Genomic DNA, 1,153,433 nt, shown 5'->3' with positions numbered 1-1,153,433 from the left:
TCAGTGTTTGGACAGCATTATTCTACAAGAGCTGCCTTCCTCCTGGAGACCTGGGCCTCGTCTGACTATCCCCACCTGTGTCTCAGTTCTTATTCCTCCCCTGCTGGGCCAAGCCCACAGATCTCTTTCTTTCAAGGAGAATTAAGGTGGATCAGACATCTAGCCTGGTCCTGCACAGGTTTAAGGGGGAAAATAGGGTCACTCCATCACAGACTACTTAGCAAAAATAGCAAATTGGCTATACAATAACAAAGTTTTAACCCAAAAAAGACAGATGCGCTAGTCTGGTAAAAAAACAAAACAAAAACAACTCATCCACCACCTCCCCAAAGTGGTCACTGATGGAGCCCTATTATTCTTAAATGCAGAATCTAGACTTCATATTGAACACCCAATTTGTAAACAAATCCCAATTACAAGCAGTATCTAAAAGAGCTTTTTACCTTGCCTGCTCCACCATCTCCAACTCCTCCTGGATAGCAAAGCTTTCACATTTGAGATCCAACTGTCTGACAAATTAGACTTTGTTCTCAAAGTTCATGCCTCAATAAATTGGTTAGTCTAAAAGGCGCCACCAGCCTGTCATTTTTGTTACATCAGACTAACATGGTTATCCCTCTGAAGATCATCCAAGCTTTGATAATCTTCCATGCAAATTACTGCAACACCCTAAACTGCTGCCTGCAGCTCATACAAAACACAGCAGCATGCATAATAGTGAAGGCTAAGAAATTCAACCATATAATCCCTATGCTAAAAACTACACTGACTCCCGATGCTATACCACACTAAATTCAATTACTAGTTCTGACCTATAAGACACTCAAAGGTATGCCACCATTCTATTTCATGAAATCTCTAACTCGTTACCCACGTGCCCACACACTATACTCCCAAACCCAGGCCTGACTGGAGGAACTATCCCCATAAACCATGGGCACCGCCAGCACCAGGAAGAGAACTTTTGCAGGCTTACCCCTAACACTACTTTTACATATCAGATTTGCCCCAGATCTCCTAACCTTCCGGGAATGGGTGAAAACATGGCTCTTTGTAAAGGTTCTTGGCCTCAACCGTGGACACAAACCCTATTAGGGAATCTTAATATATACCAACTAAAAGCACAAACGTTACCTAAGACATTACAGTCCTAGATATATTCCTTATCCCAATCAAGGTCATAAACTCCACTAGAGACTGTATTCCATGAGGTATACATACTGTACTATTTGTGATACAACTTATTTTATGTAATGAGTAGCTCATTCTAGATCTACTATTTATAGCTATATTTACTATTTTATATGGAACACGCCTTGACGTGAAAGGCATGGGTAAATAGCAAACAGGCCGATACAGTACAGTGCGCTCCAGCGGAGCGCACTGTTAACCCGCAGTTGGACACGCGTTTTTGACGCGCTAGCTTTACCCCTTATTCAGTAAGGGGTAATAACGCGTCGAAAACATGCGTCCAACCCCCCCCCCCCCCCCGAAACTAATAGCATCCTCAACATGCAAATGCATGTTGAGGGCCCTATTAGTTATTCCCGCGCGATTCAGTAAGTAAAATGTGCAGCCAAGCTGCACATTTTACTTTCAGAAATTAGCACCTACCCAAAGGTAGGCGTTAATTTCTCTCAGCACCGGGAAAGTGTACAGAAAAGCAGTAAAAACTGCTTTTCTGTACAACCTCCGACTTAATATCATGGCGATATTAAGTCGGAGGTCCCAAAAGTAAAAAATAATTAAAAATAAAAAAATTTAAAATCAGCTCGCAGCTCGCGGGTTGAAAACCGGATGCTCAATTTTGCCGGCGTCCAGTTTCTGAACCTGTGGTTGTCAGCAGGTCCGAGAACCGACGCCGGCAAAATTGAGCGTCGGTCGTAAAACCTGCTGACAGCCGCTGCTCCTGTCAAAAAGGAGGCACTAGGGATGCACCAGTGTCCCTAGCGCCTCCTTTTACCGCGGGCCCTAATTAGCATATTTTTATTTACTGTATCGCACTCACAGGACACTGGCCTATGCGTGCGCCAGGAGAGCAGGTGCTCTCCCGCGCTTCTTTCTGTATCGGCCTGATAATCTTTAACTGTTTCCTAAACATCTGAGTACATGTTTCTGTCCTCAGGTCTTCTAGCAGTGTGTTTTAGAGAAGAGAGTCAGCAATCATAAACATCCTAGCTCAGAACTCAGACAATTGGACTAGATGAATGGATGGTACATCTAACAGGTTAATTCCATACAATCTTAAAGCATGTGCTGGATTATAGATTTTTCAGTACCATATTAAGATACATATGGGTGTTCTACTCAGAGCTTTATGGATAAGCATCATAATTATAAATCTTATCCACCATGGCACTGGAAGCCAGTGCAAGACATACAAAAAAACAGCCATGTATCTCGCAGAAATTAAACAGCTGCTCACTGATCTAAAACTCATATTAAACATAGAAAAAACAGAAATAATCATCCTAGACAGGAAAAACAACACTACCGCACCTCCACTCAAAATGGAGAGCCCAAAAACATCAATATTGCCAGTCACACATGCTAGAAACCTTGGAATCAGCATTGACACCGAACTATCTTTCAGGAACCTCATCACTAACAAAATAAAGGAAGGATACCACAAATTACTAACCCTAAGATGACTCAAACCCTTCCTTTCACAAGACAATTTCAGAACAGTTGTACAACTACTCATCTTCTCCAACCTCGACTACTGCAACTCCTTACTATTCGGCCTACCTCTCGCCACAATCCGTCCACTCCAAATCCTACAGAATGCAGCCACTAGAATACTAGCAGGAACAAAAAAACACGAACATATCACTCCTTTACTCATATCGCTGCACTGGCTCCCAATTAAATATCAAATAGACTACAAAATACTAACAATACTACACAAAACAATCCTTGGACAGCAAACCAGCTAGTTAACTAAAACTATTGAACTCCACGCCCCAAAACGAGACCTACGCTCAACAAACAAAGGGCTCCTAAAAATTCCTCCTGCATGAACCACGCAACTCACCACAACTCGAGAAAGAGCCATATCCATTGGAAGCCCCAAGCTATGGAACTCCCTTACAATTAAAATAAGAACAAAACCAAACCAAAAAATGTTCAAGAAGGATCTAAAAACCTGGCTATTCACCAAAGCATACTTAGATACACAATGACAACCATACACCCATTTACACAACCATCAAACCAAATGAAACAAGTACACATTAGCTCCTCCAATGAAATCTATATATATTGACTCTCGCAACTATAAGAAGCATGATAACCAACCCAACCATACCATACCTTTACTGTAATAATTGTTGTAATTGTTTTATGTATTATGTAATTTGAATCTTAACATATTGATCTGCTAACCTAATAACATTTCCCCTTTCCCATTGACAATTATAAACTGTTATGATAGCAACACCGAATGACGGTAAAAATAAAAATAAATAAAATAAAAATAAATCTCTGAGCTGGGCACCTGTCAGTATCTGAGCAGGAGCATTTTGAACAGCCTGTAGTGCTTTCAAAGACATCACAAGTAATCTGAGATAAAGCAAATTATAATAATCAAGGCCAGACAATAGGAAGGCCTGAAGGACCGTCCTAAAATCATTAGCCATTAAAACAGGATTTTTTTTTTTTTTTTGCACAGCAAGCATAACTTGAAAAAGTGCTCTTTACAACTTTCACTTGCAGCTATATTGAAAGGGAAGTGTCAATAAAGATTCTCGGGTTACAAACCTGTGATATAATAAGAATTAGTCACTGATCAAACTGCAAAAATGTGGTATATCAGGAAATGTGGTATATCAGGAAATTTTAGCTGACAAACTGTAGACCATTCCTCAAGTTTCACTAAATCCCTTCCTGTTTTCCACACTTTCCAAAGTGTCTACCCTATTGCAAATGTTGGTATCATTAGCAAAAAGGCAAACCTTTCCTAATAGTCCTTCTGCAATGTTGTTGATGAAAATGTTGAAGAAAATGTTGAAGAGAACTGGACCAATCCCTGCAGCATACCACTAGTAATCCCCCTTTCCACAGAATTAACTCTATTTACAACTGCCCTTGCCACCTCTCACCCAACCAGTTTCTAACCCAATCAGTCACTTTTAGGACCATACCTACAGCATTGAGTTTGTTTACAAGTCACCTATGCAGAACTGAGTCAAAGGCATTAGTGAAATCCAAGTACCTTACATCTAGCGCTCTCCCCTAATCTATCTAGCAAGATAAACTTCTATTGAAACCATACTGCCTCTGATCTTGTAATCCCATTGTATTCCAGAGAACTGTACTATTCTCTGTTTTAGCAGTGATTCCATTCATTTGCTCATCATAGAAGTTAAACTAACCAGCCTGTAGTTCTCAGACTCCTCCTTACTTCCACCTTCCTGATTAACTGGCTAGAATGGATGGGCCGACTGGTCTTTTTCTGCTGTCATCTACTGTGTTACTATATTTCTCTACTGATGTTGTCAACACATCTAGAACCCATGTTAGATTTGCGGGTCTGTGCAATAACGTTTAGCATGCACATGCAGAAAATAGTGTGCTGCGCAGGAAGGCCTTACCATGCATGTTAAGAGGCTCTCTCATGGTAATGCTTTTTTCTGATGGTTAAATATACCATAATCACATTCATGCCTGAGTGTCAATCCTAAAAGCATCACTGATCTTTCTGAATTCAGCAAACTTTGAGTCAAATAGATTAATAACAGACTCCCATTTCAATCTAATTTGAGAATGTAAGCTGTTAATATTAGTCTAGCTGTCTCAATTATTAATAACATCAAACACAATGAGCACTTGCTGAGTATAACACTCCATCTTGTCATAAAATTGGTATCTTCAACATACGACGGTACTTTCAGGACTCTAAGGCCCCTAGGGGTATTATTACCGTGGCAATGCTCTTAAGAAGACAATTTTCAAACTGTCCACAATGGGACAAAGAAGATGCATACTTCTTGCCCATGGGCTTTGAACCAATTTTTAAAACAAAAATATGTGCATTTTGCTGCAGGTACAAAGTATGTTCGATCACTTGCACCTGTTTTTACTGCAGATTGATTTTTGTTGGAAAAGTACACAAAGATTTGAAAATGACATTTATATGCATACTTATTTATTCATTTTAAACATTTGATGTTCCGCTTTTTTCCCAAGACTAGTCTCAAAGCGAATTACAATATATTGGAAAGGCTTAACGTGACAGTATCAGAGAAGACTTCTGAACTTTGACAAAAGTACCAGAACTAATTTAATTTAACACATAGTACAAAGTCAATACCAGAACCAGAATCTTGAATAATAACTCTATTGCCCTCCAAACAAACTGAGATTACAATATCTTCAAATGGACTGCAAGTATAGACTCAGAACCAGAGTCTAGAACAATAGCTCTATTACCTCTCCTTGGAAAGTATTCATGAGTTGCAGGGCTTGATTAATTTAACAAACAGACTGACAGAAGGTCTAATTGAATAGCCATGCCTTTTGATTTCTTTCAGAAAGTGAGATAGCATTGTTCAATGTGGATGGGAAGCAGAACCTTGTTCCAGATTTGGAGGACAAAGCAGCTGAAGGCCCTCTATCTTGTACAGGTTAATTTTGCAGACATCAGAGGTGAGAGGCAAGAAGGGCCATTTGTGAGGACCAAAGTCCTCTTGCCGGGATGTAGAGAGTAAGGAGAAGCGAGAGATATTCTGAGGCTTGTTTGTTCATGGATTTGTAGGTAAGGCAGAGAATCTTAAATTTTATCCTACCTTTAATACTTAGCCAGTGAAGGTTGTAAAGGATGGATCTTATGTGGTCTGAAAATTTGGTGCCTACCAGGAGTCTGGCAGCTGAGCTTTGCACAAGACATAACCATTTCAAGTTGAAGATACCATGTAGTAGGGAGTTACAATAGTCTAAGTGACTAGTGATAAGATTGTGAATGACAGAAGCAAGATTATACTGATTGAGGTGGTTGCATAGTTGCTGGATCTGGCGGATGTGCATCAAGGAGGCTCTCACTACTTTGCTGATGTGAGAGATCATCGGCAGATTAGGATCCACTTGCATCCCTAGGCTTCAGACAGCTTCTTTGGATTGGAGAGAGGTTCCTGATAGGAATGGGTGAGCAACTAGGAGGTGGCCCCAGCAGTTCAGTCAGAAGAGTTCAGATTTTCAGGGATAAGTTTAAGCTTATGGTTATAGAGCCATTGTGCTACCGCTGTGAGACAGTTGTTGAGATTGGAGATGAGGGTGGCTTGGTCAGATCCTATATTGACACTAAGTTGGATGTCGTCATCAGACAAGTAACATGTTGAAACTTTGAATAAGGTCACAAATTGAACAAACATAGATGTTGAAGAGAATCAGGGAAAGAACAGATCCCTGTGTCTAACTACAAGTGAGGATCCTAGAGATGGACAATGTTTAGGCCCACAAACAGAGTAGTTCTGTTCGACAGAAAAGATTCAGACCATCTGAGGGCAGTGCCTGCAAGGCCAATGTTTCCCAGGCATTGGATCAGGAGATTGTGATTGACATATCAAAGGCTACAGAGAGATCAGGTAAGATAAGGATTGAATCATCTCCTTGGTCTGCGTTAAGATGAATCTTGTTTGTGATATCTAAAAGGACAGATTTGCTTCTGTGACTTTTCTTGAAGCCAGATGGTGGGAATGTAGGATGTTCCTCTCTTTAAGGAAGTCCAGCAGTTGGTGATATACTACTTTTTTACTAGTTTAGATAAGAAGGTGAGGCTGGAAAGTGGATGGTATGATCCAGTATATTGGGGTCAGAGGCTTTTCTTTTAGGATATGTTTTACTACCACCTCTTTCAGTGTGTTTGGAAGGGTCCTGTGAGATAAGGTGCAATTAATTATATTAGATAGCCAAGGAGCTGGGCTATGGTTTAGACTGCGGATAAACCTAGGAGAAACAGGGTCCAGTGAGCTTGGGGATTGACTAATTTGCGGGAGGATGCCTTACACCTCTTTGGGAGTGATGGGTCTGAAATCACACAATGTTGTTTTTCCTTCTGCGAATTGGAGGTTTCTTGCTGAAGTGGAAGAGGAGCCATTAAGGAAAGTGTTGAGGAAGGAGGGATGTCAAAAGCAGAGCAGATTGCTGAGATTTTTTAATGAAGAATTTAGCAAAGTCTTCCGATGGGGAATAGAGGTGGAGTGTAAAATGAGTTTAGAGAGCTTCTGAACAAGTTCAGACAATTTGCTTGGATGGTTCATAGTGAGCTCAAGATGTTTGGCAATGTAGTCATTTTTGGCCTGTTGAATGGCTGGGGAGGAGAAAATGATTAGGAAGGTAATTTTATATAATGTAATCAAGGATTCAGTGATGCCCATCGGGGCTGCACGAAGGGGTGTGAGCATGCTGGAGCTTTAAATCTAGTGCAGTCGCGCTGGAGTGAGGTCACCGGTGCGACTTTGCTGTGATAGGGAGGCGTCGGTCAGCAGGAGGAGGGCCGGCTCGGATCGGCTCGACGACGAGGATGACGGTGAAAGCTCCCCATGTGGTCGGTGCAGGAGCCCACAGAGGCCTTACCCCGATGGGCTCAAGCGCCGGCTGCGCGGGCCCCTCTCCCAGCTCCTACAAGCGGCTCCGGTGTTCCCTCCTTTGGGTCGTGCAGTCCGTGGCGAAGAGGGCGCCTGTGAGCGTGCTGGAGCTTTAAATCTAGTGCAGTCGTGCCGGAGTGAGGTCACCGGCGCGACTTTGCTGTGATAGGGAGGCGTCGGTCGGCAGGAGGAGGGCTGGCTCGGATCGGCTCGAAGACAAGGATGACGGTGAAAACTCCCCACATGGTTGGCGCGAGGGCCCACGGAGGTAGGGCGAGAGTTAATGGCCTTACCCCGATGGGCTCAAGCGCCGGCTGCGCGGGCCCCTCTCCCAGCTCCTACAAGCGGCTCCAGTGTTCACTCCTTTGGGTCTTGCAGTCCGCGGCAAAGAGGGCGCCTGTGAGCGTGCTGGAGCTTTAAATCTAGTGCAGTCGCGCCGGAGTGAGGTCACTGGCGCGACTTTGCTGTGATAGGGAGGCGTCGGTCGGCAGGAGGAGGGCTGGCTCGGATCGGCTCGAAGACAAGGATGACGGTAAAAGCTCCCCACATGGTCGGCACGGGGGCCCATGGAGGGCCGCTGCGCCTAGAGACTTACACAGTGAAAAATTAATGGGAGAGGTAGATAGCTGAAGTCTTATTTTGGCCATGGTGTTACAATTCCTCCTGTAGCTGTGCCATGGGAGGCCTCTCACCTTCTCTGGAGGCCGCTTCGAAGCCAGGGCCTCGCCTGAGTAATTGTCCGGATCTTGCTCCACAGCCTAGGAGGCTTCAGTGTCAGCAGGGCCTACCTGAGGCCTACTCCACTGCAGCCTGGATGCTCTGGTGTGGGTCATGCCCTTCTCCCAAGGGGCTGGCCCGCGGCTCCTCTCCACTCTTGTAGGGCCAGAGAGGTGTGGCCCATTTGGATTCCTCCCAGGCAGTTGCTTGCTCCTGGGGTATAAAAGCTCTTCTCCAGCACTCATGCATTGGAGTTACTTGTCTCTGGATGTCTCCTCTTCCAATGCTCCATCAGGCCTTTGTTCTTGTTCCAGCTTGGTGTCCAGTGTCTTGCATGTTCCTGATGTTTCCTGATGTTCCTTGATGTTGGTTCCTGTTGTTCCTGTCCCAGTCCTCGCTCCTGACTGCCGGTGTGCAGTACCTTGCTCCTGATTCTTCAGTACCTTGTTCCCTTCCTGCTCTAGTCCCGCTCCCGCGGATGTAGGACTGAGTGGTCCATGACCAGACCAGTGGTACTGGCTGTGTGGGATGCCCTGAGGGACCGTGCCAATGTCTGAACCTTCCAAGTTCCTGAATCTACGTCTACAGTCTATAGTTCCCGAGTCTTTGTCTTCTGTGCCTGAACCTCTGTCTGCCCACGCCCTGAGTCCGGCCTGCTGCCTTTTGCCATCCCAGCGGCAGGTCTGAAAGGGCCAGGAACGGTCGGAGGACTGTTCATTACCAACATTCCATAGTTGGTTCCAGAGGCATGCAGGTCCAGCTGGGGGTAGGGCCGTCTCTCGCCACCCATGCTGACACACGCTACACCTACCCTTGGCGCGGTCCTGATCCACCTGGGATTGTGCCAGGGGCCCAAGGGCACACTCCCTCTAAGGGGGACTGCTCTCCCAGCGCTCCCCATAACACATGGTACATCCCAGTGTTTTCATCTCTAGAGGGAAAATATGTGGGCTATTTTGGTTTTGCCAAATACCAATTGTCAGAAAAGAGTATATTGAGGAGATATTATGGGTAATCAAAACATATTTATCATTAGTCAAAAAAATATATTTTGGGGGCACAGAGGGTGGCTACACATAAATTTTACACTTTTAGACAATAGTCAATGGGGGTAATTTTCTGAGTACCTAGGCAATTTGCAGGTCAGAGGGTACATATTCAAACTAATTTTCAAAGGGAAACTCTGTGGAGTTTCCCATTGATAATGAAACAGCATGCACACCACTAAGTACCAAACTACCTGTGGACTTTCCCTCTGCTTTACAGCAGGAATTATCTATGCACTGGGAATTATGCACAATGATTTCTAAATGAAATCAGTGCACATACCTTTCCTCCCCCCAACCTAACCCCACCCCCTTTTGCCTACAGTGAGGGGTGCAATTTTCAAAAGACCATTTTACTTACATAAAAACATATTTTATAATTACTTAAATTTATTTATTTCAGCGCATGGTTCAGATTGCAGACACTGAAAAAATAGGAAAGTTAGATTATCCCAATAGAGAAATTGTGGTAAGGGCTGAAGTAGTTTAAGTGGATTTAAATGCCGAGTAGATAAATACAAATGATTCTACATTATTTGAAATTTTAATTGTTTGCATGCTAGTGCCAGAATTCTACAAAATAAGATCAGGGAGATAGAATGCATGGCACTTACTGAAGATATATAATAATCATAATAGGCAATTATGGTAGAAACAGGATAACCAATGGGATACTGTAATTCCAAGGTACAAATTGTACCAAACAGATAGGACAGAACAAACTTCTGGAGGGGTGGCACTGTATGTTAAGGATGGCATAGAATCAAGCAGGATTAAAGCTCTGTAGGAAACAAGTACCTGAATGTAAACTGATGTGATATCTCAGATCGAATGTCGGTATATAAAAATAATAAATAAATAAATAAAATAAACTGCACTTTGGAATCTTTATGGATAGAAATTCCATGTGTAATGGGGACAAATATAGCAGTGGGGACATGATATTACTGCCTATTTGGTCAGGATGATGAGACAGAAATATTAACAGAGATTACACAGGCTAATAAAATTGGCAACACAATAATAATAATGGGAGATTTCAATTTCAATTTCAAGGAGAGTTATCAAGTTACCCAAAAAAGGAAATAACCAAAACCAAAAACAATGGGAACTATAAATCGGCAAGCCTGACGTTGTATATTTCAACTGAAACCAACCAGTCTTCTCAATCATTCACCTTCAAAACTTTATTGCACTATGATTTTTTTTTTTGAGTTTTTTCCAAAAAACTTTTCAAAATTATATTTTTAAAATTGTAAACCACAGTCCAGAAAATATATTCCAAAGAAACAGACTCTGAAAATCATTAAATAGCACCAACACGGCCGGTGTTTCGCAACATTACAAATGCATGACGTCTTCCATTCTCCTCCATGCTACAAATTTGAGAGACTGTCTGGTTCACTCTGATTTTTCATATCCACCTGATTTTACAGATACAATTATTTGTGGTCTGACAGGGTATTACAGGGATCCTATATTTCTTATTATGTTATTTTCTTATATTATTTGATCTCTGTATTCCATTTCTTGTCAAGTTGTTTCAAAGTTGTTAACTGATTTAAAATGATAACTAAAGAGTTAAAAAAAAAAAAAGCAAAACAGAATTACCGGGCATATGAATAGATATGGCTTAATGGAGAATAGCCAGCATAGAGTCAGCAAGGGGAAGTCTTGCTTACCAATCCATTAGAATTTTTCAAAGGCATAAACTTTTTGAAGATGAGCTGGTCAGTATGTTAAATCTGGATTTTCCAAAGATATTTGGCAAAGTCGCTCATGAAAGACTCCTCAAGAAATGAAAAAGTCATGGGACAGGAGACAATATCCTGCTGTGCGTTGGTAACTGGCTAAAAGATAGGAACCCACCTAGTCAGCCCACCATCAGGACTCCCAGCCCACTGATTTCAAGTCAGCTTTCCAATGGAGAGAGATGAAGAGCTGTGTGCCCTAGGGATCTGTACTGGGACTGATGCTGTTTAACATTTATATACATGACCTAGAAAAGGGAGCTATGAGTGAAGTTGTCAAATTTGCAGTCGATACAAAATTATTCAAACTATGAAGAACTGCAGAAGGATCTTGCCAGACTAAAGAACTGGTCATTTAAATGGAAGATTACATTTAATGTGGATAAGTGCAAAGTTATGCACATAGGGAAAAATAATTCTAGCTAAGGGTACACAATAGGGTTGTGCAAAGCCAGAACCTTTCGGTTTGGGCTTTGTTTTTGGCCTGCCACAGGAAATTTCATATTTCCCGTGGTTCTGGCCTTTAAAATTCGGGAAGACCTGAATTTCGTTTTAGTGTGCACTCAACCCAAAAACAAATGTTTCCTGAAATTTTGAGAAAAATTCCTTCAGGTTTCGAGCTCCCCAAACCAGGACGATTGCACATCCCTAGTACACAATGGGCCAGATTTTAGTAGGTATGCGCGGGCGTAGATTTGTACACGCAACCCAGCGTGCACAAATCTACGCCCGATTTTATAACATGCGCGTGCAGCCACACGCATGTTATAAAATCTGGGGTTGGTGCGCGCAAGGGGGTGCACACTTGTGCACCCCCTTGCGCACCAAGCCGCGCAGCCGCTCCGAAATCAGAGCGAACTCGGAGGGAACTTTCCCTCCCTTCCCCTCCCTTCCCCTACCTAACCCACCCCCCAGCCCTTTCTAAACCCCCCTTTACCTTTAACTTAGAAGTTGCGTCTGCCTCCGGGCAGGCATAGGTTGCGCGTGCCGGCCAACGGCTGGCCTGCAATCCTGGGCACAGCAGCAAATGGCTGCTGTGCCTGGAGGGTCCGGCCCCTCCCATTCCCCGACCCCTTTTTCAAGCTCCGGGACATACGCGCATCCCGGGGCTTGCGCGCATCAGTGGGCCTATGCAAAATAGGCTCGGCGCGCATAGGAGGGGTTTAAAAGGGTTGTGCGCATATATTATGCGCGTAACCCTTTTAAAATCCGCCCCAATGCTTGGATCTGTATTAGGAGTCACCAACCAGGTGAAAGGATTTTGGAGTTAATGTGAACAATGCATTGAAATCTTCATTTCGGTGTGTGATGTCAAAATAGAAAATAGGAATTATTCAGAAAGGAAAAGAGAATAAAACTGAGAATATTATAATGCCTCTTAATCAGTCTGTGGTGCAACTGCATTTAGAGTACTTTGAGCAAATCTGATTACCACATTGCCAAAAATAATATAGCAGAACTGTAAACTAAACAGAGAGCTACAAGGATGATGAAGCAGATAGAATGGCTGGCTGCCTTAGGAAAAAAAGGCTAAACAGGTTTAGCGCTCTTCTAGCATAGCTGGATTTGGACAAGTTCCTAGAGGAAAAGTCCATAAACAATTTTTAAACTGATAGACTTGGGAAAGTCACTGCTTATCCCTGGGAGTGAGCAACAAAGAATGGATTTACTTTTGGCATCTATTGGATTCTTTCTACTGATCTGGATTGGCCACTGTTGGAGGCAGGATATTGGGCTCAATGGAACGTTTGTCTGACCCAACATGGCAGATCTTATGTCCTCATGTTTTTATGTAACTTGCAGGTTTTCTATTTGTATGTAACTTGTATTGTTGACTCTCACAGGGTGTGCCTAAATGGCAATCAAGCATGTAACAAATTCTAACAAAAAATAATTATCCACTTAAAATCTTATGAATATTGTCCTCGAAGGGCAGAAGTTCTTGTTTGCACAATTTTAATGTGGATTTTTTTTTCTCACAGAAGTTGCAATAAATTAAATCCCTGAACAAACGATACACTATTTCATAAAATAGATTTCAGGCTTTTTATATTTCTTTTGCACTTTTCTGCCTGAAATCCAGCCCAATATGACAACTGTTTTCCATCTGTATGTACTTTAAAAGTCAACTATGTTGAAATGCTTTGTACAGACAGTAAAGCACTGTTATGCAATGCATGTTCCGGCATGAAGCAAAAATAAGAACATAAGAAATTGCCATACTGGGTCAGACCAAGATTCCATCAAGCCCAGCATCCTGTTTCCAACAGTGGCCAATCCAGGATACAAGTATCTGCAAATACCCAAATTTACATAGATGCCATGCCATTAATACCGGTAATAAGCAGTGGCTATTCCCTAGGACAACCTGACTAATAGCAGTTTATGGACTTCTCCAGGAACTTGTCCAAACCTTTTTTAAACTCAGCTAAGATAACTGCCTTAAGCACATCCTCTGGCAACAAATTCCAGAATGTAATTGTGTGTTGAGTAAAAAAAGAATTGTCTTTGATTTTTTTTTTCAATGTTCTGCTGCTGATCCCACCTTAGCAGATATGTTTTAAATGTATTTACTTCTGGTCCCACCCTGATCAGCCATCCATCAGGACTCCCAGCCCACTGATTTGAAGATGCACATTGAAATGATGGCCTTGTTAGGGAAACAAACTACTCACTGTCCTTCCTTCAATTGAAAATCATATGCAGAATGTATGGCAGTGTTCTATCATAGGAATCAATCTTATGCACCCAGGAAGAGTCTACCCTGATGTGATAGCCTAAGATGCACTTTTTCGGGGGATAAAGGGGTAAATAACCCCATGTGGAAGTTAAGAAGCCTACATCAGTGTGAGTTTTTCTTTTCAGGATGGCTAGGCTGGGGTACCTCTCTTTATAAAAGTCTACAGACCCTTGCACCTTAGGCAGAGCAACGTAACACCACCACCCCTCCCCCAGACCCAGCCTGAGTTGAAAGTGCCCCCCTTTACAGTGGGAGATATAGAGAGTATCAGATTGCCTCTTTAACAGCGACATTCTCTCCTCCTCCCTCTCCCCTCCCTGGTATTCAGGCAAACTTCAGGGGTTACACATGGCCCCACTCCAGAAGACCCATACCTCACCCTCTTTCTGCCTCCTTATTCTCTACATACACACAACCGTCCCAGCTTCTTAAAATTTGCAATGCTCACACAGAGCCCACATAGGCATGTATGGGGCCATTTTTTGCATAAGCAACATTTTTAAAATCTACCTGTAAGATAGGGCCACCCATTTATGCATATATATATGGGTGCACGCAAAGTTGCTACTGTATTTTATGACCAGCACAGAAAGGTTATAAAATACAAATGCATATGCTCGTATATGTCTAAACCACGATTCGTGCAAGTTCAGACTTATCCAGCTACGAGCTGCTACTTAGCTGGATAAGTTTGAAATGCACTACTTAGGAGAAATAGCTCTTTTTCAGACTTATCAGGCTATGTAGGCTGCTGCTAGTTAGCTGGATAAATTGAAATATCGTCATATAAATGCTGCTACTTATTCAAATAAGTTCAAATTTGTTTGTCTAAGGAAAGGTGCTACTTAGCAGAATAAGTTGAAGATTAGCCAGGTAAGTGTGTGCAATTTACATACCTGCATATTTGTACTTTCAGTTTTACAAGGATATGTGTGTAGATTTTTATTGCATTAATTTGATGCTTTTACCTCCTATGAATCGGTTGTGAAATCTAATTATGCTATTTATTTATTTTATAAATTTTGTATACCACCTAATCCATATATTCAAGGCACTTTACGTAGTTACACACATAATTAAAAATTATAAATACACATTAAACCTAGCAATGACATGTTAACAATAAAATTACTGGTAACAATAAAACCAAATAAAAATTGTTGACAAAAGACAAGGTAAAAGGACAATAACTTTCAGAGGATCACTTTTTAACATTGCGCGTAAGTTAGTCAGCAAATATTAATTTAAGTTAAACCTTGTTTCAAAGCGGACTTACAAATTGTGAACTCCATTTTGAAAATTATCCTAGCAAAATTACATGCACACAATTACATCTGCTGTTCGGTGCACGAGGTTTTGCTGAGAGAATTTACATGTATACTTTGAAAACTCGGACTCTACACCTGGGAATGCTTATCCTCTATGCTGTAAAAGTAGGTGCATCAGACCCACTGTTATGCCCACAAAGTGCATCTGGAAATTACCCTTCCTATGATTATTAATTAAAGCAATAATCAAGAACGTCAAAGGAAATACTTTACTCCAGAACAAAGGTATCAATGTCCATTTGCTCCTTTTAAATACGTTAATTCCTTTAACCCTTTCATCGCTGAAGATCTCATTTGACAGGTACTTCTGCTACCATTCTACCTTCAAACTAACATTGTAAGTCTGTGACCATCCCCCCCCCCCCCCCCCCCCCCCCCACTGACTCAAAGTCTCAGAAAAGCAGATATAAAAGGTAATATGACTGCATTCCTTTTTTTTTTTTCTGGGGAAAATTCCTTTCAAGAAATGCCCTTTTCTTGAAAACAAACACAGCAGTAAGGAAACAGCTGCTTAGGTATGGAAAAACACATACAGTGCACTTTTTCTCTCTAAATGCTTAAACATCTTGCACTCTTCTCTGCAACAATTGAGCTGGAGATTGATGCCTTTTCAGATAATGCACCAAGGAACTACATTTAAAAAAAATAGCAGTTCCTTTTCAGATACCTCTCTGCATGTGCCAGGATATTGGCGAAAATCAGCAAATGTGGAGTGTTAATGTTCAACCAGGTACAGTAAAGGGTGTATAGCAATGAGACCAAGATAGATCAATTTGACACTTCCAGCACTCCATCCTATTTAGCTATGCATGTACTTTCTTGTAAGTTGCCTTGTTTAATTAGCTCCTGAGGTGCTCCATCTTCATCCTCTGATGCCTCACTGCTGTTGGAAAGTGTAAGAAATCACTGCCACTGACCGTGACAGAGCAACACTTCATTGTGCTACAAGATGTCCTGTGAGCGGCGACCAGACTGCTTCGACTAATGATCAACTTTACAGCCCATAATTTCCATTTCTGTCTGCCGGTAATTTCATCTTTTAGTGGCAGTTGGGATGGAAGCTATTTAACTGTCAATTTGAAGGATTTAAAAGTCAGTTGCAAATATAATGAATGTCTTTGTTTATTTAAAAAGAGGACGGATCACAACAGGTACCTGTGCAACTTTAAGAAATGTAAGAAAAGGAAAATTCGTGAGGATCTTGAAGTAAAAAAAATGAAATTGGATATTTACTTGTGACTTCTGCAGAAAATATTTTTCAGAAATACATTTTTCTCCTTAAATTATAAAATAAGGTGGGCAAAGCTCAGGAATGCCCTTATTAGGCATTCAGTACAGCAGGAGGTCCTCCAAACCTTTGGAGAGAAAGGCCATATTCGGAATTTCAAATAATTTAGAGGGCTGAGTGAGGAGTCCATCTCAGAGATTGCTGAGCGCTGGGTGGAAGGGCACATTTCTGGGCCTTTGTATGATTTGAAATACTGGGAAAGGGAGGGAAGAGGATTCCAGGGGATGTGGCAGATGGCATACTGGGAATAATATTTCTAGATTTCTCCCTGCTACAGCCCCAAGAACTCTGCTCCCTAGTTTTTCCTTTTTACCCCTGCATCTGCCCCACAGAGGTTTATGGGGGGGGGGGGGAGAGAGAGGATGTGAGCACCCCTCTTCTCCCTTCACGTTTACTCTCATCTCTCTCTCTCTCTCCCTACCCTTTCACTTACTCACCCAACCCGCCTCTCACTATACTTTCCTCCCCACATCCCTTCCCGCTCTCATCCTCTTGCCCTCTCTCCATTCATCCCCTACTCCCTCCTCATTCTCCCCCTTTCCTCTCCCTGTCAACCCACTTTCCTCTCACCCTGTTCCCCTCCCTGCTTTCTCATTGCCTCCAGTCCTTTCTCCTGCCTTCAGTCACCCATCTCATTTACTCCCTTCTTTTCCCTTCCAACCCCTCCCATACCCCCTTCCCTCCTTTCCCTCACTCACTTATCTACTGCCTTTATACGGGCAGGGCCTGGTCTCCCCACCAGCAGACGCATTCAACAGCATGAGTCCTGGGGCCTCTTCTCCCATTAGCGGGACCTGGTATCATTGAATGGAATGGGTCCCTGGGTCTCTTCTCTCTACCAGCCTTTCTGAGATGCTGTAGGAATAAAAAAAAAATCTCCCTTGTGGCCAAATCTGACTGGGCAAAGGAAAAACAAGGCACACTGGCCAAACAAGCTGTTAGGAATTGTGGACCCTTGGCCTGAGGTGGGGTTGACGCTACCTGAGAGGGTTGGGCCCCACAGGTCCCCACCGTCAGGAGGCGAGGCTGGCTGGGAAGAGAGGCAAGCAGGAACTTCGCCAGTACCGGCCCTCGTTCCCCGCAGGTTGAGCCCTTGGGTGCCAGGGCCGGCTGGTCTTAGTAGCACCTCTGTGTGGCTGGTCCCGGAGAGAGTAGACGGTTGGGTGCAGAAAGTGTCAGTGAGGTTAGGTACAGTCCAAGACTGAGGCACTCTTGGAGAGAGAGGGAGAGAGAGTCTCAAGGGGTGAAAGACCACTGCAGCTCCGAATTCTGTAGAGCAGAACCACGTGGGAGTGGCCTCGAGGAGAGGAGGTGCAGGTGCAGAGACTTGTATTGTGGTATGCAGAAATAGGGCTAAAGCGGGGAATCCGTTGTAGCAGGTGCGAGTAGAGTAGCAGTGCAGTGGAACTGCTTCAGACACAGCAATGCGGTGACAGGACCTTCTGTAGTAGGAGCGCTGGGGGGGTGCCCCGAGGAGCGGGAACACAGAGACACAGTCCAGTTGTGTTACAGCGCTGAGCCAGATCTTGATGAGTAAAGCACTGAAGCAAGATCTCCAATGTAGAAGTGTTGAAGCTGGTCCCGAGGAGCAGAGGGCGCTGCAGCAGGATCCCAAGTGTAGCAGCGCAGAGCCAGGCCCCGAGGAGTGGGAAGCACCGAGACAGGGTCCCAGGTGAAGTAGTGCCGAGCCAGGCCCCGGGAAGCGCCGAGACAGGGTCCCAGGTGAAGTAGTGCTGAGCCAGACCCCGGGAAGCGCCGAGACAGGGTCCCAGGTGAAGTAGTGCTGAGCCAGACCCGAGGAGTGGGAAGCACCGAGACAGGGTCCCAGGTGAAGTAGTGCTGAGCCAGGCCCCGGGAAGCACCGAGACAGGGTCCCAGGTGAAGTAGCGCTGAGCCAGGCCCCGGGAAGCACCGAGACAGGGTCCCAGGTGAAGTAGTGCTGAGCCAGGCCCCGGGAAGCACCGAGACAGGGTCCCAGGTGAAGTAGTGCTGAGCCAGGCCCCGGGAAGCGCCGAGACAGGGTCCCAGGTGAAGTAGCGCTGAGCCAGGCCCCGAGGAGTGGGAAGCGCCGAGACAGGGTCCCAGGTGAAGTAGTACTGAGCCAGGCCCCGGGAAGCACCGAGACAGGGTCCCAGGTGAAGTAGTGCTGAGCCAGACCCCGGGAAGCGCCGAGACAGGGTCCCAGGTGAAGTAGTGCTGAGCCAGACCCGAGGAGTGGGAAGCACCGAGACAGGGTCCCAGGTGAAGTAGTGCTGAGCCAGGCCCCGGGAAGCACCGAGACAGGGTCCCAGGTGAAGTAGCGCTGAGCCAGGCCCCGAGGAGTGGGAAGCGCCGAGACAGGGTCCCAGGTGAAGTAGTGCTGAGCCAGGCCCCGGGAAGCACCGAGACAGGGTCCCAGGTGAAGTAGTGCTGAGCCAGGCCCCGGGAAGCGCCGAGACAGGGTCCCAGGTGAAGTAGCGCTGAGCCAGGCCCCGAGGAGTGGGAAGCACCGAGACAGGGTCCCAGGTGAAGTAGTGCTGAGCCAGGCCCCGGGAAGCACCGAGACAGGGTCCCAGGTGAAGTAGTGCTGAGCCAGGCCCCGGGAAGCGCCGAGACAGGGTCCCAGGTGAAGTAGCGCTGAGCCGGGCCCCGAGGAGTGGGAAGCGCCGAGACAGGGTCCCAGGTGAAGTAGCGCTGAGCCGGGCCCCGAGGAGTGGGAAGCACCGAGACAGGGTCCCAGGTGAAGTAGCGCTGAGCCGGGCCCCGAGGAGTGGGAAGCACCGAGGCAGGGTCCAAAGTGAAGTAGCGCTGAGCCAGGCCCCGAGGAACGGGAAGCACCAAGACAGGAACCCAAGTGACGTAGCACAGAGATCCGTACAGCAGGAACAACAGGTCCGGAGTACTGGAGCTGGCACCAGATAGGAACCATGGAACTCATTGCCAAGTCAGTTAGTGGTGGCTGGAGGCAAACCTTAAATATCCCTGGCCTGAGATGTCGTCAGCTGGGGACAAGCCTGAAGTTGCCGCCATAGCCCCTTTAAAAGGAAGACAGATGGTGCGCGCACCTAGGGAGGCCCAGGGTTGGAGCGCTGGTCGTCAGCGTCCCAGCTGCCACGTGGAGCACAGGGAGCCAGGAGGAACATGGCGGCAGCGACTGGTCACCGCCGCGAGTGTACCGGGAGTAGTGAGCCAAGCATGACATGACGTGAGTTGAGCCTGCCACGGGCAGCCGCAGCCGGTGGCCATAACACAAGCTGTGTGGGCCGGGTCCAGCCCAGAAGCCCTAATTCGAGGGCCCATGCTTTACAGTAAGTACTGTAGGAATGCCTTATGCCCATGCTGATTCCAGTCCCTCCATGCCATTTTTAAGCTTAGACACATAAGAGAAAGCTCCGCACACAAGCTAACAAATGACATGAAGGAACGAAAATTAGTGAGGACTTAAGGCATTCCGACTGTACTTACTGTAATGTGAGAGGAAGGAGGAAGACACATCTTGGCCCCTGATCAGGGCCTGATAGGAGGAGGTAAACTGGGGCCCAAAAGATGCAGGCCCTGTGTTCAGCCTCAGAGGGACTACAGGGCACTTTGTCAGGTGGGCTGGAAAGTAGAAGATGAGAATGAGACGGCAGGGGGGGAGAGAGAAGCACAGAGAGTCTGGGGAGAGACAGAGAGTGAGGGGGTTAAGTGGGTGAGAGATGAGAATGAAAGGGTAGTGGGGGGGAGGGATGATGGCCTCTGAGTAAAACAGAGGAAGAGAGAGAGGGAACAGAATGATGGTTGTGACTGGGCACTCCCAGTGGGCTCACTAAAGTCCCAGCAGTACTGTACTAACCCTAACTCCTCTAGTCCAGGAAACTGCCATGAAGCCTCTGCCCATCACCGTCAGTTCAGCCCTTTAGCCAGCAGTATGGCACCAGTGGATATCCAGAGCCCAGGGCCAGCACAACCGACTGTGTAAGCCATAAACCTTCACAGGTAGGCAGCCCAGGGGGGAGGGGGGAATGCGGCCTGGGGGCCACTGGCAGCCAAAGTTCAGGGGAAGCCGTGGGGCCATTCAGAGGAGGCTGCGATGCCAGCCAGAGGATCCCAATCCACTAGCAGCCTCAGTTAAGAGGAGTTCGTGGGCTGCCCGATGGACCATATCCCACTGGCAGCCAGGATGATGAGGATGCCGCAGGTCACCCTGCAGACCCCATGCTGCCGATGACCAGGATGATGGGGGGAAGTGGGGCTGCCCAGTGGTTCCCAACCTGCTGCATAGCCAAAGTGAGATTTGAGGCCATGGGGCTGCCTAGCGGTTTCCAACCTGCCACATGGCTCAAATGATGATGAGGCCACTGGGCTGCCCAATGGTTTCCAATCCACCATGTGGCCAATGTGAAGAAGAGGGCCTGACGCTGACAGTGATTCCCAATCAAAGAAGAGCTGGAATATGGAGACACCCAGGTGCATGTGATAGTGGGAGTCAATGTGTGTGTGATCATGGATGAACGTGTTGAAGCACTGTGTGTATGTGAGCTTGTGTATGAACATGTGTGAGTGAGGGAGAGAGGGAGTGTATGTTTATATAAGAGAAAGAAGAGAAAGTTTGTGCACTTCAGTCCCACTAAAAAACTATAATCTCAAGGTGACTGGAAATCAAACGTTCCCAGATATGGAGTGCATGAATTTTTTTCTATCCTTATTGGTTTTAATTCTGGGGTGTTATTTCTTTTGTCTGCCGATTTGAAATATTTGACTGGTGATTGAGAAATTTAAAAAATATAAGGGCAAATCTTTAAACTTACGCGAAGGCGCAGATTTGTTCATGCAACCCGGTGCAAACAAATCTATGCCCGATTTTATAACATGCCGCGTGCACGTGTAAGTCCCGGGGCTTGCAAAAAGGGGTGGTTGGGGCATGGCCAGGGGGCGTGGTTTAGGATTGGGGGTGTGTTCGGGGGCGTGTGGGTGGTCCGGGGGCGTGGCCGAGTGCCCTGACACAGCGGCCTGTGTCGGGGCCTGCCGCGCCGGCGCGCGTAAGTTACTACTGCCCAGAGGCAGTATTAACTTTTCAGATAAAGGTAGGGGGGGTCTAGATAGGGCCGAGAGGGTGGGTTAGGTAGGGGAAGGGAGGGGAAGGTGCGGGGGGTGGAGGGAACGGGCAGCGCGCACAGGGCTCGGAGTGCGCAAGTTGCACAAATGTGCACCCCCTTGCGCGCACCGACCCCGGATTTTATAAGATACGCGCGGCTACACATGTATCTTATAAAATCCAGCGTACTTTTGTTCACGCCTGATGCGTGAACAAAAGCACGCACGTGCGCTGTCTTTTAAAATGTACCCGTATATTTCTTGATTTTGTTTGATGTTTGAGGAATGGTGATTTTTTTTTCCATTGTTGCACGCATAGAGAGAGCCTAGTTTGTTATGGTTTCCAGTTCAGTTTTTGTCTGCATGTTTCTATTTATACTTTATGGTTGCTCTATTCTGTATTTGGTGAAGGTCCGTTTACATTCTACATGTGTGGCCAAGATGAGGCATTCCCCTAATAAGAGGAGTATTGGCTTTTTAGCACCTGGTATAATATTTGCAATGTTTGCCTTTTCATAGGTAGATTTGTTTGTTTTTTTTAACTTTATCAAGTTTCAGGGTTTAACATTGAAGAAGTTCTTGATTTAGGAAATTTTACAGGTTCTTTAAGACACACTAAAGAGATAATTAGCAAAGAACAATTAAAAACAGAAAGTGTAGCTGTTGCAACCCGACCACATCTTGGGAAGAAGCAAAAAGAAAGAAAACAATAAAACAGAAGAAAAGCCAGTCATCAAAATAAACGGGCCCTAAATATCAATTGTAAAAGTGTTGCTTGCACAATGATGGCCACTTATGCACGAATGAGGGCTGCGCGTGAGCAAAGCGTATTTTAAAAAGCCGCAAAGTATGCACATATATACCAGTGCACGAGTCAAAAATTAGAGGGCAGAAGAGGGGCGTGGCATGGGCGGAGCATGGCTGTTCCAGGGCAGAGCCAACAGTTAAGCATGTAACTCTGTAATTTAAAACCGGAGACCGTAGCGGGCGTCGGCTTGTTTTTCTAGTAACTGTGCTGCTGCTCCAGATGAGGAGCAAGTCCATAGATCTTGAGTTTTAGGGCTTACAGGATAAGGTGAGGGATCTGCGTTAACTGGGGGACATGCAGGATGAAGAACCAGAGGGGTCTAGAAGACCTCAATATTACTGGACAAACTGGTGGACTAATTGGATAAACTGGGTTGTCCCTCACTTGAGCATGTTTTAAAATCCACCTACATACGCGTGTAAAAGAAGACAAAGTCGCGCGCTACCTTTGCTCAAGTAACTTCTTACAGTTAGGAGCATACTTATCTGAAAACATACTTATGCAAATGCACGCATAATTTAAAATTCCAGTGTATCTTTGCTCACACACTGACACGCACTTGTATGGGCACATGCACATTTGTTTTAAAATTAGCCTGTAAGAACTCAATTAACAGCATTCACACTAACGAACTCACTTATTCTGTAAAAAACTTTCAAGTTGAATGGGGTCAAAAAAGACATAGTCAATTCCTTGATATTTAATTAAACTTTTGCACAGAAATTTGAGAAAATGGTAGCACCTATTGCTAAAACTCTGCTTTTTAACAAGGAAACATTTTCTACGAATTTGAGTCTCCCTAACTACATCAGGAGATGTAGATTTTGTAACACAAGAATAAGGACTCCTTAAACTGAAATAAAAAATTTCAAGGTCCTTTACTTGTCAAATTCCATCAAAGACTATTAAAAGGGTAGCTCTATCCTGAATTACCAAATTATAATTTTCCAGCAAATCTGAAAGATCAGACAATGTATCCTTATGATTGACATCCCCAGCTTCCTCTTTAGGAATTTTAACTTTAACATCAGGTAAATAATAAAGCTTAATAATAATAGGAGCCTTTGACTTAGAGACTTTTAGAAAATCAATGTAAAATCTATTAAGCATTTCCTTAGGCGGAACCTTTAAACATTGAGAAAAAATCAGAAACCTAAGGTTCAGTCTCTTAGCATAGTTCCCAGTGGTTCCCAACCTGCTGCATGTTTTATGTAGATGCTGGTTATCTCTAGCCAAGGAGACAGTTTTAGAATTGGTAGTAACTTCTAGGGATGTGCAGAGCAAAAGTTTATGTCCATATGTCCATATGTCCAAAGGGGGTCCCATTTGCGGTCAATATGGACATAAACAGAATTCAATGAGTTGAGTATATGTCCATATGTGCAAATAAAAATTTAAACCCCTCACCCTCCTTAATCCCCCCCCCCCAAGACTTACCACAACTCCCTGGTGGTCCAGCGGGGTCAGGACGCCATTTCTGACCAACTTTGCAAGGAGCACGTGACGTCGGCGTCACGTCGGAGTGACGCGGCGTCACGTGATTCCCCGCGGGGTCACTTCCGGGATCCTTGTTCGGCCCAAAAGGAACTTTTGGCCAGCTTGGGGGGGCCTCCTGACCCCCCCCCAAGCTGGCCAAAAGTTCCTTTTGGGCCGAACGAGCGTTCCGGCGCGACCCCGCGGGGAATCACGTGACGCCGCGTCACTCGACGTGGTGCCGACGTCACGTGCTCCTCGCAAAGGATTGCAGAAATGGCGTCCTCACTCCTCGCTAGTTCACCAGGGAGTTCTGGTAAGTCTTTGGGGGGGGGATTAAGGAAGGTGAGGGGTTTAACTTTTAATTTTGGATCAACAATCGCGATTTCCAACATATCCAACATAGCTATGTTGGATATGTGGGAAATCCGATCGTTTATGTCTCATCATTTTTTTAAGTAAAAAAAAAATATGCGTAGCGTTTTACATATGCGGTCAATACGAATGCACACCCCTAGTAACTTCCTCTCTGACCACTGTCAACTGCTCAGCATGATCAGATAACTTTTGAGTATGGACATTAACTTGGGAAGCCATATTCCCTAAAGACCCCAATATATTATCAACTTCTAGAAGACAAAGCAGATTCTAGTTTAGTTACCACTGCCCAAACTGAGTCTATTGTTATAACTGCAGGTTTCATGTAAGAGCCAGGACTCAAAGGAGTCAATGTGATGGTGTCACTACCAGTCCTGTGACTCCCAACAGGAGAGAGAATAGGAACTGAATAAGTCCGCTAATCCACTAACCCACATCCAATTGGTTACAGCGCGGCACCTGCAGTGGAATTCGGTCCTCAGGACTAAGTGAGACAGATGTCTCCTTTTGAATGGAGCACATCAAGGTGTCTAGTTCAGAAGTACCCAAAATCTGACTCAAATAAAATTTAAGGATTCAAGAGATGGTTGAGAAATTTGAGGACTAAAATGAGGCATAGTTTGGCATTTCTTCAGATTAGCCTTCCTCTTCTTTCCCGTGCTCACTCAAGATACCACAAATTTGTGGCGAGCAGTCCTCTTACTGGTATAAGGGTTGTGCCCCTTTGGTGCACAGCTTTGGCACATTGGTGGTGATACATGCTGCAGGACACAATTTGACCTATCAAAGGGCCTTGTGATGATGTCGGAGGCAGGCGTCCTGTAATGCGCCTGATGGTGAATAGCTCGCAGGAAGAAGGTTACCCCCTCACGGGTTCCTTGGGATTGCCCTTGCAGGATGCATTTTAACCTCACTGAGGGCCTCGCAATGTCATCAGAGGCAGACATCTGTAATGTGCCTGCTGGTGAATCAGCAGCCAATAGGAGAAAGCCACTCTCTCACACTTTCCCCACAGGTAACAGTTGCTACTGTTTAAGTGCTGACAGTGCTGTTTTGGTATGGATAGGTTTATTATTTTGTAATTGTAATTCAGTCTACTCATGGCTTTCTGAGGATCAAGCCAACATCCAACACACTTTATAAAAGGTCTAATGCCATATGGGTTCCAAGAGTCTTTTTGCAGGGATTTCTGGTTGGCACTACCGCAGTGCATGTAAATATAATGTATTTTTACCTCAGAAGACTGCACTTTGATTGCTCTTTTTCATGTAAATTCTATTATACATGCATAATTCTTAACTGTGTGCATGGAGAGGACCAGGGGGAGGAGGGAGAATATACAAGGCTATAAGGTTCACTTAGGGTATCTAATATCTTGCACCAGCCATGGGCACTGGAGAGGGGTAAAAGCCTCACAGGGTAGGGGAAGTTCAGTTTTCAAAGTTTAAAAAGCTGGAGGGAGCTGGTCTTTTTTTGGTGGGTTTGGGACAGAGACTGAATGAACAGGATGGGGGGGTGGGGGGGATCAGCAAAGCAATTTTTCGCACAGGGCAGCAAAGCTAGCAATGGCCCTGTCAGAGCCCAGTTTGTACCCACAGTCTTGTTCTCACCCACATCCTCTACTGCATCTCCTACAGCCTGACCCAGCTTCTTACAGACCCTGGTCACAAAACTCAAGTGCAGGAGCTCGACAGATAGGCCTGGACCTCTGTGCACTGCTAGCAGGAAGCAGCAGGAGGCTGAAGAGATGGCCAACAGGAGCAAATTGCAACCACTCCACAGCCCAGACAACTGCAGTGCCATGTCAGTAGCTGCAAGGGCAAGGAACTGGCAACAACCAGCAGAAGGGATTGCATGCACACCCACAAAATGAGCCACATGGAGTAACAGCTAGCAATATGGATTATACACACACGCTCAAGCATATAGATATATGAAAAGATATTAGAAACACACATTGAAGCAGCAACAAGGATTACACATACACACACACACACATTCATACACACACATAACTAGCAATAGCCTGCATCAGAAACACATTCACAGCCGGCAGCAGGCATACCATACATACACACAAACACAAAACTAGCAAACCACAAAAATCAGCAGCACATACAAGATAGGTACATACCTAATAATAATCAACAGCAATAATAACTACAGAAACCCACTCTGCCAGTAACTGGACATAGATGCAGCAGCACACACACACACACATATACACAAACATTTACAATCCAGATCCACTAAGAGACTTGAGTCCTTTAAATGCTAGTAGTGTGCCGCCTTAGCAGTATCACTGGAGAGAGTATAAACATGCAGGCATTTCATGCTCATGGTCAAACTAAGAACCACCATGGCAGCCAGGGACAGCACCTTTGTCTTCTCCAGCCACCACCCACTGGCATCTCTGCAGCTGGTCCACTGACACGATGACTACCGGGTGGGTTCTCCTTCTCACTCCAATTAGTATTAAAATGTCTTATTTTTTTGTATGAGAAGGGTAAGCCTCACACATATTGGAGTGGAGGAGTAGCCTAGTGGTTGGAGTAGTAACCGACAAGCAAGGCAACCAGGGTTCAAGTCCCACTGTCACTCCTTGTGATGTTGGGCAAGTCACTTTACTCTCCATTGCTTGAGCTACAAACTTAGATTGCAAGCCCTCTGGGGATAGGGAAATGCCTACAATACCTGAATGTAATCCACTTTGAAGTGCTAAAAGAAGTAGAATATAAAAAAAGTATTGCTCATGGGTCCTGTGTATGCTGCTAGAGTATAAGTTCATCTTTTCTCTACTTTGCACTTGTTAGACTTAGTCCACTAATGAGTATCCTCTTTTTTGGATATTTTTCAGATTGACCTCTATCCCATGAGCTGACTTCTCATCCAGGGACTGGAGCAGGGCACCCTACCTTCTTGGTACCAGGATGCAGAAGGAGGCTAACATGTCATACTTATTCATGGAAAACCTCCAGGGTACAAAAGCGAGATGTGGCTAGTGGAGATAATCCACCCCATCGGTTCAAGCCTCTCATTGCCCATCACGTGTGTATGCAAGAATCTGTTAATGTGGTATCTATCACTATCTGCAATGCTTGTGTGGTATCTAATGCCTTCTTCTGTTTTGTTGTATGTGTTCTTTCATCCATTTTTAAGTGTGTGTGTGTGTGTGTGTGTGTGTGTGTGTGTGTCTGTCTGTCTGTCTGTCTGTCTTTGTTTCCTTTCTGTGTTTTGGCCATGGTCCTCTGTGGCATGAAATGGCAAGGTGCATGCTGCTTTGTGTTCTCTGAGTAGCATCTGTCATGTTTGCTTTTGTCTTTCTTGGTTACATTTTATATCTTCTCTTTCTTAGCATAACTGTAACCTCCTTGTATCTGAGTTTCTTTCCACTTCTCTTTTCGCTTGACTACCTGGAGCATAGAGTCACCTTTCCTAAGGTTCATTGTGCTGCAAACCATGCCTATCTTTCCTGGGTTTTACTCTAGAAGTAAAAAAGATGCCTCTTATTGAGTCTGTTGACTTCTCTCCTGCTTTATATCTGCTGCTTTCTGATTTGTGTTGGATATGTCCTGACTGAGTGACTGCATTTTTTTTTCTTTCTTTTAGTTTTGCCCAGACTTTCTAATGCTCCACATTCAAGAGGCAGCAAGAGGAACTTCGCCCCATTCAGACGCTCCAGAAACCTGCACCTTTTTATGTGCAACCTTTTGAGTACATTTTTCCATGGTTCTAATAATGGGAGCTTGGGAGGCGGGAAATGTGGCTAATGGGCTGAGATGCTTGCATAGTATGCAGGGACTGGGTGCTGTATTTCACCATACAAGTGCTGCAAAGTGCTGTGGCCATCACAGCAGTGTTTCTTTACATGAGATGAAAAACGGCTTCAGATTTGTAATTTTGAAAAAAATATTTTCGTGTGACATTTTTCTGATTCCATTCCTTTGGAATCAAATTGAATAAAAGAAAATAGTGAAGCAAAGGCTAACTCGGATGACTTTTCACAGGAGGAAAATAAAATGAAAAATATAGTTTTTCCTCCCATAGGAAATAATGGGAACAATGTGGCCAGACTTACTGCAACTCTGAGCTGGCTTAAATCTATTCAGGGTGGAGGCTATGGGGAGCTGAATAAAATCCAAGAATCTGGGTGAGTGAATCACTGTTTGTGGGCAGGAGACGAGACGGAGCAGAGCCTAATAATGAAGTATAGGCAGGCTCCTCCTTCTGTATGTTCTGAATAACTTTTTTTCAGGCTCTTACAAATATCTTTTTGAGAATTTAAAGGCTCACTGAATAGCAACTGACTATGCCCTTTTACAAATGTAGCTATTCAGAAAAACACAATATTTGGCTGTTGAATCGATCACAATATGTATATAATTTGGGCGACTCAAACCCTTTGATAATAGAATCGAAATAAGAATTATTTTTATACCCTACTAGCATTTACTACTTAATTTGGATAGGTTGAAGAATATAATTTAAATCAGAGACTGCCTTTAAAATATTTTTCAATATATAAGAACATAAGAACATAAGAAATTGCCATGCTGGGTTAGACCAAGGGTCCATCAAGCCCAGCATCCTGTTTCCAACAGAGGCCAAAACCAGGCCACAAGAACCTGGCAATTACCCAAACACTAAGAAGATCCCATGCTACTGATGCAATTAATAGCAGTGGCTATCCCCTAAGTAAAATTGATTAATAGCCATTAATGGACTTCTCCTCCAAGAACTTATCCAAACCTTTTTTGAACCCAGCTACACTAACTGCACTAACCACATCCTCTGGCAACAAATTCCAGAGCTTTATTGTGCGTTATTGAACACACATGTACACACAGTCATCTATTACTGTAATTGGTAAGCCTTTAATTTCATTCTTTCTTAATAAGAACTGTGGAAATAAAACTAGAAAGCAGCAACAAATTCTAAGTGTCAGGCAACAGAGTGCTTTAAGGTTCTAGTTAGTTAATATGGTAAAAGGATGATCACGAGATAAGATAGCTGAAGAGCTAAGGAGGATGGCAGGGATGAGGATGGCATGGGGAGAGGTGGATGGAGAATTCAGAGGTAGAAGTGGCTTTGGTATGAGTATCAGGGTTTTTATTATTTGATTACTGCGTGTGAGGGGTTTGGGGCTCATGGGTTGTTTTTTTTAAGGGAAAGACATTTATATTTTATATGGTTTTTTTGCTTTATCTGTTTTGTTGATTATGTAAAGAAACTATTGTGATGGGGTTTTTTCTGTAATCTGCTTTGGGGCCTACAATGTAAAGCGGATAATTAAATCGGAATTATGAATAAATAGCAGATGAGAAAATGTGCGTGAGTTTGGCGAGGGGAGGGGGTGGGAGGGAATTTCTTGCTATCTTCCCTATTTTTTTCCCCTCACCTTCTTTCCTCCCCTTGTTTTGCCCATTTGCTGGGCTATATTATCAGCATTTGGCAAGTAAAGCCCATAATTGATTATCATCAGTTGAACACCAAAAACAAGTGTGGTCATTGCTGGGTCTTGCGGGATACTACCGCAGGTTCATTCTAACTTTCTCCTTAATGAAAGTGGGGAACAAGTTCCAGCTTGCTTAGTTCATATTTTTATTTATAAAATGTAGTTTTAATTACATTTATTCAAAACAAATATATCTTGTGAAATGTCATAAATTACTGTAAACCACTTAGGGCAATATTTATGGATTGATTAGGCAGCCTACAAATCTAATAGAACAATACATTGATAGAACAATAACAAGGGAAGACTTTTCAGAAACTCATTGAATTAACCAACTAGTAAAATGAATGCACAAATCTTTAAGTTAATTTTTGTTCTGAGCAATAGTTTACCATATCAGCAAGATCTATATGAAGATAGTGAAATACCTTAGATGTCTATAAGTAATTTTCGGTTTCTTTAGCATAACAGACTGTTATGATTTCAGCTGTTGTGCAGCCTCACCATACCCTGACTACTATACCTCCCTACCAGCAAAGACCTCTATTGAGCCCCGCTCAGAACCTTTCTTAGCATCTCATCCCTGGTCTCATGGCTCAGCCTGTCTTGCAGCCTCCCTTCCATCAGAGCCCTTAACGAGCATACCCACCAGGCTGGCCAAGCTCCTTCTTTCTATCTGCACCACACCCAGACTCCAGCTCTACATAACCCTGCCTTACCAAACCCAAGATGCTTCCACATCAAGTACCCCTTGGCTCCTTGTCCTAACCACTCTTGCCTTGCAGCCTACCCAGGCCTGTCCTAGCCTTGCCTTGTGGCTATTCGGCCTTCTTGCTCTTTGTCTTGCCTTGTGGCCATCTAGCCTTCTCACTTTGTCTTGCCTTGTGGCCTAAAGGCCTTCTTGCTCTTTGCCTAACCTTGAGGCCTATATAGACCTTCCCTTGCTCTGTGGCCTACCTAGGCCTCTCCTTGTCTTGCTCCTCAGAGCCTTCCTGTATCGCTGCCTTTGAGCTCGTATGTTCCATGTTCTCTCTTGTCCTTGTCTTGTCCTGTCTTAGTTCCAGCCTTACCTACACACAATTCCTGTCCAAATCTCAGTTCTAGTCTTACCTGCACACAGTTCCTGTCCAAGCCTCAGTTCCAGCCTTACTTGACACAGTTTCTGTCCAAGTCTCAGTTCCAGGCTTACCTGCATGCTGTTCCTGACCAAGCCTCAGCTCCAGCCTTACCTGTACACTGGTTCCTGTCCAAACCTCTCTTCCAGCCTTACTTGCACACTGTTCCTGTCTAACCTTGCTCCAGCCTTACCAGTCTGTCTAAGCCTTGTTCCAGACTCACCATGTTGGCCTGCCACCACAGAGACCTGCTGGCCCCTAGACACCAAGTGCTCAACCTGCAGAGGAGGGGGTGGGTTAGGGGGGAAGACTGTCTTTAGCTTTCTCCTGACATCCTGCACCATTCTGAGGGTGGTGTTCCCTACCCTCCACCCGGACTGGAGCCACAACACAGAACTAGTGATTCCACTCTTCGTATAGGGAAATCTTTTAGCAGCCTAGCAGAAGAGTTGCCATTCAGTAGAACAAAGTGTATAGGCCATCCTTTTCAAAAAGCAATGTCACAAAAGCTATTTCAGTGCTGTCATTCTCAAGAACAATTAGTTTCCATCACAACAACAAATTATTTGTTCATGTTGTCTGTTAAGTCATTACCATGAGTAACCAATACAGATAAATTGTATCTAATCTTTCCTGTTCTTCTGTTGGACTGATTGATGGTTATAACATCTCCAATATTATAAGGCAGAAAAATTATTGTGACATTTAGAAACAAAAGCACAGAAAGATAAAACTAAGTACAAAGCACATACAACATAAAAAAGAAAAAGAAATAACTAAGGACAGAAAACAGAATGGTAATTAGGCCAAAGGAGAATTATAGAAGATGGAGGGATTTCACTTGTGGGTAGCAGGCAATTCAATTGATAATATAACAAGAAGGGGAATCCTGGCATTTCTGCATGGCCTATTAGAGAGCATTGACTTCACCGTCTTTAAATTTTGTGCCCAAAAAATTAAACACAAAGACATTTCCCTAGTTCAGATCTGTTCCATGAGTAAGTGGACTTTGAGGCAGGAATGATGATAATATGAGAAATGACTGTGCAACAAATGAAACCCCCACGAGAGAAGGGGATGAAATTATTTACAACTCAATTTACTGGTTCAATATATTAAAGGCTTTTTCCCATGAAACATTTATTCCTGTTCCTTGTAAGAGGGCAATAAAACATAATAACATTTTGCTTTGAACTTGACACATCACTTCGGAATTGTATATGTTCTTGGTCACTATATTTGGTAGTCTTTGTAGCTAAAAATAACTATTAGAAATAGCTGATTAACCAGGCTCCTGTAATTTGTAGAGGCATAAAGCAATTTATGGGAATAAAAAGCAGTTCCTTTATATCATCTTTTGTTGAACTGCACTTGTGTGAATGAAGGAGATGGGTAACACAAGGCATTCTAAAATGAATTGTTTGTTTCAAAGCAATATTTAGCTGCCAAAATGAGGCATCTACTGTGGCAATAATGCAAAAAGTCTAATTTATTTGGTGCCTATCAGGCACAGCAGAATGGAGGCAGAGAATGAAAATAAATGAGATGTTATAAAGTCCATCCCCCTTCAAAAAAAGAAGGAACAAAAGAGGATGTAGCAAGATGAGATTAAAATGTAAAATCAATAGTATAAGGACCATTTTAAAAGTTTTTTTGTTTTGGCACTTAACATAAAAAAAATTCAGACATGGTCTCCTGTATAAAGTACATCTTTACCTTATCCATATTAAATTGTAAATGATGGTAGGCATAATAAGAATTCTTTTCTCAGTCCTATTATCAGAGGGATTAAGTCACACAAATTTGTGGCTGAAAGTTATTCATTGACTTCAATGGATAAAAATTGCATCTTTGTTAAAAATGTGATTTAGAAGCCTTGCTTATCTCAGAAAAACTAAATGTCAAGCGCACTGTGGCTGAGACTAGGGATTGAGGAAGTTATATTACAAAGGTCCTTCACAGTGAGCTATTTAGTCAATTAAATCTGAGTATTTCTTTGCTTGATAGCTCCACCTTCTCAAGAAACAGAGAGGTCGTTATTCAGCACCACTTAGCCAGATAAGTAGATACTTATCAGCTAAGTGGCAACATTTGAATATTTATTTATTTATTTATTTATTTATTTAAAAACTTTTCTATACCGTTGCTAAGTTAAATACCGTCGCAACGGTTTACAATATCTGGCTCCATTCAGTGGCCACCACTTAGCTAGATAACTAATAATCATTCTAACTAGTTAGCTGACTAAGTGGTGGATGGCATAAGGCATAATGGGGAGGAGCTACTTATCCAGCTAACTTGGGGGTTGATTTTAAGACCCATGCGCGTGCATCCATGACCATTGGAGTGAGGAAAAGCACTCTAAGATGAGATTTGTGCAATGTTCTCTCAACCTCATTGCACAAATCTCATCTTGGAGTGAGTTTCCTCACTACGAGGGTCATCAAATGTTCACAAAAGACCACTGTTCTGTTCGTACATCTAACATTGAATGTCAAAGGGGCCCCTAACCCCCTACACTGATACCTAACCCTCACCTCGAGTTACTAGGTGGGCCTCCCATAGGGATACAAACACCTATCTAGGGAGATGACATTATGGCCAGTCTCTCACTCTCTCTCTCTCCCTCTCCCTCTCTCCCCCTCCCCCCTAGTTGGATGCCCTGGGAGCCTCAATTCATCTAAATAGACATTGCACAAGGCAATAAAACCTTACTGCACAGTCACAGCAGCTAACACAATTCAAAAAGGTGTTGTTAAGTCTGTGTGATAGCTCTTCACAGCCAGGCAGACTCCTCCTTATTTGCATCACACCATACAATATGGTGCTATCACATGCATTAATGGGGCTTTTCGCATGCAAAAAAGCCTTAGCACATTTTGATAAATGACCCCCTTAGCTAGCTGGCTAGTTTTTCAATATCAATCCCAGATTGGTTAGCACAATACTCGGCCACTGATTAGTGTTAGCAACATGAATTCCTAAAAGTGTATAAGGGAGGGAAGGTTCTTATGTATGTTTGTATATATATCAAAGTAATGCATAGTTATGTAAAATAAGATAATGTTAAAATGTTTCCCTCTTTCTGTTTACCACTTACTGCTTGTGATTAGACAAGGGGGTTGAGTTGATATCATAAGGCACATCTTGTTTCTTTCTCTCTCCCTGTTTGCTGATTTCAGTTTCACCTTCTGATCTGCCCTGCAACTGTACTGCAGCTTTAATAAGAGTAGGCATTATTGTTTTACATAGATGTTTTGTTTCTCAAATAAATATTAAACTGTTTTTGCAACTTACTATAAAGTGGTGTGTGCATTCTTTCTGCTGAACTACTTACTTTGAAGTCTAAAGTTAAATCACAGCCTCCAACATTGGGTTATAGGCCCAGAAACCCAATGAGTAGCGTTTTTGGGACTGTAACAGGTCTTAAACACAGAACGTGTTTTTAGCCATGCCGAAAAGTTCCATAAGACTAAAATATTTTTGTGCAACATGGCCTGAGTTAAAGCGGAAGACCTTGTGATGCTAGAAGATGGAAAATCCTATCCTGCATGAGCAACTAAAATTTGAACCCTCCTCAGCAAAATGGATATTATGAAACTTGAAAAAGACTGCCCAACTGAGAGGGAAGCCAAGCAGCAGTGGGAAAGGCATGAAGTCAAACTTAAAGCAGAAATCATCCTATATGTAAGTGATGACATGATAAAGCTAACTGCAGATCTGCCTACAGGGAAAGAGATGTGGCAAACACTTAAGGAGACAGTTACACAGGTGTCTATGGTTTCCATGTCTATAATTTTACAAAAAGTTAACAGAAGGGAGGAACCTGACTACACATGTGTCAGAATTCAAATCAGTGTAAAAGGCTCTTAAATAATAATGTCAACTTATCAGAAAAAGCGCATAATATTTTTAAAGCAGAAACAAGAGATGTGATGTGTTATCTCTGTCAGAAGAAAGGGCATGAAAAGAGCCATTTCAAACTAAATAAAGACAATGTTAAAACTGCTTCTACCAGCAGAAAACAAAAACTCTTTGAAGAAGAGAAGGGGGAAGGGAAGCTTCCATGTTGTAATAAAGTTGAAATACTGGTCAGAAAGAAAATTTCAATGATGTTAGCTGACAAATGCTTGTTAAAGATAGAATACAGCCCAAATAAAGATAGCAAGCAGAAGTTTTACTTGGATTCAGGTGCCTCATAGCAATGTGTGTGCAATGAAAGTGCATTTACTTGTTTAGACAAAAGCTATAAAGCAGAGATTTGCCTTGCAGATGGCACGTCTGTTGAAGCAAAGAAAAAAGGACAAATCTAGAAAAGTTGCTTGATTATGAGGGGAAGCTAAAATTATTGAGTTTATGGACACTTATTGGACTCCTGTACTGGATAAGAATTATCTAAATCTTTGTTATATGAAGCAAAGGATGGTTATTGAAAGATGTGCCAGAGAGGGTGTTGAAGAGGTTACTATCTTTTGTAAATGGCTCTTTGGTGAAAGGGTATCTCCCATCTCAGGTTACAAAGGCAGTTATTTTACCTTGTCTGAAAAGTGACAACCTTGATCCTAGAATATTTTGTAATTATAGACCAGTTTCTAATATTCCGTATGTTGCTAAAATTGTGGAAAAGGTGTTCACTACTCAAGTGACTGATTTTATTAAAGAAACAGCTTCCCTTGATATGGCCCAGGAAGGATTTAGATGAAGATGCAGCACCAAGATGTTGTTAAATGCTATAGTAGAGAGATGTTACCCAGGTTACATAAGAACACGATTGCATTATTAGTGCTATTGGACTTCTCAAGTGCTTTTTATCTAATCAATCATGACATTTTGTTACAATGACATAAGGATGTTGGATAGGTAATGATGATCTGTAAATGGCTTTCTAGCTTTTTGAGAGATAGAAAGAAGTTTGTGTTTTGGTAAGGAAGAGAATCTCTTAGCAGAGATGTCCATTCAGGGGTACCTCAGGGCTCCTCCCTACCTCCAATTTTGTTTAATACTCTTTTGGCACCACTGGGGAGTCTAGTTTGAGAATTTTGGCTTGAGATATATATTTATGCTGATGATACACAGATTTTGGCAGTGTTAAGGAACAATCATGATGATGCAGTCTTGAATCTGAATGCTTGATTGAAAACAGTGTCCTGTTGGCTATGTGAAAATATGATGGTATTAAACTGTTCAAAAACAGAATTATTGAAAGTGGGTCCTGCCCATTTATTGAAAGGGCCAATACTGGAGGGGATAAAATTATCCCCAAAAGCAGAGGTGAGATCTTTGGGAGTTATCTTAGATGAGAATTTGACTATGGAAAGACAGATAGTAAATGTGGCTTACCATATTTATGGGAAGTTGAAGATGGTTAGACAGCTTCACACATTTGTAGATTTCCAAGTATTGAAAGTAGTAACTTATGCTTTAATACTATCATGTATAGATTATTGGAAATCACTTTATTTTGGCTTATCAGGGAAAACTATCTGAAAATTCCAACTGATACAGAATACAGAATATATCAGCATCAGGCTGGTGTGTCACCATTACAGCCTATCTTTGAAATGCTGGATGTGAAACTTACCGAATGCAGAAACATCCCTTATAAACAAATAAAGACAAATTCTCTTACTTGTGTGACATCCAATTCCCATACACTCTCGGCTAATGCAGCTGAGTCCTATGTACAATTCTGGTTGCCGCATCTCAAAAAAGATACAGTTGCAGTGAAGAAGGTACAGAGAAGGACGACCAAAATGATAAAGGGGATGGAACAGCTCCCCTATGAGGAAAGGCTAAAGAGGTTAGGGATGTTCAGCTTGGAGAAGAGTCGGCTGAGGAGGGATATGATAGAGGTCTTTAAGATCATGAGAGGTCTTGAACGAGTAGATGTGACTCGGTTATTTACTCTTTCGGATAATAGAAGGACTAGGGGGCACTCCATGAAGTTAGCAAATAGCACATTTAAAACTACTCAGAGAAAATTATTTTTCACTCAATGCACAATTAAGCTCTGGAATTTATTGCCAGAGGATGTGGTTAGTGCAGTTAGTGAAGCTGGGTTTAAAAAAGGTTTGGATAAGTTCTTGGAGAAGTCCATTAACTGCTATTAATCAACTTGACTCAAGGAACAGCCACTGCATTACTGGCATCAGTAGAATGGGATCTCCTTAGTGTTTGGGTATTTGCCAGGTTCTTGTAACCTGGATTGACTACTGTTGGAAACAGGATGCTGGACTTGATGGACCCTTGGTCTGACCCAGTATGGAAATTTCTTAAGTTCTTACGTTCTTAGCTGTTCTGCTGTTTGCATATAGATGTAGAAGCTGGGATTATTGGTCCCTCCCAACGCAGTTGAACGAAACACGGTCCATGTCGGGGGACCATGGAAATTTATAGTAAACCCTTAACTCTTAACTATAAATAAATATATTTTAAAGATAAATACTTTGGACAATTTGAGATTTCATTGCCCCATCATTTATTGTTTTTATTATCATATGGTTGGGGCACCTTTTTCTCTCTGATTAAATAAATAAATAAATAAATACATAAATACAAACGCCTGTGAAATCCATCTCAAGTACAATTTTAATATATTTATTTAGCAGTATTTGTTTATTGATTTCCTGATTAAAAATTGCTCAAAGTTCCATGAATGTATAGTGGAGAGAGATGGTGAGATTTTGCTAAAGGGAAAAAAAGACCAGTGCAAATCTGCTTGAATTGGTGCAGGCTGCAGACAGGTACAATGCAAGCAAGGCTTGCTCACAGATACATATGGATCAATTTATGGCCCAGATGGCTATGGGCATGTTAATTAGGAATTGCTGCAAAGATAACTGCAAAGATAAGAATATCCCATGTGAACGCTGTGTACAAGCAAACGCAAAACAAAACTCTTACCTGTGCTGCAAACAAAAGATAGCAAATAAACACTGGATCTTGTTTCTGCAGATGTGTTGATCCCAAGCAGTAAAAATGAAGGTTGGGAAGAGCTATTTTCTTATTTTTGTGGACTGTTATTCAAGGTACACTGACACTGTGCAATGTCCTCCTAAGTAACATTTTGCAGCACATCCAACACATCTTTTAAGGCACTTCCATAGATTGTGCATTGTGTTCCCAGCACCTTTTCTTGCCCTTAGTAGGGAGAAGTAGCTTTCTTAAACATAAGAAGTGAAAAGGTAGTTCTTCTGTGTGAAATTTCTTTTTTTTTTTTTTTAAATCTAGATTTCACTTTTTTTGTGACTGGATGGAACATGCATCTGAAAGCTTAAATGTTAAATGAAGCCCTCTGGTCGGTGTCCTGCCAGGTGAAAGCCACTGCCTAACTGAGGAAAGAACCAAATGAATTCCGAGCTGGTTTTCTTTAAAGAAAAGACCATGCTGCAGGGCACATCTATTTTGTGCTGTAGGATATTGGCATATCTCATCATGGGAAATGAGAGCAACCCTGACATCGCTGCTGCTGCTGCCGCACATATGAATGCTTCCAGCAGCAACGGGAATTAATGTGAGCTGGTTCTAGTAAACTGAAACTTATGGTACAGCCAGGATGAGATTTTAATTTGGATGAATAAGATGCCACTTTGAATTCTGAGCTTGAGTTCTCTCAATTTTATGAAAAGAAAAAAACCAAAACTATAGAAACAATAATGCTGTACATTAACTCTTGCTTGATAAAAGGTTGCTTTTCCTCCATACTTTGGTTTCTGGACACGGGGAAGCTGGGGAGGGGGTTAAATTTACATTTGTCTTGTGTGCTGCAAAGTGATGCTTATGTACCTATCTGTTGTAAAACAAAAGTGAACTTTTTGAAAAGTTAAACAATTACTGTGCCTTTGCTGAAAACTAATTTCAGAGAAAAATTAAGAGATTTAGAACTAACAATGGAGGGGAATTTTTCTGCAAAGAAATGGAGGAGTTTCTAAGTGAAAAAGGCATGAAGAATGAAAAAACTATGCGATATAGCCTGAATAAAAATGGAGAAATGCAGCAAAAGAAGAAATAAGATATGGACACTGACTAAATTGTCAAGAGACAGACAAGCTGTAGAATGCCATTGGACTTTTAAAACTAAGGGATGGATTTATCAAAATGCAGTAAGTACCGCATGTGATAGCAAAAGGGGCGTGTTTTATGCTAATATAGCATTTATTGCTAATTACCTGTGCAAAGAGGTAAGTTAGTGCAAATTGCAATACCATTTCAGATTCTGCAATAAGTGCCAGACCTGTTGTATTTCCTGCATTCAACCACTGGAGACCATTAAAAATGAGAGAGAGAGAGAGAGAGAGAGAGAGAGAGAGAGAGAGAGAGAGAGAGAGACAGACTGGCCATTATATTATGGCCCATAGGTAGGTATTTGTATCCCTATGGTAGGCCCACCTAGTAACTCGAGGTGGGGATTAGGTAAGAGTGTAGGGGGTTAGGGGCCACTTTGACATTCTACGTGATACCTACGAACAGAACAGTGGTCTCTTGTGAAGATTTTCTGGCCTTCGGAGTGCGGAAACTCACTCCAAGATGAGATTTGTGCAATGCTCTCTCCACCTAGCTTGATGTTACCCAGGTAGAGAGTCCATCAAGCTAGGTTGAGAGAACCTTGCCCAAATCTCATCTTGGAGTGAGTTTTCTCACTCCGAAGGCCAGCAAATCTTCACAAGAGACCACTGTTCTGTTCGTAGGTATCACGTAGAATGTCAAAGTGGCCCCTAACCCCCTACACTCTTACCTAATCCCCACCTCGAGTTACTAGGTGGGCCTACCATAGGGATACAAATACCTACCTATGGGCCACAATATTATGGCTTCTCTCTCTCTCTCTCTCTCTCTTTTTCTTTCTCTCTTTCTCTCTCAAATCAGACTTACAGGAGACATCACAAATAGCAATGAACCTTACTGCACAACCTAACACAATCAAAAGAGGTGTAGTTAAAATCAGCATTACAGCTGAGGCTAGCCCACACTCCTCCTATTTGTGCAATCGCATGCAAAAACACCTTATTGCATTTTGAAAAATGACCCCCTTAGTATGATGCAGAGGGAAATGTGCAAAGACACAAGGCAAGATTGGTAGCAAAGGTTTCACACAAAAATATGTAGTTGACTTTGATTAAATGTTTGCACCAGCTGTGAAGCACATAACCAGTGCCAGTGCAAGGCTGTCCTGCCACCCCAGGCAGTGATGTCATCACCCCATCATGTAATCTCTCGCTTTCTCTCCCTCCCTCGCTGAGATTCACACCACCTGCGTCGCCAGAGCTCCATTCCAAGATCTCAATGACATCCATGTCCCAGCGCAGAACTCTTTCACTTTCAAAAATGCCACCCGACTCCTTCGCTTTAAAAAAATGCAGCCGTCACGTCAACCTTTGGTGCTCCACCCTCTTACAGTGGCTGCCTGGTCCACTTAATACCTCCCGCCAGACCTGCACACAACCATAAGAATCCTGCTTAGTTTGACAGCAAGCAAAAATTTGCAAGTGGAACATCTTGACATAAAGACTGCTTTTCTGCATGGTGAGCTTGAAGTTTATATTTATTGGATTTGAAGAATCAGGCAAAGAGGGACTGGTGTATAAACCACTCAAATCTATATATGGCCTAAAGCAAGCCACGAAAGCATGGGCTGACAAGCTGAGCTAGATGCTGAGAAGTATAGGATTCAAGCAAGGAGAAGTTGACCTATGTCTCTATTCTAGACAGAAAAATGTAAGATGGATGTACATTTTGCGTTGTGTAGATGACCTGATTGCATGCTATGAAAAGAAACAGTTCAGAGATCATAGACTGTTTAAACAAAGAAGTGAAAGTAAAACTGCTAGGAAATATAAATTACTATCTAGAGTTTGAAATTAAAAAAAGGATAAAGATGAACATGACCTGGCCAGTAACGGTTTATGGACTTTTCCTTTAGGAACTTGTCCGACCCTCTTTTGAACCCCACTACATTAGTTGCCTTGACTATGACCTCTGGCAACAGAGTGAAAAATACATTCTACAATGTTTTTAAATCTGCTGACTGCTAGCTTCATGGGGTTTCCCCTAGTTTAATGTTATTTGAAAGGATAAATAACCATTTTTTATTAACCCATTCCATCCCACTCATGATTGTATAGATCTCAGTTGTCTCAGCTCCAAATTAAAGAGCCCTAATCTGTTTAGCCTTTCTTCATAAGGGAGCTTTCCTAACTCTTCCCATACATTCTCTTCTGTAAATGGAGATTTGTCTACCCCATCCCCATCTTCGGCCTTCTCAAATCGAAAATAGTCCTTCTCCAGGGTTTTCTTTTGTGAATACAAAATGGAAATATTTGTTTAATATTTCTGCATTTCTTGGTCTCTCTCCACACATTACTCCTTGTCACCTTTCAATTTCACTATACCACTTTGGGCCTCCCTTCATTCTCTGATATGCAATATCTGAAAAATGTTTTGTCACTTCGCTTTACCTCTTTGGCAATCCTTTCCTCCACTTGACCTTTTGCTTTCCTGATTTCTTTCTTCATCTGCTTCAGTTTCACCGGTCATTCTTCCCGGTGTTCCTCTTTTTTGGGATCCTTTATACTTCTTGAATACTGTTCTTTTTGCCTTTCTAATTTCAGCCATCTCCTTTAAGAACCAGATTGGTTTCTTTTTCCTCTTACTTTTATTTACTTTTATGACATTTAATAATGTTTAAGGGTTTCTGGCTACACTGGGTGACTACATCCCTTTCAGATGTCACTTCATTTTCTATTACTGGATCTTCTTCATTATCCAGTGCAGAAAAGGTTATGCAAGGGTAACAGCAAGGAGAGTGGGTGAGTCTTCGTCACAGGGCGTATTCTGCCAGAGCCCACTATAATCCATTTATTCCTGTGTTTCTGAATCCTGGATGTCTGACTTCTCTGTGGGAGTTGGGGATGGGTATACAGGATACTGCACAATTGGAGAAATTGAGTGTCATATTGCTGTCTTTATATCTATTAAAGCATTTATAAAAATATCTAGAAGAGGATGGAAAAGCTTCCTATGAGGAAAGGCTAAATAGGATAGGTTTCTTCAGCGTGGAGAAGAGACAGCTGAGAGACGATATGATAGAGGTCTATAAAATCATGAGTGGGATGGAATGGATAATTAGAGAACGGTTATTTATCCTTTCAAACGATACTAGGACTAATGGATACTTCATGAGGGTAATAGGTAGCACATTTAAAACAAATCTGTGAAAGTATTTTTTCACTCTGTGCACAATTAAACTGTGAAATTTATTTACAGAGGAGGTGGTGAAAGCAGTTAGCATAGCTGGGTTTTAAAAGGGTTTAGACAAGTTCCTGGAGAAAAAATCCATAAACCACTAAGACATGTAGACACTATCTGGTCGCCGCATCTCAAAAAAGATATAGTTGCGATGGAGAAGGTACAGAGAAGTACAACCAAAATGATAAAGGGGATCGAACAGCTCCCATATGAGGAAAGGCTGAAGAGGTTAGGGCTGTTCAGCTTGGAGAAGAGACAGCTGAGGGGGGATATGATAGAGGTCTTTAAGATCATGAGAGGTCTTGAATGAGTAGATGTGAATCGGTTATTTACACTTTCGAAAAATAAAAGGACTAGGGAGCATTCCATGAAGTTAGCAAGTAGCACATTTAAGACTAATCAGAGAAAATTCTTTTTCACTCAACACAATAGAGCTCTGGAATTTGTTGCCAGAGGATGTGGTTAGTGCAGTTAGTGTAGTTGGGTTCAAAAAAGGTTTGGATAAGTTCTTGGAGGAGAAGTCCATTAACGGCTATTAATAAAGCTTGTTGCTGATTTACTGTTTATTGTGAACCGAGGTGATGTTATTAACGTGCCGCGGTATATAAAAAATTACGAAATAAATAAATAAATAATCAAGTTTACTTAGGGAATAGCCACTGCTATTAATTGCATCAGTAGCATCGGATCTTCTTAGCGTCTTGAATCCAGTCACAAAACTTTCAAACAAAACCTTAAAACATGGTTGTTTGAACAAGCATTCACTCTATGAATCATATCTAACCTATAATTCAGCTATCCAATATTATCACTTACCTTCACCAGGTTCTTTTCCTAGCCAGTTTTATTTATCATACTGCTAATCCATACCTCCTCTCTGTTATTCAATCCTGGCTATTGACGTTAATGAGACTTTGGTCCTTCCTTGGACAGTTAATTTACTCCTGCGTAATACTTGATTATTAATTTTTATGGTTATTATAATTAATGATGTTAACATATTACCCATGAACCCAATGTTTCTGTAAAGCCTGTTGAGGTTAAATGTTTCTTACTGTTTTTACTGTTTATACTGTTATATGTAAAGCCTGTTGCTAATTTATTGTTTCACTGTAAACCGAGGTGATGTATATCTATACGTACCGCGGTATAAAAGAATCTATAAATAAATAAATAAAAAATAATTGCCAGGTTCTTGTGGCCTGGTTTGGCCTCTGTTGGAAACAGGATGCTGGGCTTGATAGACCCTTGGTCTGACCCAGCATGGCAATTTCTTATGTTCTTATGTTCTTAAAGCCATAGCTTAACCCTGGTTATCAGCAAGGAGGACTGGACCTAGTCTTTAGGATCCTACCAGATACTTGTGACCTGGTTTAGCCACTATCAAAGACAGGATTCTGTCAGAGCCAGGAGCTTTGTTAATGTTATGGCCGCCGGCCGCAGCAAGCCGCAACCGGGGAAGACTGTCATGGCCGCCAGCCGCAGCGGTCCGCGGCCGGGACCAAATACTCACCCGTGGCATCGGGTTGGTCCGGAGGCTCCTGCAGGAGCAGGAGGCCTCCTCCAGCATTCTCCCCGTGGCCATGGCCGCTGCTAGGCCGGCCGCAGGCCCAACAATACTGATATGACTCCTCCCCCTTCCAAGCTGCCTTAGGGCCGTGCGTGCGGCTGAAGATAAGATTTAAAGGGGCCACGACAGAAAGTTGTCCTGGCTCCCTCCTGAGACTCCTCCCTCATTTTAGTTATTTAAGGCAAAGTCTGCTCCTCAGACCTTGCCTTGGTATTGAGGCTTCGTGCTTGGTTTCCGGTGCCCGTGTTCCTGGACTTGCTTGGTTCTTCATCCCTCTTCTGCTCCTCCTCTTCGTTGGATTGTCTCTTTGGCTCCTGACCTTCAGACTGGCTGTGGTGAGTTCCTGGCATTGACTTCGGATTGGCTTTGGACCCTTCTCCTGTATTGCTCCTGGACTGGCTTTGGACCGCTCTCTGGACTTTGACTCTTGGACCGGATTTGGACTATCCTTCCTTCGACTTCTACTCCCGGACTATCTACGACCAGCTGGAGGCGCCAGTTGTCTGGAATCCCCGACCTGCAAGAGGCGCCTGCGTCCAGACCTTCATTAGTCTTCAGGGAGTTCCTTAAGTCCCAGCGGCCGGATCCCTACAGGCTCCTCCTGGGGTGATCATGAGCTTCCAGGGTGAAGTCTTCTTTCAACACACATCTCATTGAGCCTTGCCCTCCGACGGTAGGGACCTAACGGGTTTGCTGTCTGTTTGGGTAGCACCAACTCTACCTCAGAACAGGGGTCCACCTCCTGAATTCGTAACAGGTAAGACCTAGTATGGCAATTCTTATTTTCTTATGTTTTTACTGCTATAAGCAATATTGCATGCCGAGTTGAGATACTCCAGTACTATATCTTAACAATCCAATATCGATTTTATTGTAAAAAAAACAAAAAAAACTGAGTAGTGCTTTTCAAAGGAAGGAGACATAGTCAGCCTATCTCTGAATTGTCAACTATCTTCTCAGAGCACTATAATTCTATGCAGCATTATACATATTTTCAAAGAAAGGCAAATAGAAGCAGAGGTAATATATTTCATAGCAATAGTAGAAGAAATTAAATACATTTACAATAAAAGATCTTTAGGAAAAGGAATCTTGTCACCTTTGATTAATGGACATGATTATTACATTTAAGTCAAACTAAATTACTGTCCTTGTATCTATTAAAGCATTTATAAAAATGTCCAGAATCTAGCAGTTATGTCCTTTACTGTAGGTGTAAAATCACAGTAATTTTGATAAGTGAAAACAATTCTTTCGAGTGAAAGCAAGAAAAAAAGAAAGAGAAGTCATTAAAAAGTTATCTAATTCCTACCAACTTTTTAAGGCTGGCTGGGGCAGCATTTATAATCATCCAAGAAGAAAGGAGTTCTAGCCATTATTCAACAGAAAGGTATAGACCTACTAGCTGCCTAAAGAAATCATTGATGCTGGATTCTAGAAGAAACTATGGTCCATCTCTCTCAGGCAGAGGAATGTTGCTGTAATGGCTAAGCTGAATGGGAAGAGGTTGAGCTATGGAATGAAAATTAGGACATGAGCAGTAAACTATGTCAAAATATCACACAAATTGGGTCATCCCTAGTTTGCCCTAAAACTAGTGTGCTAATACAATATTTACTAACTTAGGGGGTCATTCATCAAATCGCGTTAGGGTGTTATTGAGGGCATTAGGGCCCTAACGCCCGTGATATCACCATAATGCATACGATAAATATCGCATTGTGAAATGCATATGCAAATTTGAAAAATTGTATTCAAGTGGGATGAGTTTATGGAGATGAGGGCTCTTTAACATTGTGTGTGATAGTGGGATTTAATGCCAGAAATAACTACACCTTTTTTCCTGGTGTTATGCCTGCCACAGTTGTGCATTATGGCTGAAACAGGATTTGCAATAAATATTGCAAATTCAGGAGGGAGAGAAAGAGAGAAAGACTCTGTGGAGGTTACTGATTTGTGAACTTTTTATTAGGGATGTGCATTCGTTTGCAATGAAATAGGAAATAGAGACGATATTTCCTATTTCATTGCGTTTCGGGGGGGCCGACAAAACGATAAGAAAACCCATGAAATTTCATGTGGTTTTCTTATCGTTTTTGGAGGGGGGGAGAAAGGGCACATTAAAAAAAAATAAACCCCCAAACCCACCCCTACCCTTCAAATTTAATTAATTGCAACCCCCAAGACTTGCCCAACCCTCCCCCCACCAAGACTTACTGAAAGTCCCTGGTGGTCCAGCGGGATCCCGGGAGCGATCTCCCCCTCTCAGGCCGTCGGCTGCCACTAATCAAAATGGTGCCAATGGCCCTTTGCCCTTAACATGTGACAGGGGCTATCAGTGCCATTGGTTGGCCCCTTCACATAGTAGGAGCAATGGATGGTCCGCGCCATTTTTAAGATGGCGCCAGCCGTCCATTGCTCCTACTATATGACAGAGGTCGGCCAATGGCACCGATAGCGCCTAGACGCCATTTTTGAATGAGGAGAAAGCTGAAAGAGCTTGAATATGCTGAATTAAAAACTTAAGAACGAATAATAGCCCCTGAAGCAGGCGCTGGGCACGCGCCGAAACATTGTCAATGTCGGGCGGATCATAGCATAAAGATAAGTACAAGTACAGTGTAGCCTAATGAGCCAAATTACACAAAATATGACTTTTTAAGGGTTGAACGGGAGATTAGGTGATAGTTTTTAATAAATAAGGGCACTGGTGAATGAAGAGAGGCATTTTTGCACTTATAAATAAAATAAAATGAAAATTTCACCTTCGGAGAGTTGGTAAATGAGGTGATAACAACTGGTGTTTGAATCAAGAGAGGGGTTGTAGCCCTGTATAGGGCAAGAGCCCACGAGATTGGATACACCATATAAGAGTCTGATACCACTCTCTGTCGGTGTTTTCTTTTAAAAACTCTGTAGGTAAGGGTAGAAATTACGTTATATTCTGCTATTTCTGAAATAGCATATACATGAGAAAAAACTACTTATGCAGGTATATGCTATTTTTATGCACATAACTGCTTGAAAATTAACTTGAATGAGTTTAAAAGGTGCTTTCAAAGTAGTTGGGTAGATAGTACCTTTATTAAACTAATATCTGCGTTTTATAATTTGTTAACCACTATAGATATCACTTACTCAAGTACATTTCTGATTCTCTTTTAACTAAATTTTTGCTGAGAAAATAGTTTTTTATTTAAATTTCTATAATTAATCAAACTGTATACTTGTAGGAATTATGTACATTTTATTCCAGTTCTACAAAATACTAATGTCAGGTTTTCAATGCCTTTTTTAAGTAACATCATTGAACAGCTGACTCCATGTAAAATTCTCCCCAGTAAGCAGTATTATTTTATAACATTTTACAATTTCCAGTGGTAGTATTTTTATTTGATAAAATGTTTCTTACCTCTACCTATTATAGAGTAGTATATGTCAGAAGTAAAAACAACATTTATAGTGACATCAATATGCACATTACTGTTTGAGATAAACTTGCATGCTTATCTACAATGATTCTTCTCTACAAGTTGTATAATCTTTACTCGAGAACAAAAGTTAAAAAAGCAATATGGCTCCTTTTTATATCAAAATTGAAATCACTACAAGCTGGAGAAGAGTTGTATGATCATTTTTATTTTCCAGTCCCACTTAGTGAAAAACATGGTTCCATATTTCTTAACTGAGAAAATGGTAAGGAACCATTTACTCCCACCTCCTCTCTTACTACTCATGTTCCAGATCACCAATTTTTTTCTATTTTTGATGAGATAAGGGACGGTTCAAGTTCCTATCCCAGTTCTAAAACTTTAAACTAGAATTTCTTTGTTTATTTTCATTTCCATACTGGCTACTTTGGGTGCCTTTGAGGATTCTGTGATTGATGCATTTTTTTTATTCTCTATGCCTCAAGATGGAAGGCTTTCAGGTGCTTCCCCTACAACCTTCCTTCCAAACTCCATTCATTGTGCATTTCTCCTCCATCATCAACTTCCAACTCTGCATTTTCTACTTTGCAGCTCCACATTTTTGCTATAGCCTTCCTTCATTAATGCATCATGCTTTCTCTCTGACCTTTTTGCAAATCCCGTCTAAAAATTCACCATTTTGAGGCTGCTGTTGAATCTTAAACCCTGCTTCTCCTTGATCATCGCCTTGTTGACTTCATCCATGTTGTCTCTAAGAAATACATTTCCTGAAGTCTCTTATTTGTCTTGTCTGTGGCTGTGTTTCTTGAAAACACTGTAAGCTCCATAGAGCAAAGACTATCTCTTATATGTATATCTGTAAAGTGCTGCTTACATATTGTAACATTATAGAAATTATAAGTAGTAATAATAGTAAGTACTAGTACTTCCCAAACATACTGCACAGAGGGACAACAATAATCACCTTTTCAATGCACTTTTTTCTACTGAATGCCAACAGAGAACTTCTGTGCAGCAACTGAAATAATTTGCTGGACTAAGTCAAAGATCATATATGATATCAGAATTTGACTCACTTACGTTCGGATTTTAAACATGTGTGTGAAACCCTTACGAGCTCGGGCCAATTTTCAAAGGGCCCAGCCATGCGCGTAAACCCCCAGGACAGGTGTAAGTCCCAGGTTTAGCGAAAGGGGCGGTCCGGGGAGGGGGCGGGGTGGTCCAGGGGCAGGGCTAGAGGCGCCCTGTACAGCGGCCATTTGCTGCTGTGCCGGGGGGGATCGAGCGTCAGCAAGGTGCCGGCGCATGCAACTTGCGCCTGCTCAGAAGCAGGAGCAAAAGATAGGACAAGGAATTTGGGGAGATTTAGGATAGGGATAGGGGGAGGGCAGGATAGGGGAAGGGAAAGGGAGGACAGGCTAGGGGGTTGGGAAGATCCCTCCTAGTCCGCTACTTAATTGGAATGGACTGGGAGGGAACTGGGGAAGGCCCCAATGCATTGCCACGCATAAGTGCATATGTCTTCCCCCCTTGTACGTGCTGACCTAGCATTTTATAACATGCGCACGCCAGAGCGCATGTTATAAAATCATGCGTCCATGTGTACATGCAAAATGAGAATTCCATGTTGTCTTTTATTTTATGTAATTTCTCCTATACTATACTATAGGACTATAGGACTATAATTACATGAACAAAATAAAAGACAACAGGAATTCTCATTTTGCATTCTATATATACTTAAATTAAAGCAAATAGTGTATTTCTAAAGACTAGTATATACTTCAAAATGAAATTTAAAAAAGGTATATGTTGAATAGACACTTGCTTTCAGGATCTTGTCTTGTCCTTACCATTTTTGTGCCCTAAAATGAAAATCCTAAATATTTACTTTTCAGTTAGAATTATGTAGTTATTGTTATGATTCTGAAATCCATATTTATAAGGGAAATGACAATCCATATTATTGTGGTTTTTATATCAATTGACAATAAAGGTAATGATAAACTTTGGAGGCAGGGGTTTATGTCATATAAATTAGGCACATCCAACTAATTTTAATAAAGGACCTTGATATTAAATCTCCCTCTTCATATAATCATATACTGATACAAAATTTGAAGATTTTCCCAATTGTATTTTAACTTTGATAGACAGGAACAACTTTTCATTAAGTAGTTCTATATTTCAAATAGAAAATCTAGAAATAACATACGTTAAGAAATTACAGCTCTCAAGTATATTGTTATCCAATATATTTAGCATAACAACTGGCAGCATATCACATTAGCTGGCAAACGTTTGGCTTGGGCAAAATATATGCTATGAAGTACATTTGATGCACACGTCAGGCTTTTAAACCTCACCTTTAAGCTTTATACCCATACACACAGATGGCTTGATTCATCAAGGTATGTTCCTAAAGACACAAAAGAAGAGTAAATCAGCACCAAACTGGGAGAAAACCTTAGGTGTAGATTTTAAAACATTGCGCGCACGTCCATGTGCACGCGCTACCCGGCACGTACACATGGACGCATGATTTTATAACATGTGCGTGCTGGCGTGCGCATGTTATAAAATGCTGGGTCAGCACGTACAAGGGAGGAAGACATATGCACTTACGCGCGGCAATGCATCGGGGCCTTCCCCAGTTCCCTCCCAGTCCGTTCCAATTAAGTAGCGGACTGGGAGGGAATGTCCCAACCCCCTAGCCTGTCCTCCCTTTCCCTTCCCCTATCCTGCCCTCCCCCTATCCCTAACCTAAATCTCCCCAAATTCCTTGTCCTACCTTTTGCTCCTGCTTCTGAGCAGGCACAAGTTGCACGCGCCGGCACCTTGCTGACGCTCGATCCCCCCCAGCACAGCAGCAAATGGCCGCTGTACAGGGCGCCTCTAGCCCTGCCCCTGGACCGCCCCCCCCCCCCCCCCCCCCAGACCACCCCTTTCGCTAAACCTGGGACTTACACCCGTCCTGGGGGTTTACGCGCATGGCTGGACCCTTTGAAAATTGGCCCGGCGCTCGTAAGGGTTTCACACACGTGTTTTAAAATCCGAACCTAAGCGAGTCAAATTCTGACATCATATATGATCTTTGACTTAGTCCAGCAAATTATTTCAGTTGCTGCCCAGAAGTTCTGTTGGCATTCACTTTTCTGATTCCCCACCTATGTGGTACTCCCTCCTGATGGTATACTCGTTTTTCATTTTCAAAGCCATTTGTGTGCATAAAATCTGGTTTTGTGCATGTAGATGGTTGTTAAAAAAATTATGTATACATAACCCTAGAATTTTGGTTCAACTGGTCAATATCAATTTAACACAATCATATAGCCAACCTCAATTTTTTGTGTGTAGGCCCCTTACTCCAAGGGTCTGTAATTAACCACAGACTCTAATATGGTATAGGGTCACCTTACTTTTAATTTAAACAACTTTTGTGTATTTTTTTAAATTTTTTATCCGTTTAATAAAATTAATGTCCCAAACGTGCTGATGAAACTCCAAATTTTTGACGCCAACTTTGGCTCTCAGTTTGCTATATTTCAAAAAATTCAGATACAAGAAGAACTTGAATACTCATCCATTAAGAGTCCCAATCCCGACACTCTTAATGGATGAGTATTCAAGTTCTTCTTGTATCTGAATTTTTTGAAATATAGCAAACTGAGAGCCAAAGTTGGCGTCAAAAATTTGGAGTTTCATCAGCACGTTTGGGACATTAACTTTATAAAACAGATAAAAAATTTTAAAAAATACACAAAAGTTGTTTAAATTAAAAGTAAGGTGACCCTATACCATATTAGAGTCTGTGGTTAATTACAGACCCTTGGAGAAAGGGGTCTACACACAAAAAATTGAGGTTGGCTATATGATTGTGTTAAATTGATATTGACCAGTTGAACCACAATTCTAGGGTTGTGTATACATACTTAGGTGACTGGAATACATTGATTAATTTTTGGGGTAAGATTTGTGATTGTTAAAAAAATTAGCCAGGGATCTGATCATGTAAAACTGTACACATAACCAGGTTTTATACATACTTTTATGCAAACTTAGCAGAGGTGTTCTGGGAGGGAGGAGGGAGTTGAGGTGCAGTCAGTACTTACACACAAGGTCGGTAACTTTCAAACTGGCAGGCATGTGCACTTTGGCACATGTGTATTGATGTGCACCCAGATACGCGGCCATTTTATAACTTAAGCACACATATGCATATATGTTATAAAATAGCCTGGCCACACGTAGCTGCACGTCTAATTTTAAGGGGGCGCACAAATCCTAATTCTACCGCGTAAGTCAGGGTATTTTATAATGGGCATGCATCTATGTGCATTACTAGTTTCACTAGTTCATCCATCAGCTCGTACAGTTAACAGCTAGGTCCTCCAAACTACCACTGATTTAATATCTTGCACTCCCCAGTTACCCCAGACCCTTTAAACCCAGCAGAAATTTATTTTATTTTATAAATTATACCTGCTCCACAGCATAAGAACATAAGAACATGCCATAGTGGGTCAGACCAAGGGTCCATCAAACCCAGCACCCTGTTTCCAACAGTGGCCAATCCAGGCCATAAGACCCTGGCAAGTACCTAAAAACTAACGGACCGATATAGTAAAAACGCGGGAGAGTGGGCGAGCGCCCACTCTCCCGGCGCATGCACAGGCCACTCTCCTATGTGCGCGATTCAGTATTCTAATTTATTAAAATTAGGCCCGGTGGTAAAAAGAGGTGCTAGGGACACTACTGTGTCCTAGCACCTCTTTTTTGACGGAAGCGACGGCTGTCAGCGGGTTTGACAGCCGGCGCTCAATTTTGCTGGTGTCGGTTGTCGAGCCCACCGACAGCCACAGGTTTGGAAACCGGACGCCGGCAAAATTGAGCATCCGATTTTCGACCCGCCAGCCGTGGGCCCATTTTAAATTTTTTTTTTATTATTTTTTACTTTTTTAAACTTTCGGGACCTCCGACTTATTATTGCAATGATATTAAGTTGGAGGGTGCACAGAAAAGCAGTTTTTACTGCTTTTCTGTGCACTTTCCCGGTGCCCGTAAAAATTAGCGCCTACCTTTGGGTAGGCGCTAATTTCTGAAAGCAAAATGTGCGGCTTGGCTGCACATTTTGCTTTCTGAATCGTGCAGGAATACCTAATAGGGCCATCAACATCGCATTTGCATGTTGCAGGCGCTATTAGGTTCGGGGGGTTGGACGCGCGTTTTGGGCGCTCTATTACCGCTTACTGAATAAGGGGTAAAGCTAGCGCCTCAAAAATGCGCTTCCAAATGCCAGCTAACAGTGCGCTTCGTCAGCTGAGAGGGGATGTGATAGAGGTGTTTAAAATCATGAGAGGTCTAGAGCGGGTAAATGTGAATCGGTTTTTTACTCTTTCAGATAATAGAAGGACTAAGGGGCACTCCATGAAGTTAGCATGGGGCACATTTAAAACTAATCGGAGAAAGTTCTTTTTCACTCAGTGCACAATTAAACTCTGGAATTTGCTGCCAGGGGATATGTTAGTGCAGTTAGTGTAGCTGTTAGTCGGAGCGCACTGTACTGTATAGGCCTGTAAGTCTATCCCATGCTACTGATGCTAGTAATAGCAGTGGCTGTTTTCTAAGTCAACTTAATTAATAGCAGGTAATGGACTTACCCTCCAAGAACTTATCCAATCCTTTTTTAAACCCAGCTATACTAACTGCACTAACCACATCCCCTGGCAGCAAATTCCAAAATTTAATTGTGCGTTGAGTGAAAAAGAACTTTCTCCGATTAGTTTTAAATGTGCCCCATGCTAACTTCATGGAATGCTCCCTAGTCCTTCTATTATCCGAAAGAGTAAATAGCCGATTCACATTTACCCGTTCTAGACCTCTCATGATTTTAAACACCTCTATCACATTTCAAAAGTATATATGCACTTAAAATGCCTTTTGAAAATTACCCCCAGGGTTTTTAGTCATAAAAGTAAATATGAAAGCAATTTCATGCATACTTTTATGAATAATTGAAAGAGGCATTCCAGTAGTCAAAGTTAGAGAAGGGAAACCATTTATGCATGTACTTTCTAAAATATTTGCACCTGCTCCCATGGAGGCATAAATGTGCATGTGTAGGCAGTGCAAGGGTTCACACATACCCACTAATTTTCAGAGCAGCTGAAGTCTGCTTTGAAAATTTCAGATGGGCCTTTAAATCTGCATGGGAGCATATCAGAGGGAGCATGGGAAGTCTACGTGTACTTTGTACATATGGACTTCAACCTTAAAAATATACAGGTGTATTTTCAAAGGAGTTACACATGCAAATGTAATATACTACGTAGCAATTTTCAAAAGCCATTTACCCGCATAAGTGCCCTTAATGCTGTTAAATCCTATAGACAATTCAATGGCATATATTATAGCAATTTTCAAAAGCCCAGTTACATGGGTAAAGTGCATTTATACAAGTAAAACACAATTTTAAGCATATAAATACTTTTGAAACTCAGACCCTATGGAGGTAATTTTCAAAGGCACGATACATTTACTAGTTACATTTATGTGTAACTACTATTGTAGCAATTTTCAAAAGCCCGCTTACATGGGTATAGTTCATCTACACGTGTAAAACCCAATTTTAGAGGAGAGCGGATGACATCACTGGGCAAGATGGCCACCTAAACCTGGAGCCCGCGTCCCGACCCGGATGATCGGGCGACATCTGCTGTCCTAAGCCCGCAACGAGACCCGAAAAATAGAGCAATCAAGCCCCCAGACTGCTAGGTATGTCAAATTTTAAAAAGAAGAACGAATTAAAACATTTTGCGTTCGCCGCAGCAGCGGCTGAATCAGAAGCAGGACAGGGATACAAAATGGCGCTTTGGCCCGGAGCACAGGTGGAGGAGACAGGCTCAGAGCAGGAAGACCAGGGAAGCTGCGAGCCACCCTCCTGCTCTGAATTTCAGAAGTGGTTCAGGGAGCTGTGAAGTGATGTGGCACAATAGAGGCAGGAGGTGGGGGAAGTGCTAGCAGACATGAGAAGTGAGCTGTCTGATCTAGCACACCGTGTGGAATAGACAGAGGAGGGGCTGAAGGAGCAGCAAGCAGACACCACTAAATTAAAAGAGGAAAATCAGAAATTAAGAGAGATCCAGGAGGAATTGATCTTGCAAATAGAGGACATTGAAAACAGGGCCAAGGAGAGTGAATTTACGATTCAGGGGAATCCATGAAGAGACTGAGTATGGGGATAGCTGTAAAGTTGTGCAGGAGATATATGCACATTTGCTAACAATCAATAATAATGAAGAGGCACCTGTGCCGATCCATCTGGATAGAGCCCACAGAGCTTTAGGAGCACCTCGGAGCAATCAAGTGAGAGACATTGTCGCTTGTTTCCATAATTTCTCTGTGAAAGAGAAGGTAGCGCAAGCTGCAAGGGCGCAAAATACCATGACCTGGAAGGGTCATAAGAGAGAAATCTTCCAAGATCTGGCGTTTTCAACTATAAAAAAGTGACAAGATTTTCGCAAGGTGGTGCAGGTGCTTTTGTAGCAAAACTATACAATACCGATGGCTTTTTCCATTTGGACTGAGTTTTACAATTAATGGAGTCACATCTAGGGTCCGAAAGGTTGAAGAAGCGGAAGAAATCCTGAGGGAGGCGGATCTCTTAACCGGAGAACGGATGCAGGAGGAGGACGAGCCCACAGGGACACCGAGACGTCAGGAGCGACCGAAGTGGCAAAGGGTGGCAAAAGGAGGAAGGAGATTGAGGCGTCACTCCGGAGGGACAATGACACCGAAAGACATTGGATGAGACCTTTGGACAAACGCTTTATTACAAGAAAAGCTACACAGCTTTGACGAAAGGTTGTATTGATTTGTTAGTTGGAAGCGCAGGCAGTAAGTTACATATTACACTGCTGAAATATGTTCAAGACAAGGTTAAACGGGGGCTTGGGACCGTTATCATTTTTGAGAGTTGGGGGACAGGGATGACGAGGGGGGTGGCGGCTTGAACAGTGATGTTATCGCTCCATGTGGGAGAGACCCACAGGAGGAATAGTGGGTCAAGGGGGGGAGGGGATGGGGGGGAGGGAGGAGGGAGGAAGGGAGGAGCAGTGGGTGGGGGTCAGATTCCTAGGTATGCTAAGGGGAAGGTTGAGAGAGGGGAAGGGGAGCAGGAGAGCTATGGGGGCTCTTTGTTAGCAGACTATAGGGGAGGAAATATAGAAATGAGGGGTGGGCATGAGGTGGAGGAGTGGCAACAGTATAGGAGATAGGAAACAATGGGTAGTATAAAAATAGTATCAATCAATACTAAAGGGCTGAACACACCCCTGAAACGGAAAACCTTCATATATGATATGAAAGCTCATCATGCTGACACTCGGGCCGATACAATAAAAGTCGCAGGAGAGTGGGCGAGCGCCCACTCTCCTGGCGCATGCACAGGCCACTCTCCTGTGCGCGCGATTTAGTATTCAAATAGGGCCCGTGGTAAAAAGAGGCGCTAGGGACACTAGTGCGTCCCTAGCACCTCCTTTTTGGACAGGAGCGGCGGCTGTCAGCGAGTTTGACAGCCGCCGCTCAATTTTGCCAGCATCGGTTCTCAAACCCGCTGACAGCCACATATTCAGAAACCGGACGCCGGCAAAATTGAGTGCCTGGTTTTCAACCCGCAAGCTGCAGGCTGATTTAAAAATTTTTTTTTTAATTATTTTTAACTTTTGGGACCTCCGACTTAATATCACCATGATATTAAGTCGGAGGGTGTACAGAAAAGCAGTTTTTACTGCTTTTCTGTACACTTTCCCGGTGCCGGCAGAAAGTAACGCCTAACTTTGGGTAGGCGCTAATTTCTGAAAATAAAATGTGCGGCTTGGCTGCACATTTTACTTACTGAATCGCGGAGGAATAACTAATACAAACTCCGGTATTTCTCTTACAAATCAACCAAATTGCAAAAAAGTCCCATGGTCTGACCATTCGCTAATCTCCACCAGCTTCTCTTTACCAAGATCAGACTCCAATCTAAACTCAAGACCCTCTTTCATATACAGAAAACCTTGCTTCTCGGAACACCTCAGCAACCTTCTTACTTCAGATCTACCACTCATAGATGTCTCTACGCCCAACTCGGCCCTCCAATCCTGGTCCAAAATAACTAAATCTATAGCAAACACTCTCTGCCCACTGACAATCAAAATAAGGTCTTCTAATGCATCCAAAAGACAACCCTGGTTTAATGATGAACTGCGAAAGCTCAAACAACTACTTCGGCAGAAAGAAAGAAAATGGCGCAAAGCCCCCTCACCGGCCTCACTATCTGAATACAAACGCTCACTCCATCTATACAAAAGTATCACGCTGAAAACCAAAAGAGACTATTACGCCCGGAAAGTTCATCATCTAATCTTTGATTCAAAAGCCCTATTCGCCTTTCTCTCCAGCCTCACTAAACCCATCATTCCAGATATCCCACCCGAGCTAGCCCAGACTAAAGCAGATGAATTGGCTCTTCATTTCAACAAAAAAATATCTGATCTCCTCAATCAGCTGATTACAAACACTACTGCTCCAGATATCACATATCTCCCCCAAGACAAAGACATCCAGCTTAACGCTTTCGAACCCATCACAATCACAGAGATACATTCGGTGTTAAAGAGAATGAAACCGTCATCACACCCATTTGATCAAATCCCTTCCAAATTGCTTCTTCTCATCCCTGATACTATAGCAAAAACACTGGCAGAAATCATAAATTGCTCCCTATCACATGGGATCTACCCAGATGACCTAAAAACAGCCTCAATCAAGCCACTGCTAAAAAAACCAAATCTAAATGCTTGTGATCCCAATAACTTCCGCCCGATTTCCAACCTCCCATTCATAGCTAAAATCATGGAAAAATTGGTAAACACCCAACTATCCAACTACTTAGAGGACCACAGTATTCTGTCCCCAAACCAATATGGTTTTCGCAAAGCTGCAAGCACCGAAACACTACTACTCTCTCTCACGGACTTCCTCATTTCTGGAATTGATAAAGGCCAAACATTTTTACTAATCCTCCTTGATTTCTCGGCGGCCTTCGACACCGTCAATCACGCCCTACTTCTAAAACAACTGGCAAACATTGGATTGACAGGTGCTACACTAAACTGGTTCAAAACATTTCTAGAAAACAGAGGATATAGAGTCAAAATTCACAATAAAGAATCCCAGTACCACCCTTCTAACAGAGGGGTGCCGCAAGGTTCATCACTTTCACCCACGCTCTTTAATGTCTACCTGTTACCACTATGTCAACTTCTTACAAAATTAAACCTGAAACACTTCCTTTTCGCAGACGACGTACAGATCGTGATTCCCATAAAAGAAACAATCTCAAAAACAATGGAACACTGGGACAGTTGCTTATTAGAAATTAAACTTCTCCTCACCAGCCTAAACCTCGTACTCAATGCTTCGAAAACGGAATTCCTGCTCATATCACCGGAAAACAATAACACACTTCCAAAACCAACTGCACTCCTTCAAACTACCCATGTAAGAGATCTAGGAGCTATCTTAGACAATCGTCTCAACCTTAAAACATTCATTAACCAAACCACCAAAGATTGCTTCTACAAATTACATATTCTGAAAAGAATCAAACCACTTTTCCACGCTATGGACTTTAGAACAATCTTGCAAGCAATAATTTTTTCCAAACTAGATTATTGCAACTCATTACTATTAGGCCTCCCAGCTTCTTATACCAAACCCCTACAAATGGTTCAGAACTCCGCAGCCAGAGTCCTTACAAATTCCAGGAAAATGGACCACATCTCCCCTATGTGGATCCATAAAGTCAAGAGGCCGCCAATGAAGAGTGGGTGACTCGCCAGAATGATGGCTACTGCCTGGAGACAATACCCTTATTCAATAAACATACACATGGTTACTGTGACTCCAACATCACTCTAAGCTTCAACAGCAAGAGGAAATGTGGAAAAAAGGATTTGCACTCACAAAGAGGGGAGTAGCTGGCTTGTTACGGCGGTTACTACCCCAAACCAAATATCCAAATTACTACCTCCACCTTCCTCTATTCCTGATGCCTTTCAACTAGCTTGATCACTCCATTCTTATACTTCACTTTCAATGCATATCCAGCATAGTTCTCTGCTTCAACAGCAGGGGAAAAGAAAAACTGTTACTTCACACATCCAGCAGAGCTCTCTGCTTAAACGGCAGGGGAGAAGAAAAAAGGGTTCGCACTCACAAAGCGGGGAGTAGCTGGCTTGTTACGGCGGTTACTACCCCAAACCAAATGTGCCTGATACTTCACTTTCGATGCATATCCAGCATAGCTCTCTGCTTCAACGGCAGGGGAGAAGATAAACAACCAATAAGGGCTGTATAACATAATCTGGGTAAAAACAAATAAGCATGGGTGTAGCTTGCTTATTGCGGAGGTTACTACCCCTACTACCTCTAACTAATCAAGCTAGATATTTCACTTGGATGCAGCTCCATCACCGCTCTCTACATTAATGGCGGGGGTGGAAGGGAATTAGAACCAAGAGCTAAGAGAAACAGATAAGTATGAGAGAAGAAATGAGGGAAGCTTGCTGGGCAGACTGGATGGGCCATTTGGTCTTCTTCTGCCGTCATTTCTATGTTTCTATGTTTCTATCCTCCAAAACCTCCATTGGCTACCAATCCACTATAGAATCATGTACAAATCCATCAACATCATATACAAGACCATCAACCAACACACGCAACTCGATCTACAAATACCATTTAAAAAATACACTTCCGCCAGACCCATCAGGGAATGCCACAAAGAGTCACTCCAAATTCCAAATGCCAAAACATACCAACATAAATCCTTGAGTCTCAGAGCCTTCTCTACAGCAGGTCCAGTTCTGTGGAACTCTATACCACCTGATTTGAGACAGGAGCCATGCGCTTTAACATTTAGGAAAAGACTAAAAACTTGGCTTTTCAAAAAAGCATTTCCAAGCCTTGAATAAAAATCACTCATCAACACAACCTCCTATGTAATAACTGGATCTAAATAAGAATCCACCTATCACAAACTTACACTCAATATTACCTGCTGAGTTTTTATCATATCATCACCATGCACTACTGTGTCATTTATTCTCTTGGTTATTTATTTTACCGTTCATATTTATGTACCGTCACATTCATTCAAATAGGCTTATTTATTTACTCTGCTACACTATTACTTTAATTGTATGAAATGTAAATATTGCATTGTTTAACCTCTCCCCTCTTCCAGTTCCAAGTTAATTTTCCCTGTTTTATTGTAACTTTCTCACACCTTTTAATTGATTCTCTGTATTTAAAGTTCACAGTTTTATTGGAAATATTTATTATGTTACGCTATACTTCACACACATTGTTATTTGTAAACCGGGTTGATGTGATGCCTGTCATGAAACTCGGTATAACAAAAATAATAAATAAATAAATAAAATAAATAGGGCCATCAACATGCATTTGCATGTTGCGGGCGCTATTAGTTTCGGGGGGGTTGGCCGCACGTTTTCAACACGCTATTACCTCTTACTGAATAAGGGGTAAAGCTAGCGCATAAAAAATGCACATCCAAACACAGGTTAACAGTGCGCTTCGCCGGAGCGCACTGTACTATATCGAACGGATTGTGTTCTGTCAGGAAACACACCTCACTAAGCATCACGAGTGACTGCTAATGACCAAACCCTTTCCACAATGTTATCATGCTGCAGCCACAAAAAGTGGCAAGTACTGTGAGGTGGGTATTTTGATATCCAGCAATCTGGTGGCGGAGGTCATCACGGTCTTGAGAGATGTGATGGAAAGCTACATACTGATGAAGGTTAAAATTAATGATACCCTATACACTTTAGTCAATGTGTAAGCACCCAATAGTGAGCAAGCAGAATTTTTTCATAAAGTATCTGCAGTTATTGCAGAGTGGTCAGAAGGACAATTAATTGTGGGGGGAGATTTCAATATCACTAGATATCCCTATTTGGATAATACTAGATCAGGAGATAGAGGGGGCAAAAAAGGGAGAGTGGCATTAAAGCACTTAATAGAGGACAGAGACCTTACAGATATATTTTATTTATTTATTTATTTATTTGTATGTTTTTATATACCGAAGTTTAGCTAGATGCCTTCACTCTGGTTTACATGTAAAACAACGTATGGAGGTTGATGAATCCTACATCCCGCAATTATACATTTTCTCCCACCCTCACCAGTCATATTCACGCCTAGACTTCTTTCTCATTGACAAGGCTTTGGTATCAAATATAATGGAGGTGGACATCGGAAATATCACTTGGTCTGACCACTCCCCAATATGGCTGAAATTACGATCGAGGGGTGGAGATAGGGGTACCCAATTTTGGCGTCTAAATGATCAGCTATTAGAGGATACCGAGTTTATCGAAGAGATAAACAATGAAATACGGAACTTCCTAAAAATTAATGACACAGAGGAGGTGACTCTGGGGGTGTTGTGGGAAAGTTTGAAAGTGGTCTTGAGGAGAATATTTATATCCAGAGCCACTTACCTCAAGAAGCAGTGAGCTAAAAAGAGAGTGCAATTATTAGAACTTCTTGCCAAACTCGAACTTAGACATAAAAGAGCTCAGGACGACACGACTGCCGAGTGGCTAAAATAGTGCATAGAGAACTACACAAATTAGAGGCCGGGAGGGTGCATACCAACTTGACCGCCTTAAACAGTGTCATTTTGAGTTTGGCAACAAAGCCAGCAGGCAGCTAGCATGGAAACTGAACGAAAAAGAGTCTAAATCCCAAATTACAAAAATACGTGACAGCCAAGGAAAGTATATGTACTCACAGGCAGAGATAGGGGAAAGATTTAATACTTTTTATAGGGAGCTATATGCTTCTGACGACTCAATCACACATCAGGAGATTTCTAAGTACCTGACTAACTTTCAGCTCCCAGTATTGCCTACAGATGCTAGGGGAATTCCTTGATGCAGAATTGAAGGGGGAGGAGGTCTTACAAACGATTAAAGAACTGAAGGTGGGGAAATCACTGGGGTGAGACGGGTATACTGCCAAATTTTATAAAGTATTTGCTCCACTGCTTGTAGCCCCAATGCTCTGCATATTCAATGATTTGAGGGAGCAAGGGGAGATATTGCAAAATGCCAACACAGCAGGGATCACCATTTTGGCCAAACCGGGGAGGGATCATACATTATGTGGATCGTACTGACCAATCTCGCTCATCAACATTGATCTTAAAATACTGGCAAAAACACTCACCACACGACTAGGTAGAGTAGCCCCGAGCTTGGTGGCCCCAGACCAATCAGGGTTTATCCCAGGGAGACTTGCCTCAGACAATGTCAGGAGAGTTATTGAACTTCTGGGCTTTGCAGAACAGCAGGATCTCTCCATGGCACCTTTATCTGTGGACACGGAAAAAGCCTTCGACCGGGTCCACTGGCCGTATCTTTTCCAGGTATTAGAGAAAATGGGCTTGGGAGTTAGCTTTATCAGATGGGTTACTAAGTTGTATGAGAACCCGCAAGCCCACATAAAAATCAACAGGGCTTACTCACCACCCTTTCAGGTTAAGAGAGGCATACGCCAAGACTGCTTGTTATCACCCATACTATTTGCCCTGTCATTAGAGCCCTTGGCAGAAAAGGTCAGGAAGCACCAACAGATACATGGGCTTATGATGGGTGACTCCACATACAAAATTTCCCTTTTTGCTGATGGATCTCTTATTCACGTTAACTAAACCTGAGACCTCACTGCAGGAACTTCTAAAAGAGATCCAAGCATTTGGAAAGGTTTCAGGCTTTAAAATGAATGAGGACAAGTCTGAATTGCTGAATGTCTCCATGGGAGAATCCCAATTTAGAGATCTGGCAGCAACCTTACCATTTAAAGTGGCAAAAAATAGGTCCTGTATTACATAAATTGTTTGAAACAAATTATGATCCCTTGATACAGAATGTACAACAAGATTTGGACCAATGGGATAGAACATATATCTCCTGGATGTTGGCCAAACCGGGGAAACAAAACTTCCTAGGTTTTGTTATCTATTCCAGACCTTGCCAGTGGGGATCCCAGAAGGGGCACTTAGAATTTGGCAAGAACAGTATTATACAGAGATAAATTGAATGGGGGACTTAATATACCAAATCTATTATGGTATTATGTTGCTACCCTATTGGCGGTAGTAGTGAGTTGGCATACTGAAGGTGTTATTAAACCATGGGTGGCGATAGAGAGAGCGATTGCAGATGACCCACTATTGGTTAATAGGGTATGGGCTACAACCAGATTGAAGGGCAGTGGAGCTACACCATTTACCACAGTGGTGCTCCGGGCATGGACAAAGTGGCAACAGGTACTTATGGGGAGAGGAAAGCATACTTCATTTTTTGTTTAATCCCCAATTCCCTCCGGATATGGACAAGGCATTTATACACCGATGGCAGCGGAAGGGAATCACTCAAGTGGGTCAATTATGGCAGGACCAAAAATTAATATCCTTCCAGGCTCTTCAAGAAAGGTATTATCTCCCAGCATCTGACATATACACATATTCACAATTGTCACATTTCTTTACAACTCAACGAATAGCAGGAGAATTACAACAAGGGAAACACATATTTATCAAATATTGTGAAAATGCTAATACTTTCACAAGACCAATATTATGCCTATACGCCTTATTGAATATGGCAAAGGGGGTCTCATTATCTCATCAGAAATGATGGGAGGAGGATATTGCAGAGCCGCTACCCAAGAGGGTATGGGACAGTTGTCATGCGAGCATAAGCAGAAGTTCGGTATCGGCAAATATAAAGGAAAATGGTTATAAGCTATTATACCGCTGGTATCTGACTCCTGAACGACTGTATAAAATGTCCTTACGGAATACACCAGAGTGTTGGAGGGAATGTGGTTTTTAAGGAACCTTCTACCACATGGAGTGGATTTGCCCTAAAATTGAGCAAACATGGGCAGCCGTTATAGAGTACATTAAGGAGGTTTTGGGAATACCAGTGATTCTTTACCCCAAGATGTGTTTACTACACATAGTACCTGATGTGGGCACCACGTGGCAAAGATATCTGGCGATGCATGTGGGAGTAGCAACTAGGTGTGAGATTGCATATTGGTGGAAAAAGAGGGAGACTCCCAACTTGGGGAATGTACTCACTAGGTTGGATAAAGTCTACTATATGGGACACCTCACTGCGATCAGGCATAATCGAAAACCCCAATTTCAAAAAGTATGGGAACCATATATCCAAGGCAAGAAAGCATCCTCCTACTATACCGATGATATAGCCCTCGGGCTGTCCAGTCGACATACCTATTACCTTGATGGTTAGCATTACAGAATAAGGGGGAAGGGTCAGAAGGAAGGAAAGGGGGGAGGGGGGAAGGAGGATCAGAAGATGACAAATGTGGAGAGATGTTCCTGACGGTGATTAAGAGGACGCATGAAGATCATGAAGGAATACCAGTAGCGGATTTACTATGATTTTACATATCTTGTTAAACAATGTTTTTTGTAACAATTCTTATGGTTATGTTCTGTATCATTATGTTTTGTGTACAATCCAATAAAATACAAATTAAAAAAAACAACCCAATTTTAAGTGTGTAAATGCTTTTTAAAATTCCCACCCTTTGTATATGAAATAGGTACAAATGGACCGCAGCCAGGGTTAAAGCCTTGATGATTGGCAATACTGCTAACAAGTTTCAAACTTGCATTAATTCAACCTCCTTTTTAGTTTTGTTAAAAAAAGCTTTTACTGATGAAGGAAGTATTAAAGAATACAAGAGAGCCAAAGAGTATTCAAATAATTGTTATTATATTGTTTCTTACAATGTACCGAACTGTGACCACAGTTCTTTAAGCACGCTTGCCCTTCTATCTGTTATTGCACATTAAATTCTGACATTGGCATAACCCAAAGAATACCTTGATGTCTAGTAACTGTATACAATGTTTTAATGCTGTATTGTAGTTGACTCATTATTTACTGCATAGCACTGAACTTAGAAACTGAATGACATTCAATTAAAATGATATTAGCAGCTCAGGAGTGATTTTGTTTAATTTACTCCTACTCAGATGTAAAAACATTAGTGACTTTTTTAATTGGACCTCATAATGTCCAACTCCTACTCAAATGCAATGAAATTAAAGACTTTGGTGGCTAAATACCGCTTAATTTACTCCCACCAAGCTGTAATGACATTAAAGATGCTTTAGGGTAGATATTGTTTCCAATCAATTTTATTCAAAAGAAATCTGAGCTCATAGGTAGCATTATTAAGCATGTAATAAAATCAGGCATGAAATCTGTCTGTGCGGTAGGGGATAGCTTATTTTTCAGTAATATTAAAAAGTAATCATTTTTATTTTAATGCAAGGAAATTAAAAAGTTACATCTTAATCAGGACATTTTGCAAAGTTTTCATTATTTTGTGGTCACTTCCGGAATGGCATTTTTTTGCACCTATGCAATAATTTTTACCAAACGTTTTTCCAAGGGTTGGTAGCTCTAACAAAATGTATAAACAGATAATAACATTATTTTTCAGACAAGAAAATGTCTAAATCTTGCAAACACAATGACAACTATAACTAGCAAAGTGGCTGACGGAACCTTCGAAACTAACTGATTTATTCAGGCATGAGCTTTCAAGGACAAGAGTCCTTTTCGTCAGATACACGAAATGCAGTTCAAGAGGTGGGTAAATAAAACATGAAGGTAGAGTGGATGGGTGGGGGAAGGGAAGGATTCATCCACTCCATGGAATGAATGGGTTAAAAAAATTGCAATCAAGATGATAAATCCCATTTATTGGATCATAAACACAGATTGTTGTTGCATTCATGGACCCTTGGGCCAAGGCAGGTTTCCACCGTCAGCAGGCGGACCCAGAGGAGGTAGAGGCCCAGTTGGAACTTTGCCTACATCAGCCTCTTTCCCCTCAAGTTGAGCCTTTGGGTGCCGGGACCACAGGTCTTAGGTGCCAGGCAGTGGTCAGTGACAGGCAGCAGAAAGCATATCCAAGATAAGGCCAAGATCAAACCACGTATCCATCCAAAGGGAAAGGAGGGATGGATAGGTGGGGCAGGAAGGCGAGGAGAAGGGCAGATAGGCAGAGAGGGAGAAGCTGAAGAACTGAAGACAAGGACGCTGGAATTGAAGACAAGGATGCTAGAACTGAAGTCAGGAAACAACGCTCGCTATTTAGAGTAATTGGACCTATTGCTGAGGCATCAAAGTAGAGACAGCAAGGTCTTTAATAGGCCACCGCATCTGACATCATCCGAGGGCACTGCGAAGATTCTCCTCCCACGGGCCTTTTAAATTTGTGGGCGTCTGGGGCGCACGCACGTAAGGATCATCAGATTACAGAAGCGGTGGCATCCAGCCATGAGTTGGCGGCGTCCTGCCATGCCTCAAGGAGGCCAAGGCGGACACTGGACTCACAGGACCACCCGCAAGCCGGGAAATGTTACAGTTGTGATCATAAGAACCCAGGAAACTGAGGAATAGTTGACAAACTCCATGATCATATCAGCAATTTTTTCATATATTCTCTGATATCTTGAATTTTTCTCAGTAAAAATTGTAATCACAATCCAATAAACTCTGCCTATAGGCAAATATTTGAATTATGGACTGGATTTATTTTTTTGTTCAAACTTGTTTATTAAAATTTCAAACAAAACAACAAACAAGATGTAATCACAATGCAACAGGAAGATAATCTCCCACCCAAGTATAAGACAGGTGGACTAGTAAATTTGATAACAATCATGAAACAGAAAGGTGCAGCACAAGATCCCACATCCTTTTACAACTCAAAGCAGTAGCATTCTTAACAACTAAGGCAAGTTCATATTTAGAATATTTGCACACAGTACTCCACCATGAGTTACAATCTAAAATTGTATTATCTTTCAAATGTAAAAATCACCTTTAAAGCAATGGACAAGAGAAAATCAAGAAGTTTTTTCTCATTATCAAACAATAAATCTTTGTATAGTCAAAGATTTAAAAATAACAATATAAAAAGAGTCTTGAAAGTGAATATGGACTGGATTTATAATTGCAGACTATAATTTGTTGGCCTGTCTGTAGAAAAAATGTAAAAAGATACTGAAGTGCTATAGTAAAAGTGAGTCATTGCCTTAGATTGTTGCGGACATGGACCCTTAGACTGAGGCAGGATTGACGCAACCTGCAGAGAGGAAGCAGGTCCCCACCATCGGCAGGCAGACCCGGATGAGACAGAAGCCTAGCTGGAGCTTCGCTTTACCAGTCCACGTTCCCCTCGGGTTGAGCCTTTGGGTGCCAGGGTCAGCAGATCTTAAGTGGGGGCCTCCGCAGATGGAGAGATCGATCAAGATAGCTGAGATGTAGCAGGAATAGATGACGTGCATCCAGTGGCAGGCTATTGTCGGAGGCAGGCAGCGGTCAGGAGTGTTCAGGAGTCAGACAGGAGTCAGTGGCAGGCAGCAAGTGAAAATAGCCAGGAAGCGGACAGTGGTCAGTGCCAGGCAGTAGGAAAGAGTGTACAGGAGTCAGGCCAAAATCAATACCAGGCATCCATCTATAGGGAAGGAGGGACAAATACGTAGGACAGGACGGCAAGGAGCAGAACAGGCAGGAGAGGAACCAAAGAAGAAGAACTGAAAAAGGGCCACAGATACGAAAGATGAAGACAAGGATGACTAGGGCTGAAGAAAAAGACAAGGACTACCGGAACTGAAGACATGGCAGGCAGGAACTGGAGAACGAGGACAAGGAACGCAGAGGTAACTCACACTACAGGAACAGAGGGAGAACTGTTGCAGAGGCAAGGACTGTAGGGAAGAGCCTGTTACAGAGGTGAGGACTGTAGGCCAAAGCTTGTGAAGTCATCTGTGGGTGCTATGGTGGATTTCCCACTGCGGGCCCTTAAAATATGGTAATATTGGGTGGGTGTGCACCTAGGGGAGACCTGGAAAAGTGTTGTTGGTGTCCTGCTGCAAGCCACTGCACGGGGAATCCTTGGTGGTGTCAGGGGGCCGATGGTGGTGGCTCAGGCCTCGAGGTAAGTGTGGTGGTTTGCAGGGGAGACCTACAGACTGCAATGCAGCATAGATTTTTAGTAATATTAGAGACAATTCTTTTTTTTTTTTTTAATTGTTCATTTTCAAGGTCTTCTTTACAAATTAAAAAAAAACTACTGTCAGGTGAATCAACTCAAAAGTAATTGTAAAATTTAAAGTACTACATCTGTCCAGCAGGTTTCAGTTATGTCTTTTCACCAAATCCAGTTGGCCATTATTTTCTTATTAATAGCTGTCAAGAGATCAGCCTCAGTCTTATTTAGCACAGACTAGAACACAATATTTGAACAATCATACAGAAGCATTTCAGCTTCAGGCATCCTGGGACATATTAAAATCTTTCACAGATCACCCTTCTGGAATGATATCATTACCACCCTTCTATTTGAATGTACTGTACATTTCTTCCTAGCTCTGTTGGTAGCATTCATATTCACATTCAGAATTCAAGACAGGTAAAAGCAATCCCCTAGGCAGACAATATGTTTGAGACCAAGCAACTTTGTAAGCTATTTTCTTGGAAGAAGTGGCCAGATGCTGCTGGATACATCCATTTTGTGTCAGCAGTCATTCATGCCAGCTTGGACATTGAATTAATGAGTGGAAGGGGGACAGTAAGTAAATCCACAGCACTAGCATTAAACTTTCAAAAGGGAAACTCTGATAAAATGAGAAAAATAGTTTTAAAACAACTGAAAGGTACAGCTACAAAGGTTGAGTGTGCAACAGATATGGACATTATTAAAAAATACCATCTTAGAATCTCAGTCCAGATGCATTCCATGCATTACGAAGGGTGGAAGGAATACCAAACGATTACCGGCATGTTTAAAAGGTGAGATGAAAGAGGCTTTTTAGCCAAAAGATCTTCATTCAAAAATTGGAAGCAGGATCTATCAGAAGAAAATAAGATAAAGCATAAGCATTGGGAAGTTAAATGTAAGACAGGCTAAGAGAGAATTTGAAAAGATGTTGGAGATGGATGCAAAAACTCATAATAAAACCTTTTAAAAATATATTGGAAGCAGAAAGCCTGTGAGGGAGTGGGTTGGACTGTTAGATGACAGAAAAGTTAAAGGAGCACGTACGGAAGATAAGGCCATCGTGGACAGACTAAACAAATTCTTTGCTTCGATGTTTACTGAAGAAGATGTTGGGGAGATATCCATTCCAGAGATGGTTTTCATGGGTGACAATTCAGATGAACTGAACCAAATCACAGTGAACCTGGAAGATGTAGTACACCAGATTGACAAATTGAACAGTAGTAAATCAGCTGGACCAGATGGTATAAACCCCAGGGATCTGAAAAAGCTCAAAAATGAAATTTCATACCTAGTACAATTAATTTGTAACCTATCATTAAAATCATCGATTGTACCTGAAGACTGGAAGGTGGCCAATATAACCCCGATATTTAAAAAGGGCTCCAGGGGTGATCTGAGAAACTATAGACCAATAGCCTGACTTCAGAGCCAGGAAAAATCATAGAAACTATTATAAAGAATAAAATCACAGAATATTTAGATAGACATGGGACACAGCCAGCATGGATTTACCCAAGGGAAGTCTTGCCTCACAAATCTGCTACATTTTTAAGAAGAGGTGAATAAACATATGGAAAAAGGTAAACCGGTAGATGTCGTGTATTTGGATTTTCAGAAAATGTTTATCAAAGTCTCTCATGAGAGGCTACTAAGAAAACTAAGAAGTCATGGGATAGGAGGCAATGTCATTTCATGGATTGCAAACTGGTTACAAGACAGGAAACAGAGAGTAAGTTTAAATGGTCTGTTTTCACAGTAAAGGTAAATAGTGGAATGCCTCAGAGATTTGTACTTGGACCGGTACTTTTTAATATATTTATAAATGATCTGAAAAGGGGTACAACGAGTGACAATATCAAATTTGCAGATGACAAATTTATGCAGAGTAGTTAAATCTCAAGCGGATTGAGATAAACTTCAAGAGAATCTTGTAAGGCTGGAAGATTGGGCATCCAAATGGCAGATGAAATTTAATGTGGACAACTGCAAGGTGATGCATACAGGGAAAAATAACCCTTGTTATAGTTACACAATGCTAGGTTCCATATGAGGAATTACCACTCAGGAAGGAGATCTAGGCGTCATAGTGGATAATACATTGAAATTGTCGGCTCACTGTGCTATGGCGATCAAAAAAGCAAATAGAATGTTAGGAATTATTAGGAAGGGAATGGAAAATAAAATGGTGGATGTCATAATGCCTCTGTATCGCTCCATGATGGGACTGCACTTTGAATACTGTATGGAATTCTGGTTGCCACATCTCAAAAAAGATATAGTTGCATTGGAAAAAGTAGAGAAGGGTGACCAAAATGATAAAGAGCATGGAACAGCTCCTCTGTGAGGAAAGGCTAAAGAGGTTAGGGCTATTCAGCCTGAAGAAGAAATTTCTGAGGGAGATATAATTGTTATGGTTGTGGACCCTTGAGCCGGGACGAATGATGGTATGACCACTGAGGGATTGCCCCCAGTAGCTCTCGTCTCCGGTAGGTGGAGTTGGCGAGGACAACCTGGCAGAACCTTCACTTATACCAGCCCTTGTTCCCCGCAGGTTGAGCCCATGGGTACCAGGGCAGGCAGGACTTAGGTGCGAGTGCCTCGATGAAGATGATGGAGCTGAAGATGAATAAAGGATCGGAGGTCTGGGTCAGGGCTAGCAGCGAAGGTGTGGAACAGAGTCCTTTCCAAAGGTCCGGGGCAGGCAGAAGACAAGCAAGAGTGAAGTACCAGGCCAAGGGTCAAGATGGGCAGCAGGCAAGCAGAGATGAGAGGACAAGCCGAGGTCAAACCAGGAGATCAAGCCGAGGACTAGGTCACAGGAACCGAGGATCAAGGAAAAGGCTGGAGGCAAGGATGAAGGCACGGTCAGGAAGGCAGGAACTGGAACGCAGGGCTGACACAGGATCACAAGGACTGGAACAGAAGCAGGAACAAAACCAGGAATAGGATCAATGCAGGAGCAGGAAGAAGAGACGTCTGGAACAGCAACTAGCACTCCTAGGAGACGACCTGTTGCAAAGGCAAGGAGCTGGAGACTGCTGTAAGGTTTAAATACCCTGTTAGCATGATGTCATCTCTCGGGGCCGGGCCAAGGTTTCCCACCATGGCCCCTTTAAAGGGCAGAGCCTCCAACGAGCGTGTGCCTAGGAGGAGCCCTGCTGGCTGGAGGAAGACGGCTTTGGCGGCCGCGTGGCAGGCTGCGGTCAGCCCTTCGCGGAGCAGGGCATGCCACACTGGGCTGTGGCGTTGATGGGCAGCGAAAGAGGTAGGGGGGACTGGCCGAGGCTTACCACGGCCGGGAGCTGCAACAGTACCCCCCCCCCCCCTACAGAAGGGCCCGGCTTGCCGGGGTATGTTCGATGGAAATGCTGAAGTAAGGATTTATCCAAGATATTGGACGATGGCTCCCACGAGTTCTCTTCAGAACCAAAGCCTTCCCAGGAGATTAAATATTCCCATCGCCTGTGATTACGACAGACATCCAGAATATTCCGGACCTGGTAGACAGGGTCATCTGCAGAAACTACCTCTGGAGGCTTGGGCAAAGTGGCGTGGTATAGAGAGAGCACCAAGGGCTTCAGTAGGGACACATGGAAGGAATTATGTATCTGGAGACTGGAAGGAAGCCGTAAGCGATAGGTCACCGGACCCAGACGTTCACTGACAGAGAATGGACCAATGTACCTAGGTGCCAGCTTCATGGATGGGACCCAAAGTTGGATGTGGAGAGTGCTGAGCCAAACCTGGTCCCCCAAGTTAGAGTGGAGCAGAACGATGACACTTATCTGACATGCACTTGGCTGAACTGGCAGCTTTCAACAGGTTAGCGTTGGTGGTCTCCCATAACTCGTGCATTTGTTCAGCCGTGAGCTGGGCTGCCGGTATGGAGAGAGGTAAGGGCAATGGAGGCCTAGGATGCTTACCATAGACAACTTGGAAGGGAGAAGTCCTGGTGGCAGAATGGACATGTTAATTGTGTGAAAACTCTGTTCATGGCAGTAGTGTGGATCAGTCATCATGGTGGCTCCCCACAAAAGAGCAGAGGAAGTTCTTCAACCCCCGGTTGATCCGTTCAGCTTCTCCATTCCCTTGAGGGTGAAAGGCTGTAGTGAAATCCAACTGTACTCCGAACATTTTGCACAAAGCGCGCCAGTACTTGCCCGTGAATTGGGGACCACGATCAGACATGATGTGCCGAGGAAGACCGTGTAGACGGAAGATATGCAAAGTAAAGAGCCGTGCCAACTCAGGGGCCGATGGCAGCTTGGGTAGAGGAACAAAATGTGCCATTTTGGAGAACCTCTCGATTACAACCCATATCGTGGTGTTGCCGGAGGAGGTGGGCAGGTCTACCATGAAGTCCGTGGAGATGTGGGTCCATAGTTCCTGAGGAGCTGGAAGAGGCTGTGAAGTCCCCACAGCCATCCGGGCAGAGGCTTTTGGTGCGCACACATCAGACAGGAACTAACATAGGCCCAAATATCCTGGGCCATCCAGGGCCACCAATAGTATTGGGTCAGCAGTTCCAAGGTTCGGGTTCTGCCTGGGTGTCCGGCAGTGAGGGAATCGTGAGCCCAGGTTAATACCTTAGGTCGAAGGTGGAGTGGGACCATGGTCTTCCCTTGAGGAACGGTGTCAGTCATGGCCAATAGAACCTTGGCAGGTGAAGGACTGGAACAGAAGCAGGAACAAAACCAGGAACAGGATCAGTGAAGGAGCAGGAAGAAGAGACGTCTGGAACAGCAACTAGCACTCCGAGGAGATGACCTGTTGCAAATGCAAGGAGCTGGAGACTGCTGTAGGGTTTAAATACCCTGGTAGGGTGACGTCATCTCTCGGGGCTGGGCCGAGGTTTCTCGCTGCGGCCCCTTTAAAAGGCGGAGCCTCCCTCGCGTGCGTAGGAGGAGCCCTGCTGGCCGGAGAAAGACAGCATTGGCAGCCGCGCAGCAGGCTGCAGTCGGCCTGTCGCGGAGTGGGGCAAAGCACGCTGGGCTGCGGCGATGACGGGCAGCGAAAGAAGTAAGGGGGGACCGGCCAAGGCCTACCATAGCCGGGAGCCACAATAATGATATAGGTCTACAAAATCATGAAAGCACTTGAATGGGTAAATATAAATCGGTTATTTACTATTTCAGACAATACGAGGACTAGGGGGCACTCCTTAAAATTAGCAAATAGCTCATTTAAAACAAATCAGAGAAAATTCTTTTTCACTTATCGCATAGTTAAGTTCTGGAATTCATTGCCAGAGGATGTGGTTACGGCAGTTAATGTAACTGGGTTTAAAAATGGTTTGGATAAGTTCCTAGAGGAGAAGTTCATAAATTGCTATTAATCAATAAGAAATAGCTTGCGATCTACTTAATGTTTGGGTATTTGCCAGGTACTTGTGATTTGGATTGGCCATTGTTGGTAACAGGATGCTGGACTTGATCGACCCTTGGTCTGACCCAGTATGGCATGTCTTATGATATGTTCTCACTTCCAACAAGTGGGTTAAAAGTTGATACTACTATTTTACATCACAAAAGAATGGAAGCCCCTATAAGGAACATTCTTGAAGAATATTTAGAAGAAGGCCTACTTATTGTCCAACCAGGTGGGCATATTCACCTGGCTGTGCAATAAGCTATTTTAAATTTTGCACATCAGTGCCATTGAAAAAAAATAGCTCTCTCAGAAGGCCAATTATTAAAAATATATCACAATTATAGACATCTGATAAAATTATGGTAGAAATAATTTTATAAATGTGAAACCTTGCAATATTCCTAGTTCTTGTTGCATTCATGCCTGCTCTTGCCCTCGCTCCACCCTCTCTACCTTTGAGGCGACTCCCTTTGGGTCTGATGGACAGTTGCTGCCGCGGCTTCTCCTCGCTGTTTCTTCCCGGAGTCCCCAGGCTGGCCTGATGCAGCGGATCCGCCATGTTCATAATGATGTAGGGCGCACGTGCGCTCTGAAGTTTGTACCATCAAGGGAGCGAACCTCGGGGGTGTCCCCCCGTAGTGATGTCATCCGCTTCCAACATAAAAGGTTTTTGCTTATGCTTACGAATCGAGTTAGCAAGGAATTGGTTACGGGGATCATCTCGACCCACTTCATTCTCCGCTGCTCTGCCTCTTCGAACTTACCAGGGGTACCCGCTCCTAGAGGGCCTCACTCTATCTTCTTGCTTTCAGATTGCTAAGACGGGATCCGGAACTCGCTCCTTGAGGGCCTATGTCCCTGAATGCTCAGAAGACTCCCTATTGCCTGGAAGCGATCGCCGACTTGAACATTGTGAATTTCTATTCCAGTTGCAGATATGAACCGGTACTCGCTCCTCAGGGGCCCATGTTCCAAGAACTCTGAAGATTCTCTTCTGTCTAAGACGCTATCGCAGGTACGGAGATCGAGAGTTATTATTACAGATTGCAGATAGGAACCGGTACTCGCTCCTCGAGGGCCCATGTTCCTAAAACCCTCCGAAGACTCTCTATTCAGAAGCTATTCATACAGATATTGTGAGTTCTTATTTCAGTTTGCATACAGGAACCAGTTCTCGCCTACTGGCTCCTGTTCCTGAATATACTAACTATTCTCTATTGCCTAAGAAACCATTACAGAGATAGATAACTGTGAGTTACCATCGCTCTCTCAGAGCTGTCCCTGGAACCAGGGAACAAAGTCAGCATGGCTTTACCCAGGGCAAGTCTTGCCTCACAAATCTGCTTCACTTTTTTGAAGGAGTTAATAAACACGTGGATAAAGGTGAACCGGTAGATGTAGTATACTTGGATTTTCAGAAGGCGTTTGACAAAGTTCCTCATGAGAGGCTTCTAGGAAAAGTAAAAAGTCATGGGATGGGTGGTGATGTCCTTTCGTGGATTGCAAACTTGCTAAAAGACAGGAAACAGAGAGTAGGATTAAATGGACAATTTTCTCAGTGGAAGGGAGTGGACAGTGGAGTGCCTCAGGGATCTGTATTGGGACCCTTACTTTTCAATATATTTGTAAATGATCTGGAAAGAAATACGACGAGTGAGATAATCAAATTTGCAGATGACACAAAATTGTTCAGAGTAGTTAAATCACAAGCAGATTGTGATAAATTGCAGGAAGACCTTGTGAGACTGGACAATTGGGCATCCAGATGGCAGATGAAATTTAATGTGGATAAGTGCAAGGTGATGCATATAGGGAAAAATAACCCATGCTATAATTACACAATGTTGGGTTCCATATTAGGTGCTACAACCCAAGAAAGAGATCTAGGCGTCATAGTGGATAACACATTGAAATCGTCGGTTCAGTGTGCTGCGGCAGTCAAAAAAGCAAATAGAATGTTGGGAATTATTAGAAAGGGAATGGTGAATAAAACGGAAAATGTCATAATGCCTCTGTATCGCTCCATGGTGAGACCGCACCTTGAATACTGTGTACAATTCTGGTCGCCGCATCTCAAAAAAGATATAATTGCAATGGAGAAGGTACAGAGAAGGATTACCAAAATGATAAGGGGAATGGAACAGCTCCCCTATGAGGAAAGACTAATGAGGTTAGGACTTTTCAGCTTGGAGAAGAGACGGCTGAGGGGGGATATGATAGAGATGTTTAAAATCATGAGAGGTCTAGAACAGGTAGATGTGAATTGGTTATTTACTCTTTCGGATAGTAGAAAGACTAGGGGGCACTCTATGAAGTTAGCATGGAGCACATTTAAAACTAATCAGAGAAAGTTCTTTTTTACTCAACGCACAATTAAACTCTGGGATTTGTTGCCAGAGGATGTGGTTAGTGCAGTTAGTATAGCTGTGTTTAAAAAAGGATTGGATAAGTTCTTGGAGGAGAAATCCATTACCTGCTATTAAGTTCACTTAGAGAATAGCCACTGCCATTAGCAATGGTAACATGGAATAGACTTAGTTTTTGGGTACTTGCCAGGTTCTTATGGCCTGGATTGGCCACTGTTGGAAACAGGATGCTGAGCTTGATGGACCCTTGGTCTGACCCAGTATGGCATTTTCTTATGTTCTTATGTTCTTAAGTTAAAGGGCCCACAACAGGAAAAGCCAACAACACCCTTTGTTGACGTCACTCCAGCTGCCCAATAAAAGGGCTCCTCAGGTGTCTTAATGTTGCCTCAGCAAGAAGGTCACCTGGTTCCTTGTTTCTGCCTGGATCCTGTCTTCTGCCTGCCTTGGTCTTCAGCCTTGTTTCTGGTTCCTGTCCTCAGTCTTCAACTTCATCCTGGTTCCCATCTTCAGCTTCAGCCAGGTTCATGTCTTCTGCTTCAGCCTGGTTTCCATCTTCAACATCAGTATGGTTTCTATCTTCAGCATCAACCTAGTTCCTATCTTCAGATTCTGCCTGTGTCCTGCTTTCAGCGTCAGCCTGGTTCCAGCCCTTAATTTTGGTCTGGTTCCTGACTTCAGTCTTCAGCTCCTATTCAGCAATCAGCCTTGCCTCAAGTCATAAGCCTTACTTCAAGCCATAACACTGGCCTCAAGCCATAAGTGTTGGATTCGTGGACCCTTGGGCCGATCGGAGCCAGAAGAGAAGCTGCTGTAGATGTTGGTAGCAGCGACCCCGACCGGGAGGCGGAGCTGACAGACTAGTGGCAGGCCGAAGGTGGGATCCTGGGAGCCCTATGCGACCAAGAGCTCTGGCGAGGAAGGCGGTGATGAAGGCGCTGGCACTGTGCTGAGAGAACCTTCGCCCTGGAAGCCGATCCTCCCCCGAGAGGAGCTCGTAGGAGTTCGGCCGCTGGGACTTAGGAGATTCACCCTGGAAGCCGGAGTCCCCCCAGGAGGAGCCCGTAGGAACCCGGCCGCTGGGACTTAGGAGAGCCCACAGGGGCCTGGTCCGCTGCAGTCCAAGGTTGAGTGCCGAAGGGTCTTTGCTCGCCAATCCGGAGTCAGGAACCGATGGATCACTGTCAGCCAGTCCGAGGTCAGAAGCCAGAGAATCCACGTAAGCCGGTCCGGGGTCGGAAGCCAGGGGGTCAACGGAAGCCGGTCCGAGGTCAGAAGCCAGAGAATCCACGTAAGCCGGTCCGGGGTCGGAAGCCAGGGGGTCAACGGAAGCCGGTCCGAGGTCAGAAGCCAGAAGAATCCAATTACCAGTCCGGGGTCAGAAGCCAAGAAGAAACGTATGCCAATCCGAGTCAGGAACCAAATGGAAGACGAGACAGCAGGAACGCAGCAACTGGAGACAGGAGCAAGCCTGGGAACCTCGTTGCAAGGCGACGTACAGGCCTGGCTGCAGGGTTTAAGTACCCTGGAGGCGTCTGACATCATCAGGGGCGTCCCCTAGGCTTTCCCGCGCTGGCCCCTTTAAATAATCAAGAGAGACGCGCGCGTGCGTCTAGGGGGCGGGGCTTAGTGCCGCGAGGCGCCGGCTGCTCCGGCGAGGCAGGGAAGCGGCAGCAGAAGTGGCTGTAGGCCCGGGCGAGCTGGGGGAACGCCGGGCCTGCGGTCGGCGGCGTCCCCGGGGCCCTGGGGAGCGCGGGATCCGCGCCGACCCGCGAGCCGGTGAGTGACGATTCCGGGGGAGGCCCGGAATCGCAACAATAAGCCTTGTCTCAAGCCTCCAGTTGACTACAGAGCGAGGGGCAAATTTATCCAAGAGTCACTGTTACATCAATGTGGTTGTCTGGTTACCAGCCTAACCACCCCCTGTGTCATTTCATCCATCTATGGAGAACCACTACCGGGTTGTGTGACTACAGTTTCCTTGCCCACTATGATGCAGATTGAGTCTCAGCAAGAGAACCATCAGTTCTATGTCCTATCTAAAGCATTGAGCTCTCTTGTACTTGAACTACCCTGGCTGAGTCTTCATCAACCGGCTTTTGACTGGAGTTCCTTACAGATTGACCAATGAGGTCCATCCTGCCAAAAACATAGTATCAATTCACCTTTGTCTCCTGGCACTTTACTTCGAACCACCTCGTCTGAAGTGCCAGCTTTGCTGTTTCAATATACATCTTCTTCCTATGTAAATTCAGGAACTGTGTTGTACTCTTGCCAAATAACCTTTGTCCATCAATCAGGACCAGTCTCAGCCCTTGTCCTGAAGAGAAGAAGCTTGAGGAGGGGGCTTAGGTTCGCCACTTGTGGGACACCCATGAGCGGCTTCACTCACCCCAAGCCGCCTCTTTGACACTGCCGCTCTATGTGGCAGAGATGCTGCCAGCATTCCCATGTGGCTGGATGCCACAACTCATGGCAGACACCGCTGTTCCTGCTAGGTTATTCCCTAGGCATGCACTTGATGCTATGCAAGTTAAAGGGCTCGCAGCAGAAAAAACCCGTGGTGCCCTTGGTTGATGTCACTCCAGCTGCCCTACGAAAGGGCTCCTTAGATGTCAGCATTGCCTCAGCAAGAAGGTCACTTGGTTCCTTGTTCTGTCTGAATCTTGTCTTCTGCCTGCCTTGGTGTTCAGCCTTGTTTCTGTTTCCTGTCTTCAGTATTCAGCTTCAGTCTGTTTTCCGTCTTCTGCTTCAGCCTGGTTTCCATCTTCAGTGTCAGCCTGGTTCTTGTCTTCAGCTTCAGCCTGTTTCCTGTCTTCAGTCTTCAGCTTCAGCCTGCTTCCTGTCCTCAGCATCTGCCTGGTTCCTGTCCTCGGCTTCAGGCTGGTTACTGACTTCAGTCTTCAGCTCTGCTGCAGCCATTGGCCTTGCCTCAAGCCATAAGCTTTGCCTGAAGCCATAAGTCTTATATCAAGTCATCAGTCTTCTCTTCACCTGGACTTCAGCCGCAGCTGGGTCTTCATATAGACGTTTAGACTCTTTCATAATCTGGCCCGTACCCAGACTCACTTACCTAGCATAGGTGTGGGCTCAGACCCCTACCCATGAGGCTGCATCACAGCAAGAGAGGCTCATGCCTATGCAGTTCCCAACAATGTGTTAATCCATTAATTGAAAAAATAACTCTATTGTGTAAATAAATGTAGGCAGGTCTAAAGTGAGTACTGGTGTATTTCTCTTTTCTAAGAGAAATGAGGGATACTATCTTATAGCTCAAAGAAATGAGGATAAACATTTAAACTAGCAGGAGTTGCAAATGCATTTGTTTTTTGACACTGATATTCAGTAGCAGGTCTTAATATTAAATAATTCAGTGATGTAGTTGACATTCAAAGTAGGGAATTCAGTAAATGCACATCACCTTCCCTTCCACTTCCCTCCCCCCACCTATCATTATCACCTAGCTTTCTGTCTCCCTCCTTACTCCCCATCCCAAAGAGTGATATTCGCTGTCCCAATAAGTGAGACTGAAGGCCAGAGAGTGAGATTTTTCTGGTACTGTGTCTGTGGTATAAATCTGGAAAGATCTTATTATTATATTACTTTGCAAATCAAGAGAGCTACACAAAATGATATTTAGCTTTCTTTGGTTTAATTTAAATTGTAAGTCTTTAATCTCACATGAAAAATCTTAGATCCTCCCCTTCCTAAGAACATAAGAACATGCCATACTGGGTCAGACCAAGGGTCCAGCAAGCCCAGTATCCTGTTTCCAACAGAGGCCAATGCAGGTTACAAGTACCTGGCAAGTACCTAAACACTAAGTAGATCCCATGCTACTGATGCCAGTAATAGCAGAGGCCATTCCCTAAGTCAACTTGATTAATAGCAGTGAATGGACTTCTCCTCCAAGAACTTATCTGCGTAGTGTAGCACATGCATAAACCCAGGCCTGCTTTGTTTCTCCCTGCAGTATACACTGGCAGCCACAGATGCTGCGTTCTTCTGTGGGTTTGGATTTCTCTCTGCAGTGTCCCCCCATAGCTCCCCCTCCCCTCCCCCCTTTCTCAATAGATTTTACATGAAAAAAGGACATTCAAAATACAGAGTTACAACAGCATGTATATTATATTTACAGAAAACCATGCAGAAAAGGAAAAAAAATCATTGGAACCCATATGGTATTGTGCCTATTAAAAAGATGTTGGGTGTAGACTTGGCCCTAAGAAAGCCATAAGTAAACTGAATTGTAATTACAATATAATAAGTTTCTGATACTGAAACAGCACTAACTGCCAGCAATCAAACAGTAACAACCCTCCCTAATAAAAGGAAATACTGCAAATATTGCACCGGGCACAAAATACCATTAAACCACCTATTCAGAAAACCGAATAAGACAGGCTGCTATATATTCCTACGTAGAACCTATATGGTTGCAAAATACTTTACCTCAGTCACACATGCAGAACATGGTCAGACCCTTAACAAATACAGAATAAAGAAAGCCTAAAGTATATAAAGAAATGTGCAGACAAAAACTGAACTGGAAATCACAAGAAGTCAGACCTTGTATACAGTGCAGCAATGGAAAAACAGAAACATCACCAGTCCTCATAAAGCATTAAGCAATAAAATCAAGGAATATAAATAGTCAGTAATAATAAAACCATACTAATTAAAAGAGCAAGTATTTCAAAATAGCTGAAAAATAAAATATCTAACAATTAAAATCTCATAAAAATTTGAAAACATTTCCCAAACACCAATAAAATATTTCAAAACAGCATACACATCAAATAACACCCAATAATTAAAACTAAGAAGGAAAAATCAATACCCTGATCTCCATACCTGGGAACTTGAGATTATTGTAGATTAGTGACAGAGTATCCGTGCCATTGGCCACCCCTGTCACATGGTAGGAGTAATAGATGGCCAGCGCCATCTTTAAAAATGGCACGGGCCATCCAGTGCTCCTACCATGTGACAGGGGCCGGCCAATGGCACGGATACCCTGTCACATGGTAAGGGCAAAGTGCCATCGGCGCCATTTTTATTAATGGCAACCGATGGCCCGAGAACGGGAGATCACTTCCGGGACCCCCACTGGACCACCAGGTACTTGTAAAACGTTTTGGGGGGGTCAGGAGGGTGGGGGAAGCTAAGGGATCTGTTTTAAAGGGTCAGGGTGGATTTAGGGGTTGTTTCTGTGTGCCATTTTTCCCACCCTCCCCCAAAACGATAAGAGAAACCCACGAACAATTTTGTGGGGTTTTCCTATCGGTTTTGGGGAGCCCCCAATTTCTGACGACTTTGAAAATATCATACGATATTTTCAATTCTCAGAAAAACGATTAACATCTCTATAAAGTAGTATACATGTGAATTCATGCGACATATGCACCTTCAGTATATGCTATTTTTCCACACAGAAACTCTTTGAAAATGTATTTGGTGCATGCGGCATGATCTTTGCATGCACATTAAGCTTAGTGCAAAGGCCCCTGTATTTAAAATACTTCCATTCATGATTTAATGGGAGAATGGAGCAAACAAGAAGCAGCTTTCATGATTTTTGTCTGTTTTTCACTTGGCTCATGATTTAGTCAGTCAATGAAAACATTAGTTTCACTTGTGTGGTTTCTATTTCACTTGTGTGGTTTTTTTGTTTTTGTTTTTTAAATACCATCGTAAAAAGAAAACCATGGCATAATGCTCCAGCATTAACCCATAATTATGAGTGGCAATGGCTTTGCTGTGTGGCACAAGATTTTGATGTGTACTAATTAGCTTTCATTGTCCACAAAGATTTGTGCTCCTTAATATATTTTACAATGTACTAATGTAAGAGCCCATCGAAAATGATGGGAAAGGAAAAAAAAAAAAAGGACATGTATGGTCATAAATTCACTCCCCTGACCTCCCCTCACCTCGGGGAATACTCCTTTCCTCAGCAGCTGAAAGTACGTGCACTGTCACACAATGCCCGAGCCTTCCCCGGCTGAGTCAGAATTCATACTTCTCTCAGTGGGTAAATGCACATATGCCAATACACAGCACATGGATTCTTTCATTCACACAAGATGGTCAATGAGCAGAAGACTGTTTTGCATGCACAAACAGGTTTTTGCCCACAATGAAGAAATGCAGAAAATTGCCATCTTTGCATCCCATGAGCAAATGATGTTTTATTGTATTTCATCTTCAGTTAAGGTTAGGAAGGCACAACTTTTGGTGAGATGCACAAAAGTCCACCCTAAGAAAATGAAATCAGTCCTAGGGAGGATACAATTATAACTGCCTGCATGGCAGTAAAGTCTGCATGCACTTTGTATCAGCAGATTTTACCAAGGATTTTCAAAGCTAACTTTAGGTGCATAAACTCACTTTGAACATTTGTGGGTAACTGGCCAGATACATGCAGAGAATCACCTGCCTAAAGTTACACCTCCCCTTCTGAGGACATAACCTGAGCACACACATTTGCATGCTTTTTAAAAAAAAGTACGCGTGTAAGTGCTGACTCCACCCCCAACTCTGCTCAGTTTACCTCTGGTTAATTCACTTAAAATTATGCTTGAAACCAGGTTATGTCTGTATTTTTACACAGAACCATGGTGGATTTTGTAACCCATTTACGCCCATAAAACCAGATTTTATACGTGTAATGGTTTCAAAAAGTATTACCTAAATGTCCGAATATGTAGAACAAATATGGTTTTTGCAGCTTGACTGATCAAGTGACAAACACAAAGATATATCAATTAATATGGAGAGAAATCAGCATTATTTTTATGTTAGCAACCTTGACACAGACCAATAATTACTAGTAAATAAAGGGAGTAATTATCTCTGCCTTCTCATTTTGTATTAGAAAATGGTTATAGCACAGTATGAAAAAAGAAGAAATATGTGCCTCATATATATACTAAAACAAATCAATATGGGCACATAGATTATAGCACATGGGAATGGATTTTTTTTTTTTTTTTTTTTTTTTAATCTTCATCGACCTGTATTACATTTTGTATCAGGGAGACAACTGAACCTATACCTTTTCCCAGAATTCATGGTTTCAGTTTACAAAAGGTTTTCATGAATCAGCTTAAAATTTCAGCTCATGTTGAGATGACGCATTTGCTTTAGCAAGAGAACAGTCCGCACTTGCAAATGCCAAACAGGAAGAACACATCTGTGAAAAACAAGCCTCTTAAGCCAAAAGAATGAATAATTGTGATGATGTGTGGGTTGTTCTTTCTATACAGCAAACTCTGGGAAGACCTTTCTCTGAACAGCTATTTGATAACAACTGAAGAGCCTTTGGTGTTCCTACTCACCTCCCACAGTCCTTTGTATCAGCCCCTGAGCTTTAAAAGAATGTGACTGCAAGATGCCTTTTGTCATGTGAAATCTTCAGGTGCTTAGATTTCATGTCTGAATTATCTCAGTAGGTATTCTCCCTTCTCCTAGCTCAATATATTTTGACCAAGGCAACAAAAAAATATATAAACCTTTACATTCCTGAATGTAAGTAGGAATTACGAAACAAAAAATTTAGAACTTTCAAACGCTAGACTTTATCGTGAGATAAAGACTAGCAAATCTTTTATCAGTCTGTGTCGCAGCAATATTTTAGAACAGTGGTTCTCAGTCATTCTCCCGTCATGACACACTTGATGGATAGTGCTTACATGTGTGACACACTGCTCTTTATAATCCACAGCTGAAATAAAAGAGTGCCTAAGTATTACTTTTATTATTAAGAATGACACAAGAAAAAGATACAAATACTCTCTAAGAACAGAAATTGCATAATTTTTCTACAAGCTGTTTAATATGCTTATGGGTCAGGAAATTCCCGCTCAAATGATGGGTGGGGTTATACAGAAAAACCCTGTAAAAAGTTTTTAAATAAACTATATGGTATTAAGCCTATTGTAATACATATTGAGTATGGACTTGGCCCTCAGAAAACCAGGAATAAGTGAAATGCAATTACAATATAGTAAACTTCCATACCAGAACACCACTAACTGCCAGCACTGAAACAGTAACAACCCTACCAATTAAATGGCAGTACAGCAAATATTAAACCAGGTCCTAAAACACCACTACAGCTCCTATTAGGAAAACAAAACAAGTCAGGCTGCAAGAGATCCCTACACACCGCCTACTGGCTAGCAGAATACCTCATCTTGGTCACACATGCAGAACACAAACAGTCCCTCATCTAACACACAATAAAGAGTCCATAAAGTGTAAATAAAAATGTGCAGACAAAACTTGAACTGGAAACTGCAGCAAGTCAGACTCTGTGTGCAGTGCAACAATGGAAAAACAGAAACATCACCAGTTCTCATAAAAAAATCAAGAAATATAAAATTAATAATAATAATAATAATAAAACCATAGTAATAAGAACAAATGTTTCAAAACAGCTGATGAATAGAACATCCAATAAATAAAAACTCATATAAAAAATTTCCAGACACCAATAAAATATTTAAAAACAGCAGCCAAAAAGACCCAATAAATAAAAGTAATAAAGATGAAAATTTAAAATTCCTCTGCTCTCCATACCTGGGAACTTTTGATTTCCAGGTGCCCTGAGATTGTTGTAAATTAGCAGTAGGATAGGAGTGGGTCTTTGGTTTCAAATATTCTCCTCTCATACAGACACACACACACACACGCTCTCTCTTACACACACACACACACATGCCAACAATCACACACACAGTTTTCTCACTCACTCACTTCCCCCCCCCCCCCCCCGAAGCCAAGTGGCAGCAGCAGCAGTCTCCTCCTCCATAGCCCTATGAAAGAGGAAGAGTCCTATAGCCGCGGGGGTTAACACTGATCTGCTTCTTGCTCTGGGCCCATGCTGCTCCTCCTGCTGAGTAATTGGGCCCAGGGATGATGCTCTTCGTACTTCTGACAGGTGAACACAGCATGGCCTCTTCTTTCCACACACATATGGGCCCACTTCACACCACTTCCTCTTTTGGGCTACGAGGGTTGGAAGAAGGAGAGGCAATGTCATTAGTGCTGCTTCCCCCGTGTGCTTTTAGTAACATCTGCTGCCATGTTCCAGTTAGGCTGTCAGCATTTTCAGGCCCCGGGTGGAGGAAGAGGTCATCGTGTCAGGCTGGGGTGCAGGAAGGAGAGGGAAGAGCAACATGGTGTCCTGTCAATGCAGGATGGCAACACACATGCCTGTGCTTGGCATTATACTGGATTGTCACAACACACCAGTTAAGAACCCTGTTTTAGAACACACAAGACAGCAGATTTTGTTAAGCCTATTAATATTATTATTATAGTTTTAGCAAGAGAGAAGAAAAGTTGAAGCAGCTACATCATGGGGGAGTCAAATATTTTCATACCTTACTCATCAATTTGAAATTAATGGAGCTGCTTCCTACTTTAGCAGCAGATAGGACTGTTCCATAAATCAATTTAATTATGAGCTGTTCCAATGAATTGCTATCATGTTTAAAGTCCATTTTTTAACAGTTATGAATTTAGCTATTGAAAAACTTAAATAATGTCAAAATGCTTGCTACTGCATTACAGATCAGTCACTTTTTGGAATGTGCTATTTATTTCCATCTGCCTTCCTCATTCTGCACTGGGAAGCCATTGCCATTTTCAGAGCACAAACAAGTGCCCAAAATCAGAATATTTTTTTCATGCATACAAATAAGCCACAATCAAGCAATAACACACAATACCGATGCAGAATAATTAACTCCAGTTATCTCTTATTTATGTAAGTTTGACCAGAAAAATGTTGACATGTCTAAGGCATTACACCTGCCAATGAACTGTCCTTAAATTCTTCAAAATTCATGAGCTGTGTAAATGGCCATATAATTGAAAAATTAGGCTCACAACATTTTTATTACGCTGACAAAATATATCTTGGCCGACTCAGGGAATGTTCAACGTTGGCCAAAATGATTTAGTACTGGGGGAGAGGGATCCATAGAAATCTAGAAGTCTTTCTCCCTTCCTCTCTGCAGTAATCTGAAACAAATTCCAGGAACCTCCAGAAAGATGTGACTATGTCTTGAAACCAAATAAATGTTACTGCCTGTTCAAGTAGGAGCAAATCAAATCAATTACTATCTGCATTCATGAAACCCTAATGTTCTCGCATACTCCCAAACGTTTCACATGCTTACCCATTTTCAGGTCGATGCAGTATCGTGCACTCAGGCTAGCGCACAGGTTCACCCGCAGCTGGATGCGCATCCATAAACCCCTCATGCAATAAGGGGATCAGCGTGTCCAAAACGCGCATCCAAACGAGAGCGTACCTAATAGCACTCATCAAATGTAAATGCCATATTGATGAGGCTATTAGCTAGTACCCCTGATGTAAAAAATCACAGTGTGCCCGACACGCAGGTTTTAAGCCTCAAAAATTAATGCCAGCCCCGGAGCTGGCGCTAAGTGTTGAGGCGCCTCAAGCCCTGGATAGAAAAGCAGAAATGACTGCTTTTCTGTGGTTCCTCCAAATTCATATCATTGCATACCAAGTAGGAGGAATCACAGAAAGCAGCAACATGTGGGAAAAAAAAAAGTCTTGATGGTGGTCAGGTTAGGAAAATGGACGCTCAATTTATGAGCGTCCATTTTATATAGACCCTTCCACTGTTTCTAGTCTGGTCATTGTAGCAGAGGTCCTGAGCCCAAGGGAGCAAACTGTATATGGCAAGTGATTTCTATCTGCCATGTATTATTGCTATGTTACCATGGACACGCAGCAATCATCTTCCCTCTGTTCCTGGGCCTGAAAACTATGCCCTGTATACTTTAATGGCTTTTTAATTAAAAGATTAGCTCCTAATGTACAACTTTATCACATATTTCTAAGATGTAAACTGCCTTAACCTTTGGAAAGTGCAGGAAATCAATGATTTAAAATAAATAAACAAACAAGTGCAAAAAAACAGAAAAAAATGATAAAGAATTGATAATCTAACCCGTGTTTCTCAACCGTCTTTTGGAGGCATGCTATCCAGTTGGGTTTTCAGGATTGCCACAATGAATACAGATGAGATAGATTCGCATACCCTGTGTTTGTAATGTATGCAAATCTCTGTCATGCATACTCATTATGGATATCCTGAAAATTCAACTCGTTAGATGTGCCTCCAGGAGATGGTTGGAAAACAGTGACCTAAAACAACTAATCATGGAGAGACAACATTCACAGCCTATTGGAGAAGGGAGCCTAAGTCATCCTGCAATGATGACAACTAGTGGCTGGATTTAGGAAAGTCTATAACTGCAGAATTTAGGAAAGAGCCCTGGTTCATGGGCCCCAGCCATGAACTCTTATGTTTTTTCTTTTATGTTTGTCTTGGAGTTCTGTTGCACTCTGTTATGTTTTTATATTTATTTGATGTTTTGCATTTTCTTATAACTTTGTATACTGCTATGGGCAGTTTCTATTCCTGTGGCCGGGAATGCAACTTATAAATATTTTAAATAAAGAAATGCATATGAAGATAATGAAAAAAAAACTTAGGTTTCTTTTCTGCAATATTTCTTATGTATTCAAACCAAAATATCCTCTCAAAAAAGCAATTAACAAGAATGATGAGCATGATTAAAAGTTTTCAGGATATGGTTATCAAATGGAAAAAAAAATACATCCCACCCACAGTACCAGTTTATTATCATATTATCTCATATGAGACCGACATAGTATCCCAGCTGTACTGCATTTTATTTAATCATTTTCACAATCAAAGTATTTAGTTCCCATGCATAGCAGAAATGATTCAGTTTTAGCAATGCACCAGTGTATACTGTCTTCCGTAATAAACAGGATGGTCAGGAAAATATTTATAGCTATGCACACAAAATATACTTGAACTTGCAGTAGTACATAAGAACATAAGAAATTGCCATATTGGTTCAGACCAAAGGTCCATCAAGCCCAGCAACCTGTTTCCAACAGTGGCCAATCCAGGCTACAAATACCTGGCAAGTACCCATGCACTAAGTAGATCCCATGCTACTGATGCAGTAATAGCAGTGGCTAATCCTTAAGTCAACTTGATTAATAGCAATTAATGGACTTCTCCAATAATTTATCCAAACCTTTTTTAAACCCAGCTACACTAACTGCACTTACCACATCCTCTGGCAACCAGTTCCAGAGCTTAATTGTGTATTGAGTGAAAAAGAATTTTCTCTGATTAGTTTTAAATGTGCTACTTGCTAACTTCATGGACTGCCCCCTAGTCTTCTATTATCCGAAAGAGTAAATAACCGATTCACATTTACCGGTTCAAGTCCTTTCATGATTTTGTAGACCTCTATCATATCCCCCCTCAGCCGTCTCTTCTCCAAGATGAACAACCCTAACTTCTTTAGCCTTTTCTCATAGGGGAGATATTCCATCCCCTTTATCATTTTGGTTGCCCTTCTGTGTACCTTCTTCAGTGCAACTATATCTTTTTTGAAATGAAACAACCAGAATTGTACATAGCAGTAGTAGATAACATAGGGTGGATCATTTTCAAAGAGACAGCTGCAGATATTGCAATGCTTTAGCCACATAAATGGCCCTTCAGAACATTGCCTAAACAATAAACACATAAAATTATACTCACCCTATAGGCATGCACTTGTACTTGCATTAGGGGAGAGGCATTCCAGGGAGTGGAATATGGGCAGGGCTGCGACTTAAATGCATATTTTTTTTATTTTAAAAAGTATTATATAAATACTGTCAGCAATACTATGTGCACCAAATAGGTATAATTGGGCAGGTTTAATTTTGCGCACATGTTATAAAATCCTGGGTTGGCGTGCACAAGGGGGTGCACAATTGTGCACCTTGAGAGCGGTGAGCCATGCTGCCTTCCCCTGTTCCCTTCTCCCCACCCCACCTTCCCTTCCCCTACCTCTCCCGACCTTTCCCCCTACTTTGCCCTTTTTTCAGTTCTGTTTCACAACTTACTATTCCCATATGCTTTAGAACAAAGACCACTGACCATTTTAGTAGCCACCCTCTGGACCGACTCCAACTGGCTTATATCCTTTTGAAGTTGCGGTCTCTAGAATTGTACACATTATTCCAAATGAGGAGAAATATCACCTCCCTTTTTCTTCTGACCATTCCTGTCCCTATGTAGCCAAGCATCTTTCTAGTTTTTACTGCCACTTTATCCACCTTTTGGCCTCCTTAATGTGGTAACTCCCTGGTCAGCCACTAGATGGCTCTAGATCTCTGTCTATTGATTTTCCAGCTTAGTGAAAGACTTCAATCTATGTACAGCCCTCCTCTGAGATTGATTGTGATTGGACACCCCTTTCTACTTAGTGGGGCTAGGAGTAGGACCTGTGTGGTAAGTTTGACTTAGCCTTTGGAGAGTGAGGAACAGATGTTTGTGTTTTCCCTGCTGGGTTGGGCCTACCAACTCAACTTAGTATTTTTCTGTTAGAGGAGATTCCTCATCAATGTACTCCTTGCTTGAGAAGGTTTGCCTCCTTTTTGAGAGAGAGACTTTATTAATAATTTTAGATATTCAATACATGATTTGAAACCTTCCACCCTTTAGTTAAGGTCACCCCGAATCTGAAGGACAGGAGCTGAAGATCTGTGTGTCTCTATTTCTATCATAGAGAAGGAACAGCAATGACAACCTCACCCCTGAATGAGATTTTTGGCTTTGAAGAGAGATTTTTGAAGTGCTGAAGGTTCCTTTTTTTGTTGTAAGGAGGATTTTGATCCACCCCTCCTCAAAGGGAAGCTGGACTTGTAAAGCTGGCTTCCTATGTGCATCAGACTTTTCCCTCCGAAAAGTCACATGTACTGGAAGTGTGGGATGAAGGAAGAAACAACCCAGAGACCCTCAATAGGGACCAGGACACAGGCTATGGACGACAGATGGAGCTTTGGAATCAGGTAGGATTTTTCTGGGCTTTGGGGTTTCCCCAATAGTATTCCCCTTACACACTGGGACAGTTTGAAAACTGAGGAGAAAAGTGGCAAGCTTAACCCCTGAGATTTGAGAAAAGGATACAAGCCAGGTATTAGAGACATAAATATATATTTCCACTGTACAGTTTCATTTGTGGATTAGCTTTTGGACATTGATGGAAGTTTTGGAAATAACACTGGTAAACAAATTTCTGGGAACATTTTGTTTCCTCCACAACCTTCGGTGAAACAAGTAGATTTTAACAAGCTGAACACAAATATGCATTTATTATGTCTGTATCACGTATTGCTTGCCAGAAAAGTGCGATATACATTAAGCATTGTTATGTGTCTGTAGCAGCATAAACTTTAATGGCAATGTTGGCAACAGAAAACAAAACTAAAAATGTTTTGCCGCAGATTTTCGTTTGCAATCACTGTCCGACGCTTCGCGGATGAGAGTCCAACAATAGTCACCCAGCATGGAGGGGTTCCACTTGCCTTGATACCGTTTCTCCATTTTGACAATGGCTTGATGAAACCTTTCACCATGTTCATCACTCACAGCGCCAAGGTAGTCTGGGAAGAAGTCCAAGTGGGAATGAAGAAAATGTATCTTCAATGACATGTTGCACTTCATCAATCTGTATGCCTGAAGCAGATTTTCAACCACTTCGACATAATCTGCTGCCTTATAGTTGCCTAGAAAGTTACAAACGTCATTCTTGAAGGCTGTCCACGCAACACGTTCTGTACCTTGCAGAAGACCATCAAAATGGCTGACCTTCATCACAGCTCAGATTTGTGGGCCAACGAAAACACCTTCTTTTATCTTGGCATCACTTATGCGTGGAAACAAGTTGGAATCTTGCAGTCGAGCTGGGGCTTGCCAGAGCAAGTTCTGGCAAAATCAGGCAGAGTTTCTTGGTGTATTTTTAAAAACATTAGTCTCTGTTACGTTACGTTGCTTATGGCTGTCAAAAATATGACATGAATTTTAAAAATCATAAAAACTACTGTCCAGCAAGAAAATATATGATGCGAGATTATGTTTCAAAATTCTACAATTATTGTAACACAATTGGCCATTTCTCAAAAACCTTACGTGATGTACAAATTTCAAAGTAATATCTGTGATCAGCATCAAAAAATCTATTTGGAACACCAAAACGTCTGAAGGAAACAAAACCTTTGTTTACCAGTGTAATCAGTACATTTTATTTGAACACCCAGTCTATGTCCAGCCTGATTGTTCCAGCATCTAATATGTCCACACAGAGCTACACATATTTAAGGAAAAGCACACCATCACCTAAGCCATGAAGGACTGCCTTCAACCCCCTAGAAAGAATCCACCCCTTGGGATCTGCAGGAAGGGGAGAAATGCCTGAGAAAACAACCCCACATACTAAATTTTTTTATGGCCCTAAGGGAAGTAGCAAACCCCAATGTGAGGCTCGAGAGTGGTGGAGTTGTGCAATAGTATGTTTTTGATGAGAAAATTAAAGATTTACAATTGTGCAGTGTAGAAAAGAAGTCTAAGAAAAAAGCATGACACTCACAAAAACGGCACTCTTTCCCACGCTTGGAGAAGCAACAAAAGAGAGAAACAAAAGAGAGAAAGCTTGCATCATGTGCACCTGACGTACTGCAACATATTCAGTATACAGCCAATGGACCAGTATAAAAGTAGCAGCACATTCCCAACACGAGCCTCAGAACAAGGAAAAGCATAGCAAAGCAGCAAATCTCAGGCCACAATCCAGTACCAACAATGATCAAACACCGGGGTGAGCCTGTAAAAAGAAAGAATAGAAGAAAATCCAAGCAAGCGAAAGAGATCATTGTGCCAGAGGTTTAGTCAACCGAGAAGGACCAGAGTGACGGAACAGCGTAGAAGTTGTGTGGAAGTGATAAGACCGCACCTAGTTCCAGTGAGGGCAGTCCCCCCTTATGTCAGTGATGAGGAAGCATATGCCATACAGATCATGGGCGGTCAGTGGGCCAGTGAAACCATTGTATTTAGCTTTACTGCGATCATGAGGCTGGTACAATACCGTGTGGGCCTGCAGATGTATTTCACCAAGAAAACCTCCAACATTGCAGTGGAATGTGTCAATTGCCATGCATGCCCCAACCAGTCAACACATTCTGCTGCTATTGCAATGGGCCCTTGTTCCAGGATGTCGGCGTTAGCCTGGGCCTGAAAAACAGATGGAGTGTTGGACCAGGGCCTTCAAGCATGTTGCACAAAGTAGCCCTGCAGAAGCAAGAAGGTCAAATATCATCCATAGGGTTGGAGGATGGAAGCAGCATCAGTGCCAGAAGATTGAAGGACAAGACCCCTGTAAATCCTGGGACCTCGCAAGCACCAGTGAATCCTACCAGCCCTCTGGGAGCAAGCACAGAAGGGAAGACAGGCCGTGCATTCACGTTTGAGGATGGGCCTGATGTGACTGAGACAGAGTATGAGAAGCTGATGAGCAGAAGGACTGGGGGCAATACCAAGCTGATGTCCTGGGCAGAACAAGTGGAGGCCAAGATTCCCCTAGAAAAAGTTTGCATTTCTCTGTTACTGCCATAGGGATGAGGCCAAGGCCGGGGCAGGTCAATACCTTGAAAAGCTATCTATTCAGGCAGGCTTATCAAGATGTTGCCAAACCATAACATCTTTCTCACCCAGTAAGCTTTTTCCTTTTGCTCTGCCCATCCAGCTTGTTTTCATGTCTTTATGAGATTTTTCTTCTGTTAATATGTTTTACTCTTATTATGAATATTTTTACTGTATCCTGCCCCGAACAATGGAGGGTGCAGGTAACAAGTTCTTTTAAATAAATAGATAGATAAGATTACAAACATCTAAGCATAATAGGTTGTAGCAGCATTTTCAAGGCACTCATATAATACAAAGATTTCAGTAAAACACTAGGCTGCAGCAGCACTTTTAATGCACCCCTACAAGATTCCAAACAATTTATAGCATGCTCTCCTGCCCTCCTCCCTGTTAAGGTCCTTTCCAAATGCTTTCAATCCTATGCTTTCTCTCTTGCCTTCAACTCCCTGTGATCCCTTCTCATATTCTCTGTGCTGATCCCACTATGGCCCCTTCCCTACTGCCCTCCAACCCCCACCATGGCCATATTACTCCCTCAGTTCAGCTTAATGGACTCTCTACCTGAGTAACATCAAGCTAGATTGAGAGAACACTGTACAAATCTCATCGTTGTGTGAGTTTCCTCACTCCGAAGGATATCAAATCTTCACAAGAGTGCGCTGTTCTGTTCGTACATCTCACACTGCATGTCAAAGTGGCCCCTAACCCCTACACTACTACCTAAACCTCACCTCAAGTTACTAGGTGGGCCCCCTATAGAGATATAAATAGCTAACTACTAGAAGGGCCTTATAGTAACACATGTTGGAAGATAATCCCCCATGGCTGAATTTGAGCAGAAAAGATGCAGCAATGCTAGTATTATGACCATCCCTCTGTACACCTTCTACAGAGGATTCACTTCTCCACCCCAGTAGGTATTATTGGAGTAGTTGAATGGCATATTGCAGTAAGTGTTAAAGTAGGGAATGGGGATTATCTCATGTTGCATGATAAGGTATAGAAAGTGATACAAACTGTAAAGGGAGGGTGCATGCTTTTATCATAACATGTTTCTGATTTGCAGATGAAGTATGACCAGATAAGTATGGTGCTGCTGTTCTTCCAGAGGCTGGAGTGAGAAATCTTACCACCTTCTGCCTTCAAGAAACATGACCCCAAGATGTTGGAGGGGGCTACTAAGGGCCCAGGAAGGTCACTTGAGATATCCTCTCCAAGAAAACTGTAAATTCTGGGTAGTGTTCTGTGCAAATGATTGATTGTTTTTATACACTTTTGTATATGCTTACCTGCAAGTTTTTGTACATGCTTACCTGCAAGTAAGTTAGAATATATGAAAGTGTTGGTGTCATCTCATGCTTCTGCCCCTTAGATGTTGTTCTTTAGACTAACTTCCAGGTTTTTTCATAAATACCAAGAGCCTTTTCTGATATTAATTTTTTTTGAAGCTGCTTAATTTTTGTTCAATGATCTAATGAGAATTTTAAGGTTTCCTTTTAATGCACACTGTTTTAATTGTATTTGCTTTTTTATTTTCTCTTTGTTATTTAACTGCTTAATTTTGTCTGTATTTATTATTTATTTATTTATTTGTTTATTTATTTATTTATTTATTTATTTTGTGAGCTGCTTAGAGTGCTTTGACATAAGCAGCATAGAAATAAAGAATAACATAACTTTCCACTGTGTCACAGTTCATGTTAATTACTTGACTCTGAAAGATAACATATGTGGTCTTGCTATTATAATTTAAGACCTTTTTATAACGCAGGTATCTGTACAGCTCAATTATAGAGCTAATGGCTACCTAGTGAAAATTAGTTATGCTGTTATTCTTTGTCAATTCATGAGTGCATGTCTGCCTATGAGTCTCGTTTACTATGTTCATGACTGTGAATATGTCCATGCCAATACCTCTGTTCTTATAATTGCTGCTGATTGTCAAATTGCTCCAGCTTTAAAACTGTAACTTTAAATTATCACTTTGTGAATTGCATCTATGCTCTAACTTTGCAGATTGTAGCCAGTCTCTACCACTATGTCATTACATATACTACACAAAGTTTCTCTACCATCATTCATACCTATGATCCACTCAGCTGTTCAGCAAGAAGGGAAGGATGGCCCTGTGTATTTACTTATAATATTTACATTTTCTATTTATAAACTGAACTAGAACATGGAACACAAGTTCTAGCATGTTTGCTTTATTCTCAGGTGCTAAATCACACACATTTAAAAATAGTGGATAGAAGATTGCATTATATTCATTTTGATAAAAATGTTTGACTTCTATTGTTTATATAGCCACACATAAAAATGAATTATTCCACTTGTCATGAAAAAATGATCCATTAACTTCCACAATAAAATTCACTAAATAGTGCATTACACACCAAAAAGATACATTCAGCAGCATTCTATCAATCTGAAAGTTAATAGTAAATATTTGTCATGATTATTATTTAACATATTTCAGTAAAATTAAAAAATAAATTAAAATTATGCTTAAGTACATTTAGAAAATAGCTGATGATTCGTAAAATATTGTGAAGCTAATACAGATTGATGAAGGTTTTTACAATTGACTCTTGGTATTTTTTAGTCAATCACTCATGTGACTAAAGCAAACATATCAAGATTTTAAATTCCTTTTTTATCCAACCTTTCAGCTTTTCATTACTACAGTTACCTGATTGATAGATGTAATAACATATATGGCACAATATGATATGCTCACATTAAATTTTAATCAAATATTACTAAATTCAAAAAGCATTAAGTAAATCATGACAGATGAGGCAATATTGTTATCCTGTCATATTGATGACTTCTGAAACTCGCTGCTGACACTAGGAGATTAAGCATAAGGAGTATATTTATGAAAAAAGGCAACTTAACAACTGTACTTGATTTATTTTTTAATTGCCATATACAAAAAGAAATAGATGATAGCACCATCAATAGTGTAGCATATTAGAGTTGGTTATATATCTTACAGGGATTGGCAGTAATGTGTATTGGTTAAAGCAAAAGCTGTAAAATTTGTTTATAAAATTTCAGTTTATTTGCTTTCTTTGGCTATTTGGTCTTTAGTAAATCATTAATATTATGGTTTTAATTAAACATTGCATGCACTTTAGAAATACAGATCAATAATATTCATTAATAACACATAAAAGAAGAAACACAATTAATTGTAAAACTAGTCATTAAATCCACTTACATATGATTAAAGGATGGATTTTTAGAGGTATTTATCTGGCTAAAAAATGGTTAAATCTATCCTAAAACTGGGTGGCCCCAGAGATATTCCTAGAGCAGGACAAGGACATAGCAAGTTAATGCTGATTTTAGCCAGGTAATCCTAAGTAGCCAACTGGCAATGTTAAATCTAGTGAGTCAGATTTTTGATAGCTAGGTTAAGGCTAATTTTCAGTCACTCTTCAGTGTTTAGAAAATTAGTCCCTAAGGGGGTCATGTATCAAAGGATGTTATGGCATGCAAAAAAATACTGTAGTGCACAGCACAAATGCAAATGTTGGGGGAGGGGGGATTTAGGGGCCATATCATGCCATGTGATAGCATAATGCATCACATGGCATGATATCATGGCTTTAACTCTGGAAATAAATTAACTACACATTTTCCCCTGGTGTAAAGCTGCAATTTATTTTTTGAATTGCATGTTGGCCATTTCTGGGCTTAGGGGGAGGAAGAGAGAGAGAGAGATATGTGGTGCAGTAGCTTACCAGTTTCCATAAACATGCCCCTTTTTTGATAACCAATGCATTATTTATGAATCTAAGCCTAAGGCAGAGATATCAAACTGATCTGATTGCCAGGATTTCCAACATAAATATTCATGAGATTTATCGGCATAGAAATAGAGTCACTGCATACAAATAAAACTCCTGAATGCTTTTTTCAGATACCCTGAAAACCAAACCTACTAATACTTATCATTTCTTAAGACGTATGCAACACTGTACAAATACACATAAGAGACAGTTCCTGTACCATAATGTTTATAATCTAGTCTGTTATCTACACTAGAAGACTAAATTTGAGAAATCTAGAATTCTGCCAAATTAAGGGATGCTTAAAAACACACAGGCAGGAATATTTAAAAAATAGGGCTGGATGGTACTCTGTATGATCATCATTTTTATGGAACTAGAATTTGTGCAGCTTTTAAGTCCAGGCTCACACATGGCCAAAGAATTCATATTCTAGCTCATTATAGCAGTTCCTTCATCATAATCTCTTATTGGATATGCATTACCCATCCCCACCTCACCAAGGATAGCATCATCAACACTTGAAATAGTGACAGGAGCTCAATGGTCTTGCACTAACTGCTGATGTCCACACAAAGGAAGAGCTTGAAGCCAAAACTAGGGCACTGCTAGAAAATTTGGTGCATTATTTCAGATTTTTTTCAGGAAATTTATAAGCATGAATCTATGGAAAATGGAAAAAGCAAAGCTTCAATCATGCATATAGCATTTCTGTGATCTGGAAAAAATGTATTTTCATGCAGGTATAAGGACCCCTGGTTTCTTTACCATAGGAGTGAACCAAGTTGTTTAGGGAGGAATAGAGGGATTAGTAAATAGAATTAGGATCTGAGCTCCCCCATGTGGGAGAAAGAGTTGGTGTGTGCCTGAGCCTTTATAAACTCCCTGCCACCATCTTAGATCATAGCTTCTTAGTTCAGAGTTTCATTATGAGTTGCCCTTCAGAGGGACAGCCCTGCTTGTACAGTCCCTCTTTTGATTATTTTGCCTGGGAAAATAACTCTCGAGGGTTCTCTTCCCACAGACCTCTGTAAAGAAGTAGAAATAGAGTGCCTGATCCCTAATTTTGGTTCAGAGTTTTCATATACTTTCAGTTTAGAGAAGAACGTTTTTTTCCACCTTTTCTTTCCCTCATTTAATTGCCTTATTTGAGTAAGTGTTTTTTCTAATTTTATCTTGGGACTAAGAGCCTTTTGGTACCAGGGGCTCAGTTTTCCAAACATCTAGAGGAAGTGGTATCTTTTTTCCTGAAAAAACCTGAGGCAAAGCTATATCATCCAGATGAATAGGTTCCCATCCATTACAAAAGAGTAAGAGCTATTAAGGAACTTTTCAAGAGAGTTCTCACTATTGACTTGAGTGTGCTACACTTGCGAGGTGATTGCCCACTTGGTGCCAACAGAAGGAGGTCTATGAGAACAGAGAAGACTTCAGAAGAGGTATGAGAATGGGGACTTTGCATTTTGGGACTAACTTCTAACCATTCTGCAGTAGAGAGAAGATTAGGATAAAATGGAAGTTGGAAGAAAGACTACACTTTCTTCAATTTGTGTATTTGAAAAGGAAAAAGAGAAATTGGCTTTATCAATTAAAAATTTTTACCAAAAGAGTAAAGTCACACATTTATTAATTTCTGCATGTATAACCAATTTAATTTAATATCAAAGAGCTGAAAAGAAAATTTTTCATCCATTTGATCAACTATCAGTAAAGTTAAATTGGAAAGCATTCAGCACTACTTGTGTGAATATTGCTGCTATAGACTGTGGAAATCATCAGTGCTGTTTACAAAGGGACTTAAATGGTAGTTTGGTGTGTAAAAGCAAAAGGGCCTTGAAGCTAAGTTTCCCTCACAAAGAGCACTGGAATGCTCAGATGTTAACTGCCTCTCACCCTTAACACCCCAATGGTTCCCCCACTCCGACCGCTCTTACATACCCCCTGAACCTTAACAACTGGTCCTTGATCCCTGGAAGGGGCCTGGGGCACCCCCTAGCCCTGGGCCCATCAGGGCCATTTTACAAAATGGCACTAACTTGACCTTATCCTAATCATGTGACTAGGGCAAGGACTGGGAATCGGACCAGATTAGATGCCTGGTCCCATACAGGTTAAAGAGGGCGTGTAGGGCCATTCCTTTACACCATTATTCAAACAATGGTTTTTCAAACAAACAACCCCAACAGTCTCTTTCAACAGTCTCAAAAGTCTCAAAACTTTCCAACTTCTGCTATTAACTGGTAGCAAAGGCATAAGATCCAAGACCCAACCCTTTGAGATACTGGGGGGTTACCCTTCTCTCAGGAACCTGGTCCAAAAAATCTAACAATATCAAAATTTTCCAAAATTTCCATTCTGTCCAAAAACGTTTCTCTCTTGAGACCCAGGATAATTTCAAGTGTTAGAATTCAGCCACCTTCCCAGACTCCTCAGAGGAGGATGTTCACCATGCGGCAAGAAGCCACCATTGGATGCTATGACGCATGTGATATTAGAAGCCAGTGAAGAGATGCTTAAGGCAGGCATGCGCATCAGTGTGCACGATTCAAAACACGTTGGCCGGAGAGTTGGGTACCTGCCTCAGTGATGATGTCACAAGACTACTTAGCCTGCCTGGACTTGGCTTTGTTGCCTCAGCAGGAAGGTCTCCTACTTCCTGCTCCTAATCTTTTGTCTTGTTCCAGCCTGGTTCTCTCTTCTCAGCTTTCATCTTTGCTTCATACTTCACCTGTGGCTCTACTGCAGCCTCAGCCTTGCCACACATTCTCAGTCTTGTCCTTGCCTGGTTTCAGCCACAGCCTGGTCTTTGTATAGATTTTTGGACTCAGTCATAGTCTGGTCTGTGCTAAGACTCACTCACCTGCCGCTGGTGTGGGTCTCAGAACTCTACCTACAAGGCTGCATCACAGCAAGAGGGGCTCATGCATATGCAGATCCTTACAGTTTGCTGAGGCTATGAGCTTTGTGAATGTGTCCCTGCCTTGATCACCCAGCTGCAGGAGCAAAAAACAGAATTGATTGTTCTCCTGCACCACTTCATGTAACAGACCCCATGGACTCGGTCATAGTCTGACCCGTACCAAGACTCACTCACCCGCTGTTGGCATGAGTCTCAGGACTCTACCTATGAGGTTGCATCACAGCAAGAGGGGCTCACGCATATGCATTTCCTTGCACTTAAGTTCCTTACTCTCTTCAAAATTGCTCTCCTTCTAACTCTGAGGATGCTCCAAGGCACTTTATACCCCTGAGCCGCAACCCATAAAAATATTGGGATAAAGCAAGGGGAGGATTCCAAAATTGCAAAATCCCTCTAGATGATAAATATAGGGAAAATATTAGTGATAGGCAAAGCTGTGTCACATTTGTTCGTGCTGATATCACAACCTATGCATGCACACGTCAGTTCCCCTACCTAATTCTATAAGCTGCTGACATCAGAAGTTGCTCTGCATGTCAGATAAGGAATAATAAGGCTAATGCACTCCTTGGCTTGAGAAGGTCTAAAATGCTTCATTATAAACTCATTTGTGTCCAGTTTACTTCGTTTGATCTTCTGAATAGGACCTGCTCTGGATTTGTGTTGGAGGGAGTGCTAGGGAGCGCTCCTGATTCCGGGGAGATGTGTGTCCTTGGACAGTGACACAACTGCAGAGAGGAGCTTTGTGGAAGCGCCGCGTCAGCCAAGATGTGTCCAAGCATGGGAGAAGCAGGCTGCCCACCGAGCCCTAACCTCTGCCGAACCTGCACGCACCGGTAGAGACCCAACAACGTAATGCTGGTCTCTGGGGTAGCCCTCCAGCCACTCGATAGCCCTTTCGGACCTGCCACAGGGGAGCGGTAGATGCAGCAGGATGGACAGAGGTCGAGGACAGGCGATGGGACTGGAATTTGGAACAAGACGGAACCTCGGATTTGGACTAGGCTGACGACTTGAACAAGACGAGGAAGCTCAGAGGCTCAGATGAGACGAAGATATGTGAAGCTTGGGACTCAGATGAGATGAAGACGCTTGGTACTTGGGAGCTCAGGCAAGATGAGGACGCTTGGTACTTGGAGACTCAGATGAGATGAGGACAAGAGGAAACTTGGAACTCGGACGAGACGAGGACACTTGGGAACTTGGAACTCGGAACTCAAAAGAGACGAGGACATAAGGTAGCTTGGAGCTCAGACAAGACAAGGACATGAGGTGGCTTGGAACTCAGACGCAAGATGCTCAGATGTAGATGAAGATCAGAGGTGGATTCTAAAGAATCAGGTGAGGATCCCGATACTCCGATAAGGACTCAGGATACTCGGAGACTTAGACAGGTGCTGCCCCTCAGGGCACCCTACACAGTCGATGTGGGCAGGTCATGGACCATCCTGTCCCATGGCGCACCCTACACAACCTGAAGAGGCTGGTCTCAGACCATGCGGAGAGTGGAACAAGCACAAGACTGAGGCTCAGGATGAAGGAGGAATCCAGGCAGTGCTCGAAGACAGATCCAACCGGAATAGGGCTCCAGTCACCAAACTCAGACACCGGATAGATACGGATTTACTCCCAGGAAGGTCAGCTGAAGATGAGGACCAGGGCAAAGGCAAAGCTGAACCCGGAGCTTGAGGACTGATGGGACTTCAGGATTAGGACTTGGAACATCAGGGCTAGAACATAGGACAATGGATACGAAAGGACACCGGTACCTCAGGACATCAGGACATTTAGGCGTCTGGACATCTATGGCATCTGGACATCAGGGACCTCTAGAGAGGAGGACCTCAGGGATGTCTGGAACATGACAGACAAAGACATCCGAAGACTGAGAAGTCTGGACATCTGAAGACAAGGGGACGTCAGGACATCCGGAGATAGGGAGATGTCTGGGCATGGAGACACAGAGACATCAGAACATCTGAAGACAAGAGGACGGGATCCGTCGAGAGACCAGAACATAGAATGAAGATAACAACAGAGGTTCAGGAACCATGGACGATGACAAGGAGGACCAATGAGGAACAGAGTGCCTTGAAGACGTGAAGAGGGATCATGGAGGACTCCTGGAATGAAGAGCTGGAACTGAACATCCAAGAGAGGTCCGACTCCATGACCAACTCCTTGCGAAGGCGAAGACAAACTGAAGACTGAGCCCTTTTGTAGGGCTGAAGAGGAAACGCCTTGGAACATCAGCAGGAGGATCCCAGGAGGACTGCCCACCACTGGCCCTTTAAGAGGAGAGAGGAGGTGCAGCCGTGCACCTAGGAAGGGGCAGGACCATGGAGAGCGACATTCTGCAGTGAAGGAGGCAGAAGGCCTTGACATCGGCGGCTCCCTGCCGCAAAGAAAGAAGTTGATGGCGGCTTCCAGGCCGTGTAAAGAGGAGCTCTGGAGCAGCCTCCAGGCCATGGAAGAGGACCCAGATGATGGCAGCCTCCAGACCGTGGAAGAGGAGCTTCAGGGTGGCCTCCGGGCCACAGAAGAGGAAGGCTTTGGCGGCAGCCTCCAGGCTGCGGGAGGAAGGAGCTTCGGTTGTGGCCTAGCCACACAGAAGAACGCAGGAGCAGCCCCAGGTAGTGAAGAGAAAAGCAGCGGCGCTTGACGGCAGCCTCCGGGTCGCGGAGAGGGCATTGCCGGCGGCAGCAGCATCCAGGCCGTATGAAGAGCTGGTCAGCGGTGGTTCCCTGCCATAGGCAGGGTGGTGAAGGAGGTAATAACGGCGGCCTCCAGGCCGCGAGGAGAGCGTCAGAAGGCTGGCAGAAGAAAGGTAAGAGGCTGCTCATGGCTAGGTCCGCGGGCAGCATCGCAACAATTTGAGTAGCAAATAATTGTATTCATTGGCCTATGTGAATAGCTATTTGCCATGGATGCCTTTCCTGACTCTAAATAGGCCAATCCTTCCCAAAATTCTTATTTGATTTTTCTTTTTTTCAGGTATAGATTAACAAATCTGCCACTCTATTTCAGGACCACAAGCAATGGATTCTTAAATACATCTAATTGAAAAATAACAATAATCTTTCAAAAACATTGAGGTCAATTTTCAAAGCCATTTAGATGGATAACTCACAAGTTATCCATCTAAATGGCAAGTTATCCATCTAACTCCAAGTTATCCATCCACCTTCAAATTAGCCATCTAAATCCAAGTTAGCCACCTAACTCCATTAGCCATTTACATTTTTAGTTTTGAATATTTACCTCATTATTTTTAAATTACTGCTTTTCTGAACATTCTCATCATATGTATTATAAAGTATTCATATCCTTATTATATTTCCAACATATGTTAAGTAGTGTAAATCAGATTTCATGAACCAAAGCTTACAGTTTAGCAATAAATCAATGCCCATTATAGTAATGTAAGACAGTGGGAACTGGAAAACACAGAACTACATGACTGAACAAGAAAGGTGCATTTCTAGATATATTCTCGTTTAACTTCATAATGCAAGTTTCATAATATAAGGATAGCATTTCATTTTAAGCCTATAGCAATAATTGCTTGGAAGAAATATAGTGGTGCCATTCATGACTAATTGTTAAGAAAGAAATATTATCTTGGTCGTTGTTCAGTTTCTGGAGTAGTTTCTACCAACTTGCTTATGTTTTTTGAGGGAGATAAGATCCCACAATGGAAATGCCATACTATTTAGTGAAATGAAAACAATACCTTTGTAGAAGGAATGGTGAACTTTGCCAAAGAAAAGCAGTGCTTCATCCTGCAATACCTCAGTACAAATCCTGAAACCATCCAGGTCTCTAGAGTGCAGAATTCTCATCCACACTTCCAGAAGACATGTTCAAAACAAACCCCTGTATAACAAATCTTGGTGATAAAGAAGAGTTATTTTTCCTCTCAAAGAATCTTTTGTGCAGTCCTTATCACAGCACGCTAGTTATGCTGCAGCCAGTCCATTGTATAATCAATGTGTTGACTGCCAGCCTGTTTGGTAAAAAAGAACATTGAGGTCCATAGTCAGTAAACCACTGAATGGATAAGTTATCATTCAAAGGTTAGCTGGATAACTTACCCAGAATATTCAGTAGAGTCCTGCTGATTAAGTATTCTGTTGAATATACCCAGATAAAATCAGGCTTAGCTGAATAATATTATGTGGCTAACTTTAGGACTGCTGTCTGGCAGTTCTAATGTTAACCAGATAAGTTATCTGGATAACTCTGAATATTAGAATTAGGCAGATAACTTATCCAGCCAGGGGCAGCTCAAGAGAATCTGCTGCCTGAGGCAAGGGATGAAATGGTGCTCCCCCAGCCCCACCTGACCTCACTCCACCAGGGAATGGCACAGGTCAAATCATCAAGAGGAGAGTCACTATACAGTCTGGCCCTTTTAGTGATTTGAAATGTTGCAGAAGGGGAAAGAAGGGGTCAGAGTTGCCAGAGAAGTGGCAGAGTGATAATGTTTCTAGGAAGCTGGCAAACCCACCATACTCCCAGGAACTGCCTCCTACCCTTCCCCAGCATTTCCCCCTGGAGAAGTGAGAGATAGGTGAATAGTGGTGGTCTGTGGTGCACTCTCTCTGAGCCATTGCAAGGGTATAAGGCAATCTAGGCCCTGTACAGTCTTGTGCCCACACACCCCTCCCTTTACCCTCGCCACGCACAATTACAAATTCTGCATTTATAGTTACTAATTTTACATGAAAAAGGACAGTCAAAATACAATCTTCTGAGGTAAAGATATCAAAACAACATATATATTATTTTTACATGCATTGCTGTGTGCCAACCAGAAAACCCAGTAAAAAAAAGCAAAAAACACACTTGGAACACATATGGTAATAGGTTATTGTAATGCATGATTGGTGTGGGCTTTGTCCTTAGAAAGCCATGAGTTATCTGCATTATAATATAGTAAACCCTCCTGAATCAAAACAGCACTAACTGCTAGCACTCAAACAGTAAAAACCCTACCTAAGAAAAGGCAACACTGTAGATATTACTCCAGATCCTAAACACCAATACACCACCTATTAGAAAAGCAGAACAAGACAGGCTGCCATAGATCGCATATAGGGAAAAATAACCTATCCAGTAATTAATGATGTTAGGTTCCATATTAGGAGCTACCACCCAGGAAAAAGATCTAGGCATCATAGTGGATAATACATTGAAAACATTGGCTCAGTGTGCTGCAGCAGTCAAAAAAGCAAACAGAATGTTAGGAATTATTAGGAAGAGAATGGTCAATAAAACGGAAAATGTCCGGAACTCCCGCTGAACGACCTCCTGCAGTCGATCTCCTGCCGGCACCATTTTCCGTACGGAAAACGATTTGCGGCAGGAGATCGTTTTCCGGACCCCCGCTGGACCCCCAGGGACTTTTGGCCAGCTTGGGGGGGCCTCCTGACCCCCACAAGACTTGCCAAAAGTCCAGCGGGGGTCCGGAACAACCTCCTGCAGTCAAATCGTGTTGGTCTATGGCCGCCGCCATTTTGCGCCACCATTTTGAAAAATGGCGCAGGCTGAAGACAACACGATTCAATTGCAGGAGGCCGTTCCGGACCGCCGCTGGACCCCCAGGTAATTTAAGGCATTTGGGGGGGTTCGGGAGGGTGGGGGATTTAATTTAAAGGGTCGGGGGTGGGTTTTAGGGGGTTTTAGTGTGCCGGCTCACGATTTTCACGATACTTTAAACACCCAAACGGCAACAATACGATTCCCTCCCCCTCCCAGCCGAAATCGATCGTTAAGACGATCGAGGACACGATTCACATCTCTAATGTCTAGGGCCAAAACTCCCTATTAGAAGATGAAGTTCAGGTATTTTACAAGTAGTGACACTGGAAGTTTTGGTAGAGTGGAAGCCAGTCGAGAGTGAGTCAAAATTAGAAATTAAGAGAAAAGAAGAAAAAGATCTAAAACACCCACTAATAGAGAGAAAGAATGGTGAGAAACCTTAGGACAACTGGGTACACTAAAGACCTGCAAAGGTTGCCAAACCAGGGGAGAGATAGGTTTGCATTGACCCAGAGCTTAGGTCATAAATGAAATGGCCAGGGTCACAGAGAACCACAGGTACTAAAGCTGCCCTAAAACCATAGCTGTAGTAACTGGAGGGTTAAGAAGTTGGCCAGACATAAGAGCTTTCTACCAGTATCCAGTAGGAAGTATAATAGGAAGGATGGAGTAGCTGACTGTATTTATTTTTTTTATTTATTTAAAAGTTTCTTATATACAGCATGGTCTAAGCAGTTTACAATAAGGATAGCACATACAAAATTCAGAAGATAAAAACATAGGCATTAAAGAGAAAATACATTTTAATAAAATAAAGTAAAAGTAAATAAATAAAATAAAATAATGTTGATGCATAGTCCTTGTTTCTAATAGTAGGAATAAGTTGGTTTACCTTAAAAAAGTCTGAGAAAAGACACATTAGACTCAGATGGCATGGGGTAAAAGAGGGAAGAGTGTTAAGTCAACCGCTTACAAAACCTTTCTTAGAATATCCATTAGAGAAATTCTAAACATGAGGATTTTGTTTGGCAGGGAAGGCTATGAAAGGTAAGCGCTCCCTGTTAGAGCATGGAGCTGAGGAGAAAGATATATAAGAGATAGAAGGGTAAGAGAAGACACCCTTAACAAAAGATTGAGGTAGGTCCACCTTAAAAGCAATACAAAAACCTGCTGACTCACTGGGCTGAGTCCTGTTTCTAGAAGTTAAAACAGGCCTTGAAGAGGCAAGACGTCTTGACAGCCAACAGCCAACAGCTTGAAGGCACTTGAGACAACAAGGTGTCCTGAAGTAAGGTGTCAAGAGAGCCAAGGCCAAGTTAAGAATAGCCCTAAGCCACAGAGAAGCAAAACTGGCTAAGCAGAGCCAGAAACCCTAGCAGGAGAGCCTGACTGGGGAAAAGGCCAAAGCTGATAGGAAATGTTACTGTACCTAATGTAAACCAGTAATTGAAACTGTTCTGCTTGCTTATTGTAAACCTATGTTTGTGAGAGGTGGGCTGTCACCCTGTCAAGGGACATAGAGGGAACAAATGTCCAGTATATCTATGTTAAGCTGAAGCTTTGTGGTCTGAAGAGTTATTTTACAAAAAAGCAGCCCATCTACTAGTTAGAAAGAGGGAAAACCTGGAACAAATTCCCACAGTGATCTCTGATAGCAATAGACAGGGGAAGGGCAGGTGCCACACAAACGGTCTAGCAGACTGTATAATGTACTGTTATGCACTGGTTGGCTTACAGATTATAAGTATGTGTCAAGGCTTATCAAGTAAAAGCCATGGCAAATTCAGTGGCACACCTCAAGAGTCACTTCCAATGAAAACATTTGCAAAGCTGCTACTTGGACATCTGTTCACAATTTCCTGTCTCACTACTATCTGGACAGCATGTCCCAAGGAGACAGACAATAACTTTGGACAGCAGTTCTTTACAGCCTGTGCACCCAATAGCCCACTCTCCACCTGGTGGGGCTGTGTGGCCTTTTATTATTTGTTCCACTATGTAACCCTCAGCCTGACATTCCCCATGCATTATGGCTAATTCATGCCGCCTTGTTGATGGAAAAAGCAAGTTTGCTTACCTGTAAACAGGGTTCTCCATGGACAGCAGGATGAATTAGCCATACTTAATACCCACCCGCCTCCCTGGAGAGGTGACTGCCTCACAAAAATGTAAGCTCTGGAAGAGACTGAGTGGCTCATTAGCAAGCGTGCATGCGGGAGCTTCCATGCATGCTCTGTAAAGTCTTTACTGAGCTCTGAGAATTGAGTCTGTGTCGGCACCGTCAGATGACATCACCCACGCATTATGGCTATTTCATCCTGCTGTCTATGGAGAATCCTGCTTACAGGTAAGCAAATTTCCTTTATTTTATCAAGGAAAATGTCATTAATTAAGAAAAGAAGGAAAAATGCAGAAAATATATGACATGCATATTGAACTATGTCCTAATAGCATAACTCCCAAAGGTTTTAATTTTTGTTAGTATGCATGTTGACAATTTCTATGTATTTGCATTTTCACATACGTTTTGCATTTTTTTTTTTTTTTTGTATTTAAATAGGCTAAGCATACAGATGTTTGTGAGCAGTCCTTTCAAGAAGCAGGGCTTATATAATTTGCTGGAAGTAAACTACAAAAAAAAAAAAAATCAAAACACAATATGCAAAAATGGCTAGAAATACATTGTGTGGGTTGAACACCTGAAAAAATGTAGATGAGAATATATCCGTCTGAGATCTTCACACATGTGCAGTGAAAAATAGAATTGTCAAGCACATCAAGGCATAGGGAATCCTATTGTTTAAAAAGTGCTTCTTCAAAGAAATATGCATCCCCTTCTCTCTCTTTGAGGAAGGAGCTGTGTGGGAGGCTATGTGGGCTTTCGTACAATGACAAAACTAAGAAGCCTGTCTTTGGCTGGTGTAGACCTGAAAATGCACAGTCCAGGCAAAATGCAAAGGCACAAAGAGGAGATAAAGAAGGAATCAGTGCTAAGCAAAGTGTGGGCTGAAGAATTCTGCCTCCTAAGGGGGTGACAGCCAAAGGAAGCTGGCTCATCATGTGTGTCAAAGGCAGCACTAGACAGGTAAATACTCTTCCCTCCCACTCCAAAATGCCATTCTCCAACACCATTCATTTCCAGTAGGCTACGCAGCTGGCAGAGTAATTCTGATCAGGCTCAACACTGTTTTTAAGCTTTAGCATTTATTATACAACATTTGAATCCAAAATTTAAAATAGAGCAAGTATTAAGTTAAGCAGCTTTTAGGGAGGTTAGGAGGAGGAGAAAATATAACAAATGTATTAAGCAGATTGCTTTGCAATAGATATTGCAAGATGCCACAATATATCTATTTTTATTCAAATTGTTTAATCCTATATCAACTATAAGTGTTCCCTGTGTACGCAACACCAGTAATATGAAAAAGATGACAGGAGCTTTCTCAAATGCAATAACTCTGAGATCAACTTTAATTAGCATTTGGAGCCCAACCTTCAAATCTGTCTGCAGTACACAATTTGTGTGTATAAGTGGACATGCAGAAATTTATAAACTGTGTGGAGGGTACAGCACAGTTTATAAAGTACCATATTTTTCTGCCCAGAAAATATGTGCGTAATGTTGTTGTAAACGTATATTTTTCCAATGCCTGGTAAAGCTTACTTTCTAGACCTATTATTTAAACATACACCCGTATATGTTTAGCATATAAAAATGTATAAAGGACCTAATAACCCTGATTTAAAAATGGAGCCAGGTATTTTATAAAGTATGTGCACGTATTGTTCTGAAAATACGTACGTGGACTTGTCAGTTTGCCAATACCTCCACCAGATGACCAAGTCGTTCTTCAATTCTCCTAGAATCTCGAGCACTTCACCCAGACCTCTCATCCAAAAACTGTAGACAAAACTCAAGTCCAATTTCAATTGCGTGAGTCCAAAAATATTTGGACAAATTTGATAATATATGTGCCTAGACCTCTTACAAAATTGAAATTTGGTACGCACATCTGAACTATGCCCTGGAATGCCCATAAACCGCCTCTTCTTTCCTTAGTAAAATGCTATGCTATACTGCAAGTATCTAAACAAATATATCAAATAATATATATACAATACAAAAAGTTTACAAAAAAATACAAAAGAATTTGTTAACAGCAATAGTGTACCCACTCACTATAATCTAAAAACAATCTTCTTACATTCATTCATCACCATATATAAACATTCATCACATAAAAAGACTGAATTACAAAGGGAGGTAGATTATAGTGAGTGGGTACACTATTACTGTTAACAAATTCTTTTGTATTTTTTGTAAATTTGTTGTAAATTTTTTGATGTTTATAAAAATATTTTTATATATATTGTTTGATATATCACTTTTTGTTTTGATTTATTTATATGTGTGATATCTTTTTTTGCCTTTTTTGTAAACGTGTACCTATACTGTAAGTATCTGCATACTCTCAAGTTTATAAAATTGCATATATGTATGTACATGCTACTTACAAAAATATATGCTATTTTTACACATGAAACCCCTGTGAAAATTCACTCCATATTCTCCAAATATAGACAAGGGGTTCTGTATATACTGTATTATCTTGCAGGAAAGCAGTATATATGTCAAATATATACAAATGTATTCCAAATATGTTGTCAAATATACCAGTATGCACTATAAAGCCCTTTATTAAACATTTTAATTAAACATTTCTCTATACATATTGGGAGTAATTTTGAAAAGTATTTACATGCTTAAAACTGGGTTTTACATGTGTACGTACACTTTTCAAGCACATAAATGGGCTTTTGAAAATTGCTACAATTGTATGTTACATTTACATGTGTAACTCCTTTGAAAATTACCTCCCTTGCATATACATGTGTAAGTAGTCTCTACTCACATAGTCCATATTTATAAAAGTTGAAAATATGCACGTATTTTCACTTTCACGTGCACATATATGAGCTTAAAAAAAGGGGTGATCTAGGGGCATTCCGGAGATTTGCAAACATAGGGGGTTATTTTCTAACCCTGTCGCACGTGAAAAGTCCCTTTTCACGTGCGATAACTTCATAGGGGAGGAGTCAAGGCGGCATCAGCACCGGAAGAGAAGGAGTTGGGGCGGCACTGGGGCGGGTGCGGCGGAAACATCACTGGCAGTGACAAGATAGGAACCCTTATTGCTGCCAGTAATGCACCCAATAGTACCACCTTTTACGATGGCGTAGGCCTGCCTCGCCCTCCCCCCCCCCCCCCCCCGCCGCCCCCCGTTAGCGCCGGGATGCAGGAAGCCATGGTAGTTTAGAAAATCCAGCCCTTACTTGTGCAGTTTCACACTTGCTAGTTATCTAGTGTGAGTAAGTGATTATTAAACGTGTTTATTGTGTAGCATTGGCTGGGTGGGAGGTCTGAATGAACTGGGGGGAGTTCAAGATGAAGAACCAAGTGTTATGGACCTGGAGGTGGACCCTTAGTCCGAGGTAGGGCTAGCGCTACCTAGGAGAGAATCAACCCTCTTAGGTTCCTATCGTCGGAAGGCAAGGCCAGGTGTATCAGCAGTTGAATAGGTACTTTGCCACTGGAAGCCAGGGACCTGTGGGAAGCCGGGCCACTTGGACTTAGGTGAGTTGCTGAAGACTGAAGACAGGTCTGGATGCAGGCACCTCCTGCAGGTCGTGGAATCCAGACAGCTGGTGCCTCCAGCAGGTCATTAGTCAGTCCAGGAGTTGAAGCTGAAGAATGGTCGGAAGCCAGTCCAGTGGTCAAAGCCAGGAGAATGATCGGAAGCCGGTCCAGTGGTGAATCCAGAAGAATGGTCAGAAGTCGGGCCAATGGTCCAAGCCAGGAGAATGATCAGAAGCTGGTCCAGTGGTGAATCCGGGAGAATGGTTGGAAGCCGGTCCAAGAGTCAAGCCAAGAGAATCCATCCAACAAGAGAGGAGAAGCAGAAACAGGAATCAGAAGTACCGGAACAGGACTGAAGCAGGCCAATGGCGGGAACCAGGATCAAGACAGGAACTCAGAGCACAGGAACCAACTGGACAAGAAGCCACGATACCAAGGCAAGGTCTGAGGAGCAGACCTTACCTTATATACCTAAACTAAAGGAGGAGTCCCAGGAAGGAGCCATGACAACTTCCTTTCATGGCCTCTTTAAATCTAGTCCTCAGCTGCGCGTGTGGCTTTATGCATACTCGGAGGGGGAGGAGTCAGCCCAGCAGGGAAGGAGCCATGCGGCCAGGCCTCAGCAGCGCCAACGGCCGCGAAGAGAGCGTTGAAGGTGGCTGCCTGCTCCTGCAGGAGCCTCGGGGGTGGCCCGATGCCACAGGTAAGTGCTTGGTCCCGGTCACGGACCACTGCAGCCAGCGGCCATGACTGTGGGAGCGTCGGAGGCAGCCTGCCACCGTGGAAGGGTGGCCGGCCCCGGTTGCGGAATGCCACGGCTGGCGGCCATAACAGTACCCCGTCCTTTAGGCGTCCCCCTAGAAGGCTTGGGTTTTCCCGGGTGTTCAGTGTGAAAGTTCTTGAGAAGAGTCTTATCCAGGATGTTCTTAGCAGGCTCCCAGGAATTCTCCTCAGGCCCGAATCCCTCCCAAGCTAGGAGGTATTCCCATGTGCTGCCGCGTTTCTGGACATCAAGCACCTCACGCACCTGATATATAGTCTCCTCCTCTGCCCTGGGCTGTGGGGCTTCGGGAACCTTCCGAGTAGGCCAGGTGAAGACCAAAGGCTTCAAAAGGGACGTGTGGAAGGAATTATGGATTCTTAATGTGGCTGGCAGACGAAGTTGATAAGTCACAGGACCTAGCTGTCGCAGCACCGGAAAAGGCCCAATATAACGGGGGGCTAGTCACATGGAGGAAACTCTCAAACAGATGTGCCTGGTGCTTAGCCACACCTTTTCTCCCGGACGGAACCGGGGAGCTGGTCGTCGATGCTTGTCGGCAAATATCTTTGTGGTGTGAGCCGCTTTACGTAGCATTTGTTGAGTATGAATCCAGAGCCGCCTCAACTGTGCAGCAGTGAGCTGGGCTGCTGGTGATGGTACTGGCAAGGGCAAAGGCAAAGGCGGCCTGGGTTGTCGTCCAAATACAATCTGAAAAGGGGAGGCCCCCGTTGAGGTACAGGCATGCGAGTTGTGGGAGAACTCAGCCCAAGAGAGAAGTGTCACCCAGTCATCTTGACGAGAGTTGACATACATCCATAGAAATTGTTTTAATGTACGATTCGTACGTTCTGCCTGAACGTTGACTTGCAGGTGAAACGCAGTGGTAAAGTCCAAAGAAATGCGAAACTTCTTACAGAGATTGAGCAAGTAAGGGGCCGTGAACTGAGGACCGCGATCAGATGCGATGTGCTGTGGTAGGCCATGGAGGCGGAAGATATGTAGCATGAACAGTTGGGCCAAGCGAGGAGCTGACGGGAGGGAGGGTAGTGGGATGAAGTGGGTCATTTTTGAAAATCGATCCACTACTACCCATATTACTGTGTTGCTCGACGACGACGGAAGATCCACAATAAAGTCTGTGGAGATATGCATCCAAGGCTTTGTCGGCAAATGTCTTTGTGGAGTAGATGGCGGTTGTAAAAGTCCCCAAGTTTTTACAGTAGGAATCTTATGTTGAGCACAAATTGGGCAAGAATCAACATATGCTCGAATATCTTTACGCATCTCAGGCCACCGAATACAACACTAACACAAACATTACCAGTGTATGAGATGCTAACAAAGACAGAGAAGCTAAAAATACATCCTTATCTCCTCCAGCTGAAGTTTCACTTACTCCAACTTCTGCCTCCGAAGGACCCTTCAACAATGAAGGTGGAACTCCAGGCTGGCTCTGAAGAATAACCGCCACACATGTTCCACTTTCAGCTCCCAGACTGGCAACTTGTTTGTTTCACAAAGCTGACTTCTCTACCTTGTCATCAGCCTGTGCCACTGTTCTATGAGTGTACTCACTGGTGACTAACCCAGGCAGTGAAGGAAGGGGATATCTTCCTCCAAAGTTCAAAGAAGTGTCAGGAGAAGGCATTACAGTCTCTATAACGTCCTCCTGCCTCCTCTCCACAACTTCAACCTGTGCCCAGAGAGAGATGAATGAATCAATGGAACCAATGACAGACTGCCACAGGCGTAGAGATATCCAGCTAGGAATGCAATTTCCCCTTCCTTTCCACCATGGCTATAACCCTTGGTTGGTCTTGTCTGGTCCACCTGGAGTTCCTGAGCAGAGTCTACTGCCTTCCTGCCTGTTAGGCTCCTCCCCCCCCCCCCCCCCCTTTATTCCTTTCTAGTTAGTTCCCAATATGACATAACTGCAAAAGGACCAGTTCACTACAGTGTGGTATAATTTGGAAGGTAGGATTTAGAATAGCATGTGCTCTGCTTAGAATAAGCTTTCTCCGTTCCCCCATGCAAACTGGCCCAAAGTTAAAGGGCTGGTTAGCCTGGAGGAACTATCCCTACTCTCCTTCAATCACCACAAGGCTTCTTTCCCCTGCCCTTCCACAGTCTGATCACCACAAGGATCTCTCTGCACATGGTTGATGAGCTAGTTTCCTTTTTGCCAACAGCCCACATGGAGCAAATTTTAGGGTGGTAAATCAGGAGCATCCAATTTTGTTCCATTTAGTACAATTTTATAAACAGGGGGACATGAGCTAATTGCATAATTTAAATGCATAGCAGTGTTCAAATTTAACGTGGCTGCAATCAAGTTTAACCCACAGTAAAGCTATAGTGACTAAAGTGATTATTAGCACATGTTATAATATCCAATGGGACACTGTGATAGCAGGGTACAAATTATATCAAAATGATAGGATGGATCAAATTAGTGGAGGGGTGGCACTATATGTTAAAGAGAGCATTGAGTCAAACAGGATAAAAGTTCTGCAAGAAACAAAATGCAATGTTGAATCTTTATGAATAGAAATTCCAGTTGAAAAAGGGAATAAAATAGCAATGGGGGTGTATTACTGTCCACCTGGCTAGAATGAACTAACAGACAGTGAAATACCATAAGAAATTAGGGAAGCTAACAAAATCAGCAGCACAAAAATAATTGGTGATTTCAATTACCCCAGTACTGACCGGGTGAATGTTACATCAGGACATTCTAGAGCAGTAAAGTTCCTATGTTGCAATTCCTGGCCGCGGTAGCCCTCGGCCAGGTCCCCTACCTTCTGTGGGTCACTGGAGCAGGGACCCCCTCCGATGCAGCAAATGGCGCGTGGGCCGCGGCGCGACTGCCCCGGCGCTTCTGCAGGCAGCATCGGGGAAAGCGCAGCAGGCTCCGCCTCTTAAAGGGGCCGCGGCGCGCAGACCAGGCTGGCCCCGGAAGATGATGTCAGCGACCAGGGAGATTTAAACCTCTCCCTGAGACCTAGAAGACGCCTTGCAACTAGGTCCCTGTGGTGGATTCATGCCTTTGCCTTGTGTTGTTGTTTCTTCTGGCTTGACCTCGGACTGGTTTTTGGTTTTTCTTCTGACTGCTGCCCGCCCTGACCTTGGCCTGGACTCCGACTTCGCATCTTGCTGCCGGCCCCGGATCTTCTGCCTGGACTCCGACTCCACACCTTGCTGCCGGCCCCGGATCTTCTGCCGGGACTTCGAATCCGCACCTCACTTCCTGCCTCGGAGTTCCAGTTGGTTCCATCTTTGCCTTTCCTACTTGTCTCAGACTCTCGGACTGGTTTGCTCCTTCGTGGTATCCAACATCTCTGGAACGTCTGTTGTACCCGCTCTTCGGGGGCTTCCTGATGTTTCCTGGCTATCCGCTCCTCAGAGGGCCCTCTGACTGTTACTGTGGTACTATCTCGCTTGTAGGGCTGTCGTCCATACCACCTTCCGGAGACGAGTTCATCGGAGCTGATCCTCGGTGAGTTCCCTCGCTCCGGACTAAGGGTCCACAAACGGTACATCCTAGATGAAATAAATGACTGTTTCATGGAGCAGCTGGTACAAGAACCAACAAGAGGGGAAACTATTTTGCACACTAGAGCAACTTGGTAATAGTGATCACAACATTATCAAATTTGACTTAATAACTGGAGGAAGCGCAAAAAAAAATCTACTATGACAGCATTTAACTTTCAAAAAGGTGACTGATAAAATAAGGAAAATGGTTAGAAAAAAACTGAAAGGAGTAAATGCAAAGGTTAAGCGTTCAGCTCAGGCATGGATGTTTTTAAAAAATATATAAAAAGAAAATCCCTCCTCTCAAATCAAATCAAATGTACTATTAGCCTTCTTTATCTTACATACAGTCATCAACTATGGTACAGTTTTTTTGAAAGATCACTTTTTTTGTATTTTCTTCTGCAAATAAAATTTAATATTAAAGTCCATCTGAGAAGGCAACAAGCTTTTAGATAGAACTTATCTTAAAGATCCATCTGAAAGTCCAGCAAGATGCCCCGACACTGGCCATGTTTCGATAACTGCATCAGGGAGCCAATGGAACAGAGACCTTTAAATGTTGCTTGACATCGTGCTTGTTAATATTGTGCAATAAATCTTTTGCTACGGCGGCTAAAACCTCTTTGATGCAATAATGTTGTTTAAAAATACCATCTTGGAAGCCCAAAACTGATGTAGTCCATGCATTAGAAAATGTAGAAAGTAGGCTAAATGACTACCAGATGGTTGAAAGGTGAGATAAGAGAGGCTATAATATCTAATAGAATATCTTTCAAGAAATGGAAAAGGGATCCAAACAAAGAAAATAGGAAACAGCATAAGCACTATCAAGTCAGATGCAAAGCATTGAGAAGGAAGGCAAAGAGAGAATTTGAAAAGAAGTTTGCCATGGAAGCAAAAATTCATAATAAAAGCTTTTTCAGGTACACTTGAGGTAAAAAGCCTGCGAGGGAGTCAGTTGGACCATTAGATGTTCATGGGGGAAAAGGAGCACTTAAGGTTGATAAAGTGAGAGTCTAAATGAATTCTTTGCTTCAGTGTTCACCAAGGAAGATGTAAGAGATATACACATGTGAGAATTGATATTCAAAGGTGATGATACAAAGGAACTGAAACAAATCTCAGTGAATCTGGAAGATGTACTAGGACAAATTGACAAAAGAAAGAGTAGCAAATCATGTGGACCAGATGGTGTACATCCCAGAGTGCTAAAAGAACTGAGAAGTGAAATTGCAGACCTGCTATTGGAAATTTTTAAACTATCAAGAACATCTTCTATGGTACCTGTAGACTGGAAGGTTGCCAATGTAATGTCAATTTTTTAAAAAGGATTAAGGTGGTGCTGTGGATTACACACTGGTTGACTGAAAGGAGACAGCGTATAATGGTAAATGGAATCTACTTTGAAGAGAGAGTCGTGTTAAGTGAAGTTCCACAGGGATCAGTGTTGAGACCGGTTCTGTTTAATATCTTTATGAGTAACATTGTAGAAGGGATAGAAGGTAAATTTTGTTTATTGCGGATGATACTAAGATCTGTAACAAAGTGGACATGCCTGAAGAAGTAGAGAGAATGAAAAGAGATTTAAGAAAGCTTGAAGAGTGGGCAAAGATTTGGCAGCTGGGATTCAATGCCAAGAAATGCAGAGTCATACATTTGAAGTGTAGTAATCCAAAAGAACTGTATGTGATTGGGGGGGGGGGGGGTGAAAGACTGATGTGCTCAGACCAAGATAGGGCTCTTGGGTTAATAGTGTCAAGAACTAAAGATGGCGAAGCAATGTGACAAGGTGATAACTAAAGCCAGAAGAATGCTGGGCTGCATCGAGACAGGAATAACTAGTAAGAAAAAGGGAGTGGTAATACCCTTGTACAGGTCCTTGGTGAGGTCTCACTTGGAGTAATGTGTTCAGGTCTGGAGTCCTTATCTCAAAAGGGATAGAGACAGGATGGAGATGGTTCAGAGAAGGGCAACCAAAATGGTGTGTAGTCTGTATTGGTAGATATATGAGGAGAGGCTGAAGGATCTAAATATGTATACCCTGAAAGAGAGGAGGTGCAGGAGTGATATGATACAGACCTTCAGATACCTGAAAGGTTTTAATGATGCACAGAATTTGAACCTTTTCCGTTGGAAAGAAAACATTAGAACCAGGGATCACAAATTAAAATTCCAAGGGGGCAACTCAGAACACATGTCAGAAATACTTTTTCATGGAGAGGGTGGTGGATGCCTGGAATGCCCTACTGGAGGAGTTGGTGAAGAAAAAACAGTCAAAGAATTCAAAGGGACACTGTGGATTTCTAAAGACTAGAGGACGGAAAGGAGAGAAGCATGCAAAGGGGTAACTTGCTGGTGCAGTGGTTACTCCCCTTAACAGAAAACATGAAGATTGCTACCCTTAACCAATGTGCCTCAATTACTCTAATGCAACTGCAACATTGCTCCCCACTTCAGCAGCAGGGGACAGGGGGAATAGGATACAGGAAACAACCAAGAGGACCCGATTTCTATGGACTGGGTAGTGATATGCAGACATAATAGAAAAAACATAGGACTGCTTCTACAGCCATGTCGTAAGCAAAGCACATCAAGCAACACTGTCTGAATTTTCAAGAAAGCTCATCACCCAGTCAAAAATGTTATTAGCTGAAATTTATATGGGTATCATAAGACTTGGGGATAACTGTACAGAGCAACAATTACTCCCATGTTTCTCTTAAGGATAGTAACTTTCATGGAGTGGCAGTTACTACCTTAAAAAGCTTTCTGAGCAGATTGGATGTGCCATTTGGTTCTTTTCTGCTGTCATTTCTATATATCTTCATAAATTGCAGAACAGACAATTCTGATTTCCCTTGCACTAGTCAATTAGCAGGTGTAGAAACATGACAGCAGAAAAAGACTGTATGGCCCATCCAGTTTGCCCATCCATCCATCCAATTAATTTAGCATTATAATTATCATCACTTCCCTAGAGATCCTCTGTATTTAACCCAAGCTTTCTTGAATTCAGATACTGTTTTTGTCTTCACCACTTCCACTGGGAGGCTGTTCTACACATCTACCTCCATCTTTGTTCAGAAATATTTCCTAAGATTACTCCAGAGTCTACCCCTTTTCAATCTCATATAATGAATGAATTGTATAAACCAGTTGGGTAATGTATGCTCATAAATCTCTTATTAAATAGCAGTGTCATGCATACTTTTTGACCCCACCCTAGAATGCCCCAGACTACCCCTTTTTTTGGGCCAAGAAAATGTGCAAGCAAAACCAATGTTTCTAAAATATTGTGTGCGAGAATACAGGCTGCATATGCACAAACACAGCCTGTAGAAGAGGACCGGAAGGCTCATCTGCATACTGCTCCCAGCATTCCCTGGAAGAGGACTCCAGAGGTCACAGCGAGCGATCCAGGTTTCAAACGCCACAGCCCCAGCTTCCAAAGGCCTCGTACCCTTTGCAGTAGAAGAGGACCAGAAGGCTCATCTGCATACTGCTCCCAGCATCCCCTAAGAGAGGACTCCAGAGGTCACAGTGAGCGATCCAGGTTTTGAACTCTACAGCCCCAGCTTCCAGAGGCTCTGTACCCTTTGCAGTAAAAGAGGACCTGAAGCACTTGCCACTAGGGGTGCGAATCTCAAACTTCTCAATCCTTTGAGTAAAGAGCAACTTAATGGTGGTTAAAGAGGCTTTGTAAGTATAGCCTTGGAAATTCTTAGGACATAAAAAAGTTTAGAGGGAGGTTTAATAGAGGGATATATTCTTTAGAGTTTGTGTGTTTCTGAGATAATAAGCAAGCCAGTAGGAGTTAATTCTAGTATTTGTCTTTCTCTCCTACCCACCCCTAGCTCAACCTTTGATTTTACTTTCTCAGTAAAAATTAATCAGGCTCTTTTCTAAATCATACTATTGCACCAGTCCTTATTGAGAGTTTAATCATCCCCGTAAGAACATAAGAACATAAGAAATTGCCATGCTGGGTCAGACCAAGGGTCCATCAAGCCCAGCATCCTGTTTCCAACAGAGACCAAACCAGGCCACAAGAATCTGGCAATTACCCAAACACCAAGAAGATCCCATGCTACTGATGCAATTAATAGCAGTGGCTATTCCCTAAGTAAATTTGATTAATAGCAGTTAATGGACTTTTCCTCCAAGAACTTATCCAAACCTTTTTTAAACCCAGCTATACTAACTGCATTAATCACATCCTCTAGCAACAAATTCCAGAGCTTAATTGTGTGTTGAGTGAATAAGAATTTTCTCTGATTAGTCTTAAATGTGCTACTTGCTAACTTCATGGATTGCCCCCTAGTCCTATTATCCGAAAGTGTAAATAACTGATTCACATCAACCCATTCAAGACCTCTCATGATCTTAAAGACCTTTATCATATCCCCCCTCAGCCGTCTCTTCTCCAAGCTCAACAGCCCTAACCTCTTCAGCCTTTCCTCATAGGGAAGCTGTTCCATCCCCTTTATCATTTTGGTTGCCCTTCTCTGTAATTTCTCCATTGCAACTATATCTCACCATGGAGTGATACAGAGGCATTATGACATTTTACATTTTATTAAGCATTCCCTTCCTAATAATTCCTAACATTCTGTTTGCTTTTTTGACTGCTGCAGCACACTGAGCCAACAATTTTAAAGTATTATCTTCTATGATGCCTAGATCTTTTTCCTGGGTGGTAGCTCCTAATATGGAACCTAACATCGTGTAACTATAGCAAGGATCACTAGAAGATTAATTAGTGAATACACCTATAAATTTAAACTATTCTAATTCCAATTCCCTTAGCAACTTAAACCTAACTAGACCTCAACAAAATTAAGATGAAGGCAGCAGTCCAGCAACAAGAGTGAGGCTTTCCAGTCTTTTGCATCGAGTGTCACATGTATGATTTTTACCCGCCAGTGAGAGATAATATGTGTGCACCTGGTGCAAAGAGCTCCTAGCTCTCAGAGAACAAGTCCAGTCTCTGGAGGCTAGAGTGCAGACCTGGAAGAGCTGAGGCAGACAGAGAGGTACATTGATGAGACCTTCAGGGACATAGTAGCCAAATCCCAAATCCAGTCTGGAAGCCCCGGTGCTATCTTGGATCAGAAAGGTCTCCCAGTTGGAGAGCCTTACCCTGTTGTAGCAGGAAGTTATCCTGTAGCAAGGACATCCTCTCCAAGTGATGCATTGTCCTCTCGCACTGAAGACAAGTCTCCCAGGGCTACTGCCCAGAAGGGAAGGGTTAGGTCGGCCATCATAGTTGGTGATTCAATTATTAGAAATGTAGATAGCAGGGTGGCTGGTGGGCATGAGTACTGCCTGGTAACTTGCCTGCCTGGTGCAAAGGTGGTGGACCTCATGCATCACCTAAATAGGATTATAGATAGTCCTGGGAAGGAGCCGGCAGTCATGGTACATGAGAGCACCAACAACTTAGGGAAATGTGGGAGAGAGGTTCTGGAAGCCAAATTTAAGATTTTAGGTATCAAGCTGAAATCCAAAACCTCCAGGGTGGCATTCTCTGAAATGCTCCCTGTTCCACATACAGGTCTCCCCAGAGGCAGGCAGAGCTCCAGAGTCTCAATGTGTGGATGAGATGATTGTGCAGGGAAGAGGGATTCCGTTTTGTAAGGAACTGGACAGCCTTTTGGAAAAGGGGGAGGCTTTTCTGAAAGGACATGCTCCAGCTTAATCAAAATGGAACCAGGCTGCTGGCGCTAACTTTCAAAAAGGAGATAGAGCAGCTTTTAAACTAGAACAAGGGGGGAAAGCCTACAGTCACTTGGCAGTGCATGGTTCAGAGGAATGTATCTTAGAAGGATACTAATGAAACAGGAGAGTTAGGGCATCCCAACAGAGAGGTTCCAATAAATGCAAAAGTAGCCTGTGTGCCTATAAGTAAAGAATCACCTAAGCTAAAGAATTCTAAATTATCCATATCAACTGAAAAGAAGATTGTTAATATAAACAAAAAATGCACTTTCAAATTGTCTATGTGCCAATGCAAGAAGTCTAAGAAGTAAGATGGGAGAGTTAGAATGTATAGCAGTGAATGATGAGATAGACATAATTGGCATCTCGGAGACCTGGTGGAAGGAGGATAACTAATGGGACAGTGCTATAGCAGGATACAAATTATACTGCAATGATAGGAAGGATCAACTTGGTGAGGGTGTAGCACTTTATATCCAGGAGGGTATATAATCCAACAGGATAACAATCATATAAGAGCTTAAATGCTCAGCAGAAATCCCATGTCTGTTGGGAAAGGGTATAGTGATAGTATACTCCTATAGTCCACTTGACCAAAATGATCAGACAGATGATGAAATGCTAAGAGAGATCAGGGAAGCTAACCAATTTGGCAGTGCAATAATAAAGGGATATTTCAATTACCCTTCTCTAAAAAGACGTCATGTAAATATGATTTTACTTAATGTGCTATTTACAGAGCCATCATAACACCTGCAGGCATACCAGCGTTTTTTGCTTTGAGGTCTTGCCACTTCAGGTCACATTTAATCATTGGCTCTAGTCTACTAAATAGAATAAAGGACTAGAGCCAATGATTAAATGTGACCTGAAGTGGCAAGACCTCAAAGCAAAAAACGCTGGTATGCCTGCAGGTGTTATGATGGCTCTGTAAATAGCACATTAAGTAAAATCATATTTACATGACGTCTTTTTAGAGAAGATTTGTATTCGTTGTGTTTCATCATAACTGTTTCTAGTGTGTGATATTTCAATTACCCCAATATTGAATGGGTAAATGTAGCATCAGGACATGCTAGAGACATACAATTCCTGGATGGAATAAACAACTGCTTCATGGAGAAATTGGTTCAGGAACCAACAAGAGAGGGAGCTATTTTAGATTTAATTCTTAGTAGAACACAGGATTTGGTGAGAGAGGTAATGGTGGTGGGGCCATTTAGCAATAGTGATCATAACATGATCAAATTTGAAATAACAACTGAAAGGGGGACAATATGTAAAGCTACAGCTCTAACACTAAATTTTCAAAAGGGAAACTTTGATAAAATGAGGAAAATAGAAAAAAACTGAAAGGTGCAGCTGCAAAGGTTAAAACTGTACAACAGACATGGCCATTGTTTAAAATATAATCTTAGAAGCGCAGTCCAGATAAGAACATAAGAAATTGCCATACTGGGTCAGACCAAGAGTCCATCAAGCCCAGCATCCTGTTTCCAACAGTGACCAAACCAGGCTACAAGAACCTGGCAAGTACTCAAACACAAAGAAGATTGCATGCTACTGATGCCAGTAATAGCAGAGGCTATTCCCTAAGTCAACTTGATTAATAGCAGTTAATGGACTTCTCCAAGAACTTCTCCAAACCTTTCTTAAACCCAGCTTCACTAACTGCACTAACCATATCCTCTGGCAACAAATTCCAGAGCTTAATTATGCTTTGAGCAAAAAAGAATTTTCTCCGATTAGTCTTAAATGTGCTACTTGCTAACTTCATGGAGTGCCTCCTAGTCCTTCTATTATCTGAAAGTGTAAATAACCGATTCATATCTACCCATTCTAGACCTCTCATGATTTTAAAGACCTCTATCATATCCCCCCTCAGCCGTCTCTTCACCAAGCTGAAGAACCCTAACCTCTTCAGCCTTTCCTTATAGGAGAGCTGTATGTATTCCATGCATTAAGAAAGGTGGGAGGAAGGCAAAACGATTACCGGCATGGTTAAAAGGTGACGTGAAAGAGGCCATGTTAGTCAAAAAAATATTCTTCAAAAATTGGAAGAAGGATCCATCTGAAGAAAATAGTAAAAAGCATAAGCATTGTCAAGTTAAGTGTAAAACATTGATAAGACAGGCGAAGAGAGAATTTGAAATGAAGTTGGCTGTAGAGACAAAAACTCATAATAAAAATGTTTTAAATATATCTGAAGCAAGAAACCTGTGAGGGAGTCAGTTGAACTCTTAGACGACGGAGGGGGTTAAAGGGGCTCTTAGGGAAGATAAGATCATTGCAGAAAGACAAAATTAATTCTTTGCTTCTGTATTTACTAATGAAGATGTTGGAGAGATACCAATTCCAGAGGTGGTTTTCAAGGCTGATGATTCAGATGAACTGGACCAAATCATTGTGAACCTGGAAGATGTAGTAGGCCAGATTGACAAACTAAAGAGTAGTAAATCACCTGGACCAGATGGCATGCACCCCAGGCTTCTGAAGTAACTCTATAATGAAATTTCAGATCTATTAGTTAAAATTTGTAACCTAACATTAAAATCATCCATTGTACTTGAAGACTGGAGGGTGGCCAATGTAACCCCATATTTAAAAAGGGCTCTAGGGAGATCCAGGAAACTATAGATCAGTGAGCCTGACTTCAGTGCCAGGAAAAATGGTGGAAACTATTCAAAATCATAGAGCATATAGAAGGACATGGTTTAATGGAACACAGACAGCATGGATTTACTCAAGCCAAGTCTGGCCTCACAAATCTGCTTCACTTTGTTGTAGGGGTTAACAAACATGTGGATAAAGGTTGAGCCAGTAGATGTAGTGTATTTGGGTTTTCAGAAGGCGTTTGACAAAGTCCCTCATCAGAGGCTTCTAAGGAAACTAAAAAGTCATGGGATAGGAGGTGATGTCCTTTCGTGGATTACAAACTGGTTAAAAGATAGGAAACAGAGAGTAGGATTAAATGGTCAGTTTTCTCACTGGAAAAGGGTAAAGAGTGGAGTACCTCAGGGATCTGTACTTGGACCAGTGCTTTTCAAAATATTTATAAATGATCTGGAAAAGAATATGACAAGTGAGGTAATCAAATTAGCAGATGATACAAAATTATTCAGAGTAGTTAAATCACAAGTGGATTGTGATAAATTGCAGTAGGACCTTGCAAGACTGGAAGATTGGGCATTCAAATGGCAGATGAAATTTAATGTGGATAAGTGCAAGGTGATGCATATAGGGAAAAATAATCCATACTGTAGTTACATGATGTTAGGTTCTATATTAGGAGCTACTACCCAGGAAAAGATCTAGGCATCATAGTAGATAATACATTAAAATTGTCAGTTCAATGTGCTGCAGCAGTCAAATAATTAAACAGAATGTTAGGAATAATTAGGAAGGGAATGGTGAATAAAATGGAAAATGCTATAATGCCTCTGTAATTGCTCCATGGTGAGTCCGCACCTTTTCAATATATTTATAAATGATCTGGAAAGAAATACGACGAGTGAAATAATCAAATTTGCAGATGACACAAAATTGTTCAGAGTAGTTAAATCACAAGCAGATTGTGATAAATTGCAGGAAGACCTTGTGAGACTGGAAAATTGGGCATCCAAATGGCAGATGAAATTTAATGTGGATAAGTGCAAGGTGATGCATATAGGGAAAAATAACCCATGCTATAATTACACAATGTTAGGTTCCATATTAGGTGTTACAACCCAAGAAAGAGATCTAGGTGTCATAGTGGATAACACATTGAAATCGTCGGTACAGTGTGCTGCGGCAGTCAAAAAAGCAAACAGAAATTTGGAAATTATTAGAAAGGGAATGGTGAATAAAACGGAAAATGTCTTAATGCCTCTGTATCGCTCCATGATGAGACCGCACCTTGAATACTGTGTACAATTCTGGTCGCCGCATCTCAAAAAAGATATAATTGCGATGGAGAAGGTACAGAGAAGGGCTACCAAAATGATAAGGGGAATGGAACAACTCCCCTATGAGGAAAGACTAAAGAGGTTAGGACTTTTCAGCTTGGAGAAGAGACGACTGAGGGGGGATTTGATAGAGGTGTTTAAAATCATGAGAGGTCTAGAACGGGTAGATGTGAATCGGTTATTTACTCTTTCGGATAGTAGAAAGACTAGGGGGCACTCCATGAAGTTAGCATGGGGCACATTTAAAACTAATCGGAGAAAGTTCTTTTTTACTCAATGGACAATTAAACTCTGGAATTTGTTGCCAGAGGATGTGGTTAGTGCAGTTAGTATAGCTGTGTTTAAAAAAGGATTGGATAAGTTCTTGGAGGAGAAGTCCATTACCTACTATTAAGTTCACTTAGAGAATAGCCACTGCCATTAGCAATGGTAACATGGAATAGACTTAGTTTTGGGGTACTTGCCAGGTTCTTATGGCCTGGATTGGCCACTGTTGGAAACAGGATGCTGGGCTTGATGGACCCTTGGTCTGACCCAGTATGGCATTTTCTTATGTTCTTATGTTCTTATGAGTACTGTGTACAATTCTGGTCGCTGCATCTCAAAAAAGATATAGTTACATTGGAGAAGGTACAGAGAAGGGTGACCAAAATGATAAAGGGGATGGAATGGCTCTCTATGAGGAAAGGCTAAAGAAATTAGGGTTGTTCAGCTTGGAGAAGAGACAGTTGAGGGGGGATATGATAGAAGTTTTTAAAATCATGAGAGGTCTAGAATGGGTAAATGTGAATTGGTTATTTACTCCTTCGGATAACAGAAGTCTAGGTGGCACTCCATGAATTTGCAAGTAGCACATTTAAAACTAATCAGATAAAATTATTTTTCACTCAATGCACAATTAAGTTCTGGAATTTGTTGCCAGAGGATGTGGTTAGTGCAGTTAGTGTAGCTGGGTGTAAGCTTCGTGGACCCTTGAGCCGATCGTAACCGAAGGTTGGAAATGCTGTGAGGGTTCGCAGCAGTGGTCCCGACCGGGAGGCGGCAGAGGCAGACTCGAGGATGGCTGGAGGAAGGAACCACGGAAGACCTTATGCGACCAAGGGCTCAGAAGGGAGAAGAAGAGAAGGTGGGACTGGCCTGGTGGTAGAAGGTCTTCGCCCTGGAAGCCGGTACTCCCCCGAGAGGAGCTCGTAAGAGTCCGGCCGCTGGGACTTAGGAGATTCACCCTGGAAGCCGGTGCCCCCCAGGAGGAGCCCGTAGGGACCCGGCCGCTGGGACTTAGGTGGATCCTCGGAGGTGGAGTCCTGAAGAAGTCCAAGGTCGAGAGCCGGAGGGTCGTCGCTCACCAGGCCAAGTCGTGCACCAGAGAATCACCGCTTGCCGAACCGGAGTCAGGAACCAGAGAATCACCGAAAGCCAATCCGCGTCAGGAACCAGAGAATCACCGAAAGCCAAACCGAGTCAGGAACCAGAGACAGCTGAAGACGAAGCAGGAACACCGCAACTGGAAGCAGGGGAACCCTGGGAACCTCGTTGCAAGGCAATGAGTCCTGTAACTGCAGGGCTTAAGTAGCCCTGCAGCGTCTGACGTCAGCTGGAGGAGGAACCAGGCTTTCCCGCGCTGCCCCCTTTAAATATAGAGGCGAGACGCGCGCGTGCGCTTCTAGGGGGCGGAGCCAGCCGCAGAGGGACGCCGGCTGCTCCGACGGGGTGAAAATGCGGCGGCAGAGGAGCCTGCAGGCCCGGGTGAGGTGGGCCCGCGTCGGGCCGGCAGCGTCTGGGGTCCCCGGAGGCCCGGGGAAGGCGGGCTGGAACCGTAGCTGCGACGGGGTAGGTGCCGGTCCCGGGGCCGACCCGGGATCGCAACAGTACCCCCCCTCCTACGCCCCCTCCCGGGGGGCCGCAGCTTGTCCGGGTGCCTGGAATGAAACTGGCGAAGGAGGTCCTTATCCAGGATATGTGAAGAGGGTTCCCAGGAATTTTCTTCTGGGCCATACCCCTCCCACGACAGAAGGTATTCCCACCGATGGCGGCGGCAACGGACGTCCAACACCTCTTTCACCGTGTACGTATCAGCCTGATCGGAGGAGGTAACTGTGGGCTCTGGCGGGGGAGCTCGAAATCTGGAGAGAACCAGTGGCTTGAGTAGGGAAACATGGAAGACATCGTGGATCTTGAGGGTAGAAGGCAGACGTAGCCTGTAGGACACTGCCCCTATGCGTTCGGCCACCGGGAAGGGCCCAATATACCGAGGCGCCAATCTCATGGATGGGGTTCTCAATTGAATGTGTTTGGTACTTAACCAAACCCTAGTCCTGGGTAAGAAGACCGGAGCGGACCGCCGAGAGCAATCCGCGTACTCCTTGAAGCGGGCCGCGGTTCTACGAAGCTTCTCCTGGGTGGTGTGCCAGAGGTGGTGGAGCTGGCTGGCCGTTAGTTGCGCCGCCGGAGAGGAGACCTGCACAGGCAATGGTAGCGGAGGCTTGGGAACCTTCCCATAAACCAACTGGAAGGGGGGTTGTAATGTAGCGGAGTGATTGTGGTGATTATACGAGAACTCGGCCCAAGGTAAGAGGGTGACCCAGTTGTCTTGGAGCTCTCCTACAAAGGCCCGGAGGAAGGCTTTCAGAGTGCGGTTTGTCCGTTCAACTTGTCCATTGCCCTGAGGGTGAAACGCCGTGGTAAAGTCCAATTGTATCCCGAATTTTCTGCACAGTGCCCTCCAGTATTTGGCTGTGAATTGAGGACCCCGGTCCGAGGTAATATGCAACGGTAATCCATGTAGTCGAAATATATGATGGACGAATAGGTCGGCCAGTTCTGGAGCTGTAGGCAGCTTGGCAAAAGGCACAAAATAGGCCATTTTCGAGAACCGGTCAACCGTGACCCAAATCACGGTTTTCCCTTCTGACGGAGGCAATTCCACTATAAAATCTGTGGATATGTGCGTCCACGGTTCCTTGGGAATGGGGAGCGGCTGGAGCAGACCCCAGGGGCAGCCTGGTAGCGGTTTCTGCTGCGCACACGTGGGACATGATTGCACATAATGCCGGACATCCTCCCTCACCCGCGGCCACCAATAGAATTCTGTTAAGAGCTCAAGGGTCCGGGCAATCCCTGGGTGACCAGCCGTCAGAGAATCGTGTGCCCATGCTAGAACCCTCCTCCTCGAGCGAGCCGGAACCACCGTCTTCCCAGCCGGTCCAAGTTCAGTGGCGGCCAATTGAACCTTAGCCGGATCCAGAATGTATTGAGGAGGTTCCGAGACATCTTCGGTCTCCGTGGCCAGGGAGAGAGCATCCGCCCTAACATTCTTGGCTGCAGGCCGGTAATGAAGAGAGAAGTTAAACCGACTGAAAAAAAGGGACCAGCATGCCTGCCGGGGATTGAGCCTCTGAGCATGAGATAAGTACTGCAGGTTCTTGTGGTCGGTGTACACTATGACAGGATGTTGGGCTCCCTCCAGCCACTGGCGCCACTCCTCGAAAGCCAGCTTGATGGCCAGTAACTCTTTGTCGCCGATACCGTAATTCTTCTCCGCGGGCGAAAACTTGCGGGAGAAGTAAGAACATGGCCATGATTTGCCATTCTTGGAGATTTGAACCAGCACAGCCCCTACGCAACGTCCGAAGCATCCACCTCTACGATGAACTGGCGCTGAGGATCAGGGTGCCGGAGGCAGGTGTCCTGTAGGAAAGCCTCCTTGAGATCCTGGAAGGCCTGCACAGCGGTAGGAGTCCACCTACGGGCATCCGCACCCTTACGTGTGAGTGCTGTCAGAGGGGCCACCAGGCTGGAATACTGCGGGATAAACTGGCGATAGAAATTGGTGAAGCCTAAAAAGCGCTGGAGCGCTTTCACTCCCAACGGCTGCGGCCAGTTCTTGATGGCGTTTATTTTATCCGGGTCCATGCGGAAGCCGGTAGAGGAGACGATGTATCCCAGGAAAGGCAGTGATTCTTGTTCGAATTGGCACTTCTCCAGTTTGGCATACAACCGATTCTCCCTTAGTTTCAACAAAACTTGGCGCACGTGTTGACGATGCGTCTCAAGGTCCTGGGAATATATCAACACGTCGTCAAGGTAGACGATAACAGAGGTGTATAACAGGTCGCGAAGTACCTCGTTCATAAGGTTTTGGAACACCGCCGGGGCGTTACAGAGTCCAAACGGCATGACGAGGTACTCGTAATGACCGTCCCGGGTATTGAAAGCGGTCTTCCACTCATCTCCCGGGCGGATCCTTACAAGATTGAATGCCCCTCTGAGGTCCAGTTTGGTGAATACTCGGGCCCCTTGCAGGCGATCCAGAAGCTCCGGGATCAAGGGCAACGGGTAGCGATTTCGACGAGTGATCTGGTTCAGACCCCGATAATCGATACAGGGGCGAAGGGACCCGTCCTTTTTCCCTACGAAGAAGAAGCCGGCCCCCACTGGGGAGTTGGATGATCTGATGAAGCCCCGTTCCAAGTTCTCCTTAATATATGCTGACATAGCCTGGGTCTCAGGCAGAGACAAGGGGTAGACTCTCCCACGGGGCGGTGTGGCTCCTGGTAGCAGATTGATTGCGCAATCGAAGGGTCGATGCTCCGGGAGTAGTTCCGCTTTTTCTTTTGAGAAGACGTCCTTGAAGGCGTGATACTGTGGTGGTACCGTCAAAGGGGTTGTAAGGAGAGGAAGCGTTTGCAGAGGACGAGCGGGAAGACAATGCTGGACACATGCGGGTCCCCAGGAGGTAATCTGAAGTGAACCCCAATCTATCAGTGGCGAGTGCTCCCTGAGCCAGGGTAGGCCCAGGATGATTGGGTGGATAGTCTTCTCCAGAATAAGGAACGAAATCTCCTCCCTATGCAGGACGCCGACCTGAAGCTTCAGAGGACTCGTGCGCGTAGAGATGGTACCAGGAAGCGGAGTCCCCTGGATGGAAGAGACTTGCACAGGCGGGTCCTGGGGCTGGACCCCAAGCTGAAGCTGCTGCACCAGGTCCCAAAGAATGAAATTCCCCCCGGACCCAGAGTCAAGCAGAGCTAAGGCGTCAAATCCTCCCTCCGGGAGACACAGCCTTACCGGTACGGTACATGGGGAGTGGGGTGAGGTACTGCCTAGAATCAGCTCCCCACTAGACTCTAGGTTCGGGCGTTTCCCGGACGCTCGGTACAGCGGGCCAGGAAGTGCCCCTTGCCCCCGCAGTAGAGACATAGTCCCTGGGAGCGACGGCGCCTCCGCTCTTCTGAAGACAGGGGACCCCGGCCCAATTGCATGGGTTCTTCTGCCGAGGCGGTGGTGGATGCGGGCGGTGAAGACCGGGTACGGGGCGGAGTGGTCCTGTGGGCGGTTTGCCCCTGAGTGGGTCTTCGCTCCCGGAATCGACGTTGAATACGTCGGTCTACCCGGCCGGCCAGCTCGATGAGCTCTTGAAGGTCATCCGAAAGGTCCCGACCTGCGAGCTCGTCCTGGAGACATGGGGAAAGCCCTTCCAGAAAAATGCCGTGCAAGCTGTCGGCCCCCCACGCCAATTCTGTGGCAAGAGTCTGGAACTCCATGGCATACTCCTCCAGAGCCCGGTTCCCTTGCCTTAGCTGAAGCAGTTCTGAGGCGGCCGTGGCGGACCGAGATGGTTCATCGAAGACTCTGCGGAAGAATTGGATGAACTGTACCAAATTGTTTAGTCGGGAATCCTGGCGTTCCCAGAGGGCCGACACCCAAGACAATGGCCTCCCATCCAGGAGGGAGATTATATACGTTGTCTTGACCCGATAGGACGGAAACTGCGCTGGCAGCAAGTCGAAGCGGATGTAACACTGGTTGAGGAAGCCCCGACACGCCTTAGGATCCCCAGAATACCGGGATGGAGCCGGCATCTGTACGGGAGCGGGAGGTCCGGTACTAGCCTGGGAAGTGGATGCCCCAGCGCTGGCAGCCGAGGCCCCCTCCACGCGGTCCACTAGCCATTGCACTGCGGACATCAGGGTGTCGAGGCAAATCTGTTGCTGCTGCAGCTTCTGGGCAATGCCCGGAATAGCCTTCAGGCCGGCTAGGTCCGCTGGGTCCATGGCCTTGCAATCTGTAAGCTTCGTGGACCCTTGGGACGATCGGAACTGAAGGTTGGAAATGCTGTGAGGGTTCGCAGCAGTGGTCCCGACCGGGAGGCGGCAGAGGCAGACTCGAGGATGGCTGGAGGAAGGAACCAAGGAAGACCCTATGTGACCAAGGGCTCAGAAGGGAGAAGAAGAGAAGGTGGGACTGGCCTGGTGGTAGAAGGTCTTCGCCCTGGAAGCCGGTACTCCCCCGAGAGGAGCTCGTAAGAGTCCGGCCGCTGGGACTTAGGAGATTCACCCTGGAAGCCGGTGTCCCCCCAGGAGGAGCCCGTAGGGACCCGGCCGCTGGGACTTAGGTGGATCCTCGGAGGTGGAGTCCTGAAGAAGTCCAAGGTCGAGAGCCGGAGGGTCGTCGCTCACCAGGCCAAGTCGTGCACCAGAGAATCACCGCTTGCCGAACCGGAGTCAGGAACCAGAGAATCACCGAAAGCCAATCCGCGTCAGGAACCAGAGAATCACCGAAAGCCAAACCGAGTCAGGAACCAGAGACAGCTGAAGACGAAGCAGGAACACCGCAACTGGAAGCAGGGGAACCCTGGGAACCTCGTTGCAAGGCAATGAGTCCTGTAACTGCAGGGCTTAAGTAGCCCTGCAGCGTCTGACGTCAGCTGGAGGAGGAACCAGGCTTTCCCGCGCTGGCCCCTTTAAATATAGAGGCGAGACGCGCGCGCGCGTCTAGGGGGCGGAGCCAGCCGCAGAGGGACGCCGGCTGCTCCGACGGGGTGAAAACGCGGCGGCAGAGGAGCCTGCAGGCCCGGGTGAGGTGGGCCCGCGTCGGGCCGGCAGCGTCTGGGGTCCCCGGAGGCCCGGGGAAGGCGGGCTGGAACCGTAGCTGCGACGGGGTAGGTGCCGGTCCCGGGGCCGACCCAGGATCGCAACACTGGGTTCAAAAAAGGTTTGGATAAGTTCTTGGAGGAGAAGTCCATTAACTGCTATTAATCAAGATGACTTAGGGAATAGCCACTGCTATTAATTGCATCAGTAGCATGGGATCTTCTTGGTGTTTGGGGAATTGCCAGGTACTTGTAGCCTGGATTGGCCACTGTTGGAAACAGGTTGCTGGGCTTGATGGACCCTTGGTCTGACCCAGTATGGCAATTTCGTATGTTCCTAAACATGCTATTTTTATCTGCTGAACCCATTTGAAAATATACTCATACAGTTTCAAAAAAGTAAAGGCTGATAAAAAGTGATGTGTTGAGTTTTAAAGCACCAATTCTGTAATGTGGCAGTTGGCCATCCTGTTTAAAAATGACAACTGAATTCTGATTCACCTAGATGGTTTACTGTTTTATGTTTATATGTTTATGTTAATAGCCTTGTTTACTGTTTTATGTAAAAAGCCCTGGTCAGGTATGTAAGATCCGGGCGAGCTGCTGTTCTTTGTAAGCTGGATCGATTTGTATCTCATACAGGAATTTCGGTATATAAAAATTAAAAATAAATAAATAAATAAAAATATACCTTTATGGCTTTATGAATATAAACTTCCCAGGAGCATTTCCTTCTTATATAACCATTTTATTCTTTCTGCTGTAAGAAGATTATTGTTTAAACTGAGCATTATAGAGTTATAGAGTTTTATAGAGTTATAGAGTTTTACTCCTATTTGATTATCCACCAGTCCTAAAAGCATCATGGCAATTTACAATAAAATCATAATATAAACATATTACAACAAGTTAAAGCATCATGGAATCAATTAATCCAGTCCTCCCCCCCCCCCCCCCCCCAGCTAATACAATTGAGATCTCACTCACTACACATAATGCTTCGAAATTCAGACTAATACACATCCTATTCAAGGGTCAGGTAAATAATCAGGTGTTTATCAACTTTCCATATCTTAAGTAGTTGGTCTCTCTATGAATCTCCCAGGGAACCTGATTCAAAGTACTACAAGTTACCATCAACTGGGCCAATCTGACTGAAAGGGTTGCTAATAACAACTGAGTAGACAATCTTTGTGACTAAAATGGATTATGCTAAATCAGTTCTGCGCCAGATGAAGTGCCAATTGCACAACTTTGATCACAAATGGCAGAAATCATTATTGGCAGCAGACTATGAATGCTGCATTTGGAGCATTACAAATCAGCTATTAATTATAAACAGGAATTTTTCAATAAGAAGATCTATCAGGTGAATAATAACTGTCATGAATTATTTCACATCATCAAAACATCTTACTCAGGTCAATTCCAACAATTTAATGAATCCACAGGCATTATTGGGGTCATCCAATTGTTAAAAATTAGCCCTTTCTTTCATGAAAGAAATAAGAACAACGCTGCTTAATTTTCATGGACTTCCTCTAGTCATTGAAATGACATGTACTGTGAGAGATGAGATTGTTAATAGAGGAACAAAACTTGTGAATGTATCACTAAATGAAGGGATTCTTCCTGAGAATCCTAAACAAGCTTCTGTATGTTCTTTATTTAAAAAAATAGCAAAAAGAGCACTTAATTGGTCCTGTATATCAAAATCAATAATCAACAAAAGGCACCACCTATAAGTAATTTTCATGTGGCTCTATCACCACCATGAATCCAAAAAGGATGCAGCAATCAATATATATATATATGTATAAATATATACTATTTTTTAAGATGCAGCATCAGCAAGCCTGGCGACGAGTTCAACCATAATGTGTAGAACCGTCCGGTCTATTAATCAGCTGCGGCTCTTAACGGCCTCAAAGCCTGTAAAGTTATTGAAAAAGGACGGTATGAAAATATATTTATATTCCATCTGGAACGGCTTGAAAGCCTGTAAAGATATTAAGCGTGATAAACCATAAACCAGGTGATTCGTCTGTCCCAACTGTAAAGTCTCTTTCTCTGGACCCAGACCCGACAGCGGCCGGTGTTTCGCTACAGAAAATGTAGCTTCATCAGGGGCAAGTAGCCTTGAAACCTTGGAAGCGAACAATCTGTCAATACAATAAAAACCAAAAATCAGACGTGAAGTCAGAATTGTATAATGTTACTTAACTTGTGAAGATGAAGAGCCAACCTCCTTCTTTCGGACGCCAAGTCTTGCAATGATTCTTCATAAGAGCGGGACAGAGACCACTTAGAACAGGTTGTGAAAATTAAATAGCCCGCATCTAGGGTCACATAAAGCATATGGCTCCTGTTCGGTATGTAACATAATGATCCACATATCTGTCATTTTTTTCTCCAGACTTAATTTTACCCTTTCATTAAAACACACCTCAGATTGTACATCTGCTGGGGTTATTTACCTCATACAATGTCCCTGTAATCTCTGGTATGTGGGGAAAACAAGACGCCCTCTTAAAATCCAGATGATAGAACATCGGTCTTGTTTGAACAAAGCACGCCTCACAGCACCTTTGGTATCTCATTGCCTGGAACAATCTCATGCTTTCGACTCATTAAAAATATGTGTTCTTGAACAGCTCTTTCCAACCTGGCATGGAGGTGATTTCAACACAACCCTACTACAAGCAGAACAACGTTGGATTCATCTGCTTAACACAGTACATCCCACTGGCCTTAATGCTGCTTTGGAATTGCAAGTTTTTCTATGATATCTTCCCTGGAACCATTACATTGCCTGTCACACGGTCGTCATGGTAACAATACGTCATCACGTTCGACTAGACGCGGACTATTTAATTTTCACAACCTGTTCTAAGCGGTCTCTGTCCCGCTCTTATGAAGAATCATTGCGAGACTTGGCGACCGAAAGAAGGAGGTTGGCTCTTCATCTTCACAAGCTAAGTAACATTATACAATTCTGACTTCACGTCTGATTTTTGGTTTTTATTGCATTGACAGATTGTTCGCTCCCAAGGTTTCAAGGCTACTTGGCCCTGATGAAGCTACATTCTCTGTAGCAAAACACCGGCCGCTGTTGGGTCTGGGACTAGAGACAGAGACTTTACAGTTGGGACAGACGAATCACCTGGTTTATGGTTTATCACGCTTAATATCTTTACGGGCTTCAAGCCGTTCCAGAAGGAATATAAATATATTTTCATACTGTCCTTTTTCAATAACTTTACAGGCTTTGAGGCCGTTAAGAGCCGCAGATGATTAATAGACCGGACGGTTCTACACATTATGGTTGAAAACGTCACCAGGCTTGCTGATGCTGCATCTTAAAAAATAGTATATATTTATACTTATATATATTGATTGCTACATCCTTTTTAGATTCATGGTGGTGATAGAGCCTCATGAAAATTACTTATAGGTGGTGCCTTTGTTGATTATTGTTCTTTATTTAATACATCTTTGGAACTTAAATGTTTTTCTAATTATCGCCCAATTTCTTCCCTGCCATTTTTAGCTAAAGTAATTGAGGCTGTTTTAAAGCAACTAAATGCTTTCATGTAAGATTTTCCTATTTTAGATGTATTTCAGTTTGGCTTTCGGAAGTCTCTGAATACTGAGTTACAATTGATAATAGGTGGGACTCACCTAAGAGAAGCCCACCCTTAACCGATGCGGCGTCCAACAAGCTGGACAGAGGGGGGAGGGGGGCACCAGCACGCACTCCCCACGGGTGCAGGCGCCCCTCCTGGCCTCTTCCTGAGGCAAACAACAAGTTCCCACAGTATGGCCCTGCCCAGGTCTATGAAGTGAGGAGGGAGCGACGGCGAGGAAAGATGATGTCGCAGGCCCTTTAAAGGGCTGCGACACATGGGAGGCGATCCCTTTCGATCCCTCCCAACAGAAACCCACCCACCCACCCTGCAAGTAGAAGATAATAAAATACAGGAGCAGTCAAGGTTCAAAATGATAATAGTAATAGGACAACTCTGTTTAACATGTTTATGTAGGTAATAGGTAGAAAACCTATGTTTGTAAATTAAGTAACCATTGTATAATGTTTGGGGGACATTGTCGCAGCTTGGCGGGAGGGCGGTGACCCGGGCCGGTTGGGGCCTATGGCAAGTGGTGCTGGCAGTATCGCAAGACAGCTGGGTAGCCGATTAGCGCTGGGAGAAGCGCAAAAAAGAGGACGGCATGGAAAGTGCCGATGGGCGAGGGCCCCCCCCCTTGCTTGAGGACAAGGTGGGGGGCCAAGGGTTAATTCTGCCTTGCTTGGTTCCTACGGCGGGCAGCGATGGACACAGATTACTGGCCCGGGTACCCAAGAAGCTTTATGATGTGATGTGTAAATAAAAGCTGCGGCCTTATTCAACCAACATCAGTGTCAGTGTGGTTTAATAGGATGAAAAGGATATGGGTGACATAAGGTGCTAAAGGGTATAAGGGTCTCTCGACGGCCAAAAGCGAGTCAGAGTGATGCCTGCTAGTGTTATTAACCTTGAATTTTATTCAATGGGGTCTTGACTCTGCCCAAAGATTTGTTCTTGTTTTATTGGACATTTCCACTGTATTGGACATGATTAACCATAAAATTCTGATAAATCATTTAAGAAGTGTTGGATTTGTTAGTAAAGTATTAACATGGTTCTCATCATATCTCACCAATCATCAACAGCAAATCTGTATTGGATCTGAAATTTCTTTATGCCACATTTAGGGCTCAGCCTTATCTGCCACCTTTTTAAATATCTATTTAGCTGTTCTCTGTCATGTTTTATCAGGTCTTGGTGTGAACTACAGACTATGCCTACAATATCCATTTCTTTTTTCCAGTTTCCTTATCTTGGAAAGAAACTTTTTAATTTCTTTTGTTATACCTTTCCACAATAAAAAGGTGGTTATCACATACTAGATAATCACTGAATATTGCTAAGACTGAGATTATGATTTCAGAAACTTCCTCTGCTAAGGATAATCCATCAATATTTGTTTTGAGAACTGTGAGATACTGATTTTGACCCAGGTTAAGGTTTTGGAGTTTTTCTTGACTCCAAGCTCACAATGCATCCTCAGATAAATGCAGTTGCTAAAACTAACTTTTTCTAAATTAAAAATGCTTCATCAGCTTAAACCACTGTTAGAGCCTTCCGATGTTCGAAGAATCTTACAAGCAAGTCTTCCACAGTCTGTGCTGCATGTTTTACAGGTGGCACAGAATTCAGCTGCATGTGTTTCAATGGATATTGCTGTAAAAGAACGTACTATACTAGAGCTTTTTGAGCTACACTGGCTCCCTATCAAGGCCAGAATAAAATATAAAGTTGTAACCATCATTAATAAATTGGATAATTCTGATTTTCCTTGGATTCGTGTTCTACTGAAAATCTATGTCCCCTCACTTACATTATGCACTGCACAATCTCGACTATTAGCTGTCCCCTCATTTAGATTGACAGGATTGGAGGAAACCTAAGAGTCTTTTTCAATTGCTGGTTCAGTACTTTGGAATAGTCTCCCTGAAGCATTGCAATTAATATCTTGCATTATGTCTTTGAAATAAATCAGGGTTTTTTTTAATTTTTGAAATAAATAAGTTTATAACATTTTTTAAAATCAGTTTTTATTGTGGATCCTTAAAGTTATATTTGACTTTGTCTTAGCTTCTTGTTTTTATGTTTGTATGTTTATATAGTGTTTTATTTTTTATCTTTTTGTCATATTGTTGTTTTTTGATAATCTTATGTTTTTGCCTGTTTTTTATCTGATTTTGATATGTCTGATTTGTTAAATCATTTTATATTTTCTCTTTTATGTATGCTATACTGTAAACCACTTTGAATTTCAACTAAGCGGTATACAAATGAGTTAGATAAATTAATAAAGATGACTGCCAAGAACTGGAAACTTGATCTATGTAAACATATATACTTTAGTACCAAAATCTTAAAGTTAAGTCTAAACTGAACTAGCATCCAATGCAATTCCTTGAGTACTGGACTAATATGGCACCATCTCTTTTTCCCTGGCAGCAGCCATTCTGCAGTATTCTGCACTAACTGCAGCTATTTGTGACTGGCCACTGATACACCTGCATATAAAGAAGAACAGCAATTTACACCTGCTCATAACCAGCATATGAATCAAAGTAGCCAGGTCTTGATACTCCAAAGATGGGTGAAACTGCCAAGGTAAACATCAGCAGAAAAAAAAAAAAAGGACCTAAGTAGTAAGTACCATCAAGTTCTGGCCCTGCATCATTAGCTTATCATCAAGCCAGAAACATCATGTACAGACACATCATTTCAGAACCACTTGAACGCCATCTAACTGCAGAGGTTCATTTAAAGGTCACTCGCTCCTAGAAATCCAAAGTGCTTCTGTTTTAGTGAGGATCATTTTGATTTAAAATAGCATCAACAGTTTAGGTAACAATATAATAATCCATTTCTCTCCTATTATATGTGTAACATTAGTTGAAATGCTAATCGACTTTAATTTACTACTTATAAGGGTATTTTCACTAAAAGCTATCATGTATTTACTACTGGATTCAATAAGGCATTATCACAAGGAAATATCACGCAGTAAATCCATTTTTAACATAGCAGTAAGGTTATCACAGTAAAAAGCTGTGCTATGGAAATAGCCAAGGAAATGTGGAAGTATTAAAGTTTCAGTATTAAAGAGCAGGAATGTCATGCAAAATATAAATTGCATTCTGATATGAGAAAATTGTGAAATTTGATGATCAGGGATGATTCTTTAAACCACAATAAATTGCCAGTTTTCTTCATGTCAGCTCCTGGCTGGTATTAAATCCTTATTAAGATGGTATATAATCTACAACATTTCCCATAGAGCATTTCTGGAACATGGGTGCTGATTTTCTAAATACTCAAGAGATCCAAACAGATAAAGTAAGGATAGATACTAATTTACAGAGAAAGGGAGACAGGAAGGGAAAGTGAGAATGGCCGGCAAGAAAAGCAGAAACTACAGAAGTGGAGGAGGAAAGCCATGGTTACTTTTAGTGGTATGTTCCAGTCACCCTGACCAGAGTTTGTATTTGATATGGACTGGCTGACCTGAACATGTTCACAGAAAGTTGCAGTGAAGAAATTGTAGAGGCTGCTGGAGTGAGTGGGGTGAAGTTGAGGTAGGAGTGGTTCTCCTAGGGCCAATGCAGTCACTCCACTTAGATATGGAGACAAAAAGAAGAGGTCAGTTGCTGTGTGGTGGTAATGAGATGTACATTCCTACCTAGAAGCCAGCCCCCAGTGATGTGCCCTTCCTGGAAATGGTCATGAATTCCTGACTGCAAGAGGTTATAGGCATCGTGACTGTAGCCCAAAAGCCTGGCCTTGATGTCCATGATAATCCCCTGGCATCAAAACCCACCTGCATATTGAGAGAATGTACTACCCTTTTTAGGAAAGAAAGATCAAAATAATCCTGTTACTGTATACTAATTGCCATCCACAAAAACTGAAAGAGAGCTTACAGATCAGTCAGTTTTTACGACTGAAGAGATTATGTTCAGATGTCGCTGAGTATAAGACATAGGCACAAAATATGATACAATGATTTCTTGAACATGGGTATCCTAGGTCTCTTGTCAAGAAGGCTTTTAAGAGAGCACTATAAGTGAATTGTTTCTTACTACATTCTTATAATACACAGAGAAAAGGTAAATGTGTTGTTAGATACACTGACAGAGCCCAGGATGTGGTCTCAATTATTAGATAACATTGGCATGTACTGACTCTGCATGTGGTTTTCAAAGATTTTCCTAGGATAACGTTTTCTGGGGGTCAGAATATAAGGGATATGATAGTGCATTCAAGTTTTTCTTTGATGTTTGCAGGAGACCAAAATGATGGGGAAGGCTATCATCCTTGTGGACATGAATAACATTCAATGTTGTTAAAGTGAAATCATACTATTATGTGGATTCATCCCAGTATGAGATGTTAGATTACTTAGAGAAGCTCTACTAACTATGATCCTCATTTTCCATCCGGATCGCATGCGATAAGGGCTGTTTTGCACGCGAAAAGTCCCTTATCGCGTGCAATACCAAAATGGGGGCAGAGTCGGCCCCGGAAGAGGAGGAGTCAGAGCGTCACCGGGGCCGACTCCGCGAAGACGCCGCGGACGACGAAAAGGGAAGGCCCTTTTCGTGTCCGAGTTCGCACCCAATAGCTACACCTTCTATGGTGGCGCTATTGGGTGCGAAACCGGCAGCAATCGCACCGCGACGGTGCGATCGCTGCCGGCTAGCACAGGCCTGCCCCCCGCCCCTCATTCCATAAAGTATCGCAGGCCTGCAATACTTTAGAAAATGAGGCCCTATGCTTCAAAAGAGGTTGTCTACTTGATTCAAAACCCATGCAAATCAGTTTATGTGGGACAGACTAAACGTACAGTACGAGTAAGGCTAATTGAGCATAAAAGTTGTTTATGCACATGGAAGTTATCCACCCAATGGTGTCACACTGTATCCAGAAAGACCATCAGTTTCAGAACTTGAAATGGATCTTGTTGGAACAGGTTTTGTTGAGTCACAGAGGTGGTGGAGATATACAGAGAAAATTAAATTTCAGAGAACATTTTCAGATTTCCTCCTTAAACATGGTTTTGCCATTTGGATAGAATGAGTGTTTGGCGTGGTATTATTTACTGTGAATTTCCTGTTATGATGTTATTTCTGTTCCCCTTGAATACAACATCTCTCCTCCATTTTGCAGAGAATTTGAAAGTTGATGCAAACATCAATATAAAAGGTCTGCAACAGCATTCTTTCCTTTATGAAATGAGCGATGACAAAGGTTTGGAGTTAAATTACTCCCGATGCTTACAAAACACAGCACTGTTTCGGGGTTGAGTCAAAATAACATTGAATATTTTTCAGATAGTTTTTTTTTTAATTCATTTGAGACTCTTTTATTCTATTGTGGCTCATTGTTGGAACTTCCTTCACACTTGCAAGAATTGCCAAGACTGGGATTTTAATTGCATATTTGAATAAATTAAAAATTACTAAATAAGAATAAAATTATTTTCAATATTAATGGTCAAAAATATTAAAATGGACCACTGTTTTTTATTTCAGCCTATAATTTGTATATTGACTGTTTGGAATAGCAATCCTAAATATCTATATATTTATATATTAAATACTCTGACATTTGTACCCAGGAGTACTGTGTTGTTGTTTTTTTGAAAAGTCCATAAACCATTGTTAAGGTGGATTTGGGGAAATCCATTGCTTATCCCTGGAATAAACAGCATGAAATCTATCAACCTTATGGGATCCTGCCAGGTACTTGTGACCTAGATTGGCCACTGTTGAAAACAGGATTCTGAGCTTGATGGACCTTTGGTTTGACTCAGTATGGCAAATCTTATGCTTTTATATATATGATCCACAAAAAGTAACAAATGGCACTTGCTGTCAGTCCATCCTGATGCAATTTCAATTACATCAGTAGCCTGCATCAAGGGAGTTCTATTAAATTCAAACTTTAACATGAAAAGCCAAAACCAGAAAGTCATAATTCATATCAGTCAGCCTGCAGAATCTCACTTTCCTATTGGCATTGCAATTCATACACTCAGACTTTCAACCAAGAGGAACAAACTGAACACCATCCTTGCCCTGTTTCCTTTTATCCTTAATATGTGTGTGTGTTTGTGTCCTCACCCTGTTGCTAAATTCTTTATTGAGAAACGCTTGTCATGTTTATTTTTTCAGTGTCTAAAAGGCAAATACATTAGCTTTAATGTCCCCTATAGCATCAGTCATTCTGCCTTTATTTGGGTTCTTAAACTGATTTATTAGGCCTTTAAGGCACAGTTTCTCACAACAAGTTGTCTAAATGAATTAATAGATATCAATTGACTTTATGTCAGTGGGATTATTTGTGACTACAGTTTTCTTTACTGAGCACTGTCTGTACATCAGTGGTTTACGTGTCTGTGTTGCCATAGCTAATAGGTTCAGTGTAAGGAGCCACAATGATGATCATTTAGCAGTTTCCTGATTATCCAGGGTAATGTGGGTTGTATTCTTCTTTGTGAAGGCTATACATGTGATGTGGGAGTAACCAAAGTACATACTATGTACATAGTTTCTTTCTCACATTGTTTACGATATGATTTTGTTTATTGTACTTTCCTCCTTTCAGTTCAATGTAAGCCAGTATGATGTGCCTTACGAATGTCGGCAAAGAAAAGCCTTTAAATAAATAAATTAATTAAATAAAGTGCACATTTTAATGCACATTATAGTAAATAATCCCTGTAAGACTAAGAAATTGGACATTCCCATTTACTGTATGTGAAATAGACCAGTAGATTATCTTGACACAGAGTACATTTTATGATATACAGGATATTTTAATACTGTAGAATTAAGAACCTATTTATGCTTACCATTTGTTTTAAGAACACTAAGAACAGAAGATCCAGTTGACATAGAAATATCCTTAATAAAAGGTGAACATGAACGTAGCTTATCATGATAAAGTATCTCAAATAGAGCAAGAATTCAAATTGTTTACTTATGTATTTTATTTTTAGTTGTTGACTGTGGACTGCACAGAGTGCTATTATCACCACATACACAGAGCTTTTTCTGATGGCAGGAGACCATCCTCTGAAGGTTCTCTTTAGGTGCGTTCAATGAGAAAACAAATCAAGAGGACTTAGCGAAATATGAAAACAAATTTAAAAATGAAAATGTGAACCTTTATAAATATATGTTGTTTGTGTAAGCAGGACTCCGAGCCTCAATAGACCTGAGGGTGAGGTCAGAGTAAAGAAAAAGTGGTAGAGAAGGTATGACACTCTTCAGTGGGGGCTGTCATAATTTAACAAAACTCTTGGCCCTTGTGATTCAGGGTTCTTCAAGCCTCCCTTTTCAAGAGAGAGGTTCTTCAGGTATCTCTCTCCAAGGGGTGAGATCTTCTTCGGGGTATCTCTGTCTGAAAGAGAGATACTGAAGTGTGCTCTCTCCAAAGGGAGAGGACTTCTATCCTGTCTCCTGTGCTAGGAAGGTGACTGGGGACTAAGGTCAGGTTGCCCAGTAGTGCAGCATGTGAAAATTTTTCACATGCTGCACTACTCCTTGGCAAGCCAATGTGCTGTTTTGCATGCAAATCAGTTCATTAGCACTCTTGCACCATGCCTGATTTCGGGAAACAATGCATGGCAGTTTGTGATAACTGCAAATGCCACATGTTATTTCTATTTTGCCTGCAGTAACATATTGCATCTTAGTGATTGTGATAAACAAAAAATATATATCAAACCCAGACAATCCAATTACCTAGTGGACAGTGCTCAGTGCTGAATCTCAGGAGAGTAGAATTCTGCTCTAAGCTTCTTCACTTGCTCCTTGTGTCAGATGAAATAGAAGTGCTGCCGTTTTTAACAATGGCATTTTACATTATTAAGAACCTTATGCAGCAGTTTAAAATAATTCTGGTATTAAGTTCTTATAATTATTATGATTATTGCTGTTTTATTGTAGTTATGATATTCTCTGCATTTTTGGAAAAATGATTCATTAAAGAATACATTGATATTTGTTTTATTAAGTGATTGAATATAATGTTTCTTTTAAGTGTTCTTTGTTTACTTTTTATATGATGTATGCATTTATAAACTGTAATAAATATAAAATACATTAATACAGGCCTACCCAAGTAAAGACGTTTTTGAAATTAAGAATTTGAGGGTTGGCGAGAGGATTTTTGGATATTTGGATCAGTTCCTGACTGAGAAGGAGGAACCCTTGGAGGAAAGGACTAGATCCCAATTTTTGCATCTTGCACTCAATTAACAGAAGGTGCAAGATTTATTTATTTAGGTTTTTTATATACCGGCATTCGTGATACAATCACATCATGCTGGTTTACATCTGAACAGGGGTGTACAATAACTTCAAACTATAACTTAAGTGCAGAGAAAAACAGTTACAAATAACAGGGCATATTGAACTGGGCGAAGAGAGAAATGAAAGGAAAGAATGACTTCAGAAAGGATGGTTATACATTCTTGGAGCTAGGAAGACTGAGTTAGATATGACGATAAAAGAGGGATTAGGTAGGTAGATAGAGGGAAGTTTTTGAAAGATTGTTGTTTTCTGGATTTTTTGATCTTTTTGAGAAGTAGTATGATGATTCAACCTATTTTGAAACAGGGGAAAGTTTTTCTAGCATATCTATTACATGTTGGAGTTGAAGGAGAATTTACCTACTGTTATTGGGAAAAGCATTTTGGACCAGGACACAGCTAAGAGCAGGAGGGTCATCAAGACAGGCACTAGGAAAAGAGAAACCTATGTTTTCTTGATTTGTATTTTCCTTATGTTTATGATTGATTGCATGAATCCTACTTTTCAAACTTAAGTAAAGCTTTTTTATTATTGGAATACCACTTTTGGATTCTAAGCCTTTATATTCAAGAGAGTCATTTTGGATTGACTAGACCCCTTCTCCGTCAGTATTGACCTATGTATAAAAGTGATTGTGTAGCCTGGTTACCCCACTATAGCACCTAGGGCTCTGGAGACTTAGGCTACCTCCCTGTTGGAGAACCTTCAGCTTCCCAGGTCTGAAGTTTGGTGAAAGTGTTTTATGGATCCGGGAGAGTGAAGATAGCCCTAGGATTTTGCTGAGACCCTTCAATTAGGTGGGCTAAAACTAAGAGGGGGTTACATATTAATGCAAAGCATCTTGTATGAATTCTACAATATATTCTAGAGGGGCATTTTTTTTCAAAAATTCATTGTTGTGTGTTGGAGGTGATTAAGGCACATATCCAAAGGAGAGATTGTGGATTACAGTTTTTACAACAGGAGCAACAATGGGATGTTTTGGTTGGGTTCCCTGTAACCACAGGGTTTAAATCTCTCTATTGACTGGCATCACTTTTTTAAATGAGAGTGTGTAATAAAGAAGATGTAATTTGATTGGTGCTGAATATGAGATTCTCATCTTCTGATTGGTTATTCTTGAGACCATAAAGGTCTTTAAAAGCTTCTCTTGTTTTTTTAGAACTATCAAGACTGCCATAGAAGTTATTGTAGACGCCAGTCACTGAAATTGTCACTTTAAAGATCACCCTGAATCAGCACATGTATTCATTAAAATTTCAAAGTTATTATAAGTTAAAAGAATAGAAAAAGAAAAATGAAAAAAAGAATAACAAAGAATAGCAAAATTAGAAAAATGAATTAAAAAGCAACAATTTATTTCAGAGTTTTAGAAGTTTAGATTGTTTTGGACACACTGTGTTAATTTGATTGATGTTTAGTGATTTATCCATAAAATAGATGTTGTGGGCATGGACTTTTAGGCTGAGGCAGAGTTGGTCCAACCTGCAGGGAGAAGGTCTGCAGGTCCCCACCATTGGAAGGCAGAGCTGGCTGAAGCAGAAGCCCAACTGGTGCTCACCAAAACAGCCCACGTTCCCCTTGGGTGCTGCGGCCAGCTGGACTTAAGCACAGGCCTCTGTGGAGGTGAAGGTCCATTACAGAGGCAATGTTGCAGGCCAGCACAATGATGAAAGCAGAGTCAATGTCAAGCAATGGTCAGGGCAGGCGGCAGGGGAGACAGGGTCAGGTACAGGCTGTGGTCAGAGGCAGGATGAGTTCACTCAGAGTCATGGTTCAAGCAGTGGTCAGAGGCAGAGGGAGATCAAGCAGCATCAAGGTCCAATCCAGGTCAAGCCAGAAGTCCAACCAGAGAAGATGAGGAATGAAGAGGAGGATGAGAAGCACAAGGGACCACAGGAGCAGGACAGAACGCTGAAGAAAGATGAGGAGGAGACTGACGATGAAGACAAGAACATTACAAAACCCAACTGACAAATGGATCCAGGAATAGGACTCAGGAACTCAGGAACACACAAAGGGAGTCAGGAACCAGGAAGTAGGAAACAAGAATTTGCAGAGGCAAAGTACTACTCCAATGGATTTGACCTATTGCCGAGGCACTGGAGAGGTCTCTGCCTCAGCCCTTTATAGAGCTGAGATGATGATGTCCTCAGGGGGCGCCTTCAAGGTCTTCCTGCCACTGGCCCTTTAAAGATTATGCAGTCAGCATGCACACCCTAAGGGAAGCAGGGCCCCATGGTCTCAGCGGCGTCCTGCCACACAGGAAGAGAGCGGCCACCAGGACCATCACGGAGCGGCCTCCCGCCATGTTCAGGGGAGATGGCCCGATGTCAGGGAAGCCCAGCAGGAAACCAGGGGCAGGCGCAATGGATGGCCGCTTATGCTGGGGAGGCCGGCCAAGGTGTTTGGAGGCAACATGAACATGCCCGGGCTAGAGGAAAATGCGACAGGCCACGGGCCCATCCCGCAGTCCACTGAGCGCAACAATAGATAAAACATATACGTACAAATAAAATGGGAAACTATGACTAGGCAGGGAACAATCAAATAAAGCCTGCAACATGCGTGAGGATTCATGAGAACAAATTGAAACAGCATGGAGAGAGAGAGAAATCAAAGCTGGTTGTCAAAGGGAAAGCTGCAGATGCCCATGGATAGGAATCCAAAATGCAAGGAGAAGGAAAACTAGCTAACTGCTGAGAAAACTTCTTGAAAGAGATGGGTTTTTAAAGCTTTTTTGAAATTAAATTATTTTAAGCAGAGTATATCCAAAGGCAGTGAGTTCATAGAAGGCCCTTTCTCAGGTTACTGCTAAGGTGACTTTCTGAGACCTTATGGAAGAACTAGTAAATATATTTAGGTCAAACAGTCAAAGAATTCAAAGAGGCATGGGATTAACACTGTGGGTCCTTAAAGGCTAGAGGACTGAAATGAAGAAAATAGTGCATGGGGGTAACCTGCTCAGTGGCGGTTACTATCCATAACAGAAGGCATGGGGTTACTACCCATAGAAGCAGATTTTAAGAGCCACATGGATTTTAAGGGTGCACATGAACCATTGTAAAACATACACACATATATACATGTATACATGCACGTGTTTTAAAATCGTCTATTCATGCATACATGTGTGCACGATTTCATAATGACGCACGCAAATGCTGCATTGTCCACATAAGTGGGGGGAATTTTATTACACACGTGCACCAACTCAATTACCTCTTTTCCCAGTTTGCCCCAGTAAAGGAGAAGACTTCCTAACCCCCCTAGCTAACTCACCTCCCTCTTACCCTATTAGCCCTGAGACTTAAAACACCACTGACTACCATATTTTTCTTTATTTTACAACTTTCATGCCATCCATAGCAGAAGTAAAGTTATGCAGTAGGGGACCCCGGTGTGCATTTCTGTACATAAAGATTTACTGCAGACTTCATGGTGCAGTTCCAGCCCACCTACGTCCCCCCTATGCCTCACCCTGACCACGCCAAAGCCCGCCTCTTTTGGTGAAAAACATTTTGTGCATGTACCAGGAGACATGTGCATACCCATATGAGTTGAAAAATCCACGCAGTGTGCACTGCGCCAAATCACATGCATATCTCACAGCTTTGGCGCATGCAGGGGTTTTAAAATCTACCAGTTAACCAATAAGCCTTGATGCTTTTGATGCAACAGCAACATCGCTCTCTACTTCAACTTTGGGGGCGGCGGGGTATTGCATTCAGACAGCAACCAATGAGGGCTGGGGTACTGATAAGCATGGGGGTAATTTGCTCAGTGCAGTGATTACTACCCTTAACAAAAGATATGGGTATTACTATCCTTAACCAATAAGTCTTGTGGTTTTTAACGCAACTGCAACATCACTCTCCGCTTTGACAGCAGAAAGGAAAAACGGGAATTGGATTCAGAAGATAACCAACATAAGCCCTGGCTTTTACAGTATGGGGGAATGACATGCAAACATAAAGGAAAAAGCACAGGACTGCTTCTATGGCCAAGTTCAAAAGGAAAGCACATCAAGCAGCATTGTCTGAATTTTCAAGATGGCTCCTCACCCTGTAGAAGTGTTGCTAGCAGTAAATTTTTTATGGGTTTGACAGTTGCTTGGTTTTGATTATAAATATTACTATTCTTTTTATAAAGCTGGGGAGAACTTCATGGAGCGGCAGCTACTACCCTTAAGAGAAGCATGGGGGTAACCTGCATGGTGCGGCAGATACTACCATAAGAAGCTTGCTGGGCAGACTGGATGGACCATTTGGTCCTTTTCTGCCTTCATTTCTATGTTACTATGTTTGAGAGCTCGGGGGGGGGGGGGGGGGGCAAATAAAAATATTAAGCATGTGGATCAGTTCATGAGCAGATGGCATTTGGCATTTGTAGAATATCTATGGTGACTCCAATTCCTGGAAACCCAAATGTCTTTCTTTGAAGATGTGCCTAACATCTTTATGAGCACTCTGTCATACATTTCTATTTTGTGACTGTTGCGATTCAGCAAAGCACAGATATCCCAAGATACTTGCTCTTTGGAGCACAAAAACAAAGGGACTGAACTGAGCCCATTTAGAATGCGTGTTAATTGAACTGTGAGTAGTAACATTTTAATGTTATTAGAGATCTTTGTTTAACCAAATGCATTTAATAGGGATGTGCATTTTCATTTTGTTTTAGGGGAGGGGGTATTTCTGTTTCAGTTTGTTTAATGTTTCATTTATTGAACTGAAGTAAATATTGAATTTTTAAGAACCAGAAATAAAATGAAACTGCCTCCCTCCTACAGCCAAAAAATTAAACTAACCCCTTCCAGGTCTTCCGCATAAGCTCCCCCACCACCACCTCCATATAATATAAAGCAAAGTTGCTTACCTGTAACAGGTGTTCTACAAGGATAGCAGGATGTTAATCCTCACACATGGGTGATATCATCAGATGGAACTCAATGCAGAAAATTTATGTCAAAATTTCTAGAAAGTTTGACTAGGCACACTAAGCATACTCAGCATGCACTATACCACACGTCTAAGTGGGGTCCCTCTTTAGTCTTGTAACATAGAAATACAATGAAAAATAAAAATAGGAGAAACCCAAGTCCACGGGGTGGCGGGTGGGTTTCATGAGGACTACCATCCTGCTGTCCTTGGAGAACACTTGTTACAGGTAAGCAACTCTGCATACTCCAAGGACAAGCAGGAAGTAGTCCTCACACTTTTGGCAAGTCTTGTGGGGGTCAGGAGGCCCCCCCAAGCTGGCCAAAAGTCCCTGAGGGTCCCGGAGCGATCTCCTGCCCTCGGGCCGTCGGTTGCCAGTAATCAAAATGGCACTGATAGCCTTTGCCCATACTATGTCACAGGGGCTACCGGTGCCATTGGTCAGCCCCTGTCACATGGTAGGAGCACAAGATGGCGCCGATGGCCATGTGGAGACAAATTTGATACAAACGCCCGACTCAGGCCGAGTTTCGCCCACTTGGGGCTGCCTCAGGGGCTAGAACAACAAATTTCTCTAAATAGAGAAATCTGCATACAGGTACATAATCATTTTTATTTATATTACTTCAACTGTTATTTGTTCCCCAAAATCTTCTGTGGTTATCTCATAAATTATTTACACAATGTATTTAATTGGTATGTATGTTTAATTATATGTTATATTTGTTGTTCTAGCCCCTGAGGCAGCCTCAAGTGGGCGAAACTCGGCCTGAGTTGGGCGTTTGTATCAAATTTGTCTCCACTCAAATAAAGAACTGTTTGGACTTCTCTTGGTGTCTAACCCATTCCTTGTTGCCTACACGGCTTTCTTAGACAACCTACCCTCTTGCTTCATCAGCCGATGGCCATGTGACAGGGGCTGACAAATGGCACCAGTAGCCCCTGTGACATAGTAGGTGAGAGGCTATCGGCGCCATTTTGAGCGAGGCAGGCCAGATGGCAGGGAGGGATAAATCGCTCGCGGGACCCCGCTGGACCACCAGGGATGTTAGTAAGTCTTGGGGAGGGATCGGGATGGTGGGGGGGTTGTATTATACTAAATTTTAATGCTCGGGGTGGTTTTTTATTTAAAAAAATAAAATGTGCCCCTCCCCTGGTACAAACCCGAAAAACACATTTTTCTCATAGTTCGGGGAAAATCTGTTTTGGGGGGAGGGGCCCCCACACCACGATGAATTAGGCAATTTCTTTGAAATTGCCTAATTTGTCATAAACGAATGCACGTCTCTACTAAGGACAGAACTGTGGCAGCAGGCGTTGATGACCAGCGAGCACCAAGGCACTGCCACCAGAGGGGAATTGACTGCACAAGTAAACTTACGAGAAGACGTCAAAAGCCCTGACTGGGGACACTGTAGGAAGACACTGAGAGGGACCCATCAACGGATCAGAGAGAAAAAATCATGTAAACGCGAAAGAGAAGTTTTCTACTAGGCCAAAAAGCCAAAAATGTAAAGAGCTCAATCAATCACAAGGTGCACATCTCCATGGAAAAGAAGAAATTGAAAAGGGACCCCACGTGGATGCGTAGTATAGGGCATGCTGAGCATGCTCATTGTGCCTTGACATTATTTTCTGCATCGGGCTCCATCTAATGATGTCTCGCATGTGTGAGAACTATCGTCCTGCTTGTCCTTGGAGAAACAGATATATAACCATACAACAGAATGACACTCAGGGCTGGCCATCACCATTTTCTAAGTGAGAGTTGCCGGGACAGCACTGACCGAAGATCACTCTTGTCCTTTTTCACTTGCCAAGTTGGCAGATTCTAGCAAGGAGTAAGATATCTTTGGGAGAGAGGCTTATGGGGAAGACCTAAGGGAGCAATTTTAATGTTTTAATGGCTCTTTTTTGTTGTTGTTGACTCTCCGAAATGAGTCAAAGAAAACATCCAATTTTCAGGGGATGTGGTTCATTTTTAAGTTCTTTTCAAAATGAATGTACATTTGTATGTTTTAATAAAATAGTCCCAGAGCTGATTCTTAAAGTACTTATGTTCTTTAAAGTCCTAAATTCTATCTTCTAAAAAAAAAAACAAAAAACCAGTTGCTTAGCAAAACATGTAACCTCTGTTTAACAAATTGAAATTGTTCATTCCAAACTTTCCATATTAAGTTTAAGAGATAAAGGAGATTAGTGTCAATCCAGGTTTGTGTTTATTTGTATCTTGTTGTTATTGGAATACAGTTGCATTTTTTTTCACTATTGCATCTCTTTCTGGCTTTTCTTTCTCAAGGAGTTTTGACTCTCTTACTCCTTAAACTTCACATATAAAGGCACTGATAATATTTAAAAAATACAACTTGACAAAGTAACTACATTTACCAACAGAGAAATAATGTATAAATAAAAGCATTTTTAAATATACAAAACACTCAATTCTGAACCCTTTATAAATGCTAATAATCTTCGCCTACAAAAAATGTATTAGATATATGTGCACAAAGATCTAATCTGCACAATGATCTTATAACTTCTTACAGAATGATGGTCATGGAAGACATCTAGAGGAGATTTCAGGTAACTACATGGATATCTTAGCATGCAATGTACACTTCAGAACAATAAGATTCAAATCAACCTGCCAAGGCTTATCTCTTTTATTTAAAGCTTCAGTTTTCTAAGAAGTCAGTCAGTTAATTCAGAAGAAAGCCTTCCAATGCTCAAATATTTTTTATTAATTTTTATAATATATAAACTAATCATGAGCTACCTTGTTACAGAAAAAAATGATAGATACAGTTTTCCAGAAAGAACAAAGAAGGAAAAAAAACAATATATTAAATGCAAAACCAAAAATAGGAGGAAGGGATCGACTGAAAACTCCGAGCAGTGATGGCGAACCTTTTAGAAATGGTGGGCCTTTTCCAAGTGGCTCGCACGCGATAAGGGAAGTTTCACACGTGAAAAGTCCCTTATCGCGTGCGATACCAAAATGGGGGCAGAGTCGGCCCCGGAAGAGGAGGAGTCAGGGCGTCACCGTGGGCCGACCTCCGCGAAGACGCCGCGGATGACGAAAAGGTAAGGCCCTTTTCGAGTCCGAGTTCGCGCCCAATAGCTACACCTTCTATGCCGGTTTCGCTTTAGGGAATGAGGGGCGGGGGGCTGAAACGGGGGGGGCGGGGCTAGCGCAGCCCCGCCCCCCGTTTCAGCCCCCCGCCCCTCATTCCCTAAGTATTGCGGCCCTGCGATACTTTAGAAATGAGGCCCCGAGTGCCCAAACTGCAACCCAGAACCCACTTATTTATCACAAAGTGCCAACACGGCAATTTAACCTGATACTGAGGTTTAGTTTAGAAAAAACAACTCAAGAAATATAAAACAATCATAATAGTAAAATCATATTCATAAAAGAATAAATATTTCAAACAGTTAGGGGCGGATTTTCAGAGCCCTGCTCGCGTAAATCCGCCCAAAACCGGGCGGATTTACGCGAGCAGGGGCCCTGCGCGCCGGGAAGCCTATTTTACATAGGCCTCCCGGCGCGCGCAGAGCCCCGGGACTCGCGTAAGTCCCGGGGTTCTCCGAGGGGGGGGCGTGTCGGGGGGCGGGCCCGGTCCGTCGCGGCGTTTCGGGGGCGTGTCGGCAGCGTTTTGGGGCGGGTACGGGGGCGTGGGTTACGGCCCAGGGCGGTCCGGGGGCATGGCCACGCCCTCCGTACCCGCCCCCAGGTCGCGGCCCGGCGCGCAGGAGGCCCGCTCGCGCGCGGGGATTTACTTCTCCCTCCGGGAGGCGTAAATCCCCGGAGAAAGGTAAGGGGGGGTGTAGACAGGGCCGGGGGGGTGGGTTAGGTAGAGGAAGGGAGGGGAAGGTGAGGGGAGGGCGTTAGAGGATTCCCTCCAAGGCCGCTCCGATTTCGGAGCGGCCTTGGAGGGAACGGGGGTAGGCTGCGCGGCTCGACGCGCGCCAGCTATACAAAATCGATAGCCTTGCGCGCGCCGATCCAGGTTTTTAGCAGATACGCGCGGCTCCGCGCGTATCTACTAAAATCCAGCGTACTTTTGTTTGCGCCTCGAGCGCAAACAAAAGTAGGCTATTCGCGCGCCTTTTAAAATCCGCCCCTTAATGAATAGAATATATAACATTTCCCAAACACCAATAAATATTTCAAAACAACTGATGAATAAAAAAATCCAATAATTAAAAAATGTTCTATTTCCCCCCCAAAAAATTAAATATTTCAAAAGAGCAGAATTATCACATTATACCCAATAATTAAAACTAGTAAAAATTTTAAAAAATCTCCTGTTCTTCATACCTGTGATTTTCTTATTTCCAGTCACCCTGAGATTGTCATGGATTGGGGGAGGTAGGGATGCCCAAATTTTATCTTCTTTCTCATATGCACGCACAATAACACATTCATTCTCTCACACACTCCTGCTCTCTGACACACACAGGCTCCCTTTCCCTCACAGGTACATTAAGGCTGTGTGTGTGTGTGTGTATCTGTGAGAGCCTATATGTGACACATTGGCTCTCACAGGCACACAAACATACACACAGGCTCTCACACAGACACACACATATACATCCACAAACACACACATGCTCTCAGTCACTCACACACATACAAACATGGACTCCTGTTATCTTTGGGCCGTGGTGGGATGAGCTCCACTATGGCTCCGTGGGCCTCCTGATGTCTTCGGGCCATGGTAAGATGAGCTGCATCACCAGGGCTGGTGCAAGAGTATTAGGTGCCCTAGGCAAAACTTCAGCCATGCCCACCCCCCTTCCTGCCAACTCAATCCCAGAATCTTTGTTCTTCTTCCACAGGCATCCTCACCCCACCTCATCACCCAGCCTTCTCTCTTCCCCTCTCTCCATTGCCTGCGTTACTGCTCTCCCACTCAATCCCCCAATTGTCGCTCTTGTCCCACCCCCAATCCAAATACCTGCTCTCTCATACCCAGGCTTCTCTCCCACCTGGGGCCATTCTCTCTCTCCCTTCTGCTCTCTCCCTCAATCCCCCCCCCCCCCACCCAGTCTGAGTCCCTGTTCTCCCTTCAATCTGAAAATTTAAACTCTCCCACATAATCACTCAGTCCCTCTTCACTCTCGCCTCTCCAGCTATCTTTTTGTCCCTCCATGCCATTGACCCAGGTCCTGCTATCAGAGGCCCTGTTCTTCTCTTAGGGCTGCTCTTTCCTTCCCCACCTCTGCTCTGTGACCCAGCCTTTTTTGTTCTCTGTCCTGCAACCCCCTGATGTTTTTTTTCCAGGCAGAGAATGACCACTGACTGGCTTAACTGCAGCACGGCTTGCTTGCAATTATCCTCCATGACTCGGATTTGCAGTCCTCCTGACTCTGATGGCTCAGTGCACTGCTTCTGTCCTGTACTTGACTTCCCTCACGCTGGGTCTGCTCGGTTGGGGTGGATCCCCCCCTTCCTCCTTCCCATGCACCCCTATTCTTGCTCCTGCTCTGTTCTCCTCAAGTGTGCATGCAGCAGATAGCATGAGTTTCTCTGTTGTGCACTTGAGGATTTCCTGGGTTCCCAATAATGACGAATGCTGCTGGGGGGGAGGGGCAGAGGCCTGAGGTGTTTGAACTGCGATTGGCTGGCCTGGCTCACTACCTGTAAATATTTGTATAGCTGCCATAGCCACTTCTCCTCACCAACATTTATTGCACCATGCCTGAGGTGAGGAGAAGTGGCTGTGGCAGCTATATAAATATTTACTGGTAGTGAGTTAGCCCAGTGGTTCTCAACCTTTCTTCAGCCGGGACACACCTGACAGATGTTTCTCACATGCGTGACACACTGAATATATGACTGTCATGGGGCTATATGTAAACATACACTCTGCATCCACAGGAAACCTCTTGACCCCTAACAATGGATGCAGAGCAGAACTAGGGCATTACCCGTATAACTCACCATACAAAAAAAGATATTCTGCTTCTGATGACATCTTAGTAAAAGCAAAACAAACTCCCATTACTGGCAAGCACAATACCCCTCCTTATGAAAATACAGTAATTTACCACTAATGCATGTCTTATTGAGAAAACACAACAAATAAGATTGATACAAATGCCTACATGCTAGTAAAATACTTCACCTCAGTCACACACCCAGAACTGACCTTCACCAAGCACAGAAAGACCACAAATTATAAATATGGAGACAAACTGGAATGGAAAACCAAAAAAGCCACTCTGTATGCAGTGCAAAATGGAAAGATAAATATAGCACTTAACATAATAATGCACACAAACTAATCCACACAAAGTTACACCTGTATTATGGAACACACTAAACAGTAACTACCTTATCTATGAAAAAGCAACACTACAAATATTTAACCAGGCCCTAAACACTAATATACCTCCTATTAGGAAAACAGAACATGCCAAGCTGCTATAGATCCCCACTCAGAAATAATTGAAAAACTATACTAATAAATGTTACAAAACAGCTGATGAACAGAATAACATCCAACAATTAAAAACTCATAAAAATTATTAAAAATTGTCCAAATATCAATAAAATATTTTAAAACAGCAGACATCACATAATACCCAATAATTAAAATGGCAGTCAATCAAGAAACATAAACTTAAAAAGCCACTTTTCCTTACCCTCTCCAGAAACTCTCCTACTCCTTTCCCTTCCAGGCCAATAGCACTCACCAGAAGCAGCAGTGGCTACTGAAGTTCTGTCCTCACAGTCCTCTTCCTTAGGACCCACAACCATTCATTCACTCACAGTCTCTGTCTCACACAAACCAGTAACCTCCCTAACTAATCTTTCTTCCTCACACACACACACCAGTCACCTCACTGACCAATCTCTGTCTCTCTCACACACACTCACACAAGACATCTTCCTAACCAGTCTGTGTCTCACAGAAACACATCACCTCTGACCAGTCTCTCTCTCAATCACACACATGCTCTCTCACTTACATACAAGCTGACAATCACACACAAATGCTCTTGCTCCCATTCTACCACACACACACAAAGCTTCCACTCACGCATCCAGACACCCAGTCTACCTTACACACACACAAAGCTGCCACTCACGCACCCAAGCACCCATTCTACCACAAACACAAAGCTGCTACTTACGCACCCATTGTACCACACACACACAAGCACTCACTCATGCACCCAGACACCCATTCTAACACAGGCACACACAAAGCTGCCACTTATGCATCCATTCTATCACAGGCACACAAAGCTGCCACATACATACACAAACTCACATGGAGCCTCTTCTCATTGGCCCAATAACCCTGGCCTCTGCTTATCAGCTGCTGCTGGCCTGGCCGGCAGCGGCGCACAGCGTCTCTCCGATCTTTGGCCCCGCTGGCCTAGCCTCTGGCGGCGGCACGCAGCGTCTCTCCGATCTTCGACTGCTGGCAGCCCTGCAGCCTCTCCTGCTGCCGTCGGTTCACGCCTCCCTCGAATGGACTGTTGGCAACCCTAATGACGGCACGCGTGTCCACAGAGAGCGCTCTGAGTGCCCCCTCTGGCACGCATGTCATACGTTCACCACCACTGCTCTAGAGGCAGGGAATAAAGATAAAATGTTACATTTGTTGATACCTGGGCTGAGGTAGGGTTGCCACAACCTACAGGGAGGAACCCTGTAGGTCCCTACTGTTGGCAGATGAAGCAGCGGCCCAGCTGGAACTTCACCTCTACCAGCCCTCGTTCCCCTTGAGTTGAAATTTGGGGTCAGGGCCAGCAGGTCTTAGGTGGGGCCTCTGCTGATGGTGGAGAGATTCGTTGAGGTAGCTGGGGCATATCCGGAGATGAGCTGTGGTCAGTGGCAGGAGGCAGACAAGAATATCCAGAAGCAGGCAGCAGTCAGTGGCAAGTGAAGGTCAAGCGATTCCAAGATCAAGTCAAAGTAAATACCGGGGATCCATCTAAAAGGAATATAGGATGAATAAGCAGAGCAGGCAGGTGAGGAGTAAAACAGGAAGGCAATGAGGAAGGCCCTGAAGAACTGAAGAGGTGAAGATGAGTATGCTGGGCTGAAGTCAGATGCAGGAGTTGAAGACAGACACTGGAACAACTCGCACTACTTTCAAGTATTGGGACCTGTTGCCAAGGCAAGTTGTGGCTGAAGCACTGACTTCTTATACTGTCTTAGGTTGACGTCGTCAATAGGGGCCATGGGACTTTTCCACCACGATCCCTTTAAATAGAGACAAGGGGTACGTATGCGCACCTAGGGAGAGCTGTGGCGCTCAAGGCTGGCAGTGTCCAACTGTGTGGATGGCGACCAAGGAGCCTTGGCTGGTTGAGTTGGCAACATTCTACTACACTGGAGGGCGACGTCGGCAGCAACCGAAGCCAGCGGGAGCCCAGCCAAAAGGTGAGAGCGGCAGTTTGCAGGATTAGCCTGCAGACCACCTAATGTAACAATAAATGATAAAAGGAACTCTCATATCCTCTATATATCTTAACATGGAAGATCGGAGCTAGCATAGCTACTTCTCCACTAATTAGAACTAACTTCTGGATCTACAAAATCAACACCTGAGTTGAAAATCCTTTTCACATTTAAAAAGCCTTTAGAACATAAGAACATGCCATACTGGGTCAGACCAAGGGTCCATCAAGCCCAGCATCCTGTTTCCAACAGTGGCCAATCCAGGCCAGAAGAACCTGGCAAGTACCCAAAAACTAAGTCTATTCCATGTTATCGTTGCTAGTAATAGTGGTGGTTATTATCTAAGTCAACTTAATTAATTAATAGCAGGTAATGGACATCTCCTCCAAGAACTTATCCAATCCTTTTTTAAACACAGCTATACTAACTGCACTAACCACATCTTCTGGCAACAAATTCCAGAGTTTAATTGTGCATTGAGTGAAAAAGAACTTTCTCCAATTAGTTTTAAATGTGCCACATGCTAACTTCATGGAGTGCCCCCTAGTCTTTCAATTGGGACAACTTAAAGAAAACATAACACACAGTCAAGAAAATTGAGCAAATAACTCTGCTCCCACAGTTTGTCCTTCTGTACGCATTGCCAGAAATTTTGTATGTATATACTGCAAGGGATGTGAATCGTTTTAGGACGATTAAAATTATCGTCCGATAATTTTAATATCGTCTTAAACCGTTAGGGACACAATACAATACAGATTCTAACGATTTATCGTTATAAATCGTTAGAATCGTGAGCCGGCACACTAAAACCCCCTAAAACCCACCCCCGACCCTTTAAATTAAATCCCCCACCCTCCCGAACCCCCCCCCCAATAACTTAAATAACCTGCGGGTCCAGCGGCGGTCCGGAACAGCAGCGGTCCGGAACGGGCTCCTGCTCCTGAATCTTGTCGTCTTCAGCCGGTGCCATTTTCCAAAATGGCGCCGAAAAATGGCGGCGGCCATAGACGAAAAAGATTGGACGGCAGGAGGTCCTTCCGGACCCCCGCTGGACTTTTGGCAAGTCTCGTGGGGGTCAGGAGGCCCCCCACAAGCTGGCCAAAAGTTCCTGGAGGTCCAGCGGGGGTCAGGGAGCGATTTCCCGCCGCGAATCGTTTTCGTACGGAAAATGGCGCCGGCAGGAGATCGACTGCAGGAGGTCGTTCAGCGAGGGTTCCGGCGCCTCGCTGAACGACCTCCTGCAGTCGATCTCCTGCCGGCGCCATTTTCCGTACGGAAAATGGCGCCGGCCATACGCGTATGGCCGGCGCCATTTTCTGTACGAAAACGATTCGCGGCGGGAAATCGCTCCCTGACCCCCGCTGGACCTCCAGGAAACTTTTGGCCAGCTTGTGGGGGGCCTCCTGACCCCCACGAGACTTGCCAAAAGTCCAGCGGGGGTCCGGAAGGACCTCCTGCCGTCCAATCTTTTTCGTCTATGGCCGCCGCCATTTTTCGGCGCCATTTTGGAAAATGGCGCCGGCTGAAGACGACAAGATTCAGGAGCAGGAGCCCGTTCCGGACCGCTGCCGTTCTGGACCGCCGCTGGACCCGCAGGTTATTTAAGTTATTTGGGGGGGGGGGGGTTCGGGAGGGTGGGGGATTAATTTAAAGGGTCGGGGTGGGTTTTAGGGGGTTTTAATGTGCCGGTTTTTTCGATTTTTAACGAGTTTTTAACGATTTTTCACGATATTTTACCCCCCCAAACGGCAACAATACGATTCCCTCCCCCTCCCAGCCGAAATCGATCGTTAAGACGATCGAGGACACGATTCACATCCCTATACTGCATTGCTGTACATGTCTGGATAAATTCATATTGTTGTCCCAAAAATAAAGTCCTCATAAATGAAAGTCATTTCTCTGTCCTGTTCAAAACAAAAGCTGCCAAAAGAGTAGCTTTAGGTATCTGTGTGTTCACTAACATCTCCAATATTGCTGTCTCTTCCAAACTAACAGAGAGGGCTGGGTCTCTTGGTCCCTCCTTCTGGTAAGTTGATGGTAAAAAATAGACTTTATCCAAACTGACATTGCACCTGGTGAAATCTTAAGCACATCAGAAAAATAATGTTTAAGTGTGACATGGGTGCTTCAATATCTACTTTAGGAAAGTTCACAAATCTCAAATTTAGACACCTAGAATTATTTTTAAGTGCCTCTAATACGTGTTGCATTGCCTGCATAATGGCAGACATACCTGCTATTAGTTCTAATTCATCCTTCTTCTTGGTAAGAACTTCCACAGCTTTCCCTTGGGCAGAAGCAGAGGCATTGCTAGGTATTTATAAACCTTTGCCCTCCCCTCCCTCTGAAATGTTTAACTCAGCAATTGTAATCAGCAGCTCAAATTTCCCCCCTCCGAGAACAATCCAGCAAAACAACAATAAAGCAAATCTACCATACCATAGCAGACTAACTACCAGACTCAAACAGCAATGACCCTACCCATGAAAAGGTAACACTACAATTCTTTCAACAGGCCATAGAATAGCAATATACCTCATTCTGGAAAAACTCTGTGTACTATAGATTCCTACCCAGACTCACACTAGCACAATACTCCACCTGTGTCACAAAGACCCTTACTAAACGCAGAATATGTACCCACAAATTAGAAATAGAAAATGTAGATAAAAACTGAAATGGAAACCCCACAAAAGCCTGATAAATCAGAAATGCATTTCTTCCAATATTTAGTAAAACTCAAAGATATCAGAGATGTACATCTCAAAGCTGACATATTCCAATCATTAAACTGAAAATAAAATGCATTTTTTTACCTTTGCTGTCTGAACATTTTTTTTTCTAACCAGATTGATTGCAGTCACTCTTTTCCTCTTTCCTTTGTCTGTCTAATTATTTTCCAAGCTCTACTCTCTATCTATCATTTCCTCTCCTTTCTTCTTTATTTTCTCCCCTAAATCTATCTCTGACATTGATCTTTTCCTTTCAGTCTCTCTATTTCCTTATAGATTGATTTCACCCTATCTACTCCTCATGCTCATTTGCCCTGTTTTCACTTTTCACCTACCTCCAGCTTTTTATCTCCTCATTCTCAGCCCTCCTATTCTCTTCACTCCTTTCCCCGCCTATGTTCCAATTTGACTTTTACCAACTCCCTTGTTCCCCATTTCTATCCTCTGTACTCACCCCATCCCCAGCTCTCAACTACTTCCCTCATCAATAGGGGCCGCAGGGGTTTTGTCACTGTGGTCCCTTTAAATAGAGACAAGAGGCACGGCACTGAAGCCTGGCGGCATACAACCGCATGTGTGGATGGCATCCATGGTTCCTGGCTGGTAGGGCTGGAGGATTTCCACTACGTTGGAGGCCAATGTCAGTGGCGACTGATGCCAGTGGGGGCCCTGCCGAGAGGTGAGAGCAGAAGTTTTTCGGGGTTAGCCCATGGACCGCCGAATGTCACAGTACTCCCCCCTTAAACCCCCCTCTTGAGGCCTTGTGTTTGTGGGAGAACCGGCAACAAAAGTCCCTTTTCCTTAACTTTCATTAGGGTGCTGAACCCCTTCAGCCATCTGTGGGTTTCTTGGCTCGCAACAATTGGTTCTGTCCCATAGTTCATGCAATTCCTGGGATGAAAGCTGAGCCACAGGCACAGGCGGATTGGCCTATTGGGGCTTCGGGCATGCCCCTAAAGGCTGATCTAGCAAATCATGTGGTTAGTGTTGGTCACAGCAACCAACCCTATGCCTCAGTCTTACTTCTTCCCTGGTGGAAGCCTCCTTCCATCATTGAAGTTTCCCGTGGCAATGGCAGCTTCCTATTATAAGAACATAAGAACATAAGAAAATGCCATACTGGGTCAGACCAAGGGTCCATCAAGCCCAGCATCCTGTTTCCAACAGTGGCCAATCCAGGCCATAAGAACCTGGCAAGTACCCAAAAACTAAGTCTATTCCATGTAACCATTGCTAATGGCAGTGGCTATTCTCTAAGGGGCGGACTTTCAGAGCCCTGCTCGCCCAAATCCGCCCAAAACCGGGCGGATCTAGGCGAGCAGGGCCCTGCGCACCGGTGAGCCCATTTTACATAGGCCCACCGGCGCGCGCAGAGCCCCGGGACTCGCGTAATTCCCGGGGTTTTCTCCGAGGGGGGGCGTTGTCGGGGGCGTATCGGGGCGGGCCCGGTCGTTGCGGCATTTAGGGGGCGTGTCGGCAGCGTCCTGGGGGCGGGCACGGGGGCGCGGCCATGGCCCGGGGCGGTCCGGGGGCGCGGCCGCGCCCTCCGCACCCGCCCTCAGGTCGCGTCCCGGCGCGCAACAGGCCCGCTGGCGCGCGGGGATTTACTTCTCCCTCCGGGAGGCGTAAATCCCCGGAGAAAGGTAAGGGGGGGGTGTAGACAGGGCCGGGCTGGTGGGTTAGGTAGAGGAAGGGAGGGGAAGGTGAGGGGAGGGCGTTAGAGGATTCCCTCCAAGGCCGCTCCGATTTCGGAGCAGCCTTGGAGGGAATGGGGGTAAGCTGCGCGGCTCGGCGCGCGCCGGCCATACAGAATTCATAGCCTTGCGCGCGCCGATCCAGGATTTCAGTGGATACGCGCGGCTCCGCGCGTATCCACTAAAATCCAGCGTACCTCTGCTTGCGCCTGATGCGCCAGCAAAAGTACGCCTATTCGCGTTTTTTGAAAATCTACCCCTAAGTGAACTTAATAGCAGGTAATGGACTTCTCCTCCAAGAACTTATCCAATCCTTTTTTAAACACAGCTATACTAACTGCACGAACCACATTCTCTGCAACAAATTCCAGAGTTTAATTGTGCGTTGAGTAAAAAAGAACTTTCTCCGATTAGTTTTAAATGTGCCCCATGCCTACTTCATGGAGTGTCCCCTAGTCTTTCTACTATCCGAAAGAGTAAATAACCGATTCACATCTATCCGTTCTAGACCTCTCATATTCTTCTTCCCACTGTTGTCTTGGACCTGCCCTCCCATTTATTCACCCCAGAGGCAGTGTAACTGCCTCCCCTCATGGCTCGGGTTCTCACTTCCTTCAGAAGGTGGGCAGTTGGTCTCCCACTGCTGCCTCACTGCCAGGTTCATGCTCCATGCTACATGTTCCTCTGCCATGGGTCCCCTAGTCCTCAGGCCATGGCAAAAAAAAACAAAAAACAGAGTATTGAGGCTTGTAGCCTGCCCCTTCCTAAGGCCAAAGATGCCTCCTCCTGCAGCAACAAGCAGCCAGATTCCCAGGATCGTGTTACCCCAGGGCTTTGCCTGCATCCCCCTAACCACCAATCAAGCCAATACAATACAGACACACTAAAACTGTATGTCCAAACTGGGCACCTGCTTTCCTAATGCACGCCTATCCACCTCTCCCGGGAGTGTGATGCAGTAGGCAAATGAGCCGCTGTGCTAAAAAGGAGGCACTAGGGGAAACTGTGCATCCCTAGTGCCTCCCCAGCATTGGGCACCATGGAGAGGTAGCTGTGCGCGGGTTAGGAAAATGGACACTCAATTTTATGAGCGCCCATTTTCCTAACCTGTGTACAGCCATGGGTTAGGATAATGGATGCTCGTTAATTAAGCATCCGTTTTCCTAACCTGAACGCTGGCAAGACTTTTTTTTTTTTACAACCTTACTTCCTTTTTTGTTTATGGTCTGTGGGTTTTGTGGACCCTTGGCCCGAGGTGAGAGTTGTTACTACTACTACTGCCTGTGGGGAGGAGCCCCACAGGTTTCCCACCTTCGGGAAGTGAGGGTCAGGGACAGCAGGAGCTCTAGGAGAGAATCTGTGGGAAGGCCCCGAGGAGCGGGTGAGAGGTACAGCAGTGAGGGGCCCCACAGTAAGCAGGTAGGAATGGAGAGCAGTACCTGGGTGAAGACCTCCGAGAGGGTGGCGCTAGGCAGGCCCGAGAATGGGAAGCGCAAGGCCAGAAGAGCAGGAGGTATATCGCAGAGGCAACCCTGAGGGGCAGAGCTGCGAAGCGAGGAGGGTACTGATGTAATGAAGTAGGCTAACCCGCGGAGCGGGGAAGCCCGAGTCTGGTCTCCAAGTAATGACGTAGGCAACCCCGAGAAGCGGGGAAGCCGGAAAATCTCTGGAGTGGAGTGTAGACACTGCCCCGAGGAGCAGGGAAGTGCAGACAGTCTCTATTGAGAAATGTAGGCACAGCCCCGAGGAGCGGGGAAGCACAGACAGTCTCGGATGTAGAATGGAGACATAGCCCCAAGGAGCGGGGAAGTGCAGAGAAGGGTCTCCCAAGTGGTGAGAGCATTCCCTGAGGCAACTCCGGGAAGCGTGAGTAGGACAAGTGGGAGGCACAGGGCTAGCCAGAGGAGCAGGGGGAAGCCAGGAGACACGGTCTCCAGAGATGGCGCACACAGGCCCCCGAGGAGCGGGTACCTAATCCAGGGTCCAAAGTCCAAGAGGGGTCTGAAATGGTCACCACAGGTCCGAAGAGACAGGAGCCAGTAGAGTAGCAATGGAATTCATTGCCAAGTTGGTTAGTAGGGGGCGAAGGCAGTGCTTAAGAACCCTGACCCAGTGATGTCATCAGTCAGGGACGCCCCTGAGGTTCCTGCCATAGCAACTTCAAAAGAGGGCCCAGTGGCACGCACTCGCGCCTAGGAAGGCCTGAAGTCGGCATGGGTGGTGGCAGTGTCAAGGCCTCCATGAGGAACCAGGAGATATGCGGCAGTGGAGAATACCCACCGCCACGAGCAAACCCGGAGAGGGAAGCAGGGCAGTACAAGATGTAAGTAGACGCGGTTGCAGCCGACTATGACCGACAGTCATAACATTTTTCAGTTCCTATGACTTAATATCACCATGATATTAAGTAGACATAGCCCCGAGTAGGGGCTACTTAATATCGCAGTTGCAGCCGACTATGACCGACAGTCATAACATTTTTCAGTTCCTCTGACTTAATATCACCATGATATTATATATCACCATGATATTATATATCATGATATTATATATCACTATGATATTAATATCACCATGATATTAAGTAGACATAGCTCTGATTTCGGAGCGGCCTCAGAGGGAACAGGGAAAGCCATCAGGGCTCCCCTAGGGCTCGCACGCGCAAGGTGCACAAGTGTGCACCCCCTTGCGCGCGCTGACCCCGGATTTTATAACATGCACGTGGCTGTACATGCATGTTATAAAATCGGGCGTAGAATTTTGTGCGCCAGGTTGCGCGCACAAATCTATGCCCGCGCCTAAGTTTTAAATCTGGCCCTTATTGCATAAGGGATTATAGATACATGTCCAAACGTGCATCCAAGTGCTCGTTAACCTGTGCTTTTGGCTCAGCACATGATATTGCATTGGCCTGGATGTGAGTGAAAACCATTAAATAAAAAAATAGGCTGCTGCTATTGCTCCAGCATTTTTTGGGGGGTGGGTAGAGAGAGTGTGTGAGAAATCCAGTCAGAGTGTGTGTAACTATATGTGATTAAGCATGTGTGACTCTGCATGTGAGAAAATGTGTGTGAGACTGAGCATTTGTGTGTGTCAGTGAGCATGTGAGAAAGTATCAATCAGTGAGTGTGTATGACTGAACGTTTTTGTATGTGTCAGTGAGCGTGTGACTGGGTGTGTTTATGCGTCAGTGTGTTACTTTGTTGTGTATATGTGAAAATGTAAGTGTGTGTCAGTGAGTATGTGAGAGAGTATATATGTGTTGTGTGTATATGAAAGCGAGAGAAAAAAGTCTGTGCACATCCCTCAGCCCCGACCATCTTAGAGTTTTTGGAATCAAAGGTTCTGAGATATTGTATTGTATTTATTTAATTAATTTGATTTAAGAGTAGGGGATTTTTTTATCTTTATTGGTTTTACTTGTTGAGTATTAGTGTCTGCTACTTTAAATATTTTATTGGTGTTTGGGACATTTTTAAACATTTTATATGAAATTGTAATTACTGGATATTTTATTCATTAACTGTTTTGAAATATGTATTCTTTTTTAGCACTTTTTCTATTATGATTGATGCTTTTTTACTTCTTGATTTCATTGTTTGTTGTTTTATGAGACATGGTGATATTTCTGTTTTTCCATTGTTGACCTGCATATAGAGACTGATTTGTTGTGGATTCCAATTCAGTTTTGTCTGCAAGAGTCTATTTATTCTTTATGGTTTCTTTATTCTATATTTGGTGAGGGTCTGTCTGTGTTCTGCATGCGTAATTAAGGTGAGGGATTCTGCTAGCGAGCACTTTTTGTGTAGGGATCAGTAACAACCTAGATTCCACTGTTTTCCTAATGTGGCGCAGCACCCCCTAGTGACAGGTCCTTTGGGGTGACCTCTTGCTTGGAAGCTTATTCTCAAGGACTGCTGCAGCAGATTCCTTTGTAGCAGTGGCAGCACTGAAGCTTCTCCTGGAAGTGATTCTGACACTGGAACCTTTAGGCAAGGAGGCTATTGGTTAAAGTTACTTTGACTGGGAGGCCCTCATAAAGGCAGGAGATTGAGACAGGTCTGTACTCATTCCCTCTACCATGTGAAAAGTAAGAGGCACCTTCCAGCCATGGAACCTTTTGCCATAACTTAAAATGACACATTGCACACCCAGGCAGTAGCTTAATGGAGAAATTACTTACCTGATAATTTCGTTTTCCTTAGGGTAGACAGATGGACTCAGGACCATGGTATAGTGTAGCTCGTGCTAGCAGTTGGAGACGGATCAGATTTCAATCTGATGTCAGCCCCTAGTACACATACCCCTGCAGGAGTGCAGATTCCTCAGTATTCTTCCTTGCAAAGCATTATGGATATATGTTGACTGACCGATTGATTAATTTAATGTGGTTAACTCTGATAACTTTGTTGTAACCGTTAAAATTTGATTAATTTTGATTAACCTGATTAAACTTGAACTGGTTGATTGACTATAGCTGGAGACCCGCCAGTGTCCTCAACTGAAAATCGTCGTGACACCCCGGCAGGGTGGATGCCCTATGTAAAGGAAACATGGCTTACCTTGATTCGATGAACAACCATGTATAACGGCAAGCCGAGGGTGGGCTGCTGAGTCCATCTTGTCTACACTAAGGGAAAACGAAATTATCAGGTAAGTAATTCTCCATTTCCTAGCATGTAGCAGATGGACTCAGGGACCAATAGGATGTATAAAAGCTACTCCCCGAACTGGGTGGGAGGCTGCCCGTGGTCCGCTTAGGATTGCTCTCTGCAAATGCTGTGTCCTCCCCGAGCCTGAACATCCAGAAGGTAGAATCTGGAGAAGTATGGATGGAGGACCAGTTGCCGCCCTGCAGATCTCGGCAGGTGACAGCATTCTGGATTCTGCCCAGGAAACCGCCTGAGCTCTGGTAGAGTGGGCCTTGACCTATAGAGGTGGTGGTTTTCCCGCTTCTACATAGGCCGCCTTGATGACTTCTTTGATCCAGCGGGCAATGGTTGCCCGCGAGGCCGCTTCCCCTTGCTTCTTCCCGCTGTGAAGGACGAATAGGTGGTCCGTCTTTTGTACTGGTTCTGACATTTCCAGGTATCTGGATAGGAGTCTGCCGATGTCGAGATGGCGTAGAGACCGGGCTTCTTCCGACTTCTTCAAACCTTCCATCGTCGGTAATGAGATGGTTTGGTTGAGGTGGAAGTGTGAGAGCACTTTGAGGAGGAAGGAGGGGACCATGCGTAGTTGGATGGTCCCCGGGGTGATTCTGAGAAATGGCTCACGGCAGGACAGTGCTTGTAGCTCTGAAATGCGGCGGGCCGAACACACGGCCAGCAAGAACACCATCTTTAGGGTTAGTAGACAGAGAGACAGGCCTCGGAGGGGTCTGAAGGCGGGTCCCGCTAGGAACTCCAAGACGAGGTTGAGGTTCCACAGGGGCACTGGCCACTTTAGTGGTGGGCGAATGTGTTTGACCCCTCTCAGGAATCGTGATATATCTGGGTGCGCGGCTATGCTGTCGCCCTCGCTCCTGGGGCCGTAGCATGAAAATGCTGACATCTGTACCTTGATGGAGTTGAGGGACAGACCTTTCTGTAGCCTATTCTGTAAGAATTCCAAAATTATGGGAACTTTAGAGGAGTGTGGTTTGATGTTGTGATCTTCACACCAGGCCTCAAATACTCTCCAGATCCTTATTTTTTTTTTAATACTGACATTTGATCTCAATTGAGATATCACACCGGTTTACATTCAGGTACTGTAGGTATTTTTCTATCCCCAGAGGGCTTACAATCTAAGTTTGTACCTGAGGCAATGGAGGGTAAAGTGACTTGCCCAAGGTCACAAGGAGCAACAGCAGGACTCGAACCCTGGTCTCCTGGTTTATAGTCTACTGCTCTAACCACTAGGCTATTCCTCCTCCCAATTAGCTGTAGCTGGAGTAGATCCTTATGTATGTTAGAGATGTGGAGAACTTGCGTGCTCGGAGGAGAGTATCTATTACTGCCCCCGAGTATCCCCTCTTTCTCAGTTGGGCCCTCTCAATGGCCAGACCGTAAGAGAGAATTGAGCTGGATCCTCGTGGAGGATGGGACCTTGTTGTAGTAGGTCCCTGTGTGGAGGCAGGGGTAGTGGATTCCCTGCCAGTAGTCTTCTCATGTTTGCATACCAGGGTCTTCTTGGCCAGTCCGGGGCCACACAGAAGAACTAGTCCCTCTTTGTCGCTGAACCTTGTGAATGATTGCGCCCAGCAAGGGCCATGGGGGAAAGGCGTAAGAGTAGGGTCCCCGGTGGCCAGGGTCTGTACCAGGGCGTCGATCCCCTGGGGACTAGCGGGTCTCGCCTGCGACTGAAGTATCTGATACTTGAGCGTTGGATCTGTTTTTCGTAGAAGATCATGTCTGGAGTCCCCCACCGATCCACTATCATCTTGAAGGCTGTGAGCGACAGCTTCCATTCTCCCGGGTTTAGACTTTCCCTGCTGAGGAAGTCTGCTATGGTGTTGTCCTTCCCGGCGATGTGGACGGCGGAGATGTCCTGGAGATTTGCTTCTGCCCAGGCCATCAGGGGAGCTATTTCTAAGGATACCTGTTGGCTTCTGGTTCCGCCCTGCCGGTTGATGTAGGCCACCGTGGTGGCGTTGTCCGACATCACTCTGACCGCTTTGTTTCGAAGTCTGTGTGGCAATCGCAGGCAGGCTAACCAGACTGCCCGTGCCTCTAGGGCGGTTGATGTTCCACCCTGCCTCGTCTTCATGGCAATTTGTTGCAGAGGAGGTGGTTAGTGCATTTAGTGTAGCCTGGGTTCAAAAAAAGGTTTGGATAAGTTCTTGGAGGAGAAGTCCATTAATGGCTATTAATCAATTATACTTAGGTGTTGCGGGTCTCCGCCGCTACCTTTGTCCCCGGACCCCTCCGAACTTACCGCCAGCGGCTGGAAGCAACCCGCGTTCCGCGGGGTCAGGGTCCCGGTAGCGCTCCCGCCTTCCTCGTGGCGGCCGCTATGGTTGCCCTGCCTCCTCCAGGCTCTCGCGCGAGGACGTCTGTTTTGGGCACAGCAGCCCCGGAAGTCAAGCCCCGCCCTCGTCGATGACCTCACGCCCCGGGGCCTTCTTACTGGCATCCGGATCTCTCCTCGGAGCCTTGCAACGAGGTTCACTACAGTCTTGTAGCTCTGAGTTGCGTTCCTTGCTTGCCTGCTTCCTGCCTGACTCCGGTTTTGCCTGACTTACGCCTTGTCTGATTCCTGCCTTGACCTCGGATTGCCTGACCACGCTTTTGCCTGGCCGCCCCGCCTTGACCTCGGATTGCCTGACCACACTTTGCCGGCCGCCTGCCTTGACCTCGGACTGCCAGACCACGCTTGCCTGCCGCCTGCCTTGACCTCGGACTACCTGTCCCCGCTTCCTTGGCTACCTGCCTCGACTCCGATCCTCCGGAGCGTGCCCAGCCTGCTTCTGGTCCTGCGTCCAGGTTGGCCTACCCGAGTGCCTGCTTCGCCTTGCCTTGCCATTACTCCATACCCTACGCCAGGTATCCTGTACCCCTTCTGAGAGATAGAGAGTTCGCTGTTCTCCTACGTCCCAAGGCGTCTGAACCCTACGGGCTCCTCCTGGGGGGTTCCAGGCGTCCGGGTGAAGCTCTTGGTTTACACTCTAGTCTCCTGAAATATCTAGTCTCGGACTGCTGGCTTTCCTCTCTAGCACCCAAGTCCCAAGGCGCCAGAACCCTACAGGCTCCTCCTGGGAGGTTGCTAGGTGTCCGGGTGAAGAGCTTGTGCTAGTACTCCCTGGGGTACCTGCCTCATTGTTACTGGACTCTCGCTTCTCCGGGGCCCAAGTCCCAAGGTACCAGAACCCTACGGGCTCCTCCTGGGGGTTCTCGGGTGCCCGGGTGAAGAGCTTGTGCCTGTCCCTGTCGTCTGTGGATTATCTAGTTCTCTGTTGCTGGACTCTCTCACTGGGGTCCAAGTCCCAAGGTGCCAGAACCCTACGGGCTCCACCTGGGGGGTTCTGTGTACCCGGGTGAAGACCTTATTCAGACTCCTGCCGCTACGCCTCGCCCTCTGAGTCTTGGCTCCGCCTCCCAACCTGCTCCGCCCCTCGGGGTGGGTTGGCCCAAGGGTCCACTATTCAGCCGCAGAACCCGGCCGCAACATTAGGGAATAGCCACTGCTATTAATTGCATCAGTATGCACCAACTAACCTCTTTTCCTTCCTCAGACAATTCTCCAACATCTACTGATTTCAAGGGAAAACCTTGCTCGGTGGTTTTTTTGTATGGTGGCTTTTATTTAAGGATAACCAATTTTCAGTTACCCTTTTTATTTGCCCCGTCTATTATTCTTTATTCTTTATACTTTTTGGTTTTTTCTCTTTTTTTCTTTGCTTATAAAATCCCTTCTCCCCCGGCTGCTTATCCGACCCACTGTTTGTTCTTATTATTATATACTTATCAAGGCCGCAGCCCTTATCACTTCTTATGAGTTCGGATCTGCCCGCCCGACAATGGCCATGTTTCGGCACCATGTGCCTGCTTCAGGGGCTGCGGGAGAATAATCTACTGTGTCCAAACCGGGTTCACAGTGTCAATATCACCTTTAAACATATAAAATTTAATTAAAACGCATTATTTTAACAACCAACTTTCAATATGCATAAATTTTCCCACCTCCTCAAGTATTCACTACTTACTTTTTTTATGTCCCATGTATAAAATGAGCGACGCCTTCCGTTCTCGTCTCTGGCGTCCCTGTCTCTTCTGCCCGCTTTTAACCTACCGCGGGTACACACCTCCCTATCTCGTCCAGACCGAGGCTGCTTCCGGTGTGCTCAATTAAATATAATTATCTACCCTTACTGCACTGTTCCCAATATTGACTCAATTAAAGGAGCAATTACATCAATGAACAACATTATTGACTGTGGACGGACATGGAGAAGTTTAGGTCTCCGTCAGGTCCGCAGGGCAAAAGAGGTACAATAGATGGTTGTGAGCACTAGTTACCGCCCAGGTCCGCCCCATTTGATCACACAGCGTTGATTAGGATTAGCATTAGAGATTGCGAGCGGACGTGGAGGGGACCAGTTCTCCTCCAGGTCCGCAGTACATTAGAAGTATCATGGGTGAAATTAAAACGCTGGTTTCATCTAGGTCCGACATTAGCGATAGCGGGCCCTGATCTAAAACAACATTAAAAAATTAAAGGAGTTTTTAGAATACGTATAAATAAATGACACTAGAGGTAGAAGCACAATGTTTGGATGGAAATACAAAAACGGGCGATAGGGAACGGTGCAGTAAGGGTAGATAATTATATTTAATTGAGCACACCGGAAGCAGCCTCGGTCTGGACGAGATAGGGAGGTGTGTTCCCGCGGTAGGTTTAAAAGCGGGCAGAAGAGACATGGGGAGGAGCCCTGTGGGGAGCCACAGTACTGGGCTAGACTCGGAACGCACAAACACAGAGTTAGATCTTTTATTATACAGCTTGTAGTATACCACCAGAGGTGGCAGTAGTGAGGTGATCCAGAGGTAGCAGTCCAGGGACCCTCGGCAGAGGGGACCCGTTTCACCAAGTTGGTATAGGGAGATTCTGGTGTAGGTTTCCCAGCACGGCAAAGCTGTGGGTGAGATAGATTGAAAATGAGATTACTCACTAGATGGTAGCTGTAAGGTTGGCGATTCCACCAGGCTGAAGTAGATGGTAACAGGCACAGATGCAGGGAGAGCAGGCCCTCAAGGAGTGAGTACCTGATCCCAGTAAGGTACCTGAAAGGAAAGCAGAGGGCCCCCGAGGAGCGGGTACCCAGGTTAGAGAATACCCCGAAGGGCAAGGTAGAGCTTCCAGTGGCAGCAGGAAGCAGCAGAGTAGCGTAGACCGGACGAATCCAATCCTTGCTAACTCAACGAGCTAGCAAACAAGCGTAGGCTAAATACCCGGATGGCGTGACGTCACTTGAGGTTCACGCCATAGCTGGAATAAAGACGTGGGTAGTGGGACGCGCATCCTAGGAGGCCCTTGGGAGGAACATGGGCGGGAGGCAAAGCCATAGCCGTTCCGGGGACACCGGAGAGGGCGGCTTGCAGATGCGCGGTAGCCATTTTCCCAAGGTAAGCGGGAGGAGCCGAGAACAAGGTGAGGCATACGGGACAAAGTCGGTCTGAGGACCGACGGACGCAACACCAACAGATTGAATGCAGATGAAAGATCCAGTAGCACAAAGAGGGCTTTATTGCCACCATCCAGATCATACAGCATATTGTTGGCCATCACTACAAGAACAGATTCCATGTTGCATCCTTTTCAATTCAAGACTGAAATACATCTCACCCATTCATATTCTCTAAGTTAGCTGAGCAGTGACAACACTTAACAAAACATTTCCTAGGATGGGAAGATTGTCTCTGGTCCATTACACTCACAGCAAGAAGGATTTAATATATTATTTTTTTCATAATGGCTTAATTATTGGTTTGTTTGTTTTTTGTTTCACAGGTACAGAGTGTTGCGGTCTCTACCGCTTCCCTCCGCTTAGGGCTCAAACCCGCCTACCTCCGCTTCAGGAATCACCGCATTCCGCCCGCTCTGGACCCCGGGGGCTTCTCTAACTCCACGTGGCGGCCGCCATTACGTGACTGCTTCTCGTCAGTCTCGCGCGCGCGAGGACGCCCGTCTTGAGCGCTCAACTCCCGGAAGCCTGGCCTCGCCCGTGATGCTGACGTCACGCCCAAGCCCCGATATAACCGGCGCTCAAACTCTCTCTCATCGCCTTGCAACGAGGTTCACAACCCCATAGTTGTTCTTAGTTGCGTTCCTGGTGATCTCCACGTTTCCTGCTTCTGACTCCGGTTTGCTTCCGACTCCGCTTCAGCCTGCTGCCTGCCTCTGACTCCGGTTTGCTTCCGACTCCGCTTCAGCCTGCTGCCTGCCTCTGACTCCGGTTTGCTTCTGACTTGCGCTTCAGCCTGCTGCCTGCCTCTGACCCCGCTTCTGCCTGCTGCCTGCCTCTGACCCCGGTTTTGCCTCTGATTCCGCTTCAGCCTGCAGCCAGCCTCTGACCCCGGCCTGCTACCGACTCCGCTTCAGCCTATAGCCTGCTTCAGCCTCCGGTTTGCTATCGACTCCGCTACAGCCTGCTTCAGCCTCCGGTTTGCTACCAACTCCGCTTCAGCCTACAGCCTGCTTCAGCTTCCGGTTTGCTACCGACTCCGCTTCAGCCTACAGCCTGCTTCAGCCTCCGGTTTGCTACAGACTCCGCTGCCGCCCGCTGCCCTGCTTTCAGCCAGCCCTCGGCCCTGTACAGCCGGTCCCCTGCTTCCCGGGTACATTGGACTTCCTATCCTTCCTGTTTGCTCTGGTCCCGGTCTAAGCCTATCTCAGCCCCTGGACTTTCTGCCTCTATTCCAAGTCCCGAGGTCCCAGTGCCCTACGGGCTCCTCCCGGGGGGTTCCTGGTTCCCGGGTGAACATCTCCTGCTTGTGGCTCTGCCCCCCGGCCTACCCTGTCACCCTAGGTAGGCCGGCCCAAGGGTCCACTACCTCGCCAGCAGTGTCCAACTGCAACACAGAGCCTTCTTCCAATGATTTAGTCACTATTTTTGTAAATCATACAAAATCATCTTTAAACCTTTGCTGGACAACAATCTAACCTACAATAATCTAACCTACAAAAAGAAGGTGTGTTTTCATATGTCGCCCCTAAATTATGGAATAGCTTGCCTGTAGATGTACGAGAGGAAAGAGATATTAAAGTTTTTAGGAAAAAGCTAAATGGGGTAAATATTCAGCCGCTGTACAGCTACTTAAGTTAGCTGGCTACACATATCCAGCTAACTTAACTGGGATATTCAGCATATCCATGCTGCTGAATACCTCTTCTGAGTTAACCGTATAACTGTGAATATTGAGCCCCTTGTATTTTCTGGATCCTTACCAAATATCCTATATTTGCTAATCTCTTTCTGCATCTCCTTATTCACTGATCTCTTCAATTTTCTCTAATGACAATTCTAACTCCAACTTAGCTTCTTACGTTCTAACATTCCAGAAGAAAGCCAACCAGTCTTTACTACCCTTCAGCTGTATTAACATAGTAAAATAGTAACATAGTAATGACGGCAGAAAAAGACCAAAATGGTCCATCAAGTCTACCCAGCAAGCTTCCCAAGGTAGTAACTGCTGCTCCTTGCAGGTTACCCCCATGTTTCCGTTAAGAATAGTAACTGCCGCTCCATGCCAGTTAAGCTTTTTTATTTATTCCCATCCTCTAGCCTTTAGGGATCCACAGTGTTTATCCCATGCCTCTTTGAAATCCTTCACAATTTTAGACTTCACTACTTCCTCCAGAAGGGCATACCAGGCATCCACCACTCTCTCAGTGAAGAAATATTTCCTGACATTGGTTCTAAGTCTTCCTCCCTGTAGTTTCAAATCGTGACCCCTAGCTCTACTAAATTGTTTACAATGGAAAAGGTTTGTTGACAACCATGGATCATTAAGAACATAAGAACATAAGAAATTGCCATGCTGGGTCAGACCAAGGGTCCATCAAACCCAGCATCCTGTTTCGAACAGAGGATAAACCAGGCCACAAGAACCTGGCAATTACCCAAACACCAAGAAGATCCCACGCCACTGATGCAATTAGTAGCAGTGGCTATTCCCCAAGTAAACTTGATCAATAGCCGTTAATGGACTTCTCCTCCAAGAATTTATCCAAACCTTTTTTGGAACCTAGCTAAACTAACTGCACTAACCACATCCTCTGGCAACAAATTCCAGAGCTTTATTGTGCGTTGAGTGAAAAAGAATTTTCTCCGATTAGTCTTAAATGTGCTACTTGCTAACTTCATGGAATGCCCCCTAGTCCTTCTATTATTTGAAAGTGTAAATAACCGAGTCACATCTACTCGTTCAAGCAGGGCCGGTGCAAGGGGATTTGGCACCCTAGGCGAGCCTTCTCCCTTGCGCCCCCCCCCGGTCTCGGCCCCGACCCTTACCTCATTCTCGATCACGCCCGCTGACTGGGGTTTTCTGGGTCGCAAGCAGGTTGGGCACTGCTTGCGGCCTGCCAAACTCCACTCCTCTTTGCCACCACTTGCGGCTCCATATGGCTCGCACCCAGTGGCGTACCAAGGGTCTCCGGTGCCCGGGGGCCAATGCATTTGTGTGCCTCTCCAGCATCCCCCCTTAATCCTTCTTGTACTAATGCTTAAGGTCACAGAAAATCAGTGGTGTCTCCAGACAGAAGAATTGGGGGGGGGGGGGGCGCCAAAATGACATTTTCTTCATCTCACCCACCTCTATAGCATGGATCCTGCTTTAAAATTGGTTATTAAAAAAAAGTGTTAATAAAAAAGTCCAAAGGGTCCTCTGCATTATTTTAAAAAGCTGGCCAGTTTCACACTATAAAATTATGTTGATAGCCTCAGTCAACTGATTCTATGTGGCTATGAGAGTGAAGTCAGGAATATATAGGAAGGAACAGAAGGTCAAGATAAATCCTGTACCTCCAGTTCTGTAACTCTGTGCATCCACTGAAATTCCCCCAAACAATGGAGCTTGGATGTTTCCCTTACAGCTCATCATACTGAAAGATATTTTCAAATTCTGGTGTCACTTCACAGTAACAGCAGCACAAACAGCTTCCACTGCCAGGCACATTGTGAACTAACACAAAACACCACAAAAAAGACACTCAAAATCTATACTGCAATCCCATCATAACATAACAGTAATAACACCAAGGACTCAAACAACAATAACCCTACCTGTGAATAAGCAAGGGTAAATATTACACTGGGTCCTAGAATACCAATACTCCACCTACTGAGGAAACAAAACAAACCCGATTGCTATAGATCCCTATGCTAGCAGAATCTCTCATCATGGTCACACACACAGAGCAGAGACAGACCCTCACCAAATACAGAATACAAAATAAAGGAGCACAAATTAGACAAAAACTGAAATGGAAACCCCAAGAAGCCAGACTCTGTGTATTAACAATGGAAAAACAGAATAACCATTCTTCATAAAACAAATAAAATCAAGAAACATAAAGCATCAGTTATAATAGTAAAACCATACTAATAAAATAATATTTTAAAACTACTGATAAATAGAATTTCTATTAATTAAAATCATATACATTTTTTACAATTTCCTAAAACCAATAAAATATTTCAAAACAGCACATATATCAAATAACACACAATAATTAAAACTAATAAGGATTTTAAAAAGCCCCTGCTGTCCATACATGGGAGCTCTTGATTGAGGTTATCCTCTCTCTCTCACACATACTCACATGTCCATTCTCTCTCACACATACACTGTCACATACATACACATTCATGCTCTTATACCCAACCATAACCTCTCGCTCTCACAGACACTGACACACTCAGGCTCTAAGGCACTCTCTCCCCCTCCACACCCCCCCCCCCCCACAAACTCTTACTCCCCTGGATTTTCTCATACACACTCATGCTCTCACTGGCTCCCTCACATACACACAAACACACACTCCCAGGCAAGCTTCCAATCGTTCTCACACAAACACACACACACACACACAGGCAAGCTCCCAGTCATTCTCACACTGACCCCCAGGCGGGCTCCCATTCATTTTCACACCACTCCCTCCCCATCCCCCAGGCATGCACACATTCATTCTCACACCCAGACCCCCAGGCAGGCACCAATTTATTCTCACACACACACACACATACAGCACAAACAGGCAGGCATCTATTCTCACACATACAAACCCCAGGAAGACACCCATTCATTCTCATACACAGACACACCCTCAGGCAGGCACCCATGCATTCACACACATACACCGCCAGGCAAACTCCCATTCATACACATGCACACACTAAAGGCAGAGACCCCCCTCTCTTTCTTTTGCCAGCAACCTGAGCCTCTCTCATTCCTCTGCTGCCACTGTCACTGTTGCTGTATGGCTATTGCGGAGGTGCTGATTGCTACTATTGGCACTGAAGCCCATTCTGCTGCCTCCTCTGTGCAGGCCTCATGGTACATTGTGAGATCCGCATAGAGAAAGTGCTACTCTTGCACATTCCCAAAGATTACATGTTCCAATCAGTAAAAAATAATTTATTTTTTTTACATTTGCTGTCTGATCTTAGTTTTCTAATCAGTTGGTCACAGGCTTTTTTTTTTCCACCTTCCCTTTCTTATTTTTTTGCCAATTCCTTTTATAACATATTTCTTTTCTCTCCATCTGTCTTCTTCCCTCAAACACACAGTCAGGTTCTCATTCTCACATGCTTTCTCTCTCTCTCACACACACACATACACAGGCACTCACTCTCACATGCTCTCTCTCATACAATCATGTATACACCGTCTCTCTCTTGCACATGCTGTCTGACTCTGGCACACAGGCTCTCTCTCACTCCCACATGCTGTCTTGCTCAAGCACAGGCTCTCATTGTCATATGCTCTCTCTCATACAAACATTCATACACACAGTCTCTCACTGGCACATGCTGTCTGACTCTGGCACACAGGCTCTCTCTCACTCCCACATGCTGTCTTGCTCAAGCACAGGCTCTCACTGTCACATGCTGTCTCTCTCACACACACACAGAGGCTCTCACATGCTGTCTCTGCAAACATTCAGGTCTTCACTCCCACACACAGTCTCTCAACTCATCTCATACACGCACACATACACACTGTACAAACCCTCAGTCTCTCTCTCACCTCTGGGCCTCCTCTTCACGGCCACTGCAGGATGGGCTCTGCAGCGGCCCCGGACTTCTCGAGCCGCGCTGCTCCTCTTCTGTACGCGGCTGATGCTCCTCCTCTTTCCTGCCCGCGCGGCTCCGGCAACATTTTTCTTCCGGGGCCGCGCGGGCAGGAAGGAGGAGAAGCTCCTGCATTGGCTGATGATCCTCCTCCTTCCTGCCCGCGCGGCTCCGGCAACATTTTTCTTCCGGGGCCGCACGGGCAGGAAGGAGGAGAAGCTCCTGCATTGGCTGATGCACCTCCTCCTTCCTGCCCGCGCGGCTCCGGCAACATTTTTCTTCCGGGGCCGCGCGGGCAGGAAGGAGCTGGAGCACCAGCATGTTTAGACGCGATTGTTTTCTTCCGGCCGTGGTGACTTGAGCTCCACCACGGCCCCGCCGATCTTCTTGCTGTGTGTATTCGGCACACAGCATAGCAGTAGTTCACCGCTCAGCCGCTATTGGGATGACGTCCACCGGCGGCCATTGGCCATCAGCGGCTCGGCGCCCCCTAATGCTCAGCGCCCTAGGCGATCGCCTAGTTCGCCTAGTGCTTCTGCCGGCCCTGCGTTCAAGACCTCTCATGATCTTAAAGACCTCTATCTTATCCCCCCTCAGCTGTCTCTTCTCCAAGCTGAACAGCCCTAACCTCTTCAGCCTTTCCTCATAGGGAAGCTGTTCTATCCCTTTATCATTTTGGTTGCCCTTCTCTGTACCTTCTCCATCGCAACTATATCTTTTTTGAGATGCAGTGACCAGAATTGTACACAGTATTCAAGGTGCGGTCTCACCATGGAGCGATATAGAGGCATTATGACATTTTCCGTTCTATTAACCATTCCCTTCCTAATAATTCCTAACATTCTGTTTGCTTTTTTGACTGCTGCAGCACACTGAGCCGATGATTTTAAAGTATTATCCACTATGATGCCTAGATCTTTTTCCTGGGAGGTAGCTCCTAATATGGAACCTAACATCGTGTAACTACAGCAAGGGTCATTTTTCCCTATATGCAACACCTTGCATTTGTCCACATTAATTTGATTTCTATAATCCTTTTGCTGATTTAATTTTTACATAAACAGGTGAAATATTATAAAACCATAAATACACAAAAAGTGCTAAGTTTACCATTTATGATTAAAACTCTACTATCTACACACTATCTATGCAATAGACAGAGACATAAAATGTAAAAACTTAAATATTATGGAAACAGTAGCTAATCAGCTGGTTTAATTGTCATATGTGAATTCAGCACATCAACATAAAAATTAAATGACACATTTTATCGCTGATGCAGACGACTTCTAAAAATCTGTATACCAGTGTTGCATGTGCTCATCAAAGTCAGGGTCTCAGGAGCAGGAAAAAGCAAATACCCAAACATGTTACAGTATGAAGAGAAAAATAAATGGACATTTTTGAACCCAAATAAAAGGCTATTGCGCCAAACTCAAGACGGGTAATATCCTAGTGACAACTTTACCAGAAAACAATTATAATTAAAAACTTAAACTGCTCTACAATCCAGAAAAGAATCTTTATCGCTAATATCCTATTCGATGGTCCGAATTTCTTTTTGCCCATTTCTATTTCAAGAACAGTAAGCTCCAGCATGAAGCTTCCTGCTCGCAGACGCCGGCTTGGGTTGCCATGGAAATCACACCTCCCTCTCTTATACTACTATGGCCCACGAGCAAAGTCTTCTGGCGAGCTATCGCGAGATTTGCTTTCTCGTTGGGTGTTGACAGACTGACCCTCCCGCCCCCCAGGTGCCGGTGTGACGTCATCACGCTGCCGAAACGTGTGTTGGAGAGGAGGAAGCAGTGCAGTGTTGACACTGGCGAGCGGAGAGCCGTGGGACAGAGAGAGAGAGAGAGGCTGCGAGCGGCCAGGCCTCATGCCACGTCCCAGCAGCGGCGGCCCTTCTGCGGTGTAGCGGCCATTCCTCGGCAGCAACCCGTCTCTATGGAAGTGATGGAAAGCCCTCTGAACTTGGTGAGTATCCACTGTCGGCGGCAACAAAAAATGTGGAACAAAGAGCTGCGAGTAAAGCCGGGGACTGCGCGCCCTCTACTGCCCCACTTCCGTCCAGGGGAAAGGATGGAAACGGGTTTAGGGCGCATCTGCTGGAGCAGTGGAAGTTAGTGAAGATGCTCCCTTCGGGCTACCCCCCCCCAACTAATGCCTCGTTTGGCCGCCACGGCTCACTCCCTCTCCTGCGCAGTCTCTGACGTGTTATCCTGTATTCCGAATACCTGCGGGCACAGTTTGTGAAGTATTTAATAACGAGACCTTTTACAGTTTCCTTGTTGATACTTAAGTAACCCCGTAATAATTGAGGAGGAGAGACATTCTGACAATGTCTGTTGTGGGTGAATTGAAATTTAGCTTGGATCACCGTGAAAAATTACTGGCATTTCAGATTCAGAATTTTTTTCCTCGACCTGCTGAAGCGAGTGTAACTCTCAAGCTAGTCAGCTGTGTGTTAGTTTAGGTTCAGAAATGATTCACGTCCTTTCGAAGAAGTTCTTGTATCTGTTTCGTAATGTCAGATTGGGTCAGAATCACAAGACATAACCACGAGCAGAGGCTTGCCGGTGGTATGCCAGATTTGATTTGGGTTGACTAGCGTTGAGCTATACTAGAAGGCAAGATATTTGAGTTGCTACTACAAGCTCTGCCTTTTCAGAGACTTTGTCAACATTCAACATAGTCTGATTTGAAAGGAATCCTGTTAATGATTTTGGGAAATTGTTTTAATCATATCTACCAGTGTGAAATAACCTCTGAATAATTAAGCAGATTGCCATATACCAGTTGAACTGGTATGATTGCAAAGAGGAAGCATAAAGATTTTATTTTCGTGAGTTAGAGATGACTGCATTAGTCAGGAATGGGAAAGCTGCCAGTTATTTATGCAGCCCTAATAAATGCTATAAAATGTATTTTATAATTAAAAAAAGTGCAGACATTTGAGGATGAATGTTAGGGCAGTAAGCCTCAGCAATCATTTTACAAAATAAAGCATATTTAATAATCTGAACGTGCAATCCTATTGATTATTGGAGGGTTTTTTTTTTTATGTTGTTCAGCAATGGTACATCTGGCAGTGAAACAAAGGATTAAAGTGATATTTTAAGAGTACTTTGCAGTACATTATAGATTTTTTTGGTAGTAGACACTCAGAATGTAATCAACATGTATTTTAAAATACTAAATATCTTTTGTAGAAGATTTTTTTTTAATTCAGTAACTACTTAATGCCTTTCTGTGATTATATAATACGTATTATCTTAGGATTCTCAATTTAATAATTCAGTTACTTGTGCAGCTTTTCCTCTGAATTGATCTTATGCATCATGAGAAATGACAGTCATTCCCATTTTACCACCCTGTCAGTGTCCCTTTAATACATTTGGGTTGCAATAGATTATTGCATCAAAAAAGGAGAGAAAGTAAATGAGAATTCAGAATAATAGAAGAGAAACACTTATCAATAGAAATAAAGACAAGAACAAATGAGATGGGAGTGAAGAGTTACCAGAATTATTTAAATCAGACTGGGTATTTGGGCATAGAAGAAATGCATGGATAGAAAAACTGCAAAGAATGGAAGTGGCAGCACTAGGACAGGACATAATTAACAGGGACACAATTTTACAGTGTTTCTCTTCTAGCAATCTTGTATAACAAGGACATTTTTCTTATTACTTTATGTGACTTAGCAACATATGAAATCCCACTCTTCCTCCCCTGGAACCACAATATACTACTAAAGCTGCCATTGCCATGGCTTCCCCCATCTCTTTCCTTTGCCTGATACATTACTGGGTCTCAACCTGCAGCTACAGCCATTTTTTTCCACTCTGTCTCCGTCTGCTGCAATCCCAATGTGCTAATGCAGTCGCTGCCCCTCCCACCCTTCATAGTGCAGATCTGCAATAGCAGCCAATAATTTTGCATTTTCAGATCAAATGTATCTCATAAGTACTAACTCCTGGAAATCCTGTGGTACTTGAGGCTGGAGCCTGCTTGTTTTTCAATGAAACATGAAAGGTAATTGGTATGGACAAAAGTATAGTCTGTGTATGATAGAGAGCATATTGCAGATAACACTGTCAGAATTGCTCCAGTTGGACCAAGTGACCCAAAGTGGTAATGTGCATAGGAACCAAAACACTGTCAAAAATGATGATGGGAGTCAGGTGGCACCTTATAGTCTAACTAATTTATTGAAGCATGAGCTTTCGAGGACAACCCACTTCGTTAGATGTGAGATATCAAAAATGAGAACAGTAATAACTGTTTCCTTATCTTGTTAACCCACTAGTCTAGACTGGAGTATCTCCACCTACTAACAGAAGGAGACAAGAGGACACACTCTTTTTCAGTGACATCATCACTTGAAATATAGGCTGGTGCTGCACCAGCAATAATCAGTATTTCTCTGTCTCCAGCAGATGGTCAGCATGCTGGTCTAGTGTAGTAAGGTTCGTAGCTCCTAGGTCCTCATCCTTCAGGCCCAGTCCCTAGTGGAACTTGCTCCTAGAGCAGGGGTCAGGAACCTTTTTGGCTGAGAGAGCCATAAACGCCACATATTTTAAAATGTAATTCCATGAGAGCCATACAATATGTTTAAAACTAAATACAAGTAAATGTGTGCATTTTATGTAAGATCACACTTTTAAAGTACAATAAGTCTCTGAAAATATTACACCAGGCCTTAAGACACCAATACATCTCCTATTAGGAAAACAGACCAAGTCAGGCTGCTATAGAGTCCTACACAGAAACTACAACGCCAGCAGAAAACCTCACCTGAATCACGTGCTGTCCCTCACCTAACATAGAATAAAGAGACCAAAACGCATAACAAGAAGCATGCAGACAAAAACTGAATTGGAAACTGCAACAAGCCAGAGTCTCTGTATGCAGTGTAACAAAGGAAAAAAGAAACATCACACATCCTTATAAAACAAATCAAGAAATATAAAATCATCAGCAGTAAAACTGTACTAACAAAAAGAACATATTTCGAAACAGCTGATGAGTGGAATATCCAATAATTAAAAACTCATATAAAACATTTCCAGATACCAACAAAATATTTCAAAATAGCAGACACAAAGATCCAGTAATGAAAAATAATAAGGATACAAAAATTTTTTGCTCTGCATACCTGGGAACGTTTGATATCCAGGTGTCCTGAGATTGTTCTGAATTAGCAGGAGGTGGGGTGGTTTGCTTGGAACTTTCTCCTCTCTCAGTCACATACCAGCGCTCTCTCTCACACTGGCTCTCAATGACACACCTATACACACATGCTCTCAGTCACTCACATATACAAATGTTTTTTCTCTCTCACTTATATAGGCTCTTAATTACACATTTACACACATGCTGTCTATCTTTTCACGCTTACACACACACAGGCTTTCAATCACATAAATACATGCTGTCTTTTTCTCTCACACACAGACTCATTCACATGCTTACAAACATGTCCTCTCTTTCTCTCATTTACACACAGGCTCTCAATCACATACTCACATGCTCCCTCACCTAAATCAGCTCTCAATCACACACAGACACACATGGTCTCTCTCTCTCATTTAAACACAGGCTCTCAATCACATACTCACATGCTCCCTCACCTAAATCAGCTCTCAATCACACAGACACACATGGTCTCTCTCTCTCATTTAAACACAGGCTCTCAATCACATACTCACATGCTCCATCACCTAAACCAGCTGTCAATCAGACACAGACACACATGATCTCTCTCTTACTTATACACACAGGCTGCTCTTAATCATACATACACATGATCTCTCTCACACACAAAGGATCTCAATCATACACACATACTCTTTCAAACAAACAGGTTTTCAATTACAAACTTACACATACAGGTTCCCAATGGTAAACTTACATTCATGCTCTCTCTCTCACAAGCAGGATCTCAATCACAGACATACTCTCTTTCACATATACAGGCTCTCAATCATTCACATACATGCAATCTCTCACTCACACACACAGGATCTCAAACACACATGCTTGCTCGCTCATTCACTCTCTCTCTCCCCCCGGGAACTCGCGGCAGCAGCAGCCACCTCCCAACGCTAACCTCCTTCATTTTCAGCCCTCGCGGAGGCGAAGGTGGAGTCCCATCGGCCGCGGTTGAAGATTTTCATTTTCCTCCGAGCCGCGCTGCAGTCTTCTTCCCGTCGGACACTAGCGTGCCTGCGCGGGAAGACCCGCGGGAAGAAGAGAGCACCGGCGTGCTCTCTTCTTCCCGCGGCCCGGAAGAGGAAGTGGAGAGCATCGGGTGCCTGCGCGGGAAGACCCGCGCAGGCACCCGATGACTCCAGCGCTGGCACCCGGCTGACACCCGATGACTCCCGCGCAGGCACCCGGATGACTCCAGTCGGCGTGCTCTCTTCTCCTCCCCCCCGCGGCCCGGAAGAGGAAGTGGTGAGCATCGGGTGCCTGCGCGGAAGAAGAGACCACGCTAGTGTGGTCTCTTCTTCCTGCGCAGGCACCCGATGCTCTCCACTTCCTCTTCCGGGCCGCGGGGGGGGGGGGAGGAGAAGAGAGCACGCCGGTGCCGCTGACTCCAGCTGTCCTGCCGCGTTCCGCCCGGGCTGACAGCATTTTAAGCCCGGGCGGCGGAGGACCGGGGAGCAGCTGGGTCAGCGGGGAACCGCGAAGTATGGCGACACTTGTCTGCGAGCCAGATGCAGCCCTCAAAAGAGCCATATCTGGCTCGCGAGCCATGGGTTCCCGACCCCTGCCCTAGAAGAAAAGAGAGAAAAGAGGAATATGATACAGACTATTAAATACCCAAAAGATATAAATAATGTACAAGAATAAAAGCTTTTCCAGTGGAAAGGGGAGTTGTAGAACTAGAGGTTATGAAATGAAGCTCCAGGGAGACAGACTCAGGAGTAACATCAGGAATATGAATATGGACTCTTTGGGCCAGCCGGTCAAAATTTATCCTGATTTGGCCAAGGCAATGCAAGAAAGGTGTAGAGAATGCCTGACTTTACGCCAGGAAGTACAGGCTCTTGGAGCCTCCTTCCTACTTGGATACCTTTTGTAAATGTGTCATCAAATCGAGAAACAAATGCAGCTAAAATGTATTTTTAATGGAGAGGGTAGTGGTAATAGAATTCAAATGGGAGTGGGATAAACACAGAGGTTCCCTAGTGGCTAGAGGAAGGAAATGAAAAACTGGTTTAACCTATAGCAGTTTTTGGTGAAACATTTATGCATGGGAATAACCTGCACAGAGCAGCAGTTAAAACCAGCAATTGGTGTATGTATGGGATCCATCTGGACATATTTTACAGTTAACATATGATATCGCTATCTGGCTGTTAATATTCAACAGAGTTTGATCATGTTCACTTGTGATGGTGATAGGGCAGGGCTGTCCAGTCTTGTGCTTCTAAGGCCAAGGCAGGTCATCTGTGCACTGCAAGAATAAATGTATAAATAAAGCTGGAGGGAGAGGTCTGGCCATAAGCTGCTTTTACAGCTGGAACCTCGTTATCCTAAGGGTTGCCTGCACAGATCAGTAGTTACAACCCTAAAAATGTTGCTGGACAGACTAGATGGACCATTTTGGACTTTATTTGCTGGCATTTCCTGTGTTAAAACTGGTGACCAAATCAATGTTTATGATCCTGATTAGCTCTCTGCTTACTAGATTTCTGCCTCACTAGAGTTTCATAGAAGAAATTGTATTTAATATAATTTGCAAATTTGTATTCTATTTTCCAAAATCGATCTCTTTAAAGCAGATTACAACATACATTAAAATTTGTAAGTTTGGGGGAGGAGTTAAGATGACCTCATGAGCAGACACAACTCCAGGCTGCTCTTCGTTTTCTTGTGGTTTTATTTTATTTCATTGTGCCTTCTGCAAGGAAAAGACGAGTGCGGGTCTTTCCTTCCGAGCACCCCCCCTCCCCCCTCCCCAATGAGGTAGTGTACCATAGAGGAGTTTGTGTCTTGCAGTCCGGAGAATGAGAGGGCCTTGAGTCCCATTGTCAAAGTGGGTGGAGGAGAATCCTTTAGACTAGGGAGGTTGCATTGTTGAGCCCGTTGAAGAGCCGTTTACCTCAGGCTGAGCAGGATCAAGTCATCACAGGTGCTTCTGAGGCATGGAGTGATGAAGTCACAGAGGGCACCTCGGTGGAAGGAGCTGCTGGTGTTGGACTCTCAACCATGGTTGAAGCTGGTCACAAGGAGGAGACTCCAGAGTTTGGATCCTCAGAGCAAGTACTTCTTTCGCTACAAGAATCATCGGTGGTATCATCTGGAATGGACAAGTAGTTCTTGGGACCCTCAGCAGTGAGTGAGTCATTTGGTGTAAGGGGGCTTTCCCTTCCATCAAAACCGGCCGTTGTAACCCTAAAAGAATTGAGGGATTTAATTGCCAGCCTCTCGACTTCCTTTTCTGAGTGTTACAGTAAGGATAACACTTTGTCTTTATCCTGTTGTGTCCTATTTGGAGGACATTCTCTTAACCCATTATGTTCCAAATGTTTTTAAGACTGGACTCACTTTCTCAGGATTATCAGAAAACATTGCATGAACACTCTATCAGATTCAGTCTCTTGAAAGAGCTGCTCAGAAAGTAGAATCGGTTAATGCCACTATTATCCAGGAACGGGGTTTTCTTACTCGTAGGCTGGTCGGTATCTGTAGAGAATCCTCTCAGATATTTGAATATATGATTTACCAATTTTCCTTTAAGGAAATATTTAATGGAAATAGTACATCTCTTTCTTGAGACAGTTTAATAAGGCATATTTCCTTCATTTTAAACAGACCCGTGGCCAACAAGCAGCCTCTCAAGTTCCATCGGATTTGGTTAATTTGACCTTTTTTTTTTTTTTTTTTTTTTATCTACATCTCTTGAAATAATTGAAAGATCTAATTTTCTTTTTTAATGAGCATGACTTGAGTTACATTATGAAAGCTTACTTCAAAAATATGAATTATGGACTCTTTGGGCCAGTCAGTCAGAATTTATTCTGATTTGGCCAGAGCAACGCAAGAAAAGTATAGAGCAGAGCTTTCCAAACTTTTCATGTTGGTGACACACTTTTTAGACAAACATAATTTCGGGACACAGTAATTCAGTCTACTAGCAAACCAGAGGTTAAAGGTTAAAAGAACGAAACTTATTTCGACAATTTATGTATGTTTCCTTAATTATATACATAAATAAAATGTTTCACGACACAACCTATCTTGTGAAAACCTTTCATTTATATTAAAAATATATAATATTCCAAGCAGCAGCTCTGGGCAAACGTCACTCTGCACACATGCAAAGACGCACTGCAGTGATCACCCAGAACTCCCAAATTGTTGTGTGTGTGTGTGTGTGTATATATATATCTATATATCTATATATCTATAAAGAATGAGGTGAGTGGGTTGAGGGGATCCAGAGGGAAGGGACTGGGGGTGAGGGAGGGATGTGTAAGGAAGGAAAGGGGAGAGTGGAGGTGGAGATGGGAGTTCAAAAGGGGATATGAAAGAGAAGGGGAGAATGAGTGCGAGTCCAAAAGGAGATGCGAGAGCCCCTTTCACATCTTTCAAATCCCCACTCGTTCACCCCTTTTCGCATCCTATTTTGAGCTCCCATCTCCACTTTCCTGTCACTCACCCCACCTTTCCTTCCATTTATCACTCATCCCCTTCTCTCACCTTCCCTCTCATACCCCTTTGCTCGCTCACCCCATTCCCTTCCCTCTCACTCACCCTCTTTCTTTCTCTCCCATTTGACTCAACCTCACCCCTCCCACTCACTCTTCTTTCCCGTCCCCCCCCCTCCCCCAATGGTCGTCGATTATCCTTTCTTCCTCCGGGTCACTCACCTCTATATTTGGGCCCAACCGTACGTGTGCTTTTCTGCTGGTAGGGTGTGGGAAGACCCTCCCCTCCCCCTGTACGACATCACTCAGTAAGAAACCTGCCCCGCGGCCGGGGATTCCTCTACTGCTCGCTGGAAAGGGCCAGGGCCACAGGGGAGTTTGTGGGTGGCGGAAGCCGGGGGACACTTTCTGCCGGCGTCGTCCTCTAGGTTTGCACCACGCTTGGCCCCTGCCTAATTATAAAACCGCCACGATTCTGCAATTAGGCAGGGGGCGAGCGTGGTGCAAAACTGGAAAGCAGACACCAGCAGAAACTATGACCGCTCCTGCGCAGACCCCACGGAGCCGTGGCTCTGGCGCAGGACCAGCCCACACCTTCATTCATTAACAAAGAATGCGACAAGATGGAGGGCCGGTCCTGTGCCAGAGCCGCGCCACCACGGGGTCTGCAGTTAAGTACTTTTTTTTAAAGAATAGGCCAGATGAACCTACAGCAATTTTGCTCGGTTGCACTCGCAGCTGGAAATCTTTAATGCTTTCGCTGAATGCGCTGTGCAGGCAGTCACTACTACAGCGCAGGGCCACAGTCGCAATGTAAACAAGAGCTGTGCAAGACCACGTGACCAGCTAGACCGGCCCTGCCCAACACTGACTTTTCTTGGAGTTACTCTGCAGCGGAACGAAAGATAAGCAGGTCTCCTGTGTCCCGGAGCGCTGCGTTAGAGTATCAGAGGAAGTGAAGGTAGGTGACATCACTTGCTCCGCCCCCTCACGTGGACCGGGCTTGCGCAACACACTGCAGGCGACAAACCAACATGTCGTGACACACACTTTGGAAAGCTCTGGTGTAGAGAATGCCTGACTTTATGCCAGGATGTACAGGCTCTTGGAGCTTCCTTCCTACTTAGATACCTTTGTAAATGTGTCATCAAATTCAGAAACGAATGTAGCTAAGATGTTTTTGGAAAGAAGAAATCCTAGTTGTTTTGTCTTTGTCCCTAACAGTTTAAGCTCTGACTGTCCTTTTTTGTGAATAGAGATTAGATTTCATGTTATGACCTTTTCCTTTTGTTTTTTTCTTTCTGATTATTTCTCCTCGCTTTTTCTCTTCTCCCTCCTTTTGCTTGGAAGGTCTATGTTATATGAGAAAAATTTCCTTTTTTGATATATTTTGTGATTTTTTTTTTTAAATCTGTTTCTGTGCAGAGTTTGCTCTTTGTAATATTTTGAAATTGTTAAAATGTGTACAAAATATGCAAGTTTCAATTTCAAACATATTTTATAATTTAATCCTTCTGATTTTTAAGACCTGTTAAAACTTGATTGTGTGGTCATTAGGTTACTCTGTCAAACTCATACATCATTTTGTTGCTTGTTCCACCTCAAGAATTTTTTAATAGTTAAAACTAATATACAGATCAACATCTTAAAAGGGGAAAAAAGTTATTCTCTTCTTAGTAAAATTAAAATTTTTTTTGTTTGTTTTTGCATTTTTAGGCTCATCAGCAGAGCAGAAAGGCAGACCGGCTATTGACAACAGGGAAGTACGAAGAAGCTATTTCTTGTCACAAGAAAGCAGCTGGTGAGAATGGGGTCTGTAAAATCTAAATCTTAGTGCCAAGTAGTCAGCCCCATCACCAAACCAGAATGACAAAACTCTTCCAAACCCACCATCCTCTTTATATTGCTGAGTTTTCCAAAACCAGACGTTTGCTCCTCCTCCCATTTCAGTAACATACACTTAAAATTCTGTCTACCAGCTTACAGTGTATTAATTAGAAAACAGAATACATGTACGTTTTTTGTTCTTAATTCAAGCCTGGATTCTGGATTCCTGGAAGCTGGATTCCTACCAGCCAAAAAGGTGTACCTGTGAGGGCCATTAGATACTAAGTTAAATAGGGACAAATGGTAAAAGCTTATGCTAACATCTTAGTCCTTGAAATGTATAATCTACTGGCCAAGTACTTTGGAATACTGTTTTTAAAACTTGTTTAAATGGAGTCAAGGGCTTTCCCATCTTGGAAGAGCAAGTCCCCTTTAGTATAAGAGAGGGTAGAGGGAGACATTCAAATGTCTCAAGCCATAATCCCAGTGTGAGCATCATTCTCTTATTGAATGATTTATGCAATTAGTGTCTATTGTTTTGATAGGTATACAGTTAATAGAGTTATAGAGTATTTTCCCTATAGACCCAAAATAAGAAAAAAAAAGTTAGTAAATCAGGCCTTTATCACATATTGGCCATTAAAAACCAGTTTCAAAACTGCACATCCAAAAATTCTCTGTATACCCTGCTTGCACAATGCAGTAAATCCCTTTAATGCTTGGAGTCATAGTGAATAGTTCTCTAAAGCTATCACTCTACAATGTATCAGCAGTCAAAAATGAAATAGAATACTAGGAATTAATAATAAGGGATTTGCAAATAAGACAGCAAACCATAGCATGTGATCTTGTAACCTATTAGCTTCAAGGTACTACATTATACTGGCCTTCAGTGGTGCTTCCATTACCTAACCCAGCTAGTACAATAATAATTAGAAGTTCTAGCAGAAACGCAAGTGCTTACATAGTTGGGTCTCACTGGTAAGCTACATTTTTGTTATGTTGACCAGATCAGTATGATGAGTTGATGGTGACAGCTGCCTTTGGAAAAGGCCATGGGACCTATGAGGTCCAGATGTGTGGGTAACAGCTGTATTGGTAGCTGTTTGAATTTAATGCGGGCCCTTTTGCCTGGACATGGGAGGGGTGCTGTGTGTAAACTTAAATAGGTATTTTGTTTACTTAGCTACACGAGGGTGGAGTACAATGGAGGAAGAAAACAAAAATGATCTTGGATAAAAAGCAGTCTTAGAGATGGTCACATAGTATGGCTGGCATCTAGAATATTTCTTGTCAAATGAGGACAGGAATAGCTGGGCAGATTGAATGGACCAGCTGTGTTTTTTCTGCCATCAACTACTATATTACTCATCACTGATGTTAAACTAACAGGGCCCTAGTGTTCAGCTTCCTCCATGCTTCTACTCTTGTGGAGCAATATTACATCTGTTCTTTATTTATTTATTTATTTATTTATTTATTATTTTTATTATACCGAGTTTCATGATCGGAATCACATCAACCCGGTTTACAATTAACAATGTGAGTAAAGACAGAGAGTAACAAAGTAAAGAACATTTCCCAATACAACAACAAATATAGTATGAAACTTAACAAATATTATAACAATATTTTGGATGTGAGAAAGTTACAAAAAACATGGAAAAATAACTTGGATATGAAAGGGAAGGAATTGTAGAACGTTCTTCTCTAATCTCTTGGAACCTCTCCTGTTTCAAATGGTAAATTGAACAGAGCTACAAGGGGTATAGTTAGAGGTTCCATAGTCTTGCTTACATTGGAGCAGATTTTAAAAGCCCGATTTATGCGCACAGGGCACTCGAGCACCGGTGCACCTAAGTCCCAGGGCTTCGTAAAAGGGGCGGGAAGGGGTGTGTCGGCAGGCCAGGGGTATGTCTGGGGGCGGTCCGGGGTGGATCCTGGAGCGTGGCGACAGGGGAGGGCGGTCCCGAGTCCCCCGGCACTGCAGCCTGTGCCGGGGGATGCCGAGGCGGCGCTCGCAAGTTACGCCTGCACAACAAATGTGGGAGGGGGCATTTAGGTAGGGCTGGAGGGTGGGTTAGATAGGGGAAAGTAGGGGACGCGGAAGAAAAGTTCCCTCTGAGGCCGCTCCGATTTTGGAACAGCCTTGGAGGGAACAGAGGCAGGCTGTTTGGCGCGCGCAGGCTGCCGATTTTTGCGCAGCCTTGTGGGCGCTGACCCCAGATTTTATAAGATACGCACGGCTACACGCGTATCTTATAAAATCCAGCGTACTTTTGTTTGCGCCGGTTGCGCGAACAAAAGTACGCACGCGCGTACGTTTTTAAGATCTACCTCTTTGGATTTTTTTTTTTTTTATTTTGTTTAGTATTTATTGTTGTAAATTTACTCTGTTTTACCTTGTTTATTAGGAGTAATAAGTTAAATAAAACGAAATGAAATTATGCCAGTACATTGCCATTTATTGCTGAGATAATATTCAGTGTGTCCCTTTTGTCCATCTCCTCCCAGTCCAAATACAAAATATTTGTTTAAGATATTTGCTTCCTGGAGGGTCCTTGAAGGACTGCAGATGTGAGGCGTGAGAGTTCCTAGGCCCCTCTGTCCATAATCCTTTGACATCTGCCTTATTACTGCCTATTCTTTTCTGAAACCATGTCAAAAGACATGCCCATGAACGCCCTGCTTGCCGTCTCATCTGAGCAGTCTGGTAAGCCCAAAATACCGGAAGAAAAACAACCCAGTGATAAGATGGACTCCATGGAGGAACAGGCATATGACAAGGCATGGCCTGTCCCTCAACACTACTCAATACCATGAAAACCATTCAGAAAATGTTTGACTTTTTTTTTTTTTTTTTGAGAAACTTGCCTCAAATATTAATAGCAACTTGGCTGCTGTTGCAAATGTTGCAGTGTTGGCCTTGGCATAGGAAATCTCTCAGTTTGAAGCCACAGAAGTCCGGATGGAGGAAATGGAGGATTTGCTGACAGGAGCTCATAGAGAAGTGTACTCACTGTAGAAGAGATTAACAGTGATGGGAGAAAATATTGATGAGATGGGAAACTTAGAGCACAGGAAAAATGTACGGCTGGACGGATTCCTGGAAGGGGAGAAAGGAACAGACCTAACAACTTTCTTTGCACGCTGGATACCAAAGGCCCTAGGTTTGTGATTGAAAGGTGGATGTAAAAAAAAAAAAATTGGAAGAGCATAACTCACTAATTCGTGCCCCCCCCCCCCCCCCCTCGGAGGGAAGAGGAAGATTTTTCTGGTGCTCTGCAAAAAAGGAGAGTGGATTTGATTTGATATTTGTATCAAGAATGTCGGTATATAAAAAAAAATTCTAAATAAATTTGCTATGGTGAAGAAAACCCTTCAACAAAGAGGCCTGTCATATTATTGTTGTATCCCGCTCCCCTCAAATGCAACGTGAGACACTAGAGGAGGTGCAGCGATTTTTAGATGAACCCCGAAAAGCGCACACTGCTAAAAAGAAGGTGGTGGCAGATCAGCCAGAGGACAACTGACCCTTTATTTTTATTTTCTCCATTGGGTCTCTTGTTCTGTTTTGTTTTGTTTTGTTTTTTTCTGACTGGGAGTTCTGAGGAGCTCCAGAATGGCAGTGAAATGAGATGGCTGTACTTGCATGGACCCTATGCAGTTATTCTTTAAGTTCTAGTATCTTATTTTTGGCTTTTAGTCATTTTTCGAGATCATACCTTAATGATACCTTAAAGATATTTGAGATCATACCTTAATGATAATAATATCTTAGCTCCCTCTCAATTCGGCTTCCGCAAGGCACACAACACCGAAGCTCTTTTAATCTAGTTAACAGACACAATGCTTTTGAATCTTGAAAAAAAAACAATCCGGTCTACTCATTCTCCTCGATTTATCAGCCGTCTTTGACACTGTGAACCATTCAATACTCTTGGATCGGCTATCGGACATCGGCATCAAAGGCACAGCTCTTAACTGGTTTAAGTCTTTTCTACAAAATAGATTCTACAAGGTCAGAATCAACAATAATGAATCACACCCAGTCTGCTCCTCTCAGGGAGTACCTCAAGGCTCCTCATTATCTCCTACCCTCTTCAATATTTATCTCCTATCACTCTGCCAGCTCCTCTCCAAACTAAAGTTATCTCACTACATATACGCAGACGATGTGCAAATATTCATCCCGGTTACAGAATCTGTACAAAAAACTTTAGAATTCTGGAACAACTGCCTTCTAGCCATCAACAACCTCCTCTCGAGCCTTAACTTAGTTCTTAACTCCAATAAAACCGAAATTCTCTTCATTTCACAAGAATGCAACCAGGCAATGCCAAACACGTTCCCCACCAGCCAAACACCCTTTTCTCCTCAAGTCAGAAACCTTGGCGTCATCATGGACAATGAACTAAACTTAAAAAGATTTATCAACAACACCAACAAGGATGGCTTCTTTAAATTACAAGTTCTAAAACGGCTGAGACCTCTCCTCCACTTCAAAGACTACCGTTCAGTTCTACAAGCAATCATTTTCTCAAAAATTGACTATTGCAATTCTCTCCTACTCGGCCTTCCAACCAACACCATTAAACCCCCTTACAAATGCTTCAAAACGCCTCAGCTAGGATCCTGACCAAGACCAACAAAAGAGACCATATCATCCCAATCTTGAGGAACCTACATTGGCTCCCAATTAAGTTTAGAATCAAGTACAAAGTACTAACAATCTTACACACAGCCATTCACAAGCTCATTCCACTGGATCTCAACATTCCTTTTCAACCACATATTCCCTCCAGACCAGTGAGAGCAGCATACAGAGACACTCTCCTCGCCCCACCCATCAAAACCTCCTTAGGAAAACGAGCTCTGTCTTCAGCAGGCCCCACACAATGGAACTCTTTACCACCTGAACTCCGGAAGGAACAATGCCCAAATACCTTTAAAAACAGACTCAAAACTTGGCTGTTTGAACAAGCTTTTCATACCACTTAATAGGCTATCTTTCTGACTAGCATTTCATCTCTGTAGTTGATCATTATACTGATGTTCATCGCTCATGACCCCAAGTTTATCCAATATGCTCTTAGACCATGAGCCAGGATTATTCTTGGCATCATGTAAATAATCGTTTTATTCTACTTTTTTTCAGCTATTCTTATCCCCTGTTCCGTTGATCCATGTTATATCCCTTGTTTAATATATTCACATTCTTACATGCTTGTTACTGTTATAATGTAAACCGAAGTGATATGTAATTTTGCTACATGAACTCCGGTATATAAAAATGTTAAATAAATAAATCATTGAGAGGGGTGCTGGACTCGTGAGGGAGGAAGGAAGGACTGGGAGAGCTGTGGGTGTATGTGTAAGTTTTTTCTTTGCTGGGAGTTAATTCACCAAGGTAGCGTAACTTACTTTTTTACTTCACCTTGCCATTTGCTATGCTTCTCTGCATGCATGTGGAGCTGTCGTGTATCCCGGATGTTCCTTGCCGTGTGGTGATGTCTTTCAGATGGCAACATGCAATATCACGGTGGTTACTGTGTGGAATGAGTTTTACCGGTCCTCCGATGTCCGCAGTGGTACACAGATAATTCACCGATTGCTTTTTTTTGTGCTACTTTTTCTTTTCTGTTGGGAACTCTTTAGAGCACTGATTCATTTGCCTCAGGGTACTATTATGTTGCTATAACTGGTAAACTAACTGATATCCCTGCATATGTACATTTTCATGCACTTAGAGTGGAGGGGTGGGAGAGAGAATTGAGAGAGATTGGTATGAAACAGCAGAGCTCATGCCCTGAGGGTACTTCTGCCTGGGCAACATGCTACATGTAAATTGATGGGAAGGTATTGTAATGGGTTTCTGTGGAGGTAGGAGGGTTGAGCAGGGGGGTCAATATCCAAAGGATGATTTCTAAGCTTGCTGGCAAGGAAAAAGTGTGGTTAGAGGGTGGTAAAGGTTGGTGAAGTTCATTTGTTTTGAGGTTAAAGTTCAGAAATGGCATACAGTGTTCACATTTATATATGTCTTCGCATTGTATTTATTTTGCTTTGAGCTCTGGATGGATGATCACAGTTTGCTTATATACTTTTTGAGAGTTGGCTAATTTTAAAGAGAATATTATGTCATGGAATGTACACAGAATAGCATCGCCCATTAGGAAAACATGGATATTTTGTTTTTGAAGAAAATTTCTGCCCAGGTGGTGCTGCTTCAGGAGACACAGATCGATTGCACTGAAAGCTCTGCAGAGATTGGGTAGGGCAGATACCTTATGCCTCCAGAAGCGCCAGAGGAGTTTGTATCCTTGCCTCTAAAGATTCGCAAGACTTACAAAGACCCAGAGGGGAGATTTGTTTTACTAGAGGGGGCTTTTGTATCAACAAAAGCTAACTCTAGTATGTAGTACAAGCCTAATAGAAACCAAAATACTTTTTTTTGTACAATGTTTGTTTGAGTTACATGCAAACAGTCAGGAAAGCATAGACAAAATAGCATGACTTATCAAACAGCAAAATAATGAACATAGTTTGTAGACTCAAAATAAGTTTGCCAAATATAAATTTCTGTAGCCTCACTAATGGGCTGATTTTTAAATGGCCGGTGCGTGTAAAAAAAAACGGGGGTTATGCGCACAGGTGGGCCTTGCGCGCGCTGCACGCATTTTAGAAGGGACCCGACCGCTTACGCCCAGAGGTGCCGGGCCAAAGAAAAGGGGTAGGGCGGGGAGGGGTGGGACTGGAGTGTCCGGAACAGCAACCATTTCCTGCTGTACCAGGGAAAGGAGAGAGGGGCGTGCGTGGAAGTTGCTACTGCTCCGTTGGAGCAGTAAGCAACAAAATAAGGCCAAAAAAAGGTAAGGGAAAGGTTTAGGGGGTGGGGAACAGAGGAGAAGGGTAAGGGAGATTAGGGTAGGGGGTAAGGAAGTTCCCTCCCAGTCCGCTCCTTAATTGGAGCAAACTGGGGAAGACCGCGATGCATCGCCGCACGAAAGTTTCAGAAAACTACTCCCTTCTTGCGCACGCAACCTGCCGATTTTATGAAATTGGTTCGTTCATGTGCACACACACATATTAAAATCTACCCTTAAGTCCCCACTCACTTCCAACCATACAGCTTCTTCATGTCATTTAACAGCACAAATTTTAAGTATGCTAATACCTGAAAATTTGTTTCAGACAAGCATATGCCAGTAGTCAACAGTACTGACAAGTCACAGACCACAGAATAAAATATCCTCTGGAAGTAAGCAGCAGACGTGGAGTGAGTAGACTCTATCTCCGGAAAAGCTCCAAGTCTGCCGTTTGCCTCATTAACTCTTTCCAATGACTAAATTCAGGCAGCTCATCTGTATTCCATTTGCTAAGGATTCTTTTTTGCTAGCAATAATGCAATTAACACATATTTGGTACCTCCTCTAGGCAGACACAATGATATATCAAATAGGTGTAAATATATCATTTTCCCCGACCAATCCACAGTGCAACTCAAAACTTTCTCTAAGAAAGCACATACCTAGTTCCAAACAAATTACACTTTACGGCACCCCATGAACATAGAAATATAGAAATTATGGCATAAAAGGACCAAATGATCCACCCAGTCTGCCCAGCAAGCTTATGCCAGTATCTGCTGCACTGTGCAGGTTACCCCCATGCATATCAGTTTACAGTCAGGGCCCTCGGATGAAGTTTGAATCCATATTCCCTTAACCATTACCGTGAAAGCAGAGAGCAATGTTGGAGTTGCATCAAAAGTATCAGGCTTAGTGATTAAGGGTAGTAAGTGCTGCATCAACTAGTTACCCCCATGTTTATTTGTTCCTCAAGTAAAAGTCAGGGCCCTTGAGGAACAAATCCAGTTCCCCTTTTCTCACTGCCGTTGAAGCAGAGAGCAGTGATGGCGTTGCATTAACAGTATCAGGCTTAATTGTTAAGGATAGCAACTGCCACATCAGCAAGTTACCCCCATGCACTCTATTCTTTATTTCCAACCTCTAGCCTTTAGGGATCAACAGTATTTATCCCATGCCCCTTTGAATTCCTTGATGGTTTTCTTCTTCACTACCCCTTAAAGGGCATTCCAAGTATTCACCACCTTCTCTGTGAAAAAATATTTCCTGACATTGGTTCTGAGTCGTCCTCCCTGGTGTTTCATTTAATGACCCCTAGTTCTATTGATTTCTTTCCAACAGAAAAGGTTTAACGATTATGTATCATTAAAACATTTCAGATATCTAACGGTCTGCATCATATCTCCTCCCCTGCACCTCCTTTCTTCCAAGGTGTACATATTCAGATCTCCTCATAAGTCTTCCAATGCTGACCCCTCACCATTTTGGTTGCTCTTCTTTGGTCCACCTCTATCCTGACTTTATCCTTTTTGAGATATGGGCACCAGTATTGAACACAATACTCCAGGTGAGGCCTCACCAAGGACCTGTACAAGGGCATTATCACCTTTTTTTTTTTTTTCTTACTGGTTATTCTTCTCTCTATGCAGCCCAGCATTCTTCTGGCTTTAGCTATTGACTTGTCCCATTGCTTCGCCATCTTCAGATCATCAGACATTATCACACCAAGGTCCCTCTCTTAGTCTGTGCATATTAGTCTTTCACCGCCCATCACATAAAGCTCTTTTGAATTGCTGCACCCTAGATGCAAGACTCTGCACTTCTTGGCATTGAATCCCATCTGCCAAATCTTGACCACTCTTCAAGTTTTCTCTCTACTCCTTCAATCGTCCACTCTGTTGCAGATCTTATTATCACCCACAAATAGACAAACCTTACCTTATATCCCTTCCGCCAGGTCACTCACAAAGATATTGAACAGAATCGGTCCCAAAACCGATCCCTGAGGCACTCTACTTAACAGCATTCATTCTTCAGAGTAGGTTCTATTTACCATTACACGCTGTCTCCTGTCAGTCATACCAGTTTGCAATCCTCGCTACTACCTTGGCACCCACTCCCAAGCTTCTCATTTTGTTCACAAGTCTCCTATGTGGGACTGTATCAAAAGCTTTACTAAAATACCGATAACAGAATCAATCTCAAAAGCGTTCACCCATTGGAACAACTGCCTTCTATCCATCACTAATCTACTCAACAGTTTAAACCTGGTTCTTAATGCCTCCAAGACAGAGCTGCTCCACATATCCTCAAACGAAATCAGTATCTCCCCACCATCTCCACACATCTCTCACATTACTTGCAAGCAGGTTAGAGACCTTGGGGTAATACTAGACAATCGTCTAAACCTTAAGAAAATGGTCAACACAACCTCCAAAGACTGTTTCTTCAGATTACAGATTCTAAAACGACTTAAACCACTCTTATTCTTCCACGACTTCAGGACAATCCTCCAAGCGCTACTGTTCGCCAAAATAGACTACTGCAGTGCCCTTTTCCTAGGCCTTCCCAAATCCACTACCAAACCACTGCAGATGTTACAAAATGCGGCTGCAAGATTGCTGACCAGTACCAGCCGCAGCGAACACATCTCTCCCATCCTCAGGAACCTACACTGGTTACCAGTTAATTTCAGAATTCTATACAAATCAATCACCGTAATTCATAAAACTATCCATCATCATCTTCAACTCGGCCTGGAAATCCCATTCAAACTCCACTCCTCTAACAGACCAACTAGAGATATTCTCAAAGGCACCCTGAAATTTCCCCCTACTAAAGCTTCACGCCTCTCGATGACCAAAGACAGAGCTTTTTCAATAGCTGGCCCATCTATCTGGAATAGCATCCCTTCAAGTCTCAGAGTGGAGCCTTGCCTGTTAACTTTTAGAAAAAGACTTAAAACCTGGCTCTTTCACCAAGCCTTCGCCGACCCACCAGACAATCACTAGTTGTCCTTCACGCTTACCCGTTATGGTGATTATACTCACGAATGGACTCTGACTCTCCCAGGTTAAAGCACCATTAAGCTTTAACCCGTACGCCCTATGGTATCACTTCATATTTATTTCCTGCCTTATCTTCTTTCCAGCTTGTTGCAAGCTTCCAAGTTCTCTTCCCTGTTGATTGTAACTTTGACTCATTCCTACCTACTGTTTATCTTTCGTTTACTTGAATAGTTACCCCAGTTTTATTCTTGTTAATTGTAAACCGATCCGATATGGTTATTTACTATGAAGGTCGGTATATAAAACTGTTAAAATAAAAAAAATAAATAAAATCCAAATAAATCACATTGAGCTCACTTCCCTTATCCAATTCTCTAGTCACCCAATCAAAAAAATCAATCAGATTTGTCTGACAGGACCTTCCCCTGGTGAATCCATGCTGTCTCGTGTCGAGCAACCCACCAGATTGTAGATAGTTCACTATCCTTTCCTTCAGCAGAGTCTCCATTAATTTTCCCACCACCGAGGTGAGGCTAACCGGCCTGTAGTTTCTTTATTTTTTTTAATTTATTTTTTATTGAATTTCCAAACTATTACAATAAGACAATGTTACTACACTTCAAAGGTAAAAAGAAGATATTCTTACATCTATATGTACAAGCATTTAGTAACATAATCAACTAAAGCTTTTGGGGGGGGCAAGAAACATTTGAGCAGGTAATGCTTTACAAAATTTCAAAAAAAAAGTAAACATAGCTACATGCGCCTTTAAACATAATGACCAACTCCTTCCTGAGATCTCTTAGGAATGTGAATCTAAATACTGTCTCAACTGCTCAATATCATTAAATACATATCTGTTATTTTGAAATACGACTATACACCGGCATGGGAATCTCAAGTAGTATTTAGCTCCTCTAGAAATGACTTCATTTTGCATTTGCAGAAAAAGTTTTCTCTTTTCCTGCATAATCTTAGTTATATCCGGAAAAATTCTGATTTGTTTCCCATAGAATTGTATTTGCTGTTTTCGAAAATACACTTGAAGTATTTTATCTCTATCAAAGACTGAGTAGAAGTCACCAAAAGAGTCGCTCTGGTCTCTATATTTGTTTCAAATGACTTTTCAATTATATCAGACAAATTATCGGCCGATTTCTCAACATGATTTTCAACATCTACTTTCGATGGTAAATATAATATCTTTGAAACCTGGGGTATTGCTGTTTCTGAAAAACCCAATATATTCAGGAAATAACTTTTTAATAATTCCTTTGGAGGAACCCATTTTGTTCTCGTAAAGTTGAGGAACCTTAGATTAGGCCTTCTTATCTCCACCCACCATTCTACCAGCCAGGATCGGACAACCTCTATTCCGCAGACCACTCAAGTTAGAGATTTAGGAGTCCTCATTGATAACCATTTAAATCAATCAACAATATTACGAAGGATTGTTTCTTCAAGCTTCAAGTTATGAAAAGACTCAAACCCCTCCTCCATATCCAGGATTTCAGAACTGTCCTTCAGTCAACAATATTCTCCAAAACTGACTACTGTAACACTCTCCTCTTAGGACTCCCGATCTCTACCACTAAACCACTACAGATGCTCCAGAACTCAGCAGCCAGGATATTAACCAACACCAACCGGAGAACTCATATCACTCCTATACTTAGAAACCTACACTGGCTACCTATTAAATACAGAATTTTGCACAAAGCACTCACCATTATCCACAAATCCATCCACAACCAACTACCTCTAGACCTTCAGTTTCCACTCAAACTATACACATCTGCAAGACCCATCAGAACGGCACACAAAGGAACCCTTCATGTCCCCCCAACTAAATCCTCTCATCTAACTTCCACGAAAGAACGGGCATTCTCCACAGCTGGCCCCATCATCTGGAACAACCTGCCGACTGATCTAAGACTGGAACCCTGCCTGATTACCTTCCGAAAAAAACTCAAGACTTGGCTCTTCCTCCAAGCCTTCCCTTAAGTCTAACATTGCAACAGTACTTTCATTTAGCCCAGTAGACTAAATGACCGACCCTGCCACTGTATATTCATACGTTCTTATTCTCCAGTTTTTTCTGTCCTTTATTTCCTGGCTACTCTAGCCCCCAAGTTCATTCTCCCTGTTATTTGTAACTGCGCCTCGGCCTTCCTGTTATATGGTAATGTTCAGTTAATCCCTAAGTTTGATGTAAACCGGCCTGATATGAAGCTTGTCATGAAGTTCAGTATAGAAAAAATGTTAAATAAATAAATAAATAAATCACCAAAGACATAGCAGATAGAATAAAACCCTACCATCATAAAATCAATAAAAAACCCAAAACACCAAAATCGATGGAACAACGATAGCATAAGAGAAGCCAAACGAGATCTCAGGAAAAAAAAGAGAGATTCTGGCACAAGAGCAAAACTGACCTACTACTCAATGCCTTCCGAACCCACCTAGCAAACTATAAAAAAAAACTGATACATAATGCAAAAAAAGACTTCTATTCTAACAAAATAAACAAATACCACCATAACCCAAGAATGCTGTTCAACATCATACAAACACTCACTAAATCTCCAAACGAACTAAAAACACTCTCCAGCACTAACACCAGCAATGACTTTGTGGAATATTTCACCGATAAAATCAAAAATCTCAAACATCTCCTTCACCAACAACACACCCACCCAAACCCCAAAATTGCATTAGAAAACTATATCAACATGGACTAGCTTCGACTCTGCATCCTCTCTGGAAATCCAAAATATGATAAAAAAAAATGAATCCAGCAAACCATCCCATCAACAGTATCCCCATTCAGACAATTAAACTGATTGTTAACTCAATAAACAAAACAATAACAGACATAGTCAACCTTTCCCTCACCAAAGGGAAATATCTAGAATGCTTAAAATCAGCAATCATTAAACCATTAATAAAAAAAGAACAACCTAGATCCGGAGAACATTCAAAACTACCGACCTATATCAAACTTACAGTTCATTGCAAAAATCTTAGAAAAAAATTGTCTAATCACAACTCTCCGATTACCTTGACACAAACAACATTCTTCACCCCTCTCAATTCGGGTTCAGGAAAAACTTAAGCTCGGAATCTCTCCTGCTGTCACTAAGTGACACAGTGCTCAGAGGATTCGAAAAAGGACAAAATTACCTTTTAATCCTCCTGGATCTATCAGCTGCATTCGACACAGTCAACCATTCCATCCTAATCGACAGATTATCTGAAATAGGAATCATGGGTAACACATTAAAATGGTTCTCCTCCTATCTATCACAGAGAAGCTTCAAAGTAATGTACAACAACAACAACCTCTCGAATAAAGTAAACCTCAACACAGGAGTTCCACAAGGATCTGCCCTATCAGCTACACTCTTCAACATATACCTTCTCCCAATCTGTCACACACTAGAACATCTTGGACTGACCCATTTCCTATAATCTGATGATATACAAATACTGGTCCCTATACAGAATACTCTGGAAGATACATATGACAGAACTGCTATCTACCTTTTGGAAATTAAAAAAAAAAAGAAATTAAATGACCTGAAACTAATAATAAACATTGATAAAACTGAATTAATCATCCTAGACAAAAAGAACACCACCCTCATGAAGCCACTCATAACAGATAACCCAAAAACTGTTATCGCACCTGTCACTCATACACAAAATCTAGGATTCACCATTGACAAGGAACTTTCATTCAAAACCCATATAACCAACAAGATTAAAGAAGGATACCACAAATTACTGACACTCAGACGTCTTAAACCATTCCTCACAAGATGATTTCAGAACAGTTCTTCCACTACTCAACTTCTCTTACCTAGACTACTGCAACGCCCTACTCCTTGGATACCTCTCACTACCATACGTCCTCTCCAAATCCTACAGAACACAGCCGCCAGAATTCTAACTGGATCAAAAAAACATGAACACATCACACCAATACTAATCGCATTACACTGGCTCCCAATAAAATACCGAATTGAATACAGAGTACTGACAACCCTGCATAAAATAATCATAGGACAACAAAGCAACTGGCTAAGCAAATACATCATAACACACAATCCAAAACGGAACTTACGATCTAGGAATAAAGGCCTCCTCAAACTCAGGGAAGGGTACTACCCAGAACTAAAAAGCATCATAAGGGAACAGTTCGTCCCCCTCACCTTGCAACAGAGCAAAGATACAGGCAGTTCAAAATGCAGTGACCAGGTTGTAGAGCTCAATGCCATTACCCCAGTCCCCAGCCAGGAATAAGGAAGAGGCACTTACTCTATATTTTTCATAGTGCCAAAAAAGACAGCTCATACTGCCCAGTACTGGACATCAAGAAGGTAAACCAAGTTCTGAGAATCCCACATTTCAGAATGGAATCCTTAGGGACAGTCTAGGCAGCAGTAAGAACGGACGAATTTCTCTCCTCCTTGGACCTGATGGAAGCCTATCTACACATACTATGCAGGAAAGCTTTCAGAGGTTTTTAGGCCTTGCAGTCTTAGGCCATCACTATCAGTTCCACTCATTGCTGTCTGGGTTGGCGTAGCACCACATACCTTCACGAAGATCTTAGCAGTGGTAGCAGCTGCCCTATGCAAGGAGGGAATCTGAGTCCATCCTTACTTGGATGATTGGCTGATAAGAGCAGACATAAGACAGGAAGGGGTCATGGCAACGGAAAGGGTCATACGACAGCTGGAAGCCTTTGGCTGGATAGCAAAATTCAAGAGCCAGCTGTGCCCACCTCAAATGTTGCAGTACCTCGGAGAACTATTCGATACAAGCAGAGGGATGCTGTTCCTGCCAAAAGAAATTCTAGACCAATTTGCAGCAATAGGTGGACAGGCTGATATCCACCAGGAATCCCAAGGCAAGAACTTATCTTCAAGTGCTGGGATCAATGGCTGTTTGCATAACTACTCAACCCCTTCAGACTAGTACCTGGTAGAGCCACCTTTAGCTGCAATAACAGCTATAAGTATGTTGGGTAAATTTCTACCAGCTTTTCACACTGTTTGGTAGTGAGTTTTGCCCATTCTTCCTGGCAGATTTGCTCCAGGTTGATTGGATGATGCTTATGGACTGCAATTTTCAAATAGTGCCACAGATTCTCGATTGGATTGAGATCTGGACTTTGACTTGGCCATTTTAGAACATTCACCTTTTTGTTGTAGACTGAAGCAGGTTATCTTGCAGTATCTCCCAGTGTGTTGCACCATCCATCCATCTTTCAATTTTAACAAGATCTCCTTTCCCAGCTGAGGAAAAATATCCCCACAACTTGATGCTGCCACCCCCATACTTTACTGTTGCAGTTGTGTTTGCTGAGAAATGGGCCACACACACTGTTTTTAATTTTAGCCAAAAAGCTCCATTTTTGTCTCATCTGACTACAAAACCTTATCGAACATTTTAGCTGGGTCACTCTGCTTTCTGGCAAACTCCAGGCATGCTTTGATGTGGCTATTCTTCAATAATGGCTTCTTTCTGGCCACCCTCCCATGCAGGCCAGTTGTATGCAGAGCTCGTGATATAGTTGACTGCTGCACCTCCACTCCATTCTCAGCCACTGAACGCTGTAGCTGCTTCAGAATGTTGGCCTATCTGTGGCTTCTCTCACAAGTCTCCTTGCTCTGATGCTGTGTTTTGAGGGACGGCCTTGTCTAGGCAGTGTCTGGGTGGTATGATGCAGCTTTCATTTCCTCACAGTTAATCCAACAGTGCTCACTGGGATATCGAAGCACTTGGATATTATTTTGTAGCCTTTTCTTATCTTGTGCATGTCTATAACTATCTTTAATTTCCTTAGGATGCTTTTTGGTCTTCATTTTCACAGCTTTCCTTCAGATTCACAGTCATGATACTAGAATAGGGGGTCTTTTATCTAGAAAAACTGACCTTTTTAAATGATTCACAGATAAAGGCCAGTTGTTAGGGCAATATCTTTCATCTGTGTAAATTTGGAGCTTCCACAGCACAGGGGTTGAATACTTAGGTAAGCAGCATTTTCCAGTTTTTTATTTTACAAAAAATGCAGAGAAATAATGAATTGTGACTGAATGTACTTTAAGAGCATACTGTTTTGCAATAAACCTACTGTCTGAAACAATCAGTGTAACATCATTTGTAATCCACATAATTCTGCTAACTTTTTAGGGGGTTGAATACTTTTGCAAGCCACTGTATATTCACCACATAGAACACAAGAAGTGCAGCTTAAAAGTTTGAAATTGAAATTTGTATTTATTCACATTTAATTTCATCTGCTAATTAGATGTCCATTTCTTCAGTCTCACATGGTTCTCCTGTATGTCCTCAGTTCAGTCTCCTCATATTTTAACTACTTTGAATAGCTTTGTCATTTACAGATTTGGTCACCTCATATTTTACTCCATTTTCCAGATCATTAATAAATATGTTAAACAGTGGTCCTAGTATAGATCCCTGGGGCGGGCCATTGTGTATCTCTCTCCATTGGGAAGACTGAACAGTTAGGAAATGTATTTATTACAGTAATCAGGACAGTTCAGGCTTTAAGATTCAAAAGCAACCTTAAAAAAGGTAAAAAGATCTAAATAAAAAATGTTTAGGCAGGACTTGAATAGGGCCAGAGAAGAAGCATGACACACCAACTCGGGGAGCTTGTTCCAGAGTATAACATATATAGTAGCAACACTAATGGTCTGATTTACTAAGGTTTTATCTATGGATACAAAATTGAGCAATTCTAGCACTTTATAACACCACAATAGCAAATTGGATTTAAAACTATTTCGAAAGTAATGAAGTAAAAAATACATTTTTTTGTTTTTACTTTTAATTATGTAACTAGATTTAACAGTCACATTATTACCTGTAGTGTCCTTGTACCTTCTTCTCTTAAAGAATGCACTTTCATAGTGTATTATCCCAAATTTTGTGAATATCATTTAATGTTTGTGCCCTTTTTCAATGCAGCTTATCTTACTGAAGCAATGAAGCTGACACATTCTGAGCAGGTGAGTTTGCCATAAAATTTCAGTTCACATACTATATATACAAAATACCACATGCCGAAGTACATATCACATAGCTTTTATACCTTATTTGGGGGTAAGCTATTCCGTACAAAATATTTTCCTGTCTTTCTGTTAATTTCACCACGCTTCACCAAAGTTTGTTGGAAAGTTGAACTGATTGCATACCTGCTACTTCTCATAGGCTATACTTTCCTTGTGCTATTAACATTTATCTTTCCTTTTCCTCAAATAGGCTCAGTTATCACTGGAATTACAAAGGGATAGCCACATAAAGCAACAATTGCTGATCCAGGAGAGGTGGAAAAGGGCAAAAAGAGAGGAGAGGCTTAGGACTCAGCAGATTACAGTAGCTACAGAAAAAGATATCGCTGCACATCTTCAGACATCTTATAAATTGTCTACAGAAGAAGCTGATGGCCAAAATTTATTGGTCCCTACTGGTTACAAATATAGTTCTAACACAGAAAAGTGTTTGCAAGAAATTCATGGTGCCCTTGACAGGGACCCAGACACATTACTGTATTTGCTTCAGAAAAGGAAGGAGCCATTGGAAACATGCATGGGTAACAAAGCCCCAAAGGATGACAAAACAAAAATAGAGGAACAAGCAACCAAAATTGCTGAACTGAACCGACTTGTAGACTTTCTTCTGGCTGAAAATGAAAGATTAAAAAAAGAGAACAAGCAGCTAAGAGCAGAAAAAGCTAGACTCCAAAATCCTCCCCTGGAAAAAGAGCTGGATATAGACACTGACTTTGTGGAAAAGTCAGAATTGTGGGGTCTGCAGCAGCCTTCAGAAAGTGCTGCAAATTCTGCTTCTACTTGGCAGAGGTTTGAAACAAATGCTGGCACGGACAAGAACATTCCAATACCTAATCTTCCTCCTTTGGACATTTCATTGCCTGATCTTCCTCCACTGGAGCTCCCTGAAGATATTCAGTCTGAACTGAAAGGACTTATGGATAGTTAGACAAGACTAGGGAACAAGCCAGATCCAAATGAAGATATAACCAGGAACAGTGATGGTCCTAGGCCTAAACATCTCACAAGGATAAAAATAGAAGTCAAAATGCATTGCAGAAACTTAAGACATTGTCACTGTGAAATATTACTTACACAATAGCTAATCAATTTGAATAGAGCTAAGAATACCAAAATTGGTGGAAGTGAAGCTCTTGGGACTGTTTCTCATGTTACATACCAAATGGCTGCCTGGATTTACGTTTTTTCAAGCAACTCAATCTTTTCCTACTGTTCAAATTCAGGGTTTAAGTATGAAATATAAATATATATAATATATATATATATTTATATAAATATAATATATATATAATATATATATATAATGCCATAAACGATGATAATGCAGAACCTAACATTTGGTAGCCGGGTGGCCACCATATATCTAGAGATGCTTTCTATCATGCATTCAGATTGTATGCATTTTGTATGCACAATTTGTTAATTCAGGTGTGATAAGGATGCACCGTATGAAATGAATCTGTGCCATACTGCACTCATAACTCACTGTCAACCTCAAACCAATCAGGAAAATGGTGTGAATTTCCATTTCATGAAGAAGGAACCAAATTTAGTTCTGCTATTTCTGAATAATCAGTTTACATAATTAATCAGGGTGCATCATGAGAATTGTTTTAACTATTGTTTGCTGTATAAAAAGTATGTATTTTAAAGAAATACTAAGGAGTCAATACCCTTACTGTTTAAAATGGTGCATGAGTGCAAGTAATGCTTGTTGACAGTATTTGATTGGAAAAAAAAAATCAATAAAATATTTGTGTTCATATCTGTGATGAGCTGAATTTACAAGTTTACGCAAACATAGAAAGCCAAAACTCTAATCAATCTGAGTCATTTTGATGAAGTAGTGCTACAGTAATTCATATCTTGATCACGCATTCCAATGGCTATCTACTGAGAGACCTGCTTTGATGAGAATTATTTGTGCAGTCCCAAAGTGGGGGGAAAATGTCAATGAATAAGGAGGTTTTAGTGTAGAATGGTGATCCAGACTTCCACCTACAAGCAATCCAATAAACTCCCTATAACAGAAAATCCTTGGATTTTGTTGTTTGTCTATTTTAGTAAATATATTTTGATTAATACACAAGTAGAATTTGAACTCTTATCTTTCTCTCTGCATGTACTGAGTGCATACGTGTAGTTGTTTTAATAGGTGCCTTGTGTCCCAGACTACAAACCACTATTGCCCTCTGAACCCCAATATTGCTGCAATATGTTGACAGAAAACAATAGTTTTGTAACTATTGAATGCTGTCATGCTAGCAGGTTTATTCTTTAATTTTGTTCTATTATAATAATAAAACTGTATAAATATTTATTATTTTTTAATAAAATAAAAATGGAAGGTAATAAGATGCTCTTTCTGCCATTCTTTAAAAATAATTTGAAAATGCTCTAACAAGGACTCTTATTTTAGAAGGGAGATATTAGATTAGATAAAAAGTAGAAACATTTTTAACTTGTCTGCTAAGGTTTTTAGAAAATAACTGACTGGTTTTGTCAGATAATTTAACAGCTTGCAGAGAGCAATAACTTCAGCCTTCAGACAGTGACCTTAAATGCTTTATCTTGCACTCATCAGTGATAAGGTTCTTCTGTGGCCTGGCAAATCCATTTAAATTTAGAAAATGTTTTTGTGTAATTCTTTGCAATATTCTTGAATCTTATGGAGAAATGGGGTAATGAATTGTAGCTTAATTGTGATACTGTTACCCTATAGCACTTCCAGTACTTAAGGGCTGCAAACAGGGTCAGGTTTTCAGAATACCTGTAAATGAATGTGCAGTGCACAGATCTGCATACATACTGCCTCCACTATATGCAAGGCTCTCATACATATTCATTAGGGATAACCTGAAATTCTGACCTGTGTATGGCCCTCAAAGATTGGAAGTGAATAACATTGTTCTATGCCAGGGATCCCCAAACTCGATCCTCAATGGTCACCATAAAGTCAGGTTTTCAGGATTTCCACAATGAATATGCATGAGATCTAATTGCATGCACTGCCTCCATTGTATGCAGATAGATCTCTTGCATATTCATGATGAAAATCTGACTAGGTTGCATCCTTCAAGTTTGGGAACCCCTGCCCAGTAGGAAAAATAGACAGTTAATTTTACAATTTTACTGTTGTTGACGGAAAATAGTGGTGGTTAAAGAAGCATTTAGGGTTTACCCAGTTCTGAGTCCCAGAATGCATTAGCTATCTCATTTTCCTATGTACGAGTCTTCTCGCATTCCAAATGTACAAAGTTACTTTGGTGACATTGGGTCTCCCCAGTAGAAAAAAATTGGGGAGACCACATTGTATGTTCATGCTACGAAGTCAGCACAATTAAGACAAAACTCCAAAAATAACTACTGCTGTTTCAGCCCCCACATGGATTGTACTGCAATACCTACTCTCTGAAAAAGTTATTCATTTCATCACCATAGGAATTGAAAGGGAAAATCACCTGCAAACTGAAAATGCTTATAACAGGAATAATATTAGCACTAGTGGATTGGGAAGGGGCCATACATCATTTGCTGTGCTCTTTACAAGTAAAGATGAATGCAAACCTTGGCTGTATTACTGTATTAGATTAAGAATAGCCCTTGCCATAAGAGAGTAACATGAACATTCTGTGAATTTGAGAAAACATCACTTCAGTCTTCTAGTGCTAGATCTATTAAAGTAGGGGCAAAGTAGTAGTAGTAGTAGAAAAGTTGGAGCTGAATCAAAAGTTGCCCTAAATTCATGGCACTATCCATAGAAAAGCTGCTGAAAAAGAAGACATCAAAGTATTGACAGCAGGACAGTACAAATGCACTTTAAAGAAAAACTTCCCATTAGCTTTGTCTTAACCATACACCTTCCAGAGCTATTACATGAAGTAGTGGGCCCCTCCTTAAGCACTCCCTGGTGCTCTAGTTGCAGCATCCCTTCTCTGTCTTCAACTTCTCTGTGCATCTGTCTCTTCTTGTATAGCTACCTTTGACCAAAGGAGATGTTGAGAGGCTTAAATGTGTAACATACAACCAATACTGTGCTGACATTCACAGTCAGAAAGGTTAAGAAATCTGTGGTATAACAACTATCATCAGCTTTTCAGCAGTCCAAAGGTTCACTGGATTAGGGACCTGATGAAGCTAGTGGGCATGGTTATATTGCTGTTTAGAGAAAGAGGAGGGCTGAGTAAAGGAGGTAGCAGCCAGGCCATCAGAGGTGCCTAGTATCTATTGTACTTGCCAAAGTCTCTTTTTGGATTGGCAGACTATAAATGATGATAAATTGTCTGCATGTGCAGAGCTAGTGTTACTCACCAATAAAGGCTATCATAACATTATTAGAACCATAAATGATTGCAATCCATCATTTATTTATTTATAATCATTTGCAAACTGCACTAACTTACATTCTAGACGGGGAACAGAAACTATTCACAAAATTAAAACATACGCAGAATACAGACAAATATATAGTAAGATAGTAAAATAAAAGTGCCTCAATTGAAAACTAAAGACCCAGTTTCTTCACTAATTAACTAATGAAGTCTATTTAACATAGAATATGTCCAGTCTGCCCATTCACATCTCCTGCTTAGTTTTATAGTCCTTTCTTATCCCTCCGAGATCCTCTGAGTTTGTCCCATGTTTTCTTAAATTTTGATACTGTCCTTGTCTCCACCACGTCCCCAGAGGCTGTTCCATGCATCCACCACCCTTTCTGGAAAGACATTTCATAGATTGCTTCTGAGTCTATCCCCTTTCACCCTCACCACATGACCCCTTTTTCTAGTCTCCTTTCCATTGAAAGAGGCTCACCTCCTGTGCATTTATTCCTTTGGAATATTTACAGTAAATGTCTTTATCTCTCCTTTCCTGCTAGAACTCCCTCCTAAAACCTGAGCTCTTGTGTAGTATTATATAGCCAGTAGACATCTTGTAGGTCTCCTGTTTTTATATATTTTTAAATTGTAACTCTAGTTGTTTATTTTCCAGCCAATTTGCATTCTTTGCGGGTGCAATAATTGCCATGTATCACTGTTATAATATTGATGGGTGCCTTTCCAGTTGAACAGAGATACAGTGATTTAATGTGAACAAGTGAAAAGTGATGCACATAGGGAAAAATAATCTTGATTATAGGTACATAATGCTGGGTTCTTTATTAGGAGTAACTGCCTGCAGGAAAAGGATCTTTGAGTCATTGTGGACAATATTCTAAAATCCTCAGCTCAGTGTTCAGCAGTAGTCATTATTAGGAACTATTCAGAAAAGAATGGCAAATAAAACTGAATATCATGGTGAAAAATGTGGATGTTATGGAGGCAGTGCATGCAAATTTTCTCTCATGCATATTCATTGAGGATATCCCAAAAACCCGACTGGCTGGTGGCCCTCCAGGACAGGTTTGGGGACCACTGGGTTAGGGCTTTTCAGCTTGAATAAGACAGCCAAGAGGGGCTGTGATTGAAGCTTATAAAGTCACATGTGGAGCAGAACAGATAATAAGGAATAGTTCCCTGTATGTACCCGGATCAGTCCAGACAGTGGGTTGAGCCTCCTTTCCAGCAGGTGGAGACAGACTAAAACTTGAAGGATGCCCTATATCAGGACAGAGCCTATCCTGTAACCCTTCAGTATTCGTCTGTCTCCAGCAGGTGCAGCAGCTCACCCTTCATTCTCTGCTCTAGGCTCGTCAGCCTTTTCCTTCTTCTTTTCCTTACGGATCAAGCAAAGTACTTATTCCTGAGGGATTTTGTGATTTGTTCTTCCTGTTTTAATAACATTGGCAGGTTAGTTAGAAAGTCTGCAGAATTTTTCTTCAGGAGATGGCTCCGTCTTCTGGCTCTTGCCGGGCTCAGGGGGGCTTGGGCCCTTGTGCAGTGCATAGGCTGTGTCCGTTATCGCTTCCAGGTGTGGGGACCGGGGCTCTCTGGGTCTCGTCTCCCCCCCCCCCCCCCCCCCCCCGGCTGCCGAAGGGTCTTACATTTATGCTGCTGTGCTCAGTTAAAAAAAAAAAAAAAAAAAAGTTTCCAGAGACACAGACACAGGTTAAATTTAAAAGTATTTCCAGTACTTTTAATTCTTACCTACAGCAGCGGACCAATATTTTTCCTTTTGTTCCTCACCTGGGCTTGTACCAGCAGCCAGACAGGCAGGAGTCAGCAGGACCCCCCCCCTGCTTCACTTCAGGCCTCCAGGCTGTCAATCAATTTTTTTTTCTCTGCAGCTTTTTTTCTTCGGTGCGGCTCTCTCTCTTGCTGCAGCAGACAGCCTGCCTTTTTCTCTGCAGCTCTCTTCGAATTTTTTGTGCAGGGGCTTCTTCTGTGCCTTCCTGCTGGGTGGGGAAGGTCCCCCCTCGGCAGGGCAGGCAAATTTAGCCTGGGGATCGACTCCCCACAGCTTGGACAGGCCTTTCCCGGGTCGGGAAGCCCGGGAACGGCCGCCATTTTGAATTTTTTATCGACTCCGTTTTCGGAGCTCCCTGGGGCTGGGGGGCTGATTTTTTTTTTGTAGCTACCCCCCGATTTCAGCCCCCTGGCCCCCCAGGATGGGTTCCCTAACACCCCCTCGCCTCCCTCTCCCCCTCCCCCACCCGGGACTTCTAGGGCTCGTTTTTTTCCCTTGTGTGCCCTCCTCCTGCGCAGATCTTCTTTAGTTAGGCCCCCCCTTGACCCCCCCAACAAAATAAATAGATAAATAACTTTTTAAAAAAATAATAATAATGTTTTCTCCGCGCCGTTGATGTTTAGGTCAGCGTGCCCCCGGCCTCCCGGTGGCTCCGGTACCCGAATCCTGCCACCAATCTGGATGAGAAGAATACCTTTCACCCCTAGGGAGGGACGTCCCCAGGGTCTTATGGGCACCCTTACGGCTTCTTGCCCATGGATATGGACCCGGTCCTGGCGGGAATTAGGGGTTCGGCAAGCGCCTTCCCCTTCCTCCCTTGCACAAATTGCTGCGCCTGCGGGAATGGCAGGCGGGTCGTGCCCTGGACAAGCTCCCCCACCCGGAGGTATGCTTAGATAAAAAAAAAAAAAAAAATTATAGTCCACCCGTGGACTACTTTCTGTGGGCATGATACCGGAGGTTTTTTCCTGGCTCCAAGCCGCCCAGGTCCGCATACTCGAGTCTCGTGTGAAGCGCACTTTCGATGTTCTGGCGCTAGGGGTGCGTGCGGCTATTTGCAGCAGTCTCATGCTGCGGGCAGGTCTCAGGTGAGTTTAGCAGTTGCTCTGCACCCAGGACCTCCCATGGGCAGAGGCTGCGCATTCGACCTTCTCCGCGTCCGGACAACAGTGATGGCTTCGGCAATGTCCGCCAATCAGCTCCTCTGGCTGTGCCATTGGTCGGCCGCTCCATCCTCCAGATCCCGGTGGGGCACGTTGCCGTTCAAAGGTAAGCTGCTCTTTGGCAAAGACCTTGAGAAGCTATGGATTCTTAGGGGAAGGTAAGGTCCATAAGCTTCAGGAGGACCGTACGCAATCATCCCATCCCTCTCGTACGCGTTTTCGAGGCTGGCAACGGTATACCCCACGCGAGCAGGGCGACTCCTCTGGGGGTTTTCCTCTTATTCGCAGGCTTGGTCGCAGCCTTCTCGTGGGTGCCGTTCCTCTCACGGGGACCAGCCCACGTGCTCCATCCTTATGCCTACCACACAATGAAGTTCACTGGACTCGTTCCTCAGCCCTTTCCTAGGCGGTCTCTTTCCTGTTGTTCGTGGATTGGGTCACAATCATGTCAGACCACTGGGTCTTCAACATCCTTGGAGTTGGGTATGCTTTCACTTTGCTCGAGACTCTCTGGGTCCCTTTTTCCCCGTGCGGTCGGTCCCAGTGTCAAGCAGCGGCGCACACCCCCTCCAGGCTTCTGTGTCTGGGTCTGGTGATCCCTGTTCCTGCCAGACTGCTTGCTGCAGGCCAGTTTTTCTATTTACTTCATCGTTCCCCGACAGGACGGGTGTTCGTTTGTTCTCCGACCTTAAATGAGTCAACCGTGCTTTTAAGATCTCGTTTTTTCTTTTCCACATGGCAACTTGGCGAGGGGTCCTCGTGTTGTTCTCGCCCCAGAGAGTTCCTCGCCTCACTCGTTTTGACTGCGGAGTCTCCCATTTTCCGGTTCATCGCGGCTACCATAGTCTCTTCGCATTCGCTTATACTTTCAGTTCAGGGACCTTCCTTTTGATATTGCGACGGCACCTCGCACCTCCGCCGAAGTCATGGTGGTGGTGGCAGCAGCTCCCCGCAGGGATAGTATCCTTGTTTTCCCCTACCTGGCTGTCTGACTCGTCCGGACCATGGCGGTGGCCTCTTGCCGGCAGGCGGTGGATCGCATGTTAGCTCTTCCCGCGTCTCTCGGGGGAGTGCTGGCTTCTCCAAGAGCAACCTTCAGCCCTTCCAGGATTTCGGGTTCCTGGGAGCCCACTTCGACATCCGGGTGGGTGGGCAGGGTCCTCGTGCCCCGCGCGCGCTCAGGCTCTCAAGTTGATCACCAGCAGCAGTAGCATGGGTTCTTCTTAGTGTTTGGGTAATTGCCAGGTTCTTGTGGCCTGGTTTTGGCCTCTGTTGGAAACAGGATGCTGGGCTTGATGGACCCTTGGTCTGACCCAGCATGGCAATTTCTTATGTTCTTATGTATCTTGCTGCCTTCTCCGACGGCTTCTGCCTACCTGTAGTGTCTCGGACTCCTTGGATCCTGCCATCGACCTCGGTCCTTGGGCCCTTGCTCCTAATCGCCCATTCCAGTCGATGGTGCTATCCCACTGGTAGCCAGTGGCGGCACAGTTTCACACAGTCCTACCGTTTTTGGGCTCTACCGTTGCCGCCTTACAGTGGGGGTTTTCCCTTCCTTTTTTGCTACCGGGAATTCCTCTCCAACTCCCTCCGTGGCCGATAGTAACCACAGCTACCAGTCTCTCGTGCTGGGGTGCGGTCTGCCTCTCCCAGCACGCCCAGGGGATCTAGCCGGCAGCCCAGTCTCGCTGGCACATCCTTCGCTTGGAGGCTCGGCCAGTGGTCCTAGCTTTTCTGAAGTTTCTCGCCCTCATCCGCGCCAAGGCGATACAGGTCTTGTCCGCCAAATCCACCATAGTGGCTTATGGCAACCGCCCAGAAGGCGCCCGCATTCTACTGATGCCCTGGAAACCAGCCATCTCTTCACCGAGGTAGAGCGACATCTCCAGTGCCCGCTGGCCTTCTACATCGTGGGCACGGGGAATGTTCAGGCCGATTTTTCTCAGTCGGCCGTCGCTCCATCCGGGGGACTGGAAACTCGCTCATGTGGCCATGCACCTCATCGTCGACAGGTGGTCCCCTCCCACCTGGACCTCATGGCGACCCATTACAGTGCCGAGGCCAATTGGTTTTTCTGCCGCTGGAGGGCACACAGCTCGGAGGGCGTAGATACTATGGCTCCCCCTTGGTCGACTGTCGTCCCCCGGTACGTGCTCCCCCTCTGGCCCCTGGTCGGGAAAGCTCTCAGAAGAATAGAACCCCACCGGGCTCCCGTGGCCCTGGTGGCTACAGAGTGGCCGCGCAGACCTTAGTTTCATGGTTCTTTCTCAACCTAGCGCCGGGCAGACCTCTGCGGCTTCGCCATTTTCCTCGGCTCCCTCGTCAGGGACCTGTATTTTTCGACCAGGTCGTTCTTCTGGCTACCGGCCTGGCTTTGGAACGGCGACGTCTAAGGCGCAAGGGCTATTAGGGGATGGTCATTTCCCTCTTGTTGCGGGCCCGGAAACGGTTGACTCCCTGGAACGTGTTTGAGTCTGTTTGTGCGTAGTCGGGTTTCTCAACATACTCCGTCCCGATCTTGTTAGTCCCCTCTTCTGTCCATTGTCTGCCAAGGGTACCACTTGAATCTATTGAGTGTCCTGCCAAATTGCTCTCCATGCCTATAATGGGGGCCGGTAGAGCATCAGGAAGTACTACAAGCAGAGCTCTCTTCCCTCTCAACAGCCAGAGCAGTCAAGCCCCTACCACCTGGGCAAAATGTGCAGGGATTTTACTCCAGGTACTTCCTGATTCCAAAGAGAACAGGAGGACTCCATCCCATCCTAGACCTAAGGGCCTTGAGCAAGTTTCTAAAAAGAGAAAAGTTCAAGACAGTTTGCCTGGGCACCTTTACCCCCTTTTTGCAAAAAGGGGATCGAATGTCCTCCCTCAGCCTAAAGGATGTGTACATTCATCTTCCCAGGTCATAGGAAGTATCTCTAATTTGTGGTGGGAACACAGCACTTCTAGTACTGGGTATTGCCATACAGGCTCACATCTGCCTGGCAGGTCTTCACAAAATGCCTGGCCATGGTGGCAGTACACCGCTGCAGACTGGGGGTGCATGTCTTCCCATATCTGGACAATTGGCTAGTTAAGAGCACATCTCATGCATGTGACCATTCGGGTGTTGGAGGCACTGGGTTCATTCTCAACTACCCAAAGTCCCATCTCAGCCTGTCACCTCCATTGGACTTCAAAGGAGCCCTGCTAGACACAACTCAGGCCAAGACCTTTCTGCCCCACCAGAGGGCTGGCACTGTGGTGACCATTGTGGCAGAGATTCAACAGAGCCAGCAGATATCAACCTTGCAAATTTGAGGCTGTTGGGCCATATGTCTGCAACCGTCCATGTTACTCCCTTGGCACATTTACACATGGGTAGAGCCCAATGGACCCTGAGATCATATTGGCAACAGGCCACTCAGAGCCTCCCAGATTGCATCTGAGACACCCTGTCTCTCTGAGACTCATTGTCCTGGTGGTGAGTACTTTCCAATCTGGAACAGGGGTTCTCGTTTCTGAGTCTCCCCACTCAAATTGTCCTTACCAGGAGTTCATGTAGATGGGCTTGGTACCCAGCGTCTTTGGTCCACTCAGGAATGTTCTTTTCAAATCAACTTCCTGGAGCTTCGGGCAATCAGTACGTGCAATGGGCTTTCAGAGCTCGCCTGTCCAACAAAGTTGCTCTCATCCAGCTGACAACTAGGTAGTCATGTGGTATGTCAACAAGCAGGGAGGCACAGAATTGTACCTCCTGTGTCAGGAAGCTGTACAGATCTGGGTGTGGGCCCTGTCCCACGCGATGGTGCTCAGGGCCATGTATCTGGCCAGGACAGAGAACGAGGTAGCGGACAGGCTAAGTAGAGCCTTCAGACCCCACGAGTACTCCCTGAAGCAGGGGGTAGCAAATCACATATTCTGCCTCTGGGGGAGCCCGGATATAGATCTGTTCTTCTCCGTGTACAGATCAGGCAGCAAACTAGCCTCAGACGCCCTTGCCTGACATTAGGGCAAAGGTCTTTTGTATGAGTATCCTCTGATTCCCTTAGTGGTGAAGACCATCCAGAAACCAATCAGTCTGGGGACTTCCCTGGATCTCATCATGCAAGATCAGGGCAGGCAGCGGCATCACAACCTCCAGGCCCTGTCACTCACAGCCTGGATGTTGAGAGGTTGATTCTGCAGCTGCTTGATCTTTCAGAAGATGTCACAGGTCCTGGTGTCTTCTAGAAAGCCTTCCACTAGAACATCCTAAGGACTGAAGTGGAGGAGGTTTTCCATGTGGTGTGAGCAGAAGTCCCTAGATCCGTTCTCCTTCCCCACACAAAAACTGCTTGTTTACCTTCTACATCTATCGGAAACTAGATTGAAAACTAACTCCATTAGAGTTCATCTGAGTGCAATTGACGCATACTACCATGGTGTAGATGGTACAGCCTATAGTTCTACATTTCATGTGGGGACCTGCTTCACTTGAAGCCTCCCTCTGTGTATTGGGACTTCACCATGGTGTTAGCTCAGCTGATGAAAGCTTCTTTTGAGCTGCTGAGCACCTGTGACCTGAAGTACCTGACCTGGAAGGTCATATTTTTCATGGCAGTCACTTCAGTGCACAGGGTCAGCGAGCTCCAGACCTTAGTGACTTGTCACTAAATTTTAATTTATACTAAATTTTATCATGACAGGATGGTCTTGTGTACGCACTCTAATTTCCTGCCTAATGTATTGACAGATTTCTATCTTAACCAGTCAATTGTCCTGCCAATATTCTTTCCCAGGCCCCATTCACACCAAGGTGAATGAGCAGTACACAGTTTGGACTGCAAGTGAGCCTTAGCCTTCTATCTGGAGCAGACAGAAGCCCATAAGACAGTCCACCCACCTTTTTGTTTCTTTTGATAGGAATAGGTTATGTGTTGTCATTGCCAAACAGACAATATCCAATTGGCTAGCAGCTTGCATCTTCTTCTGTTATACACAGGTGGGACTGCATCTTTGGGGTCATGCCAAAGCTCATTCTATCACAGCCATGGCAGCGTCGGGGGCCCACTTGCAAGCAGTTCCCGTGGAGGAGATCTGGTTACTATCTGTCTCCCCATCTGTTAGCAACAGCATTGGTGGTGTTGTGCCCATTGGCACCTGGTTAGGTGGCTGTTGGTCCCCTTTTGTGTTAGGGAGCAGCCTGTAGCTAGGGATTCACCCATGTGTGACGACTAACTACACCGCCTAGGCCTTTCTAGTGTTAGGTGGTTTATTAATGCAATAAAATATAAAAATGTGCCTAGTCAAACTTTCTAGAAAGTGGATGGGAAAGAAGGAACTTTCTAGAAAGTTTGACATAAATTTTCTGCATCGGAGCTCCATCTGATGACGTCAACCATGTGTGAGGACTAAAATCAAGTTTGCTTACTGTAAACAATGTTTTCCATGGATAGCAGGATGAATTAGCCATGATATCTGGGAATGACCCTCTGGTCCTCTAGGTGGCGGAGCTCCAAAGAGCACACAGAGTTGAGCTCTGTGTGCCTGCCTGTGTACATCACCACGTAGCTCCCAGCCTGCCTCAGTCTGTTATCCAAGCTTGCAATTGCACCATCCGGAGACTGTCTGGGGAGGTGGGTGGGTTAGCATGGCTAATTCACCCTGCTATCCACAGAAAACACCGTTTATGGTAAGCAAACTTGCTTTTTTCCACAGATAAGCAGGCTGAATTAGCCATGATATCTGGGGAGTCCCTAGCTGAAATGTTGAGCACCCTCTGGTGTTGGAGGTGACATGTAGTCCATTCCGGTTCTTGCATGGGGGTGTGCTCAATCTGGCAACCCTTTGCGGACAGTCTACCTTGTTGTTCCCGCCAGCAGAATGATTCAACCTACCGCTGCGTCTGTAGTTGCTTGCTGGTTGAGGCAGTAATGTGTCTTCAAAAGTGTGTAATTACGACCACCTGAATAGGCACTTCAGACAAGTGTGCCATAGAGGCTGCCATTGCTCTGACTTGTGAGCTTTTGGTGTGGTACACAAGGTTTCCACTCTTATCATAATAGAACCTGATGCTCTGGGAAATCCATGATGACAACATCCTTTTGGTGACGGGAAGTCCGGGGGCATTCGGGTTGAAAGAGACAAATAGTTGAGAGGGTCTAGCGTTTGACTGCGTACGCCATTTGTATTACACTAGGGCACGTTTGCAGTCCAGTGTGTGAAGCCTTTTTTCTGCCTCCGATTGGTACAGCTTCAGAAAGAAGGTCGGAGGTGTGATTGATTAAGGTGGAAGGCTGACACCTCCTTGGGAAGGAATGATGAGTGAGTCCTTAATGTCACTTTATCATGGTAAAACTCCAGGTATGATGAATAATGGACTAATGCTTGTAGCTCACTGACTCTCCTTGCTGAGGTGAGCACCACTAGAAAGAGGACCTTCCAGGTGAGATACCTCATGTGACTACTGTGCATAGGTTCAAAGGGCAGGAGCATCCACTCTTCTAGGACCAGATTAAGATCCCATGGCACTGGTGGCTTTTTCACCAGTGGGTGCAGCTGGAGAATGCCCCTCATAAACCTAGAGATAAGCGGGTGGCACGACACTAGAGAGCCATCTTGAGAGAGGTGGTAAGCTGCAATCATACTTACATGCACTTTGACACCGTCACTAGGCCTGCTTGGTATCGGGAATGAATATAATGTAGCAGGCACTCTGGGAGGCATGAGAAGGGGTCAAGTCCTTGCTCTCCGCACCACCTTGGCCCACTTGGCTTGGTAGCTCTTCCTAGTTGAGTGCTTCTTAGAGGAGACTAGTACATCCTGAATTGGTCATGGTAAATCCAAGTATGTTAGAACTGTCCTCTCAATTTCTACGATATCCGCTGGTGGAGGAGGCTGTAACCTCCCCTGTATTTCGGCGGTCAGATCCGGACATGTCCCGGGAGTCGTGTTCGCCTGATGGACTAAAGGAGTAGGTAGGCACTTCACTACCCCTTGATCACCCATGGGATGGGGAGAGTGAGGGAAATGCAGCCCACGCCCCACCCTTGAGTGGCTCTTGCTCTGCTCGGGGCAGGGGTCAGGGGTCCGGTCAGGTCTGCCTCCCCCAGGGCTGTGGACATAGCTACTGTGATATCTGTGTCATCACTTTCTTGTGCTCCCAGAGAGGGGTACCCTGGGGGGGGGATCGCCATTAACAGAATGTCTGAATCTGGACCTCTCGGTCATATCAGTTCATGCTGTACATGGGGGCCACATTTATTCCTTTCCCCCAGTGGCTCTTGTAGGTGAGATCCCTTCTGTTTTCACCTTGAGGTCGACGACAGGTCTGAGAAGATCTTGGAAGATTGAGATAATGCCGTCGACCCCTGAGCAAACTCTAACTCCATATCTGACAGCCCTTCCCAATCTGGGACAGGGGATCCGTGTAGAGATGGCGGCTGGGTTGTAGGTGACGAACCTGTATCTGCCACATGTGGGACCCGGTGGTCTACAGGCCTCTCTTGTTCCAAGGGATTTGCTGGTGTCCCCGACGAGGGCTAGTATATCGGTAGGTAGCTTCATCGAGTGATGCTCTTTGACGCTTTGATCTCTTCTCATAGTGGCCCTGCTTCAATGCACATGCATCGGTCTGGTGCCTTGCTTCACGTCGATGCATCGAATGCTTTGCGTCGAGGTGTCGGATGCTTTACGTCGATGCGTCAAGTGCATCAATCGCAACTTGCCTGGGTCTATGGAGTTGCTGATCTTCCGACACTCCATGCATTGAGGTGGGACTCTCATTGCCCAGGATCCTAATGTTCAGGTCCTCTTCTCCTTCGCTCTCAGGGGTTCCTGGCTGGGCCCTGGAGATTTTGTGCTTCTTTTTGTTTATTGACATGATTGTTTATTTTATGTTTTCATTGTCATTGACTATTTTTTGATTTTGATTTTGATTATGTATGTTTTTATTGTAAATCGCTTAGGCCTTCATGTGTTAGGCGATTAATAAATCTTAAATAAATACTAAAAAATACTTAAATAAAATCCCTGGGCAGACTGGGGTGCTGCTGCTGCCTCCTTCGGCTTTTGAATTTTCGCTGCTCTCTGCCTGTGTGCCCTCGGGGACATGCGGCCGCAATCCCTGCAGTTGGCCTGGTCATGGTTGGGCCCCAGGCAGACATAGCAGAGTTTAATCTTGCCACACTGGCAAGATTTGAACCCAGGCAGTCTTGACATCTACACTTTGTTGTTTGAGCCCACGAGGAGTTAATTCCTGCAGTTCCAAACAATGTAGCAGTGAGAGACACAGAGCTCCACATGCATCTTGCAAGGCAGAAGAACAAGGACTGAGGCACGCTGGTGATATACACAGTCAGGCACACAGAGCTCAACTCTGTGTGCTCTTTGGAGCTCCGCCAACCAGGGACCGGAGGGACATTCCCAGATATCATGGCTAATTCAACCTTATCTGCGGAAAACACCCTGCTGTCCTTAATGTTACCATTAAGCAAATCTGCTATATACTCATTGGGATCTAGTGGGTATTTCCTAATTATCCAGATGCTGGGCTTGATGGACATTTGCTCTGACCCTTCACATGGGACATATTATGTCTTTATAGCTCCATAACACAAACTTACTGCTATAACAAACAATATTTGTGTTCCTCCAGTAACCAGCACCACCACTATTACCTAGCATTCTTCTCTCCATACAAACCTAGCCCCAGTTCTCTTGCCCTCACAATTCTAAGCCCCACTACTCACAACCAGTCTGCCCTTAACTTTCTCCTCATCCTTGCTCCTATCACTCAAATTTCCCACTCTTGTTCATTCTGTCCGCTTACCACCAGCTTTAATGCTCTATAAGAAAATAGCATGGTACAGGCCAGTTCAACTTATTTTCCATGGTAAGAACAAAAATTTAAATTTTCCTCCAACACAATATAATTGGAGTTATATGGATCAAAGATAGACCAGCTGTACCTTCTCCTAGTCTGAGCTAGACTATAAGTATTCTGGGTAGAAGCCTTTCAGAGGTGAATAAAATGTGCATATCTTAAGAGAGAATTGTTATTTGTGGATGGGAAAGAAGGCAGAGCTGTGTCTGACAATAGGAAGTATAGTGGACTTTACCGTCTGCTTGCTAAGAATATCTGTGTTTGGACCTGTGCAAACAGCTTTTGGAAAGTTTGAAATTAACCCAAATAGCAGTTGAATACTTTCTTCCACATTCAGAAGAAAACAATTGTCAATTGCGGTTTGCCTCCTAACAACCAAATCATCTGGGGTGAATCAACCCAAGACTTTGTAAGTCAGTCACTGGACATCTTAGGAGGCTGTTGAAAACACCGTAAAGCTTTCTGAAGTTTGTGTTTATTAATGTGAAAATATAAATAAGTCTAAAACACCTTTTTATAGTCGTTTCAGTGGGAAGTTACACTGAAGAAAATTTTGTTGTGCAGTGCATCATTCAATTCAAAAAGTTTCTAGGTATTCACCGGTTGGCTGAATTTCACTAAAGCTTTTCATGTCATGTAAAGGTTTTAAACTATGTAAAGAATGCCACTGTATATACTGAGTGCCTAACTCCCAGGGCACGCCCTACAAGATTAACATGATGTAAGTCTCCATAACAAATATCTAATCTTATTTAAACAAAAATGCCACTTAACATACATTGGGGTACATTTTAAAACACAGCGCGAGCGCGTACTTTTGTTCGCGCACCAGGTGCGAACAAAAGTACGCCGGATTTTATAAGATACGCACGTAACCGCATGTATCTTATAAAATCCAGGGTCGGTGCGCACAAGGGGATGCACATTTGTGCAACTTGCGCGCGCCAAGCCCTGCACGCGCTGCCCTTTCCCTCCGAGGCCGCTCCAAAATCGAAGCGGCCTCGGAGGGAACTTTCCTTCCGCCTCCCCCCTCCTTCCCCTCCCTTCCCCTACCTAACCCACCCCCCGGCCCTATCTAAACCCCCCCCCCCTACCTCTGTCACACAAGTTACACCTGCTCGAGGCAGGCGTAACTTTGCGCGCGCCATGTTCCAGTCCGGGGGCTGGTCCGGAGGCCGCGGCCATGCCCCAGGAACGCCCCCGGGCCGAAACCATGCCCGCGGCACCGCCCCCGGATGACGCTCCGACCGCGTCATGCCCCCCGACATGCCCCCCGATGACGCGCCGACCGCGTCACGCCCCCGACACGCCCACCCCAAGAAAGCTCCGGGACTTACGCGCATCCCGGGGCTTTGCGCGTGCCGGAAGCCTATGCAATATAGGCTCGGCGCGTACAGGGGCGTTTTAAAAGGGTTACTACTGCTATGGATGGAGATCCGAGATACCCAGTTTTTGATAAACATACTAGATGATTTTACATGGGGCACTGAAGTTTCTTTTTTAGTCGCGCTTGATGTGGAGGCTTTGTACTCCATCATACCTCAGACTCATGCATTAGAAATTATCTCTCATTTTCTGAAATGTAGAGAACATCCACATCGCATCCCTACTTCCCTATTAGACACTCCAGCTACATTGCCACTCACTAAGAACTAGTGAGTGGGGTGTTAAGGGTTGGGGTTAACAGGGGGAAAGGGAGACTAATAAATGAGAGGGCTTTGCAAGTCCTATCCCTAAACTGGGCAAACTGGAAATGAACTGGGAAAACTAGCTATGGCATTGGTGCATGTCCCTTAAAAAATTCCCCCACTTATGCAGTAGAAGTGGCATTTGCGCACACATCCATTTAAAATTCGTGCACATGAACGCGCGTTTAGGCTATTTTATAACATGCATGCACATACACACATATGTTATAAAACGAACGCATCTCTGGACGAGAGTCAGCAAATGCGCCAGCACGCCAGGTTTAAAGTTACCATCTAACCCTAGATTCATCATCCTGCTATATTTATAGCAAAATGATGTCATGAAAAAAAAAGGGGAGGGGCAATAGTGGGCAGCCGGCCGCATCGCAGCGGCATTGTTTCATCCTGCACACTATTGCTCTCTAGTGCCACAGGAAAAGATGTAGTTATTTCCCGTGGTGCTGCCAGTGATAATGTGAAAAACATCACCCAGAGCGCTGCCGGGAGATAACTCCGCCCAAACCCTGCCCACACTCCTCCCCTTCCCCTAATTTAAATAATACCGCCATGATGCAGAGCAAAATATAAGATAGCAAGATAGTTATGTGATATAATATTAGTGTTTCTGATTTTAGGTGTTTATAAAATGTAAATTTCAGGGTTTATTTTCCAATTAATTTTGAAGGGTTTTGGATGTATAAAATAGGTGTTTTATGTTTCAAACACTGTAATAAAATTATTTTTTGGTTATTTTCCAAACCTATCTGCATGCAATACAGCTCTCTTCTTGCCCAGCCTCAACACATAGGGGCGGATTTTGCATAGGCCGCCGGCGCGCATAAAGCCCCGGGACGCGTGTAAGTCCCGGGACTTTTGTAAGGGGACGTGTCGGAAGGCGGGGCCTACTGACGCGGCTTTTCGGAGGCGGGCCGTGGCGTTTCGGGGGCGGGCCCGGGGCATGGCGCCGGCCCGGGGGCGTGGTCGAGGCCTCCGGACCAGCCCCTGGGACTGGAGGACGGAGCGGGGCTGCCGGCCAACGCGCGCAAAGTTACGCCTGCTTCTAGAAGGCGTAACTTTGCCGACAAAGGTAAGGGGGGGGTAGATAGGGCCGAGGGGGTGGGTTAGGTAGGGGAAGGGAGGGGAAGGTGTGGGGAGGGCGAAGGAAAGTTCCCTCCGAGGCCGCTCCGTGGCTTGGCGCGCGCAGCCTGCCGATTTTGCGCAGCCTTGCACGCACCGACCCCTGATTTTATAAGATACGCGCGGCTACGTGCGTATCTTATAAAATCAGGCGTACTTTTGTTCGCGCCTGCTGCGCGAACAAAAGTACGCGCTCGCGCAACTTTTTAAAATCTGCCCCATACTGTTTTCACAGCCTGTCCCCAGCATATTCATCCCCTCCACAGTCCATCACCAGCACACCCTACCTCCTTTTTCCCTCCCCTCAGCTTGATCCCAAGTCCTTTCTTCTCTCCTTCCCTCCCTAGCTCAATCATAAGGGGCATATTTTTTTTAAAGTGCATTAAGCACTGCACTGATTTATTTTATTTATTTATGCAATTATAGCACAAATGTTAGCAGCACAGCTAATGCATGATTCTCTAAAGGAGGTAAAGCCTTTAGTGAATTGTGCATTATGAGTGCTGCTAACAAGCGTATTAAAATTGCACATTAATGGGCATATTTAACATATATTAATAGATACAGTTGAGTTTTTACGTTAAAAATAATGTTGTAGCTAGCATAATTTTGCATATTAATCAGTACATTTAAATTGTAACACAGGAATCTCATTAATTGAAAAAATATGTATTATCATTAACCCGCATAAACAACATTTTAACACATATTCGGTACTGATGCAGGCATCTAACACGTTAATACATAGGGATGGTAACTTTCAAAGGAGCGCATGGCGCACATAGATGTGTGTGCATCGGCGTGCACCCAGGAACATGGCGACTTTATAACATACGCGCACTCGTTATAAAATAGCCCTGGCCGCCTAATTTTGCGAGTAGACACACCCAACTGCGTAAATCGGATTTTGGATGTGTAAGTCAGGGAATTTTTATTTATTTATTTATTACTTATGTGTTTTCCAAATATAGACTTCAAGAAAACATACTTGAATTGCAATCTCAGAGACATAAGAAAATATAACAAAAAAGAAAATCAAGAACAAGAACAAATATACATATATCTAAGTCAAGGAATTTTATAACCAGCGCGCATCCGCACCAAGACCAGTTTGTCCACCAGTTTGCTCAGAGTAGAGCTAGGGCCTCCAAACACCCCCCCCCCCCCCCCCCCCCCCGAATTAATAGCCTGCACTCCCCCAGTAGCCCAGGTGTGTTTTTTGTTTTTTACATTTACACTGCCTTAGCAGGAGTAAAGTTACAAAGCCCAGTTGCGTTTATTGTTTTTTACATTTACACCGCCTTAGCAGGAGTAAAGTTACGCAGCCCAGGTGCCTTTTTTGTTTTTTACATTTATACCATCATAGCAGGAGTAAAGTTACACAGCCCAGGTAGGGTTTTTGTTTTTTACATTTACACCGTCATAGCAGGAGTAAAGTTACGCAGCCCAGGTGCATTTTTTGTTTTTTACATTTACACCGTCATAGCAGGAGTAAAGTTACGCAGCCCAGGTGGTTTTATTGTTTTTTACATTTACACCGTCATAGCAGGAGTAAAGTTACACAGCCCAGGTGGGGTTTTTGTTTTTTACATTTACACCGCCATAGCAGGAGTAAAGTTACGCAGCCCAGGTGCTTTTATTGTTTTTTACATTTACACCGTCATAGCAGGGGTAAAGTTACACAGCCCAGGTTCCTTTTTTGTTTTTTACATTTACACCGTCATAGCAGGAGTAAAGTTACACAGCCCAGGTGGGGTTTTTGTTTTTTACATTTACACCGTCATAGCAGGAGTAAAGTTATGCAGCCCAGGTGGGGTTTTTGTTTTTTACATTTACACCGTCGTAGCAGGAGTAAAGTTACACAGCCCAGGTGCTTTTATTGTTTTTTACATTTACACCGTCATAGCAGGAGTAAAGTTACGCAGCCCAGGTTCCTTTTTTGTTTTTTACATTTACACCGTCATAGCAGGAGTAAAGTTACACAGCCCAGGTGGGGTTTTTGTTTTTTACATTTACACCGTCATAGCAGGAGTAAAGTTACACAGCCCAGGTGCTTTTATTGTTTTTTACATTTACACCGTCATAGCAGGAGTAAAGTTACGCAGCCCAGGTTCCTTTTTTGTTTTTTACATTTACACCGTCATAGCAGGAGTAAAGTTACACAGCCCAGGTGCTTTTATTGTTTTTTACATTTACACCGTCATAGCAGGAGTAAAGTTACGCAGCCCAGGTTCCTTTTTTGTTTTTTACATTTACACCGTCATAGCAGGAGTAAAGTTACACAGCCCAGGTTCCTTTTTTGTTTTTTACATTTACACCGTCATAGCAGGAGTAAAGTTACACAGCCCAGGTGGGGTTTTTGTTTTTTACATTTACACCGTCATAGCAGGAGTAAAGTTACGCAGCCCAGGTTCCTTTTTTGTTTTTTACATTTACACCGTCATAGCAGGAGTAAAGTTACGCAGCCCAGGTTCCTTTTTTGTTTTTTACATTAACACCGTCATAGCAGGAGTAGAGTTACGCAGCCCAGGTGTGTGAGTATTTTCGCACGCATCTTTCCCCCCCCCCCCCCCCCCAGAATGCACATGCCCCGCCAACACCACGACTCTTTTGGATTCTGAGCGACACGCTCAAACAGTGGGAGATACGCACACATGTAGCCAGCTTTTCAAATATGGCAGGCACGTATAAACCCTAAATGCGCGTCCTTCTCCTGATTTTGGCGCATGCTGGGCTTTTAAAATTCATCTTTTAGTAAATAAGCCTCTCAGTCCTTTCTTCTCTCAGTATCTCCTTTCCTTTCCCTTCAGCTCCATCCCTAGACATCTCTTTTTTCTCCTGCCACCTTATATTACAAATAATGTGCTACTTTAGACCCTTTTTAGAATGTGTGTGATCCAGTCCTTACTGTCTATAATCATTCATTTATTGTTTTGGTTTTGTAGATTTCATACCTTATTTGGCCAGTTTTAACTGTGTTCCTTCATCATGCAATTTTGATGATATATTTGTACTACATCCGATTATAATAAAATGCATCAATTTTTCACCTTTTATATAGTGGCATGTATTTGGTATCCATTTAAATAGATTTATCTTATCAAGTTCAATTCTCCTAATGTATACTGTATTTTTGGAGTACATACACTTCATGTGACCTACACATGATTGTTCTGCACATACATTCACAATAGCGCTATGCAGGAGTATTTCATATTTATTTATTTAAGTTTTTTTTTTGGTTTTTTTTTTTATATACCAACATTCAAGACGATAGTCCCATCATGCTGGTTCACAAGAAACAGGGGTGCAATTAAAATAAACTTTACAATTTGAACAATAGTGCAGAAAAGCAGTTACATGTAACAGGGAATCAATAACTTGGAGTAAGAAGGAAAATGAAGATCAGATAATTATAAATATATATAATAACATTATAAGGGGTGGCTATTAATGCTATTACTAGCGAAGTATGTTGATTGAAGGGAGTTAAGTAATGTTGGAGTTAGCAAAGGCCTGTTAGCACCAGAAGTTTGAGACCCTATGCGGTATTAAATATTTAAATGGAAAAAAAGTTTTTACAAAAAGAGGTTGCCATGCAAAACTTTGAGTGATACATTTTAGTGTGAAAGTACACTTAGTTAAGATTGGGGTGAGTGCTTTGCTTGTAACTCTGAATTTTCCAGTTTGCTATTATCTGAAGCCCATAGCATTCTTTATTACAGTAAATGCTAGTAATGCTTGGGTAACAAGTTTTATGAAGCGGGTTATTATGTTTTAATAAATTAAATGAAATAAACTCCAGAATGGTTTTATTAGTGTATTTACTAATCTTCCTGTTAAGCCCATTTCTCTGTTTTCTACCAGTTCCAACATTCTGTATACACAAAATGTTTCATGGATAATTAATGCTGCTCTCTGTGGGAGTGCCATACCACTATGAACACTGATATTCTTCTTTGTTTGACTTTCTGGGAATACTATATGACACAAATGCCAATTTTAGTTCCTATCTGCATGATGAGAGCGTTTTGCACTTGTGTTTACTATAGGTTATTATACATTGGCATGCAAAGCACTGAAGGGGATTCTTGTTGATAACTTTCTTCAGAATGATACTGTGCTGCTATTAAGATTGCTACTAGAAAAACCAAGCGGATGGATGCAGGAGTGCACAGCTCCTGCTGAGCTTTTATCCTACTGGAGCTTCTGTGTGAGCCAAGATCTCCTCATGTCTCTATGGTTAAAGGGAAGAGGAAGGTTAGGGCATATCTCTCCTTATCCACTGCATTCCCTGCTGGCTGTATGGATTGATATGTGGTACAGCCAAGGAACCTAGCTGAATCTTTGGTGGGGAAGTGGGTGGGGAAATTCTGTCCTTATGGGATCTAGAGGTATTGTTCAGTCTCCAGAAGCAGCTTTATCTCCTGACATTGGATGGCAGCTTTCCTGGAGGTCTTCCCGCTTTAAAGCCAGTATCAGATGTGCAACCAGAAGTGGGAGCACAAATCAACTTACCAATAGGTTGAGCAGACAATTGCCTATGGCAGGAGTGGCCAATTCCAGTCCTTGAGAGCCATAAACAGGCCTGGTTTTCAGGATATCCACATAATGAATATGCACGAGATAGATTTGCATTCAATGGAGGCAGTGCATGCAAATCTGTCTCATGCATATTCATTGTGGATATCCTGAAAAGTTGGCCTGTTTGTGTCTCTCAAGGACTGCAGTTGGCCATCCCTGGCATATGGGCAACCATCGCTAGGGGCCAGCTACTCTACCTGTGCTCAGGGCCATTGGCAGGGATGGGCTGAGGGGGGGCAACAGTATAACATCATCTCTTTCAGCAGAAGTAAGCTCCAGTGGCTGCTGCTGCTGCATTGCTGCATCATTGTAGATGCCGGTGCAAGAACCAAGAGTATATTATCTGCCTCAAAAAATAAAAATTGCACCTACAGGGTCATATTGTGGCAGCTGAAATTATGGCTGCTCCCTTGGTAGTATCTTTTATCCTTGAGCCTGATTGTAACTGGGATCTGAAAACTTATTTTCAGCATTGTGATGAATGTTTCCTAGGTTAGAAGGTCTGGGTGCTTCCTGACATTTCAGAAGTTCAGACAGAAGCAGTTTCTGCAACAACGTACTAGGACTGTGGCCTTGGGCACTCAGATCTATTTGCATTACCCATGTAAATGTTTGTTGAAATTTAGAGACAAAAGATATATTTTCTAAGATCCTACCCAGCTGAGAACTTATAGACTAATACGTTTTTGGTGCCGAGGCCCAGCTCTGCTAACTGACCTATGTGTTTCCCTGGCATTCAAGGGGTGATGATTCAAACTCTATTAATTGAATTTGCATTATATAAGAATGTTTATTATATTCTTGGTTTTCCCCCTAATTAGTGGGCTTTTAGACACTGACATTATCTTCTTTTTATTACCCTGTGTTTTCTCCCTCTTTCCCAGTTATGTTTTTCAAGGGAGTGAAGGTAATTTTGATTCATGGGTACTGATAATTTGTTAGGAAAAGGAGGGGAGGTAATATTCAGTAGGGTGGTTAGTGGACAAGTTATTCAGCTAAAGTTAGCCAAATAACTTTTCTCATATATTCAGGGGCAAAAGGTCCCACTGAATATACGAGCCTGAAGTTATCCAGCTACATATAGCCAGATAAAAAAACCTAACTGACTATATTTGAAAATAGTCAGGTAAGTTTTTTGGTTATCTGGCCTTATGTGGCCAGATAACATGCTGCTATGTAGCGCTGTCATTAGCTAACAAAATAAAGGTACAGAGGGCATCCAGTCTCCGCCCCCCCAGCTCCCCAAACCTTTCAAAAGATTGAAGAAGTGCCTGGCATTGTATGTCGGGCCCTGGTCCCCGGGCACTATTGTCAAACATGTGATTGGGCTGCCACCCACCCACCCACAAAGATGAATCCTGGTGCCTGCTCTCCCCCCATCCCCCAGATCCTCCCCATCCCACCTAATATCTTTTTTAATCTGAGCCGGGAGCAAGGGACCTTCTGCCTCTCTCCCAGCGCCACCAGAACTGCTCTGACAGAGGCAGCGCTGGAAGTGTAAACTTCAATGTACGAGCAGGGCTCCCAAACTGTGGTTTGGGACATCAAATGGGGGTCATAAAACCTTCAGCTGAGGTCACAAGTGCCTCAAATGGCAGCAGTCATCAGGTACCAGCAGCCACAGCAGCTTTAGTAGTGCAATTCAATGTGGGGCTTCTGAGCCAGCACGCAGTCCCCAGGCCGTGCAGTGGCATTGCCCTTGCATGAGTTTCTGTGGTAACAAGAAAACCTTCACTAGGAGGGCTGAGCTCGTAGGCCCCATGCTGACTTCATTATGAATGCTACTGCTGTTTGCAGATCACCATCAGGCTTGGGACCTGCCATAAAGGGAGGGGAAGGCTGTGCGTGCATGGACCAATAGAGATTGTCACTGCTTCTCTCTCCTGTCCAATCTTTGAACCAATCCAAGAGAAAAATATTGCCTGTCATCAGCCTGCCTCTGTTTCCACCAGCTGTTATCCACCTTTCATTCAGGGCCCAAAGGAAAATGTTGCCACTGACCTTGGCCAGTGGGATGTTTGGAGGAGGGGCTATTTGACGGCAGGTTTGAGAGACAGGACTTTTTTGTGTGTTGGATAAGATGGAAAGCGATTGGCTGTAGAGGGCAAGGGGAAAGGGAAATGATTGATTGGGGGATGTAAATGGAGCTGGAAGGCTGAGAAGGAATCAGAAAGGGAGAATGTGATGGAAGGGTGAATTTGGGGGGTGAAGGAAGGGATAGGGGATGAGAGTGAGGAGGGAATGGGGAGATGGAATGAGAGGGAGGGGAAGACAGAGGACCAGTTGGAGGTTATAAAACGGGCTTGGAGTAAGAGGGTAAACTTGGGGTTGGAAGGAGTGAAAGAGAAGGGATGGGCTTGGGAGGTGAAGGAACAGATGTTGAGAGAAGGAGTCCACTGGGAGGGAGGAGGTTAAGATAGGAGCCCTTGTGGAGGAAGTAGAGGTTGACGTGCTGGGAGGGTGAGGAGGAGTGATTGTTGGTGGGGAACTGCACCCCTGCTAATTTATTTTGGTTGCTCTCTGGGGTCATGTGAATTTTCAAATGCTAAAATGGGATTACCTTGGCTAAATGTTTGGGAAGCCCTGCACTAGAGTATCTCTGCTCTCTGCATCAGGCAAAGCTTGGTGTAGGAAGATATTTATTTATTTATTTATTTTATTTAATATCTTTTAATATACCGATACTCAAGATAAATATCTTATCGTACCGGTTTACATCAAACATGGGGTAACCAACGATATAGGCGCAAAAAGCATAAAGTTACATGAAACAGGGTGATGAACTCAGGACAACTGTGGAAAAGATAACAAGCAGAGTTAAATAGTAACAAGGAGAACGATTTAGAGGGTGAACATTTAACAAACAACCAAACATTTTTGTTGTTGTTGTTTTGTTTGTTTTTTTTTAAATCAGTGAGTGGTCAAACAAACAACAGTTTTAAGGGGTAGTGCTGTCTGTGCATGGCAAAGGCTCTAGGGTTGAGGCTAGAGGAAGGAAGTAGAAGGGACAAGATGGGGGGAAAGTCTAAGGGTGGAGAGTAGGACTCTAGCGGGGAGGTTGTAATATTATTGGTTTGGGCGCAGGAGAGCATTCTGAGCTTAAAATTGTAGGTGAAACAGAGAAATTTTAGTTGGCGGAATTTTTGTTGGAGGCTATGACATAATGTTTAGGTACAATGTATGAAAGGATAATTATGTCCACTCCTAATTTGTTCAGTTTGAGGAATGGTCAATCGGGGAAGGCTTGTTTGAACAGCCAGGTTTTCAGTTTCTTTCTGAAGGCGACTGGGCATTGTTCCTGGCGAAGCTTTGGTGGTAATGAGTTCCATTGGGAGGGTCCGGCAATGGACAAGGCACGTTTCTGAATGGCGGGGTGAAGTGAAGCTTTGGTGGGGGGTGCCATTCTGATTGGTCTAGTAGATGCGTGAAGGTTGAGTGGAATTGTCAGTTGGAGTGCGGATTGAAGGTAGATGGTTTTATGGATAATGGTCAGAGTCTTAAATAATATTCTAAAGTTGATGGGGAGCCAGTGTAAATTTTTGAGTATAGGTGTTATATGGTCTCTTCTCCTTGAATTAGTTAGGATTCTAGCTGCAGCATTTTGGAGCATCTGTAATGGTTTTGTTGTGGAGGCAGGAAGGCCGAGGAGTAAAGCATTGCAATAATCAATTTTTGAGAATAGTATGGCCTGAAGGATTGATTGGTAATCTTGGAGGTGTAGGAGGGGTCTGAGCCATTTTAAGACATGTAGCTTGTAGAAGCATTCTTTGGTGGTGTTGTTTATGAACTTTTTGAAGTTCATGCGGATGTCTAGAATAGCTCCGAGGTCTCTCACATGGTTTACTGCTGGTGTGATGGGGTTGTTGACTCGAGGGTTGGAGTCATTGGGAGAGATTACGAGGATCTCTATTTTTGAAGTGTTGAGGACAAGGTTGAGACTGGAGAGGAGAAGATTGATGGAATGAAGGCAGCTGTTCCAGAAATCTAAGGTTTTGGAGATATGATCTGTGATGGGGATCAAGATCTGTACGTCGTCTGTGTAAATGAAGTGTGTCAGGTTGAGACTTTCAAGGAGCTGGCATAGGGGTAGCAGATAAATATTAAACAATGTAGGGGAGAGAGACGAATCCTGAGGTACTCCGTGAGTGGAAGATACTGGGTGTGATTCATTATTATTTATTCTGACCTGGTAGATCCTATTATTAAGGAAGGATTTAAACCAATTGAGGGCGCTGCCAGTGATGCCGATGTCCGCAAGTCGGTTGATGAAGATTGTATGATTCACTGTGTCGAACGCTGCTGAGATGTCAAGTAGAGCCAGTAGAAAGGATTGGCCTTTGTCTAGACCCATAAGGATGTTATCTGTTAGGGAGATTAAGAGGGATTCCGTATTTAGGCGTTTTCGGAATCCGAACTGGGAAGGGTAGAGAATGTTGTGGAGGTCTAGGTAGTCGGAGAGTTGGTTATTGACCACTTTTTCCATTAGTTTGGCTAAAAATGGTAAATTGGCAATAGCTCGAAAGTTTGCAGGATTCGATGGATCCAGGTAGGGTTTCTTAAGAAGAGGTTTTAGTGAAGCGAGTTTTAAGGGGGACCTTTCCTTGGTAGAGGGAGCAATTGATTATATCCTCCAGGTGCTTGGCAATGGAGTTAGGGATGGTAAGTAAGAGTTTAGTTGGTAGGTGGTCTGAGGGATGGGACGAAGGTTTCATTTTCTTGAGTAAGGATTCAATTTCGAGGGATGAAGTTAAGGCAAAGGATTCAAGTAAGGGTGGATTGATTGATTGATTGATTGATTGAATTCTCCCACTGATTTCATATAAGATATGAAATCAGTGGGAGAATTATATAAGAACATGAGTGACTTATAAATCAGTCAGTCCATAGTCACATGCATCAGTGGCAAAGAGGTCCTTAAACTAACATATCAGTTGTTTCAGCTGAGAGTGTTCCATGTCATTCATATATATCTGCTTCTGTTTCGTGGTTATTCACCATCTCCTCAAACCCAGGGAAGGGTTGAGATGCTGTTTCTAAAAACTGCATTAACAGTTGCTGTCTTTGGTCCTGGCATGCATTGTCCCTGTTTCATCAGGTTCTCTGGACAACCCTAAACAATCGTGTTTTAGTTTGACCTTGGAAAATTTATCATCATAAGGCCAAATATATTGTAGCGTGACAAGGCCTTTAGGAAAAGTTTTAATAAATTCAGGTGCTTACTAACATGAATTTATCTCTGTGTTCATAGCTAAATTACTTATGATGAGCTGATTTAACTCTAGATCAGGGAACGATTCAGCAATTATTTAAAGGTTACTTTTTTCTGGACTGGAATTTATAACTAACAAATAAAATATTTTGTCAGTTTCTTCCTTGCAGGAAGTAACAAGTACAGATAACTCTGATCCTAAAAATTGAACATTAGGTATAAAGAAAACTAATTTGTCTAGCATCCATTCATCTCTGGCTATTCTAAACTTGAGACGGTTTTCTTGTACACTTCCTGGTACATATGTGTCTGTTGCATTTACAACTTCACAAGCTTAAGGAACAGTTTCTCCTGACTTAAAAGATTTATCGACATCTTTTATATATTCAATATGACTCCAGAGGATATCATGCACCAAATTTGCATAAGCTCCAAATATAATAAAAGAATCTGAGACAAGCTAAAATGGTGAATCAAGAGCTTTTACTACAGAAAAGTGTTTTGGTTTTTTTTGTAAGTGATATTGTGGAAGGAATATCAGGAAAGGTTTGCCTTTTTGCAGATGATCACACATTTTAACAAAAACTTTACAATGTGATCCAACTCTCTCAAACAGAGTGCTCTGCAGTCAATCATTTTTTAAATTTTTATTTTCACAAAATCTTTTTTATAAAAGTGTTAGGAGAAAAAGACTTCAAAAATCTTCACAGAACTGCTCATGCACCAAGGTTCAGTTCATATCATCAGTCAGAAAAAACTCCTAGATTTTCTAAAAGCCAATTTAAAGTGCTCTTATTTTTCCAAACAAATTTTTATAACCAAAAATAACATCTTGAAAAAGGCCACTAATGAATCCACCGTGGCTAGTGTTCCACCTATTGGCTGTTTCAAGATTTGCTTCAACAATTTTTAGAAAAGAAAATAATTTCTCCCCTCCCCTGTGTACCTTGTCAGTGCTGGTTAATTTTGTTCATGTTAAAACTGTCTTGTGCTAATAAAAAGTTTTATCCAAAAAAAAGAAAAATATTTGTAAAACATAGACCATTATGACTATATTCAGATATAGGCCCAATATGATATAATCAATTTGGCTAATTCAGATACCACCACCCCAAAAAAGAAAATCAATCAATATAAAGGGGTAAGTAATAGTATTGCATACAAATCATCCAATTTATTTACAAATATACTTACAATATTCCAAAAAATTGTAATCACAATGGTGAAATATTACAAACCAGCATGTACAAATTTACATATGAATGCATTTATATCAAATATAATGCCAAAATTATCCTTTACACCCATACAATAAAAGAATAAAATAGAACACCGCACTCAAAAAACTCACACCTAGGGCTCAAGCCTTCCACACATCAACCATAAATACTCAAAACTATCCCAAACATACTAAAAACATCCAGCAATTTCATTTATTTTTTTTTCAAGGTTAAAACCCAGCCTCATACACTTTCTCCAGAGTCCATCAAAATAAGTCTTTGGATTATCCCCATACAGATTTTCTTTAAAGATGAAGATAGAAAAAATACAAATAAGAAATAGATTAGAAAGGTAGCCAAACAGCAGGCTTCTAATGCTTTAAACTTCTCCAACAATTTTTTTTAAATGCAAAGTTACAAAGGATTTTAAAAGGGTTACGTGCGTAACCGCGAAAACCCGCTCCTGCGCGTGCCGAGCCTATTTTGCATAGGCCCGGCAACGCATGCAAGCCCCAGGATGCGCGTATGTCCCGGGGCTTGAAAAAAGGGGCAGGGAGTGGGCGGGACCGTGCCGGGGGATCGTGCGCCGGCACACGGCCAGTGCATGCAACCTACGTCTGCCCAGAGGCAGGCACATCTTATTTAACAAAGGTCGGGGGGGGTTTAGATAGGGCTGGGGGGCAGGTTAGGTAGGGGAAGGGAGGGGAAGGTGGGGGGGGGGGGGTGGAAGGAAAGTTCCCTCTGAGGCCGCTCCGATTTCGGAGTGGCCTCGGAGGGAATGGGGAAAGCCATCGGGGCTACCCTAGGGCTCGGTGTGCATTCCCTTGCGCACGCCAACCCCGGATTTTATAACATGCGCACGGATGTTATAAAATCGAGCATAGATTTGTGCGCACCAGGTTGCACGCACAAATCTACGCCCACGCATACCTCTTAAAATCAGGCCCAAAGAGTGCAACTTAGAAAGATAGCCAAACAGGCTTCTAATACTTCAAAATGCTCCAGGAAATCAGCTCCAATTCAGTTGTCATCCATTTTCAAATCATATTTTCTCAGCTCCAATTCAGTTAATCATTTGACGATGGATGATAACTGAATTGGAGCGGTGGAAGAAGGCAGAGACCCGTGCAACCATTGGTGGACCTCTTCCTACCAGCAATGGAAGAAGGCAGAGGCCCGTGCGGACACTGGTAGTTCAGATTCCACAGAGGCAAAAGAAGGCAGAGGCTCATGTGGCCACCGAAGGACTTCATCCCACTGGTGCTGGAAAAAAACAGAAACCCTTCCGAAGGCAGAGGCCCGCAATCCGTGCCTCAATGTGTTAATTGGAGTGCCACAGGGATCAGTATTGGGTATCAGAGTGGACATGCCTGAAGGAGCAGAGAGAATGAAAAGTGATTTGAGCAAGCTTGAAGAGTGGTTGAAGATTTGGCAGCTGGGATTTAACACTGAGAAGTGCAGAATCATGAATCTGGGGTACAGTAATTTAAAAGAGCTACATGTGATTGGAGAAGTAGAGGTTAAAAACTGATGTGCACGGACCAAGAGAGGGATCTTGGGGTAAACGTGTCTGGTGATCTGAAGATGGCAAAGAAATTTGACAAGGTGATAGCTAAAGCCAGAAGAGTGCTGGGCTGCACTGACAGAGGAATAACCAATAAGAAAAAAGAGGTGATAATGCCCTTGTACAGGTCCTTAGTGAGGCCTCACCTGGAGTACTGTGCTCAGTTCTGGAGAACGTATATCAAAAAGTAAAGAGACAAGATAGAGGCGGTCCAGAGAAGGGCGACCAAAATGGTGTGGGATCGGTATTGGAAGACTTATGAGGAGAGGCTAAAGGATCTAAATATGTATACCCTGAATGAGAGGAGGTGCAAAGCAGATACGATACAGACCTTCAGATACAGTACCTGAAAAGTTTTAATTATGCACAAACTTCAAAAACTTTCTGTTGGAAAGGAAAGAGTAGAACTAGGGGTCACAAAATGAAATTCCAGGAGGGATGACTCAGAGCCAATGTCAAGAAATATTTCTTCATGGAGAGGGTGGTGGATGCCTGGAATGCCCAATTGGAGGAGGTGGTGAAGATGAAAACTGTGAAAGAATTCAAAGGGGCATGGGATAAACAAACAATGTGGATACCTAAATGCTAGAGGATGGAAATGAAGAAAAGGGTGCATGGGGGTAACTTGCTGGTTTGGTGGTTACTACCCTTAACCAATAAGCCTGGATGCTTTTGATGCAACTGCATCATTGCTCTCCACTTCAGCGGCTGGGGAAAAGGGGAATTGGATTTTGACAACCAACAAGGGCCCTGACGTTTACAGTCTGGGGAACTGATAAGCATGGGGATAACCTGCACGGAGCAGCAGTTATTACCCTTAACAGAAGGCACGGATTTCTACCCTTAACGCTTTTGATGCAACTGCAACTGCAACATTATTCCCTTCTTTGATAATGGGGCAGGGGAAGAAGAGGAATTGGATTCAGATGACAACCAACACAGGACCCTGACTTTTACAGTTTGGGGTACTGATATGTAGACATAAGGGAAAAAGTAAAGGGCTGCTGCAACAGCCATATCCATAAGCAAAGCAGATCAAACTGCACTGTCTGAATTTTCAAGAAGGCTCATCACTCCGTAAAAATGATGCTAGCAGTAAAATGTTTATGGGTTATCATAAGGCTTGGGGATAACTGCATGGATTGGATTGCTACCCTTAAGAGACACATGGGGTAACATGAACGGCACAGCAGATACTACCATACAAAGCTTGCTGAGCAGACTGGATGGGCCATTCAGTCCTTTTCTGCCATCATTTCTATGTTACTAATCTTATCATCTGACCCAAGAGCAGAAGAAGAGGGAGCCTGTTCTACGGCTCCTCCTTGTGTATTGGCCCCGCGGTATTCAAAACCTGTGAGGCTAGCACTTCCTCTATTTTCATCTTGTGATGCACAAAAAAGAAAATCTGTCCATTTGCTGTAGTTGTACGACACCCATAATCTGATAATAAAAGGGTCTACCCTGTGATCTATCCCTAACTGCTTTGACTAAAGGAAAGTCTATAATGAGTTTGTCAAAGAGATTGAGTAATTAGCATAGTCTCTGTATCATGCAGGTGCAGACTCTACTCACGGAGCACCCCCTCAAGAACAGTGCAGGACCACTGGGCTAAGCTTAGGATGGAACCCCTGAGTTGGGTTCTAGGGGCCGATAGGACTTGTTTCTGACTGAACATCATGGTCACAAGGTAAGGCAGGCTGAGTGATGCATGCAGACTGGACAAGGCCGGGCAGACAGGACTGGCTGGATGCTGAGGACAGGCACAAGCTGAAAACTGGATGCCAGTATAGGACAGGCTGGGCTGGAGCTGTTACAGGTCAGGCTGTACTGAAACAGGTATTAGTAAGGCTAGGCTGCACTGATACAGACTGGGCAGGGATGAGGACAAGGACAGGACTGGGGAGACACTGAGGGCAAACACAGGTTGGAAGCCGAGGACTGGATACTGGAGCAGGCTGATAGTAGGATACTGATTGAGGTCTGGAGTTGGATATGAGCACAGACTGGAGCAGGATACTGAGCAAGGACTAGGGTTGGATACATACATAGTCTGGGACCGGATACTAAACAAGGAAAAGGGGCTGGATACAAACACAGAGTGCAGCAAGATACTGAGGACAAGGCAGACACATACAGGACCAGACAAGAACTAGGCAAGGACAACACAGAACAGAGAACACAGAAGACTCAAAGGCCGCAAGGCGGAAGGCCCATAGGCCCCTAAGCTTAAGGCCTGGAGGCCATTTAGTGAGGCAGGAGGCCCGGAGGCCACAAGACCAGGAAAGGCCTGAGTAGGCCGCAAGGCAATGAACAAGGTAAGAGCAGGCCCAGAGGCCACAGAGCAAGGAACACGTCACTACAGTAAGAGTGGCCAGGTCAGAGAGCCAAGGATGACTCCATGAAGAGGCATTGACACTTTGAGCAGACTGGATTAAGTAGGACTGAGGCTTGGGCATAGTGTGATCAGCAAGGAGATACTTGGTCAGGCTATTGATGATGTTCATCCCTGGTGGAGGGAAGACTGCACAGCAGGCTGAACTTTGGCATAGAGAGACTTTTCCCCGAAAATAAGACGGTGTCTTCTATTAATTTTTGCTACCAAAGATGCACTAGGCCTTATTTTCAGGGGATGTCTTATTTTTCCATGAAGAAGAATTCACATATATTGTTGAACAAAAAAATGAACATTTATCATATTCTGAATAGTTGTCTGGTTATGCTGGTTTGTGATGACAACTAACTGTGAAACCTGCAGGGTAAAAAAAAATCACAGCTGCATGCTCTGGTGTTCTGTGCGACGGGCATGCTCCCAAATAAAAACTTTGCTAGGTCTTACTTTCGGGGGAGGTCTTATATTTAGCAATTCAGCAAAACCTCTACTAGGTCTTATTTTCGGGGAAACAGGGTAACAGGTGAAACCTTGACCCTCTGCAGCACTGTCTATTGACTCCTGACACTCGGATAACTTCTGTATTCAAATCAGAATAGTGTATTGTGGAACATAAGGCATTGCCTCCACCTGGAATCGCAGTTTGAAAACTGCTCTCCTACATGCATTAGAATGAAACAGACTGCTGTAAACTACCTGGATCCTGAATGTGCTAATATAACCTATTGTTTATTGAGATGCTGTGCAAACTGTTGTGAATTTTATTGACATGTTGTTTAGTAATTAACATTAGTCCTACTTTGATCTTGCTCAAGTTTATTCCTTGCTGTCCACCTTCTCCTTCAGATTAGAATTGTTAAATTATTGTACCCCACTTGGATGAATTTATTTAAAAAAAGATAACTAATAAATTCAAATGAATAAATAATAGAATTTATGTTCAGAGTCTGGATAACGTTCCCATTGTGTGAGTTTTCACCTATAACAGTGTAACCCCTTTTTTGGAGAATTGTTCCTCCTATGGGCCATAATTATTTCTTCAGGGGCTGCTCCGGCTAACCATTCCATCACTTGCTGGCTCTTGATCCCTGAGGGGACGCTTTTTATGGGGAGAAGCTTTCACTTATGGCCCAGACAATGAGAAAAGGTCGCCTGTGTGTGTGTATGTAGTCATTTGGTGCTTCCCATAAGGTGAGAGGCTCTAAGAATTCAGACAGGACCAGATCTGGGTGTTAAAATGAAGTTTACTGATTGATACTCATAAATTAAATTCCATTATCCAGAAATGTGAATTTACATCTGATTGATGGGTCAGGTATTATACTGGATAGGTAGGCGTCCTCTTCCAGACCCCTGGGTAGAGCCCATGGTGATCTTAAATGCACAAACTCTCCCAGCAGCTATGTGGGAATCCTAGTGGAGGTGTCCCCAACTTTACTGCAAAAATCCTATCTTTAGACATCTTCTTCTCAGACACCCAGCCCGTCCTGATCCTTTGATGGTAGAGATCCGGGTGGGGTCTCCTGCTCTTATTCTTCCTTCTTTAATGATTCTTTCATCCTTATTCTCTAATCTTTCTAGAACTTTTCTTGAGGAAAAGTTAGTGGGATCAGGCAAGTTCTCTGTTCTAAAATCCCAGTGGGGAAGGGGGATCCAAAACCTCCTCATACTTCTTAAGTCCAAAAAATACTTTAAAGCTTAAACTGGCAATCTCTTCTGCCGTCACTGTCTCTCGCAGCAGGATCCATCACTGGTGCTTGCCCACTAAGGTTTAGAGTGGGTTCACAGGTCTTTGGCCCCCTGGTGAGAGGCTGTTTGCCCCTAAAAGGAGTGGGCTGTAGTTACACAATGTTAGGTTCCATATTAGGTGCTACCACCCAAGAAAGAGATCTAGGTATCATAGTGGATAACACATTGAAATCGTCGGTTCAGTTTGCTGCGGCAGTCAAAAAAGCAAACAGAATGTTGGGAATTATTAGAAAGGGAATGGTAAATAAAATGGAAAATGTCATAATGCCTCTGTATCGCTCCATGGTGAGACCGCACCTTGAATACTGTGTACAGTTCTGGTTGTCGCATTTCAAAAAAGATATAATTGCGATGGAGAAGGTACAAAGAAGGGCGACCAAAATGATAAAGGGAATGGAACAGCTCCCCTATGAGGAAAGACTAAAGAGGTTAGGACTTTTCAGCTTGGAGAGGGGATATGATAGAGGTCTTTAAGATCATGAGAGGTCTAGAACGGGTAGATGTGAATCGGTTATTTACTCTTTCGGATAATAAAAAGACTAGGGGGCATTCCATGAAGTTAGCATGTGGCACATTTAAATCTAATCGGAGAAAGTTCTTTTTCACTCAACGCACAGTTAAATTCTGGAATTTGTTACCAGAGGATGTGGTTAGTGCAGTTAGTATAGCTGTGTTTAAAAAAGGATTGGATAAGTTCTTGGAGGAGAAGTCCATTACCTGCTATTAATTAAGTTGACTTAGATAATAACCACCGTTCTAGCAACGGTAACATGGAATAGACTTAGTTTTTGGGTACTTGCCAGGTTCTTATGGCCTGGATTGGCACTGTTGGAAACAGGATGCTGGGCTTGATGGACCCTTGGTCTGACCCAGTATGGCATGTTCTTATGTTCTTAAGTCTAGCTCTCTATAAATTAAAGGAAGGATCTTTAGGCAGGGAATGCACTGGGAGGTGTCACTTCTAAAATAAACTCCTTTGGGTGAAGCTGGGAGGCCCCACCAGATTGTGGAAAAAGTATATCTTTACTCCTTGACTGCATCCTCAAACTGAACCTCACGGTATATTAACATGGCTGGGCTAAATAGTCTTCAGGCATCCAATCCAGACTCTCCAGATGGGAGGGACTGAGGGGTTTGGATGTCTCCTTACAAAGAATAATCTAAGACAGTGACATCTGGTGGCCAGACCGGGAGGGACTGCCACATTAGCTTGGATGGCTAATTGAAATTCAAACTTTTCTTCAGGCAACAAAGAATTCTTGTCAACAAGAATGAGTGATGTAATCTTCATAACCTTCAATGCTATTTTCACTTGAAGGGCTAAAGGCCATAGATTCTGTCTTTGACATGCTAGGCATTACACTATTTTTTGAGTCATCTTTTGACATTTTTAGCTCCTTTTTCAGATGTAAAAGATCTTAAGAAACAATTTTTCAAGTATACTTTGAAGTATAGCTTTCATATCAGCTAAACTATTCTCCAAAGTCTGCATCTTTACGGACATTCTCTCTCCTTCTTTAACCCTTCTTTATTGTCTTGGGTTACTGACCACCTGATTTGACGTTTTGCGTAGAAGATGGAGCTGCAGATTTCTTCTTTCTTTAATGAGGAGTTTTTACTCTCTTCTCAGGGAAAAATGAAGCATCTTGATTATTTTCCAGTGGTAAGTCTGAGTTTCGTTGAACAGTACTAATTGCTTGCTGCTTTTTTATTCTGTTTATTGGATTTTCCTTCTTTATTATAAATTTCATGTAATCTTTCTGCTTTGTCAACCAGATTACATAAAGACTTCTGTCCCTTATTGACTAGATATACTTTTAAGTTAATTGATGGTATTTCATAAAATAGATCACAAAAATTCTCCCTCCATGTTCTGTATCCTATTCATTGGCAACCCTATGAGGAGAGCTTGCTTTAACTTGTAAATAAATTCCCTTGAGTCTTGACCCTCTCCATACCACATCTTATAGGTTGCTTGTCTAGATAATGTGTTGTTGGTATATGCATCAAACTGTTTCCACATTAACTAATACATTAACTTTGGCTTCTGAAGGTAACTGTTTAAGGAGAATTTGACACAGATCTGAAAAAGTCCACAGAAACAGCAAAAGTATGTCTGTTTCTGAATAAACATTTGAGCAGATTAGAAGGGTCATTTTTGTCTTTATCAGCTATCATTCACCATGTTATTATGGTGAATTGCTATGTTAAATCAATAGGATGCAGAGCACACTGAGACTCTTATGTTCTAACAATGCTCATAAGGCTTGCATGTTTCAGTAACCATAAGAGAGATATAACATAAAGGACATGGTGTCTGAATTTACTAAGCTAACATGGAATGCAAAATGTACTTTAAATAATTACACTAATTAGTTTCATTTCTATCTAACCAAAGGTAACCTTTTTTAGTTTTTCTATCATTATATTAGTTTATTATATATTACATTTTCAAGGATGTATTATTTAAATTTATATTGCACTGGTATTATTACATGGCAACGTCTTATATGTTTATTTCCAAATATATATTTTGTCAAATACTGCCATCTGGTGGCAAATGTGTGAAAGGGCTATCTTATAAATCAAAGCAGATGTAGATAGAATGCCCTTCCTGGGTCTATCCTGTAAAGTGCGTCCGTGGTTTCCCCGTTCCTAACCGGCTCTCTACTCACTTTCCGGCCACGTTAGCCCTTCCTGCGATCCCGAATCCCCTTTAACCTACTCCTACCGCGTCCTAAAATCCCCAGCCAACCCCTTCCGCACGCGGCATGCATATTGCATGCAAACGAGCGAATTAGCTATTCCCTAGCATCCCGTAACCCGCGCCCCGACTATCGCTACCTTTCCCTGCCGTTTTGTCGCGCGTTTAACCTGCTAACTTACCGCCTACCCTGACCCCTGCGGTAGAGGCAGGGGTAAGGGTAGGTGGCAAGCTTTCCCCCAGCCCGGACCCGACCCGGACCCCCAACCCAGACCCGACCGGCCAAGAAGGTATAGTGGCTCCCCTTTTTTTTTTTGCTTCGCCGCTGTCAGTCTGTTCTCCCTCCTCCCGGAGCAAGGCTGCTTTTCGCGCCCTGCTCCGGGAGGAGGGGAGAAGAGATGACAGTGGTGAAGCAAAAAAAAAAAGGGGGAGCAATTTTCCAAAAGCGACAATTTTGGGTTTTTTCCAAAAGCGACTTACTTTTGGGATCTGTCAAGATCCCAAAAAGTAAGTCGCTTTTGGGCGCCTGCACAACTTACTTTTTTTTGCAGCCATCAGCAGGAACACATGGCGATCGTAGCTCCCGTAGCTCCTCCCGACGAAGATGGCCGCCTGCACGGGGGAAAGCGTGCAATTGGCCGCTCAAGACGTGGCGTCACATCCCGTGACGCCAAACGTCGTGACGTCACGTCTTCAGCGGCCAATTGCACGCTTTCCCCCGTGCAGGCGGCCATCTTCGTCGGGAGGAGCTACGGGAGCCACGATCGCCATGTGTTCCTGCTGATGGCTGCAAAAAAAAGTAAGTTGTGCAGGTGCCCAAAAGCGACTTACTTTTTGGGATCTTGACAGATCCCAAAAGTAAGTCGCTTTTGGAAAAAACCCCAAATTGTCGCTTTTGGAAAATTGCTCCCCTTTTTTTTTTGCTTCACCGCTGTCATCTCTTCTCCCCTCCTCCCGGAGCAGGGCGCGAAAAGCAGCCTTGCTCCGGGAGGTGGGAGGACAGACTGACAGCGGCGAAGCAAAAAAAAAAAGGGGAGCCACGATACCTTCTTGGCCGGTCGGGTCGGGTCGGGTCGGGTCCGGGTCGGGTCTGGCTGCAAAAAAAAGTAAGTTGTACTTTTGGGATCTTGACAGATCACTTTTGGGGTCTCTTCCCTTCTCCCGGAGCAAGGCTGCTTTTTGCGCACTGCTTCGGGAGGGGGGAGGGGGGCTGGCGGTCCCGACTTCCTGGTATCTGTCATTTCAAATGACATTTGAAATGACAGATACCAGCGTGGCGTGAAGCCTTAGGCCCGCGCACCCAGGATACTGTATAGGCACTCTATCCAGTAAAATGGGTTGCGCGGGCCTAAGGCTTCACGGACGCGGTTTACATTTACATAAAATTAGTGTTCAGGATCGAGCGGTAGGTGAGCTGCACTGTGCGTGCGGCAACCGCGGGTGCCGCAGGCACTAACGCAGCTCTTCCTACCACTCGGTACTGGATAGACCTGCAAGGAAAATAAAATACTTAGTTGCATGATACTTTTTATTAGACAGACGGATTCAGTACTTCTTAGTCCATGGGTTGGGTGTGAAAAGTGGGACACAAAATAAAGTGCAAGCTATGCAAAGTAATAGATGTAATAAAGATGCTTACCCACATTTCAATTCCACTATGGAATGCTCACTGCCTCCTTTTCTTCACTTTTCCTTGTTTCTGGATGTGCCCCCTCCTCAAAGCTCCAGGAATTTTCTGATTTATTATATTTATCAATAGAAAAAAAATGAATCTTTGTTTCCCATAATAGTTGGATGATGTCATAGAAACGTATCTGTGATGGAATTGTACAAAAGTGTTTTCTGGCCTGATAATTGTTTGTCCATAACCCTAATTTTTGTTGTTTTCAGTACTATTCCTCTAACAAAGTTGTTTTTTTTTGGGGGGGGGGGGGTTGTATGGACTATATTAATGCATATATTCATAAAAACTAAATTACAGTCAGGTCTGTCCTGTAAAGTGCGTCCGCGGTTTCCCCGTTCCTAACCGGCTCTCTACTCACTTTCCGGCCGCGTTAGCCCTTCCTGCGATCCCGAATCCCCTTTAACCTACTCCTACCGCGTCCTAAAATCCCCAGCCAACCCCTTCCGCACGCGGCATGCATATTGCATGCAAACGAGCAAATTAGCTATTCCCTAGCATCCCGTAACCCGCGCCCCGACTATCGCTACCTTTCCCTGCCGTTTTGTCGCGCATTTAACCTGCTAACTTACCGCCTACCCTGACCCCTGCGGTAGAGGCAGGGGTAAGGGTAGGTGGCAAGCTTTCCCCCAGCCTGGACCCCTAACCCAGACCCGACCCGACCGGCCAAGAAGGTATCGTGGCTCCCCTTTTTTTTTTTTGCTTCGCCGCTGTCAGTCTGTTCTCCCTCCTCCCGGAGGAAGGCTGCTTTTCGCGCCCTGCTCCGGGAGGAGGGGAGAAGAGATGACAGCGGTGAAGCAAAAAAAAAAAGGGGGAGCAATTTTCCAAAAGCGACAATTTTGGGTTTTTTCCAAAAGCGACTTACTTTTGGGATCTGTGAAGATCCCAAAAAGTAAGTCGCTTTTGGGCGCCTGCACAACTTACTTTTTTTGCAGCCATCAGCAGGAACACATGGCGATCGTAGCTCCCGTAGCTCCTCCCGACGAAGATGGCCTCCTGCACGGGGGAAAGCGTGCAATTGGCCACTGAAAACGTGGCGTCACATCCCGTGACGCCAAACGTCGTGACGTCACGTCTTCAGCGGCCAATTGCACGCTTTCCCCCGTGCAGGCAGCCATCTTCGTCGGGAGGAGCTACAGGAGCCACGATCGCCATGTGTTCCTGCTGATGGCTATAACTATTGGTATATTCATGCTTTGATCTTGAAGAGTCTGGTTGGTTTCTGAAATAGAGCGAAAACAAAAGTTTAATATGAATGTGACAAATATGAAATGCACATGAAGGGGCGCACAAAGAGGCATGCCCCGTGCCTCCGTTGTCACTGCTGGGTCCTTAAGCCGATGCCTCCTGATGACATGGGAGGTAGGGCGGGACAAGCCCGCGCGACTAAGGCTGAGCAAGGTGGTCCAGCTCAAAACAATGACAGCAGTGAGTTTCAGAAGAAAACCTCCCGCGCTGAAGCTGGGAGTGCGCAGGGTGATTGTCTCCGATGCAGGTATACAGTAGCTGGGTCTGGCGTCACTGCTGGGTCCTTAAGCCGACGCCTCCTGATGATGTGGGAGGTAGGGCAGGACTAGAAGTGGTGTCCACCACTCTTCCCCAGCTCTGAACCCACAGCAGTAGAAACATCAAGGAGAATGTTACCAGAGCTATTTTGTTGACTTTGGTTCAAGTTTATCTCCCGAGGGGTCACTCTCCATGTGGGAATTGTTCTCATTGCGAGCAAACCATCATGGGCAATGAATGGATTCCTTCTAAGATACATTTTAACATCAAACTGTGTCACTTTACTAATTGTACATCTTAGTGGGTGATAAATTCCATAATTTGGCTATGTGATTTGTTATATATCGAACGCACAAGAAGACCAATTGAGAAAATTGGCCATTTAGCCCTACTCTCTGTTTTCTATCTTTTTAGCAGTTCTCAATCTACAATTGAACATCTCCTCTTACTCAATTACTTTTTAATTTCCTCAAAAGTCTCTCATGAGGTACTTTGGCAAATACTTTCTGAAAATCTAGATACACTATATCAAATGGATCACTTTTATCCATGTTATTGACGCCTTCAAAAAATGTAGCAAATTGGTGAGGCAAAACTTTCTATGGCTAAATCCATGTTGAATTTGTCCCATTAAGCTATGTCTATCTCATATGTTCAGTAATTTTGTTCTTTAGAATAGTTTCAACCATTTTTCTTGGCACTGACATCAGGCTCGCTGGTATGTAGTTTTCTGGATCACTCTCGGAACCCCTTTTTAAAAACCGGCATTATATTGGCCACCCTCCAATCCTCAGGTAGCAATGGCTGATTTTAATGATAGTTTATAGATTATCAACAGTAAGTCTGCAATTTCATTTTTCAGTTCTTTTAGCACTTTGGGATGCATACCATCTGATCCAGGTGATTTCCAACTCTTTAGTTTGTCAATTTGCCCTAGTATATCTTCCAGGTTCTCTGAGATTTGTTTCATTTTGTCTGAATCGGCACCTTTAAATATTACTTCTGGCATGGGTTTCTGCCTTACATCTTCCTCAGTAAAGACTGAAGCAAAGAATTCATTCAGTCTGTTTGCTATGGACTTGTCCTTCCTTATCACCCCTTTTACCACTCAATCATTTAATGGTTCAACTGACTCCCTTTGCATCAAATGTACCTGAAAAAGGTTTTATCAGTTTTTGCTTCCACAGCAAGATTCTTTTCAAATTTTCTCTTTGCCTTCCTTATCAATGTTTTGCATCTAACTTGCCAGTGTTTATACTGTTTCCTGTTTTCTTCATTTGAATCCCTTTTCCATTTTTTTGAAGGATGTTCTTTTGGTTAGAATAGCCTCTCTCACCTCACCTTTTAAACATGTTGGTAGTCATTTGGCCTTCTTTCCACCTTTTTTTAATGCATGGAATACATCTGGTCTGGGCTTCCAATATGGTGTTTTTAAACAACATCCATGCCTGATGTAAATGCTTGATCTTTGCAGCTGCTCTTTTCAGTTTTTTCTTAACCATTTGTTTCATTTTATCAAAATCTCCCTTTTGAGGGTTAAATCTATAGTGGTAGATTTCCTTAGCATTCCCTAATTTCTGATAGCATTTCACCATCTGTCTGTTCATTCTGGCCAGGCAGATAGTAATACAACCCCACTGTTACTGTATTCCCCTTTTCACATGGAATTTTTATCCATAAAGACTCTGCAGTGCATTTTGTTTCCTGCAGAACTTTTATCCTGTTTGACTCTATGCTTTCTTTAACATATAGAACCAACTGTCCACCAATTTGATCCATCCTATCATTGTGAAATAATTTGTATCGTGGTATCACAGGGTACAATTTCTGGAGATACCAGAAGTTTACTACTGTGCTGCAAAATATGAATCCTGACTTTACATGATGGACATTGACCTGTATTTCAGCAGAAGTACAGAGATTAACTTTGGACTGAATTATCTGATCTGCCTGTTTAACTAGGCTTCTCTGAGGAGTATTAGCTTCTCTCCATAAACAGACATTCTGAGGCAAACAGGCCAGGTGTGTGTGTGTGTGTAAGAAAAGACCTGCAGCAGAGACCAGTTCTGTCTGGCAACAGGATATGCCAATTATGAAAGGCAGACTTATCAGACAGGTTGACTACAGGAGAACTCTGCCACAGCCAGGTCAGCTCGCTGGTCAAGATGTCACAAGAACAGAGATAACATACCATGGTCAGGAGAGGTCACATAGCAGGAGTAGTCACATGCCGGAGAGGGGGGGGTCCAGTAGTCCAAAATGAAGGAGAGACCCCACTCTGTGCTCCTGTTTGACTAGGTATGAGCTCTTGCATATGCATATCCTGGATTTTAAAAAAAGAATTGGAGAGGGGCTCAGGGGGTGGCAGCAGAAGATGACCCATTAACCACCGACACTCATCTCTTCTCTTCCCATGAGTATTCACACTTTAACATTCCAGACATGTACACCTGCTGTTTCCCCGGTGGGCTCAGCAGCTTCAGACCCTGCATTTCTTCTCATTTCTCTGTTCCATTTAGGTTTTACAGGTGAGTGCATCTTCATCAATAGTGCTTATCACTGTAGTATGCAGATAGGTTGGCTCCCTCACAGCTCACTTATTGCCACTGATTTGAAGAGATGGTGGATCATCTACAACTCTGTCTTTGGATTGGGGATGTTTCATCTGCCTTACCAGGCTTTCAGGGGGATGGTCTCTCAGTTTATGGACATGTTAATGGAATTTGTGGACTTTTGCTGCAATCACTTTGAAGTCAGTTCTAAATATTTACTTGTGCAATTGCTTCTGAAGTCAAGTAAACAATCTAAACATTTTAAATGTCTTGTGTTTTTTTTCTTTTTGATGTGTCAAGGGGTGGTTCACATCTGCATCCTTGGTCCAGATATTTGCAAGACCAGTCTTGTAAACCTCTGGACCAAGGACACTGGGCCTCTGTTTCACGAATGTCACAGGCCTAGTGTCCTAGGTGCAGAAACTTCCACAGCACTGACTTCAACACTGGAGACTCAGGCACTCTGGGCTGACTTGGAGGCTGGAGTTCAGAGGTGAGGTGGCGGAGGCGTTGGCTTAAAGGCACCTCCTCCTTTGACCGAACCAGATTGGCAGCAGGCATATGAGCCCCTTCCATACCCCCAGTCAAATGATTCACAAATTCATCTATAGTACACTGTTCCAATGCAAGGGTTTCTGAGTCATAGGGGAAGGGTTTTGGCCTGTCCTTCCATGCTTAGACCAAAGATGTGATTACAATGCTAAAACCAGTCATACCGCCATCTTAGCTCCTCAGAGAAATGATTTAAAATTGTACTCTCACTTGTTATTCCCATCTCTATTTTTAAATGAACAAGAGATGGGAATATTGAGTGACATGGTCAAGTTTGTTGCTGATACAAAATTATTCAGACTTAATATGACAAGAGGACTATGAGAAATTGCAAGAGATGGGGAAACTGGACATCCAAATGCACATAGGGAAGAGGAACCTGACACAAGGTTCCAAATTGGCAGTCATCACCCAGGAAAATGATCTAGCCATCATTGAGGATATGTTGAAATCCTATGCCCAGTGTGTGGTGGAGGCCAAGAAAGTAAATAGAATGCTAAGAATTATTAGGAAAGGAATGGAGAATAAAATAGAGAATATCATAATGCCTCTGTATCGCTCCATGGTGTGACTGTGTGCAGTTCTGGTCACCACATCTCAAAAAAGATATAGCGGAATTAGTAAAGGTACAGAGAAGGGCGACCAACATGATAAAGGAGATGGAACGATTCCCTTCTGAGGAAAGGCTAAAAAGATTAGGACTTTTCAGCTTGGAGAAGAGATGACAGAGGGAAAATATGATAGAGGCAGGCCTGGAATTTCCCAACAGGCACATTAGGCCTATGCCTAGGGCAGCAAAGATCTGGAAAGTGGGTGGGAGAGGACAGGCCCACACAAGATTTGTTGTCTCCCGGCTGGGCTGAATCTCACTCATCAGAGAACAGCTTTCTGCTGCAGCCCCCCCCCCCCCTAGTGCAGAGAACCAGAGGGAAGGGGTGAGGCTGAAAGAGATAGAGCAAAGACAGACTACTCTGTTCCCTTTTACATCCCATCCCCTTCTGAACAGAAAGAGAAGGGAGAGACCATAGTAGACAGCAGGAAGCAAAGAAAAGCTATTCTGCTCCATAATCCAGCAGCACCCTTCCCTTTCCTTTTATTTAGGGACATGAAGGGAGGAGAAAGCCTGAAGCAGACAGAGCAGAGCAAAAAAGCCTGTGCCTTATACCTTCTGTTCCAGTGCCCCTTGGCGGGGATGAGGGAGTGGGCACAAAGGGCGTCAGCACTAACAGTGTCTAGATCAGTGGTTCTCAACCTTTTTCTGTCGGGACACACCTGACAGATGGTTCTCACATGCATGACACACTGACCCATGATCGTCACGGGGCTAGATGTAAAAGTACAGTTTGCATCCACGGGAACCCCCTGACCCACAATAATGGATGTAAAGCAGAATTATGACATTCCCCATACTACTCACCCTACAAAAAAGATATTCTGGTTCTGGTGTCATCTCAGTAACAGCAATACAAACTCCTTCTACTACCAGGCTCAATAGTCCTACTTATGAAAAGACAGCAGTTTACCACCAATGCATGTCCTCTTGAGAAAACACAACAAATAAAACTGATACAAACACTTACATGCTAGAAAATATCTCATCTCGGTAACAGATACAGAACCGACCTAACATACTACCAGGATCTGTAGTAATGCACATAAACTAATCCGCACACAGTTACACCTGTATTATGGAATGCACTCAAACAGGAGCAACCCTATCTATGAAAAGGCAACACTACAAATATTAAATCAGGCCCTAAAAACCAATACACCTCTTATTAGGAAAACAGAACTAGCAAGCAGCTATAGATCCTCACACAGAAATAATTGTAAAACTATACTAATAAGCAGAATAAATGTTTCAAAACAGCTATGAACAGAATAACATCCAACAATTAAAAACTCATAAAAACTATTAAAAATTCTCCAAACACCAATAAAATATTTCAAAAAAAGCAGACACATCACATAATATTAAATAATTAAAACGGCAGTCAATCAAGAAAAATAAACTTTTACTTACCCCCATGCAGGCTGTAGCACACAGCAGAAGCAGCAGTAGAGTCTAAGCTCTATACTCATGGTCCTCTTCCTTAGGGCCCATGTCTCTCACACACACACCATACCAGTCATGCCCCCATGACCAGTTTCTGTCTCTCACACACCAATCATCTCCCAAACAGTCTTTGACACACACACCAGTCACCTTCCTGAACAGTTTCTCTCATTCCATACACACACACAGGCTTCCCACTCCTGTATTTTACTTACATATACGGGCTTCTCACTCTCATAATCACTTTCTCTGTCTCACACACACTCACCAGTCTCTCACTCCCATTCATGTTCTCTCCACATGCACAGGCTTCTCATTCCCATAATCACTTTCTTTCTTTCTCACACACACCAGTCACCTGATCTCTCTCATGCACATGCACATACACACACACAGGCTTCCCACTCCCATGTTCTCTTTCAGATATACAGGCTTCTCACTCCCATGCTGTGTCTCACACACACCCAGGTTTCTCACTCCCATGCTCACTCTTGACATGCACAGGCTTCTCATTCCCATAATCACTTTCTTTCTCTCTCTCTCACACACACCAGTCACCTGATCTCTCTCATACATACACACACACAGGCTTCCCACTCCCATGTTCTCTTTCAGATATACAGGCTTCTCCCTCCCATGCTGTGTCTCACACACACCCAGGTTTCTCACTCCCATGCTCACTCTCTTCACATGCACAGGCTTCTCATTCCCATAATCACTTTCTCTCTGTTACACACAAACCAGTCTCTCTCTCATTTCCATGCTCGCTCTCCACGTGCACAGGCTTCTCATTCCCTGAATCACATTCGCTCTCTCACATTCTCACACACCAGTCTCTTTCTCTCACACACACAGTCACCTTACCAACCAGTCTCTCTCTCTCATGCATGCACACACACACAGGCTTCCCACTCCCATGCTCTCTCTCACATAATCAGGCTTCTTACTCCCATGCTTTCTCACATACCCAGATTTCTCACTTCCATGCTTTTTCTCTCTCTCTCACACACACACATACACATCAGTCATCTCCCTGAGCAGTCACTTTCATTGTCTCTCACATATTCACACACATCAGCTCTCTGACCAGTTTCTCTCAATCACACACATGCTCTCAATCAAATACATTCTCTCACTTACACACAGGCTGGCTGGCTGCTTCTCTCTCTTTCTCTCACTCACTTCCTCTTCCCCCCCCCCCCCCCCCCCCGAGCACAAATGGTAGCTGCAGCAGCCTCCTCCTCCAGCCCCCGCAGGCCAAGAAAGAAGAATCCCATCAGCCGCGGGAGGCTCATGCTGCTGTCTCCTTTCCCGATTACCGGTTGCTTTGATTGCCACGGGGCATGGCTCTTTCTCCTTCCCGCGCACTGCACTGTGTATCACTTCCTGTTCGGGTCCCGGGGGGGCAGGTGCGGGAAGAAGAAAAGGCCAGCCACAGGTGCCACAGCTTCTTCTAGCACTGCTGCCGTTCCCACTGGGCTTGAATGTGCTGATAGCCCGGCGGCAACGGCAGCAGGGAAGAAAGAGCAGCGGGAGAGACCGGGAGCACGCGACACACCGGTTGAGAAGCGCTGGTCTAGAGGCATCAAAATCCTAAAACAGTCACTGGATAGAGATTTATAAAATAATGAGTGGATTGGAGCAGGTAAAGGCAAATCTGTTGTTTATGCTTTCAAAAAGTAAAAAGACTAGAGGACATGCAATGAAGTTTACTAGCTGCTAAATTTAATACAAATATGAGAAAATGTTTTTTACTCAATGTATAATTAAACTCTGTAATTTGTTGTTGCGGTTCTGGCCGTGAGTGCCGCGACCAAACCCTTACCTCCATGCTCCTGGACCTACTCCCGCTTCTGGAGGCCTGGTTTGCGCCCTGTTTGGTGGCGTCCATGCGGGGGCTGCGCCGCCGGGAAGCTTCCCATGGGCGCCCTGCTCCTAGGCGCGCGCACACGCCACTTGGACGCTTTTCTAGGCCGTTTCCCACCAGCGGTGACTCCGCCCAGTTCCTGACGTCAGACGCCGCGGCCTTGATAAGCCGGCTGCAGACATTCAGTCTTTGCCTTGCAACGGGTTTACCTCCCGGTTCCCTGTTGCGTTGTGCCCCAGAGTGAGCTGCCTTGCTATTCACTCCGTTCCTGCCTGCCTGCTACAGTACCTGCTTGGTCCCTGCTTGCCTGCTACAGTACCTGCTTGGTTCCCCTGTTCATATTTCTCGAAGAAATTCTCCCCGGCAGAGAGCAACTACTGTGTTGGTGATAAAGAGTTGCTAGCCATGAAACTTGCTCTGGAGGAATGGAGACAGTGGTTGGAAGGAGCCAACCATCCGGTTACGATTTACACCGATCATAAGAACTTAGCATTCTTGAAGCAAGCCCAACGCCTGAATCCAAGGCAAGCCCGGTGGTCGCTGTTTTTTGATCGGTTCGACTTTACCTTACGCTATCAACCCAGCTCTAAGAATATTCGAGCCGACGTGCTCTCACACTCCTCTGAGGTCGAAGAGACTCCTGACACCCCTCAGTATATTTTGGATCCTGCGAAAGTAAGCCTTGCAGCAACCTTGATGTCCCCCCAAGAGAAGACTATCGTTCCACGTTGCTCCTGGAGAGCAGTTCTCACTTGGGCCCATGACTCCCTCGCTGGGGGCCATGCTGGCTGTAAAGGGACCTTAGACTTGTTGAACCGAACCTTGAAGACTTTTCTCCGTTCGTTTGTGATTGAATGACAAGATAATTGGGCCAAGCTACTCCCATGGGCGGAGTTCTCGTATAATAATCACACGCATGCTGCTACTGGAAGTTCGCCTTTCCTCGTCGTCTTTGGGAAGCAACTTCGACCGCCCTTGCCGTCACCAGAACCTAGTGCACTCCCGGCCGTGCAACTTTCAGCCCAACAGCTTCTTTCCTTGTGGACGTCTATCCAGGGAAAGATCCACAAAGCCGCCCAGTCCACCAAGAAATGGGCGGATAGGCATCGTCAGCCAGCACCCATCTTCCTCCCAGGAGACTGCGTCTGGCTTAGTACCAAAAATCTACAGCTACGTATTCCATCTCGAAGACTAGCTCCGAGATTCTGTGGGCCTTTTCGAGTCGCCGAACGAGTGGGAGCAGTCTCATACCGATTACGCCTACCCTCCTCCATGCGCATACATGACGTGTTCCATGTGTCATTGCTGAAGCCTTTGTTTTATCCAGATACCACTCCCGGGCTCCTGAACCATCAGACCCTTCAGTACCAGACAAGGTTACGTATCAAGTACGTGAGGTCTTGGATGTCCGGTTCCATCAACGCCGTTGGGAGTACTTGCTTGCCTGGGAGGGTTGCGGACCCGAGGATAATTCTTGGGAACCGGCCCGTAACATCCTCGACAAGGACTTATTACGGCAGTTCCATCTGGACCACCCAAGTAAACCCGGACCGGCTAAGAGGGGGCGTAAGAGGGGAGGTACTGTTGCGGTTCTGGCCTCGAGTGCTGCAACCAGACCCTTACCTCCGTGCTCCTGGACCTACTCCCGCTTCTGGAGGCCTGGTTTGCACCCTGTTCGGTGGCATCCCCGTGGGGGCCGCGCCGCCGGGAAACTTCCCATGGACGCCCTGCTCCTAGGCGCGCGCACCACTTGGACGCTTTTCTAGGCCGTTTCCCGCCAGCAGTGACTCCGCCCAGTTCCTGACGTCAGATGCTGTGGCCTTGATAAGCCGGCTGCAGACATTCAGTTTACCTCCCGGTTCCCTGTTGCGTTGTGCCCCGGAGTGAGCTACCTTGCTATTCGCTCCGTTCCTGCCTGCTACAGTACCTGCTTGGTTCCTGCTTGCCTGCTACAGTACCTGCTTGGTTCCAGTACCCGAGTCCTGCTACAGTTCCTGCCTGGTTCCAGTACCCGAGTCCTGCTACAGTTCCTGCCTGGTTCCAGAACCCGAGTCCTGCTACAGTTCCTGCCTGGTTGCAGAACCCGAGCCCCGCTAGAGTACTGATCTACTGTCCTAGTCTTGTTCCAGTTCCCAGTCCTGATCACTACCCGCCTAAGTCCCAGCGGCCGGGCCCCTACGGGCTCTTCCCAGGGGGGCTTCGGCTTCCAAGGGTGAAGCCGCCTAAGTCCCAGCGGTTGGGCTCCTACGGGCTCCTCCCGGGGGAGTACCAGCTTCCAGGGTGAAGAGCACCTCTACGTCCTGCCTGAACATCTGCCTCCCGGCCTGCCACATACTAGAGACATTGACCACCTTTCCCAGTCTCCTGCAGGTCGGCCCAAGGGTCCACTAAACTGAGACTCCATAACATTTGTTGCCAGAGGAAGTAATAAAAGCTATTAGTATAGATGAGTTTAAAAAAAGTTTGGACAAGTTCCTGGAAGAAATGTCGATAAATCATTATTAAATTGAACTTTGGGAAATCCATTGCTTATCCCTGACCTGGATTGGCCACTGTTGGAAACAGGATACTGGGCTTGATGGACCTTTGGTCTGACCTAGCATGGCAAAACTTATATTCTTATGTTCTAATAGACAGCCAGTGTAAAGCAAATTAATTAGGAGTAGTATGATCAGAACAAGCATAGCTTGTGATAAGCCTGGCAGAGGCATTCTGTAAAGTACCTAGAAGGCCTACATAAAGGCCATTACAATAATCCTAGCGGCTGCATTTTATATCATCTGTAATACCGGGGTTTGATTGTTTTGGTAGACCTACATACAGACTATTGCAATAATCTAATAGTCCAGATAACAGAACCTGTAACATTGACCTAAAAAATTCCTTTGTCAATAACTTCTTTAAGGGTCTTAGTAACTTTAATTTCTAGAATGCAATCTTAGCAATATGTTTAATGTGCGCATTTAGAGACAATTTGAGTCTAGAATCACTCCCAAATTTCTGGCCTCAAAAGCAATCAGTAAACATATACTGTCATAAACAAGCTCAAACATGCATAGTCTTAGATACATTTAGAAACAAAGCATCACTATATAGCCAATTGTTGATAGCATTCCTATAGTTCTGAAAAAAGGATTCGAGGAGATACCCATTAGCTAGACAAGGGATAAAAAATTGAATATCATCTGCATAGATAAAATATTAAATCTAAAGACTTACGCTCTCTCAACAGATACAAATATATAGGGGTAGATTTTCAAAGGGGTACACGCGTATCCCCCGAAAACCTACCCCAAACCCCCCCTGCCCGCACTGAGCCTATTTTGCATAGGCTCGGCGGCGTGCGCAAGCCCCAGGACGCACATAAGTCCCGGGGCTTGCAAGGAGGGGCGTATCGGGGGTGTGCCACGAGTGACGCAGCGTTTCGGGGGCATGCTGTGAGTGACGTGGCGTTTCGGGGGCGGGCCCGGGGGCGTGGTCGAGGCCTCCGGACCAGCCCCCGGGTCGGGTGATGGCGTGCCAGCAGCCTGCTGGCGCGTGCAGATTTACGCCTGCTTTCCGCAGGTGTAAATCTGCCAACAAAGGTAGGGGGGGTTTAGATAGACCCGGGGGGGGGGGGGGGTGAGTTAGGTAGGGGAAGGGAGGGGAAGGGGAGGGGAGGAGGAAGGAAAGTTCCCTCCGAGGCCGCTCCGATTTCGGAGCGGCCTTGGAGAGAACAGGCAGCGCGCGCAGGTTGCACAAATGTGCACCCCCTTGCGTGCGCCAACCTCAGATTTTATAAGATACGCGCGTATCTTATAAAATCCAGCGTACTTTTGTTCGCGCCTGGTGCACGAACAAAAGTACGCCCGCGCGTACATTTATAAAATCTACCCCAGCTTGAATAGAATGGCAGGCAGTGCCGATCCCATGGTATTCCAGATGTAATATCTGGCCATCCAGAACTGGTGTTTTAAATAAACATGTTGTTTCCTGTCCTCTAAAAGTAATCCAAACCATGCTGGAAATGCACCACCAAACCCAACTTATTGGAGATGGGCTAACAATCTTCCATGTTTAATAGCATTGAATGCAGATGATATGTCTAGCTAGACTAATATCCTTGATTCAACATGATCCAAAAAGTATCTAGCATAGAAAATCAAAGCATCTCTATGCTCTGCACCTTTCTGAATCCATATTGCTGATTGTTTATATCCATAAATTCTTCTAATTGCATAAGTACACACTTTTCAATACCCTCAGTCAGAAATTATTCACAATTTATCAGTTAGAAATTATTCACAATTTGTTTTATCAGCTAATATGTAGTAAAGGCCGTTAATAAAGGCAAAGGGGCAGAGATCTAAGTGTGAGTACGTAGATTTAAGCTTACCTGTCATTGACTATGTCTTTTAATGAGATGTGACTAAAAGCAGTCCATCTCTCAATAGCACAGGTATTCTCCAATCTCCATCACTGATGCACTATACCCTCCATTCTTGTTAAGAAACTGCACTTGAAGCTTGAGCATTTTAACTTGAACAAATTCAGCCAATTCATCGTAACTCAAATAAGACCTCATATGAGGACTGGATTCAGTAGTTAAACTCTTAACAATAAAAAAAAAAAAGTTCACACAGACAATTTAATGAAGTTTCTATCCTACATTTTCTATATTCTCTCAATAAACCTAAATACTGCTGTTCAGTTGCACTATCGCTGACTTTTCTTCCAGCTTCTCTCAAGCTATCTCAGCTTTTTTCTCTGCTTAATTAAATCCTGGGAAAACCAAGCAGCTTGTCTGCAACACACCTAACTTGCACTTATAGGTGTTGGTCAAGGAGGTGTTTCAGATCTTCACTAGTTCCTCAATATTGTGAATGCTTTCAACATTTTCCTTAAACTCATTTTTTGTTTCCTTGGTCCAAATGGTCATTAAATACCTCTAATTTCACTGGAGGCCTAATCAATTTCATATGGTTTTGGCTGCAACAATTCTGAACTGCTGTATATGAAATAAAATAAGGCAATGGTCTGATCACAATCGTTTAAGAACCTTATGTAATGTCCTCTAAGTCATTTTTTTATTGCAAAAGAGCAAGTCTAAAATATGACCTGCCTTATAAGTTGGTGTCTGAATCAACTGAGAGACATTAGTGGCAGTATCTTTGACATGAACATTAAAATCACCCACGATCAGTAACTTTTTGTATTTTAACTGCAAATTTACCAAATGCTCAGCCAGCTGCACAATGTGACATAGCAGATCCAGGAGGCTGATAAACTAAACATATAGGGGGCCGATTTTAAATCCTACCGCGCGCATGTTATAAAATCCAGGGTCGGCACGTGCAAGGGGGTGCACACTTGTGCACCTTGCGCGCAGAGCCCAAGGTGAGCCCCGATGGCTTTTCCCATTCCCTCCAAGGCCGCTCTGAAATCGGAGCAGCCTTGGAGGGAACTTTTTTTTTTAGCTCCCCCCCACCTTTCCCTATCTAACCCAGCCCCCAGCCCTACCTAAATCCCCCCCTACCTTATTTCGCCGAGTTACGTCGCTGTGCCGGAGGACTCAGGACTGCCCATTTTTTAAAGCCCCAGGACATATGCGCGTCCCGGGGCTTGTGCACGCCGCCGAGCCTATGCAAAATAGACTCGGCGCACACAGGGGTAGGTTTTCGGGGGTTACGCGCATAACCCTTTGAAAATCTACCCCATAATCCCCCAAAAAGGCTCTAATAATTATGACTTCCACTGAAGGAGTAAACTAAAAAACTAAACTTTGTATCAACAATAATTTCTTATACATAATTTAACACTACCATTGCATCTACATGGCTGAGATTATTGCACATAGGACAAAACCACTTATGCAGCACAGTATCATATTCATGATGCCAAGATTCAGTAATCAACAGAAAGCTATGTTGTTGAATTATCATTAAGGTATTGCTCTTTTTTTTTTACAGACCAAGCTGAATATATCCAGCGCTCTCAAAGTTAAGCAGTTTCTAGAACTTTGACTGAGCCTCATTGAGTATGATTACACATGCAATATACCACCCGTCCATGCGGGTTCCCCTCAGTCTTATATTATCAAATTCAGAATAATAAAATAAAATATAATATAATGAAATAATTTCTGCAAGGTGGCAGGTAGATTTTGTAAGGACTGACATCCTGGTGTCCTCTGAGTACACCTGTTACAGATAAGTAACTCTGCTTTCTCTGAGGACAAGCAGGATGGCAGTCCTCACACATGGGTGAATCTCTAGCTACAGACTGCCCCGCCGCCAACTTAAAAGGGGGACAAGTCAAGTCAGTCTTCACTACTAGTGGAGCTGGAGTATATGCATACAGGAAACCCGTGTCTCAATGGTGGACGAAGGTATCTGAGGCTGGTTTGCCACATGCCCTGTACAGGGAGTAGCCTCTTCCAAGGTGCTGTGAAGAGATCCACATCTGGGCTTCTCCAGAGATGGAAGAACCGATTCACGACCCCTTGGTCCAGAAAGCATTCATGGGGTCTGAAGGCACGATTCAGTTTGACCACTATTAAGTTCTCAGTTCCAGCCAGGTACATGGCCCTAAACACCATCCCATGGGAGAAGGCCCATGACCAGATCTGGACCACTTCCTGACACAGGAGGTATAATCCCCTACCTTCATGCTTGTTGACATACCACATTACCATTTGATTGTCAGTCTGAATCTGAACAATTCTATTGGACAGCCGATCTCTGAAAGCCCACATCATGTACCTGATCGCCCAGAGCTCCAAGAAATTGATTTGATAGAGACATTCCTGGGCAGACCATAGACCCTGGGTGCTGAGTCCATCTACTTGAGATCCCCAGCCCAGGGTGGATGCATCTGTGGTTAGGACAATTTGGGTGGGAGGGCTTTGGAAGAACACCCCTTTTTCCAGATTCTAAATTTCCTGCCACCAGGATAAAGAGTCCCGGAGGGACGGTGTGGCTCTGATACAATCCTAGAAGTCCTGAGTGGCTTGTTACCACTATGACCTCGGAGTCCACTGGGTCTTTTGTATGTGCAAATGTACCAAGAGAGTGACGTATACTGTAGTGGCCATATGGCTCAACAGCCTCCAAATGTGCATGCTGATGCCTGATTCTGTTGAATCCTTATACACATACTAAATGAGAGAGATAGCAAATGTTGCTTACCTGATGTAACAGGTGTTCTCACAGGACAGCAGGATGTTAGTCCTCACAAATGGGTGACATCGAGGATGGAGCCCTGTACGGAAAACTTTTCTGTCAAAGTTTCAACAAGCTTTGACTGACACTGGCACACTGGGTGCACTGAGCATGCCCAGCCTGCAATTATCCCTGTGAGCCACAGGTGTCTCCCTCAGTCTCGTCTTATAGCTAAAAAGCGCAAGCGAAACTAAAATAAAAGTATACAGACCAAACTCCGCGGGGTGGCGGGCGGGTTTCGTGAGGACTAACATCCTGCTGTCCTGTGAGAACACCTGTTACATCAGGTAAGCAACATTTGCTTTCTCACAGGACAAGCAGGATGGTAGTCCTCACAAATGGGTGAGTACCGAGCTGAGGATGCCCGGGAATGCACCAGATACACCGCAGATGCGCAAAGGCGTAACGACTGAGGTGGAAATGGGAACGGAGGGCATCCGCAACACCATAATGGGTTCGTGGAAGGATGTTGGGTAGTGAATTGAAAAAAGTAAGAGTAGGCGGACTGGCCAAACATGGAGCATGCCGGCTAGTCAAATGTAAGCAATAATAGGCTGCGAAGGTATGGAGAGGACTCCAGGCTGCAACCTGATAAAAAAGTACAAGCAGCAGTAACCAAAGGGAAGCTGTTAAGGCTAAGACGGACACAACAGTATGTGGATACCCACAGTGTTGTAGTGAAATGTCTGCTTGTTGGTAGGAAAGGAAATATAGACCACTTAATCAGAAGGATTAGGTCTGTGTGGCCACTGGAAGTAGCAGCTTGACCCTTGCATGAAGGAAAGAGTCAAGTGGAATTCACATGGAATGCAGTGCAATGTAGATAGAATGTAAGTGCAGCATTACTGTCCAGGAATGTGGAAAACCCAGTCTCTCCCTAGGGCGAGAGAGAGAGGTTAGGAAAAATTAATAGAGTATTTCCTGAGGAAAGGAGATACAACATCTACCTGAAAAGGATAGAAAGTTGAATGCGTAGAACTACTCAGTGGCAGAGGAACGGAGTCAGGTGAGTATGGAAAGAGTGCATAACTCACGGACCCTGCTGGCAGGAATGACATTAAGAGGGAAAGAAGTTCCCTTGCCAAACTGTGGAAGAGAGGAATGGAAAGGCTCAAACGTAGAATGTATGAGACTTATAAGGAGAATATATATGTTCATTCCGTGATTAGAGAAATAGAGGCGGCTTGATCAGTGGATAATCCATGGTAAGCCGACTCAGAGAGGATTACCGAAAACGGGAACCCAACTCCCAAAACGATACACCTCCTAAGAGAAAGGTGTATCTATGTGGAGGATGTCTGGAGAACAGAATCCGAGGGAGTAAGAAAAAATGGTGGAAAAGTAAAAGGGGTAATACCTCTTTTTTTTTTTTTTTTAGCGTCAGGAGGTAAAGCCTGCCATATTAAACGGCAAGATTTATGTTTAGAAGGTTTTGTGACGCTACCAGAACCTAAGAACATCAGTAAGTCTATGATTTGGGACTGACTGGTGAGAGAATAAAAGGTTACTGATATGATGGATTGAGAAGTATGGGAAAGCATACTGATCTCAGTCAGGGAGTGGGGAAAAGAATACTGAACCCCATCCCAGTTCAACATTAGAAGAATGCTGGCTACGAGAGGCAGCAGAAGAGATATATTGAAGAGGCCTTTGATGGAAGAAAAGGCATCTAAGGGAACGCATAGGAAACATGTGCAGGGAGCAGAACCTGTGCATCGTATGGAATGATGCAGACGCCGAGGAAAGTTTAGTTAAACTCAGCGTTAAAAGATTTGCCCTGTACACATGTAATTGAGACCATTCGAGAGGATAGAACCTACGTGGAGAAGGTCAGATAGAGCGTTCATTAAATCTCTTAGATATGTGGCCCAAGGACGCATGAAGTGAACAAGGGCCAAGGGTAGAGCTGCGCAGCTGTCTAGCAGAGCAGCTAAGAGGTAATGCGTGCTTATGAGTTGGAAAGCACATTGTCCCTATGCTGTCTGTCTGTATGCACAAAGAATTGTTGCAAAAGCAGTATTGGAAGGCATAAGGGCATAACTCATGGGTGCAACGTCCAGGAAGTTTATGAGAAACTATGCTGGAGTGCAATAGATGCATAATGGGTTGACAGCTTTCAGGAGAAACTTTATAACCCTAAGGAATTGCGAGCATGAGTCGAAGGAGACTAGGTCCTAGTTCGAACTGGGATAAGAATCAGGGACGAAAGCAATGAAACCACTTAGGTCCATTGAGTATAGAATGTCACTGAATATAACCCATAGCAGTTTTGAATTATGAGAAAAATGCATAGTGGGAAGAAACCCCATAGCCCAACCATGAAAAGTTGAAAGGCTGAGGTTATGGAAAATATGCGCAGGGACATATAACAATGTATCAGAATGTCTGTGCGCATGCTGGACAAGAGGGTCTTAAGACTGTGGTGTCCAGAAGTGTTACAGAAGGGATTTATGGCAGTGACAGTAATCCCAGTTAGTAAATGTATAGTGAGTCCTGAAAAAAGTGAGAGCTCCTTGCATGTACTGAAAGTGGTTAGCAGTAGTCTATGCAAGGAAAGTGAATGATGTTACACTCCGCAGAGAAAAACAGCATTCACCAACAGTGATGCAAGAGACAGTTCACTTACTGAAGCTGGTGCCAGCGGCAGAGCTTGGGGTTGTAATGTTGACTCACCATAAAGCACATAGAAACATTAAAATAATGTACTTACTGCAGTATGGAGTGATGGTAACCAAAGATACCATTGTACCTGTGACGTCTAAAGAAAGTTGGATTTTCTTAGGTCCAGGATGTGCGGAGAGTAACTATTTTCTGTTAAAAGAAAGAATAGTGCAATTAAAACTCCCCAACCCCCCTCCCTTCTCCCCTCTGCACTTCGTAGCGCCTGGGGGAGTATACCGGGACTTTGGTACAAGGTGGGGTGGCCGCTCTGATATCTGACCAGATGGGAGACCAGGAGGTGTCCCAATGGAGGATATCATGTAGGCTCCTGCAGGTGTGTGAGCGGTAAGTGGTACCCGCATTTCTGTATGCTGTACAAGGAGACACTGAGACCTGTGGCCAGGCCTCAAGGTGGACTTGTACATGGGGCAATGGTTGCTGAATCTCATGTTTAGCAGATCAGCCAATGCAGCTGGACGTTGGTTGGGAGGGAACCAAGAGTCAGAGCATTGGTCGGCACAGGGACTTGTTACTGACAAGAGAAGAAGCCCTGCTGCAATCCCAAGAAGATAGAGGGGTTCTCCTGATATTGTGGCTAACATAGCTAACATAGCGATATGTGACACTAATACAGTTCTAAAAGGCACATGACCCAGAACTTTTCGAACCATGGTCCGAATGGGAGAACACAACTCTATGGGAATGCCGCCGAAGCGGGTACTTACCATCCGACGTGGATCGCCGCAAGACGAGCCGGTGAAGATTGTTGACTCAGACGGTCTCCGGAGTCCTCGAGGGTAAGGCCGGGGACGTAAACGTCCATCTCGCTCTGAAACCCAGTATGGTGGCACAGGTACAGAGGAGACAGGCCAGGCGTGAGTGGCGTTTAGACTGCTAAGTGTAACAGATGGCCATAGTCCCACACCACTTGACGGTGGGGCACGCCAGGAACAGAGGAGCCCTAACGGAACTCATGTTCCCTTCCCTCGTCCCAGCGGCTCGATGTGTCGTGACGCCAATGCAGAAGCTGTCGGACCTGGATCCGGAAGTTCTGGATCACCAAGGACTGCCAAAACTGTAGGAACAGTGCTGATGGCAGTGGTGATGTCGCTCTGCCCGAGCGTTGTCCAGCCTGGAGAAGGATGGCACCGATGTGCTGGATGGCGTCAGCGGCGGACGATCACAATGTCGGCGATGATGGGTGCCACGGTGCTCGGCCCGGTCTTTCCCCAGCGCCGAGATGGAAGCCCTCGTCGTCCTGGAAGGCGATCGATGACGAACTGTCAGCATGCCTGCTCTGCTCCTGACACAATGGAGTGTCTTAAGCTAATACGGGGCTTAAAAAAGAACCCAAAGCGTGGAGCAATGTGAGAAGGCGAGGGTATTATGTGGCGGTGCTATGTCGGTATTGACGATATTGAAGGCAACCTAAGGGGCTTCGAGGATATCATCAAAATGGGTATAAAAAATCGTCGATGACTGGCCAGGAGAATGATGACAGTGACGGGCACTGACAGCAGTGGCATAGGTATCTTTGAAACGATGTGGAATCGAATAATCGAAAAACATTGCCGTTATTGAAAAAGATACCGGCATCGACTGAGTCGAAGTCGAATCAATAGGGCGACAAGGACACCGAAGGAAAACGGAGGTGTCGAGGGCATCGATGCATGGAGGCGGGCATTTATGCCGTTTGTGGCATGGCCACGGGCATCAACTATAGGGCCACAGACGTTGACGGTATCGATTTGGACAGACTCAGATTTCCAAATGTACATGGCATCGGTGCCCCAGACACGTGTGTCGGTGGCATCGATATGGACACGTATGGAATCGATGGCATGGATCTCCCAGTCGATGAATTCCATCCCGGCATCAACGCCAGTCCTGGAATCGGTATGGGCATCGATGCCAGCCATAAGGCTGGCATTGGCATCAACGCCCATCCACAGAATCGAGCCGGCATGGATACCCACCGATGGGACCCACCTGGGCATCGAATTTCACCGATGGGAGCAGCCTGGCATCGACTGCCCTCGATGGATGCATTCTAACATAGATGCCCATGGATGAAACACCTGGGCATCGGTGTCCATCGATGCAAAAGGACCTGGCACCAATGCCATCGACGGACGGCCATCCGGCACCAATGCCATCGACGGACAAGCCATCCGGCACCGATGTCCATCGATGGGGACCATCCGGCACCGATGTCCACCGATGGGGACCATCCGGCATCGATGCCCACCGACGAATCGATGTGGCACCGATGCCCACCGATGGAAAAGGGCTGGACATCGGTGGGGAGGATGGGGCATCGATGGCATCCCCAAAAGGGGGGGTGGCATCGATGAAGTGACCCTGGGATCGTTAAAAAGTGTCTCGGGCAGCGGTGGCGGCGACCCGAGTATGCATGGCAGTGACTAACAGCGTGTGCGTCAATGGCATGCATCCGGGTAGGGACGGCACCGAGGAATCCCAAGGAAAAAAAACAGTGCGTAGGAGGAAAAAGCCTGGTAGCACTGAAAAGCAAAAAACATGGATAAAGGCATCAGGGCACCGTGGGGGGAGGGGCGCTGATGACATATAAAAGCCCAGGGCGGTTTAGGAGGGTCCCAGTGTAGCGATAGGGTATCGACTGCGTGAGGGTACCAGGGAACGAAGGACTTGAAGCTACAGAGGTCCTAAAGTTAAGGAAAAAATCCCTACCCCACTAGCATAAGCAAGCAGAGTGTCACAGAGATACTCGCAAGCTGTTTAAAGCTAACTGAAAAATGGGGGAAGGGAAGGCTTCAGTCAGTTAACAGCCTTAAGATAGTGACAGAAACCGACCGAAAAATAAGAATTAGTACTCACTGAGCGTCGTAAAAACGTACGCGGAGGGAGACCTGTGCAGGGAAAAGTGTTTTTTGAAGTGAAAAGTTAAGTGTTTCCATGAGGTAATTAGTTAAAAAAATCCTCACAGAGCTCCAACCGCTATGCTGACTGCAGAGCGGAAAAAAGAAGACTGAGGGAGACACCTGTGGCTCACAGGGATAATTGCAGGCTGGGCATGCTCAGTGCACCCAGTGTGCCAGTGTCAGTCAAAGCTTGTTGAAACTTTGACAGAAAAGTTTTCCGTACAGGGCTCCATCCTCGATGTCACCCATTTGTGAGGACTACCATCCTGCTTGTCCTGTGAGAAAGTATATTAACACAAATCAAATATAATACAAAGAATATAAAATATATTTTATTACAAAAAACATATATTAGTGCCAAAAAGTATACAATATTCAATATATTCAAAATACAATATTCAAACTCTGAAAAATGCTTATATCATTGAGATATCCAATCAACCACCACATCAGTTATTATCTGTTGAATCCCTGCCATGATGGTCATCACATTGATGGCCCGTTGCTAGGGCAAGAAGGCCTAAGACTGAGCCATACCTAGCAGGACTCCAATGAAGTCCAGTTGTGGTGACAGGCTGATATGGGATGGTTGAGCACATGGATTTGTCAGGCTCTTGACCAGCCAATCATCCAGATGCGGGAACCCATGAACCACCAATCTAAGAAGATGCGCCTCCACCATGGCTAGGCATTTCATGAAGATATGTGGGCTGATGCAAGCCCAAACGGTAGAATGCAATACCAGAAGTGCTGCTTTCTACCCCACGAATCTGAGATACTTTTGGTGGCCTGGGAAGATCTTGATGTCAGTATAGGTGTCTTTTAGATCCAGAGAACATAACCAGTCCCCTTTTTGCAAGAAGGGGATCAGGGTGCCCAGGGAAACCTTCTTGAACTTTGCTGTTTTGATAAATTTGTTCAAGGCCCTTAGGTCTAGAATGGGATGGAGTTCCTATGTTTTCTTTGGTATCAGGAAGTACGGGAGTAAAATCCCAGCCCTCTTTGCCCTGGTGGGACAGGTTTGACCACTCTGGCCATTAAGAGGGAGGAGAGTTCTGCTACTATTACCGCCTGATGTGCTACTAGGCCCCAAAATGGGTTTGCGGGGCAATTTGGTGGAGTACTCAATAGGTTTAATTTGTACCTATCGTGAATGATGAACAGAACCCACTGGTCTGAGGTTACACTGGGCTATTGGTTCGCAAAGAACCACAGCCTTCTCTTGATCTGCAGGTCCATCATTTTGGGTATGGGCGACCTAGCTATGTTCCCTGCAATCCAGTCAAAACCCAGACCCCAGAGATGACTGAGATGCCAGTTGGGGCTTCGGGGTCCTCATTTGCCTGGTATGGCTAAGAAGGGCCTGGTGTTGATGGGAGTGAGGCGGAGGAAGGTAGCACCTCTACAGGGGAAAAATGACTTTTTGGGTCCAAACCTTGATGGACTCCTGGCTGAGGAGGATGGGTCCTAAGTGCCAGTGGAGAGCTGCTAGAGTGGCGCATGGTGGTCCCGAATCCTGTGGATCCATAAAGTCAAGAGACCGCCAATGTAGAGTGGGTGGCTCACCAGAAAGATGGCTACTGCCCGGAGACAATACCCTTATTAAATAAACATACAGATGCTTACTGTGACTCCAACATCGCTCTAAGCTTCAACGGCAAGAGGAAATGTGGAAAAAAGGATTTGCTATCACAAAGAGGGGAGTAGCTGGCTTGTTACGGCGGTTACTACCCCAAACCAAATAAGCCTAATACTTCACTTTCCAAGCATATACAGCATAGTTCTCTGCTTCAACGGCAGGGGAGAAGAAAAGAGGGTTCGCACTCACAAAGCGGGGAGTAGCTGGCTTATTACGGCGGTTACTACCCCAAACCAAATGTGCCTGATACTTCGCTTTCGATGCATATCCAGCATGGCTCTCTGCTTCATGGCATGGGAGAGGCTGATACATCAAGCATTTCCAGCATAGTTCTCTGCTTCAACAGCAGGGGAATAAGAAAAGCTGAGGCTTCACGCATATCCAGAATAGCTTCAACTGCAGGGGAGAAGAAAAAAAAAAAAAAAAGGATTCGCACTCACAAAGCAGGGAGTAGCTGGCTTGTTACGGCGGTTACTACCCTAAACCAAAAGGGCCTGATACTTCACTTTCAATGCATAACCAGCATGGCTCTCCGCTTCAACGGCAGGAGAGAAGAAAAACAACCAATAGGGGCTGTATGACATAGTCTGGGTAAAGGGAATAAACATGGGTGTAGCTTGCTTATTGCAGCAGTTACTACCCCCCTACTACCCCTAACTAATCAAGCTAGGTATTTCACTTGGATGCAGATCCATCACTGCTCTCTACATTAATGGTGGGGGTGGAAGGGAAATAGAACCAAGAGTTAAGAGAAAATGATAAGTATGAGAGAAAAAATGTGTGAAGCTTGCTGGGCAGACTGGATGGGCCATTTGGTCTTCTTCTGCCGTCATTTCTATGTTTCTATGTTTCTATGAATCTGGGCCAATGCGTCCTTTACTTTATTCCCAAAGAGATTTTCTCCTGTACATGGCACATCAGCGAGCTGCTTTTGTACCTCTGGTCTGAGATCAGAGGGCCGCAGCCAGGTGAGCCTGTAGGCACTATTTCCCACTGCAGAGACCACTGATGTTGTTTCAAAAACATCATAGGTTGAATGGATCCTGTGTTTTACACACTCAAGACCCTTATGCACCAGTGATTGGAGGATGTCTTGCTACTGCGGAGGCAGTTGCTTGGCAGCCTCCTGCATCTACTTCAGGATGTCATGCATGTACTGGCTCATGTAGAGCTGGTAGGCCGCTATGCGGACAATAAGCATAGCACCCTGGAACACCAAGAGCATCCGTTGCTCTCTGATCCTTCCCCTGGGGTGCCGAAAACTGGGTCTGAGAGCACTTGGCCTTCTTGAGAGCAGATTCGATGACCACTGATTGGTGGGGCAGCGATGCTGGTCAAAACCAAGAGCCTTTTGAATGAGATAAATCATGTCTGCCTTCCTATTAACAGGAGGCACTGTGAGGGGGTGTTCCCACATCCTCATCAGTAACTTCACAAGGATTTCGTACACTGGAAGTGCCACGATCTCCTTGGGAGGCTCCACGTAAAGCTGAGTTGATTACCTGTAACTGGTGTTCTCCGAGGACAGCAGGATGTTAGTCCTCACACATGGTGACATCATCAGTTGCAGCCCCAATGCAGAAAACTTATGTCAAAAGTTTCTAGAACGTTGACTAGGCACACTGAACATGCCCTATACCATGCAGGGTCCTTCTCCAATATTGTAACATAGAATTATTATTAAAATAAAAAAAAGTAGAAACCAAACTTCATGGAAATGGGTCTGAGAGCACTTGACCCTCATGAGAGTGGATTTGATCACCACCAATGGTGAGGCAGCTGAATTCGGCAGCCATCTGGAAGAGGTAGACTCCATCTGCCTTCTTATTAATGGGAGGCACTGTGAGGGGGTCTTCCCATATCCTCAGCAGTAGTTCCTTAAGGATCTTATGTATCAGGACCTCCATGATCTCCTTAGGAGGCTCCAAAACTGGAGGATCTCAAGCATTTTGTGCCTGGCATCTTCCTCCATTAAAAGCTGAAATGGGATGGCCTCCGCCATCACCCTTACAAACCCTGCGAAGGTTAAGTTCTCAGGTGGGGACTTTCTTCACTCATTGGGAGACTATCGGAGCCCTCTGAGGACTTTGAAGGATCATCCCCCCCCAGAGGTATGCTATAGGGGATGGTGCCTTAGGAGCTTGGTCTTCATCCAGAGGTGCAGGCACCGGTAAAACTGGATGGGGGACTACAGGCCTCATCATCGCTGCCAGCCTCTGTGGGGCTTCCTTCTCAGAGGAACTGGCAATGACCATCATATTGTTAGGGGGAAGGCTTAGTGCCATCCTGGGAACCGGCACCAGCTAGGTCGGTAATACACTGATGAGCACGTAGAGCTTCTCTAACAATGGTAGGATGATGGGCAGCACTGATGAGGTGGGTGGGTTTCATGAGGACTAACATCCTGCTGTCCTCTGAGGACAACTGTTACAGGTAAGCAACTCTGCTTTCTCTGAGGACAAGCAGGATGGTAGTCCTCACACTTGGGTGAATCCCTAGCTATAGGCTGTCCAAGCAGGACAAAGCAGGAAACCGCACAGTGCAAAAGCACTACCTATCTCCCTTTTGCCTGTGAGGCAGCTGACCCACAAGGGGTCCAGGCTGGAGGAAAGATGTGTTCTACAATGAAAAACCATAGAAATGACTGAGACACAAAACCCTCATGCATAGCAGCGACGCTTAAGGCAGAGGAGTGATGCGAGTGCAAGCCTAAGCATACTTCGCATCACGGAAAACATAACAAGCAGGGTTCGGAACAGTAACTCTGACAATGAATCTCCTAGGTACAGGAAAAACCATAGAGATGTAAACAAGAGAAGGACTCTTGGACAAAGACCACACAGTTTTTTCAGTGTTAGAAGACAACCAAAAACCCAGCTGGGGTCTGAGAACTCCCCAAAAAAGAAACTGTGGTCCACTGACATCCGAAGGACAAAATGTCTGCAGAAGTGTGCCCATGTGTGATTGATAGGCACAATGGGCAGAAAAGCTCAAGCAACACTTGGAGAATAATCAGCAACAACAGTAGGGCCTGAGACAGATCCTATGTGCCGAAGCACCAGATGTAGCTGACCATGCAGGACAGTGGCAAGAGTTCCAGGAGATGAACGGCAACCCCTGAATGGATCGCTAGCCCAAATCCCAAGCAGGGATGAAAGTTAGGCCTGAAGCTCACCACACTGCATCCTGTCAAGGGCAGGGCCACCCATCCTGTCTTCAGGATCGGTCAGGTGAGCAGGAAGGCACTTTAAGCAACCTAGTGAAGTGAGAAAGTTGAAGGCAGTATTGGCCAGAGCCTGGCAAAAATATAGGAAAAACGTGGTGTATCTTTCCCTGTAGGTATATACTAAGATATATCACTACTGCCTTAGCTTTTCCTCCCCTCCCCCCAACATTCTAGTTGGAAGTCGGAGGGAGCAAGAACACAAGGAGGCAGAACATTGGACTGCCGGGGTAAGCACAAGTTGCTAGATGGTATATCCCAACCCTAAGCGAATCACTCACTGCTGATTGCAGAACTGACTAGGAGGCAGAAACTATGACATGACGATGGCAGAAATCTGGCTTGGTAGAAATTGCACAGACAGGGAGAATTGCTGTCTGACACTGACTGAGGCACTCGGAGTAGATACCTTGCCATACCTGACCGCACATGCTGCTCTTCACTGTCACAGTAAGTCACAGTGGAGTGAATGGGGACAATGTGATGACGGTGTCCCCAGGACCAGTGGTGCACTGGGCAGAGCATGGTGGTGGGAGGCATTCTATGGCATCGCCCTCTGAGAACACTCCAAGAAGCTGGACATAACCCTTGAAACTGTGTCAGGAAAGGCTCACCTTTGTTCCCCTCAAGGAATGACACTAGCAAAGTCCATGACGATCGACTGTGCCCATAAAGCCCTGCGGTCATGTGCTGCAGCATCCAACCACATCCACTGATGCTCGAAATTGTGACGGTGCCTGGAGGGCCCATAGCGCATACCAACAAAGGGTCACATCAAGGGCATGAAATGATGCAGCACTCCAGGCTTCAATGGTGTTTGACCGAATTAAGATCAGATAGACTGTATATAGTGCCATCCCCGGCGCCACAGGCGCTTGCGGATCTTGACCACCCGGCAGCACCTGATAAGCACCTGGTGCCTGAAGACATCAATTGACCAAAAGTACCAAGTATGCCAGGGGCACCTGCAGGCAGAGACTCTGTAGACCTAACACAGAACATTGATGCCCAAAGGAACCTATGACTGCCAGTGCCATTGACTGTCCATCTTGGCTCATCTATTTGTCTGAGGGTGTCAATGTGGCGAGCTCGATGGCGTCTCTTGTCAGTGGCTATGGAAAACGATAGCCCCACTAGGACACAAAACCAAGCGAGACCTCTGACAAGTTTGTCAAAGAATGAGCATCCAGCATCTCCCAAGAATACTTATATTGCTAAATAAAAATTATACTTTCTACAAAATCTAAGTATTCTTGTCTTGTGCCCATGGAGAAGCATCATAAGCGTGTTTGGCGCATAACAAATGGCATAGGGCCCCTGAGTTCATTGACATCCTTGGTGCACAATAGCCGTAGCATGTGATGAGACAGCACGGTTCTCCTCAGAGCCCCGTCAGGACACCATCAAGGAGACCCGAGGGCATTGGACTGCTGCGTCTAGATGCCTCATTGTACCGGGCTGCCTGAATAGACTGTGATACCTGCGGTCAATCCTTCCACGGTGGAAACCCCTGTCACCCCGAGGGCTTCAGTGGCACTCAATTGCCCTCAAGAACCCCAGCAAATGATACCTCAAGGGCACCCAGTGGCGATCCCAGCGTCTCGGAGGTGCTCTATATAGTCAAGACCAGCAACGAAAGGCACTGGTAGCCAACATACCCGATGGCCTCCATGGTGGCCCCGCACCCTGATGGCATTGAATGCGCTGATGGTATCAGGGCAGCTCCGCATCGCGACGGCATCAGTGCCGCACCTTGCATTGGCATCGTGGCTACTCACCACGATGGCCTCATGGGCACCCACGGCAGCAAGGCCATGCATTGAGGGATGCTGCGGCAGCAAGGCCACACATCTGGACTGCAATAAGGCTGCCACACATCGAGGCACATATCCTGACAGCATTGAGGGAGTCCATGCACGCAAGTCGATGGAATCAAGGGCACCGATGGCATTGATGGCCAAGAGGCCTTAAGTTGATAGCAGTGAGGGTGTCGACATCAAGATTGGCCCCGACAGCATTGAAGGGAACCATGGTGGTTCATGGCAGACGTGGTCCCTGATGCCAGCTGCTACTCTGCCACATCAATGCCTACAGCACAGAAGTCCCTTACGGTACTGAGGGCAGTCCTGCACCTCAATGACCTTGATGTCATCACGGCTTCAAGGGTGACCATGGTACTCGAAGGCGAGCCTGGTCCCTGATGACGTCCTGACATAGATGCGTCAGATCAATGGTGCGGTCACAGATGTGCACGGGCAAACATTACTGGGCATGGCACCGAAGGTGCGGCAGCAAGCTGCTTGCCCAGACTCTTGCTCACCCTCTCTCCCATGGAGACTGCACTGCCATCACCAGCAAGTAGAAGGGGAGGCTACGTCATCCAGGGCTCCTGCCCATGGAGACTAGTTCCTTTGAGTGTGGGGAGGATGAGCTGTTCCCCACACAGGAATAATATAGTCCTCGATCTCTTCACTGGCTGACCTCCATCGATGCCGATCGATTGGTGAAACATGGAACTCCTGCCCGGATAGAACTCAGTCCCCCAGGCTCAATGGCCTACATGGATCACTCACAGACTGCACACAGTCAGTCTTGCCAGCACCGGACAAAAGGTGCAAGACAGAGCAAGGAGAGGACACAAAAACTAAACTGCAGGTGCAGTATACACACATTTTCTTTTTTTTAAAGGAAGAAATAACTGCCAGACTGCATGGTGACTAAGGCCTGCCATGCAGCTGGCAGTGGAGAGAGGAAAAAGAGAAAGGAAGAAAACAGCTGCAGCTCTAGAAAAAAATCACTTACAAAGACTGTAGAGGAAGAGAGCAAAGCTGAATACTGTGAGCACGCAGCTCTCACAATCACATGGTTCCATGGAAAAAAAGAGACTGAGGGATTCTACCTAGGGGCAGGGTGATGACTATAGCTGCACATAATCAGTGGGGCATGTTGGAAGTTCTAGATTCTTTAAGTTCAAAGTTCTGTGCCAGGCTCCATCTGATGATACACCCATGTGTGAGGACTACCATCCTGCATGTCCTCTGAGAACTACTTTTCCAGCTAGAATTTAGCTGGATAAATGGCTGAATATGCCAAATTTGCATTTTAGACAATTTTTTTAAATTATCTGACTATTGAATATGGAACTCTAAATTTATACCTCTGTAATGGACCCGAAAGCCTATTTCCTGGTTCTTCCTAAAACTAGAGGGATGGTCTCGGGCATTATCCAACCTATAACACAAAATATCAAAAATATCATATCGACTTTGATATGTCAATTAGCTTTCCATTGTTCATAGCTTTCTGTTTTGACATCGGCATCACAATTCCTAGAAGGAATAAACATTTCAAGGGCTTGTGGGTCACTAAGAGTCATACAGTTGTGGCACAATAACCTGTGAACCAGGGAAACTAGAGTTCAAATCTTGCTGCTGCTGCTCCTTGTGACCTTGGGCAAGTCACTTCACCTTCCATTGCCTCAGGTACAGACATGTTTTGAGTCCACTGGGGACAGGGAAATATACAGAGTACCTGATTGTAATCTGCTTTGAAGTGCCTGAAAAGCAGAATGTACATTAAATAAAAATAATAAAGTGGCAGACCCTTTAGTAAGGACCTCCTTCTTAAACAGGCTGGTTAAGAGAAGCACAATAACATCCAAATGGGTGCAGGCTCAATACAGACAGTGGCTGACTGGACACAGCAGGTAAATGTGAAAGTGCAGATCAATGTTACAGCAGCAACAGGGTAAATACATGTTAAGGCAACATATCTGTTAATACACAACAATCTGATTAGAGAATTAAAAATATTTTGCCTATCAACCGTTGGCTATCCTATCAAAGAAGAGTTGTGATTTATAGTAAGATGAGACTATATCTGAAAAAGTTTTACATTTTCATTAGTTATGAATGTTTTATGCCATGTAAGTTTCATCAGGTATTGAAATATTCATAGTAACCTGTCCTGGCTATACTGGGTAGACTGAGCAGGTCAGCAGTTTCCATTGAAGCTGTAAGCCAGAATTTCCTGCAGATCCCTTACATCAGTCAGAATAATATCTAGAAATGTGCAGGTCCCAAATTTTAACAAATGAATTTCAGCCAAACATTTTTTGGATTTTTCCGAGATTTGCTAAAATCATAAATGGATATGGATTATGGATGTCAGTTTGCTAAAATGCATACTGGGTTTGCTCAATGTGGATTTCTGCAAATCTGCCTGAAATCAGATGTGGATTTGCCAGTCTGCATAAGAGTGCATTGAATTTCTTCATAAAAGCTCAAACTAATTTGATGGTTTGAACATCTCTATCTACCGTGGTCTACATGCTCTTCCCTATAATACCATTTCCTATGTGTTGATGTTGACAGCTAATCTATCTGTACTGTGGTTTTTGTGACCTCTCTCTGATCTTCTGGTACATGTACTATGTAAACTATGCATCTTACATGAGCAACTAGGCAAAGTGCAGTTGCTTAACTGTAACAAGTGTTTTCCTAGAACAGGATGTTAGTCCTCACATATGGGTGACATCAGATGGAGCCCAGCACAGAAAATTGTCAAAATTTTCTAGAAACTTTGACTGGCACACTAAGCATGCCCAGCATGCCACTATCCACACGTCCACGCGAGGTCCCCCCCTTCAGTCTCGTAACAGAGAGAAAAATACGAGCAAAAAAATAAAATGAAAGGAGAACCCAGCTCTGCGGGGCGATGGGCGGGTTTCCTGAGAACTAACATCCTGCTGTCCCAGGAGAACACCTGTTACAGGTAAGCAACTGCGCTTTCTCCTAGGATAAGCAAGATGGTAGTCCTCACATATGGGTGAATACCAAGCTCCAGGCTGTCCCCGGTGATAATCAACAGTTACTGAACAAGGTGAAAATGGGCAAAATAACTGCGGTGCTGTTGGACAATAGGGAGATAGCCTGGTTCCAACCAAGGGCCCTAGGCAGGAAGAGTTGGTCTAAGCCTGGAAGAAATTGCATAGGATAGATTGGCCAACGGCACTGTCTTGACAACCATCCTTGTCCAAGCAGTAGTGGGCAGCGAACATTTGCAGGGAACTCCATGTCGCTGCCCGACAAATTTCGGCGACAGGTGAGCCACAGACGTTGTCATGGAATGCACAGAGTGAGCTTTAATTTGGCCTGCAAGCTGAAGGCCCGCTTGTGCATAGCTGAAGGCGAACAATCCACTAGCCAGTTAGATAGGGTCTGTTTAACTACCGCCACTTCCAATCTATTGGTATTGAAAGAAACAGAGTTGAGTAGACTGCCTGTGACCAGCTGAGTGTTCTAAATAGAAAGCCAAAGCCCTCTTTCAATCTAAAGTATGAAGAGCCCATTCCCCCTGGATTGGAATGAGGCCTAAGAAAAAAGGTGGGCAAAACAATGGACCGATTGTTATGGAAATCAGTTATAATCTTCGGCAGGAACTTGGGATGCATACGCAAGACCACACGATCATGGAAAAACCTCGTGTATGGCACGTAACCAAAGCCTGAAGCTCATCGACTATGAGCCAAAGTGACCGCCACTAGGAACATAACTTTCCAGGTGAGAAACTTTGGGTCACAGGAGCGCAAAGGCTCGAAGGGAGGATGCATGAGCCGTGCCAGGACAATGTTGAGGTCCCAGGACGCAATAGGAGGCTGAAGAGGGGGTTTTAGTTGGATCAGACCCCTCAAAGCAACCCACTAAAGGCTGCACCGATATGGGTGTGCCAGCGATACCCCAATGGTACGCAATAATGGCACTGAGATGAACCCTGACTGAGCTGGTCTGAAGCCCAGACTCGGACAGGTGCCACAAATAGTCTAAGAACTGGGTAAGGGGGCATGTGAATGGATCCAAGCCATGTCCCTCACACCAGGTGGAGAATCTTCTGAATTTTAACCTGTAAAACTTCCTGGAAGCCACCAGCACCTGGGAGATGTTTTCTGAGAGTTCCAGGGGCTGAAGGACTAGGTGCTCAACATCCAAGTCGTCAAGGCCAACGCCCGGAGGTTCAGATAAGCGCAGAGCACCCTGGTTCTGAGTTATCAGATCGGGCACAGTCTCCAGCCGGATGGGATCCCTGATCGACAGATCCCAAAGGGGAGGGAACCAGACTTGCTGGGGCTAGTAGGGTGCCATGAGTATCATGGTCCTTCGGTCCTATTGAAACTTTAGGAGGGTCTTTAAGAGGAGCGGGAGAGGGGGATACATGTGCAGGAGTCCCTTCCCCCAATGAAGGGAGAAGGCGGAGGCTGGACAACTGTCCCGTGCAACCAGGGAGCAAAACTTGCTCACCTTGCAGTTGTCCAGGGAGGCGAAAAGTCCACATCCGGTGTTCCACACAAGTGAAAAATCCAGGCCGCCACTGCCAGATTCAGGGACCGCTTGTGCGGCTCAAAGGAGCAGCTCAGACAGTCCACCAGCACGTTCAGAGTCCTGGGTAGGTACGTCGCTTCCAGCGACATCCCCTGCAACAGGGCCCAGGACCAAAATTGCACCACCCCCCGACAGAGGAGGAATGATCCCATGCCTCCCTGCTTAACCTGGTTGTCAGAATCAGGACTTCCTTGTGGGGCAAGCAATCCTGGAATGCCCAGAAGGCGTAACGAATCACCGAAGCTTTAAGAGGTTTATCTGACAGAGAGCTTCCTGAGCAGTCCAGTGACCATTCACATGGGCTCCCCAGCCCTGAGGAGAGGCATCAATAGTAAGAACCACTAGAGGCAGAGCAGCCTGGAAGGGAATCTCCTGCTCTAAGTTAGAGAGATTCTCCCACCAAGACAGGGAGATCCTCATGGAGACCAGGCCTCAAAGGTCCTGGGGTGCCTGAAACCATTGCGACCACAACATCCACTGTGCCCTTCGCATGCATAGGTGGGCGAGCGGGGTAACATGGACTGAAGCCGCCATGTGGTCCAATAAGTGAAGAAGGTGGATACTCACATGCAGACTGCTGTGTACGACAGTTTCCAACGAAGCAAGGGCAAGAGCCCAGTTGTGGGGCAGAAACACTTTCGCCTGCACCGTGTCCAGTCTGTCTCCTATGAAGTCAAGCTGGGGAGACAGGCAGAAGTGAGATTTTGGGTAGCTGATAACAAACCCCAAGGACTGCAGTATCTGCATGGTCAGGGCTAATGTGTCCAGTGCCCCTGTGTGTAAGTCGCTTTTGACCAACCAGTTGTCCAGGTATGGGAAGACGTGCACCACACAGCGCCTGAGATATGCAGCCACCACCGCCAGGCATTTGGTGAAAATGTGAGGGGCTGAGGCTAACCCAAAAGGCAGCATCCTATACTGGTAGCGAGCCTTCCGCACCACGAAGTGAATACACTTTCTGTGGCTGGGGAAAATGGCTATGTGAGCATAAGCATCCTTGAGATTGAGGGAGAAGAGCCAGTCTCCTCTTTTGAGGAGCGAATCAGATGCCCACAAAGACCATTTTGAACTTTTCTCTTGTGAGAAATTTGTTTAATGAGCTGAGGTCGAGAATGGGGCGGCAAGCCTCCAGTTCTCTTCGGTATAAGAAAATATCTTGAATAGAACCCTCTGAAGATTGACCTGCTGGGTGGACAAATCCCTTGATGGACATGGGGGAGAGTTCTCCGGAATCCTTCTGAAATTGAGACTGTACCCCTGGCGAACTATGGTAAGGACCTATTGGTCTGAAGTGATGGCCCCCGTGGTGGGCAAAGCCAAGAAGCCTGCCACCCACTGGGGGATCCAGCATCAGAGGTACATTTGCTAACTCGTGCTCCCTCAATGCCATTCAAAATTTCGTAGCCAGGGTTTGCTGGGGTGCCGGCTGAGGCCTAGGTGCCCGTTTATGGGAACGGAGCCTGGAACTAGCATGGGGTGTGTGAATCTGAGAGGCGGGGGGATATTATTTCTGCTGCCTGTAAGAGGATTTCCTGGAGCTTGGTCTGGAAGACTTCCTGGCAGAGGAAGGTGCATCCAAAGCACTAGAAGAGAGATGTTGGAGGTTTTCGTGGTGGTCCTTCAACTGAGCCACCGCATTTCTGACCTTGTTCCCAATAAGGTTGTCACCCATGCAAGGGAGGTCAGCCAGCTTCTCCTACACCTGTGGATGAAGATGCCCACGGTGGCCACCTGGGCTGCTGTCTCGGAGACATCGTACGTGGATCACACCTCGTGTTTTCCGGCCTCCTGTCCCTGCAGGACAATGGCAGAAAGCGAGTCCTGTTGCAGCAAGCTTTCTGTAAGTTCCTGGACCTGTTTCCACAGGTTTCAGTGGTCTGGGTCATGCACAACTCGAAAGAAGCGATACGGGCGATGAGCATAGAACCCTGAAAAACCTTCCTACCCAAAGCTTTCAGCTCCCTATGTTCTCAACTTGGAGGGGCAGAGGTATGAGTACGGGAGCACTTGGCCTTCTTAAGGGCAGACTCCACAACCAGACTGGTGAGGGAGGTGACGCCTCTCAGACCCTACAGTCTACTGCACCATGAATGGGAACAGCCACTATCTCCTTAAGAGCATCAACAAATTGAAGGCCCTCCCAACATCTTATGCCGCGCATCCGCCTCTGTAAGAAGCTGGAAGGGGATAGCTTCAGCCATGGCCCTGACGAGCCATGTATAGGAGAGGTCCTCCAGGGGGGACAGACGTCTTTCCTCCGGTGGGGAGGGCTCGGAGAGGGGGTTGTCTGAAAATTCGGACGAGGACTCCAAAGAATCATCCCCCCACAGTTCATAAGGGCCATCTTCCTCACTGAGGCCATTGCGGGACCTACGTGGGCAAGGCCTGTGGAAATCCCTAGCCCTGGGCTCTGAGAGCCTCAATGGCACCGAGGGCACTGCAGGAATTAATGGTCTCACCAGTAATGGGGGAACCGGGGCCCACGGGAGGACAGAGGGCCCAGGCAAAGCCTTGGGGAACCAAGGCTTCTGGACTGTGGCACCGGCTGCATCTTCTTCCTCGGAGGACCCAATGATGGGAATCACTCCCAAGGGTGGCATCAGTGGCTGCTGGGGAACAGAGGGTCCCCTTAGGCACCAGTTGCATTGGAAGGGTGCAGAGGATGACGTCCAGATGCTCGAGCAGGGGTGCCGAAATAGATGGCGGAGGCTCCGGCACCAGGACTGGTCATGAAGGGGGCTCAACACTCCCCAGAACTCGGAGCACTGTGCTCTGCACCCTGCAGTCCAACTCCTCCTGAAAGTCCGGTGAGGCTAGGACTGAGGGAGGGGGACGAGGCGTCACTGGTACCCTCCTCGGTGCCTGGTACAGATATTGGTGGGAAACGCCTTGAATTCCCAGGTTTATCTGAGGATGGGGCCTCCAAACCATGGGGTCACTTTGGTGGCAGTAAGGCAGCTGCCGGTACCGCACCAGAACTGGAGCCGTGTGCCAACAGCGACTGGTGTCGATGCTTGCGGGATCTCCCACGGTGCTCAACACAGTCTTTCCCTGGCGCCGAGGAGGTGGAGGATCCAGATGTCCTGGAAACTTGTGAGATCATGGAAGACAGATCATTGTTCCCTCGGTCTTTAGAAGATGTAGTCGGAGGGGGAGCATATCGAGAGGCTCTCCTTGACCCCCAGGTGTCAAGGACTCTGACGTGGGTGTGGATGGAGCGGACTTTTCGGGCCCAAAAGGTTTCTTCATTTTATTGAGTCATGTACAGCGGCCCTTGGGGGTCATCTGGTCACACAGCTGATACCCACGGACTCATGCAAGGCCCCCCTGGCAGAGGATGCAAACCTCATGTGGATCCATGATGGACATGGTCAGAGGGCACTGGGGTCACCAACGAAAGCCGGAAGATGCTATGAAAAACAACCAGCGCGAGGTTGATGACTGGGGGCCACTGAGATGTGGGACGCCGGGAACAACCGCAAAAAAGGAGGAAAAATGTTTTTACATACCACACAGAGGAGAGACACTGACTGCAAAGGGGGTCCCCATCGATGGAATGGGGAAAAATTCTGATTTTAAGCACAAAAGGCAAAAATGAAGCAGAGCTCTACAAATCGCGAGGCAATTGCACTGCAGATAAAGAAGGACTGAACGTGGACCTCGTGTGGACGAATGGATAATGGCATGCTGAGCATGCTCAGCGTGCCAAAGTTTCCAGAAACTTTGACAAAAGTTTTCCGTGCCAGGCTCCATCTGATATTACCCATATGTGAAGACTACCATCCTGCTTGTCCTAGAAGAAAGAATTATATTCACTAAGACTAGAAAGCTCCTCTTCCCAACTTGGGCCACTGTTAGCCAATGGAGTTAAATCAAGTCTTTTTAGTTTACCACGTTATTTGCATTCAATCTCTTGCTAGATGTAAAGATAGTGATAGAATTCAGGCATACTTGGGTAAGACACAAAGGGACCTTGGTGGCAGAGCAACAAAGGGAGATCAAATGGGATCTGTGGCAGTACAGCAAGCAGATACAAATGAGCAGAGTGGATGGACCAAGTGTTTTTTATTTGCATCTTCCGTGTTTTTATATCTTCAATACAACTGATTACAAATAGGAAAGTATTGGGTTGGTAACTTGGTACTTATTGTAACGTGATTTTAATATGGATGATTAAATAGTTAAGTATATGTTGAGTTTTATACATACATAATTTGCACTTGGGGAAGGGGATTATTTGATGAAACATGTTCGGTGTTTGCTTTTGACCTTTTATTTACACATTTTATCAGTGATTGATTTAGGGTTTTGCCTCCATTAGATACTGTTGGTGCTATCCCTCCGCAATATCACACAACAGGGAACAGAAGGCACAGATCCACAGTTTCCTGTGACAGCTTAGGGGTAGATTCTCTAGCAAAAATAAGAAAATTTTGAAGCACATTGGCAAAAATGTCTCTTTTATATTGCATTGTAAAAATGAAGTAATTTTCCAACCTTGCTTATATCTGTATAATTTGTTTATATCGAGTGAGAAAAAGATCTTAAGCATCACTAGAGAGGAAATCTCAGGGATGGAGAGACCATAGAAACGACGGCAGAAAAAGACTAATCGGCCCATCCAGTCTACCCAGCAAGCTCCCACACTTATTTTCCCATACTTATCTGTTTCATCAACCACCAAGTTCACGGCCCTTTTAGTAATTGTTTGATTCAAATTTCCTGCCATCCCGTTGGAGTTGCATCAAAGGTGAGCATAAGGCTTAATGGTTAAGGGTAGTAACCGCCGCATCAAGCAAATTACCCCGATGCTTGGTTACCAGTGAGGGATGATGAGAGGACGATTGGGGAGAGACATGAGTTAGAAAGGATGGAGGAGAGCGAGAAGGAAAGAGGACAGATGGGAGATGGGAAAGACTGAGGAAAGGGAAGATCAAGAATCTAGGATGGAGGAAGAGGAAGGAGAGGGAGGAGAGGGAGGGAAGGAGATTCTGGGGTTGAGTAAGGGAAGAAGGGAGGAGGAAGGATTGGGAGCCAGGTTCCAGGATCTGGGAAGAAGAGAGAAGTAGAAAGAAAGGGAGGCTCCAGAATCTATTATCTTGCTGCATGACCCACTTTCAGCTTATCTTCAGTTCATGGACTGATGGCCTGACATTGTCCTCTATAATTTTCTGATTATAAAGCAGAATTCATGGTTCAATCAATTACTGCAAACTGTCCAGATCCAGATGCAGCCCCAGGTCGTAACTCCACTACCATGCTTGAAAGCTGGGATGAGGTTCTTACTTTGGAAGGCAATGTTTGTGTTTTGTTTATTGTGACTGAACAGTTCAGTTTTTGACTCTTGGGTCCAGAGAACATTATTCCAGAAGTCTTGTGGATCCATCCAGATGCCCGAGGTGGGCAGTTATGTTTTTAGAGATCAGTATTTTCTTCCTAACTTCTTTCCCATCAACATCATACCCATTCATTGTTTTCCCTGATGAACCCTCACAATAGCTGCAGTGAGAGATCCCTGTAGATCTTTAGGTGTTAGTCTCCATCATTATTGTTTATTTATGACATGCTTTTCCAGATGTGGTGTTCAGGGCAAGTTTCAGAAGAGCAGTTACATATGACGCACTAAATAGATATTAGTTACAGATAGATCCATTGAATATGATGTTAACTGGGGTTCTTTGACTTCATTAATCATTTCCTGGTTTATTCTTGGGGTGATTTTGTTAGGACAGCTCCACCTGGATAAAGTCACTGTAGTCTTCCACTTTTACCATTTGTAGACTATCAGTCTGACAATGGATGGATGGAGACCCAAATGTTTAGAAATGGTCTTGTAACACTGACCAGACAGATGAATATCAACTACTCTTTTTCATAGGTCCTCTAAAATTTCTTTTGGTTGTGGCATGATGAGTTTCCATTAACTTTTATGGTGAAGCCCAAATTGAAAACCTTTTGAATCTTTATATAGGACAGGATAGCCAAACTTGGTTATGCAGATTTACTCTGCAAGGTAATTTGTTACCCAAATATTTAAGCATTTGGTTCTAATTAGCCAATTAATTGTGATAAAGAAATTAGCTGTCCACTTACTATTTCACACATGATTTTGAATGTCTTATTTTCAAAGTTTTTACATTGTTTCAAGAAACTGAATTCCTTAATGTATACCTTTTTTTAATTGTGTAAGAAAAGAATGCTTTCAATTAAACAAGGGTATCATGGTAAGAACTTGTAACTCATTATTAAATTTGGGGTTCACAAATTTTTTCCCAGCCCTGTATGTGAGCTTAAGTTGATTTGGCAACTATGATTCTATAAAGATCTAATCAACTTGTCAGTACGCATAATGTAATCTTTATAGATGGCCACATATATAGGCAATCAAGGGACTATGTTTGGTCATTTTGATTATGCTGCATTTGGTATGTTGTACTCTGTTATTGAAATTGCTAGCTAAGTGTTTAGAGGTTTTTGTTTTGTTTTTTTTTAAAAAGACTTTCCCTGCTTTGTAAGAATGAATTGTCTTTATTTTCAAAGCTCAGACAACTGCTTCTTAGAGAAGCTCATGGTTGTTGAAAATAGACAAAACAATCATAACCTTTCAGAATGGTCAGCATGTTTGTTCAACAGTGAAACTGCCTTCATCTAATGAACTGAAGAACTAACAAGTCAATTAACCTTTTGGTCAACTTTTTTTTTTTTTTAAACTAATAATGAATGAACAGGGTATCCAAACTTTTACACATGCAACATTCACAGTTTTATTTTTTTTAAAGTTAAAATCAGCAAAAACTTTTGCATTAAAAATTGCAGAAAGGTGTTATGTTTATCTTTGTACCACGTAGAGATTGTGTCAAGGGCTGCAACCAGTCTAGTTTACAGGATTTCCACAATAAATAAGGATGAGATAGAGTTGCATACGACTGAAGCAGTACATGAAAACTGATTGAGACAATCCTGAACAGCATAGTTTGTGATTCCCAAGGACAAGATAAGAGCTGGTTGGAACTTTCCAGGTAAATAAACACTAATATGACTAAGCCAGAGGAAAAGGTTTAAAATTACTGTCTTGGCTGTTGGTGTGCTTGAGCCATCCCTATAATCCTGTTTACAATTTTATATGAAACCTCTAAAGAGCAAAACAGTGCACCAAATAAATTAAACTTTGGTTTTAGAGAAAATCAGGATTATGGCTAAATTTTGTGTCTAACCACAAAAAATTAAGAATGGCTCTCCCCTAGTTTTAAAAGTTTGTAAAACAAATACAATAAGACAATCTTTGATAAAGTTGTTTTAATGGAAAATGTAAAACCCCTTTCAACTTCAATGTACAAAGCATGTGTAACACTTGCACTTTTAACAAATTAAAGCAAGCAAATGTTTTAAAAAAATACATCATTGAATGTATATATGTATATATTTACATAGCATATTAAGTTTAATATTTAGCTTCAAAAGTTCACATAAATTTTACCAAAATGAGACAACTTGTTTCAAATAAATTACATCTTTTGCAAATGTCTAATTGTACACTGAAAAGCTTCAATAAAATATTGAAGTCTGTACTGAATACCTAATCTCATATTTTAATACTATACAAAGTTTACAATTATTTGGCAGTAATTTTAAGATTATGACATGACTGCTGTGCGATTCAGCAATTTCCCAAATGCAGGCAATAGCTGGTGTTAGTGTCCTACCCTCACAGTAACCGTCTCAATGTAGTGAAAAATATTCAAATTTTAGCAAACTGTACAAGTCACATTTACATTTGAACATGGGATAGAATTTTTTTTCAAAAAATAAATACATCATTTTAAATCTGACATTTTCACAAACTTTTAACGTAATATACACTATGATACAAGGCAGAACACTGCTTTTTAATTTATCATACGCCTAACAATCACAGTAATGGTGATATATGAAGTTATACTGCTGTGTTGTCAGTAACAAGTAAATACTAGGATATTTTCTTGGCACTGATGGTCTATGAGACAAATTAGTGTGCACACAGCCTGCCTTATAACTGAAAACAAAACACTTAATTTTCTTCCGTATCTTCCACTGTGCTTTCATGTATCTTCAAAGTTCTTACCATTTCTTTAACTGCATGGTATAAAATATTTTTGATCTGTAATATTTAAAAAAAAAAAAAAAGTTAAACATACTACAGAGAGAAATGGAACATAGCCCCCTGCATATGTTTTAACCCACACTTCAGCAGTGATTTGCTGCCTCCAAAATCTACTGAAATCAGGGACATGCTTCTATTTGGAAAACCAAGATATTTTTTAAAAATTCAGAACCATTATAAAACTCTTTAGCTGTATATCAAGATATTAAAAAGTTACATTAAACATTACAGATACTTAATCTCTAGTAGGTTTCAAAACGGAAAAGAATTAGTCAACCCTAGTTCACACCCACAGTGCCAGGCTTGATTTGTTTGAAAATAAAGTTCAAGCCTCTTAGATTTGAGCAATTGCTTCTTTGTAGTGATCTGCAGAATCTAATAGAATACAGAACTTTAGCCAAATATGCTTCACCACTGAAATATCTTCCTACATGGACACCGCTTTGGCAGACTGCTGGGAAGGTGAAGTGTGTGTTTGATATTTCCTCATGCACTTTGTAAATATTCTAAAGAACTCTAGGTAGATATTCAGCCCATATACAAGCCAAGTATATTAGTCAGTCACAATAAAGCCATATCCAAAGCAAAGCTTTTTCCATGCCACTATTCACACCTTGAGTGGCAGCTATTCTCTCTGGCTTCCTTCAAACAGGAACCCCCTACCGCTTACTATGAAGCTGTGTTTAATGATGCACTTAGTTCTACTTCCCCCAAAAGGCTGGGATTGCTGCCGCTGTTGTATTCTGAACCATGGCAACCCTGCATTGCAGCAGCTGAATGTGAAATGCACACCTGAATATCCTGCCAGAGGCAGCTTTACAGAATTCCATTTGTGTTAGTCTTCATTGTTATTCTGTCTGTATAATGCTAAGAAAATGACTATGAACAGTGCTCTACACTGAAATGAAATTTCTTAGCACACTATGTCTGCAACATAGGACCTAGTCTGTTAATTCATTTCTTACCTGCAGTTTATCATCATAATTGATTTCTTCTTTAGACAGCCTAAGATCCTGTGTTAAGTGGAATGACTGAACAAGATGTTCTGGAGAAACAAAGTCTTCAGTCACTTGAATGCAGCTGTGAATATTTTGCACCTGTCACCAAAACAAGTTGAAAATGTAAATTCAACTAATATCTTCACAAACCTAAACTGCATGCCAAATGTCTCTCTTCTATCAAACTGAAAACCAGGATTACATCAAAGCCATCTGTAGATATCTTTATAAAATCAGATATATCTGATTCATGTTGCTGTCAAATTATAAAATACTATATGCTAATCTACACACACATTTTTTACATCTTACTACAGATTATGGACTGTCCATTCTTTGTATACCTTATTTTTGGGACATTTTATGTATTTTGCCATATCTCAATACTCCCAATTGTCAACCACAAGATATTAAAATTATGCCACTCGAGGTACCTGCATATGGATAAATGTTTTCACCCTCAGTGCATTTGGGTGACAAGATACTAACACTAACACAACTAGCACAGTATTTTATCTGAAACCTGACCAATATTGTTGTTTGTACAATACTATGATGCTGCGCTGGTCACACATACTCTAGTATAGGAGACAGGAAACTCTGGTCCTTAAAGACTGCAGAATAAGTCTCATTTTCAGGATATTCAAAATTAAACTTCATGAGTTGCATTTACATATGACAGATCACTAGCAGAGAGGTGATAGCAATAAAAATAGTTAAATAATTCAAGCATGCTTGAGACAAAACCAGAGGGAAATGGTAAGGACAAAGGAAAGGGAAGGCTGGAGATCAAGTAGAGGTCTGTAGTGACACAGTAACAGATAGGAACAACTGGAATTGGTGAGGTAAAAAGTCCTTTAAAACAATTATAATGCCTTAATATATTTATTTTTATGGGTTACTAAAGTCTGTTAGGCGTTGTTCTTGGCTTTGAATATGATAGTTATTTTACTTTTTTTTTTTTTTGAGGGAGGATGGTAAAGTAGTTGGGAGGAGTGGCTAGGGAGGAATGTAGGTGATTTTTATGTTAATCCCACACCACTTTGGACAACCTGACAGGGCCGATAATAAATAAGCGCCAAATTTAATTACCACTGTTTTTCTGCAGCCTCCCCATGTGTGATTTAGATGATATATCCTTTGGTGTTAAACCTAGCACAAGATGAATATCCACCAAATTTTTACCAAATTTCACATGCACAATATCTTGTGCATGTGAAATCTTTGCAATGGAGGACTTAATTTTACAGATTGATTTCCTTTTCTTGAATTCTGATACACCAGTCTAGACACATGGGTTTACTTGCCCTACTAGTAGATAGAGGGGACACTCTTTTTTCTGTAACATCATTGCCAATAGTTACCATGATGCAGGCTCCAGCAAAAGCCAGTATTTTTATGACAAAGCCACAGATGTTAAATTTAAAAAAAGATGACTCATACCCTGTAAATAACATAAGAAATGGAGAAAGAAGTGAAAAGGATAAGTGAATCTCTAGTCATCTTCTACAAGAGAACAAATCTCTGTAGAAAAAGGAACACCATGCCAAAGAATATGCAGGCCCAACTTCTCTGGAAGGTTCTGGGCTGATATAGCAGGATTCAAGGAAAGGAAATGATCAGGTAACTAAATTTTTCCTTCCTGGTCATCCTGCAATATCAGACCAGACACATGAGAACTACCTAAGCCAAATTAATCTGGGAGGGAAGAAGTTAGCGCTGCCTTGAGAATGCCAGCTCCAACGGCTGTGTACTGCTTTGCACCAACATTAAGTCTGTAAAATTTACCTATGCAAAGACAGTGAGATGGGGCTTGCTTTTCAAGTATCTTCTGAAGCTAGAGCTGAAAACTCTTGCCAAAAAGGAGAATGAGCTCTTGTTGAGTGGGCCCAAAATACTTTAAATAAGCAAGCTGAGACAATAGTGTCTTGAATCCATCTCACCAAATAAGCATGAGAAGCTACTCACCTCTACATGGTCTGCTAAAAAAGAGAAACAACCTATAAAACTCCCAGAACAGATTAATAACTTGAGGAATTGATTTTTTCTTCTTACTATCCTGACACTCCTCTTTCAAAAAAGCTGGAAGAGAAATGATTGATGTAAGTGCAATGCAGAAAACTATTTTAGATTAAAAAAAAAAAAAAAGGAAGGGACTGGACACACAAAAAAAAGTTAAGTCTCAGGAAAAACACAAAGAGGGTCTCTGCCTGTGGCGCTTGTAGCTCAGAGATCTATCTGACTTAACAAGTGGCAACTAGAAGAATAGTCTTCACTGCCAGATATTTCAAAGAGCTCTTACAAGGTTTGAAAGACATCTATTAAAGCTCCAAGGACCAAATTAAAGTTCTACTGAGGCACCAGAGGCCTAAAGGAGAGCCGAACACGATTCCTCGTATGAAGTGAGATACTTTCAGATGGATGGTAACTGCAACCCCCAGACTTTGACCCTGTAGTAAAAGCTGCTACTTGCACCTTCAGACCTTCCAACAGGTGTAGAAGGTAGTCAAGCAGTTTTTGTGTGGGGCAGGAGAACATATCGGGCCTTCTGCTCACACCACACAGAAAACCTCCTCCACTTCAGTCCATAGGACTTTCTACTGGAAGACTTTCTGGAAGGAAGCAGGACCCAAGTCACATCCCCTGAAAGATCAAGCGGCTGCAAGATTAACCTCTCAACATCCCGACTGTGAGTGGTAGGCTTGGAGGTTGGGATTCCGCAGCCTGCCTGTTTGCGAGCGCAGATTCCCACTGTAAAGACTTTCAATGCCATTTAAAAAACATTATAGGTTGCATGGACCTTGTGTTTTCTGCACTCCAAACTCTTGTGCACCTATGACATGAGGCTGTCTTGCTGCTGTTGAGACAGCTGCTCAGCAATATCCTGCACCTACTGTCAAACATCCCGTGAGTATTGTCTCATGTAGAGCTGGCAGGTAGCAATACGGACAATAAACATGGAACCCTGGAACACCTTCCTTCCAAGAGAGTCCAATGCCCTGTGGTCCTTCTCCAGGGGCGCCAAGGAATAGGTCTAAGTGTGCTTGGCCTGCTTGAGAGCAGATTTGGCCACCACAAACTGGAGGGGCAGCTGAATCTTATCTAATCTGGCAGCCTTCTGGACGAGGTAAACCCCATCCGCCTTCTTATTCACAGGAGGCACTGCAATAGGGTATTCCCAAATCCTCAGCAGCAACGCTTTAAGGATCTCATGCACAGAGACCACCACAATCTCCTTAGGCAGCTCCATGAACTGAAGATCCTCAAGCATTTTGTGCCTGGTATCTTCTTCAGTCAAAAGCTGGAATGGGATGGCATCTGCCATCAACCTTACAACCTTGCGAAGATTAAGTCCTCAGGTGGAGACCTCCTTCATTCCTCTGGAGAAGAAGGATCTGACAGGAGACCATCTGAATCCTTGGAGAACTCAGTCTGATCATCAGTTCAGGGGTCATAGGAACCCTTATCCTCACTTATACCACAGGAGATTGGGCCCTAGGTGCTCAACCAAGTCGAGAAGTGCAGGCACCAATGGAACTGGACAGGGGACTACAGTATCTCTGCTTCGGTGGAGCTTCTCTCTCTGAGAACTGGCGAAAACCATCATATCAGTAGGGAGAGGCCTCAGTGCCCTGCTGGGCACCGGTGCCACGTCGGGAACCAATGCCAACTGGTTGGTAAGGCACAGATGAGCACAGTGAGCTTCTCCAGAAGTGGTACGAGGATGGGCGGCAGCACTGGCTCTGGTGCTGTTGGTGCCACGGGACTAAAGCCCTGCAGAGCCCAATCCACCTGCAGCTGGACTTGATTCTCCAGCTCCTTCTCAAATGTTGCTGATGCCAACATTGCCTGGGAGGAAAAAGGGGTGGCCAGATCTTCCTCGGACCTGAGAGGGGGATTGGCGATTAGAACCAGAACCACTGGAGACAGTCATGGACCCCAGGCATCGATGAAGATTGAGCACTCCACCATGGGGTCGCTTCAGGGGCATTGTAGCAAAAGCCGGTGTGTCCCTGTGCCCAGCACTGGGAATTGATGGAGACCAGTGCCAATGCATCTTGGTCTTCCCATGGTGCAGAGGACATTGAACCCAGTGTCCTCAGCCTGGAAAACTTCAACAACTGTTGGTCTCCAGTGCCCTTTCCACTGGCGACCTCTATGGAACCAACGCCTGTCAGTGGCATGGTGTGGATCGGTGTGGCTCAGAGATCCTCCGATGCTGTTGGCTCTGATTTCTTTGACCTATAGAGGTGGTCCATCTTGTCGAGTCAAAGCAGATGTCCCTTCGGGGTCATCTGGATGCACAAGTGGCAACCCTGGATGTCATGCGATGCCCTCAAGCAGAGGATGCAAACATGAGGATTGGTGATCGACATGGTCCTCGGGCACTGGGGGCATTGGCGAAAACCAGATGGCGGCACCGCCACCATGGGGGGGAACAGACCACAAAAAGAAGCTTACCCAAATGCTGAAAACCCTTACTGGGGGCATTACAGGGTTATTTACTCTTTCAGATAATAGAAAGACTAGGGAGCACTCCATGAAGTTAGCATATGGCACATTTAAAACTAATCGGAGAAAGTTCTTTTTCACTCAACACACAATTAAACTCTGGAATTTGTTGCCAGAGGATGTGGTTAGTGCAGTTAGTATAGCTGTGTTTAAAAAAGGATTGGATAAGTTCTTGGAGGAGAAGTCCATTACCTGCTATTAAGTTGACAGCCACTGCTATTACTAGCAACAGTAACATAGAATAGACTTAGTTTTTGGGTACTTGCCAGGTTCTTATGGCCTGGATTGGCCACTGTTAGAAACAGGATGCTGGGCTTGATGGACCCTTGGTCTGACCCAGTATGGCATGTTCTTATGTTCTTCTTATGTTCGAGGGACCCGGCAATGGACCAAAGGAAAAAGTTTGTGAAAACCGCAAAGTAGAAGACGTTTTCCATAAGGTAAAGCCAAAATTCTTTTTAGCTAGATGAAATGACGAGGCTCACCGCTCTGGGGAAAAATCAGGACTGAAGAGGGATCCCATGTGGGCGTGTAGTATACAGCATGCTGATAGAAACATAGAAACATAGAAATGATGGCAGAAGACGACCAAATGGCCCATCCAGTCTGCCCAGCAAGCTTCCCTCATTTTTTCTCTCATACTTATCTGTTTCTCTTAGCTCTTGGTTCTATTTCCTTTCCACCCCCACCATTAATCTAGAGAGCGGTGATGGAGCTGCATCCAAGTGAAATATCTAGCTTGATTAGTTAGAGGTAGTAGGGGTAGTAACCGCCGCAATAAGCAAGCTACACCCATGCTTATTTGTTTTTACCCAGATTATGTTATACAGCCCTTATTGGTTGTTTATCTTCTCCCCTGCCGTTGAAGCAGGGAGCTATGCTGGATATGCGTGAGGTATCAGTTTTTTTCTTCTCCCCTGCCCTGATGTCACCCATATGTGTGAGGATTACCATCCTTCTTGTCCTCGGAGAATCCATGATACTGTGTTATCATTCAGTTTCTTCAGTCTTTGCAGCATTGTCATTTTCACTGCAAGTGGGAACAAAACCCCTATAGCACAGTTTTCCTTGCAGAAAACAGGCTGGGATAGGTAAAGTAGGGGTGAGGAATAAGTATGCATGGTGGAGGTAAAGGGATCTTTATGCTTCCTGACTTGGGGTGGGGGAAGGGGAGTTCACAGAGGGCAGCTACAACAAAAGAAATTATTTCTCACTCTTTTACCTGATAAAGGGCTCCTGCTGGCAAGATTATGGCATCACCAAGAAACTGGACAATAGTGCAGCTTTTTACTTCAAAATCTTCTAGAAGTCTTTGGCGTAGTTTTTTGTTCAGATACCAATTCTGATCACGTATGGGGTCATGCTCTGGTAGGATCTCTAGACACTGTTCTTTTGCAACCTGCAAGACAGGGAACAAAGGCTTTATACAAACTGCCTGCATTAAACCTGATACTAGTCATTATTACAATATCCTACCTCTTAAGCAAACAGAACTTAACTGCCTGTCTCATCAACTCAACTGTACTGTGAGTGAGCACTGCTGCTAAAAATGTTTTACATCATTTTCTTTTCAAATTGTAAAGTTATTCTAACACAAATCTGTTTGTAACACTTGAAACATGCAATGGATCTATATGCTAGTCACAGGCCTGCCAATATAAAGCCAGAAGGTGGGTGGATAAGCATGCAAATGGCATAGCCAGAGAGTGGTGTCTAGGACTGAGGTACATCAGGAAAAACAGGTACAACTTAAAAGTTAAAGTGTATAAAGGCAGGCGTTTGAATGTATGCTATGCAAGGCTTTATTTTCAAAAATATAGTAACAGAAGCATAAAAAAATATTTAATATCACATTTTTGTGATTTTGATGAAAGGGCACACTATAAGGCTACAGAGACAGGAGGGAAGTTTAGCAAAAATGGACAGTGGACAAATAGGGTGAAGCTGGTCACTGGGAGGCAGCAGCAGCAAAGTAGCTGGATGAGACAAGTATCACATTTGTGACCTAGACTGCCAAATATCTGCATGGCAATGTGCACAAGACTACAACAAGTAGATTCAGCTGTTTCCACTAAAAGCCATGGAGCTCAGCCATATTACCAGCAGTAATGAAGATTGGCACTTCTAGAAAAAAACCTCACCTTATGCAGGAACTCACGTATTTTGTCAGCATCTTTGATATCATAAATATGCCAGAGAGCACCAGGAATCTCACTGGAGTCTTTCAATCTTTTTCTTAAGCATTCATCCAGATCTTCTTCCTCAAATTTCTTAAGAACACCTGCAAATGAATAAAAATAGCCTTCAAAATCTTTTTAGAAAGCAAAATTGCTTACCATGTAATAGGTGTTATCCCAGGACAGCAGGATGTAGTCCTCACATATGGGTGACATCATTGACAGAGCCCTATTGCGGAAAACTTTCTGTCAAAGTTTCTAGAAACTTTTGACTGGCACTCTGAGCCCACTGAGCATGCCATGAAATTCTCAGCCACAGGGGTCTCCCTTCAGTCTCATATGTAGCAATAAGCTTTAGCAAAAAATAAAATAATAAAACGTATCGGACCCAACTCCGCGGGGTGGCGGGTGGGTTTCGTGAGGACTACATCCTGCTGTCCTGGGATAACACCTATTACAAGATAAGCAATTTTGCTTTATCCCAGGACAAGCAGGATGCTAGTCCTCACATATGGGTGATTAGCAAGCTAGAGGCTGAGTCATTTTGTGGTGAAGCAACACTGAAGCACTGTTGGTGAAAATGATGCAGCTGAAAATCAGTCAGTCGGATGTAGAAGGAGTTGGGATTATACTGGAAACAAGTTCTTTAGGATAGATTGTCCATAGGCTGAATCTTGTCGTCAGTAATGAGCTGCAAAGGTGTGAAGAGAACTCCATGTTGCTGCTTTACATATGTCAAGTATTGGCTCTGAGCGATAGTGTGCTACTGAGGTTGACATTGCTCTTACTGAATGTGCCTTTACTCGCCCTTGGAGAGGAAGGCCTGCTTTTTCATAACAAAATTGTATGCAATCTGCTAGCCAGTTGGATAGAGTATGTTTACCCACTGCTTTACCTGGTTTGTTTGGGTCATAGGAAACAAAGAGTTGATTAGATTTCCTGTGGACTGCAGTGCGGTTTAAGTAGAAAGATAGGGCACGTTTGCAATCCAAGGTATGTAAGGTCCTTTCTCCTTGGTGAGAGTGAGGCCTTGGAAAGAATGTGGGTAAAACTATGGATTGGTTCAAGTGGAATTCCGTGACTACCTTAGGGAGGAATTTTGGATGTGTACGGAGAACCACTCTATCATGCAGGAATTTTGTGTAGGGTTCGTACGTGACAAGTGCTTGTAACTCACTAACCCTTCTAGCTGAAGTAATAGCTATGAGGAAGATAGTCTTCCATGTGAGAAATTTAAGATCACAGGAATCTATGGGTTCAAAAGGAGAACGCATGAGTCTTGATAAAACCAAATTTAGTTCCCATTGGGTGACTGGAGGTCTAATTGGTGGTTTGAGTTGAATTAAACCTCTCATAAATCTGCTTACGAGAGGTTGTGTAGAGATAGGTGCATCTGCTATCTTGTTATGGTAAGCAGAAATTGCATTTAAATGTACACGTACAGATGAAGTCTGGAGACCAGATTCTGAAAGATGGTACAAGTAGTCTAGTAAAGAAATTGTAGGGCAAGTAAAAGGATTGATGTTGTTTTGCTTGCACCACAAAGCAAATCTCTTCCATTTGGAAGCGTAGTTCTTTTGTGTTGAAGGTTTACGTGAAGCTATAAGCACTTGAGATATGCTGGATGAAAGATTGAATGGTTGTAAAATCAAGCTTTCAACATCCATGCTGTCAGAGATAGGGATTAAAGGTTGGGATGGCGCAGCCGGCCCTGATCTTGAGTTATGAGAGTGGGAGCTACTCCCAGACGAATTGGATCCCTGACTGAAAGATCTAGAAGTGTGGGAAACCATACTTGTCGAGGCCAATACGGGGCTATGAGTATCATGGACCCCTTGTCCTGTTGTAGCTTCACTAAGGTTTTGGTTATGAGCGGTATCGGAGGATACGCATATAGTAGACCTGAGTTCCAAGGGCGAGCAAAGGCGTCCTTGGCTGGTTGTTTATGTAGAGAACAGAAGTTGTCCACTTTGTGATTCAGGTCTGTCGCAAAGAGGTCTATTGTTGGTTGACCCCAGTTTTGAAATATCCTGGTCGCTACTGAGGGATCCAGGGACCATTCGTGTGGTTGGAATTGTCGACTGAGTCGATCCGCCACTACATTGTGAATGCCTGGCAGATAAGTGGCTCGGAGAAACATTGAGTGGTTCAGGGCCCAGTCCCAAATTTGTGCAGCTTCTTGACAAAGGAGATACGAGCCTGTACCTCCTTGTTTGTTGATGTACCACATGGCTACTGTATTGTCCGTTTGGATGAGAACAGTCTTGTGTGTAAGGCGGTCCTTGAACGCATGTAGCGCATAACGTATAGCTCAAAGCTCCAGGAAATTTATTTGAAATGTTGCTTCGAGTTTTGTCCAAGTCCCTTGGGTTTGGAGATTGTCTATGTGATCTCCCCAACCCAAAGTGGATGCATCTGTAGTTAAAGTTATCTGTGGGACTGGTTGTTGGAAGGGTAGGCCTCTGCTCAAATTGTCCTTGTTGATCAACCAAGGAAGTGAGGAACTTAGTTGATAGGTTACTTGGATTGAAGAATGTATTGATTGAATGGCTTGGATCCATTGTGATCTCAGAGTCCATTGAGTTACCCTCATGGCTAGTCTTGCCATAGGGGTGACGAACTGTAGAGGCCATGTGACCTAGTAAAGTTAGAAATTGATGAGCTGTTGCTTGTTTCTTTGAGTGAATCGAGTTTGCTAACAAGGACAGCATTTCTGCTCGATCTTCGGGTAGGAAAGCCTTTGCAAGGGCTGTGTTCAATTCTGCTCCTATGAAAGAGAGCAGGTGAGATGGTGTGAGATGAGACTTTTGATAATTGATGAGAAAACTCATGCAGTGAAGTAGAGCAATTGTTCGGTTGAGAGACTTTATTGCTCCCTGTTGAGATTGGCTTCTGATGAGCCAGTCGTCTAAATATGGGAAAACATGGACACTTTCCTTGTGTAAGTGTGCTGCTATTACTGCCAGACATTTGGTGAATACCCTGGGAGCAGAGGCAAGTCCGAATGGCAGTACTCTGTATTGGAAATGTTGATGTCCCACCATGAAGCGCAGGTACTTGCGATGAGGAGGGAATATTGGTATGTGAGCGTAAGCATCTTGAAGATCCAGAGAACAAAGCCAATCTCCTGCTTGAAGAAGTGGAAGCATGGTGCCTAGAGAAACCATCCTGAACTTTTCTTTTTTTAGAAATTTGTTGAGATTTCTGAGGTCCAGGATGGGACGTAGGCCTCCCGTTTTCTTTGGAATGAGGAAATATCTGGAGTAGAATCCTCTGCCCTGCTATGTCCTGGGCACTGGTTGAATGGCCCTGGCTCTCAGAAGAGTGGATAATTCTATTTGTAATTGAATTAGTTGAGAGTTTTGCTGTGGGCAGGAAGTTGGTGGAAATTCTGGAGGAATTGAGAGGAAATTTAGTTTGTAGCCTCGAGATACTATGGAGAGTACCCATTGGTCTGTTATATTTATCCAATTTGAGTGGAAATATAATACTCTTCCTCCTACAGGCAGGTCTGGGGTTTAGGAGGAGGGCCTGTTCTCTGGTCTGATCTTCAAAAGCCCGCTGCTGGACCAGTTTGTGGAGGAGGTTGAGTGCGGGTTGTTCTGGGCTGTCTAGATTGTGAACGTTGAGTAGGCCTACAAGGCCTAGTTCTAGCAGGTTGTGTTTAGTACCTCCTTGGTCTGTAATAAGATCGCCTAAGGTCTCCGAGGAAGGCGCCTAGAGGACTGTGTTGCTGTCTCTTGTGGTAGTTGGGACAACTGTCTTAGGGTCTCTGTGTGATCCTTAAGTTGTTGAACAGCATCTTGTACCTTTTCACCGAATAAATTGTCTCCAAGACATGGCAAATCTACAAGCTTTTCTTGTACCGCAGGCCTGAGGTCTGATGCTTTTAACCATGCCCACCTGCGTGCTGTGATTCCTGCTGCTGCTGTTCTTGAGGCAGTGTCAAAATTGTCATAAGCAGCCCTTACCTCATGCTTCCCTGCTTCCAGGCCTTTGGTGACTATGGCCTGTGCTGTTTCGTGAAATTGTGCTGGTAGAGAATTTGTGAGTTCTTCCATTTGTTTCCAGAGATCTCTCTGATACTGTGTCATGTCATGAGATTCTCTCTGATACTGTGTCATGTCATGTCATGACATGATACTCTCTGATACTGTGATAGGAGTGCACTCTGGTAAACTTTCCTGCCAAGGGAGTCGAGGAAGCGATGATCTTTCCCTGGGGGAGTCGAGGAGTGTGGCCGGACACGCTTTGATTTTTTCTGGGCAGATTCCACTACCACAGACTGATGTGGTAGTTGTGTCTTTTGAAATCCTGGTGCTGGTTGCACTAGGTAGGTGGTGTCCACACGTTTGTTCACTGCAGAAACAGTGCATGGGTGCTCCCAAATACGGTGTTGCAGGTCTAACAGCACATCATGAATGGGAATCGCCAGAACTTGTTTGGGCAGGTCCACAAACTGTAGAACTTCTAGTGTGTGTTGTCTAGAATCTTGTTCTGATGAAAGTTTAAAAGGGATTGTGTCCGCCATGTCTTGGACAAAACTGGAAAAAGATAAGTCCTCTGGTGGGGATCTTTTTCTTGATTCAGGAGGTGAGGGTCTGACAAAGTCCTCAGAAGAGGTGTCTGTCCCTTGATCATCCCAAGAATCTTCATCCTGATCCTGGTAGGGAGTTCTTGGGGTTGACTTTGATTGCTGATGAATACCTGATGGTCCAGGTAATGGATCCTCGATGGAAAGTGATGGAGGAATGTGTTCCGTGGGTTTCTGTGGAATTGTGTCGATGACTGTGTTATTTCTGTAGAAGACGTTGGAAGAGAGCTAGATCTTGAGGCTCAGTGTCCTCTGTCGATGATTGCATCGAGGAAATAATAGGTTGCATCGATGCAAGTGTGGACACTGGTCTTCTCGGCGTCGACACTGTCGATGGTGGTATCATATTCATCGGCATCGATGAAGTGGACGGAATCTGAGCATATATTGAAGTCGATGCCGTAATAATTCTGGGCGTCTATATCGATTCTCGTCCTGCCGGTGTCAGGCTTGACCCCGGCATCGGTGGTACCACCGGCATCGGCAGACTTGCCGGCATCGATGCTGTAAGCATCGACAGAGAAGTCTGTACTGAAAGCTGGTCTTTCAAAGCCTCTGTAATTGCTTGTCGGATTAAATCGGACAATTCCGGCTGCACAACCGATGGAGTCAGAGCAGTTGCGGGCGGTGGCGTAGGCTGAGGTATGAGATCCTGCGCAGTGCCCTGTGGAGGATCTGGTACGGGTACCTGGATCGAGGTAGGCCAAGGCGTTGAAGACTCTGAAGTTTCCTGATGCTTAGGCCGCTTTGCCATCGATCCTTCCTGGGAAGCAGAGTCTGACATCGAGGGGCTTCGATGCTGGTGTCTATGTTTAGACTTAGTTTTATCGATGGATTTCGTCGACGAAGACAATGAAGGAGACGAATGATCCCCCGACTGTCCCGGGTAAGGTTTTTTAAGAATTATGTGCTTAGTCGCTCCAGTCGGAGAGACTTCGATGACTGTGAAGGGGCAGGTATCAGTTGCAGGCTAAACAGATGTTCCATTTTTTCTAGCCTGGCCTTCCGACTTTTCGGTGTCATCTCTGCACATTGTGGACAGTTATTTACCTCATGTTTGTCACCAAGACATACTACACATTCAGTGTGTGGGTCGGTGATTGACATCTTCCTGGCACAAACAGGGCATTTTTTAAAACCTGTCGACATTTTTTCTCCTTTACTCGATCGACAGCCGTCGATGAGATTATGAGGAGAAAATAAAATTACTACTAACAAGTAAAATTGAGATTGGGTTACTTACCGGCCGGTAAGAAAAAGAACCCAAGAGAGATTTTGCGAGAGAGAATATCAAAAAGATGACTTATAAGTCAATTTTAAGTGTTGAGAATCTCAACGGCTCCTGTACTGCGATGCTGGCAGCAGCGCGGAAAAACGAAGACTGAAGAGAGACACCTGTGGCAGAGAATATCATAGCATGCTGGGCATGCTCAGTGGCCTTACTGGGCCAGTCAAAAGTTTCTAGAAACTTTGACAGAAAGTTTTCCCGCACTAGGGCTCCGTTACTGACGTCACCCATATGTGAGGACTAGCATCCTGGTTGTCCTGGGATAATTTATTTTATTTTTTACATCCCATGGAAGTGGCATCTTCAGCCACGCACTGTGATCAAAACCAGTGGAAGCAGTGCATGCAAATCCATCTTATGCAAATTCATTGTGGATATACTGAAAACCTGACCTGTTTGTGGTTCTCGAGGACCAGAGTTAGCAACCCCTGGCCTATGACATTAGGTCATTACAAGTGGGATAGCCAAACATTAACCTAAACTTCTAATGGCTAAACAAACAGTGAAGTCTGCAGGCATAACCATTTCATGTATAAAATGCCCTTTACATGATGACAGTATTTTCGTTGTACATTAAAATCACTTGGGTGCAGATGTGCACTGCCACTTCTATGTAATACCTGTACAGAGAAGCTCAGTCAAAGTTCTAGAAACTTTGACATGTTTTCTGTGACCCGGGCTCCATTGAATGAAGTCACCCATTTATGACGATGGACATTCTGCTGTCCTTTGAGAACACCTGTTACAGGTAAGCAACACTGCTTTCCAGTCGGTACATGGTGGATGCTGAAATAAAACATTCCCTCCCCATCCCCCAGCTGAGTTGCAGTAACTATTGTCTCCCAGGCTTCTCCCATTCCCTTTTCCCTCAGGGCAAGTTGAGGCCTCTAAAGGCAGGAGAGATGCCCAATTGTGCCGCCCTGCTGGCAGCAAGTTCAAGATGGTGCAGACTACCCTACTGTTGCCCTTTGCCCATTATATACCAGGACAAAGGAGAGCTGCATCTCAGCTGGCACCATTTTGATATCACTCCTACTTCTCAAGACATCACTTTGCCCAGGGGTAAAGGTGAAGGAGGCTGGGGTACTAATTTTGGCAGGTGGATGGGGGTAAGGTATCAGACTGGAAGCAGGGTGGAAGGAAGGTGATGTCAGGCCAGTTGGGGAGAAACAGTTGGATGCGTTTTGAGCCTGTTTTTTGATAAATGTTTACTTCATTGCAAATTAGAATTTCAACCCCTTTCTCAAACTTTTTCCAGATTTTGTTAGAGAGATTCTTCCCTGTTAATATGTAGGAAGACTAGCAGAGAGAGCAGAATAGTACAGTACTTTGTACACTAGTGATATGAACCAATCACATTCTGGTGAACCCTAATGGAGTTAGTCTTGAGACTAGACGCCGAAAGATGTAGAAGGTAGTCAAGCAGTTTCAGTGGACAGCAGGAAAGGATTTAGGGCCTTTTGCTCATGCCGCACGGAAAACCACCTCATCAATGCATAGAATTTTCTAGTGGAAAGCTTTCTGGAAGCTACAAGGACCCGAGACACATTTTCTGAGAGATCAAGTGGTTGTAGGATTAACATTTCAACATCCAGGCTGTGAGTGACAGGGCCTTGAGGTTGGGATGCTGCAACCTGCCCCCATCCTGGGTGATGGGATCTGGGAAATACCCCAGTCTGATTGGTTTCCTGATGGACATCTCCTGAAGGAGTGGAAACCAGACTTGCCTTGGCTAATGAGGGGGTATGAGAATAATAGTCTTTTTATTCTCATGAAATATCAAAGTCTTTGCTACCAGCGGAGTTGGAGGATTCACATATGGGAGAACCGTGCCCAATAGTGAGTGAAAGTGTCTGAGGCTGAACTGCCATGTGTCCTGTGCAGGCAACATATCTGAGGAACCTTCCTGTTCCAAGGCATAGCAAACAGATCTACCTCCAGGCTTCCCCAAAGGCAGCATATCCGGTGCGCCATCCCTTGGTCCAGAGACCATTCATGGGGTCAATAGGAGCAACTCAGTCTGTCCACAATCGCAATTTCTGAACCGGCCAGATACATGGCCCTGAGCACATCCCATAACAGAGGGCCCCCATGACATCCATGACTTCTAGCTTTTAAACTAGAACAAAGGGAAAGCAGACAGTCACTCAGAAGGCATGGCTTGGAGGGAGGTATCTTTGAAGGATACTAATAAAACAGGAGAGTTAGGGGCATCCCAGCAGAGAGAATCCAATAAAAGCAAAAACAGTCCATGTGCCTATAAGTAAAGAATCACCTGAGCTAAAGGATTCCAAATTATCCCTATCAACTGAAACAGAGGTTGTAAATACAAACAAAACACACACTTTGAATCTGTATGCCAATGCCAGAAGCCTAAGGAGTAAGATGGGAGAGAAAGTGTACAGCAGTTGATGAGACAGACTTAACTGGCATCTCAGAGACCTGATGAAAGAAGGATAACCAATAGGACAGCACTATACCAGGATACCAATTATTTCACAATGATAGGAAGGATCAACTTGGTGGGAGGGGGGTGTGTGTGTGACACTTGTTGCAGGAGGGCATAGAGTCCAACACGATAAAGATCATAAGAGAGACTAATTGCACAATAGAATCTTTTGGGGTAGAAATTCCGCATGTTGGGTAAGAGTATAGTGATAGAAGTATACTACTGTCCACCTGGACAAAATGATGAGACAGACAATGAAATACTAAGAGAAATCAGGGAAGCTAACCAATTTGGCAGTGCAGTAAATAATGGGAGATTTCAATTACCCCCAATATTGACTTGTAAATGCAACATCAGGCCATGCTAGAGACGTAAAGTTCCTGGGTGGAATAAATGACTGCTTCATGGAGCAATTGGTTCAGGATAGACAAGAGAGGGAGCTATTTTAGATCTAATTCTTAGTGGAACACAGAGAGGTAATGGTGGTGGGGGGCCACTTGGCAATAGTGAACATAACAATCAAATCGGAACTAATGACTGGAAGGGGGGACAGTATGTAAATCTACAGCTCTAACACTAAACTTTCAAATAGGAAACTTTGATAACATGAGCAAAATAGTTAGAAAAAAACTGAAAGGTGCAGCTGTAAAGGTTAAAAGTGTACAAGAGGTGTGGATATAGTTTAAAAATAAAATCTTAGAAGCTCAGTCCAGATGTATTCCATGCATTAAGAAAGGTAGAAGGAAAGCCAAACAATTACCAGCATGATTAAAAGGTGAGGTGAAAGAAGCTATTTTAGTAAAAAAAAAGTCCTTCAAAAATTGGAAGAAGGATCCATCTAAAGAAAAAATGAGAAAGCATAAACATAGTCAAGTTAAATGTAAAACATTTATAAGACAGGCTAAAAGAGAATTTGCAAAGATGATGACTGTAGAGGCAAAAACTCAAAAACTTTGAAAAATATATCCGAAGTAGGAAACCTGTGAGGAATTTGTTAGGAAAGTTAGATGATCAAGGGGTTAAAAGGGCTCTTAGGGAAGATAAGGCCATCATGGGAAGACTACATAAATTTTCTTCTTCAGTGTTTACTAAGAGTATGTTGGGAAGACTGTTTTCAAGGGTATTGATTCAGATGAACTGAACCAAATCACTGTGAACCTGGAAGATGTAGAAGGCCAGATTGACAAACTGAAGAGTAGAAAATCACCTGGACCAGATGGTATACAGCCTGGGTTCAAAAACAATGAAAATTTGTAGATCTATTAGTAAAAATTTGTAACCTATCATTAAAATCATCCATTGTACCTGAAGACTGGAGGGTGGCCAATGTAACCCCAATATTTAAAAAGGGCTCAAGGGATGATCTGGGAAACTACAGAGCAGTGAGCTTACTTCAGTGCCAGGAAAAATAATAGAAACTATTCTAAAGAACAAAATCACAGAATATATAGAAAGACATGGTTTAATGGAACACAGGCCAGCATGGATTTACCCAAGGAAAATCTTGCCACACAAATCTGCTACTTTTTTTTGAAGGGATAATAGACATGTAAATAAAAGTGAATCAATAGATGTTGTTCCATTTTGAGTAATCACCCAGGAAAAAGACCTAGGTGTCATAGTGGATAATACATTGAAAAAGTCAGCTCTGCATGCTGTGGTGGTCAAAAATAGCAAACAATGTTAGGAATTACTAGGAAAGAAATGGTGAATAAAACGGAGAATGTCCTAATTGCTTCTGTATCACTCCATAGTGAGACCATACCTTGAGAACTTTGTGCAATTCTGGTTGCCGCATCTTAAAATTCTTTTTCACTCAACACACAATTAAGCTCTGGAATTTGTTGCTAGAGGATGTGGTTAGGGCAGTTAGTGTAATGACTGTGGAAGATCTCGATTTGAGCATATGCATCCGAAGCATAGTCATTCCCCTAATTTTTAGGCTGATAGTCTTGTGATGCTGCTATCCATAGTGTGTTTGAAGATATCGGTTAAGTTTTATTTGGTTTTAATCTTCATTTTTACTTTTTTTATGTTTTAAGATTTTACTTCATGTTTTTGTTTCATGCGTATACTTACTTGTAAGCTGCTGTAGGCCTCAGCATTAGTGGGCGACAAAATATAATAAATAAAAAGATGATCAAGGGTCTTAGGGAAACTTCTTGAACTTTTTTTTTTTTTTTTTTTAAGAAACCTGCTCAAGACCCTCACATCTAGGATAGGATGGAGTCCTCCTTTTTCTTTGGAATCAGGAAGTAGAATCCCTGCTTTCTTTGCCCTGGTGGACCAGGTCCAACCGCTCTGGCCATTAAGAGGGAGGAAAGCTCCATGAGAAATACCTCCTGATGTCCCAAAAACAGACTCTGGGGGCAATCTGGCAGGGTACTCCATAAAATTTAATTTGTACCCTCTGAGGATGATGGTCAGGACTCACTGGTTCAAAGTTACACTGGGGCACTGGTTCACAAAGAACCACAGCCTCCCCTCAACCGGAGAGACTATTATCCCAGGTATGGCAGATGTGGCTATGCTCCCTGCAATCCAGTCAAAATCTCATCCCTCGAGTTGACTGAGGCACTGTTGGTGCTTTGGGGCCCTCTGTTGTCTACGATGGCTACGAGGGGCCTGCTGCTGCTGAGGTCGAGGAGGTGGAGGATACTCTCTCTTTGGGTGGAAGAAAGGTTTCCTCTGACTAGACCTAGAGGACCTCCTAACAGAGGACGATGGGTCTTGGATGCCAGCAGAGAGCTGCTGGTGTATCACATGGTGGCCCTCATTTGAGCCACTTTATCTCCGAAAAGATCCTCTCCAGTGCACAGCAAGTCAGCGAGTTGCTCCTGCACTTCCTGATAGAGATCCAAAGCCTGCAGCCATGAGAGTCTATTGGGGGGCAGATAATCCCTGCAGCAGAGACTATGCCATTTCAAAAATATCATAGGTGGACCAGACCCTGTGTTTTCCACTTTCCAGGCCCTTACGCACCAGCAACTGGAGAGTGTCCTGCTGCTGTTAAGGTAGCTGCTCGACCACCTCCTGCATCTGTTTCAGGATGTCCCACATATACTGGCCCATGTAAAGCTGGTAGGCCACTATGTGGGCAATGAGCATAGCACCCTGAAACACTTTTCTCCCAAGAGCATCCATGGCCCTCTGATCCTTTTTCGGGGGCGCGCCGAGGAATGGGTCCGAGTGCGCTTGGCCATCTTGAGAGCAGATTCCACCACTAAAAATTGGTGAGGCAGCTGACAATCACATACTCTGAGAGCCTTCTGAACAAGATAAATCGAGCTGCCTTCCTGTTAATGGGAGGAACTGAGAGGGGGTATTCCAACATTCTCAACAATAACTCCACGAGGATCTCGTGTACTGAGACTGCCAAGATCTCCTTGGGAGGCTTCACATACTGGAGGATATCTAGCATCTTGTGCCAAATATCCTCCTCAATTTGCAACTGAAATGTGATGGCTTCTGCCATCGCTCTGACAAACTCTGCGAAGGAGAGGATTCTGAAGGGAGACCATCTGACGTGTCGTCAGAAACAGAGGAGTCATAAGGTCCTTTGTCCTCACTGTCATATACAGGGGTCGGGGCCCTGCTGGCTATTGATATAGGAACTGACTCAACTGGCTGTTGTCACCCCTTTCACCAAGGGAGTTTCCTCCTCCGAGAACTGTGGATCGACACTGGACCAGGTGAGGGGCCACTGATGCTCCACCATGTGTAGATGTCGCCCGTGTACCGACATAGGCTGTGTCAGTAGCACACTGATGAGCATGTGCAGGGATTCTAGCAGAGGTTTAACGGACTATGCCAGCCTCAGTGCCACTGAGGCTCTGCACAGTCTTCTCCACTGTCATCTGCACATGTCTTTTCAGTTTCTCCTTAAAGTGCACTGATGCCAAGACTGACTTGGACCCAGGAGATGTGACCATATCCTCTTCGGAACTGACAGTAGACTTGGTGGTGGGAATCGGGACTGGTGGAGACCTTGGCAAACCCAAGTATTGATGGAGGATTGGTCCTCTTCACCACTGAGAGACTTCAGGGGCATCAAAGCAGATGCTGGTGCATCCCTGAAAATCAATGGGGACTGATGCCCATGCTTCTTTGGTTTCCTTTCGTGCTCGGATCAGTCCTTCCCCAGTGTTAAGGCCGAAAACATTTAACCCATCTTCGACCAAGGGAAGGCAGACTATGACTGGTCTCTAGAGTCCCTGACAACAAATGACACAGACTGAACCAATGGCCCAATGTCTACTGGTGTGGCTCCAAGGGTCCTCGATGCCAATGCCTCCGTTGCAGATGTTTACGGACCAGTTTTCTCTGGCCTAAAGAGTTGTTCCATCTCATCGAGCCAGATCTTACTTCCCTTGGGGGTCATTTGGGAACACTTGCTGCAACCTCAGATGTTATGCGATACCCCCAGAGTTTACATCTGTTATGGGGGTCTGTGATAGACAGTCTTCATGCACAGAAGGCATTGCTTAAAGTCATGAAACAAAACGGATACGATACCGAAATTGATGGCAGTGGTACTCAATGGCTGGTGGGCACAGAGTGCACCGCCACACTGAAGATCATCTGCGAATAAAACTATCTAAAAATGTTTATAAACCTGGCTAAAGACAATAAGGGGGAGAATCAGAGGGGGGGGGGGGGGAACCCCACACCGATTGTGCGATACAGCAAAAAGTTTTAAGAAAATATTTCAGTGAAGTTTTCAGAGAGACTGGCCGTCCGATGCCAGTACTCAAAATGGCGCCGATAGTCTTTACCCATACTATGTCACAGGGGCTACCGGTGCCATTGGTCAGCCCCTGTCACAGGGTAGGAGCACAAGATGGCGCAGATGACCATGTGACAGGGGCTGACCAATGGCACCAGTAGCCCCTGTGACAAAGGCTATCGGCGCCATGATGAAACCGGCACCGAGGGTGTGAGAGTGCAGGGGATGGCTCCCGGACTCCCCGCTGGACCACCAGGGAGTTTTGGTAAGTCTTGGGGGGGGGGGGGGGGTGGTCAGGAGGGTGGGGGTTGTAGTTAATTTTAATTTTAACTGGGACACGAATAGAAATTGCCGTATTAACGCATCGGGGCACCATACGGCCGAATGCAACATATCTGCTCCCCGACGAATCCGAATCACGAATGCAACATATGGCATCCCTCTGCACATCCCTAATTAGCACCAAGTACATATTTATACTTTTTTTTTTTTAAACTACCAGCTGCAGACTACAACAAATCTCTCAAATTGCACAAGGTCTATTCAAATTATTTCTGCATAATTTACTAGCTTAACAATACCTGTCTTTGAAAGGACTCCATTCCCTTTTGCCATTCCAATATAGACAAGAACATTTAGGGTGTCAGAAACTTCAATATGAAGATTGGTAGTTCCTACTTCATGATCCTTAGCTGCGACCACACCTGAATATTAAAAAAAAAATTAGCACATCTTCTCAAATTAATGATAGTTGCCTTTATATTTGCACATGTATCCATTTTAAGGGGGGAGCAATAAATCTGCTGAAAGCCCATTCAAATCATGATTTAAAAGCTTGGATCAATAACTAGAGACTGTTCAATCAGATAAACATTCTAATATAGATTATTCCTAAATTCAAATCAACTAAAATGATACTAAAATCAAACTAGGATATTCGAAAGAGGTGCTATATTCAGCAATATTCACAATCCTTCAAGGACTGTAACCAGTTCTGGCTTTCAGGGTAACCAAACTAGGCAAATTAACTTCATTCTTATAAACACATATGATGAACATTCACTGTGGGTGTCCTGGAAATCACACTTTTTTGTGCCTCGAGGATTGGAAGTGAATACCCTAATGAAGTATACAATTACTTGAATTATATTGTCACATAAGAATCTGTATAGTAAACAAAACATGTAAATTAAAGTTAATTGGTTTGGACCCAGTTTTATAGATTCCTTAGATGAAAAGCTAAAACCTCCCATCCTTTAACTGCATCCTTTAACAAAAATATTGCAAATTATAAAAGAATCACTTGCCATAGGCGCTACACAATCTGGGACCCAAATCTGGACGGACAAAAAATCCTGGCAAATGGGAAGCCAAGTTAAATTTTCCTTCTGGGTTGCAATATTCTAGCAATGGCAAACTTTTAAAAAAGTCTTCGTACCTGAAAAAAAACCAACAATGAATTCTTGATGAGAATAGAACTTCAAGTAGTATGTACCTTCAAATACATATCAGTGTATACAATATATTGAAGGCTCAGGTGAAAGCTCTCTCAATTTAAGAACTAAATCCCTACACAGAACAGCCATTGCCTCTATAAAGGGTAATAGCATCCATAAAATATTGCTCTACAGAGTGCAGACCATGTCAAAAATTAAAAGATATACTTCTGTTGGGGCAAACATCTTGAAATACTGTAGTCAAATATACTATGGCACTGTAGAACAAGAATAAGCTCAGACAAAAAACCAGAACCTGTTGGTGGTCTCATAGGATAAATTTTAAATACCTAGTCAAAAATCTGACTATTTGAAAATTAAAAAGAGTTAAGGAAGAACTAGAGTTACTTTTCAAAATATATAAAACCCCAAAATAAAATTTTAATCTCAAATCCAGTCATAAAATAGCAAGAGTTTTTAAAACTATAGTTTTCTGTCTTTAAAAACATGAATGCATAGAAAATGTTATTAACCAACTACCTTATAGACATTAGGTAAAACATTGTGCATCACTATACACACTGAGGTAGATCTTTAAAAAGTACGCCGGATTTTATAAGATACGCGCGTAGCCGCATGTATCTTATAAAATCCGGGTCGGCGCGCGCAAGGCTGCACAAAATCGGCAGCCTGCGCGCGCCGAGCCACGCAGCCTGCCTCCGTTCCCTCCGAGGCCGCTCCGATTTCCTTCCGCGTCCCCCCACCTTCCCCTACCTAACCCACCCCCCGGCCCTACCTAAAATCCACCCCCTCTACCTTTGTTGGGCAAGTTACGCCTGCTTGAAGCAGGCGTAACTTGTGCGCGCCACCTCGCATCCCCCGGCACAGGTCGGAGTGCCGGGGGACTCGGGACCGCCCTCCCAGAACCGGCACCACACCCCCGGACCCGCCCCCAACCCCCGGACACCACGCCCCCTCCCGCCCCTTTTACGAAGCCCCGGGACTTGCGCGCACCAGCGTCCTATGCAAAATATACGCGCCAGCGCGGGAGTGCCCTGCGCGCGTAAATCCGGGAGGATTTACGTGCGCAGGGCTTTTAAAATCGAGCCCAGTAGATTTAGGTACAACTGTGATTCTTGCTGAACAATGACCACTTGATTATTGCACTTGTTTTATGCATACCTAGCAGGCATCATATTCTTGAAGTCGTCACCTGATGGCTGGTCTTTCAATTTCAAGACAACAGTTTCTCCATTCTTTAGCTTTTGTCGTTCTATAAAGAATACATGTGTTTATACAAGATTACACTGTTTAAAAGAATACAATGCTTATTACATGTGCAAGTAGACTCCCACTATGAACACAAATATTTATAAATCTATAACTCTAGATTTTAAACATACTGAAACATAAATATAAATTGTTTTAATCCATGTCATCTAGAAGGCCTAACCTAATGAATGAAGCATAGTTTTTGAAAGTTACTCATGAACGTAATAAGTTAGTTCAATAAAAAGTTATCATACCTTCAAGCTTATTTGTTGACCCTTATTTCTACATATTCAAGAGGACTAAAATTTCACCCCACTACTTTCTTTCTAGAAGGAAAGGCTACTATTGCAGATAGACCTGCTGAAATTGCAACAAATGTTTTCAAAGCTTCAGATGCACATGAAGGCCTTAGTTTATTTAGATTTATGGATGCTTTGTTTATTTTATGTCTATTTTATAAGTTGGTGTGTAATATATTTTTTTTATTATAGTATTATTGTATTTTGTGTTTTATTCTGCCTTGGCTATGAGGAGGGATGGAATATAAATCTGAAAAGGATTTACATTTTTAGTTATTTATTTGCACCATAAAAAAAATTCAGCATTTGATTGCTTTCTATAGCATGTAGATGTATTTCATTATAAAAATTATGAATATAAACCTACTTGATACTTCTTCAAATCCATCCCAGAATTCCTTGAGGTTGGTAGTTGACACAGTTCCCTCTTTACAGTTTAGCAGATCTCCTTGCTGATCTCCAAAATCTTGACTAATATATTCTGCTTTCCACAGGCTGAGATTCATTTTCTTGTGTGTACCAGATACCAACACAGTCTAGATAAAAAGTTGCAAAAAAGCTACTATAAGTTGCATTTGCTTTTTGTTTGATGCCCCTGGCACAAATTCTGATCTTGGTGATTTTCTACAATTCTTATCGTAAAACCTTTTCTGGTGTCTTTTTCTAGAAATTTTAATTATTGATGCTGCAAAACACCATTGTCTGCCATATTTCCTAAAGCAGGAGATTACTCACTGAAAGAAAGCCAGCACACAACTGAGGCTCCATCTATTCAAATTGCTTTTAGCAACCTCCCCATTATTCAATATGAAAATGTCTTATCGCACAAACATACATTTCTCTCTCGTTAATGCATCAGGTCACACCCAAAATATATATAACCGATGCAACGGAACAATTGGGTATGAATTCTTTATGGACAGATATTTATTGAAAACATTTCTGGGAAGCACATTTTTCTCTAAGAGCAGCATTTTAACTTCAGTTGAAATGTTCTGTGCTATATAGTGCTATCCAGTCTTAGAAGGTTAAATGACCATTAAAGCTGGATATGTGCCAAATACCATAACTAAATTCCCTCCATAGCAGAGCTCCAAATTTTTGTTGAGGCTATCAAGGAGGTATACAATCCTGTACAACCATCATGAATGACTTTTCTAGGACAGGAGTTCTTAACTCAGTCCTTGGGGCACACACTGACAGGTCGATACAGTAACGTGCAGTTAAAGATTGCCCGTCTGTAACGTGCTGGGAGCGCACAATACAGACGAGTAAGGCGATCCAGCGATACAGTCTCCAGTTTCACGCGTCCTTAGCGCTTCCTAAAATAGACTCATAACCCTTTCCGCACCCAGCATGTAAATGAACGAAAAAGCTGTATAATGAAGGAATTAGCTATTCCCCTCCGATACTGTAACGGGCGCTGATACTATCTCCTCAGTAACCTGCTGTTTTGCCGCGGCCTTAACGTGTTAGTTTACCGCCTCCCCCTAGTAGGAGTTAGTGTAGTGTAGTGTAGTGTAAAAAACATTGCTTACCCGCCCTGGTCCCGTCCGGTCTCCGGTCCAGCCCGTCCGGTCTCCGGTGTAGCCCCAGTCTGGTCTCCTGCAGCCCGTCCGGTACCCTCCTCCCGAAGCAAAAAAAAACCAAAAAACGAAAAAGTAGCAAGGCTCGGGCCTGCTACGGCAGTCCCTTCTCCCTTCCTCCCGATTTCGCACGGCCATTCATCCAGGCAGAGGGAACCGGTGGCGAAAACGGCCCACGGTTCCCTCTGCCTGGATGAATGCACGGCCACCGGCAGTGAAGGAATGGCCGTGCGATTTCAGCCTCCCAAGGAGATCTTGGCAGTCTCAGTACACGAGATCCTCGTGGAGTTATTGTTGAGAATGTTGGAATACCCCCTCTCAGTTCCTCCCATTAACAGGAAGGCAGCTCGATTTATCTTGTTCAGAAGGCTCTCAGAGTATGTGATTGTCAGCTGCCTCACCAATTTTTAGTGGTGGAATCTACTCTCAAGATGGCCAAGCGCACTCGGACCCATTCCTCGGCGCGCCCCCTTCTCCCTTCCTCCCGATTTCGCACAGCCATTCATCCAGGCAGAGGGAACCGGTGGCGAAAACGGCCCACGGTTCCCTCTGCCTGGATGAATGCACGGCCACCGGCAGTGAAGGAATGGCCGTGCGATTTCAGCGCTGAAATCGCACGGCCATTCATCCAGGCAGAGGGAACCGGTGGCGAAAACGGCCCACGGTTCCCTCTGCCTGGATGAATGCACGACCACCCGGCTCCCTCTGCCTGAATTAATGCACGCCTGTGAGACCCGGCCGGGTCGCACAGGCGCGCATTAATTCAGGCGGAGGGAGCCGGCGGCGAAAGCGGCGTCCGGCAACCCCCACCGGCAGTGAATGCGCGCCTGCCGGTGGGGGTTGCCGGAGGCCGCTTTCGCTGCCGGCTCCCTCCGCCTGAATTAATGCGCGCCTGTGCAACCCGGCCTCGTTTGAACACGCGCCCACCCGCCCCCCGGATCCCGCTGCCGCGCCCGCCCAATCGAACACGCGCCTACCCGCCCGCGGCCTCGATCGAACACCCGGCTCCCGCCGCCGCCCGCCTGGACCCCCGCCGCTGCCTGGATGACCGCATGAAAGTGACAGGTATTTAAAAAAAATTTTTTTTTAACACTCAGGTTTTTACATATTTTTGGGTTTTTTTTTTTTTTTTTTTTTTACACTTCCTGGTGTCTGTCATTCCAAATGTCATTTGAAATGACAGGTACCAGCGCACCCAGGTTACTGTATAGGCGCTGTATTAAGCGCCTATACAGTAAAATGGGTTACGCGGGCATAACCCTTCCCTAACGCTTTAAAGCCGCGGCATGCATTTGCATGCAATTAGAAGAGAGTATCGGGGACTAAGTGAAGAGAACTGTGCGTGCGGGGAGGAAGGGTGCGCCTGACACTGCCGCACTGTTTCTACCGCGGCCTAACTGTATCGACCTGTTAGTCAGGTTTTCAGGATATCCACAATGAATGCTTGAGATAGATAAACATAATACAGAGGCAGTACATCTCTCATGCATAGTCACTGTGGATATCAAAGCTCAACAGCCTCCACTTGCTTTGCTGCATTTCCAACCCACCTGAAACCTGTCCAAACTACAGGTATTCTTCCATTTTCAGTTCCTCCCTCTATAATGTAGTTATTGCAGAGGCAGTCTTTACAGGAAGTGGCCATGGACATTTCAGGATCTGGTTGATATGCATCCTGACTCCCTTCCCCTCTTCCCAATATTACGCACAGCCATGAGGCTAGCCAGGAGTCTCTAAGGCTGCAGGCATAGCTTTATATTTTGACATATATTGGACATAAGAGTTCACCATAGCCAACAAAGTAAAAACTAATTATGCTTTGTTTTTATATGTAGTGCTTCTTTAAATTCTCCACAATTAGACATTTCAGATCTCAAAACAGAAGACAACATATTTCATTATTCTGAAGGTCATGTTAATCTCTCAACAACCTCATAATAATCTGTTACTGGTGTACACTAGGGCTTCTGATTTTTGGTTATAATAAAAAAAAAGCCGATAAATCCCCTCTGCTCCAGAGCTGAAAATTCGCACTGTAATTGATAAGCACCGCAAACTGACCCTCCTCACAGTTGGGCAGCTTTTCCATTTATTGGGTCTCAACTGATCCTTTTTACTTTCATGGCCTTTGTATAGCTTTGCCTGCTTTGAAATGGATGGCTAAGCACATTGAATTAGTGCCCTTGCAGAGAATATGAATATAAGGGTGGCACTGTGTGCAAGGAAAACTGTCAATTTGATGGTGGACTGTGTGTTTTTTGTTTAATAGTTAGTGTTGAGCTGCGTGCATAGCTGGGGGCGGGGAGTACTGTGAACCTGGCACCAGGCTTTTTTTTTTTTTTTATCTTGTTAGGCTTGCATTCTGTTCTGGACTGTGGGTTTTTTTGTTCTTTGTGCTGTTCTGGAGTGAATAGCTCAGGAGATTGTGAATTTGGTGAGGGGCTGTGTTTCGGGTGTTAAGAGTTCTGTGCTGGACAGTATTTTTTTTTTTTTGGGGGGGGGGGGCGAGTGATGGGGAATTATGAATTTTGGGAGTAGGTGGAAAGAGTGCAGGGCTGGGATTGGGGGGGGGGGGGGGGGGGGGGGGACTTAATAAAATGGAATACTTTGTTTTATTTTAATAGAAAAGAGCACCCAGAAATAGTGCCCATGCTTTGAAATACAGATTTTCAGTACCTTGAAAGAATCCCCATTACCTGGCAAATGAACATTTAAATTTACAATTTCTCAATACTTAAAATCAGAAGCCCTATTTATAACAGACAATGGGATGGCAACTATTATTACATCACAATACAGCTAACCTGGCATGCTGGATCTCTACAGTAGATTAGTATACCTTACCTACACATTTACTAAATATTAACACACCCTGAAGTGATAGTGTGGAACTGTTAAGACATGACTTCCATTGCTCCAGAGAGTTGGATCAAGGGAGAGTGCTAGAAGTAGTGTACTTGGATTTCAGTAAGGCCTTTGCCACAGTTCCACATAGGAGACAAAGAAATTGAAAATCCTTAGTATGGGATCCTAGTGTGATTGGGTTAGAAACTGGCTGAGTGGGAGGTAACAAAGGGTAGTGGTAAATGGAGTTTTCTTTGAGGAAGGGGATGTTACTAGTGGTGTGCTTCAGAGATCGGTCCTTGGACTGGTTCTTTTCAACATTTTCGTGAGTGACATACCAGAAAGTTTCTTGGGAAAGCTTTTTCTTTTTGCTGATGGTACCATAATGTGCAACTGGGTGATGGAAAACATGAGGTGAGTGGAAAACATGAGGAGGGATCTAGTGAAGCTCAAGGAATGGTCTAGGGTCTGGCAGGTGAGATTTAATGCTAAAAAATGCAAAGTAATACATTTAGGATGCAAAAACCTAAGGGAGAGGTACAGTATTGGAGATGAAATTCTTCTAAGCAGGAAAGAAGAGCAGGGTCTGGGGGTGATTAGGTGGCTAAACAGATGGATAAAGTACCAGCAAAAGCCAGAACGTTGCTGGCTGCATAGAGAGAAGAATGGTCAGTAGAAAAAAGGAGGTGATATTGCCCATGTATAGGTACCAGGTGAGACCTCATTTGGAATACTGTGCACAATTCTGGAGACCACAACTTCAAAAGGATATAAAGAGGATGGAGTCAATCCAGATGGTGTTTATTAAAATGGTAAATGGTTTTTGTTCTAAAGCATATGGGGATAAACAAAGATCTAAACATGTACACCCTAGAGAAAATGTGAGATGGATATAAGAGATTTAAATATTTCAAAAGTTTCCATTCATACAAGGTGAGCCTCTCAATTGAAAGGAGGCTCTAGAACAAGGGGTCATGGGATGAGGGTGAAAGGGGGTAGACTCAGTAGTCTAAGGCAGGGGTCCCCAACCACCGGTCCGCGGACCGGGCCGTGGGAGTTTTTTGCCGGTCCGTGGCGCCGCGGCCCCGCTGCTCTTCCTTCCCTGCTGCCGTTGCCGCTGGGCTATCAGCACGTTCAAGCCCAGCGGGAACGGCAGCGGTGCAAAAAAAAAAAAGCTGTGGCATCCGCGGCTGGCCTTTTCTTCTTCCCGCGCCTGCCCCCCCCCCCTCCCTCCGTGACCCGGAACAGGAAGTGATACGCGGTGCGCGGGAAGAAGAAAGGCCGTGCCGCGTGATAAACTAGCAGCGGCCGCTGCAGCATCGGCCCCCAAGCTATTACAGCAGATGGTAATCGGGAAAGGGGAGAGCAGCATGAGCCTCCCGCGATCGATGGAATTCTTCCTTCTTGGCCTGCAGGGGCTGGAGGAGGAGGAGGAGCAGCTACCGTTTGTGCTCGGGGGGGGAGGGGAGAGGAAGTGAGTGAGAGAAAGAGAGAGAAGCAGGCAGCCAGCATGTGTGTGATTGACTGGTCAGAGAGCTGATGTGTGTGTGTGTATGTGAGACAATGAAAGTGATTGCTCAGGGAGATGACTGATGTGTATGTGAGAGTGTGAGACATTAGTCAGGGAGGTGACTGATGTGTGTGTGTGAGAGAGAAAAAGCATGGAAGTGAGAAGTCTGGTGTTGTGGGGGTGAAAGAAAGCATGGGAGTGAGAAACCTGGGTGAGTGTGCATGCATGAGAGAGAGAGACTGCTTGGTAAGGTGACGGTGTGTGTGAGAGAAAAAGACTGGTGTGTGTGAATGTGAGAGAAAGTGATTCAGGGAATGAGAAGCCTGTGCACGTGGAGAGTGAGCATGGAAATGAGAGAGACTGGTGTGTGTGTAACAGAGAGAAAGTGATTATGGGAATGAGAAGCCTGTGCATGTGAAGAGAAGTGAGCATGGGCGTGAGAAACCTGGGTGTGTGTGAGACAGCATAGGAGAGAGAAGCCTGTATATCTGAAAGAGAAAATGGGAGTGAGAGACTGGTGAGTGTGTGTGTGTGTGTGAGAGAGAGAGACAGAGAAAGTGATTATGAGAGTGAGAAGCCCATATATGTAAGTAGAACACGGGAGTGGGAAGCCTGTGTATGTGTGTATGCATGAGCGAGATCAGGTGACTGGTGTGTGTGTGAGAGAGAGAGAGAGAGAGAAATAAAGTGATTATGGGAATGAGAAGCCTGGGCATGTGGAGAGAACAAGCATGGGAGTGAGAGACCGGTGAGTGTATGTGAGACAGAGAAAGTGATTATGAGAGTGAGAAGCCCATATATGTAAGTAGAACACAGGAGTGGGAAGCCTGTGTGTGTGTGTGTGTATGGCATGAGAGAAACTGTTCAGGAAGGTGACTGGTGTGTGTGTGCCAAAGACTGGGAGATGATTGGTGTGTGAGAGACAGAAACTGGTCATGGGGGCAGGACTGGTATGGTGTGTGTGTGAGTCATGGGCACTAAGGAAGAGGACCATAAGTATAGAGCTTAGCTTCTACTGCTGCTTCTGGTGTGTGCCATGGCCTGCAGGGAAGGGGAGTAGGACAGCTGCTGGAGGGGGTAAGTAAAAGTGGCTTTTTAAGTTTATTTTTCTTGACTGCCATTTTAATTGTGTGATGTCTGCTTTTTTGAAATATTTTATTGGTGTTTGGAGAATGTTTAATAGTTTTTATGAGTTTTTAATTGTTGGATGTTATTCTGTTCATAGCTGTTTTGAAACATTTATTCTGCTTATTAGTATAGTTTTACAATTATTTCTGTGTGGGGATCTATAGCTGCTTGCTAGTTCTGTTTTCCTAATAAGAGGTGTATTGGTTTTTAGGACCTGATTTAATATTTGTAGTGTTGCCTTTTCATAGATAGGGTTGCTCCTGTTTGAGTGTATTCCATAATACAGGTGTAACTGTGTGCAGATTAGTTTATGTGCATTACTACAGATCCTTGGAGTATGTTAGGTCGGTTCTGTGTCTGTTACCGAGATGAAATATTTTGCTAGCATGTAAGCGTTTGTATCGGTCTTATTTGTTGTGTTTTCTCAAGAGGACATGCATTGGTGGTAAACTGCTGTCTTTTCATAAGTAGGGCTATTGAGCCTGGAAGTAGAAGGAGTTTGAGTTACTGTTACTGAGATGTCACCAGAACCAGAATATCTTTTTTGTAGGGTGAGTTGTATGGGGAATGTCATAATTCTGCTTTACATCCATTATTGTGGGTCAGGGGGGTTCCCGTGGATACAAACTGTACTTTTACATCTAGCCCCAAGACGATCATGGGTCAGTGTGCCATGCATATGAGAACCTATGGTGAGTTGAGTCACATTCACATTATAAATGTCATAATTAAATAAGTATGCACTAAAATCCAACCCCCTCCATAACCCCGCCCTCATATGACCAAAGCCCCACCCCTGCCCCGCCCTGCCGGGCCATGGAAAAATGGTCTTGCTTGAAGCCGGTCCCTGGTGCAAAAAAGGTTGGGGACCACTGGTCTAAGGCATCTCTTTATAGACAGGGTGGTGGATGAATGGAATCTTCTCCCAGTGGAAGAAAGCAGGGGATAAATACAGGTGGTCTCTAAGGGAGTGATGGGAATTATAAAGCTAAATTGCTTGGGCAGATGGGCAGATTAGATGGGCCATACGTTTTTTTTTTCTGCTGTCATGTTTCTATGTTTCTTGGGGATAAGGAAATAGCAGGAGTGGAACCTCTGGGCATGTTGGAGTTGAAAGGAAAATTAGTTCTTACCTGTTAATTTTCATTCCTGTAGTACCACGGATCAGTCCAGACTGTGGGTTGAGCCTCCTTTCCAGCAGGTGGAGACAAACTGAAAGGATATCCTATATGAGGACAGAGCCTATCCTATACCCTTCGGTATAACGACTGTCAAAGCAGAAAATAACAAAACCAGAGTAGGATCAAGCAAGCAACCATAAAGCTCAATGGATCAACTGTAAAACAATGAATGAAACATTGTATGCCTAACTGCTCTTGCATATCTTGGTACTTGGACAACCAAGGCTTCCAGTGTATTTGCTCACTATTCTTGCACAAAAATGTCTTAAAATCTGCAACCTGCAAGAACAAGCTTCGAGAGGACAGAAAGAGAGACAAACAGGGAAGGACGTCAGGACTGATCCGTGGTACTTCAGGAACGAAAATTAACAGGTAAGAACTAAATCCCTGTACGTACCCGGATCAGTCCAGACTGTGGGATGTACCAAAGCTTCCCTAAACCGGGTGGGATTGAGACAGTCCTGCTCAAAGCAGTTGGAGCCCAAAAGAACCAAAAAGTGGAGCCTACACATCTAGGTGGTAGCGATCAAAGTATACAAGGATGTGCAAGTGGCGGCACTGAAAAAACTCAGACGGAGAGACCGATTGAACACGTTCGCCCAGAAAGTAGCTCAAGAACGCAGTGAATGAGCCGTTTGGCCCTCGGGAAGCGCCCGACCTTGATAAAGAGTCCGAGGAGATCGTTTCCTTCAACCACCGCGCAAAAATGGTCTGAGAAGCCAGCTTACCCAGATTGGGCCCATTCCAGAGGACAGAAAGATGGTCCGAGACAGAAGATACTGGTAACCTGGAGGTAGCAAAGTAGAACTCGTATGGCATCAAGTTCACGGAGATGGTCGTCAGTCGTAGGGAAAACGCAGGGAGTTCTGTCGACTGGTGGACATGGAGGTTAGAAGAACAGACACTAAGAAGGAAGGGCCCGTCACGAGGGAAACCCCGGAATCGGGAAATCGCAAAAAAGGTTCCTGAAAGGACAGCGCTTGGATCTCCGAACTCCGACGAGCAGAGGAGATAAAGACCAGAAGACAGTCTTAAGCGTAAGGGCCTGGAGAGGGTTGAACAGAGCCGCACAGAGGGCCCGAAAAACCAGATGAAAAACTCTACGACGGGCAAGAGGGCGATAAGGTGAACGTAGATGCTTGACGCCTCTGAAACACCAAATCGCAGACGGGTGACTGCTCAGTGATGACCTTTCACCCGACCCAGGAGAGAGCTGAGAGGATAGACCTGTACGTGCCGAGAACGAAGGGAAAATCCCCTCGGAGAGACTGTCTTGGAAGAAAAGGACTAACGAGATTGGGGCGGAGTATGCCGACAGACCCGACTCTGCACAGACTCAAACACGTGCCAGAAATGCACGTATGCCAGGGAAGTCTACTGTTTCCGGGCCCGCCGCAAGGCGAAGACCTCCTCCTGATAGCCCTCGCACCGGAGACGGCACCGATCAAAAAGTCAGGGTGCTAGGCAAGCGCGATTGGCCTGGTCGAAAAATACAGGTCCCTGACTAGGGAGCCGAGGAAGATGGCGTAGCCGCAGAGGTCCGTCCGTCGCTAAGTAGAGAAAATCCGCGAATCAATGCCTGCGCGGCTCCTCGGGTGCTATCAGAACCAGGGGACCCCGGTGGAGTACTACCCATCTGAGAACTTTCCCGACCAGAGACCACAGAGGGGGAAAACATAGAAAAGGAAGGCCGCCACCCAAGGGAGAGCCAAAGCAACTATGCCAGCCGAGCCGTGGTCTCTCCAGCGGAAGAACCAATTTGCCATGGTGGTGCGAAGAGTCGCCATGAGGCCCAGGTGGAAGGGGACCACCTGTCGATGAGAAATCCATGGTTGTGTCAGAGTTCTCACTCCCCGGGATCGAGCGACTGACGACTGAGAAATCAGCCTGAACATTCCCCTTGCCTGCGAAGTGGGAGGCGCCGGGCACTGTAGGTGTTGCTCTGCCCAGGCGAAGAGAAGACTGGTGTCCAGGGCCACCCACGGACTGCGAGCGCCACCTGGGCGAGTGATGCAAGCCCAGGTGGAGTTGTCAGACAAGACCCGTAGCGCCTTGCTGCGGATGAGGAGCGAAAACTGCAGAAGAGCGAGAAACATCGCCCGAGCCTCCAACCACTTAATGTGCCAATGAGACTGAGTCGGTGGCCAGATCCCCTGGGCAAAACTGGGAGAGGTAGACCACACCCCAGCCCGAAGACTGGCATCCGTGATTACTATCGTCCACTGGGGGACTTGGAGAGGTATTCCCGGTAGCAAATGAGGAAGGGGGGGAGCTACCCCTGTAAGTCAGCGACGGTAGAGCCCAAAAAATGGGAGAACTGTGTGAAACTGTTCCGCCAGTGGCTGCCAATGGGACAGTAAAGTTGTCTGGAACGGTCGTATATGAGCAAAGGCCCAAGGGACTAGGTAGATGGTAGGAGCCAAGGAGCCCGAGATCTGCAGGCAGTCACAAGCCGAAGAAGGCAGCAAGGGCAGACTCTAAAACTGGCCGAACAACTTGAGGGTCCGTGCGTGAGGCAAGAAGACCTTGCCCACCCGGGTGTCGAAGTGGGCTCAGAGGTACTCTAACTCCTGGAAGGACCGAAGATTGCTCTTAGAGAAATCCAATATCCACCCGAGAGACGCAAGAAGAGCTAGCACGCGATACACCGCCCACCGGCAAAGAACCTCCGCCTTCGCCCTGATGCTCCAGACGTCTAGATAAGAGTAGACAAGGAGTCCTTCCCGGCGGAGAGCTGCTGTCACCAACACCCAGACATTGGTGAATATGCAAGGTGCCATTGCGAGACCAAAGGGAAGCGCCCGGAACTAGAAGTCCCGGCGGAGGATGTGAACGCGAAGTGACTATGGCAGCCACGATGAATCGGAAAATGGAAAATGCCACTGTGGAAAACAAGTGGGACGAGGAACACTCCGGGGCAAGACGGCACAAGGACCGCTCACAGGGTGTCCATGCGGAGAAGCGGGATCTTGAGAGCCCGGTTGACTCTTGTGAGGTCTAAGATCGAACGAAGAAAATAGGATACTGGCCTGCAGCAAGTACGCTGTCTGGAACTGGGGCCTCCGCGCCCAGACACAGGAGCTTGGCGGGGTTTGCTCCACCATGTGCCGCAGGGAGTGACTGCACGGGAAAACAGAAAAAGATCCCTACAATCTGGAGGAAAGCAAAGACGTACCCGTCTCTGAGAACGTCGAGGACCCACTGGTCCGACAGGATCTGGACCCAGTTTGCGGAAAACAGGGAAAGGCGACCGTCCAAGAAGGGGAGCGAGGAATGAGGCAAGGATACTCCAGAGTGTGTGTAGGTGTAAGGATTGGTCGCATGGGCTAACCCTCGCACAAGGGGTGGCGCCCCCGAGAAGGCTGCAACAAAAACTGCGATCAAGAAGGAACAAACTCCTTGAGGAGTCACCATGACCGCGTGGGGTATATACAGGCTCTGGCCCCGAAAGTGTGGATGAGAAGGTAGAAAGGACCGAGATGGGCTCGAACGAGCCTCCGGCAGCTAAAGGTCCTTACTTTCCCCTGAGGAATCCCTAGTTGCTCAAGGTCCGGGACAAGAAACAGCTTACCTTTGAACGGCAACATACTCCACCGGGCTGTGGAGGCCGGATCGGCCGACCAGTGGCGCGGCTAGAGGAGCGGACATTGCCGAGGCTATCGCTTTGGCTGGAGGCGAAGAAGGGTCGCATGTGCAGCCTCTGGCCACGGGGATTCCCGGGCGCAGAGCAAAGTTGACGTTGACCCCACCTGAGACCTGCCAGGAGCAGGAAACTGCAGCAAATAGTGGTACACACCCCCAGCGCTAGGACATCAAAGTGCGCTTCACATGAGCCTCGAGCAGGCGTACCGGGGCCGCTTGAAAGCCAGGAAAACCCACCTGAAACGTGACCACATAAGTAGTCCACGGAGGGATTATTGGGGGTTTTTTTTGTTTTTTTTTTTAAACGAAGCATACCACCGGGAGGGGGAGCTTGTTCAGGGCACGGCCCGTCTGGGGAGCCTGCCAGTGCCTCAGGCGCAACTGTTTGGGCATGGGAGGAAAGGAGAAGGCGCTTGCCGAAACCCTGAATCCTGCCAGGACTGGGGCCATATTCGTGGCCAGAGAGGCGGTACCAGGAGTAGAAGGGTAGCTCATGCAACCGGATTGGTGATAGGATCCGGGAGTACCGGATCCACCGGGAGGGTCACCTCTGGGACCACCCGTGCCCCAAGGGATCCCGGGGGCTCCATAGCCGGTAGAACTGCCAACGGCACGGAGCGGGGAAATTTTATTTTATAATTATTTAATTTTTTGTTGTTGTTGTAATATTGTTTTGTCCCGGGGGGGGGGGGGGGGGGGGGGGGGGGGCCCTTCCACCTCCTCCTCATGCTCGCTAAAGGGGATTTACGCAGGAGGAGGGAACATACAAACACAAAACGAGCCCAAAAAATCCCGGGAGGGGGAGACAAAAAACCCTTCCTGGGGAGCCACGGGGCTCAAATCGGGGGGTAGCTGCAAAAAAAGTCGCCCCCCCAGCCCTAGGGAGCTCCGAAAATGGAGCCGATAAAAAATCCAAAATGGCTGCCGTTCCCGGGCTTTCCCGACCCGGGAACGGCCTGGCCAAGCTCTGGGGACCCGATCCCCGTGCTATTGCCTTCCCTGCCGAGGAAGGGCCTTCCCCACCCGGCAGGGAGGCATAGAAGAAGCCCCCCTTGCAAAAATCTCGAAGGGGGCTGGCAAAGAAGTGGCAGGCTGCCTGCCTCAGCAAAGAGAAAGCCACTCTGAAGAAAAAAAGGCTGCAGGGAAAAAGTTTGATTGACAGCCTGGAGGCCAGGAGTGAAGCAGGGGGGAACCCTGCTGACTCCTGCCTGTCTGGCTGCCGGTTCAAGGCCTCTTGAGACCAGAAAGAAAAAATACTGGTCTACTGCTGCAAATAAGCTGGAGGTAGGGGAATACCTGCAACTTATAATAAAAACTCTTCTATTTTATTTATTCATCTTTTTTTTTTTTTTTTTTTACAACTGAGCACAGCAGTCGGGTTCTAAACCCTCTCGGCAGCCAGAGGGGGGAGACTAGACCCGGAGAGACTATGTCACCACACCTGGAAGCAGGACGGACTCAGGCTATGCAGCGCACAAGGGGCAAAGCCCCCCTGAGACCGGCAAGAGCTGGAAGACTGAGCCGTCTCCCACAGAAGAAAAGAAAAAATCACTAAAGAAAAAGTTCCTTTAATACGAAGGAAAAGAAAAAAAGAATAAGTACTTGCTTGATCCATAAGAAAAGAAGAAAGAAAGGCTGACTAGCCTAAAGCAGAGAACGAAGGGTGAGCTGCTGCACCTGCTGGAGACAGACGAATACTGGAGGGTATAGGATAGGCTCTCTCCTCATATAGGATATCCTTTCAGTTTTAGTCTGTTTCCACCTGCTGGAAAGGAGGCTCAACCCACAGTCTGGACTGATCCGGGTACGTACAGGGAACATGAATATCGCTCATTGACTAAAAAGCGACTCCAGGTGGAATTGCGCTGAGTGAGACAGGTCTGCTCGACCTCAAGGATTTGGCCTGCTCTGCCGACAGGGGCCACATTACACCTGGGGAGCATGTCCAGCTCCAGGAAGAGGATCAACTGCAGCTCCTCAGAGTCTTATGCAGTTCCTCCATTTTCCAAGCGCTGGACTGACCTTAGCCTGCCAATATTACCTGTAACAAGATAATTGTGGACAACAAATAACCTAAACCTCATCCTATAACAAACAGTATAATTTTTTTTTTTTTTTTAACCAAAAGGCTTTCAAGACCAGGAAACCCAAACCAAAACAGAGAAAAAGTACAGAAGGAAAAGATGTAAAAATAGCATACCTGTTTGCATATCTCATTGAGAAAATGACTTCTTACAAGACAATATCCTTCTTGAGTATATAGCTCTGCTAATTCTGAGAAACTTAAGACTAGTGTTTGGCAACATAGGGAGGGTTCTGGACTGGTCTGACTGGTTTCAAGGCAAAGACATTATCAGGTAAAGCGTAATTTCTCTTTCCTCTTCTATCTGTCAGACCAGTCCAGATGGATGGTAAGTACTTAAGCTACTCCACAACAGGGCAGTTACTGTTAAACCCAATCTAAATAAATCAGTGGCAAAGAATGCTTCCTGTCCGGCCCCTACATCCAAACAATAACGCTTGGCAAAATAATGCAGCGAGAACCAAAATACCACATCTTGCTAATTTCTAATGGGGATGCTAAGTGCAGGACGTAGCCTGAGCTCTCTTAGAATGAGCTCTAATCTGCTTGGGCAAAGACCTACCATCATCCACATATGCTGCAATAACATCCTTAATCCACCGTGCAATCGAAGCCTTCAAAGCAGCCTCCCCATGCCACACCCCACCTTACCATACAACACAGAGATGAGATGATCCCCTGAAGTCATTAGTAACTTTAAGATATCTCAAAATCAAATGTTGCATGTGTGATAAGTTGCCTCATCAGTATGCTCACAGAACAAAAGCCAGCACATGCAAATAAAAGGCAGAAGATTTGTCAGCTGAGACTGAAGGCCAAGAAGTGAAGAATCATGTATCTGAGAGGTGGTAATCCAAAAGAACTGTATATGATGGAGGGTGAAAGACTGATGTGCATGGATCAAGAGAGGGATCTTGGGGTAATAGTGTCTGGTGATCTGAAGGTGGCAAAGCAATGTGACAAGGCATTAGCTAAAGAATGCTGGACTGCACAGAAAGAAGAATCATCAGTGAAAAAAAAATGTAGGTGATAATGCTCTTATATAGGTCCTTGGTGAGGCCTCACCCGGCGTAGTGCATTCTATTCTGGAGTCCGTGTCTCAAAAAGAATAGAGACAAAATGGAGGCGGTCCAGAAAAAGGTGACCAAAATGATATGGGGTCAGTATCTGAAGACTTATGAGAGACTGAAGGATCTAAATATGTATACCCTGGAAGAGAGGAAGTGCAGGGGAGATATGATTCAGATCTTCAGATTCCTGAAAGGTTTTAATGATGCATGAACTTAGAACTTATTCCATTGGAAAGAAATCAGTAGAAATAGGGTTCACAAAATGAAACTCCAGGGGGGATGACTCAGATCCTTCAGGAAATATTTCTTCACAGAGGGGGTGGTGGATGCCTGGAATGACCTTTCAGAGAAGGTGGTGAACATGAAAACAGTCAGAGAACTCAAAAAGGCATGGGATAAGAACATAAGAACATGCCATACTGGGTCAGACCAAGGGTCCATCAAGCCCAGCATCCTGTTTCCAACAGTGGCCAATCCAGGCCACAAGAACCTGGCAAGTACCCAAAAACTAAGTCTATTCCATGTAACCATTGCTAATGGCAGTGGCTATTCTCTAAGTGAACTTAATAGCAGGTAATGGACTTCTCCTCCAAGAACTTATCCAATCCTTTTTTAAACACAGCTATACTAACTGCACGAACCACATTCTCTGGCAACAAATTCCAGAGTTTAATTGTGCATTGAGTAAAAAAGAACTTTCTCCGATTAGTTTTAAATGTGCCCCATGCTAACTTCATGGAGTGACCCCTAGTCTTTCTACTATCCGAAAGAGTAAATAACCGATTCACATCTACCCGTTCTAGACCTCTCATGATTTTAAACACCTCTATCATATCCCCCCTCAGTCGTCTCTTCTCCAAGCTGAAAAGTCCTAACCTCTTTAGTTTTCCTCATAGGGGAGTTGTTCCATTTCCTTTATCATTTTGGTAGCCCTTCTCTGTACCTTCTCCATCGCAATTATATCTTTTTTGAGATGCGGCGACCAGAATTGCACACAGTATTCAAGGTGCGGTCTCACCATGGAGCGATAAAGAGGCATTATGACATTTTCCGTTTTATTCATCATTCCTTTTCTAATAAATCCCAACATTCTGTTTGCTTTTTTGACTGCCGCAGCACACTGCACCGACGATTTCAATGTGTTGTCCACTATGACACCTAGATCTCTTTCTTGGGTTGTAGCACCTAATATGGAACCCAACATTGTGTAATTATAGCATGGGTTATTTTTCCCTATATGCATCACCTTGCACTTATCCACATTAAATTTCATCTGCCATTTGGATGCCCAATTTTCCAGTCTCACAAGGTCTTCCTGCAATTTATCACAATCTGCTTGTGATTTAACTACTCTGAACAATTTTGTGTCATCTGCAAATTTGATTATCTCACTTGTCGTATTTATTTCCAGATCATTTATAAATATATTGAACAGTAAGGGTCCCAATACAGATCCCTGAGGCACTCCACTGTCCACTCCCTTCCACTGAGAAAATTGCCCATTTAATCCTACTCTCTGTTTCCTGTCTTTTAGCCAGTTTGCAATCCACGAAAGGACATCGCCACCTATCCCATGACTTTTTACTTTTCCTAGAAGCCTCTCATGAGGAACTTTGTCAAACGCCTTCTGAAAATCCAAGTATACTATATCTACCGGTTCACCTTTATCCATATGTTTATTAACTCCTTCAAAAAAGTGAAGCAGATTTGTGAGGCAAGACTTGCCCTGGGTAAAGCCATGCTGACTTTGTTCCATTAAACCATGTCTTTCTATATGTTCTGTGATTTTGATGTTTAGAATACTTTCCACTATTTTTCCTGGCACTGAAGTCAGGCTAACCGGTCTGTAGTTTCCCGGATCGCCCCTGGAGCCCTTTTTAAATATTGGGGTTACATTTGCTATCCTCCAGTCTTCAGGTACAATGGATGATTTTAATGATAAGTTACAAATTTTTACTAATAGGTCTGAAATTTCATTTTTTAGTGCATCCCCTAAAGGCTAGAGGATGGAAATGAAGAAAAGGGTTCATCGGGGTAACTTGCTGGTGTGGAGATTACTATCCTTAACCAATAAGACTTGAGGTTTTTGATGCAACTGCAACATTACTCTCCACTTCTTCGGCAGAGGGACAAGGGGACAACAAACAAAGAGGGCACAGACTTATGGTCTGGGGAACTGATAAGCACAGAGTAGCAGTTACTACCCTTAACAGAAGGCATGGGATTTCTACTCTTAACCAATAAGCCTTGATGCTTTTGAAACAACTAATATCACTCTCTGCTTTGACGGCCGAGGAAGAAGAACTAGATTAAGACAACCACCAACACGAGCCCTGAATTTTAAGGTCCGGGTTAATGATACATAGACATAAGGGAAAAAGCACAGGACTGCTTCTACAGCCAAGCCTATAAGTCAAGCAGCTCTGTCTGAATTTTTAAGAAAGCTTATCACCCTGTGAAAATATTGCTAACAAAACATTTTTTATGGGTTATCATAAGGCTTGAGGATAAGTGCACAGAGCGGCAGTTGCTATCCTTAAGAGAAACAAGGAGGAACCAGCACAGCACGGCAGATGCTACCACAAGAAGCTTGCTGGCAGATTAGATGGACCATTGATCCTTTTCTGCCATCATTACTATGTCACTATAAATGTATGCTTCCATCAGGTCCAGGGAAGTCAGGAATTCCCCTTGCCTCACAGTTAAAATTACTGACCCCAAAGTTTCCACCTGGAAATGAGACATTCAAGAACTTGTGGACGTACTTCAGGTCCAAAATGGGACAGAAGGAGCAGTCCTCCTTGGGTACCAGAAAATAAATGAAATAATGCCCAGACCGCACTGAGCCTTTGGGACTGGAAACACTGCCTTCAAGGTGAGAAAACAATCAAGCATTAATCTGACAGCATCTTGCTTCAAAACAGAGTGGCAAGGGGAAATCATAAAAGTGTCATAAACCAGCTGGAAAACTTTCACGGTGTACCTGTCTCAAACAACTTCCAACAACCAATGATTGGAAGTGATTTGGGCCCATTTCCAATACAGTTTTGACAGATGATCAACTATCTCTTGGCTCGGAGACTGGACCTGCAAACTTTTATTGAGAGGGACATGAGACACCTGTTCCCGAGGCACCATCTTTACCTCCTTTCTTGGTCGAACAAAAGAACTGATATCTAATAAAAGATTGAGAGCTTTGACAATCTAAGGCTGTCATGGCTTAAAGCGCCTAGCATCTCAAAACCTATGTCAGGCTGAAAGAAAAGAGAACCCCTGGGTCTGTCTTCTGGAAGCCTGGGTACTTTGGATTCACCCCAGGCTTTTGCCATCTTTCAAATTCCTCTCCAAACAGCAGCTGACACTTAAAGGCCAGCCTGGTCAAGTTTGCCTTAGAGATTGAATCTGCTGACCAGTTTCACAGCTATGAGTCTCTTTGCAGCCCCCACGGAAGCCATTCCTTTGGCTGCCACTTGCACCATATCAAAGGAGGTATCTGCCAGTTATGTCGCTCCTGGCTCAAGCTGAAAAGACTCATCCTCTAGTTCCGCTTGTGCATGCTGTGCCAGCTAGAAACCAGACCTTGCCACAATGCAAGTACAAGCCGCTATCTGTAACTTCATGCTGGCGGCTTCAAATGCCTGCTTTAAGATAGACTATCTTTTGGTCCTGTGCATCCTTTAAGGCAAACCATCTTCTACTGAAATCGTGGCACACTTCATAACCAAACAAACCAGTATGTCCATCCTTGGGAAGCCCAACCTATCACTCTCCTGTGAAATCAGGGAGTACAACTTAGTTAAGAAATGACCTCCTTTAAAGTTATCCTCAAACAAATCCCATTCCAGATTCATCAAGTCCTTTATAGCTTGATGCAAGGCAAAGAACTTGGAAGGTTTCCCTAATATGGACTATAATAGGATCTTCTGCACTGACCGGAGGGGTCCTTGTCCGTTGCTAGATTTAGTGTGCTTAAAGCTAGCAATATTAAGGACACCAACTCCTCCCTATGAAACAGACTGACCATGGCGAAGAGTTACTCCCCTTCTTCCAGGTCGCTTGCAGGATCTGTGCTAGGCAAATATCAGACAGAAATAAGGTGGATGGGAGGTGGGAGGGATGGAAGATCCAGACCATCTAGCCCAGAAGCCCCCTGCACAAAATTTGCTCAACTAAAGGAGAGAGCAATGAGCTTTTGCCACAGGAGTTGTCACGGATTTTATTTTTAAGCTGGCTATACCTGGGCACCACTTAACTAAAGGAAGGAGAACTAGTCTTTTACCTGAGGAGCTATCACAGAAAAAGTTCCTATTCAGCCAAACCAGGCCTCAGACCACAGAACAAGATACACCTAGTACCACCTGCTGGAGACCAAGAATACTGGCAGGCTGAGGTCAATACAGATGCATATATGAGTGATGTCAGCAAGTCTGTTGTTCTCTGTCATCTGCTGGTTGGGGGTGAATAACCCATCAGTCTGGACTGGTCTGACTGGTTGAAAAAGAAAAATAGACTGGGCCATGACCAGGCGAACTAAGGAAGCACTAGAAATCATGTCCATTGGTAATATGTTTCTTCAGCATATACAGTTTTTGAAACCACTCACTGTGGGCTTCTTGGATCCAGATATTCTGTGAAGAAATATTTTCTTCTTTTTATATAGCACTGAGAAGTACTATTTGGAGGGCTGCTGAGGCAGTGATAAAAATCTTAAAAATATGATTAGTAGGATCAATTTCTTGATAGAGTATACATCCATACTGAAGCTTGGACCAAAAAAAAAAGAGAGGTTAGGACTTTTCAGCTTGGAGAAGAGATGGCTGAGGGGGGATATGATAGGGATGTTTAAAATTATGAGAAGTCTAGAACGGGTAGATGTGAATCGGTTATTTACTCTTTCGGATAATAGAAAGACTAGGGGGCACTCCATGAAGTTAGCATGGGGCACATTTAAAACTAATCGGAGAAAGTTCTTTTTTACTCAATGCACAATTAAACTCTGGAATTTGTTGCCAGAGGATGTGGTTAGTGCAGTTAGTATAGCTGTGTTTAAAAAAGGATTGGATAGGTTCTTGGAGGAGAAGTCCATTACCTGCTATTAAGTTCACTTAGAGAATAGCCACTGCCATTAGCAATGGTAACATGGAATAGACTTAGTTTTTGGGTACTTGCCAGGTTCTTATGTCCTGGATTGGCCACTGTTGGAAACAGAATGCTGGGCTTGATGGACCCTTGGTCTGACCCAGTATGGCATTTTCTTATGTTCTTATTAACACATTCACGCTATTTCACTTTTACCTGAATATGGGGAAGGGCAGATTTACTAGCATAAAAACCTTTTAATATAGCCCCCATAGCATTAAATTACATTAACCTTTCTTTACTTTAATATACTGTGATACCTTGCAATACCGAGCATGAATCTGAACCTAGTTGTCACTTATCTTAGCATAGTTTGACACCCTGTTTAGATGAGACCCAAGATTAAGCTGGCCCTAAATTACTAAAACATAACAACGAACAACAGGCTAATACTTACTGTTAATTCCTCTTTCATAAATACAAGTATTCATTCTAAATTTAAGATAAAGCACAATCACGACCTAAAGTCTTTAATAACCATACTAATTGCTTGGATGATGATGATAGCAAGTTTATTATTAGCAAAGCAGCTAATCCATCAAAGTTTGCATGGACAAGGTGTGTGTAACTGTCAGTATGAATCAATCTGTCTCTTCTCAGAGTGTTTCATTAATCAATAGTTAATATATCATTTAAAAAACAAATAAGCAGAACATAAACTATCAACTTTCACAAATCAGAACCAGCTATATGAAATGCTGGACTTGCTTTGATACCAACCTGCCCTTGTTTCCAGCATTCTTGGAAGAGTTTCCAATTGCTGCTGTGTTTGTGATCTTTCAGCCACAGAATGTGCCCATCACAAATCCGTGAATGTGGAATATCACTGTACATTTTGCTGCCCTCATCCACAACAGACTTTTCTCCATCTGCACTTTCTTCCTTCAGCTCTGTTTTTATAGTGGTCTTTGGTGGTCTAGTGGCTGGAATCTTGTTTTCTACAACTGAAGCAATGATGTCATCAAGAATATTTGGCATAGTCTTTCCACCTTTCCCACCCTGTCATACAAATAAAATACATTTCAATCATTTAACATTTTGTCAGTAGATATACAAGATTGCTGTCTTTTATTTATAACGGTATAATTACATTTGAATAGATACATATATGTACTTAAATATCCAAGGAATTACTATTATACTTTGCTGTGGGCAACTAGTATATAGGGTAAGAGACCTATTCATGACTCAAGTTCCTGTTTCTCAGGCTGAGATTGCTAGATCTGATAGTTTTAAAGCAAATATAATGGGAACAGCTTTGATCTGTCTCAACACAAAACAAAATGTGTGTTCCCAAGATGTTTTGCACAAGTGGAGGAGAAGGGAGAAGTCAGAAAGCAGAGTTGCTTACCCGTAACAGGTGTTCTCACAGGACAGCAGGATGTTAGTCCTCACATATGGGTGACAACATCAGGATGGAGCCCAATCACGGAACACTTTTGTCAAAGTTTCTAGCACTTTGACTGGCACCACTGAGCATGCCCAGCATGGCACCAACCCTGCATCCAGCAGGGGTCTCCCTTCAGTCTCGTGTATAGCAAAAAGTACGTGCGAAAAATAAATCGCAAGCGTATTTACAGTACCCAACTCTGCGGGGTGGCGGGTGGGTTTCGTGAGGACTAACATCCTGCTGTCCTGTGAGAACACCTGTTACAGGTAAGCAACTCTGCTTTCTCACAGGACAAGCAGGATGGTAGTCCTCACATATGGGTGAATAACGAACTGAGGATGCCCAAGGAATGTACCAAAAACACCCAAATACGTGCAACCGGTACAGCAATAGGTGTGAGTTTGGAGAACGGGCAGCCTGAAATTCCCAGCTGGGTGTTGGAAGGAAGTTGGGTATTAAGCTGAGAATAAATTGCGCAGAACAGACTGGTCAAAGATAGAATCTTGAGGGCCAGCTTTGACCAGGCAATAATGGGCTGCAAAGGTATGGAGAAAACACAATGTAGCAGCTCTGCAGATGTCAGCAAGAGGTACAGAGCGAAGGTGTGCTACCGATGTTGCCTTTGGTCTAATAGAGTGCGCTTTAACGTGTCCCGGTAGCAGAAGGAAATACAGTCCGTCAGCCAGGAGGACAGGAACTGCTTTCCCACCGGGATTCCCAGTTTAATTTTATCAAAGGGGACAAATAGCTGGGTGGACTTCCTATGGCCTGCAGTGCGTTCCAAATAAAAGGCCAGCGCACGCTTGCAGTCCAAGGAATGCAGAGCCCGCTCGCCTGGATGTGAGTGGGGCTTTGGAAAGAAAGTAGGCAAAACTATGGATTGATTTAAATGAAACTCAAGACACTTTCGGTAGAAATTTAGGATGAGTGTGAAAGACCACCCAATCATGAAGAAATTTTGTGCGGGGGGGGGGGGGGGAGGAGTAACCAGCGCCTGTAGCTCACTGATCCTACGAGCGGACGTCAAAGCATGAAGGAAGAGTACCTTCCAAGTGAGATGTCGTAGCTCGCAGGAATGCAGAGGCTCAAACGGAGGTTTCATGAGTTGCGCCAATACTACATTAAGGTCCCAAGCAGGGGCCGGGGGGACAGAGGGGGCTTGAAGTGCAGCAAGCCCTTCATAAAGCGCACTACTAAGGGTTGTCTCGAAATAGAGACATCCCCTGTACCCTTATGGAAAGTGGCCACCGCACTGACATGTACTCTAATGGAGGAAGCTTGTAGATCCGACTCAGAGAGGTGCTAGAGGTAGTCTGAAAACTTCATTATGGGGCAGGTAAAAGAATCCAACTCCTTTGAAGTACACCATAATGAAAACCGTTTCCATTTAGAATGATAAGATTTTCTAGTAGAAGGCTTTCGTGAAGCTATCAGGACCTGGGATACAGAGTCCCTGAGATTGAGAGGCTGCAAAATTAGCCTTTCAACATCCAAGCTGTCAGCGACAAGGCCTGGAGGTTGGGATGGTGCAGCTGTCAGTTCTTCTGAGATATCAGAGACTGATCCATACAAAGGTGAATTTGTGGACGGATTAAGAGGTCGCGAAGGATGGGAAACCATACCTGACACGGCCAGTAGGGGGCTATGAGAATCATTAGGCCCTTGTCCTGGCGTAGCTTGACGAGAGTCTTGCTGATGAGAGGACGTGGTGGATAGACATACAGGAGACCTGTTGCCCAGGAGCGGGCGAAGGTGTCCCTCGGTGGAGTTTTTTTTTACTGCGATGTAGGGAGCAGAAGTTCTCCACCTTGCGAATGTGAACCGATGCAAAGAGGTCGATGCTCAGATACCCCCACTTCTGAAATATCTGATCCGCCACCGCAAGGTTAAGGGACCACTCGTGGGGATGAAAAGTACGACTGAGTTTGTCCGCTAGAACATAGTCCACGCCCGCCAGGTAGGTCGCTCTCAGTAGCATGGAATGAGAGAGAGCTAAGGCCCAAATTTGCACTATTTCCTGACACTACTTCCTGACCACATCACAACTTGATTGTCTGTTTGGATTAGGATTGACTTTTTGGCTAAGCAATCCTGGAAGGCTAGCAGGGCATATCTGATCGCCCTGTGCTCCAGAAAGTTTATCTGATGTTGCGCTTCTGTTGCAGACCAGGGTCCCTGAGTTTGCATGTGGTTTACATGCACTCCCCAACCGAGAGTGGAAGCATTGGTTGTCAGAATTATCTGAGGTTCTGGAGCCTGAAACAGTAGCCCTTTGAGCAGGTGGGACTCTTGGATCCACCAAGCCAGTGAGAGACGAAGCTGCCTGGTCACATGGAGAATGTTGGACATGGAATGGTGCCTGAGACCACTGGGATTTTAATGTCCACTGCATTACTCCCATGGCAAGTCGAGCCATTGGGGTAACATGGACCGAGGACACCATATGTCCCAACAATACGAGGATATGACGCGCAATCGTGGTTCGGCGAGACTGTACAGTGTGTGCAAGCACTGCCAGCATATGAGCTCGGTCCCTGGGAAGGAAAGCTCTCGCTTGGATAGTGTCGAGATCCGCTCCGATGAAGGAGAGGGATTGAGACAAAATCAGATTGGACTTCTGATAATTAATTAGAAATCTCAAGGACAGTAGGAGCCACACGGTGAGATGGAGAGCGTCAAGAACCGCCTCCGGCGACTGAGCACTCAGTAACCAGTTGTCTAGATAAGGATAGGTGTGAGTGCCTAGTCGTCTTAAGTATGTGGCTACTACTGCGAGGCATTTCGTGAAAACACGAGGGGCCGATGCCAGGCCGAATGGAAGTACTCGATACTGGAATTGCTGGTTTCCAACGAGGAACCGGAGGTACCTTCTATGAGACGGGGTAATTGCTATGTGCATGTACGCGTCTTTTAGATCTAGAGAGCAAAGCCAATCCCCTTGTTGGAGAAGAGGGAGTAAAGAGCCTAAGGTTACCATCCTGAACTTCTCCCTTTGAAGATGTTTGTTTAGGGCATGAAGGTCTAATATAGGGCGAATGCTTCCCGTCTTTTTTGGTATTAAGAAGTATTGGGAGTAGAAGCCCTGTCCCCTTTGCAAAGGAGGAACTGGCTCTATGGTGTTGGCTCACAGGAAGGAAGCTATCTCCCCCTGCAAGAGTTGAGAGTGGTTGGAGGAAGTCCACCCCGGCAGAGGTGGAGAGTCCAACGGTATGGAGAGGATGTTTAGATAGTAACCATGAGCTACGACAGACTGTACCCACTAGTCCGTGGTGACCTTGAGCCACATGGTGGTAAAGTGGCCGAGCCGGCTGCCGACCGGCAGGGATGCCAGAGGGGGAAGATGACAATCGTTCTCTAGGGGGAGTCAAAACCCCGAAGCAGGATCAGGTTGCGCAGGTGGCTGTGCTTTCTGAGGCCTGGGTTGTTGAGGTGGAGGCTTTTGATAGGGTCTAGATGGACGAGACCAAACTGGTGGAGGGTATCTTCGTGCTTTGTAAGCAGTTCTTTTCGCCTCTCTCCTGAATGGCCGTTTAGAAGAGGTAGAGAAGTCAGCATGTACAGCAGAAAGCTGCTGCAGTGTCTCATTGTGATCTTTGAGTTGTGCGACAGTTTCTTGGAATTTTTCTCCAAACAGATTGTCCCCCGTACAGGGGAGGTCTGCTAAGTGGTCTTGTACTTCTGGATGCAAATCTGAGGATTTTAGCCAGGCCCACCTCCTTGCGCTTATTCCGGCTGCTGATAGCCTGGAAGCCGTATCAAATATGTGGTAAGCTGAATTGACTTTATGCTTACCTGCATCGAAGCCCTTTTTTACGATGGAGTTCAGTTGGTCTTGGAACTGATCCAGGAGAGACTCAAAAAATTCCTATAATTGCTTGAATAAATTTCTGTTGTATTGGGTCATATAAAGTTGATATGCCGCAGTACGAGAAATTAACATTGAGCCATGGAAAACTCTTCGCCCAAAAAGCATCAAGGAATTTTTGCTCCTTCCCAGGAGGTGCCGAAGAATGAGGCCTTGAGCTCTTGGCCTTTTTCTGGGCAGACTCTACCACTACTGAATGAGCAGCCAATTGTGTTTTCTGGAAACCAGGTGCCGCCTGGACTAAATAGGTGGCATCAGTCTTGCGGTTGACAGGAGGGACCAGGATGCTGGCAGTTGTGCTGCAGAAGATCAAGCAGAACATCATGAACCGGGATGGACATTATTTCTTTTGGTGCGTCGACAAACTGAAGGACCTCCAGCATTTTGTGTCGGGAGTCTTCTTCAGTTTGCAGGACGAAAGGTATAGTCTCCGACATTTCCTTGATGAAATTAATGAAGGAGAGGTCCTCCGGTGGAGACTTGTGTCTCTCTTCAGGTGGCGAAGGTTCAGATGGGATATCTCCGGTGTCCTGGGAATCAGATTAGTCATCAGACCACGGTTGGTAAGGCTGATCCCCAGCCCCCAATGGTGGGTCAGACGGTAGAAAGGGACCTTCTCCAGCCGGAGGAGGTCTGGGCACTGAGGGTATCGGTGCCGGCATAGACGGCTTTGGGTGCAGCATCGATGGTGTTGGGACCAGCGTCTATGAAGGACAAAGGGGCACAGATGGCATCGGTGACCTCTGTGGATGCCTTGGTGGAAACGATCCAGAAGGCCCTGGAATCTGTTCTGGCCTCGATGAACCCTCCTCGTCCGAGGAGAGATGAATGGGCGTCAACGGACAGAGGGGTATCTGTGCTTTCCCTGGTGCCACTGGCAGAGCACAGATGAGGATGACCAGCCTGTCGAGGAGTGGAATAAGCATCTGTGGCATCGGTTCCGGAGCCGGCACGGGAACCGGTATCGGCATCGATGGCTTCGGAAGGCCCTGGATGGCCTGTACCACTGCCTCTTGCACCATCCGGTGCAATTCCTCACGGAATGCTGGTGTGGCTAACACCAGGTCCGGAGTAGGACGCATGGAGGGCATTGCCGGAGGGTCCACTGGTCCCAGTGGAGTCTCGGCTGCCGCGCCCATGGAAGGCGAGGAACGCCTCGGGGCACCCGGCTCAGAAGAGGTTTGGGGCTCCTTCTTCGGTGGCTCGAGACACTTGGAAGTTGAAGGTACCGGTGCATCTGGCGTCGATGGAATGGACATGCGATGCCTATGCTTCTCTCAGTGTTCAGCCTTACCTGTGTCTGGTACCAAGGACGGTGAAGTAGTAGACTTCGACGTCTACCGAGAGTCATCGGTATCCGACCGATGGTGTGACTTCGTCGGCGACAGTACCGAAGACGCGGAAGCTTGGGACAGTGGACACTGCTTTGTGTGGAACAAAGCAGCCATTTTTTCCAGCCGAGCCCGGCGGCCCTTCGGGGTCATTTGGGCGCAGTTGGTACACGAGTCCACATCATGTGTCGGGCCCAGACAAAGTACACAGAACTGGTGAGGGTCTGTGATAGACATTGTCCTAGGATAATCAGGGCACCGATGAAAACCCATCGCTGCTGTCGAAAATTTAGGCCACTCGCGGTCGGTGCCTGTGAGGCCTATACCGGTCCCCGATGGGAACCGACCGAAAAACGGGTAAAAACTTACCGTATGGACGCGGCTATCAACGGCGAATGGAAAACTCCAAAGGGGTATAAACTTTTGCAATTTGCAAAGAAATTTCTGAGGAAAAAATTCCTGTCAGGAACTTGTGAGAGAGCTCCTAAGTCCGCGTGGAAAAAGTGAAACTGAAGGGAGACCCCTGCTGGATGCAGGGTTGGTGCCATGCTGGGCATGCTCAGTGGTGCCAGTCAAAGTTCTAGAAACTTTGACAAAAGTGTTCCGTGATTGGGCTCCATCCTGTCACCCATATGTGAGGACTACCATCCTGCTTGTCCTGTGAGAAAAAACAAACCCAAAAAAAGCAATGACTGAGAGAATGCTCCTTCCCCACTCTATTAAATAATATCCCCAAGTCCATGCTTGGTTTAGCTATGAGAGGAAAATCATTGTGGAAAGCGGATTAATTTTGAGTCCAAAGAGAGGAGAAGGCACATAGCGTATGAGAGAGGAGAAAATAAATATTTGAAACTCTTAAGAGTTTTATTGTGAAGTTCTTCTTGATGAACCTTCATTTTCAGTAGGAATTATCAAAATTATCCTGTTCAATAATTAAAATAAGAATGACTCACAGAATTAGCCTATGGATATGCAAGATCTGCTCATTTTCATATTCTAGACTACAGTAAAATTAAAATGATCTTAAACTGATTAGAAATAATTGTCGCTAAAAAGATTCTGAAGAAAATATTTTGAACCTTCCACATTCAAACAATCCCCAATATTGGGCAATGCACTCACTGGAGTTCCTACTGAATAAACAGGAGCAAAAGCAATGCCAGCATCTGTACAGCCCAGTCGTAGTTTGCCAGCTGTTGTGGTCAGCAAATCTCGTAATGTTGAACCTTGCTCATTATTCTGAGAAACAGGAGGGGATGTTTTGCAGTTCAATACCACTGAACTGTTTTGGTCTCTCTCTTCTTTGACATGCTTTCCAAGTGGGCATTCTTTGTTTTCTGTAATAAATACAATTTGGTACATGAATGCATTGTCAAGCTGGAAAATTAGTTACACTGAAACCTAAAGTGGCAGAAACTTAATGCATCCTTGCCGTGGAAAATCACAAAGCATTACAACTAATTTAAAGATTGTATCAGTACAGGTCTTTCCAATCAATCAAAGTTGTCTCTCTCAAAAGTTATACAAAAGATGAATACTAAACACACAGTAAAATTAATTTGAGACAGGCAATGGTTTCAGAAACAAAAATGTAATACAATAAAAAGCCTCCAACATTTATTAACTTTTATGTAAAAATAAAATGAGAAACTTGCATTTCTAAATATTTAAAGCAAAAGTAATTCAGTTGCCCAAAAATGGTGTTAACAACTTTTTTGTTGACTCTAACTTCAATCTATTTGTAAGTCTTGTCCCCTAGTTTCTTGAAAGTACAAAGTATGCCATTCATAATTTGGGCTAGATCTAGAAAATAAAACACACCGCAAAACACTGCCCATACAATGAAACAATTAATTACACAAGGCAAGAAAATAAAGCCCTACAAACTTCAAACATGGCACAGAGTTTCCTTCAAATGCGTGTCATATTGGGTCAAACCAATGGTCCCATCTGGTCTTCAAGAGCGGCCAATCTGGGTCACTTGGAAGTACCTGGCATATCTTAATGGAAAGGAAGATCCCTTTCTAGTTGTGCATTTCCAGATGTAAGCAGCAACAATCTTCACCCCTCCCTGGTTAAACAGTCCTGGCCTCCAGAAACTTGATCAAACTTAAATCTAGCTATACTATCAATCTTGACCACTTCCATTGCTTGTGTTAGCTGAAAAATCAAATGTGTTTTAATTTGCTACCAGTTAGTTTAATGGAATGTGCCCTGGTTCTAGTACAGAAGTAAGAAAAGAGATGGTGGAAAAAAGAAGAAAAGAAGGGGAGAAAAGGAGATGGAGGGAGGAGGAAAAAATTGGGGAAAGCTGAAAAGAGGGAGATGGGGAGAGCAGTAGAAAATTGTGAAAAATTGGAGGGAGTTGGAGAGAAAGAAAGCAACATTGGGCAAAGCATGGGGGAAGAGAGAGGGCTGCTGTTAGGGGCAACCAGGTGAATTGCCCCCAAGTCTCTACGCAACCCAGGGACCCTGTACCTGCCCAAAGCAAGCACAGCTTGGTCTTGGGCCTAGTGGTGGCAGTATAGGAGACTTTCAGGTGTAGCTAAACCACAAAGAAATCAGCTCTGAGCTTTTGTCAGGCATGCACTCACAGGCCCTTTTGCGGTCCCATCCCCTTTTACTGCATGGGCATCTTTTGTACCAAGGAAATCCAAACAAGGGGCATGGCCATTGCAAGGCCTGTGAGTGCTGAGAAAGCACTGTGCTATAGCTATGCTTGAAGGCCTCTATCTCAGAAACCAGGAGCACACTCATGACTGAATGGGAAAGCTGTAGAGAAGTTTGGAAGGGGAGCCATGGGGTGGGGAGGAAGCATAGAAGGAAGGGGAGGATACAGGAAGGAATCATGGGAAGAGGGATAGGGAGGTCCTAGGAAGCAGCAGAGAGAAAGAAGAGCAGAGTGTGGCAGAATCCTGAAACACATAAGCAGCAGAGAGAGAGAGAGAGAGAGAGAGGGGCAGAGAAGAAAAAGGTAATGCCATTATTATTACTAATAACCTTTTAAATGTTAAAAAGTAGTTACAAAAATGTGTGGCTCAAGCTCTCTGATTTGATTTTTCAGCTCTTGGTCTGTGAAAGATTGGCCACCCCTGCTATAGAGGTATACAGAGACATTATGATTTGCTATTCCTTTCTGAATATTTCTCAACATTTTATTTGCTTTTTTATAACTGCTGCACATTGGACTGGGGATTTCAATGTAAAGCAAATGTTGCTTAACGGATGTAACAGGTGTTCTCACAGGACAGCAGGATGTTAGTCCTCACAAATGGGTGACATCGAGGATGGAGCCCAACCACGGAAAACTTCTGTCAAAGTTTCAGGAACTTTGACTGGCCCCTACTGGGCATGCCCAGCACGGCACTAACCCTGCAGCCAGCAGGGGTCTCCCTTCAGTTTTGTTTCAAAGCTACAGGCAGTGCCAAAAAATAAAATAAAACAAAACCAACACCGCGAGGTGGCGGGCGGGTTTCGTGAGGACTAACATCCTGCTATCCTGTGAGAACACCTGTTACATCAGGTAAGCAACATTTGCTTTCTCACAGGACAAGCAGGATGGTTGTCCTCACAAATGGGTGAGTACCGAGCTGAGGATGTCCGAACCTGCACCAAATGTACCCAACAGCGTGCAACAGGCACAACAACTGGGGTGAAATTTGGTAGAGGGCATCCGCACCCTACCGGGAGGTGGAAGAGTGTTGGTACATCATGCTGGAAAAAGGTTACGCAAGACAGACTGGCTGAAGATGGAATCCTGTCTTCCAGCTTTGTCCAAGCAATAATGGGCTGCAAATGAATGGAGGGAACTCCAGGTGGCAGCCTTGCAGATGTCAGGAAGCGGCACCGATCGAAGGTGTGCTACTGAAGTCGCCATGGCCCTCACAGAGTGTGCTTTGACACGGTCTTGGAAAGGAATGCCAGCTTGCTGATAGCAAAATGAGATGCAGTCCGCCAACCAGGAGGAAAGAGCCTGCTTACCCACAGGTTGCCCTAACTTGTTAGGATGGAAAGAGACAAATAATTGAGTGCTCTTCCTGTGGGCAACTGTACGGTCTAGATAGAAAGCTAGAGCACGTTTACAGTCAAGGGTATGCAGAGTCTGTTCCCCGGAGTTGGAGTGGGGCCTGGGAAAAAAGATAGGTAGTATAATGGATTGATTTATATGAAACTCCGAAACTACCTTAGGTAAGAATTTAGGGTGAGTGCGGAGTACTGCCCGGTCCTGCAGGAGTTTAGTGTAAGGCGGATAGGTAACTAGGGCCTGTAATTCACTAACCCTGCGAGCTGAAGTGATAGCCAAAAGGAATAACACTTTCCATGTGAGATATTTTAGGTCACAGGAGTGAAGAGGTTCGAAAGGAGGTTTCATAAGACGACCAAGAACCAGATTAAGGTCCCAAGAAGGGGCCGGAGGGCGTAAAGGTGGCTTCAAATGGAGCAAGCCTTTAAGAAAGCGTGTTACAAGGGGTTGTACTGAAATAGGGACACCCCCGATACCTTTATGGAAGGCGGCTACCGCACTGACATGCATTCTAATGGAAGAGGTCTTTAGACCTGATTCTGATAGATGCCAGAGATAGTCCAAGAATTTAGAAATTGGACAGGAAAGGGGATCAAGGGACTGAGAAGTGCACCATGATGTAAACCTTTTCCATTTGTAAGAATAAGATTTTCTTGTGGAAGGCTTTCGTGAAGCGATCAGGAAACGAGAAACTGAATCCGAAAGGTTAAATGGCTGAAGGACTAACCTTTCAACATCCATGCCGTCAGGGACAAGGCGTGGAGGTAGGGATGGAGGAGGCATCCATCGTTTTGAGTGATCAGATGCGGATCCTTTCCCAGAGGAATGTGCCTGCGGATGGAGAGATCCTGAAGTATGGGAAACCACACTTGGCGTGGCCAGTGCGGTGCTATCAGGATCATAGTTCCCCTGTCCTGACGTAGCTTCACAAGAGTCTTCGACAGAAGAGGAAGTGGAGGGAATGCATAAAGCAGACCGGTTGTCCACGTGAGGGAGAATGCATCCCTCGGCCGAGAGTGCTGGCTCCGAATGAGAGAACAATAATTGTCCACTTTGTGGTTCTGAGGGGACGCAAAGAGGTCTATATGGGGATAACCCCATTTGTGAAACAGAGAGGTCGCTACCAAGGGGTCGAGTGAGCACTCGTGTGGTTGGAAGACACGGCTCAGCTGGTCTGCCAATACATTGTCTGCTCCCGGCAAGTAGATGGCCCTGAGGTACATGGAGCGGGAGAGGGCTTCTGCCCAAATCTGCGCAGCTTCCTGACACAGAAGGAAGGAGCCTGTGCCTCCCTGCTTGTTTATGTACCACATGGCCACCTGGTTGTCCGTCTGAATTAAGATTGTGTGGTTCGATAGGCAATCTTGAAAGGTCCTGAGAGCATATCGGATTGCTCTCAGTTCCAGGAAATTTATCTGGTGTTTGGCTTCCTCTGGTGACCAGAACCCTTGAGTTTGTAAATTGTTTACATGGGCTCCCCAACAGATGTTGGAAGCGTCGGTGGTGAGGATTATCTGAGGGTCTGGTGGAAGAAAAGGCAAGCCCTGTAGGAGGTTGAATTGATTTGTCCACCAGGCAAGAGACAGACGGAGTGCATTGGTGATGCGAACAATGGAGGACAGAGGCTGAACAGCTTGAGCCCATTGCAATCTCAGAGTCCATTGCATGACTCTCATGGCCAGGCGGGCCATGGGAGTTACATAAACTGAGGAGGCCATGTGTCCCAGCAGAATGAGGAATTGGCGAGCTGTTGCTGTGCGTTGAGACTGCAACTGGCAAGCTAGGGACACAAGGATTTGAACTCGTTGATGAGGAAGGAAGGCTTTGGCCTGTAAGGTGTCCAAGTCCGCCCCAATGAAGGATAAGGTTTGAGATGGGACTAAATAGGATTTCTCGTAATTGACAAGAAACCCTAGAGAAAGTAGAGTTTGAATTGTCAGGGTCAGGGAGGACCGAGCGATTTGCTGGGTTGGGGCCCTGATTAGCCAATCATCCAGGTAGGGGTAGACATGGACACCTTCCTTCCTGAGGAACGCTGCAACCACCACGAGGCATTTGGTGAAGACCCGTGGTGCGGATGCCAGGCCGAAAGGTAGCACTCGGTATTGGTAGTGATTTCGGCCTACTAAAAAACGGAGGTATTTGCAATGAGATTGAGTTATCGCAATGTGAGTGTAGGCGTCTTTTAGGTCTAGAAAGCAGAGCCAGTCCCCTCTTTGCAGCAGAGGGAGAAGCGAGCCCAAGGTTACCATCTTGAACTTCTCTCTGTAAAGTTACTTGTTGAGGGCCCGTAGGTCCAGGATTGGTCGAAGTCCTCCTGACTTTTTTGGGATCAGAAAGTACCTGGAGTAGAACCCTAGTCCTTGTTGTGAGAGAGGAACGGGTTCTATAGCATTTGACTGGAGGAGAAGGGATACTTCCTGCTCTAGAAGAACAGAGTGATCGGTGAGTCTCCACGCCTGCTGGGGTGGGGAGTCTGAAGGGAGAGACAGGAAGTTGAGGTGGTAACCCTGTGCAATTATTGCTATCACCCATTGATCTGTGGTGATATGGTGCCATTTTTGTAGAAAATGGCCTAACCGACCTCCTACTGGTATGGTTGGAAGAGGGATGTGGCATCTGCTCTCTAACTGAAAGTCAAAAACCCGATGCAGTGCCAGGTTGTGGAGCTGCTGCGGGCTTTTGTTTTCGAGACTGGCGAGGCTGAGCTCTATGGTAAGGCCTCGCAGGCTTAGACTTGGCTAGTGGGGGATAATACTTCCGTGGACGGAAGAATGACTTTTTTGAGTCCTTCTTAAATGGTTGTTTAGAAGGCAAGTCAGAAGGAACAGATGAGAGCTGTTTAAGTGTCTCATGATGATCTTTTAGTTCAGCAACAATTTGCTGAATTTGCTCACCAAATAAATTATCCCCTAGACAGGGCAAATCAGAGAGCCTGTCCTGAACTTCCGGGCGAAGGTCAGACGACTTAAGCCAAGCCCAGCGTCTGGCAGAGATGGCAGAAAGTCTAGTGGAAGTATCAAAGATGTCATAAGCAGTTCTTATTTCATGCTTCCCAGCTTCAAACCCTTTATTTAGTAGGGATTGAAGCTGAGGCTGGAACTGCTCTGGCAAGGCATCTGAGTACTCCTGCATTTGTTTCAAGATGACCCTATTGTATTGGGTCATATATAATTGATAAGAAGCTATTCTGGAAATCAGCATAGCTCCTTGGTATACTTTCCTACCTATACTATCTAGGAATTTATTTTCCTTAGTAGGAGGTATGGAAGAATGTGGCTTTATTCGTTTAGCTTTCTTTTGAGCTGATTCTACCACAACAGAGTGATGGTCTAATTGTGGTTTCTGAAAGCCAGGTGCTGACTGTACGAGATAGGTAGAGTCAGCTTTTTTATTTACTGGAGCAACAGATCCAGGGGATTCCCAATTCTTTTTTAGAAGGTCCAGAAAAACCTGATGAATTGGAATAGAGGTGATGACTTTGGGGGCATCCAAGAATTGGAGCAACTCCATCATCTGGTGCCTGTCATCTTGTTCAGATTGAAGCTGAAAAGGGACCAACTCCGACATTTCCTTCACAAAATTTATGAAAGAGAGGTCCTCAGGAGGGGAACGCTTTCTACTCTCCGCAGGAGAGGGTGGTGAAGGCAAATCATCGGTGTCAGTAGAGGTATCATCACCCCAGGTGTCATAAGGATCAGGATGCTGACCCTTAGTCAATAAACATACACATGGTTACTGTGACTCCAACATCACTCTAAGATTCAACAGCAAGAGGAAATGTGGAAAAAAGGATTTGCACTCACAAAGACGGGAGTAGCTGGCTTGTTACGGCGGTTACTACCCCAAACCAAATATCCAAATTACTACCTCCACCTTCCTCTATTCCTGATGCCTTTCAACTAGCTTGATCACTCCATTCTTATACTTCACTTTCAATGCATATCCAGCATAGTTCTCTGCTTCAACAGCAGGGGAAAAGAAAAACTGTTACTTCACACATCCAGCAGAGCTCTCTGCTTAAACGGCAGGGGAGAAGAAAAAAGGGTTCGCACTCACAAAGCGGGGAGTAGCTGGCTTGTTACGGCGGTTACTACCCCAAACCAAATGTACCTGATACTTCACTCTCGACGCATATCCAGCATGGCTCTCTACTTCAACGGCATGGGAGAAAGACTGATACATCACGAATTTCCAGCATAGCTCTCTGCTTCAACGGCAGGGGAAAAGAAAAACTGATACTTCACGCATATCCAGCATAACTTCAACGGCAGGGGAGAAGAAAAAAGGATTCACACTCACAAAGCGGGGAGTAGCTGGCTTGTCACGGCGGTTACTACCCCAAACAAAATGTGCCTGATACTTCACTTTCGATGCATATCCAGCATAGCTCTCTGCTTCAACGGCAGGGGAGAAGAAAAAAACTGATACCTCACGCATATCCAGCATAGCTCCCTGCTTCAACGGCAGGGGAGAAGATAAACAACCAATAAGGGCTGTATAACATAATCTGGGTAAAAACAAATAAGCATGGGTGTAGCTTGCTTATTGCGGCGGTTACTACTCCTACTACCTCTAACTAATCAAGCTAGATATTTCACTTGGATGCAGCTCCTCCACCGCTCTCTACATTAATGGCGGGGGTGGAAGGGAATTAGAACCAAGAGCTAAGAGAAACAGATAAGTATGGGAGAAGAAATGAGGGAAGCTTGCTGGGCAGACTGGATGGGCCATTTGGTCTTCTTCTGCCGTCATTTCTATGTTTCTATAGGACCATGAGGGGGCTGTGTACCTGAAGGCCCCGGTTGAGGCTCCGAGAAAGTCAAAGGAATTACCGGGGGCATCGAGAATGTTCTCAATGGAATCGGTGCCGGATCGGTACAGGTGTCGGCACCGAAGGAATCTGTGTTGGCATCGAAGGATTCGGCACCGACATCGAAATTTTCGGTGGAGCTGATGTGCGTATCGCCCCCGAGGAGAGTATCAGTGGCGAGGGACGACAAGGCACCGATGGAACTACCCCCGAAGGGGGAATCCGGAACGGTGTTTCTCCACCTGATGAGATCGGTGACCCTGGCATTATCTGTGGAAGGGCCCTTGTAAGCGCTTCCATCTGAGCAAGCAGCGGTGCCAGTGCTGCTGGAATCGGGTCGGTGGCCGGTTCCACTCTCGGTGCCGGGGTCGGTGCCAGAGGAGTCTGGACCGGAGCATCGCCTTGTCGATGGCCTCCTGGACCAGCCGGTCCAGTTCTGCCCGGAGACCTGGGGTGACAAGACCCGGCTCTACGGGAGAGGGAGGCGGAGGCTGAGCTGGAGGGACCACCGTCACCGGTGGAATCGCGGCTCCCAAACCCCGGAGGGGTGAGGGTTGCCTCGGTGTCTGTGAGACAGGAGTGGACGGTGCCACTTCTGGTCGAGACTTCTTGGAAGGCGGCTCTGACAGTACTGAGGTCGATGACTTCGATTCCTCGACGGTCCGAGACTTATGACGTCGATGGCGATGTTTCTCTTTCCGATCCCCTTGATCTTCGGGGGAAGGGACAGGAGTCGATGGCCGTGAAGACGTCGATGGCGGACGGTCACCGGGAGGCTGTCGATGACGATGAGACTTCGACGGTGCCGGTTCCGATGACGTCGATGCAATCGATGGCGTCTGAGTGTGAGCATGGAAAAGGAGTCCCATCTTCTCCTTTCTGGCCTTGCGACCTTTTGGTGTCATTAGGGCACATTTGGTGCAAGTTAAGACATCATGCTCACTCCCTAAACACAAAACACAGACTCTATGTGGGTCTGTGATGGACATAGTACGCGTACAGTCCGGGCACCGACGGAACCCCGACGCCATGGCCATAGGCCAAAAATTTAGCCGTGGGACGGTCGACTGCCAACAGGCCTCGAGGGTCAAACTCGACGGTAGTCGACAAAAACAACGGCAAAAAACTTACCAAAGTACCGCGGAGGAAAAATTGAAGAAGGGAGACCCCTGAGGGGCAATTTTTTCTTCAAGAAAGTAGTTGAAGAGATTCCTGTCAGGAATGTGGTAAGAGCTCCTTAACCGCGTGGCAACTGCTACGCGGAAAAAAGAAGACTGAAGGGAGACCCCTGCTGGCTGCAGGGTTAATGCCGTGCTGGGCATGCCCAGTAGGGGCCAGTCAAAGTTCCTGAAACTTTGACAGAAGTTTTCCGTGGTTGGGCTCCATCCTCGATGTCACCCATCCTGCTTGTCCTGTGAGAATGTCTACAACAATTATATGGTCCCTTTCCCATATATTAACTCCTAATATGGAACATAGCATTGATACATATACAATAGTTAGGATAATTTTCCCCTATGTTTATCTCTTTGCATTTGTTCACATTAAATTTCATCTGCCATTTAAATATCCATTTAAATTCCATTTAAATATCCATCACTTTCCATGCATATCCAGCATGGTTCTCTGCTTCATCGGCATGGGAGAAAGACTGATACATCACGCATTTCCAGCATAGCTCTCTGCTTCAACGGCAGGGGAAAAAAAAAAACAAAAACAAAAACAAAAAACTGATGCCTCACGCATATCCTGCATAGCTTCAACGACAGGGGTGAAGAAATAAAGGATTCGCAATCACAAAGTGAGGAGTAGCTGGCTTGTTACGGCGGTTACTACCCCAAACCAAATGTGCCTGATACTTCACTTTCAATGCATATCCAGCATGGCTCTCTGCTTCAACGGCAGGGGAGAAGAAAAAAAAACCAACAAGGGCTGTACAGCATAGTCTAGGTAAAACAAATAAGCATGGGTGTAGCTTGCTTATCGCGGCAGTTACTGCCCCTACTACCCCTAACTAATCAAGCTAGATATTTCACTTGGATGCAGCTCCATCACTGCTCTCTACATTAATGGTGGGGGTGGAAGGGGAATAGAACAAGGAGCTAAGAGAAACAGATAAGAATGAGAGAAAAAATGTGTGAGGCTTGCTGGGCAGACTGGATGGGCCATTCGGTCTTCTTCTGCCGTCATTTCTATGTTTCTATGTTTCTATTTCCACAGACTGGCAAGGTAGTCTTTCATTTCTTCATAGGCTGCTTGTGTTTTTATTATTTTGAATAATTTTGTGTCCCCTGCAAATCTGATCACCTCACTTTGTTTCTTGTCTTTTAACTAGTTACCAATCCACAATAGGACATTACTTCCTATTCCATAACTTTTTAATTTCCTTAAGAGTCTCAAAGTATTTATCAAATGCCTTCTGAAAAGCCAAATACAGGATATCAACTGACTGACTCTTATCCACCAACAAAGAATTATAATGAATTAATAAGGCACTTCCTTGTGCTAAATCCACATTGCATCTTCTTCATTAAGCCATGTTTATCCATATGACCATTAATTTCATTTTTAATAGCTTTCACCATTTCACCTGGTACCAATGACAGGCTCATTGGCCTGTCATTACCTACATCACATTGGAACCCTTTTTAAAAACTAGCGTTATATTGTCTACTCTCCAATCCTCAGATACAGTGAGATTTAAATGATAGATTACAGATTTCCAATAGGCCTGCAGTTTGGAATACAAATGCCTTTAGAACTCTGGTGTGAATGCAATCCGGTCCTAGGTGTTTACTACTTCTTCTGTTTATCAATTTGCTTCTCTTCCAGATTCAGTCATTTGTTTCAGTTTCTCTGAATCATCACCTACAAAGAATCTTTCAGGTGTGTGTATCTCTCCAACTTTCTCTGCAGTGAAGACCAAAACAAAGATTTCATTTATTTTTTCTACTATGACCATATTTTTACTGAGAACTCCTTTTACCCCAGTTAGCTAATTGCCTGACTCCCTTGCAGGTTTAATATTTTTGATTTACTATTCAGCCTGCCTTATTGATATTTTATATCTCGTTTGCTAATGCTTATGTGCTCTTTACTATTTTTCTCATTAAGACCAGCTTTCCCTTTTTAAAGGATTTCTTTTTTGGATTTAATAGCCTTTTCCATAGCACTGTTTGGGTATGCTGGCAGTATTCTTTCAACTTTTTTTTTTTTTTTTAACTTGTGGAAAACAGAGTTTCTTACTAGTAACAGGTGTTCTCCTAGGACAGCAGGATGTTAGCCCTCACACATGGGTGATATCAGATGGAGCCCGGCTCGGAAAACTGACACATTCAGCATGCCACTATACACGCATCCACGAGGGGGTCCCCCTTCAGTCTCGTAACAGAATTACAAAAAAAAACAAACAACAAACAGAGAAGAAATTCAACTCCGCGGAGTGGCGAGTGGGTTTCGTGAAGTCTAACATCCTGCTGTCCTAAGAGAATGCCTATTACAGATAAGCAATTCTGCTTTCATCTAGGACAAGCAAGATGGTAGTCCTCATACATGGGTGAATCTCTAGCTACAGGCTATTCCTGAATACAAGCCAGACCACCACACACCCAACTAGGTGCCAACGGACACAAAAACAGAGGTGCTGTTGGGAACAGAGGGAAATAGCCTGAACCCAAAAAGAAGGGCCCTAGGCAGGAAGAGTCGGATTCTACAGCTGGAAGAGATTCCGGGGGACAGACTGGCCGAAGCTGCTATCGTGCTGGCCATCCCTGTCCAAGCAGTAGTGAGCAGCTAAAGAGTGGAGGGAACTCCACGTTGCTGCCTTGCAGATTTCAGACACGAGAACTGCCCTCAGGTGGGCCACCAAAGCCATCATGGCTCTGACAGAATGAGGCTTGACATGGCCCCAAGCTGCAGTCTCATTTGCGCATAACAGAAGGAGATACGATCCGCCAGCCAATTAGACAGAGTTTATTTGGAAAACACAACTCCCAATCTGTTTTTATCAAATGAGATTAACAGCTGCATGGACTGCCTTTGCCTGCTGTCTGCTTCAGGCAGAAGGCCAAGACTCTCTTACAATCCAAGCTTTGCAGGGCCCATTCGCACTGGCGCGAATTAGGCCTGAGAAAAAAAGGTGGGCAGGACGATTGACTAGTTCAGATGGAAATCCGTCACCACCTTAGGCAGGAAGTTAGGGTGGTTCTCCGTGCACACCCTGTCATGAAAGAACTTTGTGTTTAGTGGATACATCACCAATGCCTGAAGCTCACTAACTTTGCACGCTGAAGTGACCGTGGCCAAGAACATGACCTTCCAGGTCAGGTACTTCAGGTCATAGTTGCACAGTGGCTTGAAAGGAGCCTTCATGAGTTCAGTCAACACCACATTCAGGTCCCAGGATACAGCAGGGGGATGCAGAGGAGGCTTTAATTGAAGCAGATCCCGCATAAAGCTTCCCTCTAAGGGCTGCACAGAGTTGGGTGAACCATCCAGCCCCTGATGGTAGGATGGTATTGATGGCACTCAGGTATACCCCTGACGGAGTTGGTTTTTAAGCCAGCATCTGACAGGTGCAGCAGATAGTCAAGCAATTTCAATGTACAGCAGGAGGATGGATCAAAGCCATGACTCACACCACACAGCAAACCTCCTTCACTTCAGGCCATAAGGCTTCCTGGTGGCTACCAGGACCCAAGAAAAATCCTCTGACAGGTCAAGGGGCTGCAAGATCAGCATCTCAACATCCAGGCCGTTAGGAACAACGCAGCCTGCCCTGATCCTGCGTGACAAGGGCCTGGGAGGACTCCAGACTGATCGGGTCCTTGAAAGAGAGATCCCGCAGGAGAGGGAACCAAATCTGCCTCGGCCAATAAGGGGCTATGAGGATCATGGTTCCCTTGTCCTGCCTGAGCTTCAGGAGAGTCTTCATCACCAGAGGAAGCGGAGGATATACGTACAGGTGGCCCCTGCCCCAATGGCGGGCAAAGGCTCTGTGGCTAGTTTTCCGCCCCCCTTTACAGTGAGCAGAATTGTTTCACCTTGCTGTTGCAGGGGGAGGCGAAAAGGTCCACATCTGGGGTTCCTCAGGGGCAGAAGATCTGGTCTGCCACGCCAGATTCAGGGACCCACTCATGGGGTCGGAAGCCCCAGCTGAGGCAGTCTCCTACCACATTCTCCGTCCCTGCAAGGTACGTGGCTCAGAGCAGCATGCCCTGAGACCGAGCCCATGACCAAATATGAACCGCTTCCTGACACAGGAGGAACAATCCCGTACCTCCCTGTTTGTTGATGTACCACATTGCCACCTGGCTGTCAGTCTGGATCAAGACCGCCCTGTTGGACAAGCAATCTTGGAATGTGCAAAGTGTATAACAAATCGCTCAAAGCTCCAGGAAGTTCATCTGGCACGGAGCTTCCTGAGTAAACCACAGGCCCTGCGTGCGGAGGCCCTCCACATGGGTGCCCCCACCCCAGGGTCAATGCATCCATGGTGAGTACAATCTGGGAAGGGGGAAACAGGAAAGAAACTCCGCAGCTCCAGGCCTCCTCCAAGACAAGGAGGCCTGGAGCTGCGGAGTAACGCGAATGCGCATGTGGAGGTCCTGGGTGGCTTGCCGCCACTGGGACCGCAGGATCCATTGATCCCTGCGCATATACAAGCAAGCCAAAGGTGTAATATGGACAGTGACTGCCACATGACCCAGAAGGCGGAGCATGAGGCAGGCAGAGACCTGCCGGCTCCAGCAAACCAGACCCACAAGGGATGTCACTGTGAGCACCCAATTGTGGGGCAGCTAAGCTCTGGCCTGAGTCGTGTCCAGCTGAGCACAGATGAAGCTCAACTCCTGCGGAGTCAGATGGGACTTTGGGTAGTTGATGACAAACCCAAGGGACTCCAACACCTGAATGGTCAAGTGCAGAGACCGATGCGCCCCCTCCTGAGAGTTGCTCTTGGCCAGCTAGTCGTCCTAGTAGGGGGAACACCTGCACCTCTAGATGGCGGAGGTGCGCTTCCACCACTGCCAGGCACTTGGTGAAAACTTGGAGGGGCCGAGGCTAGGCCGAACAGCAACACCCTGTACTGGAAATGCCTCTCACCTACGACAAAACCAAAGATACTATCTGTGGCTGGGAAAGATTTCGATGTTGGCGTATGCATCCATGAGATCAAGGGAGCCAAGCCAGTCATCCCCTTGCAGGAGGGGAATCAGGGTGCCCAGAGAGACCATTTTAAACTATTATTTTTTTCAGAAACCGGTTCAAAGCTCTCAGGTCCAGAACAAGGCAGAGAACCCCTGTTCCCTTTGGAATCCTGAAATAGCAAGAATAGAGCCCCTTCTCTTGCTGCTGCAGTGGGACTGGTTCGACTGCTCTGGCCATTACAAGGGCAAAGAGCTCCGTCAAAATGATTGCCTGATGCATGGACTGACCCAAGAGGGGCATGGGGGAGTGTCCACAGAAACACCCAGAAAAGTTGAGTCGATACCCTTGACTAAAGATGGAGAGGACTCACTGGTCCGAAATGACACCGGAACAGCAGTCCACAAAGAAACAGTCGGCCTCAGACTGAAGGGCTCGGGGTTGAGGGTATGGTTAATTCGCTTATGCTTCCCCGCAAACAGTCAAAACCCCGTAGCAGGACTCAGCTGGGGTGTCAGCTGAGGCCTGGGGGTCCTCTACTGCCTAGAGTGGCCCCTAGAATTCCCCTGTTGAACACAGGCATGGGAAGCCGGAGGATATTTCCTCTGGCAGTAAAAGGACCTCTGCAAGTGCTGTTGCAAGGATTTCCTGGCAGAGGACGGAGGGTCCGATGTACTGGCCGACAGATGCTGGAGGGTCTCATTGTGATACTTCAACTGAGCCACAGCATCTCTGACTTTGGCACCAAAAAGATTGTCAGTGCATGGGAGATCCACAAGCTTCTCCTGGACCTCCGGCTGGAGTTCTGAGGCTTGGAACCAGGCCATTCTATGGGCACCAATGCCCACTGCTGCCACCCTAGCAGATGTTTCAAATACGTCGTAGGTGGAGGGTACCTCATGCTTGCCACATTACAAGCCTTGCTGGACAATAGCCCTAAAGACGTCCTGTTGCTGCTGGGGCAGACGCTCGGATAACTCCTGGACTTGTTTCCAGAGGTTCCAAGAATACTGCTTCATATATAACTGGCAGGAAATAATACGGGCTATCGGCATGGAGCCCTGGAATATCTTCCTGCCCAGCACATCCAGCGCTCTGTGCTCTCGGCCCAGAGGGGCAGAGGCATGGGTACAGGAAAGCTTGGCCTTCTTGAGCACAGACTCTACTACAACAGACGCCTCTCAAACTCCAAGGCCTGCTGCACCAAGCAGACCGTATCCGCCTTCCTGTTCACCGGAGGCATGGAGGTGGTGTTCTCAAATTCTATGGAGTAGCTCCTTGAAGATGTCATGTACAGGAACAGCTACCACTTCCTTAGGGGCATCAACGAACTAGAGAACTTCCAGCACCTTGTGACTGGCATCCTCTTCCGTCAGAAGCTGGAACAGAATGGTTTCTGTCATGGCCCGGACAAAACCCGCAAAGGTTAAGTCCTCTGGCAGGGACCAGCACCACTCCTCTGGCGGAAACTGGTCTGAGGGAAGATCCCCGGAGTCAACAGACTCAGACTCTGAGTTATCATCCCCCCAACATCTTATGGGGCATCTTCTTCACTGAGATCACCCAGAGACACCAGTGGAGGGCCCCTGCCCAGGCCCCAAGGCACCCAAAGAACCCGGAACTGAACTGGGGAACACTGGCCGTGAAACCAAGGCCCTCTTCCTTGTAGGATTCCACAACGGGAATCGCCCCAGATGGAGGAGGCAATGGTAGCCGCGGGGGAATAGATGGACACCCCCTCCCCCTCGGGCACCAGCAGTAGCTGAGTAGGGAGGATGCCAAGAAGGACATTGAGACGCTCCAGCTCCATTGAGGCGTGCCAACATTGAGGGTGCAGGCTCTGGCACAGATGGAAGCACTGGCGGGGCCAGCGGCTCAATACCCTGAAGGGCTTGGAGCACCACCAACTGCACCCTACAATCCAACTCCTCTTGGAAGACTGCCAAGGACAGAATGGATGGAGGAGGGGGGAGGAGTTCTCCCTCAGAGCCCCCCGAGGGAGATTGGTGCCCAGCACAGACATTGGTGGGAAACACCTGGGATTCCCGGGTTTGATGGAGGTCGATGCCTCCTCTCCACGGGGTCGCTTCAGGGACATCACAGCTGGTGCCGGTTCTGGCCCAAGCCCTGTGCCATGCGAAAACCGCGACCGGTGACAATGCTTCTGTGGCTTCCCCCAGTGCTGAGGAGGATGGAGATGATCCTGACATCCTGGAGCGTGAAGACACCATTGACGGCTGATCTCCGGACCCTCTCTTCAGAGGAGGCTCCAGAGGGGGAGTGGACAGCAAGGTCTTAGTGTCCATTGGCTCCCCGTGGCCTCTTGGAGACAATGCCTCCGATGCTGGAGTCGAAGGTTCAGATTTTTTGGAACTGACACCCTTGGACATCATGCAATGCCCCCAGGCAGAGGATACAAACCTCATGTGGGTCCATGATGGACATGGTCTGCAAACAATGGGGGCACTGGCGAAAACCCAATGACAACATAGCAAAAAATAAGAACATAAGAACATGCCATACTGGGTCAGACCAAGGGTCCATCAAGCCCAGCATCCTGTTTCCAACAGTGGCCAATCCAGGCCATAAGAACCTGGCAAGTACCCAAAAACTAAGTCTATCCCATGTTACCGTTGCTAGTAATAGCAGTGGCTAATTTCTAAGTCAACTTAATTAATAGCAGTCTGTGCCAACGGACACCGAGAGCGAGACGCACCAGGAATAAACCGCAAAGAAGGGAACTAAAGCTTACTGTGCTTCCTAACTACCCGACAGGGAGAAGGGAACCCTGGCACAGGCAAAGTTGGAACCAACCGAGAAAAACACTGCAAAGAAAGCAGAGCTCCACAGCCATAAGATGATGGCTCTGCGGAAAAGAAGAGACTGAAGGGGGACCCCCACGTGGACTTGTGGATAGTGGTAAGCTGAGTTTCTAGAAACTTTGACATAAGTTTTCTGTGCCAGGCTCCATCTGATGTTGTCACCCATGTGAGGACTACCATCCTGCTTGTCCTAGGAGAATACATTTTATCTGGGCTTTTGAGAAGATGATCCATGTTTCATGCAGACAATACTCATAATTGCCCCTTTTAGTGTCCATGTATTCTCATTTTAGCAATTTCCCTTTTTAAAGATAAATGCTACTATAGTGACTTTATTTATAATTCTCCCTCCTGTGATGTAAAATGTGATTGCTGTGATCACTACTGCCAAATAGCTCTTCACTATAAACACTTGTATCAGATCCTATGTTCCACTAAGAATTAGATCTAAAGCAGCAACCTCTCTCATCACTTTCAGGATCAGCTGCTTCATGTAATCGGAGAAAATTCTTTTTCACTCAACGCACAATAAATCTCTGGAATTTGTTGCCAGAGGATGTGGTTAGTGCAGTTAGTGTAGCTGGGTTCAAAAAAGGTTTGGATAAGTTCTTGGAAGAGAAGTCCATTAACTGCTATTAATCAAGTTTACTTAGGGAATAGTCACTGCTATTAATTGCATCAGTAGCATGGGATCTTCTAGGTGTTTGGGTAATTGCCAGGTTCTTGTGGCCTGGTTTGGCCTCTGTTGGAAACAGGATGCTGGGCTTGATGGACCCTTGGTCTGACCCAGCATGGCAATTTCTTATGTTCTTAGCAATCATTTATGGCATCTAAAAACTTTACCATCCTGATATTCCCTGATGAGGCATTCATCCAATTTGGTAATTGAAATCTCCACCTTTAATAGCCTGCCTAATCTGATAACGTTTCAGTCTTGTGTGCCATCCTGGTCAGGTGTATGGTAGTAAAGCCTTGCTGCTATACTCTGCCTTATCACCAATGGATATTTCAGACTAATTTGTTTCCTACAGAATTTGCTTCCTACTTATTTTTAATGAATCATTCTCATATGCTACCGCCAATTTCTATCTGCTCCATCATTTCAATATATTTTGTACCCTGGTGTCAACATGTCCCATTGGCTGTCCTCAGGACCAGCGCTTCCATTGGGCAAATTAGGAGGCTGCCTAGAGAACCAACCTTTGGGAAGTTAGGGGGCAAAAATCACTAGTGGCAGCTGAAGAAAAGAGGAGCAGCCAGAGGGGCTACTGGCAGTCTATCCACTGGCAGCTGAAAAGAGGGAAGAAGCCCGAGGGTGGGAACGCAAGGTTGAACCTTGCACCAGCCCTAGCTGTCCTTTATTCATCAAATCTTAGAGATGCTTCATGTCTAAATCTTCATTTAGTGCCATACAGTAAAACTTTCAATTTTTTTTTTTTTTTTTTTTTTTAAGACTTTTGGTGTTTACACAAACATCTAAATGTATTCTTTTTATTCCTTTCTACAACCTGATTAGCAACTGAATCAGGTAATTTTGAATTGTTCATGTGTCTGCTCATTATCTAAATCCATCCAAGTTACTTTGGGGCCGATGCAATTATGTGTGCTGAAAGCAGGCGATGACTTTTCAGCGCCCGCTTTTTTAATGTATGCATGGCGCCCGCAGGGGGGGGGGGGGGGGCGCCAGGCAATATGGAAATTAGGGGATTGCGCTAGGAGCAACCTGCCGCCGGTTATGAAGACAGACATCGGTAAACTCTGCCTCGGTTTTCATAACCGGCCTGTCTGCCAGTAATAAAAATGGCCGCCGATGGCAGACAGGCCGGTTATGAAAACAGAGGCCGAGTTTACCGGCGTTGGTCTTCATAACTCGGTGGTCTGCAGAGTTTTGTTTTTTTTTAACTTTAAAAAAGAAGTACAGAAAAGTAGCTCCAGGCAGGCATTAATATCTCAGTGACAAATGTGCATCTGAGATGCACATTTATCTTTTTGCATTCAGAGCGAATGAGTAATAGGCTCATTCACATGCATTTGCACGTGATGAGCGCTCTCTCATTCGTTCCGCATCGGACATGCATTAAATAGGCGCTAATCCCCCTATTGCATTAGGGGGTGGATTAACGCCTATTTATCCCACGTCCGTCTGCGGGTTATACAGTGCCTCTTTCTTATAGCACCATTTCATCCAAAAATTGAGACTCTGGAACTCGGCCTACCTCTCGGGTCCTGAGTTTGCTATTCCGGAAGTTTCAAGAGTTTAGTTTCCTATCTAGAAACTCAAATTTAGCTTTCAAAACCTTCCCCCTATGTCATTGGTATCCAAATGTAACATGACATCCAGCTCCTTCACAGCACTCTCCAAAACCCTATCTAGGTGATGCATAAGGTCTGCTACTTTTGCACCAGGCAGGTACGTTACCAAATGATCCTCACAGCCACCAGCCATCTATATTCCTAATGATCAACTCATTGATAACAATGGTAGTCCCATCTCTACCCTCCTGGAACCCTGGACACACATCCTAAGGAACTAAGGGCCTGATTCATCAAGGAATTTTCCCATAGAGAAAGAATGAGAGAAAAGGCTTATGCCCAAATTTTCGAAGCGCTGCATGCGCTAAAATCGAGGGATACGCATGTGGCCGCGCCGAGTGCATTTTAAAAACGGCCCAGCCACACACATATTCCTCGGTACGCGAAGAAATGCCGGCCTGTCTCAAAGGGGCGGCCGGGGGAGGGGGGGCAGGGAACGGCTGGGACAGTGGCCATTAGGTCCTGTTCCAGGGAAGCGCGTGCCGGCAGCTGGCTGGCACGTGTAACTTACTTCTGCTTCAAAGGAGCAGGTGAGTTATAAAACAAAAAAAATCTAATATGTAGAGGTTAGAAGTCAGAGAGATGAGGGGAAAAGGTAGGAAGGGTAGTTAGGTGGATAGGGAAGTTCCCTCTCAGTCTGTTCCTTAATTGGAACTGGGAAAACACTACTCCCGATGCTGCGCTGAAGAGGCGATTCGCCCGCACATGCGCGGGGACATTACAATCCGGCGCGCATGTGCACCCAGGAATCAGATTTTATAATGTGTGTGCCATCGCATGTTATAAAATAGCTGTGTCAATGTGAACATGCCGGGAACCGCGTGCACTTGGGATACATGCGTGTTTTAAAATCGACCCCTTAGTGAATTAGGCAGTAAATGAAGTAGTCTGATTGCCCTATTTAGATCTACAACAGACAGTTGGGTTTTAAGGATATCCACAATTAATATATATGAGATAAATTTGTGGATATCCTGAAAATCCAACTAGCTGTGGGGGTCCCCAGGGCAGGTTTGGGAAACCCTGATCTACAACAAATACATGAAAACAGCGTTTACATGAACAAAATAGTGTTCTCGCTTTCTAACATGCCCTGTAACAAACCTTCATTGTAATGAAAATAATTTTCAAAAAGTAAGTCTTCCATAATATAGTATGGCAAATCTATTTTGTTTTAACAAATTCCCTTTATAAAAAATTATGCATGTTTGCTTCCAGTTTTCGTATTATAGACAACTATTGTATACCTTTTTCTTCCAAACCTTCTCAATGCTATAAAACTGATTTTGCTTATGTTCCGAAGAACAATATTTAGCACTTATTTCACTTTCTTTAATTACCTTGTACAAAGCGGATTACGCAGTAAAGCAAAAAAGCCTTTTTAAACAGCCCCTATAGCTATCAACATCTTGCTATTGGAACACATAAAAACATCAAAATCAGACTTTGACAAACAGGCTATAAATCTTTATTATTCAGAATATAGATCAGTTACAGAGGGAAAAGCTTCATTAAATGAATATATTTTTAGTCTTTTCTTGAAGTTCAACATCAGTTTCTAATCTAAAGGCCAGTAGAAGACTATTTCACAGGAAAGGTCTGGCAAACAAGAATGCTCTAGGTTGGGCTATTTGTAATCCACATTCTTTGGCTGTAAGAACAACCCATTTCTTTTGGTCAACCAACTGCAAAGGCTTGAGTTGTGTAAGATGATATATTTTGTTTAATATTCAGGATCATTTTCCTGCAATATCTTAAACATTTATCAAACACAAACTTCACTTTGATGCCATTAATATCATTACTCTGTTTAATGATTACCTTTTTTCTCTTCTCTTGCCTTTTGCTCTGCTAGATCAGCTAGCCAGTGCAATGGGGATTGAGATTCTGGTGGTGTTGATTTGCTGTCTGTGCTTGTATCACTTCCTGGACTTGAACTACCATTAGTCTCAGACTTTGGATGGATAGTCTGCTGTTGAGACTCAGGCATGCACAAGGAAATTTTATTACTATGATTAAGAACATTTTGCAAGACCTGCAAGGCAAAAACATTTTTCAAACAGTGTCAACATAAATGCTATGGTGCTCATATGTGCTTAAAATTCATGGAAACCTTATGGAAAAGGTTGAATAATGATGCTATTATCAAAATTAAATAAACTAATTCATGCAAACACTACTTTAAAGCTTTAATCTCACCTGTGACACGCCATTCATCGCAGGAAACTTGCTAGCCTGTAAACTCTGCTTGATGGTACAATGACAATGAGACTGAATATCAAATTTCTCTCGAAGGCTGTGCATTGCCTCTAGAAGGTCTGTCAGAACTGTAATATAAACACAGCAAACAACAAGGGTTTTATGACAGATGCAATCCAAAAGACAACGTCTCAAGATCTTATGTAAGAAAGTAAAATCTACCAATATCTTTTATATGTTGTAGCCAGAAACAAATTGAGGCTAAAAACATACCATCATATTATATGGGACTACCTACTCTAAGCAGCTAACACTGCTTACCTAAATTGTCCTGTGTTATGCCTGTATTATTTTCAGAAATATTTTTTCAAACTTGTACGTGCTTTCTAAAGTGCAATAAAAATTGTCCAAACCAATATTTGTGTATAAACTTTTTGCAATAAGTGTCCAAACATGTGTACACTACTTGTGAGTTATTAAATATCATGGTGCAAAAAATATGGACTTAACTTTCACCAACAGACCCTTATCTTCATTTTGACAGTACAGTGACTGTCAATTGGGGGACTTAAATTTCTGGTCTTTTCTAATAGTTTTCTTATACTGATTTAAGATAAACTGTTAAGCAATTTGGTATATCTAAACTAAGTGATGTCTGTGCCACAGACATCATCACAGTGCCATAGTTAATGACAGGTTATTTCTGTACAGATATTCAATCTGGTTACATGCATGATCATCAGTCTAATCTAGCAAGACAGCAACTACAGACTTTGGGTAGAAAGAGTTGCTGGTCAGTCACATGGCAGATGAAAACAGTCACTATGAACTATAGGTAAACAGGGATTAGGGAAAATTTTTCTAATATGGTTGTTGGCTATTTTGTCTTGCTCAATGGTTGTACTTCAAAAAACCTGAATAAAGATTAAATTGAAAAAAAAAATCAGAACACATGTATAATGGATTTTTCTCTATATATAGCCAACTGCATCTTTTCTCCCTCCCCTTTTTCACCAACTTTAAAAAAGAAAAAATTCCCATGAAATTACTTTAGAATTTTGGCTTTACCAGAGCTTGGTATAATCTGAGTTGGCATCAGATGCTTGTAATCATGAGGCTGTCCCTTCACACACTTCAGCCAAGCATATAATTCTTTATCTGTAAAATTGTAATATATTTAATCACATTTCATTCCACATATTATTCAAAAACACAATTTATATCCAATTCTCAAGTAGTTTCACTTAAAAAAAAAAAAGTGCCAAATGTATGTTTTCTATAAGGTTGCATACCAGATGTCTTGGGAGTAAATTATACTTGAAGCAAAATTAACAGATTCAAACACCAGAATGAGATTTTTAGTAGCATCTACAAAGCAGATATTTACAGTACAAAATGACTAGATTCTCTTTTAAATTATAAATCTAGATGATTTCAGAACACTGAGATCCCTTCTTGTTTTCATTAATGTCCAATGCACTAGCTAGTCAGGACAAGCATTACCCATGGCAACCAACAATATTTCACTAAATTCTGGGTACTTTATTTTTTAAGTTAGTAATGGCAATAATTATTTCAAAGAGGAGCAAATATGGCATGCACCTGTTGAGGTAGCATTTCTTTCAGGGAAAGATTTAATTGCATCTTTTTCCTAATTAGCACTCAGGCCATTCTATTCAGGAATTTATTTTTCAGTAAAAAGCGTGATGTTTTATTTCATTTATGATTATAAATATTAACAGCCATCATCAGCATATTACTCTGATAAAATAAAGAAAAATATATTATATCAAAACTGGTTGCAAAGTGATGAATTACTAAACAAGGCAAAAGGTAAGGGAAGTTTTTGTCTGAAATTATGCGGAGAAAGATAAGGTATTCCTCTTGCAAAACAGCAATTCAGTGATGAGGAGAGAGACAGAAAAAAAAATGGTAAATCGGTATTTCTATAAAAAAGTTAAAATAAACAGCATGCAGAATGGTCCAATTCATATAAATTATAAACTGACCCCTAGAACTCTTCCTTTCCTTTGCCTTATAACAATCCAGGCAGACCACAAATCCACATTTTTGGCAGACCCAGTGAATGTTAAACAATGTGGCTTCACATGCATCACACATCTCCCGGACTCCTCTCACTGCTCTTTTCCAGGCAATTTTGGCTGAAATGCAGAACAAACACTGCTTTATATAAATTTAAGAGCAAACATCTGTATGTTCAACTACACAGGGCTAAACTAAAGGATTTTGCACATAGTCTCTCTTTCAAAGCAGAAGTACTGTATATTTTCCTCAAAATATAAACTGGCCTTTTTCTTGGCAATATTTCTTAGTTTATTGGCATTATTCCTGGTTCTCCTGTTTTGCTAAAAGACATGTTATGTGTCTTGTCATTGTATTGATATTTAAATGGAACAAACCTTTGATTAAGATTAAACCTTCTAATGAATTAAGTGCTTAGCATTGTGCCAGACCACCTGTATTAAATTTAAAAGCGGAATATAAAAATATAAATAAATAAATAAAACTCTGGTTATTCCCAAACTATGTACAGCGATGGCACTGGCAGCCCTACCTACCCTTATTGCTTGACTGTTTGTCAATCCTGCTCTACAGGGCTTTTCTGGGTTGAGAATATAGTGCCATTTCTACACCCATCCAGGTATCTAATAACTAAATACTTCTGAAAATACCAAACAGGGTGCCAGAGGTAATGACCATTCATGATACTGATGGGAATTAAACCAAACATAATGATCAACATTAAAAAAAAAAAAAAAAAAAAAAATTTACCCTGAAGATACTTTAGCTACTGACATTCAATAATTTTATTATATTAAAGCACACTATTGTACCACTAACTTAATAAAATTATTTATAGAAAATTGTAATACAAGTCAGTAAGAAACAATTACATTTTCTAGTCCTGGGGGGATTCTGCGCTACTGTGGAGCGCAGAATTTGCGCAAATTCCCCCCCCCCTGCGCAGAAAATAGCAGAGGAGACCCTAGCATGCTGCGAATGGAGCACGCGAAGACGAAGGCCTGTGTGTGCTGAGGGGCACGCTCCGCTTGCGGCGAAGATGAAGGCCCGGGAGTGACGTGAATGAAGTGTGCTCCATTCGAGTTGAAGATGGATGGCTGCCGTGTGCCACGAACGCCCCGGTGAAAGAGAATGTGTGTGTGAGAGGAGAGGGGGTGTGGGGGAGGAGAGGGTGAGAGAGGGGAGAATGAGAGAGAGCATGGGAGGTAAGAGAGCAGGGGGGGATGCTTGAGTGTGGGTTTCAGAGAGAGGGAGCCTATATGAGGATATTGTGAAGGAGTGTGTGTGTGTGTGTGTGTGTGTGTGTGTGTGTGTGAGAGAGAGATTGAAAGCTGGTGTGTATGAAAAAGGGATTGTGTGTGTATGTGAGGGTGCTAGTCTGTGTGAAGGGATTATGTATGTGTGAGACAGAGGGGTGCGTGAGAGAGACACAGGTAGCCTGTGTGAGAGAGAAAGGGAGTTTGTGTGGGTGTGTATGCAAGAGAGAGGGACCCTGTATGAGGAAGCATGTGTGTGAGAGAGGGAGGGACAGAGGGAGCCTGTGTGAGGGGCAGTACTGAGAAAGGGGTCAAACTCTGGAACTAGCGATAGAGTGGAAGGGATTGAGCCTAGAGGTGGAAGGGAGAGATACTGGCAGGTGGAAGAGTTGGGGCCTGAGAGGGCAAAGTGGCCAGGTGAATAGGGAGAGCGAGTAGAAGGGACACTCTTACACAGAATTTCTAGGGAAATTCTGATCAAAATATTGCAAATTCTGCATCTCTAAGTATTAACTTTTTTCTGTATTAAATAAAATAAATAAATTACATTTTAAATTATTTATCGAGTTTTATATACAGTCGTTCGGTTTCGCCATCACAGTTTCGATGTTTAACAGAGTGTTCCAAAATTCATTCGCTTGTTAACATAGTTGTCTTAGTCGTTATAAATTGTACAGGTTAAATTATGTGCTTTTACATTATAAATTGTACAGGTTAAATTACGTGCTTTGGATTGGCTCTGCATGTTTATATGGGCTGATAGGGAGGGAAATTGTAGCATAGAATCATAAGGCGTTTTGGTAGGCTTTGATGAACATCCAAGTTTTTAGTTCTTTTTTTGAATGTTTTTAAATTACTTAAAGACTTTAAATTACTTAAAGACTCTAATGTAAACTGTGTTATTTTGACCAATATAAAGTTCGCAGAATGTTACTTTTTTTGCACAGAATTCCCCCAGGAGTAATTTTCTATTTCAGACAGGCTTTTGAGTTTATATATGTATGCCAGAGGCAGCATTCACAGCCCTATGGGGGTGGTGGACAGGCGGTGCGCTAGAGAGTGTTGGTCATCACTCAAGAGTCACACTTAGTGGATGGGACAGGTTAGCAAGGTTTCATATGAGCTGCGGTTTCTGTATCCCAGGATAAGGACCTGCTGTGATGGTTAAGCTGAGCTGACCTGGAAGGCCAAACGGGCAAAAGAAAACTGAGCAAAATAAATTATAACAGACAGGAACCTTATTTATCAGAGCAATAAATAAATAAGAGCAATGAAGTAGCAATGACTGTAGAATATTCTTTGAATTAAGATTTTTATGAAGTAATAAAAGAAAATGAGCTAGTACAAGATATATAGCCACCAATATATAAGCTCCTGGAGGTGGTGGAGACAAAAAAGTTAAAACTCAAAAATGTACAAGATAAGCAGAGGATGGTAAAGAAGCACTGGACTAACCTGCACATATTGGTGGATACAAACAACAACAGTGAAATCACTACACTGGGCATCCAAGAAGAAACTGTGATAATTTCATGGCAGAGCAATTACAACCCCATTCACAACAGTGGTACAAGAGCATTTGGCTTCCAAAACAGTCAAGGTAATCTACATGGCAGGATTATGGTACAAACCTAAAAGTCAATCAACATGTGGAGGTCATATTGTTTTGGACAATAGCCTCGCTAATTTTTGTGGCTGTGTAGATTATTAGAAAATTTGGCAATAAGAAATGGTAAGGGTGCTGGGTGCTAGATTAAGTATTGGTCTTCCAAAAATCAGATTTGAAGATGAGGCAGCCTGAAATAGTCTACCAGTGGGTGGAAACCAGCAGCACTTTTGGGCATGCTTGCGACAAATGGAGGGCAGTGGTGGATAGAGGATTGAGAGATCACATAAAAGGTAAAATTGGGGTTAGGAGAGTTGGTGTTGGGTTGCATTGCATATGGGAATTTATATGCTCATCTATCCGAAGGAGAAGAATCTCAACTCAGCAGACTGAATGGGACAAATTGTCTTATCTGCTGTCATTTACTATGTTGCTACTTAAGCATTTAGGGCACAGTTCACTTAAAGCTAGATTTTAAAAGGCACGCACACATGGACACACCGATTTTATACATATGTACGTTGGCACACGCATGTTATAAAATACAGTTCCCATGCACGCTGGATTTTCATGTCCGCGCGTGCAGGTGTGGGAGGGTGGCCTTCTCTGTGCGGGGGGGGGGGGGGGGATTTAAAAATAAATACGTGCAACAGCATGATTGGACCTAGACCAATTCCCTCCCAGTCCGCTCCAAAATGAGAATTAGGAACCTGATGTGAGGGGTCAAGAAAACAAATGTAGTCAAGCAAGAAGTTAAGCAACCAATACCTGAACATGTTATAACTGTGCCACCATAAAGGCAAAAATAAAGATGCAATACTAAACACAGAATACATATTAAGTAGAAACAACTGAGCATGGTAAGAATTCCAGACTGTGATTGATTCCTATATCCACTCTATGATGGATAATGCCCATTTGCAGGTGGGGCAATCATAGCCACTTTAAATAGGAAAGTTATAAGCACAAACATTCACTTTTTTATCCCCATTGTCCCCTTTTATACACTACCCTACCCAGGAAATACATTAATTTAAGATCTCTTTTAAAAGACATCTTAAGCATGGTAGTGCATGCTAATGAATGATTCTCTTACCATCTTTCTTCATCCATGACATTGCAGCCTTTTCAGATGTTACTAACTGACAGAATTTATCACCTATATGGTCTAAGATGTATTTTGTAGCCTCCAGATCTAGCTCATCATCTTCATAATTCTCAGGGGTCCATAAGCTAATTGCTTCATCATCATATTGATCAGGAGAGGAGAATCCATCTACTCTTATCACTCCATTTTTACTAAAAGATAACCTAAGAAATTAAAGAATAGAAAAAACAAGCATTTCATTACTTTATACGTTAAACATTTATGCTGAAACACAGTAATTACACCTGTGGTGTTTTAAAAAGCAGCATATAGTTGCCCAATAAAAATAATGGGAGCAATCTCAATAGTTTTTATGTGGATTAATGTGCATTTCTTTAAAAATGTGGTATAATTATTGCATCTTCCCCCTTAATATGGTTAAAAGTAGGTGTGCTCCTTTACAACATGTACACTTTTGCCTGCAGGGAAGAGCAAGTAGAGTTAGATGGAAGGTATACATGATTTCATTTTCAAATCACAAGACATACTTTCTGGAACATACTTTGCAGAAAGCGCAGTTGCTTACCTGTAACAGATGTTCTCCTAGGACAGCAGGATGTTAGTCATCACATGTGGGTGACATCATCCGATGGAGACCGGCACAGAAAACTTTTGTCAAAGTTTCTAGAAGTTTTGACTAGCAGACTGAGCATGCCCAGCCTACTATCCGCACATCCATGCGAAGTCCCCCTTCAGTCTCATAACATAGCAAAAAGATGTGCGAAAAAATAAAAACATACTGAAGGTGAACCCAACATCGTGGAGAGGTGGGCGGGATTCCTGAGGACTAACATCCTGCTGTCCTAGGAGAACACCTGTTACAGGTAAGCAACTGCACTTACCGCCAGTGACCCACCGCCACTCCCAGCTTGGTGGAGTCAAAAGGACACAAAGAGCTAGGTGGACTGCCTGTGGCTTGCCGTGCAATCTAGGTAGAACACTAAAGCCTTTTTACTGTCCAGTGTGTGAAGTGCTCGTTCCCTGGGAGGGAATGAGGTCTCGGGGAAAAAAGGTGGGCAACTTCAGGTCACAGGTCTGCAGCAGCTCGAAAGGAAGTTGCATGAGTCTTGCCAGAACAACATTGAGGTCCCAGGACACCACCGGAGGCAGAAGAGAGGGCTTCAGCTGGAGGAGACCCCACATGAAACGACCCTCTAGGCCAGCTGATCTGCACTCCCTCGCCACAGTCAAAAGCCCATTGCTGGGGCTTGCTGGGGAGCCAGCTGGGGTTTAGGCATCCGCTGTTGGCGGGGCCGGCCCCTAGAACTGGTGTGAGGCGGACGAGTCCGCCTCACACCAGTTTCCTCTGCCGATAAAAGGGTTTTCAAGAACCTAGCCTGGAGGATTTCCTGGTTGAGGCACTAGCAAACAACTGCTGATTGATGGGTATCCTGATGGTCCTTCAGTTGCGCTTCCGCATCCCGGACCTTATCCCCAAACAGGTTCTCGCCTGTGCAGGGGAGTTCAGCAAGCCTATCCTGGACCTCCGGCCGGAGATCGGAGGCCCGGAGCCAAGCCATTCTCCTGGTGCCAATGCCCATGGCAGCTAAGCGGGCTGCCGTCTCTAACACATCATAGGTGGAACGTACCTTTTGTTTTCCCGCCTCCAATCCAGCGAGGCAATGCTGAAAAGGGCTTCTTGCTGTTGCTGCGAAAGACCCTCCATGAAATCTTGGACTCGTTTCCACAGATTGCATTTGTAGTGGGTCATATAGAGTTGGTAGGCAGCAATGAAGGCAACCAGCATGGCGCCCTGGAAGATTTTCCTTCCCAGGGCATCCAGCTCCCTATGCTCACAAACCAGAGGAGAGGAGGCATGAGTATGGGAGTGCCAGTCTTTTTTTTTTTTTTTTTTTAAGGCGGACCCACAACCACTGACTGGTGGGGAAGCTGACTTCTATCAAATCCCACAGTCTGTTCCACCAGGTAGGTGGCATGGGCCTTCCTGTTAACAGGGGAGAAAGAAAAGAGGTGCTCCCACATGCGGAGGAGTTCTTTGAAAATATCATGGATAAGAACCACCACGATTTCAGTAGGAGCGTCAATGAACTGGAGAACTTCCAGCATCTTATGACACTCATCCTTCTCTGTAAGAAGCTGAAAGGGAATGGCCTCGGCCATAGCCCTGCCAAACCTCACAAAAGACAAGTCCTCAAGTGGTGACCAGCGTCGCTCTTCTGGAGGAGAGGGCTCCAAAAGGGAGTACAAGTCTGTGGAGTCGTCACCCCAAGGGTCATAGGGCCCCTCTTCCTCACTGGGACCAGGGCGCAGTGGGTGAGGTCTGTGAGGGGCATCAGCCCTGTGCTCCAAGGGCTTCGGAGGTAGTGAGGACACCAACAGCATCGATGGTTCCCCCAGCATGGAGGGGATCAGGGGCCGTGGCAAGCCGGAGGGATCTGGCAAGGGCTCGGGAACCGTGGGCGAGAGAACACGGTACCGGCCGTATCTTCCTCCTCAGAGGATTAGAGGACTGGATCGCTCTGGTGGAGAGCATTGGTGGCCCCTCAGGCACCGATTGTGTCAGTAGGGTGCACTTTGAAGGATGTCCAGACGCTCCAGCAGTGGTGCCAACATTGATGGCGGAGGCTCGGGCACCAGTATGGGGGCCATGGCACCAGCAGCTCAATGCTTTGCAACGCTTTGAGCACCGGGACTGCTCCCTGCGGTCCAACTCTTCCTGGAAGTCCGGGGTGGCCAGGACTGATGGAGAGGGACAAGGCGTCACCGGCTCTTCCTCAGGTTTCTGAGGTGGCATGGTGCCCTGCACTGGTGTCGGTGGGGAACTCCTTGGGCTACCAGGAGCACCAGAGGATGGGGCCCTCCAATGGCTGATGCTGCTTCGATGGTGGCTTGGCAGCTGCCGATGCCACTCCGGAACCAGAACTGTGCGCCGATGGTGACCGGTGTCTATGTTTGCAGGATTGTTTCCGGTGCTCAACCTGATCTCTCCCAGGCACCAAGGAAGCTGATGACCCTGAGGTCCAGGAGAGCAGGGAGATCATCAAGGATCAATCCCCTCTCCCTTATCCTTGGAGGTACTAGCTGGAGGGACCGGGAGGGGAAGCAGGTTGGACGTCTCCCCGCGATCTCTAGGCGAAGGGATCAACGCAGGTGTGGAGGACTTTGGAGTTCCGAAAAGTTTCTCCATTTTATCAAGGCAAGCCCGACGCCTTTTGGCTGTCATTTGGTCGCACAGATGGCACCCCCCCCGGATGTCGTGTGAGGCCCCCAGGCAGAGGATGCACATTTCATGTGGATCCATGATGGACATGGTCTGCAGGCACTGGGGGCACCAACGAAAACTGGTCGACGCCATGAAAAACACTGGTGGTGCGGTCGATGACCAATGGACACTGTGAGGCAAGGAGTCTGGAATCGAGCACAAAGATGGAAAAAATGGTGGAAAAAGATCTACTGTACCGAGGTGGCACCGACTGCGAAGGGGGACCCGACGAGGAATGGACAAAAAACCTTGAGATTAGAGGCAAAAGTGGAAAAAGGAAGAGCTCCACGGACTGCGAGGTAACTGCACCCCGGAAAAGAAGAGACTGAAGAGGGACCTCGCATGGATGCATGGATAGTAGTAGGTTGGACATGTTCAGTCTGCTGGTCAAAGCTTATAGAAACTTTGATAAACGTTTTCCGTGCTATGCTCTATCGGATGATATCACCCACATGTGAGGACTACCACCCTGTTTGTCCTGGGAGAATGCTATAATACTTCTATCTCGCTCCAGTGAGACTGCACCTATGTGCAATTCTAGTCACAGCATCTCAAAAAAAAAAAAAATACAATTGAATTAGAAAAGGTACAGAGAAGGGTGACCAAAATAATACAGGGGATGGAATAGCTCCAAAATGAGAAAAGGCTAAAGAGGTTAGGGCTGTTCAGCTTGGAGAAGAGATGACTGAGGGGAGATATAAGAAATCTATAAAATCATGAGTTGAATAGAACAGGTAAATGTGAATCCGCTATTTATTCTTTCAAAAAAAAAATACAAAGACTAGGGGACACTCCATTAAGTTAGGTAGCACATTTAAAACATATTGAAGAAAATTCTCTCTCATTCAATGCATAATTAAGCTCTGGAATTCATTGCCAGAGGATGTGGTAAAGGCAGTTAGTATAGCTGGGTTGAAAAAAAGGTTTGGACAAGTTCCTGGAAGAGAAGTTTATAAACTATTAACCAGACTTGGGGCAATTCACTACTTATCCTTTAGCCCTGGGGGAATTCTGCTCTACTGAGGAATGCAGAATTTGCGCAGAATCCTCCCCTTCCCGCAAATTTCCTCCCAGCAGTTTCAGCTACATGCTGAGACAGCTATGCAGGCATGCTCGCCTACTGGAAAAGGAAGCATCACCGGAAGCACGCAGAGGCATTGTGGCACGGGCGAGGTTCGCACAGGCAGCGCGGCATGAGTGAAATTAGCAAGCTCCACCACGTGAAGGCCAGGACTATACAAATGGAGGGGAAGGGGAGGAGGGAAGAGTGAAAGAGAGGGGGGAGCGTGTTTGTAGTGGGGGCTCAAGGTATGAGGGGAAAGCAGGTGAATGGAAATGGGGCAGAGGTCAAGAGCAGGTGAATTAGGACAAGGGCAGAGGTCAAGTGGGGATTCATATTTCCATTTGTTCTGGGCCAGAGGTCTGCAGCCTTTTACATGCGTGCTCTGGCACTGGACAGCTGAGCAGACTGACTTCACCCGCAGAAGTTGCATTTAACCAAACATCTCCTGCTGCACGAAACCGGCCCCTCAGCAGCTGGAGATGTTTGGTTAAATGCAACTCCTGCTGCTGCATGTGAGGCTAGGAGCTAGCTTCCTGATTCAGCAGCAGTGGAGGTCATTGTCTGCTCAGCTGTCTAGTGCCATGCCATGGGTTGCTGCCCCTGGCCTAGAGCAGGTGGAGATATGAATCCTCCTTTGATCTCTGCTTCTGTTCCTGCTTCTCCTCTCTCACCACCCTTACCATGGTGAAAGAGAGAGAGGACCCAGGGGCTGCCAGCAGACCTCATCCTGCTGGTCCTGAGAGTGTATGTGTGAGCCCGTGTATTTGCTGTAAGCTGGTGTGGGTGGGTAGGTGTCTGCCTGAGAGTCTGTGTATGTGTGTGTGTGTGTGGGGGGGGGGGGGGGGAGAGAGAGGGTGTGTGTGAGAGAGTTGTATGTGGGGAGACAGAACATGTGTGTGACAGATGGTACGTGAAAGCATATGACTGATAATTTGCAAAAAAATAGTATTTGACAAATAAATGTGCAGAATTTAGAAAATGTGTGCGCAGAATTTTAGATTTTTTGTTGCAGAATTTTCAGTTTTTTGTGCAGAATTCCCACAGGAGTAATCGTTGGGCATTAACAGCATGGGATCTTATCCACTATTTGGGATCTTGGGAGGTACTTGTGACCTGAATTGACCACTGTTAAAAACAGGATACTCAGTCTGACTCAGTATGGCAATTCTTATGTTCTTAGGTGCTTCTTTGCAGGTGTAAAGTATGTGGATAAGAATGTCCGTTGCCCAATTTATCAAAAGAAAACTTCCTGGAAGTTTCCCTTTAAAAATTTGCTTGTAGGCCCAAAGAATTTCAAAATTGCCCTTTTCATATTAAGAAAAAAATCATAAAGGCAGACATATCAGCCTTATTCAAATTCACTATTTACAAGTGAGAACCAAAATATAATACAAGGGCTAATGTAACTTTCTTTCATGGTCTATTTCACAGAATTATGAATGGCAGTGGAATCAATCTCATGTCAAACTGTATAGGGATTACAACTATTGAAGCATCAGTGCCATTCATCTAGAACGGTACAATTTTGATCGATTATCTGCTGCTCAAAAATCACTATATCCTTATGTAAGAAATATTCTATTAGAGAATAATCATACTGACAAAATTCAAAATGATTAAAGTCTAACTCCACCCCCCCCCACCCCCCACCACCACCATGTCAGTGATTTGGAATCATATGTATTAAGCATAAAAAAAATTTTTTAGAGACATTACAAAAGGTTACTTTAAAAATTCTGAGATTTAACAATTTACTTAGGGTACTATCCTATTTAACAATAAATACCTTCATGCCTATAACATATAAACTTAAACAAAGGAAAAGCAGAAATAACCCTAACAGAGTGAACAAAGGTGCAAATATCTACTACTATTCGTTTAACATAATCCTCCAGTGATAGAAAGCACTTTGTAGGGGCAAAATGGTGGCGTGAACTTACTGCTCCATGCTTTTCCTCACAATTGTTTACTTGCTATTGTTATGCCATGTAAGCACAAAGGGAAAGTGTGGATTTTTCCTCCAGAAACCCCCTTTTACCTGTACAGCAGTTTATTCCATTGTTTATGCTGCTTACGACTGTGCAATCGGGGACTGAATGTTCCATTGCAGCTTGAGGTGAAAGAGCACTCAAACTACCTGGAGAGGTCTCACTCAGCCCCCCTCCCCCTCCCTCCTGGATCGAAGGCTCCCACTGGCCGAAAGAAACGCCAGCCACAAAGATCTATGGTGCTGGATGATGATGTGCTATGGGCACCCAAGTTGGAGGGGGGCTTGTGGAGGCTCAGCGTTTGTGTGTTTGTCATTTTCACTACTTGAAAGTTCTAGGGGAGACAGTTTTGTTGCATATCTGGTCTCCTCTTCCCTGTTGAGGGTCAGGGAGAGTCTGAATGGCAATGGGGCTGGTGCCAGTTGGTTTTCCATGGGTTGGTCATCGTGAATCCTTCGATGAGTGTTTGCCAGCTAAGCTGGAGGTTGTCACACTAGACAATCTGGGGATTTGCTGATGTTCTTTTAGAGCTCTCTAAAGGACTGCAATGTGAAGAGAGATCTTCTATCACAGTCCATGGGGACAAACTGCTACTCTCAGATTGAAGATATTAAAGCTAAGATGACGGATATGGGGATTGCTATCAAGGATACACAGGCTTTCAATCTTTCTGTTAAGGACTGGAATATTTTGTCCAGGAGGATTTCATTTTTAGAAAATCATATAAGACATTTGAATCTCTGATTCTTGAATTTCCCTAAAGTGATGACAGAGATGCCATATTTTATTTTAAAGAAATATTTTCTTGAGATTCTTTTCAGTTTTGACTCAGAAAATTCCCTCTATGAACAGAGTATTTTCTCCCAGCAGTTAATAGATTAAATACTCAGCAACCTCAGTCTATACATCTGTTAACATTATTGAAATTTAATAGATTTCCTTGAAAATTCAGGCCCAGGGATTACAGAGTGCTCTACATTATTAGTCTCTTCTTTCTGAACAAAATTTAAATGAAGTGATGAAAAGAAACTTTGGGAATATTTCTTCTATTTCATGGTCAAATGATTTGAATTTTTCCTGATTTTGCTCGTACTATTCAAGAGAAGAAAATACCTTCTTGCTCTTAGGCCCAAAGCTGTCTCCCTAGGGTGTTCATTTGAGCTTAGATATCCTTGCAAATGTGTCATCAACTATCACGATGAATGTTTCTTTTTCTTTTAATTTCAGAGCAATTGAAGTCCTTAAAATCCAGAAGTGCCTCAATATCCCCTTGTTACCCAGTAAGCCTAATGTATTGATCCATAACTTATGCATAAGTTTGCCAGTTTCATTAAAATTTGGTTTTATGTTTCCTAGTTTTTCTTCCCCAGTACACTTGTTTACTTGTGGGGATGAGGAATATATTTTGCTGTTCTTTTGCTTTTTTCTGGAATTATTTTTTCCTTTGATTGATGATATAATTGCTCATCGATTTTCTATATGGAAGGTTTATTGCTTTGCATATTTAAAAATTATAGAAAGTAAAAAATAAAGAAAAAAATCACTTTGTAAAATGAGTTGTGTAAATTATCTGTTTTCACCTGTTCCATGCCATGCAAATCATATTGACCAAAAATCACATTATTATGCATTATGTAATGTCTCTTTTGTCTCATTATAATGGATTAAGGATCTCAAAGTGGTTACTTCTCAGACATCATTAGATAATTACTATTTTATCTATCATCAGGTTCAAAGATTCACTTATTTCTGCATTACATCACTAGTCCACTAAAACAAATAATGTACATTACACTGTTGGCTAATTTTTTCTGACCCAGCTCAACTCAGAACTGGATTCTGGCACCATGGCCCTTCATTCGCAACTACCTAGGGAATTTTCTCATTAATTTTTTTATATTGCTCTCCCAAATCAGCCTAGCCATCAGCGTGATAATTCTCAACCAGGGGGCATAAAGCTATGGCCCCCTCTGGAACACACCTAAAATGAACCCTAATTCCAGCCACTAGATGTCACCATTGAGCAACAGCTGCAATCCCTTCCCCCAGGGGCTATGCACTTCCAATTCCGGCTCAAAAATTGAACTTAGGTCCTTCTAAGCATGGTAGTCTGCTTTCTCTTACTGAATCACCAGACTGGCCCATTGCTTTTTTTTTCTTCAGGATATCCACCAATCCAAGGTATTCCTTTAGATACGAATAGGATTTACCTGAAATTCTCTCCATGTATTAAAGAAGAACCACCACAAATTTATTTTCAAGATTATTATAAATAAACTCAATACTTGCCATAGGATATGGGTTTGAAACTGAAGTAGTTATTAAAATTGGTTCTCTTTCAATAAGGCACAGAGACACTGGGAACCAAGGTTCTACTGTTACTATATTCATGAAGCTCCTACAGCAATATCGTGAGGAGTTTGCAGCACTGCCATGTATAAGTAAAACCTTAAGTATATGTTCTTTAATGCTAGAGATCCCTGCTATTAGCCCAGCACAGACTGTTTTGCTTTACCTTCTGAACTACCTCCCATGGCTAAAGTCTCTCCAATTGTCTTTAATGCCTCTTCTTGATCTATCGCCCTACTTTTCTCACCAATAAAGTCTGCTCTAGGTTTTTCAGGCACAGTTCATGACTGGTTTTCCTCATGCTTTTCCAATTGTGGCTTTAAGATCCTTGTTAAGTCCTATTCTAACTAATCTTAACTACTGTTGTCCCTTCTGCTCAGCCTCCTCTTTTCTATCTAAACACACACAACCCAGATCTCAAGTCCTCAATCAATTGTTCCCATCACTGATTTATCAAGGATACCTAGATTTTCTTCTTCTTCTATCATGCTACCTCTTGTGTCATACCAGTTATCTTCCTGCCTTTCTACTTTCTCATGGGCAGGTATTCTTACCTAATTTCCTTTCTTTGAGTCCAGCCAGACCAGTCCTAACAGATAGGTTATGCCTCCCAACTGACTGAAGGAGACAGAGTAACAGGGTTGCTGATGTCACCCCTTATAGTCCTCTGTGCTGGGCTCATATTGCCACTATTCTCTTTAACAAGCTAAGATAAACAGTATAATACAATAAACTTTTCCCTCACCCCTAAACAAAAACCAAAGGGCTTCCAAGGGAAAAACAAACAAGAAATTTCACAGACAACCTGCATTCCTTTATAAGATGTATTACCTTAAAATCCAGTGTGCCAACTAGCGCTCACAAATCTATTCCTAAAATGAATTGGGAGAATTTACTTGGCAGAACAGAGGTTACTGGAATGGTCTGACTGGACTAGAGGAAAGGAAATTATCAGGTAAGAACTAATTCTCATTTCTCTTCATCCAGCCAGAGTAGTCCAGAGGTATGAGAAGAACCCATGATATACATCTACTGGCTGGGACACTGCAAAGCCCTTTCTCAAGACCTTTGAAATATAGGCAGCCTCTTCCCTGGCTTGAAGGTTGAGATGTATACAAAGAATATCAGGTCACCATGCTACCAATCTCCAATGGCAACACCAGGTGAAATCCCAACCACAAGTGACCTGTGCCCTGGAAGAGTATGTCCTCAGTTTCTTGGGGAACAGCAATTCCTTGGATATGGAAGCCTAAGATTTAGAAACTTTCTTGGACCACAAGAAGGAATTTACAGTCTTTTGAGAATATCCCTCCCAATGGCCAAGCTAAAAGACAAAACAGACAGATTCTTGTGAACCACCTGCCCCTTAACAATAAGCTTCTGTCCTGACACAATCATGATGGATTCTGTCCAGCAGGCTCACTAAGTTTTCATACTAAGATTGTCTTGGCCAATTGGGAGCTAACATTATCACTAGCCCCCAATGACGAAGAATTTTCTGCAAGGGCATGGAAAGACCCTATAGAAAGCCTGAACCAGCCAGACTTTAATCAGGACATCCACACTGGATGAACATCTTAAGTATTGCTGTTGACTGCCAAGTCCATCACTGCTTCTTCCCATTTGTATAAACTTGGGAGAACACCTCCTGGAACAGACTGTATCCTCCAAGATCCAGTCTGCCCTGATTAAGGAAGTCCACTTATACATTCTCTATTCTCACTAAAAGAGTGACAGAGACTTATACATACTTCTCCAACAAGACTAACCGCAGACCTATCAGCTCCACCACATAATTCCTGATACCACCTTGATAAGCACCCCAGCCCCAGAGAAGACACCAACATCCAAAAAGTGATTCAAAATTTGAGATCCACTTCCACTGTCAGGCACTTGCACACTAGCCATTGAAGCAAAATTCTCTTCGGTTAACGTCATTAACTTGAGTTTCATGAAATATACCTGGGACTGAGGAGTCCAGTTTGAGAGCACAGAAAGCCTTCTCATAATCCTGTGAATAAAGATCCCACTGGGCAACAAGACCTTTTGCAGGGCCACTTATGAGCCCTTAATCAGGGAACCAGATCCAAAGCTACTGCCATAGGAACCAAGGGTTGCAGATAACTCAATATCAAGGGCCAACCCATGTTCAATAATGAATACATATGCCTTGCCATCTAGATGCCATGTAATGATAGATTGGCATAGCCTTCCTTTGTGCCAAAACAAAACTCCCAGTTACTCCAGGAAATGATTAAACTGCAATCTGCTCTTCACAAAGTTTACTATCATGGTTGATGTTGGTTTGCTTCCTCGGGTAGACTTTACACAAATTAGCCAATCATTCAAATAAGAATGAACCAGAATCCCTTCTTGATGCAGGGCCACTACCATCACCACTATGAACTTGGAAAAGGTCCTTGGGACAGTAGACAACCTGGAGGGAAGGACCTGAAACTGAAAACGTCCCTCCCAGTATTGCAAACAAAGATACTTCCAATGACCTTCTTGGATGGAGTTCTGTAGGTACATTTCCCTCAGAACTAGAGACGTTAGAAATTCTCCTCATCTCACAATCACCATAACAGATCTTAAAGTGAGGTTCTATTAAGGCTTTGTTGACTTGACTTAGATCTAAATTGGATGAAAAGATTTTTCCTTCTTGAAGACTACAAATTATATTGATTGTATCAAGGAACTGACTTACTTCTCTCATGTCTAACAGACAATTGAACATAACTTATTTTTAACCACTACCTCCTTCTGAGCAGTATGGCACTGATAAAACCATAAACTCATCGAAATGAGACAGAAAATCTCCCAGGCATAACTATCCTGAACTAAATCCAAGATTCTCTAGATGTGAAGCGATTTGGACCCATGTCTGGTAAAAACCTGATAATCGACCTATTTAGAGTATTGGAGATGAGGTCCTTTCACTTGCATTGGGAATTGTAGGTGGCTGCTGTGCTCCTTGAACTCCCATCTTAAATGCCTCTTTTAGAATTATGAAAGGACTGAAAACAACTGGAGGATCTTGATCTCTGGCCCAGTGAAGACCTTCCTGGATTTATTTTATTCGAGTCTCTGAACCAATTTCTCGACTGAAATTGACATGAAGGTCGTTTGGGCTTGTCTTCAGGAAGTCTGGGAGCCTTCTCCCCAAATTTTAGCCACCTTCTCGAGATCCTCTCTAAATAAAAAGGTCCTCTTCAAGGGAAGCTTTGCCAGATTAGTTGCCACCTTAGCAGCAATGTTTCTTGCCAACATGCAAACCAAGCAGAGGATGTAGCTGGCAAAAAAGGATGCACCAGGCTCCATCTGAGCTGCCTCATCTGGAATCGAGCCAATGCCTTCTAGTAAAGCCTCTTGTATAAACGGAGATAACCATCGCTGCGGTAAATGTATGTTGGAATGGCTTGTGCTAAAAAATGAAATGCTCCCAAAAAATAACCACCTAGAAGAAAGCATGGCAAGGCGCATGCACAACCTGTGCGCCAAGTTAAGTGCATAAAAGTCTTTGCGTGTAAAAAGTGCACTCAAAAACTGAGTGCATAATGCATGCACAGAGCCAAAATACTGCGCACACTGAGGGCAGCAGAACATACACAAGAGCGTGCAAAAATGGCCTCTGTGGCCTCCCACGTGGCGTGCAAGAAAAAAGTCTAAGTGCGAGGCCTAGCCCATTGGGGGCCGCTCAACCCACCAGGCTGCCCAATTCCCCAACCCCAATGTGAGCAGGAACGAACATCAGCATGGCGCGCTGAGAACGGACACCAGAGGAAGTCCTGAAGTCCCTCTGTCTCTGATTCAGGTAAAACTTTCTCTTTTTTTTTTTTTTTTTTAAACCTTACCTGAGCTCAGCGCTTACCGCCTGAGTACAAAGGTGGTCTCCGGCTGCGGGGGGAGTTGGCATCTGCCATCACCTCCGCACTTGTCCTCCTGCACCCGCTGTCTTTCAGCTGAACTAGCAGCTAAGTCCACGCCAGGAAACCCAGCTATCGGACCAAGGAAAACCTATGAGGGACCATGGAAATTGCCTCAGGAATTTTTAACTGGAGGAGGGACCTTTAGGTATCACCGCAGGAAAGCGGGGCTTTCTTTTCCTGAATTTAGAATTTCAAATTTCTCCTTTCAAAAGGCTCACAGCAATCCGCAAGGGAGATGCATGTCCACCATCTGCTGGAGACAGAGAATACTGGCAAGTTGGAGTCACTGCAGGGTTATGTATACTGTGAGATCAGCTTGCTCCATCTCCATGTGCTGGCAGGGGAGCATAAACCCTCTGGTCCTGAGTCCATCTGTCTTCACATTAGGAAAGTACATATTGGAATGCCATTTCTTTGTTGTTGAGTTTTATTTTATGTTATCTTCTTGTATATAAATATTTTTAAAAATCTGAACAAAAACAATTATATTGCATGTTTTTTGCATTCATAGTCTGGTATTTCTTGGATTAAGACACTTGGAACTAGACTGGCTACCTTGTGTTTGCGCTAAAAACTGTTTCCTAACAGGACAGGCTTTAATATAACCTAACAAGGCAAACTAAAATCTATAACTTTCACAAAAAAAACTACATCTTATCAATTACTAATGCTATTCCAACTACTCCAAATTCACAAAGACTTCATGCAATCAGATCCCCAGCATGACAATTACTCTCAAACGATGAATGCAAAACTATGTATGTCATTTTTCTGAAAAAATTCCTAAGAGCCGCACAACTTAGATTTATTTTATTTAGCATTTTTTTAATATACCGAAGTATAGCAGAGTAGCCTTCACTCCGGTTTACATATAAACAACAAATTACATTGAACAATGTTTGAATTAACAATGAGAGATTACATAGTAAGAAGAGTGAGTATAACAATAAACACCCTGAATAGGTGAACAGAGAAATTTGGGAACATCTGTGTCATGAAAACAGGAGATTGACCAAGGGGGATATTGAAAAATAGCAGGCTGTGTTAGTGAACTTTAAAGTCATAGAGTCATTGAGTGCTGTCTTTAAGAGATTGGCTGAGTAGCCAGGATTTAAGGTCTTTTTTGAAGGATTTTAAATTTTCTTGATTGGAGAGGGAAAGAGGTAACGAGTTCCATAGCTTTGGGCCAATAATGGAAAAGGCTCTGTTTCTGGTGGAGGATAATTTGGCCTGTGGAAGTGAGGGAATCACTAGTTGAATTTTACTGGTAGATCTTGTTGATCGTTGAGAGCAATGAATGTGGATGATGTCATTAAAGACGGAGTAGTCGGCTTTGTATATTACTTTGTGGAGAATAGAGAGAACTTTGAATTCTACTCTTTTTTCAATCGGGAGCCATTGTAATTGGTTGAGAACAGGAGTAATGTGATCAGCTTTTCTTTTACCTGATAGTAATCTGGCAGCGGCATTCTGAAGGAGCTGCAAGGGTCTCAAGGAAGATTTTGGAAGGCCGATCAATAGGGAGTTGCAGTAATCCAAACCGGACAATATGAGGGCTTGCAGGACGGTTTTGAAATCATGGGGGTGAAGCAGTGGTTTTAGGTGTTTTAAAATTTGTAGTTTGTGGAAGCCTTCTTTTATTTTTGTAGAGATGTGTTTTTTGTAGTTTAGGTCCATGTCTAACCAAAATCCCAGGTCTTTCACGCTCTCTTTAAGATAGACGAGGGTCTTGTCAAAGTGGAAGGGAGGAATTGTTTTATGTCCAGGATTTTTTTTTGGCAATTAGGATGCATTCGGTTTTGCTCGTATTTAGACATAGTTTGAGATGAAGTAGCATGTTTTTGATTGTGTCCAGGTGTGAGGATGCTTTAGACATAGCATCTTCTATCGAGGAGGAAATTGGAATGAGGAATTGTATATCATTGGCATACATGTAATATGTTATGTCAAGTCTTGATAAGAGATGGCATAGAGGGGTAAGGTAAATGTTGAATAAAATGGGTGAGAGTGCTGATCCTTGAGGCACACCTGTTTCGAGGGGGATGGGGTTCGATGAACTATTGTTGTGAGAAACTTTGAAGTGTCTATTATTGAGGAAGGATGAAAACCAACTAAGAGTTTTGCCAGCTAGCCCGATGGATTCAAGACAGGAGATAAGAATTTTATGATCCACTGTGTCGAAGGCTGCAGAGAGGTCTAAAAGTAACAGAAGGTAACCTTTCTTGTTGTCAAATCCTCTTAGGATGGTATTGGAGAGGTTAAGTAGGAGGGTTTCAGTGCTGTGGTTTTTTCTGAAGCCGAATTGGGAGGGATAAAGAATTTTGTTATCGTCTAGATGTTCGTTGAGTTGTTTCAGAGCCGCCTTCTCTATCATTTTGGCGAAGAAGGGTAGGTTGGATATTGGGCGGTAGTTGTTAAGGTCGTCTGGGTTGAGGTTTTTTTCCTTTAATAAAGGTGTGATGGTGGCGATTTTTAACTTGGGAGGCAGCTCACCTTCCTCGAGCGATTTGTTGATGATTGCTGAAATTGTTGGAGCTAAAGGATAAGCAATTTCTTTAAGTACTCGGGTGGGAATGGTGTCAAGTTCGTGACGTGCAGGGTTGATTTTCTTCAGCATTTTTTCTGTTTCTATGATGGAGATGGGTCGGAAATCTAGCCAAGGATGGATGTTGTTTGTTGATGTTTGAAAATTGAAGATAGAAGTGGTGTTGAAGGTACCTGTTATTTTGGAGATTTTGTCCTTAAAGAAGATGGCTAAATCTTGGCTTAGGTTTTTTTTGGTAATAGATGCGTTGGAGATGGAGATATCAGAAATGAGGTTATTTACAAAGTTGAACAAGGATTTGGATTTGTTAGAGGAATTTATAATTTTATAGCCGTAGTAGTTCCGTTTTGTGTTTTGGATTGATTTTTTGTAAGCCGCTAATTGTGTACGGTATTTTTGTAGTGTAGCAGGCAGCTTATTTTTTTGCCATTCTTTCTCTGCTTTCCTGAGAGCTGATTTCATGTTTTTTAGGGTGGTGTTAAACCAGGGGTTTTGAATTTCTTTTTTGCTCTTTAGACGTTTGGTCTTCTCCGGGTTGATGATGTTAGCAGTTGTTTCAGTGATTAAAGACCAAGATTGGATAGCGTTATTTATATTTGATAAATCTAGATTCGCTAGTTGAAGTCCCAGCTCTTGAAGGATAAGATTAGATTGAAAAGGAGGACGGAATTTGAAGGATTTTTTTGTAGAATTATTGTTTGGAAGGTTGATGTAGTTCGTTTGAGACTTGCAAAGTAAGAGATGATGGTCAGACCATGGAACTGGGTTGTGAGAAATGGAAGTGTTCGAGAAGAAGTTGTTGGTGAAAATTAGGCAAGTGTGTGACCTGCTTTATGAGTGGGGTTGTTCACTTGAAGGATGAAGTTTAAACTTGACAGCATGTCAAGTAGGGTTTCGCAGCTTGGAGAACAGGGGTTGGCATCTGTATGGAGGTTGAAGTCTCCAAGGATGATAGAAGGTTTTTTTATGTTGATGTATGAAATAAGAAATTCAATGAGCGGAGAGATGTTGCTTTCTAGCAGTTTAGGTGGGCAATATACGAGGCAGATTTGCAGATGCTGGGAGTCGAAGAGAGTCACTTCAAATTGTTTTGGGAGGTTATGTGGGATTATTTTCATTGAAAAGTGTTTTTTTATGATGAGTAGCAGGCCTCCTCCTCTTTTGTAATTACGGGGAATTGAAAAGGTATCGTAGTCATTGTGGATAAGGTGGTTCAGAATTACTTGATCGGTGTTTTTTAGCCAGGATTCAGTTATGGCAAAGAAGTCAGGATTGTTTTCTTGTAGTATGTCGGAAATTAACATGTGTTTCTTAGACAAGGACTGAGCATTGATGAGAAGGAAGGTGAGACAAAGTAAGTTTTTGTTGTTTTTCAATAGGGGGATGTTTATAAGGTGACTGTGTCTGTTTTGGAGATGAGGGTTGGTGACTGTAGTCATCTTCCTGATTGCTTTATATAACTTTATTGTTGAAACTAACATGTACATTTGTATATATATATCTCGTATTATCATCCCCTGCCCTATTAACCGCTACCTGTTAATGTTATTATTGTAAAGCTTGTTCCTAAGTTATTATTATTATTATTATTATTATTGTAAAGCTTGTTGCTAAGTTATGTTACATTGTGAACCGAGGTGATGTTTTGCAAACATGCCTCGGTATATAAGAAACCATTAAATAAAATAAATAAATAAATCTTTGATTAGGTGAGGGAGTGGAAGAGAAGAAAATCGGGTGAGGGGTACAGGAAATGAAAGAGACTGAAGGGTCTAAGTGGAGGATGCTGGAGGTTGAGCGTAATCCGAGTGGTGGAAGCTGGAGGTTGAATGCAGTCCGAGTGGTGGAAGCTGGAGGTTGAATGCAGTCCGAGTGGTGGAAGCTGGAGGTTGAATGCAGTCCGAGTGGTGGAAGCTGGAGAGAATGATGGCTGGATTTAAGAATGCTGGAAGATGAATGATGCTGGATTGATTAATTGATTAATGAGTGTAGGAAGTAGACAGACGGTTAAAATGAAGTAAGGACGATGAATGTTAAAAATTGAGAAAGGCAGGAAGACCACCAATTGTAGAAAATTGGGATGAGTGAGATCTGAGAGATGATGGCTGGGAGCCCAGAGTTTTGTTTTTTTTTTGTGGGATTGGGTTTTTAGGATAAGTAAAAGCGTCGCTGTGGGCTGAGATTTAACTTAGAATTAACTTACAACTCCAAACTGAGGTTTGAAATTGTGGGTTACCTCAGAGAGGGTCCCTGATCAAAGTGAGAGCGGGTTCATCCCGTTGTAATTGATAGAATTCTCAGCAGATGGATGGGTGACTGAAGACGAGAACTGGAGATGATTTTCCTCTTTTTAATTTATTTTGTTGTTATTAATTTAAATTTTTTTTTCCCTCTCTCTCTTCTTCTTGAACTTGAACTCAGTGGCTGCACGAAGGGGCGCACAAAGGGGCGCGCCCCTTTGTTGCGCTCCTTCGGCGCACGGCACCTGCAGGTCACTAACTTTAAATCTCCCTCTCCGTTCCCTATTGGTTGTTCCTTGGTTGGTGGGAGGGTCTCAGAGCCGCGTGGATGGGCGGCGCGGCTGGGTGGAGGCGCGATCGGTGGCTGGGCTCGCCGCGGGTAGGGGAGACAAGAAGGCCTTACCCCGACGGGTCTGGGCGCCGATCGCGCAGGCCTTCACTCCCTCGGAGCAAGCAGCGACGGCAGCAGCAGCGGCAACGGAGGACTCGAACGTTCGGGCGCGGCGCCTGCAGGTCACTAACTTTAAATCTCCCTCTCCGTTCCCTATTGGTTGTTCCTTGGTTGGTGGGAGGGTATCAGAGCCGCGTGGATGGGCGGCGCGGCTGGCTGGAGGCGCGATCGGTGGCTGGGCTCGCCGGGGGTAGGGGAGACAAGAAGGCCTTACCCCGACGGGTCTGGGCGCCGATCGCGCAGGCCTTCACTCCCTTGGAGCAAGCAGCGGCGGCAGCAGCGGCAACGGAGGACTCGAACACCAAAATGCAAGACAAACCAGCAAAAGAATCTACAAATTCCCTACTCTCTCATTTTCAATAAATCTCCAGTGATCAGATTGTAAAGATTCTCTGACCATAATCCAAATTCCTTAACCCCTTTCCTTACAAACTAGTAAAACTGGTCAGAACCTGTTCAGCAGGATTGCCATTTAAGTGCTCTTTAACAGAGAGTGGTATGCCATCTTTGCAAAACAGGATCGCTTTTTATCTTCTTTTCAAAAAAGCCTCCCTAGACTGCAAAATCTTAGACAACTTCAAACATTCCATTACAAAATCATCAGCTCCAGACCATGCTGGAGGAAGGACATTTTCTCGACAAATCTGAATTAGATTATAGGAAAGGTCGCAACATGGAAATATTCCTCCTGGCTCTACTGCATGACATCCTTAGAGTCCTCTGAAACAGGAAAGCCTTCCAACCTTGATCCTACTTGATTTTTCCACCACCTTTGACACCAATGTCCACAATACTGTAATAAAGACTCATTTGCATTAAGGGTGCAACCTTAAAATGGTTTTGGTGATTCCTAACAGGAAGAGAACAGGTTGTTGTGGTAGAGTCCATAAGAATTAATTCTATCACACGCTAATTGAAGTACTGCAATTAGGAAATCTGGGCTCCAATACTTTGCTTACACCAACGATATTTTGGTCTCTCTGTTACTGGAATTTGACAGAGAAATAGCATGCAAAAGAAACTGTCTTGTAGAAATATGGAAATTGCCATCACTAATAAACTTGAGCTCAATCCCAAAAAAATCAAATGTATTAACACCGAATATATTTCTGTGCACATTAAAGAGAACAAAAATCTTGCTCAATAAAGTCCAAGGTCTGAAGCTTGAGCATCCTCCTGGATACTGAACTAAACATGCAAACTCAAACCACCTCAATTGTTACGAACACCTTCTTCTGCCTACAACAACTAAAACAGATAAAGTCATACGTGGATAATAACCTAGCCACTCCGATATATGCTTTCTACTGACTAGACTACGACAATACACTGTTCATAGGTCTCCCTCAAAAACTCCTCAAATGTCTAAAGTATAGAATGCTGCAGCACTATTAACTGACCACATAAGCACAGTCCTCAGAGACCTACACTGGCTTCCAATCACCTACCAGGCTCAATTCAAAGCCCTCTGCATTGCATTCAAGTCATGAAATGACCAGGGAACAATCTGAAAGCTCAACTGTCCCCCTATAAACCCTCTCATAGTCTTCGATGTGAAAAAGGTACTACTTTAAATTTCCTGCTTCTAAAGGCTCCAGGCTGGCCCAAACCTGTAAATGAGCCTTTTCCTCGTTCATCTATAAAACTCTGGAACTCGAAAGACGCAAGGTTGTCACTGACATATATATATATATATTGCTCTCTTTTCCACCAAGCATACCTTCTCTTAGTCAGCAACACCAATCTCCTCATCTTTATGCCAACCTATCAGAACATCCCCATAGCTGTCCTAATACACCAGATTTCTACCTCATAACCCTGACCTCCCTCAACCCATATACACTGGCCCCTGACCTCACCATTTCTTACCTTGTTTATTAGTATGTATTTTTCCTTAGATATTACATACTAGGTTTATTTATTCTGTATTATGTAAATAATTATTCTGTAATCCTGTTACTAGCTCTGAGTACCTCAGTAGTACAGTAAGCAACAAATCCTTGTAATAAATACACAACAACCATTTACTCCTATAGTCAATCCCCTTTCAATCCACAGAGAATAGGTTTAGAGAGAACTGAGTATAACTCCCCCTGGGTAGATGGGTGGATTGCAAGAATTGAAAGAAATACCAGCCTTATAATACAATTACACCTTCATAAGAACAAGAGGCTCTGAAGAGATTTTATTTATTTAAAAAACATTTATAAATCACTCTTACCGATTAAGAATCGCTCAAAGCAATGTACAATCAATATCATAATACACATCAGCTAAAATTAAATTAAAACACAAGAGAACAAAAATCTGCACACAATTAAAATACTTAAAATTAAGCGATGACATGCAAGTCAAACAGAGAAGTGGCTGAATTCAGGATGTTCAAAATACTGACATCTGAGGAAAAATTATGTACTTGAGGAGATGGTGTACTAGATGGAGTTTGCGCAAAATCACAGATATGTCTAGCATTACAAATGTAGAGGCTCCTAAGAACTCAAGAGATACTAAAACATTTTAGAACCATTAATAACATTGCTTTGAGGACATCAAACCCTAGTAGTGCTAGAAGCATTGAAACAATCTACCCTCAAGGTACTCTTGTGTAATGTGCCCTTCCTATTAAGCACAAGGCCTCTTCGATGTACTGAAAGCACATAGCAAAGACTCAAGGAACCTAAAAAGAGTAAGGATGCTTATTTTTAAGCCATGGAATGAAAATCATGAGTTAAAGTGGATTTTAACTGGCAAAATACCTAAAAAGTATTACTCTGCTACACTTAAATAATATCAGTCGAGATACACAATTTAAACCAGCTGAAACTGACCAAATAAAGCAGAGTTGCTTACCTGTAATAGGTGTTCTACTAGGACAGTAGGATGTTAGTCCTCACACATGGGTGACATCATCCGATGGAGCCAGGCACGGAAAACTTATGTCAGTTTCTAGAACTTTGACTAGGCTCAGTGAGCATGCCCTAATCTACGCGGCCAAGCGGGGTCCTTCTTCAGTCTTGTAACATAGAATTACGATAAAGAAAACAATAACCAAAGGAGAAACCCAACTCCATGGGGTAGTGGGTGGATTTCATGAGGACTAACATGTTGCTGTCCTAGGAGAACACCTGTTACAGGTTATCAACTCTGCTTTCTCCTAGGACAAGCAGGATTGTAGTCCTCACACATGGATCAATCCCTAGCTACAGGCTGCTCCCCAACACAAAAAGGGGACTAACAAACACCAACCAGGTGTCAACGGGCACAACCACCACAGTGCTGTTGGTAACAGAGTGGGAAACAGCCTGAACCCAAACAAGAGGCTTTAGGTAGGGAGAGTTGGGTTCTACAACTCAAACATTCTGGAGGACAGACTGGCCGAATCTATCATTATGTTGGCCATCCCTGCCCAGATAGCAATAGGATGTGAATGTGTGGAGAGAAAGCAAATGTTGCTTACCTGTAACATGTGTTCTCACAGGACAGCAGGATGTTAGTCTTCACATATGGGTGACATCACAGGATGGAGCCCAATCACTGAACACTTTTGTCAAAGTTTCTAGAACTTTGACTGGCCCCTACTGGGCATGCCCAGCATGGCACTAACCCTGCAGCCAGCAGGGGTCCCTCTTCAGTCTGGTTACAAAGCTACAGGCAGTGCTGAAAAATAAAATAAGAAAACGAACCCAACACCGCGGGGTGGCGGGCGGGTTTTGTGAGGACTAACATCCTGCTGTCCTGTGAGAACACCTGTTACAGGTAAGCAACATTTGCTTTCTCACAGGACAAGCAGGATGGTAGTCCTCACATATGGGTGAGTACCGAGCTGAGGATGTCCGGACATGCACCAAATGCACCCAAGACGTGCAACAGGCACAACAATTGGGGTGGAATTTGGGAGAGGGCAAGACAGACTGGCCGAAGATGGAATCTTGTCTTCCGGCTTTGTCTAAGCAATAGTGGGCTGTAAAATTATGGAGAGAACTCCAAGTGGCAGCCCTGCAAATGTCAGGAAGCAGCACCGATCGTAGGTGTGCTACTGAAGTCGCCATGGCCCTCACAGAGTGTGCTTTAACACGGTCTTGGAATGGAATGCCCACTTGCTGATAGCAAAAGGATATGCAATCCGCTATCCAGGAGGAGAGAGTCTGCTTACACGCTGGCTGCCCCAGTTTGTTAGGATGGAAAGAGATAGATAATTGAATGCTCTTTCTGTGGGCAGCTGTACGATCTAGGTAGAATGCTAGAGCCCGTTTGCAGTCAAGGGTATGCAGAGCCTGCTCGCTTGGACTGGAATGGGGCCTGGGAAAAAAGGTAGGTAGTATAATGGATTGATTGAGATGAAACTCTGATACTACCTTAGGCAAAAACTTAGGGTGAGTGCAAAGTACCGCCCGGTCCTGCAGAAGTTTATTGTAAGGCGGATAGGTAACTAGGTCCTGTAGTTCACTTACTCTGCGAGCCAAAGTGATTGCCAAAAGGAAAATCACTTTCCATGCGAGATAGCGAAGTTCACAGGATTGGAGAGGCTCAAATGATGGTTTCATGAGCCGACCCAAAACCAGGTTGAGGTCCCAAGAAGGGGCCGGAGGACACAGTGGAGGCTTGAGGTGAAGCAAGCCTTTCAGAAATCGTGTGACAAGGGGTTGTACTGAGATAGGGACCCCCCCCCCCCCCCGACACCTTTATGGAAGGCGGCTACCACACTGACATGCATTCTGATGGAGGAAGTTTTAAGACCTGACTGACAAGTGCCAGAAGTAGTCTAGAAACTGCGGGATTGGACAGGTAAAGGGATCAAGGGCCTGAGAAGAGCACCATGAGGTGAACCTGTTCCTTTTGTAAGAATACGATTTTCTCGTGAAAGGCTTCCGTGAAGTAATCAAGACACTGGATCAGAAAGGTTAAGCGGCTGAAGGATTAACCTTTCAACATCCATGCCGTCAGGGACAGGGCTTGAAGATTGGGGTGGCAAAGGCACCCGTCGTTTTGAGTGATTAGAAGCGGGTCTGTTCCCAGAGGAATGTGCCTGCGAATGGAGAGATCCTGAAGTATTAGCACCCCACTGGTCCTGCCAGGTGTGGTTTCCATCAGGATCATGGTTCCCTTGTCCTGACGTAACTTCACGAGAGTCTTCGAGAGAAGTGGAAGTGGAGGGAATGCGTATAGGAGACCGGTTACCCATGATAGGGAGAACGCGTCTCTTGGTGGATAATGTTGGCTGCGAGTGAGAGAGCAGAAACTGCCTACTTTGCGAATCTGGGGAGACACAAAGAGGTCTATTTGAGGATAACCTCATTTTTGGAAGATGGAGTTCGCTACTGAGGGGTTTAGAGACCACTCGTGCGGTTGGAAGGTGCGACTTAACTTGTCTGCCAACACGTTGTCCACTCCCAGCAAGTAGGTGGCCCTGAGGTACATCGAGTGGGAGAGGGCCTCCGCCCAAATCTGTGCAGCTTCCTGACACAGAAGGTAGGATCCTGTGCCTCCCTGTTTGTTGATGTACCACATGGCCACCTGGTTGTCCTTCTGGATCAGGATGACTTGATTAGACAGGCGATCCTGAAATACTCTGAGAGCGTATCGAATTGCTCGCAGTTCCAGGAAATTTATCTGGTGTTTGGCTTCCTCTGGAGACCAAGAACCTTGTGTCTGGAGATCGGCCACATGGGCTCCCCACCCGAAGTTGGATGCATCGATGGTTAGAGTTATTTGAGGGTTTGGCGCCTGAAAGGGTGAGCCCTGTAGAAGATTGATTTGATTCGTCTATCAGGCGAGAGACAGATGGAGTGAGTCGGTGACGTGGACAATGGTCGACAGGGGCTGAAGGGACTGAGTCTATTGCGACCTTAAGAGTCCACTGCACGACTCATGGCCAGGCAAGCCATTGGGGTGACCTGAACTGAGGACGCCATGTATCCTAGGAGGATGAGAAAACGATGAGCAGTCGTCGAGCGTTGAGACTGCAGCTGATGCGCCAGAGACACGAGAGTGAGGGCTCGTTGTCGAGGCAGGAAAGCCTTTGCTTGTAAGGTGTCCAAGTCTGCCCCAATGAACGATAAGGTTTGAGATGGGACTAAGCAGGATTTGTCGTAGTTGACGAGAAATCCGAGTGAAATCAGAGTGTTTAAAGTGAAATGTAGGGATGACAAAGTGGCTTGCTGAGTCAGAGCCCTGATTAACCAATCATCCAGATAGGGGTAGACGTGAACACCTTGAGTCCTGAGGAAGGCCGCAACCACGACGAGGCATTTTGTAAAGACTAGTGGTTCAGATGCTAGGCCGAATGGAAGCACGCGATACTATAGTGCTTGGGGCCCACGAGAAACCTCAGGTATTTGCGATGAGATGGAGTTATCGCAATATGAGTGTATGCGTCCTGAAGGTCGAGAGAGCAGAGCCCGTCTCCTCTTTGTAGAAGAGGAAGAAGCGAGCCCAAGGTTACCATCTTGAACTTTTCTCTCTGGAGGTACTTGTTGAGGGCTCGTAGATCTAAAATTGGACGAATGCCTCCTGATCTTTTGGGGATTAGAAAGTACCGGGAATAGAACACGAGGCCTTGCTGAGGGAATGGTACTGGTTCTATTGCTCCGGACTGGAGTAGGAGGGAGACCTCCTGCTCCAGGAGCGATGAATGGTCGGATGTTTTCCACGTCATTAGAGGTGGGGAATCCGGTGGGATGGAGAGAATGTTGAGATGATAGCCTTGGGCAATTATTGCTGACCCAGTGGTCCGAGGTGATTGATTGCCATATGTTGTTGAAATGGCATAACCGCCCTCCCACTGGTATGTGTGGTAATGGAATCTGGCTGCTGCTCTCTATGCGAGAGTCAAAAGCCAGAAGCAGGGCCCGGCTGGGGGGCTGGTCTGTGGCTTTTGTTTTCGGGTCTGACGACACTGTGATTTGAGGAATGGTCTCGCAGAACGGCATCTGGCTGCTGGCGGGTAGGACTTCTCTGGTCTGTAGAAAGACTTTTTAGAGTCCTTCCGGAAAGGCCGTTTGGAAGGATAATCTGAAGGTATCAGAGAGAGCTGTCAGAGTCTCATGATGGTCCTTTAGTTCAGCCACTGTCTTTTGAATCTGCTCGCCAAAGAGATTGTCTCCTATGCAGGGGAGGTCGGACAACTTATCTTGGACTTCCGGTCGAAGGTCTGAAGACTTGAGCCAAGCCCATAGTCTTGCTGAAATAGCAGCTGCAGATACTCTGGTTGCAGTGTCAAAGATGTCATAACATGATCTGATCTCATGTTTGCCTGCCTCCAAACCCTTGTTAATTAGGGTATGGAGTTGTTCTGGAAGTGACTGAGGCATGGAGGCTATCAACTCCTGTATCTGCTTAAAAATGACCCTATTGTATTGGGTCATATAGAGTTGGTAAGCGGCAATTCGGAGGATCAGCATTGATCCTTGAAAGATTTGGCGACCAATGGCATCCAAAAAATCTGTTCCTTCCCAGGGGGAAAGGAAGTGTGAGGTTTCGACCTTTTTGCTCTCTTTTGCACAGATTCAACCACCACAGATTGGTGATCCAACTGAGGCTTCTGAAAGCCTGGACCTGACTGCACCAAATAGGTAGAGTCAGTTTTTCTGTGGACTGGAGCCAGGATGTTCCCAATTCTTCTTGAGGAGGTCTAGAAGAACTTGGTGGATAGGGATGGAGGTGATTTCCTTGGGCGCATCCAGGAATTGAAGCAACTCCATCATCTGATGTCTGTCGTCCTGTTCCGTCTGTAATTGGAAAGGGACCAATTCAGACATTTCCTTCACAAAATTTATGAAAGAAAGGTCCTCTGGAGGAGAAAGCTTTCTACTCTCAGTGGGTGAAGGAGGTGATGGCAAATCATCGGTGTCTGGTGAGGAATCATCAGTCCAGGTATCATAAGGATCAGTACCTGACCCTCTAGAAACTAGAGAGGGACGGGATAGTTGGATATCTGAAGGTCCTGGTCTAGGCTCCGAAGGCATCGGAGGAATAACCGGAGGCACCAATGAAGGCAATGAAGGCCCTGGCGCATGCATTGAGGGCATCGCTGGATGGCTCGATGGCGCCAATGGAGGTATCGGTACCGATCTCGATGGCTGAGGCAGAACTCCCGATGGAAGGATGCGGAACGGTGTTTCTCCTCCCGATGATAAAGTAAGCGGGGAGGGCACCGGAGCCATCGGTGACCCGGGGTCCATTGGTGGAAAAGCGGCTATAAGCGCATCCATCCTCGATAGCAGCGGTGCCAAGGCTGCTGGAATCGGGTCAGTAGTCTGTTCCACTATCGGTACCGATGTCAGTGCTAGGGGAACCTGGAGTCGGTGCATTGCCTTGTCGATGGCCTCCTGAACCATCCGGTCCAGTTCTTCTCCGAGACCTGGGGCAAGTAGCCCCGTCTCCAGAACAGAAGAAGGAGGCAGAGGCATAGCCGGAGGGACCACCGTTAAAGGCGGAGTTGCGGCTCCCGATGCCCTGTCGGGCAAGGATTGCCTCGGTGACCCGGTCACTGAAAAGGTCGGTGCCTTTTCTGGACAGGATTTCTTCGACGGCGGCTCGGTCAATGGTTTCGCTCCCTCGATGGTCCGAGACTTTCGGTGCCAATGGCGATGTTTCTCCTTATGATCCCTTCGGTCCTGAAGGGGAGAAGAGGGTGTTGAAGGCAGAGTTGTCGTCAATGCCGGGCAGTCATCAGTCGGTGGTCGATGCTGGCGCGACGTTGACTGTGCCAGTTCAGATGACGTCAATGCAATGGACGGAGTCGGGGTTTGAGCACGGAAGAGAAGTCCCATATTCTCCATTCTGGCCTTGCGACCTTTTGGTGTCATTAGGGCACATTTGGTGCAGGTCAAGACACCGTGCTCTCGTCCAAGACACATTACACAGACTTTATGGGGTCTGTAATGGACATGGTACGAGTGCAGTCCGGGCACCGACGGAACCCAGACGCCATGGCCATAGGAAAAAATCGAGCTGCGGTACAGTCGACGGCCAGTAGGCCGCGAGAGCCAAACTAAATGGTAATAGACGGAAAACGGGTAAAAACTTACCAGAGTACCGTGGACTGAAAAGGTTAACAGAGGGACCCCTGTGGGGCAATTAAACTTTTAATAATTCCGTGAGGAAAATTCCTGTCAGGAATCCTTGCAGAGCTCCTTAACCGCGTGGCTACTGCTGCGCGGAAAAAAGAAGACTGAAGAGGGACCCCAGCTGGCTGCAGGGTTAGTGCCATGTTGGGCATGCTCAGTAGGGGCCAGTCAAAGTTCTAGAAACTTTGACAAAAGTGTTCAGTGATTGGGCTCCATCCTGTGATGTCACCCATATGTGAAGACTACCATCCTGCTTGTCCTGTGAGAACTCTCCATCGCAGCCTTGCAGATCTCCTCCACGGGAACTGCTTGCAAGTGGGCCATCTACACTGCCATGGCTCTGACAAAATGAACCTTGACTTGACCCCCAGATGCAGTCCCGCCTGGGCATAACAGGAGACGATGCAGACTGTTAGCGAATTGGACAATGGGTGTGTGGCAACGGCAACACCCAACCTATTCCTATCAAAAGAAATAGAGTTGGGAGGACTGTCTATGGCTTCTGTCTGCTCCAGATAGAAGGCTAAGTCTCTCTTGCAATGCAAACTATGCAGGGCGTTTGTCTTGCTGCAAATGTGGCCTGGGAAAGAATATTGGCATGACGACTGACTGATTAAGATGGAAATCAGATACCAACTTAGGCAGGAACTTGGGGTACATACGGAGGACCATCCCCTCATGATGAAACTTGGTAGAAGGTGGATAAGTCACTAAGGCCTGGAGCTTGCTGACCCTGCGTGCTGAAGTAACCGCCACCAAAAATATGGCCTTCCAGGTCAGATACTTCAGATCGCAGGTACTGAGCAGCTCAAAAAGAGCTTTCATCAGCTGTGCAAGCACCACCTTAAGGTCCCAAGACACAGTGGGAGGCCTTAGGGGAGGCTTCAATTAAAGCAGGCCCCACATGAAATATACAACTATAGGCTGCACAGAGATGGGCTTACCCTGTACACTGTGGTGGTAAGCGCCAATCACACCCCGAGATGAACCCTAAGGAAGTTGGTCTTTAAGCCAGCCTCCAAAAGGTGCAGAAGGTAATCAAGCAGTTTTTGTCTGGGGCAAGAGAATGGATCTAGGGTTATTTGCTCACACTACATGGAAAAATCCTCCTCCATTTCAGTCCATAGGACTTTCTAGTGGAAGGCTTCCTAGAAGTCACCAGAACCTGAGACATATCAGCAGAGAGATCAAGAGGTTGCAGAATCAGCCTCTCAACATATAGGCTGTAAGTGCCAGGGCCAGGAGGTTGGGATGCCTGAGCCTGCCTTGATTTTGCATGATGAGATCTGGAGAAGCCCCCAGTCTGATCTGTCTTCCGATGGACACCTCCCGAAGGAGGAGAGGAGTTATAAGAATCATAGTTCAGTCTTGACCAACCTTCAGGAGATTCTTTGTTACTAGAGAAATCATAGAATTTGTGTACAGAAGATCCTTGCCCCAGTGGTGGGCAAAGGCATCCCAAGGCTGGTTCACCGTCTGCACTGTACAGGCAACAGAACTGAGTCACCTTCCTGTTGCAGGGGGGCACAAACAGATCCACATCCGGGAGTCCCCAGAGGTGGAAAATCCGGTTTGCTACTCCCTGGTTCAGCGACCACTCGTGAGGTCTGAAGGCCAAGATTAGCCTGCCTGCTATTATATTCGCCATTCCAGCTAGATACATGGCCCTAAGCACAATCCCATGGGACAATGCCCAGGACCAGATCTGAACCACTTCCTGACACAGGAAGTACAATCCCATGCCTCCCTGTTTGTTGACATTCCACATCGCCACTTGGTTGTCAGTTTGGATCAGGACAATGTTTTGTTGGAAAGCAGATCTCTGAAAGCCCATAGAGCGTACCTGATCACCTGGAGTGCCAGGAACTTGGTTTGACACTGCGCTTCCTGGGCAGACCATAGACCCTGGGTGCGGAGCCCCTCTACATGGGCACCGCACCCCAGGTTGGACACATCCATGGTGAGAACAATTTGGGTAGGGGGAACCTGAAACTAGACTCCCTGATCCAAATTTGAGAGAACCCTCCACCAGGACAGAGAGTCCTGGAAGGATGGAGTGTTGCGGATGCGAACCCAAAGGTCCTGTGTGACTTGGCACTACTGCAACCTCAATTTGGCTCTGCGCATCTGCAAGTGTGCCAAGGGAGTGACATGGACGGTTGCGGCTCTGTGGCACGACAGCCTCAACATGTGGCGAGTTGAAACCTGCTGGTTCTGTTGAGTCACTGCCGCCAAGGGCGCTAAGGAACACGGCAGGAAGGCCTCGGCCTGAGCCGTGTCTAGCAGGGATCCTATAAAGTCCAATTGAGGTGGCAGGCTGAGGTGAGACTTTGGGTAGATGATTATTAACTCTAGTGACCCCAGCACCCAGATGGTCAAGCGCAAGGACCGATCTACCCCTGCCCGAGGCGCTCTTGACCATCCAAATCATCCAAATAAGGGAAAACATGCACTCCCAAGTCTGCAGAGGTGAGCCCCAATCACAGCCAGACCCTTCATAAAGACACGTGGAGCTGACACTGGCCCGACCAGCAATATTGTACTGGAAGTGCTGTTTTCCCACCACAAATTAGAGCTACTTCCTGTGACCTGGAAAGATCTCTATACGAATGTATGCATCCTTTAAATCGAGGGAGCATAGCCAATCCCCTTTCTGCAGGAGGGGAATCAGGGTGCCCAGGGAAACCATCTTGAACTTTTCTTTTTTGAGAAACCTTCTTCAAGGCCCTTAGGTCTAGGATGGTAGGAAGTCCCCCTGTTCTCTTTGGAATCAGCAAGTACCAGGAGTAGAATCCCTGCCCTCTTTGCCCTGGTGGGACAGGCTCAACCGCTCTGGCCATTAAGAGGGCAGAGAGCTCCAGAAGCAGTACCGTCCCCCAAGAAGGGCACGGAGAATTTGGAAGGACACCAAATATGTTGAATCAGTACCCCCGGCAGATGAAAAAAACCCACTGGTTTGAGTTACACTGTGCCACCCGTTCTCTAAGAACCGTAGCCTGCCCCCAACTGGGGAGTCCAGTGTCTCAGGTACAGGTGGCTAGCTCATGCTCCATATGATCCAGTCAAAACCCCATCCCGGGATTTGGCTGGGGTGCCGGTTGAGGCTTGGGTGCTCGCTGCTGCCTGGAACAGCCGCAAGAGCTCACCCTCTAGGAAAGGGAGCTAGAGGGCAGAGCATAGTACTTTCTCTGGCGGTAGAAAGACTTCCTTTGCCATTGACTCGCCGACCTCCTGATTCAGGAGGGCAGGTCTGAAGTGCTGGCAGAAAGTTGCTGGAGGGTATCATGATCCTGCAACTGGGCTACCATGACACTCATCTTATCTCCGAAAAGATTCTCTCCCTTGCATGGCAGGTCAGAGTGTCATTCCTGTACCTCCAAAAGGAAATCTGAGGCCCATAGCCATGCGATTCTGCATGCGCCGATTCCTGCTGCAGAGACTCTCGCAGCAGTCTCGAAAACATCGTAGGTGGAACGCACCTCGTGTTTCCCACACTCCAGGCCTTGATGCACTAGCGGCAGAACGGTGTCTTGCTGCTGTTGAGGCAGCCGCTTGGCTGTCTCCTGCACCTGCTTCCAGAGGTTGCGAGAGTATTGGCTCATGTAGAGGTGGTAGGAGGCGATGTGGGCAATAAGCATAGCACCCTGAAAAACATTTCTCCCAAGGGCATCCAGCGCTCTGTGATCCCGTCCTAGGGGTGCTAAAGCATGGGTCCAAGAGCATCTGGCCTTCTTGACAGCAGATTCAACCACAACTGATTAGTGTGCCAGCTGACGCTTTTTGAATCTGGTAGCCTGTTGGACGAGGTAAACCTGGTCCACCTTCCTATTAACAGGAGGAACCGTGGGGGGGGGGGGGGGGGGGGTGTGCCCCCAAATCCTTAACAGCAACTCCTTAAAGATTTCATGCACCGGGACTGCCATAAACTCTTTAGGAGCCTCCACGAATTGAAGGGTCGCCAGCATCTTATGCCGGGCATCATCCTCTTTCATTAACTGAAATGGGATGGCTTTCACCATCGCCTGCACAAAACCTACGAAGGTCAGCTCTTCAAGGGGAGACCTCCGCTCATCTGGAGAGGGTTCCGAGGGGAGACCCTCCGAGTCCTTTGAGGAAGATTCTGCAGTGTCATCCCCCCAAGGATCATAAGGCGCCTCTTCCTTGCTCTAATCCACAGGGGATGGAGCCCTAGGTGCTTGGCCTTCGTCTAGGGGAATGGGCACCGGTGCCTGTAAAGCTCGACGGGGGGCTACAAGCCACAGTAGCGGCACTGGCACCAGTGGCCTCCTCCTCTGAGGAACCGCTGACGACCACTGCCCAGGAACTGACGCCAGCTGGGTCGGTAAGACATCGATAAGCACATTAAGGCGCTCCAGCAGCAGTTCAAACAGGGAGAGCCTGGGCACTAATACTGTCTGTGCCACCGACTTGATGCCCCTGAGCACCCAATCAACTACCAGCTGTAATCAGCTCTTAACTACTCCTCGAAGGTTGCCAATGCCAAAATGGACTGGTAGGTAGGAGGGTCAGCCAGATCTTCCTCGGAGCCTCGAGGTGGATTAGCAGCTGACACCTGGACTGGTGGAGACCATCCTGGACCCCTGGCATCGATGGAGGATCAGCACTCCTTGGGGCATAACGGCACTTCGGAGGCATCACGGCAAGTGCTGGTGCCAACCTGAGCCTGGCACCGTGCATCGAAGGTGACCAGTGCCGATGCCTCCTTGACTTCCCTCAGTGCTCGGCCTGGTCTTTCTCTGGTGCAGAGATAGACAACGATGAACCCAACATCCTCAACCTGGAGGAGACAGACAGTGGTCGGTCCCCAGTGCCCCTATCCTCCACCGGCACTGATGGAACAGAGGGCCCTGCTGGTGTCGAGGGCTCGGTGTTCATCGGTGCAGCTCCCCAGTCCTTCGGCGTCACTGCCACTGATGCCGATGGCTTGGACTCGCTCCCCCGAAGAGCTTCTCCATCTTATTAAGGCAAGCTCGACTTCCCTTCGGGGTCATTTGGTCGCACATGCAGCATCCCCATACGTTGTGCGATGCCTCCTGCCAGAGAATGCACATTTTGTACGGGTCTGCAACGGACATACTCCTCAGGCACTGGGGACATCGGTGAAAACTCGACGAGGCCATGACACAAACTAAGGAGCAAAAATTGACACAGAGGCAGTGGTCTATCAACGCCGCAGGCACCAAGGCACAGCCGCCATGGGGGAACAAAATGAAAGTGACCAGCTAAAAACCTGCCTGGGAAGCAACGAGCTCACAAACCACAATGCAACAGCTCCGTGGAAAAAAAGAGACTGAAGAGGAACCATGCGTGGCCTCGTGGATTAGGACATGCTCAGTGTGCCTAGTCAAAGTTCTAGAAACTTTGACATAAGTTTTCTGTGCCTGGCTCCATTGGATGATGTCATCCATGTGTGAGGCATCCTATCCTGCCTGTCCTAGAAGAACTTAGAATTCAAAGTGCATGGCAGAATTCATACTAACAGCTAACACAAAATGTCACAATAAAGACTGAAGTCTTTCACTAAGAATGAGAAAATTATTTCCTTTTCGCCCATTAGGAATCACTCATTTACAAATGTGTAGTTCCAGCACTTGTTATGGCTATGTTCCAAATTTTCCAAAACACTCACTATATCACAATGGTTTCCTCCATTTTCTAATTTGACTGGCATTAGCACCAGGTGTAGCAAAGGTTTAACCTATTTTAAACTGTGTACTACAACTTTATACAAAATATGGAAATTATATTTTACAGTAAAATATTAGCACTTACCGACGGAAGTAATAAAATCTGCAGAATACTGGTGATTGAGCTGATTCTTCACCTTTCTTACTCCGAATAAGTCTACATTCTCGGCATTTTTGAAGATTAGGCCCTATCTCACAGCAAGAATCATCCTGTAAAAAGGATTCTCCAGTTTGCTTCAACTTCTTCACTTTCCGCCAGTCTTTTAATACTGAACGAGGTATACCAGCTGTAAAAATGGCATCAAAATCTTCATTAAACACAATTTTATAAGGTGGAAATAACTTGAACCATAGTTTACAAAATAATTTGAAAAGTGTTTGAAATGCTTTGAGATCTCTTCCATATAACATGCTTTCTACACAAACTTTTAAATGTGTGTGGGCATTTTTCAGTATACCAGGAGATATGCTGCCAATCAGGATTGTATAGCATAGCTAAAAAAAAAAAAAATCAATCCAAAGAAGTAAAAACCAGCTCTCAAAGGGATGACAAATGATTAGTGTAGCTCAGTGTTTTGCTTGTATCAAAATAGTTGTTCTCAGAGGACAGCAGTATACCAGGAGTGGAGTAGCAGCCTAGTAGTTAGAGCAGTGGGCTATGATCCAGGGAAACTAAGGTTCAAATCCTATTGCTGTGCCTTGTGGCAAGTCACTGGGCAAGTCACTTCACCCTCTCCATTGCCTCAGGTACAAACTTAGTTTGTAAACCTTCTGGGGATAGGGAAATACCTACAGTACCTGAATGTAATCCGCTTTGAAGTGCTGGTGGATGATGTCATATGGATCAGTGTGATGTTTTGTTTTCTATGCTCTACCTCACATATGTGAGCAGTCTTGCATTTTGGCTGTCTTGTGGGCTCCTCTCAACTTGGTATATAGCAAACTAAAGAAGGTGGCTAAGGAGAAATGGGTGAGTTCTTAGGAGGACTAAATATCCTGCTGGCCTTTGAGAACAGCTATTATAGGTGAGCAACATTTGCTTTCTCTAGAGAAAAAACGATATTCTATCCTTACAGGTGGAGAATCCATAGCCACAAGTTGCCCTGAACAAAAAGGGGAAAACAACAGTGCAAACAGTTGTAAGCCACTTTGGGCAATCATTTTATGTTTGATAAGGCAGGGTATACATTTGATATAACTAGTAAAAAGGTTTCTCCTAGGACAAGCAGGATGGTAGTCCTCACAGATGGGTGACAATCAGATGGAGCCTAGCACGGAAAAATTTTGTCAAAGTTTCTAGACGCTTTGACTGGCACACTGAGCATGCCCAGCATGCCACTATCCATGCATCCACTTAAGGTGCCCCTTCAGTCTCTTCTTTTCTATGGTGCATTTGCCTCGCAGTTTTAAAGCTCAGCTCTTCAGAGTATTTTTGTTTTTCCCGGTTCTTCTCCGTCCAAATACCAGATCCCTCTATCTGGACGGTGTCTCCTCCTCGACGTTGTAGGTTGAATTTTTATTCCTCCTTTGCGGTCTCTCGGTATGTGGCGCCGATTGTTCTTTTCTTTCATGGAATCGTCTGGTTTTCGCCGGTGCCCCCAATGCCCACGGACCATGTCCATCATGGATCCACATGAGGTTTGTATGCCTGGGGGCATCACACAACATCAGAGGGTGTCAGCTGTGCGACCAGATGACCACCAAGGGCTGTCGTGAACATCTTGATAAAATGGAGACTTTTTTGGTTCCAAGAAGTCTGATCCATCCAAGCCTGCGTTGGAATAGACGCCTTGGGGTCGAAGGGAACCGTTTGATATGCTTTCCCTCTCCACACCCCTGGTGGCATCATCTAAGGACCGTGGAGATGGTGACCGCTCTTCCATGGTCTCTCCACTTTCAAGAGCATCAGGATCCTCAGCTTCCTTGGCACTGGGGAAGGACCAGGCCGAGCATCGTGGGAGATCCCAGAAACACAGACACCGGTCACAATCGACGCATGGCACCAGTCCCAGAGCAGCATCGGTGGCTGCCGTGCTGCCACTGAAGTGACCCCGTGGCGAAGAGGTCCAACCCTCTGACAGGCCTGGGAGTCCCAGGAGTTCCCCACCAATACTGGTGCCGGGTACCATGCCTCCTCGGAGCTCCAAGGAAGTGCCAGTGACACCTCACCCCCCCGCCCCCCTCCATCAATCCTGTCCCCACAGGACTTCTAGGAGGAGCTGGACTGCAGGGGTGCAGTTTGCGGTACTCGAGCCCTACAGAGCATTGAACCGCCCCTGCAACTGGCCCCCCACACTGGTGCCAGCACCCACGCCATCCATTCTAGCTCCTCTGCTCGAACATCTGGATGTCCCTCTTGGAGCACTCCTGACGCAATGTTACCCGAGGGACCCTCTGTTCCCCAGCGGCCACCGATGCTCCCCTCGGGTGCAATGCCCATCATTGGGTCCTCTGAGGAGGAAGATGTGCACTGACCGCCGGCGCCGTCCAGTGCAGCAGTTCCGAGGCCTTCGCTTCTTGAGCCTTTGCCTGGGCCGTCCAGCCTCCTGCAACCCTCAGTGCCCCAACTCCACCAGGGCCATTGGCCCCATCGGTGCATTCGGTTCCCTTGAGGCCCTCTGTGCCGAGGTCCAGGGAGATTTGTGCTGACCTCACCTGCGTAGGCCCCACGGGGACTTCAGTGAGAGATGACTCTTCAGAGTCTTCCTCAGAGATTTCAGATGATCCTCTCTCAGAGCCTTCGCCCCCAAAGGAAAGGTGTTGGCCTCCCCCGGAGGACCTCTCCTTCGTGAGCTTTGTAGGGACCTTGGCCGAGACTATCCCCCCTTCCAGCTTCTCACAGAGGAGGATGCGTGGCATAAGATGTTAGAGGCCCTATAATCTGTTGATGCCCCGAAGGAGATAGTGACTGTTCCCATTCACATTATTTTTTAGGACTTCCTTCTTTGGATGTGGGAACATCTGCTATCCATCGCTCCTGTAAATAGGAAGGCGGATGCCACATATTTGGTACAACAGGCCTTGGGCTTCGAGAGGCGCCATCTACCCCACCAGTCTGTGGTAGTGGAGTCTGCTCTTAAACAGGCTAAACGCTCCCGCATCCACGCCTCAGCCCCTTCAGGGTGAGAGCATAGGGAGCTTGATGCCTTGGGCAGAAAGGTTTTTCAGGGCGCCATGCTCATTGCTTGGATAGCCTCTTACCTTTTACATGACTCAGTACAATAGGAACTTATGGAAGCAGGTCCAAGAACTTGCAGAATATCTCAGAGCAGCAGCAGGAATCGTCCACTATCATGCAACAAGGTTTCGAAGCAGGAAAACATGAGGTAAGGATCCACCTACGATGTCTTTGGGGCCGCTGCCAGAGTAGCCGCCATGGACATCGGTGCCCGTAGTATGACCTAGCTCCTTGCTTCCGACCTAAGGCTAATGGTCTAGGAGAAACTGGCTGACCTGTACAGGAGAGAATCTTTTTGGGGACAAGGTCAGGGATGTGGTAGCCCAGCTGAAGAAGTACCATGAAACCCTTCAACAGCTATCCACCAATGCTTCGGACCTGCTGTCCTCTGTACGGAAACCTCCCCAACCCAGTTCAAGGAGGTCTTTCTATAGGCAGAGGAAATATCCCCCTGCCTCCCAGTCTTGCATGCTCCGCACTGCTTCCAGGGGCCGCTCCTGCCAACAGAGAACTCCTAGGCCCCAGCCGGCCCCCCAACAGGCCTCGGCTATGGGGTTTTGACTGGAGGCGAGGGAGCATGAGTCATCAGCACGTCGTACCCCTGCCAACCAACCCCTTAGTGGGGGGCAGACTTCTCTGCTTTGCCCATTGTTGGTCCATCACCTCGGACTGATGGATCCTCACTATTGTCCGTCAAGGGTATCGACTGAACTTCAGAGAAATCCCGGAGGACTGTCCCCTGAGTCCATCATCCGCCCAACAGGACATACTTCTTGCAGAGCTCTCTGCCCTCCTGCAGGTGGAAGCAGTAGAACCCATTCCCCGTCACCACCAGGGTCGAGGGTTCTATTTGAGATATTTCCTGATATCCAAGAGAACTGGGAGCTTGCACCACATTCTCAATTTTAGGGAGCTGAAACAATTCCTCAGAAAGGAAAAGTTCAAAATGGTTTCACTGGGTACTCTGATCCCCTGCTCAAAGAGGGGGACTGGCTCTTCTCCCTCGACCTCAAGGATGCCAATGCCCACATCACAATCTTTCCCAGAGACAGGAAGTATCTACACTTTGTGGTGGGGAAGGCTCACTATCAATACAGAGTACTGCCATTTGGTTTGGCCTCAGCCCCTTGAGTCTTCACCAAATGCCTGGCAGTGGTGGCAGCGTACCTCAGACGGCGGGCGGTGCATGTCTTCCCTTACCTAGACGACTGGCTGATCAAAAGCGACTCCCAAGCAGGAGCACTGGATGCTTTGGCCTTGACTAAGCAGGTGCTGGAGTCTCTGGGATTTATCAACTACCCGAATATCCACCTCTGCCTGTCTCCCCAGCTGGACTTCATAGGAGCCAGACTGGACACAGCTCAGGCAAAAGCATTCTTGCCCCGCCCTTGCTAGCAGCCTTGCTGCGCAACAGTCGGTGCGTGAGTGCTCGCCTACGGCTTCGCTTGCTGGGCCACATGGCAGCCTCTGTTCATGTTGCCCCATTAGCCCGTCTCTGCAGGCGCAGAGCACAATGGACATTATGATCTCAATGGCAGCAGGCATCCCAGGACCTTGAGGCCCATGTCTCTGACATGCAATCTCTGAGTATCTCTCTATCCTGGTGGGAGTCTCTCTCCAATCTGGAGCGGGGAGTTCCCTTCCAGATTGCCCTGCCTCAAAAGGTGCTTACCACCGATGCCTCTCCCTAGGGCTGGGGGGCCCATGTAGACAACCTCCATACACATGGTCAATGGTCTGCTGAAGAAGTTCTGCGTCAGATAAATGTCTTGGAGCTTCAGGCAATGCGTTATGCACTTTGGGCGTTCCGCGACCACTTGTCCCACAAAGCGGTCCTGATCTGAGTGTACTATCAGGTTGCAATGTGGTATGTCAACAAGCAAGGAGGCAAGGAATCGCTCCTCCTTTGCCAAGAGGCTGTGCAGATCTGGTCCTGGGTTCTGTCACAAGGGATGTCCCTGCGAGCTATATACCTGCCAGAACGCTGAATGTGATGGCGGATCGTCTAAGCCACTCTTTTCACCCGCACGAGTGGTCGCTGGCAAAGTGGCAGCGCGGATCTTCCGCCTGTGGGGAACTCTGGATGTGGACCGTTCGCCTTCCTGTTCAACTGTAAGGTAAGCAATTTTTGCTCCCTATTCAAAATGGATGGCCATCCACCCACCGATGCCATCCAAACCTCTGGCACCCTGTGCCATCCAAACCTCTGGGCATTAGCCTTGGTGGTGTGGATGTTGAGGGCCTAGTCCTTCAGCCCCTAGCTCTCTCAGTGTCACCCAGGTACTGGTAGCTTCCAGGAAGCCTTCCATTAGGAAGTCTTACAAGTTGAAGTGGAAGAGGTTCTCAGTGTGGTGTGCGGGGCATGGATTACATCCATTTACTTGCCCATTTCCCAGGTTCTTGGACTACTTGTGGCACCTTTCAGAGGCCAGATGTAAAACCACCTCGGTCAGAGTCCATCTGAGCGCGATTGGTGCTTACCATCGGGGTGTTTCCGGTACACTCATCTCAGTAATTCGCTTCATGTGGGGGCTTGCTGCAGCTAAAACCGCCTCTGCAGCCCCCTGTGGTTTCTTGGGATCTCAACATTGTGCTGGCACAGCTCATGCTTCCTCCTTTTGAGCCTATGCACACCTGTGAGCTGAAATTCCTCACCTGGAAGGTCCTCTTCCTAGTGGTGGTTACTTCGGCTCATAGAGTGTGCGAGGTTCAGGCCTTGGTGACGAACCCATCCTACATGAAATTTTTACATGATTGAATGGTCCTCCATACACATCCCAGGTTCCTACCTAAGGTTGTGACTGATTTTCATCTTAATCAGTCCATTGTGTTGCCCACCTTTTTTCCGAGACCCCTTTCTTATCAGGGGGAATGGGCTTTGTATACACTGGATTGCAAGAGAGCTCTGCCTTTTACTTAGAATGCTCAGCAGGCCATAGATAGTCTGCCCAGCTGTTCATCTCTTTCGATAAGAACAGACTGGGGGTTGCGGTGGGTAAACAGACCTTATCCAACTGGCTTGCAGACTACATCTCATTCTGCTACGCACAATCGGGCCTTCAGCTAGAAACCCGAGTTAAAGCACACTCTGTGAGGGTCATGGCGGCAGTGGTCCCAGTTGCCGAGATCTGCAGGGCTGTGACATGGAGCTCCCTACACACATTTGCTGCCCATTACTGCTTGGACAAGGATGTTCGACAAGATGGGAAATTCAGCCAATCTGTCCTGTACAACCTCTTCCAGACTTAAACCCAACTCTTCTTACCAAGGACCCTCTACTAGAGACCAGCTGTCTCCCTACCTTTCATCAGTACCTCAATTCTTTTTGTGCCTGTTAGCACCTTGTTTAGTACGTGTTGGTCTTTGTTGCCTGGAACAGCTTGGAGCTTGGTATTCACCCATCTGTAAGGACAACCATCCTGCTTGCCCTATGAGATAGCGCAGTTGCTTACCTGTAACAAGTGTTCCCCTAGGACAGCAGGATGTTAGTACTCAGGAAATCCACCCATCACCCCGCGGAGTTGGGTTCCCTTGTGTTCTTATTTTCATTTTCACTCGTATTTTGCTATGTTACGAGACTGAAGGGGACCTCGAGTGGACGCGCGGATAGTGGCATACTGGGCATGCTCAATGTGCCAGTCAAAGCTTCTAGAAACTAACAAAAGTTTTCTGTGCCGGGCTCCATCTGATGATGTCACCCATCTGTGAGAACTAACATCCTCACAGCAACTGCGCTTGTTGTTGGCTACAGGCCATTTTTTTTTTTTTTTTTACAGCAGTGGTTCTCAACCCTGTCCTGGGGACTCCCCCAGCCAGTCGGGTTTTCAGGATATCCACAATGAATATGCATGAGAGAAAATTTGCATGTTATGGAGGCAGTGTATGCAAATTTTCTCTCATGCATATTCATTGTGGATATCCTGAAAACCCGACTGGCTGGGGGGGGGGGGGGGCCCAGGACAGGGTTGAGAACCACTGTTTTACAGCAACATGGAAATAACAAAAAATGGGTCCTAGGGGAGATGGAGTTGGATTCTAAATCTCAGATTGACCAAATCTACTGCTGCATAGAGAATCCATATCCAAACAGTAATGATATATGAATGTGTAGAAGGAATTCCAAGTCACATTCTTATGAATTTCTTCCATGCAGGTTGATTTCAGGTGGGCCACAGATGCCACTATGGCTCTACTATTATGAGCCCTGACATGCTCTTCCAGAGTCAAGCCTGCCTAGGCGTAATAGAAAGAGATGCAATCTGCAATCCAATTAAACAATGTGAGAGAGTGCCCTATAGAAACCTTCAGAACACTTGAAGAGCTAGTCCCAGCAGTCTGAGCCCAGTCCACCTTAACACAGGGCATTCTGGGTGCAGGGTGTCTCCTCTGAGCAGGAATAAAGTGTAGGCTCAGGAGAGCAAGACAGACCCTGGGGAGAAAGGGAAGGTAGCTCATTAAACATAACTGATCTATTGAAGTTCTTCTGCTATTATACTGTGAGGTAAGCAGTCATATTCTGTTTTTTTTGGTGTAAAGAATAAAAATTGTGCAAGAGGAAACCTGGAGACCAGACTGTGATTCTGTCTTCCAGCCAGCTCATGCTCTGTGACATATGATGTCAGGTTGGGGATTTTCTGCACTAAGTGACTGTACAGGCAAAAGTCCAAGCCTCCTAATTTTCAGTGGAGCACAGGATTTGGTGAGAGAGGTAACAGTGGTGGGGCGGCTTGGCAATAGTGATCATAATATGATCAAATCTGAGTTAATGACTGGAAGGGGGACAGTAAGCAAATCTACGGCTCTCATGCTAAACTTTCAAAAGGGAAACATTGAGAAAATGAGAAAAAAAGTTAGAAAAAAAACTGAAAGGAGCAGCTACAAAGGTAAAAAGTGTGCAAGAGGCGTGGTCATTGTTAAAAAAATACCATCCTAGAAGCACAGTCCAGATGTATTCCACACATTAAGAAAGGTGGAAAGGCAGCAAAACGATCACCGGCATGGTTAAAAGGGGAGGTGAAAGAAGCTATTTTAGCCAAAAGATCTTCATTCAAAAATTGGAAGAAGGATCAAAGAGAAGAAAATAGGATAATGCATAAGCATTGGCAAGTTAAATGTAAGACATTGATAAGACAGGCTAAGAGAGATTTTGAAAAGAAGTTGGCCATAGAGGCAAAAACTCACAGTAAAAACTTTTTAAAATATATCCGAAGCTGAAAGCAGATTAAATGGACAATTTTCTCAGTGGAAGGGAGTGGGCAGTGGAGTGCCTCAGGGATCTGTATTGCGACCCGCACTTTTCAATATATTTATAAATGATCTGGAAAGAAATATGACGAGTGAGGTAATCAAATCTGCAGATGATACAAAATTGTTCAGAGTAGTTAAATCACAAGCAGATTGTGATAAATTGCAGGAAGACCTTGTGAGACTGGAAAATTGGGCATCGAAATGGCAGATGAAATTTAATGTGGATAAGTGCAAGGTGATGCATATAGGGAAAAATAACCCATGCTATAGTTACACAATGTTAGGTTCCATATTAGGAGTTACCACCCAAGAAAGATCTAGGCGTCATAGTGGATAACATATTGAAATCACCGGCTCAGTGCGCTGCAGCAGTCAAAAAAGCAAACAGAATGTTGGGAATTATTAGAAAGGGAATTTTATTTTTATTTATTTATTTATTATTTTGTTATACCGACTTTCTTGACAGAAATCAAATCAAACCGGTTTACAATTAACAATGTGTGATAGGAAGAGAGAATTAATGGTGAATAAAACAGAAAATGTCATAATGCCTCTGTATTGCTCCATGGTGAGATCACACCTTGAATACTGTGTACAATTCTGGTTGCCACATCTCAAAAAAGATAATAGTTGCAATGGAGAAGGTACAGAGAATGGCGACCAAAATGATAAAGGGAATGGAACAGCTCCCCTATGAGGAAAGGCTAAAGAGTTTAGGACTTTTCAGCTTGGAGAAGAGATGGCTAAGGGGGGATATGATAGAGGTGCTTAAAATCATGAGAGGTCTAGAACAGGTAGATGTGAATCATTTACTCTTTCGGATAATAGAAAGACTAGGGGGCACTCCATGAAGTTAGCATGTGGCACATTTTAAGCTAATAGGAGAAAGTTCTTTTTCACTCAATTAAACTCTAGAATTTGTTGCTAGAGGATATGGTTAGTGCAGTTAGTGTAGCTGTGTTTAAAAAAGGAATGGATAAGTTCTTGGAGGAGAAGTACATTACCTGCTATTAAGTTGACTTAGAAAATAGCCACTGCTATTACTAGCAACAGTAACATGGAATATACGTAGTTTTTGGGTACTTGCCAGGGTCTTATGGCCTGGATTGGCCACTGTTGGAAAAAGTATGCTGGGCTTGATGGACCCTTGGTCTGACCCAGTATGGCATGTTCTTATGCTCCTAAGAGTGTCTAAAGAGAGGATTTGTTGAAAGGTCTGTACTAGGAAGAAATAATTTTTTTGGAGAAAGGTTTGCTCTAAATAGCGCACAGAGAAACACTGGTGTAAAGCGTACAGACAAAAAGAACCCTGTAGAGATTTTATTTTCCTGGGACCTCACAAACCACATTCAGTTCAGCAAAAGATCAAGGGGGCTATCCTTGCCTGTATGGTCACAGTGAGTAAGGGCCAAAAAAGGCCAACAGGTTTTATTTATTTTCTTATCCCTGGAGAGTTACATACAGGGGTTTATTTCCTGCAAGGAAAAGAAGGAAAAGAAGCCAAAGGGCTTAAGAGGAGTACACTAATTTACTTCTGTATTGTGGGAGTTCCCCCATTCTCGAGAGCCAGGGGAGAGGGAGAATCTGAGCCTCGAGGCCTGGCAGCTGGAGAGAACAGCCAGGCTACTAGGGACAATGTCCCCTGCCAAGTGTTCAGATCAGGCAGATTGATTGATTGCCTGGAGCATACGGAGAAGGAGGGCCAGAACTTACTGGAGGAGATAGATGAATTGCTGGTGCAGTGCTATCCCGAGTTGAGCGAACTGGGGCAAGATGCGCAGAAGACCCTGGTTGGTCTGAAACAGAGGAAGCACAGCACCTTGGTGAGGTACAGATTTGGAACTGTAACCTCCCAGAGCATTAAAAGCAGGAAGCCACAAAAAGGAGTGCAAGCCAGCTTTGTCAAGGTTGACCTGGGTCACCACAGACACTGGTCTGAAGAAGGCATGGCCATAGATGCTGGCAAAGCATCAGTAGAGCCAGTGGTGATTAATGTTGACCAGGGGCAAAGCATCAAGGGAGTCCAGCCCAGTCAAGGTGGAGAAGCCAAAGGGACCAACTCCATTCTGAAGAGTTCCGGAAACCCTGGAGCCTGTGAGAATATCCCCCAGTTTGGACACAGAGGCAGCAGTGAATCGGAAGACTGAGCATCTGTAGCTGAGCAAAAGTCACTTTCCCACCAACAATGATAAACAAGAAAGAAAAGAATGTCGATGGGGCTTGGAAATACAGGCTTGTCTATAGTATGGAGAGAATTCAGAGACTGCTCTGCTGGAACAAATAGAACAAAAGCCAGAAGGACTGAAGTCCTATGCAATGCTGCGAACAGGAGGGCAGTACCCTTCTAATATGGCTATCCTACTCACTGAGGGAGGTATGGCACAGAAAGCAGAGGGGATAAAGCCAGAACAAGAGGTCATCATGGAGGTGGTAGTAAGGTCGGGAGCCCAGAGGTCTAGCAGATGAAGTTTCCAGATTGTTTTGGGGAAAATTGGTCCACTACCCATCAGCAAGAGAAAGACTGAGAAAGCCAGGACTGGTGAAGAAATGGAGTTTTTGGAAATTCGGCAAGGGGAGGTCAAGATGTCAGTAGAGACTAGTGAAATGGACATTCTGGGGAACTGGACTCTGGGGTTAACCAGGGTGGATCACCCAGAGAACCAAGAGGGCTTGAGGGGCTTTAAGAAGGCCTCATATATAAACACAGAAGGTGGGGGGGAAGGGTACCTCAGGAGAAGAGGAAGCTATCTTTGATATAGAGAATCCCCAGCAGGTAAAGTGCTGGGCATTTCAAGGGTTGGAACTTTGTATCTGAAGGTAGGAGGGGATAAGAATAGGAATGAGGTTGCTCCAAATTGAGAAAAGTTCCAAGGAAAAGTGAGGCAGGGTTCTATGGCGAGACAGTCTAGTAGGGGCAGGTGCTCAATTGGGTTACACTGAGCTGAGGGAGAGAGTACCCTATAGAAACCCTGAGAACACCTTAAGAGACCGGTCCCAGCAGTCTGGGCTTGGTCCGCCTTAACACAGAGCATTTTGGGTGCAGGGTGACCTCTCAGAGCCTGCATGGGTAACAGATTGCCTTTCTGGACCAAGAATTTTGTTCATCAACTGATCTCCGAAAGCCTTCAGAGGGTTTGAGATTGCCCTTAGTTCCTGTAATGTGCGTGAAGCTTTTCTTTAGCAGACCAAAGGATCTTGGAGTAGAGTGAAGCTCCTCTCCACGAGTTCCTTAACCCAGACTGGATGTGTCAAATTACACAATTTTAACAAAACCTTAATGCCACTCAGTGCACCGTCTAGGCAAGATATGGCAGAGCAAAAAATACAAAGAAACTTCTAAGTCAACAAAAAAATCTGTCTAAGCTCTGTCAGATGATGTCAACTACTTGCAAGGACAGAATATCCTGCTTGTCCTCATAGAAATGGATTTACAGATAAACTACAATTTATCTTATGACAAGTAGGAATAATGAATCCCATTTACTATGTTACTCATGGGACTAAAGAAAATTGATTACCTATAAAAGGTGCTCTCAGAGGACAACAGTATAAACAGTTGCACACAAATGACATCATATGACAGCAGGGACATGGAGCACATCCACCAGTATTCTGAAAAAGCTTAGAAAGATTTTCCAGTATGTGTGGAATTATGTGCAGCCACCAACTTATGGAGGTCCCTCTGTTTTGTATATTAGCTGAACAGTGAAAACAACTACAGCAGAAAAGGAGAGGTTGTGTATGATTGATCGTCCTATTATTCTTGAAGGTCACCTGTTAAAGGTAAGCAACTTTGCTTTCTCTAATGAAAAGCAGGATGAACACTGATAAACCAAAGGGTTTGGGCACCAGGCTGGGGGGGGGGGACGGGACGGGACACGACACATCTGCTGACAGCAGATGTAGGTGCCGCTATGGGGAGGCCTGAGTGACTGCCAGTGGATCCCATCCCACCGGCAGTTGAAAAGATGGGAGAGTGTCTGCGTGCTGGAGCACCCCATCCCACCAGAGGCTGAAAAATGAAAAGAGGTGGCATAACAGGACTCCACCGGAACAGAAAATGAAGCCCAGCAGCCCTTCATATCACTTGTCTTTTGTGCCAACCCAGAGGTATTAAAAACTCACAGGGCTAGCATTTTCTCTATGCTGATGCCACAATGCCCAAGATCAGCATTAAAAAGTGAATATTAAATATCATGGGGCCGGCACAGAGGATGAGTAGTAGAATATACTCCTGCAGAAATGGATTGGTTTCTCCCCAAAAGGCATGTGGTAGTGGCAGCAGCAGCGAAGGAGTGAGAGAGGCTCCGGAGCTCCCAGCAAGCAAGAGAGGGAAGACCGCTTTGAGTGTTTGAAAATTAATGGGAGCTTGCCTGGGGGCTGTGTGGGAGTGAAAGCTATTTGTGAGCGTGTGTGTGTCTGTGGGGAGCCGCCAGCGAGAGCGCGTAGAGTCAGAAGAGCCTAGGTGTGCACGCGTGTGTGTACAGCGAGAGTGTGCATGCGGGGGGAGACAGTGAGAGCTTGCGCGCAAGCCAGTGAGATTGCGCGTGTGTGTGTATATGCCAGTGAGAGCATATGTGTGAGCAGCGTACCAGTGAGAGCTCATACATGTGTTTGTGTGAGCATGCCAGTGAGAGCATGTGTGTTTGTGTGAGAGCCATTGAAAGTAAAAGCATATGTGTGTGTATGAGGGAATCTGTGGGAATAAATGCCTGTGTGTACATAAGGGAGAGGCTGAAAGCCTGTGCATGAGAGTTTATGCGTGTCTGTGAGAGAGAGGATTGTTGTCGTGTGTGAGAGGGAGACAGGTTAAAGTTTGTGTTCATTCTCCCTTCTCCCTCCAGCCCCTAACCCTCAACAATCTCAGGGTGACTGGAAGCAGAGTTCCCAAGTATGGACAAGCCAGGAATTTTTTTTATCCTTATTAGCTTTTAATTACTGCATGGTGCTTGATGTATCTACTATTTTGAATTGTTTTATTAGTGCTTGGGAATTTAAAAGAAAATGTAATGATTAATTATTGTATGTTATTCTATTCATCAGCAGTTTTGAAATATGTATTCTTTTATTAGTAGGGTTTTACTGTTATTCATGTTTTATATTTCGTGATTTTATTGTTTGATGGTCATGTTTCTATATTTCCATTGTTACAGTGTAGACAGAGTTTGGCTTCTTCAGGTTTCCATTTTAGTTTTTGTCTGCGTATTTCTGATTCTAAATTGTGGACCTTTATTCTGTATTTGATGAGTGTGTCTCTGCTCTGCACATGTGAGCAAGGTAATAGATTCTTATAACAAAGTGTCCATGTAGGGATCTATAGCAATTGGGTTTGTTCTATTTCCCTAAAATGTAGTATACTAGTATTCTGGGACCCAGTGTAATTTATTTATAGTGTTGCTTTTTCACAGGTAGGGTTGCTGTTTGATGTCCTTGGCGATTGCCAAGGATTGCCACAGATTTTGAGTGTCTTTTTTTAAGGGTTTTGTATTACTTCACAATGTGTCTGGCAGTGGAACGTGTTTGTGCTGCTGTTACTGGAGTGACAGATTTTGAAAATAATTTTTTTTGTACACTGAGTTGTAAGCTCCATTGTTGGGGGCATTTCTGTGAAGGTGCCGTTTTATTACAGAACAGGATGTGCAGGATTTATATTGACATTCTGTTCCTTCCTATATAGATTCCAGACTTCACTCTCATATCCATATAGAATCAGTTAAATGAGGCTATTAAATAATTTTAATAGTAGTTTTACTAGAAGTTTGAAACTGGCCAGTTTTGTTTTTTTTAATTGCTCAGAAGGCCCCTGGGACTTGGTTATTTAAAAAAAAAAAAAAAAAAAAAAGCACAGATTTAAAGGCAAGGGGTCATGCTGTTGAGGTCAGTGAGATGTATAGAAATGTTATTTTGGCTTACCTCCCCCACACTACTTCAGTCTAGAGATGCCACTGACTTCCTATGACCTTAAGCATTTCCACAAGAAAGATTTTTTTTCAGGGGGGGGGGGGGGGGGGGGGGGGGGGAAGAGCCAAGTGAGGCACACAAATACACTGGCCCAGAGGAGCCAGAAACACACTGTATGCTACTAAGGATAAACAGTCACAGATGGGAATCCTTAGCCAAGGGTGACCTTCAACAGTAGGAAAGAACTACTATACCTGAAATATAACTTGCTTTCAGCTCAGATTTGGAAAGGCTAGTAATAAAATCTAAACCAAAAAAAGGGAACACACAATCAGACCATCAACCAGTCAGAAGATTATTTTTCTTAATGGACAAACAGCTTTTTTTTTTTTTTTTTTACCTTTTAAACAAAGGCGGCAAGTCAAAATAATAAAATAGGCCTTGGGCTGGAAGGAGGGGAAACTAGAGTCTACCTTTCAAACAGGAGGACAAATTGTCCAAACCTAATGTTGCCTCCAGAATCAGTGTTCAAACAATAACATGATATAAATGTGTCGACTGAACTCCATGTGGTATCCTTACAAATCTCTTCCATAGAGGTTGATCTTAGTTAGATGGGTCGCCAACGCTACTACTGCTGTAACATTATGAGTCTTAACTAGGAAAAATAGTACCTGCTGGACCTGTCCCAGATCAAAATGTCAAAAAATCAAAGCAGGACACCTATAAGGTGATAACTCGGATCTCTCAATCACTCACCCAGAAAGCATATGATGGCAACAGTATTCAAAAGTTAATACATTTTTCAAGTAGCAGTATATGTGATCCTTATGGTCTTGTTTAAATCTTTTGATATGAGTCTTGACAGGCCCTTCTACAGTCAAACCTACCTGGGCATAACAGAAGGAAATGTAATCTGCCTTCCAAATTAGAAATAGTTTCTTTGGGTACTATAATCCTAAACTTGTAGGGGTCAAAAGAAAAAGTTTGGTGAACCCTGTATACACTTTGGTCCAAACAAAGGAAAAGGAGACCACTCTCCTGCAATCCATACTGTACAGGGTTTGTTAACCTCATGAACATGTGGCCCGGGGAAAAATCCTAGAAAGACAATTGACTGATAAAGGTGGAATTCTAATACTTCCTTAGGCTGAGAGCTGAGTAACTGCCACCCAAAATGTGATCTCCTAGGTCAGGTACTTGAGCCTACAAGAGGCCAGAGATTCAAAAGAGGGGGGGGGGGGGGGCCTTTCATCAGCTGGCTAAGAAACTTGAAGTCCCACGATAGCAGGCAGCTTGATTGAGGCCAAGCAAGATCTCCATAACATCACCGCTTATAGCCTAGACAAAGATGGGGTTTCACTGTATGTTAATAAGCACCAACTGTACTGAAGTATATCCTAATAGAATTGGTTTTGAGACTACAATTTGAAAGATGACAGTGGTGTTCAAACAGTTTTTGTGTTGTGCAACAGAGGAGATCTAAGGCCTTATCTAAATCACCTCCATTAAAACTCATATGATTTTCTTGTGTATTTCTTCCTAGAAGCTAGGACTTTACACACTTCAACGGAGAATCCTAGGGAACAAACTATTTTCCTCAACATCCAGGCTGTGATGAACCAGAGATTGGTTGTTGGGAGGAAAACAATCTTAATTCTGCGTGATCAGAATTGGGGAACTGCCAACCTGGCTAGATTCTTGATAATCATACACCTGAAGGAGCGGAAAAGAAAATTGTATCAGACAAAATGAGAGTTCTGAGAATCATTGTTTCTTGGTTTCTTCTGAGTTTCACTTAAGTCTTCACAACCAGAGGTATCATAGGGAGAAAGATTGAAGGCAGAAAACATTTGAGGCTAGTCTGCCCTCTGATCATCTCCTGTAACAGAAGGTCTGGATCAGCAGGTCTGGCAGCACACAGAAGGATCCTTGAATTCGCAAAATCTCTTGAGAAACTCTCAAAATGTTTTCTAATTGACTCACATACATTATCCAACAGTGCAGCTCATTATTCCTGCTTGTCATCTGAGAAATACTTTGGCTTATGGTTTATAGTGGCACATCATGACAATGTACATTTACGTACTAACTCATCACTCTAAGGGGAACACCATACTTTAAAATTAAAGGTAACTGTTCAGTCAGAGTGGATTGTGAGCTATCTTACTTGAGAATGGCTCGTCATAACTGCTAAGAGCAACATTTTGTCCAGTCAATCCACAATATATAATTGAGAATTCATTCTCTCTCTCTATATCTATATATTAACCTACAGACTTCATACCCGGCTGATGCCTACTGACTCAATCCATGCTGATTTGGACTAATTGGTTATATTAACAATTTTGTGCCAGCACAACTGACATCACAGAGCTCAGTTTCTACATTAGGCAGGGTGCGTTGACATCATTGATAATATACTTATCATAATAAATAAATAAATAAATAAAAACACAACCCAGCAGCGAGTGTTCATCAAGGTAAAGTAGCTGAGACAGTACCTAAGTCTAAAACTTGTTCCTACTAGAAATAGTTTGACATAACTAATCAGACATATTGATTTTAGAGGAGGAACCTCACCTTCCATGAAAGTAGAGTGCAAATAAGCTAAAATTATAATGATGCAATTTATCTGTAAAATGCTTCTAGTAGAATACTTCTTATATACAAATATAATTCAAACGGTTGAAACTGTCCTGAAAACTTCAGGTGACAGTTCAAAATTTATGCAAGGTATCATGCTCAAGCAGCAAGCACCGTTTAAACAATTCCTAAAAGAGTACAATATAGTACTATATACTTAAAAAAATAAGTTGAATTGAAAAGGTATATTTATGTTTAAGGGACTGGTGAGTATCTAGTTAACCCGTGTATTTATTCCACCAAAACTCCAAACTTTTGCAGAATCTTCCAGAGGTATAAACTCCCAAAGCAATTACCCAAAAGACTATGAGACAGAAGCCAGATAGTGTACATATTACTTATAGATAAATCCCAAATAACGGAAAAAAGGGTTTTCTATTTAAAAATTCTCTTCCTTCTGAGAATGTATGCTGTTTTATATTCTAAGGCAGCATTTCAGCCCTACAGCCTTTTGAAGTAGACGTGGATGAAATGCCTCAAAGTGAACTAAATCATATATTGAAAAGAACACATATACATTGTTCAGTAATTCTGTTATTGGAAAGTCGGTATATAAAAATGCTAAATAAATAAATAAATTGTTCTCTAGGGAAGCTTTTCCAGAACTTTGATTATTTTTTACCTCCAGCTATCAAGATTTTCTCACCATCGCAATCCCTTCTGCAGATCACATTTATCTTAGACAATTACGCCTTATTTTATGATTTGGTTTCTCAAAGAGACTATACAATTTTCTCAATGTTATTTTTTGAACCTGTTTTCCATGTTTTCCAAGTTCTATAACCTTGTTATATGTACCGCCTCTTGGCGTAATTTTTATGTTTCAATGTAAACCGATGTGATCTGTATTTTAATACAGGAACACCGGTATATAAAAATCTAAAAATAAATAAATAAATAAATTTAAAACAAAATAGACTATGCTAACTGTCTCATTCCATTGGTACTATGAAACAAAAGAAAAAATGCAGAAGTTTTTTGTTTTTTTTTGTGTTCGTTCACACTAAGTTCCATAAGTGTGCAATAAAGACAAAGGGGTAGATTTTATAATGTGCAAGCGTGCGTCCAAATGTGCGCGCTTCCCGGCACACACACATGGATGCGCTATTATAACATGTGCGCACATGTTATAAAATCCGAGGGCCATGCATGTATGTGCAGGAGACGCGGGGGGGGGGGGGGGGGGGACTTTTGCAATTTCCATGCGGCGACGCATTTCCGCCATACCCCATTCCCTTCCATTCTGTTCCAATTAAGGAGCAGACTGGGAGGGAACTTCCCTACCCATACTCCCTCCCCTCTGCTCACCACCCTGTAAACCCTTTTTATTTTGTATTTTTGATTTGCAACTTACTTCAGCTCCTGAGCAAAAGTCATGCGTGCTGGCCGGCTGCCGGGACACAAGTCTTCAGGACAGTGAACAATGGCGCTGACCCAGCCCGCTTCCCCGCCCAAAACACGCCCCCCGGCCCACCCCTTCGAAGCAGCCCTGCACTTGTGCACATACCAGGCTTTACACGCTTGGCCAAGCCCCTTAGAAATTTCTCTCAGCGCGCACAAGGCCCAGCCACATGCATAAAGCCCAGATTTTCATCATGTAGGGCTTTTAAAATCTGGGTGCTAGTGTACATAAGTCCAGATAGTGCACACTAACCATGAAATTAGGAAACCACAAACACCCCACCCCCCAAAAAACCCAATGAACCATTTTAAAAACAAAATCAAGCAAAAACTGACACGAAAACGACAAAAAAAATTTTGTGCACCCCTACTAATCTATATGTGTATATTGAAGAAGTGGCCTAGTGATCAGAGCAATGGCTGAGAAGCAGGGAAACCAGTGTTCAAAATTCACTTCCCTGTTGATACTACTTGTAACCTTTGGCAAATCACTATCTTCCACTGCCTCAGGTACCCACTAAGATTGTAAGCTCATTGGAGTTTTGAATTATGTATCTGAATTATTAATCATGCTGTAAACCGCCTTGAGCATAGCCTTGAATAAGTAGACTAAAAATCCAAATTTTAAACACATCTATGTGTTAGGGAATTATGTAAGCAAGGAATAACACAAAAAGAGATACTCTGACAGTATGCTATCTCAGAAGAGTATATAAACTGAAAACTAAATAGTTTTCAGTATTTTTTTTATGTAACCTTAATTTTGAATTTTTGGCACATAATTCGGGGGGGGGGGGAGGGAGGGGGGAGGGTTTGCACAGATGTAACACACACCTCTCCGTGAGCGTGTGTACGTATGTATATACATATACACACACATATACACAGATGTATACATATAGAATTCCAAAAAGGAAGCACTAATGTTCATGAATGTAAAAATAAATGAGCAGCTATGGTCCTAAAAGTTTGTTCTACATGAAGGTGAGGTTACATACTACCAAAGTTGTTTTTATTAGATTAACATACGTTATCCTGCAGACGAAGTCTTAAAAAATTAAAGAAGGCAGGACATTTACTGTTACAGCATTGTAGGTCCCCCGACATGGGCCCTGTTTCATACTGGCTACATCGGGAGGGATGGAACTGGAGATCAGAAGAATCTTCAACAAACTGAAAATAAATCTGTAGAGTGTAAGGGTAGATAAGTGACAAAAACCCCGTAAAAATAATGATAATACGCGGGTGCATCATTCCCCAGATGGAGAACAATGCAACAGTGAAAAGGGGGGTTGATACAGTATAAAGGATCAAAATTCATAATGCAATAGGTAGGCTCCAGAAGGCTGACATGCAAAAATAACATTTAACCCAGAGTGAGACAATGCAGCACTAAATTATACAATGTATAGAAATTCCAATTAGAGTACCATGCAGCACGACAAATGTGGAGAAACTCTGAAGCAAACGTGTATAAGAAAAGCCAAAAAATGCGAGTGAACCCTGGCAGACTTTCTAAAGCAGCGCTGTGTTGGTGCTTCACGTCACATTAGCTCCACCACCTTTTTTCCACGTTTTGGCTTGTTTTTTTGTTTATAACTCTTACCATCAGCTGCATCCTGCAGGCAGACCGACCCGATGTTTGAGACTGTTTTTCAAGTTATGTCACCTGTTTCCTTCAAGTTTCACACTCCATGACTTTCTTCTTTGTTTAATTCCTTGATGTTACCATTCACTTTTTTGTTTTTTTAGATTTGCAGATTTTTGTCATTCTCTACCCTTGATGTTATTTTGTAAATATATATGGAGGTAGTCTTCCTTACACACACTAGCATCTTTTGGCTTTTCTTATACACGTTTCAGAGCTTCTCCACATTTGTCGTGCTGCATGGTACTCTAAATGGAATTTCTATACATTGTATAATTTAGTGCTACACTGTCTCACTCCGGGTCAAATATTTTTGCATGTCAGCCTTTTGGAGCCTACCTACTGCATTGTGAATTTTGATCCTTTATACAGTATCAACCCCCACCACTGTTGCATTGGTTCTCCATCTACGTAATGGTGCACTGGCATATTATCAATTATTTTTGCAGGGTTTTTGTCACTTATCTACCCTTACACTCTACAGATTTGTTTTCACTTTGTTGATTCTTCTGATCTCCAGTTCCGTCCCTCCTGATGCAGCCAGTGCAAAACACGGCCCATGTCAGGGGACCTACAATGTTGTAACAGTAAATATCCTGCCTTCTGAAATTTTTTAAGACTTCATCTGTTGGATAACCTATGTTAATCTAATAAAAAGAACCTTGGCTATGCTAAGTACGGTTCTCGTGCTTGCAGATGCTATACGCATTTTGATACACCCCTATCTTAGTGTCTTTTTACAATACCAAATACATGCAACAATACATAATTTATATCCTCTATTGATCATACATGCTTTACACAGTGAAACTGGACTGCAAAAGTTACAAATTCACATTTCTTGAACCCTTGATTAGCTTTAAATACAATGAAATCGCTGGTCATGCTGTAAAAATCGCAACACATTCTTCCATTCAAACAATGCAAATTAAAGTTGTGAACTGTTGTATTGTGTTTCCTGGGTATGATGTAAGGTCCCTAACAAGGCCCTTGTTTTGCCAGTAACAGCTTCCTCAGGAAAAAACCCCAGTCACAAAGAAGACCATATACTAAAATTGCTTCTCATAAGCTTCTCCTGATAGATGGGAGCAGATAGAGCCGACTCTCCTTTAAAGTTGTGAAAATCTAATTAGGGGTTCAGAGGGATAAAAACTGCGCACGGTGTTCAAAGAGCGAGTGCGGATCGACCGACTGACCCTGTTTTTAAAGAACCACTGGTCGGTTGTTATATCAGTGCTGAACTACCAGTCAAAAATGGGTAGTGCTGTGTGAAAGCCACCTAAACAAGTAATAGTACCAGTGCATTTCCGAATGGGGTAAGCACTGTAAAATCTGAGTACAATATTTTGTTTCTTTTGGAAAGTTGTTAAAATCAGGGTAAAACCTTCCTCCTACAACAACTGAAGGAACCAAAATGAGGCACAGGAAATGCAATACAGTTCACAACTTTGATTTGCATAGCCTTTGAGGGGAAGAATGTGTTAGGATTTTCAAACCACGACCAGGGATTTCATTGTATTTAAAGCTAACGAGGGTTCAAGAGATGTGAATTTGTTTAATTTTTGCAGTCCCATTTCACTGTTTAAAACATGATCATTAGAGGATATGTAAATTATGTATTGTCACATGTATTTGGTATTGTAAAAGACATTTAATAACGTATGTGAATATATGTTTAGATTTTTGTTGTTAGAAGTAGCCATTTAGCTATATTGATGTATTAAATGTCAGAAGTGATATATGCAAAGTCCTAAAGGTTCTTGTACCATTCATGTAAAATGAATGTTTTAGTCCATAGTTACTCATTTATTTTGTTTGAAACATTAATAAAGAATTATTTTTCCATTCATTAACATTGAACATTAGCGCTTCCTTTCGGAATTATATATATACATATACACACAATTATTCAGATGCTAAAATAAAATTAATAGCAATTTATTTAACCCTCCAGCTGCCTTTAGGCACCAACAGCTGACTATACTTCTCCCCCCCCCCCCCCCCCCCCCAAATTCATGCCCATCTGCGTCCCCCTCCAAAGTCACAATGGGTCCCTGTGTCTATGGCATGACCAGCTGTCATAATAAAATAAGGCTGCTGAAGCCATTTTCAGCAACAGAACAGACTTTTAGTGGCAGAGCGGAACCTCCCCTAGGCAGTTGCCTACTTTGCCTGTTTGGAAGTCTAGCCCAGAAAGATGAAAATGCATTATTTATTGAGAGAATCACATTAGTATTACTAAAAATACTTAGGACTGATGTGATAATTTGCAGCTTTAAAGACAGCTTATTGTTCTTGCAGCAACCCAAGAGATTATCAAACTGCTAACCAGTAAAATTTAAAATACATCTGATCTCTGCCAAGAAATCAAACTACATATTGTTTCAAAGTAGGTTAACATTCAGGTCTATCCAGTACCGAGCGGTAGGAAGAGCTGCGTTAGTGCCTGCAGCACCCGCGGTTGCCACACGCACAGTGCAGCACACCTACCGCTCGATCCTGAACACTAATTTTATGTAAATGTAAACCGCGTCTAAGAAGGGCCCGTGAAGCCTTAGGCCCGCGCAACCCATTTTACTGGATAGAGCGCCTATACAGTATCCTGGGTGCGCGGGCCTAACGCTTCACGCCACGCTGGTATCTGTCATTTCAAATGTCATTTGAAATGACAGATACCAGGAAGTCGGGACTGCCAATCCCCCCTCTCCTCCTCCCAAAGCAGGGCGCGAAAAGCAGCCTTGCTCCGGGAGGAGGGGAGAACCTGACAGCGGTGAAGCAAAAAAAAAAAAAAAAAAAAGCGAAAAACCAAAAACAAAAGCAAAAAGTAAGTCGCTTCGCTTCTTCCCTCCTCCCGGAGCAAGGCTGCTTTTCGCACCCTGCTCCGGGAGGAGGGGAGAAGCGGCGAAGCAACTTACTTTTGCATCCCCGATCGGACTTACTTTTTTTGCAGCCGTCCAGCCATCTGAAGAAGGTATCTTCCCCTCCCCGGGGAAGATGGATGCCAGCACGGGGAAAGCGGCCCCTGTGCATTCAATTGGCTGCTCAAGACGTGACGTCACATGCCGTGACGCCAAACGTCGTGACGTCACGTCTTCAGCAGCCAATTGAATGCACAGGGGCCACTTTCCCCCGTGCTGGCATCCATCTTCCCCGGGGAGGGGAAGATACCTTCTTCAGATGGACCGGACGGCTGCAAAAAAAGTAAGTTTAGGCAGGAGAAGTCCGATCGGGGATGCAAAAGTAAGTTGCTTCGCCGCTTCTCCCCTCCTCCCGGAGCAGGGCACGAAAAGCAGCCTTGCTCCGGGAGGAGGGAAGAAGCGAAGCGACTTACTTTTTGCTTTTGCTTTTTTTCGCTTTTTTTTTTGTGCTTCGCCGCTGTCACTTCTCCCCTCCTCCCGGAGCAAGGCTGCTTTTTGCGCCCTGCTCCGGGAGGAGGGGAGAAGTGACAGCGGCGAAGCGACTTACTTTTTGCTTTTGGTTTTTTCGCTTTTTTTTGCTTCGGGAGGAGGGAGAGGACTGGGGCTGCCCCGGAGACCGGCACCCATGATCGCGGCCGGGGCGGGTGAGCGGGGGCTGGGGGAAAGCTTGCCACCTATCCTTACCCCTGCCTCTACCGCAGGGGTCAGGTAGGCGGTAAGTTTGCAGGTTAAACGCGCGACAAAACGGCAGGGAAAGATAGCGATAGTCGGGGCGCGGGTTATGGGATGCTAGGGAATAGCTAATTCGCTCGTTTGCATGCAATATCCATGCCGCGTGCGGAAGGGGTTGGCCGGGGATTTTAGGACGCGGTAGGAGTAGGTTAAAGTGGATTCGGGATCGCAGGAAGGGATAATGCGGCCGGAAAGTGAGTAAAACGCGGCTTAGGAGCAGGGTAAACGCGGCCGCACTTTACAGGATAGACCTGACTGTGATCTGAAAGTTACTTAGCTCTGCAATACAGGGGTGGAATATGCCTACAACTCCAGCATCCTTTCCTTGTGATGAAGCATGACCCCAATCTGGGTCTATCACTGTTACTTTGTTACTATGACATGTTCCTGATGCTGATGAATTCAGCAGTTCATACATACACCATTCTAGTTTACAAATACAGAATATCTTTCCTTATTGTACACCTTTTCAAGGAAGTACAGTACTAAAGTTTACAATGGACAACATTCTATGCTTTGTACAACTTTTTAACAGAACTAAATGCAAATACATTTGGAATTTATTTTTAAAAAAGTAAAGAACATGTACTGAAACAAGTCTTTTGGGCTAGAGGCGAATGGATCCATAGAGCCAGCCAGACACCAAGATGAAAATATTTTTCATTTGAAACTGTAGGACCTTCTAGTTCAAAACTTTCTGGACAATGTCCTCTACCTTCCTTGGAAGCAGAAGGGAGAAAACTACTATGCATTTATCATCCAAGCCATGAGGGCCAGAGCAAACAGATTTGATTGGCAGAGATTTCCTCCCTCCTGTGTAATGACACACAGAGATGTTTGCACTAGGATTGAAGGCTGCACAGAAAACAATTGGAATCACACCTATCTTAGCCATGCTGGGGAAATGAGAATCACGTCTGCTCAATCTCGAATCACCTTCTGGATTGTCCTTGCAATCAATGGGATAGGCAGATATTCAAGATCAACATCTCAGGAAAGCAGAAAAGCATCAGAAGCTGGACTGCAGCTGCTTAGCAGTATGAAGCTAATCTGCTCAACTTCCATGTTGTTCTCTGTAACAAATAAATTGTCAGATAACCCTACAGGTTGAATAGATTGATCGCTATATGTTGGTCCAAGGCCCACTCATTTGGTAGAAGGACTCAGCTGGCATGTTTAAACTACCTAGAAGTTAGGCTGTCTGTAAGTAAGCTCCGAGATTGAGAGCACACATCCAGATCCTGAAAGACTCCTCACATTGAACCTTGCTTGTTTATGTACAACATGGCAACTTGGTTGTCCATTTTTATCAGGATTTTCTTTACCATCAGTATGTGAGCAAAGGGCTTGAAGGAGATGGCTTGAGTTTCATCAGACTGATCTGAAAACAACTCTGCTAAGGACCATGTCCCCGGGGTCTGAAATGTAATATGAGTTCCTCACCTCCTGGTGGAGGTCTTTGTGGAGAGAGTAACTTGATGAGATGGCACTCCAAAAGGGAGAACCATCTCCAGAACATTCTGGTTTAACCATCACTGGAGATGTTCATCTGTTATTACTTAGATGCATTAAGACAGAAGTTGACTTGGCTGGTCCCACTGACATCATAGGCCACACTGAAGACCTCTAATTTTCATCCACATCATGGGGACATGTACTGCAATTGCCATGTGAACAAAGACGACCAAGCCTAATCTCACTAGAGTCTGACCTTGTTGCAGAAGGGTCTTCAAGTCCCTTAAGAAACAGTCCTTTCTTCCTGGAGAAATACCCATCCACATACTGAATCTATCCACACTCCTATGAACTGAATCCACTAGTCGGATGAGAGGTTTGACTTAGCAAATTTGACAAGGAACCCCAGCAACTGGAGGAGTCAAAAGATGTTCAATGGATTCCAAAACCCCTGACTGGGATGGACCCATCAACTAACCACTCATCCAGATAGAAGATGCAGACTCCTGATGAGGTACGCTAATACCACCAAGCACTTAGTAACACCCTTGGGGCTGCAGACAAGCCAAATGGCAAGACCCTTTTATTGGTAATGAGCCCCTTCCACTAAGGAACTTGCAGTGAGTTGGATGACAGGCATCTTTGAGACCAAGGGCACACACATCCAAATCTGCAGGATGAAAAAATGAGAGGATCATGTGGAGGGAATTTATCTTGAATTTCTTCCAGGCCAGCAGTTTGTTTAGCCTTTGTAAATTCAAGAAAGGTCTCAGCTCCCCAGTTCTCTTTGAGATGAAGGATTAGGCCCCGAGATGCTTCGCACTGACTTGGTTAGGTTCCATGCTAGGGTCTCTCATCTGCACCAGGGCAATCTAGTCCTCCTGCTCTCTCATCAAAACAGTACCTTAGAAGAAATCAGTGTCAGTGTCTCAAGCCTCCATGCCGACAGCACATTAGAATGTGTGCTCTGCGCCAAAGTCAACAACAGCATCCAGAATGTGTTACGGTCTGGGTACAACAGATATGTGGGCGCCAAAGAGACTTTCTGTACCATAAACAATAAAGTCATCTGTGCCAACAAGGTTCCAAGTAGTCTTATGTTCCAGCAATGGCCCGGTGCTTCAACTTCTTGGTCTCTAACTAGGAGACTGTCCCCCCACTTAGGCATCTTTTAAGCACTTCTCACTTTGGGTGCTTCTCCACCTTGCTCAACCCCAGACCTGAAGTGGGATCTAGAACCCAGAACAATGGGGGTGGGAAGCCTTAGACACAGAGTAGCAATGTGAACAACCCTTGCTCAACTCGATGTTGCCTGAACCCAAGGATATCCCACATTCTGGGATGAAAAGCAACTTCGATGTCCAGACTTGTCTCAATGCTATTGCTTACCCTTAAGCTCTCTTTGGAGATCCTGCATCTTCTAGGTTCGATATTGTTGAACCCTGGGAAGATAAGACTATAGTTCTAGCAGTCAGCCAAGTACGTGTAACAAATCTTATGGGCATCCGATATACATCCAGTGTACCTAAATACAGGTCTTGAAGTCATTGATGGCTGATTTTCCCTTAGGCCTTTTTCTGAACATTTTTATTTTTTATATACTGCAACTATCAGACTTACAAAAGCTGCCCAAGGCACTTTACAGCAAAAATAAAATAAAAAAACAAAAACATTTGTAAAACAAATTTGCCACCCAATCCCACACCATCTCACCCCATTAAAAAAAAAGAAAAAAAAGAAAAAAGAGAAATGAATAAAAAGGAAAAAAGAAGAAAAAAGAAAATTTTTTACATTTTTAGTAGCACTTAAAAGTGCTGTTGAGTGGTTGCTGAGATACCAAGGCAAGAAAAAATCTCTAGCTGCAAACGAGGCGGAGTATTTTCCCAGATACTCAAGCTATTTTTCCTATACTAAAAAAGAAAACTGTAGACATGTCTGACTTTACCAACCTGCGTCCAATTGCCTCTCTCACCTTTCTTGCAAAATGATATTCTGTAGTACTACATCAACTAACTGATTTCTTATCAGACAACGCAATTCTCCACCCAAAATCAATAAGGTTTTCAAAAAAGTCACTGTATGGAAACCCTCTTGCTATCTTCTTTTGACACTCTACTTCGAGGTTCTGATACTGACTACATTTTAGTGTTATTAGACATCTCTGCTGCTTTCGATATACTAGATCATCAAATTCTACTTACTAGGCTGAAATCTATAGGCCTTGCAGGCACTGTTTTAACATGGTTTCAATCTTATTTATCTAATCACTCTTATCAAATCAATATCGGACCTCATTTCTCTGACTGGTACACTCTTTTCCTCTGATGTCCCCCAAGGCTAGTCTCTCTTGCTCCTATTGTTTTTAACATTTACCTCATACCTTTATGTCATTTGCTTAACAGCCCTGGTTTACAGTTTAAGATTTATGCAGATGACAATTTTCTGTGCTCTACACTTCCTGGTCTATCACTTATCTACTGTCTCTGTTTATACCTTAAAACTATTAATGCATGGTTATCTCATAACCTTCTTAAACTCAACACCTCAAAAACAGAAGTTCTTCATCTGTCTACAATTTCACATTCTTTAGATGGTTTATCCATCCCTATTGTATCAAAAGCTCGAAACCTTCGGGTTATTATAGACTCAAAACCAATACGTTGCAAGCTACAACCTCTCTCTTTTTTCTTGTGCAATCATTTATTTCATATCTGTGGGACCATCATAACACCCACGGTTTGTAGGCAGTAAGCCTGAGTCTAAACCGCAATGGGTCACATTTAATCATCGGTCCATTCAAGTCCTATTTTTATTATTAACAACCAATAAATTTTCCTTTATATTTTCTTATTTTTTTCTCTATATTGTAAAATAAATGTGGAACGGTACTTCCCTTGCTTGCCGAAAGCGCTACCGCACTTTGAAGATCAAACTGTTCAGGAGGATTTTATCCTTGAAGATGGCGTTACCATACTTCGGGTCCAGGAATTACTTGTGCAGTCCAGTCCGATGTACGTTTCGCAAAAGCTGCTTCAGGGACTGTTATTGAATCTATTTTTCCTGAACTTTCAACTGAGAACTTTAAATTCCATCGCGTCCACACAGTACTAGATACCTTTAAGGTTTAACACATTCTACCGCCTGATGGCGGTAGAATGTTTAACACATTCTACTGCAACATTCTACCGCCATCAGGCGAGATAGTGTGGCTCGTTGCACACTGATAATTAACTGTTAATATTATTGTGGTTATTATAGACTCCAATCTATGTCCAATCATATTTCTAATTTTACAAACTCCACATGTTAAAACATCTCCGTCCTTTACTCTAGATGATTTCCATACTGTTTTACAATCCCTCATCTTCTCCGGGTTAGACTACTGTAATGCCCTTTACCTCGGTCTGCATAACAGCGCTCTTTGCACAAAACAATTAATTCAAAACATAGCAGCTCGCATATTAACAGGCATGTCCAGAAAAGATAACATTTCCCCAGTTTTGCAATCTTCACATTGGCTTCCTGTTTACTTCAGAATTCAATATAAAATTCTTTCCATTATACACAACTTAATATATAATGATTCCTCCATCTGGTTTTGCAGTTCCCTCCGCATTTACCAGCCTAATAGACATTTAAGGTCTATAAACAAAAATCTACTTGAAGTCCCCACTGTCCATCTTGCAAGGCTTGTCATAACTAGAAGATATGCTTTTTCAATAGCAGGTCCCTTACTTGGGAACTCTATTCCAGACTATTTAAGGCAGATTTCTAACCATAAAGAATTTAAGAAAAGTGTAAAAACATTTATTTTCTATTGCATTTGGTTCATCCTCCCCTTCTTTAATTCACCTTAAAAATTACCCCAGGCACACGCTACCGGCGACAAACCGGCATTTCTCGCTTTTGTCTGCCTTATCAAGATTGTCCTTTCACTTTTATTTTATGTTTTAGTTTTTCTTGATGTGACAGACTTATGTAGATTATGTATATTTTATTTTGTAAACCGTTTTGACCAACATTTGTTGTAAAGATGGTATGTAAACAATTTTAAATAAATAAAAACTAGAGTGTCACATGTCCGTGCCAAAGCTTGGACAAAATCAAACTGAAATACTCAATGCAGCACACAGAGGAACCACTGCACATGCTCAGTAAAACGTACTGAGCTAGTCAAGATGGATGTGTTTGGCACAGTTAGATGGTGTCACCCACACGTCATTTATTTGGCTAATTTAGTCCTGCTTGTGACCGAGAATCTGGATTTTTGTCAAAAATCTAAGCAAAAAGCCCCAATTTCTGTATGGGATATGAACTAGCTCTGGCTCTGTTTGACATGCAAACCCCCCCCCCCCAACAAGCACTTCCACTAACTGAGAGAAAAATATTTGCCCTGGCAAAACTGATTCGCTATACACACATTTTTAGTTTATTATATACTGCATTTTCTTCATAAAGAAAAACTAATGTACATACCTCAACCAGCATTCTGAAATATTCAACAATATTTTTAGTAGCTCCTTCTGCATGTACACAAATGATTTTTATTTACAGTTTCTACACAAAATAAAAGTAAAAAGCTCATGTCTTCTGGATAATGCCAACTTAAAAAGGCAGGAATAAGAACATAAGAAATTAACATGCTGGGTCAGACCAGGGGTCCATCAAGCCTAGCATCCTGTTTCCAACAGAGGCCAAACCAGGCCACAAGAACCTGGCAATTACCCAAACACCAAGAAGATCCCATGCTACTGCTGCAATTAATAGCAGTGCCTATTCCCTAAGTAAACTTGATTAATAGCAGTTAATGGACTTCTCCAAACCTTTTTTGAACCCAGCTACACTAACCACATCCTCTGGCAACAAATTCCAGAGCTTAATTGTGCAGTTTTATCAGAAATGTTTTATAATTTGCATTTTGATAGTAACATTCAAATTGACTTGCAATGCACTTTCCAACTAATGCACTATAGAATAAACATATAGCCAATGTGTTAAATGGTAATGGCTCATGAGTCACTGCGAGATAAGGTGACCTGCAAAATGTCACACAGGTTCAACAGTAGACAAGACAGATTCAAGAACTTATATTTTTAGACCAGTGTTCTAACTGCATAAGAAGTCATTTTAAAATATGCTGTGGGGTACTAGAGCACAATGAAAGTTATACATACCACTCAGATATATGAAATTCATTAACACTTCATTTATAGATTGTATTTTGAAACAGACTAATAAAGAATCTATCTAGAGAGCTTGGAAACTAGCTCCTAAGTTCAAACAGAAAAAATTTGACAGTGAATAGTAAACTATTCTTAGCTGTCAAATGTTTCTCAGATAAACTAATATACTTACTGCTGTTACTGTTACTCTGTAATTTTAGTTTACTTTTTTCTTTTGCACTTCTGCTAAGAATGCCATTGGGTTTGATGTCTTCCTCTTTGTCTGCATCACCCTTTCTTCTTTGCATATCATTCTGTTTCTTTTTGTAAGTTGGCTTGGGTTGACGTTTTGCTCTCTGGCCTGACTTGCTCTCACTCTCATCCGAATCCCCACTTTCAGAGCCAGATTCATAAGTCCTTTTTGTTTTTCTCCTTGTGAGTTTGTTGTCATTTTCAAACTTATCTTCCAGGACTTTACTGTCAACATTATTTTGTATCTCACTGGAAGTAGAGGCTATCAGGTTAACAGTACATGGCTTAATAATTTCAGCTATGGTATTCCCTGAATTTTCTGCTTTATTAGTGTTTTTATCTTCCTCCGAGTGTCTTGTAAGCCAAGCCTTTTTCAGTTTTGTGTGGTAATTCGGTTGACTTGTCTGGGAAGTTTGCCCATTGCCTACAGAGTTTGCTTTGTTTACTGAACTTCTGGCCTCAGTATTATCTAGGGAAGCAGAAGCTGAGAATGTCTGATTTTTTACAGCAGTAATCTCAGTCTCACTGGAATTAGTACTTTTAAACTGAGCTGCAGCCAATGCTGCCTTGTGCTTTTTCAAATGGATAAAATCAGTTGTGCTGGAGAATCCAGAAGTGGGCTGAATAGCACTTCCTGTCTTGCTACTGGCTGGTGAAACCAAAGTCTTGGTGCTGGCACTACATTCTTCAGTTTGTGCCCCTGCCTGTCCTGCAGTTCTTGAAGCAGCAGATTCAATAACTGTGCAGGCCAAAATAGTGTTAGATAAAGAATAAGTCACTTCTGAACCAATGCAGCATGAAACACTAGTAGTTATGGCTGCTGATGTGGTCACATCTGTTTTGGTATTGCACATCATATTTGCAGCAAGTGTGACAGAACTGGGAACGCTGCTCTGTGAGATGGCTTGAGAGTTCTTCTCATTTTGCAGGTGAATAGTGTCTGAACTCACATTTGGCAGACTTCTAGCTTCTGCTGGCTTAGGACAATCTGTTTGATTTGCCCCAGTTGAAGTTCTTTCACCAACCTGAGCTTTTGAAGCTGACTGTTTTACTGGCACTGTTTCATATTTTGTACTAGAAGGAGGGCGTACAATGACAGATGCTGTGGCAGCCTGTGGTTTTCCACTGTTTTTCTCCAAATGCCATCCAGTTTTCTCCTGATTATGGATATCATTTGGCTTCCAAACTTCAAGTACTGTTTGCTCAGAATTTTTCTTGTAAGTTGTATTTGCTTCCTTCAGTTCTGGTACTAGAGTTGGGGGTTTTTGTAGTTCTTGGGCTTTAATGCCTGCATTAACTGGTTGTACTGGAGTTAGAGTTGGCGGTGAAAGGTTACTATAGCTACCTTCCTTTCTGTCCATGGTGTGATGAATTGGAGGGTGAAACACTGGGGCTCTGTGCAAGGCAGGCATACTTCGAAGTGCATTTGAAGGTGAAATCAACAACTGGGATGGACTCTTGCAGTCATTTCTGAATGAATTTACAGCATGAGATACCACTTGCTGGGAAAGCTGTTCTGTTGCCTTTCCTACTGTCCCTTCTTCTGGCTGGTGCTTAATTAAAGGTGGGGGTTTTGAAAGTGATGAAATAAATGAAGAGAGAGGTGAGGGATTAGTTGCTGTTGAAGGACTAGTACTTTGTTTATCTGCAAAAATATTTGAAGCTTCCTTAGATGGATATGACCTTGGTGGTTCATTCACCACACTATTAGACAAGGTGGTGAAATAATTACTTTGTGGCAAACTCTGAGATACTGAATGCTTCATTTTATAGAGTTCAGACACAGACCGCTCTGCTTCTTTGTCCTGTTTTACAGCATGGCTTTTAGGGCTTGATGACAGTAATGGTGCAACTCTGGAATAGCTGTCTCGTTCACAATCAAGTGCCTTCATTTTTGCTGTAAAGGGAGCGACTTCAATACTCTCCTGAAGAATTCTTCTGTGTTCTTCTTTGTATTTGTTCAGTCTCTCTCCGGCCTCCTGAGGTTGTCTCTGCAATTTACTATGAGTCACGACTGGATCCACATAATGTCTGTGCAAATGGCTTTCCTTTCCAGTCTGAGTTCGATTGTGGTCAATATCAGTCTTAGCTGTTGCTGGAGTAATAGAACGTAGAGGCTCCAAATAAGCTTTTTTCTCCAAATCTCTGCATGAGAAAAAAAATTTTAATTCAGAATTGTATTCACTTTGGAATTACAGTTTTGTTTTTTACAATTTGAAATCCCAGTCTCACACATCAAAAAATATTCAGTAATACAAGCAATGCCTTTTCTTCATCACAGACCGTGTACATTTGATAGTCCAACTTTTTGTTACACATTAGAGATGAGAAATTTTGAATCATGAATACTAGAATCCATCTAGGTGTTTTCAAGGAATAGTATTGCCAGCTTATTTCTGAATGAACCAAATAAAAATCTGAAAAATCAGTGTAAAAATACTCAAGCCCCTAATTCAATCATAAACTGGTTTGATTTTTCTCAACTGTTAGAACCCAAATGGGGAATGTTAATTAAAATTAAAAAAAATAAATCTGCTATACTCCTTCCCTCCAGGAAATGTATGGATGGAGTTCTACCTTTTTAAATATTAATTGTTGCTAATCAAAAATCAGAGCATTTCTATTCTATATCATTAAGATCATACATGCACAAATAGAAATAAACATAGTGCAACAGATGATTCATATTTTCAGTACACTGCATACTGCATTTTTTTCTTAAAATAGATTTTGATTTGAAAACAGAAACTTACTCTTTGTGGTGATCTATTATAGATTTTGACAATGGTGGGCTAGAATGTGATGGCAGCTTGAGCGGACGATGAGGGTCTGCACTGGATGGTCTCACAGGAATGTGATTCAATAACCCAAGACTGTCAGCTGAGGTCACAGAGGTGGGTTGGTGTAACCAAGGACTGGTAGCATTCTATTACAACAAGCAAAACACTGTCAAGATCAGTCTTATCTCACAACATTATAACCAAAGGACATAAGCCTTTTATATATTGGAAATGATCACTTTCATTCCAAAATGCTGAGTTTTGTTTTGTTTTTTTTTACTTTTCCATACTTAAAAAGATTTCTAATCCACATAAATCCAAAGTTCATATCTCCCATTATCTCATGTACCCAATTAGAATGTAACTTTTTGGGGAAATGACTCACTGTATCTGCATATACTCTGCTGTAAAAGTTACCTGGTTTGGGGTGCTGTATAAATGCTTAAATACCATATCAAATATTTCAACAAATGAAACTGCTAGATAGCCATATAATTTTAAGATATTTTCTGGCACAATGTTGTTACATCAGCATATTAGCCATCAGACTGGGGGAGGGGGGGGAACATGGCAAAAGTTGGAAAAATGGTAAGGTTCAAGAAAACATTTCTATTGTTCTAAGACTACCAGAATGCATCCTGTCAGTAACAGCACAAGAGAAATCGCCATAATAAAACAAAAGAAATGCCATATTGGATCAGATCAAGGGTCCATCAATCCCAGTTTCTTATTCCAAAGGTGGCCAATCCAAGCCACAAGTACCTGCCAGGATCCCAAATAGTAGATAAATTCCACGCTGCTTATGCTCGAGGATAAGCAGTGGCTTTCCCCAAATGTACCTGGTTAATAACTTTATGGATTTTATCTCCAGGAACGTCCAAACCTTTTTTAAAACCCAGCTATGACAACTGCCTTTACCATATCCCCTGGCAATGAATTCTTAAGCTTAATTGGACATGTTTTCCTCTGATCTGTTTTAGTAACTTCATGGTGCGTACCCTAGTTTTGGGGGTTTTTTTTTTTTAGTTTTTTAAAAACTTAAATAATCTGCATTTACCCTTTCCACTCAACATGATTTTATAGACCTTTATATTACCACTGATCAGTTGTCTTTTCTGCAAGCTGAAAAGGCCTAACCTCTCTAACTTCTCTTCATAGGGAAGTAGTTCCATTCCCTTTATCATTTTGGTCACCTTTCTCTGCACCCTTTCCAGTTCCACTATATCTTTTATGAGACAAGGCGACCAGAACAGCACATAGTACTCCTCCTAGGTGCAGTTGCACAATGGAGCAATAAAGGTTTTATTCTCATGACATATAGTAACATAGTAATGACAGAAAAGGACCAAAATGGTCATAAGAACATACCGTATTTTTCGATCCATAAGACGCACCTGACCATAAGACGCACCTGACCATAAGACGCACCTAGGATTCAGAGCAGCATCTGTGCGTCTTATGGAGCAAATTAGGGTAGGGCATAAAATTTTTTTTTTGTCCCCATCTCAACCCTTTAAATTTAATTAACTACAACCCCCCCCCCCCCTCCCCAAGACTTGCCAAAAGTCCCTGGTGGTCCAGTGGGGATCCGGAGCTATCTCCTGCACTCGGGCTGTTGGCTGCCAGTATTCAAAATGGCGCAGATAGCCTTTGCCCTTACTATGTCACAGGGGCTACCAGTGCCATTGGTCGGCCCCTGTCACATGGTAGGAGCACAATATGGTGCTGGCCGTCCATTGCTCTTTTCATATTCGCTCCATAAGACGCACAGACATTTTCCCCCCACTTTTGGGGAAAAAGAAGTGCGTCTTATGGAGCGAAAAATACGGTAAGTTGCCACCATACTGGGTCAGACCAAGGGTCCATCAAGCCCAGCATCCTCTTTCCAACAGTGGCTAATTGAGGCTACAAGTATCTGGCAAGTACCCAAAACATGAAGTAGATCCCATACTACTAATGCCAGTAATAGCAGTGGCTATTCCCTAAGTCAACTTGATTGATAGCAGTTAATGGACTTCCCTGCCAAGAACTTACCCAAACTTTTTATAAACCCAGCTATATTAATTGCCCTAACCACATACTCTGGCAACAAATTCCAGAGCTTAATTCAGTGAAAAATAATTTTCTCCGGTTAGTTTCAAATGTGCTACTTGCTAACTTCATTTCATGGAGTGCCCCCCCCCCCCCCACTTAGTCCTTCTATTACCTGAAAGAGTAAATAACCAATTCACATTTACCCATTCTAGACGTCTCATGATTTTATATACCTCTATGATATCTCCCTCTCAGCAGTGTCTTCGCCAAGCTGAAAAGCCCTAATCTCTTTAGCCTTTCCTCCCCTTTATCATTTTGGTCACCCTTCTCTGTACCTTCTCCAGTGCAACTATATCTTTTTTTAGATGTGGCGACCAGAATTGTACACAGTACTCAAGGTGTGGTCTCACCATGGAGCTATACAGAGGCATTAAGACATTTTCTGTTTTATTCACCATTCTCTTCCTAATAATTCCTAACATTCTGGGTCATTCATCAAACCGCGATGTGCCAGTATCACGTGCATTAGGGCCGTATAATTTTATAAGATCTGCAAATTTTATTACACTTGTCTTTTCCTTTCCAAATCATTTATAAATATACCGAAAAGCACCTGTCCAAGCAGTCCATCCAGTCTGCCCAGAAAACTTCTTAATATAGCATCTGCCGCATGTGCAGGTTACTCCCATGTTTCTCTTTTACTAGGTGATGATCCTTTTTGAAAATTCAGACATTGTTGCTTGATGTGCTTTGCATATGGACTTGGCAGTAGAAGCAGTACTGTGCTTTTTCCCTTATATCTGCTTATCAGTACCCCCAGACCATAAAAATCAGAGTCCATGTTGGTTGTCATCTGAATCCAACCTTTTCACCCCCACCACCAAAGTACATATACTTAACACTGGGGTATATTATAAGGCTATAAGCTCATGTTAAACAGCATTTATAATACAATATAGCCATACATGGCAATATGTATGGCAAAGCAGCTAATACATAGTTAATCCATTGCAAATAAAAATAATGTGGCTGACTTAGAAAAAATTCAGCCACGTTATTTTAACGCATTTGAAGGAGGGGTAGTTAAAAATTCCCGGAGACATCAGGATTGCCAACGCGCATCCCGATGTCTCCAGAACGCTATTTAAGACCACTGAGGATCAAATATCCCGTCCCCCATGTAAAGTGTAGAAATGTCCTTGGAGTCTAGCTAGACCCCCATCTCTTGAGGTGGTGAGGGCCCAAAAAGTAAACCGCCGCCCCCCCCCCCGAAAAAAAATAAACTAAAAGTTGTGCAGTAATGTCCCACCACCTTACCAAATCCCCTTTGTATAAAATACCCACCATCAAAACTCCTCCTCCCAGCAGCAGATGCTCTCCTCTACTCCAAAATGCAACAATCTATAAGGTCTAGTGGGGCCTCCCACCACTCTCCTCTGCATCTAAAATAAGTCTTGATGGTCAATGGGAGGCCCCCAGAACTCCTCATATCTTTAGGAGAATCGTTTGTGGTAGCCCAGAGCACCCCCTAGCACCAGGCCCAATTGATGCCATTTTGGAAAATGGCAGGACCAGTCCTTGCCCTCATCACTGGACCCCAAAGATTATGTTGTATTTTGGGTATGGCAGGGGGAGAATGTTTGCTGCTGGGGGGTATTTTAAACAAAGGGGAGAGGTGGGGCATTATAACATGACTTTTAGGTTTTGTTTTTAACTTTTTGGGCCTACAACACCTCAAAAAGCAGCAGGATCTGACTAGACTCCGGGGATTGGGGGGGGGGGGGGGGGGAAGGTTTCTACACTTCATGGTGCGAGGGGGATAAGGGGAATTTTGGGGTCTTTTAAATCGAAGACAGCTCCGTGCAAAGTGGGTTGCTGTTTTTTTAGGGCCCTGCCGCTTCATTTTTTCTCAGTTTTTCCTGTGAGAAAAATGCCATATTTCTGCAATATTTTCCCAGGGAGGAGCAAATTTTCATGGGAATACCGCCACTCCATGGTATTTCACCTCTCCCACAAGAAGAAATCGAGGCTTAGTAAATAACTCCCACTGTTGCTTTATTGACCATCACTGTTGCACAGTGAGTTGAAGATTTAGCAAGTGTTGCTTACCTGTAACAGGTGTTCTCACAGGACAGCAGGATGTTAGTCCTCACATATGGGTGACGTCAGTGGACGGAGCCCCGCTACGGAAAACTTTTCTGTCAAAGTTTCTATAAAGCTTCGACTGATGTTGGCACACTGAGTGCACTGAGCATGCTCAGCCTGCAATTATCCATGTAACCACAGGTGTCTCCCCTCAGTCTCGTCTTATAGCAAAAAGCGCAAGCGAAACTAAAATAATAAAACGTAAGTAGACCCAACTCTGTGGGGTGGTGGGTGGGTTTCGTGAGGACTAACATCCTGCTGTCCTGTGAGAACACCTGTTACAGGTAAGCAACACTTGCTTTCTCACAGGACAAGCAAGATGGTAGTCCTCACATATGGGTGAGTACCGAGCTGAGGATGCCTGAGAGTGTACCCAATGCACCCAAGACGTGCAAAAGGCGCAACGTCGGGGGTGGAATTTAGTAAGGAGGGCATCCTGAAACCCGTAACGGGTTGGTGGAAGGATGTTGGGTAGTTAAACCGAACAGAAGAGGAGTAGAAGGACTGTCCAAACATGGAAGCATGCCGGCCAGTTTTATCTAAGCAATAATGGGCTGCGAAGGTATGGAGAGAGCTCCAGGTCGCAGCCTTACAAATATGTACAAGCGGCACTGGCCGAAGGTGAGTTATTGAGGCTGGTATGGCCCTAACAGAGTGTGGTTACACTCAGTGTTGTAGTGAAATGCCTGCTTGTTAGTGGGAAAAAGTGATACAGACCGTCAATTAGGAGGAATAGGTCTGTTTGCCCACTGGAACTCGCAGCTTGGCTTTTTCCACAGGAGGAAAGAGTTAGGTGTAAGTCCTATGGAGTGTAGTGCGGTCTGGATAGAATGCAAGTGCACTTTTACAGTCCAAGGAGTGGAAAACCCTCTCACTCTGGTGAGAGAGAGTTGTAGGGAAAAAGTGGGCAGAGTATATTCTGAGTAAGTTGAGATGCTGCCTCTACCATAAGAACGACATGTGGTTGAGTATGTAAAACCACTCTGTCACAGAGGAACGGAGGGTCGGGTGAGTATGTAACAAGGTGTGGAACTCACTGACCCTGTTGGTAGAAGTGATGACTACGAGGGAAAGAATTTCCCATTGCAGACTGTTACGTGAGAGGAATGGCAAGGCTCGAACGGGGAACGCATGAGTCTTGTAAGCACTAATATACAGGCTCCATTCCGTAACCAGTAAAAATAGAGGCGTCTTAATCAGTGGATAACCCATGGTAAGCTGACTCGGAAGGGGTTGAACCGTTAATTGGGCATCCCCACTCCCAAGTGGTACGCCAATTGGAATCGAGGCATACCCATGCAGAGGATGTCTGGGGAGCAGAATCCGAGGGAGTAAGAGAAAGGAGTGGTGTAAAATAAAGGGGGTAAACCCCCCCCCCCTTTTTTTTTTTCTACGACACGTGGTAAATCATGCCATTTTGAATGGTAAGATTTTTGTGTAGAAGGTTTTTGAGACGCTACCAGTACCTGAGAACATCAGTGAGTTCATGATATGAGACTGACCTATGAGAAGGCGAATTGGTTACTGGTGTGATAGATTGAGAAGTATGGGAAAGCATACTGGTCTCGGCCAGGACGTGGGTCTGAGAACAGTGAACCCCATATCGGCGCAGCATAATAAGGATGCTGGCTAAGAGAGGCATTGAAAGACACATATAAGAAGCCTTTGTTGCAGCAAAGGCATCCATGGAAACGCATTGGAGACATGTTAGGGAGTAGAATCTGTCCACCATATGGTTTGATTCAGATGCAGAGGGCAAGTTCGGCTGACCTCAGCGCTAGAAGATATTCCTCGCTACACATCTAATCCACGACCATCCAAGAGGATGGAAACTTATGTGGAGAAGGTCTGCTAGTGCGTTCAGTAAGTCTGTTAGATAAGTGGCCCAGGGATGCATGGAGTGTGCAAGGGCCAAGAGTAGAGCTGCACAACTTCCTAGCACAGCAGCTAAGAGGTTGTGCGTGCTTGTGTGTTGGAAATACCACAATGTCACTATGCTGCCTATGCAGCACAAAGGTTTGCTGCATAGGCAGTATTGTAAGGCATAAAGGCATAACTCATGGCTCAAAGCTCCAGGACGTTAATGTGAAACTCTGCATTGAGCGGAAGAGACGCATATTGGGTTGAGAAGATGTTAGTTCGAACTCTGCAACCCTGAGTAAATGCGAGTATGAGCAGGACCAGTCTAGGTTTTGGCTCTAGATCTGCAATATGGATCAGGGACGATAGTGGTTGAACAGCTTAGGTCCACTGATAATTGAATTTCACTGAATCTTACTCATAGCAATTATTTGGGACCTATAAGTAAATGCATGGTGAAAAAATGCCGTGGCCCAACAATGAAAGACGTGAGGGGCTGAGGTTATGGTGTATGCGCGTAGAGACGTATAGGAATTTGTCAGAATGTCTGTGCAGTTGTTGGACAGGAAGTTCGTTGTGATTGTGGTGTCCAGAAGTGTGCTATATGGGATTTATGGTAGTGAACAGCAATCCCAGGTAATAGATTTATAGTGAGACATGAAGAAGGTAGAGCTCCTTGCTTGGGTTGACTGTTGTTATGCAGCTGTCCATGCAAGGAAAAGCGTGAATGATGTTTTACTCCGTAGAGAAACAGCAGTCAGTGCTAGTGATTTAATGAAATACCCAAGTTACCGAAGCTGGTGCAACTGGCAGAGCTTGGGATTGTAATATTTTGACTCACCATGAAGCACACAGAAAGAATAGAGGAGAGAGGCAACCTACTTACTGCGGTATGGAAGCATGGTGATGAGAGATACCATTTTACCTGCACCTTCTGAAGAAAGTTGATATTTCTGAGGTCCAGGATGGGCGGAGAGTAACTACTTTCTGTTGAAAGAAAGAATAGTGAAATTAAAACTCCCCCACCCCCCCTCTGCGCTTTGTAGCGTCCGGGGGACTGTACCCTGAACCTTGGTACAAAGTGGGGTGGCCGCTCTGATATCCGGCAAGTTGAGAGACCAGGAGGTGTCCAACTGGCGGGGCTGACGTAATCAGGATATCATGTAATCTCCCACGGGAGCGTGAGCGGTAAAAGTCGTACCCGCATTTCTGTGTGCTATACAAGAAAATGTCTAGACCTGTCACCAGGTCTCGAGGTGGACTTGCAATGGAGACTGTGTTTGCTGAATCTCGTGTTTAGCAGATCAGCGAATGCATCTGGAATTTCGGTCCTTAATTAGAAACCAGAGTATTAATCAGTACAGAGTCCCGTTGCTAACAATGGGAGGATGTCTGAGGTAATTCCAAATGATTGGTAGAGAGGTTTTCTTGGTATTGGGTCCGACATAACTGGCAATAGCGATATGTGACACTAATACGGTTCTTAGAAAGCCAGATGACTTAGAAACTTTCGAACCATATGGCCCGATTTAGAGAACAGGTCTCAAAGGGATTGTTGCTGAAGCAAGATTAGAGTACTTACCATCCGTCGTGCATCGCAGGACGACGAGCCGGCGAAGATTGATTGTTCCATGGATTTCAGGAGTCATCGAGGGATAGCCTGAAGGACGTACACGTCCGACTCAACTCTGTAACCTGGTATTGTAGCGCAGGTACAGAGGAGACAGGCTGGGCGTGTCTGGTGCAACCACAGTAATTTGTGGAGGGTCAGAACCTTGCACCGGTGTCGGTGAGGAACGCCTCGGGTACAGGGGAGCCATTATGACTCATGAACCCAGCCCTCTTTGCAGCGGCTCGATGTATCATGACACCAGTGAGGATTCCGTGGAACTCGGTCCAGTCATTCTGGAGCACGGAGGACTGCCAGCGTTGTGTGGAACAGTGGCGGTGGCAGTAGCAATGTTGCTCGGCCCGGGCATTCTCCAGCACAGAGTAGGATAGCACCGATGTGCTGGATGGTGTCGGTGGCGGACGGTCACAGTGCCGGTCACAGTGAGTGCCACGGTGCTCGGCCCGGTCTTTCCCCAGCGCAGAGGTGGACACCCTCACTGTCCTGGATAGCGAATGATGACGGACTGTCAGCATGCCTGCACTGCTCCTGGCACTATGTAGTGTCGTAGGCTGATACGGAGCTTTAGTAAAAAACCCCAAAGCATGGAGCACTGTGTTTAGGCGAGGGCATTGCGTGTAGGTGCTATGTCAGTATTGACAGGATCGATGGTGGCATGGAGCGGCCTCGAGGGTATCGTCAAAAATATATATGAAAAAATGTCGATGGCCCGGCCAGAGCAACGAAAACAATGACGGAGGCACAGACGGCATCAGTACAGGTATCGATGGCAACGATGTGGCACTGAAGGATTGAATAGACATCGATGGCATCAGGAAATTGATACCGGACTCGACGGAATCGATGGTCGCATCGATAGGAACGAAGAGGACACCAATGGAAACGATGTGGGCGTCGACGGCATCGGTGGCCTGGCCACGACACACCCGGGCATTGCATAGACGACGACGGCATTGACAATGGCATCAACGACACAGAGGTGTGCATCGATGACACCAACGGAAAAATCAGCACCATGGATTGATGGCACTGAAAAAAATCGATGCGGGGATCGATGGCATAGACAGACCGCCGGGGGAGGGGTGTCGAAAAAGGCAGGACGGCCTGGAAGGGGGTACTGACGGTAGCGATGGAGGCATAGACTGCGCAAAGGTACCGAGGTATAAATTCATATGGGGGCCCTGGCGGCAACGGTAACCGTGGAAGTCCCTATCCCACTAGCGCTAATAACCAGGCAGAGGGTCACAGGAGGACACTCGCAGGCTGTGTGGGGCTAACTGTGAAAACATAGGGAGAGGGAAGGCCGCAATTCGGTTGGTAGACCAGGGAAACCATAGTGAGGTGACAGGAACCGACCGAAAAACAGGGCATAGTACTCTCCAAGCGTCGATTAAACGTACGCGAGGGGAGACCCGCACAGGAAAAAAGCGTTTGTGAAGTAAAAGTTTAAGTGTTTCCGTGAAGAAAAGTTGTGAGAATTTCTCACAGAGCTCCTAACCGCTATGCTTACTGCAGAGCGGAAAAAAGACTGAGGGGACACACCTGTGGTCACAGGGATAATTGCAGGCTGAGCATGCTCAGTGCACTCAGTGTGCCAGCATCAGTCAAAGCTTTATAGAAACTTTGACAGAAAAGTTTTCCGTAGCGGGGCCCCGTCCACTGACATCACCCATGTGTGAGGACTACCATCCTGCTTGTCCTATGAGAACTAAGTATTGCCCTGGGTGGTGGCTATCATCATAACACTACAGTTTGGATTATGTTTTCCCTATATGCATCACTTTGCACTTGTTCACATTAAATTTCATCTGCCATTGGATGCCCAGTCTCTAGAGGACCTTCTGCAGGAATTGATCACCTCACTTGTTCCCTTTTCCATATCATTTATAAATATGTTAAAAAGCAATGGCCCCAGTATAGATCACTGGGGCATTCAGTTATTTACCTTCCTCCACTAAGAAAACAGACCATTTAGTCCTACTGTTTTTGTCTTTTAACCAGTTCACAATCCACAATTACCTCCTATCCCTTGACTTTTAAAATTTTCTAGGAGTCTCTCATGAGGGACTTTGTCAAATGCCATCTGAAAATCTAGACACATTATGTCTACCAGCACACCATTATCCATAAGTTTATTAAGCCTTCAAAAAAATGCTGTAGATGGGTGGTGAGGCAAGACTTCCCTTGGGAAAATCCATGTTGGCTCTGTCCCCTTAATCTACAATTAGAGGGGAATGGTCAACAATTGTGATGTCCACAAATCTTAGAGCATTCAATGAGAGAATTTATTAAATTTTTATAATTGTCAAACGACAGATACTGCAGTCCAAATCTGCAGTCTCCTGACACAGTCCATATCAGGGGACTGCTAATTTGGACTGGAGTACCACTGTCATTTGACACATTATAAAAAAAATTCTCACTAAATGTTCTAAGATTTGTAGACATCACAATTGTTGACCATTCCTCTTTCATTGTGAATTTATACTGATGGTTTGGCCTCCTCACCATCTGAGTTTGCTTCTGTCCCATTAAATCATGTCTGTCCAGTAATTTTCTTCTTCAGAAATTTTACCATTTTTCCTAGCATTGACATCAGGCTCATCAGTCTATAGTTTTCTGGATCATCCTGGAGCCTTTTTTTTTTAAGATCTGCATTACATTGGCTAGGATCCAATCTTCAGCTACAGGTGCAAGAGATCATTTTAATGACATGCTAAAAAATTAATAGGTCTGCAATTTCATTTTTCAGAACTCTGTGGTGTACACCATCTGGTCCAGGTGATTTGCTACTCTTTAGTTTGTCAATGTGCCCTATTACATCTTCTATGTTTATTGTGGTTTGATTGAATTCCTCTAAATTGTCACCTTTAAATTCTGTTTCCAACATAGATATCTCCCCAACATCCTCCTCAGTAAACATCGAAGCAAAGAATTTAGTTTTTCCACTATGACCTCATCTTCCCAAAAGAAGTGGAGTGCCACTTTTGCTCTTTGATCTTCTACTGATCCAACTGACTCCCTCAGACTTTCTGCTTCAGATGTATTTGAAAACATTTTTAGTTTGTGCCTCTACAGCAAGCTTCTTTTCAAATTCTTTTTGCCTGCTTTATCCATATTTGCATCAAACCTGCCAGTACACAAATCTAACAAAATGAGCTTTGAAATGGCTTTTGGATTAGATATACAAAATAAAACTCTGTAAAATGAATGGACATAACAGAAATAATTTCAATATAACTGTATAATTTGGAAAAATGATGGCCTGCATAAAATCTCAGTTTTTCCTCAATAAATGTTCAATTGATATATTGATATTTAGCTTACATCAAAAGGCTGCTGTCCTGCCACAACCCACTATGCCACCACTAATCAATTAAGCTAACGGCTAAATGAGCATGTCAATAACTTCATATTGCAAGATGCTTTACTTTGCTTTAAACAGAAACAATATAGGCAATGTTTTCAGAAAATGTTACAATATACTGTTTAGTACTGTTTAAAAATCTTTACTGTAAGCTTGAAGCTCATATATCTGAATTCTCATCACTATTTTATCACTTGCATTTATTAAAGCACTGTTAATACAAGGTGAATACATCTGTTTGCATTTGGAGAGAAGATTTAATACAGCTAAAGTGTTTTCTATGAAAGAGTTACTGGCTTAATTATGTACCATGTAGAGGTTGTATCAATTTCTGTTCATTTAGAGATTCGCTAAAACATATAATTTGACCAGGGTGCCTAAACGTTTGCACACAATTGTATATACATGCACACAGCCTTGTTTTCATAGAAATCAAGTGGCAAGCATTTTTTCAAAGAAAGTTTTAGAACAACATGAGGAGATTGGAGGTTAATCAGAAGCATTACAAAAGTATTTCTTCAAAACAAAAACAAAGAAGTATAGTGGCTAGGAAGGGAAAAGATCTGAATCAGATCTGAAGACAGCATTGGACAAAGGATCCTTATCGACTGGAAAACCTGGAATTGGTGGGCAGAATATGGACTTGGCAGCCTATATCTGCTGTCTCTTTCTTATGTACCAATAAGCAGTTACACATGACACTGATGCCTATGAGGTTATTAAGCCTCAGATAACAATAGTTGAACTATGTAAAAATATAAGATGCAGCAACTTCATGAATTTGAATATACAGTATGAATGCCTAGGGCAGAGCTTCTCAACCACTGTGCCGCAGCACATTGGTGTGCCTGGTGTTACTCTAACCCATAGATATTGGTACAGGGTAGCAAATGCCACCTCAAATTTAAACATTGGATCAGGCAGGGATAAACCAAACCCCTGTCCGATCCAATCAGCAGTGACAAATCCCTAACTCCCCTCCCCCTAGCAGCAGCAGTCTTGTTTAATTAAACGTTATCTCTTGCTGCTGCAGGGCCAGTCTCGCAGCTCTTATCACGAGACCAGCCCGGCGGCAGCAGATGACGTTTGGCTAAACACGACTCCTGCTGCTGCCCCTAATCCCATCCCGCCCATGGCTGAAGAAAGAAAAAAAAAGCTCCAGAGGCACCATTGAGCAGAGCCCACAAACTCAAGGCTGAAGAAAAAGAAAAGATCTGGAGAGGCTGAGAGAAGAACCCACCCACTCGCAGCCAAAGAGGCCCAGCAGGTCCGGGAGAGTGCAAAAGAGATTGGGATCCTGCTTGTGTGTGTAAGAGAGCGAGAGCGGGATTGGGAGTCTGCTTGTTAGTGTGCCTGCGAGAAAAAGATTGGGAGCCTGTTTGCGTGTGTGCCTGCGAGAAAGAGAGATTGGGTGTCTACTTGTATGAATGCCTGCCTGTGAAAGCATGTGTGTCACAAAGGCTCTCACAGGCACACACACAATGTGTCTGTAAGGGAGAGAAAGCCTGTGTATGTGTGAGAGAGAGGGAGTGTGTGTGAGAGAGCATAAGCAGGTATATGAGACAGAGTATGTGAGAGATTGAATGTGTTATTGTGTGTATGTGAGAGAGTAAGAAGATAAAGTTTGTGCGGTCCTCCCTCCTTCAATTCATGACAATCTCAGGGTAACTGGAAATAAATGGTCCCAGGTATGGAAAAGCAGGTGTTTTTAAAATCCTTTTTATTTTAATTATTGGGTGGTGTTTGATGTTTCCACTGTTTTGAAATATTTTATTGGTGTTCTGGGGAATTTGTAAAAAAAAGTTTTGTATAATTACTGGATATTTTGTCATCTGTTTTAACTTAGCTTGATTTTAATATTATGAATATTTTATGTCTATTTTATTGCTCGATGTTTTATTTATTTATTTTATTTAAAAACTCTTTTATACCGTCGTCGTTAAGTTAGATAACCATCACAACGGTTTACAGCAAGGCACGCAAATTAATCATGTGCCATCATAGTACGGTAACAATTCATTACAATATAAACTGTGTGTGTAGGTTACGCTTGTCTGTTGGGGACATATTAGGCGGTTTGATTTTAGGAATGATAATGTTTCTGTTTTGCCATTGTTGCACTTATAATACAGTCAGGCTTATGGTTTCTAGTTCAGTTTTTGTTGGCCATTTCTTTTTATATTTTATGGCCTATTTTGCTTTGGAGAGGGTCTGTCTTGTGTAACTAATTCTTGCTGTGAAAATGATGGTACTTATCACTGGCATTTACTGCATTATGGTCATCTCTTCATTTCTATTTTAACAAAAGTTTGCTTGTTACTAATTTCATCTGCATTTCGAAAACTTTGAATGTTGTTGAAAATATTTTTTTATACCACATTTTCACTGATGTTAGTATATATGTTAGGCAATTATTTTAAGCAAGTGATAGACTGGGTTGCTGTGAGCATATAATTGATAGGCTTTTTGCTTCAAAAAGCCATGTTCACAGGGTAATGTAATCAAAAATGTTTGCATACAACAAACCAACCCTTTAAGGGAACACTGGGCATTGGGGAGGAGATTGGGATTGGATCTTGATGGGGATTGGGCTTAGAGGAAAAAAAAAAAAAGAGTGCTGTTTGGGTTGGCCCTTGGGGAGGGAAGGTAGTGCGGTTCAATTTAGTTAAAAGTACATCTCCTGGGATTTTCACAGTTACTTGACCAGTAATCAACAGGTGCGCTACGAGGATCAAGCAAACTTGAAAGTGTGCCCCGATATAAAAAGGTTGAGAAGCTCTGGCCTAGGAAACAGAGCTCTGAATAGGTAATTCACTCAAAGATTTGTAAATGAGCAATCCCTTTAAGGTAAAAACAATGGACAATGTGATGACATAGGGAAACTGTTGATTCACTCAAGGGGTCTGTATGGTAAATCTACTAAAAAAAACAATTTACTTTACTGTAAGAAAGGGAAGGGCCCCTAAGAAAAGTCAGTCTGCTCATATCATCAAAACAGAGTCCCCTGTAAGGAGGTCTCTTGGACTATGTTGCATTTTTCAAGAATGCTGGATCTCCCTGTGTAACTGCAAAAAGAATGCATATGTGGATGCTGTTATAGTTTGTTTCAAATGTAATTAGTAATAAAACTGAGCAATGATAACTCATATTTCGCAGTTGTCTTCTAGGCAAGTGACTTTAAAGTCCTGGTATAATACCCGCTTATCCCCTCACAACATAATGTACAGTTAAAGATTTTAATGAATGCCCCAGATGTGTAAGAAAACATGAGAACAAGGACAAAAGGTTAGGTGAAAATCAGGTAGAACTACATAATAGAGTACTGCATCCATTCCTCAATTCCTGTGAGCTGGTAACTAGCTTACACCAGACTACTCCTTCAAGCTCCATGAAGTCTAGCACTAACAAATACAAACTATTTCCCAATGATACAGCCTGTGCACAATTCTATAGGTCAGGCAAACAAACTTACCCTTCTCAAGGAAACCTCTGAAGTCACATGATTTTCTGGATGGACCCATTTAGATGAGGGAAGTCCAAGTCCTGAGTAAGTATGTGTTCCATTTGGATACTGCCAAATTATTGGATAAAGTCCAAGCTGGTTATATGAAGCAGAAGGATGAGGCTGTCCAAGAAGATGGGGAGACTGATGCTGGAGCATTTGCTGTTGCTGCTGATGGGCTAATGCCAAGTGGCTTAGGCTGCTGGCATGAGCAGTCTCTAGTCGTGGGTGACCACCAAGTAAAGAGGCTGTAGGAACTCCAGGTAACACTGCAGGGAGTAAGTGAGGGTGATGGACTGAATGATGTGGTGCACTACCAAGAGCATGTGCATTAATAGATATTGAGGCTTGGTTTGGGGACCCAGATAGCAAGTGAGGATTGGCAGTTAGTGCAGGATGATGTGTGTTGGGGGTTAAACATGTTCTGTGAGATGGGGAATGAAGAGCAAAATTATGTTGACTTAAGTAGGGTGAAATATGATTTGCTCTGGTCTCAGGGCCAACAAGAGCAGGATCCCTGTAAACTGTGAAATGTTCATTCTTGTCTATGATAAGAGGACTTTTTGTACTTTCTATAGCACCCACTCGAGCTGTCACTGGATGAAAACTAGACCTATGCAAATCTGATTCTATTCTTGCTGATCTTGCTGTTCCAATAGCTTGGTTGTTGTGGTAATTAACTTTAGACATTAAGGAATCAGGGGAATGGGCAAGTCTAGGCTTAATGGCATCAGAACAGGAATTAGTTTTGATTTTATTGGAAACACCCACAGAGGTGTTTGGTTTAAATTTTAGAATATCAGGGGAAGGTGTTTGTATATGATGTGGTTTATTTTCTTCAGTCAAGGAAGACACACTTAATGCAGGCATGAGACCACCCTGGTAAACTTTTTCTCTCTCAGTAACTGGAGTCTGACTTATGGAGGTATTTGTTTTCATATACCCAGACTGTGTTAAATCCATTTTACTGACAACACTACTGCTCCAGTTAGGAGCTGGATCTTGCTTTCTTTCTTCTGAAAAATGAGCATTTCCAAATGAGCGTTTTATGTCACTATTAGGCATCTCTAGTTTATGAACTGTGTGCAGAGCAAAAGTATTTGCAGTATTTTCCTGGACCACATTATCACAAATGTTTTCATTAGAAATGTCAACAACATATTTTGGGGTGGAAGTCTTGGAAATAAACTGCTCATTCGATACCATTTCTATAGTGTTGGTCTTCTCTACAGTGCAATCTTGAACAAGTGGATCACTGGCATTCTGATTGTGAAGGGTAGGGTGTTCTGCTGGATGGAATGAAAGCTTTCCTTCTCGCATCACTAAGTCAGCTGACTTCATACTTTCTGTCTCTTGATGTTTTTCATCTTCCTGTATTTCATCCCAGGGCGACCTCCTTTCCATTAGTGTCTGATTCTCTGCCCCATTGCCATTCTGGGATTTTCCTTCGCCATTTATCTTTGAAGTATGCTTAATCTTCAGCTCATTCTCTGAATTTTGCTGCAAGGAAGAATCACTTATTCTTTTATTCAAAGTTTCTGAGTCACTGCCCTCAGAGTAGTCTGAAACATTGTCTGTCCGCAGCCTTTTCAGACTTAATTTCTTTTCATCTTCTTCAGGTTTTCTTCTTTTATTAAGAATATGTTTATTCTTTGCTTTCAAATTTTCTGCTAACAAGAAGAGAGGAGAGAAACATTATCCCAGTTTATTTCTGTTTTTAAGGAATTTTCCATTGGTTAAAAGAGAACAATAGTGCTCTTACCTCCTCGCCCTGATATATCATATTTTTCTTCCTTAATTCGGTCTTCATCAGGCAAGCTGCTATCTGAGCCTTTTCTCTTATTTGGACGAACATTCCGTTGCTGCTGGTGATTCTGTTTGGGTGTTGCAGATTGGGAGTTCATTGCTGGTCTAGGACTATTAGCTTGAGCTCGTGTATAGTGACACTAGATATAAATCAGATACCACTGTAGTTACTAAGATAAACATCTACCGTAAGTCACATTATACTATAGCATATACTAAATTATTTTGTATATATTAGCTTCAATAAAGAAAGCATCTGACAACAAAAGAAGCCTATGAGTTACTCTCTAGTTTTTCATTATTCAACTTCCAAAATGGCCATATGATGAGGAAAAATGTTATTAAGATACTTAAAAATACATACATGAGCTGTGTTGTTGCTCTGGTTGGAACGAGACCTACGACGAGATGTGATACCAATATTTTCACCTTTCAACAAAGAGTAAACAACATCATCTAGAAAGGTCATCTGAACCATAGAAGGATCAACATTCTGTGGCTCTAGCACCTAAAAGGGAAATTAATCATTTCTAAAACCAGAATCACCTACAGATGTTCAGTCATACAAATATATAAAGCAAAAACTAACATCCACAAGTTTAAAAGAAAAAGTGACAAACACCACTTATTCTATCAATGACTAAATTTACCTTAAGATAGTGCAGCTGAATCTCGGAGTGATTTGTTTTGAAATGGAAAGAATGAAGGGGTGGGGGAAAGGGGATGTCTTTACCAAGCAAAAAAAAAAAAAAAAGGAAAAAAATTATATATTTTACTTTTGTATTGTTTCACGCGATTGATTCAATTCATTACATTTCTTTATTTCAACAGAAATTTATGTCAGGAAAATGGATTTAAAATCACTTGATCTTCTTAACTACATAAGAAAATTGTGTATAAAAAAAAAAAAAGAATGATGCTAGAAACATGGGAAAAGGAATCAAGGGGAAGTCAACAGTGAAGAATAGCAAGAGTCACGAAGAGAGACCCAATCAGGCCGATGCAATACAGCGCGCTCAGCCGAGCGCACTGTTTAATCCGTGGTTGGACGCGGGTTTTGGATATGCATCCACAGCCCCTTATTCTATAAGAGGATTAGTGCGTCTAACCCCCTGCGAAATTAATAGCACTCATCACATGCAAATGCATGTTGATGAGACTATTAGCGATTCTCTGAGTAAAAAAAAAAACAAAAACGTGCGCCCGAAGCGCACATTTATACCCTCAGAAATTAAAGCCTGCCCAGAGCAGGCTTTAATTTCCAAGCAACCCAAAAAGTGTACAGAAAAGCAGAAAATTCTGTTTATCTGCATTTCCTCAGACTAAATATGTGCAGTCGGTTAGGAAAATGGGCGCTCGTAAAACTGAGCACCTGTTTTCCTAACCGGTTGACAGCCAACTTCTCCTGAGAGCCCGCTGCTGAGGCGGCGCTAGGGTTGTCCAATTTCCCCTAGTGCCTCTTTTTTACTACAGCACCCAATTTAAATATTAAATCAGTCACCTCAGCTAGGTCGATCGGCACGCATTGGGAGAGCGGGTGCTCAATCATGAGCGCCCGTTTTTCCCACACCAATACTGCATTGGCCTGAATATGAAAGCAAACCATAAAGCCCAACAATGATTAAAGGATGAGTTTGGAGAATAGAGGAAGCAGCAGCAATGATAATTTTAGGAAGAATTAAAAAAAAGAAAAAAAAAAGAAAAAAGCTTTTTATCTAACAGTTATAAGACTGACAAACAGATTATCTAGCCAGCAGGCTGTATCACGTTACAGTGAGATTTCCAGGATTCTGAAATGCTCAAGACAGACATGGATATATGCTATGTTGCAGGATCTCTAGAAAGCACCACTCTAATGGAGAAATTACTTACCTGATAATTTCGTTTTCCTTAGTGTAGACAGATGGACTCAGGACCAATGGGTACAGTGTACTCCTGTTAGCAGTTGGAGACGGATCAGATTTCAATCTGACGTCAGCCCCTAGTACATATACCCCTGCAGGAAGTGCAGATCCTCAGTATTCTTCCTTGCAAAGCATCGTGGATATATGTTTGGCTGACTGATTGATTAAATTTATAACTTGAATAACTTTACAACTTGGTTAACGTTAAAACTTGATTAACCTGATTAATAGATTGGTTGGTGAGCTATAGCTGGAGACCGCCAGAGAGCTCAACCTGAAGCGTCGACACCCGGTAGGGTGGATATCCTGGGTAAATGGAAATTTGGTTTACCCTTGAATCATGTATGTGTCCGGCAGCCAAGGGCGGGATACTGAGTCCATCTGTCTACACTAAGGAAAACAAAATTATCAGATAAGTAATTTCTCCATTTCCTAGCGTGTAGCAGATGGACTCAGGACCAATGGGATGTATAAAAGCTACTCCCGAACCGGGTGGGAGGCTGCCTGTGACCCACTCAGTATTGCCCTTGTAAATGCCGTATCCTCCCGAGCTTGAACGTCGAGACGGTAAAATCTGGAGAAAGTATGGATGGAGGACCATGTCGCCGCCCTGCAAATCTCGGCGGGTGACATCATTCTGGTCTCCGCCCAGGACGCTGCCTGGGCTCTGGTTGAATGGGCCTTGACCTGTAGAGGCGGGGGCTTTCCTGCTTCTACGTAGGCCGCCTTGATAACTTCCTTGATCCAGCAGGCTATGGTGGCCCGCGAGGCCGCTTCCCCTTGTTTCTTCCCGCTGTGAAGGACGAAAAGGTTGATGTTCCATCCTGCCTCTTCGGTGTACCACCGTCCTTGGGCGGTTAACTCCTCGCAGTGTGCTCCCCATCCTCGTAGACTGGCGTCTGTGGTGAGCAGGGTCCATGTCGGGGAGGATAGTCTTGATCCCCTGTTTATGTGGTTGGTCTGTAGCCACCACCATAGCTGGGTCCGGAGCCTGCTCGGGAGTGCCAGCCGAACGGTGTAGTTCTGGGTCCGTGGGCTCCATCTTGATAGGAGAGAGTGCTGAAGGGGCCTCATGTGGGCTCTTGCCCATGGCACTACTTCCAGCGTGGATGCCATCAGCCCGAGGACTTGCAGGTAAATCCCATGCTGTGGGACGAAGGTCGTTCAGTAGTGTTTGCAGCCGGTTCCACAGTTTTGATCTCCTCGTGAGGGTCAGGCTGACCTTGTCTTCTTTGGTGTCGAATCGGACTCCTAGGTATTCCAGTGACTGGGATGGCTGTAGAGAACTCTTGTTTGTGTTGACCACCCATCCTAGGCTCTCTAGTAGAGTTGTGACTCTGCTGGTCGCTTGGTGGCTTTCCGCTGGTGACTTCACTCTGATCAGCCAATCGTCTAGGTAAGGGTGTACCAGGATCCCTTCCTTCCTCAATGCTGCTGCCACCACCACTATTACCTTGGTAAATGTCCGGGGAGCTGTGGCTAACCCGAAGGGAAGCGCCCGGAACTGGTAGTGGCGGTCCAGGACCTTGAAGCGTAGATATCTCTGGTGTTCCTGGTGAATTGGTATATGCAGGTAGGCTTCCGAGAGATCCAGGGAAGTGAGGAACTCTCAAGGTTGTATTGCCTTTATCACGGAGCGCAGGGTTTCCATGCGGAAGCAGGGGATCCTCAGGTGACGGTTGACCGACTTGAGATCCAGGATGGGCTGGAACGTTCCCTCTTTTCTTGGGAACGATAAAGTAAATGGAATAATGCCCAGTATTTGCTTCCTGTGGAGGTACCGGTATGATGGCCTTGAGAGCCAGAAGTCTGTTTAGCGTGGATTCCACTGCCGCCCTCTTGGCGGGGTCGTGGCAAGGAGACTCCACAAACTTGTCCGGAGGGGCTCGCAGGAAATCCAAATAGTACCCCTCTCGAATGATGGCTAGGACCCACTTGTCCGAAGTTATCTCGACCCATCTGCGGTAGAATAGGGTTAGTCTGCCCCCTATGGCTTCTTCCTTTAGACGGGTCAGCTGAATCTCATTGTGGGGTGCGGCTGGGGCCTGAACCCGAGCCGGTTCCTCTCTTGTTGTGCTTGTTCCGAAAGGACTGGTTTCTGCCTGTGGAGCGTGGCGCTTGATAGCTGTTCCTGCTATAAGGGTTGAAGCGCTGTGATCCTCTGCCCCGGGATGATCTGGGGAAGGGTCGCTGGTTTCTCTTTGTCTTGTCTTCTGGTAAGCGCGGCAATGGGGAGTCTCCCCATTTGTCTCCAGTTTCTCCAGTTCGCTTCCGAACAGGAGGGATCCTTTGAATGGCATCCTCGTGAGTCTAGCTTTGGAGGATGCGTCCGCTGACCAGTTTCGGAGCCAGAGTTGTCTCCTAGCCGCCACTGAGGACGCCATCCCTCTGACCGCTGTGTGTACGAAGTCAGAGGCAGCATCCGTTAAGAAAGGATAATGCTGGTTCCATGACTTCTCCTGGGATGTTATTCCTGGCTTGGGATAAGCAGGCACATGTTACCACGGTGCAACAGGTCGCGATTTGAAGAGCCATGGCGGTGACATCGAAAGACTGCTTCAGGATGGACTCCAGGTGCCTGTCGTGGGCATCCTTAAGCGTTGTCCCTCCCTCCACTGGGATGGTGGTGCGCTTAGCTACCGCACAGACATGGCGTCCACTCTTGGGCAGGTAAAGAGGTCTTTGGTTGCCGGGTCCAGGGGGTACATGGCTGCCAGGGCTCGTCCCCCTTTGAAGGTGGACTCCGGGGTGCTCCATTCCAGGTCAATTAGCTGTTGCGCAGCTTGTAACAGCGGGAAATGGCGAGAGGTCTGGCGGAGGCCTTCCAGTAGGGGGTTCGGCTTAGGTTCCCCTGGAGTGCCTGGGGTCGGGATGGCGAGCTCAGAGAGACATTGTGAGACTAAGTCCGGGAGTTCGTCCCTTGCGAAAAAGCGTCTCATGGTGCGGTGAGGTTCTGTCCCCGGGGGGGAGTTCTCCTTCTTCCAGGGGTTCGGCCTCCTCTTCGGATATGTCTGAGTCCTCATAAGTGGGACTTCTTGATCTTGGAGGCCTGTATCTTTTTCTTGAGGGGCCTGGTGCATCGGGGTCCTCTCGTGGAGCATGTGGATGCGAAGCTTCAGTTTGCATTCGAACAAAGGTGTGAATCCCCTTGAAAAATTCCACCCATGAGAGCGACGCAGGGTCCAGGCCGAGTGGCACCGGCTCTTTGGGGGTCCCCGGCTGAGGGGGTGTCCCTCTGGGATTTAATAGGTCCGGGGTGTCGCCCGAGGAGCTGGTACTCGGCCCTGGGTGCGCAAGGCCTTGGCCTGGGTCCCCCAGGGCATCCTCACACTGGGAACATAGGGCGTCGGCCGCCTCGCTCTGTGCAGCCCTAATGTGGCATGCTGGGCAGAGATCTTGCTCTTTTAGCTCAGTTTCTGGTGGTGCCATAGTTGACTGCACGTAAATCTTAAGCGCTCCTGTGCGCCCGGGCCACGTGTAAGATATGTGCGCAGCTGAGCGCCCAAGAATTATTTATGCGCACAGCTCGTGGCGCGCGTAATCTGTGCGCCTTGCCTATGCGCGTGTAGCTTATGCGCACAAGGGCTATGTGCGCATACGTACGCGCAAAAGTAGATTTGTGCGCCTAAAACCAACTTTGTGTGTTCAGTTGTGCGGCGAACGGAACGGCGAATGAAGACAAGATGGCGACGGCGAGCACACGGGCAAGATGGCGACCGCCTCTGAGGGTCTCCACGTGGCAGACCCTTGGGCTAACCGGGGTCTGTCCCTGCTAGGGTGGATCAACCCGGTGGCGCTGGTCTCGTCGCTGACCTGCGCTTCTCCTCGATCCTCGGAGACCGGGTAACAAATGAGGATTTCTACCTTACCTTGTCTTCGGCGCTTCCCAGCTTCGCTCCGGGCGGTCTCCGGCTGCAGGGGGAGACGGTAAATACCTTCACCGCCCTGCTCGAGGGTGCACCCGCTGCCTCTCAGCCGCGCCCGGGAAACCGAGGGCTAGATCCCCACCGCAATTCGGCCGCCGGACCGAGGCTCACTCACTTCCGAGGGACCACGGAAATCACCTCGGGAATCTCAACTGGGGGAGGGACCCGAGGGTATCACCGCAGGAGAGCGGGGCTCGTCTTCCTTAAGTAACTTTTCTTCTTAAATTTGTAGTTTAGTTCTAACGCTCTGAGAGCGTGCAGATAGTCCCTAACTGCTTTGGAGACGGAAAATACTGAGGATCTGCACTTCCTGCAGGGGTATATGTACTAGGGGCTGACGTCAGATTGAAATCTGATCCGTCTCCAACTGCTAACAGGAGTACACTATACCCATTGGTCCTGAGTCCATCTGCTACACGCTAGGAAATATAGAGATGCCATCTAACTATATTGCGTTTACTATAAATTGTAGTCATCTTGAGCAAATATTTCTGGTCATCGTGTTAGTCCACTTGAATATGTGTAGGTTCCTTCGTTTTCAGTTTAAACTGATTTTCACCAATAAATTCCTGGATTTTTCCCCAAAGGTGACATTTGGTTTAAACCATTATTCACCCTATTTTGTGGCTGATTAAAAAGCAGCTCTAGAGAGGCAGATGCAGCATTTCAAGGCCTTCAGCCACTGCTGGAAACCAATGTGGGCAAAAGTGCATGCTGTGTTTCAAGCCCACCCTCCACCAATGAAAGCATGCATCTTCCAGGGCCACCTATGTAATATTTTAAGTCCTGCTTTCTCACCCCGAAACAGCCAAAGTGCCTGCTGTCTGGTGCCATGAATGCATTTCATGCAAGCCCTGTCCACCAGAAGCACATTCTGACAAGTCCCAAGCCCAGCAAAAAAGCAGAAGTGCATTGTTGCAGAGCGAGGGAGAGACAGGAAGCCTGGTAAGGATGAATATTGTTGCAGTGTTTGGGAGAGAAACTGGAGAAGGGAGGGATGGAGAGTCTCAGTGAGGTAGGAGGAGAGAGGGGAAGAGCTGGGGATGATGAGTGGGTAGGTTGAATTGGAAAATCTGTTTTATTATCCTGGCTTCTGTCCACTGAAATAAACTAAAAAAATTTACCCAAAAAAACGAGTCATTTTTTTCAACTGATTTTCTCCTGTTTTTAATCATCATTTTCATTCTAGTTTATTTCTAAAGTTCCCTTTAAGTATCCTGATTGTGAAGTCATTAAGGGAATGATCCTTTGAGAAGTGCTCGCCTGGGCTGTCATTCTGTTTTTCTCTGTAATGTTTTACTTTTATGAAGATTGATTTTCCTTAAATTGTAGCTTGCTTCATCAATGTAGCATACTTTTTTTTTTTTTTTTTGCATTGGATCATGCACACAACATTCATAGAGAAAAAATGTGAACCTCTTATTTTGAATATTTGGACTAATAGGGGGATCCTCAAAACAAAAAAAAACAACCCACAAAAAAGACAAAAGACTTTAACAAGTTAAACATCAAGCAGTTACTACCTGATATCCTCTTTGTCATGTTGGATGTAGAATCATTGCATAGCAACATCTTTCATTAAGATAGGACAGCTGCATATTGGACCAATACACAGCAGAAACTGCAACAAAACTGACAAATTCATCCTGACCATAACTACTGCAGCTTCAATAATGACATCTAACTGCAGAGATTGTAGGAACCACTATAGGCACCAGACTGGCACCACAGTAAGCCAACCCTTTTGTATCATACATAATTGGAAGAAATCTCCAGAATGGTTATCACAGCAAACCTTTCAGATATTACCGGTACAGTGATATCTTCATGATTTAGACTGAAGGAGAAGAAAATCTTAAGCAGTTTTACAAGTCCTTCAATGTATTCCATCCCACAGTCAGACGAACCACTCCATGAAAGTTTACTTTTTTGACTTCGCAGTTCCAATCAACAATGGACAACCACAAACATCTGTACACAGAAAACCAGAGAGCTGCCACTACAGTCAGTTTTCAGCCTTCATACACAAACAAAATCCATTATTCACAGCCAAGTTACCCAATACCACAGTATCTGTTCTGACTCAAAAAGGTCAGGAATAAATACATGAAATCTCTAAATGAACCCTTCAAACAAAAAGGTCATCATCCCAAAACCATTTCTAAGAAAACTGCATCCGGGTCAAAACACCTAGGGAAAACCTACAATAAAAGAAAAGGAAAACCATGGACTGGATTTCACTTGCATACAATCCAGAACTAGAAAACCTAAAGAAAATTCTAAAGATCTACCATTACTGAAAGAAATATTCCCTATTCCCCCAGCTCTAGCTTTCCAACAACCATCTAGTCTGAAACAAAAAAATAAGGAGTAACTCCCAAACAGAAGAACATGGCACAAAACCCTGCAAGACACCACAATGCAAATTATGTCAGCACACATCACACTACGTAAAGTTCCTGGATGGAATAAATGACTGCTTCATGGAGCAATTGGTTCAGGAATTGACGAGAGAGGGAGCTATTTTAGATCTAATTTTTAGTGGCACACAGGATTTGGTGAGGTAACGGTGGTGGGGACACTTGGCAATAGTGATCATAACATGATCAAATTTGAACTAACAACTGGAAGGGAGATGGTTGGATCGTTAGATGACAGAGGAGTTAAAGGAGCTCTAAGGAAAGTAAGGCCATTGCAGAAAGACTAAATGAATTCTTTGCTTCTGTGTTTACTAATGAGGATGTTGGGGAAGATACCAGTTCCGGAGATGGTTTTCAAGAGTAATGAGACAGATGAACTGAACAAAATCACGGTGAACCTGGAAGATGGAGTAGGCTGGATTGACAAACTGAAGAGTAGTATATATCACCTGGACCGGATATAGAATGCACCCAAGGGTTCTGAAGGAACTCAAAAATGAAATTTCAGATCTATTAGTTAAAATGTGTAACTTCCCATTAAAATCATCCATTGTACTTGAAGACTGGAGGGTGGCCAATGTAATGCCAATATTTAAAAAGGGCTCCGGGGTGATCCAGGAAACTATAGACCAGTGAGCCAGACCAGTCAGGGAAAATAGTGGAACCTATTCTAAAGATCAAAATCACAAAGCATATAGAAAGGTATGGTTTAATGGAACACAGCCAGTATTGATTTACCCAAGGGAAGTCTTGCCTCACAAATCTGTTCATTTTATTTTGAAGGTGTTAATAAACATGTGGATAAGGTGAACTGGTAGATGTAATATATTTGGATTTTCAGAAGGTGTTTGACAAAGTCCCTCATGAGAGGCTTCTAAGAAAACTAAAAAGTCATGGGATAGGAGGTGATGTCCTTTCATGGATTATAAACTGGTTAAAAGACAGGAAACAGTAGAATTAAACAGTCAAATTTTCTCAGTGGAAAAAGGTAAACAGTGAAGTGCCTCAGGGATCTGTACTTGGACTGGTTGTTTTCAATATATTTATAAATGATCTGGAAAGGGATACGACAAATGAGGTAATCAAATTTACAGATAATACAAAATTATTCAAAGTAGTTAAATCACAAGCGGATTGTGATATATTGCAGGAGGACCTTGCGAGACTGGAAGACTGGGCATCCAAATGTCAGATGAAATTTAATTTGGACACATGCAGGGTGATGCATATAAGGAAAAATAACCCATGCAGCAGCTAGAGGATGTTATATTCCATTATTAGGAGCTTCTACCCAGGAAAAAGATCTAGGCGTCAGTGGATAATACACTGAAATCGACTCAGTGTGCTGCTGCAGTCAAAAAAAGCAAACAACGTTAGGAATAATTAGGAAGAGAATGGTGAATAAAACAGAAAATGTCATAATGCCTCTGTATCGCTCAGAGTGAGAATGCACCTCAAAAAGATATAGTTGCAATAGAGAAGGTACAGAGAAGGGTGACCAAAACGATAAAGGGGGTGGAATGGCTCCCCTATGAGGAAAGGCTAAAGAGGTTAGGAATGTTCAGCTTGGAGAAGAGCCGGCTGAGGTGGGGATATGATAGAGGTCTATAAAATCATAAGAGGTCTAGAATGGGTAAATGTGAATTGGTTATTTTTCAAATAATAGAAGGACTAGGGGGGTACTCCATGAAGTTAGCAAGTAGCACATTTAAAACAAATTGTAGAAAATTCTTTTCACTCAATGCACAATTAGGATCTGGAATTTTCTGCCAGAGTATGTGGTTAAGGCAATTAATATAGCTGGGTTAAAAAGGGTTTGGATAAGTTCCTGGAGGAGCAGAAGTCCATTAACTGCTATTAATCAAATTGACTTAGGGAATAGCCACTGCTATTACTGGCAATAGTTACATGGGATCTGCTTAATGTTTGGGCACTTGCCAGGTATTTGTAATCTGATTGGCCACCGTTGAAAACAGGATGCTAGGCTTGATGGACCCTTGGGCTGACCCAGTATGGCAACTTCTTATGACCCTACACCTAGCCACATTGGCAAACATTCAAAATAAAATATTCACAATTCATGCTCCTCTATGAATATTGTATTTATGATCTAATACAAAAATTGTGAAGAAGGACACTATGCTAATCAAACAAACCACAACTTAAGGGAAAAAATGAATCTCCTTAGACACAACATATACAGAAAAACAGAATGACAGCTCAGAGTAGGTGAGCAGTTCTTGAAAGACTACCATTCCCTTAAGGAATTCACAATCAGAGTACTTAAAGGGAATTTTAGGAGTATACAAAATGGAGAAATTACTTACCTGATAATTTCATTTTCCTTAGTGTAGACAGATGGACTCAGACCAGTGGGTTATTTGCTCCTCTGCTAGCAGATGGGAGACAGAGTCAGATTTCAAGTTGATGTCATCCTGGGTACATATACCCCTGCACTGACTTCACTTCCTCAATATCCTCCTCGAAAAGCCATTGTGTGGAGATATATATATATATATACACACACACACACATATGGCATAACTTGGTTATACTTATTAAACTTGGTTAACTGATTCAACTCGAGGTTAGCTTTCCCAGGTCCTCCTTCTCTGGAGGCAGCCGTGGGCAGGATGCTGAGTCCAGTCCATCTGTCTACACTAAGGAAAACAAAATTATCAGGTAAGTAATTTCTCCATTTCCTAGCCTATAGCCAGATGGACTCAGACCAGTGTGATGTACAAAAGCTACTCCAGGATAGGGTGGGAGGCTGCCCGTGGCCCACTTACTACTGTCCTTGTGAAGGCTGCATCTTCTCGGGCCTGAACATCCATGTGGTAGAACCTGGAGAAGGTGTGTAGGGAGGACCATGTCGCCACCCGACAGATCTCGGCGGGCGATAGTAGTTTGGTTTCTGCCCAAGATACTGCTTAGGCCCTAGTAGAATGAGCCTTAATCTGCAGTGGTAAGGGCTTCCTTGCCTCTATGTAGGCTGCCTTGATTACTTCTTTAATCCAGTGGGCTATGGTTGCCCGTGAGGCTGCTTCTCCTTGTTTCTTCCCGCTGTGAAGGACGAACAAGTGATCCGTTTTGCGCATCAGTTCAGATCTTTCCAGGTACTGCACCAGGAGTCTACAGACATTTAGGTGGCGAAGAAGGCGTGAGTCTTCAGAGTCCTTATGTTCATCAGGAGATGGTAGGGGGATGGCTTGGTTCAGATGAAACTCTGAAACCACTTTCGGTAGGCAGGAGGGAACGGTGCGCAGCTGTATGTTTCCAGGAGTGAACCTAAGGAAGGGTTCCCAGCAGGATAGTGCATTTAGCTCTGAGATACGACGTGCTGAACATATTGCCACTAGGAATACAGTCTTCAATATTAAGAGGCGTAGTGACAAACTGCGTGTTGGTCTGAAAGAAGCCCCCGCTAGGAAGTCTAATACCAGATTAAGGTTCCATAAAGTCACCGGCCACTTTAGGGGTGGCCGAAGTTGCTTAACCCCTTTTAGGAAACGGGTCAAATCCAGATGAGCTGCTAGATGAATACCGTTCACTTCGGCTCTGAAGCAAGAGAGAGCAGCTACTTGGACCTTGAGTGAGTTGAGAGACAGCCCCTTCATCATACCATCCTGTAGGAACTCCAGGATCATGGGGATTTTGGCTGTCCGCAGGAGAGTCCCGCGGTCCTCGCACTAGGCTTCGAATATTCTCCAGATCCATATGCATGTCAGGGATGTGGAGAACTTACGCGCTCGGAGTAGGGTGCCAATCACGGGTTTCAAGTAACTGCGCTTCCTCAGGCGAGTCCTCTCAAGGGCCAAACCGTAAGAGAGAATCGAGATGGATCTTCGTGAAGAATTGGGCCCTGCTGGAGAAGGTCCCTGTGTGGAAGTAGGCACAGAGGTCTCCCCGCAAGGAGTCTTTGCATGTCTGCATACCAAGGGCGTCTTGGCCAATCTGGGGCTACTAGTAGAACTAGTCCCCTGTGGTGTTCTATCTTGCGGATGTGACCTTGCCCAGTAGCGACCATGGGGGGGGGGGGGGGGGGGGGAAGGCATTCAGTAAGACTTCCTCTGGCCAGGTCTAGACAAGGGCATCGATCCCTTGGGAGTGTGGCTCTCGTCTGCAGCTGAAGAACCTGGGGACTTGGGAACTGAGATAGGTGGCCAGTAGATCCATGGCTGGTAGGCCCCAGCGATTCACTATCAGTTGGAAGGCTGTGGTTGACCGTGTCCATTCCCCCGGGTTCAGGCTCTCTCTGCTGAGGAAATCTGTTGAGACGTCTTTTCCTGCGATGTGGGAGGCCGAGATCCCTTGTAGATTTATCTCCGCCCATGCCATGAGAAGATCTATCTCCAGGGACACCTGCTGGCTCCTGGTTCCTCCCTGGCGGTTGATGTAGGCCACCATTGTGGCGTTGCCAGACATTACTCGGATCGCTTTGCCTCAGAGTCTGTGGTTGAATCGCAGGTAAGCTAGTCCTACTGCTTGAGCTTCCAGGCAGTTTATGTTCCATCCCGCCTCTTCCTTGCTCCATTGTCCCTGGGCAGTGTAAGAATACCTAGTGCTGAGTGGATTGATAGCACTATGAAGCACTATAATTAAACTTACAAGAGGATCATCCAGCACGGATGACATCATTCCTGGAAGGATGGAACTAACTTTGTTATTTTTCTGATAACAAAAGCCTAGCCTATAGTAAGAAGCACGCTAAGTACACATGCTAAAATATATATCGATTGGTTATTGAAGGTAATGGGTGTGGATTATGCAGATGTCTGGTATCAGCAATCCTAGGACCCTTATAAGTCTGAGCACACACGTTAGAGCACTGGGCAGATTCTGAATTATACACCATTTGCTTTGTATTCACTTCTTCCCCGGGGAAACCACGCCTTTCCCCTTTTCCCCATTAATAAACCTTTCACTGCATAACTTCTTTGGAGCTGGTATTCATTGAATTATTGGTCAGAGGTTATCGCCATTAACAGCAGTCAGTTCCTGACAGTGGGCTCCCCACCCTCGCAGGCTCGCATCCATGGTGAGCAAGATCCAGTTCGGTGGGAATAGGTTTACTCCTCTGCTTAGGTGGTCTTCCTGTAGCCACCACTGAAGCTGAGAATGTACCTCTGCTGGTAGTTGGAGGCGAATTGAGTAGTCCTGGGACAGTGTGTTTCAGCGTGAGAGCAAGGACCGCTGGAGCGGTCGCATGTGGGCCCTTGCCCATGGAACGACTTCCAGGGTTGATACCATGAGGCCTAGGACTTGAAGATAGTCCCATACTCTGGGGCGCGCATTGGTCATCAGTCATCGTAACTGTTCCAATCAGCTTCCTTCTCCTCGGGGGAGGAAGAAAGACTTTATGTTTGGTGTCAAAACAGGCCCCCAGGTACTCGAGACTGGGAGGGCTGCAGACTAATCTTGCTCAGTTGGGTCATGAACATGGGCTCTTGCAGTAGGTTCTTGACTTTGCTGGTCACCTGCTGGCTCTCTTCCGAAGACTTTGCCCTGATCAGCCAGTCGTCCAGGTAAGGGTGAACCAAGATCCCTTCCTTTGTGTTGCCGCCACAACCACCATGATTTTGGAGAATGTTCTAGGGCAGTTGCCAGGCTGAAGGGTAGAGTTCAAACTGGTAATGGTGACCCAGTATCGCAAAGTGTAGAAAACACTTGTGCTCTTGATGGACTGGAATGAGAAGGTAGGCTTCGGAGAGGTCCAGGGAGGTTAGGATCTCCCCTGGCTGTACTGCCATTATTAAGGAGCGAAAGGTCTCCATGCAGAAGTGTAGTATCCGCAGATGACGATTGACGTTCCTGAGGTCCAAGATGGGCCGGAATGATCATTCCTTCTTGGGAATGATAAAATAGATGGAAGAGCGCCCCATATTTTGTTGGGGCACAGGAACCGGAGTTATTGCCTTCAGACTGAGTAATCTTGTCAGAGTGGCTTCCACTGCCAGTCATTTGGTATGGGAGAGGCAGGGTAACATCATAAACTTGTCCCAAGGAATGCTGCAGAACTCCAGAGAGTAACCTTCTCGAATGATGTGATTTTGACCCATCTTTGGTAAAAGAGGGAAAGTTGACCACCTAGTTCCTCTTCCCGTGGATGGATCGGCCCCTTCTCATTGGGGAGTATGGCTAGAGCCTGCCCCGGGCCTGTTCTTCTCTTGGTCTGTCAGTTCCGAAAGGACTGGGGCCTTCCGAAAGGACGAGATGCTTGGAACTCTGAGTTCCTGTAGGGTCTTATAAAGCGTTGAGAACCTCTGCCCCTGGTTCTTCTGGGCAAGGGACGCTGGGATCTTTTACCCCTGTCTTCTGGTAGCCGAGGCAATGGAGATTCACCCCACTTGCTGGCTAAATTTTCTAACTCGCTTCCGAATAGGAGAGATCCTTTAAAGAGCATTCTCGTGAGATTTGCTTTAAAGGTCATGTCAGCAGACCAGTTTCGCAGCCATAACTGTCTTCTGGCTGCCACTACCGAGGCTACTCCTCTGGCTGAGGTACGCACTAGGTCTGAACTTGCGTCCATCAGGAAAGCTGCTGCAGGTTCCATCGTCTCGCCAGTATACATTCTGGAGTTATTTGCCTCTCTCAAGAGGAGCAAACAGGAACATGCCCACCAGTGCAGAGCAGGAGGCAATCTGCAGTGTCATTGCTGTTGAGTTGAAGGCCTGCTTAAGGATAGACTCCAATCTTCTGTCCTGAGTGCCCTTCAATGCAGCCCCTCCCTCAATGGGAATGGTTGTTCGCTTTGAGACAGTGCAGACCATGGCGTCCACTTTTGGAAAGCACAGGTATTCCTTGGCCGCTGGTTCCAGAGGGTATAAGGCTTCCAAGGCCCGACTTCCTTTAAAGCTGGCCTCCTGGGCATCCCACTCCAGGTCAATCAGTACCTGGATAGCTTCATCATCGGGAAGTAACATGAGGCTTTACGAAGGGACACCAAGATGGGGGTTCCTCTTTGGTTCCACCATAGGGTCTGTGCCTGGAATACCCACAGTCTTCAGAGTCTGGAAAACAAAGGCTGGTAATTCATCCTTGTGGAAGAAATGAAGCATGGTTTGGTATGGTTCCAGGCCTGGAGGGATTTCTCCTTCTTCCAGGGAGCAATTATCATCATCTGAGGTATCCGGGTCCCTGTCAGGAAGACTCTTGGTTAGGCGAGGCATTCAAGTAAGGCCGGGAGGATTTTGTGCTTCCGGCAGGGGCTGATTGTGCCTGTACAAAAGCTTGCAGCCCCTGGAAAAAAATCCAACCAGGAGAAGGTCCCTGTGTCCATGTTAATCCCAGGGGGAGTAGGGGCCCCTGAGGTGCCCTCCTGTGGAGAAGTCATTTCGGAGTTGCATAGGTCCGGGGAGCTATCGTATGTAGTGGTTCCAGACCCGTCCTCAGACAGTGTAGGATCAGGCTTTGGTCCCCCTTGGGCTTCTTCACAAAGCTGATACAGAGGCAGGACTCCATGTGGCAGGCTGTGCAAAGAGTGCCTTCTGGCCTTCTTGGACGCCAGTGCCATTGAATCTATGTTTGGGCACAAAAGTAATTTGCTTCACTGTGCATGGCCATAGTTATGCGCACAGTGAGGATTTGTGTGTGGCCGTAGTTATGCGCACAGAGTGTGCTCCGGTGTGTGCACGGCCCAGTGTTGTGCGTTCCACTGTGCGCGTAGGTATGCGTGTGACTGTATGGGATGCGCACACATTATGTGCATCGGCCACCGGATTGTCCTGCGCGTACCACTGAGGGGAAGGGAAGATGGCGCTGACGACCCCCGCGTGTAAGATGGCACCCCCAAGGGTCTCCACGTGTGTGAACCCTTGTACTAGATCGGGGCCTAGCCTAACCAAGGCTGCTCAACCAGATTGGTGCTCCCTTTTTAACTTGCTGGAAGCAGTCGGTACAGCGATCCAAGCTCTGGAGACCTGAATTTAAAGTTTCCTTCTTACCTGGTCTCGGTGCTTACCGCTTGTGTATCGGACGGTCTCCAGCTGTGGGGGTAGAGGGTTTTACCTTCACCGCCGCTCTTGGATGTGCTCCCGCTGCCTTTTAGCCGCTCTGGGGGCTAAGTTCACGCCAGGACCAAGGCACACCTCAGAGATATCGAAGATCACCTCAGGAATTCTCAACTGGGGGAGGGACCATTAGGTATCACTGCAGGAGAGCGGGGCTTGATCTTCTTAAGGTAAATTTATCTTCTTCTTGTAATTTTCCTAACCCTGTGCTGTGTGGGATAGTGTCCGCATCTGCTAGGAGACGGAGTGATACTGAGGAAGTGAGGTCAGTGCAGGGGTAATATGTACCCAGGATGACGACAGCTTGAAATGTGACTCCATCTCCCATCTGCTAGCAGAGGAGCACATAACCCACTGGTCTGAGTCCATCTGGCTACACGCTAGGAAAACAGACATTTGAAATTAGGATGATCTCAAACACTTTAAAAGAAACATAAAAGGACATAGGCTCTCTCACCCATAGGCCTTTTCAACTGCAAAGTTTTAACTGTCTGGCATTCTCCCTCTTCCTTTAGTAAACTGTAATGACAACCACAGGCAATCTAAGACCTAGATGAGACTGTACTAATTTAAATCCAATGTAACTGTGCTCTTTCTTTCTGACCTGATGAAGAGAGGGGTTGTCACAGATTTATGTTAGTTCAATAAAATGGTATCACCTACAACTTGTTTGTTGACCTTTAATTCCCCTATAGGTTGCTATAATGCTGTGTAATATTTAGATATCACAGCCTGCATTTCACATGGTATCTAAACAGTAATTCCAAAAGGATATATATATCTGACAGAGCACATCAGCTTAAAGTTGGAATCTCTCTATAATCCAATACTTCATCTTCCTTTCCCTGTATATTGATCCAGTTATCTAATATTGCATTTGTACAATATAAATAACTTGCTTTACATGGAGCTAAAAAAATATTTGCACCATTAATCTCTGCATTATAAGACAATTAAACTCTCAATGGAAGTTAGACAGTAAAAACAAATTCCTGACACTAATAGCTTCAGCTGTTTGGTGCAATTTTGTTTTGAATGAATACTCAGTATCAAGAAATCAAAGTATTTTGTATAAAGATATTACCCTATCAGTTTGATTTGGATTGATTACTTGTCTTTTTGAATAAGTAATTCACCCAAGGCAGCGTGCAACAGTTCTAGATGCATGCCCATCTTTCAATACATAGTCTGCCTTTTCTAGCACAAACTTGCAAGAAGAAAAATTATGCACTTGAAATTCACTATTATTGGCGAAACTCTACTTATTAGAACTAATTTTTGTTGTAGAATTTACCTGGTCATTCATCACAACCATAGTGCGGGAGAATAAATCATGGTAAGTAATTATACCAGTGAACCACTGGGTGGCAGAGTCTTGTCTGTATACTCTCACTCTGTAGCCATTTAAGGAATATGGACCTTTAAATATATATAAAAAAAAAAAACAGAAAAAAAAAACAAAAAGTCAAACTTTATTTTCATTATACTTTATAAATTGTTGTTCATTGCCCCCAGAATACAACATAGCACATACTGCTGGTTGAGAAAATTACACTTCTGACAGTATATGGCAGGTTCCACCCACTCCTGATAAGAAAGCTATTCTGGAATATCACAGTTTCATATGGTACTTCCTGAATGGGTGCAGAATTTCAGATTGAGCAGCTAAGAGGCCCAAATGCTATTTTCCTCCATATATAACTAAAATATATATATCTCCCGTGTACCCTGTTTCCCCGAAAATAAGACATCCCCCGAAAATAAGACCTAGTAGAGGTTTTGCTGAATTGCTAAATATAAGACCTCCCCCGAAAGTAAGACCTAGCAAAGTTTTTATTTGGGAGCATGCCCGTCGCACAGAACACCAGAGCATGCAGCTGTGATTTTTTTTTACCCTGCAGGATTCACAGTTAGTTGTCATCACAAACCAGCATAACCAGACAACTATTCAGAATATGATAAATGTTCATTTTTTTGTTCAACAATATATGTGAATTCTTCTTCATGGAAAAATAAGACATCCCCTGAAAATAAGGCCTAGTGCATCTTTGGTAGCAAAAATTAATATAAGACTGTCTTATTTTCGGGGAAACAGGGTAGTAAACAGAGAAGCCAATAAGAAACAGTTCATGCAAAAATATAAGCAGGGATCTTTGTTTTCAGTTTATATTTTATTTTGCCTGTTAATTTATCAGTGTTTTATTACAACAAAGATAAATGATAGAAATCAGTGGAAAAAGTGACTCCATTTTTTCCAGGAAAATTTAAATTTTGTTCCTGTTGTAAAAACACTGATAAAAGTCCCAGGAAAAACTGAAATATACGAGCTGCAGTTAAAAAACAGGTATTCACGTTTCCTCCAAGACTGACAGAAACAGGGACAAAATTTCAATTAAAAGGTACATCAGACAAACTATTAGGCTGCTTTATTATTAAAAACAATAACAAAACAAAAAAAAAACACAAACCAAACATTTTTAGCTTACTTTACACCAGCCTTCACTATGGGATTAGGTAAGGTATAGTCTTCATAATAAAAAAACCCGAGACATTTTAAATGCTCATTTGAGTAACCTGACCGGCTGAGCATCTCAGAGCATTAGAATAGTGTTTCCCAACCCAGGATCTACGAAACCTTACAAGGGATCCACCAGAAGGGAGGTAATCAAAGTGCAGTTGCTGAGAAAGAGCAGGTGGATTTCACCTGAGGAGCACTGCTCTAAGGCTGCTGCTGCTGCCTAATCCCATTTCGAGAGGAGGAGAGGAAGACTGGAGTCTTGAAAAGCCCAAACCACCATAGCTAGGAGACAGGGAAGAACTTGAAACCTCCCTGAGGGGGGGGGGGGGGGGGATGTGATGCTATCAGTACCTTCAGCAGACAGCTTTTCACATGACTAGAGGTGGCAGAGTGATGACCCAGAGGTGCATTTCTGGCCACTGTGAATGGTTGCCCTGCTGGCCTCACAGTGAGGGAGAAAAGCTGCACTGACTGATTAGTATGGCCATGAAGATTGGGGGGGTGGGAGGGGGCAGGGGACAGACAGCATTCAAGAAGGGCTGAAGGAGTCACAGGGAGGAGAAACAAGAGAGAAAGCACAAGATTGAAAGTATTTGGAAAGGTGTCTTAAGAAGGAAGAAAACAGAAGGGAGACGTATCCTACGTGGATCACTTCAAGTACCCAGTGGTCTAAGGTGATCCAGGTCCACTCCTAATAGAAGCCCTCCCACCAGGACCACTCTTCCGGGGACCCCACCGAGCATCAATGCGAAGAGCGACTAGGGCCTTCTCTTGCTGCAGAGTTGGACCTGAGGCACCTGGCCCCTCGAAAAGGCTGATTCCTAGGTTTCCATGCTTGCTGACTGAAGGGGTTGCTAAATTGGCACCTAAAACAGTCACTGGCACCTCCGATGCCTAGCACTGTGCCTTGGTCTGTCCTCGGGGAGCCTCTGGGGCTTCAAATCCACCATACCATTTACTAGTTTTTTCTAGCTCCTCCAAGAAAAGCAGGCCCCCTTTAAAAGGCAGCTTACCCAGGCGGGTCCTTGAGACCTCGTCCACGGCCCAATTCCTCAGCCAGAGCAACCTCCTTATCCTTATGGCCATTTCTGAGGCCAAGGTCTGAGAGGCTATCCTAAGAAGGTCATAAAGGGTATCCACTAGGAAGGCTACCCAGATTCAATTCTGGCTGAGTCTTCAGATTCTGGCCCCAGCAGACCACTGCCTAAGCAACATAACTTCCACAAATAGAGGCCTGTAGGGCCCATGTATTTGTGGCAAACAATTGCTTCAATAAGCTTTCGAACTTCCTATCCTGTTGGTCTCTCAGGGCCGAATCTCCTATGGGGATAGTAGTCCTCCAAGTGTCCGCTGATACCAAGGCCACTGAGGCCAGCAGACACTGTGTACAATTCTGGTCGCCACATCTCAAAAAAGATATAGTTGCGATGGAGATGGTACAGAGAAGGGCAACCAAAATGATAAAGGGGATGGAACAGCTCCCCTGTGAGGAAAGGCTGAAGAGGTTAGGGCTGTTCAGCTTGGAGAAGAGGCGGCTGAGGGGGGATATGATAGAGGTCTTTAAGATCATGAGAGGTCTTGAACGAGTAGATGTGAATCGGTTATTTACACTTTCAAATAATGGAAGGACTAGGGGGCATTCCATGAAGTTAGCAAGTAGCACATGTAAGACTAATCGGAGAAAATTATTTTTCACTCAACGCACAATAAAGCTCTGGAATTTGTTGCCAGAGGATGTGGTTAGTGCAGTTAGTGTAGCTGGGTTTGGAAGAGGTTTGGAGAAGTTCTTGGAGAAGTCCATTAACGGCTATTAATCAAGTTTACTTAGGGAATAGCCACTGCTATTAATTGCATCAGTAGCATGGGATCTTCTTAGTGTTTGGGTAATTGCCAGGTTCTTGTGGCCTGGTTTAGCCTCTGTTGGAAACAGGATGCTGGGCTTGATGGACCCTTGGTCTGACCCAGCATTGGCAATTTCTTATGTTCTAATGTTCTTAATAAATTCCTTAGGAAATTTGAGGAGAGAATCCCTCATATCCTGTGGTAAGGGACAGACCTTGCCAAGGATTTTTATCCCCCTGAGGGGGCCTTGGGGGGGTTTCCCACTCCATCATAAACGTATCCTTAAGGCCAGGTGAAAGGGAAAGGATTTCTGGGGCTTCTTCTGCCCCGGGAGAATGGGGGTCCCCTTCTGGGTGGTCCTCCCTCTTGGGATCTGCAATCTTGAGGGCTGCCGGGGTACTAGTAATTAGCGTTGGCAGCTCCTCTCTGTGAAAAGGGCGTCCCACCACTACATCTGCCTTGTCCTCTGAGTTCTCTTCACTCCTCTGAGGAAAACGAGTCCAAGGCAGGAGAACTTCCCCTGGTCTCCAAAGTCCTTGAGGAATGCCCTGGGCTCGTGGAAGGCCTGGGCCTTTTATGGGGTGGCCCCTGTCCTACAGGTCCCGAAGGGCCCAGGAGGAGTGGGCAGCTTGGTTTTTCTGCTTAGCCTGGTATGCTTGGTGCATTAGCAACACAAAGTCTGCTGAAAAACCAAAAGGGTGTCCCCCCAGCAGGAGGACTGGTGCCTTTCAGTTCCCCTTGCCTGCCCCCCAAAGATGCCAGAGAGGGAGGGCCTGAGCCCTTCTGGATCCGGGAATACCGCTTAACTGGAGCGTTGCCACCTCATCCTATCCCTTCTTCCTTGCCTATTAAGGGCTCTCTGCCAATTGTTCCACCAGTGGGGACAGAGATCATCCACAGACTAATGTGTATTGCAGAGGGAATCTGCCATGGTTGCGAGCCTCTTGGTCCTGCAGGCAGGACATCTCCTTCCTCTTAACATGCTGCCAAATGCTGGCTTGCCAACGGTCGTGCTTGTGAGGTTGTTGCAGTGACGCACCCCCCCAAGTAGGAGGGTCTGCATCTGAAGCTTTCTCGCCTCAGCTCCAGAGTGAGGAGCCTCTCTCACCATTAGTTCCACCAGGCACCAAGCCTGCTTTCCCAGCGCCCACTTCCTGTTTGCCTCCTTCCCCTTTTAAGACATTGCATTTATTTTTTACTCACTGTGATTCCAGCGGCAGGGAAGGGACAGCATCGGAGCAAAGCACTTGGCCCTTAGGCTTCCTGTCTCCCCACTGTGAGGGGGAATTCCCCTACCAGGGCAGCCAACTCCAGCCCTCGCGAGGGCTGGGGGCACGACCCGAGGGTTATCACCAGGAAAAGCCAGTGCATGACCCGGGAACTGAGGCTAATAGAGGCAGCCCCAAGGGGACTGCTCCAGGTCCGGGGGCGAGCTGCCAATCTTCTTAGAGAAAAAAAAAAAAGTTAAGACTAACAGCACTCATCCGTACCTGTTGTGAGACAAAGAACCACTGAGGACTGCCTCAGGCATGCCTCCCTTATAGAAAAGTGATATCACAGCAAACAGCTAGGAGGCATGTTCTTGGTCTGCACCAGCTACTGAGGAGGACTGATCTAGCAGGGGAGGGGGAGGGGGGGAGGGGAGGGGTAAGGAATGTGTCAGTTTTCCACTTTTGAGAAAAATATTAACAAGATAATTAAACCCACCCAGGACCATTTTGAAAATATTTTTCTTCTAGAAATTCATGGAGTCTAAGGCTAGTCACTATTCTTTTGACTTGCGGAAAAAACTCAGACAATTTTTTCATTCAATACACTAATTTCATTAAGTAAGTCCTAAAGAAATGTGTTTTCTGAGGTACAGTCACAGAACAAGAACACAAATAAGGACAATTTTAGTGCTTAATAAAACAACTGAGACTTTCCTCACCCTGCAATAAGATTCATTGCAAAAGGAATGTCTAACGCTCAAGACATTTGCACCAAGAGGATTTTATATTACAGAAAGAGATAGGCCATGGACATTATAATCAGGGATGTGCAATTGTTTTTCCCGAATTAGGCAATTTCAGCGAAATTGCCTAATTTCAGCGAAATTGCCTAATTCGGAATGGTTCGGGAGAACCGAAAAACGATCAAATTTTTTCCAAATTTTCGGAAAAAATTCATTTTTGGATTAGTGCGCACTAACTCCCGATAGTGCGCACTAATGTTGCAGAGTTAGCGCACGCTAACGGGAGTTAATGCGCACTAACCTGAATATTGGGGCCCCAGAAACAAAGCCCGACATGATATTTAGACCCGAAGCACATCTCTAATTATAATTATGTATTAATGGATCTGGTATTCTAACCAAACAAAAAATGCTTTATGTTGCAGACGTCTGAAGCAATTAGTTGCACATTTTTCATCCCTGTGAAGGCAATTTTGACTATAGTAGTCTTGATACCATTAACATAAAATTCACACATGAAGCCTTATAAAGCAGTAATATTAGCAAAAAATGTAAGTCAGTCAGTTTATAGATAACATCAAAATCCCCAATTTAAATTCTGCCTTTCAGTTCATTGCCAAGGAGATATCAGTGTGTTCAAAAGGAATATACAAAAATCATTACAGAGTTGGACATCATTAAGAATTCAAGTAAAACTGGAGTGCTGCTGTGTTGAACTCATCTGAAATTCATAGAGGCAACACATGAAAAGCATGACTATAAGAACTTCACACATGACCTAAGGAAATAAGATTTTGTTTAAAATTAAAGTCTGCTTAAAGCTGCTAGGCAAACAGTAACCTAGCAACCGTTACATGCATGATTAATTACGGTTTAAGTGCATATCAAAAAGCATTAAGGCAACTGTAAAACAAAACTCGTACATTTTGTTAGTGCTCCAAAAAAACACATCACAGTGTGTAATAACATTCAAATGGATAAGTTCTTTGAAATTAATCAGGATGGTTTTCTGCTATAAAAACAGTTGTGTAAGAGCAACTTACAAGTGCAGTATGAGTCAAAGTGTGAAGTCGCACTGAGCATTGCCATTTCAGCTACAATGGGATGCCAGTAGAAAGACACTCCTACTAATTATAGTGGTAATGCGGGTTGCCTGGAACACCATCTTATCCCGTAATTTCTAAATTGCTAGCATGACAATCCCATATTTAGTACATAGGCCCCAAAATGACCTTCAAGCTGTCTTCCTCTTCAGCATATCAGGTCCTCAGAATGCATTTTTACAAGTGGCACCTAAGAGGAAACTCTATACCTGCCAACTTCATTTTTGTTAGTCTCATTCCAATCCGGACCATAGTAATGACGGAAGAAAAGCACCAAATGGTCAATCTAGTCGGCCCAGCAAGCTTCTTATGGTAGCATCTGCGACTCCATGCAGGTAACCCCCATTTTTCTCTTAAGGATAGCAACTGCGGCTCCGTGCAGTTATTCCCAAGCCTTATGATAATCCATAAAAAATGTACTGCTAGCAACATTTTTACTGGGTGATGAGCCTTCTTGAAAATTCAGACAATGCTGATGTGTTTTGTTTATGGACTTGGCCTTAGAAGCAGTCCTGTGCTTTTTCACTTTTGTTTGTGTATCAGAACCCCAGACCATAAAAGTCAGGGCCCATGTTGGGTATTGTCCGAATCCAATTCCTCTTCCTCCTCCCCTGCCCCCATTGCCATCAAAGCAGAGAGTGAATTTGTAGTTGCATCTTGGGATAGAGTGCCACCTGAGAGGAAGGCACAGACCAATGCAGAAACTGTTAACCATGTGACTAGCCTGCCCCGCTGTGAGTCATACTGCACACCCCTCTTCAGTGTGAATACCTCCACGGCAGCACTTAAATAACAGACAACCTAACTGCCACATCTCTCACACACATATAGTAATTATATCAAAGAGTTGATTGATCTAGTCTGGAATCAGACTAACAGAAATCTATGTGGTGGGTACAAAATTCCATTTTGTGTTGTGCTATCCAGTCTGCACAGGGTATTATCAAAACAGTACCTCATTAGGGCAACAAGCAGAACGTCTTTCCTGAAATTTGCAGTACATCCATTGATGCCCACTAGTCAAGCAAACATGCTTCATGCGGGTACATGGAAATATAGAAATGATGGCAGAAGAAGACCAAACAGCCCATCTAGTCTGCCCAGCAAGCTACGCACTTTATCCATTTTTTTCCCCTTTTTTTCTCTCCCACCTGTTACTATTGGCTTCCAGTACCCTCCAGCCCTAATTCCCCTCCACCCCACCACCAATTTAGAGAGCAGCGCCGTATCTGCATCCAAGTGAACGTCCAGCTCAATTAGGGGTAGCAACCGCTGTAACAGCAGGCCACACCCTTACCCCATACTCTTACCCACCCCTGTTTTTATTTTTTTGGTTTTTTTTGGAGATAGCAGCCCTCCATCCTTCCGCTCCGTGAAGGTGGAACACCAACTACTGGCCACTGGCATCCCGCTCCGTGAATGCCTCTGTGGCTACTGCCGCTCCGTGCAGTGTTTGAATGCCTCTGTGGCTACTGCCGCTCCGTGCAGTGTTTGAATGCCTCCTCTTTATTCACGCCCTCTAGACTTGATGGATCCACAGTGTTTATCCCACGCCCCTTTGAAGTCGTTCACAGTTTTAGACTTCACCACTTCCTCCGGAAGGGCATTCCAGGCATCCACCACCCTTTCCGTGAAGAAATACTTCCTGACATTGGTTCTTAGTCTTCCTCCCTGGAACCTCAGCTCGTGACCTCTGGTTCTGCTGATTTTTTTCTGACGGAAAAGGTTTGTTGTTGTCTTTGGATCATTAAAGTTTTTCAAGTATCTGAAAGTCTGAATCATATCACCCCTGCTCCTCCTTTCCTCCAGGGAGTACATATTTAGATTGTTCAATCTCTCCTCGTATGTCATCCGATGAAGACCCTCCACCTTCCTGGTCGCCCTTCTCTGTACCGCTTCCATCTTGTCCTTGTCTCTTTGCAGATACGGTCTCCAGAATTGAACACAGTACTCCAGGTGAGGCCTCACCAAGGACCTGTACAAGGGGAAATTCACTTCCCTTTTCTTACTCGATATTCCTCTCTCTATGCAGCCCAGCATTCTTCTGGCTTTTGCTTTCCCCTTGTCGCATTGTTTCGCAGACTTCATATCATTAGACACTATCACCCCAAGGTCTCTCTCCTGCTCCATGCACATCAGCCCTTCTCCCCCCAAGTAGAGACTTCCTGCTGCAGCTTTGTAGATTTCCTAGATTAAGACATTCACCCTCACTGCTTGCTAGACTACTATGCTTTCATGGAATGAACCTTCTCATGTACAGCTGAAAGACCACCTACTTCAAAAACTTCCAAAATACATCCTTTAAGACATCTGGAAATTGAGAGAATGAAGACAGCATCTATTCTTGCTTTTCTCAAAATGAATACCAATTGCTTCACTTTATGAAAGTCACAGTTCTGTTCTAATAAAATTCTACGTTTCTCTTTTCTGTTTTAGAACACAAAGTAGATAAAAACCTCTTGATCTCCATCTCTGTACAAATGCATTTAATGCTAACATACCATGGTGCTTGAACCTGTGGAAATATCTATATCATGTAAAACCAAGATCAAACCCATAGCTGGATTCCCCCAGATGCCCTTCCGATCTGTACAAGAGCTCAGCATGCCTGCTCTATATACCACTGCCACAGCAGTAATGGTGCCACTTTTTTACATTCTACTGGAGCTCAAATATCCCTCTGAACCCTTGAAGGCAGACGGCCACAGCCTTAAGCTCAAATCCATTCCTGGTATATAACAGAGAATGACAGCAGATAAAGACCAAAATAGTCCATCTGGTATGGCCAGCAAGTTTTTTTTTAGGGTAGTAGCTGCCGCGCCATGCAGGTTATCCCCAAGCCTCCTGTTAAAAGTAATAATTAATTTTTCCTCCTAAGAGATCTTTATGTTGTTAATGCCCATAGTTGCCACATCTGTAGAAAGAGGAATTTTGGTTGCCAAGTGGCATATGCTCAGAAAATCAGAGTCTATATTACCTGGTGCAACATCTGGAGAGCCACAGACTTGGCTCATTCTGAGTAACCTCCAACATTTCAATAGAACAAACTCCTCATGCCCCAAATCAAACATGCCTCACAGAATCTCTCTTTCAAATGCCACTTCTATCCAGCTTAACTCTCTTTTCCTACCAATACTTTCTTCCTTATGGGTTGCCTGTGCTAACTCCTGTCAACCAAAGCACTCTTTTCTAGCAATCTCACCAATCCTATTTGGATTACATTTTCAACCTCGATAACATTTGAATGGTTTTCAGACATGATTGCTGAGAGCTAAAAATCCAGTCCTGGTCAAGGCATGGATTACGTAATCACTTGCTAACTAGAGATGTGCAACTGGAAAATGTTCAGTTTATTGTTTCACTTTTGTTTGTTTAGTTTTTTGTTTTTCATTTTAGTGCACACTAAATGGCATTAGTATGCACTCCAAATGAAAAAAAAAAGGTATATCCCTATTGCCAATATAGCTTCTTGAAAGGAAGATATTTGATGAGATAGTTGCCCAACAACCAGAACTGCTATTTTTCCTTAGCACTGCCACCAATATCTTGAAGATCTGAGGAAGACTCTCAGAGTGGGAGATACCAGATGAGACCCCTTTGCCTAAAAATGCAGATACATCTAATGAACATGCATAATGGAAGTGTAAAGAAAGATATACTGGCTTCCCAAAGATCACAATATCCTCTTATCTGACTGCCTGGATAATAGAGCTTCAAGATCCATCCAACCATCTCTTTCTGCACCACAATTTGCTTACTCTCGAAGTCAACTCTGATTTTTGGAACCTCTTATTTAATATGAATGGGCTCCTAAAAACATTTTCTGCTGGGGAACTTGTAAGATAGTTATCTCTAGCAGATGCCAACTGGGGCATTCAATGTAGCCTTTTGCTCTGGAGACCTAGTCATAAAATTTGAAACAGAAGCAGAAGCTATGTTGCAATCCTTTTTCATCACTTAACTATTTTGTCTATCAACCCCAGCCACATATTCAGAAACTTCTATTCCCCTTCATCCTGTTCTGGCTGAGAAACCTGAATGTGTTGCGTAAAAATTGACTTTTTATTCCAACAGGAAGAGAAGTTTCTAGACTGAAATTCTGAAAGGCTTAAAAACAGGACTATTGTTTTTATTAGGCAAACCAGACCATCAATAAGAACACCACACCTTGGGGGAGGCAGCAAGTTCATGGGATGGGGTTGCCCTGTCAGTGGCTGTAGAGCACAGGAGGAAGTCCAAGACTGCTGGTGGAGCCCATCCTATCAGATGCCAAAGAGCGCACAGGAGCTGCCACTAGTAGGTATGTCAGGGGCTGGGGGAAGATGCAAGGCTGAAGATTGCCTAGGGTGATTAATACTCTTGCAACAGCCCTGCTTTCAATTTTTCTTCTCCCTGGCCGTTCTACCTTTGTTTTTAAAAAGAACTCTGCCTTGTATCTTGCATATCCTGGAGCAATAGCACCTTCTGGCTGTCTGCCAAAACCATATTAACAACCCAGAGCCCATTTCGAGATCAGACAATTATAATCAGCCTTAGGGCCTGATTTGCTAAGTTACTTTTCCCACTGACTCAGAATGAGAAAAAAAAAGCCTTAGTAGAAGAGGAAAAACAAAGCAAAAAGCATACTGATCCATGTTGAAACAAACTGGTTATCATGCCACAGTCCATACAAAGCAGACAGACCAGCTAAGTCCTACATTGCAGATATCGATTCTCTAATGCAGTAATGACTCCCAACCCTATCCTAGAAGCCCACTTAACGCGTCTAGTTTTCAGGATATCCATAATAACCATGAAAGATATTTGTATGCAGTGGAGATCCAGTGCATATAAATATTTCATGCATATTCATTGTGAATATCCAGAAAACCAGATCAATTAGGTGTGCTTTCAGGACTGTGTTGGGAAACACAATCCTAGTGTTTAAGAAAGTGGAGGCTATTGGTAACTTAGGACTCTTGTCCAATTCAGTGGTCACCCAAATATTTCTCAATAGGTTAGGCAATATAAATGAGAGAGACTGCAGACTAATCTGTACCAAAGTAAATCTATTACCTACTTCTTGTCCACATCGCCTAACAGGAAAGATTGTTCTCCATATTGTTTTGGCCAGGAACAATGGAACATAAGTACATCTAGGAAGACTTCAACATGTTGCTCATTCTGAGGAAAACTGGCATTTTCCTCCTCTTTCTTATGGAATCTTGGGAACAGTCCCATAAAAAGTGTTTCTCAACCCAGTCCTCGGGGACACACCAAATCACAGTCAGGTTTTCAGGATATCCACAATGAATATGCTTGTGACTGATCTGCATACAATGGAGGCAGAGCATGCAAATCTCTCTCATACATATTCATTGTGGATATCCTGAAAACCTGACTGGTTATGTGTGCCTCGAGGACTGGGATGAAAAACATGGTCATAAGAGACACATGGGGCTCTACAGATCTAGCACAGCAGGTTTCCTGGATGAAATTGGTAAATGACAAATCCTCCGGTGGAGATTTCTTCCTTGGGTCTGGAGGTGAAGGATCTGACATTAAAACTTCATATGAGGTGTCTGTTTGGCCATCTTCCCAAGTATTGTATGGATCCTCTCTAGGTGGAGATATTGAAGAAGATCTAGGCGGACGAGGAATCCCTGAAGGACCTGGTTGCAGGTCATCGAAGGGTATGCCTTCAGGCTATTCTTTCCAAGGCTTGGGAGGAAGAGCACCGACTACCTCATCAAATCTCTTCATTAAGAGCTGATAGAGTGTCAGTTCTGGATGTCCTGGGTCTCCAGGTAAGATTGGCATCGATGGTATCAGGGCCGGAATCGAAGATGGCGTCTGTGTCACTTTGGCCGGTATCGGTGTAGGCACCAGCATCGACGGAGTCGTTGGCATCGGTGTAGTCACCGGCTTCGGTGCAATCACCGGCATCGGTAATGGTACCGGCATCGCCAAAGGCGCCGGAATAGGCATCTGTTCCTTAAGGGCCTGGAGCACCGCTTGCCGGATAAAATCTGACAATTCCTGCGGAACAGCTGGTGCAGACAGAGAAGCTGAACGCAGTGGCGATACCCCTTTCCACAGAGCCCTATGGAGGTTCGACAATTGGTATTTCTTCGGAAGGTGAAGGCCCCAGCGCAGAGGGTAGCGGTGTTTCCTGAAGTTTGAGCCGCTTAGCGGTCGGTTCCTCCGGGGAGAGAAGCGCCGCTGGAGTCTATGTGTGCCGATGTCTGTGACGGTGTTTCGGTCGGTGTTAGACTACTGACCTTGTCGATGCCGATGCCGATGGCGATGGATGATCTCCGGACGACGTTTTTTCAATATTATTCGTTTTGAAACTCCGGCCGGAGACGATTTTGTTGATGTTGAGGGAGAAGGCAGAAGCTGTAGGTGAAAAAGATGTTCCATCTTCTCTTGGCGAAGTTTTCTTCCTTTGGGAGTCATCTCTGCACATTTAGGGCAGGTTGAGACATCATGTTTGTCCCCCAAACAAAGGACACACTCGAGGTGTGGATCTGTAATGGACATTGTCCGATTACAGACAGGCCATTTTTTAAATCCGGTAGCCATTTTCTATCGACAGCCGTCGATGAAATGAGGGAAAAAATTATGAGAAAAACATTTTTACTCAAGGAGTAAAAACGAGACTATGATTACTCACCAGCCGGTGGAAATCTGAGAGAGATCCCTTGTGGGAGAAAAAGAATGAGAAAATAAGTGACTTTTCAGTCAGCAAACACTGTGAGAAAACTCACAAGGCTCCTTGCTCCGTCATGCTTACAGCAGCGCGGAAAAACGAAGACGGAAGAGAGACCCCTGTGGCAGAGAATATCATGGCATGCTGGACATGCTCAGTGGCCTCACAGGGCCAGTCAAAAGTTTCTAGAAACTTTGACAAAGTTTTCCCACATAGGGCTCCATCAATGTCACCCACATGTGAGGACTAGCATCCTGTTTGTCCTGGGATAATACTGGAAATAAGTTCTTTAAGACAGATTGTCCAAAGGTTGAATCTTGTTGTCCTTCCTTGTCCAGGCAGTAATGAGCTGCAAATGTGTGAAGAGAGCTCCCATGTCGCAGCTTTGCAGACGTCAGCAATCGGTACTGAACGAGAGTGTGCTACTGAGGTTGCCATTGCTCTAACCAAGTTCACCTTTACTCATCCCTGGAGAGAAAGGTCCGCTTTTTCATAGCAGAAGTCTATACAGTCTGCTAGCCAGTTAGAAAGTGTTTGACCACTGCCATACCCGGTTTGTTTTTAATCAAAAGAGACAGAGCTGGGTGGATTTTCTGTAGACTTTAGTGCAGTCTAGATAATACGCTAGCATGCATTTACAGTCTAAAGAGTGTAAAACTCTTTCGCCTTGGTGTGAGTGAGGTCTGGGAAAGAATGTGGGCAAATTTCCTTGCAACTGAGGCACAGGAAATAGGATTTTACCATCTTCTCATTTAAAATTCTTGCAGGATATCATGAAGTGGAATTGCTACAGGTGCCACCCATCTCTCTAGAATTTGGAAACAATTCCATGACTTTTGCACAAGGATTTTTGTCCTTATGCACATTAACTGAGCACTTTCCCAGAAATTTGGAGTAGGAAATGTCTGGAGAAAAGTGTTCTATAGATTATAGAATGGGATCAGAGGTTATTCCCACTGAACCCCTTCCAAAGCCTAGAGGTGAAGGAACGCTAACCCAGGACCCCAATGTTGAAGAAAGTGACTGAGGAGGGGTATACTCCTGGTGCACATCCTCTGACTGGCTGAACCTGGCTGCAATGGAATGCATGGACTAGAATTGCCTTGTGCGGGTTCTGATGAAGTACATGTACGAAATAGGGATACTGAAACTCCTCCTCATGGGAGTAAAGCAAATATCCTGGAGAAGAGAGGTTGGAAAGAAAGCAAATGTTGCTTACCTGATGTAACAGGTGTTCTCACAGGACAGCAGGATGTTAGTCCTCACAAATGGGTGACATCGAGGATGGAGCCCACCACGGAAAATTTCTGTCAAAGTTTAAACAGAACTTTGACTGGCCCCTACTGGGCATGCCCAGCAAGGCACTGACCCTGCAGCCAGCAGGGGTCTCCCTTCAGTCTGATTTTCAAAGCTACAGGCAGTGCCTAAAAAGTAAAAACAAAACAAACCCAACACCGCGGGGTGGCGGGCGGGTTTCGTGAGGACTAACATCCTGCTGTCCTGTGAGAACACCTGTTACATCAGGTAAGCAACATTTGCTTTCTCACAGAACAAGCAGGATGGTTGTCCTCACAAATGGGTGAGTACCGAGCTGAGGATGTCCTGACTTGCACCAAATGCACCCAATGACGTGCAACAGGCACAACAACTGGGGTGGAATTTGGTAAAGGGCATCCGCACCCTACCGGGAAGGTGGAAGGGTGTTGGTACATCACGTTGGAAAAAGGTTACGCAAGACAGATTGGCCGAAGATGGAGTCCTGTCTTCCAGCTTTGTCCAAACAATAGTGGGCTGCAAAGGTATGGAGAGAACTCCAGGTTGCAGCTTTGCAGATGTCAGGAAGCGGCACCGATCGAAGGTGTGCCACTGACGTCGCCATGGCCCTCACAGAGTGTGCTTTCACACGGTCTTGAAAAGGAATGCCAGCTTGCTGATAGCAAAAAGAAATGCAGTCCGCCAACCAGGAGGAAAGAGCCTGCTTACCCACAGGATGTCCTAACTTGTTAGGATGGAAAGAGACAAATAATTGAGTGCTCTTCCTGTGAGCAACTGTACGGTCTAGATAAAAAGCTAGAGCTCGTTTGCAGTCTAGAGTATGCAGAGTCTGTTCCCCGGAGTTGGAGTGGGGCCTGGGAAAAAAGATAGGTAGTATGATGGATTGATTAATATGAAACTCAGAAACTACCTTAGGTAAAAATTTAGGGTGAGTGCGGAGTACCGCCCGGTCCTGCAGGAGCTTAGTGTAAGGCGGATAGGTAACTAGGGCCTGCAATTCACTAACCCTGCGAGCTGAAGTGATAGCCAAAAGGAATAACACTTTCCATGTGAGATACTTTAATTCACAGGAGTGCAGAGGTTCGAAAGGAGGTTTCATTAGACGACCAAGAACCAGGTTAAGGTCCCAAGATGGGGCCGGAGGACGTAAGGGTGGCTTCAGATGGAGCAAGCCTTTAAGAAAACGGGTTGTACTGAAATAGGGACACCCTGTACACCTTTATGGAAGGCGGCTACCGCACTGACATGCATCCTAATGGAAGAGGTCTTTAGACCGGATTCTGATAGGTGCCATAAATAGTCCAAGAACTTAGAGATTGGACAGGAAAGGGGATCAAGGGATTGAGAAGTGCACCATGATGTGTACCTTTTCCATTTATATGAATAGGATCTTCTGGTAGAGGGCTTTCGTGAAGCTATCAGGACACGAGAAACCGAATCCGAAAGGTTAAAAGGCTGAAGGACTAACCTTTCAACATCCATGCCGTCAGGGACAAGGCTTGGAGGTTGGGATGGAGGAGGCATCCGTTGTTTTGAGTGAGCAGATGCGGATCCGTTCCCAGAGGGATGTGCCTGCGGATGGAGAGATCCTGGAGTATGGGAAACCACACTTGGCGTGGCCAGTGGGGTGCTATCAGGATTCATGGTTCCTCCGTCCTGGCGTAGCTTCACGAGAGTCCTTGACAGAAGAGGAAGTGGAGGGAATGCATAAAGCAGACCTGTCGTCCACTTGAGGGAGAAGGCATCTCTCGGCTGAAAGTGTTGGCTCCGAATGAGAGAGCAGTAATCGTCCACTTTGTGGTTCTGAGGGGACGCAAAGAGGTCTATGCGGGGAAAACCCCACTTGTGAAACAGAGAGGTCACTACCAGAGGATCGAGTGACCACTCGTGTGGCTTGAAGACACGGCTCAGCTGGTCTGCCAATACATTGTCTACTCCCGGCAGGTAAGTGGCCCTGAGGTACATAGAGTGGGAGAGGGCTTCCGCCCAGATCTGCGCAGCTTCCTGACACAGAAGGAAGGAGCCTGTGCCTCCCTGCTTGTTTATGTACCACATGGCCACTTGGTTGTCCGTCTGGATTAAGATTATCTGATGGAATAGATGATCTTTGAAAGTTCGGAGTGCATAGCGGATTGCGCGAAGTTCCAGGAAATTTATCTGGTGTTCGGCTTCCTCTTTGGACCATAACCCTTGGGTTTGTAATTCGTCCACATGGGCTCCCCAACCGATGTGAGAAGCGTCGGTGGTTAGGATTACTTGCGGATCCGGTGGAAGAAAAGGTAAGCCCTGAAGGAGGTTGACCTGAGTTGTCCACCAGGTTAAGGATAGGCGCAGGGCCTGTGTGACTGTGACTATGGAGGACAGAGGCTGAAAAGCTTGAATCCATTGGTGTCGTAGAGTCCATTGTGTTACTCTCATGGCTAGTCGGGTCATGGGAGTGACTTGAACAGAGGATGCCATTTGTCCTAGGAGAATGAGGAACTGGCGAGCCGTGGCAGTGTTTTGAGACTGGAGCTGGCGAGCCAGGGATATTAGGGTGTGGACCCTCTGAAGAGGAAGGTAAGCCTTTGCCTGCAAGGTGTCCAAGTCTGCTCCAATGAAGGATAAGGTTTGAGACGGGACTAAGCAAGATTTCTCGTAATTGACAAGAAACCCTAAGGAAAGGAGTGTTTGAATTGTCAATTTTAGGGAGGATTGAGCTATGTGTTGGGAGGAGGCCCTGATTAGCCAATCGTCCAGGTAGGGGTAGACGTGGACACCTTCCTTCCTTAGGAATGCTGCTACCACTACGAGACATTTGGTAAAGACTCGTGGGGCAGAAGCCAGACCGAAAGGTAGGACACGGTATTGATAATGGTCGTGGCCTACAAGAAACCGCAGATATTTGCGATGGGATTGTGTGATCGCAATGTGGGTATAAGCGTCCTTGAGGTCGAGAGAGCACAGCCAATCCCCCTTTTGCAACAGAGGGAGCAAGGCGCCCAGGGTTACCATCTTGAACTTTTCTTTTTGCAGATACTTGTTGAGGGCCCGAAGGTCCAGAATTGGACGTAGCCCCCCTGATTTCTTTGGTATTAGGAAGTATCTGGAATAGAATCCTTTCCCTTGTTGACAAGGAGGGACGGGTTCTATAGCATTTGATTGTAGAAGAAGGGATACTTCTTGATGTAATTGAGTGAAATGGCTGGTTAGACTCCATGCCTGAAGGGGCGGGGAGTCTGGCGGAAGTGTTATGAAGTTTAGGTGGTAACCCTGTGCGATAATTGCTAGCACCCACTGATCTGAGGTGATCTGTTTCCAACGGTGTAAGAAGTGGAACAGTCGACCCCCCACAGGGATGTGTGGAAGAGGGAGATGGCATGTGCTCAATACAGGGAAGTCAAAGACCCGCCGTAGGCCCAGGAGGTGGGGCTACAGTAGGTCTTTGCTTTCTTGGCTGACGAGGCTGAGGCCTGTTAGAGGACCGTGCAGGACGAGCCCTAGTTGACGGAGGGTAGTAGCGACGTGGTCGAAAGAATGACTTCTTAGAGTCCTTCTTTTGCGGTTGCTTGGAGGTCACCTCAGGTGGGACAGATGAGAGTTGTTTCAACGTCTCATGGTGGTCTTTTAACTCCGCCACAATCTGTTGAATTTGCTCTCCAAACAAATTGTCGCCTAAGCAGGGCAAATCAGCAAGACGATCTTGGACTTCTGGGCGAAGGTTGGATGACTTTAACCAAGCCCAACGTCTGGCTGAGATGGCTGTGGCTGAAACCTTCGTGGAAGCATCGAATATGTCATAGGCAGTCCTAATCTCGTGCTTCCCAGCCTCAAATCCCTTGTGAAGAAGGGCTTGAAGCTGTGGTTGGTATTGGTCCGGCAACGTGTCAGCATAGTCTTGCATCTGCTTAAAGATGGCTCTGTTGTATTGAGTCATGTAAAGTTGATATGAAGCTATGCGTGAAATCAACGTAGCTCCATGATACACTTTCCGTCCTACACTATCCAGGAACTTGTTGTCCCTGGTAGGTGGGGTAGAAGAGTGCGGCTTAAGACGCTTGGCCTTCTTCTGCGCGGACTCAACCACAACAGAGCGATGATCCAGTTGAGGCTTTTGGAAACCTGGTGCTGACTGGACAAGGTATGTGGAGTCAGCTTTCTTGTTAACTGGTGACACCGATGAAGGAGATTCCCAGTTTTTCTTGAGCAGATCCAAAAACACCTGGTGTATAGGGATGGAAGCGATGATTTTTGGAGCATCCAGAAATTGAAGTAGTTCCATCATCTGGTGTCTATCATCAGCTTCAGATTGTAGTTGAAAAGGTACAACTTCTGACATTTCTTTCACAAAATTAATGAAAGATAGATCCTCAGGAGGAGATCTTTTTCTACTCTCTGTAGGAGATGGTGGCGAAGGCAGATCTGTGTCAGAAGAGGTATCATCATCATCACCCCAGGTATCATAGGGATCATGTGTGGCTTGTAGCCCTGATGGACCTGGCTGAGGCTCTGAAGGCATCGATGGAAACCGAGGTGGAATCGGTGCAGTAGGTGGAACCAGAAATGGCATCGATGGCTTCGGTGCTGCCGATGGAATCGGTGCCTGGCGCGGAATCGATGGAGCCGAAGGATAAATCGGTGGAGATATACCAGAAGGTACCGATGGAACTACCCCGGAAGGGGGAATTCGAAACGGTGTTTCTCCTGCCGATGAGAAACCAGTCGGAGACGGTGGTGTTGTCGATGGCACTGGAATCACCGATGGAAGGGCCGTCACGAGTGCCTCCATGCGGCTCAGTAGCGGTGCTAGCGCTTGTATCAACGGCTCGGTGGTCGGTTCCCTCCTCGGTGGCGAAGCCGGTGCCGGTGTCGGTGCCGGGGGCGGCACTGGAACCGGTGCCGGAGACGGTGCCGATGGAGGTTGTAATTTCTTCATCGCTTTCTCGATGGCCTCCTGGACCAGCCGGTCCAGTTCTGCCCAGAGACCAGGGGTAACCATACCCGGCTCGACGGGAGAGGGAGGCTGAGGCAGGGCCGGAGGGACCACCGTAACCGGTGGGATCACGGCCCCCACACCCCGAGAGGGTGAGGGTTTCCTCGATGCCGGCGAACGAGACGTGGAGGGCATCCGGTCTGTTCGCGGCTTCTTTGTCGGAGGCTCGGCTTGAGCAGAGGTCGATGGCTGTGGATCCTCGACAGGCCGAGACTTATGCCGTCGATGGCGGTGCTTTTCTTTCCGATCCCCTCGCCCATCCGGGGAAGGGACGGGAGTCGACGGCCGAGAAGCGATCGATGGCGGACGGTCACCGGAGGGTTGACGATGATGGTACAACTTCGACGGTGCCGGTTCCGATGACGTCGATGCTATCGATGGCGTTGGGGTTGGTGCATGGAAGAGGAGCCCCATCTTCTCCATCCTGGCTTTGCGACCCTAGGGTGTCATTAAGGCACATTTGGTGCAAGTCAGGACATCATGCCCACTACCCAAACACATTACACAAACCCTGTGGGGGTCTGTGATGGACATAGTCCGGGTACAATCCGGACAACGACGGAACCCCGTTGCCATGGCTGAAAGCCAAAATTTAGGCTGGGGATCGGTAAGTGCCCACAGGCCTCGAGGGCCAAAATCGACGGCAGTCGATGGAAGAAGGCAAAAAACTTACCGGGTTCCGTAAGATGACTAAAAAATTTGTCGAAGGGAGACCCCTGAGGGGCAAATTTTCTTAGGAAATTAATTTCCAAATTCCTGTCAGGAACGTGGTTAGAGAGCTCCTTTCACCGCGTGGCAACTGCTGCGTGGAAAAAAGAAGACTGAAGGGAGACCCCTGCTGGCTGCAGGGTCAGTGCCTTGCTGGGCATGCCCAGTAGGGGCCAGTCAAAGTTCTGTTTAAACTTTGACAGAAGTTTTCCGTGGTGGGCTCCATCCTCGATGTCACCCATTTGTGAGGACAACCATCCTGCTTGTCCTGTGAGAATTATCTTTACAAATCAATCACCCTAATACACAAATCCATCCATCATCAACTCCAACTCTACCTCGAAATCCCCTTCAAACTACACTCCTCCAACAGACCAATCAGAGATATTCACAAAGGTACTCTGAATTTCCCCCCAACTAAAGCCACACGCCTTTCCTCGACCAAAGACAGAGCGTTTTCAATAGCAGGACCATCCATTTGGAATAACATCCCTTCAAGCCTCAGATTAGAACCCTGCCTCTTAACGTTCAGGAAAAAACTCAAGACGTGGCTCTTTCACCAAGCCTTCTCCGATCCTCCAGACAATCACTAGTCGCCGTTCACTCTCTCCTGGACGAATGGTCTTTTTTACCTCTCAAAGATAGACTCTGGCACTTCCAGGTTAAAGCACCTTATGCTTTAACCCATAATTCTTTTGTATTATGTTACTATTACTTCCTGCCTTTACGCTATTTAAGCTTCCAAGTTTCTACTCCTTGTTAAATGTAACTTTGCCTTATCCACCCTATTGTTAATTACTTTATTTATTGCTTCAGTTATACCCTTGTTCTATGTAAACCAATCCGATATGGTTATTACTATGAAGGTCGGTATAAAAAGTGTTAAATAAATAAATAAATCTTTAGCCATTAAAGAAATTTAAAAAAAATCCTTTAACAAGCAGCCATGCCCTTTTGTCCTGGTGTAGGTAGTGGAACATCCTCTTCAGATGGTAGAATGGAATCCTGCATATCTTCTGAGATCTACAAAATTTGAATTGGAGTCCAGTTCAGAGATGGGAATCTAGCATCTCCAGATGTAGGCCATTAATTTTGTTGGTGTAAATGCTTTGATAACTGGTGGGGGAAGGGGACTCATATCCCCTTCTGCCCCTAACAAAAAATTCTCGGTAGGCCAGCATATAGTTGCATTGGAAGCACTGCAGCATATCAATTGAGTAGCCTCTTGCAATGGTTTATTGGCTAAAAGTGTCAAGGATGGATACACTTTGCATTCTGGCATTCATGCATCAAGGACTTAAGCATTGACAGTGCTGATGCATTGATGTGCATGCAGACAATGCCAAAACTGTACTTTTTATGCACTAAACTCTGCAAAGTGACATTTTTTTTCTTTAATACATCCCTCTTGATTTGGCTCCAAGTATTCAGCCTGTTCCACCAAAGGGGGAAATATTTTTGAGGAGCTCCTGCTCAACTCAATTCTCAGGGAGGCAGACTATCCTGTGCTTCAGGAAGAGGACCACTATGGCTTCTCTGAGACCTATGCAGTTTCTCCATTTTCCAGGGCCTCAACTTTTGGGAGTAAGGGGATATCCTGCTTCAATCTAACAGTTGGCTTGATCATTGTCCAGTCCCAGAAAGAAAAAGCACAGGTCAAGTTCATAGGTAATAGAACATCTTCCTACCACAAATGCTGTCCTTAAAACCACAAAGAGTGGCCTTTTTTCTTGCCTGATAGAAAAAATTTTGAGTAGCACTGAAAAGGGCTAATGGGGCTGCTGAGGCAGACAGGCAACTGAAAATTAGAGAGAAAGGTATAGCAAGTGTTGCTTACCTGTAACAGGTGTTCTCACAGGACAGCAGGATGTTAGTCTTCACATATGGGTGACATCCCAGGATGGAGCCCAATCACGGAACACTTTTGTCAAAGTTTCTAGAACTTTGACTGGCACCTACTGGGCATGCCCAACATGGCACTAACCCTGCAGCCAGCAGGGGTCCCCCTTCAGTCTTGTTTAAAAGCTACAGGAAGTGCCTAAAAATAAAATAAGAAACGTAATAAACCCAACACCGCGGGGTGGCAGGCGGGTTTCGTGAGGACTAACATCCTGCGGTCCTGTGAGAACACCTGTTACAGGTAAGCAACACTTGCTTTCTCACAGGACAAGCAGGATGGTAGTCCTCACATATGGGTGAGTACAGAGCTGAGGATGTCCGAGTATGCACCAAATGTACCCAGGTGTGCAAAGGCACCAAGACTGGGGTGGAATTTGGCGGAGGGCATCCTGAACACTAACGGGCAGGCGGAAGGGTGTTGGTACTTCAAGTTGTAAATAGGTTGCGCAAGACAGACTGGCCGTAGATGGAATCTTGTCTTCTGGCTTTGTCTAAGCAATAATGGGCTGTAAAGGTATGGAGAGAACTCCAGGTGGCAGCCCTGCAAATGTCAGGAAGCAGCACCGAGCGTAGGTGTGCTACTGAATTTGCCATGGCCCTCAGAGTGTGCTTTAATACGGTCCTGAAGTGGAACCCCGCTTGCTGATAGCAAAAGGATATGCAGTCCGCTAACCAGGGGGAGAGAGTCTGCTTACCCACAGGCTGCCCCAATTTGATGGAATGGAAAGAGACAAACAACTGAATGCTCTTCCTGTGGACAGCTGTATGGTCTAGGTAGAACGCTAGAGCCCGTTTACAGTCAAGGGTATGCAGAGCCTGTTCTCCTGGCTTGGAATGGGGCCAGGGAAAAAAGGTAGGTAGTATAATGGATTGATTGAGATGAAACTCCGATACTACCTTAGGCAAGAACTTAGGGTGATTGCGGAGTCCTTCCCGGTTCTGCAGAAGTTTAGTGTAAGGCGGATAGGTAACTAGAGCCTGTAACTCACTAACTCTGTGAGCCAAAGTGATTGCCAAAAGGAAAATCACTTTCCATGTGAGATAGCGAAGATCACAGGATTGAAGAGGCTCGAATGGTGGTTTCATGAGCCGACCCAAAACCAGGCTGAGGTCCCAAGAAGGGGCCGGAGTACACAGCGGAGGCTTGAGGTGAAGCAAGCCCTTCAGAAAACGTGTTACAAGGGGCTGTACTGAAATAGGAATGTCCCCCGATACCTTTATGGAAGGCGGCTACCGCACTGACATGCATTCTGATGGAGGAAGTTTTTAGACCAGATTCTGACAAGTGCCAGAGGTAGTCTAGAAACTTCAAGGTATGACAGGTAAAGGGGTCAAGGGACTGAGAAGAGCACCATGACTTAAACCTGTTCCATTTGTAAGAGTAGGATTTTCTCGTGGAAGGCTTCCGTGAAGCAATCAGGACATGGGGAACTGATTCCCGTTGCTGAAGAATTAACTTTTCAACATTCAAGCTGTCAGGGACAAGGCTTGAAGATTGGGGTGGCGTAGGCACCCGTCATTTTGAGTGATCAGAAGCGGGTCCTTTCCCAAGGGAATGTGCCTGCGAATGGAGAGATCCTTAAGTATTGGAAACCGCATTTGGCGTGGCCAGTGAGGTGCTATCAGAATCATAGTTCCCTTGTCCTGACGTAACTTCACGAGAGTCTTTGAGAGAAGTGGAAGTGGAGGGAATGCATATAGGAGACCGGTCGCCCATGAGAGGGAGAACGCATTTCGTGGCTGATAGTGTTGGCTGCGAGTGAGAGAGCAAATGTTCTCTACTTTGCAGTTTTGCAGCAACGCAAAGAGGTCTATACGAGGGTAACCCCATTGTTGGAAGATTGAGTCCACCACTGAGGGGTTGAGAGACCACTCGTGTGGTTGAAAGGTGCGACTCAGCTTGTCTGCCAACACATTGTCCACTCCCGGCAAGTAGGTGGCCCTGAGGTACATCGAGTGGGAGAAGGCCTCCGACCATATCTGCGCAGCTTCCTGGCACAGAAGGTAGGAGCTGGTCCCTCCCTGTTTGTTGATGTACCACATGGCCACCTGGTTGGCCGTCTGAATCAGGATGATAGAAACATAGAAACATAGAAATGATGGCAGAAGAAGACCGAATGGCCCATCCAGTCTGCCCAGCAAGCTTCACACATTTTTTCTCTCATACTTATCTGTTTCTCTTAGCTCTTTGTTCTATTCCCCTTCCACCCCCACCATTAATGTAGAGAGCAGTGATGGAGCTGCATCCAAGTGAAATATCTAGCTTGATTAGTTAGGGGTAGTAGGGGTAGTAACCGCCGTGATAAGCAAGCTACACCCATGCTTATTTGTTTTACCTAGACTATGTTGTACAGCCCTTGTTGGTTGTTTTTTCTTCTCCCCTGCCGTTGAAGCAGGGAGCCATGCTGGATATGCATTGAAAGTGAAGTATCAGGCACATATGGTTTGGGGTAGTAACCGCCGTAACAAGCCAGCTACTCCTCGCTTTGTGATTGCAAATCCTTTTTTTCTTTACCCCTGTCGTTGCGTGAAGCATCAGGTTTTTTTTTTTGTTTTTGTTTTTTTTTCCCCTGCTGTTGAAGCAGAGAGCTATGCTGGAAATGCGTGATGTAGCAGTCTTTCTCCCATGCCTTTGAAGCAGAGAGCCATGCTGGATATGCATGGAAAGTGAAGTATCAGGCACATTTGGTTTGGGGTAGTAACCGCCGTAACAAGCCAGCTACTCCCCGCTTTGTGAGTGCGAACCCTTTTTCTTCTCCCTTGCCGTTGAAGCAGAAAGCTCTGCTGGATGTGTGAAGTATCAGTTATTCTTCTCCCCTGTCGTTGAAGCAGAGAGCTATGCTGTATATGCATTGAAAGTGAAGTATCAGGCATATTTGGTTTGGGGTAGTAACCGCCGTAACAAGCCAGCTACTCCCCTCTTTGTGAGTGCAAATCCTTTTTTCCATTTCCTCTTGCTGTTGAAGCTTAGAGCGATGTTGGAGTCACAGTAAGCATGTGTATGTTTATTAAATAAGGGTATTGTGTCCAGGCAGTAGCCACCATTCTGGCGAGTCACCCACTCTTCATTGGTCTTCATTGATCTGATTGGACAGGCGATCCTGAAATACCCTGAGAGCACATCTGATTGCTCATAGCTCCAGGAAATTGATTTGGTGTTTGGCTTCCTCTGGAGACCAAGATCCTTGTGTCTGCAGTTCGGCCACATGGGCTCCCAAGCCGAGGTTGGGGAGCCCATGGAGCCTGGAAGGCAAGCCTTGGAGAAGATTGATTTTTCCACCAGGCTAGAGACTGACAGAGTGAGTCTGTGACATGGTCGACAGGGGCTGAATGGATTGAGTCCATTGTGACCTTAAGAGTCCACTGCATGACTCTCATGGCCAAGCGGGCCATTGGGTAACCTGAACTGAGGACGCCATATGTCCCAGCAGGATGAGGAAGTGGCGAGCAGTCGTGCGGTGCTGAGACTGCAGCTGATGTGTGAAAGAGTGAGAGCTCGCTGTCGAGGTAGAAAAGCTTTTGCTTGTAAGGTGTCCAAGTCTGCCCCTATGAATGATAAAGTTTGAGATGGAACTAAGAAGGATTTGTCGTAGTTGATGAGAAATCCTAGCGAAATCAGGGTGTGTAAGGTAAGATGTAGGGACGACAGAGCAGTTTGCTGAGTGGGAGCCCTGATCAACCAATCATCTAGATAAGGGTAGACGTGAACACCTTGAGTCCTGAGGAAGGCTGCAACTACTACTACGAGGCATTTTGTGAAGACTCGAGGTGCAGATGCCAGGCCGAATGGAAGCAGTCGGTACTGATAGTGCTTGGGGCCTACCAGAAATCTCAGGAATCTGCGATGAGAAGGAGTTATTGCAATGTGTGTATGCGTCCTGGAGGTCTAGAGAGCAGAGCCAGTCTCCTCTTTGCAAAAGAGGAAGAAGAGAACCCAAGGTTACCATTTTGAATTTTTCTCAATGCAGGTACTTGTTGAGGGCACGGAGGTCCAGAATTGGACGAACGCCTCCCGATTTTTTGGGGATTAGAAAGTACCGGGAATAGAACCCTAGGCCGTGCTGAGAGCAGGGCACTGGTTCAATTGCTTTGGACTGAAGGAGGAGGGAGACCTCCTGTTCCAGGAGGATAGAGTGGTTGGATGTTCTCTACGTCGGTAGAGGTGGGGAGTCCAGTGGGATGGAGAGGAAGTTCAGATGATAACCTTGGGCGATTATTGCCAGGACCCACTAGTCTGAGGTGATTGAGTGCCACCTGCTGTTGAAATGGTACAATCGACCTCCCACTGGTACGTGAGGCAATGGAAGCTGGCTGCTGCTCTCTATGCAGGAGTCAAAAACCGGAAGCAGGGCCCGGCTGAGGAGCTGCTTGAGGCTTTTGTTTTCGTAGTTGACGAGACTAGGATTTTTGGAAAGGTCTCGTAGAACGAGCTCTAGACGGTGGCGGGTAGAATTTCTTCGGACGGAAGAATGACTTCTTAGTGTCCTTTCAGAGAGGTTGGTTTAAGGAATACTCAGAGGGCATCAGAGAGCTGTCTCAGGGTTTCATGATGGCCCTTGAGTTCCGCCACCGTCCATTGAATCTGCTCGCCAAACAGATTGTCTCTTACACAGGGGCAGGTCGGACAATCTGTCCTGTACTTCAGGGCTAAGGTCTGAAGACTTGAGCCAGGCCCAACTTCTTGCCGAAATAGCAGCTGCAGATACCCTGGTAGCAGTGTCAAAGATATCGTAAGATGATCTTATCTCATGCTTGCCTGCCTCAAAGCCCTTGTTCACTAGGGTTTGAAGTTGTTCTTGGAATTGTTGAGGCAGGGAGTCTGTCAATTCTTGTATCTGCTTAAATAAGATCCTGTTGTATTGGGTCATATAGAGCTGATAAGAGGCGATTCGAGAGATGAGCATTGAGCCTTGGAAGACACGGCGACCAATGGCACCTAGACATTTCTGCTCCTTGCCTGGGGGAAAGGAAGAGTGGGGTTTTGATCTCCTTGCCCTCTTTTGGGCAGATTCTACAACCACAGATTGGTGATCCAACTGAGGTTTTTGAAAACCTGGGACTGACTGTACCAAATAAGTGGTGTCAGCCTTCCTGTTGACTGGAGCAACAGAGCCAGGGTGTTCCCAGTTCTTTTTGAGGAGATCCAGAAGAACCTGGTGAATAGGGATGGAGGTTATTTCCTTGGGCGCATCCAGGAATTGCAACAGCTCCATCATTTGATGCCTGTCATCTTGTTCAGTCTGTAATTGGAAGGGAACCAATTCAGACATCTCCTTCACCAAATTTATGAAGGAAAGGTCCTCCGGAGGAGAACGCTTCCTACTTTCAGTGGGAGAAGGTGATGAAGGCAAGTCATCGGTGTCTGGTGAAGAATCATCAGTCCAGGTATCATAGGGATCAGCACCTGCCTCTCTAGGAATCAGTGAGGGATGGGGCGGTGGAATTCTGAAGGTCCAGGTCTAGGCTCTGAAGGAATCGAAGGAAGAACTGGAGGCACCGATGAAGGCATCGAAGGCACCTGTGCAGGCATCGAGGATATCGATGGAGCCGATGGACACATCGGCATCGATGGCTGAGGCATCGGTAGGAATCCCGATGGAGGGATGCAGAACGGTGTTGCTCCTCCCGATGACAAAGTGGAGAGGGCACCGGAGCCATTGGTGACCCAGGATCCATCGGTGGAAAAGCGGCAGTAAGCACTTCCATCTTCGAGAGCAGCGGTGCCAACACTGCCGGAATTGGGTTGGTGGTCGGTTCCACGATCGGCACTGGTGTCTGTGCTGGAGGAACTTGAGAGTCGATGCATCGCCTTGTCGATGGCCGCCTGAACCATCCGGTCCAGTTCTTCACGGAGACCTGGAGCAATCAGCCCCGGCTCCGGAAGGGGAGAAAGAGGCAGAGGTATAGCCGGAGGGACCACCATTAAAGGCGGAGTCGTGGCTCCTGATACCCATCCGGGTGGGGGTTGCCTCAGTGAACTGGTCGCAGAAAAGATCGGTGCCTTTTGTGGATGGGGTTTTTTCGACGGCGGCTCGGACAATGGCGACGTTGATGATTTCGCTCCCTTGATGGTCCAAGACTTCCGATGTTGATGGCGATGTTTCTCTCTACGATCCCCTCGATCCTCAGGGGGAGTAGAGGTAGTTGAAGGCCGAGAAGTCATCAACGCCGGACGGTCTCTGGCCGGTGGCAGATACTGGCGCAAAGTGGATGGTGCCGGTTCGGACGACGTTGATGCAATATACGGCGTCGGGGTTTGAGCACAGAAGATAAGTTCCATCTTCTCCATTCTGGCCTTGCGACCTTTTGGTGACATTAGGGCACATTTGGTTCAGGTCAGGACATCGTGCTCACATCCAAGAAACATTACACAGACCTTATTGAGGGTCTGTTATGGACATGGTGTGGTTACAGTCCGGGCACCGACGGAACCCCGACGCCATGGCCTTGAAAAATTTGAGCCGCAGTATGGTCGACGGCCAGTAGGCCCAAACTCAACGGGAATCGACCGAAAACGGGTTAAAAAACCCAAAAACCTTACTGGAGAACCTCGGCTTGAAAAAGTTGAAGGAGGGACCCCTGTGGGGTAAGAAAGTTTTCAGTAATTCCGTGAGGAAAATTCTTGACAGGAATCTCTGCGGAGCTCCTTAACTGCGTGGCTAATGCTGCGTGGAAAAAAGAAGACTGAAGGGGGACCCCTGCTGGCTGCAGGGTTAGTGCCATGCTGGGCATGCCCAATAGGTGCCAAAGTTCTAGAAACTTTGACAAAAGTGTTCTGTGATTGGGCTCCATCCTGTGATGTCACCCATATGTGAGGACTACCATCCTGCTTGTCCTGTGAGAAACATCTGTACGGGTGCTCGGATAAAAAAAAAAAAAAAAAAAAAAAAAAAAAAAAAGAGGGCTCACAAGGCATTACCCACAAGGGAATCTCTGCACACTTTCAATAGAGCAAAAACTCTACGAGTTAAAAGAGATATGTTTGGTGCTGCCCGATGACATTACCCAGGTCATAGCTAATTCAGCCTGCTTGTCAACCGAAATTGAATATGCCATTTCTAAAGAGTTTGAATGATTTTGTTCTTAGTTATAACACTCAATACTACTGACATTTTAATGACAATATTAATTTAATATTTTAACAGTTTCAAAAGTCCCATCAAGAACAATAAAAACAAACCAGCCATGTGATTATTGCTCACTGAGGCACAAATATAGCCCTCAGCCTCACCACCAAAACCAGTAATAGGGTGTTCAGCTCCTGATATAATTGTAATTATACTGATAAAATTGAAAGCAAATGTTTTTCTGCACTTATACTTATCAAAAAGGCTGTCCAAGCAAGACAGACTTTACATCACACCTAGGCTGCTACTATTATCCTATATAACCGTAGGTGCTTATTTCTCATTGGAAGAATCATTTTAAGCTTTTCAACATCAAATGTGGGAATTAATAAATGTAAAATACTTTCTAGGGTTTCAAAATAGATAAAGATGTAGTATATTAAACATTAAAAATGTTAATTACCTTGCATAAAAATCTCTTGAACTTTTTGTTCCTTCACCCACGCTTTCACCTCCTCATGAAGCTGGGGGTTGTCCCTGAGAACTGGGTTTAGACTGTCTACTTCGTCCTAAAAACAAAAATAAAAGCACATTAATTCCTGTCACTGGAATTCTTCTAAACAATTACAATAAAGCATTTCATTTAAATTGATTTTGGTAACACAAGAAAAAAAATCTAATCTCACTGACAGCGAAAGATCATGTGAATATGAGAAGCTATGTTATTTTAGACATTTATATTTCTAAGCTTGGCATTCCTGGATTTCCAAACCATTCAAAGGATTAAGGAGCAGTTCTTCAATAGTATCTTGCAAGCAACTGTGTATACATTAGAAGTAGATTATACAAACTTATGCAAGAGATAGGCATGACTCAGAAGCCTATATTCATATTCCTTCAGTGGAACTGGTTTCACTTGTCAACTCATCACTTACTCATGAGCAACAACTATTTTCTAGAAAAGCTACCTAAAAAAGTGTGTACTGCCTTCTCATTTAATTTCTATATCATTTGAAGCATCCAGTTAATTATGAATGCAAACAAAATTACTTTTGTCTGAATAAGATGTGGTGGCATTAATTTAAAAAACAACCAAAAACAAAGCAAAACATTTTTGGCGCTGCAGTTCACAGTCTATGGTTTACACAACCTGCTGAACACAACCTTGCAAAAATTCTTGGGTAACATTCTCTGAAGTCTTATAACATCAATCAGGCTTTTACTGCCACTCCAATGTAATCAAGGAACCTTTATTCCACTCATTGAATAAATCCTGAAATTTTCAATTCCAAAGTAAACCGCATTTCCTCGATCACCATACCGCTTTTTCACTGAAGTCATTTTATACTGCTCACAGAGTCATATTATTTCAGTGGTTCAAAAAATTCATATCCTTCCAGGATTTCTTCATCTTACTACTTTCTCTCCTTCTATCGGCAAGACTTCAGAGAATGTTACCCAAGAACCTTCAAGTTTGAATATAAGGCCAATCCCATGAGGAAACCGAAGGGTGAAACAGGAGCTTCCTGTCGGGACAGCAGTTGAATTGATGCCTAGAAGGGACAGTTATCGAAAGGGATGATAAAAGCATCAAGACGACTTGAAAGAAAAGGTTTTTCTGTGATGTAATAAAGAGAATTTGCAATTAAGTATCAAGGGGACAACAATTGAATTGAGGGCAAACAGGGTATAAAAAGTCCACAGGTGAAAAAACCATTAAGAAAAATAAGGTGAAACATTGTAAAAATAAGGCGAAACATTGTAATTAAAGGGATAGGTTTACACTGTATTGAGTTCTATTGTAAAGGAAACACATTTATGTATATGGTGCTAAGCATAATTTTTAAAGTGTGTTCATATTATGATGTCTAGTTGAATGAATGAGTGGGTGCATGAGAATCTAGGGTGTGTTTTATGTATGTTTTTTGAAATATTGTAAAAACAATTTTTATAAATAAATATATGGAATAAAATATTTAATGTATTTAATGTGATAATACGGGTATATTGTGTGTAATTCTATAACATAGAATACCTGTATTGAACCCAGTGCAGGGAGATATAGTTTCCGTCTAATGGTGTAGTACATCCACCACCTCTCAACAGGCCCCATGCGTTATCAGTTAATAACACCTAAAGTTTCAGTCATTTGCCAGTCCTAATTGCTTATAACCCTTTTAAACTGCATTAAATTGTAATTAAACAAAATTCTTAACAAAAAAACAAATTGTCTCCCAGCACTAACAAAAAATTTATTTAAATCCCTGACAAATATTTAAACAAAAAATTTTGGACAGGGTAAAAATCAGCTAATATCCCTTCCAATCAATTCCGCCAGTGTTCAAAAATACCCACAAGAAAGTTTTACTTACTTTCACATTGAGTAAACAATGTAAAAATCAGCTGGTAACAGACTCAGCCGAAGTTCAAAGTACCCGATATGAGCCCCTTTTCTGTTGAACCACACAGTTTTGGGTGTTGAAGATTTTTGACCTTCCATTTGGGAGGATCTTCAGCGTCTCTTGCCCCTGAAGCAGGCAGAATAAACATCCGAAACATGGGCTCATGTTGGGCACTTTGAACTGCAGTGGAGTCTGTTGGAAGGAATACCAGCTGATTTTTACATTGTTTGCTCAATGTTAAGGTAAGTAAGAGTTTCTTGTATTTTTGAACTTTGGTGGAATTGATTGGAAGGGATATTAGCTGATTTTTACACTATCCAAAATTTTGTTTAAATATTTGTCGGGGATTTAAATACATTTTTTCTTAGTAGTGGGAAACAGTTTTATTTGATAAAAATTGTGTTTAATCACAATTTAATGCAGTTTAAAAGGGGTAATAGCGATTAGGATCGGCAAATAATAAACTAAGTGTTATTAACTGATACAGTGTGGGGCTCATTGCGAGGTGAGAGACAATGGATGTACACCATTAGACACCATTCATTTCAGATGCTGCGTTCCTTGTTTAAGGGTTTTTGTATTCAACTAATAAATACAAAATAGATTTGTTATAGTAATTCTGTTCATATCCTGTTTTTTTTTTTGCATCATTGATTTGAGGAATATCTGCCTTTTCATATTATTTCAACCATTCTACTTTATCCAGGGCTTAATAAGAAACCCAAGAGGAGGAAATTTAGAAATTTTCTTACAGTTTTTTTTAAAGTAACAAACAAGGACTTCCTCTTTAAATTGACGCCTTGTTTTCACTCAGGGGTAGATTTTAAAAGGGTTACACGCATAAGTTATGCGCGTAACCCTTTAACCCACCCCCCCCCCCCCCCCCGTGCGTGCCGAGCCTATTTTGCATAGGCTTGGCGGTGCGAGCAAGCCCCAGGATGTGCGCAAGTCCCGGGGCTTTGCTGGGGGGGGGGGGGGGGGGGGTGTCGGGGCGGCGTGACCTTTGGGGCATTCCGGGGGCCTGGTTCCAGCCCGGGAGAGTTTCGGGGGCGTGACCGAGGCCTCCGAAATCGCTCCTGGGTCGGGAAACCGCGTGGCAGCGGCCGACTGGCGAGCGCGAGCTACGCCTGCCCCAGGCAGGCATAACTTTCATGATAAAGGTAGGGGGGTGTAGATAGGGCTGGGGGGGGTGGGTTAGATAGGGGAAGATGGGGGGAGGCCGAAGGAAAGTTCCCTCCGAGGCCACTCCGATTTCAGAGTGGTCTCGGAGGGAACGGGCAGCGCACACAGGACTCGGAGCGCGCAAGGTGCACAAATGTGCACCCCCTTACGCGCGCCGACCCCGTATCTTATAAAATCCGGCGTACTTTTCTAAAATCTACCCCTCAGGTGCAAGCAGTTATTTTACCCACAAGTGCTAGGATAAAAATCACTATTTACCTCATGCTGTGATCAGCGACAAACATTAACACACTTAACAGAAAACAGAAGAGCCTTCAAGTTCTGAATTATTTCCTTCCTCCTTCTCCCCATTCAGGTCCACAAGAGAACACCGAACCTAGTGGTAACACTGCCTTGCTTTCCCATCATTGATCCAGTCTACAAGCCTTTCTGGCCTGTAGTTTACCAACAAAAACTAGATTGTGTCATCCACAAGTTAAACCACTTAGAAGTTTGAACAGGTTTATTATATTTTGATATGTTTTAATCTTAAGAAAAACTCTAGACCATAACATGCAAACTTTTATGTGAAAAGTAATCTGATACCAACTGGCATGCCACTAACAGTTTAATTTGAAAATTGAACTATTTTCAGCATATGGATTTCTAAGAAGTGTTTTAGATACATGCAAAGCTAAGAAATGAATTTTAATAGGCATGGCAGAAGGGCTGCAAGGAAGAGACAAATCTAGAACCAATTAAAGTTTGCCTTAATGCTAACATTAAGATTTGATGCACTCAAATTCTTTCTGGACGAGAGAGAGAGAGAGAGTGAGGAAAACCCCTGTAAAAGCAGTCATTTGGGTAAAAAGAAAAATAGTCATAGCCTGAAAAAAAAATAATATATATGTGTGTGTGTGTATATATATATATATATATATATATCTGGAGTCAACAGGATGAGGATCCACCACAGATATTACAATTATATTTCTTTACACCACCAATAAATGCCAGTTAACCCAAGCAAATAGTAGTGCCCAGCCTGTAACTGTTGTGAGTAGGAACACAGTGTTGCAGCTGTGCAGCTCTCATTATTTATTCCACATTTAAAACTTGTATGCACTTGTTAAAAATATGAAATATGCAATAATTATTTTTTAATTATTCAAAACCCAAAGAAAATATTAAGAGCTACACCTATCTTTAAACACTACCACATTTTCATACCAAACATACCACATTTTCACTACCACTACCACATTTTCATACCAAACATACCACTACCACATTTTCATACCAAACATACCACATTTTCTACCAAACGCAAATAACATGTTCTCACCTGATGTCAGAGATCTTGGAGCATGGCTTGACAATCATCTAAACCTAAAAAAGTTTGTAAACACTACCACAAAGGACTGCTTTTACAAACTGCAAGTCCTCAAAAAACTTAAACCCCTCCTTTACTTCTCCGACTTCAGGCTAGTACTGCAATCAATCATATTATCTAAGCTCAACTATTGCAACTCCCTTCTGCTAGGTCTACCCACCAACACCATCAAACCATTACAGATGGTACAGAACTCTGCTGCTAGAATTCTTACAAGCTCTAACAAAAAAAGACCATATCACCCCAATCCTCCGTAACCTACATTGACTTCCCATTAAACAAAGGATACTCTATCAAGTACTCACTATCGTCCACAAAGCGACAAACAAACTAGCTCCCATTATGTTAAGCTCTCAACTCCAACCACACACATCTTCTAGACCAATTAGAAGCGCATACAAAGGAACACTGCATGCACCACAAGTAAAATCATCATTAAGCAAATGAGCACTATCTTCAGCAGGCCCCCATCAGTGGAACACGCTCCCCCCAGATCTAAGACTAGAACCCAGTCATCAAGAGTTCAAAAAAAGACTGAAGACCTGGCTTTTCCAACAAGCCTTCCCAGACTCTCAATTCTAGACGGAAAGACTTCCTAAATATGAGGTATCCCCACATTATGGACACCGTACCAAGTCCTACTTTCATGAGTCTGCTACTAGACAACAATCTTTTAGTCCATAAATTCATCATATTTTATTGTATCTATTTTTCAGCATTAATATGTCAATATTTCTACGTTAAATAGTTAAACTGTATATATAATATTTATTTATCACTGTTAAACTATAATATCTATTTATCATAATGTTAATTTGACATCCAGTTATATTGTTACATTGTTCCACTGTTCTTTGTAAAGCCACTCTCTCTGTTGGGCAGTTTATCGTTTTATGTAAACCGGATTGATTTGTAATCCCTACAAGAACTTCGGTATAAAAAAATTAAAAATAAATAAATAAATTCAAAAGCTACTTTTAAAAAGGGGTACTGTCAAAATATATTTTTTAAAGATTTATAAATACCTTGTTGGTTGAATAGGGAAGCTACCCAATTTTATTTTAAGCATTTACTTGCTAATATTTAGCCAGCAGACAAAAAAAAAAGTTGGTTTTTTTGAGTTTTTTTTTAAATTTCCTCCTCTTACCTGTAGATCAGAATCTTAGAGGATTTTTGTGATTCTGGTCACAAAGTTTACTGGGGAAAAAGTGATGCTATAGTGAGTTCACACATGTGCGCATGCTAAGAAGCCACTGGGGAAACTTTCTGCATAAAGGACCACCAGATTTGGTAGGAAACAAGTGCCCAGGACTTGAGCACATGTGAAACAGACAGTAAGGGCCAGCTCAGGGGCAATAACAGCAGCTAAGGAACACTTAGAGTGTGTGTGTGTGTGGGGGGGGGGGGGGGTATACCTGAGGTACAGTAGTCAAAAGCAGGGAAATAAATCTGGGAATAGTGGTCTTGTCAAGAGAAGACACGGGATCAGAGGAGTGGCAACAATGGGATAAGGTGGAGGCACCGGAGAAGTGGCAGCAGCAGTATGAGTTGTGAGGTGACGATAGGTAAGAGGAACAGTGACCGCTATATGAGGTGGGAGGTGGGGGGTGGCTGAAGAATGACTGGAGAAGGAAAGGCCGAGGGTATGGAGATAGCTGGGAGATGTGGCTGAGCAGTGACTAGAGGAAACTGCTAATATTACAAATATAGCTATTAAGGTAGTCTAGTGGTTCATTGGCAGTATTGCAGGCTACTCTGCAGGAGACCTGGTTTTGACTCCTAAGTATGGCTTCTGCTCCTTGGGCTGGCTGGAAATGTGGAGGCCACACGTGGATAGTCAAAATGCATGGACTTTGAAGTGCTCAGTTTCCACTGATTAGATTCTGATGATTTTGAATAGATTAATTCTAGGTTCCACGTGAAGCCTGAACCATTAACTAAAGTTATTGTTCATCCAGATGAATGGATAGAAACATTATATAAGCTATGCTGAAAAGCAATAAATATTTACTGGAGGGGTTAAACTGAAACAGAAATTAAGAGCCACAATGTAATTTGACACCGCAGTGAACTGCTTGTGAATTCCTCCATGGGCTGAAGAGCCAAAGGAAGTAAGTTTATTTACAATTACTTATAACATGTGTCCTCCAAGTTCCAGGCAGAGTACAGAGAAACATACATAAAAGGAACAGATATTAAAATATAGGCAAAATATCATAAAAGATCAAACATGAGAATAGACCATCAGCAAAAATGTGAAATTGCTAAACAGTGCTACTTAATGGAAGGGAGATCATAATGCTGGTTAGGATGCTGGGTAGTTTCCTATTACAGTCTGCAGTAAAGTCTCCAAAAAGCATAGTTAGAGACCACACCTAAATACAGCTCTTGGAAGAATCAGTAACAGTGTTTAGACACACAAATGCACGTCTAGCATTTGTGCTATACTTACATAGCAGTGAACTGGATTTTGAGAGTTGAAAGAAACTGATTAATAAGGCTGAGGTAGAACACATGGTAATTTTATGTTGTGGTTCTGAGAAAACTTCCTTACTGAAACTGTTCTGGACTATACTAGTTTTGTGTGTAATCAATACAAATTTTTACTCGTTTCACTCATCTCTTGTGTGTGGTGTGCTTCTTGGAGAACCAGGGTTAGCAAAGGCCAACAACATAATATATACAATATATTAAAACAGACTACTACAGATAAAAAAAAAAAAAAAGCATTACACTATCAGTAGCAATGATTTTCTCATTTAAGACTCTGACTGTAGAGGAAACACCACTCTGACTGGGGTTACCAAAAGGGGTGCAACTTGAGATACCCTGACACCAGCTAACAGAAGGCAGCAATATGGTTGAGTACATACTAATATTGAGACTTCCAAAGTACTTAAATGGAAAATAATACATGTAGTTTGCAATGCCCATGAAGTAAAATAGCACAATATGTAAAATGTGAACAGATTATAATTTTCCTCCGAAAGGGGAAGTGCTACTTTCTCACAAGAATCACAGCACGCACTTTTTAAAACACATTGCCATACTACTCCCTACAATCACAGCATCTCTCAAACTAATCTATGCAGTTTTCCATTAAGTCACATTATCAGCCCATTTTTAACACTAACATTTTGTATGCCATATACTTTCCACATGCACACTTTTAAACATAGCTGCCTTTAGTTTTCTAACACTGCATCCACCCATGGTGGGACCCCAGGACTGTAGGTAGGTGAAGACAAATATACTAAAAGTATATAACTGTACATTAGCAAGCAGAACTGACTCAAACTAAACACTTTATCTAGTACCCACCTAGGACACCTTACAACGAAATTTAAAATGAAAGTTGCTACAAACAAGGACTGTCACTGCAGTGACAGGATTACATAAATTGAGAGTGGATATAAAATGTGTATGGGGTAGGGTTGGGGAAGGGGGAGGGGGAGGGGAGGGGTGGGGAGACCAAAGGCTTCTGGTGCCAAATTCCAGCCTTGGTTCCCAAAAAAACAAAAGGAAGCTGCTGGGCTCCCAAAAAAAATGATTTTGTCCCTAGAAATTTTTTTTTATATAATTTTTTAAAAATTATTTTTCCTTCCTTCCCATTGAATCCTGAACAGCAGGCAGTGTTGGAAGATGAACATATTTAAATGAGTCAGAGTTGTGATTTAAGGATGGACAGACTTGTTGATTTTGTTTTTCTTTTGCGAGGTGGGAGCATGCTCAGAGCACTTCCTCACCCCATTTCCAGATATTGGTGGCATTATGAGAACAAATGTACATACTGGGAAAGTGATAAAGTTAAGTTAAGCAGAGTTGCTTACCTGTAACAGGTGTTCTCCTAGGACAGCAGGATGTTAGTCCTCACACTTGGGTGACATGATCGGATGGAGTTGGTCTTTAAGCCAGCATCCAAAAGGTGCAGGAGGTAATCAAGCAGCTTCGATGTAGAGCAGGAGAACGGATCCAGGCCGCAGTGCTCACACCACATGGAAAACATCTTCCACTTCAGACCGTAAGACTTCCTAGAGGAAGGCTTCCTGGAAGTCATCAGGACTCAAGACATTATCAGAAAGGTCGAGGGGCTGAAGAATCAACCTCTCAACATTTAGGCCTTCAGGACAAGCCTGGAGGTTGGCATGGCGCAGTGACCCCGATCCAGCATGAGGAGGTCTGGGGAGGTCCTTAGACTGACTGGCTCCCTGGAGAGCGAAATCCCGCAAGAGCAGGAACCAGATCTGCCTCGGCCAATGAAGGGTTATGAGGATCATAATTCCCCTGTCCTGTCGAAGCTTCAGCAGCATATCTTCCACTTCCCTGGACCATGGAAGATCTCGATGTGGGTGTAGACATCTTTTAGATTGAGGAAGCAAAGTCAATCTCCTCTTTGTAGGAGGGGAATCAGAGTGCCTAGAGAAAACATCTTGAACTTTTCTCTTTTTAGAAACTTGTTCAAAGCTCTCAATTCTAGAATGGGATGGAGTCCCCCTGTTCTCTTTGGAGTCAGGAAATATCAGGAGTAGAACCTCTGCCCCTGCTGAATCAGTGGAACGGGCTCGATGGCCCTGGCCATTACAAGGGCAGCGAGATCCCCCAACACTATTTCCTGATGCGAGGACTGACCCCAAGAGGGGCATGGGGAGAGTCCGGAGGGACACCCAGAATGTTCAGGCAGTACCCTCGACGCACAATGGACAGAACCCAATGGTCCGATGTAACACTGGGCCAACGGTCCAGGAAGAATAGTAGTCTGCCCCTGACCAGAGGGTTCTGTGTCAAGGGTATGGGCGGTTGGCTTACACTCCCTCGCAGCCAGTCAAAACCCCACAGCGGGACTGGTTTGTGGTGCCGGCTAAGGTCTGGGGGTCCACTTCTGTCTAGAGCGGCCCCTAGAGTCTACCAGTTGGTCCCAGGTACGAGAAGCAGGAGGATGGCGGTAGAAGGACCACCTCGGGACCTGATGCAAGGACTTCCTGGCCAAAGATGGTGGATCCGACGTACTGGCTGAGAGATGCTGTAATGTCTCATGATGATCCTTCAACTGAGCCATAGCATCCTTCACCTTGTCACCAATACAGGGCAGGTCTGTGAGCCTATCCTGAATTTTCAGGTAGAGGTTGGTGGCCCTAAACCAGGCCATCTGGCGGGCACTAATTCTTGCGGCCGCCACCCTCGCCACCTCAAAATCATCATGGGGAACGTACCTCATGCTTGCCGCATTCCAGACCCTGCTGGACAACTACTGAAAAGGCATCCTGCTACTGCTGAGGCAGGCTCAACTACTAGATTTTCATCCAGAGGTTCCGAGAATACTGCTTCATATAAAGCTAGAAGGCGGCAATTCAGGCAATCAACATGGTGCCCTGAAACACCTTCCTATCCATCACATCCAGTGCCCTGTGCTCCCGTCCTGGAAGGGCGGAGCCATGGGTATGCAAGCACTTGGCCCTCTTAAGGGCGGACTCCAATACAACTGACTGGTGAGGGAGCTGAGCTGACGCTTCTCAAACCCTGTATATGCTGGACCAAAAATTACTGCATCGACCTTCCTGTTCACCAGATGGGAACTGCCATCACCTCTTTTGGGGCATCTACAAACTGGAGAACTTCCAGCATCTTGTGTCTGGCATCCTCCTCTGTAAGAAGTTGGAACAGAATGGCCTCAGCCATGGCCCGCACGAAACCAAAGGTTAAGTCCTCAGGCGAGGATTAGCACCATTCCTCTGGAGAAGGCGGGTCTGAGGGAAGGGGCCCAGAAAAAGACTCTGAGGTATCATTCCCCCATGGGTCATAAGGGGCGTCATCATTGCTAAGATTGTCCAGAGATGTCCGTGGTGGAGGCCTTCCCAGGCCCAACGGCTTGGGCACTGAGGGCACCAAGGGACCCGGAGCAGGTAACGCTAGCCATAGAAGCGAGGGCCTCAAGGGCCCCTCTAGCTTCAAAGACCTCTCCTCCTCAGAGGACCCCACAATGGGGATACCATCAGGAGGCGGCAGCAACAGTGGCACTGTGAAATCAATGGCACCCTGGCCACTGACATTGGCTGCATGGGAAGAACGCTGAGCAGAATGCAGAGGCGCTCCAGTAGCAGTACCAACATTGAAGGGGCAGGCTCCGGCATTAGTGGGACCAGTGACACGATGCCCTGCAGGGTTCGAACAACCGCCAACTACACCCTGTGTTCAAGCTCCTCCTTGAAGGCCACAGAGGACAGGACAGCCTGAGGAGATGGCGTAGCCAGATCCCCCTCTGGGCCCAGAGGGGAATCAGCACCCGGCACTGGAATCTGTGGGGAATGCTTCAGACCTCTGACCTCAATGGACAGCAGTACCTCCTCGCCACGAGGTCACTTCGGGGGCATCACAACAGGCACCGGTGCCAACCCGAGCCTGGCACCATGTGAGGACAGAAACTGGTGGTGATGTTTTCAGGACTTCCCACGGTGCTTGGCACGGTCTTTCCAAGGCGCCGAGGATGAAGGAGATGAACCTGAAGTCCTCGAGTGAGAGGCTGATGAAGGCTGATCTCCGGCACCCCTCTCCACCGGAGGCCCCAGAGAAAGGGTGGACACTGAGGGATCGGTTGTCCTCGCCCCTTCAGCATCTATGCCCCCGATGCCATGTTCGAGGATTTGGACTGCCTGGACCTGAACAACTTCTCCACCTTGTCCAAGTGAGCGCACCGGCACTTAGGGGTCATCTGGTCACAAAAAATGACAGCCCCGGACATCATGCGATGCCCCCAGGCAAAGGATACAGACCTCATGCGGATCTTTAAGGGACTGGGGACATCGATGAAAACCCTACGAAGCCATGACTATAAGGCGGCCAGTGAGCGGTTGATGCGGAAAAAATGCTTTCTGAAGAAAAAAAAATAGAGCACGAGCTCCATAACCTCGAGATGACAGCTCCACGATAAGAGACTGAAGAGGGATCCCACGTGGATGCGTAGATAGTAGCATACTAGGTATGCTCGGTGTGCCAAAGTTTCTAGAAACTGACACAGGTTTTCCATGTCGGGCACCATCCCATATCACCCATGTGTGAGGACTACCATCCTGCTTGTCCTAGGAGAATACACAGTATAAATAAAACTGATAATGTATTAAGCAATTCAGAGCAAAGGATATTTTATAAACATAAAACTAAATTCAGTTTTGACAAGAAGCATACAGTTTCTGAATTTTTTTTCTTTTTAAACAGAATGTGATGATCTTTATTTGTTTAAACAAATAACTATCAGCTGGAAATAATTCTAAGTTCCAAATTTCAATGTGAGCCCTAACAAGATTAAAGGGGTTCAGTTCAAGACGGCCTGCAAGAAGAGACACCAGAACTAAAGGAAAAGGTGCCAATGATCTTTCCTGCAAGTTTCGGCAGGTATGATAAATGCTATATTTTAGTGGGAAACTAAACTCAGCAAATCTGAGCAAGTACAGCATACACTACAGTATGCCATGCTTCCTGCACTACAAGCAAAGCCCAAACAGGCTTATATTAATCACAGCTCTAAGTGCTGCTTTGCAGCAGAGGATGAAAACACAGTGTAACAGATGGACAGAAATCCTGGAGATTTTTTTTTTTTTTTGATAAGGAAAAGAATACGTAAAGAAAGATAAAAATTACAGTTGTACCCTTTAACATAAGGAATAAACCCCACATAGGAAACTTTGCAACCTTATTGAAGTCAGCATCATCTGTGAGCTCATTAATTGCAGTTTCCAGTGGCAGCTTCCGATATTTTATGAATTATTTAATATACAAATTAATAGAAAAATAAACATAAACACAAAAGGATAAAATAAGACACATTAAACATTTTTGAAGGAGGCAGTCAAAACTGGACTAAAAAAAATTCTTCTATTAGGCACAAAAATACATAAAGCAATCTAATGCGATGTAAATAAGAAAAAGGTCATTGAAGTTGCAATCCCATATACTTATGGTAAAATACAAATATGCAGTATGAGGTTGGTTGGGATATCTAGCTTTCTCACCCAATGAGATGCTTAACAGATTACATGGATAATGAGCTAAATGGCAATTAGGATTTAGATTTTGCATTTGATTATGAGGGAAATCCCTCAAAAAGCTGCATAGGTTGCAGTGCTCTTGTGGGTGCATTAGCAAGATATGGCACGTTACATTTTAAGAAAAGAAATTATTTACCAGCACAAAAACAGGCAAAGTATGAAAGAACAAAAAAATATATATATAGGACTGACTGCTCAGAGGATTGGCACTAGGTTAACAAACCTTTCCAGCTCTTATATCACAAGCTGAAATCTGGTTCAGGACGACCAAAAATCATCTGAAAGTCATTTGATCTGGCAGCCTATGTGAAATTTGGATAAAGTAGCATGGTTGCCATATGGTTAAGGTTAATAAACAAAATAGATACCTGAAGAAGAGTTTTAATTCTAAAAAGCTTGTCATCCAATAAAACAGTATCACCTGATATATTCTTTTTTATGTTAACCTTTATTTCTAAGTAAAGTTTGACATTAATTCGGTCCCATATTGGCAGGCTCAGCAGAGACTAAGATGCACTTATGTACAGCCACACAGAGTCCTTTAGGTAGCTGCACACTTCAGCCCGCGCACAACACAAACAGGGAAGAGAGGAAGGAGAAGAGGGAGCTCATTTGGCCACTCATCATGTAGTGAAGTTGAAACTCACATTGGTACTTCCTTTATGCTAATTTCACAATGCACAAGATCAGCAAAGAAGTCTCAGGCCCACAAAATGTGAACATGCTTCATATCTAGAAAACAAGGAGCATGTATTGCACTGACTTCCAGAAGGACAGAGAATGCTAAGGATGACTCTTGTTGGGGCAGAAGCAGGACTTGTTGGTCTTGTCGGGCCAGTAGCAAGTCCTACGTCTGCCCCGACATGACCAATGAGTGATCACCATACTTAAACAGAACAAGCCAAGAATGAAATATGTAACTATTCTCTAGCCCACACCCTGGGATAGAACACTAGAATATTCTTTTGGCACCTGCACTGTTGAGAGCATAGTTACATGAGTTGTTTGCTAGCCTCCCGCTTTTATAGAGAGAAGGGGGTTTTTGTCAGATGCCACACCTGTGGTGGACGCACCACGCAGGGACTTTCCTGATCATGAGACTCCTAGCAAAAGCTGTCCTAGGGCTTCCCAGCTGAAGTGCAGCCTGGATGTTAGTATAAATTAGGATCAGTGATGTATCTTTCTTAATCATTGTTACATTTTACACAATGACTGTATATATTTCTGATGGAAATCAGTAAACAGTGACAATATTTAAAAATATAGGACTGCTGTATGATTTAAAAATAGCAATACAGAGCATCAGCGACCGAATGGGCTCCTTCTGCTGTGTTTGCTGAAGAGTAGAAGCAGGCATTCTCCTGATTGGCAAGTCTAGCCCGAAAGAGAGAGAGAGGCCCCAGTGGGGGTCACATGTGGAACCCATCCCATTCCGGGCTGAGAGCATGCATGTGCGAGTATCTGATTGAGAAAGAGCATGTTAGCATACATGAGAGAGAATTCATCACATAGCCATGTACAAGAGAAATGGGACCCTACTTTGCCCCGCCTTCTGGTGTGCCTGCCCTGTGAGCATGGCTCTTTCCTCTATGTGGGCTAATACACAAGACCAGCACAGAGGAAGTATCAGCCCTGCAAATTTCAAACACACTACTGGGCCAGCACACAAGAAGCAGCAACAGAATGGGCTCCTGCTGCTGTTTGTTGGTAGGCTCCTGCTTTTCAGTGATCCTCCTCACTGGCAGGCCTGATAGAAGTGACAAAGGGACCTTGACAGGGCCACAGGTGGAGACCATCCCATTGGAGGCCGAAGAAAGGAAGGAATGAGAGAGGCCTTGGCATATGAGTGTGGCCCCAGCATATGGATCCCTACTAATCCATGACAAGCTCAGGGTGACTGTAAATCAAAAGCTCCCAGGTATGGAGAGCAGGGAATTTGAATTATTGGGTGTTATTTGTATGTTTTGAAATATTTTATTGGCATGCGGAAACAATTTTTGTATGGGGTTTTTTTAATGTTCTATTTTTCAGCTGTTTTGAAAAATTTTTATTAGTATTGTTTTACTAATGATTGATGTTTTATATTTCTTCATTTTATGATTTAATGTTTTGAGAAATGGTGATTCATTTTTTCCATTGTTGCACTGAATACAGAGTCTGGCTTGTGGTGGTTTCCAGTTCAGTATTGTCTGTATGTTTCTGTTTATACTTTAAAGTCTATTTATTCTATATTTGATGAGGGCCTGTCTGTGTTCTGCATTTTTGACAAGAGGTGAAGTATTCTGCTAGCGTATAGTTTCTGGGTAGAAATCTACAGCAGTCTGGCTTGTTCTGTTTTCTAATAGGAGGTGTACTGGTTCTTTAGAGCAGCAATTCTCAACCCATTAGTCATGACATACCAGTGTGCAGCCAAGCATCGGCAAGAGTGTCGCGGCTCCCAGTGTCCCGGTTGTGCTTCCCTTCTCCCAGCCCCACCAGACCAACAGGAAGCCTCCTCCCTTCTTTCTGCCCCTGCAGATCAATGGAAAGCCTCCTCCCTGTTTCTCCCCTGGCGCAAATGGAAAGCCTCCTCCCTTCTTCCTGCCCCCGCGGGCCAATCTGAAGCCTCCTCCATTCTTCCTGCCAGTGGGAGTAGGAAGAAGGGAGGCAACCTCCGATTGCCCAAAATGAAGCACATCCGGCGATCAGCAATGGGAGAAAGAAGAGTTAGCCCCCATAGCTGATGGGATTCTTCATTCTTGAGTCACAGGGGCTGAGAAGAAGGCTACTGCTGTTGCCACTTGTGCTGGGGGGGGGGGGGGTGTGGGGGTGTGAGTGAGAGCGAGCCAGAAGGAGAGAAAGCATGTGTGTGATTAAGAGACAGAGCCTGGTCAGGGAGGTGACTGGTGTGTGAGAGAGAGACTGTAACACACACACACACACCAGTCACCTCCCTTACCAGTCTCTGTCTCTCATACACACACCAGTCTGGTCAAGGAGGTGACTGGTGTGTGTAAGAGAGACCGAGACTGGTCCATTTCTCCACGTTTGCACTGTATGCAGTGGTTTTTTTGTGTTTTCATTCCAGTTTCTGTCTCCATATTTATAATTTGTGGTCTTTCTGTACTTGCAAGAAAGAGGAAGTTTTCTACAAGGCCAAATAAACGGCCAAAGTGAGCTTACTCACACTGCGAGGCTTACAACTTCGCAGAAAAACAAAGACTGGAGAGTGATCCCACGTGGATGCGAGCTATAGAGCATGCTGGGCATACTCAGTGTGCCTAGTCAAAGTTCTAGAAACTTTGACATAAGATTTCCGCATTGGAGCTCCATCTGATTATATGACCCATATGTGAGAACTACCATCCTGCTTGCAGAAGGATGGATGCTGGGGATGGGGAAAATAGATTGTTAGTGGCAAGGGTTAAGAATGGAAATGGAGTCATACGGATAGAAACATAGAAATGACGGCAGAAGAAGACCAAATGGCCCATCCAGTCTGCCCAGCAAGCTTCACACATTTTTTCTCTCATACTTATCTGTTTCTCTTAGCTCTTGGTTCTATTTCCCTTCCACCCCCAGTTTTAATGTAGAGAGCAGTGATGGAGCTGCATCCAAGTGAAATATCTAGCTTGATTAGTTAGGGGTAGTAGCCGCCGCAATAAGCAAGCCACACCCATGCTTATTTGTTTTACCCAGCCTATGTTATACAGCCCTTATTGGTTGTTTTTCCTTCTCCCCTGCCGTTGAAGCAGGGAGCTATGCTGGATACGCGTGAAGTATCAGTCTTCTCCCATGCTGTTGAAGCAGAGAGCCATGCTGGATGTGCATCGAAAGTGAAGTATCAGGCACATTTGGTTTGGGGTAGTAACCGCCGTAACAAGCCAGCTACTCCCTGTTTTGTGAGTGCGAACCCTCATTTTCTCCCCTGCCGTTGAAGCAGAGAGCTCTGCTGGATGTGTGAAGTATCGGTTTTTCTTCTCCCCTGCCGTTGAATCAGAGAACTATGCTGTATATGCATTGAAAGTGAAGTATCAGACTTATTTGATTTGGGGTAGTAACCGCCGTAACAAGCCAGCTACTCCCCTCTTTGTGAGTGTGAATCCTTTTTCCACATTTCCTCTTGCCTGTTGAAGCTTAGAGCCGATGTATGGAGTCACAGTAAGCCATGTGTATGTTTGTATTTAATAAGGGTATTGACTCCAGGCAGTAGCCTCATTCTGGGCGAGTCACCCACTCTTCATTGGCGGCCTCTTGACTTTATGGATCCACAGTGTTTATCCCACGCCCCTTTGAAGTCCTTCACAGTTCTGGTCTTCACCACATCCTCAGGAAGGGCATTACAGGCATCCACCACCCTCTCCGTGAAGAAATACTTCCTGACATTGGTTCTGAATCTTCCTCCCTGGAGCTTCAAATGATGTTGTGTAGATGAAGGAATGGGGAAGGAGATGGAATGGAAGGGAGACAAAAAATAAATGGACTTGATATTTAAACAAGGTTAGACATAAAAAGGTACATCCTTGTCCGACTTATTTCTCTCCCTATCCCTATTCTCCATTTTCCTCTTTCACTCAGTCCCCCCTCCATCAGTCTACCACTCCCTCCCCCTCTCTCCCTCTCACTCACACTCAGTCCCACTCACTCTCCCTCAGTCCCACTCCCTCCCTCCCTCTCAGTCCCGCTCACTCCCTCCCTCTCCCTCAGTCCCGCTCACTCCCCCCTCACTCAGTCCCTCCCCCTCACTCAGTCCCTCCCCCTCACTCAGTCCCTCCCCCCTCACTCAGTCCCTCCCCCTCACTCAATCCCTCCCTCTCACTCAGTCACTCCCTCCCCACTCAGTCACTCCCCTCCCACTCTCTCTCTTCGTCCCTCCCACTTAGTCCGTCCCTCCCTCCCCTCTCTCTCTCTCCTCCCTCCCTCGCTACTGGCCGCTGCCGCTGCCCGCTGCCGCTACCGCCGCCACTGCCGCCCGCCGCCACCGCCTCCGCTGCCGCCCGCTACCGCCGCCGCCGCCCGCCCCCGCTGCCGCTACCGCCGCCGCCCGCTACCGCCACCGCCCACCACCGCTGCCGCTACCGCCGCCGCCGCTGCTACCACCGCTGCCGCCATGTTTTTTGGTTTTTTTTGACGCTGCCTAAGACTGACGTGCTCGCCCGCACATGCGCAGTAGAGCTGCTCTCTACTGCGCATTTGCGGGCACGTCGGTCAAGCTTCATTTATCTAGTTAGATGCTATCCACCCTTCCTAGATTCAGGGTGGGGTACAAGAAAACACATAAAATCAATAAAATTAATCAACAATAACAAAAATCAAATAAAATCAAAGACACTGACAGTGCTGTGAGACCCAACTATTGTCAATATAGATAGCTTTATAGTGCTCAGATGGAAAATGCCTTTTGAAATAAATGGGTTTTAAGAGCTTTTCAGAAATACTTTGTTTCTGCTATTGTTCTTATCTCTTTTGGGAGGAAGTTCCATTAAAAAGGGCCGGCAATGGAGAAAGCAAGTTCCTTAATCTCTTCGAGATGGACTGTCCGAGGACAGGGAGTATCTAGAAGGCACTGTCTGGAGAAGCATAAAGTTTTGGACTAGAAAACAGGAAAATGGAGAGGTAGGTGAATGCTGACATATGAGAAAAGCTTGGAAGGAGAGATAGTAATAAAAAGAAAAGAGATGAAGCTGAGAAGAGAAACAGAAAATGAAGGAAAAGAACTCTGGTCCTTGGCAGTGGGCTAGCAGCAGCAATTTAAGTAGTGACACTACTGGAGAAATAATCTCTTGTGCACCCAACAATAAGGCACCTCTACACATCCTGTGGTCAACCAGAGCTGGATTAAGATGCATTAGTATGACAGTACAGGGAATCCTGTATTTCCATTGCCTGTGCCCTGCAGATAAACACATGACTGGTTTACAATGCCAACAGTCTGGCTCTTTGAGTATTAAATTCATAAGAAACAAATGTAAAAATAAAACCAAAAACATAACACTGTGGACTCTATGCTGTCTGGAAATGTACAATTGTTAAAATATTTGTTATGGGTTTGCTCATCTGCCCATTCATCCATGACACTGCAGGTGGAGACTAGGGGTGCCAGTAGACAAACCATCATAAAATGTGAAGACATCAAGTAGCCCCTACCAGTCTTCAGCTCTGCCACTGGCATTCCTGCCTGGATGAAGGGTGGAGCCAATCCCACCGGGCTGAAGAGTGGTGGGAAAGTTGAGTAGAAGAAGCGTATGCTCCAGGAGGAAAGATTACAGGAGAGGAAGGAAGACTGAGATGGGAGAGACAAAGTGCATGGAGAAGTGGACTGGAAAGTGTTAAGACAGCATGGGGAAGAGAGTTTGGGGTGGGAGAGGAGGGGGAAGAGGAAATACCATAGGAAAGCTGAGGTTGTCTGGAAAATTTCAGATAAGTAAATAGAGATCATGGCAAGCAAATGATACTCTTGCCTTGTTTGTCCTTGAAGAATTACTCAAAAAGATGTTTTTCCAAGATGCCACGAACAATCTGCGAAAAGCATTTGACCTGCAGTCTGCGCTTGCCTAAGGAGGATTTTCACCTCAGCCTTAGAAGGCCAAGAAGAGAATTTTGGAGATTAACTCAGCATTTAGAACTGAGGAAGGATGTAACTTTTGCTTGAAAAAGGTTTAGAGAAGGATGTTGACTTCAGGATTCCAATTGTTGGTCCGAATTTTGGGATAAATCCATAAGGGTATCTTTATCTGCTACTACTCAATCCAGTAGTTTCATTTAAATTATAAAAAACAAAGTGCCTTCACGTTTTTCTCATTTACGGGCCGATACAGTAAATCCCGCGGGAGAGCCGGTGCTCTGAGGCGAGTGCCCGCTCCCCCAACGCGCGCCCAGACCACTCTCCTGGGCGCTTGATCAAGTATTTAAATGAGGGCCCGTGATAAAAAGAGGCGCTAGGGACACTAGCGCGTCCCTAGCGCCTCCTTTTTGACAGGAGCGGCGGCTGTCAGAGGGTTTGACAGCCGATGCTCAATTTTTCCGGCGTTGGTTCTCGAGCCCGCTGACAGCCACAGGTTCGGAAAACAGACACCAGCATAATTGAGCGTCCGTCTTCCGACCCGCAGGCAGATTTTAAATTATTTTTTTTTTAATTTAAATTTTTTTTATTTTTTTTTTGGGGCCTCCGACTTAATATCGCTATGATATTAAGTCGGAGGGTATACAGAAAAGTAGTTTTTTCTGCTTTTCTGTACACTTTCCCGGTGCAGGCAGGCGTTAATTTCTGAAAGTAAAATGTGTGGATTGGCTGCACATTTTACTTTCTGTATCGCGCGGGAATAACTAATAGGGCCATCAACATGCATTTGCATGTTGATGGCCCTATTATGGGGGGCGGTAGGGTGTTGGCCGCGCATTTTCGACGTGCTATTGCCCCTTACTGTATAAGGGGTAAAAATAGCGCATCAAAAATGCTCAGCCAAACGCGGGCTAACAGTGCGCTCCACCGGAGCACACTGTACTGTATCAGCCTGTTAGTCATTTCCTTCTGGCAGAAAGTATCAGATTATACAGTGAAAAACTTCTCTCTGAATCTGCAGAGTTGGTGACAGTTTATACAACTGAAGGCCAATTTGGCAATATTTGGAATTTGCTCTTTGACTGAAAACCAAAACACTTAGAAGTCTATCATAGCATGATTCTGAATAGCTTCAGGCACAATTTTAATCCACTTTCAGGTATCTCAGAGAAACCAGGTATTGCCTGAAAATGCTCATATTGTTCCTCTATGAGGATCAAATAACCTACAAGCCTTCAGATAATTAAGACCTAGTTGGCCAAATGACAAATATTTGTGAAGCTTTTCAGAAGCTTCATAGAATGCCTCTTTGAAGAGATCTAGACAGGCAAATCTTTCGACAGAAGGTAAGTTTTCGGCCTCCTTAAATTCAAAGAACTCAGAAGTGTTTTCTGAAGGGAGTTCTAGATGTGAATTGAAATATATCTGCAGTTCTTCCAGAAGATCAAAAGCTTTAACAGTGCAAGGTTTCCTACTCTTAAAGGCCAGATTTAAACTGAGAATTTGTTCACATTTTTGCCTTGAAAATTATCTGTAACATAGCTGTGTCATTCAGCATTTTCTGCATAGAAACTGGGGAGCTACTGTTACACTCTTCATTGAAGAACTCTTTGTAAAACTGAAAAATCTTAACGTGATACTGAACAGCATGGAACCAGCTGTTCCAATGTGTTCCGACAGGACTTGGAAGCATGGATGCTTTGACTGCTGGAGATTTCTCTTGTAGTTTTTTGTTCAAGAAACTGAGGTACTTAGCTTTCTTACCACCAGAGTTATTGAACATGTTTTTGAAGCACCTTACAAATTTATCAACTAACTGAAAAGGTTTTCTGAATGATTCACCAACTAAGTTAACAATATGTGCCAAACAAGTGATATGCACAGAATTTGGAAACAGTGTAGAGAAAACAGAATTAAATGCTTTTTTCATATAACTAGCATTATCAGTATCGATTACGAAAATGCTGTTATAATCAGACAATCATTTACTGCTTTGACTATAGCTTGGGCAAAGGCTGAGTGATTAACATCTAAAAACACTATCTGCCAAAACGGATTTTATATGCCCACTGCAATCAGGTTCCAATGGTGCAAACAATACATTCAGAACTGATCCTGAATCATCATATGTTTCATCAGAGATAATTACAACTTTTTTTTTTTTATCTTTAAGCATCAGTTGTAAAATTTTCTTTTTCTTCACAGTAGAATTCTGGTAAGTATGTCTCAGTCAGTTGGTTCCTTCCAGGAACTGCACCACTATTTCGAACCCTGCTGCTGAGAAATTCTCTTACAAGTGGGTGTTCACTTTTGGACAGAGGGATATTGGCACCTGCGAGTGTCTTCACCCATGCTTTACAAATCTGAAAGAAGAAGATAGAACATTCTTGAGTGCCCTTATCTAAGGTAACTCACATTAAACAATAAAAATTCTGTGAAAGTGAAAAAGTGAAAAGACTTACATCCACACATTCTCTCTCTGCTTGCGTTTTCTTTTTCAGTGTACTTGTGATGGTCTTCTAGCGTTTGATTTCTCCATCCTGTTGAAGCACATCTTCCTTCAGTTTGTGTTTTTTGGATGCAAAGTGATCCAGAATCACAGATTTGCGGTCATGACGGAGAACAACACTGCAGAAGGTGCAGAATAATTTGTTCCCATCTGCATGCAGTTTTTCAGGGAATGCTCGAACACGAGATCCTGGTGTAGACATTCTTGATGCATGTGAAGGCCGATCACGATGCTGTGCAAAAGAATGAATGTCTCTGTTTCTTGGTGACTTCTAGGCTTGACTGTCTATATTAAGAAGTGCTTGGTTCTGACATATTTCCCAACTGGTTCGTAAATGACCTGTTATGACGATAGTATTAGTTCACTGTTCATAAGGCAGTGTTTTTCTTGAAACCCAATGATGAAAAATACTTATCTTGTCCATTCAACTCCCATCCTCTGCAATTCTGCAAGGAGACAGATGAGTAAGGACAGTTTTGGCCTGATATACGAAGGTTTTTCTCCTATTCTGTGTCCATGGGGAAAATGCTTAATAAATGAGGCCCTAAGATTATACCTGAGGCAAAGGAGGGTGAATTGACTTGTCCAAGGTCACAAGAAATTTCGGTGGGAAAAGTTATATTACGAACCATGGCTTTCCTGGTTCTCAGTCCATTGTTCTACACATTAGGCTGCTGCTCCAGGCTCATAGCAGAGGGCAGTGGCAGTTTTGGGTAGGCCAAATATGGCACCAGCAGTGTCTTGCCCCATTGAGTTCTGTCAGGAACTACAACAATGCCAGCACTGTGTTGGCAAACAAACTGGCTTCTCTTGTGCCTAGTAGGAGGAAGTACTTCAGTACTTTTTATCACTTCAGCAGACTTCTTGACTTCTGCTCTGCTCTTCAAACCTTGGGAATTCTTCATAATATGGTTCTATCATGCACAGGTCCTGTCAGGAGGAAAGTCTCTTTCACAGGAAAGACGACTCTGGAACAAGGGATCATAGGATGAGGGTGAAAGGAATAGACAGGTGTAAAAATGAAAGAAATATTTATCTCCCTTTCTGGAAAGAAATAAGTGGAGATAAGGACACTCCCAGCCTTCCACCCCATCTCCCTGGCCACGGCAACTGAAGGAAAGATCTCAGCCCAGCACCAATCACCCTCGACACTTGGCTCGTTTGTCAGCAATGGCAGCAACTGCTGTCACCCCTCCACCTGAGTGTCCCTGGAAACTTGGCTCATCTCCCAGCAGTGGCAGCAATTGCTGCTGCTGGCAGATGAGCCAAGCTGGCAGGGACTGCTGCAGTTGTTGCTACCCTCCACTTGAGTGTCCATACCAGGGCCCCTTCACTGCATGGACTCTGATGCAACTGCACCTCCACCTCCACCTCGTCCTCTCTGCAGTGGACGTGGCTTCTCAAATGGCTGCATCATACACTGCCATATGGGAGATTTGGGATGAATCCCCAACATGCTCACTGTCTCTCTTACATACCATCTGTCACACATGTTTCATCTCCCCACATACAACTCTCACACACACACTCCCCTCCCCACCCACATACAGACTTCCCAGGTAGACACCTACCCATCCCTCACTGGCTCACACATACACTCTCAGGGCCTGGGCCTCTTCTTTAGCCGCCAGCAGGATGAAGTCTGCTGGCAGCCCCTGGTTCTCCTTCCTCTCTCTCTCTCTTTCACTACAGTGGGGGTGGCATGAGAGGAGGTAAACAGGAACAGAAGCAGAGGTCAAAGGATTCACATCCCCACCTGTTCTAGGCTAGGGGCAGCAACCCATGGCACTGGACAGCTGAGCAGACAATGACCGCTGCCTGAATCAGAAAGCTAGCTCCAAGCCTCGCATTCAGTAGTAGGAGTCACATTTAACCCAACATCTCCCGCTTCTGTAGGATCGGTCTCACGCAGCAGATGTTCGGTTAAATGCATCCTCTGCGGGGGAAGTTAGAATCCGCTCAGCTGTCCGGGCCAGGGCACATATCAAAGGCTGCAGACCTTTGGCCCAGAAAAAAAAGGAAATATGAATCCCCCTTGGCATCTGCCCCTGTCCCCATTCACCTGCTTTCCCCTCATACTTCAAGCCCCCACTAGAAACACTCCTCCTCCCCTCTCTCTCCCTCTTTTTTCGATTGTAGGGCCCTGGCCTTAGCACGGTGCAGCTTGCTAACCTCGAGTCACCCGTGCCGTGCTGCGATGCCTCCGCTTTCTGTGCACCACCTGTGCTGCGATGACTTCGCTGTCCCGTAATAGACGCTGTCCGTGCGCAGCATGCCTCCAGTTTGCTTCCTCTTCCGGCAAGGGAGGAAATCTGTGAGGTGACTGTGGAAATCTGCAGGAAGGGCAGCGAGGGAGGAAATCTGTGAGGCGATGGTGGAAATCTGCGGGAAGAGAGAATTCTGCGCAAATTCTGCATTCCGCAGTAGCGCAGAATTCCCCCAAGGCTAAAAATTGTCAGGTTTGCTAAAATTTACAATGAAACAAAAAAAAAAATGGGAGAAACCTGATTTTTCTAGAGTAAAGAAAACATCTAATTTTTTTTTTCATTTTATTTTTATCTTTCAAATTTCAACAATCAAGTGACAATGTGAAGAGAAAAGTTCTGAGATTAAATAAAAAAGTCCACTATTTTAGATCTAATTCTCAGTGGAGCACAAGATTTGGTGAGAGAGGTAACGGTGGAGGGGCCACTTGGCAATAGTGAGTATAACATGATCCAATTTGAATTAATAACTAGAAGGGGGACAATAAGTAAGTCTATAGCTGTAGCATTAAACTTTCAACAGGGAGACTTTGATAAAAAGAAGAAGATAAGAAGAAAATTGAAAACTGCTCTTAAATGTTAAGAGTGTACAGCTGGCGTGGATATTGTTTAAAAATACATCTAGACGTGCAGGTGAAGTGATTGAGGCTATTATACCCAAAAAATTTCCTTCAAAAATTGGAAGGATTCATCTGAAGAAAACAGAAACAAGCATAAACCCTCAAAATGAGGAGATCCAATAATAAATAACCATAGAGGGACAAGTATTACAAGACAGACAAAATAGGAAAATTAACGTACGACAAATCTTTCGACATCAGTATTCATGTTACAAGACTATTGATCTTATCCAGTCCCCTGACCCCCCCACACCCCCTAGTCCTAAAGCATCATAAAATAATGAAATTGAGAGGGTTTATAAAAGATACAAGAAATTCTGCAACTTTATACAAAATTTACAAGAAAATCAAACAGTGAAAAATATGCTAAGGGCAATGGCCTCCTGATGCATTTCTAAGAATTGCTTCCTATGCTCTTCAGTCTATTTGCATACATCAGGAAAAACCAAAACCTAACTTTCCAAAAAGAAAAAGCCTTGATTGAGAACAAATTAATGAAAATTATCTTGCACAAAAACAAAGGACAGCAAGCAGCAAGAATACCCTTCTTGTAATCTTTTCATCAGATTTTTCTAACATAGCCATCCAATCAAGGGTATCCACAGACAAAGCCCCAGCAGACTGGACCAAGTTCACCTCTGAAACCCTTCTCCCCATAGGGAGGTAATATGGTTTGCTAATAGGAGGAACAGCATTCTCTAGAATCTTAAGACTATCCATTAAATATTTCTTAAACATATCCTTAGGTGCAACTGTGGCCACCTTGGGAAAGTTTATAAATCTCAAATTCAAGTCTCATATTTTTCAAAATTCTCATGTTTTCTAGCTATAATAAATTTTATCCTGGACCAAGGAAAACTATAGTGCCGCAAACTGACTAGCTCATTTAAAAACCTTAGCAAATTCCTGCTTCTGATGAGAGAATTTAAGTTCTTGTATCCATTTCTGAACTTGTAAAAATGTAGAAACATTAAAGGAAACAACTTGGTCAAGGGAAGTGAAAGTTGACCAGATGGCATCAGAATCACTATGTCTGGCTTGATCAGACGAAGGAGCATCAAAAAGGCCTCAGATTCTTGGGGAGAAGGAAAGTTGATCACAACACTCACCCCACCTGCTCATTACTATCATAGCCTCTTCAAGTTGCTACTATCCACAGCAGCACCCAGCCCAAGAAAGTCTCATTCTCCCAGCATTCCTGTGTCTCAGGTCTTGGATCACCTTGTTACTTTGATCTCTCAAGCCTTGTGGTTTTCAACTGCAGCTGCATTGTGCTACTCTTAGCCGAGCCTGCCAAGCTCCCCACCTCCAAGATGAAGGCTGCACCACCAGGAAAAGTTTACCAGGGACACCCATGGATCCGGATATACCAAGATATACAATGCTGAACTGGGAGCCAAATCCTCTGGCTCACATACTCTACTGGATTCAGTAAGGGTCGTAGATTGAAAGAACCCACTAAATGTTGGCTGCTATAATTGAAGTAAATTTGGGACTTAGTAAAACACCCCCATATACTCCCTTTATGTTTCTTGAATCTTAGTAATCTATATGAAACAAAAAAAAACAAAAACTGAAAAAATAGCAGCTTCTCAATGGAGACCAAGTTCAACTTGGCTCAGCCACCATCTTGGATCACCTCAGAGGAAAACATTTTAAAGAAATATCTTCACAGATTTGCATATTGTCTGCCTTACCTTAGTAGAAGCTGCAAATGGCAGCTTATTTCGTTTCTGTTTGCCAATTATTTTTAAAAGTTACTTTTTTCTATGCCATGGAATCAGCATTGCTTGTATCCATCTTGCCTTTTTTGTAGGTGTGCCAGAATGTATCCAGGTCCAGATATTTTACTAGGAAGAGTAGGCAAATGGAGCACAGAGGAGGAGGTGGTGCTGCAGTGAAAGGAGCATTTCCTCCTCTGTGTGGGAAGCACACTCACTAGCACTGCTCAGCTTGAGTGGCAGCATCCCAAACATATGTTTATTTCTGAAAATGTTCACATTGTTATACTGTTGCACAACTGATAAGAAAAAATGTACACTTTGTAAACCGTTATGATGGCTCTACCGAATGACGGTATATAAAACTCAACAAATAAATAAATAAATCTCTTTAAAAGGTGCAGGGACCGTATTGGAAATTGTGAGAGATAGAATTTATCACTAGACTACCCTTGAATCTTTAAGGGGGCAGGTCTAATAGAAAGCTGGCACTCAGGCCAAACAGTACTTGCAAAAAATTGCCACCAGGACAGAGGAGACTGCACTGCTTTCAGGGACCAATGTAATAAGCAACACTAAAGCTGCCGTAGGTTTCTGTACATATTTCATTTTTCCCACGCTACCCTTAGGTGGGTATGTAATAACTTATTCAGCGAGGGAAAAACCGACACAGAAACCCGCTTAAAAATATGTGGCTGGTTTAGCGCTAGTGCATGTAAATGAGGCAAATTAACTCTTCACGGGCTATGTAGTAAGTGCACCTCGGTTAGTGTGGGTATTTGTAGAAAGGTTTTTTTAGCACCTGGGTCAGGGAAGGAGTTAAGTTAAAACGCATCTGGAAATCTGTTTTGCTGGCATTAGTGTGGTAGTCCGTGCAGCTTTGAGGTAATCATGAATTACCTTCACTAATTATGGATGTTTCTTTCATTCTGAAGGGTCAGCAGAAAGCATCACTGTCGTATTACCAGTGCCAAAACAGCTGCCACACAATTGGAGACGGAACACGAAGCGGATAGACATTGCTCTTCCCATCTTCAGTTCGACTCCTGGACCAATAATTTAACAGTTTTACTGAAAGGAGAAAGCTTAACCCCTGAGAATCACTTGCGGTCACCACATTAATGCGGGTTTTGGCACTGGTTTGTACTCACTTTTCCACGAGAGTTTCGCATCAGTGTGGATTTTCTGCACTTATTTAAAATATGCTGCCTGTATTACATCCCACAGAGTTACCTGCTTTTGCGGTGCATGCTAAAATAAATATTCACAAACAACTAGCACCAATTTCACCACAGGTGCTTATTACATTGGTACCTCAGTGCAATACATATTCGGAGGAAGACCCCCTCCATCCTGTGTCATTGGAGAAGACCCCTTCCTCTGCTCCTGCCCGTAAGGGCACTTAATAAATCTGGTCCTGAATGTATCTGAAGTAGTACCTCACTCTCAGGGACATCAGTGTTGTTTCCTTTGCAGCTTGACAGCTGCAGTGCTCATCAGAAAGCACTGCTGGTACTACTGATAGGCTTTAAATTAGCACACTGCCTCCTTTTATATTAAGGGCTGGCTGCCAGGTTTGCTCACACTGGTTCCCAAGGGGAAACACCACAAAGAAAAGGATGGCGAAATGAGTAAAGCTTTTATTGCTCATGCAAAGTAACAGCCAACAGTCCTGAACAGCTTCAGCAAGGAAAGCAGCAAATAAAATCCCCATGCACTCTGTTAAGATTGCATCTTGGTTTTTCTGTCTCACATCATGTATACCCCCCCCCCCCCTCTCATTTCTCCTGCAGAAATTAGAGTCAGCTCACAATCTCATTGTGGTGTCAGATTACACTGAAATTGCTTTTGCTCTAGTATTCAGGTTTAACTCCTTAACCCTTATACTTACTGGTATCACTAGCAACTGCCTACAGCTACTACTCCCTTCCTGTTTTCCCCTCAACCAATTCTACACCTCCAGTCACTTATCAAGCCCTCCCTCCCTCTCTATACCTTTGCCCTCTCTCTCACCTTCTCATTCCACTATTGCTGCTACTCAGGTCCCTTACCTCCACCACATAATGCTATTGCTACTCCTTAGTTCCCCTCCTACTTTCAGTTGCTGCTTTTGTGCTTGGGTCCTCCCCCCCCCCCCCTCCCACTTACTGTACTACTACTATTCCATAGATATGGCACTCACCTTAAGCTGCTTCTGAACCTTTCCTCTGTGGTGGCCCCATGCAGTAGCCCTGTTACATACTGCCGGCCTCCTTCCAACTTTAGTCCTTAGCTTCCCCAGAAGAGCTAAAGTCCACACTTAGGATTTATGCATGTTATTTAACATTTATTTCCCGCCTCTTCTAATACAAAAGTCCAGGGCAGGTTACAATTGTAACAGACAACTAAATATTAAAAGCATGCTGACAGCAAAGTTCTCAATTGTTTTTGGAATTGTTTTACATCACATTATCAGGTCAATACAGTAAAGTGGGGCCGCGGCTACCCCGCTCCTAACCCGCTTTCTACTCACTTTCCGGCCGCGTTAGCCCTTCCTGCGATACACAATCCCCTTTAACCGATTCTTACCGCCTCTTTAAATCACCGGGTAACCCCTTCCGCACGTAGCATGTATATTACATGTAAACGATAGAATTAGCTATTCCCTCCCATACAGTAACGTGCCCCCCGACTATCGCTATTTTACCCTGCCGTTTTGCCACGCATTTAACCTGCTAACTTACCGCCTACCCTTACCCCTGCGTTAGAGGCAGGGGTAATGGTAGATGGCAAACTTTCCCCCAAAAGGAAACCTCTAAAAACCTAAAATCCCTTCCTCCCGAAGCGACTCGACATTACTTTTTGTTGCTTTCTTACTTTTTGTTGCTTTCAGCTCCTTCTCTTCTCTGCCGCCCTCCGGAGGGGGCAGCCGGCGGCGAAAGCGGCTTGCAGCATCCCCCCCCCGTGCAGGTCCCGGTTCTCCTGGCTCGGCCCTCATCAAATTGTGAAGTCAGGTGAGAGCCCACTGTTCTGTGCCCTCTCCAGTCACGGCGCGAGCGAAGCAAAGCATACTTTCATTGGCCTGAGCGCCCGTCAATTTGGGCGCTCCAGCCAATGAAAGCACATAGACGGGCATGCGAGACGCATGCCGTGATGAAACGCGCACCCATCCATGTGCGCCCAAATTGACGGGCGCTCAGCCAATGGAAGCACATAGACGGGCGTGCGTGACACACGCCGTGACGACACGCGCGCCCGTCCATGTGCGCCCAAATGGACGGGTGCTCAGCCAATGAAAGCACGCCCGTCTATGTGCTTTCATTGGCTAGAGCGCCCAAATTGACGGGCGCTCCAGCCAATGAAAGTACGCTTCACTTGCGCCATGACTGGAGGGCACAGAACAGTGGGCTCTCACCTGACTTCACAATTTGATGAGGGCCGAGCCAGGAGAACCGGGACCTGCGCGGGGGTGAACGCTGCAAGCAGCTTTCACCGCCGGCTGCCCCCTCTGGAGGGCGGCAGAGAAGGGAAGGGGCTGAAAAGCAACAAAAGGTAAGTTGGCACATGTCGAGCCGCTTCGGGAGGAGGGGATTTTCCGTTTTTAGGTTTTCATGGGTTAAAGTTGGGATCCACTTCCTGGTGCCTGTCATTTCAAATGTCATTTGAAATGACAGGTACCAGCGCACCCAGGATACTGTATAGGCGCTGTATTAAACGCCTATACAGTAAAATAGGTTGCGTGGGCCTAACGCTTCGCAGACGCGGCTTGCATTTGCAAGCAATTTAAATAGAGTATCGAGCGGTATGTGATCAGAACAGTGCGTGGGGCAAACGAGGGTGCGCCCGGCACTGCCGCACTAACGCGTCCTTGCTGTATCGAGCCGTAAGTTCTCACATCTACCAGAAACACATTCCACATAAAAGGTACCATAAATGAGAATGCTTTTTTCCATGAACCTATAACACTGTGACCTCACTTTCACTCAACTTGGGGAATGAACTGGAGGTTTAATGTGAGTTAGGCCTCTCATGAATCTACTCACGAGAGGCTGCGTAGAAATGGGTGCATCTCCCAGTTTATTATGGTAAGCTGAGATTGCACTTAAGTGTACTCTTACCGATGATGTCTTAAGACCAGAGTCTGAGAGATGGTAAAGGTAATCTAGTAGTGAGGTAGTGGGGCAAGTGAAAGGGTCTAAATCTTTGTTAGTGCACCACAATGTAAACCTTTTCCATTTGTAGGAATAATTCTTTCTAGTGGAAGGTTTACGTGAAGCTATAAGAACTTGAGATATAGTGGTTGGAAGGTTGAGAGGCTGTAAGATCAAGCTTTCAACATCCATGCTGTGAGGGACAGGGATTGAAGGTTGGGATGTCGCAACTGTCCCTGTTCCTGAGTTATCAGATTGGGAGCTACTCCCAGGCGAATTGGATCCCTGACTGAGAGATCTAGCAGTGTGGGAAACCATACCTGTCGAGGCCAATATGGGGCTATGAGTATCATTGTCCCCTTGTCCTGTTGTAGCTTCACTAGTGTTTTGGTTATGAGTGGTATCGGAGGATACGCGTATAACAGGCCTAAATTCCAATGGCGAGCAAAGGCGTCCCTCGGTAGGCTGTTGGACTGCCAGAGGAGGGAGCAGTAATTGTTCACTTTGTAGTTCAGGTGGGATGCAAAGAGATCTATTGTTGGTTGGCCCCAACGCTGAAAAATTTTGGATGCTAGCGATGGGTTCAGAGACCACTCGTGTGGTTGGAAGTGACGGCTGAGGCGATCCGCTACTGTGTTGTGGATGCCTGCTAGGTAGGTGGCCCGTAGAAGAATTGAGTGTGCTAGGGCCCAGTCCCAAATCTGAGCTGCTTCCTGACAAAGGAGGTACGATCCTGTGCCTCCCTGCTTGTTGATGTACCACATGGCTACTGTGTTGTCCGTTTGGATCAGAACAGTTTTGTGTGAAAGGCAGTCCTTGAACGCATGTAGAGCATAGCGTATAGCTCGAAGTTCCAGAAAATTTATTTGAAAGGAGGCTTCTTGCTTTGTCCATATGCCTTGTGTCTTTAGGTGAGCAATGTGCGCTCCCCACCCTAAGGTGGACGCATCTGTAGTTAAAGTCACTTGTGGAACTGGTTGCTGGAAAGGCAGGCCTTTGAGCAAGTTGATTACGGATGTCCACCAGAGAAGAGATGATCTTAGATCTTGTGTGATATGGATGGGAGTGGACAATGGTTGAATGGCTTGAATCCATTGAGATTTGAGTGTCCATTGCGTTAGTCGCATGGTGAGCCTGGCCATGGGAGTGACATGAACCGTTGAGGCCATGTGTCCGAGCAGGGTGAGGCACTGATGAGCTGTAACTCGAGACTGATTGCGAACAGAGTGCGCTAGGAGAACGAGCGCTTGAGCACGGTCTCTTGGAAGAAAGGCTTTTGCTGTGATGGTGTTGAGATCTGCACCTATGAATTGCAATTGGTGAGATGGTGTGAGATGGGATTTCTCGTAGTTGATGAGAAACCCCAAGGAGTGAAGCAACTGTATTGTGAGATGGAGAGAAGTGAGAGCTCCGCTTTGTGTTTGACTTCTGATGAGCCAATCGTCCAAGTAGGGAAACACATGTACTCTTTGCTTGTGAAGATGTGCCACCGCTACTGCAAGACACTTTGTGAACACTCGAGGTGCTGAGGCTAGGCCGAAAGGCAGTACTCTGTATTGGAAGTGTTGACCTTCCACCAGGAATCGCAGGTACTGTCGATGAGGAGGAAAAATGGGAATGTGAGCATAAGCGTCTTGAAGATCCAGAGAGCAGAGCCAATCTCCTTTTTGAAGAAGAGGTAGCATGGTGCCTAATGACACCATTCTGAATTTTTCTTTCTTTAGAAATTTGTTGAGATTCCTGAGATCTAGGATAGGACGTAGGCCCCCGGTTTTCTTTGGAATGAGGAAATATCGGGAGTAGAATCCTCTGCCCCACTGAGGCCTGGGAACTCTTTCTATGGCCCTGGCAGTCAGAAGGGTGGATAATTCTGCTTGTAGAATTGTGTGGTGATGAGACACTGTCCAAGATGGAATAGGAGGATTTTCGTCTGGTACAGTGAGGAAATCCAAGCGGTACCCTTGAGTTGTAATTGAGAGTACCCATTGGTCTGTGGTAATGGAGGTCCAAGTTTGATGGTAGTGAGAAATTCGGCCTCCTACAGGTAATTGTGGATATGGATTTTGGGAATGACTCTTGCTCTCTGGTTGGATTTCAAAATCCAGAAGTGGACGCCGCAGGCGGAGGCTGCTGAGGCCTAGCAGGTCTCTGGCGAGGTTGTGACCGTTGAGCAGGCCGTTGTTGTCTAGGTCTGGTTGTTGGAGGATAGTATCGCCTAGGGCGATAATATAGTTTCCTAGGTTCCCTTCTTGGAAGCCTCCTAGAAGGTTGGTGTAACTCCTGTGGCAGCTGAGACAGCTGTTTAAGGGTCTCAGTGTGATCCTTAATTGTCGCCACCGCCTCTTTGACTTTATCACCAAAGAGGTTTTCCCCCAGGCAAGGCAGGTCTGCCAAGCGTTCTTGTACCTCTGGTCTCAGCTCCGATGATTTTAACCAGGCCCATCTTCTGGCTGTGATTCCTGACGCTGATAATCGGGAGGCTGTCTCAAAGGAATCATATGTGGCTCTAACCTCGTGTTTACCCGCCTCTAGGCCCTTGTGCACGAGTCGTAGCAATCCATCCTGAAGTTGGTCAGGTAATTGGTGTGACAGTGTTTCCGCCTGTTTCCACAGGTCTCGCTGGTATTGATTCATAAAAAGCTGGTAAGAATTTATTCTGGATACCAGCATGGCAGCTTGGAATATTTTCCTTCCTAGATTGTCCAGGAAACGGTTATCTTTTCCAGGAGGTGTGAAGGCATGCTGCTTTAACCTCTTGGCCTTCTTTTGGGCCGACTCGACCACCACTGACTGATGCGGTAACTGAGTTTTTTGAAACCCTGGGATGGGTTGTACCAGATAAGTGGCATCAGCACGCTTATTGACTGCCGCCACAGACCCAGGATGTTCCCACATTCTGTACATCAATTCCTGTAAGACCTCGTGAACTGGAATTGCAAGAATTTCCTTGGGAGGATCAACGAATTGAAGAACCTCCAAAGTTTTTTGTCTGCTGTCTATCTCTGAAAGGAGGGAGAAAGGGATTGTTTCAGACATTTCCTTTATAAAATTTGAAAATGAAAGATCCTCCGGTGGTGATTTTCTTCTGTCCTCTGGTGGTGAGGGCTCAGAGAGGATATCTTCCCCAGATGAAAATTCTGAGTCACTAGAGTCCAGAGGATGTCCTGTAGGCCTAGAAGGCTTAAAAGGGGTGTCAGAGAGTGGTGTTTGCGGCCTGATGGGTGGTATGACACCTGACGGCCCTGGTAATGGTTCCTGATGGTGATCAGAACCTGGATCTTGTGGTGAAGAGGAAAAGGCATGTATAAGTGAGTCCAATTTGTCCATCAAGGGTTGAAAAATGGACGAATCATGAGGTGGTACCGACTGTGCCATCGGGGTCGATGGCCGCATTGGAATCGATGGAATCTGAGGCATAGGCATCAAAGGTATCGCTGGTTGTGGCCTGGATGGCACCGGTCCTGGAACAGACGGCATCGTTGATTGTGGTGATTTCCTCAGCATCGGCATCGCGGGTACTGGCGATGGAATCGGCGATCTTATTAAGATCGGTGTCGATGGCAGGAGAGGAGTAGCAGGTCGTGGCATCGCTTCGACGAAGGCATCCTTAACTGCTTGGCGTATGTAAACGTCAAGTTCCGCCCGCATGGATGATGTGAACAGAGCACCCATGGGGGGGAGGCGGTGGTGGCGACATCAGTATATCCTCAGAGCCCTGAGGAGGTACGGTTCCTTCCGCCGGAATCGGCGAGGATCGCCTTGTCGATGGCTCGGAAGCCTTACCTTGGAGCCGGGGTTTCTTAACTGGTGCCCCTTCATCCGATGGCTCACCGGTTATCAGGGTAGCGAATGCCGTATGCGGCCTACGATGCCGATGGCGATGTTTGTCTTTTTCGCGGGCTCACTGCCCGATGTTGACGCCCTGAACGATGGTGAGGGGGAGGAAAATGGAGCGTCTCCCGACTCACCTAAGTGCCGTTTTTTCAAGACTACTTTCCTAATCGACCCAGCCGGAGACGACTGTGTGGAAGTAGATGGAGCAGTAACCAGCTGTATCTTGAATAACTGCTCCATTTTGTCTAGCCGTAGACGTCGACCTTTCGAGGTCATCGTAGCGCACAAGGGACAATTCTTCACATCATGCCCTTCACCAAGGCAGAGGACACAGTCCTGGTGAGGGTCTGTGATGGACATATTTCTCGCGCATTTTGGGCATTTTTTAAAGCCTGTAGTCATTTTGTGGCCGGACAGCCGTCGACGGCCTAAGACTCAGGTAAAAATTTTTAACCAAAAAACGGAACGGAACCGCGAGAACGGTAAAACTTACCGCGATGACTATACTAAGGGAGACCTTTTGCGGTTGAAGTTTTTTAAAGTTTTCCGTGAGGAAAAAGTTGTGGAGAATCCCACAGGACTCCTAATAACCGCGAGGCTAACTGCTTCGCGGAAAAAAGAAGACTAAAGGGAGACCCCTGTGGCAGGGAATATCATAGCATGCTGGGCATGCTCAGTAGGCACTCTGGTGCCAGTCAAAAGTTTCTTAGAAACTTTTACAGAAGTTTTCCGTACATAGGGCTCCATTACTGATGTCACCCATATGTGAGGACTAGCATCCTGCTTGTCCTGGGATAAAAGATTGTATTAGTACAAGTTTGAAACTTATTAGCAGTAATGCCAGTGGTCAAGGCTTCAATCCTGGCCTTGATTAATACTACAGCTCACAAACTTCAAACATGTGATAATTCAACCTGTTTTCGTGTTACCCAAGGCTTAATTTTTGGCAGAACAACCCAGAATGGTCTTCTGTCACTTTTATCCCAGTACTTTAGAAGGCAGAACAGAGCCAGCAGTAGAATCAGTTCTGGCTCCCCTGCAGAAAAGGAGTAGAGCTGGTGGTGGCATAAATCATGTTTGGCCCCCTAGGCCTCAAAGGAAGCAGAGCAGAGTGCATTGGAGCTGCTTACCCTGAGATGGGAGCAACCACATGGCCTTGATTTTGTGCAATTTGCAGGCACATTTGAGGAGGCCATGAGGAAGAAGGGCCAAAATCAAAGAGAGACAGAAGGTGAAAACCTGTTTGCTCTATGTGACTCTACTGCTACTGGGTATGTTTGCATATATGTATGCAAAAGGTAAGAGGAATAGCCTAGTGGTTAGAGCAGTGGGCTATGAACCAGGAGACCAGGATTCGAGTCCTGGTGTCGCTCCTTGTGACCTTGGGCAAGTCACTTTACCCTCCATTGCCTCAGGTACAAAAACTTAGATTGTAAGCCCTCTGGGGATAGAGAAATACCTATAGTACCTAAATGTAAACCGATGTGGTATCTCGATCAAATGTGGGTATATAAAAATAATAAATAAATAAATAAAAAGAAAGATCACACCTGGCCCTAGCCCTTCTCCCTCACACCTAGGCCAATACAGAACAGCGTGCTTGGCTGAGCGCACCCTTTAGCCCCCGTTTGGCCGCACATTTTAGACATGCTATTATTATCCCTTATATCATAAGAGGTAATAGCGCGTGGAAAATGTGCAGCCAACACCCCCCTCCCCCGAAACTAATAGCGCTCGTCACATGCAAATGCATGTTGATGAGCCTATTAGTTAGTCGCCTGGAATACTGAAAGTAAAATGTGCAGCGAAGTCTCATTTATACAGAATCACGCGCTCAGGAGAGGTGCCTAGACGCACATCGGGAGAGCAGGCGCTCAACTCTGAGTGCCCGCTCTCCCACACCTTTTATTAAAATCGGCCTGACAGATCACACAAAGCTCTGGCCCGCTCCTCGCACTCCACCTCTTTCCACCATTCCATATGTAGGCAAGGGTAATAAAAAGGGAGAATTGCTAGTTCTGTCCATTAAAAGCAAACTGAATTAGCTATAGATTAAAAGCAAAACATCAAACTTGAGCAGATGGTTAGTTAAGGAATGTCTTGTTGCCTACACAGATTACTGTCTTTGGAAAGAATAAAAGGCATATATTTGCCAAGAAACAGCTTTAAAGAAAAAATGAAGATGTTAAAAATAAGGAACAAAAAGTGATGACACATTTTAGTAGCTGCTTTAAAAAAAATGGTTGATGCACAGTGCACGCAGGTTCCTGTGTCACATGGTCAGCATGAGGACCAAGCAGCAGTGTTACAGGCGATCCCTATTCAGTTAGAGGAGACAGAAAACAGAGTGGAACATGGCTTTTCAACCCCCACTCCACACAAGGTCAAAAGATCCTTTCTGATTTCCCTTCCTTGAAGATGGTCAGACCAGTGGGTTATGCACACCTACCAGATGGGAACAGAGAACAGGCTTGCTGATGTCACTCCACATATACTTCTGCGCTGACACCAGCCTGCCAGTATTTCTGTAAAAAGCTAAGAAGAGATGTTAACCATATTACCAGATCTCCCGTCCTCTCTCATAGCAGAAGAGGAGATCACTCACCTGTAGCGAAGCACACTGATTCACTATGCCTTCCCACTATGCTTGATTGCCAGTAAAAAGTACATGAAACCAGCCTGGTCTTCAACTCTGCTGAACAGCCTGCAAGTATACTACCCTGCAAGGCACAGAGCATAAACAATATTTCAAGAATTTTGACAGCATAGGGAAGACTGGCCTGGTCTGTTTTAAAGGAAAGGAAATTAACAGGTAAGCAGTAATCTTTCCTCTCTCTTCATTCAGTCAGACTAGTAGTATAACCCAAGCTACTCCCTTATAGAGCAGGATGCTGTCTCAGCTCATCATTGAATCAAGGGAGGCCTCCTCCCAAGCTCACACATACAATGCTTTGAAAATTAGGCAATGACTACTTTGGCACCACTTTACAAATTTCTAAGGCAAGATCAAATGCAATTCTGGCTTAAAATTGCCTGCGCTGGTGGAATGACCATACTTACTTCAGCAAGGGAGTACCAGAATTCACATAAGCTGCAATAACTACAATATTCATCCTGCGCACTACTTTAGCCCGAGCGTCTGCCTCACCAATTCACATTCCACCATATAGATCAGAGCACCTGAAGGTCTAGCAACTCAAAGATCCAAAGAGTTCTCACACCCAAGCAATGAAGGATCACATTGCCATTAGAATCCACCTGCCTTTTAAGGAATGCAACAAGGCAGACTGATTGAAAAGAAACTGGTAATAACCTCCAGTAGGAAGGAGGGCAGTGTACTAATCTCAATATTTTCCTTTGTAATAATAAGACAAGTCCCTACAAGATCGCACTTGCAACTCAGATAACCTGAGCCAATTAAAATGTGTCTGGGAATATAGTCTTCAACATAGGTAGTCTTAAGGAACTAACCTGAAGGAGGATCAAACTGCAGCCTCTCCAATAAGGAGAAAACTAAATACAGAGCTCACAGGTGAAGCAGAAGTTGGAGCTAAGGTGTAATATGTTTAATGCCCTCAAAGGCCAAAAAATCCAGATGAGCAGACATTGGCTCTCTGCAAATCCCTATAGCAAGAGGGATACTCTACTTGCACCTTCAACGTATTAAGAGTCAATCCCTTTGAGAAGCTGTCCTGCAAAAATTTCAAATTAATAAAACAGACTTGGCCCCTGAGTGACAACACCCAAGACAGCTATTCTAGAAAAGTCTCCCAACCTGCACATAAGCTAAAGAAGTGGAGAAATGCTACCTCTTAGCACCATAGTCACCACAGTCTGAGAATACCCCCTTATTCAGAAGTCATACCCTTGGCAAGGGCCAAAATGAAAAACCAAACATGATTTGAATCCTTGTGAAATATCAGACCTTGACCTCATCGTTCCCTGTGAGCCTGAAGACTAAAGACTTTCACTGGAGATCTGAATATCACGGTCAGCAGGACCAGTCTGGAGTGACCCACAGTATTAGCCCTGGATACCAGGCGATCTTATTAATTAAAAAAATAACCTGTCTTTCATGGGCCAAGGAGGAAACAAGTATAATACCCATTCCATGGCCAACCATGCATCTCTCTTGCAGCTTTTGAGAAAGGAACCACTCCCTCTGGGTTCATAACCTCGTGGCTGAGGTAATTCACATGAACATTGTCCAATGCTGCTAAACAATATGCTAAGGCCTATAGATTCTTTTCCTTCTTTAAAGGCAGTTGAAGACTTTGGGATCAACTTGGCCACTTGGGTTATGTTTTATCAAGCTTGATATTAAATCATTTTCATTTATCAAAATTTATGTATGTTACCATTATGTCAATGTCAGACCTCATGCCGACCACCTGCCCCACAAACTAAAGGAGCCGCAGCACCCCAGCTGCCAAACATCGTTTAAGCTCAGTACCAGCAGATAACAAATTAATGTAGAAAGTAAGAAATGTTAAGGAGACATTTTTTCCCTTCTGCAGGAGTATTTTCACATCCGCAACAGTTGGAACAGCCTCCTAACACTGACCAAAATGGTGACATCTATGGAGCTGGAAGGGTCTTCCTTGTATTCCTCCACATCACTACACAGAGGCTGGGGAACAGTGATGTCAGTTCTCCTTTATGGAAGAGGCAACGTAAAGAAGCATGAGCCATAGCTGCAGGAGGGCAGTCTCCCTCCTCCAGGTCTTCTTCACTGATCCCTTTGCAGCAGCTGAAACCTCCTCTACCTTAGTACGCATTCTTTGCCACTTTGGACTCCATCTGAGACAAAAGGAGCCTAAGAGAGAATGAGGCAACTGAAAAACCATCCAGAGATAGGAGGAATATTCTAAACCAAAGAAAACTGCAGAACTGAAGCAGTATCTGCGGAGGCCCAAGAGTGCCCACAGGACCAAAAATATGCCCTTTAGCCAAGGGAAAAAGAACAAACTCCCCTGCACTGCAGTAATCACAGTGGCTAAAAGCCTTCAGGACATAAGGAATGAGAACTGCGTTCCCCAATACAGTTGCAACTGCAGCAGACAGGATCCAAGGGGCACCACAACAAATGAGAACATGCCTTTTTATTTTAATAAACTGTCTGCCTCTGACCTATGGGGCTGAAGAGAAGGGTCCCCTGTCTTTCTCTCAGCTCCCCATCCACCTGTAACCTCAATATGGTTACTGTTCCCACGTTTGCTGGATAGGAACTGTTCAAAGTAGATATTCATTTTAAAATACATATGTATATATATTTTTTTTATTTAATAATATACCACCAGGCACCTGTCACCATATATACAGGCACCTGGTGGTATATACAGGTGCCTGTATATACCACCAGGCACCTGTCACCATCGCTACAACAGCTCTCCTAAGGGAAGCTCTCACTGGCACTGCTGCTGCCATCCTAGCTGACACCGTGGGTCAAACATGCCTCTTGGAGCTGAAAGCTGATTCATCTGAACTGCTCTATGGTTGCAAAATGGCCCCCAGAGCTGCACACAAACCTGGACACGAGTCTCCAGCCAGGCAGAGTCTATAGCCACGGCTCATGCAGCTATCACTCCTGCCAAATCCAATGGAAATTTCTAGTTACAATTCCCTTTTGAGGTGATGCATTATGGCTGGCAATACCGAGGCTGCGCAGTTAGGTTAAGTTGCTCTAAGATGAAAAACTGCTTAAGGCTCGACATGTGACATAATGGGCTAAAGGGCAAAGTATATAAGAGATGTAAACAAACTAGATAAGACCAGATATAACTAGGATATTGTTTACTCCTAAGAGACTTATATTACAACAAATAAGGCTTTAGCAAGTAATATTCATGATGAGTATGAAACTTATTTTGTTTGCTGGTTTTCTGAAGTTTATCTTGTATGGCACAACAGGGCAAATACTATTAGGTATAAAAAAATTTTAGCTGAGTATGTCAGAACTGCTTCCTTGTTTTTGAGTGCAGTATGTTAATAAAAAGGAGGAAGTTCTAACTAAAGGAAATCTTGGTGTGGTTGTCATTTTTTCAGTCTATCAAGGGAGTAAAAACAAAGGAGCCTCAGGAATTCTTATCATATAGAAGTTACACATTCCCTGTTAAGGTGTCCCCTAGCCTCACTACAACAGCTGCATCATTGTACCCCTCTCTTGGCTAGTCACTTACAAATAAAAATATTCCAAAAGCTTAGAAACAATTTTGTTTTATCATTTTAGGTCTATAAATTTTTAACAGCTTATAGTACCCAATAGCCAGGAACCAGTTACTCTTATTAAATTGCAATTTTTTTAAAATTGAGTTACTTATAAATTGACTTGTCAGTTCCAATCAAAATTATATTAACATATCAATACAGTTTGTGAAATAGGGCATACCTAGGGAAGCAGTTTTACTAGTTTTACTTTAAAGAGATGTTAACACATTTAGATAGCTATTTTAGGGGGTCATTTATCAAAGTGCTATATGGCGTTTTCGCATGCGAAAAGCACCTTTATCGCATGCGACAACCCCATAACGCATGGTGCGATGCAAATTAGGAAAAGGGGAGGAGTTTGGGGCGGGATTTCTGGCCAAGTGGGCCGGCTTCGCAATTTGCGAAGCCATATCGCACAGCTTTAACACGGATTTTAACTACATCTTTTTCATTTGCGTTAAGCCGTGTGATGTGGGTTTATCGCACTTTGTAATGTTTTCGCAAATAGCGTTTTCATTATTTTAAGCTGCTCAACCTAACTTGATGGGCTCTCTACCTGGGTAACATCAAGGTAGGTTGAAAGAACATTGCACAAATCTCATCTTTGGGTGAGTTTCCTCACTCCGAAGGTCATCAAATCTTCACAAGAGTGCACTGTTCTGTTCGCACGTCGCACTCTGATTGTCAAAGTGTCCCCTAACCCCTACACTAATACCTAAATCTCACCTTGAGTAGCTAGGTGGGCTTCATATAGAGATAAATTCCTACCTAGTATGAGGGCCTTATAGCTAGTCTCTCTCTCTCTCCCTCCCCCCCCCCCCCAGTGGTTGTAGGTAGGAAATACAATTCTGACCCTTATCGCAAAGGGCGAAAACGTTATCGCAGTTTGCGCTAATACCTATGCAAAGCGCTAAGATAGGCTGTTTATCGCAAAGTACGCTATTACCATAAAACACGCCCCTTTTCCTATCACATGCGATATTTAGTGCATTTAGATAAATCCAGGCCTTAGATTCTGAATACAACAAATCTGTACTAGGGGTTTAATAGCAGTGATCACTTTCAAAGTTTGTTTTGGTTCAAAATTCACAGAATTACCTAATATTACATAAGTAGCAGAGTATGACAACAAAAAATGATCACAAGTTTCTACTAGTGTTTCTTCCTATTGCAATGTCACAGAACCTATTTGATTTCCAGTTTTATTCTCACTTCCCTGCAGCCAAGCACCCTCTGTACCTGCCATATGTTTTCTTGAACTCTAACACTGTTTTCATCTCCATTGAGAGGGTGCTCCATGCATCCAGAACCCTTGTAAGCTAAGCTGAAGATTCAGGTTGATAGACATAATCCACTTAGTTGAAATAAAGGATATTAAATTCCCTAGGTATGCCCTATTTCACAAAAACTTTACTAATGTGTTATTATATTGTAATATTTCCCTAAAGTATACCAACTATTTTGATTGGAAATGACAGGTCAATTTATAAGTAATAATTTAAAAAAAATTGCAATATAGTAAGAGTACCTGGTTATTAATTGAGAGCTGTTACAAATTTATTGACAGAAAATGATAAAACAAAAAAGTGTTTCTAAACTTCTGGAATCTTTATTTTCTTAACTTTTTCCGTCTTGTTCTCTTTTGTCCATTCTCATATTTTATTCATTCTTCTTTCCTTTCAAAATTCATGTTTAGATTTTTCTTCTAGTTATTCTTTCCTAACATCTCTATCTTTCCAAATATTGCAATCTCATTCTCTCCCCTTACACTCGTACTTGTTCTTTTGTGTCATTCCTCCCCACTCCATTTACCATTAATTTCTTCTCTTTCCCTGATCTCTAAACCCAACTTCTCATTCTCAATTTTTTTCCTCATTGCTCCTAATCTAATCATTGCTGAGCTGAATTAGTCTCCATTGCACCATTTTTGCCTCCTTCCAGTGCCATCTGATAGGAAGACTGCACTATTTCAATGCTAGTCACTGGCATTTACAAAGCTGTATTCTTTCTCTGCCAACAGATGGTACTGTTGGGTAAGAGCAGTTGCAAAGCAAATACTATGATAACCAAACACTGGATTGCAAAAACTGAGATTTTATTTATTTAGCTCAAGCCTTTCATTGGTAAGTCAAGATGAGTTACATCCAGATATAGTAGGTATTTCCCTGTCCCCAGAGGACTTACAATCTAAGTTTGTATCTGAGGGAAAGGAGAGTGAAGCGATTTACTCAAGGTCACAAGGAACAGCAGCAGAATTTGAACTCTGGATTCCCTGGCTCTCAGCTTGCTGCTCTAAGCCACTAGGTTACTCCTCCACTATGCCTTTTGTTTCCAAATAGTGGGGTAAATTACTCCCGGTCTCTGGATAAAGCATTAACTGCCTTTTCTGGGTTAAAGAATCTTGGCTATAACTTGGGATTTTAATTACTTCAAAAAAAAGTATTAGTAGCCAACAGATAACTTGCTCGTTGAGACTGAAATCAAACTTGCCTCTTGTTTCTATAAGCAGGCACTTGAATATATTGATACACTGACTCCAGTATTTTAATTGTCTAATTTTTATGTTCAATGCTTCACAAGCAAAATATCAGTCACAAATTGACACAAATGTAAAATGTTTTCTTCTAACTTGGCCCAAGAATAACACGGGACCGGCTGTTCCACACGTCACCACTCAGCAATTTCCAAGATCATTAGTACGCAGCTGGTATTCATAATATAAGAAAGACTTAGGACATTTTTAAAACCCCAAGCCTATTAAATTTAAAGCAATACAAGCAAGATGACTTTTTTTTTTTTTTTTTTTAAACGCCAGGAAGAAGTTTAAATAATAGAAAATAAATGCTATCTCAGGAAAATTAGTCAACAAAGACCTCAAATCAACTAAAATGTTTACACGTGCCAATTTTTCTTATAGTACAACTAATTACCAGTAAACTTCTCTTGCCATTGTTTTACTCCCTTTATTCCTCCAGTACAAAGCTGTTTCTTTGATCCGATTGAGGCTGGCAGTATAATTTTGTTCTCATAAAAATCCAGGCACTGGTCCAAGAAATCTTGGTCAAGAGAGCAGGCAGGCGGAAAAGAGCTGAAATGAAAGTGTTTCCTTTGTGATGGCTGAGAACGTATTCATGCGGTAGGTGACTCATTCTGCCACCTACCTTGTTCCTCCTAGGACACAAGGAGGTGACCAGAAAGATTTTAATAGTGGGCAAACGGAGGGTGCTAAATGAAGAAGGCACTTCTCAATATCTGGAAGCCAGTCAGTTTGTATATACTGATGTTCCCATCTTATAATCACTGAAAGCAAAGAATCTCTTTACTACAAACTGTCTGGAGACATGGCCTGAGTACAGCAAGCTTACGTTTTTAAAGGACAATCTCTCTGTATTCTTTTGCATCAAATGAAACATGCTTTCAGTCATCCCATATTTCTATGTAGAAAGATTCCTTGGCATAATTTGGCAGAAATATAAAAACATGCATGTGAAGCATTTTGTAACTTCAAAGTTCATAAGGACATGAAACTCTAGTTCTAGACTACAGGATAAAATCTTTACATACTAAACAACTTTACTCATGCTGAACAGAGTATCTTTAACTTAACTAAGCACACATGATGTTGATCATATCATTTAGAAAGACAGACTTAGGCTGGATTTTTTGGGGGGTGGAGAAGAACAGCAATTTCCTCCTGCCTCCAGCTGAGCTGAAAGCCCAAGGTTGGATCATTTGCAACTGCCCACGAGTATTTCCCCAGTGTATTGTTCCCTCCTAACTAACTTCGCCCAGTCACTGCAACGACAGTCCTTGGCCAGGATCAATGTATTAAGGCTCTTTCTGTAAGGCACACCAGGATTAGAATAGGCAGCCCTAAAGCTGGAATTCAGAAGACGAGCCACCAGAGCATAAGAACCTAAGAACATGCCATTCTGGGTCAGACCAAGGGTCCATCTAGCCCAGCATCCTGTTTCCAACAGTGGCCAATCTAGGCCATAAGAACCTGGCAAGTACCCAAAAACTAAGTCTATTCCATGTTACTGATGTCAGTAATAGCAGTGGTTATTTTCTAAGTCAACTTAATTAATAGCAGGTAATGGACTTCTCCTCCAAGAACTTATCCAATCCTTTTTTAAACATAGCTACACTAACTGCACTAAACATCCTCTGGCAACAAATTCCAGGAGTCTAATTATACACTGAGTGAAAAAGAACTTTCTCCGATTAGTTTTAAATGTGCCCCATGCTAACTTTATGGAGTGCCCCCTAGTCCTATCCTCACATTTACCAGTTTTAGTCCTCATGATTTTAAACACCTCTATCATATCCCCCCTCAGCTGTCTCTTCTCCAACTGAAAAGTCCTAACCTCTGTAGTCTTTCCTCATAGGGGAGCTGTTCCATTCCCTTTATCATTTTGGTCGCCCTTCTCTATGGCAACTATATCTTTTTTGAGATGTGGTGACCAGAATTGTACACAGTATTCGAGATGCGGTCTCACCATGGAGCGATACAGAGGCATGACATTTTCTGTTTTATTCACCATTCCCTTTCTAATAATTCCCAACAGTGTGTTTTTATGACTGCCGCAGCACACTGAACTGATGATTTCAATGTGTTAGCCACTATGACACCTACATCTCTTTCTTGGCTGGTAGCTCCTAATAAGGAACCTAACATTGTGTAACTATAGCATGGGTTATTTTTCCCTATATGCATCACCTTGCACTTATCCACATTAAATTTCATCTGCCATTTCAATATCCAATTTTCCAGTCTCACAAGGTCTTCCTGCAATTTATCATAATCTGCTTGTGATTTAACTACTCTGAACAATTTTGTATCATCTGCAAATTTGATTACCTCACTCGTCGTATTTCTTTCCAGATCATTTATAAATATACTAGCCGTTAAGCCCGTTAAAACAGGCGAGATTCTATCGGTCAGACCGGCACGGTTAGAGCCACTCTGTTCTCCACAACTTCCCTTTTCCTTCCATCCCCTCTCATCTTTCCTTTCCTTCCCCTCTCACCTCATCTACAACCCCTTCCCTCTCCCAGCCCTCCTCCACTCTTTTCTCTTCTCCAGAACTTCTTATCCTTCCCACTTGTTCAGTCATATCCTCTTCCCTTTTCCTTCCCCTCTCACCTTCCCTTTCCCCCTCTTTCTCTACTCCACTTTACCCTTCCCACTTTTCACATTCTCTTCCTTCCATCCCTTCTCATCTTCCCTTTCCTTCCCCTCCCACCTCAACCCCTTCCCTCTCCCTCAGCCCTCCTCCACTCCCTTTTTCTGTACTCCACAACTTTACTCCCACCACTTACTCACATCCTCTTCCTTCCCCTCCCACCTCCTCCACAACTCCATCCCTCTCTCTCAGCCCTCCTCCACTCCCTCTTCTTCTCTTATCCAGAACGTGTGCCTCACCACCGGGCTCGTTGCTGGCCCGTCTGACGCTTAGATACCGCCGCTGCTGCTCCATGGGAGGTCTCTGGGTGTCTCTCTCGCGCGCCTCTCCACCGCGCTCATTGCTGGCCCGCCCGCCGCTCGGTGATAAGCGCGCGCGAGAGAGACTCCTGGAGACCTCCCATTTCTGTGTGCCGCCGCTTCTCCTCGCGTGAGAGAGACCCCCTGGAGACCTTCTGTGCTGCTACCATCGCCGCTGCTCCATTTCTTCCCAGCACCATGTTGCTGCCCTCTGACCGACGTGCTTTTACACATGCGCAGTACAGCTGCTCTCTACTGCGCATTTGTATGGCAGATTGAAAAGTAAGGGTCCCAGTACAGATCCCTGAGGCACTCCACTGCCCACTCCCTTCCACTGAGAAAATTGTCCATTTAATCCCACTCTGTTTCCTGTCTTTTAGCCAGTTTGTAATCCACAAAAGGACATCGCCATCTATCCCATGACATTTTACTTTTCCTAGAAGCCTCTCATAATGAGGAACTTTGTCAAATGTCTTCTGAAAATCCAAATACACTACATCTACTGGTTCACCTTTATCTACATGTTTAATAACTACAAAAAAGTGCAGCAGATTTGTGAGGCAAGACTTGCCTTGTGTAAAGCCATGCTGACTTTGTTCCATTAAACCATGTCTTTCTATATGTTCTGTGATTTTGATGTTTAGAACACTTTCCACTACGTTTCCTGGCACTGAAGTCAGGCTAACTGGTCTGTAATTTCCCGGATCTCCCCTGGAGCCCTTTTTAAATATGGGGGTTACATTAGCTATCCTCCAGTCTTCAGGTACAATGGATGATTTTAATGATAGGTTACAAATTTTTACTAATAGGTCTGAAATTTCATTTTTTAGTTCTTTCAGAACTCTAGGGTGTGTACCAACCGGTCCAGGTGATTTACTACTCTTCAGTTTATCAATCAGGTCTACCACATCTTCTAGATTCACTGTGATTTGGTTCAGTCCATCTGAATCATTACCTGTGAAAACCTTCTCTAGTACAGGTACCTCCCCAACATCCTCTTCAGTAAACACCGAAGCAAATAAATCATTTAATCTTTCTGCGATGGCCTTATCTTCTCTAAGTGCCCCTTTAACCCCTCGATCATCTAATGGTCCAACTGACTCCCTCACAGGCTTTCTGCTTCGGATATATTTTAAAAAGTGTTTACCTCTACGGTCAACTTGTTTTCAAATTCTCTTAGCCTGTCTTATCAATGTCATACATTTAACTTGCCAACACTTATGCATTATCCTATTTTCTTATGTTGGATCCTTCTTCCAATTTTTGAATGAAGATCTTTTGGCTAAAATAGCTTCTTTCACCTCCCCTTTTAACCATGCCGGTAATCGTTTTGCCTTCTTTCCACCTTTCTTAATGTGTGGAATATATCTGGACTGTACTTCTAAGATGGGGTTGGTTTTTTTTTGTTTTGTTATTTTAACAATGACCACACCTCTTGCACACATTTTACCTTTGTAGCTGCTCCTTTCAGTTTTTTTCTATTTTTTTCATTTTATTAAAGTTTCCCTTTTGAAAGTTTAGCACGAGAGCCATGGATTTGCTTACTGTCCCCCCTTCCAGTCATTAATTCAAATTTGATCATATTATGATCACTATTGCCAAGCGGCCCTACCACAGTTACCTTTCTCACCAAATCCTGTGCTCCACTAAGAATTAGATCTAAAATTGTTCCCTCTCTTATCGGTTCCTTAATCAATAGCTTCATAAAACTGTCATTTATTCCATCCAGGAACTTTATCTCTCTAGCATGTCCCGATGATACATTTACCCAGTCAATATTGGGGTAATTGAAATCTCCCATTATTACCACAGTACCAATTGGGTTAGCTTCCCTAAGTTCTCTTAGCATTTCACTGTCTCAACATCTTGACCAGGTGGATGGTAGTATACTATAACTATAGTCTTCCCCAACACACAGGGGATTTCTACCCATAAAGATTTGATTGTGCATTTAGTCTCATGCAGGATGTTTATCCTGTTAGACTCTATGCCATCCCGGACATAAAGCGCCACACCGCCTCCCGGGTGCTCCTCTCTATCACTGCGATATAATTTGTACCCCGGTATAGCACTGTCCCATTGGTTGTCCTCCTTCCACCATGTCTCTGAGATGCCAATTAAGTCTATATCATCATTCACTGCTATACACATTCTAGTTCTCCCATCTTACTTCTTACATTTCAAAGTTTGTTTTTTGTTTGTATTTTCATTCTGCTTTTTAATTGATAGGGTAAGTTAGAATTTTTTAGCTCAGGTGAGTTAATACTTCAGGTACTTGGACTACTTTTCTTATTGAAATCTCACTGTCGGGATGCCCTAATTCTAATGCATCATTAGTATCCTTTGAAGATACCTCCCTCCGAACCATGCGCTGCTGAGCGACTGTCAGCTTTCCCCATTTGTTCTAGTTTAAAAGCTGCTCTATCTCCTTTTTAAAGGTTAGCACCAGCAGTCTGGTTCCACCCTGGTTAAGGTGGAGTCCATCCCTTCGGAAGAGACTCCCCCCCTTCCCCGAGTGGATACTCAATTAGTAATTTGGCTTCCAGAAGCAGGACACAGACAGCCCCAGTATCATAAATATTTATTGTCCGCCTATAATGGCATATGCTAAGTGGATTAGGAGTGCATTAAAAAAAATCATGATCTTCAGGGAAGGACAAAGCCCTAAAAGGACTGGAGAATATAAGACAAGCAACAACGTTCCCTAGCTTTAGCTTAATTGTATTCAGCACTTCAGAGTATATGGGAAAACTCAGAGTTTGACTGAGCGCCTCAGGGATTTCAATTAAATCTCCGGAGGCACCTGGGAAGCCTTCAGGTGCCAGACGCTACCATTCACTGTAGGTTGTTTAGGAAGGGGAAACACTGGATTAGGGTGTGGAATAATTCCTCTTTGCACTGCATGGTCCTCTTTCAACTTTGCTCTTCTCCTCCTGCTCCCTGTATCACAGGAGGGGAGAGGCTGGATTAAGGAGCACAATGTTTCTTCTCTTCTGTCTGCTCAAGGTTTACCTCCTCCATTCTGCAGCTGGAAGCAGAGGGCTGGTCTCTGCTGAGTAAAATGTGTTTTAAGTCTTGAGTGTCCATGCCTAACTACAGAGTGAATGCTGAGTTCAGGGAAATAAAAGAATGCTGGAATCATCATTGGAAGGAAGGCACGATGGGTTGGGGGGGGGTCAAAATGGGTTGAGGGTGTGTGTATAAAGCAAGTTTGCTTATCGTACATGGCATATTCCATAGATAGCAGGATGAATTAGCAATTATAAGTGGGTGACATCATCCGGCAGTACCTAACGGACTCGTCTCTCTTATCTAGTAGAGCTTTGAGCTCAGAGTATGTGCGGGAACTCCAATGTGGGCAAAATTAAATCTAGCTATGTAGTCTACTCTCCATGAAGGTGGGCAGATATTCCATGCTTAATTCATCCTGCTATCTATGGAAAAAACACTTACAGTAAGCAAACCTTTTTGCCATCAATAAGCAGGCTGAATTAGCCATTACACGTGGGAAATCCCAAGCCGAAGATGGCAGTGGAGTGATTACTGATCTGCAACCAAGACCCCACAGAGGAGGTTATACAAAACTACATGTCGAATTTACATTCAGTTTTTGAAAGGTTGTCCAGACATTAGACAAAGGGGTGAACAGACATATTTTTCGACATAGGTTCCAAAGCCAGCGAATATCACTTTTTCCTTCAATAAAGAACAGCTTGTATCACTCAACCTTTGACTTCGATTTGGGTTGATGAGGGAGTCTGAGGATCTCCTGCTTAACTAATGTGCCAGCAAGACAGATAATGCTGCCCTGCAAGAGGAGGATCTACTGCAGCTCCTGAGAGGCTTACACAGTTCCTCTATGCAGTGCACTCTGCAGCATTTAGAACGAGTGGTCATCTGTCCACAGGTAGAAGAGAGTTTGCCAGGTCATCTGGATCCAGGCAACAGCAGCATTCCATGAGGGGCATCATCTTCCACAGATGGCATACTGAACCTGTTCACTGTGGGTTTCTTATTGCTGGCCATTCTAAGAAGGCAATAATTTTGATGATTTTTTTTTGTAGCATTGAGAAGTTCTGTGGTGCTGCAGTGCAGCAAGGCAACTAAAATAGGAAAACTAAAAGAATAATGAAAAAATTTTTTGAAGGATTTTGAAAAATATATCTGAAGAAACTGAGCACATGTCTGTGCTATGATCAGACAAATAATGACTGTGAGTGACTGTAAAGGCAATGCAACACCCACACAGATGTTCCTGCACAAGCTCAGTGGAACTCAAAGCTCTACTAGCCAAGACAGATGAGTCCACTAGGAATTACTGGATGTTATGGACGTGCAATGGCTAATTCAGCCTGTTTATCAGAGGAGGGGGAGAAGAGAGAAAGGACACATGCACCCCCACTCCATCAACTGATCCACACAGAATCTCAAGGCGACAACTCAAAAAGTTTCCAAGTATGTGACTTCAACTCTTCATTTCCTGCCAACTTTTCAGATTTTACTTCTAGTTCCTCCTGGATCCCTGGACTCTGTATTTGGCATCCTATGCCTGGTTCTCAAAGTAACATACCTTTCTCTGAACTGAGACCACCTAAGTTCGGTTAGTCCCCAATAGATGGGTACACCCGTTCACTAGGTGACTCTGTACAATGACTGGAATTCCTTCCTCCCAGGAGCTATGAATGCCGTTTCCACAGTATTCCCACCTCAGATGGCTTGAGAGGCAAACCCAAGTCTACCACTGAGCCACTTGATTTATTTTGTGTGTTTAGGATTTTGCCCTCTATGGTTAGAGACTCTTGTTCTACTTACTGTTCTTTGGGCCGATACCCATTTCAGTTTTCTCCCCTCATTTATTTTTTGCTTAATTTTGATTCAACATTACATCTCAAAGATCTTTAAAACACCTTCAGAAAAGCTGTAGCCTGCAAAATATCAAGAGAATAGTGCTTTTTACGGCAACCAGACTATTCCATACACAAGAGTACAAATACTTGAACCTCCTGGAGTAAATGTGCCTCTCCCTGCAAATCTGTCATCTCAACAAGGTACAGCACGAAAGCACTAAGAGTTAAAGAGATTGCTTAATATTAGTTTTAAGTATAATAATGAAACAGCAAGAAAAACAGGATTAACACCCACAGCAAAACAGAAGATCTGTGTTGTGTAGATATATCCTAAACTTTACTGTTGCCAAGAAAATGCCACATTTTCACTGACAGACTGCACAGCTCAAGGTCAGCATTATGAATCCATAAATCTAAATAAATGGAAAAATTTGTTAGGTTTTACCGTGTCTTGACTAAATTGTAAGCTCCAAAGAGTGGGGACTGTCCATTGTGTGTACACTACACAAATAATTATAGTGAAATCATGCCAAAACAGACACAGTAAAGGAAAACAATTCTTGGAATCCTGCAAAGAACAGCATCTTTCAGAGTTTTATTTATGGTTTATATATTGGTTTAAAAATAGTTAGAAAACTGAAGTTGCTAGATTGATGACAATGACATCCTAGATAACTGACACACAAATGGTAAAAGTACACTGAAAATTCTGTAATGGTGATAAATTGTTGAATGACAGTAACTAGGCAGGCGAAGTTTTAACAGCTAAGCAAATGCTGATTCACCTATTTTTGCCACTGGGACTTTCCAGTTATGAAATGCAAAAACCCTTGACTTTAACCATAAATTGTAGAAGCAGACCTCAGAAATCACCTTTAAAAATGTATTCAAGCTCACTTAAGTTATTTTGATTTCCTTTAAAGGACAAAGGATCGTCCAACATGCATGGTTTCTCTCTCTTCCTGATCTGTCAACTTTGTAATAACTTATTTCCACATTCAATGTAAAGAACAATACCACCAAACAGAATAAAGAAAAAAATCAACAAATCCACTTTATAAAAAATTAGGTCTTGCATCTGGAATTGCTGTTAAGAAGAGAGGACTAAAATTAATTTGTGAGCTGAACCCTATGAATTAACATACCCTTCTAGACAAATAAGCAATCAATATAATTGTTTTGATGATTAGATGAACCTCATAAAGCTGGAGTGAGAGTTAGCTTGATTGAACAAAATCCAAATCCTGCCAAAGTGTAATGAATGATAGGAAACCTTTGAGGTAGAATAATATCTACCTCATTTGGCTCTCCATTATCAATTGCCATTTTATTTTGGGAGGGGATGGGGAAGGTTAAACTATTATACTAAAGTAACATCAGGTAAACAGTAGTACCTCAACTTTTCTTGGTAATTTAGACACCTGCAAAACTAGGCTGACACTCAAAGTTTGGTAGCACTTTTCTTGCCTTTCAAGATCAGCATATTAGAGGGGATTGCCTTTGGAGCTCACAGGAGAAAGGAATCTGTTGATAAAAAAAATGTGTTCACCTCCGAGGCAGCTTCCTTAGGAGGAATCCAAAACTATTCAGAAAAAGCAAATTCAGTTTTAAATATTGCAAAAAAGCATATTGATCCCTTTGAATGGATTCTCTTGTCCTAATTTTAAAGCTTCCAAACTGAGAAATAGAAATGGTCAGATAGCCTAAAGCAAAGTTTCATAACCATTTGTATAGGGGGGGAACCCCTGAAATTTATAGCAACTATTAACCAACACAATACAATTTTAGCAAGAAGCTGGTGTGACCTTTGCCCTACTTGTATGACAAGGCAAAAACAAAACAGAAAACCACTCAATGTATTAATTTTACCACTTGGAAAGGTGCCACTAACTACAAATGAAAGATTAATAGTTTTGGCTGTGCTACATTTTTACAGTTTACTAGATTAAATTATTTCCATTTTATATCCTTTTATACTGAAAACAAGCAGCTTGAGAGAAAAGAAAAAGGATCTCCTTCAGGCATATTAGGGGCAAACTAAGACTACTTGCTGTATTGGATCCTAACCAATACCAGCAGAGGTGAACACATCACTCCTATACTTAAGAGCTTACATTGGCTCCCCATTAAATTTCGAATTCTATACAAAGTGCTAACTATGATACACAAAACTATCCACTCACAAACCGCACTCGAACTAAATTGCCCTCTCCAATATCAATCAGCATCCAGACCCATTAGAACAACCTATCTAGGTACCCTTTTATGTACCCCCCACAAAGTCTTCAATTAAGAAACGTGCCTTCTCGATAGCCGGCCCTATTCACTGGAACAATCTCCCATTGGACCTTTGCTTAGAACCATGCTTGCGGACATTCAAGAAATAATTGAAGACGTGGCTCTTCACCGAAGCCTTCACTAAAGTCCCATACTACCAATAAAGTCACATAATACCTATACTGTACCATACATATTTAATGTATTCCATGCATAATTCTTCCCATGTATTCCATGTTCAATGTATACCTTGTTTATGGTTTGTTTACTGTTTATTGTTCAATGTACACCATGTTTATTGTAATTCCAATTCTGGTTATCTGTAAACCGAAGCAATAAGTACTAGTACATGATCTTCGGTATATAAAAGCCTTTAAATAAATATTTTGCTATCCCATATCAAATAAAAATGTGCTATAGCACAAAGTCTCCAATAACATTAGCTAGCTTTTCCATTAAATAGAATCACAAAATGTCAATTTAAAGCCATATGGAACACTCAAAATAATAAGCCACGCAGTCCCCATGCTTAGCTTACTATTCAGTACCTGTAGGGTCCTTTGTTTTAAGTTTAAACCAATTTTCACCCATAAATTCCTGGATTTTTCTGAAGGGGACATTCGGTTTAAACTGATATTCACCCTAATTTTAAGATGATTAAAAAGCTGCTCCAGAGCTACAGCAGCAGCAGCGTTTCAAGGCTTCCAGCCACTGCTAGCCAAAGTGCGCACTGTTTCAAGTCCCACCCTCCACCAGTGAAAGCACCCAACCCCCAGTACCACCCATGCCATATTTCAAGTCCTGCTTTGCCTCCTCAGCCTCCAAGCAGCCAAAGTGTCTGTCTGGTGCCATGAATGCATTTCAAGCAGACCTTGGCTCCCTGCTTCCTAGCCCTGCATAAAAGCAGAAGTGCAGTGTTGCAGAGCAAGGGAGCCTCAGCAAGCATGCTGCTGAGGGAGAGAAGCAGCCACCAGAAGCCATCATTGGTAAGGATGAATGCTGTTAGTGTGTGTGGAGAGTAAATGGGCGGGGAAGGAGAAAGAGGGGAGCAGGATAGGAAAGAGATGTCGGTAGAGATGGGGATGCTGCTGAGTGGGTGGTGGATCTGATAATGTTTTAATATCCTGGTTTCTTTCCACCAAAATAAATTGATTTACTTGGAAAAATTCATCTTTTTTTCAACTGATTTTCTCCTGTTTTTATTCTTATCATAATAAACCCTGATAAATCCCTGGGAAAAATAAAGAATAAAAACCAAAAATGAAGGTCCCTAAGTAACTGGTTAAGAAAATAACCACCACAGTCAGCTATTTAACAAATAGAAGAACACTATGTCCATTTTTTTTTTTCAGAGCAATAAGATAAGACCAAGGTCTATTGAACTCCGCATTCTCTCTCTAACAGTGGCCAAACTGTCAGCTGGAAGCACCCAGCCAGATCCCATCCCTTGTTGCTCACTCCCAGAGACAAGCAGTGGCTTTTTTAAGTCTACCTGGCTAATAATTTTTTTTTTAAGGTCTTTTATTCCTGTAAAACCTCTTTTAAACACAGCTATGCTAGATGCCTTGACTACATACTCTGGCAACAAATCTCATATCTTGATAGGAGAAAGCAAATGTTGCTTACCTGATGTAACAGGTGTTCTCACAGGACAGCAGGATGTTAGTCCTCACAAATGGGTGACATCGAGGATGGAGCCCCAACCACGGGAAACTTCTGTCAAAGTTTCAGGAACTTTGACTGGCCCCTACTGGGCATGCCCAGCACGGCACCGACCCTGCAGCCAGCAGGGGTCTCCCTTCAGTCTTGTTTTCAAAGCTACAGGCAGTGCCGAAAAGATAAAATAAAAACGAACCCAACACCGCGGGGTGGCGGGCGGGTTTCGTGAGGACTAACATCCTGCTGTCCTGTGAGAACACCTGTTACATCAGGTAAGCAACATTTGCTTTCTCACAGGACAAGCAGGATGGTTGTCCTCACAAATGGGTGAGTACCGAGCTGAGGATGTCCTGACTTGCACCAAATGTACCCAACGGCGTGCAACAGGCACAACAACTGGGGAGGAATTTGGTAAGGACATCCGCACCCTACCGGGAGGTGGAAGAGTGTTGGTACATCAAGTTGGAAAAAGGTTACGCAAGACAGATTGGCCGAAGATGGAATCTTGTCTTCCAGCTTTATCCAAACAATAGTGGGCTGCAAAGGTATGGAGGGAACTCCAGGTTGCAGCTTTGCAGATGTCAGGAAGCGGCACCGATCGAAGGTGTGCTACTGAAGTCGCCATGGCCCTCACAGAGTGTGCCTTAACACGGTCTTGGAAAGGAATGCCAGCTTGCTGATAGCAGAAGGAAATGCAGTCCGCCAACCAGGAGGAAAGAGCCTGCTTACCCACAGGTTGTCCTAACTTGTTAGGATGGAAAGAGACGAATAATTGAGTGCTCTTCCTGTGAGAAACTGTACGGTCTAGATAAAAAGCTAGAGCTCGTTTACAGTCTAGGGTATGCAGAGTCTGTTCCCCTGAGTTGGAGTGGGGCCTGGGAAAGAAGATAGGTAGTATGATGGATTGATTGATATGAAACTCCGAAACTACCTTAGGTAAAAATTTAGGGTGAGTGCGGAGTACCGCCCGATCCTGCAGGAGTTTAGTGTAAGGCGGATAGGTAACTAGGGCCTGTAATTCACTAACCCTGCGAGCTGAAGTGATAGCCAAAAGGAATAACACTTTCCATGTGAGATATTTTAGGTCACAGGAGTGCAGAGGTTCGAAAGGTGGTTTCATAAGGCGACCAAGAACCAGATTAAGGTCCCAAGATGGGGCCGGAGGGCGTAAAGGTGGCTTCAAATGGAGCAAGCCTTTAAGAAAACGGGTTACCAGGGGTTGTACTGAGATAGGGACACCCCCGATACCTTTATGGAAGGCGGCTACCGCACTAACATGCATTCTAATGGAAGAGGTTTTTAGACCTGATTCTGATAGATGCCATAAATAGTCCAAGAATTTTGAGATTGGACAGGAAAGGGGATCAAGGGACTGAGAAGTGCACCATGATGTGTACCGTTTCCATTTGTATGAGTAAGATTTTCTTGTGGAAGGCTTTCGTGAAGCGATCAGGACACGAGAAACTGAATCCGAAAGGTTAAATGGCTGAAGGACTAACCTTTCAACATCCATGCCGTCAGTGACAAGGCTCGGAGGTTGGGATGGAGGAGGCATCCGTCGTTTTGAGTGAGCAGATGCGCGTCCGTTCCCAGAGGAATGTGTCTGCGGATGGAGAGATCCTGTAGTATGGGAAACCACACTTGGCGTGGCCAGTGCGGTGCTATCAGGATCATAGTTCCTCTGTCCTGACGCAGCTTCACGAGAGTCTTCGACAGAAGAGGAAGTGGAGGGAATGCATAAAGCAGACCGGTTTTCCACGTGAGGGAGAACGCATCCCTCGGCCGAGAGTGCTGGCTCCGAATGAGAGAGCAGAAATTGTCCACTTTGTGGTTCTGAGGGGACGCAAAGAGGTCTATGTGGGGATAACCCCACTTGTGAAATAGAGAGGTCGCTACCAAGGGATTGAGGGACCACTCGTGTGGTTGGAAGACACGGCTCAGCTGGTCTGCCAATACATTGTGCACTCCCGGGAGGTAGGTGGCTCTGAGGTACATGGAGTGGGAGAGGGCTTCCGCCCAAATCTGCACAGCTTCCTGACACAGAAGGAAGGAGCCTGTGCCTCCCTGCTTGTTTATGTACCACATGGCCACCTGGTTGTCTGTTTGCCTATCGAACCACGCAATCTTAATTCAATCTTGAAAGGTCCTGAGAGCATAGCGGATTGCTCGCAGCTCCAGGAAATTTATCTGGTGTTTGGCTTCCTCTAGTGACCAGTATCCTTGAGTTTGCAGATGGTGTAGATGGGCTCCCCACCCGATGTTGGAAGCGTCGGTGGTGAGGATTATCTGGGGATCTGGTGGAAGAAAGGACAAGTCCTGTAGGAGGTTGCATTGATTTGTCCACCAGGCAAGAGACAGACGGAGTGCGTCGGTGATTGTAACAATGGAGGACAGAGGCTGAAGAGCTTGAGTCCATTGTAGTCGTAGAGTCCATTGTGTGACTCTCATGGCCAGACGGGCCATGGGAGTTACTTGAACTGAGGAGGCCATATGTCCTAGTAGAATGAGGAATTGGCGAGCCGTGGCCGTGTGTTGAGACAGCAGCTGGCGAGCTAGGGTCACCAGAGTCTTGGCCCGTTGATGAGGGAGGAAGGCTTTTGTTTGTAAGGTGTCCAAGTCTGCCCCAATGAAAGATAAGGTCTGAGATGGGACCAAGTAGGATTTCTCGTAATTGACAAGAAATCCTAGAGAGAGCAAAGTATGAATTGTTAGGGTCAGGGAGGACCGAGCTATTTGCTGGGTTGGGGCCCTGATTAACCAATCGTCCAGGTAGGGGTAGACGTGGACACCTTCCTTCCTGAGGAATGCTGCTACCACCACGAGGCATTTGGTAAAGACTCGTGGTGCGGACGCCAGGCCGAAAGGTAGTACTCGGTATTGGTAGTGGTTTCGGCCTACTAGAAAACGCAGGTATTTGCGATGATATTCTGTGATCGCAATGTGGGTATATGCGTCTTTCAGGTCTAGAGAGCATAGCCAATCCCCTCTTTGCAGTAGAGGGAGCAGCGAGCCCAGGGTTACCATCTTGAACTTCTCCTTGGAAAGGTACTTGTTGAGGGCCCGTAGGTCTAGGATTGGATGAAGTCCTCCTGACTTTTTTGGTATCAGGAAGTATCTGGAATAGAACCCGAGTCCTTGTTGTAAGGGAGGAACGGGTTCTATAGCGTTTGACTGTAGGAGAAGAGAAACTTCCTGCTCTAAAAGAACAGAGTGATCGGTGAGTCTCCACGCCTGCAAAGGTGGGGAGTCGGCAGGAAGGGATAGGAAGTTGAGGTGGTAACCCTGTGCAATGATTGCTATCACCCATTGATCTGTGGTGATTTGATGCCACTTTTCTAGGAAGTGGCACAGCCGTCCTCCTACCGGTATAGCTGGAAGAGGGGTTTGGCAACTGCTCTCTAAGTGAAAGTCAAAAACCCGCCGCAAGGCCCGGTTGTGGAGCTGCTGCAGGCTTTTGTTTACGAGACTGGCGAGGCTGAGTCTTATGGTAAGACCGTGCAGGCCTAGGCTTGGTTGATGGGGGATAATACTTTTGTGGCCTAAAGAAAGACTTCTTGGAGTCCTTTCTAAAGGGCTGTTTAGAAGGCAAGTCAGGAGGAATGGATGAGAGCTGTTTAAGTGTCTCATGATGATCCTTCAATTCAGCAACAATTTGTTGAATTTGCTCACCAAACAAATTATCCCCTAGGCAGGGTAAATCAGAGAGCCTGTCCTGAACTTCTGGACGAAGGTCAGATGATTTAAGCCAAGCCCAACGTCTGGCAGAGATGGCCATGGCAGAAATTCTAGTGGAAGCATCAAAGATGTCATAGGCTGTTCGTATTTCATGCTTCCCAGCTTCAAACCCTTTATTTAGAAGGGATTGAAGCTGCGGCTGGAACTGTTCAGGCAAGGCATCAGTGTATTCCTGCATCTGTTTCAGGATGACCCTATTATATTGAGTCATATAAAGTTGATAAGAAGCTATTCTGGAAATCAGCATAGCTCCATGATATACCTTCCTACCTATACTATCTAGGAATTTGTTTTCCTTAGTAGGAGGTATGGAAGAGTGTGGCTTTAGTCGCTTAGCTTTCTTTTGAGCTGATTCTACGACTACAGAATGATGGTCTAACTGAGGTTTTTGAAAACCAGGTGCTGACTGTACAAGATATGTAGAGTCAGCTTTTTTGTTGCCCGGGGAAACAGATCCGGGAGATTCCCAATTCTTTTTAAGAAGGTCTAGAAAAACCTGATGAATGGGAATAGAAGTGATGACTTTCGGGGCATCCAAAAATTGGAGCAATTCCATCATCTGGTGCCTGTCATCTTGTTCAGATTGAAGTTGGAATGGGACCAACTCTGACATTTCCTTCACAAAATTTATGAAAGAGAGGTCCTCAGGAGGGGAACGCTTTCTACTCTCCGCAGGAGAGGGCGGTGAAGGCAAATCATCGGTGTCAGTAGAGGTATCATCACCCCAGGTATCATAGAGATCTGGATGATGACCTGCAGGACCTCGAGGGAGCTGAACACCTGAAGGCCCAGGTTGAGGTTCCGAAATATCGGTGGAATCACCGGGGGCATCGAGAAAATCCTCGATGGAATCGGTGCCGGTATCAGTGTAGGCATCGAGGGAACCGGTGTCGGTCTCGATGGAATCGGTGTCGGCATCGGAAACCTCGGTGGAGCAGAGGTGCGTATCGCCCCCGAAGAAGAAATCGGTGGCGAGGGACGACCTGGCATTGATTGAACAATTCCCGAAGGGGGAATTCGATATGGTGTTTCTCCACTTGATGATAAACCTGTCGGTGACAGCGGTCTTACCGGTGTCGGTGACTCAGGTATCACCGGTGGAAGGGCTGTCATGAGCGCCTCCATCCGGTGTAGCAGCGGTGCCAGTGCTGCTGCAATCGGCTCGGTGATCGGTTCCACTCTCGGTGCCGGAGTCGGTGCCGAGTCTGGAACTGTAGCATCGCCTTGTCGATGGCCTCCTGGACCAGCCGGTCCAGTTCTGCCCGGAGACCAGGGGTAACAAGACCCGGCTCGACGGGAGAGGGAGGCTGAGGCTGAGCCAGAGGGACCACCGTCACCGGTGGGATCGCGGCTCCCAAACCCCGAGGGGGTGAGGGTTGCCTCGGTGCCTGCGAAACAGTAGTGGACGGTGCCACTTCTGATCGAGACTTTTTTGGCGGTGGCTCGGTCGGTGCTGAGGTCGATGACGTCGATTCCTCGACAGGCCGAGACTTATGACGTCGATGGCGATGTTTTTCTTTCCGATCCCCTCGATCATCAGGGGAAGGAACGGGAGTAGATGGCCGCGAAGTCATCGATGGCGGACAGTCTCCGAAGGGTTGTCGATGATGAGACCTCGACGGTGCCGGTTCCGATGACGTCGATGCAATCGATGGCGTTGGGGTACGAGCTTGGAAAAGGAGCCCCATCTTCTCCATTCTGGCTTTGCGACCCTTTGGTGTCAGAGCACATTTGGTGCAAGTCAGAACATCATGCTCACTCCCTAAACACAACACACAGACTCCATGAGGGTCTGTGATTGACATAGTTCGGGTACAGTCCGGACACCGACGGAACCCCGACGCCATGGCGAAAGGCCAAAAATTTAGCTGCGGGACTGTCGAATGCCAACGGGCCTCAAGGGCCAAACTCGACGGAAGTCTACCAAACGACGGCAAAAACGTACCGAAGTTCCGCGGACCGAAACATTTGTCGAAGGGAGACCCCTGAGGGGCAAATTTTTCTTCAGAATTATTCGAAATTCCTGTCAGGAACGTGGTTAAGAGCTCTTCTACCGCGTGGCTACTGCTGCGCGGAAAAAAGAAGACTGAAGGGAGACCCCTGCTGGCTGCAGGGTTGGTGCCGTGCTGGGCATGCCCAGTAGGGGCCAGTCAAAGTTCCTGAAACTTTGACAGAAGTTTTCCGTGGTTGGGGCTCCATCCTCGATGTCACCCATTTGTGAGGACAACCATCCTGGTTGTCCTGTGAGAAAGCATTATTTCACTCAATTTGTTTTAAACCTGGATTATCCCCTAGTCTTAGTATCATTTGAAATGGTAAATAACCATTCTCCATCTACCTGTTCCATCCAACTCATGATTCTTTATACAGCTGTATACAAATGTTTAAGTATCCCTTAAGTATTATAAGTTGACAACTGCTAATGGCACAAAGTTAAACATCTTTTGAACGCAAAATCACTATTTGCTGATTTAAACTGACTGAAGTGAATATGGCATGTGTTAAATTTTTGACATCCTTAGTACTATGAATCACCTCCTTAGAAAGAAATAACAGCTTTTGTATTTTTCCCTGTAGCCAGTTATCTTTTTATCTTTGCTTTGGGAATTATTCCCCCCCACTCTTCCTTGCAGAACTCTTTTGGCTCAGAAATATTCTTAGGTCTCTTTGCATGAACTATTTGATTCAGGGATTGTGAAAGCCATTCTAAATTCATCTTTCTTCTCTCAAGTACTTTAAGGTTGATTCTGAAGTATGTGTCAGATCATTGTCTTGTTTAAATATCCACCTTCTTTTTAGCTTCAAATTACTCCACTAAATGTGGGATATATGTTTCTAGGATATGTGAATATTTAGTTAAGTCCATTCCTCCTTCCATCTGCATATTTTTTCGTATCACATGCTGCCACATAGCCTCAAAAACCAATAAATACAGTCCTGTGCTGTTTGTTCTTTTCTTCAAAATGTTTCACTTTTTCTGCAGCTATATCTTGTGTGGTTGAAGCCAAACAGTTCAATTCTCTTCCTCAGTATATAGCTCTTTATTCCAAAAAGGTTTCACACATCTGAAGCTTTTGTTCTGCATATTTTAGACCAATGGCTTTCACTATTTTTCAAGCAGTAACTATTTCAGTGGAATATGAAAGCCAGGATCATTGTAGGACAAATGGGCTTCCAACTGAGGCTGTGCAGTCTTGCAAGAACACAGAAGTTTGGGCATCACATAGCTCAAACTCACTGAGAATTGCACATAGCTAAGGGGGGGAAAAAAGCAGTTCTGGAAGCAGAGGCAGCGCCAGCATTAAGCCTTCGGAGAAGTTGGGAGAGAAAAATGTGTGTTGTGGGAAGGAAGAGTCAGGGAGCCACATTCAGAGTCCATGAGAGCCGCCATCAAATCCTGGGCCTTAAATTAAGAACACTGCTTTAGACAATGACTTCTGTAATGAGGATATAGAAAAGATTTCCTTCCGACAACTTTCCTGTACAGATCATTTATGTGCAAGCAAATGCTGTACTGTGAACAACTACTTCAGTATCAGCTAAACTTTTCAGCAGGTTGCTTGCAGTGATTTGTGGGTTCCTTTTCGCAGATCAGACTAATTTTCAGGCATTTCTATCAGATTTTTCTTGTCCTCCGTCTTGACTTCAATAGTTCCATTTAAATTTCATTTCTTAATGTTTCCAATACTTGAAATTACTAAAAGGAAGTATTTGGAGATTTTTCTTTATAGCTCACCCCTGCATAGCAAGAGTGAATTATCTTCAATTTCAAATGCTCAGACAGCTGCTGTCTAGAAAAGACCATGGTTGTTGAAAGTAGTCAGAACAATTACAACCTGAGAAGTTAGAGGGGTTACAGTATTTGTTCAACTATGGAACTGTCTTCACTTAATTGAATGCCTAATAATTTGATCAAATTTTTGGCCTCACTAACTTTGATTACTTTCTAATTTTTTTTTTAATCAACTGTAATGATGTCCAATCTTCTGTACATGCCTTATTCACCTTTTCATTAATTTACAATTTCTTAAAAATAGCAATTTTGCATTTAGAATTGCAGAAAGATGTTGTTTAACTTTATATCATATAGATGTAACAGCTTCTGTTCATAGAGACTGAAAATTACAATTTAATCAGGGGGTGCCCAAACCTGAACTTTTACACGACTGTACTTGAATCAAACCTCCTTCTCAGCCTAGTCTCCTAGTTGAAAAGCCTTAACCTGTATAGCTTTTCCTCATAAGGCAGCCTTTCTACTCTCCTTAATCATTTTTACTGACCTCCTCTGTACTTTTTCTAGTATTGTTTTTAAGAACATGTCCTACTGGGTCAGACCATCAAGCCCAGCATCCTGTTTCCAACAGTGGCCAATCCAGGCCATAAGAACCTGGCAAGTACCCAAAAACTAAGTCTATTCCATGTTACCGTTGCTAGTAATAGCGGTGGTTATTATCTAAGTCAACTTAATTAATAGCAGGTAATGGACTTCTCGTCCAAGAACTTATCCAAGCCTTTTTAAAACACAGCTATACTAACTGCATTAACCACATCCTCTGGCAACAAATTCCAGAGTTTAATTGTGCGTTCAGTGAAGAACTTTCTCCGATTAGTTTTAAATGTGCCCCATGCTAACTTCATGGAGTGCCCCCTAGTCTTTCTATTATCCGAAAGAGTAAAAAAACGATTCACATCTACCCGTTCTAGACCTCTCATGATTTTAAACATCTCTATCATATCCCCCCTCAGCCGTCTCTTCTCCAAGCTGAGAAGTCCTAACCTCTTTAGTCTTTCCTCATAGGGGAGCTGTTACATTTACTTTATCATTTTGGTAGCCCTTCTCTGTATCTTCTCCATCGCAATTATATCTTTTTTGAGATGCGGCGACCAGAATTGTACACAATATTCAAGGTGCGGTCTCACCATGGAGCGATACAGAGGCATTGACATTCTCCATTTTATTCACCATTCCCTTTCTAATAATTCCCAACATTCTGTTTCTTTTTTGACTGCCGCAGCACACTGAACCGACAATTTCAATGTGTTATCCACTATGAAGCCTAGATCTCTTTCTTGGGTAGTAGCACCTAATATGGAACCTAACATTGTCTAACTATAGCATGGGTTATTTTTCCCAATATGCATCACCTTGCACTTGTCCACATTAAATTTCATCTGCCATTTAGATGCCCAATTTTCCAGCCTCACAAGGTCTGCTGCAATTTATCACACTCTGCTTGTGATTTAATTACTCTGAACAATTTTGTATCATCTGCAAATCTGATTACCTCACTCGTCGTATTTCTTTCCAGATCATTTATAAATATACTGAAAAGCAAGGGTCCCAGTACAGATCCCTGAGGCACTCCACTGCCCACTCCCTTCCCACTGAGAAAATTGTCCATTTAATCCTACTCTCTGTTTCCTGTCTTTTAGCCAGTTTGTAATCCACGAAAGGACATCGCCACCTATCCCATGACTTTTTACTTTTCCTAGAAGCCTCTCATGAGGAACTTTGTCAAATGCCTTCTGAAAATCCAAGTACACTACATCTACCGGTTCACCTTTATCCACATGTTTATTAACTCCTTCAAAAAAGTGAAGCAGATTTGTGAGGCAAGACTTGCCTTGGGTAAAGCCATGCTGACTTTGTTCCATTAAACCATGTCTTTCTATATGTTCTGTGATTTTGATGCTTAGAACACTTTCCACTACTTTTCCTGGCACTGAAATCTGGCTAACTGGTCTGTAATTTCCCGGATCTCCCCTGGAGCCCTTTTTAAATATGGGGGTTACATTAGCTATCCTCCAGTCTTCAGGTACAATGGATGATTTTAATGATAGGTTACAAATTTTTACTAATAGGTCTGAAATTTCATTTTTTAGTTCTTTCAGAACTCTAGGGTGTGTACCAACCGGTCCAGGTGATTTACTACTCTTCAGTTTATCAATCAGGTCTACCACATCTTCTAGATTCACTGTGATTTGGTTCAGTCCATCTGAATCATTACCCGTGAAAACCTTCTCCTGTACAGGTACCTCCCCAACATCCTCTTCAGTAAACACCGAAGAAAAGAAATCATTTAATCTTTCCGCGATGGCCTTATCTTCTCTATGTGCCCCTTTAACCCCTCGATCACCTAACGGCCCAACTAACTCCCTCACAGTCTTTCTGCTTCGGATATATTTAAAAAAGTTTTTACTGTGAGTTTTTGCCTCTATGGCCAACTTCTTTTCAAATTCTCTCTTAGCTTGTTTTATCAATGTCTTACATTTAACTTGCCAACGTTTGTGCAGTTTCCTATTTTACTCTGTTGGATCCTTCTTCCAATTTTTGAATGAAAACCTTTTGACTAAAATAGCTTCTTTCATCTCCCCTTTTAACCATGCCGGTAATCGTTTTGCCGGCTTTCCACCTTTCTTAATGTGTGGAATACATCTGGATTGTGCTTCTAGGATGGTTGTTTTTTTTTGTTTTTGTTTTTTTTTTTTTTTTTTTTTTAACAATGACCACGCCTCTTGCACACTTTTTACTTTTGTAGTTGCTCCTTTCAGTTTTTTTCTATTTTTCTCATTTTATCAAAGTTTCCCTTTTGAAAGTTTACCACGAGAACCGTGGATTTGCTTACTGTCCCCCTTCCAGTCGTTAATTCAAATTTGATCATATTATGATCACTATTGCCAAGCAGCCCCACCACCATTACCTCTCTCACCAAATCCTGTACTCCACTGAGAATTAGATCTAAAATTGTTCCCTCTCTTATCGGTTCCTGAATCAATTGCTTCATAAAGCTATCATTTATTCCATCCAGAAACTTTCTCTCTAGCATGTCCCAATGATACATTTATCCAGTCAATATTGGGGTAATTGAAGTCTCCCATTATTACCGCACTACCAATTTGGTTAGCTTCCCTAATTTCTCTTAGCATTTCACTGTCCGTCTCACCATCTTGACCAGGTGGACTGTAGTATACTCCTATCACTATGGTCTTCCCCGACACACAAGGGATTTCTACCCATAAAGATTCAATTGTGCATTTAGTCTCATGCAGAATGTTTATCCTGTTGAACTCTATGCCAATCCCGGACATAAAGTGCCACAGCGTCTCCCGGGTGCTCCGCTCTGTCATTGCGATATAATTTGTACCCCGTTATAGCACTGTCCCACTGGTTGTCCTCCTTCCACCATGTCTCTGAGATGCCAATTAAGTCTATGTCATCATTCACTGCTATACATTCTAATTCTCCCATCTTACTTCTTAGGCTTCTGGCATTAGCACACAAACATTTCAAAGTTTGTTTTTTGTTTGTATTTTCATTCTGCTTTTTAATTGATAGGGGTAAGTTAGAATTTTTTTAGCTCAGGTGAGTTTTTAGTTACAGGCACTTGGACTACTTTTCTTATTATTGGAACCTCACTTTCGGGATTCCCTAATTCTAATGCATGATTAGTATCCTTTGAAGATACCTCTCTCCGAACTATGCGCTGCTGAGCGACTGTCTGCTTTCCTCTTTGTTCTAGTTTAAAAGCTGCTCTATCTCCTTTTTAAAGGTTAGCACCAGCAGTCTGGTTCCACCCTAGTTAAGGTGGAGCCCATCCCTTCGGAAGAGACTCCCCCTTCCCCAAAAGGTTCCCCAGTTCCTAACAAAACTGAATCCCTCTTCCTTGCACCATCGTCTCCATCCACGCATTGAGACTCCGGAGCTCTGCCTGCCCCTCTGGTGACCTGCGCATGGAACAGGGTGCATTTCAGAGAATGCTACCCTGGAGGTTCTGGATTTAAGTTTTCTACTTAAGAGTCTAAATTTGGCTTCCAGAACCTCCCTCCCTCCCACATTTTCCTATGTCGTTGGTGCCCACATGTAGCACGACAGCCGGCTCCTCCCTAGCACTGTCTAAAATCCTATCTAGGTGACGTGTGAGGTCCGCCAAACAGTCTAACTTTAGTTAGTCAGCTAGAGTAACTTACTGCTCTCTTGATTAACAAATGTTGGTACCTATTCAAACCAAGTCACACTATCTCAACACCTTTCCAAGGTGAGTAACTGGACTGAACTTTTCAACCTTTTTACTTAGGTATACACTGCTCCTAGCTTATTTCTAGCTTCTGGCTACTTTTTTTTTTTTTTTTGTTTTTTTAAATACAAACACTCAGGTCTGCTTACTAGCTGCCTTACAGACTTTTAAAAATAAACACACTACCTACTGCTTACTAGCTGCCTTATTGACTATTTAAAAATACAGTCTAACTTGTTTATTCACTGTCTTACTGACTATTAAAAGCACAAACACACAAACACACTAAATAATATTCCCAAATAGTTAACTTTGCCCCAATACTGGGGTATCCCAGACTGCACACAATACTCAAGGTACGGTCACATTACAGATCAATTCAGAGACTCTATGTTATTTTGTTTTAATCTATATTCCTTTCAGAATAATTTAACATTCTATTTGCTTTATTGACTATCACCACACACAGAGCAGATAACATATTGTCCACAATGACTGCAATGGTTATTACTTAGATATGTCTTTTTTTTTTATTCTAGAACAGTGTTTCCCAATCTTTTCAAGTCCAAATCACACCTACATTAACAAAAATGTTATAGAGCTCACCAACTTCCTTGGGGCAGGCAATGTTAACATGGAGAGGACTTGTATGGTCAAAATAAAAGCTAGGGAAGCACCAGCCTATTTTCCAAATTTTAAAACAAAGGAGGGAGAGGTGAAGGAGACAAAAAAGAACTCACTATAATGAGCCAATTCCCTCTATAAAAAAAAAAGAACTTTAAATCTGTGAGCCTCCCAGCGGCGTCGCACGCCCGAAGGAGTGCGACCTAAGGGGCATGCCCCTTAGCGCACCCCTTGGAGAGCCCCAGGACCAGGGCCTACCCCATTGAACTACCTACCGCTCATCAATCATCCAGACGTTTAAACCCCAGCACGAACAAACTCCTGCTGAACTCCCTCAACCCCTGCTCCCACCAGCCTCAATCAAACAAACAATGGGACAACACTCCTAACACAGAAATACAGCTCACCACCAATCAGCAACGAATACACTCAAACATCTCTACTCATCTGCAAACATTCATAAGTACATCCGTCGGCTTCCAAATCCTGACCTCATCCAACTCCCAGCCTACAATTGCTCTGTGCGCCTACAACACGTATCCAGACTTCATCCGACAAGAACCTTCCATACTTGCTACCCGGACAACACCCCGCCGCTTTCTGAACCACCATCCATCTGCTCTCATCGAACCTCTTTCAGTTACAAATCTCTTCCCAACCTCAACCAATCATCCAGCTTGCTTCTAACCACACTCCATCAGACACTACCTCGATCTGCCTACAGCTCCTTTCCAACTCTATCCCAATACACATCGGATTCCCAGCCAGCATCCAGCATCAGCATCATACTTCAGCCCAGATATTAGACCTCCCTCAAACTCCAAACACCGTTACCTATCCCATTACCTTTCAACACTGCAAGACCCTCCTGCTTGACCCTCCCAGAGGCCCTCATCTTCTTTAACAAAACCTCTATCAATCACTGTCAACCAGATGAGAAGAACAACTTATACCAATCTTCATCACTCAGCCAAGGAGAACACTCGAGCTCTTCAAGTAATTATCAGTCTGCAACATCATGGCTCCCCCCTCCTTGACCCACCAGTTGAGAAACAGTTATCTGATTAAAATCCCACTGCTGAAACATGCCAAAAACCTACTCTACCTCACCTTCTTCTTGATAAATGCTCAATCTCTGACCAAGAAATTCATGATAATTTCAGACTTGATCCAAGAAAAGAACCCAGACTTCTTCGCCATAACAGAAACTTGGCTCAAAGATACCGATCAAGTACTAACAAATCATCTAACCAACAATGCGTATGACATTCTTGATCCCACGCAAGTCCCGCAGAGGAGGTGGTCTTCTCCTCATCATAAAAAAACATTTCTCTATGAAGCTGATACCACACAATCTCCCTAAGAAATACGAAATTGCTCTACTTGACTCACATCTCCTACAAATGTCTTGTTTATTGCCCACCCAAGCTCCTTGACAATGAGATCTCCCCACTTCTAGAATTCTTAGTAACATTACCATGAAAAAACCCTCTATAATATTTGGCGACTTCAACCTCCACACCGATACCAACCCCAGATCCCAAAACTGCCAAACCATGCTCGACATGCTTTCCAGCCTAAACCTGAACCAACTTGTAAACAACCCCACTCACAAAGCAGGTCACACACTGGACCTGATTTTCACCAATCAATACCTCTTCGACACCACAATTTCACACAAACCTGTCCCCTGGTCAGATCACTACCTCATACAATGCAGTGCACAAGTCAATAACAGAATGACAAGAACAAATGAACAACTATCATTCAAATACAGACCCCCCTTCAAACCTGACATACTTCAACAAGAACTGGGGAAACAACTAATGAATCTAGACCTATCCAATATACATAACGCCACCCAGTCCTGGTTCCACCTTACAAAGCAAACTGCAAACATAAACCCCGAGAAAACGAAATTGATAAAACAAAACAGAGAGAAAAACAACCCCTGGTTTAACGCACACCTTAGAACAATGAAATCCAACCTCAGGAAGTTGGAAAAAGAATGGTGCAAAGCCAAAAGCCCTGCATCCCTTCAAAGATATCACACTCAACTCACCAACTATAAGAAAATGATTCTGAACGCCAAACGTGACTACTATAGTCTAAAGATAAAAAACTCAACAAATAAATCCAACTCCCTCTTCAACATAGTAAAAAACCTCATAGACGAGAACAAAAACACCCCCACTGCCGAAGCAAATAACCTAAGTCAAGACCTTGCCATGTTCTTTAAGAACAAAATAAACAAAATAACTAACACCTTCAACAACCCTTCAACTGCTGAAATACCATATGACCCATCAACTATAACACCATGGTCAATTTTCGAACCAATCACAAACACCAAAACAGAAAAGATGCTACGAAAAATTAACCCAGCTCGGCATGAACTGGATACTATCCCAACCCGCGTGTTAAAGGAAATGGCACATATTATTGCCCCAACATTAGCGGCCATAATCAACAAATCACTTGAAGAGGGTCAACTACCAGCCAACCTAAAAACGGCAACAATCACCCCAATATTGAAAAAAAAGAACCTGGTCCCAAAAGATCTGAATAATTACCGTCCTCCTATCTCAAACCTTCTTTTACTTGCCAAGATGACAGAGAAAGCTGCATTGAAACAACTCAATGAACACTTAGAAAACCACAATATTCTTCATCCCTCACAACACAGTTTCAGAAAGAACCGCAGCACTGAAACCCTGCTGCTCAATTTATCGAATAAAATAAGAGGATTTGACAATAAATTAAACCACTTATTAATCCTACTCGATCTCTCTGCGGCTTTCGACACCGTAGATCACAAAAAATTAATATCAAGACTTGACAGCATAGGTCTATCAGGCAAAACTCTGACCTGGTTCACTTCATTCTTAACAGACAGGTTCTTCAAAGTCACCCTTAATAACTACTCCTCTGACCCCTGTCCCCTTGAAACCGGGGTACCACAAGGGTCCGCCCTCTCGGCTACCCTCTTTAACATATACCTACTCCCAACTCTGTCAGCATATCTCAAGCCTAGGCATCACATTCTTTTTGTATGCCGATAGCATTCAACTACTCATCCCAATAACCTCCACTATTGAAGATGCAATCAGCCTTACAGCAAACCACCTCATCTCTATCAGAAACTTGCTGAACCAACTAAAGTTATGCCTTAATATGAGCAAAACAGAATGCATCCTCATCAAAAGAAACTTAGATCAAATAACCCCAATGCCTTTCATACAAATTGATAACAGTAATATCCAACTGAAGAACTTTGTAAAAGACCTCGGTATCTGGCTAGACAATGATCTGAACCTTAAAAAGAGCATCGCAACGAAAACAAAAGAAGGCTTCCACAAACTTCATATACTCAAACACCTTAAACCGCTTTTACACCTACAAGATTTCAGAACCGTCCTACAATCACTCATTTTTTCAAGTCTCGATTACTGCAACTCGCTTCTCATTGGCATTCCCAGATCCACTTTAAAACCACTCCAATTGCTACAAAATGCTGCAGCCAGAGTTCTTACCGGCAAGAAGAAATCTGATCACATCACTCCGGTCCTGAAGAGTCTTCACTGGCTACCGATCGAACAAAGGATCAAGTACAAGACTTTAACCATACTACACAACGAAATCCACAAAGCTGACAACGCTGCCCTAAATCACATGATTCAACTGCACAAAACATCTCGCACGACAAGAAACACCAACAAACTGAAGCTAGTCATACCCTCCCTTCCCTCCGCTAAACTATCCAACACCAGGAATAGAGCCTTCTCTATCGCAGGACCAAAAGCATGGAACTCTTTACCAGACTACCTAAGCTCTATCAATGACATCAAATCTTTCAAAAAAGAACTTAAAACTTGGTTATTTAGACAAACATTCACAGACTGTATTGGGTAAACTAATAACACATGACCATACATACCACCCCTCCCAGCCCTGTGAAATCTATCTTCCTTCCCACCCTCTTGACATCTCTCATTAAATCTATCCCATTATCTGATTTATTTATCTGATCCCACCCTAATTCCCGAATACCCTTCCGTCCCTCTAACACATCTCACTTTTGAAAAAGTCTCATTAACACACCACATGCGTAAAGCTGACATCTAAGTTATATCTTTAATTGCTAACCTTTCATGACCACTCACAATAAGACCGACTTAGGTCGTATTCTATTATACCTGTTCATACACTATTGCTCTATGCCGAAATGTAACTAGTTGTTTGTTAATGCGTTAATATTTATCTAACGAATGGGTTATATGTATTAAGTTGTTTAAACTGTAAACCGGAGTGAAGGCAGCCTGCTATACTTCGGTATAAAAAAAAAGAGAATAAATAAATAAATAGATAAATATAATTGAGTGTAAGAAAAAAAAAAAGAAGTCCATTTGATAAGGCAGGCGGCTTGGTTTTGGTTACCTTGGCTGCAACATGTAGCTGCCAATGATCGCCCACTGCTGCTGCTCCCAACACTCAGAATGAGTCATATCCAGTGACGAGAGCATGCTCTTCATTTTATTCAGCCTGGAATAAGAGGCTAGAAGGTCTCAATTGGGGAAGCTCAGGAAGGAGAAGATGAGGAGGTACTGTTTGCTGTATGTACCGCGCAAAGCGAGGACCAACTATCCATGACCTACATGCTGCCCATTACTTACCACATTCAAAGGCTCAAGTTGTAGCTAAGAAGAGATGGCATGCATGATTACTCGCTCAGAAAGGAGTTCCTACATGTTGAACAGTCACTACTGGAGACAACTTGTGAAGTGCTGAGAGTAGAGCCCTGATACTAGTCTGTATCTGAGCATCAGGTAGTGTTGACTTTTCCGTGGCATATCTGATCAGTTCTGAAGGCACACCAATTGGGAAACACTGTACTAGAAAATGGAATGGCTATCAGATGAAATTCCAGCAAGTTCTCCCAAAGAAAATCACTTTTCCACATATTTCACTACATTAATTCCTTAGCAGCTTAAATTTAAAGCAATAACTGGCATAGTGGTTATAAATACTATACTATCTAAATAAGTCAATGCAAATAAGTAGCATTATTTACTGCTTCAGAAGAGGGATGCCTAGGAAAAGGAAATCAATCTTGGCCAAAAGCTCTCAATTTTTTGTAAATGGTGGCAATAGTTTTGACCATGACAATTATATGAAGTTAACAATAGACAAGAAGGTAGTGTTACAAGTTTAACTGAAAGGTCTACTAAGTCAACAGTAAAGAAATGGCTGCTGTGAATATAAAGCTGTAAACTGGAAAATGTTGAAGTAGATATCACCACTTGCTTACTTTATAACTATCAGCAAATCATTTCACCTTATGCACTGTACTTTTCTTAGCCTTGTTGTTCAAGCCTATTGTAGAAGAGCACTACCTCAAATAATTGCAGCTTTATTTGTTACTCAACTTATATCAACTAGAATTCTCTTTGCATTTCTGGTTTTAATATACTGTAAGCAAAATAATGCACTTATACATGGAGGGGGAAAAAAATAACATTTCACTGTAACATAAGAGATTTCTGAAAGCATGCTATTCCTGGGGTTCATCAGAGAACCACCCATGGGGCACAGATATTCCAACATCAACAGCAGGAGAAAGGTATGAGCTAGCTCACAAACTGAGAAAATAATGCTCTCTTTTCTTAGGAAAGGTACACATTGCTAAATTTAAGTTCTACATGCTCACAAGGAAACATTTCAACACAGTCAGTTTCAAGTCTCTGTACCAAATAACCATAATATAGTATGCTTGAATAAAGATAGTAAGTTTGCTTTTGGAAACAAAAACATATTTCTTGTTGCCTCCGGAACAATCATTTGTTGCTTCTGGACACCGGAAACCATGTTGTTGTCTAATTGTACGTTTTGTTCCAAATTGCATTCCAGCAATTGTTTTAATTCATTATTGTAAAACTTAAGTGCTTTTTAGATCAGTCTCAAATCTATTTTCTCTTTTCCTGGATATCTGTTAAATAGTCTATCAGCCTAGGATCTCAAATGAATACACTGTCTCTAAGGGTAGTAACTGTTCAAATATTTTTTTAAAAAAAAGCAAAAACAAAAAAAAACCCCGATGCAGTAGAAAGATGCTTATCCTACTTAATTTGTAGGCTGTGGATGGGAAAAATACTAATTAGTAAAAGAACCCTGCTTGGGTCACATGGAATATCTAGAGAGTCAAGGCCATTTCTGCAGGCTAATATCCCTAAAAATGTCTGAGCTCTGTTGCTTTCTGACAACTCATCACAGCTTTGTACTAATGTTATAATACTTGATAACCACCTTCCAAGGAGGTGCTTCTGGCCTGCTGCCTGCAAAATTATTAGCATGCAATTATTTTCTCTGGGAGACACCCAGTGATGCTGCGGCTGTTCATTTGCACACAGGTGGAGATCCAGGTTAACAACTGGTTGACAAAAAAAGAAAAACCTTTCCATTTGAACACAGCAGGAAAATCCAGAATGAAAAAAATATGCAATAAAATTGGACATACATTTTGTAGATATATTCTGATGGCTAAGCTTTGGATGACTAAAAGGGCATTCAAATCCAACATATACATTTTTATACTCCTACTGGACAAAGACATCAGATATCTAATTTCTGGGTCTTATCAATTTGCCATTGAAAATGCATCATTTTGGTGAATGACCAGCAATTACCCTGGAGCGAAATAGAATATTAAATAAACTGAAAACCAAAATGTATAGAGCAGAATCTTTGCATTATGTATTTTATGTAATTATATTGGTATGTTTGTAATCTGCACTGAACATTTGCTTATGAAATTTTGCAGAATATAAGAGCTTACAAACAATTAAATGAAGTGCAAGCAAAAATTAGCTATTTTAGCAGTGACAAAAAACTGCTAATATAGTACAAAGTACTCTGTTCATGACTTGAATGTGTATCTAACATGTTTTCAATACAATTTGAAACAACATTACAAGTTTTCTTTTATGGAAAATAGAAAAAATTCTGCCTCTCAATCTCGCTATATATAAGACAATCTATACATCAACAAAATTATCTCACAAGATTTAGGGCTACTTTTATAATTGAAATGTCAATAATCAAATCAATTAATTACCATTATAAATGCATCATATGTACCAACATTAACTTGTCAACTAAAGAAAAGAATTTGCTCAGCAAGTTACTACAAATACACATGACAGTCATCACATATACTCTGCAATATTTTAGCTACACAGAAGGGTTTCAATTAATTTCACCTTCTTTCTCACCTGATAGGGCTGAAAGGCATTATCTTCAGTTACAAAATCCAGTTGTTTGTCCACGAGAAATTCTATTGCATTAATTGAATTGTATATACTTTTTCCAACCAGAGGCTTGAATGCCTGGAAAAAAAAAAAAGCAAATCTGTAAAGCTTAGTCAAAACTACTACTAACAGCTTGCATGTGTTTTTCTTCCCTGTCCCAGTTAAATATATTATGGAATTTATATTCTTGCTGACCACCATAGTGCTATGGGACGGCAGCAATTCAGACACTGTTCAAGCTTTCTATTCCAAAATCCAAGACTACAAACTCCATCTTTGTAAACATTCCCAGTTACACACCTAAGAGGCCAATGTAAAAAGTGCTGGGCAGAGTGCACAGTTTTTTTATCAGCAGAAGTGGGCACATTTTGTGTGCACTAACTTTCCTCCTGATGCGATAAGGATTTATGTGCACAGATAATGTGTATATGAAGATTTGCATACTACTTAACGCCCATGCAAATGAAGTCATTAGCTCTCACCCAAACCTGGCATAAATGCTATTAGGCAATCAATATACAAATGTTAATGGTGTTGAATATTAGCACAAAAATAATGAATATCATCCCTTAAAATTAATTTTACTTCTCTTTGTCAAAAATACTTTATCTTCATAATTTTTTAAATGTTGTCCCCAATTTACAATTTGTTTTATATATTAATAAAAACATGAAAAATAGAAAAAAAAAAAGCACGCCAAAACTTCAATTTTCCAAAGATCAGAAAAACTCAGACCTCATGAAGAAAAAATATTAAGTGGATTTTTACTAAACATATATCTGCAATATTTATGTATCATGCTCATTAAGTCTCAATACCTAAAAAAGCTATTTGTTTCACCCACTTGGGGCTTCTTCAGGAAAAACTTTAACCTCAGTATTGGCTCCTTTGCCAGCGGCTGGTTCCTTGGTCAAGGGTGCCGTGGAGCAACAGGGCCACTCGTCCAGATGCTGATGCTATGCTGAGCCCCAGCGTGCCAATCACTCCCATCTCCTCCACAGAGAGAATCATCACGAGGTCTTTCCATCCCGCCAAGTGAGTCACTGCAGTACCCAGTAGCGACCAAGGCAAGAGGATCAGTGAACACCAGGAGTTCTTTATTCTGCACAAAACATCATAAAAAGCCCGACTCAGGCCAAGTTTCGCTCTTTGAGCTGCTTCAGGGGCTGACAGAACAAAACAAATATAATCACATATAAAAACATATAAATGTGAATAAAAACATATACACCAAACATAGATAATGAAATTATATAAAATATAAACCACAGACATAATTATTAACCATGTTATAATATTCTTGTCATTAAGTGTTGTCTAGGGTTAATTATGTTTGTGTTTTTTATTTTATATAATTTCATTATCTATGTTTGGTGTATATGTTTTCATTCACATTTATATGTGATATTTGTTTTATTCTGTCAGCCCCTGAAGCAGCTCAAAGAGCGAAACTCGGCCTGAGTCGGGCTTTTTATGATGTTTTGTGCAGAATGAAAACTCCTGGTGTTCACTGATCCTCTTGTCTTGGTTGCTACTGCAATACTGGATTAGATTCCGGTTTGTTATTTTGGACCTTCACTGCAGTACCCAGGACTGGTGGCTTCTGGGGAGACTTGTCCTGTTAGTATAGTGAGCCCCCCAACCCCTTCGACTCAATCGGACCCGTGACAACCACTAGAGAGTGGTGTGCTAATGTTTGCTGCAGATACAGCAGCGAGACTCCAGGTGCAGGCCTCGACACCAGTGTGGATGGAGTGCTGAGGAGTCTAGAGGCCTCTCTTCGCCTCCCCAAAGGTCAAGGTTTGAGAAAATCAATTTTCTACCCCACTTTGTACAAACCTTCGGTTGTAACCTTGGACTCTGTTTGGTCTGCTTTACTGATTTTGGGAAAATGTATATCTTCCTTGGTTTACATAACAGAAGATTTTCATAATCATATCCAAAATTCTCAAGTATTGCTTGCTTCACAAAGGAAAGAGATAGTGTATTTGGGAAATCAGATAGCAACATGTCAATGTACAAACAATTCAGTCTGAGGTGATCCACTCTAAGAAATTACAGAATATTGAGAACTCCCTCCATTATTTAAATCTGAGGATACTGAATTTCCCAGTCTGTGATTTAAATGTCTCCTATAGATCCAAAGGAATATATTTCCGAAGTACTTGAGATTCCCTCTGGAGCTCCATCTATCACTGCTAAGCTTTATTTCTTGAAGACTGATCCAAATTCAGATTCTAGTACTTTGGGACAGCATCCAAAACTGAATCATAGTTCTTAGAAACTTGGAACCTACTTGTTTTGTTTCCTCTAAGGAACATGATTTTGTTCTAAAAATGTTTTTTTTGCCACAGAACATCTTTATACCATGGGCAGCAGGAAAGATGGAAAGAATTTATGCGTCAAGAGGCTATAGCCCTAGGTGCACAATTTATTCTTAAATACCCTTGCAAAATATATTTGTACTCATTTGGGTTCTAAGTATGTATTTTTGAGCCTGCACAACTGAGATCTTATCTTGATGCCCACCCTGCTTCTGTTTGACTTCTTAATTTTATGATCAGTATTATAATTTGTTTTTCCAAAGCTGTTTCTACCTGTTTACTTCTTTTTTGAATAATTTCTTATGTTTTAATCGCTTCTTTGTATCTTGTACCTCCCTCTCCCCATTTTTCCCTCCTAATCATTGAGACTATGGCTAGATAACAGCTCTTATAATTTTATTTACTTTATAACTTTTTTTGTCCAGTTAGTCTCAATGTTTTTTTCTTCTGTACAAGTATATGCTTGTGTTATTGAAAATTCAATAAAGAATTGAAAATAAATATATAGGTCTCAAGCAACCTCCATGGTATTACAGAGTATTTGATACAGATCATAAAAGAAAGAACTGGAGGTTGACTGAATGGATAGTATTAAAAGTTAATAAATGTTTAATGAGGATTGAGGTGCATTCTGCCATTCTTGGTGAATACAGCAGAGTGAAGAGAATACTGCATGGATTAAGGATATATAAGGAACCATATCTATTATTTGAACAAAAGTCTTTCTGGCTAGGTGGAATACTATTCTCAACAAATATTCATATGATTAGATTCTGTTAATTTTTTTTTAATTAGATCAGAAATGAAATGATTCATTTAAGATTCCTTTATCTCAAAATAAGTTTAAATATCAATTAGCAATTTCAAAGCACAAATGGATAGGTACAAAAATGAAAAAATAGAAGTCAAGTACGTTTATTCTTGGATGAATAAAAATAGACTACCTCAGGCCCACAAAACTTTGCGCTTTGATGGATCATCTAGAGATTCTTCTGATATTACTTGGAGAGATTAAAAACCGCAATCGCAAAATATAGGTTACTTTTGATTCTTCTTCGGGGGATTCATCACATGACAACACTTGAGACCTTTCATCCTTTTTCAAGACTTCATCACAAAAAAGGCCTTCCTCCAGGAGCACAATGGGTAGATCGCAATCAGTTGAATACATCATTGAAGAGCACACAGACTGCTTGGTAGCATGCCCAAGAACACGTTTTTAATTTATCTTCACAACTTTAACTGTTGAGGAAAGTGTTCTTCATAAAAGTTTATCCTTTGTACAGAAAAAAAATATAATCCTTTTCAAGTTTGTATGGATTTAAGCTTCCACTATCTGAAAACTGTTCTGTATTTTTTTGCTAATCAATCTTCCCTTTTCAATGAAATTAAGTTAGAGAGAAAGTTTAAATGAATGGCTTTGTGTTTCTCTTTTTGTCTATGAAAAATTAGTTTCGTGGGATCTGGAGTCCATGAAATAGCTGAAATTATATAAATATGATAATCTGACTAAACAAGGACTACCTGCCAATTTTTAGGACAAGATCGCAATCATTAAGCCCACTGATAAAAACAGAGGTATATTTATTTTGGATCGTGATATTGATGAAGCTTAGCTTTCAGATACCAATTTTTTTTCAGTCTTCATCTGTGGATCCTACTTCGAAAATACAAGCCCAAATTAAGCATGTTTTGAATAGCAGACTGGCCAAATATCACAAAAGGAGAAAGATTCTTTTTGAAGATTTTCCTATTGCTGTTAATTTTTTTTTTTTATTATCTAGCTCCAAAAATACACAAATCTTTGCAATCTCCACTTGGCCGACCAATAGTATCTGGTGCGGTTCTCTTTTCAGACCATTATCAAAGCATGTTGATAAATTCCTTCACTTAGTAGCTAATTGATCATCTTATATCCATGATTCAGCATATTTTATCACCATTTTGCAGGATATACAAGAACACAAGATCCTGTGGCTTTTGGTGATAGCACATATTACATACTAACTACATTATATGCTAATATATCACAAGCAGCTGATATATCTACTTTAAATTATCTATAGCTAATGAGAATGTCAGATTCAAAAGAATTTGTGAGTAATTTAGTTACAATAGCTTTAACTTGAAAATGTTTTTTCAATTTGGTCAGCAAATTAAAAAGAACAAAGTGGTATGAAATGGCCCCATCAGTGGCTCATTTATGTGCGCTAGCATTTGAAGAATCTCACATTTTTTCCTCAGATTTTTGGGTACATTGGAGAAATGACTTACCTGATAATTTCCTTTTCCTTAGTGTAGACAGATGGACTCAGGACCAATGGGTATAGTGTGCTCCTGATAGCAGCTGGAGACGGAGTCAGATTTCAATCTGACATCAGCACTACATATACCCCTGCAGGAAGCTCTGCTCTTCAGTATTCTCCTCGAAAAGCAATTGTGGATATATGAACATTTGAATAACTTGAACTGGTTGATGTGAATTTTAGCTGGAGACTGCCAGTGCACTCAACCAAGAAACACCGACACCCGGTAACTATGGGTGTCCTAACTAGAGGTAAAGCGTGGGTTACCCATGCTTGTCTTCCTCTCGGGGATTGTCACCTGAGTCACCCGTATTCTGAGGCAGCTATGGGTGGGATACTGAGTCCATCTGTCTACAATAAGGAAAAGGAAATTATCAGGTAAGTAATTTCTCCATGTCCTAACGTGTAGCAGATGGACTCAGGACCAATAGGATGTACAAAAGCTACTCCCAAACCGGGTGGGCATTGCCCGTGGCCCACGTAGTACTGCCCTTGCAAATGCTGTGTCCTCCAGGGTCTGAACATCCAGGCAGTAGAACCTCGAGAAGGTGTGAATGGAGGACCATGTCGCTGCCCTACAGATCTCGGCAGGTGACAGAATCTGTTTCTGCCCAGGACACTGCCTGGGCTCTGGTGGAACGAGCCTTGACTTGTAGAAGTGGAGGCTTGCCTGCCTCTACGTAGGCAGTCTTGATTACTTCTTTGATCCAGCAGGCTATAGTTGCCCACGAGACCTCTTCCTCTTGTTTCTTCCCACTGTGAAGGACGAATAGGTGGTCTGTCTTTCGTACAGATTCCGATCTTTCCAGGTATCGGACTAGGAGTCTGCCGACGTTAAGGTGGTGAAGGAGGCGTGAGTCTTCTTAAGTACTTATGCTCGTCTGGAGAGGGCAGCGAGATGGTTTGGTTTAGATGGAAATGAGAATACCACCTTTGGAAGGAAGGAGGGTATAGTGCGTAGCTGTATGGATCCCGGTGTGAATCTGAGGAACGGGTCCCGACAGGATAGTGCTTGAAGTTCAGAGATGCGACGGGCTGAACATATTGCCACTAGGAATGCAGTCTTCAAGGTCAGGAGCCGTAGGGACAGACCGCGTGAAGTTCTAAAAGAAGCTCCCGCTAGGAAGTAGAGTACTAGATTGCGATTCCATAGGGGTACCGACCACTTTAGAGGTGGTCGGATTTGCTTGACCCCTCTCAGGAAGTGGGAGACGTCTGGATGGGAAGATAGACTGATGCCGTCCACTTTGGCTCTGAAGCAGGCCAGAGCGGCCAATCGAACCTCTATGGAGTTGAGAGACAACCCCTTCTTCAAGCCATCCTGCAGAAATTCCAGGATCATGGGAATTTTGACTGTCTGCAGAAGGATGTCACGGTCTTCACACCAGGCTTCGAATATTCTCTATATTCGTATGTAGGTTAAAGATGTGGAAAACGTGTGTGCTCGGAGCAAGGTGTCAATCACTGCCCCCGAGTATCCGCTCTTCTTCAAGCGAGTCCTCTCAATGGCCAGACCATAAGCAAGAATCAAGTTGGGTCTTCGTGGAGGATCAGTCCTTCCTGGAGCAGGTCCCTGTGTGAAGGTAGACACAGAGGGTTCACCCTCCAGAAGTCTTCGCATGTCTGCGTACCACTGCTTTCTTGGCCAGTCTGGGGCCACTAGAAGTACTAGTCCTCTGTGGTGTTCTATCTTGCGGATGATCCTGCCCAGTAGTGGCCATGGGGGAAAGGCATACAGCAGGTCTTCCTGTGGCCAGGTCTGGACCAGGGCGTCGATCCCCTGGGATTGTGGTTCTCGTCTGTGGCTGAAGGACTTGGGGACTTGGGCGTTGGACCAGGTTGCCAGAAGATCCATGGTTGGAGTTCCCAGCAGTCTATTATTAACTGGAAGGCTGTGGTTGACAGTCTCCACTTCCCTGGGTCTAGACTTTCCCTACTGAGGTAATCCGCAGCGACGCTGTCTTTTCCCGCGATGTGGGCAGCAGAGATCCCTTGTAGGTTTGCTTCCGCCCATGCCATTAGGGGGCCTATTTCCAGGGACACCTGATGCTTCTGGTTTCCTGTCGATTGATGTAGGCCACTGTTGTGGCGTTGTCCACAACAGTGTCCACAACAGATTCGCCCTGGAGTCTGTGACTGAAGCGTAGGCAGGCTAGTCTGACTGCCCGGACTTCCAGACGGTCGATGTTCCATCCCGACTCTTCCTTGTCCCATTGTCCCTGGGGCGTCAGTTCCTGACAGTGGGCTCCCCACCCTCGTAGGCTCGCATCCATGGTGAGCAAGACCCAGGTCGGTGGGGATAGCCTCACTCCCTTGCTCAGGTGGTTTTCTTGTAGCCACCATAGAAGCTGGATCTGTACCTCCGCCGGTAACTGGAGGCAGATGGTGTAGTCTTGGGACATCGGGTTCCATCGTGATAGTAGAGAATGTTGTAGTGGTCGCAAGTGGGCCCTTGCCCATGGTACGACTTCTAGGATTGATGTCATGAGTCCGAGGACTTGGAAGTAGTCCCATACCATAGGGCAAGCACCGTTCAACAGTTTTCTCAACTGGTCCATCAATTTCCTTCTTCTTGTAGGGGGAAGAATGACCTTGTCCTGTTGGGTGTCGAACCAGACTCCCAGGTATTCCAGAGATTGGGAGGGTTGCAGACAGCTCTTGGTTGCATTGACGACCCATCCGAAGTTCTCCAGGAGATTCTTGACTCTTGTGGTCGGATGACTTTCCTCTGGAGATTTTGTCCTGATCAGCCAATCGTCCAGATATGGGTGAACAAAGATTCCTTCTTTCCTCAGTGGTGGCGCCACTATGACCATGATTTTGGTGAACATCCGAGGGGCTGTAGCTAGCCCGAAAGGTAACGCTCGGAACTGGTAGTGATAGTCCAGGAGGATCGTGAAGCGTAGGAAGCGCTGATGATCGTGATGGACCGGGATGTGCGGATAGGCTTCTGACAGGTATATGTAGTGCTGACGTCAGATTGAAATCAGCAATCCGTCTCCAACTATCAGGAGCACACTATACCCATTGGTTCTGAGTCCATCTGCTACACGCTAGGAAAATTAAGATTTGGAAGTGTTTTACTGATGATATCGTTTTCATCTGGATGGATATAGAGGAATCTTGAAAGGTGTTTGTTACATAAATCAATTCGTTGTACGTTAATCTTCATGTTTTGGGGCAACTGAATTGGTACAGTATTCCTTTTTTAGATATAAATGTTTTTAAGTCTGAAGATGGCTTTATGACTATGATTTATATTAAGCCCACAGACAGGAATACTTTGCTGCAGTATACAAGTCATCAACCAGAACGACTGTAAAAAATTGTCCAGTCAGGATATTATCCCAATCTCATTTATATACACACATTCAAGAGTTTAAATCTTTGGAGATACATATGGTATATCATTTTACCCAATAGGGATATTCATTACATTATTAAGATGACATATACAAGTGCTTTATGCTAAGAGATAATCTTTTGGTAATCTCAGAGATCTCCACAGCATATGATCTGAGCATTTTCATTCTCTTTAAGGTCTAGAAAGATCCAAAATATAGTGTACCATCATTGATATTTATTAAGTACTTATGATGTCTTTAAGGAGCCACCTATTTTTGCTTTCAAACAAGGCAGGAATCTACAAGATTTGTTGGTGTAATTAGCAACCTTGGATTGGACCTAAAGTTTCTGGGATGTGGTCAATTTTGTTAAGGTTTTTGTCATTACATATGTTTGTCCATCCATTACTGCATTATAAATATCTATGGGATGTTTTGATTGTAATACTAAGCAAGTTATACATACTATTATGCACCCATGTAATAAAATACATATTGGTCAAACTAAAAGAGCAATTAAAATCCACATTAGTGAACATAAGAGCACTATATGTAACAAGCAAGTTGAAGCTCCCTTTGTTTACCACTGCATTAGTACCCAACATAAGACAGAAAAGTTAAATTATTTGTGCTCTAACAATTTAATCTCCATAGGGGAGGAAATATTTTAACTTATTCACAAATGCTGTGAATAATGGCTGATTTTTCAATGGCAAAATGTGGCTCTGCTTGGCCTAAATCAAGAGATAGAATGGCAAGTTTCTTATAGGACTTCATTCTGCCTGACTCCCTAGAGTTCCATTTGTAAGGGCTTTTTTTGTTTAACAAGCTTTGTATGTCACCTTGATTTTGGCATCTGCTTGGGAGTTACTATGGAGACTCTCAGTGAAACGTGCATGCAGAAAAGTTGTAAAATTTGTTTAAATGTTAATCTCCAGTTTATTCTTATTGAAAATAAAAATTTTCTGTTAAGTTGTCAAAACTTTATATGAAATTTCTTGAAAAAAACTCATAGGTGGAAGAACTGCAGGGAGACAAGATTTCTGCTCTAGCAGGTAGGTGGGGCCAAGGACTGTCTTTTTGGTGCCCAGGGATATAACTGCCTCCTTTTCTGGCATTTCTGGGGCGTCATCAGTGGGCACCTGGTGAGCCTATTTAAAACATCTATGCAGCAGCGCAAAGCCACATGCCTCTTAAGATTTGGAGAAGTTCTGATTTTAAGCTTTGATGGGAAGAAAAGGAAAATTCAAGATTGTAACCTCTTCACCAGGAACAATGTTAGTGAGAGGTCCTATGGACTCTTATCCGGTGCAAAGGGTAAGAGAGAGCCTTTAAGGAATTCTATTCCCTTTTTTCTGGTGCCTCTAAATCTGGGCCAGGACCAGTAACCTTCCTAGCTGATTGAATAATGTCTTCAGATGATCCTAACTTGATCCTGTTGAGGACAATCCTGTATTAGACAATATGGAGTCAGGAGGAGTTCAAGTTGTTCAAGCTATGAGTAACTAAGAACACAATGGGCTTTGCTGTAAGCTCTGTTAGTGATATAGTGGAGCCTGAAAGTGTGACTTGCTGATACAGAGGATGGTTGCCAAAACATGAGAAAACTGACTCATTCAATTACTCAATTTGGTAATTTTTCTAGGAAAACCAAAATTTAAAACTTAAAACTCATTGAAGACATGTTCTTAATATTGAATCTACAATTTCAAACTTAAAACTCTCAAATTGTTTCTGTTCAGTCATAAGGAGCCTCCCTGGTTACAGATAATTTACTTCCACAAATAGTCAGGACCAGAAATTGAAAATAAAAATAGTATTCCCCACCCCCCCCCCTCCCAGTCTTCAGGTTATTCTCAGCATATGAATTTTTTTTAATTAAAAAAGTGGACTGTTACTTAACATATAGCTGAAATACTTCCATAAGTCCCAAATTGTTGTTGGGATTTAATCATTTACATAAATGAAGCCACAAGCAATCATAAGAATAGCCAATTAGAAAACTAGGAATTAAAATAAAGAAAAGTATTACAATCTCAAATATACAAGTCTCCATTTTAACCAATTAGGGAGCATTATAACTGGAATTTCTAAAAAGAACAGGAAAAACCATCAGAGAAATATAGACGAATACCAGCTATTCTGCCAATACCCCATTCAGCCACTATTATCTAAAAAAAAGTTTCCAAGTGAGCCAGGTCTGAAAATACAAAGTTATTCTTCTGTTAAGTTATCAAACACTTACATGGAAATTTAAGAAAAGATGTGGCACCTAAGGCCTAACTTACCAGAAGAATAAATTTGAATTCTCAGACCCTGCACATTTGGAATGATAAGACTGGCTGAATGGAGTATTGGCAATTGACAAATGAATGGGGGGGGGGGGGGGGGGGGGAGAGAAATAGCTGGCAATAGTCTCTCTCTTTTTTCCATCTCTCGTTCCCCATTGTTCATTTTAGAAATTCTTGTTATAATGCTCCATAATTGGCTGTAATGGGGACTTGATTATAAGATATGCTGTATTATAAAGAAAAGTATTTTCAATTTTCTAGTTGGGTTATCTTCTATGATTGCTTGTAGCTTCATTTATGTAAATGTTGATTAAATTCCAATAAAAATAAAATTAAAAAAAAACAAAAAAAAAAGTTTCACTCACACAGTGCCAGAAACACCACACATTGGGCAGATCAACTCCAATACATTCAAGACTTGTATTTAATTAAAAGATAACCAACTTTATTAAAAAAAATAATTTTTCAGTTTACTCTGAAGCCCTGACTAGATGAAACAAATAGCCGGTGTAGCAATTTAGAACTTAATGGATGATACATAAGTATTTCAGCTACCGGTATGTGTTTACTAACAAACCACTTTTTTTTCATGAGGTCTTGAGTTTTTCTAATCTGCAGGACACAAGCTTTGGAGTGTACTTTCTTTCAGCTAATGATTACAAGATAATATAACTGCCACATACAGTTGAAATATTTTTGGAATGAATAGCTTTTTCACTCTTTTCTTGAGTTTTTGATACATATAAAAGAAAAATAAATAAATCATAATAAAAAGGGACAAAAGTTTTTTGGGGTTTTTTTTGGTTTTTTTTTTACCAAAGGGAAGTAAAATTTACTTTAAGTTGGTGATATTCATTATTTTGAATTACGTCTCACCTCCCAATACAGAAGACTGTGCAGGCTTAACTTTCTTAGCACTGGAAATGTTTCTCCTGGCCAGAGATGGAGGAAAGTTTCCAGCTTTAGTGCTAGTCTATGGTCAGAAGCAGGAGTTTTGGTCTGGGACTTGTAGTAAGGATTTGTGTACAAAAATCATGGTTTTGTGCACAAAAAAATAATTTATATAAGCACACAAAAATGCTTTCATTGTTGAAAACATTTTTGTACATATAAAGCATATTTATGATTTGAAAACAAGCTTGAGTGCAAAGTATACTTTGTGTTCCTAACCCCTGATTCACCCCGCCACCCAAGTTAAAATGTGCAATCAGCCTGTGTTGAGCACACATTTTAACTTGAGTTTGTACACACATTCTAATTCCCAGTGCATTAGCATACCATTTGCTTACTGCATCAGGAGTTACTTTTTTTTTGGCACCTGCCTAAAAGAAACTGTGATTTCATTGTTAGTGCAGTCTTAACACAAGGCTTATTATATCATCCTAAACTCTCAACTTTCAGACTTCATCGAAGACAACAAGCTTCTCTTCGCCCCACAACACGGCTTCCGAAAAAATCGAGGCACAGAATCCCTCCTTACCTCTTTGACAGACCATATTTTATTGGGCCTCGACAAAGGAAACTCATTCCTATTGATCTTGTTAGACCTATCCGCAGCGTTCGACACGGTCAACCACGCCATCCTCCTAAACCAGCTGTCGTCCATAGGAATCAGCGGCACCGTCCTATCCTGGTTCAAAACCTCTCTCAACAACAGAAGTTACAAAGTTAAACTCCAAAACAAGGAATCCTCAAGATTTGACTCTGCCATAGGAGTCCCACAAGGTTCTTCATTATCTCCGACTCTATTCAATATTTACCTTCTTCCTCTCTGCCAACTTTTCACCAACCTCAATCTAAAGTATTTCCTATACGCAGATGATATTCAAATCATCATCCCCATCAAAGACACATACTCTAAAACTCTTGACTACTGGGAATCATGCCACCAAAAAATCAAACAACTACTCAACAGCCTACACCTCATCTTAAATTCCTCCAAGATAGAAATCCTACTCATCTCTCCTGAGAACAACATCTCTAACATTACTCTTCCTACCAATCTTCCTACCACACAAGTTAGAGACTTAGGAGTGATAATAGACAACCAGCTAAACTTCAAGGCACACATCAACAAAACAACCAAAGACTGCTTCTATAAACTCCAGGTCCTGAAAAGGATAAGACCTCTTTTCCATGCTCAAGACTTCAGAACGATCATCCAAGCAGTCATTTTTTCGAAATTAGACTATTGCAATACTCTATTGCTCGGTCTGCCTTCATCATACTCCAAACCACTACAGATGGTTCAAAATTCAGCAGCCCGACTACTGACAGGCGCAAGGAAAAGAGACCACATATCTCCCATCCTGAAAGAGCTTCATTGGTTACCTGTACACTTCCGTATCATGTACAAAGCCATATCTGTCATTTACAAAACTATACATCAACTCACCATCCTCGATCTACAAATCCCTCTCCAAGTATACAACTCGACAAGACCTACCAGAGATGTCTACAGAGGCTCCCTCCAAGTACCCCCCGTGACAACGACCAGACACATTACCCTAAGAGATCGTGCCACCTCCACAGCTGGCCCCCTCCTGTGGAACTCCATTCCTACAGTTTTCAGACAGGAGCCCTGCCTCCTAACTTTTAGGAAAAGACTTAAGACTTGGTTATTCAAGCAAGCTTTCCCGGACACAATCTAATGACACATTCTAATGACTCCTCTAAACATTCAGCCCTTAACCATGCCTTTTGTATATAGCATTTAATTTGTATATTGTTTAACCATTTCTATTCTTTCCTCTCTCTTCCTCCTTTCTCCAAGTTCTGCTACCCTTGTTAAATGTAACTGCACCTTCGGTCACCACAGTTCCAGTTTGATGTATATTCTGCACTCCCGTTTTATGTAAACCAGCAAGATATGTTTTCATGATTGCCGGTATATAAAAACCTTAAATAAATAAATAAATCATCCTATAAAGTTGCTAACAAAAACCAGTATCTTGCATTAAGAACATGTTCTGTTACCAGCAAAGGTACAAGTCATGATCTTGTGCCCCACTATATTACAGAAAAGCAATTTATCAACTTCAACATTTTACTATGCAGAAAAGCATATTTTTTCTCCACACAAAAAAGTGTTTGTTATGTTTCACATAAAACATTAGAGGTTTTCTTTATGTGACAAACTGGCTAATCTGTTAAAGAATCCAGACTAAAAGAACAATTAAGCATGACTTACAAAATCAAAAGTAAAAAACAACCTTATTTCACTTGTTGGATTTTATTTCTTTAGTAATTCAGTACTACATTTAAGTATTACTCTTGTAATCTTAAGTAAACCTAGTTTTCCACATATTGTTTTCTGGTCAAGCTGTTCCGTCTGTGATAACAGAAAAATCCTTATTACCTTCCCTGAGTCTTAAATCATAAACAAATTCCAAGATGGTGTTTCCTTGCAAACTGCTGTTTACTGGCAGGGATTTGTCCTAACATGATTTGTAACAAAACTTTCCAAATGCAAAATAAAATTAATAAAATACAATAAAGTAGAAAACAAATCCCCAATCTCACTTCATCTTTCTTGTGTGTCTCCTCTCTTAGGCAAGTATTACAAGGTACCCTGCATTTCCTAGGAGAGTGTGAGTCATTTTCTAATTTGAAACACACATGACCTCACACACCCTTCCCATACAGCCACAGGTCAAAGGGCCTGAGGTGCTAGGCATTTTTCTCATAGACAAACTGAAAAGAAAAAAATACATCAGGCCTAAGGAGTTTTAAAGAAAATTATCAACTGCTTGAATTACTAAATGAGGTAGTAATACATGGCATGGTAACAGAAAGGGGCAATTAGCAGATATTTATAAAATATATTTATACTGTAAAATTAGAACTAGTTTGCATAACCTGCATCTTAGCATTTATGCAAAAAAAACCACAAAACTCAAAACTCTCACCATTGAAATGTTATATTAAAAAAAAAACCAGCAAGAAAATCATTAAAGCTTATGGTATTGCAATAGTAGGATTTTTATCCTTCCATTTTAAAACCTAATGCTTTTCCTTTATTGCTAAGCAATATTTCTATTAACAGGACAGACAGACCCTTGTCCAGTTTCATTTTGGGGTTTTACATACTGTTTTGCAAGAACATATGACATGAACAAATAAGTACCTTAAAGAATATACCTTAATGAATATACATATTTCTAAATATATATGGATGTTAGCCAATATAAAAATTTAACGTATAAAATATGCATTTACTTTGAGTTTGAAATACTTTTACTACACACTGTAAATACATTAGAAATAGGACTTCCACAGTAATCAATAAGTCAAATTTATGGTGGATTACTACATTACTGTTTATTTACTAACAAAGCTTTTGCTGGACAGTAGTCATGCAAAACAGTACAGTAGATTGTTTCAAAGAGGAAACAAGATAACAACTGAAATCATCTGAATCAAAATGCAGATCCAGGTCAAAGAGGCAAGTTAATAATACTGGCCATTGTTTCCCTACATAATACTCCAAACAGCCAAAACACATGAAAATAAGCAAACTACATCTTAATTTTTCCAAAAGGACTTCATTTGTAGTATCTTAAGACAAATGTTCCAAAACCCCTCACATTCTCCTGCCTTTTCCAACAAATTCTGTAGTAAATATTTTATGGGCCTGAGAGCAATGGAATGTAAAGAAACACAAACAGAGCTCATGCAGAACTAAGTAATTCAAGACTAAGCAGATTTATCATTCTGGGAGGTACTTCCACTGCCCTAGGCAATGAGCTGCCATCTGATCAAAGTCACTGTGCAATAGCACTGCTTATTCATATAAACACAGTAGTACAACTTTAGCAGTCTTTGTTAATTAAACCAAAAGAAATTCAATTTTTCCATAGCTAGTAGTAAATAAAAAATGTTGTAGAATTATACTAGCATAATAGAGTTTACATATAAAACAAGAGGGAAAATTAATAGTATATTTGGGTCCAAAGGTAGAGAGGTACCATCAGCAGGAAAAAAACCAATATTGGCCTAGTATAGTCACTAGTCAACCCCCACCTTGAGGACTGTGTATAATTCTAGAGATCATACCTTCATAAAGACATTAAAGGATAGAAACAGTTCAGAGTAGGGTGCCTAAAAGAGTACAGGACAGGCAATATAAACCCTATAAAGAGAAGCTTAATATACTTCAAAACATATTTGCAAGAAGAGAAGAAATAGGAGTAGGGGGGGAAGGATATAATGGTGAGATGCAAATATGTAGTAAAACTCAAGAGAATTTTCTATAGGAAAAAAAAAATCGAGGACAAGAAGCCATGATATGAATTTAAAGGAAAGGAAGCTCAAAGAAAACAGATTTTCTATGGCAAGGGTGGCAGATACCAATAATAGTCTACCAGCAGAGACCAACAGTGTGACAGAATTAAACATGCTTGGACTAGAAAGAGGGCAGTGTTAGGAGGATTGAAAGACTGGGTGTGAATGGGAGGGTACAGATGCCTGAATGTTGATTTAATGTATGGGAACTTATATGCTTAACTACCTCAAAACAGAGGACCAAAGAGAATGGGTTAAGGAGCAATATCCTGCAAGCAGTCAAATGTGCACAGCTGACAGAATATATCCTTAAACTGGTCCTTATTTGCTGACACCTACGATGTTACCATGTCTAGTAGTATAGTACATACTGTGCCATACTAAAATTAAATCCCATCCTAGACATGCGTAGATGTATTCTCCTTTACTTAAGACCTACCACTATATAGGAATAAATACTTGGAAAAACAGCATCCTGTTTCATGCTGCACTACATTCCTTTCACATGAGAAAAAAAAGCAGAACAGATGAGCCCTCCCTGGAAGACTTTTTTTTTTAATAAATCAACTCCAGTCTTGAAACAACTCAGCTGCCCAACACACATCATGTTAAGAGCTCACTGCTTAAAATGGAACAGGAAATACAATGGTTTTACATGTGCCATTCTGCGAGTTTGAGTATTCAAATCTTTGCTAGACACTTTAAATAAACAATAAAATTACATTAGAACAGTAGGTCAGGGCTGCAATACATTTGGCGAAGTTCCCCAAGATAAGACAAATTTACAACATATAGACCAAAAACGAATAAAGTGCTTATCTCCCTTTTTGCTGAACACAAAGTCATAACTGAACGATCAACTTTCCACCCATATGGGAAACTGTCAGATCACACATCTTTTATTTAACTAGATTTTTAAGCATAATTCAGCTTGTTTCATTATTCTAGCTAAATACCTAAAGCATACCATACCGACGTTTCTGATCCCTATTATAACTGAAATTCAAACATGTAATTGCTATTGATCTGATTTCCAGAATCCCCATAACAGCTGTGTTCCAAATCTTCCAACACCATTCCTTAATCCTTTCATGACAAAGAGCCGTGTGAAAACAGCAACCCGTTCCACACCCAGTAAGCAGCAGTCATGAAATAAAGCCCAAACCCTCGCTCTCACAAAAAGCAAACTGAAATCGAAATACATTTAAAAAAAAAACAAACCAAAAAACGTACCAACTCATATTTCGCCGTCAGAAATCTCAGAATCTTTTTACATTTTTCAACAACATCTATTAGGTCTCCAAGTGCTGTCAAAGGTCGAGCAGATAAAGATTTTCAGTCTCCACTCGAACGATTTTTTTTTTCAAGGTCTCTACTGTGTGTCTTCAGGCTTGAAAATCCAAGCAAATCCCTCCCGAGCATGGAGGTTTTCTGGCTGCCCTCTGACGCGCTGTGTGTACATGAGGGGAAACCAGTCTGGGCAATGGAGGCTACACAGGCTCCCGAGCAGGAAATGAAGCTCAGCTTTCACCCCCTCCCCCCCTCTCCCTCCCACTGTGCCTGGCACGGAGGCGGATTACAGCTCCCTCTTTGTCAGCCGCCCTCTGCTCTCTCCAGCATTTAAGAAATCCTGCAGCTCGAAGTGCCGCGGCGCGCCAAGATCTGGGTCATGATAATTTCTTTTTGAGGTCGCTTACATAACGCAGAAGAGCCACCGCCACACAAAACCGAGGCGAAAAAAGACAGCCATGACACAGTGCGCCACCGACCCACGAGAGGAAAGGCTTTGCGGTCGGGACTCGGCGCTCACTGTGAAGGGGCGGGAGGGCGCGTGCGCGCGAACGGTTCTAGCCGAGCAGACACCAGACTGAGGAGACTGCAGTGGCCTCTGCTGCTCGGGGCACGCTGAAATAAGAAAAGAGGCGGGGCTCTGTCAACTGTAACTAATCCGCCGTCACAGGTGCTGATGGAGTCACTTCCAGCACGAGTCACATTACTGATTACTCATTTGGCTGGCCGAGTGGGGGAGGAGGTGAGGGAGGTCATAATTTTCAGCTCCAGACAAAGGCAGACTATAGTGGCGAGTCTGACAGCTCAAGTTTACTGTCCCGGCCACATTCCAAAGGCAGACATACTTTTCACTTTCTTAATTAATTTCATTCAGAAAGGGCACCGCGAGAATATAAATGACAAGTTTGTGGTTTTTTTTTTTTTTTTTTTTACGGACATGAAAATGTGCATTTGTCCACCCAGCCAGCCCCTGCCTCTGGTGTTGCTGCCAGCTGCCGCTAATTTATTCTGTCAAACCGATGCAGTAATCTGAACATTAAAAAACCACTGGTTTTCTGTGCACAATTTTAACGTCTTTTTTTTTTTTTAACTCCAGATTCATAAGCAGTTTAAAAAAAAGCGCACAGGCCCAATGCACATTTTAACTCAGAAAGGGAGGAGGGGCCGTCTCTAACGTGCAGCGTACTTATCTGCAAAGTGTTCGGTTTTTGTTTTTGTTTTTTTACATTGGTGTTAAGTGACAGTGTGGGAACACTGGAAATTTAACTCCATCTCTGATCCTGGAGTTAAGTTTCCAGTACTAAGAAAATCCTGGCCAGGCTAACACACCTCGCCATCAGGGAATAATATTTAATGCCCTTATTTCCATGGCATTTCTATGCAAGGTCGCCAAGCAGTACTCTCATTTTAGAACATTCATTTTGTGAGCGTAAAACTCTTTGCTGCATCAGCAGTAAGGTTTACGCTCACAAAATGAGCATTCAAACGCAGGCAGAACTTGTGCATGGCCAGAATGCACCTTTCTGCATCAGCGTGTGTATGTGATTGAGCATGGGTTGCCTGCATTGCCTGTTAGCATTACGACAATTAGAAATGTCCAACATTTTAGGGAAAGGGATGCTGGGGGAAAAAGGTAAGATACCAAATAGTTATGAAACTGACTAATCAGAGACGGTTCCATGCAGTTTTATTTCTAATTAATGCTACCAGAAATCTAGCTGGGTATAGAAAAAGATCAACAAACAATTGAATTGTTTACATTTTTGTGACGGATATATCCATAATATAGCCGAGCAGACACCAGACTGAGGAGACTGCAGTGGCCTCTGCTGCTCTAAACAATATCCAAATGCCTTTACCTATATTCCAAACTTTAAAGACATCTATTTTTCCAAAAGGCAAAATAGCAGACAGCAAGTAAAATGTTCTATTTCACTGAAGAGTATTATAAATCTAGCAATGTTTAATTATGCATCTCAAGGCCTGTAGTAAATGTTAGCAAGGTTTTCCAAATTGCTTTAGAGACATCACTTCCTACCATGACAAGAATGTCTTGACACACACATTGACAGAAGCAAGACTGAGGGGAATTTAGAAAGAAATAAATACAATTTTCTCTCAAACTGTCTTCCTTACAAAAGAATATTCAAAATTTTCAGTTAATACAAATGATTTGCAACAGTTCTAATGTTTATGAATACTTTTCCAATATCACTGTCATATCATTCCACTCTTAATTTTATATATTTTTAACTTTGTTCAATATTACTGTATGAGCTGTATCATGTTTTGTTTGTAACTCACTTTGTGATTCTTGAGGCAGAAGGGTGAGAAATTATAATTTTTTTGTTTTGCTTCCTTTCCCTGTTCCCTCCTCACAATAGTACTCTGATTATATGGGGCCAGAGAGCAGAGGACTGCCCAGGGCTGCTGCAGCCATGGCTTCTCTTTCTCAGAATCCCGTTTGCAAAGTTGCTCATATTTAAGCAAGACTGCAAGTGGCATTCTTGAGGGTTGTTTGAAGCCATCAAACTGGATCCCTCGCCTATTTGGTGAACATTAGTGCATCATCCCTGTACCCTGCCCTCCATCATGTATTGCTCACTTGGGTTTCTGGGGCTTAAATGGATGCTGCTGCATTTTTTTTCTTTTTAGGACCCACCTTTAGTTTCCTCAGGTTAATATTAAACCTGTTTTTGATAGGTGGCAAAAACTTTATTGAAATCCATGTACAACACATTCAGTATGTACCATGATCAAATTCCCTCCTCACTCTACAACATTGATCAGATTTGTTTGTCTCTCTCTCTCTCTCTGGTGAAACTATGCTGTCTTGGATGTCTAGGGTTAAATGGTCAATTTTCTCAGTGGAAAAGGGTAAACAGTGGAGTGCCTCAGGGATCTGTACTTGGACCGGTGCTTTTCAATATATATATATATATATATATATAAATGATCTGGAAAGGAATACGAGAAGTGCAGTTATCAAATTTGCGGATGATACAAAATTATTCAGAGTAGTTAAATCACAAGGAGGACCTTGCGAGACTGGAAGATTGGGCATCAAATGGCAGATGAAATTTAATGTTGACAAGTGCAAGGTGTTGCACATAGGGAAAAATAACCCTTGCTGTAGTTACACGATGTTAGTTCCTAATATGGAACCATCACCCAGGAAAAAGATCTAGGCATCATAGTGGATAATACTTTAAAATCATCGGCTCAGTGTGCTGCAGCAGTTAAAAAAGCAAACAGAATGTTAGGAATTATTAGGAAGGGAATGACTAATAAAACGGAAGATGTCATAATGCCTCTGTATTGCTCCATGGTGAGACCGCACCTTGAATACTGTGTACAATTCTGGTCGCCACATCTCAAAAAAGATATAGTTGCGATGGAGAAGGTATAGAGAAGGGCAATCAAAATGATAAAGGGGATGGAACAGCTCCCCTATGAGGAAAGGCTGAAGAGGTTAGGGCTGTTCAACTTGGAAAAGAGACAGCTGAGGGGGGAATATGATAAAGGTCTTTAATAGAGATGTGAATCGGAACCGGTTCGGATTCCGGTTCCGATTCACATGTGGGGTTTTTTCCATCGGGCCCAATCGCGGTTTTGTTTATCGGCTGCGCCCCAGCCGATAAACAAAAAACCCACCCGACCCTTTAAAGCTAACCCCTTAGCTTCCCCCACCCTCCCAACCCCCCCCCCAAAACCTTTTACAGGTACCTGGTGGTCCAGTGGGGGTCCCGGGAGCGATCTCCCGCTCTCAGGCCGTCGGCTGCCACTAATTAAAATGGCGCCGATGGCCCTTTGCCCTTACCATGTGACAGGGTATCCGTGCCATTGGCCGGATCTTGTCACATGGTAGGAGCACTGGATGGCCGGCGCCATCTTGTGCTCCTACCATGTGTCAGGGGCTGACCAATGGCACCAGTAGCCCCTGTGACATAGGGCAAAGGCTATCGGCGCCATTTTGAATACTGGCAGCTGACGGTCCGAGTGCAGGAGGTTGCTCCCAGACCCCCGCTGGACTTTTGGCAAGTCTTGTGGGGGTTAGGAGGGTCCCCCAAGACTTGCCAAAAGCCCCTGGTGGTCCAGCAGGGGTCCGGGAGCAACCTCCTGCACTCGGACCATCGGCTGCCAATATTCAAAATGGCGCCGATAGCCTTTGCTCTTACTATGTCACAGGGGCTACCGGTGCCATTGGTCAGCCCCTGTCACATGGTAGGAGCACAAGATGGCGCCGGCCATCCAGTGCTCCTACCATGTGACAGGATCCGGCCAATGGCATGGATACCCTGTCACATAGTAAGGGCAAAGGGCCATCGGCGCCATTTTAATTAGTGGCAGCCGACGGCCCGAGAGCGGGAGATCGCTCCCCGTGCCCCCACTGGACCACCAGGTAATTTTAAAATGGTTTGGGGGGGGGTTCGGGAGGGTGGGGGAAGCAAAGGGGTCATTTTTAAAGGGTCTGTGGGTTTTGGGTTTTTTTTGGGGGGGGGGGGGGTTTAATTGGGCCATCGGCGCCATTTTTATTAGTGGCAGCCAAAATGGCGCCAATGGCCCGACAGCAGGAGATCGGTCCCGGGGCTTCCACTGGACCACTAAGTACTCGTAAAATGTTTTTGGGGGGGGGGTTCGGGAGGGTGGAGGAAGGTAAGGGTTTAGTTTTAAAGGGTCGGGGTGGGTTTAGGGGTTGCTTTGGTGTGCCGGTTTTCCCGCCCTCCCCCCAAATAACTCCTGTTAGTGGACACTAACCCATTAACAATTTTTCACGATAAATCGGGGGAATTTCTATTGTATTGCGCACTCTATTTTTGACGATTTAAAAAATATCGGACGATTTTTTTAAATCGTCAAAAAACAATTCACATCCCTAGTCTTTAAGATCATGAAGTCTTGAACAAGTAGATGTGAATCGGTTATTTACACTTTCGGATAATAGAAGGACTAGGGAGCATTCCATGAGGTTAGCAAGAAGCACATTTAAGACTAATCGGAGAAAATTCATTTTCACTCAACGCTCAATTAAGCTCTGGAATTTGTTGCCAGAGGATGTGGTTAGTGCAGATAGTGTAGCTGGGTTCAAAAAAGGTTTGGATAAGTTCTTGGAGAAGTCCATTAACTGCTATTAATCAAGTTTACTTGGGGAATAGCCACTACTATTAATTGCATCAGTAGCACGGGATCTTCTTGTTGTTTGGGTAATTGCCAGGTTCTTGTGGCCTGGTTTGACCTCTGTTGAAAACAGGATGCTGGCCTTGATGGACCCAGCATGGCAATTTCTTATGTTCTCACTGAATTTAAAGTATTCCTCTATCCTTTTCTTCAGCATTGATTCTATTTATTTATCCACCACTGAGGTCAGCTTAAACTGACAGGAATTTTCCAACCTCCTCCCTTCCACTTTTATAAAGAGATACTATAACCATTCTTCTCCAGATCTTTGAAATCATACCCATCTCCAAAGAACGATTGAACAAAACTAGCAATGGAGCTGTCAGCACCAATGCAAACTCCCTTCACATTCTCACATGGAATGATGGCAAATAAAACATTTAAATAAATAAATAATATAAATTCCAGCATGTATCCCATTCGGCCCAACTGCCTTATCCACGTTCAGCTTTGCAAGTTTCATGCAGACTCTTCTCTTCCATAAAAAGGTTGTTGCCTACTTGTCTTCTATGAGTATTGATATTTATTTGTACTCATTCTCCAGCTTTCTTCAGTGAATACTGTACAGAAGTATACAATATTTCTTTTTCCCCTTCACCTGCCATGCATTCCTTTCCCTCAACTCTGTCTTCAATACCACCCCCACACTTCCTCCTTTTACCAAAATGCCTCAAGTAAATCTTGACATTTTGCTTAACTATTTTCTCCACTGTTTTCTCCCTTGATCTCCTAGTCATCTTCTCTTCTTGTATCCTTTTCAGATATAATTCCCTGTCATCCTCCCTCTGTGAGCCCTTATAGCTTCTAAATGCTATTTTGCCCTTCCCTTTTCAGCCACTTCATTTGAAAACCACACTAGTGTCTTTACCATCTTGTTTTTATACTTCCCAAACATGGACCTGTATTTAACTTATTTTATAAACTGTGCAGCAGGAGCAGCACAATTTATAAAATACCTCTCATCACTGACCAGAAAATACACACATTTCAGTTTACAAAATTCTTTATGCAGGGATCTGCATAGTTTAGGCACCTGTTTTATAGGCATATAATGTGTGTTAAGTAATCCTAACATGTATATGTAATAACCCTCAGGTTATGTGCAGGGGCAGGTATTTTATAAAGTTGGTTGATATATGCACATATTTTGCTTTTGAAAATACTTGTGCATGCAATTCCAAGCACCAGTTGACCCACACCTTCACGAGGTCACCACATACTCCAAGGCACCCCCCACCTGAAAAGTGCAGACAAAAGAGAAGTCAGAATTTCCACAACTTGATTACCCAATGTAAAAGCAAGCACATATGTTTGATGATGCATATACATACTCAGTTTATAAAATATGTACTTCCAAACCTCGCCCCAAAATGCTCTTTGTATGTGTATATTTTTCCATGCAGCAATAACGTACTCCCGCCCTTCTGAAAATTCACTTACTGCGCACAGAGATTACTTATGCACATATTTACTGACTTTGCACACGCAACCTCTGCATAAATCTTTGAAAATTAACCTCTATAAGTTTTATTGCCCCTATAATAGCTCCCGTTAGCTTTACCTACTGTTTTACTCCAGCTAGGTCTTCCTACTCTGCCAGTGCCTCCCTTAAGAACCTCCCCAATTTTAATGAAGCTGGCTCTCTTGAAGTCATAAGAACCTAAGATATGACATACTGGGTCAGACCAAGGGTCCATCAAACCCAGTATCCTGTCTCCAACAGTGGAAAATCCAAGTCACAAGAGCTTGGCAAGTACCCAAACATTAAACAGATCCCATGCTAATGCCGTCAATAAGCAGTGGCTATTCCCTTTTGATTAAAAGCAGTTTATGGACTTTTCCAGGAAATTATCCAAACCTTTTTTAAACCCAACTACGCTGGCTGCCTTAACCACATCCTCTGACAACGAATTCCAGAGCTTAATTGTGTTGAGTGAAAAATAATTTTCTCCGATTTGTTTTAAATGTACTACTTGCTGACTTCATGAAGTACCCCCCCCCCAAGTCCTTGTATTATCTAAGAGAGTAAATAACCATTTCACATTTACCCGTTCAAGTCCTTTCATGATTTTGTAGACCTCTATCATATCCCCCCCCCCCACCCCAGCCATCTCTTCTCCAAGCAGAACAGCCTTCACCTCTTTAGCCTTTCCTCACAGGGGAGCAGTTCCATGCCCTTTATCATTTTTTTCACCCTTTGTATTAAGATAATTTTAGGGAGCTAGCTAATTAGTAGATTAGAACATTATTGTATGCAAAGGTGGGGTTGATAATGGATCAAAACAATCAACAATAATTTATAAATGTGGATCAATATATGTGTACTGCATATAGCTTAAGCATAGGGATCTTTAAGGCCTAAAACTGTAGCATGCTGTCTTTTGTTTTTCTTTCATGGTATACATGAGCTGAAGATAAAGCAGGAGACTGTTCTTCCTTACATCTGATGCGGCAACCAGAATTGCACACAGTATTCAAGGTGCAGTCTAACCACTGAGCGATAAAAAGGCATTATGACATCTTCCATTTTATTTGCTATGCCCTTCCTAATAATTCCATTCTGTTTGCTTTTTTGATCACCACAGCACACTGAGCCACCAATTTCAAGGTAATATCAACTATGACAACCAGATCTTTTTCCTAAAATGGAATCTAACATCGTGTAGCTACAGCATGGGTTATTTTTCCCTATATGCATCACCTTGTACTTGTCCATGTTATATTTCATCTGCCATATGGATACCCAATCTTCCAGTCTCTTCAAGTCCTCCTGCAATTTATCACAATCTGCTTATGATTTTGCTACTTTGAATAATTTTGTGTCATCTGCAAATTTGATCTACCTCACTCATATCTCTTTCCAGATCATTTATTAATATATTAAAAAAAACATCAGTCGGGATACAGTTCCCTGAGGCACTCCACTGTTTACCTTTTTCCACTGCGAAAACAGACCATTTAATCCTACTGTTTCCTGTCTTTTAACTTATTTGCAATCCACAAAAGGATATCGCCTCCTATCCCATGACTTAACTTTTCTTAGAAGCCTCTCATGAGGGACATTGTCAAACACCTTCTGAAAATCCAAATACATCACTTCTACTGATTCACCTTTATCCACTTGCTTATTCACCCCTTCAGAAAAGTATAGCAGATTTGTAGGGCAAGACTTCCATTGAGTAAATCTATGCTGGCTGTGTTCCATTAAACCATGTCTATCTAAATGTTCTGTGATATTATTGTTTGTAATAATTTCCGCGAGTTTTCCTGGCACTGAAGTCAGGCTCCAGGATCTTTACCCTTTTCTATTAAATTACTGTTCAATGATAAATGGATCCTAAGGTGACCAGTTACTGTGACATTAGATATACTTTTCTTTTTCAATTTAATCTTTATTGAAGTTTTATAATAATTACAGACAGTAATAACATGTCTTAGATTTTCCAGGGAGGACATTACAATATCAGTCTCCAATTAGGAGAGAACAGAAAGCAAATTTAATTAAAAAGAAACATATATTTGCCCTAACCCTGTATTTACTATGCAAAATGGGGGAGAACAAAAAGAAAAAACTGGAGCAAAATGAATTAAGCATTAATATCATTACATATTAAGAAAGAGAGAAATTGCAGAACAATTTTACACGTTGGCATTCCTAACAGGTTCCTCCCTATTGTCCCCTCGTGAATTCAAAAATATCTCTAACTGTTCAGGTTCCAGAAAAACATAACGCACATCATTTATTTTCATTATACATTTGCAAGGAAATCTTATTGTTATTAAAGCTCCTAACTGGCGAGCTCTGGGACACATTGACAAAAACCTTTTGCAACGCAATTGCGTGGTTCTTACTATGTTGGGATAGACCCAAATTTTTTCACCTAGATACATTTTATTACGATTTTGGAGAAAGGATCTTAATTCACTCTCTCTCTCTGCTGGCAACATAAATCTAATAATTAAAGTCCCTCTTTTTTCCACTTGTTCTTCCTGTGTTGTTTCAAGGAATCTGGATAAATCCATTAATGGAGATTCCATATCTGGTGGTTCTATTTGAGTATTCACATTCATACTGCCATGCCTTTGGTCATTGAGAAAATACATTTTCAAAATATTTGGTAATTCTCCACTAGGCCAAGACAATACATCCTGCAGATACTTTTTAAATTGCTCTTTCGGGGAAATTAGTTTGCATTTTGGAAAGTTCAGGACTATTAGGTTATTATAACGTTCACTGTTTTCTAAATTCTCCATCCTCTCTTCTATTTTAGAGTCTCCCTGACTCAAATTAGCTTGAACAGACTTAATCTGTTGGATTTGTAAGTCCATTTCTTGAATTTTATTTGAGTGGTCTAAAACCTCTGGATTCACAGCATTAAGCTGTGATTGCGAGTCTTTAATCACTGTTGTTAGTGAAACAATTGCATTTTCAAGCAATCCACACCGCATCCAGAGTCACTACTGAGGGTTTAACAAGTAATTTTAAAGCCAAACCTTCTTGCTGTTCCGTAGGTTCCTTAGGGAGATCTGCCTGGCTCCTTACTTGTACAAGCTGTGCTGGCAAGTTTCCACCAACTTTGCTTAAACCTCCAATATTTGCCTCACTCAAGGCAGTTAAAACTTCTCTGCCCTGGGGCTGCCCCGTTAGACCTGCGAGCGGAGCTCCCTCGAAGGCCATTTCCCCCTTCAAACATCGTCCGTCCATGGGTCAAGGCCGGTCCAATCGCGCTGGAATGGGCAGGAGGTGAAGGAGTAGCCGGCGCTCCGGGGCTGAGAGATGTTTCGCTGAGCAGCGTCAGAGCCTGCTCCACCTCCAGCGCTGCAGCCGACTCTCCCGGAGCAATTCCCCCTGCGGCATAGGACTCCTGTATCTTCGTTTGTTGTAAGGTAGGTTTCAGGGTGGTCGAGGTACCTTCCCCCTCACCTTGTCTTTTCTTTTTGTGTGCGGCATTTTCTTCAAAAAGGCAAAAAATCTTAACAAGTCAGGAGCACCATCTCACCGCGTCTTTCTCTCATGGCGCCATTTTGTTCTGACATTAGATATACTTTATGAATCGCATGCACTAGGTCAAGTATTGCCAAGTTGCTGTATATCCACATTTGGATTAAGGACTGTACTTGGTATGGTGGTGGTGAGGAGGATGGTAATAGAGATGACTGCCCTTGTCCCCACACTACCACGGTAACCCCATCCCCAGATTTACAATTTCATCATTCCAGTGCCCACTGTGGTTGATTGGCTCTATGTGCTGCACCTTCCTAAGATCAGCCCTGACTTGGATAACCACATTTCTTGGGTGATTAATGGTCTTAAACTGTCTCATACTTCAGGATTCACCCAGAATATGCACTGTTGTTACTTCCTACATGTGATATCAATATTTAATCTTAAAACTTGGTGATCATACAGTTAGAATCTAACAATGCTCAATATCCACTCATTTTCAGATTTAAACACATGAAGAGGGAGAACAAATACAGCAAAATTACTTACTTGTAATAGATGTTCTCTGATAACAGCAGTTCAGCAAGCTGTACGCAAATGGATAACATGACTCTGTATGTGCTAGCATGAAGGACATCTTTCAGAGCTTTCTTGGAAAGCTTTTGAGCACGTGTCGGGATTTGCATGCACTGCTGCTCTTCAGTTTACTGTATAACTAAGCTATTTAGAATAGTAGAGAATAATTCCCAATAGGAAAATTGGTAGGTTGCATGGGTCGTTGCACTGCTGTCATCAGAGAAAACCTATTACAGGTAAGCAGTTTCGCTTTCTCTGCTGACAATCAAATGCAGTGAGCCATACTGATGGGACTCCTGAGCTAAGGGTTGTCTTCAAATAATAAAGGGAAAGAAGAAACAAGGAGATACCTTCTATACTATGTAATAAAAGGTAAATAATCAAAATTGGATGCTTATGTGCAAACTCTACAGGTAGTTTCTACCAGTAGGGTTTGCACCATAATCAAAGCTAAAGTACTCGGGTATTTTTGCTTTGATTATTGCTCAATGAAAAATTATCCATAGAGATTTACACCTGTTTTCTCTACTAATAATTTTTCAGCAGAAACGTATTGGTCCCAGGAAAGGGGGGGAGGGGCACAGATTGGATGCCTATTTAATCTTCCACCCTCTCCCTACCTGTGGGACCACCTTCACAGTCCCTGGGTAAAATTGTCCAGACAGGCTGGACAATTTTTAAAGACTCAATTTCCATGGATAATTTATTTATTTATTTATTTTAACATGGATAGGAATTTGAATATTGCCCTCCCTAACATATAACATACAAACAAATAAGAAATGGTCCCAAGGGAGGAAATTAGGCTATACTCTGCAACTAGATCTTTTAAGACAGATGTCCAAATCTAGAATCTTGACTGAAGGCTACATCTAGAGAGTAGTGACCATTGAATATGTGGACAAATCTCCACATTTCAGCTTGTAATCTTGTGTCTAAGGAGGTAGATTGCCAACAATGGTCCTGACAGAATGGATCTTGATATGTCCTTCTAAGGTCAGATTTGTCAGAGCATAATGAGAACCGCAATCTGTTAACCATTTAGAAATAGTGTTCTTTTTCACTACGATGACCCACCTGTTGGGATCAAAAGAAACAAAAAGTTAGATGGATATGCAAAAGGCTTTAGTTTGCTCTAGACAAAAAGTGACAACTCTTTTGCAACCTAAAGTATAAAGTACAGTTTTCTCCTTTATGTAATGTGGCCAATGAAAATATATTGGAAGAATGAGTGCCTGATGAAAACGAGAGTCAGACATCACCTTAGGCAAGAACGTGGGGTGTGTGCAGGGTACCTCCCTGTATGATGGAGCTTAGTGTAAAGTGAATAAAGTCACTAAAAGTCTGCAGGTACTGATTGTGAGATGAAATGACAGCCACCAAAAATTTGACCTTCCAGGTTATGTATCCGAGCTCACAAGAGGCTCAGAAAAGGCTGTCATTAGCTGTGTTAAGACAATGTTGATGTTTCAAAGCAATGACAGAGGCTTTAGGAGGGGCTACCACTGAAGTAGACCCTGCATTAGCTTGAAAACTAAAGGCTGCATAAAAATTGGGTTTACTTCTATAAGGTGGTGATATGGGGCATACTTTGGCAGAGTTTAATTTTAAACCAGACTCAGAGGTATAAAAGATACTCAACCAGTTTCAGTGTGGAGCATGAAAAAGGATCTCTACCAGTCCTATGGGCCTCACCCCACCCCCCTCCCCCAGCCAATCAAGTTTTCAGGATATCCCTAATGAATATGCATGAGATTTATTTGCATGCACTTCGTGTATGCAAATATTTCTCATATTCATTAGGGATATCCTGAAAACTTGACTGGCTGGGGGGACCCACAGGACCAGTCTGAGCACCCCTGTCTTAAGACAGTGTGAAAGTTACCAATTAATACCCTCTCTACATCCAGGCTGTGAGGACTAGAGACTGAATATCAGGATGGAGTAAGGAGCCTTCATTCTTGAGTTATTTGGCTTGGACAAGACCTTAGCTTAAGTTCCTTGATGGTCATCTTAAACAGGAAAGAGAGCATCTATTTCATACAACATGGAACTATAAGGAATATGGATCTTTTATCCCTTCTGAGTTTTACTTAACTTTTGGTTATCAGAGTTACAGGATACACATAAGGAGACCTAATCCTTTAACAAAGGAAGATTTGTATCTTTCTGTTCAGAACTGTTGCAAACAAATACATCTTGGGCAGAATCCACTCAAGGAAAAGTCCTTTGGTCATGTCCTGATCCAAGTACCACTTAGGGAAGGTGAAGCAAATGACAACTTACCCTCTGTCCTGGATATTGCCCCTTCCTGCCAGATAAGTGGCTCTTAAGACTGATTGATCACCCAGTTTCAAATCTTACTACTTCCCAAAACATAACTACTTTTTTTTTTTTTTTATTTCAACTAGGAAAATTTTATAAGCCAGCCTATAAAACCTTCAGAGCATTCAGTACAGCCCTCATCTTCAAGAAGTTAATGAGCAATTTCTCTTAGAGGAACCAGGGCCTTGTGTGTGCGGTTCCTCTAAATGAGTTCTCTAATCCAGGTTGGACACATCTGTGGTTGATACAATTTGATGCTGAGGAATTTGGAAAGAAAGTTCATTTAAAATGGAAGCACCATTAAAGACAGTAAAGTCTTTGAGCTCTTTAGAAATCTGGGTGTAACTAAGTCTAGAGCAAGTCTAAATCTGTTGCGAACGTTGCTGCCCAATGTCTCCACTCCGCCCACCTTACCTCTTTGGCGACTCCCTCTTTGGTTGATGGAGGTTTGGCTGCCGCGGCATCATTTTGCCGACCTCCTCTGGCGTCCCCGGACCGGCTAGATGCTGCCTTCTGCCATGTTCTCCTGAGGCCTAAGGGCACGCGGCATGGCCCCAACTCAAGTACCAGCTGTGGTGCGAACCTCAGGGGCATCCCCCTGAGATGATGTCATCATCACCAGATATTTAAGGCCTCTTGTTTTGCTAGCTAATCGAGTTAGCAAAGGGTTTCCTACCTAGCTGCCTCCAGGTATCGCTGCGGATGGGATTCGCACTCCTCTTACCTTGCTACTCTGCCTCCTCGGACTTTACCAGGGGTACTTGCTCCTCGGGGGCCTCGCTCTCTCTTTTGCTTTTCAGGTCGCAGTCTGGAACCGGTACTCGCTCCTCAAGGGCCCACGTTCCAGGACCTGCTACTGAATATAACTTCCGCCAGGAAGTCATTGCTGCCTACACCACCAGTGAGTTACCATCTCTCTCTCAGAGCTTTCCCTGGAACCAGGTACTTGCTCCTCGAGGGCCTACTTCATTCCAGCTCCTGGGCTGTTCCAAGAGACTATTGTGTGAGTGTTACCATCAAGGTTCTGTTCCTGAACTCTGCATACTCTACCTACTCGCTATATTCAGTTTCTCTACAGCTCAGCCATCCTAGGATCGCTGTTCCAGTGCCTGAGGGACTACAGCCCAGCTGGGCTCTTCCAGCTCACTACTGCCACCTCTGGTGGTTCTTTAAAACAGTTTAATAAAAGAACCAGTGTGTGTTTGTCTCCCAACTCTGAGCCTGACCGTGGTCCCTCTCGGGATCTTCCCCCATGGGCGTGGTCATCTGCCACCGGCCCAAGGATCCACCCACAATTATCACAAATAACGACAAAATCCTCTAGTGTTCTTGAGAAATATATGGAGTAAAACCCCTACCATTTCTCCTGTAGAAGAACAAGTTTCATCACATGGGTCTACAAGAGGGAGAACATTTTCAGCTTCATAAGTTCATGATGCACAAAAGACCTTAATGCTCTTTTGGAAAGCAATTTTTTGGGGACATTGAGAAGGCATAATTTTTAGCAGTCCTTGACAATCCAGAGAACCCTATTTGAAGTTACATGGTTTACAAAAAATCTCAGCCTTTCTGCCATAAGGATCCGGCACATGGATTGAAAGCAAACAACCAAAATTGGACAGAACATGGACTGAAAGACTATTTCTTCTGGACCCAGTCAAAAATAAACTCCAGGTTTGACCTAATGTCAGTGAAAGGTTTTAACTTTTACTTGTATTGGTGATGCCTTCCACACTGAGCTTTGAGGCAAGATGACCGTTGGAAGTGTCTATTGTGAGACAAATGCCTCTTCTTCCAAAATCAGCTTTACAACTTCTGACGTGCAAGATGTGGGTTAGAAGTGGAAGCTAATGATCTTTAAGGCCTTGCCTCTACTCTTGGATGGCCAGGTCACCAGCATGACTATGTTCAGTTCCTTGGACCTTCTCCGCTCAAGGGCCAGCTTTGAGCTACATTTATTACAATGGCCAGGCAAAATCACTCTCAGCAACAATTTGCACAGAAGTCACACAGAAAGACATTGTGGCCTTTGTTTAGGCACTTGTATTTGGTGTGATCTGTGATGGACAATTGGGAGCACTTAAGCACCTCTTGAAGCTGCTGACTTATTTCTTGGCAACAGTACTAAATCAAAAATTGAAGAAATTTTCAAAGTTATATATGTGCCACCTGAGAAAATTCACGGCTGTGCCGCTAGAGACAAACACTGGCTCATGCAGTAAGCTGTGCACTAGTGAAGAAAATGAAATTCAGCTTAGAAAATTGATTAAAGACCTTTCAAATTAGACTAAAGGAAGTAAACAAAAATTCCTGACTAAAAAACAGGTGAGAAATTTCAAAGAATTGCAGATGGTGGAAAATGGTGAGGGTACATTATGATGTCCTCCCAATAAAGGTAATATAGACAACTGAGTGGCACCAGAGTAGACAGGACATGGGAAGCTTTTCTACATGCTTAAAAGTTTTGCTGAAAATGTCTGGAAGATTGCTTCTACACAAGCATGAGACAGTCATGAAATCTGTCTGTGTGGCTCATTATACCTGCTTGTCATCACAGGGAAATTAACTTCTATTTTGAACATAACACGCAGATTCTTTTTAGTTTCCTAAAAATACAAAAATTGCTGTTTAGTAAACAAGTAATAAGCTTTAGCTAATCATCTTATAACATTATTTAATGGATCCTTTTCACATAAACACACAGTGGTGGATTTGGATAGAACCCTCTCACTTCTTCCTTCATTTTACATTTAGGGGTTAATCTAAGATTTAGATCTAAGCTGCCCACTTCGTCCTCACGCATCATCCAGACCAATCAGAACCAGCTACTTAGGCACCCTATATGCACCTCCAGCCAAGTCATTGCTCAAGAAACGTGCATTCTCGACTGCCAGTCCCTTTCACTAGAATGCCCTCCCCACGGACCTTCATCTAGAAACTTGTAGTCGAACGTTCAAAAAGAAGCTCAAAACTTGGCTTTTCACAAAAGCCTTCACTTAAAGGTCTCTCCCCGAGCCTTGATTCAGGGCTAGATTCACACATTTCATACTCCAATACGCTAGATGTCTGATGCTGTAACCATTTAATCTTATAATTTATTCTCATGATTTTACCTTGTTAGATGTACGTTATGCTGTACTCATGCTTATTAAGTCTGATGTAAATCTAAGTTTGTTGACTTATTTTTAATAGTTTTAATTTTTAAGTCTTGTTCTCTGCTTTACTTATAAGTTCTTACGACGTTAGCCTTATTTGTACCTACTTGTTCGATGTAATTTCCAACTTTGGTTCTATGTAAACCGACGCGATATGTACTAGTACAGGAACATCGGTATATAAAAGCCTTTAAATAAATAAATAAATAAATAAATAAATAAATAAAATAAATAGTCTATATTAAACTTTTGTTGCAGAGAAAAAATCCAAATCATTGCCTGTTGAGTGCACAGAACATTTTCACTCTTCATCAAACTTACTATGTAAATTGCTGTAGCTACAACTCATCATCAAGTCAGGAAACAAAAGTCGTGTCCATTACCAAAAACACAAGGCTTTGCTTTCTGACATATCTTTGAGATTATAATATACAAGCCAAACTATAACTAAAAATGTCAAGAAAGTCAGTTATTCACAGATGCAACACCAAGTCCTGCAGTAGATGTAGGAAGCACATTTGGTTAGATAAAACAGAAAAGAAACACCTACTAACATACGGGCCGATACAGTACAGCGTGCTCTGGTGAAGTGCACTGTTAGCCCGCATTTGGACGCACGTTTTTGACGCGCTAGCTTTACTCCTTACACAGTAAGGGGTAATAGCGTGTTGAAAACGTGCATCCAACCCCCCTGAAACTAATAGCGCCCTTAACATGCAAATGCATGTTGATGGCCCTATTAGTTATTCCCGCGCGATCCAGAAAGCAAAATGTGCAGCAAAGCCGCACATTTTAATTTCTGCTGGCTCCGGGGAAGTGTACAGAAAAGCAGAAAAAATTGCTTTTCTGTACACCCTCCGACTTAATATCATAGCGATATTAAGTCGGAGGCCCCAAAAATTAAAAAATGTAAAAAGTAAAAAAAAAAAAAAAAGTAAAATCAGCCCGCAGGTCGGAAGACGGACGCTCAATTATGCCGGTGTCCGTTTTCCGAACCCGTGGCTGTCAGCGGGTTTGAGAACAGACGCCGGCAAAATTGAGCATCGGCTGTCAAACTTGCTGACAGCCGCTGCTCCTGTCAAAAAAAGAGGCGCTAGGGACGCGCTTGTGTCCCTAGCGCCTTTTTTTTTTTTTTTTTTTTTTTTACTGCGGGCCCTAATTTGCATAGGCCACCCTCCTGAATTGCGCGTCCAGGAGAGTGGCCTGTGCATGCACTGGAAGAGTGGGCGCTCACTGGCTCTCCCGCACGTTTTTATGTATGGGCCTGTTTGGAATTAAATAGCACAGCAAAACCTTTCATAAGAATAAAATGACAAACACGTTTTATTTATTTATTTAGGTTTTTTATATACCAGCATTCATGACAACAGTCACATCATGCTGGTTCACAGTAAAACAGGGGTGCATGATAAACTTCAAACTGGAACTATGGTGCGGAAAAAAGCAGTTACATATAACAAGGGTGGTTGAACTGGAACTATGGTGAGTCTGTTCTCAAATCCTACTCGTCTACGCCCCTCCGGGCTTCCTGGAAACAGACACCTCCCCTCTGGTTGAAATAACCACCTCTCATACATTTGGACGCTCCAGCAATAATTTTAGGAGATTTTATGAGAGAGGTGGTTGAAATAACCACCTCTCATAAATTTGGACGTTCCAGCAATAATTTTAGGAGATTTTAATCTGCACATTGACAACCCTACACTTTCACCCAACTGTGAAGCCTTTCTCACAGCCCTCTCAGCTCTGGGTTTCAAACAGTTAGTTAACAAACCCACGCACAAAGCCGGCCACACGCTGGATCTCATCTTCGTCAACACTGGCATTAAGCCTGCATCTCACCTTAGTTGTACAAAGGTCCCTTGGGGTCAGATCACTCACTCATTTCAACCTCATTCTCAATAAAAGATACCAGCACCTCACGCATACCCTCACCCTCCTTCACATTCAGAAAAACATGTTCCTCCGAAGATCTTAGTAATCACTTGGTATCACAACTCCACCTCATAGACTTCACCGATCCAAACTCAGCTCTCCGTTCCTGGAACAACATCACAGAATCTATAGCTAACAAGCTATGTCCACTAGTAACAAAAAAATCCCATTCTAACTCCTCCAAGACAGCCATGGTTCACTACAGAATTAAGAAAGCTAAAACTAATTCTAAGACAAAAAGAGAGCAAATGGCATAAAGACCCATGCGCTAACACTCTATCCGTCTACAAATTTACCCTTCATCAATATAAATCCACTACTTTAAGATCTAAAAGGGACTTTTACGCATCCAAGATCCATGACCTGGTCTTTGAGGCTAAAGCCCTCTTTACCTATGTATCTAATCTCACACAAAACCCCCCCGGAGATTTCCCTTAACCAAGCTCAATCTAAAGCTGAAGAACTAGCGCTATATTTCAGTAACAAAATCAGCAGCCTTCTAACTCACTCTAACACCACTTCTCTTTTGACCTCACATCAGCTCGCCGTCAATAACATTCGCTTAGAAGCATTCGAACTCATTTCCGCCACGGAGATTCAAGGTATTCTAAGGAGAATGAAACAGTCCTCTCATCCCTCGGATCATATCCCCACCAAACATCTCTTGACAATTCCTGACTCCATCTCCAAAACTCTGGCAGACATCATAAATTGCTCTTTATCCCAAGGATCCTACCCAGACGACCTCAAACTGGCTTCCCTCAAACCACTCCTCAAGAAACCAAATTTGGATCCTAAAGACCCTAATAACTACCGCCCAATTGCCAACCTTCCCTTCATAGCTAAGATTATGGAGAAATTGGTGACACTCAACTCTCGGACTACATTGAAGACAATAACCTCCTATTCCCATCCCAATACGGGTTCCGCAAAGCATTAAGCACCAAATCCCTCCTCATTTCCCTGACTGACTACCTTAACTTGGGTCTCGACAAAGGGCAATCCTTTTTACTGATCCTACTCGACCTTTCATCAGCCTTTGACATTGTCAACCACTCCATCCTCATAAACCAGTTAGCTTCCATAGGTATTTCAGGCACTGCACTCACATGGTTTAAAACCTCTCTCAGCAATAGAGGGTACAAGGTTAAGATCCAGAGCAAAGAATCTTCACGCTATGACTTGTCTGTAGGAGTCCCACATAGTTCCTCCCTGTCTCCTACGCTCTTTAACATCTACCTTTTACTGTTATGCCAGCTTCTCACCGACCTCAATCTTAAACATTTCCTCTACGCGGATGATATCCAGATCTTGATCCCCATCAAAGATACCTACGCGAAAACACTTGATCATTGGGAAAACTTCCTCCAAAACAAACGCCTTCTCACCAGCCTAAACCTAGTATTAAATTCCTCCAAGACTGAACTCCTGCTCATCTCTCCAGAGAATAGTACCATCACCTCTACGCATCCAGCCATCCCAACAACCACACAAGTGAGAGACCTAGGAGTTATAATTGACAATCGCCTGAACTTGAAAGCTACTATCAACAGGACCACCAAAGACTGCTTCCACAAACTCCAAGTGCTGAAAAGAATAAGACCTCTTTTCCACGCTCAAGACTTCAGAACGATTCTACAAGCAATCATTTTCTCAAAGTTAGATTATTGTAACTCCATCTTACTAGGTCTCCCTTCCTCCTTCACCAAACCGCTTCAGATGGTACAAAATGCGGCTGCTCGAATACTGACAAACACCAGGAGAAGAGACCACATCACTCCAATCCTAAAAAACCTCCATTGGTTGCCAATCCACTTCAGAATCATCTACAAGTCCATTTCCATTATATACAAAACTATCCATCAACTGGCTCCAATTGACCTACATAACCCTCTCCAATTTCATAACTCTTCAAGACAAACAAGAGACGCATACAGAGGATCACTACAGGTACCTCCTACCAAAACCACCAGACACATTACCTTAAGAGATCGGGCCTTCTCTACAGCCGGTCCACCTTTACGGAACTCCATCCCCCCCGATCTGAAACTGGAACCCTGCCTCTCAATTTTCAAGAAAAGACTCAAGACTTGGCTGTTCAAACAAGCATTTCCGGACTCCAATTAATTTAACCTCTCACCATCAATACATAAAACTCAGCCATTTCAATGTTAACTATTTGTAATTATCATTAGCCAACGTTAACCTTTCCTTTCGTTTCTCTCCTCGCCCAGTTCAACCACCCTTGTTATATGTAACTGCTTTTTTCCGCACCATAGTTCCAGTTCAACCAGTTGTAGGTTTCACTGGATTAACTAAATATGTTTGCGTCTAGTTTTTGAGAGCTATGCCCCTTCATTAGGTCAGTGCAAAATGAGCAAGTACAACAACATTTCCAAAAATCATACTGTTGCAAATCTTTTAAAATCAAAGCAAAAAAGGTTCAGAAATAATATGAGCAATAAATAAGAAATATTATAGATTAGCAACAGAAGGCTCTGTCTAGTATGAACCTAATATAAACTACTCAGGCATGTGAGATTCCTTGTATGTCACCAATAGCAAATCAGCTGGAATGGACCATATAAAACAACCTACTAAACTAAATATTTTAGTCTGAATTAGGCCTTGATGTTTCTTTCTCATTCGATGCTGATCACAAAAGTTTAATGGATGAAATAAGGATCTTGACATTTGAAGAGAGTTCATGCAACTTTCAGGGTTTGTGCAAGTAATATATACGTGTGTAATTAGCCTCTGTGTGCAGTAACAATTTTCAGAAGGCAGTATGTGTGTACTGTTGCACTGGATTAAATAGTGTGCACATAAAAGGAGGGCACTTCTGGCTTTCCAGGACAAAGTTTGTAAAGTATGCACACATTTATGCATTCTACAACTTTGAGGACAGGTATACATCAAACATGCATGCATGTTTTTACACCTGCTAAGGAAGGAAGTTACAAATATTAACTCAGACTTCTCTTGTCTGTAGTTTTTGGGTGGCAGGTCTGGAGCAAGCGATTGAGAGAGTGGGTGAACTGGTGAAGGTCATGGCCAACTGGTGCTTGAAAGTATGCACACAAGTATGTTCATAAGTTGGATATGTGTATACTTCAAGCCAACTTTATAAAAGAGCTGACTTCATGAATAAAATGAGGGTCATTATGCACGGTACAATTATTTAAATGTGTAAAATATATGCACATACTTTTATAAAATGTTTGTAAAAATGATTTGCACCACTCCATTACTAACTTGTGCGGGAACTGCAGATATGCTTGTTCTTTCAGAGTGGAGGTACGTGGCATTTTATAAACAGTATGGTTCCCACACAGTTAAAAGCTTAACTTTAGAAGCACCAACTTATGTGTGTACATGCTGAGCTACTATTCAAAATTACCCTCTTAGCTTAACATACTATTATTTTAAACTACCCTGTCTCAATTAGGAATCCATACCCTCAGTCGTAGCTGCTGGAACAGGGTGAGCTACCTAGGTCCTGGCAGGGTTGGTGCTAGCCCTTTTGCTAACATATGCAAACAGTTATTGTGCTGCCCCCTCCTCATTCTGGGTTTTTGTTTTTTTTTTACACGCTTAAATTTTTTTTAAATTGTTTTTCCTGTCAGGGACAGTGCAAGGGTATTAGGCACCTTAGGAAAACTTTACAGCCTTGCACACTGCCCTACCCCACCACCAGGGCCCTCTCCACATACAATTAAAACTTATTTACCGTATTTTTCGCTCCAAAAGACGTACCTGACCATAAGACGCACCTAGGATTCAGAGGGGGAAAATTAAAAAAAAAAAAAAAAATGTTGTGCTAAACCAGCTCTGTCCACGGGCGTCTGTGCGTCTTATGGAGCAAATTAGGGGAGTGCATAACTTTTTTTTCTCCCCATTTTGTTTTCAAGTCTGGGGAGGACCATTGCAGTCCATTCCCCAGATCAGAAAACTTATCTTTCACTTTCTATGGGAAACCCCCCTCTCCCCCCCCCCCCCCCCAAAAAAAACCCCATCCCAACCCTTTAAATTAATTTACTACAACCCCCCACCCTCCTGACCCCTCCCAAGGTCTGCCAAATTAATTTACTACAACCCCCCACCCTCCTAACCCCCCCAAGACCTGCCAAAAGTCCCTGTTGGTCCAGCGATCTCCTGAACTTGGGCCTTCGGCTGCCAGTAATCAAAATGGCGCCGACGGTAGCCCCAGTGACATACTAAGGGCAAAGGGCCATTGGCGCCATTTTGATTACTGGCAGCCGACGGCCCAAGTCCAGGAGATCGCTCCTGCTGGACCACCAGGGACTTTTGGCAGGTCTTTTGGGGGGGGGGGGGGGTCAGGAGGGTGGGGGTTGTAGTAAATTAATTTGGCAGGTCTTGGGGGGGGGGGGCTCAGGAGAGTGGGGGGGTTTTGTTAGATTTTCAGTTTGTTTTTTTATATTCGCTCCATAAAACGCACAGACATTTTCCCCCACTTTTGGGGGGGAAAAAGTGCGTCTTATGGAGCGAAAAATACGGTATTTAAAATTACTGATTTTACATGAAAAAGAACCAAGTACAGTCTTCTGAAGTAAAAATATCACAAGTAGTACATTACATTTACATGCACTGCTATGCTGCCAACCAGAAAATCCTGCAAAAAAGACATTTGGAACCTATACAGTATTAGACCTATTGTAATGCATTTTGGGTGGGAACTTGGCCTTCGGAAAACCATGAGTAAACAATACAGTAATTATCCCATACCTAATCGCTACCTAGGAGCACTCAAACAGTAACAATTGAAAATATGAAAAGACAACACAGCAAATATAACATCAGGTCCTGTCTAGCAGAATAGCTCACCTCCGTCACAAATGTAGAACACAGACTGACCCATTAATGTGTACATAGAAATGTGCAGACAAAAACTGAACTGGAAACCACAACAAGCCAGACTGTTTGCAGTGCAACAATGAAAAACAGAATCACCACCATGCCTAATAAAACAACAAAATCAATATAATAAAACCATACTAATAATAAATAAATATTTCAAAAAAAGCTGACAAATAGAATAATTAAAAACCCATAAAAAATGTTTGAAAATATTTTTTGGTGTTTGGGAAATTTTTAAACAGTAGACACAAAGACCACCCAACACGCAAAACTAATAAAGATAAAAATAATCCCCCGTTCTCCATACCTGGAGCTTTTGATTACAAGTCACCCTAAAACTGTCATGAAATAGTAAAGGTAAGGGCTAGGGGCACGCATACATTCTCCTCTTTTTCATATATACACACGAATAGATTTTAAAAGGGCCGCAAGTGCGTCCATAAATGCGCTTATCTTACCACACGCAAATATACACGCTATTTTATATTGTATACACATAGGTTATAAAATACCCTTCACGTGCATATGTCTGCAGGTCTGCGCACATATCTTATGCATGCATGGAGAGAAGGAGAGCGAGAGCGAGCCTCTTTATAAGGCTCAGTCTAATAATCTATATATCGACCATTGTTAGGAGGCACTTTGATTTGGGGTGTTTTTATAGACACATTCAGAGGTATCCATTGGAAAACTGACATCATTAAAGAATTTTATACCTTATAAGTGATGAAAAGGAGTTGATTTGTACACTACAATGGATACCTCTGAATGTGTCTAACACCACCCCCCTAACCCCAACCCACCTCCCAAAAACTACCCCGAATCAAAGTGTCCCCTTACAATGGTCCATATATAGGAGTATCAGACTATGCCTTATAAACAGTCTCTCTTTCTTTCTCCTGAATGTTATGCCTACTGAGGAGCTGTAGCAAAGTGGCGCGCGTATGTTATGGCTGAGGAAAATTTATTTATTTAAAATATTTTCTATACCGTCGCTAAGTTATACACCATCGCAACGGTTTACATGTAGGCACAAATTTAATGTAGGTAAAAGTGTACTATAGTACATTCTAACAGGTGCCGTCAAAGATTCAGTTACAATATATCATTAGACAAAATAATTTTTAGAGAAGTGTGTCATGACCGAGTGTACTGAAAGTACTTTTACGGGTAATTTATCATACATAGTGTTATCAATATGCTAGTTGTGATGTGGGGTTCATAGACTACTCTACTGTATCGTCCTAAGTACTGTGTGTCAGTGCTTATCTGCTTATTCCTGAATAATTTCTATTCTCCCGTCTCCTTGTAAAATGCCTGTTTAAAAAGCCATGTTTTTAAACTTTTCTTAAATGCCTTGAGATCACTTTGTAATCTGATCTCTGGAGGCATTGTGTTCCAAATTGTGGGTCCTGCTAACGATAAGGCCCTTTTCCTCACTTGGGTTGGTCTTGCTGTTTTAACTGAAGGGATGGTTAAGAGTGCTTTATTTGCTGATCGAAGATTTCTGTGTGGGACGTGTACCCGTAATGCTGTGTTTAGCCAGTCTGATTTCTCATCATGAATTAGTTTATGGATGGTACATAGGGTTTTGTATTTAATTCTGTGTTCAATCGGTAACCAATGTAGTTCCGCTAGGGTTTCGGTTATGTGGTCCCTCCTCCTTTTTCCGGTTAGTATTCTAGCTGCTGTGTTCTGAAGTATTTGAAGTGGTCTTAACGTAGTATTTGATAGTCCTAGCAGCAGGGCATTACAGTAATCCGTGCTGGAGAAAATTAGTGCCTGTAGAATTGTTCGGAAATCATTTTGAGTTAGTAGTGGTTTTAGTTTTCTGAGTACCATGAGTTTTGCGTATCCTTCCTTTACTTTTAATGATATGTGCTGTTTTAGATTGATTTCAGGGTTCATTATTATTCCAAGGTTACGTACTTTTCCAGCTAGTTCAATTTTCTGGTTGTCTTTGATGATTATTGAGGTTTGGCTGATTTCAGTATTTTTCCATTCTAGGTGTAGGAATTCTGTTTTATCAATATTAATAACAAGTTCCATTTGTGTCAGTAGTTGTTTTATAATGCTTAGGTACATGTTAGCTAGGATTAATGTTTTCTCTATTGTGTCATCTATTGGTAGGATTAGTTGGATATAGTCAGCATAAATGTAATGTATAATTCCTAGTCCTGCCAGTAAGTGGCATAAAATTAAGGGTAACGCGTACCAGTATTGGCCCTGCCTCCGGAACACCCATGCCCTGCCCCTTTTCCGCCTATTTTTTCTGGGCACACATCTATCAATGTATACATGCCCTTCCCGGCTAGTTTAAAATCTACGTAGCTCCTGCAAGGCCCACTTACACGCATCTTTGGCCGTTTTTGCACATACAAGGCTTTTAAGATCTACCTCATATTCTCTTAACACTCACGCTCATTCTCCTTCACACACACCCACCACAATCCAGTTCTCTCTCTTCCATCCCCACCTCATGGAGGCATGACCCCTGCTTCCCTCCACTGTCCTGATCACACAGACAAATACAATTTTAACTGCTACCTTCTAGCCTGCAGTCAAGCTTCCTCTTCCTGCTCCTCACAAGCTGAAACTGCCCCATTTGTTTTCTAACTGATCCAAAACTACTTTTGCTGTGGACTTCCTCTTCTGGCCCTGTGCAGGATATCGCTGCCCCATCCCTCCTTTCTTGCTGCTTTGGCCCCCTCTGACCCTGCTCTTGTCCCTTGGAGGACCCAAGTCCTCTTGCTAATGTAGCCACACTGTCCCTGCCCCAGAGACCACTCCTGCCAGACTCAGCCTCTTTCTTTTGGCTGTTCAATGGCAGTGTGGAACAAGGAAGTTAAAAAAAAAAAAAATTGCTTCCCAGGTGTGCATCCACTTCACTTGATAGGAATGGCTTAACATGACTGCAGAACTCTTCAGAGAATGACTCTGATTTAATGGCTGCGGCTGGGCAGCCCACTCCTTAGTCCCAGAAGTGCTGCTGCCAGCACTGCACGACTCTCAGCATTCTCATGCTGGTCTCGCAAGAGAGACAGTTCAGTGCAAGAATACAGGCAACCGTGCAGCTCAAACTTGCAGAGAGCTGCAAGGGTGTCTGTATTCTCACTTTGATCTCATGAAACCAGTTTAAGTATGCAGAGAGCCCTGGGGTGCCAGCAGCAGCACTTTCAGGATAGCAAGGTGAGACTGCAAGGTAAGTGACTGGTTGGCTGGGGTTGTAGGGTCCGAGGCTGGAGACAGGCTGGTTAGGGGAGGTGAGTTCTAAGGCTTGAGGCAGGCTGACTGGGAGAGGTGGGTTCTGAGACTTGAGGCAGAATGGCTGAGGGGTTTCTGAGGACAGCTGGCTGGCTGTGGGAAGGCATCTGGACTGGAGGCTGGCTAGCTGCTGTGCCCATGGAGAAAGAGAGGGAGTCAGGAGATACTGGTGCTGGGTCCAAGTGCTGGGCAAGTGATGGTGCTGGGCTGGGGGGAGAAAGTACCACAAGAAGGGGGAAGGTGTTATGTAGGGGATCACCAAGCCCCTATTGTGGTTGCTGGGGGTGGGTATTATGTAACAAAATACCTCACATTCTCCACAGAAAATGATGGGAGCTCCAATATAACACCCTCTTCCCCCCACTCACCACAAGAATGATGGGGGCTTGGCTTAAGCATAGGAGGCAATGTAATTTGGTTTCCATTTCAATCTTTGTCTGCACATTTGTAATTTGCAGGAAACCTTTCTGTATTTGATGAAGGTCTATCTGTGTTCTGCAAGTGTGACTGAGCTGAGGTATTCTGTTAGTATGTAGGGATCTGTATCAGACTTGTTCATTGTTTCCCCAACAGGGGGTATTCTGGTGTTCTATGGCCCAGTGTAATATTTGCAGCACTGCCTTTTCACAGGTAGGGTTGGTGCCACTGGGGTCCTGTGAATTAGTGCTGCTATGGTGTGGTAGGTTGGCTACATATGTGCTGAGTGCTTTTTTCATGATTTTGTATTTCACAATTTAACTTGATATACCAATGAATATAAAGTCTCAAGTGGTTGGGCATGGTGGTGAAGGGAGTCTGTGTTATTGATACTTAGATGACACCAGAATTTGAATTTTATAATATCCCGCTCTGCTCCATTGTTGGAGATATGTATATGGGTGAACGGACATGTGAATGGACATGTCTGTTGGGGAGGTGTACTTGGATACAGAATATATATATCTACAAAACTGGAGGTACGGGTTTTATATTCGGTTTATCTTGACAAGAATTAACTTCACTCTTAAGTCAGAGTATGTTCGTAATGATCCCAGTGTCTCAAGTTTACTGCTAGTGTTTTCCTTAATACTTGCATTGTGCCAAACAGCTTCTTTCTGAAGCCTGTATGGTATAATATATACAGGCAACTTATCGAGGTTAACAGTAATATAGTAAATGAGGGCAGATAAAAGCAAGTTTGCTTACCGTAAACGATGTTTCCGTAGATAGCAGGATGAATTAGCCATGCTGTTATGGGATCTGTCAATCAGGCCCGGGAGGCGGAGCTTGTCAAAGCAGAGAACAGAGCTTTGCTCTCTGCGGCTGCGCGTGTGTTCCCGCGCAGGAAAGTAACGGAATCTCCTCAGTCTGTGATTAAGATGTATTGTAGTCGAAGACTTGGTGACTGCCAGGGAGGAGGGTGGGTCAGCATGGCTAATTCATCCTATCTACGGAAACATCGTTTACGGTAAGCAAACTTGCTTTTTCCCGTCGATAGCAGGGCTGAATTAGCCATGCTGTTATGGGAGTCCCAAGCTGTTGATCACGTCAGTAGTGATATAAGTGTTGGACGTGATCTTTGACATTGTGGCAGTCACCGTTTGTTGGAGGATAGAGATTGCAGTATTGCTTGCCCTATCTTCGCATCAGTGGCTGCTTGCTGGTCAAGGCAGTAATGAGATGTGAAGGTATGCAGTGATGACCATGTAGCTGCCTTGCAAATGTCTATGGGTTGCACCTCGTTCAAGTTTGCTAAGGAGGTTGCTACTGCTCTAACTTGCTGAGTTTTAGGAGTAGACTGTAAATGTAAATTGTTTGTCATAGCAGAATTTTATGCACTGCGCTATCCAACTGGAGATGGTGCGTTTAGCCACTGGTAATCCAGGTGCCTTCGGGTCGAAGGAGACAAAGAGTTGAGAATCACGGGAGTCAGAGTTCGTTCTTTCTTTGTAGTGTGTTAAAGCTCTCTTACAATCCAGTGTGTGCAGTAGCTTTTCCCTATCGTTTGCATGCGGTTTAGGGAAAAAAGTTGGTAATTCCATTGTCTGATTGAGATGGAATGGGGTAACTACTTTGGGTAGGAAGGACGGGTGAGTCCGTAGAACTACCTTCTGTTGATGAAATTGCAAGTACGGAGGATAATGGACCAAAGCTTGTAACTCACTAACTCTTCTTGCTGATGTTACTGCAACCAGGAATACCACCTTCCAGGTGAGGTATTTAATGTGTGCCGAGTCCATGGGTTCAAAGGGATAAAGCATGAGCTGTTCCAGAACTATGTTGAGGTTCCATGGAACTGGAGGTTTGGATACCGGAGGACGAATGTGTGTTAACCCTTTCATGAAACGAGTCAGCAATGGGTGATTGGATATAGGAATGTCATCGATTGGTCTATGATAGGCACCTATTGCGCTAAGGTGAACTCTGATGGATGATGTTGCTAGACCAGCTACATATAGTGTATGAAGATAATCAATGAGCAATTCCGGGGAGCAGTCCAATGGTGGTAGACCATTGGAAGTGCACCAGGCAGAGTAGCATTTCCATTTATAGCTATAATTTTTCCTGGTTGAGAGTTTCCTCGATTACAAAATGAATTGTGCTGAAGTGGAAACTCCTTGTTCTGTCAGAAGGAGCCTTTCAATCTCCAAGCTGTCAAGTGTAGAGATGAATGTAGCGGGTGTAGTAGTGTTCCTTGATCTTGGCTGAGAAGATCTTGACGATTCGGTAATAGAATTGGATCCTTGATGGATAGTCGAAGTAGGAAACTGTACCATGGTTGCCTCGGCCATGCCGGGGCTATGAGTATCAGTTGAGCCTTGTCCGCTATGCACTTCTGAATTGTTCTTGTTTAAAGAGGTATGGGAGGAAAGGCATACAGAAGGGCCTGTCGTCCACGGAATGAGGAAGGCATCTTGAGCTATCCTGAATTGGCTTGGTCTTATCGAGCAGAATTTGGGAACTTGAGAATTGATCTCTGTTGCAAAGAGATCTATGGAAGGTGTCCCCCACTGCAGAAATATGTCCTGGACTACTTCCGTATTGAGTGTCCATTCGTGGGGATGAAAGATGCGGCTTAGTCTGTCCGCTCTTGTGTTGGCAACTCCCAGTAGGTAAGTTGCTTGTAGATGTATGCAATGCTTGTGAGTGTGTTTGAAGATTGTCAGGGTCTCCTTGCAGAGGGACCATGAACCGGACCCTCCTTGTTTGTTGATGTAAAACATCGCTACTTGGTTGTCTGTGTAAATCATGACCCTGCGTCCCTTCAGGTGGTCTTGGAAGACTCGCAATGCATTGCAAATCGCTCTGAGTTCCAATAGATTTATTTGTAGATTCTGTTCTGAGGGTTTCCATAACCCTTGGGTTTCGTAAATCTCGAGGTGAGCACCCCATCCCTTGCGAGACGCATCTGTGGTTAGGACTGCATTGTGAGATGGGGGGCTGAATAACGCTCCTTTGGACAGGGTGGAATCTAGGAGCCACCATGCTATATCCTTTTTCATTTCTGCGGTCAGCGATACCCTCTGCGTCAATGGTTGTGAATGCTGTTTCCATTGGCATTTTAGACCCCATTGTAGGCGTCTCATGTGTAACCTGGTGTTGGGAACCATGAAGTTCGCCACTGCCATGTGGCCCAGAATTACTAAGTCTTGTCTTGCTGACGGACTCTGAGTATGTTTCAAGGTGTGTAGAAGTTGACGGAAATGTGATATTCTGTCGACTGGAAGGTATGCTCTGTTGCACGTAGTATCCAGGCATGCGCCTATGAACTGCAACTGTTGAGTTGGTTGTAGGTGTGATTTCTGAAAGTTGATCACTAACCCTAGTTCTTGTAAACAGTGTATCACCCGATGGAGGTGATCCAGTAAGACGTTTGGAGTTGAGGCTATTATGAGCCAATCATCCAGATATGGAAAAATGGTTATACCTTGTTTCCTGAGATGAGCCACCACCATTATCATGCATTTGGTGAATACCCTGGGTGCAGCAGACGGCCCAAAGGGAAGAACTTTGTACTGGTAGTGTTGATGTCTGTAGCGAAAGCACAGGTAATGCCACGAGGATGGATGGATTGGGATGTGTGTGTAAGCATCCTTCAGGTCGATGGAGCACATCCAATCGTTGGTTTGAATGAGTGGAAGAATTGACTTCAACGATACCATTTTGAATTTCTCCTTGGTGAGAAATTTGTTCAACTCCCTTAGGTCTAGTATGGGTCGAAGGCCCCCCGATTTCTTGGGTATGAGGAAGTACGGGGAATAAAATGCTGCTAATTTGTAATGTGGGTGGATTTGTTGAATTGCTTGTTGTTTGCGAAGTAAAGCAATTTCCTCCCCCAGTTGTGGATGGGAATTGTAAATCTTGAATGTGGAAAGATGAGGCAATATGGGTTTTGTTACAAATTGGAGTTGGTAGCCTTGACGTACTATCTCCAGAACCCATTGATCCGATGTAATTCTTTCCCAGGCTTTCAGGCAAGCACGAATTCTGCCTGGAGGAGCTTGATGTTGTGGTGGTGGCTGAGTAACTAAAAAGATGACGTCGCTTTTGCTGCAGTAGTCGGCTGTTGTGCCTGCTGCCTCTGGTTACGTGGTTTACCCCTTCGTTGATTTGAGGTATTGTTTAGTGGAGCAGGACGCTGGTAGGCAGGGTATGACTGCGTACGAAAAGATTGATAAGATCTATAGGGTCTTCTGGCATATGGTTGCCTACGAGTAGATCCCACATAACGACGTGTAGTCGAGTAAACAGGATTTGATGTTAGCGATTGCACTGCTAGAGCTTCATCTTTTAATTTACTTACTGCATCCTGGAATTTCTCTCCGAACAGGTTATCTCCTGTACATGGGAGGTTTGTTAGTTTCACGTGCAAGTCTTCACGTATCGAACTTGAACGTAACCATGCTAGTCTGCGGGCTGCAATGGCTGTTGCAGATGCCCTGGATGATGTTTCATGTGCTTCGTAGATTGACCTCAAGAGGTGTCGAGAACACTCTTCCATGTCATGAAGAGGCTGAGGTATATGATCCGCAACGGAGGAATATATACCTTTCATAGCTTGCATGCACTCATAGAGGTATTGTACCATGTAGAACTGATGTTGCATAATTCGTGCAGTTAACATCGAGTTATGGTATATTTTCCTGCCAAACTCATCTAAATATTTGTTGTCTTTCCCTGGTGGGAAAGTGGTATGCAACTTTGTTTTCTTGAACTTTTGCATCGCCGATTCTACTACAATTGATTCGTGAGGCAATTGTGGTAGAGTGTATAGTGACGTTTTCTTCATACGAAATTTTATGTCTGTTTTCCTGGAAACGGCCGCTATTGTATAAGGGGCCTCCCAGGATTTTTGTAAGACTGAATGCAGGATATCTTGTGGTGGAAGAGAAGTTGGTTCCACCTGAGTATCAAAAATCTTTAGAAGACTGAGGGTTTCTGCCCTAGGGTCTGTTTCTTTTTGTACTTCTAGATGTAGAATGGTACCCATTTTTTCTAGGAATTTTGGGTATGTAAGGTCTTCAGGAGGGGAATACGGCTCCTGTATGTGGTCTTGCAGATCTGAGAGACATCCCACCGATGATGGGGATGTTTGTATTAAAGGAGAATCTAAAGATGTCTCATGGATATAAGTTGGCGAGGCTGGTTGGTTTATCATGGGAGATGTCAGTTCTGCCGATTGTTCTTCATTAGACTGTGCTTTATGTTTTGTAGCATTGTCATCAGCAATATTAGTCATTTTGAATGATGATTGAAGCGTCTTGTAAAACCCTGCTAAAGATTGAGACAGTTGAAAAAATGCTTCTCTTGTATGAGAGGGCATTACCATACGACTGTCTTGTTGTTGTTTGATACTTGTTTGAGGTGAAGTTGTAGGCACTTCTCTATCTTTTTGTAGTGTAGCGACTGGAGTCTTCCTTAACTCTTTCGAATCTGAAGAAGTGTTAGAGGAAAATATTTGTACTATTTTTCTTTTTGAGCAGGTAGTAGGTTTACGAGATGATTTAGAAGTCGAAGGACTTATCTCCCAAGTAGCAGTCCTCTTTGGTAATTTAGTACGGTGGGAGTGACTTGAATACTTGTGATAGTCATCAGATGATGTATCAGTATCCGTGGTTTCAGTGTCTGGAGCAGAGCTGTGTGAAGGGTATCGTTTCCGCTTCAAGCTCGTTGTTAATTTTCTGCTTGAATAATTATGGTTTTCACGCACAGATTTTGATCAATGCGCTGAGTTAGAGTTATGCGCGGATATATGCTTACGCGCAGATGTAGAGTTATGTGCGGGTATGCGCGTATGAGCGACTGTCGACTTATGCGCACTTGTATATCTGTGCGCGGAAGTAGATTTATGCGCAGTTGTAGTTTTATGCGCATATGTTTTTGATGCGGCGTGCACATGGGTTCTTGGCGCCGATGTGTTCGGCGCCGTGCGTGTAAGTTCCTTAGTAGTCTGCGCAGGTTTCTCCGGCGCCATGCGCGTAACTGTTCCGTGCGGTGGTTTCTTCTGCGCCATGCGCGCTGGAAGCTGTAGGTTGCGCGCAGACTCCGTTCTCGGCGCCGGTATGTTAGTGTGCGCAGATGGCGCAGAAGTCTTCGGCGCCAAGGGTTCCTCCTCCGATGAGGTATGTTGCGGCTCTATAGGCACTGGGGATTTCTGAGAACCCACTGGCCTTTGATTTTTTGCTTTTCCCTTACCTCCTAGAGTGGAGGACTTAGGATTAGATGGCAAAGTTTTCTTTTTCGATGGAGCCGATGAAGTTAGCGGGCCAGGCGACGAATGAACCTCCGACGGATCTCGTGAGGCAAAAAGTTCCTGAAGCCTATAGGCCCTTTGTTTTAATGCTCTAGGTGACATCTTAGAGCAAAACTCACAATTCTCTGTACTGTGATGTGGTCCGAGACATTGATAACATCGGTCGTGTCCGTCCGTGACAGACATTCTTTTCCCACAGTGACAGGGTTTGAACCCCGGTTTTGACATTTTAATTCTGTTTTTAAAACTGAGGAGAAAATCAGCTCTGCGTGCGATCCCGCTCGCGGAAAAAACAGACTGAGGAGATTCCGTTACTTTCCTGTGCGGGAACACACGCGCAGTCACAGAGAGCAAAGCTCTGTTCTCTGCTTTGACAAGCTCCGCCTCCCGGGCCTGATTGACAGATCCCATAACAGCATGGCTAATTCAGCCCTGCTATCAACGGGAAATATCCAAATGGTCCATCTAGTCTGCCCAGCAAGTTGCTTGTGGTAGTAACTGCCACTCCATGCAAGTTAAGGGTTGTAACTGCTGCTCTGTGCAGGTTACCCCCATGCAGAAATGTTATACCTAAAGTTAATATAGGTTACACTACTTCTTCATTTCCATCCTCCAGCCTTTAGGGATCCCGCAGTGTTTATTCCATGCCTTTTTGAATTCCATTACTATTCTCATCTTCACCACCTCTTTCAGGAGCTCATTCCAGGCATCCACCACTCTCTTTGTGAAGAAATATTTTATGATGCTGGTTTTCTGTCCAGCCTCCTGGAGTTTCAAATTGTTACTCCGAGTTCTACAGTTTCCTTTCCCACTGAAAAGGTTTGACGTTTGTGCATCATTAAAACCTTTCAGATATCTGAAGACCTGTCTCATATCGGTACGTGTATTCAGATCCTTCAGCCTCTCTAATAACCAGTTTGGTTACCTCTTTCTGAACCACTTCCAACCTCTCTTTATCCTTTTTGAGACCTGGTCTCCAGAACTAAAGACAGTACTCCATGTGAGGCCTCACTAAAGACCAGTACAAGGGTATTATCACCTTTTTTCTCTGCAGTCCAACATACCCCTGGCTTTAGCCACCATCTTGTCACATTGATTTGTTTCCTTCAGATCTGCAGACACTGTCACCCAAGGTCCCTTTCCCAGTCCATGCACATTAGTATTTCATCCCCCATTGCATATGGCTCTTTTGGATTACTGTACCCTAAATACATGATTCTGAACTTCTTGGCATTGAAACCCAGCTGCCAAACCTTTGACCACTCCTCAAACTTTCTTAAATCTCTTTTCATTCTCTTTATTCCATCAGGCATATCCACTCTGTTGCAGATCTTAGTATTATCTGCAAAGAGACAAACCTTTCTTTCTAATCCCTTTGCAATGTCGTTCACAAAGATATTGAATAGAAATGGTCCCAAAATTGACCCGAGGCACTCCACTTAATATTATTCTCTCTGAAGATTAGGTTCCATTTACCATTGTATGCTGTCTCGTCAACCAATTTCTTATACATTCCATTGCCCAGGCTTCATATTTTATGAGCCTCCTATGTGGGACAGTTATCAAAAACTTTGCTGAAATCTAAGAAAACCACATTAAGTACTCTTCTGGTCATTGTCTTTAGTCACCCAATCAAAGAAAATAACCAGACATCTGACAGGGACCTTCCTCTGCTAAAACCATATTGCCTTGGGTCCAGCTTAGACATTCTTTTTAATTAGGCAAGTGGTGCCCAAACAATTAAGACTCTCTCTGTATCTTTAGGCCACATTTTCTTGATCTGTGATTACATGTCTTGATAATTAATGATCTTTTCTCTCTCCATACATAGTGCAGAATAGTCACTTAGTACAGACAATGCTGTTTTTGTGGTTTTCTCCTTTACCATCAAGCGTTTTATTGGTTGGACTGCAAATGAATTATACTCTATGATTTATGCAAAAAAAGAATGAAAAAAGATTATTACCTGTAAACGAGAAGTAAGAAACTGGCAGTGGCAGATTGGGGGGGGGGGGGGAGGAGTTAAGAGCAGAGCTTGGTTGATTTGCTTGACCTACTCCCCAACCAAAAAAGCTTTCTGCTGCCTCTGCCATAAGTCGAGAAACAGCTGTCTTTGTTCCTTAGTACTACCAGTCTCCTATGTATTCAAACAGCACACAGAATTGCACTTAGCAAACAATCCATGACCTTCAATTACCATCTGGGCTTACTGCCACAAGATGAATGTAGTACTGGTAACACAGTGTACCTTACGTTACAGAAAATCATTTTTATACCAGCCTGTAGTCTATAAAGGAAAACAAAAGATTTCTTCCTTTAAAAAAAATGTCTACATTTGAATATCAATACTTCAACCACCATGTGTGCATAGGAGAATAAGTCCAATATATCAGTTATTATGAAAAAAAGATAAATACATTATAAAGTGAAAAACAGCATTTTTGTAGCCTAAAGACACTGTACTCATGTTCACATTTATATTTCAGAAGCAGCCATTACATATTTTACAGAGTTCAGATACAGGATTTTAGAAAAGAAATAGGATATTCCCAAACTTATTAATATAGCAGGAGTCTGGAGGAATAGCATATAGTCTTCACATAGGGTGGGACAAACACTCAGCTGATAATGCATCTAGGAGCATTTTAACAATTTAAGGTACTTTTAATATGTATCTCTCTTTCTTAACCAACACAAGATGACATTTCATGTATCACAAAGGCTATTGTTCTCAATACTTTCTATCTGAATACAAAGCACCTTCGTATTCACAAGTACTTTATGCCATTATTTCCCAACCTTTTCATGCACAAGGCACATCTATATTAACAAAAATGTTGTGTAGGACACCACATGTTACCGAGCAGGCAGTGCGAACATGAAGACGACTCATGGTTAAAAAAAGAGCCAGGGAAGCAGTGAATGTCCCACAGTCTTTCTTCCAAATTTTAAAGGGGTTTTTTTTTTGGGGGGGGGGGGCGGGGGTGAGTGAGGAGGCAACAGAGAGACACAAACTCAAGTGGACCATCAAATAAAAAAAATAAATAAATAAAATATATAGTATAAGTGAAGAAGGGAGAAGTCCACACTTGGGTGGGCAGCCAACTCTGTTAGTTACCTTGGCAAGTGACTGCCAGAGCTCCTTCACTGTAACTGCTCCCAAGACCCAGTGTGAGTAACAAGTGTTCTCCGAGGACTGCAGGATGTTAGTCCTCACACATGGGTGGACATCATCAGATGGAGCCCAATACGGAAAACTTATGTCAAAGTTTCTAGAAACTCTGTCTAGGCACACTTAACATGCTCAGAATGCCCTATACCATGCGTCCATGCAGGGTCCCTCTTTAGTCTTTTAACATAGAAATACAATACAAATAAATTAGGAGAAACCCAAATCCGCAGGGTGGTGGGTAGGTTTCATGAGGACTAACATCCTGCTGTCCTCGGAGAACACCTGTAACAAGTAAGCAACTCTACTTTCTCTGAGGACAAGCAGGATGGTAGTCCTCACACATGAGTGAATCCATAGCCACAGGCTGATGCCCAATACAAAAAAGGGCCAATAGCCACCTAACAGGTGCCAACAGGCACAACACTGGTGCTGTTGGTAACAGAGGGGGAGACAGCCTGAACCCAAACAACGGGCCCTAGGCTGGAGAGTTAGGTTCTACACCTCAAACAGGTTCCGGAGGACAGACTGGCCGAACCTATAGTCGAGTCGGCCATCCCTATCCAGACAGTAATGGAATGTGAATGTGTGGAGATCTCTCCATGTCGCAGCCTTGCAGATCTCCTCCACAGGAACTGCTCACAGGTGGGCCACAGACGCTGCCTTGGCTCTGACGGAATGAGCCTTGACATAACCCCAAGATACAGTCCTGTCTGGGCATAACAGAAGGAGATGCAGTCTGCTAGCCAACTGGATAGTGTCTGTTTGGCAATGGTAATAAAATAATAAACAACCTATTCTTATCTAAAGAAATAAAAAGGTGGGCAGACTCTCTATGGGCTTCTGTCGGCTCCAGACAGAAGGCTAAGGCTCGCTTGCAGTTCAAACCTTGCAGTGCTCATTGACTTTTGTACAAACAGGGCCTGGGAAAGAATATTGGCAGGATGACTGACTGATTAAGAGAGAAATCTATCACCCCCTTGGACAGGAACTTAGGGTGCGTGCGCAAGACCACCCTGTGGTGATAAAACTTAGTATAAGGTGGATAAGTCACTAAGGCCTGTAGCTCGTTGACCCTGCGCGCTGAAGTGACAGCCACCAAAAATATGACCTACCAGGTCAGGTACTTCAGGTCACAGGTGCACAGCGGCTCAAAAGGAGCTTTCATCAGCTGAGCTAACACCATGTTGAGGACCCAAGACACAATGGAAGGCTTCAATTGAAGAGGACCCTGCATGAAATGTACAATATCGGCTGTACAGAGATAGGCATACCATCTACACTGTTATGGGAATCACCAACTGCACTAAGATGAACTCTGATGGAGTTGGTTTTATAAGCCAGCCTCCGAAAGGTATAGAAAGTAATCGAGCAATTTTTGTGTGGGGCGAAGAAAGGGTCTATGGACTTCTGCTCACATCACACGGGAAACCTCCTCCACTTCAGACCATAGGACTTTCTAGTGGAAGCTTTCTAGAAGCAACCAGGACCAAAACATATCCTCAGAAAGATCAAGAGGCTGCAGAATTAACCTCTCAACATCCAGGCTGTGAGTGACAGGGCCTGGAGATTGGGATGCCACAGCCTGCTCTGATCTTGTGTGATGAAATCTGGGAGTCCCAAGACCGATTGGTTTCCAGATGGACAACTCCCTCAGGAGTGGATATCAGACCTGTCTCAGCCAATGAGAGGCTATGAGGATCATAGTCCCTCTGTTCTCGCAAAGTTCAAGAGAGCCTTCGCCACTAAGGGAATCAAAGGATATGCGTACAGAAGACCCTAGCCCCAATGTCATGCCAGGGCATCTGAGGCTGGTTTGCCATCTGACCTGGACAGGGAGCAGAACCAAAGTGCCTTTCTGTTGCAGAGGAACACAAACAGATCTATGTCCAGGAGGCGGAATATCTGATCCACTAAAACCTGGTCCAGGGACCACTAGTGGGAGTCTGAAGGCTTGACTCAGCCTGTTTGCTATCATGTTATCTGTCCCGGCCAGGTACATGGCCCTGAGCACCATCTCATGAGACAGGGCCCACGATCAAATATGGACCGCTTCCTGACACACGAGATACAATCCTGTGCCTCCCTACTTGTTTACATACCAAATGGCTACTTGATTGTCAGTCTGGATCAGGGCAACTTTGTTAGATAGTTGATCTCTAAAAGCCCATTGATCCCCTTGAGCTCCAGGAAGTTGATTTGACAAGAATGTTCCTGAGTGGAACACACAGCTAGGTGCCGAGCCCATCAACATGAGTTCCCCACCCCAGGGTAGACACATCTGTGGTAAGTACAATTTGAGTAGGGAAACTGCAAAAGGAAATCCTCTGTTCCAGATTGGTAAGTACCTGCCACCGGGAAAGGAGTCCCTGAGGGACTAGGTGTCTGGGATGTAATCCTGGATGTTTTGAATGGCTTGGCACCACTGTGACCTTAGGGTCCATTGGGCTCTGGGCATGTGTAAATGTGCCAAGGGAGTGACATGGATAGTCGAGGCCATGTAACGCAATAGCCTCAACATGTGCCAGGCTGATACCTGCTGGCTCTGTTGAACCTCTTCCACAATGGATGCTGAAGTGACTGCCCTCTGGTGCGACAGAAAGGCCTTGGCCTCAGCTGTGTCTAGCAGGGCTCCGATGAAGTCCAATTGAGGTGAAGGACTGAGATGGGTCTTTGGGTAGTTGAGAACAAACCCTAGTGACTCCAACACTGTAAAGGTCAAGTGCATGGACCTGGAGGCCCTTGTCTAAGATGTGCTCTTGACCAGCCAATTGTCCAGATAAGGGAAAACATGCACTCCCAGTCTGTGGAGGTATGCCACCACCACGGCTACATATTTTGTGAAGACTCACAGGGCGGAAGCAAGCCCGAACGGCAATACTCAGTACTGGAAGTCTTTTCCCACCAGAAATCTGAGATACTTCCTGAGACTGGGGATCTCGATATGGGTGTAGGTGTTCTTTAGGTCGAGGGAGCATAGCCAGTCCCCATTTTGCAAAAGGGGGATCAAGGTGCCCATGGAATCCATCTTGAACTTTTCTTTTTTAGAAGCTTGTTCAAGGCCCTCAGGTCTAGGATGGGACAGAGTCCTCCTGTTCTCTTTGGAATCAGGAAGTACCTGGAGTAGAATCCCCACCCTCTCTTTGTCCTGGTGGTACAAGCTCAACCACTCTGGCTGTTAAGAGGGAGGAGAGCTCTGCTTGTACAACCTCCTAATGTGCTACCGGCCACCACTGTGGACAGAGGGCAAGTTGGTGAGACAAAAAATAGATTTAACTGGTACCCCTGGCGAACAATGGACAAAACCCACTGGTCCAAGGTTACACTGGGCCACTGGTTCGCAAAGAACCACAGCCTGCCCCCAGAGAGTCCATTGTCCCAGGTATGGTTAACTAGCTTATGCTCCCTAAGGCCCAGTCAAAATTCATCCCTGGAGTTGAATGAGGAGCTGGCTGAGGCTTGGGAGCTCTCTGCTGCCTGGGACAGCCACAGGAGCTCTGATGGTGTGGACTTGATCAAGGAAGCGGAGGATAGTACTTCCTTTGGTGAAAGATTTCCTTGGCTCCAGCCTCGACAGCCTCCTGGAGAAGTAGGAGGATGGGTCTGGAGTACTGGCGGAGAGATGTTAGAGGATTTCCTGATGGTCTCGAAGTTTATCATCCCTCACCCTATCTCCGAAGAGATCCTCTCCAGTACACAGCACCTCAACGAGTCATTCCTGTACCTCTGGTCGAAGATCCAAGGCCTGTATCCATGCCATTCTGGAGGGCCGATTCCCGCTACAGAGACCCTCATACCATCTCAAAAATATCATAGGTTGCACGGACATCGTGTTTCCTGTACTCCAAATCGCTATGCACCAGCGACATGAGGATGTCTTGCTGCTGTTGGATCAGTTGCTCAACCACCTTGTGCTCCTGCTTTGAGATGTCTTGCATCGATGGAGGGTGGGAACTCCTCACCATGGGGTTGCTTTGGGGGCATCACGGCAAAAGCTGGTGCATCCCCATGCCCAGTACCGTGCATCGATGGGGACAGGTGCCAATGCTTCTTAGACTTCTCTTGATGCTCGACCTGGTCCTTCTCCAGTGCAGAGGTAAAGGACAATGAACCCAGGATCCTCAGTCTGAAGGAGGTCGGACAATGGCCTGTCTCCAGCGCCTCTATCCACCGGCGACCTCTATAGAACAGACCGTCCCATCGATGTCGATAGTGAGGTGTCCACTGGTGCGGCTCTGAGGTCCTGCAATGCTGATGCCAATGCCGATAGCTCGGCCTTCTTCGACCTGAAGACAAGTAACTTGTCGAGTTGAAGCAGATGGTCTTTCAGAGTCATCTGGGTGCACAAGCCGCAATCCCGGATGTCATGCGATGCACCCGGGCAGAGGATACAAGTTTCATGAGGATCAATGATCAACATGGTCCTTGGGTACTGGGAGCATTGGCGAAAGCCAAACGTGGCCATGACAGGGCAAAACAAAGGGGTAGAAGGAAGGAACAATGGCAGCGGGCATCAATGGCCAGCAGGCACTGAGGCAACACCACCACGTAAGAAACTGACCGAAAAAAGAAACTTACCTGAAACACCGAAAACTGACTGGCGACACTACGGGGAGGCACCGAGAAGGGCCCAGCGACGTATCGAAGAAAAGGATCATGAAAAACCATGACAAAAATAAAAAAAGGCAAGTTTTAAAGCTCAAACAAACCATGAAGCTCACAGCTCCATGGGGAAAAAAAAAAAAGATTAAAGAGGGACGCCAAGTGAATGCTTGTAAAGGGCATGCACAGTGTGCCTAGTCAAAGTTTCTAGAAAACTTTGACATAAGTTTTCCGTATCAGGATCCATCTGATGTCACCCATGCGTGAGGACTACCATCCTGCTTATCCTCAGAGAAAGTATTTGCAGACCCCTTAGACCTCATGGCCTAATCAGTGGGTTAGGGCTTTTCCTTTGCCAGTGCCTTCACAGACCTGAAAAGGGACTATCCTTGGAAAGAAGAGAAGGATTTTTATTTTTTTTTGAAGATTGTTGTCTTTTCTACTGAGTTTTGGAGACCTGTTCCTGATCAAGAGGGAAGTCACCCCTGTTGAGAAGAGTGCAGGTAAGTAGCTGTCTGTCCCTATTGCTAGTGGAAAAGGTAGGGTCCACAGTGACTGGAATTAGAAGACTTTTCTTTTTTTTTTTACATTTTTGAAAATTAAAAATCCTTTAACCACTAAATTCCTACTCACTTTAGGAGGAGAGGACTTCTCTGACCTTTCTTGTACCTAAAACGTACACTGATTCCGAGTATAGGCATTGAGAAGAACAAGGCACTTGTGATTTTTCACTGTATCCAGACCGTTTTCAGCTTCTTTTGTGATCTGGACTTTAAAAGTTTTATTTTTAGTTACAGTAGTCCATTATTATCTTAACACCACCCCAAGTGTCCATCCTGTTTCTTTCAAATCCAAAGAGGCACAAGCCAAGACATAAAAGAGTGAGTACATTTGAGAAAGCTTCTGGAAAGAGAGTAAGAGACTATTCCAGGTTCACTACTTCCGTGATCCTAGGGATCTGGAAGTTTGCCCTCCTCCCCACCAGAAGAACTTTGGCACCCTGGTGGCCAAAAGACTAGTTGTGGAGAAGGAGAACTGAGAATAAGAGTGGGCTCAATGCTATGTGACCTTGCGTTGTGGAAGGCCCCTGAAGAGGGGGTTTCAAGTGAAAAGAACAATTGGAATGCTGGAGTGTGTTGGAAAGAGTATAAATTGAAGAAAAATAAAGTAGTGATACAACTGTATAAATAATTGAGGAGAACTCAATTGTAGTATTGTGTCAGTTCTGAAGAAGGCATTTCTGGATCAGCCTGAAATAGAGAGAATTTAGAGGTGGGATATCAAAATGGAACAGTGCCTGCATCACAAACCTATAAGATATACTTAAGAACATAAATGTATATACTGGAGGAGAAGAGAGGACGATAACATGACAAACACCCGAGCAACTCAGTATCCAAGAGAAAAATATTATTTGGTGGAAAAGATGTTCTAAATTAAGGGTTCTTAAAAATTGAAGTTACAGGGAGTGTAAACAAGGGACAATATACAGAAGAATCACTTAAGAGAATACATGGATGCATGTGAATTTACTGGTGGAGTTGGTGGAGGTATAAGTGATATTGGAATTCAAAAAAGGTATGGCACAAATGATCCTTAACAGTAGGAAAGTAATGATAAAATTGGAGATTAAGTAGGGACTATGGTATTCCATTGTTACGTTTGCTGGCTCATGGGCTATTCCTGCAAGCCAGCACACTCATCCAAGGCCGCCAACACCAGATCCTGCTTCATGGTGGGACACCACTGCCATCTTGATCCCAGGGCTTCCCCCTAGGTGCGTGCACACAGTGCGCACCTAGTCTTAAAGGCCCCATGGCAGAAACCGCTATAGCCTGCACCGGCAGATGATGTCACGTGGTTGGGTATTCAAGCCCCCGCCGTGCTGCAGATTGATGCCTGAACCACGGGTCGCCTGCATCCTGCAGTGTTGAGTTGCTGATTCACACTACCCCCACAGGTGCTCCTGATCCTGCATTCCTGATCTAAGCCCTGCCTGCCTCGTCCTTCCAGCCATGTTGTCTTCATGCTCCCCAGTGCCTTGTTCGCCTACCCTCGGACTGACCATCGGAGCCTGAACCTAGACTCTTCTTGCTATATAATAAATTATGGGAATATAAAGAGGAATCGCGAATATAAGGAAGGATCTTTGTGAATATGAGAACAACATTGTGAGAAACATGAGAAAAGAACCCAGTGGGGGAAATAAAGAAGAGTCGTATGAGTAAAGAATCTAATGAGAAAAAAGTCATCAATGAAAAAGAATTACATGACGAAATTACATCGTAGATGGAATGCAAAGAGGGTTCTCTATGAATGTGTGAATAACAGTGTGGGAAATAAACAAGATAAGAACTTGATAAAAAAAAAAGTTTATAATGAAAAAGAACTTGATGAGGAAATAACATTGTAGTTGGTAAGAGGAAGGAGTTGTTTGAAAGGGTACATAAAGAATATATATGCAATATACTGTAAATCATATGTATGTGAGGCGTAAAGCACATATGTTTTATATGCATGTAATATTCTTACAGTATACATCTATTTGTTATTGTTGAGATATACTGTATATGCATCTTTCTATATGTACGGTTGATTTTAGGGTATGAATGAGGTGTGAATGTGTGTTTTTTATGTGGAATAGTGTTGGTTAATAAATGGAGATCTATATGGTGTAAATCATATAAAAGACTATTTGATTTGATAGTTGTGGTTCTTTTGAGAGTCACAAATAATTCCACCCATATTAGTTCGCCTTTTAGGTTAACAATACATAGTAAAATAATAACAGTAAATGACAGCAGAAAAAAACTTCAGTGGTCCATTCAGTCTGCCCAGCAAGTTTTACATAGAAACATACAAATGATGGCAGAAAAGGACCAAATGATCCACCCAGTCTGCCCAGCAAGCTTATGCCAGTATCTGCTGCACTGTGCAGGTTACCCCCATGCTTATCAGTTTACCAGACCACAAAAAAGTCAGGTCCCTCAGATGCTGTTTGAATCCAATTTCCCTTAATCGTTGCCGAGAAAGCAGAGAGCAATGTTGGAGTTGCATCAAAAGTATCAGGCTTAGTGATTAAGGGTAGTAAATGCCGCAACAGCTAATTACCCCCATATTTATTTGTTCCCCAAACCATAAAAGTTGGGGCCCTTGTTGGTTACTGTCTGAATCCAATTACCCTTTTCTCACTCACTGCCACTGAAGCGGAGAGCAATGATGGAGCTGCATTAAGCCTTGAAACTGTTATTTGTTAACTGTAGCAACTGCCACACCAGCAAGTTACCCCCAGTTACCTCCATGCACTCTTTTCGTTATTTTTAACCTCTAACCTTTAGGGATCCACAGTGTTTATCCCATGCCCCTTGGAATTCATTGACTGTTTTCATCTTCACCACCTTTTCTGGAAGGGATTCCAGGCATTCACCACCCTCTCCATGAAGAAATATTTCCTGACACTGTTTCTGGCCTATAGTTTCCAGCCTCCTCTCTGCTCCCATTCTTATGAAGAGGGACCACCACCGCTCTTCTCCAATCTTGTGGTACTGCTCTTATTTCCAGGGATCTTCTGAACAGGTCCTTCAGCGGATCTGCCAGCACATCTCTGAGCTCCCTCAGTATCCTGGGATGTACCTCATCCAGCCCCATGGTCTTGTCCACTTTCAGGTTTCCTAGCTCTTCCCATACATTTCTCTTCTGTAAACAGAGTTTCATCTGCTCCACCTCCATCCACATTCTTTTTAACTAGTGATGGTCCTTCTCCAGGGTCTTCTTTAGTGAACACCAAACTGAAGTATTTGTTTAATATTTCAGTCATTTCTTCGTCTCTTGCCACACATTTATCTTTGTCACCTTTCAATTTCACTATACCACCTTCAGGACTTACTCCTTTCTCAGATATATCTGAAAAATGTTTCGTCACCTCTCTTTCCCTCCTTGGCAATCCTTTCTTCTGCCTGACTTTTAGCTTTCTTGATCTGCTAAGAATAGTAACTGCCGCTCTGTGCAGGTAATCCCTTTTCTTCATTTCTATCTTTTAGCTACTAGGAATTCTCTGTTTACCCCAATCACTTTTTAACTCCATTACCATTCTTATCTTCACTACCTTTTCCAGAATGCATTCCATGCATCCACCACCCTTGCCATTAAGAAATATTTCTTGATATAGCTCCTGAGTCAACCCTCTTGAAGGTTCATATTATTGCCCGTTTCTAAAGCTTTCTTTCTATTGGAAAAGGCTTGATTTCAATGCATCATTAAAATCTTTCAGGTATTTAAAAGTCTATCATATCTCTCCTATCTCTTCTCTCCTCCAAGGTATACATATTTAGGTTCTTCAGTTTCATCTCACGAGTCTTCTAGTGCAGACCCCACACCATTTTGGTCGTCTTTTTCTGGACTGCTTCCATTCTGACTCTACTTTTTGAGATATGGTCTCCAGAACTGAACAAAGTACTCCAGGTAAGGCTGTACCAAGGACCTGTATAGGGGCATTAGCCATTACCTCCTTTTTCCTGCTAGTTATGCCTCTCTATGCATCCCAGCATTGCACTGGCCTTAGCCACCACCTTGTCACATTGCATTGCCACTTTCAGATCATAAGACTATCACACTGAGGTCTCTTCCCCATTTCGTGCACATCAATCTTTTTCCCCCATCACATAGAGCTGCTTTGGATTTCTGTACCCCAAATGCATGACTATTTCTTGGCATTAAATCTCAGCTGTCAAACATCTGACCACTACTCAAACTTTCTTAGATCACTTTCCATTCCTCTACTCCTTCAGATGTGTCCATGCTTTTGCAGATCTTAGTGTTATCTGAAAAAGGCAAACATTTCCTTCTAACCATTCCGCTATGTTGTTCATGAAAGTATTCAACAGAACCGACCCCAGAACCAAACCTTTAAGCACTCCACTGATCACTCTTCTTTCCTCAGAATAGGTTTCATTTACCAGTACTCACTACCTGTCAGGCAACCAATTTGTAACCCATTTCACCACCTTGGGACCCACTCCCAGGATTTTCATTTTGTTCACGAGCCTCCTACTCAGGACAGTATCAAAAGCTTTACTGAAATCCTGCTAAATCACATCAAATGCTCTTCCCTCAATCTAATTCTCTAGCCAGCCAATCAAATCAGATTAGTTTAACCTGACCTTCCTCTGGTTAATACCAAGTTGCAACCCACTGGATTGTAGATAGTTGACTATCCTTTCATTAAGCAGCATTTTCATTAGTTTTTCCATCACCAAGATAGGCTAACCAGCCTAAAGTTTCCAGCCTCCTCTCTGCTCCCACTTTGGTGAAGCGGTACCACCAACGCCCTTCTCCAATCTTGTGACACCATACCCGTTCCAAGGATCTACTGAATAAGACTTTCAGCGGACCATTGAGCACCTCTCTGAACTCCCTTAGTATCCTGGGGTGTATCTCATCAGGCCTCATGGCCTTGTCCACTTTCAGTATATAAACTGTGAGGCCAATACTCAGTAGGCTGTTTAGTGGATAAGTTATCCAGCTAAAGGTAGCCGGATAACTTCAGCGGGATAAACATCCCACTGAATATACTTGTTTAAAGTTATCAGGCTAACCCTAACCAGCTATTGGTTGAATATGGATGGTTAGACCTAAAGTTATCCAGCCTAGTGTGGCCAGATAACTAACTATTTACTCTGATATCTTAGAGATAGGCAAGTTTGCTTACCGTAAATGGTGTTTTCCTTAGAAAAGCAGGATGAATTAGCCATGCTGTTTGGGTGATGTCATCCGACGGCACTCTTGCAGACCTTCTCTCTCTAAGACAAAGTTTCAATTTGCTGCACCTGCACGGCTCTTTCTGAGCGCAGCGCATCATCGGTCTTCTCAGTGACTAACAAAGAAGGATGGCAGCACCATGATTGGAAAGGATTAGAACTGACATGTCCAGGGAAGAGGGGGGATACGCATGGCTAATTCATGTTGCTATCTACAGAAAACACCATTTATTGCAAGCAAACTTGCCTTTTTCCGTTGATTAGCAGGCTGAATTAGTCATGCTGATTGGAAGTCCCAAGCTTTGGGTACAAAAAGAAAAAACTGAACAGAAGGGTGAAAGGACAAGAGTGGAACTCGTGTAACCAAGTCACCATTCCCAATTTTTCTAGCCCTTCACAAAGCTCCACTTTTCTTTTTACCCAACTCCCCCAGTGGACATGTCTCACCAACTAACCACACTTGATGACACTGCATGCCCCAACCATTATCTGAAGTGGCCAGTGGTTCTAGGCAGTAGTGAGAGGTGAAGGTATGGATAGATGACCATGTAGCCACTTCACAGATATCTTCAATCGGTATGTTCGGAAGATTTCCAATGGAGAAAACTTGGTTTGCACTTGATTCGCCTTGACGGATGCCACCAATGGTACATGTGCAGACATATGGATGAACTAAATGCAATCTGTGATCCAGTGGGAGATTGTTCTCTTAGAAACAGCCATGCCTGGAGACATGCGGCCGCAGTACTTCCACGATGCCTGGTCGTGGTCCAGGCCGAAACAGAATTAGCAATAGTTGTGACTGTCAGTGATGGACATTTTGTATCCACACTGACAAAGGTAGGCGTTAATTTCTCTCGGCACCGGGAAAGTGTACAGAAAAGCAGTAAAAACTGCTTTTCTGTACACCTTCCAACTTAATATCATGGCGATATTAAGTCGGAGGTCCCAAAAGTAAAAAATAATTTAAAATAAAAAATGTAAAATCGGCCCACGGCTTGAAAACTGGATGCTCAATTTTGCCGGCGTCCAGTTTCCGAACCCGTGGCTGTCAGCGAGTTTGCGAACAGACGCTGGCAAAATTGAGCGTCGGCTGTCAAACTCGCTGACAGCCGCCGCTCCTTTCCAAAAAGAGGTGCTAGGGACGCGCTAGTGTCCCTAGCGCCTCTTTTTACCACGGGCCCTCATTTAAATACTGAATCGCATGCACAGGAGAGTGGCCTGTGCGCTCGCCCGCTCTCCTGCGACTTTTGCTGAATTGGCCTGTGTGTTACTTAGGTAATAGCACCAGAAGTACTGTGTAGTGGAGAAGTATGCGTCCATTATTACCTAAGTTAATCTGGAAGTGACCAGGATCGCATAGCTCAGTGATCCTGATAGGACACATTCTCAAGATAATTGGATGGGTGAGAGGGTGCCTGCCTTGAGGGGGGAGAGGGGGGAGTGGATTTTTGGGGGTGGCAGAAGGGATAAAATAAATATCTTTTAGCCGGTCACATATTTTTGATCAGTAGGAGAGGGGGTAGACATGTGGAAAGATATAGTAACACAGTAGTGACGGCAGAAAAGGACCAAATGGTCTATCCAGTCTGCCCAGTAAGCTTAAGGTAGCAACTGCCACTCTGTGTAGGTTACTCCCATATTTCTCTTAAGAGTAACTGTCATGGGGGGTGGTGCGGGGGGGGGGCTGGCACCATCAGGGAGGCCTGTGACTTACCCAAATATCTCTGAAGATATCTTGGTAAATAGCTAGTTATCTGCTTCTTAGCAGGTCTAAAGTTATGCGGCTAACTTATCCAGTTTTACCTTATATCTGGCTAGCAGGGGAGGGCGATAGTGGGCAGCCAGCCGCACCGCACACTATCGCTCCCATAGCGCCCTTGGAAAAAGTGCCGTTATTTCCCGCAGTGCTGCCAGCAATAATGTTATATCCCTGTTATATTTTGTAACTCTTACAAGTTTGTAAAACTTTTCTAAGAAGGTCATAATTAAATTGTAGCACATTATATGTGATTTGACCATATGTCAAACAAATGGACTATGGATATCAAATAGATTTACAATAGTCTATGACAATATATTTGAGCAAGGATATGTTTATGACACATACGGATAATTTTAATGCTTTTCATGTTTCTATGAGTTTCATTGGACTGTTTCACTTTGGAATACTGTCAAGAAATTGAACCACCACTAGAATAATCATTATCCATTATTACAAAATCTTTGTGTCTCTTAGAGATCATCATATGTGGAACTCGCACATATGCTTGATATGGCTCTTCAGTGTAGTCCTAGATCTGTTTATAATTTTTGAATTTACTTTGCACATAAAATTAAGTTGAAATTATCTTACTTCCATATTCCAATACAATCAGTGTTTCTAAAGTTAGAGAGTCTCTGCTTCAGGGGAAATTTACTCCAATTCTGTATTTCATGAGAGACTTCTAAGAAAACTAAAAAGTCATGGGATAGGAGGCGATGTCCTTTTGTGGATTACAAACTGGTTAAAAGACAGGAAACAGAGTAGGATTAAATGGTCAATTTTCTCAGTGGAAAAGGGTAAACAGTGGAGTGCCTCAGGGATCTGTACTTGAACCGGTACTTTTCAATATATATACATAAATGATCTGGAAAGGAATGCGAGGAGTGAGGTTATCAAATTTGCGGATGGTGCAAAATTATTCAGAGTAGTTAAATCAGAAGCGGATTGTGATACATTACAGGAGACCTTGCAAGACTGGAAGATTGGGCATCGAAATGGCAGATTAAATTTAATGTGGACAAGTGCAAGGCGATGCATATTGGGAAAAATAACCCTTGCTGTAGTTACACGATGTTAGGTTCCATATTAGGAGCTACCACCCAGGAAAAAGATCTAGGCAACATAGTGGATAATACTTTAAAATCGTCGGCTCAGTGTGCTGCAGCAGTCAAAAAAGCAAACAGAATGTTAGGAATTATTAGGAAGGGAATGGTTAATAGAACGGAAAATGTCATAATGCCTCTATAATCGCTCCATGGTGAGACCGCACCTTGAATACTGTGTACAATTCTGGTTGTTGCATCTAAAAAAAGATATAGTTGCAATGGAGAAGGTACAGAGAAAGGCAACCAAAATGATAAAGGGGATGGAACAGCTCCCCTATGAGGAAAGGCTGAAGAGGTTAGGGCTGTTCAGTTTGGAGAAGAGACGGCTGAGGGGGTATATGATAGAGGTCTTTAAGATCATGAGAGGTCTTGAACGAGTAGATGTGAATCAGTTATTTACACTTTCGAATAATGGAAGGACTAGGGGGCATTCCATGAAGTTAACAAGTAGCACATTTAAGACTAATTGGAGAAAATTCTCTCTCACTCAACGCACAATAAAGCTCTGGAATTTGTTGCCAGAGGATGTGGTTAGTGCAGTTAGTGTAGCTGGGTTCAAAAAAGGTTTGGATAAGTTCTTGGAGGAGAAGTCCATTAACAGCTATTAATCAAGTTTACTTAGGAAATAGCCACTGCTATTAATTGTATCAGTAGCATGGGATCTTCTTAGTGTTTGGGTAATTGCCAGGTTCTTGTGGCCTGGTTTGGCCTCTGTTGGAAACAGGATGCTGGGCTTGATGGACCCTTGGTCTGACCCAGCATGGCAATTTGTGTTCTTATGTTCTGTACAGTTAAAGGGGAAAAAAAAGCAGCCATTTTTAACAGCTGTGTTTGTCTGGAGTAACCAATCAATTTGAATCAAGGGATGAGCCAATCAAACATTCTAATTCATGATCTAGTTTTAATCATCATACTATTCAATAGCTTAATTCATATCAGGCTGAACATGTGCAATGGGAAAATAAAATATTGCTCTCTTAGAATTAAAGGACTCTCACAATTGCCTCTTCAGTAAAGAACAGGAATTTGTTCAATAACTGTCCATGTCAGTTCTTTGAACCTACATCTTCACTGAATGCAGTGCTATATCGTGAGAGTCAATTTCCCTATATGTATACAACTATGATGTTCAATTAGCCATAGCCTGATTGGTGCAACCAATTATAGAGCTTTAAACATGAACATTGAATCCATATACAACGCAAGTCGATACACAATCTGTTACTAGTCTGTGCTTAATTTGATATTTCATAACAGGTTGTCCCACTATATCTCCTTCAACAGTCTCTAAACATAAATCACATTGTTGAAATGAATGGTGACCTGGAAGTATGACAGCTGCAATTCAATGTTTATGTTTAAAGTTCTATACCACAGTGTTTTCTCAACCTTCTCCTGGAGGCACACCTATTCAGTCAGGTTTTCAAGATTGTTACAATGAATCTACAGGACAAATTTGCATACACTGGGTCTCCAATGCATATAACATTTATTTCATGCATATTCATTATGATTATCCTGAAAACCTGACTGATTAGGTGTGCCTCCAGGAAAGGGTTGGGAAACACTGCTATACTGGTCGCATCAAACGAGCTATATGGGTACAGCTAATTGAACATCATAGTTGTATACAGACAAGGAAACTGAACGTTTCCATGGTACAGCACTATATTCAGTTAAGACAGTGTTGACAAATTGGCATGAATAGTTATTGAACAAATTACTGTTTCCTGCTGAGGGGGGCAATTATTAGAGTCATTAAATCTAAGAGTGCAATATTGGATTTTCACATTGCATATGGGTCAACCTGATGGTATAAATGAAGCTACTGAATGGTAAAATGTTTAAAAACTGGATCATGAATTGGTATGTTCGATTGGCTCGTCCCTACGTTCAAATTTGAGTGTTACTCCAAACACCTAGCGCAGTTAAAACTGGCCACTTTTGTCACGGTGCAGGAATACAGAACCAAGAATAGCTATTGGAGTAAATTTCACCGAAGCAGAGACATTACAGCTTTTGAAAAACTGACAGTGTTGGGAATCCAGAAACACAGGAGTCAAGATAAATTGAACTTTATATTGTGTGTGTAAAGTAAACTTAAAAAAAAAATTATAAACAGAAACCTATGATTATATTGAGGAGCCATATCAAGCAAATGTATAGGCTCCAGACATGATGGTCTCTATTATTCTAACAGGACTATAAACATAAGGTAGATTTTTTTTTAAGTCTCTCTTTGGAATATTACATAAAGAACACTATTGTTAACAATAAAATTATTTTATTTACTGTGCTACAATTTATAGTGTCATTAGATACACAGCACTAATCAATAAGGAATATAATTACCTTATTTTTCCTCCTCAACCCCCAAGAAATTATACTTTAAATTTGAGCACAAAAAGGCATGCTGTGTTCAAGGTTATGCAGTACATGGTCGATGGGTTAAGTGACCCATTCAAAGCTTTATAATCTAAACCCTAACCATATATTGTCAGCCCTAAATACAAAATACATCTGCAGCATTTTAGTAATTATGTTTTTTCTACACAAAAGCAATGTATAAAGATGTACACCACTAGTCTCTTTCCCCTTTTAATGATGTATTTTTGTTATATGTAATTTTCATAATAATATATTAATGTAGCACAGCATATAGCTGTTCAAAATATGTAATGGATTAGTAGCAATATGTAATAATACCTTTTCTATGAGAAAAGTAATGTTAGCAGCTAATGAAATACACTATAATTACAATAACATGCAATTTTATTTTATATAATATCTCATAGAAATGTGTCTCAAAATACCATGTAATCACTGTGGGACATAAAATTAATATAATAAATGACAGAGAAAGATTGAAAATAAGGAGAGGAGGCACAGTACTTGAAAACCAGATTTTCAAACATTTTGATTACAGTTAGTGAAGAAAAATCAGGGGGAAAGGACAAAAACAGTAATTTGCTTTTGGGATAACTGGAGAGAAGGTGACTTATCTGAAAAGAGAAAGGAAGGCTGTTTCAGGTTTTAGAGGACTCTTAGAATGTGTGCAAAGAATGTATGGGGCCAAGGCAATATAACTTGTGTTAAACGTTTTTTTGCGTGCACCTTGGTAAAACAAACATGCATGCAAAAATGGCATTTAACATGCAATGTAATTTAATAGCATGTGGTTGGTATTATCATGGATGCTAACCCAAATGTATTATTGCTATCTTTTGAAATCTCCTGTGCCAGCCAGCTTGAAATGAAAAGGTAGGGTACCATCAGGGAATTCCTCTGCCTGCAGTGACAATCTGCCCCCCCCCCCCCCTCTCCCTGATGGCCAGATATATCATCCAATACCCTTCCAACATGAAGTCCCCCTCCCCAACCCTCCTCCACCATCACCCAATTTCCAGCCCTTCAGAATATCAACCATACTAGAGGGCTGCTTCTTTGCAGGAGAGATGTCAGAGCTCTCCTTCCAACACTGCCACAGCCCACTGAATGAACCTGCCAGGTGGTGCTCCACCACACGATACAGCCACCCTGCCCTCACCACTGCAATCTAACAGCCCTCCTGTCATGAAGAGCCAGACCTCGTTCAGAAGAGGTGGAAAGGAGGTTGGGACTTCATGTGGGAGGGAGGTATACTGAGAGAAGAAGGGGTTGGGAGGATATGGTAATCAGAGGGAGGATAAGATAGGGGCTGAGGGTATTAATCAAAGGATGCTTGCGGGGGGGGGGGGGGGGGGGATTGAATAGCTATCAGGATAGGGCAGACTTATCAGGAGGATTCAAAAAGGGAGAGGAAATTTTCCATACTAACTGGCCTTTTCAAGTCAGGCCAGCTAGCACATGTGATTTTAAGAGGCAGCTAAACAGTCTTTGGTTTTAGCTGCACAGTAAAAATGGAACACCTCTGAAAGATGTTCAAAATTAGGCATTAGCAAGCCCATAGTAAATAGTGTGTGAGAGAGAATATACCATAGTATTTCTTGTACACATGCTAAATTCTCGTTTGCATGTGATATATTTTCAATTATATATAAGTACACGCTAAATTCAGCACATTTACATTTCTAAAAAGTTCCATAAACATTACAATAATTATTGCACAGTAATCCATTACAGCAAGCCACATATTCACACACACATGTAACAAAACATAAAACTACACTAATAATAAATTACCGTATTTTTCACTATAAGATGCACTTTTTCCCCCCAAAGTGGGGGGGAAATGGCTGTGCTTCTTATGGAGCGAATATTAAAAAAAAAATAATAATAATAATTAACTACAACCCCCCATCCTCCTGACCCCCCCCCCCCCAAAAGACTTGCCAAAAGTCCCTGGTGGTCCAGCGGGGGTCCTGGAGCGATCTCCTGCTCTTGGGCCGTCTGCTGCCAGTAATCAAAATGGCGCCAGTGGCCCTTTCCCCTTACTATGTCACAGGGGCTACCGGTGCCATTGGTCGGCCCCTGTCCACATGTGACAGGGGCCGACCAATGAAAAGAACAAACTTAGTAGTCAGGAGAGCTGGGATTCATGTGTTTTGACTTTTGACCTTGCTCTACAACTAACAGTCATTTCATTTCCCTGTCCATTTAGCTACACTGTAAATGGTAAGAAGAAACAGCAGTTACAGTCACTTCTCCACTTTCCTCTTTAGAAGCCATCATAAGATCAGGAGCCAGAATAAATAGGTAGGTACTAGCCAGTGTTTCTGCCCTACACATAGGTGTTTGAATGTTTCTGAGGGATTATAAATGTAAACATAAATGCTCAGTTTGGATGAAAATCTTTTTTTTTTTTTTTTTTTGCAATTTTCAAATAACTGTATGTAACCCTTTGTCCAGGGTTGTGGTGTCCCCTAAAGGCCACAAAAGTATTTATTTACTGGAGGCTTTCTCCACTCATTTTCCCCTTCTCCCCAGCTCCCAAGGGGTGGATTCCTTCTGTGGGGGTAAGGCTAGCCCTTTGTGACCCAGGCGATCGAGTGCTTTTCTCCCATGTGTGTAGTTGCTGATCTCAAGAGGTGAGATGCTGGCACAAAACAGGCTGGAGACTTTGCTGGATGTTCAAAATAAAGTTTAGCGATTCTTTTAAAGTTAAATCAATGTCCAATCAATCCAAAGTAATATTACAGCTCTGTTGCTTACTGATTTTTCTCTCTCTCTGATTATGTGTCTTTTCTCTCAAATCCCTGGAATATAGATTACCACTTCTTCACTCAGTGAGTGAACTATCCCAGATGTTCAAGGAAACCCTATGGGTGATGGGATCCCCTTAGGCACAGAAAAATCTTACCTTAGTCCAAACTGCTCAGTCTCTCATACCCAGCCTTTGTCCTTGTCCCTCAGGGTGAAGATCCTAATGGAGGGTCTTCAGATATTTCTGCTCCTTAACCCCCTTTCTTTGGAATAAACTGTTTACTACTATTCTCTGTTGCCTATCAACCAGTTCCTAATCCAATTTACTACCTAAGGACCCACCCCCCCAGGCTGCTCAGCTTATTTTTGGGCCTCTTACATGAAATGGTGTCAAAGCTTTATTAAAATCTAAGCATACCTCTCCTCCCTATATCTAATTCTTTAGTCACACAGTCATAGAGATTGTTCAGATTTATTTGTATGATCTTCCTCTGCTGCCTTGGATTTTGTAACTTGTTTAATCAACTATACTTTCCTTTATTAATTAATTCCATTAATTTATGCACCACAGAGGTCAAACTAGTCTGCTCCCTATTTCCATTTTTATGAAAATGGACATCTGCCTCATTTTCTAAAATCACTCCAGTCTCCAAAGTTAACAACAGATCCTCTCTAACCTGTAATATCCAAATAAGGCACAAATAGTAACAAAAAGCATTATCAAATCTCTATGGTTACCTATCATGCAGTTTCTCCCAGTGATGCTTGCAGGATCACAAACACTTTCTAAGTGCAAAGTATGTGGGGTAAATTATATGCAGGGATCTCGAAAGAAAAACCTCATGCATACTTTAGCAGGGTCACCCTAATCCTGCCCATCTTGCCTACGGGGAAAAGCATGTATGCTTATAGACAGCACATGTACTTTTACTCACATAAGGAGGACAATTTTTTTTTTAATTTATTTTGCAGTTATCCAAAATACATCAAGATAAAACATTCTTGTGTAGATAGCAGTTTTAAGCATTAAACATTATTACAACTAAACACATTATCTTTTCCCTAAAATTCTGCTTTTAAGTCCTCGTATCAGGGGGGAGATCCTTTACTCAACCTCATGAATAATCATTTTATAATACAGAAATTGCGGGAATCCTATACAGGAGAATTCCTTATTGCGGATCCAACTGAGGGATAATAGTACTTAGCCTTCCATTACAGGAGAGGAAGTTGTTATTTCTAACGAATACTTTTTTAGGAAATTCTCCAGCTGCTCTGGTTGAAAAAACATATACGAAACATTTTTATATTTTACACAACATTTACACGGATATTTAAGAATATACATAGCTCCCATTTTTTGTACTTGTGATCTCAGTCTCAGAAATAATTTTCTCCGGAACTGAGTACTTCTTGCTAAATCAGGGAATATACCAACATTCAAACAAAGAAAAGTCTCAGTCCTGTGTCGAAAATATGATCTCAAAATCCAATCTCTATCCGATTCAAGTAGAAACGTCACTATAAGAGTAGCTGGCTTTACTTGTTCACTCTGAGTTGTTTCCAATAAATTTGTTACATCTAGAACTGGTGTTTCCATTTTATTTGATATCATGGGAGTTAAAATTTGAAATTCTTTTTCTCCTTCCTTCTCCACTTTTTTAAATGGTGGTATGTAATACATCTTAGCTGTAGGAGGAATCATTTCCTCTGAAATCTTCAATGCCTGAAGCAAATATTTCCTCCACATATCACGTGGGGTCACCATTGGATCTCTGGGAAAGTTTATTAAACGTGAATTCCTCCCCTTTATTTGATTTTCCATATTTTCTAAGCGATTCATTAATACAGAATTTTCTTTTATAATATTGCATTGAAGATTTTTCATCTCTTTAAATTCTCTCTCAAACTTTTCGGATTTTTCCTTTTGTATATTCATATCCTTCTCTAATCTTCCCATTCTCTCCATTGTTGTATTTAACACTGAAGCCAGAGGATTTATCTGACTGAAAAGGTTGTCATTTACAATTTGTATTGTTTCCCAGATTTTCTCCAAGGAGAAAGTATCTGGTTTAGTTAACTCCTTTTTAGGTAAAGAAAAAACTACTTTCCTTTCCGTTGGAGGCTGTGTCGTACAGCCCTCAGCGTCTCCCAGGGCGTTCTCTTCCGAAAACTGTAGCCTCTGTATTTCCTCCTCCTCACCGCCTTCGTCGTGCAACCACGAGTCTCCGGTGGTTTCGCTAACACGGTTGAGATTGCTCCCGTTCGCCCCTCGCAGGGCTGCAGGGTTTCCTGGGGGAGTCCGCGTTACCGGGGATAAGGTCGTCTGGAGCTCATGTGAGGGAGTGGTTTCTTCTTCCACCCACTCTCCTCACTGCGAGCTTTCTCCCGGTTCTTGCTCCCGTACGACGTGGGAATCCATAGGGCCCACGATTCGACCCTCAATAGATTCTGCCATCACTTCTCTTTCTTTTGCTCTTTGTTTTCTTCCAGTATGGGGCATTTTCCTCCACAAAAGCACGATAGTTCTCAGAGCCCTGGTTACCCACGTCCGGACCCGACGGCCATCTTGGATCTCGAGGGGGACAATTTTTAAAGAGAATTCTTCTATGGGTGAACCCTTTGAAAATTGCCCCCAGTATGCTTAAATAAAAGTAATATGATATTAGGACTATACAATCGACCAACTGATCAGGATGGTGACCACAATCAACAAACAGTAGGGAAGATTAAGGAAGTAGCATAAGCAGATAATACAATTTGAGACTTCAGTTATTCTCACATAAGACTGGGTAAATCTATCATCTAAGTATGACGCAGACATTTCTGGATACTATGAATAACTGTTTATAGTTTTCATTTGGCATCCTACCCAGGATGGCTTACAACAAAAAATTTTTAACGAGTTAATATAGTACACAGAAAAAATAAGTGATTATAAACCAAAGAAAAATTAACAGAAGGGGTCAATTATTATAATATGCTGATTTACAGACATGAGTTTTCAGTTTCAACAGGAAGTTTGTGTCTTGGGCATTTATTCTAACAAAATTGTGTTAGCAAAGAAAATGCCAGAAAGTGAGAGGTAGTCTAATCAACAACAGTATGCAATTCAGAGCTGAGGGTATGAAGGGGTGCATAGTGACAGACAAGAGCAGAAAGATAGCATGGAGCAAGACAATGCTTTCTTTTGGGAGCAACTAGTCCGGTAACTCATAAGATGAAAAACAATTTTAATGGTTTTCTGTATCTCACAGAGCTTGCTTCAGAAAGTAACTACATATAAGCAGTTCTGACACTGGCCATAACATATTAAAACTCAACATCTCTATAGAAGAAAATAAGCTCAAAATATCCACCACAAAATATTTCACTATACAAAAATGAGAAAGCTAGAAAGAAAGCAAGCATTTTACCAAAAGGGTGAAATGCTTACAGACACCATGGAATCTATTTAAAAATATCTTATTTCAGGATATTATGTTAAGTCAATGAAAACAGAACACACTCTAACCAGTCCAAAAATAAACCAGTATGGTGTAATGTTAAAATAAAAGGAGATTATCAAAAGAAAAATATACTGATGAAATGAAATTTACTCGGAAATAAGGAAAAACAGAATGGTGCACAAACCCTACAATATTAAACAAAACTATACAAGGGTAACCAAAAACATTTGAGCAGTATCTTACTAAAGAAATAAATCACAGCACATTTTTTAAATATACAGTATATATAAATTTACTACTGGAAAATCAAGGTATATAAGGTGTACCAAGAGAAAATAAAGCAACAGCATAGAAACTGCATTAATACTTTGCATTGATCTCTACTACAGAGAGAATAGGGTATTCTCAAACCAGTTTTCATTTTCTAAGGATAAATTAGTGGCTCAAACAGAGATGATAATATAGAACCAATTTAATCACTGAGCAGCTAATCACCAGGACCAGACAGCACTCATCCAAAAATTCTAAAAACCTAAATATAATATGGCATAGCTACTAATAATAATATGTAACCCATCACCAAAACCAACTTCAGTAGCAATAAATTGGAGGAGTGCCAAGCATCATCTTTACAAAGGGCTACAGCACTGCCCATGTAACTAGAGAGATCAAAAAGTCTAAACATTGTTGCAGGCAAAATAGTAGCATCTAGGATTAAAAAATAAAGAATCTGAGGGACAGGTTTGTCCTGTCCCGAAGAACATAACATGGGTAGAGTTCGTGGGGGCGACCGGTGGGGGAGGAGGAGCAAAGGGGGGGGGGGTGCTCAGCGCGCCAAAACTAGCGCACGGGGGGGGGGCCCCCAACGACCGGGTGCATCGACTTGAATTGATGCACCCTGATTGGCTGCTCAGTCGTCGCCAGTGACGTGGCAGGCCCGCTCACTTGCTGAGCTGGCGGGCGGCTTGGTGGCAGGGTGCTGGCTTTCCCTCCCTCCCTCCCGCTCTTGACGTTGATGTTTGTACTTGAAGGGGTATGCGGAGTTGTCGCAGTGGAGGCGGAAAACCCCAGCCCAAGCTGTGATGGGGGAAGATGTAAAGTTATTGGAGGGGGGGGGGGGAGGCGGGGGGGGGTCTGCAGCACGAGAGGACCAAAGAGCTGGGGGGGGCTGATGCTCAAGGCCAAGCTTGCCCTCGCCGGGTCGAGGCGGGACAGGCATAGAGGGAGGGAGAAGGATCGCTTTACCACTGGATCGAGGTGGTAGAGGTATAGGGAGGGGGAGGGGCTTGTTTTTGGAATTGTTAAGGTTAACAGTTGTTCTATGTTACAGGGCTTGGGTTAATTCAATAAACTGCGGCCTGTTTATTATGCCAAAAACTGTGTACTTGTTTCATTGAGGGGAAGGTATAGAATCATTAGTCACAAGATAAATATGACATAAGTGAAGGGTATCTATAAATGGGAAGTTGTGTTTCGTTAAATTGTTGGGAATTCTTTGAGGAAGTCAAACACAAGGATAAGCGGAATTCAGTTGACATAATATAATGCAATTTGAAAAATATTTTTACAGTTTCACTAAGAGCCTTGGGGGATGGACTAAGTTCTCATGGCGTAACAGGAGGTCTTTTTATGAATCAAAAAAAACCGAATGAAAGTTAGTAAGGACTAAATGGTCAGTTTTTATATTAGAGGAAAACAAAGTATTACGTCCATCAAGAATGTTTCCTGTGGTGAGAGCTGTTTAAAATATTCATAAATGATCTGGAAAAAGGCAACCCTGTACTTTAAAGAATACGTACCATCTGGGGGTTGGATAGGCTTGGAGTGCATAGTAGTGGTGAAGCCTTTGGGCTCCATCCCAGAATTGGGCTGCTAATCATGTTACCTGAGGGACCATGCTGGCTAGGAGTGCTGCTGATGCATTCAGACCCAAAGTTAAAGCATTTCCTTTGTGCCATTCAGTCCAAATGGACTCAGAGTTCACCTACTATACAGTGATTATTAGAGGGAAACAGGAAGGAGAGAGAATCAAGCAAAATGAGGTCATTGGTACCAAAAAATAAAAATGCCCATTTGCCCATAAATATTAAATTTCATCTCAATCCTTGCACCGGACTGCTTCAAAATAAAATGCTGTGCTAAACTATATTGCTAGCAGTTTCCCTGAAAGATGTAATATGTAATACATTCGGAAGCATTTGAAATTATTCTCTAATAGCTGCATAGCCATGAATAAATTATTAGACTCATATACTCTACTAGGGGGTTTGTCGTCACTGAATTCTAAGGGGAAAAAAAAGTGTTCATATGCGAGAAAAACTGCATCTGCTACATGGCAACAATAATGGAAATAAGAACATTAAACCCATATTTCTCGCAGTATTCTAATCTCATGGCAACAAATTACAGTTTGGAAAGCCAAGTTTTAAAACAAATAAAAAGATCTACAGTATTAGAACAAAAAAATGTGATGACAACATTTAAACCTTGTTCAAACTCTATAGGATGCGTTTCGTGTTGATGCAGCTCTACAGTATGAAATTTCAGGTCCACCTATAAAACGAGTTTACACTTTTCAGATTTGTACATCCTATCAGCCCGAGCATGAAAATCACTGTTTGCTGGTACAGTACATGTGATCATTCACAAACTATCAATTAAGGCCAAATACGCTTTTCATGCAGCTAGGTGCCACAAAACAAGGTAAAACCAAGGAAACTGGAAAAGGCTTGCCTTGTTGGAGACACCTATCTGCATGTAAGGCATGAACATGGTGATTTCTTGGACCTGTGTGACCAGACAAAGCTGAGTACATGCCCCCAGTTTTCTCTCCTTGATTTTGCTTTTCCTATTCAGCCTTTTCCTGCTTATCTCCTCCATTTTACTCTCTCCTTCCTTTCCTCTGTAGCTTTTCTCACCCACTTGCATTTCTCTCTCTCTCCTTTACACCAAGCCTCTTTCAAAAGGTGAAGAACCCGGGCCCCTCCATCCACATTCCCTCTCTTTTGCTCAGTCTTTCCTTCTATCAGTTTCCCTCGTCTAACTTGATAACATCTGATCTCAGTTCCTTATTTTTATTTATTTTTAACACTGATAGTTGGAGTAGCAGAGATCCTCCAGAGGAGAGATATGCTGAGGCAAGTCTGGTAAGGGGTCTGAGGAAATCCCCGTAGAATCTTCCTTATCCTCTGATTATGGGAACCTTAAGCTATGATCCTGATAAGGTGACCAAGGAGGGGGATCTTCACTGGTCCCTATGGGGAGACATCTGGTAGGAACTCAGTGGACTGAACCCACTTCCTCCTGTTTTGTGAAAGGCCTTCTCTGAGGAAGTGAATCCATCCTCTCAGGAGGACTCACAATACTGGAAGCTCCCAAGAAGTGCACTCAGGCATGGCATAGTCCCACTATGTGGGTAAATTTCCTCCATCTTGGACAGAAGAGGATCCAAGCTCTCTCCAGTCTTCAGGACTTAAGGCGCAAAGAAATTTGTTAGTTCCAATAATTGGGCTCGCACTGGCTGAAGGACTCCCAGAATTGGGGGAGAGACATTCTCTTTAGAAACTCATAAGCTCAGCCTCACTCAGAGCTACTAGTAACACTAAGAAGAACCTGGCATAGAGGTCTCTGCTATAGAGGCAGTCTGCTCTGAGGCACTCCATGCCAGCTGCATCAACAACCTTTGTTGACCAGTATATGTTGGACCTTTTTCCGCACCATTAGCACACACACACAGGACTCTTGGCCTTACATGCCAAAGCACTTTGCTCAGACATCTCCGACAATTCCTTGGTCTGCTATGTTAAGTCCATCGACTGTGCCTTGGATTGTGAATTCTTTGATGACAGGGATGGCATCCTAGTTGGCCCTTGGTTCCGATAAAGCAAATGGCTCAGTGCCATGGGGATCTTCCACACCATTCTAGCTGCATCCATGTGAGATTTATACCTGCTTGCACTTTATTTTGAACTTTGCTGTTACAGATAAGATATCGCTGCTGGAGAACATGGTATGAGGGACGCATCTGTCACATGACCATGACCAATCGGCGCTGTCGGCGTCCATGTATGTCAATTTTGTTACCTGCATTGAACATAGGATAGGAAGTCGCAGGCTAGAAGATATTTTAAATAAATAAATACTGTTGGAGTTGCATCACCTTTGATGCAACTCCAACATTACTCTCTGCATCAATGACAGGGGATGGCAGGAAATTTGAATCAAACAGTTACCAACATGGGCCCTCAGTTTGGTGGTTGATGAAACAGATAAGTATGGGAAAATAAGTGTGTAAGCTTGCTGGACAGACTAGATGGGCTGATTGGTCTTTTTCTGCCGTCATTTCTACGTTTCTAAAATAAATGGAACCTATGCCAATGAGGCTATTTTCTATCTCTGTGTCGATGAAAGGCCCGCTCCAGCTGAGCCTTATATTGATGGCACTGAGCTTCTCTCTCTAGCCCTGAAGGGCCCTGAAATGCCACTTAGGCACTCTTCTCAGCATCTGCTCCAGTGCCATAGACTTGTGTGTCATACTCACTTCCTCACCTGAAGCAGATCAGAGAGCCGGCACCATAATTCAAAATTTTAACTCATTCACGCATCCTTTCTCGACTAGACTATTATAACATTCTTTTATATGATCTCTCTGTACATATCAAAAGTCTTCTAATAGTTCAGAATGCGGCTGCTAAGATAAGCTTTGGTAAATCTAAATTTGATCATGTGACTCCCCTCTTTATTGAACTACATTGGCTCCCAATTTCGATGCACATCCAACTTAAAATTGGATGCCAAACTTAAGGCCTTACGCTAGGGTTCTCTACTTTATCTTTCATCTGTTATCCCTCATCTGCCTACTCACACCTTACGTTCTTCCCAGCAGGAGCTCTTGGTACTGCCCTCAATTATAGATATACAGTTTGAGAAATGCAGAGAAATATGCTTTTCTTATCTCCCTGCTTTTGGAACTCACTGCCACTTAGTATTCGACTTTAAAGGAATTACTTAAAATTCAGGAAAACATTGAAGGCTCATCAGAGAACAGTATGTTTCTTCCAGCACCATTTTTCCAGTTTACTGTAAAGAAGAAAGGTTTCTAAGAGCTGTTGCCAAGACAACACATGTACTTGTCCTTTTAAAGCTCTCATGCATTTAGAGCTTTCAGTGTCTCCTTCCTCATTCATTTCAGCACCTGGTGTGTTTTTTGTTTTTTTTTAAAGACATTTCTCCTGCAGCTGTTATTTTTTGTAATACAAAGTTAGGTCCTTCCTCGTTTATTGCTTTCTCACTAGGCAGACAATTTTATGTACCAGTACTTCTCTGTCCTTTTCAACATGTTACTCTGTATGTAAAATGCCTAAAAGTATTTTTTGTCCTTGATTTCTGGAAGATTCTTAGAATATCAGGATTTCTGTCCTCTTGATTTAATTCCTTCGACAAAAAAAAAAAAAAGTAAAGCAACAGAGTCAAGTCATGTTTGCATGATCTTACCAAATGTTTTTGTCTTTCCACTCTGGCGCCAATATATTAAAACTTTAATACAGCCATTCAGTGCTGGTCAAGAGTATTTGGCCCCCTAGGCGAACCTTCAGTCCTGCACTCCCAACTCAACTTACCTTTTGGAGGCAGCTCCAGCACAGTGCTCCCTTTTCTTTGGTAAGGTTGCCTCTCCCACGCTGGTGGGATTTTGCCCCCCAAATATTTTGGCACTTTCGGTATACTATTGGCTTCTTTAGCCTACGCAGCTTTACATGTAGGGCTTACCATATTTAACTTTTTTCACGGTTGATTTGTTTTCAGACTTTACTCCATGAGACACACATCAGTGCTGTAAGCAACCTAAAAGACCATTCTTACTGAGATTCAGGACAATTATGATGTATATTTATACTCTTTAAACTGTTAGCCTTTAAATAATCAGTTCTATCTAGAATTTATCAATTTGATAGTTAAAAAAATGTATATTTTACTCAAATCAAGGTATAAGAGCTGCTCAAAAAAAAAAAATCAGAAAATATCTAAATACATGCTCTGCATAAATAGATTCCTATAAGAAACAAAGAGAGAAGCCAAATGCAATACATGTAATTTCCTTTCAAGTATCTTACTTCAAATTTGAAAAGGTTTTTCCATTTCTTAGATCTTTATGTAACAGACCCCTGTGTCTGTTACCATTAAGGCCTGGGTGAACCTCAGTTAGTAAAAGTGCAGGTTAGTGTATAGGGGAGATTACCATTCAAATGCAGCCCTTCACTTTAAGGGGTCTGGAATGACCATCCTCCTGAGAGTCTATATAGGAGCTCTCTACAGAGAGCTCAGGAGAGTGTCCCTTATGGTTTGCTGAGAGTTAGGAAGTAGTGAAGAGGTTTGCTTAAATTGCTTTTTCAGACCCAGTTAAACCCTGTCTGGAGATACTGACCAGGGTCGGGATGTTCCTTACCTAGTTCACGCCATTTCCCTCTGGATATATTTTCTGGGTTTAAGAGTTTAAGCAGTAGGAGCCTTGTGAGAACCTGTACACCACCTAGGCCCAGGGCATGGGGGCACCCTGTGCCTGGGGCTGTGCAGGCTAGAGAAGACCTGCCCTCCATACCCTCTTTCAGAACAGTGGTGTCATTAACCTGATGCAAGGAGGGACTCCGGTATTAAATTCAGTTAAGTGGAAAAAGACTGACTTCAACATCCAGGAGGATGTTCTGGCTGCCCCTTCCTTCCTGTTTAAGGGAAGGAGCGCTGGGATCTAGACAGAAGAGATAAAGAAACTGTGTAAGAACCAAAGAGATCCAGAAGATCTGCTAACTGTGAGTAAGAGAGACCATAAATCACTGAGGATGTTCATCCAGTGTTTTCACCCTCTGGGGAAATGAGAAGATTTACTCTCTGTGCCAGAGACTATTTACTATTTTTACAGATTGGAAGGGGTTTTCCACCAGCTTAAGGAGACCCTGCCCACCTGGGAACTCCACATAACCAAGCCCTGGAGGGTGGATGTTTCCCTGGCCCTGGTATCTGAGTCCTGCCCAGACAGAGGGAAAGAGACTGTAAGAGAAGAAAACAAGATAATTCTGCAGTGCTGCAGTTTAAGTTATTGTGCCATTTATCATCAGCGTTTGAACAGTAAAGACTTTAATTTTGGATACTAACCAAGTGGTTCCAGAGCAGTTGTTTGAGCACACAGCGAGTACACGTATCCCTCTCTCAGGGGACTCAGACCGAGAAACAGAGGAAGCCGAGCTCTTCCAGAGTCAATACAAAAAGAGAAAGTCACCCCTAGCGCTTGGGCCCTAAAAGTTAACTCTTCCCCCCCCCCCATAAAAAGGATCCACAAAAGGGGAAAAAGCCTGTCACAGAAGAGCTAGTCAGGGTCTCTTCCCCAAAGAATAAGCTTATGGCCCCACCATACCTCCGGAGGTGGGGTTACATTTATTTCTTTCAATAAGGTGATTTTTTTTTATTTTGCTCTCAAAGGTCTTCTTACTGCTTTTGAGATACTACTCAACTGGTTGCACAAGGCATGAGAAAATGGTTAAGATATGGAAAAAGGTAGACAGAGTCCTCATTTGATTCATTTCCAGGGATCCTCCTTGGACTTTTTTTTTTCTTTTCTTTTTTTTAATAAAACCAAAGATATGGTCTGAATCATGAGCTGAGGAGAGTTTCTTCTTGGCATTTTGATTGAGAAGGACAATTTGTACAATATATGGGGAGATGAAGGGGCAGGGTTTAGTGTCCAGCCTCCCAGCCCCATTGGGGACAGGAAACCATCTGGACAACATGGGAGGATTAAACCCCCTTGTAATAAAATGCATACATACAAACATTAGAGATTCTGTTTAATTAAAAATCATCATAATCTAAGACCCTTTTAGGGAAAATGATTTTCATCTTCAAATACAGTTTGTACATCCTGGACTGGATGTATTTATTTATTTATTTATTTTTAATTTTTATAGACCGAAGTTCTTGTAGGAACTACAAATCAATCCGGTTTACATACAACTTTTAAATGCCCAAAAAGAGTAGTGGGCTTTACATAGAACAGTTGAACAATAAAACAGGTAACAATAGAACTAACAATAATGCTGGAACAAATAGAATAGATGTAAATAAATGTACTAACCATTTCCCCCCCCAGACATAAATGGGAAAAAAACCTTTAATACATCTGGTCCTTTATTCTTAAATGAACCATAAACATATGGCATTGTTACTGTCTAGCTTAAAAAATGAATGGTGAAGAACAATTACTACCTCAAATAAGATGTACCGTATTTTTCGCTCCATAAGACGCACTTTTTTTCCCCCAAAAGTGGGGGGAAAATGTATGTGCGTCTTATGGAGCGAATATAAAAAAACCAAACAAAAATCTAACAACCCCCCCCCCTGACTCCCCCAAGACCTGCCGACTTAATTTACCGCAACCCCCCACCCTCCTGACCCCCCCCCCCCAAGACCTGCCGACTTAATTTACCGCAACCCCCCACCCTCCTGACCCCCCCAAGACCTGCCAAACGTCCCTGGTGGTCCAGCGGGGGTCCAGGAGCGGTCCGGGAACGATCTCCTGGGCGTGGGCCGTCGGCTGCCAGTAATCAAAATGGCGCCGACGGCCCTTTGCCCTCACTATGTCACTGGGACCGACCGCTGCTATTGGTCGGTCTCAGTGACATAGTAAGGGCAAAGGGCCGTTGGCGCCATTTTGATTACTGGCAGCCGACGGCCCACGCCCAGGAGATCGTTCCCGGACCGCTCCTGGACCCCCGCTGGACCACCAGGGACGTTTGGCAGGTCTTGGGGGGTCAGGAGGGTGGGGGGTTGCGGTAAATTAAGTCGGCAGGTCTTGGGGGGGTCAGGAGGGTGGGGGGTTGCGGTAAATTAAGTCGGCAGGTCTTGGGGGGGTCAGGAGGGTGGGGGGTTGCGGTAAATTAAGTCGGCAGGTCTTGGGGGGGTCAGGAGGGTGGGGGTTGTTAATTTAAAGTGTGGGATGGGGGGGTTTTTTGGGGGGGGGAGGGGTTCCCAGAGAAAAAGGTTTTCTGATCTGGGGAGTGGACCGAAATGGCCCTCCCCAGACCCAAAAACAAAATGGGGAGAAAAAAAAAAAGCTATGCACTCCCCTAATTTGCTCCATAAGACGCCCAGACGCAGAGCCGGTTTAGCACAATTTTTTTTTTTTTTTTTTAAATTTTCCCCCTCTGAATCCTAGGTGCGTCTTATGGTCAGGTGCGTCTTATGGAGCGAAAAATATGGTACTTTTCCACTTCAATGTTGAGAGCACAGTACTTTTGTCTATTAATAGCTAGTCAAAATGGTAGAAACTGTCATATAGAACAAAATTGCTGTACATATAGATAGGCATAGTTTAATGGGACAAAGCTAACATTGTTAGCCAATAGAAGATAGGGGGCATTGTCCTATTGTGGACTGCCAACTGGTTAAAAGATAGAAAACAGAGAGGAGGTCTAAATAAGTAAATTTTCCCAATGGAGAAAGGTGCATAGTAAAGTGTCTCAGGGATCTGTTCTGGGAACACTGCTTTTTAAGAGTGTTTTGAGGGAGAACCCTAGAGGGAGTTTCCTTGGGTCAATATAAGGTGGTGCTCAGAAAGGGAATGTGCCTTTTGAGTTGGGGCTAGACCTAGAAATGGGAACAAAAAGTGAGGTAATCAAATTTGCTGATGACAAAATTATTCAAAGTTGTTAAAACACAAGAGGAGTGTGAGAAATTACAAGAGGACATTGTAAAACTGACTGGGCATGCAAATGGCAAACGAAATTTAATGTGAATAAGTGCAAAGTGATGCACTTATGGAAGAGTAAGCCAAATTATGGCTACACAATGCAAGGTTCCACATTAGTAGTCATTGTTGAAAATGTTGAGATCTTCTGCTCAGGGTACAGCAGCATCCAAGAAAGCAAATAGAATGCTAGGGATTATTAGAAAAGGAATAGAGAATAAAACAGAATATCATAATGCCTCTGTATTGTTCCATGATGCGACCTCATCTTGAGTATTATATGAAATTCTGGTCATTACATCTCAATAAAGATATAGCAGAATTAGAAAAGTTAGAGAAGGGAGACCAAAATGATAAAGGGGATGGAACAATTCTATGAAAAAAGACTAAAGAAATTAAGACTCTTCAGCTTAGAGAAGAGAGAGCTGTGGGGAGATATGATAGGGGTCTATAAAATAATGAGTGTAATAAAATGAGTAAACGTAATCAGTTGTTTACTCTTTCAAAACATACAAAAAACAGGGAATATACAATTAAATTACCAGGTAATACATTTAAAGCTAATAAAAGAAATTATTTTTTTACTCAATGCATAATTAAGCTCTGGAATTTGTTGCTAAAGAATGTGGTGAAAGTTATTAGTGTAGCTGCATTTAAAACAGGTTTGGACAAGTTCCTGGAGAAAAAAATCCATTAACCATTATTAAGGTAGAGTTGTAGAAATCCATTGCTTATTCTTGGGGAAAACAGCTTGGAATCAATCTACCCCTTGGGATCCTGCCAGGTACTTGTACCCTGGCTGGTCACTGTTGGAAACAGGATACTGGGCTTCATGGACCTTTGGTCTGACCTAGTACGTCAAGTCTTATGTTCTTAAGAGGTTGAAGCAAACCCATCATGGTTGAAGATATAAGAACATGCCATACTGGGTCAGACCAAGGATCCATCAAGCCCAGCATCCTGTTTCCAACAGTGGCCAATCCAGGCCATAAGAACCTGGCAAGTACCCAAAAACTAAATCTATTCCATGCTACTGTTGCTAGTAATAGCAGTGGCTATTTTCTAAGTCAACTTAATTAATAGCAGTCACTGTAGGCACATGTGATGCACATGTGTATATTCAGAAAGAATGGGGGAGTGTAACAAATACATTTCCTTGCTTCTTAACCCATCAAGCAACATTCATTCAATTCAATAGTAATGTAGTCAGGCTAAGATGAAACTATGCCCATCTTATTTTTAAGCATATGTTTTACACTACTGTATTTCTCTGGCTGAAAATTCACTCAACGCACAACTAAGCTCTGGAATTTGTTGCCAGAGGATGTGGTTAGTGCAGATAGTGTAGCTGGATTCAAAAAAGATTTGGATAAGTTCTTGGAGAAGCCAATTAACGGCTATTAATCAAGTTTACTTAGGGAATAGCCACTGCTATTAATTGCATCAGTAGCATGGGATCTTCTTGGTGTTTGGGTAATTGCCAGGTTCTTGTGGCTTGGTTTGGCCTCTGTTGGAAACAGGATGCTGGGCTTGATGAACCCTTGGTCTGACCCAGCATGGCAATTTCTTATGTGCTTATTTTCTAAAGTATTATGCTGCTGTACTATGAATATCAACCTGTCTAAAAGCATGTATGTGGAAAAAATCCTTTACAGCTGCTAAGGTTAATCCTTCTAAACACAACAGGATGTTAATATCAGTGGTGTCTCAATATATTTAGATGTGTCATTTTAAGAAAAATTGAAATGACAATTCAATGAGAATTGAAGTGACAGATTCACACCACTGTCAAGGGTTAAATGATAAAGTAATCATCCTACCAGTAAGAGCCAAGTATGAAAGATTCTATTTATAGATTCACTTTATTACTCGAATCCTACTGCATTATATTTGCAGTTCAAAAAACAAAAGAAAAACAAATTTGTATTTTGTGCAAAAGGAATTCTAAAGGCAAACTGTAAATCAAAAATCATATAGGGATGAATCAAGTTGCATGACAGGGACTTTGGGGGAAAAAAACCCAGAAGTGTTACCTGTAAAACTCCATGCTATCAGGAGATCTGGTTGACTAATACTTAATCAAATGAATTCCATTTTTTGCAATCTTCGCTTTCATGGATGTTCAGAATTTATTGGCTCAGAATGCATTTGGAAGGCATTTAAAAAAAACAGAATAAAAATCAAATTTCATTAAGATACTCAATTACATTGATGATGACAAAACCAAAAGAATATTTGATTTTAATTGCTATTTTCAGGACCACTCTATGCAGTAGATAGAATGACGGACTGGGCTTTAAAATGGGAATCAAACATTTGTCTCTCATATTGTACATCTATCATTTTGACTAGTCATATTAAGATAGTATATTAATGGATATTTAAATATTTTTCATATATGTGTATTCTTCGCAGGTTGCAATACCGTAAATTACATTAGCATAAGGATTATCTAAAGATGGTAGTATCCATGATCTTCAAAACCACATAAGTTCCTGCCTCATCTGAACATCTCATGGTGATTTTATATCTTTTTAATCTATTTACTGCCTGCACAAGAAAGAATATTTGTACACACACTGGAAAAGATAGCTATAGGTGGGAAGTATTACATATGTGGGGAGTGTATAATTTGTGACAGGATAACTATAATGCAGTGGTTCCCAACCTGTGCTCTGCACGCCCAAAACCAGGAGGTCAGAAGGAAAGAACAGCTGAAACATTAATCTTCACAAGGCTCTACTCCTGAAGGAATCAGCAGTGGTAGCATCAGGTTAAAAGAAGCAGCGGCAACTTCAGCCAGTGCTGATACGGAGATCAAGTGTGGGAGCTTTGGTGTATTTAGGACAGGGGGACACGTGATGGTAGCTTTAAGAGCAACAGTAGTACATACAGCAGGCCAAGAGATCAATGGTGGTGACAGCAGCAGCTCAGCAGACCAGGAAATCAGCAGCAATAAGATAAGGCGAGAGGGCAGACAGTGGTTGGAATGGGCTGGTTGGGCTTCAGAAAGACTGGTAGGCATGAAATGGGGAGAGGAGAGCATGTGGTGGGGACAAGCTAAGAGTCCGCACAAACCTTTGAAGGTCGAAAAAGGGTAGGAACATGCAAAATATTGTGAATCCTTGAATAGTGCTTTTCATTCCATCACATTACGTCTATTACAAAGGTGTACAGTAATTGGATTACAGGCTTCTGGTCAGAAACCCTTGATTTTTGATAGTCCTCTCAGTCAGGGAACCATAAGTCACTGTAGCACCAAGTGTAATAGGCTCCTATGTAATGTGTAAATAATTAAACTATGGTATGGCCATTCCATTGAACAGGCAGCTGAAAGTATCTTTCGTGAGTGTTTTGATTATTAAGAGCTTTTAGAGTTTATAATATAATGCATAATGCCAAATTACATATGCAGTCAACACTTGGAGTATCACTATGGGATAAACATTTACTTTGAGTGGAATGTTTCAGGAAAGCATACTACAAAGCAATTCTAATTTAAGATCACTTATATTACGAAAGTAAAAGTTTCAAATGAAAGCTATTCAAAGATAGTAAGTGAACCTCAATGGCTCCACAGGGCAAAGGCTATAATTTTAAAGCTCGGAGCCAATGACTAGCCTCAACCATTTTCATCCTTGTAATCAAACTACTACTATATATAGCAGATGGAATAATGCAAACCCACGGAGCCACAATAAGCATAAACAAACTTTCCTTTCCTTCTCCAGAGCCATTCTGATACATGTTTACAAAAACGTGTTCTTGTACCATGATTTCTAACATGTGACTACCATGGTCCTGACTGAGGAGCACGGAGTTGAATCAAATACTGTTCCACCATGGCAGCAAAGTAAAATTCTCTGTATAGTTAGCTACCTTTAACTTCTATAATGTACTGCAAATAATGTCAAGGAATACTCATAATTTTGGCCTGCATGTTGTCTTTTTTGGGGGCGGGGGGGCAATTCTAAGTAGCCCATTTAGTTGGAAAGTACATGCGCACTTTGATATTCACCCTTTGTAGGTAGTTTCTCTTTGAAAATGACTGTGATTGCCGTGTTAGTCTACCTGACTACACAGAAATAAAGACCAACAAACAATGTATAACAGGATACCTTTTCACCAAGTTACTTTGATACATAGCTGGTCAAGAAATATATTGTTAGTTCACTAAAAGGGTATCACCCTATATCATTATTTGCTTAACTGACCTTTATTTCCACATCTTAGAAAATTAGCTAGTGTAAAGTAAGGATGCTAAAAGTGCCCACATACACTGCACTTGCTATTTGTGCAGCCAACTAAGGAGGGGCAAAATGATGAGTGACCTTTGGAAAATACCAAATACATGCACTGCTTTCCTCCTACAAGTTAACCCCCCCCCCCTTTTTTTTTTTTTTTAAATCCACTTAAAAGCCCATGCATTAGGAAAATCCCTGCATACTGCTAGCTAGCTAGAGAACTATTTTCAGATGGGCCAGTTTCCCCAGGTAAATCATTATGTGCCTGAGTAAATGGCTTTGAAAATGATCCTATTTAATTCAGTGACTGGCATCATTATGGGCCAGATTAAATTAGGTTAAGGCAATGGAAGGTTATGAAATTATAGACAAGATTTATCAAACACCACCTTCACATAATAATTTTGAAAATCCTGACTAGGAAGTCTTGCAGTTCTACTGCATTTCTAGCCTGATCCCAGCAATCTCCTTTTGTCCCACAAAAGTGAAAACACTGAAAGAAACATCCCCTGCTGGTAATCTTCTAGCTGGAATTTTGATGCCTCTAAGATTCAGAATTTATTTTTGGATTAAGCTACTTTTCCTCTTTCTAAATAAATATTAAATATTTTATTACCTTCCTTCTTATTCATGAAGCAATTTTTCCTTAGCAATAAAAACAAAGTAGTTAGCATTATATAGACATTCTGCTTGCTGATAACCACTGAGAAGTCATTGAATTGACTTACAGCAGCCTCAAATAACCTTCACAGGCTGTTCACGCAGCAGAATGCTACAGTACAATGCACTAGCTGCTGACTCAAGCAGATGCAAGGGACATGTAGTCCATATTCCTACAGTATGCAGTATTTTTTCTGTATTATTAAAACAGATTCATCTGTGCCAGAACAGGTCAACATCACAAATATACTGCAGGGCTTCGTAAACCTGTCCTGATGACCCCACAGCAAGTCCGGTTTTCAGGATATGCATAATGAATGTGCATGGGATAACTTAGCATATACAGAGCCTGCAAGGTGTGCAAATTCATCTCATACATAATCATTGTGGATATCTTGAAAATTCAATTGGCATTGGGGTCACCAGGACAGGTTTGGCAAGCCTTGGCATAGTTCCTAAGTCTGTCTATTTTGGAATACAAAATAATAACAAGAAGTTCCTTTTACAACTCTTCACCTAACCTAAAACTTAAATTAGACTATAATCTGCCCATCTCATGATAATTATTAGGATAAAACTTAGAGGAATTTTTCATAAGTAAAAATTTAGAGTATATATTTTCCAGAACAAATTAACTTCGAGTACTTTTACCGCAAACTTCTTTAATACTTTTACAAATTACTAAAAATATTCAGGCTACAGAGGCCAGAGAGAGACAGTTCCATGCTGTTAATTTTCCTGCATACGAAATGTTAAACCTGGGAATTAACATGTTCTCAAAGTTCAAGAAAATCTGGTTTTAAAAATGTTTCAATTTATCTTTAGTCAGACAAGGCAGGTTGCTAAAGGTGACAGGGAATGGTAATATTCTAACACGTGAAACAGGTTTTATAGGTTCATAAAAAGAACATTCTTACTCTATGTTTTCTTCCTGGCTAGTCCTGCAGTGAAGGTCTAACAACCAATTCCATAGCAACAGACAGATGATATAAATATTCAGACCAATGAAAATGTGAGAGCCAATGAAAGTGAGAAAGCACTGTTGAATTGACAGACACCTTTACTAATCACCAATAAAATCTAGAGTACAACAAATTACTTGTAAAGAACAGTTCTTTTATTATACTTCACTGTTTTAATTGTTATTCTCTATAAAGATATTTATCTCCTTACAGAGTAGGTTGGGTTTAAAGACCCAGACAATTTCATCTTATCTGTACAGATTCAAGTTAGATTTAATATATTCATCCCCACTTCCACACAAGATTCAGAAGCCCAGGAATAAATGGATTACAGTGGGCTCTGGTAGGTGAGGCCTGTGACAGACACCTACTCTCTTAAATGATACCCATACAAAATGCCTCTTCTGTACTGGAAAATCAAGATACTCTAGTAATGGAAACTGAAGTGGTATCTGAAAGGAAAGAAGATACCCAATGCACACAAAAACCCTATACTATTAAACATCATAACAGAAAGCTTTTTGCTGGGAGACTCGGAGGCAATAACTTGGGAACTCATTCTGAGGAACACAATATACTTAAATGCCTTCCAGGATTCTCAGCTAGCAGAAATGCAAACCAGATTGTTAATTCAATTAAAGAAAAAAGGACTATAAAATAGATCATCCATCTGGGGACTAATGACCTTGTTAGACACAGCATCCAAACAGTACAGAGAAATATCCAGACTCTGCAGAAGCAGCTTAGGCAGACGGCAAAGGCCATTGCTTTTTCAGAAGTGTTACCTGTTCACAGAAGCGGAAATGAAAGTCAAAGTCATATAGACAACATCAATACATGGCTCAAAACCTGGTGTAAAGAAGGAAGTTTTGGATATATTGGGGGCTGGAGTCATGTAAAGAGCAGTAAAAGGCTACATGGTAAAGATGGCCTCCATCTCTCTGTGGCAGGAAAAAAGGAATCCTAAGTGAGAAATTCAGATCATATGTCATCAAGCATTTAAGAGAGAGGATGGAGGTGGCAGAAGGAAGCCAATGGAATTGGAATGTCACTCGCAACAAATACGGTTTAACAAATAGATGATTGCGGGATAGCCCCATGACTAGCAAACTCACCCACGAACACCACTGACCCTTTCAGATGGATCCTTTCATTTGGACCACAAGCAGTAGGAACATTGCTAACCTGGAAGCCGCCATGCTCCTCCATAGGTGCACGCATGCACACCCCTGCATAATAAATGCGCTCCATGGCAGAAACTAGAGCATCAACATCTCATGATGACATTGCCACAGCTGGGGCCTCAGCAACAGGTCAGTCTGCTTAGCGCAGTGCGTGTTGCTCATCTCGTCCTGTTCCAGCCTTGCCTCTTCCCTACTCTGATCATAGTCCTGCCTCTGCTTCCTGTCTGGTTCCCCCAGTCCTTGGTCTGTCCACTCTCCTGGCTTTGACCTCTGCTATGGACTTTGTTTATTCTCTTACCTGCCACTTGGACGACCTCTTCTTCAGATCTTGACCACTCTTTCCCTTGCCACCTGGATTGACTACTGCTTTGGATCTTGACCACTCACTTGCCTGCCACCTGAACCTGACCTCTGCTATGGACACTGACTATGCTGTGCTTGCTGCCAACCCTGACTCTTGGCCTGAATTCAGTACTTCCCCGACTGCTGCCTGTCCTTGGCCCATCTCAGGACTCTCTCCTTTCTGATTGCCCTCGGGACCCTTCTGCTGGCCCCCGGAAACCAAGGGCTCAACCTGCATGAACGGGGCCAATATAGGCAAAGCTCCAGTTCATCCCAGATCAGGGCATGTTCGCCAGTTGTTGGCATGGACATAGTAGGTTCACCTACTAGTTTCCCTCAACCACACCACAGTACAAGGGCTCACAATCATTACACAGGAAGTGGGTAGAGATAGTAACAAAACTAATCAGCTCAATAGTCCATTCTTAAGCAAAAGGACAGGTGACTAGGAAGACCAGCAAATTGAGGAAGCAAAACTAAAGCTATGCACACAAATGCTCATAGCCTAAGCAATAAAATTCCAGATTTGCAGGCCCTAATGGTAAAGGCGGGCTTGGACATTGTTAATATTACAGAGACATAGTCCAGTGAGTCTCATGAATGGGATTAGACTCAACAGGTACCGGGCTATAACCTGTTGAGAAAGGATACAGATGACAAAAGGGAGAGGAGTAGCTCTTTATGTCAAGAAACAATAACCAAGCAACTGAAATGCAGGGGGTGTGGAGAAAGTAAGAAGTGCAGTGGGCTGTCTTAAAATGAAGCAATGACACTTCAATTTATACTCTCCCATATATACATACCCATATCTCCCACACAGACTCACACACAATTCCTCTCAAACATATCCAACTTAAGCACACTTCCACACACATACCCCTTCTACAATCACACAGATGCTACTTCACAATCACATCCATTACCTAAAAACACATCTATCCCCTACAAATACCTTCTACATACACCCAGACTAATCACAGCCTTATACCCTCCACCACCCACACATCAACGCACACACTAACATCAGCCACACAATCCCAACCAACCTTACATACCCCACCAATTCACCCCTCATCCGTTCCCCCAAAACATACCTACCAGAATGCCCTTCCCTCCGCAACTAGCAATCTAGGTTAAGAACATAAGAACATAAGAAAATGCCATACTGGGTCAGACCAAGGGTCCATCAAGCCCAGCATCCTGTTTCCAACAGTGGCCAATCCAGGCCATAAGAACCTGGCAAGTACCCAAAAACTAAGTCTATTCCATGTTACCATTGCTAATGGCAGTGGCTATTCTCTAAGTGAACTTAATAGCAGGTAATGGACTTCTCCTCCAAGAACTTATCCAATCCTTTTTTAAACACAGCTATACTAACTGCACTAACCACATCCTCTGGCAACAAATTCCAGAGTTTAATTGTGCGTTGAGTAAAAAAGAACTTTCTCCGATTAGTTTTAAATGTGCCCCATGCTAACTTCATGGAGTGCCCCCGAGTCTTTCTACTATCCGAAAGAATAAATAACCGATTCACATCTACCCATTCTAGACCTCTCATAATTTTAAACATCTCTATCATATCCCCCCTCAGCGTCTCTTTTCCAAGCTGAAAAGTACTAACCTCTTTAGTCTTTCCTCATAGGGGAGCTGTTCCATTCCCCTTATTTTGGTAGCCCTTCTCTGTACCTTCTCCATCGCAATTATATCTTTTTTGAGATGCGGCGACCAGAATTGTACACAGTGTTCAAGGTGCGGTCTCACCATGGAGCGATACAGAGGCATTATGACACTTTCCGTTTTATTCACCATTCCCTTTCTAATAATTCCCAACATTCTGTTTGCTTTTTTGACTGCCGCAACACACTGAACCGACGATTTCAATGTGTTATCCACTATGATGCCTAGATCTCTTTCTTGGGTTTTAGCACCTAATATGGAACCCAACATTATGTAATTATAGCATGGGTTATTTTTCCCTATATGCATCACCTTGCACTTACCCACATTAAATTTCATCTGCCATTTGGATGCCCAATTTTCCAGTCTCACAAGGTCTTCCTGCAATTTATCACAATCTGCTTGTGATTTAACTACTCTGAACAATTTTGTGTCATCTGCAAATTTGATTATCTCACTCATCTTATTTCTTTCCAGATCATTTATAAATATATTGAAAAGTAAGGTTCCCAATACAGTTCCCTGAGGCACTCTGTAGGTTGGAAAGCATTCCCAAAGGCAAGCCTTTACACACTTTCCCTACTTGTTTCTAATATACAGGATAAAAAGTGAGTGGCTAAATAGACATGACATAATGCAATTTTCCAAGAATGATTAGAGATGCATAGCTATCCGGTAAAAAAACTCAAGCAACATTTGTGGTGTTTTCAGGATATGCCAAATCCACAAACCTTCCAAATCAAAATAATTAAACCACGTGGTATGTGAAAAATATCATATATTTAAACAAATAAATATTTGTGCCTAAGACAACCCTCATACGTGCATGTTGGCTCAAATGCACGTATTTGCAACGTGTTTCGTGGCGTTCACTGTTGAGAATCAGTTTTTCCAAGAATAAATGAACTGCTCACTACATATAATCATGGGGTTTGTCTTGTTAAGAGTTCTTAGTGGGAACTCAATGCATATTAACCTTTTTGTGCTTGTTTTCAATTTTTCAAATCCAATACTTTACAGACACAGAAGAAAGCCACTTTTCTTAATTATGCAGCATATGTAGGCAGCGATGAATTGAGCGTCCTGCCTGCGATTTCTGGTAAGCAGTAAATTTTTAAAGGTCCTGCCCAGTACACCCAACACAGCGCGTGTTTCGTTATGACAACTTCATCAGGAGCTGGCTGCAATAGTGTCTGTCTGTAAATTTGAGCTCCTTTCAGCAAGTCCTTCACTCATGGCATTTTTTCACAAAAAAATCCACAAATCCACAAACCTGTCAGCTGGAAAAAATGCTAAATTTCCTTCTGTTCCTCTAATTTTCCCTCTCTGTTGTTCATTTTATACACTAAATATGATTAAACAACAATTACACTTTATTAATTACAAATAATTATTTCTTAGTTAAGACCAGGGCTCATGATAAGGAACTTACCACACCTGTTGACATAGTAAATTCCATTATTGCAGCCATAAGTGTTTTCATGTCCACCTATGTAAATATGGTAATGTCCATGTAAATGAAAGATAAGCTGTTTAAACATATAACCTCATTGTACTGAACTGCAATAAGTGGAATAAATTAAGCGCTGGTCATAGCAAGTATAAAACCCTACAGCTGACATTATGTTTTCCTTCACTAATATGGAGCCCATAATAGTACACTGACTGCAGCAGTAGAAGCAGAGAGGAAATGGTATCCTACATCACACTCACTCTACCTTCTTTAGCCAATCTAAAGCAGGTATACATGGCCAAGGTTAGCCACTGTTGAAGTGCACTTTTTTTGGATCATTTTACCTACATATACTGTTTCACACAAACATGCCAGGAAAATCTCACTGCTAACTCTTAGGTAAGGAAATACTGCAAATCATGCCATGCATTACCATTGGTCTGCCAACAATATATCACATATGCCCAGCATGACTACCTATCTTTACTAAGGCTTTCCTAGGGGGGCATGGATTGCTGTATCTGCCACTTAGCTGAAACCCACATAATGTTTTGCTCCCTAACAAACTTCTCCCCAACTACTTTATTTTATTTTTTTTGTTTCAATGATGATATAAAATATGGATGTCAACCATGGTGGCTTATTTCTGTAGCTACCCCAAGGATGACAGAGATAGTACAATTAGTCACACATCCAGTTCTATCATCCAGCGCATAAGACTGTCAAAAAGAATTTAGATGTTTGAATAAATCAGGTGGTGCCTTACCTTATTCCCCTGAAACATTGTGCTTATCTAGTGGATGCTCTATTATGTTGCAATAAGGCATCTAATTTTAGCTGGCATTAATCTGGAGCACAAAAATAATCCACAATGAATCAGTTCTGAACAATGATGACTGTGGATTACTTAACTTGTATTTTAAACACTCAAGATATCTGTCTAAGAAAAAGAGCAACAAAACAACCAAAAGCCATCGGTTTCATTAAACTTCTTCCTACATAATGTGCTGCAGTCCTCCTCTCCTCTTGATTCTACTGTTCAGTAATGACTTCCTGATTTCTCAACCATCTAGATGGTAAGAGTGACTAGGGGAGAAGTTATGCCTTGGTATTACTAAACCAAGGAATACCCAATGAAAGGTTTAATGTTTCACAGTTTATAGGACTGAAAAGAGATGGCTAAGATTATGGGAGATCCTCTCTCTGAAACCCTAAAAACAAAATCACATAACATATGAGCTTCCACAATCTTTTTAAGTCTAATCTTAAATAAAAAATAGGGCAGCAGTTATTAATATGACAAGTAATTTATATACAACAAATGTAGATTGATTATGTACAAGGCATAATCAACTTACAATCTTTTTATTTACTATCATGCTCCAAGACAGAAGATGCCCCAACATAAGTTGAAGGCTCTATTACAAAGTCTATAGTAAATATCTCCTGGGAACAAACCACCAAAATCATCCCACAACTTCAGCCAGCAACTGAAGTAAAGTCATCACGGTCAGACAGCATCTCCAGGCAAAGAGATTATCCTCAATCAACACAGATCCCTCAGAAAGCAACTGCATGGAAGCAAGACAACTCCATAAGAGGATCTCTGAGCAAGACAGCTCTGTGGGGCACTTTACCAGGATAGTCTTTTTGCCCCCATTAGAATATCAGGACATGGCATAGTAACCCCTCCCACCTCATGTTTGTGGCTCCCCCCATCAGGATTTGATATGGGGTATCAGATAAGCACAATTAAGCTCTGGAATTCATTGCCAGAGGATGTGATTAAGGCAGCTAGTGAAACTGGGTTTAAAAGAGGTCAGGAGAAGTCCCTGGAGAAGTCCACAAACTGCTATCAATAGGGAATAGCCACTGCTTGTTGCTGGCATTAGTAGCATGGGATCTATTTAATATTAGGGTATAATGCCAGATACTTGTCACTGTTGGAGACAGGATACTGGGCTTGATGGACCCTTCGTCTGAACCAGTATGGCATATCTTATGTTCTTATGTATTTCTCAGATTAAAATAAAGTATTTGGCAGGCCTTGAACCAGAGTCCACTCAGTCAAGGACTGGTGCCCTGCTAATGAGACCACAGAATGACGAACTGAGGCAGTCTCAGAGCAGTGCCAGCCCAGGACACAGCCCCACACCTGAGAAACCAGATTCATCCTTGTCTGGCTTAAGGGGCTGCTAGGAAATGCCCAGTGTTAAGGCAACTAAATGGCTGAAGGCTGCATGGTAGGGCTGGACTCTAAACAAGTATGCTGGTGAAGCAATCTAGCATGATCAGACCTGGAGTAAACATTCACATTGAATAATGGATGGTTGGACTAAGTTCAGTACTAATTGTAGATAAACCTGTGTCCTGTAAATAAAAACCCTGGCATCCAAGTATAGAAGAGAACGGAGTTGTGTCCATTGTGCCCTAACCTGACAGTGCCTAAGGACCTTCGTTTTCAGTTTTTATTTTATTTTTCTCTGGAATTTATCAGGATTTATTCTAATTAATAAAAATGGGAGAAAATCAATGGAAAGAAAAAGTCTCTTTTTCTTATTGATTTTCTCCCAAATTTGTTCAATATAATAAAAACACCAATAAGTTCCAGGGAAAAATAAAATAGAAACTGAAAACAGTTCTCTAACAAAGACAAAGTGGACTTAGTGGAAGGAGTGGAAACAGACTTAAAAGGCTGTATGGCTTTTGATCCTTGAAGCATGATGTTACCCAGTCTCAGTTAAAGGGAACAGTGTTTTATGCAACGGTTTGGTTAGTAAGCAGACGTGCATCAAATCCTCTCTCACCCTAGGAACATTTTGATTGAGTTATCAAATGTCAAATCTCATAGTGAACTCTCTGTGCACAATAAAAGGCTGATTGCCTCATGCACTAAGCAAATGATAGACAAAGGTACCACATGGTAACATAGTGCTTGATATTTCAACCTTCCAAGATCAGCAAAATATTGTGGGTAACCCTAACTTCTCCTTAAAAAGTATAAAAGCTTGACCTTTACAGTCACCTGCTGTCAATGCTCCAAGATAGAAGAGCTACTGAACTCATGTGTGGAGATTAAAGATTTTTGTGCAGGACAGCAAAAGAAAGGTAGTTTGTGATAACTGACAGGCCGATTCACTGATCTGTGCATTACAACTGTGCAATAAAATCCAGCACACAGGTTCAACAGATTTCAATTTTTGTTTTTAAACTTCCAATGCAATAAGCACTGGAGGTAAAAAAAAAAAAAAAAAGGCACAGACAGCAAAATGTGCCTTCAGGACAGGCTGAACGCACATTTTAAACCTGCACACTGTTAAAACAGGGGGGAGCAGGTGGGAGAAAGCTCTGGCTTGCCCAGTGTTTGGCTGGGAGGGAGGAGGAGAGAACTGTAGAACTCTGTGGCGTCAGTAGATACCTGAGAGGAGAATGAAAGAAAAAAAATACCAGAAACCAGAGGCATGGCCCTGTGGGGGCTGCTGCGAGGCAGTTGGGGGGGGGGGGGGGAAGAGACAATTTAAAAATCCTTTAAAATCCTGTTTGTTCCTGAGGCCTCTCCCCGTTCCCCCTCTTGCAATGTCTGACATACCCGCTGGAAATGCTATTCCACTTCTGACCAGGAGTAAAGTTTTCAGCATGAAGAAAATTCAAGTTAAGAGGTGCCCTTTCTGCATGGGAAAGCAGTACTTAATACCCTCATTAGCATGGAATTTCCATGTGAGAGCTGACTGCACATTTTCCAAAACATTTTCTGCATGCAAAACTCCTAGCTGCATCAGCAGTAAGACTTAAGCACAGAAAATGTGCATGGAAGAGCAGATAAAACTGTGTGCTCGGCTGAACACACCTTTCTACATCGGTCTGTGAGTAGGCTGTTTAGTATTCTTGTTTTCCTTGACTGTTTCCTTTTCTATTGACTTCTCTTTGCCTGCTGGAGTGCAAGAGCATGTGCAAATCTCTCATGGTTTATTTATTTATTTACTGTTTTGCTATCATGTCTTACAAGAGAGGTGTCTCTCTGCTAAAAGTATAGAGCATGAGGCGGGAAAAGATTACACATCCCTGTCCTCAACAACCCCTTGTTTCAAGGGCTTACTCCATTCCTTGGAAGTGGGTTTACTGGTCCTGGTGTAAGGTTCTCTTTACTTGTATAGGTCTGAATTTATCTGTGTTCTCCGGTAGCTCAGGATGCAGGAAGATGCAATCTGGTTCCTTACCCCAGCAGGCCCCCTGGTTCAAAATTCACCATAGGCAGTCCTGACGCTTACACAAGATAACAGATCATTGTAAGAAGTGCCCCAAGGGTGCAAGAGGCTACTATAGGAGGCGACAATGATCAGAGCTCACCAGAGACAGACAGAAGGTGGGAGGCTCTGCACCATTTGCCTCAGTGCGATGGAGAAATGTCTTGCCTGGGGACTGTGATATGGCTGCTGCACCAGTTGTAGAGAAAGCAGGTGAGAATACACTAATTACATGCTGCCACTTCCAGGATTCAATCTCTCCCTATGATGTGGTCTGAACCCTTGGGAATTACCGTACTTCTCAGTAACTACCAAGAAAGTGCGAAATTGGAGAGATTTTAAGATTGACCACATCGCAAATAATTTATTACTAAAGATGCCGATTCCACATGCATTTTCCACAGATCTACCTAAGGAAACATGGAATGCCAAATTATATATCAGAGAGGCCATGGCCCCATAGAAAAATCTCCACTTGAAGCAGCTGAACATAAACATTGCCATAATAGGCCAGTTAGCACTCTAGATCTGCCCCATGATCTGATGGTGATTTGCACCTGCTCAAGAAAGAATCATCAGTTAGAACGCCATTGGTTAAAATCAGGCTTAAAAGAAGAACGTGCAAGAAAGCAAAGCGTGTCCATAATAAAATGGTGGTACATATAAAGAGATTACTTTATAGCTAAAATGATTTCTAACAATCCCATGAAGGAATTATTTATAGTAGTATCAAGTCTCCTAAAAACGCTTATGTGGTCATAACCAAAAATGTTGAAATGCATTTTGAGAGTAAGATTTCTAGGCTTTAGAAGCGGCTAAACTGATAATGTGACTCTGCTGCAATTTTCTTTTGTCCCATCTTTGACTCTGTACAACTAAAGCTACCTGCTGTTCTTCTGATGTTTGCCCAGCTTGGATAGTTAAGGCAGCCAAAGAAAATGTTGCTTAGTTGAGACCATAATAAATTTATCTTTAACATCTGGAGTTTTTCCTAGTTTGCTAAAAAAAAATCTGTGCTCAATCTACATAATCAACCTATGACAAAGATCCCTTTTCTCACTAAGGGGGTTATTTTCCAAAGCGATCACTAAATGGGGGCGGCGTCAAGACCGGAAGAGGAGGAGTCTGGGTTGCACAGGGGCGGACGCCGCGAAGACATCGTGGACAGCGAAAAGGTAAGAACCCTTTTGCTGCCAATTTCGTGCCCAACAGCGCCACCTTTTTTGATGGCGCCATTGGGAGCGAAAGCTGGCAGCGATTGCACCGCAGAGGTGCGATCGCTGCCGGCTTTCGCAGGCCCGCCCCCCCCCCCCCCCGTTTTCCCCCCCCCCCCCCGCTTCACCCCCCCCGCTTCACCCCCCTGTACCGCGGGATTCAAAGAGCCCAGCAGTATTAGTGAATCTAGGCCTAAGTTAATAGCGTGAGCTGTTTGGTCATTTTTTTTTTTTTATTACTTCCACTCAGTTTTTAGAAGAAGTCACTTTACAGAGATTGTCCCGGTTGCTCTGGTTGATAACCTATTGTGTACTGCAGTTAAGGATTTACCATCTGTACTGATCCTGCTGAATATCTCTGCAACATATGATTACTGATACTAATGACCAGGGCATCCTGATTGGCCTGAGGAGAGAGGGAGTGTCTGCACTTTCCAAGTTTGTGTCATAACTTACTGGACAAATGCAACATGTAATCTGAGACAACTGTTACTGTAAACCTAATATAATTACTTGTGGTGTCCTCCCAGGGATCAATCCTTTCCCCTTTCCTATAAAATATCTACAGATGTCCACAGGTCAATGTTATCAAGTAAGGTGATATGAAATAGTTTTTATACACAGACAGTGTTCAGTTGGATATTAAAGTCAATTCAAATCTCACTAAGCAAATGAAGATCTTAATTGCTTGCAGGAGACGAGGCTTTGGATGTTCGCAAATAAACTTATCCTAAATGCAACCAAAACTTTACTGATGTTCATAGGTAAAATGAACTTGAATGAGCCGGAGCCTCCAACTGTCTTGAACAATGTTTCCGCAGTGAATAAATCACAAGTTTGAGTCCTTGGTGTTATACTGGATTCCAACTTAAACTTTGAGACCTAGATCATTTTGGTTGTGAAAGTAACATTTTTTCCAGTTACACTGTACCCAGCAATTGTGAAGTTAAGTTTTATAAATATTTAAAGAAGTTTTGCATTTGTCACAATGAAGACCAATTATTGCAACTCATTTTATTTGGGCTTGTTGGTGAAGTTCATTAGGTTCCAGATTATTCAAAATGCAGCTGCCCATCTGCTTATCTAATGCAAAGATGCAGTATCATATTATTCCCTTTACTAAAAACTCTCCACTGGCTGCCCATTAAATCTCAAAGCATTAAGGTAGGGTGGAAGTGAAGGTGGAGATCATAGACACCTCACAGGTCGCTTGTGATCTTAAGCTCCTTCCCAGACTTTGAGGTCAGTTAGGTATGGTTTACTCACATCCCCTGGGCATAAAGATGCAAAACGGAAAAAGAAACAGGTCTGGGTCATGCACAATTCCTTTCCTCTGGAATCTTTGCCGAAGGCGCTCCAGGCAGTGACAGATATTGAGGATTTCAAGTGTCAGTTGCAATCTGTTTTTTTTAATTAATTAATTTTTATTTTTTTTATTTATTTATTTATAAACTTTTATATACTGTTTGGCATTTAGCTTTGATTGACATTAAATAGTTTCTGATTGCTATACTTTACAAGAATAATAGTCAATCATTTTAAATATGTTGATCAGATTTTAATCTCTGTGAGGATAAATACTATAGAGCTTGTAATGCTCTATATTAGGCCTTGACAAATTTTCTTTGGATCGGGAAGCCGGTCTATAAACTTAGGAACCAACAGCTAAGAGCTCGCTTAATCTCCCTGTCATCGCCACCAAAGGTTAAGTAGGGGAGGGGCTGTCTCCCCTCCAACATCATGTTCCCCCTTCTGAGGTCTGCCACAGGGCCTGATTTACGATGCTGCTTTCCCATTCTCTGTCTCTAGGAGAAAAAGCTTAGTAAATTAGGCCCTCAATACACTACTGATTCATCTTTTGCCATGGCTGGCATCCCCTGCAATCTCCATCTCTTTAATCCCATCTTTCTCCCAACCAGTCTCTCACTCAAGCCATTCTCATCCTCACTAGTCTCTCCCTCTCTCTCAACCTCTATCCTTGTCCCCAGCAGTCTCCTCCTTTCTCATCTCCACCCTCAGCTACCAAGGAGGCTCCACCCTCAAAACTTCAGCCACTTCCCTTCACCCCTTAACCCCTACACCCCCCAAACCAGCCAGTCAGTCATCCACCAGCTAACCCAGCCATCCTTAGTCACCCCCCCCACAAGCAAGCTAGCCCCGGTCACCCCTGAGCCAGCTTGAGTATGCCACCAATCCCTCCTCACCTTGTTGGCTGCCACCAAACCCTCCAGAACAGCTTTTCTCGTTGATTGGTACTGCACAGCTCTTAATGAGTTTGAGCCACGCAAGTGCACAAACTCTCTCATGCGCTTAGGTCTCATGAGATTAGCACAGGAGTTTCTGCACTATGTGGCTCAAACTCCCTGAGAGCCATATGGTACCCACTGATGACGACAGCTGTTTCTGGGGAGTGCAATGGCCGCAGGAATTAATAAGGATATCTGAAATGGGGCAGAAAATTCCCAGTTGCACAGCATAATTTATAGACACCATGGTGACTTGGATTTGTTGAGTCCTACTCTGTATTCATAGAAGAGTTAGTAAAGTGTACCTTCACCTGTGGAATTTACTTTCCTTTGTTTTTAATGTCCCGTTTTTACCTTTAGTTTTTATTTTTGTTTTATGCTATATTACTGCAATAATTAATTTACCAGAACTGTTGTATCTTGCCTTTAGCCATTTTATTTTTAAAAATGTATAACCCACATCTTCCTAGGTTCAGGGCAGGGTACAATAGAACATGTAAACAAAAAAACAATAATCAGATGAGGTGTGTGCCAAATAAATCCTGTATTGTATTGTATGACCTCTTGTCCTAGAATTTCCTTTCCACTGAAAAGGGTTTGCCTCTTGCATATTATTCATATCTCTGAGATATTTGGATGTGCCTGTAATATCACCTCTTTCTCTCTTCTGTTATAGGGTATACATATTTTGGTCCTTAATACCCATCTTACAGGAATCCACCTCTAGCCAGGCCAATTTGATTGTGAGCCTCTTAAGTGGGACAGTGTCACCATTTTGCTGAAATCCATATCTAGTACAGCTTCTCAACTCATACCCTGGTAACACATCAGGTTGCAACTTACAAATGGCTTGCACACATCATAGATGTCTGATATGCTGCAAGCCACATCACTGAGCTGAAAAAGCAGATTTTTATTTTTTTATTTTTTGGCAGGTCATTCTAGTAACTGCTGCTCCGCCTCCCCAACTTCTGATTCTCTTCTCTCATTTCTGCTGCAGTTCTAAACTGTTTAGTATTTCGGTCATTTTAAGACTTCTCTCTCTCTCCTCCTCCCATAATCTCTTCTGTTTCTTCTCCCTCAGCCTTCGTGCTTCCCAGCATTACAGTAAACATAAGAACAGTAAGAAAGAAAAAAACTGAGCCAAATTAGATAGGCATATACTCACATAACACACATCAAGTTTATTCATTCAACAGAGGAAAGGTATGGTCCAGACCAGCAAGAAACAAACAGAAAGGAAATGATTAGGCAAGGGAATTTCCTCTTCTGGTAAGTCTCTGCTATTCTACACCATGTTGGGACTTATCTCAGCAGGGCCTTACTCAGGCGGGTTAAATGTAGCTTGCATGACTTTTCTTTTGAATGTTGTATTTGCAGCTATCAGCATATATTTATAAGTGATAAACCTCACTCCCTGATGACAGATCTTTAGATAGCTGATAACACGCATTCTCCCAACTGAAGATCCAGCAGAGATTTCATAACCCTGACTTTTGCCTTTATTGCCACCAAAACGAATGTAGTTCTTATTAGCTAACTGTCCAGAAAAAGATACATAAAGCTCTCAAAGCATTGTGATCAGGGTAACACTACTATGGACATCCTTGGAAACAATGGAAAAGTTCTGTACTAAAAATGCTCACTGCTCATCAGCAAAGCAAAGGTACTTCTTGTGACACTGAGCAATGAGAATGCGAAGATGGGTATCCTGTACGTTCAAGCAGCACTAGAAATTCAACCGACTGATTGCCTGAATGATAAAAGATAAGGGTTCCCATATGAAAAGCCTTCTGTACATTTAATTTGTTCGGTTTCTTGAGATCAAACAATGACCAAAACCCCCCCAGCTTCTTCAGCACCACAAAATTTGAATAGATACCTCTCTAACAAGGTTAGGAATAACTTCTGCTCTATCAGATGCCTTTCTCCCTCAAGATGTCTTCCTTTTCTTAAGTCTAAGCCAAAAATTGTTGGTCTGAGCACAGAATGAAACTCTATTCTATAACCTTTTATCACACTTCACCACCTGTGTCTTCTTAATGCATTCCAGATCGATCAGTACCATTGAAGTCTACCCTCAACAACTAATCTCTTCCTCCTCAGTTCCTGCTCTTGCCTCAGGACAGGAGTGCCTAGAATGCTGTTTGAAAGAAGCTTTTCCAGTTCCAATTCGTCTCCACTTTCCTTAATTCTGAAAGAGCGAAAAGCAGCAAAGCTGGGAGCTCCTGTAGCATTTGAAGCTACACCTCCTTCTAAAGTCTTTTTGGCAAGTCTGTAAGGACAAGGCTTCTGAGGCTCTCAAACTGTGAAGAGAGTCTTCTCTGCAAGATTTTATAATCTTATCCAGATGTGAACCAAAAAGTTCTACTTTCAAAGGGTAAACCTGTCAATTGCACTTTAGAAGAAAAGTCCACCAACCACTTATTTAGCCAAAGGCCTCTCTCAGCAGAAATTCCACATGCCGGTAATTAGAATGCAAGTATCGTCAGAGCCATAGAAGACCTCGACCCATGACTGTCTGTCACTGTTTTCAGATTCTCTCTTTCCAGATACTAAGCCCATTTCACAATAGCTCTAGAAATATACAATACCTGAAACCACCTCAACCTGTAATATGGCCAACATAAGCTCAAAAAAACAGTTTTCATGTGCCATTCACTGGTAGTCTTTAAGGATGCTGTTCCCTCTATGAAAATAGCCAGAAACATTGACAATGCACTATGCATCTTGGAGGCAGAGTTTCACTGAATCATCTCTCCTTTCAATTGCCTGATCTGTTTTAAAAATACTTTGGAATGACTCCCTTGTGGTCTTGGTGTGCCTGTCTGTTCCTTCTCTATAATCTCCCTCATTATAGAGTTATCACAGTTATTTTGAATCTAGAAGGTCTCTCCAAAATACGGTCTTCCAGTTTTTCTGAGGCTCCATTACCTCTAACATGAAAATTAACACCATTTTTTTCTGGTTAACAATTTTGTTTCTGCAAATAAAGGAGGATTTCTGATTTCCTCTTGAATTGGAAGAAAATTGCACCAGGCATGCTGGAGATCCCTTTCTGGATGGATGACAAAGTTGTAAGAACTCTAAAGAAGAGATATTAAGAGGCCTAACCATCCTCTCTCTCATAGGGAAAGGTGTTTTAATGACGGAGTCCAAGTTATTTCTTGGTATTGTCTCTGATCCTGTTTGGGTCTCATTAAATCCTACCCATCCTGCCCTCTGTCATGTAGGTATTCCTCCTTATTCTCTGAACAGCAGACCAGACATATGGATCCAACACATCCAGGGCACCAGTCTAGTGACTCCGTGGTGACACTCAGGCTATTGCCATGGAAATGATGGATGTGGTGTTGGTCAACACAGACAGAAGGTGATACCCTCTCCTAAATAATACAGATGGCAAAGAAATGTGCATACAATATATTTGCATACAAGGGAGACAATACACGCGAATATATTACATGCACATTAACTGTGGATAACTTGAAAAACAGACAGGTTGGGGGGACAAATTTGAAGTCCACTGCTCTAGAACATCAACTTTGAACATGTGAAAATAACATTGTATATAACTAAAAAAATAAAGCAAACAAATAATGAAATACTGATAACTCAATTTTCCCCACATATATGGCATTTGAAAGATTTGAGTCTTAAAATTCAAGAGATGCCAAGTACAAGTTCCTATTATAAATGAGGAAAAACTGTCTTATATAGACTATTTTTCTTTTAAGAAAACCCTAATCAGGCTGATGTAATACTGTGTGCTGGTCACAGCGCATGGCTCAACATGCAATTAGATGCCCATCTATAACCCCCGATGCAAAATGGGGGTTAGCTCGTCCAAGATGCACAGCTAATACAGCGCATATTTAATAGCACTCATCAGATGTAAATTCGTGTTGATGAGGTTATTACTTATTTTCTCCCTATGCAAAAAAAAAAAAATGTGCACCCAACGGGCACATTTTTAATCTCAAAAATTAATGCCTGCCCCAAAGATATTAAGTCAGAGGAACTTTAAAAGAAAAACTGTTTAAAACAATGTTTGAAGCGTGCAGGCGGTCAGGTTAGGAAAAGGGACGCTCAATTAAACGAGCGTCCGTTTTCTTAACCTGTTGGCTGTGCACAGATTAGGAAAAGGGATGCTCATAAAATTGAGCGTCCGTTTTCCTAAACCACTGACAGCCACCTCTCTGGGTGCCTGCTGCCGAGGGGGGCGCAAAACTTCCCCTAGGGCCTCCTTGTTTACCACAGCAGTCCATTTGTATATTGCATTGGGGTCCTAACGCACGCCAATATTGCATCGGTCTGATTGCATATAAAGTGAGAGAGCTCTGCCGAATCATTCCATTTTAATACATACAGGGGACAATTTTCAATAGCCCACCTAAGTGCAAGGTATGCACATAGCTCATAGCTTAATTTCAAAGAGAAGGTAGTTTCTTTTTGAAAACAGACTACAAATTCTAATGTATAAATGGCATGCGTATTTTTCGCCTGCTTTTTCTGCAGGCAGTTGACCAGGAGTAAAACCATGTGAGTGCATTTGGAAATTCCAATGTGTGTGTGCGATTTACTCCTCTGATATAAACAGGCTCCTAGGAATACCTCTTTTAAATCAACTGAAAATATGTACATTGTGAAAGGCTGTGCATAGTTTTATTTGTAATGAGGACAATTTTTCAGCCAAGGCAATATGTGTAGATAATTGAAATTTGTCCACCCAAAAAATGGTAAACTTATCCAATAAACTTGAAAGCAATATTTTTTTCTTTAGCTCGTGCCTGTTCACTGGCAGGCAGCTCAAAATCAGTTATATTCAGGTACTGTAGGTATTTTCCCTATCCCCTGAGGACTAACAATCAAAGAATCCTGAAAAAACACATCTCTCACTATTATGGATGTGAAAATATTACATTATGTTAAATTTTAGATATATACTGTAACTGTTTAGGTCACTACCATTTAACGATTCTTTAGAAAAAACAATTAACATCCATTGCGCGAGTTTATTTTTTGTATTATGAGTGCAACAAGTCTCAAGGTGGGAGATATGCAAAGAAGCACTATTTTAAGATCTCAAGATTTCATGGTTTCTGCTTTCTAAATCCTGAGCTTCATACAGAGAGCGAGACATGCCTTGGTGGTGATCCAACACCAGCAAGCTCCTGTTTTGTTGGCACTTAAAATTTGTTACATCATTATTAAAGCTGGGAAGTATGTACTAAACTAATGCCGATGCTCAGACATTTTGATAACCAGTAAATCATAACTAATTAGTTAAATAAGCAAGCTCTCCGTCAATTCCTCAGATTCAAATGTGACTATTTCACTAACCTAAATCCCCTCTTCTATGATGGCACGCTCCAGTTTTATTTAGCAAGATATGCTGCCTGAGAACCGTGCAGCTCTTCCATTATTTTACGAGGCAGAAAGAAATACACATGAAGTTTACATTCTTCAAAGCTGTTAATTCAAGATACATCCCTGAAAAAAGCAGCTTTCCTGCTCATTGTAACGGCCTGCCAGCCACAGTGCCATGGCTGGCGCTCATCTGTAGCTGTTCCTGCTCCGGGATGCCACCACCATGCCACCGATGCTCCTGGCCCCATGTGATACTCAGGCCCCATGTGCATGCGTGATCCACACACTCTTAAAGGCACTACAGTGCATACTTAAGACATCATCCACCCAAGGATTTTAAAACGCCACCTGTGCAGTACTCTGTTGCCTCAGCAACACGTCCTCCTGTGTCTGCAGTGCTGGTTATTTGATCCTAGCCTTGTTCCAGTCCTTGCCTTGCTCCAGTTCCTTGTCCCATTCTGGCACCTGCCTTGTCCTGCGCTCACTCATCCTCTGTTCCTGTCTTGTTGCTATTCTTGCCTTGCCCAAGCCCTCCATGTTCTCTGCCTTCCTTGCACCCTGGAAGAACTGATCCCTCGTGCCTTGACCTGACTGACTTGTTAGCCGCCCACCTCAGCTCTCGCCTGGATACTGACTCAGCCAGAACGCTGCCTGCCCTGACCCTTGCTCTGCTTCTCTGCCGAGGACATCTGCCCAAGTCCTGCCGGCCTCAGAACCTGCGGGTGAAGTGGCTGGTGTAAGTGACGTCTTCGTCTCAGTCCCAGCCCAGAGCGTGTCTGCCTGCTGTCAGTGCAGGCCCATCCGTGTCCACATGTTGGGCAATGTCAACCGTGCCACAGACTGAGGACTCACACACCCCATGACATCCTCCGACACCATTTTTTTACCTTCAATCAACATTTTGTTGACTGGAAGTAAATTCAATTCCTACTATGCTTTTTTATACAATATCATTTCAAATCACTTGGGCAATTAATTGCTTTTCCAGGATAAAGTGACAATATTAAGAGGGCAATTTTCAAAGTGATTTGCAAAAGGAAAATGCATTTTACCTAAGTTAAAAGGCTGTCTGAAAATTGCCTTTTCTTAATGTGGCTAAAATATTGGAACAAGGCATGTACTTTTAGCAACAATGAACAAGATGCTCCTGGGGAGGGCTCTTAATTCTGCATGTATTACTTTCCATGAAAAAAGTACCCACAGAAAACGCAGGTACAAAGCAAAAGTACAAGCATATTTTGGCTTTGAAACTGGGAGTAAAGTCGAAAAGCAAAAAATACCTACACACTATCTCAATGAGAACAGTTTGAAAATGTCGCCTAAAGCAAAAAGATGCATTACATCTATCAAAAGCTTATAAAAACCAAGTCTGAACAAAATGCTTTCCAACTTTTCCTGATAAAAAAAAAAATTTTGGAAGGAATGCCAAAAAGCAAACAATTTTCAAAAGATTACTAAACTAGGGTGTCAAAAGTGAAATCTGTTTGTAGTATATAGAGTACAGATCTAGAGCTAACAATCCAGGTAACCTTATCTCTATACACCTAATGGGGCAGATTTTTTAAGTTAAGCACGTGGGGTATATTTGTGCGCTACCCGGCGCACACAAATGTACACTATTTTATAACATGCGCGTGCTGCCGCACGCATGTTATAAAATCCAGGGTTTGTGTGCGCAAGAGGAGCCCCGATGGCTTTCCACGTTCCCTCCAAGGCCGCTCCGAAATTGGAGTGCCTTGGAGGGAACTTTTTCGGCCCCCCCTCCCACCTTCCCCTCCCTTCCCCTATCTAACCCACCCCCCAGCCCTAACTAAATCCCCCCCTACCTTTGTTTCAAAAGTTACGCCTGCCCGAGGCAGGCGTAACTTGCGCGCACCAGCCAGCTGCCGGCGCGCAAACCTCCAGCACGGCCGCTGTGCTGAAGAACTCAGGAACGCCCCCAGCCCCGCCCCCGGACCACAGCCACACCCCCGGGCCGCCCGTTTTTTAAAGCCCCGGGACATACGTGCGTCCCGGGGCTTGGCGCGCCGCACCTATGCAAAATAGGCTTGGCGCGCGCAGGGGTAGGTTTTCGGGGGTTACGAAAATGTACCCCAATATACTTAGGTCCTACAAAAAGGTAGGTCTGTCAGTGACAAGTAGGATATGCATGTGTATGCTAGTGCACATGCACCCCACCGTAACACTCCAGAAGACATTGGGCTATTGGCTTCAGGGCATGTTTTTTTAAAAAGGGGCGGGGCCTGGGCAAGAGATGTGCAAGTAAATATTTAAGCTTCCTTGCACGCACTGGGGTCCTCTGCCAGGTAACTTTACTTCTGCTATGGATGGCATGTAAGGGGTAAAACAAAATGATATAGGCTAGGCAGTGGTATTTTAAGGATCAGGGCTAACGGGGGAGGAAGGGTGCCTATTAAGTTGGGGGGGGGGAGGGGCTGTTGCAAGTCCTAGCCCTAAATTGTGTGAACTGAGAATGAACTGGTAAAATGGCGAATGGTGTCAGAACATGACCCTTATAAAATTCCCCCACTTACACTGAAGCAGCAGCATTTGCACGCACATGCATGAGTCCATTTAAAATTGCAGGCACAAGTATGCGCTTCCAGGCTATTTTATAACATCAAGCTAGGTTGAGAGAACATTGTACAAATCTCATCTTTGTGTGACTTTCCTCACTCCAAAAGAAATCACAAGCGTGTACTGTTCTGTTTATGCGTCTCATTCTGCATGTAGAAGTGGCCCCTAACCCCTACACTACTACCTAAACCGCTCCTCGAGTTACTAGGTAGGCCTCCTGTAGTAGCATAAATAGCTGCTTATTATGGTGCCACCCCCAGAGGCGCTCACTCTCTCCCCCCCCCCCCCCCGCCCCATATCTCAGGCCCTTCCCCCACTCTCCTCCCACATCTCAGGCCCTTCGCCAACCTAAAAATGCCCAAAACGGAATTTGCAAAAAAAAATCGCAAATTGCGTTATGGGCATAACGCACGATATCGCACAGCTTAACACAACTGAAAAAAGTAGTTATTTTCGGCGTTAAAACCGTGCGATATCGTGCGTTATGGCTTCGCACCTGCCCCCGACTCCTTCCCAATCCCTCCCCTTTTAAAAATTTGCATCGCACCATGAGTTATGGTGCTTATCGCATGCGTTAATGCATTTTTCACAAGCGAAAACTCCTTAACGCAGTTTGATAAATGACCCTGATAATGAGTTGTTCACCCTTATTCTTCACAGGTGTCAATGTCCTCTCTTGGTAGCTAACACTGTTTTATGAAAACCAAGCAGAGTTTTATATGGAAGTGTGTGCCAACAGAGACTTAGTTCTTGAGTGACTCAGCAATGTTTTTTGCTTGCTAAAAAACATGTGCATGATTCGATCACTGAAACTGGAGCTGTGAGAGGCGGCAGGCACTGTTTACTTTGATTTCTGTCTGTTTTTCAAGTTTGTATGACATTTTTGCCAAAACTACTGCAGTTAGGAAATGGAAATCGATGACTACACAGACAGGCAGTAGGTGCTAGCTTTCATCTTGGACTCCCCCTTGACTCTTTCTTAATGTCATTGCCCCTGATTATTCTCTGCTTTTCTCTTTTGCCCTCTACCATGGCCTTGAGTGCTAAATGAACTAATTTGCCATGAGAGTCTGAGCATGAGCAGCAAATCACTTTTCTTTTTCACCAGGTCTTCTAACCAGCTTCTTCCATCTCCCATCATCTCATGCACCCTTACATCACTATATTTCAAATGTAGGCATTTTCTTTAAGACCTTTTACTGTAAGTCCAGGTTAATTTCTGTATCCTATGACTAAGACAATGAATGCTGTTTCTTTAGCTTGGTACCTAAGAGGCTCATATTCAAAAGAAATTAGCCAGTTAAATTAATATTTGGGCACATATCCAGCTAAATTTTAGTCTCTACAATTAAACATAAGTTAGGGGCAGTCCAGGGGCATAACTAGTAGGAGTTGAGCTAGCCAGCTAAGTAAACCGGCTAACTCAGATATTCAGAGTCTGGTCGGGCCAAAGAGCTATCCTAGCTGGATAAGTTTATCCAGCTAATTTTGCTATCTGGACTGTGTCTGAATATGGAGCTCTAAAACATATTATGATCCCAAAAATATATATTTTTTCTTCTTTTTTTTTCCCAACTTTCTCTTTTTATTTTTTTTTTACTTGCTAAACATTTCTCTGTAAGCTATTTACATGGTTATTTAAATTATTTTAATTTGTTCTAGATTCATTCCTTCAGCAAATATTTCTATAGTGTTGGCATTCTTTATTGATTATCACAATTTTCATGTTCTTGGTGTTCAGACTCATTTTGTAGACTTAACAGGTTACATACAATTTATCTCTTGTAGGTCTTCTTTCTTATATGCCAAAAATACAATATTATAACAAATATTCAACAAGTTTATGTTGATGTTTATGCTTTCCCATTTTTCCAGAGCTTTCAACATTAAAAATTCACTGATAAAATGAATATAAGTTGACTTACTCTTCCTATTTCCATCTTCTTTATTTTTTTGGATATTCTGTCCATAGTTTGATTCCAGTACAAATTCATAATAAATCTGTTTTGGTATATCAGCTCTATAAATTATTTCTACCAATTTGTTGTGATTTACCCTATCAAATGGCTTGTAATCAATACAGCAAAGATACATATTTTTTAAATTCATTTTCTCAGCTATCATTCACATTAAATACTATTTCTTGTTCCTCTTCATCTTCTAAAGGCTAGTTGTGTTTCATCCAAATGATGTTACCCTATTAGTGTGATCCTGTTTTTAATTACCTGCATAAATAGCTGTATGTGACTGCAAGCTAGGGAATCTGTTGCAAAGGATGTGGTCACGACAACTAACATAGCAGGGTTCAAAAGCGAGTTGAACAGTCCCTAAACAGTTATTAGCCAAGCAGACTTGGGAAAGCCAGTGCTTATCCCTGGGAGTGAGATATAAGTAACAGATCAAATACTAGGGATCTGCCGGGTACTTGTGAGCTGGCCTGGCCACTGTCAGAGACTGGATGCTGGGCTCCATGGACCTTGGTCTGTCCCAGAATGGCACTTATGTTCTTATTGTCCTGTATTTTCCACATTCCAATTGGTTTTGGGGATTGGAAAAGAAATATTGACAAGGATGTCTTTTGGAAATTTTCCAATGGCAATAACAGCTTAAAGCCAAAGGGTGCTGGTGATGTAAAATTTCTGTCAGGTTATATAACCACTAATATGCATTTTTATCCCCATATAGCAGGGCTTATCAGCCAATCCAGTTTCCAGGATATCCATAAATAACATGCATCAGATAAATACACAAAATTTATCTTATGCTTACTTATTGTAAAGATCCTGAAAAACTAACTAGCTGGGCAGTTCTAAGGACAATTTTAGATGCCCTGCCTTAAGGTCTTTCTCCAGCAAAATCCTTTGGTATAATGTTTTACTATTGGTTTGGCTAAACATTAACAGCATCTTTTTTTCAGATGTACACTGCTTACTGGGGCACTGCTTTTTTCCTAGTATTTTTTTCATACTTAGGGTTACTCAAGCTTGACTCATGCCAAAAGTCCCCTTCCAGTCTGTAAACAAAATGCAAAGAAATGTAAAAAACAGTGGTAAAAAGCTATTTTTCTGGCTTTCAGGTAGAAAAACTATTTATGAACCACTTCTTCAGATGCTAAATCAATCCAAGATGGTTTAGAATGATCATTTGAAAATAAGCAAAATCATAATACATACCATAAATACTATAAAAAATAAAACAATCCTAATAATAAAAACAAACTGCGCACTCTTTAAGGGAAGGATAACTTAAAAATAATACACAAAGAATCTGCCCGCTTTAGCGTTTCTCTGCTCATGCCAATCAAACAGCAGCTCCCTGATTGGGCATCGTGTGGGTGCAGGGAGCTTTGAATAATTTAAAGTACAATTTTCAATAGTTACTCTCCTTGTACTTTATCCCCATCAAAATACTGGACTGTACTCCAAGTTGGAAATAAGGAATATCATGTTACAGATTCTTTATTTTGTTTTGCCTTTGTTCTTTTCTTTTTTTTTTAGTACTTCTAATGCAAAAAAACTGTCACATAGGGAATTTGTTTGCCTTATGCTCTAATAACTGAGAACTTTTCCACAGCGGTTGACTAAATAAGCTATTTCTGTCTCTCATAGCCTCAGTTGTGAGTTCTTGCCTCAGCCACTGCAAGGATACATTTTCATCCTTTTACTTTACAGATATCCTTGTCAGTCAGAGAAAATATGCAAACTGGAAGCCATGCTTAAGGAGAAAAAAAGCTGAACTAATAGAAAGGACAGCAATCTGATCATTAATGTACTCTGATTAATTTTGCATACATTTACAGTAGAGTCTTAAAAGACAACTGTATTCACTGTGTGCTGTTCAATATTTCAGAAGTCCATATGGCAAATAGTAATTTGCACAATGTAATTGAATGTTAAAATTAGTTTTTTTAAATTCTTTAAATAGATTTCCTGTAACACAGCTGAACCATTTTAAACAGTCATGCTTGGAAGCATCAAACTATTACAAATACTGATTAGATTTGTTCACATTAGCCATGATTTTACAAGTAGCATTGCAAACAAAATATGAACCAGTTATACTTTGTGTGTCAGATATACTTTGTGACCACTACAAATACAGCTGTTTCCAAGACCTCAGGAGAACTGCAGCAAAGATGCTAAAATTATTTCATCAACAACTTTTTTAAAGTATTGAAATACTGCTCAGTGCATGGTGGGCATGGTTTTCTTTTAAATCTTTGTTTACAATCATCTATTACAAGTGATGACAAGTGTTAAATGAACATTGAGAAAATGTGATCTCAGATAAAAAGCAAGCTCAAGCAGTCAATCGGGAATCTAACATAAAAAATAGCATTACGTTACTATGGTTACTTTCACATACCAGAGTAGCTCTGCTTCTACTCACACTATGTCAGTCACTTTCAATTCTGATTCCAATTTTTGGGTTATCACCATCCTATACTTCTGTGCTGAATGGCAACACAACCATACTACAGTATCTTTTTGAGAAATGTGACTGACCTTTCATAAGCCATTATAATATGTTTATGTAAGCAATACTAAGACTTTAAAATGCAAAACATGATCCACACGTAGCTAAAACTGTGAAAGATAGGGGTTTTCCTCCAGTTTCACTAACATGAAAGTTTATACTGAGAAAGTATTGCACAATAAAATAAAATGAAGCAAAAATCCAATGTTAGAATATTTTCTTTCGACAATGTAAGAGAAGGGAGCAAAATAATTCTTTTGAAAGATGGGTACATATTCACTTGTCAAGTGTGGTTTCAGATATCAGCAACCCCTCAGCAGGGGCAACAGACTTGATAGAGGTACAATATTCATACAAGTGATGATGGATTGCTGAGTTTAAGTCTTCACCAAGACACACTTGTCATTTCAAACATCATTATATTTTTTTTAACTATTGTGCAGAAATATTTGAAGAGTTCACATACAATATGAAAAATTGATCTAATTTATGGAGAGTTTTTCAAAGTCCAACCCATATTAGAGTTATTCAGAGCCATCTACACAGCCGTTAGACGAAATAAGGTCTTCTGCATTGATGAACACCAGTCCATAAGTGCTACAAACATGTCTGGTTTTCAGGATAACCAAAAAGTGCAAATGAAACAAAAGCCACAACCTTGATATAACACTGTAGCTAATTATCAGCATATACATGTATTAAAGAAATACATTTCAAATATTTAAAGTAGCTGTTAGCCAGCTAGTTTATCCAACTAAGGGCCTAATTCATCAAGGTATTTTCTCAGACACAGAATGAGAGGAAAACCTTAGTGAATCAGGCAGTAATTTTGCTAAAGATGGACCTCTAAGTTCCTCCTAAGCATACACAGGATCACTCTTTGCCATCCCAAGGGTGCTAGTTAATCCACTGAGATACAAATCAGGGATATCTGAAACAAAAGCTCAAATCCTTCTAAAAAATGGTTCGTTGTGTATCCTAAGGCAAGTCATTTTCTGTCTCTCACTTTACCCAAGACTAATCGGACAATATCACTGCTGCCATGTATACCTGCAGTTAATTTCCAAGATATAAACCTGAGTACTCAAAATTACTACAACCCATGTACAAATGAACAGGAAAAAATATGTATTTCTGCATATACTACACATATTTGAAGTTTTCAATATCTATCAGCAATCATCGTCACAGTCATAAAAGCCTGGAGAATGGTCATTTTCTTTGCTAAACTTGTCTAGCAAATGTCAGCATACTGGTAACGAATCTCCTCAAAGTCTATTTCAGTGTTTTCCTAATAGATTATGATATCCTGCGAGTTCTTCGTGCTGTTAATGCCACATTTTAGTAGTCTGCTCACCACAAACAGCTCTCTTATTTTGGATAGGTCAGAATAACGTTTCCTTCTGTTTTTGCCATTCCTCCAAATCTTTTCATGTATGTGGTACTACCAAGCTACAAAGCATTGCGGGTTGATTTCAGATATTCAGTCACTTGAACATAGGACCAAATTAAAGGAGCTCTTTTTCAGTTTTTGCTCATTTTGACAAATGATATGGAAAACATGTCAGAAATTTGGAAACATTTCTAGTTTAAGTATATACAGTACTTACTTCATTCTTCTAGAAATCTCCATGTACTTATGATGCTATAAATGTGGTTCCAGATTAGCCAGATCTGCTACTTCTGAGTTAATAAAGTGCTCCCCTTAAAGTAGGAGCAAATCTGCAGTTATTTCCTGTATCAAAACTTCAACCTACCAAAGAAAGGAATTTGATCTAGGTTTCCTTATCACTTTTATATTTGGCATGTGCAGAGCACGTGTCCTGTGATGAAGTTTCTGCCTAGATGTTCTGAGCTACACAGGGCAGGCTGAGGGCCCATATGCAGTCAGGAACAGTTAAACCTTTCTTGCCAATAAATTCATGGGGTTCAGAGCCTCTCTACAATGTCACTAAATTCTGAAAAGCTGCTACTATGCTGGACAAGGGGATTCCTGGAAGGAACAAAAGGAAATTTCTTCTTATATTTGGGTTTCCAATAAGGGAAGACTACACATACTAAGGGTAACAATGACAAGGTGAGCACCTTTGAGAGCTATTTCTTGGCTCGGGGTTGAGAGATAAGAGGTGAAATGGAAATCATCATATCAGTCAGGGTTAATATTTAAGACCAAGAGTCGAGGCACCACTGAAGGGCTGACAACCACTAGGCTCTTTGTAGGAAACAGACTGATCAAAGACCGGCACTATTCTTTTTTTTTAATAGCCCTGTCCATTTTCCTACTGACAGGTAGTGATAAGTAGTTTGATGTTTCCAAACTTGTTTTGTCATGCTTGCCACAAGAGGGTTGATGAAAGCTGCCACCACATCCTTTAAGGCAGGGGTGGGCAAGTCCGGTCCTTGAGGGCTGCAAACCAGTCGGGTTTTCAGGATGCCCCTAATGAATATGCATGAAATAGATTTGCATACAACTGAGGCAGTGTGAATGCAGGTCTCTCTCATGCGTATTCATTAAGGATATCCTGAAAACCCGACTGGTTTGCAGCCCTCGAGGACCGGAATTGCCCACCCCTGCTTTAAGGCATTACGTTTCAGGAACTCGCTGAAATGCCCCACAGTCCCTACAGTACAAATTAAAAAGGAATGGCATTTACCATGTTCTGGAAAATGGCTAGGAAGGGGGTGTACTCAAGCGGAGAATTACCACTTTTAATCAGAGAAAGGCTCACTAATTTTGCCAGTGTAACTTAGAATATAGTTCTTTTCTCAAATTTCAGTTTTATTCCCTCATCCAGACAAGGCACAGAATAATAATGTGAAACTGTTATTTACTCTTTCGGATAATACATGGACTAGAGGGCACCCCATGAAGTTAGAAAGTAGCACATTTAAAGCAAATTGAGAAAATTATTTTTCTTTCAACACACAATTAAGCTCTGGAATTCACTGCCAGAGGATATGGTTAAGGCAGTTAGTGTAGCTGGGTTTAAAAAAAGTTTGGATAAGTTCCTGGAGTACAAGTCCATAAACTGATATTAATCAATCGGGAATAGCCACTGCTTGTTGCCGGTATTAGAAGCATGGGGTCTATTTAATGTTTGAGTACTTGCCAGGTACTTGTCACTTGGAATGGCCACTGTTGGAAACAGAATACTGGGCTTGATGGACTCTTGGTCTGACCCAGTATGGCATATCTTATGTTCTTAATGTCTTGAATAGATTTGTGTGTCTTTCAAGTGGACTGGTGTCAGCAGAGTTTGAGGCTCACTGACTTCAACAATTACTAAGATCCTTCTGAGTCAGGCAACGTTACACAATGAGTTAATTGATTCTGGAGAAGCCTGCAAGGTAATGCTTTGTGTTGATGCTGCTGCCCTGAGCTATTGTAGGGTTTCTTAAAGGCTGCACAGCACAACAGAAAGCCTTGGAGATATGAGTACTTAATATAAGACAAGATAGGGAGAACTGGATGCAAGTAATAAAGACATTATTAAGGAGGAGGAGATATCAAAGAATAAGGAGGGAAAAGGAAAAAAAAACACAAAGAAGATATGTGACGATTTCAGGGTGTCTGTGTTCCTTCTTTGATACAAAAATTAGTATATAGTTAGGCAGGGCAGCTTTGACAATGCTTGATGACATCAGAATGTGCTCTCACTTTCTTGAAATTACAGGTGAACTGAACTGGTCTATCTCCCTATAGGTAAAACACAGTAATTCTAAGTGTAGAGGGCACTGGGGACAAATAAAAAGAGTGTGAGCTGGGGGTCATTGGATACTCTGTAAGAGAAACCTGAATATAAGCGAAAGAATGGTTCAAGAGTTAAGGGAGGGGAAACATTTACAAGCAGCACAGATGATTTCATAATGCTAATTTCCCCTGTAGGAAATGAGACTAAAAGGCACAGAAAGACATTGTATGTTTTAAAAATGATAAATATATTTTGCTACATATTTATCAGAATTTTAAATATACTGCAAATTTTTGCTTCCATTAGCTTTAATCTCTCAACTTAAAGAGCTCCTTAAATAATGTAGATATTTAGAATAAAATGCTTAGTTTGTTAGCTAATTGTTTCATAGCCAGAAACAAAACTTCTCAAAAATTTTATTTTCAGAACACAACATCAAAAATATTTCATGATAAAAAATATTCTCAAAAAATAACTAAGGGAGATATATTGGAAAACAATCTGGATTGGTGGCACTTTCTTAAAGTACCTCATGAATAGAAAAAGCGCCTGAAAAAAATCAAAATGGGACAGTAGAATGAAAAATAAAACTCTTAAACACGGAACACATACTAAATGTGTTCAGTGACACAGAAGTCTGTCAAGAGAACCCAAAAGAAAACTAAATTACTGAACCGTGTTAATGATTTACCTAGCTGTAAATGACAAACAAGAGCCACTTGAGGTTAGCAGAGGTCAACCACATTTCTGTGGTAAAACATTAAACACTATGAAGGGAATAACTTTTTTCGCTCCAGTATAAGAGATGAAAATACAACACAAATTTAACCTGCTTGGATATGGTTCTGCAGTATTTATGTGTGTGTGTTTTCTGTCCTTATAAAGTAATCTGACTTATGTCATAGTGTACATGTATATAAATAAATATACAATTATACTCACACCCACAAAAACATTTTATCCTACATTAATGCTCTGTCTGCTACAACTATAATATAAAATTTCATTAACAACTAATGCTGAACTTATATCACCACGAGATGAACTGATACGCATCATTCTTTCAGCAATTTCTTAACAGACAAGAAAGAAAACCAACTATCATGTCCTTCCCTCTCCCAATAACATCTGTTTGTGTGACCAACAGAGAGTTTTAATGCTCAGGTCAAAGATCATGCTCATTGTACTTTTCCAAGACCAAGAGACAACACTGCCCAAGACAAATAAAGCTTAACTGAATGTCATCCAGACACTTAGCTGACAATGTTTAAAGTGCTACACACATACACACTGCAAACACGGCAGAGGAATCAAGATTCATATATCTTTTTTTTTTTTCAATAGCTGTCATGTTAAATAATTCCAGGCATTAAACTGTGACTTTCCCTCCCAGAACAAAGCTACTGCAGTTCTCCTTACCTGAATTATCTGAGACGTCAACCTTTTAGTATTAAAAGAAATTGCAGCTCCCTCCCACTAGTCCAGGAGACAGATAGGTGAAAGCATGATCTGAAATTGTGCTACAAAACTAATTTGGGCTTCTATGAAATTTAAAAAACACTGGGTATGATGTCTACACCCCCACTGTGCATACCGAGGTTTAATTTTAAAGAGATGTGCGTGCCAAAATCGGGAGATGAGCACGAATCTAGCACATAATGTGGGGGGGATGTATGCACATGTGCTGCAGAAAAAAGGGGTGTGGCGAGGGCAGGGCATGGCCAAGAGATGTGCACATATGGACTTACACGCCAGGGCCATGCAATTAAAAAAATAAACAAACAGGCACCACTGAGTGGTTTAAGGGGTGAAGGGTCTGGGGTAACTGGGGGGAGTGCAGGCTAAAGAGCCACGGAGGTTTGGAAGACTTAGTTCTAGGCTGAGAGACCTGGTGGAGGAACTGGTGAAACTGGTCATGGCGTGGATGCGTGTCCGATATAAAATTCTTCCACTTGGGCAGCTCATACCCGACTTTACGTGGCTGTGCAAGCCCACTTGCAGAGTTGGGCACACAGATTTGCGCACCTGGGATATTTTATAACATACATGCCTATGTGCACGTATGTTATAAAACTGCCTAGTCTCTGGGCTCGGGCTGACACACATGACACACACGTCCCCTCACCCGTTTGAAAGTTACCATCATACTGTTCATCACATCTCCTCCAGCAAACAGAACTAGGTGTGTTGCTAAATTTAGTACAAAAGGTGGGATAAGAGTAGGTAAAATATAACAAGGAGAAAAACCTTTCAGATTTACAACAAATCTAGACTGTGTGCACATTATTCCAAATGCTCTCCAAGTCCTCTGTAAACCTATGGAAGCAGCCTGTGGCTTGGGAATATGCCAGAGGACAGAGACATCTGGACTCCAGCTGTTTCTGCAGGCTAATTGTTATTATTTACACAAAAATAAACAGAGAAAAGGCTAGTTACCTCAGCAGCAATGAAATAAAAGCACTAACAGTTATACATACACAGTTTGCACATAGTCCCTGCTTCCTAGGCCTCTTTGGGGCCTCTCTCTTCCCTTCTGGGCCTGGCTAGTTATCCGCCTCCTAAGGGAAATACCCTTGGACCAGGATTCCCTGCTGGTGTATGTTTTAAGGTGGACCAGTCCAGATACCTGGAGTGAGTCATTTAAGGTGTTTGAGCCTGCCTTCTGTACACTACTTTATATCCTCATCTTTTAAATTCACTCTGAGATCTTCATTCCATTTTAACAACTAACTACTTTGGGAGTTGTATTTCCAAATTTAGCTTCCATAGTCCCCTAATCTAGCGCCTTGCTAAAATATTAACAAATCAAACCCCCCCCATCCTCCCCTTTATTTTATGATTCATTTGTATTTTCTGACAACATAATCTTTTACTCATTAATTTTGTAACATCCAAGGTAAAAAAAAATTGAAAAAAAAAACTACCTTTGAAGCTGAGAGGAGAATGCTGTGGGGAAAGCCATGATTGCGAGACCCGCCCCCTCCCCTGACATCATCACAAACTATGCTGGATCATTGAAAGGCACCAAGCCAGCAGGCGCCGCGTGCCGAAGGGGCGCGACAGAGGGGCACTCCCCTTTGTGCACCCCTTCGTGCAACCCTTAATGTTAATCTTTCCCATGTTTTTATCTCCCTTGTTAACAATTTCCATGTTTATTATTGTTCAATGTACTGACAAAGGAAACACTTGATTTCCAGCATTTTTTGTTGGAATGTAAACCGATGTGACATGTAAAATCGAACACCAGCATATAAAAATAAATAAATAAATAAATAAATTCAATTTTGGAACTGAGCAAAGAGTGTGTCAACGCCTAAAAGTCAGTCAAGAAATGTATTACATTAGTCCAATAAAAAGGTATCACCTTATATTATTTTGTTTGTTAATCTTTAATTCCCTGATACAGCAAAGAAAGCACCTGAACTTTAGCTTTACCTAAAATCGACACAATATCGGCTTCATTGGGCCTATGTAGAGATCGCCTTTGTGCAAAGTAATATTACAACACCTCTTGTAAATGCAAGTATTTCTCAAAAGTATCTTCCAGTATTCCAAGCTAAATGTAACTGATCAAAGCACCGAATATGAGAACCCACCCAGATTTGTCCCACATATTGACACCCCATTTTCTTTTTTTTAATTTAATTTTTATTTATTTCAAAATAATAACAAAGCATTTAACATCTTTGTACAGAAACAAAAGAATTAACGGAAATAAAACATATAGGAAATATTTGTATAATATACAGTCCACAAGTCAATGGGGGAGGAGTACAAAGGAGCCCAACAAAGGAAACTTTTTAATCTTAGAAAAAGAAAAAAAGGCAACAACATGTCAATCCTACCCTTGAAATGTCCAAGATATAGTACTCTCTAGGGGAGAGGGGATAGCAACTTTTTCCGAGAATCAAGAAACAATTTAAGTTGTTCAGGAATAAAAAATATAAATGTATCATTAAGTTAAATAATGATACATCTACATGGATATCTTAATTGAAAAGATGCTCCCAAAGATTGGGCTTCCTGTCACAAGGACAGAAAACCTTTTCTCCTCTCGAGTGGCCTTTGCTAAATCAGGAAAAATTTGAACAAACTGACCCATGAAGTTAACTCCCATATTTTGAAAGTAATTACACATTACTAAACCAATATCCTTCTCGTAGATAAATTAAACCAGAAGTGTTGCTCTTTCAAGAATCTCAGTAGTAGAGTATTCCAGGAACTGTGTTAAATTTTCAAAGTCCACTTGGTGTTGTGCCTGAACTTCTCTTGATCTTGTAAACAGTAGAAAATATACCTTATTAAATAAAGGAATATCCTCTGTAGAAATTTTTAATATCCCAGTCATGTATTTACGAAGTGTGACACGAGGCTGTTCTCCCATTAACCTAGGAAAGGTTAATAATCTTAAATTTAGATGCCTAAGACAATTCTCCACGAATTCAACTTTCCTGTTTATAACCATGCATTCCTGGATTATTGACGACTGAACCTTCTGGACATCTTCCACGTTTTCTTCCAAACTTTGGATCCTGTTTAAGTGATCTGTATATTGGGAGTTATATTCCAAGGACAGAGCGTTCAACTTTAGAGATAACTGATTAATTTGAGAACAGCCCTGAAATGCAGGGCCCAACGGTGCCACAATTTCCCATAGAGAGTCTAAAGTCAGCACAGGTGGCTTTGGAGGTATAGATTCCAAAGGTATATGGCCCAAAGTTGCTGGGGTTAAAGAAGGCTGCTCATTCAGAGTAGTATTCAAAATAGGTTCACCTCTGCCAAAACGGCCAGAGACAGGAGCAATGGCAGCCTCCAAGCCCCCACTTGATGCCATCAGGATTGAATGCCCAACCATGTTCTCTGGAACTCCTCTCTCAATAGCAGGTCCCATTCTAGGCAAGGTCGGGCCTGCTAACGCCAATTCCAGAGGCAGCACAGGAGAAAACGCCAGCAGTGTCCTTTGAGCGGGAGGACTTAGGGAAATCTCCCCAGGCGAAACGGAGGCTCCTATTCCATGTTAGTCAGCGGGGATTGCCACTCCCGACAGCAGGGTTGTAGTCAGCTCAGGAATGGTTCACTGCCCAGGAGGAAGAGAAGGTGCCGAGGGAAACAAACACACTTTTCCCTTGCACTTAAGGAAGCATATTGGAAGGAGAAACAAGTCAAAGTGCTGGATGAGGTGAACTGAGCTACCGGACTTGTCGCCATCTTGGCTCCTCCCCAAAGCCCCATTTTCTACCATCTCTCCATGCAGTAACAGTATAGATTGAAATACTGGAGTTATTCTTTAAAGAAGAAATTAGCAAACACTGTCAATGAATCAAAAACATTCTGCATAGCACGTAGCAAACAGTTTGGCAATGATCAGATTATTTCAACTAATCTTCCTTACTACTGGAGTTGTTGGAAGGAAGGCTAAAAGTATAGCCAAATCGGTCAACAAACTGGTATTTTTTGATAAGTATCCAAGAAATAGGTCTAGTATATACTCTGCAACCTTCCTGCTCCAAAACAGCCATATAAAATAGGAAACCAGGGTGTTCCTAATCAAAGTTTTGGGGTCTTTCTGTTCCATATAAAGCTAATAAAACTTAGTATCTTCATACATTTTAGTGGAACAAAAATAGAAGCATATGATGAAAATTCAAAAAAACAGCTCAAAACATTTCTCTTTAAGGAGGCTTTTGACCTATAATTTAAGACGTTATTCTCCACAGCACTATGTTACAACCAACTCAAGGGCAGCTGTTTTACAGTTTAGCAGGATTGTTTTTGGTCTAAGTAGTGATTTCATGTTATGAATGCTTTTGTCAGAAGCCACACAGAACATTGGATGGCGTGGCCTATAAATACATTTCTGGGACTGAGCAGCAGGGAAGGATTTTTCCCATTAGAATCAGATAGGTACTCCAAATGAACCAGACTGGCCACAGTGAGACCAATATGGTCCAAAGTCTTAGGTTCACAGACTAGTGGAACAGATGCATAGACTTTTGGCTTCTTGGACTTTTAAAGAGCAGACAGTTTACTGATAAGCCTAACTGGTTGAGCTTGGCATAAGTGCAAAGAGTATGTGTGTTGATGCCAAAAGTAAATCATGCCATGTGCCCATAGGTGTCAAAGTGACAGATATGCATCTCAGTAACCTTTAGGTATCAATAAGATGACTTTGTAAACTTGTCTAACTCCAGTTAAGTATTCTGAGTGACTAGATTTGTGTAAGCCTCATAGCCTCGAAAGCCCTGCAGAATTACAGTCTGAAGCCCAGAGACAGCCGTTAAGAAATCAGCATTGCCCAGGCTCAGTAAGGAAACTAGGTGGTCCTCCAGGCACAAACCCTTCAGAGTATTAGGCACTTTAGTTGAACCTGAACTTAGTGCCACACACTGACTCTCAAATCAAGTTTTACAAGATCTTATATTGGTGACTTAAAACGAAAGAAGTGGGAGTTTACTAATGAAACATAACTGCTTTGTTGAGGCCTGACATGTGAAAATGTGGTCACTTCCCTGGACCTTTTCCTTTGGTTTTAAGGCTTTCTTCATGTTGGACTTCCTATTTATTTATTTATTTATTTTTTACCTAGTCAATCCTCTTCCTTTGTTCTTTGAGCTATCGTAACACAGAAGCTGTTACGATATCAGCTGTTACTAAATTATTGTAGTCCATTTATAGGACTCAGCATGATGATCAATATTAGATATATTGGATTAAAACTTCAATCACACCTTAAGGCTGGTGGCTTCTTTCATGGATATGTTCCAAAGATCTAACATGAAATAGAAAGTAGAAGAAAATTTTTTAAAAAGGTAAACATAAAAACAGATGAAATTTGAATGGGCTACTAGCACTGAACGTAAATCTGCAGAAGCAAAATTGCAACTCACAAGTCAAACCAAACAACAACCACCAAAAAACCTAATATTTAAATATTGCTGAATTGACAGTCTAAAGAAACTAAAACGAATAAAACTGCAAAAAAAGGCATTCAAGGCTGTGTCCAGTTTTCCCAAAGGAGAGAAGTGAATAGTGGAGTACCCTAGGGATCTGTACTGGGGCCAGTGTTTAACTTATTTATAAACAATCTAGAAAAAGGAACAATGAATGAGGTGATCAAATTTGCAGAGGAGACAAAATTATTCAAAGTATTTATAATACATGCTGGTTGTGAGGAATTGCAGGAGGACATTGAGAGATTAGGGAACTGGGTATTTACATGGTAGGTGGACAAGTGTAAGGTAATGCACATAGGGAAAATAATCCTAACTATGTATACAAAATGCTGGGTTCCATATTAGAAGTTACCACCCAGGAAAAGTACCTTGTGATCATGATGGTCAACATGTGTAAACTTTCAGCTCAGTATGCAGCGGCAACCAAAAAGCAAATAGAATGTTACTAATTATTCAGAAAGGAATAGAAATCAAGGAATTTAATTGTGCCTTTGTATCAATCCATGGTGCAACCGCATCTTGAGTATTGTGTGCAGGTCTGGTTGCCACACCTCAAAAAAGATATAGCAGAACTAAAAAGAACACAGAGAAGTGCAAATAAATGATTATGAGGATGGCTCTGCTCGCTTATGAAGAAAGGCTAAAAAGAGTAAGATTCTTCTTATTGGAGAAGAAATGACTTAGATGGGGTATAAATAGAGGTTGTGTGTTGGAAGAGGTTAATAGGGAATGGTTATTTACACTATAAATAGCACTAGGACTATGGGACAATCTCAAACTATCAGATAGCAGAAATAAAACAAATTTAAAAAGTATGTTTTCAGTCAATGCATAATTAAGCTATGGAACTTCTTACCAGAAAAAGTGGTTTGGGCTAATAGTATAAATGAGTTTAAAAAAGATTTGGAGGACAGGTCTATAGATAATTATTAACCAGAAAGATTTTGGTTGCTCTGCCTCTGAGTTCTTGGAGTAGGCATGAGACAGTCACATGATCCATTTATGTGACTAATTATTTTAATTCTCTCATGAAAAGCAATATCTATGGGATCATACTAAACTTACTTCTCATTTTTTAAGATCTCATCTTAAACCTATTGTAACTCCCTCCTCAAGGTACAAGTTGGATACAGAGGGGGATAAAGTTATTTGTAAGTTCTTTGGGGCAGGGACCCTGGCTAGCTTTTACTTCTCCTCCCATCCCAAAGTGTACGCCCTTCGGACTAGGGGTGGAAAGGAGTCCTCTCCGGTCCCAGTATGGGATGACTATTAAGCTGTGATGGAGCTCCCTCATTCTGCTGTGAGCTGTGTGTTGTGGGCCATACAAACCACACTCGGACCACATAGGCAGTGTCCAAAATAATGCTTTACTAATACAGTTTTGTTGAATGGCACAATGAAATATTGTAAATCACGACCACAGTCTCTGCAGTTTCTCTCAATTTCAGATCTTTTCTCTTCTATCTGTGCATTAGTTTTTATTAGACCAGGAATCCATCCATTCTTCTGGATTAGATTGTGCAGTGGTCCCTCTGGGCTGGGTCCCCTTGGGTGGATGGGAAACCCCTCTCGATGACTCAAAAATCTACCTTGGTACAGAGTTAATGTCCTCAGGACTCATTGCGGATGCCATTCGGGTGTCTTCCCTTGAATATATTTTTTACTCACAGTGAGTACATTAATCTTCTGGTGGTAGGAATTTTTGTGGACTGCAGTTCTTGCCAGTCCCCTTTATGGGCAGGAAGAGGGGCAGAAAAACACTTCCTTGGAAAACAAATCTTCCACAAATCAGATAACTGCAGGAATCTGCTGCAACGGGTCACCATCTTTGTTATGCAGATCTTCCATAAACACTGCATATCTTCAGCCCAGGGTTCCCCATTCCCTGGGTTTCAGAAAGAGGCCCAGGACTTCAGCAATACTCCTCTAAATCCCAAAAATCAGTCCCAGAGCAGCCACTCTGCACCTCACAGGGAGAGTACAGCAGCAGAGCCCCTTTGGCTTTCCTGTAGGGCCTCGGAGGGTTTCTGAGACTCCAAGTAGGCCCAAATTCTAACTTAGGAAAATACAACCTCTCTGACTTCCAAATAATACTGCCCCCAGGGCCTATTGCAGAGCTCTGCTATAAAACCTCAGGAACAGGGGTATCCATTACAGCTCCGCCAGTGGGAGGGCTGTCCATGAATGGATACTCCCCTAATTATTTCCCTAACTGCACTAGACTGTTGCAAGATCTATTAGTAACCCAAAAAGTGGTCTGGATTACACTATAATGTACAATACAACTGACATATAGAGAGTAATTTTGTTTAGCAATTTTGACACACATTACATCTCACTTCAGTATAAGCCCACTGAAATCATGGCATTTTCCTTTTTTAGATTTCTTTACAAAAAAAAAAAAAAAGTCTTATGTCCTGGTCGTGACTGTCCATCTGTCTGTAACCCTCTCTGTTGCAGTACTCCAGGACCAGATGCATGGGATCACTATGGCGAAGGACAGTAAGTGCCAGTACTCTGGATTGTGGAGCTGACAGTCCAACACAAACATCTTGTCAACCCAAGGAGATCAACCATCAGAGGGAAATGTACTGGGGGAAACTGAGTGCTGGCATCCAGAGCTGTGGGCACACACATCTGCTGACCCGGGAAGAATGCTGGAGGAAACAGAGTTCCAGTACCCAGCGCTGTACAGCCCACGTATGAAGACATTCATCTGCCTACCCAGGGAGACCAACAGCTAGAGGGCGCTGTGGCAGGAGAAACAGACTGCTGACATCCAGAGCTGTAGAGTTGGTAGTCGGCTACACAGCATAAATGCAAAATAGACTTGGAGGAGAGGGACACTGCCAGCTTTTCTACCAAGGTTCCACAAACAAAAGAGCACCACTTTCATCTGTGCACCCTCTGGATGTATAACCTTTCCAACTTGTGATTCTTGCACATGTGGAAACACAAAAGTCAACAAAAAGGCTGTAAGGACTATCTTTTTATTGGACTAACATTACACTTGACTAGCTTTTGAGAGCTGCACTCCCTTTATTAGATCAAAGCAAAACATTTTCCCTAGGCCTAATAAAACAAGTGCAACTCTTGAAATTTAGTCAGAAGTATATTAAAGTTGGTCCAATAAAAAGTTTGCACCAACAACCTTTTTTTGTTGACTTTTATTTCTCTGTTTCCAAGTGGCCTACTTTATGCTTGCACATGAACTGTAAATATCTATGCACCAGCAGCCCACCTGTCGACAGGCAGTTTATAGACTGAAGTTACTTAATACATTTAAAATGCACAATATACAATAAGTAAAATGTACTATTTAACTGGTTTTACACTAAAGCAAGATACAATATGGCATTTATGATCATGTGATTAAACATAACTGACCTGGTTTTCAAAAGGTTTTTGGCATATATAAACGGGACTTTGAAAATTGTGGGGAGAATGTGTATAAAAGTATACATATAATCTAATTACATGCTCCAAAGCCGATTTACATGTAAGCCTATAAATGAGCTCTAATTTTCACAGCATACTTATATGCATGTAATTTCACTTTGAACATCCAGGCTAAAGTCTGTCAATACTTTCTACTTGCAGACTTTAGCTCTGCATGCAGAGTTATAAAATTACCTACAATGTCTCATTGTCTCAGTAAGAACAGATACTGTAATATAACAAAACTTGGAAAATGGACTGTAATCTGATTGGATGGCTATTGCTTACCTGTAGCAAGTATTCTCTGAAGACAATTCAACAGTTACAGAAGTGGGTCCTGTGACTGGGCTCAGAAGCAAACATTCTTCCAGAGTTTTCTGTAAAGGCCTAAAGGCCTTTTACTACTCATTGACAACAGCTTTGTCCTCCCATAGAACAAAGGTTTCCCTCAATTTCATGAAACAGCTTTCACTAGAGAGAGAACAATTTCAAAAGGCAGGTGGGTGGAATTGAGTGACCAGTCAACTGTCTTCAGGGAACACCTGATACAGTGAAGTAGCTTCACATTCTCATCATTTACTTATCTCACGCTTTTCCAGCAGAGGAGTTCAAAGCTCGTTACAGCATGGCATAAAATAGGCATAAGTACATCACTAATATAATATCAGACAAGTAGAAACAGGATGGGAGCTTTGAAGACAACCAAGCTCACTGAGTCACAGAAAAAGGGGGAAACTACCACCACAAACACCACACTAGTAAGAAGGGGGGTTTGGGGGTTTTTGTTTCTTTAAATAAAAAAAAAATTCTCTCATTCTTTTTAAACATGGAAGATAACCTGAAATTACAAAAATGGGCCATAATGAAGATGAAGTTACGTTCTACTCCTCAAAGAAGCTGTGGAGAACAGATAGTCCAAACCTATTATCTTATTAGGATGCAATGTCTAGCCAGGAATAGGATGTGAATGTGTGGACTGAAGTTCACGTTTCAGCCTTGAAAAACTCCATGTAGACGTGCAAATGACATGGTCGTGGCCCTAACAATTATAAGCTTTGACATGCCCTTCTATGGTCAGACCTAGCTGAGCATAACAGATGCAATTTTCTATCAAACTGTAAATGGTACATTTCGTTATCACACTCCCAGTCCTTTTAGGGTCAAATGAAACAAAAAGCGGAGTGAACTTTATATGGACTTTAGTCTGCTCTCTTGAAAACCAGGGCTTGAAGGATCATGTCACCTTTATGAAGTTTAGTGTAATCAATTGCCTTTAAAAGCACATACCAAATGAGCTGACCCTCACTTGTATTTAATTGCACTGATTCACATGACAGGATAAATTCAGCAGTTCCTGTTCGTTCTCTGATGGGTAGTACATGTCAAAGCAAAGATCCAACCATGAAAACTAAGGAGCTGTCAAAAGAATCCTGGGACCTGCTTCTTTACCTTTGTTAGGCTGTTGGGAACCATTTGATTTCAGTAAGCAGCATAAGCAATTGGTTTCTCATTTACTACATGCAGCCAGGATTACAATTGCATATCACTTGAAAGGGGCCCCTTTCTCAGAGTCATTGGAAAGGGGTAGTGGCAGAAATCACAACATTTGAAAAGATTTTTGGTCTGTTGAATATACTAGATACGAGCTGGTGTGGGGACCTTATTGGGAATGGAGGAGGAATGTGGTACCTGGGGAGCAGAATAACACATTGGATAAGGGGGAAGGATCACAATACTAGAATACTGCAATCTTGTTTTTGCTGTACTTGGCATTGCTTATGTGTTTGTATTTTTGTATACGAGGCTTGAACTATGTTCCCTGATGACATTCTATTATATGTATTGTGGCATCTTGGAAAAAAAAAAAGAAGAACTCTGGGACAAAGTTGTGGAAAGGCACAGAGCTGGGAATGGGTATAAAAAAAATTGCGAAGAGTATGAATATCCTTTGAAGCATAGTCAAGATGATTAAGAAGTGGAAGGTTAATAGTTCAACCAATACCCTGCCTAGATCAGGCTGGCTCTTCAACACAGATGACTGAACAAGAAAGAAACTGATCAGGGAGACAATCAAGAAACCAATGACAACTTTAAAACAGCACTAAACCCAATACACAACATTTACGGGCCAATTCTGTAAAGTGCACTCAGCCGTGCACACTGTTTAACACGCGTTTGGCTGCATGGTTTTGACACATCTATTACCCCTTATACTGTAAGGGGTTTAGCGGGTCGAAAACATGCAGCCAAACGCTGTGGAAACTAACAGCGCTCATCACATGCAAATGCACGTTGATTAGGCTTTTAGTCGCCCGGGATACTGAAAGTTAAATGTGCGGCTAATTCATACATTTTACACTCGTAAATTAATGCCTGCCTGACTAGCTTGAGGTTGCAGAAGAATAGGCAGGCAGAGAAGGATTTGATCTTTGTCTCCTCCTCTTAAGAGGAGGGCTACCAGAGGGGCCCTTGTGTTGTGGCAGTTTCAGGGCTTTGGATTTGTGGAGCACCGCGTGCACAGTCTTTTCACTGTGTATACAGTTTTCTGCACCATACATGGTGACTTGTGTGTCCCGTGAGCTGTCGTGTGTGTTGCGCGCACCATGTGCATCTTAAGTGTCACCTTCAGCACCATGAACATCGTGCTCTGCGCACCGTATGTTTAATATTCGGCACCATGCACACTGTCTTTGGCACAGAATGCAGCGCTGCCAGCACCTGATGGGCAGTCCTAGGCACAGAGTGTGCCTTCGGTGCCTTATGCATTAACTTTGGCATTGGAAGTCAATTTCGACGCAGGTGTATTGCCTGATGTATCGTTTTTTGGACAGAGTGTCATTGCCCTAAATCAGGAAGCGTCCCTGCAGAGACCAGCCGGCACTCTCGCTGGTGAGAAGGATAAGGTTGTCCTGGAGAGGATTAGGAAGAGTGAGGAGGCTCCCTTACTTCTCCTGAGAATGTTGAAGGAGAGACTGACAACTATCTGGAGGCTTTGTCCACTTGGAGTCTTGCTATTTTTTTTCTGCTTGCTGCCTCTGTGCCCTAGGGAACATTCTGCCACAGTCGCAATTGGCTTGATCATGGTCTGGTCCCCAAGCACAAATAGCAGTATTTGTAACCATCCATGATGCTCTTGGGAACCCTATTTTATTTATATTCAGCCTTTCAGTCTTTACATTCGGGTACTGTAGAGATATCCCTTTCCCCAGAAGCTTCACAATCTGTTCCTGAGGCAATGGAGGGGGAAGTGACTTGCCCAAGGTCACAAGAAGCAGCAGTGGGATTTGAACCCTGGTCTCCACTGTTTGCAGCCCGCTGCTCTAACTACAAGGCTACTCCTCCACTCCCTCCCAGCCTTCCCTAGCATCTGCCCCTGGGGATGAGAGGGGTCAGTAAATGATGGGAGTTCGTGGGTGTGGGCACACTCTCCAAGGGCTGGTGCAAGGGTATTAGATGCCCTGAAAGAACCTTATAGCCTTCTGTCCCTCCTTCCCTCCCCACACAATTACAAATTATGCATTTTCTTTCTATTTTACACTTTATTAGCCATGTCTCCAAACTAAAAAGGGAGATTGTATATGGAAAAGGGACATTCAAATTACAATCTTCTGAAGTAAAAATCACTTACAACATGTATATTATATTTACATGCACAGCAAAAAAGACACTTTCAATAATTGTAGTTAATAGGCTTAATAAACTGCTAAATAACTTGATTAATTCATAGTAATCAAGGCGGTTTACTGGATCCCATATGGTATTAGGCCTATGGTAAAGTGCACTGGGTGTGGACTTGGCCCACAGAAAGCCAGGGACAAACTGAACTACAATTCCAATATAGTAAGCCTTCCATATCACAACTGTTAATACAACCTATGAAAAAGCCATGCTGTAAATATTACATCAGGCCCTAAACACCAATACACCTCCTGTTAAGAAAACAAATTAAAGCCAGGTTGTTGTAAATCCCTACACAGAAACTACATGCTAGCAGAATACCTGACCTCAGTTACACAAGCAGAACACAGACAAATCCTCAAATAAAGAATGAAGAGACCATAAAGTACAAAAAGAAACGTGCAGCTAAAAACTGAACAGGAAATCACAAGAAGCCAAACTCTGTATTTATTTATTTATTTATTTATTTATTTAAAGGCTTTTATATACCGGAGTTCATGCACTTGTGCATACCACTTCGGTTTACACAGAACAAGGAACAGAAAATTACATCAAACAGATTGAACAATTAAACAAATATACAATTACATCCAACAATTGGGTATAAATAACATGGCTAACTTAGTAGGAACTTAGAGTTTGAGGTAAAGGAGAGAAATAGTACCAAGTGGTAACAGAACAATGTTAATGGCTAAATAATAAATATAAATAGTAAATACAAATTCTTATAATAAATACAGGTGTTTACAGATTACAGTCTTCATGAAAAGTATGTATGTATGTATGTAGTGCAAATACAATCAAGAAATATAAAACATTAAACATACAATAAAAAGAATGTTAAATCAGCTGATGAACATCCAATAATTAAAAACAGTTTAAAAAATTACCAAATAAAATATTTCAATATGCAGACACATCACATACAATAATTAAAACTAACTAGAACAAAAAAAAAATCTCCTTCTCTCCATACCTGTTAACTATAGATTTCCAGTTATCCTGATATTGTCGTGAATTGGAAGAGGGACAACAAACTTTAACCCATCTCATACACACACCCTTCTCATACACACACACACACCCCAGACACCTTACTCATACACACACACACCCCAGACACCTCTCTCATACACAATCTCTCTCACACATAGGCATTCAATCTCACAGGGGCAGTCTCGCTCTCACACACATTTTGGATCTCTTCTCTGGCCACTGGCTGCACTGCGGAACCTCTTCATCTGCCGCCGGCTCCAGGGGAAATGCTGGAGGCAATGCGGGACCTTCCTTTTATTGGCAGGGAGTGGGATCCCTGCCAGCATGTCAATTCTCCGCACTGCCACAGGACCTTCTTATTTGCTGGTGGGGCGTGGTAAACCTGCTAGCATGTCACTTTCCCTGCACTGCCAAGGGACCATCCTATACGCTGATGGGGAATGGGAACCCCGCCAGCACGTCACCTCTCCGCACTACAAGCACTGCAATTTTTCCTGCCAGCACTGGTGTGTAGGCCTGGAATGCAGGGTGAGGCGATCAGAGCAAGAAGCTTTTGGGTTATTTTTCCAACCTCAAAATCTTGCTGCCTGAGGCAGCCACCTCACCCTGCCTCATAGAACCGCCTCTGCCTATAGCTCAGTGGCAGTACTATGTGCTGCCATACAGAAGACTTGGCTTTGATTTCCAGGCCTAGCTTCTGCTTCCAAGGCTGATTTTGCTTGGGGATGTTGCAGAGATAGTTCCAAGCATCTGGGAGTAAAAGAGGGAGTTTACGCCATCACTCAATGGTGACATCTAGAAGTCAGACTTAGGGTCCACGTTATCAGGTTCCGGAAGGAGCTATAAGAACATGCCATACTGGGTCAGACCAAGGGTCCATCAAGCCCAGCATCTTGTTTCCAACAGTGGCCAATCCAGGCCATAAGAACCTGGCAAGTACCCAAAAACTAAGTCTATTCCATGCTACTGATGCCAGTAATAGCAGTGGCTATTTTCTAAGTCAACTTAATTAATAGCAGGTAATGGACTTCTCTTCCAAGAACTTATCCAATCCTTTTTTAAACACAGCTATACTAACTGCACTAACCACATCCTCTGGCCACAAATTCCAGAGTTTAATTGTGTGTTGAGTGAAAAAGAACTTTCTCCGATTAGTTTTAAATGTGCCCCATGCTAACTTCATGGAGTGCCCCCTAGTCTTTCTATTATGCGAAAGAATAAATAACCGATTCACATCTACCCGTTCTAGACCTCTCATGATTTTAAACATCTCTATCATATCCCCCCTCAGCCGTCTCTTCTCCAAGCTGAAAAGTCCTAACCTCTTTAGTCTTTCCTCATAGGGGAGCTGTTCCATTCCCTTTATCATTTTGGTTGCCCTTCTCTGAACCTTCTCCATCACAACTATATCATTTTTTAAATATAGTTGCGATGGAGTCAGACTGTGACAGCTGGACTGAGTTGCGAGATGGATATGAAAATCTGGAGAAAAACCTCAGGTAGATGCAAATAAAGGCTCAGAGCACCATAGCTCAATAGAGAACAATTCCCATTGAGCTGGAAGCCAACAGAAGAAAACGGATGGGTTAACAAAAACAGAAAGCTGCCAAAAAAGTGGGGATCAAGTTAATGTACCAGGAAAGATCTTCTAATGGCTACACAGCTGGGGGACTAGAAGAGGTGATGAAACCAGTAAATGAACTGTCACACAACACAAATATGGGAAGATAGAGCCAGAAAAGGGGGGCAGAGACTGCTTGAAAGAGAAGAGGTGGGAACTAAGATAGTACATGCAATATAGGAAATCAAAACAGTCTGATAAGAGGCAGAAGAAGGGGGAGCCAAGAAGAAAGCCAGAAAGGAAGGGGAGCCAAGAGGTAACAGCAACAAGAAGGGGAACCAGGAGGGGCAATAGGTGAGACACAAAGATGTGAAACAGTAAGGGGTAATAGCGCATCAAAAACGCGCGGCCAACCCCCCCCCCCAAAACTAATAGCTCCCGCAACATGCACATGCATGTTGATGGCCCTATTAGTTATTCCCGCGCGATCCAGAAAGCAAAATGTGCAGCCAAGCCGCACATTTTACTTTTAAAAATTAACGCCTGCCCAAAGGCTGGCATTAATTTCTGCCGGCGCCGGGGAAGTGTACAGAAAAGTAGAAAAAACTGCTTTTCTGTACACCCTCCGACTTAATATCAGAGCGATATTAAGTCAGAGGCCCCAAAATTAAGAAAAAAAAAATTAAAATCGGCCCGCAAGACTGACACTCAATTATGCCAGCGTCAGTTTTCCGAACCTGTGGCTATCAGCGGGTTTGAGAACAGAAGCCGGCAAAATTGAGCGTCGGCTGTCAAACTCGCTGAAAGCCGCCGCTCCTGTCAAAAAAGAGGCGCTAGGGACGTGTTAGTGTCCCTAGCGCCTCTTTTTACCGCGGGCCCACATTGCATACTAAATCGCGCGCACAGGAGAGCGGCCTGTGCACACGTCGGGAGAGAGGGTGCTCACCTCGGAGCGCCCACTCTCCTGCGACTTTTACTGTATCAGCCTGACCCATTGTCAAAAATTTGAGAATATTTAGCAGTTCTGTTTTTCTTAAGAGTGGTATGGGAAGGCAATGACCAACGTTTTTGCAGCTTTGCTCAATTAAAGTGGTCCCTTCCAGCAATTAACCCCCCTCCTCCCATGAATCCACCTCAGACTTTAAATCTTGTATCTCTTGTTCTCTTATATTTTATTTAGTTTTAGCTCATGCCTTTTCATTGGAAGCTCAAGGCGAGTTACATTCAAGAACACAGAGTATTTTACCTGTCCTCAGAGGGCTTACAATCTCAGGCCTGGATGAATCAAGTCGTAATGTTTTTCACAGGAGAGGGACCCACTATTGTGGGCCTCCCAGCGAGCTAAGACTTTTGTGCAAGGTAATGTGGGTTGAGGGAGTAGTGTGGTCCTACAGCTGCCTCATAGACCACCAGGGATTTATTTTTTGAGGTGCTGTCTTTGGGGAGGTGGAGGACACTAGACACTAGGGTCTTTTTATTATTATTATTATTTGAAGGGGGTTGGGATGGGACTGAAGGTGGGAGTGGGTTATCCTTCCTCTTGGGTTACTTTGGCTTTGAAGGAGAGGGGGGGGGAGGATAAGGGCTGTCACCATGCAAGTGCCAAAAGATGTTATTTATTTCCTGGAGGCCCAGTGTCACCTCACAGGCAGCAGAAAGCTGGGAGGGATGGTGAGTGGTATTTTATGCTTTTGAGTGGTGTGTGCATCAGGCACCTTAGACCTTTAAATTTTCCAAGGGAGCATCGGGGTCCGTCATTAGTGGCCCAATGCGCCAAGGAGAAATTTACCTACAGCTCCCTCAAATGCAATAAAATAATGCAGCCAACGTTTTTCTAAGTCATCTGCTTTATTTTACTAGCATTGGATTGCCTATGCATAAGCTGCTGTGCATACATTAGGAAATTTTATGAATGCAAAGCAGCTTATCTCCATACAGGGAGGAAATCTTTGTTTATATCACATGATAGTACCACAATATAGCCATATTTTAAAAAAAGAGAAGGTGGACAGAGCTACAAGGAGTGGTGCAGTCACTATGGAGTCAGTGGTGATCTGGTAAGTCAAAGAATGAGACAACCAATGGGAAGGTGGTGCTCTGCAGAAATAATAGCACTGCTACAGTTTGTTTGCAGCTTATGGGAGCTTTATTCATTTATTGTCCACGCTGGATCACCCAAACAACCATCTTTAAAAGACTTTCATAATTAAATTTTTGTAGAATTAATTTTTTTTTTTTTAACTGTTTAGGTTCTCTCTCATTAGGTTCAGAGTAAAATTTTAATGGTCTTTATTATGTTACCTTCTTGAATGGTTCAAAGTAATCAAATCGGAGGTCATTTTCAGTACTACACTATTTATGCACATAAAACGAGTTTATGCACAGAAATGGCTTTTTATGAAATTGTGCAGGGGTTGTGCACACAAATGTATGCACACAACTTGATTTCAAGCATATTTATGCACACAAAAAATAAGCATTATGGGGGGGGGGAAGAGGCAGAATCGAGATTTAAATGCATGCTTTGTCCGTGCACAAGTTACACACTGCAAACAGCAAGTGAAACTTTGAGAATGTTAGTTTGTGTGCATTAAGCAAAATTGCTTACCTTGTAATAGGTGTTATCCCAGGACAGCAGGATGTAGTCCTCACATATGGGTGACATCAGTAATGGAGCCCTATGTACGGAAAACTTCTGTAAAAGTTTCTATGAAACTTTTGACTGGCACCAGTGTGCCTACTGAGCATGCCCAGCATGCTATGATATTCCCTGCCACAGGGGTCTCCCTTTAGTCTTGGTTTGTAGCAATAGCGTTAGCCAAAAATAAAATAATAAAACGTATCGGACCCAACTCCGCGGGGTGGCGGGTGGGTTTCGTGAGGACTACATCCTGCTGTCCTGGGATAACACCTATTACAAGGTAAGCAATTTTGCTTTATCCCAGGACAAGCAGGATGCTAGTCCTCACATATGGGTGATTAGCAAGCTAGAGGCTGAGTCAATTTGTCATGTAGCAACAGTGAAGTATTGTTGATGGAATGAATCAGCCGAAGATCACAGCAGGTTGGACGTAGAAGGAGTTGGGATTATACTGGAAACAAGTTCTTTAAGACAGATTGTCCATAGGCTGAATCTTGTCTTCCTTCTTTGTCTAGACAGTAGTGAGCTGCAAAAGTGTGAAGAGAACTCCAGGTTGCTGCTTTACAAATGTCCAGAATAGGTACAGAGCGAAGGTGTGCTACTGAGGTTGACATTGCTCTGACTGAATGTGCTTTTACTCGCCCTTGAAGAGTAAGGCCTGCTTTTCCATAACAAAATTGAATGCAATCTGCAAGCCAGTTTGACAGAGTATGCTTACCCACTGCTTTACCTGGTTTGTTTGGATCATAGGATACAAACAGCTGACTGGATTTTCTTTGGGCTGTAGTGCGGTTTAAATAGAAGGATAACGCACGCTTACAGTCCAAAGTGTGTAAGGCTCGTTCACCTTGATGGGAATGAGGCCTAGGAAAGAATGTTGGTAAAACTATGGATTGGTTCAAATGAAATTCCGTGACAACCTTAGGAAGGAACTTTGGATGTGTCCGGAGGACTACCCTGTCATGTAGGAACTTTGTAAAAGGTTCGTATGTGACTAGTGCTTGTAATTCACTGACCCTTCTAGCTGATGTAATGGCTATAAGAAAGACCGTTTTCCAAGTTAGGTACTTAAGGTCACAGGTATTTATGGGTTCAAATGGGGAACGCATGAGCCTAGTTAATACTACGTTTAGGTCCCATTGAATGCTTGGGGAATGAATTGGAGGTTTAATGTGAGTTAGGCCTCTCATGAATTTACTGACGAGAGGCTGTGTGGAGAGAGGCGCATCACCTAGCTTGTTATGATAAGCTGAGATTGCACTTAAGTGTACCCTTACAGATGACGTCTTAAGACCAGAGTCTGAGAGATGGTAAAGGTAATCTAGTAGCGTGGTAGTGGGGCAAGTGAAAGGATCTAAATCTTTCTGAGTGCACCATAAAGTAAACCTTTTCCATTTGTAGGAATAATTCTTTCTAGTGGAAGGTTTACGTGCAGCTATTAGTACCTGAGATATATTAGTTGAAAGGTTGAATGGTTGTAAGATCAAGCTTTCAACATCCATGCTGTCAGGGACAGGGATTGAAGGTTGGGATGGCGCAACTGACCCTGTTCCTGAGTTATGAGATTGGGAGCTACTCCCAGGCGAATGGGATCCCTGACTGAGAGATCTAGCAGTGTGGGGAACCATACTTGTCGAGGCCAATATGGGGCTATGAGTATCATGGACCCCTTGTCCTGTTGTAGCTTTACTAATGTTTTGGTTATGAGCGGTATTGGTGGATACGCGTATAACAGGCCTGAGTTCCAATGGCGAGCAAACGCGTCCTTTGGTAAGTTGTTCTGCCGGAAGAGGAAAGAGCAGTAATTGTTCACTTTGTAGTTCAGAGGTGACGCAAAGAGATCTATTGTTGGTTGACCCCAGCGTTGAAATATCTTGGTTGCTATCGCTGGGTCGAGGGACCACTCGTGTGGTTGAAAGTGGCGGCTGAGGCGATCCGCTACTGTGTTGTGGATGCCTGCTAGGTAGGTGGCCCGTAGTAGAATTGAGTGTGCTAGGGCCCAGTCCCATATTTGAGCTGCTTCCTGGCAAAGGAGGTACGAGCCCGTACCACCCTGCTTGTTGATGTACCACATGGCTACTGTGTTGTCCGTTTGGATCAGAACAGTCTTGTGTGAAAGGCAGTCCTTGAACGCATGTAGAGCATAGCGTATAGCTCGAAGCTCCAGGAAGTTTATTTGAAAAGAGGCTTCTTGTTTTGTCCACGTGCCTTGCGTCTTTAAGTGAGCAATATGCGCACCCCACCCTAAGGTGGATGCATCTGTTGTTAAAGTCACTTGTGGAACTGGTTGCTGAAAAGGCAGGCCTTTGAGCAAGTTGATTACGGATGTCCACCAGAGAAGAGATGATCTTAGATCTGGTGTGATACGAATGGGAGTGGACAATGGTTGAATGGCTTGAATCCATTGAGATTTGAGTGTCCATTGCGGTAGGCGCATGGTCAGTCTGGCCATGGGAGTTACATGAACTGTTGAGGCCATGTGTCCGAGTAGGGTGAGGCACTGATGAGCTGTAACTCGAGATTGATTGCGAACTGATTGTGCTAAGAGGACGAGTGCCTGAGCACGGTCTCTTGGAAGAAAAGCTTTTGCTGTGATAGTATTGAGATCTGCACCTATGAACTGTAACTGGTGAGATGGTGTGAGATGGGATTTCTCGTAGTTGATGAGAAACCCCAAGGAGTGAAGTAACTGCATTGTGAGATGGAGAGAAGTGAGAGCACCGTTTTGTGTTTGACTTCTGATTAGCCAATCGTCCAAGTAGGGAAACACATGTACTCTTTGCTTGTGAAGATGTGCCACCGCTACTGCAAGACACTTTGTGAACACTCGAGGTGCTGAGGCTAGGCCGAAAGGCAGTACTCGATATTGGAAGTGCTGACCTTCCACCAGAAATCGCAGGTACTGTCGATGAGGAGGAAAAATGGGAATGTGAGCATAAGCGTCTTGAAGATCCAGAGAGCAGAGCCAATCTCCTTTTTGAAGAAGAGGTAGCATGGTGCCTAATGACACCATCCTGAATTTTTCTTTCTTTAGAAATTTGTTGAGATTTCTGAGATCTAGGATTGGGCGTAGGCCCCCGGTTTTCTTTGGAATGAGGAAATATCGGGAGTAGAATCCTCTGCCCCACTGAGGCCTGGGAACTTTTTCTATGGCCTTGGCAGTCAGTAGGGTGGATAATTCTACTTGTAGAATTGTGTAATGATAAGACACTGTCCAAGATGGGATAGGAGGATTGTCGTTTGGTACAGTGAGGAAATCCAAGTGGTACCCTTGAGATACAATTGAGAGTACCCATTGATCTGTCGTGATGGAGTTCCAATTTTGATGGAAATGAGAAATTCGGCCTCCGACAGGTAATTGTGGGCAAGGATTTTTGGAATGACTCATGCTCTCTGGTTGGATTTCAAAATCCAGACGTGGACGCTGCAGGTGGAGGCTGTTGAGGTCTGGCAGGTCTCTGGCGAGGTTGTGACCTTTGAGTAGGCCTTTGCTGTCTGGGTCTGGCTGCTGGGGGATAATACCGCCGAGGGCGGTAATATGGTTTCCTTGGTTCTCTTCTTGGAAGCCTCCTAGAAGGTTGGTGTACTTCTTGCGGCAGCTGAGATAGTTGTTTAAGGGTCTCAGTGTGATCCTTAATTGTCGCCACCGCCTCTTTAACTTTATCCCCAAAGAGGTTTTCTCCAAGGCAAGGCAAGTCTGCCAAGCGCTCTTGTACCTCTGGTCTCAGCTCCGATGATTTCAACCAGGCCCATCTTCTGGCTGTGATTCCTGACGCTGACAGTCGGGAGGCTGTTTCAAAGGAATCATATGTTGCTCGAACCTCGTGTTTACCCGCCTCCAGGCCTTTGTGCACGAGTTTTAGTAATCCGTCCTGAAACTGGTCAGGTAACTGGTGTGACAGTGTTTCTACCTGTTTCCACAGGTCTCGCTGGTACTGATTCATAAAGAGCTGGTAAGAATTTATTCTAGATACCAGCATGGCAGCTTGGAATATTTTTCTTCCTAGATTGTCCAGGAACCGGTTATCCTTACCAGGAGGTGTAGAGGCATGCTGTTTTAACCTCTTGGCCTTCTTTTGGGCCGACTCGACCACCACTGATTGATGCGGTAATTGTGTTTTTTGAAACCCTGGGATGGGCTGTACCAGATAAGTGGCATTAGCACGCTTATTGACCGCTGCCACAGACCCAGGGTGCTCCCACATTCTGTACATCAATTCTTGTAGGACCTCATGGACTGGAATGGCAAGAATTTCCTTAGGAGGATCTACGAATTGGAGAACTTCCAAAGTTTTTTGTCTGCTGTCTATCTCTGAAAGGAGGGAGAAGGGAATTGTTTCAGACATTTCCTTTATAAAATTCGAGAAGGAAAGATCCTCCGGTGGTGATTTTCTTCTATCCTCTGGTGGTGAGGGCTCAGAGAGGATATCTTCCCCTGATGAATATTCTGAGTCACTAGAGTCCAGAGGATGTTCTATAGGCCTAGAAGGCTTAAAAGGAGTGTCAGAGAGTGGTGTTTGTGGCCTGATGGGTGGTATGACACCTGAGGGGCCTGGTAACGGTTCCTGATGGAGATCAGAACCTGGATGTTGAGGTGCAGAGGAAAGAGCGTATATAAGTGAGTCCAATTTTTCCATCAGAGGTTGAAAAATGGACGTATCATGAGATGGTACCGGCTGTGCCATCGAGGTCGATGGCCGCATTGGCATCGATGGAATCTGGGGCATCGACATCAAAGGTACCGCTGGTTGCGCCCTGGATGGTACCAGTCCTGGAACCGACGGCATCGTTGATTGTGATTTCCTCGGCATCGGCATCGCGTGTACTGGCGATGGAATCGGCGATGGTATGAAGGCCGGTGTCGATGGCAGGAGAGGAGTAGTCGGTCGTGGCATCGCTTCCACAAAGGCATCCTGAACCGCTTGGCGTATATAAACGTCAAGTTCCGCCCGCATGGATGGTGTGAACAGAGCACCCATGGGGGGAGGCGGTGGTGGCGACATCAGTACAACCTCAGAGCCCTGAGGAGGTACGGTTCCTTCCGCCGGAATCGGCGAGGATCGCCTTGTCGATGGCTCGGAAGCCTTACCTTTGAGCCGGGGTTTCTTGGACGGTGCCCCGTCATCTGTCGATGGCTCACCGGCTATCGGGGTAGGTGATGCCGTATGCGGCCTACGATGCCGATGGTGATGTTTGTCTTTTTCGCGGGCTTTCTCACTGCCCGATGTTGAGGCCTTGGACGATGGTGAGGGGGAGGAAAATGGAGCGTCTCCCGACTCACCTGAGTGACGTTTTTTCAATACTACTTTTCTAATCGATCCAGCCGGAGACGATTGTTTGGAAGTAGATGGAGCAGTAACTAGTTGAATCTTGAATAGCTGCTCCATTTTGTCCAGCCGTAGACGTCGACCTTTCGAGGTCATCGTAGCGCATAAGGGACAATTTTTCACCTCATGACCCTCACCAAGGCAAAGTACACAGTCCTGGTGTGGGTCTGTGATAGACATATTTCTCGCGCATTTTGGGCATTTTTTAAAACCTGTAGCCATTTTGTGGCCGGACAGCCGTCGACGGCCTAAGACTCAGGTAAAAATGTTTTTAACCAAAAAACGGAACGGAACCGCGAGAACGGTAAAAACTCACCGCGATGACTAAACTAAGGGAGACCCTTTGCGGTTGAAGTTTTTTTGAAAGTTTTCCGTGAGGAAAATTGTGGAGAATCCCACAGGACTCCCAATAACCGCGAGGCTAACTGCTTCGCGGAAAAAAGAAGACTAAAGGGAGACCCCTGTGGCAGGGAATATCATAGCATGCTGGGCATGCTCAGTAGGCACACTGGTGCCAGTCAAAAGTTTCATAGAAACTTTTACAGAAGTTTTCCGTACATAGGGCTCCATTACTGATGTCACCCATATGTGAGGACTAGCATCCTGCTTGTCCTGGGATAATATAATTTTCAAAGTGCAGTCATGCCACTTATCCCACTTTGAAAACTGGGGTAACCTACACATGTTTTTCCAACTTCCTAATGCAGGCTGTTTGAAAATTACCCTGTTATCAAAATCTAGTTGTTTATGGCAGCCATTAGATGAGAAGTCTATTAAAATTTTGGTTTGTTTCAAAATGGACTCTTACACGAAACATGTTATACACATCATCTTGTAGAATTTAGTCAAAGTTTGCACTTATCTCACTTAAAAATCTATAAATATTAAGTTCACAGTTATAGTCATGTTTGCTTACTGTTTTAAACAGAGAACTAAAGATGTTCTAACTTACAAATATAACTGTGGCAGACATTCTGGCAAATTAACCTCCATCTTTTACTTTAAAAAGGCAAAAAAAATGGAAATTGTTTTCAGATGAGTCCAATCTCAGATGCCTGGGCTACATGCCAGATATAGATTTTTAATAAGAAAAGATCATGTGGTCTTGCAGTAAAGCGTTAGGTTTTCAACATGACTATGACAGCTATGACAGCTTCTGACTAAGACATTAAGAGGGTAATTTTCAAAAGAATATCTGCATCTAAAACAGTGCTTTGCCCACAGAAAGGGATCCTTTGAAAATTGCCCAGTTGATATGCGTGTATATATCCCGTGTGTGCGTAATTTTAAGTGCGTCAGAGACAGGCATCTGAGAGCCGGGAAGGAGACAGAGCCTGGATAGGGTTTGCATTTGCACCTGTACTTTGATTTTAAAAAGCATGCCTCAAAGTTGCCCAGAAAGTTCCCCGTATCAAGTAGCAAGTGTAACTTTCACGGCATAATTTTCAAATCAACTTACACACATAAGTTTGCTTTGTGTGTAAGTTGATTTGAAAATTACACTCACAAAGTTACACCTGCTACTTGATACAGGGAAATTTCTGGGCAACCAAAATTTTAATATATATATTTATTTATTTTGAACTTTTATATACCGACGTTCATGTAGAAAATACATATCGCATCAGTTTACAATAAAACGGTTGTTGCATGAAAGCATTACATAGAACAGGGGTTACAAAGAATTGGGATCCAGGAAGATAAATACCTGTGGTTAAATACAAACTGCTAATATATAATTCAAATAAAGTAATAACATTAAATTGAAAATTAAATACTGCTTTCGGATCATGCCCCGATATGGTTGGATCTGCACCTCACTCCAGGGAGGGACTCTCAAAGGCTATGGAGATACCCATATTTCTTGGCGGATGATGCTCAGTTCCAGGCTTACCTGAGGTCTAAATGGCACGATTACAGTAGTTTAAATGCACAGCATGAATCGGATCCTATACTCTTCTGGTATACCGCCAAATCGGTCCTTAAAGGGGATATTATTTCTTATTTAACATATCGCCGTAAGTCGTTGGATAAACGCCTGTTAGCACTATCTACTCAGTTGACGGCTGCGCGAGTGTCTCTGACTACATTTAATAGGCCCTCTGACAGGGATCACTATCGGGCTTTGCAAGGGGCCATTAATTCACTACTACATCAAAGAGCAAAAAAGAGCTTGCTGTATTATCAATTTCATCTGTTTCAATATGGGAATAAATCGGGGAAACTTTTACATAATTTAATCAAGACCCGACGCAGATCCAATCATATCGCAGCTATTCAACCATCACGGGGCCCTGTGGTCACTGATACTGCGGGAATCCTCGCTCAATTTCATTTGTTTTTCTCCCATCTTTATGAATCTGAGGGTTGGGATCAGGCTGCCTGCGACCGGTTTTGTGAGAGATTTAATCTTCCCTGCCTAACTGTTGCCCAACAAACTTGGTTGAACCGCCCTCTGGAAGTGGACGAGGTCCAATCGGCTATTATAAGTGCAAAGCGTTTCAAGGCTCCCGGCCCTGACGGCTATACCGCCGAATTTTATAAGTGCCTGATTGACCCCCTCAGCCCGGTGCTCACAAAGGTCTTTTCTGCGTTAATTGACACGGGAGAGTACACCCTCCATGTTAATCGTGCCCATATTACGCTTATTGGTAAGCCAGGACGGAATGCCCAACTTGTAACTTCCTATCGACCGATCTCTCTTCTCAATGCTGATCAGAAGTTACTGGCCAAGATCTTAGCAGAGAGGTTGGCTGCTATCCTTCCCTCTTTGATTGGTCTCAATCAGGTGGGCTTTGTTCGTAATCGGTACGCGCTCAACAACATACGCAAGATTGTGGCCGCTCTCGAAATGAGTCAGGCTATGCAGGACCCGTCCCTGCTGATCAGCTGTGATGCGGAGAAAGCGTTTGATAGAGTGGAGTGGGGATATCTTTTCTATATCATGCTGCGAATGGGCTTTGCGGGCCTGTTCCTTCATGCTGTTCAATTATTGTACAATGACCCCTCGGCCCTCATTGTGGCTAATGGGTCTGGTTCTGAGATCCTTCCTATTGCCCGGGGAACCTGACAGGGATGTCCCCTCTCCCCTTTGCTCTTTCTGCTGCAACTGGAACCCTTGCTTCTCTCTATACTGGCCACCCCTCAAATACATGGGATTCGCATGAATACTGAAATTTTCAAATATGCGGCCTTTGCTGACGATATTATGGTATTCCTGACGAACCCGCACCGCTCGTTGTCAGTCTTGATGGATTTGCTGGTCGATTTTGGTGGGTTTGCCGGTTTGCGCCTTAACTTTGATAAGTCCGAAGCCCTGGCCTTCCCTGATGCTCTTAGAGAACGCTGGGTGGGAGACTTTCCCTTACATTGGGCTACAGGCTCCATACGGTATCTTGGGGTCTCTATTTCTCTGTTACCCTCTCAGCTTTATTCGCTGAATATAGGCCCCTTGCTTAAACGTACCCGCGACCTTCTGCGGACCTGGACTACTTTACCTCTTTCTGTATGTGGCCGAGTGAATCTTTTTAAGATGGTGTTGTTACCGAAGTGGCTGTACATGTTACATAACTTGCCATTATCCCTTCGACGGGCCGATATAAAGCTGTTCGATGCAGAGGTGAGACGATTTTTGTGGCGGGGTGGACGGCCTAGAATATCGTTGACGGCCTTGAGGGAGAGGTGGGGGAGCGGGGGTTTGGGGGTCCCAGACCTTCACCTTTATAATTTAGCGGGGAATCTTAGATTACTTCGAGATTGGATTGTGGGCACCTCTCACTACGTGCCTGTGCAGACTGAGCGGGCTCTGATAGCGCCATTTCACCTAACCTATGTGGTGCAGGCCCCTGGTGTACGTCTCTCAACCTGGGTTGTCCAGTCCCCCTCAGTTCGGCCGATACGATTGGCTTGGCGGGAGCTAACTAAACTCCTGCGGATTTCCAAGCAGTGTGCCTATTTGCTGCCCCTGGAGGGAAATAGTGACTTCAGCCCTGGTACTCACACAGCTGGTTTCCGCCAATGGAAGGCTCAAGGTATTACCTATGTTGGCCATGTGCTTAATAAGGATGGGCATATGTTATCCTTCACGGATTTACAACTCCAATATAGGTTAGCACCGACTCAGGTGTTCAGTTATCTTCAACTGAGACACTATGTACAGTCCTTGTCGGAGGAGAGTCGATCACCGGTGGTCTTTATCGCTTTAGACAAACTCTTTAAATTTACTGGACAGAAGGCACCCTCCTTATCTTATTACTATAAACAGCTTAGGGGGCTCATCAAACAGGAATCCTACTCTATATTGGTTGAACGTTGGAATAGGGATGGTTTGTTTGTTCTTACTGTTTCCATCCTCCGAGCATGCTTTACCAGGATCACAACCCTTATGTTGAGTATGTATTATCGTGAAATGCAATTTAAGTTTCTTAGACGAGCTTATGTCTCCCCCCAGAATGTTTTTCACATGGGCCTGTCCACTTCCACCTGCTGCCCTAAGTGTAGTACTGGGGTAAGCACGCTCTCTCATTCTTTTTGGGCGTGTCCGCCCGTTCGTAGGTTTTGGGGACGTATTGCTGTATACCTGATGGGACTGTTGGGAGTAGTTCTTCCCATTACTCCTCTATTTTTTCTTTTTGATTATGGTCCCAGAGTATGGGTTCAGCAGGGAGTGCGCCTCTTTATTGGTAAGGCATGCTTAGTGGGGAAAAAGATGATTTTATTGCAGTGGCGTGCCACGGAGGGCCCCTCCTATTGGACCTGGAGGAATCACCTGCATCGACTTCTACAGATGGAGGATATCAGTTCCCGACGCTCTCCATCTGTCCGCCGGAAGTTCTTGATGGTCTGGGACCCTTACATTCAAGCTTTGCCACATCGGGCCCGCAGTCTGCTCCTGAATGATTGTCCTGTCCTTGACGCCTACAGTGGACTCTATGTTTCGGGGTGATTACATGCGATTTCTTTTACAGCCTATTGCATTTTGGTTTTTTTTGTTCTTCGAACTCCGGAGGGGGGGGGAGGGGGGATGGGGATTGGATAGTTCATGTTGCTGTTACCTTGTATTTGTCTGTCTAGTGAGGGTTAAGTAACCCGCCCTCCTAGATTCTGTACTGTTTTGATTATTGATGAAACTTAATAAAACTGTTTTACACTAAATTGAAAATTAAAAAAATATATATCCCAATATATCCCAATTAAATGGCCCATTGGTCATAAGGGATAAATATAACTATCCCTATATGACCATCCTATGTATTTTATGGCCTATTGTCTTGTCTTTTGTCTTAATTTTTTTTCAGAATATCAGCTCTACACAAATAAGGTATTTCACAGGTGTCCATGATACCAAGCTTGCATAAGCATACTACATAGGGAAGGCAAACAAAAAAAAAAAAGAGCAAAAAGTTATTGCTTTAAAGAAAGGTATCTTCTAGATGCTCTCCCATGTAGCTTACGATTTTCCCAAAAGGATTTTCTAATTATCCCCAAGACCTTCAGAAATACATCTAGTTAAAACTTTAGAGTGGACCTTTCCAGCAATGTCTCCAAAACTTGGAATTCTCTTCCAGATGAAGTTGGTTTATAAAAGGACTAAAAACATGACTATTTAGGAAATATTGTCCCAATTAAATGGCCCATTGGTCAAAAAGATTCATAGGCAGAATTTATTTTATTTTGAATTTGTTGGGGATTTTATTGGTTTTATTTAATGTATTTAGATTTGTTTGCTTTATGTATTATGTTTTTGCTTATTATTCATAAATCACCTCAGGCTATTTTTAAACCAAGGTAATGCATAAATCAAAGTAAATAAATAAAATGTGACCATCAGCAAGAATTGGCAGCTGCACTCTGAAGCCATCAAAAAAACTATTGTGAGAAACCTAGCAATAATTGCTTTAGTTGTATCCATTACTGTTATGCTGATGACACATAACTCTTTACCATTCTTATATATTCACTGTGATATCTCATATAATAATCTAACTCTTCTATCGCCATTTCTGATTGGATGGCCTATTTCCTCAAATTAAGCCCCTCAAAGGTAGAGGTACTGCATATTTTTTTCATATTCACCTCTAATTATTGTTCCTCCATAAAGTTTCAATTTTGTTGCCAGAAATGTAGGCATCATTTTTTATTCTGAATTTTCTTACAAGCTTCATGCCTGCAGTCCCTCTATTAGAATTTAATATTAGCTGTTAAAAATTCACAAAATCTAGAATGTTCTGTATTTGATTAATGCTCACACTGGTATAATGACTCATTCTATCCTGTCTAGACTGTATTTTAGTCATTTTTCTAGAGTCCACCATTTTTCCACAGACTATCTACAAAACAAGAGTGGGATTTGGAGGTAATTGTATCTGATGATCTTAAGGTGGCCAAACAGGTGGATAAAGCAATGGTAAAAGTCAGAAAGATTATTGGCTGCATAGGGAGAGGAACGGTCAACAGATAAAGGGAGGTGATATTGATCCTGTATGAGACCTGATTTGGAATACTGTGTACATTTTCGGAGTCCGCACCTTCAAAAGGACATAAATCAGTCAGTCAGTCCAGAGGCTGGCTACTAAAATAATCAGTGGTCTTCGTTCTAAAGCATATGGAGATAGACAAAAATTTAAACACGTATACCCTAAAGGAAAGGCAAGATAGGGGAGATATAATAGAGACATTTAAATATCTCAAAGGTTTCCATGCATAGGAGACTAGCCTCTTTCATTGGAAAGGAGGCTCTAGAACAAGGGGTCATGGGATGAGGTTGAGAGGGAGTAAACTCAGGAGTAATCTTAGGAAATATTTCTTTACAGAGATGGTAGTGGATGCATAGAACAGCTTCCCAATGTAGGTGGTGGAAGCAAAAACAATATCTGAATTCAAAAAAGCATAGGATAAATACAGAGGATCTCTGAGGGAGTGATGGGAATTGTAAGAGCTACATACATTGGACAGATGGGCCAACTAAATGGGCCATATGGTCTTTTTCTGCTGTCATGTTTCTATGCTTCCTTTCTCAGACTTCTTCAGAATTGTACAGCTGGAATCTTGTGTCATGCCTCAGGCACACACACACACACATCTTGCCTCTCAGACGCTCTTCTCTGGCTGCCCATTAAGTCGTGCATCTTGTTTAAACTCCTCATCCTGACCTAAGAGAATGCAGGGCCTAGTTCCACCATGCCTTTCTTCTTAAGTTTCTGGTTTTCTCCTGCCAGTCTCCAAGCCAACTCCCTCAACAGTCATCATCTTGGTTCCAAGATTGGTCTCTCCTGACCCCTTTAAATTAGAACAACCTCTACCAGAAATTCAAAGTGCTACTTTTTTCTCCAGTTCTGCATGTAGTTTAAATATTTTTTCAAATTATCTTCCTCAAAATCCTTTTTTCTTCCATCACTATCAGTGCCTTGTAAGAATCTTCATACTTTATACATTTTCATTGTCTAAAAAGTACAAATCAACATGCACGTAAGAGACTGTTTCACTAATCTACACAACATACACTACACTTTCATCGTTAAAGAACAATTATAGAAATACTCCAAGAATTTAAAAAAAAAGAAGGTCTCGATTCCATGTCTTCACATCTTTTGCCACAAACAAAATTAGCTCTGGTTCAAAAACATGCCTTAACAAGGTCCATAATAAGTTAATTACAGCCAACCCAAAATCAATACAAATAGGCCCACTCCAGATACTGAGTGGGAGAGTCTCAGTTTCCAGAGGTGGGGAGGTGTACACAAGCAGATATCTAGTCATCCAGCAAAGTGGCACTGCATATCTGAGCTTTTCACACCTCCCCCTCTCGACTGAATGATTAAACAGTGTTATATCAAGGTGGAATGTTAGGTTTCAATGCATGAGGCCATTTTCTTCCCACTTACACATTAGCATAGCTGTAGCATCCAGCATAAAGAGTGGAAGCACAGGTCTGCTTGCATGAAAAGCCAGTGTGTGCTAATTGGGTGCACACACAGTACATGCTCTAGTATACACATTGGTGTGCTAAGGAAGATAACTACGAGCCCTACATCACCCCCAGACACAGAAATAGACAGAGGCTAACATATCTGTTAGAACATTGTTGTTTATAGACTACCTCCAGCACTTTGGTTACCTACTGAGGCCCAAAATTACTGTTCCTGGCCTGTTTGTCATCAACCAACAATGATGTCCGTGCCATGCTTATCCCTACCTGCTAATGAAGTAGTCAGTCATTACACCTCACAGAAGATTGTCTACAGTTGACAGACATCTGGCGGAAGCTTACATTTATACGCCATCCTGGACATTGTGCTCTGCAAATAAAGACCTTCTGGAGATTCTTACAGTGCATTAAACTCACTTAGATGAAATTACTGACTGTGCATTCTCTATAGCCGGCCCCATAATTTGGACTACAGTGCCAGAACAGCTAAGAACTATGACTGAGCCCAAAGGATTTAAAAGGTCTCTAAAAACATGGTTATTCCAGCAGACATTTGGCATTAACAACTAATTGGCATCAGACCTTAGAGTGTTTTGTACTTAGATACTTACGAATTCATATTCTTGGCACCATTAATGGAACAAAGGCAGCGAATCTTTGACTTTTTTTATTGTAACATTGGTGATGTCTGCATTTGTTTTATGAATTTTATATATGTGCTGGATTGTAAACCACCACAATCATGGAGTGGGTGGTTTAAAAATGTTTAAATAAATAAATCTGCCTCTCCTCCCAAACTATTTTACTTCTACAACCCAGTTAATTATGTACAATCCATCTCGCTCCTATCCTTAACTGTACAAGTGCCATGTGTTTTGTTCTGGTGGGCAGGGGAACTATAACTACTGTAACTATAAATTGTATTTAATTTTGATTTTAAGTGACCTTGAGACTAATGCTACTGTAACCAAATGATTAGATTTGATTGTAATACATTTTTAGATCATTCTTGAAAAAAGGCAGAATATCAAAGGTTTATAAATAAAATAAAAATGTCTAATTTTCACAATGAAAGTTTAGAGTACATTGGGTAGATCAGTGAAAATCTATATTAATGCATTTTGATTTATTTTTTTTTAGACAGTAAAACATTTAAAAATGTACAAGTTGTGAAGAATTTTACAAAGCACTATACATTGATTGTTGGAATTGTATAACTGTACAAACTATAAGATCTGAAAAATGGCACATTGGAAAGCCAAATAATACAATGTAATATAGATGAAGAATAGCAAGTTTGCTTATCTGTAAGAGTTCTCTGTAGAAAATAGGATGAATTAGGAATAACACATGGATGATGTCATCAGACTGTGCCAACATGGACCTGCTGTCTACAGAGAACCCTGTTTACAGGTAAGAAAACTTGCTCTCTCATTTGACAAGCAAGCATGAATTATCCCTCACATGTGGGGTGTCTCAAGCTGAGGGCTGCACAGCAGAAGCACTTAAAGGCAACCTGACACCACAATGTGGAGACTAGACTACTGGAAGAACGGCTTGCCCAAATTCACTACCACCTCAGGACATGCTGTCCAGACAGTAGTGAGGTGTGAAAATGTGAATAGATAACCAAGCAGCAGCTCTGCAGATTTTTCTAAATCTTAATTTTAAACTCCATGGAGGCTTTTGTTTTGGATGAGAGTTTTCCACCCTTAACATATTTGACTTTGGAGTTCCAAATCCTTTTGGACTCAACTAAGCTGTTTTGATGTTTTTTTTCTTCTAACAAATGAAGGAGGTCCCCTTCTTGCAAGTGGAACCTGAGATCATAAGAATCCAAGGAGATAATGACTTCCAGACATCCTGAAAGAGTAAGGGGAGAGAGGACAAGAGCTGGACCACATCAAAGGTCCATGAATATCTATTGAAGACTGCGAGAAAGAGGAGAAAAAGCTCTCACCCTCAATACTACAAGAGGAAATAGGAGATAAAAAACTAAACACTCTAAAAATAAATTTTGATACTTCATCTACATTGGGAGGAAATTACCCCAACTTGCTCTGAATCCAATGGGAGGGAAGAAATCAACTTAACTGAAAGAACTAACTGAACTGCAGACATATCTGAACTCAAGAAAGTCACAGATTTACTAAAAGTACTCTGTGCCATTTTAAAAGTGAAGTACATAAGTGTAAAGACTTTAACACACATCGCCACACCTTATCAGTAAAGTAAAATGTTGGAAACCACCAAACACATCTCATGTGTCTTATTGAGTAGTGACTTTGTTATTCTCGATGCTGAGATTATCAGTGCTGTGAGTGTAACCCTTTGCTGGGGTTGTGCTGGTTCCCCTAGGACCATAAAAATATTTCTAAGTTGGGGCTGCTCTTGCTATCCTTCCCCAACTTCTTGCACTTCAGAGGGAGTGAGCTCTTTCTGTGGGGGGAAGAGGAAGTCCCTGTGTGGCCCAGGAGATGGAGAATCCCTTCTCTGGTGTGCGCATCTTTCTGGTGCAGTTTTCTCTTCAAGAAGAGAGAGGCTGGACTCAAACTGGGTGTTCAAATCATATTTACTGATTAATTCCAAAAAGTCAATCACTGTCCCACAAACATTTAGCAAATTAAAATGTACAGTTGAACTATTTACATGGCCCTTTGGGAGTCTCCCAAGGCTTGATGGTACAACCTTGAAGGACCTCTCAGGGAGAGAGGCCAGATGTTCCCCTAATTAGTGGGGTTTAAAAATTGGTTAGGGGGAGGGTTGTGATTGGGGTTTTTTAATATTTTGATATTGGTGATATTTGAGTGTTGGAGGTTTTAGGTGGTAGATATTTAATGTAATATTTGGGGTAATTGATGATTTAATATTTGTGAGTTATGGGTTGTGTGTGACCAGGTTAGTTATATGCTAATTAAATGTTAATTGAATATTGAATATATTTTGATGGGCATATTTTGATGAGATGAGTTTTGTTTTGTTTTTTTAATTTATAGTTTATTGAGTTTTAAATGTTCAACCATATCCAACATTTTTGGAATCCAGAAATAAACCATTTAACATGTCAATGATACTTAAGGTTCCATACATTAAACATCAAAACTATTGGTTCCCCTCCCCCGTCCACATCTTCAGTTCTTGGCTAGACTCAGCAATCAAACCCTATGAATTGAAGAGTTGTATATTCGTTTGAGGTACAAGTACAGCATTGACATCATAATAAAAAAGAAATCAACATAAGATAGTAGAAGATGATGAGAAGGTATAATAAATATGAGTATGTAGGAGTATGTATGATGCTACATCTTTATTGGTCCACTTCGTCGGCATCCAATCAATATTGAAGGAGACCAACCATTACGTATTCAATCCCTTAGACAACCAATCCTCTAGCGGGTACCAAATTGACAAATACCTCTGATGCAATTGATTTGCATTAGCCATCCCTTTATATACCACCTAGAGCTTATGTAATCGTACCCATAGGCCCCCCTCCGAGGGCAAATTAGCCGATCCCCACAATAAAGCCATCTCACAGCGGGCAACCATGATAATAAGGTGAGCAAGCTTCCATTTGTCTGAAGGGATATCAATAGGCAGGTTCAAAAGAGCATGTTCTGGTGTTAAAGAAAGCTCCTATCTCAGAGTCTGCTTTAGTAAGTCTGTAATGTAAGCCCAAAAAGCGACTATTTTGGGGCACTCCCACTACATATGGTAAAAGGTGCCTGTCTGTCCGCAGCCCTTCCAACAACATGAATTATTAGTTACTGCAAATTTATGAAGGCGATCCAGAGAGAGATACCAGCGGAATAACACCTTGTAACAATTCTCTGCTAAAGTTGTATATGGCAACCCCTTCTTTGTTGCTAGAAAAATGGAGTCCCAGGTGGCTTTGGGCAAAGTTTTACCTAGATCGGCCTCCCATGCTCGCATATATGACTGTTTTATCTTTGGCTCTTTGTTCAGGAAATTATAAATTTGGGAAATTGCCTTTTTAAAACTATCCGCATGCTCACACCAATGTTCCATTTGTGTTTTGCTCATTCCCAAGTCCTGGGCAATCATTTCTCTCCTATCAAAATGTCTAACTTGAAGGTATGCAAAGACATCGCCCGGGGGTAATTGGTGTTGCTCCTGCAGGTCTGGATAAGGGATCATTGCTCCCTGTGTCCAAATTTGTCCCAGGCTAACTAGGCCCTTTGCCTCCCAAGTTCGAAAGATTTTCATATGGCCTCCTTTGGACAATAGTGTGTCGGCCATTAAGCTGGAACTAAAGAAAAATTTCCGGTCCTCCACTATACTATTCTTCCACTTCTCCCAAATTGAGATAGTGGTATTGACCGGCAGAGGTGTGTGGCAAAGTGGATACCACAGTCTACGAGGTAGCCAAGGGAGGGCTCATATTTGCATATTACCTATTAACAATTGTTCAATAACCCCCCATTGTTTTTGTTCCCCTTTGCGATGCCAGTCCACCACTGCTCTAAGTTGAGCGGCTACGTAATACCAGCTTAAATTGGGCACTTCTAGCACTCCTCTTAATTTAGGCCTATACATTACAGTACATGCTTTTCTGGGAGGTCTCCTTCTCCATATATAGGAGAATATTTTCTGTTGCCACTGTTTAAGAATCGCATTAGAGATGGGTATAGGTAATGATTGAAAGAGGTATCCTATTCGAGGCAATATATTCATTTTTATAGAGGCTATTCTGCCAAACCATGACAGGTACAGTGCCGACCACCTGTCCAAGTCTCCAAAAGTTTTTTTGATAAGTGGTGGGTAATTCAAGGTAAAGAGCTCTGTAGGGTCTCTGCTTAAATATACTCCCAGATATTTGATTTTCTTGGATGACCACTGAAACGGGAACGAAGATTTCAAGATTTGGATCTCATTTGGAGGGACAGAAATATTTAGGATTTCAGATTTATCTACACTGGGTTTAAATCCGGATACCCTACTGAAGGTTTGTAACTCAGCCAATGTTTCTTGTAAAGTATTCACTGGGTTCATCAAGGTAAATAATACATCATCTGCAAACACTGACATTTTATAAGTGTTGCCTCCTATATCTATTCCCTATATCTCGTGGTTAGTGCCGACTTTAATGGCCAGGGGTTCTAAGAACAAGGCAAATAGTAACGGGGATAGGGGACAACCCTGCCTCGTCCCCCGTTTGGGAAAGTTTCTGAATAGATCCCATTCACTTTCACCCTAGCCCTAGGATCTGTATATAGTTGCTTTAAGCAATTTAGGGAATACGGACCAAAATTTAACCTCTGTAAGGTGCGGAACAGGAATGGCCAATGTACCATGTCAAAGACCTTTTCGGCATCAACGGACAGCAGTACCATCGGTATATCTTGGTCTCGCACCCACCAAATTAAATCCACTATTTTTCGGATGTTATCAGCCGCCATCCTCCCGGGTATGAAGCCCGCCTGATCCGTATGTACCAGCCGGCCTATGATCTTATTGAGGCGAGAAGCCAATATTTTGGCCATTACCTTCAAATCAATATTGATTAGTGATATTGGGCGGTAAGAACCACAGTTTGTCAGATCACGTCCAGGTTTTCCCAGGATAGTAATTCCAGCAGTATTAGACACCTCTCCCACCCATTGGGTGGGAGAGGTGTCTAATACTAAATAATTTGATGAGATGAGTTTTATATTACATGGGATATTGTTTATTATATAATTATTTGAAGAATTAATGTTAAAGGGTGATTGAATTATGATTTCTATTGTTACAGTAGAAACTAAAGTGGACAGATGGATATGAATTTGAACAGCTTCTGCATGGAAACATGGTGGTCTCCTATATGATAATTATTAATCCCCTGATGAAACCACTGGTGAAACAAGGATCCTTTGTCAGGAGTGTATAGAAGAAGAGTGAGAGGATTGTATCACCTTTTTTGGATAAATAAATAGTAAAAAAAAAAAAAAAAAAAAAAAAACAAGAACATGTTAATATAGTTAGAAATGGAGCTGTGATTCTATTGATTCATGTATGTCAATTAAGTTGTATTTTTTGGAAAATATGATGTGCAATATTCTTGTGTGAGTGGTTGTAAATGAGTGGTTGAATGAATGGAGTTTGTGATATATTATCCGTGATATTTTAGAATTTTGTTATAATAAATATTCAAATTTATATACAGGTATATGATGTAATATTATAGTTGAACTGGAACATCTGGCTATAGCTACATTGTCCATCTAAATAGAAATGTGACATTTGGCCTCTGGGACTATTATTCGGGTTCAAGTATAAGTAATATGCCAGATCTTTCTTACAGTAGAGAGATCAAAGAAACTTTTCTCCTTTGTATGCATGAGGCCTTGGAAAGAATCCAAGTAGCACAATGACTTGACTAATGTCAAATGCAGCTACCACAATCCCAAGTTTCTTCCAATCAGTTTATAGAACAACCCTACTGTGGAAAAAACTGCAGGTATGGTAAATATGAAACCAGAGCTTGTAGCTCACTTACTCTTCATACAATAGCTATACACTTGAGAAATGACACTTTCCTGGTGAGAAACTTCAAGTCCACTGGATTGATAGATTCAAAAGGAGGTTTCATAAGTTGAGCTAGGACTATATTGCTGTCCCGAGGGACTAGAAGCTTATTGACCAGAGGCGTGGAATGCTAGTCCTTTCATGAAGCTTGCTACAGGGAGGAGGGTAGAAAGAAACTGGAGACTTTTCTACTTGCTGGTGATACAATAGCACTGAAATGAACTCTCGACTGAAGAGATGTTAAGGCCGGAGGATAAGAGGAAAAACAGATACTGAAGCAAATCCTTCAGATCACGTGAGGAGTCCTGCTGGCAGGCCCTACACCAAGCTGAAAACCTATTCCATTTAAGCTTTAAGTTCTTTTGGTTGAAGGCTTCCTGATGGAAATCAAAACATGTGCATTCAGCATCTATGCTGTGAGGGCCACTGCTAGCAGGTTTAGATGTGACAGCCTGCCTTCTTCCTGTGTGATGAGTTGGGGGTGTTCCCAATGGAACCAGACACTAAATTGACAGCCATATGAGATATGGATACTACACTTGCCATAGCCAGGCTGATGCTGAGATTGTTTTGGCAATGAGAGAAACTGGTGAGAATGATTAAAACAGACCAATGCTCTAGGCTAGCACAAAAGCATCGGGAGCTGAATAGTAGTTGCTTGGATGCAGGGAGCACAAAGTCTCAACCTTTCCATTGTCTTTTGAGGCAAACAGATTGATCACTGGTTTTCTCAAGTGACTGAACAAGTTGTCCAAGATCTTTTGATTCAGGAACCACTTGTGCGGCTGTAACACATTGTAGAGGCAATCCATAAACTTGTTCTGGATTCCCAGAATGTAGGTAGCTTGGTGATGGGCATTGCAACATCCTGTCCATGAATAGATTCAGAGGATCTCCCGGCAGAGGGGCTTAGGAGCCTATACCTCCCCTGCTTGTTTATACAGAATATGGCCACTTGATTGTCCATCTGCATCAAGATGCTCTTTCCTGAAGAAAAGAGAGAGAAAGACCTTTGAGCACAGCAGATGGCTCGCAGCTCTAGGTGGTTTATTTACACGTGATTCTCCGCTGGGGTCCACGATCCTTGGATCTATGCCTCTCTGGTATGTGTCCCTCACTACTTGGAGGAGGAGTTTGTAGACAGAGCCATTTGATGTGCTGGAGCATGCAGCAAAAAATCCACATTTAGAAATTAAGGATTCATCAATCACTGCAGGGATGCTCTCATCCCAGAGGTCATAGAGATTTGATGGGATAGAGTGGATCCAATAGGCTTTGGAGGTGTGATGTTTGGACGGTTGTGGGGCACTTCTACAACTGGCCGCACGCACCACAGAACACCACTGGCCCCATCCTGATGCCATGCTCCACTGATGCAGCTGCGATGCCACCCTACTGGTTTCAGCTCCTGGTCTCCTTATGCATGCAGGTGCACTACACGCCACTTCTTAAAGGCCCCATAGTAGGAAGTTTACCCCAGTATTCTTCTATAACATCAGTCAGCCCGGGGAATTTAAGGCTCAGCTGTGAACCACTCTTTGCTTCAGCGACAGATCCTCCTGCTTTGCAGTGTGTGTTGCTATCCCCCTGTTCCTTGTTACACTGCCCCATTTTCCTATGGTCTTGTCTTGTCCGTCCTGCCTTGCCTAGTCCCTTGGTGTCTTATCACTGCCTGTCTTGTCTTTCTTGGCCTTATTCTCTGGTTCTGACCTCTGTTTTGGATTCTGACTTCATTCCTAGATTGCCGCCTGCTCTGACCCTTGGCCTGAAACTGGATATCATCTGCTCACTGCCTGCCGGGACCACTGCTGGTATCTGGACTCTCTCTGACTGCTCCTTAGAGGGCACTCACCTAAGCCTTGCCGGCCCCTAAAACCCAAAGAGTCAACCTGCAAGGAAAGGGGCTGGTACAGGTGAAGCTCCAGCTCCTGTCCCATAAGGGTGTGTCTGCCAGATGTCGGCATGGAGCCTAGTAGGTTCACCTATGAGATAGCCTCAACCATGCCACAGCACAAGGGCTCACAACCACAACAGAAGGGCCCACTGAAGGCCCTGCATGTGCAGACAAATCAGAAGGACCACATACACCACAGCAGGTATATGGCCAAGACAGACTAGGACCAACCTTGCTGGCACCCAGTCCTGTTGAAGGCAAAACCTTACATGGCCTATCAGCAATGCGGCTCTTTCAAGAAGAATTCATTTTTTTCTGAATTGAGTCTAATCCAGCCTCTATGAAATGAATTCCTAGAGATGGAAGCAGGTTTGACTTGGCAAAGTTGACCAGGAAACCCAGGGACTGGAGAAGCCATAGTGTCTTCGAGGAACTCCATAATTCCTGATAAGACAGACTCATCACCAACAAATCAACCAAGTACAGAACATGCAGACTCTCTACTGCCAAATATGTGCTGCCATTCCACAAGACATTTTGGGAACACCTTCAGAGAAACAGACAGGCCAAAGGGAAATCACCTTATATTGGTAGTGCGCATCCTTCACCACAAACCTGAGGTAACTTCCGATGAGATACTACAAACTTCCCAGATAACTTACCCGAAAATAGATGCAATGAAATAGCTAGATTTTTTAATGATAAAATTGAGAACCTGCGAACCAAATTACCAAAGATGGCCAAACAAGAGATCAAAATGTGCAAGAGAGACGTGACATTATGGTCCGAATTTGATGAAATAACCGACAACCAGGCCGAGAATATGATTAAAGAACTAAATCCCGCTCCTCACCAATTAGACTCTTTACCTATAGTTGAAATTAAAAAGCTGACTGAAATCACAGCTCCAGCCTTAGCTAAAATCATAAACCACTCCCTAGAAGAAGGGTACATGCCAGAAACATTGAAAGGAGCAATCATCAAACCAATACTGAAGAAGAAAAATCTGGACCCCCTAATTCTAGCAAACTACAGACCAGTTTCAAAGCTACCTCTAATGGCTAAATTAATTGAAAAAACAGTACAAAAACAACTTTCTGAGCACTTAGATAACAACAATATCCTTTACCCATCACAGCACGGCTTCCGTAAGCACTATAGCACTGAAACACTCCTACTTGCACTAACAGATAATATACTAAAGGTTTCGACAGTGGAAAACATTATATTCTGGTATTACTAGACTTATCAGCAGCATTTGATAGTTAACCACAAAATACTAATTAAAAGGCTCGAAGAAATAGGACTACAAGACAAAACAATCACATGGTTCAAATCATATCTAAATAATAGAACATTTCAAGTTCAAATTAAAAACACTCTATCTGAAAAAATTTCCCTAAAAACAGGAGTCCCACAAGGGTCAGCACTCTCAGCTACGCTTTTTAATATATATCTATTGCCACTATGCCATCTCCTCGCCGGACTAGGAATCATTCACTATGTCTACGCTGATGACATCCAATTAATCTTACCAATAGATGACACTATTGAAAAAACAATGGGTTTAGCCGTTATGTACCTGGACATAGTAAAGCAACTATTAAACCAAATGGAACTGATAATAAACATCGATAAAACTGAATTCATACACTTAGAAAGGAAAAGCATGAATATTACACAAACCCCAGTAATTCAATAGCAACCTAAAAATCGATTTAGCCAAAAAAGTGCGCAATCTCGGAGTAATAATTGACAATGAACTGAACCTCAAACACATATCACTAAAGGTGAAGGAAGGGTATGCAAAACTCATGGTACTCAGAAAGCTAAAACCATTACTCTCGCTGCCAAACTTTCGTACAGTGCTTCAATCGCTGATATTTGCAAGTACTGACTACTGTAATGCTTTACTACTCGGCCTACCCTATACTACTGTAAGACCTCTGCAAATTTTACAAAACGCCGCAGCTAGAATTCTCACTGGGAAAAGTAAAAGGGATCACATCACAGATACTCTCGCCACTCTACATTGGCTATCCATTGAACAAAGAATACAGTTCAAAGCACTCTGCACAATACACAAACTTATCCATGACGAAAAAGCAGAATGGCTGAACACAGCACTTCGAGTCCACGTTCCACACAGAAATTTAAGATCAGCAAACAGAGCACTTTTAACCATTCCATCCGTGAAAACAGCAAGACTTACCCAAGTCAGAGAACGTGCACTGTCTCTGGCCAGTCCCATTTTATGGAACTCTATGCCCCTTGAACTTAGACTTCAGAGTAACCATAAATTTTTCAGAACACAACTCAAAACCTGGCTTTTCAAACTAGCCTTCAACAAAGAGAGTGATGCAAGCATGTAAACAAGAATAAGCGGACATGTAGCACCAAGCTCACAAATTCCAGTTACTACTGGAAATTAGCTCACCACTAATTTTAACTGTAGTCAAACCACAGGATACATCACTATAAAACATACAATCCCCCAATTGATTTTCTTCATATGCATAATCCTTATAGTAAATTATATTAGTCTATATTGTTTGTTACCGAATAGTACTGGCACCACCTATGTAAATTATGATCCATATTCACTTTGATATTGGTGCACTATTGTAAACCGTTATGATGGTAAATAACTTAATGACGGTATATAAAAACTCTTAAATAAAAAATAAAATAAATGAGCAGGTTCAATGGAGAGAACCATCTAGAGAAAGTTCATCTTGAACCTCTCCTGCATCAATGACTTGTTCAGTCTCCATAGGTCCAGCATATGTCTTAAGACTCCTTGACTTCTTGGTAATCTGGAAATACATGGAACAGAATCCCTCAACACACTTGTGAGGAGGGACAGGTTTGACCACCTTCTGTCAAAGGAGCAATCCAATTCCAGTTGCAGATGGGCCAACTGAGAAGGGTCAGAACCAAAGATTGAAGTTTTAGGTCAGAGAAAGTTGAGAGAAACATAAGCGGTAGCCATTCTTTGCAATTTTCAGGACCCACCAGCCATTGGAGATACAGAGCCACTTTGAAACAAAGAACTGAACAATTCCCATTGGAGAAGGCAGAGTCCATAGATATTGTTGACTCTGCTTCCAGCCACACCCTAACCTTGGTAGCAGACTCAAAGGCTTACAAGTCAAAACACATGACTCCAATACATCTGATGGTACCTTGGAATGCCACACAAAGTAGGATGACTAAGCTTTAGAGTAAGCGCTACACAGAGAACAGAGTTTTAGTTGGTCCTGTGTCCAGGTAGCACAATGGGACTCTTTCGCACCATAAAGGATAAAGGGACCTATGCGGCTATCTCCCACCTCTGTACTCAGGAGGGGCATGCTTCAGCAGAGCTCTGTTGAGACAGCACAACTTTCTCTTCTTTCTTGAAGGGTATGGTCCCAAAAGAGGTCCCTCACATCACTTGGGCACTTTTCTAGAAGTCTCAGCTGGCGCTTCAGGTTTCCATGCCCTGGGGCAGATCCAAGAACTGGCATCAGAGGGGGAAAGGGGAAAGCCATCTCTTGCCCACAGGGTTGAGAAGAGGAAAAATCCTGCCTCAAAAAGAGCCTAATAAAACCTTGCTCCCAGACAAGGAATGGCTCCACTGTTCAGCCCCATCGATACCCTCCTTAGGGCTTCCATCTTCCAGGTGCAGTGCTGTGTCCTGGGGATGTTCAGCCACAGCTGTAGCAGCTGAATTTATAATCTGGGCCCAAGCAGCAGTACAGGTGTGTGTATCTGTAATGGACAGCCAATGCCCACAGACACAGCCTTTAAGCCACTGATCACTTAACCTGTGGCTGTGGGCATCATTCATTTTTTAAATTTAGAACTGAAAAGTTCTGACTGAAGGGCTACCAAGATAGTGGCAAGAAGACAGAAAGAAATAAGGCAGTAATCATGAAGGGGCCAAAAGCTGAAAAAATTTAAGCGAGAGGCTAGAAAATGTCCATGTGGTAGCTCTGATGAAGAGAAACGGAGGGCTCACAAGGCAGCCCACGTATGTGTAACTTCCATGCATATTCATTAAAGTTTTACAGTACTCTGAGACCTGGGTCCATGTCAGCACTGTCAGATGATGACACCTACATGTTATAGCTAATTTATACCTGCTTGACAAAGGAATATTAGAACTCATATTCCATTACTCTGAAAACAAGGTATAGAAATCCAGATTAAATAGCTCAAATTCAGATACTCTGAAAACCAAAGAATGTTGAATACTAAATATAGTGATTGCTAATCAGTAAAGTTCCCATCTTTAAAGAGAAGCTGAGGAAGCCAATACACCTGCTTCACACCCTGCTGTATTTGTGCACTGAGAAAAGCTCTAATCAATATAGAGGAGCTCTCTCCCCCAAGCATCTGCCGGACCATCTCCTCCTACCTCCCTTGGTTGGTCTAGAGCTCACCCATCTGTGATATCATCGGGGTAAAGGGGTGAAACTGGAGTGCAGACGCCGAATGCGTTGCACGCTGAGGTGGAGTGCGTCTTCTGAACATGCCAAAGGAGTATGCAAAAGCAGCTTGCCCCTTTTTGCGCCCCTTGTGCGCCTCTGAGAGCACACTGGTAGTAATTGTTCAAGTTCAACATGGCCCAAAAAGAACTTATCTCGGCAGTTTGCAGGAGAGGATGATATGCTGGTCTTCCATGTTTTACTCAAAAATGGTTGGTAAGATGGTTATCTACAGTTGAAACTTATTCACCTCCAAAAGCTCTCATCTACTTTTCTATCTGATTAATGTACAAGCAATAAGGAAAAAGCTACCTATCATTTTAGATTTTATCAAAAAGTATGATCCTGATGTATGAAACTTGGTTATTGGACAGTGATAAGGTTATCTTCAATCAATTAGCACTTGATGAACACCAGATTTTCTTCCTCAATCGAAGTCACAAACGTGGAGGTTTGCTTATTCTGATTTTTATAAAAAGCCTTTAAAATGGCAACTATTTATTATAATAGTTCTTTGAATTTAAAAGTCCTAGCTATTTCCAATGATCAATAGGGAATCTGCCTTATTTACTCTCTCCCAAATATTCTTTCTAAGGAATCAACTATAATAGCAGACACTTTAGCATTTTTTAATGTTGATTTTCAAGAAATCTATGTTTTAGGAAATTTCAATATGCATATTGATATTCAACTACTCTCTGAGAATGGTCAAGTTTTCTTGACAGGGATGGTGGCAACTTATTAATCAGTCCACTCACAAATTTGGTCACTCTCTTGAACCTATATTTTTTAGGCAAAACTCAGCTGTTTTCCTGAAGTATGATATTGATTACATTAAGGTACCATGGTCAGATCACTTTTTTATTTCCTCGCAAACCCACTTTGTTATACCTAAACTATGGATTATGCAAGATATTCTCTCATGTATGAAGCATAGTAGGTTTGAAACTGGGACCTTGAGCAAAGTATTCTTACCTAAGTTAATGGAGTTCACTCCAACCACTGTCTCAGATGCCTTAGATCATTGGAAATGTTCTCTTGACTCAGCATTAAATATCTTTGCCCCTTTAAAACCCACTGTATTAAAAAGAACACAAAGCCCCTTGGTACAACTTCAACTTAATTCCACTTAAGCAAGATTTGAGACAGGCTGAACGCTGTTGGAGAAAATCCTTGCTAGATACTGACAGACAATTCTATCTATCCAAAGTTGATGAGTATAGAGCAAAAATTGATGATGCCAAGCAAAAGTTCTTTTCAGATAGAATATCTACTATCCAAAATTGCCCACAAGAGATTTTTCATATTGTTAGAAGTTTAACTCCTCCTAAGCACCAGACTTGTTCAAAAATTACAATGGATGTTAATAAAACAGGCAAGTACTTCATAGACAAGGTGGAGGGATTAATCTCTACTTTACCCTCTCCTGATGTTCAAGAAATGAATGAAGCTAATCCAGAGACAATTTTATGTGACACTTAATGAGGTATACCCTTCTGAGATACGTGAGGTTATAAAGAATTTAAAACCAAACTTCTGTCCATTTCACGAATGTTCTAATATCTCTCTTAAATGTCTTAAAGATGATATCAGCATATTCATCTGTCAACTGGTTAACCCTATCTTTTAAAAAAGGATTAATTCCTGAATTATAAAATTGGCCTATTGAGACCAGTACCCAAAAAACCTAACTTACCTTGTGACACTTAGTAATCTAAGGCCCATTTTGAATCTTCCTTTCATTTCCAAAGCTCTAGAGAAAAGATAGTTCTTAAGCAATTACAAGACTTCCTAAATGAACACTCCATTCCCGATTCTCAACAGAGCAGGCTATAATACTGAAGTTCTTCTTTGATCTATTTTTTATATTTTCAAAAGGGGATTTGATTCAAGCACAGAATATTTTCTGGTGTTGATGAATCTATCCGCAGCCTATGACACTACTGATCATGCAATCATGCTACGCTGCCTTGAAGTATTGGCAACCTAGTTTTCCAATGACTCTCTCCCTTTCTTAAGGAATGTAATTTTAAAGTTACATTATCATGAAAACTATCTATTCTCTTTGAATTAAAAACTGGTATGCCACAGGGCTCCGCTTTATCAGCGGTATTATTTAATATTTATATTGCCCCGATCAGTTTTATTTTTGTGGAACTTTATGCAGAATATAGAATATTTGCCGATGACATCCAATTTTTTATCCCTCCTAAAGGATTGGCCAAAGATATTCTGTCGAAGGTCACTTCTTGCCTCAAACGGCTCTGTCAATGGTTAAATAATAATTTAGTCTTAAATCTGTCAAAAACTGAAATTCTTTACTTAGATGCCCTTTGAATGTGGTCCCAAAGACCCTGGACATGGAAGAAATATCCATTAATATTTCTGAAGGAGTAAGAAACCTAGGTATAATCATGGATACAAGATTAATTCTCTATCCACAAATTTAAAAAGTAGTCTAAAATTCTTATTTTGAGTTATAAATGCTTAGAAGAATATGACCCTATCTTAATAAATAAGACCTAAAAACAGTCATCCATTCTCTTGTGATGTCAGCAGTAGATTACTGCAATTCTCTGTACCTAGGCTTACTGCAAAATACCATGAAAGCACTGCAATATATTCAGAACTAGGCAAAGAAAATTAAGTGAATTCCAACCTTCCACCACATTACACCCTATCTTGCTAAACACCACTAGTTACCTATTTCCTCAAGAATAAAATTCAAAATAGACATTAGTATTTAAAAGAATCAATGGTTTGACCCCTCATAATGTAAACACAGCTTTGAAACTATATTGCCCATTGTGAGCCCTGCGCTCAGCCTCTCAAATGCTACTAGACATTCCTTCATTCAAACAAGTTTGCTTGAATGAGTCAAGAGAACCTCTATTCTTGTTATTGCTCCTTCACTCTTCTGCTACAAGAGTGAAGGAGCAATAACAACTTATAGGAAAATGGTGAAGGCATTCCTTTTTGAGCAAGTATTTAGTTCACACATTTAGCTACAAGCCCACAGTAGGTTATAATCCTTCTTAGCATTAACAGAGTCAACTGAATTGCCCCATTATGTTTTATGTTAACATATCTTATTATGTTTTATAGTTAGGTTTTTATTTTGTTTTATGTTTAAGTTTTATTATGTATGATTTGATTGATTTTGACTTGTTTGTTTTACCAATTTATGAATGTATTTTGTAAATCGCTTAGAAATGTTGATAAGTGATACATAAATTTATAAATAAATTTTCCATACATGTAGGCACATCTCATGAGAAAAATATGAGTTACAAAGAGTTAACATACTACTATAGAACAATCTTCTCCAGTTATTAGCGATACTGCCATTTCTATTAATTGGCGCAATGCTTTATATGTTGTATTTTTTCTTAATATATGCAAAATAAACCCTAATCATGACCATAAATGGGACACTGAGTATTGCACACATTGCAGTAGTAACTGAACCAGTTTAATAAAGTCTTGCCATGCTACTTATTCATTAAAAATGTTTCTAGGCTGGCTCAGTAGCACTGCTATATTCTATCAAGCATTTGGTCCTGATTTTTGACTCCCAAACCAGGACTTTGCACTCTGAGTGGGCCAGGACTGGAGATGCTTCATGCAACTCTTAATAGAAAAATGCCATAGGAGATTATGCTTTTCCTCTAACATACTTCAAACAATCCACTTCTTCTACATCATTGGCTTCATGTCATGTATGTTATTAACAGATCCAAAAAGTTAAAGGTTCCTCTGATAGGTTGAGTTTTTTTTGTTGGGTTTTTTTTTTTTGTTTTTTTGGTTTTTTTTTTTAAAGGGAAGTAATTTCCCAGAGAGAACAAATATCCCAACAAGAACAGAGGGACATATTTTCAAAACTCAAGATGGCATCACCCATGGATTCAATCACAACACAGCCTGAATCAGCTTTAATTAATCTATCAAGTGTTGCTTTAACTTGTGAACTATTAATTATGCTATAAGATTATCTTGTATTCTATACGGGTATATTTATCAAACAGCAATACACATTAATGCTCATTTTACCCTTTAATGAGCATCTTTAGCTAGTTATTATTGGGGTCCACTATTTTTTGGCATTCTCTTGTATAAAAGGTAACTCTTATGATGTTAAAGATCAGTGAGGTGATTTACATAGAAATGACTTTTGAATTGATTGGAGTGAACAATATGGAATATATTAACTGACTGAAATAAGTTGTGGAAGTAGCAAAGAGCCTCTAACATTTCCCATTGTTTTTTCACAATCACAAATGAACTGCACAGTAAAGCAGCAATAGTAGCTGCCAATTTTATGAAGTATGCATTCCTACTATTTTACATGCAAATTGTATGTCTACATCATAGAGATCCAAATATTTCTACTAAAAGAATCAATACATCCACCAAACAGAATAAGTACTTGTATCAGAGTTGAGCTGTGAATGCTCAGATTTAGACAAGCCTGTTACTAGCCTGGCCAGGTACAATTATGATTATCCAAAAAATCTCAATACTTCTTTGATTAAAATTTAATCCCTAGTTCTTAACTCTTAAAATAAAAATTGGTCATATATTACTACTGCCACTTTGAAGATCTGACTCATAACCCAATGTACATTGAACTGTTTCTATAGTAATAATCTGGACTGTAATTTAACAAACTACATTCTATGTTAAATGTAATAATGCAAACAGAATTATTTCTGAACATCTTAAAAACAGTACAAATCATCAAGAATAATATATAGAGAAAATTCCATAATAAGAATATTCAGATAAGTACAACTGCCTTACCAATGCAGGCCACTGTATTTGTTTGACCTTTGATCCCTGAGTCTGGCTAGGATCCTTTCTCTTTGCCCAGACCAGCTGGAACTCCACCAAAAATGCTGTAAAATCTTCATAAACTTTAACCCACTCTCGTTTATCCCATTCAAGGTCATCAAATTCCACATATACCTGAAGAAACAGAAAAAAAACAACTTTGAACATATATAAATTATTACAAATGCTCAAACATGCAGATCCCCAAGAAATATTCCGGCACTCCACTTCTTCTTAATGATACAGTCAGAAAACAGTGCAATATACTTAAGTATTTTTTTAAAACTCCACATGATATTTTTAACAGACTAGTTAATGGAAGTGTGAACCGGATTTTCAATCTGTGTACATTAGAAAAATTACAACATTTTACATTTGATAATAAAATACATTCAATTTAAGTTTTAGGACAGTGGTTCTCAATCCAGTAATCAGAAAACACCCAGCCAGTCTGGTTTTCCAGGATGAAGATGGTATGAGATAGATTTTAATATAATATAATGGAGGCAGTGCAAGCAAATCTTTCTCATGTATATTCAGTTGTGAATATCCTGAAAACCCAAGTGGCTAAGTATGTTACAACAACTAGGTTGAGATCCAGTGCTTTTAGGATATCCTGAACCATTTTAATACTCTAGATCAGAGGTAGGTGCAGATCTGGTCCTCAAGAACCACAAGCCGGTCAGGTTTTCAGGACATCCACAATGAATATACATGAGATGCATATGCATGCATTGGAGGGAGTGTATGCATATGAATCTAATGAATATTCAGTGGGGCTATCTTGAAAACCCGACCAGCTTGTGGCATTCAAGGACCAGAGTTGCCTAGTCCTACTCTGCTATATCACTTTACAAGAACTGATTGTATCTATAATCGACAAACTTTTAAAGATTTATGAAGAGTATGATTTCCATTAAATAATTCCAAGATAAATAAAGCTTATGAAGAAAGCAGTATGATTGCCATTTAGCCCATTTAGACACCAAAGAAATAAAGTTCAGCAAAAAATGTTATAAGTAATAGCTTTTTTTGGATTAACACAACATTTCTGACTAGTTTTCAAGAACTACGTTCCCCTGATCAGGTCAAAGCAAAATGAACAGCTTAATGCCCACATCTACAAGTAAATCACAGGCGCCATTACAATAGTAGTATAAACTAGGAGTGAAGGGTAGAAGAGAGGGTGATATGTTAGAGTGGTAGGAAATAAGTTTATGTCTGATTCTAAGTGAGGAAAGACATGTCTCTATTAAATCCTTCCATATTTGTTTTGATATATTTGATTTAGTATACATTCTTCAGTAGTTCTTAAGTTCCCTCTTAGTATCCTAATTATATCTCTGATACATTGATCTGGAATGGAGTAATGTTCCCACACAAAGGGAACATTACCCCATTCTTGTGTCTATACAGGTTTATCATCATCTTTAACTTCTGACCCATTTCACCAATATTGTATCCCTCTTCACATTTTCTGCATTGGATAATATATATCAGTGGTGGAGCATGAACAGGATCCCCTTATATTAAATGTCTTATCCACATGGGTAACTAAGGTCCTGTGGTATGTGGTAACTCAGGGCTTTCTAAACCTGTGTTTATGAGCTTACACCCGGTCAGATGTTCAGGATATCCACAATGAATATGCATACGATTCTTTACATATGCTAGGTCTATAATGTTTACAATTTTATCTCATGCAAATCCCAATTTGGATATCCTGAAAACCCAACTGGCTGAAGGGTCACCAGGACAATTCTGGAAAGCCCCGTGCCAAATCATTCTGCACTAACTTGATGAAAGGAACAGAGCTCGCGAAAGAGCAAGTTAGTCCAATTAAAAGGTTTCACTTTCAACTTGTTTGATCTTTATTTCTTCATATGGTTCACAGCAAATCCAAGAATAAATTTGTTTGAAAGTAAAATGATCTCATCAATTATATCAGCCTGAAATCTGCAAATATTTTTTAGAAAATTGGTTTCACACATATCGTATACTGTATATAGATTATGTTGAACATAAAAAATGTTTAATGTAACAGATTCCAAAACACCACAAAAAAATTCCCCATAATAGATGTTTAATACTTATTGAAAATATGTATGTAGGACCCTTCATGAGCACAGCTTGAAAATGTAGACAAGCTGTATTCCCCTCGAATCCATTTTTACTTTATCAAAACTTTTTAATTTGCTTTGTTTTTTCTTATTTTTCCAAAAAACAGTCACAGTCCATGAAGATCCCTACCCGGGTTACATATAGATCTGTCTTGTTTGAACACATTCATCAGAGCAAAAAAATCCAACACGCTTATCTTCAGTATCCGCTCACCACCCCTCAGATTTCTGAGATATAGGGGCTTTTTGTTGTAGATCTAATGTAACATAGAAACATGACAGCTGAAAAAGACCATATGGTCATCCAGTCTGCCCATCCATCCTATTAATTTAGCTCTAAATGGTCTTCTCTATCAGATTCAGTTGGGATGCAGCTGCAACAGAGTGGCAGAAAATTTAAAAATGTGATAAAAATATACGGGTAGATTTTATAAAAGTTGCATGCGCACACACATGGACATGCGATTTTATAACTGCGCATGTTATAGAATCGGGGTCGGAGCGTGCAAGTGGGTGCACAATTGTGCAACTTGCACACGTCGACCCCCGCGGCCTTCCCCTGTTCCCTCCCAAGCCGCTCCAATTTCAGAGCAGCCTGGAAGGGAACTTCCCTACCCCCTAGCCTGACCTTCCTACCCCCTTCCCCCAGCCTTCCCGACCCCCGCCCCCTAACCCCCCAAATTTTTATTTTACCTGTTGCGCCTACCTGGAGGCAGACGCAAGTACACGCGCCAGTACCCTGCCGGCACGCAATTCCCCCCCCCCCCCCTAGCGGCAAATGGCCGCTGTGCCGAGGGCCTCTAGCCCTGCCCCCCCCCCCACTCCCGGGCGTGTGTAAGGCTGGTCACAGGCGTAAATTCCCGGGATTTACGTGCGTAACCTTTTTAAAATCAGAGGCCATATTGTTTCAACTTTGTGGGAAATCAGGATATGGAATCTTCTTGCTTCAAAGTAGGCAGAGACTGTATATGATAGGTAATATAAAGTGAATGAAACCATTAGCTGCCTGCCTCAATTAGGCATGCCTCAAAATTGCTACAAATTGAAACATTATACAATTGCAATATTTTGAATAAAATGAGGAAGACTGTGAAAATAAAGATAAATTCAGATCTACAGTGAAAAAAAACACACCCAAGGAATAGAAATCAAGAACCTTAACTAAAGAGACCCAATATGCCCAATTTTAAACAAGAAGCAGCCACCATTGACAGTGAATCTTGCAGCATATTACAGTGAGAAAGACTTGCTTAGGACAACAGCTTTGCAAAAGCCTGTAAGTCTACGCTGTTAAGCAAATAGATAAACCCCATAAAACTTAAATGTGGAGGGAACAATTCAAGTTATCACCAGGAAAACAGGATTACAAACTTGAAAGGGCCATTTCTGAAAAGGGCAGACTGGCCCAGAGTGCTCCAGGCCACTTCACCACCAGGTATTCTTCCAGACGTTGGGTGGGCTGGGAACCACTAGACTACCAAGGATTTTTTTTAAACAAGGGGGAGCAGGGCTAGTGAGACCCAAGACACCAGGGACTTGATTTATGGAAAGGGGGTTCTGGAGGTGTTGGATGCTCATGGAGGAGGCCTGATGCGGGGAGAGCTATGGTAAGAGGACAAATTTTATGCTACGGAGAGAGGGTTTGGGATCGAAACAGAGCATTTACACGCAATCCACTATAATTTTCTTTTTCACTTTTGTGTCACCTCAACAGGCAGCAGAGGGGTGGGCAAAGGTCTTGCTTGACCCTCAGAGGGTTTGAGATCTGTGTAAGGTGGGGTTTCGGGGCTACATGGCCCTTTAAAACAATGGCAGCACTGGGCAAAGTGGGCCGCCATCACGTGTTTTTTTACATTTTCACAGTGCTATTTATTGTTTTTTTCCGTGATAAAAATATTGCCTAGGGGTGCAAAATATTGCAGGAAAACCCTGCCCCCTCCCCCCATCCCATATTTTGCCTCTCCCGAGATAAAATATCACAGCTTGATAAATCTCTACCTTAGAATGTAAGCCCTCTGTGGACAGAGAAATACATATAGTACCTGATTGTATTCACTTTGAAATAACTGAAAAAGCAGAATAGAAAATAATAAAAATAGAAATAAATCACTTTTTTAAATTGGGGAGCCAGGGAGCCTTGGGTTAACATGGCTTTTACTATGGGTTAAAGGGGCACTTAGAGAAGATAAGGCTATCGCGGAAAGATTAAATGATTTCTTTGCTTCGGTGTTTACTAAAGAGTATGTTGGGGCGATACCAGTTCCAGAGAAGGTTTTCATGGGTAATGATTCAGATGGACTGAACGAAATCACGGTGGTCCTAGAAGATGTGGTAGGCCTGATTAATAAACTGAAGAGTAGTAAATCACCTGGACCGGATGATATACACAGGTTCTGAAGGAACTCAAAAATGAAATTTCAGACCTATTAGTACAAATTTGTAACCTATCATTAAAATCATCCATTGTACCTGAAGACTGGAGGATAGCTGATGTAACCCCAATATTTAAAAAGGGCTCCAGGGGCGATCCGGGAAACTAGAGACCGGTTAGCCTGACTTAAGTGCCAGGAAAAATAGTGGAAAGTGTTCTAAACATCAAAATCACAGAACATATAGAAAGACATGGTTTAATGGACTAAAGTCAGCATGGCTTTACCCAGGGCAAGTCTTGCCTCACAAATCTTCACTTTTTTGAAGGAGTTAATAAACATGTGGATAAAGGTGAACCGGTAGATGTAGTGTACTTGGATTTTCAGAAGGCGTTTGACAAAGTTCCTCATGAGAGGCTTCTAGGAAAAGTAAGTAGTCATGGTATAGGTGGCGCTGTCCTATCGTGGATTACAAAACTGGCTAAAAGACAGGAAGCAGAGAGTAGGATTAAATGGACAATTTTCTCAGTGGAAGGGAGTGGGCAGTGGAGTGCCTCAGGGATCTGTATTGGGAACCTTACTTTTCAATATATTTATAAATGATCTGGAAAGAAATTCAACGAGTGAGATAATCAAATTTGCAGATGATACAAAATTGTTCAGAGTAGTTAAATCACAAGCAGATTGTGATAAATTGCAGGAAGACCTTGAGACTGGAAAATTGGGCATCGAAATGGCAGATGAAATTTAATGTGGATAAGTGCAAGGTGATGCATATAGGGAAAAATAACCCATGCTATAATTACACAATGTTAGGTTCCATATTAGGTGCTACAACCCAAGAAAGAGATCTAGACGTCATAGTGGATAACACACTGAAATAGTCTGTTCAGTGTGCTGTGGCAGTCAAAAAAGCAAACAGAATGTTGGGAATTATTAGGAAGGGAATGGTGAATAAAACGGAAAATGTCATAATGCCTCTGTATTGCTCCATGGTGAGACCCCACCTTGAATACTGTGTACAATTCTGGTCGCATCTCAAAAAAGATATAATTGCGATGGAGAAGGTACAGAGAAGGGCGACCAAAATGATAAGGAGAATGGAACAGCTCCCCTATGAGGAAAGCTACAGAGGTTAGGACTTTTCAGCTTGGAGACGAGACGGCTGAGGGGGGATATGATAGAGGTGTTTAAAATCATGAGAGGTCTAGAACGGGTAGATGTGAATCGGTTATTTAGTCTTTCAGATAATAAAAAGACTAGGGGGCACTCCATGAAGTTAGCATGTGGCACATTTAAAACTAATCAAAGAAAGTTCTTCTTCACTCAATGCACAATTAAACTCTGGAATTTGTTGCCAGAGGATGTGGTTAATGCAGTTAGTATAGCTGTGTTTAAAAAAGAATTGGATGGGGGCTATGGGTTGCCTAATTTTCATTTGTACGCTTTGGCGGCTAATCTTCGTTTTCTTGGAGATTGGTTTTTTGGGTCTTCGGAATATACTGATTACTCCTTAATATGCACGCTGTGTACACCCTATGCTCCAGGTTTTCTTCTGCATACCGCACTTCCTCTCGCCCACCGGCTCTCCACACACTTTGTATTAGTTCAAACAATGCGGAAAGTGTGGAGAATTATGCGCAAAATGCTCAATCTCTCTGTAGAGGTTTCTCCCCAATTTCCTATGAGGGACCCCTTATTAGCCTCCCTCTCTGCCAACATTTCCCAATACCCACCTACACTCCCTGATACTTTGCCCCTGGGTGCCTTACTGGATCCAAATACAGGTCACCTGTATTCCTTTACTCACTGTCAAACTCACCTGGGCTTTCGACCTGGCCATTTTCTTTTATATGGGCAGTTGCGAGCTAGATCTCGTGTGTTGCTCCGGGGCCAAGAGGGAAGGGTGAGTAATTCTAAGTATGATGATTTGATGTCATGTTTTCAAATGCGGAAGGGATCCTTGTCCTGTCTCTATTCCTTTTATGTCACTGTGCAATCGTATCGGATCTATTCCGACCTATCTGTTAAGTGGTCCCGGGACTGTGGTGAGGATTTGCAACCCTGTATGCTTAAGAACTCCTATGCTGCTATTTTTACCATAACGAACAATGTGGGTCTCCGAGAGTTACAGCAGAGGATTTTCCATCGCACCATCTGTTCTCCTGCCAGAGCACATCGCATAGGTTGTGCACCTTCGGCAGCATGCCTCAAATGTCCTGAATTGTCGGCGACTTTGTACCATTGCTTGTGGAGCTGTCCTTGTATACAAACCTTTTGGGACTCCATACGAGGATGTTTATCTTCGATTCTTCATACGGAGGTCAAATGGGCGCCTTCTTTTTGCCTTTTGAGCAATGATGTTGGCGAACAAAGTTTAAATGTGGACAATATAGGGCTTATTTCCAAGGCCTGTTTGATTGCTAGAAAGTGTATTATGCTCAAATGGCTCGATTTGGCACCTCCCACTCAGGCCATGTGGATCTCAGCGCTGACGGAGCTTTATCAGCTGGAGTATGGCTCCATGTACAAGTGCTATACAGCCAAGCGGAAACGGTACTTTAGTGAACTATGGCTTCCATACTATCGGACTCTTTCACCGACAGTGCGTAAAGTAGCCCCTTTGGAGGCCTTGTGACTGCGAGTTGATCTAAGACTGAGTTGTTGGTGAGGGGGAGCGTGTATTTTGGAACTTTTCAAGGACTCTTCTGGGCGGGGGACATGCTCTAGCCTGTGCCGAGTAGAACACTGTCAATCATATGTTGTGTGGTCGTTTAGCATCTGATATCCCTTTTCAGTTGTACGAATTTTTTATGGTTCTCTAAGGGAGGGGGGAGGGGGGTGGGGAGGGGGACCTCAAATTAAGCATTTTCAGAAAATGGAAAATCCAGATTGGGGTTGTACTTGAAATATGCAATTTGTACCGCTTTGTCTTGCTGATTGTATTCAGGTTGCTCCAATAAAAAAAAAAAATGTTATACACAAAAAAGAATTGGATAAGTTCTTGGAGGAGAAGTCCATTACCTGCTATTAAGTTGACTTAGAAAATAGCCACTGCTATTACTAGCAATGGTAACATGGAATAGACTTAGTTTTTGGGTACTTGCCAGGTTCTTATGGCCTGGCTTGGCCACTGTTGGAAACAGGATGCTGGGCTTGATGGACCCTTGGTCTGACCCAGTATGGCATAAGAACATATGAAATTGCCACGCTGGGTCAGACCAAGGGTCCATCAAGCCCAGCATCCTGTTTCCAACAGAGGCCAAACCAGGCCACAAGAACCTGGCAATTACCCAAACACTAAGATCATCCCATGCCACTGATGCAATTAATAGCAGTGGCTATTCCCTAAGTAAATTTGATTAATAGCCGTTAATGGACTTCTCCTCCAAGAACTTATCCAAACCTTTTTTGAACCCAGCTACACTAACTGCACGTTCTTATGGTGGTTGGAAAGCGGGATAAATATTTTAAGTTACGAATGTATTTGGGAGGTATCTGGTCTAATGGGCAGGTGGATCGGCTGATCCTCTGAAGTACTTTCTCAATCTCTTTGGGAAAGACTTTTTTGAATTCAAACATGACAGATTAAAAAATAAAAATACGGCACAGCCAATCTTCCCATTCACATCCCCTGCTAAGCTTTATAGTCCCTTCCTTTGTGCCTTTTCCATGCTCTCTTGAATTCTAATACTACCCTCATCTCCACCCCCCTCCACAGAAAGGATGTTCTCTGCATCTACCACCCTTTCCTGTAAATAAATGTCAAAAAGCTCTTTGATATAGTTAATTTGAAAAATAAAAAATAAACAGTTAAATAGATGCATTGTTTTTTGTACTATTTAAATAGCTGAAATGAAGCAAATCTCAGTAGTGAAAAAGAAATACATTCCATGTCATTAAGATCTATTTCTGTTATAAATCAATTATTGTCTACGTAAACTACTAATGAAGTTAACTTCAATTTTACATTTGATTTCATCTACCAAAAGCTGTTGATTCCCTAGTATTACATGTAACTATATGGTTTCTTAAAAGGCTGGCCCTACACAAAATGCAGGACTCAAAGCATAGGAATTACTGGCTAAGTCTTTTCACCTCAAACATTTACTATAGCATTTTAGCATTTTCTGCTTAATTAGGTAAACAATTATGAGTTCATAGGATGTACTCTTCCCTTCCTTTAAGACCCAAGTACCTCTGTTAAACCACAAGAGTTTGCACAAGAGCGAAGAAGAATACCATTTGAGTAACAATATTTAAGTTAACATATGAAACCAGAGTTTTACTAGCGGGGTGCTGCGGTAAAATCCCTACTGTGCTGTGGTAGCATCAGCCCTGATTCACTGCGCCTCCCCCTCAGCACCGGCACACTTCTGTCCCTCTTCCCACTGGCAACAGAAGAGCAGTGATGCATGCCACATCTGCCTCCTCCTCCACTGGCTTCTCTCCAAAGTCTGAATTGTGCAGAGCTCCGAGTTCTCACTGGACTTACCAGCACACTCACGCCAAGCCGGCAGTAGATACGGTAGCAAAAACAAGTAGGAAGCCTCGCTCTCTCCCTGCCAACAAGAGGGAGAGAAGAGGGGAACACACATGTGGGGAAGTGGAGAGATAATTTTAAAAAAGAGAGGGGACAAGAGTGGTGGGGAGAAAGTGAAACACTTGAGATATTTTTGGGGGGTAGGGCATAGGAGAAAAGATGATGTGAGGTACTGGGGCCGGTGAGAGGGATTACTGAGGATGACAAGAGCAGTGAAGTAGCAGGAGTAGGGAATATGGCCAATGTTGGATTAAATAAATGAACAGTAGGCATGAGGAGGTGTGAATTCTATGCTATCCAAGACAAATAGTATGTACTAGTTAATTCAAATTCCCTTATTTAATATTTACATTTTGGGAAGGCTGGTCAATTTCCTCTGTCTCTTTTGGGCCTCCAGTTCAATTGGAACAAGTTTCTACTGAGACTATAGTTCCATGAACTTTCGTTTGCAACTGAAGTTTTCCTCCTTTTTTAATCCACTTCTCCCTATTCTAGCCCAGCCTGTATTTCTCAGTCAGAAACCATGCATTTCCCCTCAAGAACCTGATATGCATGCACCCCCAAGTCTGTCATTAGTAGTCACTGTTGTGTGATAACTGGTCCTCCACTCCCCTGCAGACTAGGAATGCTGCCTCTCTGGAAGGAAATGGAAAACCTACAGTCCTCGAAGAGACCACAAACCGGTCAGGTTTCTAGGATATCCCAAATGAATATGCATGAGAGACAGATCTGCATACAACTGATGCAGTGAGCTTGCAAATCTCTATCATGCACATTCATTGGGAGAATCCAGAAGACCTGACTGATTGGTGGCCCTGGAGGACTGCAGGTTCCTCACTCTTGCTCCATAGCATCTCCAGCCAGCCCAAAGACAAGACTGTGCTTGTCAAGCCCACATCTCCAAAATGGCAGCATAAAACCCTGCCATCAGCTCAGCCATCATGTTATTTCGTAATTACATCAACTAAACTACCAACTTCAAAACAACTTTATCAAACTAATATATTAGCTATACAAGGAATATGCCAAAGGAAATAAAACACACAACTTGAAAGGCCAATGCAAGACCTTAGGTAAATATGATTTTTGTGTAAATAAAACACACATTTCTGAAGGAAAAAATTATTACAATGCTCCTCTATAACAGCAGGCCGGCGAAAACAGAAATAATTGTTTCTCTGTTATTTTAAATTAGTGTTCTGCAGCCATACTTTTTATTTTTCCTCTCACTGATGGAGTAGTTGTGTAATAACATTACAAAGAGAGGTTTGTGACACACTTTCCGACATACCACTGGTACAGAATTATAACTAGCTTTTCCAAATGAGATTCTTATTCACCAGCATACTTCATTACATTTTATAGAACATTTTAAATACAGTAGGGACTTTTTAAAACAAACTGTGGTTAAAACAAAGTAAAGACCTGGCCCCCAAAATAACTTGGGAACAGTATTTGTAAATAAACTCATCTATAACAAATCCTCAATTTGTTTACTACTAAAGTGTTCCTCTTTAAAAAAGCTTTCAGTAAGCTAAGTAAAAAAATGTGTGTCAGGGCTATTAGGGCTCAGCAATCAGAGGCTACCTTGAAGGGAAGGTGCAAACCTGGAGAGATAACACTGATGCATAATAGTGGCACCCAGGGGCTGAAAAGGAGCCAACAGCACAGGAACTAGATAGAGCAGGAAAACAGGAAACAGAGTCTGGATCACAGGCTAGATGGAGAACACTTCCACAGGGCAGGTGCCAAGAAGGTTGGTTGGACCATCACTGATGCCTTCTGAGCATGTCTTGAATCTTGGTGTCAATTTGGGGAATACCCCCTGCTGGTCCAATCAGACTGCTACAAAGCTGTGTCCAACTCTGCAGAGTACAGAAGGTAAAAATGCTAGGACTTCCTGGAGAGCGAGCAGCCAATGCAGCTCCATGGCAGATCCACTGTCTGTAAGGTCATGGGTTCAAACCTTGTGAACTTTGTTCACCAAGTATGAATTGTTTCTGTCAATCATAAGCATATCTAATTTATTTAGGACAATTTAGCTTTAAAAAGAGCTCCGGGGAGGATCTGGGAAATTATAGACTAGTGAGCCCAACACTGGTGCTGGGAAAAATCATAGAAAAAGGAGAAAGAAAATCCTTGATCCACAGAGCATAAAATGGCTGCCAGTAAAGAGAATTCAGTGCTTAACTCCTGACTGAAAACTTGAGCATGATTTCTGAGCAAATCAATTTAAAATCTTTCCTCTTAGACCTTGGTCCAAGGTTAGACACTGTGGCAGGGAGAGTTTTGGTAATGGAGGACAAGTCAGTGATTCGCACTGCAAAAATTCAGGCAGAGAGAGTTTGTAAGTCGCTTAAATAGAATAGATGACTTCAAAAACAGGTCAAGGAGGAATAACTTACAATTTGTGGGGTTTGGAGAAAACATTGATTAGCGGTCCTTAGCAGCTGCCCTGGTCATGTGGCTGCCTGACGTTTTTGAGCCTTACAGAATTACAGGGCAACTTGGTTATTGAGTGGGTCCACTTCCTGGGAGTAAAGAAAGATGGTGATGTGCGACCCCGAATTGTCATAGCGAAAATATTTAACTTTGCTCATAAACAAGTTATAATGTAGGCTTATCACAAGAGTCAGATATATTATCAAAGTCAGCAAATCCAAATTTTTCAAGATTATTCATCTAAGGTCTTGCTGGGAAAAAAAAAAAAAAAAAGAGTTCACACCATTGTGCTCTGTGCTTGTACAAAATCAGATTCATTTTGCTCTGCAATTTCCTACTTGTTTAAGGATCTGGCATGAGGGCTCGGTAGAAATGCTTGACAAGTTTGATGCTGCCAAGAAGTTTGTGGATTCTATATGATGGAGCTTTTCATATTAGCAGATGCGATCTGCTTCAAAGTTGATGGCACTCATTATTTCAAAGTTTTTCATGTACAACCTTTAAAGGAAGTTCTGAAAAAGAAAAAGATTAAAGCTTGTGCGAGGTAGATCTGGTTTGAAGGTAGGGGGAGTAGGGTATGAAAGTTGAGGATAGCGAGGGGAGTAAATGACACCCAGATGTATATGGCAAAGGAATGGCTTTACAAGAGGAGTAATGCAGAGATGATAATTTGCTACCCGGTATGAGGTTATGAGATACTTATGGCACTAAGGACCAACAGCTTATTAGTCGCAATGATATGTGACAAAAATGCTTTGGTTGGGAGACACACAAAGGCATACAGAAACACAACAGACTAATCAGATGATATATTTGGCATGGAATGTGGCAGGGATGGGTTCACTCTTAAAAAGGGAAAAAGTACTTGCACATAATAATAGATTGAAAAGCAACGTGGTATGATTACAGGAAAAAAATCTGAATGACAAGGAACATAAAAAATTGAGGAAACATGAATATAATCAAGTATTCTATTCCTCGGGAATATCAAAGCACAATGGAGTTGCTATCCTATTTCACAAAAATGTGTCTTTTATACTAGATAAAACCTGTATGGATGAGGAAGGCCGATATGTTATGATTAAGGGGAAACTTTTTGGGAAGCCCATTACTGTAGCTTCAATATATACTCTGAATTAATACATGCAACCTTTTTTCTCTATTTTAGTAACATAGAAACATAGAAATGACAGCAGAAGACCAAACGGCCCATCCAGTCTGCCCAGCAAGCTATGCACTTTATCCATTTTTTTTCCCTTTTTCTCTCTCCCACCTGTTACTATTGGCTTCCAGTACCCTCCAGCCCTAATTCCCCTCCACCCCACCACCAATGCAGAGAGCAGCGCTGTATCTGCATCCAAGTGAACGTCCAGCTCAATTAGGGGTAGCAACCGCTGTAACAAGCAGGCCACACCCCTGCCCCATACTCTTACCCACCCCTGTTTTGTTTTTTTTGGGGGGGTTTTTGTTGGGTTTTTTTTTTGGAGATGGCAGCCCTCCATCCTTCCGCTCCGTGAAGGTGGAACACCAACCACTCAGATCAGTTCCAATGATTTTGGGGGGCGATTTCAACTGTGTGGGAGATGTTACTAGATAAATGTTCCGAATCCACTGTCCATAGGCTGGGTAGAAGTAAAGGGATTCAATTTCTGTGAGACAATTTATCTCAATTGGACATATGGAGGTTCCCTTACCTTGAACAAAGAGATTATATCCATTATGCTAGGGCACATCCTTCTAAATCCCAAAAGACTATTTTGCTCTCTGCTGAGATGTTTGATTAAGTGAAGGTTGCTGCAATTGGGGCCTTAATTATATCAGACCATTGCCCTATATTATGTACTATAGGGAGACAAACAGAGTCAAGCTCATCAGTAAACTGGCAAATGTCAGATTGGCTCAGCAATGACCCTGATTTTAAAATGGTAGCAGATTGCAATATTAAATGAACACCACAAAAATAATCCAGTATTATTCTAGAAGACAGCTAAAGCTGTACTTTGAGGTGAGATCATTAGCTATACTGCCACTAAAAAGCTGAAGAGAAATAAAGACATATTAGAACTAGAGAAGAGACAGCTCTATTATAAAAACAAAATTAACAGATTGCATGCTGAGGAATGGTCAATTAGATTTAGAAATACACAGTGAATACTAAACCATCTCTTGCACCAAAGAGCAATGGAACGCTATTTGCTTTCAAGCACAAATTATTCCAATATGGTAATAAATCTGGATGCATGCTAGTAAACTTACAAAGGTCCAAATGGGTTCCAAATTCATCAGTACATTAGTAGTATTAAATATGATCAAGAGACCTGGATTACACCTACATCACAGATTGGGGAGGTTTTTAAAATTGTTTTATCAACAATTTTATACAGCCAAGTCTCATAATAAACAAAAAATGAGATTTTTTTATTTTTTTTTTGGTGGTTTAAACCTTCCTCAGTTAACAGAGAACAAGCTAAAGAAATTAAACAACCATATTATGGAACAGGAGCTGCAAGCTACAGAAATCCCCAGGTCCAGATGGACTTCCATCCCTTTTTTTTTTTTTTTTTATAAAATACTTTTAAGATTCAGTGGCCCCATCTTTAAAAGATGTTTTTAGTTATATAATAGAAAAAAATGTTAAGCCCAAAACAATGAAAGTAGCTGCTATATATAATAGTGTTGCCAAAATCAGGTAAAGATCTGGCATACCTGAGGTTGTACAGATTTATTTCATTGTTAAATCAGGACATAAAAATTGATACAAAATTAATAGCTGATTTGTGTTTGGGAGGAGATCTCTTTGGAAATATGTCACTACTCTAAACCTAGGTATCCCATGTTAGCAAGTTTTGATGTGGAGAAAGCTTTTGATAGTGTCTTTGTTCTTTCTCTGTATGGTGCTGAGGGAATTTGGTTTTACTGGATTCATTCAGACTGCTATATATCCGCTATACTAGTGTCCCGGGGCATTTATTTCTCTTAATGGGTCAGTTTCAGACACCTTTCAATTGAGCAGAGATACAAGGCAGGGATGCCCTTTATCTCCACTTCTTTTCATTCTTACTCTGGAAATGTTTATAATCAAAATACAGCAGGATAAAGGTAATATGAGTGTTCCAATAGTAATACAATATAGAGAGAACACATATAGTTTATATGGTATAATACTTTTCTCAAAAAATTTTTTATTCAGTTTAACAATTTGTGGTAATACATAGATGTCACTGGAAATCAGTAACAAAATATAAAAACAAAACCCCAAGTATTGTACTATATATTAACTATTTGTGTTCTCTCCCTATTGTATTTTTATACTGTTAGTGTGAGAAATTTGCGACCTTCATATTTTGTGTGTTCCAGTAGTAAAACAGGACCTCAAAATGATGCTGTTTGCAAATGACATCTTATTAATGCTCATGTTACCCTACCATTGGTGTTGGATAAAACAAAAACCCTTGGTAGCTTCTCAGGGGTAAAACTGAATCTGACTAAATCTGAGGCGATGGATATAGAGGGACATTTGAGAGAAACGGGGTCAGACTTTCCCTTGCTTTGGGCTGATATTACTATCAAATATCTGGGCATGCGAATATATAAGACCTAAAATGCGATAATATTATAAATATTTGGAGTGGAGGAGTAGCCAAGTGGTTAGAGCAGTGGCCTATTAACCAGGAGACCAGGGTTTGAGTCCCACTATCACTCCTTGTGACCTTGGGCAAGTCACTTTACCCTCAGGTACAAACTAAGGGGGTCATTTATCAAAGAACTATATAATGTTTTTGCATGTGTTAATGGTGTTAAACACCATTAACACATGCAAAAATGCCTTAACATTTGGTGCGATGCAAATGAGAAAAAGGGGAGGATATTGGGGTGGGAATTTTGGCCAAGTGGGCTGGGCTCACTGTTTTGCGAAGCCGTATCACACGGCTTTAACACGAATTTTAACTACACCTTTTTCATTTGCGTAAAGCCGTGCGATAGGGCTTTATTGCACATGCAGTTTTGAGTGGTTTTAAGCTCCTGGAGAGACAGGGGGGGGGGGGGGGGGGCGAGAGGGGAGAGGGAGACTAGCCATAATGCAGTCACGCTAGATAGGTATTTATCTCTCTATGGGTGGCCCACCTAGTAAGTCGAGGTGAGGTTTAGGTATTAGTGTAGGGGTTAGGGGCCACATTGACATTCAAAGTGAGACGTAAGAACAGAACAGTGCTCTCTTGTGAAGATTTGATGACCTTCGGAGTGAGGAAACTCGCCCAAAGATGAGATCTGTGCAATGTTCTCTCATCCTAGCTTGATGGACTCTCTACCTGGGTAAAGAAATATAGAAACATAGAAATGACGGCAGAAGACGACCAAACGGTCCATCCAGTCTGCCCAGCAAGCTTTTGCACTTTGTTTTTCTCATACTTATCTGTTACTCTTGGCCCTTAGTAACCTTTTGGTTCTATTTCCCTTCCACCCCCACCCATTAATGTAGAGAGCAGTATTGGAACCGCACCTAAGTGAAATCGCTTAATTAGTTAGGGGTATTAACCGCCACAATAACATGGTTCCCGCCCAGTGGTTGTATGTAGGAAATACAATTCTGGCACTTATCGCAAAATGTGAAAAAGTCATCGCAATTTGCACTAAGATAGTGCTTCGCATAGGTATTAGCGCAAATTGAGATAAACTGCCTATTACCATAACACATACCCCTTTTCTTATCGCATGTGATATTTAGTGCATTTTGATAAATCCAGGCCTTAGATTGTAAGCCCTCTGGGGATAGGGAAATATTGACAGTACCTGAAGGTAATCCACTTTGAAGTGCTGAAAAGTGGAATATAAATCTAAAATAAATAAATTATTTTCTACCTATCAAACAAGAATTTACAAAAAAAAACAGAATAGCTAGAGCCATTTTCTTTTATCTCTGTTGGGGCGTATAGCTTTGGTAAAAATGATTTTAATACCTAAAATACTGTACATGTTACAAATGGTACCCTTTATAATACTGAAAAAAAAAGACAAAGCTAATACAAAAATCTTGCTCCAATTATTTTTGATAACATGGCAGAGCAAGACTGTCCATTTCCAGGCTGATGGTCCTCAAGGAAGACTGTGGACTGTGAACCATATAATCCTACTATACCTATTACATAGTAAGAATAGTTTGCTACCACCTCATAATACAGTCTTTGCTGGTAGGCATTATTAAAAAAGGGTAGTGGTCTCTTACAAATTTTCTGGGACTTGACTGGGGAAGGTCTTATTGTTTACCATTGGCTGGTAATCCACAATTTCTACTATGAAATTTAAATAAGAAATTTCACACGGTAACAGTTGGATATTATGAATATTCAGTCTTTTATTCATTTACAGAGGAGATACAATCATTTGAGTATTGTCAAAAACTTCATCTACATGACAATGATTTTCTCACATGTTTACAACTGCGTAGCTTTACCACATTGAGTACCAGAAAACAGGGTAAAAACGAATGGTTCTTTTCACCATCTACATGGGAAGAACATTATCTAATTACAAGGATGTACAATTTTTTACATAACAATTCCAAATACTTTGTTTTGCAGACATGAGCTGATGTCTGGTCTCAGGACTTACAGTATGTACTGGTGGATGAAGATATTTATGCTTGTGATAGTCTTGTAAGATGGGCATTGATCACTACAGTGTTTAGAAAAATTCATTTTAGGATTATAAATAGAACAATATTTTGGCCAAGTAAAGCATATGCAGCTAAGATTGTTGATTCTGATAGATGATCTTGCTTTTCGGAGACATTTATGCATTTTCTCTGAGAATGTGCGTATGTTCAAATCGTTTAGCAGCAACTATTACAATTCTTCACAACTATGTTTACAGACACTTTTCCTTCACCTGCTGCATTTTGTATTTTAGGTCATGTGGACTCCAAACAAGCACCAGCAGACTGGATGGACCATTTGGTCCTTTTCTGGGGTCATTTCTATGTTTCTATATTAGTTAAGGGCTGTTTAATTGCCTTGAAACTCATCTCAGTAAAGTGGCTGGATAAAATAAGCCCTGATTTTACTACATGGAGACTTTCTATGCTGGACCTTTTCCTTCTGGAACAAAAATCGATGGATAGCAGTTCAACTACAAAGCAACTGTTTTTTCAACAATGTCAGTTTTTCTGAAACCCTGCCATCAGAATTGCAAAGTAAAGTTCATTAATAAGTCTCAGTTGTTGGCCAGAGTTATATATCAATGATAACATATGTTCCTGGACTGCACAAAACTTGGTCTAAGATAGGCATCAAATTCCTTTGCCACTGATAATGATGTTGATGATACTGAGGTTACAGATCATATAACAATCAGACTGATCAATTTGCTTGAGGGTCTAGGGAAGGGTTTGTTTTTTTGTTTTTTTGCTGTACTGTTATGTTGGCTCAAGATTGAAAACTGTATTTGTTACTTTTTTATAATAAAAATATTACTAAAAAAATGTGGATGAAGGTAAGCCAGTGGATATAGTATATCTGGATTTTCAGAAGACATTTGATGAAGTCCCTCATGAGAGACTCCTGAAAAAAATGAAAAGGTCATTGCATAGGAGGCAATGTCCTATTGTGGATTTTATCCTGGTTAAAAGATAGGAAAGAGTAGGACTAAATGGTCAGTTTTCTCAATGGAGCACCCCAGGGTCCATACTAGGACTGTGCCTTTTAATATATATTTACAAATGATTTGGAAAAGGACTCGTTGAGTGAGGTGATCAAATTTGCAGACCACTTAAAATTATTCACCGTTGTTAAATCACAAGCAGATTTTGAGAAACTGAAGGAAGACCTTATGAGCTAGGCATCCAAAAAGTAGATGAAATTTAATATGAACAAGTGCAAAGTGGATTACTTTTCCCTATGTGCAAACAGTAGCAGGTTACCAAACTGTAGGCAAGTAATCCAAACTACAGGCAAGTTACCAAGCAATCCTCACGTCCACCAGCCACCCAGCTAGCTGCATTCCTAATAATCGAATTACCAACTAACACAGCCAGTTGGTATGCACATAGGATCAGACTGGTTTTTGTTTTGGTTTTTTTTAAGATCAGACTTAGAGATTTAATGTTTTCAAATAGTTTGTACGTGATGTAAAAAAAAAAATCTAGGAATCAGACCTTATAACAAATGGAAAATCTTCTGCCATGTTACAGACATATGCTGGTTATTTAGATCTAACTAGACCCCATCTCAGAGAGATTCGACTCGACAGTTTGAATAGGAACAGTAAGCTTCTTTATTGTTTTCTGGTGCCCTATAACCTTTGACGACAACTTTTTAACAAAGATGCTGTCTGAACATTATACTGAACTACTGAATACTATATTCCACATCACACTGAAATCATATAACCTTCTGATAGATACCTTTCTAGAAGCCAGGAGAACCTGGGATGCTCTCTCAAACAAACCAAGTTACATATTACTTTCTTCTCTCAATCCAGTTTGGGAAGGCTAGAGACAGAATGCTAGGATGGAGTAAGGAGCCTTGGCCCTGAGTGATTAGATTTATTTTCCATAATTTAAATTCTGCACATTCCAAAAGATCACAGCAGATCACAATATTACATACACAGTTGTGATAAAAACCATTAAAACATAAAATTGTACAAAATAACATTTCTAAATAAATCATAAATAAAACAATTCAAATTCATAATACAATGATGAAACAAGATTGTAAAAACTAAGGACAGTCATGCACAGAAATCATGGTTGCACAGATCAGTTGATCCTCTCCGAAATCCAGCCATAAATACTTAGGCCTCAAATTCCACCAAAAATGATCTTAAATAAAAGGTTTTTAAAGCCTTTTTAAATATTACTGAATCAGACAACATACGCAATTGTTTAGGCAAAGTATTCCAATATGCTGGGCCAGCAACAGAAAAGGCATATTCACGAGAGGCCACTAAGTGTACAGCTCTATAGCCCACTGCACTTCTTGATAGATATCTCTAGGAGGAGAAGAAACTGTCTCAATCAAAACAGCAATACAAGGATCAAAGATCTTTTGTCTTCTCTGAGTTTGTCAAGGTTATGGCCACCAGAACTACTGAAGAATATACATAAAGGAAACCTGACTCCCAGTGAAAGGAGATGGTATCTGCTGCTAACCTGCCTTCTGATCTTCTCCTGGTACATAATTCTGGTACTTTCCTGTTCAGGACTGTCAAAAACAAATCCATTTTGGGTAGTCCCCAATTCAAGGAACAGCGCTGACATCCTATCCAGGGACCTTTCATAGGGATCCAGCAAGTGATGATTTAGTCTGTGTGCCAGTACAATGCTGCTTACTTCCAGATAGGTAGTTCTTGGAAGTATCCCATGAGTGACCACCCTGTTGAACACCATATCACCACCTCTTCACAAAAGGTAGGATCTTGTTCCTCCCTGTTTAATTTCATTCTACAGTTTATAATCTGCTTTTCCAAATAAATGCCCAAGGAGAAGATCAAGTAATAAAATATAAACAAATTACTACTTGGTTATTTATTCAAACTAGAACAATTGTCATCTGATTTCTGAAGATCTTTACAGGATTCAATACAGCCCTCATCTCTAAGAAGCCAATGTGAAAAAGTTTCTTTTGGAAGAAACCAAGTCCTAAGGTGTGCAGCCCCTCTCTAGGTGAGCTCCCAGCCCAGATTGGATACAACCATGATCAGCATAATTTGATCCAAATGTTGGAGCAAGCCCCTTAGTCAAATTGGAATTAAAACACCTTACCTTAATTTTGGAATATCTCTATAATTGTTCTTTCATGATTAAAAGCATACAGAATGTTGTGTAGATCACTGAAACAAAATCCTACTTTAATGTATTTTGATTTTATTAGACAGCAGAATGTGAAAAATATACAAGTGTGTGAAGACATTTACAAGACACTGTACATTTGAGGATACAAAAGGAAAAGGTCCAAAATGAGTCGAGGATCCAAGATAGGCAAGGGGAGAAGGTGAGAGCACTAGGGGATATTTTTCCAGTGTTTATCCACTAAATACCTATGGAGTTTTTTTTGTATTGGCTTTTTTTTTCATCTGTGTTTATCAGTTAAAATCTAAAATCAGAAGCCCATTTTAGCATACCAAATATCTTCTACAGGTTCTGCCACCTCCTGGACAAAGGCAGGATATGACATATCCTCCAGTACCGAAGTACTTCTGAGAGGCTGTGGAGAGGGGTATGACGGAAGACGTTGATCCTTCATCATCAGAATAGTATGATAGAATTATAAGATTGTGATCCTTCTCGACAGTCAGACAATACTATAGGTGGCTCTTCTGTCTTTGTAAAAGGTGAACCTTGAAATAAACCGTGGCTTAGTTTGTACAATTTCTTGCCTAGCTCGATATGATGGAATAGTGGCTTGAGTTTCACATTTTGGGGCTATGGACTTCGAAACGAAAGATATTCTAACTGGTATAGAGAAGGTAGAAAATCTAGTACATTAGTAAAATAGCTTTTAATGAAGTCAGCCACATTTCCCTGATAAAGGAATAACAATCCTTTTAGAAAGAAGGAATCCTAGGAGAGGAACTGTCCTATTCTGGAACAATTGACATGGCTTGTCTCGTTGGCAGTGGGGTAGATTGGGAAGGGAAAATTAGGAGGGGTGGGGTAAGGAGGATTATTCTTGAAAAATCTGCATTACGGTGGATGATTGCTAATAGCTATAAATATGTTTGCTTTTTCTTTATGTCTTTACGTGTTTCAATAAAGAGTACATTTAAAAATAAATGAATAACTGGCATGGGTTGCTTGGCAGGAAAAGATTCAGAATCAAGTAGCCTTCTGCCTGATCAATGCTGATATTTGTATCTTGACACTGAGAAGTTGATGGTATCAGTAGATTTATACTATCTTTTCTTATCAACAACCGTGGAAAAAAATCCCACACCAAAGAGTCAAGGCATCGAAGATGTCATTCTGTGTGCTAATGTATTATTGGCATTCACAGAGCATGTTTTGGCTCCTGTATGCTTGGGCAATGAAAAACACAGTTTTTCCTGTTTAGTAGAGGGAAAATGGTGTCTGTGCCAAATCTTCTCTGAGTCATGTTGTTTAGCATGAAAGGACACTGACTTTTTTTGATTTAGACGATGGCAGCTCAGCTGGTGATGGTTTCCTCTTTGCTGATCTGGAGGCTTGAAGAGGATTTACAAGTTCTTTACTGGATAATTTCTGGTTCTTCTGGTCCTGAATGATATTCTGCTACAGACAAGCACATCCAGTGATCGGCATAAGCAGCCAACATAGCAGTCATGCTGGTCCAATAAAGACATTTTGTGGGATGGTGGGGATATCTTTTGAAGCCCAGTTTGCTGTCATGAAGAACATTGAAGCTAAGTTGAACTAAATTTTCTAAGTCTGAAGTAGCAAAAAAAGTATTTTCTTTTTTTTTTTTTTTTTTTTAAATCATGGAAAGAAAAAGGAATACTTTGATCAAGAAAAAGAAATAAGAAAAATATGAACAAAATCATGAGTAGAAAGTTAAGTGAGTAGCTAGAGGGCACAAAACACATCCTTTTGCACAAGTGGAAGGAAAAAAAGACTGAGAAGACTCATGCAACACCTGCAGGGGAACACTAATGCATTCTCAGTCTAACGTCGACAAAGAAAGTGGACCCTTGTGGCTGTGGTGCAGTGGATGCAGCCTATTGAGCAAACCCACTAGGCCCACACCGGCAGCTGGCAGGATCAACTGGAGCTTCACCTATACCAGCCGCTTGCCCTGCAGATTGAGCCCTTGGCTTCTGGCGCCAGCAAGGCTTAGGTGTGTCCCTGGGGCTATCCATATCAAGTGTCCAATACAAGCAAGGGTCGTGGCAGGCAACAGAAAGCAGACAGATACCAAGCCAGAGGTAGGGGCAGGCAGCAAACAAGAAGGTCAGAATCCAGAGACAATAGGAACAGACAAGACTAACAAGATAACCAGGACTAAAGAGGCAAGCAAGGCAGGGCACAGGCAGGGACAGGAAAAGGACCAAGTGGGTGAGGAACAAGGTACAAGGAGGCAACCAAGAATACAAGGAAACAAGGCAGGAACAGACAAGGCACAAGCAAGATGAAATACAACTAGCAACACGTACGGGGACACGAGGACGCCAAAGGACCTGTTACTGAGATGCTGGCTGGTTGCAATGGGCTTCCTTATTTACTGATGAGGGATGTGATGTCATCAGCCAGTGACACAGGAAGTCCTGGATAGAGGACCAATAAGAGGAAGTACAGAGTCAAAGGAAGTTTTGTCCCAGGTCCTTGGAACACCATGCTGCCAGAAGCTATGCAGAAGTTACTCTGGATCAGAGGTGAGGGGTGTAACGCTCAGAAAACTCAGAGCTTTGAAAGATCTTTTCCGTCTTGGTGCAGTTTGGCTGATTACTGCCCTGTCTGTCCATGGACAAGAAGCTGTACAGTACTATAGCATAGTATTTTGATACTTTTACCTTTCAACCTCGGGATACCAAGGCATGTGTGTTGGTATTTTTTACCCTTCTGAAGGCAAATTCAATGATTGCACTAATGTGCCAGATGGGACTTATCGAATCCTGCAGCTGCCTGGATGCAATACTTCACATATGCCTTCTTTCCCACTGCATGTATGATGTCTGGAGTTTCTTCCTGCATGCATCCTAAGAGGATTAATTATTTAAAATATTTCTAGCCCGCTTACAATAGATAGGTGCAATACTAACTACTTCAGGGCAGCAAGGTACAGCAGTTAATTTTACTGCAAGAATATTTTCCCACCTAAAACGGGACCTTATTAAATGAATGTACTCCTGCAGTTCTTCATCTCTACTAGCATTGTCCTTTTACTTGAAGCATATTTGAATTTCGATATAAGAACAGGGGTTACTGCACCTTTATTACTGCTTTTTTAAAACATTTTATTGTAACTGACAGTCTCTGGAACCCAACTAATGTGGATCCTAAATCTGATCACTAGGTGTAGTCTCTCTCAAGGAATGAGACTGCTGCATCCCCAAAAGGCCCAGCAACAAAACCACAATCCTGCGCCCAGTAGAGCCTGAATCACTAAGATGGCCACACTATTCCTTTGTTGATCTCTTGTCCTGGAAAACTTCAATAAGAACTTACAAATGGAACTACTATTGCATCGTAGTGTGTGATTTTTGCTTTCTAAATTCTCAGAAAGACAGAGCAAGCCTTGTATCTGTCTATCTGTCCCTTTCATTGGAAAGATCTTCCAATAGAAAACAAAATCCTGAGGATCCCAGCTGCTGCATATGAAGGAGGAAACATTAACCCAGCTGTATTTCTCTAGCAGCCCAAAATGAATTGAATTCTTTCTTTCCTTTATGAACTCTGCCATGACACTCTTTGGCAAGCACTGTTGCAACAAAAAGTCAATAGGACAATTAAGGACTCCAAAGCCACTTGCAGCTTTAAAGTAACACAATATGCATCCTATTTTATCATGCACAGTTTGAAGAGAAACAAATTGAGCAAGTATAAAAAGGAAATAGCATGCTTTTAAAATAAATGCATAGGAATCTATAAAGCTGGAAGACTCATTCATTGTAGTTCAATGAGAAAACTTCATTTGCAGAAATGAACAGAGTATCAGAACACAAATAAGAGATCATGAGAATCAGTGCCCTAAACTGCTTACATTTAAAAAAGATAATTTGTATTCCAAATATTCAATCAACTCATATCAGCCATGTGTGGTTCTTATAGCCTGAAACCCTAAATTGTTCAAATATCTAGGCTTCAATCAAGTCCTAAGTAGAATATGAAAAAAAATCCCAGAAACGTTTTACATGTGATAGAGCACTTAGTATATGCAGACTGATGTTTTATTATAAAAACAAACTCTTTAGTTTACTTTTAGTAACTTATGGGTTGATGCTATTTTATAATTTGGTTGAAATCTGCCAAAAGAAATTCTTGAATCAGCAAAGTATTTGCTAATAATTAGCCCTAAACATTATTTGGGTATAGTGAGATTAGTAGACCCAATACATTATCTGACAAGGAACAGGCTTAAACCTGCCTGACTGTTCTTAATGGAGGTAAATCCACCATTCGGAGAAGAGAAGATGTGGTTTCCTACACATAAGCCAGCAGCTAGAGAAGGAGTTTCTTGGATGCATTCTGCTGACATTTCTCCAGATAGGAAAGGCAGTAGGGCTATTATCATCTCAGCCCAGATGATAGGCCCTGAGTTCCTAACTTTTTCCCCATAGCCAGAGAATGGGAGAAAAAAGCCTTAGTAAATCAAGCCCAGAGAGAGCTCAACAGGCTGTGCGGAAGAGGACTGTTTGTTCAGGGTAGAAGAGAACACTTCAAAGACGGATGTCCTGAAGCTAAGGAATCTACTGCTGAGGCGGCAAGTTTATTTGTTTGTTTCTCAAGGACCCATTAGAGCTGAGCTCTCATTTAAAGTATACTCTGTATGAAGTTTCTGAACTGGCAGGTGTAAAGCCAGTCACAGTCAGTCAGACTCCAGGGTAAGTGGAGCTCTTGGTTTTGTATTGTTGGACTGTATAAAGGTCAATACCCTCCATGTGAGCCCTCAAAACATAAATAACTAATCTCTTTGATGGAGATAAATTTCCAGTCTCTGACTTGAGATAAAGGAAGTCAGCAAGACCCAAAAAGTACAGTTTTCAGGCAGTTTTAATAAAATGTATAAATATTAATAGCAACAATAAGTTTAATCAAACAAGGATGTATTTTCTCTAGATATAAGTCACAATGTTTTTAGTTGAGCAGTGAAAAAAGTTGCATTATATGGTTTTGAAAACAGCATGAAAAGGACTAAACCAATATGACAAAAGTGAAACTCAACGAAAATTTGAATGAGATCATCAACACTGCATTCCTAGAAATATACAGCAGTAGAATCAGGCCAGCAGGTTTACCAATGTAAAGCAAAGTTTTATACTTTGTCTAGCATAACTGCGTTCTTTCCCTGACATATTCACTCCTGACATTTGCACTCAGATTGCCTCAACTGAACCACTCCCTTCTTAACTCAATCAGTTCCTTCTGCTCTTTAAAAAAAAAAAAAAAACAAGACACCAAACTCTGCTATTCCAAAGGATTTTGATTGAATGACATGTGGAATGAAAAATACAAGGAAACAACAATTCCTTGCTGATTATATCAGTTTCCTCAGAGTACAGCAATGCACAACACAGAAGAGGAACCAACAAATTATAAGCTTCTCTGAATGCAAGTTGCCATAGCTAAATTACTAATTTTGGGGAAACTTTAACACATTAAAACACTAATTGGTACAACATACAAATACTTTTTCATTACTGTTACACTTGGAAGGGACAAAACTAAATACACTTATTAAAGTGATGCTGTCAAAGGGGCCGATGTAATAAGACCCGCAGCCAAATAGGTTCTAGTGTGAGCATAGGGTTTGATCGTGCGTGGCTGAAGCTGGCGTCTCTGCGGGATTAAAAAACCTTTTGCACGCACTCAAGAAGAAATGCACATACATACGCACAGTAAGGCCCTATGTAATAAGCAACTGCATCCACGCCGATAATCCGTGCCAAAACTATGCCCATTAAAACATATGTGATGAGCGACCGGGTTTCCCATTTTAGAGAATTTATGACCCTGGAATAGAAATGCACATATTTCTAATAACTGTGGACTGCAAAAAAAAAAAAAAAGGGCAAACATTAATGGGTGATAAATCACACCGCATGCCACGACCTCTGTCACCTGCCAAACCTTCTGCTGCTGTCATCCTTTGGGGAAGCCGCAGGATATACCACAACAACATCAGGAACAGCTGGACACAATCAGAAGTCTCCATAGTAATAACACCAGAGCTGCACGGACACAGCCACCACACCACTGCAAGCAATGGAATACAACGGCCCCCCCGAGTTGGCGCCGTCACTTAACTTGTGCCCTGACCATGGCGCTAAACAACCCGCATTTAAAAACCCACACTAGCATTTCAGTCTTCTAGTAAGGCTCCCTGCATTGCGTGTGAATAGATAACCACCTCCTTTGCATGTCACTAGCATGCACTCGCACGGAAAAAACCACGGGTCAGTAAGCACACATGTATGTGCTTTTCCCCAGCACACAAAACCCTTATTCCCTTTGGGTGGGAAAAGAGATGTACAAACATGCAGATAGCAGGGTACAAACCCGCAGCAGATCTTATTACATCGTCACCAAGTGTATAGAGAAGGAGAATCTTAAAATTGCGATGTATTTACAACCATGATGCAGGGGCAGAGAGGTAACTTGAAGCAGAATTTGGCCATCACATTGAGCCAGCTGCTGTTGATACTGCAATGTGGCACATGGGGACGGTAACTCTGAAACAGCTGCACGGGCGTGCATGTAAACACGTATGCCAGCTCACGCCAAAGGCCGCAGCCATATCACACTTGCTTATATGTGCACATGCGTACATGTGCATACAATTTTATATGGACACGCATGTAGGCGCAAATGCCGCCTCTACCGCAGAAGTGGAGGGATTTTTAGTAGAATGCGCGCCGACACAATTACCAGTTTCTCCAGTTTATGTATTATGTTTATTTATTATTTTTATATACTGACATTTGATCTCAATCGAGATATCACACCGGTTTACATTCTGGTACTGTAGGTATTTCTCTATCCCAAGAGGGATTACAATCTAAGTTTTTGTACCTGAGGCAATGGAGGGTAAAGTGACTTGCCCAGGGTCACAAGGAGCGACAGCAGGGCTCGAACCTTGGTCTCCTGGTTCATAGCCCACTGCTCTAACCACTAGGCTATTCCTCCTCCCAGTTCGCCCAGGTAAGGGAGAGGACTTCCTAAGGCTCCTAGTTAAATAGCCTCCCTTTTACCCTGTTAGCACTAACCCTTAAAATACCACTGGCTAGCTTAGAATTATTTTATTACTTACTTACCATCCAGAGCAGTAGTAAAGTCACACGGCAGGGGACCCCGCTGCACACATTTCATGTTAAAGTCCCAAAACGCCCATGTCCCACCCAGACCATGCCCCCTTTTTTTCCTACAACTTAATTGTGCGCGTACCAGGAGATTTTTATTTTATTTATTTTAACATTTTTATAGTCCGACATTAGTTGGGAACATCACATCGGTTTACACAAAACATGAACGTAGCGTAAAAGGCTTTACAGGGAACTGAAATGTAAACAAGTTAGAATTAAATTTAAAACAGTAACTGTGGGATAGAATGACTGAATATTTACAGTATAAACAGTGTCAAATATTTACAGTAAGATAAGTATAGCAATGGAGGGGGAGATATTTCTGAGGAGGGAGTTAGGTCTGGAGGAGAGGTGTGTTGAAGTGGGTCAGGGGAGGTCAAAGAGTGATATGAAGGGGCATTTCTTCAAAAGGTTAACAGAGCAAGGCATGGGAAGTTATGAAGGTCGGGGATGGGGGGGGGGGGAGGGAGAGACGGGTTTAGGATGTAATGCTTGAAGGGGGGGGGTTTAGTGAGAGAAATTCAGGAATATGCCTGCTTGAATAGCCAGGTCTTTAGTTTCTGTTTACATTTTTTGGGGGGCAGATACGCACATATTCGGCACCTTTTAAAATCTGTGCTGCGTATCTCTATGCAGGAGATCAGTATAGAGCACTTATTGACTGCACGTTTTGAATGTCGCAGGGCTGGCACACGTTGAGGAGCAGGAGAATAGGCGCCTTCCAGGAAGGATTTTTTTTTTCTTCAACCACTGGCCTCCCCGTCCTACTCCTCTTCCTGGCCAGCGGTCAAATGGGTCCACTGGCGGCCTAGCGGGTCTGCTCCACTTCTCAGTCACTGGTTGAATGGGGTATACCAGCAGCCTCATAGGCCTCTTCCTCTTCTCAGCCGCTGGTGGGATGGGTCCCACCAGCAGCCTTGCAGGCATCTTCCTCTTCTTGGTTGCCACTCCCCTGGATGTGCATACTCTGCGTGTCCACTACAGCCCGAGACTGGGTCTGGGCTGCTAGCCAACACTGATTGGATGAGCTTGAACCCAAAGTGCATGGGCCATGACCCACTCAGGCCCACCCTTGCTTATGCCACTGCATGAGGGACATCTTTTTGTGAATACTTTGCACACTAAATTATAGCTTGGAGCCACTGAAAGGAAAATGATGCAATGTAATCAAAAGGAAAATTAATTTAAGAAATATGAACTGAGAAGAAAAAAAATGGCTGTTCAGGCCACAACCATGGCAGAGAAAATTCAACAATTTTTCTGCCAGTGCAGAGGACAACAAAACAAAGAAAACATTTACATTGCTAAAAGCCTGAATAGAAGTATTAAGAGAGAAAATGAACAGAATGAAAAGTGAGAAGAAAGTAACTCTGAGAAAAGGCAATCAGCTGCAGAGCTCCCTGGAGATGTCTGGCAGTGATAGTAATAGAAATGAAACAGAGAAGTTGCAGAGCCACAACCATACAAGAAACCCCCGTTCACATCTGAAAAGAAGTTACTAGATAGCTCTTCACGTCAGCTCTGCATCAGCATGCAACAAAGCTCAGATGACCCATCAGTGTGGTTTGTTGGGTCTGCTTGTCAGGCAGCTAATTATTAATTTAGTTACAATAGGAGAAAACTCCAGGGACTATTTCAGTGTTTTCCAACCCTCTCCTGGAGGCACGCCTAGCCAATTGAGTTTTCAGGATTGCCATAATGAATATGCATAAGAAAGTTTTGCATATATTGGATCTCCAATGTAGGCAAATCTATAACATGCATATTCATTATGGATATCCTGAAAATCAGACCAGTTAGGTATGCATTCAGGAGAGTTGGGAAACACAGGATTATTTTCCCTTTCAAAGGACAGCTCAAGTGATGGCCTCTACCTCTTCAGGTGCACTGTACAAGGTGTGGGCCAAACTACTGCAGCTTCCACAATAGATCTATTCAGTTTCAACCAATGCAAAGAGGTACCTATAAATCTACAATTAAAAATGTATTTCAGCTAGAAAAACAGTAAAAAGCATGACAGTCATAAACCTTAATAAAAGTCACCAGGAAAAGAACATAACTAAAATTAAAAATAAAAAAATTAAGGAATTAAATGCATAAAATAAATACATCCCCATAATCCTAAAAGTTAACGTGTTCTTTAAATTTGTTTCTAAGAGTTATTTTTTTCTAACAAGTCAGCTTTTTTCACTGTATTGCACAATTGTTCATGATGAGTTCAAATAAAACTTGAAGTTCCTGTACTGTTAGACTAGCACACCATCCAACTACTTATACAAATTTAAAACTGTCACCCACATTTAACCTTATTCCTTGCTAATTTTCTGCTGGCTTGTATGATATTTGCTATACTTTGGCTGAGGATCTGCCAGTTGCTTATCTACCCTGCCCTCTGCACTAGGTGACTAAGCAGCTAAAGGTTGACAAACTGTATTTAATTAATAGCATACCCAGTAATATAATCTGAAATTCTAACAAAAAATTTAGATAACCAAATAGATATATGAGAGAAGATCCATTGTATGTACATAATGAAATTCAACTATGATGGAAAAATGAGTCACCAGCTCAATTTTTGGTATTTAAAGACTGGTTTACAGACCATGTCTGTTTAATATGAAAGAAAATAAATGGAAAAAACATCACTGCATTCAATATAACCACTTCTAAAACCCATTTCAATAGGGAAATACATGTCATAGCAATTTTCTGCATTAAAACTTTAGATATGTTTTATCTAGCTCATAGAATCTGATTAGTGAAAACAAGATACTGGAACAGAGATCTTGCTCCCTGTTTTGAATGGTAATTTTAATCTAAAAATAAAAATATAACACCTAATATATAAATGCTTTTAACTTGTCAGATAACCTGAAGGGTCACACTATCCATTTTTTGCTTCATAGAAGTGCCTTTCAATAACTGGGCACAATCTGAATGATCACTGCCTCTGTGTTACACACATTTACTTAACTCAGGCAAAGGTCCAGAGATCTCAGTGTTCCTGTCCAGCTGAAGAGACACCCTCAGAACTTAGATTTGGAAACTGCTGAGCTCTGATTGCCCTCATTTAGATTAAGATTTACATGAATAAATAACTAACTGTATGAAGAATAGCCCTTACCTAGCCTTTTTACACTAGCACCTATGCTAATTACCTTTACAATGCATTTTATTTGCTTGTACAAATAAAACACAAGAAAAGATTTTAACTGATTTAAATTGCTAAAGTTTGTTCTTAGCAGTATGCAAGTCAGAAAGGTAAGAATGTTTAATTCCCAATGCAAAAACTGAATGTAATAGATATGGGGTGTGTGAGCTCTTAGTGCTGCAGGGAGGTTGATGCAGCCTGGAGGGCAAGCCCCAAGGCCTACACCGGCAGCTGGCAAACGCGCTCTGTAACAGGTCAGTCTGGAGTTTCACCTTTACCAGCCTCCTCCTCTGCAGGTTGGGCCCTTGAATTCTGGTGGCCGGCAGGACTTAGGCAGCTCCCTCGAGCAGAGGTAGTAAAGGGTCCAGAGACACACCAGAGACAAAGTAAACAGAGGGCTTATGAAAGTCAGAGGAGAACCAAGGTCAGGGCACGCAGCGAGCAAGGGTAGTCAGGTCCAGGTTAGAAGATTATCCGACAAGATCCAAAGTGGCAATCTGAGGGAGATGTGGGCACTCAGGAAACATAGACGACGAGAACGAGGAAGGCAGATTAGGCAGGCTGGACTGGAACGGAAGACAAGGCAAGACTGCTCTACTGGAAGACAAGATAAGGCAAGACAAGACTGGACTGGAAGACAAGGTACAGTATCACTGGCAAAACGCATTGCAAGGAATGCAGGAGACCCATTGCTGAGGCGAAGTGGGGGTGTCCCAGTGGCCCTTTTATAGTGCAGCAGCAATGATGTCATCTAAGAGCACCATGGCCTTTTCCCATCGTGGCACCTTTACATCTGGCAACGTTGGGCTTGTGTGCGCCTAGAGGGAAGACCCAAGACAGCAATCCTGGCAGCATAAGCGAGATTTATTTATTTATTTTATTTATTTAACACTTTTTTATACCGGCATTCGTAGGACACATCATGTCTGTTTACAAGTAACTGAGAAAGGAAATTACAATGAACGAGGAAAGAGGGCTAACTGGATAATATACAAAAGTACAGGTGAAGAGAGTCAACGAGCAGAGTTACCACTTTGCATTCATGTTAGGGTTAGATAAGCAAGTGAACTATAAACAATGTTAAGGAAGCATGTGCACTTAAGAAGTTAGCATATGGAACTTATTTACAGTATGAAGGAGGCAAGTGCACGTATGTACAGATAAATGCTGGTGCAGGGGGGAGGAAAAGAGGGAGGGAGCGAGAAGGGAAATGAGAAGGGAAAAGGAGCGGGGGTGGAGGGAACAGGGATACAACAGAGCGAGGGTACTTTCAGGGAGAGATTGCTAGGGGGTGAGAGGGCGGGGTAGGAGGAGGTTGAGGGGCGCTAGGAGAGATCCAATTGAGTCTTGCTAGAGAGGATTTCTGGGCTTTTCGTGGCACTGGGGATGAGTGCAGCAGCCTGTGAGTACATCCCACAGGCTGCCAAACGTAACAGAAACAGGAAAGTATGTTCACCGAGCAAGACGACTGCAAATGAGCAGTGTATCAATTTAAGTAGTAGTATAATGTTCTGGTAGGCTTTCTTAAAAAGGCAAATCTCTAAAGCTGAAAATTTTATTTTCAATATCTAAAATTTTATTTTAAACAGCATGCACGGTGAATATGCAAGCTGACCAGTCAACTCAAGCTCCGAATCTGTGAACAGCATGGAGAAAACATTGAGTTTATTGTTAAAATGCAGTTCCAGGTATCAGAAATTAAAATCCTTTCCATGACTGCATTCTTCATCCTACCCCCTTGGGACCTGACACTTCCAGAAAATACACCCCACATACAGCAGAGAATAAACTTTAACCTATGCTGATGACATTTACCTACCTGCTTCCACATATATGTTTTTCTAGAGAAAGAGGAGGCAATATTTGTGTTTCAAAACAGATTTATATAACACTAAAGAGCTGTCCTGACATTTTCAAGATGAGCATGTGGTATAAATGCATTATGAATTTCTAGACCAGGAGAGAATACAACACTGAATTCTAAGATCTGGTTGCTAGGCAACCAGAACAGAGTCAGCTTTTCTGTGCAGGTCTACAGCAGACATATGCCAAAAAAAAAAAAAACCATCTCAGCTCTGCAAATGTGTGACAGCGGGCACAGGAAGGGAAGTTGTCCGTTTTCAGGAGACCCATTTGAACAGGGAAAATGGGGCTAGGAACCAATCATCTAGCTCTGATTTAGCTGCTGTCAATTATAGTTTAAAAGACTCCTCAGTGACCATGATTATCCAAATGATTAATTAAAAAAAACCATGCAACAAGAACTGGAATGCAGATACCCATATCTACAGGCAGGTCTCATCATAGTTCACTTTCAAAACTTGGATCTATAGTGCAAAGTAAGGCTGAATCAATGGACATCTACTGTAATTCACAGCAGTATTAAACTTTCTAAACAAAGCACTTTCCCAGTTTATCTGTAAATCATGTGAGTCTGCAAGGGAAGCAGCTCAAAGTTCATAATTATGAAGTGCAAAATATCAAGCATAATATTTCATGTTTTAGGCAAATGTTCATCATGCTGTACAGTCAACAATTTACACTAACTTTGTATTCATTTAAGTTATTAAATGGCACTTTATAACAGTAACGAAAGGTTACAGGGCTTTCAATTTTTATCCTGCATTCTAGTTCTTAGGGTAATACTGCACAGATATCCCGATAAAGAAGGGCTATAAGGTGTTCTGCAAGCTGCTGGGACCAGATTCAAGGCATTTTTGTTAACTGTATTAGCACTGGGCGGTGGAATTACAGAACCATGGAAAAAGCTACAGTATGAGCAAGTTATTGGAACTCTTGTATAAAAAAGTATTACATTCTGGCAGTTCTGCTTGGTACAGTGTTTTAATGCTATTAACTGTTTTCAGGGAATTTTGGCACCTCCAGGAGTTTTTTCACATTAACAAAACTGATACCACTGAAAGCATCACATGAATTGTTTCAGAAACATCAAAAATGGTTCTGATAACAATCCATTCTATTATCAGGCATCTAACAAAAGCATAACCATAGACTCAGATTTACATATAACCTGCAGGTTTAATACATGTCTAGTTCATACATTTTGAATTACCTAATTGCATGATTATCTTACAAATGCACACTTCTTAAAATGATCTTGGATTTTAAAAATATGGGCACTCGTTTTTTAAGATTATGAATCCTTGTACATTTACCAAATAGGTTTTCTAACAATTTCTCATTCCACTATCACAAAAACAGAATACAAATGTTCTATCTTAATGCATTTTAATCTGTCATTTGAAAGTTGCTATCTACTTAGCTCCTTTAGTTTTGAGCACAATAAAAGCTTTTTGTGTCTATTATGTGACTTTTGTAAATGAGAATACAGAAAACCAACAGATAGGGTCTAAAAAGGTGTTAAAATTAGGCAACATCTCTGAAACACCAGCAGAGGACTTTCAAACTAAACTTCGAATCTCACTTAAAAGATTATCTAAACCCACAGGGTTTAGGGAATGTGTACTGAATGCCACCTTGAAACTTTGTAAGTCTTGTCAATGGAGACTAATGAATATTGCAACTTCCTAACAATGTAAATGTATAGAAAACTGTGCATTCACCTATTTGAAGGTCAAACTTGTCTGAGACTATGGAAATTTAGCACTGAATGAACTTTCTAAGAGCTTAAGGGTCAGATTTAAGTTTCAGGCAAAACATGTACATAAAAATAGCAAGTCTGCAAATAGTCTGCATGTCAATTTGCACAATTTTGAAGCAGTGCATCTTTTGGTCAAAGATATAATTTTCTGCAACTTTAGGAAAGGAAAAGCTCCACCTTCCACAAGCGATTTGAATACGGCACTGAGAAACTTTTACCAAATTCCAAAATATAGCTTTCTTGGGCAAATGTTAAACAGTGCTTTTCAAAAAGTTTTGGTTGAACAATATTGTCTGTAAATTTTTCCCTTCCGATGTTATAAAAAATTAAATCCTTGGGCGAACCTTGTAGAAGTGGGATATAAATTCTTTTAAATAAATGGATGGTGAATTGGTGTCCAGAATTCCTACAAGATAAGGAAAAATCTGTTTGGATGGGCTCTGTTGATTGACCTTTTTGAAACTGCTTTTTCACATGATTTAAATGCATCTTTTCATACTTTGCAATTTTTAAATGGACATTTTGATAAACGGCACATTCTGAATATAAAAATATTTAATATATATACTGTAGAGCAAATGATGAGGAACAGGACTGAACGTTGGATTGAAATCTGTTTTTCCATACAACCCATTTGATGCCATTTTGACTCTATATGGCAAGTTATTTTTCAATGCGTTATTCCTTCTTTTTTCATTGCTGTTTTGTCCGATTGTGGGACTGATTTTTTGTCCGTATTGATATACACTCTTATTGAGCTAAACATTAAGACACATTCTGACAGATATAAAAGATATTCAAGCAGTTTTTGTGTTAAAAACATAAGACAGCAAATATGGATTACAGGAGATATTCAGTCTGCACTAATTATTCCCTATAGCATTGATGTAGTAGGCTGTAGCTGATGTCAGGCTTTCCCTTCACTTTTTATAGTAACAATGTTGGGCAAGAAATTAATGATTTCCCCTCAGACCAAATGGAAAATCATCTCCATGTAAAAGTATACAACTTCCCAACTGACTCCAAACATATGGTCTACGGAATTTTTAATACCTCAGACACAAATTTAAAAAATTCTATCCTCGTGTCAAACAGCCCTGTTGAAAAGAATTGGTGGTTATGATGGTACAGATTACCCCAGTTCTAAGACAAAGTGTTATAAGCCCTTCACCCTGATAGGCTCACCAACAGCCATCGCCATTAAGAAAAAAAATTAAATATCCAATGGTCAATGAGGATCCAGGGGACCATTCATGGGCTCCAAAATCTCTCACCTTAAGTCTGCCCACAAAGATGGGTTTTTTTCCCCTATTAGTATATGATCACCAGTATCATCCACTAAAACAAATCCTAATCCTACATCTTCATGACCCTCCCATCAAATAACGCTGGATTCTGCACCTACCACTTGTTCATTTGGAAGAGGAGAGTTTTGTTGGCCACCTAAATTCTGAAAGTCTTTGTAGTATATGGGACAACAATGAATTTCAAAAGGCTAAGAAAATAAGGCTTCCAAAAGGAAGTCAAGTGCCCAGGAAGTGAATCCCTTAAATTATTTGCCTTTTCCCCTTCCTGTTGATGTCATCATGGATTGACCAAAAGAGCCAGTCAGCTATGGAAGGAAGAAGAAATTGCCTGATGTGAGCTGCAGGTGACAATTGGGGAAAGACTTTTTCACCAGAATTCCCTATGTGCCAGGCTTCTGCTACTTTACCTGCCTGTATGCTTTTTTCCTAGTTTACTTGGCCGCACTCCCCCAATGTCATCATCACGGATCAACCATAAGGGCCAAACTGCTGCAGGGGCAGGTCACTTCTTTGGGAGCTCCTTTGGCAGTGACCAGGAGGGCTATGGAGCGTTTTGTGGGAATTAATAGTGTAGAAATATGGGTTTAGTTGTCTTCACCTCTTGTGAGGGGGTAGGGAAGGGACAGTTATTGCTTTGTTTATATTTTGACATATGTTTTTTTTTTTACTATTACTGCTAAGTTGTAAGACACTGGGTCTTTTTTGGAGGAGAGTGGCATATAAATCAAAGTTGTAATATGCTATTTATCCCCTCAATTTTATCTAGAATCACCCTTGTTCTTTATGATTTGGGATTGAGAAATATAAAATAGTGTGCCCTATGTTAAATAAGTATGGCATACTCATCAGGTTAATTCATCTGTGACCTGAATTGGTTCCTCACAACATTATGACCTGAGGCTACTGTGATTTTAATGTCCTCTAGGCTTGCTCATGAGGAGATATTGCTATAGGACCTACATAATATCTGAACATAAACCTGGCACACATCTAAATGGGTTATCTTCCTTACTAAGAATTATATTTTGTGTTCTTTCTTTAAGACTTGTCCTGAGTCAGGTCTAGCAGAGAACCTTTAAATTTCAATTAGTTTACTAGGTTCACATGTTATTTAGCATAAATAGTTTTCACATGTTTTACCATTTAATCTCATCAAAACCAAAGTCCTTTGGCTGCATAGACAACCTCTACTTTCCAATTCATCAGTTATCATAGAAGGAACGCATCTTACATTGTCCCCCCATCATTCAAGACCTGGGCTTCCTATTGGACTTTGTTTTTGGTTTAAAGCACCAACTCTGAGCTGTAATTATGTCTGCCTTTTTTAAACTTCACGGTCTCCATCCCTTAAAATATGTTCTATCCGTTTCTGACTTCAGAATAGTAGTGCAAGCACTTATCTTAACCACATTAGACTACTGCAACTCCCTATATGCTGGGCTACCACAGTATATGAAAGGGTCTCTCCAACAACTACAAAATGCAGCTGCTCATTTGATCACCTCTTGTGCTCTTAGGGAACAGCTCTCTTGCACTTTGCCAACTTCAATGGCTTCCTGTCACATACAGGATTCAGTTCAAGCCAATGACCCTTATACATAAAACCCTGCACTCTGTTGGTCCAGCTTTTCTGGCTGAAACTGCTGAGGTATGTCCCTCAATGCTCTTTAACTTGCACAGATAGTTTTACTCATTGTTTCCACTGTTGAAACTTGTTGCTACCAGACATTTCGTGCTAGGGTTTGTGCAGTCTCTGGTCCCCCTGTGTGGAATGAGCTACCCACAGAGCCGAGAAATCTCACAGATTATAAATCCTTCAGAAAATAGCTGAAAAATGCACTTCTTTCAAAGTTTGGCTTTTTCCTGATGTTTTATGTTCTTTTCAACAAATGGTCATGTATTCTTTTTTGTTTTAGTCAATTGAGTTGATTCACTTGTAAAATGATATTGTATTACCTAAGTGTTTACTGTTAACCGCTTAGCATAATTTTTATACTATAAGCAGTATTAAAAAAAGAAACCTGTCAATAAACAAAAGGGAACTGAGAAAAAAAAATCAAGAAAATGAACAAGAGAAGAAATTCTTCCCAGCAGCAAGAAAAACCAAGCAAGCAAAAAAAAAAAACAAAAAACACCTCATCTAGGTGACAGCATGGACAAAAAGACTGAGGGGACTTGTGATGCAGGAGTGGCTGCGTGGGAAGCCTTATTGATAAGTAGTGACCTGCAGGGGGAAACATGTTCTAATGAGGGAGGGGGGAAAGGCTGCTGGTACTGCCGCAAACCCTACAAGTAGTGCTGAGACTAAGCCTAGGAGGAGATTTTCCTCCAGCCTTCCTAGCTGGCCATCTGGGGTGGTATGCCCAGACTGAAAATTCCGGCTCCTAAATTCAGCTGAAAATATGTTTTTAAATGTAGGAGCTCTTTTTTTTTTTTTTTTTATAAACATTGGCCTCTGCCTCTTAGAATTTTTTGAAGGTGTGCTTAAACATGTGGAGAAAAGTAAGCTGATCAATATAGTGCATTTTGATTTTCAAAAGGTGCTCCATAAAGTCCCTCATGAAAGGCTCCTCAAAAAACAAAAAGGTTAGGGGATAGAGTAAGAGGCCTTGTTGTGAATTGGTGACTTTAAAAGATGGGAAACAGTAGGACTAACGGGTCAGTTTTCTCCACCGAGAAAGAAAGTGGAGTGCCCCAGGAATCTGTACTGGGACCAGTGTTTAACTTTATGAACTTTTTTTTTATGAACTTTTATTTACCGACATTCGTGAAACACATCATGCCGGTTTACAATGAACAGAAAGGAGGAAAATTACAATTAACTTATTCATTAATGATCTAGAAAAGGGAGCAATGAGTGAAGTGATGAAATCTACAAATGACACAAAAATATTTAAAGTAGTTAATACACAAGGAAATTGTGAGGAACTGCAGAACAACTTTTCAAGACTGGGGAACTGGATATCTAGAGAACAGAATTTAATGTGGCCAAGTGCCAAACGATGCACAAAGGCAAAAATAATCCTAACCAGGGGTACATAATGGTGGGCTCCAAATTAGGAGTATCCACCTAAGAAAATAATTTCGTGTGTGTGGATCTAGGAGCCAGTCTAAAAACGTTAGTAGCTAGTGGTAAGGGTGAAGAGTATGGGGAGTGGTAGAAGGGGGTCTCCTTCCAAGGTCTGCTGTAGCTCCTTTAGGATCCAAATCACTAAGACTGCTTTCCACTCTTTTTCTATAGAGGGGGGAGAAAACCACTTAATACATAAGGCCCTCAATTTAAATTTCAGGCAAGTCCCCACCAGTCTCCCTTCTCTTGTGACCCCCAGATATCCCTACCAATCTAACTGACCTCCCCCCCAATACCTCAAGACCTGCAGTCTCTTCTCTCTTTCAGTCTCCACCCCTTTGTCCCCAGCAATATTTCTCTCTCTCTCTCTCTGTCCCCCTGTTGCCCAGCAGTTTCCCTCCCTTTGAGATGAAATTTATTGTACACAGGTACAAAGTAATACATATAAAGAAAAAGAATCCTAACTATAGGTACACAATGCTCGCTTCCATTTTAAGAGCCACCATCCAGGATAATACATTGAAAATCCTCAGCTCCATATGCAGTAGCAGTCTAAAAAGCAAATGTTAGGAATGGAGAATAAAATGGGGAATATTATAATGCCTCTATATAATCCATGAAGTGACCAGAACCTGAGTATTGTATACAGTACTATCTGCCCGATCTCAAGGAAGATATTGTGAAACTAGAAAAGCTACAGAGAAGAGCCTTAAAAATGATAAAGAGGATGGAACAGCTCCCTTAGAAAAAGGTTAAACAGGTTAGGGTTCTTCAGCTTGGTCAGGCAACAACAGAGAACATGACAGAGGTTTATAAAATCAGAGGAAATGGTTATTTACCCTTTCAAATAGTACTAGGATTAGGGGACACACCAAAGTACTAAGACGAAGCAATTTAAAACAAATTGGAGAAAGTGTTTTTGCACTCAATGCACAATTAACTTGCGGAATTTGTTGCCAGATGATGTGGTTAAGACATCCAGTATAACTGGGTTTAAAAAGGATTTGGACAAGTTCCTGGAGAAAAAAAACCCATAAACTATTAGCCAGCTGGTCTCGGGGAAACCCATCACTTATCCCTGGGAATCAGCAACAAGAAATTCAATCTGCTGGGTAATTCCTAATGACCCAGCTCGACCACTGTTGGAGACAGGATGCCGGGCACAACCAGCATGGTACATCTTATCTTCTCATGTTAATTTCTAGTGATAGGAGAACATAAATAGGCACCCATTATATATTAAGGGGACAGCAAGCTGGCTAAGATGTGCTTTCTTCCAGCTCTGCTGATCATCATTTTGAGAACAGCCTTCAGCTACCCCATAATAGACCTTATAGGAGGATGGGGCTAAAAGCACCAAAAATGTCTGGGAGAACAAAATCCTAAATCCATCCTTGGAAAACATGAATATTCCTTGTGGTGGCCAATCTAAAGGAGTACCTGTAAAACAAATTACATTGCCCCTTTGATAAATCATACTTCACTGCGATCAAACAATTGTGAAAAATCTCAACCTCCCCTCAGCCATTAGATCCCAGTCCAGAATGAGTTGCAGGGTGGGATTAGAACTTGTCTTTTTTTTTTTTGAGAACTAAATCTGTTGTTGCTAGGAAGCCCAAGAGGGAAAAAATTCCAATAAACTCAAGAGACCTCACAAAAAGAAAACAGAGCAAGGAGTGAAACTTTACCATGACCCAACTATTCATTACCTTGGTCAAGGTCTCCATTTTATCTCTAAAGAGATTCTCTACAAGACAGATCTCGGAGCTCAGGACTAGAAAGATGTATGTTTGTGGGCGCAAATTGCAGTTCCAGCAGTTCTAGCTGACTAATCTCAGTCGTATGACAGAGGAAGAAATATATTCTTCATGCTTATCCAGAGAAATAAACTACACATACTCAATGATATCAAAATGCTTCAAATCAACTGATCTATTAATCATGATTTAAGACCCAAAAGTAAACACACTCAAAATTCATGATAGCTGCTACTCTATGACATCTACTCTGCCAGAGAAAGATTAAAGTCTATTTATGATTTTATCTACAGCATAATTCACAAAATATGTACTCTGCTTCTAGAATATTAAGGGCCTAACTCACTAAGGGGTTAACTTTAAAAAGGCTCTAACTGCTTAACCACAGAGTTAGATGGCTAACTGACTGGTTTGAAAATTTTCCCCCACCGAGCAGCTAAAATGATAAACGTCTATTTTTGCTTGGCGACTATATTTAGGGCAGAGAATAAATTTAGTTTGGTAACTTGATTTTACATAGTTAGACTAAACATCCAGACCAGCAATGGATACTCAGAATTTCCCAAGTTGTGATAAAATAGCTATTTTGAAGTGAAAATTGTTAAAATTCAATCTCAACTAGTTATTCCTTCTGATAAACAGGGACATTCATCAAAATGCGTTATGGAGTTATTGCGGGTATTAGGGAGGGGGAGGGAGAGAGAGAGAGAGAGACTTGGTAACTTTTACTGGCAATTCGTAACTAAACAGTAAATTCCACAGAGACAAAAAGGAAAAACATTAGCAGACATGTAACAGAAGAACCACAATAATATTGAGAAACTGTACTAGGCTGGCATTTTCTACTTAAATTAAGCAATGCAGAAAAACCTGTGAAAATAAGCCATTGGCAATGCAGCTGTCTAGCAGCATGTACTTGGGTTACACAGTACAAAAGAACAGACAAACAAACCCTAGAGATACTTTGCATTTGAGTACTCCGAAATAAAACAAACTATTCCAAAACCCCCAGTTCTGGCTAGTGTGTATACACAACAGTGAGGCCCAACTGGTGTAAATGCATAAAGATGGTAAACACTGCCAGGCTGGATATTCAAAATGCTCCCATGAAAAAAGTCAGAAGGTAAGAGGCTCAAAAACATTAGCACAGACCAGTATCTATCTATAAATCTAAATATATATCAGTCTGGACTAGACATCAGGGAGATAGTGGAAAACCATGGGCCTGTGGATTCCAAAAGTGAAGGATATATATATATTTATAGAAGGCAGCTGATGAAACATACCAACACCCAGTTTTGGTGTTGGTATGTTTCATCAAAACAGGGCTGCATATATAGATTGCACGTCAAGAAAATCAAGGCGCTGATGGGACAGGAACAATTGGGCATCACTCTTGCACCGGAGTGCCATGAGCTGTGAAGTAAAGGGGAACCAGCTCAGAGGGTGGGCGGCGTAGGATTGGAGATGCTGCCTTGGGGTTGGAAGGGGGTATTATGGAAATGCAGTCCCAGGGCAGAAGGGAACATGAGAGGAGTTAAGTTCCTGCCGATCATTTCTGAGGGGCTTTTCTACTAGTAGAGATTATAATTCCAAAAACTAAAAGCAGAGCATTACTCCCCATGAGAAGTCCAAGTTTTCTGCTAAGATTCTAAAATGTCCAGACTATGTATGGTTTCCTATTAATTCCTTCTCTGCAGATTCTGTTACCAATAATACTCCTCTCTATATACAACTTATTTTAGTATGCTTTTAAGGCCTACAATCTGCTTACTTTCTAATGGTTCTGCAAATCTATATCACATTTTATATCATGTAAAAGATTTTTAATTAACGCACAACACACCACAAAACACAGCACATTAACTCTGTCAATATCTCATAAAACCAATCTAATCTAGCAGGCTAATGAAGCTGTAAAGCAGAGCTAATGAGATGACATCCTAGGGTAAACTGTAAAAGGATATTAGTAGCTGTCACACCTACATGACTAAGTTCTTGCTCCATGATAGACACATTTAAAAAGCAGATGTGAATTAAGACAGAATAAATATTTTCTAAAATATTTAAAAAAATATGACTGTAGGTTTATTAATTCAGGAGAAAGGAAACATGGAATCAATAAGAGTAAAATAAAGCAAGTGTGACCTGGAAACAGGAGCAACAAGTGAGGTTATCAAATTTGCCAATGACACAAAATTATTCAAAAGTGGCATGTCACAAGAGGATCATGAGAAATTGCAAGAGAACATTGTAAAACTGGGAGACTCGGCATGTAAATGACAAATGAAATTTAATGTAGACAAGTGCAAAGCGACGCACTTAGGGAAGAGTAACAAATTATAGATAAAAAAAAAATGCAAGGTTTCACATTAAGCGTCACCACTCAGCAAAAGGATCTAGGTGTCATCGTTGAAAATATATTGAAATCTTCTGCTCAGTGTGCAGCAGCAGCAGCCAAGAAAGCAAATGGAATGCTAGGGATTATTAGGAAAGGAATGGAGAATAAAACATAGAATATCATAATGCCTCTGTATCGCACCATGGTGTGCCCTCATCTTGAGTATTGTGTTCAGTTCTGTCACTATACCTCAAGAAAGATATAGCAGAATTAGAAGAGGCATAGAGAAAGGCGGCCAAGATGATAAAGGGAATGGAACAATTCCCCTCTGAAGAAAGACTAAAGAGATTAGGACTCTTCATCTTGAAGAGAGGGCTGAGGGGAGATATGATAGAGGTCTATAAAATAATGAGTGGAATGAAATGAGTAAATGTTAATCAGTTGTTTACTCTTTTGAAAACTACTAAGACAAGGGGACACACAGTTACTGGGCAATATATTTAAAACCAATAAGATAAAATATTTTTTTTTAATGAACACACAATCTCTGGAATTCGTTGCCAGAGGATGTGGTGAAAGCTATTAGTATAGTTGCATTTAAAAAAGGTTTGGACAAGTTCCTCAAGGAAAAGTCCATTAACAATTAAGGTAGAGTTGCAGAAATCCTGCTTATTTCTGGGATAAGCAGCTTAGACTATCTAATCATTGGGATCCTACCAGGTATTTGTGATCTGGCTTGACCACTGTTGGAAACAAGATACTGGGCTTGATGCAGGCCCGGCGCTACCGGGTGTGCAAACCGTGCAGTTGCACAGGGCAGCACAACCAGTGGGCCAGTGTTGGGAGCAGAGAGAGGCCCATGCTGCCGTCGGTGGATCCGAACCCACAAAAGCTGCAGAAAAACGAGGAGGGCCCCCTGGTGCCACCAGTGGACTCAATTCAATCAGTGGCAGAAAAAGAGGCCACCCAATGGTGCCACCAGTGGCCCTCAATTCCACCCACAGCAGAAGAAGAGAAGGCCCATGTTGCCACCGGTGGACCCCATCCCACCAGCAGCAGAAGCAGGAAGCCATAGCCAAGGAAGCCCATCTGGCAGCTCCTCCTCCGGTGATGGCCCCATGGTATTCAACATTCATGGTATTAACAGCACGATTGTTGAATTACCTCTGGATCAACAGATTAAGAAGAGCTGCAAAATAGGTTTCCTTCATAAAGAAAGAACAGGCTTGGAGCAGCAGCAGAGGAAGTATGACCCATGGACCCTGAATTCCTGGTCTGCATGTGTGTGCGTGTACATATGGGAGCCTGCCAGGGCTGGGGGTGTGTGTGTGTGTGTGCGCGTGTGTACACATGGGAGCCTGCAGGGGGTGTGTGTGTGTGCGCGCGTGTACACATGGGAGCCTGCGGGGGGGGGGGGGGGGTGTGTACACATGGGAACCTGCCAGGGCTGGGTGGGTGAGTATGTACTTGCATGCATGGGAGCCTGTCTTTTGGGGGGGGGGGGGGGGGAGGGGGTTGGGATGAGAGAGAAAATGGGGGCTGCAGGTGGATTCCAACCTACCAGCAACTGAAATGAAGATGAGGGCCTGGGGCTGCTGGTAAATCCCTACCAAAGAAGAGCTGGAGGCACCTGGGGCCTTGTCTGAGAGGGAGCGTGTGTGTGTGTGTTTGCGTGGGCATGTAAGAAAAAGGAGAAAGTTTGTGTATCCCACTCCCACTACTACGCAACAATCCCAGGGTGACTGGAAATCAGAAGTTCCCAGGTATGAGTATGTGAATTTTTTAATCCTTTTTAGTTTTATTTTTCAGGTTTTATTTGCTGTGTCTGTTTTGAAATATTTTATTGGTGTTTGGGACATTAAAAAAAAAAAAAAACATGAGTTTTTAATTATTTGATCTTTTATTTATCAGCTTTTAAAAAATATTAGTATGTTTTTATTATGATTATGTATTTATTTTATTTTTTTATTTGTTTGATGTTTGAGGAATGGTGCTGATTGTGGTTTTTCATTGTTGCACTGCATAGAGTCTGACTTCTTGCGGTTTCCAGTTCAGTTTTTGCCTGTGTTTGTATTTCTGCTTGCTGGTTGCTCTATTCTGTATTTGGTGAGGGTCTGTTTTATGTTCTGCGTGTGTGACTAAGGTGAGGCACTTTCCTAATGGGAAGTGTATTAGTGTATTCGGGCTTTCAGAGGGTCAAGCCCACACCCATCACACATCGTAACAGGATTAATGGCATTGGGATTCCAAATGTCTTTTTTGCAGGGATTTCTGGTTGGCATCTCAGCAGTGCACGTAAATATAATGTAAATGCTATTTTTACCTCAGAATACTATACTTTGATATTTTTCTTGTAAAATATAAATGGATAACTCTTAACTATGTGTGTGGAATGGGCGGGGAGGGGCGGCACGCTGTGCCAGACTAAGGTTTGCCTGGGGTACCTAATACTCTTGCACCGGCCATGGGTTCGGGAAGGTGGGGGTGGTTTCAGTTTTTAAAGTTTCTATCACTGAAGGGAGATGGGCTTTTTTTTTTTTGTGGGCCTGGGCCAGAGAATGAATGATCAGGGGGGGGGGCAACAGTAATTATTTGTATTTGCACCAGCCCTGGCTTGATGGACCCTTGGTCTGACCCAATATGGCAAGCCTTATGTTCATGTGTGCTACATGCTGCTTACATTTTCTTTATAATGCTTTTAATAATTGGAATTTAAGTTGCTTCTATAGCTACTGAAAACAAGTTTGCTTACCTATAAACAGGTTTCTCCGCAGAAAACAGGATAAATCAGTCATAACACGTGGGTGACATTTGATGGTGTAGACATCAACCCAGCTCTCAATAAAAATCTTACTGAACATGGCTCAGGAGTTCAGTGCATTGCTTCATGAGCTCCTCAGTCTCTTCCAGAGCTTAAGTTTTAACAAGGTAGTCAATTCTTCAGGAAGAAAGGTGGGTATTAAGTATGGCTGATTCATCCTGCTGTCGAGGGAAAGTCCTGTTTACAGTTAAGCAATCTTGCTTTCTCCCTTGACAAACAAGCATGAATCAGCCATAATGTGCAGGAAGTTGTGAAGTACTGAAAACAGAGAACCCAGTCCCTAGCAATCAGTGGAAAGTGGACTACTGGGTGAACAGGCTATGCAGAAGTGCTGGTCCCAAGTTATTGCCCTTTTGAGAGTTGTTGTCTACAAAATACTAGGATGTAAAGCTATGAACTGATTATTAAACAGCAGCTTTGCATATGTCCTCAATGGAAATTGCCTAAGATGAGCTTGCTGAAGTTCTGGCAGCAGTGTTAAATGCTTCATATGCATAATGGATATGATACTTATATTCCTCTGCAATTTCCATGGCCTCACTAAACTACACATGCCCAGAGTCAGAAAACTCTGCCAAAGGTTTTAACTTCTGCACACATTGATATAAATGCTGTTCCATATACAACTGCTGAGCCACAATCCTAGCACTATGCACGGTTCCCAGGGAAAACCTTCATCCCAAATGAATGCAACACCTTTGGCTCATTAGCATGAAGAAGGGTGAGCTTTGCACACTTCAGTGACACCACCACTACAGAATGGTGCAGTAACTGAACTGCCCCAAAGTCAGGGGAAGCCTGGACTCTATACTTCAGATTCATCTTTTGGGCCACCAGAAAACATGATGTAGGAGCCTGACATCTTCATCTGCAAATCTTTGAGATGTCTATGCATCTGAATGGATGTCTGTTGGAGGGTGGCGAAAGTTTAGTAGTCCATCCATACTTAAAACCTGTTCTTTCCCAATTGAGATGGACAGTGTCTTTAATAGTTTATCCAGAAAGCACAAATAGTTGAGATTCTTTGGAAGAAGGATATACTGAAGCAAGTCTGGCAGGAGATCTGAAGGAATGCCCATGGAATAATCCTCACCTGATCACAGGGTTTATGCTAAGCCAGGAACCTAATGACAAAAAGAGAGATCAAGGAGAAAACCTCTATTGGCCTGAAGGAGAAACATCTAGTAGGTAATCAGAATAGGCTGATCCAACATTCTCCCCTTCTGATTCATGAAGACTCCCCAGAAAGAAGTAAATTACCATCTCAGGATGTGGACTTCGCTCCACCACAGAGAGCCCTTGAGATGAGGTATAAAGCTCCAGGGAACTCTGAGCAGCCCCACTATGTGGAAAAAACTCCTCCAGCTTAGTCAGGTCTCTGGTTTTCAGGGCTTAAGGAGGAAAATAAATTCATCAGCTCTACAGCTGTGCTCCCGCTGGCTGGGGGACAGACATCCTCTTCAGAAAACACAGAATGGTTTATCTCCACTGAGAGAGTTGATGGCACTGAGTAGAAGCTTAGCATCATTAGTATCCTTGAAGGATACTAATGAAACAGGAAAGTTAGGGCACCCCAACAGAGAGGTTCCAATAAAAGCAAAGGTAGTCCATGTGCCTATATGTAAAAAATCACCGAACCTAATGATTTCCAAATTATCCCTAACAACTGGAAAGCAGGTTATTAATACATACAAAAAAACACACTTTGAAATGTCTGTATGCCAATGCCAGAAGTCTAAGAAGTAAGATGGGAGAGTTATAGTATATCGCATTAAATGAGTGACATAATTGGCATCACAGAGACTTGGTAGAAGGAGGTTAACCAATGGGATAGTGCTATATCAAGGTACAAAATATATCGCAATGATAGGGAGGATCAATTTGGTGGGGGCGTGGCAGTTTATGTCTGGGAAGGTATAGAGTCCAACAGGATAAAGAGCATATAAGAGACTAAATGCTTAGTAGAATCTATATAGATAGAAATCCCATGTGTGTTGGGTAAGAGTATAGTGATAGGAGTATACTACCGTCCACCTGGACAAAATGGTCAGACAGATGATGAAATGCTAAGAGAAATCAGGGAAGCTAACCAATTTGACAGTGCAATAATAATGGGAGATTTCAATTTTCCCAATATTGACTGGGTAAATGTAACATCAGGACTTGCTAGAGACAAAGTTCCTGGATTTAATAAATGACAGCATCATGGAGCAATTGGTTCAGGAACCAACAAGAGAGGGAGCTATTTTAGATTTAATTCTTAGTGGAACACAGGATTTGGTGAGAGGTATCAGTGGTAGGGCCACTTGGCAATAGTGATCATAACATGATCAAATTTAAACTAATAACTGGAAGGGGAACAATAAGTAAATCTACAGCTCCAACACTAAACTTTCAAACGGGAAATTTTGATAAAATGAGGAAAATAGAAAAAACTGGAAGGTGCAGCTGCAAAGGTTAAAAGTGCTCAACAGGCATTGACATTGTTTAAAAATACAATCCTAGAGGCGCAGTCCAGATGTATTTATTTATTTCTTTTTAACTTTTCTATACCAATGTTCCTGTAACAGATACAAATCACATCGGTTTACAATGTAACGCAAAATTCGCTCATGGGCGATACAATGAACAGGGAAGACAGTTAACAATGGATCGGGTCATAACAAAGCATAACAGAAACCTAACATGTCATCTCAAACCGGTGAGATGATAACTGAGAAAAACAAGTAGAGACAAAGTACTGGACTGAGGAGTCTTACTAAAGCGACAGCCAGAATGAATCGGGCAGAGGGAGAGGGAAAGTTAGGTGTCAGGGAAGGCTTGGCTGAATAGCCAAGTCTTGAGGGTTTTTTTGAAAGTCATTGGGCACGGCTCTTGCCTGAGGTTCGGAGGCAATGCGTTCCACTGATGGGGTCCTGCTGTCAATTTGGCATGCTTCCTTAAGGATGTTTTCGCTTGCGGGGCGTAAAGAGTGTCTTTATAGGCACTTCTGATTGGTCTAGATGAGGTATGTGGTCTTAGTTGTATAGAAGTGTTGAGGGATGATAGGTTGTGTTTCACTTTATGTATGATCGTGAGGACTTTGAAGAGAGTTCTGGATTTGATGGGTAGCCAGTGGAGATACTGAAGGGTGGGGGTGATATGTTCCCTTTGTTTGGTATTGGTAAGAATCCTGGCTGCTGCGTTCAGGACCATTTGGAGGTGTTTGATATAGTTGGCTGGGAGACCGAGAAGGAGGGAGTTGCAATAGTCCAATTTTGGAAGGATGATGGATTGCAGCACCAACCTGAAGTCCTGGAAGTGAAGGAGGGGTTTTAGGTTTCTGAGAACTTGCAGTTTGAAGAAGCACTCCTTAGTGGCGGTGTTCACAAACTTCTTAAGGTTCAGCTGGTTATCTAGGATCACGCCCAAGTCTCGGACAGCTGGAGAGTGTTTAATACTTGAATTGACTGATTGGAAATAGGACAATGAGATATGAGGCGTGTCGGGGTCTTCTTGAGAGATAAGGATCTCAGTCTTGTCTGTGTTCAGGACCAGGTTGAGAGTAGAGAGAAGGTGGTTAATTGCTTGAAGACAGTTGTTCCAGTGGTTAAGAGTTTTTTGTAGAGATTCTGTAATCAGGATAAGTATTTGGACGTCGTCAGCATAAAAGTAATGGGATAGTTTTAGCTTCGTAAGTAGGTGGCAGAGTGGTAGAAGGTAGATGTTAAATAGTGTAGGTGATAGGGAAGATCCTTGGGGTACGCCTAGGTTGGAGCGGATGGGGGGAGATTCTTTGTTAATCTTGACTTTAAAGCACCTGTTGGACAAGAAGGATCTGAACCAACTGAGAGCAGGGCCCTTGATGCCTATGTCTTGTAGTCGTTCTAAGAGGATAGCATGGTTCACCGTGTCAAAAGCGGCTGATAGATCGAGGAGCGCAAGAAGGTAGGTTTGTCCTTTTTCTATGTTTATTAGGATGGTGTCTACTAGGGATAGAAGAAGTGTTTCTGTGCTAAAGGTTTTACGGAAACCATATTGAGCAGGGGAGAGAATGTTATGTTCCTCCAAGTATTCCGATAGTTGTTTGTTAACTATTTTTTCCATGATTTTTGCAATTATGGGAAGGTTAGCTATTGGGCAGAAGTTGGCTGGGTCCATTGTAGATAAGTTAGATTTTTTTAGGATAGGTTTGAGTATGGCGAGCTTTAGTTGGTCAGGCACTAGGCCTTGGGTTAAGGAGAAGTTGATGATTTCAGAGATTGGCTTTGAAATAGTGTTTGGGATGTTGAATAGAAGGGTGGGCGGTATTGGGTCTGAAGGATGCGAAGCTGGTTTTAGTTTAAGGATGCTTTCTATCTCCAGTGAAGAAGTAGACTCGAAAGCTTCGAGCATTGAGTTTTATTGTGGTGGGGAAAGGAGGGCGAGAGGAGGCATTGCCAAGGGTGTGGAGAGCGAGGTGGTTAGGTTAGTGATTTTTTTCTCAAAGTATTTTGCAAGTTCCGTGGCTTTGTTGAGTGCGAGGTCATCTGGAATGATGGGTAGAGATGGTTTGGTGAGCGCCGAGACATATGCAAAGAGGGCTTTCGAATCAAAGATGAAATGGTGGATTTTCTTAGCGAAGAAGTCTTTCTTCATTCTGAGGATGGAGATCCTATAAGCGTTAAGTAGAGATTTGTAGGCAGCTAATGAGGAGGATGAGGGTTTTTTTTCACCAAATGTGTTCTTTTCTAAGGTCTTGTTTGAGGGCCTTCAGTTCTGGGGTGAACCATGGTTTTCTTTTATTGGAGGTGGGACAGGTTTGATCTGCCACTTTTGTGGTGATGTTAATCCAGGATGTGATGGCTGCATCAACATCTGAGAGGTCGAGATGAGTTAATTCCTTGGAGAGATGGCTATAGAGGTGACCAGAAGAGCAGGATTTTCTGAATTGTATTGTATTTGTAGGGGAGGATTGAGGTGGAAGATCTTTAATCTCAAGGGCAGTGGAGATGATCCTGTGGTCAGACCATGGGACCAGTGAACTGTCAGGCTTGGAGAAGACAGATACCTTCGTTGATGAAAATGAGGTCTAATGTGTGACCAGCTATGTGGGTCGGGCTGTTAACGATTTCAGAGAAGCCTAAGTGGCTGAGTGAAGAGAGTAGAGTTTCGCAGTTGTGGGATTGTGGGGATGCGTCCACGTGCAGGTTAAAGTCTCCCAGTATGATAGCTGGTTTGTCCGCGTTGATGGGTTTCGTTGTGAGTTCAATGATGGGAGAAGGGTTGGAGTCCAGGGTTCCAGGCGGTGCTTAGATTAGGCAGATTTGAAGATGATTTGACTTAAAGAGGGCTACTTCTATGTTGTAAGTAGTGTTGGTCAGTTGTAGGGTGAGGCCTAAACCTTTTTTTGCTGCTAAGAGAAGTCCTCCTCTTTTCTTAATTCTGGGTATGGAGAAGAGATCATAAAGATGTGTAGGAAGTTGGTTTGTGATCACTGTGTCTGAAGGTTTCAGCCATGTTTCAGTGATAGCGCAGATGTCTGGATTGACTTCTAAGAGGTAGTCATTAAGAATGTATGATTTTTTGGTGAGCGACTGGGCATTAAAAAGAGAGAGGGTGAACAGTGAGAGACCAAGCAACTGTGTGATAGGAGAGATCATTATCGGTATTAGTCTCTGCTGGCGAATGAGGAGAGATGAGGTGATTCTGGAGAGGTTTTTGCAGGATCTTGGGTGATATTTGATAGAGGGGATGGTGAGGGTTCCCATCTTGGTGATTGATATGAGGGGATCTCTAGAGAGGAGGCGGAGCTGCTGTGTAGCAGGAAGCAGGAGGAGGCTGATCTCGGGTGGAAGGGAGAGGGAGACTAGGGCTCTCTAGGTTTGGAAGATAATATTGAATGGCTTGAGGTCTGTAGATACAGGTTAAAGGTTTGGGGGCGGCCCGGCGGGGCTGCACGAAGGGGAGCACAAAGAGGCAGGCTCCTTCGGCGCGCGGTGCCGGGCAGGTTCCAAGTTTAAAGGCCTCAGGGGCCTTGTTGGATTGGCTGATGGGAGCGGCTGCTCCTATTGGCTGGTCCCTGTAGGGCTGGCTCGGGGTGGGCTTCAAGGCCGGCAGGACGGCAATGGATGCCTCGCGATCGGCGGTGGAGCCGCCGAGGGTAAGTGTTAAATTTAAAGGGCCTTACCCCGGCGGGTCTGCGGCGCCGATTGCGCAGGCCCTCCCCTCCCTCGCATCCGTCGAAAAGAGGAAGATCTGCCGGCGGGTTCCAAGTTTAACAGCCTCAGGGGCCTTGCTGCATTGGCTGATGGGAGCTGCTGCTCCTATTGGCTGGTCCCTGTAGGGCTGGCTCGGGGCGGGCTTCAAGGCCGGCAGGACAGCAATGGATGCCTCGCAATCGGCGGTGGAGCCGCCAAGGGTAAGTGTTAAATTTAAAGGGCCTTACCCCTTAATGTATTCCACACATTAAGAAAGGTGGAAGGAAGGCAAAATGATTACAGTCATGGTTAAAAGGTGAAGTGAAATAGGCTATTTTAGCCAAAAAACCATCCTTCAAAAATTGGAAGAAGGATCTATCTAAAGAAAATAGGATAAAACATAAGCATTGCCAAGTTAAGTGTAAAACATTGATAAGACAGGCGAAGAGAGAATTTGAAATGAAGTTGGCCGTAAAGGCAAAAACTCATAATAAAAACTTTAAATATATCCGAAGCAAGAAGCCTGTGAGGGAGTCTGTTGGACCATTAGATGACAGAGGGGTTAAAGGGACTCTTAGGGAAGATAAGGACACTGCAGAAAGACTAAATGAATTCTTTGCTTCCGTGTTTACTAATGAGGATGTTGGGGAGATAACAGTTTCGGAGATGATTTTCAAGGGTGATGAGTCAGACGAACTGACCCAAATCACTGTGAACCGGGAAGATGTAGTAAGCCAGACTGACAAACTAGCAAATCACCTGGACCGGATAGTATGCACCCTAGGGTACTAAAGGAACTAAAAAATGAAATTTCTGATCTATTATTTAAATTTGTAACCTATCATTAAAATCATCCACTGTACTTGAAGACTGCAGGGTGGCCAATGTAACCCCAATATTTAAAAAAGGCTCCAGGGGTGATCCGGGTAACTATAGACCAGTGAGCCTGACTTCAGTGCCGGGAAAAATAGTGTAAACCATTATAAAGATCAAAATCGTAGAGCATATAGAAAAATATGGTCTAATGGAACACAGTCAACATGGATTTACCCAAGGGAAGTCTTGCCTAAATAAACCTGCTTCTTGTTTTTTTTGAAGAGGTTAATAAACATATGGATAAAGGTGAACCAGTAGATGTAGTGTATTTGGATTTTCAGAAGGCATCTGACAAAGTCCCTCATGAGAGGCTTCTAAGAAAACTAAAAAGTCTTGGGATAGGAGGCGATGTCCTTTCGTGGATTACAAACTGGTTAAAAGATAGGAAACAGAGTAGGATTAAATGGTCAATTTTCTCAGTGGAAAAGGGTAAACAGTGGAGTGCCTCATGGATCTGTACTTGGACCGGTGCTTATATATATATATATATATATATATATATATATATATATATATATATATATATATAAATATAAATAATCTGGAAAAGAATACGAGTGAGGTTATCAAATTTGCAGACAATACAAAATTATTCAGAGTAGTTAAATCAGAAGCAGATTGTACTACATTACAGGAGGACCTTGCAAGGCTGGAAGATTGGGCATCCAAATGGCAGATGAAATTTAATGTGGACAAGTGCAAGGTGTTGCACATAGGTTCCATATTAGGAACTACCACCTAGGAAAAAGATCTAGGCATCATAGTGGATAATACTTTAAAATTGTCGGCTCACTGTGCTGCAGCAGTCAAAAAAGCAAACAGAATGTTAAGAATTATTAGGAAGGGAATGGTTAATAAAATTGAAAATGTCATAATGCCTCTGTATCGCTCCATGGTGAGACCACACTTTGAGTACTATGTACAGTTCTGGTCACCGCATCTCAAAAAAGATATAGTTGCGATGGAGAAGGTACAGAGAAGGGCAACCAAAATGATAAAGGGGATGGAACAGCTCCCCTATGAGGAAAGGCTGAAGAGGTTAAGACTGTTCAGCTTAGAGAAAGACAGCTGAGGGGGGATATGATAGAGGTCTTTAAGATCATGAGAGGTCTTGAACGAGTAGATGTGAATCAGTTATTTACATTTTCGGATCTTCCTCACCATGAAGGACAATTGCACATGCGCCAAGACCTGTCATCTTATTTTATTTTATATTTACCCTTCAGACAGCTCAAAGCAGATTACATTCAGGTATTATGTGTACCTAAATGTGGGTATCAGAAACAATGCTGATGGTGCTGTCTTCGTTGGTGCTGAGGGAGATGGGCCACAAGAAGGATCCTTCACACACTGTAGGTATTCTTCTGGCCACCTCAAATGGCGGCACAGTTTTTCTCAACTCCTGACCTGTGGTGGATTCGAGAACTAGTGCCATCAGGGGTGGAAAAACTTCCCTAAATGTGAGAGAGAGGGGGGGAGCAGAGTCCTGCCTCAAGTCCATACAGCACCAAGAATCTAAAGATGCCTCCCCTCTGAGGTTCCAAAACTCTTACCTGACACCTATATGGCCTCCTTATTCCAGACAGTAGTGCTGCACCCTCAGGGACATCGGACCACAATTATAACAGTTGGTAGTGTCATTACCTAAGCAGCAATAGCAGACGTAGTAAGTATCTATAATAAATATCTGGTGCCCATAAATGCAGGCCTTAAATTTGCTAACAGGCTCCTTGGCCTTGGATTTCTCTATTTCTTTTTTTTTTCTTTCGTCTTAAGAGCTTAAAAGTTCAGTTGAAGGGCTGCCGAAGCAGTGGCAAAAGAAAAACAATGAGGAAGAAAAACTAGGCCCAAAGGACAACAAAATCAGAGAATGATTGGGACCATATCCATGCAGAAGCTCAGATGAAGAAAGACTGAGAGGCTCATGAAGCAGGGTGTGCTCACAGAAACTCTAATACATGCTCAGCAAGAAACTTACTGACTCAGAGAGCTGAGTCTGTCAGCATTGTTGGATGACATCACCCATGCATCATGGGTGATTCAGGTTCCTCAAAAACAAAAAATTTATTTTTCCATCATGCATCATGGGTGATTCAGGTTCCTCAAAAACAAAAAATTTATTTTTCCAATTGCTTAGTTCTAACTAGCTACTACCTATCCAGGGTTAACAGATTTGATTTATGTCCTGTAGGATTTTATAGTAGTGGCATCTTGAGAATGATCTACTTTATCCATTATTTCCTATAGAGTTGAGCCCCATAAGTAATTTCAAACATGTGGAAATGAGACAGTGTAACAATTTAAGGATAGGCACATTCAAGTTTTTTTGTATTTGGTTCAATCTGATAACACTGGTTAAGAGCTCCATTCATTTCCTTTGCTCAGTTCAGTTATTAGTGACACCAGGAAAACACTGTGGACTGGAAAAAAGACAAGTCTCACAAATATTTCTACTGGAAACTTTCTAAGCTATTTGATAAACAGCAGATAGGTAAATGACAACAATAAACAATCTTAGCATATCAACTTTCCAAAAACTAAAATAAAGCAAGGTGGGAAGGCAGCAAAGTGAGATCCAATCAAAATCAATAAGCAGCACCTAATCTATCGCACAATAATTCTAGAAACTACTATCAATCAGATTTCTTGGGGTATAACTGATAAATATTATGTAGGTTCATGTAATAAGTTTGCAAGTTGCACCCTATAAATTGTACTACATATTTAGGGACTCATTTTCAGCTTTTATTTTGCCTGGGAATTTCAAAGTTAGAACAAAACAAAAAAAAAAATCAGTGCAAAAATGACACTTCCATTGATTTTTCACTTGTGTGTTATATTAAAGTCAATTTTCCCTCTGTTAAAATTCAGAGGCAAAATAAAATAACAACTGAAAATGAAGGTCCCTACATATTTAGAAAGAGGAAAATTAGTAAAATATAGATTAAGTGGAAATTTATGAGTCATTTTAGATTTCAATCTTGCAAGTAATAATTATCACTATAACAAGTCTAATTTTTCTATTTTAATCCAGGACACATAAAAATTACAAAATAGCTACTATATTTATTAATATTTATTAATTGTTATTTTATCTATTTATTATTACTTTCTTAATTGTTAGCATTATTATATATAATTTCCTGTTACTTGGATTAACCATGTTCATTGTAAACCGCTAACTTGAAGCGATAGTTACTGTTTATTGTAAACCGGGGTGATATGTATATTATACAGGAACCTCCGGTATATAAATCCTTAAATAAATAAATATATTAAAGATACTTAATTTGTGACTCATTTAAACATTTAAACATTCTTATAGATTCCATAGAAGACGAGATGGCCGTAGTACTAAAATCACTTGTACTCTGCTGTGGGAGTTGCAAAAAACACCATTTAGGATTCTGACTGTTTACTTATCTATGTTTCTTCTGTGTTCCTATTGGCAATGTAGTTTGGAATTCTCTAGCTGAGCTGTTTCTATTGAGAGCAGCTTCAGCGTTTTCAAGATTTTTCATCAAGATTCACTGCTCAGCAACAGCCATATTTCAGGAACTCGCCATGAAGAGCCATGAATATTGTTTGCGGCTGACCTGGAGAGAGAATGACCACTTTAATTTTCCTCTTTGATGGCATCCTGGCACTACTGGCTGTAATTATCATATCCAGAACCACCACAACAAGGCTTGTTTGCTGCTTTCATTTGATTTGCAGGGAGGATTGCATTCCTTCTTGGGGGAAAATTCCAAAGCTTTTGTCTAACTTTGGATTTGTTATGGAGGGAAGCAGCGATCAGTCTGATATGACAAGAAAAGGAGCTTGCTGTTTAGGTCTCTACTAATGAGATGCTCCTGAGGCTTTTGACTGATCAGCATGTCTGAACCTGGAGAAGACAATAACCACAGGTAAAACAGGGTGGGTTGAAAATTGTCCACTCTCAAATTTCAATAGAATTTCACACTTTATAAATCGCACTGGCAGGAGGCATTCCCAAGAGTGTGTGTTTAGATCAAAGTATGCACAGATGACATGTTATCTTATGCATGTTACTTCCAAGGGAAAAAAGTAACCAGAGACAAAGTTGATGCAAATCTCTTTGGGGACTTTTTCTGCACAATAACTAAAGCAAACCTCTGTGCTTAGTTTTGCTTTTATTATTGGTGCAAACCCCACAGATAAAGCACCAGCCTTTTTGCACCAATGTGGGCAATTTGACTATTGCCTCTATCATGAAGAGCTGTGTGGCTAGTTGAATCTGTTTAGCAGCAAAAGGAGTCTGTTTCACCTGGAATCTCTTGTGAAGAACCTTTAAGGACTTTTGTCTGGGCTTGAGGCTGAAGAAACTGTAAACTAAGAGTTCCTAGCCACTGCTTTTTCTTCTGACTATTAATGAGATGGATTAGTGGAGATCTTCTGCCAAGTCGTCAACTTGGAGCCTTTTTGAACTTGAATGATTTTACCCATTGTGAAAAAAATGGAAGACTGAGACCACCACCAGCTCCAACCCAGTAACTTTATTTAGAAACACCACTGGACTAGATACCATAAGTCATTTGCTTCATACTGAAGATTATTTGGGGAGAAACAGGCGAGTTTTGATAGTGAACTTTCATACTGGAGGAGTAAGTTATCTTATTTCTATTAAACTCAGACAGATCATCTGGATAACAACTAATGTTTTGTGTATTTATGAGTTTGGGGGTTTATTCTTAATAATTCCAATAAAATGTCCCATGAGGAAAACATCATTTGAATGGATTAACAAACAAATGGTGGACCAGATATTTTGAGGGATGGATCCAATGCAACATCTAACTCTGTACTGAAGGACATATATGCTACAAGTCGGCAGCAGTTGAGTCAGTTATTGAGATGTCCTCTCCTGAATTAGTTATGGAGTTGCTTCAGAATGAGAAGATAAGGAATTCTACATTATTGACTACTGGTATTTTACAGAAGAATGTGAAAATAAGGTTATTCACCCACAGGTTAGAATTGTAGAACAAACCATAAAGACAAATAAAATAGTTTGAAACTGTTATAAAGCTTGACCTAGAAATTTGAGTTTGACTGATCTCCCAGCTAACGAAACTCATAGAAACATACAAACCTGATAGCAGAAAAAGACCATATAGCCCCATCTAGTCTGGCCGTTCACCCAATTAAAATTCCTACCAATGGAACTACAAGGCAGAAATATACTGCACTATTGAGCAGACCTTTGAATTATGAGCTTTTGTATTTATTAAGAAAAGGTAAGGCAAGTTCAGGTTTAAGAAAGATTCTCAATTACAAACTACGGAAAATCTCCAAATACCTGAGGAGCTTAGAAAGAAGAAACATGAGCCAATTCATATGAAGTTTGTATAGCGTGAGAATTTCACATATGCAAGAAGATTTGCTTTTTTTTTTTGGGGGGGGGGGCGGACTGTGAAGTACAATTATAATTTACCTAAAACAAAAAAAATGTAGCTCTGCAGTGCTTCTATACAATGCATCATAGTTATCCAGCTCTCTATGGAAATCTTGCAAAGAGATGTATGAGCCAGCAATATATTTTCATTTTATTCTCCATTATTTTGCAGATCATTTCTAGATTTTATTTTCTTTTTTGACCACTGCTGCACTGAACTTAGGATTTCAAGGCATTCTCCACAAAGACTCTGATGGTAACTTTGATACTGGTGCGCAGGTGCACATATACTCACATATGCCGGTTCATGCCAAAGGACATGGGCATTTTACAACATTTGCGCGTGGTATAAAATAGTCTATATATGCTTGTAAATGTGCTCTCAATTTTATTTGGAGTTGTGCAGTCTCCTCTACCGCATAAGTGGGAGAATTTTAGTAGACGTGCACCGACAAAATTACCAGTTTGCCCAGGTAAGGGATAGGACTTTCTAACTCCCCTACTTAAATAGCCTCTCTTTTACCCTGCTAGCACCAACCCTTAAAACCCTTCTGACTAGCCTAGATTTTGTTTATTACTACTTAACACACCATCCATAGCAGTAGTAAAGTTAAACTGCAGGGGACCCTGGCATGCACGTGTGTGCGTAAATACGCACACATTTCATGTTAAAGTCCTGGAATGCCTATACCACGCCCATGCCCGCCCCTTTTCTGCAGCTTATTTGTGAGTGTATTGGGAGATATACATGTATACGGGTGGCTTTTAACATCTGTTCGGTGTGCGCCGACTGGACACACTTGCATATCTCCTGATTTTGGTACACGCCAGGCTTTTAAAATTCATCCCTAAGGTTCTTTTCCTGAATGTTAATTCCTGATACAGAACCCAGCATTGTGTACCTATGTGCATCACTTTGACTTTTCCACTGAATTTCATCTGCCATTCTGTCTTGCAAGGCCCTGCAGATCCTCACAATCGGCTGCTGTTTTAAAACATTGAATATTTTGATGTCATTTTAAATTTGTTCACATCCCTTTTCCAGATCATATAAGAATACGTTGAAAGGCATAGATTCTAGTACAGATCCCTGTGATACTCTATTAATGACATTTTTCCTATCTACAATTTGTATGAACCCTTCATATGTTGAGCAGTTTTGTTCCACTTTATTAGAATTTTATAGAATTTAATTTTTTACAAGACAATCTACTAGTTCCATTGATATATCTAATTTAAAAGGTCCACTGAATTGGTGGACCACTGGATACAATAGGGGCCAGATTTTAGTAGGTACGTGCAGGCGTAGATTTGTGCGCGCAACCCGGCACAGACAAATCTATGCCCGATTTTATAACATGCGAGCGTAGCTGCGCACATTTTATAAAATCCGGGGTCGACGCACACAAAGGGGTGCACCTTGCGCGTGCCGAGCCCTAGGGGAGCCCCGATGGCTTTCCCCGTTCCCTCCGAGGCAGCTCCAAAATCCGCCCCCCCACCTTCCCCTACCTAACCCGCCCCCCAGCCCTATCTAACCCCCCCCCCCCCCCGACCTTTGTTGAATAACAGGCGTAGTTGCGCGCACCGGCCGAGTGCCGGAGGACTCTGTCCTGCCCCGCCCCTTTTTTCAAGCCCCGGAACATACGTGCGTCGCCGGGCCTATGCAAAATAGGCTCAGCGCGCGCGCAGGAGTGGGTTTTCGGGGTTACGTGCGTAACCCTTTTAAAATCCGCCCCTGGATGCCTATTTGGTAACATTTAAAGATTTGGTTTTTTAAAACATGGAACATAAAAAGAGCAAACAAGTTATAATTGCACCAAATTGGAAAGAGAAGCCCTCCTTGAGTTCTCTCTTAACTCTGAAGTAGTGATGGAGCCAGCCAATAAAGAGAGCAATAGTGCTGCAAGATAAATTTCAGTATAGACAAAATGATTGAGTTACAGTTATAGGATATTCAAAAAACTGAATACTGATCCTACACCTGATGTAATATTCACACTGTTTTGAAAGATGCAGATAAGTTATGTTTTCTTACTCAAAAGAAAGTTAATTTTTGTAAGTTAAACATCCCTGTTTGCTTTATTATATAGGGCTCCCAACATATACATTGATATTGACAAATTTAGACTATTGTAATTCTTTATACTTAGGCCTACCCCATACCATCCATTCATCCTCTTCAACTTATACAAAACGCGAAGAGACCATATTACACCGGTATTACAACATCTCCACTGGTTACCCATATCCTACCGTATTTCATATAAGATACTAATCATTTATTTATTTATTTAGCATTTTTATATACCGACATTCTTGTATCAGATACAAATCATACCGGTTTACATTAAAAACAGAGTATGCAGGAAAATAGGTTTCCTAAGTCAAATACATTGAACATATTTAATAAACAAAGGATTACTAAACACATGTGCCTTGTTATTGGCCAGATCTGAGCACTTCTGGGTTATTTAATAATGAATGTTTCCTCTATTTTAGAAACAAAGATCCTGTGGAAAGAAAAGGCTATCCCGGAGGCAGAGAGATACAGTCTCAAAAAGCTGTCAGCATCGGACAAGAGCATACGTTTTTGCTTATCTCAGATAAGACCATGGAGATCCTGTTTTTATATGCAATGAGAAAATTTATAAAAATTACTGTGCACGAGAGCTATCATTATAAAATAGTGCCACTGAAGGAAGTGTGTGATATCTTCAATATGATGGTCTCGCAACAAATTTAAGAGCGTATTTGAGAATCTTGATGTAGCAGATCACACGAGTAAGAAAAAATATAAAATATAAAAAGACCATTCCTATGATCTTTAATAATCTAATATCGTATTTAATTAAACCTGGAGATAAATATTAAGTCAAACTACAGTATTTAGAAATCTAAATCTCAAATGACACCTTCAGGAAATCTCAAGGTCTTCTAAAGGTTTGATTTATTTGCCCATCTAGAAAAATTAACAAAGATACATACATCTGCAGTAAACAGCCTTCAGCTGCTGACATAGCCCACCTTCCAAAATTTCATTCCTAGCATGAGACAAAGGATGCATGTCCTTCACTTAAACTAACCAAACTTCTGTATTTTTAGTCTTCACAACTGAGAAAAAGATTAAATTAATATTAAAAGCTAGACCATTATGACAGTAACAACAATGACAATTACTCTGGTCGCAGGGTACATAATTTTTATCAGATTTAAAAAAAAAATTAAATGATGAGTCTTCGTGTCAATCCTATGACTCGTTGATAGTGTTGCTCCTCAGGCCAGCCGGCACCGAGATGCTGAGGTAGGCAGCATTCACAGCTCGTGGGGGTAGGGAGTCTCTATCATTGCACAATGGCAACACCTGATGGCCAGGCTCATGATGCGTACATGCCAAGTTCTGGAAAGAGTTACAATTTGTAGCATGGCAGAAACCGGTTACTTCAATGGCTGGGCAGAGAATTAAAAATATAGCAAATAAAGGCTTGTGGCACTGTAGCCCTGTAAAGGCTGATTCTGATTTAACTGGAAGCCAAGTGACTAGCAAAAAACTTTCAATCCAAAAACTAAACAAACCGTATTAAATTAAAATCCAAGGATGTTAACATTTCTTGCAATTAGATCAATGCCTAATCAAAAAAAAAGTTACAATCATAAATAAGATTTCTCCTAGGACAAGCAGGATGGTAGTCCTCACCAAGGCCAGTAGAAGCACTAGGCAAGCTAGGCCTGGGCCAAGGGCACCAAGCATTAGGGGGCACCGCCACCGCCATTTGCAAGCCAATGAGGCAGGTGAGGCGGCTTCAGGCGGCAGAATTTTGAAGGGGCAAAAAGTGCCCCTTCAAAATTCTGCCCAACCCCCCCCCCTACCATGTGACAGGGGCTGGCCAATGGCACTGGTAACCCCTGTCACATGGTAGGGGCTAAAGGCCACGGCATCATTTTGGTTAGTGGTAGCCGACGGCCCAGGAGAGGCAGATCGCTCCTGGGCCCCCCGCTGGACCACCAGGGGTTTTTGTGAGTCTTGGGAGGGTGGAGGGGTTATTTTGTTTAAATTTGGGTGGGAGGTGGCATGTGATCCCCACCCCTGGAGTTGGGGCTACGACCGGGGGCGAGTGGCGCAAGGCAGAATGTACCTAGGGCATCTAATCACCTTGTACCGGCCCTGGTCCTCACACATGGGTGACATCATCAGATGGAGTCCGGCCCAGAACTTTGATCTCAAAGATTCTAGAGCTTTCAGCATTCCCTACTGAGCATGTGCAGCTGTAGTCATCACCCTGCCCCCACTAGGCAGAGTCCCTCAGTCTCTTTTCTTCCGTGGAGCCCTATGCTCACAGTATGTAGCTTTGCTCTCTTCTCTCAGTTTTTGTAAGTGATTTTTTTCTAGAGCTGCAGCTGTTTTCTTCTCTTTTCTCTTAAGGTAGTTTTATTCTTCTATTTTTCCTCCTCTTTTCAACTTCTGCTGGCCACATGGTGGGCTTTCCCCTGTGCAGCCAGGCAGAGTCTGCTACTTAAAAAAAAACAAAAAAACTAAAAAAAAAACTGCTCCTGCAGTTTTTGTATCTGTGTCCTCTCCTTGCTCTGTTTTTTCTTTTTTCCCATGGTGCTGACAGGACTTATGCAGCCCATCTGTGATCAGTGTAGGCTGCTGAGCACGGGGAGTCACCTGAGTTCTATCCAGGCTGGAGTTCCATGGTAAGAACATAAGAACATAAGAAAATGCCATACTGGGTCAGACCAAGGGTCCATCAAGCCCAGCATCCTGTTTCCAACAGTGGCCAATCCAGGCCATAAGAACCTGGCAAGTACCCAAGAACTAAGTCTATTCCATGTTACCATTGCTAATGGCAGTGGCTATTCTCTAAGTGAACTTAATAGCAGGTAATGGATCCATCAGCATCAATGGATTCGGATAGTGAAAGGATCGAGGACCAGGCCATTCCTGTTGGGGGAGGAGAGCTGATCCTCCCCACATCTCAAGGAACTAGTCTCCCTGGGCAGGAGCCCTGGATGATGTTGCCTCCCCCTCCTGCTTGCCAGCCTTGGCAATGTAGTCTCCCTGGGAGAGAGAATGAGAACATCCTGGGCTAGCAGCTTGCTGTCGCGCCCATGCACGGCTGCCCGTGCATGGCTGTGATCAGCACACCGTTCATCCGACACATCGATGTCGGGATTGCGTCAGAGATTGGGCCCACCTTCGGGTACTGTGGTCACCCTTGACGCCACTTTCCTTCTCTGTGCGCATCCACAACTCCAGTATGTATTGTTCCTTTCCCTATAACATTTCTAAAATCCTCTTTCCTTTCTGAGCATACCGCCAGAACCTTTATGTGCTGCCTTAACGTCTACCACTGAAAGATCTCTCTCAATTGCAATCTGTTCAAAATTCAGCTGCATGACTCATCTACCATGGGTGCAGTTACAATCCTATAACCCCTCTTCTCAAATCATTACATTGGCTCCCCCATCACTTCCACATAAAATTCAAACTTCTTTTCCTCGGCTACAAATATATTCCCTCTCCAGCTCCTCATCACCTCTCTTTTCTAATTTCCTCCCAGCTCCTATTACCATTTCCCTCAGAACCAATGTTTGGGTTTTTTTTTTGGAAACAGGGCAGACTATCAGCTGCTGACCTTGCTGCAATGACAGATTATGTTTTATTGTGGTGTTCAATTCAAACACAGCCTGCAGCAACATTTAAAGAGTGCTTCCTACAGCATGAGGGTGTTTTTAAAAGCCAGACGTGATCTGAGATAAAAGTTATATCAGGTCCTCTAAACAGAGGAGAGGATACCACTAATAAAACAGATAGGATCAATAGAAAAGCTATAGGAAGGAACAGCTCCAGCCAACATATTGCTTCAACTATATGTCTATGATAAGTGAAAGTGCAGAACTGTTCTCTAGCATAAGGCTAGATGTTCTAACCATATGGCCCCTATTGCCCTCCCTTCCTCTCCCCTAGGACAATTACCTGCATGTCCCAGATATTATGGGCAAAGAGCAGCATGGCCATCTCAGAACCAGTTTTGGACGTTTGACTACTTATTTCCCCTAACATTCACATACCAAGAACACCATTGCCAAAAAGCCTCCAACTTGCATTCAGAGTAAACAAGCCATGCCCAAACCTTAATCTCCTGATCTGCCAAAGATGTACTGAACAGTATACATATAAGTATTTCTGTTGACTGTACTGAATAGCTGTACGCACTCATCACAGTCAAGATCCTATAACATTATTAAAGATTTTTTAAACCAAAAACATACTGATGGCCAATATTCAAAGCCATTTAGCCAGATAATTCACAAATTAGCCAGCTATATGGCAAGCTTTGAATACCCTCGGTACTTAGTCTAAAATTTAGCAGGATAAGTAAGGAACATTTTGGGGGCATTCCAAAGTGGGACTGAGTTAGCCAAATAACGTATCTGGCTAACTCGGATATTTGGAGTTAGTCAAGTTATTCAGCTATCACAAGACGTGGCTGAGAGCAGATCTAAAGTTATCCAGCTTCATGTGGCCAACTATATTCAAAAGAATATAGGCAGTTTAAAAGCACAATTTGAAAGTAAGTACATAACACACAAAACCGGCCCCAAGGCCATGGCCACCCTTCCCTCCCAAGCAGGCAGCCAAATCAGGCCAGAGGGCCCTTGACCCCCCCCCCTCCCCCCTCAGGTTCCCTGTTTAAAAAAAAAGTATTTAGTTCAAGGCCCAAGGAGGCGGGCCAGCTCCCCCAGCTCTCTAGGCGATGCCTATATTACTGGGTGGAAGGGAGTCCTGCCTTACCCCCCCCCCCCCCCCCCCCCCAGCCACTTCGAGTACCTGTTGTCCCTGGCACCACAAACATGTACAGGCCGCCGTACATATCTACCGCTACCGGCAGGATCAGCAGTTGCCCAGACTACACCAGCAGCGCTGCTGTCCAGATAACTTTAAATCTAACCAGCAATATTCAAAAGATAGCCAGTTAGGTTTAAATTTATCTGGCTACAGGTAGCAGGATGACTTATCAGGTATATTCAGTGGGACGTTTATCCTGCTGCATATCCAGGATATCTTATCCGGCTAAATGAAGCTCTTTTTGAATAGTGGCCTCACTATTAATATTTTAGAGCATGGTTTTCCAACTTTAGCTTCCAAGGTTTTTTTGTTTTTTTTATTTACTCACTCTCTACAGTGCCCTTTCCCTTTTTCTAATATCCATGCCATTCTTCTTTAAAAATGTGTATAGTTTCTCTCTCTCAGCTTTATTCTTCTCTGTTAGGCTTCATATTTTTACTTAGTATTCACAGTTTTCCTCTCTATTTCTGACTCTTTAGCTTGCTAATAATCCTTTTTCATAAAATAAGAGTCCATAAATATCTATATTTATACATTTCATAATTTGCCACACTGTCCTAGGGCTCCTATGTGCATGTAACTGACTCCAACATCAGCTGAGTAGATGTTTGTTTTAATTACACTATTTAACCAGGGCCAGCTCATCGACACGGTATTAACCACCGGGTTTGATTCAGATACCCAGCTCCTGCTTTGGAAGACAGCAGTGGTTGGGTATGTTGCAAAGTAAGCATTTACAGTCCCTGGGAGAGGATCCCATTCACCACTTAAGAATTTCTATTGGCCGACTTAAAAGAACTTCTTGTTCACAGAAGAGAAATGCAATGCAAAACCCAAGGAATGAGGCTTAAATCACTGGACTATTTCTGAGAATTCTTACATCATCATCATTCTGTAAAATTACTCAGAACTTCTGGGTTGCAGCTCTGCTAGCCTGTTTTACTACACTTGGTCTCCTTTCAGAAATCAGCAGAAATGCTGGCTGATAGAATGGGTTTTCTGATCACCACTTGTCTTTTTATGCGTCTATATTCTGCCAGTGCCAACATGATTGCTGGTCATGTATGTTTATTGAGCTCACGTTAGTTACATTCTGACAATACCATCACATTGCATTTTTGAAGTGCACTGGGCTTTTAGGTATGTATATTGTTTAATGTAGGTGGTATTGAGTTGAAACACATCCATCTTCTCTGTGCATGAAATGCAACAACTGTAGTACATTTATGTTGCAGCATCCCAATGCAAGTGAAGGTGGGATGAGTGAATCCCACCTCAGATGGGGAATTTCTCTACGGTGACCACAGATGCTCTTCTCTTTAGTGGGGCCAAAAAGTGTCAGTACAGACCACCCCTATTTCAAGCTTGCACACAGCACAGAAATTTTAGGGGCCTGGGTGACCACTCACCTGGGAAATTTCAAGCTCTGCTTGAACAATTTGTTTGGTCTTTACTCTTTACCAGGATGTAGGGCCAAGTTCTAGTAGCCATGGTGGTCCTAAAGAAAACTGAAGCCTTTGTCCTTTTAGAAGGTATCAAAGCAGAAACAAAAAAGCTGCCGCTTCAGGTTCATAAAAGAGAACTGTGCGGTCCGGGAAGCTCATATACTACAACCTCTTTTCTGGTTGGGTCTTTAAAAGGTTTCAAGGCCTATAATCTCAAAACAATGATTCAAATCCTTGTGTATGTCAAGACAGGAAACATGGGTGGAGCAGAAGCAAAACATCAAAGGATTAGAGCCAAGTTAGGGGTGGATCCCAGGATGGAAATTATCCCACAGTTGTGCCTGATGGCAAATCATTAATACCATTCGGTTACAGCACAATACATACTGGATATATACTGCCCAACACCACACAAATGTTTTTCCTGTCCTCATTAAATTATTCCTGGATACTGAAACTTAGATTACACTTAGGACCAGAGCCCCCAGTTTCCTGTGGCAGATTTTTCAAAATTCTGCAGCAATTATGTGGAAAATTTGCATAATTTTGCATTTGCAATTTAAATGTAATCTTTGACTTTATAAAAACAAAGTCATTTTCTAAGATTTGTGTCCAGTCACTGTGTGTGGTTCTTTATTAGAGAAAAAGGGATCTTTGTGATTGATGCTGGAGGGGAAATAAAGACGTCTTCTCAGGCAGGAGGCTTAGAGGGATAAGGGATGGAGGAGAATAGACAGCAGACAGGAGGAGCAAATGGGAAAGGAAATAGGAGATCCAGAATCAGGAAAGGAAGAAATAAGCTACTTGGCACCACTCCCCCAAACATTGATCCTTTCACCAACACTCCCTTCGGTCCCCTCAATTGTACCCCACACCCTCTTCAGTCCACTCAAACAGACCCCTCCAATCTCTTCATTCATACAGCCCAGCCTCTGATTCACTCACTCAGTCCTCTCACTTACTCATGCTCCCTCTCAGACCCCCTCACGTCACTCTTCCTCCACTCACACCCTCATCCACTCTTGTCAACCTGCATCACACTCATTCCTCCTCCCTGCAATTCCTTAGATCCCCTCACTAACTCTTGCCTTCCTGCCCCCTCACTCATTCTTCCTCCACCCCCATCTCTCATTCACTCTTTACCTCAATTCCCTGCACCTCACAAAATAGCACTGCAGTGCCCTAAGCTGCATCCTCCTCCTCTGGTGCCCAGGGCCAGTGTCACATTTTCAACTGTGCAGGATGCTGTTGTGCTGCACAGTTCAAAGTGTTACACTGGAAGCCCAGCAGCAGAAGAGGACCAACCCAGCCTATGTGCTCATGCTCATCCTCCTACAAGCGGAGATTGAGGCAGGGTAGACGGGCCAGAGGAGGACAGAGAAAAGATGACAGATGCACTGCTCCAAATGCTTCAACCATGTAATGGCCTCAGTCTCCGAAGGTGATTCTGCAAGAATTGGGAGATTGCAGGAAGGAATGGAATTTGCAGTCCTCCCTCCAGAGTCGTAGGAGGCCAGGGACCCTGCTTAAGCTTCTGGGTTTTAGGTTTTAACTAACAGACACAGATAACACACCCGAGATGCAAAATATGTACATGTTTTTCTGGATAAACAGAAAAATATTCCCACCCCTAGTACTTACTCTCCCTTCCCCTTGCTTGCCTTAGATCCTCCACTCTGTTTTTGTCTCTTCCGCATTGACTCTTTAGTTGCAGAAATATGTGTTTTTAATTCAACCAGAAGAGGTACCCAGAAATAAAACCAATCCCATGAAAATATTGATAAAAACATTGATATTTTGTTCTCTCAAAGAACCACTAATAAGAAGGAAAATAAACATCTATATTTACAATTCATAAACACCCAAGAACCGAATCCCAAATTATGCTTTAACAGGTAGAATACGTTTCTAAAAACATGCTTAAAATGTTTGTGTTGTTGAAAGAAAATATGAAAAAACTAAGACCACAGAAAGTTCTGCCACTTTTTTTTTTTTTTTTGCAGGCATCTAGTTTCATCATCATGACTATGTGGGACCATCTGTGAAAATGCGACATTTCATAAGCAAGCTAAAAGGAATCAGAGCCATTCATTTACTCACGAGCTTCAACCAATGTGGGGGAAAAAGAAAAAACTGAGTAAAAACAGACCATAAATTCCTCTGTCTGATCCCTAACACCACAACTGGAGCTGCTTGTTTGAATAGAATTGCACACCTTGAAGAAATGTAATTCATCATTCTGTCAGCAAGTTACACCAGGACAAGTCAGTTCAGGTACTTCATGTTCCACTTCACACCTAGCCCTCTGGGTGTAGCCAATCCTTTCTTCACATTAGCTGCTGAAACTGATGTATACTAATTATCATCATTTTTTACAATGCAAACTTTGTTTTGGTGCTGCCCTGTATACCAGCAGTAGGGTGCAGTGCTTAAAGTCATCTCTGAATGATTTAGCACCAAGGTGAGTCACAGGAGAGAGGTGGCCCCCTTCTGTCCATGCTCTGGGCCAGAGGCAAGTGGCTCTACCTAACGGAGAGATGGCTAGCCCAGGCCAATTAAGGCCCTACAGAACTGAAGTATCATTCTGTTTAGGTCTTAGAGATGTTAGTCTTGTCAGTCAATCAAAACTTCAGAAACTACAATCAATAAATGGCATAATTAAATAGAAAAGACTAACTCCGGCCAGGTTACAAGGTAGAAATGGAGATACACCAAAAAAGTTAAAACTGAGACAAAGCAGCAAATCAAATACACAAGCTATCTTTGCCATCAATGTCACTGCTAGAATCAGTGGCTCCTCCTCAGCTGGGCCCAGCCACAGCAGTTCCTGCCCCAGGCTGACCCAGCCAGGTAACCCCTGTGTTGCTGCTACTGGTATTACAGCCCCTGATTAATTTGTTATACTGACAACCTTGTTCTACTGCAGACTTTCACCTGACAAACACACACACACACTAATAGTATATGAATTATACATCTCTGAAAATAACTCAACTTCACCAGTTTAAACAACATAGCTGCCTCTGAATTCTTTCATAGTCCAGACACAAAGAAGAAATATGTTTTTCTGCCTTTGCTGGGTCAATCATGAAATATTTTGAAAAATACCAATATGAATTCTGCTATTACATAAATGTTTTCACCCCCAAATCCATAATCTGATCTTTGTAATATTAAGAACAGAAGGAAATCAGTGTAGGACCTTAACTAGATAAAACTCCTGAAACAGAGAGCCTGTACATTATAAATTTAAATGTTCACATCTTCGGATGTAAAGAAGATTACATAAAAACAAAATGGAAGCACCTTTCAAGTTATAAATTAACTTTGATGATGCTAAGGCTTTATTAAACAAATAACTAGTAAAAAATAAAAAAAAAAGACAAATAGCAGTAGTAAATCTTTGAGATTTGGAGTTCAATGAATCACTGGTTTAATTCAATACAGCTTAGTACAATTTGGTCGAACCTAATAGAATTCTAGATACGTATTCCTTTTGTTTTGTTATGTCAACGTCAACCTGAATTTACATTTGTAAAGTTTTTGGATTTTGTATCTTGTAATTTGAGGGATCAGTTTTTGAATGACTCAATTAGTTTTTGAAGTGCCTGAAAAAAAAAAAATATAAACTGAATAAATAAATAGGTTTAACTTACATGGATCTATTTTGAAGATAACTTGCTTGGTTGAAGGTTTAACCTATTGCCCTGGATGCACTTATTGTATTTTGTAATTAAAATGTTTTTGAGGGTCTCTATAGGCTAAGTATCTTCAAAACCCACTATGGGAATTGTGGTGGTCAGGTAACATGCTGAAGCTTATGCTCAATGTATTGACAATTTGATATACCTGACCATCTTGAAAACAGAACAAAACAAGAAGGCAAACAGGAAACTTGCATAACAGTCTATAGTTAAACATTTTCTTCCACAAAACTTATTTAAAACAAAAATATATTGATACAGGACAAGCCCTGGGCAGGCTACAGAGATGGGGCACTCAGGTGCAAACAAAACAGAAAATGGCTAATGCTAGTGTGCCAGCTTCCTGTCAGCCATTGAGCAGCATTGAGTGTGTACCTACGAGGTGGTGTCAAGGAGGTCGTCCACTCAACAGAACAAGCATTCCATCTGAGGAAAGAGGAACGGCAGAAAACATGAAAGGGAGGCTTCTTTTTAGAATATTAATACACAGAATATTTCTCCCAGAAATCCAATTGTATAGATTGCAACTTCCAAGGTAGGACCTGGGTCTAATATAAAGGAATTTTACAAATCTAAGTAAACTGCACTCTACATGAAAGGAAATAAAAGATACATCAACTTACTGGACTATGGGCCAGCTTGCTTTCCATCTGTGCAAGTTTCTGGCATAAAAAAAATAAACTGATGACTTGTATTTGAAATGTCTGCGTTGTAAGTTGCACAATATAGAGTCATGCCCACACTTATTCATGCGGTTTCCAAGATTAAGACACTAAACTTCAAAACAAATAATTTAGGAATTCAGTACAAACAGAATGACGTTTAAGCTTTCTGGAGATCTGTGAACAGAATATATAAGTACAAAATATTATGCATTTATTCAGTGAATACTTAACTAAAGAGCAGACCAAAACATCTTAAAGTGTAATAAATTATTGGTCTTATGGCCAAGTACAGACTAAGCTTTTTACCCACAGACTCAAAAAGCAAAGTCACTTACAGGTATTCTCTAAAGACAACAGTTTACCAGTCTCACAAGCAAATCATTTGATTGCATCTGGTGCTGGACAGAAACCTCTTCCGGAGCTAGGAGGAAGTGACGTTGCCAATGGAGTTGGAAGCCTAAATACAGAGCTCCTCTCCCCACCTCGATAATCCCGTCTCAGAGCCTCTAGAGCTGGCCTTTTTCATTCTTGGGTGTTGACTACTGCCCTCCATGATTGTGCAATGGCAGCAAAATGAAATCGTTGGATTTTCGTCAATTTTCATATCACACAAGCAACGCTCCAGATGTTGGGGACAACCACAATGGCGAGAGCCCAGAAGGCCCAGAGGAAGAGCTGGACCCTGATGGCATTTTAACTGGCTCAGCGGTGGATATACCTTCCCGTGCTGAAATTAGGGAATGGTTTATCAGCTTAAGGATTTGCTCAATTCTAAAAAGGAACTTAGAAGTGTGATGGCAGAAAATTGCATCCCTGGGATGTCGGGTGGATGAGCTCAATAACCGCATGGTCTTTCAGATGGAAGCCAAACATCTTAAAGAGGTATGCTCTGATTTAAATGAGAACAACCTTGCTATAAAAAAAAAAAAAGCTTGCTGATCTGGAAAATTGTGCAAGGAGGGGAAATCTACCTTTTCGTGGGTTTTGTCAATCACCTCAAAATGCTGACTGCAAAGCAATGATTGTGCGTTTTTGCACATATCTTCTCACTTCCTCCCAAGAAACGTCCGAGCGGGACCCTCCCATTATTAAACTTGATAGAGCTCACAGAGCAATCGGCACCCCTAACAAAAACAGAGACATTATTGTATGCTTTCACGATTTTGATTAAGGAACGGATAGTCTCTGCCACTAAAAAGCTGTCTGTCTGGCTCTGGGAGAATCAAGAGATAGCTATTTTTGCAGATCTTTCCCAAGCCACTTTACAAAACAGACAAGAATTAAGAGAAGTTACAGCCTTTCTTAGAAAAGAAAGAATATTAAGTACAGAAGGCTCCATCCTTTTGGTCTCTCACTCTGTTGATAGAATATCTTATAAGATTCGTACTACAGTGGATGCTGTTTCTATCCTTACGGATCATGGATTTAATGGATTCTTGCAGTCGTTGAAGCCCTTTACTGCCTCTGCTACGAGAACTTTGACCCAGACTTGGCAATGTGCAGGGAAAAGAAACAGCAGGCTACGGAGACATTCGGGAGCTCTCCGAGTGCAAAGGACATAACCTGAACTTTATTTATTTATTTTTATATCTCGACATTCGATCTGAGATATCACATCAGTTTACATTCAGGTACTATAGGTATTTCTCTATCCCCAGAGGGCTTACAATCTAAGTTTTGTACCTGAGGCAATGGAGGGTAAAGTGACTTGCCCAAGGTCACAAGGAGCGACAGCAGGACTCGAACCCTGGTCTCCTGGTTCATAGCCCACTGCTCTAACCTCCATCTTGAGAGTGAAACGTTTTTGTTTCTATATCCAGATGTTTGTCTCAGCCTTTTTTTTTTTTCTTTGTGTGTCCTTTTTGATGCATTGCTCTGTTGTGGGGTTTTTTTCTGTCAGGCTAGCTCCATGCATATTTACTGCTTGATTGTTTTTGTCTTTTTTTCTTCCAGGATTGGGAGAGGTCCACTCCATTGGTGACTGACTTTCCTCCACTGGAGGAGATGATCTGCAGGGAGGTTATAGCAGATCTTAAGTTTTGGGGGGATTTTTCTATGGGGCATGGGGAGGAGGTGGGTTCTCTTGTCCTTGGTATAGGAATGTATTTTTCTGTTTCTCCACATTGTTGCAATAACATTTGTGGCAGATGCTCTTTCATATGTGCGCCTCCTCATTTTTCCCGGTGGAATCGACTGTTCGGTGTCCCTGTACATTGGATTTCAGGCCAAGGGTTTTCTTTTTTTTGTCTCACTGACTATTTTGATGTACTAAATATTGTATTTACATCTCTTTTTATCTATTATATGTTACGTGTCTTTTCTTATAACTTCTATTAATGCTAAAGGCCTGAATTCCCTCTATAAGAGAAAAATTCTATCTTGTGAGTTAGAAATCATTAAGGCTGACATTGTCTTTATTCAAGAAACTCACTTAAAGAGCAGGTACGAGCATCTGCTACCTTACTCTAAATTCTCAATTATTTTTTACTCCCATGGTAAGAATGCTGAATATATAGGAGATAGTATCATGTTTTCCAAGGATTTTATCTTTGATTGCAAACTGTGTGTAAGGATCCCTGGGTAACTACTTAATTTTGTAAATTGTGGTAAATGACAATTTATACACTTTGGTCAATATATATACGTTCCTAATAAAAATCAGGACTGTTTCTTTCCAAATTTACCTGATTTTGCTTTCCTATTGCTCGGGTCATTTAATACTTGGGGGTGACTAATTTAGCTAAATCACCTGCTGTCGATACCTCTTAGGGTATTGCCTCGCTACCAAAATTTCATAGGGATCAATTACAAGCACTTATGGACAACTGCCATTTGATTGATGTATGGAGGGTGTTTTTTCCAACCTCGTGCTCTTATACTTTTTATTCTCATCCCCATGATTCCTACTCAAGGACTGATTTTTTGATGACAAATCCATTTTTCATAATGTTACTGCCACAGCTATTGAAGCTATAGTTTGGTTAGATCATGCCCCTAATTGGGTGGATATTTTTTTCAATATTTATGACCAGGGAAAGATTTTGGCTGTTGAATGAATCATTGTTGGATAAGGATTATAGTGATTTTCTAGCTAACAGTATTCATGATTTTTTGGCTAGAAACGATACTGGTGATTCTTCCCCCCCCCCATTGTTTGGTATTGTCTGAAGGCCTATGTGAAGGGTCTCCTTATCTCTCGGGCCATTTTTCTCAAGAAACAGAAGGAGCTTGATTGTATGACCTTAAGACATGAAAGTCACTCACTCTCTCAGAAACATTTTCTAACTGGTTCCCGGCAGATACTGTCCTTACTTTCACGTGCTAGGGAGGATTGGAAACAGCTTGAGGTGACTCGTATAGCCCACCATTTGGATATTGGGAAACAGGAATATTTTGAGGGAGGTGAAAAAGCTGGAAAGATTTTAGCTAATAAATTAAAGAAAGTCTCCCTCCAAAATCATATTTTAAAAATTAAAGATGAGACTGGGAAACTTTTGACTAATAATTCTGCTGTCTAAACTAGATTTCTAAAATTTTATGGCAAGTTATATAATACTAATTCTTCCAGCTTTGCATATATGATTGAGGCATACTTTAAAGATTTACCTTTGCCTCAACTGTCATCTGATATGAGGGAAGAGATGGACAGGGAACTCTCTAGCCCAGAGATTCCTCTAGCCATCAAGTAGGAAAGGCCCCTGGCCTGGATGGGTTTTTGGCTACATTCTACAAACAATCTGCATCATATTTAGTGTTATATTTACAAAAGGTGTTTAATTTTTTGAGATCTGGGGGGGGGGGGGGGGGGGAAGCCTCCCAATCTGAAACCTCAACAACAGCTTCCAAGAATATATATTTTCACTTTAAGAATGGATAACACCAAAGATAAGTGACTAATTTTATTGGCACGAAAAAAATAAAGATTTTTGGGATATTATGTGAGACCTATGATTATTAAAATAAGGGGTTAAAAACTCTTCCACTAAGTGTTCCTTTATTCTTACTTGGAGCTATCATTTTATGAGCAGTTAAACCCCATTTATAATGGTCTCTTAAGCTAAGTACTGGCTCTTCATACCCTGGCTTGGTTTATTATTTGAGTTTCACTTAGGTATTTTTTTGTTTTGTTGTTAATGTTGACAAATATAGGTGCCTCATTTGAAAGGTTGAAAGGGATTATTAATTTATTTGAGATGATATCAAGATACCTGATTAACTAGTCAAAGTAGGAATATTAAAATTTGAAGGACAAGAAGATATGAATGGGATCCCAGGCATAACAATTACTTGATAAACAGAAATATTCCTCAAAAAAAGGAGGAAACGAAATTTAGTCTTACCTGCTGGTTTCCTTTCCTTGAGTCCTGCTAGCCCAGTCCAGGCTAGTGGGTTATCTCCACCAACTAGCAGATGGAGACAGAAGATACACCCTTTTTCAGTGTCATCATACTTGGTATATAGACTGGTACTGCACTGGCAACAGTCAGTATTCTTATGTCAAAGCAATGGCAAACAACTGCCCTAACACACAATTAACTTTAGGATCAATAAACAGAGACTTAATATGCAGGAGAGACAGAGGAAATTCTTGTCTGTTTGCCCTGCTTAGAAAGCAAACTCTGCTCAGCAGGGATCATATCTCATGAGTCTCTGTATAGCACAGATAAATAGCACAGAAGAAGCAGTCCCAGGTGCACCTCGAAGGTGAAATCAAAATTTTCTGACAAACAGTATCTGCTGCCAAGGATAACAGTGCAGGCCTTGACCTCCTGGGAGGATCCTGGACAGAGGTAGCAGGGTTCAAAGAAAGTAAATTAACAGCTGAGACTAAAATTTCACCTTCCCTATTATCCTGCTACTCCAGTCCAGACTAGTGGGACCACCCAAACCCCTTTCAACATGATTGGGAAGAAAATAGGGCTGCTCTGAAAATGTTTACCCAAAGGCAGTATCTCCCTTATTTGATATTCTTCTTGACAACCCTAATTTGTTGCACATATTTTCTCCCTTGGATTGTTCATCTAATCTATATCATCTATGAGAGAATGTAAAGAGCAAGGTGCAAACTTACAGATGTTCTCCAGAGCAAACGCTGCAGACTCTGTTCAAGAGGAAACCTGAGCCCTTGTAGAATGAGCATGAAGCACCTTTGAAACCTGTTGACCCTTCGACAAAGGATGAGGGGATCATCTACTTGATTCACAAGGACAAAGAGGATTCTGCAGAAGCTGAATAAAGGCCTATCAGTTAGCCAAAATGGATTAGCCATCTTAATACCTGAGAACTGTTCAAAGAATCTTTAGTAAGGGGAGAAATTACCTTTACCAACACATTCCCCTTCAAGGGACACTGGAAGATACTGCCTGTTTACCAAAGGTAAAAAAAAAAACGACCTTGCATAGAAAGGACGGAACTGGTCACAAATGACCAATTCTGTGGAAAGACTTGAGGGGGGGGGGGGGGGGGGGGAAATCACTGTCAATTAAGGTCCACAACTCTAAGCATAGGCTACAGGGAGACAACTATAAGGAATATTCTTTGAGAATTTAGAAACATATAGAAAACAGAAAAGGACCAAATGATCCACCCAGTCTGCCCAGCAAGCTTAAGCCAGTATCTGGTGCACTATGCAGGTTACCCCCACGCTTATCAGTTTACCAGACCATGAAAGTCAGAGCCTCGGTTGCTGTTTGAATACAATTTCCCTTTACTGTCTGCTTTCACGAAAACAGTTATGTTGAAGTTGCATCAAAGTATCAGGCTTAGTGATTAAGGGTAGTAAGCTACTTACCCCTATGTTTATCTGTTCCCAAGCCGTAAAAGTTGGGATCCTCGTTGGTTGCTGTCTGAATCCAATTCCCCATTTCTCACTGCCTTTCATACAAAGAGCAACGATGGAGTTGCATTAACAGTATCACGGCTTATTTGTTAAGGTTAGTAATTACCACACCAGCAAGTTACCCCCAGTTACCCCGACACACACTTTTCTTTATTTCCATCCTCTAATGATACACAGTGTTTATCCCATGCCCCTTGACTGTGTCTTCACCATCTCTTCCGGAAGGGAATTCACCTCCCTCTCCATGAAGAATATTTCCAATATTGGTCCTGAGTCAGCCTCTCTGGAGTTTCATTTCATGAACCCTAGTTCTATTGATTTCTTTCCAATGGAAAAGGTTTGATGATTGTGCATCATTAAAACCTTTCAGATATCTGAAGGTCTATATCTTATCTCACCTGCACCTCCTTTCTTCCAGGGGGCACATATTCAGCCTCATAAGTCTTCCAATGCTGACCCCTCACCATTTTGGTCGCTCCTCTTTGGACCGCCTCTATCCTGACTTTATCGTTTTTGAGATATGGGCACCAGTATTGAACGCAGTACTCTAGGTGAGGCGTTACCAAGGACATGTACAAGGGTATTAATCACCTCTTTTTTTCTTACTGGTTATTCCTCTCCTTGCAGCCCAGCATTCTTCTGGCTTTAGCTATCGCCTTGTCACATTGCTTCACCATCTACAGATCAGACACTATCACACCAAGGTTCCTCTCCCAATCCATGTGCATTAGCCTTTCACTATCCATCACATAAAGGCTCTTTTGGATTGCACACTCCAGATGCATGACTCCTCACTACAAATCCCAGCTGCTAAATCTTCGACCAATTTTTCTTAAATCACTTTTCATTCTCTCTACTCCTTAAGGTGTGTCCACTCTGTTGCAGATCTTAGTATCATCTGCAAATAGACAAACTTTATCTTCTATCCCTTCCGCCAGGTCATTCAAAAAGATATTGAACAGAATCGGTCCCAAAACTGATCCCTGTGGCACTCCACTTAACATTGTTCTTTCTTCTGAGTAGGTTCCATTTACCATTACATGCTGTCTCCTGTCAGTCAACCAGTTTGCAATCCATGCAACTACCTGGCACCCACTCCCAATCTTCATTTTGTTCAAGAATCTTCTATGTGGGACTGTATAAAAAGCTTTACTAATATCCAAATAAATCACATCGAGCGCTCTTCCCTGATCCAATTCTCTAGTCACTCAAAAAAAAAAAAAATCAGATTTGTCTGACAAGACCTTCCCTGGTGAATCCATGCTTCCTCGGGTCGAGCAACCCACCGGATTGTAGACAGTTCACCATCCTTTCCTTCAGAAGAATCTCCATTAATATTCCCACCACCAAGGAGAGGCTAACCGGCCTTTAGTTTCCAGCTTACTCTCTGCTGGAACTCTTGTGAAGCGAGATCACCACCGCTCTTCTCCAATCTTGTGGCACCACTCCCACTTCCAGGGATCTATTGAACAGGTCCTTCCAGTGGACCCGCCAGTACATCTGAGCTCCCTCAGTATCCTGGGATGTACCCCATCTGGCCCCATGGCCTTGTCCACTTTCAGTTTTCCTAGCTCTTCCCATATATTCTCTTCTCTAAATGGAGTTTTGCCCACTCCACCCTCATCCACAGTTTTGTTAACTAGCGACGGTCCTTCTCCAAGGTCTTCTTTAGTGAACACCAAATTGAAGTATTTGTTTAATATTTTGACCATTTCTTTGTCTCTCTCCACACATTGATCTTTGTCATCTTTCAATTTCACTATATCACTTGGGACCTTTCACCTTTCTCTGATATACCTGAAAAATGTGTGTTACTTCGCTTTACCTCTTTGGCAATCCTTTCGTCCACCTGATTTTTTCCTTGAATTCTTTCGTCTCCCTCAGTTTCACTAGACATTTTTCCCCTCTATTTTGGGATCCTTTATATTTCTTTAACACTGTTCTTTTTGCTTTTATTTTATCAGTCACCTCCTTTGAAATCCAGATCAGTTTATTTCTCTTACTTTTGTTTACTTTTCTAACATACACTTTTGTTGCCTTTGTAATTGCTCCTTTTAGCTTGGCCCACTGTCGTTCCACCTCCCTCATTTTCTTCCAGTCTTCTAGTTCTACCTCCAAGGTATGTACCCATTTCGACGAAGTCTATATTTTTGAAATTCAAAACTTGGGTCTTCTTTTGACTTCTCTGTATCCTATTTGCAATATCAAATCATGATGATCACTGGTGCTGAGGTGGGCATTCACCCAGACATTAGAGACATTACCCCCGCTAGCGAGCACTAGGTCGAGTTTAACTCCCTCCCTCATCATGGGTTCCATTACCATTTGTTTGACTAGAGCCCCTTGCACGGCATCTACTATCTATCTATTTCTGGTAGATTCCACAGAAGGGATTCTCCAATCTATGTACGGCAGATTAAAATCTCCAACGATCAACACTTCTCCCCTCTTTCCCACCTTTTGGATGTGTTCAACCAGATCTCTGTCTAGTTCTTCCGTTTGAGTTGGACGCCTGTAAACCACTCCAGTAAAAATGGATGCACCATCGTTTGTTTTTTTTTGTCTTAAGAACATAAGACCTTGCCATGCTGGGTCAGACCAAAGGTCCATCAAGCCCAGCATCCTGTTTCCAACAGAGGCCAAACCAGGCCACAAGAACCTGGCAATTACCCAAACACTAAGAAGATCCCATGCTACTGATGCAATTAATAGCAGTAGCTATTCCCTAAGTAAACTTAATGGACTTCTCCTCCAAGAACTTATCCAAACCTTTTTTTGAACCCAGCTACACTAACTGCACTAACCACATCCTCTGGCAAAAAATTCCAGAGCTTTATTGTGCATTGCGGACGGCCCATAATGCTTCTTCTCTACCCCAATTTCCTTGCAGTTCAGTTGCTTGGATATTGTTTTTGACAAAGAGCTACTCCTCCCCCTTTTTCTGTTCTCTCTGTCCTTCCTTAACAAGTTATAGTCTGGTATGGCCGCATTCCAATCATGAAAATCCGTGTTGCTATTACAGAGAAATGGTTCAATGTCCAAGTCTGCCTTCACCATTAGGGCCTGCAGGTCTGGGATTTTATTGCCCAAACTACAAGCATTTGTAGTCATAGCTTTCCAATTTTTCTCCCTTGATTTGTTACAATTCCTAGACAACGTTTCTGCTTTTTTGAGCTGATTTTGTTATTTTCTCCTCCCACTTCCTTTATGCGATTAAGCATTGCAAAAGGAGGAGAAAAGTTCTAAGAACCAGATCCCACTGGGGCACCGGAGCCCCAAGGGGAGGGCAAATACACTAGCATTGAACTCCCTGAATCTGATATCTGTACCATGAAATAACTGCAACTGGGACCCTCAGGGAATTAAGAGCTCTGCCCCAGTTCCAAACCTTTTTGCAGAAAGCTCAGCATGGACGGGATGTCCACTCGCCAGTGTAAAATGGGTAGAGATTTAAAAGAAGCATCAAGTCTAATGAGACTCCAGCAGAGTCACCGCTGAAGAATATTCCTCTGTGAGCTAACCCACTCAATGGTTAGGCTGATAAGATTAAAATCAAAGCCGATGAACCAAGCTGTGAGCAATTGCTGAGCTCTCTTTTTTTGGGGGTGACTGAATCTTGTTAAATTGGCCTGAAGCAGCAAGAATTAACTCACCATAGGGCCACTGTTGCTATCTGCCTACCACAATTGCTTTGGATGGGGGGGGGGGGGAGGGAGGGAGAAAAGACCCACCACCCCTACACATAGGTCGGATGAATATCTGGAGAAATCCTTCTATTGACAATTGTTGTCTTCATCACTCTACGACTAGGCTGATCAATATCTAGACAGAGTTATCACTTCCCCAGGCTGAATCTTCTGACATCCCTCAGGCCACCAAAGCTTCAAAAAGTCCTGAGGCCGGTGGCACTATCCTCTGGGAGTCTGTGAATCATTGGGACTCAGCCCTCCCAGATCTTGTCCAAACAATAACCTTAAAAGGGAGTACTTACTATGACAGGTCTGAACTTCAAACCTGCCACCCTGTCTTGCGGTCCATGGCAAATACCACGATCTCAGCTCAGAGGACAAGCGGGAATAAGCCCCTCTTTCCAGAATAACCTGAAGATGGAGGAGTCCCCTTCAGAGGCAAACTCTCCTTATTCTCTGCTTTCCAAAGGACTATGCTCCATCATCATCAGCTCCACTGCTGGCCACAAGAGAATCCAATGGAGGAGGCCAGCCTCGACTGAAAGGGCACTACGTTCCTGCATGGACAAATGTCCCTAGGGAGAGGAAAGGAGTCCCACTAAAGCTCTTAAACTCCAACAGGAAATAGCACATTTATTTTTCTACACAAATGTTTTAAAAGCTCGGACTGAGAAGGACAAGGACACAATATGAGAGAGGAGCAAGTGGTGCTTTTTACTTGGAGCCTGGCACTTTCCCACAAGCTCACCAGGCATGCACAAGTAAAACAGGCCCTTCATGCATGGCTAAAACTGCAGGCCTTCACAATGTCTTTAACATGATGCCCTCTGAAAATGATTCCTGTGCTGAACTCGTGGACTCACTGCTGCCTCTGCGCATGTATACATATCTAAGTTTCTCTGCCCATGGTTGCCCACTCAAGTCCCAAGGGTCTTTAACCAATAAAGGTATGTGGTCACCTAGGATACCCCAAACTGATGGCAGACTGTGCCAATATTGACTGCCAAAGTAGTAGGGCCATCTTCTTCCCTTTGCCTTGTGGCTTTTCCCACAGGGCAAAACAAAGTTCTGGCTCTCTGAATAGCATCAGTACCTGCCACCAAAAACACTCTCATCAGGCAGCAGAGATACCCCATTAAAGCTGGTTGTTTCCACAGCAGCAGCGGCCCTCCATCCAAACATACCTCCAGGAGAGCAAATAGCTGGAGGCGTTTTGACTAAATAAGAGCATGCTGAGTTCCAATGCCTGCAAGCTGGGGTGGTCTTCTCAGCTCTCTGTCGTGGTAGCCACTAAAAGATCTGTTTGTTTTTGGTTTTTTTTTTTTATAAAAGGCAGCTTTACTGCTGCTTCCTGGCCCATTCAGTCCAGAGGTAAGGGAATTAAAACAAAATGCAGGAGTTGGGGGAGACAGGGCTTGAAAGGGGGAGAGCACCCACACCCTCAGAGGCTCCCCTCTGCCAAAGACCTCCCCTACCAAATCTCTCCAGTTTCAACCAGGCTTAGCTAGAGGCCTGGGAACTGTCCATAGGGATTCTGACCCATCTGCCAGGCCCAAAAATAACCCCTAGGCATCACTTACTAGATGCTGATCAACCAGGCCCCAAAAGGGAACCCGGGAGTCACAATCCAGGCCTCTGCTCAACCATACCCGAAGGGAACCCTGGAAACTATGATCCAGGTCTGCTCCACTAGGAGAAGAATCACAAAAGTTGTTTGCCCTAGGAGCCAAGATTCTGCCAGAGAAAACCACACATGCTGTAGCCCTGGGTGCAAGCTCCACCAAGACCAGGCCCAAAGGCTGGGAAAACCTGGGAGCCAAAAAATCCTACTGCGCCAGTCCAAAAGTATTTCTCTAAAGACAAAGAAATACATATTGTTGGTACAGCACCAGTCTACATACCAAGTGATAATCACTGAAAGAGGGTGTGTCCTCTGTCTCCATTTGCTAGTAGGTAGAGATAACCCATTCAGCTGGACTGGTGTAGCAGGATAAGGTCATTGGCAATTCAAAGAGTTAAAGATGAACTGGAGAAACGGATGGATTCACTCCTTTCTTTTATAGGAATATAATAAAAATGGCACAGCTAAATTATTGAAACTCACATTTTCTATTATATATACACCAGGTAAACAATTAGAAAGTTTGTACATTTAATTTGTTGGGGGGCAGGCCAAACACCCAAGGAAAACAATTTTACATGCTAATAGGGAAGAAGGGTGATTACATTTCCCTTGTATGAGATACTACTATTAGGCCATATACTTAGCTCAGTGTGCAAGAGTAAACAGGCTGGTAGATACAACTTAATGGATGCGGTTAGAAAATAACAGGTGAATTTTCAAAGGGATTACACATGTAACTAACATACTACTACAGCAATTTCCAAAAGCTACATTAAGTGTTCTTAACACAGGTAAAACCTATTGACAATTCTATGGCATATACTGTAGCCCACTTACATGGATAAGTGCATTTACACATGTAAAACTCAGTTTTAAGTATGTAAATGCTTTTGATGATCAGGCTCTTTGCTGTTAAACTAATTTACAATTTCAGACAGTAGGACATAAGTAATGAAATTAATAATCTAATAATTTTGGCCACCAAGACAATATGAAGAGAAGCTCATAAAATAAAATTTCTCTCCATCTCATACTGCATGCACCTATTTGGAAGAACACTACTATAAAATTTAATGGGAATAGTTTTTATTGAAAAGGATGGGATTTTGTGAGCAATCGTTTTGTGCATCACCATTATCAGGACAATATTTTGAAATAGTATTTGTAACAAACACTTTAGTTTGTATAGAAATGAAATTTGGAAATGTGTAGATTACGGAGTTTGTTTTTGGAAAAAAGGATATTTGAAGAAAGACGTACAGAAATCAATTTTGGATAATTGTGCTTCCTCGGAGATCTTCACTGGTTAAAGCTTATGTAATTTTGCCAAGTGAATTCAAAGAATCAAAGAGATGGGAACAAGATACTGTACTAGAGTTCAGAAAAAAGACGACATATGGGAAAGGGACAGTGTAATCTGGGAAAATTCAGAAAACTATTCTGGTGCTACAGTGATAGTTTACAAATGTTTTCATATTCTATATTGGTGTTCCGAACAATTTATACCCTATCTTCAAAATATTAGTGAAATAGGGCTTAACAAAGCATCCTGCCACAAGTTATATTTTCTCATGCAAGACAAAATGATGTATACAAGATCAAAAGATGACTCAAATAAAAGTGCTTCCCTTCACTTCAAATGGACTATCAGCCATAATAAAAATTACAGTATGTTTTCTTCAGTTGAGGGGTATCTGAGTAAAAGAACGGAAAAAAATCTTAGTAAATTAGGCCCTTTGTATAAGAAACGTGTGCCATACATCCTCCACTAAATCATTTAGGTTAGGTTCATAAAATGTAACTTGTTGCAGGACTCAATAGGGGACGAGAGAGGTGGGCCTCATACACCAAGGAAGCTACATCAGGCCCATTTGCACAGTAAGGCATCCATCCACATATTGGTTTTCTGAAACTATACACATGGAGAGTGCAAAAATGTTTTACCCATATCCTCCTCCAGCTGGAGTATTATTTCTGATCCATGCTATCATTACACAACTTTACTCTCATAAACTAGAGCAAAGTCAGAAAACCGAGGGAAAGATATTTCAACCATTCCTAATACTCATTTTGTGACATTTCATAAAACATCAGTGCTGCTAGCATACCTTATTGTTCAGACCTCATATCTGAAGGGAGAAGGAAGGTAAATCATAATCTAAGTTATAGTCAATCTGAAGCACTCATTGTTTCTCAAATTAAAATAATATCTGCATAAGGCAGCATGATCAAATTAAATTTTCTGAAATTGGATTAAATGACACTTCAGAGATGTGTGACCGTTTTCTTCTGCAAAGTTATTTTTACTATAACCACTATAAACTGAAGCATTAATAGAAAATACAGCAGCAAATAATTTTTCCAGTTCAAAGAAGATCATCAATAAGAGAAAGTTAGAAACCTGCAAATTGTTTTGAACTATCAAATTTGGATAATTGACTTGCAAAAGTCCTTAAGAGCCTAAAAACCTAAGATATGCCACACTGGGTCAGACCAAGGGTCCATCAAGCCCAGCATCCTGTTTCCAACAGTGGCCTATGGAAGCTACAAGTACCTCATGAGAGAATATTGCCACCTAGATCACTGAGCTTTGCAGCAGTTACCATGACAATGGTTAAGAATCTCGGAGCAGTCATGAGGCCAAAAAGCACAATTTTGATAGCTTAATATATAACTATTCCTTTCTCTTTTACGTTCAGCATGTTCATTATGGGCTGTAACTGAGGGGGGGGGGGTGATCTCTTGGGGTTTCTTGAGGGGTGAGAATGGAGGGTATATGTTATATTTAGGATTCTTAAACATTTAATCCAATACACTTCCAGAAATCTTCCTGCCTGAGAGTTAAAATGATCCCTTGAACATAAGAAAAGCCATGCTGAGTCAGTCTAAGTTACGTGAAAGCTTAGCATCCTGTCTCGGACAGTGGCCAGTCCAAGTTCCAAAGTAGCCAGCAAATCCCATAAAGTAGATCTATTTCCCATTACTCATTCCCCTGGATAGCAATAGCTTATGGACTTTTCCTCCAGGAACTTGTCCAAACCTCTTTTAAACCCCGTTATCTTAGTCATCTTGATCATATCCCTCTGGCAACAGATTCCACAGCTTCATTATGCACCGAAGAGATACATTCTATTGTCTGTTTTGAATATGCCGGTTATTAGTTTCATGGAGTGTCTCCTTGTTTTAGTATTTAAAGGATACATAACCATCCTTTGTTTACCCATTCCACCCCTCTCATAAATTTTATAAACTTCTATCATATCCTCTCTCAGTTGTCTTTTGCCACCTGACGAGCCCCAACCTGGGTAGCCTCTCAAAGGGGAGCCATTCTATCCCCTTTATCACTTTTTATGAGATGGAGCGACCAGAACTGCACACAATACTTATGGTACACAGGCACCATGGCTCGATACAGAGGCAACATGATGTTTTCCATTTTATTCTCTATTCCTTTTCAAATCATTCCTAACATTTACTTTTTTTGAACACTGCCACACACTGAGCCGAAGATTTCAAAGTCTTGTCTACAAGCTCTCCAAGGTGAATGATTATTCTCGATTACCATATGAATCTGTTTTTCCCCAGAATTCTTAAGAAATTGGTAACCAAGGAGAAGATTGTCACTAACTTTCTCAAACGCAGAGGTCAGCAAAGTGATGGTAACCCAGTCACATCATTCAAAATAAATCAGCAACTGTACTATGTTTAGTACGTGTAACACATTTTTATCTCACCCTGTTTTCCTCTACGTAAAGCAAAAGCAACATGCACACTTTCAGAAAACAAAACACCCAGGGACTTGGAAGACATAAATATTGATTGCCTCTACAAACAGAGAAAGAAAATTAATTTACAAGTCCACTTGAAGCATCAACTCTCAGAAGTCTCTTACCAGGGACTTAACTAGTCACCTTAACTACAAAGCTGAGAAACGTGTTAAAGTTTAAATGATGTGCAGTTAAGCTTAGTTTCAAATACAGACACCCTAGAGTGATATAATTATGCTATAAAATGTGACTCACATAGCAGCACAATATTCAATTAATACTTAATCACTATGTGTCCTCACATATTTGTCAGCCCACATAGAAGTCAAATGTATATGTGCACAAACAGTACTAATCACTAAGGCAGTATATTTGAAATTATACAGCAGACAACCATGCAAATGAGTTGATAAAATGCCCTTTAGGGCAATGCGATCTATGTTAATTATATGCAATCATGGGTGCACTAAAATCCCAATGCTAGCACTTCAGTGAAAACATAAGAAAATGCCATACTGGATCAGACCAAAGGTCCATCAAGCCCAGCATCCTGTTTCCAACAGTGACCAATCCAGGCCATGAGAACCTGGCAAGTACCCAAAAACTAAGTCTATTCCATGTTACCGTTGCTAGTAATAGCAGTGGCTAGGGATTGGTACATTTGCGAAATTTTAAATTAAAATCTCTGCCACCTCCAAAAAAGTATAAAAGGTTACCTCACAAGTACTGTGCGAGAGGACTGGAATTTTGTTTTGCAATTCCTGAGTGCACGGTTTTTGTGTTTTGCATTCCTTCATTGTTTCCCAACCTATTGTCTTGTTTTCCAGAGTGTTTAACATTGTCAAAGTGTCTGTAGGTCTGTCCTAGTGTCACTGAATTGTCTGTTTTAGAAAGTGAAGAGAAGAGCAAGTATGTGTGTGACACTGGAGAGGATGGAGCATAACAGGGGGCCAAATGAATATGCAAGATAGTGGGTAACAGAGTGCGAGTGGTGAAAAGTTGATCAGGAGGAACAGTGGAGTGAAATGGGAAGAGAAGGATTGGAGAGGTAGTGGAGGAAGAGAAACTGGGAGAAGACCAGGATAGGATGGAAAGGAAGAGGGAGTAGCAGACAGGAAAAAAAAAAAAGGAGGAAGCTCCCCAGCAAGCCCAGCAGAGGGAAATGCCAGCATTTCCAGCTTACCTGCGACTGCACCACTTTACTCCATCTTCTCAGCCACCAGTTCCTACTTGACCCGAGACCTCTTCTTAGTGACAAGGTACGTGAGAGCATTGCCCTGAGACCACATACAGCTTGGTTGAACTCTGACACTATCACTATAAGCACTTCCTTAACCATTGCAGTTTTTCATTCACTAATCAATTGGCTACCAAACTATGAACACAAAAGCTGACCATGATTTACATTCCTAAAATGTACCTTTGATACAAAGCATGATGTAGAAGAGAAATTAATCAGACCAGATATTTACATTGTAACAGACCGTGCACTAGCCAGACTGGTCATAGTATATAATAGTATATTATATACTATGATATATAGAATATTCTACTTGCAGGTAGAAAAGACTTATTGGATTGAAAATTAACCTTTTATCAGTAACTGCAGCTTGTGGTTTTAGATCCTTCAATTGAAACATACAAGATATCATTTCTGAAGCAGTTTCCTGGCTGAAATATGGGTGGAAGAAATGGTCTCAGTTGGGTAGGCAGAACCAGATCAGAAATAGTCTTTTTGTTTTCTTTAAAATTATTCAACTTTATTTCATTAAAATGTCCAAGTAAAAAGGATATAACACTATTCACTAGTGCTATTTGCCCACTGGAGGTAGCGGCTTGCTGCGCTGAAAAAGAAAATGAGCTTTGATAAACTGCTACTGGAAACAGGATTAAAACGGCATATTCCATGAAGTACACACAATTTCCAAAGGCAGCTGCAGTTACTCTGCAAGGTCTTCTCATCCTTTCCATCCCCACCCCAGGACAGTATCACTCTCATCCTTTATAGACCCTCCTCGACACACCAGCTGATCCCTTAACCCCTCCTCATTCTTCTGCCGATGAAGAGAATGACGGAACAATGTTTGTGCAAGATGCAGGAAGGAGGGGGATGTCCAGGGGATAGGAGGGTGTGTGCATGCACTCTAGTCACTGGTGGCAGGAGGAATATGTGTGTGTGTTCCAGTCACCAGAGGAATCCATGTATGTTGGGAACGGATGTTCATGAGATGTGTGCACTCCAACTGTCGTCTGAATGGGTGTAATATGCACATCTGCTACCAGTTTCTCCTGTTGGTCTCAGAGTGTCCTTCTTCTTCTGCACAAGCTTGTCCAGTTTATGTACTTATAATTCCTAAGTTTAGGAATGGACATGGGTAAGTTTATCTATCGTGTCCTACATCCTTGCTGCAAAAATTTTACATGTATAATTTTCCATAGCCAGGAATTTTATACACAAATTCTGTATGTGCACATGATATAGGACATAGACTGTCACTATCATCAGGTGCAGTAGTTCATTGTTTTTGTAAAGAATACCTAAAAATTCTCTGGAGATACAAGTATTCCAGATTTATAATGTAAGAAAACAATGTATCTTCAAGTTTCATACTTTGTACTTTTTTTCAGGCAATGCCTGAAAAAATATTTCATTAATGAAAAAAAGTATTATGCAGTACAATGCAGAACATAAGAACTTGCCATGCTGGGTCAGACCAAGGGTCCATCAAGCCCAGCATCCTGTTTCCAACAGAGGCCAAACCAGGCCACAAGAACCTGGTAAATACCCAAACACTAAGAAGAACCCATGCTACTGATGCAATTAATAGCAGTGGATATTCCCTAAGTAAAATTGATTAATAGCCTTTAATGGACTTCTCCTCCAAGAACTTATCCAAACCTTTTTTGAACCCAGCTACACTAACTGCACTAACCACATCCTCTGGCAACAAATTCCAGAGCTTTATTGTGCGTTGAGTGAAAAAGAATTTTCTCCGATTAGTCTTAAGTGTGCTACTTGCTAACTTCATGGAATGCCCCCTAGTCCTTCTATTAGAAATTGTAAATAACTGAGTCACATCTACTCGTTCAAGACCTCTCATGATCTTAAAGACCTCTATCATATCCCACCTCAGCTGTCTCCTTCTCCAAGCTGAACAGCCCTAACCTTTTCAGCCTCTCTTCATAGGGGAGCTGTTCCACCCCCTTTATCATTTTGGTTGCCCTTCTCTGTACCTTCTCCATCACAACTATATCATTTTTGAGATGCGGTGACCAGAACTGTTCACAGCATTCGAGGTGCGGTCTCACCATGGAGAGATACGGAGGCATTATGACATTTTCCGTTCTATTAACCATTCCCTTTCTAATAGTTCTTAACATTCTATTTGCTTTTTTGACTGCTTGCAGCACACTGAGCCGACGATTTTAAAGTATTATCCACTATGATGCCTAGATCTTTTTCCTGGGTGGTAGCTCCTAATATGGAACCTAACATTCGTGTAACTACAGCAAGGGTTATTTTTTCCTATATGCAACACCTTGAAGTCTATATGGGTTTTCTGGATACCTTCTAAAATCCACTAATTCTCAAAAAATAAAAATTGCTTTTATGAAGTACATGTAGACATTATCAGATACAGTTCCTGTTAAGCTCACTCTACTTTCAAATGTATAACTAATAGCAGCTTCCTTCCAAAACTTTGCTTATATTTTTTTTTTAACAGTTTTCTCAAAACCCTGTTCTTTAATCTAATATGGCGAAACAGTTGTAGATCCTTCAGGAACTCTAGCACCCAAAGGAAAAGATCCAGTGGGACAACTGCTGCTATTGTCAACTTATTCCTCATAAAATTTTCAGAACACTAGGCCTGCCATTTCCTGTAGTCTAACTGCTGGAGACTGAAAAACAGCTTGCTGTGATGATGTTCAACTCCCACAGCTAAGCGGCTCACCACTGCGTCCTTCATAAAAAAAAAACAAAAAAAAAAAAAAGGTTTGAGTTTCACAAGGAAGTCATGCAACATCCTGCTCATAGTCAGGAGTTACAGATGGGTTAGGTTTTAAGCTTGGCTTGATCTTCTTTGTCAAAAAATTATTGAAATTTTTCTAAAAACTATTTTAGAAAAGTAGCCAAATCGTAAAAGCTAAAATAAGATGAAAACAAACCAACTGCATATTCAGTAAAAAAAACAAAAAAACCCACACATTAAGCAAATCTGTTTCAATCTATAATGAAACAAACTATAGTTTAATAAGAGAATGTATATAGTAATTTCCTAATAATCAATATAAAATCCCTTCCCTTGAAAAGGATTCCACACTTTGCAAGAAAGAGCTGCAATAATATCTTTAGACTCTTTCAATGCTATTAAAATATTTTAAGACTGTTTTGGCATGCTCCTGAACCAATGAGGAACTCCTTGAACATAAGGAAAAAGCTGTCTAGTCTGCAGATCATGCTGTGTGCTGGCAATGTCTCAAACATCTGCTAAAGGTCAGATTTCCACTGCATGGAACCAATTAATGGAGTCATACAGCTCTCCTAGCACCATATGAAGCACCAAACAAAGACCACTGTTTTGCAAAAGAAACAAAATTTAACCTAAAATTCTAACAATCATTGTAAAGAGGGCCTTTCTTCTCCACTGCCACATAATATTTTCTTGGCAAGGGTGCTTTAAGGAAATTCATTCCAGCTTCCATGCCAAATATTAAAAATTCTTCCAATTATTGATTTTTTTCTTTTAGACTTAAGTTTCCTCCTGCTCCTTTGGGGTCAATCTTAGTTGGAAGCAGCCCCACTGGGGCTTTTATCCACTTCTGAGCCCCTTCCACCCAGGGCCCATGCAAGGGGATTAGGCACCCTAGGTACCACCTTCCTGCCTTGCCGAATCTCCACTCCTCTCTGGCGCCGCTTGCAGCCCTGCATGGCTCGCACCCCCTAATGGTCAGTGCCCCAAGGCCCGGCCTAGTTCGCCTAGTGCTTCCACCAGCCCTGCTTCCACCCCCGTCTAGCCCAGTCATCAAAATAAGATTCTTCTGGCCGAGAGGGAGACACCAGAACAAGGGAACACTTCACCAACCAACAAGTATCCCCACTGCACAATGGTTGGAATGCCTTCTCTCCTGGGACCTGTGAACTGTTGCCTTCAATCTTTGTCACAAGCATCACGAAGCACAAATGTCTTCATCTTTCTTCATTTGCAGTACTTTGGACAACACTTAAAATGCAGCAAAGAATAAACAGATTCAGTTTTGCTCTAAAACCAATCATGACTTACATTTTAGGGGAACAAAAACCACCAGCTCACAGGCATTGTGCAATTCTAGGTTTGCTAAAATAATTGTTCGGGTTATTTTTAACAATTTGCAAGCAGCTAGCTGTATTTGTTCCCCTACTCACAGAACACAGCACAACAAATCAGAACGCCCCTAATAAACTGCAGAAGCAGAGAAGCAGCCTGACTCCTGGAACTGCAGGTTTGTGTTGTACCCACCAGTTAACTCCTACAAAATGTGTAGCCAATAAATGAACCAGTCAAAATGATTCTAGTCTTATTCAGTTTCTTGCTTAAAACAAAGCTCTCATACAACATCATCCGAACAAATTAAAGAACACCTTTAATTTCATTCACAAAATAATCGCAAGATGTTCATAGATGTTAAGAAAAGAATTGGGCGGAGAATAAAACAATCTGAGAAAACAGCAGAATATAGGTGTAGGTGCCGAGATATATGACCGACTTGTTAACACATCACAGCCCCAATCTAAAGGCATACAAGTTAACAGAGAAGGACAAAGTGGACAGTGAATAGTATGTACCAACAGCTTCTACCATTCTGTCTATATGGGGAAACTCCTCAGTTCCACCATTTTGCACAGAGGCTGGTAGCTACAGACCTCGCATTCTCTCTCTCCTTATAATTACAGGGTAATTTGGCAGTGTTCTTTGTGATCTAGTTATACTGATCAGACCTGGTGTAAAGAAACAAGAGGATCTGCTAAGTAGCTGGCAGTCACTGGGAATTTTAATGTAATACTGAAAGCCGCTGCATGTTACCCTTACAAAATACTGTAACCAACAATACTGGGTAGATGTTTATGCCTGTTACTGAATCTCTACAAGGGGACATTGAATAAGTAAATTATTCTCTTTCATAAGTTCACAGCGAGTCTGTGAAACTTTGCTCCTTGATGCTTATCTTAAACACACACTGCAGGACTTTTTAAGTTACCACTGAAAACACATTACTGCATGCTACTAAACAGAAATCTAAGAGAGGATAAAAATATGAGAAGCCCCGCCGCCTCCCTGGGTCACAACCATGAAGGTGCTCTGCGTCGTGGCTCAGGGAGTAGGGCGGAGGCTGTGGAGGCTGTGGGGGCAGCCTGGCCGGCCCGCACACCAGCTTTTTCTTTGGCAAGGACTCATACCCTCTGCCTTGCCTTCCACCCATCACCACTACTTCTCTTCCCCTCTTTGCAGCCTCTCTCTCTTTACGGGCTGATGCAATACTACAATGCTCAGGTTAATTTTTCTTTTAACTCCCAATGCAGTAAAGCTAATACACTAATGCACTGGAAGTTTAAAAAAAAACAAAACGTGCAACACTTTAAACTGTGCATTTGGCACAGGCAAAACGCACATTTTAACTCAGGAAGGGGGGGGGGAGATATCCGAGACATCCATGGCCGCCTCTTAGCCAGATAAATACTGATTTATCCATCTATCTGGCAGCGGGAAGCTTATACCAGATATGTCAGTACTTATCTGTCTTTCTAGTGCAGGCCACCGCTACTTAGTCGGATAAGTACTTTATCCAACTAATTAGCAGTGGCCAGTGCCAGATAGCTAGATAAGTACCCACTTATCTGCCTATCTGGCAGCAGTTTCCCGCTGCCAGATAGATGCATAAATCGGTATTTATGCAGGTAAGTGGTGACAGTAATTTACCCATATAAGTAAGCTTCTGCAAATATGGAGACCTGCGCACTGAACGAGTGCATTGCTTGGGCCCTAAACAGGAAACTTCTGAGCACCAGAAGGTGGAAAATCAGCAAGCAATTCATGCAGGGAAACCATCATATGAAGGCAGGAGGATCCTAGCTTTTCAGGATTATTCTTCTAAACTGTCTACACAACGGAGAGAATTTGCACCTATTTGCTCTAAGCTGTTTCATCATGGGATAAGGTCTGCTTTGCTCTACCCAGCTAAACTTAAGAGTAGCCCATAATGGTAACATGAAATGGGTCAACTCTGTGGTGGATGCCAAAAGATTTATTGCTGTCTCAGAAGCTGAACAAGGTTCTACTTGAACTGAGTTTGGCACCTTAAGAGACATTTGCCCGGAACGATTTGTCCTCTGCGTTTTCGTTACATCCTAGATGTTACTTCACTTTTCGTTTCCGCCATGTGCTCTAATATCTTTCTTTACTGATAATATATCCCTGTTAAGATCTCAAAACCAACTTTTCATCTCCGTTCGAGTCAGCGACTGATCCCACTTTGCCATCTACCAAGCTATCAGTTTCAGAATCTGAGGTGGCCGCTTCCTGCATGGTCTGCGAATGGTTTGCAAAATTTCCCAGTCACGCTGCTCATGTCATAGAGATTCTTAATTTTGGAAGTTTTTCAATGGGAACTCAATTTCTGCACCTATCACTACAATTCCACTAGCAACAGAAATCATAGAAACTCTTGAGTCTTGCTGTAAAGCTACTTTAATTCTACATCTGCTGGGAGCTCACCCATTAAACCTCCATTTTGGGAGAGGACGTCACTTCCTCGCTCCATTGCAGTGCTTTTTGCATTCTCTTCTTGGGATCTGGGTTGCTGGGGAAAATGGCAGCATTCATCGTGGAGGAACACTTAAAACTGTGGTGGCCATCTTTGGTGGAGTAGAAATGGAAGGAGTGGTATCATGGCGGCTATGATGAGTACTCACCTTAGCTGAAGCACCTAACCACAGATGGCTGTTCCTTATGGGTGGGTAAGAGCAGCCATGTTGCATGCTTCCTTAAGTTCTGGTATGCATTGGGCCATAGCTGTGGGCCTTCCCATATTGAGAAGGACTTGTCCACCAGTATCCACTGAGGGAAATATTTAGATAGAGGTCTTTTCAGCCCTCAGTTGATCTGCTTGCACTGGAGGGGGAAGGTGTTATGTTTGCCATGATTACTTCCAAGGCTGGTTGCCTTTTCAAGACTTGAATGGTTTTTCTGTGGTACAGGGACAGGCCTGATATCAGGTAGGGCCTGAGAGGAATCACTGCCACTACAGTTTGCTGTGTTTGCATGCTTATGGCTTGGGAGCAGATGCGTTGGGATCAGCCCCAGTATTCCCCTACACTGGTTGGAATCTGGTGCAGCTGCTGTTAGAGCACCAGGTTGCTGAGAATGAGCATACAAGTAGTCACCTCTCCTCTCATGACGGCTGGCCCCTAGAGTGGCAGGCACAAAGGGGAACAAGACCGTATGGTCCCTCTATACAGATTCATTCAGATATTACTCCCTGGTGCCAAGGGTGGTAGTTGATTTGTGTGGATTCATTCCAGGAGAGTGCTTGTATTTAGGCCCATTATGTGGATATTCAGAGCAGCGGCTAACAGCCCAGAAGATGGAGAGTTAACCAAGGAATTTGGCCCACTATTTAAAAAAAATATATATATATGTGAGCTATGCCATTTTATTCCTCTTATCTATTTTAGCTAAGATCATACATCAGTGAATAGGTGCACAATGATTACAGGCTTCTGGGCAAACAGCAAGTAGTTCCTAAAATTTGTATGAAATGTCAAAATAAAAAAAACTCTTTAAAAAATTGTGTCAAGCATGGTGGTAACCAAACTTAATTTTTTCTTTTGCATCTACAGTGCTTATCCATCACCTTGCACTATTCTTAGCAACTATACTATCTTAAGTGACAATGGGAACTGCACTGCCCACCTTCAGAAGAGGCTTTGTAGTCTCTCTTCATGCTCCTTGCTATCTCTAAGAGTATGTGTCTCTTCCTCATGGCCACATCGTCCTTCATGCGTAGTATGGGATACAGTAGTTCAGTCCGATTTACTGTTCTTTTTACTCTGTGTGCTTTTTCATGTATTTTTTGTTCCAGATTTACAAAATAAATGTATTGGGCATCATTGCTATCAAACTCCTTTAGTTTCCACAAATCACCATGGTTTAGCTCCAGCACAGGTATGGCCTCATGTGGGTTTGCCTCTGGCAGCAGTGCTCATGTATCTGGCTCGGCCCAGTTTCCTGCTGTGCAAGGTATGCTTGAGTTGCTCTTAGCACACACTCTCCTCGCCTGAAAGATATGCTTCAGCTGTTTTACTCTGTGTGCTTGTTCATTTGTTTTTGTGCCTGGCTTACACAGAAATTTATTGGGCATCATTGCTACGGACACTCAGTTTCCAAATTTCAGATGCTCTGTGCATGGCAATGGCTTCAATCCACTGTAATCTGTTTTGTGCAGGTACCACTTGGACAGCTTCAGGTTACGAGAACCATTCTGCTATCTACTGTGCAGGGTATCTGATGTAACTTCCTCATGCCTTTATGCTTGCTCCCTACCAAAGCTCTCTCTTTAATTTTCACATCGCTGTCATCATTGATAAATCATGCCGCTCTTCCACATGAATTTTATCAAGTATAATCTGCACTTTCCAAACAATTCTCTGCATAATTTGGCCTTCTGTTCTTTCAGCTAATGACTGATTACTATCAGTTTCCCAAGTCATAGTAACATAGTAGTGATTGCAGATAAAGACCAAATGGTCCATCCAGTCTGCCCAGCAAGCTGCTTATGGTTGTGACTGTCACGCTGTGCAGGTTACCCCCAAGCCTTCTATTAAGAGTAGTAACTGCCGCTCCATGCAAATTACCCCCATGCAGCATCAAGTGCCTCAACTCACAGTGCCTTCCTGAATGTCCTCTCTTCAGCAGATCACTCACGGCATTTGGGCTTCTGTTACCTGCTGGGACTTGCCTTTTCTAGGGTTGTTTCAGAGTAAATCAGTCTACCACTTTGCTCGCTCGTCCTTCAAAAAGATGGCTGCATCCCTTTGCGTTCCCATGTTTGCCCCATTCTGAGTGGTACAGGTAGGTGTTTGTTAAAACAAACAAAAAAAAAAAACCGCAGATTGCAAAGCTCTAGCTTGTATGATCTTTCACAGGTGGCATGCTACCTTATTCACATTTGGTACATATGGCCACCAAGCTGCATTCTCTCCCATAAACAATCACCTTAGCTAATGACCATTTTTTTCTTTTCCAGGTGGGACATTTCTTTCAAGTACCCCACTTGCTGCAGTGACATCATTGATGGAGGGGCAGCAGGCTACTAGGTGGCTAGTTTTAGTTCTTCAGTGCCTCTTTCCTGTAGATGAGGTCAGGTATGGCGAGTATGCATTGGTGGTTATATCCTATAGGGCAGTTAGGCGAGCTTTAGAGGAAACTTTGAAAAGTAGCACAGTAATATTGGAGATGCATCACTACCTTTTCATGGCTTCCACCATGCATTACAATCTGTTTGTTAATACAGTGTCAATATTTTCCCACAGTGCCTACAGCTCTTTCCTCATTCCTCTGCTTTATTCTTACTATACGCAAATTTAGGTATGGTTAGTTCACATTCCTAGTTGAGCCTATGGTGCAAGTGGGCAAGCTTTACAAGAAACTGGCAAAACGTTACAGTAATATTGTCCAGGTGACACCCTATTTCAGGTCTTCCACTATAAACTCCAGTCTCTGCATGTACTACTATTGCCTTAATATCTTACTGCATTTAGCTGCTATACAATAGTATTCATATTTCTTACTGCAATGTCTCTGAACCCAACCCTCTGCAAGTCTATTTTGGCATATCAGAGTTTATTGGGGTGAACTCAAACTTTCATATCTGATAGGGTTTTGCTTCAACTGGGTCATACTGCTCTTTGGGGTATGTGCCATAGGCCGGACTTGGTATGCAGGCCAAAGGTGGCTCAGGGGATTTTATCACCATGCTATTCCTCCTTCCCCCCCCCCCCCCCCCCAAGACTGCAGTCTTCCATCTGGGCTAAATAATAGAGTGGATTTTCTTCCTCCTACTCTATCATTCCCAAAAGCATAATGCTAGATATTGCTATTTATCATGGCCTTAGTTTCACTTTATAGCATGGGGCATGCAGTAGTTGCCTAGGTTTCTTCATCCAGGCAAAAAAAAACCCTGCAATAAGCTATTACTTACAGCTCTTATAATGTTATGCTGTATCCTGCACACATGCTGAAAAGCAGCACTGAACCCCCTGATAGTCTGGGGCAGAACATTATAAGGAGCCTTCACCTCCACCACACTTTAAAGGAATATCGATTATACTAGAGGGGTCCCAGATGTGGGCTTTGGTTGTATTGTAGATTGTGCATTTTTCAGGCAGCACAGGGCACTCATTACCAAGTTTGAGGTATGGGTCTGTTATATTTACAGCAGAATGCAATACACAGCACTACTAAGTTTAAAATAGGCAACACAGAGCACTTTTGATACAGCACCAAGCTCCTGTCATGCGCTAACCTGCATAGTCTCTGCTTTGGTGTGACCTGGTATCCCGGGACCCCAGTCTTGGGCATGTCACTTGCCCATATTCATTCCTATGGGCAAATTGAGCTAAGAATGATATGGTCTGGTAGCTGAGGCAAATGGGTAAGCCTTAGAGATTCTGGAAGCAACACAGGAACACAACAGTTGTGTCACCATATCTCAGGCATTCTACCATGCATTCCAGTCTCAGGGAGATATCACAGCTTGGGTATCTTATTGCAGACTCCTGCAGCTCTTGCAACCTCACATGTAAGGTGGTTTTTGTGCTATCACAGTCTCTGGACCCATTGCTTTGCTTTATAGGAATTATATTCTTCTATCTCACGAAGTCTATGTAGGCTCGTTTTAGAACTTGCATACTAGTTTTCATCTTAGGGGCTAGCGGCAACTACAGATGGACTATAAGACAGGCAATCTGAGTTAATGATCGGTGGTGCAGAGTACCCCTTCACAGTTCAGGAATGTACATGTGTTTACTGGCCGTACATCACAGGCCCTGGACATTATACATTTTGTTTTCCTATTAATAAATGCAAGCAATCATATGCAGATGCCATGTGGCTCTGTCCTTACCCATTGCGAATGGGCTTGGTTATCCCTGCAGGAAAGTGCAGTATATTTACAGAGATATTATGGCCCTACTAAGTTTGAAAATGGGGCAGTGAAGGTCTTTACTGCTGTAGGCATTGATGATTTTGGGATATGGCTGCATCTAGATGGTGGTGAGCTCACAGCAAGTGAGATGTCGTTACTGTGGGCTGGTGGCAGGGATGGACCATGGTTCCGGAGCACACAGCAAGTGCTATGTTGAAAGAAGATCAGGCAGAGAATGTCAGTTGGTACTCTGCTACGTTGCATGGATGGGTGAATCAAGTCAAGTTGCCTATCAAGTCTTTGGCTTTGACAGTCAGGATTGGCCTGCTCACCCCCCCCCCCCTCAAAAAAAAAAATTGTGCTGTATGCTTAATAAGAGTCTTGCTCTTTTACAGACCAGGATATCAATGCACCGCAGAGATCTTCAACCTGGTAAGCAAGGACCAAGTTGCAGGATCATTGGGGAGGTGAGACTTCAACAGCCTTGCGTTCCCAAGGGCAGAATGTTACAGGACCATGGTATTTGAGCCTTCATGAACTGCAGCACAGAAGGAGAGGGCATGATCACCCTATAGGGATTTGAAAATATGTTTAATGGTTGATTTGTTTATGTAATTTGATCTATGCTGCGGCCATATCCATCTAAGATATTCATTTCGAATAAGTGCGACAGAGCTTCTTTCACAGCTCTAGTTAAAAAGAAAATTGAGAAGGGAAGGTTGAGGGGGCAATTATGTAAGCTAGAAAGAGAAGGCGAGTACACACAGGACACAGTTGTGGTGGATTTGTGAGGCTCTTCCGCCCAGGGATCCCTGTTCAAAACAACTAGTCATGTCAGCAGACTGTTCTCTTAGCCTCTAGTCCCAAGTCTTTGTTTTTCAACTTTGCTGGCATCAGTCCAGTAAGTTTCCACCAAACTAAATAAAGCAGAAACATGTGCTAGAATTATGAGTAGTACTTCAGCTGAAGTCAGCAACAGAAGGGTCAGCAGTTGATCACATCTACTCACTAGACAGAGTCCATGTGGAGTATTTTACTTCTAAAGGGTTTTAAAGAAACAGAACCTCCAAAGAAAAGCAAAACCTAAAAATCGTGTGACTACATACAGGCTATAGCTCCATAAGTATCTGAATAAAAGCACAAACCCTGAACTGAATATACACATAACATTTGATATTGTATGAGATGAACAACAGATGTGAGAGCCTAGCCATAGAAGACTATATACCAAATATACTGTAAACTTCATTTTAGTTTCTTAAAAAAAAAAAAAAAAAAAAGGAAAATGTAGTCTGTTTTACACAATAGAAATATTTTACAGAAAAGAAATCTCTTGGAAGCATGAAATCAACCAAAACAGATGGTTTAACATCCCTGCCCAGAATTTTTTCTGTCAACAGTTTCAAGAAGGCTGAAGTATGGATAGTTTCATTATATGCTTCCAACATCTACTTAATGATCTAAGGAAGAAAAAGAATCAAATTACTTTTTTTTTTTTTTTTTTTTAAATCAAACTATATAGATTGTAACAAATGAAACACTAAATGCATTTAGCTTTTAAACAAAATTCAGCTTACAGCCTTTACAATATAAAGCAAGGATATTTTGTTATGATGGCAACCACAATAGTTCAGTTAAAAATGAAAAGAAAATAACCAGTTTTCTGGTAAAGTTCACTTCTCAACTATCTTACTAATGAACACTAGCAAATGTATTTTAGATCACAGAAAAGTTGAAACTCTGAACTTTGCAAATTAACTCCAGGAACTCAAAGCTGGAGCTGCTTTTTCAATAAACCCACCAGGTGGTCAGAAAGATTCAGACCTATTGGGTCAGACTTGCGACCTGGCTGCAGTAGCTCTGTAGATACGGCCAATGGATTGCAGGCAGAAAGCACAGGGCCTAAGACTGAAAAGACAAGGGCTATGCAAGTTGGTTTTTAAGCAGCACCAGCAAGCTTAGAGTCAAAGAACTATTTCCAGTGCTCAGAATACCTGTCCAAACATGCATAGGGTACAGAGAAAGAAAGCCTGTATCAAATTTTTGTTGTCTCAATATAGTGTGTTTGAAGGACAGACCTAGACAAAATGTCTTTAGGTCTAGGAACCAGTCCAAAAATGTAGGAGCCACTGGCTGGGGTGAATACGAGGATCCCCCTCTGATGTCTGCCGCAGCTCCTTTAGGGCCTAAATTATTAAGGCTGTTTTCCCATTCTGTGTCTCTGGGGGGGGGGGGGGGGGGGGGGGGGAAACGTTTAGTAAACAGTAGGGATGTGAATCGTTTTTTGACGATTTAAAACAATCGTCAGATATATTTTAAATTGTCAAAAATCATTAGAGCCGCGATACAATAGCAATTCCCCCGATTTATCGTCAAAAAATCGTAAATCGGGGAGGGCGGGAAAACCGGCACACCAAAACAACCCTAAAACCCACCCAACCCTTTAAAACAAATCCCCCACCCTCCCGAACCCCCCCAAAATGTTTTAAATTACCTGGGGTCCAGTGGGGGGGGGGGGGTCCCGGCACGATCTCCCGCTCTCGGGCCACGGCTGCATTAATAGAAATGGCGCCAGTGGCCCTTTGCCCTTACCATATGACAGGGCAAAGGTAGCGCCGGTGCCATTTTGGTTCCATTCACCCGACGTCACGAGTGCAGGAGATTGCTCCCGGACCACCGCTGGACCCCCAGGGACTTTTGGCCAGCTTGGGGGGGCCTCCTGACCCCCACAAGACTTGCCAAAAGTCCAGCGGGGGTCCGGGAGCGACCTCCTGCACTCGGGCTGTATTGCCAATATTCAAAATAGCGCCAGCGCTACCTTTGCCCTCACTATGTCATACGGTATCCTTCCTCTTGCAATCCCGACATCAATGCCAATGTGTGTCTCTCAACCCCTTCCTCCACAAGCACACCTCATCCCCAGGAGTCTCTCCATTTCTTTTAACACACAGCAGTCTCTCTCTCAACCCTCTGGTTCCAAGTCTCTCAGTCCCCTCCCCCTTGCCCTAGCATTCTCCCTCCCTCTAAGATGATATTTAATATGGACAATTAATACATATAGGGAAAAAATAATCTTACCTATAGATACACAATTCTAGGTTCCGTATTAGGAGCCACCACTCAAGAAAAGGACATTGGAATCATGGTGGACAATACATTTAAATCTTCATCTCAGTGTGTGGTGGTGGTCAAAAGAAACAAATAGAATGTTGTGAATTATTCAGAAAGAAATAGAGGAGAATATTAGAAAGCCTCTATTAATCTATGATGTGATGATACCTTGAGGATTGTGTGCATTTCTGGTCCCTCCATTTCAAGAAAGAAATAGCAGAATCAGAAAATGAAAGTCATCAAAAATGATAGAGGATGAAAAAAGACTGCCTTATGAAGAAAGGTTGGGGCTCTTCAGCTTGGAAAAGCAGTAACAGAGGGGATATGATAGAGGTTTATAAAATTATGAGGGAGATGAAACAGATAAATAGGAAATGGTAATTTACCCTTTCAAACCAAGACTAGGGGGACATGCCATTAAATTGACAGGTAGTAGATATAAAACAAACTGGTAAAATATTTTTCACAATCAAGCTGTAAAATGTATTACTGAAGAATATGGTCAAGGCATCTAAGCATAGCTGGTTTCAAACAGGGTTTGGACAAGTTCCTGGAGGAGGAGGTCCATAAACCATTATTAGGTAGGAAGACTTAATGCCACAGCTTATCCTTAGGAGTGAGCCACAAGGACTGGATCTATTCTTTGGGATCCTGCTGAGTACTTGTGACCCAGATTGGCCACTTGGAGAAACAAGATGCTGGGTCTGCTGGATCTCTAAGTCTGATCCAGCATGGCATAATCTTACGTTCTCTCTCTCATACCCACCCGATTTCAACTTTTTGTCCCCAGCGGTCTCAAACCCACCCCCTAGCCATTCCCCTCATCTCACTACTATTCAACCATCCATTCTCCTCCTCCTAGCCATCTAATCAGCCACCTTCCCTAGCCTCCCACCCACCTCCAGTTGCCCACCTCACTCAGGCAGTCTGAAGCAGAAGCATTCGTAGACTCCAAGTCTCCTCCTTTTCACTTTCTGGCTACTGCTGATGCCGATACTGAAGCCAGAACCACTGCTTTAGTTGTTCTTAAAGTTTCAAGTTAGAATGTTCCCGACACTGCCAAAGTTGCTCAGAAAAAGATTAAACAATTTCTGCGTATGCAACTTAAGGTGTTGCAGGTAAGAGCTCTTCTTTTTGGAGGTTCCCTTGTAAATTAATCATAAAATATTGGTCTGACATTTTCTGATATGCCATATTTCACCAACTTTCCAAGTAATAAGGACACTTTGGATGTTCCTCCAGTTATGCTGCCAACTTTCTGAAGTAAGGAGAGTAATCTAGATGAGGAAGTGAAGATAGTAAATCTCTGCCTCACTGAGATGCCCAATTGATTGCTAGCAAGTAAACTTAAATTGAACAGTACCACAGCAGAGATCCTAAACATTGGAAACAGATCCTTTAGGTGATGCATCAACCTTGAAGATTAACAACTTAGAATGTACTCTAGCTGAAAGGTAAACAAGAGTAATAACTGATAAGGTTTTTGACCTGGAATCCCATCTCTTAGATATAACAAAGAAGGCTTCTTGAATCTAAGGTTAATTCAAGGGCTTCATCCATTTCTAGATAAGGCGGTTTATTCTCTAGCAGTTCTGCAATGCACAATTTATTGACCTCACATCAAAGTTATTATATAAGTTACACCTAGCACAAAATACACTAGCAAGGTTTATTGACTATCAGAAGTTGATGCAACTTCAAGATCAAGAGAATGGCTCCAATCAGGAGTAAGCAAAATTAATTGGAGCACTAACTTACTATGCAGCACACTCCCCAGTGTTAGGTTGTGATTGGTTGTTTAGTTGAGTGTATAAAATGAAAACTGGATGACACTGTCCTGGGGAAGAGCGCGCCAGCAGTAGGCGGCATGTGTAACTTACTTCTGCTCATTAAAGCAGGTAAGTTATAGAACAAAAAAAAAAACAAAACCGGGTGGGTAGGTAGGGGATTAGGGAAGTTCCCTCCCAGTATGCTCCTTAATTGGAGCGAACTGGGGGGGAACTGGAAAAAGAGGCCAATCATGTCGTTGACCGTAATTTGAACAGCACCCCCCCCCCCCCGCAAGCCACCCCCACACATGCAGATTTTAAAATCCAGCACATATATGCACACAGCCATCGGATTTTATAACATTCACGCATGTTAGAAAATCGGCGCATCCATGTGCACACAGGGACGCGCGCACTGGTCTTAAAAATCAACCTCTTAGGGAATAGCCACTGCTATTACTAGCATGGGATTTACTTCATGTTTGGGTACTTGCCAGGTACTTGTAACCTGGTCTGGCCACTGTTGGAAACAGAATACTGGGGTTGATAGACCCTCGGTCTGATCCAGTTTGGCAACTTCTTATCAGGTCTATCCTGTAAAGTGCGGCCGCGTTTACCCTGCTCCTAAGCCGCGTTTTACTCACTTTCCGGCCGCGTTATCCCTTCCTGCGATCCCGAATCCACTATAACCTACTCCTACCGCATCCTAAAATCCCCGGCCAACCCCTTCCGCACGCGGCATGGATATTGCATGCAAACGAGCGAATTAGCTATTCCCTAGCATCCCGTAACCCGCGCCCCGACTATTGCTATCTTTCCCTGCCATTTAGTCGCGCGTTTAACCTGCAAACTTACCGCCTACACTGACCATGAGGTAGAGGCAGAGGTAAGGGTAGGTGGCAGGCTTTCCCCCAGCCCCCGCTCACCTGCCCCAGCCGCGATCGTGGGTGCCGGTCTCCATGGCAGCCCCAATCCTCTCCCCTCCTCCCGAAGCAAAAAAAAAGCGAAAAAAACGTTGCAGCCCCCCTCCGATGTCCAGAGGGGGCTGCAAAAAAAGTTGCTTCGCCGCTGTCAGTTCTTCCCTCCTCCCGGAGCTGCTTTTTCAGCCTTGCTCCGGGAGGAGGGGAGAATAGACACTGACAGCGGCGAAGCGAAAAAAACCAAAAGCAATTTTGGTTTTTTTTCAAAATTTTGGTTTTTTTCCAAAAGCGACAATTTTGGTTTTTTTTCCAAAAGCGACTTACTTTTGGGATCTTGACAGATCCCAAAAGTAAGTCGCTTTTGGACGCCTGCACAACTTACTTTTTTTTGCAGCCATCAGCAGGAACAAATGGCGATCGTGGCTCCCGTAGCTCCTCCCGACGAAGATGGCCGCCTGCACGGGGGAAAGCGTGCAATTGGCCACTCAAGACGTGGCGTCACATCCCGTCACGTCTTCAGCGGCCAATTGCACGCTTTCCCCCATGCAGGCGGCCATCTTCGTCGGGAGGAGCTACGGGAGCCACGATCGCCATGTGTTCCTGCTGATGGCTGCAAAAAAAAGTAAGTTGTGCAGGCATCCAAAAGCGACTTACTTTTGGGATCTGTCAAGATCCCAAAAGTAAGTCGCTTTTGAAAAAAAACCAAAATTGCTTTTGGTTTTTTTTCGCTTCGCCGCTGTCAGTGTCTATTCTTTGTTCCTCCCGGAGCAAGGCTGCTTTTCGCGCCCTGCTTCGGGAGGAGGGGAGGGGGGACTGGCAGTCCCGACTTCCTGGTATCTGTCATTTCAAATGACATTTGAAATGACAGATACCAGCGTGGCGTGAAGCGTTAGGCCCGCGCACCCAGGATACTGTATAGGCGCTCTATCCAGTAAAATGGGTTGCGCGGGCCTAAGGCTTCACGGACGCGGTTTACATTTACATAAAATTAATGTTCAGGATCGAGCGGTAGGTGTGCTGCACTGTGTGTGCGGCAACCGCGGGTGCCGCAGGCACTAACGCAGCTCTTCCTACCGCTCGGTACAGGATAGACCCGTATGTTATGTGCAGAGCATTTCTGTATAATGAATAGTGTTTTTACAATATATTGTGAATAGTAGATTTTGAATTATGCTGTATTGTTAATGTGTATATTGTTAAAAAAAAAGTTGTACACACTTCCGAGCATGGGTTAAATAGTCCAGAATGGCAATCCATAAGAATTTAATCTAATAATTCTCCCTTGGAAAAGCCCAAATGAGAAATTACAGAAGAATCTGCTGTTCAGTTCATTTTGTTTTCTTGTACTAAAATTTCCAGTTTTGAGTACTAGACCCTTTCATTTATGTCGGACTAATTAATACTGACTGGACACAAATATTTCTCTTTTCCTGTCATTTAAAGTTTTTGATTTTCTGTTGATCCATACTTATTTCTGTACGTGGCATTACTTGAATAAGCATATTTGTAGAAAAAGAACTGGTGCTCACTTCCTATCAACAATGCACAGCTCTCATTGAGTTTGAGTCACATAGTGTGCAAACCTCCATGCTTGCAAAACTCGAGCTCAAGCACCATGCGGCTCAAACCCACTGAGAGCTGAACAGCAGCCATTCTGAGAGCTGAGCAACATCAGGGCATAAAATTCCCAGGTGTGACGGCATCGTTTCTGGGTCCCACGGCAATCCGGCATCCAGGATTTGTTGATCCCTGGCACAGTGCATCTTTTTTCAATACAAATTTCTCCAGAAATTACAAACATGTAGAATGAGGACAATTAGAAATAGATAGCATTGACACTCAGATGAAGTAAATGCATTTTCTGGGCTGGCAAGATGGCCGAGAGAGCAGAGGGCAGTAGAAGCATCTATGGCCCCTGATTGTGGCTTGTTGTTGGGGGGAGGCACCAGAAATATCTTTGCCCTTATTGGGGCTGGAGAGCGACAGGTGGCAAAGCACTTCTGCGGCCCAAATCAAAGACCAGAAATGGGCCTGGGAAAAGAGTGAGAAGGTTACAGGAGGAGGGAGATCAATGAGAGAGGAGAGTGAAGGAGGAGGAGGAAAAGAAAAAAAAAAAAGAATGTAAGAGCAGCTGCGAGGGCTTAGAGGAGAAGGGACTGCACCTTGTAGTGTGGTGGAGGGGAATAAGTGGATTGCACTTGCTAGGGAAGCAATACACTCACCATCCCCAACCCTTCCCAAAACAATTATTTGAGAAGGAAAGGGGAATCAAAAGGCAACAGTGCATGGCGAGTGCTTTTCATACTTGGCAAATAAATCCTGCAGGAAATTTTAGAATTCCCAGGTCTTAAAATAACTTGTCTGGCATCCTCATCTTTTTCATGAATTGTACCCAGCAATGCTAGACAATAAGTGAGACAGGCAGGTTCTGTTAGAAGAAGAAAAACACAGTAAAACTGATTAGGAAAGACTCACTGCCATGGAAACTACTAAATCAGTGCATGATTTAATATTTCACCATTTCTTTCAGTCTCAATTTAAACCAAATTAGTTGCATCGTTTCAGAATGCAATAAATACAAGACTAAACCAATGCTTAACAAGACAGGCCAAACAGTGAATGGCTAAAGAGGACACATCCCAAGCACACGGCATGTTTCTGTGATGGTCAAACATACATTGAACAATCCCGTAACAAAGACAGAAAGGTATCAATACACAAATTACACTCTGTGTTCTTCTGTGTCTAGCAGATTCCGAGATACTTTATAGAAACATCCACAAACAATGAAAACAAATTCTCTAACGCACCCAATGTCCATTCCATCTATCAGAGGAAAGTCATTCAACTAGAAATGACTGCATACTGTGAAAAACAGACTCGGCAAGAGTACATTTGCTATTTCCCATTTTAGATAATTTGAAAACTAACACTTTCCAGGGAGTCTAAGAACATGAATGTTTTATTCAGAATTAAAAAAAAAATATATATATATATATATATCAAGCAGAATAAAAACTGCAATTTCTGCCAGTGTTTGCAACATTTCCCTCTTCCATTTTTTTTTTTCTGGCAGACAGTCAACCGTTCACAGCTTTACTAGAAGTCATCGCCCATATCAGGACATACAGGGAACTGATCAAAAACCACACTTTTTTTTTTTTTTTTTTTTAAAGGGCTGCTGTAAGCAAAACGCAAAACAAAGTGATGGTCAAACACACAAGACAGCAATCTGCTTAGATGCTTTAGTAATGGAATTCTGCACATCACTGTAAATTCTACGAGAAATCTGTAAGCAGTTCCAAAGCAAGTTTTCTATGGGGGACCTAAGATTTCCCATCTGGAAACTTTCAGTAGTCTGCTTTCATTTTAAAATTCAAACCCCATTGTCAAAAAAAAACAAAAAACCAGAAGATAAATTGTTTTGTGCATTTTCATGTGTCTACCTAAAAATTATTTTCTAACTAGTAAGACAGGTTGCTCATATGTGAGCCTGCTCTACTGTGTTCAGTCAATACCCGCTCCATTCACATAATACCATTTCACCATGAACTTAAGAGCACTTTAAGAATGGACAGAGCCAGCTTGAGGGTCTACAGGCAGCACATGTTGCAGACTCATGCTCAACTGCAGGGTCTGCTTTCTGTTCAAGTCAGTCAGGAGAACTGCGGAGGTAGCTCTCCCATCCCCAAGTCCAGTCAGCCCTTAACGGTGACACTAACCGCCTAGCTGAAGAGTGCACTTGGACTGAGTTCCAGAGGGAATTGTAGTCCATGCCTCTCATGCCACAAGACTTTTGCTACAAGGGCTGAGCTAAGCAGAATGAAGGAAAAGGGAAAAAAAAACATAGAAAGAACACAAAATAGCTGCAACTGAAGGCTCATGGTAGTAAATTCTGTTTCACCTGGAAGCTGAAAGATGGAGGAAATTGTTGGGTTTCTCTTTTAAATTACAAAAAGAAGGTCGCTGACCTGTAAGGACATGAAGGCTGCTGATCCCGGCTACTGCTGAAGTGTTTCGAGCTCTCTCTTTTTTTGATATTTCCTTTTGAGTAAGAAGAACATGCCTCACACCAAAATGAAAGCTTGGGACTCAGGATCAGGATATCCGGCAGCCGAGGATCGATGCGGCGTTCACTAGAACACCGATGAATCGCCCGGATACTGAAGTCGCTGGAGCCGGTAAGGAGCAGCTGCAGAACCCCTTGACCCTGGAAATATCGCTCAGCCCAGGAGCACTAACTATTACGGATCCACCATTAGGGCAACTTGGAGAATTATTTCATTCGGGAAAAAAACCCAACAGATAAGCCTTTATACCTGCTGGCGTCCAGAGAAGAGAGGAGAGAATCTCAGACTCTTTGGTGAACCCTGGGGAACCGGGTTCCAAGAGCCATGAGGATTAGGACCAACAACAACAACGCCCAGAACAATGAGGAAAAAGTAGTGAAGGCCTTATGGAGGAAGGACCCGTGAGTAGCAATAATAATATCACCCTGTTCAGTGCTACTCCAACTCTTGCTCCTTCCTTAGAAGAAATAAGGAACATCTTGATTTCCATGCAGAAATCAATTAATACGTTAACTGTTACAGTTCAAGAAGCAATTACTAAGATACAAGTAACAGAGGGAAAAGGGTGACTGGAGAAACAACTGGAGGCAATAGAAGGGAGAGTAAAAGATTGAAAAAGTTCTATTTAATTTGATTATGAAAAAATGTTTGAAAACAAAATGGAAATTTTTCAAAATCAATCTAAGAGAGCAAATTTAAGAATTTTAAATTTTCCTAACACAAAAATGTCCCCAATGGAACTATTTAAAAGCTATTTGTTAAACATATTGAAATATTCACCAGATGCAATACCTGCAATTTCAACTATGTATTATTTACCTATGAGATTACCAACAGGTGAAAGAGTTCCTCAACAGGAAAATCAAGAAGACTCAAATCTTAATTTAACTGATTTTCTTGAAAAATCCCTTGAAGCGGAAATAAAATTCAAGAGCAACGCTGCTCGTACAGTTTTCTTTTCTATCAGAAAGAGAATGATTTGCGACATTATTTCAGGTTTCAGAAATTGAAGTTCTATGGGCAAACAATCCAAATCTTCCCGGACATTGCGAGAACACAGTTAAAGAGAAGGAAGTTTATTGCAATGAGGGGGGAAGTAACTGATAGGGGTGTAAAATTTTTGTTACGTTTCCCTTGTCGATGTATATTGCTTTGTGGTGATACCAAATATATATTCAATGATCCAGAACAACTTCGTTCCTATTTGGATGCTAGCCCATGTTCCTAAGATCCTTAAGGAGTTGGTAATTGGAAAATTCGGCAAAGTCCTACAGTTTTTGAGTTATGTTTAAAAATATATTTCTTTAGCACATCTGCTATGTTCTTTCTTGGTCTCCACTATTTCCTTTATAAGATTCAATGTGAATACACCCAAATTTTGGTATATGGAATTACTAAGAGACTATATATTGCTGTTCTAAAATGATATTTTCTTTATCTGGTTTGTGTAAATGCACATTGTTAAAATTCTTGTATATTGTAAGTTATCTTGCTTGTTAATATTAGCGGCCTTAGAGACATTGCTGCATAAGATTCATTGTTGTCTCTGGAGAGCAATCCAGCCCGTGGCTAATACTAGCTAGATTAAGACTGAATTTTTTCCTATTATGCCACATACTAAAAGAGAAGCTCGTCTTAAAGAGACTTTTTCCCACACCTTATGAGTCAACCACGGATTGAAGAATGCTTTGGAAGAGCTTCATCTGTAACACCGGGCCAACCCGCTGGAGCTGTCAGTTTGGAGCAGGAGCTGAGCTCCCGGCAAAATGGAAACATCTTTGAGTCCCGGTGCCCTTGAGAGACCAGAGTCTCCAACGGGTAGGATAGAGGAAATCATCTCTGAACATGGTCCTGTATCTCTAGTTCCTGGTTCTCAGAGAGGAACAGATTGGATATCTGCGTCCTCAGAGGACCCAGGAGAAGGGATTTCTTCCTACCAAGAAGGAAGTGCCTCTATAGGGACAAGAGTAGAGAATATTCAGGTCACAGTCCCTAGGGAATCACCATTTTTAACTATGAAAAAGTTCTCTCGAAGAGATAGGTTCTATGATAAACTCAATGCAAAAGTCTATTAATGATTTAACCCTTAAGGTTCAAGAAGTATTAAATCAAAATAAGGACATTTCTCATAAGGTAGAAAAATTAGAAATAACAGTGAAAGCTGAAGACAAGATTGAAGAATTTGGAAAAGTTCAATCAAATCTGATTAAGTCTGAAAAGATTTTTTCAGATAAGATTGAACTATTAGAAAATCAAATGAGAAATCTGAATCTTAGAATTTTAAATTTTCCTAAGATTCAGCTTGTATCTCCTAATGATTTGTTTAAAAGTTATTTGGTAAATGTGTTGAAATTTTCAGAAACAGCTATCCCAGTATTCTCAAGGGTATATTATCTACCTCAGAAGCAAGGGGAAGGAGGGAAGCAGTCCTCAGAGGAACAAGTTGGTACAGAATTAAGTTTAACTGATTTGTTAGAAAAATATTTTGAAGTTAATATTTCCACTAGGGCTACCTTATTGTCCAGTTTGTATTTCTAGCTGAAAGAGATGCGGTATTAAGGCTCTATTTTAGAAATCAAAAGTTAAATTTCTATGGACAATCTCTCAGAATTTTTCCAGATATAGCCCGCTCAACGCAGCTTAGGCAGAGAAAATTTATTTCAATGAGGCCAGAAGTTGTAGAGAGAAGGGCAAAATTGATTTTGAGATTTCCTTGTCGCTGCTTGATCTTATACCAGAATACCAGATATCTTTTTAATTATCCAGAACATTTAAGATAGTACCTAGATTCTCACTCTTAGAAAGTCCTATAGAAAGGGTTATAAATGGAATTAAGATGAAGTTAACAATGTGTTTTAGTTGAGAATTATGTTAGCAATAATTCCAAGCAGCGATTAAGGTTATGTAATGTCTCTATATTTCTTGTATTAATGTATGAATTTAGAGAAGGGTATATCTTCTCGATATTCTACTTTGTAATTATTGAAAAGTTCAAAATTAAAAAATAAAATTCTTGTATAAATGCAAAAAATGCAATAAAGTATAAATTATAAAAAAAAAAAAAAAAACTACAAAAAGATGTTAAAGTAGCAGACTAAACTACTCGCTCTGTGTGTAACTGAGACAGATGCTTAATCTCTCCAGGTCTTCTGATACTGACATGTAATTTGGTAATATTAGCAGTAAGAGCAGAAGTAGTAATTATGTTTTATCATGTATTCTTTTGGGTTCTGAAAGGACAATCTGCAAACTGGCTCCTGTCCTCTGATGCAAACCATCTCAAAATCTCATATTCTGATTTCTATAATCACAAAAAATGAATGTCCCAACAGTTTAAGTTTATTTAGCGTGCTCTTTCACTTTGCCCAAAACAGTTACAAAATCAAGCAACATATAAAATTATATATAATACAATCCACAAAGACAGAAACCATTTTAAATTATCCAAACTGTACAATAAAATAAGAATGACATATAAAATACGAAATGGTTAATAAATATAATGCAGCATAGCGCAATGTATCATATAACACAAATATAAGACCATAGACTCAGCATACCTTACAACACAGGGGGTACCAAACAAACTTCCTCAGCAAAGGCATAAGAAGAAAAGAGCCCTCTGTACGGGAACAAAGGCTCAATCGAACAGCCAGGTTGTTACAACTTATGTTCCAGTTCAACTACACCAACTTCACAGCTGTTTGAAAAATTAAACCCGAACTGGCTAAGAAAACAGACTGAAGCATACGCAGACAGTCCAGCATGTCTATGTAATGCATTTCGGCTTCCAGAAATGTGACTGGATTTTTCCAAAGCATGTTTCATGGAACTTCCCTTTGTTTGCTCACATTGGGCCTCTTTACAACAGACCTTCAGAGATAAAAAGTCACCGAGCAAAATTAAGACCTCTGTGCCATTTCTACGAGACTGTTCTAGGACTTTCACGTCATCTGTGCTCATATTAATGTCCAAAGCATACTTTTTAAAATATTGCTATACAAACACCACAAATTAGGATTTAGGAGCCCACATTAGAAAATGCCTTCATTGTAATTCCAACCTGAAAAAAATAACCTTCCTTGCTCTCAGTTACTTTTTGTCCACTGGTGGACAACAAAAAAAACACAAAAAAAACCCTTCAGATTCAAATTGAATCTGGTTTGCTTACACAGAGTCTTTTCTTCACTTCCTGACACAGCAAGGAATTAAATCCACCAACGTACAATTTTGTGATGCATCAATTATTTTCCCCAATTTATTTATTTTCCTATACACATTTTATGTACATAAGACTCCGCTAAGTGAAAAGTTAACCGATGAATAATCACTAGGGATCTGAGCAACCATTATCAGAGCTCTAAAATTTTCTACAGGCCCTTCATTTTCAGTTTCTATTTTATATTTGCCCTGCAATTTATCAGTGTTCATAACACAAATGGGAGAAAATGAGTGGGTTTATTTTGGTGGACAGGAAATGTGCAGTTTCTACTCTCGTGCCAGTGGGGAATATCTTGGGGATTGGGGGCAAGGAATAAGGGCTGGGGATGTACTGGCGTACACGAGTAGATGACCATGAACAAGAGATGGGGAGAGGACACCCAGATCAGTCATGGATTCTAAAGGACCACAACCAATTCTGGGTGCTGAGTGTTACAAAATTAGTAAATTAAAATCCAGTAAAAATCGGTTTAAGCCCAACCTATATACAACAGTTTAGGGACTCTTGGGAACTCTTTTGTCACTGAATTTTGTACACATTTATTCTCTCTCCTCTTCCCGTTCCTACCTATATGCCTTCCAAAGAGGCTGCTTTTTTCACTTCTGATCATCATCCCCTCCCCAACAGGCTCTTCCTCTTCTCCTTTCTGCAGGCTCTTCTTCCCTTGAGTCTCTGCTCATCTCCCTCCTCTTCAGTATCTCCTGTCAGATATCTCCTCTTCCCCCAATCATATCTCCCCTCCTCCACTCTATCGTGTTTTCTGTCTTCCCCACTACCAGCACAGCCAATGCTCCTGAGCAGAATTCATGAATGTTCTGCATAACTGTCAAGGACACTCTTGTTTTCTCTTTTTACTTTCGTAAAGAGTAATAACACAGCTGATCAATTCTGGATACCTATCTTTGGATAATGCAAAATAAAGATATGACAGGCTTGGGACTCTATTATAAAGATCCAGGACTAGTCCAGCGGCATTGCCATGAAGAGAAACTGCATTCAATGCTTGGGTTAGGTCTTCTGCATTCTGGGCTGGCAGGGGATGCCATGGAAGCAATAGTCACAGCCCCTGGGGCAGTGGGAGAGGAAGTCCCAATCCTCAAGCAATGGTAACATAGTGGCCTAAGAGGCCCATGTTTGGAAATTTCAAAAATAAGAGTCTTCGTACATGGCCACCAGCTGAGGATTCTCACTTTAATAATGGGCGGGATTATAAAATAAGAGAAAAATATCAGCATGAAAGAAGGCTCATTCCAGCCCTGGGTCCAGTTGAGCTAGAAACCCAAAAGGTAAACGAGGAAACTGCCAGTCCCTAAGAGTTTAAAAAGATTGCAATACACACCACGTAAATAGGCCGATACAGTAAAGTCCGCGGGAGAATGGCCACTCGCCGGTGCGCGATGCAGTATTTAAATTAGGTCCGGCAGTAGATCCGGGCAAAAGGAGGCGCTAGGAACACTAGCGAGTCCCTAGCGCTTCCTTTTTGACAGGAGCGGCGGCTGTCAGCGGGTTTGACAGCCGACGCTCAATTTTGCCGGTGTCTGTTCTCGAGCCCGCTGACAGCCACGGGCTCGGAAACCGGCAAAATTGAGTGTCCGGTTTTCGGCACGACAGCCGCGGGCCAAATTTAAATTTTATTTTTTTTTAAACTTTTTTTTTACTCTTCGGGACCTCAGACTTAATATCGCCATGATATTAATTCGGAGGGTGCACAGAAAAGCAGTTTTTACTGCTTTTCTGTACACTTTCCCAGTGCCGGAAGAAATTGGGTCGGCGCTAATTTCTGAAAGTAAAATGTGCGGCTTGGCTGCACATTTTACTTTCTGTATCCCGCGCACATACCTAATAGGGCCTGAGGGTGCTATTAGGTGCCGCGGGTTGGACGCGCGTTTTCCTCCCCTTACTGAATAAGGGGGTAAGGGAAAATGCACGTCCAAGAGCAGGCTAACAGTGTGCTCCGGAGCACACTGTACTGTATCGGCCTGTAAGTTTGTTATATATGCAAGTTTGGCTTCACCAATTACTGGGGTTTTGCCATGCTTTTCGTTTTTAATACATATGCAAGACACACCTACATCCGAATCTCAAGTGTTTGGGTTTATTTTAATCCATGTCTTTATTTACATTGCTCATGTCGTTTTTCAGGTACTATACAGGCAATAACAGCTGTGAAAACACGAAGAACCCGTCATATCAATTCAGTATTGTGGTCAGAGGAGAAACATTTACTACATGAGTCACATGTAGCGTCAGGGAAGCTTCCCATCTTTGACTGGCATGTGTGCCCTAGGGAAACTTGCACAATACCTCAAGAGCGAGCACAATGAAATCTTATCAGATTGTCAGGAGGCCGGGCTGCCAAGTAATTCTGTCTGTGCATAAACAGTGGGTGCAATGGGAAGAATTCCAAGATGTCAGCACTTAAGTTTCTGCTCTTCTAGTTTCATGAAAATATGCCACAAGCGTTCCAGCTGACTAGATGAACATTTAAAACTAAGGTTTTACTTCTATGTAAGGTGATTTCTGAAAAACCGGATTAGTTACTGGCTCATAGGAAAAAGTAATTGAGAAAAAAAAAAAAAAAGAGAAGTCAGCCTGGTGGTTCAGTTGATAAATGCTGTGCACTGCCACGTGGAAGGTCATTGGCTCAATCCCCGGGCAGGGTCTTTTGCACTCTGAGTTGGCTGGGGATCTGGAAGGGAATCATGATCCGTGTCTAATGGTCTGATTCAAGGCCCATGACTGCAGGGTTTGGGAAGGAGCCTCACTGCAAGAACTGGACCAAAAACGGATGTTGGGAGGGGATGTAAAATGCTTGGGTTATTGCATATGAAGGCACCTTGGGCCAGGATCCCAGCACGGGTTCCAAATGAGTTTGAAGCCTAAAAGGAAGAGAAGGAAACTGCTTTATCACAAAAAGAAAAATAAAATTGTCAATACTTTGAAGTCTCTCATCCCAGAATCTATTTGACTGCTAAGCAAACCACTACAATGCAGATTTATCAGATCTACCACATTCACTGAGACTGTCAAACCTCCTATTTATTGTAATGTATATTGAATATTTAATGCCACACCCAGGTAATACCCAAAGACTGGGGAGATACATAATCTGGCAGAAAAATGGATTTCTTGTAATCACAAACAATGGATATGGGAATATATGTCTAAAAACTCTGATTAGTCACTTGTGGGACAGATTCTTGCATTAATCAGTCATTTTTAATTCAGCAGTTGAATGTAACAAATGTGTTCATGTCACCCAGGGCTGGCACATCCATTAGGCGAGATAGGTAGTCGCTTAGAGCATCAACCCTTAAGAGGCACCAAAACTACCAGCATGAGCCCCTGTGTGAGAAGAAGAGGCCAAAGGCAGAGTTCACGCCGTCCATGGCCAATGATGAGAAGGAAGTGAGGGCCGCAAGTGGAACTCATCCCATCTGCGGCCAAAGACAAAGGTGAGAGGCCTGGGAGAGCCCCACCGCCAAAGACAGGAAAGAGGGAAGGCCACAAGAGGAGCCCATTCCACCCCCCAAAGCAGAAGATGATGGGAAGAGGCCTGGAGTGAAAAAGCAAAGGATAGAGGCTGAAGATGAAAGAGGCTGTTGCCACCTCACATGCTTGGGGAAAGGGGAAATGAGTGAGTGAAAAAGCACGTGTGTATGTGTGTGTATATATATACACATGTATGGAGAGAGCATGTGTCTGTGGGTGAGAGGGGAGAAAGTTTGTGTGCAACAATATCACCCCAGCCATCACTAATCCATGACAATCTCAGGGCATCTGGAAATCAAAGGTTCAAGCATGAAGAGAGGGAAATTAGTTTTAATTATTGAGTGTTATTTGATGTGTCAGCTGTATTGAAATATTTTTGGGGTATTTGGAACATTTTTCAGAGTTTTTAATTTTTGGATTTTATTCTATTTGTCAGCTGTTTTGAAAAGTTTATTTTTTTATTAATATGATTTTGCTATTATTGATTTATAACTTCTTGATTTTGTTTGATGTTTTATGAGGAATGGTGATGTTTCCTATTTTCCATTGTTGCACTGAATACAGAGTCTGATTTCTTGCAGTTTCCAGTTCACTTTTTTTAATGCACATTTCTATTTATACTTTATGGTCTCTTTATTCTGTATTTGGTGAAGGTCTGTCTGTTATGCATATGTGACTGAGGTGAGGAATTCTGCTAGCATGTTTGTGTAGGGGTCTATAGCAGCCTGGCTTATTCTGATTTCGAAAGTGTATTGGTGTTTTAGGGCCTACTGTAATATTTGACTGCTGCCTTTTAATAGGTAGGATTGTTACTGTTTGAGTGCTGCCATTTATTGCTGTTCTGGAATAAGTTTACTGCATTGTAATTCCGTTTAGTCTTAGCTTTAAGGGCCAAGCCCACACCCAAGATGCTTTACTATAGGCCTAACACCATATGGGCTCCAATTTCTTCTCTGCAGGGTTTTCTGGCTGGCATCACAATACATGTAAATGTAATATACATGTTGTAATTAATATTTAACATGTTTCGTATACAGTCATTCAGTTTCACCATCAGAATGGTTTACAGTAGTCGAGAAATAATATATTGGCTGCAAACATCATTGCAGCAAAATGTCATATTGAAAGAAAGTTTGTGGTTTGAAGGTTAGTTCATTACATAATTATTATTACATATTACATATTATCAATCAATTACATATTACATATTATCAATCTTATACAGCAGCAGAGTTACTATATACGTTAATGTTGATACATATATATAATAAAAAAAAACCTGTTGTTACATACAGGCTAGGGGTAATAAGTGAGGTCAGTTGCACATTATCTTAAGTGTTCACATGGTGGGCATTATTTAATTGATAGAGGGACGGAGCGTTTTTCTTATTGTTGGGATGCCTGGTTGATTGGTGGTCTGGTTGATTGAGTGAGTTTGAGCAGGCTCTGTTGAATAACTAGGTTTTGAGGTCTTTTTTTGAAAAATGTTGATATTTGGTTGATTTATTTCGATTGGTATTGAGTTCCATTGAGTGGGGCTGGCGATGGATATGGCTCTCTCATGTGAGGAATTTTGAGGAGGCCTTTGTTTGTTGAGTGTAGGTTCCGTTTAGGAGCGTGGATTACGATGGATTTGCTTAGCCAGTTGTTTTGCTGTCCTTGGATTATTTTATGCAGGATTGTGAGTACTTTGTATTCTAAACGGTATTTTATTGGGAGCCAGTGTAAAGAGATGAAGGTTGGCGTGATGTGCTCATGTTTTTTTGATCCAGTCAGAATTCTGGCGGCTGTGTTCTGTAGGATCTATAGAGGGTGGATGGTAGCAAGTGGTAGGCCAAGGAGTAGAGCATTGCAGTGGTCCAGGTTGGAGAAGATGAGTAGTTGCAGGACTGTTCTGAAATCATCATGTGCGAGGAAGGATTTGAGACGTCTGAGCGTCAGTAGTTTGTGGTATCCTTCCTTAATCTTGTTAGTTATGTGTGTTTTGAATGAAAGATCTTTGGTCTATGGCGATTCCTAGATTTTGCGATGAGTGACAGGAGAGATTAAGGTATTTGGGTTTTCTGTTTTGAGTGGTAAAAATTTATTATAAATGCATATTTTAAAAATTGTGTGGGGGTGCCAGGCCTTAATGTTCACCTATGGCATCTACCAGCCCTGACATCATCTCACACTATTCATTAAATAAAATACTGAAACTATTTTTTTTTTTTAACTTTTCACCAACATTTTTAGATACTACTTACTCATTGTTTTATTCTGCACGAGGTGTGTATGTCAGTCATAATATTAACTTGGGGTGAAGCTCCTGGCTTCTTTTGATAAAAGCTTAAACTCAAAGTTTAAGACAAGCTATTGTAAAACATTCCTGGTAGGAATTTTTTTCACTCCCATATCCTACAGCCCAAGTTTCTACTCAGCCATAAACAGCAGCATCAAACATGGGGAAACACATGGAAAACTATGTTTCTGATAATCCTCTCATCATCTGGATAATGTATCTGTAAATACATAATATATATGCAATGTAATAAAACCATTTTTACCATTAAATATAAACATTATGAAAATTAGAGAGAATTGTAGCAAGATCAACAATACATTTCAGTTTTCTGAGACTACGTAGCTTTCATTCATTTGGGAAATAATAAAATACAAGGACAACCACATATTCGTGATTCTCGGCTTACCATGATGCTTTCAAAAAACTCGGAATAGCTATTCACTGTCTCAAAAGGATATTCACAGTCTCAAAATGCATAAACATGGATTAATACCACAGTAACAACTTACATTTACACTGCCTTTGTCTTCCACACAAGGCCACCAGATGGAATGTACTACTGTCAGTACTGCATACATTTATGTTGGAAAAAATCCACAAACCCATAAACTATTTGCACAAAACATTCTAGGCCAAAAAGATTATCCAGGCAAAATTACAGAGGTTTTCTTCTAGAGTACTGTGCCTTTGTCTTTTCAAACTTTGCCTTGTTTTAAATAATTTTTCAGGCACCACAGTCTCCCTGAATGGGATTACAATTCTTTAAGAGCCACAAGAATACAATATGGACAAATGTAATTTACTTTTATGATTTGCGCTTTTACAACTGATATTTTTGCTGGTAACACTTTTACACTCCTTGAGCAATAGGATAAAGAAGAGGTAAAAATGCAGCTTACTGAATGGCATATTTCTGGGTAATCTTAAACTATCAAATTCTAGTTACTAAAAAAGAATTTATGTAAAACTAAACTGCAAACCCTATCTTTATACAGCTGTTTGCTGCTGTACTTACACATACCAGATGCTGAATGTACTATAATTATCCATTAACCACCAGAATCTCTGAAGAAATAGTGGGGAGAGCAGAGGGAGAAATTACAGCAAAAGCACATTAAAACGATAGCAGCAAGACTGCAGCACTGCTGTAACGCTGAATTTGCTTCAGAGTCCTTTTTTGTTTTGTTATTCTGAAATAATTGAATTTCATTTGGGCAAGAATGTAACTAAAAGAATGCCTTGTGTAATCTAAATAAAACAAATCTGTTCCTACTTAATTTTACTCAAAAGGGCAGACTGAACAAGAAATCAAAAACTGGGAGATCTGACCTATTTCAAAGATGAACTACTAAAAACAAACTAAAAAGCAAAATATATTTTGTTTAGAGAGAGATCATGGTGTGCCAAGCATCTTATTGGTAATGCTTGTGATTTTATAGGAAATGTATTTATTTCTTGTCATCTTCATTAGTATTCAAGGCAATGGACAAAAAATGTAAACCAATATAATCAGCAACTAAAATAAGCAATAATAAATCAACAGAATCACAACATATACACAATATACTTAACACAGCATGTATAAACTCCAATCATAAATATAACGAATGCTTCTTGCTGGAAACAAGCAATCGAACAAACCAAAAATGACCTCTCAAAAATAGGTTTATTTTTTGTTTTCGTGCACCATGCCAAAAAAATAAAATGGGCTTCCCTGAGCTCCTTCAATCCTACTCCTGCCCTGTAAACTTATACCCGGGCCTACCCTCACCCCACAAGCAAAAATTCAAGCCTGGGCCTATCTAGCTGAGCCAGGCCCTTCCCATCCACCTGAAAACAGGTGCTGGGCGCCTCCCTCCCTGGCCCCCACTTATCCCCTTCCCGCAGGAGCAAAACCCACTCAATCCTGCCTGGATATTTTAAAGTGGCACCATTAGCGTGGACAATGGCGCACAAATGTCACTTTTCCTCCTGAGGTGTGGCTGGTGCCATTATGTTGCATGGCAGGGATGGGAGAATCAGAGGGACCCAAGGGAGGCCCAGCTGGGTAGGACCAGGCCCTGGGTTTGACATGGGGTGGGAGCGGGTTGTCATGTCTTTTTTTTGCTTCAGGAAAATAAACCTGAAAAATACAAGTGAACCACAATGAAAAATGTTTGGGCTGCATATCATTAACGAGGGTAATTTTTATAACAGCCTATGTAAGGCTGAAGTCTGCATGTACAAAGCACACGCAAATTTCAGCCCTAATTTCAAAGCGGACTTATGTGCAAAAGTCTGTTTTGAAAATTAGCAGGACTGCGCATTTAGTGCAGCATAGGTACACATTTATATCTGCTGGACTAGGGAGCAAGCGGAAACGTCCATGAGAACATTTATGCTCATGGTTTCGAAAATCTGCATGGAAATGATTTCCCCAGAACTCCTCTTTGCAGTACACAGAAATGTACACATGAACTCGCTTCTGCGCATACTTTCACCAGTGTGTAAAACCATGATGCGTGTGTGTAAATGACCCCCAATAATTAGCAATAACAACCAACTAACAAGAGCCCATGGAGACCTTACGGAACGAGAACCCTAATGCAAACAGCCAGATTTGGGGTCCTGTGCTTGAGCGCCGAGTCAGGTCTTTGGTGTTTAAGTGTCACTTCTACAGTGCGGGTGCGAGTCAGGAAAGGTTTCCATGCTGAGTCCCAGCCAGCTGGGCCTCTTTCACTAATAAAACACTTCATAGATATGCTTCTTGGGAAATACACAATAGGGCCAAATGAAAGCCGATTACTAACCAGAGAAGGTCGCGCTGACCAATAAATAACCAACACATTACTGTGTATTAACATTCTATCGATCCCAGAGAGAATAACAAACTCATCTGGATAAGCAGCCTAATGACATGAACCATATATTAGATGTAAAGATTAGTTCTCGGAGCAATTTTTTCTCAAATTATGGATTTTTTATTTTTTTTTTTAAGAAACAAGTATTAGTTTCTTTCATTTGAACCTTAATTTGATATCTTTAACTGGGGGGGAAAAAAAAAAAAAAGCCACACGCGCCAGTTCACCTAGGTGCCTACACAGTTCAGCAACAGCCACTGGCCCAGCTGGGAAGCCCATATCCAGGGTACAGGACCCAGGCCTGGCAGAAGGGCTGCTGCCAGGGTCAGAGCACAAACTGGGATCCACTGCTGGGGCTGGGAAGAAGTGAGCAGGGAAAGCAAAAGAAAAAAAAAAAACTATCAAGGATTTGTTTCCTTTGGTGCTTAAGAATTTTGCTCAAGTTTTTTAAAAATATTTCCACCCCTGCTTGTGCTATATTCAAACACCATTCTCAAATCATAGCTTCCATTAAAAGCCAGAAAAAGTAGAACTGATCCATCTACCTGTCCGATTCGGCCATTACCAGCGAGCAAATTCTCTCTGAGCAGGAAAAAATGCACCAGGAGGAAATGTTTGAATTGGGCTCAGCAAAAATCATGTAATGCTGTATGAACCTTACCCATCCCAAATGTACTTTTCACTGTCTCAGATAATCTGCCCGAAACAAGACAAGCATTTAACATAATTTTATGATACAAACTGCCATATCATCCAGCAACCATTGAGCATGTTAGCAGTACATCTCAATAAGATTCAATTATCCATCCTCATATCACCATTCCCTTTCACAAATAATATTAGCATTAAAATAAAAGGCTTTGGCCTTTATTCATAGCAGTTAGAAGGGAAAACTAAATTTACCACAATCTTCATTCGCAAATCAACCATTGTAATACAAGCCTCAGCTCTCGTAGCATAAGGTGGTTTGCAATTTACCAAACGGGTGGACCTGTACTCTCCCAGCACTTTAGCCTGTTGAGAGGAGCAGGAATGTCTGCAGCGGGGGGGGGGGGGGGAATTTCTCTGCTTGGCTATCAAGGGAAAGCACAGGGTTGAGGTGGCCACAGGCTGAGCAGCGTAGGAACACAGGGAGTGCACACAGAGAGTGTGCAGGAGAGGGGAGGGCAAGGTCACTGCACACCCCACTGCAGATTTACAGATGCTGAGCCAGCTACATCTGGATGAAGGTAAGAATGGGAGGAGGAGGAGGAGGAGGAGGAGGGATGGTCGATGAAGGAAGGGAAGGGAGTAGCATTATACACAGGGAAGAACATAGGGAAAGCAGAAACTTATTTGAAAGAGACCAAGGAAGAGAAAACACGGGCAGGACAAGCTGGATGGGATGCAGTTTCAGTTTCTTTCACCATGCTTCCAACAGCATCTAGGAATTTCTATTATTTATCCAGCCTGCTTTAGAATACACACAGACAAATACTACTCCTGGGGGAATTGTGCACAAAACAAATATAAATTCTGTGCACAAAAACTTAAAATTCTGCAAACTTTATATTGGTCAAAATAACACAATTTACATGACAGTCCTTAAGTAACTACACTTTAAAAACATACAGAAAAAAAATTAAAGATGCAGAATTTAAATATTTTGAGCAGAATTTCCCTAGAAATTCACTGTAAGAGTGTCCCTTCCGCTCTCTCTCCCTACTCCCCTGGCCACTTTGCCCTCTCAGGCCCCATTACCTGCCAGTATCTCTCCCCTCCATCTCTAGGCTCAACCCCTTCCACTCCATCTCCACTCCCAGAGTTTAACCCTGTTCTAGGTACTGCCCCTCACACAGGCTCCCTCTGTCCCTTCCCTCTCTCACACACATGCTCCCTTTCTCTTATGCACATACACACATCCTCATACAGGCTCCCTCACTTGCATGCACATACTCACAAGCTCCCTTTCTCTCACGCATACACCCTCACACAGGCTACCTATGTCTCTCTCACGCACTCCTTCACACAGGCTCTCACACATACACAATCCCTTCACACAGGCCAGCACCCACACGATCCCTTTTTCATACACACCAGCTCCCAATCTCTCACACACATACAACTCCCTTCTCAGTCTCCTCATATAGGCTCCCTCTCTCTGGCACCCACACTCAAACACCCCCCTGCTCACCCCCCTCCTTTCACTCACACACACACACCTCTTTACATACATTCATGCTCACAGGGGCCTTCATCTTTGCCCCCAGTGGAGTGCATCCCGAGGCACGCCAGGGCCTTCATGTTCACCGCGACCGGTGTGCTCCATTCGTGCCATGCCAGGGTCTCTGCCATTTTGTACGCAGAATTTGGCAATTCTGCGCGAAGGGGGGGGGGAATTCAGCACAAATTCTGCACTCCGCAGTAGTGCAGAATTCCCCCAGGACTAAGATACTTAAGTTAAAAAAAAAAAAAAAAAGCAGCCCTAATCACAATGATTTTCTCACTAGAAAAAATAGCTTCAATATTAAGTCATTTTATGAAAATATTTCGAAGCTGCTCACTTTTAAAGAATAATTCTTATTACAAATCAGTAAGCTGAACACAATAATATTCTCAGAAAACATGGTCAGTGGATCAGATTTAAACAGGCAATTAGCTGGAAATGAAACTTATTCTAGCAATGCTGAAAACATGGTTTTATTAAAAGCAGATTAATAGAAGATACAGACAGATACATCTGAATTATAAATAAAACGCACCTGCTCTGTTGTAAACCTTTTATTCACATCTACATTTTTATTGTCAAGTCATTTCTGCTAACACTTACCTATGGGAGGTACCGTACTGCGGTGCGTCATATTAAAAATGCAAATAATTCATTACATATCTACGTATACCAGATTAACACAATAGTCTTTGAAAGATGAAAAATACTCAGTGGAGACACATTCCCCTCAAAGAATATCTTACATCAGTGGTTTTCAACCCGGTCCTGCAATACAATTTTATTTAGAGCTTTTCTATACCGGCATTCATGATACAATCATATCATGCCGGTTTACAGATAACAGGGGGGGTGCGATAACTTTGTACATTTAACAAGTGGAGGCAGAACATGCAATTCTCTCTCGTGCACATTTCTGATGGATATCCTGAAAACCGGACTGACCAGGAGGTCCTCCGGGACCGGATTAAGAACCAGTACAACGCACAATACCTGCACAATCATATGAATGCACAGGATCAGCTACAAGACACAGCCCAATCTGTTACCCTGGCAAAGCATTCTTAGGTGTAAAAAGCACATTGACTTACTATTCCATCTACTGCTGTTTGAGGTCAGTCTCTGAGGACACAGCAAGATGCTGCTGCTCTCCTATATGCCCTGGTCATTATTAAGGGAAGGGGAAAAAAAAAAAACCCAGGAGGAAATGAACATAAATAATTTTTATATTGCCGAATAGTAATTGGAAACATTCAGTGCATTCCATCTTTACTTACATGGCTGCATTACACTCTAGAAAAGCTGCCAATAAGAGAAAATGAAACTGCTCTTTCAAGTTACTTCTCAGACAGCAGGAGGAAAAGAGCACAAAAAACAAAGCTAATATTTGGCCTTCAGCAAATATTTTTCTCTTCCTCTGTACTCCAGGCTCCTAATTTTTTTTTTTTTCTTCAGGAAAATTCTTGTGATTTTATCAATGGTAATGTTTTCTCTCTCAATTATGTTTTTTTTTGGGGGGGGTGGGGGTTTTTTTGTTTTGTTTTGGGTTTGTTTGTTTTTTTTTAACTCTACAGCAAAAGAGTGCATCACATTGTAGTAACTATTTTTATTGTTCAAATCTTGGGGAAAATAGGCCTAAATAGTTTTCATATTTTTGGTACCAAAACTGGACTTCATAAACCAGCACATAATCTGTGCTATTTTGAGTGACAAAATTAATAAAAAAAAAAAAAAAAAAAGAGGAGGCAGAACAAAGTTATAGGGAATCCAGATTAAAGGTGATAACTAACAAGGAACGTGGCACACAAGAAGCATGCAGTGTTCTTACATCGGTACTCAGCAGCAAGGTATTTTGAATTTGTAAATGTGCTTTTCTGAAATGAATGCCAGATGAGAAAAAAAATCAATAAAAATATGGGGAAATTTTCAGTCACAAAACAGTAAAACAAAGATTCATATTTGTTAAGCTAGTCAAGAAATGTATTAATCTAATAAAAATACCACTTTATAATATTTATTTTGTTAGTTAACCTTTTTCCATGCAGCTCTTTTGTAATTATGGCAAAGGAGATTTCCATCTCCCTGGCAGCAGCCATTTTCTGTGATGACGAAGGGTCCTCCTGTTTGAACCTTTTGACAGCATGTAACAATATAAAAAACATTTCTATTTTGCCTGATTTTCCACTGGCCATGACAATACTCTCTCAAGATAAGTGTTTGAAAAACACCACAATTTTGCTTGCTTACTGAATTTTGGCTTGTTCCAAGAGAGATCTCTCCCATGTCTATCCAGAAAAACTCCCTATCACACTGCATGCCAGGAATGGTGGGTCCCAAACCAGCAGCCCTCAGAGCACAGACCTTTGAATTAAACCACAAGAATGGGTGATCTCAGAGTAGTTATCATTAGGTGGGAGCTGACATGCTCCTGACTAAAACAAAGAATGTGTCCCCAGACCGAGGGCTGGATATAAGAAGCCCCTACCTGATGCACTTTACTGATCTATTCTCCTGAGGCCACCTGTAGTAACGCACTGACCAGCCCAATTCCTGATCCACGCCTAGGCCCAAAGCCTTGACCTGCCTGCACTCTCAGATCATCAAGTCCTGGTCACAGCCTGCACCTGAGGGCTCAACTCATGGAGAATGGCCACAAAGTCAGGTGAAGATACAATCTGACACTGTGCATTGTGGGCATCCATTCCTAACCACTACTTGCTGAGACCCCGAAGCTCCTCCAGACTGTCCCTGTCCTCCCTGAAGGAGAACCTATATGATACCCAACACCCCCCCAAGACATTCTAATGCTTGAACTGCGGAAACACTGGTTACCATTTCAACATTACTTGGATCAAATGCCTTGAGATGTTATGAAGGTCAAAAGTCGCATACAGAAGCAATTCCTGTATTTTTTGTTAGCAATCTGTTATTCTCTACTTCATCAGCAGGGGGGGGGAGAGGAAAAGAGGATTTATATTCAGGCAACAACCAACAAGGACTGAATTATAGTGTGGGTAAACAAATAATTATGGGTGTAGCTTGCTTGTTACAGCGGTTACTACCCCGAATCAATTAAGCCTGATACTTCACTTGGAATACATATCCAGCGCAACTCACTGCTTCAACGGCAGGGGGGAATGAAGAAATGAGGAATTATATATTCAGACAACAACCAACAAGGACTGAATGGCACAGGCTTAGTAAACAAATAAGTGTGGGAGTAGCTTGCTTATTGCAGCAGCTACTACCCCTAACCAATTAAGCTAAATACTTCACTTAGATGCAGCTCCAGCACTGCTCTCTACATCAATGGTGGGGGTGGAAGGTAACTAGAACCAAAAAGTTACTAATATGGGCCAAAGTAACAGATAAGTATGAGAAAATAAAAAAATATGTGTGAAAGCTTACAGGGCCGTTTGGTCTTCTTCTGCCATTGTTTCTGTGTTATATTCCATACACCTATTTTAGTCATTTTTATCAAAAAAGTCACAGCTCAAGAAAGCATCAGATATTAAAGTTCTTCTCAGATGTTTATGAAGAGAAAAATTCCTTGAATGACAAGTTTATCAACTTCAACTCCTCCAGAATACAGTAGCAAGGATTATAACTGGGACTAAGGCTGGAGATCACATTAGCCCAATCCTGATGGATCTGCACCAGTGCCTGATGCAGGGGCTTAGTGAATTTAAAATATTAAGTACTGTTTACAAATGCTTTAATCAAATGGGTCCAGTATAACCAAGAAATGTCAGTTCTGTACATGCGCAGCCAAACCATTTATCACAGCAAGCTTGCTGTTTGTTCCTCTTTCAATGGCTAAGTAAGTCTATTCCCCAGCCAGTCCCCAGGACAGGGTTGAGAACCACTGCTCTATTCGGAAGTTGGTATTCAGTAGTATAGCTCTCATGTTATGAAATATAGTCCCTTTGGAGACGGGTTTAGAACTAAACTACCTTTCTTTTAGAAAACATTTTAAATCCTGGCTTTGTGTACAAGTTTTTCCAGGATAGACAGGGTGGTAACTGAGTAGTTAGCCTCTTGGAAAAGATTTGTAATTTTCCAGCTGCCATCCTTTTAGTTAGATTTCTTTTCTAAGTGAAGGGAATATTTTTAAAGTTAACTTAATAGGGAGTCTGTTATCAGAAATATACCACCACCCTGTACATTTTTTTTTAGTACTTAATCGATAGAAAAAAATAAAAAGCATAAAAACCTATGTTTAGGCTTGTTTCTAATAACACCAATTCCAAAAAAACAGAGCTGCTTCTTTTAAGTGAGATCGAGAATCCTACAAATTGTCCACCATCTTCGGTGATACTAGGTACAGAGGTTATTGAAGTTAAAAAAGTAGCTCATAACCTAGGAATACAATTAGACACTAATTTATCCCTAACACATCATATTTCTCATTTAGTTAAGAATTCATTCTTTAAACTGCAGACTTTAGAAAGATTAAAACCACTACTATTCAAATCAGATTTTCAAACGGTTCTTCAATCTCTTAATTTTTCAGGATTGGACTATTGTAATAGCCTCTTTTTGGGTTTACCCGACTCTACTTTAAAGACCTTTGCAACAGATTCAGAACTCTGCTGCTCGATTACTGACAGGATCGCCCATGAGACACCATATTTCCCCTATTTTGTTTAGTTTGCACTGGCTTCCTATTAAATTCCAGGTGAAATACAAAGTATTATTGTTAATCCATTCATTAATACATGATCCGGATTCAACTTGGCTCTGTACTACATTACATTATATAAACCAACTAGAAATCTTAGATCTGCTACCAAGTATCTACTTGATGTTCCTACAGTTAGGCTGGCCAGATTAAATATAACTAGAGAGAGCATTTTGGTGGTAGGACCCCTACTTTGGAACTCGCTTCAATACACTAAGACAAATCACTAATCATAATGAATTCAAGAAGGAATTAAAAACCTACCTATTTAAGATGGCCTTTGCAGCACATGATGAAACGAATCCTTAATCTTAAAGATCTTTATACCACTGGTGGCTACTTAACATACCCATTATTTTTGCTCTTGCTGCAACTAACCATGTGAAAACCTTGGGATTTTTTTATTCTCTAATTTTTACGACTTTTACTTGTTTTTGTAAAATTAGTATAGTTATGTTAAAGAATTAGGGATTATAAATATATATTGTATTTTTTTTCCATCTATTACTTTACTCTGTTTATTTTTATTTGTTTTGTTTTATTTGCGTAGTTGTTTATTAATTAGATTTTTATTTTTATTTTGTTTTCTTTTATATTTGAATTTGTGAACTGTTTTGGTCAGTCTGTGAAAGTCGGTATATAAATGTTTTTAAATAAACACCAATTATACCATTAGAACGTAACATAAGAAACTGCCATACTGGGTCAGACCAAGGGTCCATTAAGCTCAGCATCCCATTTCCAACAATGGCCAATCCAGATTACAAGTACCTGGCAATTACCCAAACACTAAACAGATCACATGCCTCCGCTGCCAGCACCAGCAGTGGCTAATCCCCAAGTCATCTTGATGAACAGCGGTTAATGGACTTCTCCAAGAACTTATCCAAACCTTTTTTAAACCCAGCTACACTAACTGCACTAACCACATCCTCCGGAAACAATTCCAGAGCTTAATTGGGCATTGAGTGAATAAGAATTTTCTCCAATTAGTTTTAAATGTGCTACTTTATGGAGTGCTCCCTAGTCCTATTATCCAAGAGTAAATAACAGATTCACATTTACCCATTCTAGACCTCTCATGATTTTAAAGGCTTCTATCATATCCCCCCTCAGCTGTCTTTTCTCTAAGCTGAACAGCCCTAACCTCTTCAGCCTTTCCTCATAGGGGAGCTGTTCCATTCCCTTTATCATTTTAGTTGCCATTCTCTGTACCTTCTCCCTCACAACTATATTTTTTTGGGATGTGGCGACCAGAATTGTACACAGTATTCAAGGTGTGGTCTCACCATGGAGCGATACAGAGGCATTATGACATTTTCCGTTTTATTCACCATTCTCTTTCTAATAATTCCTAACAGTTTGCTTTTTTGACTGCCGCAGATTTGTATTACATTTATTATCTTTGGTATGTATGTATTAACTGTTTTTGATTTTTATATTTTTTTAGTCACTCTAGGATTCATGAATAAGGCATGAAATAAAGAATAACCAAACAGGTTTGCATATGAAGAATTTCTATCTAAATAAATGAGCTATTTAATTAGGGGTGCACAATTGGCTATCAAACAAAAACTGAACTGACAAACTCCTCATTCATCAACAAATTATAAGAAAATCTTGTATCCATGTTCCTTTAATAGTGCTGATCACATAAGTTTGGATAAATTGATTAAATTCTGCAAAGGTGGATTTCAAAATGGGACAAGTATTTTTATCTTGGCATCAAGATCTAGATCACTGGGTGGCCAACTCCAGACCTCAAGAGCCACAAAGGGGTCTGGGTTTTTAGAATATCCACAATGAATATGCATAAGATAGTTTTGCATACAATGGAAGCAACACATGCAACTCTCTCATATGCATATACATTGTGAATATCCTGAAAACCAGACCTGTTTGTGGCTCTTGAGAACTAGAGCTGGCCATGCCCCAATCTAGATGAAATTCTCCATATCTAAATACAAATGTATTTTTCAGTTAGCATTCCACAATGAGAAGTCCAAAGAATTAATAGGCTTTATTTAGTTTCTCTATATATATTTTTTTACCATTGCAAACCGTTTTGGTCAATTATATATTGTTAAAGACGGTATAGAAATACCATAAATAAAATAACTCAGGGAAACCATCATGCAAAACTTCTTCCACACACTATTCAACATATATTATCTTCCAAGTCATATTAGACAACTGGACTTGGAATGAGCCAATATAGTTCAACGTTACTATCAAACTAATTACTGGTTAGACTATGTAATTATTCTGTCTTCCACACTGCAAACAAAATATGCTTCAACTCACATTCACTCATCAGTAAAATGCAAAACACTTTTACAATTCTCTAGTGTACATATAGTACTGCTACATTAATAGATTCACTAGTCGAAATAAATGCTTAGGCACTTAGACATAAAGGCCTCAAAAGATTTTAATATTGTGCAGCTCAACAACAATTTTCAATAGTACAACTACAGATCCAATAAGAGGTCAGTTCTTTCAACAGTTACCAGCTGCAAAAGCAAAGTTACTATGACATTAATTGAATAGACATTTGTCAATGGCTTCAAGTAACAAAAACAGACAAAAAAGTATTTTCACTAAGTTTTTCATTACCACAATTTACTAGTTCCTAAAATTTTCACCTATAAAATACAAATATTTAATGCAAAAAGGCTGTGCTTAATAGCAAGCATTACTTAAATGAAAACAAAAAAAAATGTTACAGGTATCCTGTGTCATCAGAAATTATTTGTTGCCCAAGTGACTTGGTGATCTAATCCTTCCAAGGTTGCAATTTTTCCACAAATATTCCAGGCTAGATAAACATGTAAAGATTTCATTAGCTATTACATGATAATCCTCACAGCATTTACAGATAGAAACAAGATGGTACTGCTAAATCTGAACAGTAAATCATTAAATCAATAAAAACAAACTCCTGTTTACATACTTACCCACTGTAATGATCAGGAAGGGCTCAATTCAACCACTGACAAAGCAGAAAGGAAGCCACAACGAATAACTATTCGGGAGGGTCAGGCCAATATTTTAACAGCATTCTAGAAATGGAGAAGCTGGCCTCAGGATTTATAAAGCAGCAAATAGGCCAATAATAAACATATACGAAGTCTTTGGGGGCCAAACCCTCCCACAGGTATAGAATGCATTATCAGCTTCATTAAAACATGCATGAGTTTCTCCACACTATCAAGTCCAGCAGGAGGAAGGAAAGAGCCAACCAATAATGTAGAAAGCATTTTAAGGCAGCCCCCAGGGAAACAAAATTAAAGCAGCAGAGAAAAAAAAAAAAATGTCTCGTTAGAATTTAGAAGGGCCCTGAGGAGAAGAGTCCTAATGCTGTGGGAAGGCCAGGACCCCAACCCTGCCCTACTGATTCAACTAGGGAAGGGCTACAATAGAGAGGCTGCTGGCAACAAGAAGTGTGTGGACTTCTACCGCCATTCAACATGTCTGAGGTTTCCGTGAGGAGACATGGACCAAAACACAAAGTGTCCAGATGAATCTCTTGGGCAAGGAGAGAAGGCGAGGCTGGGCCTGGTATCTATAGAGACTATACTCATAAAAGAAGAGGACGCTAACTAGGAGCTGCAGAAAGCATGGAAACCAGTCATCTTAACCAAAAGCAACGGACATCAGTCCCCCATAGAAAAAAGTGAAAGAAACAGAACATTCACAAGCCACACCACTACCCCTCTGTACGAGCAAGGAGCCAAAAATGGTTTCCCACACTTCAGTCACAACTCTGTTGCATTTGCATATGCTAATACTGTTTGGAAGAATAAGCAATAGTCACAAATATAGGGAGAAACCCATTTACAGTATCTCCCCCCACCCAAAAAATATATATTGCCATATCCAGCATGTAAGATTAACATGTGTCAAAATGTAGTATCCTACGTTTCCCCATCTTATTAAACATTGTTCTCCTTCACTAGATGACACCTGTGAAGCATATTAAAGAACAGCATTAGCAGTACTCTGACAAAACACACCTTACTGCCACATACAACATTCATGGCCTCACAGCTCTTATCAGCCTTCAACACAGGACTGAAAATGTAGCAGGAGGAAATGGAGCCTCATCTGTCCCACAGATGAGCGCCATCTCAGCAGCACTTATCCCACAGCATGACAGTATTCATGGCTTAATTCGGTGGCTATGCCTTCATATATACCATTCTTGCCAGGACCCCAGCAGGTCTGCCATTCGTCACCCACAGAGGAGCGCGAGTCCTTCTGATCCCCTGATTTTCAGACTCTGCAGTCATACTGCATTTAATGTACCATGTTGTCAAGCACAGCAAGCAGAAATAATTGTGTATCACTAGTCATGTCCCTTTTATGTAGGCTGATGCCAACTGTGAGAACACAACACTGAAGGTCTGTCAACTGTGTGAAGGGAGCATAGATATGGTCCATTTAAAATGCTCAGACACACCACCCTAGTGTACGCTATAAAAAGGCTGTCATCTTATGCTCATGAACACTGCCTCACTGAAATCCAGCATGGTAGCCTAATTCAATATCCTAGCAGCAGCACCACCAACCTACTTACTCCAACTGGTCCTTTCCTGTCCATTAACCGTATCCACATGACTATCTCCAATAAGCACCTTTTAGCATCAGCTATATCTGAAGAGCAGTTTGAAACCATATTTGTGTCTGCCCTTTATACTTCTGAAACGGGTGAAGATACAACTATGAAATTCTGGGTATGAAGAGTCTCAGAAAGATGTAACTTTAGTTTGACAGATATGGAAGTCACTAGCAGGGAAGATTTGCAGCAAATAAATTATGCACACTACCTTGCATTGTATCTTTTGATACTACTAGATCTCTCTGCAGCCTTTGACACTGTCAATCATTCATCTCTATTAAAATGTCTGGCAGATATAGGCATTAAAGGAACAGTCTTCAGCTGGTTCAAATCCTTCTTAGCAAATAGACAATTCAAAGTAAAGATTAACAACAAAGAATCACAACCGATCCCTTCCAACCGGGGGGTCCCTCAGGGTTCCTCCCTTTCCCCTACCCTCTTCAACATTTACCTCTTACCTCTATGTCATCTACTTACTAAACTAAACCTAACTCACTATCTCTACGCGGATGACATCCAGATACTCATCCCAATCTCAGAATCCTTACAAAAAACCTTGACTCACTGGAACAATTGTTTGCAACAGATCAATCATCTTCTCTCCAGCCTTTGCCTCATTCTTAACAATAACAAAACTGAGATCCTAATCATCAATCAAGACATCAACATCAAACTTCTAAACCCAGCTGACCTACTCAACTCATCCACTCCCATATTAAATCACTCACCACATGTTCGAGATCTAGGTATCATGCTAGACAATCAGCTCAATTTTAAAAAATTCATAAGCACAACCACCAAAGACTGTTTTTATAAGTTACAAGTCTTAAAAAAATTGAAGCCTCTTCTTTATTTCAATGATTTTCGGATGGTCCTACAAGCCATTATTCTATCAAAAGTCAACTATTGCAATTCGCTTCTCTTTGGCCTTCCATATTCATCCATCAAACCCCTCCAAATGCTACAGAACTCTGCAGCCAGAATCCTTACCAATACGAATAAAAGAGATCACATCACCCCCATTCTCAAGCTCCTCCACTGGCTACCTATAAAGCAAAGGATCCTATATAAAGTACTCACCGTAATTCATAAATCCATTCACAATATCTCTCCTCTTCAATTATGTAACCAACTACGCCCTCACTCCTCCTCTAGACCCATCAGAGGAGCATATAAAGGCACACTCTATGTACCTTCAACAAAATCCTCGCATTATAAACGTGCCATATCTACAGCAGGCCCCATTCAATGGAATGCGCTCCCACCAGACATTCGGCTTGAGCTCTGCCACTCTTCATTAAAAAAAAAAACTTAAAACCTGGCTCTTTAGCCAAGCTTTTCCAGGACCATGATCATCATTTTTTCCCCTCCAACCAGCAAGAGCATATCTTCTTCACAAACCCCCATTTTCCATACCACTACCTACTTCGGTATCTAATCTCTTGCTGCAGGACACTTGAGACTCTCTCACTTATACGTTATAATTTTTATGCTCAATAAGACCTGTCAACTTAATTAAGTCTTTTTCTTTTCTTTCCTTTATCTTTTGGTCATCAATGTTACAACGTTATTGTTAAATTTTGAACTTATGTACTCTGTTCCAAGTTTCATAACCTTGTTCTATGTAATGCCTTTTGGCAATTTTCATGTTCTGTTTCAATGTAAACCGATGTGATCTTTATTTCATATAGGAACACCGGTATATAAAAATCTAAAAATAAATAAATAAATTGTAAGTTATGAGCAATCAATGGGAACACAGAGGAAGATGAATATTAAGAAGTGGAAGGTGCTTGGCATCACCAAGACCCTGCCTAGATCCGGCCATCCCTACAAACTGGATAAGCGAGCAATAAGACTAAGCACAGAGGCAACCAAGAAGTCAATGGAAATTTTGAAACAGCTACAAGCTTCCTCAGCCAAGACTAAAATGACAATATCCCAAGCAAGCCAAAAATCCACCTTAAATCCTGTTTGAACTAAGCAAAGGGACATTCGGTGATACTGCAGCCACATGACAAAAGGTTTTGTGGTCTGAGGAAACTAAACTAGACCTTTCTAGCCTGAATGCAAAACAGATACAGTACATCACCCAGAGAACACCATCCCTACTGCAAATCATGGTGACGGCAGCATCATGTTATGACGATGTTTATCACTGGCAGGGACTGGGATATGTGTCAGCATAGAAGGGACAACAAAATGGAGGAAAGTATAGAAGAGTCCTTGAGGAAAACCTGCTGCCCTTTGCACACAGCCAAAGCTATGCTGGAGTAGCTAAAGAGCAAATAGGTTTTTGATGTCAACATTAGATTATTGCAACTTTCCCTATACAAGCCTTCCAACCACGAGTTAAACCGCTAAAATTACTGCAGAATGCTATGGCACGTTTAATTACTGGCCGCAGCAAAAATGACCACATTTCTCCAGCACTCGCAAACCTCCACCAGCTTCTGGCTCAATGGAGGATAAAGAATAAGGTTGCCATGTTAACACAAATCGATGGCTATTATTTCACTGCTGTGGATAAACGCCTATTGCAGATGTGTAGCACTACCAGATTGGCCTCTGGGAGGAATGAAGCATTGTTGGATGCTCTATTCGACAGGCTAGATTCTGCGAAACGAGTGCACATTCTCTATTGCGGCACCAATGTTCTGGAACACTTCCACAAGAACTTAGTATGGAGTGTCTAAATGCCTTAGAAACATTTTTATTCAACAAGCATTCTGTTATTTAATATCAACAAGCTGTGCAGTATAATGATTGCATTTTCTCTCTGCTTAGGGTTTTTAAATTTGGACTTTATCATGTATGTTTTATTGTAAGTTTCTACAGGCCTCTGTATTAGTGCATATACATATAAATTAAGTAGTTAAAAGGTAAATGTCATGGCGTGACCCAGAGCCCCAAATCCAATTGAAAGTCTGTGGCATGACAAAGACTGCTGTCCATTAACAATCCCAAGGATCTTAACAGAAATTGAACTATTTTGTAAAGGATGGTCTGACAAATCTAGGTGTGCAAAGTTGGTAGAGGCCTATCCCAACAGACAGTTATATTGCTGCCAAAAGGTGCTTCCACCAAGTATTGACTCGGGAGTGGAGACTTAACCAACTGGAGTGCAGTTTTGTTTTTTGGATACATGTATGCTTTGTCCCAGTAAAATAGTTTTGGACCTGGAAGGTATGAAGGATGGTGTGTTAAGTGAAAACAAAAATCCTCATTTAAATGCATGCAAGTCTGATGCAATGACACAAAAGAATATGGAAAGTGTTCAAGGAGTTATAGACTTTCTATAGCCACTGTCAATATTCATTTTTAAGTAGTTCGCTGTGATCTTTCCCCCAGGATTTGCCTAGAAGTGAAACAAGATAGAAATTTAATAGTGAGGTGGAAGCTTCTGTGCATTCTACAGATTTTCCCCTCAACAAATGCTAGAGAAGCATTAACATGTTGGAACTTTTCTACTTCCAAATTTACTTTCACTGACATGTGGTCACTATCTTGAAGGACTAGTTATTAAGTTGCTTATAGAATTCTACACCCTGGATTAATAGCACCAGAGGGAACAGCCAAGTACCATGTAGATTATTTCTTAGGCCAGCAGTCCCTAAAGATTTTCTGTTTGGTATTCCCTTCCGATCTGTAACATTCACCTGCAAGCTCTATAAGATCCACTAGTACATTTTAATTTCAATTCATAACCTGGGAAGCATTACCATAGGGTAAAGTCATTTATACTTTTTGTAGGTCCAGCTATTTGTGAGACAGAGAAATCTGTTACCTATGGGGTCAATTTTCAAAGAGATTCTCCATAGGCAAGTAAATGTTTACCTGCAGAAAAAGACCCTTTCAAAATGAGTCCCCATGCACTGCCCCTCCCAATAGAGAAAGGGGAGGGTACTGGGGTTGTTTCAGTATTATGGGAAATTTTTAACTCTCCGCATGTACTTCCCCACGGGGAGTTTGCACTTGCAAAATCCGCTGGTCCTTATGTACCGCAGACCCAGCCAGGCAAGACATTTTCCAATGGGAACTCCACAGGACTTTTCCCTTTTAAAATGAGCTTGCAGAACCATGGGTACAAAATATCTGTGGGTCAACAATCTCCACAGGGGGACAGAAAATTGTTCTCTATAGGGTTGATGCGCTCCCCATCTACATCATAGATCCAACTGAGGCCACTAGTGCAGGGTATCATTTTGCTGTGAATACTGAGAGGATCTACTTTTTCTGTACATTTTGATTGCATTTGAGAAAGAGGCCACACACATGCAACTCCAGTCAGGATCTATGGAACTGCATACAGGTCGTGTCTTCCGGAATAAAGCATATACAAATATTCTTGTTCACATTACACTCCGTGAAACCAAATGTCTCATCCATAAACATCTTAAAAACCCAACACGTCTACCCCTACTTTATCTTCACTTTTCCATCTAATTTTAACAATCTATAATTGAGCTATCCCCTTTTGCAAGCAGTATAAAAACAAATATTCAACTAGCAATATTTTTATAACCTCAAAACAGAAGAAAACATCTTATCTTTAACGAGTTTTAGCTTAAAGTAAATCAAGCTGGTCCTTTAAAGAGATGGTATTTTCGATGTTACAAATCCCAGGAGAAAGGCCCAGAGATGTGATCATATTTCTTTCTAACATTCTTGCAGTTGCACACAGTTTAGCATTCTGGCAATGACCCCATGAATGCAGCTCTATTCATCTGCTCTTCTCAGATTTATTTAGTAGAGAAGCCATTCCTACCTCCTGCTCAGTTAACCGACCTGCATGAGCTGAACAAAGGGGGAAGTATGGAACCAAGTTTACAGGAAGTTATGAAGAGCAGAAAGATGTGGAAAGATTATAGTCCCCATGAGTCAGGATGCAACCACAAGCAGAATTTTAAAACTTGCAATCACACCCCTAACCTTCCTGCTGAGGTTAGCACGTGAAGCAACAATCTTCTACTCTCTAGAGGATCTCGTTTTGCACAAAACAGGAGACAATCTTTATTAAACTGCAACTGAAATCTTTTTGTAGCTGACTATTTTTCAAGAAGGCTCTTTTCTCTCTGTATTCTACGGCAAAGATCTTAAACTGAATAAGGTTCTAGGCATCTACTTTTTTTTTCTACCTTTCATGTAGCTTTATATAGAATACTATAGCTAATGTTTATCAGCAATTATGCCAGCATTAAGACTAAATGTGCTCAAAGAATGCTGTATGTTACTATATTGACATATGTTAATGCAGCAGCCTAGACTCACGAGTGAAAAGCTGATTAAAGATAGTCAGCTGATAATGAAATGGGTGAAAAGGAGGAGGAAATAATCTAGTACCAAAATAATAAAGTTTTTTATAACTAATCACACTCATTCTGTGCTCTGAAATGTTTCTAAGGACCTCTTGGTGAGTAGCAACATAAAGCTCTATAGCAATTTTAAAAACATTCCTTTTGCTTTTCAAATTCTCTAACAGTCTCTGAAATCTCCTGGGAGCAGTCAGGATTATAATAAGGTTACAAAACTGCCTCACACAGAATAGTATATATTTGCTTTTGCTGTGCACAAGATGTCACTCATTCACATAAGCGTGGGATAATGCCATTTGCAATTTCATGACAGCACAAAAGTGCACCAAGTTATTAGGCTTGATGCAAAAACCATAACTCTGTATTTGACTTTTGATCAATTATGTTAAAACCGCCACATTATCTCACAGCTTTTCTAAATGAATTAGTACTAGACCTGTGGACTTCTGAAACACTAATTAGGGCAAGGAAGATAACACTTCCTTAGAAATCTGAGTCTTCCTGTAACTCAGCAGAAGACGATTTGGGGTCAAAGAGAGCAGCAAGGATTAGGCATACTGCGGACCATTGCTCAAACCCTGAAGATATATATATAATGCATTATAAAGAAAAATTCAAAAAAAAAAATACCACATGAGCCAACAAATAAATGCAACTATCATCTAGAAAAACCTAATAATTTCACAGGCTTTTGGAATTATCTAGATACCACTATTTCACTTATTTGACAGCACAGTATGGGGGCAAACCCTGGTGGTAAGTGGAATGTCTGAAAGGTCCTTACTTCCCCCCGTCCATTCCTCGTGTGAGAATGGAATACAAAAATAAAGACAACTAAAGATACTGCATTGCAAATTATTAATGTTATGTTATTTAGGAACATTTCATAACGAAGGCAAGGTGTCTACTTCTGGCAACGTGCCAGCCGTCCATTCATCTGCATGTACCAGAAATGCATGCATACAAACACAGTGAGAGCAGCATAAACTGGGCATAGGCTAGGCACAGGGGTAGCCGTGGTGCCCGGCAGCAAGTGGTTAGGAGTTGCAAAACGGGCAGGCTGGCTGCACTGCCGGTTCTGTGGCAGCAACCCCCACCGCCATTCCCCTCCCATGCTTAAACAAGTCTAATTTGGGCTACGTGGCAGTATGCCCTTTCCAGCCCATATAACAAGCATTTCATTGCATTTACAACCACTATGTATCTATTCTCTCTCAAGAAATAAATTTAAAAAAAAAATTAGATTAACAGAACTGTTTAAAAACCAGCTCGAACAGTTGGCAACTCAAATGTACTTTTGCCAAGCTTGAAATGCAAAATGTATTACAGCAAAAAGAATTAGCAAATTGGCCAGTTCCTAGCTGATGTGTATGCAAAGCCGCTTTTATGTTGTGTGAAACTTAGAGATATGTGAAAAATCATACACAAGAGGTAAATTTCATGAAACAAAGCCAAGTACTCCCCCAAGCCAGCATAAAGAACTTTTTTGCAGCAAGAGAAGAAACGCCACCGACAATAACATTTATGTCACATAAATGTATTAGAAAATACATCAAGGGGTTCAGGGTCAGTCAGGTAGCGCCGCTGCAATGCTGTACACTATAAAGTGAAGGGCCCTGGGTTTCATCTCTAGCACCCATCTTTCATTTCCTGAGTTGGCCAGGTCTGGGGATGATGTGGAGGCAGCTTACACAGCCCATCCTGAGGAAGACGTCAGTCATCATGCAGTGGCGACACCAAATGGTCAGACTTAGGGCCCATAACTGCAGGGTTCCAGACTGAACCCTAGTGCGTTGTCCCCAGTCAAAGATAGTTAGGTAGATGCAAATGGAGGCTCCTAGTGCCAGATCCCAGCTAGGTCAAACAGAAAGAAAATACATCAAGATTCCAAGAGACAGCAAAAACAAACATTGGACATCAGAAAAAAAAGTAAATGCAAAAAAAAAAAAAATTTGCATAAATATGCATTAATTTATTAGGGAGAGATGATAAAGCTAACCCCATCATTCATCAAAATTTGTTATGGCGTTAAAGCATGTGAAAACTATGGTAATGCATGGCACAAATGCAAATTTTTGGGGTGGGCAGGATTTAGTTAAATTAGGGGCAATATTGCACCGTTTTAATGCCGGAACTAACTACACCTTTTTTCCTGGCTTTAGGCTGTGTGATATGCCGGAAATGGCCATAACGCAATTCGCGTTAAATTTTTGGAATTGCATTTTGGCCATTTCTGGGCTTGGTGGGGGGGGGGGGGGGGGGGGGAAGAGGGTAAAAGGAGAGGAGAGAAGTGGAGCAGAGATAGAGAGAAAGAATTCCTCTGAGGAAGGCCTCACTGTTGCACCTATTTATATCTCTATAGGAGAACCACCTAATAGGTTGAGGAGAGGTGTTGGTGGTGGTTTAAAGGCCAGTTTCGCATGTACAGTGAGACATACAAAAAGCACAGTTCACCTTGGTGAAGATTTCACATCATTTGGAGTGAGGAAAGTCTCAAAAAGATTAAATTTTGTACTATGTTATCTCACCCTACCTTGATGGTACCCTGTTTTATATAAAGTCCATCAAGCTACAGTGAGAGAACAGTTTCAAGGGTGAAATGATTTATGAGGATTGACAAATCTCAAAACATGTCTCAGAATGGGTGAGCTGCAACAGAATATGCAGGACAGCTCAACTGGGCTTAGAAAAGAACAGCAGCTTTAAGTAACAACTGTTCTTATCCTTCTCCTCTGAAAGAGTACAGCATAAACCATCAGACTAAGAATAGGTCAAAGATAAGGGAGAATGATTTTCTCAAGACAGAGTTCTTGACAAGTAAATTCACTTCTTGAAAGAAATCACCAAAGTTGTTGTTGCATCAAACCACTTATCAAGAATAACAATTTTGGTGTCCTCTCTCAGGGAAAATGCCACAGCAGTATACAAATCTAGGATATGGACGCGTTTAAACAATGCATTTCTGTTCCCTGAGTACCATACTTATTGTGAGACTTTACTCTAGATCCCACTTTCATTATTTGTTTTTCTTCAGTCTAAGTTGCCTGATCCGCCATATATTACAGATTAAATAGTTCCAGCTTTTCACCCATTGATACAAATCAGAAGTTGGGTAGGACAGGCTTCTGTAAACAAAAATAGTTAATGCAGCATACAGCCTTAATTTTAAACAGTATCTTTAGTGTCTGTTTACTAAGGATTTACTATAGATGCAAAATGAGAAACCATCTTAGAAACCTTACGTAACTTTACTTCCATTTTGAGCATGTTGCCAAAAAGGTTTTGAAAATAATTTTAAGATAGTTATGTAAATCGAGCATTTGTATTTTCACTGGCAAGAGCAAGTTGTGGTAGCCATAACTTTTAATTTTACATCTGAAGCCAACCTATTGTTTATGAAGTAATTGTTTAAAAAGTTATTCCAAGTACAATTGATTAAAACATCTATCTATCCACCGCCAAGATTTCCAAAACAAACAATAAAGAAGAATTATTGGTATGCTACAAAAGACCACATTCTTGCCAAAGTCAGGTCATATGTCATGTTGTTTTACGATATGTTAACCGTAAGCAGATTTCAACATTGTTACTTACATCTCTAACTATATGAACACACATCAAGTACTACACTATTTGGACTATTATCATAGAATCTACTCAATAACTGATAAACCAGAAGAAATATGATTTATAAGTCAGTTAAAATTGCCAGTTTGGACTTTGTGCTAATGCAGCTTGAACAAGTTTACATATTGTATTTTATATATTGAGTTTATTTTATTGTTTATACTGTTTTATATTTTTATTAATGTATATCATGTATTGTAAGTCACTTAGCACATACTGTTATAGCGGAATAAACATTTTTAAATAAATGACTTACATTCCTGTTATATTAATCTTGAACAGCGCTATACACAAAAATATCACTAATAGCAACATATCAGATTTTTTCTCACTGGTTTTCCTCAAAGAAAATCAGTATGCACCTATTTTTCCTTTTTGAGGGACTTGGGTTTTGTATTACAGTTTTACTATCATCAGAATGAGAATAGAGTTTTATACTGTGTGACAGTTAAATAGTCAAAAATATATTTGCAGGAAAAAAAAAAAACCATGAAAAATCTTTTAAAGTGGGACTTCTCAAGCCACTGTATGCTATGTTTGGTTTAAGATGATTAAACTGCTTTATTTGAGGCATATCCTACATTTCTGAACTAAGACAGTATTCAACCAATATTCAGAAACAAGTATTTCAGTTCCACACTACAATTACAACTGCCAAGCTTCCACATATTAAAATGTATACAAAATGTTTTAAGAATAACAAATTTGATATTCAAAATGTACATTACTGTGCCAACCCTGAACCTATTATATTTGCGTCCTTTTGGAATAAAAATTCAAACTGGATATCTTTTGTTCCCCATATAAAGCGCCTAGATCATAGGATAGCATGAGATACTTGTTTCAATTAAATTTTCCACAAAAATTTAAAATTAACACAAAAATCTAACAGCAAATAGTCCAAGTTTACTACACCTGGAAACATTAATCAAGTAGCTCTCTTTCTGCTACTAGAGTATAAAAATCACCTAATAAATTAGAAGGTTCAACCAGTACTGATTAGAGAGAGGCAGACAGATGCTTAAAAAAAAAAAAAAGTCTTCCTTCAGGTAAAAAGATACTGGGGGCTAGATGGTGCAACCTTTTACTAGAATGTGCACTATGAACCAGAAGAAATAAATCTGGCAACAGTCTTAAGGATCCTGGCGGAGGATGGGAGCAGCACAGCAGCAAGATGCTAATTTTCCAGAGGAGGAATGCCAGCTGCACAGAAATCTTTGCCAGCTGTTAGGCCTTCCCCTCTCTCAGAGCTAAAGGCTATAAGCCAGGAGAAAAAAAAAAAGGAGTATAAAAAAAAAAAAAAAAAACTTGACAAAATAAAGAAAGGGCTTCTATTTTCATATTTTTATCGAGCTGAAACCCTTGTATATTATTCAACAGCCATCTAGCTTTGAAACTAAACACCAGAAGTTCTGCTTATTGAGTAGAAAGTGACGTTTTTTAAATCTACTATTGTGGTTAGACCAATACAAGAGTTGAGCGATTTATTGTGGATGATATGCAATTCCGTTTTCTCCCACCAGAATGACACTATTAGGTTCATTCTAGCTGGAAAAAAAAATACATATTTTGCCATAACTTAATTGTTAATGACTGGTGGAATCACTACCAGCAGTAGTTTTTATAACTACTACCTGCCAGTTCTCCAAATAAATATAGCCTTACAACATTACTTTGTGGTAAGTTACAATAGCTTTGTTTACATTTTATTTTCCGGCTACCGAGGTCCTTCTGGCTCATCAGGCATGCACAGATACTGGTTTATCCATTTTTTCCTTATTTCTATACTGTTTATATAAAAAACACCAGGAAAAAATTAGGCCACACAATGTTCTGAAAATATGTACAAACAGATGACATTACAACGTGCTTCACACAGTGAAGAGTTTCAGTTAGAGAAAAAAAATGTAAAATGCTAGCCATAATTCTACCAGCTACTAACAATTAAAATGGCCCACTTTATTTTTACTTGCCTGCTATAATGCAATTGATGCGCCCCTTATCTTAAATATCAAGAAGTCCTCAATGCACATAAACTATTTACATATTTTCCAGTTTAAGACAAAACTATTTTAAATCAGGCTTGAAAAAAAAAGATACTCATATGAAAAGCTGAAATGATAAATCCCATGAAGACATTTACAGTGCAAATAAACATATTGATATTTAATATTTTTAAATCAATACTTTTTAAAAATTATAAACAAAACACAGGAGCAATTACAAATGTATTATGCTAAAAAAAAGTATTCAAATGAGTTAATGTTACATAAATTATTCATATAAATGTAAAGATTATGTATCAAAATACTACAACAATGAAAAAAAGTCTGATGAACTCATTGAACCCCCTCACACCAAAATGGAGGCGGAGCAGTTCTATCTGACTTCTGTGCCATATGTAATACAATACACAAATCATGAAATAAAACTGCTATGAAAAATGAGTATGGGAATGCTGCAAGAACTGCATTTGAATATAGTCACACAGAAAGTAGATCCAAGAAATATAAAGTACATCATTAAAATTTATTTGGAAGTCGGTGATTACTAAATGAAGGAAGTCCATTTTTTCCAACAGAATCAAATACTAAAGTAAGATTTGTACAGGGGAAATAATCACACACACCCCTCCCCCCCCAAACACGGTGCTGCATCTTTTTGCTCGAACAGTTCTAGTAATCAGGCCACCGTAAATCAGAGCAAGGGGGAAAAAAAAAAAAGGTGAATGGCAGCCAACGATCGCACAAACATGTCTAACAGCAGCACGAGTTTCACGTTTTCCAAAGTCTCAAAAAGTGGAAGGGGAGGAAGTGAAGTGAAAGGGCAGAAATCTTTCCGATCCATGCACTGCCAAGCGCCCGGGGGAAGCCCAACCATCGGAACTCCCTCTCCCCTCCCGCAGCCTCACCGAGACTTACACAGTGACAGCACGGCCAAGCTCGGGATACAGCCGACCCGCATCTAAACCTTCGCCGCCACTTCCAAATCCCTTTTAAGCCCTTCACTACCTCCAAACCAGCAGCTCCTGGAAAGGTTCCCCCCCCGATCTAAAGTGATCGCCAGCAGCTGTTCAACTACAAAAAAAATGGTTTACTGGAAGCTCACAAAGCGTTTCGTCGTTTCATAGGAACCGAACGCAAATCCTCCGCATTATTTTTCAACCATAAACTCGGCATGTGGGAGAGGAGGGCGAAGCGCAGTCCCCGGTCCAGTTCCTCTCGTAAAACAGGGCACAGCGCCAAAGGCAAAGCCCCTCCGGCTGCTGTCAAACCCCAGCCCGTGATACTTTCCGCGGCGGGGGGGGGGAGGGGGCATGAAGGCGGTGATCCACGTCAACCCTCCCCCCACCCCATTTTTGCACCTTGTGCCTTTCCAGCTGCCAAACTCTTCCCTTCCAAGGCGGGTGACTGCGGGGCTGCCCGTCACCGAGGAGGAGGGGGGGGGGGGAGGGGGAGCGAAGCCGAGAGGCGCCAAGGCAGCCCCGCAGCCCGAGGGTGCCCGGCGGTCATTCCTAAAGAGCAAAGCACGGGGCGCTGATGACAACAGCAGAGAGAGGACAGGAAGGGAAGGAAGGAAGGAAGAGAGGGAACCGGCATGTCTTACCGCCAGCTCGGGGTTGTTGTTGTCTCGGTGAGTCACGGCTCGGATCACCCCGGCTCGCCAACACCGGCGCCCGATCTCCCCGAGAACCGGCAGCTCCTCTCCGCCGACAGCGCACAGGAACCGCTTCCCCACCAGCTCCGGCCGCGCTTCCACCGCCATGGCCTCTCCCGGAGAGAGAGCACACCAGCAGCCGCCCCCGCTTCACCGGGGGCGCATCGTGCGCGGCGGCGGCACCGGAGACCGCAGGAGACGGGGAGGTCGGGGGGAGGGGAGGAGCAACAACCGGCCGAAGAGCGGCGGGTTTCGGCCCCGGGAGGGGAGGGAATAGGACTGGTTCAGCGAACTCCTCGCCGGGCACAGCCAGAGTCTCGCCCGCTCGCTCCGCCAACCTGACAAACACTGAACGCTGCTTGCTGGCCCTGCGGCCCATACCGCTCCGCCTACGCCACCTACTACCATGGCTACGAGCTGCACAGACCGTCTCCCTCCGCCAGACAGTCGGCAAAATTACTACTAGACGAAAAGTAGTGCGCCGACATTGCCGCTGCTGTTTTCAATTCCAAGCCGCGTTTCTTTTACAAGTATGTGGAGGAAAGTACAGGCAGCGCTGCTCACGTCGGCCTCATCGCTTCCTGCCCAGATCTGAAGGAGTTGAAAGACGGCATGCCTTTATGTGTTTTTTTTTTCCCCCCTCTTTTTGCAGCTGACGCCTATTGCAGACAAAAATCTTCGGCGCTCTCAGGCGATGCAGAAATAATAAAATATAATACAGGAATTATAGCTGTAGTCTGAAAAGTAATTTGTACATTACACGTTGGCAGGGTGTCATGGTTACAGTGTATGAAGAGATGCATTCCACAGTGTAAAAATCTTGAGCTTTTTCTCTCCCTTACGGATATGCTGTTCTAACAAGGAACAGATAACACACTTGGAATTGGTAATCTTGAACCTGAATTCAACAAGAAATCTTTCATTTCTTTTCTACGTCATCAATAAATATTAAGCCATTTCTTTCTTATGTCTGTTTTTAAATGCCCTTTACTGGTAAGAATGCTTTATACAAATCAACTGAAAATGTTTGTGTAATTGAAACACAGACTTTTCAAAAGTGGGCAGCTAGAAGTTTGGAGTAGACCGAGTAATGAAAGATTAGTGCTCTCTGCTCTGCATACTGAAGCAACAGCTGAAATACTTATGATAAAGTTAATGAAAAAAAAAAAGAAATCGGAATGGAAGAGCACGCGTATAATGTGTTCGAAAGTCATTGGCACATTCGGTTATCAGTTCTACAAACTTTGGTACTGCTGCCAGTTTTTCTTTGAAGGCCAGCCAGCAGCATATCGTTTCAAAATTCCTCAAGTGTGTATGTACAGACTGAGGAACCATGGACTTAACATGGGAAAAATCTTTCAGTACATCTGGTCCTAAGTGTAAGGAAACCGACAGGCTATACGGTGTCAAGTGTCACCTAGCTCCCTAATTCACCGACATTACTCAGTTCTTCCCATTATAGATCTTATCTAAATTATGGAACAGAAACCCGGTGACCGCAAACTAATTCTTTTCTTCTTGACACACAAACAAGAGGGGGAAGTCACACAGGATGGCAATTGCTTGATAAAATCATGCTGATTTCCTTCCAAATTCTAGAAACACTATATGGCTTTCATGTCTTTCCAACTTTATAACTCACTGGAAACCAAAACGGAAAATTCAATAATTTAATTTCAATGTAATTGTTCTGCATTCGTTTAGGACTGTTTGACTGCATACTTAGTGTGTTCCTAGATTTTCCATATCTAGTATTTACTAGTTATAAGTAGGGACCTTCATTTTCGGTTTTTATTTTTTTTTCCTGCAAACTTATCAGGGTTTATTTTGATAAGAACAAAAACAGGAGAAAATCTGTGGAAACAAAATTTAATTTTTCCCAGAGAATATTGGAATTTATTTTGGTGGACAGAAACTTCCCACTGTTACATTCCCTCCCAAAATCAGCCTATAAAACCTCCCCTCAAATGATTCTTCAGTGGACCCTGATTCCTTTATCTCTCCTCCCTGCATTTCCCCATCTCCCACTCTTCTTCCACTCTTTTAGTCTCTCTTCTTTCCATGAATCCTCCCAAAGAAACCTCTCTCCTCCCCCCAAGAATCTTCCCCTTTCGCTCTCCCCTCACAGGATCCTCCTATCTCTTTTTCTCCCTCACAGTATCTTCCTTTCCCCCAACATGATTCATTCTTATTGGCTATGGTGACTTCAGGCTCCTCCTCCCTCTATTTCCAGCAGCATGTTTATGTTCCCACACTCTGCAGTGCAGTCCTCCACTGAATTTCTGAGTTTGCACTGAGCCAGCGAGGCAGGAATCCTACCAGAAACTTATTCTGGTGAGGGGCTGCTGCTCATCTGTGCTTGGATGGGTGACTGTAAAGCACCCAAGCCAATGCTTCGGTTCCAGCCCTACACTCTGGGAAAGAGCTGGAACTGAAGCCTTGGCCAGAGCATGGCTTCACAGTACCATAAAGTTAGGGTGAAAATCATTTTAAATGCCAAAGAATACTATATATGAGTTAGCAAATTGTCTCATGTTGAGGTAAAAAATACTAATTTAAAATATATATATGGCCTCATGCACATTGCTCATTATCAGGCCAATACAGTACAGTGCGCTCCGGTTAGCCCAGGTTTGGACGTGTGTTTTCGATGCGCTAGCTTTACCCCTTATACAGTAAGGGGTAATAGCGCGTCGAAAACGCACAGTAAGGGGTAATAGTGAAAACGCGCATCCAAACCTAGGCTAACAGTGCGCTCCACCGGAGCGCACTGTATTGTATCGGCCTGATAATAAGCAATGTGCATGAGGCCATATATATATTTTAAATTAGTATTTTTTACCTCAACATGAGACAATTTGCTAACTCATATATAGTATTCTTTGGCATTTAAACTGATTTAAACCCCCCCCCCAAAAAAAAAATTAATAGTGCCCGCAACATGCAAATGCAAGTTGATGGCCCTATTAGTTATTCCCACGTGATACAGAAAGTAAATTGTGCAGCCAAGATCACATTTTACTTTCAGAAATTAACGCCTGCCCAAAGGCAGGCGTTAATTTCTGCTAGTGCCAGGAAAGTGTACAGAAAAGCAGAAAAAACTGCTTTTCTGTACACCCTCCGACTTAATATCTTAGCGATATTAAGTTGGAGGCCCCAAAAGTAAAAATTAAAAAAAAAAAATTAAAAATCGGTCCGCGGGTTGGAAGATGGACGCTCAATTATGCCGGCGTCCGTTTTCCGAACCAGTGGCTGTCAGCGGGTTTGAGAACCGACGCCGGCAAAATTGAGCATCAGCTATCAAACCCACTGACAGCCGCCGCTCCTGTCACAAAGGAGGCGCTAGGGACACACTAGTGTCCCTAGCGCCTCCTTTTACCGCGGGCCCTAACCTGCATAGGCCACCCTCCTGAATCATGCGCCCAGGAGAGTGGGCTGTGCGCGCACCGGGAGAGCAGGCGCTTGCCAGCTCTCCCGCGTGTTTTTCTGAATCGGCCTGTATGTAAGGAGTTAGTAGCAGCAAATTTGGAGCATGGCTCATATAACAAAAGCAGGTTTTCAGGACGTCAACCATGCATTCAAAAACTAATGAACTAATTAGCACTACTCTAGCACTCTTGTGAGACAGCAGATGGGTATAGAGACAGAGCTAACAGCCAGAGCAAGAAGGGACAGGGCTTAATTTATGGGGAAATGATCCGAAACACAGTTCCAGTACTTCTTGTCAGGTTTAAGAGGTGGAGCAGCAGGGGTGTTCTACTCCAGCCCCTCCCCTCCAGGCAGCCTGCAGGAAAAAGAAGATCAGGGTTGAGTCTAGAGCACACAGAGAAGAAAAGAGTCACTCTGCTCCCTAATCCAGCCCCTCTCTCTGCCTTTCCTGAATTACAGGGAATAGAAGGGGAAGGGCAGTGATACTAAAGGAGACACAGCAGACCAAAGAACAGACTCAGAAAAGGGTTTGAAATAGCTAATTGTCAAGGTTTCAACCCTGGCCTTGATGAATGGTACTACTGCTCACAACTTTCAAATTTATGCTAATTCAACCCCTGTTTTGTGTCCATTACTGGTCAGGGTTCCTTTAGTTTGGAAAAGAGAACTTAAGCTGCTCCTAGGACTACATTTCCCAGAAATTTCCTCAAAGCAGTTTCTGGGCATCGATTTCTTAAATCAGGGGCTGGGGCAGCCAGAGGCCACCCCACCCCTTTTAGAGGTTTTCTCAGTTTCTCTGGTGCCCCTGGTGGTGTTACCGAAGACTGAAAAGAAAGGTTGGAGGGGGCGGGGGGGAATGGTTAGCCTAGAACTAAGACTGTTAGCTCTAAATCACAGCAAATAAAGTTTTCTGCTTTTTCTTCCAGCTCCACCTCTCAGAGGGAGGGTCCAACTACGGGAGGGGGGGGGGAATTCCTCCACGTCCACTCCTCAGTGGGGAAAGGGGGAAGTGGCAGCCTCTTGGGAGGTTTCCTACTCCATCTCCTTAGCCAGGGAGACCACTGACCACAGGGGCAGGAGTCTCGGTTCCTCCCACTCAGCTGGGGGCAGTAGGGGTGCCGCCAACCATGGGGGGTTCTTTCAATGCTGCCTTATTGGCGGGGGATGCTGACTGGGGGGGGTGGCCCCTTTGGTTCCGCCTTCTCAGTGGGTGGGGTGACACTGACCGGGGAGGGGTTCCCTTCCAGCTCTGCCTTCTCAGCAGGGTGGGAAGGGGGGATGTCGCCGACCATGGTGGGGAAACTAGAAAAGGGTATTAAAAAAGAGGGGGGGATAAGAGGGCCTCCCTATTTTTGCTTTCTTCATGGGGGAGGGGAGGGTTTGAGGGGGGTCACCCTAAAATGAAAAAAGAAACACTCATGCATAAGAAATTAACTTAAATATTCAGGAATAAAGTGTAATAGGGAGGGATGGGAGGAGTGCAGAACACCCTGTCCACTGCCCACCGGTGGGCAAACTCCTCCCCCGGCTGGTGGACACAGCACAGATGTGCTCCGCTTTGATACGGGTGTGCACCAGGGCCTTAAACAGAGCCCCGCACTCCAAGGGACTGCCCCCGGCCAACCTCTGCTGCTTTGACCGCACACTGCCTGCTTGGTGGTGGATAAGAGAAAGTTGGCCAGGGTGTCCCTCTCTCACAGGGGCCCCTTTCTGACCATGCCCCTGCAGATTAAGAGGTGAGGGGTAAAATTCAACCAAAACCCCAGAAATAATACCTTTAGAAATGACAGGAAGGGGGGTCAAACTGGGACATTTCAGTCCCAAGTGGCAAAGATCCTCCTCCTGTCCAAAAAAAGGACAGGCGGGGTCTGCCCAGAATGTGTGTGTCCTAAACCTGCCGGTGGCCATGGCTCCATGCACCAGCCTCCAGCTTTGGTTTCCTTCATACCTGGGAGACAATCCTACGAGCAGAGCCGGGAGAGGGTGGGTGGTGCAGTTAGGTGGGGACCCTGGCCTGTGGTGCCTTCCCTAGCAAAGCGTCACTCAATGTTCAGAGCGCCCCGGGAGCCCAGTCATACAGGGGCTCCACAGTGGCGATTGGGACCTCTGTCAGGTCTCCTACTTGGTCATCTGGGCCTCGACCAGCTGGCATCTCATGGACCCCTCTTCCAGCCCCTCCAAACCCAGAGCGGGGTTATGGAGGAGAGGTTCAACCAAGAAGCCCCAGTCCGTGTTAGCCAGACCTCTGGTTACACTCAGAAGTCTTCAGACGTTTACCACTTGACTTCCTTGTGGAATCCTGGCAGCCGCGAGAGGAAATGAGGGGTGATACCTCTCATGTCTATGACAAACAGCTGCCAGACGTACCGCAGGTCCCACACCTGGCAGAAGAAATGAGCCTCAGGGGACACCATTGCAGAGCGGGATCTGCATACAGAAATCTCTGCCGAGCCCGGAGGTGGAAGGTAGGTACCTGACTCCTAAGGCACACGAGCCCCTGTCCACCCTCTCTAAGGGGGAGAAACAGGACCCCCGCAGAGACCCAGTGCTTTCTGTCCCCCAGGAAAAAATTCAGCAGCTTTTTCTGGGTGTGGGCAAGGAACTCCTGTGTCGGGTTCAAAGCGGTGAGGTGGTGACACAGCATGCGGCTCATCCCCAGAATTCGCTACCTATGTTCCTGTGCCTGCCCTGCAGAACATCTCTGCCTAAAATCCCGTGCCCATGCAGAAGTCAGACACTTCAAATTCATGCTGACCCCTTTCCAGTTTCTCCCACTGAATGTATGGGACAAGTTATCTGGCTAACTTTAGTCAGATAATTTGTCCACTAACTGGCCTACTGAATATGGACCTCTATATGAAAATCTATTTGGTGCTACCAAAGCCATCATGATCAATAATGAGAGATGCAAAATGAAATGTGGAGTTGCTGTTCTGTAGCAGGCACAGCAAGTTCTTTGACCCCTTATACCCCTCGGCTGCCTCCAAGGATTATTGGGGCACCTACAAGTCCATAAACTGTCCCTCCCAGAGCCTAGGTGAGAGGGTTCCCCACAGAAGGATCATCATAGGAGCTGGGTCAGTCTGACAAATGCAATGACAAAATACTCATTAGCTGACAGTCCAGTAAGGGCACCGCAAATTACAAAGTCTCTTGTAACCCCTATTTCTAAAGAGTTACCTTCTCAGTCTTGGGGAGCATAGGGTTAATTCCTCCAAGGTGAGAAAAGGAATCTCCTGGTCCGAGGGCTGGGGACTGTAGGGCCAAACTGGGCCAGAACACACTTTCACTCGCAATCAAAAAAGTCCAGTGTCCGTTGCAAATGTATACTCCAAACAAAAGGATAGTTTATTTTCAATCAATACAAAATAGAGAACAGTGAAACATGAGAACCATTGCAGGAATCTCTCACACTGTCCTTAGAAATCCCTGCCTGATTCCTGCTTCTCCCACCATGTAACCCCTGGAGAGGGTAATAGCTATATCCTCCTGCTTGCTCTGTGACTCTGGATGAGGGCCCAGCTCTACTGTGAACCAGGGTTTTTATAATCTTCTCCTAAACTGTGCCCAAGGGGCTGTACCAGAACGACAGACAGAGTTGCTGGATTGCTGATAACACCCTCTGACCATAAGATGACTCTTTATACCTTGGAACCTTCCCAACTCACATTAACACAATCCTTACAGGATTTCCCTTCAAAGGAAACCACTACCCTACTCCAATATATCCTCTGAATATGAAACTCTGAACACTCTCTGTGGCACACAGGAGCCACACACTGTTGTGGGTAACTCTCTCACCATGACAACACACATTGGATTCCTCACTTTATGAGACTCCCAACACTTCATACATGCAACAGAGTAGGAGAACACATGGAAATTTACTGGAATTGGCAGGATGATTTGGCATGGATACGCTTCATGATACCAATATTGGTCCAGTAGGAAAGGGAACAGGCCAGCTGATGCAGTGGTGGCAACAGTGGTGCTGGCCTGGGTGCCATTCTGAATAACATTCAGATATGGAGCATAAGCATTTGATAGCTGCCTTTTTATACTGTCCAGCACCGTTTCTAGGGTGATGCATTACAGCCTTTTAAAACAGTGATGTCTGTTTGGACTCGCTTGGCACAAGTGAAACACTACTTCTGCCTCTTTGTGAAAAGAGCTAGATGTTACTTTTGGCTGGTCTTGTTCACCCCCACAACATAGCTGGCCTCTTCATGGAAGGCCACCATGCTGCTTTGCTTAGGCCCGCACATGAATCTTAGACTTAGAGGCTCCGTGGCAGAAACTCTGCTGTGGTGCCTGGGAATGACGTCATCGGCTGGGTATTTAAATTCCAGCCATCTAGTGAGCTGATGCTTTTGCAATGGCTCCTCCTGCTCAGCCTTATCCAGCCAACCCAGCCTCGTCCTTTCTGCCTTGCTCCATTCCTGTTTTACCCTGACCCAGTCCTCTGCTGCTCCCCTGGGATTGATCTCTCATATTCTGAGCATTGCCTTCACCTGATGCTGCTTGCTATCTGCCTGCCCCGAGCACTGCTTGGAACCTGATGTCGCCTGATCTTCACTTGCCCCAACCACTGCCTGGACTTGACGTTGCTTCCTACCAACCTGCCTCAACCACTGCTGAGTACATGATGCCGCTGTCTGCTCCCTGCCCTGACCTTGGCCTGCTTCTCGCCTATATCTGATCGGTATCCTTCGGATCCTCACCTAAGTCCTGCCAGCCTCTGAACCCAAGGGCTCCTCCTGCAGAGGAGAAAGCTGGTATTGGTGAAATTTACTTGGTCCCAGTCTCTGCGAATCTGCTTACTGACAATGGAGGTCCAGCTGAGTCACCAGTTGGGCAGTGCCAAGCCCACCTCCATGCAAGGGCTCACACTCCATGACACCAGAAGCCTTTTGAAAAAGTACAGAAGTAAGAGATAACAAACACTCACTCATATATCTGCAGATAATTCCTGGCAAGGTTAAATGTATGGTTGTTTGTTATCCTTTATCAGAGCAAAGAAAAGGGGATGAGCAGTGTTTCTTATTATAGAGGTAATTTTCCCTATTTGGGTGACATATACTATGTGTCCTGTGGCCGTAGTAACATCTGTGAAGGCTGTCCCCTCTGTATTATTACATGACTGCTGGGGATACTTTCTGTGGAGTCTTGCCAGGAAGGTGGTGCAGAGATTGAGCCCTTGCATGTGATGGATAAGGCTCCATGCCCATGCTGCCTTGTATTGAGGTGTTGTAGGATATGATGAAGTGATGAGTTGTAAGACCATTATAGCATTGCAGAAGTTGAGTATTGAATGATGTGTGAAAGGAAAGCCAATGCTGTATAGTCATGGGCATGACAGCTGCCATTCAGTGAAGGAGAATAAAGATTTTGGAGATGGTAAAAGTGTTTCTGGACTTACATGCCAAAAGTAGAACATATGGCATTGCTGTACTTTTTGACTCTGTAAAAAATGCTTTTTAAAAATAACTGCATCCTTTTTTCCTGTTATAACCAATTGAGTAATGCAAGGGAATTATTAGGAAGGAATGGTTAATAAGACGGAAAATGTCATAATGCCTCTGTATCGCTCCATGGTGAGACCGCATCTTGAAACCTGTGTACAATTCTGGTCGCTGCATCTCAAAAAAGATATAATTGCAATGGAGAAGGTACAGAGAAGGGCAACCAAAATGATAAAGGGGAGGGAACAGCTCCCTTTTGAGGAAAGGCTGAAGAAGTTAGGGCTGTTCAGCTTGGAGAAGAGACGGCTGAGGGGGGATATGATAGAGGTCTTTAAGATCATGAAAGGTCTTGAACGAGTAGATGTGAATCGGTTATTTACACTTTCGGATAATAGAAGGACTAGGGGGCATTCCATGAAGTTAGCAAGTAGCACATTTAAAGCTAATCAGAGAAAATTCTTTTTCACTCAACGCACAATTAAGCTCTGGAATTTGTTGCCAGAGGATGTGATTAATGCAGTTAGTGTAGCTGGGTTCAAAAAAGGTTTGGAGGAGAATGCTATTAATCAAGTTTACATAGGTAATAGCCACTGCTATTAATTGAATCAGTAGCATGGGATCTTCTTGGTGTTTGGGTACTTGCCAGGTTCTTATGGCCTGGATTGGCCTCTGTTGGAAACAGGATGCTGGGCTTGATGGACCCTTGGTCTGACTCAACCATGCTCCATGCGCTTCCTCTGCCTTTTCATAGCAGAGACCAATGTCACAGAAACAACTTTACTTGCATGAAAGGCATAATAAGACATGTTTATTGCAATGATACTGATAAGCTATTCCATGGTTTGTAGCCTAGTTCACTCCAAATGCCCATTAAATGCTCATTATCAGCTTGTTTGCTGCTATTCAGCCTCCCAGGGCTGACCATTTTAAACTTCTTACCCCATTTTCTCATTTTGATTGACCCTCCCAAATAGCTATTCACCACAGTCTCCTTTTCAATCTCTAAATAGGTCACTAAAGTGCAGAATGTTTTTCTGAAACTTTTAAAGTCACAGTACCTCAGAATTTGAAAAAGAGGGAGAGGATGGCAGGAGTTACATTCTTTTCTGAAAATACCCTGGAAATATTTAGCACTGAGTTTCTGGTGCTAAAGGTGGGAAAGAAGAAGGAATCTGGTATGGTAAGAATAATAAAGTAAATAATTCCATATGCCTCCCTCCATTGAAATCAACGAGACTCCTTTTCCCTGCCATTGTTTTCCCTATAGCCTTCCACGTCTCAATATTTGGTACAATACAGTTACTTCATTTCTTTCATAAACCTACTGTACCTGAACATAACTAGCCTGTGCTGCAATGAAAAGGTATGTGCTAAATACATTCAATAAACCATTTGACTGTTCTTTGCTTATTTTAAGTTGAATTGTCAACTTTTTCCATAAAATACAATTCTATCTGTTTATTCACATATAGTTGTGAAATCATATTTTCATTTTGTAAATAACTGTACCATCAAACTCTAATCTGAAATTAAATAATTTATGAAATAAATAGATTTTTTAATGGCAGAAAAATATGATTTTCTGTACTGGATTACATTATTTCTAACTCAAGAATTATGTCATCACCTATACTAGCTGGGTAATTGTTTTGTCAAGACTTGAATTTTAGGTTAAAGCTTTCTTGTTTAAGCAGACATATAGAGAGCAGTAGTTTTAACGATTTTAGTGTAAAGGAAGTTTCACTAATTAGGCATGTTTTTACAATAATTTGTATTTGTTTTTCATTTAATCTTTTTTTGATGTTAAATGGTTATGCATGTTGTTTTCTGATCTGCACCGGTCAGTTATATTGAAAGCTTGCAGAATTTAAGAATACACAAATAAATAAAAGATCTGAAGTCTTACAGTGACAACCAAACCTACAGTTTGTAGAAGCTTAAATAGAAGCCTTATGCCATCTGTAACTGTTCTGGCAAGGTAGAGGTCACCAGCCAGTGGTGCACATACTTTGCAAGTTTATTAAAGAATATCTTCATAGGTCTGCCACATGCTCCTATATGAACATGGGAATCCCTTCCAGGTTTTCTCTCGTTCTTACTAGTATATGAGTTGTTTCTTTTGTAATAATAAAAAACTCCTCAGACCAGGGGCGGATTGGCCTATCAGGGGATTGGACTTCCCCCAGTGGGCCAAACGTTCCCATCACCTGTTTTGGTTTTTTTTCAGCCTACCAGTCAAAGAAAAGAAGCGGGTCTGCTGCGGCCTGAAGAGAGGTCTATGAGGCCACCACGGGTGGTTCTATGATGCAGGCTAATGCGGCCACCTCAGGTGGCAAAAGTTGGGGAGCGGCAAGTATTTCCCCCACCCCCCCAAAAAAAAACCCTGCGGTGGCTGCCTCACTATGCCTTTTCATTTCTAATGCCAGCGGGGTTTCCACGCCCTGCTGGCAAGAAAATCCATGGTGCTGCAAAATGTCGTGCTGGCAAAGTTCCCACTTCCCGCCAGCACTAGAGAAGGCCCCACTAGCAATAAGAAGATCCAATGGGGCCATTGGCATTTTCCCTGCAGCCGAGGGCAGAAGAGGAGGCCCAATGGTGCTGCCAGCATTTCGCCTGTAGCTAGCTGCAGAAGAGGAGAAGAGGCCCGCTGTGCAGCTGGCATTTTCCCTGAAACTGGCCGCAGAAGGGGCTCCACTGTGTCACTACCGGCTGATGAAGAGATCCAGTGAGTGAGAGAGAGAGAGAGAGAGAGATACTGGTCCCCACGCGTAAGAGAGAGGAGGCTGCTGCTTTGGTCTGGGCCATGCTGCCAAATGGGGAAGGCTGCTACATCGGGTTGGGCTGCATGGCTGAAGAGAGGACGACTGCTGCTGCCTGTACCGTGCATATTCCAGGGACAGAGCAAGAGGGTGAGAGCTTGTGTGTCTGTAAGCAATAGCATGTATGAGAGCTTGTATGTGAATGAACAAAAACATGTGTTTGAGTGTGTGTAATAGCATGTATAAGAGCTTGTGGGTGCATCTGTGAGCAATAGCATATATGTGAGCGTGTGTGTGTTTCTGTGAGCAAGAAGATCTATGAGTGTGAGAAATAGTACATATGAGAGCTAGTGTGTGTATGAATGTGAGAAACAGCATGTGTGAGAGCTTGAGTGTGAACATTAGTATTATATGAGAGAGAGAGCATGTATGTGTGTGTGTGTGAGAGAGAGTATATGAGAGCTTGTATGTGTGTGAGAGAAATAGCATATGTGTATGAGAGATGCTTTGCAAGCCCAAGGAGGAAGCTGCATCTGTTTGTGCATGTGTATGAGAACGAGTGCATGTGAGACTGAGCATGAGAGAACATATGGGAGAAAGAAGGAATGTGTGTGAGTAGACGAGTGTGTTAATGCGTGTGAGGAGAAAGTCTGCATGCCTCCCTTCCACTCCAACATTAAGAACATAAGAAATTGCCATGCTGGGTCAGACCAAGGGTCCATCAAGCCCAGCATCCTGTTTCCAACAGAGGCCAAACCAGGCCATAAGAACCTGGCAATTACCCAAACACTAAGAAGATCCCATGCTATTCCCTAAGTAAACAATGTCAGGATGACTAGAAATTTTCCCAGGTATAGAGAGCGGGCAATTTTATTTATCCTTATTTAATTTGAATATTGCATGTTATTAATATGTTTGCTGTTTTGAAATATTTTATTGGTGTTTGGGAAATGTTAATTTTTTATGAGTTTTTAATTATTGGATATTCTTTTTGTCAGCTGTTTTGAAATATTTGTTCTATGTATGGTTTTACTATCATGCTGTTTTATATTTTATAATTTCATAGTTTGATGTTTTATATGGCATAATGATATTTTGGTTTTTCCATTGTTGCACTGCATACAGAGTGTGACTTGTTGTAGTTTCCAATTCAGTTTTTGTCTGCATGTTTTTGTTTATACTTTTCGATCTCTTTAGTCCGTGTTTGGTGAACGTTTGTCTGTGTTCTGCATATGTGACCAAGGTGAGGAATTCTGCTAGCATGCAATTTCTGTGTAGGGATGTATAGCAGCCTGACTTGTTCTGTTTTCCTAATAGGATGTGTATTGGTGTTTTAGGGCCTAGTAATATTTGCAGTGTTGCCTTTTCGTAGGTAGAATTGTTACACTTTGAGTGCTGGCAGTTAATGCTGTTTTCATATGGGAGGTTTACTATATTGACATGCTTTACAATAGACCTAATACTGCTGTAGGTGTCTTTTTTTGCAGAGTTTTCTGGTTGGTACCACAACAGTGCATGTAAATACTACACGTTATAAGTGATATTTTTACCTTAGAACAATGAATGTTCTTTTTCATGTAAATTCTGTTACTATAAATGCATATTTTTAAATTATTTGTTGGAAGGGTGGGGCCAGGAGGGTGTGCAAGGCTGTAAAGTTCGCTTATGACATATAATGCCCTTGCACCAGCCCTGGATGCACTGACTCCAGAAAAGAAAACAGGATTCTATCTGGAGTTGTGCTACTTTGGCTTAGTGGCTCTCCCCAGTCTCCCCAGCCAGGATTTAATTTTCTCTTTTTATAAGCCCAGGGAACAGTATGGGTCACTTCTGGTCCCCCCTCCCCTGGAGTAGGTAGGCAGAGCAGAGCCTGGGGACCCATCAAAGCAGCAGACTGTGTAGCCTGCAGTCAATGGGAAAGCACTAGAGTGGTGGGAGGGTTGCGGAAAAGTGGAGGCAAAATACAGGCACAGGATCAAATGGGGTAAGCCAGGAGGAAGTGCCTATGCAGTATTGGGGAGGCTTCTGTCTGAGATGACTGCACTGAGCTCTGAGAGAAACAGCTGGCTCTGGAACCAGTGAGTATCCTAGAGAATGGGATTGGGAAAGGGAGGGGCTGCTGCAGAATGGGGAAGGGCTGGCAGCCAGCAAGAACTTTACACCATGATGCAGCTGTGCTGGACTGGGGGCCCTCACTGTGTGAGCAGATAAGCAGCAGCACAACATTAGCTTGTCAGAGAGAGTGTTTGTGTGTCTGTGTCAGAGAGTGTGAGAGAGACACACACATCCATACACACTTTACCTGTGAGAGAGAGTGTGTGTGTGTGTGTGCGGGTATCTTTCTCTCTGACACAGACACACACGCTCTCAGTGTGTGGGTATGATTTTGCGTCTGAGAAAGAGTTTGTGTCTTAACTTAAGAACATAAGGCTTACCATACTGTGACAAACCAAAGGTCTATCAAACCCAGTATCCTGTTTCCAGCAGTGGCCAATCCAGGTCACAAGTACCTGGCAGGATCCCAGGTACTTGTGTATAGGGATGTGCAGAGAAAAAATGTTTGCTTTCGTTATTTGGTTCATTTTTAGGAGTTTTTTCTCATGAATTTCGGTTCATGGATTTTTGATTCGTTTTCATTTGTGAGAAAAAAACAAATGAAACAATAAAAAAAAAAATTGCCAAAAAACAAAAACAAGGCCACAAAAATACCGGGGTCAGGATCCCTCCTGGACCCCATTTCCCCGGTCCAGTGAAAATCCGCTGGCTTTGGCCTTGCGTAAGCCGCATAAGCTGCGAGGCTTCAGCCTGACATGGAGGCCAGGTCCTGAAGACTGGGCCTTGGCCTAGGCTGGGGCCTGGACCCAGGCCAACACCACAACCCAACCTGGAGGAGGGGTCCTGACGCCTGGGCATCGTGCTGCAGTGAATTAACTCCAGCATATTCTCCTCAGCGGACGGCACCATTTTTATGTATGGCAATGCTGTACACATGCTGTACATCAAAATGGCGCCATTCACTGAGATGAATACACTGGAGTTAATTCACTCTGGCGCAACCCCAGTGGATGCCGTCATTTGGCAGTGAAGAGCTGAAGAAAGAAGACATCAGATTGGGGAGCTCCCAAACCCAGATACCTAGACCTGGGCCTGACCCTGGGCCAAGGTCCAGGCATTGGGACCCAGCCTCTGGGTTGCAGCTTTGGGCCTGTGGCTCGTGTCCAGGCCTTCGATGGAACCTGACCGATCAGGTAAGTTGTTGTTTGTTTTTTTTAATTTTTGGGTGCTTCAGCCGAGATCCCAGTGTTGCAGTTGGGTCTAGGCCGAGGTCCTGCTTTAGGCTTTGTCCTATCCCAAACATGACATTGGCGCCTTAGCCTAGGCCCAAAGCCAGGGCCTTGCCGAGGGCATAAGCCATTGCTCCTGCTTTGGGCCTCGCCCTATGTCCTAGATGAGGCCCTGGCTTCAGGCCTAGAAGTAGGTCTGATGCATTGTTTTAAAAACGAAATGAACGAATTAGCTTCATTTGTCATGTTTTGCGGTTTCGTTTTAAATAAATGCACATCCCTACTTGTGTATGTGACAATAAAGTTTCTGCAATCTACAAATCTGTTTGTGACTGAGCATGTGTGTATCTGACACTGGCTGGCAGTGTTATTACTTGCAACTGGTTCATGAGTCAGACTGAGAATCCAGGATATATTTCTAGAAGAGATATAAGCAGATGTGTAGGGGGCCCAAGCAATTTGCATGGATGGAACGGGGGCTGCAGCTCTGCTCACCCCTGGTCTAGAATGTGCTCAACTTCTTAGTTGTTTAGAAAAGATGAAGTTTATTTTGGAGATATTTGGCTCAATTCTGCCAGGTTCCAGGGTTGACTTGGTGTTCTTTTGGAAGCTGTTGACACATGCGCTGCAGGGAAAGTGCATTAGGGCATCCTATACCCCATGGGCCAGTTTTGAAAAAATCCCCCGGGGCTGATATTTTCCTGCAATCCCCCCTGCCTCAGACTGCAAAACCTCACCTTAACACAGATTTATTGGATATTTGTTTTCTCTGTGTCCCTTCAGAGGATGATAGCCCACCTTTCTCAAATATAACAGGTTTACAGCAAACAAGCAGAACCATTTCAATTACTGGTTTATTTTAGCTACAGCAGCATTTCCTACCAACTTTGACCTTTCCCCAATCAGGATCTCCTGATAGGGTTTCTGCTTAGCCATTCTTGCTTCTCTGTGGCTTGGGGCTATTCTTAGCTCAGCCTTGGCTCCCTTGACACCTTACTTCAGGACTCCTCAGCTTCCCAAATGCTTTCAAGCTGTCATGGCTTCCTGCTTCCTCACAGTCTTTTTTAACCTGCCAGAATCAGGACTCGTCCAGTGAGTCAGCAGGTTTCTGTTTTGTTTTTAAGGTGGATGTGGGACTCAAGAGGTGATCCTTCAGGCCTGGAGTCACAAACTTAGTCTAACTCCAGCCTGTTAAAAGCACTTCTATCTTTATTTGGGTACTTACAACAAACAAACATTAGTAGACTGTCTTATCTTCAGAACAGTGTACTCTCATTACTCACAGTTTAGTACTGCTTCCCTCAGTACTCACAGCTTTGTTACAGCTCAGTGTTTGGACAGCATTATTCTACAGGAGCTGCCTTCCTCCTGGAGACCTGGGCCTGGTCTGACTATCCCCACCTGGGTCACAGTTCTTATTCCTCCCCTGCTGGGTCTCACCAACAGAGCTGTCTCTCTCAAAGGGAATTAAGGTGGAGTAGGCATCTAGCCTAATCTTGCATAGGTTTAAGGGGTAAAATAGGGGCACTGCATCACAGTAGACCTATTTCAATCTTTTGTTAAGGGTGTCTTCTCTTATCCTTCTATCCCTTACAGTGAGTATTCTGCAATACAATGATTCTCAACAGGAGTGTCGGTATAGACTGGTGTGTTGCAGTGTCCTGGGTAGTGTGTTATAATGACCAGCAGGAGGCTGCTCTCCTCATCAGACTGGGTGAGAGTTCAGTTTATATTTCACCTTTTAGGTACTTCTCCTTTACCGGGCCTGATAGGAAGCTATTCTCATTTTCTTCTCCTCTTTCTGGCCCAGTGAGAGACTGTTTCCTCCTTCACCCAGCTCATAGCAAGACATTGCCAACTCCTGTTCGTCTGAGCCTGAAGGAACACCAACTTTATCGTCCCCAGCTGGGCCTGAAAGTGATGCTGCTGATGCTCTTTTCACATTGTGGAGGGTGGGGGAAAGGAGGTTGGGGATACTGGGCAGGGAGAGGTATCAGGGAGGAGTGTGGGGGTAGTTAGCAGGGAGGAGGAAAGAAGAGAAAGGGGCAGGGAGATTTGAGAAGGGGAGAGAGGAAGAAAAAGGAAGAATATGTGGGGGACAGGTGGTTGGGAATGCTGGCAGGGATGGAGTGGGAGTGGATGATTGAAAGAGAGTAATTGGGAGAAGTGAGGCATGGAGGGGGCTCGTTACACATATATCAGTTTTGGGAATGTGCATTTCTTCTACCTTTGTACTTAGTGTAGGAGGAAATGCATTTCTGTTTCTAATTCTCCAGTTTTGCACCGCATGTAGGGTGGCTTTATGAGGTTTTTATTCCAGTTTTTGTCTACACATTTGTAATTTGTGGTCTTTTATTTTATATTTGGTGAAAGACAGTTCTGTGTTGTGACAGAGGTGAGGTATTTTATTAGAATGTAGGCATTTTGTATCAGCATTATTTGTACTGTTTTCTCAATAGGACATGCATTGGTGGTGACTGAGCCTTTTGATAGGTAGGAAAATTGTTGTTTGAGTCCTTGGAGTTAGTGCTGCTGAGGTATGGTAGGTTTGCTACACATATCCTGATTTTTTTTTCAGGTTTTGTATTTTACAATGCACCTGTTAGTAGAGAGAGTTTGTGTTGCTGTTACTGAGATGACACCAGAATCAGAATATCTTTTTTAAAATATCTCAGTATTGCTCTGCAGCCATTGTTGGGGATTGGGGGGGGGAGGGGAGGGGGTTTCCTGAAGATGCAGAGTTTGTTTACATTTAGCTCAATGATTGTGACGAGTTCAGTGTGCCACACACACGTGAGATTCAACTCTTAGGCGTGTCACGACAGAAAACAGGTTGAGAACTACTGCTTTAATAGACAGTATGCAGGGCCGGCGCAACCATTAAGCAGAACTAGGCAGTAGCCTGGGGCATCACCAATGGAGGGGCGCCGCTGGGGTATGCAAGGATGTGAAAGGAGGGGTGACACAGTCATGGAGCACTTGCTAGTTTTTTGTGCCATGGTGTATATGAGAGAGAGAGCACTGTAAGAGGGCGATCATAACTCTATATATCTACCACTGTCAGGGGGGCACATTCAACTTTGGGTATGAGGGAGTGGGGGTGGTGTTACATTGGTCTGCCTAAGGTGCTTCAGACCTTTGCATGGGCCCTGACAGTATGTCTCTTTGTAGGCACTACTTGTTTGTGATCTATAGTATATCTTACCTAAATAGCCATGGATTGCATTAAAACAAACCATATCTTTTCTCAGGTTCAGAACCACCTATTAAGTATTTTAGGGAAGCAAGCTGGAAGGTATGGCAAAAAAAAAAAACCAACCTTAATAACCAAAAAGAAGGAAATCCCCCAAACACCAATATGTTTAAAGATCTTGTCTTGCAACAAAAACTTATTAACTATGCACTCATTACATCACTTTAATAATGCATTAGCAAGCCTGACGGCGTGCCCTTTAACAAACGGCCGCCCAGACAGCTCCATCATTTGCAAATCATGTCGAAAAACTTTTTAGTCAGTTTTCATTTGCAGATAAAACTAAATGATTGTGGTAGCTCAATAGTGATCATGACTTGCAAGTCTTCACTGCTGCCACCTTTCCTTCCTCTTTGGAATGCTGCTGCCCCTTCTTGTACCTCTATCTATGCTTCCACCTTATTCTCTCCAAGCACTTTACCTCCCCTCTCTTCCAAAATGTGAGGGGATCCTGGGCCCTGTTGTTAAAAGTACACATTGCCAGTACTTTCTTCCTGAGCATGGAGACTATGAGCCAGCTCATGTTTAGCCCCTGTGGCTGCCCCTCCTCCTTCTGCCATGCCAGTTTCCATGTGAACATGAAGGCCATGCAGCAGCCATGCTGCTGCTGGGACTGTCAGTGTGTGCTGGCTCACAATCCCCGTGCTGAGGAAGGAAGTGTTAGTAGAAGAGCCCACAGTGACCCTGATCCTTTAGTAGAAAGGGAACATGGGAGGGAAGAAGTGATCTAGGGGGTACCAAATTTCAAAGCCACCTAGAGCAGCAAAATTCCTTGCACCAGTCCTGCTTGAATCCCCTGTTTCTTGGACAGTTTTACAAAAGTACACATGACTTGTACAAATACTCATTCTGTATTCATTAAAAAGTAATACTGTTAAGTCTTTATTAAATTCTTTGAGCAGCTCCTCCAAAATTCTCCTGAGCCTCTGGATCAGTGATGCTTCAAATTCACTGAAGGTGATTGGTGCATATCCACATGATGTCACAGATGGCATCCTACATTGCATAAACTGATCAGATCTTATTCTGTGTAGGACAAATTGGAACACTATTCAAAATATGACTGCCTTTGCAGGGTTCCAGGAAACAGCTTAAAGATGTTTTAAAAAAATACATTTTAATTTGAATTAATTTGGTCATTTTGTCTTTAGTTCTCTAGAGTTTTCTTGACTCAAGTTTCAAGGTTCAGAAGTTGTTGCATTCATAATCTAAAAGATTCTCTGTGCAACAGTTTGTTTTATGGAAGTAGTGATTTCCTAAAAATGTTAGTACATGTAACGTCCCCTTGACCGTTTTCCTCACGGGGCCTTCCTGGGTCCGGGACAGACTCCGTTGGTCTTCACGTTTTTGGAGCCTGGTGCCTCCACCTGGGGAAGAAGGTGTTACTGGGTGGGATTTCCCTCCCATCACCCCAGAAAAACGAATGGGACTGTGAACAAGGCTGGCAGTATGTACAGATATATACAGGTTTATTAGACTATATGAGCATATATATTTCTACATGACTATGTACATGGCTAATAGGATGTCAAACAGTACACTTATCTACTCGTGGTTAAAAGTCTCAGTCTACTCAACCATATACATCTCTACAAAGTAGTAAGAACATTTAGTATTTGGCTATTTGGGGTTGTTGGCCCCCACAATGTACCACCAAATAGAATAGAAGGGACCTCTTGCATTCCTACTTACTCAAGTATAATTATTATCCTGCCCCCCCTTTATCCCATCTCACTCATGTGAAAAGATGCAACTGGGCTGGTGGGCATTGTTGGTCTGGGTGGGGGTCCACTATATCTAAACCACATCCTCCTGAGGGACCTGAATCCATCTCCTGGTCTGTTGCTGGGGTCCACACACTCCTGGGGGACCCAACTCCACCTCCTGGACTGCTCTGGGGTCCCCATCCTCCTGGGGGACCTGACTCCACCTCCCAGACTGCTGGTGGGGTCCATGCCCTCCCAGGGGACGTGACTCTGCCTCCCTGTCTTCCGCTGGGGTCCACGTCCTCCTGGGGGACCGGACCTTACCTCCTGGACTGCTACTGGGGGCCCCTTGCTCAAGGGGGACCACTTGACCTAAAGATCTACCGCTGGGGTCCCTTCACTCAAGGGGGATCACACTACCTCCCAGCTTGTTGCTATCCTTCAGCTCTCAAACCTCACTAGGAAGGTTTTCCCTGGCTCATGGCGGTTTAGCCTTCAGTGATTCAGGCCCTCCACAGTATCAGCTTTCAATGATTTGAGCTCTACTAAGCTCATGGCCAGTCATTTTCTGGCACCCAGCCTGGATAAGTCAAATTTGCTCAGCTAAAAGGCCAAGTTTTTCTTTCTCTGCTGTGTGACCCTATATGTGTCATCCTCTCTCAGTCAAAAGGCCAAGACCCAGGCAGGACCACAGAAAGAGACCATGTGCATGCTCCTTCATCCTACATGGAAATCTTCTTGTTGTCTGGGAACTTGGCACCCAAGTGTCTGAATACCCTTTGTTAGTCAGGGAGAGAATCTGTTTGCTTCCTAGGACTGTTCTCCAGTACATTACTCTCATAAATCCCTTTCCTAGTCATAGTTCTGTAATTTAGGAGTTTGAATCCTCTGATTTTTAGCAATATTTCATTGCAAATTTACCAACAGTAATCCAGGGGGCTGTGACATGCAAATCCCCTACCTGAATCTCAGTGGTCATTTAAGCACCTTCACAGTAAGGGGTCTGCTGATCTTTTCAATTTCCTGGGCTGGTGGCTCAAGTTACATAGTTGGATTGTCCTTTTTTTTCTCTGTTGCAGTTCTCTTAAATGGTAGCCTGCTCAAACCTCTGTCCCTTTGTGAGGGGGGGTTTCATACATTAAAAAGTAAAACAATGTTGCTTAACTATAAGTAAGTGAAGTGGATCAAAATATATAATCATACTCCTGCAGAAGCATTTTCATCTTCTTCTCCTGGCTCTTTCAATAATACTGATATTAGCATGCTACAAATTACATTTTGCAATGTTTCTTTGTTATGGAATGAGTAGGAAGCATTGGGGTTGGGACAAATGGAAGACTAAACAAGCAGGAGATAGTATTGAAGGGCCATTGTTAGTTTTTGTCCAAGTTACAGTCATTAACATAGGGATGCGAAACGTGTGCCTCTTTTCTTCCCTTCCCCCCATAAAAGACACAACAACATTATGGCTTATAAAAGGCCGCAGTTTATTAACCAACTCTAACCTGAGCCTGTACAAACTAACAATACAGTAAATCCACACTCGCCCCACCCTCACCCCCATATCATTATGCCACCATGCCCCAGTGGCATACAAATCGATCAGTCCTCTACTCCTGCTCACCCTGCCACAATCCCAGCGAGGATAAGTCCATAGCATGAGCAGCAACCCCCACTGCTCATTAGCTTTCTCGTGTAGCAACCCCCCCAACTACACGAGATCCCCCCCTCCAAAATCCCCCCTTTAACTCACAATTGTTAATAATTAACCATACATTGGGCTCGGGTTTTCTGCCTCCACACTGCAAGAAGACCCAAATCATATCATGAACATAACCACCAAAAGGGAGGGAGGGAGGGATAGAAAAAATGGCCTCCTCGCTGCCCAATCAGCAAAATTGATCCTGGTCACCAGGGAAGCTGGCTAAGCTTAGCCCATACTGCGCTCGAGAGCCAATTGCAGCACGTCATTTTAAATTGTATCAAGCAACAACAGCTCTCGAGCGCAGCACTCCTCCCCCACCCCACCAGCTAACTGGGTCTCCCGATGCGCATCCCACCCCCATGTTAATATCAGCTGCGAGGGTCTGCGCCCCCCACACCCTTTACATATTTGGAACGAGAACAGCCCTGCAAACAAATTGTCTTTCTGAGCCTATCCTACAAAAGTAACTTATCAGAAATCTTTACTGTAATGCTAAAACAATGTTTAGTAAATGTATTCTGAACTGTGTTGCTTTAGTCTGAACTCTCTGGCTGTAGATTGCCTCCGCTGGAACAAGCTCTGCTTCCTATGGCCTGAGGATTAGAAACATGAGCCTGTTCTTGAACTTTGCACTCCCAGCTGGTTGCACTACTCCTGGGAATCTGAGGCTCTGGGCAATTTGATTCCTTAGGATACTTTGCAGAGAAACCTGTGCTAGAAGTTGTGAGAACACATACAGGGCCAGATTTTCAAATACCTAGTCACCAATTACCCATATAAAACAAGGATTTATACAGATTACCACTCACTGCAGAAAGCAGATTTTCAAAGGCCAAAAATACCTGCCTAATGTACAGAAAAGTACCTACATACACTTGGCTGCAAAAACAGAAACCATACCAGGGTGTAAGGAGAGAAAAAATTATCCATGTATATTTCATGTTCAAAGTCTACATGCGCAGTTAACCCACATAGATTTGCATGCACTAATGAGGTAGTGCAGGACTACGCACAGACCCAACTGCCCGCTTCAGACCCCGGATCAGGATCCCTCTCCCCTGGATGTGATACATCTCTGTACCTCACTGATTATGCACACCCTCAGCAGCTATAGAATCCCTGCCTCCTTGAACGCCCTCACATATCATACTAACCCCAAATATAATTAACACTCCATACCAACCACAGAATCTACCTCCCCCCTCCACAACAACTGCATATGATACACCACCCTAATCACAAACCTTCTGACAATCGCATGTTACCTTCCCTCCACAGTTGATTGCAACATCCTCCTTGACAATTCCTTCCCACCCCCCATCTCTGCTGACTAAACCTTTTGGAGGGACCCCCTTCCCACCAAACAAATCCCTTTCTCCAAGGTGTCCCTTGATCATGTCTCTAATGTCGATCTTCCTTGGGATCCTGAACATAGCTCCTATCTTCTGGGCTTCCAGCTACAATCTTGTACCATCCTGTGGTGCAGTGAACTTTGAACCATGAGCCAGATCATCAATGGAAGCCAAACAGGAAGAAAGTGTTAGATTTGTGAGTATGTGGACCCTTGGGCTGAGGTGAGAGATGGTACCGCCCACGGGGAGGAGCCCCGCGAGCCTCACCGTTGGGAGGCGACGTCTCAGCTAAGGGTGCGCAGAGCAACAGGTGCTAGAGAGAGAGAGAGGGGAGAGGAGAGGACAGGAGAGCTAGAGATGGTGACCCCAAGGGGTGGAGCCATGGGGCGACAGCCCGGGAAGTTAACATCAGTTCTAGCTAGAATGTCCTTGAGTCTTTATTAAAGAAACAGAGTGACACTGCCCGTGGAGCGGGGAGTGAAGCAGAAAGTCATACAGGCACTGAGGTGCCACAGGTCTGTGCAGTGGGGTATACCCACAGAGATGTCCTCAGTAGAGATGAACTGTGATGGTCCGTAGAGTGGGGTACATTGGTGAAGGTTCCTCAGTAGCGTTGGTACGGCAATGGTCCGCAGAGCGGGGTACACCGATGAGGGTCCTCAGTAGTGTTAGTATGGCATTGGTCCGCGGAGCGGGGTACACCGAAGAGGGGTCCTCAGTAGAGACGGTGCGGCATGAATCAGCAAAGTGGAGTATACAGGTGAGGGTTCCTCAGTAGCGGCAATGGTCCGCAGAGTGGGGTACACTGCAGAGGGTTCCTCAGTAGTGAAGGTACGACAAGGATCCGCAGAGCGGGGACTCACTGTAGCAGAGTAAAGGTTCCAGAGGAAGCCCCGGGGAACGGGGCAGGTAGCAGTCCAAGATGCAAGGCCCTCCGAGGAGCGGATAGCCAGAGACAGGATAGGGCCCCTGAGGAGCGGGTACCCGAAGTGTCTCTCATCAAGGAAGCAGGAGCTGGAACACAGGTCCAAAGTGGGCGGATTCAGCAATGAGGGAACTCATTGCCAAGTCATAGGCAGGCAGGGCCAGCCTGCTTAAATGTCTTGAGAAATGCCGTCATCCAGGGGGGGGGGGACACGCCCCCGAGGTTCCCGCCATGAAGTGAATAAGACTGGCCCGAGGGCGCGCGCCTAAGGAACTCCCAGGGCAAGATGGCGGTCGGCAGCGTCCATGCCATGCGGGAAGGTCCGGGAACTAGGGCGTGCAGGCCGGCGAGAGCTGGTGGAGGCCAGCAGTCTCCGCAGAGAAATCGATGCAGGAAGGCATAAGGTGAGCAACAGCGGTCGCAGCAATGGAGGCAGTGTATCCAAATGCATCAAGCGTATTTCACTGTCAATATTCTGAAAGACTGATCAGCGTGTAACTCTAATACGGGAGTTTCCTGCCCCGTTCTGATGAAATAAAAACACCAGGATCTCTTCTTATTCAGGCTGAGAAATAGTGTTAAATAGCCTTCCAAAATAAGTGCACATTAGTTACAAACATTTGTGATCACAAAAACTTTATAATTCTTTAGAACAATTTTCTCTGTTTGTTTTACAGGGTACACTCAAAGGCAAACATATAGGTAAATTAAGAACATGCCCTTTGGAATTACTTATGGGTCAATTTTCTAAAAGGCCCAGAACACTTAATTTTGCCAATCAGATTATAACTGGATAAATTAAGTATATTTTCAGTCCAAACTGAAAGTCTAGGTTTGTGATTGAATATGATCTTAAATCTAGATACTTAAACTATGGCTTCCTAGAATTATGCAGCTCAGACTTGGGTGCCTAAGCTTAGCCGGCTAGCACTGAAAATCAAAATCAGTATGAGTTGGCTAAGTTCTCTCCCTTAAAGAGCCCCTCTCCTTTCCCTAATCCCAGAGCTGGTGGCTTCCCTCCACCGCTCCTGATTTCACCCAAAAGACAACTCCCATGTACCTTTCTCCTTCGGGGCGAGTGAAAACAAGTGGTTTAGCCACTCAGCCATTTGACTCCTTAATGCTAATTATAAAATAACTGTTTCCTAACCTTTTTATTCTTTTTTAACGGGCACCTTCTTAAAAAGTGAAGAAATCAAGATATGTAGATATATTTTTCCCCTCCCTTTTAGCATCTGCACTTGTATGTTAAAATTAACTAATTATTTATTTCCCTTTCCAACTCACTTGCACTACAGCAATAGTACAGATGAGTATCTAGAGCACTTGTATACCAATTTTGTTTCACCCAATGTGTGTAACTATATCAGTTCTGGCCAGAATTGTCTCTTTTTTAGTGTGTTCACGTGATGTTGAGTGCCTGGAGGGTCCCACGCTGTCTCTGGAGTTGAAAAGGAAACAGATATCACATGAGTGATGACAGGTCCCATGGAGCAGCTGTTCTGCAGCATTCTTCCTTCGCCACAAACCTACCTCATTACCTGTAATTAAAATCCTCCCTATACCCACACTTGTGAAGGGTTTTCTGCAGTATAATGCACTTGTATGCCTACAGCTATATGGGTGTGTGCTAATCTGTTATTAAAAAAATACAAATAAAGAAATAAACACAATTTGCCTGCATAAATCTATTTGCAAATTCCTTTTGATTAGCTTATGAATATTACAGTGAGCCTGTTATTGGCAATCAATAACTTGTTTCAAGGGCAACTTAAGTAAAATAATTGCAACCAAATGGGTTGGCAGAAAATAATTTTTCCACAACTCCCCTGCTAGTCTTTATATTTTACAAAAGACTATTGAAAGCAGAGGGTTGTTCTTGTTGTACGTTTCACTGTTAGCAATAACGTTTATTTCTCCAGTTACTTAAATAATTCTCATTCAGTACTTTTTAAGTTTACATGCAATGAAGTATTAATGAGTTGTTGCTTACTATGACAGATGCAATGTGCAGATAGTGAGTGTAACTGTCACTCTCTGGCAGTTAAGACAGCTAACTAAGGGGCTGATGTAATATAATTCATGCCAAAATGGGAGTAAAATGTTAGTGTCAATTTTTATTACTATGCATGTTAAAAACACATGACCCAGCAGGATGCAGTAGATTAAGTGTATACAAATAGAACTGGAGTTAAAAATTTGGGGCAAGTCGAAAAGGCACGCTAAAACCAGAATTAAAACTGACTTATAAAAAGCAGTGGTTAAAAATGGTGCTGTTTGAAAAATGCTGCAGTGTTCCCTATTGGTTGATAGATAGATCTGTGATGTGATTGGCCGTGCATAGGTGTCCAGCAATTTTCTTGGACACTCCTCCTCGCATGGAAATAAAAGGCAGCTTCTCCCAGGGCCATTTTGTCAATGCTGCATTCTATCATATAGGCCTGCTGAACAATAGTCAGTCTTCAGAAACAGCCAAGCTTTCCCTCACAATTACTCTCCCCTTCTAGAGCAAGCTCAGAGGGTGGTGGCAGCTTATAAAATGGCTGACACAGAGTAGGATTAAATGGATTAACTGGTTAATTTTCTCAATGGAAAAGGGTAAAGGTGGAATGCCTCAGGGATCTGTACTTGGACAGGTGCTTTTCAATATATTTATAAATGATCTGGAAAGGAATACGACGAGTGAGGATATTGAATTTGTGGATGATACAAAATTATTCAGAATAGTTAAATCACAAGCGGATTGTGATACATTACAGGAGGACCTTGCGAAACTGGAAGATTGGGCATCCAAATGGCAGATGAAATTTAATGTGGACAAGTGCAAGGTGTTGCATATAGGGAAAAATAACCCTTGCTGTAGTTACACGATGTTAGGTTCCATATTAAGAGCAACCACCCAGGAAAAAGATCTAGGCATCATAGTGGATAATTCTTTGAAATCGTTGGCTTAGAATGCTGCAGCAGTCAAAAAAGCAAACAGAATGTTAGGAATTATTAGGAAGGGAATGGATAATAAAAAGGAAAATGTTATAATGCCTCTGTATCACTCCATGGTGAGACCACACTTTGAATACTGTGTACAATTCTTGGCGCCACATCTCAAAAAAGATATAGTTGTGATGGAGAAGGTACAGAGAAGGGCAACCAAAATGATAAAGGGGATGGAACAGCTCCCCTATGAGGAAAGGCTGAAGAGATTAGGACTGTTCAGCTTGGAGAAGAGACGGCTGACGGGGGATATGATAGAGGTCTTTAAAATCATGAGAGGTCTTGAGCGAGTAGATGTGAATCAGTTATTTACACTTTCGGATAATAGAAGGACTAGGGGGCATGCCATGAAGTTAGCAAGTAGCACATTTAAGACTAATCGGAGAAAATTCTTTTTCACTCAACGCACAATAAAGCTCTGGAATTTGTTGCCAGAGGATGTGGTTAGTGCAGTTAGTGTAGCTGGGTTTAAAAAAGGTTTGGATAAGTTGTTGGAGAAGTCCATTAACTGATATTAATCAAGTTGACTTAGGGAATGGCCTCTGCTATTACTGGCATCAGTAGCCTGGGATCTTCTTGGTGTTTGGGTAATTGTCAGGTTCTTGTGGCCTGGTTTGGCCTCTGTTGAAAACAGGATGCTGGGCTTGATGGGCCCTTGGTCTGACCCAGCATGGCAATTTCTTATGTTCTTATGACCTTTCAATTTAAAGTTATTCACTATTGGAGGAACAGAGATGAACAAACCAAAACCCACCACCCACTGGCTAAATGTTGAACCTCAGATTTTGCATTCTTTTAAAGAAACTGATCTCATCAATCTGTCATCACTTAACAGCAATCAGAAGTAGGGATGTGAATCGTTTTTTGACGATTTAAAATATCGTCCGATATTTTTTAAATCGTCATTAATCTTTAAAGAGTGCGATACAATAGAAATTCCACCGATTTATCGTGAAAAAATCATTAATCGGGTTAGTGCACACTAACGGGAGTTCGGACACAACCTAAAAACCCACCCCGACCCTTTAAAACCGCTCCCTTAGCCTCCACCATCCTCCTGACCCCCCCAAAAATGTTTTAAAATTACCTGGTGGTCCAGCAGGGGTAGCGGGAGCGTTCTCTTGCGCTTGGGCTGTCGGCCAATAAACAAAAAACCCACCCCGACCCTTTAAAACCGCTCCCTTAGCCTCCACCACCCTCCCGACCCCCCCAAAAACATTTTAAAATTACCTGGTGGTCCAGTGGGCCCCAGGAGCGATCTCCCGCTCTCGGGCCGTCGGCTGCCACTAATAAAAATGGCGCCGATGGCCCTTTGCCCTTACCATGTGACAGGGACCGGCCAATGGCACAGTTACCCCTGACAGGCAAAAAAAGGCCCGGTCTTCCATTCCCCTCTCCCATAGGTTGAGCCATTGAGGTCTGGGGGCCAATAGGTTTTTACCCTGACAGGGTAACTGTGCCATTGGCCGGCCCCTGTCACATGGTAAGGGCAAAGGGCCATCTGCGCCATTTTTATTAGTGGCAGCCGACAGCCCGAGAGCGGGAGATCGCTCCTGGGGCCCACTGGACCACCAGGTAATTTTAAAACATTTTTGGGGGGGTCGGGAGGGTGGTGGAGGCTAAGGGAGCAGTTTTAAAGGGTCGGGGTAGGTTTTTTGTTTATCGGCCAACAGCCCGAGCGCGAGAGAACGCTCCTGGGACCCCCGCTGGGCCACCAGGTAATTTTAAAACGTTTTTGGGGGGGTCGGGAGGGTGGTGGAGGCTAAGGGAGCGATTTTAAAGGGTTGGGGTGGGTTTTTTGTTTATCGGATCGGGCGCAGCTGATAAAAAAAAAACGATCGGGCCGGATGAAAAAAAATGCATGATTTGAATCGGAACCGGAACCGAACCAATTCCGGTTCCAATTCACATCTCTAATCAGAAGCATTTCACTTTTGGATGTTCAAGTGTTTGAAGTTCCTCATTTTTTTCCTTTAGGTCAACTTTAACAACAACAAAATTTGATAAAAGTCACTACATTCTTTTGTCAGAAAATATTCTTTCAGGGTGTTTTATTTTGATCTGAATTATGGTTTTCTTTTTTTTTGGCCCAGTAGTTCCAACTTTCTTCTTCTTCTTCTTTTTTTTTTTTTTACTTCCAGCTCAGTAGGAACCAGGGCTGAGATTCTGCTGCCATAAGCCTTCATTTGCAGCTACCAGGAAATTCCTCCCCCCCCCCTCTTCCCCCATATTAATAGACCCTCCCTCCCACCCTCCCACTATTCCTGGGTCTAATCATTGCAGCAATGGTTTTGAGGCTGGGAACCCTGTATCATGGTCTCTAAATCTGGTCACCAGATGTCCCCCTTCCTGATGTCCCAGCCCTGCTCCCTGGGCACTGTAAATGCTGCTTCAGCAGCATTCCCAGCTCCAGTTGACCCAGGGAGTGGAAGATCTGACACGGGAATTGAACCAGGGACTTTCCGCAAGGCAGTGTACTGTCACTGAGCTGGCTCTGAATTCTAGTTTTAAAATAAACAAGTAACTTACTTTCTAGCCTTCTATTTATAATACATTTTCACATCACCATCTCTTCTGCAACTTAAGGTATTAATTTCTTTTCAAAACCACTCTTCTATTTTTAACAGAGTCAATTTTTTTCAGTCACTTAACTGACACATGGAGCTCTCTCATAAAACAAAGCCAACTCACTAAAATATTTTCAAATGCAGACGTCTCGGACAACCCAAACATCATACAATTATCTTCATGGTCTCACCACCTTAAACTGAAGCTTTTGAGCAACAAAATATAGGCCCTGATGTAATTCATTGCATATGTTTTAAGGAGAAAGGGCACACAATATATTCTCCTTGTATAGGGAGAATCAACAGGCCAGGGCGGGTAGAAACACTAGGCAAACCAGGCGGTCACCTAGAACACCACAATTTAAGGAGCGGTGACAAGCATCACAGTGTAGAGACTCAGACAAGTGCTGACTGTTCCATGCGTGTAGATCCAGTCCCTGAGACAAAGAAGGTAGGTGCCGGTGATCAGAGCACCTGATGTATCTGTGCGTATCCCACATTGCTGGAAGCCAATACTCCTGTACTGAGGAGGCAAGAGGAGTCCTTTGGTGTACATGGAGGTTACAGAATCAATGACAGGAGAGTAGAAATTGTGTGCCTAACTGGAGGAGCCTGGGTATCCGGGTTTCTGGAGTCAGGGAAATCCACTTGAGGAGCAGCACAGGACTGCAAGGCAGGACTTTAGGCAGAAAAAGGCCCGGTCTTCCATTCCCCTCTCCCATAGGTTGAGCCATTGAGGTCTGGGGGCCAATAGGTTTTTGCAGCGGCAGTACATGGTAGTGAGTCCGTACAGGTTGGAAACAGACCAGGCAAGGCTTGGATGAGGCAGGCAGGGCTGAGCAGGTTGGACAAGGCAGGCAGGGCTTGACAGGGAAGGCAAGATTGGGTACTGGGCAGGACCTGGAACTAGACAAGACACAGGCTGAGGCAAGGTAAGGACAGGATTCTGGTACAGGCAGGACTGGACAGGTTACTGAAACACTCAGAACTGGCAGGGCATGACAAGACTAACCAAGGACAAGACCAAACAAGGCAGACTAGAGCAGGAATTAGACAAGGCAAGGATTACACAGAACAGAGAACATATAAGCCCGAAAGCAACAAGGCACAGGAAGGCTTGGATAGGCCACAAGACAGGGCAGAGTAGGCTTGAAGACCTCTTGATAAGGCAAGAAACAAGAAGGCCCAAAGGTCACAAGGAAAGGTAAGGAATAAGGGTCAGGTCACGGAGCCAAGAGTGATACCCATGAGAGGACAAAGATACACTGGCAAGACTGAGTTACATAGGGCTGAGACTTAGGCATGGCAAGAGTAATTAGGAGAGCTTAGCAAGGCTAGTGATGAGGCTTACTAAGGGTCTCTGCTGGTGGGGAGGCGTCATTGCAGGAGTCAAGAAGATAGGATAAGGCTGCGTAGTATAGGGGCTATAGTATAGGGAGACAGGACTACCTCTGAGTCACTGTCACTTGCTTTCTTACTGTATTGGGGCCAGTACAGGCTTTTGGTGAGAGAAAAAACTAAAGCCAGGAGCAACCAAGGAAGGAGGCCAGGGGAGAATATAGATAGATGCTGCTGGGGCTGGGAGAGAGAGAGAGGAGAATCTAGATGTTTCTGGTGCTGGGAGAGATTGGGCTGAGGTGAGATTGGCTCTGCTTGCAGGGAAGAACCCTGCAAGTTCTCACCACCAACAGGAGGACACAGGCGAAGCAGCGACCGGTCTGGAACTTCACCTTTACCAGCCCATGTTCCCCTCGGATTAAGCCTTTGGGTGCCAGGGACAGAAGGACTTAGGCACCCAAAGGCTGATGACTAGGGACTTGGTCCAAGGCCAGGTGGCAGTCCGGCATCTTGAGAGTCCAGGCAAGGATCAATGGCAGGCAGCGATCAGGGGTATCGAGAGTCCAGGCAAGGGTCAAAACCATGTATCCGTCTAAGGGAGAGGAAGAGGGATGGATAAGGCTGAGGCAGGCTGGGCAGGCAAGGTAGGAGCAGGCAGGGGAGTTGAAGATAGAAGCAGGCTGGACTGAAAGGCTGGAGCAGATTGGGCAGACAAAGGCAGGAACAGGCTGGGCAGATGGAGGCAAGAACAGGCAGAGCAGACGAAGGCAAGAACAGGCTGAGCAGACGAAGGCAAGAAGCAACATGCACTACAATTGAAGCTGGACCTGTTGCTGAAGCAGAATGAGTCGGGGGAGCTATTCTTATAAAGGATGAAGAAGATGATGTCATCAGAAGGGCTGCAATCCCTTTGAGAGGGCCAATGTCAGGTGTGCATGCTCTTAAGGGGCAGAAGAAGAGGCAGGAGCTGGAGGCCCCCTGCCATGAGAGGGGTCGGCGGCTTCCAGCTGGAGCATGCTGGCCGCAAAAGTGAGAGTGACAGCTCATAGGCTGTCCCCAAGAGTCATGAAACACAACAGAGAGAGGGGAATCTGGATGTCGTTGGAGATGGGAGATGCTGCTGCTATTAGTGAGAGGGACTTGGGGAAAGAAAGGGGTATCTTGCTGAGGCTGTCAGGAGAGAACAAAAGAGGAATCTGATGCTGCTACCTGGGGCTAGGCAGGAGAAGAAAGAGGGGTGTTGGATAAAAGGTGGCTGGTGGGGTACAGAGAGAGAGTGGGAGATGCTGTGCCAGAGCTGATATTCTGATACTGCCTCAGAAGGAGGGAAAGAGAGAAAGGAATATCTTTCAGGGGCGGGGGGGGGGGGGGGGGGGGGGGGGGGGGGGGGGGGGGGGGGGGGGGGGGTGTGCTGAAGATAGTGGGTGGGGAAGAGGAGGATGCTGCAACCTTGGTTGCAGAGGGAGAGAATATGCTGTTACTGGGGGGGGGGTGTTATGGAGGGAGAGAAGGGGTAATTTGATCAGGGGGGGGGGTTGGGAGGTAGGTTAGTATGGGGGGGTTGGGGGGCCAGCTTCTAGAGGGGACTATTTTTTTTTTAACAAAGTAAAGAGGCCGGGGTGTGATCTGTGACCAGGGCTTTTCCAGGGGCGGATTGACCTATCGGGGGATCGGGCTTCCCCCGGTGGGCCGGTCACTCCTGTCACGTGATTTTTTTTTGTATTATAAAGTTTCCAACCAAAGTATTAGGGGGCGCCGCGAGCAGTGTTATCCCGAGGGGAGCCAATGCCCCCGGGCGCAAGGAGGCTCATGCGGCCGCTGAGCAGCGACAGACAGATGGGCAGGGCCGTGGTGAAGCTCACGTCACCACAGCCCGAAGAAAAAGATCGCGTTTAAACGCGCCGATGCTCCTCCTCCTTCCTGCCTGTGCGGCCCCGGAAGTAAACATTGCCGGAGCCACGTGGGCAGGAAGGAAGAGGAGCATCAGCGCATGCAGAAGAGGAGTAGCGGCCTGAGAAGAGGAAGAGGCCCGGTAGCAGGGCCACCGCGGCCCGAGAAGAGGAAGAAGCCCGGTAGCAGGGCTGCTGCGGCCCGAGAAGAGGAAGAGGCCCGGTAGCAGGGCCGCTGCGGCCCGAGAAGAGGAAGAGGCCCGGTAGCAGGGCCGTGGCGACCCGAGAAGATCAGGGCCGCTGCAGAGCCCATCCTGCAGCGACCCGCGAAGAGAAGGCACAGAGATGAGAGAGAGACTGAGGGTCTGTAGAGTGTGTGTGTGCGTGTATGAGATGAGTTGAGAAATTGTGTGTGGGAGTGAGGATCTGAATGTTTGCAGAGACAGTATGTGAGAGCCTGTGTGTGTGTGAGAGAGACAGCATGTGAGAGTGAGAGCCTGTGTGTATGAATGATTGTATGAGACACAGCATGTGACAGTGAGAGGCTGTGTGTGTGTGTGTGAGAGAGAGAGAAAGCATGTGAGAATGAGAACCTGAGTGTGTGTTTGAGGGAAGAAGATGGAGAGAAAGACTAACCAAGACTAACCAAGGACAAGACCAAACAAGGCAGACTAGAGCAGGAATTAGACAAGGCAAGGATTACACAGAACAGAGAACATATAAGCCCGAAAGCAACAAGGCACAGGAAGGCTTGGATAGGCCACAAGACAGGGCAGAGTAGGCTTGAAGACCTCTTGATAAGGCAAGAAACAAGAAGGCCCAAAGGTCACAAGGAAAGGTAAGGAATAAGGGTCAGGTCACGGAGCCAAGAGTGATACCCATGAGAGGACAAAGATACACTGGCAAGACTGAGTTACATAGGGCTGAGACTTAGGCATGGCAAGAGTAATTAGGAGAGCTTAGCAAGGCTAGTGATGAGGCTTACTAAGGGTCTCTGCTGGTGGGGAGGCGTCATTGCAGGAGTCAAGAAGATAGGATAAGGCTGCGTAGTATAGGGGCTATAGTATAGGGAGACAGGACTACCTCTGAGTCACTGTCACTTGCTTTCTTACTGTATTGGGGCCAGTACAGGCTTTTGGTGAGAGAAAAAACTAAAGCCAGGAGCAACCAAGGAAGGAGGCCAGGGGAGAATATAGATAGATGCTGCTGGGGCTGGGAGAGAGAGAGACCCGCGAAGAGAAGGCACAGAGATGAGAGAGAGACTGAGGGTCTGTAGAGTGTGTGTGTGCGTGTATGAGATGAGTTGAGAAATTGTGTGTGGGAGTGAGGATCTGAATGTTTGCAGAGACAGCATGTGAGAGCCTGTGTGTGTGTGAGAGAGACAGCATGTGAGAGTGAGAGCCTGTGTGTATGAATGATTGTATGAGACACAGCATGTGACAGTGAGAGGCTGTGTGTGTGTGTGTGAGAGAGAGAGAAAGCATGTGAGAATGAGAACCTGAGTGTGTGTTTGAGGGAAGAAGATGGAGAGAAAAGAAATAGAAAAAAAGACAATATAAAAGGAATTGGCAAAAAAATAAGAAAGGGAAGGTGGAAAAAAAAAAGCCTGTGACCAACCGATTAGAAAACTAAGATCAGCCAGCAAAGGTAAAAAAAAAAAAAATTACTTTTCAATTGGCACATGTAATCTTTGGGAATGTGCAAGAATAGCACTTTCTCTATGCGGATCTCACAATGTACGAGATCAGCATGGAGAAAGTGGAAGCCCACGGGGCCTGCACAGAGGAGGCAGCAGAATGGGCTTCAGTGTCAGTAGCAGCAATCGGCACCTCACCAATAGCCACGCAGCAGCAGAGGAATGAGAGAGGTTCTGAGGTTGTTGGCAAAAGAAAGAGAGGGGGGTCTGCCTTTAGTGTGTGCATGTATATGATTGGGACTCTGCCTGGGGGTGTATGTGTGTGAATGCATAGGTGCCTACCTGGGAGTCTGTGTGTGAGAATGAATGTGTGCATGCCTGGGGGATGGGGAGGGAGTGGTGTGAAAATGAATGGGAGCCTGCCTGGTGGTCAGTGTGTGTGTGTGTGTGTGTGTGTGTATGTGAGTGTGAGAGCATGAGTGTGTATGAGAAAATCCAAGGGAGTAAGGGTGTGTGTGTGGAGGGGGAGTGTCTTAGAGCCTGAGAGTGTGTCAGTGTCTGTGAGAGCGAGAGGTTATGGTGGATATAAGAGCATGAATATGTATGTATGTGACAGTGTATGTGTGAGAGAGAATGTACATGTGAGTATGTGTGAGAGAGAGAGGATAACCTCCTAATCCTCTACAACATCAGGGTGACTGGAAATAAAGAGCTCCCACAGAAGGGGACAGCAGGGGCTTTTTAAAATCCTTATTAGTTTTAATTATTGGGTGTTATTTGATATATGTGCTGTTTTGAAATATTTTATTAGTGTTTGGGACATTGTAAAAAATGTATATGATTTTAATTAATAGAAATTCTATTTATCAGTTGTTTTAAAATATTCTTTTATTATGGTTTTACTATTATAACTGATGCTTTATGTTCATGATTTTATTTGTTTTATGAGGAATGGTGGATCTATTTTTCTATTGTTAATATATGGAGTCTGGCTTCTTGGAGTTTCCATTTCAGTTTTTGTCATTTGTGCTCCTTCATTTTGTATTCTGTATTTGGTGAGAGTTTGTGTTCTGCATGCAAACACTGAAGCATTCTTTTAGCATGTGATTTCTCTGTAGGGATCTGTAGTAGCTTGGCCTGTTCTGTTTTCCTGATAGGAGGTGTATTGATATTTTAGATTCTGGTGTAATATTTGTGGTATTCTTTTTCATAGGTGGGGTTGTTGTTCTTTGAATGTTGGCAAATAGTACTGTGTTGATATGGGAGGACCATACCGAAATATAGGGGTGTGTACATATATATGTAAATTATATATGTAAATTATATTGTATATGTAATTGGGTACCCATGGGCCAGTATGGAGAAAAATCCCCCGGGCCACTATTTTCCCACAATCCGCCCCTGGGCTTTTCACAACTATACTCCTAGGGGATTTTTGGTTGCCTCCAGGGGCGATAGTGGGGTGGGATAGGAGGTCTCCAGAGACCTCCAGGGTCTGAGACACTTGGTGTGAGATGTTTGTCATGGCAACTGGGTTTTCCTTCCTTTTTTAAAACTTTTATTAAGTATAGGAAAATAATGCACTGCAAATAATGTGCACTATTTTCTGAAACAAAAAAAAAAGAACAGGAAAAACTCTCAAGGACATAAATTAGCCCCCAAATGAAACAAAATAAAAAGACACGATTTTTTGGCCTGCAACACCCCTACTAACTTTCTCATTCTGTCATAGTCTCCCTTTTTTAAAGTTATATGGTACTGCAGTAGTTTTACTTAATGCCCTCTCTCCAGGGATTATGTCAAATTTGATTGCATTATTCCTGCTAAATTAATTTGTATTTTCAAAAGGTAATAATGTGTGGGGAGTAAGAGGGGGGATGGGGTAGACAAATGGCTGAAAGTTTGTCTAGGGTGTCTAATTCCATTGCACCAACCCAGTAACAGGCAAAGAAAAGATTTAAGGATCTCCAAAGGAGCAACACCAGAAAGCTGTGACTGGCCAGGGGTCAGGCAGCCCCTCTGTGATCCAAAGGGGCACCATCACTAGGGTTTTAATAACTGGCCAATCACACTTCTACGCTGCCACATGCCTGGAGTACTTGCCCTCATGCCATGTAGGGCATTTTCCCCTGGGAATCCAAATCTCATACTATCAAGTTCAAACTCCAGCACACACTGTCTGCAATGCCGCCACTGATGCGGCTCTAATGAACATCTTACTGCCTCTGTCATCACCTATAGGGTTCTCACTGGAGTTTCTCGCCCAAAATCACATCTCATGGACATTTCTATCTCAGAGCCAAATTTAAGATTTTGATGTCCACAGGCAGAATGCCACAACGGCTCCTCTTTGGCCTGGATATTTGGCACCTTCAAAATTATAATCTATGTCGCTTATGTCTAAACCCAGGCATGTTTCTTCTGCATCTGGCAGGCTGTGTGCATTCAATTCCCCTCTGATGTTTGTGACATAAAATTCTGGCCCAGAATAACCCAGAGTTTGCATCTGCTCTTGCAGCTTCTGGCACACATTGCCGCCACCTTAGTCTCTCCAGCCCTACAGCAAACTGAAGCAGCCTGATGAGTGGCCACTCCAGCCTTCATTGCCACTCCTATGGCCTGACAGCTGCCTCCAGCTCACCATGTGAACAGGTCTCTTACTTAAAAGGCCAGAAGACTCTGTTCTTCCATTGTAAGTAAAAAATATATTTTACATACACATACATATATATACAGTATAACAGGTTCTATATATATAGAAACAGAAAGCAAGATCTTACATTGGTACTTTTTACAAAAAGATTGGCACACTTTGTGCTGGTTAAAAATATACACCTACTTTATTTCTATTTCTATTTCTATTTAGACTTAATATCTTCCCCTTTCAATTTAGCAAGAAAGTGGCTTACAATGAGAAAATGTCAAAATGCAATACATAAATAACAAAAACAATAAAAAGGTATATAAATACAGAATCAAAATAGAATAATAAATACAAATTATTATTATTCTAACAATTATCCCCACCATCTTAACCATGCCCAATAAATCCCTTCTCTCACTGAGGACTAGGGAGGACAAGTCTCCCAACTCCAATCCATCCCAATTAAATAAATAACCTGGAGTTTGATACTGAGTAAGTTTTTAAAACTTTAGGAGTCTGCATATATGGCTTCAGACTATAGGGGCTCGATGTTCAGTAAAATAGCTGGCTGTGACTTATCTGGCTAACTTACCAGGGAGATTCAGTGACATGGCTTTGCCGCTGAATATCCCCAATGAAATCACTAGTTAGCTAGATATGTCTTATTTGGCTAAATTTATCCTGTTATGAGCAGGTCTAATTGTTGCATTTCCAGCTGTTGCGTGGCCTCCCCTCCACCAGAGGACCTTGGTGAGCCCAGCTCCGAACTACCAGCCTGTCCTAGGTCTCTGGCCTCTGCCTGTCCTATAGCATCCGTGCCATCAAATGACCTGCATGAGCTCTCAACCCTGGCTGGCCAAGCCTTTTTCTCCTGCCCACATCACATCCAGACTCTTGCCTTACTTAACCCTGACTGTCCTTCCCCTCAATGTTTCAGCATCGAGTCCTCCTTGGCTCCCTGCTTTAGCCACTCTCGCTTTGTGGCCTTTCAAGGCCTTTCCTTGTGTTCCTGGTGGCCTCTGGGCCTTCTGATCTCCGTTCTGCCTTATTTGCTCCTGTGGCCCTTGGGCCTTCTGTGCCCAGTTGTTCCCTGTTTGCTCTGTGGCCTGCGGGCCTTCTAATTCTATTCCTGTCCTGTGGCCTCCTTGCCTTCTGCCCTGTTTCCTGACTTCCTGCCTACCCCTGAGACTCCTAGGTCTCTACTCTTTTCTAGGGCTCTTTCTGCCTTACCCCTCGGGGCTTTCCTTGCCTATGCTGTCTTCGGGCATTCTGTGTAGTCCCTGTCCTGGTTTCTCCTGTCTTGTCCTAGTTTGTCTTGCCCTAGTCCCTGTTCCAGTATTCCAGCTCCATGCTTACCTGCACCCTGCTCCAGCTGTTCTAGTTTACTCTTACCTGCACTCAGATCCAGTCTGTTCCAGTTGTTCCAGTTCACTCTTACCTGCACTCAGATCCAGTCTGTTCCAGTTGTTCCAGTGCACTCTTACCTGCACTTAGATCCATTATGTTCCAGCTGTACTAGTTCACTCTTACGTGCACTCAGATCCAGTCTGTTCCAGTTGTTCCAGTTCACTTTTACCTGCATTCAAATCCAGTGTGTTCCAGTTGTTCCAGTTCACTCTTACCTGCACCCAGATCCAGTGTGTTCCAGTTGTTCCAGTTCACTCTTACCTGCACTCAGAACCAGTGTGTTCCAGTTGTTCCAGTTCACTCTTACCTGCACCCAGATCCAGTGTGTTCCAGTTGTTCCAGTTCACTCTTACCTGCACCCAGAACCAGTGTGTTCCAGCTATACTAGTTCACTCTTACCTGCACTCAGATCTAGTCTTTTCCAGTGTTCCAGTCTTCCACAGTTCCATTCCAGCCGGCACGCTGTTTCCAGAGCCCTATTCCAGTCTGCACTCCAGAGCTTCACTCCTGCCTGCACTGTGTCCTTGAACTCCAATCCAGACTGCACTTGTCACTTGCTTGAGCCTCACCGGACTACTCACACTCAGGCCGAAACAGTACAGTGTGCTCTGGCGGAGCGCACTGTTAACCCGGGTTGGACGCGTGTTTTCGACGATCTATTACCCTAATAGCTCGTCGAAAACGTGCGTCCAACCCCCTGAACCTAATAGCGCCCGCAACACGCAAATGCATGGTGATAGCCCTATTAGGTATTCCTGCGCAATTCAGAAAGCAAAATGTGCAGCCAAGCCGCACATTTTACTTTCAGAAATTAGCGCCTACCAAAAGGTAGGCATTCATTCCTCCGGGCACCGGGAAAGTGCACAGAAAAGCAGAAAAAACTGCTTTTCTGTGCAACCTCCGACTTAATATCATGGCGATATTAAGTTGGAGGTCCCAAAAGTTAAAAAAAGTAAAAAAAAAAAAAAAAAAATTTGAAATAGGCCCGCGGCTTGAAAACCGGACATTCAATTTTGCCAGCATCCGGTTTCTGAACCCGTGGCTGTCAGCGGGCTCGAGAACCGACGCCGGCAAAATTGAGCGTCGGCTGTCAAACCCGCTGACAGCCGCTGCTCCTGTCTGAAAAAAGGCACTAGGGACGTGCTAGTGTCCCTAGTGCCTCTTTTTACCGCCGGCCCTAATTTAAATAAATTAATTTACTGTATCATGCACACATGAGAGTGTCCTGTGCTCGCGCCGGGAGAGCGGGCACTCGCCCACTCTCCCACGATTTTTACTGTATCGGCCCGACTCTGTTCCAGTCCTGCCATCCTGCGCTACTCCAGGAGATGGTGTCTGCAGCTGCCCACACAGCAGGATGGCTGAAAGCACAACACGAACATAATCAGATAAGTATGAATATTGCTACTTATCTGGCTTTGATAAGTAGTTCCTCCCCAGAATGCCCAATATCCTGTCCACCAGAATAAGTAGGTATCTGGCTAAGTGGCAGCCACTGAATGGGACCAGATATTCAGCCACTGCCACTTTATTATTATTATTTATTTAGGGGCGGATTTTAAAAGGGTTACGCGCGTAAATCCTGAGGATTTACGCAAGTAACCGCTCCTGCCCGCGCTGAGCCTATTTTGTATAGGCCCGGTGACGCGCGCAAAGCCCCGGGACACACATATGTCCCGGGGCTTTGTGAAAGGGGCGGGGGCGGGACCGAGGCCTCCAGCACAGTGGCCATTTGCTGCTGTGCCGGGGGATCGCATGCCGGCAGCCCGCCGGTGCGCACAAGTTACACCTGCCAGAGGAAGGCGTAACTTACAAAATAAAGGTGGGGGGGATTTAGGTAGGGCTGGGGGGCGGGTTAGATAGGGGAAGGGGGGGAAAGTGGGGGGCCGGAGGGGACGAGGAAAACCATCGGGGCTCCCCTAGCGCTCGGCGCGCGCAAGGTGCACTAGTGTGCACCCCCTTGCGTGCACCGACCCCGGATTTTATAACATGGGCGCAGCTGTTATAAAATCAGGCGTAGATTTGTGTGCGCCGGGTAGCGCGCACAAATGTAGGCCGTGCGCGTAGGTTTTTAAATCTGCCCCTTAGTGTATTTAGCTCATGCCTTTTCATTGTAGCCCAAGGCGAGTTCCTATTTATCTGGTTAAAAAGTGCTGAATATCGGCCTCTAGGTCTTTATAAATTGTAAATTTAGGTATTTATTTTCCTGTTAATTAGAGATTCTTTGGGGGTTTCATAAATCATGTTTTGTAGCACAGGGAGGTATTGTTATATATATTTGACTCAATCAGAGAAGGTACTTATTTGTGCAGCTGAGGAGTCATTAGCATGGAAAAGGCACAAAAACAAAGTGGAGGATCCAGGGTAGGCATGAGAGGAGTGAAAGAGAACTAAGGGAAGTGATGTATTTCTCAGTGGAAAGGATAGACAGTGGAGTGCCTCAGGGATCTGCACTTGGATTGGTGCTTTTCAATATATTTCTAAATGATCTGGAAAGGAATACGACGAGTGAGTTAATCAGATCTGCAGATGATACAAAACTATTCAAAGTGGTTAAATCACAAGCAGATTGTGATAAATTGCAAGAGGACCTTGCGAGACTGAAAGACTGGGCATACAAATGGAAGATGAAATTTAATGTGGACAAGTGCAAGATGATGCATATAGGGAAGAATAATCCATGCTGTAGTTACACAATGTTAGGTTCCATATTAGGAGCTACCACCCAGGAAAAAGATCAAAGCGTCATAGTGGATAATACATTGAAATCATCAGCTCAGTGTGCTGCGGCAGTCAAAAAAGCAAACAGAATGTTAGGAATTATTAGGAAGGGAATGGTGAATAAAATGGAAAATGTCATAATGCCTCTGTATCGCTCCAAAGTGAGACCACACCTTGAATACTGTGTACAGTACTGGTTGCCACATCTCAAAAAAGATATAGTTGCGATGGAGAAGGTACAGAGAAGGGCGACCAAAATGATAAAGGGGATGGAACAGCTCCCCTATGAGGAAAGGCTAAAGAGGTTAGGGCTGTTCAGCTTGGAGAAGAGACGGATGAGGGGGGATATGATAGAGGTCTTTAAAATCATGAGAGGTCTAGAATGGGTAAATGTGAATCGGTTAATTACTCTTTTGGATAATAGAAGTACTGGGGGCACCCCATGAACTTAGCAAGTAGCACATTTAAAACTAATCGGAGAAAATTATTTATCACTCAATGTACAATTAAGCTCTGGAATTTGTTGCCAGAGGATGTGGTTAATGCAGTTAGTGTAGCTGAGTTTAAAAAGGTTTGGATAAGTTCTTGGAGGAGAAGTCCATTACTGCTATTAATCAAGTTGTCTTAGAAAATAGCCACAGCTATTACTAGCATCAGTAGATGGGATCTACTTAGTGTTTTGGTAATTGCCATGTACTTGTAGCCTGGATTGGCCACTATTAGAAACAGGATGCTGGGCTTGATGGACCCTTGGTCTGACTATGATTGGACAGGTAAACATACAACTGCATGTCCTCTGAAAACTCACTAGATACTATATCCAAAATCAGAGGGTCTCAGGCAATTATTCATGCCAATATTATCTTTTTATTTCCAATGATTTCCAAATTTTACAAAAACATTAACTATATGCAGGGACCCTATCCTAAATTTGCATGTTCAATGTGTCCATTAAAATTACCCAAACATGCTTTATCCCTCATAGCACGCTTTACCCCTCAATACCTACACTCCAAACATACACATATGTTGAGTTCGTGGACCCTTGAGCCTATTAGGATAGTTGATGATGCTCTGTAGAAGGTACACAGTGGGTGTCGAAGCCAGGAGGCGGCACAGGCAGGAGACTAGGAGGATCTTCACCACTGGTGACCCGAGGTCCCCCCAGGAGGAACCTGTGAGGACGCTGGCCGCTTGGGCTTATGAGTGGTCTCCGGCGGGTCAGTTTCCAGAGGACAGAGAAGTAGAGCTGGAGCCAGGAGGCCAACTGGAACTTCACCGCTGGAAGCCCGCGGTCCCCCCGAGAGGAGCTCGTGAGGACCCGAGCTGCTTGGACTTAAGCGAGACCTCCTGGACGAGATCAGAAGTCTGTGGACGAAAGCCAGAGTCAGAAGCCACTGGACAAAAGCTGGAGTCAGAAGCCAGTGGATGAAAGCTGAGGTCAGAAGTCAGTGGACAAAATCCGAGGTCAGTACAGCAACTAGCAACTCTTAACCAAGAGAGAACCTTGTTGCAAGGCAAGGCATAGGGCTAGCTGCAGGGTTTAAATACCCCTACAGCGTCTGACGTCATCTCTGGGCTGTCCTCTATCTTCCCATGCTGGCCCCTTTAAATCCTGAGCCCCTGCGCGTGCGTGTGCCTAGGGGGTGGGGCCAGGCATGGAGGATTGGCGGTGTCTCCCTCGAGGGGGGAACACCGTGGCAGGAGCCAGGCCGGGCCTTGCCAGCCGGGGAGAGGTTCCAGTGGCCCGGCCGGCCCTGAGGTAGGTGGAGAGACCGGGGTATGGCCTGGGACCATAACAGTACCCTCCCTCCTATGCCCCCTTCCCGGGGGTTTGGGCTTTGCAGGATGATCCAAGAGGAACTGGCAGAGAAGGTCCTTGTCCAGGATGTTAGAGGCCGGTTCCCACATATTCTCGTCGGGACCGTAGCCCTCCCAGGAAAGGAGGTATTCCCATCTACGATGGTGGAACCGTATGTCCAATACTTCCTTTACTCGGTAGTCCGTGTCCTCCTGGGCCGCAGGAGCGGCAGGTTCAGGGATCTTGTTGTGGAAGATGGACAAGAGCAACAGCTTGAGCAACGAGACATGAAAAACATTAAGAACATAAGAACATAAGAAAATGCCATACTGGGTCAGACCAAGGGTCCATCAAGCCCAGCATCCTGTTTCCAACAGTGGCCAATCCAGGCCATAAGAACCTGGCAAGTACCCAAAAACTAAGTCTATACCATGTAACCATTGCTAATGGCAGTGGCTATTCTCTAAGTGAACTTAATAGCAGGTAATGGACTTCTTATGAACCCTGATCGTAGAGGGAAGGCGGAGCCAATAGGGGAGACACCCACCCGTTCCGTGACTGGGAACGGGCCAATGTACCTCGGAGCCAAGCGCATAGAAGGAATCCGCAGGCGAAGGTATTTGGTACTTAGCCATACCTTGTCCCCGAGAAGGAATGCTGGAGCTGGACATTGCAGATGGTCCGCGTACCTCTTCACCGTGATTGCCGTGCATTGAAGTTTCTCCCGAGTAGAGCCCTAGAGACTATGTAGCTGTTGGGCTGTGAGTTGCCTGGCTGGAGATGGGACTGCAATGGCAAAGGCAAAGGAGGTCGGAGACGTCTCCCATAGACTACCTGGAAGGGAGACCTACCAGTGGCCAAATGCCTATGGTGGTTGTAGGAGAATTCTGCCCACGGGAGTAAGGCCACTCAATCATCTTGTGGGTCTCCCACGAAAGCTCGGAGGAAGGTTTTCAAGGTCCGGTTTGTGCGCTCCACTTGGCTGTTGCCTTGGGGGTGAAAGGCGGTCGTGAAGTCCAGTTGAACCCCAAATTTCTTGCAGAGCGCTCTCCAATATTTAGCCGTGAACTGCGAGCCCCGGTCAGAGGCTATATGGAGAGGAAGTCCGTGTAGGCGAAGATGTGTTGGGCGACAAGACTAGTGAGCTCAGGTGCCGCTGGTAATTTAGTGAGAGGGACGAAGTGGGCCATCTTCAAAAACCAATCGATCGTGACCCATATCACTGTTTTCTCTTCCGAAGATGGTAAGTTCACGATGAAGTCAGTTGACAAATGGGTCCATGGTTCGGTGGGGATAGGCAATGGTTGAAGGAGCCCCCACGGGTGACCAGTCAGTGTCTTTTGTTGAGCGCAGGTCGGGCAGGAGCTGACGTAGAGACGAACATCTCTCCTGACCTGAGGCTACCAGTAATATTCGGTCAGCAGATCCAAGGTCTGAGCGACCCCCAAATGCCCTGCGGTCAATGAGTCATGAGCCCATGACAACACCTTCTTGTGCAGGCGAGCCGGTACGACCGTCTTACCCAAAGGGACCACCTCTGAAGCTGCAAGAATGACCTTGGCTGGATCGAGGATATAACGAGGCAGATTAGGGTTATCCTCCGTTTCTGCCATGCGAGAGAGGGTGTCTGCTCTAATATTCTTGGAGGCTAGCCTGTACTGGAGGAGGAAATTGATCCGGCTAAAGAAAAGCGACCATCAGGCTTGTCGAGAATTGAGGCGTTAGGCTCGGCACAAGGATTCCAGGTTCTTGTGGTCTGTATAGACGATCACGGGGTATTGGGCCCCCTCCAGCCACTGCCGCCACTCCTCCAGCGCGAGCTTGATGGCTAGGAGCTCCTTATCACCAATACTGTAATTTCTCTCTGCCAGAGAGAATTTTCGAGAAAAATAGGAACATGGTAGGGGTTTGCCCTTAGTGGATAACTGGCTCAGGACAGCCCCTACCGCAAGATCAGATGCGACTACCTCTACAATAAACTGATGCTGCGGATCTGGATGGTGGAGACAGACATCACGAAGAAAGGCTTCCTTTAGTACCTGGAAAGCACATATTGTCATCAGGGACCAGTTCTTAGCATCGGCACCCTTCCTGGTAAGGGCCATAAGCGGTGCCACCATCTGGGAGTAATGGGGTATAAACTGGTGATAGAAATTAGCGAAGCCCAGGAAGCGTTGTAGGGCCATGACCCCTATTGGCTGTGGCCAATCTCGAATGGCCCCCACCTTATCAGGGTCCATGTGGAAGCCCATGGACGAGACTATGTATCCGAGGAAAGACAAGGATTCCTGCTCGAACTGGCACTTCTCTAACTTGGCAAAGAGACAATTGTCCCGAAGTTTCTGCAGCACTTGCCGCACTTGTACGCAGTGCGTAGACAAGTCTTTCGAATACACCAATACATTGTTGAGGTATACTATGAAAGAGGTATGCAACATATCCCTCAAGACTTCATTCATAAGGTTCTGAAAGACCATAGGGGCATTTCATAAGCCGAAGGGCAGACCAAATATTCGTAGTGCCCGTCTCTAGTACTGAATGCGGTCTTCCATTTGTCGCCGGGTTGTATCCGTACCAAATTATACGCACCCCAGAGGTCCAGCTTGGCAAAGACCTTAGCCCCTTGAAGCCCGTCTAGCAAAGGGTACCTGTCCTGTCGTGTGATGGCGTTGAAGCCGCGGTAGTCGATGCAGGGTCGAAGTGACCCATCCTTCTTGGCCACAAAGAAGAACCCGGCGGGGGAATTAGAGGGCCGAATGAAGCCTCTCTCCAAATTCTCCTGAATGTATGCAGACATGGCTCGAGTTTCCAGGAATGACAAGGGGTAAACCTGTCCCCTAGGAGGCATAGTGCCCGGGATCAGGTTTATGGCACAGTCAAAGGGCCAGTGTTCCGGGAAGAGTTCAGCTTTCTCCTTAGAGAAGACATCTTCATAATCTTGGTACTGTGGCAGGAGTGCCATGGGCATGGTCAGGAGAGGTACACTGGGACGAGGGATACCTGTCAGGCAGGAGTCAAAACAAGAAGGGCCCCAGGATGCGATCTGAAGAGTATTGTGGGTTTCCTCCCCCTCTTCCCCCCCACTCTCATTACCTCCCCTTGCTAATAATATGACTGCTTCGATTAGCTCTCTTGTTAAAACATATATGTACATATGTATATAATTCTCGTATTATCTCCTCCAACTTTGTTCACCCACCCCCTGTTAAAAAATGATATTATTGTAAAGCTTGTTGCTAAGTTATGTTACATTGTGAACCGGGGTGATGTTTTGCAAACGTGCCTCGGTATATAAAATATCCTTAAATAAATAAATAAAATAAATATCCCATTGTATATCTGGGGAATGTTTCTGCAGCCAGGGCAAGCCTAAGATGATATAATGGAGAGGTCCATTCACCCTAAAAAAAGAGATTTCTTCCATGTGTAGGAGACCAGTGCGAAGAATCAAGGGCTTGGTGCAGGTAGAAATACTCCCCGGGAGGAGAGTACCGTGAATCGAAGATACCCGGATCGGAGGAATTCGGGGTTAGACCCCAATCTGCAACTGTTGGACGAGGTCTGCGAGGATGAAATTCCCTCCCGCTCTCGAGTTGATCAAAGCCAGCGTAACAAAGGTACCCCTGGGGTAGTCGAGGGTAACCGGTACAGTGCATGAGGAGGCGGAACTTGTATTACCTAGGGTCAGCTCCTCAATGATCCCTAGGTTCTTGCGTTTCCTGGCCGTTCACCACATCAGGCTAGGAAGTGCCCCTTGCTGCTGCAATATAGGCACAGACCTTGAGTGCGGCGCCATCTTCTCTCTTCCTACGAGATCGGACCTCGGCCCAACTGCATAGGCTCAACGCCTTGGTCTCCGGGAGAGGCAGAGGAAGGTACCAATCGGGGAAATGTAGACCCCGAGTTACTGGGTTTATGACCAGACCTCCCTTCCCGAAAACGGCGTTGGATTCGGCGGTCCACCCGTCCAGCCAGATCAATCAGGCTATTCAGGTCATCCGGAAGGTCCCTCGCCGCTAGCTCGTCTTGGAGTCTTGAAGAGATACTTTCCAAGAATATGCCATGGAGGCTGTCATCCCTCCAGTCTAGCTCAGCTGCCAGGGTACGGATTTCCACTGCATACTCGGCAAGAGACTGATTGCCTTGGCATAGCTGGAGTAGCTCAGAGGTGGCAGTGGGTCTACAAGAAGGCTCGTCGAAGATATGTCGAAAGGCTGAGACAAACTGTTCCAGATTCCCAAGAAGGGGATCTTTATGCTCCCATAGCGGAGAGGCCCAGGCCAGGGGTTTCCCGTCTAGCAAAGAGATAATATAACTGGTTTTAATCTGATCCATAGTGAACTGGGAAGGCAGCAGATTGAATCAGATGTAGCACTGATTGAGGAATCCGCGGCAGTACTTAGCTTCCCCCGAGTACCGTGAAGATGCCGGGAGCTGTGTGGGCGTTGCCGGTCCGGGATCGGCTGCAGCAACTAGCGCTGGAGGTACAAGTGCAGGTGTTCCAGCAATCCGATTGGCCAGCAATCCGAGAGGAGCTCGTGAGGACCCGAGACGCTTGGCCTTAGGCGAGACCTCCTGGACGAGAGCCGAAGTCAGGAACTAGTGGACGAAAGCCGAAGTCAGAAGTCTGTGGATGAAAACCAGAGTCAGAAGCCAGTGGACGAAAGCAGAGGTCAGAAGCCAGTGGACGAAAGCCGAGGTCAGGACAGCAACTAGCAACTCTTAACCAAGAGAGAACCTTGTTGCAAGGCAAGGCATATGGCTAGCTGCAGGGTTTAAATACCCCTGCAGCGTCTAATGTCATCTCTGGGCTGTCCTCCGTCTTCCTGCCCTGGCCCCTTTAAATCCTGAGCCCATGCGCGTGCGCACGCACCTAGGGGGCGGGGCCAGGCACGGGGGATCGGCGGCATCTCCCTCGAGGGGGGGAACGCTGCGGCAGGAGCCAGGCCGGACCTTGCCGGCTAGGGAGAGGTTCCAGCGGCCCGTAACACATATCACATTCATACTTCATTCCTCAATCATCCATCACATAAAAATATACAAAGTTTTAAAGTTTGCCTTGTGGTACTACCAATACAGATTTTTACACATTTAAACCACATGAAATGCTGTTTTCATATTACATTCAAAGAGCACAGTTTTTTTTACAAATCTATTTCTATTTTCATGCTAGAAATCTGAATCTTATATTCCTGAAAGCCTGGTGTATTGCCCATGTCTGTTCTAGAAGTATTCATCCAACGAAAGCCTCGTTTCACTCTAAATCTAGGGCTTCTTCAGGGACATCATAGTCTTAAGCTTCCTGACTTACGATTTAGCTCATAGAATCTAACACATGTGTTCCTATGAAACTGGTCCACTGCATGATGTATATCTCATTTCATGTATCTAAAATCCAATGAACAATATAGTAACAGCTAATCTAAATAATTCAAGTTCTATTTTTATACATTTTAAAATTGCTCACAAATGCAATTACAATATATGTAAACCCACACAGTGTTAGACTAAACAGATATAACAAATTTAGTCATCCCATTTCCATTTGCATGCACACCCTTGCATTCTTCCACATAACTTGACCGTGTTCCACTAATTAATGTGATATGTGTATGTTTGGAGTGTAGGTATTGAGGGGTGAAGCATGCAGTGAAGGGTAAAGCATGTTTGGGTAATTTTAAAGGACACATTGAACGTGCAAATTTAGGATAGGGTCCCTGCATATAGTTAATGTTTTTGTAAAATTTGGAAATCATTGGAAACCAAAAGATAATATTGGCATGAATAATTGCCTGAGACCCTCTGATTTTGGTTATAGTATGACTGAACAGGGCCATGAGAATAGGACAAGGAATACACAGACGCAAGCAAACAGGTAACTAACATAAAGCAAGATACATATAAAAAAGACAAGATGAGAAACAAACAAGCAGGCCACAAAGCAAGGCAGATGCTAGTAGGCCTGAAGGCCACAAGACAGGGCAAGAAGGCCAAGGAGGCTGTAAGACAATGTAGGGAGGCCAAGGAGGCTGCAGGACAATGCAGGAATGCCAGAGGACAAGACAAGGAAGCCGAGGTAGCTGCAGGACAAGGTAAGGAGTCCTAAGTGGCTGCAGGACAGGAAGCCACAAGGGCAATGCAGTAGCGAGACAAGGTGGGCCAAAGCAAGGAGCCAAGGTGATGTCAATGAAGAGATACAACGTTATAGGAGAGGCAAGGCTAAATAGAGCTGGCCCTGCTGCATAATGGCAGCATCAAGGAGGTGGCTAGCACAGGAGGGAGGGTGGCTCGGTGAGGACCTCTGCTGGTTGGAAGGCTGCCTAGCAGCCAGGATTGTGACAGGGAGGATAGGTAACATAGGTATATATTCTGCCTTCTTGATCTGGAAGCATTTAGAATGATGCGAGGCTATTGAAAAAGGTGACAGGTATATAGATGGGTCAGGTACCTCAAAATAGTCAAATACATCAGTAGAATGTGTGGACAAGCATGTTCTGGTGCCATTTGCATCGAAGACGGCATCGGTCAACCATATTTTCTATGAAATGCATTATGCTTCAAGGCGCTGTGTGTTGAGGACTCTGATGCACTCTGCACCAGGCATATCAATGTTGTTTGCGCCAGGTGCTCCAATGTACCTTGCACCAGTCAGTCCACTGCATCAGGTGTGCCAAATCTTTTGAAGCCCCATGCGTCAATAGTTTTTATATGAAGAGTGTCAGGGCCCTTGAAGCATCTAGATGTGAGGCACCTTATATCTGGGACTTTTTCTTCTTTGAGTGCATCAACACTGGGAGAGATGATGGTGCTGATGCATCTCAGTGCTTGTGTCATTTCATCCCAGTCGCCAACTCCGCAGAATTTTTGCATTTGGGCATTAATTTATGCCAGCTCTTCCAGTTAGAGTTCTCAATATAAGATGAGTGAAAGGCCCTGGAGGAAGTGTAGCTCCTTTATCTACCTGGGGAACCCACTGAAATGCAGCTTAGGAGGAAGATTTACTCAAGCTGTGAACTTGATGCAGACCAGCATTTTGGCCACTCTAGACTGGTGTTCTTGTGGGGACATCTTACCACAGGCCCAGAAGTTCTGTTGATCATTCTGACATGGTTTGAGCAGGGTTCCAGAAGGTTCTCTGAGAGAGCAGAAATGATTCTTCTTTTATATCTAAGCTCTTCTTTTTATTTATTTTTTTTAAGTAGCACTGAAAAGTGATGGGTGTTAGGGTTTGATGCTGATGTTGTGATAACCCCCAGGACAGAAGCAGTGCTGGTCTCAGGGATGACAGGCATCTTCAGGCATGGGTTGTGCAGGATTAGATCTTCTGCCTGCTCGACCACTTCCTCCTCAGGTTGAGCCTTCAGGTTCTGGTGGCCAGCAGGACTTCACTGGAGGTGCTGGCAGAGGGATTGGAAGGCACTCACTAAGATAGGACAGACTGGAGATCTGATATGAACATAAGGGTGTCCATGAGATTGGATAAACAAAAGGGCCAGAACACATAAGAACACGAACAGAGCAACCAATAAGACAAACAAACATACAGAACTAGAAGGCCACTATACTGGGCCTAAGCAGGACAGCGAACAAAATAAAGATACAAGGCAAGGACTAGAGAGGACCATGGCAAAGACCAAGATTAGACCCAAGCTGAGGCAATGGTTCTGTGAGTGGGGCAGGCTTTTATGGGTGTGGCAGTGCTGGTTCGGAGAGTCTTCAAGGCAAAGCTGTGGAGCTTAGAGTTTGGCCCATTAAGAGCCCCTCCTGGCAGGAAGGCCGCACTGCAGCCAGGATCCTCACAGCCCTTAGCTGTAAGCAGCTGAAAGAAAAAAAGATGCAAAAAGAAAAAAAAATATCAAAATGTTGAGGAGAGACAGAGTATCTCGCTCCCTGCAATAGCACAGACAAAAATATTCTGAGGAGAATCCTGAGGCATTACCCATGCAGGAACTCCCACAGATGCTCAGAAGAGCTCAAAACTCTACTAGCTTGGAGGGAATAGACTATTCAGTGCCACTGGATGACATCACTGTGATCATAGCTAATTCAGCCTGCTTATTGACAGAAAATAATAGTTGTGTACTTGTACAGAGCCTCATATCCTTAAAAAGATGCTTTAAACAGAAAAGCTCTCTCTAAAATTATAGGTTCTATCCTCTTTTCAACTTAAACTGCATTTTTATGCACTTTTTTTAAAAAAAATTTTCCAAAAGCACAGAATGCCTTATTGGTAATTTTTTTTACCATCTCAAATATGAAAGTATTCTACTTTATTGCCAATAGTTCTAAATGATAAAAATTAAAACATTTCTTAACCATATCTGTTTGTGCAGGAACAGTCTCTTTTGATGACTCCTTAAATAGCAACATATATGATGCTATCTTTATTTTTCTATTATATTAAAAATAGACTTTTTCAAATATTTTAGCGTCATTTTTTGGCCCATCAATTTCTTCTTCCTTCTTTGGGCTTCCAGTTAAATTGGACCTGGTCTCTGTTGGACTATGGTGCCATGAGCCTTCATTTACAGCTACTCAGGGCTTTCCGCCAAGTTTTATAATCATCCCCTCCCAACACACACACCTAATCCAACTATTGCATTGACTGCTCTTGGCCTGAGGCCACAGACTGTGGCTCCTGGTACTAGGTCCAGAATGAGAACTGAGTGTCATGCTTGGCAGCTTGTGGGACGGCCCCATGAAATGCTTCTCTTACTCCCTGACGCCATCATAGGCCCACTATGGTACACACGCTGCTTGCTCCATCTGCTCCACGAACGCATCAGAGATGCCTCCAGACTGCTGTCCCCATTGGCTTCCTCTAAGCACACACACACCTACATATGTGTTATGGGCCCCACAGCGGGAAACTGGAATGACACATCCTGAAGACGTCAACACATTGGAGCTATTTCAGCCCAAGCCCCACAGTGCTTCCTTGCCTCAGCAACAGGTCTCCTAGTGTTCCAGTGCATGTTGCTTCTGTGTCTTATTCTGCACCTTGTTCCTTGCCTTGTCCTCACCTCCTCCCTGCTCCTTTCCTTGCCCTGTTCCTTGTCTGGTCCATTTCTTACCTTTGCCTTGTTTGTGTCTTGTATTGTCTGTCTTATCTTCTGTCTCCCTATTCCCTTTCGGCTTGACTCCCTGGTTCTGACTCTGGCTTGGATCTTGCCTCTGCTGCCTGCCGCCTGCCCTGACCACTGCCTGTATTCAGACTCTCTCCTCCTGGGTAGCCCTAGGGACCCATGTTAGAACTGCTGGCCACCAGAAACCAAGGGCTCAACCTGTGGGGGAAGTGGCTGGTATAGGTAAAGCTCCAGTAGGTCCCATCCAAGGGTTTCTCTTTCAACTGTTGGTGCAAGCTTAATGGGCTTGCCTACTAGGCGACTTCAATCATACCATAGCACCTAGGCCTCCACCTTTCCATCCAGCATTACACTGAGACTATCTCCCTCCCAGGGATGATGAACACTGTTTCTATAACATCCCCAGTTCTGTTCAACCTAGGGCAGTGCTTCTCAACCCAGTCCTTAGGGCACACCTAGCCAGTCAGGTTTCCAGCATATCCACAATGAATATGCATGACCATCTATCTCATGCATATTCATTCTGAAATCCTGACTGTTTAGCTGTTCCCTGAGGACTGGGTTGAGAAGCACTGACCTAGGGAATGGAATACCTGATCCAGGAATTAGACTATAAATATAGAGATGTGTGTGTGTACGTGTGTGTAAATATATATATGTATTGGCATAGAAGGAATCTGACAAAAATAAAGAAATGCAGTAAATTTAGCCTGACCTTCAAAAATGCTTCAAGACTACATAATTGGGCATTTACATAACTTTGTCTTGAACATCCTAGTGATCTGCGACTATTAGAGAATTCTAAAAAGTACTGTTTACATGGAAAAAGGCTTATTAATAGTATCTGTTGTCAATATTCTCTAAATGATATATGGAAGAGAGAGGGAAGGAGATCAAAAATATATTATTATTTTTTTCATCATAAAATTCACTATAGATTTTCCTCTGTACATCATAAAGCCTTTTAGTATAGAATTTTTCTAAAAATGCAGATATTCACAACAGATGTCAAAAACATTCTGGAGATTCTGGATAGTGATATAGCTCTGACTATTTGGAAAGTACATTTTGAAAACTTACAGTGACTTAAATCCTTTAATTTGGATATTTTTTATGTCTGTCCATTATCTAAATAGCTGCAATACAGCTGGCTCAGAACTAAAAAGAGTACAGAGAGCAGATGCACGAATATGTGCTTTTAGCACTCATGCTAAAGCCTGTATTTTGCACAAAAGCTTTAGTGCAGCTGGAAAACTTTGTTAAAGCTCATAATCATGGTCACAGTAAATGTTACTGTGGCTGTATATGCAAATGAATCACACATAAATGAACAAAACTGAGCTGTTTAGTTATCATTTGTGCATAATTTTCCACATATCAGTACTGCAGAAAACTAGTGCCAGAAGATGGTGGTCTTATGGTCCCTTTGCACCTGCACGGTGCTATGTTTTTTAAACTGAGGGCCTATATTTACATTCCAGTGGCAGGATACAGGAAGCAGGGGGAAGGACTGCTTCCTGTATCCTGCCAGGAAGTATCAAATGTTTTTTTTATTTACATTTCTCCAACCCACTGCATCTCAGGCCTGAAACCTTAGGCCAGCTAGAGAGAGAGAGAGAGAGTGTATGTGTGTCTGTTTGTGGTGGTGGGGAGAGAAGTGGCATTATCATTTCTCTGATGTAGCAGTGTTATCATACCACTGTGGTTAGCATTGCCATGTGACCAATATCTGTTACCATGGGAAAATAGCTGTGGGTCTTATTATCATAATTTTTTGTGGGCATACTAAGGTAAACCTGTATTTATTGTAGATACTTAATTTGGAAGTTCTGTCATGGTAACTTTCCAAATTTAGCACAGCTTAGTGTGTTGGCTCCATGTTTGTAGATTCCAGTTTAAAACTGTGAGAAATCAAACTTTAAAAAATATTGTTGTAGATCAGGGCATTTAATATTTTTTTAATACCTCCCTACTTTTTCAGGGCAGGGGTGGAGAAGGTTGGATTTGTATCTTGCCTTTACAAATAATACTCAAGATGGATTAGAGAATTATTTATAATTCAGTTATTTAAGAATGACATTTTAATGTACATTTGTTTCAATTAAATATATTACTTTATGTCCTCATTAAAATGTACACAAAAAGATTTGAAATATATATCATGTAGTTTGTTCTGCTATAAAGGTAAACATTAACCATGTACTTAATATTAATAGGGATTATCCTACCTCAGTATCTGTACCAAGCATCTACATTCTTTCATGAAGAACAGTATGTTCTTACTAAGAAAAATTATATTTAACTATCGTCCATGTCTTTACCTTTAAAAAAAAATCTCTATTTAAATGTAAATTCATCCTTCCTCTAGGGACAGTCAAAGTTTCCATAGCAACAGAGGAATGAAAGTAAATCAATTTCTTCAGAGTAGGTCCTTTGTGCAAAAAAAAAAAAAAAAAAAGTTTTGTCATTAATAAAACATTAATTAAGAATTAAGATACTATATGCAACTTATGGGAGTAGTGCATTCACGTACATCAACAAGTATAAAGTGTACAGTATTTTTATTGTAATATTCAAGGAGAGGAAAGTGTGAACAAGCAACAAAAAGGGAAGGTCAAATATTGTGCATCTCGCAGCCCACATAATATATAATGAAGCTGGAAACAGCTGTGACAGGTTTATTTCTGTATTGGCACCAATATCAGAATATTGTGGAGAAAAAAGGATATTTTGCAGGAGAACAGTGAGCAGACGCATTTTAGCAAGGACTGTAAGAGTCAACAGGCAATGACAGGCAGGAAAGGCAGAAAGCTCCATAGGTCAGGTAGGCAGCAACAAGATATAAATGGTAGTGTTCAAAATAAATAGAGGACTAACCTAAAGGTGGGCCATGCTTTTAAAGGAGCAGATATAAAAACATCTTGGGAGTCATTTTCAAAAGGATCTATCTGCTTAAACCTGGGTTTTACGCACGTAAATGTACTTTACACACCCAACTGGGCTTTTGAAAATTGCTATGATATATGCTACTTTTATGCAATAAATCCTTTTGAAAATTACTCCTATAAAGTATAAATACAAATTTACTAAAAAATAATTGAATTTATTATAGATGTTATAAATTCAGAAATGTATAAAAATAAATATAAAAATATATATAAGGTATAAATGTGTAAGGAAGACAGTTTGAGCAATCCACCTTAAAAACATACATTATATTGAAAAAAGGACAAAGAACAATAGAAAACCAGTAAAGACTGTTAAAATTACCCATCATGGCCATGTTTTATCGACATGCCGGCATAAGGGAATAATTCAAATGAGGTTCTTAGAGGTAGATTTTAAAAATCTTGCACGTGAAAATATGGCCCCAAATGCATGCAAGTGGGCCACGCAGGAGCTTCATGAATTTGAAATAGCTGAGAAGGATTAATATTAATATACCAGATTTATAGTCTATAATTTTTTATATTGATTTGATATTTTTTATTAAAAAAAATGTTATCAGAATATTCATTTCTTACACTTGTTAATTATCGATTTGATTTGTGACCGTCATTAACTGGTTATCCCTCACAACACACTTAATTCATTTCATTCATATTTGTGTGATGGGTGTGGACCCTTGCTGCTGTGGCGAGGTTGACTCAGCCTATGGGGTGAGCCCCGTTGGTCCTCACCAACAGCTGGCAGAGGTTTTCTGGCAGGAGACTAGACTAGGGCTTCTCCTTTACTAGTTCCTTTCCCCGCAGGTTGAGCCTTTGGTTTCCGGCGACTGACAAGACTTAGGCGAGAGTCTCTCAAAGAATGGCATAGACAAAGGTCCAGGGCCAAACAAGGGTCTGAGGCAGGCGGCAAGCAAAGGAGGTCACTGTCCAGGCAATGGGTTAAAGGCAGGTGGCAAACAGGCATAGTCAGTATCCAGGCAAGGGGGGTCAACCCAGTGGTTAGTCCAAAGAGGAGACAAGGAAGAGACAGGAGGGACTGACACAGCAGAATGGGCAGGTAGGCAAGAGAGCTGGATATGAAGAGACAGGGTAGTCCAGAGAGATGAGGCAAGGCTGGGCTGGATGAGGCAAGGCAGGCTGGAGAGAGGAGGCAGAAACTAGTAACATGCACTACACACGGTAGAAGGACCTGTTGCTGAGGCATTGGTAAGCATTTCTAGGAAGCCTCTTATAGGAGGGAGCCGTGATGTCATCAAAAGCAACCTCAGGGACCTTTCCCACCATAGCCCCTTTAAGAGTTTGAGCACATTGTATGTGCACAAGAAGGTCCTGTGCAGGAGGAGGATGGCAGCATCTGATAGTTGGTAGTGTTACTGCTGTGGAAGGGCCTGGAGAGCTGAGATTGACTGAAGCATGGTGGCAGCATCTCTGCCACAAAGATGGTTCCAGCGGTGTCAGTGGCTGTCTGGAATGAGTGCCGTGATTCCAGACAACTTTTTCTAACAGGACTTCAAGATTATATTTCTTCTCTGTCCAAGGATGACACTTGTGCACAAAATTCAGTGATGAATATACAAGTATGTGTTAACCATTGTACAGTGAACAATCTGAAGGGCTATTGGAATTCCTTTTGCTGTATCTCGTTGACACACTTTAATTTGTCATTCACTATGTTACAGTCATGAAAGTAAATGGTGTAAGCAATCTGAAGGACTATTGACACTCCTTGTGTCATGTCTCACAGACATGATTGAATTTGTCTGGTTTGCTTTTTGTTTTCTGGTGAGTTTTGGTTTGTCTTCTCTGTTAAATGTCTGTTCTCTAAATACCTTCGTTGAATTAACCCTGTCACTAAACCATGGGGCCGATACAGAAAAACCCGCCGGAGAGAGGGTGAGTGCTCGCTCTCCTGGCGCGTGCCCAGGCCACTCTCCTGGGCGCGCGATTCAGAAAAACAAAAATACAAATGAGGGCCCACGGTAAAAGGAGGCGCAAGGGACACTAGCGCATCCCTAACACCTCCTTTTTGACAGAAGCGGCGGCTGTCAGCGGGTTTGACAGCTGACGCTCAATTTTACCAGCGTCGGTTCTCGAACCCGCTGACAACCACGGGTTCGGAAAATGGATGCCAGCATAATTAAGTGTCCGTCTTCCAACCCGCAGGCCGCGGGCAGATTTTTAAATTTTTTTTTTTTAAATTTTTTTTAATTTTTGGGGCCTCCAACTTAATATCGTTATGATATTAAGTCAGAGGGTGTACAGAAAAGCAGTTTTTTCAGCTTTTCTGTACACTTCCTCAGTGCCGGCCGAAATTATCGCCTACCTTTGGCAGGAGTTAATTTCTGAGAGTAAAATGTGCGGCTTGGCTGCACATTTTACTTTCTGATTCGCGCAGGAATAACTAATAGGCCCATCAACAGGCATTTGCATGTTGCGGGTGCTATTAGTTTTGGGGGGGTTGGCCGTGCGTTTTCCATGCGCTATTACTCCTTACTGTATAAGGGGTAAAAATAGCGCATTGAAAACGCGCGACCAAATGGGAGCTAACAGTGCGCTCAGCCTGAGCGCACTTTACTGCATCGGCACGATTTTAAAAGTTGTTTTTATCGGCTTTCTGTTATTCTTTGTCCTTTTTCAATCTAATGTATGTTTTCTGTATTTATAACACTTACATTAAATTCACATATTTATATATTTTACATTAAAAAAACAGTGGCTATCTTTTGGTTAGCCTTTTTATTTATTTTTCAATACTACCACCCATATGTAGTTAATATCAGAGTCAACAGGCAATGCAGTGAATGAAGTGCATTACAGTTACATTTGATTAACTGTTAAATATTTACAGAATTAGAGAATTATAGTTTCTACTTGATGGAAAACTTAATTGCTTAAATTTAAGCTTGAACACTGAAAAACTGAAAAAATGCTAAATTGAATATTGACTACATGGATATAAAATATATAAGGATCACATTTATAGAGTCCAGCTGTGCAAACTGAGATATATATATATAATAAAACCTAAAGGCTATACATTACTTCATACCCATACATATATAATGTGCTTAAGTTACTCATTTCTTTCTCTGTCTTTCTGAATTTTTCATTTTGTTTCCTTTTATAATATAGAGGTTAGAATATTTATATCAAAAATTTCAGTTATTAAAAATAAACAACCCAACTAGTAATCAAAATCTAATGATGATACTATCTTTAAATGTGCTGCATAAAACAATAGGAATGGGATTAAATAATTGCATATTTTTGTAAGGTCATTCTAGTAAAGGAAATCTGCCTGAGGTGCCTGGCAACAGTTGCTGCAGGAGAGAGAGAGAGAGAGAGAGAGAGAGAGAGGCAAAGAGCTCAGCTCAGCCTACCTATAGGAAAAAGGGGAATGATAATCATAATACTCAGGGGCTTAGTTTCAAAAGGTTTTCTCCTATTCCGCGCCTATGGCAAGAAAAAGAATATTTTGAAAGCGTAGTCCCAAATGTCTAATTTCCATAGCTCTTCCCCCTTGCATCTTTTTTTTATACATGTTCAGAATTACATGTTTAAGATGGGCTTCACAATGTCCCCAGTCTAACTCCATGTCTTAATGAGCTATGGATTCTAATGCATTCTACAGGACAACGTTAAGACTACACTGGGGATGAAAGTTAGGAAATGAAAACTATGCTAGTTTCATGAGGACAACAAATAAGACTGGTAGTCCTATACTTGTAACATGATTACTTATGTTGCATTGGGAGGGGAGGGGTGGAGATGTGAGTTTTAGGGGTTTAGTATTTGATTACTGTATGTGAGGGGATTGGTATTTAGGGGGTTTTAAGAAAATAATTTGTATTACATCTTTTTTTTCTTTGTGTTTTTGTGGGTTAAGTAAATTGCTATTGTGGATTTTATTGTAATATACTTCAGGGTTCACAGTGTGAAGCACTTAATCAAATTTGAATTATAACTGTGTAACCCCAATTCAGTATGGATGGGGCCATAAAAAAAACAAAATAGTACAACATAGTACCACCCCAGGCTAATTCCAAAAGGTTCACTTTCACAGTCCTTTTGTCCCTAGGGATGGGTTCTTTTCTATTGGAGAGAAAGATGCCCTTCAGGACCCAGGCATATAAATGGAATCCCCATCCCTTGTGTGTTACTAAACCCCTTGCTGTGATGGTGCGGCAGGGAACAGACAGAGCACAAATGTAGGTGTTATAAATCAAAGTTTACTGTGATTATTAAATAAATTTCACTTTCTATGAGTAAATCTGATCCAAGTTACATCTGTCACGGAACAGTGGGCTGAAGTCAGGGAGCACCCCCCACCCCCCAGAAGCAGTACAGGACTGCAGGGCAAGACTGGAGCTGGTCTTCTGCCTAACCAGCCCCCTCCCTCTCAGGTTGAGCCCTTGGGTTCTGGGGGCCAGTTGGATTGTCTTCTGGAGAACATCATGACTGGAGCAGGCATGGACTGGGAGCTGTGTACAGGCTGGATGCTGGGGTCAGACACAGGCTGGGAACTGGATGCAGGTACTGGCTGGGGCTAGAACTAGGTACAGACTTGGAGCTGGGACTAGGTACAACCTGGGCTGAAGACAAGACTGGAGTTGAGGGTAAGGCCAGGACAGGAAGCAAGGGCAAGGTCTGAGAACATATACAAAGGACTGGATTGGACAGGGCAAGACAAGGACAGGAATGAACGAGAACTGGACAAGGACAAGACTAGACAGACAACTGAAAACAAAGCCCAAACAGGGTGCAAGGCTTGCTTGGCAAACCTAGAAGGCTTGAAGACCATACGGTAAGACAGAAAAGTCCAAGAGGGCACAAAGCATGGCTAGGAAGCGTAAACTCCGATGTTCACCACACGGAAGAGGTCACAGAGGTGAAGTAATTTCAGGAAAAAAAATCTTTTATATAAAAAAATTTTCATAGGAGGAGGGGGACAGTTAATGATTATACCACCACACAACCGTGGTGCGGAGACACCAACGAGTTTATATGAAACTTTCCTCCAATTCCTTTACATTTTTAATAAAGTTATTCACAAATAACACTTTAATCTACGCATACACTGAATATACAGCAGGTGTCAAAAAATTCTTATTTTAAACACTTTTTCTAAACAATTCACCATAAATTCACACTTATTCCAGTAGAGCCAGGTTCTCACCTCCTGGTAAAAGTAAAAAAATCTCCAAAATTCTAACAAAAGTCTATTTACCAAATAAACTGGAGACTGCACTCAAAGGCCAGGGAATCTTCTCCTAAAAACACCAAGTTAGGCCTGTAGGCCCTAACTCAAAGCAGAAATAACTAAAACAACTTTTATCTCTCAAAAATCCAAACCAAATAAATCACGCTACTCTCTGTCCTGGACCCCTCTCTTGTGAACTGGGGGCTAACCATGTCACCAGTCCTCTCTGCTGTTGGGAATGATTTGTCCCTTTGCAGTTAGCTAACCCAAAGGCAGAGCCGTAGCCAGGCAATGTGGCACCTATGGCCAAGTGAAAAAATGCGTCCTCACCCATAACACAACATGAAAAAATGGAATTCAAAGCACAATCTTCTAAGGTCACTTACAATATGTATATTATATTTACATACATTGTTGTGGTGCCATCCAGAAAACCCTGCAAAAAAGCAAGAGACACTTGGAACCCATACTATAATGTGTCCTGGGCATGGGTATGACCCTCAGGGAGCCACAGGAAAACAGAATTACAATGAAATAAACTTTCTGTATCAAAACAACACTAACTGCCAGCACTCAAACAGCAACAACTCTACCTATGAAAGTTAACACTGAAAATATTGGACCAGACCTAAAACACCAATACACCCCCTATTAGGAAAGCAGAACAAGCCAAGCTGCTGTAGACCCCTTATAAAAACTACATACTATTGGAATACCTCACTTCAGTGACATATGCAAAACATAGATAACCCCACAAAACCTTGCACAACAAGAATATTCATTGGCTCAATGACTCCCTCCATTACCACACCGCTAGCAGACCCACTAGATCAGCATACAAAGGTTCCCTGTCTACTCCTTCTCACAAATTCATCCAACATATCTCCACCAAAGAACAGGCGCTTTCCATAACAGGACCAACTATTTGGAACTCTAGGCCACCCGATCTATGCCAAGAACACTGTACAGCAACTTTCAAAAAAAAAATTAAAAACTTGGCTGTTCAAACAAGCCTATACATAAATCCGCCTACCCCCATGAACTCATAGCTCACCTATTCCCACTCCCCGCCCCCTCCCGATAGATCTATAAATTTCTGTAATTTAGTTTTGTTTTTCTCTATCCTTAACTCCTGTACTTGGTCACCCTGACCCTCTATTTTCTCACTCTCCCCTTTGTTCCTTGATATCCCTTTCTCATTTAAAGGTATTACTCCCCTTGTTAATTGTAAACTGATATGATATGTATATGAATGTCAGTATATTAAAGTTTTAAATAAATAAATAAATAAATACAGAATAAAGAGACCATAAAGTATAAATAGAAATGTACAGACAAAAACTGAACAGGAAACTGCAACAAGCAAAATTCAATGTGCACTGCAACAATGGAAAATCAGAAGTATTACCATTCCTCATAAAACAATAAAATTAGTAAAATCATACCAATAAAAATAATAATTCAAAACTAATGAATAGAATAATATTAAATAATTTAAAACTCACATGCAAATTTTCCAAATACCAATAAAATATTTCAAATAACACATCAAATAATACATAATAATTAATACCAAGGATTTTAAAAAATTCCCCATTATCCATACCTGGGAGCTTTTGATTTCCAGATGCCCTAAAATTGCCATGGATTAGCAGGCAGAGAGGAAGTGGGATCAGTCTCCCATAAACGTGCTCTCATGCTCCGTCTCCCACACACATGCTTTCTCTCTTCACACACATACACAGATGCTCTCTCTCTCATTCTCCCACACACATGCCCCCTCTCCCTCTCACACAAATATATACATTCTATCTCTTCCATACACATATGCTCTCTCTGTCTCCCTCACACATGCTCTCTCTCTCTCTCTCTCACTCTCCACTGAAGCAGTAGGCAGCAGCAGTCTCCTTCTTCAGCTCCCATGGCCAAGGGAAAATCTTCTGACCATGGGGGCCGACCTAGCTTTGACTTTGTGCTCCTTCACGCAGGGCAGGGCAGTGCGCACACCTCCTCCTCCTCTGAAGCATCATGGCCCTGCTGAAATCAACAGTGTGGTCAACAGGGCCTTAGTAAGTGAAAATTCCAAGGCCCCTTTCTCATAGATAGACTCATTCATAACCCCTCTCTCTCACAAATACACACACAGGCTCTGTTTCACACACATAACCTCTCTCTTCCTCACTCACAGGCTTCTGGCTCTCATACACACACACACACACACACACACACACACAGCCTCTCTGGCTCTCATATGCGAACATACAAGCACAGGCTCTCTGGCTCTCATACACCCATCCTCAGCAGTCTTGCTTATCAGCCCTCAGCAGGCTTGTTCTCTAGTCTCTGCTCCCCTCCTAGACCCCAACTCCCAAGCACTCTTGCTCTTAAGTCCCCTTTCCCTCTCAGACCCCCATTCCCCATCAGTCTTGCTCCCCAGCCTCCCATTGCTCAGCACTCTTGCTCCCAAGTCCCCTCTCCTCTCTCAAACCCCAACTCCCCAGCAGTCTTGCTCCCCTTCCCCCAGCACTCTTGGTGCCAACTCTCTTTCCCTTCTCAGACCCCCAACTCCCCAACAGTCTTGGTCCCCTCTCCTCTCCTTTCCCAGACACCCCACTCCCCAGGAATCTTACTCCCCAGCCGCCTCTCCCTTTCCAGATCCCACACTCCCCAGCAGTCTTGCTCTCCAGACCCCTCTCCCATCCCAGAAACCTCACTTCCTGGTAATCTTGCTCCCCGGCCCCCTTTCACCTCCCAGACCCCCTACTCCCCAGCAGTCTTGCTCTCCAGACCCCTCTCCCATCCCAGAAACCTCACCCCCAGCAGTCTTACTCCACAGCCCCCTCTCTCCCCCCAGACCCCCCCTCCCCAGCAGTCTGGCTCAACAGTCCCCCTCCCTGCCAGACCTCCGCTTCCCAGCAGTCTTGATCCCCAGCCTCCTTTCCCCTCCCAGCCCCCCTAATCCCCAGAAATCTTGTTCCACAGTCCCCCCTCCCCTCCTAGTTGTTATGCGGCTGCGACCACTTATGCTCACCTCTCTGTTTTCTGCAGTGACTCCATTGGGGAAAGTGGCGACCTCCGCCAGCTACCGCCGACCCACCTGGTCTTTCTTGGACGGCGTGGGCACTGCCGACCACCATCTTGACTCTGGGATCACATAGGCACGCGCGTGCACACACAGGTCAGGTTAAGCCCAGCTTGGCGGGAAGCTCAGGGGTGTCTCCCGCTGATGATGTCTCCACTCCCTGATACTTAAGCCGACAGAACCTGACCACTGACGACTTGGCAACGAGTTCCCTCATTGCTGAATCCGCATCTTACGCTAAGGACTTCCTTTCAGCTCCTACTCTGGCGAGACACCCTCTGGGAACCCGCTCCTTGGGGGCCCTTCCTCGTCTCTGGCTATCTGCACCTCGGAGGGCCTTCTGTCTTGGGGTATCACTCTATCCTGCATCCCAGGACTACTGCTGGAATGCACCTTGCTGTGAGTACTCAGATTCTTTGGATCTACTTCCCCTCTCTCCAGTGTACCCCGCGCTGCGGGCCACTACCGCATTCATCTGCATTGGAGCCTCCTATGTGCACCTTATCCTGGGGACCTCCACCATACTTTCATCTGTGGTTATCCTCTGGCATACCTCGCGCTGTGGGTCACTACCATTCCTAACCTACATGAGGAACCCTGTTGGTGTACTCTGCGCTGCAGGCCCTTCCCCTCCCTTCCCCTACCTAACCCGCCCCCCCAGCCCTACCTAGAAACCCCCATTATCTTTTTGGAAGAAGTTACGCCTGCCTCCTGGCAGGCGTAACTTATGCGCACCAATCGATGGCCAGCCCGCAATCCCAGGCACAGTGGCAAATGGCCGCTGAGCCTGGAGGCTCAGGCCATGCCCTGCCCCGCCCCTGGACTGCCCCGGACCGCCCACGCCCCGCCCCTTTTTGCAAGCCCTGGGACATACGCACGTCCCGGGGCTTAACTTACGCGCGTAATCCTTTAAAAATCTGCCCCTATATGTATTTCCCTGTCCCCAGCGGACTCAAGATCTATCCTTCTCTCATCTGTTGTCCCTCTTATCCCAAGCCCTTCTCTCCAGTCAGCAGCATATGCACACCCATACTGGTGACTCCAGAGCCCAGCTGATGCTTCACTTCTTGGCCAGCTTGTGACCGTGCCACACCAGTATATCATGTTTACCCGTTTGCCCAATGCAGGGCCATACAGGCTTCACTTCAATCGCTGGCCAGACCATAACTGCACTGGCCTCTTCTTATTTGTGGATGGGTAGGGGAAGGAAGGACACATTTACCACTTTTTATTGCTGGTGGGTGGGCCCTGCACAGTACTAGATCTTTCTTCTGTTGTTGGTGGACAATGCAGAGATGGGTTACAGTAGTACTTTTCTTTGGCTGGTGTGGGGTCTTCTTGCCTTGTTGACTAGCAAGGAGAAGGTCCACGGTTCAAACTTTTGCTTCTTGTTGGCTGGTTGGGGGGGGTGGGGGGGAAAGACCCTACAATACCCCATTCTTCTCTTGTGGGCAGAACTGCCAACCCTTCAGGAGTATCCTTGAGTCTTCAGGAATCAAAAGTCAACCTTCAGAACACAAGCCTGGAGCAAACTCTTAGGGAACACTATGTAAATAGAACACTAAAAGATGAATCAGATTTATCTTGTGATCAGATTCTCCTTAGTTTAATATATTATTGGAGACTACAGTCCAACCTGTCTTTGTTCTATCAAGGATGAAAATGTAATACAGTATGAATAAGAACCCTCAATTGAAGGAGACCCAGCATTTATAATGTAAGAATATTTTTGTGTTTGGGATGTAGTACTCATTTTTAGATTACTTTCTGAAGGGAAAGAAGTCTTTTAGATCCTTATGCCTATGTTTATGTTTCCCTAATAACTTCAGTGTTTGGTGTCTTATCCACATCAAATTTTAGGAACATGAGGACTCTTGACATGGTGAGGGTGAGTTTTTCCCCACCATGAATGCACATGCATGCATGTTCCAGAAACTAGACTTCTTTATTTCTAGGTGGAACTTCTTGTTTGAAAATGTAATATTTTATTATTTTTTTAATTAAAAACTGAATAGTGTGAACACTAATATCAACTTAAATACTTTAGATAAATGGACAGACAACTGACAAATAATACTGAATATGGATAGGTGTAGAGTAACGAATTTGGAGTGCAAAAATAGGCAGTCACAATGGACTGTGAATGGGCAATACCAGGGATGTACAATACCCCAGCCATACCACACCTCCATTCCCATTCCTCTTGCCATTAATCTGACCCTATGTAGGATGCCCTCTAAGCTTGGGGCATGGGCAATTGCCCAATCTGTCAATTCATGACAGGGAAATACTTGCTAGCACTAACCAGAAATAAGTCTTGAGTATATTAGTTGATAAACTGGAAATGACAATGCAAAAGAAGTAGCAACCATAGCTGGGAGTATGTTGGCATGAATTATATGGGAAGGAGAAACACAAGAACATAATAAGTTGCCATACTGGGTCAGACTAAGGGTCTGTCAAGCCCAACATCCTGTTTCCAACAGCGGCTAATCCCGGTTACAAGAATCTTGCAAGTATCCAAACATTGAGTAGCTCCCATTCTACTATTGCCAGTAATAGCGGTGGCTATTCCCTAAGGGGTAGATTTTAAAATGTGCATGCACTACCCAGTGCACACACATGTATGCCTGATTTTATAACTTGCGTGCGCAGATATGCGCAAGTTATAAAATCAGGGGTCGGCACGCACAAGGGGGTGCACAATTCTGCACCTTGTGCGTGCTGAGCCACACTGCCTTCCCCGTTCCCTACCCTCCACCTACCTTCCCTTCCCCTACCTCCCCCGCCCTTTCCCTCCTAACTTTTCGTTGTTTTTTCTTTTGATTTTTGCTGTAGAACTGGATACAATTGTACAGCTTTTGTTGCCTTCCCTTGGATTATCAAATAGGGCCTATGTACTAAACACTTTTTCCACAGATACAAAATGAGAAAAATCTTTTAGTATATCAGACGAGAAAGCTGTCAGAAGGAGGTTGAATTCAATGTATCACTTTTTTTTTTACTTAGCCAGTTGTGTAACCCACTCATATGCAGTCATACACAAACCCACTTAGGGCCTTATTTTCCAGATAGATCGCATGTGATAAGGGACGTTTCGAGGACAACGAAACGGTAAGGCCCTTTTCGCTTCTAGTTCGCGCCCAATAGCTACACCTTCTATGGTGTAGCTATTGGGCGCGATCGCTGCGAAACCGGCAGCGATCGCACCACGGCAGTGTGATCGCTGCCGGCTAGTGCAGGACCGCCCCCCGTTTCGGCCCTCCGCCCCTCATTACCTAAAGTATTTCAGGCCTGCGATACTTTAGAAAATGAGGCCCTTAGTCATGCATTACAAAGTCAAGTAAACCTATCATCCTTTAGAAAATGTATTTATTGTGCGTTTATATTCTGCTAATCCACAAAAACTTGCACAATAACATAAAAAATATTACAAAAATCACAATAGCATACAAAGCAAACAGCATAACATGAATAGACTCCCAAAGTAAAACTCTCATTAAACTTATTTGGTCTCCCATTAAGTAAAATTCATCCCCCATATCCAGAAACTCTACAAAATAAGATTCTTAGGTGACCTAATCAAACAGACAACAATATGAGCCTTAAAATAGAAAAACAGGGTAGCTCAAAATAGTAAAACAAGAGCATAACCTAAGCTTGGTAGGATCAAGTATTTACAGCATCACTAATCATTTTTCAGTATTGTTAGGCTTATGTAATAATGCACTTGAAATTTATGTATACATGAAAAATCTCACACATGTACACACATACTTGTGTTTATATTGTTTGAGTATTTGCCAGGTACTTGTAACCTGGATTGACCACTGTTGGAAACAGGATGCTAGATGTGATGAACCCTCAGTCTGACCTAGTATGGCAAATTCTTATACTCTAAAGGGTGGATTTTAAAGGCCCTACACGTGCAAATTCTGGTGTTTATGCACGTGGCCGGGCCTTGTGCGTGCCGGGCAAATTTTCGAAGAGGCCTGGCCATGCATGTAAATGCTGTTATGTGAATAAGTACCGGGCCTCTTTGATGGAGCCGGCCGGGGGGGCGGGAGAGGCGGGGCAGGCCGGGACAGCGCTATTCATCACTGTCCCAAAGACCCGGCTAGATAAGGTTTAGGGGGTGGGGAGGAGAGGAGAGGGGAAGAGGAAGGAAGGTTAAGTAGGGGGGTAGGGAAGTTCCCTCCTAGTGTGCTCCTTAATTGTACACGCATGTTAGAAAATCAGCGCATCCATTCAAAAATCCACCCTTTATGTTCTTATCTAGTGGGAGCAAACTACAAGTAAGCTTCTGCCTTCCAAACTCGAATTACAATCAGTCTAGCAATTAAGATAGGAACAGGCCCAAACCAACCTGGTAGCCCTATTATTTGGCTGGTGGGAGGCAGGAGATATGGTATGGAATGGAGAGACTGGTGGAGACAGCATCAGTGTCCGGGGAAGGAAGGGAGGAGTTGTCAGCCAGAGAAAGCCTCAGCACCTGGGAAAGGCAGGGTGAGAGGTGTTAGTAGCCAGAAACAGTCACCGCATGGGGAGGGAAGGGCAGAGAGAGAGTGTCAGCACAGGGGGTCGTCAAAGAAAATATTGGCACTGGAGACAGGCTGTGAAGGATAGGTGGCACATTGTTGGGGGGGATAGGTGGAGATAGATTTTCTTAATCTTTACACTTGCGGAACTCTACATCTCAAGCCTACCTGACAACTTACATAGCGAAACCCTTTAATCACAAATGGTTATCCCTCTGTCCTTCTCTTTCTTCTATTCCCAAGTTTGATCTCCTTGTTATATGTAACTTTTTTACCTCCTCTGATTATTTTACTGTTAAACGGTTTATAAGAATGTTTACCCCTGGTTCCATGTAAACCGATTTGATATGACACCCGTCATGAAGGTCGGTATATAAAAAGAATTAAATAAATAAATAAATAGTGTCTGATTCTCAGGTACAAATTTAGAATGTGAGTTCTGTCTGCAGGTACTTGTATCTGTATATCTTGTATGTAATTGTAGGAAAATGCCCTTGATTAGGACATTATATAAATGCCTCAATAAAATAAATACCTTGAGATGGGGAAAGATGAAGATAGGAATAGGGCCGATGGAGGGGGTGCATGATGAGTGCCTGCCTGTGTCACAGGGTCGGGAGGGGGGGGGGGGGGTAGGAGCTTGCCGTGCTGCCATTTTTGTGCCGGTGATGGAAATAATCACTCGTGTGCTGTGTCACATGCTTGTGTCTTTGGAGGAGGACCAGGCCAATCATGTCATCAGAGTGGGATCTTCCCTCCCTTTGTCAGGTCACAACATGAGAGAAGAAAAACCTCCCACTTGGCCACCCAGAGTGCTGTTTTGCTCTGTGAACGTCCTTGGTAGGAGTAAGAGAGACAGAAAGTGTGGATACCCTGGGAGAGGAAGAGGGAGGGTGGGGAGGGACATCTTCTGTAAACGAGCTTTAGCCATCCGATTTAACAAGTCTGTGAATTTTTCACAAGTTTATAGGATTCAGTAGCAAACCTCTCAAATGCAAACATCTCTGCTTGCTACACTTTAAACTTTATTTTTCTTTGATATTAGTAAAAAAAAAAAAAAAAAAAGTGAAATCAGTCCTGATGATTTTCAGTAAAAGTGCATTTTTAGTAATTAGATTTAGGATTCAAATTGAATATATATCTAGCTTATAATTGCAAGTGTTTATACTGAGCCTTGAATAATGGAAAAGCCAGATATTTATTTCTACTACTTTGTTGTTTCTGTCATAGAAATATATATATATATAATATGAAGAAGAACAACCTAAAGGAAAGAGCACTAATGTTAAGTATTGATCAATTCAGAAATGTTTGTTTATTAACAAATTTCATAAAAATAACTGAGCACTTATACATTAAGATTTATGACTATGAGTAAACATATATATTTAGAATTTTAAACAAATGCTGTGCCATAACGATGCAAAAATTACAAAAAAACTATAATCACAGACACAGTGATTGAATATATCAATATCAAATGCATGGGAAAATCTTAGAAAAAGCTCACAAGCAGTGAATCAACAGTATATTGCATTACAAGAAAATTATTGTAACATTTTAAAAGTATGTAGGATCATATGATGCTGAAGTACGTTACAAGTTTTAATAATTCCATAGGCTGGGTTACAAACTAAACACCCTTTTTACAAATTAAAGGTATGTAGAACAAATTATAGAATGGTGTGTGTATTTCTTGGGTATGATGTTAGATCCCCAACAAAGGCCCTTGTTTCACCGATAACGGCTTCCTCAGGGGGAATCCTTTGACAAGTAAGACAGAACTGACACTAAAATCCAACAGAAGCACACCATCCCTACTGTGAAGCATGGCGGTGGATCTCTGCTGTTTTGGGGGGGGTGTGAGCTACAGCGGCACAGGGAATTTAGTCTAAATTGATGGCAGGATGAATGCAGCATCTTATCAGAAAATACTGGAGGAGAATTTGCATTCATCAGCCAGGAAGCTGCGCATGGGGCCCACTTGAACTTTCCAACATTTCAATGATTCGAAACAAAGTCAATTCGACCCTTCAGTGGCTGCAGCAGAAGAAAGTGAAGGTCCTGGAGTGGCTATCACAGTCTCCTGCCTCAACATCACTGAGCCCCTTTGGGGAGAACTCAAACATGCAGTTCATGCTAAACAACCAAAAAATTTACAGGATCTGATGGCTTTTTGCCAAGAGGAAAGGTCAGCTTTACCAAATGAGAAAATAAAGGGCCTCATTTACAGCTATCACAAAAGACTGCAAGCCGTCATTAATGCAAAAGGGGGCATTACACGATATTAAGAACTAAGGGTATGCAAACATTTGAACAGAACCATTTTATTATTTCCCTTATTGCTATGTTTTGTTTAATGATTCTGCTATTCTGTGATGCATAATAGTTTAATTTGAAACATTAAAAATAATAGACATATTTTGTCTGATCATTCATGTTTTCTTAAAATGCTACACATCTTACAAATTCTGCCAGGGGTATGTAAACTGACAAGCACAAGTGTATGTATCTAGATATCTTATGTGCTGCAATACAGACTGCACTATTTTTAGTAACCTGGGTTTTATAGATAAATATATCTATCTAGATAGTTATAAAATCCAGGTTACTAAAAATAGTACACTCTGTATTGCTGCACCTAAGATCTCTGCTAGCAGTAAACAGGAGCCTGTAGCTTTTAGGCAATAAAATGTAAGTTTCCCTCTGTGAATCCAAGATCTAGTTTCAGATCTACAGGCTTTTGAAGGTGAAGGCCTCTACCAGGCTGCTCTGTGAAAGTTTTACAACTTTCTTACATTTGCAGGGACTGAGTAGGCAGTTTGTTATGACAAGATGCAGAGAAGGAGAAAAGAAAGAGGCACAATATCCAATTGTACATGTCTACTGCAGAGGATTTTACAGCAGAGAGAGAGAGAGAGAGAGGTCTGGGCATTGCAGTGTCGTAGCCAGATAGTTTGGCACTTACGGCCAAGTGAAAATGTGTGCTTTCATCCTGTGCATAACATATGACACCACACGCTAGAAGACTCTGTTTTATTTTTAAACATAACACTATTAATTTAATCTAAAAGTAAACACAAGTGTGACCGTGGTCCCTAAAGTATGACACCAGATCCTAAAACACTAAAACACTTACTATTAGGAAAATAGAAGAAGCCAAGCTGCTTTAGAGCCCTACTCTGAAACTACATATTCAGGCTGATGAAATACAGTGTGCTTGGCTGAGTGCAGGACTTTACACACACTTGGATGCACCTTTTGGAGTGTGTCTAAAATCCCTTATGCAATACGGGGATTAGTGCATCCAAAATGCGCATCCTAACCAGCATGTAGCTAATAGCGCTCATCACATGTAAATTCATGTCGATGAGGCTATTAGTTATAACCCTCAAAGGAAAAAAAAAATGTGCGCCTGATGTGCACATTTTTACTCTCAAAAATTAACGCCTGCTCTGCAGCAGGCGTTAATTCTTGAGGAGCCTCTAAATTTAACAGAAAAGCAGAAAATGCTGCTTTTCTGTTTCTTTTTTCAGTTCCTCTGACTTTAATATCATGAGGATATTAAGTCGGAAGAACAGAAGAAAGGAGTAAGGGAAAAAAATGTAAAAAAAAAGTCACCGGTGGCTGTGCACAGGTTAGGACAATGGATTCTCGTAAAATTGAACATCCATTGTCCTAACCCACACTGACAACCATCTTCCTGGATGCCCACTGCTGAGGAGGAGCTAGGGGTGCATAATTTCCCCTAGCACCTCCTTTTTACTGCGGCAGCCCATTTAAATATTAAATCGGGTGCCTCGGAGAGGTAGCTCAGAGAGCAGGCGCTCAATCATGAGTGCCCATTTTCTGCGCGCCAATATTGCATTGGTCTGATTATCAGAATTCCTCACCTCTGCACACATGCAGAACACAGACAGATTCTCACTAAGTAAGAATGAAGAGATCATAAAGTATAAATAGAAATGCACAAAAACTGAACTAGAAAGCGCAAGAAGCCAGCAACAATGGAAAAACAAACATTACTACCCCACATACAACATCAACCAATACAATCAAGAAATATAAATATTTAATAATAGTAAAACCATACCAATTAAAAGAATAAATATTTAAAAACAGCTGATGAATAAAACAACATTTAATAATTAAAAAGTTATATAAAAAATGTTGTGCTTTCCATACCTGGGAACTTTTGATTCCATTTCCCCTGAAATTGTCATGGATTAGCTGAGGGGTGAGGGAATTTGTTGTGCACAAATTTTTTCCTCTCTGTCTCATACTTACAGTCTTACACACATTTCTTCTAACTCACATATTCACACACCCTTGCTCAGTCACACAGGCACATGCTCACTAACTCTCAACTATGCTCTCTCACACATACATGCATAATCATACAGATACACTCCACATGCTCAGTCACTCACATGTTCTCTCATACACAAATCCTCTCACACACATGTTCAATCATACTCACCTGCATGTGTGGGAGCAGCTGAGTGACTATATGTGTAAAAAAGCATGTGTGTATAACTGAACATATATGAGAGAGTGTATGTGTATGATTAAGCATGTATGTGTACTGCAGTTCATTGTGGCTCCGGGCTACCCAAAGGACAGCTCCTGGGATGATCACTTCTATTCACCCCTCCTTCCAATTCCAAGGTTGACCCTGAGGGGATGGAGGGGACAGAGCTGTTTGTCCCCAAGGGCTGCATTGGGAGGATGAGAGGTGTCTCTTCTTTAGATGAATTATGAGGGAGAGGCGGCACTTCTTACTGTATGATGTCTATGGCTAAGGCCACATCAGCCATAGGCTACCTAAGGCTCTGGTGCACTGGAAGCAGAAGCTGGAAGAATTAATTTTGGAGCTGATTTCTTTCCCTTGCAAATAGCAAACAAAATACTGTTGCTGGACTGTTTCTCACTTTCTACCTTTGCCTGCAGTGGTAGGATGCAATTTCATTAACTGCATTTGTGTTTTCTATCATGCCATTACCAAGATGGGTTATGCTAAAGAAGGAAGAAAAGTTGTGCTGTAATTGTGTTAGCTTTGATGAGCAAGCTTCTACACATGCCCTTGTTAGCTACAGCTGTTGCTGTGGCTCTTTACTGAAAATTCCTCTCCCTTTACTAAAATCACAGTTTTTTGTATTTAAAAAAAAAAGTAGTTGGCAAACTGTTCATTCATTTTTATAGCAGAGTGTATGTCAATCAGTTGCAATCCAAAGTGCATGCATAGGCATAGTTTGCTTAGTTTGGGAAGGGGGACAACGACAAGGGCTAGAGCAGTTATTTTGGGGAAGGGGAACTGATTCAGCACTATCAACTGGAGCATTTTTTTTTTGGGGGGGGGGGGGGGGCCATACTATGCCTGAGTTTGCCTGCTTAATTTGGGAGTGGGGCAAAAGTAGGAAGGTCATAGTCATGGGGGGGGGGGGGCCTACTACAACACTAATACCTGAAACATTTTGGGCGGGGTATATTGTCCTCCCAAACTACACCTATAAATGCATGTTAAGTGACAAATCAGATTTGCACTGAGTCTTTGCATTTAACCTTTTTTTTTTTAATTTTCTGTAGTGACTGCTGCGACTGCGTCTGGAGTAACTGTAATATTATAAAATGAGTGCATGTGATAAACAGTTCACGAAACCAGGTTTTAGTTGTATTGTCTTTATTTCTGACTCTTGCCAGTTACTGTGGGTACAAGAATCTCCCAGTGGGTAGCTACTGGTACCTATTTCTATATGACGTCATATTCCACTTCCAGTCCTGAAATTGCCGTTATTCCCGTTCATGGCCTCCTTCAATAAGCAGTGAGTACACTGACGAGTTTGGGAGGGAACACAAAAATAATCGTATACAGGAAGTAGCTCGCGCGCAAATAAGGACAGAGCTTCAGGGCACGGAGCCGAGTAAGCAATACCGAAGAGGTAGCTTTCCGCCGTGACCAATGAGAGACTGGCTACTGTGCCCAGTGACGTGCGGGGAGTAGGCTGGGTGCTGCATTGTTTAGCCAACCAAGAGGTGAGGGCCGCAGCCAATGAGAAACGCGCTTACATTGGGACCTTTTCCCCCCATAACTTTCACCTAGGCGACGGGGAAAGGAAGAAGGTAGGGCCGGTGGGAGGGTAGCGAGGCGCAGGGCTTCTTCAATGGAGGATCGGGACTGACCTTCCCGGGAAGAGAGCGCAAGGAGGAGCCCAGCGCCAGGGCTCGGGACTTGGCCTTCGCGGCGGCGGCGGGTTGGGCTGCGAAACTTTCTCTTGCGGCGCCGAGGCCTGGCCCTCGGAGCGCGCTCCCAGAGCCTGTGGGGCGGATCGCGGCGACAATAAGAAGAGCGGGCGTCGGAGGCAGGAGGAGGAAGATGGTGTCGTGGATGATTTCCCGAGCTGTCGTGTAAGTTGTCCTTGGATCTCTTGGAACTGAGGGTACTGGGAAGCGAATGGCTTGGCGCGGGGGGGCGGGCGGACACCCGGCGCCGTGCAAAGAAAGAGAAGTTTCTGTCGGCAATCGGCGGTTCTGTAAGCAAAACCAGGCAAAAGCGGCAAAAATTAATGACTTTATTGTCCCGCCCAGAAATCAAGTCATGAAAACAAAACAGCGACGTTAGGAGAACTGTAAGCAGGGTCCGCTACAAAGTGTCCGATCCCTATTCGGGGATTGGGGCGGTGTCACTGTCACTGAGTACTTTATCACGTTCAGTATAGGTTTGTAAGAGGGTCTCGTCTGTGAAAAGCTGCTTTTAAAAGAGATTTACACTTTGTACCTTTGAAAAATTCGCAGGTTGGTAGAATCGAGTTGAACTAATTTCATTTTTTGTACTTAATTGTTCACCGTTTTCTTTTTCAGCGTCACAATTGTTTGTACCACTTTAGCCTTTTTATAACACATCGTATCCTATAAAGTCCTTACAAAGCATTCTGTGAACCTCTTCTAAAGAGTTTCCCCTCTCTCATCTCTCCCCGTGCCCACGTTCCTCTCCCTTAGCTCTTCACTCTCTTGGGTCCCGGCGCTTCTTCGATCATCACTCAGAGGCAGATGTTTTCTCGGCCGTCTACTGATGCAGACGCTCTTCCTTTATTTCCCAGTGTGGGGTGGGGAGAGCAAGGGATGATGGCGTGGAGGTGATAGAAGTGCTGTAAGGGGAGAAAAAATTGTTCTGCTTGGGGGTTGGTGACGAGAGAGTGCAGCAAAATTCCTCTCCCCTTTTTAAGTAGTGTGAGTTGACTGAAGTGAGCCTTAACTATACATGGTGCTGTTTTATAGTATTGTAAAGTAATACCAACCTTCAAATCTGAAATGTATGAATTGATTCCACAGAGGGTTATTGGCTCTATAAGAAGAAAATGTATTTTAAGGCCAGCTATTTGGGGAGGATTTGATGGATCTATGTTTTCTGTGTTATGCACTCTTCTAATATTACTCACTGTGTGAAACTTAAAGAGTTAAAAAAAAAAAAAAGCCCCAACAGTTGGTTTCTTTTAGACTTCTAGCAGTTTTCAAGAATAAGTGTCTGAAAACTTAAATTCTGTTAGCGAAGCAGTGGTAAAACTGAACTGGCTAAGAAAGTATCACCAGATAATGTTTTGGGGGGGGTTTGGTCATGATTCTGAATGATGAAAAGGCTTGATCATGTGAGCACTTCACTAAAAACAACAACAAAAAAATACTGAAAGTAGTTGTGGTTGGTAGATTTATTCATTGGGTTCCCAAGTACACTGAGAAGGAAAGGTAAATGCATCAAGGATGTGCAGTGGATGCTTCCTATCTGGATTCGGTAAGGCTTTTGATACTATTCCCCACGAGAGACTGGCAAGCAAACTAACTGGGAATAGAAAGAATTGTAACTGGGTAGAAGAGTGGGATATTGCAGGGCTCAGTACTAGGCTAGTCCTCTTTCGATTAGCAACATTGTAGAGGGGTTTGTGGGCAAAATATGCTTGTTTACAGATGATAAAAAAAAATCTCTTAACAGGATAGATACCTAGGCAGTGGAAAAAATAAAAAGTGGATTGAAAAAAACTGCAAGACTAGTATGGGTTTGGAAGCTGTGCTTCAGAACAAATGAAAAGGTAAAATTGTGCATCTTGGGGGCACAGTTAGCCACTACTTGGTTAGGAGGACATGAACTGGAAACTGCCAAGCAGCAAAGAGATCTAGGAGAAATCCTCTCAAATGGTACAAAGGTTGATGATCAGTGTATCAAAGTATGTGAACAACTTGCTTGGGTACAAATGGCAGGGCAAATGAGGCAATATTGCCCTTAGGTAGATTACAGAGACCCCACCTTGAGTACTGTTTAGGTCTGGAGGATGTCATATCTTCATACATAACTTGAGAGTTTAAAATCATTCTGAGAAGGGCTACTAAAATAGTTCAGGGTCTGTAACACAAACCTTAATAAAGAGACTTAAAATAATCCAGATGTACTTGCTGGAGGATAGAAGAGGTGTATGTAAATTTATCTTACATATCTATTGTGGATATACTGAAAACAAGGCCAGTTTGTGACTTTTGATGACCTGCTATAGACAGAGAAATTCAAGGACAAGTCATCATAGAAGTTGGAGAGAATGAAGCAGGGTCTGTGTAAGGGTATTAGGCATCTTGGGCAAATCTTCAGTCTTATGCCTTCCCCCTCACACATGTGCCTATTGGCAGTAGCTCTAGCACATCATCCACCTCACACTGTTCCCTCACCCTCTGCCAAGTCCTGCATTCCCCTCCCTTTATCTTTTGTACATAATGCCCAGCATCCCTCATCTCTCCTCCTCCTTTCTCCTCTTCACTCACAGCTCAGCACACCAGCATCACTCCAATTTTTGCCTCCTTTTTGCAGTGCCCAGCCTGCATTCTCAACTCTCCAACCTACCTCTTTCTCCTAAACCCTCAAATCTACCCAGAATCTGTTCCCTTCTGTCTTGTGGTGCTGTGCCTTAAAAGAGGGTTGGTGGCACCTTAAGGTTTCTGGGAGTGGAGTTTCCCCCTAACAGTTTTGGGCACCCTAGGCAACAGTCTAGGTTGCCTAGAGAAAGGACTGGCCCTGGAGTGAAATACCGGCCTTCAGAGGAAATGCTGTTTTTCTAAGAGGTTGGTAAATCCATGGAGTAGTCTTACTTAGCAGTATTGTGACAGAATTTAAGCATGCTTAGAATAGACATGGAGGTCTGTTGTAAGAATTGGGTTGACAAGTTAGGTGAAACATGTTTGGTGTGGTGGAGGCCTGGATGTTGATTTCAGCATGAGAACTTGTGCTCTCTTTTACCCATAAGGGTATAGGACCAAGGAGAAAGGATAGGATAGTACAGCGATGTCATCATGTTTTTTTCTTGGCAGGCTTTGACTGTTTATGTGGGAGATGAAACGTCTTAAAAATTGTCTTCACTGTGTTTCCAAAATATTTGATTACTGATGAATGTAATTAAGTGATTGTCTCTTTTGGTGTGCATGGACATCATAGCAAAATGCTTTTTGGTTTGTGCATAAGTCTTAGTTGCTGCTTTGCTAATAGGCTATAAGGACCTTGATGGGGAAGTTTAAATTTCATTTAAAGTAGTGTAGAAGATTACTTATCTTTTCAACACTGTTAATTAATGAGGCCATTTTTGTTTTGTTACAAATACAATGAACCCGAAAATAGTCTCTGACAAAAACATAGGGAAATGTTCAGGTTTTTCTTATTTTTGGTCATCTCTTCCCCCCCACTCCCCTCCTAGTTCCTGTGATGCCCTGGCACTCTCCCAGGTCCAAGCACTTTACAAATGGCACTGTCTGCTTGGGGACAGAACCAAAGTGACACTACTTTGGCACCTCCTTCTTATGTGGCCGTCGCCATTTTGTTACAACTGAAAGTTTTAGGGCTGCACATCTTAACTGGTTTGTTGCAATACATTTTAGATGAGATTTTTGATAAATATTGTTTCATTTGTTGAAATATATTTTGTATTTTTGAACCAGTGTTAATATTTTCAATGAAAATAATTATCAGAAGATTCTTGTAACAACATTATTATTGGTTGAAAATGAATGCAAATCCCTAGTAGCCAGTCATGTAATTTAAGGAAAATGTTTTTGTGTTTTTTCCCATCTTAAATTTTTTGTAAATGTGTGTGGTGTGGTTTTTTGTGTTTTTTTTTTTAAATCTTTGAAGTACAACAAAACACTAAATATTTATGTTGAAGCCTTGTCCCTTGAAGGGAAAAGTGTATATAAGAGCAGAAAGAAAATGTTTCACATGATGTGAACTGTACTGTAGTATGAATAATAGCATTAGTTCTGCCTGCTGACAGTCTGGATATTGTCATGATGTGGGATCATGGCTTTAAGAGGAAGGATTAACTTGTGGATAAAATGCATGCACTACCAGGATACTCTGAGCGGATCTGTAGTTGTACAGGATTGTTGATGTAGGGTTGTACAGATTACTTAACAATTAATGCTTAGGAGTATGCTGCAGACTAGAAAAATTGCTTTAGAAAATGAATCCTTATTACCAGAGAGGAAGCACAATTTCATTGTAGATAATGGGTTCTTGCATATCCTGGCCATTTTTTGTCTTTTTGTTATTGGCATGCAGAAAAAGTGTACATTTTTAAGATGAAAAGTAGAAGACATTTACCATTGGTTTCCTGACCTTTCATCCCTTATGCCTTCATGGTTTTATAAAAGTAGAAAGTATATTTGGGAACATACAGGCGTAGTCTTATTTACTTTATGTATCCTTAAACACAAGGTATGGGGGTTGCCTGCCAGAGTGGCAGTTGCAACTTTAAACTGAGCAGGCTTAGATGGACCATTTTTTATCTCTATCAGCTGTCATTTACTGTTAATAACATTTCAGTTCCACACCCAGCTGTAAATATTTAAATTTATATTTAGCCTTGTGACGGTTATGTGTTCACTGTGTCATGCATGTGAGCATCATCAGGTGTGTCTTGCCAGAACAAAGGTTGAGAGTGCATCAGGAGTTAAAAACAATATTTTAGTGTGTGCGTCAAACAGAGCATTTAAAAGTATGTGCTGAAATTCAGCGCACAGTTTTTTTATTTTTTTTATTACACCAGTCCCTTAGTTAGATTCCAGAAGGGTCCTTGGCAGAAAAAGGTCTGGGATCTACTGAATTTCTGACTACTCACAGGGAGATAGGTTCAGATTATGAAGGTCTGTAAGAGGTAAGAAGTATTTTCACAAGCAGGTACGTTCATTATCAAGAGAAAATAGTTCATATACTCTGTAACCACAGGAAACCCCCCCCCCCCCCCTTCCAAACAGAACTAGGATATTTCCTTGTACAACTCGCTATACGGAAACATATTCTGATGCTATCTCGGTATTAGCAACACAGACTCTCACTACTACCAGGCACATTGTGAAATAATATAAAATCTGCATGTGTGTAGCAAACCTGCCATACCATATAATCAGCACTAACTCCAAGGACTCAAACAGCAATAACCCTACCACCAGTGCATGTTTTATTGAGAAAATGCGACAAATAAGACTGACACTAATCTTTGCATGCTAATAAAATACTACACCTCAGACACACCAGCCTTCACCAAATACAGAATAAAAGAGCCTATAGTACAAATGTGGAGACAAAAACTGGAATGGAAATTCCCAGAAGCCACCCTGCATACAGTTAGAACAAGGAACAGAGAAATACATTTCCTTCTACTCTTTAAAAAAAAAAAAAAAAAAAGTACTAAAATAGAAGAAATGCACATTCCCAAAAATGACATATATTATGGCTCTTGCACTTTGCATCTTGTAACTCCACCTCATACTACATCATCCCTCACTTCTTCCAGTTACTCCCTTTTAATAATCTCCTCACACTTTTGCAGCCCCCACATACCATTTTCCCTCATCCTCTGCTCTCCCCCACTGCCCAGAAGCTCCAACATATCCATCTATCCCTTCCCAGCAGACTCCTGAACCTCTGTCTCACCATGCCTCCCTGTCTAGTTGCACCCACCCCCCTTCATGCCCAGCAGCCTTCCCAGACCCCCTCTTTCCTCTGGCTCACCATGCAAATTCCTGATCACCCCCTCCCCACTTCCTTCCTGGCAGTAGCCATACCCTCTCTCTCCTCCATGCTTCCCTGTCTAGGTGCACCCACAGTTCCCTCTCCTCCAGACTCCCAGGCAGCAGAAAAGCCTCTAGTCTAGTTAAGAATCTCCCTTCCTCCTTACTGGCAGCAGATAAGGGCACTGGATAGGGGAAAGGAGGAGGTGGTAGTGAATCTATATCTCTTTCCCTTGTGCTCCTGCTGTCTCTGTCACTTGTGGGTCCCACCAGGTGAAGAGAGCATCGGCAGAATCACTTCTGGGCTCAGCGGGAGAAGATAAAGTTGGTATCGTACGGAGCCCAGAAGAACAGGTGTTGGCAATGTCTCACTCTGATCTGGTTGAAGGAAGAGGGAACAGTCTTCCACTTGACCAGAAAGAGGAGAAGGAAGTGAGAATAGCCTCTTGTCTGGCGTGATAAAGGAAAAGACATCCAACTTCCATCCGGGGTGATGGACTGCAGGAGTCTGCTCTTTTCTCCTGCAGCACCGCCTGGGACCTCACAGCACAACAGAGTCCAAAACATCTGTTGAGAACCACTGCTTTAGCATACTATTAGCTTACTACAGGTGTGGCTAACTCTTATTTTGAAACATTTATTACCCACCCTTCCTACCTACGTTCAGGGCGGGGTACACGGCACATACATAATTAAAAACAATAATACAATAAGACATTCAGAAAAATAACAACATCAAGAAACACAGTAAAGGATAACATAGCCTACAAAATATTCAAATGAAATACTTACAAAGAGGAGGCTTTTTGGCATAGTAATGGTTTTTAATGCCTTAATCTGATTTCATTAGGGAGGGGATTCCAGATTAAGGGCCTTGCTATTGAGAAAGCTTGTTCTCTAGTTTCCTTCAGATGTGCAATTTTGGGGGAGGGAACATCCAATAGGCCCTTATTTTCTGATCTCAGCAATCTTGCCAAGATATGTATTTTTTAATCAGCAGTGATCCATGGGGAGGTAATATTTATGAAGAAGCTTATGGATGGTGATACAATGGAAGCAGTACATGCAAATCTATCTCATACATATTCTTTGTGGCTATCCTGAAAACCTGGCCTGTTTGTGGCTCTTGAGGACTGGAGTTGGCCACCTCCTGACTTACTGCATTGAGTTAAAAAGTACACTAACCAAAAATGTGCATTAAAAACACAATTTATGCACATAACCTAGGGCCTAATTTTCCATCCGGATCGCACGTGAAAAGTCCCTTATTGCGTGCGATACCAAAATGGGGGCGGAGTCGGCCCGGGAAGAGGAGGAGTCGGGGCGTCTTTGTGGACGACGAAAAGGTAAGGCCCTTTTTGCGTCCGAGTTCGCGCCCAATAGCTACACCTTCTATGGTGGCGCTATTGGGTGCGAAACCGGCAGCGATCGCACCGTGATGGTGTGATGCCTGCCGGCTAGCGCAGGCCTGCGATACTTTAGAAAATGAGGCCCTCAGTTTCCTATTAAGAAAAAATGTTTTATGTGCACAAAAATTGCAGAAAGCATTTTTTGTGAGAAATTCATATTTTGTAGAAATCCGGAGTAAGGTCCCGGCCCTAGAGCTGCAGCTTCTGCTGACAGACTTAGGTCTAAACTAGCCCTAGAAACTTTACTCCACCTCTGACTTAGGTGTTCTTGGCCCTGGAAACTCGAGTTAAGCCAGTGCACCTCTTTGCTTTGGGGGGTGTGAGTAATAGCCATACCTTCATTATGTTAAATTTACATCAGGCGGAGGGGGCCTAACCTGTACACTCAATGTGTGCATAAAACTCCTCGCATCAGCAGTGAAATTTGTGCATAACTGTGGGCAATCCTGTGCGCTCTGTCGAGCTCATCTTCTGTGATGTCAGTCCCTAAATGTTTCCTGGATTTTGCTTTTTGAGGGGAAGGTGGCTTATGAGATCCCTATGTCTGAGTAAATATCATATTAAAAAAGTGTTCCTACTAAAAGCAAATTGATATAATGGACTTTGCATCCTGAGTTCTTCTGGTCTTCACTGTAGCTCTCATATCACTGCCTTTTGCAGCATAAATGGGGCTGAGAAACTGAGTCTGAATACTTCACAGTATTACTATAGGAGTTCACAAAGAGAAGTTCATTGGCATAAAAGCTGTGTTCTTGACTAGCTTTTGGGAGTTTAGTTTAATAAAAAGGACTTACCTTTTTTTTTATAGTTTTTTATTTTATGTTTTATGTTCTGAGTGTTGAAGTGGACTAACAAAGCAACCACACTACTTTTTTCTCCTTAGTGGATTCATATTTGATTACTGTTGGAACTATATTGTCCTTAAAATATCAAATATTATCTGTGCTAACCAGATTTTTTAAATGTAAACAAACATTCAGGATTATTGACTTTCTGTTCTCTGGTCTGATTTTTGAGTCCCCTTTTTGTCCCAGTATCTTTGGGTTTTTTTCTTCTATTTTACAATGTACCTTTTTTTTTTTTTTTTAAATTGAACTCATCCCTCAAGAATCCTGCTCACAAATGGCAAGTGATATTCTTGAATTTTGCTAATGGCTATAGCTTTCCTCAGCCCCCCCTTGCACTTCTCAGCTGATCACTACCCTAGCAGAAGTGCTCAGGGTGTTGCTTTTCTGAACACAGCTAGGAAGAAGGTGGTAAAGAGTGCAAGACTGAGTTGCTGTGAGTCTCCGCAGCAGCCCCACTCCCTTCTCCCCGAGTTTTGTTTTCATACAGCAGCCCCATCACCTCCTCCCACATTTCTTGTTCATGTTCTATCACAGGGGTAGGCTATGCTGTCCTTGAGTGCCTCAAACAGATCTGGTGTTCAGGACTGTCCATATGGCATCCAACGTAACCATATTAGAGGAGGTTGTATAGTAGCTGCCATTCCCAGTATAGTTCCTTTAGAGTTTGTTATACTCACTCTTGCAGCCGCTGTTATTGCCTCTCCATCTTCATGCTGCCTCATTGAATTCTGGCCCTCCATGTCAGCTGGAACACACACGAGAGCTATCTGCTAAGTTTGGACTCCCTCCGAGGTGCTCTGGAAACGAGTTGCGTACTGTCGCCTCCATCTTGTTCCCTTGGAGGTAGCCAATCGGATGTGTTGAGGGAAACCTCCCTGAGCCAAACAGGCACTCTCTTGCCAGAAACTGCAATGGGGCTAACCCCACTAGTTGGCTTGGCTTTGCAGCTGAAGAGAGAATTGATCTTTTGTTGCTTTGGGGAGAGCAGAACAGGCTCGGAGGGAAAAATCTGCAGTCTGTTTTCCTCTTTGCTGGCATAGCATGACAAAAACAAGGTAAAAAAAGCAGCAGCTAGAGAACCATACCCTGGAGCAGCCACTCATGCCATCATCTTAACTCTTCCCCCAAGAGGAACTTTTTTCCTCTTGTGCTAGCTTAGTTGCTGGAGACATGATCTCATTAACCCCATCATTCATCCAAAAAAATTGACGCAGAGAGAGAGAGTCTTTTTGAGACTTTTCTCACTCCAAATCTTCACCAAGGTGTACTGTGCTGGTCGTACATCTCACTCTACATGCGAAACTGGCCCCTAAACTAGCACTGACAGCTCACCTCGACCTATCAGGTGGCCCTCCTATAGAGATATAAATAGGTGCACCCAGTGAGGTCCTCCCCAGAGGCTCTCTCCTTCACTCCATTCCTTCTCCCCTCTCCCTCCCCAAGCCCAGAAATGGCCAAACTGCAATTCAAAAAATGTATCATGATTGGCCATTTCGGACATATCGCACAGCTTAACACCAGGGAAAAAGGTGTAGTTATTTCCGGCGTTAAAACTGTTCGATAGCATGCATTACGCTATCGCACGGCGCGATGTGGCCCCTTACTTAACTAAATCCTGCCCAAACTCCTCCCCCGATCCCTCCCCCCTCAAAAATTTGCATTTGCGCAATGCATTACTATATCTTTTGTATGCATTATGGCGTTAATGTGTGCGATAATGATTTTGATAAATGATCCTATAAGATTTTTATCTCTCAATTTTGCATTCCATTAATGCATTAAGTAACATATCCAGACTCTGGTATGTTTGAGGTCTTTTATGTTTGTTCAGGTTACGTATGTATACATGATTTAGTCTGTGTTTTACATTTTGTGTTTGTACTTAGTTGTATAAAGTTTTCACAAATAAATTGCATTGCTTTGGGCAGGGAGGCAATTAAAAAATAGTGTATTTAAAATATTTACTTAAAATACCTTTTGAGAATTCGCTATTGGTCTCCCTCCTAACCCATTAAAATAACAAACAAGGGTTCAGTTACCAAGAATGCCCTTCTTTTTTTTTTTTTTAAGTGATGGGACAGATGTACTAAATGGTTTTTCCTTTTTTTCTTTTCCTTTTTTCTCCATTCTGTGGGAAAAATGCTTACAACTTAGGGTCCACAGTACTTAGCTTTTTTATGTACTGATTTGTATTAATGTGAATTATTTTTTTGGTCATACTCCAGTTAAGCAAGTTTAAAGAGAAGTAAACATTTCTAGGCATTATGTGCTACGGTCATAGTTCAATAAGTATAACACTAATAAAGTAATTTGTATTGTATGACAGCTGGTCGTCATGCTAGATTAGCACTGCTTTCATTTTTCAACCTTTCTTCTTAAGGGGAATTCTAGACTCTGTTTGCTAAGTAGGTGGAGATATTCCTCTGTTAGGGGAGTAAGTTTGACCTAGGATAGGATATGATGGCAGATGAACTCCCCAAACTCTTCCTTGTCTACCCAGGTTCTCTTATACTGCTGAGCTTATTTCGTCCTCTACTTTATTCTCATGTCCCATCAGCTGAGGATCTCCTGTGTCTGCCCCCATGCTTTCTGTTCCATGATGCATCCATCACCCATTCTGGGAAGAAATTTTATTTGTAATCATTATAAACTGCTTATAAAGAGAATCTAAGTGGGGTACAATTTTATGTTTACTCTTCAGTCTACCCCTTTTCAGCCTCATTGTGACCCCTTGTTCTAGAACTTCTTGTGTACGGTGCCTCTGGAATGTTTCTATTTCTATTTCCTGTAGCGTTTATGCATTTAGAGCCTGTATTCCAAACACTCCACCATTCTGCAAGCTTCCTTATCCTAATGGAGTGTTCTTTGCTACTGCTGGAAACATCCACTTTTGTCACAGAGCAGTAATGTCTGGAACACTTCCCTCTTGGGAGAAGCAGTCCTGTATCATTGCTGACTGATTTGTTTCTGCTGGCGCAAAACAAATGTCTGTAGAGATCCTTCATCCAGAGGTATCATGGTACTTGGATGAACGGTGAACTGCCTTGAATTTAAATGTTGTTTTTCCTTTTGGATAATGCGTGCAGTTTACTCTGTGGCTTATTTTATTCAAGTAAGCAGGGAAGTCAAATGAGTTAGTCTCTTTAGCAGCGGTTCTCAACCAGTGTGTTGCCAAGCCACCGGCAGGTGTGTCATGCACTTCCTGGTCTCGCGCTGCTCTTCCCATCCTCTTCTCCACCCCAGCGAGAAGCACCCATTTCTTCGAACACTGCGGCCGTTCCTGCCCAGGCTATCAGCACATTCCAGCCCGGAGGGGAATGGCCGCAGTGTTCGTGGAAGCGAGCGGCTTGGTGTATCGGTTTGCCGGTGAGGTTCCCACCCCCTCCGGTGGGATGAGGATGGCACGATTTGTTGACTGCCCGGCAGGCAGAGAATTCTGCATAGGTGTGGCAACGAGATTTGATGTTGTACCAGGCCCCTCCTGCAAAAAGAAAAATGGTGCGCTGGCTGGGTTTCCACCCTCTGCAGAGCAAAAGCTTGCCAGGAGTGGAGGAGGGTTGAGGGAGAGAGAAGGGGTTGTGGATGAGGTGAGAGGGGATGGAAGGAAAAGGGAAGAGGATGTAAGTGGAAAGGGTAAGAAGCTGTGGGTTAATGAGGGAAGGAAGGGAAAGTAGCACCAGGTGTGCAATGGGGAGGCCAAGCTTCACCTGTTAAAAAAAAACCCAAAACAAAACAAACAAAAACCAAAAAAGAAACGGGCACAGCCACTAACGGGGAGGCAAGGTCACACCAAAGAAGACCAGGCTGGACCAAGCAGGCGAGGAAGGGAAGGGAAGAGAGAGTAGAGGGAGAGATGAGGTGCACGGGAGGGGAAAAGAGTAAATGAAGGGTGGAGTGAGAGGGAAAGGGAAAGAGCTGGAGCAAAGAGAAGGGGGGGAAGGGTGAATGAGAGGGAAGGGATGGGGTCTCACTCCTGGAGGGTAAAGGCAGCGGTGGTAGGGCGAGACCCAGAGGGGGCCACTGCAGCCAAAGAAAGGAAGGAAAGAGAGGGCCAGCAGCTGAAGGAATAAAGGCGAGAGAGAGGCCCTGGTAGAGCTGCTAGTGGTGGAGAAAGGAAAACTGGAGAGAGGCATGAGGAAGAGTGTATGTGTGTGTGCATGAGAGCATGTGTAGCAGGGCGTGCGGGAAGAAAAGGCCATGCAGCAGTAGCTGAGGCATTGGCCTCAATCAGCAGCGCAGGCCTGGAGCAAAATGAGAAGCGGCCGGTGATCAGCAAGAGAGGGGATTCTTCTTTCTTGGGCCGTGGGGGTTGGAGGAAGCTGCTGCAGCTACCATTTATGCTCTGGGGGAGGGATGGAGGGAAGGAGCGAGCGAGAGTGAGGCAGTCGGCCAGCCAGCCAGTGTATGAGTGAGAGAGACTGGTCAGGAAAGTGACGCGTGTATGTCTGTGAGAGACGGGTTGTGATCCCTAAGGAAGAGGACAGCGTCAGCAGCCACTGCTGCTTCTGTTGCGTGCTATTAGCCTGCAAGGGAAAGGAGTAGGAGAACTGCTCTAGAGGGTAAGTTAGGTGGCTTTTTGCGTTCATTTTTCTTGATTGACTGCCATTTTAATTATTGGGTATTATGTGATCTCTGCTGTTTTTGAAATATTTTTAGTGTTTGGAGAATTTGTAATAATTTTAAGAGCTTTTAATTGTTAGATATTCTGTTCATCAGCTGTTTTGTAACATTTATTAGTATAGTTTTACAATTATTTCTGTGTGGGGATCTATAACAGCTTGGCGTTTTCTTTTTCCCTAATAGGAGGTGTATTGGTTTGTTAGGGCCTGGTTTAATATTTGTAGTGTTGCCTTTTCATAGATAGGGTTGTTACTGTTTGAGTGTGTAACTTTGTGCGGGTTAGTTTGTGTGTATTATTATGTTAGGTGCTATATTTCTCTTTCCATTTCTCCAGGTTTGCACTGCATGCAGGTGGCTTTTTTGGGTTCCATTCCAGTTTCTGTCTCCATATTTGTAATTTGTGGTCTTTCTATACTTGGTGAAGGTCAGTTCTGTGTGTGTGTGTGTGTGTGTGTGTGTGTGTGTGTGTGTGTGTGAGACCGAGGTGAGAGATTTAACTAGCATGGCTAGTAAAATACCTTACCTTATTTGTTGTGTTTTCTCAATAGGACATGGATTGGTGGTGAACTGCTGTCTTTTTATAAGTAGGGCTGTTGCACCTGGTAGTAGAGGGACTTTGTGTTGCTGTTACTGAGATAACATCATAATATGATTTTTTTGTATGATGAGCTTGCCAGGGAATGTTCTAGTTCTGCTTTATACCCATTGCTAACCAGGAGTGGGGGTGGATGCAAAGTGTACATTTATATCTAGCCCCGTGACGATCATGGGTCAGGGTGTCACGCATGTGAGAACCATCTATCAGGTGTGTCCGACAGAAAAAAGGTTGAGAACCACTGCTCTTTAGTACTCATTTTTGTTTGATTTGTCATTCCTGTTTTTCTCTGGTCCCCAGAAGTATCTTGATTTTCCATCAAAGTGACACACATTCACCTAGCAAGAGACAATTGAATCTGTTTGATTTGTACAGTTATGTACGCTAAAGAGATGCATGTATTTACTGTGGTTTTCTCTGGAGGAATCTAATTATAAGCTTTCTATGTGTGGCAGCTTCCTGTCCACTGCTGTCCTGACACTGTTTATGGTGGATGTAGTTCTATACTGCATTTTCTGTTATTTCCTACCCTCTTTCAAAATATTCTGTCCATAGCAATGCTTTCAGTTTTTCTCCTAAACTGTTTTTTGTTATATGATAAACATCAAGGATGGTTTGCTGATCACATAACTCAGTTTCTGGGGCTGGCAGGGAGGATCTGCTCAGAGTTTTCTAGGCATGCACAGTAGTTTCTTTTATTCTGTGGGAGGAGGATGATGTACGCTGAATCACTTCCCACAGTCTGCTTTTGCCTTTTGATCTGCGTCTTGTCTGTTGTTACCTAGTTGTTGTGGTTTGTGTGTGTGTGATCCCTCCCTGCCCTTTAACTAACTTCCCCCTTTTCCAAGGAGCATCCTAGTTAGGTTTTTAGGAGGTTTGTTTTTTCTTCAAAGCTGCTACTCAAAGTCACTGAAAAATAGCAGCCCTTTCTCTATGAACCTGTGTTCAGTAGCCCAGTTGAACCCTATTTCTTTTCCTGCAAAGATTTATTCTGAATTTTTTTTTTTTTTCAGCTTCCAAGTTTCACTTTTTTTTTTTTTTTAAGTTTTCCCCACTCCAGCCTATATCATGTTCAGGAAGCAAGCCAGCAGCTTCAAGAGGTACCTGAAGTGCTTGCAGAAGAAGTTCCTTACAGATGGCAATTCAGGCCTAGCAGAGGAATTTTCATGACTCCACATTTTGGTACAGGAAGTACAGTTAAAAACTGTTCTTGAGGCACAAGGAGTGAATCAGCATTGGTATTGTGGCCAGGCATTGCCAAATCAGTTCTCTGCCAATTCAGTGTCTCGGACAGAGGGACAAATTGTAAACTCCCATGTCTCGCTTAAATGAGTGTCATGAGAGTGCAAAAGACTCGGCTCATGAGTTGAGCACGAGGGAATGCATGGGCAATAGTGGCACTCCTTGTTGATGTGGTTGAGACTGCTCATACTTCCAAGCGATCATGCCTGGAGGAAACCCTGGCTGCCTGATCCAAGATTAAGTTGCCCTGGCCTCCCAAAGGCTATTTGCTGGGATTTGCAAATGGCCTTTGAGGACATGCTGGTCCCTTTAAAGCCTATCCCAGTCTTTTCTTAATCAATATTTTGATGGACTTTGACAAGATGATGATGAAGGTGTTTTGGCACCTCTGTCCAAGGTCGCATGTGTTGGGCACTTTGCTAATGGGTGCGTTGAACATGTCATGTCTGGTGACATCACCACAGATGGACAGCATGTTGATACTGGATCATTTCTCTGTGCAGGCATAAATTCTTGAGGGTGGAATCGGTCTTATCAGCACAAGTAATTGCGTCATTGACTCTGCCTCAATCAAGGTAGTTTTTAAAATCTAACTTTTTTGTCCTTTTTCACCTGCTTTGCTTGGTCTGGACAATCTTCAGATTCCCTCAACACTTGGAGTTGGAATATGAGGAATCTACGATCTCTGAGCTTGACTCATCTGTTGAATAGTGATCACATGCTATATACCTCCCTTAAGAGTTTTTTCCACTGCCAGCAAGCAGTCCTCTACCTGAGGTTATTCCTTTCCCAGTTTTGTACAGAGGCTGGTTAAGGCCATTCCATTTGATTTGGGGGTCTCAGGAGAGCTTATGGCCACTTTACATGATCTCCTGAAGTATATAAATGCAACTGAGGAGAAGGTTGTAGTGCCTATCCACTGTTTCCCACAGGGCAGCTAGTAGAGGATATGAGTGTAACCACATTTGGCACTTCTTGTTTATAAGTAAGTGGGTACTAGAATGCCATGTCCAGGCAGCTGTTGGATTTGATAGGATCCAGCTATTTCATTGGAACAAATGCATCTATCCCACCAGGCCATGAGTCTCTGGATCTTAATGGAAAGTGTTATTTTCAAAGCTTAAACCTGGTTCTCAACGCCTCCAAGACAGAGCTGCTCCATATCTCCTCAAATGAAAACAATTTCGCCCCACCATCACCACACTCTTCTCACATTACCTGCAAGCAGGTTAGAGACCTTGGGGTAATACTAGACAATCGACTAAACCTAAAGAAAATGGTCAACACAACTTCCAAAGACTTTCTACAGACTACAGGTTCTAAAACGACTTAAACCACTCTTATTCTTCCATGACTTCAGGACAGTCCTCCAAGCGCTACTATTCGCCAAAATAGACTACTGCAGTGCCCTTTTCCTAGGCCTCCCCAAATCCACTACCAAACCACTGCAGATGATTCAAAACGTGGCAGTGAGATTGCTGACCAGTACCAGCCGCGGCGAACACATCTCACCCATCCTCAGGAACCTACATTGGTTACCAGTTAATTTCAGAATTCTATACAAATCAATCACCTTAATTCATAAAACCATCCATCATCATCTTCAACTCGACCTGGAAATCCCATTCAAACTCCACTCCTCCAACAGACCAACTAGGGATATTCTCAAAGGCACTCTGAAATTTCCCCCCACTAAAGCCTCACGCCTCTCTACAACCAAAGACAGAGCTTTTTCGATAGCTGGCCCATCTATCTGGAATAGCATCCCATCAAATCTCAGACTGGAGCCCTGCCTTTTAACTTTTAGAAAAAGACTTAAAACCTGGCTCTTTCTCCAAGCCTTCACCGATCCACCAGACATTCACTAGTTTGACCTTCACTCTTACCCGACCTTGCATTTACACTCAAGAATGGACTCTGACTCTTCCAGGTTAAAGCACCTATTAAGCTTTTAACCGTACACTCTATGGTAACACTTTATATTTCTCCTGCCTTATCTTCCTTCCAGCTTGTCGCAAGCTTCCAAGTTCTCTTTCCCTGTTGACTTTAACTTTGACTTATTCCCACCTATTGTTTAGCTCTCGTTTACTTGAATTGTTACTCTAGTTATTCCCTGTTAAATGTAAACCGATCCGATATGGTTATTACTATGAAGGTCGGTATAAAAAACTGTTAAATAAATAACTGACTACCAAATCTATGCAATCCTTTTTTTTTGTAGATGAGACTGCTTTTCCTAAGGACACACAAGTATTTCTTTAGGGCTACCTTCTCTGCTACTTCCCCCAACTCTTCTGTCCTTAAGGGGTGGATTTTTTTTCTGTGGGGAGAAAGTTGACCTTCTTGGCTCAGGCAGTAGTGATCTCCCACTTATGTGTGTTACCATAGCTCTTTAAAGATGGCGCTGGCCATCCAGTGCTCCTACCATGTGACAGGGGCCGGCCAATGGCACGGATACCCTGTCACATGGTAAGGGCAAAGAGCCATAGGCGCCAACTTTGAGTGGCAGCCGACGGCCCGAGAACGGGAGATCGCTCCCGGGACCACCACTAGAGCACCAGGTAATTTTAAAAATGTTTTGGGGGGATCGGGAGGGTGGGAGAAGTTAAGGGGTCATCTTTAAAGGGTCGGGTGGGTTTTTTTTTTTAATCAGGCCATCGGCGCTATTTTTGAGTGGCAGTCAAAATGGCGCCGATGGCCTGAGAGCGGAAGATCGGTCCCCACGCCAGGTACTCGTAAAAAGTTTTGGGGGGGTTCGGGGGGGTGGGGGAAGGTAAGGGGTCAATTTTAAAGGGTCAGGCCTCACTAAAAAAAAAAAATTAACGATGTGAATCTGAACCGATTCCGATTCACATCTCCAGCGATCAGATTTTTTTCTCCCTCCAGCCGAACCCGATCGTTAAGACGATCGGGCACACGATTCACATCTCTATTTGTTACCAGTCTGTATACCGCTCATCGTCTCCATTTCATTATTTGCTGATCAATGTATCTTAGCCATATCTGGATGAAATGAAAAAACTGAGAAGGGTACACAAAATCATTAACAAACAGACAAGCTAAATCAGGAGCCATGGGGGCTCCCATAGCTATTCCCTTAACCTGTGGATAGAATAGTATGTCAAACAGAAAAAAGTTTTTAGTAGGTGCTACCTGGGTCAAATCCATCAGAATACCCATGGTTCACCAGGACAGCTTGCTAAGACCTGCTGTATCAGATAGGGCATCCTCTATGGGGATGTTGGAATACTACGATACAGTGTCAAGTGTTATCAGAAAGAATGGCTTTTTTGGTACCGGTAGTTCTTGAAGTATAGTGATCAAATGTCCAGAGCCTTGAACATGAGAACGACTCAGGAGAACAAAAGGTTGTAAGAAATTAATCCACAATTCTGGACAGTGGCTCTAAAAGGGAGCCTATCCCCGATTAAACAAATGGAACAGGCAATGCAGACTCTGAGGACTCGTATGGTCAAAAGCAGAGCTAGAGAAGTGCTGAAAGCCCCACCAGTCTCTTCAAAATAAAGGGAGAGGGGCAAGCCACACAAGAATTCATCACAGTAGAGCAGCTCCCTCTGAGTGCAAGAGAAAGGAGAAGTCTGAGTGGTGTGGGCAGCTGGATTCATTAGGTAACTTTGCTGCCACAGTTGACTACCAGAGCTTCTTTACTGCTGCTGCTCACAGCTAAGTCTTAGTGCGTGCTTGGTGCACTCTCTCCCCATCTTACTTGGCCTAGGGATAAGCAGAAGGCAGAAGAACTCAAAAGGAGGAGGCTCAAGATGATGATGAGGGAGGAGGTGGTACTGTGTGCTATGTGTGTGTCACACAAAGCAGGTCCCAGCTTTCTGTGCTCTGCATGGTGCCCAGTAATTACCATACTCGGGGCTTCGTGCTGTAGTTAGGAAGAGGTATGCACGACTTAAATATTCTCAGAAAGGAACGCTTAAAGTGTCTAAAAGCCATAGCTATCTCTTGTTGCTGCAAGGTGCTAAAAGCGGAGTCCAGATCTGTTCTGGATTTGAACATCAAGACAGTGGTGACTTTTCTGTGGCATACCTAGTTAGGACTCTAGGCACACTGGTTGGGAACCACTGCCCTAAACGGATAACTATCTAGAGACCAAAACAGGGTCTCTGATGCTTTGTTGTACTTCGAAGAAAGTTTTTCATTTTTAAGTTTTATCTTCTCTGTGCATAGCTGCTTGCAACAGACATTTTGAATGAGGACAACTTTTTTGACATTTTAATTTTAGTTGTTTAAAAAAAATGGTTGTATTTGATTTATGCTCAGTTTGTTGGTTGTTAGTCCAGAATTATTTCCTCGTATGTGTTTTGTTTTTGTTTTGGGAAGTGGGGTTGGGTGGATAGGGATTGTGGGTGGGTTATTTCCTCCTCCCTTCACTTTTACTTTCTTTGAGCTTCTCTTGTTTCAGCTGCTTCCCTCCCGTCTGTGCCACTTTGACTGTCCTCCTTGGTCCTGGCAATGGCAGCTTTTCGCTGGCAGGAGCCATGCAGCAAATTTGTAAGCCTGAGTTTTTCACCTCCCACCCCTGCTTATAAATGACTGTCACTTTTCAACTATCTCCATTTCAGTTAAGCATGACTACAACACTGTCTTTTTTTTTTTTTCAATGTTGATTTTAATTTATTGCAGCTGTAAATTTCACGTAAACCTTCCTTATCAAGGTATGTAAAGGTGTAAACTATTAGGAGAGCAGAAAAAAAATGAACACTTTTTAAGGCTACTGCATTAATCAGGGGACAACATTTTGGTATGGTTTCCAACTAATGGTTCATGCACACCAACAAAAGCAAGAAATCAAACCATTATAATTCATCAGTAATCAAACATGCTCTTCCCTTAATAGGTTCGTCACCAGGGATACATTGTGCAGTAAAGAGAATTTATAAGTCCATCTCTCATGCAAGCAGAGAAATCCTGCCTAGAACTAAGCACAGTGACATCAATGAATTGTTTTCTCTCCTTGGTCCTTTACTACTCTAGGTAGATAAGGAGACAAGTTTGCATACTTAAAGCCAACATTGGGCCTCTGCACGCCACCCATCGCCCCTCTTCACCCCAATGCATGTCTTTTACCCAGCCTCTCAGTTCTGTTCTTACCACTGCATTCTATATCTATCCCAAGCTTGCTTTAGCTTATTACGTTCTTACTACGTTCTTTTGTTCAATAATTTGTTGATTGTTTAATGTTATGCTGCACGTTCTCTGTTCAATACTTTGTCTATTGTTTAATGTACTCCCTTTACCTTTACCATGTTTAATGTAACGCCTTACCGGCGACAGTTTTGTTATATGGAAACCGACTTGATTTGATATGTATATCGAGAATGTCGGTATATAAAAACCCTAAATAAATAAATAATTACAGTCCTAGCCTCCACCAGTTCTGCTGGTGTCATCTTCCTTTCTAGATCTTTCAAGTCCCATATATTATTGAGCTCTCAGAACCCATCCCATGCTCGCCACCAAGCTCTGTAATAATCTAAATGACTCGCAAACATTAGGGAGAGTGTTGTCTGAAACAGGCATCTTGTTCTCTAGCCAACACACTTGCAACAATCTTTGAGCAATAGATCATGCTGTTGAGCTGGCTCTTCTGTTGTGCGGCACAAGTCCAAAGGTCAGGTCAAAGAGTGCAAATAACTGTTCTGTGTTTTACAGCTCTGGAGAAATGTTTGCATACTGCATGTTGGGACAGGAGCTTGTTTGTGTTTTTGAGACTCCCCTGTTAGTTTTAGCTCGTACTTTTCAATGACTGTATATGTATTTTTTACGTGTGACTTTGCCCTTTTTGTGTAGGTTTATAAGATGAGAACTAACTGGCCGTCCACCTGGGCTGCACTTTCTCAAGGAGCATTGTTTTGGGTCTTTCCTTGTAAGAGTGATAACTTTTTGTTTCTATAGAGCAGGCTTACTCCCATCCTAGGTGTTCTACTTGAGGCTCATGTTACTTTGAATTTTAGGCAAGGTTGCTGTTACAGTACATTCTGTCACGTGCACCTTTTCATATGTCGGACATGTGCGGGCAGACTACCTCCTTTCTTGGTAATGTAATCTAATCCATAAACATTCAAAGCACTGGTATCCAGGCAGAATGTAGTAACATAGTATACAAGACTCTCCCTAGAATGGAATGTGTGCTTATTCGCTGCAGTGCTTTGCAGTGCGAGTGCCTTAGGCTCTTGAGAGCAATGGTTCGGACTTCCATGCTCGTCCTGGGTCCTCATTTGACTGATATGTGATGTAGGGGGCCTCTTTACTAAGGATGCACAGCTGCACATGTGCTCTTGCACATGGTCAGACCGATGGAAACACCTTCAACAATAGATGTGCTCAATTTTTGGCAAAATACAAGTACATATCCTTTCACTTACAGAAAATAAATGAATTACTGTGTTTACATGCATGGACATTTTCAAAGTAATTATTGGCTATTTCCTTTGTCAAAAATACATTATCAAGAAATATACATATCTGGGAATTCTTTGAATTTCCCCTGGAGAGTGAAGAAATTAGCAGCAAGGAGCATGCTGGGGTCATCCCTGGCAGAGAGAGTGTGGATTAGCAAGAAGGTAGAACAGAGAAAGTTGATGGGATGAGGGTGAAAGGGGGTAAACTTGGAAGTAATCTATGGAAATATTATTTTACAGAAAGGGTAGGATAAAGGATGCATGGAACAGCCTCCCAGTAGAGATGGTGGACACAAGGTCCATATTTGAATTCAAGAAAGCAGGGAATAAGTACACAGGATCTCTGAGGAAATGGTAGGGATTGTAAAGTTGAGCAGTTTGTGTGGATGGGCAGACTGGATAGGCCATCACATTAGTATGAGATGCATTATTCCTTCCTCTTACCTTCTTCTCCCCCCCCCCCCCCCCCTGCTAAAAAGCAGCAATATCAGGGTGACCACAACTCAAACATTCCCAGAGATATAAAATAAATCTGGTGTCTGTAGTCCCAGTTGGATCAGGTTCTTCTAGAGTTCTTTCCAATTAGTGTTCATTCCCTACAAATTTTATTGAATTTTTTTTACGCTGTGTAATCGAACATGTTCTAGCTAGAGTTGGGGGGACTCCTAATGCAGACTACATATATCCTGTCAAATCAATGATGTCAGTCCCTCGAAGCGAGAATGATCTCCATGCAGTTATTTTAAATGAGTTCTCAAGTGACTGAAAAGGCCAATTTTTGAACTGCAAACATGTAGCCAGGCATGCATCCTGTCAATCAATAGATAAACAATTGGCTCAAATAGGAGGCCATGTCATAGGAACGAAGACATGGAGGTGTAACAAACAAAAAATGATAAGCTGATACCTTTCTTAATTGCACCAACTAGATACATTTCTTGATGAGCTGTTCTGTTAGCACTCCCTTCCTCACATCTGAGTAAAAAATAACATTGCCAGAAAATATAAGTGGTGTAAATATGGTTACATTACAATAGTAGTAAGAAGGGGTTGGGGGTGTTAATGTATAAGGTGTCGGAGACAGTAGAATTATTTCTGGCAGCAAGTTAAAACCCCCAATGTCCTGTAAGCTTTTTAAAGTCAAATGTCTTATGTCTCTGGATTATTCTGAATTTATGGGTTATGCATAGGTTGGTGGTTAGTTCGTAACTGATGAGGTAGGCTTGTTTTTATTGATGTATGACAATACAGTGCTGGTTTTGATTTTGTTTTTATTTGTACTCACACCTTTGATGCATTTTTGGAGGAATAGTGGGAAGTCAAATTTTAATAAATATCATTCAATCCACTTTTTCAGCAAATTTTTTGAGGCAGCAGAACAAATGTGTTCAGATTCTGACAGCACAGAACTGCCTGTTTTAGCTTAAAATGTTAAAGTTGTGTAATGACTCACGTTGTCATCCCGTCCAGTGCCCAAAAATATTGGATGCCACAAATAAAATATTAGCTTGACATGCTAAGACTTGATTTTATTTTATTTTTTATAAACAACAAAATGATGAGGATTTCTTCTAGCAAGGCCTGCTGTTGCTGTTTTGCTGTTCTGAGAACTGACATAGTGTGAAAAGCTGTCTCCTAGTCTGAGAATGAATTGATCCAGCACACAGTAACTTAAGTTTCCTGCCAAATTCTCTAACCTTTGGGTGTAGGTTTGATATCATTCTTCGTTTGGAGGAGAAAAAATATTTGCTGTGTAAAACTTTATGGGGATGATTAGAATGCAAGACACAACGATGAGTTTATCTGTGGAATAGAAATTCATGCTATTGGTATTACTAACATTTTAAATCATGATGGTGGTTGCTGGCATTAGTATGAATGTGGTAATGCATGATTTTCATGCTATAACTACTATGTGTCGTGCTGTGTTTTGTGAGGCATGAAGTTGAGCCAAATGTTTTCAGAAGCTTGAGAATTAATCATCTTTGTGTCAAATACATACTTAATTGCATGAACACTGAAAATTGGCTTGCTTATAAGTTCCATCTGATCTCACATTCTTTGTTATGGCCATTTATTAATAAAGGTTGTTTAGATAGATAAATAATGTGTACAATGTATCAATCAATAGGTATTCTTTCTTTTAAGACTACAAAGTCTTAAAGTTTTGTGAAAACTATTCTCACTATAGTCTACTTGCCACAGTGGGGCCAGGTTCCTTACCAAGTAAACACTCCGCTGCAACGTTCAGTGTGGGACTCCCCACATGCAATGGCTAACTCAGCCTGCTTATGGAAAAAGCAAATTTGCCTTTTCTAAACAGTGTTTTCCATAGATAGCCTGATGAATTAATCATAGAAAACCCTCCCACCTCCCTGGAGAGTTGACTACATAGTTGGACTTAGCCCTGATATAGACTAAGGAGGCTCACGCGGCAATGCGCGTATGTAGGAACTCCTGCACATGCTCAGTAGAGCTCAGAGTTTGTTTGGTGCTGCTGGATGATATCACGCACATGTAATGGCTAATCCTGCTATCTATGGAAAAAATTGATACAGTAAGCAAACTTGCTGTATACAGTGAAAAACCTTTTATTTCTGAGTATAGCATAATATAATTTTGAATATTTTATAATTGCTTTTCTTAGGTTTTGATTTTGTTTTAATTTCTCTCTGAACTTTGTTTTCCACAACATTTTTAATGAAATGTCTATCAAATTAATTTCCTTCCTGTAACATTTTTTTTGTAAATGTAGTGTCTCTGTTTTTCTATAGCATGTTGCCCTCTTGAGACAAGTTGTAATTGGAAAAGAACTGTTAATTTTTAAAATTAGATAATAGTCAAAGATTAATTGAATTGATGTCAGAAGCAGGATACTAAAATATGCATGTGATGTTAATTCCATGTAGTGGTGAAAATGAAAGTTAATGGAAACTTTATTCCTGCAGAATTCCTGAGCTTCCTAAATGGATAAATATCTGGAGATATTTAGCCCACTGCATTTTTCTTCATCTACTTCAAAGATTATACAAATGAAAAGTAAATGTTTGTTTAGATATAGATAGATTCAAAGTGCATAGCTCACTTTTCAGTCTATATGTTTTTTTGCAAGTTTGCTGACCATTGTCTCATCGATCTGTGACAGAGTTTGCCAGCATCATAAGTAGTGAGGTATATATTTGTTGTCACTCATATACTTGTGATGTTTTATCTGAGTTTACTTAACTAAAATATGTAGAGATGGAGTCTGCCAGTGCTTGGAGTATTGGCCTGGAAATTTGTAGTCTTGCTTCTTTTGTTAATAGTCATTGTTAGCACAGGCAAGTTCCTTTTTGTACCAGTTGCCTGTATTTCCTAGTTAGATCGTAAGGTCTTCAAGGGTGCATATAATCTGTTTTATAAAGCCCTGATTTAGAATGCTAAATAAGTGCTAAAGTACTGTGTTACCAAGACTTATTTCATGTACAGGTTAAACATGTTTTAAAAGATGTTACATGTTAGTGAATTAAGGTTTTATGATTTTTCATACTTTGGAATATTCAGGAAGGGAGATTTAACTGTTTGGGACCGAGGAAAAAAAGGTTATATTGTTTTAAAGGAGCCTAAAGGTAGCTGTGGTATTTGGGGAAGGACATAGATTATGGAATTGATTCTTTAAAGGTTGTGATGCCTTTATAATTGGATCAGCATTACAATTATCCAGTGATGTATGTATGCTTTTGAGATCATACACTTTTCTTCTTGAGGCATGACAAGGCTTGGATAACTCGTGGGTCAGTGTTATGGAGCATTTCATCTCTAGATCACTATTTTCAAACAAATGTGTGCCATGGCATACTGGTGTGCCTTCAAATTTGATCTGATGAATCAAGGAAACGTCATCACTGTCTAATGCTCAGATCCAGACCAGCTGATATCTGCTTATGTGCGCCTCACATCAACAAAAGGCACCATCAGTGGCTCTTAAAACATGTAGGAACTTTTTTCTGAGAGCACGTGTAATTGTCCATGCCTCTTTCCTAGCTTGTATGAGACCTGGAGTGTGGTTAATTAATGAGCCCACAACATCCACCCAATCGTATCACTGGTAAGTATATTTCAACTTCACAGGTTTATGCCAAGTACTATATGTAGGCCCCTCACTCTCAGGGTCTGTAAAATCCAACAGACTCCTAATTAGGTACGAGGCCACCTTACTTTAATTATAACATTTTTTTAGGATTTTCTTTTTTATATGTTAAAACTTCCCCATGTCAGTCAATTATTCAATCCATTCAATTTTCGCAAACTGAGCTCAAAGGATACGAGAGAAACAATCACTACTTATCTGTTCCAGTTTTGGTTAGTCACCCGACACGCGCGTGTTTCGAACCACAGGTTCTGCTTCAGGGGGGTTTCCTTCCGTATCTGTCTCCTAGACGTACTTCTCAGCTTCAGTCCTACAATTTTGAGGCTTCCATGTGTCTTCTCTTGGCTCGATTACCACATCTTCAATCTTCCGCGGCTCCCTTACGCCGCGTCCATCTTTGAATTGGCACACCCACTCAAGTGCTCCTATTATACCCGAACCAGAACCTACGTCATCACAGGCAGTTTCCCTTCACGTCCGGTCCTCTCGTTTGAGATACACAAACTCCGCAAGCGCCGAGACTCTTCTCAATCTGTATACGCCACGTGGTCATGCATATTGTCTTTACCATTGAAAACAACCATTTCTTTCTCTTTTTCTTGTTTATATTTATATTTACCAAACCATTGCTGTCCCGACCGGGCATCGTTCTCTATCACGTCCGCTTCCACGTCACTGGAAAGTGAGTCACATGACCTTCCAGAATACTGATATTAAATTAAATTAAAGAGTCATTGGTCCTATTGATCACCGTGAGGAATCTATTTTCTTAGTATTTCATCATGACAGAGTTCACCTTATTCAAAGGATAAAGCTACTCTCTGTAAATTTGATGATAAGCTACTCTCTGTAAATTTGATGATAAGCTACTCTCTTTAAATTTGATGATAAGCTTTACCTCCAAGTGAGAGGGGTGGCAATGGGAGCTACAGTTGCCCCCGACATTGCAAACCTATATATGGTAGATTTTGAAGTCCTAAAATTGTATAGCTCTCACTGGTTTCAATTTATAAGAGGATACAAGAGATATATCGATGACATATTCTTTATCTGGGTGTCATCTGAGGACAAATTAAAGCTATTTCTGACATGGATAAATACAATTGACAAAAATTTGCAGTTTACAGCGCATTTTGATAGGCAGTCTATCGCATTCCTAGATATTTTGATCCAACGTGATGGAGACCGTATTAAAACAACTCTGTACAGAAAGAAAACGGATCGAAACAATTATCTGAGGTATTCCAGTGACCACCCTTTGGGTCTAAAGAATGGTTTACCGATCTCCCAATTCCTGCGGTTGAGGAGGATCTGCTCATCAACAGATGAGTTCCGGGCGCAAGCGCCAGATTTAATGGCAAGATTCAGTCAGCAGGGTTATCCCAACTCAGTTGTGAAAAAAGCATATAAGAGAGCGTTATATGCCAACAGGACACTTTTGCTACAGTACCAACAACGGCCATTTTCACAAAAGACCACATGCACGCTTCAATATTGTAAACAAGCTAGTACAGTGATGAATATTATCAAGTCCCACTGGCATATATTGACTTTACACTCTATATTCCAAACGGGTCCCAGGTTCGCATTCTTTAGGGGCCAAAATATCAGAGACATGGTGGTTAAGTCCACTTTTACATCCACAAGAGTGTCCAAACCAACAGGAGGCCATCATGAGTGCGGACATTGCGATATGTGTGCCCTGGCAGTCACAGGGTGCCAGTGGCAAATACCAAATTCAGGGAAGGTTCTAAGATTGAATGGACTCACTAACTGTGAATCAGAGTCATTTATGTCATATTCTGTCCATGTAATCTTCTGTACATCGGGCGCACAAAACGGAAGATTAGAACCAGGCTCATAGAGCATAGAAGCTGTATTAGGACTGAGAAGGTTACAGCACCTTTAGTACAGCACTGTATCACTCGACAGCATAGTTTCACAGATCTGAAATGGCTCATTTTGGAACAAGTGCAGTGTGGTCCACGCGGCGGCGATATCCAACTACGTTTGAATATGCGGGAGCAGTTCTGGATTTATTGGCTCAACACAATGGATCCGGGAGGTCTTAATGAAAAAATAAACTGGTATTCTTTGATTTAGAAACTCCCGTGGATCCGGTTGATTATTGCCAACCACAGGAACGGAGGAGAAATTGGCCACTGAATTCCGGTATGTAAGGTTGAAAGGGTTTCTCCGGTTACAGAGAGTAGCTTTATCCTTTGAATAAGGTGAACTCTGTCATGATGAAATACTAAGAAAATAGATTCCTCACGGTGATCAATAGGACCAATGACTCTTTAATTTAATTTAATATCAGTATTCTGGAAGGTCATGTGACTCACTTTCCAGTGACGTGGAAGCGGACGTGATAGAGAACGATGCCCGGTCGGGACAGCAATGGTATGGTAAATATAAATATAAACAAGAAAAAGAGAAAGAAATGGTTGTTTTCAATGGTAAAGACAATATGCATGACCACGTGGCGTATACAGATTGAGAAGAGTCTCGGCGCTTGCGGAGTTTGTGTATCTCAAACGAGAGGACCGGACGTGAAGGGAAACTGCCTGTGATGACGTAGGTTCCGGTTCGGGTATAATAGGAGCACTTGAGTGGGTGTGCCAATTCAAAGATGGACGCGGCGTAAGGGAGCCGCGGAAGATTGAAGATGTGGTAATCGAGCCAAGAGAAGACACATGGAAGCCTCAAAATTGTAGGACTGAAGCTGAGAAGTACGTCTAGGAGACAGATACGGAAGGAAACCCCCCTGAAGCAGAACCTGTGGTTCGAAACACGCGCGTGTCGGGTGACTAACCAAAACTGGAACAGATAAGTAGTGATTGTTTCTCTCGTATCCTTTGAGCTCAGTTTGTGAAAATTGAATGGATTGAATAATTGACTGACATGAGGAAGTTTTAACATATAAAAAAGAAAATCCTAAAAAAATGTTATAATTAAAGTAAGGTGGCCTCGTACCTAATTAGGAGTCTGTTGGATTTTACAGACCCTGAGAGTGAGGGGCCTACATATAGTACTTGGCATAAACCTGTGAAGTTTAAATATACTTACCAGTGATACGATTGGGTGGATGTTGTGGGTACACATTAAAGGTACACTGGATTACAGTAGTATACGGGTATAAGGTTGTGGTTAATTAATGAGCAACATGAAGAGCATGGGTGGAGCCAGCCACCGTTTTTTGCAGCACATACAGTGCACACAGCACCTCCTCATCTTCTCCCAACTGAGCTGCTTCCTTGAATTCTCCTGGCTTAAGTGAGATAGAGAGAGCATGCTCTGAGCACAGGATGTGACTCATTCTGAGTGTTGGGAGTAGCTGCAGTGGAGGAGTTCTGACAGCCACATGCTGCAGCCAAGGTAACTAGCTGCCTATATCACATAGACACGTCTCTCTTCTGTACTTTGTATATAGAGGGAACTGGTCCATTGTGAGGTGTTAATGTTTGTCTCCATCTCTTCTTCCTCTTTTGTTTTAAAACTTGAAAAAAAGAGACTTTTGGGGCTTCCAGTGCTTTCCTGCCTTTTTTTTTTTTTTTACACCATAGGAGTCCTTTCCATTTGTGCATAGCTTACCCTGTGGAGATTGGAGAGCTATCAACATTTTTTGTGAAACCTTGCTCTAGGTCACCAGTTCAGATCTTGGTCAGGTTGGTAGGAACTAAGGATGTGGCCTGTATAGATTGTTGGTTGTCTCAGTCCAGTTCAGTGGATAAATGTCCACATTACCAAAATCACCACTACAATGTCACATGAATTGGCAGAGAGAGTGGATTACACAGAGGTTTTCTCTCCAGAGCAGGCTTCAGACTCTTTTTTGATAGGGGAGTGGGAGGGAGATTCATTTATCCACAGAACAAGTACAAATGCAAAGATTAGTTTCCAGTGCTGTCAAACTGGCATCATTCATAAGAGCTAAATTCACCAAAACGGCTACATTCACAAAACAAAACATGAAAACAGCAAGGCTAAAAGATTTATCTATATATATGTGTATGTATCTATCTCTCTCTGTCTACATCTATAATATGAAATGTTGAGAAGGTCTCCTGTAGCAGAATTTCAAGGGGTGAGCAGATTAGCATGGCTTAGCCAGAGCTCTCAGATGTCAGAAAAGTACAGAACAAAGAATGATGTTAGACTTCAGATGTCAGCATAGCTGTTATCCTTTCTGAAGCTTAACTATCTTGGTATATTTGGTCTTATGAGAGAAACCTGATAATCCAGCTAGGCAGAAGAGGCTCCTAGAAGAGTGGGTGAAATGCGGAATGATGATCCAGTGATTAAAAACAAAACATGTATTTCTCACAATTATTTCACGGTCTATGGGTAGTAAAATAAGTTCTATTAAAGCTGAATTCAGCATTGGAAAAACGCAACTTTTTTCTGGGGATAATAATGTATGTTTTTATGTATATACTTTCAAGGGCTATTTTTTTTTTTCCTAACTTAAAAACAAAACAAACAAAAAAAAAAAAGCATTTTTTGTGGTCATAGAATGCTATATCTTAAGTCAAAACAGAGTCATGATTAAACTTGGCAAACATTAGGATTCTGGAGGAAGTTCTGATGCAGAATTTGGCAGCGATGATTCTTGGCTCTGACTGCAAATTTCCATTTGTTGCCTATGATTGTTTTCAGGGTCATAGTGGAGATTGACAGTATTAAAAATGGATTCAGAAGAGTAAGGAACAAGAATATAAATGTGTTAAAAAAAAAAAAAAAAAAACAACAAAAAACCCAACATTCTTGTTTTGCCATTTTTTTTTTAATTGGTTTTCTTTTTGCATTAATTCTCCACTCCCCCTTCAAATTTTGGTGAAATATAATGCCTAGAAAATCTTAAGGCATTATTGACTTTATCTCCCACTCTTAGCTCCTCTCTCTGGTTGTCTTCACTGTTGTTGCTCTCCATGGCGATTAGTCCCGTTTCCCAATGATGTAATCAGCTGGACTGGAAGGAGAAAAACCAGGGGGAGGCAGCCTTACAGACTGCTGTTCTATGGTGGCCAGGAGAGTGGGAGCGATTCTACCTGCCAGAAAGAACCCTGTAGCTGTGTATTCTCCACCCCACCTCCCAAATCTCCTTTCCTTGACTGTGTCAGACCTAAGGTTCATTTGGTCCAGTAACCTGTTTCCAGCAGTGGCCAATCCAGGTCACAAGTACCTGGCAGGATCCCCGAAGGTCAATAGATGCCTTGCTGCTTATCCCAGACATAAGCTGCTATTTCCCCAACTCCACCTTAATGGTTTATGGACCTTTCTTCCAGGAACTTGTTTAATCCGTTTTTAAAACCCAGCTACACTAATAGCGTTCACTGAATCCTTTCTGGAGTTAGAATTTCCAAGCCTGGAAAAAAACCACGGTCTGGGCACTGGGGGTACTAGAGTCTTGACTCCCAGTCAGAGGCCCTCTTCCCTAGAACCCCCAAGTCAGAGATGCAGAATCATATGGGCAACTGTCGTTTCATAAGCTCTTTGAATTGGGTTCTTTTTGCAGCAGAGTTGTCACCATAATGCTGCATTGCTGTATGTATAACTCGCTTTTACTGTTGCCTCATGTTTCTCTGGCTTTCTGTAAGACCTGGGAGAGCTCTTGGCTAGGCATGAGCTGAATGACAGCAGTGTGATGGGGGATGGCAGGCTTTATGTAGCGTGAAGTGATAGTGATAGACACAAGACATAAATGACATTTTGGGTCAGATCAAAGGTCCTCTAAGCCCAGCAGCTTGTCTCCAGCAGTGGCCAATCCTGGTTACCAGTACCCGGCAGGATCCCAAAGAATAAATAGTCTTTCTTGCCCATAATCAGAGAGAAACAGTGGCTCTCCCAAATTTACATGGCTGATAATGGTTTACAGACATTTCCTCCAGTAACTTGTCTAAATACTTTATAGGTAGCACATTTAAAACAAATCATATAGTTTCATATAGTATACCCTAGTTCTAGTATTAGGGTAATTACCATTCCCTGTTTACTCCTTCCACTCCACTTAAGATTTTTTAGACTTGTATTGTATTGCCTCTGTCATGTCTTCTCCAGGCTGAAGAGCTGTTTTTATCCCTGTTATCAGTTTGGTTGTCCTTCATTGTACCTTTTATAGTCCCATTATATCTTTTTTTTGAGATGGGATGACCAGAATTGCATACATTGCTCAAGTTGTGGTGGGCGCATTATGAATCAATGCGGAGGCATTATGATATTCTCTGTTTTTATCTTGCATTCATTTTCTAATAATACTCAATGGTCATTTCTTTCCATGGACAAAAGATAAATAGTGGAATGTCCCAGAGATCTGTACTGGGACCAGTGCTTTTTAATATATTTATAAATGATCTGGAGAAGGGAGTGATAAGTGAGGTGATCAGATTCACAGATGACAAAATGATTCAAAGTTATTACATCATAAACAGATTGTGAGGAATTGCAAAAGGACCTTGGGGGACTAGGGGATTAGGCATCTAAATGGCAGATGAAATTTAATGTGAAAATAACATAAGCCTTGCCATACTGGGTCAGACCAAAGGTCCATCAAGCCCAGTATCCTGTTTCCAATAGTAGCCAAGCCAGGTCACAAGTGCCTGGCAGGATCCCAATGGGTAGAGAGATTCCAAGCTGCTTATCCCAAGAATAAACAGTGGATTTCTGCAACTCTACCTTTAATAGTGGTTTATGAACTTTTACTCCAGGAGCTACATTAATAGTTTTCCCCACATCTTCTGGCAATGAATTACAGAACTTAATAATGTGTTAAGTAAAAAAAAAAAAGTTCTCTTATTAGACACGTGCAAAGTGATGCATATAGGGAAGAATGATCCAAACTAAACCTATATAATTCTGGGTTCCATATTAGTCACCACCCAGGAATGGGATCTTGGAGACACTGTGGACAATACTTTGAAATCCTTGGCTCAGTGGATGGCAGCATTTAAAAAAGCAAATAGAATATTCAGTTCTCTGTTTCTTATCCTTTAGCCAGTTGCCATTCTACAATAGGATATTTCCTTCTATCTCATGATTTTAATTTTCTGATGAGTTCCTCGTGAGGGACTTTGTCCAGTTCCAGATACACTATATCAACTGACTCACACTTCTCTACATGTTAGATTATTTTTGAAGGGGTTCAGAAACATTTGTAAAGCAAGACTTCTTTTGCTAAATCCATGATTCTCTGCCTATTAGTCTGTGACTGTCCAGATTTTTTAGACTAGTTTCTACCATTTTGTCCAGTATTTGTCAGGTTCCCTTATAATTCCCTAGATAATCTCTTGGAGCCCTTTTTAAAAATAGGTGCTACATTGCTTGCCCTCTAAGCCTACCATTAGCTTATTTGAATGAGAAATTGGAGCCTATTAGTAATAAGTCTCAATTTTCATTTTTGCGTGAGTTTAGAATACTAGGGAATATACCATCTGATCCTGGTGACTTATTACTCTATAGTTTGTTGATTTTGCTCTTTTACGTTTCCTGGTTCACCATGATTTGATTTCCTCCAAATAATCACCCTCAAAGAATGTTTGGAGCTTAGGTATCTCCCCGACATCCTCCTGAGTAAAGACCAAAGAAAAGAATGTATTTAATTTTCTGCTATAGCCTTGCTTCCTTGAGCCCCTGTTTACCCCTTGCTCATCTAGTGGTCTAGCCAACTCAGTCACAGGCTTCTTACTGCAGATTTTCTTTAAAAAGTGTTTAGTTTGAGATTTTGCTCCTCTGGTAGGTTTCTTTTCAAATTCTTTTTGGCCTGCCTTATTAATGATTTTCCTCAGACTTGCCAGTGCTTATGCTTTTCACTATTTTCTTCATTTGGATCCACCTTCCAGTTTTTAAAGATGTTCTTTTGACTTTATAGTCTTTCACCTCTCCATTTAACCATGCTAGTAGCTAGTCTCTTTTTTTCTACCATTTTTAATGCATGAAATATATCTAGTCTGGCTTTCAAGATGTTTTTAAAGAGAGTTTATGCCTCCTGCAGACTTTTAACCTTTTGCAGCTGCTCCGTTTTTTACATTTTTTTTCTGACTAATAATATAGTCTCCCTTTTTAAAATTAAGCTCTACTGCAGTAGTTTTCTTTCTTCAATGATTATTAATTTTGATTACATTATGATCACCATTGCCAAGCGGCTCTGCCACTGTTAACTCTAGCACCATGTGAGGATTGCGGTAGATCTAGTGTAGTTCTCTTTTGTCAGTTCCAGACCAGCAGTCATTTATGATATCTAGAAACTTTACCTCCCTGGCATGTGCCAATGAGATAGTTACCCTATCAATTTTGGGGTTATTATTGTGTTGCCTAATTTGTTAGCTTTCATAATTTAGCATTTTATGAGCTCTTCTTCTGTTGAGGTGGTCACGTCCACCACCACATATGGTGGACGTATACTACTTTCTCATCACACATGGAATTTCTATCTATGGAGATTGCATTTTTTTTATCCTGCAGGACGTTTTTTCTGGTGAACATCGTTAAGATACAGCGCCACCCTCTCCACCTATTTGACCTGGCCTATCACTTTGATGTAATCTGTACTTGGTACCTGTGTCCTGTGGATTATTCTCCTTCTTTCAGGTCTCTGAGATGCCTATTCATGACCATAACATTCATTCAGTGCTATGCGGTTGTACATACAGTGGGTGCTGCATGATTTATTTGATTTATATTCTGCTTTTCGGCACTTCAAAGCAGATTACATTCAGGTACTGTAGGTATTTCCCTATCCCCAGAGGGCATGCAGACTAATAGGAAAACGTGCATCATATTGCATCAGCCTAACATTGGCAGAAACACCCCTCCTGGGTCCCCAATGCAATATTCTAATGAGCTGCTGCCCTACAAAAGAAATTGTGCATTCCTAGTGCTCCAAAGCATCGGGCAACTAGCAGACATAGCTGTGCATGGGTTAGGAAAATGGATGCGCCATATGAGCATCCCGCTGTGACTGCGAGCCGAGCGCTCACCCCCTCTGTGGCGTGTTATAGTCACATCACTGACAGACGCGAAGCAAGGGATTAGAAGCAAGACGGTAGAAACAAAACGTGCGTGCACTGATAAAAACAGCTGCAGACAAAGCAGAAGAGAGAGCAGCTTTTTTGTTGAGCCCTTGACATGCGACAAGACTTAACTGAAAATGGAGCTGGCGTTATTTTATAAGCACAAATCATAATTTCATACACGCTACCCATATTTTTGTGCACACCTATTTTGGGCCTAGATTCATTATTTTGCGATAAATATAGCAAGAATAGCTCCCGTGCTGCTAAAAAGAAAAAAAAAAAGGGGGGGGGAGGGTAATTTTCCTGGTACCGCTTTGCATAGCTGTTTTATACACAGTGCTCATTAAATTCATTGCACCCGTGATATTTTCACATCACAAGCTGAGAAATGCCCGGACAGGCTTCATTTTGGGGGAGGGGAGACCCTGTAGAGGCTCACAAAAAAAGTTGACTATACCACTGTAAGAGAGGACACTAGTAACTTGGGGTGGGTTCTGGGGGGCAATTTTACATGCACAGTCAGACATACGAACAGCATGGTTTGCCATCAGTGAAGATTTAATGTGATTTGGAGGGATGAAAGGTGAAAGAAGAGAGGATTTGTACCATGTTCTCTCTACCTAGCTTGATGGACTATCTACCTAGCTGCAGTCAAGCAAGGTAGAGAGAACTTGGTACAAATGTACTCTTCTTTCACCTTTCATCCCTCCAAATCACATTAAATCTTCACTGATGGTAAACTGTGCTGTTAGTATGTCTGACTGTGCATGTAAAATTATCTCGCCCTGAGTTACTAGTGTCCCCTCTTACAGTGGCATATATAGTTCAAAATTCAGTGGGCTTCAACAATCTTTCTTTCTCTTTCTCCCCCTGCCTCTGAAATGGGATTTGCAGTAAATCCCATTTTGGCCATAACGCATAGCTATCACAGGCATAACGCCAAGGAAAAAGGTGTAGTTATTTCCGGTGTTAAATCTCGCGATAGCATGCGTTACGTTATCATACGCCACGTTAAACAGCCCTCATTTCCATGTACTCCTCCCACTTGAATACATTTTTCACATTTGCATACACATTTCGCGATGTGATATTTATTGCGGGTGTTAGGGCCCTAACACCCGCAGTAACGCCCTAGTGCGATTTGATGAATGACGCTGTTGGTAAGCACACTTTTTTTTTTTTTTTTTTTTTACAACTCAAATGTATTTGCAAACCAATAACATAGTCCTGCACTGGGAGTTAAATCTTATTTTTTCCCAGCATGTTAGAATGCAGGATGGCAATTAAAGGTTGACTTTTTTTTCCTGGCTTCCTTGTAGCTGTCGTCAGTAGCTTTAACTCCATGTTTTCCAGTCTGGACCTTGTGGCACACCAAGTCATTCTAGATTTCAGGATATCGGCAATGAATTTGTATGAGAGAGCTTTGCATAGTGGAGTCTGTAGGGTGCAGATATTTTCCTCCTTATTCACTGTGCACATCCTGGAAACCAGACTGACTGGGTGTGCCTTGAGGACCAGTGTGGGAAACGCTGCTTTCACTGTTAACACATGGAAGGTTAGTTCAGGTTTGGATGAACTTGCTGTGGGAGCCTAGAGTTATGTTAATGATGTTGTATTTGACATATAAAAAAAATTAAGTAGTGAATTAAATTTTGTGTACTAATGTCTTTCTACTGTATATGAGAGGCGTGCTCATGCAGCATGGTCGGGTTAGTCATTCTGCTGTTTTAATTATTGTAATTTGAAGTTTTCAGTTTGCTGTTTTTGAAATTCATTGTTTTCTGGTTTTTTTTCCCAAGAAAGAGTTAAATTATTATTCTGGCAGCTGTGTCCTGGAGGAGAAACAGAGAGATCTGTTTTCTACTCTTATAAAGCTTTAGAAAAGTGCCCTGCTATTTCAGAAATATAACCTGAAACCTGCTGGTAATCGGAGCCCAGATAAAATTAAGAACACTTGTAGGAATATATGGGAAAGTCAGGAAATGGGGTCAATTTAGTACAAAAGACTGCATATTGTATTTTTTGGAAAAAGTTTGTAAAATAGGTGGACTTGGTCATTTTATTTTGTAAACCGCTAAATCATGATTTTACATACTCCAGCCTTCTAAGCATTTTATACCAGAAAGCAATGTTGAGCTTCAGAAATTAATTTTAAAGTAGAACACATTTTGTTTTGCATTTCGGTACTAAATGTGGCAATAAATACCTGGTTCTGGTGCAACCCAATTGTCTCTCTTGCTTTTAACCCAAGGCATTTGGGTCCTGGGTGTCTTGTCTGTGTCTTGACCAGCCTGTAAACGTCACAGAACAGTGCTGTTACCTTAGGTTTCTGTACAGTGCTGTGTACATCTGGTAGTGCAATGTAAATGGTTAGTAATAGTGAACACATGGGTTATTACTGGAACATAACTGAGGTGGAAGAAGAAACCAAAGTTAATGAAATTAGCAATTACATGACTTGCTAAGAGTAAGAAAATACCAGGTGGACTTTTTCTCATTATTATAGCTCTATTTCTTGGCTACATTGCTGTCTGGCAGCTTAAGTAAAGTATTTCAGCATTGCCAGCAACGTTTTTATGCTTGTGTCTGCCCATGTGCACTTTTACTTTGCCATAGGTTCTAGAATAAATTATGCACAGGTCTGAGAGCCTTTACTTTCTTTGACATAACCTGTTCAGTTAAGGACAGGGTCATTGACATGACTGTGTTGTGCTTAGTCTGTGAAGTCCTTTCTTGTTTAGTTTTTCTTTTCAGAGTGTTTCCTCCCTTCTGTGGTATTCTAGCCGATGTAGCGAGATATTAACCAGTAGCACCAGTTTTCTGCAGCAAATTTTCAAGATTCTATGGCAAAAGTTAACAAATTCAGTGGCAAACTTGCAGATATTTGCATATTAATTATGGCATTTTTATTTTGCTTTATAAAATTGAAGTTCTTTTCTGACAAATGTATCCAGTTAGTTTATTTGACTCTTTTTTTTATCACACCCTCTGTATTGTGTTCTATAACATTTAAGATCTTGAGTGTTGCGAAGACTAACAAATCTTGGCAATAAATCCACACACACAGCCAATTCCTTCAGTTAATTTACATGATCGTTGACTGATGGCATGTACCCTTAAAGGCAGCCATTCCCAAGACAGGAACAACTTTTTTTTTTTTTTTTTTAAGCCAGAACCCTATTTTATAATCACAGTCCCATGCATTACCATAAATAGTTTTTGAAATGACAAAAAAAAATAAAATGCTAAAATGCAATATTCTTAATGGCCTTATAAAATTGCAAGAATAAAGTGCAAAAAATTCAGTACTTCCCAGTGTCCCACAATGCCCTTTCATATGAATTGCCCACTGTGGTCCTGTGTTTTATCAGATTGCTTCAGGTGTATAGAGAATATTCATTCGGAATTGCTCCCGGCTTTTTCCAACGGCATCTTTTTGCCTGTAGGCATCTTTCTCTTGTGACTAAACCGCAGGCACAGAGCAGTTAAACATCACACATGCCTCCAATCAAAAAATTCTTGTGCAGAACCAGCCAATCCCAAAAGTATGCCTTCAGCGGCGTTCTGTTGATGCCATTTAAAAAAAGCTGTGAACAGATACTAATGAATATTCTGTATACCCCCCCGAAGCAGTCTGGCAAAACATGGGACTGTGTTGGGTGAGTCATATTAAAGGATATTCTAGGATATTTTAACATTTTTTGTTTGCAATCTTAAAACATTTCTTCAAAACCTATTTATAGTAGTGCATGGGATTGTGATTATAAAATAGGACCCTGGTTAAAAAAAAAAGTCAATCCTATTTTGCGTATGATTGTTCTTCCATTTATTATCATTTTTTAAAGAGTTCGTGCCATCCACCAAAGATCATGTGAGTTAACTGAATGTATCATTTATATGAATTTATTAGTAAGTATTGTGTCGTAACATTGCCTAACAACACTGTCATGTCCTGCTGCATATGAAGCACATTGAGAAGCTCAATCTAGAACTAAAGGAGCCTACTTTCTGGGACACCTAGGTTAGTCCTTATGGTGTTCCCTCCCCCCCTTGACATTTTCTGAAAATTTGATGAGACTAGGACACCAGACAAAAAAGTTATTGAATGCAGATGCATGCCAGTCTCATAAACCTTGATTTTCTTTGGAAAGTAGGCTAAAAAGAAGTATGCATCCTGTTTCTGTCTACGGAGATGATGGTATGCAGGAAACTAGTCATGTTTGAGCATGCATGGCTTGTGCTTCTGTTGCAAGCGGTTTGCTTGCGTTGATGTTGCATTAGTAATCTACAGATAGCTTGTCAGACAGTTTAAGGTATTTAAAGCTTTGTGCATTCCTAACTGAATTTGAAAATCACCTGAAAATATAAATTAGGAATAATTCTACAAGTTGCAGGTCATACTGCCTGGTTCTGTTCTGCTGTTATAGCAGTTTAAAAGGATCTGCTATGAAAGTTTTCAAATTCTAGTGTGTTAAACCATTTTGATTGATTTTAAGATACAAGTCTGGGACATGTTTTCTATGCAAATATATTTATTACGTTTAGTTGGCAATCTTACATTCTTCTGTCTCTAGTATGGTGATTCTGATCCTGGTTTTCAGGATACCTACAAAGAATATATGGTACATATCTGCACACAATAGAAGCAGTAAATCACATATCTCATGCATATTCTTGTGAATATCCTGAAAACCAGACTGGTCAGGTGGAACAGAGGCACACATATGGTAGCTGCTTCTTAAAATAGATCTCCTTTTTTATTATACTAAAAGCAGTTTTAGGCTTTGAGATTGCAATATTGAAAATGTTTTCTCAATAAATGCAGACTTGAGCTGAGTTACAGAACAAGTGTGTTGTAAGCTTTATGGTTAGCAATCCAAGCTGTGTGTTTTATTTCCCCTCTCAAGAGAAGTGCAAGATGACTAAACAAATTTTCCTCTTTTTTTTTTTTTTGTTTGGTTTACAAAAAAGAGGTTTTTTTTTTTTTAAACATTTTCTGAAAGTAGTCTCCCAGTTGGCAGTATTGATGCCAGATTTCAGCCTAGAAGGATTTTATTTCATTGTAAACCACTGCAAGGCAGGATCGATAATGGAAACATTGAGACAACCCCCTTAGCTAGATGATGTGTCTGTAGAAGCATCCCTTTTGCTTTTTTTGGCTCTGAAAATCTAAGATAGGTTTTCTCCTCTGAGGGAATCCTAAGCTGTACAGGAAAAGGACCAGCAGCAAGTGGAGTTTCCAGCTGTATGGCCATCAGCTTGGCCTATTCATGCTAATGCAATAGAAATTGGTATGTTTTGAGTTTGATGAAAAGAACATGCTGTGGAAAATGTGATGTGATGAGCTTGGAGAGAATGGATGAAGACAAATTTTTTTTTTTTTTTTACAATGTTTAAAAAGTTCCTTACCAGAGATGAATGTAAATAGGTATAATGAACTTTGTGCACAGCTGACATGACCTCCTCCAGCAAACTGTACTAGCAATCATATCTTTCATTGAATGCTGGTTTTCCCTAGGTGGATGAAATCTTGCCAAGTGAGAACTGGATTCTAGCCAGCGCTTGTTCTGCGTGCCTTCCTAAGCTGAAGAATCAGTGTGTGAAACCACTGTTCAGCATGTTGCTATGGAAACTGCAAAACTGAAAAAAATAAAACAAAATATAGCGGTGAAAGGTGAACCTTCTTGATCTGAGCCAGTAACAAAAATACATGCTTATGAATAAAATGTGTTTGACATGTCAAGACCTAGTGCTGCATTAAAAAAAACAAAACAAAACAAAAAAAACCCCCAGATCTACTTTTATAATTTCAGATTAAGGGGCCTGTTCGGAAACTGCTGTTAACACTTTGATGCATCTTCAGTGCTTGCATTAATAGTAAGGCGGATGTCTCCCCATTAATGGTGGGGCTTTGTGTTAAAAAATTAAATGAGCAGATTAGCATAGACATTTTGCTAATCATTTTATTTACTACAAAAATCTGTTACTCACAACAAACTTTTAACACTTCCTCTAAAGGGCAGTTGCTTTTTGGGTTAAATGTGCAGTAATGTGGGCTTTTAATGGTGCTTTAATGTGCTGTGTGTTTGTTTATTTTGGTCTGGGCTACTCTCTGAACCCTGCAATCATAGGTCCTAAATCTGGCCACTAATCGTTGTGCTGTAGCCTTTACCACCTCCCCTTCCCCTCTCAACCTCGGGGCTAGTGAATGTTGCCTCTGCAGCATCTCCAGCCCCAGCCAGCCTGGGGAGCAAAGGACCTGAGACAGGAGTTGAACCCAGGTCCTTTGTATGGCAGTGCACAGCACTGTGAACCACCAAGCCAGACTCAGCATTACGATGGGAGAGCCTGTACAGTATTCTGTGTTTTTCATTCTCCATTTTCTTTGTCAGATGTATGCTTCCTGTCAAACTGTATTTATCGTTCATAAATCAGTTCAAGGAACCTGAACTTTTATAGTCATAAAGATGTGACCTTATTCATCATAAAATTGGTATTCGCATAAAAATGTTAAACAAGTGAAAACGTATGCTCATACTTAGGCTAACACCCACAAGTTCTTACCAAGGTGTTAGGCTATATTTAATTATTGCATATTAAAAACACGACAAAAGATTTAAAAAAAACTTTTTAAGAAGATACAACTATTCAGTAAAGTGAAATTTTACTTTTTGACAAACTATCTCGCATCTCAAAGTGAGCCCATGCAACTAATGATTTATTTTCAAATGGTTGCAATTCAAAGTTTGAATTGGTGCTTCTCTAGAAGCACTTATATTTATGCAGTAATTATTTCCCAAACATATCATGGAACCATTTCTCTGTTTAGTGTGTAGCCATTGTAGTCTGTCGAGTTAGCTCTTGTTATGCAGTATGTTACTGTTACAGTCCTCCTCTATGGAATATGTTTCGCCAGTGAAGGTTTCCTCATCGAGGTTTAGTACTGCTGGAAAGGGTTAAGCGGTGGTTGGTCTTGTGGTCTGTTCCATGCAAACGGAAAAGTTCCTTTATCCCAAAGCTTGCTCATTTCAGAAGCATATAACTAAATATAACAAAAAATGATATTGTTTAAGTCACTTCTTAATAATGTTCTGTAACAACTCTTCCATAACATAGTTTCTATGATTTTGGGAAACAAATATTTGGAATTGTAATCTTTACTGTTGTCATTTTTTTTTTTGTCCTCAAGAATGATAGAGCAGTGTACAAGATTACAAAAATGATTAAATTAAACCCCTAGTACCACATTTGGTACCAACTATTTAGTTTTCAGAGCTAAGTTATTCATAACTTATAAAATGTATGATCATAATCCTCCAAACCTTAGACCAGTGTGCATGTCATGAAATAAATGTCTGGGTGCACATAGTGATGCTCATCTGGAGCTGGATTATGGGAGGAGGCCTTGGGCAGCAGGAAAAGGGATGGTGCGATCAGTGGAAAGATCTTTCCCAGGCCCCACCAGTGGAGGGGGGAAGAGGCGTCATGGTGCTAGAAAAGCAGGGAGCTTTTCCCGAGGTATCACAAGTGGCAGGATGGAAGGGGTGAGTGAGAAGGGGGATGAGGGAAGTGAAGGAGTGAGAAGGCAGGGAAAAAAGAAGTGAGGGAGAATGGGAGAGAACTTGGGAGGGGCACAGTGTACATCTCCCTTGCCCCACAGACCACAACGGAGAGCTCACGGGCAAGGGCTGGCAAGAGAAGTAAGCAAAGGTGCAATGCAGAGTAGAAAATAACTCTCCATATGGCATGGAAAAATGTATTTCCTTGCATGAAAATTCTAAAAGTAAAAAAACTGTTTTGCTCACTAAATATAAGAAAAGGGTTCATTATTTATTTAGTTAGTGCTGTAGGATGCAGTCCCCCTCCAAAATATGTTCTCTGGAACTTAATCAAAATATCATCTAGGGTTTTTTTTTTTTAAAGGTTGTATTTAAAGGGAATGGTGCAGTAATTGCTGTTTGCAGTTGGAAAACTGAAATAGCTGGGTGTTGTGTTTTTTTTTTTTTCCCCTACTGCTAGTTCTATGCATGGCTGAGCAGGATTACCCATAAATCTAGCAGTGTGGAACATAATAAATTAGATTCAGCTGAAACCAGCTTCCAGATGAAAGGCTGGCTTTGTTCCCATCTGGTATATGAGAGCTGTGCACCACTGTCATCGACACAGGATGTGTGGTATTTCCTTCTCTTTGGCTGGCATCAGCAAGCTAAAGGCATTAGGTTTACTGAATTGCCATTCTGGCTTTAATTTTAAATGGGTTCTTTGTAGCAGCTTGTGGTATAGTAAGTGTTGGTATAATATCCGTACAGTTACTTGGTATTTTTATAACCTGCAGAAATGCAAGTTTTCCTTCTGAATTTTTTTTTTTTAACAGGTATTGAACATCAGTAATTTAGCATGAAACTTTTGTATTAGGAGTATAGTTATTTGATGTAGTTACTACTTTTTTTTTTTTTTAAATGCAAAGCAATTGGTTCCAATTATAACACTGAAATTGCTACTCTGCAGTGTACAGCACTTTTTTTTCAATTTTTTAAAATTTAAAACTAATTACTGAATGATGACACAACATCTGGCATATAAAAGACACACAATAATACAATAAGATCAGATATAAATTACAAAGAACAAAAGATGATTATAATGTAGCCGATATGCAGAAGTCTTGTACATTAAACTGATGTGCATAAACCAAGTTGTCTGCTGTTTTATTGTGGTCGTGCAGTGCACAATGATTGAAACAGATTAAAAGCTTTTCTCCAGCACACAAAGTTTTAAGTATCAGGATGCAAATACATTGCCAGAAAATGCCTGCTTCATTCAATAATTAGGGAATGGCTCATAATATTATGCATGTGCTTCGGAAAACAGGTTCTGCTTACGTTGAAGATACTCATTTTAAACTTGCCTAACTCTGTGCTTGCACTCCTGTTTTAAATATGATCATCATGTGCACAGAATGTGACTTGATGAGCATTTGATTATTGTCATGGAACAGCAATGGTCAACTGGAAAGGCGTTCCTTCTTTCATGCTCTATATAGGGGATTTATGAGCAGAGTTATTTTTGAACAATTTTTCCATGAAGGAAATGTAACTATAGGTTCATTCTGCGTTTCTTACTGTTATGGGGTCCATTTAATTATTGCATAACAGGCGAAACCAGGACTTCACTTCACTCTCAGCCGCCCTTTTACAATTATTCCTCACAATAAAGACAAACACCTTTGAAATGGGAATCAACAGGCCGCAGCTTTATTTAACCAAGTAATCAACAACCAGCCTGAGCCCCTCAAAGCACTCAACAAAAGATGCTCATCCACCACAATCCGGCAAGACAGCTCATCCACAGGCCTCCCGGCCCACCCTTTTCAGGCAGCATCGCGCCGCCTAAAGCCCAGCCCCGGCCACCAACCAGCAAGGAGCCATGCCCACAACTGCCAGCCGCGTACACACGCTGACATCAGGTGGCAATAGAAGAGGGGGCTCAACCAGCAGCGCACTGTTGCTGGACATCTCCCTGACAAGCGATTCAGTCCTGTTCACAATTGGTGCCCTCCTGGCCCCAGCCTGTCCCTCTCCCTCAGTTGTGGTCACTGGCCGTGACTTCCAACGCCACGCGAAAAGAAGACGAGGTTTTTTTTTATTTTTTTAAGCAGCCCGTTGCCTCGGCCACTCCCGACGATGCCACTCGCGCCGCCAGCACCCTGAAGCAGGCAAACCCAGCCTTGCTACCCCTCTCATGCTCCTCCTTTTCCCGATATTCTGCCCAATGGGGCGAGGCCACGCCGGCAGAGTTATTTAAAATTGAAACGGCTGCCAAAACACGCCCACAAACATCCCCCCCTACTCCCCCCCTTCGACTTTGAGCTGCCGAAGCTCGCCTAGCTTCCCTATTTTGGAGCAGCCAGGCACTATGGCCCTGGCTGCCTGCCATTTCTTCCAAGGTAGTTTCTAGTCATTTATTTTGTTGTATAGAACTAAGATTTTGTTCTGCGGTGGGGAGAAGAGGGTTGGAGGAAGAGAGAAAACAAATTTATGTTCAGCGCTCTCTGAAACATGGTCCTTTTTGCTTCATCATATAATATGGTGTTTTGTTTGATATTTTTTTTTTCCCCCAGTCTGTTCATCAGAGTATGAAAACAAGCTGCTGAAGGCAGGAAATTATAACTAATATGTCGCATACTGATTTCAACACAAACATAGCCAGCTGGTGTAAATGCAAATAATTAGCAGTTTTTATAAAATGGACTGTCGATTAAAAAAAATTAATATTTGCTGTTCATAATTTTTAGTGTCTGCTGTTATCAATTTTCTGAAAAATGTATTGCAGTGTTAATTTTTGCTGTAACATTTAACAGCCTATAAAAACTCTTCACATTGCTGAAAGTGAGAAAAATATTCATGGAAAATTATGCAACGTTGCCTGAATGGAGCATGGAATAGTTTGAGGTACATTCCACTGCAGTTTAGATTTTCTTGCTAAAATTGTACCGTGATGCTGCTAGTGTAGATTTTGTTTTTTTTCCCCAATAGATCTTGGTGTGCAAAACATTCATTTCATTAGACGTCCTGGAGGAATTAGGTATAAAAAAAAAATGTAAATATCTGTGCACAATATTTTAAAATTCTACAGAATTCCTGCCCTTCCCCCCTTTGCTTGAACCCCATCCTGAGGATTGATCTTCACCTCCTCTTTAGGGGCAATTCACCAGATGGTTTGCTAGTTGTTACCTTCCTTCTTCCAGCTTTCTCTCTCTGCCCTTCCAGGTTTATCGCTCCAGATTTCTTCATTTCTCTACTCCCCTCAGTTTATCTCTCTGATGTTTTTCAGGCTCCAGCAGACCCCACACTGCTCCCTCTTCTCTTCCAGCTTGCACAGGCTGATACTATCTCTCTTCTGGCCTACATAGGCCAACCTGCTGCTGTGTAGGGAAGACAACAACCTCTAAGTTTTATTTCTTATGGTATAATTTTTATTTAGGAATAGATTCAGAACAAGGAATCGCTTTGATTTTTGTCTCATTTCTTAATGGTTTTAATCTATTGAGCATAATTGATTGGGTATTATACAGATATATAATAATTGCTTTAGAGATTCAAATGGTTACTTTTTCTCACAGTTTTTAAATTGACACAACCGTCAATCAAAAGTATGCACAGATTTGTCAGATTCAGAAGTATTATAAGCTAACTTCAGATTACATAGGACCAATTCTTTGCACTTTTCAGTATGTTTAAATCTGTTTGTTAAAGCTGTAGAGAATAATTGACAAAACATGCCTGGGTGCATTGTCCCAGAGCACACAAGGTATAGACAAAAAAGAATATCAAAGAGTAGGTATACAAATTCCCAACCAACTCAACCACCCCCCCCTCCCACCCTTCCATCCTGACAGCTATAGACAAATATGTATTCAAAATTGTACTCCAAACATGAGAAGGTAAAGAGTCAATATACTGTAGCCAAATGTCAAGCTGTTTCTGTTTGGTTTTAGGAGGACTTCTCTTTCCAATCATCATTTCCAGTAGCAGTAATTGATGCATAGCAGTCCTCCAGAACATGAAAGGTGGATTGGATTCAGCTTTCCAGTGATGCAGAATAGTAGATCTAGCTAACAGAAAAACCTTTGATATCCAGCGCTTTTGTAGTGCAGTTGGTTGCCCTCCCAGATTCAAAAGTCCAAATAAAGCCACTGGAGCAGAAAAGACGGTATGCACAGATAGGACATTTTCAACATAATGGTACACTTGTTCCCAAAATTTCTGAATATTAACACAGGAACATAAGGATTGACCCAATGTACCAACCTCCACCTTACATTTTAAGCACAAATCGGAGTCAATTAAACCAGCTAAGTATGCTTGTCTTCGAGATGTAGGCTCTAGATAAAATTTTAAATTGCACTTCCTTCAACTGCATATTCTGTGTGACTTTAGAAATCTAAAGCAAGAGGTAAATGTAGACAGAGAGAACTGTGTGTGCAATTCCCGAGTCTATTTAGACCACAAACCTTCTCGTGAGAACCCAGGAATCTTAGCTCACAGAGACTTAGGCAAACAGATAAAGTAATCCTTTATGGGTCTTCAAGACTGAATTAATCCTGCACTATGTCCCATCCCAAATCAAAGATTAATTCTGAGGATAATAAAGATACTGTTAGAGCTGCCGGCCGGGGCCGGATATCATGACCGCTGGCCGTGACGGGCCGCAGCCAGGGAAAGGCCAATGGCCGCGGTGAAGATAACTTACCCAAAGCATCGGGCTTCGCTGAGGGCTTCTGTGGCGGCAGGTAGTCTTCTCTGGTTCCCTTCTTACTGCCGCTGCCTGGCCCGGCCGCATGGTTCCTCTTGGCCGGGCTGGCTCCTCCCCCTTTTGCTTTACTAGAGCCACGCGCATGGCTGATGAGAATTCATAAAGGAGCCATGACAGGAAATTGTCATGGCTCCTCCTGAGACTCCTCCCTCGACTTCCTGCATTTAAGGCAAGGTCTGATCCTCAGACCTTGCCTTGGTATCAAGGTTCCTGGCTGAGTTTGTTCCTGAGCTTCTGGTTCCTGGTTCTTCATCCCACTCTGCTTCCCTGCTCCGTGGATTGACTCTTGACCTGATCTCTGGACCGGCGTTCGTGTTTCCTTGGCTTGACCCTGGTACGGTTTGTGACCCTTCTCCTGATTGCTCCTGGACTTGCTTCGGACCCTTCTCCTGTTTTGACCTTGGACTGGATTTCAACCCTTCTTGTGTACCGAACCACAGACCGGCCCTGGACTACTCTGTGACTCCTTCCTCAAGACTACTATGACCTGCTGGAGGCGCCAGCCATCTGGAACCCACGACCTGCAGGAGGCGCCTGCATCCAGACCTTCTTCAGTCTTCAGAGAAGTCTCCTAAGTCCCAGCGGCCAGGTCCCTACGGGCTTCTCCTGGGGGGATCACGAGCTTCCAGGGTGAAGTCTTCGTGCAACAGCTACAGCCTTCGGCCTCGCCCTTCGACAGTAGAGACCTAAGGGGATTATTTCCCTTTTAGGTAGCACTGACTCTACCTCGGAACAGGGGTCCACCTTCTGATTCCTAACAGATACATAATTATGAAATTGCAAGTAACTAAAAACATCTATATTCCCCTCCCCCGACTTCTGCTGTACGGTATGAAATGGCAACAATTTCCCTCCCTCATCTAAAAATTGAGAAACAACCGAAAAACCTCTAGACACCCAATCTTTATAAATACGTCTATCCATTCCAGGTTGAAAATTAAGGTTACCCATTATAGGGAGGAAGGGAGATATGGAATTACTTAATTGCAATTTAGAAGTAATCCATTGCCAAGATTTACGGGCTGAGGATATCAAGACATGATTTCTCAAATAGGGTGAGAGTTGGGAAGATGCATAGGATGCATAACAGCAGCTTTGTATTGAATATCAAGTATAAGGAAGTATCCATAAGTCAATCTCCCAGTTGTTTTAAATTGGCAGGTCCGTTCCTCCCTGCTGTCCCAAACCCATCAATTGTAACAGAGGCACTCTAGATTAACCTCCCGTCCTGAGGAAAAAACGCGGTTCCCTGTGAAAGGCATGGACATCTTTTAAGCTTAACACCAAAGGGAGAACATTCAAGACATAAATCCATTTGGGGAAGATGGTCATCTTAAACAGGTGGATCCTATCCACCAGAGATAAAGTAGCTTTAATAACTGCTTGCACCTTAGCCACATTAAAAGAACGTAAAAGATGCATGTATTTAGTGAGCCAGATACCCAAATATTCCATTGGTGAAGGGCCCAGGCTAATGGGACTGTACCTCTCCAATCCCTAGGTCCCCAAGCACTGATACCCATAGCTTCAGACTTATCTAAGTTCATCCTCGGCCCAGCCTGCTCTCCATAGATTGCAAGCTCAGTTAACAGGAAGGCAAAGACGTTTGCAGCCGAGCAATATGTAAAAGGTCATCTGCAAATGCAGCAAATTAAAGAAATTCTGTTCCTAATGTTAATGCCCTCAATCTGCCCATCCTGCAAAATCTTCCGAATAAAAAGAGTCTAATGATAACTCAAAAAGTAGGGGTGACAGGGCAACCCTGTCTAGTACGTTGATGTAAACTAAAAACATCACGATAGCCTCCATTTACTAGTATTCTCGCTGTAGGAATAGTGTACAGTATCTTAATATACTGTAAGAAGGAACCCTAAAATCCATATGCTTGCAAAACTGTGAAGAGTTACCCCCAGTTGACTCTGTCAAATGCCTTTTTGGCGTCAAAACTGAGTAGGGAATTTGTGATGTATGGAATATTCCATGGAAGCTAAAATGTTTTCAGATGTTTGTGACTGCATACCTCCCTTTAGTGAAACCAACTTGCTCTGGGGGTATTAAAGTTGGCAATATCTTGGCCAGTTGGTCAGCCATAATCTTAGCTAATAACTTTTACATCAAAATTCAATAAAGAGATTGGCCTGTATGAATCAGGCAGCAAGGGATCAGGCCCTGGTTTAGGCAAAACCACAATATTAGCTAGATTAATCCCCCGACAGAACTCCCGTCTCCAGCAGTGCATCAAACGTTTTCCTCAATGGTAGGCAGACCTGATCAAACAGGAGTTTATAAAATTCACCAGTCATGCCATCTGGACCTAGAGTCTTATGTAACGGTGAATTTCTAGTAAGAGAATGTAATTGTCAGAGAAAGAGGAGCATTTAACGAATTTAAATCCTGTTCCTTCAACTGAGGGAAGGGGAATATCCCTTAAATATTTTGTGACCTCCAGTATGATGTTAGACTCCAGAGCATAGAGATTTTTGTAAAAATTAACAAAGACTTCAAATCTGTTTAGTGTCTCTGACAATAGTACCTCCCCTTGTTTTCATCGCAATAATATATGATTTGCCTTGCCATTGTTTCACAGCATTAGCCAACATTTTTCCTGCCTTGTTGCCTTGGAGAAAACATTTATATTTGTAATACAGCATACTTTTTTTTGTTTGGTGTATCAGAGTATTCAGAGTAGATTCTGTATTTAGGAGTCACAGTTTATTCTTGGGAGTAGGATCAGAGCAAATCTCCTTTTATCAATTTGTATTTGTTTTTTCAAAGCAATTATCTCTTAGAGCTTAACTTTCTCTTCTGGGCTATATAAGCAATAATATCTCCCCTTAATATGGCTTTACTCTTTTTTTTCCCAAAATACTAAGGCATCTTGTTTATTGAACTTTTCAGTATAATTAGGAGTTAAGTTTATCTCTTCACACTGATAAACAATCTGTGATTGAAACACCATGCATATTCATTCTCTTTTGGCAAAGAAGTCTCTATGCTGGGCAGGAACACTAGAGCTTGTAGCTCAGATGCATAGATTTCAGCTTCAGGGTCTATAGTTTGGTCACAGGATATCAGGCAGCGATAGTGTGGGTGCCCTGTGGCAATCATCAGTTCAGGGATTCAAAGTATGGATCTCCAGTCAGCTTCTGTCTTTAAATGTGGGCAGGGTTGCAGGCTGGTTACAAGAGCTTGAGCAAAGATGCAGCCTTTGTATAAAAATATTCTGCTGTCTTGGTGCTGGTCTCCAGGTGTTGATGGCCATTGTCAGTGGCAGTTGCTCTTGTGATGGAGGATTGGTGGTGATGGCTCTTTGGATTTTATTTACTATATAGTAAGGGAACAGACATAATATATAGTTGACTGTCAAGCACAGCTTTTGGTTGGAGGATTCTCTATCTTTTCTTTTTTTGGAGACATGAAGAGTTCAACTTTGTCTAGATGACCACATAGTCTTAGGAATGCTTAAAGGTCAACAATATCAAGTTGTGGTCCGAGTTCTTTATTTCAGGAAATGCCAAAGGTAAGCAGTTGGGAGCTTTGTCATATAAAATTTATTATCTGCAACCTTGCCCCTAAGGGCTTGGGTTGGCCCTCAGGGGTTCTTAAGGGATCCATGGGGCTATCCCATTGTTCCTAGTAACTTTGAGGGGTTTGAGCTTCGCTGTGGATTCTGGATCAAGAAGATCTGTAACCCTGAGAATCTGTGAAGCAACCTTTCTGAACCTATTGGTAGAACTTGTAATTTATTTAAAAGCTAACTGGAATATTTTTGGCCTGAATGCATTGACCTGCTGTAATGGATATTATATTTAGGTTAATGAAGGTGAAGAGAACCTATATATTTATTTATATATATAAACCAGGATTTATATATGAATAAATCCTGCACTGAATGAGAAGATAGGTTGCAAGCCACAGGAAATGAAATATGGCAGTTATTGAAGTTGCTCAGTAATCAAAGTGCAAGACTGTTCTGGATGATACTTCCTCCATAATTTCTGGCCTTAAAGACTTTTTGTGGCGATAAGAATAACAGATAAGAGCAAGCTATTCAAAACAGGGTGGTAGCATGCTGACTGTGTGCATTAGAAACTGTGACGACATGTGATGTGACAGGGTGGATCCTATAACTGTTCCCGACCCTGATGGAGGAACCATTGGTAATGCAGAGGCCTCAGTTCTATTTGCAGCCTTTATATAGTGCCTTTTTTAAATCTGACATTTTTAGTTCAAGGCTTTAGCACATTTAAGGAGATGGTCTCCAAAGCCTCTGTCAGAAATGGAAAGAGATCGTAGTGGATATTTTGTTTGTTTTTTAATGAATGTTTTAATGTCTCAAGACATGCTAGAAAAGATAAAGTTCCTGGATGGAATACATGAAGGTTTTATGGAACAATTGAATCAGGAACAGATGAGAGAAGGATCTATTTTCTAGCTGATTCTTAGTGGAGTGCAGAATTTGGTGAGAGAGCTAACAGTGGTGGGGCCGCTTGGCAATAGTGATCATAACATGATCAAATTTGAATTACTGGTAATGACTGGAAGGAGGACAATAAGTAAATCCACTGCTCTAGCACTAAACTTTCAAAAGGGAAATTTTGATAAAATGAGAAAAATAGTTTGGAAAAAAAAACAAAAATCTGAAAGGTGCAGCTATAAAGGTTAAGAGTGTACAATTTGTATGGACCTTGTTAAATAAAAAGTACCATCTTTGAAGCGCAGTCCAGATGTATTCCATGCATTAAGAAAGGTGGAAGGAAGGCCAAACAATTACCGGTATGGTTAAAAGGTGAGGTGAAAGAGGTTATTTTAGCTAAAAGATCTTCCTTTAAAAACTGGAAGAAGGAGCTATCTGAAGAAAATAAGAAAAAGCATAAGAATTATGCAAACTGCAACATTAAGTAGCTTTGGCTCTGTTTAGAGACCACATCCATCTGTATAGACAGCACTTCAGAATTTCTTATCAGCACAGAGCTAAAGTAGAGTAAGATGGCAACTGTGTATCTAGTAATCAAGGGCTTAATGACAAAGCCATAATTGGAGGCATCTCTTACCAGGCAATCTCCTATGGCTGTAAATCTGTAGGATGTGATTTCAAGACTGGAAAGGCTTGACAAGGATGGTGCTAGTTTGCTTCTAGGACAGGGTTTCTCAAGCATGAGAGAGGTGGTGCACACAAATCTACGACATGCATATTCATTTTGGATATCCTGAAATGTCTGACAGGGTGTGTCCTGAGGACCTGGTTGAGAACCAATATTCTAGGACATGCTGCTTATGATGTGGCTTTCCTCTTGGATAGGGCTGTGGCCTGTAGGGTAGAAATGAAGCAACCATCATGACTCAAAAGCTGGGTTTCTATGTATTCTTTTTTTCTCTGGGAACCGTATACTAGGTATTCCTTTGAAGGGGGTAATTTGTTTGACTTTTCCACTAGAAAGGATGGTCAGAAGTGATAAAATGAGAGCCTTTCCTGTTGATGAAACAAGTGCAGGCGATGTGACAGATCCCCAGACAGGATTTCAATTGAAAACTACAGAAGTCTTTTATTTATTACTCAGATTTATTTGCCACTGTTTTCAATACAAAATTCACCCAAAGCGTTTACAGCATATTAGAATAGCAGCATATAAATAGAGGTCTTTTGTAGCTTCACAATGAGAAAGGAGTACAACAAATCTGAAATAGCAAAAATCACATTTAAACTTGGCAGCCTTCCTGACAATTCATACAACACTGCTGCTTGAACGTCTTTTGCTTTTGGACTTGACCATAGAAACAGTTCTGTGTTTTTTCCATGTCTGCATATCCATACCCTAGACCAGTGGTTCTCAACCTTTTTTGTGTCGGGACACACCTGATAGTTCTCACATGCATGACATACTGAAACATGACAGTCATAAAAGAAAATGTACACTTTGCATTCACCCCCCACCCCCGACTGGCAGCAATGGGTATAAAACAGAACTAGAACATTCCCCGTACAACTCACCATAGAAAAAATATATTCTGGTGTTAAATCAATATCAGCAACACAAGCTCCCTCTACTACCAGGCGCAATAGCCCTACTCATAAGAAGACAGCAATTCACCACCAATGCATGTTCTAATGAGGAAACACAACAAATAAGCAGGCCAATACAGAACGGTGTGTTCGGCCGAGCGCACCGTTAGCCCCTGTTTGGCCACGCATTTTCGACGCGCTATTTTTACCCCTTATACAGTAAGGGGTAATAGCGCATGGAAAACGAGCGGCCAACCCCCCCTCCCCGAAACTAATGGCGCTCATCACATGCAAATGCATGTTGATGAGCCTATTAGGTATTCACCCGCAAAATAGAAAGCAAAATGTGTGGCCAATCCGCACATTTTACTTTCAGAAATTAACTCCTTCCAAAGGCAGGAGTTGATTTCAGATGGCACCGGGCAAGTGTACAGAAAAGCAGAAAAAACTGCTTTTCTGTACACCCTCCGACTTAATATCATAGCAATATTGTCAGAGACCCCGCTCCCCCCCCCCCCCCCCCAAAAAAAATTAAAATCTTAAAAAAATTTTTTAAAAAATCGGCCCGCAGGTTGGAAAACGGATGCTTAATTTTGCCGGCATCCGTTTTCCGAACCCATGGCTGTCGGCGGGTTTGACAACCGACGCTGGTAAAATTTAAGCGTCTGCTGTCAGACCCGCTGACAGCCAGTGCTTCCGCCAATAAGGAGGCGCTAGGGACACACTAGTGTCCCTAGCGCCTCCTTATTAGTGCGGGCCCTAATTTAAATAGTGAATCGCGCGCCCAGGAGAGGTGCCTGGGCGCGCGTTGGGAGAGCCGGCGCTCGTCTTGGAGCGTCGGCTCTCCCATGCACTTTACTGTATGGGCCTGAAGGTGAGGTATTTTAGCAGGAAAGGCTAGGAAACTGGGGGTTGGGAGTAGTTGGGCAGGGAGGGGGAGAAGGGAGGAAGGGCTAGGGAGAGTCTGGCACATGAGAGAGGAGCACAAAGAAGAGGATGCTGGCTTGGGTTGGGAATGCTGGACAGGGATGTGAGTATGAGGAGATGGTTGAAAGGGAGTAATTGGGAGAAATGAGGGATGATGGAGTATGGAGGGGGAGTGACTGAGTGCAAGAACCATATGATGTCACTTTTGGGAATGTGCATTTCTTCTATCTTTGTGGTTTGCTTAGTGTATTTCTGTTTCTAGTTGTTTAGTTTTGTACTGCATGAGAGTGACTTTGTGGGGCCTCCATTCCAGTTTTTATCTCCAGACTTGTAATTTGTGGTCTTATATTCTGTATTTGGTGTAGGCCCATTCTGTGTGTGTGACTGAGGGGGAGGTATTGTAGAATGTAGGTGTTTTGTATCAGCATTTTCTGTTGTGTTTTCTCAATAGGTCATGTATTAGTGGTGCACTGTGCCTTTTCATAGGTAGGACATTAAGTCCTTGGAGTAAGTGTTGCTGTGGTATGGCAGGTTTGCTACACATATGCTGAGTGGTTTTTTTTTTTGTCTTCAGGTAAAAAGTTGAGAGCCACTGGTCTAGGGTATACATGTTTAGATCTTTGTCTGTCCCTATATGCTTTAGAATGAAGATCACTGACCATTTTAGTAGCCACCTCTGGACCGACTCAAACCAGTTTGTATCCTTTTGAAGGTACAGTCTCCAGAATTATATACAATATTCAAAATAAGGTCTCACCAGAGGCTTTATACAAGGGGGATAGGGGAGATATGAAGGCGACATTTAAATATCTCCAAGGTATTGATGCACAAGAGGCAGTCTTCTTTCAAAGGAAGCCAGGCTCGAATGAGGGTGAAAGGTGGTAGACAGAGGAGTAAATCAAAGGAAATATTTATTTGCAGAAAGGGGTGATGGATGCATGGAATAATCTCCCTGTGGAGCTGGTGGAGACAAGAACGGTATTTGAATTCACGAGAGCAAGGGACAAGCACAGAGAATCTCGGAGAATGTAGTAGGATTTGTAGAACTGAGCTGTTGGTGTGAATGGGCAGACTAATAGGCCCTATGATCTTCCTGCCTCTGTTTTCTATTAAACACAGATGCAAGCAAGCACATGTATTTTGTACCTGCATTAGTTTTCTGAGAATATTGTGCAAAACCTGCATATTAAAAGTGCATGTAGTCTTTGTTTCAGTGTTGACTTTTTTTTTTTTATAATTCCAGCTTCAGTGCATTTTTAGAATCCTGGATCTGTGCCCTGGGATTTCAAATATGCATTAGTTGTTATCTTATATAAGAGAGAGGGCATCAGAATCTTCTGGAATGACCATCTTGGGATTTCTCAACTGTCCATTTCTAGAAAGGTGCTGACAAAAGTAATTCTCAGTAGAGTGGTGGGGTAACGTACAGCCTTTCCCAGAACTGCTGAACTCGTACATCTCTAACCAGCATTAATGCACAAATTCAGTCTTACTCTAGCACGGATTCTTTGACAAATTACGGTACATGCTCTTCTAGTGCTTCAGTTTACCAACTAGAATTGGGTGTTAACAGTACCGCTTCTTTTCTCTTCTATGTAATCTGCCTCTGCAGTAAAGCACCAAAATCATTAACTAGACTTATGTCCCAGAAGTAAAAGTATATTTTTCTGATAGACATTAAAGTGTGGGAAATCCATTTAAATGAAAGGCAAAACAGTTGTATACTTAATTTTTTTTTTTTTTTAAGAGCTGAAATTGAGATTGAAAGGATACAAAAATATGCATGATTTCCATTTGTAATGACTCATTTACAAGCTTTGCAGACTATGTGCATGTAGGTGCTTGATTAGTATAATGTAGAAACTTACCTAAAGGAGGCTGTGGACGTGGTGTATTATGTTAATTTTCAGAATTGGTCTGCGGATACTTATGCCCACAGAGATTAAGCTTCCTTTCCCTGAGGAAATCCATTTTTCATTGTGTCCTAAAAGGTCCAGCCCTTTCCGAGTTTCCCATCCTTCAGCTACATCTGTTTCCTAAAACTGTGCAAGAGAACAGAAACCTGTTTGCTTTCTCATTAACCCACTCAATTTCTTGATCTGTTTGAATGTAAAGCTTCATCCCTGTGACACAATGAAAAATGAATTTATTGATGTGGCAGTGTACCAGTGTATAGGGCTGTTCAAGAATGAGGTAGGATTAGAGATCCAAATAATCATGGCAGGAGTAGCCTGATGGTTAGAGCAGCTGGCTGCCAGCCAGGCTTAAAGCCCCACTGGTGCCCCTTGTGACCTTGGACAAGCCACATCATCCTCCATTGCCTCAGGTATAAATTTAGGAGCCGATTATAAGAAAACTCATGTTAAAGTTAGAGTTAAATTTGAGCACAGATTGTACTTTGCAGGTGGGGTAAAAAACCAGTGGCCCTGCAGGATGCAGTAAGCTAATAGCATGCAAATTCCCTCTGAGGGTAAAAGAGAGCTACGCACAAAAAGCGTGCTTTTTTTTTTTTTTTTTTTTACTTTTGGGGCGGGGGGAGCGGCTATTTCCATGACCTTAAATCTGTGCTAAAAAAAGGAGAAGACAACCTCAGGTAACAAAAATAAAAGTAAATGGCTGCGGACACAAATTTCCCAACTCTTCCCTCCCCCAAGTTAAACTTCGAGTGCATGCAGGCTGAGTGGCAATCTGCCCGCTCCCTCAAAAAAAAAAAAAAAAAAAAAAAAAGAATAAAATATAGTAGCCAAGAGCACATTCCTTTCCCTCACCCAGTTAAACTTCGGACCAAAGAGTGGGCTGAGCAGCGAACGTCCCTCCCTCCCACCCGCCCATCAAAGAACTGGCCAGGGCACCTAAGTTAGCCTTTCCCTTCCAAATCCCTGCATTAAGCATATATTTGTATGAACTATTGTCTGCAACAATTGTGGTTTGTTTTTTTTTCTTTTAAATACCCAAAGAATCTGTACTTTGTATAGCAAAGGCATTTTCATCATCTCCAAAGTAATATCCTTAATTTGAGGTTATAATTTAGCAACAACTCGAGAGAGGTTTTTGGGCTTAACTCACATTTTGGAATTGGGGATGAAAAACTATTGAGGAGAGCCCCACACTATTAGAAACTTATTTTCTACAAAATGGATCCAGAGACTTTTTTGTTTTGGCTTATAAAGTGGGTTTCTTTCTCTTGTCATGCCTCACGTTAAGATGTTGGGTATTGGTGCCTGGTTTTGTGCTAAAATAACTGTGCAGATATGGTATGTGTGTGGTTCAGGGAGAAAAAATGTTAGATATTTTCCAATCCAGAAATACTGTTAACCTCGGGGGCTCAAATCCTGTGTGTTAGATTGCCCTCACAGCTGCAGAGAGGAGCTGCCAGTGTGCCTCTGGCGCTCTGAGGAGCAGCAGAGAGCTGCCCTGCCTGCCGACAGAGAGCTGCCGTCCCCGTCACGTCACCAGTAGGGGGAAATGGCAAAGGGAGGGTGGGGGCTGCTGGGTGGGGCTAAAGAGAGGGGAGGGATTGCTGGGCTGGGAAGGGGAGGAACCATGGGAGAGGGCAGTGTGGGGAGAATGGAGGAGGGAAAGGAGCCATCCCCACATACCACTTCTGGCTCCCAGAAGGAGCAAAAATTCCTTTTGCATCCTAGGCGATTCCAAAAGGAATTTAAGGCCTGCCTGAACTCTTATAAAGGATACCGGTTTAGTGGGACTGGAATTCCTGAAAGGGGCATGCCTGTTCTTTCTTCCCCAGCAGTAATTTCATATGTTTGATATTACTCTAGTTTTAAGGGCTGTTTGCTAAAATGTTCTCTGGCATTTTAAGCTAAATGTTTTTCTTTTGTGACTTGGGGGTGCACACTTAGAAGAGATGAAATGCATTTGCCACCTAAAACTCCTGCTGTTTAGTCCCCCTCCTCTTTAACGAATTTGTTTGAGGGTGAGGGATAAGAGTACTTGGTGAATGCAGACTTCTCACTCTCCTCTGCCACTTCTTCCCTCCTTCTCTCCCCTTCTCTCTTCCCTCTTTTCTCTCCTCCATTTTGTTGTTCTCTGCTCCTCCTCCCTGTCAGCTTTCTCCTCCTGCACTTCTCCTCCAGTACTTTCTCTCTTCCACTTCTGCTGCATCCCTCTCCCCCCTCCCCATCTCCAGCCGGAGTAGGAAATGCTGCTGCTTCATCAGCAGAGAAAATCTTGCCTCCATCTGTGTTGGTGACGTGATATTAGAAACCCTGTATCTTATTTCTAAATGCCTATATGTTTCTGTATCACAGACTTCAATAAAATCTTCTATTGCTTATTTAAACTTATGTTTCTTATTGCGTAACATATATTTTGTTCAGGGGCATAATTTTGCAGTTCTCTTATCTAGAATTGGAAGAGGTTGGATGTTGATCCTTGCCACATAGTTGCAATAAATTTTTTGAATCAGCAGTATAGTTGGTGTAGGCACCATTTGTGCATAAACGTACCACAGTAAACAGTTTGAGAGAGAATGAAATATCAAGCCATCATATTTTGCAAGATATTGACAGTATTCTTCTAGAAATAGTTCTAAATGTTTCCAAAAACAAAAATGAGGGATGAAAATCCATCTATGTTGCAGAGATCATTTGACAGTGTTTCAAATTTTTGTATGCTATCAAATGCCTCGTGAGCTGTTCTGTTTCAGAGTCTTCAATCTGTCTCGTGTGTCCATATAACCGAGTGGAATTTCACTTGTCTCAAGCTTTTGAATAGATCTTGTCCTCTGCCTTTTATGTTTTTGTGGAGATGGTGCTAGTTTGGATTAATGTTACCTACTGACCACTTTTCTTTCCTTTCTGATTCCTTAAAAGAAATTGCAGTTTGTGAGAGGCTGGGCACGCTCAGGCCCCCTGTAGAGTTTATAACCTAAGCTTGTCTGTAGGTATCTGTAAAAGGATGTATTATCCCAGTGGCCGTTCATTCTTCAAAGGAACAAACCTGACTTTGGAATGTCTTTGTTGAAGCTGTGTATGCCATTTCCTGCATTTTTAATGAATACTGAATTCACTTAAAACTGTAATATTCTGAATTTCTGTTGAGTAGCAGTGAAGGATACCCAGAATCTTAAAGTAGTAATTTATTTTTACTTGTCTGACTCGTGCTGAAACTGATTAAAAAAAAAAAAAAAACATAGCAAAACTACAGCTCATGGACTTTTCCTGCAAAAAAAAAAAAAAAAAAAAGCAAACTTAAAAGTTTAGTTCTGTATTGGGGCTGGCAAAACCAGGGTGACTCAGATGCCTAAAATTCGGCGCCTGGCACTGTCTATCAGACTTCGCGGAATAGCTGCTGATGGACTTGAGGAGAGGCCAGAGAAGGAAGGGAGGGCAGGAGGAAAAGAGAAGAACAAGAAATGTTAAAAGAAAAAGAAATACAAAATACGGTCAAAAAAACCACAAGCTACTTTTTTCTTTTGCCTTCTGGATCCCCAAAACTTCCTAAACCATTGCAGGAAAACCTATTTGATAACTATCGCTTATAACTAATGTTACTCAATGTTAATGATTATTATTTATTATTATTTATATATCATTTATTATTTCTACTTATTTATTATTTATCAATCAACTTCAAAGTTACGCAATGTTACTCAGTTACTCAATGTCACTCAGTGTTCCTCTGTTAACAATGTTATCTAGCAACCTCCATTGTTACCCAATATTAATTAGTTCTCTGATGTTTTTTAATGTAAATTGTTGTTATAATTGTAAACCGGAGTGAAGGCTGACACCAAACTTTGGTATAAAAAAACATAAAACTTTGACTGACACCTGCATTTTTAAAAGTTTCACCCCTGTCTGTGAGCTTTGCCTGAAAGTTTTTAATTAACAAGTAAGGCCCTCTCACAAATCTTAGTAAGATGTGGGGTTTAGGTATGTTCTTTGCATGTTAGTTATGATCAGATATTGAAGCAAATTTCAGTAGAGAATTCATAAAGCTTTATATAATTACATTTTTTGTTAAAATGTGGCACATTTTTATACTATATGGCTTATTATAATACTGCAAGTATGTAATCTTCCTATTCTGTACAGACTTACTAATAAGATCAAAATGCTTAAAGGGTTTTAAATAGGCTAAATGTTTGTAAATATTCTATGATTTTTTCATATAAGTATTTTTAAAGCTATTTTTAGTTTTACAGAAAGTTAATTTTGTATTTCTTTTTCATAGGCTGGTATTTGGGATGCTGTATCCTGCTTATTATTCATACAAAGCAGTGAAAACAAAAAATGTGAAGGAATATGTAAGTACAATAATTTCAAACTAAATCTGCAGTTTCTTTGGGGGGGGGGGGGGTTGATGATGTCTTAACTATGAAGCAGGAAACGTAAGCAATTCCACTACCCTGTAGATTACTGTTCCTTTTGCTATTTGAACAATCTAGTTTTTTTTTTTAATGATTCACATCACCTTGCTTTCATACAGTGCAATATTTCTGGGTTTGGGAACCTTTTTAGTGCTGTAGAACAAGGCTCTCAAACCGGTCAGTTGGGGGTTTCAGGATATCCCTAGTGAATATGCATGAGACTTATTTACATAGGGGTAGATCTTTAAAAAAAAGTACGCTGGATTTTATAAGATACACGCGCGTAGCCGCGTGTATCTTATAAAATCCGGGGTCGGTGCGCTCAAGGGGGTGCACATTTGTGCAACCTGTGCGCGCCGAGCCCAGCGCGCGCTGCCTGTTCCCTCCGCCCTCCCCCCACCTTCCCCTCCCTTCCCCTATCTAACCCACCCCCCCCCCCACCTTTGTCGGCAAAGTTACGCCTGCTGAAAGCAGGCATAACTTTGCACGTGCCGGCCGGCAGCCCCGCTCCGTCCTCCAGTCCCGGGGGCTGGTCCGGAGGCCTCTACCACGCCCCCGAAATGCCGCGCACCCCCGGACATGCCCCCTCCCGCCCCTTTTCGAAAGCCCCAGGACTTGCGCTCGTCCCGGGGCTTTACGCGCGCTGGCGGCCTATGCAAAATAGGCCGCCAGCGCGCGTAAATCCAGAAGGATTTATGCGCGCAGGCCTTTTAAAATCCGCCCCATAATGAATATGCTTATGGGATTTATTTGCATGCATGGGAGGTAGTGCATGCAAATAAATCTCGTGCATATTCATTAGGGGTAGCCTGAAAACCCGATTGGTGGGCTGCCCGTAGGACTGGTTTGAGCACCCTGCTATAGAACATACGACATGCCATGATGGTTAGACCCGGTGGTCCATTGAGCCCAGCATCCTGTCAGATAGTGGCCAGTTTGTGTTATTTGGAAGTACCCCACAGATCTTAATTGGGAATATCCCTTCCCAGGTGGTAATCTCCCAAATCTTTCTAGCTAATAATTAATGGATCTGGACTTGTCCAAATATTTTTCATAATTTTAGTTAATTTTGACCACATCCTTGGGCAATAACCTAACAAATTCCACAGCATTAACAGAAAAAATGTTTTCTTAAATTTGCTCTAAATCTGCTATCAGTACCTAAGAACATAAGAAATTGTCATACTGGGTCAGACCAAGGGTCCATCAAAGCCAGCATCCTGTTTCCAACAGTGGCCAATCCAGGCCATAAGAACCTGGCAAGTACCCAAACACTAAGAAGATACCATGCTACTGATGCCAGTAATAGCAGTGGCTATTCCCTAAGTCAACTTAATAGCAGTTAATGGACTTCTCCATGATTATCCAAACCTTTTTTTAAACCCAGCTACACTAAATGCACTAACCACATCCTCTGGCAACAAATTCCAGAGCTTAATTGTGCATTGAGTGAAAAAGAAATTTCTCCGATTAGTTTTAAATGTGCTACTTGCGAACTTCATGGAGTGCCCCCTAGTCCTTCTATTATCCGAAAGAGTAAACAACTGATTCACATTTTACCTATTCTAGACCTCTCATGATTTTAAAGACCTCTATCATATCCCCCCTCAGCCGTCTCTTCTCCAAGCTGAAAAGTCCTAACCTCTTTAGTCTTTCCTCATAGGGGAACTGTTCCATTCCCTTTATCATTTTGGTCGCCCTTCTTTGTACCTTCTCCATCGCAATTATATCTTTTTTGAGATATGGCGACCAGAATTGTACACAGTATTCAAGGTGCGGTCTCACCATGGGGCGATACAGTTAGTTTGTTTTGTGGAGTGTCCCCTAGTCCTTGTGCTATTTGAAAGCATAAATAACTGTTTCCTAGTAACTTGTTCCACACCACTTATTTTATAAACCTCTCTCATATCCCTTCTCAATTGTTTATTTTTAAAGTTTATAGATAGCTGCTTTTGTCCTTTTGCTCTATTTTGCTTTCTGCACAAACTGTTTGATCTTTTAAAGATCCTCCTTTTTCTGTGTTGTAGCCTATGGTAATGTTTGAAGCTGTTAAGTAATAGTGTTTTGGTTTTTTTTTTTCTCTCAGCACCATTGCTTAATGTTTTGTAAACTAAGATGGTAGAGTGATAGTGAGACCGTGCTTTGGGGATCCCAAAGCTTCCTGTTGTAGAGTAGTTTTGTAATAGAAAATACATTTATAGTACATAGCTTGCCATTGTCTTTGCCTGTGCTGTGTGAATCACTATTCAGTGTGTATAATATTCAGTCAGAATCATGGACAGTCACCGAAGAGTGTTTGTAAATGTTTGTCCCTCGTGACATGTCGTTTTGCTTCCTGCTTAAAGCTCAGATGTTTTCCTTTTTCTCACGGACAGATTAGGCCACCTTTTTATGCCAAGAAAAATTCTAGTGATGGTTTGAATTTTTATTTCAAACCTTTGTAAGGTTGCAGAGCCTGCAATTAAGTAGAACCGAGGAGATGTACAAGGAAGTGTCTTTTTTGTGTTTTTTTTTTTATGTGACTCTATATACGAACGTTTAATTTGCTGCTTCAGCTGACTTTCTAATGGGGGGGAGAGGGTAGGATGAAGGCTGCAGAATGCTGTCTACTATGCTGATCACGTTATAAGCTATGCCTGCAGCTGCCACTCCCTCCTCCCTTGCTTGTTTTGGAATGGACCTTTTCATCTGTGTACTTGGGACAGTCAGGGACTTTCCAATAGTGATTTTTTTGTTTCGCTTTATTTACATATTTAAACACCAAAGTACAAAACACAACCGATGTAGAGTTTCTTTATATAATACATTTGTCATTAGTTACATTTTAACTTCTAATGAAATACTATGAAATGTGAATGTTTGGTGGGATAATGACATTAACTTTAGCAATAAGCGTAGTATAACTTTTTTTTGTTTTCCAGGTTGAAAAACGATAGAGCAGTCTTTTAGCCATACAAAATAAGTAGAACCCTAAACAGCAGTATGATTGCATCTAAGAAAGCACTGGGTAACTTTACATGATGAAGGGCTTACAGCCTTAAAGAGCAGTGGTACAACAGCATCAAGCTTCCAAGAAGGCTGGGTTGACCTTTATGGAGGGGGAGGGGGGGGGGGTCATGGTTAAAACCCAAATTAGGTGATCATGGGGAGGCTGGATATTTACAACAGTCCTTGGTGCCTTACAAAAGTTAAGACATGGAAGGAGATCGGAGTGCTGGCTCATACTGGCCTTGTAAGAAGCAAAGTTGACCATGGCAAAACCGGACATGGCCTCCTAGCAGATGTGATGGAGGATATCTCTAACAGATTTTGGGTATGCATGGGACAAAAATGGAGGGCAGTGGTAAGAAAAGGGTTGAGAGGTCCAGTAAAAAACATGGAGTAGGGGAGAGGAGACATTGGGTTACAAATGGAAATGTACATGCATATGTACCAAAAGTGGACAATCTCAACTGGGCAGACTGGATGGAAGATTTTGTTTTTTGCTGTAATTTACTATGTTTTTATGCACAAACCTTTTAAATTTCTGAATTAACAACATAATCAAGTCTTACAATCCCCCAACTTTATATATGGGAAGAACAACTTTCAAAGCCATTTATGTGCATAAATAGAATTTTTCCCTTTGCAAATCAGCCGTGTGAAAATTGCCCTCTGTCAATGTGGCTAAAAGTCTGTGCATTGTACTTCTATCCATATTGAAGTGTTCCTGGGGATGCGTTTAGGTCAGAGGAGGAAAAATATACCTGTAGAACACATTTCCAACTCTGTGTACATACTTGCCCCACAAAAAGCAAAGGCAAATGTACACGATGGGTAGATTTGTACCCATGGCAAGTTTCAGTGTGAAAGTACGAGGGCATTTGCCTTTGAAAACTTATGGGTAGTTTGCAGGTTACAAGTAACCATGATTAGGTCTCAGTGAAATTTGCTGTCTTGGTTCTTTAGTAAGAAATTTCAGTGTACAAAATTGGATGTGTGTCAGTTTAAGCGTCCCAAGATAAAATGTGGCAGGAGAGAGAGAGGAAGTAAGGCAGTAAAATCGTATGGTCATATGAGACCTAGATTATTTTGGCAGAAAAAGTATCTGTTGAAAATGTGTATGCGTGTGTATTTGAAATTCAGTATCATAAAGGAAAATTATTACAAATAGGGATTATATAAACAGTATGGTCTGAGCTCTAACTGGTATAGCTTAAGAAGTGTAGGAGACATAGTGGTTTTAACCAGCATGATGATTTACTGAGATGCCTGGAATTTTTTTTTTTTTTAATTTCCTGTGATTGGTGCTGAGGTTCTATGGGAATATTTTAAAGTGAAATATAAATGGCCACTACATGCTGTAAACCTTTTGAAGCATTTTAATTTTTTTTGCATTTAGGTGCTGTGCTTATTTTATGTAAGTATTTGTCACTGTATTTTAAGATTTCCATGTTTCTTCCAGTTTGAGATGACAGAGAAAAGAGGATATTTTATGAAGACTGTATAAAGTAGATTAGGTGGCAATTAAAATATAGTGCACATGTTTCTGACCAATGATATGAGATTTGACTTTTTTTTTTTTTTAATTGCTTGTTTTATTATGCCAAAGCCTAAAACAGTTAACCTCTCTTTGGTAAGAGAACATTATCAGTTAATGAATAAGTATTTGAAACAAGTGATAAGATCTTTATTGATTTGCAGAAGTTTAAACCACTGTCACAAAGCTGTGAAGGAGAAATGTGTTTATTTTTAGATGCGCTAAACATTATTTTTGTGTTGATATTAGGAAACGGAGAAAAATAAGGATTTAATCCTGATTTGCTCTTACAAAATATCCTGTAAATACTGCATATTCTTGTGCATGTCACTCCAGACTGGACTAGATGATACAGCGCCACCTGCTGTGGTGAGGTCAGCAACCATTTAACTCTTGAATCTCCTGCCTTATTCCTAGCACCATTCTAGTGGGGAGAAGATTCCATCTCCGGTTGGAACACACATCCTTTTCCAGGGTTTTCTTTTTCTCCTGTTGCTACCTAACTGGCTTGCCAGCTTTCAGCTGCAGAAGTGACTTTACTTTCTTCTAGGATAACCAGGATGGTAGTCCTCACACATGGGTGACATCATCAGATGGAGCCCAGCACGGAAAACTTATGTCAAAATTTCTAGAACTTTGACTGGCACAATGGGCACGCCCAGTATGCCCTATTCCATGTGTCCATGTGGGGTCCTTCTTCAGACTCTTTCTTTCTGTGGAGCTTTTGCATCACAGTTTTTGAGCTCTTGTTTCTTTAGATTTTCAGAAGTATCTGGAATGCTTTCCACCAATTATCTTTGGAGTTTTTTCTTGCATCCGGGACCCTCGGTTCTCCTGTATCCTAGTCAGGTTTTTCAGTGGTTCTGGAAGTTTCTTTTCTATCCGTCCCTCGTGGCGGCAGTGCCTCAGTGCCTGCCGGTGTCAACTGCCCACCACTTCCGTTGTTGTTTTTCACCCCTTCAGTTCATCACGTCATGGCCTCATCAGGTTTTTGTAGGTACCCTCAGTGCCAGAGGACCATGTCCATCACAGAATCGCACATTGTGTACATCCTCTGCCTGGGGACATTGCATGACGACCGGAGGACCTGCCTGTGCGACCAAATGACCCCGAAGGGATGTCATGTTCGCCTCGACAAAATGGAGAAGCTCTTCAGGGCAAGAAAGTCTGAGGCATCGGTGGCATCGACGCTCAAGAACCGAGGAGCTGCACCAATGGACACCGAGCCATTGACATCGGTGGAGCCGTCTGCTCCATTGATGCTGCTGGTGGATAGGGCGCCGGAGTTCGGCCTCATGTCTGTTTTCTCCAGGTTGAGGTCCAATAAAGCAAATCGGAAGGTGGTCCCACGTAGCCAAGGCAAAAAAAACAAAACGCCATAAAGATGTAAACCTTTCATGACAGATATAAAAAAAAACAAACCTTAAAATTTGTTCAATTTGTTGCAACTAAATATCTTCAGTTTTGTTAAACTGTGGGTTACTTATACACATGATGTGGCTCATTGTCAGTTACAATCTTTCTAATTATGTACAATTCTATTGTACATTGATACTTTGTTACCACATAAGAGTATGTTTATGTAGTTTTTCCTGATAGATGTAAAACTTAGAGGATGTTTTAATAACAGATATATAAACTTAGGATCTGTTTACTCTGTTGCAACAAAATGTTTTTAGTTTTGTTAAACTTTGGGTTATTTAAATATTTGATATGATTCATTGTCAGTTACAATTTTTTTAACTATGCATAATTTTATTTTAGACTGAAATTTGGCTTGACAATTATTGCCACATAAGAGTATGTCTGTTGCAGTATATAGCGTTTCCCGGAACTAAGTTTAAAGTGACTTTTTTCAAATAGTTTGTGGTTGGAAAGGTTCATCAGCTTGAAAAAATTTAACAAACGTTTGATAATAGTTTTTATGGGCACAAGTGTGGTGATATAAATTGATAAAAACACTAGAAAAATATAAAGTAAAATGGACCAAACTCCACAAATAAGAGTGTGGTAATGAGACCATGACTCTGTAATGAGAGGTCCCACAAAAATAGATTGTAGCTAATCTCCAATCAATTTTTAATAGTTGATAAGGTGTACCTTTTATAGGATATTTTGTTTACAAGTGGGGTACCCGGAATATAGAAAGTATAATAGAGCCGATTTAGTTTGTGATTAATATATGTAGTTTCTTTGCCATCAGAAGTCATGTGAGGTCAAAATTTTTTTTATAAGTTTTGAAAATTATATATATATATAATTATTTTAATTACTTGTTTTTTAAAAAAAAAAATTTTAATCTTATATTTTCTTTAGCCCCTGATGCAGCCTTAATTGGCGAAACTCGGCCGGAGTCTGGCTCTTTTACTAGAATATATTAATAAAATCTTTCCACAGCATAAGGTTGTCCCTTTGTTTTTTTTGCCTTCTCCAGGTTGAGGACATCAGGCTTGTCGTTTTTGACCTCAGTACCAGGAAAAGATTGTGCCGAGCATGGAGGGAAGCAGAGGAAGCATTGGCACTGGTCACTGTCTGTGCACAGTGCTGGGCTCGGGTCGGCGCCAGTACTTGCCGTGATGCCTCCGAAGCAACCCCTCTGCAAGGACTGCCTATCCTCCATCGATGCTGTTGTCCGCGACTGCCTCCAGTGGTCCTGGTGTCAGTCGAGGGTCTACCTTGGGGCTCCGAGGAAGATCTGGCCACCCCTCTTGCCTCCCAGTCTATTTTGGCATTGACAACTTTTGAGGAGGAGATGGAGCACAGAGTCCAGCTGGCAGTTGATCGGGCGCTGCAGGGCATTAAGCCCATGGCACCGGTGCCCACACTCTCCCTGTTGGAACCGCTGCTGGAGTGTCCAGATGTGCTCATCGGGATATTACCGACCCAGCTGGTGCCGGTTCCCAGGGGGCCATCGATGCCTGGGCGGGCACTGATGCTCCCTCAGCCCAATAGGGTGGTTGCTGGTTCCTCCAAGGAGGAAGCTCTGGCGAGGCTGGCGCTGACACCGCAGTCTGAAGTCTCCGCCCAGCTTTGCCGGGGCCAGCACGTTTGCCACCAGTGCCTAGACTCCTGGAAGAAGGCCAAGCACCCAGGGCCCCATCCGCGGTGGATTACAGTGAGGATGAGGCCCCATATGACCCTTGGGAGGAGGACACTGCAGAATCCTCCTCAGAGGACTTGGAGGGTCTCCCCTCAGAACAGTCTGCTATGGAGGAACATAGGAGGTCCCCGCCTGAGGACCTGACCTTCGCAGGTTTTGTGAGGGCAGTGGCGGAGGCTAGCCCATCTCATTTGATGATGGAGGAGGATGCCAGGCACAAGATGCTGGAAATGCTCCAGTTTGTGTTGGCTTCTAAAGAGATCATGGTGGTCCCAGTATGCAAGATCTTTAAGGAGTTGCTGTTGAGGATTTGGGAGCATCCGCTCACAGTTCCTCTGAACAGGAAGGTGGACTGAGTTTACCTCATTTAGCAGGCCATCGTATTCAAAAAGCATCAGCTGGCACACTAATCTGTAGTGGTCGAATCCGCTCTTAAGAAGGCCAAACTTTCTCGGAACCATGCCTTGGTGCTCCGAGGGAAGGATTACAAACACGCTGGACGCTCTTGAGAGGAGGTGTTTCAGGGGGCAATGCTCATTGCCCGCATTGCTTCTACCAGGTCAGTATGAGCCAATACTCTCAAAACCTCTGGAAGCAGGTGCAAGAAGCGGCTGAACGGCTGCCTTAACAGCAGCAAGACACCTTTCTGTCGCTGGTGCGTCAGTGCCTGGAGTGCAGAAAACACATAAGAAAATGCCATACTGGGTCAGACCAAGGGTCCATCAAGCCCAGCATCCTGTTTCCAACAGTTGCCAATCCAGGCTATAAGTATCTAGCAAATCTGGTGCATTCCACTTATGATGTTTTTGAGACGGAAGCAAGAGTCTCTGCCTAGTATACCAGTCAAAGTTATAAAAACTTTGACATACGTTTTCTGTGCCGGGCTCCATCCGATAATGTCACCCATGTGTGAGGACTAACATCCTGCTGTCCTAGGAGAACACCTGTTGCAGGCAAGCAATTCTGCTTCCTCCCACGTTTTCCTTAATTAGCTGTTTTTGACTGTTAGAGATATGTAGCATGTGAGAGGTTGTCTAGATAAGCGAATGCCTTCTGAAGCTAAACAAACCATCCAGGGAGGTTTTCTCTTTGTAAAAACTGTAAAACAGTGCTGCCCTTATTAACAAAGGAAAATGTATTTGTAAGTAGCCAGCATTCATATTCTCATTGAAACAAGAAGTAAGTAAGTAAATGTACGAAGTTCAAAACAATTCAGTGGGAGCTAACTCAATACTATCCAGCACAGTGACATGAAAGGTGTTTCCAGCTCTGCCATGTGGAGCTCCTTTGACCAAAACATTTGAAGGTACTCCTTTAGCTGAGTACAACACTTATCCAGCAGCCAGCTACTTGTACTGCTCTGCAAACTATGGTGGCTGTTGTGGATTTTGGCAAATATCTACATTATAAATGGGCTCTGACTGGCCCGCAAATGCGTAGTAGAGAGCAGCTCTACCGCGCATGCGCGGGCGAGCACGTCGGTCAGAGCCAAGCGTGCCTGGAAAAAAAAAAAAGGCGCTGGGGCCGCAGGAGCGGCGGCGGCGAGGAGCAGGAGTGGTGGCGAGAAGGAGTGGGAGGAGCAGTAGCGGCGGCAGCAATGATGAGCAGTAGCGGCGCCGCGCGCGGGACTCCCCTCTGCCGGTCAGATCATCCACAACCGTCTGCCGGTTGTGGATGATCTGAAAGGGGAGGGGATTGAGAGAGAGAGAGAGAGAGGGGGAAGAGGGGAGGGAGAATAGAGGGGGAGGGGGGAGAGGGAGGAAGAGGAGGAGGGAGAATAGGGAGAGGGAGGAGGGAGAATGAGGGGGAGGGAATGGGAAGGAAATGGACCGAAACATTTTTTTTTAAATGTAGCCCATTGTTACGGGCTTAACGGCTAGTAAAATAGATTACAAAACTTGGTGGTAAGACATGGAAGAGTGGGTCAACAGATTTTGGGCATTGGATTACGTATGAGGTCTTCATACCTATACCTAAGGTGGTAAAGAAGCACTGGGGTATAGGGTTGGAAAAGCCTTGGGCTCCAGGACATCAGAGTGGATTCCTGGTGCCAGCTGGAGGAGCCAGGACTAGGGAGGAAAGGAAGAAGCAGTTGTTGGGCCAGAAAATGCAGTAGCTGTTGGGGTGGAAAGAAGCAGTGGTGGCCCTGGCCAGATGGAGGGGTCAGACCAGAAAAGGCTTCAGCAGCTAAGTTGGGACAGAGAAGCAGTGAATGCAGGGCTGGAAAATATTGCAATATCCCCAGGCTGCTAAAAACATTGGCAGCCAGAGTAGAGGATAGCAGCCACAATATCAAGGTTGGAAAGAACAAGGAAAGCCAATAGTAATGGCCAGGGCTGGGAGTGAGCAGCCACTTGGCTCTAGAAAGGAGTAGTCTGGGGAGAGAGGCTGGAGGGGATAGCCCCACACAAAAATTAATAAAAAATTTAGATGGGGGGGGGAAGAAAAAAAGAACCTAAATATTTTTCTAAAAAATATAGCCCAAAACAGCAGTGGTACAACTGTATCAAGCTTTTAACAAAGCATTGGTGTAATCTGCATAGAAATGTGGTTATAACCATACAGCAGTTGTGCAGCTACCACTGGGCTTCCAAGAAGGCTGGAGGAGCAAACATGGTTAAAACCCAAATATCCAGGATGGGGAGGCTGGATATTTTTAAGCAGCCTCATTAATTTTGATGGCTGTGTGGATTATTACAAAATCTGTTAATAGACATGGAAGGGGGCCTGAGTTTTGGGTTAAGTATCTGTCTTTTAAGAATTAAAATGGAAAACTAGGCTAGAAATAGCCCACCAGTAGATGTGGTGGTGGTGGTGGCCAATACTAACAGATTCTAAACATGCTTGGGACAGATATGGAGGTCATAGGAAAAGGTTGAATGGGCAAATAAGACATAATGAGGCAGGAAGTGGTATTAGTTTGTGCATGGGAATTTGTATATATATTTATCCAAAGTGCTCAAAAAACAGAGAGAGAATCTTTATGGGATGGAATAGATGGGTCATTTTTGCTTTATCTGCTGTCATTTATTATGCTATTGTGTTTGTTTATGGCTCTCTGTTTCATAGGCCCCAGAAGTTCTCTGTTTCATAGGCCCCAGAAGTTCTCATGGTCCTGCAAGGAGAGTGTGCATTGTGAACGAGGGACCTTAAACCAGGTATAGGAGAAGTAAGGTAGATTATAATAGATATATGAGGCCAGGAAGTAATAAGAGTTATGTTTCCCTTCCCTCCCTCCCCATGGGATGGGTCATTTACTAGATGGGAGAGCAAAATTCACCCACCAATGCAGGGTTGTCAGGTTGATGAACAGATCCTCATGATCCGGCAAGTCTTAAGATGCAGGTGTATAGAAACTAGCTCAGAAAGGGAGGATTTTGTGACAAGCTTCCTCGGATATGTCTGCCTCACTATCGATGGCATTAAAGGCAGTGAAAGCTGGGAATTCCAAGGTGGGTGAACTAACCAGACGTGCTTGAGTTTGCTCCTACGGGTCCTTGATTTTTCCTTCACCATGCCCCACTCTGGTAGGAAAAGAAGGGCCAGAGAGTGGGAGCAACTTTCAGATTCTTTTCCGAATCTTATGCTGGGCCCGGTGGATGCTCATGTTTGTCGGGGAGGCTTAGCTCCGAGAGTTGGCTCGCTGGAGGAAGGCCTGGAAGAAGTTGTACTCAGCCCCCTCCCTGAGCTCTCGATCTCTTTGTCCCCGAAGGAACGATTCGCTCCTGCTGACCCAGCAGAAGTGCGAGCGCTGGAGCTGTCACAGGAATGATGCCGAAGACGCGAGGGCCTATATTGAGATCAGATTAAGCCGGTAGTTGGTTATATGGCCGTTTTAGATGGACGAATGAAAACAATGGAAACAGATTTCATTGAATAAAAATAATTATGCGACTTTAAGGAAAGAGCTTGATACAACAACTGACTTACAACAAAGTATTCTGAAAGAAAATTGGTTTCCCTCTAGATTAGAACAATTGGAAAACTAAGTGAGAGGGAAGAACCTACGTTTCGTTAATTTTCCCAAAGAAATGTGGCTCCTAAGCAAATGTAGAAAAAATATTTGGTAGATATTCTGAAGATTTCGGAACAGGCATTTCCACTAATTTCTCGAGTTTACTGATACTTTCTTTCAAGAAAGGAACTGTTGATTCAAATGGCATGCAGGCTCTTTCTCCCGTTGAGAAGTCACCATTAGATATATCGGCTGTCCTGGAAAGATCCCAGAAGGATTTGGTCCAACCAGCTAATTTGATTGTTTCCTGTCTTATGGAATTGGATAGAGATTGGATCCTCAGAATGTTTTATCGTCATTATTTAGAACATTTTTTGAATCTGAAAATGTGTGCCTATTCAGATCTCGCACGGCAAACCCAGAAAAGGAGAAAGCAATTTCTATTATTGAGACCAAAAATTTGGAGTTGGGAGCTTTTTTTATTTTAAAGTTTCCCTGTAAATGTATTATTAAATACTTGAATGTGTCTCATACTTTTTTTTTTTTGCCATCACAGTTGTCTTCCTTTTTGAGCAATAAATTATCTTCTATTTCTTGTTCTTCTCCTAATGCCTAGTTAGGATGCTTTTGTCTATTGAGGATGTTCATTCATATTATTGGCCTCACTTGCTAGTTTTATTTTTCTTTGATTGGTTAATTTATATTACCTGAAGATGTGATACAGGAATTCCTGTATTGAGGACTTGGAATATATGAGACAATATTTAATTTCCTTTTTTTTTTCTCTTTATTGGATATGTTTCCTTATGTCTGTATTTGATTGCTTTTTCAAGTGTTTTCTTGAAATGTATTTGAAATATGCATAAATTAAAAAAAAAAGAGGCAGTGGAAGCTACGATCTTAGATGCCACTCTTAATATTTGCCTCGTGTTGAGCCTGAAGGACAACCTTAATTTAGTGCAGAGAATGTGGTTGTCTATGAAACCTTTCAGGAGTCTGAGAAAGCAGACGTAGCCATGGCTATTAAGTCTCCCCTCTACAGAAACTTTGCAGCCCTGCTCTTCTATGGGGGGAGTGAATGCCTACTTTTCTCCAAAAGGATTCATGTTTGAGACAGAGGAGGAAAGGCCCAGAAGGCCTCGGATTTTCAGTGAAACATATGGTTATGTTCATCAGAAAGGTGATGCTAAGAGTCTGTGAATTTCAGGCACCATTTCATCACTCTCCATACGTGTAATTTTTTCTTAAGAGGGGCGATTGGAGCTCAGCACTCACCCTAAGTTTCTGCCAAAAGTAGTTTTAGCTTTTCTTCTGTATCAAATCATTTTGTTGCCTACTTTCTTTCCAAGATTTCATGCACATGACGGGGAGAAGGTCTTGGCTTATATTATCTGAAGAAAACGCAACCACAAAGTCAGGCTTCTCAACTTTCAATCTCTTGCGATCCAAATAGACTTAGGAATAGTGGTTGCCAAGCGCACATTGTTTAATTGGCTGGCAAGCTGTATCACACACTGCTATGTTCTGACAGGCTTCCAGATCAGATTCTTTCAAGGCTCATCAAGTCAGAGTCACGGCTACCTCAGTGACTCATCTGTGAGCTGCGCCTACTGAAGATATTTACAAAGCAGCAACTTGGTTGTCAATTCACCCTTTCACATCCCATTACTGTCTAAACAAGAAGCAACTGTAGCTTTGATCAAGCAATTTTTGCACAGCCTGTTCACCCAGTAGTCATAATGCCATACTGGGTCAGACCAAGGATCCATCAAGCCCAGTATCCTGTTTCCAACAGTGGCCAATCCAAATCACAAATACCTGGCAAGTATCCAAACATTAAATAAATCTCAACTACTATTGCTTATTAATTAATAACAGTTTATGGATTTTTCCTTTAGGAACTTATAAGAACCTTTTTTAAACCCAGTTACACGAACGGCTGTAATCACATCCTCTAGCAATGAATTCCAGAGCTTAACCCTGTGCTGAGTGAGAGAGAATTTTCTTCGATTTGTTTTAAATATGCTACTTGCTAACTTCATGGAATGCCCCCAGTCCTTCTATTATCTGAGAGAGTAAATAATCGATTTACATTAACTTTATCAAGTCCTTTCATGATTTTGTAGACCTCTATCATATTCCCCCTCAGTTGTCTCTTCTTCAAACTGAACGGCCCTAACCTCCTTAGCCTTACCTCATAAGGCAGCTGTTCAATGCCACGTACTTTGGTCACCCTTCTCTGCATTTTCTCTGGTGCACCTATATCTTTTTTTGAGATGCAGCGACCAGAATTGCACACAGTATTCAAGATGCAGTCTCACCATGGAGTGATACAGAGGCATTATGACATCCATCGTTTTATTTGCCTTTCCCTTTTTAATAATGCCTAACATTCTGTTTGCTTTTTTGATTGCCACAGCACACTGAGCCTATGATTTCAATGTAGTGCACTCTCCACTGGGGGTCCGGGTAGCATTTTAGCAAGTGCTTCGCTGTGTAACCTTCAGGGCTAATCCAGCCTTGCTTGTCATTGGAGATAGCAAGTTTGCTTACAATAATATATTGTAATACTATGTATACTTTACAGGAACATCGGTATATATAAATATATATGTATATATATAAATAAATATGTATACTTTACAGGAACATCGGTATATAAAAATTAAAAAATAAATAAATAAAAATAAATAAACAGGATTCTCTGTACACAGCAGGATGAATTAGCCATGCTTAATACCCACCCACCTCGAGAATCGACCACCTAACTAAAGCTAAACTCTGCAATCAACTGGAAGGGCTTACGAGGCAGCATGCGCATGCTGCTTAGAGTAAAAGCTCTATGAGCTAGGAGAGAAGTCTGTTTGGCGCCATTGGATGTTACCCACGTGTCCTGGTTAACTCATCTTACTGTCTATGGAGAATCCTGTTTACAGCAAGCAAACTTGCTATTACTTGAAAACACATGGCATTTGATTTAGGTTGAAGGTGAACAGATGCCAACCTTAGGATTTTCAGGCAAATACATATCCTACTCAAAACTTTTGGCTTGTAAATTCCTACTTTCAGCAATTGCAACAATGTTTTATAGCACCATTTTTATGCAGGTCATTTTGTGATTTATAGCTATTATGAGCCTTAATCTAAATCACTACTGAAGGTGCTTTCAGACAGATTGACTTTGTGAATCCTTAATAAATCATTTTCCAGATCAGTGCAGTTTTAATAAGGCAATGCTTTTCTTTAGGGCTTAGCATATTAAAAGGGATGTCTGAGTATTGTAGATATTTTTATAATTACATGACATGAGAGATCGGTGACTGTTGAATAATGTCAGATATAATAAACCCTTAATTTTGACTTTGTACTGAAATTCTAAGTAAGGTTTTTAAGTGTTTTTCTTGTTCCTTTGCTCTTTTTGTTTGCTCTAGTCTGTGAAGACAAGTGGGTTTGGTCTCTCAGCTGGGTCACATGACCACACTTGGCCCTGAATGGAGATGCAGAATTTTCTGGAAAGGCCTCAAGGCTTTTTCTGTTCATTGCTCCTTCTGTCAGTCCTTTAGCACATTCTTGATATGGTTCTCTAGTCTGTATGCCAGTCCTTTTGGCAACAGATTTGTGAGGCTGCAGTTTACCTTTTTGGAAAGGTAAATCAACTGCCTAACATTTTGGGTCCAGTCTACTTTGGGGACAGCATCTGTGTATAGATACTGCAACCTGAGCTGTAGTGACCTTGCCCCAGATGTTTGTAGCAAATGTGGTGATTGGTAATAGACATTTTTGTTTTCACTAAGGCAGAACTTGAAAGCACTTGCCTGTTTCTTGGACATGGTGAGGAAAATAGATGCAGCAAAATCAAAGATTTTCTCTGAAGAAAAACAACCCAACAACTAGGGGAAAAAAAATCAATTGCATGGGCTACTTGTATGCCTGACAGAGGGGGAAAGTACAAAAAAATTTGTGCTGCCTAGCAGAACTAAAATATAAAGAAATAAGGAATTACCAAAATCCTGATTGAAAGATTAAGGAGCTTTGGGTAAGCAATAGGTGACATAAAGTCAGAAGGATTGCTAGAGAAGCCTGTGAAGTCTCCGTCTTCTGAGAATACCTTTATAGGCAAGTAATGGTGGATTTTTTTTCTTTTCTTGTTTTATCATTTTCAGGTTTGGGTTTGTTTTGTGTTGTGTGTGTGTGTGTATATGTATATGTGTATATATATATATATATATATATTTTTTTTTTTTTTTTTGGTCTCCTTCCCCTTGCCACATTCCCTGTTGGCAGCTATCACGATCCTCTGCCTGGGCCTGTCACGGTAGCAGCTCTTCCATTGGATGTGGATCCACAGCAGTGGTGACAGCTCCAGTTGGGTCTGAGCCATCAACAGGTGCCAGTTTCAGATGCCTGGATAATCTGACACCTTGGAGCCTTTTACCCATGTTAAGAAGTAATTTATATTGTGCTGTTTAAATACGCTGTAGAATTTGTATAGCGATACAGTATGATTTGTTTATGTTTTTGGCATAAATAACTTTAATGAAAACAAATGATTTATATGATTTTTAATTCTAGCTTTTCTCTGAAGGAATGTGAACTATGTACTTGCTATTTTTCTATTATGTTGTTTTTTGGCAAACGACAATCCTAGTTAAGTACGATGTTCTAAGTAACATGTATGTTTTGTTTTTAGTTTAATTTTTAATCTGAATTTTTAACTTGTCAATTCTTAGATACCAGTTCCTGGGCCCTAACATTTATAAGCAACAGTATAAATATTTGTTTTCCATTCTGGCTTGGAAAAGTTCATACACTTACAGCAACCATCATGGATTTCTTTCCAGTAAAATTAAAAATGTGTAATTTCTGCAAGTGGTTTTGTTTTGGAGGGAGTTTCAGAAGCAGAGATCTTTAATTTTGCAATCTGTAGTTGATTATTGGCTTTGAGGCTGTTCTTAATTGTTAGTTTTGCAGTACCGAAATCAAAATGTTTTAGTAAATGTGAAATCCTTCCCATAATTATTACTTATTATACATAATTATGATTTTTGCACTTTTGTCCAAGTTCTGTCCATAGATCATTATTGCTTAGTTGGTTCGTGCTCCATGTTCTGGTGGGAGTCTGTGTATGTGTGACAATTGAAAGAGGATGCTGCTCTGAAAATATTGAAGATGTCACCAAATAAATGCATTAAAGAATATGTTTTTAGAGGGATATATAACTTGAAACTCTAGAACTCCACTTGGAATCACCTCTTATCTAACAATTTTGCAAAGATAATTATTTGATGTACATTTTTAATATTTAGTTTTTAGCTTCTCATGTGAGTTGACAAATATTTACACCACTATTGGTATAATTGAATCAAAAGTGCAAGGTTTTATCAAAGATTTACCACTGCAATTGGGTAATGTGTTCTTTGTAATCATCAACCAACTTCCTCCGGCCTGGTTTTTTCTTTATTTTTCTCTGTGTAGCGTGAATGTCAAGACTAAAGTCTTGATATTATTAAAATCAGGCACTTTAAACTTGCACATTGACCCAGCATTAATGTAAAGGATTTTAAATTCACGCTACACGCACTTTTGATTCAGTTATACCAGTAGAGGTGTAAATATTTGTCCCGGTGCCGGCAGAAACTAGCGCTTACCTTTGGTTAGGCGCTAATTTCTGAAAGTAAAATGTGCGGCTTGGCTGCACATTTTACTTTCTGTATCCCGCGTGCATACCTAATAGGGCCATCAACATGCATTTGTATGTTGAGGGCGCTATTAGGTGCCGTGGGTTGGACGCGCGTTTTCCTCCCCTTGCTGAATAAGGGGTAAGGGAAAACGCGCTCCGTTGGAGTAAAAACTGCTTTTCTGTGCACCCTCCGACTTAATGTCATGGCGATATTAAGTTGGAGGTCCCAAAAGTTAAAAAAAAAAAGTAAAAGAAAATTTTTTTTTAAATGGGCCGGCAGCTGTCGGGCTGAAAACCGGATGCTCAGTTTTGCTGGCATCCGGTTTCCAAGCCCATGGCTGTCAGCGGGCTCGAGAACAGACGCCGGCAAAATTGAGCATTGGCTGTCAAACCCGCTGACAGCCGCTGCTCCGGGTCAAAAGGAGGCGCTAGGGACGCGCTAGTGTCCCTAGCGCCTCCTTTTGCCCGTTTCTACCGCACCACCTAATTTAAATACTGTATCGCGCGCCGGGAGAGTGGGCGTTCGTCCGCTCTCTCGCGGACTTTACTGAGTCGGCCCGTAGGTTAGTGCCAGCAGCCGTAGGACTTCACTATCCTTTTTGAGCTGTGCTTTCAGATATCCGTGAAATTGATTTAGTGCCACAAGTTTGCCATCTCTGGTGTTCCACAGTTGGCTTTATTATTGTATGCTGGCACCTTGACATCCTTTATTTTTCTTGATAGACTTAAAATACAAACTGTGGGGCAGATTTTAAAAACCTTACACGCGTAAATACAGGAGGATTTACGCGCATAGGGGGGTTAACAAACGCTGGGCCTATTTTCAAAAGGCCCGGCAGCGTGCGTAAAGCCCCGGGACATGTGTAAGTCCCGATGCTTGAAAAAAATGGGTGGGGGCGGGGGCCTGACCAGAGACCTCTGCAAGGCCGCTGGGCTGGGGGATCGCACACCAGCAGTTGGCTGGCGTGCGCAAGTTACACCTGCCTCTGGCAGACGTAATTTGTGAAATAAAGGTATGGGGGGGGGGGGGGGGTTCGGGCTGTGGGGGCGGGACAGGTAGGGGAAGGGCAGGGAAGGTGGGGGGGGGAGGGGAAGAGGAAAGCCAGCTGGTTCTCCCCGAGGGCTCGGCGCACACAAGGTGCCCTAGTGTGCACCCCCTTGCACACGCTGAACCCTGATTTTATAACATGCGTGCGGCTGCGCGCACATGTTATAAAATTGAGCGTACATTTTAAAATCTGCCCCTTAGGTTATACTCTCTAGGGCAAAGATCTACCTACTGTACCTGACATTAACTCGCCTTGAGCTTGGGTTTGGAAAGGCGAGAAATTAAATGCAAAAGCCAAATCTTCTCTCTATAGCCCTACAGCTCCTTCTGAAAACTCCGGTGCTGAATGTCTTATTGAAGGTGTAATATTTTTGGCTCTTTGCTGCAGTGCGATTTACTTCCAGTATTTTTGGACTCCTTTCTGTTAATGCCTTGCTTCTAAATTTTTTAAATTTTATACCATATGAGAGGATTACTTTAATCAGATTCTGAAATATCTGTATATGTAGCCTATTGAGAGAGGTTTGCTTGCTTTTTTCACTTTGTATGATGTGGATTGTACTTCCAAAGAGTACACTACAATCTAAATGCTGAAGTTATAATAGTTTCAACATATAATTATGAGCAAAGATGAGAAAAATGTGTGTGCTCTAAAATACTGATCTGCTTCAAGAGCCATCAGACCTGGTAATCAAGTCCTTTGGTAAATTGCACAACACGAAAACAATGTATTTGTATGTTTTGGCATATCTGTTAAATGATTCCAGTCTAAAGCTGGGTGTAACCTGGCATGCCCTTCTCTCTTTTAGCTTCACAAGGGATGCTGGAATTTTAAATTGTCAAACTATTATGGTTGAGTAAATTTTGTTTGCCATTAAAGATATGTGTTAAAATTTGTACACGTAAATGATCTGAATCTATCTTATGTGTTGTGTTGGGTACATGAAAGTGAAGGATATGTGGTGTTTATCCTTGGTCATCAGTTTTCTAGAACATATTTGCTGTCAAGGAATTAAAAATGCAGATCAGCAAAACCACAGTAGTTAACAGAGTTGGCCTGTATTACAAGAGGAACTGAGTTGCTTGAACAAATGCTGTGTTGTAGCTTGTTTTGCATTTTGGAAATTCAAGTATTCCTGTTAATCCATTAAAGGGATGTCTAATGCCCTTTAGCCATAATGTTCTGCCAGGAGAGATTAACTTCTTGGCTGAACATTGGTTTTGAAAGTTGAAGTACCATCTGTTAAAAAGTATAAAAATAGAAAATCCGTTTTCTAGGTGTTTTGATAGCCTTTTGTGGTCTTGTTTTGATAAAAAAAACAAAACTAACAAAAAAACCCCAAAACCTAAATATATTTTAAAGAGCAGTGACATGGTGGCAGGAGGGTAATCATTTCAGCTTCCAACAGCTGCATTGGAAATGATATGGGGGTAGATTTTCAAAGGGTCACGCGCGTAATCCCCGAAAACCTACCCCAAACCCCCCCCTGCGCGCGTCGAGCCTATATTGCATAGGCTGCCAGCGCGTGTAAAGCCCCAGGATGCGTGTCAGGGGGCGTGTCGCGGCTGGCGCGTCATGGGGGGGGGGGGGTGTCGGGGGCGTGGCGCGTCATCGGGGGCATTCCGGGGGTGTGGCCACGGCCTCTGGACCGGACCATGGCGCGCTGGTGGCCGGCCCAGCGTGCGCAAGTTACGCCTGCCTCGGGCAGGCGTAACTTATGCAACAAAGGTAGGGGGGGTTTAGATAGGGCCAGGGGGGTGGGTTAGGTAGGGGAAGGGAGGGGAACTTGCGGGGGGTGGTGGTGGAAGGAAAGCTCCCTCCAAGGCCGCTCCAATTTCGGAGCGGCCTCGGAGGGAACAGAGGCAGGCTGTGCGGCTCAGCGCGCACAGGCTGCCGATTTTGGGCAGCCTTGCGCGCGCCGACCCCAGATTTTAAATGATACGCATGGCTACGCGCGTATCTATTGAAATCCAGCGTACTTTTGTTTGTGCCTGGTGCGCGAACAAAAGTACGCATGTGCGTAGTTTTATAAAATCTGTCCCATAGTGTCTAGTATTAAATGAGGATGAAGATTTTCCTCATTTTTAAATGTGCATACGTGGAAAATCAGGAACAAGCTTTCTTGTCACCGTAATGATTTTGATCTTATTTTAACTCTATTTTAAATATTTTAATAATGTTGTCACATATTTTAGTATTTTTAGGTACGTTTTCGAGTTTTATTATTTTTAGTCATGTCTTAAGTATACTGTCTTGTTTTATTTCGGCCTTTTAGGATACCCATCGCGTATTTAAATGTATTTAATTTCTTAGCACCTAAAATGTAATTTTATGTTCTTTTAATGGATTTTAAATGCTACTATATTTAATTTGTTTTGTATTTCCTTTGTTATCAATTGTAAACCGATGTGATGGTATATAAAAATAATAAACCATAGAACATTTTTCCCTAATAGAAAAGAGGAAATGAGGGAAAACGAGATCTTGATTTCTTTCTTAATTTCAATTTTAATAAATTATTCCCTAGATTCATCATTCTGCTATAATTGTAGGCAATGAAATAGCTGTAGCTATTTCTGGCGCTACTGAGGGTGATAATATGTGATACATTATCGCCCGCAGCACTACAGGCCCCTAATTTACCTAAACCCCACCCAAACTCTTTCCCTTTCCCCAGATGACATTTTCAAATCGCGATGTGGTAGTTAGCGCGTACATTAGCATGTTATCTCTTGGGATAATGCCTTAACACACATGATAATGGCCCATTGCAATTTGATGAATAACCCCCTATGTTAGGTGGGAGCTTCAGATTGGTTTGGTTTGGACTCTGTAATATAACTTTGGAAGTATTTTAAATCCCTACTGTCAGGAAGTGCATTTTGTCCCAAGGTATTTGGGAGATGAGTTCTTCAAACTGCTGTGAGTCCATCCCGGAAGGTATGGCTTTGCTTCATTCCCACAGGTCGGCGGGGGAGTGTAAGAGTGGCAGATTTTCTTGCTATCAAGTTCCTGTTCTGTTAACTCCTATAGCAGTCTGAGCAGACCATTCATGAATGTGTTAAGTATACTGCTTGTCAGTGCAATGGAAATTTGCTCATTTCCATTAACAGTTGATTTGACCAATAGAGCTTTTTTGTTTGATAACAAAATTTGATCTGAGGTGAGCATTAAATTTAACATTTGTTGGAAGGACCCAAGATGGTGCTGAGTGACGTGTTGAGATGGTTCCTGAGTTGTCCTTCTATTTCTTTTTTCTTGTTTTCCTATGGTTAAGTGGAAGGGAAGGCTGTGGGGAGTTCCCCCCTACTCAGCCTTAGAGCCCCTCCATGAGGCAGTCAATGCATTTCCAGTCTTTCCCTACTTCGGAATCAGTTTTCGTTGTCGCTGCAGCTGGGGGAGCATTACAGCAGCTTTAAACAGGCTTGGATACCTTGCTGAATCCTGATGATAGAACCCTTCCCTTCTCCATGTGCTTGAGACTGGCATCGCTGTCTGATGATGTGAGCTGGGCTGCAGATAGCCCGGATGCAAACAAGAAGGGGCCGGCGGTGACCACGAATGGAGCGCTGAATATCATCGGGGGAAGTCGTGCGGGACTTTAGCAATCCATCACAAGTAGCCATGAAGTTCCAGGTGAAGTTATATTTTCCTCTTTGCCTCTGGAGTAGACTATTTACCAGCGGCTTTTCTTCCTAGAGTCTCTCCAGGTGAGTCTACAACAGTCTTATCTCTGGGCCTAGCCTCAGGTCTTCTCGCTTCTAAACCTCCAATAACCCTGTATAGCATTTGGAATGTTTTATCCTCAGTGGAGCAGTCTTTTTAATTTCTCTTAGTGCCATAGTGCATGCTTTTATACCTTTGGATACAAGCGCAAGAGACTGTGTAGTTTCAGCTCATTCGAAACAGCTTGAGAAACTGGAACTAAGTGTTAGGAAATTAAAAGAAGTAGAAAATACTTTGGTTTAAAATTGTATGATGATTCATCCTGGACTTGAGATGGTAGCTCTCTTAACCTGTTATTGACTTCCCCATGATTTCTCTGATCTCCCCTTCTGAACTATTTAAGACTTATATTGCAGGAGTCTCTGGGGTTGCCTTTCATTCACAAGACCTTCTATTTGTTTAGGCCTGCTTGGTGTGAAGGTATTGACGCTCGTGGTGTTTCTGCAAGTTTGGATGTTTCTACTATCCTTGAGTCAACTGTCATCGAAGTGCACAGAGCTACACTTTTAGTGATGTTTGCTTCGTGTTATGACCTAGACTTAATTCTTAGTTTATATTTTTGCTTTAGGCATATTTTCTTCATGGGGGTGTAAAATTTCTTTTTTTTCCCCCGATTTTTGCAGGGTTACACAGTTGCATAGGAAGCACTTTTTAAGTATACGTCAGGAAGTTTCTGATCTGGGTGCTGATTTCTTTCTGTATTTTCCCTGCAAACGTTTGGTTGATTTTTCAACTAAAATATGTGTATTTTTTGACCCTGCACTTCTCCTTACCTTTGTTAATACTAGGATCCCCAATATTAGATGAGGCTTAGGAATGAAGGTTTGGCCCTCAGGGGACCGATTTTCCTTTATGGTTTTTTTTTCTTTTCTTTGTCTCCCCATTTTGCCGGTCCTATTGCTTATTATTTTGTGGGGCTCATAATGCAGTTGATTTTTATATTCTTTTTGATGCATTATTCTTTGATTGTTTGTTTTTCTTTTGCCAATTGCTTATTTCTCTTGCAAGTTATACTTGTAAATTCAGTAAAATGCAATAAAAAGATACAACAAAAAAAGCCTGTGATTTGCATTGTGCAGTCAAAGATGTGTTCATATGTCAAGGAAGGAAAAAATCCTAGATACCTGGGCAAACAAAATTTGATTGCTGGCTGCCAAGTGACATAGGGAGGGAGCTTCGTCATGGTCTGAGGCAACCTCCTCGTCGCCTGCCCATAGAACAGTCTGCTCAGAGAAGATGGTCAGAAACTACTGAAGCCTTAGTTGCTGGGTGCCCACACTGGCTGCATTTCTAGAGCACCCAACTAATTCTTGCCACCTTCATATGGTCATTTGCAGCAGCTTGTTACTCCTCTTCAGGGTGTCCTTGGTAGGGGAGCACCTGAATCAGGTTAACTGCCTCAAGCCCTTTGCTTTAGAGGGTGCCATGCTCTCAGCACTGTAATTTCCTGTTGATATGACTTCACTTCCTGTCCGCCCCCAATCACCAATAAAGGGGCCAGTGGGAGGAGTGAGGCTATCACACCTTCCCCCGCCCCCCACTCCCATCCTCTTCCTTTAGCTGCTGTTAGTATGTGAGAGTTGCAGCGGCCCATGTGGCAGAGACAGCAGCAGTGAGCCAGGAGCTGTATTGACAGATGGTCCACGCAGCCCCCATACTCCCATTAATGTCAGGAGGGATCTGCTGCAGCTAATTTGCCCTTGCTCTCCTCTAGGTTTAACCCTGCCCCTTTTATGTAGGCTTCTTTTTATTTGAGGGTTGCTGGCTGCATTTCAGGTATCCTTCATGAGTTACTCAGCTCCTCACATCACTAGATGGATGGAATTTGTTCTGATTTGCAAACAGCCAAGGCAGGATTAATGCTTTGGGCCCCAGGCCAACAATGCATTGGATCCCCCCTCCCCCTAATTATAATATTAATACATTTTTAAACCACTGACAAACATGTGAACACCAGTACATTAGCCTCTATAGCTAATTATATCATGCTAACCTAACATCAAACCCCCCTCCCCACCCTGGCATGATGGCATCACCTCCCTCATTCCCTTCTCTCCCTACCCCCCCACCTAAGAGTCAGCGAGTGAAACTGCTTGCTTACTGCTGCCTTCTCCTCTGCAGTCAGAACCACATGGGACTATCGGGTCTCATGCTGTCCGACAGCAGAGGAAGCGGTAGCAGATGAGAAGCACTGCTCGCAGACTCCTGTCAATTGGAGGACAAAGCGCAGGGAATGGGGAGGATAGACAGATTTCTTCTGGTGGCGGCAGTGGCTTTGGCCCAACCCCACACTTCTCAGGTGGCAAAGTCTGCTAGCAATTTGATTTGGGAGCCACTGAATTGGTGCATTTTACAGGCCCCCACCCCCTAAATGGTTTGGCCCCAGGCACATGCCTAATTTGCTTGAATTTGTTTCTGTGAACGGTGAAACAGAAAAAAAATGTGTGCATGTATTAGACACAGGGGTGAAAGGTAGAGAAAAGGATTGAATTAAATAGCAAAATAAAATTGCTCAGTTAATCCTGCTGAACACTGATTTTGGAGAAAACCGGTCTTTATGTATCTTTCCCTGTTAACTGCTAGGAGTGGCTTTGCATTTGGAGTTGCTGGCTTGGCACTGTGGAAGTCTCTTCCAGATACATTAAGATCTGAAAGCTGCATTTGTTGTTTTAGAGAGCAAGTGAAGGCTCTGCTGTTTGTGCAGGTGTTTGGATCAGCAAGAGTAGGGGACTGAATTTTTAAGTGGACAGTTTATTTGGCTTGGAATAGCTACACTATAGAGTTTGGCAATCTTAAGTGCTAATACTGAGAGTATGGGATTAACTCTGCAGTGTGGATTACGCTGGAAGACAGGCTAATAAGGATTAATGTGTGTGTAATGCATGTTTGTAGTTATTGCTGAATGTAATGATTACTGTGTGTGTGTGTGTGTGTATGTATTGTAATCTGCCTGGAGTAATAGTGTGGATTAGAAATGTTTTAAATGCACTTGCATGTTTTTGTATTTATTTGTTGTGAGGGATGTGCTTATAATTAGGAAGTCCGGTTTTGTTACTTCAACAAAACTTAAGTTTCTTTAAGGGGAGAACTGGCTGCAGAAGAGGAAAACAGACCAAAAAGGACAAGCAGAAACACCTAAAAAAGCAAACCGCCTTATCCTTTCTTCCTCCTATAAAAGAACTGCAAATAAGATTTGAATTGAGCAGAAAAATAGAGCACACAAAGAAGTGAAAAGAAAAAATAAAAATGTTTGCCACTGGCTTCCTAAAGTTTAGCTGGTGTCCAATTTTTCTCAGTATTTTTACATCCTTGTAAATGTTTTCTCACAGTCAGAAAGCCCCCTCTGTCCTGTTCTGTTCATAAATGTATTTAATGCTTTCTGTACATGCTTCTCATAGTAACTGGCTCATATTTCTTGATGGTATTGAGCTCACATACATGGTCAAAATAGAAGCTATGTGTTCTAAAAAGGGATAGAAATTTGCGTAATCCAATTGGGTTTTCGGGCTGCATGCATGTTGGGGATTATGCAGATGTCTTTTGGTTCAAAATGCAGCGTCTGCAATCATTCATCTTTCCAACTGTTCTCTGTTGTGCAATCATACCTGAGTGAAACTAAGGCAGCTAGGAAGAAGACTGCTCCAGAAAGATGCTGGTTAAAGTCGTGGGAATTTGTTAAACTTGGCTTTTCTAATCCAGCACTGTCTGTTTTCAAACAGGCAGTGGAATGGGTATGGCTTTTGCCAGTGAGAATTTCTGAACTACCCTCCTTGTTCTGTGCAGCCAAGAGAGGTTGAAACCTGTACTAACCTGCTTATGCATATTAAGTGCTGTAAAACCCTCCAGCCTGCAGAGTCAATAATGCGTGAGATTGTGCGATCTTTGAAAAGGCAAACAAAAGGTTTTAGCTTGGAATGAAATCATTTTCTTGGGTCTGTGTCTTCAAATGGGTTTGTTTTGCATGGTGACAAGAATGAATATCGCTGTTGGATGTTGACTGTATAATTTATGGAAATAAATGAAAAGTGGAAGAGATTTGACTGTTTAAAATGAGGGTGCCATGGAGAGTGAAAGTGTATTAAAAGTCTGATTGTGTATACTATTTTTTTTTTTTTTTTATTTTTGCAAAATGATTTTTTAGGTGGTGTATTGTTGCCTAATAGATGCCCATTCTATTACCATTCAACTTGCATTATGCATAAGAAAGCACTTAGGTTTGCGTTTTCAGGTGGTCCCATGTATTTGTGGTTTAAATAGTACATACATTTTTCAGAGTAGAATTTATGTTCTCGCAGGTAGAGATGGATGCATTCATATATAGTGGAAATGTCTTCCTAGGGAACTTTGCCACAGACTCTCCTATCCTTGTTTATGGATGTGTTTGATATATTTGGTGACTATTTGCTTGATGTACTTTTTGCTAAACGTGAAGTGCTTCTGGATGCAAAATCAATTAAATATTTTGAGATCTGTGTGTTCCTATAATAAAGAACAAATTTTGAGAGACCAACAGTATACAGAAAGAAAACTGGTTGAATTAGTACATTTGAAACTTGTGAATTGTAGTGTCTGTCATTAAAGCTTTAACCTTGGCAATATAGCATTCAGCCATCTGTTGTAAACCTAATTCAAACATCTTTCAAAGCCATGACACTTTCTAACTTAAATTAATGTAATCAGTTTTCTGTATGCGGTACTGTTGGCCTATGTCTCTGCATAAGAGCTGAGGAGTACATTTTCAAAGGGATTTTGTATATACTTTCATGCATATATGCTATTTTTATCATACACTCGCATGCTATTTTTGTAAATGTTGAAAGTAAGTGCAAATACATTTTAATGTTGGGGAAAAAAGGAACAAACTAGAGGTGAGGCTTAGAAATATGCACGATAGTTGCTGTTTTGTAAGAGAGAGAGGCATATATATTATTTAATTTTACTGGTACACTTTTGGACCCACTAATTGACTGGTGCAAGTGAAATCGGACTTGTTTCTTGGCTGCAGTTTTTGGGTGGGAGATGGTGTTGGAAGTGCTAGAGGATGTAGGTGACCTGGCAGAAGTATCGGTGAACTGGTGACTTCGAGTACATGCACACGCATTTTCAAAACTGTTTACATGCATACTTTATAAAATACCTGCCTCTGCATATATATCGGGGTATTATGGGTTCATGCTATATTTTTATTTTGTACTTAAAATATATGTGCGAACGTATATCATAAGTAGAGAAAGTATGCATTTTCTTAATTTGAAAACATACTCGTGCACTTACAGAGTAGAGGTGCGCGGTAGTTTTTGACACTCGAGCTCCCACTGCACATTTCACCAAATACTATCCTAAATCTTCACACATCCACCTAAGTGCATAAATGCTGTACCACTGATAGGTTTGAAAGTTTTAGGCTTCTTGTGAACCGGCCCTGTGTATCCACTATGGGGTAGATTTTCAGAAAGCGCGATTTGGCGTACTTTTGTTGGCGCATCAGACGCAAACAAAAGTACGCTGGATTTTAGTAGATACGCGCGTAGCCGCTAAAATCCTGGATCGGTGCGCGCAAGGCTACCGATTCTGTATAGCCGGCGCGCGCCGAGCCGCGCAGCCTACCTCCGTTCCCTCCAAGGCCGCTCCGAAATCGGAGCGGCCTCGGAGGGAATTCTCTAACGCCCTCCCCTCACCTTCCCCTCCCTTCCTCTACCTAACCTACCCACCCGGCCCTGTCTAAACCCCCCCCTTACCTTTGTCGGGGGATTTATGCCTCCCGGAGGGAGACGTAAATCCCCGACATACCCCGGGACTTACGCGAGTCCCGGGGCTCTGCGCGCACCGGTAGGCCTATGTAAAATAGGCACACCGGCGCGCAGGGCCCTGCTCGCCTAAATCCGCCCGGATTTAGGCGGATTTAGGCGAGCAGGGCTCTTAGGAGCAGATTTTATGTGGGTATGTACTTTTGTGTGACACACGATGTAAATGCAGTAACTTTGCCTATAGTCGTATGTGCTATAAACTAAAATATCTTGCCTCGGGTACTCTCTTGGCTTGTAACTTCTTTGGTGGCAAGGATTGATAGGATGCATTTTGTTGCAGAGCCCTGTAGAAATGCTGAAATAAAACAGTAGGAACACACTAAGCTAGAAGGCAAAGTCCAAGCATTTTGTTATGATGGATGAATTCCACACTAGAAATTGGCAGTTCATATCTTAATGAAAATCCCACTGTGGGCTTGAAATATTTGTCCTTAACTACATCTGGTCTACTTGGATGTGTTGGCTGCTTGCTTTGGAGTGGATATTTTTTTTATTCTTTTTGATTGTAGCAATGGTTTACTTCCATGAAAGCTATTTGTAACCGGCTTTTTTTGCCCTTGCTTTTAAGGATTGATCATTTGCAGACCAAAATAGACATGCAAGTTCATGGGATGGTCACCACTTAAATGTGGCACTGCCTCTTAGTATAGTAATTTCAGCTCTGTGTATGCTTTTACTTCTCTGGCTCAGGCTTAAAATATCCTGAGACCTCGGAGACTGAAGTCAAGGGCGACATCACATGACTGTCTGCATTTCTGTTCAGATTGAAATGCTATGCAGTCTTTTTGTATGCCTGATTTCAAGAAGTAATGTGGCAAGTGATGGCATGTTATATGGTTAGGAGATATAGAAGACAACATAATTCTAGATGTTTGTTACTGCTGCTTTGGGTGACAGTTCAAGAATGTTTGTTTTTTTTTGGGGGGGGGGAAGTGACTTTATAGTTAACTTTTTAATGTAGTTTTATTTAAAAATGTTTTCTAATTCTGGTTTTAGCTGTCAGGTTTGCAAATGGGGACAGAATGGTTATTTCACTTTCTTTTTTTTTTTTTTTTATTAGATTAGTGGTGTAGTTGTAGGGACTTTACGTGGATGTTCCCATACTGCATCTGTGTGTTGGCACTAGTCAAACTGCAGTTTGGTATTTAATATCTGGACTAATACAGAGAAATTAGTCTAATTGCTAGGAGAAAATTAAGCCAGTCCTTCAGACAGATTATATTCACAGACCTTAGTTTCCTGTGGCAAGAGTTCAAAAAATGTTTGTAGTAAAGTTTTTGAAACTGCGCAGCAATTCTGTAGCACATTTGTACAAATTAGCATAATTTCGCATCTTAAATACAACTAATTTGAATAATACACATTTCCAACTTTCTTGCGTGTCTGTATAATTTATTGTGTTCTTTGCGGGGTTTTGCCGTGATCTCGGGGATGGGAGAAGGAAATGGATGGGGGTGGGGAGAGGAAAAAGATCAAGGATAGGAAAGGAGAGAGAATCTGCAAACAAAACAGGGAGGATTGAGAAATGTGGGGAAAAGAGGAAGGAAAGGAGGTTTGTAGTGAGGCGAAAGGAGAATCGAGGATAGTGTGGGAAGGAGAGAAGGGAGGAGGGATCCAGATGGAGGGGAGATATGCACCACCCTTCACATCCCCACCTATTGTCCTTTATCCCACTACCCCAGGTACCCTCTTTCTTGCTTTGCCATCTCAGCTGGGCTTCTCTCTCTATCTATATAGTTTTCTTCCCCCTTGCCCTCCCACACCAGCCTCTCTCACGATCACATTCCCATCACTCAGCGCTGCTCTCCCCTCCCCGCACTCCATTCGGCTGCCAGTGCAGATTGACACTTTGAAGCCTGTGGCTGAAAACCTCAGCTGCACCTGGCAGCAGAGGAGGAGTATGTCACTGGAGGCGCTCCTTCTCTCCTAGTGTAGGCCTGATCAGTATGTGGTGGTGAGAGGAGATGCATGCGCTGGCCATTCACTGGCTCCCCAGCCCAATCCAGCCCCTAGTTTACTGTGATTTCATAAGGCCTGCACAGTTCCATAGCAAGGGCCAGATTTTGCACATCTTCCCATGGAACCCCAGGAGACCAGGGGCCCTGGTTATCTCTTACTGACAAGTGAGAAATTAGGAATTGCCTTCCTTTTGTTCCCTTGTTTTGATAATGGAGGTTGTGCTTAGTGTGAAAAGTGACTTAACCCATTATGCCCCAGTGTCCTATTTACAGGATAGCTTCTTAAAAAATTTGGTACATTATGGGTTAAAATATTGTAGTATGGTGAGAAATTGTTGCTAGAGATTACCATTTTAAGAGAAGAAGGTGTTTTGACTAATCTCATCTCTTTAAGTATTTGTTTTGATTATTTACCAGTCTGTGGGCTGCTGGTGCGCGATTCCCTGGAAGAGGGCCTAATGTCCGCTGTCCTGGTTGGCCCCCGGCCTACCCCTTTCAAGGAGCCCGGCACTTCAGCGCGGAGTAGGAAACGCATGTGGCTGGGCCATTTTAAAAATGCGCACGGCCCAACTAGGGGTGTATCCCCCAGTTTTTGAAAATTTGGGCTTAAGTTTGTACCTGAGGCAATCCATTTGTGTGGTTCTCATTCTCTCAGAGCGCAGCCATTACCACTAAGCACTTTTGCTGTATTTTGTTACAGTTCTGGTAGTGAGTACACTGCCATGTATGGTTAACCATGGTAAATCAGTATAGGGACACCATAATTTTCCGCTGCCGTTTAAGTGTTTACTATTTCTCAAAACATTTAATTGTAGACGTGTTTTGTACTGTGTGTCATAGATGTAATCTAGTCAAGTACTTATGTACTTGGTGAAACATTTTAAAAACAGATCTGTTTTGTTTTTTTTTTAATTGAAAGTTTATTAAGTTCACATGAAACCATAATATTACAGTCATTAAAAAACCTAGTGATCCATCATATAAAGGAAGTGGTAAAATCATACAATATGTTGTACCAGTTACTATACAATTAACCTAGACAAAAACCCACTACCTCCCTCCCTAGAACCTTCCCTCCCCCATCCCTACTCTCTGATAATAAAGGCAAGTGTTGTGCATAATGAAAGCAGATAAAACTAAAAATAAGACAATTCCTATGGCATGACAGATATAACTAGGAACAATCAAATAAGATAACACTCATGAAGCAACATCCGAAGATTGGTCACTTTATGATCTGTGGAGACATACTCTCTAACTTATGTAATCACTTGTGTTGAATAGCAGAAATCCTATATACCCTCTCAACTCTTTCCTGGTTTCACAGAGGCGTAGTACCCTGGGCTCCCTCCAAAGCATGGCTATATCACATCTAGCTGCTACACAGATATGCCATACCAATAAATGCTTTTATTTACTTCCTTGTGTAATAGGGTCATTAAGCAGGGCATTTTTAGAGAGAAGTACAATTTTGAACTGAAGTATGCACTCGGTCCACTAGTTCACCTCCCCACAAAAAGCTTTAATATGGGGACATTTGCACCATAAATGAATGAAAGAGCCCATTCCCTTTCAATCCTTCCAACATACATCAGCATATGAGGGAAGCATCTTATGAAGGTGAACAGGAGTCACACACCAGCAATATAACACTTTGTAGCTATTTTTAACAAACTGCGCAGAGATCAACCCCTTACTTGTAGCTTGAAAAATAACTAGCCATTGTTCTGTAGAAAGTTCACCCCCTAAATCAATCTCCCAGAATTTAACAAAGGCAGGTTTGGATGACATATCACAATTCAAAAATGAATACATTTTTGAGAGGATCCCTTTAATTTGATCTGCATGCTTACAAAGCGATTCAAAATAAGTTACCCCTTGTATCAAATGGGTTTGTATCTTTGTTTGTATCACAAAGTGATGCAATTGTAAATAGGAAAACCCAGCATGATCAGGAAGATCATATTTTACTTTTATGTAAGAAATGGGCATTATAATAAAGAGAAGTACTATAATAATATCTCTTGGAGCCAACTAAAATACGCCACTGTTCCCACAATGAGAGTGAGAGTGATAGAGAAGGAGATAAAGCACAAGTACGTTTCCAAGCCCATTTACGTTGCCAAATTAATAAGGAAAGAGGTAATTTACCTACAATAGCCTGAGCCAGAACAACCCAGGGTTTTATATTTTCTGTGCGATGCCAATCCACTATAGCCCGCAGATTGGAAGCCGCAAAGTACCAGGCTAAGTTAGGTACTCCTAGGAAGGCCACCCCTGGATGTAGGAAAAAAACAGAACTCTCCTCACTACCCGGGGATATTTATTCCCCCAAACAAATCTCTGTAGCCTATGTTGCCACTCCTTCAACAGTAAAGTAGGTATTCCTACCGGAAGAGTCTGAAAAAGATAGATACTGCGTGGTAGAAAATTCATCTTAAGGATGGCTATTCTCCTCAACCAGAAAATGTGATGATTCCATTCTTCCATATCCTTAAAAATACCTGCCATTAATGGAGTGTAGTTAAGTATAAAGAGATCCTCCCTGCTACTTATGTATACCCCTAAGTATTTAATCTTAGAATGAGCCCACTTAAATGGTGATGTCTCCCTAAACTGCTTCTCCCCTTTACTAGGCATTGTAATATTAAAGATTTCGGACTTGTCCCAATTGATTTGAAACCCTGCAACAGAGGTGAAAGCTTCCTTTCTGTCACTGTTGCGGCAGTGACTCTAATGGATCCGTTAAAGTAAAAATAACATCATCTGAAGATAACATTTTGAAGAAAAAGCCCCAAGCGTGATACCCTTAATGCCTTCATTATCTCGAATCCTGGAGACAAATGGTTCTAAAATAAAAAAAAAAAAAAAAGGGCGAATAGAAGAGGAGACAGTGGGCAACCCTGTCTAATACCCCTGCCTACTAAAAACGTGTCCAAATAACCCTCATTAACCTTTATGTAGGCTTTAGGATTCGTATACAGCTGCTGAATTCACTGCAGAAAAGATTCTCCGAACTGCATCCTTTCCAATACTTGAAATAAAAATGGACAGTGAACTAAATCAAAGGCTTTTTCCGCATTTGCCTTTAGAAATAAAGAGTGAATATTCAGTTTTTTCACCCATCACATAATATCCACTATTTTGCGGATGTTATCGGCAGCCATTCAGCCCGGTATAAAGCCAGCCTGGTCCGGGTGAATACTAGTGGCTATAAAGCCATTTAAACACGTAGTCAGTATCTTCGCCAATATCTTTAAATCCAAGTTAAGCAAAGAAATTGGCCAATATGAGCCGCACACTGAAGGGTCTCTGCCTGGTTTCCCCAGTATGGTTATCCCCGCTAAATTTGAAGTGGTCAATAAGGTATCTTGTGAATGTAAATAATTATACATCTTAGTGAGAGGGGGCATCAAAGTGTTGGCAGATTTTTGGTAAAAGTGAGATGTAAAACGATCGAGCCTGGGAGATTGCCCTGGCTTTAAAGCTTTTATAGCGAGAGACACCTTAAACTCAGAGATCTCTTTATCTAGAGCAGCTCTCTGTGGGTCTGATAATTAACTGGATCAGGTCTCTTTATTTGTATTACTTATCTCTTCCTGTTTATAGTTATTAGGACTATACAGATCAGAATAGAATTGGAGAAACCTTTGCCATATATCTTTAGTCTCAGTTAATAGTTTCCTATTTATAGCAAACCATAAACCGAATGGGTGCAGCCATCTGTAACGCACATTTTCCTTGCGTAACAGGCTCGTTATCTCCCGCAACTCCTGCCTCTTCCTCAAGGTAGTTAATGAAATGTCCACAAAAATAGACAACTCGTGACCTTCCCACTGCCAAGTCCTTTGTTTTCGGGCCATATTAAAGATCAATTTGAATTTGAGATGGTGGGTTCCTGTCTGAACCATTTTTGGGAAAAAAAACAAAGCTTGATCACCACATCGGGGCAGTTTGTACATTGTGGAGACTCGGGTATGCCCTGAAATTGCAAATTGCTCCTGTGCGAGCAATTTTCGAGGTCCTCCAGTTTTTCAGAGAACAACTCATTCTCCGCTTTTGTGGCCTCCTGCTTCTTACGAATGTGCCGCAAATCCTCTGCATGTGAATCTATTCGGACATCCGATTCATCGATTCTTCATCCCATGTCCGATATTTCCTCTCTTAATTCAGAAATCAGCATGGGTATTTCATGTTCATGGGCTTTAATATCCTGCCATAGGTCACAAAACCAACTGCAAAACTCTTCGTGGCTAGGTAGATCAGAACCAGAAGATGCAAATAACCATTTCAGGGGCTACTTCCTCCTCTGTGCCTTCTCTGGGCGCCATCGCTTCCGATGCAGCCTCACGGTTTTCAGAGGATTTCGTATAAGAAAACTTGCATATGTCCATAGATTTTTTTTCCTCTCCGGCTTCCAAAAGGGTAGAGCTTTACCAACCTTTATTTAATTGCTTACGGATGTCCAAGATTATGCACAGATTAAACTGCTTAACAGAGGAGCTCAGTCTCAAGCAACCTGATGACATCATTTCATCTCCAAAAATAGATTTATGATTTTAACTGTGAGCCCAGACTCAGTTGCTCATCAAAGCACAGATTTAAACCAAGCACTTAAAAAAAAAATGTTGAATTATATTGATGCTACTTAACAGTATATAAGGGTGTTAGCCTGGGTCATCTTTTTTGACTCGCTGGGAGATTGGGAGATCCACACAGAGTGGTCCCCTGATGCAGGAGATCCGAAATGCCAACTGATGTCGGGGCTTTTGTATCTCTTCTATCACACTGAGTTTTCTGAGTATTATACCTATAGGTGTATTTTATGTGCATTAGAAAAGTACTTGAAAAAATTGATTAGACTCTGAATACTGTTGCTTTTTTTATGCTTTTTGGGTGAATGATTGAGAGGTCCGGGCTGCCACCTTATAGATGGTCCTGTACTTGTTCCCGGTTTGTTGACACCCTTTTATACTGTTAAGTAGCCTTCCGCCGTACATCCCGATTTGATTTTTGATATTTGGCTGTGGGACAGGTTCCTGAGGGTTCTTTTTCTGAATTATATTGAAGGACATTTAGTACTTTAGATTCTGTTTGTTGCATGAGAGCTCTCCTGTAAAAGGAGTCTAGCTGTATTTGTGAATGCTAAAGCCTTTCCCAGGCCACAACCTGTGCTACATGATCAGAGCAGATGGAGCCCTGCAAATGATGGGGTGTTGCCTAGCAACATGGGAACATCCTAGTGTGTGTGATGCCTTTGGAACAGGAAGATTTTATGTAATAAACATTCTGCTGTAGAGCTCATTGCCATTTAATGTATAATCAGAAAGCTCTAAAGCAAAGGTTTTCAACCCTGTCCCCGAGTACGCCTTAGCCAATTGGGTTTTCAGGATATGCACAATGAATATGCATGAGAGATTTGTATGCACTGCCTCCATTGTATGCAAATTTGTCACACATATTCACTGTAAGTATCTTGAAAATCAGACTCATTTAGAGGCACTTGAAAATATGGTTGAACTTACAACGAAATAATCACTCTATTATTTTAAATATTCATATGTTGCTGGGTACACAGCTTTTTTTTTTTTTTTTTAATGCGTTGTTAGAGTTACAAGTAGGATATGTAGTCCTCACAGATTTGTGATGTCATCTAATGGAGCCCAGCACATGAAGATTGTTTCAAAGTTTATAGAAGCTTTTGGCATGCTCTGCTAAGCATGTACATGCCATCTTGTGTCATGGATGTCACATGGGGCCTCTTCATTTTGTTTTTCCGTGGAGTCTTAACAGCAGTATGATTAACAAACATTTCTTATGTGAGTGAGAATTTTTGTACATGTTTTTGTTATGGGGCCTCTTGTATCACTTTTTCACCCTTCCTAGATTCAGTAGGTAGTAATTTAAGTTGTGGGTTTGTTTGGTTTTTTTTTAAAGATTTTTTTCAGTTTCCATGTGCATTAGCATTTGTGCATTTAGTGCTGTTGAAAGGGTTTTGTTAAAAATCAGATGTTTGAGTTCAGCTTATTAATTTTTTGGTTGAAAACAGAGCCTTATGGGCAGGTCATATCTGTCTGTGTCTCTGCTGTAGTATGAGTGGAAAAACCAGTGAATCGATTTTAGATGAAACTTGATATTTTTGAGGTATACATCAATCAGAATTGAAAATGATTTTCAAACTGCCACACCACCCTGAATTAACCAGATCTTATTGTCTTGGAGGCTAAGTAGGCTTGGACCTGGTTAATTCTTGGATGGGAGACCACCTGGGAACTCCAGGTAGTGTGCATCTCCAGATGTTCTGAGCCTCGCACATTGCAGGCAAAGACATCGTAAGACTAGACTTTTCGGCATGGAGAGTGTGGATCCTGGAGAGTGAGCATTGTCAGACGAGGCAGTTGAGCTGATTTGGGATCGCTGGAGTCTCCTGTTCCTAGACCTGTTGGCAACTTTGCACATTGCAAAAGCCCTGCGAACCTTCAGCTGCAGAAGAGATCCAAAGTCATTGGAGATCGATGCTTAGTGCAGGAGTAGCCGGAAGATAAGTTGCTGTATGCCTGTTATGAATCTGCTCCTGTAGAGGGAGGAGTTAGCAATCTGTACGAATCGGCTCCTGTAGGGGGAGGAGTTAGCAATCTGTTATGCTCTTCTCCTCAAGGAGGGAGGAGTTAGCAATCTGATATGTTCAGCTCCTGTAGAGGGAGTAGTTAACAATCTGTTAAGGTATAGACTGCGGAGTTGCAATCTGTAATGAATTTGTTGCTGAAGGCTCCTGATGGGGAAGGAGTAGCAATCTGTTACCAGCGGAGTGCTTAGAGAGGGCACTCAACTGTAGAGGAATGTAGATAGGTGGATCCTTGGGCCGATGGCAGATGACTGCGCCCCAGGAGGATATCTTGAGAGGGACCACCGGCTAGGCTTGGGTATGGAGACAGACACTGATAATTCTTTTATTAGACAGGTTAGTAGAACCACCAGAGGTGGCAGTAGTGAGCTGATATGCCCGGCAGGGCTGAAGTCCCTCAGGTACTGGAACAGCGATCCCAGGGTTGCTGAGCTGTAGAGAAACTAAAGATAGTGAGTAAACAGAGTATGCTGTGTTCATAGCCAGAACTGGATGACAAAATTCACGCAAGGTCTTAAGGAAGCTCAGTAGCTGGAAAGGGTTGGGCCCTCGAGGAGCGAGTACCTGGTTCCAGGGAAAGCTGTAAGAGAGCGATGGTAACTCACAAATGTCTGTATCTGTGATAGCTTCCAGGCAGTAGAGAATCTTCAGAGTGTTCAGGAACATGGGCCCTCGAGGAGTGAGTACTGGTTCCTATCTGCAATCTGAAATAAAGAATAGAGAACAAGGCCCCCAAGGAGCGGGTACCCCTGGTAAGTCTGAGGAGGCAGAGTAGCTTGGGAGTAAAGCCGAAGCAATCCCAAGGCAGAGTAGCTTTGGACAGCCTAAGCGAGTCCTTGCTAACTCGATTCGTTAGCGAATACTGAGACCTTTTATATTGGAAGCGGATGACATCATCCCAGGGGGACGCCCCCGAGGTTCGCACCCTTGCTAGTACATCAATCGGAGCACACGCGCCCTACGTCATCAGGCAACATGGCGGATCCGCAGCATTGTGCCGGTCCGGGGACGCTGGCGGGAGACGGCAAGAAGATGCCGCGGCGGCTAACCATCCATCAGACCCGGAGGGAGTCGCCACAGAGGTAAAGAGGGCGGAGTGAGGGCATCGAGCAGCGACGGATGCAACAATGCCTTCCTTCGTGGCCCATGTTATTTATTTTTATTATTTAAGGTTTTTTTATACCGGCATTCATGAACTCGTTCACATCATGTCGGTTTACAGAAAACAGGGGTGCGGATAATACAACCAAAAAACATAAATAACGTGATGAAGAGAAGCAGTTACAATTAACAAGGGCTAGTGAACTGGGAATGTAAGAAATAGAAAGAGATAGAGGAGAATAATTATATACAAAAGTTCAATATAAATATGGTGTCTCATATGTACAGTCTCTGAGTAGAGAGTTTGTTTATGGTGCATATTAGGTAGAGTTCGAGAAGGCTTGCCTGAAAAGCCATGTCTTGAGTCTTTTCCTAAAGGTTAGGAGACATGGTTCGTTTCTGAGTTCTGGAGGGATGGAGTTCCATAACTGTGGGCCTGCGGTGGAAAGGGCTCGGTCTCTTAAGGTGCTGTGATTAGTGGTTTTCGTGGGTGGAACAATGAGGCATCCTCTGTAGGCTTCCCTGGTCGGTCTTGTGGATTTGTGGAAGCGGGGAGGAATTTGTAGATCGATTGTGGTATGTTGGTGAATGATTTTGTATATCAAGGTGATGGATTTATAAATGACTCTGAAATGAATTGGTAACCAGTGGAGGTCTTGTAGCACTGGGGAGATATGGTCTCTTTTCTTAGTGTTTGTCAGTAGACGGGCTGCTGCGTTTTGGACCATTTGGAGCGGTTTTGTGTATGAGGAGGGGAGGCCAAGTAAAGTGGAGCAGCAGTAGTCCAATTTTGAGAAAATGAGGGCTTGGAGGATGGTTCTGAAGTCTTTGGCATGGAAGAGTGGTCTTATCCTTTTTAAAACTTGCAGTTTATAGAAACAGTCTTTGGTGGTTTTATTGATGTGGGCTTTGAAGTTTAGTTTATTGTCGATTAGCACACCTAGATCTCTTACATGAGTGGTTTGTAGGTTGTTTGGCAGAGAGGTTGTGAGATTGTTATCAGGAGTTATGAGTAATACTTCAGTTTTGGCGGAGTTTAGTACCAGATTGAGGCTGTTGAGGAGGTTTTTGATTTCTAGGTGACAGGATTCCCAGTATTCAAGGGTTTTTGAGTATGATTCTTTGATGGTGATCAGGATCTGGATGTCATCTGCATAGAGAAAGTGTATTAACTTGAGGTTGATGAGGAGTTGACATAGTGGTAGGAGGTAAATATTAAAGAGTGTAGGGGATAAAGAGGAACCTTGTGGGACTCCGATGGTCGAGTCGTGGCGTGATGATTCTTTATTCTGGATTTTTACCTTGTAGCCTCTGTTGGTTAGGAACGATTTGAACCAGGAGAGTGCTAAACCAGAGATTCCTATCGCAGCTAGCAGTTTGATGAGGATAGCGTGATTTACGGTATCGAAAGCTGCTGAGAGGTCCAAAAGGATCAATAGAAAGGATTGACCTTTGTCTGTACCTAAGATGAGTAGGTCTGTTAGGGAGGTAAGTAGGGATTCTGTGCCCCTATTTTTGCGGAATCCATGCTGTGAGGCGGATAGAATTTTGTTGTCTTCGATGAAGTCCGATAGTTGGGCGTTCACAAGCCTTTCCATAATCTTAGCTATGATAGGGAGATTAGCTATTGGACGGTAGTTGTTGGGGTCTTTTAGGTCCAGGTTGGGTTTTTTTAAAAGAGGTTTGAGTGAGGCTTGTTTGAGGTCTTCTGGGAAGGAACCTTGGGATAGCGAGCAGTTGATGATGTCTGCTAATGTTTTGGATATGGTGTCTGGTATTGAGAGGAGAAGTTTTGAGGGAATATGGTCCGCTGGGTGCGAAGATGGTTTCATTCTTTTAAGGATGGTTTGGATTTCGGAAGACGAAGTGGGTTCAAACATTTCAAGATGAATGTTTTTGATGTGAGGCATTAGGGCTGGAGTTAGAGGGATGATATTGGAGGGAAGTTGAGTAAGAAGATTTGTGATTTTGTTTTGAAAGAAGATGGCGAGTTCATCTGCTTTAGCTTGAGCTTGGTTACTAGGGCATTCTGGTGAGGGTACTTGGGTTAGGGAGGAAACATAGGAGAATAGAGCTTTCGCATCAAAGACTAAGTTGTGGATTTTGGAGGCAAAAAAGTCTCTTTGATTTGGAGGTGCTGGCCTTGTATTGTTGTAGCGAGCGTTTGTAGGCTGAGAGTGTGCTAGCAGTAGGACTTTTCCGCCAGTTGGATTCCATTTGTCTTAATTTTTGTTTTAGCCTTCTAAGATCGTCTGTGAACCATGGTTGTTTTTTGGAGGCGTCTGGGTGGGATTTTTTTGTTGTTAGAGGGCAGAGCTTATTGGCTATGGATTCTGTGATGGAGTTCCATGATCGTAAGGCCGTATTGGGATCGGTGAGAACAATAGCGGGAAGGTGTTTGGTCAGCTGATTGGTGAGGTCGTCGGGGTGACAAGGTTTCCTGTAATTAAAGGAGGGAGTAGGTGGATGAGGAGCAGTAGATTTTTCCAATGCGAATGAGGTAGAAATCAGGGAGTGATCCGACAGATTGATTGGAAAGATTGAATGCCACAGAGGGATGGTGCTTTTAGTTGCCCCAGATTGGCCCAGGATGCTGTGGTATTCAGATCTGTGGAGGCTCCTGGTGGATTCGCCTTTTCTGCTTCTAGCGCACAGGAAGCTTTTACAGCAGGGACCTGTCCTTTATGAAAATTGTCTTTATTTTGTCTTACGGTATGGCCCTTGAGAGGACTCACTTCCTGAAACGTGGATGCTCGATGGCAGTGGTTTCCACCTTTCTTAGGGTTAAAATATTCTCCACTTCCTTGGCCTATTTGCAAGTTTGGTGAGTGTTTGAAGCCTGGTGTGAGGATCAATGTACTCTTCCTCATTCAGCCAAGATCCCGCTCATTTTGGAATTTTTGCAGGATGGCTTGAATAAAGGTTTGGCCCTTAATTCCTTAAAAGGTAAAAGTAGTGGCTCTCACCTGTTTCAGGGGTCAGGTGAATTCTGGTTCTTTGCTGGCTCATCCTGATGTGACCCGTTTCTTGAAAGGAGCAAAAACTCTTGGTCCTCCCTTGCAGTTTCCAGTACCCTTATGGAGTCTGAATTTGGTCTTTGATTTCTAAGCGGGTCCTATGTTTAGGCAGATGTGTATCCTGTCCTTGCGGTTACTGACCTTGAAAATGGTGTCTGTTGTGGCAATTTGTTGTATGCGGAGAGTTTCCGAGCTGCAGGCCTTATCTTGCCAGGAGCCCTTCCTTCGCATGATTCCAGGGAAGATGCAACTGTGTGCTGTTCCTTTTTTTTTTTTTTTTTTACCTAAGGTGGTCACTGAATTTCACTTGAATCAGTCCATTTCCCTGCCAGCTCTGGACAGAGATGAAGCTGCAGAGGAGTATCATATGTTGTGGCCCCTGGATGTCAAGAGACATATCATCCGGTATCTCAAGGTTACTGAGCCATTACGGAAAACAGACTGGTTATTTGTTCTTCACAGCGGTACTAGACAAGGAGAACTGGCTTCGCGGGCTACAATAGCCGACTGGATTAAGGAGGTAGTTACAGCAGGATACGTAGATGCTGGCAAGTGGTTACCTACTCAGGTTAGAGCTCATTCCACTAGGGTTCAGGCAGTGTCATGGGCGGAAGTTAGATTGTTGTCTCCTGTCGACATTTGCCGAGTTGCGAAGTGATCCTTCATACACACCTTTTCCAGGTATTATTGTTGGGATGTGCTGGCCCGAGAGGACACAGCCTTTGCACATGCAGTTCTGACAGGACAACGGGCAGCCTCCCGCCCTATTCGGGAGTAGCTTGGGTACATGCCACTTGTTCTAGATTCATCTGACTGGATGCTAAGAAATGAGAAATGTACTTCTTACTGATAATTTCTTTTTCTTTAGGACATTCAGATGAATCCAGCTTCCCTGGCTGCTGGATGATTGTTGTATGGTCCTCCTGTGTGACTACATATGACAGGGATTACTGGTATGTGTTAGTCCAGTCCCTAGGCTAACGTTATTACATTATTATCTGAGCTCAGGATGGCCTGTTGGTCGAGTATTGAAATGGTTCTGTTTTAAATCAATGTTTTTTGCTTTTGAAGAGAATACTGGCAGGCTGATGTCACTACAGGGATAATATATACTGTGACATCCGTTTACTCCGTCTCCATCTGCTGGTAGAGGTACATAACCCACTTGTTCTGGATTCATCTGACGGTCCTAAAGAAAAGGAAATTATCAGGAAAGTAGTAACTTCTCATTCTCCAATCCTGCGGGACCACGCCTAACTCCAAAGATCTGTTGAACAGATCATTAAGCAGATCTGTATCTGTATAAAGCCTCTAGAAAAGGTGGTTAAATTTGAAAAATAAATGCATCCTCTCTCTGTTTGGGGAGGGAAATTCTGAGTTGTGAGATCAACCAGTCATACACTTCTCTGGGTTCTGTGTGTAGCACCCTGATTGCCATTCGATCAGCTAGACCCAGGGATCAATATAGTGGATAAGTGCTACCACTCCCCATACTTAGACTTGGGGATGCTGCCCAAACTGTGTATCTAGATTTAAGAAGTGGGGACTCTTTTAGTTATGTAGGAACATTTTCTAGGTGGTCAGGTTGCTGGTTATTTGCATGCTTGAGATAGTGATTTCTGGCATGATTAAAACTAGATAAGATCCTTTTAATAGGATATATTATTTCATTTGGAAATACTTTGGTTTTTGGTGCTTGGGCAAAGATGTAAAGGTTAGAAAAATCTTGATGCAATAGTCTCGATTATATTTTTTTTCTTTCAACATCTAGATTTAACTTTCAGCATGAGTACGCTATAGGTACATATTGCTGCAATTTCCAGTGTTGGAGGAATGATTAATGGTCTACTACTACTACTACTGCTGCTTCTAAAGCGCTGCAAGACTTATGCAGTGTTTTGTCTTGCCTACATATGAGGGGATTCTTTGAAGTGGTTAAACTTTTTTTTTTTTTTTTGTGTGGCTCAGTATTTCGAGGCTTAAGCCTTCATGAAACCTGAATGTTTTGTATAAGCGCCCTTAGGGAGCCTCCATTTAAACCTATGAGATCAGCCTTACAGTATGTATGTTTTAATTCAGTTCTTTTCATTTTTTGTATATTTCATGGTTTTTTTGCTCTATAAAAATTGTCTCAAGATGTCCGGTTGAAGTAAGGCCACAGTAAGTGGATTCAAGAACTGTATTTGCAGCAAAGTAATGTCCATTACAAATGGATATGAACTCTGCAACCATTGCCTGGGAGCCAAAGCATGACCAGACCAACTGCTGTAATTGTGGATGGATGTCCCTGAGTACACATTGCACCAGAACATTTAAAATGGAGGCACTGCCTAAATCTCTTAGAAGTCAGTCTCTTCTCCTTCTACATGCAGCATTGTCTGTCTTACCAAGAAAAGAGTTCAGCTGAAGCTTCTGAAACCCCCCCCCCCTTTGGTAATGCAGGCTAAAACTTCGAGTCAAATAGTGCTGACCAGCCTGTATTGAATAAGTTGTCACTCTGCAGAGTTACTGGAGCACTCAGCATTGAGGAAGCACTAATGGCCATTGATGCAAGAATCCTTCCACAAGGAGTCCCACTATCCTCAGTTCTGGTAAATACACCATCAAAACTCCTGTTACAAGGTTTTTCTTTGCCTAATTCATTTGCAGTGGAGTCAAATTGTTCAGAGAATCATACATCAGGACAATTCACTTCCGAGGGACTGTATCCTTCCCCAAGCCATCGTCTTCATCATTGATGTCCTGGGTTAGAATTCCCACACCCTTAGGTTTGGGAAAGGGATTGAAAGGAAACCTCTCTGACCCACTACTGGAGACTCTAGAGCATTCCTCAGCTCTGGAAGACCTCTTTCTCAAAATTGTGTATTCCAAAGTGCTTGGAATACATGTGCACAAAGAAAGATTCTTGGCAAGAGGTCTTTTTATTTCCTCCAAATTTTGGACATACTAGCAGAACCGATAGCTGTACAGGTTCATAGTATTCTATAACAGCTACAGATGAGAATGTGGAGAAACCCCATCTCCTTTGCCCCAACTGCATGGAAGTTAGACCTCATATATAGAGTGCAGAAATCACAGGGTTTTGGATTAGTCCTATTGCCTCATCAATCCATTGTTGTTGAATCCACTCTGAAAAGAGTAAAGAAAACAATTTATTCCAATATACCACCAGGTAAAGATCCCAGGTTATCTTGACAATTTCAGGAAGAGGTTTTTAGAGCTTCATGCTAAGTGCACAGATTTCTTCTTATGAGTTACATTGTGCAGTACTTGCATGATTTACACAAAAGCTGGGAATTACCTACAACCACTTCTAGATGCTGAAGAGTGCATATGCCATTTTTTTCCGATTGGTCTGTGAATCATTTGATACTATATTGCGTATTTCAACAGCTTCTCTGGGTACAGTGCATGGCCTGGTTGAGAGCAGTAGCCTACATAATGATGTTCATGACAAGTTGGCAGATGTTCTTTGTTTGAGGGATTACATGTTGGGAGAGAAGCTCAGAGAAACTGAGTTTTGATCTTTTCACAAGTCCATCAACCATGCTGTTCAGGCAGGGGGAGAATCCAGTCCTTTCTTGAGGAGTGGCACAAAATAACAAAATACTGATGTGTTTTCAAGATTGTGGAATTGAATACCGTCTTTTTCTCACGGCTATCATCTCTTCCTCATTCAGCTTTCAATCCGGATCCATTTCACGTAACATAGCTTTGTCTGGAAGTGGAATTGCTTCTTCAGCTATGGGCAATAGAGCCTGTCCTTGCATTCCAGCATGGACAGGGATTCTATTCCAGTTACTTCTTTATCCCCAAGAAATCTGGGCGACTGAAGCTCCTTCTGGAACCAAGAAGCTTGACGAGGCATCTGTTCAGAGAGAAATTCAAAATGGATTCCCTCAACAGGATTCTTCCATATGTTCAGAAGGGGAAATAGATGTGCGTGCTCATGATGCTTATGCCCACATACCCATCCATCCCACTCACTGATATTATCTTTGCTTCAGAGTGGACTCTTCCCATTATTAATAAAAATTACTCCCCTTCAAGCTGTCAGTAGCTCTTTAGGTTTTCACCAAGTGTCTGGTTGTAAAAGCAGCAAAGTTATGATGTCAGGAAATCCAAGTCTTTCCATACCTAGATGATTGGCTAGTCATGGCTAACTTGGAATTTTTGGTGAATGTCAAGAAGTGAAATCTCATGCCGACCCAGAAAATACAATTTATTGGAGCATGATAGCTTCTCTGCAGGAAAAGGCTTTTCTTCCATCAGAATGGGTGAACACTGAGATCACTTGTTCACAAACTGTTGAACTCACAGTGCACTGAGAACAATCAAAAACATGCTGTCTACTTTCAAGCACCTTCTCCAAGAGAGAAACATTCTAATTCAAATTGACGATCAAAGTGACAGCCAAATGTCCATGTTCTTTGTGAACAAGGTTGGAGGCACAGGATCATGGACTGTCTGCCAAGAAGCGATAAGTATATGGGAATGGACTTATAAACATCACACTGTCCTGCAAGCCACTTATTTTTCAGGGACTGTCCTCACAAGTAGTCTCAGCAACAGTAAACAGCTGACAACTATGCAATTTGGGGGATTTTTCAGCAATCGGCCTATTTGCGTTTTAACAGAAAACTGGAGAAGTTATGCTCCATTCTTCCCTTGACTTCAGAAGAGGGGTTATGTGAACATAACAACTTTGGAGAAAGATAAGTCATGTAGCTGAATTTAGGACAGATTGCAGTGGAGAGAGATGGCTTGCCGGGAGATCTGTGAGTAGCAGGTTGTAGTAGTCTAAGTGGGAGGAGATGAGTGGATAAGGGTTCTGGTACATTTACATTTACTAAAATTTCTTAATCGCTTAACACTAAGAAGGTCTAAGTGATATACAATAAAAAATAATTAAAAGAATCAAGACTAAAATCATACAAAATTAAAAAAAACAACTTAGTAGTGTAATACATTATAATAATTCAGACAAACATTCTAGTGAAAGAAAGCTCTGATTGTAGACATCACTTCTGGATGTATAATAATGTAGCATATGATCCATAACTGCCAGCTTAAATTTTTTAAAAGTCATCTGATTGTTTTTAGACAGTCGTATAACTGTAGCTCTAAAGAAAGAGTTCCAAAGAACCTGGGCTGCGACAGAAAAGGCACACTCTCGGGTGACATGACATGCTGTTTTTAATGAGCTGATATCTAAAAGACCTCTTTGTGATGTTCGCAAATGTCTGGATGGTTGGTTGGAACAGCTTTAATAGAACATTAGACCATGGGCAAGAGTGGTTATTGATCAATTTGAATGTTATCATGCCTATTTTATATTTGATCCATTCATTGATTGAAAGCCAATGCAAATCAGTCAGTATCGAAGTGATGTGGTCATAACGCTTAATTGAGACCTGCAATTAAGCAAGTGGATGAATTGATTAGCATTTGTAGTGTGGTCAGAAAGAAAAGGATGGATTTTGGAAATGTTATAAAGAAACAAATGACATGTTTTAGTAGTGTTTTCGATATGTATAGAGACGGCGAGAAAGGCGTTGAAAAGGACTTCAAGGTTATGGGCTGATGGAACCTGGATGACTGTTATCCACAGAAATAGAGAAAGGAGGAAGAGGGGAGGTGGACTTGGGAGGGGGAGATAAACTCAACGTGGCCAAGATAGAGCTCCTTAAGGCGGTGGCAGGACATCCAGGCAGCAATGTCACAGGCAGGCCGAGATCAGGTCTGGATTTCTGGTGCACAAAGGTAGATCTGGCAGTCAACAGCATTAAAATGGTATTGAAAGCCATGAGAGGAAATCAGAGCACCAAGAGAAGAAGGCCCAGGAAAGAGCCCTGAAGCACACCAATTGATAGTGGAATGGCAGTAGAGGAGGAACCACCAGAGGAAATGCTATAAGTGTGATGGGAGAGGTGAAAAGAGAACCAAGATACCTGTGCAATGCAATCTGAATGTTTTTTTTATCAATTAATGAAGCTGCCATTTGAACTATTAGAGTTGGCTTCTCAAGTTTTTACTGTGGAAGTAGTATTTCATGTACTAGTAATATCAGTCAGTCTGTGAACTTCAGGCATTAATTCATTATCCTTTTTATATGCAATTTCTCCTAGGACAAGCAGGATGATAGTCCTCACATATGGGTGACATCAGATGGAGCCTGGCACGGAAAACTTTTGTCAAATTTTCTAGAACTTTGACTAGGCACACTGAGCATGCTCAGCATGCCACTATCCATGTATCCAAGCAGGGTCCCTCTTCAGTCTCTTCTTTTCTGTGAAGCTATTGTCTCGCAGATGTGGAGCTTGCACTGGTTTTGTAGGAAAAATACCACGTTCGAGTTTCTTCTCGGTTTTTCCTGCACCGGATCCCTTGTCTCCTCTCCTAGTCTTAGTTAGAGGGCATCACGTTGAATTGTACCTTCTTTGTGGTCGATCCCTGACTGAGCCGTCTGCCGGTGGCCGCTGGACATCAACCGCTCAGTTGTTTTTTGACATGCCAGCATTGGGCTTTTGACAATTCCCCCAGTGCCCCCGGATTATGTCCTTCACAGACCCCCACGAGGTTTGTATCTTGTGCCTGGGGCATCGCACACCGTCAGGGTGTGTCACCTTTGTGCCCTGATGAACCCCAAGGGTCACCGTGCATGCCTGGACAAAATGGACAAGCTGTTCGGCCCCAGGAAGTCCAATTCCTCAATCTCAGGGGTGTCGATGCCGCTGGGGAAAAGGGAACCAGTGGATTCCGGTCCCTTGCTTTCTTCTCCACCTCCAGGTCCCCAGGTTGAAGTGGGTCCTGGCGATCGGCCTGCATCCATTCCTTCTTGTTCCAGGTCAGGATCATCACAGTCTCCCTCAGCGCTGGGGAAAGACCAGGTTGAGCACCGTGGCAATTCTAGGAAACACAGACATTGTTCTCCATCTTCGCATGAGACTAAGCCTGGAAAGGCGCCAGCACTGGCCATGGTGTCCCCGAAGCAGGCACGGGCCGAGGAGGCATTACTCTCCATCAAGGCCGAGGGCCTGAGGTGATCCCCACCAATTATGGTGCCGGACATCAGTCTTTCTCGAGGCTCCAAGGGAGTTAAAGTCACGCTTCCTCCTCAGACTGTCCTGTCTTCGGCAGTGTTTGAAAAGGAGTTAGGAACCCAGAGTGTGGTTGGAGGTCGGCTGGGCCCCACAAAGCATTGAGCCGCTGGCCCTGTCAGGGCCACCACCGATGCCGGAACCTACGCCATCTGTTCTGGCACCACTGCTGGAGTGCTTGGACTTGTTCCTCAGTGCGCTACCAACGCAGCTACTGCTGGTGCCCTGGGCGCCTTCGATGCCCTGGGGGGCTCCGATGCTGCCTCAGACAGAGTCCATTCCCATCGCCAGTTCCTTGGACGAAGGTGGGCCATTGGGGTCGATGACGTTTGTGGGTTTTGTGTGGGCCATGGCAAAATCCGTCCACTTTCAGCTCTGGATAGAGGAGGACTCCAGGTACAAGGTGGATATACCTAAGGAGCCCAGTCCACGGATATACCTAAGGAGCTGTCCCAGTCCATGACATATTTAAGGACTTGTTTGTCCGGCTCTGGGAACACTTCATTTCAGTACACCCTATAAACCAGAAGATAGATGGCGGTTTATCTGGCGGTGTATCTAGTTCAGCGTGCCACAGGGTTTGAGAGGCATTAGCTTCCGCACCAATCCGTGATGGTGGAGTCTGTCCTAAAAATAAAAGCAAAGCGTTCTCGTACCCATGACTCTCACCCTGGGCCGAGAGCACAGGGCCCTGGATGCCTTGGGAAGGAAAGTCTTCCAGGTCTCCATGCTGGTGGCCTGTATTACCTGCTACCAGCTGTATATGAGCCAGTATTCCAGGAACCTTTGGAAGCAGGTCCAGGATCTGGTTGAGCTTCTGCCTCAGCAACTGCAAGATGACTTCCTGAAGGTGGTCCCAGCAGGGTTTGGAATGCGACAAGCATGAGGTCAGGTCCACCTATGACTTCTTTGAGATGGCAGCGAGGTCCTGGCTTGGCTCTGGGCCTCCAACCTCCATCTGGAAGTGCAGGAGCGCCTTGTGGACGTGCCCTGTATTGAAGAGAATCTTTTTGGGATAAGATTAAGGATGCTGTGGCACAACTCAAGGATCATCATGAGACCCTTCAGAATCTTTCTGCCAGCACCTTGGACCACAGTCCTCGTGCAAAAAGTACTCATGGCAGGGCCCAGACGCCCATTTTACCATCTGGGGAAGTACTACCTTCCAGCAGTCATGGTGAGGGCTCAGTGGGCAGATCCTAGGACTTGCCCTAGGCAAACCCTTGTCCCTAGGACTCAGATGGTGCCCCTGCAAAGTCCTGCCATTGGGTTTTGACTGGCCACTAGGGAGTATAAGCCAGGTACCTGTGCCTACAATGGCAGACCCTCTGGTTGGAGGTTAGCTGCGGTTCTTTGCGGACCGTTGGCTGATTGTTTGTTTCCTCGGACCAGTGGATCCTGTCCAGCATTCGGGGGTACAGGTTGAATTTCCAGAGTGTCCCTCCAGACTCTCCCCCGTGCCCTTCTTGGGGCTTCTCGGCGGATCAGGAAATACATTTGATGGATTCCACCCTTGTAATGGCCAGGATGGTTGAACCCGTTCCTCCAGAGCATTGAGGGAGTGGCTTCTACTTCAGATATTTCCTGTTTCCAAAGAGAACAGGGGACCTTCATCCTTGAACAGATTCCTGATACGGGAAAAGTTTGATGGTCTCTCTCGGCACTCTGATATCCCACCTTCGGAGGGGGGGGACTGGCTTTGCTCCCACAATCTAAAAGACACCTATGCCTACATCGAAATTCTCTGTGTTCACAAGAAATAGTGGTTCTTAGTATAGAGTGCTACCGTTCGGTCTGGCATCTGTGCCCTGTGTCTTCACCAAGTACCTGACAGTGGTGGGGGCCTACTTAAGGAGGCTGTGCATGTAGGGTTTTCCCTACCTGGATGACTGGCTCATCAAGAGTGCCATCCAGGAGGGAGCACTACGGTCCCTGCATTCCATCATTCAGGTATTGGAGGGTTTTCTAGTCAACTACCCAAAGTATTAACTGGTTCCATCTCCGCAGCTGAACTTTATTGGGGCCTGGTTCGACACCACTCAGGCTTGGGCTTTTTTTGCCCCAAGATCTGGCACTCACTTTGGTAACCCTGGTGAGAGCAATCTCTGTCGCCAAGTCTCAGCACACCGTATGCTACAACTATTGGGACACATGGCGGCAACCGTCCATGGCACTCCCTTCACTCGTATACACATGTGCAGGGCACAGTGGACCCTATGGTCCCAGTGGCGTCGGGTCACCCAGAACCTTTGGGTGGGCATCTGGGTTAGTCAGCCGCTCCGGGTCTCTTTGTCATGGTGGAAGATCCTATCCAACCTAGAGACAGGGGTACCCTTCCAAGCTTCCTCTGCTCAGGTTGTGCTCACCACGGATGATATGTCCTAGGTCCTGGTGGAGTCCAGGAGGCCATCCACTAGGAAGTCTTATGGCCTAAAGTGGAAAAGATTCTCCATTTGGTGTGAGTGTCACGATTTGAGTCCGTTCTCTTGCCCTACCTCGAAGCTTCTGGACTCTCTACTGCACCTCTCTGAGTCTGGCCTGAAAACCAACTCAGTCAGGGTGCATCTTAGTGCTGTTGGGGCCTACCACCAAGGAGTGGATGGATTGCCCATCTCACTACATCCTATCGTGGGACACTTTGTGGGGTCTGCTTCAGCTGAAGCCTCCCCTAAGGCCCCCCGCTATGTCCTGGGGGCTTGTGGTCCTGGCTCAGCTTTTGCATTCCTGTGACCTGAAGTACCTGACCTGGAAGGTCATCTTCTTGGTAGTGGCCACCTCGGTGTGCAGAGTCCGTGAACTTCAGACTTTGGTGTCGTACCACCTTACATGAAGTTCTTTCACGATAGGGTTGTTCTGTGTACACATCCTAAGTTCCTGCTGAAGGTGGTGATGAATTTCCATCTGAACCAGTCAGTTGTTCTGCCCACCTTCTTTCCTAAGCCTCATTCGTTCCGGGGCGAATGGGCTCTGCACAGTCTGGATTGCAAGAGAGCCTTAGCCTTTTACATTTATTTATTTAACAGGTTTTTTTTTTTGTTTTTTTTTTTACATGGCGCGAACAGCAGGCCATCGGCAATCCACGCAACTCTTTGTTTCTTTTGACAGGAACAGATTAGGAGTTGCTGTGATTAAGCAGACCTTGTCCAACTGGCTAGTGGATTGCATTTCTTTCTGCTATGCGCAGGCAGGACTGCAGCTGGGGGGCCATGTCAAGGCTCATTCTGTTAGAGCCATGACAGCTTCAGTGGCCCACATTTGAGCAGTCCCCATGGACGAGATCTGCAAACATGTGACATGAGTTCCCTCCACACCTTTGCCTTGCACTACCGTCTGCACAGGGAAGGCGAACACGACAGCATTTTTGGTCAGACAGTCCTCTGGAAGCTTTTTCAGTTGTAAAACTCAGCTATTTCTACCTCAGGCTCTTTGTCCTGTTCAGGCTGACTCCCTCTGTTACCAACAGCTCCAGTATTTGTTGTGTCAGTTGGCACCTGGTTGGGTTCATGTTGGTTATGCTTGTTGTTTGGGAGCACCTTGGAGCTAGGGATTCACCCATGTGTGTGGACTACCATCCTGCTTGTTCTAGGAGAAACAGAGTTGCTTACCTGTAACAGATGTTCTACTAGGACAGCAGAATGTTAGTCCTCATGAAACCTGCCCGCCACCCTGCGGAGTTGGGTTTCTCCTGTGTTTCTTTTATTTTTTCGTAATACTTTTTTATGAGCCTGAAGAGGGACCCCACGTGCTCAGTGGGCCAAGTCAAAGTTGTAGAAACTTTAACAAAAGCTTTCTGTGCCAGGTGACATCTGATGTGTGAAGATTAACATCCTGCTATCCTAGGAGAACATCTGTTACATGTAAGCAATTCTGCTTTTTCTACAATAGGGTGGTGCTCTGCATCCACCCAAATTTCTGCCAAATTTGTATTAGCTTTCCATATTAATCAGGCCATTATATTAATTATCTTCTTCCCAAGGTCACACACTCATGAAGATGAGAGAGCTCTTCACACCCTAGACTGCAATAGGGCTGTAGCCTAGAACAAGAGGAGAACTTTTCATATCTTGCAGTCCTAACAGACTGAGCATAAGTCACCAAACGTACATTGTCTAGATAACAGACTGCACTCAACACTATTAGACGTTAGCAGGCTTACAAGTTACAGACCCTTTCATAGCTTATCAGGTTAGAGCTATGGTCTCATCTATTGTTCACTTGCAAGCAGTACATCTCAAACACATTTGCAAAGCTGCAGCTTGGTTGTCAGTACACACCTTTGTCACATTACTGTTTGGACAACCTCTCAAAGTGTGACAGTAAATTCAGACAAGCAGACTTGCATAATCTTTTGTTCTCAGCAGTCTAAACTCCAGAGTGGAATTTGGGTTGCTTATTAAATAAATGCTCCACTGCAACTCTCAGCTTGGGACTCTCCACATGTCATGGCTAATTCAGCCCTGTTTAATAGATGGAAAAAGCAAGCAAATGGCTTTTTCTGTAGATAGGATGTATTAGCCATGCTAAATACCTGCTTGTCTCCCTGGAAAGTCAACTACCTAGTTAAATTTAGCTTTAAAACTGATTGAAGAGGCTTAGGAGGCAACACCCGCACTGGAATTCCTGCACATACTTAGTAGAGCTAGCTAGGAGAGATGATGCCATTGGGTGCTGCCAGTTGATGCTATCCACATGCTATGGGTAATTCATCCTGCTGTCTATAGAAAACTATTTACGGTAAACAGCCATACTTTCCTAGTGTTAAACTTAATGAAAAGAAAAATGAAAGAAAATTCCTGATGTTAACAATACCAACATGGTCTGGTTTGTGCTGGAAATGTTCCTGCTGTCATTAATCTAATTAGGATCAGTGGTGTTCCATCATATTTTATTCTGTTGTGCAATATGTTTGTCAAGTTGTTCTTCAACCATTATTAGAAGTTTCTTTATGCTTTTTGTTGCGGTCTATTTTTGACTTTGACTTTTGGTTTTAGTACATGTTCAGACTTATCAAGTAGAGGTTCCAAAATCTATTTTCTTCCAATATTTGGCTATAATGTTGGTAAATTTCTACATATTTCTGTACATACCAGCATGACAGTTTTCCTGATTTTTATCCATGGGGTTGGAAAACACAAACATATTTGGTATTCTTCTGCTAGTAACATGGTGTCATATGACTGGTGTTAGCATGTTGTTGTTTGGACATTTCTCTTGTGCATACAGGCCCAAGAATAATAATGTTGCTTGGCTTCCATTACCAGTCAAAAAAGAGCCCATTACATTTTTCCAAAAGTTCACTTTCTGAAAACTCCTCAGGGAAACCAATTTGAGATGGCGTACTGGTTGAAAACCTTGTTCTAATTAGTAGAATTCAAAGATTAAATGTTTTGCAAAATGTCCTAAATGGCATTGTTGTTAGTCCTGTATTACAATAAAACCAAAGGTTGATGGTAAAGAATTGGTAGCATGTAGGCAAATGTTTGGCATTTTTTATTTGAACTGTACCATTTTTATAGACAATTTAAAAATTATGACCCTGTGGCACATACAAGTTTGAATGTTGTAAGAGGTTAAACTAGTTTTGTGGCCAATTTTGTTTTTCTATTTGGAACACTTCTGTTGCAGCTAATGAATCAATATAATTTAGTTTTACTGCTCTGCAAGGCTGAAAAAAGCCTAGAATACAATCTGAACTATTTGGCAGAACATTTTGAATGTGAATAGGTTGCTTGGGCTGCAGAGGGAGGGGAGGACTTGGTTGACCTTGTCTCTGCTTTAATCTGAATTATTACTCAAAATGATTCATTTTGTGCAGTAGAGGTGAGTCTATCATACTGATGAAGAATCCTTTGGAGGTTTAGTTTACTACCTCCGTTTCAGAGATCCCAATTTCTAAAGGTGATTTTTTTTTTTGTGAATAAAAGTAAAACCTTTGTAATATACATCTAACAAGTTTAATACATGTTAGAAAAATACTTAAATCATGTAGTAGTTATTTCCATTGTTGTTGAAGATTTCCATTATGACGAATAGACGACTGAGTGTTTGTTTTTCCTGGCTGCCTTGTCTTAAACTTTCTGTTGGAGAGTGGAACATTTCAAATGTCATCTAACTTGATATTAAATTAAATAAAAATACTCTAATGAAATTAAATTATTTTCTTAAATGCATGATTACAATTTTATTACTTTTATAAGGCACCAGGTTTTATAGAATAACCCCCCACCCTGCATTTCTTATCTTAATAAATCCCATTACAATGCCAGAAAGCTTCATTTCTTGGCAGTTTTGGCCATTAACCCAACAGTTGTATGGTACAAATTAGAATAGAGAGCCGACTTCAATTAAGTGTGAAATAGGTGGCAATGGCCTGAAAAAGACTCTTAATTGGCCTGCCTTAAGGGTTATGCAAAGGTCCTCTATCTTTTCTGCAAGCCTGTCTTCAAAGAAGTAATGTGCAGCAGTCTCTTCCTGCCTTGGTGCTAAGCTATACTTAATTTTGCGGTAAAGAACTGACAAAACTGTAATAAGTTGCAAAAATGTGAATATTTTCTTGGTTTCAGGTTCGATGGATGATGTACTGGATTGTGTTTGCTCTTTACACTGTGACTGAAACATTAACTGATTTAACAATATCTTGGTAAGGTTTAATATATGTAAAAAACGGATTAGATTATGTTTAAGCAATAAATTCAGACTGTCAAGAAATCTAAATTGCTGCTGAAAAGATGCCTGTGAAAAAATTGTCTGTTATTTTCTTAAAAAAACAAAACAAGAACCCCCCCCCCCCCTCTGCAAAATAATTGGTTGAAATGATACCTTAATTGAATCCTAGGAAGATGAATCTGGATGGGACCTCAAGGTTACCTGCCTCATTTTCCTTCCTTTAGGAATTCTTTTGGATTTTCAGATGCATCTTTTTGGGGCCATTGAGGTTCTTTCTTGGCACTGTTTTTTAAGTATTCTGAAAATATTTTGTTTTTGTAAAAAGAATATGAAGTAGTGGCAAAAGTGTTATAGGTTTCAAATTAAACCACAGTTTACACACTTAAACCTGATCTGGACAGATCAAACTTAGGGGGTCATTTTTCAAAATGCGGTAAGGCGTTTTCGCATGCGTTAAGGGCTTATCGCATGCGATAGGCCTTTAACGCATGCGAAAACGTGTTTACCGCATGCGATCGCACCATATCGTATGGTGCGATGCAAATTCTAAAAATAGGAGGAGTTAAGGGTGGAGAGTGGGCTGGGCTAGCCTGCCTGCGAAGAGCTATCGCACAGCCATAACGCAGATTTTAACTACACCTCTTTCAAATGCGTTAGGCGGTGCGATAGCGGTCGTGACCATGCGCTGAGGTTTCATCGCCATTTGCGATGTGTCCCGTAAAGCTTATGCCTGGGGGGGGGGGGGGGGGGGAGAGAGAGAGAGAGACTGGCCATAATATCATGGCCCATAGGCAGGTATTTGTATCCCTAGGGTAGGCCCACCTAGTAACTCGAGGTGGGGATTAGGTATGAGTGTAGGGGGTTGGGGGCCACTTTCACATTCAACATGAGACGTGGACTCTCTACCTGGGTAACATCAAGCTAGGTTGAGAGAACATTGCCCAAATCTCATCTTGGAGTGAGTTTCCTCACTCCGAAGGCCAGCTAATCTTCACAAGAGACCACTGTTCTGTTCGTAGGTGTCACGTAGCATGTCAAAGTGGCCCCTAACCCCCTACACACTTACCTAATCCCCACCTCGAGTTACTAGGTGGGCCTACCCTAGGGATACAAATACCTGCCTATGGGCCATGATATTATGGCCTCTCTCTCTCTCTCTCCACACAAATGGTCCCCCAGTGGTTGAATGCAGGAAATACATCAGGTTTGGCACTTATCGCAGAATTGGAAATGGTATCGCAATGTGCACTAACTTAGCTCTTCGCACAGGTAATTATCGCAAATTGCAATAAATACTATATTAGCATAAAACACGCCCCTTTTGCTATCGCATGCGGTACTTACCGCATTTTGATAAATCCAGGCCTTAGTATCATGTTGTGCCTCTGCCACAATTTAGGTTGAAATGTGAAAAGTCCTATTATAGGTGGCCCAAGATCTGTCTGGTTCACAACTCATGTTACCCAAGAATCTAGACTAAAATCTGAAAGGTGAATTTTTAAAAGCCCAGTGCACACGTGAATTAGGGGATGCGTGAATAAGTCGGGCTTGCGCGTGCTGAGTGGATTTTAAAAGCCTCCCCAGATGTGTGCGTTGCAGGAGATATGCATTTATCTCCAAAGATTTCAAAAAGGTGCATGGGCATCTTGGGGCATAAACCAGAGATGTGCACGTAAATACATATGCACCCCAGCATGTGCTAAGATCCCGTCTAACTTTACTTCTGAAGTGTAAGTTAAAAGAGAGAGAGAAAACTAGGCTGATCTGTGGGGTTTTAAGGGTCAGGGCTAACTGGGGGGAGGGGGGGAGTGAAGGCTATTAAACTAGGGGGATTTTCAAGGTCCCTGGGGGAACAGGGAACAAAATGATAAAACTGGGAATGGATTTGGCATGTGCCTCTTTTAAAATCCCCTGATTTAAGCGGTAAAAGATGTTCATTAAAAATTTGGCACGCATGCACGGGGCCAGATTATTTTATAACATGTGCACATATGTTATAAAATGGTTGCATCCCTGGGTGCAAGTCGACGTATGCACGCAAATGTGCGCCTACGTGTCGGTTTGAAAATTACTATCCCTGGTTCTGCTCCATCTTACTAACCATGGCAGAGCATTTTTCACATGCTATGTACTCATGCAGTTTTAATCAATTTTGAATGGGACATACAATGGTCTTATTACGCCGATTGCAAAGCAATCAGTCTGACTCTTCTTCTCTTACTTCTTAGTATTGTTTTGAAGAAAAACTTTAGATGATCCACTATAGACAAATATGGCAGCTAGTGCATGTTTCAAATGCTTTAAAGTACAGCCAGTTCTCTACTTTACCTCTTCACCTTCTGAGATAAAGAAACTCATAGTCAACAAAAGAGGAGAGAGGTTTAAGGATATTGCAGAATCACTGAAGTGAAATCAAATAAGCATGACATCGTTAGACAATAGCAAGACTTGACTAGGGGAAAGGACAAAAATGAAAATAACAAAATATTCTAAAATAAATTTCAGCATACATTTTTTGGCTACATCTCCTAAGACAATTTTGTTTTCATCTGAAAAATTATGTGTATATTAAAGCTAAATATTCTAATTTGCTCTTAATCTTTGTTTTTAAAAGAAATCTGAGCCATTTGTTCAAAGCTATTTTTAAAAATACAGTTCTCTTTTGAAATATTGCAAGTCACTTTGTAATTCCCCTTACTCCTCCAACCCCTTGCTGCAGCCAGTTTTGGAGACATGTAATAAATTGTCGCTGGCAATAGGATATTACTGTTTCATGCAGTGCGTGTCATTGGTGACACTAGTGTGGACCAATTAGCTCTAGTAAGGATTTTTTATTAATAAGGCCACAGCAAGGGATCTGCCTACATAATTTTAAATGCAAGTCACATTACTCTCATGGTTTTTAAATTAAGGAATACCCTCATACCAGGGCTAATGCACACTTCCGCCTACCGGCGTCTTTTACTTTTATGTACAATCGCCAATTTGGCTGCCCATTTCCAAGTGCAATCATAGGGTAACCTATATTTTGTTTACCCTATGATTGCACTTGGAAATGGGCAGCCAAATTGGCGATTGTACATAAAAGTAAAAGACGCCGGTAGGCGGAAGTGTGCATTAGCCCTGGTATGAGGGTATTCCTTAATTTAAAAACCATGAGAGTAATGTGACTTGCATTTCTAATAGTATTATTTAGTCGCATTTCTTCCAGTTTTTTCTAATTTTGAGTACATAATTTTAAAAGCAACATTTTCCTGTCATGTAGACAGATGGACTCAGGACCAGTGGGTTATGTTCCTTTGCCAACTGATGGCGTCGGAGCAAGCTGACATCACAGTATATATACTCTTGCAGTGACCCCAGCCTACCAGTATTCTCTGTCTCCAGCACATGGTGGACGTGCATCTCCCTATGGGGATTGCTGTGAATTTTGAAAGTAGAATTTTAAATTGAGAAAAGAAAGCCCTATTCTCCTGTGGTGATACCTAAAGGTCCCTCCCCCAGTTGAGAATTTCTGAGGTGAGTTCTGTGGTCCCTCAGAGGTGTACCTTGGTCTGGTAGCTGCTTGTACAGCTGAAAGGCGGTGGCCATTGAAAAAAATCGAGCCGCAGTATGGTCGATGGCCAGTAGGCCGCAAGGGCCAAACTCGACGGTAATCGACGGAAAATGGGTAAAAACTTACCGGAGTACCGCGGTCGGAGAAAAGTTAGAGGAGGGACCCCTGTGGGGCAATTTAACTTTAAATAATTCCTTGAGGAAAATTCCTGTCAGGAATCTCTTCAGAGCTCCTTTACTGCGAGGCTACTGCTGCGTGGAAAAAAGAAGACTGAAGGGGGGGGACCCCTGCTGGCTGCAGGGTTAGTGCCATGCTGGGCATGCCCACTAGGGGCCAGTCAAAGTTCTGGAAACTGACAGAAGTTTTCCGTGATTGGGCTCCATCCTGATGATGTCTCCCATATGTGAGGACTAACATCCTGCTGTCCTGTGAGAACACCTGCTAAAGGTAAGCAACATTTGCTTTCTCTGGGGTCATCCAATGGACTGCTATCTGACCCACCAGAGGAACCACCTGAACTGGTGGCTACCTCAATTGCTCACCTTTGCAGCATGCTGTTGCTAGACATATGCAAAGCTGTCACATGGTCATTGCTGCATACCTTCACATCGCATAACTGCCTGGACCAGCAGATGTCCTCAGACACGGCACTAGGTATGGTAGTTTTGGAGCACTTCACGCAGGAGGATTCTCCATGGCTGTCCATGGTAAAATGGGTTGGACTTGCTATAATGAAAGCAGTGAGACGGGGGACAAGGTCTGTCAGTCATGTGAAGCGCAACCCGGTGAGTGGGGATTCCCAGACAGCATGGTTAATTCAGCCCTGCTATCGACGGGAAAAAGCAAGTTTGCTTACTGTAAACGGTGTTTCCATAGATAGCAGGATGAAATAGCCATGCAGACCCACCTGCCTGCCTGGACAGCCCTGGGTGTATCTACATATGGTTTTTCTTTCTGCTTTGTTACAGACTGAAGGGAACGAGGGCGTTAGATCATGCGGGAAGATGCACGCAGCTGCAAAGAGCAAAGCTTTGTGAATGCTAGGAGAAGTTCTGCCTAGAGGCCGCCGAAGGACATCCCAGACAGCATGGTTAATTCATCCTGCTATCTACGGAAACGCCGTTTACAGTAAGCAAATTTGCTTTTCTCCTGCGCCCCAGTAGTAGGCCTCGGCAGCGTTTTCACGTGCAGTTGTTTGTGCTTTTCTGCCTTCTACAGCACATCGGTGTGTGTAGTGTATGCCATGTTAGGCATGACTTTCGTGCGCATAACTTTTTTGAGCATGGTGATAAGCTCCAGCGGAGTGCATTGGTAGTGCGTGCGCCTTGCATGCTTATTGCTGAGCTGCCTATAACTTGTGCACGCAACTTTTTTAAGCACAAGCTGTTCGAATGCACAGTTACTGCTGCTCATGGCTCCGATAAACAAGAAGCCTAAGCTCCTTTCTCTTTGTGTTGCCTGTCATATTAGGGCTTCTCAACCTGCCCTGTCTACAATCATGTGTCAGTGCTGTTCGGATGCTTAGGGAGAGTTGTCCTCCTTGGATTTTGTCAAGCCTGGATCCTATGATTCTGATGATGGTCTGGTAACTGTTTTGGCTGGAAGTGCGCCAGATCTTGGTACTCCCTTGACTGGTTCCTCCATGGGAGATGGCAGTTCAGTTGGACCTGCTGCAGTACTTTCTGGGCTTGGTCTGGATCCGGCTGCTTTTTCTTGGGTGGAGTTTTCAAGGTTTACAAGCCTTTGTTCAGGCACAGTCCTCCACTTTGCCCACTCCGGTCAGGTCTGACCCTCAGCCAGTGGCCCCTCCCTCTTCCATTCCTTTAGTTAAGCGCCGTAGCACGCCTCTGTTAGCCACTGGTGTTCCAGGTGGGGACCCGGATGGCATGGATGATGAGGCAGATCCTGTTTCCTTGGAAGATGGTGAAATTCCTCCTGGTTTGGAACCATATTGAACTATGTTACAGTTCTTTCAAAGAGATAGAACTACCAGCCCTGATTTCCCATTCATCAAAGATGCTGGGAGTGCTTAGGGCAGATTCTATGTCTGAGCCAAAGAAGAATCCCATTTTGGTCTCCTTGTGTAAAGCCTCTTGCTTTTTTCTTGTTATGGATGCCATTCAAGAATTGATTGATCTTGAATGGGACACCCTGGAGGAAAATTTCAAAGGGGGTCTGGCATTGGAAGGCCTATACCCTCTGGATCCAGCTGTGAGAGAGTGTTTGCATTTTCCCAAGGTGGATGTGCTTGGCTGCACTGTATCTAAAGGTCAACTATCCCCATGGAAGGAGGAGCGTCCTTGAAAGGATATGCATGATAGGCGGATTGAATCTATCCTTAAGCTGGCCTTTGATGCAGTGGCCTTGCAGATTGCTTCCTGTTGCGCACTTGTGGTACATTCTTTTCTGCTTCTCTCTCAGGAGGTGGATGATTCTGGGGTTGAATTGTAGAGCAGTTATGGAATCCACTTCCACATTCTTGGCAGATGCGAGCTGTGAATTGGTCCATACCTTGATCAGAGGAGTGGCTTCGGTAGTGGTGGCCAGGAGTCAGTTATGGTTGCGGAATTGGTCAGCTAATGCAGCCTTCAAGGCTAATCTTACAAAAATGCCCTTTAAAAGCTAACTTTTGTTTGGGAGCAAGTTGGAAAACATGGCCAGTTAAGTGGGGCAAATCTCCAGTTCTCTGGTTACCAGAGGATAAGAAGCAATTTCAGTGCCCCTTTTCGATGAAGCATCATCTCAAGGGTTCAAAGCGTTTTTATCCCTTCAGAAACCTGATCTTTCAGAGGACTCTGCCTTTTGGTAGGTTTCTGTCCTTTTGTTCCTGGCAGTCCAAGAGAGGAGCAGACTCTGATGGTGGACTATTCCGAGCTTCCCAGTGAAGGTTTTCCGACCCACCTTCAGGTAGAGGAGATAGGGAACGCTTATCTCTCTCTTATCGGAGGTGGGTCAAGATCACATCGGATCTGTGCTGGAATTTCGTAGCATTCCTTGGGATGTGTTCATGGTGTCTCCTTGCCACTCCCCACAGAAGAAGCAGGCAGTGGAGACTACGCTTCTGAGGCTTTTCTGGCTGAGGGATTTGGTTCCCATACCTACATCTCAATAAAATATGGAACGCTATTCTATTAATTATGTTGTGTCCAAGAAAGAAGGTTCTTTTTATCCCATCCTGGACCTAGAGTGTCAACTGGCATCTGTGGGTGACTCTTTTTCGCATGGAAACCTTATGATCTGTGATAATGGCCATACAATCTGACCTCCCTGGATCTGTCAGAGGCTTTTCTTCATGTTCCCATCCATTTAGAACACCGTTTTCTACGCTTTGTGGTGCTGGGGTGCAATAATTATCAGTTTCGTGGCTGCCCTTTGTTCTGGTCACCGCCCCCAGAACATTTTCCAAGGTTATGGTGATCGTGGCGGCAGTGTTGATAAAAGATGGGATCTTGGTACATCCATACTTGGACAATTGATTTATTTGGGCCAAGTCTTTAGCAGGGAGCAATCTGGTGACCAGCAAGGTGATTTTCTTGCTGCAGGAGCTTGGGGGGGGGGGGGGGGGGGTGAACCTGGGCAAGAGCTGTCTCCAGCCTTCTCAGTTGTTGGAGTATCTGGGAGTTCATTTCGACATGAAGCTGGGCAAGGTTTTTCTACCAGACGCATGGATTCAAAAGTTCTCATGTGCGTCAGTTGGTGAACATGATCTATCCGACAGTGTGGAGTATCTACAGGGTTTAGTTTGATGGCTGCAACTCTGGAAGTGGTGCCATGGGTGAGAGCACATATATGTCCTCTTCGGCGCTCACTGCTGCCTCGTTGGAACCCGCAGTCTCAGGATTATTCGGTTCAGCTCCACTTGCCGATAGAAATCTGCTCTCTCTTCCAGTGGTGGCTGCAGGAGGCTTATCTGAGAGAGGGTATTTCCTTGTCCTCCCCAAAATGGTTGATGCTCACAACCGATGCGAGTCTCCAGGGGTGGGAAGCTCTTCAGCTATCCAATGGTCAGGAACTTACAGTCCAGGGGCGTTGGACGGCTGAAGAGGCTCTCTGGAACATCAATCGCCTGGAAGCCCGGATGGTCAGGTTGGTGTGCTTGCAGTTCAGCCTCAGATTACTGGGTTGAGTGGTCTGTGTGATGTCTGATAACGCAATGACGGTGGCCTACATCAATTGGCAAGGAGGAACCAAGAGTCAGCACTTGTCGCAGAAAGTAGACCAAGTTATGGAATAGGCAAAAGGATATCTTCAGATGATCGCGGCCTCTCACATCACAGGGCAAGACAACATACAAGCAGACTTTCTCAGCAGGGGAAGTCTGGACCCTGTGGAATGGGTATTGTCTGCTGAGGCATTTCAGCTGATTGCGGATTTCTGGGGCCTTCTGTCTCTGGACCTGCTGGTGACTACTGTGATTGAAGAATCAAGGAACCTTCGCACTGTGAGAAGAGATTTGTGGTCCCTGGACATTGATGCTCTTGTACAGGTCTGGCCCTTACTGGGCAGGATCATTCAAAGAATCAAATTCCACAGGGGGTAGTACTCTTGGTGGTTCAGGATTAGCCCAGGCATCTGTGGTATGCGGATTTGTGAAGACTCCTGGGGGAGGAGTTTTCTGCCGCTCATGGATCTGTTGTAGTATGGGCTGGTTCTTCACGAGGATCTAGCTTGATTCTGTCTTACGGTTTGGCCCTTGAGAGGCTTGCCTGTTGAAGCATGGATTTTCTTCAGCAGTGATTGCTACCTTACTTCACGCTTGGAAGTTCTCCACTTCTCTAACATATATGTGGGTTTGAGTGAGGCCTGGTGCAAGGAATGTGGTGTTCTCCCTCGTTCAGTTAAGATCCCGTTTATTCAGGATTTTTGCAGGATGGGTTGAATAAAGGATTGGCCCTTAATTCCTTGAAGGTTCAGGTTGCGGCTCTTACCTATTTCAGAAGCATTGTAAATGGTGTCTCCTTATCATCCATCCTGATGTGGTCCATTTCTTGAAGGGAGTGCAGCACCTTCGGCCTCCCTTGTGGTTACCGGTTCCTTTGTGGAGTCTTAACCTGGTGCTGGATTCTTTAGTGGGCCCTACTTTTCGACTGCTGCACAGCCTTTCCTTGCGGTTATTGATCCTGAAGACAGTGTTCCTGGTGACTATAGGTTCTGCGCATCACATTACCGAGTTGCAGGCCTTGTCTTGCAGGGAGGCCATTCCTTTGGGTGACTCCAAGGGCGTTTCAGTTGCATACTGTTCCATCCTTCTTGCCTAAGGTGGTTTCAGAGTTTCATTTGAATCAGTCCATTTCCTTGCCATCTCTGGATAAGGTCAGGTATGCAGAGGAGTGTCGCCTCCTGCGTTCTATGGATATCAAGAGACTTGTGCGATATCTGGAGGATTCTGAACCTTTCCGAAAGTCTGATCGTCTGTCTGTCCTTCATGGTGGAAGAAAGCAAGGCGAACCAGCTTCGCGGGCTATGATAGATCACTGGATTAAGGAGATGGTCACGGCTTCGTACGTGGATGCTGAGAAGCTATTGCTTACTCAGGTTAGGACCTATTCCACTAGACCTCAGGCAGTGTCATGGGCGGGAGGTTAGGTGGTTGTCTCCTGTTGACATTTGCTGAGCTGCAATGTGGTCCTCCTTATATACCTTGCCTGGGAGGACCCAACCTTTTCATTTGCGGTGTTGATTGGACCGTGGGCAGCCTCCCACTCTGTTCGGGAGTAGCTTTGGTATATCCCACTGGTCTTGAATCTGTGTACATGCTAGGAAATGGAGAAATTACTTACCTGATAATTTTGTTTCCCTTAGTGTACACAGATGGACTCAGCTTCCCGTCCTCGGCCGCCAAATGATTATATCAATAGTCCTATGGAGATATGGATCCCAAGGGATTACTGGTAAGTGTTCATCCAGTCCCTAGCTTGGCTATGTTCTTACTTGTTTGTTTGAGTACAGTTATGGTTGCCTGTTTTTTTAATCAAGTTTTTTGCTAGTCTGTCCACAGTTGCTTTTGAAGAAAATACTGGCAGGCTGGGATCATTGCAGGAGTATATATATTGTGACGTCAGCTTGCTCCGTCTCCATCTGCTGGCAGGGGAGCATAACCCACTGGTCCGGAGTCTCTGTCTAAAAAAAACCAAAGAAAACAAAATGATCAGGTAAGTAATTTTTCCATTATATTTGCTATAAAGTAAGTATTGCTGCTTACTAGGTATGTGCTTAACATATTGTGCAGTACTCTTACTAAAATTAGTTAAATTTTTCACAATAAATTTGTACTATATATATATATTTTTTTTTTTTAATCAGTTGTATTGTGGTTCTGCTGCTTCTTTACTTGGCCTTGTTCCTATGTGGTCTTTTGCATTCTAGTATATTTATTTTTTTCACACATTTTAGCAGTTGGAAAGGCATGCCTCTGCATGCGTTCGAGTTTGTCATAGATTTGTAGAAGGGAGTGGTGGAGTTCTTTCATTGCATATTGAGTGCTTGGTAAAGCTCAGTATGGCTTTTCCACTTGTTGCAACATGGGTGTGGTGTGTGTGTCTGGTGGGAAAGGTTGTATCTATGTGAAGGTGTGGGTAAGATTGTGGTGCTTGTGAGACGCAGAAATAGTGGAATGATGGAATGACAGTGAGAGCTCTATTTCAGAAGTCAGAACTGTACATGTACAGTTGAGCTCAAGCTAGTTTGTGCTGAAAAGTAACTGAATATATGAAAGCCACGGTTATAAACAGTACATATTTTTATGGCGCTATTTGTTATACTAACCTTTTTTTTTTTCTCTGTTTTCTTCTTTTCAATGTTTGTTTTTTGTTTTTGTGCAGGTTTCCATTATATTATGAACTGAAGATTGCTTTTGTTATTTGGTTGTTGTCTCCTTATACGAGAGGGGCAAGTTTATTGTACAGAAAATTTCTGCATCCTCTTCTTTCTTCTAGAGAAAGGGTAAATATAAAGTGCATTCAGTTGATGAGACATGCTAGTCTGTCAGCACATTTGTGGTTAACATACTTTAAGTTCCTACAAGGTTAGTTTATATTTAAATAAATCCATATGCATTCATACAGATGTTAAAGTATGTTAAGGGGAAAAACAATTTCCCCAGAAGATAGGAATCAGATTTTCTTTTTTAATTAATGAAATGTTAATAAAAATTGCACATGGGAGAAACTAATGGCTTTCATAATTCAATTTTTTTTGATTAACAAATGATTTCTTATGATTTTAAGTAAATATTTGTATGTTTCTTAAATATTCAATAACAATTTGTTTTTTGCAGGAGATTGATGATTATATTGTGCAAGCCAAGGAGCGGGGTTATGAGACTATGGTAAACTTTGGAAAGCAGGGTATAAATTTTGCAGCAACTGCCGCTGTGACTGCTGCCGTGAAGGTAATGCTTGTTTCTGTTAATTTTTCAAAAGGGCAAGAAATGAGTACAGATTTATTTTCATGACTGTGATAGTAAAAAACAATTGTCATTTTCATCATGTCTTGTATCTGCATGGACTTCCAGTTCATGTTATGTAGTGCATTTTTCAAGTACATGGATTTGCAAATTTCTTCAGAACCGGAGAATAAAGAACAAATATGGTGCTATCACTGCAAAGTTTTGGTTTGGGTGAATTGAGGAAAAAAGCAGTAACATCAGTTCTTGAACATTTTTTTTTTTTTTTTTAAAGAATACCAAAAGCAAAGCTAGAAGAACAGCAGAGGGATTTGGGATTTTTTTATCATGCTGAAACAATTATGCCACATCACCATCTATGGATAGTGCTTTGATTTTTAATATTAGTTTGTTTATAGGTGTTTTTCCGTTCCATTAAATTGCACTGAGCCTGGCTAGTAGATGTGTTCAATTGTTCTGGCATGTTTAAAACCTGCTTGGTTACTTAAATATGGTCTTTATATGCTTGTTTTCCTACTTGAGATAACTTTGTCTGTCCATAAAGTTTGTTATACATTTTTGTTTGTTGCTCCCTTAGTTTCTTTTTATAATTTATATCCAAAAATGTTAAGGGCCTAAGTTTTCAGGGATTCAGACACTTGGGGGGTCTATGTACTAATATGGGAGTAAAACAACAGTATAATGCATGCTTATTGCTGGTTTTACTGTGTGTTGTTCATTGGGTTGTAACACTGTGTACAGAATTAAAGAGAAGCAGAACACTTTTTTGTATTGAAATAGCCATGTTAAATAGGGTGCAGCCCTTTCACCACACATTCTACATCTGAAAAGTTGTGGTAGTAATTTCCCACACTAACTGGCCTGAAGTGAACAGGTTGATTAGCCTAGGTGAAGACTACTTTGGCAAGACATCATATCTCACCCTTCATCCCCAACCATATTAACATAATAGAGGATGTAGGACCAGTGCAAGGGTTTTAGGTGTCCTGAGACTTAACTGCTGGCAGCAGTTCTGTGCTCTTCAGCCACCAGCAAGATGGGCTCCATCTGTGGCCAGGGGCCTGGCACTGGTGGGATTTTGCTGCCACCAGCCTCCAAATTGTTGCACTCTGTGTGACTGCCTATTTTTCCTAATGGAAGTGCCGGCTCTGAAAGGATGGCAGAAAAAGAACAATTCATCCAGTGCTCAGTTATTCCTCTTCACACTGCAAGAATATGCCATCTCCAGCTGTAGAAGTTTGACTACTTATAGAATATTACTCTTTATCTAAATCAATCTTTGTTCCTTCATCATTGGTAGTCTACCATTCTGGGTAGATGGGTATACTGGATTCCATATTTCATCTAGTACCCAGCCCCTTATGTTATACCACCAAGTTTTGTAGTAATCTAAACTGCTTCCAAGAATAGTGAGGATATTGCTAGAACATCTGGCCTCCTAGGTCTCTTTGGCCTTGCTGAACATTACCTGACCACCAGCCTGCTGGGTCAGACTAAGGGTCCATCAAGCCCAGCATCCTGTTTCCAACAGAGGCCAAACCAGGCCACAAGAACCTGGCAATTACCCAAACACTAAGAAAATCCCATGCTACGGATGCAATTAATCAGCCATCAAGGGAACTCCTCAATGTGTGGTGATGTGCGGTTGTTACGGTACTCTGTGACTGTCTCTCTTTATAGCTCCTGTGTTTATTCTTGAAATACTTTAGTATTTTTAATTTTCTTTTATCTAATTTTCTTTGTGCTTAGTGTTCTTTCCCTGGCGGGTATCCCGGCCCTCCCTTAGCATGCCCGCTCAGTTGTTAATACTTATCAATTCTTTTTGATCCAGATCGATTCCTGCCGTTGTTGTGGGGTCGGGGCTGCCTGCCCGACATAGGCCGTGTTTCGGCAGTTGTCTGCCTGCTTCAGAGACCTCAGGGAGATTTTCTTTTTATCCAACGTCCAATTTTCAAAACTCTAAAGCACATGCAATTTTTCTTTGAAAATCTTGAATACAAGGGAACGAGGTTTCGTTGTTAACTGATGCAATTAATAGCAGTGGCTATTCCCTAAGTAAACTTGATTAATAACAGTTAATGGACTTCTCCTCCAAGAACTTATCCAAAACTTTTTTGAACCCAGTTCCACTAACTGCACTAACCACATCCTTTGGCAACAAATTCCAGAGCTTTATTGTGCGTTGAGTGAAAAAGATTTAGATTTAGATTAATTTTAAATGTGCTACTTGCTAACTTCATGGAATGCTCCCTAGTCCTTCTATTATTCAAAAGTGTAAATAACTGATTCACATCTACTCGTTCAAGACCTCTCATGATCTTAAAGACCTCTATCATATCCCCCTCAGCTGTCTCTTCTCCAAGCTGAACAGCCCTAACCTCTTCAGCCTTTCCTCATAGGGGAGCTGTTCCATCCCCTTTATCATTTTGGTTGCCCTTCTCTGTACCTTCTCCATCGCAACTATATCTTTTTTGAGATGTGGCGACCAGAATTGTACACAGAATTCAAGGTGCAGTCTCACCATGGAGCGATATAGAGGCATTATGACATTTTCTGTTTTCTTAATCATTCCCTTCCTAATAATTCCTATCATTCTGTTTGCTGTTTTGACTGCTGCAGCACACTGAGCCGACTATTTTAAAGTATTATCCACTATGATACCTAGATCTTTTTCCTGGGTGGTAGCTCCTAATATGGAACCTAACATCGTTTAACTACAACAAGGGTTATTTTTCCCTATATGCAACTCCTTGCACTTGTCCACATTAAATTTCATCTGCCATTTGGATGCCCAATCTTCCAGTCTTGCAAGGTCCTCCTGTAATGAATCACAATCCGCTTGTGATTTAACTACTCTGAATAATTTTGTATCATCCGCAAATTTGATAACCTCACTCATTGTATTCCTTTCCAGATCATTTATATAAAAAAAATTTATATAAAACACCGGTCCAATACAGATCCCTGAGGCACTCCACTGATTACCCTTTTCCACTGAGAAAATTGACCATTTAATCCTACTCTCTGTTTCCTGTCTTTTAACCAGTTTGTAATCCACAAAAGGACATCGCCTCCTATCCCATGACTTTTTAGTTTTCTTAGAAGCCTGTCATTAGGGACTTTGTCAAATGCCTTCTGAAAATCCAAATAAACATGTGGATAAACGGTTCACGTTTATCCACATGTTTATTAACTCCTTCAAAAAAATGAAGCAGATTTGTTAGGCAAGACTTCCCTTGGGTAAATCCATGTTGACTGTGTTCCATTAAACCATGTCTTTCTATATGTTCTGTGATTTTGATCTTGAGAATTGTTTCCACTATATTGGCCACCTTTCAGTCTTATTTTATTTATTTAAAGCTTTTTTTATACCGATATTAATAGCAGCAACATATCGGTTTACATTCGAACTAAAGGTTGAAAATTTACAAATGACAAGAAGAAAGGAACCAAGTTGCAAAGGAACTAGGAAGGCAGGCAGAAAACTGCTGAGTTAAAAGGCATAACGGTTGCAAAAGGAACATGGCAACAAAAATACAGTAGTAGTAATAAATGTAACAGACTGATGTACAATGCTAAAAATCTATAAACAAAAGGACTGGAAGGGATTAAGGAGGAAGGGCAGGAACCTATTGTGGGTACAGTCTTCAGGTACAATGGACGATTTTAATGATAGTTTACAAATTACTAGTAATTTAATAAGAAATTTCATTTTTTAGTTACTTTAAAAGCCTGTAGTATATACCATTTGGCCTACTACATCTTACAGGTTCAATGTGATTTGAATCATCTCCCCAACATCTTCATTTGTAAACACCGAAGCAACAAATTATTTAGTCTTTCTGCGATGGCCTTATCTTCCCAAAGTGCCCATTTAATCCCTCCATCATCTTATGGTCCACCCGACTCATTTGTAGGCTTTCTGCTTCACATATATTTTAAAACATGTTTTGAGCTTTTGCCTCTATGGTCAGCTTCTTTTCAAATTCAATGGTTTACATTTAACTTAGCAATGCTTATGCTTTTTCCTATTTTCTTCAGTTGGATCCTTCTTCCAAGTTTTGAAAGAAGTTTTTTTTGGCTAAAATATTTCATTTCACCTTTTATCCAAGCTAGCATTTGTTTGACCCTCTTTCCACCTTTCTTGATGTGTGGAATACATCTGGCCTGCACTTCTAAGATGGCATTTTTAAACAGTCAATGCCTATTGTACACTCTTAACCTTTGTAGCTGCACCTTTCAGGTTTTTTTTTCTATCTTCCTCATTTTATCAATGTCTCCCTTTTTGAAAGTTTAGTGCTAGAGCTGTAAATTTACTTATTGGCCTTCTACCAGCCATTAATTCAGATTTGATCATTATGATCACTATAGTTACCTCTCTCGCCAAATCCTGCATTCCACTAAAAATTAGATCTAAAATAGTTCTCTCTCTTTGTTGGTTCCTGAACTAATTGCTCCATGAAGCAGTCCTTTTTTCCATCCAGGAGCTTTACTTCTATAGCATGTTCTAATATTACATTAACTCAGTAGTAAACAAACAAGAAAACTGAAGGGATTAAAACAATTTAATTCTTTTTATTACAAATGTTTACAAATAATTCATTGAAAATGTCATGTGCAACCTTTCCAAAACATTTAAAAGCTTCCCAAAGCCATTCACTCTATCAATCATAAACATAGCGAGTCAAAAACTGTTAAAAAAAAAAAAAACAAAAAAAAAAACCAAACCCAAAAAACACCATTAACCCAGTCAATATTGGGGTAATTGAAATCTCCCATTATCATTGCATTGCCAAATTAGCTTTCTTTATTTCTCTTAGCATTTCATTGTCCATCTTATTTTGGCCAGGTAGATGGTAGTATACTCATTTCACTATATTCTTCCCCAATACACATGGGATTTCTACCCATAAAGATTCTACTATGCATTTAGTCTCTTGCAGGATCATTCTCTTGTTGGACTCTATACCATCCCAAACATAAAGCGCCATCCCCACCCCCAAATTAATCCACCCTATCATTGCGGTATAATTTGGACCCTGGTATAGCTCTGTCCCATTGATTATTCTCCTTCTACCAGGTCTCTGAGATGACAATTATGTCTACCAATTCATTCAGTATTATACACTCTAACTTTCCCATCTTACTTCTTAGATTTCCTGGCATTGGCATACAGCTATTTCAAAGTATATTTTTTGTTTGTATTAACCTGCTTTTCAGTTGACAGGGATACTTTGTAATCTTTTAGGTCAGGTGGTTCTTTATAGGCACATGGACGACTTTTGCTTTTATTGGAACCTCTCTGCTGGGATGCCTTAACTCTACTGTTTTGTTAGTATCCTTTGAAGACACTAGAATTATCTGCCTTAGGCTTGGTTTTTATTTTAGGGACACAGACGCTAACGGATATTTTCCCAGGGCAAGCAGGATAGTAGTCCTCACACATGGGTGGCATCAGAGGGAGTTTCTAGAATTTTGACTAGGTACCTGAGCATGGCCAGCATGCATTATACCACACAACCACGTGGGGTCCCTCTTCAGTCTCTCTTTTTTCTGCTCAGCTTTCGCATCGCAGTTTCTCTGAGCTCGTGGTATATATATATATATTTTTTTAATTGCCTTGAAAACTTTTCACACCAATTTTTTTTTTTTGGTCTTTTTCGTGTCTCTTCTCAGCATGGGTCCCTCTCCAGTCCCCCTTAGCTCCCAGTGAGGTTTTTTGATGGTTCGGTAAGTTTTGTTTCATTCCATTTCCCCTGTGGTGGCGGTGCCTTTATGCCTGCGGTCACTGTTCATTTTCGCCCCTTCTTTTCGCTTTGACATGGCCGCATCGGGTTTCTATCGATGCCCTCAGTGCCTGAGGACTTTCCATGGACCCACACAATGAGTGTGTCCTCTGCCTGGAGGCATCGCACGACGTCCAGGGGTGCCACTTGTGCAATCAAAAACTCCCAAGGGACGCCCCGCTCATCTCGACAAGATGGAAAAGCTCTTCGGGGTGAGAGAGTCTGAGCCATCAAAGTCTGCATCAGTGATGGACACTGAGACATCGACAATGGCGGGGCTGTCTGCTCAGTCGATGCCCCTAGCAGAAAGGGGTGCTGGGGACCTGGCCTCTGTTGGTCTCTTCCAGGTTGAGGACATTGGGTTCAACCTCATCGACCTCTGCACCAGGGAAAGACTGGGCTGAGCACCAAGGGAAACCAAGGAAGCATTGGCACCGGTCACTTTCGATACACTGTGCCGGGCTGGGGAAGGCGCCGACTCCTGCTGTGATGCCCCTGAAGCGACCTCACGGCAAGGAGTGCCTATCCTCCATCAGTGCCAGAGGTATTTGACTGTCTCCACCAATCCTGGTGTCAATCGCTGATCCACCTCAGGGATCCATGGTAGATCTGGCCACCCCTCCTGCCTCCCAGCCTGTTTTGGCATCGACAACTTTCGAGGAGGAGTTGGAGCAGAGAGTCCAGCTTGCGGTCAATTGGGCCCTGCGGGGCATCGAGCCAGTGGCACAGACACTATCAATGCCTGCGCGTTCCCTGCTGGAACAACTGCTGGAATGGTTCAACATGCTCATTGGTGTATTAGCGACCCAGCTGGCATTGGTTCCCGGGAGGCCATCGATGCCCAACGGGGCACCAATGCTTCCCCCGACCAATACTGTTCTCTTTGCTGGTTCCGAGGAGGAAAAAGCTCTATCGGGGCCAGCAGGAGCACAGAGGCCTGCAGCCCTCCGTCCAGCTTTGCCAGGGCAGGCACCGGTGCCACTGGTGCCTAGGCCTCTGGACGAAGGCCAAGCACCTAGAGCCCCATCCCCTGTAGACTTTAGTGAGGATGAGGCCCTGTATGACCCCTGGGAGGATGACACTGCAGAATCCTCGGAGGAGGACGCTGAGGGTCTCCCCTCAGAGTCGTCTTCGCCAGAGGAATGAAGGAGGTCTCCGCCTGAGGACCTAAACTTTGCAGGTTTTGTGAGGGCGATGGCGGAAGCCTTCCCTTCTCAGTTAAGGATGGTGGCCAGAGTGGTCAAGCCTGTTCCATCAGGGCAAAGAGGTCAGGGATTCTACTCCTGGTACTTCCTGATTCCAAAGAGAACAGGGGACTCTGTCCCATCCTAGACCTGAGGGCCTTGAAAAAGATAAGTTCAAGATGGGTTTCCCTGGGCACCCTGATTCCCCTCCTGCAAAAAGGGGACTGGTTATGTTCCCTCAATTTAAAGGACGCATACACTCACATCAAGATCTTTCCAAGTTTCAGGAAGTATCTCAGATTTGTGGTGGGAAAACTGTACTTCCAGTACAGAGTGTTGCTGTTTGGGATAGCGTTGGCCCCACTTGTCTTTACAAAGTGCCTGGCCATGGTGGAGGGCGCCCCTCTGCAGGCTGGGAGTGCATGTTTTCCCTTATTTGGACAATTGACTGGTCAAGAGCACCTCTCTGGCAAGGGCAGATCAGTCCTTGCACTTGACCATCTGAGTGTTGGAGTCACTAAGGTTCCTCATCAACTACCCGAAGTCTCATCTCAGTCAGTCACCTCAGTTGAATTCATAGGAGCCCTGCTAGCCTTGCCACACTCCAGGCTGGTCACCTTGGTGTGAATAGTGGTGGTGATTCAACAGAGCCAGCAGGTGTCATCCCGGCACATGTTGAGGCTGTTGGTCCACATGGCCGCAGCTATCCATGTCACGCCCTTGGCATGTTTACATATGCGCAGAGCCCAATTAACTTTAAGGTCACAGTGGTGCCAGGCCACCCAGGACCTTCAGATTCGCATTCGCAACACTCAGTCTCTCTGGGACTCCTTGTCCTGGTGGCGAGTTATCTCAAATTTGGAGCAGGGAATATCTTTACAAACTCCCCCTACCCAAATTGTCCTTATCACAGATGCGTCCACCCTGGGGTGGGGTGCTCATGTAGAGGGACCACACCCAGGGTCTATAGTCCACCCAGGAAGCTCAATATCAAATCAACTTCTTGGAACTTCGGATGATCAGGTATGCTCTATGGACTTTCAGGGATCCGCTGTCCAACAAAATTGTCCAAATCCAAACAGACAACCAAGTAGCAATGTGGTTTGTCAACAAGCAGGGGGACTCAGGGTTGTGTCTCCTGTGTCAGTAAGCGGTTCAGGTCTGATCAGGATCTTCTGTATGCTTATCTTCCAAATCCTTTAGTAATGAAGACTCTTGAAGCTTCAAGAGAACTCATAGCACCTCATTGGCTGAGACAGGTCTGGTTTCCACTCCTTCAAGAGTTGTCCTTCCGGAAACCGATCACTCTGGGGACCTCCCTGGATCTCATCACACAAGATTGGGGCTGGCTTCGGCATCTCTGCCTCCAGGCTCTGTTGCTCACAGCCTGGATGTTGAGAGGCTGATCCTTCAGCCACTTGATCTTTCGGAAGATGTGTCTCTGTCCTGGTAGCTTCTAGAAAGCCTTCCACTAGAAAGTCCTATGGACTGAATTGGAGGAGGTTCTCTGCGTGGTGTGAGCAGAAAGCTGTAGATCCATTCTCCTTCCCTACACAAAAACTGCTTGATTACCTTAAGCACCTATCAGAGGCTGGCTTGAAAACCAACTCCATTAGAGTTCATCTAAGTGCAATTGATGCATATCACCAAGGTGTAGATGTTGCGCCAATCTCTGTACAGTCTATAGTTGTATGCTTCATGCAGGGCTTGCTTCAGTTGAAGACTCCCCTAAGCCTCCCACAGGGTCTTGGGACCTTAACGTGGTGCTCGCTCAGCTGATGAAAGCTCCTTTCGAGCTGCTGAGTACCTGTGACCTGTAGTACCTGACCTGGAAGGTCATATTTTTGGTGGCGGTCACTTCAGCATGCAGGGTCAGCGAGCTGCAGGCCTTAGTGACTTATCCACCTTTTATCATGACAGATTGATCCTGCATATGCACCCTACGTTCCTGACTAAGATGATGATGGATTTCTATCTTAACCAGTCAATCGTCCTGCCAACGTTCTTTCCCAGGCCCCATTCGCACAAAGGTGAATGAGCACTGCCCAGTTTGGATTGCAAGAAAGCCTTAGCCTTTTACCTGGAGCGGACAGAAGCCCATAGACAGTTCACCCAACTTTTCATTTCTTTTGACAGCAATAGATTGATAGTTACCAATGCCAAACAGACACTATTCAGTTGGCTAGCAGATTGCATCTCCTTCTGTTATGCCCAGGCAGGACTGCATCTTGGGAGTCATGTCAAGGCTTATTCTCTGAGCCATGGCAATGTTGGTGGCCCCCTTGCGAGCAGTTCCCATGAAGGAGATCTGCAAGGCTGCGAAGTGGATTTCTCTCCACACATTCACATCACACTACTGTCTGGATAGGGATGGCTGACATGACAGTAGGTTTGGACAATTTGTCCTCTGGAATCTCTTTGAGGTGTAGAACTCAACTCTCCCTGCCTAGGGCCCTTTGGGTTCAGGCTGTCTCCCTCTTACCAACAGCGCTGTGGTTGTTGTGCCCATTGGCACCTGGTTAGTTCTTGTTGGTCCCCTTTTGTTTTGGGGAGCAGCCTGTAGCTAGGGATTCATCCATGTATGAGGCCTACTGACCTTCTCGGCCTAGGATAAAGCAGAGTTGCTTACCTGTAACAGGTGTTCTCCTAGGACAGCAGGATAGTAATCTTCATGAAATCTGCCCACCACCCTGTGGAGTTTGGTTTTTCCTGTTGATTATTTTGGGCTGGATTTTTAAAGCCCTATGCGCGCCGGGCCTATTTTAAAAAGGCCCGGCGACGCGCATAAAGCCCCAGGATGTGTGTAAGTCCCGGGGCTTGCAAAAAGGGGCAGGGCAGGGGCAGGAGTGGGGCAAGAGGTCTCCGACACAGCGGCCATTACCGCTGTGTCGGAGGATTGCATGCCGGTGGGCTGCCCGCAGGCGCAAAAGTTAAGATAAAAGTCAGTGGGGTGGGGGGGGGGGGGGGGAAGAAAGGTTAGGGGAAGGGGTGGGAAGGTCAGGCATGGGGGAAGGCAGCGTGGCTCGGCACGCACAAGGTGCACAATTGTGCACACCCTTGCATGCGCTAATCCCCGATTTTATAACATGCGTGTGCATGTTATAAAATAGCATGTCCACGTGCGCACACGCGCATGTCTTAAAATCTACCCCTTTATTTTATCATTTTTAATTTATTTACATTTTTATATTCCACTTTTCGGTACTTCAGAGTGTACATCAAAGTGGATTACATAATTCTATGTTATGAGACTGAAGAGGGACTCTGCGTGGACGCGTGGTATATTGCATGTTGGGCATGCCTAGTGTGCCAGTAAAAGTTCTAGAAACTTTGACATAAGTTTCCATGCTGGGCTTCATCTGATGTCACCCATGTGTGAGGACTAATAACCTGCTGTCCTAGAAGAACACCTGTTACAGGTAAGCAACTCTGCTTTCCCTACTATTTCACCTCTCCTCCAAACTTTTTAAGTCCTAAAATTTTCCAAGGCAATACTCACCGATCCTCTTCAGCTTACCAGCAAGATTGTCTTATCTCAGTGCTACCACAGAAGATATTAGAAAAGAACCTACCTAGCTCTCTAGTCGTCTTTTTGGCACATAAACTTGAAGTTATTTACCCCACAATTTCACCTCTCCCTAAACTTAAGTCCCAGTATTACCCAGCTAGTAATACTTACCAATCTTCTTCAGCTGCCAGCACAATCTTCCTTTCCTTTCAATACTCCCTCTGGAATTTTTTATTACAATGCCCTGATACGTATACACGCTGGCATTAATGCACATTTGGTTACTGCTAATGCATTAAGGATACTAATGCCCTCCTTAAGGCCTTAATACAGAGTGATCACTAACACACATTAAACCTGGTTTAGTACATAGGCCCCCCTTGATGAGTCCTGAAGGCTTGTATATATTTATTGTACAGAAGGCAAACTAGGCTGAGGTAGATGACTTGTCTTTCTTTCTTATACTTTCTCGCTGGTAATACTGCACTGTCTTGTAGGATTACTGGCTTCTTTCTGCTGTTCGCCTTCAACCAAGTTGAGGTAACTGCTGCATAAAAAAAAGGCATGAAATACTATTACCATAGATACAAGTTGAGATTTTATGTAATGAATGCCTAATGGAGTTGATTCTTTGTGCTTTTCAGATTCAATTATTAAATTAATGCACTACATGAATATTTGCATCATAGCTGTTTGTGATTTGCATACTTAATCCGAGTGTTGTGATTTATACTGAACACCAAAGCTGCATGATTTGTAATGCCAGTTTAATAAATTATGTATAAGGCTGCCCTCTGACAATTTATCTGGAGTAGGCTGAGCAAGGATTTTCCAAATTTCTTGGCAATGTTTCAGGAATGTGAAGGAAGCAACTAATATAATTGTGCTTTTTGAACTGAGCAGCAATAATATGGAAAGTGTGTATGTAATTTAGGACATTTAAAAACTACACTGAAAAAAAACTGCAGGACTCTCCCTTTCTTGAAATTAAAATTACCTATTTCCTCATTGCAGAACAGGAGGCAGCTCCAGCAAGTGCCTGGCCAGTGACCTAAAGCAGTAAGATTTTGCAGGGATGTGTTGCCTAGGTCCTGGGCAATAGCATTGCTGTGATGTTCAGTGGCTCTTTGGCCATCCTCCAGACATGACCTGCTCCATCACTAGTGAAATTTGTTAACGTTAGTTTGTTCTGTGATTTTTTTTTCTCAATGAATTTTGCATCTGAAAATCTGTATTTCCTTGATGTTTTTCCTGTTTTCTATTGAGCATATGCATGACAAAAACATATTAGCTAAGTATCACTATAGGAAAGAAGTTAGATTAGTCATGTAATTATTTGACAAGCAAATGAAAAGGCTGAAGATTTTGCTTTGTTTTGGCATTTGCTTGCTTTCTCCAGTGTTACTTAATGCTTATATTTCAATGTTTTTTTAAAAATACAGTTTATAATGGTTTCTAAAGAGGAAAGTAGGTTTAAACAGTTGATCACAGTGGTGCAATTGATTGCTTTAGTATGTGGCCTGTGAATTATCAGATATCCTAGAACGTTGCTGTAATTGAATTCTGCTAGTTTGACATCCTGCACTAATAACCAGGAATGCATATGAGCAGAATCTTTTTACTTGAGCAATGGTTTTCACTGTTTTTTGGGTTAAGGAATCTTTGGGGAAGGGGGAAGTTCTCCTTCCCTGTCTGAATTGTCTTTCCTCAGTGAGCACCCTCCCCTTAGTGCTTTCCATCAGTCTGTCTCCACCAGGCCAGTGCCCTCCATTTGTCATTGTTCCACCCCCTCCCCCATCACCTTCTCCTGATGTGTGTTTCCTGCTCCTGCATGCGTAAGAACTGTTCCCTTCTGGCACCATGTGGCTCTCAGTGATTTGAATTGCCTTGTTCTGAGTCTTGCAAGAACAGAATAGGAGTTCAGGCACAGCACATCTCAAACTCACTGAAGGCCTACATGGTGCCGGAAGGAAACTGCTGCTTTGGAAGCAAGGTAGGCAGTACTGTGGACCCCTTGGGGATACGTTCATGGAACCCCCCCTGAGTTTCAGGGAATGTTTTGTCTTTATGATTTTAAGTAAAATAAGAGAGGCTATTTCAGAGGTGGATTGTAGGAAAATATCAGCCCGGGGGATTTTTTTTTAAACAGGCCCATGTGATTCGCTGACCCTAGAGAGGTACATTATCTGACCTGGAACACATCTGTGTCTACTGTCAAACTTGAGCCGAAAAATTTTCAGTTCCAGGGCTTCTCGCCCCTTCCCCAATTTCCCACTTACCTTCACCCAATCCTCAAATTCCTGCTTTAATCCCCCCCAACTCCCCTCCCCAGCTATTTTTTTTTTTTTTGCAGGTAACCTTAACTTACCTACAGGCTACAACTGGTACATTCAGCTGCTGGGTTCTGCAGCACTTTGTTGTCTTGGTGATAGTGGGAGATCTGCAATGTGTTGGTCCCAGCCAGTCCTCTCTCCTTCACAGCTTTTTTTTTTTTTTTAATGTTACTGGATTCACTGAGGCCAAAAAAAAAAAAAGACTCAGTTTCTTGTCCCAGGGCAGTGCTTTTTCAGTCACAGAACTGCCTGCCAGTGTCTGCACAATCCTACTTTCCCTTCTTCCATCTCTGAGATTGCAGGCAAGCAGTTTCAACCGGATGGAAACAGAGCTCTGTTACCGTGGGACTGGCAATAGACTGCTTTTTTTCCTCCCTAGGAAGGGCCCTGGGGCTGACAGATCATCCAGTTAGTAAAACAGAAAAAAAAAAAAAAAAGGGAGGTGGGAGAGACAGGAAGGCAGGCAAGGACCAGACACTGCTGTCTGCCATGGAACCAGCATCTAGCAGCATTGAATTTTTTTTTCCCCAAATATATGTAGCGGGCAGGGGTCATCAAGATGCTGGCTTACTTGCAACAAGTACCAGCTTGCCTTTGCACCCTCTGAAATCGAAGCCCAGCATGTCTGCACACACAGGGGCTGATACAATACAGTAAGTACGCTCAGCCGAGCATACTGTTAACCCACAGTTGGAAGCAGGTTGTAGAGGTGCTAACTAATCCCCTTATGCATTAAGGGGTAGATTTTAAAAATTTGCGCGATCGCGTACTTTTGTTCGCACACCAGGCGCGAACAAAAGTACGCTGGATTTTATAAGATACGTGCGTAGCCGCGCGTATCTTATAAAATCCGGGGTCGGCGTGCTGCCTGTTTCCTCCCTTCCCCTACCTAACCCACCCCCTCCGGCCCTATCTAAACCCCCCCTTACCTTTGTTGGCAGGTTTACGCCTGCTAAAAGCAGATGTACATCTGCGCGCGCCAGCGGGCTGCTGGCGCGTCATCACCCAACCCGGGGGCTGGTCCGGAGGCCTCGACCACGCCCCCGGGGCCGACACCACGCCCCCGGGCCCGCCCCCAAAATGCTGCGTCACACCCCGTCATTTCGGGAACGCCCCCGACACGCCCCCTCCCCGCCCTTTTTACGAAGCCCCGGGACTTACGCGCGTCCCGGGGCTCTGCGCGCGCCGGCGGCCTATGCAAAATAGGTGCGCGAGGGCCCTGCGCGCGTAAATCCGGCCGGATTTACGCGCACAGGGCATTTAAAATCCGCCCCTAAGGGGATTAGCGCCTCTACAACCCACGACCAACGCAGAGTGAATCTAATAGCGCTCATCACTATTAGCTATTCACTCCCTATGCAAAAAAAAAAATGTGCGTCTGGCGGAGGGCTGACACACTCGGGCTCTCCTTGCTAACGCGACCCCCTAATTTAAATATTGCATGATGCCCCCAGGGGCGACGCCTGGGGGCGCATTAAGAAAGCAGGCACTGACTGTTCAGCGCCCACTTTCTGCACCAAAATATTGCATCGGCCCTAAAGACATGGAGCTAACTGCTAGTTCAGTTGAGCTATGAGGAAAGCAGAGGAGTCTGAGAAGAAATGACACGTGACCAACCTAACCGGCCCCCTGGGGCATGCCCGATCTTCCGAAAGGACAATCCGCCCCTGAGCTGTTTTTGGTTTTTCTCTACAGACAAGTTAACAGCCACACAAGTGGGCATTGTCTTCCAGTAGTGCCGGCATGGCACACACTCAAGCTCAGATGCAAAATCTTTAAGCCTCTGAGCATGCGTGCTCCTTCCTACATTGCTGTCACCACTGGAATCTCCTTGGTTTCATTTTATGCACTTGCAAACATTTGGAAAATCTGTTGCTCAATCACAGCAACTAAATATTGAGTCTTGCTATTTTAAAAGTTTTCCCCCTCAGTTTTTATTTTAAAAAAAAAAAAGGAATTTTCCTCCATAATTTTTTTAAATCTAGGCTACTCGGAGAGGGTCAAATACAGAGCTGTTCAAATACAGAGCTGTTTTTTTATTTACCGTGGCTGAAAAGTCTCTGAGATGGTGTAAGAAGCCATTTAAATTATATGCCAAATGCCAGGATTTGCACGACCTGTGTTAATTGCTTGCTGCCATGGCATGACTCTTAATAACTGTGGGCCCTATGGAAGAATGTTGCAGAAAATGGAATCATTTAGGGAGGTGAAATTACAATACAAATTGTCATTGCAAGGAAAAAAAGATAAGTCATCTCCAAAAAGACAAGCACCAGATCTCATGTTGGGATATCAGATGGATGCAAATTGTGAAGTGACCACACCCTGAAGAAAGACATTAGTGTGCGAAACACGGACCCGTATTGTGTTATGTGGGTGTGCTTAGAGTAATTTAAGCACTGAAACTCAGTTGTTCCGAAAGTGGATCAAAGATAAGTACAAATTTTCGGAATTTCATGAGGATCAAACAAAGATAAATACCGACTTTTGGAATTTATTATTTAAATTATGGATTGTTTTAACTGTAATAAAAATAAAAAAATATATCACATTGGGATTCTGTGAACCATGATTATATATAAAGCAGAGAGCAAACATCTGTGCAAACATTTTATCAGTAATGCTTAGTATGATCACATTTGATTAAGTTTGGAAAACAGAGGATTAGGAGAAGTATTGTGCAGACTTAAAAATATACATGGTACAGATGCCATCCACGTATATTTGTGATGCTCCATTACAACCTATAGTAGAAATAGTTTATTCACAAACACAAAACTGGAGGATTCTCTCTTAAAGCTTTATCAGAAGCTGCAAAAATCGCCACTTCTTGCTTTTCAAGTTGGAAGAGATTATCTGGTTCAGCTATCATAATATGAAGAATCTGATTATTCTCACAATTCTTTTGCATATTGTTCCCAAGAGGATTCCCCTGTTCTACCATTTGATCCACTTCTAGAGCCGCCTCCCCCCTCCCCCCCCCCCCCAGACATACAGAAGAAGTTGTACCCACGTATCCACTTTTCTTAGGAAAAAAAAATGGCAGAAACAGTACCTTTTAAACTTGGAGGGCTCTCGAATTACAGAAGTGCTATAAGGAGGTAGAAAATTAATACAGCTACCAAAACAGGCAAAGGCAGTGAACCCTGAGAGGAGAGGATCACCTTGCTGGTAGCTGAAAGGAATCAGTAAGTTTTTGCTTGTGACATTGTCTTTTTTAAAAGTATTGGGGCAAAGTGAACTATTTGGGAATATTATTTATTGTGTTTGTGTGTTTGTGCTTTTAATAGTCAGAAAGGCAGTGAATAAACAAGTTAGACTGTATTTTTAAATAGTCAATAAGGTAGCTAGTAAGCAGTAGGTAGTGTGTTTATTTTTAAAAGTCTGCAGAACTCAGTGTTCTGCAGACTTTAAAAAAACTGAGAGTTTGTATTTAATACAAACTGAGTGTATTTAAAAAAAACAAACAAACAAAAACCCACAAAAAAACAAACCAACCCAAAAAGTAGCCAGAAGCTAGAAATAAGCTAGGAGCAGTATATACCTAAGTAAAAAGGTTGAAAAGTTCAGCTCAGTTACTCACCTTGGAAAGGTGTTGAGGTAGTGTGATTGGGTTTGAATAGGTACCAACATTTGTTAATCAAGAGAGCAGTGAGTCACTCTGGCTGACTAACTGAAGTTAGACTATTTGGATTTCCTGACCCACCCACCCCTAGCTCATCCTTTAATTTATAGGCAGGTGCCACTTTCACACAAAAAAACCCCCCATCAACAACAACTTTATTGAGAATTCGATCAGACCCCGGTAGGCCACTACCAGACATATAGTGAATTCACTAATACATTTAAAGGACGTTAGACACATTCCTACTCCCATAGCAACATAAAACTTAACTAGGAACTGATCAAAATTGAGATGAAGGCAGCAGTCCAGCAGCAAGAGGGGGGCTTCCCAGTTTTTGCATTGAGTGTCACATGTATGACTTTTTACCCACCGGTGAGAAGTTGTACATGTGCATGCGATGCAAAGAGCTCCTGGCTCTCAGAACGAGTCCGATCTCTGGAGGCTAGAGTGGCAGACCTGGAGGAGCTGAGGCAGACAGAGAGGTATATAGATGAGACCTTCAGGGACATAGTAGCCAAGTCCCAACTTCAGACTGGCAGCCCTGGTGCTGCCTTGGAAGAAGGTCTCATGATGGGAGAGCATCAACCGGGTGCAGCAGGAAAGGATCCTGTAGCAAGGACCTGCTCTCCAGGTGATGCATTGTCCTTTCGCACTGAGGATATCTCCCCAAGGCCTACTGCCCAGGAGGGAAGGGTTAGGTCGGCCATCATAGTTGGTGATTCGATTATTAGGAATGTAGATAGCTGGGTGGCTGGTGGGCATGAGGATCGCAGATTGTGATAAATTACAGGAAGACCTTGTGAGACTGGAAAATTGGGCATCCAAATGGCAGATGAAATTTAATGTGGATAAGTTCAAGGTGATGCATATAGGGAAAAATAACCCATGCTATAATTATACAATGTTGGGTTCCATATTAGGTGCTACAACCCAAGAAAGAGATCTAGGTGTCATAGTGGATAACACATTGAAATCGTCGGTTGAGTGTGCTGCGGCAGTCAAAAAAGCAAACAGAATGTTGGGAATTATTAGAAAGGGAATGGTGAATAAAAAGAAAATATCATAATGCTTCTGTATCGCTCCATGGTGAGACCACATCTTGAATACTGTGTACAATTCTGGTCGCTGCATCTCAAAAAAGATATAATTGCAATGGAGAAGGTACAGAGAAGGGCTACCAAAATGATAATGGGAATGGAACAGCTCCCCTATGAGGAAAGACTAAAGAGGTTAGGACTTTTCAGCTTGGAGAAGAGACGGCTGAGGGGGGGATATGATAGAGGTGTTTAAAATCATGAGAGGTCTAGAATCGGCTATTTACTCTTTCGGATAATAGACTAGGGGGCACTCCATGAAGTTAGCATGTGGCACATTTAAAACTAATCGGAGAAAGTTCTTTTTACTCAACGCACAAACTCTGGAATTTGTTGCCAGAGGATGTGGTTAGTGCAGTTAGTATAGCTGTGTTTAAAAAAGGATTGGATAAGTTCTTGGAGGAGAAGTTCATTACCTGCTATTAAGTTCACTTAGAGAATAGCCACTGTCATTAGCAACGATAACATGGAATAGACTTGGTTTTTGGGTACTTGCCAGGTTCTTGTGGCCTGGGTTGGCCATTGTTGGAGACAGGATGCTGGGCTTGATGGACCCTTGGTCTGACCCAATATGGCATGTTCTTATGTTCTTAACTTGCTGTATTGGGTCAGACCGATGGTCCATCAAGCCCAGCATCCTGTTTCCAGCAGTGGCCAGTTCAGGTTACAAGTACCTGTCAAGTAACCAAACAGATAAATCACAAGGTACTATTGCTTATTAATTACCGTAATAGTTTATGGATTTTCCTCTAGGAACTTATCCAAACCTTTTTTAAACCCAATTACACTAACTGCTGTAATCACATCTTCTGGGAATGAATTCCAGAGCTTAACCCTGTGCTGAGTGAAAAATAATTTTCTTCTATTTGTTTTAAATGAGCTACTTGTTAATTTCATGGAGTGCCCCCTGGTCCATCTATTATCTGAGAGAGTAAATAACAGATTTACATTAACTTTCTCAAGTCCTTTCATGATTTTGTAGACCTCTATCATATCCTTCCTCTATTGTCTCTTCTCCAAACTGAACAGCCCTAACTCCTTTAGCCTTTCCTCATAGGGCAGACATTCCATGCCCCTTATTTTGGTCACCCTTCTCTGCACTTTCTCCAGTGCATCTATATCCTTTTTGAGATGTGGTGACCAGAATTGCACACAGTTTTCAAGGTGTGGTCTCAACATGGAGCGATACAGAAGCATTATGACATCCTCCGTTTTATTTGCCGTTCCCTTCCTAATAATTCCTAACATTCTGTTTGCTTTTTTGATCGCCACAGCACACTGAGCCAACAATTTCAATGTATTATCCACTATGACGCCTAGCTCTCTTTCCTGGGTGGTAACCCCTAAAATAGAACCTGACATTGTGTAACTATAGCAAGGGTTGTTTTCCCCTTTATTCACCACTTTCCACTTGTCCATGTTAAATTTAATCTGCCATTTGAAAGCCCAGTCTTCCAGTCTTGCAAGGTCCTTCTGCAATTCATCACAATCTGCTTGATATTTAACTTCTTTGCATAATTTTGTGTCATCTGCAAATTTGATGACCTCAGTCATTGTACCCCTTTCCAGATCATTAATAAATGTATTAAAAAGCACCGGTCCAAGTAAAGATCCCTGAGGCACTCCACTGTTTACCTTTTTCCACTGTGAAAACTGACCATTTAATCCTACTCTCTGTTTCCTGTCTTTTAACTAGTTTGCAATCCACAAAAGGACATCGCCTCCTATCCCATGCTTTTTAGTTTTCTTAGAAGCCTCTCTTGCAGGACTTTGTCGAACGCCTTCTGAAAATCCAAGTAAACCATATCTACCGGTTCACCTTTGTCCACGTGTTTATTCACCCATTCAAAAAAACGTAGGAGATTTGTGAGGCAAGACTTCCCTTGGGTAAATTCATGTTGGCTGTGTCCCATCAAACAGTTTATCTAAGTGTTTTGTGATTTTATTCTTTATAACAGTTTCTGCGATTTTTCCCGGCACTGAAGACAGGCTCACCAGTCTATAGTTTCCAGGATCACCCCTGGATCCTTTTTTAAATATAGGGGTTATGTTAGCCATCTTCCAATCTTCAGGTACATCAGATGATTTTAATGATGTTACAAATTAATTGAAATAGGCCTGAAATTTCATTTTTTAGTTCTTTCAGAACCCTGGGGTGTATACCATCTGGTCCAGGTGATTTACTACTCTTCAGTTTGTCAGTCAGGCCTACCATAATCTTCCAGGTTCAGCATGATTTGGTTCAGTTGATCAGAATCATCACCCATGAAAACCTTCTCCGGAATGGGTATCTCTTCAACATCCTCTTCAGTAAACACCGAAACAAAGAAATTGTTTAATCGTTCCGTGATGGCCTTCTTAAAAAAGTTTTTATTGTGAGTTTTTGCCTCTATGGCCAACTTATTTTCAAATTCTCTCTTAGCCTGTCTTATCAATGTCTTACATTTAACTTGCCAGTGCTTATGCTTTATCCTATTTTCTTCTGATGGATCTTCTTCCAGTTTTTCAATGAAGATCTTTTGGCAAAAATAGCCCCTTTCACCTTACCTTTAACCATGTCTGTAATTGTTTTGCCTGCCTTCTACCTTAATGCATGGAATACATCTGGACTGTGCTTCTAGGATAGTATTTTTTAACAATGTCCATGCCTGTTGCACACTTTTTACCTTGGTAGCTACATCTTTCAGTTTTTTTCTATTTTTCTCATTTTATCAAAGTTTGCCTTTTAAAAGTTTAGTGCTAGAGCCATGGATTTACTTACTATCCCCCTTCCAATCATTAATTCAGATTTGATCATATGATCACTATTGCCAAGCAGCCCTACCACCGTTACCTCTCTCACTAAATCTTGCGCTCCACTGAGAATTAGATCTAAAATTGCCCCCTCTCTCATTGGTTCCCAAACCAATTGCTCCATAAAACTGTCTTTTATTCCATCCAGAATCTTTATCTCTATAGCATACCCTGATGTTTCAATTACCCAGTCAGTATTGGAGAAATTGAAATCTCTCATTATTAGCTTCCCTAATTTCTCTTAGCATTTCACTGTCCGTCTCACCATTTTGGCCAGGTGGACGGTAATATACTACTATCACTATTCCCCAACATACAAGGGATTTCTAACCCTAAAGATTCGATTGTGTATTTAGTCTGATTCAGGATCTTTATTCTGTTGGACTCTAGGCTATCCTGGACATAAAGTGCCACCCTGCCAACAAGATGCTCCTCTGTCATTGCGATATAATTTGTACCCTGGTATAGCACTATCCCATTGATTATCCTCTTTCCACTTTTCCAGGAACTTAACCAAATCTTTTTTAAACCTAGCTACACTATCTGTCCTAACCATATCCTCTGGCAATGAATTCCAGAGCTTAATTATGCATTGAGTGAAAAATAATTTTTTCCGATTTGTTTTAAATGTGCTACTTTGTAACTTCATGGAGTGCCCCCTAGTCCTTCTATTATCTGAAAGATTAAATAGCTGATTCACATTTACCCATTTTAGACCTCTCATGATTTTATAGACCTCTATAAAATCCCCCCATAGCCATCTCTTCTCCTAGCTGAACAGCCCTAACCTCTTTAGCCTTTCCTCATACTGGAGATGTTCCTTCTCAGAGGATAAGCAAGATGGTAGTTCTCACACATAAGTGATGACATCAGATGGAGTTCAGCACAAAACTTTAATCTCAAAGATTCTAGAACTATCAAATATGCCCTACTGAGCATGTGCAGCTGTAGTCATCACACTGCCCCCTAGGTAGAGTCCTTCAGTCACTTCCCCCCTCGCGGAGCCATGTGGTTGCGGAAGCTGTGTGCTCATGGTATTCAGCTTTGTTCTCGTCTCACAGTTCTTGTAAGTGATTTTTTTTCTAGAGCTGCAGCTGATTCTTTTCTTCCCTTAAGGTAGTTTTATTTCTCCTCTTTCTCTTTCCAACTGTCAGCTGGTCGCATGGTCCACGCGGAGTCCCTCTTCAGTGTCTTTTTTTCCATGGAGCTGTTCCTCATGGTGAAGTCAGCTCATGACTTTGGTTTGGTTTTTTTTTTTGAAATTGCCTTTGAAAACTTTTCCAGTGATAATTTTCAGTATTTTTGCATTTTTCTTTGAAGTGAGTTCCTCTTTGGTTTCCTTTAACCCCTGTCAGGTTTTTCAGTGGTTTGGTAAGTTTATTTTCACTTCCATTGCTCCCCCCCCCCCCCCTCCCATGGCGGTGCATCGGTCAATCTCTTGTCGTTTTTCCCTGTGTTCATATCTGCATGGCCTCGTTCGGTTTCCGTTGATGCCCCCAGTTCCCAAGGACCATGTCCATCACAGACCCACATGAAGTGTGTATCCTCTGCCTGGGGCATCATATGCCATCCGGCGTTGTCACTTATGTGACCAAATGACCCCGCAGGGGCATCGCACTTGACAAGATGCAAAAGCTCTTCAAGTTGAGAAAGTCCGAGCCATCAGCAATGAAGGACCTTGGAGCCATACCAAGCCATCGACATCAACAGGGCCGTCAGTCCCTTCAGTGCTGCTGGTGAATAGGGGTGCCGGAGACCAGCCCATGTCTATCTCTTCCAGGTTGAGAACAATGGGTTCATAGTCATCGACCTCTGCACTGGGGAAAGACTGGGCCAAGCATTGAGGGAAGTCGAGGAAGCATGGGTCCCGTTTGCCTTTGATCGGTGCTGGGTTCTGGATGGCGCTGGCGCATGCCATGATACCCCCAAGGTGACCCTGGGGCAAGGAGTACTAATCCTCAATCGATGTCAGGGGTCCGTGATGGTCTCCACCGGTCCAAGTGTCAATCACCGATCCTTCTCCGGGATCAGAGGAGGATTTGGCCACCCCTCCTGCTTCCCAGTCTGTTTTGGCATCAGCAACTTTCAAGGAGGAGTTAGAGCGCAGAGTCCAGCTGGCAGTCGAGCAGGCTCTGTGGGGCATTGAGCCAGGAGCACAGACTGTGCCAATTCCCATGCTCTCCTTGCTGAAAACCACTGCCGGAATGGCTCAGTGTGCTCATCAGTGTGTTACAACCCAGATGGTGCCGGTTCCTGGGAGGCCATCGATGCCCGGCAGGACACCAATGCTTCCCAGTGCTCATTACCTGTTCCTCTGAGGAGTACTCCTCAATGAGAAAAATAGTGTAGCTGGAGAAGTGGAAAGAGGAAGCTCCATTGAGGCTGATAGGGGCACAGAGGCCTGCAGCCCCCAATCTAGCTTTTCCAGTGCTGGTGCCACTGGTGCCGATACCGCTGGACAAAGGCTGAGCACCTAGAGTCCCATCTCCTGAGGATTACAGTAAGGATGAGGCCCTATATGACTCTGCAAAATCCTCCTCGGAGGACCCCTCAGAACCATCTTCTCTAGAGGAACGAAGGAGGTCTCCACCAGGGGACCTGACCTTCGCAGGTTTTGTGAGAGCGTTAGCTGAGGCCTTTCTTTTTCAGTTGATGGAGGAGGATGCCAGGCAGAAGGTGCTGGAAATCCTTCAGTTCATGGAGGCTCTTTAAGAGATCTTGGCGTCCCAGTGCACGAGATCCCTTTAAGGAGGGATCTGGGAGCACTCTCCCTTCCCTGAACGTGAAGACGGATGTGGCTTATCTTATCCAACAGGCTACCGGATTCGAAAAGCATCAGCTGTCACACCAGTCGGTAGTGGTCTAATTCGCTCTTGAGGGCCAGGTGCTCTCAGACCCATGCCTCAGTGCCCCCGTGGAAGGATCATAGAGTGATGGACGTTCTTGGGAGGAAGATGTTCCAGGGGGCCATGCTCATTGCCAGCATCGCCTCCTACCCAGGCAATACTCACGCAGCCTCTGGAAGCAGGTGCAGGAGGCTGATGAACGGCTGCTTCAACAGCAGGCAGAAACTTTATCGCTGGTGCGTCAGGGCCTGGAGTGTGGAAATATGAGGTTTGGTCAACGTACAATGTTTTCGAAATGGGAGCAGGGTGTCTCTGCAGTGGGAAGCGGCGCCTGCAGAATGGCATGGCTGTGGGCCTCAGATCTTCGACCGGAGGTACAGGAAAGACTCGCTGACCTGCTGTGAACATGAGAGAATCTCTTTGGAGATAAGATGAGGGACGCGGTGGCCCAGTTGTGAGATCACCATGAGATCTGCCAGCACTTCAGACCCGCCCTCCTAAGTCAGGTTTTTTGCGAGGCAGGGTCACAGGAGGTCTTTCTACTGCCAGTGGAAGTACTATCCTCTGGCTCCTCGCTCCTGTTCACAGATGGTGAGCTCTCGTGGCCATCCCAAGCAGCAGCCTGCTCCTAAGTCCCAGCCAGATCTTGGGACGGGGTTTTGACTGGATTGTAGGGTGCATGAGCCTCCTACGGTTGGAGGCAGGCTACAGTTCTTTGTGAATTGGTGGCCCAGAATAATCTCAGACCAGTGGGTTTTGTCCGTTGTCCATCAAGGGTACCATTTGAACTTATTGTGTGTCCAGCCAAATTCTCCTCTGTACTCATTTTAGGGGCCAATAGTCATTCAGGAGGTACATTCAGGAGGTACATTAAGGACGCTCTCCTCCTTTATAATGGCCAGAGCAGTCAAACCTGTCCCACCAAGGCAAAGAGGGCAGAGATTCTACTCCTGATTCCAAAGAGAACAAGGGGACTCTATCCCATTCTAGACCTGAGGGCATTGAACAGGTTTCTCAAAAAAAGCAATGTTCAGGATGGTTTCCCTGGGCACCCTGATTCTCCCTCAATTTAAAGGGTGCATAGATTCACATTGAGGTCTTCTTAAGTCATAGGAAGAATCTCAGATTTGTGGTGGGAAAACAGCACTTCCAGTATAGAGTGTTGCTGTTCGGGCTAGCTTTGGCCCCACGTGTCTTTACAAAATGCTTGGCGGTGGTGGGGGATGCACCTATGCAGGTTGGGAGTACACGTTTTCCCTTACTTAGACGACTGGCTGGTCAAGACCGCCTCTTAAGCAGGGGTAGATCGGTCCATGCGCATGACTATCTGGGTGTTGGAGTCACTAGGGTTCATCAACTACCCAAAGTCCCATCTCAGCTCATCACCTCTGACAAAAGCCTTCCTGGCGCAATCCAGGGCGGTCACCTTGGCGTCCATAACGGCGGTGATTCAACAGAGCCAGCAGGTGTCATGTTGGTACATATTGATGTTGTTGGTCCACATAGCTGCAACTGTCCATGTCACTCCCTTGGAATGTTTACACATGCACAGAGAGGGACAGTGAGGTTCGAGTGGCACCAGGCCACTCAAAACCTCCAGGCCTGCATCCGAATCTCTGTCTCTCCGGGACTTTTTTTTCCTGGTGGCAGGTTCTCTCAAGTTTGGGACGGGGAATATCTTTTCAAACTCCCGCTACAAAAATTGTCCTGTAGAGGGGCTCCGCACCCAGGGCCTCTGGCCCATCCAGGAGGCACAATGTCAAATCAACTTCCTGGAGCTTCGGGTGATCAGGTCCGCTCTATGGTCTTTCAGAGATCGGCTGTCCAACAAAATTGTCCTGATCCAAAAAGACAATCAAGTAGCGATGTGGCATGTCAACAAGCAGGGAAGCACAGGATCGTTCCTCCGGTGTCAGGAAGCGGTCCAGATCTGGTCTTGGGCCCTGTCCCTTGGGGTGGTATTCAGGGCCATGTATCTGCCTGGAATGGAGAACATGATAGTGGACAGACTGAGTCGGGCCTTCAGTCCCCACGAGTGGTCTCTGGACCCCAGGGGCTGGCGAATCAAATCTTCCGCCTTTGGGGAAACCCAGATGTGGACTTGTTTGCATCCCCCTGCAACAGGAAGGTGCCTCAGTTCTGCTCTGTGTACTGGTCAGACAGCGAGCTAACCTCGAACGCCTTTGCTCGCCAATGGGGCAAGGGCCTTCTGTACATGTGTCCTCCTCCTTCCTCTGGTGAAGAAGAGTCTCCTGAAGCTTTGAGAGGATCGAGGGACTGTAATTCTCATTGGCCGCTGCAGATCTGTTTTCCACTCCTTTGGGAGTTGTCTATCTGGAGATCAGTCATTCTGGGGGCTCATGCTGTAGCCCTCATGTGGCAGGGGTTTTTGGCCTTGAACAGATAGAGCGCAGGGGGCGCCAACTATTCGAGGCACCCTGGAACGGTGGGGTATCTGAGCGCAGTGGTCCTGTGCCTTTGAGACTCCATGGTGGTGTCCTCTATTAGGCACCGAGGAGCTCTGTGCTGTCCCTTCACGGTTACGGCTTTTGGCTCATGTCTGCCGATCTTGGCATTGGAGGTCCTGCCAGATTGCATACACCATCGGTGTTAATGGGCATTAGCAACACTCCTATCAGCCTTAGTATTTGCGAGGCCATTGCGCTTGTGGTATCAACACCCTCTGTCAAATAAGTGAGCCGAAGGAAACAGTTGATGGTTCTGGTGGTCATATGTTCCTTCAGGCATCAGTGATTGGTGTGTGGGCTGCAGGGCCTCTCCCTGCACATGCCTATGGCTTCCTTGGTACCGCCGGTCCATCAATACCTTTGGACACTGTAGGCAGATATCCCATGTTTTACCATTGAAAGCACCAAATATGAGCCATAATAGCCAAAGAAGTATGCTGACATGCCAAAACACTATCACAGCTAAAGAAAATAAACTTTGGCTGGATGAGAACTTAGGATATTTATCAAGATCTGCCTGTTTGTGAGAGCCTGTGTAAATAAAACAAGATAGAGGGCAATGTAGCCACTTAAGCTCATAAGCAGGAGTCAGGGACCGACCAAGGCAAGACAAGAGGTCCGAAGGACCCCACCCTTGGAAGTTGGGGGGGTGGGGGTAGTCTGAGATGGAGAAAATGCTGACACTGGCATACAGCTTGATGGAGGGCAGAGACCCTGAGTTCAAGTGATCAACTGACTTCGGTCCAAGAAGTGGCAGGACCGCCCCCCCCTTGAAAAAATGGAGAGGGGGAAAAGACCTGTAATGTGGCAAAGACCCTCCACCCACCACTTGATTATGCATGAACTTATGCATATTTATCAGCTGGAAAGTATAAGACGGGGTAGGGGGATAAATAAGAGAAAACCGCAGAAGCGAACTCAAAGCAGCCTAGCACCCCTTGCTATCGAGGAGGGAGAAGACTAGGTGTGGGCAGGAGACAAGAGAGAGGAGACACCCTGCTGGGGGTTGGATGGACACGCACTCTGAGGCAGTGAGTGGAGAGCAGCCAGGTAGATTTGCTAGTACCAGACCCAGAAGCCTGCCTTCTCCCCTGCCCACATTCTCCAGACCTCCAGCCACTTTAGAAGTGAACAGAGGGATATCGCCTGAAGTTGGGACCAGGGGTAAGAAAATTAGCCATAAGTATTAATATATTAAGTAAACTAAGGTTTATGGCATGCTTGAAACCACCCATGGTACAGAACATTCTTTAGGGTAAACTAGTGCTTAGTGGCTTGGATGTTAGAGATCGGAATTGTTATCTTCTAAATGCTAAATCCTGCCAAATCTTTTACCTGCTTTCTGAAAGTGGAATAACAATGAATTGAGTGAATGTTAGTGCAGATTCAAATGGACAATCAAATAGCAATATTTTATATAAACAAGCAAAGGGTGTGTGGGGGTGAGGACATGATCCATAACACAAGAGGCTCTCAAAATTGGAATTGGGCCATAATGAGAAATAATTAACTGTCAGCTTACCTGCCAGGAAAGAAGAATATTATAGCAGATGTTTTAAGTTGACGACTACAGCCTCATGAATGTTTTCTCAATTACAATATGTTATAAATGCTGTTTCAGAAATGGGGGACTCCACAAATAGACTGTTTTCTTCTCCCCACAATCACAAATCTCCACTGTACAGCTTAAAAAGATCAACTTGGGACTCCCTAACGCCAGATCCTTTTGCAGTAACCTGGAGCAAGTCATTCATGTATGCATTTCCTCCAATACTGTTCATAGCAAGAACAGTATTGAAATTAAAGAAGGAAAAAGGATCCATGATTCTATTAACTGTGTATTGGCCACCAGTGGTTCTCAACCTTTTTTCGGCTGGGTCACACCTAACAGATGGCTCTCACATGTGTGATTCACTGAACATGTGACTATCATAGGGCTTAGCTTCCATGGCTTCTAAGACTGGCTATAGCTTTTTCTGAGTTTTCTAGGGAGTTTTCCAGCTCTCCTAACTCATTATGAAGGAACAATTCTTTACCCCAATCTTAAATCCTTAGCACTCAATGGCTTGGATGTTCAAAGTACAGTAGTTAATGAATTGCCTTTTTCCAAGGAAGGTAGGAACATTATTTTAGCAGCAAGAAAACAGGTAATAAGATGTTCCTAGGATTTCAAATGGAAGAGATTTGCTATATGGTGCTGCACAAACCATGAGGATCCTTTTCCATGATTGATGTCTGATTCTTTAGTATCTATTTCATCTCTGAAAGATGGTCTTAAAACCTAATTTGGTTAGAATTCATTTGCACCATAGCCACATATCATCCACAAATGGATGGTCTATCAATCTCTCATCAGCTGAGTGTGGCAAGATTTATAAAAGGTTTATATAATTTGTACATTTTTAATGAAAATGCCATCAGCTCTATCATAGTTGATGAAAGCTCCTTTTGAATCCTTGGCATGAACAGATATGAGGTTCGTTTACTGGATGTTACTGTTCCTTATCACAGTTCCTTTAGCTAGAAGAATAAGTGAGCTTCAGGCTCTAGTAATCTATGACCATATATGCAAATGTTTAAAAATAGTTTTGAGAATGTAACAACATTTTAACCAAAAATTCTTGTAATTTCATCTGAATGAGTCCATAGTACTACAGGTGTTTTGTTTTTTGTTTTTTTTTCCCCCAAATCAAATTCTTTTCCAGCAAAATAATGTTTGCATTGCCTTGATTGCAGGAGAGCCTTGTTTTGTTTTGTTTTTTTTTGGGCAGAGTTAAACCCATCAGAAAATCACAACTGTTATTTTTAACAATTTTATCAGACACCAAGGACATGCAGTAAAGCAACTCTATCTGGCAGGTTATATCAATGTATATATGCTTCTGTTACATGGCAACAGGAATCTCACTTGAAAGGAAAATTAAAGCTCACCATGTGCATACAACATCAGTTGCATTTAACCAATCAGCATCATTGCAGGATATCTTAAAGCAGCTCCATGGTCCTCTGTTCATACTTTTACTAAGCACTACTGCTTGGAAGAAGATACTGGAGAGATAATAACTTTGGGCAAGCAGTACTTGGAAATTTGTTCAAATAAGGGCTTCAACTAAACTGCCTTCTTTTTTTGGGTTGCATTTCCTGTCCCAGTTAATTAACCTTTTCCTATATTATGCAGCCTTAAGCTTAAGAGTCCCCACTTGTGTGGTTGGGTTTTTTTGTCCATAGAGAAAGCATGATTGCTTACGTGTAATGGGTGTTCTCTGTGAATGGCAGAATAAATCGGCAACACAGGCCCTCCCACTTCCCTGTTTAGTTGATGCATAGCTAGCGAAAAAACTGAGAAGATTGACCTGGCGAGCAACATGGGAAAGACCACGCATGCTCATTGATTTAGATGTTGCTCCTGAGCTTGAGAAGAATGTTGCATCCCTGTGTTTTTGGAAAATGACAACCACTTAATGGCTGAATTGTTCTGCTGTTCACGAAGTACACTCATTACAGGTGAAAAAAAAACGAAACAAAATCCTGCTTACTTCAACTAAACTTTTAAATGTTTTCATTAATATTTTCAAATAAAGTTGACACTTTGTAATTTAATATATATTTTACTATAATAATGTGTGTAATATCTATTTCACTACGCATAGAAACCCATGTAGTCCCAAAGATATGCATTAGATCATGAATAATATATATATAAAGCTTTTGTGGCTGAGGGACAGTGTGCAGTCTAAGTTAAGATGTGTGGAGTTTTTTCAGTCAGTGGGAAAGTTTCCTCAATCCCACATGTTTTGATAGCTTTTTTGCTAGTCTATCGGTTGGGCCAGCTGTTTTTTAGCCCTTTTGTAAAGATACAAAGGATAGAATATACATATGTGTATCCTTTTCTGCTTTTGGTGTTTCCCCTGCAGGTTTGCTAGTGAGGGAAGGAATTGTTCTTAAATACCAGGTCTTCATATAAGAGCTTTTGTTTTTTTTAAGCAGCAGAGTTATGTTGCCAAAACTGAAATTGTAGTCCAAGAATAAAACCAGAAAAAGCAGCAACCAAAACACAAAGCAGCCCTTTTTATTTTTTAATAAAGTTGCTTTATTGAGTGCAATAATGGAATTACCTGATCTGACAGTATATAACATTTTCTTTGCTGGGATTACTTTGAAATTTGTGTACTTGCTGTAACTCTCTTTTGACCTGCATATTATTTTCCTGCTGTGGGGAAACCAGTCTCCCCATTTGTATATCTTAGCTGTATTCTGTAGTGCAATAAGTCTCATAGAATGGAGCAAAATATATATTCCCCATTGATAATGCATCACCAAATCTCAGAGCTATTAGTATAAGAGAATATTGGGAGTGGCTGCACTCCAAGGGCGGGAGATTGGAAGCACAGATTTGAAATACTTCTATAGTTGGAGCACGAGTCATTCTCTTTAAAGTGAATTTTAAAACCCTGGCATGCATCAGCTGGGAGATGGAAGAATAAGTAGGGCTTGCGTGCACTGAGTGGATTTTAAAAGCCACCCAGATACACACGCAAATACTGCAACGCACTCATCTTGAAAGGTTTCAAAAAGGGGTGGGGCATGGCTGTTCGGAGGCATAAACCTAAGCATGGGCTCACTTAAAATTTGGATCCCATGTGCACACGGCCAGGCTATTTTATAACTTGCGCATCACTGGTGGACATGCCAGTTTGAAAGTTACCGTCCCTGTGGCTATCTTGTTCCCTCCCGGTTGAAGCTGGAATACAGGGTAAATAAATTACCCTTTTTAATATGCTTGAATTCTGCTGGCCCTGTAGGAAAGGAATTTCATTCAAAAGTCTCCTGCACCACGGTGTGATGGGGAATGATTTTAAGCATAATTTTCATTTAGAAATTGAATTTGGGCCTTTGATTATATATGCTAGGCAGAAGTTGTGCTGTTGGCAGTGAGACATAGTCTGTTGTGGTGTGATCTTTGCATATATAGGATTTTTTTTTTTTACTTGCACATTTTCATATACATCATCTACATGCATGGCTTTTAGTATATGCTGCATGTTTGATACCTCTTTACAATAATTTGAAGGTACATAGTCACATCATTGTAATATTTTCCAAAACAGTTATACATATTGAGGCCGATATTCAGCGCCACGTAGCCAGATAAGTGATGAAGGCTGAATATCTGGCTCTATGCAGCAGTCAGTACTTAGCCAGGTAAGAATTTAACCAGAAAAGTGATGGGTGGGAAATGAGCATTTTGGGGAGGAGCTACTTAGCCGAATAAGTAGCGATATTTAAACTTATCTGGTTAAATTAGACCTGCTCAATAGCAAATCTGAAGTTAAGTCAGATAAGACTTATCCAGCTATCTTACTTAACTGGATATCTTTCAGTATCTACCCCATTAACTTTTACTGTGCGTAACTCAAAAATAGTTACAAAATCCTTCTTCCTCCCTCCATCCCCCAAGCTAGTTTTGCAGAAAATGTTTGTGAGCTGGGTCGATATTTATATAATGTGCTATTCTAAATTGAGAAAATATATTAAATATATTAGAAAGAAGCATATAAAAATGCAAGAAAAACTGTAAGTGCATTGTGTTAAGATTATATATTTTCAAATTTGTCCGGTTAGCTGAAGACAGCAGTAAATGGTGGGTTTTTTTTTTTGCTCTGGTGAAGGCTTCTTTGATGGACAGAGTTTGGCCCCGATAAATGTAAATTATAGTCCTTGTTTTGGAGTCCTCACACTGCCATTTACTGGCACAGACTTCTGTGTAATTTAGATGTCTGTTTCTTGCTGTACATTGGAACAATTGAACGTTAGAGTTTAGGCTGTTCCTTTGTAAGTTTTGCAGAATGTAACTGTATAAATTGTCTGTGTGGCTACACTGAACTTTTTACAGTGGTTGTCTGTGGGAGAGGCTTTTTTTTTTCCCCCTCAGGAGGTCCCTAAACTGAAATGCAGAGGCAGTAAGCATTTCCTGCAGCAGGAAATATGTATAATGGAGAAACTTAGTTCAAAGAGCTATCTGCATCCTAGCAAATGGGGCCTACTGAAGTTCAGTTCCCAAGATGCCTAGTCCTGTAAAACATGTTCTGATACAATGAAAAAAATGTGCGGCAGACAATATATACCGATCAATATTTCTTAGCAACAAATAAATGTTTATCACCTAAATGGTACATTTTTATGACTAAACAATCAAGCACAGTATGCAAACGAGGACCCCTCGTGGGCCACATATGCTAGGATGCAGGACCCCTCGTTTGCATACTGTGCTTGATTGTTTAGTCATAAAAATGTACCATTTAGGTGACTGAAATTAAAAATGTATTTGTTGCTAAGAAATATTGATCAGTATATATTGTCTGCCACACATTTTTTTTCTTATTTCTCTATATGTGTGTGCTGTTCACTCTGCCCTTCGTGTGTGCTTTTGCCCAGTAAACATGTTCTGATGACATAGTGCACAGTGGGGTCTCCATGTGCTTTAGGGAATATCATGATATAGCTGTCTCCCTTCCTTCTCAAGTAAAAAAAACCAAAATTCAGCATGGTCCAAAGCCCCTGGTTTTACTGGGATTTAATGCTGCCGCTGAGATGAAATTTGGGGTTTAGTGCAGGAACCACTACCTCTCCCTTAGCTGAGAATTCTTTGGACCATATGAAGAGAGAGAAGGTTCTTAAGTACAAAATGATGCAATAGGAGACGCAGAAAACTCAAAAATTGTCCTAACTGGATTGGGTGCCACTGGCCTAATTTAAAAAAATAATTAAAAAAAAAAAAAAGCTTTCAGGCTCATCTACATATCTTGCCTATACGCATTAGTCCAGAAGGAAGTTCTCTCTAACACAATGCAAGTAGTTAGGGAATTAGCAATAAACTTGAGAGATTGAGACCATGCCCTGGTTAACCAGCAGGTTCATGTCTGTTGAGGTATGCTTAAAATTAACCCATTTGGAGACATTACAGGCTACCACCTCTTCCACTAGTGGTAGCCCATTGGAACTTGCTGACTCAGGTCTTTCTTAAAAACAAATAGTATTTATTGGCATAATAAATGTAATTTTGATTTATGGACTTTTTAATAAAGAAGTCCTTTAAATTCAAAATGATACTGTTAAAATTGCATTTTTGCTTTATAGAGGATTGACGTTTGTTCTTACATTTCCCATTTGCTTTCCTCCTCTCCAGAACTTTTTTCAAAGCAGCAGTTTTGTCTCCTTATGGCAAATTAAAATCTCTTTCAGGCAAGACAGAAGCCATCCTACAGTTCCAATAAGAACCTCCATGATCATTATTTTTTCCAAAGTGAATGAGCTTGGGACTGAGAAAATGGCCAGCCAGCTATTGAGTTCAGTCATCTTTTTCCTCCTGCTTGGCATGCTTTTGCTGCCAGTAGTGTGCAACTTCATAATCCTTTGAGTGGTTATTTCAAGACATGACAAGTAGGAATGAAGGAGGAACAGGGAAACTTGAGGGCTGCTGGTCATGCTTACAGTTCAGAGTTTTAAGAGTAGATTTCTCCAGAACTGGTTTTGGATGTTTTGTCCTCTTACTGATGATATTATGAAAATTTTAAATTTTGTTCAGAGTAGAAGGCACTGTTGATTTAATAATGACTGTACTCTAAAACTGCCAGAGTATTCTCTATTTATATTTCCTTATAATGTTGGTAAATGGGTAATTTGTATAGTAACCTTTCGTCATCTGAATCTTAACTTTAAAGCACATTAGGATTTTTTTTACTTTTCTAGTAAATTGAAAAAAAATGACAAGATATATCTTAAAATACTCTCTATATCATTGCCATTAATTTATGACACGCGGTTTCAACCAGGAGTTCAAAGTGTATTACAAAGTAGGCGGCATCAATACAGCAGAAGGAATTTGGTTATAATAGAGTACAGTAATTGTGGAGTATGATGCATAAGTGTAAACATAAATACATGAAGCAGTATAGTAATTAGAGAGCAGGATGCATGATAAGTATAAATATAAACATATGGCACAGGTATTTACAAGTGGTAAGGGGCCATAGATAGGTAACATAACCAGATAATGGCATGGTAGAGTAATCAGTAGGGTCTGGTAGTACAAGTCATGTTAAGAGTACATAGTATGGTGTAGTCAGAAAGTAGTAGTGCAATGTTGCTATCAAATGGGTTAAATGCAAAGTTTGCATAGTTTTTCATTTGTTGGAATTGAAGGGTGTTTCAGAGCCAGGTTTTCACCGGTTTTCTAAAAGATAGGTCTGGGGTGAGTCTGATGTGAAGTGGTAAGAAGTTCCATATGGATGTGATTGTTCCTGCAAAGGTTTTTTTTCCTGGTGCTGGTGAAGCTCATTGTTGTATGCGAGGGGATCTCAAGACATGCCTGAGTTAATGAGCAGAGTGTATAGGGAACGAGAGATTTTATGAGGTAGGTCAGAGTTAGACCTTTGAGTGTTTTGAAGGCCAGAACAAGGAGTTTGAATTTGGTGCAGTAGTGTGTTGGGAGCCAGTGTAGCATTTTTAGAACAGGTGAACATAAGAAACTGACATACTGGGTTAGACAAAGGGTCCATCAAGCCCAGCATCCTGTTTCCAACAGTGACCAATCTAGGCTACAAGTACCTGGCAAGTACCAAAACACTAAGTAGATCCCGTGCTACTGATGCCAGTAATGGCAGTGGATATTCCCTAAGTCAACTTGATTAAAAGCAGTTAATGGACTTCTCTATGAACTTTTCCAAACTTTTTTTAAACCCAGCTGTACTAACTACCCTAACCATATCCTCTGGCAACAATTTCCAGAACTTAATTGTGCGTTGAGTGAGAGAGAATTTTCTCCCATTAGTTTTAAATGTGCTACTTGCTAACTTCATGGGGTGCCCCCTAGTCCTTCTATTATCCGAAAGAGTAAATAACCATTTTACATTAAACCCATTCTAGACCTCTCATGATTTTAAAGACCTCTATCATATCCCTCTCTCCCCCCCCCCCCCCCCCCCCCCCCCAGAAGTATCTTCTCCAAGCTGAACAGCCCTAATCTCTTTAGCCTTTCCTCATAGGGAAGCCATTCCATCCCCTTTATCGGCAGCTATATCTTTTTTTAGATTTGGCGACCAGAACTGTACATAGTACTCAAGGTGCAGTTTCACCATGGAGAGATAAAGAGGCATATGACATTTTCTGTTTCATTCACAATTCCCTTCCTAATAATTCCTAACATTCTGTTTTCTTTTTTGACTGCCGCAGTACACTGAGTCAGCAATTTCAGTGTATTACACTGGGGAACACAATTTTCGTTGAGTTAGATCTGACACTTGTTTTTGACTAGCTTTTGACATCTGAATCCAAAAATGACCCCAGTTTTTCTCTATCATGTCAACTTTTTAAGGTACAGGATACCCTTCCTTTATCCCAGAAATCATACAAAATGTACATACAAAATAAAAGGAAAAAATACCTGAATATACTGTTTATTTAGAGTTATTTTATTCATACAAAGGCTATGTATTGTTACTGTAAGTCAAATTGTGTACAAGTAGTAAAGTTCTGCTACCAAACATACATATTAAGGTAAAAATTTACGCTTATAGCTTTCCCGGCAGTGTTCAATTTGTGAGCAATCTCGTCTGATGCTCCAACAATAGTCAGCCATCATATGTACATCCTATCTACCCTGATACCTTGCCTCCATGACCTTCAAATCTTGGTGGAATCGTTCACCTTCCTCATCACTGACTGCACCAAAGTTTTTCGAGAAGTCTGCAAGATGGCTATGCAGAAAATGCACATTGATGCTCATGTTGCAATGAAGCATTTTGAAGCTCTCCAAGAGTTTCTGGACAATTATGGTGTAATTCTGTGCTCGTGTATTTCCAAGAAAGTCCTTGACAAGGTTTTTGAATGACAACCAAGTATAGGTAGGAATTACAACAATTCTGGCACTTACCACAAAGTGCGAAAAAGTTATCGCAGTTTGCTTAATACCTATGCAAAGAGCTAAGATAACGCACTCTGCGATAAACAGCCTATTACCATAAAACACGCCCCTTTTCCTATCGCATGCGATTTAGTGCATTTTGATAAATCCAGGCCTAAGATAGGCTGTAGAGAAAAAACTTGACGTGATAGAAGAAAACTAACTGCACTTTTGAAATCAGCATGCCTATTTAAGTCTAAAACAGCTGAAAAATCGAACTCAGCAGAATTGTTAAAAATTGTTCCCCAGTGTTATCTGCAGATTTGATTACCTCACTCCGCGTATTCTTTTCCAGATCATTTATAAATATATTGAAAAGCACCAATCCAAGTACTGATCCCTGAGGCACTCCACTGTTTACCCTTTTCCACTGAGAAAATTGACCATTTAATCCTACTGTTTTTTTCCTGTCTTTTAACCAGTTTGTAATCCATGAAAGGACATTGCCTCCTATCCCATGACCTTTTAGTTTTCTTAGAAGCTTCTCATGAGGAACTTTGTCAAACGCCTTCTGAAAATCCAAATTCACATATACGGGTTTACCTTTATCCACATGTTTTATTAACCCCTTCAAAAAAAAAGAAGATTTGTGAGGCAAGACTTCTTTTGGTAAATCCATGCTGACTGTGTTCCATTAAACTACGTTTTTCTATATGCTCTGTGATTTTGAACTTTAGAGTAGTTGTCACTATTTTTCCCGGCACTGAAGTCAGGCTCACTGGTCTATAGTTTCCCGGATTGCTCCAGAACCCTTTTTTAATATTGGGGTTACATTGGCCACGATTTGAATTGTTAGGAATCCCAGCATGGAGGGAGATTATTAAGGTTGGATGGTGATTGCAAAGGCTTTATCATCTAGAAGGGGTCAGATATGGCAGAGCTGGTAGAGGATGTGAAAGGCTGTTTTGGACATTGCTTGAATCTGGACCTTTAGTGATGAGTTGAATCTAGTTTGACCCCTAGACTTACTTGGGAGCAGAAGGTCAGGATTTTTTCATTGAGGATTACTTTTGGAAGAAGGTAATTGGGTTATTTTTTGGCCCTGATATATAGCATCCCTGTCTTTTTTTAGTGTTTAGGCCAAGTTTATTATAGTGCATTCAGCTTGTGATTTTACTTAGACAGTCCTTGAGGTTAATAGTTGAACTGTGATTTGTGTGAGTGGAATCAGCATTTGTATGCTATAAGCAGAGAAGGACGTAAAACTGAGTTCAAGTGCTTAAAACTCATCACATATGATCTTTTTCTTAAATACATTTGTCAGTTCTGATATTTGTGGAATTAAAAACTTTTAGAGGATCCTCTTTGTAATCAGCCTAGAGTAAGAAGACTTTAATATATAACAAAAATCAGAAAAGAAAGCAATAGTAATTGGACCTCTTGTTTTCTCTGTTTTAAAAATGCCTTTTACAAGTTATAATGTAAGTTTGAAAAATAAAGAAGCAAAAATTGTGAACAGTATTGACATTTCTTTACAATTGCAATTTTTTTGTATACTTTTAAAGCATGTGTGTATTTTTTTTTTTTTTTTTTTAATCAAAGAAACATGTTCTAAAATATGCAATGTTGAACAAATCTTTAATTTTCTTGGAACTGAAATTATCCATATCTTGTACTGCACAGAGTCAAGGAGCAATAACTGAACGTTTAAGGAGTTTAAGTATGCACGATTTAACATCAATACAAGGGGATGAGCCAGTGGGCGGAAGGCCCTATCCTGCCTTTTCTGAACCAAAAAAGAAGACCAAGACCTCTGTCAATGAAGGAATGGGTATGTTCTAAATGTTGTAACAGAATATTTGATTAAGAAGTACCCAATCAAAAACTATTTTAGACTTTTATTAGCATATCAAAGTAGTGAAAGATCATCTGTGGGTTGTTGTTTTTTTTTCTAAAACTATATGAAGATAGCATAAAATAATCCAGTACCCTTCTCGGGACAGGCATGATTACATTTCAACTCCCTAGCATTTCTAATTTGTGTTGGGGGGTTCCTCCCCCTTTTTTTTATCCTTCCAGCTTGGTTACACCCCACCCAGATGGCATGTTTGTCCATCTCTGGAAACCCTGCTAAGGACTGGAGGGGCGGCTCATTGAAAGCCTCTCCTATGTATTGTTTGTTAGCCTGCAGAGATCACCACTGTAGTGAGGCCTGAGTGCATCACGTCCATGACCTGCTGAGGCCTGATCTACTCCAATGGAGGGGGATTCAAACCTGTAGACCCACTCCTCCCATATGCTACATTGTGCAGCACTATGGCCTGAATCACGGATATGGCTCATTAAATATAGTTTTATTTTAAATCTCAATATGCATCTAGAAGTCATGATTTCAAATGCTGCTTCCTACCATAATTGACCTTATTTTGGTGGTCATCTGCCACTCGTGAAGTTCAGCTAACTTATATAATGTGTATATGCTTATATGGTACCCCAAAAAGTAGTGAGATAGGCTGATAGAGAGAGAATCAGGATCTAATAAAGGATTCTTCAGGATGGGCCAAACCAGCACTGGGGGAAAAAAGAAATATTCAGCTCTTTTTCCCTATTAGCCTAAGAACAAAGGTAGGAATTAGTCCTCAGAAGTAGGCTTAGAATCCAAGATGTATTCAGATGCATCTGGAGAGAAAGTGTATATTAGAAAAGAAAAAGGAGGAGCAAAGAGACAAGGTGAGACAGATTGGGTAGAAAATACAGGCTGGTTAAAGGGAGGAATAGAAAATCTCAATCATTTACTCTTCTGAGTAAAATGAGATCAGAAAGACCAAAGATGTAAGCAACAAACATACATGAATATGTGAAGGAAAAGAATTATAACTACAGAAAATATAGAAACCAAAGAAACAGAAAAACCTATGTTGCCCATCTTGCCTGCCCAGCCACTACAATTCCTACCACTCCATCAGAGATCCCCTGTGCTTGTCCCATGCTTTCCAGAATTCACTTAGAGGTAGATCTTCAAAAAATACGTGCGAGTACGTTTGTTCGTGCCACTGGCGCGAACAAAAGTACACCAGATTTTATAAGATACGCAATCTTATAAAATCCGGGGTCAGCGTGCGCAAGGCTGCACAAAATCGGCAGCCTGCGCGCACCGAGCCGCGCAGCCTGCCTCCGTTCGCTCCGAGGCCGCTCTTGGAGGGAACTTTCCTTCTACGTCCCCCCACCTTTCCCTCCCTTCCCCTATCTACCCCACCCCCCAGCCTTTGTTGGGCAAGTTACACCTGCTTGAAGCAGGCGTAACTTGCGCACGCCACCCCAGCATCCCCTGGCACAGGCCGCAATGCCGGGGGACTTGGGACCGCCCTCCTGGCCTGCCCCCGAACTGTCACCACGCCCCCGGACCGCCCCCTGCCCCCGAACACACCCCCTGGACACGCCCCCTCCCACCCCTTTTAGGAAGCCCCGGGACTTACGCGCGTCCCGGGGCTTTGTGCGTGCCGGCGGCCTATGCAAAATAGGTGCGCCTGCGCGCGAGTGCCCTGCGCACGTAAATCCGGGAGGATTTACGCGCGTAGGGGTTTTAAAATCTACCCCTTTATTGTCCTTTTCTCTTGCTCTTCCATTGGGAGGTTGTTCCATGCATCCACCCCTCCTTTCTGTAAATAAATACTTTTAGATTACTTCTCAGTCTATGCCCTTTCACAGTCACTCCATGACTACTTGTTCCAGAGTCTGTCTGTCTGAGACATGCGTCCTGTGCATTGATACTTCAGAGGGATTAAAATATCTCTATCTTATTCCCCCATGCTGCCTTTCCTTTAAGGCATACATTTATTTATTTAAAAGTACATATATTTTCCGAATTTATGTACTTTTATGTCCAATGCGGATTATGATTGTATATACATAAATTATCAACAAAAGAAATAAAATATGAAACAAAAGTCAGTTCTTCCTTAATAAAACCTAAAACTAAGGGCCAGATTTTAAAAGGCCTACGCGCACCGGGCCTATCTTCCAAAGGCACGGCCACATGCATAAAGCCACGGGACGCGTGTAAGTCCCGGGGCTTCGGGAAAGGGGCGGGGCGGTCTGGGGGCAAGGCCGGGGTGTGGCTAGAGGCCCCCGGCACAGCAGCCATTTGCCGCTGTGCCGGGGGATCGTGTGCCGGCAGGGTGCCAGGCGTGCACAATCTGCACCTGTCCCGAGGCAGGCACAGAAGGTAAGATAAAGTTTTGGGGGGGCTAGGGGGCGGGTAGGTTAGGGGAAGGGAAAGAGAGGTTAGTGTAGGGGGAAACTGAGGAAGGCTGCTGGTGTCGGTACGCGCAGAATGCACAGAATGCCCCCTTGCTTGTGCTGACCCCCAATTTTATAACATGCGCACACATGTTAGAAAATCGGGCATCCATGTGTGCGTGCTTCTTTGAAAATCTACCCCTTTATGAATAAATAAGATGAAATGTTTACATCATTGTCTGTCCCCCATATGCTTTACAACAAAGACCACAGGCCATTTTAATAGCCACACTCTGTTCTGACTCCATCCGGTCTATACACTTTTGAAGGTGCAGTCGTCAGAATTGCACACAGTATTCCAGATGAGGTCTCACCAGGGACTTAAACAAGTGAAATATTCTCTCTTTTTTTTTTTCTGCTGACCATTCCCCTCTCCTTATGCACCCAAGCATCTTTCTGGCTTTTGCTGTTGTATTCTCCATCTGTTTAGCCACTGAGCATCAGATATGATCACCCCTGGATCCTGCTCTTATTTCATCCATAGAAGAATTTCACTTTACTTTTCTGCTCTTGGGTTTTTGAAGCCCAAATGTATGACTGCATTTTTTAGCATTAAATCTTAGTTGCCAAACTCTAGACCATTCCTCAAGTTTGCTAGAAATTGAAAAGATTAGCTGAAGGAGCTGCCAGTATTTCTCTGAGCTCCCTTAAACACCCTCAGATATATCCCATCCAGCCCCATCGCTTTATCTACTATTAGATTAGCTAGCTCCTCATGAGCATACTTTTCTGAAAATCGTTTGAGATTTACTTCACTTCTAATTCATTTTCTGTGGTCCAACTCCAGGCCCCTCCTCCGAGAACATCAAAAAAATAATAATTCTTAAACAATTCTGCTTTTTCCTAGCCAGTCTCTACATATTCCTTCCCTCCTGTCTCATAATGCTACTTTTGTACTCTCTCCTACCATGAGCATATGTTAAAAATGAATAAATAAATAAAGATTGTCCCGTTTTACATATTTGCTAATTTTTCTTCTATTTTCGTCTTTGCTCTCCTGATACTTTCCCAGTTTCTTATCGCTTTTCCAGATATTGTCGCCTGACTTCCTTTCTGTGATCTCTTGCTTGTGAATGCTAACCTTTTTTTTTACCCTTTCTTTTTCACCCACTTCTTTAGAAAGCCTTTTTTTCCTCTTACCTTTATTTACTTTCCTAACAAAAAGGTTAGTTGCCCTTACAATATAACCATTTTAGGTTTGCCTGCTGCTCTTCTACTTCGCCTAGATTTTCCCATCCATCTAAAGACTCCTTGATGGGTACTCCCTTGCTTTACCTGAAGTCTAGGACCCTTGCCTTTGAATGAACAATCACCGCCTGCACTCTGATACTGAGCAACACCTTCTGGTGATCACCAAAAGCACAGTTAAGCAGCAGATTCAGTATTGTTTCCTCCCGTGTGGGTTCCATTACCAGTTGATGGAGCAGTTCTCCCTGCAGAGAATCCAGGATCCCCCTGCCTCTAGATGATATCATAGCCCATGGCTGTTGATTAGCAGAGGACTGAATGAGAGATTGAGAATTATTAGATTTAGATTTAAGCAAAAGTTAAATATAATGAATCAAATGTTTATTGATAGTGGGAAGATTTTGAGAATCTTGGTTTTCATCTCCCTATTTTTCCTCATTCGCTATATGTGACATGCTGCCGCTACCAATTAGTGGATAGCAGTATAGGAGATCTCTAAATAAGAGTGAATAAAAAGACTAAATCATGCTTTTGATGAGCTTCAGTGGGTTGTCAAAGTATAAAAAAATGACATTTCTGGAGTAATGAAATTTCATGTTTTGTTCAGTTGGTGTAGCAAAAAAAAAAAAAAGTCAAATATCTGATAATAAAGTAACTTCTATAGTTGTGTTTATTTTTTTGGTTTTGTTTTGGGGTTTGTTTGTTTTTTTAAATCTAGCAAAAATGATTTACAGTCTTGGAGCAACCTCTTTATATAGGTTAAATGCAGTAGTTAGCAACTTTGATTTCTGTTAATGAACATTTTAGCATGCTTATGTTTATTTTCCAAATAGTGTAATACAAAATAAGTATTCAGGTTATATAGTGTTACTAAAATAAGTATGTGACCCCAGCATAACATAGAATTAAGTTGTAATGTAATGTAGAATTTCCAAAATACATCTTTTTTTTTTTCTGGTAATGTATTCTGCTTGTGCATCTTTTGTGCTTTGTATAAAAAATGGAAGTCGAAAAGACCTCAATAGAGAAATGTTGAAAACCATCCCTTTTAGCAGAAATCTAAACATGCATAATGGAGACCTCTTGGAGAGGACTATTAGTGAAGTCTTTGTTTTTCTCCAGCTTCTGTTTAATGCCAATCATAAAAATCCCCATACAAACTGTGATATTTTAATAGAGAGCATATTTTTCCATTTTGAATGTTTCATTCTAGTAAAAATGTGTGTACCATTCTTTTTTCACTTGGCAGCTTCGTCCTGCTGCTTGGGTTTTCAGCTTGGTTGGAACCAGTACTATGATTCAGTGCCATGACTTAATTTGCAGCTACCTTGGGATTTTCCCCCTATTTTATATCCCATCCCAACTCATCTAGTCCACTCAGTGTAGTGATAATCCGCAAGCAGGGGCCATGCCCCAGGGCTTTTTCCGGAAGTGCAGTCGTTATCTCTAAATCTGGGTACTAGGTATTGCCGTTGTGTGATGACCGACTTCCTTCAGGGACTGTAAATGGTATCTCTGCAGCATCTCTGACCTGGGGACCTGGGAATGTGACCCAGGTCCCTTCGCATGGCGGTGCACAGCATTTCAACTGAGCTGCTGGGCCCCTCCCCCCCTCCATTTTCTAAAACAAAATTCTATCACTTTTAAAATGGAAAATAGAATTTTATGTTTTCTCTGGTAAATATTTCTTTCAAGAATAGTTTACGAAATAAATTGAGTAATATGAAACAAGTATTGCCGTTTATCAATATGCAGCAGTGTTTAATATATGAAAAGATACTAAAATATATTTGATTTTTATAGCCATGCAAAGCATGATGCAATTAAAACCAGACATCTGTCTAGATCCTTTGAATCTGCATTCAGTTAAGAAGCAATTTGCACCATCTAGTGGAGATACTCGGTAGAAATTTTCATAAAACTGAAAGAAAGAACACACACTGCATTACAGGTTGTAGAATGAAATTAACATGGTCTTTATCTGCTGTCATTTACTAATTAGAAGAATACATGTACATCTGTTCCAACAGGATTAGATTGGATTCTGTCTGCAGCAGAGTCAAAAATGTGGTAGTAATAGTGAGGAACAATACTTTTTTGCTATCAGGTCCCCCTGCATTTGTGGTGCTTTGCCTCATGTCTCCACAAGCCTGTCTGGTGTTGGATCTCAGTCCTTACTGGTGATTCTACCTCTTGTTGACATCATCCGCAGAGAGCAAGAGTTCTGCTATGGGGAGAGAGGAGAGCTGCAGGAGGGGTGAGACATTTGTCATCAGGTCCCTCCTCAGCCATGAAGCGTTGCGGTCTCTGCCTCCCAAAGCTTCCCAGGGATTGGGGCCTAATCCTTGCTGGTGGATTTTTTGGGATGATGATGGGGAAGCATTGAGCAGCATCACAGGACAAGATAATGGTATTTATCCTCTGCTCTTGGAGTGAAGGGGCTGGATTTATTGGGTCTATAATGGCATCTTTGTGTATTAATGATATATTTAGGCAGATGTGGGAGGGGATTTTGTGGTATATTGTGCAATGATTGTTTATTAAATTAGACCAGCCTGCAATGAAAAGCAATTAACCAGTGATTTTGACGTTTAAAGTGCGTGTCCTTATTATGACAGCTTAGTAAATAGGTCTCTTAGAACTCCTCTGACATCTGAAATGTTTATTCTTATGACTCATTTTCTGAGCCAGGAGCTCTTGCCACTGGATGAACATATATAACACCTCACCAACAGGTAGATAATCATACATGTGGCACTCTGTGCAAAAGACAGGAAAACCCCCAACTCGCTGCTGACTTCTATCTGCATCTTAATTTTATTAAGTTGCTAACATTTTAAAAGCTAATTATGTAGTAGATATACATCAACATTTAAGGAATTTTAAATTATTTGGTGGTGTTTTTTAAAGTCTATGATAGTAACTTTGATATCAGCATTCGGGCACACATGTACGCTTGTATGCTGGATTCACACCAAAGGACGCAGCCATTTTATAACATATGTGCGTATATGCGAGTATGGAATAAAATAAACTGGATGCGCATACATGTGCGTACAATTTTATGTTGACTTGCAGCTGTGCACCAATGCCATTACAAGTTTTCCCAGTTCACCCAGTTAAGGGATAGGACTGCCACTCCACCCCCCCCCCCCCCGCAGGAAATTAGCCTTCCTTTCCCCCTGTTAGCCCCAACCCTTAAAACCCCGCTGACTAGCCTAGTTTTTTTTTTGTGTTTTGTTTTTACTAGTGCTATAGATGGCATGTAAGTAAAAAAGTTAATCAGCAGAGGATCCCAGCGTGTGCTTGTGCACGTAAAAGTTAAGCGCATATTTCAAGTTAAAGTCCCAGAATGCCCATGTCCTACCCTTGCCCTGCCAGCCTACGCCCACACCCTGCCTCTTTTTGGGGCTTTCTCACTTGTGCACGTATCGGAAGATACATGCGTACACGGGTGGCTTTTAAAATCCACTCGGCACACTCCGGCTGGACATACTCTTGTATCTTCCGGTTTTGGTGTGTGCTAGGCTTTTAAAATTCACCAATAAGGTTTTTAAACTAACTAGTTGTGAATGGCTTGGGTTAGTTTGTGAATGACCAGAAACAAGTTGTCAGTGATTGAAATCAGGGTTGATTGTATGTTCAAACTTGCTAATTGACTGTTGTTTGAAGATTTTCCTCCTAATGGGGGGTGGGGGTGGGAGGGGAAGGTGCAGGGTTTATGGGTTTTAACAGAAAAAAAGCCTGGAGTGGGTGGGGATCAAGTGTAGTGATCTTTACAAATGGACAATTCTAGTACTTACAAACAATACTAACTGGTACAAGCTCAGGAATTTGGCTCAAAGCCTATTGTCTTTAAACTTACGCAATTCTTAACACTTGCAATACATACTAGCCTTAAAAACGAACACAGTCAGTGATAGGTTAACTCTTTAAGATTTTTAAAGATTTTAAGCGTTCTTTCCCAGCAAGTCCAACTTACCACCAAAGATGAAGGTTCTGCAGTCAGCACTCTTTAAATACTCTCAGCAGACTGGGATAGAGCGCTGCCGCCTTTAGGAGGGAGGCGGGACATGTATAGGCTAGCCAGTGTTGGGCATTGTACGTGGGCCCATTGCAAATTCAAACACTTATGTTCTCTTGTGGCAATGGCCACCCGGCAACACAGTGTCTGCTTCCTAGGGATCAAAGATAGCAGCCCACTCCAGTCAGAATTGAAGCCATGAGGCCCTGGTTAGAACGCAACCCCTCGCAGAGTGAAGCAGCAGAGTTTAACGGCAGATTTTTCCCTCCGGCTTTCCTGTTCCCTGCAATTCTGATCCCCCTACTTCCAGTTCAGTTCAAGCGCAATGCGAGGTCCTTATCTTCCCATGAGACTGAGGCAGAGAGAAAGATTTCATCAGAAATCGCTTTTGGTAGATTTAGGAGACTTTTCCCATTCCTCTGGAGATGGTGTAAAAAAGAAAAACGAAGGAAACTCAGGCTCATTCATAATTTATCCTGTTCTTCGGGAAATTCTGTGAATGACCTGATAGACCCTCAATTGTGCTTGGTCTCTTACGCATGCCTCGATTCGGCCACAGCAATTATTCAAGAGGCAGGTGACCGTGTTGAGTTGGCGAAGGTAGACATTGAGTCCACATTTTGCTTGTTGCCCGTCCAATCCTAGTTCCTTTCACTTCCTGGGTTCCCAATTCTGTCAGTTTTATTTTGATAGGTGCATTACTTTGGGCTGCTCAATCCCTTGTGCGTATTTTGAGCTGTTCAGCTCCTTTCTGCATTGGGTGGTGGAGCAGCAGTCTGGATCCACAGGCGTCGTACATTACCTGGACAATTTCCCGTTTATAGGTAGAAATGCGCAGGAATGCAGGCACCGATTAGCCACCTTCTAGGGCGTTGAGGTGGAGTTTGGTGTCCCATTAGCAAAATAAAAAAAAACAAAAAACAAAACAAGGAGGCCATCCAGGTCAATACATTTTCTTAGGGATAGAACTGGATATGCGGGCACCGATCTCCAGACTACTAGGGGATAAAGTCCTAAAGTTGCGTAAAGCTATTTGAGAAATGTACAGCGCTAGGAAAGTGACTTAGTGGCAATTTCAGTCCTTCATCGGGCTACTCAGCTTTGTATCCCGGGTGATCCTGATGGGGAGGGCATTTGTGTGCAGATTAGCCTTGGCCATGGCAGGTGTAATGTGACAGTCTGGTATTCATTCGGAAATCCAAAACCAATCAGAGCACAAAGGGTTGCAGAATAGTTTTGAAGAGATGGGGACCCATGGGAAGGTATAGTTCTCACTCCTTTCGGATTGGGGCGGCCACCACGGCTGCGAAGCTGGGCTTACACCCTGAGGTCATAATGTCTGTAGGTAGATGGCACTCAGAGGTTCAGGTTATATGTTAGACCTAAGGATTATTTTCACCATAGTTATTAACTTGGTTTCTCTGTTCCAGGTCTGATGCCACGAATGCACTCCATCTGAGTTATAGGGCATTCTTGTGTGTATTGGGCTCATAAGAGAGCCACCAGATGGCCTTGGGGTGAACACCTGGGCATGGCTACACATCAATTGTCGCAGGTTTGGAAAGGGATGAAGTGGGATCAGCTGATGCCGACTGTCCTGCACACGAACAAGATACTCTCACCCCGCTAGCATTGATGATTCATCTAGGGGGGCAACAATTTGACAACTACATGCAGTGTCGAGTTGATTCAAAAAATACTAAAGGATTTTATTGAAATTAAAGGATATTTTCCTCAGTCGGTCATCATATGGTCTTGCATCACTCCCAGATGGGAGTGGAGAGGAGATAGGTCATATGTGGCGGATAGGGCGAGGAGAAAAATCAACAGGTGGATGTGTAGATTTATGCCCACATTAGAAATGATTTCCATGTTTAACTTGAGGTTTCATAGTAAAAGAAAAAAAAAAAGCTTGTAAGAAAAATAAGCAACAGAATATGGTCTAACTAAATGATTAGGTGCTTTGGATGGGTCTGGGACAGGCATTTGGACTAACCAAAAAAAAATCAATTTGAGATTAAGAATTCTGTATGTGTGAATAGCTGGTAAAGTCCTTTGTATCTGAATGTTTCAGTCTCCATGTATGTGTATGTATTGTTGACCTATAATGCCTGTTTTCAGTTCAAATGGGCATAGAAAAAAAAAAAAAATTCAAACAAGACTGCTATGCTGGTAAAACTGGTATGTTTGGAAATGCTGATGCCTTCCCCTCTATAGTAATACATTCTAAAGATGATTTAAGATCCATAGAAAGCTCAGTGGCCTGAGATACTGAGAGTGTTTTGTGCATAAGACAATACACTTTGAAATTCTGTTGGAGATTTGAGGTGTGATACTAGTTTAAGGTTGTAAGTTCAAATTATGTGTGTAAGATGTGAGACTCCAGGCTTACACCAGTTATGCTTATAATACAGTATTTGATTTGTTTTAAAAAGCTGAATTTTGTTTAGTGTGTTGTGTGATAATAAAGGTTTAGCAAGTGTCTTTGGAATATTTTCCAAAAGGTATAGTTGCCTATTACGTTCAGTCTGATGAGGTCAATAGGTGATAGATCCAGGCACACTTGCAGAGACCATTTAATGCATTTTTACATCACATACCTATTTTCCTCCTCCCCAGAGTCTTCATAGTGCACAGAAGAAGGAGGATAATTGCCCTGCTACTTGCTGAAAACCTAGATCAATTTACACTTTGTCCAGAATAAAAGCATACTTATGCTGTATTTTATTCTCTTCTTATGCCCATTTTTATGGATTGCCACAACCCTGCACTACTACGTTTTCACTCTGATGCTTGACTTTTCAAGCACAAAACTAAAACATTCTTTTCTCTGTCTTGCTGTATATATTGGTGTATGTATGTGTGCAGTTAATGGGCCGGTGTTATGGAATACTTTGCCATTAGCTTTGTGCTCTTCCCCTGATATGGCAGCGTTTCATAAACAACTTAAAACTTGCTTGTTTCAGGAAGCATTAGGACAATAGAAGTTGTTTGCTTTTGCATTTCATCTGGATGAGATTGTTTACTTTTATGTTTCTTAGCATCCAGACAGATGAATCCAGAACCAGTGGGTTATGCATCTCTACCAGCAGATAGAGACGGAGCAAAGCTGACATCACAGTATATATATACCCCTGCAGTGACATCAACCCGCCAGTATTCTCCAGCAGATGATGAATGTGAATCTCCCTACTGAGGATTGCTTCAAGTTTTAGAAGGAGAAAAAAGGAAATTGAATTCGTCCTGCTCTCCTGCAGTGATAGCAAATGGTCCCACCCCCAGTTAAGAATTCCCAAGGTGATTTCCATGGTCCCTCAGATAAGTGCCTTGGGCCGGTAGATGGTTTTTCAGCCAGCGTGGACTTAGCTGTTGAAACAGCTGAAAGGCAGCGGATTCAGAAAGCTGAGCGTGGTGGTGACGGTATATGCCCTCTCCCCCCGCAATCGATGACCAACTCTGTACTCAGCCGGGATGGGTTGAGCTCAGGTAAAGCTTAAAAAAAAGAGAGAGAACAGAGAAGGAAGGATTTTTTGTAGGGCTTCCTCCGGGCTCCATGCTTGGTGTGCTGATTTACCTTTGTTCCCGCCTCTGAGGCAGTTTAAAGGACATGGGCAGCCTGGCGGTTTGAGCAGTACTTTTGGGCTAGGCCCCGCTCTTAATCTTTTCTCTGTGTACCGCACGGTAGGTTGTGGTGGCGATTTTAAGCGTTTTCCTGCACGTTAGGCTGCCCTTTTCAGGACCGTCTGTTTGTACAAGTGTGTCTGGCTGTGCGTCCGGTTGTGCGCCCAGGTTTTCATGCTTAGTTGGACATCTGCTTGGGCATCCAGTTGGTAGTGATGTCTAATTTAAGTGCATGACTTCCTTAATGCACAGTCTGGGAGGTATTGAGGTTGGGCACTTATCGAGGCACAGGGTTGGACGCTTAAATTTTGGATGTCTATTTTTACAGCGCAAATTCAGCTGGATGCACACCTTTCAGTCACCTGTTAAGTATACTGACAGACTGATGGCGCCTATAGCTAAGAAACCTAAGCGCCTTACCCTCTGTGCCGCTTGGCATATTCGGCCATCTCAGCCTAGTGTGCTAGTGCTGCTTGGAGGCTCAGGAAGAATTGCCTTCGTCTGATTTTACTAAGCCCAGTTCTTCCCAGCCTGATGAGGTAAATATGTGGCAGAAGGGGCACCTGACTCTGGAACTCCCTTAACTGGTTCATCAGCGGGGGAAAGTATTCCACTGGGCGCAGGACAGGTACTTCCTAGTTTTGGCATGGATCCTTCTTCCTTTTCTTGGATGCAATTTTTTCAAGGATTGCAATCCTTTCTTTAGGCGCAGTCCTCGGCCCCGACCAATCTTGCCAGGTCAGAGTCGCAGCTGATGACCTCCTGCGTGCCTGGTGCTGAGGTTAAGCATTGAAGTACATCTAGATTGGCAGCCGGTCTTCCTGATAAGGACCCAGATGGCACGGATGATGAAACCGATCCTTATTCCCTGGAGGATGGAAATTCCTCCGGGATTGGAACCTTATAGGACTACGTTGCAGTTCTTTCATAGAGATGATTTAACGGCTCTGATTTTCCAAACATTATAGATGCTGGGAGTCCCTGGGGCTGAATTCATGTCTGAGCCAAAGAAAAATCCCATTTTGATTTCTTTGCGTAAAGTATCTTGTTTTTTTTCCCCTGTTATGGAGGCCATTCAAGAATTGATTGATTGAGTGGGATGCCCTGGAGGCTAATTTCAAAGGGGGATGAGCCTTGGAAGGCGTGTACCCCTGGATCCAGTGGCGAGAGAGCAGTTGCATTTTCTGAAAGTGAATGCGCTTGTGTGCGCCGTCACCATGCAGACAACTATTCCTAGGGAGGGAAGAGCAGCGTTGAAGGATGTGCATGATAGAAAGATTGAGGCCATCCATAAGCAAACATTTGAAGCAGTGGCAATGACTTTGCAGATAGCTTCTTGTTGTTCCCTGGTGACTTGCTCCTGTTTACTTCTCTCTTAGGAGGTCGATGAATCTGTGTGAATTCCAGGGCAGTAATAGAGCTAGCAGCCGCCTTTTTGGCAGATGCGGGCTGCGATTTGGTCTGAAGGGTGACTTTGGAAATAGTAGCCAGGTGTCAGTTATGGCTGAGAAATTGGTCGGCCAATGCAACCTACAAGGTTAACCTTTTGAAGTTGCTCTTTAAAGGCTTGCTCTTGTTTGGGAGCAAATGGCCAATAAGTTGGGCGATTTCCTGGTTCCTCGGTTGCCAGAGGGTAAGAAGCAGACACTGCTCTCCTTTAGCATGAGATGTCATGCTAGGGGATCCAAGTGTTTTTGATCCTATAGAGGAGTGGACTTTCAGAAGACTCTATCTTTCAGTAGGTCTCAGTCCTTTCATCTCAGTCCAGACAAGGGTGCAGGCAAGGTTTGCCGACCCACCTCCAGGAACAGGAGATAAAGGATTGACTTTTTCTTTTATCATAATGTCTCTTTGCTACTCCCCGCAGAAGATTCAGGCATTGGAGTGTACATTGTCAAGGTTCCTCAGTCTGAGGGCTGTAGTTCACATGCCCTCTTTATAAGAAAATACAGGCCTATGTTCATTTATTTCGTTGTGCCCAAGATGGAGGGCTTTTTTCGTCCCATCCTGGATCTCAAAGGGGTCAACAGTCATTTGCGGGTGACACAGTGATAATGGCCATGTAGTTAAGGAGTTTCTGACCTCCTTGGATCTATCTGAGGCATACCTGCATATTCCCATCTGGCTAGAGCCCCAACATTTTCTGCAATTTGTGGTTTTGGGACGTTGTCATCCATTTCAAACGCTGCCTTTTGGTCTGGCCACCGCACCCAGTACTGTTTCCAAGGTTATTTTATTTTTTATTTTTTTATTTATTATTTTGCTATACTGGCTTTCATGACAGGAATCACATCAAACCGGTTTACATTTAACAATGTGTGTAAGGTAGAGAGAACTCAAACCACAGTAACAAGAGCATGGTTAGGAGAGTGAAATAGTTAGAATAAAATAGGGAAGTAAATAACTGGGATCTGGAAAAGAAAAAGGGGGGGCGATAACTGAGCAGTAAAATATTTACAGGGTAGCAAAATCGATTCCAATATAATATTTACAAGGTAGCAAAATCGATTCCAATATAGTGCAATTGTATAGCAAATGACATTAATAACACGGTAATGGAGATGACGGAGAAGTTAGTGGTTTCTTATTTAAATCCATTTTTTGATAAAGTGTTTGTGATGTTGGGTGAGGATCTCAATTGAGGCCTGGAAAGGCTTTTTTAAAAAGCCAAGTTTTCAGCCTTATGTTATGGTGGTGGTGGCGGCAGAGTTGAGAGAGGATGGGATTCTGGTACACCCATACTTGGATGACTGGATGATTCAGGCCAGGTCTCTTCCAGAGAGCCTCCTGGTGTCGCGCAAGTGATCTTGTTGCAGGAGCTCGGTTGGGTGGTAAACCCGGCCAAGAGCAGTCTTCAACCATCTCAGTCGGTAGAGTATCTCAGTGTTTGTTTGGTTCGACACGAAGCAGAGCACGGTTTTCCTGCTGGAGGTTCATATTCAGAAGCTATTGGTGCAGGTGCGACTGAATACAATACACCCGAAAGTGTGGTCCTATCTATAGGTGCTCGGATTTTTGGTGGCAGCCTTGGAAGTGGTTGTATGGGTGAGAGCACATATGCATCTTCTTCAGCTGTCTCGTTGGAGCCCACAGTCTCAAGACTATTCGATTCGGATCCACCTGCTGATGGAGGTCTGCTCTCAACTACAGTGGTGGTTACGAGCAGATCTAAGAGAGAGAGTTTCCCTAAAATCACCGGACTGGCTAGTACTCACAACAGATGTGAGCCTCCAGGGTTGGGGATGTCATTATCAGGAACTGACAGCGCAAGGGTGCTGGAGTGCAGAAGACTCTCTCTGGAGCATCAATCAGCTGGTTGCTCGAGCAGTCCAGTTGGCATGCTTGCAGTTCGGTGACAGGTTGCAGGTCCGGTTAATGTCAGATGATGCAACGACATTGGCCTACATCAGTCTTCAAGGAGGAACCAAGAGCCAACAAATGTCGCAGGAAATAGACAAATTTATGGAATGAACGTAAGTTCGTCTTCAGGAGATCTCAGCCTCGCACATTACAGGAAAAGATAATGTAAGAGCAGACTTGAGAAGTAGGCGGAGTCTGGACCCAGGAGGATATGTATTGTCAGACTAGGCATTTCAGCTAATGGTTAATTGCTGGGGTCTTCCTTTTCTGGAGCTGCTGGCAACTTCTTGCAATGCAAAGGTTCCTCGATTCTTCAGTCGCAGGAGAGATCCAAAGTCATTGGCCATTGATGCTGTCATGCAGGAATGGTCAGAGGACAAGCTGCTGTATGCTTTTCCCTATGGTCTGTGTTGGGCAGAATGGTTTGGAGGGTCGAGAGTCACAAAGGTATGATGCTTCTGCTAGTACCAGATGGGCCCAGGAGACCATGGTAGGCAGATCTGCGAAGGCTTCTGGTAGACTTCCCCCCCCCACCCCACCCCAGTTTCCGGCACACAGGGATCTGTTGTGGCAGGGGCCTCTCTTTCATGAAGATCTGACTCAATTTTTGTCTTACATTGTGGCCCTTGAGAGGGGGCTCGCTTGCTGAAGCGTGGATATTCTACTGCGGTGATTCTTACTGGTAGCATGGTGGCAAAGTTCTCCACTTCCATAGCCTATGTGCAGGTTTGGCGAGTGTTTGAGGCTTGGTGTGAAGATCGAGGGGGATCTTTCTTGTTCAGTTAAGTTCCCGCTCATTTTGGAATTTTTGCAGGATGTATTTAATAAAGGGTTGGCCCTTAATTCCTTAAAGGTACAGGTACCCGCTCTTGCCTGTTTCAGGGATCAGGTGAATGGTGGTCCCTTGTCTGCTGTTTCAGATGTGGCCCGTTTCTTGAAAGGAGTGAAACATGTTTGTCTTCCTTTGCGGTTATTGGTGTCCTTGTGGCGTCTTAATCTGGTTTTGGATTTCTTACCAGGCCCTACGTTTTGACTGATGCTTAACCTTTCCTTGCAGTTACTGACCTTGGAAACGGTGTTGCTTGTGGCGATTTGTTCTGCGTGTAGAATATCAGAGCTGCAAGCCTTGTCTTGCTGGGAGCTATTCCTTCAGTTGCATACTGTTCCTTCTTTTTGCCAAAAGTGGTCTCAGATTTTCACTTGAATAAGACCATTTCCCTGCCGTCTCTGGATAGAGAGAGATGCAGAGAAACATAGTCTATTGTGGCTTTTGAATGTCAAGAGACATATTGTGAGGTATCTGGAGGTTTCTAAGCCTCTCAGGAAGACTGATTGCCTGTTTGTTCTCCACGGTGGAAGTAAACAGGGCGAGTCTGCGTCACAGACTACAATAGCTCTGTGGATTAAGGAGTTAGTTACGGCCACATATGTGGAACCTGAGCAGCCATTGCCTAGTCAGGTAAGGGCTCATTCCAATAGGACTCAGGCAGTGTCATGGGCAGAAGTTAGATTGTTGTCTCCCGTCGACATTTGCCTTTGCTCGTGTGGATTTGATTGGACTGCAGGCAGCCTCTCGCCATGTTCGGGAGTAGTTTGGGTACATCACACTGGTTCTGGATTCATCTGTCTGAACACTAAGAAATGAGATATTACTACTTATGTGATAATTTCCTTTTCTTTAGGACAGACAGTTGAATCCAGATTCCTGCCCTTGGCTGCTGAATGATTGTGCTATGGTCCTCCTGCATGGCTACATGTTCCAGGGGTTACTGGTAAGTGTTTAATCCAGTCCCTAGCCTAGTGTTAATATATTCTTCGTCTGAGTTCAGTGTTTCCTGTTGGCTTAGTACTGGAATGGTTATCTGTTATTAATCAAGTTTTTGTTTGTCTACAGTTGGCTTTTGAGAGAATACTGGTGGGCTGATGTCACTGCCAGGGTATATAAACTGTGATGTCAGCTTTGCACTCTCTCCATTTGCTGGTAGAGGCACATAACCCACTGGTTCTGGATACATCTGTCTGTCCTAAACAAAAGGAAATTCAGGTAAGTAGTAATTTTTCATTTATTTAAATTGTTGATGTGTTAATTATGAATATTTTATTGTAATCTTTCCAGTATAGTTTTCTGTTGTAGGTGGAATAATTTTTATTTTCTAAATAAATAAGTCTAATCTCTGTTATTATTTTGTAGCTTTTTTTCTCGTTCTGGCCAGGAAGTGGAAATATATCCCCACTACTATACTATTCCCTTTATCCTTGGAATTTCTATCCATGAGAATTCCAGAGTGCAGTTTGTTTCCTACAAAACTTTTATACTGCTTAACTCTATGCAGTCCTTAACATATAGTGCCACCCCCTCCTCCAATTTTATCTGCCCTGTCATATCGATATAATTTGTACCCTGGTATGACAGTGTCTCGTTGGTTATCCTCTTTCTACCAGGTCTATGAGATGGTTGTTATATCCTCCTCTAGTGTAATGTATTCTGACTCTGCAGTCTTATTTTTCATACTTCTAACATACAGACATGATGCTTTGATCCTCTCCACTACCACATCTGAACCATTCTCTTCAGGAGGTACAGAAGTAAAAAACCAAAACATTCTTCCAGTAAAGAAAACGCTTCAGGCCTTGCCATCATCACGGCAGAAGCTTTTAGCCCCATACTGCTAACCAGTCAAAATCAGGAACTGGTTTCTGAATGAATCTGGAGACTACAGTCCTTTTTCCAAAAGATTTTCCTATAGGTGGAAGACTGATGTTTTATAGAAACATTTAGCCCATTTTAGCCTCCAGAATATCCTTTGGATAATTTCAGAAGGCTATAGATTATGCCTATTGGAATATCCTTCAAATTGTCTTCCTGGGCTGGCCCAGTAACTCCATGTTGTTCATTACGCTACAGATGGTCCCCAGTTCAATTCTCAGGTCTCTTTCACTTCCTGGGTCAGCTGAGGATGCTGCAGAGGCAGTATTAACAGCTCCCTGGGGAAGGGGGTCATGATTATTTTTCACAAGACAAGCAGGGATGGTAGTCCTCACATGTGGGTGACATCATCAGGATGGAGCCCAATCATGTAACACTTTTGTCAAAGTTTCTAGAACTTTGACCGGCACACTAAGCATGCCCAGCATGCCACCAACCCTGCATCCATCAGGGGTCTCTCTTCAGTCTCTTTTTTTTCCACACAGCAGTAGCCTCGCGGATTCTGGAGCTCTGTGAGTTTACCTCACAGTTTTTCCTCACGGAATTCAAAACTTTAAAGTTAAAAATTTGTCCCCCATCGACCACCGACCTTCGTTGACGCCAGTAAATTTTTCCCGTCGTTTTTCGGTCAGTTCCCGGCAGGGTTCTTTAATCGGTGCCCAACGGGAACTGACCGTGAGCCTGTTTATTTTTTCTAATATGGCTACCGGGTTCCGCAAGTGCCCCGAGTGCCCTAGAACTATGTCCATTATGGACCCGCACGATGTGTGCATTTTGTGTCTCGGGCCTGTTTACGACATGCAACAGTACTAGCTGTTCACAAATGACACCAAAAGGCTGCAGGGCCCGCTTGGAGAAGATGAAACTCCTTTTTAAAGTATCTCCATCGACTTCTGCTAAGCCAACATCGAGTCAAAAACCTGCGTTCTCGAAGACTCAGTCACCACCGAAATCTAAGCAACAGAAAGCTGCCGGTGACCTGACTTCGCCTTCCTTTTCCCGGTCCAAGGCATCGACATCCTCTTCATCAATGCTGGAAAAGGAATGGACCGACCATCGAGAAAAGCATAGTCATCGCCATCGACTAAGTGCTTCATCCAATGTCAGCACTGGAAGGCCATCGATATCGACGGAGCTACCGGCCAAGAAGTCCCGAGGAGATGAGGTCCCATCCCCGTCTGGACTTGGGACACTGAGGCATTCCCCCACTGCTACTGGTGCTGTGAGCCGAGATTCCACTAACACAGGTGGACCCTCCAGCAACACCCTCCGAGCCTCCACCCCGATGGCTGTGCCACCGATGCCAGCTTCTCGGGCGGAATTGGACAGGATTGTCCAAGAGGCAGTCCTAACTCTATGAGGATTCCACCAGCACCGGCCCCCATGCCGATGGCCGACCCGATGCCTACCATGCTGGCTCCACTGCTTGACAGACTGGATTCATTACTCGGTGCTCTGCCATCGACGCCATTTCCTGCCATGCCATTGGCTCCTACAAAGCCACCGATGCCGATTCCATTGTCCTCAGATGAGGAACCAAATCTACCAATGCCGGAGCCAACTCAAGGACCATCGGGGTCCTTACTGCCTCAGCATCCTTCAAGAACACCAATGCCATCACCATCCTCTGTGCCCCCGTTGATGCCACCTCCAGATCTGGTTGGATTTGGACCTATACATCAACCTGAGGGTCCTAGAGGTTCTGGTGATCAACATTATAATCCCTGGGGGGATGATTCTACAGACTCTGATTCAGAGCCTTCACCCCCAGAGGAATGCTGTCGCTCCCCGCCTGAAGACTTGACATTTGCAAATTTCATTAAGGAAATGTCTGAGACCATTCCCTTTAATTTGCAAACAGAAGAGGGTGCCAGACACAAAATGCTTGAAGTGTTGCAATTTGGCGATGCACCTAAAGAGGTCGTGGCAGTCCCAGTTCATGAAGTGCTTCTGGACTTGCTACACCGTAACTGGGAACATCTTGGCACAGTTCCTCCAGTAAACAGGAAAGCTGATGCCATTTACCTAGTGAGGTCAGCCCTGGGGTTTCAAAAAACACAGCTGCCCCACCAGTCTGTGGTTGTGGAGTCTGCTCAAAAGAAGTCTAAAAGATCCAGGCCTTATTCTTGGGCACCTCCAGGTAAAGAGCAGAAATCGTTAGATGCCTTCGGACGAAGAGTCTTCCACGGATCAATGCTCATAGCACGCACAGCAGCATACCAGCTGTATATGACTCAATATTCCAGAAATCTCTGGAAGAGGGTCCAAGAGTATTCTGAATCTCTACCAGACAAATATCAAGAAGGGCTCAACATCCTCCTCAAAGGTCTTGATGCTGGCAAGCATGAGGTAAGGGCGGTATATGATATCTTTGATACCGCCTCCAAGGTTTCTGCAGCAGACATAAGTGCTAGACGCTGGGCATGGCTCAAGTCCTCTGACTTACGACAAGAGGTCCAAAACAGATTAGTGGACCTTCCATGTACCGGTGACATCTTATTTGGCACTAAAATTCAAGAAACAGTTGCGCAATTAAAGGACCATCATTACACCTTGCATCAGCTGTCTGCTCTTCCTGCAGATTATCCATCCACCACTAAAAGATCTTTCAGACAAGATCCTAGACAGTTTGCCTACAAACCGAGAAGGTATTATCCACCTCAATCTCGTCCTCGACAATCTAAACCTCCACAAAGAGGTCAGGCTCGTCAGGTTAGAGTGCCAAAAGCGCAACCAGCCCCACAAACAGGTCCAGCTTCGGGGTTTTGACTCTCTCGTAGAGAGCAGCAGCCAATCCCTTCCTTTCCATTCCAGTGGGAGGTCGTTTGTGCTATTTTTCCAATCTATGGCACACCATCATGACGGATCAATGGGTCCTAACTGTAGTCAGTCAATGATACCATCTAAACTTTCTCACTATACCACCGAACGGGTTGCCCGTCCAGTCACAAGTCCAAACATTCACTCCCCGCACCTTGAGGTGGAGCTCTCGACCCTTCTGCAATTGAATGCTGTAGAACCAGTACCTCGACAAAGGTGGGGTCAAGGGTTCTACTCTCGCTACTTCCTAATTCCAAAAAAATCTGGAGGCATTCGTCCAATTTTGGACCTACGCGCTCTAAACAAATATCTCAACAAGGAAAAGTTCAGAATGGTAACTACTTCCACTACTACAACAGAAAGATTGGCTCTGCTCTCTAGACCTTCAGGAGGCTTACGCACACATTGCGATATACCCTCCTCATCGCAAATACCTCAGATTCACAGTTGGTCAACATCATTTTCAATACCATGTACTACTATTCGGACTCGCATCAGCTCCGTGAGAATTCACAAAATGCCTGGCAGTCCATTTGCGAAAAAACAATGTCCACATCTATCCATACCTAGATGATTGGCTTGGCACGGCTCATACTCAGAGGAAAGCACTTCAGTCACTCCAATCACTGGGGTTTCTAATAAACTACCCCAAGTCAAATCTGACTCCATCGCACACAATATCGTTCATAGGAACACATCTAGACACCATACAGGCAAAAGCCTTTCTCACAGAGAACAGGGCACGCTCATTATCAACCATAGCCAAATCAGTGCAATCTCGCCGAACCACTACGGCTCGTCATCTCTTGACCTTGCTGGGTCACATGGCGTCCACAGTTCATGTAACTCCCATGGCTTGACTGGCCATGAGAGTGACGCAATGGACTTTAAAATCCCAGTGGTCCCAGTCAAGTCAAAAGATGCCTCACATTGTCCACGTCACCAACCAACTTCGTCTCTCCCTGGCTTGGTGGATACAGGAGTCCAATCTACTAATAGGACTACCTTTTCAACCTCCACAATCTCAAATCATATTAACGACAGATGCATCCACCCTGGGTTGGGGGGCCCATGTCAGAAACCTCCAAACCCAGGGAATCGGGACCATGGCAGAAGCAAAGCATCAGATAAACTTTCTGGAACTCCAGGCAATTCGATATGCCCTCTTCGCCTTTCAGGATTGCTTCTCAAACAAAGTAATCCTGATCCAAACAGACAATCAGGTAGCAATGTGGTACCTGAACAAACAAGGGGGCACAGGCTCTTATCTACTGTGCCAAGAGGCAGCGCAGATCTGGGCCTGGGCTCTCCCATTCCAAGCTACTGAGAGCGACCTACCTGGCAGGCATGGACAATGTGATAGCGGACAACTTCAGTCGGACCTTTCATCCCCACGAATGGTCCCTGGATCCCACTGTAGCAAACCGCATATTTCACCGGTGGGGGTCATCCACAAATAGACCTTTTTGTGTCAATACTACTCTCTACACCGCAATCACAAGACATCTTCGCGGGATGCTTTCGCCCACTCGGGTCAACTGGTCTCCTGTATGCCTACCCTCCACTTCCACTCATCAGCAAGACTCTCGTGAAGTTACGACAGGACAGGGGCACAATGATTCTCATAGTCCCTCACTGACCGCGTCCGGTTTGGTTTCCTACCCTCCGCGACCTATCAGTCCAGCAACCAATTCGACTGGGCACAGATCCAATGCTAATAACGCGGAACAGCAGTCTTTACATCATCTCAACCTCCATTCGCTATCCCTGACAGCTTGGATGTTGAAAGGTTGATTCTGCAATCTTTAAATCTTTCTGACAGTGTATCCCAAGTTCTCGTAGCTTCACGAAAGCCTTCTACTAGAAGATCGTATCGTTCAAAATGGAAAAGATTTTCATCGTGGTGCACAACAAAGGAAATAGAACCTTTTTCCTATCCCATAACAAGGTTCCTGGACTACCTCTGGCATCTCTCGGAGTCTGTCCTACAAACTTCCTCCATCCAAGTACACATTAGCCCTATAGCTGCTTATCACAAAGGTATAGGAAATACCACGATATCAGCGCAACCACTCATGGCTCGCTTCATGAGAGGTTTACTACAACTTAAGCCTCCACTACACCCTCCAGTTCCCACATGAGACCTTAATGTTGTTCTAGCACGACTTATGAAGCCTCCTTTCGAACCCTTACATTACTGCGAGCTTCGACATTCACCTGGAAGGTAATCTTTCTGGTAGCCATAACATCAGCTCGTAGGGTCAGTGAACTACATGCACTGGTAGCATACCCACCGTATACCAGATTTCTTCATGTCAGTGTGATACTTTGTACTCACCCTAAATTTCTCCCTAAAATAGTTTCTTGTTTTCACTTAATTCAATCCATAACTCTCCCTACCTTTTTTCCAAGACTTCACTCACAACCAGGTGAGCGAGCTCTACACTCCTTGGACTGGAAACGCGCTCTTGCCTTTTATTTAGATCGCACTGCAGCCCACAGGAAGTCCACCCAACTATTTCTCTTTCGATAAAAACCAAATTGGGAACTCCGGTAGACAAACAGACCATATCTACCTGGCTAGCGGATTGCATTTCTTTTTGCTATCATCAAGCGGGACTTCCTCTGCAGGAACGTATTAAAGCACACTCAGTAAGAGCAATGGCAACGTCAGTGGCACACCTCCGTTCCATATCTCTTGCTGACATCTGTAGGGCTGCCACATGGAGCTCCCTCCATAAATTTGCAGCTCATTATTGTCTTGACAAGACTGGCAGACAGGATTCCATCTTCGGCCAATCGGTCCTATGTAACCTGTTTCCCATTTAATAATCCAACTTCCTTCCTGCGACCTAGGGAGATGATCAGGCTGCCCGGCTAACCAAAACTACTACAGTTATTTTGCCTGTTGCACGTCGTTAGGTGTTTTGGTTACATGACATTCGGGCATCCTGTAGCTTGCTAATCGCCCACATGTGAGGACTACCATCCTGCTTGTCCTGTGAGAAAGCAGAGTTGCTTACCTGTACAGGTGTTCTCACAGGACAGCAGGATGTTAGTCCTCATGAAACCTGCCCGCCACCCCAAGGAGTTGGGTTCGTTTACATTTTCTTATTTTATTTTTCGCTTGTACTTTTTACTACAAACGAGACTGAAGGGGGACTCCTGCTGGATGCAGGGTTGGTGGCATGCTAGGCATGTTCAGTGTGCCGGTCAAAGTTCTAGAAACTTTGACAAAAGTGTTCCGTGATTGGGCTCCATCCTGATGATGTCACCCACATGTGAGGACTAACATCCTGCTGTCCTGTGAGAACACCTGTTACAGGTAAGCAACTCTGCTTTCTTAAGAGTGGCACTTAGTGGCCCCTGGGCCAGGACTGTCACTGCAATAACCAGTCTAAGTATGTTGGAGTGTATCAATATATATATATATTTGAGCTCTGACCGACGTACCACAAATGCGCGGACAAGAGAGCTCTGACTGACGTGCCGCGCATGCGCGGATGAGAGAGCTCTGATCGACGTGCCACGAATGCGCAGAAGACATAGTATATAAATGTGTACTGTAGACATAAACACTAATTATCTTCTTCGGCTCTTTCATTACACTTTTCTGAACAAACATCTCGCCCGTTTTAACGGGCTCAGCGGCTTGTAGGGATATAAAATGGAAAATCCCCAGGTAGTTGTGATTGAAGGCTCATGGCACTAGATCCCAGGTCTAATTGCAGTTGAGCTGGAAGTAGAAAAGAGCAGGAGGAAACTCGGCTAAAAAATTACTCTGTCAGAATATTGATGCTCCTGGAACGCTAGGACCTATTGAGATTGCAAATAAAGGTTTTTTCCTGTCCATTAGCCGCTCTGTTTCCTCCTTTTGTTGGAAGACAACCCTGAGCTAGAGAGTCCCACATAAATAAGATTAACTTCAGAGAAAGCAAGGTTGTTTACCTATGGCAGGTGTTCTCTGCAGTCAGTGATTCATCTCTTCCCTTTCTGGAGTTGAGCTGATTGATTTAATTAGAGAATTGAGGCATGCTGCATGCTGTGGGAGCTACAGTGCATGCTCATAGGTGTCAAGATATTCGTAGAACGCTCTCTGAAAGCTGTGTGACTGATTCACTGTCTTCAGACAATATCTATTATAAGTAGCAGCACTATATTTGTTTTATAGTCACATGAGAAATCATATGTCAAACAAAGGAGCAAGATAAATTTGAAAAAAAACAAACAAAAACCCCCAATATTATTATCACTATTTAAGACAGTAGTATTCACTGACTTGTTTTTAAGGGCCAGAAATGAGTTTTCAGGCTATTCCTAATGAATATATTTATGATGGATTTGCATAGAATTGAAGTAGTGTGCATCAAATCTGTCTCTTAGGTATTCATGAAGGACAGCCTGAAAACCCAACATGTTTGCGGCCCTTGAGGACGGTCTGAATACCATTGCTTTATGATTTAAATAAAGACTCTTCAGTTAAAGCTACTGAATAAACATGGAAGTGTGGTGCTGGTTATACATAGCTTCTCACTGTGCCATTCATGCTCAGAGCATGTAATGGCAAGTTTGAATTAAGAAAAAGATTGTTAAAATGAAACATAGAACATGTTGGAAGATAAAATTCATAAGGCTTATTCATTCTTCTTATCTCCAGTCCCACTTATTGCAGACCATTTTTGATCCTCTGGGCTTGTCCCCAAGCTTTCTTGAAATCTGACATTTTTTTTTTTTGTCTTCACCATATCCAATGGGAGACTTTTTCACAAATCTGCAAGCTTTCTATGAAGAAATATTTCCTCATATTGTTCCTAATTCTTCTGAGGACATTTTTTTTTCACAAGAAAAGTGATGGTTCTGTAGAACAATCTCCCACTGGAGGTGGTTGAGACAAAAAAAAAGTGTTTGATTTCAAGAAAACATGGGACAAGCACAGCAAATCTCTAAGTGGAGAAAGTGATTGAATACCAAGAATCAGTTAAGACAGGAGCAGCAAACTCAGTGGTCCTCAAGTGCCACGCAGGTTTGATTTTCATGACATTCACAATGAATATGCATGAGAGATTTGCATGTACTGCCTCTATTGCTTGAAAATATCTTATGCATATTCATTGTGGATATCATGAAAACTAGGCCCATTTGTGACTCTTGAGGGCCAAAGTTGGCTATCCTGAATTAAGGTCTATAGGAAGTGGGATTGGAGGTGGCTAGATTGGATAGGCCTTGTGACCAGAGTCTGTGTTAGCTTTTTTGTTGGCCTGTATGAACAGTTACGGTACTGCCCTGCCTCATTCTGTTTTGTTTTTTTGAAATGCTGAATTTTTATTTTTTCCAGTAACCAAGACACTATCTCTTTTTCTCTTTATCTAAAGACCTTAATTTTCAGTTGTTTTTCCTGAAAAATTAACAGTGTTTATAACAAAAATGAGAGGAAATCAATGGAAAAATAGTAATTTTCTTTATACTGATTTTCTCCCATTTTTGTTATAACAAACACTAATAAATTAGTGATTATTCAAGCCCAGAGTTGTACGGGCTTGATATTATAAGCCATTATTCTATTGAGGCTATGTATGACGGTTGCAATGTAAGCAAGTCTTCATTGAGTTCTACATATAGCTGGACCTTTTTGTATTTTGACAGTTTCGGATTTTCAGCTATCTTGAGTTTCTTATAAATACTATCTTAAATATAGGCATCCCATACTTGGGCACCCTAAGTTTGAGCATCCTGTCCAGGCTTGCCTTGTACAGGACGCATAGTTGGACGCACAATTGTCAAACGCTTGTTTGTAAGCATGCTGCTAGTGGACGTCTTATCCATGATACCGGTAGCAAGAATCCTAAGTGCCTTGTGATTTGCACTGCTTGCCATATTCGAGCACCTCTGATCTTATCAGCACTGCCTGGAAGCACAGGGAGAGTTGTCTCCCTTGGATTTGGCTGAGCCCTGCCCTTCCCAACAAGATGCAGGAATGGGACCCAAGTTTTGCCTGGTTTTGAGGCTCCCCTAACTGGAATTTCAGCAGGGGATGACTTCTCAGTGGACATATCTCAGACGCCCCCTGTGTTTAGTGTAGATCATTTTGCCTTTTTTCTTGGGTGGAATTTTTTCAAGGGCTGCAGTCCCTTCTAATGTTCGGTAGAACCGTCCAAATCTGGAAGTTCAGGAGTGCAGGTTGCAGAATCCCACATGTTGTGGTACTATGGATAAGCATCTGAGTGTTCTCTGGCCTGCTGCGGGTTCCAATAATGGAGACCCCACTGGCTCTAGTGATGAGAGGGCAATCCTTACTCCCTGGAGGATAGAGAGCTTCCTCCGTGACTGGAAGTCATATAGTGGGTCAGCAGCTCTGATCTCCCAGCACTGACGATGCTGTGAGTGCCGAGTGTTGGTTCCCTTGTCTGAACCAAAGAAGAATCCAGTTTTAGTGCCTTTATTGGCTGTGAATGGGGTGCTCCGGAAACTAATGTTAAAAGGGGCAAGCCTTGGTAGGGCTGTAACCCCTGGATGTGACCGAAAGAGTGCAGTTGCAATTTCCAAAAGTGATTATGCTGGTGTGTACAGTCTCCAAGCGAACAACCTTTCCTGCAGAAGGAAAAGCGGCATTGGAGAATGCACAGGATGGGAGAGTTGAGGCTGTCCTTGCACAGGCCTTGAGGCGATAGCAGTGAATTTCATTTAGCCTGGTGGCTTGCTCTTGTTTGCTTCTCTTGCAGGAAGTTGATGAGACTGGTTGGAATACCAGGGCAGTGATGGAGCCAGCTGCCACCTTTTTGGTGGATGCTGGCTGTGCCTTGGTCCGTCTTTCTGCCAGAGGGGTGGCTTTGGTGTTAGCGGCAACACATCAGATGTGGCTGAGATTGGTCAGCTGCTACAATTTGAAAGTCTAATCTTATGAAATTAACCTTAAAGGATCACTCTTGTTCTGGGAGTGAGTTAGTAAATGCCCATAGGTGGGGTAAGTCCCAAGTTCCTCGTTTACCAGAGGATTAAAAGCAGGCAGCATGCTCTTTCGGCATGAGGGGCTGTACTAGGGATTTCAAAAGTTTTTGACCCTACAGAGAAGTGCCTCCTCAGAGGGTTCGACCTCTAAGTAGGTCTCAGACCTTTTGGCTCAGGTAATTCATTATGAGGCATAGGCTCAGGTGGCGATGCATCCTGACCTCCTTAAAGAAAGTGTGCCGACCCACCTCCTAGAACTGGAGATAAGGGTTCACCTGTCTCCTCTTATTGGGGGTGGATCAAGATCAAGTCAGACCAGTGAGTTCTGGAGGTGATAAGGAACAGCCATGCTCAGGAATTCTGCGTTCCTCAGGACAACTTCATGGTGTTTACCTGCAACTCTCTGGAAATGAGGCTGGCAGTGGAGGTTACATTGCCCAGGCCCCTGAGCTGGGGGGCTGTGGTTCCAGTGCTTATGTCACAAGAAAGTACGAGCCATTATTCCATTTATTTCATTGTACCCAAGAAGGTTTCCTTTCACCCATCCTGGTCCTAAAGGAAGTCAATAGCCATTGAGAGTGGCTTGTTTATGCATGGAAACCTTATGCTCAGTGACAATGACATTACAGTCAGGGGAGTTTCTTACGTCTCTGAATTGTCAGGTCTATCTACATATTCCCATTTGGCTGCAGCATCTTTGCTTTTGCGTTTCAATGTTTTGGGGCGACATTATCAGTTTTTAGCACTACCTTTCGGTTTGGCCACTGTGCCCAGGACCTTCTCCAAGGTCCTAGTAGTGGTAGCGACAGTGTCTAGACAAGATGTTTCTGGTCCACTCATACCTAGACATTTGGATAATTTGGGCCAAGGCGTGGAAAGAGTCTTCCGGCCTCATGGTTTCCTTGCTGCAGTTTCTAGGTTGGGTGGTAAACTTGCCCAAGAGCAAGTTAACAGTATCTCGGATGCTGGCGTGTTTTGGTGTTCGTTCCGACATGAAGCAAGGCAGGGTGTTCCTGGTGGAGGCCCGCATTCAGAAATGGATAGTGCAGGTGCGGCTATTGATAGAAGCAATTCACCTGGCGGTATGGTCTTACCTGCAGATATTCGGTTGATGGTAGCCACCCTAAAAGTGTCTCTGTGGGCAAGGGCACATATGCATCCTTCTCAGCACACACTGCTGGCATGATGGAGTCTACAGTCGGGACTTCTCGATACGACTTCATTTACTGGTGAAGACTAGCATCCAAATGCAGTAGAGGCTGAAAGCGGATCATCTAAGGAAGGACATTTCCCTACAAACACCGGGCTGACTGGTACTCACGACGGATACAAGCCTCCAAGGTTGGGAGGCTCACTGTCAGGAGTTGATGGCACAGGGGCACTGGACTGCAGAGGAGTTTCTCTGAAGAATCAGTCATCTGGAAGCATGTGCCGTACAGTTGGCATGCTTGTGGTTTGTTGACTGCTGGCAGGGTCAAGTGCTTTGAGCAATGTCAGACATTGTGATGATAGTGGCATGTATCAATCGCCAGGAAATCACCAAGAGCCAGCAATTGTTGCAGGAAATAGTCCAGTTCTTGGAATGGGTGGAAGTACATCTTCAGAAAATGTATGCCTCCAATATTACGGGAAAAGACAATGTAAGAACAGATTTTTCAGCAGACTGTCTGGATCCAGGAGAATGGGAATTGTAGGACGAAGCATTTATTTATTTATTTTTGGTTTTTATATACCGGAAGTTCCTGTATACAATACATATCACTCCGGTTCACATTTAACAGAGATAACTATCGCCGGGAAGGCGGTTTACAAGGAACATATCGTATATAATAAACGGATAATCTAAAATAAAGTACAATCAATTATGAAACAACTAAGATCAACTTAGAACACAACTTGGAACATATAACTGAAGTAATATAAGCAATATGGACATTACATTATTGTTGTAAGACAAGGGTGGTTGTTGTTCTTCTTGCTTTAGCTCTCTGGGAAAGCTTGACGGAAGAGCCAAGTCTTGAGTTTCACTTTAAAAGTAGTGTGGCATGGTTCAAGGCGGAGGTCCGGTGGTAGGGAGTTCCAGAGGGACGGGCCCGCTGTAGATAGAGCGCGTTTCCTCAGGGTAGATTTTGCAGGTTGGGTGGTCATTCTGTTCTGGTATGCCCATCTGGTTGGTTTTTTAGAAGAGTGTAGTTGAAGCTGGAAGGTTAAGTTGAGGGGAGAGATGTTGTGTATGGCCTTATGAATCATCATGCAGGTTTTGAACTGAATCCTGTATTTGATGGGAAGCCAATGGAGATGCTGGAGGATCGGGGTGATATGGTCCCTTTTTTTGGCATTGGTAAGGATCCTTGCAGTGGCATTCAGTACCATCTGGAGTGGTTTGGTGGTGTATGCGGGAAGGCCCTGCAGGAGTGAATTGCAGTAATCTAATTTGGGGAGAATGATGGCTTGGAGTACTGTGCGGAAATCCCTGTAGAGTAGCAGGGGCTTTAGTTTCTTTAGCACTTGTAATTTAAAGTAGCATTCTTTTGTAGTGTTATTTATGAATTTATTGAGGCTGAGTCTGTTGTCTAGTAGTACTCCCAGATCTCTGACTTGAGGTGCGGTGGCATATCCTGAGATGTCTGGAGAGTTGTTGGATGTTGGCGGGGCAGCTTGATCCGGTGCTATTATAAGGATTTCCGTTTTGTTGGTGTTTAGTATCAGGTTGAGGCTGGATAGAAGATCGTTGATGGATGATAGGCATTTTTTCCAGAAGGCCATGGTTTTGTGTATGGTCTCAGTGATGGGGATGAGAATTTGTATGTCATCCGCGTATAAGAAATGGGTGAGCTTGAGGTTAGTAAGTAGCTGACAGAGTGGGAGAAGGTAAATGTTGAAGAGGGTGGGGGAGAGTGACGATCCTTGAGGTACCCCCATCTTGGCTTGGATGGGGTGAGATTCCTTGTTGTTTATCTTAACTTTGTATGTTCTGTTCTCTAGGAAGGACTTAAACCAGTTGAAAGCTGCTCCTGTGATGCCGATGTCTGTTAGTCGTTGTAGTAGGCTATGGTGGTTCACGGTGTCGAATGCTGAGGAAAGATCCAGAAGCGCGAGGAGACAAGGTTGGCCTTTTTCAAGATTGAAGATAATGGTGTCCGTTAGTGTGGCTAATAAAGATTCAGTGCTCTTTTTCTTCCGGAATCCATATTGGTTAGTGGTGAGGATATTGTTGTCGTCAAGGAATTCAGAGAGTTGTCTGTTGACAATTTTCTCCATAATCTTAGCTAGCATAGGGGGGTTAGCTATAGGTCTGTAGTTAGCCGGATCTGTGGTGGGAAGGTTAGGTTTTTTGAGGAGAGGTTTGAGCGATGCTAACTTGAGCTGGTCAGGAACTTGGCCTTGGGCGAGGGAGCAGTTAATGATTTCAGCAACTGGCTTGGCAATGATGTCATGTATTGAATTCAGCAGGTTTGATGGTATATGGTCTAAGGGGTGAGAGGACGGTTTTATCTTCTTAAGGATATTCGCTATTTCTAAGGTGGACGTGGGTTCAAGAGTTTCGAGCGTTGCTGTGTATGTGTTGGGTTGAAGAGCGGTTGCTGTAGCTGATTGCGGTCTGTGGTTGCTTGCGTGGATTGTGTGGGGCGTTGGCCCTTTGAGAGGGGCTACGAGTGCGGTGATTTTGTTGTCGAAATAGTCGGCAAGTTCACTGGCTTTTTTTAGAGCTTGGTCATCTGGGATGTTTGGTCCGGGAGGTTTAGTGAGGGCAGAGACAGAAGCATTCTAGTTCATAGTGGGCTGCTGGGGCCTACCGTTTATAGACTTGCTGGCGACATCGCTCAATGCGAAGGTTCCTCCTCTTCTTCAGTCTAAGGGGATATCTGAAGTAGTTGGGCATCAACGCTCTCAAGCAGAAGTGCCCATGTTCGGCGGAGTGATTGGAAGATTGAAGGACACACAGGGCTGGTGCCTCTGATGGTTCCAGATTGGCCCAGGAGGCTGTGGTATGCAGAGTTGCGGAGGCTCCTGGCAGACTCCGTTTACCGGTTGACAGGGATCTATTCTTCGTATTGGTCCATCTCAATTTTGTCTTTTGGTGTGGTCCTCGATAGGGCTCGGTTGCTGAAAGATGGAATCTCCACTGCTGTGTTTTCCACCTGGCTTTGAGAACAAAAGTTCTTCCCCTCTTTAGATTACGTTTGGGTTTGGAGAGTATTGAGGCTTAGTGTGAGGAATGAGGTGTGTTTCCTTGTTTGGCTAAGATCCTGCTCATTTTGGAATTCTCACAGGATGGGTCATTTAAGGTGCAGATGGTATTTCTTGCTTGTTTTCAAGAGTCATGAGAATGTCTCATGGAGTTTTAATCTGGTTTTAGAATTTTGGCAAATTCCACTTTTTGGCCTCTGTATAATCTCTCCTTAAGGTTAAAGTCTTGAAGACTGTGTTTTTCGTGGTGAATTGTTCTGCACATCAGGTCCAAGCTGCGGGCTCCTTTTTGCCAGGAACCATTCCTCCGGGTAACTCGGAGTGATCCAGCTCTGACTGTTCCATCCTTTTTTGCTGAAGGTGGCCTCGGATTTTCATTTGAACTAATCAATCCCCCCCCCCCCCCCCCCCTCAATGCTGGGCAGGGAGAGAGATGTGAATATCATCTGTTGTGGCCCTTGGAAGTCGAGGCATCTGATTGGAGTTTATTAAAACCTCTCAGGAAGATTTGACCACCTGTTTGTTCTCCACAGTGGGGGTAAACAGAGTGAGTCAGCGTTGCAGGCTACATTAGCCTGTTAGGTTAAAAAGGTTATCACAGCCATGTGTATGGATGCTGTGTAGCCATTGCCTAAACAGGTTAGGGCTCATTCCATTAGAGTTCAGGCAGTGTCATGGGCAGAGCTTCGATTGTGGTCTCTTGTTAAGATTTGCAGAGCAGCGACATGCTCCTCCTTATACATTTTTTTCCCAGGTATTACCACCTGAATGTACAGGCCTGGAAGGACGCAGCCTCTGTGTGTGTGGTGTTGCTTGGACTGTGGGCAGCCTCCCGCCCGGTTTGGGAGTAGCTTTGGTACATCCCACTGGTTGTGGATTAATCTGTCTGAATGCTGAGAAATTAGAAATGATTACTTAGTTGATGATTTCCTTTTCTCTAATGAAGACAGGTTAATCCACCTTCCCGCCCTTGGCTGCTGGTTTATAGCTCTATTGTCCTCCTGAGTGGCTGCATTCTGGGGATAACCGGTAAGTGTCAGTTTTAGTCCTTAGGTTAGTGATGTGACACCCTTTGGCTGAACTCAGTTTTTCCTATTGCTAAGTGATTGAGTGGTTGTCTGTTAATAGTTAAAATCAATTATTGTTAGCTTGTCCACAGTTTGCTTTTGCAGAGAATACTGGCGGGCTGATGTCAGAGCAGGGGTATATATACTGTGATCTCAGTTTTGCTCTGTCTCCTTCTGCTGGTAGAAGTGTATAACTCACTGGTTGTGGATTAACCTGATTTAATTAGAGAAATGGAAATTATCAGATATTAATTTCTCATTTTCCTACATCAGACATCCACTTGTAAGAAATCTATGTGTTAGAAGTGATTAACTATATTCCTTGTCACACAGATACTCTGAATAGACACTTTCTACACATTTTAACTGGAAATGTATTCAGATGATGCTCTGTTGGCTTGTTAATATAGGATATGGAATACCACTGAAGAGAGATTCTGGAGATGACAAAACTGATGAAGAAACAGAAGGGGCACATTCAGAAGATGAAATGTATGCACAGAGGGGTCTCAGAAGATCTCAGAGTATGAGATCTGTAAAAGTTGTGAAGAGGAGTAAAGAAGTAAGTAATATACAATGATTACTTGAATCATTAGAGTGAGACTTCTTTTACCACTTGTAACGGCTTGCATATATATATGATACCAAGGGAAATGTGTTAGTAAAGGTGGCAAGTCCTGTTTTCATTCTCATTGAAGCTAAACATATCTTTTTTTTTTTAACAAAACATTTATGTAGCAGTTATTGCATTAATGATTCCTATTTGAATAAAATGAGCAATGTAGAGTAACTAAAACTGAAGAAAATGTGTTAATATAATTACAGAATATATATTTGATATATTTACATTATAATTATAATGTGCATGTCTCTGTGCAGTTTCTGGAAGACTGATTTATAAATCAAATAATAATTAACTTAAATCTTTGTATATGTCTGCATGTCTTTGTCTTATCCTTAATTGATGTTTTGTTAAAAGGCATAATTTTCTTTTTCAGGTACGATATGGATCTCTTAAGCACAAAGTAAAGAAAAGGCCACAGCTGTATTAAATGGCTTACATTACAAACATCATCAACTGCTGTATTCCAGTAACTTAACTTAAGCAGGATTTGAAAATCTGAAAAACATTTTAAACATTTAAAACATTGTTTGGTGGCAAGTCTTATTTTTTGATAGCCAGAATAGCTGTACTTGATCAGCTTTGTTTTTTAAAAACATTTTTATTTTAACTTGATTTATACTGTTAGGATGGATTAAATTCTGAGTGCATATCAAATGCTAGTAAGATATGGAAGCAATATAAGAACTATGTCTTCTAGGCCTTTGCAAAAAGTAAATCATTAACATGGTTGAACATTTTTTTTCTGTATCTTGATACTTGAACTAATTCTTCATAATGTTAAAACATTTAACTTAAAGGGGTAAGAGAATTCACATTTTCTTCTCATTTTCCTGGGAGAGTGCTGTTAAAATGCAGTTTTCTTGCACATATTAACAATTTGCATTTTTAATTATAGCAATTCCAAATGTGGTATCCACACAGCACTTTGATATTTTTTCAAATTTGCACACTGTAAATGATTTACTTAGCTGAATTTTCTCATCTTTATTTTGGTTCTGATTTTTTGTGCTTACTTGCCTATTTGTGTAGTTGATATTGAATCCTTGTGTTGCCAGATCAATGTTTATTTTTCATTTTTATGGATTGGGTTTAATTGTTTGCAAAGTAACTAAACAATCTTTAAAGAGTTTGATGAAAGGCTTTCTTTTTAAGTAAAAGTAATTTATTTGTAATTTTTAATACTGTAGCAGCCACTGCTGGCAGTGGAGTCTGTACTTGGAAGGGTATCCCAAGATCAAGTTTTTATTATGTTCCCTAGCAGTTCCGAAGCAATTTCATTCATACTTAATATCATTGCTCTACTTTTAAGTTATTGCATTTAGTAATTGAGCAATACCATTTGCTTTTAGATATATTTTGTCCTATTCATTTTGGCTTTAACGGTTTTGATTGTTTTAAGCCAATATTTCTATTCAAGGACAGCTTAAGGTTGCCTTGGGCCCTGGGCAGGACCCCATGCATGGGCTCCCTACTCCCCTTATCCTTATCCTTTTCCCTTCCCTAACACTTAATCCAGTCATCTTTGGGACACCCCCCCCCCCCCCAAGGCTTGGGCCCTGGGTGATGTCCCTATCCATGTGCCATGTCCCCTCACACACCCCCCCTTTTAATCCATCATTGTTTCTAATGTTAAGCTGTTTGGTTTTCCATTTTCAAACTCTTTCAATTTATGCATTGGTAGGAAAGGAATATCTGTAATAAAACACTAACTTCTAATTCTTCTATCTAGTATTTTTATTTCTTCTAGAAGTTATTTCAAGTCTGTTGTAGATTGGATACCATACAAACAGCGCTATATCATTTCTAGTCATGTTTGGGGGGGCTTACCCTTAAGTGATGTGAGAGATTAGTTGCTGTAATATCTATTGGATTTGCCTTGTATTAACTTGGGTGCAAACATCTATGGTCATTGGGCCACTAAAGTTCGCAAGATTAAAATTGGGAGAATGCCTCTATTAAAGAAGATGTAAGAGGAGACTGTGCAGAGCTGGTTAATTGTACTATTATAAAAATAAGTGGCCTGTAACATAACACTAAACTCAAGTACACACATATATATTGGAGGAAAAGCACTTTCCAAGAACTGTTTTGTACCATTGCTAAGTCTTATACATTATCACAGATGTATTATGAATATACATTTGCATGTAGCATAGACATATGCATAACTCATTAAGCATGTTTTTTTGTCATTAGGGCTGGATTTGTTAAAAAAAAAAAAAAAAAAAAAAAAAAAATTGTGTTAACCTTAAATGTAGATTTGCCTTAATATTTTCTAAAAAGCTGCTGATTGCTATAATTTTTTAACAGCTTGGGTGTTGCTTATTTTAAATTTTGCATTTGATTATTGCATGCTTACTGCAGAGGAAACCATATTACTTGTTTCTTTGATAAAAATTGTGCAAGCAAGACAACTTTTTGTCCTGAAATTGTATTGCCCATTTACTGTACCACTGCTGTTTAATATGGCAAGTGAAATATCAGGGAATGAACAGTTTGACACATGCAATGTATATTTTTGCTGAACAAAAATAAAGTTTATTTATATTGTTTGGGTTTTGTTTAAAACATGTTAAAATAGGGAAAAACTGCTTTTGTTAATTTGTTTTTCTCAGTCCTACTATTTGAAGAAATATGTGCATTCAGTTTAAAAGCAACAGTTTTATTTATTTACAGTGATTTCATACCCGCCCAATTACCAGATATCTGTTCTGGACTGTATCAACTGAAAACATTTACAGCCAACATGGACTTCTGTAGAAGAATGTATAATGTTGGTTCATAAACACGCCCCAGTAGTAGAGGAAATATTTTGACATTTATATAGCATTCTAAATCAAGATGTTGTATTCTAAACTATATAGAGGTACAGGTCTCTACCCAAAAGAGCTTACAGTCTACAAGGGGACTGACAGAATGGAAAATTGACTTTTCCAAGATCACGAGTGATTTAAACCCTGTTCTTCTGGTTTCCAACCCATCACGTTAAGCAGTGGTCCCCAACCCTGTCCTGGGGGCTCACCAGCCATTCAGGTTTTCAGGATATCCACAATGAATATGCATGAGAGAAAATGTGCATGTTATGGAAGCAGTGCATGCAAATTTTCTCTCATGCATATTCATTGTGGATATCCTGAAAACCCGACTGGCTAGTGGGCCCCTCACTGCACAAAGCTGTTCCCTCTGCCCAAGAAGAAGTAGCGCTCTGCCACTGGCCCTTAATTAGCAGAGGAGAATCAAGCAGTGTAAAACATGAATTTCTATTTTGAATCAATTTTTATAAAGCATTTAATGATGCATAGTATGCAGGCAGTCCGCAACTTAAAGTGCTTCACATTAGAATGATCTGACATCCGTG

At 43.1% G+C, this 1,153,433-nt stretch overlaps 3 protein-coding genes across 11 annotated transcripts; 2 read left to right on the top strand and 1 right to left on the bottom strand.

Moving 5' to 3' along the window:
* The first annotated feature begins 177,515 nt into the window (after window positions 1–177,515).
* Window positions 177,516–205,978, top strand: NRBF2 (nuclear receptor binding factor 2). Of its 2 annotated transcripts, XM_029609734.1 has the most exons (4): window positions 177,516–177,710; window positions 187,115–187,199; window positions 204,105–204,145; window positions 204,399–205,978. In XM_029609734.1, exons 1-4 carry the CDS (start codon window positions 177,681–177,683, stop codon window positions 205,134–205,136), a joined length of 894 nt encoding a protein of 297 aa, XP_029465594.1. In that variant the 5' UTR covers window positions 177,516–177,680; the 3' UTR covers window positions 205,137–205,978. The 2 variants fall into 2 exon arrangements, with proteins under 2 accessions (XP_029465594.1, XP_029465595.1); XM_029609735.1 differs by lacking the exon at window positions 177,516–177,710 and having other exon boundaries at window positions 187,115–187,210.
* A 78,108-nt stretch (window positions 205,979–284,086) lies between these two features.
* On the bottom strand, window positions 284,087–881,367 carry JMJD1C (jumonji domain containing 1C). 6 transcript variants are annotated; one of them, XM_029609729.1, is made up of 27 exons: window positions 880,755–881,361; window positions 736,215–736,379; window positions 567,074–567,187; window positions 492,806–492,911; window positions 463,608–463,732; window positions 446,419–446,562; window positions 446,011–446,194; window positions 444,219–445,918; window positions 429,684–429,856; window positions 426,872–429,075; window positions 410,971–411,021; window positions 396,476–396,677; window positions 363,776–363,990; window positions 359,784–359,936; window positions 358,843–358,932; window positions 357,775–357,902; window positions 357,397–357,610; window positions 336,582–336,796; window positions 329,594–329,872; window positions 309,058–309,226; window positions 308,302–308,392; window positions 306,991–307,121; window positions 306,265–306,387; window positions 292,591–292,730; window positions 291,672–291,848; window positions 285,905–286,036; window positions 284,087–284,936 (listed from the first exon to the last, which is right to left on the bottom strand). In XM_029609729.1, exons 1-27 carry the CDS (start codon window positions 880,911–880,913, stop codon window positions 284,847–284,849), a joined length of 7,674 nt encoding a protein of 2,557 aa, XP_029465589.1. In that variant the 5' UTR covers window positions 880,914–881,361; the 3' UTR covers window positions 284,087–284,846. The 6 variants fall into 6 exon arrangements, 5 of the variants coding, with proteins under 5 accessions (XP_029465589.1, XP_029465590.1, XP_029465593.1 ...); XM_029609730.1 differs by having other exon boundaries at window positions 444,219–445,915; XM_029609733.1 differs by lacking the exons at window positions 736,215–736,379; window positions 880,755–881,361 and adding exons at window positions 543,461–543,573; window positions 583,891–584,749.
* Window positions 881,368–954,494: 73,127 nt separating this feature from the next.
* Window positions 954,495–1,152,627, top strand: REEP3 (receptor accessory protein 3). Of its 3 annotated transcripts, none has more exons than XM_029609727.1 (8): window positions 954,495–954,561; window positions 1,014,291–1,014,363; window positions 1,068,627–1,068,703; window positions 1,079,107–1,079,227; window positions 1,079,562–1,079,675; window positions 1,116,912–1,117,059; window positions 1,149,861–1,150,012; window positions 1,150,449–1,152,627. In XM_029609727.1, exons 2-8 carry the CDS (start codon window positions 1,014,304–1,014,306, stop codon window positions 1,150,500–1,150,502), a joined length of 726 nt encoding a protein of 241 aa, XP_029465587.1. In that variant the 5' UTR covers window positions 954,495–954,561; window positions 1,014,291–1,014,303; the 3' UTR covers window positions 1,150,503–1,152,627. The 3 variants fall into 3 exon arrangements, with proteins under 3 accessions (XP_029465587.1, XP_029465586.1, XP_029465588.1); XM_029609726.1 differs by lacking the exon at window positions 954,495–954,561 and adding an exon at window positions 954,595–954,933; XM_029609728.1 differs by lacking the exon at window positions 954,495–954,561 and adding an exon at window positions 998,778–998,795.
* The last annotated feature ends 806 nt before the right edge of the window (window positions 1,152,628–1,153,433 follow it).

This window comes from Rhinatrema bivittatum, chromosome 7 (assembly GCF_901001135.1).
Source record: "Rhinatrema bivittatum chromosome 7, aRhiBiv1.1, whole genome shotgun sequence".
Classification (NCBI taxonomy): domain Eukaryota; kingdom Metazoa; phylum Chordata; class Amphibia; order Gymnophiona; family Rhinatrematidae; genus Rhinatrema; species Rhinatrema bivittatum.
This window is presented reverse-complemented; position numbering and strand designations above follow the sequence as displayed.

What these genes read in the sequence shown, in the direction of transcription:
- JMJD1C (XM_029609729.1), bottom strand. Translation starts at nt 880,913, where the DNA reads ATGGCGGTGGAAGCGCGGCCGGAGCTGGTGGGGAAGCGGTTCCTGTGC. An exon ending in TCAAGAGATTTTTATGCAAG is followed by an intron (nt 463,733 to 492,805) that starts GTAATTAACATT and finishes ATATATTTAAAG; the next exon opens with GTCCATATTCCTTAAATGGC. An exon ending in GGAAAGGAAGAGTTCTAGGG is followed by an intron (nt 358,933 to 359,783) that starts GTCAGTTTATAA and finishes ACAATTTTACAG; the next exon opens with ATAAAGAATTATATGCTTGG.
- REEP3 (XM_029609726.1), top strand. Translation starts at nt 954,902, where the DNA reads ATGGTGTCGTGGATGATTTCCCGAGCTGTCGT. An exon ending in CAAAAAATGTGAAGGAATAT is followed by an intron (nt 1,014,364 to 1,068,626) that starts GTAAGTACAATA and finishes TCTTGGTTTCAG; the next exon opens with GTTCGATGGATGATGTACTG. An exon ending in TTGTGAAGAGGAGTAAAGAA is followed by an intron (nt 1,150,013 to 1,150,448) that starts GTAAGTAATATA and finishes TTTCTTTTTCAG; the next exon opens with GTACGATATGGATCTCTTAA.
- NRBF2 (XM_029609734.1), top strand. Translation starts at nt 177,681, where the DNA reads ATGGAAGTGATGGAAAGCCCTCTGAACTTG. An exon ending in TGGAAAGCCCTCTGAACTTG is followed by an intron (nt 177,711 to 187,114) that starts GTGAGTATCCAC and finishes TTGCATTTTTAG; the next exon opens with GCTCATCAGCAGAGCAGAAA. An exon ending in AGCTGACACATTCTGAGCAG is followed by an intron (nt 204,146 to 204,398) that starts GTGAGTTTGCCA and finishes TTCCTCAAATAG; the next exon opens with GCTCAGTTATCACTGGAATT.